The sequence below is a fragment of the Rattus norvegicus genome, chromosome X (assembly GCF_036323735.1).
Source record: "Rattus norvegicus strain BN/NHsdMcwi chromosome X, GRCr8, whole genome shotgun sequence".
In the NCBI taxonomy this organism is placed as follows: Eukaryota; Metazoa; Chordata; class Mammalia; order Rodentia; family Muridae; genus Rattus; species Rattus norvegicus.
In genome coordinates this window covers 22,822,199-23,961,156 of record NC_086039.1, presented here as the reverse complement: position 1 = coordinate 23,961,156, position 1,138,958 = coordinate 22,822,199, and the positions used below count along the sequence as shown (strand labels likewise).

The following is a 1,138,958-nucleotide window of genomic DNA, read 5'->3' as shown; positions in this document are numbered from 1 at the left end:
CATGACTTCCCTGTGTAGCCCTGGCTGTTCTAGAACTCTTTCTGTAGACCAGGCTGGGCTAAGACTTATAGAGATCAGCCTGCTTCTGCCAGCCGAGTGCTGGGATTAATGATGTGCATCACCACTGCTCAGGCAAAAATTATATTAGTTTTATTTACGTGTGAGTGTATTGTTTTGCAGGTATGTCTGTGCTGATGCATGAGCTTGGTTCCTAAAGAAATCAGAGGAGAGTGTCAGTCAGAGTCCCTGGAACTGAAGTTAGTGATGGCTGTGAACCACACATGGTACTGACTGGGAATTGAACCTAGGTCTTGCGAGAACAGCCAGCATTTTTTTAAATTTAATTAATTAATTTTTTTTACGTATTCACTTTACATCCTGCTCACTGACCTCCACCTGGTCACCCCCACACTCCTTTCCTCATCCCTCTCCCTTTCTCCTCTGAGGGGATGGGGCCCCCTCGGTATTCTCTCACCTTAGCACTTCAATTCTTGCACTGAGGCCACACAAGGTAGCCCAGCTAGAGGAACATACCCCATGCACAGGCAACAGCTTTTGGGATAGCCCCTGTTCCAGTTGTTCAGTACCCACATGGAGACCAAGCTGCACATCTGCTACATATGAGCAGGGAGGCCTAAGTGCATCCTGTGTATGTTCTTTGGTTGGTGGTTCAGACTCTGAGAGCCCCAAGGATCCAGGTAGTTAACTCTGTTGGCCTTTTTGTAGAGTTTTTTTTATCCATTTTGAGGCCATCTCTCTCAACAGTTCTTTATTAACCAGCACCAGGCACTGTTTGTTATTCACCTGCTTGCTATTCTAGACACCAGAGATGCTGAAATGAATAAAACAGACAAAATCCATGTTCGTATAACTCACATTTCAGCAAGGGAGACAGACAATAGAGTCAAATAAGACAGTTCCTAATTGTAATGAACGCTATCAGGAAAGCAGGAGAAGTTACAAGATAGAGAATGAACCAGAGAAAAAGCTACTTTAGATAGTGTAGCCAAGGCCTCTCTGAGAATGTGTCTTGTGAGCTTAGACCTGAATAATAAGAGCTAGGGACAAAATAGACAAAATAGAATCAAAAGTGTAAAAGCCCTAAAATGTTAATGGAAGGAGCTGGTGTGGTACAGTTAAGGATTAGAGTAGAATCTGTAAACATGAATAAGAAACTACACATGGACTCTTCAGGAGTATACAACAAAGTGAATAAGGTAAGGTAAAATTAATAAAATAAAGGGGGAAATATGGCAATGCCTAAATGTGAACAACCCACGTGATATCAAAGGCCATAGTTAACCTACAGTGGTATGCAATTCCTCTCCCCAGAAAAATTCTCTGCATTGTTCTTGAGAGATCAAAAAGAGAAGCTAAAAGATATGGTGAAATGCTGAATTGCAAGAAACTAAACCCAAGGCAAGTCTGAGTTGCTAACAAAGGACTCCTGACACTGTCAAGGAAGAGAGTCAGCCTGCTGCTGCCCTGAAAGTGTGTGGTCTGGTCGCTCTCAAAATGTAGTATGTGATCTGAATTGTCTCCCATTGCCCACGGTTGCTCTGGAAACCTTCCTCCCACACAGACATGTCCACTTAATACTTCTGAGCATTTAATTAGACAGATAATTGAATGCATTCAATCAGATAGCTACTGATAACCTGGGTGACTCATACCCTGCTAGAGAGGATCTCAAAAAGATCTTTCCAACTCGTTTCTCTTCAAAAAACGTAGATCTAACTGTCATAACCGAATGTGATGAGAGTTATTGTGAACTTCAGCATCTGTGAAAAGAGATGGGAACAGAATGGGACAAAAGGAAAGGATAAGATGAGAAAGACTAGCTTATTTCAAAATAGACTTAAAAGCACAGAAGAGCAAATAGTGACGTTATTTGATACAGAAGAAAAAGCAAATGATGACGTTATTAGCACTGCTCTGAACACAGGCTTGCATATAGCCCAGCATGATGGTACTGTCCTGTATCCCCAGCTGCTCAGGAACATGGTGAAGGGATGTTGCTAGTTTAAGACCTGACTAACAGAGTGAGCTTAAAGGCAGCTGGGACAACTTTGTTGTCCAGGAGCTCTGTATGTAGACCTGGCTGGCCTCGAACTTACAAGGATACTCCTGCCTCTGCCTCCAGAATGCTGGGATTAGAGGCATGTGTCACCAGGCCCCACTTCAAAATAAAATCTTTGAAAGGGCTGAAGATGTCGCTCTGTACATTGTTTGCCCAGCATGTGAAAGGCCCTGTAAATACTCCCCAGTACATAATAAAGAAGTAGATGAATATACAATCATAGAAACTCTTCAAATAGTAATTCAGTCCTCACAGCAACCCCTTGAGGTAGATACCAGTAGCATCTCCATTTTGTGGACGAGGAAACAGATTGAAAACACTTTCTAATTTACTTGCTACAGGTCACATAGCTAGTACGTATCCGCACAAGCTGGGTTTCCTAACAATGCAGGTTGTAAAAGTTAACATTGTCAGTTTAACAAAAACTAGAATGGGAATCAACCTCTAGCTATGTCTGAGGGGAAATTTCTAGGTTGGATTACTTGAGGTGTTATGAATTGTGGGTAGCATTATTCCATGGGCTGGGGTTCTAAGTTAAACCAAAAGGAGGAGAGCACTTGCAGCTCTGGCTTTCTGACAGTGGATAAAACCTGGCTAGCCCCCTCACATTCCACTTGCCATGATGCCCGTGCAATTATAGAGCATACCCTCAAACTGTTGAACCTAGAACAACCCACCCTTCCTAACGTAGCTTTTTTTCAAGTATTTTGTCACAGTAACAAGAAAGATCAGCTAAAACCAGCTCCAAAGTCCAGGTTCTTGGCTCCTCAGTTGTACCACTGTTGTAGATTTTATAGCAACTGGTATATGGGTGTAATGAGATAGAATACTCGGTAAGTTTTATGCATAATTTAAGTCACAGAAACCAAGTTCGGTTTGTATACTCTTGGGAAAAAACATCAGGATGATGACCCAAGTGCCAAACCAGGCAGCTAAGAGTACATAGGCTGAATTTTATGACCTCTGTATTTTATAGCATATTACTGGGGTAATGTTGTATTAATTTAGATGTAAAACTGTACTCAGACTAAATACAGTGAAAACTGATTTGTACAGAGAATTCAGTTTTTCGAGGAAATATGTATAAGAATCATCAGCCACAGATACACTTAAGTTTTGTATTTTGAAATAGTTTATCAGAAAATTATCTCATGGGCTGGCAATGTAGCTCAATGCTAAAGAGCTTGACTAACTAACATGCACTAGGCTCTGGATACAATCTTCAGTGCTAACAAAAGGGTTTATTTAGGCCAGGAGTGGGGGTGTACACCTATAATCTCAGCTTTTGGGAGGCAGAAGAGAGTGGTTGCTGCAAATTCCAGGCCAGTCAAGGCCATAAAATAAAACCCTATCAAAATAAAGAAAAATATATCCCAATGGACTGGCAAGTGTAGTTCAGTTGCCAAGCATGCACAAGGCCCTGGGATTCCTTCCAGCACCTAAAAATGTATCATGGGGGAAGGCGGAGTATATCAAAATGTCATAGTATACGAAATACTTTTTTTTTAAAGTGTTCATAATGAAAACCAGAGTCTGAGCCTTGTAAGTACTGACCAAACACTCTATCATGAAATAATACTCCTAGCCCGATTAACTACTCTTTTCTAAGAATATATTTATTGACTCTTTGGTAATTTCATATGTATGTGGTGGTCTGAAAAAGAATGGCCCTAATAGGTTCATGTATTTGAATACTTAGTCATAAAAAAGGGAGAGCGGCACCAATTAGGTTTAGGAGGTGTGGCCTTATTAGGATACGTGTGACCTTGTTGGAGGAAGTGTGTCACTGGGGGTGGGCCGTGAGGTTTTAGAAGCTCAAGCTAGGACCAGTGTTTCTCTATTCCTGCTGCCTGGGGATCCAGATACAAAACTCTCAGCTACTTTTCCAGCATTATGTCTGCCTATGAGCCACCATGCTTCATGCCATGATGACAATGGACTAAACCTCTGAAACTGTAAGAGGAAACTAATTGTTTTCCTTTATAAGAGTTCCCATGGTCATGGTGTCTCTTCACAGCAATAGAACACAGCTTAAGACAGTGGGCAATGTATTTTGATCACATTCACCCTCAACTCCCCTCCTCCACTCTCCCAGGAACTTCCAGCAAGTCTCTGCTCACCTTCCCTTCCTTTCCTTTTTCTTTTTTTCTTTCTTTTTTTTTTCCGGAGCTGGGGACCGAACCCAGGGCCTTGCGCTCACTAGGCAAACGCTCTACCGCTGAGCTAAATCCCCAACCCCCCTTCCTTTCCTTTTATTCTGTAACCCACTGAGTCTTATAAGTACTACCTATTGGAATGGTGACAATGATCTTGTTGGCTTGATCTTCTGTGCAGGTAAACAAACTTCTCCGAATAGTGCCAGCAACAGTGGTACTAACAGGGAAATCTTAAAGTAAAAATATCATCAAATATTATCATGGTCTTATAAATGATGTTGGTTTCCATTATATTAAAGCTGAAGTTGGAGACTGACAGTGTAGCTGAATAGACGACCATTTATCTAGCATGCCCAAGACCCTCTGTTCAATGCCCCAGCATGCAAGGAAATGAAAGAAAAAGTTGCTAAAAATATAAATATTGGTGACCAAATGATAGAATTTACAGAAAAACAAGCCCCCCAAAATCTCATGACTAAGAAGTTACATTAACAGCATTGTATTTTATTTTTATTGGATATTTTTTACTTACATTTCAAATGTTATTTCCTTTCCTGGTTTCCCAGCCATAGGCCCCTATCCCATCCACCTCCCCTACAAACCCTGTTCCCCCTCCCAACCCTGACATTATCCTACAATGGGTGACAGGACCAAGGGATTCTCTTCCCATGGATGCCCAACAAGGCCATCCTCTGCTACATATGCAGCTGGAGCCATGGGTGTGTTCATGTATAGTCTTTGGGTAGTGGTTTAGTCCCTGGGAGTTCTGGTTGGTTGGCATTGTTGTTCTTATGAGATTGCAAGCCCCTTCAGCTTCTTCAATCCTTTCTCTAACTCCTCCAATGGGGACCCTGTTCTCAGCTCAATGGTTTGCTGATAGCATTTGCCTCTGTATTTGACATGCTCAGGCTGAGCCTCTCAGGAGACAACTATATCAGGCTTCTGTCAGCATGCACTTCTTGACTTCATCAACCTTATCAAGTTTTGGTGGCTGTACATATATATGGGGTGGATCCACAGGTAGGGCAGGCTCTGAATGGCCACTCCTTCAGTCTCTGCTTCAAACTTTGTCTCTATATCCCCTTCTATGAGTATTTTTGTTCCCCCTTTTAAGGAGGACTGAAGCATCTGCTCTTCGGGCATCCTTCTTCTTGAGCTTCATTTTGTCCATGAATTGTATTGTGGGTATTTCAAGCATTTGGGCTAATAGCCACTTATCAATGAGTTCATACCATGTGTGTTTTTCTGTGATTGGGTTACTTCACTCAGGATGATATTTTCCAGTTCCATCCATTTGTCTATGAATTTCATAAAGTCATTGTTTTTGAGAGCTGAGTAGTATTCCATTGTGTAGATGTACCACATTTTCTGTATCCATTCCTCTGTTGAAGGGCATCTGGGTTCTTTCCAGCTTCTGGCTATTATAAATAAGGCTGCTATGAACATAGTGGAGCATGTGTCTTTGTTGTATGTTGGAGCATCTTTTGGGTATATGCCCAGGAGAGGTATAGCTGGATCCTCAGATAGTGCAATGTCTAATTTTCTGAGGAACCTCCAGACTGATTTCCAGAATGGTTGTACCAGTCTGCAATCCCACCATGGATGGAGGAGTGTTCCCCTTTCTCCACATCCTCTCCAGCATCTGCTGTCACCTGGGTTTTTGATCTTAGCCATTCTGACTGGTGTGAGGTGGAATCTCAGGGTTGCTTTGATTTGATGACTAAAGATGTTGAACATTTCTTTAGGTGTTTCTCAGACATTCAATATTCCTCAGCTAAGAATTCTTTGTTTAGCATGGTACCCCATTTTTAATAGGGTTATTTAGCTCTCTGGAGTCTAACTTCTTGAGTTCTTTGTATATATTGGATATTCGCCCTCTATCAGATGTAGGATTGGTAAAGACCTTTTCCCAATCTGTTGCTTCTCGTTTTGTACTAGTGACAGAAGCTTTGCAATTTTATGAGGTCCCATTTGTCAATTCTTGATCTTAGAGCATAAGTCATTGGTATTCTGCTCAGGAAAATTTCCCCAGTGCCTATGTGTTTGAGTATCTTGCCCACTTTCTCTTCTATTAATTTCAGTGTATCTGGTTTTATGTAGAAGTCTTTGATCCACATAGACTTGAGCTTTATACAGAACAATAAGAATGGATCAATTTGCATTCTTCTACATGCTGACCGCCAGTTAAACCAGCACTGTTTGATGAAAATGCTCTTTTTTCCACTGAATTATTTTAGATCCTTTGTCAAAGATCAGGTGACCATAGGTGTGTAGGTTCATTTCTGGGTCTTCAATTCTATCCCATTGATCTACCTGCCTGTCTCTGTACCAATACCATACAGTTTTTATGACTATTGCTCTGTAATACTGCTTGAGGTCAGGAATGGTGATTCCCCCAGAAGTTCTTTTATTGTTGAGGATAGTTTTCACTATCATGGTTTTTGTTTTGTTATTCCAAATGAATTGGCAAATTGCTCTTTCTAACTCTATGAAGAATTGTGTAGAAATTTTGATGGAGATTGCATTGAGTCTGTAGATTGCTTTTGGCAAAATGGACATTTTTACTATATTAATTCTGCCAATCCATGAGCATGGGACGTCTTTCCATCTTCTGAGATCTTCTTCAATTTCTTTCTTTAGAGACTGGAAGTTCTTGCCATAAAGATCTTTCACTTGCTTGGTTAGAGTCACATTGATGTATTTTATATTATTTGCGACTATTGTACAGGTTGTCATTTCCCTCATTTCTTTCTCAGCCTTTATCCTTTGAGTAGAGGAAGGCTACTGATTTCTTTGAGTTAATTTTATAACCAGCCTCTTTGCTGAAGTTGTTTACCAGCTGAAGAAGTTCTCTAGTGGAACGTTTGGGGATCACTTAATTATACTATCATATCATCTGCAAATAGTGATATTTTGACTTCTTTTCCTCTTGGTATCCCTTTGATCTCCTTTTGGTTGTCTGATTGCTCTGACTAGGACTTAAGAGTACTATACTGAATAAGTAGGAGAGAGTGGGCAGCCTTGTCCAGTCCCTGATTTTAGTGGGATTGCTCCAAGTTTCTCTCCATTTAGTTTGATGTTAGCTACTGGTTTGCTGTATATTGCTTTTACTATGTTTAGGTATGGGCCTTGAATTCCTGATGTTTCCAGGACTTTTAACATGAAGGGATGCTGGATTTTGTGAAATGCTTTCTCAGCATCGAATGAGATGATTATGTGGGTTTTTCCTTTGAGTTTGTTTACGTAGTGGATTACGTTGTTGGATTTCTGTATGTTGAACCATCCCTGCATCCCTAGGATGAAGTCTATTGATCATGATTGGTCTGAAGTTCTCTTTGTTGGGTCTTTGTGGGGTTTAGGTATAAGCGTAATTGTGGCTTCATAGAAGGAATTAGGTAGTGTTCCTTCTGTTTCTATTTTGTGGAATAATTTGGACAGTATTTGTATGAGGTTTTCTTTGAAGTTCTGATAGAATTCTGCACTAAACCCATCTGGTCCTGGGCTCTTTTTGGTTGGGAAACTTTTAATAACTGCTTCTATTTCTTTGGGTGTTGTGGGACTGTTTAGATGTTTTATCTGATCTTGATTTAACTTTGGTACCTGGTATTTGTCTAGAAAATTGTCCATTTCACCCACATTTTCCAGTTTTGTTGAGTATAGGCTTTGGTAGTAGGATATGGTGATTTTTTGCATTTCCTCAGATTCTGTTGTTATGTCTCCCTTTTCATTTCTGATTTTGTTAGTTTGGATAAATTCTCTGTGCCCTCTGGTTAGTCTGGCTAAGGGTTTATCTATTTTGTTGCTTTTTTCAAAGAACCAGCTCCTGGTTTTGTAGATTCTTTGTATAGTTCTTTTTGTTTCTACTTGGTTGACTTCAGCCCTCAGTTTGATTATTCCCTGCCTTCTCTTGTCTGCATTTGCTTCTATTTCTTCTAGAGCTTTTAGATGTGCTGTCAAGGTGCTTAATGTATGCTCTCTCCTGTTTTTTTTTTGGAGGCACTCAGATCTATGCTGTCAGCACTGCTTTCATTGTGTCCCTTAAGTTTGGGTATGTTGTACCTTCATTTTCATTAAATTCTAAAAAAGTCTTTAATTTCTTTCTTTATTTCTTCCTTGACCAAGTTATTGTTGAGTAGAGTGTTGTTCAGCTTCCACATATATGTGGGCTTTCTGTCATTATTGTTGTTATCGGAAACCACCCTTAGTCCATGGTGATCTGAGAGGATGCATATAATTATTTCAATCATCTTGTATCTGTTGAGGCCTGTCTTGTCACTGATTATATGGTTAATCCTGGAGAAGGTACCCTGAGGTGCTGAGAAAACAGTATATTCTTTAGTTTTAGGATGAAATGTTCTATAAATATCTGTTAAAGCCATTTGGTTCATAACTTCTGTTAGCTTTTCTATGTCTTTGTTCAGTTTCTGTTTCCATAATCTGTCCCTTGATAAGAGTGGGGTGTTGAAATCTCCCACTATTATTGTCTGAGGTGCAATGTGTGCTTAGAGTTTTAGTAAAGTTTCTTTTATGAATGTAGGTGCGCTTGCATTTGGAACATAGCTATTCAGGATTGAGAGTTCATATTGGTGGATTTTTCCTTTGATGAATATGAAATGTCCTTCCTTATGTTTTTTGATGACTTTTGGTTGAAAGTTGATTTTATTCTATACTAGAATGGCTACTCAAGCTTGTTTCTTGGGACCATTTGCTTGGAAATTTTTTTCCAGACTTTTACTCTGAGGAAGTGTCTGTCTTTGTCACTGAGGTGCATTTCCTGTATGCAACAAAATTCTGGGTCCTCTTTGTATATCCAGGTGTTAGTCTGACTTTTTATTGGCCAATTGAGTCCATTGATTTCAAGAGATATTAAAGAAAAGTGATTGTTGTTTCCTGTTATTTTTGTTGTTAGATGTTGTGTTTGTGTGTCTCTCTTCTTTTGGTGTTGTTGCAAGGAGATTACTTTCTTGCATTTTTTAGGGTGTAGTTTCCCTCCTTGTGTTGGAGTTTTCCATCTGTTATCCTTTGTAAGCTGGATTTGTAGAAAAATGTTGTGTAAATTTGGTATTGTCATGGAATATCTTGGTTTCTCCGTCTATATTAATTGAGAGTTTTGCTGGATATTGTAGCCTGGGTTGGCATTTGTATTCTCTTAGGGTCTATATGACATCTGACCAGGCCCTTTTGGCTTTCATAGTCTTTGGTGAGAAATCTGGTGTAATTCTGAAAGGTCTGCCTTTATATGTTACTTTACTTTTTCCCTTACTGATTTTAATATTCTTTCTTGTTTTGTGCATTTGGTGTTTTGACTTTTATGTGACAGGATGAATTTCTTTTCTGGTTCAATCTATTTGGAGTTCTGTAAAATCATAAGATGTGATTTTAAATCCAAACCTTGCTTTTCCAGTGTGTTTGGATATCCAGTATTTGCTTTGGTGGGAGAACAGGGCTCTGATGATACCGAGAAGTGTTGGTTTCTGTTGCTTAGGCTCCTGGGCTTGCCAGTTGCTGTCAGTTTGTCTCTGGTGTTAGCTGGTCTTGCTGTCTCTGACAGTAGCTTGAGCCTCCTGTAAGCCTGTGTGTCACACTACTCTAGACCTATTTTCTTTCAACCGGATCTTAGAAGAGAGACCTGCTCCTGGGTTTGTGTGACCTTAGGCCTGCAGGCAGGTCACTTGGAGCCGAAGAGTCGGACTTACCTCAGCGCTCAGGTGTGTCAGTGCTCCAGGCAACTGGTTGTCAGCTCTGGGCTAAGGCAGAAACCAGATGTTTCCTGCCCCTGACTTCTCCTAGGTTCCTGTATCCAGAGCCACTAGGCAGGGAATGTGAGCAGAGGTGGCCGTCTCCCCTGAGCTCTTGGGATTGTCTGAACTTCTGAGAGTCTAGCTCTCTCCCAATGGGATTTGGGTACAGAGGGCTGTGGGACCAATTCAGTTAAGTTCCAGGTGCAGGCAGAAACCAGAAAGTAAACAACATTTTATTATATAAAATTCTAATGAAAATATTGTACTAGAATTGATAGTTTATGCACTGTTTTATATCATTATTAGTGCTAATATCTTGTAATCCAAGTTAAGCTCACAAAAAACAGCAAGAAGGAGTGGAACCACTAATTTTGTGAGGCACATGCAACTTGAAATGAAATGCTTCTCATTCAAAAAACAAGGAAACACAAGGGAAGCACATTTGAGATTTACTTTTTAAAATTAGATATATTTCTTTACTTACATTTCAAATGGTATTCCCTTTCCCGGTTCCCTTGCCATAAGACCCCATCATCACACCCCCCATATGGTTGTTCCCCATCATCCAACCCCCTTACCTCCACCTGCTGACATTTCCCTGCACTGGGGGTCCAATTTTGGCAGGACCAAAGGCTTCCCATTCAACTGGTGTCCCAACAAGGCTGTTCTATGCTACATATGTAGTTGGAGCCCTGGGTCAGTCCGTGTATAGTCTTTTGGTAGTGGTTTAGTCCCTGGAATCTCTGGTTGGTTGGAATTGTTGTTCCTATGGGGTTGCAAGCTTCTTCAGCTCTTTCAATCCTTCCTCTAATTCCCCCAAAGGGGGTCCTGTTCTCAGTTCAGTGGTTTAATGCTAGCATTGACCTCTGTATTGGACATGCTCTGGATGTGTCTCTCAGGAGAGATCTATATTCGATCCCTTTGAACATGTACTTGTTAGCTTCATCCACATGTGGGGCAGGCTCTGAAGCAGATTGGGAAAAGATCTTTACCAATCCTACATCCAATAGAGGGCTAAATACCTCTCCATTGATAATAGGTGTGTGTGTATGGAGAGGGGGGTGACTAGATACAGTATAATAAAAAATGGAGAGGCTACAGGTATCAAAAACAATGACTTTATGAAATTCATAGGCAATTGGATGGAACTGGAAAATATCATCCTGAGTGAGGTAACCCAATCACAGAAAAGCACACATGGTATGCACTCATTGCTAAGTGGATATTAGCCCATATGCTTGAATTACCCTAGATGCACAGAACACATGAAACTCAAGAAGGATGACCAAAATTCGAACGCTTCACTCCTTCTTTAAAAGGGGAACAAGAATACCCTTGGAAGGGAATAGGGAGGCAAAGTTTAGAACAGAGGCAGAAGGAACACCCATTCAGAGCCTGCCCCACATGTGGCCCATACATATACAGCCACCAAACTAGATAAGATGGATGAAGCAAAGAAGTCCAGGCTGACAGTAACTAAATGTAGATTTCTCCTGAGAGACACAGCCAGAATACAGCAAATACATAAGTGAATGCCAGCAGCAAACCACTGAACTGGGACCCCTGTTGAAGGAATCAGAGAAAGGACTGAAAGAGCTTGAAGGGGCTCGAGACCCCATATGAACAACAATGCCAAGCAACCAGAGCTTCCAGGGACTAAGCCACTACCCAAAGACTATATACATGGACTGACAATGAATAGTCTAGTAAGAGCACCAGTGGAAAGGGAAGCCCTTGGTCCTGCCAAGGCTGAACCCCCAGTGAACGTGATTGTTGGGGAGAGGGCGGTAATGGGGGGAGGATGGGGAGGAGAACACCCATATAGAATTGGAGGGGGAGGGGTTAGGGGGATGTTGGCATGGAAACCGGGAAAGGGAATAACATTTGAAATGTAAATAAGAAATACCCAATTTAATAAAGATGGAAAAAATCTGAGAGACTAATGTAGATATTTGTCACTTCCACATAAACAGAATTAATTATATTGCATTATGTGGCCATTTGATTTTATCACTTGAAAGGATGCTTTTCTATAAAAATGATTCACATATCCTACATGGGATTCTTTCATTTGCATGGGTCCCTGATGGATAAAGTGGCTGCATTTGTTCACTTTTATAGGGAGGCAATGAACATGGTAATATGGGCAAAATTGTGGCCAAGTGTGTTTCTGTAGGTCCACATTCAAATTTGGGTTACTGAGTTATAGAGTAAAGGTGTTTTCAGTTATAATATGTACTCTTAAATGTAGGAATGTAGCTCCTTGATACAGCACTCGCCTTCTGTACTTGCCTCTGGATTTGATGCTAGTACCAATTTTTAAAGAAAACAATGTATACTGCTAAATTGTCATTATAAAGGATTATGCTAATTTTTACTCTTATCAAGACCACATCTCCATATCTTTCAATTTTCTAAAAACACGGCTTTTGAATTATTTTAAATTATTCTACAATCTGAAAGGTGAAGAATTGTAACTGGTCTTTGTTTTCTTCCCTGTGTTTTTATTTTATTTTTAGACAGGATCTCAGAATGTAGCCCATGCTGGACTCAAATCCCTGGCTTCCATAGTGCTGGGATTTTTAGGCATAAGTTACTATATCTGGACTGCTTCTATTTTTATTGTTATCATTAGCATGTATTGGTTATACAAACCACAAATGTCGGCAGGAGCGGTTATTATTTACTGTGGTTATTATTTAGTGCTAATGAAAATGCTGTTCACTGATTTGCCTGCTCCCAGGCCCATTCTCACCTATTATATAAACAGCCCAGGCCCACCTGTTCATGGAAATCAGGATGTCACAAGAAGAAAAGTAATTAGTACCACCTCAAAAATTAAAACTAGAACTATTATATGAGGCCAGGCATGGTGGTACAAGCCTGTTATCCCAGCACTCAAAAGGTTAAGGGAAGAGCATGACTATAAGTTCAAAGCCAAAATGGGCTACATAGATTAGTTCAAAGTCAGCCTGAGCTGCAGAGTCAAAGTTCTATATGATCCAGCCATACTCCTGGAAGAAGTCGCTTAATATAAGCCTACTAGAGATATCACAAGCTTAATAATAGGGATACCTAGCCTGCGATGGTGGCTCATGACTTTAAACCCAGTACTTGGGAGGCAGAGGCAGGTGGAGCCCTGTGAGTTCAAAGCCAGCCTGGTTTACAGAGTGAGCTCCAGGACAGCTTAGACAGAGAAACTTAGTCTTGAAACAAACAAACAAAAAAACAAGCAAAAAAAAAAATAGGGATACCTGCATATCTACCTTTGCTGAGGGATTTCATAATAAACAGGATCAGTCTAAAATGTCCATCAAAAATGAAAGGGTAAAAGAAACGTAGTCAGTTATACACAATGACGTTTTATTCGACTATAAAGAAGAATGAATTATTTTATTTGAAGGAAAATAGAAGAAACTGTGGCTGGGTGATCCAACAGTGGGAGTCTGGATGCTGGAGAGGCTAAGAACCTGGTAGCTACTCAGTCCATGAAGCAATCTACTGCTGAATACCTGGAAGATTCCTGGAAGATTCCTGGAATGTCACTGTGTCAGTCCACACTGGAACCTGAATAAGTTGAATTCTGATCTTATCGTAGAATGGCAGCAGGAGATGGGATAGACATAGCCGATAGCAAGAAAGGCAAACATTCATGCGGGCAGGCAAGTGCATTACTCTGGATCGCTGCGTCTGAGTCACAGGTGGAACGTATGGGTGAGGTCGTCTTCCCTCAGTTAATCCTGACTGAGAATACCATGGAAATACCTTAGTCAAAAGTCACATCTCTTAATTGATTCTAGAGCCAATCAATTTGACAATCAAAACGAACCACCACAACACTTAACTTGTTCATGACTCGTGTTGCCATGAAGAAGTATAAATATTGATATGGTCACTTATGTGTTTATATCAATTCTACTTTTATGGCTTCTGTTTTGTTCATTATGTTTTACCGTGTTCAACTCTATTTTCTTTTTTTTTTTTTTTTCAGAGCTGAGGACTGAGCCCAGGGCCTTGTGCTTCCTAGGCAAGTGCTCTACCACTGAGCTAAACCCAAAATTCCTCAACTCTATTTTCTATTAAGTACAATTTTAGTTAATGTGTGTGTGTGTGTGTGTGTGTGTGTGTGTGTGTGTGTGTGTGTGTGTGTGTGTGTTCTGTTTATCAAGATGTGGTTTCTCTGTGTAGCTCCCTGGAACTCACGCTGTCAGACCAGACTGGCTTCAAACTCACAGAGATCCACCTGTCTCTGACTGCTGAGTTCTAGGATTAAAGGTGTTTGTCACCAGGCCTGGATTATATATTCTGTTTTGCTTAGCCCTTTGCCAACCCCCAGCTCCACACCCCATCCCAATTTAAGCCTTTCCATGATAGTGTTCCCCTCTCAACTTTTTTTTTTTTGAGACAGAATCTCACTGTATCTCTGGCTGGTCTATAACTCCAGGCTCACAGACATCTGCCTGCCTCTGCCTCCCTAGAGGCTAGGATTAAAGATGTGTGCTGCCACATCTAGCTTCCATTTTTTAAAAATATTATTTATTGGTTGGGGATTTAGCTCAGTGGTAGAGCGCTTGCCTAGGAAGCGCAAGGCCCTGGGTTCGGTCCCCAGCTCCGGAAAAAAAAAAAAGAACCAAAAAATATTATTTATTTAATGTATATGAGTAGACTGTAGCTGTTTTCAGACACACCAGAAGAGGGCATCAGATCCCATCACAGATGGTTGTGAGCCACCATGTGGTTGCTGGGAATTGAACTCAGGACCTCGGGAAGAGCAGTTAGTGCTCTTAACCTCTGAACCACCTGTCCAGTGCCCCCCTCAACTTTTGTATCTTACGTATTTTCACCCAGCCCCCACTCCCAACCCCCATGCCCCATGGTTCCTTTCTTGCTTCCAGGCCTCTACATGTACTTAGTCTCACTTGAATATGGAAATCTAAAACTTTGAAGGTAGGATCTACATATGAAAGAGAAGAGATGGTGTTTATCTTTGGGGGCCTGGGTTATTTCAATCAGTATCTTTTGTAGTTCTACTCATTTTCCTGTGACTTCCATAATTTCACTTTACAACTGAAAACAAGTTCACTGTGTATATGTACACCATTTTCATTTTCTCTCCTCCAGTTGACAGATATCTAGGCTGTTTCTGTTCTCTACTTATTGTGAATAGAACAGCAATGACCATGGCTGTGCAGATAGCTCTTTAGATTCTACAGTGCAGTAGGATATAGAACCCTTGGGCATATGCCCAGGGTGGAATAGTTGCATCATATGGTAGTTCTGTTTTGTTAACTTTTTGAGGAACCTCACACTTATGCCAATAGTGGCTGCATTACTTATACTTGCACCAGTGGTGAATAAAAGTTTTCTTTTCTCCACATCCTTGTCAGCATCTGAGGTCATTAGTTTCCAGGCATAAATTTTTTGCAACCTACTTTTAATAAGGGTTGGGTTGGGGATTTGGCTCAGAGGTAGAGTGCTTGCCTAGCAAGCGCAAGGCCCTGGGTTCGATCCCCAGCTCCGAAAAAAAAGAAAAGAAAAAAAAATAAGGGTTCAAGCTCTCCTCTAGCCCACCACCCAGCAGAGGTAGTGGAGGAGAAAAGCTATTATTAGGATGTGGGGGAAGTGGACCTGTTCAGCAATAGTTCTTTGGGGATGAGCTTGATCTTCTTGGGCAGCAGGTCAGTCCCGTAGCAAACACCAAATCCGATTCAGTAGCTGCAGAGCAGTCCTCTAGGCAGACAGATCACAGGCACCAGCCAGTAGCTACAGTCCAGTCCATTCAGCAAGCAGACACGAGGCAGCTGCAGTTCAATCCTGAAGAAACAGCCAAGCTCGCTAACTGGCCTGAGGCAAGGCAGTAGAAGCAGCAAGGTGCCTCAAGAACCTCGTGAGCAGTTCTTGGGTGAGTTTCTCAGTGGTGGCATTATCATAAGTTGAGCTCAACAACACTGAGTAAGGTGAACCAATACATGTGTGTTTTTAATGAAGAATAACCAGGACCAAACCAATGCTCAGTGCTCATCTCCCTCTGTCTGTGGGGTCATATTTATACTCCTTCATCACAGGTCCTTTCATGTATCCTCTATATCCAAACATTCTTTCACCTGTGTCTGCTTCAGGATGTCTTTCATGTGTTTGCTTTAGCAAGATATCCTTTCACCTGTGTGCCTCAGTGAAACATCATTTAACATAACTAACTTTCCAAAGAAACTAGAAGTTTCCACTTCAGTAGCCATCCTGACCTGGATGAGATGAAATCTCAAAGTAGTTTTAACTTGTATTTCCCTGGTGGCTAAGAACATTGAACACCTTTAAAAAGTATATGTGTCATTTTTTTGCTTCTTATTTTGAGATCCCTGTGTTCAATTCCATAGTTCATTTTTTTAAAATTGGGTTGTTTTCTTTTTTTAAAGATTTATTTATTTAATATATATATATGTACACTGTCACTGTCTTCAGACACACCAGAAGAGGGCATCAGATCTCATTACAGATGCTTGTGAGCCACCATGTGGTTGCTGGGATTTGAACTCATGACCTTTGGAAGAACAGTCAGTGCTCTTAACCACTGAGCCATCTCTCCAGCCCCTGGGTTGTTTTCTTGATGTTTAAGTTTTCAGTTACTTTTATAATAATCTAGTCTTCAAAATTATAATTATATAATTGAATTCTCCCCTCTCTGTCCTCCCTCCAACCACTCCAATGTGCTCCTCTGTTCTTTCTCAAATTTGCTTTTTCTTTGTGTATGTGTATATGTGTATGTATATGTACATATGTGCATAGATCCCTAAATATATAAATACAACCTGCTCAGTTCATATACTGTTTCCTGAATATATATGTTCTCAGTGCTGAACACTTAATGAATCCTTTGTATATTATAGATATTAAACTCCTGCCTAGTGTACAGCCAGCAAAGATTTTGTTCTATTCTGTAGCTACCTCTTCACTCAGTGTCTTTTCTGATGTACAGGGGCGTTTTGCTTAGTCCCATTTATTGATTGTTGGTATTATTTCCTGAGTGACCAGAGTACTGTTCAGAAAGTCTTTACCAGTGCCTGTAACTTGAAGCATAGCCTCTACTTTCTCCTCTAATAGTTTCAGGGACGTTGAGGTCCTTGATCCATTTGGAGTTCATATGAATGCGGGGTGAGACATAAGGATCTAGTTTCATACTTGTATGTCTTGATATCCAGTTTACCCACACTATTTGGTGAATATGTTGTCATTTCTACTGTGTGTATATATTGGCCTGTGGCAAAATGAAGTGACTGTTGTTGTGTGGGCTTCTACCTGGACTGTTCTATTGATATATGTTTGCTTTTGTACCAGTACCATGCTGTTATTATCATGCCTTTGTAGTATAGCTTGAAATCAGACATTGTGAAATATTCTCTTTGGCCAGGATTACTTTAGCTATCTGGCTGGGTCTTTGTGCTCCCATATGAATTTTTCAGATTTTTGTTCTATTCCTGTGAAGAATGCTGCTGGAATTCTTTTTTTTTTTTTTTGAGTTGAGTTTTATTGAATTTGTAGATTGTTTCTGGTAGGATAACCAATTTCACAATATTATTTCACTATGCGAGCATTGGAGGTTGCCTTATTTTTTTTGTTTGGTTTTGGTTTTGGTTTTGGTTTTCTATTGCTGTGATAAAGACCATGGCCAAAAGCAGTGTGAGAAAGGAAGAGTTGATCTTAGCTTACGTTGCCACATCACAGTCCATCACTGATGGAACTCAAGGTAAGAACCTGGAGGAAAGAATTGAAGCAGACCCAGGGAGGAATGCTGCTTACTGGCTTGCTCAGGACCACCAGCCCAGGGGTGGCATTACTAACAGTGGGCTGAATCCTTCCGATACCAATCATCAATTAAAAAACTGCCCCAAAGGTATACCTTTCATTTTTTCAAAACCTATTTTTAAAATTTTATTTAATTTTTTTTTACACTCCAGATTTTATCCCCCTCCAAGTCCACCCTCTGACTGTTCTACATCCCATACTCCCACCTCCCTGTCTCCACGAGGATGTTCTCACCCCACCAGACCTCCCCACTCCCTGGGGCCTCCAGTCTCTTGAGGGTTAGGTGCATCTTCTCTGACTGAGTCCAGACCTGGCAGTCCTCTGCTGTATATGTGTTGGGGCCTCATCTCAGCTGGTGTATGCTGCCTGGTTGGTGATCCAGTGTCTGAGAGATCTCGGGGGTCCAGGTTGGTTGAGACTGCTGGTCCTCCTATGGGATCGCCCTCCTCCTCAGCTTCCTCCAGTTTTTCCCTAATTCAACCACAGGGCTCAGCAGCTTCTGTCTATTGGTTGGGTGCAAATATCTGCATCTGACTCTTTCAGCTGCTTGTTGAGTCTTTCAGAGGGAAATTATGATAGGTCCCCTTTTTTGTGAGTACTCCATAACCACAGTAATAGTGTCAGGCCTTGGGGCCTCCCTTTGAGCTGGATCCCACCTTGAGCTTGTTGCTGGATCTCCTTTTCCTCTCCTTTTCCTATTTTTAAAGATTTATTCATTTATTATATATAAGTACACTGTAGCTGTCTTCAGACACACCAGAAGAGGGCATCAGATCTCTTTACAGATGGTTGTGAGCCACCATGTGGTTGCTGGGAATTGAACTCAGGACCTCTGGAAGAGCAGTCCGGTGCTCTTAACCGCTGAGCCATCTCTCCAGCCCCAGGCTACTCTTTATTTCCATCCCTGCATTTCTTTCAGAGAGAAACTATTATGGGTCAGAGTTTTGACTGTAGGCTGGCAACCCCATCCCTCACTTAATTAATGCCCCTTCTTTCTGCTGGAGGTGGGCTGTACGAGTTCCCTGTTTCCACTATAGAACATTTCATCTAAGGTCCCTATTTTTAGTTATGGTTCTTAAATGCTTTAACTTCCCTCGTAACACACCACCCACCAAAGGTAGTGAAAAAAAAAGGATGGGAGAGGGGGATGTGGGTCTGTCTAGAAAGTTTCTTTGGAGCAACTCCCATCTGTATTGTCTGGAAATCAGCAGTTCAGTTCACAGGTTAGCATTGGCAGATTGATCTACCCTCAGCCTCAGCTCAAGTCAACAGGGGGGACCAAGAGGAATGCCAGGAACAGTTCATGGCTGTGCCTTTCTCAGCAATGTGAAGATCAGCGAAAACTTGAGACCAACAGCTGTTGCACAGCTAACTGTACTAGCAAGCCTACCCCAGCCTCTGTCACTATTTTATATTCTTCCAAACATCATGTGTTTTGCCTCAGTACCTGCATTGGTATCAGCTGATATCACTCTGCCAATCAGCCTGAGTTGAAGGAATTGACAAAAACAAAAAACAAAAACAAAAGCAAAAACAAAAACCCTGCAGCACACCACCAGAGGGTTTTTTTTTTTTTTTGGCGAGTTTCTCTCTATGGAATCCCTACAAATGCTGCTCAACTATGCAACGTAAGGTGGAACAATGCTTGTGTGTTGTTAGAGAAGAATCCTTTACCATGTGTCCTTTCACATGCTTGCTTTAGCAGAACATCTTTTCACTTATGTCTGCTTCGGCTAAATGTTCCATTACAAGTCTGCCTTAGACTTTTACCTGTGTCCACTTCAGCTAAATGTTCCTTCACATGTTTGTCCCAGCAAAACACCATCCAAACAACTTTCCAAAGAACCATTAAGTTTCCACTCCACACAGAATTGCCTACAGGCCCATTTAATGAGGACATTTTCTCAATTGAAAATCTCTCATCCCAGATGGTCAAGGCTTGTGTCAAGTTGGGAAAAAAAAACATAGTCAGCACAGAGGTCTTCTAATGTCTTCCTCAATTTCTTCTTTAGTGTTTTAAAGTTTTCATTGTAGAGGTCTTTCATTTCCTGTTTAGGTTTATTCAAAGATTTTTTTTAAAGATTTATTTATTATATATAAGTACACTGTAGCTGTCTTCAGACACACCAGAAGAGGGCATCAGATCTCACTACAGAGAGTTGTGAGCCACCATGTGGTTGCTGGGATTTGAACTCAGGACCTCTGGAAGAGCAGTCAGTGCTCTTAACCACTGAGCCACCTCTCCAGCCCCCCCCCCTTTTTTTAAAATATTTATTTATTATATATAAGTACACTGTAGCTGCCTTCAAACACACCAGAGGAGGGCATCCCATCTCATTACAGATGGTTGTGAGCCACCATGCGGTTGCTGGGATTTGAACTCAGGACCTCTGGAAGAGCAGCCAGTGCTCTTAACCACTGAGCCATCTCCCCAGCCCAATGTTTTTGATTCCTTTTTTAGTATTCTTAACATTGATATGTAGTAAAGCTACTGATTTTTATGCTAATTTTGTGTCCTGCCACTTTACTAAAAGTGTTCATCCTTTCCTAGAGTTTTCTGGTACAGGTTTTAGTGTCTCTTATGAATAGTATCATATCATCTGCAAGTAGTAATATTTCAACTTCTTCGTTTATTTGTTATTTTTTATTTCCTTTTCTTATCTTACTGCTGTAGCTAAGACTTTAAGCACTATATTAAATAGGAGTGATCACTCTTATTCTTAATACTAATGCCTTTAGTTTAAAATAATTTTGTCAAACCTACCCTTTATTATGGTGAATTATGTTTTCACAGCTCCAGGGACAGGGGCAGTGAAGGGATAAAAAGACAACACATAGGCACACAGTAAAGCTGGGTTCTCTGATGGAGAAGCTGCAGCACCCCAGAATCTCAGTGTGTTTATTATATACAGTTAAACAGAGAGGCAGAGTTATGGCATACAGCTGAACAAGGAGGTGAAGTTATTTATACAGGCTGAAAAAGAATGCAGGTTTAGCTTATCTCTCTAAGAGTAGTCTCTGTAGGGGACTTCAGGTGGTTAATATCCAGGGGTAGAAAACTATAGAGGACATTTTCTTTATACACTATCATCATTGATACATGGATCAGAAGGCAGCTTTGCCATCCTTCTGAGCGTCACCCTGGGAGGAAGGTGTTGCAATTTTCCCATGGATCTGAGGCTCTGGTCCTTGACTTGGCTGTGCCGAGGTTAACAACACACTTAGACCTTCAAATATTCAGGGCTTCCCCTAATCCCCATATTCCCTCAATCCTTAGTATCTTCAGAGCTTTTTTTTTTTCATGAAGGGACATTATATATTTCACATTATATATTTCATCAAAGGCCTTTTCTGCAGTTATTGAGATGATCATGTGACTGTCCATGAGTTCATTTATTCGATAAATTACATTGATTTACATACATGAATAATCCCTGAATTTCTGGAATGCAGCCAACTTGATCATGGTTAATGGTCTTTTTGATCTATTCATGGATTCCAATTGCAAGTATTGTCAAGAAATGTTTAGACCTATTTTCTTCAGGGAAATTGGTCTATAGTTGTTTTTTGTTGTTGTGTCTTTGTCTACTTTTGCTGACTTCAGGAAAAAGAGTTGGGAGGCATTCCTGTTTTTATGGAATAATTCGACAAGTATTGCTTTTCATTCTTCTTTGATGGCTTGGTTAGAATTCTGCTTTGAGTATATGTGGACATAGGCTTTTGTGGGGAGGGAGATTTACTACTGCACCAATCTTGCTGCTTGTTACAGATCAATTTAAATGATCTCATCCTCATCTTGGTTTAACTTCACTATGAAATATGTATTTATGAATACATCTACTTTTACATTTTCCAATTTAAATAATTAAGTTTTAAAGGTATGATGATACGTTCTCAATTTCATTGATATCTGTTGTAATCAGTTCCTTTTTATCTAGAATCTTATCGATTTGGTCTTTTTCCCTGTATTTTTTTTTTTTTTTTGGTGACTTTGGCTAAGAGTTTGTCAATTTTTTTCTTTCCAAAGAGCCATTTTGTTCATCAATTCTTGTTTATTTTGCGTTGTTTGTTTATATTTCACTGGGTTCTGCCATGATCTTAATGATTTCTATCTACTTGTTTGGGTATTAGTTTGTTTTTGTTTGTTCAATTTTTAAAGATGTATATTTAAGGTATGTATTTTAGATCTCGTTGATTCTGTAGCATATACATTTAAAGTTATAAAATTCCTCCTTGTGTCTCCTTTCAATGGAATCTAAATGATTTAGATGTTCACTTCTAGGAATTTCTTTCTTTCTTGATTTGTTCAATGGTTCCATCCATTATTTTTATTTTATCATGACTATATCACTGCTATTATTATGCCCCTCTCTCTGTGTGTGTATATGTGCTTGTTGGGGGGAGGGGAGTGTGCCATGGTGAACATGTGGAAGTCAGAGGCTAACTTTCAGAAGTTGGTTCTCTCCTTCCATAATGAGCTCAGAAGGTCAAACTCATATTTTCTGGCTTCCTGAGGAAGTGGTTGTATCTGCTCAGTTATCTTGCCAGAGAAGGAATTGCTCCCACACATTATTCAAGTGAGTTGCTTAATCTTCATGGGTTTGGGTATTCCTCTTGTTTCACTTCCTGTTAAATTCTACTTCTATCTTTATTCTAGTGAGGTCAGACAGAATACAAACAATTATTTCTATTTTCCTATATTTTTGAAACTTGCTTTGCTTCCAAAGATTTGATTTATTTTAGCATATGTGGCCTATGGATGTTCAGACAAATGTGTATTCTCGAGTGTTTGGATGGAATTTTCTGTAGATGTCTGTTATGTGCATTGATTTATGATGTCATTTAACCCTGGTGTTTCTCTATTTTTATGCCTGGATGGTGAGGGTGGCATATTGACATCACCTACAATCTGTTGAGACTAATCAGTGATTAGTAAATCTAGTAACATTTGTTTTATAAAATTGGGTGTTCAGTATATGTTTAGAATTGTAATAACCCACTGATTCCAATTATGTGTGCATGGGTGTAGAGCACCATTTACTGGAGCACAGGTAATTTACCAAGATCTACACTGTGGAAGAAAACTGACTCTTATTTCCCCAGCACCTACCAACTGCCAAAAGCATCTCAAATTTTCTTAAAATTATCACCGACTTTGAATGATTTAATTCCTTTACCTTGTCTTCAAGCCCTGATATTTTTGTCCTCCACATATTCCAGTAAGGTTTTCCACTGGGTTTTAAAATTTTTGATTTGATACAGTTTTTCCGTCTATAGATTCGTTTCTGTCTGGCTTTTTCTTCAGTATTTCTCATTATTGAATACTATTTTTGTATCCTGAATTGACTTTCTTTTTTTTTTTTTTACAACATCTAAAGTGGGATTTATTTGGTGGACTGCAATAAGTTCACAGAACATTTGCTGTAACTCAGGTAGAAATAGGCAAGTATTCACATTAGTCTGTAGTCCAAAAAGTTATTTGAGCTAAAATATGTCAATTCTCAGACCTGCAGTGGCTTAGAGATGGTCAGTGTTGTGTTTCTGCAGCTTCTTCAGGCTGTGGTACAGTGTTCAATGCTTTAGAGGGGTAGGCAAATTCATTTCCTTTTTGTTCAACAAGGCCTCATCTCCACTACATAAAACCTGGTCTCCAGTTCCACTATCCAATATCTGCCTTACATTAGGTCTTACCTCAGGGGTATTACACAAAGTGATTACATTATAAAAGGCCTCGAAATCACTCTGTTCAAATGTTACAGATGGTGTCAGCGATGATCCAGGAGCAAGGGAACTTCCTCCAACGATTCTCAGGTTAATAAATTTGATTTTCCAAGTATTTTCTACAAAAGGGCTACGGATAAGTCCAAAAATTTGTTCAAATATGCCCAAACAAGAATTTCCGCGGTGGACAGTCCCTGCAACTCCAACCATAACTAGTCCATGAGGAGAAGACGCACATTTTAGTCCTTGAGAATCAAGGTTGGGACTGAGAAAAAGAAATTCCTCTTTCACCAATGACAGTAAACGAAGGCTCACCATTTCTGCTCCTTCGTAGTCTGTCATGTTTTGTTCTGAGGTGTTATAATAAAACCTAAGCTTCACATCATGCCAGAAGTGCTGTGGGCCCCATTCATCCTGAGGTGGTCCCAAAAAAGGATTCTGAGAATTAAGAAGTTCAAAGAACCAGTGACAAAATTCTTCTCCTAAGCGACGAAAATCAACCTTTTCAGCTTCTTTATCTTCCTTTGCCTGCTGCTCAAAGAGCTGGCTGTCCTCCGTCTTTTTAACTGGCTCTGCCGTCTCCTTCAGTTTTGGAGACTGTTCTTCCCAGTAACTTTTTGCATACTGAATAAGACCATGTTTTTCGGTAGTTGGAGGTACAACCACCCCTTGTGTTGCCAAATACTTAAATATGACTTCTCGGTGGACTTTTTTGCGCCTCAGAAGTTCTTCTACATTTTGGCTGTACACTAATATTGCACGAATAGCATCTTGGCGGTCCACAGGCTGCACCAGGCGGTTGGTGACGGTGTCGCAAAGGGCCATGATCTCGTCATTGTCCAGCATGCGGAGTAGATTCCGGCAGCCTTCCGACTCTAAGTGGCTGAGCCCCGACATCTCGCCCCCGGGGAAGGGGGCAGAGGACGACGCCACCAATGTCGCCCTCACGGCCCGCGGGCCATGAATTGACTTTCAAATTGCATTCAGCTATTTGCATTTTCCTGGAATTCATTCAACAGATTATTGGTATGCTTCTTTGAATTCATTCATGAGTTTATGCCTGACTTCTTTGAGTTCTCTGAACATATTTGTAACCATTTTATTCTGAACTATTTTTCTGAAAATTTCTGCAAGTCCCTCATTGGTGGCCATTTCTATGGTACTCTATTTTGTTATTTTGTTTAGGTTTTTGTTTTTGTTTTTTGTTTTTGTTTTGTTTTGTTTTTTTGGCACAAGCACTGGTTGGGAGAGGTTCAAAACAGGGTTTCTCTGTGAAGCCCTGGCTGTTCTGAAACTTGCTCTGTAGACCAGGTTGGCCTCAAAATTAGGGATCCACCTGCCTCTGCCTTCTGGGTGCTGGGATTAAAGGCATGCACCACCACTGCCCAGCTGGTACTGGTAATTTTGAAGGAGACAAGTTATCTTGGCTTTTCATGGAACTTGTGGTTTTGCACTGGGGTATGCACATCTGGAATACATTTGTTGGTTAACCTTTGTGTTACTCCTGTGTTGAATGAGCACTTTGACTAGTGTTTGGCTCTTGTTGGCTCAGCTTGGTGACACTTGAACTTCAATTGTGGAATCACTTATTGCTAGTATCTGGATGGGATAGCTAAGATTATCCCTATATGGCTAGGGGTGGCATGGCCTCTGACTATATACAGTGCAGTGAGTAAGTATGTGGGAGGTGGAGTTGAGGCATTACTCATCCTCTGATCTCATGAGCCAGGGTGCTTGTAAAGTGACAGGGGGTCCACTGACAACTGAAAGTCATATATATTCTGACTACATAGACATCTATGCACACAGGGCTGGAGTGTAGGCCAGGGACAGCAATTAAGAGCTGTGCCTTCTCATGAACTAGGTCTCACGGCAAATCAGTGTATGCTGGGTCTCACATGATCTTGGTTCTCATAAGTCAGAGTGCGTGCTGGAAGCAGAATGGGGATATGCATCCATACAGCAGGAGTGCATAATTCTGGTATGTGTGAAATTGAGCTGTGGAAACTAGAGGTTACTGACGTTAATTTATAGTTAGGGTGGTACTCTAGCCTTGGTTAGGTAACAGCAGAATGGTGGGTGGGGTTAAAGTCTCTTGGCTTACTGACATCTGGGGAAATAACCTGGGATGTACTGACCTCTGGGACAACAGGAAGGGGCCCAACTCTCTGTGTTAAAGGAGTACTGACCTCTGGGGCAATGGGTAGGGGTCAAAGCCTCTATAGTGCCGGATACTAGGAGATGGGATCTAGTAGGAAGTAAGTCATTGAATGTGTACCTGAAGAGTTTATCATATTCCTGGTTCCTTCTTGCTCTCTTGCTTCCTGGCTATTATGACACAAGCAGCTTTGCTTTACCACATGCTCTCCAGCATGATGTTCAACCTCACCAAAGACCTAAAAGTGATGGAATTGACCATGCAGTGAAACCTCTGAACCATGAGCCAAGACAAATCTTTCTTTTAAGATTTTTTAACGTTGAATATTTTGTCATAGCAATGAAAGTCTAATACAAATATGATAGAGGGATATAACTATTTTTGTCTGAAAGAATGACTGGTTGCCTTTGCATCAGGATTTCCTTCTTCAAATAATTATTTCAGTTAATATGCTTTTCTACAGTAAGAAAAAATTGAAGGGGGCTGGAGAGATGGCTCAGAGGTTAAGAGCACTGGCTGCTCTTCTAGAGGTCCTGAGTTCATTCCCAGCAACCACATGGTGGCTCACAACCATCTGTAATGGGATCTGATGCCTTCTTCTGGCCTGCAGGTGTATATGCAGATGGAGCACTCACATTAAATAAATAAGTCTCAAAAAAAAAGGAAAGAAAGAAAAGATTGACTGAGTAGAAGATGGTGTGCTGCTAATTTTATGTCAACTTGGCACAAGCCAGAGCCATTTTGGAAAAGGATACTTCAATTAAGAAAGTGCACCCACTAGATTGGGTTGTGGGCAAGGCTATGGTGCATTTTCTTGATTGATGTGGGAGGGCCCAGCCCACTACAGGTGGTACCATCCTAGGGGTAGTGGTCCTGGGTGGCTCTAAGAAAGCTAGCCGAGTACGCCATGGAGAGCATGTGGGTGAGCAGCACTCCGCCATGGCCTCTGCATCAGCTCCTGCTCCAGGGTTCCTGCCATGATTTCCCCAGATGACGGACCAGAAGGTATAAGATGAAATAAATCCTTTCTTCCCTAGGTTGTTTTTGATCTTGACAGATGTGTGTTAAAATTATTTTTTTATACACAGAAATCACATTTAGAACTTTTAAAGATTTATTTGAATTATGTGTATGTGCCCAATGACTGCAAGTGCCAATAGAGGTCAAAGGGGTTGGGTCCCTGTGGAGTTGGAGTTACAGTGATTGTGAACTACCTGACATGTTTATTGGGAATCAAAATCTGGTGCTCTGGAAAAGGACTGACTCTCTCTTCTCTCTCTCTCTCTCTCTCTCTCTCTCTCTCTCTCTCTCTCTCTCTCTCTCCCTCCCTCCCTCCCTCCCTCCCTCCCTCTCTCCTGACTCATCACTTCAGTGCTACAGATATTTTGATGGTGGTGGCCATGGTGCTAGGGAAGAAACTCAGAATCTCAAGCATGCTAAGCACTCATTGTGACACCGCATAACCTTCACACACCACATGGGGATTAAAAAATCAGACAGAGGGTGTATTAACTTCCTCTGAGTACTTTTAAAAAATATTATAAACAAGGGGCTGGGGGGGTGGCTCAGCAGCTAAGAGTACTGACCATTTTTCCAGAGGTCTGAGTTCAATTCCCAGCAGCCACATGGAGACTCACATTTGTCAACAACTCCAGTTCCAGGGAATCGACACCTTCACACAGACATACATTCAGGCAAAACGCTAGTTCACAAAAAAATTTAATAAAGAATTTATTGGACATATTATAAACTCAGCAGTTTAATAAAACGGAAATGTATTGCTTCACAATTCTTCAGCCAAGAAGCCTAGAATCAAAATGTTGACAGGGCTGCATTCTTGTATCTTGTTTGGTGGTTGCAATTCTTGTCATTTTTGTTAAGGCAGAGTCTCGTGTAGCTCAGTCTGGTCTTCAACTCCCTATGTAGCCAAAGATGATTTTCAACTTCTAATTCTCTTAATTCCACTTCCTGAGTATTGGGAGTATAGGCATGCACCACCACACCCAGTATATGCACTCTAGGCATGAAACACAGGGCTTCATGAATGCTAAGAAAGAGCTGTACCTAATGAGCTCTACCCTCAGCCTAGACATTTCTTGCCTTTGTAGACTTATGACTGCTCCTGTAGTATACTCTCTTTGTGTGTCTGAATTGCTTTCTGTTTTCTTTTGCTATCGTTTGTTTTTGAGCTGTGGTCTAAGCTGGCCTTGCCTCACCCTCATGAGTCATGGGAACTCAGCCATGTGCAACAGTGCCTAGCTTTAATTTATTCTTGTCCAGTCATTGGATGGGACTTATCCCGACAAACTATGACCTTATTTTGATGTGGTAATATCTGCAAAAGCACTTTCCAATAATGACACAAGTCTCATGAAATTTCGGGGAATGTTATTTTTCGTATCTTTTTGAGATAGAGTTTTACATTGTATCTCAGAATGCCCTGAGCTAACTAAACATTCTTGTGGAACCCCAGGTTAGAAACCCAGGCTGACCTTTAATACATATTGATTTCTCCGACTCTCCTGAATGTTAATATTGCAAGCATGAGAGCATCATATTTTAAAATTTGTATTTAAATCATGTCTAGAAGAGAGTCCCAGGTTTTTAATTTTTGGAAGCTTCACTGGGTCTTGAAGTGTGTCTCAGTGGTAGAATGTTTGTCTAGCACACGCAAGGCCTGGGGTCTATCCCTAGCTACAAAAAAATTTAAAAAAATACTGACTTGATAGATCATACTAATACATACCTGGAAAAGTACACGTGGGAGTCTAACTAGAATATTTCTGAAAAATGAGTGTTAGAAAACCCATTCTGTCAGTGGCAGGTAAGATGATGGTTCAGTGGGTAAAGGCCCTTGTTATCAAATCTAATGACCTGAGTTACTCTGGCAAGTTGTTCTACACACACACACACACACACACACACACACACACACACACACACCCCACACCATACAAATGTGAAAAAAATTAAAAAGAAAATTAGATCTGTCATATATTAAAGATACTACAGTTGGGAGCTCAGTGGTTAAGAGCACTGACTGCTCTTCCAGAGGTCCTGAGTTCAAATTCCAACAACCACATGGTGGCTCACAACCATCTGTAATGGGATCTGATGTGATCCCATTCTGGTGTCTGATGACAGCTACAGTGTACTCATATACATAGAATAAATAAATAAAAACACTATAGTTAAAATTATTAAAGCAATTTAGTACAAGAAAATAATTAGATCAATGGAATAAATAGGTTCCATAAGAAAACCAAATTACACAGGCAATTTAGTTTATGATAAAGATAACAACTGAAATGGGTGAGGAGAAGGAAGGCTATCCCACCAATAGCACTTAGATAAATGTTTGGTATAAGGAGAGACTATCTTAGCTCACTTTAGCTTCTTACTTCAAAGTATGATTGTAGGCGGATCAGAATTGCAAATAGGTAAAAACTCAAAATACAATAATTCCTAAAGAAAATAATAAGATACTTCTTTGTACTCTAGGAAGGGGAAAGGCCCTTTTATATTTTATAGCAGAAGCCCATACTCAGATTCCATAAAGAAAAATATTGATGAATTTGACTTCATAAAAGTTAAAATCTCTGTGAGGCAAAAATACCATAAACCAAATTCAAAAGGAGCAACAAAACCAGGAACATGCATTGACAACTATATGACAGTGTTTCAATTTATAAATTGGTATGGAAAAATGTAAAGTGCTTGGGGATTGCGAGATGGCTCACTGGGTAAAACACTGGCTACTCTACCAGAGGATCTGGATGAAACTCCAGTTTCAGGGGCTCTGATGCCCTCTTCTGGTGTCTGTGGGAACCAGTCATTTGAGTGGTGCACAGACATACATGCAAACAAAACACCCATACACAGGAAATAAAATTAAGTATGAAAGAAGAAAAATTCAAAACCCAGTAGTAAATGAAAGAATTACTTTAGAGAAAAATAAACACATATCACCTGAGACTTGTTATTCAAACTTATTCATGATTGAAGGAATATAAATCCAATCAATAAAATATTTACAGATCAGATTGGGAAACATTTTAAAATCTGATTATGTGTATGTATGGCTAGTGATAGTACAGGAAAATACAATTTCACACACTGCTGGTGGGGCACTGTGAGATAATCCTTTGGGGTTATAGGTGAAAACATGTATTAAAATAGAATGTGTATGTGCCCTCAGTGGATAGCATTGGTTTTGGTAGTCCTTCTTCAGCAACTGTTCTCCACTTTTTTATTCCTAATACTTTATAGTGCCAAAAATGAAGAAATAGTTTATATTTGCTCAGCTGTGTGTGGTTTGTGTGCTACTTTGAAAACTTCATGCTTGGGAACTTTCCTTCATCAATGGGGCAGTGTTGAGAGGTAGGACCTTGTAAAAAATAGTTGGGTAGTGGGGGTGTGTCTTAGTTGTGGTTTTACTGCTGTGAACAGACACCATGACCAAGGCAAGTCTTTTTTTTTTTTTTTTTTGAGCTGGGGACTGAACCCAGGGCCTTGCGCTTGCTAGGCAAGCGCTCTACCACTGAGCTAAATCCCCAACTCCTCAAGGCAAGTCTTATAAGGACAACATTTAATTGGGTCTGTCTTACAGGTTCAGCGGTTCAGTCCATTATCACTGAGGAGGCAGCATGGCAGCATCCAGGCAGGCATGGTACAGGAGAAGCTGAGAGTTCTACATCTTCATCTGAAGGCTGCTAGCAGAATACTAACTTCCAGGCAGCTAGGGTGAGGGTCTTAAAGCCCACACCCAGTGACACACCAACTCCAGCAATGCCACACCTCCAAATAGAGCCACTCCCTGGGCCAAATGCATATACCTTCACAGGGTGGAGCTCTCATGAATCGATTAATGCCTTTTTCCCAGAGTTGGTTATCTCTCTTGGCAATATGTGAGTTCTTTTTTGACAGCTTATGTGGATGTTCTAGTAGGAGAGTGCAACTGCACTTTGTGCCCTGGACCAAACCTCCTCTATTCCAGGAAAGGCAATCCCCTTCCACCTAGCATGCAGCTTCAGGACTGATGCAAATGAAGTAGTGTGGGAGGAAGCAGGCCACTGCCTAGACAGCCAGATCAACCCTGGTGATCATTGGGATGACAGATGTCACAGGCAAGTCACCCTCACATCCTTGTGAACTTTTTTGAAGAACCTGAATAATTATTGGAAAAGTGGATTGCTGTAAAGTGAGAACATCCCTCGAGGTATTTCGTTTGTTTGTTTTGAGACTGGCTTTCTCTGAGCAACAGCTCTGGCTGTCCTGGAACTCACTATGTAGATCAGGCTAGCCTTGAACTCACAGAGATCTGCCTGTTTGTGCTAGGATGAAAAGCATTTGCCACTGCACCTGGCAATCCCTCATGTTTTGCCATTTTTCTTTCTGCCATGACTGAACTAGTATAAAGCCCTTGCTGTTGCCATGCCAGAGACTATTACTCCATTTCCAGAATAGAAAGCCAAAATAAACTACTCCTTTTAGTATTAAAGATAGAACCCAGGGTTCCATCATGCAGCTAAATCTCAACCCTTAAACCTCTTATTATTTATAAATCATCAAGTCTCAGATAATCTGTCATTGCAATAGAAAACAGGGTAAAGCATTTTTCTGGAGAGGTCCATCTAAGACATATAAAGTTTTTTTTTCTTTTCTTTTTTTCAGAGCTGGGGACCGAACCCAGGGCCTTGTGCTTCCTAGGCAAGCTCTCTACCACTGAGCTAAATCCCCAACCCCAGACATATAAAGTTTTAAGATATAATGATGAAGATAGGCCTGGAGTAGATTATTAAAATTCTATCATTTAGAAGACTGGGGCACAGGAGAGTGAGTTGAAGGCTTATACTTGGGTTATATACCAAATTCCAGGCCACCTGGAGATATATTGTGAGATCCTAACTCAAAAAGTCAAGGGTAGTGGATATAGCTCAGTGGTATAGCATTTCTTAATATGTACAAAACCTTGGTTCTATCCCCAGAACTGAAAATAAAACATGATGATTAAAGTTTATTTTTAAACAGATAAATGTATGCAGACACATGCTTACATATTTTCTAAAGTGGAACAATGATTAAGAATGCATCTGCCAGAGAATCAAGGAGGTTTTTTTTTTTTTTTTTGTGAGATTGTGTCTCCTCATAATTTCAGGAGCTACACTCGTAAAATGTCACTAACATGAGTTCTTAAACATGAACTGAAAAAGGACAACAATAAACAATCAAAAGTGGACAGAGGAAAGTCCACAAGGCCTCAAAATCTTACACAAAGAACTACAAGCAACTAAGGAATGGTAAGAGTGAAAGAAATAGTGTTCCTCAGGGACCAATAGTTATGATTTTTTTCCAATCCAATACCAAATGGTCAGTCCTGAATACACACACACACACACACACACACACACACACACACACACACACACGTAACAGTATACGGACTGAGCAGAGCATATTATATATTTAAGAATATATATGTGTGTATATAACAATAGTTAATGTAAAAAGAGGTTATGAATTAGAACAATGAGGGGTACACAGGATAGTTTGGAGGAAAGGTTAGGGGGAAATGCCATAATTATATTTAAAATCTCAATAAATGACTGGGTGGTGGGGCCACAAGTCTTTGATGCTAATACTAAGGAAGCAGAGGCAGGTGAATCTCTGAGTTTGAGTTTGAGATTAGCCTGGTCTACACAGAGAAATCCTGTCTTGAAAAACCAACCCACCCTCCAAATAAAAAGGAATATATCATCTGGAATGAGGAAAGGAAAGAGGAACCCTGGGGGGGTAGAAGGAGCTCTAGAGAATAGCAGGATACAGGTTGTACGAAGGTGCATGTGGGGGAAAACAAGGTGCTTTAATTGAGATGCATGAGTGAGGAGAATACAGAGGAGGGAGGAAAGAGGGATACAGAACACCAAAGCTGTTTGAAATAGGGGAATCATACTATTTTATAACCAACTAAATGTATATATAAAGCTATATCACTTGGGATAATATTGCTTATTTTGAGATCCACAGACTCTCTAACCCAAACCCCAGTATCAGGTGTGAGCAACTTCCTCTGTAGTTGTTGGTCAAGCTTGTCCAAGAAAGTCCCCAAACAATACAAGCTATTGCTGTTGCCTTTGGTTGCCTCCCAGAAGCTGAATGTAAGTGCCTACTGCTGAAGACAAGCACTTTGGACACAGGACTTGGACAGCACTTTGGATACTACTCAACTGGAGGGAAGCAAGCCTGGTATTGTAAACCCTGTCAACTATCCCTGCTATTTTTCTAAGAGTTATTTATTAATTTTATGTACATGAGTGCTCTGTTTTCTTGCACACCAGAGAAGGGCATCAGATCCCATTACAGTTGGTTGTGAGCCACCATGCAGTTGCTGGGAATTGAACTCAGGACCTCTGGAAGAGCGGCCAGTGCTTTTAACCACTGAGCCATCTCTCTAGCCCCCTACTGCTGCTGTTTTAAACCAATATATTTTACCACTCACCAAAGAGGCTTCTTTATTTTTGTTTTGATAGGACCTCATTATGTAGATCAGTCTGGCCACAAACTTACAGGGACCCACCTGCCTCTACTGCAAACGTATTGGTGTTAAAGTTGTAGGCTACCACACCTGCATATAAGCTTCCCTTTACAGCAGATAAAGACTGTTACAGAAAACCACAACTGTTGAAAATGTAAAAACCACTGACTGTGGTGGCCCAGCTCCACGTGATACATCTACAAACAAAATCCTTACACTTGAGGCTCAGAGAACATTGCAAAGAGACGACAGAAAGATCGTAAGAGCCAGAGACAAGGACGTTGACTGTGAGATGTGTTTTCTAGATATTATAGTTAAACTACTCACATGAAATCTCAGCAAGATGACTACCCTAATGAGATTTGAACAATTATAACATGAGTTGACATGTCAAGGTGGATGGGGGAATTCCAGGAGACCCCACTCCTGAATGAAGAGCTACGGGCAACCAATATGCTGTAAGAGTCTTTCCCAGTGTTGATTTTCCTAACTGGTTATTCAATACCAAGTGGCAAACCATAAAAACGTGTGTGTGTGTGTGTGTGTGTGTGTGTGTGTGTGTGTGTGTATCACATATATGCAACACTAAACAGTCAGAAGATCCTATTTATATATTTATTAATGTGTACATAAACATGTATATATAAAAATAATAATTAAAGAAAAAGAGGCCATGGGTTTGAGAGGGAGCAGGGCAGTGAGGCATGAAGAAGGGTTGGAGGGAGGTGAGGGAAGGGGAAACTTATGTAATTATATTTTGATTGAAAATAAATAAATAAAACGAATGGCCCTATTTATGGAGAGTGGTCAGGATACCTATGGTGCTACAAGTTTTTCAGTCTTTTCTTTGTACACTTCTATTCTGTTTGAATTGTTTTCCCTGGGCAATTTCCTTTTCTCACTTATTTGTTTTTAAAAGAAGTATAATTTGGGGGTATCTAGGCAAGGCGTAAACCAATTTAAATTTGTTTCTGTTCTAAAAATATTTTCCAAGTTGAAAAACATGATGAGTAAATATCATAAATCATGAAAAGATAGTACAGTAAAGCCTTCTGAGGCTTTCTAATATACATTCAAACTTAAGTGCCACTGTCATAGAGTGTATGCTATAAATTGGTGAGGATTTACAACTTTGCATATCACTATTCAACTACTGTACTGCTTATTATGTTTAATGTGCTTATTAATCACTCAGGGATCCTGCTGAAACACAGATTCTGATAGAGTACATCTGCAATTATAATAGATTCTGAGGTCATGTTAATATTCCTGAGTCACTGACTACAGGAGAATTATAGTGGGGCATGGTAGGGGGCACAAATCTGTAGTCTCAGCTTCATGAGCAGCTGAGATGGGAGGATCACTCAGGTCCACAAGATTGAGACCATCTGGGAAACATGGTGAGACTCTGTTTCATTTACAAAAGAAGAAATGAATGAGGAAAGAAGAAGAAGACAGGAGGAGGTCACTGGGGTAGAGAAAAGCAGAAAGATAGGAGACAATACAATGGGAGAAGTAGAAAGGTTGGACATGTTGGATGAGGGGAGTCTAGAATAACTGATTTTTACCCTCGGTGTCTGTGAAGATGCTAATACCACTAGTTACAGAGAAGAATCAAGGTATAAGAAGAGAAGGTATGAGAACTGATGGAAGAGTAGAGTAAACCTTCCCATTCTAAATGTGGCTGTATGTTTTTTTCCTGGGAGAATAGCAGGTAGATTTGTCCAGCAGACATCTGAACACTAGAGCTCAGTGGAGTCCAGTTAGGGAGGGATCTGGAGTCCTCTCTATGAAGGTAAGAGAAATATAATTTTCACTGTACTGCTGGGTAGGTCGAGTTATCAACTGCTGTGGAACAAACCACCCCCAAACTCAATAGCTTTAAAGAATGACAATTTACCATTGCTCATGTACATATGGTACATGTGTCTAATGACCTGTACTGGTTGATGATGGTGGTGTTTATTTGTGTAGGGGTGGCCTTTTGGTGGGTTAACTAGAGGATGGCTTGGGCTTTTCATATTCTAGAAAAAATGTAATAGTTTCAGAGTCTAAGAGAGTGATCATAATATGTAAGGAATGCTGAGGCCAGAGTTGGACTTCTGCTATAGTCCATTGATCAGAGAAAAACAGAAGACTAGTCCAGACTCAGATGATAGAATTAGGCAATTACTTACCTAGCAACTGACCTACCCATCTATTCTTTTGAGCTATAGTCTTGCTTTGTGGTGTAAGCTGGCCTAGAACTTCCTATATAGCCCACGCTGTCCTGAAATTCATGAGCTCTTGCCCCTGCCTCCTGAATGCTTGGATTACAAGTGTGCATCAGCATCCCTGGCTGAGATGTTAACTCTCATTTAAAAATTTGTTTATAAGTAAGTGTGTCTTGCATCATTTATATGTCTGTGTACAACATATATGTCTGGAATCTGCAGAAGCCCGAAGAGGGTGTCAGAACTCCTGGAGCTGGAGTTACAGAGGGTTGCAAGTCACCATGTTGGTGACTGGGAATTGAACTAAGACGCTCTGCATGAGCAGAAAGTGCTTCTAACTACTGAAAAATCTCTCTGGCCCATTAGATGTTAACTTTTTTGAGGGGGGGTCTTTCATGACAGGGTGTCTCTGTGTAGTCCTGGCTGTCCTGGAACTCACTCTGTAGATCAGGCTGGCCTTCAACTTAGAGATCTCTTTGCCTCTGCCTCCCAAGTGCTGGGACTAACAATATGCACCACTAGATGGTGGTGTCCTAGATGCTACTGCTTAATGGGAGGAACTGCAAAGGATGTAGATAACAGAGGTGTGATCATTATGTCTATCTATATAACTAATATGTTATACAAGGTTTACATAAACTGAAGGGAGTCTCTAAGGTATAAACAACAAAACAAACAAATGAAAGTCTTGGGAACAACAGTGAAATACTCCAATCAGTTGCATGAGGAGAGCAGGACACTTAAGGGCATTTGTGAAACTAGATTAAGGGTATTTCTTTGGGAAATGAAGGTTGTGTTATTAAAATAAATGAGGACGGGCTGGTGGTAATATCAGAAAATATATAGAAATGTAAGCATGTGCCTCAAAATTCAAAAGTCTAGGCATCTTCTTAGAAAAACCTATAAATATATTTAATTAAGGTTGAAATGTTTTGTCATTTTGTTCCTAAAAGCAGAATGGGCTTTACTTTGGGCTTATATAGGTTTGTAATCTTGGGAGAGATTTTCATCTTTTGTTTATTTTATCACCGAGGCCACAAAAAAAAAAGCATTATAATTGGCCCTGCTTGGCCATATCTCTCTCCATCGTCATGCTGGAGGAAATGAAAATTCCAGACTGATGATTAAGTCACTTCTATCTCTGAGATAGAAGAAAGCAGGTGTCCAATGAAATAGTCTGGATTTAATTTCCAGGAGAAGAAAGACTAACTGAGCAGAAATATATTAGTCAAATACACTAGGTACCTTTGGCCAGATAATTCCTATTACCTTATAATGATAATGAGTAGACCACAACTCCACTCAGAAATATTAAGTTGAAACAGAATTAGATTTACAAGTCTGGTTTGTTAATTGTTTGCTGGCTCTGAAGTAGGGTATAATTCAGAGTTTTTGTTCATGTGTAAAGTAGGGATGGACTTACTTTGTAGGGTTGTGTGAAGATTAGAGATAATTTTCCAGGGCCCAGCCCCATGCTCAGTAACAGATCCTAAATAAATAGTAACTTTTAAAAGTCAAATGCCAAAGATTTCTTACTGTGAAATTCTGAGTCTTAACACCCAAAAATAAAAGACTAGTAAAAGATATCTATAGCTATAATAAGGAACCTACACAAAACAAAGTACATTATAAACAATAGCTTGCATTTAAAGGTAAAGTGTTCACAAGCTTTCGCAGGCCTCTAATCCTCCCCTTAGGTTCAGCTATATCCTTTTTATAATTTGTACATTCAAGGCACAAAGTGGTTGGGGAAACCAAACTTGTATGATTCAAGCTCAGTTTCTAAGACCTTTCTATTGCTCAAAGATGACATAGTGCTCCCCTTCCACTAATACCAATTTTAAAATTATTTATTATTCTTTTGTATTTGCCTGCACGCATGCCTGGTGCCCACAGTGGTCTGAAGGTGGCACTAGATCCCTGAACCTTTAGTTATGAATATGAGCCGTGCCACGTGGGTACTGGGAACCAAACCTGTGTCCTCTGCAAGAGCCATAAGGACTCTGACCCATAGATCCAGCTCCCCAAAACTTAATTGGGTTTTTTAATTTTATTTTAAATTATGTGTGCATGTGTATCTGGGTGTGTGCAAGTCAGTATGGGTTCCGGCAGACGCTGGGAGAGTATGGTATCCAATAGAGCTGGCATTACAGGCAGCTGAGAGCCACCCTCCCGGGTGCTGGAAACCAAATCCTGGGCCCTCGGAAAGAGCAACAAGTGCTCTGAACTGCTGAGTCATCTCTCTCCATGCTCAAAAACCAACTTCGTTATTTTTTTTATATGGATGGGTGTTTTTGAGTGCAATAAAGACAGCAAGATTGACTCTCAGGTAAGACAAGCTGCAAAGACGACTGAGACTACAGCAGCTGCCGGGAAGAAGCAGAGACCAGCTGAGCTGCCCAGAAGAGGTTTAGACCAGAGTCACTTTGAAAGGTCACTCTCCAACCCGTTGAGCTGCCTGTGGGCTGTGCAGTGAGCTCCAGGCTCCCAGCTTTTGTGAGTTGTCATCCACGTTGAGGTGGGCTTTGGTGATGCAGCTGTCTTTGAGTCATTTCTGTTCTTGAAAGTAAGCAGTCACTTACATTCTTGTAAGTAACTCAAATAAAACTCATTGGTTCATTGAGTTGGATTCCGGTGATATCCATTCAGTGGTCTGTTGTGGACTCCATATCTGGGGTAAGTATGTGTTGTCTTCCCAGGACAATTCTTATGATACAACGGGTAGCTATTAACAGCTTAATCGATGGGGAATAAACTTTATTCGCACCAGAATGGAATAGGGGAGAAAGTAAACAGGGCTAGAAAAGTACTCAAGGGTCAGCCAGATAATGAAGGAGCCATGGAAGTTTTTATACAGTGTGTTAGATGGATTTTTTTGTTTTTATTATCTTTTTAGATTTATTTATTTTGTGTCTTGCCTTCTTGCATATCTTGTGCACCACATGTATGCTTTGTGGTGCCTTAGGAAGTCAGGAGAAGGACTCTGATCCACTGGCACTGGAGTCACAGATGGTTATGAACCAACATGTGGGTGCTGAGAACCAAACTCAGGTCTTCTGCAAGAACAACAAGCGTTCTTATCCATTGGACCATCTCACCCATCCCAGGATATATTAATCTGGAATATTCCTTAGCATGGTAGATTAAAGGAATGGAGCTTAACTTTCTACTGCCATAGAACCCTTTACGAACTTAAAAAGTATATAGGCCCTTTAAAGCAGAAAAGGTAATTTGCTTAGACACAAAATAAATGCTTACAATTATCTGGTTAGGAGGAAGAATGAGGAGCAGTTGCAACAGTGTGGATGACATATGATGAAAGCTGGACTAAGTCACAGGACTGAGGACAGGAATGATGAGTGATGTAGCTGAGGATTACCAATAGATTTTGTCACAAATTAAAATTGGAAAACAAGGGAAAGCTGTGAGTCTAGATTAATATCCCACAGTCTAGTTTGGAGATGAAAGGGCTTCAGAAGGATGGGTGGGTTCAGTTTGGAAAGTGCTGAGTCAAAGGTGCTTTGGGGACATCAAAATAAATAAGTTATCCAGGAAGTGCTCTTCACACATGGGAGCTCCTGCCTTGACACTCTACGGACTCTTAAATCTCTGTGTAATGCTTCTATATTACTCTCCATTTGCAGAAAGGGACCAGAGATAGAAGAAGAAATCAAACTTCACACACTCAGAATCATTTTGCATTTTTTAAACTAAAAGAATAGACTTTTATTAAGCGCTGTAAGTTTCTTTCCATCAGCATTAACAGAACAACAGATCAAATTCCATCACAGAACTCCTGAGACATTCTCATTCCTTTCTGAGACATTTCCATTAAGTCCTGCAGTTTCCCCCAAGAAGCATCCACTCAAACTTACATTAATAAACTATGGAGCTTTTGTGGTGAGGTGGGCCAAAAGGCAGGGAACTTGGAATCTGGGAGTGGCAAAGAGAAATACGTATTATCCATCCACTAACACACTGTCAAGAGCACAGGAAAAAAAAAACAACAACAAAAGAATTTCTTACTTTTGTCAATAACATCATTTATCAGGGAGCACTAAAAAATCACTGACTCGTTGCAGTTAAAGTTTTTTTTTTGTCGTTTTTTTGTTTTTTGTTTTTTTTTTTAATCTAGTACGTTAGTCTAAAAATAGAATAAAATAAAAGGCAGGAGGAAAATCCCTTCTGGGAAGTAATTAAAATGAATTCATCAGATCTGGCAGGGTTATGAGAGATTAATAAAATCTGAAATATTTAACTTGCTTCATTTACATGAAAATTCACTAGCCATTATTTACTACGAACACGGACAAAAGTCATCTATAAAAGTACAGGGACAATGTCAAAAGCTGAAATGGGCACCCCAGCATTGGGGATGTTTTCGCTTGCTTTTAACTTAGAAAAGATGATTTTTGTAAAAAGTGACATTTTTCTTAGAACATCAAAATATCCTCAGACAATATTGAAGATAATCAGCAAGAAAAGGGGAATAGGCGCACTGAGCTATCTGTACCAGCAGACTACATTGATACGAAAAGAGAACATTAAAAAAGAAGAAGCCGGAGAGATGGAAAGGAGAGAACTGAGGGGACACACAATGAAAGAGTGAAAACTTATCCCCAAAACCCCAAGAATATTTAGGAACTATGCATCTGAAAGTGAAGAAGAATAATGATTAAACCTTTAGTAGAATTAGACTAACTACTTTACTGTGGTCTACTTGTACTGTCATTTCAACGGGTGGGGGTGGTTAGAGGCTCAAAGGGTGGCACTGTATACCCATAGGGGCCTTCTAAGGTTTCAAAGGACTGAATCATCATACCCAAAGGGCTACTCTTATTCTTTCTATCCTACATAAGCATTTTTTGCATCTCCTCCCCCCCAATACTTGTCTGGTTTTTTTTTTTTTTTTTACCTTAGTGATGAAAGTATTAGGGTACTTTGGCCAACAATGTCAGAAAATCCAGATGGAGACAAAAATCAAATGTCCCTAGTCAAAGAATGTGCCATTTTGGGGGGCTGCAAAATGCCTGAAGACCTACCTATGTACAGTGAGAATGATTAAAACAAATAGAAGTCTGTCAGGACCAGTCATGTAAAAAGGTAGGCGTCACAGGCTGACCCAAAGACACAAAGGCAGAAGAACTGCAAGACTTTAGCATTCAGTGGCTGCACAAAACCAGTTTAGGGTTCTGGTTTTATTTTTGCTGTGTCCCTACAAGGTAAAGCCGTCATTTCTGGGGATTCCAAGATGACTTTGTCCAAGAACAGCCAGTGAGAATAAGAAATGGAACCTCAAAGGGGTACAGCAAAGGCCCCCAATTTGTCTTCCAATTAGAAAAAGTCCATTTCTCAGTAATGAACTTTAGCTTCCCTGGCTTTTAAATTGTATGTTTTGGTAGGTACACTGAATATAGGAACAGAAGTCTTTTTTTTTCTTTTTTCTTTTTTTCGGAGCTGGGGACCGAACCCAGGGCCTTGTGCTTGCTAGGCAAGTGCTCTACCACTGAGCTAAATCCCCAGCCCAGAAGTCTTTATAGTTTTTCTTGTAACCTCCCAAACCCCAAATGCTCAATCAAATCAAAACTGAAAGTTGGACGTAAGCCACTTGTTTCATCCTGGGCCAGGCTAGGGAGAAGCAGAGGTCTCTGGAAGGGGGAAAAGCAAGTCTTTTGGCAAACTGGAATCATTTCTGTCAAAGCAGCATTTTTACCTCTCACAGTGAATGGCTACAAAATAAATCTTCCTGTTGTGAGAAGGATATAAGAGTTAACAATACTGTCATCTGACTGCATCAGATAGACTCACAATGCACAGAAACAGCAACTGAAGATACTCTAACATTTAACTCCAAGCACTTCCTATTCAATATTTGTCCATATATCTAACCATTCACTCAGTGATTCTGGTTACTTTTAGAGCTTCAAAGGATGAACCCTTCTGTAGCTCAGAAGGTGATTCTAAGCCATCTATATTTTCTATGAATTCTTTCCCTTACTGGATATAAAAGTCCTAACCTTCAAGGTATTGCAAAAGGATGAGTAGGTCCAAGATCAGAAAGGGAACCAAATCAGGGGAGCTCGTTTCAAAGAGGAAGTGTTGTATACTTTTTCTTCTTATTCTTCTTATATATGGCATGGGACATACTCTTGCCACCTTTATTAGGCTTATGTAAGAAAAGTCTGGGCAAGGGACAAGGCATACCAGGGTTCCTGTACCCTGAAAATTGTGAGTTCTCTTAAACTGGGTTGGACTTGGATTAAACAGCCCAAGACGTTTTAGTTTCTTGAGACAAATGGGCAGACAGCAAACATAGCCTTCTGGTTGTCTGGAAAAAAATCACGAAGGATCTATTGTAAGTTAAGTTGCATGTTTTTTCCCAAAAATAGAGGACCCTGCTAGGAGTCTAGTCAGTTATATTCTTATAGAAATGATATTTCTTGGGCAAGAATATCAAAGTCCAAAAGGAGATGTGTGTGGCCAGAAGCCTCAATTCCTGAATGAAGATACTAGTTGGTTATGAGTTTATAAGTTATAGTTGGTTATGAGCCTTGTTTCCATCCCTTGTGTTTTGGTTGCCCAAAATGAGGGAAACTGGAAATCAAGGTTTTTGTAAGATTATCTCCAGCAAGGAGGAAGAGCCTTTTTATCCTGGGCAGATCTTGGCCCCACAGGGACTGAGGCTCTTTTATAGAATGCCTCTCAAATCCCTGGCCAAGTTCTCTGACATCTTCCTTGCAAAGCAAATGAAAAGATCCTGTAGTCAAAATGTCAATGAATAAACGAAACAATCTAAGCATGTAAAATCAAATTCTCAAAGTTCCTCACATCTCCCCACCCCATCATTCCAATGCTAGTTTTCCCTCCTTGGATTCATGTCAGTTAGTTCTTGCCGGAAGCCAATTTGATCCTGGAGTTCCAAAAGGCATTTCTTCCAAATTGGCTGAAAGCCTTTTCAAATGGAAATTACCTCCTATCCCTTTTCTATCTCCAGACCTTCGTAAAAAATGTGCAACTCTTCCCAATCCCATCTCAACTTCCTGTTTTCACCATATGGGATGTGAGGGCTCTGTTCAAAGTGAAGTATTTGTTGTTCTGAACAGGCAAGCTCTGGAAAGTACTTTGTGTCTGATTTAGAGTAGCCCATCTTCTCATAATTGTGATAGGCTGTGACTTAGTAAGGATTTCGGATTTAAAGTATGGTCTTTTGAAACCCACCATTCCATAGCAGTGGAAGCATTTCTGGGAAATTCAGTAAATCTTCTGGAACTTTACCATGTATGTATGTATGTGTATATATATCTGTATACACACATTTATATATATAAAATATGTATAGATAAATAGATCTGTCTCTTATATAAAGGGTATGTGTATGCATATAGATACACATGTTCATATATACACCCACACACACACCTATACACATGTACACACACATAAAGTCTTTGAGTCCCTTTTGTACTCAGTTTCATAACATTGATTCCCACCCTTTTAAAGTGTGGGCAGCAGAGAGTGGGTGAACTGCACCATATCTTCTATTTTATAAACAATGCACTGGTTGGGAGGCAGGAAAAATCTGCCCAGTACTTTTCGGACTCACTTGAATCTCCCAGTACAAAGGCCATTGTAGTTTTTTTTTAAAAGTGTATAAAATAAAAAATAAAATAACCCAAACCAACGCTGTCTACTTCCCTGAAAACATCTACCTATCTGATTGTCAGGCCAGAGCTAGAGGTGATATATAAAGTCCTGGGGTAGGTGAGTTAGGGGAGAGAGTAAGGAGGATATTGATTAGGTATCAAGGTTCCATTACCTCAAAGACAAAAACCAGGAACCCATAGGCAGCTTATCTTTCAACCCCATATTTCTCATATAAGTTTATAAATGAGTTATCATATTAAATACTCAGAAAACCAAAGCCAGAACTTTTCCCTAGGACTTGTGTGATGATACCTGCCTTCTGACAGTTACTGCCTCACTAGATTTCCAGTAGGTACAAAGAAAACATTGGTGCTGTATATTTGAGAACTGGAGCTTAGTCATCATTAACCAGAAACCTCCCAGGTTCTAAGTCTGGAGCCAGAGAAGATAGGGATGAAAAGGTGGATACAATACATAAATATTTCCTGAAAGTCCAGGATTGATGTAGGGTAAAGATTTCTATCCTCCTCTAACTTGGGCCTAGAATCAGAAAAGTATTGTTTTCTCCTCCCCCTACAAGTGCAGCCATCTTCAGCTTATCACTCCTCTTTCTGTTGGGCCACAGCTTCTAGCTCTTGCTCTTGCACATGGTTCTTCTCTCCATTCTTCACGGGGAGGCAGTGGTCATCGCTACTGTTACACACAGTACTGTCTCTGGATAAGGCGCACTGGGGTGGAGCCGGAAGCGGATCACTCTTCTCCTCCACAATCAATGTGCCATTGTTTCCATTTACCTGCGAGCGGGCCCGACTCGGATGAAGCTCCACAGATTTGGAAATTCCATCTGAAGAGCCCTGTCAAACATAAGAGATACTTGGTGGAAATGGTAATCCCAAACTGGCTGGGCTTCTCCAAGCACGTTCACAAGGTAGCTTGGGAAAGTGTTCAGAAACAGCAGAAAGCCTACAGGTCAGGCCTTCTGATACTCACCTAAGAACTGCAATATAGCAGCAATGACGATACAATGACAACCCAACTCACATAGCTTTAAAACATATTGCTGTTTTCTTTTGAGACAAGGTATCCCTGGCTGTCTGGCCTCAAACTCACAGAGATGTGCCTACCTCTGTCTCCCAAGTGCTGGAATTAAAGGTCACTAAAGCCAGGCAATTTGCTGAAATTTTTATAACATTCAACTAAAAATTAAACTCCTTCCATGAAACAACAATAGCAAGAAATAACAAATGTTCAAATGTCTCTTCTGGCCTTGTTATTTGAGTGACTTGTAAAGAAAGAACTTGGATCTAAGCAACATGAGACTATTACAACATTAGCTAAGTGTATACCTTTGGAGTTGAAATTCTATTTTAAACATTATCTGTAGTTATTCACTTAAGTGCAGCCCCTCTGTACCTGTTAATGTCCAAACATGGCTAAATGAGTCGCAGCTATTCTAATGTATCAAGCTTTCAGATCCTTATTTATACTAGTGAAGTTGTCTCTCCACTCTCATATCAAAAATGGTTAAAATAACACCAAAGGGACATTAAATAGTTCGATTTCTTTGTTTATCATTTTTATTTCAAGAGAGGGTCTCACTATGTATCTCTGGCTGTCCTAGAACTCACTACATAGTGAGGCTTGCCCTGAACTCACAGAGATCTACCTGCCTCTGACCCTTGTGTGCTGGGATTAAAGGTATGTACCACTATTCCTGGCTAATAGTTGGACTTATTATTGATAAAGTGAAGTATGGCTGTATATAGGAGAGTAGATTTTGGATTGATGTCTGATGACAGCTTGGCATGGTGGCACACACCTTTAATGCCAGCAGGTGGGAGGCAGATGCTGGTGGATCTCTATGAGGACAGCCCTGTCTACATAGACAGTTCTAGGCCAACTAGGGTTTTATAGTGAGATCCTGTCTCAAAGAAAGAAAGAGAAAGAGGGAGAAGAGAAGAAAGGAGAAGAGAGGAGAGAAGGTGGAAAGTGACAAAGACAACTGATACCTACTTCTGAGCTCCATATACATATGTTTTCACACCTGAACATATGTGCATATACAGACAAATAGGTGAAAGCTGGTGGTGTAGCTCAGTGATAAAGCATTTGCCTAGCATGTGCAAGGCCCTGGGTTCAATCACTAGGAATATGCGCGCGTGCGCGCGCACACACACACACACACACACACACACACACACATACACACACATACACACACATACACACACATACACACACATACACACACACACACACACACACACACACACACACACACACACACACACACACACACACACACAGCAGAATAGCAATGCTTCCATCTCCCATGAGGCAAGTCAAGATTTCTAAGCATCCCTGCTGGGCACTCAAAGCTCAAATAGGCTTTAGAGAGTCTAGCTGTTGGTGTCACTCTATTTCCTTCTGGCTGCATGTAGTACAACTAGACTAGGCACAGGTCTTCAAGACATTGTGCCTTGTTTCTACTGTGCGACCTCTCATTCAGAAAAAAAAATCTCTGCAGCCCAGTGGGAACAATTCCAGGTGACAAACGCTTACTGACCACCACCCCAAGAAGGGAGCACTGAAATCAAATGTCTTGAAAAGATATGAACACTGCCCCCAGGCAGATCAACTTTCCAGGCTTGCCATGATCTCTTGAATTTAGCCAGAAGGGGCAAAAGATGTCAAAGCAGTGGGACAATCTCAAGAAAGTTACTTACTTGTTTATTTCCTTTTTTGTGACCTTTGGATCCTCTCCCAGCCTGTTCTTTTCCATGTCTTTAGCAAGAGGGAGAAAAGTGACCATGAGAACACATGAAGCCCAAATTACATTTTCACTTGGTTAACTGCTCATTCTGTGTTAATATCGATGATTCTCTTTAGTGTTACTACTGAAAACATCTACCAGTTGTACTGAATTAGTCTGTGTTCCCTGTCCTTGGCACGGAAATTCTTTTTAACAAGCAGAACATTTGTTACATATTTGATGAAGTAAAGTTAAAGCTTATTTCAAGTATGGAAGTGATTAATATATCTTACCTTAACAGAAGGGTTCAATAGCTGGGTATTTTCCTAAAGGTACACTAGCTCATACCAACCCATTCAAGTACATACCCCTTTCCTGGCCCACCGACAGAAACCACTTGCATGCCAAAGGATCCTCGGCTTCTCGAAGATCTGCTGCCAGCCCACTGGCCCACCACCATGCCAGCAATTTCCAGTTTTCCTCCTTGGGGTGGGATTGGATGGAGACCTGGTAATTTAAGAAGAGCAATGGCGAACGGCGAGTGTAAGATAGAGCAGGAGGTGAAGCGAAAGATACTCCACAATCTACCCATTCTCTTTATCCCCAGTTCTCTTTGATAAGACTGTGATAATAACAAAGGGAGTTAATGCAGGGAAGAGGATTGAAGATCTCTCTTTAGATCCACTTTAATAAGTGAAGTGGAAGAGAATGATGGTTTTCAACTATATAGCCTGCCACACAATAGGAATTTTTATAGAAACTTTTTTCTAGTACCAAATACTTTTTTCCTCTTTCAACAATTTCATCCATGCATATGTGTTCTGATCGAATCCACATGTTCACTCTAAATCTTCACCCATCCTTCTCATCATGTCTCCCTCCCAACTCCACCTTTAACACAGAGACAATCAGAGATGAGTTAAATCAGCTTAAAGGGATGGAATGGTTGGCTCCTTGGTTTATAAGACTTGACTATAGAGGGGGCAGTCTCTTACACTGCTCATGTAAGCCCACCCTTGAGCTAAATATAACTGCTGTGTTTTGGGACCCTAAAAGAATAAGGTTAACTTCCAGCTTTACTTTTTTTATTAATCATTTTATTCATTTATATTTCAAATGGCATCCCCCTTACCAGTTACCCCTCCACAACCACTGCATCCCATCCCCTCTGGAGCTACCCAGTCATCTCAAAATTAACCTAGAAATTTTCCTCTCCAAAGGAAATACAGAGACAAAGAGTGGAGCAGAGACTGAAGGAAAGGCTAGAGACTGCCCCGCCTGGGGATCCATCCCATCTGCAGTCACCAGATTTACTATTTTTTTATTTATTTATGGTATTTAATAAAGTATAAATGACATGTAAAAAGCTGTTACACTACATTGTCTCAGAGAATGGCAAGAGAAAGCCTCTGTATATCCACTGTACTTTTCTGCTTTGTGGTTGTTGAATCTACAAATGCAGAATGTGGATACCAAAGGTTGACTCTACTTATCTTTTGAAGATAACTACCTACATACATACGAAGCAAATCACTTGACATGTACTATTTGCTTAAAAATCTTTTAAGTGAAAAGGAAATGGGTTGGTGTATGGATGAAACATAACATCACAAACTGATACTAACTGAAGATAAATGGGTATATCTAGGAGACCTAAGTTCAGTTTCTAGTGTCCACACCAAGTGCCTCACAACCATGATTTACTATTTTTAAATAGAGGAGAAACACAATATACATATTCAGGAGCAAAGGTAAACGTACCTGATGAGAGACTCTTGCTAGTTCATGTTAAAATATCCCTATTGCTTATCCTGTTTCAGAGATGGGGACGCATGCAGCCAGAATGCCAGCCTAGAATGTTTAAAGTCCTGGGATTGATCCCCCCAACCACCACACACACACACACAAACTGTTTCACCAGAAGCAGGTTATTTAATATATCAAGATTTGAGCTGCCTGAATCATGCCTGTCTATGCCTTATTGGGCAGAAGCTTGGCTGTCAGCATAATTTATACATGTATGTATGTACTTATTTTTGCTACTAAGATGTAGTCTTGGGGCTGGAGAGATGGCTCAGTGGTTAAGAGCACTGACTGATCTTCCAGAGGTCCTGAGTTCAATTCCCAGCAACCACATGGTGGCTCACAACCATCTGTAATGGGATCTGATGCCATCTTCTGGTGTGTCTGAAGACAGCTATAGTGTACTCATAAAAAAAAAGGATGTAATCCTTTGATCAAATTTCTTTCCATGCTTTTAGAGCTGAAGGTAGGCAATGTATTAGGTCTATCCCTATACTGAATGTAGCTACATCAAGCTACTGCCATTTTCCAATACTGATTGACATGTACTTCCAATTCTTTTCCAAAACACCTTCCTGCAACTGCCTATAAGGAATGAGTGAACTAGCACCAAGTACACTCCAGTTCATATGAATTATAACTGTCAAAATAATGAAGTGACAAGGTGATTCTTGGCTTTTCATCAGTCCAGACCATATGAGTTTGGATGATGAGAATCAAACCACTGAGAACCAACCACCTCTATTGAGAATGGACTTCGATTTCACTCTTCTTTCCCCCACAGCATACACCATTTATAGTTACATGTCTAACTATTATACAGTACTGTGGGATTCGAAGTGAGATATACATGAAACTGTTGACTCTAATGGGCAGTAAGCTGTAATGTTGATTATGAGGGACATTAGAGAACACCTCATTCTTAGATACTAACCTGCAAAGCCTCGACTCCTTGCTTGAGGGGGAGGTGGAAATGAGCCCATGGCTCTGGAATAAAGAGAAACAGGGTAGAGAGATGGCACCATGGGAGGCACGAACGTAGGTGAAGGAAGCAGAGCAGAAGGTGGTGGATGATTCATGTTGACGCCTTCAAGGATGCTCTGCCTCATCTTTTCCACTTTGCTTGCCAGGTCAGCCTTCAAATGAGGACAGGAATTAGTATTGATTGAACTTTCCCCATGTTCCATGCACAGTGCTGAGCACTCGGGCACACTCTCACAAGTCTCTTCCCACTGTGGGAATTGAGGCCAGGGTGAAATGCTTCTAGATTATAGCCTCAGAAAGCCTGCTTGGCATTAAAGTTCCCATTCTTCAGATAAATATAAAATACCATAAGATTATTTCTGACCAGCAGCTTATGAGGAAAACAAATATAACAATAGGCACATCAGTAAAGGGTTGACTGCACACCAACAATAGGTTAGATTATTCTTTTGAGGGAGAGGTAACAAAATCAGGTAGCAGAGAAAAGAAAAACCCCTAGACGCTTACAGAGACTTTTAACCTCTCTCATAGTCAAGACTAGAGACCCTTAGCTCTGCTGAGGCTATGTGAATATACCTAGTGCCAGAGGTTGGTAAACTTCTGAAACTTTGTGGGCCACACTGTCTGCCACAAATATTCTTCTCTGCCACCCTACCATGAACAAAGTCGTAGATATGTAAATGAATGAATGTGGCCATGTTGCAATACAATGCTATTTATAAAGAAGAGGGGGTAGGAAGGGAGTGATTTTCAGACCCTTTAGACCCTTACCCCCCACTAAATAGATACACTATTGAGTGAGGTTTCCTTTCCCTTGCTGCTTTTCACCTTTCCCAAGGTTATACTGTAAAACCTACTCTATCATCTCCTTACTGCTCGCTTCTGTTTCTACCTCCTTATTCCCCCAGAAATATCACTTAGCAAAGTGACTTGCAGTATTTGTGAATATGGAGAAATGAAATTCCAAGAGTTCCAGGAAGGGCATGTAGTACGATGTATGTGGGAATTCCATGGAGAAGAAATACTCTCATTAAGGAAAAAGGTATAAAAAATTTAAGTGGGGTAAAAACATGATTCTCCAACATATACTTTTATAATAGACATATATTGGATTATAGGCTTTGGGAACCATGTTGATTACATTTAATTTAGGTCAGACACGCTGTCTCACTTCTGTTCCCTACTGCCCAAATGTTTTAGCTCTTGCCCCACTTCCATGTCTATAAATTTGTTCCCATGCTATATCCGGGTGTGTACTGGTACCTGGCCATCACAGAGTTCAACCAGTGATACTCGTTCTCGGCCTGCTTTAATGAGTTTGCTCTGGAACAGCTTGCCATCAAAGTAAATCCAGGGGCAGCAGTGCTCCCAAGGGACTGGCTGGCCACATGCATCATTAGCAAACAGAGCTGTATCGACCCCACTCATGAACAGGGCAGCAAGCTGGATCCCTCGAGCATCCAGTTTCTCAATCTAAAACCATCACAGAGAAAAATATTAAGAAACTACAAAGAAAAAAAGGAAAGAAATGAAAAACTTTCAGTCTAAAGCAACCTAAAATCTGTAGTCTCATATGTTTGCTTGCAGTTAAAATGCAGATACCGTAAAATATTGTATAAAATTATCTTTAGGAAATGTTTATGAGGTATATATAAAACATAAATGAAGACATAATTAGACTTGGGTCCTATCCCAAGATACTTCATTGTGGATATGCAAATATTAAAAAGTCTAAAAAAAACCCTCAAATTTGAAATATGTCTGGTCAATTCTGTGCCTTTCATATAAGGGGTACCTAATCTAGATTGTCATTGGTAACATTATTATCCCTGTCATTTTGACTCTTCCAGTTAAATTAAAACATGCTGGGCTGGCAGGATGGTTCAGTGGGTAAAGGCACTTGCTATCAAGCTTGATGATCTGAGCTGGATTCCTAAGTCATCCCCATGATAGAAGGAGAGAACCAATTCCTCCAAGTTGTCCTTTGACCTCCACATGAACTTTGGGGCACAATGCACCCTCCTGTACTGCACCCCCCAAATAAATAAATAATAAATGTAAAATAGTATTTTTTTAAAAAAGTCTTATTATATAGTTTAGGCTGGTCTTACAGTCAAGGTAATCCTCCTGCCTCAGCTTCCTGAGTACTGGGATTACAAGAGTTGCCATATATATTGCGTTTCTTTTTTTAAAAAGAGATCTTGTTTTTATTTTCTTGCTCAACTGGACTTTAACAAGGGAGTTACAGGTCATTGATTGAATAACTGAAATACAATAGGTCTACTTTGAGCCATGAGTTATGAAATCCAAGTGGCTGCACTGATTCACCAAAAAACCAGGTGAATGAATTTTTTTTATAATGGTGTGCAGAAACAAAGAAATGATCCTAATAGTCTGAAGTGTATACCTCTGGTAATGGCTAAATAAACATGGCATATCCAGAAATTAATGAGGTAGGAATTCTACCAAACTCATGGTCATTCTGAATAAGAAAATAGTTCTTGAGAAAATGGAAAAAATATTACCTTGATTCATAGCAACAGAGGATCATGACACCTCAACCATTTTCTTGACTTAAAAGAGGTATACACAGCACTAGGAAGTAAACCTGTGCCACAGCTCTCTGTACCTGAATCCTGACAGGAGAGAACTGGTCTCTCAGGAGTTCAGACACACCTCAGAGCACAGGTAAGATCATCAATTCTGCAGAGGAACCCACCTGGAGATCTTAGGACACAAGAACCAAGGAACAGTCTGGGACAGAATCCTTCTGGTTCCCAATTGTGCTCAGAGCTGACCCTATGCCACAGCTCTTAGTATACAAATTCCACCGGGAGAGAGAGCTGTCTCCCGAGAGTGCTGACACACAGGCTTACAGGAGGGTCAAGCTACTGTCAGAGACAGCAAGACAAGCTAACACCAGAGATAACCTGATGGCGACAGGCAAGCACAGGAACATAAGCAACAGAAACCAAGGCTATTTACCATCATCAGAGCTCAGTTCTCCCACCAAAGCAAATACTGGATATCCAAACACCGGAAAAGCAAGATTTGAATGTAAAATCACATCTCATGATGGTGATAGAGGACTTTAAGAAGTACATAAAGAATTCCCTTAAAGAAATACAGGACAACACAGGTAAACAAATAGAAGTCCTTAAAGAGGAAACACAAAAATCCCTTAAAGAATTACAGGAAAACACAACCAAACAGGTAAAGGAATTGAACAAAACCATCCTGGATCTAAAAATGGAAATAGAAACAACAAAGAACTCACAAAGGGAGACAACCCTGGAGATAGAAAACCTAGGAAAGAGATAAGGAGTCATAGATGCAAGAATCACCAACAGAATACAAAAGAACGAAGAGAAAATCTCAGGGGCAGAAGATACCATAGAAAACATCAAAACAATCTTCGAAGATAATGTAAAATGCAAAAAGCTCCTAACCCAAAACATCCAGGAAATGCAGGACACAATGAGAAGATCAAACCTAAGGATAATAGGTATAGATCAGTGTGAAGATTTCCAACTTAAAGGGCCAGTAAATATCTTCAACAAAATTATAGAAGAAAACTTCCCTAACCTAAAGAAAGAGATGCCCATAAACATACAAAAAAGCTTACAGAACTCCAAATAGATTGAACCAGAAAAGAAATTTCTCCCGTCACATAATAGTTAAAACACCAAATGCACAAAACAAAGAAAGAACATTAAAAGCAGTAAGGGAAAAAGGTCAAGTAACATATAAAGGCAGACCTATAAGAATATCACCAGACTTCTCACCAGAGACTATGAAAGCTAGAAGATCCTGGGAAGATGTCATACAGACTCTAAGAGAACACAAATGCCAGCCCAAGTTACTGTATCCAGCAAAACTCTCAATTAACATACATAGAGAAACCAAGATATTCCATGACAAAACCAAATTTATACACAATATCTTTCTACAAATGCAGCCCTACAAAGGATAATAGATGGAAAAGCCCAAAACAAGGAGAGAAACTACACCCTAGAAAAAGTAAGAAAGTAATCTTGCAATGAAACAAAAAGAAGAGGGACACACAAACATAATTCCACCTTTAACAACAAAAATAACAGGAAACAAAAATCACTATTCCTTAATATCTCTCAACATCAATGGACTCAATTCCCCAATAAGAAGACATAAAACAACTGATTGGATACGTAATGAGGACCCAGCATTTTGCTGCATACAGGAAATGCACCTCAGAGACAAAGACAGACACTACCTCAGAGTAAAAGGCTCGAAAACAATTTCCAAGCAAATGTCTCAAAAAACAAGCTGGAGTAGCTATTGTAATAAAGAATAAAATCAGCTTTCAACCAAATATTATAAAAAAAGATAAGGCAGGACACTTGATAATTCTCAAAGGAAAAGCCACCAAGATGAACTCTCAATTCTGAATATTTATGTTCTAAATGCAAGGGCAGCCATATTCATAAAAAACTTTACTAAAGCTCAAAGCACACATTGCACTTGATACAATAATAGTGGGAGACTTCAACACCCCACTCTCTCTCATCAATGAACAGATTATGGAAAAAAAAACTAAACAAAGACATAGAGAAACTAACAGAAGCTATGAAGCAAGTGGATTTAACAGATATCTATAGAACATTTCATCCTAAAACAAGAGAATATACCTTCTTCTCAGCACCTCATGGTACCTTCTTCAAAACTGATCATATAATCAGTCACAAAACAGGTCTTAACAGATACAAGAAGACAGAAATAATTCCATGCATCCTATCAGATCAGCATGGACAAAGGCTAGTCTTCAATAACAACAAAAATGACAGAAAACCCACATATACATAGAAGTTGAACAATGCTCTACACAATGATAACGTGGTCAAGGAAGAAATAAAGAAATGAAAGACTTTTTAGAATGTAATGAAATGAAGGCACAACATGCCAAAACCTATGGGACACAATGAAAGCAATGTGAAGAGGAAAACTCATAGCTCCGAGTGCCTCCAAAAGGGAATGAGAGGAAGCAAACACTAGCAGCTTGACAGTACACCTGAAAGCTCTAGAAAAAAAGAATCAAATACACCCAAAGGAGCACATGGCAGGAAATAATCAATTCAGAGCTGAAATCAATCAAGTAGAAACAAAAAGAACTATACAAGAATTAACAAACCAAAAGCTGGTTCTTTGAGAAAATCAACAAGATAGATAAACCCTTAGCCAGACTAATCAGAGGGCACAGAAACGGTATCCAAATTAACAAAATCAGAAATGAAAAGGGAGACATAACAACAGACATTGAAGAAATTCACAGAATCATCAGATCCTATTACAAAAGCCTATAATCGGCTGCCGCTTGCAGAGAGCCCCTGGGCAGCACCCCACGAGCGAACCTGAGCCTCGGGACCACAGGTAAGACCAAATTTTCTGCTGCAAGAAAGCTGCCTGGTGAGCTTGGGACACACGGAAGCAGAATTTGTCTAGGACCGGGCACGTTCTGTGTTTACTGGAAGTCCCACACCCGCGGGTCCCGGCCCACAGCAGCTCTCTGCTCCCAGACCCGGTGAGAGAGAGACCCAACCGCCTGGTCAGGTGGGCACTCCTGAGGCTGCAGAGCGGAAGAGACCACCAACACTGCTCACCCCTGCCCACATCCCTGGCCCAAGAGGAAACTGTATATGGCCTCTGGGCTCCCGTGGGGGAGGGCCCAGGAGCGGCAGGACCCCTGCCTGAGACACCACCGGAACCTGATAGAAACAGACCGGATAAACAGTTCTCTGCACCCAAATCCCGTGGGAGGGAGAGCTAAACCTTCAGAGAGGCAGACAAGCCTGGGAAACCAGAAGAGACTGCTCCCTGCACACACATCTCGGACGCCAGAGGAAAAAGCCAAAGACCATCTGGAACCCTGGTGCACTGAAGCTCCCGGAAGGGGCGGCACAGGTCTTCCTGGTTGCTACCACTGCAGAGAGCCCCTGGGCAGCACCCCACGAGCGAACTTGAGCCTCAGGACCACAGGTAAGACCAAATTTTCTGCTGCAAGAAAGCTGCCTGGTGAACTCAAGACACAGGCCCACAGGAACAGCTGAAGACCTGTAGAGAGGAAAAACTACACGCCCGAAAGCAGAACACTCTGTCCCCATAACTGACTGAAAGAGAGGAAAACGGGTCTACATCACTCCTGACACACAGGCTTATAGGACAGTCTAGCCACTGTCAGAAATAGCAGAACAAAGTAACACTAGAGATAATCTGATGGCGAGAGGCAAGCGTAGGAACCCAAGCAACAGAAACCAAGACTACATGGCATCATCGGAGCCCAATTCTCCCACCAAAGCAAACACGGAATATCCAAACACACCAGAAAAGCAAGATCTAGTTTCAAAATCATATTTGATCATGATGCTGGAGGACTTCAAGAAAGACATAAAGAACTCCCTTAGAGAACAAGTAGAAGCCTACAGAGAGGAATCGCAAAAATCCCTGAAAGAATTCCAGGAAAACACAATCAAACAGTTGAAGGAATTAAAAATGGAAATAGAAGCAATCAAGAAAGAACACATGGAAACAACCCTGGATATAGAAAACCAAAAGAAGAGACAAGGAGCTGTAGATACAAGCTTCACCAACAGAATACAAGAGATGGAAGAGAGAATCTCAGGAGCAGAAGATTCCATAGAAATCATTGACTCAACTGTCAAAGATAATGTAAAGCAGAAAAAGCTACTGGTCCAAAACATACAGGAAATCCAGGACTTAATGAGAAGATCAAACCTAAGGATAATAGGTATAGAAGAGAGTGAAGACTCCCAGCTCAAAGGACCAGTAAATATCTTCAACAAAATCATAGACGAAAGCTTCCTAACCTACAAAAAGAGATACCCATAGACATACAAGAAGCCTACAGAATTCCAAATAGATTGGACCAGAAAAGAAACACCTCCCATCACATAATTGTCAAAACACCAAACGCACAAAATAAAGAAAGAATATTGAAAGCAGTAAGGGAAAAAGCTCAAGTAACATATAAAGGCAGACCTATCAGAATCACACCAGACTTCTCGCCAGAAACAATGAAGGCCAGAACATCCTGGACTGATGTCATACAGACCCTAAGAGAACACAAATGCCAGCCCAGGTTACTGTATCCAGCAAAACTCTCAATTAACATTGATGGAGAGACCAAGATATTTCATGACAAAACCAAATTTACACAATATCTTTCTACAAATCCAGCACTACAAAGGATAATAAATGGGAAAGCCCAACATAAGGAGGCAAGCTATACCCTAGAAGAAGCAAGAAACTAATCGTCTTGGCAACAAAACAAAGAGAATGAAAGCACACAAACATAACCTCACATCCAAATATGAATATAACGGGAAGCAATAATCACTATTCCTTAATATCTCTCAATATCAAAGGCCTCAACTCCCCAATAAAAAGACATAGATTAACAAACTGGATACGCAATGAGGACCCTGCATTCTGCTACCTACAGGAAACACACCTCAGAGACAAAGACAGACACTACCTCAGAGTGAAAGGCTGGAAAACAACTTTCCAAGCAAATGGTCAGAAGAAGCAAGCTGGAGTAGCCATTCTAATATCAAATAAAATCAATTTCCAACTAAAAGTCATCAAAAAAGATAAGGAAGGACACTTCATATTCATCAAAGGAAAAATCCACCAAGATGAACTCTCAATCCTAAATATCTATGCCCCAAATACAAGGGCACCTACATACGTAAAAGAAACCTTACTAAAGCTCAAAACACACATTGCAACTCACACAATAATAGTGGGAGATTTCAACACCCCACTCTCATCAATGGACAGATCATGGAAACAGAAATTAAACAGTGATGTCGACAGACTAAGAGAAGTCATGAGCCAAATGGACTTAACGGATATTTATAGAACATTCTATCCTAAAGCAAAAGGATATACCTTCTTCTCAGCTCCTCATGGTACTTTCTCCAAAATTGACCATATAATTGGTCAAAAAACGGGCCTCAACAGGTGCAGAAAGATAGAAATAATCCCATGCGTGCTATCGGACCACCACGGCCTAAAACTGGTCTTCAATAACAATAAGGGAAGAATGCCCACATATACGTGGAAATTGAACAATTCTCTACTCAATGATAACCTGGTCAAGGAAGAAATAAAGAAAGAAATTAAAAACTTTTTAGAATTTAATGAAAATGAAGGTACAACATACCCAAACTTATGGGACACAATGAAAGCTGTGCTAAGAGGAAAACTCATAGCGCTGAGTGCCTGCAGAAAGAAACAGGAAAGAGCATATGTCAGCAGCTTGACAGCACACCTAAAAGCTCTAGAACAAAAAGAAGCAAATACACCCAGGAGGAGTAGAAGGCAGGAAATAATCAAACTCAGAGCTGAAATCAACCAAGTAGAAACAAAAAGGAACATAGAAAGAATCAACAGAACCAAAAGTTGGTTCTTTGAGAAAATCAACAAGATAGATAAACCCTTAGCCAGACTAACGAGAGGACACAGAGAGTGCGTCCAAATTAACAAAATCAGAAATGAAAAGGGAGACATAACAACAGATTCAGAGGAAATTCAAAAAATCATCAGATCTTACTATAAAAACCTATATTCAACAAAACTTGAAAATCTTCAGGAAATGGACAATTTCCTAGACAGATACCAGGTACCGAAGTTAAATCAGGAACAGATAAACCAGTTAAACAACCCCATAACTCCTAAGGAAATAGAAGCAGTCATTAAAGGTCTCCCAACCAAAAAGAGCCCAGGTCCAGACGGGTTTAGTGCAGAATTCTATCACACCTTCATAGAAGACCTCATACCAATATTATCCAAACTATTCCACAAAATTGAAACAGATGGATCACTACCGAATACCTTCTACGAAGCCACAATTACTCTTATACCTAAACCACACAAAGACACAACAAGGAAAGAGAACTTCAGACCAATTTCCCTTATGAATATCGATGCAAAAATACTCAATAAAATTCTGGCAAACCGAATCCAAGAGCACATCAAAACAATCATCCACCATGACCAAGTAGGCTTCATCCCAGGCATGCAGGGATGGTTTAATATACGGAAAACCATCAACGTGATCCATTATATAAACAAACTGAAAGAACAAAACCACATGATCATTTCATTAGATGCTGAGAAAGCATTTGACAAAATTCAACACCCCTTCATGATAAAAGTCCTGGAAAGAATAGGAATTCAAGGCCCATACCTGAACATGGTAAAAGCCAAATACAGCAAACCAGTTGCTAACATTAAACTAAATGGAGAGAAACTTGAAGCAATCCCACTAAAATCAGGGACTAGACAAGGCTGCCCACTCTCTCCCTACTTATTCAATATAGTTCTTGAAGTTCTAGCCAGAGCAATCAGACAACAAAAGGATGTCAAGGGGATACAGATCGGAAAAGAAGAAGTCAAAATATCACTATTTGCAGATGATATGATAGTATATTTAAGTGATCCCAAAAGTTCCACCAGAGAACTACTAAAGCTGATAAACAACTTCAGCAAAGTGGCTGGGTATAAAATTAATTCAAATAAATCAGTTGCCTTCCTCTATACAAAAGAGAAACAAGCCGAGAAAGAAATTAGGGAAACGACACCCTTCATAATAGACCCAAATAATATAAAGTACCGCGGAGTGACTTTAACAAAGCAAGTAAAAGATCTGTACAATAAGAACTTCAAGACACTGAAGAAGGAAATTGAAGAAGACCTCAGAAGATGGAAAGATCTCCCATGCTCATGGATTGGCAGGATTAATATAGTAAAAATGGCCATTTTACCAAAAGCAATCTACAGATTCAATGCAATCCCCATCAAAATACCAATCCAATTCTTCAAAGAGTTAGACAGAACAATTTGCAAATTCATCTGGAATAACAAAAAACCCAGGATAGCTAAAGCTATCCTCAACAATGAAAGGACTTCAGGGGGAATCACTATCCCTGAACTCAAGCACTATTACAGAGCAATAGTGATAAAAACTGCATGGTATTGGTACAGAGACAGACAGATAGACCAATGGAATAGAACTGAAGACCCAGAAATGAACCCACACACCTATGGTCACTTGATTTTTGACAAAGGAGCCAAAACCATCCAATGGAAAAAAGATAGCATTTTCAGCAAATGGTGCTGGTTCAACTGGAGGTCAACATGTAGAAGAATGCAGATCGATCCATGCTTATCACCCTGTACAAAGCTTAAGTCCAAGTGGATCAAGGACCTCCACATCAAAGCAGACACACTCAAACTAATAGAAGAAAAACTAGGGAAGCATCTGGAACACATGGGCACTGGAAAAAATTTCCTGAACAAAACACCAAGGCTTACGCTCTAAGATCAAGAATCGACAAATGGGATCTCATAAAACTGCAAAGCTTCTGTAAGGCAAAGGACACTGTGGTTAGGACAAAACGGCAACCAACAGATTGGGATAAGATCTTTACCAATCCTACAACAGATAGAGGCCTTATATCCAAAATATACAAAGAACTCAAGAAGTTAGACCGCAGGGAAACAAATAACCCTATTAAAAAATGGGGTTCAGAGCTAAAGAAAGAATTCACAGCTGAGGAATGCCGAATGGCTGAGAAACACCTAAAGAAATGTTCAACATCTTTAGTCATAAGGGAAATGCAAATCAAAACAACCCTGAGATTTCACCTCATACCAGTGAGAATGGCTAAGATCAAAAACTCAGGTGACAGCAGATGCTGGCAAGGATGTGGAGAAAGAGGAACACTCCTCCATTGTTGGTGGGATTGCAGACTGGTAAAACCATTCTGGAAATCAGTCTGGAGGTTCCTCAGAAAATTGGACATTGAACTGCCTGAGGATCCAGCTATACCTCTCTTGGGCATATACCCAGAAGATGCCTCAACATATAAAAGAGACACGTGCTCCACTATGTTCATCGCAGCCTTATTTATAATAGCCAGAAACTGGAAAGAACCCAGATGCCCTTCAACAGAGGAATGGATACAGAAAATGTGGTACATCTACACAATGGAATACTACTCAGCTATCAAAAACAATGAGTTTATGAAATTCGTAGGCAAATGGTTGGAACTGGAAAACATCATCCTGAGTGAGCTAACCCAATCACAGAAAGACATACATGGTATGCACTCATTGATAAGTGGCTATTAGCCCAAATGCTTGAATTACCCTAGATCCCTAGAACAAACGAAACTCAAGACGGATGATCAAAATGTGAATGCTTCACTCCTTCTTTAAATGAGGAAAAAGAATACCCTTGGCAGGGAAGGGAGAGGCAAAGATTAAAACAGAGACTGAAGGAACACCCATTCAGAGCCTGCCCCACATGTGGCCCATACATATACAGCCACCCAATTAGACAAGATGGATGAAGCAAAGAAGTGCAGGCCGACAGGAGCCGGATGTAGATCGCTCCTGAGAGACACAGCCAGAATACAGCAAATACAGAGGCGAATGCCAGCAGCAAACCACTGAACTGAGAATAGGTCCCCCGTTGAAGGAATCAGAGAAAGAACTGGAAGAGCTTGAAGGGGCTCGAGACCCCAAAAAGTACAACAATGTCAAGCAACCAGAGCTTCCAGGGACTAAGCCACTACCTAAAGACTATACATGGACTGACCCTGGACTCTGACCCCATAGGTAGCAATGAATATCCTAGTAAGAGCACCAGTGGAAGGGGAAGCCCTGGGTCCTGCTAAGACTGAACCCCCAGTGAACTAGACTATGGGGGGAGGGCGGCAATGGGGGGAGGGTTGGGAGGGGAACACCCATAAGGAAGGGGAGGGGGGGGATGTTTGCCCGGAAACCGGGAAAGGGAATAACACTTGAAATGTATAGAAGAAATACTCAAGTTAATAAAAAAAAAAAGAAATCATTTCACAAAATTCAATACCCCTTCATTATAAAAGTCTTGGAAAGATCAGGAATTCAAGGTCCATACCTAAACATAGTAAAAACAATATATGGCAAACCAGTAGCCAACATCAAGCTAAATGGAGGGAAACTTGAATCAATCCTACTCAAATCTGGGGCTAGTCAAGGCTGCCCACTCTCTCCCTACTTATTCAATATAGAACTTGAAGTCATAGCCAGAGCAATTAGACAACAAAAAGAGGTGAAAGGAATTCAAATTGGAAAGAAGTGCAGATGATATGATAGTATACTTAAGTGACCCCCAAAATTCCACCATAGAAGTCCTACAGCTGATAAACAACTTCAGCAAAGTGGCTGGATAAAAAATTAACTCAAACAAATCTGTAGCCTTCCTCTACTCCAAGGATAAACAGGCTGAGAAAGAAATGAGGGAAACTATACCCTTCACAGTAGTCACAATAAAATACATGGGTGTGACACTAACCAAGCAAGTGAAAGATCTGTATGACAAGAACTAAAGTCTCTGAAGAAAGAAATTGAAAAAGATATCAGAAAAAGGAAGGACCTCCCATGCTCATGGATTGGCAGGATTAGTATAGTAAAAATGGCCATTTTGCCAAAAGCAAACTACAGATTAAATTCAATCCCCATCAAAATTCCAACTCATTTCTTCATAGAGTTGGAAAGAGCAATTTGCAAATTCATTTGGGATAACAAATAACCCTGGCTATCGAAAACTATCCTCAACAATAGAAGACTTTCTAGGGGAATCACTATCTCTGAATTCAAGCAGTATTACAGAGCAATAGTGATAAAATCTGTATTGAATTGGTACAGAGACAGACAAATAGATCAGTGTAATAGAATTGAAGACCCAGAAATGAACCCACACACCTATGGTCACTTGATTTCCATCCAATGGAAAAAAGATAGCATTTTCAGCAAATGGTGCTAAATGGAGGTCAGCATGTAGAAGAATGCAGATCAATCATGCTTATCACCCTGCACAAAGCTTAAGTCCAAGTGGATCAAGGACCTCTACATAAAACTAGATACACTCAAACTGAGAAGAAAAAGTGGAGGAGAGTCTCGAACACATGGGCACAGGGGTAATTTTCCTGAACAAATCACCAATGGCTTATGCACTAAGATCGTGAATCGACAAAGGAGACCTCATAAAACTGCAAAGCTTCTGTAAGGCAAAGGACACTGTCATTAGGACAAAATGGCAACCTACAGATTGGGAAAAGATCTTTACCAATCCTACATCCAACAGTGGGCTAATATCCAAAATAAACAGAGAACTCAAGAAGTTAGATTCTAGAGAATCAAATAAACCTATTAAAAATGGGGTACCGGGGCTGGGGATTTAGCTCAGTGGTAGAGCGCTTACCTAGGAAGCGCAAGGCCCTGGGTTCAGTCCCCAGCTCCGAAAAAAAGAACCAAAAAAAAATTGGGTACCATGCTAAACAAAGAATTCTCAGCTGAGGAATACTGAATGGTTGAGAAGTACGTAAAGAAATGTTCAACATCCTAAGTCATCAGGGAAATGGAAATCAAAACACATCACACTAGTCTGAATGGCTGTGCTGCTTTGCATATGCTTGACCCAGGAAGAGTCAGTATTAGAAGGTGTGGCTTTGTTGGAGAAAGTGTGTACTGTGGGCACAGGCTTGGAGACCCTCTTCCTAGCTGCCTGAGGAAGCTCATTCTGTTCTTGGCTTCCTTTGGATAAAGATTTAGAACTCTCAGCTCCTCCTGCACCATGCCTGCCTGGATGCTGCCATGCTCCCTCCTTGATGATAATGGACTAAACCTCTAAACCTGTAAGCCAGCCCTAATTAAATGTCAATTATAAAACTTACTTTGGTCATAGTGTCTGTTTACAGCAATACTAAGACAACTAAGACAATGGCTAAGATAAAAAACTCAGGTGACAGCAGATGCTGGTAAGGATGTGGAGAAAAGGAACACTCCTCCATTGTTGGTGAGTTGGAACATCCACTCTAGAAATCAGTCTGGAGGTTCCTCAGAAAATTGGACATTGCACTACCTGAGGACCCAGCTATACCTCTCTTGGGCATATACCCAAATGATGCTCTTACATACACCAAGTACACATGCTCCACTATGTTCATAGCAGCCTTATTTATAATAGCCAGAAGCTGTTAAGAACCCAGATGCCCTTCAACAGAGGAATGGATACAGAAAATGTGGTACATCTACACAATGGAGTACTATTCAGCTATCAAAAACAATGACTTCATCAAATCCGTAGGCAAATGGATTGAACTAGAAAATATCATCTTGAGCGAGGCAACCCAATGGTATGCATTCACCAATAAGTGGATCTTAGCCCCAAAGCTTGAATTACCCAATAATTACACAAACCACATGAAGCTCAAGAAGAAGTAAGACCTAAGTATGGATGTTTCAGACCTTCTTAAATGGGGAAACAAACATATTCATAGAAGGAGATATGGAGACAAAATATGGAGCAGAGACTGAAGGAAAGGCCATCCAGAGACTGCTCCATATGGGGATCCATCCCATATACAGCCATCAAATCTAGTCACTATTGCTGATGCCAAGAAGTGCTTGCTGACAGGAGCCTGATACAGCTGTCTCCTGAGAGGCTCTGCCAGAACCTGACAAATACATAATAGGCAGATGTTTGCAGCCAACCATTGACTTGAGAACAGGTTCCCCAATGTAGGAGTGAGAGAAAGGACTGAAGTAGCTGAAGGGGTTTGTAACCCCATCAGAAGAACAATATCAGCCAACCAGACTCCCCCGCCCCAGAGCTCCCAGGGACTAAACCACCATCCCAAGTGTACAGAGGAATGGACCTATAGCTCCATTCGAATATGTAGAAGAGGCTGGCCTTGTCAGGAATCAATGGGTAGAGAGGCCTTTGGTCCTGTGAAGGTTTAATGCCCCAGTGTAGGTGAATGTCAAAGCAGGGAGGTGGGAGGGAGTGGGTGAGTAAGGGAGCACACTCATAGAAGCACGGGGAAGGGTTTGGGATAGCAGGTTTCTAGAGGGGAAACTGGGAAGGGGGATAACGTTTAAAATGTGAATTTAAAAAATCCAATAAAAGGAAAAAATATTTAGCCTCAGATCCTTTGAATGAAAGAGCCAGGTCCCCTTCAGGAAGAATCTTGAAACTATACTGAAAGTTTTATTGTTGATCCCCTAAAGATGCATGGCCTTTTCCCAGGTTAACATTAAAGGTAAGGAAATAACCTGACTTTTTAAGACTTACTATATCCTAGCTCTGAATTGATATTGACCCTAGAGAATTAAACTGGTTTGATTTATACCAATCAAGTGATGGAATTTTAGCAAAAATACAAATCACGATGGGTTGTTTTGGTCCTCAAGCTTATCCTATGGTTATTTCTGGAGTTCTACAATGCAACAACTATACTCTAATGTTTTCAGAATCCCTATATTGCTACTGTAATCTAAGGAGAGAGGGCTATTACACTCAGAAGTGTCAATTCGAGATATTGGGCTTCTACTTGTTTACCTGTGTTGTCCTGTATTTCTTTTTTTTTTTTTTTTCCGGAGCTGGGGACCGAACCCAGGGCCTTGCGCTTCCTAGGCAAGCGCTTTACCACTGAGCTAAATCCCCAACCCTTTCTTTTTTTTAATAAAGGATTTAGGTAGAACTTTATTTCTATGAATATACAAGGTATACTAGATATAGTCATGACTATATCATTTTATTAATATATCAATATTTTAATCTCCAACACACTATCACATCAATTAAGAATAATCTAGAAACACCGAAAATTCAGTAGTCATACAGTATGGCTGTCACTCCTGGGATTCACCTCAGCAGTGGCTGCCTTCACATGACTGTTGCCATTCACATAATATTGTGGGGAGGGAGGGTTTCATCATGCTCATCCCTCTCTGAGGAAATATAGACAATTAATGATAACACCAAGGACTAGCCTCAGTTTGGACAGGGGTTCTGAGGAAGTGGTATCTTGGAGCAGTGAAACAACTGGAAATTAAATTGTGGGTCCAAGCTGAATGCCAATGCTCTGCTGTAAGACAGCTTTCTAGATTATACTCTCTCTGTGTTCTGCTTGAAGCAACTTTCTCTTGCTATTCTAAAAACTCTTGTCCTGTATTTCTTTAAGGGCCTTATTCATTCCCTTCTTAAAGTCCTCTATCATTGACGTCAGATGTGATTTTAAAGCCAAATTTTGCTTTCTCCAGTGTGTTGGGGTATCCAGAGCTTGCTATGTTGGAAGAACTGGGTTCTGATGATGACAAATAAACTTCGTTTGATTTTGCTTAGGCTCTTGCCCTTGCCTCTTGTCATCTGATTACCTCTGATATTAGATGCCCTTGCTCGTTCTGACTGGAGTTTGTCCCTCCTGTGGGCCTGTGAGCCTGTGATCTTAGGAGTCAGAGCACTCCTGGGAGACCAGCTCTCTCCCTGCAGGTTTGGGTCCAGAGGGCTGTGAGACAGCCTTAGCTCCAGGGCACAGATGGAGACCGGAAGGATCCTGTCCCTGGCTGCTCCTGTGCCCTGTGAGCTCCTGTTGGGCCCATCTTTGGACAAATATTGGAGCGAAAGTGGTGGTCTCAACTGTAGGCTTAGGAGTGAGTGCACTCCTGGGAGATCAGCTCTCTCAGGGGAGGATTTGTGTACCGAGGGCTTGGGACAGCCTTAGCTCTGGGGCTCAGATGGAGACTGGAAGGACATATTGCTTTTCAACAGTCACTTGAGTGTATAAGTATCTTTTATGTCCACCTTTTCCTGAGATGATTTAGAGGATATTCATTTTGCCATCAAATTTGAAAATTTCAAAAAGTAAACACCAAAGGAGTATTCAATCCTGATGATAGTGCAATGAAATAAATGGGAAGTCTTACAAATGCTGAGGAATGTCTACTGCAACTAAGGAAGATATATCAAGAACTCTGAAAACGTTTACATTTGTCAACTCAGAAAGCTTACTTCTAAGAATCAGTTTTAGCAAGGGGATGGTGCATGGACTGAGAGGCTAAGGCAGGAGGACTGCTGTAAGTTCAAGGCCAGTCTGGGCCAAACCAATCTATCTTATCTCAAATAAACCAGACACCCAGTCAAACAAATACTCTTCTGCCAAGTAAGCTAGAATACAGCTACAGTCACAACTACTCAAAAGGCTGTGGTGACAGGATCATCTGAGCCTAGGAGTTTCAGCTTTGCCTAGGTAATGTAGCAAATTACATTTGTCTCAGGATGTTGGATTTTTCCTTTGCTGACCTAACTTCAATTATGATGTTGCAAGTCTTTTTCTTTTTCCTCTGGTGTTTCTGATTGAAGCCCTCCACCAAATTTCATCTATTAGCATGCCTAACCATCAAGGAAAGGTAACATAAAAAATTTTTTCATAGTATGGCACTGGATAGATTTCTCTGCATTTAAGAGGACTTGCTGTTTTGTAGAGGATTAATGTAATGCTTCTTTTGATAGCAAATATATTTCTGAGTCCTAGAGCAGCTCTTCATGCCAAATCACACCCAGAAGGGGACTTGAAACTGGATCAGCTTTTCTATTGAGCCATCTGATATGCCAGCCTTAAATAATCACTACTGCCAGTTTTAACTTGTTTGTTTTTATGCATTAATCTTTTATCCAGTGAATATTTATACACTGTGCGCATGTCTAGTGCCTACAGAAGTAGAAGAGACCACTGGATCCCCCTAGAACCAGAGTTATAGATAATAGCTACCCTGTGGGTGCTAGGAATTATTTTGCAAATATTTTTATCTTTTTCTCTGGTGTCTCTGACTGAACCAAAGCCTCTTGTATATTTCCCAGGTACTCTACCCTTGAGCTGCAGCTGGACATCGAGTCTATTTTACTATTTTGTTTGACATTACCAGATACTACAGGCTGATCTCAAATTCTTTTCATTTCTGCCTCAGGTTTTAAGCATATGTCACCCTGCTTAGCTTATCCTCTCTCAGAATCCATTTCCCTCTGATAATTATAGTCTCAAAGTACTAAACTATCTGTGCTGATTAGTTTTTTCCCCCACCAAATTGATACATACTAGAATTATATGAGAAGGAACTTCAATTAAGAAATTGTCGGGGCTGGGGATTTAGCTCAGTGGTAGAGCGCTTACCTAGGAAGCGCAAGGCCCTGGGTTCGGTCCCCAGCTCCGAAAAAAAGAACCAAAAAAAAAAAAAAAAAAGAAATTGTCTTCAGGTTGGTCTGTGGGTAAACCTTGGGGCATTTTCTTGATTAATGATTGATGTGTGAACAAGTCATGAGGGACAAGACAGTAAGCAGCACTCTTCCATTGCCCTTGCTTCAGTTCCTGCTCAGGTTCCTATCTTGAGTTCCTGCTCTGGTTCTCCTCAGTGATGAATTATAAAGCGTAAGCTGAAATAAATTCTTTCCTGCCCCAAGTTAGCATTGACCAGTGTTTTGTCACAGCACATAAATTTTTCAAACTATTATACTACCTTCCCTATTCAGCCTCAGGTGCCTGCTACCACATCTAGTTTGATTTTATAAGCTTACTGGATTTGTTCAACCATAGGGCTGGGGTACTGGAGGGATTAAACAGGAGAAAGCAAGCTTACTGTGGAGGTAATGTGACCATATCTTCAGGATCCTGCTACCATGACTTTATGACCATGACAGTCTGCACCCTTAAACTGAGCTAGAATAAATAAATAATTTTGTCATAGCAATGAAAAATGTAGTAAATATAGGCCCCAAAGGAACATATCTACTAAAACCAGGGGAGGAGTGTCTTGCATTAGTAGCTAGTATTTATGGAGTAGGATATATTTAAAATAAACAAATATACAAGAGACTGTTCTATTTTATATGTATTATTTATTATCTTTACAGTACCAGGAGTAAAGACATAGAAGGTTAAAAAAAAAAGCCAAGTAACCCAGACAATATCATATAGACAGGAGGCAATGATGCCAAGATTAAAGCACTAGGCAATCTATGTTTACAGTCCACCTGCTATACTCCTGTCTTCAATTGCTTTCAGTTCATGGTGTATCTATTTTCTTCTTTATGTTTTCCTATATTTTCCCAGTTTTTACTACTGTAGAGGGATTTTAATCCATCAATATGGCTAGTCTAGCTGGAATACAGACATGCCGTCTGGTGGTTTGAATATGTTTGGCCCAGGAAGTGGCACTATGAGGAGGTGTGGCCTTGTTGGAGGAAGTGTGTCACTGTGGAGGTGGGCTTTAAGAACCTAATCCTAGCTGCCTAAAGGCAGTCTTCTCCTGTTTGTTTTCAGAACAAGATGTAGAACTCTCAGCTCCTCCTGCACCATGCCTGTTTGGAAGCTTCCAGGCTCCCACCTTGATAATAATGGATTGAACCTCTGAACCTGTAAGTCCTTTTAAGAGTTGCCTTGGTCATAGCGTCTATTCACAGCAATAAAATCCAAACTAAGACACACCCTTAGCACACATCTTTAAGCCCAAACAATGAAGGTAAAGTTAGTTTGTTGAAGAGAGCACCCATGTTTGAAAGTGAAGTATAATTGAATGGCAGACAAAGTGATGAATCAGAGCAGGATTTGACAGACTAGAATATGCCCAACTCTCACAAAAACAGAGGAGAGAGCAATGCAGAGAGGGGGAAGGAGAGACAGTGGTTCTCCTGGGACAGTTGTACAGAGATCGGTTGCAGAGTGAGAATAAGGTAGATACAGGCAAAGACAAAATGAACCAGAGAATGAGAAGCAGTCAGAAGATAAGACCAGATCACTAGAGTTAGTTTGAGGGAAACAGAGCCATTTAGGAGAAGACCAGGAAAGCGAGATTGAATCAGGACTTTTGAGTCAGAGCAGATGAGTTGAACTAGCCAGTACTCAGAAGGAGCTTGTAAGGGTAAGTTTATTCAGCAACAAGTATCAGAGGCTGAAAACATTGTAGGTCTGAATTAGATTGTCAGAGGCTGGAAGTTTCCAGGACTAGGCCTAGAAGGAGGCAGTAAGCCTCAGAGATGACAATTACATCAGGCGAATAAAAGGTACTATTACACACTACCTTTTATAAAGTGATATGTTGGGAACAGGGGCAGTGATGAGATGGCTTAGCAGGTAAAGGCCCTTGTACACAAGACTTTTCACCAGAATTTGATCACTGGATCTTCCAAGGTGGCAGGAGATAAGTGACTGCTGAGAGTTGTCATCTGACCTTCACATGTATACTGTAATTCTCTCATTCCCTCTCTCTCTCTCTCTCTCTCTCTCTCTCTCTCTCTCTCTCTCTCTCACACACACACACACACACACACACACACACACACACACACACACCCCTACAATCACTAAATAAAAACAAATTAAGTAATAGGAGATAGATATTTACTCAGAGACAAATAGGTATACTAAGGTCTCTGCAACCTATCTTATAAGTATCAATCTTACCATGGTTTATAATCCTTGTAAAATATCTTTTCTGAGTATTCTGATTCATCATTATTGGGGTAGGAGGATATAGCAGGCATCCATTGATATTACTAATTGAAAGATCTATCTGGCTAAAGTAAATAAAACATTTACCTATAGAATTATTCTTCCCCTAACTCCAAAAGAAAAGGACTTAAAGTAGATCTATGAACTTATGAAAGAAAGAATGTGAGCATGGTAGTATACACCTATAATCTCAGGACTTGGGAAGTAGAAGCTAAAGGATCAGGAGTTTGAGGTCCTCTTTCCTTACACAGTAAGTTTAGGCCCAGCCTGAGACCCTGTCTAAAACAAAACAAAACAACAAAACAAAACACACAAATCAAATCAAATCAAAACCCAAGAAGCAGGGAAAAAATTAAATTAAGGTATAACAAATCACCTTGAGTTCTTGAAGCTGATCTGGTTCATAAAGTTGAGTAGACACTGCCTGTGCAAGGAAGGTGTCAAGTTCATGGCGATGCAGGATTCGGCCACCAGGCCACTGAACCATGTATCTAGAAACAAAAACATCATTATTTGACCACAGTTCCCATCATTCATGTCCCAGACACTAAGAACCTAAAGTGGTGCCAAGCATTATAGCACACACCTGTAATCCTATTATGTAGGAGAAAAGGAGGATAGAAAGTTCCAGGCTAGCCTGGGCATCATAGCAAGACACTGCCAGAAATAATAAGAAGGAGGGCTGGAGATATAGATCAGAAGAAGAGAGCTTTCCTAGAATGCATACAAAAAAAACTCCATAAACTTCTCAGGAATGAAACTCTGGGTTAATTTATAGTGATTCCAAATCTGAGTGGCTGTGGAGATAGACAGGAACAACATTGCCAAGGGAAAAAAAATGCAGAGTTCTACAAGAACACCGAAGAGTCCAATGGACAAGGAAGTCACCTGAAAAACTTAGCAGGAGCAGAGTTTCAAGGGGATTGTATAATTTAATGAGACACAAGGTAGGAATAAAGCATCCTGTTTTAGTCTAGGGAAGAATAATATGGAGGCATGATTTGGCAAGATGCACCTGGCTTGAATTGATATTGCTCAATGATAGTGGGTAAAATTATAAAGTCAGTCACTATATCATAGTCTCCAAATAAGATTATGTAAATCTTTGTCCCCCAAAAGAAGACATTTAAGGACTGTCAGCAGGAGAGTGATACTGACATACATATCAGTTGAGGTGACTGAATCTGTGGCCAAAAATGGACTAAATGAACACTTTGTCAGTGAGGATGAAGTATTTGGGGATAAAGATAAGAGCTGTCAGTCTATAAGCCCACAAGGCTTGGTCCTAGGATTTTCTTTTCCCACAGTGCTAAGGATGGAATCCAGGACTACATGCATGTTAGGCAAACACTTTGTCAGTCCCAACCCTTAGCCACAGGTTTTACAGGACAGTGAAGAGAAGGGCAGAGCCCAAGACCCCAAAAACTTTGGCTTGTGAAGATGGCTAGATGACATGGTACCATTAAGAAATCTAAGTACCTATTCACAAATATTTGAATCGACTGTCCACGAACTGAATGTGTCTTACTATTATAGATGCTGAAAATAAAGACATAAATGGGAAAAAAGCTACAGATATATCAGTTTAACACTTGTACTTATCTCCTTAAAGGTGCGTAAGACAAAGAACATGTACAACTTCTACTCTAGAGTTGTTCTAGACTTTGAGAACTTCTGGAGCAACATGTGGGATGAATTCCTGGAGACTAGCCCAATTACTACAGCCACAATCTGGCTTGGAATCTAGAAAACTCTCTTAACTACTGTCCTCCACTGGGGAAAGAAACGGTATAAGCATTCCTACCACCAATACTTTTTCCTTTGACTTTTGCAATGATTTTGAAATGGCAGGAATGAGCAAATCCTGTGACTTGTTTAGCAATTATATTCTAAATATCTAGTGTGTGTAGGTTGGAACTCTGTAACCGACAAAACTTCCCTTTGCCTAGAACATTTTGTAACATCTTTTCTGCTCATTGTTCACTTGGGAAATTTATTCATACTTTATAACCTATTTTATATTTTCCAGTACTATGTTATTTAGCGCATAATTCATAGCTTGTATCTTTCCCAAAGTGTTCTTTTTACCAATATGCTTTTGCCTTGAAGGCTTTTTTTTTTTTTTACAATTTCTTGATTTAGCTTTACTTAAGATTTTATTTCAAAGCCTTTTATCTTAGTTTGTTGGCAAATATGAAGAAAAAACATGGAAAATGTTGCCATCAAGCTACGACATGGAAAGTATGAATAAAAGACATTTAAAATTATAGACTGTGTGAGTAACAAAATAAAGTTTAAATGCTTTACTAATTATCCACAAAGAAAATTTATTCAGGTTTCTATGCGAATACCCAGGAGGTCTGGGACCATGTATGTTCTTGATTATCTTTGTTTATTATTTCTCCTTTATCATGAACCTTGGTATAGAGTGGGTATTGGTAAATACTTATTGGAAGAGTATCAATCATGTTATGCTAAAACAAATGAAAAACCAACACTTAACCAAAAGAGAGGAGAGCACTTAACCAAAGCAGAATTATTTGAATTATATACAACTTGAATATTATCTTTAAAAATGACCTAAAGAAGTCAACTGTGAGAGAGAAGCAAGCTCACAGAAAGTCTAATACAATTTGCAGGGCATGATTGTGCAGGTTGTTCTGTGTGCTCACTAAATGTATCTAGAGAATCAAAGAGAATCATGGAGGAGGAATTAATGTACTTTATTAGGGATTAGAGGTTTTTGCTTGGTTTGAGTTATACTCCAGTATTAATCTGAACTCAGTATACAGTATAGCACAGTAGGTGCTCAATAAATATTTGCTGAATAAGTCACTGTCAGCATATGCTAAGCTCCATTCCTGAATCAGTTTGCTATTCAACGAGTGTTGAGTAAATTTTGAGATGCAGTATAGGGTCTAATAAGTCAATGAAGTACAAGGATAGAAGAAATAATAATTATTAAATCTATCAATATTTAGGGTTGCTCATCATGTACTATTTCCTAAACTATATGATTCCACTGAGGATTATCTCTGGCAAAACTAAATCATGGAGACTGGAGTGTTGGTTCAGTGTTAAAGATAGCTTGTTGTTCTTGTGTAGGACTTGGGTTTGATTTCCAACCCTTATGTGGTGTCTAATGACATCGGTAATTTCAGTTCCAGAGGATTCAATGCCCTCCTTTGGCCTCCATGAGCACTGCATGTACATACATAGTGTACAGACATATGTACAGGCCAAACACCCATACACATACAATAAAATACATAAATATAAAACAACAAAACCTATATCATGAAAACTTTTCATTTTCAGTGACAAGATAGCATTTTTACTATTACATAATTATATATAATATATGCAACTATTGCACATTCTATTATAATTTTAGTAAACTAAATTTACTCATATATAGTAAATGCCTATGATATCATAGACACATTGATAGAACCATTATTTGTATAGAATATAGTGGCAAAGATTACATACTTTGGAGGCTGACTTCCTTGGCATTGAGATTCTAATACTCTGTGACTCTAGGCACTGCCTTAACCTCTAGAAGATTTAGTTTTCTCATCTCTAGAATTGGGCTAGTAGTTCCTACATGTGAAGACGTTCTTTTTATTTGGTGAAACTCTTACTAGATACTAAATTCTTATACATACAAATACTTGTTACTAGCCTAATAATTTGTGTTTATTTGTGTCAAGCCAATACCACACTGACTTAAATTTTACATAGGATTTAATACTGGAATCCTTTTTTTATACCACTTCTACTTTTAATTTTATGTAACATTAATAAATTTGTTCTGATTCCAAATGTTCATGTTCATTCTGAGTCAGAAAAATGTAAAAGGCTGGGACAAAGTGGTAGAGTACTTGGGAAGGAGGCAGTTTGATCCCCAACACTGTAAAACAGAAAAGTATAAAGAAGTATGGCCATCCTCAGTTCTACAGAGCAAACACCACCAAAAACCTAAGTGGCCTTTCAAGGGTTAAGATTTTCTGAATGCTGACAAAGTCCATATTTTCTCTTCTGAATCAGTTGTTAAAATGACAAGTCTAAGAACTCTTTACCTAGCACCAGATGTGCCCTGCTCTCCTTTCCTTTCGTAGAGAGTTTTGACTTCATAGGCTTTAATTCACAGTCCATTTTTCTCCTGACTACCAAGTTATCTATTGCTCAGAACTAATTGTTGAAAACAATCTTCAGTTTAATGAACTGCTTCTTTATTTGCCAATATCAATTGAATATATCAGTGTGAACACATACTCTTGAGTTCTTTGTTCCACAGAAATAATCTGTGTCTTAGACACTTACAATAGGCCTTCATTTTGTATTTTCCTCTTTTTTTCCCAAGATTGTTTTGGTTATTAAGGGTCAGTATCTTTTTTTCCAAGATAGGGTTGGACCATGTGCTCAGGCTACTGTCGAACTAGGCACAGGGTTCCTTCTACTTTTGTCAAGTAGCTAGGAATAAGGGTCTATGCCAACACATCCATCCAACTTTACTTTTTGATATAACTCTTACAATAAGTTCATTGAACCTAATGCATGAAAGCTATGGATTGAGTAGATAACATCTTTTATAATAGTAAGACTTCCAGTCCATGAAGTTTCCATCTACTTAATGTCTCTGACTTTTTTCATGATCATTTAGCATAGTAATTATTTGAAGTGCTGGGGATTGAACTCAGGTCCTCTTATGCATGCACCCTACAATTAACCAGCCCTAAGCATAGAGATTTTAAGGTTGATTCATGATCTGACCTGTTAGCAGTAGTTTGACTTAATTGCTATATAATTTTTCATTGATGGACATACCTCAGTACGTTTATCCACTTACCAGTTGATAGATAATTAGGTTCTTTGAGCTTTTTGGCTATTATGATTAATACTTCCATTAATATTCAAGTCTTTCTGTGGGCATATCTTTTCAGTGCTCTTGGAGCGATAGCTAGGAGTGAAATGAATGAGTCATCTGATACATACATATTTAATCTTGTAAGAAAATAATAAAATTGGGGCTGAAGAGATGGCTCTGTGGGTAAGGTATTTGCGGCTCTTCCAGAGGACCCAAGTTCAGTTCCTAGCCCCCACATTAGGTAGGTTAGAACTACCTGTAATTCCAGCTCCAGGAGATGATGCCCTCTTCTGACCTCCACAGGCATCTGCACATACATGGCACATACTCATAAACAGACAGACGGACAGACAGACGGATGGACAGACAGGGACACACACACACTCATACACACACACACACACAGAGGCACGCATATGCACATGTACAACAAATTTTTGGGAAAAAAAGGAAAAAGAAAATGGCAAACCAGATGGAGATGTACCTCAGTGTTAAAGCATTTTTTACTGTAGGCTGAACTGTGTTTTTGTTTGTTTGTTAGCATTTTTAAAACAATACAACCACATTTAATTTAAAATGAGAAAATGGCAAAATAGTCACAAAAGTAGCTATACTTCCTGTAGTTTTTCAACATTTAAAATTTTTGCTATGGTCTTTTTAATTATTTTCATCCTGACTGAGTGAAGTACTATCTGCTATTATCACTTTTCTTCAAAAACTTCTGGAAATCTTAGAGTAATAAGGCAAAAACAAAAGAACTACAAATAGGGAAAGCAAAGTCAAACTGTCTATGTTTTCAGGGCTATGATCTCATATTTAAAATATCCTAGAGAATCTATCAGATCTGATAAGCAATTTAAGCAAAGTGATAGGATACAAAAATAAAAGCAAAAACAAAAAACAATAGCCTACACACTGATAAAAACCTTGCTGAGAAAAAAATAAAAATAAATTAACCTCAAAACAAAATAGAACAAAACCATACCACATCATAAATCTAATAGATCAGTACAGTAGTTCTCAACCTTCCTAATGCTATGACTCATGTTGTGGTGAACCCAACCATGAAATTATTTCATTGGTACTTTGTAACTGTAATTTTGCTACTATTATGAATCATAATGTAAATATCTGAAATGTAGGATATCTGATATGTGACTTCTGTAAAATGATCATTTGATCCCCAAAGAGCTCATGACTCACAAGTTGAGAACCACTGGAATAGATGAAAGGACTCTTCAATAATAATTATAACACCCCCAAGAAAGATGACAAAAGATGAAAGGGTCCTCCTATAATCATGGATAAAATGAGTTAATATTGTTAAGCTTGCATACTAATGAAATTCAACTATAGATACAATACAATCCCCTATCAAATACCAACAATTTTCTTTTTCATAGGACTAGAAAAATAATCCTCATAATCATATGAAAGCAGAAAGACCCCAAATTTGGAAAAAAAAGCACATCCAAAGTTATCATAACACCCAATTTCAAATTATACTATCCAAATATATTATGTTTGAAAATGACAATAAGGCCCGTATGTCTAATTAATACATCAAGTAAAAAAAACTTAACAAAATTGTTTCTCATTTAACTTTATTCTTTTGGTATTCTTATTTCATTTATAGGTAGTTTCCACTTGGCAGTTTCCTGCTTTTTGATTCTTTGGATTTACTCAGTTTGTGGTGCTGGGGAGATTCAGGACCTCATACACATCAAGTAACTGCATTACTGTTGCTTTTGATGCCCCTTAACTACTCCCTTAGCTACTAGGCTCATGCAGCAAATCTTCCCTCAGCTTTCCAAACAGCTGTGTAAAGCTCCAATTTTGGCTTTTCATCTAGTTTAATATACAAAAGTAGGCTATTGGTTTGAGGTTTTTCTAAAAGCACACATAGGTATATATTTATCAGCATTATTTTAGATGTGCCTCATAAATTATCATGTTGCCATTTTGTTCTTATTCATTTCTATTTTCTAATTTCCTTTGTGATTTCTCCTATGACTCATTATGTAGGACCCTGAAGCTCAATTTTCATATACTTGTGTCTTTTTTTTTTCAGATTTCATTTCATAAATTACCCCTAATTTGCAGTTGCCACAGATAATATTTTGAATAATTCTAGTCCTTTTACATTCATCTTGTCTAGCTCTGCAACCTGACCTACTGTCTATTATGCACAATGTTCCATGAACACATAAAACTGTAAACTATGGTAGTGTTGGGTAGGGTAGTCTATAGAAAACTGGTGGTCTGGTTTATTGTATAGTTCAGGACTTTTAGGTTTGAATTTCTGTAATTGTTCTTCAACCACTTTTTGAAAATAACTTACTGTCCTCTGTATTTAATTATCTTGTGTGTGAACTGCGGACTGAACTCAGAGCCATGTGCATGTTCAGCACTACTGTGTAGCTACAGACCTCATCCCAACTGTTATTCTTAAAATTGTCCATTTAGATTTTTTCTTCCTTCCTTCCTTCCTTCCTTCCTTCCTTCCTTCCTTCCTTCCTTCCTTCCTTCCTTCCTTTTGTTTTTATTTGCTTGTTTGCTATGAGACAGATTTCTCTGTGCAGCCCTAGTTGTCCTGGAACTTTCTCTGTAGACCGAGCTGTCCTTGAACTCACAGAGATCCACCTGCCTCCAAAGTGTTGGGATTAAAGGCATGCTCCACCACTGCACAGCTCCAATAGTGTATTAAACCATTCACTAGGTCAGAGCCTTCATGATCTATTTATCTGTGGCCATGTCCTCAGATATACTTAGAGGTAGGCCTTATTAATCTCCTAGGTGTTTCTCAATTTTATCAAGTTGATGATCAGGATTAACTGTCACAATAAGGTTATCATGCCTTCATTTAATTTTGTGTGCTTGGCTTTATTCAGTTGAGTTTTTTTTCTTTTCCTACTGGAGTTTAAACTTAGGTCTTTGTGTATCCAGAGCAAGTATACCACTATCCACAACTCTTTGTTGAGATCTTTGAAAATATTTATACTGCTTTTAAGTGTTTATTCTTCTTTGAAAGCCTGAATTATTTATGATTTGTCACATTTGGAGATCTGTAGATTGATTAAGAGTGGTCAATGTTATTTGTCAATTTTTCTCTTGTTTAGTTACTGAAGTCTATTTTCTATGCATAATGCAGCACTTAATGTCTTTTCGAAATTTTTCTCCTTTGTTTTTACTCTAACTTGACTACCTGTCACCTATGATGAGCAAAGCCACTAGTAGGTTAAAGAATATGTTTAAGTCTCCTCAGTCAGCTAGATGTTTACCTTTTACCATTGAATACATCTCAGGAGTAAGACATCTATCAGAGTATTAGGAGGTTTACATTTTAGCACCACACTCAGGAAAGAATGAGTAGCTTGCAGGTCACATCTAAGAAGGCATGACCTTGAAAAGTCACAGAGTAAAAAGATACATTTGATTTTAGGTTAAAATTTAGCTTCTTGGGCTGGAGAGATGGCTCAGAGGTCAAGGGCATTAACTGTTCTTCCAGAGGTCCTGAGTTCAATTCCCTACAACCACATGGTGGCTCACAACCATCTGTAATGGGATCTGATGCCCTCTTCTGGTGTATCTGAAGACTGCTATAGTATACTCACATAAAATAAAATAAATCAATCTTTAAAAAATTAAGCGTCTTTCAGCAGCACAGTGCCGAACCAGTATGCTCAAGACCCTGGGTTCAGTTTCCAATACTCTAATCATGAAACATTTTGAATGCCGATTATATAATTTTTTTCTTGAGAGAGCACTTATTTCTTTATTAGTAGATAGTTAACTAAAATAAAGACCCATTGGCTAAAAAAATTAAGCTTCTTGAGTGTTATTCTCAGGCCCTGTTTAATCAGAGGTGCTATTTCAGGCTTTTGCAACATAGAGACATGTACCCTGCATTGATGAGGCTGAGTGTCCTGTCCCACTCTAGCACATATTCATAATTTTCCTGTTCTCAACTTGACTGTGATTCAGGAAGACAAGAAAGAGGTTGATTCTTTCTATGATTCTTGCTATAAAATTTCTGGATCTTCTGCCACATTATTATGTCAGTTAGCTACCAGCCTCCTGATTTCTTGCTAATAAGCTCCCCTTTGCTTCCCACATACTAGTAGGCACATAGTTTTCCATATCTCATTCTAAATTATATCAGTCTTTACCCTCTCCTTTCTTAGGTAGGGTTACTATTGCTGTGATAAAATATCATGACCAAAAACCATGTTGGTGAGGAAAGGGTTTATTTAGCTTACACTTCCATATCACTGTTCATCACTGATGGAACTCAGACCAGGAACTCAAATAGGGCAGGAACTGATGCACAGGGTCATGGAGTGGTGCTGCTTACTAACTTATTCCCATGGCTTGCTTAGCCTGCTTTATTATAGAATCTAGGACCACTAGTCCAATGATGGCACCACCTACAATGGGCTGGGACTTCCCATATCAATCATTAATTAAAAATTTCAACAGAAGAAATCTCTAATGGCTGAGAAACAGAAGGGGAAATAAAATAAATGTTGGAGGTGGATGGAGGAAGAGAACTGGGTGGGAAAGTGGAGGGGGAGGGGAGTAGGGCAGAGGGAGGATCAGGTATAGGGGGAGTTAGGGGAGAGAGAACGGAAATCAATAGTGGGGAGGTCATTTCTAGGACATGCCAAAGACCTGGGATGGGGGAGGCCTCAGGGTAGCTGTGGGAGTGACTCTAGCTGAGACTCCTAGCAGTGGGGATGGCTACCTCCTGTATCCAGGCAGGAATTCTGGTGGGGGGATAAGGACAGCAAACCACCCCCCACAAAACCAACAGAAGAGGGATCATGGGCTGGACCTAGCCCTCCCTGACACACATATGTATTAGGTGTGCAGCTTGGTCTTCATGCAGGTTCCCCAACAACTGTAGTGGGGGCTGTCACTGAATTTGTTGCCTGCCTGTGGATCTCACTTCTCTTACTAAGCTACCTTGTCTGGTCTCGGTGAGAGAGGATGTCCTAGTCCTGTAGTAACTGGTGTGTGTGTGTGTGTGTGTGTGTGTGTGTGTGTGTGTGAGAGAGAGAGAGAGAGAGAGAGAGAGAGAGAGAGACAGAGACAGAGACAGAGACAGAGACAGAGAGAGAAGGGGAGTGGAAATGGGAGAGGAGCTGCATGGGGACTAGGCAGAGAAGGGGGTGCTGATATTAGGATGTAAAGTGAATAAGTAAATTAATTAAAAAAAATACCTTACAGACAAAACTTATGGAGGTATATTCTTCAATAGAGGTTCCCTCCTTTCAGGTAACTCTAGGTTGTGTCAAGTTGACAAAGAACTAGCCAGCATACACACACTCTATGGCTTGGCTGCCCCAGCAAAAGATTTTCTGACTATTTTACTAGATCTAGAGTCCCCCCCCCACCCAAGTATGGTATGCAATAGTGCTGCTCTATAGATAGGTACCGAAGATGGGGATATGGTCATGTTGGTAGCATCTTTGTAGCCTACCCCTCCCGCTGTGAAAACTCCTTCCAGCATTTCTGCTGTAAGGAGGCAATTAGAGCCTCTATTAGAGCAGTGGTTTCAACCTGTAGGTCACAACTGCTTTGAGGGTCAAATGACCCTTTCACAGGGCCTACACATCAGATATCCTGCAGAGCAAATATTTTACATTACTATTAATAACAATACCAAAATTTCAGTTACAGTAGAAATTGCTACAGAGTAGCAACAAAAATAATTTTATGCTTGGAAGGGTCACCACAACACGGAGAACTACCGTTAAAGGGTCACAGCATTAAGAATGTTGAGAACCACTGGATTAAAGTTTCTGCCCTTTATAAGTGGGGGTGGGGTCAATAATCCTCTTGGCCACACTTACCTGGACTCAGGGATGGGATTGATGACAAATGGCAGCCTTCCCTTTCCAGGGTAAAATAACAGCCCAAGAATAGGAGCTGGGAGAAGGAATCCCTGTCTTCTTGGCTATTCCTGCTTGAAATAGACCTACTTTAATACAGGTGCGGGTAAGGGGGTGATCTTGACTCAAAACTATAGACGTATTGATACCTTCAGCAGATTTAGACTGTCTTTACTGTTGAAAACTATAGGTCTACTTCCATTAGAACATTATTGTCTATATAGAATTTTGTCCCACTTCCGTTGTCTTTAAAACCGCTATTCAGGGCTGGAGAGATGGCTCAGTGGTTAAGAGCACCCAACTGCTCTTCCAGAGGTCATGAGTTCAATTCCCAGCAACCACATGGTGGCTCACAACCATCCGTAAAGAGATCTGATGCCCTCTTCTGGTGTATCTGAAGACAGCTACGGTGTACTCATATATAATAAATAAAAATAAATCTTTAAAACCGCTATTCAAATTTACGTATTTTAATTTTACTTAAGCAAAAGAAGAATCTTTTCTCTTGTTTGATAACTAAGTGTTTACATTGTTAACAGCATTTAAGTGGATTTAGCTGTGTTCTTCATTGTGTCTCAAAACAATAGCTTAACTTTCCTGCATGTTATTTCCCTCTACTTTTATGCATTTGAGTAAATATGTAATAAGAGTCTCTTTCCTCACATTTAGCAACATGTCTATGAATGTAATTTATAGTATATCAGTAACTAGATTTATTGTTTCTATTTCATCCTCAACTATTTATGTTATATGGCATTTCAATAATAACTTCAGATACTTTAGTCCAACTGAAACTTACCAGCCTCCATTTTAAAACCAAAATGAAAATGCTAGTTGAAACAGTAAGCAACATTGGGCCCAGTTACAGAGAGTTCCTTGCACTGTTATATGCTTCAGTCAACACAGCTTCCACTGGGTAAAGTCACAAGCTGAAAGGCAGCAGTAGCAGGCAAAGCATTTCTAAAGTACTGTTTGTAGGTTTCACCAATAGGACCAAGGTCATTTATGCCATCCAGTCGGACATTGTGCCACATTAGTGAAGCCGCAGTGTAAAGCTTTCATAATATTCCATATGTCTCTAAGTTTGCTTGGTTTCTTCTATTGTCATTCTTCTATGCCCTGACCCTGCCTCCTGGCAGAAACTGTTCACCTCAAGAGTATATGTCTAGCTATTCTCAAATGGACTAACACAACTTGACTGCTGGAATAATGGCTTCTGGGGCCTTTAATGGTGTTAATCAGTTTTCTAATCAGGTAAAAAGCAACTAAGCCTTTGCTTTTACAAGTCCCTCTAAGAAAAGAAATCGCCACACTGTGCACTAAAATCTTCCTTTAGTAGGTTTTATTTTTGCAAAAAGTTTAAAATGTTTCAAATTTATAGTGTGTATGAATGCATGTATGTGTGGGCATGTGTAGAAGTCAGAGGATGTCATCTTATGGGAGTCAGTTCTTTCTTTCTACTATATGAGTCTTAAGTTTAAAGAGGTTATCAGGCTTTTGGGCAGATACCTTTATCTGCTGAGCTTTTTAGCTGGCTCTAATAGATTTTATGGTTTTCCTTTCTGTGATATGTCATTAGGAAACATAGCAGAAACATTAAATGATGTTTCTAGTTTTACTAGGTAAATTGAAACAGATTTATTTATCTTGTGAGTGTTTTGCACATATGTCTGGGTACCACATACATGCCTACTGCCTATGGTGGTCAGAAGAGGGTTTTAGATTCCTTAGAACTGGAGTTGTAGGTGGTTGTGGGCCAATATCTGGACTCTGAGCAACTGTTTAGATTTGGATACAATTTGGTAGAAAGAATAAGATGCAGTATCAAGCAGGGACTTTCCTCGAAAGTCTGAGTTTTTCAGCCTCCCTTCTCAATGATGACTATTGTACACACAAAAGTATATCTTTGAGTTAGATCAGTCTTCCCTAAAAGGCTATTTTTCTAGAACTGCTCAGAACTTTATGAACATATATTTTAGTCACGATTTCTCCAGTATTATTATACTCCCATTGGAGGCATCTTTTAACTAAAATTAGATAAAGTAATTAAGAAAGACTGGCTCCAGGTTGGGGATTTAGCTCAGTGGTAGAGCGCTTGCCTAGGAAGCACAAGGCCCTGGGTTCGGTCCCCAGCTCCGGAAAAAAAAAAAAAAAAGAACCAAGAAAGACTGTCTCCTAGTATTCAACTAGGCTCTAGTTCAATGTTCACATACTTGATATTGGTAAGCAATGTCATGTTTAATATTATTCTTCACTTAAAGTTAATTTTTAAAAAAAATTCAACCACTCTTTACATTAATTATTCTAAGTAAATTTCTGATTTTAAAAAGTGTGTGTGTGCACGTGCACATGCATGAATCTGCGTATTCGTGTGTTCAGTGGACAACTTGCTGGGGTTAATTCTGACCTTCCACTATCTGGGTTCCATGATTCACGTCGCATTATAGAGTAGATAAAGCACTTTTATCCACTGAGCCATCTCATTGGCTCAAAACTGCACTAAAAATATTTTATCTTCTTAAAAAGTCATAAAAATCAGGGGTTGAATTCTAACTACTGTGCAGTACTATATCATTCCTGTTGGGTGCTGCTCTATAAGCTTGTTTCCTCATTTATGCTAGCTGGCACTATTATTATAAGGATTCGAAATATCAACCACAAGGCACATGGCAAGAAATAGACTATTACCTGTTCGTGATGACTTAATAAACATTGGGGTACTGACTAATAATGAACAATTTTATCTTCAGATACTTAATTTTGAAATTTTAAGAAATGTGATCTTTTTTTCTTTGAGTTGGTGGCAGTGTGCTATCATTTGTCATTGCCCTTAGTAGGGCTGTTTGTTAAAATATCTGTCTGTCTTGCTTACTGTGATAATCTCAATTGTCAATTCAATGAGATCTATAATCACCAGTGCAGATGGGATTGTCTTAATTAGGTTAACTGAGGTAAGAAGAACCACCCACTATGGGTGTCACCATTCCCTGAGTTGTGATCCTGTAGTGAAAAAAACCTCTCTCCCGTAAGTTGCTTTTACCAGACTATTCTAACATAGAAAATTGGAAAAGAAATTACATTTAGTAGTTGATAAATAGTATTACCAAATAATATTTGGTAAATATTACTACTATTTGTTGCTTTATGATCTCTGATACACTACAAAATCAGATGACTAAATTGTCAGAAATGTGCTTAAGAATAAACAGATTGAACAGGAGCCTGAGAGTTTCCCTTGAAGACATTCACAGGCCTTATTAATAAGATACTCCTGGACATATTCTACACAAGCAAGATAACCAAGTAAATAGGAAAATATGCTATTAAGAATTGAGAACATAGATTAAAATGAGCTGATTTCAAAGGCAAAGGCACTTGATATCAAATCTCACAAACCTGAGTTCCATCCCCAGGACCCACATGATGGAAGGAGAGAATCAACTTCCACAAGTTGCCCTGACCTCTGTTATATGAGTTATGGCAAATGTTACCCCATACACATGTATAACCATATGTAATAAAATGAATAAATATAATAAAGGAAGGAAACAAAATGCCCAATTTCAGAGTTAATATAGGACAAGTTTTTAAATGATATATTTTGATTTTATGTGCATTAGTGTTTTACCTGCATGTATGTCTGTGTGAGGGTGTCAGGTCCCCTGGAAATAGAGTTACAGATGGTTGTAAACCGCCATGTTGATGCTGGGAATCGAACCCAGGTCCTCTGGAAATGCAGCCAGTTCTCTTAACTGCTGAGCCATCTCTCATCTGTGGCCCAGGAATATGTTTGCGATGAGATAGATAAAAATCTGTATCTATTATTCATTTGGGGGAAAATCTCATGGGTCATCAATCTGACTGGCAAGACAGTTAGATAACCAATACATTATATTGAGCATCTATTATGTAAGAGCATTATTTAAATGCTCGAATGGCTCTGTGAAGAATTATTATGCTACTTACAGTGAAAAAAACAAACAAATGTTCAGAAAGGCTAAAGTGAGTTACCAAGATAAAAAGGGCCAAAACAAAAATCTAAACCGAGGCTGAGTATGGAGGTCCATAACTGTAATCCCAACACTCAGGATTAGCCTCAACACAAGGTGAAGGCTAACCTGGGCTACATAGTAAAATTCTGTACCAAAAATCAATGCAAGGCCAGCAGGATTGCTCAGTCTGTAAAGGTACATGCTGTTGTAACCCTGGCAACCTTAATTCAATACTGGCATACATGCAAAGGGGGAAGAAGAGAACCAACTCTATAAAGCTGTTCTCTGACTTCTACATGCACATTGTGGCACATGCATCTCCTCACCCACAGCATGCACACACGTATCATGATAATAAAAACACAATTCAAACTAAGATCTTTTAGTTTTAAAGTTCAGTTTTCTATACCTTACAGAAACTAGAATCTGAACTACCCACTACAAAAAATTACTTCCAATGCATCAGCAAATAAACAATCAGAAAGCATAAAAGGAAAATATCATCCTTAATTGCAGTAACATATCAAGTATTTAGGAATTAAATTATAGATATCTATTGAAAAATTAACCTAAGAAGGCATGAAGAAAGACACTTAATCAATGGGAGAGGTAGACTATGGTTTTCAATGTAAAGGCGTAATATTATAAAGATGCTGATGCCCCAAATTAATCAATTCAATGTCAAATTAAACCACAACAGTATTGTTATAGAAATTAAAATAATTACATATTATATAATGTCAAGAGTTCATGGAATGTAAAAATGGTATTATTTTAAAACAAGACATGCAGAGTAATTTGCCCTGCCTAATACTAAAGAAAATTATGAGCCTTTAATCATTAGTAATGGAACAAAACAATGAATGGAGTGTGAGTGTGTGTGTGTGTGTGTGTGTGTGTGTGTGTGTGTGTGGTGTGTTTGTGTTTGTACTGCATGTGAACACGTGTACAGAGGAAGGTGGTTATTAAAGGTCAGCAAATCAGTGGGGAAAGAAATTATTTAATACATGCAAATGGGGATCAAGCTCAGTATGTGGGGAAAAGAAAGTTAAGACCCTTTCTTCCACATATCTAATATAAGTATCCACTATATTAAAAACCTTACCTGAAAAGTGTTACAGAATAACTTTTTTGATCCAGAGATATGGAGAATTTATTAAATAAGATATCAAACCAAGTTACTGGGTTTGACAAGCCAAATTACGTGCTTCTCAATAAGGAGAAAAGTTTGATAGCTATAGTTCACTTAGTAATCTACCAAGAAGCATACATACATAGGAAACTGGAGATAGACAGATGAATAGTTTACAGACAAAATATCTGCATTAGTAGTAGACTACAGGTAGTGTTCATATTGATGTTCATTATATTATTCTAACTTTTCTTTATGTAAAAATTATAATAATGAAAAATTTGGAAAAATAAAATGATTCTGTCTGATAAAATGACATTGTACATAAAATTGAACAAACTGTGATAGACTGGAAAAGATCTTTTGAACAAGTACACATGCATAAGAATACAATTATTCAAAAATTTCTGTTATGCATCTCACAAAGAACTTGTATAATTAGCAAGTAAAATAGACACAGTCTAATAGAGAGTTTGCAGAATAAACAGATGAACGAGAAAGCTCAAGTGGGTGCTGGAGAGACGGCTCAGAAGCTCTTGTTCTTGCAAAGACTCAGGTTCAGTTCCTGGCTCACAACCATCTGTAATTCCAATTCCAGGGGATCTGAAACCCTCTGGCTTCCATGGGCACCTTCCCACACACAGAGAATATACATACATTCAGGTACACACATATACATAAAATAGAAATAAATGCTAGAACCTTAAATTTTATATTTAAAGGTTTGTTGTTTGAAATGTATCTTTCTATGTAACCTTGACTGTCCTGGAACTTGCTATATAGACTAGGCTGGCCTCAAACTCAGAGATCCACCTGTCTCTGCCTCCCCAGTGCTGGGACTAAAAGTGTGTGCCACCACAACTGGCATATTAAAAAGTTAGTATAAGGGGCTGGAGTGATGGCTCAGCAGTTAAGAGCATTGGCTGCTCATCTAGAGAACCCAGTTTCAATATCCAGCACTGATATGGCAGCCCGGAACCATCTGCCTTCTTGTGGCCTCTAAAAACATCAGGCATGCATGTGGTACACAGACATATATGCAGTCAAAATACTCATGGGCATAAAATTAATTAGTTAATTTTAAAACTTTAAAGTTGGGCTGGAGCGATGGCTCAGAGGTTGAGAACACTGATTGCTCTTCCAGAGGGTCTGACTTCAATTCCCAGCAACCACATGGTGGCCCCCATCTATAATGAGATCTGGTGCCCTCTTCTGACATGTAGATATATATTCAGAACACTGTGTATATAATAAATAAATAGATCAAAAAAGATAAAAACTTTAAAGTTAAAAAACCCCTCAAGTTTGTAATAAGCACTAAAATAGAAAAACAGGACTTTTGTGTAGTTCAAGGTTAGAGGAACTTCTTTGCACATACTCTTTAGCAAAAAAAAAAAAAAAGCAAAGGTCATCCTCATCAGTAAAGAAAAACAAATGTCAAAATATTGTATAAAATCTATGGGATTTTGATTGTATGACAAATAGGAAAACATATGTGTTATCCTAGGTATACAAATTAGTAAGGCTATAATCTATTGTGTTTTGGCAATATTTAGTAAAACATTTTATAGGTATATTTTATAGTAGTGGTTCTCAATATATGGGCTGTATGCAACCCTTTCTCAAATATCTGTCTCCAAAAATGTTTAAATTATTATTCATAGCAGTAGCAGTTATGAAATAGCAATGAAAATAATTTTATGGGTGGGCATCATCACAGCATGAGGAACTGTTAAATGGTCCCAGAGTTAGGAAGGTTGAGAACCACTGTTTTATTGGAACCAGAAGTTCTATTCCTGGGTGTTTACTCCAGATACATTGACAAAGGAACACTAAAATGAGCATTTCATGAAAATATTTTCTTGAAACTGTAGAGAGAGTTTGGTGGTCTGATTAATAGCACCCACACAGAGGCTCACAAGCATAACTAATGCCATTTTTGGAGAATCTGACAGCCTCTTCTGACCTTTGTGGACACTGCATGCACGTGGTGTACAGACATACATGCAACCAAATACATATATACATAAAATTAATAGACACAGGTTTCTTTTTTTTAAACCTTTTTGAGACCACTGAGTGAAATCCCTAAGAACTGGGAAGAAGTATCTATCAATTAATCAGTAAAATACTGTGACAATAGTATAATAGCATAATAGTTGGAATATAACCCAACAATCTAGAAGAACATATATGAATGTGGGTAGATTAAAAACAACTGAATGGATGTAGGCATGTATGCCTATAATACAATCCACTAGGGATGCTGAACAATTTGAGCACAAAAGTTCAGACAAGCTTAGTAACATAGCAAGAGTCCATTTGTCCTGGATAGCTTTATGCCTACTTGACACAAGCTAGAATTATCTGAAATAAGGGAACCTTAGTCAAGGAAATGCCTCCATAAGATCCAACTGTAGGGCATTATCTTAATTATGGGGAATGGGAAATGTCCAGCCCATTGTGGGTGGTGCCACTCTGGGTTGGTGGTCCTGGATTGTATAAGAAAGCAGACTGAGAAAGTCATGAGGAGCAAGCCAGTAAGCAGCGCCTTCCATGGTCCTATTAACTCCTACCTCCAGGTTCCTGCCCTGTTTGAGTTCCTGTCCTGGCTTCCTTCAGTGATGAACAGTGATATGGAAGTGTAAGCCAAATAAACCCTTTCCTCCCCAACTCGCTTTGGTCATAGAATTTTGTCACAGCAACAGTACATCAATGCATATCCTAGTGAAGACAAGGGATCATAAACTGAGACTATCCATATAACAATCATTCCTAAGGCATCATTATGATAAATAAGACCAAATAAATTAAAATTCAAAGAAAGAGAGAAAGAAAGAAGGAAGGAAGGAAGGAAAGAAAGAAAGAAAGAAAGAAAGAAAGAAAGGAAGGAAGGAAGAAAGGAAGAAAGAAAGAAAGAAAGGAAAAAAGATAAGCAACAGAAAGATATGTAAAGTAAGCTAAGGTCAGAAAGAAAGATGCCACATGCTGTTTCACCCTATCCTAGCTGGTAATTTGTGCCTATGTGTATTTAGGTGGAAGTGAATGTACGTACAGTCAAGATACCAGAAATGGGTCTATGAAGGGAGGAACAACAGAGGCTCTAAGAGGAACAGAATAGTAGAACACGTGAAGTGAAGATGGAAAAGGGGAAATGGGAGTTAACAAGGAAGGAGAAGCACAGAGAGGCAAGAGAGAAGGCATGAGGGAGAGAATCAACCAAAACAAAGGATGCATAAAAAGAGGAGGAACCTTGATAATTGGTGAAGTAATAAAAAAAAAGGAAAAATAAACAATGAACAAGGACTGTTGGCAAAAAAACATAAAGATCAAACAAATCAGGGCTGGAGAGATGGTTAAATGTTTAGCAGCACTCTGCTTTTCCAGAAGACCCAGAGTCTGATTCCCAGCACCCACACAGTGGTTCACAATTAAGTCTGACTCAGGTTCCAGGGGATGCAAAGCCTCTCTGGCCTCTGGGTGAACTGCATCCACATGGTACACAAACATATTTTCAGGCAAACACTCGTCCACAAAAACTAAATGGCTCTATAATATTTTTAAATAAAAAATTGAATTCATGTATGTCCAAATGATGACATGGGATCACAAACTGGGATTACCCATATAACAATCATTCCTAATGTTTCTGAAGGCTAAGGCTAAGTCAAGCACAAACTATAAAATCTCTTCACCTTGAAATGCTATAAGAAAACACTTAAGGAAGAGGTCAAAAAGGAAAGTAGGAGCGTGTTGTACAGCTTACCGGAGTACACAGCACATGAGTAGCAGGTGGGTGGGAACATTAGCTGGATTGAGCATACTGGGAGTGTCTGACTTCATACAGGCCAGGAAAGCCCTCATCCTCCTGTTCTTGTCCTCAACTGCTTTGCCTAACCAGAGCTTCTTGAGGTTTGGGCAAGTCCATTCCCGAAAAGTGAGTGCAGATACCAGCTCGGGGGTCTGAGGTGATTTCCCTTTATATGCAGACCACTCTTTAAGGATCACAGAAGGAACTGAAAAACAGAAAGTCCGGAGAAGTAGGCTCCAGAGAGGCTGAACATTACTGTAGCTGCCTACAATTTGCACTTCAATATCTTTTCATTTTTGTCACTGTAATTGTAATTGTTAGCACTAATAAATCCTAGGAGCCACAAGCATTTAGTAGACAGCTGATACCTAATTATCAAATTAATTCTCATAAAGATCCAGAAAAGGGAATAGTCACCACAAAATTTTTACAGAACACAGTGCTTACTTTGCAGAAGAAAAAGTCAAGATCCCATCCCACAGTTTTGAAAATACTTTGAAACTTGTTTTTAAGTAGATATACCAGACTAGACAAAGAAAGACATCCAAGGAAGAATTATGTGAATACTTGGTTTCATAATAGATTATAGGATATTTAATTTTGAGTCCTCAATCAAAACCCCCAAATCTTAGAAATTTTGCAAGTTTAGCACATATTGGGGACTAGCCTATGTATTAGAGACTGTCTCTGAAAACCAAAACCCTAAGTCCTTCAAATCCAGCATCAATTAGATTTACAAAGGTGAAAATGCAGTAGACAATCATGGCATCTGGCACAGCTTGGATTCCTAATTTGTGGTCTGTTAAGTGAGATGTGTTGTGGTAGTGACTCAATCATCCAGTTGAGGTATTTTCTCTCATTTCCCACTTTTTGGAGAGATTTTTTTTATCATGAAGTATGTCAAATTACGACCAATGCTTTCTCCTATATCCATTGATAAAACCATATGATTTGTTTCTTTACCTTATTTAGACAGTAAGTTAATTTTAAATAAAAAGTTAAAGTTAAATATTAACCTTGCCACAACAGAATAAACCCTACTTAGAAAAACAAACAAAAACCACTACTTGCTTTGGTTTTGTTTGAAAATTCAAAACCTCAGTGGTGTTTGTGTGTGTGTGTGTGTGTGTGTGTGTGTGTGTGTGTTCTGTGTTGTTAAATTCTATTAATATTTTTGTTTCTTTGTTTTTCTAAGACAGTAGCATGACACACAGCCAAAGCTAGTCTTGAACTTTCTATGCAGATGATATAGGCTAATATTTAAAGAATTTTCATAAAAAAAGAATTTTCATATCCACATTGTCTTAAATCTATTTGGGTTGCTATAAAAAAAAGCAGCAATGGCAGATACACACCTTTAATCCTAGCACTGGGATGTAGAGACAGGTGAATTTCTGTGAGTTCAAGTTCATTCTGATCTACATAGTGAGTTCTAGGCTGGTGAGAGCTATACAGCGAGACCCTGTCTCAAAACCCTATAGGCTAAAGAAATGGCTTATAAACTACAGATACCTATTTCACAACGTTCTAGAAGCAGGAAAGCAAGAGCAGAGAGCTACATCTGGTAAGGGCCTGCTTTCCAGTTGACAGACAGCTATTTTCTTAAATTTCCACATGGCAGCTCTCTAGGGTTCCTTTCACAAAAACACAAGTGCTACTCATGAATGTTATCTTATAACCAACCAATGAGGGCTTAGGTTTTCAACTAATTAATGTGACAGGTATGAGAAAGCCTATAGCATATACTGACTAATCTAGGATGTACTCATATTGACATACTGACAACCTAGGATGTGCTCATAATGATGTGACTATTCTTTTTTATTGAATTTTTTATTTACATTTCAAATATTATTCCCTTTCCAGTTTCCTATCCATAAGCCCCTCCCCTCTCCCTTCTTCTATGAGGGTATTCCCCCACCTAAATACCCACCCCTTCTTGCCTCCCTGCCCTGACATTCCCCTACATTGGGGGGGGGTGGCTCCAGCTCTTGGTATGACCAAGAGCTTCTCCTATCATTGGTGCCCAACAAGGCCATCCTCTGTTTCATATGCAGCTGGAGCCATGGTTCTGTCCATGTGTGCTCTTTGGATGGTGGTTTAGTCTCTGGGAGATATGGTTGGTTGGTATTGTTGTTCTTATGGGGTTGCAAACCCCTTCAGCTCCTTCAATCCTTTCTCTAACTCCTCCAATGTGGACCCCATTCTCAGTTCAATGGTTGGCTGTGAAAATTCGCCTCTGCATTTGTCAGACTCTAGTAGAGCCTCTCAGGAGACAGCTAGATCAGGCTCCTGTCAGCATGCACTTCTTGGCATCCATAATATTGTCTGGGTTTGGTGGCTGTATGTATATGGGCTGGATCCCGAGGTAGGGCAGGCTCTGAATGGCCATTCCTTCAGTCTCTGCTCCAAACTTTGTCTCCATATCTCCTCCTATGAGTATTTTTGTTCCCCTTTAAGAATGACTGAAGCATCCACACTTGGGTCATCCTTCTTGAGCTACATGTGGTCTGTGGGTTGTATCTTGGGCAATCAGAGTTTTGTGGCTAATATCTACTTATCAGTGAGTTCATACCATATGTGTGTGTGTTGTGACTGGGTTACCTCGCTCGGGATATTTTCTAGTTCCATTCATTTGCCTATGAATTAGAGAGTAAGACTACCATTTTAGTAATGGTACTGTTTTTTTTTTTTGTTTCCTATTGTTCAGCTTTATGGTTATTCATTTCCTATGAATTACCTGAATTAATTTTAGAATCCTATATTGATTTATTTATAATATTGATTTAGATTGTTATTTCTGTCTTTTTGTTGTTTTGAGACAGTGTCTTCCTCTATAAACCAGGTTGGCCTTAAAACCAAAGATACGCTGTCTCTGTCTCTTAAGTGTTGGGATTAAAGGTGTGTGCTACCATATATTTTGGCAGGAACAAGAAGTTGAAACCATAACTTTAAGCATACTAAGTGCATGATCAACCATAGTTATATCCCCAGCTACATTATCTGTATAATTTAATATCAGTAATGTATATTTAAAAGATATACAAAGAAAAAACAGAGATATAGCTCTGTGGCAGTGTGTATGTTTGGTATCCACGAGGCCTTGTTGAGTCTTTAGCATTAAAACTAAATAAGGAAATAAGTAAATTATATTAGTAGATATTGACATTTTGTCAGTTTAAATGGACTCCACTTACGACTGTCTAAAATATATTCTCTTTAAGAAATGTTTATTTGTTCAGTTAGTATGTGTTTGGAGTGGGTACATTCATACCACAGTCTGCCCATAGAAGTGGTTCTCTGTTTCTACCATATGAGTTCTGGGACTCAAACTAAGGTTGTCATTGGTAGCAGGCCTTTAGCTGCTAAGCCATCTCCCTGGCCCTAAATGGCTTCTGTATATACGCTGAAAGTGTTGTAATTTTTATCCCAGTAAATGCAATTTGGAAATTCCAAAGGTGTCTATTATATTTATCAATTATTTTTTGTCTTTTTTTTACTGTTTTTTTCTTCTTTTCTGGTATTCCAAGACTTATTCTTTTACCATTCTCTTTTGGTATCAACTGCCTTTAGCCATTTGGCTTGTAAAAAATTAACCTAGTTCTCCTTTATTACTAAAGAATCTTATTTGAAAAATAATCATATGTTGCTATGGTGGTTTAAATGAGAATGTTTCCATAGGCTCATATGTTCGAATGTTTGGTCCCTGGTTAGCGACCTGTTTCAGGAGGATGAGGAGGTATGGCCTTGTTGGAGAAGGTATCTCAGTGGGGATGGGCTTTAAAGTTTCCAAAGACTCTTGCCATTCCCATGGGCTCTCTCTTTGCCTCCTGCTTAAAGATAAAGATGTTCTGGCCACTATGCCTTTGTTCAACCAACACCATCATGAACTTTAATAATTCTTTGAAAACGTCAAGCCCATTTATTTTATAGGTTACCTTGGTCATGATGTTTCATCACGGCCTATACCCAGAAGATACTCTACCATACCACAAGGACACGTGCTCCACTATGTTCATAGCAGCTGTATTCATAATAGTCAGAAACTGGAAGCAACTCAGATGTCCATCAACCAAAGAGTGGATATAGAAAATGTGGTTCATCTACACAATGGAATACTATTCAGCTATCAAAAAAGTACATTATGAATTTTCCAGGCAAATGGGTAGAACTAGAAAATATCATCCTTAGTGAGGCAACCCAGACCCAAAATGACATGCATGGTATGTACTCACTGATAAGTGGATATTAGCCATAAAGTACAGGCTACCTATGATACATTCCATAGACCCAAAGAAACCAAATAACAAGTAAGGCCCAAGGGAGGATGGTTAAGTCTTTCTCAGAAGGGGAGATGAAATAGATATTGGAGTTGGATGGAGGGAGTTAACTGTGAGAGAAGGGTGTTGGGGAGGGAGTAGGACATGGGGGCAAGGAGGGATCAGGTATAGAGAGAGCAGGGAAGAGAGAACTGAAATCAGAGGTGGGAGGAAGGAGCAATCTCTAGGACATGCCAGAGACCTGAGATAGTTGGAAGCCCAAGGGTGTCTATGGGGGCAATTCCAGAAGAAACTCTTAGCAGTAGGGGATATGGATCCTGAAGTGGCCACTTCCTGTAGCCAGGCAGGACTCCTAGTGGAAGGATAAGGACAGCATTTCACAACATCTTTGACTTAGAATGTGTCCTGCTACAAGATGTGCAGGGACAAAGATTGAACAGAGATGGAGGGAAGGGCCAACCAATGACTGGCCCAAATTAAGATCTATCCCATGGACAAGAACCAATACCTGACACTACTAATAATACTCTGTCATGCCTGTAGACAGGAGTCTAGCATAACTGTCCTCTGAGAGGCTCCTGCAACAGCCAATGGAAAGAGATGCAGAGACTCACAGTCAAACATGAGATGAAACTTGGGGAGTCTTGTAGAAGAGTTGTGGGAAGGACTGATGGATCTGAAAAGAATCCAGACTCCACAGGAAGACCAAGATTCAACTAACCTGGACCCCTGGGGGCTCCCAGAGACCGAACCACCAACCAAGGAACAAACATGGGCTGGGCCTAGGTCCCCTGCACATATGTAGCAGATGTGCAGCTTGGTCTTTATGTGGGTCCTCCAACAACTGGATCTGGGGTTATCCCTGACTCTGTTGCCTGCCTATGGATCCTCTTACCCTAACTGGGCCACCTTGCCACCTTGTCTGCTTTCAGTGTGAGAGTATTTGTTCCAGTCTTTCAATGATTTGATGTGCAACTGGCAAGGGTTTTAATTTGGTTATTGTGGGGTTGGTTCTTTTTGTTATTGTTTATTAAATTTGCATTTGATCCTTTAAATATTGTTTTTTAATTTTAAAATGTTATGGTGTGTGTGTGTGTGTGTGTGTGTGTGTGTGTGTGTGTGTGTGTGTGTGTGTGTGAAGATCAGAGAAGAACATTCAGGAGTTGTTCTGTCTTTTCACCATGAGTTCCAGGGATCTTCCCTTTTATCGACTGAGCCATCTTGCTGGATTTCTATGTTCAATTTATTTTGAGTATGTCTTTAATTGTTTGTCAAAAAACCTTTTTCTATGAAAGTTGCTTTGAAATTCTCTAATTAGCTTCGTGGTGTTTGTTTTCTTTCTAATCTGTCTGAGATCTGCACTTGAAAACTTCATGATTCTTGGTATGATAAAGAATTTTCAGTTTAAGTCCAAACATGTGAGTTTTAATTTATTCTCATCTTATATTTGGGCAGGCATTCTGTGACTGTTGTAGTATGTGAAGGTGGGCATGCATTGCTGGCGGGTGTAAGAGGTAAGAGTATGCTTTGATTTCTCATTTGACCTTTCCTGACACCTCCTCAACAGGATCTGGTAAAGCAATACATTTCATTATAGCCTGCGAGTGGAAGATAGTTGTAAGGTTTTTCTTGGTGACGGTAAGGGTGAGGGTGAACCACTATTTCTTTTGTGGTGTTTGGCTCAAGTAGAGCAGTTTTTATGTAAAAATAAAAATAAGTCTGTTACTAGGTTGGCTTACAGGCAGAGAGTATTGGTCTACAGTGGTTCATACTTCCAGTTTCCCTGTCAGCGTGTGTAATATCCAGTCTGTGATATAAAGATTAAAAGCAAATCCAGAGAACTCACTGCTCAAGCATTCCTAGGGCCCAAGGTCACCACCAAACAGTCTCTACTTTCTAGAGTATCTTATGGTGCTTTCCCCTACATACAATGTTCTAGAATATTAGTTATACTTAGCAAGAAGAATAAGGAAAGTATATCTAATTTACCTTCACAGAAGTAGAAACCCACGAGATTCTTTTGAATATACTAATTTGACTAAGTCATTCTATAGTTTAAACAACCTAATAATGTCCACTACCAACAGCATCATATTCTAAAACAAAAACCTCACTGAGGAAGACAGACTATGAGATAAAGTCCTACATTGTCAAAGTTCATCACTGTAATTTCTTTTTATTAACTTGAGTGTTTCTTATTTACATTTGGAGTGTTATTCGCTTTCCCGGTTTCCGGGCAAACATCCCCCTAATCCCTCCCCCCTCCCCTTCCTTATGGGTGTTCCCCTCCCCATCCTCCCCCCATTGCCGCCCTCCCCCCAACAATCACATTCACTGGGGGTTCAGTCTTAGCAGGACCAAGGGCTTCCCCTTCCACTGGTGATCTTACTAGAATATTCATTGCTACCTATGAGGTCAGAGTCCAGGGTCAGTCCATGTATAGTCCTTAGGTAGTGGCTTAGTCCCTGGAAGCTCTGGTTGCTTGGCATTGTTGTTTATAAGGGGTCTCGAGCTCCTTCAAGCTCTTCGAGTTCTTTCTCTGATTCCTTCAACGGGGGTCCCGTTCTCAGTTCAGTGGTTTGCTGCTGGCATTCGCCTCTGTATTTACTGTATTCTGGCTGTGTCTCTCAGGAGCGATCTACATCCGGCTCCTGTCGGCCTGCACTTCTTTGCTTCATCCATCTTGTCTAATTGGATGGCTGTATATGTATGGGCCACATGTGGGGCAGGCTCTGAATGGGTGTTTCCTTCGTTGTCTGTTTTAATCTTTGCCTCTCTATTCCCCACCAAGGGTATTCTTGTTCCCCTTTTAAAGAAGGAGTGAAGCATTCACATTTTGATCATCCGTCTTGAGTTTCATTTGTTCTAGGCATCTAGGGTAATTCAAGCATTTGGGCTAATAACCACTTATCACTGAGTGCATACCATGTGTGTTTTTCTGTGATTGGGTTACCTCACTCAGGATGATATTTTCCAGTTCCAACCATTTGCCTACGAATTTCATAAAGTCATTGTTTTTGATAGCTGAGTAATATTCCATTGTGTAGATGTACCACATTTTCTGTATCCATTCCTCTGTTGAAGGGCATCTGGGTTCTTTCCAGCTTCTGGCTATTACAAATAAGGCTACTATGAACATAGTGGAGCACGTCTCTTTTTTATATGTTGGGGCATCTTTTGGGTATATGCCCAAGAGAGGTATAGCTGGATCCTCAGGCAGTTCAATGACCAATTTTCTGAGGAACCTCCAGACTGATTTCCAGAATGGTTGTACCAGTCTGCAATCCCACCAACAATGGAGGAGTGTTCCTCTTTCTCCGCATCCTTGCCAGCATTTGCTGTCACCTGAGTTTTTGATCTTAGCCATTCTCACTGGTGTGAGGTGAAATCTCAGGGTTGTTTTGATTTGCATTTCCCTTATGACTAAAGATGTTGAACATTTCTTTACATGTTTCTCAGCCATTCGGCATTCCTCAGCTGTGAATTCTTTGTTTAGCTCTGAACCCCACTTTTTTAATAGGGTTATTTGTCTCCCTGCGGTCTAACTTCTTGAGTTCTTTGTATATTTTGGATATAAGGCCTCTATCTGTTGTAGGATTGGTAAAGATCTTTTCCCAATCTGTTGGTTGCCGTTTTGTCCTAACCACAGTGTCCTTTGCCTTACAGAAGCTTTGCAGTTTTATGAGATCCCATTTGCCGATTCTTGATCTTAGAACATAAGCCATTGGTGTTTTGTTCAGGAAATTTTTTCCAGTGCCCATGTGTTCCAGATGCTTCCCTAGTTTTTCTTCTATTAGTTTGAGTGTATCTGGTTTGATGTGGAGGACCTTTATCCACTTCGACTTAAGCTTTGTACAGGGTAATAAGTATAGATTGATCTGCATTCTTCTACATGCTGACCTCCAGTTGAACCAGCACCATTTGCTGAAAATGCTATCTTTTTTCCATTTGATGGTTTTGGCTCCTTTGTCAAAAATCAAGAGCCCTTAGGTGTGTGGGTTCATTTCTGGGTCTTCAATTCTGTTCCATTGGTCTATCTGTCTGTCTCTGTACCATATACCATGTCTCTGTACCAATACCATGCAGTTTTTATCACTATTGCTCTGTAATACTGCTTGAATTCAGGGATAGTGATTCCCCCTGAAGTCCTTTTATTGTTGAGGATAGTTTTAGCTATCCTGGGTTTTTTGCTATTCCAGATGAATTTGCAAATTGTTCTGTCTAACTCTTTGAAGAATTGGATTGGTATTTTGATGGGGATTGCATTGAATCTGTAGATCGCTTTTGGTAGAATGGCCATTTTTACTATATTAATCCTGCCAGTCCATGAGCATGGGAGATATTTCCATCTTCTGAGGTCTTCTTCAATTTCTTTCCTCAGCGTCTTGAAGTTCTTATTGTACAGATCATTTACTTGCTTGGTTAAAGTCACACCGAGGTACTTTATTTTATTTGGATCTATAATGAAGGGTGTTGTTTCCCTAATTTCTTTCTCGGCTTGTTTCTCTTTTGTGTAGAGGAAGGCTACTGATTTATTTGAGTTAATTTTATACCCAGCCACTTTGCTGAAGTTGTTTATCAGCTTTAGTAGTTCTCTGGTGGAACTTTTGGGATCACTTAAATATAATATCATATCATCTGCAAATAGTGATATTTTGACTTCTTCTTTTCCGATGTGTATCCCCTTGACCTCCTTTTGTTGTCTGACTGCTCTGGCTAGAACTTCAAGAACTATATTGAATAAGTAGGGAGAGAGTGAGCAGCCTTGTCTATTCCCTGATTTTAGTGGGATTGCTTCAAGTTTCTCTCCATTTAGTTTAATGTTAGCAACTGGTTTGCTGTATATGGCTTTTACTATGTTTAGGTATGGGCCTTGAATTCCTATTCTTTCCAGGACTTTTATCATGAAGGGGTGTTGAATTTTGTCAAATGCTTTCTCAGCATCTAATGAAATGATCATGTGGTTTTGTTCTTTCAGTTTGTTTATATAATGGATCACGTTGATGGGTTTCTGTATATTAAACCAGCCCTGCATGCCTGGGATGAAGCCTACTTGATCATGGTGGATGATTGTTTTGATGCGCTCTTGGATTCGGTTTGCCAGAATTTTATTGAGTATTTTTGCATCGATATTCATAAGGGAAATTGGTCTGAAGTTCTCTTTCTTTGTTGGGTCTTTGTGTGGTTTAGGTATAAGAGTAATTGTGGCTTCATAGAAAGAATTCGGTAGTGCTCCATCTGTTTCAATTTTGTGGAATAGTTTGGATAATATTGGTATGAGGTCTTCTATGAAGGTCTGATAGAATACTGCACTAAACCCATCTGGACCTGGGCTCTTTTTGGTTGGGTGACCTTTAATGACTGCTTCTATTTCCTTAGGAGTTATGGGGTTGTTTAACTGGTTTATCTGTTTCTGATTTAACTTTGGTACATGGTATCTGTCTAGGAAATTGTCCATTTCCTGCAGATTTTCAAGGTTTGTTGAATATAGGCTTTTATAGTAAGATCTGATGATTTTTTTGAATTTCCTCTGAATCTGTAGTTATGTCTCCCTTTTCATTTCTGATTTTGTTAATTTGGACACACTCTCTGTATCCTCTCGTTAGTCTGGCTAAGGGTTTATCTATCTTGTTGATTTTCTCAAAGAACCAACTTTTGGTTCTGTTGATCCTTTCTATGGTCCTTTTTGTTTCTACTTGGTTGATTTCAGCTCTGAGTTTGATTATTTCCTGCCTTCTACTCCTCCTGGGTGTATTTGCTTCTTTTTGTTCTAGAGCTTTTAGGTGTGCTGTCAAGCTGGTGACATATGCTCTTTCCTGTTTCTTTCTGCAGGCACTCAGAGCTATGAGTTTTCCTCTTAGCACAGCTTTCATTGTGTCCCATAAGTTTGGGTATGTTGTACCTTCATTTTCATTAAATTCTAAAAAGTCTTTAATTTCTTTCTTTATTTCTTCCTTGACCAGGTTATCATTGAGTAGAGCATTGTTCAATTTCCACGTACATGTGGGCATTCTTCCCTTATTGTTATTGAAGACAAGCTTTAGGCCGTGGTGGTCGGATAGCACGCATGGGATTATTTCTATCTTTCTGTACCTGTTGAGGCCCATTTTTTGACCAATTATATGGTCAATTTTGGAGAAAGTACCATGAGGAGCTGAGAAGAAGGTATATCCTTTTGGTTTTAGGATAGAATGTTCTATAAATATCTGTTATGTCTATTTGGCTCATGACTTCTCTTAGTCTGTCTACGTCTCTGTTTAATTTCTGTTTCCATGATCTGTCCATTGATGAGGGTGGGGTGTTGAAATCTCCTACTATTATTGTGTGAGGTGCAATGTGTGTTTTGAGCTTTAGTAAGGTTTCTTTTACGTATGTAGGTGCCCTTGTATTTAGGGCATAGATATTTAGGATTGAGAGTTCATCTTGGTGGTATTTTCCTTTGATGAATATGAACTGTGCTTCCTTATCTTTTTTGATGACTTTTAGTTGAAAATCGATTTCATTTGATATTAGAATGGCTACTCCAGCTTGCTTCTTCTGACCATTTGCTTGGAAAGTTGTTTTCCAGCCTTTCACTCTGAGGTAGTGTCTGTCTTTGTCTCTGAGGTGTGTTTCCTGTAGGCAGCAGAATGCAGGGTCCTCGTTGCGTATCCAGTTTGTTAATCTATGTCTTTTTATTGGGGAGTTGAGACCATTGATGTTGAGAGATATTAAGGAATTGTGATTATTGCTTCCTGTTATATTCATATTTGGATGTGAGGTTATGTTTGTGTGCTTTTCTTCTCTTTGTTTTGTTGCCAAAACCATTAGTTTCTTGCTTCTTCTAGGGTAAAGCTTGCCTCCTTATGTTGGGCTTTACCATTTATTATCCTTTGTAGGGCTGCATTTGTAGAAAGATATTGTGTAAATTTGGTTTTGTCATGGTATATCTTGGTTTCTCCATCTAGGTTAATTGAGAGTTTTGCAGGATACAGTAACCTGGGCTGGCATTTGTGTTCTCTTAGGGTCTGTATGACATCTGTCCAGGATCTTCTGGCTTTCATAGTTTCTGGCGAAAAGTCTGGTGTGATTCTGATAGGTCTGCCTTTATATGTTACTTGACCTTTTTCCCTTACTGCTTTTAATATTCTTTCTTTATTTTGTGTGTTTCCTGTTTTGACTATTATGTGACGGGAGGAGTTTCTTTTCTGGTCCAATCTATTTGGAGTTCTGTAGGCTTCTTGTATGCTTATGGGTATCTCTTTCTTTAGGTTAGGGAAGTTTTCTTCTATGATTTTGTTGAAGATATTTACTGGTCCTTTGAGCTGGGAGTCTTCACTCTCTTCTATACCTATTATCCTTAGGTTTGATCTTCTCATTGAGTCCTGGATTTCCTGTATGTTTTGGACCAGTAGCTTTTTCCACTTTACATTATCTTTGACAGTTGAGTCGATGATTTCTATGGAATCTTCTGCTCCTGAGATTCTCTCTTCCATCTCTTGTATTCTGTTGGTGAAGCTCGTATCTACAGCTCCTTGTCTCTTCTTTTGGTTTTCTATATCCAGGGTTGTTTCCATGTGTTCTTTCTTGATTGCTTCTATTTCCATTTTTAATTCCTTCAACTGTTTGATTGTGTTTTCCTGGAATTCTTTCGGGATTTTTGCGTCTCCTCTCTATGGGCTTCTACTTGTTTATTTATGTTTTCCTGGAATTCTTTCAGGGATTTTTGCGATTCCTCTCTGTAGGCTTCTACTTGTTCTCTAAGGGAGTTCTTCACGTCTTTCTTGAAGTCCTCCAGCATCATGATCAAATATGATTTTGAAACTAGATCTTGCTTTTCTGGTGTGTTTGGATATTCCGTGTTTGCTTTGGTGGGAGAATTGGGCTCCGATGATGCCATGTAATCTTGGTTTCTGTTGCTTGGGTTCCTGCGCTTGCCTCTCGCCATCAGATTATCTCTAGTGTTACTTTGTTCTGCTATTTCTGACAGTGGCTAGACTGTCCTATAAGCCTGTGTGTCAGGAGTGCTTTAGACCTGTTTTTCTGTTTTCTTTCAGCCAGTTATGGGGACAGAGTGTTCTGCTTTCGGGCGTGTAGTTTTTCCTATCTACAGGTCTTCAGCTGTTCCTGTGGGCCTGTGTCTTAAGTTCACCAGGCAGGTCGCTTGCAGCAGAAAAGTTGGTCTTACCTGTGGTCCCGAGGCTCAAGTTTGCTCGTGGGGTGTTGCTTATGAGCTCTCTGCGGCGGCAGCCACCAGGAAGATCTGCGCCGCCCTTTCCAGGAGCCTCCGTGCACCAGGGTTGCAGATGGCATTTGGTGTTTTCCTCTGGAATCAGTAATGTGTACAGAGTGCAGTCTCTTCTGGTTTCCCAGGCGTGTCTGCCTCTCTGAAGGTTTAGCTCTCCCTCCCACGGGATTTGGGTGCAGAGAACTGTTTATCTGGTCGGTCCCTTCAGGTTCCGCTGGTGTCTCAGACGCAGCGGACCTGCTGCTCCTGGGCCCTCCTCTACGGGAACCCAGAGGCCATATACAGTTTCCTCTTGGGCCAGGGATGTGGGCAGGGGTGGGCAGTGTTGGTGGTCTCTTCCGCTCTGCAGCCTCAGGAGTGCCCACCTGTCCAGGCGGTGAGGTTTCCCTCCCACGGGGTTTGGGAGCAGAGAGCTGCTGCCAGCAGGGATCCGCCAGTTTGGGACTCCCGCTAAATACCCATCACTGTTCTTAAAAGCAATACACATTCTGAATGTTTCATGATTTCACAATTGGGGCTTATAGTTGTATATTTCTTATTTCAATGTATAATCTGGTAAATGATACATTTTCTTAAAAGTTGCTTTACAGCCCAAAGTATGGTACGCTAGCACAGGCTCTGTGTGTACATGTGCATGTGTGCCCTGTGCCAAGTGTAGCGAGAGCTGTCATTATTAGAACAGCTAGAATACTTACCTTCTATAGGTAACCGTCGCCGTATGGCCAGGCGCTCCATTTTCCGCTGTGTCTCTGCTAGGCTAAAAAGGACTCCATATACATACTGGCGAGCTGAGCGGAACAGGAGAGCAGCTGGAGGCAGCTCCATGTTACATTCATCCTCGATACATACAGGGATTTTAATCTCACCCTAGAAAGAATATGGTCCGGGGAAAAGAAGAAAAGAAATTCTTCAAGGTTTAGATAATGAACCGTAGCTTCTGGAATCAAATGAATTTACTCTTTGTATTCAGAGACATTTTCAGATTAGAAAGAAGCTGGAAGGAGCCCTGCTGACTATAGCCAGCTTATAAACTATATTTCATTTGTAAAGCTCAGATCTGATGAGTAGTTGACTATCAGGGGGAATCTACCTTAGATATTTTGTTTGTTTTGGTTTTTTTGTTTTTGTTTTTGTTTTTTGAGATAGGATCTCACTGTATAACTCTGGATGGACTGGGACTCATTTTGTAGACCAAGCTGACCTGGAACTCAGAACTCCACCTACCTTTGCTTCCAGATTGCTGGGATTAAAAGCTTGTGCTACCATGCCTGGTTTAAACATTTTGTTGGTAATTTGTATGTTAAGACCAGAGGGAGGGAGTAGGTGTTCATAAGTAGCAGAAGAGATAAGGAACAAGTAGAAAAGATTCTCCTTAGATGGTGCCACCAGAACCATCCTATCAACATAGTATTGTTTCAAAATTTTACAATTTACATTTCTCTCTTAGCATCTTTATTTATAGCTTAGTCCCGATTCCTACTAATTTCTCCTTTTCTGAGGCTCCTTAATAACAAGGAAGGTCAAAAATATACATGCTTCCCTTATACCTCTTGAAATACACTGATCAGTAGGCTGGGGATATAGCTTAATGCTACTTAATGCTACGGTGCTTGTCTGGAATGTGCAAGACCCTAGGTTCAATCTCCATGACTGCTTCCCCGAAAGAAAAATAACAATTATCAGACTTTTGTCTGCTAGATTTTATAACTTAGTCTCAGTAACTATGAGATACACAGAGCACAGGAAGGTAGATAGGGATGTGTTCCCTCACCTTAGTAAGGACATGGTAAATATACGGATACATAAGACCCCTTCGGTGTCTGTGCTCAGCAACCCTCAAGACTTCTGGAGCTACTGGAGGTAAGGGTGGAATGGTGATATCCATGTGGTTCCTTGTAGACATAGATAACAGAGATGGGATGTGAGGTTCACTTTCAGTTGCGTTTGTTTCTGAAGCTCCAGCATCAACAGGCTGTACCCAAGCTCCTCTGTCACCACTGGGATCTTCCCATCCAGGCTGTTGTTGAACTGCTTCTGTGACTTGTCTTAAAAAAAAAAAAACAGAAACAGCATAAGACAGGAAAGGGAAGTTAATAAAGATATTTCCACTCAAGTCCTGATCATGAAGACACACAAAACTTTCTGATGGTCAAGATGCTGGGTTAGGACTGGACTTGACACCTTTCCTCTCAGTGATCATCACTGTCCCCTGTCCTTCACCTGACACAGACCAAAGAATAAAAAGTCATGGAAGTCACTCTGGATTCTTTATATTTTTAAGATGTCATGTTTAGAGTCTACCCACACATAGTCTTAGAAAATAATTAAGATTTTAATCTCAAAATAGCTCTGTCTCTTTAGAGTTATAGTCTAAAAACAATGAAGCCAGTATATGAGACCTATATTTCTTACTAATGAACTGTTTCAATATTTCAACTATATAAATTCTTTAATTCTTTTAACCTTCAATCCATGTTCCTCACAAACTGAAAAAAAAAAACAGGATTGTTATGTAGCACATCCATGTTAGGGCTTCTTAAGCAACTGCCTTTCCTATATGGTCTGGCTATCTGAAAGTGAGCACCTGCAGAAGGATAAAGGGCAAAGAGTAACAAAAGGAAGTCAGGAACATACACTTCTCTGCATTTCTTCTGAACACGTTTCTTATGGTTGTTAAATTGACACTTACTCAGAACCAGCTCCATTTGCCTCGTCACCATCAGAGGAAGAGGAATGGGAAGAATCTGGTCCCAAAGGAGGTGAAGTTTTGGAAGTCAGGCAGTTAGGAAACTGGGATGTATTAGAGTCATAAGAAACAGCCCAATTGGCAAAGGAACTGTCCTGTAGCATGGCATCCTCAGAGAAAGCATGGGATTCTCCCACACTATGGGAGAAGAGAAGAGATGAGTTGGGTCCCATTGGAAATGGTGGTGGATATTTCATTTTCTGGGGCATCTGGCGAGAAAACTAAAGAATAAAACAGACAGAAAAGCTATTTAACATTTTAGCAGGAAACAGCATGGTTTCTTCAGAAGCTGTGACATAGTAGATGATACTAGTAGTAGAAACTGTTAAGGTATGAAATATCTACTGAAAATATTAAGATATCTAAATAGAATTTACCAGAGCCTGGAAAATTAATGAAACTAGATCTCTTAGAAATATTTTGTGACATTATCCAACACACACACACACACACACACACACACACACACACACACACACACAGAGTGTCCCAGTGATTACTATTTTAGATGCTCTCTTTCAATAGTCTTCTAGCCTCAAGGTACAAAACAATAAGACCTGAATAATCTAATTAACACTGAATCATCCTAACTCCTCAATCCAGATTATAAAAATCAGGAATGAGCCTGAGTCTTAACATAAGCAAGTGATCCTTGTCCCCTTCATGATTATATAATAAACAAACACTTACCATTGGCTTTCCAGGAGAAATAGGGCCCATTTGATTCCGTGGAAGGGGAGGATTTCCAAGCCGATTATTTCGAAAGCCTGAAGCCAAGAAAAGTGTTATGCTTCAGCAATCCTAATCATTTTACCATATTCATTACATCCTGTTAAGCCATCACTGCATTAAAAACCTGTTATAAAGTTTATGATCTGAGGATGTGGAACAGTGATAGAGCAGTTGCCCTACATGCAAAGAGCCACTGGTCAGATCCCTAGCATTGCCATCACAGGCTATTCCATGAATCTGGCTTTTCATACCTTGTGGGGTTTCCTTACACTGTCTTTGACATCCTCAAGATATCTAAGCTGGGCCCATGAGACTGAGATTATATACAGGTGTATTCACAAGCTGTTCCTTAGATGATAAATTCAATATTAATTCCTTTTAACTGAGTTCTCAGTTCACTTTGATAAATCTGTCAGCTTTACAATGGCAACAATTAATCAAGTCTTTCTATCAAGACAGTAAGTGACATGAAGTTTCTGTGGATAAGACGGCATCTGTCGGTGTAATACTGGTAGAATGGATAAGTGGCATGCTAGCGATCCTACACCTGGTATTTAATCCAGTAACAATACTACACACTAGGTATTGGGAGCCATGTTTCATACAAATGTGAAGTGAAGAGATCACTCAGCTAGTAAGCAACAGAAGAATTCAAAATTGAGCTTACTGCCAAAGACAAGGCTAATTTTACATGCACCAGGGCACAATGAGGGTTACTATTAGAAGCCCAAGCTAAGAAAAGTCCACCTATAAATGTGAAAAGGCAGGACACAGGCAGAAACAATGGACACCACTCTAGCCCTAAGGAATAAACTCAATTTAACAGCAGCTGGAAGCCTTACCTAGAAAGGAAGGACCCACTGGCAGTGAAGAGAGTTTGGTTGTGACTGAATAGTACTCAACTGCTTTCTTGAATCGTTCTATTTTGTCTTCTGTCCTAGACTGGATGTTGGAACATCAGATTTTCAGAAAAAGAAACAACATGAGAGTGTCTTTTTCATACAATATACACATTGAAAGTCAAAATGATAACAGAAACATGACCCAAGAAAGCATAAGATTAGCTAGGGAAAAAAAAAAACATTAATCCCAGTGCTTTGGAGGCAGGCAGATCTCTGTGAGTTTGAGGCCAGTTTGATTGACATAGTCAGTTACAGGCCATCCAAGGCTATACAGTGAGATGCTGTCTCAAAAACAAAATATAAACAAACAGCATGCCCCTCTCCCAATCCACTGCCCCTCAAAACTCATAAGCCTAGTTCCATACCTGTGGCCTTCAACAATCTTCAGATGTAAATCCCCTTTGCCTAATATGTCAGTCATTTCTTCTCTTTCCAATCCCTTCCTCCCTTCCCTCTCGTCTGCAAATCACAAGCCTAATTCTAGACCATGGCCATGAACTCTCTTTGCTACTGAGACACTTTACCTGGATTAGTCCCTTCCTCCCTTTCCCAGCACCCCTTTCCCCAAACTTCCAATTTTCTTCCCCCCGCTGTAACCATCTCCACACCCAAAGGCCTCACTCTAGGTCTGTGGCCTTAGAACCTGCTTTCATCAAGAGTCATCTTTGACAGGCTCTTTCCTCTCCCATCCTTCTCTCTGTTGGCTGCCATCTGTGCACCCACAGGCCTAATTCCAGACCCATGGTTTGGGAGCTGTAGGGGTTCTATTGCTAAAATAAAACAGTATGACCAAAACAATGTAGGGAGGAGAGGGTTTAGTTCATCTTACAACTCTCAGGTCACACACAGTTCATCACTGAGGGAAATTAGAGCAGGAACTCAAGGCAGGAGGAACCTGGAGTCAGGAGCTGATGCAGAGGCCATGGATGAATGCTGTTACTGGCTTGCCTCCCCTGGCTTGCTCAGTTTGCTTTCTTATAGAACCCAGGCCCACCAGCCAAGGGGATGGAACTGTTCACAGTAGGCTGGAACCTCTCACATCAATTATCAATCAAAAAATGGCACCATAGGCTTGCCCACAGGTTAATCTGTTGAGGGCATTTTCTTAACTGAATAATTCCAACTTGTGCCAATTTGACAGAAAACTAATAATGACAACCCTTTGTCAACTTGACACTTAAGCATACTGTTGTTAAACTATAACCTTTCCTTTCTTGTTCATTCCAAAGACCTCATATTAATATTAATATCATAATATAAAACATACTTAACTTTAAAGGTCTCTTAAAACATTCCAGGTCTCTTTCAACATTTGAACCCTCTCCAAAATACTCAAAGCCTCTGAAAATATCTAAAGTCTCTTAACTATGGGCTCCTTTTTAATACTTTAAACATATACTTTTCTTTAAAAATTTATTTATTTTTGTTTACATACACATGTACATGAGCACAACACAGCATGCATATGGAGGACAACCTTTGAGAGGACAACTCTTCTTCCACTGTGGGTTCTGGGGATCACACACAGGTCATCAGACTTCCACAGCAAGCAGTATTATCAACTAAGCCACTTGGCCAGCCCTTGTCAATCTTTTCAAAGAACCAACATTTTTTTCTGATAATTCTGTACTTTTTTTCAAAAGGTTTGTTGTTTTTATATGTGTGGGTGTTTTACCTGTATATATGTCATGTGTACTGCCAATGAAGGCCAGAAGGAGGTGTTGGATCCTGTGAAACTGGAGTAACAGAAGGTTCTTACTTGCCATGTGTGTACTGAGAACTGAACTCAGGTATTTGGCCAAACAAACAAACAAACAAAAAGCAAAATCACCAAGTGTTGTTATCCACTGAGCCATCTCTCTAGCCCCTGTATTGTTAATTTAGTGTCTATTTTAGTAATTTCTACCTTCATTTTTATTATTTCTTGTTATCTGGGGGCATTTGGGTTTAGCTTCTTTTTCAAGAGTCTCAGGGTCCATCATTGGCTTCCTTTTCTCAAGGTCACTGATTTTTTTAAAATCACATATTTATTTATTTATTTATTTATTTATTTATTTATTTATTTAGTGTGTGTGTGTGTGTGTGTGTGTGTGTGCGCACGCGCGTGCACATATAGAAGTCAGAGGACGTCTTGCAGTAATCAGTTCTTTCCTTCATCTCATGAGTTGCAATGATTGAACTAAGTTCACTAAGTTGACAGCAAGTGCCTTTACACACGGAACCATATTGACAGATCTCTGATTTTTGTTTTGTTTTTTGAAACATGGTTTCTCTGTGTGGCCCTGGCTGTCCTGGAACTAGCTTAGCAATCCAGGTTGACCTCAAACTCCAAGATCTTCCTGCCTCTGCCTCCCAAGTGTTGGGACTAAAGGCCTGTGCTACCACCACCTGGCTGTTGTCTGATTTTTAAAATGCGAGCCATGTATAGCTTTACATTTTACCCTTAGGACTGAATGAATGGAATTCCAGATATGCTGTGCTATTTTTATTTGATGCTATAAATTTTGAATTTCTCTCTCATTTATCTTAGGAAACAAATGTATATTGTTTATTAGCCAAGTATTATGTATTTTCTGAGGTTAGATTTTTCTGTTCATTTCTAGTTTTATTCCACTGTTGTCTGATGGGTTTCACAGCTGTGAAGAGGTACCATGACCAAGGCAAACATTTAATTGGAGATGGCTTCCAGTATCAGAGGTTTAATCATTATCACCATGGCAGAAAGCATGGCAGCATGCAGGCAAACATAGTGCTGGAGGAGCCAAGAGTTCAGCATCTTGATCCAAAGATAGCCAGGAGGAAATTGGATTTTTTCTTCACACTGGATATAGCTTGAGCATTTAAGACCTCAAAGTCCTATTTCCACAGTGCAAAACTTCCTCTAAGAAGGCCACACCTCCTAATATTGCCACTCCCTACAGAGCAAGCATTCAAATACACCAGTCTATAGGAAGACAAAATTATTCAAACCACCACATTCCCCTCTCTGGCCCCCATAGTCTAGTGGCCATAACGTAAGGCAAAATGCATTTAGTCCAATTTCAAAAGTCCCCATAGTCTATCACAGTCTAAATGTTTAAAAGTCTAAAGTCCAAAGTTTCTTCTGAGATTCATGCAATCTCTAAAGTGTAATTTCCTATAACCGAAAAGTAGATTATACACTTCCAACATACTATGGCATAGGATATAGATTACCATTCCAAAACGTAGGGAAGGGAGCATGGTAAGGAAATATTGGAGTAAAGCAAGACCAAAAACCAGCTGGGCAAACTCCAGACACTGTATGTATCTCCATGTCTGAATCCAAAAAGCTTTTCAGATCTCCAACTCCTTATATCTTTATCAACTGCAGTAGACTTCTTTCTCTTAGGGTAGTTCTACTCCCTATTTGCAGCTTTCCTCAGAAAGTATCCTGTAGCTCTGGCATCTCTAACATATTGTCTCCAAGGCACTCCAGGCTTTACCTTCACAGCGTTATGCAACGGCCTCTCTGAGCCTCCATACAGGGGCACCCCTGCCATACAATTGGCCTCAGCAACTTTACTTAGTCTCAGAGGGAGATTTCTTGACTCTAAAGCCAGAACTGCCAAAGCTGCCAAGTTCTGTTTGCTGGAGCTGGAACATGTTCTCCTCATTCAATTACATCTTCACCAGCTTTCTGTACTCAATGATTTCCTTCACTGCCTGCCTTGAAAGACTGGGCTGTCATGGAACTTCCTCTATAAACCAGGCTGGCCTTGAAATCAGAGATCTCCGTGCCTCTGTCTCCTAAGTGCTGGGATTAAAGGCTTGTACCACCATGCCTGGACCTTAGCTTTTCTTTAATTCTTTTTCATTACAGATCTTTATAAACATGGCGACTATGCCATTCAATCTGGATCAAAAGCATGTGTCATCCCACCTCAAGATCCAGATCAAAAGCCTTTGTCTTCCAGCCTTAAGATCTGGATCAAGGATATTGTCTTCCTGTCTCAAGATCTGGAGCAGGTGTACCCTCCATTTCTGAATGGTAGTTCATTCCAGATATAGTCAAGGTGACAACCAAAAATAGCCATCCCATCGGATAAGATACAGGAAATTATTTCAGACTTTTATTTGCTAAATATTGTTTTCCAGCCTATATTGTGGTCAATATTAGAGAAGGCTTCATGCGCCAGTGAGAAAAATGTACTTCATCTGTTATGTGTCTGTAGATATCTGTCAAATCTAATTAATCTATGTTATATTTTAGTTCTGATGGGTTTTTTGTTGGTTTTTAATTAGGAAGAACTACCTAGGTATGAGAGTGGGATATTGAAATCTCCCACTGCTATTGTATCAGAACTTAGGTGTTTATGCATTTTAATGAAAATTTTTGAAATTCAGGTTCCCATAATTTGGTACATAGATATTTATAATAGTTATGCCTTCTGATTCACACTTTTATTAACATGTAGTAGCCTTCTTTATCTCTCCTGACAGTTTTGGTTTGTTATCTATTTTATCAGATATGAGAATTGCTCTATTTACAGCTTCTATTTTATTGGTAATTTGGTATCTAGCATTTTATTTTCAGTCTTTCCTTGTTATATGAGATTCTTTTTGTCGACGTCCAAAGCTTTTTTATTAACAGTAAGATTCACAGTTAGTTTTTGTAGTCTTGGCTGGCCCTTTAGCCTCTGGGACGCTCAAACTTCCAGCCCTTGGATGGACATGGGGTTTGGTGTGGCTGTGTGGAGTTCCTGGGGCCTTGCCAAAGTGTTGGTACAACTCTCAGCCCTTCTGAGGACAAGACAGGAGCCCGGTGGCTCGGCCCTTGGGAGACTCCAGGACCAGGTGGTCAAAAGTCAGGATCTTAACCCCCAACCTTGCAGATCCAATTTCGGACCCGGCTGCTCACCCACAGTGCACACACTTGTGCTTGTGCACTCCAGAATCTGCACATCAGATAGTGCAGCTCATAAATAACCTTTTCAGCACAACCTGATTGAAGGTGGAGTTGGTCTGTCTGGCCAGAAACCTTTACAGCTTGACTAGCAGCAGCAGGATGCCCTGGCTCTTGGGCTCCTTGTGCTGAAATTTTATCAGTCCTTGTTGTGACGAATGTCAACCCCATGATGGCGCCTATTGCTTGGCTAGGTCCAGAAAGACTGTTATATGACATTCTTAAAGTTGGTAGCTAGTTGAATCTTGTTTTTAAATTCTGTCAGAGAGCCTCTGTCTTTTAACTGATAAGACTACTGCAATAGAAGACAGTTTGTTTGCTATTATTTCTGGCTTTCTTTTGTATTGGTAGCTTTGGTCTTCTGCCCTGGTAGTATAGATGTTTGCTTGCTTAATGATTTGGACAGGATTGAGATCTCAGTTCTCCTCTGTTCATCTATTACTTTCAAGACATACATTCATTCCTATGTTCTCATGTGTGAAACTTTATTCTTAAACTCTGTACAGCGTTCCTTTAAGAATTTTCTGCAGTTATGGCTTTAGTGATCATGAATCACCTTAATCTGTGACAGTTTTGAAAAGGTATTTCTCCATCTATTTTAATAGATAATCGGGTTGATTGTACCAATCTTGACTGACAGTTGTTTACTCTCAATGCTTGTGATATATTGTTTTGTTGGTAATTTGGTATTTAGCTTTTCCCAGTTTTTGGGATGCTAATGACAGGTCTAACACTATTCTGATGTTTCTGTTTTCATATACTATTTGGCCTTTAATACTGTTCCTTAGATTTGTTTATCTGATACCTTCATGAGTGTACCATGCAGTGGTTCTCATGTATATATATATACAAATATATATAGGGTTCGGCACACTTCTTGTGTTTAGATGTGCATTTGTTTGGGAAATTCTTTGCTATAATTTAATAGAATATGTTGTGTAAGACATTTGATTTCATCTCAGCCTCCTCTTCTCTGCAACAGATTCTTGTTTGGTTTCTTGAGTATAGTCCAGTCTTATTGGAAGTTGTGGTCAGATTCACCGTGGCTTTTTTCTTTATACAAGTGTGCATATATCATTGCCCTGACCTTGTCTTCCATCCCTGAGATTCGTTTTTCTTCTTGGTCTTATCTGGTATTACTTTCTTCTGTACTCCATTCTGTGTTTTTAATATAAGTGCTTAATTGCTTCTTTCCATTTCCAAAATTGCTGTTTGGGTCTTTTTCTGCATGTTGATTTCCTTGGTGAATTTCTCCATGATTTACATATTTCATCTAAGTTACTGATTCTTTCAACTACTTTGGTTATTGGTTTTGTAAATTTTTTTGACTGTCATGAATTAAATTTTATATTTTTATTCAAGTGCTCTATTTGGTTGCTGTGAAATCCTTTGCTTGGCTCTCAGATAGCTTATCTTTTTTCCAAGTTTTGGGGATACTTATGGAGATATTGTAGGGAAGTACTATCTCATGTGTTTGGAGTTTCTTTACTGTATTTTTACATACCTATTGGAGTGTGTATACTCTCCAGTTTGTGGCCTTTTCTTCTTCACTGTTTTTATTTGTCTCTACTTGTGGTACTTGTCTGTGAGTGTGCAGGTGTATCTGGTATCTTTCTTTATCAATGTCTTATTGCCTTGAGACAGTATCTTCCACTAAATCAGAAGCTGGCCATTTCTGGTAGGCTGAGTGGCCACTGAGCTCCCAGGATATGCCTGTTTCTGTTCATCTCCCCACCCAGTGCTGCAGTTTTAAGCACATGCAGCCATTCTTAGCTTTTTTATGTGGATGCTAGGGATCAGAACCATGGTTCCCATGCTTATGCAGCAAGTGTTTTATTCCATGCCATCTTCTCAATCCTTGTTTTACTTTATATTGGTCTTCTTGGTGGGTTGGACAACCCACTTGGATTCATGAAAATCCATTGTAGTAAAAATCAGGATAGTTTGACAGAAGAGTTAGTTAGCTGCAGGAAAACACACTGTGCTACTGACTTACTTTCCTAATAATGTTTGGAGATAAGAATACTTAGGGTGTAGCTGTGTCCTCAGGTCGTGCAATGTCCAATTTTCTGAGGAACTTCCAGACTGATTTCCAGAATGGTTGTACCAGTCTGCAATCCCACCAACAATGGAGGAGTGTTCCTCTTTCTCCACATCCTTGCCAGCATTTGCTGTCACCTGAGATTTTGATCTTAGTCATTCTCACTTGTGTGAGGTGGAATCTCAGGGTTGTTTTGATTTGCATTTCCCTTATGACTAAGGATGTTGAACATTTCTTTAGGTGCTTCTCAGCCATTCGGCATTCCTCAGCTGTGAATTCTTTGTTTAGCTCTGAACCCCATTTTTAATAGGGTTATTTGGCTCTCTTGAGTCTAACTTCTTGGGTTCTTTGTATACATTGGATATTAGCCAATCAGATGTAGGATTGATAAATATCTTTTCCCAATCTGTTGGTTGCCATTTTGTCCTAACAACAGTGTCCTTTGCCTTACAGAAGCTTTGCAATTTTATGAGATTCCATTTGTCGATTCTTGATCTTAGAGCATAAGCCATTGGTGTTCTGTTTGGGAAATTTTCACCAGTGCCCTTGTGATCAAGACTCTTCCCCATTTCTTCTTTTATTAGTTTGAGTGTATCTGGCTTGATGTGGAGGTCCTTGATCCACTTAGACTTGAGCTTTGTACAGGGTGATAACAATGGATTGATTTGAGGACCCAGCTCTACCACTCCTGGGCATATACCCAAAAGATGCTCCAACATATAACAAGGACCCATGCTCCACTATGTTCATAGCAGCCTTATTTACAATAGCCAGAAGCTAGAAAGAACCCAGGTGTCCCAAAATACAGAGGAATAGATACAGCTAATGTGGTACATTTATAACCATGAAGTACTACTCAGCTATTGAAAACAGTAACTTCATGAAATCCATAGGCAAATGGAAATAACTAGAAAATATTATCCTGTGTGACATTACAACAACAATAACAACAACAAAACCACCACACATGGTATGCCCTGACTGATAAGTGGATATTATCTGCAAAACTCGGATTGTCCAAGATACAATTCACAGACTACATGAAGCTCAAGAAGGATAACCAAAGTGCAGATGCTTCAGTCCTTCTTTAAAGGGAGAACAAAATATTCACAGGAGGAAATACAGAGACAAAGTTTAGAGCAGAGATGGAAGGACAGACCATAGAAAGCCTGCCCCACCTGGGGATTCAGCCCATATACAGACACCAAACTCAGTCACTATTGATGAAGCCAAGAAGTACATGCTGACAGGAGTCTGATACAGCTGTCTCCTGAGAGGCTCTGCCAGAGCATGACAAATACAGAGGTGGATGCTCAAAGCCAACCACTGAACTGAGAATGGGGTCCCCAATGGAGGATTTAAAGAAAGGATTGAAGGAATTGAAGGGGTTTGCAACCCCTTAAGAATAACAATACTAACCAAAGCTCTCAGGGACTAAACCACCATCCAAAGAGTACACATGGACAGACCCATGGCTCCAGTTGCATATGTAGCAGAGGATGGCCTTGTTTGGCACTAATGGGAGGAGTAGCCCTTGGTCCTGCCAAGGCTCAACCCCACAGTGTAGGGGAATGTCAGGGTGGGGAGGCAAGAAGGGAGAGTGGTTGAGGGGGAACACCCTCATAGAAGCAGGAAGAGGGGGGAATGGGATAGGGAGCTTATAGGTGGGAAACTGGGAAAGGGGATAACATTTGAAATGTAAATAAAAAATTCAATGAAAAAAAAGAATACCTAGGGTCGCAGTTGTGGAACAGGTAGTATATTTAAAAAGCACAGTAGGGAACTAGTGAGGTAGAGTGTAAGAAAAGAAAGAGTAGCAAGGACCAGAAGACTATGTGTGTTAGAAGTAGAAATAAAACAGTAGAACAAGTATATAAGTTACTCAAATATACAACTTACCCACTAGTATACATGCTAAAGGTCTAAAAGGGTAAAGAATTTAATACACATACCATGCACACTAGAAATAAGAGGTCAAAACTAAAATGTATAAAAACAGAAGCATTTTGGCATTAAATCCTTCCTGGGAGGCCACCCAGCACCTCAGGGAAGAACATGGTCTCATCTCTGGTCTGGGTTATGTGATGGGGGGAAAAACAAGCAATAAAATGACATAGAAGATATGAAACTCTTAGTCAAAGCTTCCTTCTGGTTTGGAGAGAACCTGTCATCTGTGTTTACCTTAGATCTATCTGGTGGTTAACTTCCTGTGAAGAACACAACTCCTCCTGCTCCATCCACCAAGGTGACAGCTACCAAGTTGAGAAACTCTCAGTTTTCCACTCTCACATTTCCATCACTCTCTGCTGAGGTTGCTTGGTGTCTTTTGCATCGATTCTGATACACAAGAGTTTTCACAGGTTGTCTTCCTATTCCCTGAGGTTCCAGAGAATCTCTTGGTGCTGGTTGCTGAGCACAACTTTGGAGCTGCTCTTGTTAGCCTTGGGGGGTCTTTCCTGCCTTTCTCTTATCCATTCAGCTTCTGCCGGGATCTGTCCCCTACATGGTCTCTGCCTTAGTCAGGGTTTCTATTCCTGCACAAACATCATGACCAGGAAGCAAGTTGAAGAGGAAAGGGTTTATTCAGCTTACACTTCCACATTGCTATTCACCACCAAAGGAAGTCAGGACAGGAACTCAAGCAGGTCAGGAAGCAAGAGCTGATGCAGAGGCCATGGAGGGATGTTACTGGCTTGCTTCCTCTGGCTTGCTCAGCTTGCTTTCTTATAGAACCCAGGACTACTAGCACATGGCACCACTCCCATACTTGATCACGAGTTGAGAAAATGCTTTACCCTGGTCTCATGGAGGCATTTCCACAAGGGATGCTCCTTTCTCTGTGATACCAGCTTGTGTCAAGTTGACACACAAAACCAGCTAGTACAATTGACCCTTTGTCAACTTGGCACAGAAACATACCACTGTTAAGCCTCAACCCCTAGTTTCTTATTCATCCCCAAGATCTAAATAACTTTAAAAGTCCCACAGTCTTTACAAATTCTTACATATTAAAATTTCAATCCCTTTAAAATATCCAATCTCTTTTAAAATTCAAAGTCTTTTTTCAATTCAAAGTCTTTTAACTGTGGGCTCCACTAAAATACTTTCTTACTCCAAGAGGGAAAAATATCAGGGCACAGTCACAATCAAAAGCAAAGTCAAACTCAAACTGTCCAATGTCTGGAATCCACCCAAAATCTTCTGGGCTCCCCCAAGGGCTGGGCTTCTCCAGCTCTGCCCTTTATAGCACACACCTTGTCTTCTAGGTTCCAGTTGCCTGTTCTCCACTTCTGCTGCTGTTCTTGGTGGTCATCTTACGGTATTTGCCATCTCCAAAACTCTGCTGTCTTCCACTGCAACTAGGCTTCACCGGTAGCCTCTCATAGGCTCTCTTTATGGTGCCAAGCCTCAATTCCTTTGCAGGACCTCTTCAGTCCTGGGCCATCAATAGCAACAAAGGCTGCACCTTCACCAATAGCCTTTCATGGCCTCTCACAGTGCCCAGCCTCAGTTGCTCTTCATGACTCCTTCATTCCTTCAAAACCAGTACCACCTGGCTGACTCTTACACATTATTACCAAGTCCAGCCATAGCACAAGGTAGAACTTTGGCTGTCCCTGGAACACACCCTCTTTCTGCTCTCTGAAAGCACTTCCCAGAAGATTTCACCTCAATGATGCTGGTCTCTTCTCAGTCACTGCTAATTTCTTAGCTCCAGCTGACCAGCATCAATAGTCCCAGTAATGCAAAGGTTTCACTTTAGCAGTTCTGGTATCTTATTAATCACAGCTGATTCTTCAGCCCCAGCTAAGCAAAACCAAGAATCTTCACAATCAAAACAGCAACAGCCCTGATAAGAGTCTTTAATCGTCACTCTGAAATTTCACAAGCCAGGCCTCCATCATTGTGCTGTTATCCATCAACACTATCTTCCAAACTCCTACAAATCATTCCACAGAGCTCTTAACACCCAATGGCTCTTCTAGGCCAAAGTTCTAAAGTCCTTCCACAGTCCTTCCAAAAACATGGTCAGGTTGTCACAGGAATACCCAACTATGCTGGTACCAATTTTTCTTTAGTCATGGTTTCTTTTCCTGCACAAGCATCATGACCAAGAAGCAAGTTGGGGAGGAAAGTATTTATTCAGCTTACACTTCCACATTGCTGTTCATCACCAGTGGAAATCAGGACTGGAACTCAAGCAGGTCAGAAAACAGGAGCTGACGCAGATGCCATGGAGGGATGTTTCTTACTGGCTTGCTCAGCTTGCTTTCTTATAGAACCCAAGACTACCAGCCCAGGGATGGCACCACACACAATGAGCCCTCCCACCCTTGATCATTAACTGAGAAAATGCCTTACAGCTGGGTCTCATGGAAGCATTTCCTCAAGGGAGACTCCTTTCTTTGTGATAACTCCAAAGTTGACACACAAAAACACCCAGTACAGTCTCCTTTCCTGCATCTGCATGGCTGTCAGTGGCAAGGCATGTACTGTTGTATTCTGTCCCTTAGATAGTATCAATTTCTCTGTATCTTCCAGGGAATCTTCTGGGCTCATCTCTGTCCCTGCTTCTGTGTTGGTACTCAAGGTATGCACCACTATTCCTGGAAGGCTAAGACAATTTTCTTTGCCATTGAAAGACGTTTCCTCTGCTTTTTATTTTTATCTATTTTGGTTAATCTTGTGCTTCCTTCCTGGCTTTCTGAAGCTCTTCTCTACTTCTCTCTTTGAGATAAAGGCTATTTCTTTCCTTTGCCTTTGTCCTTGACTGGCTCACTCTGGTGCAGCCATCTTGTTCAGAAGTTCAACGCATAGTCATTAAAAAGAACTGTGTCCCTTCCTTCTCTTGGTCTGTATTTTTGGCATGAATCTCATTCAGTTGCTCATCCCTGTTTGTAATTTACTATGTAGCCTAAGCTGTCCTCCTTCCTCAGCCTCTAGATTGCTGGTAGGTACTACCATGCCCCACTAACTATACATGTCCATTTCTACAGTTGGTACTATATGTGTAACTTTCTACTCTGATGCTGATGCTACTAATCTAATGATGTCTGAATGGTTCCATATTTTGTTATTGTGAATATATCATACTCATAATCATTTATAATCTGATATTTAGGTTATTTTTCAAATTTGGCTATTATAAGTTATGCAATGAACAGATACTATATCCATTTGATTTTTGGCTAGGTTGTAGATTATACCCTTAAAAAATACCATAAAATGAAATTATTATTATTTTAAAAGGCATGAACATTAAAACCAAAGTCATTTAAACATACCAAAGCATAATGTGATGCAATTGCATATCTATCAGAAAGGCTAAAATTAAAAACAATTAATATTAAACAGTGATGAGGATATGGAATAACTGAAATTCTACCACACTAGTAGTAGGACTGTAGATTGGTGCAGTTTGGAATTTAGTATAGCTGTGTCTTACAAAGTCAAATACATTTACCGTATGGTACTGCAATCCTACCCAAGAGAAATGAGTGTGTATATCTTCCAAATACATAAATTGGTTTTTTCTTTCTTTTTTTCGGAGCTGGGGACCGAACCCAGGGCCTCAAGCGCTCTACCACTGAGCTAAATCCCCAACCCCACATAAATTGTTAATAAAAATTTTATTCATAATTTTCTCAAACTGGAAACTCAGAAGTATATCTATAAAAAATGGGTAACTTGAGGCACCATCAAAAATGGAATATGATAAAATGATTTAAAAAAAGAAATCATCTTTACCCATCACAGAAATGCAAATCAAAACTACTTTCAGATCTCATCTTACTCCTGTCAGAATGGCTAAGATCAATAACCCAAGTGACCGCTTATACTGGTTGAGGATGTAGAGCAAGGGTAACATTCCCCTAGTGGTGGTTGGAGTGCAAATTTGAACAGATACTTTGGAAATCAGTGTAGCAGTTCCTTGGGAAGCTTGAAATAGATCTACATCAACATCTATCTGTAAGACTCCTGGATATATACCCCAAACTGTGTCTTACTACAGAGACACTTGCTCATCCATGCTCATCGCTGATCTAGTCATAATAGTCAGACACTGGAAACAGCCCAGATGTCCATAAACAGAAGGACAGATAGAGGAAATATAGTATATTTACATAAGAGTATATTATTTAGCTGTTAAGAAAAGTGAAATTATGAAATTTGCAGGTAAATAGATGGAACGAAAAAAGAAAAAACATCTCCCTTAGTGGGGTAAAGCAGACATGGCCTCTCATCCCTAACCAAGAAGCAAGTATCTCAGGCTATATTCCCACTGTGTTTTATCTTATGTAAAATGCTGGCTTCTAAGCTTTCAATACATGTGCCATAATCTGAATAACTACAGAGGTTAGGTTCATAGTAAATGTGCATGGGAAAGGAAAGGATCTCACAAGGAAGGGAAAATACAATACACTGTTATGGAGAGAAAAAGTGAAAACTAGAATAAGGGAATTGAATAGGGAGGGGCATGGGCGAGAAGGGTGAAAGAGGGAATATAGTGAGGGGCAACTAATAATAAAGGAATTTTTGAAAAACTCTATGGAAGTCTGCTACTATAGAAGCTTCCTAAAATATATACATATATGAAAGGAATCTAAATGTAGCCACAAATTAGTAGAGGAGCTGATGTCCCAATTGACATCTTATGCCATCATGAAAAATCTCCAGTGACAATAATGTGTTACATCATGTTGAGTTGTTCACCAAAGGGACTCCCAAACATTACAGGCTATTGTCAAGGCTACTGGTTGCTCTCCACAACCTGACAGTAATGCCCTATCGGTGAAGACAGCGCTTATATATGTAATCGGACACAGAGAAGTCAAGCTGGAACTTACCTAGAAGCTTCACACATACTGACTAATGTTTATGGTGTTGGGAGGCACTCTGCTTGCTACTGGAGGAGAAAGGTAATCATCATCAGTATCACCAAGCAATAAATCATTTGGCCTCCAACAGTGCTTGCCAGAAACAATGCTACAACAGTAGCATTAAACCATGTCAATGACTAACTACTTGCTAAAGAATTGGATTTGAGGCTCACTCCATGAGATGGAACCAATATTTGATATTGCTAAAGTGGCCAAGAACCTGATACTAGACAAGACATGGCCTAGGGGAAACGTATTACTATTATTCTGCTAAGAAAATGTGACAACAAAATGACTCCTAATGATATACTGCTATATCTATAGAACAGTGCCTTGCTTGGCCGTCAGCAGAGAAACTTCTTGTTAGTAGATGGGAACTAACAGAGACCAAAAATTAGACAATGTGCAGACAGTGAGAGACTTTGTAGTATTCAACGCTAAATGGGATGGCTCCATCCCTAAGGGCTCAGGAAGATATGCAGAAAGACTATAAGAGCAGGAGGTAGTAAATGACTCCAAGAAAACAGTGTCATCCAGACATAACAGGACTGACACACATATGAATACACAGAGACTGAGGAAGCATGCACAGGTTTAAGCCAAACAGGGGAAGGTCTCAGCACCAAAAGGGAAAAGTGACCATGGGCTCCCACTCCTAACCAAGAAGTATCTCAGGCTATATTCCCATCATCAATACGTGAGAATATATTGTTCACCATACAACTAATTCTAAAAGGTAAGAAGTAGCAGGCAGATGGGTGAAGTCTGGGGCCTGAAGTATATTGATCCAGTACTGAGATGCATTACTTGTTCTGCTATATCCTGGTTAGAACACAATGCAAAATACAACCCAAAACTATTCACTTACAGGGAGAAGGAAAATTCTAAGAGAAACACTAGTCTAATTTTGGCTGGAGGAATGACAAAAGACTTTCAGAAACTAAGAGAATATTCAAAAATCCTATTTTTCTAGTCCTTTTTGTTTTCCTGTTCCTTTTAAGGTTAGCCTGAATCAAACATTTGGCAGTGGGAACAAGGGGAAGCAGCAGGAAACGAAGATGGAATGACAAACCCCTTCCTCTTTGATCGGAGAAGCAATGCTTTATTTGATGTAATTTATCTTCTATCCTGCTATAGTCTCAAAAAGTTTGAATAATTAATGTCCTGAATTTATGGCCGGAGGACTGAGAAGGGAGGGTCTCAAAAAACTAAGTTGTTTCTAAACAGATGAGTTCACCACTGAACTGCAAGTGCATGAAGGTAGCAAAACCAAACCAAACCAAAACGAAACGAAACAAAACAACAACAACAACAACAACAACAACAACAAAACAGTAGACCACAGGCTCTATGAATTGAATTATAAAAACACCAAAATCAAACAACACAATGACTACAATCAACACATACCTTTAGTAATAACATTAGATATTAGCAGCCTTAGTTCTCCAATCAAAAGACACAGAGTAAAAGAATGAGCAAATATATTCTAATCAAACAGGATCAGGAAACAATTAGGTATGGCTATCCTAATATCTGAAAATATAGACTTCAAACTAAAGATATTCAGAAGATATAAAGAGGGAAACTTCATTCTAATCAAGGGAACAGTTAACCAAGAAGATACTAATATCTTAAATATATATACACTAAATTGGTAGAATCAATTTCATAAACTGATATACTACTGGAATAAAGTCACAGTAGGTGATTTCACAGTTGGGCGATGGTGGCACATGCCTTTAGTCTCACCACCCAGGAAGTAGATGCAGGTGGATCTCTGTGAGTTCAAGGCCAGCCTAGACTACAGTGCTAGTTTCAGGACAGCCAGGACTGCAAAAAAAAAAAAAAAATTCCTGTTTAAAAACAAAAAACAAATCAATAGGCCACTTTCTGCAGATAAAAATATAAAAGAAGGAGCTGGAGAAATGGCTCAGAGGTTAAGAGCACTGACTGCTCTTCCAGAGGTCCTGAGTTCAATTCCCAGCAACCACATGGTGGCTCACAACCATCTGCAATGGGATCCGATGCCCTCTTCTGGTGTGTCTGAAGACAGTTACAGTGTACTCACATACATAAAATAAATAAAATCTTTTTTAAAAAATATAAAAGAAACATAAGAATTAATTGCCAGGCTAGAGAGATGGCTCACTAGCTGCACTTCCAGAGGTCCTGAGTTCAGTTCCCAGCAACCACATGGTGGCTCCTAACCATCTATAATGAGATCTGGTGCCTTCTTCTGGCCTGCAGGCCCACATGCAGACAGAATGCTGTATACATAATAGATAAATAACTTTTTAAAAAATAATTAATTGACATCATACATTAGATGGTGTAGTGGTTTGAATAGTTTTGGCCCTCATAGACTCATGTGTTTGAATGCTTGGCCCACAGGAGTGATATGATTAGGAGGTGTGACCTTGTTGGAATATGTGTGGCCTTGTTGGATGAAGAGTGTCACTGTGAAGGTGGGCTTGACAGGGTGAAGTTGCTTTGGGAGCAAGATAAAGAAATTTCAGCTCCTTTAGCACCATGCCTAGATGTTCCCATGCTTACTGCCTTGATGATACTGGACTGAACCTTAGACCCTATAAGCCAGCCCCAATTAAGTGTCGTCCTTTATAAGAGTTGATGTGGTCATGCTGTTTCTTCACAGCAATAAATACCCTCAGACAGAAGTTGGTACCAGGGACTGGGGTATTGCTGGGAGAAGCCTGCACATGTTTTTGCTTAGAGGAATGTGGATTTTGGAACTCTGGATTTGGAAAGCAGTAAAATGCTTTAAGTGTGGCTTAATGGGCCATCATAGTAGGAATATTAGAAGACATTGGTGCCCTTTAGAAGAGCTGCCACAGTGATGGTGTGTCTTCACAGCAATAAAACCCTAACTAAGACAAATGGACTTAACAAATATCTACAGAATATTCTACCCCAAACACTAAAGAATTCACATTCTACTTAGAAGTACAACATTTTTTTTCTTTTTTCTTTTTTTTCAGAGCTGGGGACTGAACCCAGGGCCTTGTGGTTGCTAGGCAAGCGCTCTACCACTGAGCTAAATCCCCAACCCCGGAAGTACAACATTTTTTAAAACAGACAACATCTTTGTGCAACACACAAATATTTATAAATTCAGGAAAATTGAAGTAATTCAGTGTAATCTATCTGAGCATAATGCATTAAAACCTAAAATCTGCCCTTCCAGTCTGAACCAGTGCCCTGAGCAGACCTTGGGCACTGGTTCTCCACCAAGTACCACAACACCAGAGGAAGCCAGACCTTAGGTCCTCTAACACTACCAGGATGATAGGTGCTCTGAAATGCCCAGGATCACAGAATCATAGAGGAAGCTTGACTCCCAGGAGATCAGACACAACCAGGATCTCAGGATCACAGGATCCCAGAACCATAGGATCACAGAGACAGCTGGACTCTGAGGAGTTCTAACACAACAAGGATCATAGGATAGGCAGGTTGCAGTCAGAGAAAGCAGGGGCAAGTAAGACTAGAGATAACCAGATGGCCAGAGGCAAGCTCAAGAACATAAGCAACAGAAACCAAGGCTACTTGGCATAATCAAAACCCAGTTCTCTCATTTCAATAAATCCTGGATACCCCCATAACACTAGAAAAGCAAGATTTGGATTTAAAATCACATTTCATGATGATGATAGAGAACTTTAAGAAGAACATAAATAACTCCCTTAAAGAAATACAGGACAACACAGGTAAACAAGTAGAAGCCCGTAAAGAGGAAACACAAAAATTCGTTAAAGAATTGTAGGAAAACACAATCAAACAGGTGAAGTAATTGAACGAAACCATTCAGGACCTAAAAATGGAAATAGGAACAATAAAGAAATCACAAAGGGAGACAACACTGGAAATAGAAACCCTAGGAAAGAGATCAGGAATCATAGATGCAAGAATCACCAACAGAATACAAGACATAGAAGAAAGAATCTCAGAGGCAGAAGATACCATAGAAAACATTGACACAATAGTCAAAGAAAATGCAAAATGTAAACATCTTCTAACCCAAAACATCCAGGAAATCCAGGACACAATGAGACAACCAAACCTAAGGAGATAATAGGTAAAGAAGAGAAGGAAGATTCCCAACTTAAAGGGCAGTAAATATCTTCAACAAAATGATAGAAAACTTCTCTAACCTAAAGAAAGAAATGCCCATAAACATAGAAGAAGCCTACAGAACTCCAAATAGATTGGACCAGAAGAGAAATTCCTCCCATCCCATAATAGTCAAAGCAACAAATGCACAAAACAAAGAATATTAAAAGCAGTAAGGGAAAAAGGTCAAGTAACATATGAAGGTAGACCTATCAGAACTATACCAGACTTCTCACTGGAGACTATGAAAGCTGAAAGATACTGGGCAGCTGTCATACAGAACCCAAGAGAACACAAATGCCAGCCCGGGCTACTATATTTAGCGAAACTCTCAATTACCACAGATGGAGAAACCAAGATATTCCATGATAAAACCAAATTTACACAATGTCTTTCTATAAATCCAGCCCTACAAAGAATGGATGGAAAACTCCAACACAAGAAGGGAAACTACATCCTAGAAAAAGCAAGAAAGTAAGCTTCTCCTTTCAACAAGTCCAAAATAAGATAGCCAAACAAGCATAATACCATCTCTAACAACAAAAATAACAGAAAGAAACAATCACATTTCCTTAATATCTCTTAACATCAATGGACTCAATTCCCCAATAAAAAGACATAGACTAACAGACTAGATATTTACACAGGACCCAGCATTTTGCTGCATATAGGAACCACACCTCAGTGACATCGACAGACACCACCCCAGAGTAAAAGGATGGAAAAAGCAAATTATCCCAAGAAAAAATCTGGAGTAGCTATTCTAATATAGAATAAGGTCGACATTCACCCAAAAGTTATCAAAAAGGAAAAGGAAGGACACTTTATACTCCTCAAAGGAAAAATCAATCAAGATGAACTTTCAATTCTGAACATCTATGCTCCAAATGCAAGGGCACCCACATAGGGAGCGGCGCGGTAAAACAAAGATGGCGCCAACATCCAGTCCCATCTGGTAGTAAACGACTTATCGCGCATGCGCAGGCTTGTCCCCTTGCCAGGGCAACCATAGGATAATGAGGTGATCTGGCGCCCTCCTGTGGTGAACAACGGTACTGCGCAAGCGTGGGTTTTGCACCTGGCGTCAGTTGGCCGTTAATATGGTAATGAGGGATTCATGCTCTGCCAATCCCTGAAGGACAATTAGCATAGCCTCAGCCTGCTGTGTATATAAGGCGAGCACTTTTGCGCTCGTATCAGCAAAGAGGTGGTCCTGCAATAAAGGCTGTTGAGAAGAATCTGACCGTGTTGCATCTTCCTTGCCGGCTGAGGTGGGCGCGACACACCCACATTCATAAAATAAACCTTACTAAAGCTCAAAGCATACATTGCATCTCACACAATAATAGTGGGAAAGGTCACCACCCCACTGTCATCAATGGACAGATCATCAGAACAGAAACTAAACAAAGACACAGTGAAACTAACAGAAGGTAGGAACCAAATGGATTTAACAGATATCTATAGACCATTTTACCTAAAACAAAACAATATACCTTCTTCTCAGCACTTCATGGTACCTTCTCCAAAACTGACCATAATTTAATTGGTCACAAAACAGGCCTCAACAGATACAAGAAGATTGAAATAATCCCATGCATGCTATGAGATCACCATGGACTAAGGCTGGTCTTCAATAACAACGAAAACAACAGAAAGGTCACATATACATGGAAGCTGAACAACATTCTACTCAATGATAACTTTGTCAAGGAAGAAATAAAGAAAGAAAATAAGACTTTATAGAATTTAATGAAAATAAAGCCACAGCATACCAAAACTTATGGGATACAATGAAAGCAATGCTAAGATAAAAATTCATAGCTCTGAGTGCCTCCAAAAAGAAACTGGAAAGAGCTTACACTAGTAGTTTGATAGCACACAAGACTCTAGCAGAGCCTCTCACCAGACTTTCAAAGATAATCTACAAACAATCTTTATTAAACTATTTAAAAAATGAAAGAAGGAAGAAATAGAAGAAGCAGACACCTGTAAGTCCTTCTATAAATCCAGTAACATTCTAATACCAAAACTAGATAAAGACACAACAAAGAAGAAAAAAAGACAGGTCAATATCTCTGGTGAACACAGATTTAAAAATGCTCAATAAAATACTAGCAAACAAAAAGCAAAATGATTATACATCATGACTAAGTTGGTTTTATCCCAGAGTTGTAGGGATGGATCAACATATGCAAATCCACAAATGTAGTATACAATCATACAAAGTGACTTAAAGACAAAACCACATGATCATCTCAAAAGATGCAGAAAAAGTATTTGGGGAAAAAAGTGCCTTGATGATAAATGTACTAGAGAGAGTAGAAACACAGGGAACATACCTCAGCACAATAAAACTGTATATGAGAAATTCACAACAAACATAATCCTATTGAAATCTGGAAGAAGATAAGACTATCCACACTCCTTTTCAATATACTGCTCAAAGCACTAGCTAGAGTAATAAGGCAAGAGAAGGAAATTAAAGAATTAAAATAGGAAAAGAAAAGGCCAAACTACTCTTAATTTGTCAAAAACATGATATTACACACAAAAGATCCCAAAATTTCTACCAGAAATCTTCTAAAAACATTACATAATTTCAGCAACATGGAAGGATATAGAATCAACTTGAAAATCAAGTCTTTCTATATACTAACAAAAAATATTGATAGAAAGAGATCATGGACATACTCTAATTTATAACAGCCTCATTGAGATCTAAAAACAAACCTAAACAAGAAGATATAGGAGCCCTACAATTGTAACGAAACATCTGAAGAAAGAGATAAAGACACTACTAGAAATAGAATGACATCCCATGCTCATGAGTTGATAGACTACTATGAAAATGACCATGATAGGAAGCCAAAGCAGGCAGATATCTGTGAGTTCAAGGCCAGCCTGGTTTACAAAGTGGGTCTAGACTGGTCAGGGCTTATTACACAGGGAAAGCATATCTTGAAAAACCCAAACCAACCAACCAAACATAAAAAAAGGGAAAGTTATGTATAGATTCAATGCTATAATAATCAAAATCCCCATCCCATTCTTTACAAAAATAGAAAAAAATGCTAAAATTTGTATGGAACCACAAAAAAAAAAAATCCCAGTCAAAATAACACTGAGCTAAAATAGCATTACCAGTGAACTTACAATTCCATATTTCAAGATATAGTATCAAGCCATAGTAAAAACAATATGGTACTGGCACAAAAGCAGACATGTAGACCACTGTAACAAAAGACCCAAATATGAGTACACATAAATTCAGCAAAAAATATACAATTGATAAAAAGCATCTTAAACGAATGGTGCTAGGAAATTGGATGTCTACATGTAGAAAAGTGAGGGGACTGGAGAGATGACTCAGTGGTTAAGAGCACCAGACTACTCTTCCAGGGGTCCTGAGTTCAATTCCTAGCAACTACATGGTGGCTCACAACCATCTGTAAAGAGATCTGACGCCCTCTTCTGGTGTGTCTGAAGACAGCTACAGTGTACTTATATATAATAAATAAGTAAATCTTTTTTAAAAAAAAGAAAGAAACTATTTTTAAAAAAGTGAAATTTGACCCATATCTTTCACCTTACAAAAAAAAGATCTCCAACTGAATCAAAGATCTAAATGTGAAACCTAAACACTGAAACTGCTAGAATAAAACACAGATAGTATTCTACATAATGTAGTTATAGCAGAGGACTTCTGTGGAGCCCTGTATGGCTGCGTAAAGGACAGCATGACACACTTCCTGACTCTGGAGCAGAGCCAGCAGGGCATGGATCTCAATGAATGTTGAATGTTGCTAGGTGTGAGGCTTGTTTGTATATTTCAGTTTATGTTCTTTTTTCTGGGGAATGTTCTGTCTGCCAAGGTTTGTTGAGATTTTGTGTTTTACTGTCTATTGTAATGTTAAGTGCAGTCCCCCAAGTCCTGGAGTCTGCACATAACCCCTGAAACCCAAAGTTAATTCTGATTGATGAATAAAGATACTAATAGCCAATAGATAGGCAGAAGAGACATAGGCGCAGTTGAGGTTTCATGAGTTTGGAAAGAGAAGACCAAGAGGAAGAAAAGAGCAGAGGGAAGTGATAATGGAATAGAAGAGGAAAATGGGGAGGAGAAAGAGAAAAGAGAGAAGTTGCCATGGAAGGTGAATGAATGCACAGGAGCAAGAAAGAGAGCTGCCATGGGCTCAGGGCCAAGATAACAGCCCTGAGGACTGCCCAACTGGATTAAGAGCATCCCAGATGGAACATAGTATATATTAAGTGCTAACTTGGGGTTTTCAAAAGTAGATTCTAGCTGGAAAGAACCCAGATGCCCTTCAACAGAGGAATGGATACAGAAAATGTGGTACATCTACACAATGGAATATTACTCAGCTATCCAAAACAATGCCTTTATGAAATTCATAGGCAAATGGTTGGAACTGGAAAATATCATCCTGAGTGAGGTAATCCAATCACAGAAAAACACACATGGTATGCACTCATTGATAAGTGGCTATTAGCCCAAATGCTTGAATTACCCTAGATGCCTAGAACAAATGAAACTCAAGACGGATGATCAAAATGTGAATGTTTCATGCCTTCTTTAAAAGGGGAACAAGAATACCCTTGGCAGGGAATAGAGAGGCAAAGATTAAAACAGACGGGTTGGGGATTTAGCTCAGTGGTAGAGCGCTTGCCTAGGAAGCGCAAGGCCCTGGGTTCGATCCCCAGCTCCGAAAAAAAAGAACAAAAAAAAAAAAACAGACACAGAAGGAACACCCATTCAGAGCCTGCCCCACATGTGGCCCACACATATACAGCCATCCAATTAGACAAGATGGATGAAGCAAAGAAGTGCAGGCCGACAGGAGCCGGATGTAGATCGCTCCTGAGAGACACAGCCAGAATACAGCAAATACAGAGGCGAATGCCAGCAGCAAACCACTGAACTGAGAACGGGACCCCCGTTGAAGGAATCAGAGAAAGAACTCGAAGAGCTTGAAGGAGCTCGAGACCCCTTATGAACAACAATGCCAAGCAACCAGAGCTTCCAGGGACTAAGCCACTACCTAAAGACTATACATGGACTGACCCTGGACTCTGACCTCATAGGTAGCAATGAATATCCTAGTAAGATCACCAGTGGAAGGGGAAGCCCTTGGTCCTGCTAAGACTGAACCCCCAGTGAACGTGATTGTTGGGGGGAGGGCGGCAATGGGGGGAGGATGGGGAGGGGAACGCCCATAAGGAAGGGGAGGGGGGAGGGATTAGGGGGATGTTTGCCCGGAAACCGGGAAAGCGAATAACACTCGAAATGTAAATAAGAAACACTCAAGTTAATAAAAAAAAAGTAGATTCTAATAACAGCATGGAGGGTAGGCAGCTGCTCAGATATTGTGCTACTAAGACATATTAAAAATTAAAGGCTGTGTGTGTCTTTTATCTAGAAACATAAATAGTCTAAGGCAGGGAAGAAGAAGCTCTGGGCCAGGATTTTTTTTTACTACAAATGTTAATGACTATATGATAATCCAAGACAGCACAAGTCTAGAAGGCTAGAGTTGTCTAATGCCCTTAGCAAAAGCAAAATGTTAATTGTTGTGACCTCCAGGATAGCCCTTAAGGCTGTGAAAAAGAACTCTGAAAACATGAATTCAAAAATATATAATTTCTCAACTATGCAAAATATAAGGAGGCAATATTAATTATATTAGGGGCTTCATGGACCTAAAAGAACAGAGGCTTCTGTACCATGAGCCAGATTGTCAGAAAGATATTAAGGAAGGAGATAAAGAGATTTAGGGAATGGGGATTACACTCAGCTAAACTTATTGTTTGTACTTACAAAGGCAGGCAGACTTCTGAGTTCAAGGTCAGGCTAGGACAGATCAAGTTTAGGCCCAGGCATAGTAGAAATGGTGATCATAGAGCTGGATCCCACCCAGCTAGCTTCTTGTCTGTGCTTAAAAAGACAGACAGATCTCTGAATTCATTTACAAAGTTTAAAAAATGTGTATTTACTGTCTTCTTCTAATATTAAGGGGCTAAGGTCCTAAAATGCTGACTTATGGGATAATCAAAAGGAAATCTGGAGTAGATGACTAAATTAACATATAAATAAAAGACTGGGCTTTGGTCTACAAAATAGAGAGCTACCTAGAGAGATCTGCTTGGAGAGGGAACATGGCTCTTTTAGAATTTTTTTTCTAGCAGCTTTTCTGACTTTGGTTGGAAAACCCATGAGCTACCTAGGAAGCTTTTTTAATTTTTCTGGCAGGGGAGAGCTGTCTCAAACAGAGAGAGCTGTCTGGAGCAGAGAGCTGCCTCAAACAGAAATCTATCGAGCAAAATTTTATCTTGAGCAGACTACAGAACCAACTGCCATCTACAGAGAGCCGCCTAGGGAAGCCATCTCAAGCAGAATACAAAGACAATGATTGACTTTGAGTTGCTTCTTTCAAGACTCTCAAATATTCCTTCCTCAGCACCCCTCTCCAAGCCAAGGCTGGTCCTTGGCAGACTTACTGAATAGGACACCATTTGCCCAGGAATTAATGCCAACAACTGACACATAGGACTTCAGAAAACTAAAATGATTCTGTATGCCACCCCCCCCCAAAAAAACCCAAAAATATTACACGAAGGAACCCACAGAAGGGGAAAGAAGCTTTGTCAGCTATATATCTGACAGAGGATTAATAGACAGAATAATAGCTGAAAATAAATCTACCAAATGAACATATGCTATTCAGCCATGTTTACTGATGCTCTATTCATAATAGCTAGGAAATTGAAACAATCTAATGTTTCCTAATATCCTTCAGCTGACAAATAGGTAATAAAAAATGTGGGACACTTACACAACTTTGTATGTTAACAAATGGAACTAGAAAAAATCATATTGGGGTTGGGGATTTAGCTCAGCGGTAGAGCGCTTGCCTAGCAAGCGCAAGGCCCTGGGTTCGGTCCCCAGCTCCGAAAAAAAGAAAAAGAAAAAAGAAAAAATCCTATTGAGTGATATAACCCAGATCCAGAAACAGGAGGGAGGAGGGAAAAAAATAACAATAACAGCAATAGTATCTGAAAAACTCTTAAAGAATTGTCCTGCTAATGGTCTATTTAAAAATACCTATAATGCATGCATATATATATATATATATCATAGAAAATTTCATATTTGGGATGAAAATGCTGCCCTCGTGTGCTATATACTATCTAACAAAACCCTCAATGTCAGACGTAAGATATCCTCCTTTGGGTTGTTTGTTAGGCTTTTCCAAGAGATTTCCAAAATATTAGAAGCTTTTGCTATTTCTCTTGATTGTGCACCAGAGGTGAAATGTAAGTCCCTATTCCTAAAGGCATCACACATTTCTTTTTTTTTTCTTTTTTTTTGGAGCTGGGGACCGAACCCAGGGCTTTGTGCTCGCTAGGCAAGCGCTCTACCGCTGAGCTAAATCCCCAACCGGCATCACGCATTTCTAACATGGTTCAGAGGACCCAGGCTGGAATGGACCTGAAAACCTCCTCCCTGAGGACTAGCTTACATGGTACCAGAAGATACTATGCAAGCTTCCTAAGGAGGGAAACAACCAACAGTTCTACCCAGGTATGACACTTATGAATCACGACAATAACCAACTGGCACAATAACTCTAGGGGAGCAATGGTGGCATATGTATTCTGACAGTAACCAAAAGCCTTCTAATTGGACTTGAGGGAATCATGCTTCACTCAGGACTAGTGAAGCTATGGATCTTGGAGAACCTACAACCACCACTTTATTGAACCAGTATAATTCCTAGCTATATTCCAAATATTTACTCTTATACCCACAGGTAAGTGTAGTCCTCACCCTTCATCAATAAAACTTCTCTTTGCAACAGTCTGGGACCATTTCAGAAAACCATAACCAATAAAAAATGCAGAGCTCTGGAGCCCAGTCTCACCAGATACATCTATAACACAACTCCTTAACCTAAGGTTTAAGCAACGTTATGGAAGAGGGAGTGGAAGACTGCATTAGAGTATAAGGGAGTTTGCGGTGAGATTGTATCTTCTATAAATGACATGAAAATTACATCCATGAAGGCCCACTAACATTGTCACCCAAACAAAAGTGACCTGAGCAAGGACTACACCAACAGCATGATAAGCTAACATGGAAGAGGGAAATTCAGAAGTCTCAATCTTAGACACAGAACTAGAGGCAACTGAGGGATGCTGAGAGCAGGGAAGTCCAGCCCTGAATAAAATAAATTTTAATTTAAAAAAGAAAAGAAACGGCCATAGGAATTCATTGAATAATACCAAAAGATCTAAAAGGGTAGTGTATTGTTCTCCTCCCTGCCCTGCCCAATCCCCCATAGGTTAGTAAGGAAAGAGGTATGCTGCGGAGCCAACACATTTGTAAAATATTTGCATAGGGATCTGAGTTTGATAGCCAGCATCCATGCCAGGAAGCAAGACATTATGGGGCATGCTTGTAACCTCAGCACTGGGAAGGGCGAGAAATGAGGAATGGTGAGGCTCTGGCCAGCCAGCCTTCCTAGCAAATTAGCAAGCTGCAGATTCCAGTAAGACACTTTGTCTAAAAACAAGGTGGACAACTCTTGAAGGACACCTTCAGTTGACCTCTGACATCCATATGTGCACAAACACACATATTTGGTGCATTTGAGGTCAAGGAAGTAAAGAACAAAAGTATGAAACATAAAAATCTACTTGAAGAAACAATTAAAAAAACCTTTCCAAATTTAGTAAAAGACAAAGTTAGAGATTCAGGAAGCTGAGCAAAATCTGAACATAATAAATTCAAAGAAATCCATACCAGATACATTACTGGAAAATTCTAAGAAACAAATAAAGAACTAACTTAACAATATATCTATATGATCCTTTTGTAAACTACATTATCTGTGTCCATGTGTCCATGTCACTTTACACATGTGGATATCAGAGGACAGCCGTCAGAAATGGGTTCCTTCCTACAATATGGGATTCAGGGAACTAACTCAAGTTATGGGATTGGCAGCAACTGCCTTTGCTTGCTGGGCTACCTCACTGGCCTCTGTAGAAGAAGGAACACTTGCTGAATTAGTTACTTTTCTCAATACTATAACAAATACCTGACAAAAGCAACTTGACAAGAAATAAGAGAGGATTTATTTCATCTCAGAGTTTGAGAATGTAGTTCTTCATGGCAGGATGGCGTAGTAGCAGGAACGTGAGGGGGTTGTCACATTGCATCTACATTCAGGGAACAAAGAGAGATTAATTATAGTGTGAGTTTTCCTCATCCTTTTCATTCATTCTAAGGCCCCAGTCCATAGGAATGTTGCACTCTTATTCAGGGTGAGTGCTCACTCCTCAGCCCTTATAGAACTATTCAGGAACATATTTCCTAGGTGAATCTAAATCTAGTCAAGTTGGCACAAGTGAAATGACTGGGATCAAGGCTCTCGGTCCCCCAAACCTGATTCCCTGAGTTTGAATCCATACGATATAAAAGAAGAATCAACTCCCGGGAGTTGTCTATGATATTTATATGAATGCCATGCTACACCACACATGCATATAAATAAGTAAATGTTTAAAAGAAAACCTTAGTTGGGCAGTGGTGGCACCAGCTTTAATCCCAACATTCAGGAGGCAGAAGTAGAAGGATCTCTGAGTTCATGGCCAACCTGGTCTATAGCAAGTTCCAGGACAACCAGAGTTTCATGGTAAGACCATGTCTCAACAATCAACCAAAACAAACAAACAAACAAACAAACAAACAAACACCAAAAATCCAGTCAATCTGACAATGAAGATTAACCATTAGACTTGCCAGCTCATTTTTGAGTCTTTATTATCTTGGAAAGAAGTTCAACCCAGCACAAAAACTACAACTGCTATCCATGAAATAAAATACAAACACACTTTGTGAAATACCAATAATTCAATTGCAGAAACACAAAATGTTTCAGAGAGGTTTGATATAAAATATATTAATCCTAAATACTGATGACTTGAAAGAAGGAAAAGATGATTCTATCACTGATGTGTAAAATACATTTGTATGATTGATGAGAGAGATGACTTGGTAAACAAAATGTATTTGCTATCCAAGTCTAAGTTCAGCTCCTCAGCATTCACACAGAGGTGGGTATGGAGGCATACATTTGCAATTCCAGTGCTGAGGAAGCAGATAGGTGGATTCCTGGAGCTCACTGTCAGCCAAATAGGTTAAGTTAGGGACCCTGTATCACAAAGAAAGATAAAGGGGCTATAGAAATGCTTCACTGGTTAACAGTTAACTACTGTAGGCTGGAGAACATGGTTTAGGGGTTAACAGAAATGATTGTTCTTCCAGAGGACCTGAGCTCAGTTCCCAGTACCCACACTGAGCATTTTACAATTGCCTCTAATTTCCATATCCAGGCGATCCAATGGCTCTTGTCTCCAAGGGCAACAGCACTTCTGTGTGTATATGCACACATGGGCACAGACACATAATTAAATATTTTCAAAACTAGCACATACTACTCTCCCAGAGGGCCCAGTTCTGGGGGATCCAGGGCATCTGTTCTTTTAGGACACCTACTTAAGTGTGCATATTCATACCCATATATAATTAAAGTAAAATAAATCTTAAAAAGTAATAAAATAGAGAGTGACTGAGAGACACACTTAGCATTGACCTCTGGTCTCCACATACAAGTGCACTGTCACAAATGCAGGCATGCACACACACAGAGAATATACTATGCGATCATTATAATAACGATGAATTATCTTGCCAAACTAAGACTAAAAAAGCACATGTGTGTCCTAGTCATCTATGTCTATAAAACCAACTGCTTTTATCATATTTAATCATGACTGAATAATTTTTCTAAAGAACTGGAATAAGAAAATGAATTCTAGTCTTGGTATTCCTAGAAATCCTAAACAGTACAATAACCCAGGTTTGTGAGGGAGGTTCACAAATTGGAAAAGAAAGATAAAACATCTCCATTCAGAAACATGACCACTTACACCCAAAATGCCAGAAAGCCTATCAAAAACTCTTAGAACTAATAAGTGAGCACAGAAAATCCAAGTCAAGACTCAGCACACAAAAATCAATCATATTTCTATGAGTAATAATAAATAAAAATGTTACACTAAATGAAATAGAAAATACTTAAGTATAAACACTAAGACCATGTCAGAGCCTGAGAGCATAGCTCTGTCTATTGTAAAACACTTGTCTAACAAGCACAAGGCCATGAGGCCAATATCTAATACCATAAGAAAAAGAAAGGAAAAGCATGGAAATAAAACTGAATTAAAAAATATGCAGGGGTTGTATGTTAAAACTATAAAACATTGAAGAGAGTGTTATAAAAATCAAAGAAGGGAGAAATAAGATGGATTTACCATATAACTGAATTCAAATATTGACAGCTGAGCTCAGCTGTACAGACCTGTAATCGTAGCTACTTGGGAAGCTGAGACAGAAAGATCACAAGTTCAAGACCTGACTAAGCTACAAATTTAGTTAAAGGCAATATAGTGAAACCTTATCTAAATAGAAAAATGTAAAAAAAAAAAAGAAAAAGAAAATGCTAAGGATAGAACCGCATGGTAGATAGCTGACACAATATGTATGTGGCCATAGGTTTAATTAGTAGTATTTGGGAAAAAAATTATTCTACACCTTTAACACAATTCCAACTGAAATCCAAGCAAGAATTCTTTCTAAAATTTATATGGAAAGGCAAAAGAATTACAAAGACAAATTAAGATTGAAATTGGGCGAATCACTACTCAGCTTCAAGGCTTAATATTAACCTATTTGTAATTAAGTTGACGCACTTCTGATAAAACAAGAGACAGGGAGATCAGTGCAAGTTTAAGGACAGTGTGGTCTATATAACCAGTTTGGAAACAGTCAGAGCTACCTAGTGAGTCTCAAAAAACAAACAAGAGTTCACTATGAGGCATTTATAGATACAAATTAAACTATGATTAGCACTGTGGGTATAGTTGGGTAGTAGACTACTTGCCTGGCAGGACAAGGTACTTTATAAATAAATCAGGACTAGCAAGACAATGCTTACCACCAGGCGTGACCATGTGAGTTGGATGCCACATGGTAAAGGAGAAAACAGACCCTTGCAGATTGTCTTCTGACCTCCACATAAGCAAGCCCTATACACGCGCGCGCACACACACACACACACACACACACACACACGTGTACACTTGCATGTGCAGAAATTGTACATAAAATATTGTCCAAACATGGATAAGGAAAGGGATTGCTACTGTGAAAAATGGTTTGGCATTATTATAAATTTAAATATACACTTACCATATGTTCTAGAAATCTTAATTCTAGATATTTATACTATGAAAATGAAATGCTATATTCATATAAAAATTTGTGTGTAAGAGTTTATAGCAGCTCTATTTATAGCAACCTAAATTTATATCCAATCTAAATCCCATCTAAATATTCTTAAAGGCATGTGTGGATGAATGAGCTGTTCGTACATCCATAAAAGTGAATTACACACACACACACACACACACACACACACATACACACCCATACACACCCATACACACACACCCATATACACACAGACACACCCATACACACACACATACACACACATACACACACATACACACGCATACACACCCATACACACACACCCACACACACACACCCATACACACACACATACACACACACCCATACACACACACATACACACACACATACACACACATACACACGCACACACCCATAGACATACACACACACCCATACACACACATACACACGCATACACACCCATACACACATACACCCATACACACACACCCATACACACACACACACACACACACACACACACACACACACACACAGCACACAAAACATCCAATAACGTAATTCTCTTTTTTTCTTTAAGATTTTTTTTGTATGTGTAGTGGGGGGTCAGTGTGTGTATGTGTATACATTGAAGTGGCCCTGAAGGCCAAAAGAGAGTGTTGGATCCCCTGGAGCTAGAGGTATAAGCAGTTATTAGCTCCCTAGCATGGATGCTGCCAAGTGAACTCCAGTCCTCTGTACAAACAGCACATGCTCTTAACTACTAAGCCGTCTCTCTAGCCCAACTTGAAAGACTCAGAAAAGTATTTGTTGAATGACAAAAGACATTCTCAAAACTATTATACTTTATGATTCCACCCATGTCATACTATCTAGAAGACATAACTATAGTTCCAGAGAATGCTAAGGTATTAGGAATGGGTTTCAGTGGTTTTACAAAGGGAAAGCCTGAGGGTCAGAGGGAATGGGATATTGCAACTCTTCTGAATTCTGATTTTAATGATGACTACATAAATCAATAACTCAAAAACTTCATACCATACACACACAAAAAATCAAACTGACTAATGTGAATTAAACACAGTGTAAGTTTTAAAAAGTATTGCACATATAAATCAAATTGCTAAAAACAAAACTAACTTATTTTTGTAACTTTTACTTTATAACAAAAAATCCTAGATGGGATCCTGTCTTGCAATATTAACAATTATTTTGATTCTCATTTTATAGGGACTCATTTGAAATAGTCTTTTTTATTATCCACTTTATCTTCCAGCAAGACCTTCTATATATTAAAATATACATTAAGAACAATGAAATGGCTCAATGGGCAAAGGCACTTGCTAGCAATCCCCAGAACCTACATGGTACAAGAGGACCAACTCCCCAAAGTTGTCCCCTAGCCACCACATGTGTACTGTGGCTTACACACAAAAATTTTAAAAAAATCAAAATATGTAAAGATCAAGATTAGATGTGGGCACAGCTTACCACATAGTAGCATTACCTAGAATACTTTCTTTCTAGGGAATACAATTTTAGGCAGCTTATTTATTTTCTAATTTTTCAGAATATGTTTGTAATACATCAATCATCAGTATGAAGAAAACAAAAACAAAAGGCTCCTTCTATTCAGATCTTAGACCATTTTTAAAGGAAATTTTAGAATTTATGCCAGTAAGTATGGGAAATCAAGTAGGAAGGAGGAAACCGGGGACCACAGAAAAGAACAGAGGACTTAGTAGTGTGGCAGGCAAATGTAAGAAAGCTGATGAAGGCTGGCAAGATGGCTCAGCAAGTAAAGACACTTGCCACTAAGTCTGACAACATGAGTTTGATTCCCAAAGGCCACATGGTGAAAGGAGAGAACCAACTCCAATAGGTTGTCCTCTGACCTCCACACATAGGGCAGAGCATGCACCCATCTGCAAACATGTGTGCACCCAAAGTAATTTTTTAATTAAAACTAAAGAATGCTAGTGATTCTTGGGAAGGGAAGACCAACTCACCTGAGATTGTTTGAAAACATCCTTGCCAACCACGTCCAGGTTTGAGGGATCTTTGATGGAACTAACATACTCAGAAACAGCCTTGATGACGACGTCACAAGGAGGAAGAACCAGCTGATGAGCTCGGACCTAGGAAAGGCAAGATCAGTAAGGGATACCAATGTCAAAGTTGGATCACTAAGAGAAATTCCAAAAAGGAACAACATCCTGGCATGGTCTACCAAAGTCTCCGGGAAGTAGAAGGGGGAAAGAACTAGAGAACAATTATTGGAAGAGGTTGTTGACACCCAAACATCCCCAGCTTAAATAACAAAATAAGGGAACTGTATAAAGCAGGAAAGTCCAGCTTATGTCCAAAGGGAGTGGCTGGGCCTGAGAGGCTACCAGTGACAGGGAGGACCAATAATAGCTGGGCATGATCCAGAGAAGCTTAGACAATCTGTAGTTGTCTCCATACCAGATATTTAACAGATTTTATTACATTTACTTATTTGTTTGTGTGCACTTGTGTCACAATACACATGTGGAAGTCTGAGGACAACTTATAGGAATCAGTTCTCCCCTTCCACCATGTGGGTCCCAGGGATTAAACTCAGGTTGTAGGTTTGGTTGTAAGCATCTCTAACCTTCAAGCCATCTTGACCACTCCTTAACAGATACTTTAAACAGCAGAAAAACAGGGCAGACTCCACACAGCAACAGGAATGATGGAAGGAGATACTGGAAAAACTGTTCTCAGTGCTGGGTGGATGGTACTCAGAATTCATTGGAGCACTTAGTGAGGTGTCATGCTGTATAGGTGGGTTGGCTGGGCAAGACACACTCTTGAGGTATACTCTTGGGGAAACTCAGGAAGAGTCGTACAAACTATATAATAAAGGCTAGTCACGAGAATACTGTAAAGGAACTTTAAATGGACACTACAATATTAAGTGAGCAGAAAAACTCCCAGGAGCCAGAATTTGCTGAGGAACTTCACATCAGCTAACAGTAGTATCTTAGACAACTGGAAGGACTACATAGGAGTGAAGTCAGCATGTAGAATCAGCCCCATTATGGAACACCCAGATGTGTAAATGACATCTGAGAATCCATCTTTGAAGCCATATACCTGGACTGGAACTCCATGTATAAACTGGCTTCACGAAGATATACCTGGAGACAAAACCTAGGACATGGTTGGCATCTGCCACCGGACATCTCAAGAAAATCCTGAAAGCAAGCCAGTGTGCTCTGGGACCCTGGAAATGAATGCCCAGACCCTCCAAACCAGACCAGCAATCAAGCTGGTCAGTGTTTCTTCACTTTATCTCCAAACCCAGAGACAACTCTCCCCTTCACATTTATTCCTCCTCTACTCAATACCAAAGTATCAATTCAGCAAGCAGATTGGGTCCTGCTCTGTTCTTCCCACATCTGTTCTTTTCCTTTCTCCTTAAAACTCCCTAATAGCAAAGGCTTGCCTAGTGTACAGGGGAATCTCTATGTCTTCTGAGAACAGGGACTGTTCTATGCTACCTGATCTCATGTCTTTACCCTTCCCCTTTCAGCCAACTGTTAGTAAAAACTGCTTCATGTCCTCCAATGATTGCTGCCACTCCCTTCTTATCCATGTTTTCTGTCCTTTCTATCAATCCAATAGCACTAGACATACTGTGCTTTCTCCTCAGATGCACACTGATATATTAGCACACACACACTAACAGTGCTTCTTCTCAAAACCATCAATGTTTAAGTAGCGATGGTTTTGTATTTCACTACTAATTCACAGTATCTTAATAGGCATGTGCCTGCATAGTGACTACTGCTGTGACAGCATTGTACTCTTGCGGATCCAGTCTGGTGCTCTGAGCACAAGTGTAAGAGAGGAAAACTGATACCTCAACCCAACAAAAACTATCTCCTTTTGAATACTGCAAACATTTGCACATCAAAACATAAGAAACAGGAAAATGCAATGTCTTCTCTCAGTAATGCCCCCTATGGGAGTACCTTAAAATTCCAAAGAATTCATGAGACTAATTATAAATATGTTCAGAGAAATCAATGAGGATACAAAATCCCATCTGAATTCTGAAAGGGGGAAAACAGCTGAATGGACGAAGGAAGACAGTACAAAATATTGAAATGGAATTCACTATTGATACGGAAAGACTAAAGAAACCCCAAACTGAATTACTGGGAATTAAAAATTGAGTAAGGCAAATTAAAAGCTCAGTGTCAAGCCCCACCAACAGAATGAACCCTGAGGAAGACACAATATTAGGGCTTTAGGACAAAGGAGAAGAATACTAACATTCAATCGATAACAAAGATAAGAATTTATAAGCAGAGACAAGCCTGGGAAACCAGAAGAGACTGCTCTCTGCACACACATCTCGGACGCCAGAGGAAAAAGCCAAAGACCATCTGGAACCCTGGTGCACTGAAGCTCCCGGAAGGGGCGGCACAGGTCTTCCTGGTTGCTGCCACTGCAGAGAGCCCGTGGGCAGCACCCCACGAGCGAACTTGAGCCTCGGGACCACAGGTAAGACCAAATTTTCTGCTGCAAGAAAGCTGCCTGGTGAGCTTGGGACACACGGAAGCAGAATTCCTCTAGGACCGGGCACGTTCTGTGTTTACCGGAAGTCCCACACCCGCGGATCCTGGCCTGCAGCAGCTCTCTGCTCCCAGACCCCGTGAGAGAGAGACCCAACCGCCAGGTCACGTGGGCACTCCTGAGGCTACAGAGCGGAAGAGACCACCAACACTGCTCAACCCTGCCCACATCCCTGGCCCAAGAGGAAACTGTATAAGGCCTCTGGGCTCCCGTGGGGGAGGGCCCAGGAGCGGCAGGACCCCTGCCTGAGACACCGCCGGAACCTGAAGGAAACAGACCGGATAAACAGCTCTCTGCACCCAAATCCCCTTCAGAGAGGCAGACAAGCCTGGGAAACCAGAAGAGACTGCTCTCTGCACACACATCTCGGACGCCAGAGGAAAAAGCCAAAGACCATCTGGAACCCTGGTGCACTGAAGCTCCCGGAAGGGGCGGCACAGGTCTTCCTGGTTGCTGCCGCTGCAGAGAGCCCCTGGGCAGCACCCCACGAGCGAACTTGAGCCTCGGGACCACAGGTAAGACCAAATTTTCTGCTGCAAGAAAGCTGCCTGGTGAACTCAAGACACAGGCCCACAGGAACAGCTGAAGACCTGTAGAGAGGAAAAACTACATGCCCGAAAGCAGAACACTCTGTCCCCATAACTGGCTGAAAGAGAGGAAAACAGGTCTACAGCACTCCTGACACACAGGCTTATAGGACAGTCTAGCCACTGTCAGAAATAGCAGAACAAAGTAACACTAGAGATAATCTGATGGCGAGAGGCAAGCTCAGGAACCCAAGCAACAGAAACCAAGACTACATGGCACCATCGGAGCCCAATTCTCCCATCAAAACAAACATGGAATATCCAAACACACCAGAAAAGCAAGATCTAGTTTCAAAATCATTTTTGATCATGATGCTGGAGGACTTCAAGAAAGACGTGAAGAACTCCCTTAGAGAACAAGTAGAAGCCTACAGAGAGGAATCGCAAAAATGCCTGAAAGAATCGCAAAAATCCCTGAAAGAATTCCAGGAAAACATAAATAAACAAGTAGAAGCCCATAGAGAGGAGACACAAAAATGCCTGAAAGAATTCCAGGAAAACACAATCAAACAGTTGAAGGAATTAAAAATGGAAATAGAAGCAATCAAGAAAGAACACATGGAAACAACCCTGGATATAGAAAACCAAAAGAAGAGACAAGGAGCTGTAGATACAAGCTTCACCAACAGAATACAAGAGATGGAAGAGAGAATCTCAGGAGCAGAAGATTCCATAGAAATCATTGACTCAACTGTCAAAGATAATGTAAAGCGGAAAAAGCTACTGGTCCAAAACATACAGGAAATCCAGGACTCAATGAGAAGATCAAACCTAAGGATAATAGGTATAGAAGAGAGTGAAGACTCCCAGCTCAAAGGACCAGTAAATATCTTCAACAAAATCATAGAAGAAAACTTCCCTAACCTAAAAAAAGAGATACCCATAGACGTACAAGAAGCCTACAGAACTCCAAATAGATTGGACCAGAAAAGAAACACCTCCCGTCACATAATTGTCAAAACACCAAACGCACAAAATAAAGAAAGAATACTAAAAGCAGTAAGGGAAAAAGGTCAAGTAACATATAAAGGCAGACCTATCAGAATCACACCAGACTTCTCGCCAGAAACTATGAAGGCCAGAAGATCCTGGACTGATGTCATACAGACCCTAAGAGAACACAACTGCCAGCCCAGGTTACTGTATCCAGCAAAACTCTCAATTAACATTGATGGAGAAACCAAGATATTCCATGACAAAACCAAATTTACACAATATCTTTCTACAAATCCAGCACTACAAAGGATAATAAATGGTAAAGCCCAACATAAGGAGGCAAGCTATACCCTAGAAGAAGCAAGAAACTAATCGTCTTGGCAACAAAACAAAGAGAATGAAAGCACACAAACATAACCTCACATCCAAATATGAATATAACGGGAAGCAATAATCACTATTCCTTAATATCTCTCAATATCAATGGCCTCAACTCCCCAATAAAAAGACATAGATTAACAAACTGGATACGCAACGAGGACCCTGCATTCTGCTGCCTACAGGAAACACACCTCAGAGACAAAGACAGACAGACACTACCTCAGAGTGAAAGGCTGGAAAACAACTTTCCAAGCAAATGGTCAGAAGAAGCAAGCTGGAGTAGCCATTCTAATATCAAATAAAATCAATTTCCAACTAAAAGTCATCAAAAAAGATAAGGAAGGACACTTCATATTCATCAAAGGAAAAATCCACCAAGATGAACTCTCAATCCTAAATATCTATGCCCCAAATACAAGGGCACCTACATACGTAAAAGAAACCTTACTAAAGCTCAAAACACACATTGCACCTCACACAATAATAGTGGGAGATTTCAACACCCCACTCTCATCAATGGACAGATCATGGAAACAGAAATTAAACAGTGATGTAGACAGACTAAGAGAAGTCATGAGCCAAATGGACTTAACGGATATTTATAGAACATTCTATCCTAAAGCAAAAGGATATACCTTCTTCTCAGCTCCTCATGGTACTTTCTCCAAAATTGACCATATAATTGGTCAAAAAACGGGCCTCAACAGGTACAGAAAGGTAGAAATAATCCCATGCGTGCTATCGGACTACCACGGCCTAAAACTGGTCTTCAATAACAATAAGGGAAGAATGCCCACATATACGTGGAAATTGAACAATGCTCTACTCAATGATAACCTGGTCAAGGAAGAAATAAAGAAAGAAATTAAAAACTTTTTAGAATTTAATGAAAATGAAGGTACAACATACCCAAACTTATGGGACACAATGAAAGCTGTGCTAAGAGGAAAACTCATAGCGCTGAGTGCCTGCAGAAAGAAACAGGAAAGAGCATATGTCAGCAGCTTGACAGCACACCTAAAAGCTCTAGAACAAAAAGAAGCAAATACACCCAGGAGGAGTAGAAGGCAGGAAATAATCAAACTCAGAGCTGAAATCAACCAAGTAGAAACAAAAAGGACCATAGAAAGAATCAACAGAACCAAAAGTTGGTTCTTTGAGAAAATCAACAAGATAGATAAACCCTTAGCCAGACTAACGAGAGGACACAGAGAGTGCGTCCAATTTAACAAAATCAGAAACGAAAAGGGAGACATAACTACAGATTCAGAGGAAATTCAAAAAATCATCAGATCTTACTATAAAAACCTATATTCAACAAAACTTGAAAATCTTCAGGAAATGGACAATTTCCTAGACAGATACCAGGTATCGAAGTTAAATCAGGAACAGATAAACCAGTTAAACAACCCCATAACTCCTAAGGAAATAGAAGCAGTCATTAAAGGTCACCCAACCAAAAAGAGCCCAGGTCCAGACGGGTTCAGTGCACAGTTCTATCAGACCTTCATAGAAGACCTAATACCAATACTATCCAAACTATTCCACAAAATTGAAACAGATGGAGCCCTACCGAATTCCTTCTACGAAGCCACAATTACTCTTATACCTAAACCACACAAAGACACAACAAAGAAAGAGAACTTCAGACCAATTTCCCTTATGAATATCGATGCAAAAATACTCAATAAAATTCTGGCAAACCGAATTCAAGAGCACATCAAAACAATCATCCACCATGATCAAGTAGGCTTCATCCCAGGCATGCAGGGATGGTTTAATATACGGAAAACCATCAACGTGATCCATTATATAAACAAACTGAAAGAACAGAACCACATGATCATTTCATTAGATGCTGAGAAAGCATTTGACAAAATTCAACACCCCTTCATGATAAAAGTCCTGGAAAGAATAGGAATTCAAGGCCCATACCTAAACATAGTAAAAGCCATATACTGCAAACCAGTTGCTAACATTAAACTAAATGGAGAGAAACTTGAAGCAATCCCACTAAAATCTGGGACTAGACAAGGCTGCCCACTCTCTCCCTACTTATTCAATATAGTTCTTGAAGTTCTAGCCAGAGCAATCAGACAACAAAAGGAGATCAAGGGGATACAGATCGGAAAAGAAGAAGTCAAAATATCACTATTTGCAGATGACATGATAGTATATTTAAGTGATCCCAAAAGTTCCACCAGAGAACTACTAAAGCTGATAAACAACTTCAGCAAAGTGGCTGGGTATAAAATTAACTCAAATAAATCAGTTGCCTTCCTCTATACAAAAGAGAAACAAGCCGAGAAAGAAATTAGGGAAACGACACCCTTCATAATAGACCCAAATAATATAAAGTACCTCGGTGTGACTTTAACCAAGCAAGTAAAAGATCTGTACAATAAGAACTTCAAGACGCTGAGGAAAGAAATTGAAGAAGACCTCAGAAGATGGAAAGATCTCCCATGCTCATGGATTGGCAGGATTAATATAGTAAAAATGGCCATTTTACCAAAAGCAATCTACAGATTCAATGCAATCCCCATCAAAATACCAATCCAATTCTTCAAAGAGTTAGAACAATTTGCAAATTCATCTGGAATAACAAAAAACCCAGGATAGCTAAAGCTATCCTCAATAATAAAAGGACTTCAGGGGGAATCACTATCCCTGAACTCAAGCAGTATTACAGAGCAATAGTGATAAAAACTGCATGGTATTGGTACAGAGACAGACAGATAGACCAATGGAATAGAACTGAAGACCCAGAAATGAACCCACACACCTATGGTCACTTGATTTTTGACAAAGGAGCCAAAACCATCCAATGGAAAAAAGATAGCATTTTCAGCAAATGGTGCTGGTTCAACTGGAGGGCAACATGTAGAAGAATGCAGATCGATCCATCCTTATCACCCTGTACAAAGCTTAAGTCCAAGTGGTTCAAGGACCTCCACATCAAACCAGACACACTCAAACTAATAGAAGAAAAACTAGGGAAGCATCTGGAACACATGGGCACTGGAAAAAATTTCCTGAACAAAACACCAATGGCTTATGCTCTAAGATCAAGAATCGACAAATGGGATCTCATAAAACTGCAAAGCTTCTGTAAGGCAAAGGACACTGTGGTTAGGACAAAACGGCAACCAACAGATTGGGAAAAGATCTTTACCAATCCCACAACAGATAGAGGCCTTATATCCAAAATATACAAAGAACTCAAGAAGTTAGACCGCAGGGAAACAAATAACCCTATTAAAAAATGGGGTTCAGAGCTAAACAAAGAATTCACAGCTGAGGAATGCCGAATGGCTGAGAAACACCTAAAGAAATGTTCAACATCTTTAGTCATAAGGGAAATGCAAATCAAAACAACCCTGAGATTTCACCTCACACCAGTGAGAATGGCTAAGATCAAAAACTCAGGTGACAGCAGATGCTGGCGAGGATGTGGAGAAAGAGCAACACTCCTCCATTGTTGGTGGGATTGCAGACTGGTACAACCATTCTGGAAATCAGTCTGGAGGTTCCTCAGAAAATTGGACATTGAACTGCCTGAGGATCCAGCTATACCTCTCTTGGGCATATACCCAAAAGATGCCTCAACATATAAAAGAGACACGTGCTCCACTATGTTCATCGCAGCCTTATTTATAATAGCCAGAAACTGGAAAGAACCCAGATGCCCTTCAACAGAGGAATGGATACAGAAAATGTGGTACATCTACACAATGGAATATTACTCAGCTATCAAAAACAACGAGTTTATGAAATTCGTAGGCAAATGGTTGGAACTGGAAAATATCATCCTGAGTGAGATAACCCAATCACAGAAAGACATACATGGTATGCACTCATTGATAAGTGGCTATTAGCCCAAATGCTTGAATTACCCTAGATCCCTAGAACAAACAAAACTCAAGACGGATGATCAAAATGTGAATGCTTCACTCCTTCTTTAAATGAGGAAAAAGAATACCCTTGGCAGGGAAGGGAGAGGCAAAGATTAAAACAGAGACCGAAGGAACACCCATTCAGAGCCTGCCCCACATGTGGCCCATACATATACAGCCACCCAATTAGACAAGATGGATGAAGCAAAGAAGTGCAGGCCGACAGGAGCCGGATGTAGATCGCTCCTGAGAGACACAGCCAGAATACAGCAAATGCAGAGGCAAATGCCAGCAGCAAACCACTGAACTGAGAATAGGTCCCCCGTTGAAGGAATCAGAGAAAGAACTGGAAGAGCTTGAAGGGGCTCGAGACCCCAAAAAGTACAACAATGTCAAGCAACCAGAGCTTCCAGGGACTAAGCCACTACCTAAAGACTATACATGGACTGACCCTGGACTCTGACCCCATAGGTAGCAATGAATATCCTAGTAAGAGCACCAGTGGAAGGGGAAGCCCTGGGTCCTGCTAAGACTGAACCCCCAGTGAACTAGACTATGGGGGGAGGGCGGCAATGGGGGGAGGGCGGCAATGGGGGGAGGGTTGGGAGGGGAACACCCATAAGGAAGGGGAGGGGGGAGGGGGATGTTTGCCCGGAAACCGGGAAAGGGAATAACACTTGAAATGTATATAAGAAATACTCAAGTTAATAAAAAAAAAAGAATTTATAAGCAGAACACTGAAAGGCCACTACGGAGGGCTGGAGAGATGCCTTAGCAGTTAAGAATATTTGTTTCTCTTGTAGAATACCTGAGTTCGATTCTAAGCATCACAGTTGAGACTCACAACTTCTTTTAACTCTAGTTCCCGGTGATCCAATGTACTCTTCTAGACTCCTTGGGTACAAGGCATGCACATGGCGCACACACACATACATGTAAGCACACATACATATACATAAAGAATAATAAAATAGGGTTGGGGATTTAGCTCAGGGGTAGAGCGCTTGCCTAGCTAGCGCAAGGCCCTGGGTTCGGTCCCCAGCTCCGAAAAAAAAGAAAAGAAAAAAAAAAGCAAAGAACAATAAAATAAATCTTAAGAAAAAAAACCTACCCATTCTCATGCAAGCAGCTCTAACTAAACACAATGGGACACAAAAAAGACAAATTATTAGACATGTCTGAATAAAGAAGTGTCCCATTCAGGAGACAGAGTAGGATTGAGGAAGGATAGTAGGAGATAAAATGACTAGATTTATTACTTAATGAATGAAAAACTGTTAAAGAATGTAGAGATTATTATAAGAAATCACACAATACTCCTTTGACATGTAGAAATTTATGTTCTCATGTATCAGTCAATAATAAAGTTAATAATGAAGGATTAGAGAGATGGCTTAGAGGTTACAAGCATTCAGGTAGTGCACAGATATGTGAGCAGGCAAAACACCCATACATATAAAATTACATACAAGTAAAAATACTTAAAAAAAAAACAGTTACTATCCTGGTATAGAAGAACACACCTTTAATACTTGGACGCAGAGGCAAATGGATCCCTTTGAGGTTTAGGCTACCCTGATCTATCTACATAATGAGTTTCAGGTTAGCCAGAGCTATACAGAAACTGGTATCAGACAGTTGATATGAGGCATTGATCAGACCCCATCCTAAGGTTGTAGGGACAGCAGTGAATACCAATGACAAGAACACTGTTTTCATGGCAGTGGAAATACTAAGTGTGTTATAATAAGGTGAATTGTACCTGTGTGTCAGTGTGCCTGTGTGTCACTGTGTCTCTGTGCCTGTGTGCCTGTGTGCCAATTTGCCTGTGTGCCTGTGTGCATGTGTGCCTGTGTGCATGTGTGTCAGTGTGCCTGTGTGCATGTGTGTCAGTGCGCCTGTGTGTCTTTGTGCCTGTGTGCCTATGTGCGTGTGTATCAGTGTGCCTGTGAGCATGTGTGTCAGTGAGTCTTTGTGCCTGTGTGCATCTGTGTCAGTGTGCCTGTGTGCATGTGTGCATGTGTGTCAATGTGCCTGTGTGTGAGTGCACCTGTGTGCATGTGGGTCAGTGTGCCTGTGTGCATTTGTGTCAGTGTGCCTGTGTGCCTGTGTGCATGTGTGTCAGTGCGCCTGTGTGCAAGTGTGTCAGTGTGCCTGTGTGCATTGGTGTCAGTGTGGCTGTGTGGCTGTGTGCCTGTGTGTCAGTGTGCCTGTGTGCCTGTGTGTCAGTGTGCCTGTGTGTCTATGTGCCTGTGTGCCTGTGTGCATGTATGCCTATGTGCCTGTGTGCATGTGTGTCAGTGTGCCTGTGTGCAAGTATGAATGTGTGCCTGTGTCTGTGTGTCAGTGTGCCTGTCTGCCTTTGTGCCTGTGTGCCTGTGAGCCTGTGTGTCATTGTGCCTGTGTGCATGTATGCATGTGTATCAGTGAGCCTGTGTGCCTGTGGGCCTATGTGCCTATATGCCTGTGTGCATGTGTACCTGTGTGCCTGTGTGCGTGAGTCAGTGTGCGTGTGTGCATGTGTGCATGTGTGTCAGTGTGCCTGTCTGCCTTTGTGCCTGTGTATGTGTGTCATTGTGTGTGTGCATGTGTGTCTATGTGTCAGTGTGCCTGTGTGCCTGTGTGCATGTGTGCATGTGTCCTTGTGTGTTCGTGTCCTGTGTACATGTGTGTCAGTGTGTCTGTGTGCATGTGTGCCTGTGTGTCAGTGTGCTTCTGTACATGTGTGCATGTGTGCCTGTGTGCATGTGTGTCAGTGTGCCTCTGTACATGTGTGAATGTGTGACTGTGTGCATGTGTGCATGTGTCAGTGCGCCTGTCTGCCTTTGTGCCTGTGTGCCTTTGAGCCTGTGTGTCAGTGTGCCTATATGCCTGGATGCATGTGTGCATGTGTGACTGTGTGCATGTGTGTCACTGTGCCTGTGGGCATGTGTCTCAGTGTGCCTGTGTGCATGTGTGTCAGTGCACCTATGTGCCTGTGTGCCTGTGTGACTGTGTGCATGTGTGCATGTGTGCCTGTGCGCATAGGTGTCTGTGTGCCTGTGCGCATAGGTGTCTGTTTGCATGTGTGCATGTGTGCCTCTGTGTCAGTGTGCCTATGTGCCTGTGTGCATGTGTGTCAGTGTGCATGGGTGCCTGTGTGTCTGTGTGCATGGGTGCTGGTGTGCCTGTGTCCCTATGTGGATGTGTGCCTGTGTGTCAGGGTGCCTGTGTGCCTGTGTGCATGTGTGCCAGTGCGCCTGTGTGCAAGTGTGTCAGTGTGTCAGTGTGTCTGTGTGCCTGTGTGCCTGTGTGCATGTGTGTCAATGCGCCTGTGTGCCTGTGTGCATGTGTGTCAGTGTGCCTGTGTGCATGTATGCATCTGTATCAGTGTGCCTGTGTGCCTGTGTGTCAGTGTGCCTATGTGCCTATGTGTGTGTGTGTGTCAGTGTGCCTGTGTGCATGTGTGTCAGTGTGCCTGTGTGCCTATGTGCGTGTGTGTCAGTGTGCCTGTGTGCATGTGTGTCAGTGTGCCTGTGTGCCTATGTGCATGTGTGTCAGTGTGCCTGTGTGCATGTGTGTCAGTGTGCCTGTGTGTAAGTTTGTTTTGTGCCTGTGTGCATGTGTGCATGTTTGCCTGTATGCCTGTGTGCATGTGTGCCTGTGTGCCTGTGTCCCTGTGTGTCAGTGTGTCTGTGTGCCTGTATCAGTGTTCCCATGTGCCTATGTGCATGTGTGTCAGTGTGCCTGTGTGCATGTGTGTTAGTGTGCCTGTGTGCATGTGTGTTAGTGTGCCTGTGTGCCTTTGTGTCAGTGTGCCTATGTCCCTGTGTCAGTGTGCCTTTGTCCCTGTGTGCATGTGTGCATGTTTGCCTGTATGCCTGTGTGCATGTGTGCCTGTGTGCATGTGTGTCAGTGTTCCTGTGTGCATGTGTGTCAGTGTGCCTGTGTGCATGTGTGTAAGTATGCCTGTGTGCATGTGTGTCAGTGTGCCTGTGTGCCTGTGTGTCAGTGTGTCTGTGTGCCTGTGTCAGTGTTCCCATGTACCTATGTGCATGTGTGTCAGTGTGCCTGTGTGCATGTGTGTTAGTGTGCCTGTGTGCCTTTGTGTCAGTGTGCCTATGTCCCTGTGTCAGTGTGCCTTTGTCCCTGTGTGCATGTGTGTTAGTGTGCCTGTGTGCATGTGTGTCACTGTGTCTGTGTGTCTGTGTGTCAGTGTACCTGTGTGCCTATATGCATGTGTGTCAGTGTGCCTATGTTCATGCATCCTCATATAATTTTTAAATAATGAGAACTAAAAAGGCCTCATTGAGAAAGTGACATTTGACAAACTTTTTTAATGAGCAAACAGTTGTGTAAGCAAAAAGACAGTCCAAGTAGAGAGAATCTTAAGTATGAAGCATGTAAGGGGCTAGGAAGTGCTGGGGTTGTTAGGCTATGAGAAGGATTAAGTGACAGCAAGAGTCATTATAAGACTTTAAATAGAAAAGTGACATGCTCTGAGTTCTCTTTTTTAAATTAGTATGTATTATCTGCATAAAAGAGTAGGTTTCATTATATTTTTATGTATAAATATTACAAAATGTGATCATAATTCACCTCTTCATTACCCTCTCAACCTCCCCATCTTAATTGTCTCCTTATTGGCCCCAAACAGTCTAGTCCCCTGTACTGGCTGGTTTTGCATGTCAATGTGACACAAGCTGGAGTTATCACAGAGAAAGGAGCCTTCCTTGAGGAAATGCCTCCATGAGATCCAGCTGTAAGGCATTTTTCAACTAGTGATCAAAGGGGAGGGTCCAGTCCATTGTGGGTGGTGCCATCCCTGGGCTGGTAGTCCTGGGTTCTATAATAAAGCAGGCTGAGCAAGCCAGGGGAAGTAAGCCAGTAAGTAATATCTCTCCATGGCTTCTTCATCAGCTCCTGCCTCCAAGGTCCTGTGTGAGTTCCAGTCCTGACTTCCTTTGGTAATGAACAGCAATGTGGAAGTGTAAGCTGAATAAACCCTTTCCTCCCCAACTTGCTTCTTTGTCATCATGTTTGTGCAGAAATAGAAATCGAAGACATCCCCCTACCCTATCAGTATTTTTCACAGAGACAAAATAAGACAAAATAGTGTTAAAGAACAAATTTTACATCCAAGGATATAGTTCAGAGGTAATTTCCTATTAAATCTAAAGCTCTGTGTTCGTTCCCCAGTACTGTCAATTTTTTTCAAAATCAAATTTGCATACATTGTGTGCGTTTCTGTCAAATACATTATGGCTATGTGTATGTATGTTTGGGAAGGGAGGCCAGGTGTGCAAGAATAGTCAGACTAGAGGTCACCCTGAAGTGCTGTTCCTTAGAAGTGGTTCATCTTGCTCATTTAAGACAGAGTCACTCACTGGGCTCCTGAACTAAGGCAATCCAGTTGGTCAACAAGCTTCAGGAATATGCTGTCTCCAGCTTCCTGGTATTAGGACTACAAGCACAAGCCATCTTGCCTGGCTTATATGGGGCTAGGGCTAGAATTCAGGTCCTCGTGCTTACACAGCAAGCAGTTGACCAACTGAGCTATCTCATCAGACTCAAGAAAAAATTCTATTCTGCACTTTCCTAAAACACTAAAATAGGGTGTTGCATAGTAATTATTTATAATATAAATGATATAATTATCACCAAGGTGATTTTGTTTCACCTTCAAAGTTCCTATAAACTAATTGATTATGGGCGCAAATATAACTAAACGGTAAAAGGACGGCAAATTAACTCTGCCTGACTAGTTAGATGGGCAGACATCAGTCTTCTCTTCCCTAAGGAGCTACTCGCTCCATCGATCTGTCTGATCTATATCTTTTTACTCTCAATTAATGGAATGTTACTATCCACTGGAGATATTCTCAGATATAATCCCCAAGATGATGCTTAATCAGCCAGCAAGGTATCACCTGATACGGAAAACTAGACATGTAATATTAGCCATCATCTGAGCTAAGATTGTAATAACCTTATATGGGCCATAACAGGGTTATGGTAAGGATCATAAAATGGGTGATTCACATATATATGGAAGTTGAACAATGCTCTACTCAATGATAACCTGGTCAAGGAAGAAATAAAGAAAGAAATTAAAGACTTTTTAGAATTTAATGAAAATGAAGGTACAACATATCCAAACTTATGGGACATAATGAAAGCTGTGCTAAGTGGAAAACTCATAGCTCTGAGTACCTGCAGAAAGAAGGAGAGAGCATATATCAGCAGCTTGACAGCACACCTAAAAACTCTAGAACAAAAAGAAGCAAACACACCCAGGAGGAATAGAAGGCAGGAAATAATCAAACTCAGAGCTGAAATCAACCAATTAGAAACAAAAAGAACTATACAAAGAATCAACAGAACCAAAAGCTGGTTCTTTGAGAAAATCAACAAGATAGGTAAACCCCTAGCCAGCCTAACCAGAGGACACAGAGAGTGTGTCCAAATTAACAAAATCAGAAATGAAAAGGGAGACATAACAACAGAGCCAGAGGAAATTCAAAAAAATCATCAGATCCTACTACAAAAGCCTACATTCAACAAAATTTGAAAATCTGCAGGAAATGGACAATTTCCTAGACAGATACCAAGTACCAAAGTTAAATCAGGAACAGATAAACCAGTTAAACAACCTCATAACTCCTAAAGAAATAGAAGCAGTCATTAAAGGTCTCCCAACCAAAAAGAGCCCAGCTCCAGATGGGTTCAGTGCACAGTTCTATCAGACCTTCATAGAAGACCTAATACCAATACTATCCAAACTATTCCACAAAATTGAAACAGATGGAGCCCTACCAAATTCCTTCTACGAAGCCACAATTACTCTTATACCTAAACCACACAAAGACCCAACAAAGAAAGAGAACTTTCGACCAATTTCCCTTATGAATACCGATGCAAAAATACTCAATAAAATTCTGGCAAACCGAATCCAAGAGCACATCAAAACAATCATCCACTATGATCAAAGTAGGCTTCATCCCAGGCATGCAGGGATGGTTTAATATATGGAAAACCATCAACGTAATCCACTATATAAACAAACTGAAAGATAAAAACCAAATGATCATTTCATTAGATGCTAAGAAGCATTTGACAAAATTTAATACCCCTTCATGATAAAAGTCCTGGAAAGAATAGGAATTCAAGGCCCATACCTAAACATAGTAAAAGCCATATACTGCAAACCAGTTGCTAACATTAAACTAAATGGAGAGAAACTCGAAGCAATCCCACTAAAATCAGGGACTAGACAAGGCTGCCCACTCTCTCCCTACTTATTCAATATAGTTCTTGAAGTTCTAGCCAGAGCAATCAGACAACAAAAGGAGATAAAAGGGATACAGATTGGAAAGGAAGAAGTCAAAATATCACTATTTGTAGATGATATGATAGTATATTTAAGTGATCGCAAACGTTCCACCAGAGAACTACTAAACCTGATAAACACCTACAGCAAAGTGGCTGGGTATAAAATTAACTCAAATAAATCAGTAGCCTTCCTCTACACAAAAGAGAAACAAGCTGAGAAAGAAATTAGGGAAACAACACCCTTCATAATAGTTTCAAATAATATAAAATACCTCAGTGTGACTTTAACCAAGCAAGTGAAAGATCTGTATGATAAGAACTTCAAGCCTCTGAAGAAAGAAATTGAAGAAGATCTCAGAAGATGGAAAGATCTCCCATGCTCATGGTTTGGCAGGATTAATATATTAAAAATGGCCATTTTACCAAAAGCAATCTACAGATTCAATGCAATCCCCATCAAAATACCAATCCAATTCTTCAGAGAGTTAGAACAATTTGCAAATTCATCTGGAATAATAAAAAACCTAGGATAGCTAAAACTATCCTCAGCAATAAAAGGACTTCTGGGGGAATCACTATCCCTGAACTCAAGCAGTATTACAGAGCAATAGTGATAAAAAAAACTGTATGGTATTGGTACAGGGACAGGCAAATAGACCAGTGGAACAGAATTGAAGACCCAAAATGAACCCACACACCTATGGTCACTTGATTTTTCACAAAGGAGCCAAAACCATCCAATGGAAAAAAGATAGCATTTTCAGCAAATGGTGCTGGTTCAACTGGAGGTCAGCATGTAGAAGAATGCAGATTGATCCATTCACCCTGTTCAAATCTTAAGTCCACGTGGATCAAGGACCTCCAAATCAAACCAGATACACTCAAACTAATAGAAGAAAAAGTGGGGAAGAGTCTCGAACACATGAGCACTTGAGAAATTTTCCTGAACAAAACACCAATGGCTTATGCTCTAAGATCAAAAATCAACAAATGGGATCTCATAAAAGTACAAAGCTTCTGTAAGGCAAAGGACACTATTGTTAGGACAAAACGACAACCAACCGATTGGGAAAAGATCTTTACCAATCCGACAGCTGATAGAAGGCTCATATCCAAAATATACAAAGAAATCAAGAAGTTAGACGGCAGGGAGACAAATAACCCTACTAAAAAATGGGGTTCAGAGCTAAACAAAGAATTCACAGCTGAGGAATGCCATATGGCTGAGAAGCACCTAAAGAAATGTTCAACATCTTTAGTCATAAGGGAAATGCTAATCAAAACATCCCTGACATTCTACCTCAAACCAGTCAGAATGGCTAAAATCAAAAACTCCGGCGACAGCAGATGCTGGCGAGGATGTGGAGAAAGAGGAACACTCCTCCATTGTTGGTGGGATTGCAGACTGGTACAACCATTCTGGAAATCAGTCTGGAGGTTCCTCAGAAAATTGGACATTGAACTACCTGAGGATCCAGCTATACCTCTCTTGGGCATGTACCCAAAAGATGCCCGAACATATAACAAAGACCCATGCTCCACTATGTCCATAGCAGCCTTATTTATAATAGCCAGAAGCTAGGAAGAACCCAGATGCCCTTCAACAGAGGAATGGATACAGAAAATGTGGTCCATCTACACAATGGAATACTACTCTTCTATCAAAAACAATGACTTTGTGAAATTCATAGGCAAATGGATGGAACTGGAAAATATTACCCTGAATGAGGTAACCCAATCACAGAAAAACACACAAGGTATGCACTCATTGATAAGTGGCTATTAGCCCAAATGCTCGAATTTAACCTAGATGCACAGAACACGTGAAACTCAAGAAAGATGACCAAAATGCGAATGCTTCACTCCTTTAAAACGGGAACAAGTATACCCTTGTCAGGGAATAGGGAGGCAAAGATTAAAACAGAGACTGAAGGAACACCCATTCAGAGACTGCCCCACATGTGGCCCATACATATACAGCCACCCAATTAGACAAGATGGATGAAGCAAAGAAGTGCACACCGACAGGAGCCGGATGTAGATCGCTCCTGAGAGACACAGCCAGAATACAGCAAATAGAGAGGCGAATGCCAGCAGCAAACCACTGAACTGAGAATAGGACCCACGTTGAAGGAATCAGAGAAAGAACTGGAAGAGCTTGAAGGGGCTGGAGACCCCATATGTACAACAATGTCAAGCAACCAGAGCTTCCAGGGACTAAGCCACTACCTAAAGACTATACATGGACTGACCCTGGACTCTGACCTCATAGGTAGCAATGAATATCCTAGTAAGAGCACCAGTGGAAGGGGAAGCCCTGGGTCCTGCTAAGACTGAACCCCCAGTGAATGAGATTCTTGGGGGGAGGGTGGTAATGAGGGGAGGATGGGGAAGGGAAGTCCCATATTGAAGGGGAGTGGAGGGGTTAGGAGGATGTTGGCCTGGAAACAGGGAAGGGGAATAACAATCAAAATGTAAATAAGAAATACTCAAGTTAAGAAAGATAAAAAAAAGAAATGTAAATAAGAAGTACCCAATTCAATAAAGATGGAAAAAATTGGAATTAAAAAAAAGAGTGGGGCAAGAGCAATAAGTCATAGAGTTTGCCTCAGCGTTTAAGAGCACTGGCTGTTCTTATGGAGGACGTAGATCCAGTCTCCAGCAGTCACAGGGAAGCATAGAGACATCTGTAACTCTAGTCCCAAAGCATCCAATGCTGTCTTCTGGCTTCAACAGGCACTATGCACACATGCCGTACACAGACAACACACCCATGTAGATAAAATAAATTTCAATTGAAAAATATAGAAAAAAATTTAAAGGATCATACTTATACATCAAATAGGAAACAAGCAATGGAGAGAAAAAATGGAATGATGGCATAGAAAGGAAAATTGCTGAACTGATACCCTTAAGCTGGCTAGAGCAAATAGGACCTTTACAAATGGAAGAGTTTGCCTTAGATGCGATAAGTCATGGTCATCAGACACTAGTAGAACCCCAAAAACACACAGATTAAAGTGGGGCAGTTGAAGAGGAAATGGAAGTTCCCCGAAATTCTCTCTCCATCACTTCCCCTTGCTCAGTGAAATAGGAAGTGAGAGCATGCAAAGTGGGTGGTCCAATAAGGAGAAAGGACTAGAGGCTGAAGGAAGAAAAAGGTGTAAGATAATTTTCTAGACATTGAAAAACAGGAGATCAATATCATCACCAGATGAGAAATGCTAAAGTGTGTCAGTTTTTCTCCAAGCTTCATGGCGTTAAAAATATTTTTTTTAATATTTGCTAAACAATTAGCAAAAATGATGACATCACTCAATTGACATACATGTCTGATCATTAGTGAGCTAGTCAGATGATTAGCAACTGTATTTCTACTTTTGTCAATTTTCTGATTCTATTCTTTATGCATTTTTTTGCCACTGGGGTATTAGTATTTTTCTTTGCCACTTTGTATGATTTCTCAAGTTATGGGTATTATCAGAACTAATTTTTATCTGCATGTAAAATACAGTTTTACTTTATTTTAAGATGAAAGTGTGAGCATAGTTCCACACTACCATGAATTATACAGTCAAGTTTCTCACATTTTGATATATCACAGGAGTCAGCATATACCGAGTGCGACAGAGGAGCCTTGCCTTGTGAAAACCACCTTCTTGACTGTGGTGTCTCCACTGCTAGTAAGTATTGCATGGGAAATATTGGAAATCTAATGAAGGAGGGCACCAATGAAGATGCCAAACTGCATTGAGAAAAACCCATGAGGCCTCAATCCTACACAAAGAACTACAGGCACCTAGTTCCGAAAGCTGGGAATGGGAAAGATGGCCCTTTCCAGGGAAAAGTATCCCAACTGGCTATCCAGTGCCAACGTGTCAGCCCTGGAAGCATATATACAAGTGACATTTATGAACTCATCGGGTTATATATAGGAAAATATATGTATATACAAATACATACATGCATGCAACAACAATTGATTTTTAAAGGGGACACCATAAATTTGAGGGACAGTGGGAAGGATATATGGGAGGGTTCAGAGAGAGGAAAGGGATGGGCAAAGTGCTGGAAACAAACAAAAAGTCTTTAGAAACAAAGATTTTTCAAAAATCAAATGAAAGCCAGCTCTTCTACTCCATCAAAGTTCAATCAAAATTTGATGTCTCCTAATTGTACAGGGACAAAATAAAGCACATTACCTTAAGTGATGCAAGAGGATGTTCTGGTCCCAAAAGGCTCCAGTGAAAAGCAGCCAAGTCTTCATCTGGCAGAATGTGGTTACCTATAAAATACATTTCATTTATTTACGATACGAATGTGTGCATAAATCTTTTAGGCCATAGGGGAGATCCTCCTGGGTGAGAAAGTAGCTGAATGAAACATGGGCCTGTCTTCTTTTTATTTTATTTTTGAGACAGGATCTCACTAAGTAGGTTCTGGCTAGCCTGAAACTCACTCTGTAGACCACTCCCGACACAAACTCACAGAGATTCACCTGCGTCTGATTTCCCAAGTGCTGGGATAAAAGGCATGAACCATAATACCCAGTAGGCCTATGTTCTCAATGTAATAATTAATTACATTAGCTTTCTACGAGCTGATTTCCTACTCTGTGCCCCGTATTACATGTATCTCCTTTGCAATGATCAAACCTCATAGTTTTCTCCCTATTTTATAAACAAGGAAACAGATTCAAACAAGTTTACTGACTTAGCCCAAGGTAGACCTATACTAGAACAAAAAGTTAGGACTGTCTGACTCCCAAACACATGGTACTACCCATTACCATAAGTAATTGATAACTAGTACATAGTTATACGGCCTTTATTTTGTAATAGTAAATTACTGAAAAGTGCAAAGGCAAGTCATATTTCTCACGTCACTTCACCTCATGAGTAACACCATGGGAATAGCACCATTTGCATTTCAGAGATAATGAAACAATCCAGGGAAACATGACTTCAGTGATTTGCACAAAATCTAATTCTAAAACTTGGGCTGATTCAATTAGATTGCCCAAAGTGATGTTCTTTGGGCTTTTAGGGCAGAGGTCACAAGGCTAGCCTATTTATGTTCCTGCTGTCAACAGTTGAAAACCCAATTTAACATATTAATTCTATAATTTACTTTGAAATGCACCTTTAACAGAAAGCCTGAAAGTTGGGTGTAATGATGCATGCCTGCCAGCCCAGCACTAGGAATGTTGACACAAGAGGATCTTATGAATGAAGCCAGCCTAAGTGACACAGTGAAGTCCTGCTGAAAAAAAGAAGAAAAGAATAAAGGGTAGGTGGGTGGATGAAAGAACAGATAGGTACATGGGAGAGCAAGTGCTACACTGAGTTTTCCCTGAAAATGTCTGAATGTTGTTCAGAAATTTTCCTAATAAATAATGATGACAACAACAACAAAAACAAAAACAAAACAAAAAAAACAGAGAAAAACAAAGTCCACATTATTTTCCTGGCCTAAATCCAGATTTTTAGAAAGAAATGCTAGCAGCCCAAGTGGAGAAGCAATGCTATCTATGACGAGTGAAACAGAACTCTGCATCCAAGTTTCAGAATATAACAAAAGGGAAGTGTGGTAAGAATTAAGATAATGTTCTGCAATATCATATAACAGTTCATAAGATGCTCTTATGTTCCTAACTTACATTTTTATATTCCCATTCTCATCACAAATTAAAATATTCATAACATACTGACTTTTTTTAAAAAGAATTCCCCAAGTGCCTACTAGTTTATCCACAGCCTTTTATGGTGTGAGAACTTTGATTTTTTTTTTTTTGAGATAGAGTCTTTCTTATATAGCTTAGACGGGCCTTGATTATGTGGCCAAGAGTGGTCTTAAAACTCCTGATCCTTCTGTTGCTACCTCCTGAGTGCTAGAATTATAGGTATGTTGCACCACACCCATGTATGCAATTCCAGAGTTGAACACAGGGCCACACACATGATAAATATGCACACCACCCACTGAGCTATATCCCAAACCAGCATGAGGACTGTGAAAGGCAAACCCAGCATTGCCAGGCTAGATCTCTCCAGTCCACATATCTTAGCAATACAAGAAGAAACTGTACCAACCACCAGATCTCTGTTTTTGACTACGTACCAAGCAGTGCAGCGAATATGGGAAAATTCATTCGCTTCAAACCCAGCTGCTTGGCCACTTCCTGCATCAGGAACTGGTTGGTTGTGAGGTTCTTGCCATTCCAGCTCAGCTTCAGCGCATGGGAACTGTAGTAAGATGGGATATTGTAGAGCGCATACTCAGAGTCGTGAGCAAGAAGGCCATGAAAGCCATTCTCCCTGAAAAAAGCCACTACTTCCAAATGGTGGTCTTCAAGGCTCTGAAAGACCTAGGAGAGAAAAAAAAGAGAATCTGTCATGACACAGAAATGTGTGTGTGTGTCTGTGTGTGTGTGTGTGTGTGTGTGTGTGTGTGTGTGTGTGTCTGTGTGTGTGTGTGTGTAATAAAATTGGAAACCAGGAAGGTTAACCCTTAATTTATAATGATAAAATTTAAGATTATCTGTGGCCAATGAGAACAAAAAAAGCCGACCATGTATCAGCATAGAACATGACTAGGCCTGTACATGTGGTTAGTAACTGCCCAACCTTTAAGTCAGGAAATCAATACACTACACATTACTTAAATGTTTATTTGAAACCAGATCTAAGATACCACCACCTCCCTTTCACAGTTTTTGGTGGTTCTCCCCCTATCTTTTAGGCAACAGAGGATATTTCCAAAAGGGAAGTTTCTAACAGGGTTCCCCAGAGGGAACCAACAGAGGTTATCTCTAGTTGATGGGGGTTAGAAACTTTATTCCATTTTCAAAAGAGAGAAACTGGGGTTGGGGATTTAACTCAGTGGTGGAGCACTTGCATAGCAAGCGCAAGGCCCTGGGTTCGGTCCCCAGCTCCAGAGAAAGAGAGAGAGAGAGAGAGAGAGAGAGAGAGAGAGAGAGAGAGAGACAGAGAGAGAGACAGAGAGAGAGACAGAGAGAGACAGAGAGAGAGAGAGAGAGAGAGAGAGAGAGACTGAGAGAGAGAGAGAGAGAGAGAGAGAGAGAGAGAGAGAGAGACTGAGAGAGAGACTGAGAGAGAGAGAAAGAAACTAAGTTGTAAAAGGTTGGCTAGCCTCAAAGTCCTATGAGTGAGAAAAGATACAACTTAAGCTGAACTAATTCCAGAATATATAAACCACTGCACCAAGCACTATTTTTTATGGAAACAGAAACAGACTATTAAGTACCCTTGCTACACGTGTTCTATTTGGTGTATACTGGCTATCAGTTCTTTCACTACAGATACTTTATCTTGGCATTTCTGGCTCTACCATTCCACTTCATGCATAGTAGTATTAATGACAGTGCCTAACAGTTCTGGACTCTGTACCATTGGGCAAAGCAATGTATCTTTATACTTTATATGCATTAATTCATTTAGACTTAAAAATATTAATAGGCTATTTATCTTCAAAAGAAAGAGCAAAGCAGACTTTGGTTCTACAGTCTATCCAACTATGTTTGCCATTGTAGCTGCTGCTGCTGTTTTGACACACAGTCTTGCTATATAGTCCTGGCTGCCCTGGAACTCATTCTGAGGATCAGGCTGGCCTTGACCTCATAGAGATCTGCCTGCCTCTGCTTTCTGAGTGCTCATATTAAAGGCATGCGTCATTATTTCTAGCTCAAATGACCTATCTTTCATATAAGTTCTAAAGTAACGGTAAGTTTCTAAAGTCTAATGGGAGCTTCAATACATTATACTTTTGGTAGGATATAGAAAGAATTTAATCCCTGTTGATGCTCATGTCACAGATGAGGTCACATAAGGGCAAAAGCACTAATAAGCCGACAACAAAGTGAAGCTAGCACTAATTTTATATCTAGGCAAAGGAACCAAAAAGTATTATAACATATTTATACCTACAGACACATTTAACTCCAGATTTGCCAGAGAAAGAGAATTGGTTTATGCTTTCCTCTGATGACAGTTCTTCCAGCATACCTATCATACAAGTTGCTAGTTCATCCATCAATCTTATGTCAGGCGAGCATAAAATATGATACAACCTCTTGCATCATCGTAACCTGATTAGGCATGCATTATAAATTGTATCATACAGATGATGATATTCAGATTTTGGAAGACAGAGGTGTCATGCTCAGAGCCACAGACCTAGGAAACAGCAACCTGGGTCAGACTGTCACTAATATCAGTGCTCTATGACACATAATTTTCAGCCTGGCTGAAGTTGATTATACCATAGTCCAAGTGATTTCAACCCCCAAAAACCAAGCACTAGTGGTTATTGGGCAGAGGGACAGGGAGGAGAGATACATTGCTATATTGCCAAGGCTGGTCTCAAAGTCCTTGGCTCAAGTGATCTTCCCGCTGTTTCCTGAAAAGCTGGGGCTGTAGTTTCATGTCACCTTACCAGGTGAATAACTAAAGACTTTATGTGTGCAAATGTTAGTGTGGATTGAACGCAGAACTTTGTGAATGACAGACCTTTGAAAATTTTTGAGACAGGGTCTCACTAGTTGTCCAAGTAGGCATCAAAGTTGGGATTTTCTGCACAATCAGATATAGCAGTACTAATGATCTTTAATCTGGTGGATCTTCGAAATCTAGGATTATAAATCACAATCACTTAAGAGAAATAAAAACAAAACCAGAAACAATCAGCCTGGTGGTGGTGGTGGTGGTGGTGGTGGTGGTGGTGGTGGTGGTGGTGGTGGTGGTGGCGGCGGCGGCGGCAGCGGCGGTGGCGGCAGCGGCAGCAGCGGCGGCAACAGCAACAGCAGCAGTGGCATACACCTGTAATGGCAGTGCTCAGGAAGGAGGCAGAAGCAGGCCAGCCTGGTCTACAAAGTAAGTTCCAAGGTAGCCAGCACTACACAGAAAAAGTCTGTCCCGAAAAAGGCAAACAAACAAACCTCTCATAATATCCTTCAACTCCGAGGTACTATAACAATTCCTATGATCCAAACACTTGTATTTTCAATATACTTTCCACCTTAAGAACTACTAAATTAATCCACTTTCTCACTTTACTTCATAGGCAACTAAGATCTAGAAAGGATATATGCTGAGACAGGACTACCTAACTTGCAACAGAACCAGTATTATAACAAAAGACTCAAACTTCCAAGCACAGGACATTTTCATCACATATTCATTCTGGAGTAGAACATAGGAAAACATCAAAATAAAAAAAATTCACAAATCTTTCTCGCAACGCCCAAGCCAACCTCTTTCCAAGATGACTCTTAGACCCCTGAGCTTGAACACTTAGTTTCTCTGCCTAAAATACCTTAGTGCCTTTTACAATGTTCCAGATGTTTCCATAGGCCTGCTTCTTCTTACACAAATTCCTTGGTGATTCTCCCATCTTCTTCCTACATTTTCTATTATTTACTTTCTTTAGTGTATTTATTTGGGGTGGACATCCTTCAGCATGTGTATGGAGGTTCTGTGACAACTTGCGGGAGCTGCTTTTCTCTTTCTACTCAGTGAATCTAAGAGACTAAAATCAGAGATCAGGTTTAGTGGTAAGCACCTTTCTTTACTCATCTCCACCCATATATAGCGTCTTCAGTCTTACAAACATCAAGACAGGTCAGATAGGCACAGAATCAATTTGAAAACACCCTCATTTACAATTTTCAAAAACCACAAGCTATGTCATTTTTTATTTTTCATTTGTGAATATGAGTGTTTAGCTTGCCATGTCTATCTGTCCACCAATTCTATAGAACCATTGGAGGCCAGAAGAGGGCAATGGATGTTGGCCACCATCTGGGATCTGGAACTCAGAGCAGGGTTTTCTGAAAAAGCACAGTTAACTATTGAGCTATCTCTCCAGCCCACTACAGGTTCCATCCTGTTTCTATTTCTAAGATTTAACCACAAGAAACAAGCGGCATAGAATACTTAAGAAAGGCCTACCACGGTTATAAAGAAAGGAAAGCAGCGCTGACCAAGCACCATTAGCTCAGCATTTGACTTCTTTTTTTTTTTTTTTTTTTTTGGTTCTTTTTTTCGGAGCTGGGGACCGAACCCAGGGCCTTGTGCTTCCTAGGTAAGCACTCTACCACTGAGCTAAATCCCCAGCCCCAGCATTTGACTTCTAAGCAGATGTCTGCCAAGATTACATCTCAGGCAGCAAAGCAATACTAATTATTAATTAATTATGTACTATGTTCTAGGCCCTGTTTCAAATATATCTCCTCCATACTAAACTTTCAATAACATGAGACATTATTACAGTAATCTTCTATTTCAAAATAATTATATTTTACAATGAAGCAGAATTTTATATCTTAAAATTCACACAACTTATTCCTTTTGTATTATGTTCCTAAATCTCTACAAATACTTTGAGAGAACTTTCTATTTAGTCAACTTCATGAATGTGATTTTTTTATTCATTTCTCATATATTACATCCCAACTACAATTTTCCCTCCCTTCTTCCCCCTAGTCTCTTTTCCCTGCCCCCATCTCCTCTTTCCCCAAAATCCAACTCCCCTCCACGTCCCCTCAGAAAAGAACAGGCCTCCCAGGGACATCAACTGAATACAATACAACAAGATACAATAAGGCCAGGCACATGTTCTCATGTCAAGGCTGAAGGAAGCAACCCAGTAGGAGGCAAAGGATCCCACAAGCAGGCAAGAGAGTCAGAGACAGCCTTGGCTCCCATTGTTAGGAATCCCATAAGAACACCAAGCTACACAACCATAATATATATGCAGAGGACCTAAGTAAGACCCATGATATCTGTGATCCCACTTTAGTCCCGGGGTCAAGTTGATTCTGTGGCCCTTGTTCTTGTGATATCCCTGACCTCTCGAGTTACTTTGATTCTTCCTTCCCCTCCTGTGCAGGACTCCCCAAGCTCTTCCTTATGTTTGGCTGTGGGACTCTGCATCTGCTCCCATCAGTTGCTGGATAAAGTCTCTTGATAAAAATTATGCTAGGCTCCTATCCTAGAACACTCACCAGGCAAGAAAAATTGTAGGCCAAAGGTTTTGTAACTGGGTTGGTGTTCCAATCTCTCTACTTAAGGCCTTGCCAAACATTTTTCCAAGACAGGAATTTTCTATGAATCTTGGGTATCTTGGAATTTGCTCTTTGGGACCAGGCTGGCCTCAAACTCAGCGATCCACCTGCCTCTAAAGGCAGTGCACCAAATCCAGCTTATTACAGTAATTTTTACTCATTTGTTAGGCTATGTTCTGAAATCTCCAACAGAACACTTGAAATTGTCCCAAATTCTCTCTCTACTATGCCACCCCCCACCTCCCTCTTTCCCTTTCTTTTTTTCTCTCCCTCTTTCTGTCTCTCACATCTTTTAAGAACATTTAGCATTGACTGTGTATGCATTTAGGGCAGACCACTTGGGATTAGATAAACTGTAAATTCATCTCTAGAGAAGACTGAGTCTCTCTTTCTCAGTACCTATTAATTACTTCCCACTCTTCAACTAAGGGCAGGGCGAAACTTTACCTGTCCACATTGGCATGTTGACTGGCAACATTATATGGGTCCTGTTTAAGAAACCACATTGTTGCCAACCAACCAGCACTCCCAGGGACTAAACCACTACCCAAAGACAATACATGGACTGACCCTGGCCTCCAACCACATAGGTAGCAGTGAATAGCCTTGTTGGGGCACCAGTGGAAGGGAAGCCCTTGGTCCTGCCAAGGTTGGAACCCCAGTGAATGGGATTCTTGGGGGGAGGGTGGTAATGGGGTGAGGATGGGGAGGGGAACACCCATATAGAAGGGGAAGGGGAGGGATCAGGGGGCTGATGGACAGGAAGCCAGGAAAGGGAATAACATTTGAAATTTAAATAAGAAATACTCATTTAATAAAAATGGAAGAGAAAAAAGAAAAAGAAACCACATTGTTGAGGTCTTACAGGTGCAACTTCTGTATCATGTTGAGAAAGATACTCTAATAGCAGGTATCCTGGTCATCTGATTTACCATCTTTCTGCCCCTTTTTCATGGTATTCCCTGAGCCTCAGCTGTAAAGGCTATGCTGTAGATGATCCAACTTAGGTTGGGAACCCACAGACACCTACTTTCTGCCAATCAAAATCATAAGGAGAAGTGAGTTAGCTTCCACTAGGATAACTGTAATTTGAAAAATGAGTCTTGGCAAGAAAGTAGAGAAACTGGAATCCTCAAGCTGGATGTTGTAGCACATACTTGTAATACTAGTACTCAAGAGGTTAGAGCAGTAGAATCATAAGTTCAAGGCTGACCTGACTATATAGTAAGATTAAAAAAAAATGGAGTCAGCCATAAACTGCTATAATCTAAGTATTTGGGGGTAAGATGCAGGATAATCTGGAGTTAAAGGACATCCTCAGCTACATACTAAGTTTGAGGCCAGCCTGGGCTACATGAAACCTCAGCTCAAAAGATAAGAAAATTAAACAAAAGAAACAAAAAATAGCAACAGACAGATAGACAGACAGACAGACAGACAGACAGACAGACAGGGTAGAAACGTAAGCTGGTGCAGCCTCTGTGGAAAAGAGTCTAAGAGGTCCTCAAATGACTAAACAATTATCTCATGATCTAGTAAATTTATTACAAGACATAACTCAAAAGAATTAAAATGGGGCCTTGAAAGATGCTCAGCAATCAGGAGTTCTTACTGTTCTTGCAGAGGAAGTTGGTTCACTTATTAGAACCCATATAAGGCAACTCACAAGTGCCAATAACCTCAGTGTGTTCCTGTACATGGTGGACACAAACTCACACAGGCATTCATGCATGTGTATGCACGCATGTGCACACACACAGATGCACACATAAAAACAAATAATAAATTAATCCTTAAAAGCCAGAGGGGTAGAGGGCACCCAAGAAAACTTACGAAGTCAATTAACCTGGGCCCATTGGTGTACACAGAGCCTGAAAAGTGAACCAAAGAGCATTCAGGGGCTGAACCTAGCTCCTGCCCCACATTTGTAGCAGATGTACAGCTTGGTCTTGAATGTACATCCCCTAACAATTGGAGTGAGGGCTGTCTCTGACTCGGTTGCCTGCCATTGGATCTCCTTTCCCCCACCTGGACTGCCTGGCTGGGCCTCAGTGGGAGAGGTGTTTAGTCCTGCTGAGACTAGATGTCCCAAGCTAGGGTGGTACCCAAGGGGCCTTCCCCTGCTCTGAGGAGAAGATGAGGGGATAATGGGGGAATTTGTAAGGGCAGGACTGGGAGGAGAGAAGGGAGGGGCTGCAAATGGGATGTAATGTGAATAAAAAAAATAAAGAAAAAAGATTTGAAAATCTATGATTGTACTAAAAAGATACATGAATAGTCATAATAACATTATTCAGAATAGTCATAAAGAAAGAACACCTAAAATGTCCAACAATGAATAAATAATAAAAATGTGGTGTCATGTATAAAACTATACAAGAGACTATCATTCAGCCACAAAATGGAATAGAGTGTGGATACATGCTACAATGTAAAGGGATCTTGAAAACATGCTAAGGCAAGTGTGGCAGTACACACCTGCAATCCTGGTGTCAGGAAGATGTAGCTGGGTCATGGGCTTAAGGTGAGCCTGGGCTAGGTATTAAGAGTCTGTCTCCAAATACCAAAGCAACGACCCCCACAAAAAGGAATAAAACATTGTGCAAGAGAAACAAACCAGGCACAAAAACCAATTAGTTATGAAATTCCCTGAGTAGATAAACCTATTGAGCTGGAAAAAAAGATTGACTGGAACTAAGGAAAAGGGTTAACAGTGGTTGTGAATGGGTGCTGGGTTTGCTTTAGAGGTTACAAAGTGACCTAGAATTAGGTAATAGTAATAGTTGCTCAACTGTGAATGTGCCAACTCACACACTTTGAAATGGTGAACTTTATTATATATGAATGATAATTTATTTTTTAAAGTAGAGCCTAGCTTCAAATTTAGCTGTATTCACAAAGGCCAAGAAGCTCTTTAAAACACTTCAAGAAATTCTTTTACCTGGCCTAGTGGCACAGACCTGTAGTACCATTTAGATAGGAGCTGGGGCAGGAGGATCACAAGTTCAAGACCTGCTTGGGCTATAGAGCAAGTTTATGGTTAACATGGGCAGCACAATGAGACCATCAAAATTCAACACTATGACAAGAGCTTGAGCTAGAATTTATGGTACTTGCCTGCCACAGGGGAGAATTTTTTCAAGCCAGGTATGGCAGGCTCTAGTCTATAATTTAGCTGAGGACATAGGGACAAGAACACAAATTTGAAGGCAGCAAAGGCTACAGAGTTACATCCAGAAGACAGAGTAGTGTGGTAGTGGCTAATTTCTCATTAGCCACCTTCATTTATATATGCATGGGTGTTTTTTTCTACATGCATGCCTGTGCACCACGTGCAAGGACTCACCACAGATACCAGAAGAGGGGTTGGATCCTCTGAGTCTGTTGTTATAGATGGTTGTGAGCTGCCATGTGCATGCTGGGAACCAAACCCAGGTCATTAGCAATTCAATTATCAATATTAAATCAAACCTGTCTCATCTACTTACCCTCCCCTTTCATATTTTATTTTACTTGTGATAAAAAGCACAAAATTTTCCATCTTAGCATTTTTGATGTGTTAATGATAATTGTATTGTTGTACAGAAGATCTCATCTTATTATGAAACTCTAAAACTCTAGAGTCAAACAACTCCCCTTTTCTCCCTTCAGCTTTATTTTCTGTTTCTATTCATTTGTCTACATTGCATACCATATCTAAATGGAATTATACAGTATTTGTCCCTTTGTGACTAGGCTATTTCACACAGCATGATGTCCTCTAGGCTTATCTATGTTATAGCATATGATGGGATTTATTTCCTTTTTAACTTGGATAACATTCCCACTGCAAACATACACCACATTTATTTAACTATTCACCCATTGATGAGAGACTTCTGGGTAGTTTCAATCTCTTTGCTACTATTAATAATGCTGCTTTGGACATAGGTGTAAAGATATTTGAACTCTTGCTTTCAATTTTTTAGATATATGCCAGGAAGTAGAACTACTGGATTGTGACAGCTTCAGTTTTAATTCCTGAGGAATCTCCACAGTGTTTTTCATAGTGGTCACATTATTTGACAATCTCACCAATACTGCGTCGAAGTTCCATTTTCCTACATACTCAAACACTTATTTCCATCTGGGAAATACAAATCAAAACTATATGAAGAATCCATATCACCCCAGTTATCATTAAGAAAATAAACAAGAAATGTTGGTGAGGATGTATGAAAAATGAACCCTTATACAGAGTTAGTGGGTGTGTAAATTAGTGTAGGCACTTTGGATAACAGAATAGAGGTCCTTCAAAAAACTAAAAACAGGACTATCATAGTCAACGTATGGTAATCAATGTTGCCAGAGTTGGAAGATGCACAGAGCCATTTTCCTTAGCATTGTTGGTAACCAGCAAGCTATGGAATTAGCCACGATACTCATCAATGAAAAATAGATAAAGAAAATACAACACATATGCATGCACACATGCACACATATAAGCAGCGGAGAATTATCCACTCATAAAGAACAAAATCATGTCATTTACAGGAATTGGGTGAAAATGGAGAGCATCATATCAAATGAAATAAGTCACATTAAGATAAATACAAAAGTATAAAAGTAGAAGAGGGGTTATTTGGGAGAAGAAAAGGGAGACAGTGGGAGGAAAAGGGGGGTGAGAAAACAGAGGGAGTGTGAAGACGATGAAAGCATGTTATATTCAGATGTATGTATATGTAGAAATGATATGACATACACACACACTGCTGTACTTTCTAGTGTAGGTCTATAATCCTAACTACTGTGGAGGCTGAAGCCTGAGGTTATTAAGTTAAAAGTTCTCCACAGGTTACAGTGTAAGTTGAAAGCCAGCCTGGACAACTTTGTAAGAATTCTTAAAATAAAATAAAACAAAACAAAACAAAGCAAAAACAAAGCTGGGCATGGTGGTGCATGACTTTAACCATAGTACTTAGCTGACACAGACAGGTGGATCTCTGTGAATTAGAGGCAAGTTTGGGCTACATACTGAGTTCTAGGTCGTCCTGGGATACACAGTGAGACTAGGTCTCGTTACACACACGCAAAAAAAAAAAAAAAAAATCAAAAGAGGTAGGCTGAGGAGCCAGGCCCGGTGACTTAAAACTGTAATCCAAGCACCTGGGAGGCTGAAAAAGAGGAATTGCTATGACTCACTGGATTACAGAGTAAATTGCCAACCAGCTTGTACAGAATGGGATGATATATCAAAGAAAGGAGGGAGAGAGAAAGACAAGAAGGAAAGGAGGGAATAAGGAGAAGAAAAAAAAGAAAGGAATGATGAAAGAAAAGGGCTGGGTGTACAACTAAGTGGTAGTATTTACTTACATATCATGTGAAGGACCCTAGGACCAACCTCTAGTACAACAGAAATAAGTAAGTAAATAAAGTGGAAGGCCAAATAAGGAGAACATAGGAGACAGCCAGACAATATAGGAAGAGGGTCAGTGAAAAGTGTCTTCTCCTCATCCCCTGGGCCTATCCCTTGAAGAGGCAATGCAGCAGTCTGGGATAAGGCTAGACTTTGTTTTGAACAGGAACCCCAAAGTGACACTTACAATGTAGCAAACAAAGACCAAAAACAATATCAACAACAAACAAACAAGGAATGAGGTTTAGCAACATGGCTCAGCAAGTACAGGTGCTTGCTATGCAAACCTGTCAACCTCAGATCCATCTCTGGAACCCACAAAGAGGGGAAAGAGAGGATCATCTCCACAAAGCTGTTCTCTGACATGCACACTTGCACCATTGCACATATGCCCACAAGCATGTGCATGCATGCACACACACACACACAATAATAATAGTAATAATAATAATACATATTAGAAACAACAGATGATAAGACATCACCCTGTCACTTCTGCCCATGTCTGTGTGCCTCATGGTCTTGCCTCCCTTTCCCCTTTCTCTCAGGCCCTGACCAATGGAGGTTACATAGCAGCAACTACCTGAGAGGCTCTCTCGGCCTTGAAATGCTGTTGAATTCACCATGAATTTAATAGATGAGGTTGGCAACAAATAGTGGCCCAGAGGTTTGAAGTTCCTTTTTCACTCATTCATTTAGTTCTTAAAACATGGGCATGGGAGAAGCTGTGCTTCATGTGTTTGGGAACCTTTCTGAAATTTATAAAAATGAGCAATAGCACTATTCAGTCATCATTAAACGAATATTAGTTTACTGTACGGAAGACCAGAACATTATCTGCTAGACCTGTAACAGGTTCTGAGACATTGGCACAACTTATGCCATTTTAGAGGCACCATTCTGATCTCAGAATCCAGCATGAAGACCCCATCACCTGCCAAAATGGGAACAATGACCCAGTCTATAGTTCTAGGAACTAGGAAGTCCCTAAATGTATTAACCTTGAATTTTGGCTTCTGTAGTTTTGCTTCTTGCTACTGTTCTTACTAATCAAAGTTTATCAACCAGGATGTGGGTTTTTTTTTTTTTTTGTGAGTAAAAGACAAAGGACCATGAAGTTAGAGCTGCATGGTTTGGACAAATTCCCCATGCAGCCACTGGCCAGCAGTACAGACCTTCTATTTGGCTTTAAGAGTGTCATTGTGTGTGTGGGGGGGGGTGCTCTGTAGTTACTTCACAATAGAGCTACATCTCCATTTATACTTGTAAATGATCATGATGTTCAAAACTTTTGAAGATTTAATGATTCATGCTACCAGAATAGTGATCTGATCCTAAAATCCCTCAAGGAGATTGCGGATTCTGCTTTTCAGGTATCTGCAGTCGCTCACCTGGAAGCAATTCTACAGCTAAATCTAACATGCAAAGACACTAGGCAGTACCAACCTGCCCTTGGAACGGTCAAGACCCTCTCTTGACACTTCAGCTGCTACATTAAGGAGGTGAGGACCAGCACGGTGGTCCCAGAAAGTTGAAACAGGAAGATTTTTGTGACTTCAATGCCAGGTTGGTCTACACAGTGAGTTCCAGGGCAGCCAGGGCTACACAATGAGATTCCATGAATGAACAAACAAATGAATAAAAAGGGAGGGGGAGAATAGGAGGGAGTGGGGTTGTAAAAAAAGACGAAAGCACACTAATATTGTCACATATGATTCCTCAGATGTTAGCATCAATGGTTGCAATGGTTGATCTAGAAGATGAGGACTAAGCAAATGATGAGTAAGATGCCAAGTGGGATAGCAACACAGTCGCAAGTAAGAGTGCTTTAGACTGAATGCATGTTTTGTGGGTTTGGTAGAAAAGTTGTTCTACCCACGATCAAGGAACACACCATGGAAATGTTTCAAAACAGTGACAAAATACTGGCATGCAGGATTAATGACCTTACCTGCTATCACAAAGAGTTTCACTGTCAATGAGAAGGAATTCTAAGATAGTAGATTCTGTTTTGTGTTGGGCATGAAGGTATAGGTGTTTAAAAATGTTTTTGTTTTGCCTTTCCTCCAAGATCCTTATCCATCCAAGAGTAAGGGATGTACCATACAATGCTATGGGACAGATGGCTACAGATTTTGAATGTGGTTTCTAAAAGGAATTTCAAAGGTGTCTGCAGTTCTTCTCTAACCCATGGAAAAGCAGAGAAACCAACGGGTATGTACCCATGAGCCTGCTGCTCTCATTAACTTCACTAAAGACTTTCTAAAGTGATTACTTACTCCAAACTTTGATAATCTAGTGAAACATGTTTCATTATTGTACTTAAGCTTCAAGAACTTGGGTCAAGCCCAGAATTTACTGCATCCAGAATGGACCTACATTTGGTAGATACTGCATCAAACCAAAATCTCTGCTCTCGTAGGGCTGATATTATTGAGACTGAGATTGAAGAGGGACTCTAGACTCCACAATTTAAGACATATTTTAGGTGGGCACAGTAGCCTGTAAGCCCAGCACGCAAAAGGCTAAGGAATGCCCCAAGTTTGAGGATTCATAGTGAGCTCAAGGTCAGCCTGGGCTATATAGTGAAAGGGTCATCATGTTTAACCTTCTAATCCTGTTGAAATTAATGTTATGTCATTAATCCCCCTTCCTTTTCTTAAATGGAGAAACAGAAGCTTGAAATTTTTTATTAACTTGGCCTAAATCACATAGCTAGTTCTAGGGTAGAACTTGAATTCTTATTTTAAAAATATTTTCTTTCATATCAAGTATATTATCTAATACAAGCAACTGGGAAACATCCATTTTTTTGATCAATATAATAAACACCAAGCCATAAAGTATAACTAGGCTGTGAGCCTGTCCATGGCATAATTATTACAGCCATTTGTATCCTCAGACAGGACTAGGAAAACAGTGTAGTAAATTATTTAAAGTAACTTCACGGTGGCTGGAGAGATGGCTCAGTGGTTAAGAGCACTGACTGCTCTTCCAGAGGTCCTGAGTTCAAATCCCAGCAACCACATGGTGGCTCACAACCATCTGTAACAGAATCTGATGCCCTCTTCTGGTGTGTCTGAAGACAGCTACAGTGTACTTACATGTAGTAAATAAATAAATCTTTAAAAAAAAATAAAGTAACTTCACACCAAAGATCATAGTATTTTATGACCTCGTGTAATGTTTTCTTCCAAGATTAAAACCTTCCATCTTGGAGGAAGGATTCAATACACATAATGGGAAGGGGGAGTTGAAATAAGAGGTTCTAAGGCAGTGGTTCTCAACCTATAGGTCATGATCCTTTAGGATTGAACAACCTTTTCATGGGGGACACATATCAGATGTCCTACATATTAGATATTTACCTGATGATTCATAACCATAGCAAAATTACAATTATGAAGTAGCAACAATAACAATTTTATGGTTGGGGGTCACCACAACACGAGGAACTATATTAAAGGGTCACAGCATTTGGGAAGGTTGAAAACCACTGGTCTTGAACTAGGGGCTGTAAATGCCTACAGCAGGCAGCCAGCTAACATGAAATTGAGTAAAAAAAAGTCCATTTCCAGAAATATAATTTGTAAACTTTGTGTTTTCCGGGTGTTAACAATATACAGAGCAACAAACATTGGGGTTTACAGGTTAAACTGGGGTTCACAGGTTAAACGCTTGAACTTAAAAACAGACAAGTGAGGGTGGGGAAGACTGCTCAGTGGTTTAGGGCACCTGTTGGTCTTGCAGAGGACTTGAGTTTCATTGGCAGCACCCACATGGTAGTTTATAGCTTTCCATAACTTCAGTTCTAGGAGGTCCAATGACCTCTTCTGGCCTACTTGAACAGAAGGTTCACATGTAGTGTACATACATGCAGACAAAATATACATTTACTTAAATCAAAAGTGAACATTTGTTTAAAAAAAAAGAGAACTGGGGCAGGAGAGATGGCTCACAGCTAAGAGTGCTTGCTGCTCAGTCTTGAGGAACAGAGTTCAAATCCCTGAACTCATTTCAAGTGGCTCAAAATTGCCTGTAACTCCAGCAGCAAGGGTTCAGTGTCTTCTTTTGCCTTCCATAGGAACCTGCACACACATGTACACATACACTCATATAAACACACACAGTGATAATAATGTTAAAAAAAAACAATTGCCAGGCTTGGTGGTGCATGTATTTAATCTGAGCATTCAGGAAACAGTCAGATAGACCTGTGAGTTCAACAGTCTGGTCTACAGTGACACCTTGTCTCAGAAAAAAGAAAGAAGGAAGGGAGGGAGGGAGGAAGGAAGGAAGAAAACAAAAACCTAAAAAGCTGATATAGTGGCACATACTTTTAATCCCAGCATTTGGGAGGCAGAGGTAGGTAGATGGATCTCTGGGTGTACCAGGCTAGCCTGGTCTACAAAGTGAATTCCAGGAAAGTCGGAATAGTGAGACCCTGTCTCAAAAAAGTAAACCAACAACATAAACCCAGACAATTGCAATCGTTACATTTAAAAACAAAAGACACTGTCCTTAGACTGAGAAGCTGGTGCTCTTAACTGCTAAGAAGTGTTTGGATCTTGATGTTTTTTATAACATGAGGTACAAGGGCTAGAGATGGCTCAACAGTTAAGACCACTGCTCTCGTAGAGGACCTAGGTTTTAGCCCCAGCTCTCTCCAGATAGCTCACAACCATCAGTTAACTCCAGTCTCATGGGAGCACGTTTGTTTCCCCTGCTCCTGTATCCTTAGTGCCAGGATTAAAGGCATGCACTGCCACACTTAACGGGTTCTTCCAACTCATAAAATTCAGGTATTTGTAGATTTAAGTGACAGGCTGCAATTTTCTTGCTTCCTTTCCTTCCCCCTTTCCATACTTCTCGTTTGATCTCATGGCACAGGCTTTCACTATGTAGCTCTGAATGACTCAGTCCTTGCTGTTTAGCCCAGGTTACCTTCAAATTGCCAACTCCTCCTGCCTTCATCCATCAATGCTGAGATTACAAGCACATGCCACCACAGCTGATTTTACATCAAAATTCTTTATTGTTCTTTTTGTTTTGTTTGTTTTCAAGACAGGGTTTCTCTGTGTAGCTTTGGCTGTCAAGGAATTCAGTGTTGACCACGCTGGCCTCGAACTCAGATCTACCTGCCTCTCCAGAGTGCTGGGATTAAAGGAGTGCACCATGATCACCCAGTATATCAAAGTTCTTAACACATTGGTTGTTTCTAAATACAACTCAAATATAGCATGAATCTTCATCAGCTGGATCCCTGGCTAAAACAGAATAAATCATGAGCCTCGCCTTTCTTTTCTGACTCAGTAAGTCTAGCTTCAGCTACATTCTTGAGGTCCTTAGTAGAATCCAGTTCCTTACAGGTTAGTGGACAGAGGGTCTCAGGTCTTCACTACTTGCTGGGTCAGAAGCTGCCCTAGTCTTGGTGCCTGAAATTTTGCCTAATAAGAGTCCAGATGGTGCACGGCTGTAGGTCCAGACCACAGTCCACGATTCACTAGTTAACATGAAGCTAAGTCTGTAGCTCTGTGGGCAGTATTTATTATCTTCTGTGTCGTTTTGTAAAGCTTCACAAATAACTGAACATCTGAGCACTATTTATCCCATAATTGTTCAACCATCATCTTTAACATACTAAACAACAGTAGCTTTCTATCTTCACAAGTGCTTGTTTATGGTATAATGTCTACTGTACTCAACAGAAATTATTTAATAAAACCACTGCCTATAGGTTTCTAGGTATTTTCACTTAATAAATCACTGCATTTTATGGATGCATCACTTAATCCTGTCTGTATTAAAAACGCAGACATTTTAATTCCAAGCCAGTTTTGAAGTGCTTTGTGACACTGGTCGTACCTCTTACAGTGGTTTATTTTTAAATGATATCTTAAATTGTATGTAGTCTTTCAGCAGCCACATTTTATTTATATACATGGGAAAATTGATCCGTTTCACACACAAAATATCAGTTTTCTTATTTTAAGTGTATGATCTTCTTTTTGTGCTTTACTGAGCTTTACTTTTTGTGCTTTTCGGTTTATTGAGACAGGTGTCACACCATAGCCCAGGCAGGCCTCAAATTCACAGCAGTCCTCTTATTTCAGAGTCCCAAGTGGTGGGAATGCAAATAGATGTAAGCCACCACGTTCAGTTCTACTTACTTAATTTTCTAATTCTGAAGGCAGAACCCAAGTGCTTTGCACAAGCTAACAAATACTATGCCATGAAGATATATCAACATATCCTAAGTATGTGATTCTTCTTGCATAACCTTTTTTACTTTACATTAATGTGAGTATACTATTTCAGTCATCAACACTATTATTGTAAAAGTATAAACACAATAACTAATAATGGAATTATCTGTGTGACAAATTAACCCCAAAACTCAGTGGCTTCAAATAACATTTATTATTTCAATAGCATCTGCATTGTCAGGCTACCATCCAAGTCATCAAGGCTTAATGGAAAGTATCCACTTCTAAGACCATACCCAAAGTGTTGGCAGGATCCAGCTTCTTGCAGACTGTTGGGCTGAAGGCTGCTGTTCCTCACTTGGTGATGCTGCAGGCTGCCCCATGTTGGTTATCATGTGAGCCTCACCACAGGGCACACATGTTCACACGGCAGCTTGCTTCATCAGAATACTCAAACAATGAGGGGAGGAGGCAGGGAGGAAGGGGAAGGAGAAGACAGAGGTTGTAGCATTTTATAATCAAATTTTATTAGGGCTTGGAAACATTTCATGGGTTTGTTATAGTCTGCTCATTAGAAACAAGTAACTAGATCCAGCCAACATCCAAGGTGGGAAGAGATACATAGTTATAAAGTTATAAATATCAGAAGGTGATCACTGAGAGTCAATAGATGATTTCATTAATGATGAGTAGCAAGCCCTTTATATCACTATACCAAGAAGACACCATGGAGTGATAGAGATGCATTAAATGAATGCCTTGTAGCTGACCAAAAGGATATTGCTTCAACCTGTGGGTCACAACCACCTTGAGGGCCACATATCAGATATTCTGCATAGCAGATATTTGCATTATGAGTTATAACAGTAGTAAAATTGTGATTATGAAGTAGAATGAAATAATTTTATGGTTGGGGGCCACCACACTGTGAGGACCTGTATTAAAGGGTCACAGTGTTAGGAAGATTGAAAAACGTGCTAGAAGATCTGATATGTTGACAACAATAATTGAAATGTCTAACTTTTTTGGGCAACATTTCATAATTGTTAGATGTTGATGACAAATTTCAATTTCCTGAAAAAATAATGTGTTCATATAAATGACGGTACAAAATCAGAATCATTCAAGTAGATTCCTTACTATTTAGTCCAAACACATTACTTGATTTCAAACCCTAAAGAACACTTAACTTGATCAGAGAAAACTATGTTCATTCTCCCCCTATACCTCCAAAAGGTTAAGACTTCATGATGGTAATTTTGCTACTGTTATGAATCCCAATGTAAATATGATAGTCAAACAAAGGTATGGATAATGCAAAACCATCTGCACACGTAACCTACCTATGGGCTACCAGTTAGCAAGCTCTACCTTAAGCTTTGTACTAGGCTTTAAGTATGGTATGTGTATCTTGGTTTTGCCACTTCTGCTGACCATGACCCTAGGCTTATAAAAAGGGCCAGAAAAAAAGTGTCCTTAGGAATCATACTGTTTTGGGGTTTTGTTTTTGTTTTATTTTTGTTTTTTTTTGTATTATCAACTTGACTAATAAATATTGATGGAATTAATGAATTCCACTGTTCAGATTATTTAGCACAAGTCATCTGGCACAAAGTAGGTACTCAAAACTACTAAATAAACTGAAAAGGTTTTAGAATCCTAAGAAAAATAGAATATGAAGCTAGAGAATGAATAATAGACATATCATAAAAACCCTGCATACCAAGCCATACTAAAAGTAAAACCTAAGAGTGAAGTGATTTTGAGATGGCTCAGCAGAAAAAAATTACTTCCCATACAAGGCTGGTAGCCTGTTTGATTCCTGGATTCCATGGTGGAAGGACAGAATAAATTCCCAAAAGTTGTCCTCTGACCTCCATATGCAAGTCATGGAACATGAGTACCCTACCATACATACACAATTAATAACTTACAGTCACAATCAGCCAGAGAGGTGGTGCATGTCCTTAATCCCAGCATTCAGTAGGCAGAGGCACGTGGATCTCTGTGAGCTCAAGGCCAGCCTGGTCTACAGAGTGAGTTCCAGGACAGCCAAGGCTACACAGTAAGAACCTGTCTCAAAAATAAAATAAAAATATTCTAATCATAATAAACTAAGTATGAGGTGATATATGTTACATCAACTTGGCACATAAGTTATTTTGCTTAAAGTAACAGTAGATGGTATTTATATGTATTTATAATAATCTGGTACTTTATTATATTAAATAGTTGAACACTCAAAGTCTGTGGTATGGTTTTTATTGCTATTCTCGTCTTCCAGACGTGGCTAGTAGAAAAAAGAATAAATTGTATGATTCAAAATCAATGCTGTTACACATTATTTTACATGAACTAAATAGAAGAAAAAGTATCCTAAAGTAAGTAAAACAAAGCCATAAAATTCATCTATACTTTTGAGATAAAATCTCTGATGTCAGTTAGAAGGGCTACATCTTAGCCCATTCATGTTATAGCAGTAAAAAGAGGCCAATAACTATGCCGAGACCATTTTAACTTATCTATGAACATGAGGATTCTGAGAACTAAATGAGCTATATGCTTGGTACCCAGCCCATGTAATAGCTATTATTATTTTTATCAAATAGAATTATATACTGTAAATACATTGCTATATACAGTGAGCAAAACTTCAGTGTCACAAACATGAATTTGATAATACAGTTTGGAATCTGAGTTGATTAACCTAGAATTAAGACGTAACAGTGTTTCTAAATTCTTGTATATAGTATGTTAAGTTCTAAAACAAATTCCTGCTCTTTTAGAACTAATTTAAAAGAGAATTCAGTGCTCAGGAGGCAAAGGCAGGCAGATCTCTGTGAGTTCAGAACTACCAGTACTCAGGTAGTATGAGAAGTTGTCATTCACCTTAGCTGGATAAGAGTTCATAAGGACTTTTTTAGATAATATTTTTTTTATTTATAAATATGGCTGTTTTGCCTGCATACATGTGTATGGCAGGTATGTGCCTGGTGCCCTTCGGAGGCCAGAAGAGTATAGGGGTTGGTTCTGATCAATAAAGATGCTGGAGGCTGATGAGCTTTGCGGAATAGGCGGTACATCTGGTCCCTACAGGTAAGCTATCAGATACAGTGGGAAAGAGGAGAATTTTCACCATGCTTCAAAGGGAGAAAAAAGACCAGCCATGTGAAATCTCAGGTGGAATGGCCATAGGCCATTTCCCCAGGCTGGAGGTTAGAAAAGCAACTAAAGCTGAGGGCAGTTCTGGGTTGCTGAACAAGAAGGTAACTGAGAAACAAAGTTGAGGGCAGATTTAGAGTGCTGAGCTAAGAGTATTGGGAAGGGCATGCTAGCCATGGGAGAATAAAAACACCCAGCAATTAAGCCATAAAACAGGCTAAAAATTAAGTTTGGGGGGGTATGCGTGTGCGCACGCACTCATGTGTGTTTCATCTGTAGATTTGAAGGAACCTGGGAGAGGCTGGTTGCATGGTCTGCCCAGTGTGGGATAGCAAAAACTACATGCTACAGAAGAGTGCATCAGAACCCCTGAACTTACAAGTGGTTGTGAGCTGCCCTGGGTGCTAATAAAAGAACCTTGTCCTCTGGAGGAGCAGCCAAATTGTTGAGCCACCTCTGTAGCACTTGCTCAGAAATGTACCAAGTTGAGACCATGTATGAAGGGACATGCCTATAATCCTAGCAATCAGGATGTTGTGGCTGGAAAATCACAAGTTTGAGACCAGCCTAGCTACTGGTGACTGGCTTACTAGCCATTTTTTTTCCTAAAGAAATCTTGGCGGAAAAACTGCAGATTAGACACTGTTCCCATGTAACACTCTAAATGAGAATCAAGGTTACAAAGGATAGACTATCCCAATGACAGAAAGAGTAGAAGGCTACCATAAAGCACACAGAGGAGATAGTAAGAGCCCTTGACAGAGAGACTAAGAGGTGGGAAGCAGTATAGAAGACTTGACTCAAGCTCTAAGTCCAAAGCCAGGGGAGAAGAATTAGAAGCCTCACCCAAGGGTGAGCCAGGTATACCAGAAGAAAAAGAAACTGGCAACCAAGCCATAGACAAGACTACTCTATTAACATAAGCCTCAGATCCAGTTGGAGAATTTGGTATGGCTGTGACCTCTGTGGAAAAAAAACATTTTGTCACTGACTACAAAGGCCAGAGTCTGTACCATCTTGAAAGAGAACCTGTTGTTTGAGACTAAGCTATTCTAAAACTCTGAACACAAATAGTTACAAGTAAGGGAGCCAGACAAATCCAGAGTAGGATACTGCTACAAGCAGGAGTGGTGGGCACAGCTGAGATAGGCCAGCTAGGTTGTTCGGGTGACTGGAGGCTTACGGTGTGAAAGGCACACTGTATGTTGGCCCTGCCCTCTGTGGGAAGACACAAAAACAATTATCTGAGAAAAACAGCAGAGACCATGCCTACATTAGTAGACGACCTTCTGGGGACAACTCTGTTTCCTGGTTTACTGCTGGTGACACGGCGAAGTCTGAAGGTCAGGTCTACCTCCATTCTAGATCTCAGCACTCTGGTAGCTTCTCCAACTCTACAAACTACTCAGAAGAGACAGACCTCTCACTTGAATGTTAGCCAGCCAAGAATATAGTCTTTGGAACAAGTGAGAACCTGCGTAGGTCACAGGCTGTAAAGCTAAGTGTGGCCAGCAGAGGCTCCAAGAGGAAAGCTCTACTGAATGTTAAAACCTTCATCTGTCCAGAATCATTAGCACCCTGAAGGTAAGATGAAAGATTCAAATTGACCATGTCCTCCAATGGGCAGATTCTAATACTACTAACTATAGCTGTACTCAGAAACACATCACTCTAATATATTTTCATCTTAAAAAAGGGTTTATTTTTTCATTTTTGCTTGTTTTTTCCCTTTCTCTTTTTACATGATTAGTATTACTACTTTATTTCATTTTTAAATGTTTTTACTTCTATTATTTTCTTCATTTTATAACAAGGTTGTTTTAATTGCCTGTTTTTTTTCTACCTAATATTCTTCTGTCTTGCTTTTCCTTTATGGTGTATAACCTTGCTTTGTCTTTTGAGTGTGCTACTCCTTAACCATTGCTTTTTTTACTTTGATGCTATTAAAATTTTTATAAAGGTTTACTTATTTATGTATGTGAGTATACTGTAGCTGTCTTCAGACACACCAGAAGAGGGCATCAGATCCCATTACAAATGGTTGTGAGCCAACATGTGGTTGCTGGGACTTGAACTCAGGCCTCTGAGCCATCTCTATTAATTTTTAACTTCATACCAAACTGTACATTATTTCTGGACTTTTGTGTTATGGTCACTGCTTGTATGTGAGATGGCTTTAATCAACCTTAAGTGTATGTTAAATTATTTATTATTAGTGTGTGTATGTGTGTAGGGGTCTGGGTATGTGTGTTTGTGTGTACATGCATTCTATATGTGTGTGGAGGTCAGAGGACAGACTGTGGGAGTACTGGAGTCCATTCTCTCACTATGTGGGTCCTGGGATTGAGCTCTGGTTGTCAGGATCACCAGGTTTGGAAGTGTATTTTTGCCTGGCACTGTTACTATTATAGCAGTTTCTTTTCTCCTTTCTGAGTGGTACTGAAGACAGAGCATGCAAGGGACAGCTGCTCCTTAAAAAGGGACACAAATTTAACCATAAGCGACTGGGCGGTAGTGGCCCATGACTTTAGTCCCAGCATTCTGGAGGCAGAGGAAGGTGGATCTCTGTGAATTCAAGGCCAGCCTGGTCTACACAGAGAGAGGTCTGGGACAGCCAGGGCTTACACAGAGAAACCCTGTCTCATAAAGCAAGTCTTTAACAAATACAAAAGAATCTAGATAATCTGTTATATCTTTTTTTTTTTTTTGGTTCTTTTTTTCGGAGCTGGGGACCGAACCCAGGGCCTTGCGCTTCCTAGGTAAGCGCTCTACCACTGAGCTAAATCCCCAGCCCCTAATCTGTTATATCTTAACAAAACTAGACACTGACAGCAAAAGAGAGAACAGAAATTATACAAATGCATGGAGATTAAATAACACATTCTTTTACTTTGTATATTGAGAGTCATGTTATCCTAGCATGTGCTATATACCTAGGCAGGCCTTACCTTAAGGGTAACCATCTAAGTCCAACCTCTCAACTGCTGCAATTACAGACATCTAATACCTGACTTAACACACTTTTGGGTGATAACTGGATCATGGAAGAAATTACCGAGGAAGTAAGTTTGAAAACCTAGAATGAAATAAATAAATATAACCTTGGGAACATACCAAAGGTGGGTCAGGTCTCTGAGCTCTACATGTGCACTATGGCACATCTGCATCCAGACACACACAATAAATAATCATATAAATAAATGTATCTATGTTAAATCAAAAAGCTAAATTAAACTTCTAAGTCATGTGACATATCAAAATTAAATGGAGAAGACGTAAATAATCTTGACAGATCTATAAAAAGCAACAAAACTGAAGCAGTAACAGAGTCTCCCATCCTAAAAAACCAAAACTGGACAAGTTTACAGACCAATTCGGTCAGACTTGGTTTGTTTGTTTGAAGATTTATTTATTATGTACACAGTATTCTGCCTGCATATATGCCTATATGCCAGAAGAGGGCGCCAGACCTCATTATAGATGGTTGTGATTACAGAGACTTGAACTCAGGACCTCTGAAAGAAAAAACAGTCAGTACTCTCAATCTCCGAGCCATCTCTCCAGCCCCTCTGCCAGACTTTTAAGAAAATATTAACACTGGAGATCTCCAAACTAAAATTTCAAAGATCAGTAAGAAATTCATTCTATGAAGGCAGTATTTCTGGTGTCAAAACCATATAAAGACAAAACAAAAAAGAAACTATACACACAAGTCCTTCATGAACACACATGCAAAATATTTTCTTTTTTGTTTTTGTTTTGTCTGTTTTGTTTTCTGAGACAGAGCTGTAACAGTTGTGGCTGACCTGGAACTTGCTATAGAGGCCAGGCTGGTCTCCAACTCACATAGTTCCACCCGCCTCTGCTGGGATTAAAGTCATGCACCACCACATCACCAATGCAAAAATTGTCAACAAAATACTTGCAATCTAAATTCAACAACACATTTAAAAGATACCACTGTAGCTGAGCACAGTGGTACACACCTTTAATCCCAGCACTTGGGAGGCAGAAGCAGATGGATCTCTGTGAGTTTGAGGCCAGACAGGTCTACATAGTGAGTTCCAGGACAACCAGGGCTACAAATTAAGACCCTGTCTTAACCTCCACACCTCACACCAAAAAAAGATACTACTGTCAACTTGGTTTCATTCCAGGGATACAAGAATGGTATAACAGATACAAATCAATAAATGTAATATAGCACATAAACAAAGTCAAGGATATAAGTCTCGTGGTCATCATAGAGACACAGAAAAGGCAACATCATTTCATGATTTTAAAAAAAAACTGAAGAAACTAGAAACAGAAGGAACTAAAGCTCCATATAAAAATGCCAAGATGTGCTTGCAGACAAGAGCCTGGTATGGCTGTCCTCTGAGCGGTTCTGTCAGCACTTGGACTGAGCCGGGAGACATTAATGGAAGAGTTAGGAGAAGGGCTGAAGGAACTGAAGGGGATTTCATCCTCATAGGAAGAACAACAATATCAACTAACCAGACCCCCCAGAGCTCCCAGGGACTAAACCACCAACCAAAGAATACACATGGAAAGACCCATGGCTCCAGCTGCATATGTAGCAGAGGATGGCCTTATCTGGCATCAGTGGAAGGGGAGGTGTTTGGTCCTGTGAAAGCTCAATTCCCCAGAGAAGGAAGATACTAGAGCAGTGAGGTGGGAGTGGGTAGGTGAGTGGGGAGGGGAGCACCATCTTAGAGGCAAAGGGGAGACAAAATAATTTTAAAAATTAAAAAAAATCTATACCAAAATTATAACAAATGGGGGAATTTTAAAGTATTCATTTTAATATCAGGAACTAGACAATGGTGTTCCCACTATTTCTGCCCTTATCCAGAACATTTCAAGTCTTAGTCACAGCAAAGGCAAAAGAAAAGAGCAATTATAAAAGGAAGTCAAACTATCTCTATTTGCAAACATTAAAGATACCACCGTAAGCTTTCACTAAAGTAGAAAGATAAAAAAAATCTACATATACAAATCAGTACTGTTTCTGTGTATTAATGAACATTTTGAGGAAGAACTCCAGAAAAAAATAGACAAATCTTATTCTCAATAGCCCTTAAAAACACCTAGGAATAAATCTAAGCAAGGAGGTAAAAGATCTCTAAAGTTTAGAATGCTGAAGAAATTGAAGACACTAGAAGATGGACAGAACACTCATGCTCATGGATTGACAGTATCAAGACTATGACAACTGGGCCTACAAAATGACTCACATGATAGAATTGTGTGCCACTGAGCTGTGGACTAGAATGTCCTGCCAAGCCTGCAGTCATCCCTATGACCCAAATGGTGGAAGAAGACAACTGACTCTTACAATATGTTCTGTGGCACACACACACACACACACACACACACACACACACACACACACACACTATAAAAACTAATCTTTAAGTCAGCAAAATGGCTGCTTAACTTGAGTTTGATTCCTAGGATTCACACAGTAGGAGAGAACTGACTTCATAAGTTGTAGTTGTTCTCTGACCTCCACACACATGCCCTGGCACATATACACCAACCCGCATAGAAACAAAATGAAAGTAAACAAATGGTGTGTGTGTGTGTGTGTGTGTGTGTGTGTGTGTGTGTGTGTGTGTGTGTAATGTGAAAATGGCCTACTTCTGAAAGCAATCTATGGATCTGATCTAATGTAGTCCCTATGAAAAATTCCAAAGGCATCCTTCATAGATATAGGAAAAATATCTAAAATGAATATAGACCAATGAAGACCAGGAACAGTCAAAGCAATCCTGATCAGTAAAAGTAATGCTAGAAGTACCACTTTACCTGACTTCATGTTCTACTACAGAGACAGAATAACAAATACTGCATATTTTGGGCACAAAACCAGATACACAGACTACTAGAATGGAATAAATCTCACACAGCTACAAGCTCTTGATTCTTAACAAGGTACTACAAACATTCATCAAAAAAAAATGGTGGGAAAACTGCATAGCCACCAATAGAAGAATGAAATTAGATCCCCATCTTTCACCCTGCACAAAAAGTAGCTCAAAATGATCAAAGAACTCAAGACCCAACACTCTAAAACTGCCACAGGGGGAGAGAAACACAGGGAAAAGCCTTCAAGAGATAAGTGTATGCCAGGGCTTTCTCAAAGGCTCCAATATTTATGAAGGGATAGAGAGTGCTGCCAGATGACATTGCACAGAATTAATGTTCCTGAACAAGAAGGGAACAACAGAGAAGAGTCAGCCTGCAGAATAGATGAACTCTGGAGATATGTCTCTGATAGGGAATTAATACCAAGAGTATACTATAAAAGTAGAAAAATAAAATAAAAATTAGCCTCTTCCCCATTATCTAAGCCATAAGCAATTGGCTATTGACTAGATATTTCTAAAAATTACAAACAGCCAATAAATGTTTGGAAAACGATCATCACGCTTGGCTGTCATGAAAACTACACTGAGACTGCATCCCACTCTATTCAGAATGGCTATCACAAAGAAAACAAATAATAAAGGCTATGTATAAGGATGCAAAGCTGGGTGTGGTGGCACATTCCCTTAACCCAAGCACTTAAGGCCTCAGTAGGGAGATCTCTGAGTTCAAGGTCTACAATACATACCAAGTTACAAGCCAGCAAAGGCTACATAGCTCAACCTGTCTCAAACACAGAACAAAACAAATGTAACCCTGACCACCACCATCACCACCGAGGAACTTGGTAGAAATATACATTGTTTGGACACGGTGGTGCATGCCTTTAATTCCAGCACCATGGAGGTGAGTAAGGATGCAGTGGGGAGGGGAAGAAGCCTAGGCTGGGCATGTAGCTCAAATGGTAGCGCACTTGCCTAGCAAACACAAGGTCTTCAATTTGATTCCCAGCACCAAATAAACTGAGTGTGGTGGTGCACACGCTTAGATTTCCAGTACTAGGGAAGCAGAGTTGGTGAGTTTGGGTCAGGCAGAGCTATATAGCAAGATCCTGTCTTTAAAAAAGTCAGGGAGAGGGAGTTCAAGGATATCCTTGGTTACACAAGAGGATGAGACCAGCCTGAGCTACAACACACACACATACATACAAAGTGAATTATTGTATACTTCTAGCAGGAATGTAATTAGCCCAGTCAGTATTGAAATCAATATGGAGAATCATCAACTAAAACTACTATATGATCCAACTATATCACTCCTAAGTAATTAAAGGCAGCATACCATGGACACCTGTACATGTTTATTGAAGCAGTATTAAGGCCAAGATATGCTGTGATCCTAAATGTTCATCAACAAATGAATGGATAACAAACATGGTTGGGGTGTGTGTGTGTGTGTGTGTGTGTGTGTGTGTGTGTGTGTGTGGTGCACACACATGCATGAACATACAATGTAGTTTTACTCAGAGACAAGAACAAATTATGTCATTTTCAGGAAAATGCATGTAATACAAGATCATATTAAGTGAAATAAGCCAGACTCAAAATACAAACATGTATTCTATCACATATTTTATATTTTAATGTAATTTTAATGTATGAGTGTTATGAATATAAAAATATTTAATATTATATTTTACTATCTATAGGTATGTATGAGGCATGGAAGTAGAAAGGGGAATGTTTGGAGGAGGAAGAGGACTAACAGGAAATGGGAAACAAACATAGGTAATGAAGAAAATCAAATACCACACATTTTCTTGCATACATAGGATCAAATTTTTAAAATTTATGACATGAAAGCTGTATGTATGCACATATGTATTTACACATATAAATACAAATGACATGAAAACAATATTTTTTGGGAAGACAGGGCAACAGTAGGGGACAAAGAGGGTAATGATGTGGGCAAATATGACAAAAGTACAATGGTTTTTACACATGAACAGATTATAATGAAATTCAGTATTATATAGGCTAACTAAAAAAGTCTTTGAGGGCCATGGTCTAACAATGTGAGTTCTACTTCTAGAACCCTACATGATGGAGAGAACTGATTCTCACAAGTTGTACTCTGATGTCCACACATGAACCATGGCACACTTGTGCCCACATACATATACACATACATATGTACAGGTGTAAATGGAATGTATTTGTATATACAGATAAATAAATGGAAGAAAATTTTGTAATTTTTTAAAAGTGACAATAAAAGGTGAAGGAGAAGGGTTTAGCAGGTTAACGCACTTGCCAAGTCCACTGACCTGAATTCAATCCCCAGGATACACGTGGTAGATGAGAACGGATTTATCCTCTGACCTCCACACTCAGAGTGGTGCACATGCACCCATTTTGTATGTACCTGCATACACCCATAGTTCCCACCCCCACATAAAAAATAAACCTTTAAAGTAGCAACAGATTAAGGAATGAGAATAGTCTTTTTCAAGAATAATGCTTTAGCTAAGGATAATGGCTTAAGGGAAACGAATAACACTGGTTTATATTTTAAAGATTATTATGAGATCAGGGATATAGTTCAGGGGAAGTGTGTGCTCACCTACATGTGTGATTTCGGGTGTCACCGGCAGACAGACAGACAGAGACACAGACATAGACGCACACACACAGACACACACACACAGACACACACACAGATACACACACACACACACACACACACACACACACACCCTCAATTATTTTGCATAGAAAGGGATTGCTACTTCTGAATTCCTCAACATCACTGTGTGACTCACTTGGCAATTAGCTAACACATTTGTCTTGTACTGGCAGAACTGTGGATTTCAGCACGGCTGGCACAAACGCAATGCTCAACAATTCTGTTCCTTTGTCCTTAGTCAAGAAAAGTACACAACCTTACACAAAAATGTTAAAAAAAAAAAAAAGGAAATGTCATGGGATCCTTCAGAAAGACTAAGCAATAGAGATCTAAAAGCAACGGTTTTTATCTCTCACTTACCAGAGCACACTCTGCCTCCAAAGAAAATCACTGGACCTGGGTTTTGGTTCAGTGATACAATATGTACCTACCGTGAATAGGTACTAATCCACAGCACCAAAGTATTTTTAAATCACTTCTTGTTTCTTATTTGTTCGGTTGTTTTGGTTTGGCTTTGATCCTGGGGAGTAAACTTAATCTTCCTTGTTCAACACTGAGCTGTATCCCCAACCTCCATTTTACCCCTTTGCCTTTCAGTTCTTTTTTTGTAAGATACTATTTATTTTCATGAAAAGAAAAGGCTTGACATTTTCTTGTAATTAAAAACTAAAATGACAAATCCAAATCATCTTTAACTGTAAAATGGGGAGGATAGCATACAAAACTTGCAAATCTGTGAGGATTAAACAAGACACTGTGTTTAAAATGCATTTTATACCCAACTTGATGCTCAAGAAGTGACAGTGATTATTACTCTTATGATCATGTCCCATCTAGAAGAGCTTTGGACTTTTCAGGGTCTGGATGGCAGGATTAGTAAACAATCGGGAGGCACATCAGCCATTTCCTTCCTGAAGGAGGAAAGCACAAAATGACACCTGCATCTGGTCAGATGTCTCAGTCTGGTTAGTCATGTACCACCAATATGATTTCTGACACAATCAATCTTTGTTTCTTTTCATCGATCCATTTAACTTCCTTTGAAAACATAGATGGGAAGCAGAGTACATTATGTGGTGGTTATCTTTCTGCTCTTTTACAATAACTATTCAATAAAGCTTTCATTCCCCTGCATCACACCACATTATCTCTTGAGTCACAGTCTAAACCTCCTTTAAGTTGCTCTGTTTCTGAGTCCTTTTGGAGAACAATGGGTCAGGAACTTGAGGGGTAGTAAATGTCTCTCAACTGGTAGTTTTCACAGACAAAAGTGTACTGAGCAAATACCTATAACAAATGAAATTACAACATCATGTCAAAACTAAACATCAAACATTTTATGAAGTCCAAATGTGTCGAAAGCTAAACAGACAACCCAGTACTTTTTCAAGTATTTAATTCGGCCATTCTAGATTCTCTATTAAGAAGGAAATGAGCCTAGAATTGATGGCTCACCCTGCCTTCTTAAACTAGAAAGAACAAAATCAAGGGACAATGGTGATCCAGTTTTTGTTCTGAAGCACTAATATTCAAACAAAAGAAATGCTACACATGCAAATCACCCATGTGAAAAATTGGCCACCTTCAAGACAGACCGCAGCTCTGAAAAGGCAAGGAACAGTTATTGACCCATACCCTGGCATGCCTGTGCTACAATCCAAGACATTCTTCATTTACTCCAACAAAAGTCACTGATCACAGCCAAGAGAACTCACTGAGAATCTCAACACTATATATTTCTGGGGTCAGTTTTAAGTCACAGTTTACATTTTGTCTTATTTTATGTGTGTACTTGCATTCGTGCTCACAGAATCCAGAATAGTGTGTCAGCTCTCAAGAGCCGGAGTTACAGATAGTTGTTGGGAACTGAACTCAGGTTCTCTGCTCTTCACTTCTGTTTTTTGAGACCTGTCTCAGTATGGAGTTCAGGCTCCATAAATACTGGGACAAGATGTGTGTGCTATCATACCTACCACACTAAACCTTTTTAGACGTCACTCCTCCAGTCTCTTTTCTTAGGATCTATATGAGCCATGATCTTTTATGGTTTCCTGGGATATTGACTTACAGATGGTGGACCAGGTTACCTAATTACCAGGTTGACCTCAAACTCCAAGGCTCAAGCCATCCTCCTGCCTCAGGCTCCTGAGTAGATGGAATTACACAGGCATACAGGAATGCCCATGACCACTCGAGATTTTTTTAAAATGAGACCACACCATGTAAAGATGATGAACTCTTATGATCTCAGCACTTGAGAGATGGGAGGCAGGAGAATGAGGAAGGATTTAAATTCAAAGATAGCCTGGACAACATGGGGACTTGCCTCAAAAAAAAAACTGTGCTAAATATGAAAAATATATTTACAGTTGGTTCTCAAATGTCTTGACTGGTGGAGAATATGAATAAACCACAAACCAAAGGTGTTCCTCTTTCCTGTCAACCAGCAATCAAAGCCTACTCAGAAAAAAATATTTGTAAATATGCTATAAATATACAATAAGTGACCCAGAGCACACAAACAGGCTGTTTTAGGTCCCCGTGTCCTTATCCACTATCTGTAGTATTCTTCTACCTCTTTGTCTCTTTGTGGCCAATCTGTAAAGGCGCTCCAGAGTTTTACGAGCTCACTGAGAAACTACCAATACCTCTGTAAATAGGTTACATTTTTTCATCACAAGCAATTTTTGCACAGAGTATCTGGATTTTTTTCAGTCTTCACTAAACCCTGACCTACTGGAGAGCCCTTACTTGCAACCCAGTACTTACCCTACAGCAAGGACTCAGTAAAAGAATAACACAAATTAATAAACCAAACTGCTTTTATTCAGGAGCCAATGAGGTATTTCTTCAAGCATGGAAATAATCTGATCACAGTGCCTCTTTAGAAAGATGCATCTTTGAACACAGCTGTGGAATCAGATTGCATGGCTATCAAGCCCAGAATCTTAGCACTATCATTTATTACTTCATCATCTCTGGGCAAGCGTGTAAAGTTCCTCGGTGTGAGTTTCCCCATTGGGAAAACAGGGGTCATACTGATTCATTTATTACTGTAAAGATCCAATGGGAATTTTAAGGCACTTAAGGGCTTCAGGTGTAAATACAATTAGTACCTCACTTCCCGAGCACCACCCTCAGGCCCCTCAAAAAAAAAAAAAAAAAAAAAAAGAAAGACAGAAAGGAAAACTCTGCATCACTAACATAGTCATCACTAGTGCCAATAGTCAAGCTGCCAGTAAGAGCAGGATAAAAAATAACGGGTAAAAAAAATTCCTTAAAGCCTGGGTGGTACCACTCAAAACAACTTGGAAGGAAAGACTGTAAGGGAATCTGCTTTAAAATGTTCAGTCAGAACAAACAAGTGGGGTTTTGTTACAGTTGTATTTTAAGTTAGCTCATGATTAGATCCTTTGCATGCATGGTGTCAGGAGATTGAAGCAAGGGCCTCTAGGTTAGTAAGGACACTCTACCACTGAGCTATGCCCCCAGTCCATTACTGGCTTGTCAAAATAAAAAGCTATAATCTATCCAGCCAAGGCACAGATTTGATGCTGAGTCCCGTATATCTAGCATTGTTGAATTCTAGTCACATTCTATAACCATCGCAAATTTCTCTATGTAGCAGATCTTTCTGGCTCTGCTCCCTCCTTACTCCACCAGCTGCCACCTGTTTTGTTTCAGAATTCCCAAATCCCCAATTCTGAGAGGACATCCCCCAAAACTCTGGTTAGAAAATGGGTTTGCAGTTTCTTCCCACCTAACCCTGTAGCGCTTTTCTTTTCCTTTTTCCTGCCCACCTCCTTACTTCTCAAGCCTTGCTATTCTCTACACGTAGCAACTTGAAACCTAAGAGTATGGGAAAGCAACAGCGTAATAGCAGCGGTGCCAAGACCCGGGGATGCTGCCAAGCTTTTCCCCAGGCTCCATATGCAGCGGCCCAACTACTCAGAGGCTGGACTTAGATTTAAACCCATGGAGCCTCATGAACTTGGAATTTCTTTTGGCCTCTGCCCGATTTCTTCAACCTCTTTAATTAAACCTCCTCCCAAACCCATGAACCATTCAAATTTAGCCCGTTCTCGCAGTCTTAGGTAAGGTCTATCTTTTTCTGGAAGTTTCCCTGGACCATTTTAGCCCACAGATTATCACCCCACCCACCTACCCAAACACGTACTGTACTTACTGACCAGAAAACAGAATCACCAGGCATATTTACACCATTAAGTAAATGTTGCGCATCTGATCTTCCAAGGAAAAGAATGGTGTCTCAGGGCTTTGGAAAGCCCACCCGCCCTACCACCCCATCTTTGAAACCCCCTACTGAGCGTGTTCATCTTCCTGAATAGTGAGTCAATCAGTGAATTGTTTGGGCTAAGGCATGCCAAGATAAAAGCATGTTGAAATGAAAAGGACTTAAAGGATGGGTAAAAAAGAAGTACTAGGTGTCAAATGGGGGAAAATATAGAACAAAGGTGTTCGACTAATATCTGTTTTATTTGTCACGGGGTTGAAAACAGATATAGGGGAGGGAATGTCAACTGGAAAATGAAAAAAAAATATTTGAGGGGGGATGATAGCAAGAGAAACATGAAGCCCCGGAAAAATGTTGGGTCAATTCTACTAAAACCAACAGGTAGGCCAATTGCGTAAGCAAAGGGGGTTACTGGGATGGCATGGATAGGGAGATACAATCACGTAGGCAAGGGAATTGGTAGGCCATATGACGGGGCACAAGTGGAGGAAATGGTCGCCAGTAAGTTAGCTGACTGAGTGGGTGGCATGGTTAGGTGTTTAGTCTGGAAGGAACAGGTGTGGGGCATTTCATTTAAAATCTAACCCCTCCCTCACCTTGACCCGGAAGCGGATGAGTGCTAGCCTCACGCAGTGGCTCAGACAGGCAGGTGGCAGGAACCAGGCCCGCGGTGGAGGGGTGCCCTTGTTGCCCACGTGTCCCACGATCAGTTGCGCAGTCTGCCGCTCCGCCTGGCACCGACGGCCCCACTCCGCCAGTCGGTCCTTCCCCAGGCCCCCAGGGAACATGACCACCAGCTCCAGGCCGTCTCCGCCCGGATAGGCACAAGCCTGGCACAGCGCTGACAAGTAGCCCAGCATGGCATTCCACTGGCCGCCACAAACCCAATCCGTCTGGTAGCCACCATAGAGCCGCGGCAGCGCGGAGCCCGCGTCTACCAATACCCGAGCCCCAGGCAGCGGAGGGGGCGGCGGCGGATGCAGCCCTGGCGGCGCTTGGCCATGGTGGTGGAAATGGTGAGCAGGGTGATGGTGCCGAGTCGGCCCCGCGCCCCCGGAGTAAGCACCAAAGGCAGCAGGCGGGAGCGGCGGCGGCAGAGGAGCAGAGCCCCTGGCGATGCGTGGAGCCCCTGGCGCTAGGGCTGCTGGCGGCAGCTGGCGGTGCAGGTGCTGCTGCTGCTGCTGGCGCGAGACGGTGCGCGCGAGTTTGAGGAGGTCCACAGGCACCACAGCCCCGGGACAGCGCTTCTCCAGGAACTCTTGGAAGCCCTGGACGCCCATGCTTCCTCCGTGGGCAGAAGAAACAGCGGCTGCGCAAGCGAGCCAGGCGGCGATCCCCGCGCGAAGCTGGAGGCGGGCGCGTGCGCACTCCGCGGGGGGTAGGGGCGAGGGGGGCGGGGAGAGGGTTCGAGAGCGGGAGGGGCGAGGGAACGTGGGCGGGGAGGGGAGGAGACCACAGACTGGGTGCGGATGGAGAGCAGAGGTGAGGCTGACCAGACTCAGAAGAGGCTGGGAAGATAAAAGCGATGACAAATCGTAGTCACTTCTCTTTTCCCGTTCCCCTCCGCTGCTCTTCTTCACCTCTTCAAAGGGGGTGAAGCCTCTGCCTTCCACCTCCGGGAGCCATGTTGCCTCGTCTTCTCTGTGATACTCGCTTTCTAGCTGGGGGAGGGGTGCAGGGGCGGGGCGGATGAGCATCCTGGGAGTTGTAGTCTTTTCCTGGATAGCCTCAGGATCTAGTCTTCGAACCAGAGGATCACTCCTGTCAGGCCTTGATGTTCGTAAGTGTCAGAAGAAGCAAGGCATGAAAATGTGTGTATAGGATTTACACCAGAACTCTTAGTATCCAACCGAGTTGCCTCAGGATATTACACCACCATTCCCAGGGAAAGGAATGGAGCTGATGCATCATGGGAAAGGAAGTACTGTGGATTGGTAGAATTTGGCTAAAGTGAGCTAAAGTTCCTTGAGAGGGAGAAATTTCCCTTCCATAGAAAAGATAATATGCACAACATTAAATGAATGGAAAAGAACACATGTGAAGCATAACAACCACTACCATTTCTGTATCAATCCACTTGATTTTAGCTACTGTCATACTTTGAAGAGTTGTCCCCCTTACGAATGGTAAAAACATTTATTTAATACAATGAATGCATAGACAAACTAAAATCGACTCTAAGTTGCCTCAGGATCTCTGGTCAGGGAGATTAAACACTCGCTCAAATTCAACTACAACTTGGACCTTATTGGTACTCAGCTATGAATATGGTTAGGTGATTTGTTTTCCAACCTAGTAAATTTGCCCATGTGGGAGCAATTCAAAATAGCTGCAAAGCTTCTAATTTGATCACAGTCTTTTGAAGAGTACGTTTCAGCATGCTTCTCCAATGAAATCCATGTAGAGCCTTCTTCTGTCAAGCTTTTAGGGCTCAGTCCTTCAGCCAGAATACAGCAGAAAATAAGATCTGCAGAACACAAAAGGGCAGAACCTCAGGAATGGCATCAGACTGGTCTGTTAGGATGGAAATGCAAACTGGTTGCAAATTCTAGAAAGGGGTTTGTCATAAGGTCTAGAGTGGCAGGGATGGGAGGACAACATGAAGGGGAAGGAAGGGATGAAAGATGGAGGGAATAGATGCTTTCAGTAAAATGTGCTTACTAGAGAGTTTGCCCAGCATCCCTGTCCTAGAAATTAGCCCTCTCATTGTTAAATTGATAGGGTTACTGCAGAAGCTGTTGTCTTAGGTATGGTGGTATGTGCCTGCAATTCCAGCACTCAAGAGGTTAAAATAGGACAATCACCTTAAGTTTCAGGTCAACCTAGGCTACCCAGTGATTTCAAAGAAGCAAGAGAGTAAATAAATCCTATCATGTTCGCATATTCTTGTAATGCCATATTTTAACTGGATGTGTTGGCTTACATCTGTAAACCCAGCATTCAGAAGGACAAGGCAGGAGGATTGCCACCTTGAAACTAGTGTTTTCCATGTCAGCCTGGGATAAGAATGAAACCAAACAAACAGTAAAGAAAAAACATTAAACCCTAACAACAACAAAAATAATTGGATCCCACAAGTGAGATACTTTTAGATGAAAACTCTTATATTAATCTACTTTCAAAGCATCCTTTCTAAGCTGGTGAGATGGCTCTCTGGTTAAAATGCTTGCTTTGTAAACATGAGAACCTGAGTTCAATCCCCAGAGCCCACATCAAAAAGCCAGGCTCAATGCAGTGCATTTGTAATTCCAGTGCTGGGGAAGTAGAGCCAAGTGGATTTCTGGGATCCAGTGGCCAAGCAACCTAGTCTAATTGGTGAGTTCCAGGCCAATAAGAGACCCTGTCTCAAAAACTGAGATGGAACACTCCTGAAACTGATATCCAAGTTTTGCCCTCTGGCCTTCATGGGCGTACATATGAATGCACACCAAGACATACAATGCGTCTGTGCACACATACAAAATGACCTTTCCATTATTTTCAGCTTTGATACAAACTGAGATACAAGAATTCGCAGATGTACTCTTCTTCCCATTTTAATTGTTTTAACGCCTTGTGAACTTGAGCTAAGTGTGTCCAAAATTTGTATCTTTTCCTCTTACAGGATGGTCTTATAAACAGCATATGTGGGACTGTGCATGGCCTAGCCAATCCCCACTCCTCAGTACATCTGTCTGTCATTTCTTCATTCTCCATTGCCCTGGTCAAGGCAATCTCAAAGCCATGCTGGTTGAAACACTCATGGATTCCTTATCTGCTTTGAGTAATAAATCTTTCTCCATTCTTTCATGTCTTGGCTGTACTTGTTTAGCCTTTTTGCACGCACCAAAATGTGAGCTCATTACATTTGGTTACAAAGTAAATACTCAATCCAGAAATGAGGTGTGGCAAATTACAAGCCCAAAACATGTGGAACTGATACAGATGGAATCTTCTAGCATCCATTGATGGGAAGGGAGTTGACCCATTTTATAAGCTATGGAAGTGAACCAGTTAGTTATGGTTGCTGGGACTCAAAAGAAAAGAACTCTGGAACTGGGCATGAAGCTCAGTGGTAGAGTCCTTACCCAGCTTCCATTCCTCAGCACCACAAACAAATAAAAACAAACTGAGCTTTGATTGCCACAGGCAAAAATCCCTGGGCCCTGCTGACTTGCAGCAGAAGTGTCAGACCCACTTCAAGGACTTCACTGATTGATTTCACTTATACTACACATGTATAAGGAGTAGTAACTCCTCATGTACCAACTCTGCCAAGAGTGCTGATCTCCTAAATGAATCCAACTGGATTTTAAGAAACAAGTGAACATCCCCAAGGCAGATGGGGGAGGGGGTTCACAGTATTAAGCTCAGCTCAGCTTACTATCTCCTACTAGATCTCCAGAGGATCTTGAGCAGAATGGCAGAGAAAATGAGCGAAATACTTAAGAGTGCTAAGAAAAAGAAGCTGCAACAGAAGCAGAACACTTCTTTTGCATGTGCAAGACAAGGAGTTCCATCCCCGGCACTGGAAAAAAGGAAGAGAAAGGAGACCAACAACAAGATTTTTACTGTTATTAATACTTGCTACTGGGAGATGTCCCAACATGAAACCAATAGGCCTTCCATTGAAGATTTAGAAAATTTTCGTCAGTAGAAAATCATGTCTAGTGAATGGGAATCCTAATGGGCCATCCAGAGTAGCAATTCTGGACCAGCACATCACAGTAGCTGTGAACTCTTCTGAACAGGATCATCTCAAGCCTCACCCTGTATTTTCAACATTGGATACACTGTGTGTACCACCAGAAGTCTGTGATTTTAGTCATGTGAAAGATAAAGTCAGACATATGTTAAAGTACCATGAACAGTATATCCACTAACTACTGATGGTAGGGGAAAGAGATGAGCTTTCTTCTCACTTGCAGAGACATAAGTGGAAGAATGGGGAAATAGGAGAGGAAACAGGGTGGGGGCAGAATAGCATCAAGGTAATAAAAAAATTACAGAGGACTGATCAATATAAATGTGATTAGGTCAAATGTACATGCTGGCTGACAATTAGATTTTTATCCTATCAACACAGACAAAGAGACAGAGGTCCTATTGTTCCTGGCAATTAGGTTTCCAAGCAGTGTCTCACAGGTCCTTTGGAAAGACATCCTGAGTTGGAAGAAAGATACACACTCTAAGGAACAGAAGGATTGACAAATATAAGCCCCTTTTAGTCAATGCTCTGCAGTGGATCAGTTATGGTGTACAATTAACTGAATTATTTTGATAACCCCACTTTTCCTGAATAGCACACCGAATTGTCCAGGTGATTTGACCTTAAGTTTCTCGAAGGCTTGTTAAGTAGGTCAAATCTCCTAGTGCAGGGGTATGAAAGGGGTATGTTGGTGCATTTTGCACACCCCTCTAGCCATCTGGGAAATTTGAACACATTTTCAAATCTAAGAACCTCACTTTAAGCATAACCCTGGCCTAAGTACAGACTGGTTAAGCAAGGAAATAATAGCAAAAGGACTCTCATGAGTTTATTTCCATTATACCTGTCTTAGTCCCGGCTTCTATTCCTGCACAAACATCATGACCAAAAAGCAAGTTATGGAGGACAGGGTTTATTCAGCTTACACCTCCACATTGCTGTTTATCACTAGAGGAAGTCAGGACAGGAACTCCTGCAGGTTAAGAAGCAGGAGCTGATGCAGAAGCCATAGAGGGATGTTACTTACTGGCTTGCTTCCCCAGCTTGCTCAGCTTGCTTTCTTATAGAACCCAGGACTACCAGCCCAGGGATGACACTACCCACAAAGGGCCCACCCCAGTTGAGACAAAACCTTACTGCTGGGTCTCATGGATGCATTTTCTCAAGGGAGGCTCCTTTCTCTGTGACAACTCCAACTTGTGTCAAATTGACACACAAAACCAGCAAGTATAGGACCCATCTAGGCGAAAGGGTAGATACATCTTCAGATCTAGTGATAGATCAACATGTGACTTCTTCTTCTTCCATAAAAGGGAATTTTGATGGTGTTTATTTGTAAACTGTTATATATTTCTCTGTTTGTGGAAGGTACATTTATCAGAGATTTCTAGATGACAAGGAGCCACATTTTATTGTAACTGAACTAAAGGAAGAAGGGATGGGCCATGTGGTGCCATTATATCTGGATTAGTAGTTGCTTGTGACTCGCAGCTATACCTGCATTTTGTTGAGGTAGTCATGCTTCTAATTGTATATACAAGGGAATAGCATATGTGTTTATAGAGCAATTACCTAATGGATTGTCACTGTGTGGTCTTTTCCTCCCACCTTCTCTACTTCATTGTTTTGGCTGTAGAGACCGCCTTTCATGTTCTTTCCCAGAGAACTTGGGGTAGATTTAGAGGAGGAGATGGGAAAATCCCAGGTCTATCAAAATACCCACTTCATTTGTTCCTAAGACCCATCGTGTTATCCCTAGATTTTGTAAAACCGCCATCTTCACGAATTCCCTTCTTGCTGAAACTTGTTCAAATTTGCTTTTTTTACTTGGACATAAGAGTATTAACATGCATATGCAACCGAGAAAAAACTACAGTGGTTATAGACCATAGAGAATGTACAGATGGCAGATGCCAAAGCCCTGGAACCAGGAGGAGGTGTGTTCTGGAAGCAAGACCGGTGTTTCAGTACCAGTTTAGCTCCTTAATAGGGAGCCAACTTTAACAAACTACATAAACTCTTGGACTCTCACTGCATCTATGAAATAGAAACTCAATAATTTATTCAACAAGTTTAATAACACTATGAGAATAGAGCTGGACACTGCAAAAAAGCAGGTGTTTTTGTGGTGGTTGGTGGACCAATTAATTTATACAGGTTTACTTACAGGAGCATGGGTGACTCACATGCAGCTGTGCCACTGAAGTATCTTCCTTCTTACAGCCATTGTTAACAGGCTTCTATATCCTTGAGAAGGGGTACAGCCTCATATACCGCCCCACTCGCTATGGGATACTCTAACTGATGAGGGCAACCATCATGTCCAGCCTGGAGGAAACAGTCCCAATGTTACCAATTAATTCATTTTCAGAATCTCTGAGCTCCTGGTCGCTGTCCGGTTTCTTACAGCATCCTTTGACCACAGCCCCTTCATGAGGGTCACCAGGAGCTCCCTTCCCCTGGAGCATTCTGTATCCCCTTTCATCTGGCTGACAGGCACAGGCTTGTGGTGATGGCAGAGAGGTTAGAACCATGCGCTTTTCTCCACTGGAGAAATCACTTCCATTCCCTTTTCAAGATTCAGCTTAAAAGTGACCTCATAATTTGTTTAATTCTCTTCCTTTACATAATCCCAGGTCTAGGAAATGCTGGCACACAGCTACTATTTTGTGTGCACTGTGTGTCTACCTGGAGGTATTCTCAAAATCAGAGAGAATCAGCACAGGTCTTAAGTTTCTATTGTTTAGGACTCATAATATTACAAAAAAAAAGATGTTCAAGTGAAAGAAAAGGAATGCAGTGCACAGCAACCCCTTCTCCCAAGTTATGAGACCTCCTGCCATATGTTTGCTCCCAGTTTCCTCTCCAGAGGCTCAGCGAGGGTCCACAGTCTGCCTAGGCAGTCCACCTTCTGTTGCTGGAGAGGAAGCCTAAACTCTCCATGGTGTGGCTGGATTGCAGAGATGAGAAGACTTCCTAGAGGGCAGCAAGAAATAGAAATGAGTGACATTAGCCTTGTGCACTAGAACAGGGAAAGCCCTCTGCTGAAGGAAACCCTGGGCTTGGCGCCAGTGACAGGAATAGGACACGCGGAGGCTACCGAACAAAAGGTCAGCCACTTGGGCAGCACTACACAGAGAGCCTGAGAAGCAGCAATCCTCAGAGAGCTTGGAGTGGGGACTTGCTTAAAACTTCCTAGGCCAGCAGAGACCAAAATAAATGAATGAATGAATGAACGAACGAACAAATGAATGAATGAATGAATAAAATAAAAAAGCAAAAAAAAGCTGATGTCACCTGGCAGAAGACAGACCAAAAACTAAAACAAAACCAGACTAAAAAAAAGACAAAGCAGAACGTAAAGGATGTGATATAAGAGCTGCCACTTTATTGGATTTTTTTAATTTGCATTTCAAATGTTATCACCTTTCCTGGTTCCCCATCCATAAACCCCCTATCCCATCCCCCAGTCCCCTTCTTGTATGAGGGTGTTCCCTGATCCAACCACCCACACCTTCCCACCTCCCCGCCCTGACATTCCCCTAGGCTGGGGTTCCAGCCTTGGCAGGACCAAGGGTTTCTCCTCCCATTGGTGCCCAATAAGGGCATCCTTTTCTACATATGCAGCTGGAGCCATGGGTCTGTCCATGTGTGCTCTTTGGATGGTGGTTTAGTCCCTGGGAGTTCTGGTTGGTTGGTAATGTTGTTCCTATGGGGTTGCAAACCCCTTCAGCTCCTTTAATCCTTTCTCTAACTCCTCCAATGGGGACTCCATTTTCAGTTCAATGGTTGGTTGCTAGAATTCGCCTCTGTATTTGTCATAAGAGCTGCCACTTAAAATGGACTGGACAGAGCTGACTTCAGAGGCTGTCACAGGGAATCATAATTGACCATTTTGTTGGCTCCCTTGGTACCCAAAATGACTTATGTTCTAGAAGTCTGGAGCTCTATGATAATGCGTACGTGTTTTTCATGAGCTTGTTAGAGTTCCTGGATTGGTGCCCTCCAGCAACTTAGGATCTAGGAGCCCTGATACCCTATTTGACCTTTGAAAACTGCCCAGCACCTCAATTCAGTCTTGATTCCCCGACAGAAAAGGGGGCAGGAGTTGTCTCCTGGCAAGTGTAGATCCATTTAACATAGAAGGTGGCCTGCAGGTAGTAAGTCACTTGTACAATACACAGAAAGCCCAGGTTTCAGTCACCAGCAATATAAAAGTAGGGAAGATCCAGGCATTTTTAGTTCCATAAAAATGGGTGTATCGATGGCTTAAGAATTTGGCCTCAGGGGCAAGTGATATGCTTCAGCTGGTAATGGCATTTGTTGCCAAGCTCAAAGCCCCATGTTCAATTCCGAAGAACCCACAAGTTAGGAGGGAACAGACCCCTTCGAGCTGTCCTTTAACCTCCACACATGCACTGTGGCACACAAATAAATGTTTTAAAAAATTGATGTTTAATAAGACAGAGATTCAAAGCCCTGCTGTCACTCGGCATGTGAATTTGAAGTGGAGTTATAACCCTTACTCCTTTCTGGTGAGATGGGAGCAGAGAATCCAATTCGTGGCAAGCAATACCTGTTATGGAGTCTCTCTGGGCATAAAGTGGCCTTAACATGAGCCTGGATCATCTAAGGACTTGGGGAACTGAGGAGGATGGATGTCTTAGTTAGGGTTTGTATTTCTGTGAAGAAACACCAGGACCATTGTGACTTTTATCAGGAAAACATTTAATTGGGGCTGGCTTATAGTTCAGAAGTTTGGTCCATTATCATCATGGCAGGAAGCATGGTGGCATACAGGCAGACATGTTTCTGGAGAAGGAACTGAGAGTTCTACATTTGAATCAGTGGACAGCAGGAAGGAACAGTAACACTGGGCTTTGAAACCCCAGAGCCTGCCCCCAATGACACACTTCCTCCAAGGCCACACCTACTTCAACAAGGGTACACCCCCTAATATTGCCACTCCCCGTGAGCCAATGGGGGCCATTTTCATTCAAACCATCACAAAGGAGAAAATCCACTCGAGCTTGTGATTTATCTCCAAACTTTGTGGGACGCTGAGACCCCTTCCCAAAATGTCTCTCTAGTTCTTCATGCATATTTGTATGTGTCCTCTCCCTGGAACAAATCTCCAGGTGATGACTCAGGCCTGACATACTAACACTCAGGGAAGCCGAGACAGGACAATAGATAAGATTTTGAGACTGGGCCAGGCTACACAGTGAGTTCCAGGACACCCTGGGCTATGTACAGTGTGAGACTCAGTCTCAAGTTGGGGCTGGAGAAATGGCTCAGCTATTATCACTGCTTTTGTAGGGACTCAGTGTTCACTTCTCAGTACAAACAACAGCATGTAACTCCAACTTCTGATACCTTCTTCTAGCCCCCATGGGCACTAGTATACATGCTCACATGCTCAAGGGCACTCACACCCACGTGTGCACGTGTGCACACACACAAACACACGCACACACAAAGTTATACTCACATACATACTACTACATATAAATAAAAATAAAGTAGGGCACTGGAGAGATGGCTCAGAGGTTAAGAGCACTAACTGCTCTTCCAGAGGTCCTGAGTTCAATTCCCAGCAACCACATGGTGGCTCACAACCATCTGTAATGAGAGCTAGCTCCCTCTTCTGGCCTGAAGGTTTACTCACAGGCAGAACACTAACTATACACAATAAATAAGTCATATATTCATATATATTATATAATCTTTAAACACAAATTCCAAAGGGCATATAGGAAGAAGAAGTTAACAGAACAGAAGAAACAAGAGGTGGAAGACAAGTGATGAGATAGCTGGAGAGGAAGATAAAGGCTCGAATATAAAAGGTAGAAGCTCGCTGTGGTGGCACACACCTATAATCCTAGCAGGTAGGAGGCAGAGGAAGAAGAATCAGGAGTTCAAAGTCAATCTACACAACAAGCCAATCTAAGCTACATCAGTCCAAAAATGAGAGACAGAAACTGAAGAGGAATGAGAACATTGTGGGGGAGGGGGATGCAATTAGGAAGAGTTCCTGTGCCGGTTGTGGTGGCGCACACCGGTAGGATTTGCTGAAGGAGGCAGAGGCAGGAGGATCACGAGGAAGAGTTCCTGCTAGCCCCAATCATGATGGATTGCTCAAACACAGGGATAAATGGTCTGTGCCAATGATAAAGTTGCTTGGTAACCTGACAGTGGAAAGGCTTTTCTCTGTAATGTGCTGTCCTTGTAAATACCCTGCTTGCTAATGGAAACAGGCCAGCCTTCAAAGGCTGCTCAGAATGCCTAAGACATCAACCCAGTCCCAGCACTTGAGAGCCTGGGGTATATGAGACTATGTCTTAGGGAGAAAAAAAAAGAATCGGCCTTAGGAAAACGTGTTCCATCCTCGTTGTCCTGTCTCATTGGGGGGACATAGTACAGGACAACTCTTATCTCCTCCATCCTGAGAACCTACCACAGCATGTAAGAGGAAGCAGCTCATGGATATATACAGAGGTGTGCAGTAAAATTTAAAACGTCTATTTAAAAACCTCTAAAACAAGTCTGTGATGATTGAAAAGCCAGATTCTCATGATCCATCCAATGATCTCCTATGTGTTTCGAGTTAATCCCAAAATATGTGTCCCAAAGCATGCAGAACTGTGGGCCTGGGAATCAGTGCAGGATCACAACAGACCAGTATGTGCCCCCACCACCAGTGTGTGCCCCACAGGTTGGGTGGAGCCAGGGGCACAGCAAGTGACTGATAACTAGTAATAGGGTACCTGCTGCCTCCTGTTACAGTCCAAGATAGAGTCAGCGAGTGGATGCTCTCAGAGAGTATGACCCGCATGTTGGCACTCATCCTGGCAGTGGCTGTCTAGTGAGCAGGATTTTGAGCACACTTCCCAGTGGAGGCACACTCGGCAAAGGAGCTGTGGGAGATACCCACACCTCAGCATCTCCGCAGGACTATATCTTAGCAGTGAGCTGCCATTGGCCAGGTGCAGGAACTTATTTCTTCACAGACAGCACACTGTAGGACTTACAGTCCTGACTATCAGGAGCAGCACCACCTTAGCCAAGACAACGGTCTTGACCAGGCTAAGAGGAGTCTATTAATAGAAGTGGTGGCTAACAAGCTTTGTCATAAGCTGCACGTGCCTATGCAGGTAGAAGGAAATTCAAGTGTAGATGGCTACCATGATAACAGGTAGTTGGGCAGGCTGGACAGGGCCGACAAGGTCAGATAGAAGAGGCTGAAAGGAGGCACAGTGTGTGAGCAGCAGTTCAGGGCACAGAAGTGGGCAGGCACCCAGGAGACGGGGACCAGTCTGGGAAATTTAGTGATATTTCTTTTAATACTAATTAGACAGATGAGGCAAGGACCATAGTTTTAAATTTTCGTTTAAAAGATTAATTTCTGCATATTCATGTGTGTGTGTATGAGTATATGGGCATGTGTGCCTAGGTATATGTGTGTTCATGTGTGTGGTAATGTATGCACATGTGTGCAAGGGTGTATGTGTGTCCATGTGTGTGGGTGTGTGCATGTGTCCATAGGTATATGTGTGTCCGCGTCTGTGAGTGTACATGCATGTGTGCATAAGTGTATGTGGGTCAATGTGTGTGTGTTAGTGTGAATGTGCATAGGTGTCTGTGTGTCTGTATGAGTATATGTGTATGTGTGCATATGTGTATAGGTGTATGTGTGTCTATGTGCAGAGGCCTCTTGGCTTGGTTTGATAATAGCAAGTTCCAACAGTGCTCTTTCTTGTCTCAGCCCCCTTAGAGGTGTGGTTACAAGCATTTGTGAAGATTCCTGGCTTGTCACATGGGAGCTGGGATCTGAACTCTGGTTCCTGTGACTGCAGAGCACATCCTTTTAACTACTGAGCCATATCCCTAGGCCCATAGATTCTTGTTTTTAACTGTGTAAGATATACATAGCAAAATATTAACTTTCTCCTTTCCTTTCTTTTTGAGACAAGGTATCACACTGTACCTCAGTGTGGCCCAAAACTCATGTTATAGCCAAGGGTGACCTCAAACTCATTGGTATCCTCCTGCCTTAGCCTCTTATATGCTGGGATTACAGGCATGAAGTACCATATACAACTGTTAGGTGTATGGCTCAATGCTGCTAAGCACACTCTTTTGTGGTGTAACCAAAACACCTTTTAAAACATACAAAGCACTCCCCAGGCAGTTCTCAGGCACTCAGGGCTGAGAGGCAGTGAGCTACACTGAATGGAAGTGTTTGTTGATATTAAATTCCTGAGCACAGTTCTTTATTTGAAACACATAATGGGGACCAACCCCATCCAGTGCTAACTTTGCTGTAAGCCTTCCTTCCCTCCATCCCAAGCCCACCTCCAGTCATCATCTCTGCTATTTTCCTTTATTTCTCCCATCTATTCTCCTTCAACTACTTTAGCATCAAACTCTTTAGCCACAGATCTGATTCTGTCAGCTCATTATTTTCCCTGGTGGTGTTCATTAATGTTGATGTCTTTCAAATGGATTATATGTTGGTCTTACCTCCCAATTTAATTGCTTTTCCATCTGACCGACATTTTTATTACATTACCTGACACCCTTTGGGGCTCAGAAAATTGTACACCAAATTATGACACTTTGGTGTTCTGAATACTTTGTACTAAATGGAAGGCATAAGAGGCAGCCTCAGGGGTGAAGTATGCCTGTGATTTTTAACCTTCATGTCTTGACCCCAGTCCTCTCTCTGCCCCTTAAAGGAACTATAGAAACAAGTTTTAGAAATTGAAGCCCTCCCACCCCAAAGCAAGCCATTAACCCATAAAGGTCACTCCTTCTTTTCTCCCTTCTTTAAGGACCTTCATTCTCAAGGGTCCTGTTGTGTGTTAAAACTACAATGCAACAGGGTCTGTATTCTGGAGTAAGAGACAACTCAGTAGTTAAAAGCACTGGCTGCTCTTCTAGAAGACCCAGGTTAACCTAATTCCCAGCACCTACATGACAGCTCACAACTGTCTGTAACTCCTCTTCAGTTTTAGAGCCTTCTGTGTTATGTAAAACTTCAATGAGTTGAGTGCAAGCACTTGAAAAGCAGAGTCAGGACGAATTTGAGGCCAGCCTGGTCTACAGAGTGAGTTTCGGGTTAGGTAGGGCTACAGAGTGAGACCTTGTCTCAAGCATAAATACATAAACAAATGCAACATTGGTGAAATCAACTTGTTACACCTTTGTTAATCTTTCCCTCCTCCCCTACATCTCTTCCCTTTGTTCAGTGTTTTATTTTTTGCAGTGCTCAGGGTGGAACTCGGTACATCCAGAGCCCTACCTGCCTCTTCTAACATGAGATGACTTGGGACACTTTCAGGTGACATGGCCATAGGTACTACCCATCTTTAGTTCCAGGAGTGTCCATTGTGACCCTGCTAAGTGATTTGACATATCCCCTTTTCTAACTCTACTGTCTTTGGCATCCAATACCTGTGATGCACTCCAAAGCATGCTGATGAAATTCTAGGACAAGCAACCAAAAGCCATCAAAGAAGAGGTAAGAGGTTTTTGACATCTGTTTGGTGGGCTTTTTAAGATAGGGTCTTATCTCTATCTCAGAATGGTTAGGAACTCACTACATAGCCAAGGGCAGGTTCAAAATCCCCAGTCCTAACCTTGGCCTCTCAAGTGCTTGGGTTATTTATCAGCATGTACCACCATGCCTAGGTGTAGCCTATGTTTGAGAGAGAACTACTGGGCTCAAGCAGGGCTGGATCTTCCTTGCCCACTTTGAGAACACCATGTGTGGCCATAGGGTGCTAGTTTGAATTCTATTCATAATGAATAAACTGACTGACATACTCTCTTTGTGTGATTCCCTCTCTCTTGGATCATGTGGAACTTCACTAGGCTTTTGGTAAGCTTATTTTCTTCTCCCCCATATCTGCTCCACTCCAACCTGTTCTTTCAATGTACTGCTGCCCCTCTTCCACTCCTCTTCTGCTCCTCTTCTGCTCCTCTTCTGTTCTTCACCATCTTTGCTTTTCTAGCCACTTCCTTTGGATCTCTGATTATGTTCCACTTCAAGTCTATTGCCTCTCTGCTTTGTAGTCAAGGGATGGAAAAGCAGAGACCGAACATCAAGGAAGGAGCCCAGCTTCTATTGTCAAAATTGAATCTTATCCTATGGCCATCTATATAACACCCTGGAGAGAATCCCGATGACATCATGTTGTCCTCTTAACCATTCTAAATCCTTGGATAGGATGCACCTTAGACTCTTTCTTGGAAAAATCTAGCAGTTTTTTATGGAGCCTTTGAGACATATTTTCTACCAGGACTTCTCCAGAACATGATACTTACCTTCTGAAAAGACAAACTTCAGGAAGAAATTTCTCATAAAAAAAAGGAGGACAGAAGAGAAGAAACCAATTTAACATTGTAGTTCCCACTAGGGCCCATTGTTAAGTTATCTTCTTTTGTAAATAAAATATTATTGAAAAGAAATTAGTTCCTTTGTTTCTGTAATGTTTTTCATACTTGTCTGACTTGCCAGTAACAACCAAACCAAGCCAAGTAAGCAAGTAAACCTTATGGGTAGCTCTGTTCAGTGTCTCATAAAATTCACAAGCAATTCAAGTGGAACTAAGAAAACTGAAGTGCTAGGGTTGTAGCCTACTCGGTAAAGTGCTTGCCTAGCATGCATGAAGGTTCCATCCCTCATATCTCATAAACAGTGGGTGGCGGTGTGTACCTGTAACCTCTGTCCTTGGGTGGTAGAGGCTAGAGGATCAGACAGTCAAGGTCATCTTTGGCTACATAGTGTGACTGAGGCCAGTCTGATGACCTTGTCTAAAAATTAAAATAAAACTGAATGAGACAGAAATGGGATATTTATAGATGAATATTTCAATACTATTTGTGTTTTACCGTCGATATCTACTTGAACAGATTATAAAATCCTTTGATAATTTGAGTTGAAAAACTTTAAAGAGAAATTAAGTGGCAAAAGTTTTAATGTGGAGATAAGCTAGAGTGCCGAAATACTTAGTAAGCTTGAGTTTCAGTTTATACACTCCGGGATGTTGTTCTATTTTATTTTATTTTATTGTTGAAATTATAATTTTTGGGGGGTTACTCCAAATGCAGGTAGAAAAAAAAAAGACATCGTATAATCGTTGCCAAATAAAATTCAAAAGAATAACCACATCCCACAAAGATTAAAAATTACACTTGTTCCCCAAAGTTTCAAGCTTCCCCTATTCTCAGGCCTGTGGCCAAAATAATAATAATTGCACACTTACCATTATTTAAACTTTAACTTTTAACTATCATATTTCAAAGCTCAAAGCTCCGAGATCAGCTACTTGCATTTTCCTGTGAAGCTCTAATGATAAATGACATAGGCAAAGCTGCCAGGCAGTGTCCAGAAAGAGTTAAGTTGACCCTTAACTCAGTGGTTCCGCTAGCTTTCTGTTTCTTTACATTGCACACAATGACTCTCATAAGAGTCCCAGCATTTTGACTTAGTTTTACTAGTATATAATTTTATGCATTCCATACTTCTTTGTCCAGGAACCTCTCTCAAATGTTATGCAAAACATGTGTCCTAACTTCAATAGTTTTTTTTTCCTTTCTTGGGGTCCTAATGTTGACTCTATTTCATTTTCTAATAATTTCTTCAAACTTTCTTTGCAAGTCAAGCATTAATCTGGAACTACCATTGTGCAATTATTACATTGTTTCCAAGGTGAGAACACACAGCATGCACCTGGGCCAATAGGACTGTGCTGTGCTGTGTCCCTATGCCTCAATTTTTAATTATTAAAGAATCATTACATCAGGGAACATCTAGTTTCACAAGATTCACCAGAGCAGAAGTAGAAATAAATAGGAAAGGCAGATATAGTAGAATAATTATGCACACCAAGGCCAACTGAAAGGCAGTCACACACAAATGAACGCTATATAGCCATTGTCCAGGGCTAAGGTTAGGAGAAATGGGAACAACTGTTTTTTACAAGGAACAGCAGCAGGCTTCTGAGATGTCTCCATCATGGCCTACTGCTGGCAGTCCCTGTTAAGGTATGCTGTCCCCAGTATCCATGTAGATGCCACAAATTGAACCTGGGTTCTCTGCAAGAGCATGGTTTAAATGCTGAGCCATCTCTTTGGCCCCCTTTCCTGTCGTTTGAGACAAGGTTTCCATCTGTAGTCTGGGCTGGCTTCAAACTCAGAATCCTTCTGCTTCAGCCTCCCAATCGCTGGGATTATGGGTTTGAGCCACCATGCCAGGATCCACCAATTGACATTTCTTACCAATTGTTCAAACTTAGGTTTTGCTTTCATTTTTAAATAATTTATTAAAATGTATTTAATTTGTTTGCTTTATTTATTTATCTCCTGTCTAGCTGAGGATAACATTGAACTCCTGATCCTCCTGTCTCTTCTTCTCAAGTGCTAGAATTACAGATGTAGTGAATCCAGCTCTTCTGTTTTTGGGTTTGACTTTTTCTTTTTGTTTGTTTGTTTGTTTGTTTGTTTGTTTTTTGGGTTTTTTTGCGTTTTTTTGTTTTATTTTGTTTTGTTTTTGAGACAGAGTCTGTGGTGGTTTGAATAAGAATGACCCATCGTCTCATGTATTTGAACACTTGGTCATCAGGGAATGGCACTACTTGAAAGATTAGGAGGTGTGGCCTTGTTGGAGTAGGTATGGCTTTGTGTGGACCCAGGACCCAGAGTTTTGCCTTTTCTGTGCTGCCTTCAGACCTAGTTGAAGAACCTCATCTTCTCCAGCACCATGTCTGCCTTGTGCTTCCCACCACAATTGTGGAGTCTCTTCACAGCAATAAAAAAACTTGACTAAGATTTTGTCTTTTTTTGTAGCTCAGGTTGCCCTGGAACATTATGAAGCCTAGGCAGGCCTGTAGGTGATTTTTCTGTCCCAGTCTCCCCAGTGCTGGGATTATTGGCATTAGCTACCAGGCCTGGTTCAATATCACCTTCAGATTCTTTTTTTTTTTAATATTTTATTTATTTATTATATGAGTACACTGTAGCTGTCTCCAGACACACCAGAAGAGGGCATCAGATCTCATTACAGATGGCTGTGAGCCACCATGTGGTTGCTGGGATTTGAACTCAGGACCTCGGGAAGAGCAGTCAGTGCTCTTAACCACTGAGCCATCTCTCCAGCCCCTCACCTTCAGATTCTTGAACCTCAGGTTAAATTTGGGATTTTCAACTTGGGCCCCTGCAAAGTCCAAAGTCTGCTCATCTCTTCCTCCCTTTGTCTTTCAATGACCTTGAACCTGGTATGTAGTCCAGGATGACCTGAAACGTTTCATTCTTCTATATCCACTTGGGCAATAAGATTCTAGGTATGTGGGGTTGGGGATTTAGCTCAGTGGTAGAGCGCTTGCCTAGGAAGCGCAAGGCCCTGGGTTCGGTCCCCAGCTCCGAAAAAAAGAACCAAAAAAAAAAAAAAAAAAAAAGATTCTAGGTATGTGCTATCATGCCAGGCAAATGAGGGGTTGGAAATAAAGCTAGCACTTTGTGCATTCTGGACAAAATTTCTAGCAACTGAATTACATTCCCAGTACAAGTGTATGTCTTTTGCCTTGTAAAAGAACGATATTAAACAGATTTGGCTTACACTGTGTTCAATCATATACAAAAGATTATTAAGTAATAATTAAGATTAAGCCTCATTCATGTGGAAGCTACTGATGAGTTCCTGGGACAGAACATTCCTAGAATCCTAAAATGCTGTCATTCGTAACTGTGGTCATTTTGCTAAATTGTTTTGTACTTCAGGAGTAGTCCAACTTCCTTTCCAATTACTACCTGCAGGGCACCCTCCATTATTATTTTACTTCTTTTCCAAAGAAGATTGGCAACCAGATCCTGGCCAGAATTATTTCTGCAAGGAGAATGATTCACTGAACAGACTCCAACCAGTTTCCACATTTCTGATAAATTAAAATTCTGTAAGAATGGCTATAACTGTACTGAAGAAACGAATGGCAGGCAAGCTTCCTAACCATTCAAACCCAACAAGAATTCATTCATGAACCAATGAGCATAAATTTAATGGCTTACTGCTTTTCTTAAATGTTTTATCTCCCAGAGTTGGAAAATGTTCTTTCTTCATCTTTCTATACCTTATAGCAACTGGGTAGAGTACACTTTGGCCAAGAAAAGATAGAAGTCTTTATCTTTTTCCCTACCCTCCTGAACTCAGAAACTATTTGTTAGTGCTCCTACTTTTCTGGTTATTTAAGGTAGTTTAATAAAAATTTGTCAGATACGCATCAATAAAGCTCTACTTAGAAGCCTGATGTGGAGCTGGAGAGATGGCTCAGCCATTAAAGGCTAGACTCGAAACCAACCAACCAAACAAACAAACAAACAAAAACATGGCTGTTTTGCTTTCTATATAGTTGTCTTACAGGGGGGAAAGAGCAGGTCCAGGAACCTCAAAATATTTTAGGGACCTTTAGAGGGAGAACATCACTCAAATCTGTAGGACCTAAAGAGGAAAAGTTTAAAGTTTTTTTTTTTAAGACAGGGTTTCTCGGGCTGGAGAGATGGCTCAGTGGTTAAGAGCACTGACTGCTCTTCCAGAGGTACTGAGTTCAAATCCCAGCAACCACATGGTGGCTCACAACCATCTGTAATAAGATCTGATGCCCTCTTCTGGTGTATCTGAAGACAGCTACAGTGTACTCATATGCATAAAATAAATAAATAAAAATCTAAAAAAAAAAAAAAAGACAGGGTTTCTCTGTGTAGCCCTGGATGTCCAAAAACTTGTTCTGTAGATCAGGCTAGCCCAGAACTTGGAGATGCACCTGCCTGACACTGCCTCCCTAGAGCTGAGATTAAAGGAATGTGCCACCACCACCCAGCTCTAAGAAGGAAATTTTATGGTGAGTACCTACCTTGATTTTCTAACCTCAGGAAGTTTTTGTAAGTCATGGGATATAGTGGCACACACCTATAGTCAGTCCTAGGAGCTGTAGTCCCAGGAGACAGAGGCAGAAAGGCAGGAAGATCTAATGTCAAGTCAGCCTGCACTGTAAAGGGAGACTATCTAAAACAAAGAAACTGAATAAGTAAAAACAATAAATAAAAATTGGCATAATAGTTGGGCAAAACTTTGGTTGCAGCACTTGGGGAGCAGGGTACTATGCAGTCCTAGCACTTACTATGTAGGTCAGGCTGACCTCAAACTCAGAGATCCTTTTGCTCTTGCCTTCCCAGGACTGGGATTAAAGGCACGAGTCACCATATCCAGCTCTGAGATTCTTTCTTTTTCTCTCTCCTTTGAGCTTCCAGGGACTAAACCACTACCCAAAGACTATATATAGACTGACCCAGGGCTCCAACTGCATATGTAGCACAGAGTAACCTAGTAAGAGCACCAATGGAAGGGGAAGCCCTTGGTCCTGCCAAGGTTGGATCCCCAGTTCAGGGGAATGTCGTCGGGGGGACAGTAAGGGAGGTGGATGGGGGGGTGAACACCCGTATGGGGCAGGGGGAGGGGATGGGTGCTTATGGACAGGAAACTGGGAAGGGGAATAACATTTGAAATATAAAGAAATATATCTAATAAAAAAGGAATAGAAGCACATGTTGCTTATTTTTAATTAATTTTTATGTATACAGCTGCAGACCAAAGAGAGGATCAGATTGTGAGATGCTATGCAGATGCTGGGATTTGAACTCAGGACCTCTGGAAGAGCAGCCAGGGCTCTTAACCGCTGAGCCATCTCTCCAGGCTCCTAGCTCTGAAACGTCTTATAAAAAGTTTCAGCAAAGCAAATTTAAAGAACCATCATAGTTCCTGCTGGATTTATATAATTAATCAGGGTAAGTTTAATGAGACCAATCTTGTTTTGTAAACATATCAGGCTTTTCCTGCCTTTGGTACAAATGTGGGTAACTGTGTAAGAAGAAAACTTGTTTTAGAAGATTACAGTGTGCCTATTACCTCATTTTCTTACACAGTTTGAAAATTCATTTATTATTATTATTATTATTATTATTATTATTATTATTATTGTTTAGGTTATTCGATACAGGGTTTCTCTGTGTAGTCCCAGCTGTCCTGGAACTTGCTCTGTAGAGCAGGCTGGCCTCAAACACAGAGATCCAGCTGTCTCTGCCTCCCACGTGCTAGGACTAAAGGTGTGCACCACCACTGCCTGGCAACATACTCTGTTTTAAAAGAATAATAGTACTTATTCGTTGAAAATTTCATACATGTATGCAATGTATTTTGATTACATCCACCTCTACTCCTCCTGCTCAATTCCTCCAAGACCCCACTACCACATTCCCTTCCCAACTTCATATTCTTTTTCTATATACCTCACTGAACACCATTTCACAATACAAAATGTCAGATCCCTTATAATAGCAATACTAAAGAAACGAATTCAGAATCCAAAGAGTAAGGAGGTAGCTATAATACCTGGAAATGCAGGAGCAGAACTGGAACTGGGTCTTCGTTGTAGGTTGAAAGAATTTAGAGTGACTTGGTAGAGTATACCAGGTATTATGGGTGATTCTGGAGAAGGCTCAAGTGATGAGACCAGAAAAGACGTTAAAATATTTTAGAGATTGGATGAGCGATTGTGACAAGGATGCTGATAGAAATGAGGTATATTTTACTGGAAACTTGGGAGCCATCCTTGGCAATTGTGGTTTGAATAGGAATGACCCGCATAGATTAATGTATTTGAATGCTTGGCCCAGGGAGTGGCACTATTAGCAGGTGTGGCCTTGTTGGAGGAAGTGTGTCACTGGGGGGGGGGGGGGGGGCAGGCCTTCAGATCAAGATGTAGAATTTTCAGCTCCTTTTCCAGCACCATGTCTGGATGCTGCCATGTACTGCCAGCACAATGGACTGAACCTCAGAACCTGTAAGCCAGCCCCCAATTGAATGTTTTCCTTTGTAAGTAAGAGTTGCTGTGTCCATGGTGTCTCTTCCCAGCAATAGGAACCCTAAGTTAAGAGAGCAATTATTGTTATATATAAGTACACTGTAGCTGTCTTCAGATACACCAGAAGAGGGCATCGGATCTCTTTACAGATGGTTGTGAGCCACCATGTGGTTGCTGGGAATTGAACTCATGACCTCTGGAAGAGCAGTCGGGTGCTCTTAACCTCTGAGCCATCTCTCCAGCCCGAGAGCAATTATTGTTAAGCTGTGTTCTGTCCATGCCTTTGTGCGGCTGCATGGTAGTTCTAGGGAACTCTTGAGCGAGATTTACAGTGAGACTCCTTAGAAAATTCACAGTCTTGTGAAAACCTATGCTCAGGAAAACAAAATAAAAGTGCAGCTGAGCAAATGCTTGCTAAAGATTAGTAGAGCCTACCCTGGGCATAAGACAGCTGCTGGAAAGGACCAGGCAGAATGACCAAAAACTGAATGCAGGTGTGGGCTGCTCAGACTGGAAATTCTAGCCTTCAGGAGGTGAAGGCAGAAGGATTAGGGTTTTGAGATATTTCTTGGCTATACCACCTTACTGTGGTGGTTTGAATAAAAATGGCTCCCATAGGCTCATGTTTGAATGTTTGGTTCCCAGTGGGTGCAATTCCTTGGGATAACTAGGTGCGACCTTGTTGGAGGAGGTGTGTCACTGGGAGCAGGCTTTCTGGTTTCTATACCATTCCCAGCCAGCTCCCTCTCTGCCTCCAATTTGTGGATCAGGATATAAGATCTTAGGAGCTGCTCTACCACCAGGCCAGCTGCTGCCATGCTTGAAGCCATGATGGTCACGGACTAACACTTGATACTAAGACAATCCTCAATAAACTTTGAAAAGTATGTGGAAGTTGCCTTGGTCATGCAACTTTGTTACAGTAGTAGAAAGGTAACTAAGCCACCTAGTTTAAAAAAAAAATCTCTAGAGTTAAAATTCTCAGATCTCAAGTAAATGCCAAGCAGACCTGGTGGATTCCAGCCTTGGAAGGCAGAGACAGAAGATCCCCAGGAAAAGGCTGGCAAGCTGTCAGTAAGCTCCGTGTTTGACTGAGAGGATGTGCCTCGATAAATAAGGAGACTAAGGATAGTGATAATTCTCCATCGACCATGGGGTTCCATGCACATCCACAGACATGTACACTCACACAAAATTGTGCATACACACATTTTTCTGTCACACACACACACACACACACACACACACACACACACACACACACACAAATTGAAAAGCCAAACCTGATGCATGCCTGTAATTCCAGAAGTGGCAAGGTGGAAGCAGAAAGATCAGGAATCGAAGATCCCACTTGACCTTGACCTAAATTATATGTGACCCTGTCTAAGCAAAGCAAAACAAAAGACAAAAAGAAACTCCCTGGAATCCCAATACTTTTAAGACTGAGACAGGTGGTTGAGGCCAGCCTAGGATATTGGGTGAGACCTTGCAGCAAAAAAACCCAAACCAAACAGTGAAGACAAGCGCAGATCTCAAGGAGATGGTGCTAGTAGTAAAGAAAATGGGGAAAGGTCTTGGGGACATTTCAGAAATCCTTGATACTGCCCCTTCCAACTTAGGCCCAGAGCCCTAGAAAGGCAAAGTGCTTTTAGGTAGCGGCTTTGCTGCTCAGAGCTTTCTTGGCATTGCTGCTCCTCCTTTACAGAGAAGTTCTCTATGGCTTCTTGAGCTGTGGGTCAAGTGGCCCCAGAACATAGCTTGGGCCATTGCTCCAAAGACTGTGCTGATCCACATATGGTAAACATGGAGCTGTTCTACCAAGAGTGCCAAGGAAAGCCTAGGGTGCCACTGTAGATGTCCTCAACAAGAATATATAGATCTGTGAGGCTGCCACTTAAGCCTTAGAGTGGCGGTATCAGTGGCAGCCATGCAAAGCCATGTGCATCAGCTGTACCGTACTACATGGGTCTCAACTAGCAAAGGCTCAGGCCCTCTTGGTGTAGTAGGTGCAGGCTATCAGATATAGAACGTCAAGCTGTACTTCGATACCTCTGGGTTTAAGTCTTCTTTGGAACTCGGTATTCATTTCTATATATCTATTTCTTTCAGAAATGAAATGTTTATTCTATTCCTCCTTTTCTCTTGTATCTTGAAAGCAGATGTCATACGAAATTTGTTTTTTTCCCAGTGAGTACCTTCAATATAGCAGATACTTAACCATATACCAAGTCTGATAACTTGCTTTTGATTTCATACATTCACAGCAATGAGAATTGAGAATTCTCAAATGAGAATTGAGTCTTAGATGAGACTTAGAATTTTTGATTTGTACTAAAATGAATTCAAATGAATTCAAACATAGGAAGCATTTGCACAGAATACATTTTGCATCTTCAAGGGCATGAATCTTGGGGTTCAAGAGTAGAATTTGATGGTTTATACATGGTTTGTATTCCTCAAAGAATTTTGTTTTGAGACAGGGTTTTAGTATGCAGTGATGGCTGGTGTGGAATTCAGAGGTCTGCATGACTGCCTCCCAAGTGGTGGGATTAAAAGGGTGTGCCACTGTGCCTAGCCCTAAAGGAATTTTATTTTGCTTTGAATCAAGGTTTCATTCTGTAGCCCAGGTTGGCCTTGAACTGGCAGTGACCAGTTTCCTTTCTGCTCTCTGAATGCTGGGATTACTGGCATGCATCTTTACTGGAAACTTGCTCCCAATGAAGCAGTGTTGGGAGGTAGTGAGGCCTCACTGAAATTAGATGCAACACTGCCCTCATGAAAGGATTAATGCTTTTCTTATGGCTGAACATATTTACTCTTGCAGAACTAGGCTGCCACACACAATTGGCCCCTTGATCACCCAGCCATTTCCCTTTACACCTCTCTGCCATGCTGTGTGTGTGTGTGTGTGTGTGTGTGTGTGTGTGTGTGTGTGCACGTACGCATGTTGTTTCTCAGAGGGCTGCATGGATATAGCTGTGCAATCTTAGACTTTGAGTCTCCAAAACTGTTAGCTAAATATCTATTTTGTCTACAACTATACAGTGCTAGTAATTTCATAATACCAATATAAAATGGAATAGAAGAACACAATTGGGTAATGTTTAGTCATATTTTTCTTTTAAAAGAGAGATCTTTGGAGTTAGAATAGTTAGTAAAGTGATTAATTAATAGTTATTTAAGTAACTGCTTAAATAGCAGTTACTATTAGTTGAGAAACCTATGTAGTAGACACAATGCTAACTACTCCCACTGAAGCTGAGGAAGTTAGGCACTTTCTCAACTTTATAAACCAGAACACAGAACCAGGTCTGGGGGACTCCAAAAGGTATCTGTATTAAGTGTACTAAGAATCAGGTCTATTCCAACCAGTTTAATTTCTCAAGTGCAAATTGGAGGTAAAGGATACAGGCAATACCTAGTAAGCACATTCAAGAAATGGGAAATGAGGGTAACTCCCCTTTCCTGTCAATGGGACCACATCATTTTAGAAAATCAAATTGCCTGTGCTTGTTCTACTGCCCATCTGAGTTACTGGATCAAAGTGAGACTTTCATTGCTGAAAGGTCTTACTACATAGTCTAGGACTGGTGTCGAACTCATCATCTCCGTCTCAGGTTTCTGAGTGCTGACATTACAGATGTGCACAACTGGCTAAAATATGTATCTTTAAAAAGCTTTAAAGGATTCATTTAATCTTAATTCATTTCATTTTCTCCTCTCTGTCCCTCTTTTCTTTCTTTGGAAAGGGATTTTGCTATCTTCCCCAGGTTATCCTATAACTCCACGGATCCAGCAATTTTCCTGCCTTCAAATCACCCAGGACTCTAGGTACATTCAACCACGCCTCACACAATTAACATTTCAACCATATCTCATTCTTCCCATAGTGCTCTTTGCATATGCATATTTCCTGTACATCAACAGCCAAGTGAACAAGTGAACAAGTGATTGATCTGACAAGGCTTTAAAATTCCTAAAGTCGTTGTATACTGAGTGAGCAGTGATAGGAAGAGATTTCTTTCTTTTTTGTTTTTAAAGATTTATTTGTTTTTATGTGCATTGGTGTTCTGTCTGAATGCCTGTTCAAGGGTGCCAGATCCTCTGGAACTAGAGTTACATCTGTGAGCTGACATGTGGGTGGTTGCTGGGAAGTGAACTTGGATCCTGTGGAAGAGCAGCCAGTACTCTTAACCATCGAGACCTCTCTCAGGTCCCCAAATCTATTTTTCTAAATGTGACAACATTGGAAGGGAAGAAAATAGTCTTTCATAAGGAACAAGCATTGGACAGCTTCATGACAGACATGTAAAGAGTACATATATGAATCCAAACAATTAAAATATTCTCAGTCTACTTGGATTATTATGTATGTTATGTAATATACTTGGATTATTACATATGTGTGCTATGGAGTCAGATAGACCTGGGTTTGATTCTAAACTTTACCACTTACTAGCCATGTGACCCTTAGAAAACTCTTTCATCTCCCCACCCCCAAATTTGCCATAAAAATTGGAGACTTATGTTAGGAGTGTTGTGTGAATCAATTCACAGTTGAAACTGTAGTTAACACAGTAGGTTACAACTCTGGTTCATTTGCAAATTTGGAGAAGGTAGGCCCACTGGAAATGTGTTAGAATTGCACGTAAATCAACAGGGAAGTCATGGCTGAGGCAGATGTCCCCTACCCCAAAGCTAGCACAACCTGTAAGACTAAGTTTCTTTTTTTTGTTACATATAATTTATTTTTTAATTTTATTTTTCTTGGATATTTTATGTATTTACATTTCAAATGTTATCCCCTTTCTTCCCTCTCCCCTCTCCTCACTTCTATGAGGATGCTTTCACTCCTACCCACCCACTCCAACTTCAAAATTTTCTTAAATCTGTTCAATTATATATATTATGTATATATGTGTATATATACATATATATATATATATTTGATTAAAAAAAACCATTTAAGCCAGGTGACTGCAGTAAATATGACAGAATTTTAATAAGGTGACATACTCATTTAACACAGCCTTTATTTTTTATTTCAAAACAAAATTCCAGGAAACAAAAATTTAACAACAGTTGGGTAGTGATTAAAATAAAAATCACAGTTTCGACGAATCAAAACCAGACAACTGCTGAAAGGTAGATCACTTGGCTTACCAAAACAAAAGTTAATGTTAAAAAGGTTAAAATTAAGTTTAACAGCATTCTATATAATGCTACATTCCCGAATTAAGAAAGGAGAGTTCACATATATAACTAAATGTTAAGTATTGAGAATTGGCTGAAATCTACATATTTCATGGTAAATTATGCATGAAAGTTTAATTGCATAAACTTCCTGAGTGGCTCCCATGCTGCACTAGGTCTACATGCTTAATATTCGCAGTAAACACATTATAGCTTTAAGTGATTGAGCATGACAGACCTTCAACTGCACGTTCTGACCAGTCATTATATCCACTCTATCTGCTGAGGGGTCTAGACTACAAATCGCAACCTTAAATCTTAAATTATAGTGGAAAGAAACACAAGGTCAAAAAGCTAGAAGGGTGCCAAGTGTGCATTTCCAAGCATTGTCCCTTCAGAGCATAGTCTTCCCCTTGCCTTCTCACCTGACTTTCAGCTTTTTAACAGTCTGTGTTGTTTTACTTCAGAGAACCTCCCAGAATTGGAGCTGTTGGTCTGTACACTCTTTCAACCATCTCATTGGAAAATAATTTAACCTGGTTACTACTGTGGGCCCATTCACATAGTAGTGGTCAAGGTCCCTGATCAATGTTTGAATTCATCCTTCATACACGCAAAAAAAGAGACTCTTTCCAGGGCAATCTGAACATATGGCTCCATACCAATTGCACACTAATTTTATTTAAAAGGAACTGATACTATGTTCGAGGGTTTTCTTTTCATAATTTGGGTTAGATTTTAAATTTTTAACCCTAAAATTTTATTTACCAAATCAAAAGTCTTTTCTATATATACATACCTTTCTATTATATCTTCTAAATAAAGGGAGGGAAAAGAAGTCCCTGATTGACTACAGATTAAAAAAAAGTTATTCTAGAAAATGGCTTGCATACCACCTCAGAAGGCTCAGGTTTTTCTTCATCAAACAGAACATGAGGTAACCGAATCACAAACTGATGGCAACTCTACCTCAGGAATGTACATATAAATGATGACTGAGGTGTAGTGTTTACTAATATTAAAAATGTACTGTTACACAGTACACATGTGAAACAAGGAATATCCAGTTACAAACATTTGCTGAAGTTTTTTAAGGAGGGGAAGAGAATTTTCAATGCTTAGAAAATACAGCAAAGAGAGTCAACTCCAGAAACTACAGATTAGATAAGCAATTATCTGAACGCTTACTACCAACTATGATTCAAATGAAAGGCATTCTGCCATTTTAAGATAACAAACTGTCACTGCAAATAGCAGGCAGTCTGCTAACATTTTGAAGATGGGTCATTGCCCTAAGAGGTCAAGTATTTCACTGTGGTAGTTAAAGCAATTACAACCCATAGCCCTTTAGGCACTGAGTGAGGAAGCATCACCAGTACATATGAAGTTGGGGGCACTGGGGATGTCTCACCTCAGTACATTTGAAAACTAAGTCCCACCACTAAGTCCTGTATTGCCACCAAATTATTTCTCTCTTTGCTTTCCATCCCCAAATCCCCTAACTTTATTACACACAGGTGCATGGCTGTCATCGCTTCAACACAGATCGGTGGCAGAATGATGGTTCCTCTCATCCCACATGCATGGTGAGTGCTAGGACAAAAAAGGCAAGCCAGATTGAGAATCTAAACTAACACAAAGAATCAAGGCAAAAAAGCAAGTTTCACAGGCAACATTTACTTGTGCACCTAAAACAGTACTGAAAAACGAGGTAGATAAACAAAAGTAACTGGACTGCAAGTAAATCTGGGGCTTTCAGATGATAACATTGCATCAGACCTTAGAAAACACTACACTCAACCCAAAAATCACAGCGGAAGTGTCTTTTAAACTTTCACAGTTACGTTTCCTGTCAAACTATTAGAACTTATGCTTGGTATAAGCAAGGAAGAGATGAAAAACTGCAGAGATATTTGTGAAACTACAGCAAATTGCTTAGATTCAAGACTGCTCCAGGTATATGAAGGGTCTGCACTGAAGACAGCAGTACTGGTTCCAGTCTTATATTTTAGCCAACTCCACAGACACAAGAGCAGTGCTTCCTGGCCATGTGTTCATGTCACCACACACGAGGACACAATGCTGCTCATCAGATGTGCGCTTGAGAGGGAAACAGAATGGGGACATACAGACTATCTCTTAAGGAAACTTTACAAGATGGTGGCTAAGTGCAAGCTTTGTGCTGATCACAAGAAAGAAAGCAAAAAGGACAGGTTTGCACGCTTTCTAGAAAGGAACAGAAGGTTTATTATATGTTCTAGGCTCTTTGTTAAAGAAAAGGGTACTTCTGAGTGTTATCTGGAATTCGTTATTGATGGGGGAGTAAAAGTACCTCAGGCAAGGATGGAAACAGCACTGTTATAAGACTTATCAAAGTTATGAAATAATACAAAATTCCCACCTAGAAAACTAATCAATATTTACAATCAAAGTGACTAAAATCTGAATCAAATCAAAAAGTAATGAGGGAAAGTAAAGAAAACCCCACAGCAAAGTGAATAGCATTGTTTTCATTTCTGCACACTCCCTTTTTTTGTACGCTTTAACTTCTACACATTACATATACATAATGTATATGTAACATATATGTTAACCCAGATACTGCAGTCAGCATGGAGACAGCAGTACACTAGTCCCATCTTCAAACTTTAGAAGATGACTTTTCTTTCCAGCAAAACCTGAAAAGATTCTAAATATTACAAGGCACTGCAAACATCTGCAGGCAAACAAGGACAATGAGTTATATGTAAAACTGAGATGTGTAAAAAACACAGGACATACTATGTAGAGCAGCCATGAGATTGTAAATGAAGTTGTACATGTCATCTGTAGAATTATTTTTCACCATGGGCACACTGTTTAAAAGGATTGCAACTCGAGGAGAGCCAGTCTTTAAACCTGTAGTATTCCACCTTATAGGTTATCTAGCCCAATATAGTTACACAAAACCGACTGGTAATGAAACAGACAGTTTTAAAGAACCAGGAGGTTTAGGAGCATCGTTTTGTACATGTGGAAAGCACTACAATGCAAGCAACTGACTAGCTTGAACTACATGAGTAGCCGAAAAATCACTTCAAATGCAAAGCAATACCATGGAAGGAATTTGAGGAATCCGTGCATATGATCTGGACTCAGCCAAAACATGATGTCTTAGGAAAAGAAACCGTGGCTCTTAAATCAATAGCAATCCACAGAATGTCCCCAGGAACAGAGACAAAAATGTGATGATGGGTGTGGTCTTTAGGTAAGCAACATAAGACAACTTTTAAAAGGGGCACTGAATGTCACAAAGTATGAAATTGTATGAAAAAATAAAGCACACCCATTAAGTTTCCTCACTTCCCGGCAAGCCCATGGGGGTAAGGTTTTAGAGGAATATGGAAGAAAATCTGTTAAGAGAAACGAAGACAAGTTGGAATGGTTACCAAGAGAATTCCTAAATAGGAAAACATGTATTTGAAAGGACTTTCAAAGCTTCAGTGAATGATAAGTCTTTGAACATGTATACAGAGGAGCTGATATATAGATATATACCAAGTAAAAATTCTATTTGGGTTTCACAGACTGAAAATTAGGTGACCCTGTGACTAGCACGTAAGATTTACTACAGTTAAGCTTCCTGAAAACCACAGGTGTACATTTTGACACTGCCTCCCTCCTCCTAAAACTGGATAAAACCCAGTAAAGTGCAACTTGACAGTGAAGTCTCTCAAATTCTCAAGAGGCTGACAAACGCATCTAAGATCTAAAATGTTCTAAGTCTATAGACACTAGTAAGAAATGATAACAACCCAAACATTGTCATCAAAAAAGGTTAAAGGCAATTTAAATAATATCATCCTAGGGTGTACTAGTTCACTGCAGGACAGTGTATCCTACATCTCTTAGAACCCTGTAAAGCCAGTGTTTTATGCAAAAGTCTCAAAAGCTACAAACCCTAGTGTGTCAAGTACATTTCGCTTTAGAAGAATGGATTAACAGAAGTGTTAACCTGAATCTCCTTGGTTAGGATTACAAGGATTACCCCCCCAAATGAGATTCACATCAGCTGCAATGCCTAGCGAAAGAATGCAAGCCAAACCAGTGCCTCGCGGATGCTCCAAACCAAAGCGGTGTGCACATGAGAAAAGGTGGCTGCTTTGGGTTATGACTGAAACCCAGAAGCAGCTCTGGTAGCTGTAGGTTCAAGGAACTGTTACAGTTCTGCTTTTGCCTTTCCCTCCGCCTCACTCCAAACAAGCCCTCACTCCTCCTGCTGTGATGACGGGGAGAAAATCACATTTTAAAAACACTCAGATTTTGTACTGCTTGACAAAAGTCTACTACATTTATACACCAAAACAGATCCTGCAGCCAGTTACTGCCTTCTGTGAAAAGTAAACCTAAGACAGACATGACGAATCCCACAAGACTGGCTATTGGAGGGTCTTACGTCATCCACATTTTGGGGAGAACCAATCCACATACTTTTTTTTTTAACACATGTTAAAGAGAAGTATCATACAACTGCTGGTAGCAGATAAAAAAGAGGGCGGGCAGGTGAGTGCATGTCCGCACACAGGAGAGGTGTCTTGGAAATGGTAACACTTAAGCTGAGCTAGTAGAGCATTTGGAACAGGATTTTTTAAAAATCAAGTATCAAAGAGGATAGGATTTGAAGTGAAAAAACATTTCTGTGTGCAGTATTCTTTGTGCAAATTGCACATTACTACCGAATGATGAGCTGTATCAAATATCACATTAGAACAACAAAAAACACAGTTTAAAGTAGAGATGAATGAGAAAAAATATGGCAGAACTCAAGAAGAAAGTATAGCATCACAGGTGTTCTGAAAGTTCTCTCCCCTTCCTTCAGCACTGACTTGGACTCATTTGGGACCAGGAGGGATTGAAGGTGGGTTCTGCACTGGTGGAGCTGGAAATGACTGCAGATTCATCCCAGGCTGGAAGAGTCCCCCAGATTGGGTAGGAAGCACTACGGATTGCTGTGCTGCTCCCGAAATCCCAACCCACTGTACTGGATAGCTTGCGGCGCCTACGGGATTGTACTGACAAGCATGAGGCATTCCATAGGACGCTAATGGCCCAGGAAATGAAGGGAGTGGGAGTCCATGTGGCAAGGAAGACGGGGCAGCTCCGCGAATTTGGGAGAGAGAAGAAATCCAGGTTGATGTGTATCCCACAGTAGATGGAGTGCTCTAATGAAAACAAACATAAAAACAAAATATCAGTTCATTTGGCACATTCTTCTCTCAGTCTCCAATCCTATTCTTTTTGCCTCACTCCTTCTTCTGTTAAATTGAGTAGAGCACCTTTCTGTGAGGTCTGCATGAGTAACACTCTTTACTTCAGCTCATCTTCCTAACTGCCTTGCCTTCCAGTATAGCCATTATTCAGATAAGAAAACAGAAACTAAAATTAGTAAGTAACCCAATGTCACCAAGCAAATCAGACATGGATTTCAGCCCTCTCCTGATAACTCCAAGGCCCATATTAACTCCCTGTTCACACTTTAGTCTCTAATTTACTCATGCTAACACTATTATTTTGCTTTTCCTTCATTCTGCCAGCCATGAATGTTCATTTAGACTGTATGCATAGATGGAAATAGACCATCTTGCACAATTCTCCAGACAGAGGAACATAATTAGTGTAACAAGGAGACCTAACATAGAGTAGATGCTCGATAAACATCTCCTCTGCTCCCTTTACACTATCTTAAAACTTGACACTTCTGTTATATTCTTTTTATTTTATTTTGCTTGTATGGACATTTTGCCTGTGTGTATGTGTGTATGTATGTATAACCCATGGAGAACAGAAGAGGGCACTGAATCATCTGGGACTGGAGACAGAATTAAGTCACCATGTGGGCTGTGCAGGGAATCAAATCCAAGCCTTCGGAAAGAGCAGCCAATGCTTTTAATACCTGAATCATCAATCTCTCTAGCTCTTCTGTCATATTCTTTTTTTTTTTTTTGGTTCTTTTTTTCGGAGCTGGGGACCGAACCCAGGGCCTTGCGCTTCCTAGGCAAGCGCTCTACCACTGAGCTAAATCCCCAACCCCCTTCTGTCATATTCTTACACATTTACTTTTATTCTTGTGAACTCATGTGTATATGGATGCAAGCAGTCTACTTTGGGGGTCATTCCTCAGGTGCTATCAAAGTTGTTTTGTGAGGCAGAGTCTGTCACTGGCCTGAAGCTCACTAAATAGGCAAGGCTGGTTAGTTAGCAATCTTCAAGAATTCACTTGTCTCTTCCTGCCCGTGCTGGTAGTTATGCATGTAACACACACACACACACCCAGCTTTTTCATATGGGTTCTAAGGCCTGAACTCAAGTCCTCACACTTGGCATGGAAAGTACTGATTAGGCTGCCTTTTCAGCCCTCCGTTCTTCTAAAATAAACTCAAAATCACAAGACAATTGTGTTTTAGGCAGTACTGAAAAGATATATTCCTGTTTAATATTGCAATTAAACATGTGTATAGAGATTATATTTGTAATGCACATAGGAATTATGATTCCAATGGATGTAAATAATTATTTTAGCCTCAAATCCTTAGTTCAAGCTAAAACTAAACTTTCAATTATAATTTTGTTAGAAACTCTCAATGTAAGTTAGGATTAAAGTGTTTTTTTAAGTTTTACATGAAAATGAATGGCAATATATGTTCAGTTACAAAATATATTATTTAAAGTTGAGCTATCTCTTTTCAGTATTTTCTATCTTCAAAGGTGAAATTAAATTTAATGCTTCTGATTCAAAATGGCAATATAGTGTGATCACAGTTGAATAAAGTTATTTCTATGCACCTATGTATACTCATAGACAATGATCTAACAGTTACCATTTTGGGGTGGTAGGATTTGAAAGTGGTATCTTAAAATTTGTACTTTTTTTCATTAGTTAAGTTGTGTAATGAGTATTATTGTTTTAAAAACAATAGTATGCTTTTTAAAGACTGATTCAGAGAGGTTATAAGTCTACTCTTAAATATTCCAACATATCTGATTCAATTGCCCAAACAGCCAATTGTCCCCTACACTACCATACTGCTCATATGCACAATTTCAGGGATCAACATTCAGGAATAATACACAAACAGCAGCCACCACTAACCAAGGCATACAGTCATTCAATTACCAAACCCTGTCTCTTCTCTCTTAAATATCAGCTAGACTACTGTGACTAACTCCTGATTGGTCAGAAAACATTGACTCTGATCCTACCAAATTCTGTCTTCTTGCTTCAATCAGTGAAAACAAAGGAACAGTGATTCAAGTTTCTTCCTATTAATGTCCTGGGGTGCCATAGTGATCTATCTTTCTTGAAACAGGATTCCTTCCCATGACCACATTTGAGACCCCATTCTACTCCTCAGAGTAATTGTTCACCACCCCTTGCTCTCTTCACTTCAGCTAGACTGGCTTACTTGGTGTCCTTCATGTTTCTTTCTTCACACCAGATTCTTACACATGTTATTTTTTGCTTAGGCAGAAACGAAGAACTAGATAACTGCTATTCTTCCTTTAGATCTCAGTTCAATTATCACTTTATCAGAGCTTCTCTTAACCACTTACAATTGCAATTGGAGGTCAGATGACAATTTGTGGGACTCAGTTCTTTCCTTCTACCATGTGGGTTCTTGTTGGTGACAAGTGTCTTTACCCACTGTGCTGTCTGCCTGGCCCTCATTGACCACGTTGTAGTAGATCAAATTTCCCTAAATATATGATATTCCCTTATACCTTCTCTTTGCAGTTTATTATAGTTGAAGTGGCTAAGTAGGGCTATAGAACAGTACTGTGCAAGAACACTAGTTGATCCTCTACACAAATATATAACCAACCAAATCTAAAGTACAAAATAGTTACCACATATAAGTAACCACATGATGTGATGGGCTAACTCTGTAGGTGTTATCTTACTTAACCTTCACAGTAACCCTGCAAGGAGTATTCCCATTTGAAATACACAAACTCTGAGGCAAAGAGAAATGGAGTCATACGACTCATATATGACTGACCCTGGGACCCAGATCTGTTAAAAGATATTCACCACTTTTATTCACACAAAATTTTCTCCTCACCCTTTTTGTCAACATTCTACTTTTACTCAATAAACCACCATCCAACTAGTTGACACAGCCTTCCTTCAGACCACATTCAGATAAGTCTTTTTTGTACCATCAGATTAACCCTCTCTGCAGATGAATTCTTTTTGAGTATTTTGTATTTTTAGACAGAGAATAACATAAAACTAGAGCCAGAAAATTTTGGTCCACCACCTTTTTCCCTAAAGCATACTTACTCTTTTAAGCACAGCAAACTGATTTGTTAATGAAAGCTAAAATAGAAACGGCTATCAATGGGAAGGACTTCACTGGAGGAACAGTCCACAAATCATGTGGGAACACAGCACATGTGGGGACAGAACCACAACTATTTGCTTACACATTTTCTTAGACTGATTTTTGCATTACAATCAAATTGATTCTTGTAACCCTGTGGCTTAGAAAGCCTAAAATGTTTACTGATGGGCCCTTTCATAAAAATGTGGCAACTCTTGATCTGAAAGATAATTTGCTCAAAGATATGATAAATCTAGATAAAGATCAAAGTCTCAGTGTCATTGTCATACCATTTTTGCATAGTAACTATATTCATAGACCCAACTCAATTTTTATAGTTTTTAATTTTTATACAGAGGGTGAATGGTAAGCAACTTACTTCATGCAACTTGTTCCAGTTTTCTGCCTCTGATTTTTGTTGGCTCTGTTTGAGTTGGTTTAAACTTGGCTTGCTAGGAAAATTTCCTACTGTTTCTCTTGTCCAGTCATCCACCAGCTTGTGTAAATCATCTGTGAACATCCCCTTCTTACTGGCTGGCGATTGCTGGCGTGGCGCAGTATTACTCTCCGCACGCTGCACATCTACAAGAAAAAAAGAAAACCAGGTGAAGGAATTGCAACTGATAATGAGCTGTCTCCTACCATGTGGACTCCCAGGAGTCAAACTCAGGTTATCAGGTTGGAGGCAAACTTGTGTGTCTCTAAGCCATTTCCCTAGCCTAAGTTAACACTTCTTTGAACAACATATATGAAATGATAGTAACCACAAATTATAGTCGACGCAAGACTACTAATTTAAAGCTGTTATACTGGTATAATCACCAAATAACCCTTTGACATTCAAGTTTCTTATAGCTGTCCCATCAAATTAAATGGTTATCATAGGTATAAACCATGAGTGATAAACAGTCTTCAAAATATGAGTATGACTTTAATCTTTTTATTAGTTTCCTTGGGTACATATTTGGAGGAGTTAAAAAAAGGGTCTTGTATGTCTATAGAAGCTAGGAAATTGAAAGCAGGTCACAGAGGGAAAGAAAGACCTAACTGAAAAGAGAAAGAAGAGGTTAGTCGGAGAAAGTAAAGAGGGGGTGAGAGAAAAGGAAAATAAGAGGGTTGGGGGAGGGAGTAACTACTCTAAAGATGTTTGAAAAAGCTATAGGGAAATGACTGGTATAAGCTTCCACACACACATACATATGGAAGAGTTTAAATGGCGTTATCTGACCTAAGAGCTAAAGCTCCCCTTAGAAGTTATTAGCCCAATGCCAGAGGCTCCCAAATCAATACAACCTATTATTGCTCTTGATTGCCCAATATAATGTGATAGTAATACCTTATTTTAGAAAACAACACACACTTTGGTCAGAAGACCCTCCTCCTAGCTGCCTGGAAGATAGGCATTCCTGGCTGCAGTTGGATTGAGATGCACAGCACTCAGTTCCTTCTCCAGCACCATGTCTGCCTGCATGCCACCATGCATCTGGCCATGATGACAATGGACTAAATCTCTGAACTGTGAGACAGCCCCAATTAAATGTTGGCCTTTATAAGAGTTGCCTTGGTCATGGGGTCTGTTCACAACAATGGAAGCCTTAACGAGGACAGCAGGTTGCTAAGGAATAAAAGTCATTAAGAGTGACTCCTGTAAGGTATAATAATGACTGTCCTGTAAGGTATAATAGTGACATGAAGAGGCCATCTCCTATAGCCAGGCAAGAACCCCAGTGGAGTGATAGAGACACCAACACACCCATAAAACTTTCAACCCAAAATTTATCCAATCTACAAGAAATGCAAGCATGGAGGATAAAGCAGAGGCTGAGGGAATGGCCAACCAATGACTACTCCAACTAGAGACCCATCCCATGGGCAAGCACCAATCCCTGACACTATTAATGATACTCAGTTATGCTTGCAGACAAGAAAGAGCAAGTTATCTGATGAGAGGCTTCACCCAGCAGCTGACTCACAGATACAGACACCCACAGCCAAACAGTGGATGGAGCTGGGGGACTCTTATGGAAGAATAGGAGGAAGGATTGCAGGCCCTGGAGGGGGACAGGAACTCCACAGAAAGATCAACAGTGTCAACTAATCTGGACCCTTGAGGCTCTCAGAGTCTAAACCACCAACTAAAGAACATATGCAGGCTGGACCTAGACCTCCCACTCTTATGTAGTAGATGTGCAGCTTGGTCTCCATGTGGGTCCTGAACCTGAAGAACTGGAGCAGGGGCTACCCCAAAAGCTGTTCCCTGTCTGTGGGATATGTTCTTTTAGCTGGGCTGCCCTGTCTGGCCTCAGTGGGAGAGGAAGCGCCTAGCCTCACAGAGACTTGAAGTGCCAGGGTGGAGTGGATACTCAGGAGCCCCCACCTGATCAGAAGAAAAGGGGATGAGGGGATTGGGGAAGGATTGTGGGAGGGGTTGACTGGAGGGGCAGTAAGTGGGATGTAAAGTGAATCAATAAAAAATTAAATTAAAACAAAAACAAAATAACAGCAAAAAATTTAAAAAAATACCCACAGGGCTAAGGATGTGCCTTAGTAGTACAATGCTTGTATGTATCGTGTATGCCCATAGGCTCAAGCCATGTAAGAGGAGTGCCATCATAGAATGATAAAATGGAAACACTCTTATGTCTATAGTAAAAGTACATTTTTAAAATGGAGAAACCAGACCCAGAAAAGGTAATTTGATCATATTTATGTTCTTCCAGAGGCAGGTCTGGAATGTCAATGATTTAACAGAATTCAAAAACATAGAACCACATTTTATTTAAATTTTTACTAATATTTCTGTTTATGACTAAATGTTTAAGAAGAATCAGGCATTGCAGTAGATAATTCTATTATCAGCACTGGGGAAGCTGAGGCAGGAACATTCCAAGTTGAGAGGCAGCCTGAGCTACAGTCACTGTAAGTTTCAAGGTCTTCTTGCCTTTAAGCAAGAGGGGAAGGAGAGGTGGGATCAGTTTAGGAAGTGACAGCTAAGGATTTCAGGGCGCTTTGCAGTGTTCCTGGATGGGGTGTGGAACTCGGCAGCTGTTAGCAGTGCTTTCAGCCGTGAAAGGGCAGGACAGCTTGGGTAAGTGTGGGAGAAAACCAACCTTGCACTACCAGTTTGGCACAGGCTTTCCTTAAATAACAAAAACTGACGCAAAGGTTAAATTAAAGTTGTAAAGATGGCAGATAAAACTACTAACGCTAATCAACTTATGCAGACCCAAGTGTTAGCCCTTTCTGCAAAAGTAGGTTTCATGTCCCTAAAAACGAAGGTAGGCAGCTATTAATCTGAGTAATCCACATATTCAAGGTATCATCTGTAGAAAAATTAATAATACAGTTTGTGATCAATGGTTGACACAATGGTAGTATCGAGTCTAGGGAATAGTGTTTTGTAGCCATTTATTCCATCTTTTGTCTCTTATATACTTCCAGACACTCTTCCACAACATTCCCTGAGATGTAGAGGGTATGGTATAAGTGTACATTATGATTTTGATATATGTGCTAAGAATGAAGTCTATTGTTTGACATTATTTCCCAAAGTCCATGAAAACTTGAGTCCAATGATAAAATCTTTAAAAAAAAGATCTTTCTTTTTATATTATGGATATATTTACATAATATTTATTAATTTAATTTATTAGTAGACATTTATGGGATAAAATATTTTATTTCAATTTCAGTACGTTTCATTAGTTTTCTGTCAATTTTATTGTAGAAAATTACTTATCTAGTTTTCAGTACAGATGAACTTTAAATAGCTAATAATTTAGAATTCTGGTTATAACAGTGTTCTACATGTTGTAAATAATTAAGGGCCCTTAACCCCAGACCAAAGGACAAAATATAGTTACAGCTGTCTCTAGGAGCTGGAGGCTGTCAATGCAGTGATACACTTAAATTGGAAAGCCAAAAGGTTTCCTTTGAATTTCCCAAGCAATATACAATCAGGTTTTTTATGTTATATTTTGTTGCAAAGATTAAAGCAATTATAAGTCAAATCATAATTGGTCCTTTTAATAACTTTTGACTTCAAGACATTTTTTCTATAACTTGCTTTGCAGAAAAAATCCTATAAATTGAAAATATGAAATAGAATTTCTTTAAAAAGTCTTAAAATGAATGAATTGCTACCACAGTTGCCTTGTTAAAAAAAAATAACAGATGAAGTTTACTACGAAATAAACAATCAGTAAAAGCATATGTGAAGAAACAAAAAGAATTATATTAGTAGTATAACATTGTTCTTTGTGCTTATAATACTTATTCTCTCATCTGATTACAAAAATGATTAAAAATTTAATAATTACACAAATGATTGGCTTATATAACATGTAAAATGTAATGTGTCCAATAATAATAGTATAAAGAAATGAAGGCACATATAGAGTAGAAAGTGCGTATATCATTGAAATGAAGATACTGTTATTCTGAACTATACTGCCTTGAATTAAAAAGATAATTGTAATTCCCATGGCCACCACAGGAAGATAACTAAAAAATATAGTAAAGGAAACAACAAGGGGATTTACACATTACAAAAAATAACTACTTAGGGCTTGGAAGATGGATCAGCACTTATTGTACAGTCATGAAGATTGGAGTTCCCATCCCAGCACCCACATAATAAGGCAGGCATCCAAACATCTGTAATTCCAGCTGTTAGGGGAGGCAAAAGAGCAGCCTCAGTGAGGCTTGCTGACTTCAAGCCTATTTAAGCAACCAAGAACCTCCTCTCACAAGGGGAGTGCAAAGGGAGTGGGGTGGGCAGACCAGGGTGGTAGCATCATTTTATGTAAATTAATTTAAAAAAGAAACCAAGAGCCTGAGGCTCAGGGAAGGACTGTGTCTCAGAGGAATAGGTATAAAGTGGTAAGGAAAACACGCGCGTGCACACGCGCGCGCGCGCGCGCGCACGCACGCACACACACACACTCACAGGAAGATGAGCAGGAATCAACAGTAACAAAAAAGTCATTAGACACAAAAAATAGCAAAATGTTAAGTAGAAATATAAATTAAATTATATAGAAATGATTTAAATAACTCAGTAAAAAGCCAAAGGCTAGCAGACTAGATAAAATACATGACCAAATTGCATAACAATGTCCATAATAAATATTATTCATATTAAAAATATAAAAGGGCTGGGAAGATGGCTTAGTGGTGAAGGCACTTGTCACCAAATCTGACAAATTGAATCTGATCTCTAGAACAAACTCCAACAAATTATTCTCTGACATACAAATGCATGTGTGGCATATATATAGGCACACACATGCACAGACACACAAAATAAATTAATTAAAAAATAAAAATATATTAAAGGGATGGGATGGATATAACAACACATAAGTAGTAAACTAAAGAAACTATCTATAATCATATCAGAAATATATACTAATATCAAAAGATGCAATAATCACAAACACATGTAGCCTAGTTCCCAGATGCACAAAGCAAAACTTATAGCATTGAAAAGCAAAGTTCAGGAGCTGAAGGGGTTGCTACCGCATAGGAAGAACAACAATATCAACCAACCAGAACCGCCCCCCAGAGCTCCCAGGGACTAAACCACCAACCACAGAGTACACATGGAGGGACCCATGGCTCCAGCTGCACATGTAGCAGAGGATGGCATTGTCCAGCATCAATAGGAGGAAAAGCCCTTGGTCCTGTGAAAGCTCATTCCCCCAATGTACAGGAATGCCAGGGTGTTGAGGATGGAGTGGGTTGGTGAGAAAGGCAGCATCTTCACAGAAGGAGGGGGAGGAAGGAGAGGGTATGGGAGATGGGGGAAAGGGGATAACATTTGAAATGGAAATACATAAAATATCCGAGAAAAATAAAATTAAAAAAAAAAGAAAAAGAAAGTTCAACAACAGGGAGAGACTACTATAACCCACATTAGATAATTGAACTAATAAGCAAAAGTTTAGGCACAACAGAAAATATAAATAAAAAGAAGCCATTTGGGTAAGCTTCAGGTGTAGTTACTGATAGAGCACTTGCCTAGAATGTACAGGGCTTCTGTGGTTCAATCTTCAGCAAACCACAAAATAAGAAAGAAAGAAAAAACCCCACTATCACAAGGCACCTCTTCTATAATCCTAGAAACTTCAGAGGCCAGGGTAAAGGGATAATTTGAGCCCAACCAAGGTTGGGGACATAGGAAGACTTCACCTCTAAACAAGCAAAACCAATATGTAAACATGCAGGGCATTTGGGAACAAAATGAAGCACAGCTATGAAGCCATCAGAGGTGAAGGTCCTATGACTTCTGATACTGAATCTCCAAAGCTGCCTTCAATCGTAGTCTGTCTACACTTCAATTCTGATTTTAGCAGAATCACTCAAAAGTATAGCTCAGCATAGATGGGACCCCAAACTCAACTATCTTCTTGCCTCAACCTTCCCTGTGCTGGGGCTATAGGTCTATACACCCATATGGGACTGGTGTTCCATCATTGACTTTTCTTTACAGCTGAATAAACTTTCACTGAATTATGTGCTGGTTGTTTTTATCCATTCATCAGCCGATGAACACCTAGGCTAGTTCTACTTTTCTGAGTAGTACAACAATAAAAACAAATGTGTAAAATATGGTGTACTGACCTTCACTATGTACATGGAACCAAAGAAGCCTGACTTGATGAGTAACTTCTTTATTTAGTTAAGTATGGACTCTTTTCCAGAAGTTAAAGAAATGCAGTGGAGGAGCTGGAGAGATGGCCCAGCAATTAAGAGCATTTGTTGGCTCTTTCAGAGGACCTGGATTTGCTTGTCACGCCCCTTCTTAAGTACAGTTCCAGAAGATCGCGCATTGCTTTTTGACCTCCATGGGCACCAAGCGCACCACATTGTGCATACGCACACATGCAGGTAGACATATACAGAAAATATAAGTATTTTTAAAAAGAAATACATTTTTATTTTTTATTTATTTATTTATTTATTTATTTAATTTTTAAGCACATTGGTATTTTGCCTGCATGTATGTCTATGTGAAGGTATAAAATCACTTAGAGCTGGATTACAGACAGTTGTGAGTTGCCATGATGCTAAGAATTGAACCAGGGTCCTCTAGAAATGCAGCTAGTGCTCTTAACTACTGAACCATCTCTCTGAATCCCATTTAAAATATTCTTAAAAATAATATATAATGGTACTGGAGATGGCTCAGTGGTTAAGAGCACTGGCTGCTTTAATAGAAGACCAGAGTTTGGTTCTCAGGTGGCTCACATGTGCCTGTTACTCCAGGAGATCCAATGCCCTCCTCTGGCATCCATAGGCACCCATACACACATGTCCCCACATAGACACACAGACATATACATAAATAAAAATAAAATACATCTTAAGAAGTACTATATAGAGACCTCTTGTTTCAGAACAGCATGAGAGTATTTCAACCAACAAACTTCTAAACCAATTCTAAATGTGAGACTAGTAATTCTTACCAATTGGGACATTTCAGAAACTATGCTAGGACAAGATACCAGCATTCTATCTGTTTGTTTTCCAAATGACAACACAGAACAAACAAACTTAGTTATTTTTGATATCTACCATCAATAAATATTAATCATTATTTCATTAAAGAATATTCAGCACCAAAGGATTTTAGTATTTTTAGATTGTGTATACATCACTGTTTCATATTTATTTAAAATTATTTTAGCTTAAAAAAAAAGCAACTTGTACTATCACTGTTGTACTAATTTTGCTGTTCTTTGACCAGATTTTATTTTTCTTAAGACAGGTTCTCATTATTTAGCCCAGACTGGATTTTTACAATCTTCTTACCTTACTCTCCAGAATACTTCAACAACAGGCATGCCGTACCATGCCCCCTAGATCTGATTCGGCTTTTAAACAATTACATGTAAGATCAATTTACCTTTTACAACAACGAGATTGTCCGAATGTGTCAAGGACTGGGGGCGGCTTCGAAGTTTGCTTTTGAAGGATCTTGGCCTGCGTGGTGATGCAGGTGGCATGGGAACTTCTGAAGATTGCGCTTTGCTGTCTTTAGTTGCTCGAAGGCGTTCATAGAGCTCCTGTAGCTCTTTATTCTGCTGTGTTTGAAGACTGACCACCTCTTGAATGTGTCTGAATAGAAATTATGCAAAGATATTTTAGTAACGTTGTTGCCATGAAGTCAAATTCAAAAACTTTATGACAGTACAAATAAAGCTTTAAAAAACATTAGTAATTTTTGTTTGATTTTTGAGACAGAGTTTATTTGTGGAACAGCCCTGGCTCTGCTGGAACTAGCTCTGTAGACCAGGCTAGCCTTGAATTCAGAGATCCACCTGCCTCTGCCTACAAAGCATTAGTATTAAAAATGGTGTAATGCAGAGTATGTTTACAATTTTAGGATGGAAAACACCTTCCTACGTAATAATACTAATTTATTACAAAAAAAGGATAGACAAACTGATGAAGACTAATCATCTCAATAGAGAAGGAGACAGATAATAAAATGAAATTTAAAGCCAAATAGTTAAATATCAACTTTCTCCTTATTACAGACTATTATTCAGAATATTTAAATAGCTCCTAAAATCAATAATAAAAAAACCTCAATTTTCAAACAGAATACAAACGGGGCTGGAGAGATAGCTCAGTGGCTAAAGGCACACACCGTTCTTCCAGGACTAGGGTTCAATTCCCAGCACCCACATCAGGTAGCTCACAATAACCTGTAAGTCCAGCTCCAGAAGATCTAACTCTTCTGGCCTCTGTGAATATCAGGAGTCACGAGACCACACTCATGGCTAGGGTAACAGGCATATGTCACTATGTCCAGCTAAAATATGTTTTAATTCAATCTGTGTTGTGAAGATATAAAGAAACAAACACATCATGTATTTTGGAATGTAAAATGGTCTGGCTTTACTAGAACATACATTTTTTCTCAGATTTTTTTGGACACAAGGTCTTCCTATGTAACAGTGGCTAGCCTGAAACTCATCAGTTAGCCTTGCTATGTAACAGTGGCTAGCCTGTTAGCCTGAAACTCATCAATTAGCCTTGTAGCATTACTTTGCCTCTACCTCCCAAATCCTGGGATTATGGCATGAGTAACCAACCTGATATCAAACACAATTTCAACCATTATCTATAAGCTTTAAGAGGACAGACATTTTAGCTGTATCCCACAGAAATATCTGTGTGTAAAAAGATAAGTATCATTTATATAAGCAGAACATGGGGAAGACTGAAGGATTTCTTGAGAAAGAAACTTGGATACACTCATTAATTGGAATTGCATGCAGTGATTTTTAAAGGTAGATTTATGCAGATATGAACATTTATAAACGACATTTTAAAGCAAAAAAATATAGACTCGCATGTTTGTTATTTATTTTACTAAGGACAAAAAAGGATATGCACACAGTAAGTGCCTCTGGGAAGGGGAATAACAATCAAAATGTAAATAAATACTCAAGTTAATAAAGATAAAAAAAAGAAGTACAAGGGGTTTTTTAGCTTACTTTTTCATTATGTTACTTGAATATTGTCCTATATATCACTTTTTTGAGGCAGGTTCTTACTATGTAACTTTGCTGGCCTAGAACTCACTATTGCAGACCAGACTAGCCTTGAACCCATAGAGATCTGCCTGTTTCTGCCTCCTGAGTACAGGGATTAAAGGTGTATGCCACAGGCCTGGCCTCAATTTTTAAAATTTAACTTTTTAAATACAAACCTGTACAACTAGAGATTGTCCAAACTAACAGGTAAAAGAAATCTCAGCTTACAGTTGTTGGTCTATAGTGTCTAGTATTGTCTAGTAAATTACTATAAACAAATCACACTGACAAAAGAATGCTAAAGGGCTAGGGATGTAGTCCAGGTGTAGTGAGACAGAAGAGGGAATAGGTGTTCATTCCCTTAGCCACTGCACAGGTTTTAAACACTAAAAAAAATGTTAAACTGTTAATGATAAATTCTTTTGCGTTCCTATTCTAAGCACTCCTGATGTTTGCTTTCCTATTTTAAAAACAAAAAGCCCAGTTACTAGGGGACTATGCAATTTGACTCCCTAACTAGTAGCTCTTGGACTCTTCCTTGCTTCCATGGTTGCTTTGAGTACAAAGACTGTCAGTCAGCCAGATGGACTATTCTTATGCTAGCACCAGCAGTTTTGAACACCCCACTGATGCTTTGAGAAAATGACACGAGTTTACCCGATTGCTCTAGCTTCTAGAGTTAGAGGCAGAGCCTTAACTAGGACTGTTCTAACAGTGTGTTCTCAGCTTTTTACTATCAAAAGCATTGTAGAACTCAGAAGACTGCAAAAACATTCCTCTCTCCCTACAGGGCCAGAGGGGAATAACTTCTAGTGGCCTACAAGAGGGACTGCTGTGGCTGTTGCTAATCAGACAATGCTGTACAAGGTATGCTGTGTTTCATCCAAATCCTCCTCTGGCTATATAAGCAGGCTATTAAGACTCTCTTGTTGAATCCTGTGCTGGCTTCTCTGGTGTAACATTAGAACCAGTATAAAGCTTCTTCTCTGGGGTGGTCTTGTCTTGCTTCTTTTCAGTAGTATAGGCTGGGCTGAAAACACAAAGAAAGAAACAGCAGAGCGAGCAGAGGGAATGAGAGCTGATCAGTGTGCAGGCCTAAGCTATTGAAAGTGGCAAGGCAGTTGGCTGCCTGACAGCTGAAGAAGAGACAGAGTTTGGTTGTCAGCGGACTGAGCTTCAAAATCAGCAAGGTTCAAGTGGTTGTCAGCTGAAGAAGAGGTAGCTCAATACTTCAACTGAGAGGCCAGGCAGGAACTAGGGAGATGGTGGAAATTGAAAGGAAAGAGAGCTGAGGCTGAAAAGGATTGAAAGCTATAAAAGGTCAGAGGAAAGAAACTGCTGTTCCTGGTCACTGGAAGAATTCCAGAGAGCTGTCAAGACTTAAGCATGGAGGGTCTCAGAAACCCTACCCTGGGAGCCCTGGCCATTGCCAAGGGCTGAGGAATCCTGATACCCAGGGCTGCCTATCAGTTGCAGCCACCTGCTGCCAAGGGCTAAGGAATCCCAACTTCCTGGCCCTGTATAATAATTCTAGCATTTTCAAAGCTAAGTGTCTTGCTACTTGTCCTACAGCAGAGCTTAAGACCAGAGAGCACTCCTACCTCCTCCTTCAGGTTACTATTACCAAACACCAAGGGATACAACAGATATCAAGAACCAGTATTTGAAGACCTCATATTTTCTTATTCACAGTTTTCATCAGAGTAGAACAAAAGGCCCACAGATAGTTGATGGGTGAGAGCAGGGTCTTTGTCTAGCATTGCTCAAGCCTGTGTTCAATCCTTAGCACTAGGAGTGAAACCTGCATAGGGGGATCATATCTTTTTTAAAAATTAGGACAGGATAGATTTTTTTGTTTTATTCATTGTTTTGATTTTTTGAGACAGGGTTTCAATATATAGCCCATCTGGCCTGGAATTTGCTATGTAGAATAGGCTGGTCTCAAACTCAAAGGGATCCCCACCTGCCTCCCAAGTTCAGGGATTAAAGGCATGTGTCACTACACCTGTTCCTATTTTGAGTTGGTTTGTAAAAAAAGATTTTTGTTTCCTATAATCAGGAGGCTAGGGCAATAGGAACTTGGCTAATTTGAGGCCAGCCTTGGCTACATGGCAAGACCATATTTCAGACCATAAAACATAAATAGAACACTAACATCAGAAATAAAAAAAGCACTTTAAAAATAAGTATTGTACCGGGGTTGGGGATTTAGCTCAGTGGTAGAGCGCTTGCCTAGCAAGCGCAAGGTCCTGGGTTCGGTCCCCAGCTCCAAAAAAAAAAAAAAAAAGTATTGTACCATAAAATCTCAGTATACCTAAATGTCATAGTATTAAATATATTGAAAAATTGAAATACATATAATATAAAACATGTATATGTATGTATTTTAGTTAATTTTTGCTGTATTAATTATTATTATTTATGTGTATGATTTGTGTGTTTGTGAAGGCCAGAAGAAAAGTTTCAGGAGTTGGGTCTCTTCTTCCACTGTGGCTTCTGGGAATTAAACTTTGGCTGCCAGGCTTGCATGGCACTTTTCCAAGTAGATCGTGAATTTGTAATAGCGTTAACTTTTTTTGGTGGAGGTGGCGGTGATAATATTGTTATTGCTATGACAGCACATGCCTGTAACTTCAGCCCTTGGGAGGTGAAGGCAACAGGGTCAGGAGTTCAAGATCATTCCTAGCTTAATTTAGCAAGTCTAAGGTTAGTCTGGTGTATGAAACCAAACACCAAACATATTAAACAGCACTCTGCATGGAAAAACATATTGTCATAGTATCATTCTAAAATGTTATGAACTCCTTTGCTTAATAACAAGTTTCATCTTAGAAGGATCTTATATTTTCCTAAAGATAAACTAGTGTCTTTGACTATATTCATTAGCTAGCTATCTACTAAAAAAAGGTAATAAGAGTTGTAAATTCTTACTTCAAGAGTCCTAAAGGACAAGGACTGAAAAAGCAAAAGGCTGTAATAACAGCACAAAGGAGGCAGAAGCAGGATGAATCACCACAAATTTGAGGTCAACAAAGATTATCTCCAGGCCAGGCTGAACTACATAGTAAAGCCGCTCACTGGTTAACTGTTCTTCCAGAGGACTCAGATTCAATTCCCAGTAACCACATGGTGGCTCACAGCTGCCTGTGAGTCCTGATCCAGGGGATCTGACTCCTTCAAAACATCAACATATATAAAATTAAAATAAATTATTAACACCCCCCCACAAAAAGAACTGGAGAGATGGTTCATAGTTAAGAGTATCAGGTACTATTCAACAAGACCCAGATTCAATTCCCAGCACCCACATGGTGGCTAACAACTGTCTGTAACTCCAGTTCTAGGGGGATATCCAACTACCTCTTCTGACCTTCTGCACCCAAACACACAAAACAATTTTAAAAACTAAAATAAAATTATTTTATATACAATGATTTTATATATAATGATTTTTACAATAGAATCCATTACAGTTTTACCACAGAAAAGTTTTAATCATCAAATGCCACTAATCCTCAATTAGCTATAAAGCAAAAATTGAGTTCTATAAACCTCTAAACAATTTTACTTGTTACAGAAGAGAGAGCGTCCTTACTTTTCCCGTAATCTTTGAAGCTCCGCTTTCAAGTCCTCATCCTCGATTTCTGATTCATTGTCACTGCTCATTGGAGAAGATGGAGAGTAGAAGAGTGAACTCTGTGTTTGAGCACGGGCTGGTAAATGCTGACCACTCTTTGGAGCAGCTTTTGCCACTGACTTTCCACTGCCAGCAGGAGTGGCTGAAAATTCATTAGTACATGTCTGTTTCCCAGGAGTTGATTCATCTTTTTCTTTATCTAACATTTCAGACCCAGACTGCACACTAATTCCTGTAGTAGAAGTTTCTTCCACATTCTTTTCTGTTGTCACTGAAGACACACTGGTCTCACGAGCTGTGCTCAAAGATAAGATGTCACCTTGTTCAGGGTCTCCTTTATCTTCTTTAAAGGTTTCATAAAGAGTTCGTAACTTTTGTGAAGAAACTGAAGCTTTATGAGTGGGTATGGCAGGTTCCACTTCGATCAACTGTGTCACTGCAGCTTCAGTAAAGGTTAGTGCTTGCTCGTTAGACTGGGCTGTCGTTTTCTTCGATGGCGGTCTATGTTCTTTTCCAAAAGACATCATTTTCACTGGCTGCTGCTGAGGAACTGTAATCACCTGAAACAAAAAGGTAAATTGTCTGGTTCTACCTAATAAGAGGGTAAACCTCATAAGGAAATTCACTAACAAAATAACTAACACAGCATAGACAAATGGAAGAGCTGATTTGACATATATAATACTTGTTAATAACAAAACTTATACTGTCTACAGTCTGTCTTTCGATTGGGGCTCTTGGACAAATTAGCTTCACATTACTCAAATAAAATCCCACTATAAAATTTGCTGTGATTCTAAATGACATGAAATTAAATTAAGGAGCCAGGAGAGACAGATCAGCAGTTAAGTGTATTCTCTGCTTTCGCCGAGGACCAGGGTTTGGCTTCCATCACCTATATGGTGGCTCACAACTATCTGTAACTCCAGCTCACACGGATCTGATACCCTCTTCTGGCCTCTGTGGGAATCCCTCAACGCATATATATACATACACATATGAATAAAAACAATAAATCTAGAAAAGGAGATTAAATTGATAAAAATGATGACCCCTAAAAGGATTATTTCTGTGTTCATTTACAAGTATCTTTAGATTTACCTTCAATAATATAAGGTGAAAAGGTAAAGAAATTTTATATCTTTCTGTATAATATAAATATATTACATCTTATATAAATATACATGAAGAAGTTAGCTATAGAATGATTTACAGCTAAAGTAAGGATCATCCACAGATCAATTTTAATTGCTGTCATTTTTTTATAGTGCTGGGGATAGAACCCAGGATGATAGATGGTGGGCAAACTCTACCATGAAGCTGTATCACCAGCCCCGTTTCCCCTCACTAGGCGCCCAATGAAAAAGTCAACCAAAGACACAAACCTGGAACCGACCCCGCTGAAATGATCCACTCATCGCTTTACATCTACTCAAAGCCCTAGTATCAGCTGAGAACTCCCGTGTCAGCGGAATGGGATCAGAAGCAATTGCTGATCTTTTATCTTCTGTTTCCACTGTAAGGTTTGTCAAATTATAAGCAGAAAAGAGAAAATAATTTTTAAGACAAATTTGTTTACATTACCAAAAATGAAGAAAAGCAGAAAGTTTAACCCTCACTAATAATTAAAAGGTGTTAATGTATAAGCAACATTGTTTAAATCCCTAACTCTAAATCAGACATGGCAAGATTTATCCCAATACTTAGTATCTATATGAAATGAATAACTGAAAAACCAAATTAGTTACAAAAGAAAATAAAATGGCAACACATTAATGGGATATTTAACATACATGAGCTACATGGAAAACATGGCAAGATTTGAGTATGAACGACAAAAAATAAAAAGTAGATGAAAAATGATGTTACCTAGTCTATGTCCCTGACTGTAAGCACACTACCTTGACGAACTTTTGATCTCTTGAAAAAGCTGGTTGACTGCCGTAGCCTGTATGCCCAGCTTTTTAATTTTCGAGTCCAGGATTTCCTGCTAATAGGATTTTTGAGACTAGGACAAGTAAAGCTTAGGCCAAAATATCCACCTCCTGTCTGCAGATGAATGGTTCCATCGCTTGACACAGCAGCAGGATAGGCCTCTGGATCCCCTGGAAGTGAAGCATCTGGGGACATCTCCTAATGGAGACAAAACCAAAGAAAAACAAGGTGGTAATAATTTAGGTAAGGCAAATAAGTTTTTGGAATGCTAGACTTTCTTTATATGGATTTATAACTAACCAAAAATAGTATACTATGAACTGTTGCAGTAACACCACTATATCAGACTGAAACTGAAGCCTTGACATTTCTTTGGAAATATTATGTCTTTAAATAAAGTCAAACAATATTAATTTTCCAGGCCAAGATATTTATTATCAACCTTGAAAACTAAAATTAAAAATAAGTTTTTTGCATGTGCCAAATAACTGAAAATTTTTTGGTGCACTAGAGACAAAGTACATGTAAGCCAGGCTGTCCTTGATCCAGCTCTCACTGTCTTTACCTGCCAAGGGTATGCAGTACCATGACTGGATATAAATGCTATTAAATGAAATGTTAGTTTGCTCTCCTATTACTTAAGAGTTCAAGATTCTAGATATGTCATACGATAGAAAAACAAGATATTTAATGTCACTGTTTGAGTGACAAAGAAATATGAAGTAATTATTGTGCATTCGTGTTCTAAAACTTTTATATTAAACCACGATTGCTATAAAACTAGAATCTTTTTGTCCTACTATTCCCCCCACCCCCCGCAATACCCATAATTACTTTCTGTGCCTGAGTACTTTAAAAATAAATTATTCTTGCATACCTGGAATGAAGCCTACTTTATCGTGGTGAATGATGGTTTTTATGTGTTCTTGGATTCAGTTTTCGAGAATTTTATTTAGTATTTTTGCACTGATATTCATAAGCAAGATTGGTCTGAAATTCTCTTTTTTGGTAGGGTCCTTGAGGGGTTTAGGTATCAGAGTAATTATGGCTTCATAGAATGAATTAGGTAGTATTCCTTCTGTTTCTATTTTATGGAATAGTTTGAGGAATATTGGTACCATGTCTTCTTTGAAGGTCTGGTAGAATTCTGAACTAAATCCATCTGACCCTGGGTTTTTTTTGGTGGGGGGGTTGGGAGATTTTTTAATAACTTCTTCTATTTCCTTATGGAATATGGGCCTGTTTAGAAAATTTACCTGTTCTTTATTTAACTTTGGTATATGGTATCTGTCTAGAAAATCATCCATTTCTTTCATCTAGATTTTCCAGTTTTGTTCAGTTATAGGCTTTTGTAGTAGGATCTGATGATTTTTTAAATTTCCTCCGTTTATGTTGTTATGTCCCCTTTTTCATTTCTGATTTTGTGAATTTGGATACTGCCTCTGGACCTTTTAGTTTGGCTAAGGGTTTATCTATATTGTTGATTCTCTCAAAGAACCAGCTTTTGGTTTTGTTGATTCTTTGTATTGTTCTCTTTTTTTCTATTTGGTTGACTTCAGCCCTGAGTTTGACTATTTCCTGCCTTCTACTCCTGTTGGGTGAGTTTGCTTCTTTTGTTCTAGAGCTCTCATGTGTGCTGTTAAGTTGCTAGGGTAAGATCTCTCCAGTTTCTTTACAAGGGCACTTACGGTTATGAATTTCCCTCTTAGCACTGCTTTCATTATGTCCCAGGGATTCAAGGGTGGTTTAATATACAAAAATCCATTAGTGTATTCAACCATACAAACTCAAAGGAAAAAAAATCACATAATCAACTACTTAGATGCAGAAAAAGCATTTGACAAAATATAACACCCCTTCATGTTAAAAGTTTTGGAGATCAGGAATTCAAGGCCCATACCTAAACATAATGAAAGCAATTTGCTGCAAACCAACAGCCAATATCAAATTAAATGGAGAGATACTTGAGGCAATCCCATTAAAATCTTGGACAAGACAAGGATGCCCACTCTCCCCATATCTATTCAATATAGTACTCAAAATGCTAGCTAGAACAATAAGACAACAAAAAGATCAAAGGCATACAATTTGGCAGAAAAAAATAACGTTTGTCATTATTTGCAGATGATATGATAGTATAAATAAGCAACCCCAAAAACTCTACCAGAGAACTTCTCCAGTTGATAAACAACTTCAGCAAAGAGGCCAGATATCAAATTAATTCAAATAAATCAGTAGCCTCCCTCTACTCAAAGGATAAACAGACTGAGAAAGAAATTAGGAAAATAACTACCTTCACAATAGCCACAAATATTAAATAATATAAATATAAAGCATCTTGGGATAATTCTAACCAAACAAGTGAAAGATCTTTATGATAAGAACTTCAAGTCTCTCAAGAAAGAAAGCAAAGAAGATCTCAAAAAATGAAGAGATCTCCCATGCTCATGGATTGGCAGCAATCTACAGATTCAATGCAATCCCCATCAAAATCCCAACACAATTCTTCAAAGACACAGAAAAAGCAATTCTCAAGTTCATCTGGAAAGTCAAAAAACCCAAAATAGCAAAAACAATTCATAACAACAAAAGAATGGCTGGGGAATCACCACTCCTGACTTCAAGCTCTACCACAGAGCAAGAGTGATAAAAATATGCATGGTATTGGTACAGAGACAGACAGGTTGATCAATGGAATAGAATTGGAGACCCAGAAATAAAAACCACACACTTACACAAACTTGATCTTTCACAAAAAAGCCAAAATATACAATGGAAAAATGAAAGTATCTTCAATAAATGGGGCTCATCTAACTAGCTTCTGTATGTAGAAAAATGAAAATAGACTTATATTTGTCACCATGCACAAAGCTCAAGTCAAAGTGGACCAAGGACCTCAATATAAAACCAGATACACTCAATCTAATAGAAGAGAAAGTGGGAAAGAACCTTGAATTCATTTGCACAGGGGGAAATTTCATAAACAGAACTCCAATGGTTCATGCTCTAAGATCAAGAATTAATAAATGGGACCTCATGAAACTGGAAAGCCTCTGTAATAAAAGACATAGTCAATAAGACAAAATTGGCATCCTACAGACTGGGAAAAAAATCTTCACTAACTTCACATCCGATAAAGAGCTAATATCCAAAACATATAAAGAACTCAAGAAACAAACCACCAAAAAAACCAAACAACCTAACCAAAAAATGGGGTATAGAACTAAACAGAGAATTTACAACAGAGGAATCTCAAATAGTGAGAAGCACCTAAAGAAAAGTTCGAAGTCCTTAGTGATCAGAGAAATACAAATCAAAACGACCCTGAGATTACACCTTACACCAATCATAATGGCTAAGATCAAAACCTCAGGTGACAACAGTTGTTGGCAAGGATATGGAGAAAGAGGAACACTCCTCCATTGTTCATGCAATTGCAAACTGGTACTCTGAAAATCAATTTGGAAGTTTCTCAGAAAACTGGAAATAGATTTACATAAAGACCCAGCAATACCACTCTTGGGAATATACCCAAAAGATGCTCCACCATGGCACAGGGGCACATGTTCTACTATGTTCATAGTGGCCTTATTTGTGATAGCCAGAAGCTGGAAACAACCTAGATGCCCCACAATGAAAGAAGGGATACAGAAAATGTGGTTCATTTATACAATAGAACACTATTCAGCTATTAAGAACGGGGACATCCTGAGTTTTGCAAGCAAATGGATGGAAATAGAAAATGTCATCCTGAGTGAGGTAACTCAGACCCAAAAGGACATGCATGATATATTCTCAATAATAAGTGGATATTAGTCAAAAAAGTACAGAATAACCAGACACAGTCCACAGAACTCAAAAATTCAACTAGCTGAAGGGTCCAAATGAGGAGGATGCACCAGTTCCACTTGGGAGGGAGAAGAAAGCAACCACAAGGGGAAGGGAGGGAGGGGTAGGGGAAGAAAGAGGGATGGGGGAGGGGGTAGAGAGGAACATGATCTAGTAATGGGTTGGGGAAAAGGACTGAAGCTCTGAGGGCCATAGAAAGAATGGAAACAGGGTCCTTGGGAGGACCCTGGGAGGAAGGAGGTTGGGAGGACCCTCTACAATGTACCAGAGACCTGGGAAGTGAGAGACTCTCAGGACTCAAAGAGGGGGGGACCCTACATGAAAGGGCCCTACAGTGGAGAGAGGGAACTTGTAGAGCCCACCTTCAGCAGAAAGACAGGGCAACTAGTGAGGGATGGGGTTGCCATCCCACAGTCAAAAGTCTGACCCATAATTCTTCCTTTCTGAAAGAAATATAGTGATGGAAATGGAGAAAAGCCTGAGGAAAAGAAGATCCAGTGACAGGTCCAAAGTGGGATCCAGCTCAAGGGGAGGCCCCACAAGCTAACATCATTATGGAGGCTATGGAGCACTCACAAAAAGGTGCCTATCATGCATGATTGCCCTCTGCAAGACCCCAACAAGCAGCTGAAAGAGTCAGATACAGATATGTGCATTCAACCAATCAACAGAAGCTGCTGACCCCTGTGGTTGAGTTAGGGAAAAGCTGGAAGAAGCTGAGAATGAGAGTAATCCTATAGGAGGACCAGCAGTCTCAATTAACCTGGACCCCTGAGCTCTCAGACACTGGATCATCAATGAGACAGCATATACCAGCTGAGATGAGGCAGCCAATACATACATACATATACAGCAGAGGACTCCCAGGTTCCGTCAGAGAAGAAGCACCTAACCCTCAAGAGACTGGAGGCCCCAGGGAGTTTAGAGGTCTGGAGGGTTGGGTGGGTTGGGCACATCCTAGTGGAGACAGTGGGGGACAGGAAGAGGTATGGGATGTGGAACAGTAGGAGGGTGGACCAGGAGGGGAATAAAATCTTGAATGTAAAAATAAAAACAAATTTAATAAAAACAAATTGTCCATGGCAATTAATAAAAAAAAAGTTAATGCATAGAACCACAGATACTTTTGGGATATAAGAAAAGTTATAATAATAGATTAAAAGTAAATATAAAATCATATAGGATGGGATATAGCATTTGTTTAAAGGGAGACAGCAATCCTACATGATAATAAGCATTATTAACATTTAGAACAAATCAGGAGTTATCAAAGAGAAAATTTTGGATTAGAGATGTTGTTCAGTTGACAGAGGACTTGCCTAACAAGCACAAGGTCCTAGGTTTGATTCCCAGAACTACATGAAGTGTTTATGTGGATTCCATCATAATCATAGTACCCAGAATGTGGAAGTAGGTTTATTAGGTAGAGGCAGATCATCTTTGGTTATATAGAAAATTTGAGGCCAGCTTAGGATGCATGAAAGGTTGTCTCAAAAAAAGTGAAATTTTGATCAATCAGTAAGCAAGTTTCTGAAGTCACATTTTGAGTTAGCAACACTGCAATTTTACTTATGAGAGAAAAAAACTTGTAAAAATACAACATTGTTGCAGTAAGATTAAAAAAGTGGTAGAACTGGTTCCCATGTATTCTCACTAGGTGCGGATTTGTGGGAGCCTCGTGCTCCAGCTGTTTCTCTGCCAGCCACTTTTATACACTGTCCCCTTGGCAGGTAAAATCAAAATTCCCAAAACTTGTAATTTAGAAATTAGATTTATATGTTAAATACTCAATCCACAATACATCCACAGAATAAATTCACTGCCAATTAATAAAGATAGAAACCTCCCACCTAGACAAGATAAAATTGACCTAGACCACCTGGATGAGAATCATCTTCCTCCGTGGTCTCCATCTTGATTCCTCTCCTTCCTAGACTTTTCCCTGCCTACCCTTCCTTCTCATCTAATGATAGGCTATGCCTTATCCTGGACCCACCTTGCTGCATAATGACATCATCCTACACAACATTTCAGAAAGTACTAAAATGATCCCATTGAAATTATAGGTAAGATCTATTCTAATGTGATAAATAAAACAAGATAGGATATTTAATAGAAATTTTAGTTTTAATGAGCAAGAGAAATACTTAGACACAAAAAAAAAACTGATATAGACACAAGAATTTATGACAGCAGCAAGAAAACACAGACCATAATATATGTAGGAACTGTTTCAAGAGGCTATACACTCAGGTGGTAGTATACAGAGGAACCTGGGCAATGAAAAGGATGCTTCTAAAATTCCACCCCATTTTTGTCCTATTGGTCTTTTCAATGTATTATATTTTTAAAGATCCTTCTACTTAACAACGTTTAATTGGGGCTTCTTTGATTCCTTGAACAAATTTCTACCTGTAAATGCCACTTCTATGTATAAGTCTTTTACTGAATATTAATATTTTAATTTATTGTAGCCCTTTAGTTACGCTATTGACAGGCTGTTAAATACTAGAATGTGAACTTCATAAAAGGTTTGACTTACTGCTCAAAAGACAGTTACTAAATGGAAGAGTACAATGGTTGAGGTACTAAAGAAAAAACAGCCTTTCCACATCCCTTATCTCCACATCAAGCAAAAAGACATCAGAGCATCTGCTCCCAAAATAGAGCAGAAAGAAGAAATAGATTTGGGCCAAGAGAGAAGTCAGTAAGAAGCAAAGACAACATCCAACAGGAAGAGTAAGCCCAGCTGGCTTTGTAGACTAGCTACTACAGCTACCCTGAAGGCAGCATTAAAATCAGTGCTGGAGTGAGGGTTCAGTGGTTAAAGGCAACCAGGTATGGTTCTCAGAACCTACATGGTGGCTCACAGCCATCATCAGTAACTCTAGGAATCAAACACCTCTTCTGATCTCAGTGGGCTCCTTCATACACATGGTACATATACATAAACATCGGGCATACATACATACATATACATAAAATTAAACACAAATATTTTTAAAAACAAAGAATGGATTGCAGTTACTAGAAATTCAAAAATGCAATCTTCATTGCAAAAAAGACTAATAAGACAATATAATCTACTTAAAAATAAAAAAATTATATCATTACAAAATGCAGAGGAACAAAGAGAGGAAAGCATGATATGAAAAGTTAATATGGGAGAAAAATAGGAAATAAGATTATCTTCACTTATAGATGATAAAATTTTATACATGGAAAACCCAAAGCTGGATGTTGTAGTATATGCTTTTAATCCCAGCACTCAGATGTAGGTAGGTGGATCTTTGTGAGTTCAAAATCAACATGATCTACAGAGTGAGACCCTGTCTCAAAAGGAAAGAAACACAAAATTGAGGGTTGGGAGATGGCTTAGTGGGTAAAGCACTTACTATGAAAGCATGAGGAACTGAGTTCAGATCCTCTGAGCAAGATGTCTAGCTATATTACTCAAATCAGTGATCCTGCCACAACAGAACAGTGAAGAGTGATCAAGGACACTGTAGTAGTTTGAATATGTTTGGTCCAGGGAGTGGCACCATTAGGAGGTGTGACCTTTTTGGAGTAGGTGTGTCACTGTGGGTGTGGGCTTTGTGGCCCTCTTCCTAGCTGCCTAGAAGTCTTCTGTTTGTCTTTGGATGAAGATGTACAACTCTCAACTCCTGCTACACCATGCCTGCCTAGATGCTGCCATGCTTCCACCATGATGATAATGGACTGAACCTCTGACCCTGTAAGTCAGCCCCAATTAAACGTTGTCCTTATAAGAGTCGCCTTGGTCATAGTATCTGTTCACAGCAGTAAAACCCCAACTAAGACAGAAGTTGGAACCAGGGACTGGGGTATTGCTGTGATAAGCTTGACCATGCTTTTGTTTAGAAGAATGTAGATTTTGGCTTTGGATTTTGAAAGCAGTGGAATGCTTTAAGTGGGGCTTAATAGGCTATCCTAGTAGGAATATGGAAGACTTTGTCGCTAGAGTGATTTGAATTGTGTTGTGTGGACCTAGCTCAAGAGGTTTCAATGGAGAAGAATTTCAGTATATGGCATAGAGACTGTTCTTGTGGTATTTTGATAAAGAATGTGGCTGCTTTTTGCCATTATCCAAGGAGTATGCCTGAGGCTAAGGTGAAGAGATTTAGATTAATTGTTTTGAAAAGGGAAGTTTCAAAACAGTCTTGTATAAATTCTGTTGTGTAGTTGCTTTTATGAAGAGTGTTTTAATGAAAAGGAGCAAGCTGAGAAAGGAAAATACAAAATATATGGCTCAAGTATTAAAGGGGCATCAGGAAGTAGAATGAAGCTGAATCCTATGTTCCAGAGATAACAGATTAAGGAAGTGGGACCTTGGGACAAAATCTTTCCCCCAATACACACAAGAAAGAGAAAAGGAACATCTAAAACAATACTAAAAGCTATCAGAGCCAGTAAATAAACTCAGCAAAGTTCAATGACACAATCCCAACACTAGGAGGAGTGGTTCATATCTATAATTCCAGCACTATGAAAGTTAAGATAGGAAGACTGCCATGAGTTTGAAGCTAACCTGGACTACAGAGTGGATGCCTTGTTTCTTTTTTCTTTTTTGGTTCTTTTTTTTTTTTTTTTTTTTTTGGTTCTTTTTTTTTCGGAGCTGGGGACCGAACCCAGGGCCTTGCGCTTCCTAGGTAAGCGCTCTACCACTGAGCTAAAATCCCCAGCCCCGGATGCCTTGTTTCAAGAAAGAGATAGAGATAGAGGTAGAAAGAGAGAGAGAGAGTGAGTGAGAGAGAGAGAGAGAGAGAGAAGAAGAAGAAGAAGAAGAAGAAGAAGAAGAAGAAGAAGAAGAAGAAGAAGAAGAAGAAGAAACTCAACTGTATCTCTACAGACTAAACAATGAAGATTCCAAAAAGAAATTCATTATGGTTTGAATGTCCACATCAAAACCATGTTAAAATTTAATACCTACTGTACTGTTTGGGAAGATGAAACAGGCAGAACCTTTAAGAGGTAACTGAGTTATAAGGAGCACATTCTATTTAATGGCAAAGTAATGAATTCCATGCCCACTTCAAGCTACATAGTGAAACTCAGTCTTTAAAAGAAACATTCAAAATTATTAAATCAAGAGAGGGACCAATATGTGTATTATTTACAAGTTAATAATAATGACCAAAAACAATAATAAGAAACTTGTTTAGGAAGTATTGTTTAGATTTATTATTCTTGTGAAATGCTTTTGTGCTTACTCATTAATTCTATAACTCAAAATAGTTTATAAAAAAATTTAAAATGCAAAATATACATATACATAAAAGTATATGTACATAAATACAACATGCATTTTTGTCTAAAAACATAATACATATACAGAAATATACTGGTATAAATATTCATACATTAACTAAAACTGTATCCAGAAAAGATAACAGCTATGTTTGCAGGTTTGGGAAGGTAATAAGATTTTATTTTATACACAAGTATATATTATTTGTATAGTAACGATGACACAAATTATGGTGGTAAACATTTAGGAAAAAAACTTATGATATAAGGTAAAATTAAATGTTTCAGTATGTTGACCAATGTGTTTATAACAAAATATTATTTTAGAGAAAATATGTGATAAGCATGTAAATAGATCTATGTAGTCTTAAGAAAATTCAAAGACAAGCAGCAAATTGTTAATTGAGACTTCTGTGACTGAACAGGTAGAAAGGGGAAACAGGGTTAGGGCTATGACTCAGTGATACAGTACTTGCATAGTATGTGTTTGGTCCCTGAATTTTACAAGAAAAAAATGCATGGAAAGAAAAAGAAGTGGACTATTAATGTTCCTACATTATATAGGTGAGCAATTTCAATAAAAATCTAAAATCCAAAATCTGAAACTTTCTCAATACCAATATGATGATGCTATTAGTGGAACATTCTAAATCTGACCAACCCCATTTAAATGTGTTGCAATTAAAATGAAGGTGGATCAAATAATATTATATAAAATTGTTCACATTCTTCATGTATAAATGTATTAAAAACATAAATGGGTTCTATATTTAGATTTGAGAATAGCCCCAAGACATCACATTTCATATACAAGTATTCTACAATTCAGAGACTCTAAAATCTGGAAAATTTATAATCTTTTCTTTTTTTCTTTCTTTCTTTTTTTTTCAGAGCTGGGGACTGAACCCAGGGCTTTGTGCTTGCTAGGCAAGCACTCTACCACTGAGCTAAATCCCCAACCCCTGTAATCTTTTAATCCTAATCCTTATAGCAAAAACTTTTTCTTCCTGTTCCTTTTCCTCCTTTAAAAAAATAACTATTTCTATTTTCTTTGCTAATTGAGTTTATTCTTTGATAGTTTTGATAGTGTTTGTAATGAATTCTTATTACTCTTCCCCCAACTCTCATCTCCCTCTCATCTTTATCAACTCTTCTTCTCCCAACAAATGCTTTTCCCACATCCATGTCTTTACATTTATTTTTGTGAACCACTGAGTTTCATCAGGACCATGCATATAAATCTATGCTTGGGACTTTTCACTGGAGCCTGGTGAGCTAACCATTGATTAAACAACCGAAGCAATGACTGTCTCTTTACTAGAATTTATTAGTAGCTTATAGTTCAGCAGGGAGTGGCTGGAACCTATGAGCCCCTCTTAGACTTTATTTGTTGTTTTGTGACAAGGTCTCATGTAGTCTAGGCCTGCCTCAAACTCAGTATGTAGTTGAAGATGATCTTGGACTTTAGATCCCACTATTCCTACCTCCTTAGTGCTAGGACTATGGTATGGTTTATCATGCTTGCTTAAATGTTCTACTGTTTGAGATACTGGTCAAGCACTACCACTGAGCTATATTTCTGGTTCTTTTAGAGGTTAAGAAAAAAAGTATTATGATTGTGAATGATTTTTGCTTTAAAAAATAAGTAAAACTTTTCAAAACAGTAAATCAATACTATAAAATTGTAAGGAAATGAAGTAACAGTTCTTAAGTTTTGTTTTTGCAGTTTCACTTAAGTTGAAATAAAAAAAAGTATGTTCCTCTTATCCACAAAATAATCTATAAATATACACAGTGCTTATGAACTGCAAGTTAACTCACCAGAAAGCTCTCTGAGATGGACCCAAAACAGATCTGCCATTTCTACTAAGTTCTGAGTAACTGCAGCCTATGTCATAGTCTTGTGACTATGACTAAGTCATAGTCTTAAATGACAGTTACTTCTGAACTTTTTAGGAGAAAAGACATTTTTTTGAATTCGTAAGCAAAGAATAAGAATTTAAGAAAGGTACTTACGTGTAAACATAGCTCGCTGGGTACAGAAGTTATCACATTCAGGTCTCTTTTGAGCACTGGTATATGAGCAGGCTGACTTGCAGCCACATTCGATAGAATCTTAGAGCCTGTTGGTTGGAAATTCGGGGATTGTGCTTGGCTATCTTGAATCCCACAGTGACTGATGGCTATGACTTCTGGCATTGGGGAGGATAGTATATCTTCAGCAGAGGAAGAAAATGGAGAGTCTATGCTTTGAGTATCCTTCTGACTCTCAGGACAGATGGTAGAAATGCTGTGCTCTTGATAGAGCAGGTTTCTTAATTTTTCATCCAGTGTTTTAATTCGATTGTCTGTAAACTCCATTTTTGGAGGTCGTTCCCCATCTGATTCCAGGATAGTCGCAGGTAGAAGCACAGTTGGTTCAAAGCCAGGAGTCTGAGTGGCACCGACAGCCTTAGGAGAACTCGTTTCAGAGTTTACTGTGGTTTCTCCTTCTTGTGAAATAAACTCTGCATCTATAGTTGGCTGCTGTACTGATAAGGATTGAGGCTTTTGATCAGAAGATACAAGTACTGACGTTACAACAGCATTACTGCCAATCTGAACTGATTCACCAGGATGGGACATAAGCACATCAGCCGGAACAGCAGCTTGCTGACATGGATATGTAGGTATGAACATGCCTGCTTGGCTGGTGAGTGCCTCACATCCAGCTGGATCTGGACACACCAAAGTAGCAGAATAATTGGAAGTATCAGTAGCTGGTGCCTTTAGTTTGTCATCTTCTGCTTGATAGGGAACACTCGTCTGCTCCGTTTCTACACTAGCACGTTCACCAATCTTACCATCTAACTTGGAGGTGAAAACTACATGATGGCCTGGAACAGTGAACAGTGTGTCCTGTGATATTTCTTGATTACTTGTGTTATCTGGAACAATAACAAAAGAATAGCTAAGTTAGAATGAATACAAAGTGCAAATACAAAAGTCAAGAGACAAGAAAAGCAAGGGACAAATGAGTCTATTTAACAGTATATGTGTAAATAAAACCTACAACATCACAGAATTCAACGGTCAAGAAAAAAATGACATTGTTTTTTTAAAAAATATTGAATAAAATGAACTGTTATATATCAATGTCTTCCAAATGCTTATGAAAACTGTCATAAGTATAAAATATTTGTGAAAACAAATTAATGATATAATTGGTAATTTGTAACCAAAGCATCCAAGTCCATATAAAGCTGGAAGATAATAAAGCTTACTAGGAAATGGATGTAACCCAGGCACCATAGCCACGGAAGGCTGAAGGGAAGGAGGAGACTGCGCCTCACGATTTTTTATTGTTTGGTTGATACAAAACCGCCAGCGACCAACTGGGGATGACTGAGGAGCAGATTCATCTGTAGAAAGATTTACCAACACATTACACACTAAGTAACCGTCAATTTGTCCATGTTATTAAATAAAGAAATCAAGTTAAAATTAGCTTGTGTTGACTCCATTCCCAATGGTACAAGGATAATTATAAACCATAACATCCTAACCTTGACATATAGTCTACAGAACTAAGTATAAGGTATGTATTAATAGGAACCAAAAAGCAAGGCACTCTATTTAAATAACTGGGACATAGTTTCTCCATTAATATTTATAGCTGTTGTTGTGCAGCCTGATTATGATTGTGTCTAAGTGATATCATTGTGATATAAAGCCATACAAGCATTAAAGTGTACAGAACTAAGAAGAACCAAAACTACAGAACCAGAAGAAAGAGAAGTAAATCCAGCTCATGGCAATATAAAAGTAAAGTAAGCAAATCCCTACATCTGTAAACTTTCTCAAGTAACTTTCTTTGGAATGTTATCTTACATTGTCAGTCAGAAACTCACTCAGATTTCTGCTAACCAACAAAGTAAGATACAGATGTGCTCTGGCATCCTAATAGAGTTGAACTAAATTTCAGGATAATGGTATCTGCTTCCACTATTCCCACACCACCTTTTGCTTCTTTATGTTGTGTTAATTCCTTCAGAGGTCTTCATGATGCTATGGTTCTTCTCCCCCTACCAGACATTCTTAATATACCCATTACCAGAGCTAAGAAGAATGAAGAGATAAAGTTATCAGAAAAGAAAACCGAAGAACCCCAATTTTAGTTTCTGGAAGTTTATCTGGTATCTGATTTACAAAGTTATTAGTGAGCAGAGCTGGTAAAAGTATTATCATCAGTGAAACTGTCAAGTTTTGAATGACTATTAAAACATGATGCAAACTTAGAACATAAGAGATTTTAGTTAAAATTCTTTTGTTCATCCCATGTCAAAGTAAACAAATTACTAGTTAACATTCAATAGATCATCAAAGGTCATCAGCACTGGGACTGCCTTTTCTGGTGACATACCGTGTAATGGCTCCGAAGTAAGTTGCTCATAGAAAGAATCAACAATTGGGTTTTTTAAATCTCTGGGCTATAAATTTCTTTCAAATGTGTAAAAACATCAATTTATCATCAAATTAATTTATTGGTTAATATCTTTCCCTATGAATATATATATGTGTATATATATATATATATATATATATATATATATATATATATATATATATATATATATCAAGATTCCAATATGCCTTGCTTTAAAAGCCAAATGGTAAATTTTATTAAGTATACTTACTGCTAGTTTGAGTGGATGCAGAATTTATCAATACTTGTTCAGATGATCCTGTCTGAAATAAAAATGAATGGGTAAACGATGGTGTTCCTGGCAAAGTCACCGAATGACTTTTTACTACAAAAGTGTTCTTACTTGGTTACTGTTAGATTCCAAGGCAACAGAATCAACACCAATAGATTTTTCTGCAGCTGAGTGGACATGAAGGATCTCCTGGGCTTGACCTACGATAGCCCTCAATTCCTCTACAAATTTTTCTTTCTCATTTTCCAGCACAAAGTTATCTTCAACCTGTCAAGTAAAAGCCAATTTCTTCATGAGAATAAATTCATTTTCTTCAAAATTATAATATTTCAATGGGGATTTCCATAGGAAAATAACAAAAATATGTACCACAAAAATAATTAAGACCAGTTATAAAATGTTTCATAATGCATTAAATTACTCTGGGACTACTGATACTTGTCAGAAAAAGCCATTATGCTTTGAATATCTTGAATTTTACAAATTGGCTATAATTTCAATTGAACAATACAGAGAACAGGAGACCTTGGGACACTCAGTGTTAAATGGTATGTCCCCATCAAATCCCTCCATTCAGAGCTCAAGAAGCTATGCAGAAGAGGAAATAAAGACTGTAAATCCCAGAAGGGATGGATGGCACCAAGGAAAAAGTGTCTTCCATACACAGTAGGACATGAACTAACAGAGAGAGTAAAAGCATGCACAGGACCTGCCCAGGCCCAAGGCAAACAGTCCCAGCATGAGAGAGATAAATGGATAGAACCTCACATTCTAACCGTGAAGCTATTTCCAATTGTCATCCCTTACAAAGGAAAGATTTGTTTTCTCCAACAAAATCTCACTGGATATATAAGCCACACCCAGTTTTCTAAAGAAGAAGGCATGGAATTGGATGTGTAAGAAGATGGGGAGGATCTAGGAGGTGATGAGGGGCAACAAACCATGATCAGAAGTATTTATTGTATAGAAAAAATATTTTTAGTAAAACAGTATAAAAATTAGCTATAACTGAAAGAATGTAAGACAGCAGGGGATTATGGTATGCACCTATAATTTCAGTACTTCAGAAGGTTGAGGCAGGATGATAGCTCAAGATCAGTCAACTACATACCAGACAGAGCCTATGTAATTTGACCTTGTTTCAAAGCAACAACAGAACAAGAATATAACTGAGACAATGTTTAAAATTAGCATGTTCGAACCTAAGGGTTTTCTAAATCAGAACATGAAAACAACACCAAGCGTGATAAATTAGAGCCTGACTCTTCATTATACTAAATATGAATGAGAAATAGGAAACAAAAGACATACCAGAAAATGCCATGTTAAGGTAGATGTACAATGGACAAAACTATTAATTTATTAAGTAGTACAAAAGATAAAGCATTATGAATTATTTACGCCCTCTATCTCCTCCATCTATACAAAAAGAAGAAAGAGCAGGAGAAGAAAAATACTAACCTAAGCCAAAGTATTCAAAACTATTTTAAAAAACTCAACGTGGTCCTAAATAAACAACTCAGTTAGCAAAATGCCTGATGTATAAGAATAAGAACCTGGGGGTTGGGGATTTAGCTCAGTGGTAGAGCGCTTGCCTAGAAAGCACAAGGCCCTGGGTTCGGTCCCCAGCTCTGAAAAAAAAAAAGAATAAGAACCTGAGTTAGACTTTCCAGCCCCCATGGAAAAAGCCAGGCATGGTGGTGTGTATCTGTAATCCCAGTGCTGAGGATGGGGTTGTGGGTGTTGGAAATAGGAAGATTTCCTCACTGGCTAGTCAGTCTAGCCAAATCAATGAGCTACAGATTCAGTGAGAGACCAGATCTCAAAAAAAAAAAGTAAATTGCTCAGTGGTTAAGAATGCTTGCTAAAGCCTTATTTATAATAGCCAGAAGCTGGAAAGAACCCAGATGCCCTTCAACAGAGGAATGGATACAGAAAATGTAGTACATCTACACAATGGAATACTACTCCGCTATGAAAAACAATGACTTTATGAAATTCATAGGCAAATGGATGGAACTGGAAAATATCATCCTGAGTGAGATAACCCAATCACAGAAAGACACACATGGTATGCACTCATTGATAAGTGGATATTAGCCCAAATGCTTGAATTACCCTAGATGCACAGAACACATGAAACTCAAGAATGATGACCAAAATGTGAATGCTTCTCTCCTTCTTTAAAAGGGGAACAAGAATACCCTTGGCAGGGAATAAGGAGGAAAAGTTTAGAACAGAGGCAGAAGGAACACCCATTATGAGCCTGTCCCACATGTGGCCCATACATGTACAGCCACCAAACTAGATAAGATGGATGAAGCAAAGAAGTGCAGGCTGACAGCAACTGGATGTAGATCTCTCCTGAGAGACACACCCAGAATATAGCAAATACATGGGCGAATGCCATCAGCAAACCACTAAACTGAGAACGGGACCCCCGTTGAAGGAATCAGAGAAAGAACTGGAAGAGTTTGAAGGGGCTAGAAACCCCTTATGAACAACAATGCCCAGCAACCAGAGCTTCCAGGGACTAAGCCACTACCTAAAGACTGTACATGGACTGACCCTGGACTCTGACCTCATAGGTAGCAATGAATATCCTAGTAAGAGCACCAGTGGAAGGGGAAGCCCTTGGTCCTGCCAAGACTGAACCCCCAGTGACTGTGATTGTTGGGGGGGGGGGGGAGGGAGGTAATGGGGGGAGGATGGGGAGGGGAACACCCATATAGAAAGGGAGGGGGAGAGGTTATGGGGATGTTGGCCCAGAAACTGGGAAAGGGAATAACAATTGAAATGTAAATAAGAAATACCTAAGTTAATAAAGATGGAGAAAAAAAAAGAATGCTTGCTAAGCAACCATGAGAGTCTGAGTTCAGATCACCAGCATCCATATAATGAGCTTGGCATGGACTTAAGTAACCCAGAACTGTGGGAAAACAGGAAGATTTCTAGGGCCTGATGGCTGCCAGTCTACCTGAAACACTCAAGCATCAAGACTAGGAAGAGATTTTATTTCAAAAGAATAAGTTGGAGAATGACAGAGGAAGACACGTAAAGTCCTCCTCTAGCATCTGCAGGTGTGGGTATGGGTGCCTGTAGCTGAACACTTGCATATACATGACATACACAAACACCACATGCACACACATAAACAAATAAAATAGAGAGCAATTGAGGCTAGCACCCAATGTCCTCTGTACTCCATGGACATACCCACAAAAACATGTAAATACACATACGACAGCATACTCATAGATTAAAAAACCCCAATGTACTGAGTAACATAACTTGAAATTTTATGCAGAATGTTAGACACATTAAAATTACCTAGGTGGCTTAAGTCAACCAGGCACCTATATAATGACATTACCATTTAAAGTTATAATATTATTTTAACATACAGTCAGAGATTAAAACATACCAATCTGAAAAAAAAACCTTATTTGCTCGGATAAATTCAGGAAAACCAGAGAAAATGTAGTAAAATTCTTATGAGCAATTTTCCCCTATGCAAATAAAAAATCTTCACATATTCTATCTAGAGATGAGTGTAAATGAATGAATGAAGAGAAAACCGAGGGAAAGACGAAAGGAAGGGAGGGGAGAGAGGATAAGAGGGGAGACAATGCACACACTAAGGGAAAAATAGTACTATCTCACTATACTTACCATATAGTCAGCGATATCCTCAGGTGCATCACCATCAACATCAAACTTGAATGTGACCATCTTGTTGTTATGTGTTTCCAGCTGACATTCCACCATGTTGTCCCCAGAGACTGAGACCTAAGTACACATATTTAATCATTCTAAGAGACATTGTTGTCTTGGCTGAGGATGGAACACAGCTGGTAGAGAGCTTGCCTATCATGCACAAAGCCCTAATATCATCCCCAGCACCACATAAGACAATTGTGAGGTTCACATCTGTAACCTTAGTACTTGGGAAGTAAAGGCAGGTGGATTAGAAATTTAGGTTATCTTTGGTTATATAGTAAGTTTGAGGCAAGCCTTGGCTATTATCAGACCCTATCTGAAAATACTAAGAACGAAAATAAAATCACAACATTTTACAGGGAGTGACTAGATGAGCTCACATACAACATATTCAGCAACAGTTACAGAATAAACCTAAAGAAAACAGGAAAAGAGATGACTAAATTATATCTCTGTACAAGGGACTATGTATTGCAGACATTTAAAATATATTATTCAAATGATTTACTGGTATTAGAAACATGTACATTAAGCTTTCAAAACAATATAAAATAGGTTTTTAAATGCATCTAAAACATATATCATATTGGATAGAGATATAGGCTTTAAAGTCTGATCTGGTTTCAGATCTGACTCTAGCATTTGGTAGTTGAATGGTTTAATGTAAATTATTTTTCTGGTCTTGAGCATCTTTATTTATAAGATGGGTATACTATTATATAGGGTTTTTGGAGAGCCTGATGAAAATAAGATATTTTAATTCCTGTTATTTTGATTTTGGTGGTTTGTGTGTGTGTGTTTGTGTGATAGAGGTGGGTAGAATTGAGTGATCTGAAGGTGCCAGGGACACCACAAGAAGACTTGCAGAGTCAACTAACCTGGGCCCATGGGTGCTCACAAAGACTGACCAACCAAAGACCATGCAGGGGCTAGACTAGGCCTCCCTGCACATATATAGCAGATGTGCAGCTTATTCTTAATGTAGGTCACCTAACAACTGGAACAGAGGTTGTCCCTGACATAGTTGCCTGCTATTGGATCCCCTTCCCCCTAACTGGACTGCCTAGGGGGGCAGGGAGGAGGCACTTAGGCTTATAAGAAATAGATGTCCCAGCGTGGGGTGGTACACAAAGCAGGGCTTCCCCTTCTCTGAGAAGGTGAGGTGGTAATGGTTGAAGGAATTTGTAAGGATGGGACTAGGAGGAGAGAAGGAATGGGATTGGGACCATGATTGGGATATAAAGTAAATAAATAAATGAAAAAAAAAACTAAGTACAAAAAATTTGGCATACCTATCACAAAATAAGTCAATATATTTTTTGCTAACATTGCATTATTACAATGTTAAAATGTGAATATTGTATATAGACATAGAAAAAATAGAATACCTAAGCTCTGAATAGTGATTATAGGAATTTTATGTTCTTCCTTTTATCTCTTATAATTTCCAAGTTTAATAACTAATTTTCTGATCAGAAACTCTGAATTAAGGAGAGTTGAATTTATAGAGTGCTTTGCAACATTCTTCATTTACTTCCATTGCATTGTTCCTCTCCGAGTCTCCAAGATGTCTACGTGAACTCTAATCCAGTCATATATACATACACACTGACCTGAAGGACAGTAAGCTGGAATTTAGTCCCCTTCTCTGGTCGGGGACAGGAGGCTCTTCTTTGTTTGATCCGATCCTGTTTGCCATTTCCACTTGGGGTATCAGGGCTATTGGTGTTTTCTTTCACAGATGTCACATCTTGATTCAAGCTATTGATTAAAAAAAGGAACTTATTCCAATCTTAATCATAAAATCTAAAGAAAACTTAAGATTATAAAATTGTAAACTTAAAAATCAACCCATGTAATATCTTTATAAATGGTATGGTTATAAAACTGTGAATACACTTAATACCACTGAACTGTACAAGTTAAATGGGTGAATTATATAATAAATAAATTGTATTTATCTTAAACATTTATTTTTATTTTATATGTGTGGATATTAAGCCTGCATGTATGTGTGTGTACCATGTGTACATAATGCCCATAGAGGCCAGAAAGGAATGTCTGATCCTCTGGGACTAGAGTTACACATGGTTGTGGCTACCATGTAGGTACTGGGAATTGAACCCTTGTCCATTGAAAGAGCAGTTAGGGGGTTGAGGATTTAGCTCAGTGGTAGAGCGCTTGCCTAGCAAGCACAAGGCCCTGGGTTCGGTCCTCAGCTCCGGGAAAAAAAAAAAAAAAGAAAGAGCAGTTAGTGCCCATAACTGCTGAACCATCTTTCCAGTCCCACAAATTATATTTCAATAAAGGTGGTTTTGGAAGTTATAAAAATGATATACCATTTATACTTGCCATACATTTTTATCACAGGAATATGAATAAAAGAAAAACACTGCATAGGTAGCAATGAATAGCCTAGTAAGGGCACCAGTGGAAGGGGAAGCCCTTGGTCCTGCCAAGACTGAACCCCCAGTGAATGTGATTGTTGGGGAGAAGGCGGTAATGGCGGGAGGATGGGGAGGGGAACACCCATAGAGAAGGGGATGGGGAAGAGTTAGGGGGATGTTTGCCTGGAAACCGGGAAAGGGAAGAACAAGTGAAATGTAAGTAAGAAATACCCAATTTAATAAAGATGGGGGAAAAAAAGAAAAAAGAAAAAAAAGAAAAACACTGTCAGACACAGTCCACTATGAAATCTTTTACTAAGGAATATTCTTAATTTAAGAGGCAATCTTGATCATTTTTTTCTTATTTGGAGATTATATTACTAGTATATTCAAATGAAGCTTCAAAAATGAATATATATTCTTCCTTCATAAGGGAGATTTACCTCAGCAAAGAATAAGCAGACTAAGTATAGGAGACAGAAAAAATGCAGAAGGTAAAGCAAACGATGAAAATGAATGTTATAAAAATGGTTTAACATGATTAACTGTGGCTAGTTGTAGCTATTTTATAAGTTCAAATAAAAAAACATAAAAAGACAGTGCTAATGAAGTCATAGATCTTAAGAGAAACTAGAACCACTAATTTTATAAACCAGCATAATCAGTAACAGCAATCATAAACCTTTTCTTTACACTCACAGAGAAGTGTAGTCTTCACTCTTCAGCAAGGAAAAATTCTCTCTATGACAGACAGAGGCCATTATAGAAAACAACAACCAATCAAAACTCAGTCCCAATGTCTACATCTTCAAAATGCGACTGCACCTAAGGCTCAAGGAACATTGTGGAAAGAGGGAAGAAAAGATTCTAAGAGCAAGAGGATCAGAGAGCTTGCAGCGACATGGCATTTTTTAGTAATGTCTGAAGATGCAGTCATAAAGTCCACTAATATGACTGTCTAAACATTAGCTTAACAAGGACAACAAAACAATAGACACAGGATGGGGTGGGGTGCCACTCAAGATGCCTCAACCCCAATCAAAGAACTATAGGTAATTAGCATGCTGAGTGTGAGAGAAGTAGTCTTCTGGTAAAAGCTTATCATTTTCATACCTAACTTCAAATATAAGTACAACCACTCTGGAAATCAGTCTGGAGGTTCCTCAGAAAATTGGACATTCCAGCTACTCCACTCCTGGGCATACACCTAAAAGATGCCCCAACATATAACAAAGACACATGCTCTACTATGTTCATAGCAGCCTTATTTACAATAGCCAGAAGCTGGAAAGAACCCAGATGCCCTTCAACAGAGGAAAGGATACAGAAAAATGTGGTACATCTACACAATGGAATATTACTCAGCTATCAAAAACCATGACTTCATGAAATTCAATGGATGGAACTAGAAAATATCATCCTGAGTGAGGTAACCCAATCACAGAAAGACATACATGGTATGCACTCACTGATAAGTGGATATTAGCCCAAAAGCTCGAATTACCCAAGATGCAATCCACAGATCACATGAAGCTCAAGAAGGATGACCAAAATGTGGATGCTTCACTCCTTCTTAAAAGGGGGAACAAAAATATCCATAGGAGGAGATATGGAAAAAAAATTTGGAGCAGAGACTGAAGGAATGGCCATTCAGAGCCTGCCCCACATGTGGCCGACATACATAGAGTCACCAAACTAGATAAGATTGTTGAAGCTAAGAAGTGTATGCTGAAAGGGACCGGATATAGATCTCTCCTGAGAGATACAGCCAGAACATGTCAAATACAGAGGCAAATGCTAGCAGCAAACCACTGAACAACTGAGAACGGAACCCCCGTTGGAGAAATTAGTGAAAGGATTGAAAGAGTTGAAGGGGCTTGCAATGCCATAAGAACAACAATGCCAACCAACCAGAGCTTCCAGGGACTAAACCACTACGCAAAGACTATGCATGGACTGATCCAGGGCTCCAGCTGCATATGTAGCAGGGGATGGCCTTGTTGGGCACCAGTAGAAGGAGAAGCCCTTGGTCCTGCCAAGGTTGGACCCCTAGTGTAGGGGAATGTCAGAGGGGGCGGGAAGTGAGGGTGGATGGGGAAGGGAACACCCTTATAGAAGAAGGGGGAGGGGATAGAGAGCTTATGGACAGGAAACCGGGAAAGGGAATAACATTTGAAATGTAAATAAAGAAATATATCTAATAAAAACAAATTATACCACTAAAAATAAATCTTTTAATTTATTTTTGGCGAAACCTTTCTTCTAAAAACTCCCAATGAATCATCTCTGTAGATATGTACAAAAAGAGATAAAAAAACAAACTAAATTATTTCTATGTTTGCATGTAAACATAAGTACAAGTGATGAAATGTTTACACATTAATGCTTGCAAGGGCTAAGGTGTAGCTCAGTGGCCCAGTCTTGTGCAGCATGTACAAGGATTGGGTTCTGTTCCTAGCACACCTTCCCAATAACCCCTTCTCATGGAGTTTTTAAAATATAGAGAAATGACAGTAATAAATAATAACAATTAGAGGATAAAAGGAGATACAAGTTTAGCTCGTGAGATAATACTATACACATCTAAAAGTTTCCTTAAAATACTAGCCTAACGCTTGAGAATGGTTCAGTGGTTAAAAGCACATATTACTCTTGCAGAGGACCAGTTTTTAATTCCAAATATTCATACATAAAGCTGCAGTTCACAACTATCTTTAAATCTATTTTCAGTGGATCCAATTCTTTTTTCTGACACTATGGCTATCAGGCACATACGTGGTGCAAATACATACATGTAGAACACTTATATACATAATAAAATAAAATAAATGAATCTAAGAAATTATTCTAGTTTTTAGAACTAGATGACAGACACTCAACTTTTCTTGCTCATTTTCCCTGAGTACAACTTTAAAAGTTCTGGAAGTAATAAACTAGACAATAAAAGGAGAGCAACCAAGATGAAAAAAAATGAATGTTAAGACTGGCTGAGAACCCCAAAGACTTGAAAAAAAACCCAGCATACAAGAACATGCAGTAGCATGACAGCACTGGTACTAAGGTTATAATACTTACCTTCGAACAAAATCTGGATTTGGAGGAGTTGCTTGTTGTTCAGCTCCAATTGGTTGGGATACAGGCTGTAAAGAGTACAGTAATAATACCTATTATTATAACAGCAAAATTCATTCTAAGATACAATTTGCTATTTCAAACAACCTCATTGTTAAACATTTTCTACTTGGAAACCAGGTAGAATACCTTTATTATCCAATGCCTATATCAACTCTATTACTGACATTATTACAATATTACATATTACATATCTTACTCAAGATTATTTCATTAAATGTTAACAGTATTTTGTCAGGGGTGGTGATGGACTCCTTTAATCTCGGCATGTAGAGGTGGATTTCTGCAGGATTAATATAGTAAAACTGGACATCTTGCAGAAAGCAATCTACAGATTCAATGCAATTCCCATCAAAATTCCAACTCAATTCTTCATAGAGTTAGAAAGAGCAATTTGCAAATTCATCTGAAATAACAAAAAAACCCAAGATAGTGAAAACTATTCTCAACAATAAAAGAACTTCAAATGGTGATGGTTCAGCTGGAGGTCAGCATGTAGAAGAATGTAAATCAATCCAATCTTATCACCCTGTACAAAGCTTAAGTCCAAGTGGATCAAGGACCTCCACATCAAACCAGATACACTAACTAATAGAAGAAAAAGTGGGTAGGAGCCTTGAACACATGGGCACTGGGGAACATTTTCCTGAACAGAACACCAACGGCTTATGCTCTAAGATCAAGAATCAACAAATGGGACCTCATAAAACTGCAAAGCTTCTGTAAGTCAAAGGACACTGTCATTAGAACAAACCACAACCAACAGATTGGGGAAAGATCTTTATCAATCCTACATCCAATAGAGGGCTAATATACAATATATATAAAGAACGCAAGAAGTTAGACTCCAGAGAGCCAAATAACCCTATTACAAAATGGGGTACAGAGCTAAACAAAGAATTCTCAGCTGAGGAATGCCAAATGGCTGAGAAACACCTAAAGAAATGTTCAACATCTTTAGTCATAGGGGAAATGCAAATCAAAACAACCCTGAGATTACACCTCACGCCAGTGAGAACGGCTAAGATCAAAAACTCAGGTGACAGCAAATGCTGGCGAGGATGCGGAGAAAGAGGAACACTCCTCCATTGTTGGTGGGATTGCAGACTGGTACAACCATTCTGGAAATCAGTCTGGAGGTTCCTCAGAAAATTGGACATTGAACTACCTGAGGACCCAGCTCTACCTCTCTGGGGCATATACCCAAAAGATGCCCCAACATATAACAAAGACCAATGCTCCACTATGTTCCTAGCAGCCTTATTTATAATAGCCAGAAGCTGGAAAGAACCCAGATGCCCTTCAACAGAGGAATGGATACAGAAAATGTGGTACATCTACACAATGGAATACTACTCAGCTATCAAAAACAATGACTTTATGAAATTCGTAGGCAAATGGTTGGAACTGGAAAATATCATCCTGAGTGAGGTAACCCAATCACAGAAAAATACACATGGTATGCACTCACTGATAAGTGGATATTAGCCCAAAAGCTCGAACTGCCCAAGATAAAAATCTACAGACTACATAAAGCTCAAGAAGAAGGATGACCAAAGTGTGGATGCTTCAGTCCTTCTTAAAAGATGGAACAAAAATATTCATAGGAGGAGATATGGAAAGAAAGTTTGGAGCAGAGACTGAAGGAATGGCCATTCAGAGCCTGCCCCCCCTCCAGCCCATATATATACAGCCACCAAATCTAGACAATATGGATGAAGCCAAGAAGTACATGCTGACAGGAGTCCGATACAGCTGTCTCCTGAGAGGCTGTGCCAGAGCATGACAAATACAGAGGTGAATGCTGGAAGCCAACCATTGAGATGAGAATGAGGTCCCCGTTGGAGGAATTAGTGAAAGGACTGAAGGAGCTTGAAGGGGTTTGCAACCCCATAAGAACAACAATGCCAACCAACCAGAGCTCCCAGGAATTAAACCATCATCCAAAGACTATACATGGACAGACCCATGGTTCCAGCTGCATATGTAGCAGAGGATGGCCATGTTGGGCATCAATGGGAGGAGAAGCCCTTGGTACTGCCAATGCTGATCTCTCAGTGTAGAGGAATATCGGGGTGGGGGTGGGGGGGAGGTGGAAAGTAGGATGGTTGGGGGGGAACAACCTTATAGAAGAAGGGGGAATGGGGATGGGATACGGGGCTTATAGATAGGAAACCGGGAAAAGGAATAACCTTTAAAATATAATTTAAAAATTTCTGATAAAATATTTTTCCAAAAAAGCAAATAAATAAAAACCAACTCTGTGCTTTTTTTTTTTTTTTTTTTTTTTTTTTTTTTTTTTTTTTTTGGAGCTGGGGACTGAAACCAGGGCCTTGTGCTTGCTAGGCAAGCGCTCTACCACTGAGCAAAATCCCCAACCCCAACTCTGTGCTTTCTACAAAAATTTTATTTCAAATACAAGACAAGCAAGTTCAAAGGAGGAGGAAAAATGCATCATGTTGATGCTATGAAAAGAAAGTGAATATCGACACTTTAAAAGAAATTAAATTACTATGCATGAAAGGGGACATAATGGTAAAAAGACCAATCGACTATTCTATGGATGTACTAAGCAAGAAAGCCTCAAGATAGATGGAAAGGCTACAGAGGTATTCTTGTTACTCTTCATTGTGATGCCCTTGCAACATTTTCAATAATCTGTTTTCTTTCTTTAAATCAAATAATAACTGGACTAGAAGAAGAAATATATGAATCTACTTTACATGGGAATTTCAATACTTTATTCTCAGCAATTGATCCATCCTCTAGATAGGAAATTAATAAGAATGTAGAAGAACAGAATTACAGACTATTATCCCTCATGAACTTAAGATTCAAGAATTCTCAACAAAATGTCAGTAAATCAAATCTAATAAAGTATTTAAAATACCATATTATGTTCATATAAGCTTATGCCACTGATACAAGGCTATTTTTAGTATTTGAAATGGTCAAGTATGATGACTTATGTCTGTAATCTTAATACTCAGGAGGCTGAGTAGAAGGTACAAGTTTGATTGGTACAACTTTGAGTATGGTTTGGGCACCTCAGTGAACACCAGACCAGCCAGAATCCGAGTATGAACCCCATTTAAAATAATTGTCAGTGGACTCCAGAGGTGGTTTAGTGTATAAGAGCTTGTACTCCTCTTCCAAAAGACCTGAGTTCAATTCCGAGAACCCACACCAGGCAGCTCACAACTGCCTGTAATACCAATGTAAGACAAATCAGTTGTCTCTGTAAGCAATATACAATCTCAAATAGAAATTAAGAAAATTATTCCAACTGGTATGTTCCATGTAATACTAGCATCTCGGAAGATCAAAAGTTGAAGGCCATGCTGGGTTAGGTAGTGGCATATGTCTTTAATCCCAGCACTTGGGCGGCAGAGGCAGCAGCAAATCTGCAAATTTGGGACCAGCATATTCAACAAAGTGAAGCCAGAGCTACTAAATAGAGAAAACCAGTCTCACAAAAACAAGAAAAAAAGAGGCTCGCCTGAGAACCCAAGTGAGATCCTATCTTAAAAAAAAACAAAACAGGCATGATGGAAAACGCTTTTAATATTTGCTATTCAGGAGGCTAAGGCAGGAGGATCACCAGTTCAAGGCTGGATTCATATAAAGAGTTCAAAGCCAGCCTGGACAACTTAGTGAATTTCTATCTTAAAAAAATATAAACATGGGGTTGAGAACATGGCTTAGTGGATAAAGTACTTGCCACATTAGTATGAGGAACTTAGTTCAAATCCATAGAACCCGCGTAAAAGTGGGTATAGCAACATGGCTGTGAGTGTAATCCTAGTGTTCCTATGGCAAGATGGTAGACATAAACAGGAAACTCTCTAGAAACTCTTGGACCAGCAAGTATGGCTTACATAGTAGCTTATGACAGAAAAGAGATCCCATCTCAAAGTCGAAGGTGGGGATTAAAACCTAAGTTTGTTCTTTGAATTTCATATGTGCACATCACAGCACATACCTGCCCACACTAAACAGACAAAATGTTTTATGTTAAAGCTGTGGATGTAATTCAGTGATAGTGTTAGCCTACTATGCATGTAGTTTTACCTAGATTTAATCCCTACCACAATAAATTAATGAATAATAAGTAAATAAATTTAAAAGGACTGAGATATAGAGTGCTTGTTTAGCATGCAGAAGCCCTGGGTTAATTACCCAGGGAGGAGGGGGGAAGTGGGGAGACACAGGATAGTGATGACGTGATAAAAGAAAGGAGTATAAAAGGGAATATGAAGATGAGTCAGCAATTAAGAATGCTTTTGCAGAAGCCTAACAATCTGACTCTTTTTATCCCTAGAACCCATAAAGGTTGAAACAGAACCAAGTCTATAAAGTTATGCTCTCACTTACACATACATACACTGTGGCACACTCTGACAACTCCTACATACCAGAACACCAGAACACATACCCTAACCCCACCAATGTTGCACATGTATATCCTCATATTCTCTCTTTCTCCTCTCTCTCTCTCTCTCTCTCTCTCTCTCTCTCTCATACAGACACACACACACACACACACACACACATACACACACACAAATCAAAAGTAAAACAACAATTTATTTAAAATGTTAAAGAAATGTACAATCTGTATGCTAGGAACTATAAAAATTGTAAAACATTGTTGAAATTCATAAACACCAAATTTTTACTGAAATACAGTTGACTCATAAAATTATATATATTCAACACGTAAAACATGCTGCATATTTTGATGCAATGGAGGACTGTTCTCCTTATACCACATCCTCTCCAGCATGAACTGTCACTTGTGTTGCTAATAGTAGCCATTCTGATGGGTATAACATGAAATCTCAAAGTAGTTTCAATTTGCATTTCCCTATGGCTAAGGACATTGAACATTTCTTTAAGTGTTTTTCAGTCATTTGAGATTCCTCTGACATTTTTAGATTCTACATGTAAATGAGATAATACGGTATTTGTTTGCATCTTTTTTATTATTTATTTATGGGGCTGGAACAATTATTCAGTGGTTAAGAGCACTGGTAACTCTTTTAGAGAACCTCAGTTCAATTCCCTATACCCCCACAGCAGCTCACAAGTGTCCATAAATACAGGACTGGGGGATATAATGCCCTCTTGTGGCCTTGATGAACACCAAGTATGCCTGTAGTACTCAGACATACATTAAAGAAAAACACTTATATGTATAAAAAATAAAAGTAAGGGGTTGGGGATTTAGCTCAGTGGTAGAGCGCTTGCCTAGCAAGCACAAGGCCCTGGGTTCGGTCCTCAGCTCCAAAAATAAATAAATAAATAAATAAATAAATAAATAAATAAATAAATGTAAAGAAAAAGACTTGTTTGTTTTTATTTTACGTATATAAGTTCTATGCCTGCATATAAGTCTGTGTGCTTCATGTGTGCCTGGTGCCCATGGCTGCCAGAAGAGTGCATCAGAACCCCTGAAAGTGAAGTTATTATAAGTTTCCATATGGGTGGTGGGAACCAGACACAGGAACCTCTGTAAGAGCAGCAAATGCTCTTAACCTCTGAGCCATCCATCTCTCTAGCTCAGTTTATTTTATTAATATATCTTCCACAATCAGTCATGTTGCCATAAATGGCAGGATTCCTTTTTAATGGCTGGATTTCACTGTGCAAATATACACATCAGACATTCTCCTTATCTATTCATTTATTAACAGTTATTCAAATAGATTCTGTTTTAGCTATTATCAATAATGTTACAATGAATGTGAGTGTATTATTCATATGTCTTTAGATATATGCACATAGGTGAGATAATTAGATTATACAGTAGTTCATTTTTTTTGAGGAATCACCATGCTATTTTGCACAATGGCTATATTATATTCCTATCAAGTGTATAAGAGTTTTCTTTCTTTCTTTCTTTTTCCGGAGCTGAGGACCGAACCCAGGCCTTGTGCTTGCAAGGCAAGCACTCTACTGCTGAGCTAAATCTCCAACCCCAAGAGTTTTCTTTTTTTTTAAAGAGTTTTCTTTATACTATTACCAATACTTGTTATTGCTTATACCTTAATAACTATCCAATAGGTATGAAGCTATAGTTCATTTTTATTTGCATTTTCCTGGTGATTTCTAGTATTCAGTATGGTTTTCATGTACCATTTAATCATTTTTATGTCATCTTTGGAGAAATATTTATTAAAGTATTGCTCACTTTTTATTTGATATGGGATCTCACTATGTAGTGTAGGCTGGTGTCAAATTCAATAACCCTCCCGTTTCAGCCTCATAAATGTTGGAAATAAAGGCATATGACAACAAAGCTGGCTTTTGCTTCAATTTTACGAACATGAAATCCATATGTATAAACTACAAGGCTTGATATTATTAAGAGAGTAAAGCAATATGCAATGTTGATAGTTGTAATTCCTATCAAATTGCCAAATGTATATTTTGTAAAATATGACAAGTTGATCCTAAAATTTCCACACAGAAGTAACAGTTCCATACATAACAAAATAATTTTGAAAAAAATGAAAATAATTGAATTTTATGATCAATTGGTTTTCAATATGGGTGCCAAGTTTACTTAACAGATAAAGAATAATCTTTTTCTTTAAAAGTCAAGAACAATATTATTAGAGTTTAAAAGAAAAACACCCAGGTTGTGTAAGCTGTAAATCTCAACAGCTGTCCTTAGGAAAATGAGGGAGGGAAGAAAAGCTATGCAATTTAACTTGGCATGGAAGCCAGACACATGGCAGACAAGCAGCTGCAAGGCAGGGAGGGAAGCAAGCTTCAAAGAAAGAGCAAGGAAGCCCGAAGTGTTAGGAAAAACATGCTTAGAAATGAGACAGAAGAAATGGAGAAGTTACATTTTTCTGAATGATTCAGAAAGCAAAAACAGGCTTATGAAGCTGCAAGGGTAGGCCCAGGAAGTTACTGCCAAAAGTAGTCTGAATAAATGCTCCTTGGAAAACTAGATATGTACATGAAGAGAATGAAATGGAATCCCCACCTCCAAATATACACAAATTTAATCTAGAGTAAATCAAAGACCTGTAATTAAAAATCAAAATTCAAAACTCCTAAAAGAAAATTTAGAGGGAAATATTCATAATTTTGAATTAGGCAATAAATAGATTCTTAGGTATGACTTAAAATGCAGAAAGAAATCAAAAGAAAATAAATTGAATTATACAATGAAAGACATTAAGAAAGACAAAAGACTAGGAAAACTATCTATAAAAAATATATGACTAAAGTCTACTATTAAGAGTACATAAGCTGGGAGGTAGTGACACACACCTTTAATCCCAGCACTGGGGGTTTGGTGGGGAAGAGACAGACAGATCTCTATGAGTTCCAGATCAACCTGGTCTACAGAGTGAGTTACAGGACAGACAGGGCTACACAGAGAAACCCTGTCTAGAAAAAAAATACCCAAAGAAAAGAAAAGGTAAAACTTCCCAAAATTAAACCATAAAAAGGAAAAAAGTAAAAAATGGGCAAAATATTTCAGTCATTATTTGCCCGAAGAAGATAAGATATAAAAAGGCCCTAAAATTAGATGAAAAGATTGTTCACCACCAGCAGTGTTAAAAGATAAACAAACCAAAACCACATAGAGACAACTTTTCAGTCCTAGAAAGATGGACATCATCAGAAAGGTTTGTAAAACCATGTGGAGATGGTAATGTGTTTTTAACAAATTGTGCTGAAATTATGAGATATGAAAAAGAGCATTCACCTCTACACATCATTCATAAAAAAATTGAAAATGTACAGACATTAACATAAGATATCCTTTCTCCTGGGGGAAAATCCTAAAAAACATTGCAAAGCATCTTTGGAACTTAGGTACAAAGGTTTCTTGGGTCACACAAAGCAATAACCATAAGAAGTAGTTTTCTACAATTAGATTCCTCAAATTAAACACTTTGTCTCATAATTGAGAACATTATAAAATGAACGAGAAAACCACAGATTGGAGAATATATGTGTAAAATATATTTGTAGAAAATATATGGGCTGGAGAGATGGCTCAGTGGTTAAGAGCACTGACTGCTGTTCCAGAGGTCCTGAGTTCAAATCCCAGCACCACATGGTGGCTCACAACCATCTGTAATGGGATCCAATGTCCTCTTCTGATGTGTCTGAAGACAGCGATGGTGTACTCATATACTAATAAATAAATAAATCTTTTTAAAAAAAGAAAATATATATCTGACACGGGGATAGTATCATGATGAATGTGTAAAGAACTCCAGCATGTCAATGACAAAAGACAAGGACAAAATAAAATGGGCAAACGAAGCAAACACTAAACAAAAATATAAAGAATGACAAATACATGAAAAGCTATTCAGACAGCCAGAACACAAACCCACACTGAGGGCTTGGAGAGACTGCTCAGCTGTTAAGAGCACACACGGTTCCTATTGAGATTCAGTTACCAGCTCCAGGCAATTTGATGCCTCTGGCCTCCAAGGTTTTCTCCCCACAGTTGTAACACACACACACACACACACACACACACAATTTAAAATAAATATTAATGAAACTCTACTATTATATAATGTCCACCAGAGTTACTAAAACTAAAAACACCAAGAAAGACACTGTGGCACTTGCTAGTAATCCTAAAACATGGGAAGTAGAGGCAGGAGAATCACAAATCCAAAACTGGTCAAAGCTATGTAACAAATTAAAGCCGCTGTCTCAAAATTTGTTTTTAAGATACCACATGTTGGTCCACAGCTTCCTACACCCAAATCCCATGGGGGAGAGAGCTGAACTCCTAGAAGTATGGCGAATCCTGAGACCTCAGGACAGACCACCACTTCTGCCCATCTCTGCCTTCATCCCTGGCCCAAGAAGAAACTGCATCATGCGTTTAGATCAGGAATATAGGAGCAGTCAGCAGCAGGAACCTGCTGGTTTCTGCCTGAGCCTGGAACTCAGCTTAACTGGACCCACAGCTCCCTGCACCCAAATCCTGTGGGGGAAAGAGCTGGATCCTCAGAAGTACAGACAATCCTGAGAACACAGAGGAGACCATTCCTTTCTGCCCTCATTCTAGACCCAAGAGGAAACCGCCTAGTGCCATCTATGCCCTCTGAGTAAAAGGACCTAGGAGCAATCAGGGGCAGGGCCCTTTGGGTTTCTGCCTGCGCCAATAGCTGAAAGCCAGTCACCAGGAGTGCCTACACACCTGAGAGCAGAGGTAAGACCAACTCTTCTGCACCAAGTGACCTGCCTGGAGGCTTCAGGTCACACAAACCCAGGAGCAGCTCTCTGTTTCCAGATCCAGCTGAAAGAAAATAGGTCTACAGGAGTACTGACACACAGGCATTACAGGACGGACAAGCCACTGTCAGAGACAGCAAGACCAGCTAACACCAGGGACAACCTGAAGGCGAGAGGCAAGAGCAGGAACCTATGCAACAAAAAACAAGACTATTTGGCATCATCAGAGCCCAGTTCTCCCACCACAGCAAATACTGGACATCCCAACACACCAGAAAAGCAAGATTTGGATTTAAAATCACATCTCATGATGAAGTTAGATGACTTTAAGAAGGACATAAATAAAAAAAAAGAAGGACATAAATAACTTCCTTAAAGAAATACAGGACAACATAGGTAAACAAGTAGGAGCCCTTAAAGAGGAAACACAAAAATCCTTTAAAGATTACAGGAAAACACAAACAGGTGAATGAATTGAACAAAACCACCCAGCATTTAAAAATAGAAATAGAAACAATAAAGAAACACAAAGGGAGACAATCCTGGAGATAGAAAACCTAGGAAAGAGATCAGGAGTCATGGAGGCAAACATCACCAACAGAATACAAGAGAGAAGAGAGAATCTCAGGGGCAGAAGATACCATAGAAAACATTGACACAACCATCAAAGAATGTAAAATGGAAAAGGCTCCTAGCCCAAAACATCCAGGAAATCTAGGACACAATGAGGAGATAAAACCTAAAGATAATAGGCATAGAAGATATAGAAGAAAGTGAAGAGTCCCAACTAAAAGGGCTAGTAAATATCTTCAACAAAATTATAGAAGGAAACATCCCTAACCTAAAGAAAGAGATGTCCATAAACATGCAAGAAGCCTACAGAACCCCCAAAAAGATTGAACCAGAAAAGAAACTCCTCCCATCACATAAGAGTTAAAACATCAAATGCACAAAACAAAGAAATAATATTAAAAGCAGTAAGGGGGGGCTGGGGATTTAGCTCAGTGGTAGAGCGCTTACCTAGGAAGCGCAAGGCCCTGGGTTCGGTCCCCAGCTCCGAAAAAAAAAAAAGAACCCCCCCCCCAAAAAAAAAGCAGTAAGGGGAAAAGGTCAAGTATAAAGGCAAACCTATCAGAATTATACCAGACTGCTCACCAGAAAGCCATAATATCCTGGGCAGATGTCACAAAGACCCTAAGAGAACACAAATGTCAGCCCAGGTTACTATATCCAGCAAAACTGTCAATTAACATAGGTGGAGAAACCAAGATATTCCATGACAAATCCAAATTTACCCAATATCTTTCCAGAAATCCCGCCCAACAAAGGATAATAGATGAAAAATTCCACACAAGATGGGAAACTATACCCTACATAAAGCAAGAAACCAAAAGAAGAGAAACACACAAACTTAATTTCACCTATTACAAAAACATAACGGGAAGCAACAATCCTCCCTTAATATCTTATTCCTTAATATGTGTTAATATCACTGGACTCACATAGACTAACAGACTGGATATATAAAGAGGACCCAGCATTTTGCCGCATACAGAAAACAAACTTTAGTGACAAAGACAGTTACTACTTCGGAGTAAAAGGTTGGAAAACAACTTTCCAAACAATTAGTTCAAACAAACAAGCTGGAGTAGCTATTCAAATATGGAATAAAGTCAACTTTCAACCAAAAGTCATTAAAAAAAAAGATAAGGAAGGACACTTCCTATTCATCAAAGAAAAAATCCACCAAGGTGAACTCTCAATCCTAAATATCTATGCCCCAAATACAAGGGTACCTACATACGTAAAAGAAACCTTACTAAAGCTCAAAACACACATTGCACCTCACACAATAACAGTAGGAGATTTCAACACCCCACTCTCATCAATGGACAGATCATGGAAACAGAAATTAAACAGAAACATAGAGAAAAAACAGAAGTTATGAACAAAATGGATTTAACAGATATTTATAGAACATTTCCTCCTAAAAAAAAATGATGCATTCTTATCGCCCTCTAGAAAGCTTAAGTCCAAGTGGATCAAGGACCACCCCATCAAACCAGATACACTCAAACTACCAGAAGAAAAAGTGAGGAAGAGTCTGGATCACATGAGCACTGGAGAAAATTTCCTGAACAAAACACCAATGGCTTATGCTCTAAGATCAAGAATCGACAAGTGGGATCTCATAAAACTGCAAAGCTTCTGTAAGGCAAAGGACACTGTGGTTAGGACAAAATGGCAACCAACAGATTGGGAAAAGATCTTTACCAATCCTACATCCAATAGAGGGCTAATATCCAAAATATACAAAGAACACAAGAAGTTAGACTCCAGAGAGCCAAATAACCCTACTATAAAATGGGGTACAGAGCTAAACAAAGAATTCTCAGCTGAGGAATGCCGAATGGCTGAGAAGTACTTAAGAAGTGCTCCACATCCTTAGTCATCAGGGAAATGCAAATCAAAACAACCCTGAGATTTCACCTCACACCAGTCAGAATGGCTAAGATCAAAAACTCAGGTGACAGCAGATGCTGGCGAGGATGCAGAGAAAGAGGAACACTCCTCCATTGTTGGTGGGATTGCAGACTGGTACAACCATTCTGGAAATCAGTCTGGAGGTTCCTCAGAAAATTGGACATTGAACTGCCTGAGGATCCAGCTATACCTCTCTTGGGCATATACCCAAAAGATGCCCCAACACATAACAAAGACACATGCTCCACTATGCTCATAGCAGCCTTATTTATAATAGCCAGAAGCTGGAAAGAACCCAGATGCCCTTCAACAGAGGAGTGGATACAGAAAATGTGGTACATCTACACAATGGAATATTACTCAGCTATCAAAAACAATGACTTTATGAAATTCATAGGCAAATGGTTGGAACTGGAAAATATCATCCTGAGTGAGGTAACCCAATCACAGTAAAACACACATGGTATGCACTCACTGATAAGTGGCTATTAGCCCAAATGCTTGAATTACCCTAGATGCCTAGAACAAATGAAACTCAAGAAGGATGACCAAAATGTGAATGCTTCACTCCTTCTTTAAAAGGGGAACAAGAATACCCTTGGCAGGGAATAGGGAGGCAAAGTTTAGAACAGGCAGAAGGAACATCCATTCAGAGCCTGCCCCACATGTGGCCCATACATATACAGCCACCAAACTAGATAAGATGGATGAAGCAAAGAAGTGTAGGCTGGCAGGAACCAGATGTAGGTCTCTCCTGAGAGACACAGCCAGAATTCAGCAAATACATAGGTGAATGCCAGCAGCAAACCACTGAACTGAGAATGGGATCCCCATTAAAGGAATCTAAGAAAGGACTGAAAGAGCTTTAAGGGGCTTGAGACCCCATATGAACAACAATGTCAACCAACCAGAGCTTCCAGGGAGTAAGTCACTATCCAAAGACTATACATGGACTGACTCTGGGCTCCAACCTTATAGGTATCAATAAATATCCTAGTAAGAGCACCAGTGGAAGGGGAAGCCCTTGGTCCTGCCAAGACTGAACCCCCAGTGAATGTGATTGTTGGGGGGAGGGCGGTAATGGGGGGAGGATGGGGAGGGAGAACATCCATATAGAAAGGGAGCGGAGAGGTTATGGGGATGTTGGCCCGGATAACAATCGAACTGAAAATAAGAAATAGCCAAGTTAATAAAGATGAAAAAAAAAAAAGAAGCATGAGAGAACTTTCTGAAGTAATCAATGCATAATATGGATTCTATATTCATAGGCAGGCTGTAACCTATAGGACAAATCTAGTGAACCTTTTATTATGCAAACTAAGCTTTATTAGAACACAGTGATGCTAGTATTCTTACCATTTATCTATGATTCCTTTCATGTATAAAATAGTAGAACTAAGCAAAGATTATATAGCATACAAAACCCTAAACTACTGTTTAGATTTTTTTTTTGTTTGTGAGCCTAGCCTTTAACAGCTGAGCCATCTCTCCAGCCCACTGTTTAGATTTTTTATAGGAAGTTTATCAATATGTGAAATATATACATCCTGACAGTAGCTTTGATTGCTTAGCATTTGCCAAAATTTACTGAATTATGATGTGTCCCTTTTACTATATGTAAATTTAAACAAAAATACTAATTCCTATTTAAGGATACCTATGCCACAGTTAAATTACTTCAACTTTGACATGTATCAGGTAGTAAGATTGCAATACGATAATGAAGTAATATTCTGTATGAAGTAGAAAAGCTACAGCCTTCAAGCTCAACCTGATTAGCAAAGCAGGGTTGTAATAGAGAATACATAACAAAAATTAATGATACAATTCAACTGGTAGATATAAGGTTAGTAATACATTTTTTTTTACCTATTCTGATCCCTGAAGATTTTCAAATAAGTCGCCAGGGAATATCTTAATTATGGAAGGGAAATACAGAACACATGAAATCTGCCCACAGAGAGATATTCTGATTCAAAATTCTTGTTTAGACTCAGTGTGTACATACTGGAGTTCATTACTTCTTATGTCCTTCATAAAAAGGGAATTTTATAAAACATATAATACCTGAGGTAATAGCTCTTTGTAATAATAATATATCACCACTAGAAAATAACTCATAGCACAACACATCTTTTACCAATGGACCACACAGCCTTCTATTAACTCAATAATTAATTCAGATTTTCAAAGACGTCCAAAGCAGAGTAGACAAGCAAAACAAAACAAATAAACAAGCAAAATGAAATAAATAAATTCTTTACCCTTTCCTTTAACTAATTAACTCAGTTTCTTAAGTTAACTTATTACCATTACTCTAATTCTGGCCAGGGATGATAATTATCTAACAAATGGGCTGTGTAGTATTATGATTGTGTTCACAGGCTCTTAAGCCAGGTAACCTGGGTTTAAGTGCAGGCCACCTTCTCTGGTACAGGGGGCATTACTTAGCCTCTCTGATTATTATGTTCACTACTGTAAATAGGACTTGTAGGACTGATACGTGGGAAATACATGTAAGGCTTTTAGAATAGTGTTGGGGACTTGGGGAGGTAGCTCAGTGGTACAGCACTCATCTGCTATTTGTGAGGCCCCAATACCACACTAAAAAAGAAGAAAAACTGACCCATTCAAAGAATGGGTTTGGGTTCTGAATATAGAATCCTCAAAAGAAATAAAATTGGCTAAGGAATATCTTTTAAAAATGTTTATGAACCCTAGCAATTAGAAAAATGCAAAAACAAAATAACTTTGAGGTTTCATCTTAATTCCAGTTAGAATGACACAGGTCAATAAAACAACCATCAACAAATGTTGGAGAGGATATGGGGACAATGATACACTTATTCACTGTTGGTGAGATTGCACACTTGTTCAATCACTCTGGAAGTCCATGTGGAGAATCCTCAAAAAGCTAAAAATAAAGCTGCTATATGAAGCAGCTCTGCCACTCCTTGGCATATGCTCAAAGGACTCAATGCTACTACGCCATAGACACTTTCTCAGCCATGTTCATTGATGCTCTAATCAGGACAGCTAGAAAATGGAAACAGATTACATGTTCTTCACCTGATGAAGAGATAATGAAAATGTTGCATGTACACTACACGAACTATTCAGCTGTATAGAAACATGAAATCATGAGTTTGCATTTAAATGGATAGAACTAGAAAAGAATAAGATAACTCAGACCCAGAAAGATAAACATCACATGTACTTTTCTCATCTGAGGTTCCCAGCTCCAAATCCTTAGTTAGAAGAATATAACCTGGGGTAACTGAAGAAACCAGGAAAGTAAAAGGACAGCACTGTGTATGAGGAGAAGGATTAGGAGCAGTAAGAGAAGGGACTAATTGGATAATACAAGTGATCTGAAGGGGGAAATAGGGAAAATGTTGGGGCCTTTAATTAGTGAGGAGGACGAAGATAAATATGGGAAGGAGGGAGGAAGGTAAATAAGAGTAAGGATGTCTGGAAAATGTCATTAGGAATTATACTATCAATTATCTACCTAAAAATACCTATAATAACCTTAAGTCTGTGTATACATGCATATATATATATATATATATATATAGTTTAAATGAAATACTCTCATCCAGATTGACAATGCTTTTCTGCATTGTGAAAAGACACAAACGATCTAATAGAAAAAATCCCAAGCCCACGTGAAAAACCTTCTTTTGAGTTGTTGATAAGGGTTGTTTAAGAGACTACTAAATTATTGTAGGCTACTGCTGTTGCCCTTGGATGCCCCCACAGGTGGAAGGTAAGTCTCTATTGCTGAAGATACCTGGCACCTCAGACACAGAGCCCAGGAGCCCTTGAGCAAGGACCTCCTTTCTGGGGACTATCCCTTATGGTACCAGAAAGCATGTGCAAGTTTCCAAAGGATGAAAGCAACCAGAAGTTCTGCCTGGCTATACCACCTTAGAACTACAGCAAGGCATGACATTTTAAGGGTACAACAGTGACATGCATATTTGGTGATAAGCAACAGCTCTCTAATTGTTAGACTTAAGGCTTACTCCACAAGAGGAAAACCATGATTGGTACCGAAGCCTAGCCAACTAACAATCAAAATGCAAAGTTGTGGAGCCCAATCATAGGCTCAGGGGTCATAGTGGAAGAGCTTGTATCAGCAAGAGGATCAGAGAGTTTGCTATGAGATTGTATCTTGTAGTAATGTCATAAAATCTCGTCACATGACTTCCTAAACATGAGCTAAACAAGGACAACAGCAGACACACATGCCAAAGTGGACAGGGAAGAAGTTCATGAGGCTTCAATCCTAGACAAAGAACCACAGGCAACCACAGAATGCAGAGAAAGGGTGAAATTGTCCTCACTCAAGATAAGTATTCCCAGTATCAATTGTCAGCCTTGAAAACATATACATACCTGTAACATCATATGAACTGAGCGGGTTCTACCTATATGTTTAGGAATATACACATATATACTGTGGTGATTTGAATGAGAATGACCCCCATAGGCTCACATATGATTAGATAAGAAGTTTGCATGGAATATGCAGTGAACCCAATGGTTGTACAATATAAAGTAGATGCTAAGGTTGGCAGTTAATAAAAAGGCTGGATTAAAAAGGCTGGATTGTATAAGTTAGCTGTGCTAAGAAAGCAGTTTGTTCCTGGGGTTGTATCACATGGGAAGGCTGTTCAGAAGCCTTCAGCAGGATTAAATAATTTATGTGTAACTGCAAACTATGCATCTATGCAAACTGCAAACTGTATCTATGTATCGATGAGAAGCTGCGAACAATATATTGCTTGGACTGTTCTAGCTCTTTCATTCATTCAACTACCATTTACTCATTATGTGAGGAGTTTGGTAGAATGAATGCCTAATGCTCGTACCTAGTACCTTTTAGATTACTTAGTGAAAATTTTACCATATAGCATTTCTTGAGTCTGTTTGGAACAATCTCAATAAAATTGGCATGGAATATGCATTTACAATTTGAATTTTCCTTATACTAATACCAGAAACTACAGCTGGTCCTTAAAACAGATAAACAAACTTCAGCCCAACCCATGACTTTAAACCTGCTTGTGCTACCACATTCAGCTTGAATATTCATTTTAAATATGCAAATAAAACTTTCAAAAACTCAAAAAATAAAAATACATTCTAAACACATACTATACTTGAGCATTTGAACCTAGGTTAAAGTTGAGCCTATGTTCAGCATATAGGATAGGCTTACAAAGAAAGAAATGTGAGCTCAATTGCAAATGTACACTTTTGCATTTATAATTAAAATCATATCATTTATAATTACTGCCCAAACACTCAACTGTATCTATAGACCAAGCTTACCCCCAGCATATTTTAAATACTTCTGTCATTTTTCAAGAATACATCTGCTTTCTTTTACAAGTTTATGAGCCTTTGAGGGTAAGAATAAGATCTTATCTTACTTTATTTCCTCAAAAGGTAGTAGTCATTAAAAGTCTATTGATAAACTAAAGCAACTATAGGTCATTTCTCAAAAGAAACAAATGTACCACATGCAACTAAAGAATACCCCAAAGCTCAGAGCATCTTATTCCCAGAGAGGGAAAGCACACGCATGGAGTGGAGAGTACAACAACAACAACAACAACAAAAAATGGATAATGCTAGACAAAAGCCCAACTACGTCCAAAGTCCATGACACCAGCAATGTGAATACAGTCTGGATACATGAATACACACAAAGTTGGTTTTACTCACTGTTAGAAATGAATAAGACTAGTTTTGTGCATTTCAAAATTTCTCCAATAAAAAAAATAAATCTAAAAACAATCAAGGAATTTAGGTGAATATGTTAAAAATTAGGGAAGTCTATGAAATACTATTTTTAACTAACTGCAACAGATATTTCTCTATCATCTAAGCAATCTGGAAAAATTCAATACAAAGAAAAGACTGGTTTGCCAAGAAAAAGAGACAGGAGTCTCAAATAACCCTTTGGTTGTACTAAGTTCTCTATTCTCCATTTAAAGCTGTAGTATTTCTAAAGTCTACTTGCACAATATTAGATAGAGCCTCAAGAGAAGTATACTGGGCATGAAGAAGCATGAATAACTTGGAACTTTCAGTGGCCTTTACCTAATCTATGATTAACTGATAAAGAGGGAATTGTTACTTGTCAGAAAAACAGACAATGGGAAATATATATAAATTAATAAACAGCCTCTAAAAGACAGGCCTTATGGAGGTTAGACATGGTTAAGAGCACTGGCTGCTCTCCCAGAAACCAGTCTGGGTCAATTCCTAGTACCCACATGGCAGCTCACAATCAACATTAAGTCCAGATCCAGGAGATCTGACACCTTCTTCTGCTCTACAGGTACCAGGAATGTATATGGTAAATAGATACTCAAACAAATAAACTTGAATTAAAATTTTTTTTCTTTTTTCTTTTTTTTCGGAGCTGGGGACCGAACCCAGGGCCTTGCGCTTGCTAGGCAAGTGCTCTACCACTGAGCTAAATCCCCAACCCTTGAATTAAAATTTAAACCTAAAATTAAATATACTTTTAAAATGTGTCTCACTTGCTGGGCAGTGTTGGCACACACCTTTAATCCCAGCACTCGAACCACAAACATAGGCCAATCTTTGAGTTTGAGGTCATCTTGGTTTACAGAGTAAATTTCAGGTCAGACAGAGACATAGAGAAATGTTGTCAAAAACGAACAAACAAACAAGAAATGTGTCTTACCTTTATCTGTGAGACCTTCTGGATAGTTAATGGAGAAATCTGGGACTGTGAAGCAACTGCAGGTCCAGCAGCATATATGGGCATAACAGAAGACTGACCTTGAACCACAGGCAAAACTGGAGACCGAGTCAGCTTTGGCTGCTCCTGCAACTGGTAAAAAGGAGAGAGATAAATCCTCAAATTTACAATATAATACATACACACATATTTCCATATAAAATATCAGTACATTTACAGTATATGCAACATATATAATTCTATATTAAAACATAGTAGTAAGTCTCTCATCCCTGAAATTTGCTAGCAATGTCCTACTGGTTGGTGAGAAGAATATATTTGCCCTGGAACACTTATGTCAGCCTATAGGATACTAAAAAGTACCTGAGAACTAGTTGCCTGGTTTGAAGAATAGGCTACAGTGGGGTGACTTGAAGTATCTGAATGTAGAACTGGTCCAGCTGCTGGTTCAGATGAAGTGTCACCTTTAATAATGGAAACAAGCAAAAAAAAAGGTAGAAGAGAAAAGATGAAGCACAATATTCAAATGATATAAATAACAATAAAACGTTTCTTTAATTTTTTTCTACTAAGACAATCATAGAGTTTCAAATAAAATATATATACTTAATTAACATTTTTCAAAAGAACTAATATCAGCACTGGGGAGATAAAAGCTAAAAGATCACAAGTCAGAGGCCAGCCTGGGGTATAAGTGACTTCAAGGACAGGGTAGGCTACAAAGGTCTACCTCAAAATCAACAAGTAACCAACAAATAAAACTCTTCATGGGTCAACGAAATGTTAATATTGGGATGTAAGCAACATTTTCTTTTTCTTAGAATGCTAAAAATCAAACACAGCCTTGCGCATGATGAATTCACATTCTGCTACTGAGTATGTTTCCATCCCTATAATTTTCTTTGTTTTGTTTGTTTTGTGAGAGTAGGCTCAAACTATAGGGGAGAGGAAGAGGTAGAGGAGCGGGTGGGGAGGGAGAGAGGGAGAGAGGAGGGAGAGAATATGCTCACATGTGTGTACACAACTCTGGATATTGGTGCTTAGGTATCACCTGCTTTTTTTTTTTCTTTTTCTTTTTTTCTTTCTTTCTTTCTTTTTTTTTTTTTTTTTTTGATGCAGGATTTCATCACTGGCCTGAAGTTCACCAAATAGGCTGGCCATGAAACCTTGGGAATCTGCCTTTCTCCACTTCTCCAATACTGGGATTACAAGTGTAAACCACCAAACCTGTTTTTTAAGATATGGAATTCATGTCCTGTACAAGACAATCACTGAATCATCTCCCCAAGCTGACAGCAAACTCTTGATCTTCCTACCTCAGCCTTCAGAGTGCTGACATTATAGGCAGATGTTACCCTGTCCACCTTCCAAAGTCTTAAAATTTTCTTTATAAAGCAAACTTAAAATAATCCCACAACCCAGGCATGATGACACACATCTTGAATCCCAGAACTTGAGAGGCAGAGGCAGGAAGATCTCTGTAAGTTCAAGGCCAGCCTGGTCTGCAGAGCAAGTTCTAGGATACCCAAAACCACATAGTTGAGACCCTATCTTGTAAAACAACAATAAAATCCCATAAACATCATTCCAGGAACTGAAGATATAGTTTTGTGGTAGATTACTTGCCTATAATGCACAAGGCCTTGGGATCTACTCTAGTCACTGCAGGGGTGGGTGGGTAGGGAATGAGAGGTAAGGCAGTGGGAAAACAGAATAGGAGGTAAAAGGGAAGGCAAAGAGGGGGAAGAGGAAAGGGGAAGAGCTGCAGCTAGGCACAATGCCATAATCCCAGCACTTAGAAGGCATACGCGAGAGGATCACGAATTTAAGGGCACAGCCTGGGCTATATATAGCAAGACCATCTCCAGAATAAACAAGAGAAGAAGAACAAAGAGAACGAGGAAGAAAAATCAACTAAATCCATTCACCAGTATATATGCTGGTGATATATTTCATGTATATCCTAACTAATATACACTTGCTGTTAAGATTTAAATAAGTCTCATGGGCCATAACTCCTACAAAGTGGGTAGGAAAATGTCCTCCCTTTGTAGAACAACCATCTTTAATGATGCAAATCTGGTTTTACTTTTTACTTATTATATTTTATTTAATTAATTATTTGACCTTACTGTTATTGTTTTGATAGTCTCCCTATGCAGTCCTGGCTGACCTGGGATTCACTATGTAGACCAAACTGGCCTCTAACTCACAGAGATCTGCCTGCCTCTGAATTCAGAGTGTTGAGATTAAAGGCCTGTGGCACCTGCACACCCCGCTACTCTGTGTTCTTTAAAATATATCAAAAAACTAATAACCAAAAAACAAAATGAAACAAAACACTAGAGGACTTATGTTTTCATTCCAATCTAAAATACTAAAGCTTTTTTTTTCAAGAGTTACAAATCAAATTTTATTTATAAGCAGTATGATTTTCAAAAAACAGGCTTTTAATGGACAGTTTATATAAAATGTTAAAAGTCATCAAATATGAAAAATAGGAACAATAGCATATAACTAACTTTAACATAAAAAGGCTAAACAAGTAAAAAATTATTCAATGAAAACCATAACAAAAACTATTTCTACGCAGCTGCCTCTTACTAAACACTTAGAAGCACAGTCCTGCAGCCTGTTTCTCTCATAAGACACTGGGTGACTAAAGCTCTTAATACCTAGAAAACTCCTGCTTTAGAAACAAACTGTATCTTTAGTTCTAAATTTTCTTCATAGGCTTATGCTGGACTACTAAAATATTATTAATATCATTTCTCTGAACTGGAGTAGTTGCTGTAATATAATTTTTCTGCAACTAGAACATTGGGCGAGTCACTTAAAGAATTCTTTAAATTTATTTTGGGATGGCTATCATTTATTCCAGACTGGCCTTAAACTAGCTGAATATGACCATGAAATTTCAATCCTCCTGGAATTTTGCTGGAATTATGGATTACCATGCCCAGTTTATATGGTGTGAGGATCAAGCCCAGGGCATACTAGGCAGCACTTTCAACTGGAACAAATTCCTAGCCCAACTTTCTTGATTTTAATATAAGGAAACTATCTGGTCTATTTCAAATGTTTTTAAAGGCTTAACAAAATAATAGCAGAATACTCTGAGAAGTACAAAAATGCTATTTAAGAAACTGCATTTCTTTGACTTTACAGTTGTCTTACCCCTAACAGAGGAGGGCTGCTGCTGTGCTTTGCCTTGTACAAGCTGCTGTCGAACATGTTGATCAACTTCTGTTTCTTCACACTCAGCCGCATTGTGTGGACCAGGAGCAGGTCGTAAAGTTGCAGTCTGCTGCTGAGGATTTACATTCCTCGCATGCTTGCACTGGGAATCCCTGCGTTCCTCTAAGCATCCAGCAGGCTTCTTTTCCCTTATCTTTTTAATCAGTGTCACACGGTCCCTAATGGACTTAGCAACAGCTTTGGAATCACTTTCATGGAAGAATCCAGACTTGACCTACAAAGAAAACATAATAAACTCCTTCTTTAAATCATATTTTATACCCCAAATCCAAAATTCTAGTAAATAACTGGTAATTAATAGTTGGTCTCTATATGCTTTTTAAATTGGACATGTACACATGTGAGCGTCTTTAACTGATTCAAAAATAACACTTCAGGGTATGAGGCAAGAAGATCTTGTAATGCCAGTCTTAAAAACCAGTAATAACATGCCCACTATTGGCATCTGAGAAATACAGCTAACTGAAGTGGTATTTTGTCTTGTATGAGTACATCATCTGATGCTATACGATGGAAGATGCTTAGTGAGAAATGAACTGCTGGAAAAAACTTTGAAAATATATGTGCAGGAAACAGAAAAGTGGCACAGAGGAAAGGAAATTTGGAAGTGGATTGACATACCCCAAATAAAAATATTGTCTATTAAAAACTATATGGATGAAGTTTGGAGCAGAGATCGACTTTCTAAGTAAAGGAAGATGTGCTCACAGCGGGGCACTTGCATTAGAGAAGTGAGAAAACAGGAAAGGAACAGGGATGAGTAGCAGAGAATATAATTTGAAGTACCATAGCATATCATGTTTAGTACCATAGTCTGCTGGCTTGCTTTTTTAACTTTTTATTTTTGAGACAGTATCCCATATAACATAAACTGACCTTAAATTCACTATATATGTAGTTCAGAGTGACCTCTGAACTCCTTGATCTTCTACCCCTACCCTCTAAGTGCTAGGATTACTGGCATGTGCCACCAAGTCCAGCCTATGGTCTACTTCCTAAAACCTAAGGATCTATAGACCAGGAATTTCATAGTAGTTGGAAGATTATTAAAATATTAATGAGAATGGTAATCCCATCACTTGGAAGGTGCATGCAGGAGGCTTGTCATGGGTTTGAGGGTCAGCCTGGGCTACATTTTGATTACCAATCAAAGCAACACAGCACAATCCTGTCTAAAACCAAACCAAAACGACAGAAAACAGATGAAATACACATATCTAACTTTGCCCAACTTAAAGTTCTCAATAAACTCACCTCATACTAAGTAAAATTTAAAGTTACAGATCAATAAAAACAGGGTTAGACATGGTGGCACACACTTGAAATTCCAGCAGTTGGAGGCAAAGGAAGGAGCATCAGGTCTTCGAGGCCATCTTCAGTTACACTTTAAGTTCTAGGCTAGTTTGGGTTATATGAAACTCAGTCTCAAAAAACCAAAATCAAACAAAAAAATGCAAAGTAATGGAATAATAATAATAATAATAATAATAATAATAATAATAATAATACTTGAGAACCAGTCCAAGAGGCCCAACATCTAAATAATACAAGTTCCAGAAATGAGAAACAACATGTACCTTCTGAGAGCTAAGATTTCTTGTGTATATGTGCATGTGCACATGAAGGCCAGAGGCCAACATCAGAATTCTTCCTCTATTGCTCTTCACCTTATTTTTGTGGCAGGTTCTCTTAGTGGGCACCTCTTGCTGTCTTCACCCACCTAGAGCTAGGGTTAAAGAGCTACACCATGGGAGCTGGAGAGATGGCTCAGCGGTTAGGAGCACTGACTGCTCTTCCAGAGGTCCTGAGTTCAAATCCCAGCAACCACATGGTGGCTCACAACCATCTGTAATGAGATCTGATGCCCTCTTCTGGTGTGTCTGAAGACAGCTACAGTGTACTCCTATATAATAAATAAAATATTAAAAAAAAAAAGAGCTACACCATACCACTTTATGCAGGGGCTGGGAATCCAAACTTAGGTCCTATTTTTGGCACAAGTAATATATCAATAGAACCATTTCCTTAGCCCCCAATTTTATTTTAACAAAAACAATGTTGTACTGTTGTCTTGCTAATAAAAAATACTTCACAATTGCATAACAGTATAAATAAGGAAAACAGAAGATGAATCTGGGAGATAGCTGGGTCAGTAAAGCACTTGACATGGAAGCATGGTCACTTGGGTTTAGAATCCCAGCACCTATATAACAGAGCAAAAAACACACCTATAATTCCTGCACTGGGGAGGTAAAAATATATGCATGTGCAAATGTACAAGCATAGCTGTACAAACATACATACAGAGAGAGAGAGAGAGAGAGAGAGAGAGAGAGAGAGAGAGAAGAAAGCAAGCGCATGGAAGAACATGAAAGGAAGAAAGCAATGAGGAGTGAAAAAGAATTAATCAGTCAGGATACTACAATGTTACAATGTGCAGGGAAAACATTACTACGATTTATTTACCATTTCATACGCTACTTCCTCAGGTGTATCTGCTTCTAAGTTGAAACTGAATTCAATAGCTTCATTGTCTTTATGTTTGCCTTTTAATTTCTTAGGATCTTCAACCCAGAGTCTTAGAGCCAAGGATGAATTTGAGCAATCATCTTCCTCTGCTAACTCCACCCTCAGTCCAGTATCCTCAGCAAAGAATGCATGGTTTAGTAGATCCTTGATCGATAACCTAGTAAACAAAATATATTTCTCATTACCGATTTTCCCAGTCATAAGTAAGATATAATCCTTTAAATAGTAAAAGTCAATTGTATCAAAGTGAGAATCTTACTTTACATTTTCTATTAATCCATTAAATGTTTTGTTATTAAAACTACACCTTATAATTAATTTATTACTAGGGACACAAAAATGTCAACTTACATGAATACAGAATGATCTTAATTAGATTAACCAGTAACATATCTTGATAACAAAGTCTAACACACATGAAGGTAAACCTAAAGAGAATTGTTAGGTTAGATTTATTAGCTTCTGTAAGCCACTGGCTTATATTATTAAGACTAAAGTAATAGCTTTTCAACAAAGGAAACTAAAAACAAAATCCCAGATATATAAACTCTAAGGTGAACTGAAAATGCAATTTCTTACAAATATTTTAAATAGACATTACTCAACAATTATCCAGTCAGAAGGTGTATGTAATAGGCCGTTCCTGTATCAAAACAGGTGCCAGGTTATGTTACATAGTGAGTTCCAGCACAGTATGAGCTATAGAATGAGATGCTGTTTCAAAAGACTTTTTTTTTTAAAAAAAAAAAGGCTATTTAGTCAGTGTATACTTCACTCTTTAGAAGAATGTCATAGGGGGTTGGGGATTTATCTCAGTGGTAGAGCGCTTGCCTAGCAAGCACAAGGCCCTGGGTTCGGTCCCCAGCTCTGAAAAAAAGAAAAAAAAAAGAAGAAGAAGAATGTCATAGGTGAAGCCTTGGCTGACTTTGAACTTGCTAATATAGACCAGGCTGACCTTGAACACAAATAGATTAGCCTACCTCTGCATCTCAAGGGCGGGAGTTCAAGGGCTGTCCTACCATGTTCTTACTCTCACCTTCTTTTTCTCTTTCTTTTCTTTCTTATTTTTTTTAAAAAATCAAAACAGAGTCTTACTATATAGCTTAAGATAGCCTCCAAATCTCAATTCTTCTGTCATGTCCTCCTATATGCTAGAATGACAAGCACGCCCAAGCATGCTGACTAAAATGTATAAGGCCTTGGGTTTTATTTCTAGGACAGAGAAGAAAAAGAATACCCAACAGGTGAAATTAAATATTTATTAACACATGAATGTATAATGAAAATGTGGTGTAACTGTACAATTGACTATTCATTTTAAAAGAAATGAAAATTTGATACACGCTACAATAAAATCAACTTTGAAAATCCACACTAAAGCTGGACAGGGTGGGATCAGGTGGGGTGGGGTGGGGCAGTGGTGGTGCATGCCTTTAATCCAAACACTGGGGAGGCAGAGGCAGGTGGAGCTCTGTTTGAGGCCAGCCTCAACAGAGTAAGTTCCAGGACAGCCAGGGTTGTTACATAGAGAAACCCTGTCTCAGACAGAGAGAGAGAGAGAGAGAGAGAGAGAGAGAGAGAGAGAGAGAGAGAGAGAGAGATCCAAACTAAATGTAATAATAAGCCAAACATAAAACAATAAACATTCCACTTTTATGAGTCACCAAGAACAAGCACATTCACAGACATAGAAAGTAGAATAGAAAGACATAGAAAGACTCCAAGGTGCCTACCTGGGCATTACCCTGCCAGCCCTGATTGACAGGCCCACACATGCCACATTCAACCTCTACACCTAGACAGATCCTCCACATCCTTCTCCTAGCTTTAGCAAGACACAGAACTAACAAAAGAGTACAGACAATATGAAAGATCAAGGCAATATCCACACCCCCAAACCTCACCAGTTCTATAAAAATGTCTACCAATAAAACTACATAAATAAACCCCAGGATATAGAATTTAAAATAACAATCATAAATTTCATCAAAAAATTCAAGGATTTAAAGGAGACACTGAAGAAGATACACACAAAATCAATCAATCAATCAATCTCTCTCTCTCTCTCACTCCCTCTCTCTCTCTCTCTCCCTCTCTCAATGAAATTAAAGAGAATAAATGATGCAATGATGCCCCAAAAAACCAAAAACATAAGACTAGTAGAAATGACAAAGCAATGAAGGATTTGAAAACAAAATCCAATAAAGACAAATACTGATGAAGACTCAAGTTAGCCTGACATGAACTGAGAGAAAGGATGATATCAATAGATATGCTAATATGAAGGGGAAATTCCCACGGACTCAACTCTAGACAGAGAACTACAGACCACTAAAAACATTGAGAGTGGGAGACGTGCTTGTCCCAGAGGAAAAGCCCCCCACTTGTTCATTCAATATCAAATTGTTGGCTCTAAAAATATAGACATATAAGTAACACTATACAGACTGAGCAGGTTGTAGTGATGCATTTAGATGTGTGTGTTAAAATGTAACAAAAAAAGAGGCCAGGAATGAAATGATTTGGGGGAAGAGCCGGGAAAAGGGAAATGATATATTATGATTTCAAAAAAATTATTTTTTTAAAAAAGAGAATAGAGATTATCAGGGTCTAGAAGGAAGAATTCTGAATTATTAGTGGTTACAGAGCTATAGTTTCAAGTGAAGAAATATTTTGGGGGTTGACAGTGGTGATGGATGTGTTTCTGAAAGACACACATAAAAATGGCTAAAATGAGGGTTGGGAGATGGTTCAGCAGTTAAGAATATTTGCTGCTCTTCGAGAGGACCTAGACTTGGTTTCCAGCACCCAGAGTGGGCAGCTCCAACTGCATATGACTCCAGATTCAGAGAAGGGGATACCTCTTCTGGCTTTTGCACATACCTACATACACATGGTACATATACATACACCCAAAAATACAAACACATACACATAAAAATATTTTAAAATCATTAAAAAGATGAAATTTCCGAGTTAAATCAGTAATTAATTATACATAAATAAAAATAAAAGTCAATACTAAAGAAGTTATCCATATAAAAATACTCCTTGAATAAAAATATCCATATTATTTATACTATTATTGTTGGCACAAAGATATAAAACAAAATGTAATCTATCTGCTTACTCTAAACTATTTAAACAGGCAATTTGTTACCTGCTTTACATTTGACTTTTAAAAATTATTTCACCTTACTATTAAGTTGATGGTGATGAAAGTTTGTCCTAACAAACACAAATGTCAGTTCAAATTTACCACATGATAGCAAGGTTTAAAACTTCCAACAGCATGCAGTAATATACATTATAGTATCCAGGATTAAAATGCATCCATCATCTCTATGTTATAATCCCACCTACCTTTCAGATTTGTTTTGTCTAATACATCCTTCAATTATTTCTTTCACTTCAGGGTCTGTGACTTTATTGAAGCTGGCTGGTTTTATGCCCTGAGAGAAAATGGTTACAAATTAAACAACTGAAAGCACAAATCAACATGACATTTATTAAACTTTTTAACCATAAAATATCAAATTATTCCTTGAGATAATTATACATATAAATTTAACTTATAAATTTTTAAGCAGAGTCTCACTACATAGCCCTGGCTAGCTTTGAAGTCTTTTATGCCCTCAGTTATCAACCTATGTGTTATCAACTCTTTTGGGAGTTGCATATTAGATATCCTGCTTATCAGATATTTAACAAATTTATAGTTATGAAGTAGTAACTAAAATAATTTTATAGTTGGGGGTCACCACAACAACTGCATTAATGTCACAGTATTAGGAATGTTGAGGACCACTACTGTATGTAGACCAAGCTAGCAGAAAACTCATAGAAATTTGCTTGCCTCTGCCTCCCAAATGCTGAGAATACAGGCTGGGGCTACCATACCCAACCAATTTCAACATTTTAAAATTACATTTCATGACTTGTTGGGGAGAGAATAACTTGCAGTAGATAGATAATCAATCACCTTCCTTCATGTATTTCCCAGTGATTGAACTCATACTGTCAGGCTTCATGGACAGCACCTTTACCAGTTGAGCCATCTTACTCGTCAAAGTTTAACTTTTTAAGAAGAATTTTTATCACAACTCCTTAAATAACTGAACATTGTAAGTAACCTAATGCACATTAATAACTTAGGTACATATAGACTAAAATACTATTGTAATTACTGATATGGGGAATTCTCACAATTTAATATGAACTAATAGGGGGAAAACAAAATGCTGAATATGTGAATGTGTATGTGTGCATGTGTATCATATTCCTAATTAAGAAAACATAATGGGACCTAGAGAGCTAGATGGCTCAGTGGTTAAGAGCACTTGCTGCTCTTCTAGAGGACCCAATTCAATTATCAGAATCCATACTGAGTCACAACATGTTACTCTGGCTCTAGGGGATCTGATATCTTCTTTTAACCTCCAAGGATACTCATCAACATGTATGCAACCATCCATTTATAAACAGATACATATAAATATTTTTGAAAGAAAGAAATTTAATAATGGACCTGCAGATTAAAGGTGCTTGCCATCATACCTGATGATCTGACTTTAATCTCTGGAATTCACAAAATGGGAGAAGGAAGTCAACTGACTCCCATATGCTGCCATATGACTTCCATACTCACATTCTGACAATATGCAACACATAATAAATAAAATGGGGGGGGGGCAGTGAGAAGGCTTCATCTGAGTTCCAGTCCCCACCCCACAATGTAACAAGACAGAACTGACTCCTAAGAGTTGTCATTTAACCTCAATACTCAAGAATGTGATTGTGAGAAGCACACACAGACACACGCACACACACATGTATATGTGTGCACCCTTGCACACATGTACACAAGATGAATGAAATACATTTTAAAAAGTAAAATGAAAAAAGCTTTTAAAAAGCAAATATAGTAACTATTTTTGAATAAGAAAAAGTAGGTTTTCTATTTGCATGATTTGAGGCAGGATCTCACTTATGTGCTAAGGATGTCCTCAATTTCATGACCCTCTGTTTCAAATTCCCAAATAGCTGAGACCACAGGCATGCTTAACCAGGACAAGCAAAATGAATGTGGTTAAAAAAAAAACTCTTGAAGTCCAGCATAATGGCCTATGCCTGCAATTCTGCTACTGGAGAAGTGTAAGAAAAGATACCATAAAAAATAATAAATTCTCAATTTCTAATAGTCTGAATTTAATATGTTTCAAAGTCTTTTAAAATGGCTTGAAGCCATAAACAATGTACATGTATGTACAAAGATATAATTGTATATAAGTATAAAAATATATAAATAAATATGTAAAGCCCCTTTTCTATTTTAGCAATAATAATACACTGAAATAATTTCTTCTTAGGCTAATTATTAAGTGCTAGGATTCTAATAAGAAATAAACAAGGGGCTGGGGATTTAGCTCAGTGGTAGAGCGCTTGCCTAGGAAGCGCAAGGCCCTGGGTTCAGTCCCCAGCTCCGGGAAAAAAAAAAAGAAAAAGCTAAAGAAATAAACAAAATCCAGAAAGTTAAAACAACAACAACAACAACAACAACAACGCTGTAGTTAAAATGGCAGCAGAGCAGATCCTGCTGTGTGACTCACTAAAGGTGAAAAGTCAGAATTAAATAGACTCTATCCTAAAGAGAAAAAGAAACAAGGAACTTCAAAAAGTCACAAGGTGTACTACTTGAAAAGTGCAGAGGAAAAGTTGGAAAACATACAAAAAAGAAGCCTAACGCTTCACAGTTCCAGGAGGACTGATCTCAGACAAAAGGAAAAGCAACTGAAGCTTCTAGAAGGTGGGCCAGGGGTCCTAAAGAAAAGACAATGAAATTCCTACTCTTAGAATACACCCTCCCTGCACCCAAATCCTGTTGGGGAGAGAGCTGAACTCCCAGAAGTGCGGACAATCCTGAGACCACAGGACAGACAGCCACTTATGCCCATATCCCTGGCCCAACAGGAAACTGCATAGTGCCTCTGGATACAGGAATATAGGAGCAGTCAAACTGCATAGTGCCTCTGGATACAGGAATATAGGAGCAGTCAAACTGCATAGTGCCTCTGGATACAGGAATATAGGAGCAGTCAAACTGCATAGTGCCTCTGGATACAGGAATATAGGAGCAGTCAAACTGCATAGTGCCTCTGGATACAGGAATATAGGAGCAGTCAAACTGCATAGTGCCTCTGGATACAGGAATATAGGAGCAGTCAGAGGCAGGAACCTGCTAGTGTCTGCCTGTGCCTGGAACTGAACTGAACCAGTCACACAGCTCCCTGCACCCAAATCCCACGGGGGAGAGAGCTGGACCCTCAGAAGTGTGGACATTCATGAAAAAGAAGAGGTGACAACTGCTTTCTGCCCACATTCCTGACCCAAGAGGAAATCACCTAGTGCCATCTGTGCCCCCTGAGTGCCTACACACCTGAGAACAGAGCCCTCTCTTCCCAGATCCGGCTGAAAGAAAATAGGTCTAGGGGAGTGCTGACACACAGGCCTACAGGAGGGTCAAGCCATTGTCAGAAACAGCAAGACAAGCTAACACCAGAGACAACCTGATGGTGAAAGGCAAGTTCAGGAACCTAAGCAACAGAAATCAAAACTACTTGGCATCATCAGAGCCCAGTTCTCCCACCAAAGAAAATACTGGATATCCAGACAAAACCAGAAAAGCAAAATTTTTATTTAAAATCACATTTTATGATGATGATGATGATGATGATGATGGTAGATGTTAAGAAGGACATAAATAACTCCCTTAAAGAAATACAGGACAACACAAGTAAACAAGTAGAAGCTCTTAAAGAGGAAACACAAAAATCCCTTAAAGAACTACTGGAAAAAAAACCAAACAGGAGAAGTAAATGAACAAAACCATCCAGGAGTTAAAAATGGAAATAGAATCCATAAAGAAAGCACAAAGGGAGAAAACCCTAGAGATAGAAAACCTAGGGAAAAGATCTAGAGGCAAACATCACCAACAGAATACAAGAGATAGAAGAGAGAATCTCAGGGACAGAAGGTACCATAGAATACATCCAAACAACCATCAAAGATAATGTAAAACTCAAAAGGTTCCTAGCCCAAAACATTCAGGAAATGCAGGACACAATGGGAAGATCAAACCTAAGGATAATAGGTATAGAAGAGAGTGAAGACTCCCAATTTAAAAGGCCAGTAAATGTTTTCAACAAAATCATAGAAGAAAACTTCCCTAACCTAAAGAAAGAGATGCCCATAGCATACAAGAAGCCTACAGAACTCCAAATAGACTGGACCAGAAAAGAAACTCCTCCCATCACATAATAGTCAAAACACCAAACGCACAAAACAAAGAAAGAATATTAAAAGCAGTAAGGGAAAAAGGTCAAGTAACATATAAAGGCAGACCTATCAGAATCACACCAGACTTCTCACCAGAGACTATGAAAGTCAGAAGATACTGGAGAGATGTCACAAAGACCCTAAGAGAACACAAATGCCAGCCCAAGCTACTATATCCCACAAAACTCTCAATTAACATAGATGGAGAAACCAAGATATTCCATGACAAAACCAAATTTACACAGTATCTTTCTACAAATCCAGCCCTACAAAGGATAATATATGGAAAACTCCAACACAAAGAGGGAACTACCCCATAGAAAAACCAAGAAAGTAATCGCCAGCAACAAAACCAAAAGAAGAGAGACACACATGATTCTACCTCTAACAACAAAAATAGCAGGAAACAAAAATCACTATTCCTTAATATCTCTTAACATCAATGAACTCAATTCCCCAATAAAAAGACAGAGAAACTGAAGACGACCTCAGAAGATGGAAAGATCTTCCATGCTCATGGTTTGGCAGGATAAATACAGTAAAAGTGGCCATTTTGCCAAAAGCAATTTACAGATTCAATGCAAGCAATCCCCATGAAAATTCCAACTCAATTCTTCATAGCGTTAGAAAAAGCAATTTGCAAATTCAATTATAATAACAAAAAACGGGGTTGAGGATTTAGCTCAGTGGTAGAGCGCTTGCCTACCAAGCGCAAGGCCCTGGGTTCGGTCCCCAGCTCCGAAAAAAAAAAAAAAAAGAAAAAAAAAAGAAAAAAAAAGTTATAATAACAAAAAACCCAAGATAGCGAAAACTATCCTTGACTATTAAAGAACTTCTGGGGGAATCACCATCCCTGATCTCAAGCAGTATTACAGAGCAATAGTGATAAAACCTGTATGGTACTGGTACAGAGACAGGCATATAGATCAATGGAATAGAAATGAAGACCCAGAAATGAACCCACACATCTATGGCCACTTGATCTTTGACAAAGGACCTAAATCCATCCAATGGAAAAAAGATAGCATTTTCAGCAGATCTCTCCTGAGAGATACAGCCAGAACATGTCAAATACAGAGGAAAATGCTAGCAGCAAACCACTGAACTGAGAACAGGACCCCCATTGGAGGGATTAGAGGAAGCATTGAAAGAGCTGAAGGAGCTTGCAACCACATAAGAACAACAATGCCAACCAACCAGAGCTTCCAGGGACTAAACCACTACCCAAAGACTATACATGGACTGACCCTGGGCTCCAACTGCATATGTAGCAGAGGATGGCCTTGTTGGGGCATCAGTGGAAGGGGAAGCCCTTGGTCCTGCCAAGGTTGGACCCCCAGTGTTGGGTGGATGTCAGGAGGGTAGGAAGTGGGGGTGGATTGGAAGGGGAACACCCTTATAGAAGAAGGTGAGGGGGATAGGATTGGGGGCTTATATCCAGGAAATCAGGAAAGAGAATAACATCATTTAAAATGTAAATAAAAATATCCAATAAAAGAAAGGGAAAAAAAAGAATAAGTCCACAGACTTCCCAAGTCTCAGAACCAATTCAGAGGAGACAGTGACTCCTTTAGTGGATAGGACAATTGTGAGGACTTCCATGCCTGTCAAACTGACTTGGAGGGCAGGAGTTGGGCTTCATCTTTGTGGGGGAAGGGTGCAGTTATTAGCAGACTTCATCAACTGAGAACAACCCCAGAATCTGATAGCCTTAAGCATTAGGTCAGAAGGCAGATCAACGTCCACTGCCGTCTAGCTGCTATTCACTTCTATAGATTTAAAAACCTCAGAGCCTCCAGTGGAATACTTGAAATTCATGGCCTCATCCCGCCACAAGGATGACTAATATTTAAAAAGCTTGGAAAGTATAAAGATAGGTCTTTCGCCTATACAGATTTTGACAGCTAAACATCACAAATACTATATCTAAAATATATGAAAAACTCCAAAAACTAAACACTATGAAAAGATCTTTAAACTAAAAGGCTGCCATATGATCTGAATAAACAGTCCTCAAAAGTAGAAAGAAAGAGAAACTGAAGCTGTGGCTCCACTGTTGAGAGCATTTGCTGTTCTCCACAGGGCATGGGTTCAATTCTCATCACTCACACAGTGACTTACAACCATCTGTAACTCCAGTTTCAGGGGAATTGATGCTCTCTTCTCATCTCCACAGCTACCTGGTATGTATAAGGCACACAGACAGTACAGATAGGCAGAACACTCATACATATAAAAGAAAGTAAGTCTCAAAAATAAAAATGGAAGTACAAATGCTTGAAAAAAAGTTCAGTATCTTCACTGATCAGAAAAATACAAATTATTTAAACTGGCCCAAGGTTGTGTTTTATCCTAACTAGAATGACTATCCAAAAAGAACATGAAAGGAACTAAAGAGATGAGTCAACTAAAGAGTGTATATTATTCTTGCAGAGAACTAAAGTTCAGTTCCCAGCACCGATGCTGAATGCAGTTCACAACTACCTATAACTCAAGCTCCAAGGGATACAATTTCTTCTTTTGGCCTCTTCAGGAACTTGCACTCATTTGCATAAAACTACATAGACATATACAAATAATAAAAAGTAATAAAAATAAAAGCCGGAGAGAGAGTCCAGAAGTTAAAAGAACTCACAGTTTTTTCATAAAATGCAAGTTTGATATAGAGTCCAGAACTCAAAGGACTCTGTCAACATACCACAGAAGTAATTGTACATCTTTGTTTACTGCCACACATTCACAATGGGCACAGTAGCAAAATTTCAGTCTAAATGTTCATCAACAGATGAATGGATAAAGAAAATGTGGTACACACATAATATAATGAAACTTTTGGCAGCCCTAATTTTCAAGAGACTGGCTATAAATGGAAACCATCATGTTAAACAAAATAATTCAAGCTTTGTAAGACAAACGTCACATGGGTTTGCTCATATGTGGAACCTAGATTTAATAAGATTATGTATGTGTATATATGTATTTATATGTGTGTATTTATAGATGACAAAATTAGAAAGGGGATCATGAGATATGAAGAGATCTTTTTTAAAAATGGAGAGAGTAACAAATAGTACCTTTGTGAGTTCAAGGGGAGTCTGGTCTACATAGAGAGTTCCATGATAGACAAGGCTACACAGTGAGATGAGACCTTGTCTCAAAATAAGCAAACACATGTACTAAGAAAACAGAAAAGGAATAATTGGTAGAATAAAGGAAAAGTCTGCAGAGGGCAGAGAGAAATGGGAAAAGACCAGGAATAAAGGAAAAACTCATGAGAATGAAGTTTACTGGTATATATGTAAACTAAGTCATGATGAAACCCATTATATTATATTGTAATCTTTAAAAAAAGAAAATTGGGGACATCAACATGGACAGAGAACGGGTTTAAAATTCTCTGAGAAACTAGAATCAGTTAATGGTTGCTGGGGGATGGGGAAATCATATTCCTCAGTAGTGCAGCCATTATAAAATTGCCCTTACTCAAATAAATAACATTCCACTCATGGTTATACAAGAAGCCCAAGTTAAATGCAGTGTGGTACAAAAGAAAAAGACACGAAAGTAGGGGGAAATTCAGGAATGGGTTTAGTCTGCAGTAAAAGGGGATACGAGAGAATAATTGGGTGAATAAGATCAAAATATATTAACATATGTATAATACTATGAAAGAATATAGGTATAAAATTATAAATGAACAAATAAAATTTTAGAAGAGAAAAATACAAATGCCTAACAAATACATGAGCTATGAAAGTAGAAGGGGGAATATTGGGAGAAGAAAGGTATAGTGATGAAATCTAGAAATGGGAGGAGAGTGGGAGAGGAGGAGAAGGAAATCAACCAAAATGAAGTATGCATGAGAATGTCATAAAGGAACTTATTCCTTTGTAAGTTAATTTTAAAATAAAACAAGATGAAAATAAAACAATGAACAATTTCCTAAAGTTAGCCATAGACTAAGACATCTCTCAACCCTCATCAGAGTAACTTGTTTGCAGTAGATGATGATCAACACAGAGATCCACAACTGGGCCATGTGTAGAGTATAAGAGACTGTGGAATGTTCAGCCCTAAATGGGACCTCTGTACCACAGTCCCTCCTCACGAGTCTCAAGGATCCTTGACAAAGAGGAGACAGAAGAGCCAAAGGCATTGGATGACTACAAGGAAACCGTATTTTCTAGGCACAGCAAGAAAGCTAAACATAAAAGTCCACAGTGGTTGTGACAGCATGCATAAGAAGATCTCTGCAAGTCTAAGCCAGATCAAATCTCAGTAACGAAGAAGGAAGTTGGACATAAAGTTTCACCCCTACACAAGGAGCTACTGGAGATTCTTAGCCGCTCATAGATGGGTCAGTTTTTTTCTAACACTGTAATAAATCAAACATGGACACATCCAAGAATATTCAGGAAGCACAAATAGGCCTTAGGGTCAGGGCAGACATGACACTGATGAATGGCCACAAAATTGGATGAGAAAGGAAAGGAGGATAGATCCAAGAAGAGTTGGGGGAGGGAAAGTGAATATGATCAAAATACACTGCACAATAGTCTCAAAGAACTAATTAAAACTATGCAAACAAAAGAAATGAAAACAAATGCTGGCAAATATGTGGAAAATGTGGAATCAACCTTATTGATTGCTAGCAGGAATGTAATGTATTGCAACCATTATGGAAATCAAGAGTGGAGGCTACTCTAAAACAAAAAATAAAACTACCATATGACTGAACCATAACACTCCAGGGTATATATCCAAGGAACTCTTCAGTCAGCATACCTCAGAGTTTATTTACTACTGTGTTTATTAATACACAATCCACAACAGCTAATAAATATCTCTCAATGTCTCTCCAGAAATATCTATATAATGAAAATATGGTACGAATATACAACAGAATTATATTCAGCTGTAAATAATAATGAAATCACAGCATTTGCAAAAGAAAATATATAAAACTGGAAATTATTATATTTCACAAAATAAGCCAGAATGCAAGATTTCTACTATACTTGGGATGTTAATGTTTGTGTGTATGTGTATGTGTTGTGCATAATGGTGAGGGTGAGGATAAGGAGGGGGTGCTGAAAAGGAGGGAGAGCATGGGGAATAATAGGATATATGTGGTATAAAAGCAGAAAAAGAAATATTAGTAGGAGTAGAAGACCAGCAAGATATAGGCAGGAGAGATTGGAGAGGTAGTGAGACAGAAGAATAAGAACAAATAAAATGATACATGTGGTGAAAAATGCCAAGAAGGTAATCATTACTTTATATGCACAGTTTAAAATTAAAAAGCCATACATATGGTCTAGACAATTTATATTTTCCTATAATAAGCATGTTATTTACCTAAATCTGCTTATTTTATATTTTACTACCTTTTGTTTATAAGTTTTAGGCTTTTGAAAAATAATTCAAGTATCGTTGCAGTCATCAAACAGAAATTTGTAAATCAAGCTGGAAATAGAATAATTGCCATGGATTTAGACAATCTAAAATCTGCTTCTACACCCATCATACTAGCTTATAGAATACAGAATCTAAGTCTTTTTAGCATATACCACAAATATCTAGCAGGACTAGATTAATTTAGATCCAAAATTCAAACTTTGAGAGACTCCAGCTGCATATGTAGCAGAGGATGGCCTTGTTGGGCACCACTGGGAGGAGAAGCCCTTGGTCCTATGAAGGCTGGATCCCCCGACTGTAGGGGACTGTCAGGGCGGGGAGGCAGGAAGGGTTGGATGGCTGGGGAGGGGGAACACCCTCATAGAAGAAGAGGGACAGGGAGGGGACAGGGGGTTTATAGACAGGAAACCAGGAAATGTAAATAAAATTTGTAATGTAAATAAAAATATCCAATAAAAAAGAAAAAATTTTTAAAAAAGCTTTGAGAGAGGTAGAAATATAAATTTTGATAGGTTATTTTTATATACCAATATAAAATAGTAGTCATTCAAAATTACAATTATATTAAGGGTATAGATCAGTGGTAGAACACTTGTATAGCAATAAAGATATATTGTGCATAGCACTTGAGAGGCTAAGGTAGAATGCTCATGAGTTCAAGGCTACCCTCAGCAACTTAGTGAGAGCCTATTAATGTTATTCTATTAATACAAAATGTCCTTTTTGATATTCCTACTGAATTCTCCCTGATTCCCTAGGTCATTTATACCTGTGTAAGTAAAAATATTTATAGAACTAAAACTTACAAATCAAGCACACAGTGCCGATATTATTATTAGGCTCAATTGTTTAAGGTCCTGAGTTCAATTCACAGCAACCACATGGTGGTTCACAACCATCTGTACTAGGATCTGATGCCCTCTTCTGTTTTGTCTGAATACAGCTACAGTGTACTCATATACATAAAATAACTAATTTTTTAAAAAAACAAATAAACAAATAAATCAAGCACAAAATGCTTTTCTATTTGGAGCTCTTTACACTAAAGACACAAAATAAAGAACATTGTAGCTCTTTTTCTGAGCTCTTTTCAGAAGCTGAGGAGGAATTAGGAATTGTAACTTAATGGGTATAAGTTGTAATTAAACAGTAGGAATAAGATCTGAAATATACTCTATAGCATGATGACTACAGTCAATAATGTACAATATATTATAAAGTAGCTTAAAAAGTAAATTTTAAGTGTCTCAAAACAAAAAAGTAAACTACCTCAATTTTATATATCATATTGTGTCCTATAAATGTATATAATTGTCATTTGTCTAAGTTAAATAATTTTAAAGTATTAAAGATGCTTATTATTATTATTATTAGCTTCCTGAAACACTAACAGTCTCTTTCATGGTCTATATGTAGCCACCCAGCCATATATGAAGTAGTCCACCCTAGACAATGAAAACATTCCTATTCTACCTTGTATCCCCTATTATAGTCCTATATGTAGGCATAATGTTTTTGTACACCACTTGTAAAGTTTACCCTTGTATTATACAAATGCTGATTTCTCTGCCCTCTTATCTTCTTTCAATAGGGACAGGGAATTGTGATGCTTATACCAAGAATCTCCTGTCTCCGGTTTGTATAAACAACTCTCACCATTTATTCTCTGTCTTGTAAATAAATGCTGATCACCCAATGGCTGGGCAGAATAGACAATAGTATGGGCCATTCACCAACCAAAGGAAGGTGAGGGAGAGAGGGAGATTCAGAAAAGCTGGCGAGATGGAGGATTTGAAACTTTGTAGAAGGGGTTCAGAGAGATCATGGAAACATACCTGAAGCCCAAAGAGCCAGATCAATAATAATATGCAAGTACCATGGGATGGAGCTGGGAGGAGGAACCAAGCCCTAACTCTACAAAATGGTGCTCAACTTAGGGCAATTAGGTCACAACCTTAAAAGGCCTGGGTAAAAACCAGGTGGCAGGTTTGGGTGGTGGGGATGGGGGGTGTCAGGTTAGCCAGAAGGAAGGAAGGAAGGAAGGAAGGAAGGAAGGAAGGAAGGAAGGAAGGAAGGAAGGAAGGGGAAGGGGAAGGGGAAGGGGAAGGGGAAGGGGAGGGAAGGGAAGAAAGAAAGAAAGAAAGAAAGAAAGGAAGGAAGAAAGGAAGAAAGGAAGAAAGGAAGAAAGGAAGAAAGGAAGAAAGGAAGAAAGGAAGAAAGAAAACAGATCAAAGTCAAAAAGTCAAAACTTCCCAAAACAGCACAAGAGAAGTGGCTACTAGCCATGGAGCAGGAATCTGCAGAGAGATACTATGGAAAGTGACTTTTTAAAGATGCCCCTAGTGAATTTAAAGAGAACACAGAAGTTGGGGCTTCTCCCAAGGGCAAATCACAGAGGCAGTGGAGTGGGAGGAACCAGCTCCCATTTACTTTTTACTCTGTAGCTTTTCAGGCCACTGCCTGGGGCATATGTTGCAGACCTTCTGAGGTACCACAAGGCCATCTGAACGGCTGACTCTCATGCAAAAGCCTTGCAAAAAAAACCCTAACAGAACTGTTCTCTCAAGCCAAAAGTCTCCCTAAGATGCACAGAGCCAATTTACTAGACCCAACTAAAGGGGCTCCTCCTGGTCAGACACTTGTTGAACAAAGGAGCCAACGCTTTTAACCCTACAACTTCCTGGAATGGGTGAGGAATTGGGATCTGGTAGTGTATTCGAAGTTACAGGTAAAAGGCAGAAACACGCCTCTTCTCTGTGTGCTGAAAGATGGGGGTGAAACTGCTGATAGCACAGAAGCAGAAGTCAAACTCAAAGAACAGACCTCCAAACAGGTAAAATTGTTTAAAAATTATAGTTTTATGTTAAAAACAAAAGGAACTAAATATAAAACATCACAGTTAGATATAAATACATTGAAATGATAATTGTAAAGAGATAGAACACATAAAGATGAAAGAAAACCCAGTAAAGACCATTTAACCTCTATGTAATACTATTCTAAATGATTCAAGGGAGATGGAGGATATGGAGGAAATTAAAACATGGCCATTTAAAGTTATTTCAATATTAAGTTTCATTCTTATTCTAATACACTTGGTGTCAAGTTACCCGGACAAGAGGACTGCTCACTTTAAAAAAAAAAAAAAAGAACAAAAAGCAGATCAAAGGCAAAACTTCCCAGAACAGCATAAGACAAGCATTTTAGATTGTTTTGTCTTCTTGAAAAACTGGACCTTAGGAGGAAAAAAAACCACATGGCTTAGATACTTTTCTAAGATTAATAAATAAGAATAAAAAGATACTATGCTCAATACAAAATAAAAAATAGGGTAACAAAAAGCAGAAAACAGGTACAAAGTTCTATATACCAATACTAATATAAGACAGTAGAGATATAAAGAAAAAGAAAAATATGAAAACCAGATATAGGCCTTGGAAGAAAAATTAGAAATTTTTATAATTAAGTACTAGATACAAGAAAAGAAAAAAATATGAAAATCAGATACAGGACTTACAGACTTTAGTGAAAAAGTTAGAAAAGATTATAAACAAAATTTAGAAAGATGAAGTAAGGCTAAGGCCTACTGCACCACCAAATAATGAAAATTAGAAAAGTCAGCCAAAGATTATTAGAAAACAAATCTTACCTTATCTGGTTACTACACAACAAATGACAATAGATAATGTCTAGCCTCATTAAGAATTTAAATGATGTCCAATTGAAAGGTTGAATTTAAAAATTATAAGAATGCAACTTTAATAGATAAAAGAATCTATTTGACCAGAACAACTTCAATAGATAAAGCAGAAAACTCAAGAGAGACCAAAGGCTTAATGGATACAAGAGCAGATGTAAGAAAGAGATGTTCAATTAAAAAAAAAAAGATAAGAAATCTCCCAGAGACAAATATGTTGGGGGAGAGAAAATACTCTTGTTTCCACAGGAAAAGAAAAATTATGTATTCCATCCAAACTGATAAAAATCATATTTGACTTTTCTTTAAGAAAAGTCAAACCTCCAAATGTTTTAATTGTGGCAACCAAAGTCATTTAAAAAGAGATTGTCGGTAAGGCACTCTTAGAACAATGATTTTTTTTTCTAGAGAAAATCCAAAAAGAAGACATTCTGAAATATGCACAAGGTATGGCAAAGGTCAGCACTGAACTACTGAATGTAGATCAACAAAGGACAAATAAGGCAAGCCCTTGTTTAAAAATGCCCTAAGAGGCCCCAATATGAAATTCAAATCAGCCATCTCAGGTCAACAACAGAGAAACTCATCAGCAGAACAATTAAACAACACTGCTCAGGATATAAACATTAACAACTGAGATAGCAAAACCAGAACAACTTCAATAGATAAAGCAGAAAACTCAAGAGAGACCAAAGGCTTAATGGATACAAGAGCAGATGTAAGAAAGAGATGTTCAATTAAAAAAAAAAAGATAAGAAATCTCCCAGAGACAAATATGTTGGGGGAGAGAAAATACTCTTGTTTCCACAGGAAAAGAAAAATTATGTATTCCATCCAAACTGATAAAAATCATATTTGATAGAGGAAGACTCCCTGAAGATCTTGGTTACAGACAAAAAGAAAGAAATCAAGAATACCAAAAAGGATAGGTAACATGATTTGCTGATTCTTCTATATGAGAACAGCCCTGAAACTGGCTATGACATAAAAATGTCTCTAGCTAGAACTTCAATTTACATGGCCAATAAATCTTTTTGTCTACAGAGTTCTCATGACTTATTATTGTATGCCATCCTTTCATATCTCATGAATGGAGATTAATATTGCAGTTTGATTATATGATCAAACTAACTTCTCAAGAAAGATTGGTTGTCTTTCCTCTGCTCAAAATAAAAGGAAGTTATCTTTAATCGATCTATGCATCCTGCATATTCCATACAGAAGTCTTTATAAAACTATATATTGTTAGCCTGTATGTTGCAAAATGGAAGACCAAAATAGCAGCCATGACAGGATTCACTCTTGAGGATGCTGGGACACCAGATCCTACCTCAAGGACATCAATGCTGTTTCCTTTAAAGACTTCAAAACAGCTTCAAGAGGGTTGCTGACTCCAAATTACCTTTCAGACTGTTCCAGTCAGGACTTTTGTTAAACCCTGAACTTAATCAACACATAGAAACTGGACAACAAATGATGGCAGCTAGCTTTCTTAAGACTAACCATTTTTCTAATTTTCTTGGCCACCAAAAAGAATCTTTCCCCCAATTCAGCAAGAAGCAATTATAAGAAGACTACCATCCCAATTCCTTAAATTGGGATGGATACTTTAGATCATTTTATGAGTTATAGATATGTTGTCATTTTAGGAGTTTATTACAAATAATTATGGTCTTGGATAGGGAGGAAACAAAACAAAAAAGAGAGATTCGATTTGGGATCTCTTTTTCTCTTCCTCTTTCTCTATCTTAATTAGGTAAGAGAAAGGGGGTCAAAAAGAAAAAAAGGAGGATATAGAAATATTATAGGAAATTAGACAAACGGGTAGAATCTACTCTTTTTTATATTTTTTAAGATTTATTCATTTGTTATATATAAGTACACTGTAGCTGTCTTCAGACACAGCAGAAGAGGGCATCAGATCTCATTACAGATGTTGTGAGCCACCATGTGGTTGCTGGGAATTGAAATCAGGACCTCTGGAAGAGCAGTCAGTGCTCCTAACCACTGAACCATCTCTCCAGCCCCAGAATCTACTCTTAAACAATAACAACAAAAACATTTAATAACCATAATTTTACACTGAAACAGAATTGTGTATACTGATACAGAAATAAGGTTATTTTTGATAAAATGGTATAGGTTATTATATATTGATGAAAGTTAAGGTTATTTTTGATATACATAATCCATACATGTTTTTAATGCTTATTTGAGGTATTGTCCTTATATTTTTTAAGATGCAATATAAAGTTCTGGTCCTTATAAAAGCCATTACAAACTGTTAGGGATGAACTATTAGGTATCATTAAGAAATACAAATTAGGGCTAGAGAGATGGCTCAGTGGTTAAGAGCGCTGACTGCTCTTCCAGAGGTCCCAAGTTCAGTTCCCAGCAACTACATGGTGGTTCATAACCATCTGTAATAGGATCTGATGCCCTCTTCTGGTGTGTCTGAAGACAACCACAGTGTACTCATATACATAAAATAACCTTAAAAAATTAAAACAGAGACAGAAGGAACACCCATTCAGAGCCTGCCCCACATGTGGCCCATACATACACAGCCACCCAATTAGACAAGATGGATGAAGCAAAGAAGTGCAGACCGACAGGAGCCGGATGTAGATCTCTCCTGAGAGACACAGCCAGAATACAACAAATACAGAGGCGAATGCCAGCAGCAAACCACTGAACTGAGAATAGGACCCCCGTTGAAGGAATCAGAGAAAGAACTGGAAGAGCTTGAAGGGGCTCGAGACCCCATATGTACAACAATGCCAAGCAACCAGAGCTTCCAGGGACTAAGCCAATACCTAAAGAGTATACATGGACTGACCCTGGACTCTAACCTCATAGGTAGCAATGAATATCCTAGTAAGATCACCAGTGGAAGGGGAAGCCCTTGGTCTTGCTAAGACTGAACCCCCAGTGAACGTGATTGTTGGGGGGAGGGTGGCAATGGGGGGAGGATGGGGAGGGGGACACCCATGAAGAAGGGGAGGGGAAGGGGTTAGGGGGATGTTGGCCCGGAAACCGGGAAAGGGAATAACACTCGAAATGTAAATAAGAAATACTCAAGTTAATAAAAAAAATTTTAAAAAAATCTTAAAAAATACAAACTCATGGTCATATTAGATACTAGTTTAGTTAATTATAATAAAATATTTTCAATGTTGTTCAGATAGGAAATAGCTAAGAATAAGCAATGTTTGAAAATTACATATACTATAGATAGTGCTCAAAAACCTCAGAGATCCACAAAATATGGCATTTTAAATTCTTTCATTATTAAAAGAGCTTTTGACTATGAAATAGTTTTGCTCTAGGCAGTACCCCCATTCCACTTCAAAGAAGATAATGATCATCAATTACTTCGATATGAAATTCCTTCCAATTGTGGAAAACTAGCCACTAGGCAAAGAAAATGCCTAAGCTTCAACTACAGACAAATCTGTCCAGAAAGGATAAATGGACATAGGGAAGTCTATTAGCAAGCTCTGAAAAGACAGGGCAAGAAAGTCCTTTATAATTCCTGCTTCACAAAAAGTTGGTCAGAGAGCCTGGGCCAGAAGGCTGAAAATAGATGTTCCAACAATATAGAGAAGATTTGGGGTTGTCCAGGCAATCAGCTGCCTCTCTCATTTCTATAATTTTTGGAAGCTATGTCACTTCATTTCCTGAATACTCAGGTAATATTTGTTCCTTCTCAGAACTCTGATGGGGTTGAAGACTAGATAGTCATAGTCTTACTATAAGCTTAAGTTGTTTAGGATTTAAGATGATGTTCTGGGTCTAATAATTATATTCAGTTTATATTTGAAAGAAGAGCCTTTTATTGGACTAAAAATAGAAATTGTAAACAGATTATCTTGTATATTGTATAGATGTATCATTTGTCAATTAAAAAGCCTATGGCGGGGTTGGGGATTTAGCTCAGTGGTAGAGCGCTTGCCTAGGAAGCGCAAGGCTCTGGGTTCGGTCCCCAGCTCCCAAAAAAAAACAAAACAAAAAAAAAAGCCTATGGCTTAGACAGGAAATGGGAGGTAGGGCATCTGGGAGGAGAAAGGATTCAGGGATAGTGCCAGGTAAGGGTGATCTGCCTAGGAAGATGTAAAGAAACAGACACATGTTACAGAACGTAGGTTAAAATAATTGAGTTATTTTAGTTATAATTCCAGTCAGAGAAGAGCTTAGCAATATGACCAAGGTATTTGAATATGTTTTCAGTCTGAGTCTTATTTCTGGACGCATGGGGCTGAGAGAAAAAAAACAGGACTAATTTCTACACTTATTTTATACTTCTTTTTTCTTATTTTCAGGATTGGGTTTCAAAATGTAGCCCAGGCTTTCCTCAAAGTTACAACCCTCTTTCCTTAGCCTCCCAAGTGCTAAGATTATAAGTGTGTACCACCATATCTTTCTAGTTATGCCTTAATTTATATTATTCTTCCCCCTAGAATATAAGTTCTTTGAGAGTAGCAAATACTTCTTGTCATTGCAGTCCTTGCAATTTCTAACATTAAAAAATTATTCATAGCAGGGGATTCAAATGTTTTACCTCTAAAACTGTATATTGAGAGTGTTTTCATAATTGCACACTTAGAAATATTATAGTCCTTCAAAATCTTCTAATCAGTCTTTATTATGCAACTTTAAAAACAAAGGCCAACAAAGCCAAACACAGTGCTCCGCACCTTAATTCCTAGCACTTGAGAGGCCGAGGCAGGCAGATCTCTGAGTTTGAGTCCAGCTTTATCTACAGGGTAAGTTCCCAGATAGCCAGAGGTACACAGTGACATAGTGAGACCTTATCTCAGAAAAAAAAATTAAGACCAATCTAATATCTAAAAATTTACTATAAAGATGATATACCTGTATATTTTCTACAAAATAATGTAGAATGAATAATGTAGAATGTAATGTTTTATATGACCCCAATAGAGTTCAAGTACATAAATAGAAACTTTTATAAATCTAAAGCTTTTATAAATGCAACTGTTAAACTAACACTGTTATATTAAACTAATCCATAATGGATGTGGTTATTTTTTTCCACTAGAGTCTTATTTATATTGGTCAAGCATTCTACCCCTAAGCCACACCCTTAGTAACATAATTAGATTTAGCTAAATTAATTTTATCAATCTCAATATAAAATGTGGCAATCTGTCAAGTAAATTGAATAAAATTATACCTACACTGGTTACTTTACGGTATATTTGTGCTGCATTCTGGCACTCAGAATATGGATACTCCGAAGTAGCCATTTCCAACATACACATCCCAAAAGCATAAACATCTACAGATTCATCATAGTGTTCTTCATACATCTCTGGCGCCATAAACTCAGGAGTGCCTGTAAAATAATACCACAACCATATTTTTATTAAAGGGAAAAATATGTTCATTAATTCTTTCTTTCCCATAAAAATTATCTGTCAGTTTCTGCCCCCTCAAAGCAAATCAATAAGTTAACCCTGGTGTAGTGGTGCACACCTTTAGCTCCAGTACTTAGGGAACAGGGGTAGGTAGATCTGTTTTAAGTTTGAGGCCAGCCTGTTCTACAGAATAAGTTAAAGGACAGCCTTAGTCATGTAGAGAGACCCTTTCTCAAATAATCCCAGCAAATTTAACATTTCGTACTAATGAAGTACAAATTATTATATTCAGTGTTAGGTTAAAATGTTAAAAATCTAACTTTAGACAGGCATGGTAGCTCACACCTGTAATCCTAGTACATAAGGGGTAATCAGGAGGACAGTCAGAATTTTAAGGGTATTCTTAGCTATATAGTATGCTCAAGGTCAGCCTGTTCTATATTAAAATCCTGTCTCAAGAAAAGACCAAGCATTTATGATATAAGCCTTTGATGCCAGCACTTAGGAGGCAGAGGCAGAGGATCTCTGAGTTTGAGGCCAGCCTAGTGTTCATAGCAAATTCCAGGTCAGCCAGAATTACATAATAGATAGGCCCTATCTCAAAAAACAAAGATAGCTAGAAAATTAGATAAAAATCTGATTTTATTTATTACTTTTAGTTCAAACTTGGATAAATTAATTTAGTAAACTTTGATCTTTATGTCCTCAGAATCTTTCAATAACCCTTAATAGATGGGGCTGAAGAGATAGTTCAGTGGTTAAGAGCACTTGTTGTTCTTATAGAAGACCTGAGTTCAGTTCCTAGCACCCACACAATGGTTTACAACTGACTGTAACTCCAGCTTTAAGGGCTTCAACACCATTTTCTGACCTCTATGGGCACAGCATGTGCGTACCACACAGACATACATGCAGGCAAAATACCATATATGTAAAATATTATAAATTTAAAAAATAATAGTTAACACATTCCATAAAATACATATACTAGGATGTATTAAAATAGGTCAGTTTTCATATAATTGCTCTTTCAAAGCACATTCAAAACGATTTCAAAGAAAATCTACAGTTGAGTGTGCTGGCTGGGTCTTAAAATCCAAAGGATGAGGAGCCAGAGAAGGGAGGATTAGGAATGCTAGGTCATCTTTCACCACATAGTGAATTTGAGGAAAGTCCAAGTTACACAAGATTCTGTCTCAATAAAAACTAGCATGCTAGCGCAAGGCCCTGGGTTCAGTCCCCAGCTCCGAAAAAAAAAAAAAAACTAGCATGCTTGTGAGTGTGTGCATGTATGTGACATAAATAAAGCCTTAAAAAATAGGCAGTGGCCAAAATTTGGCTCAAGACAGTAGATAACTTATCATTTCTGTTCCAGCCCTATTAACTGTCAAATCGAATATACAGTAAGTAAATTGTAAAACACTAATCACCAATGACACTCTTAGCAAAGGATGTGCGCATTAAGGTTGCAAGTCCCAGATCACCAATCTTCACAGATCCAGTGGGTCCTGTGATGAAAATGTTGTCACATTTCAGATCCCGGTGAATAATAGGAGGCGTCCTTGTGTGTAAGAACTGCAATCCTTTTAAAATTTGCCTGCACCAGCTTCTTAAGACCTTTGGTTTCATGACTTTAAATCGTTTTAAGTACCTATACAAAGAAACAAGGTTCATATGTAAACAAACATTCCCAGAAAATTCTATAAATACCACTGAGTAAGATGTTCTGATTACTTACTTACTATGATTGTTACCTCTGAATAATTTTTTTTTTTGGCTCTTTTTTTTGGAGCTGGGGACCGAACCCAGGGCCTTGCGCTTCCTAGGTAAGTGCTCTACCACTGAGCTAAATCCCCAGCCCCACCTCTGAATAATTTTTAAGGTTTATTTTTTATTTTCATTTATGTATTTGTTAATATGTACAAATGGACAAATGCCCGTGGGGGCCAGAAGAGGGCACTAGACCCCTGGAGCCAGAGTAACAGACAGTTGTAAGCTGCCCAGGATGGACACAACGCCTTGAACTCTGATCGTCTGCAAGAGCAGCAGATGCTCTTCACTACTGAGCCATCTCCCTAGCCCCAGATTTATTTTCTATTGTCTGCTGTAGCAAAATAAAAATCTATCAAAAGCCCCATTCCAATCTAATCTTTCAGTGACTTATAGGTCACTTAAGTTTACCATCCCACCTCATAGTCCCTCAAAGAAATGGTTTGACCTACTCTAAAAGGTATTTTACAAAGTCCAGCACTTTTAATTCAAAATAACAATCATACTAGAATGACTTTTTTGGAATGGAAGCACCATTTTCAAAAGAAAGCCCTTCTCTGCTTCTAAATAGTTACTTCCCCAGCCACTGGAGAACTTGGCTACATAAACTGTTAGTGTCAGATGCCAGGAAGAATGTGCCCTTCACATTGAATTATTTACCGCTGATTACACAGTCAACTTATACCAATAAAATTGATTACAAACAAAAGAGTATAATTATATAGTAGTTATTCCTTACTAGATGTGGAAGTTTGGCCAAACCCTTGGCAAGTCAGTATCTTTTAAAAATGCAATCACAATCTCTCTATAATATATAATATTTTCAACTCTCAAATTCGTTAATCTCTAAAACATTACCTTTTGTGGGGTGTTTTTAGAGTTAATTTTTTGTGTAAGTGCGTGTGTGTGTGTGTGTGTGTGTGTGTGTGTGTGTGTGTGTGTGTGTCTGTGTGTGTGTGCATGCGCGCGCGTGAAGTGCATGCACTAAGTAAGTGCCAGGTACTTAGCTATGTCAGAAAAGGCCATTGAATTCCCTGGAACTAGAGCTATTAGTGGTTGTAAAACAGCACACTGATGCTAGTAGCCTCTACAAGAGCAACAAGTGCTCTCTCATTTCTGAGCTATCTCTACAACCCTCTTTTTTGTGTTTTTGAGGCATGATTTCTTGTAGCTCAGGTTAACTCCAAACTCATGATGTAGCCAAGAATGACCCTGAAGTCCTAATCCTCCTATCTCTACTCCACCATCCAGTGCTGAGATTTAAGGTGGATGCTATTGTTCGTAGTTTTATGTGGTGCTGGGGATTGAACCCATAGCTTCATGCACGCTAGGCAAACATTTAACCAACTTAGCTTGATCCCTAGGTCCCCAAACATTAACTTTTCAGCACTACATATTCTAACAAACTTTATAAGTATGCTGATTTTTCAATTAATCTGAAATAGATTCTACAAGGTTTTTTGTTGTTTTAATACCAGAAATGGACCCCAAATCCTTGTACATACTAAGTAAGTGCTATTTCACTCAGCTATATAGTCACAACCCTTCTACCTACCCTTAAGCCAAAGTTTATAAATAACTTTTATGACTCATTAAAATAGTTTTCATCTCAACTGGCACTATCGCACTATCAGAGTCGACTTACGTCTTTAAGGTTCCTGATGTCATTAGTTCAGTCACTAAAACAATACATTTCTTTCCTTTCAATATGGACTCCCATGAATCGTAAAATCGAACTATATTGGGATGCTGGAGGCCTTTCAACATCTCAGCTTCTTCTTTGAACCGTTGCTGCTCAGCTTTAGTTAATTTGCGGTCCTAAAGTAGAAGAACAAGTTCCAAGTTAACACCACAGAAATTTCCATGCAAATTTCTAATAGCTCAACTGAGTGGTTTACTGTGCACATGTATGTGTTATACCTATCAATTCTTCTCAATGTCTATAGAATTACTGATATTCTTTCTTAATTAATTTGACTCTTCCATGAAGCAATGCAACTATTGTTACATTTCACAACTATGCTATGAACATACCTACATAATATCAATGTCTAAAGGGTTTTGGGGTATAGTTTGGTGTTAGGGTGCTTATATTATCTCAAAATGAAATTACAAAAAGGAATAAAATAGATAATTGCAATATTTCCCTAAGAAATCTGAAGTTTTCATATTTGGAAATCTCTAAAATTAGAACAAGAATAATCAAAAGGTAGTAAGACAAAGAACTTTTTTCCAGTTTAATTTTTTTTCTTTTTTTTTTTTCTTTTTCTTTTTTTCGGAGCTGAGGACCGAACCCAGGCCCTTGTGCTTGCTAGGCAAGCACTCTACCACTGAGCTAAATCCCCAACCCCTCCAGTTTAATTTTTGAATTGTCAAAACTGGTCTAAGTTTCCAGAGAGAAATATTGGGCTACTAACTAGTGAAAGACCTTCAAATAGGCACTGAACCTCTAATTTGCTACATTACAATGGTAAAAGTCATAGGCACAATGTTTATAATAGTCTAAAGGACTGTGATCCTAAAAATCTGAAGTCAGACAAACTTTCAATTAGATTAAGAAAGGAAAACTGCTTATATTTCTAGAAAACATCCACCCACACCACTTTTCTAAAAATATACTTAAGGACTTTCCATAAAAAATGGCCCAAACTGTTATCACAGCCAAGAACCTATGACTACACAGGTCACTGGCCTGGAGAAGAACCTACTAAATGAACATAGTAGAAAACCAACTCCTAAAGACTCACTGTTATACCCATAGATTAGTGCATCTCTCAACCCTCATCAGAGGAATGTCTTTGAACAGCAGATGGTGATTAACACAGAGGCTCACCATGACCAACATGCAGACAACAAGATATCATACAATGGTAAGTCCTAAGTGGAACATCTACCTCACACCCTGTTCCTCTTAAGGCTCAGGGATCATTGCAGAAGATGGCCAGAAAGATTATAAGAGGTGGTGGGTGACTACAACAGTGTTTCTAGAATACAACAGAGAAGCTGCATATATGTATTCACAGCAGTAACGACAGCATGCAAAACACCTGTAGAACTTAAGCCAGACAAAATTCCATCCATAGCCAAGGAACTTCTGGCAACTAACAGCTGCTGCGCACTGACAAATAGAATGATTCTATCATTTGTATTCCCATGAATAATCTATGAAAGAACAAAAATAAACATAAACTTGAACTACTAGTAGCTCAGCAAAAATAGAAAGTAAAAATGTTAATATGTGTCAATTTCTCCATATGAGCCATTGTCAGCAGCAGTTAGTACAGTGAGTATTTTAAGCTACTTCAGTAGGTATAATTGAAGATATCAGATTATGGTTTTAATTTTAATTAACAATAAATAACCCAATTAAAACAAAGACTTGAAAGGAAATGTAGATAATATCTCAGGTATTAAGCATTCCCCAAGCAAAAAATGATGAAATGGGGCCATGAGTTTGATCACTGGTAGTGACAAAAACAAATGAAGTCATGTTTTCCATGTGTGTATAGATCAACATTGTTGATTAGTTCTGTTTGTTTGTTGAGACATGGTCTCATTACGTAAGCCAGACTGGTCTGAAACCCACAGAGATCTACCTGTCTCAGCATCCAAGTACTAGAATTACTCTGTCTGGCAACATCATATGGCATCGTCCTTAGATTTTATCACTGTTAGTAACAAAAGTGATATGTTGTTCATTTTGTTTTCCCTTGAGATGAGATCTCATGTAAGCATGATGGCATTGAACAACTGAGCCTCCTGCCTCTATGGCCTAACATGCTAAGATTATAAGCAAACACCACCATACTGTGCTTTGTTTGCTGCCCTTTTGGATGGGGTTCTCTCTCTTGCCCAGGTCGGCCTCAAATTCATGGTCCTATTACCTCTGCCTTCCAAGTAGCTAAGATTACAGGTTGTGCATTGATACTTCACAGGTTTATTTTTAAATAACTACCTACTTGTGTTTTGTTCTCTCTCTCTCTCTCTCTCTCTCTCTCTCTCTCTCTCTGTGTGTGTGTGTGTGTGTGTGTGTGTGTGTGTGTGTGTTTGCTTTTTCTTTTGCTTTCTTCCCTTAGTTTTTCTTGAGAGGGTTCCTCTGTTGCCCTTGATGTCTTAGAACTCTGTACACCAGACTGGCCTCAAATTCAGAGATCCACCTGCCCTCTGCTTCAGGAGTACTGAGATTAAATGCATGTACCACTATTGCTGGCAGATAATATACTTTATTAACTTAAGGTATACTTTGAATTTGCTTAGAAGTGCTTTTGTTTTGTTTTAATCACAATAACAGAATCTTCATTTTTAGTTATTTATTTGATTCTACATACTTGTATGAGTCAGAGTGCATGCAGAAGTCACAGGGTCATTTTTCATATATATTTGTTGGAAATGTTGGTATATAGTTTTTTAACATGTATCTATTTGGGTTTGAATGTGTAGGGGAGGGATGCCACAGCATTCATGTGGAGATGAGAGGACAACCCTCTGCAGTCTGCTTTTTCCCTCCAAAACCTGTGTCCTGGGCATCAAACTTAGATCATCAGGCTTAGCAACAAACACCTTTACCTCTGAGACATTTCTCAAGTATTAACAGTTTTGGCATCACAGGTTGTCCTCTGATTTGCTTTTTGCTTTGCTGGCTTGAGACAATCAGTGCTCTGGAAAACTCAGTAGAGGTTTATGCCTCTAGTCGTCCTATATCACAGAAGAATCTGAGACTCAAATTCTCCAGGAAGATACTTAATATCAACAGGAAATGATAATTAGGTCTCTTTCTTAGATTTGGACTATTCTATTTTCTACCCTTATTGATTTTGCTAAAATAGAAACAATATTGAAAAAATGTGCTAATACTCATAAATATCTCATATGAGATTTTCATAAAAATAGCTTTATCATCCTAGAGCTTAAAAGATTATCCCATTTTAAGGAAATTGCTTTAAATTAAGTGATTTTGGGCCGCGGCAGCCATCTTCCAGTAATTCGCCAAAATAACAAACACTAAAGGAAAGAGGAGAGGTACTCGGTATATGTTCTCTAGACCTTTTAGGAAACATGGAGTCGTTCCTTTGGCCACATACATGGGAATCTACAAGAAGGGTGATATTGTAGACATCAAGGGAATGGGCACTGTTCAAAAAGGAATACCCCATAAGTGTTACCACGGAAAAACCGAAAGAGTCTACAATGTCACCCAGCATGCCGTGGGCATCATTGTAAACAAGCAAGTTAAAGGCAAGTTTCTGGTCAAGCGGATCAATGTGCGGATTGAGCACATCAAGCACTCAAAGAGCAGAGACAGCTTCCTGAAGCAGGTGAAGGAGAACGATCAGAAGAAAAAGGAAGCCAAAGAGAAGGGCACCTGGGTTCAGCTGAAGCGCCAGCCTGCACCACCCAGAGAAGCCCACTTTGTGAGGACTAACGGAAAGGAGCCTGAGCTGATGGAGCCCATTCCATACGGAGCCATGGCCTAATATACACAAAGGAAATAAAAGACCCGGACTGCAAAGTGTTTTCCTTTAAAAAAAATTAAATGATTTCGATACACATACACTAATTTTGCTTTTTAATTAAGAGTCTCTACAGTAGTAAGGGCACCAGTGGAAGGGGAAGCCCTTGGTCCTGCCAAGACTGAACTCCCAGTGAACGGAAATGTTGGGGGGAGGGTGGTAATGGGGGGAGGATAGGGAGGGGAACGCCCATATAGAGGGGGAGGGGGAGGGGTTAGGGGGATGTTTGCCTGGAAACCAGGAAAAGTAATAACAATTGAAATGTAAATAAGAAATATCCAATTTAATAAGGATGGAGAAAAAAAAAGAAAAAACAAACAAACAAAAAGAGTCTCTACAGAATTCTATCCAATGTCTTCTCAGCACCTACTAATACAGTCATGGCTTATTGATAAGTTTCCTGGTACAGAATTATTGTTAGCTTCTTTTTCTCCTACTTTTATGTTGCTAGAGATATTAAACCTACAGCCTCATACATGCTTAGCTAGTATGTTATCACTAAGCTATACTCCCCATCTTTTTTTTTAAATTTCTAAAGCAGCAAAAAAACTATGTTTGATGTATTGGTGAATTGTATTTGTTAAAAAAATTGCTAAAGAATTTAACTACTGTAACTGCTGCATTCATATATGATAACATTATTCTGTTTCTTATACAATATAAGGATTTAATATTAAGATTGTATAGTTACAAAATTATTGTGATTATCATTGGTTTTTTATTTTAGGCAGAGTCTCTTTATACAATCCAAGTTGGTCTGTAACTCAAAATCCCCCTGCCCCTGCCTCCCAAGTGTTAGGACTATAGGTATGTACCACCTACCACCACATCCAGCTCAGGCTTGATGAACCGGGATTTAACAGTTTTAACACTGAAATTTCGTGTCACTTAAATTTCACTGTGAAATATTAAGAGCGCTGGATGCTCTTCCAGAGGAACCAAGCTGAATTCCCAGCACCCACAAGGAAGCACACAATCATCTGTAACTTCATTTCCAGAGGATCCAACACCCACCTCTGGCCTCCATGGGCACCAAGCACACATGGTAAACAGACATTCATACAGGCAAAACACCCAAACACACAAAATTAAAATAAATATATCTTTTAGAAACAAATGAAAAACAAAGTAATGTAGCCATTTGTTTCCCCTACTGTAGCTAAACCCACCAATCACTAAGGTAAATAATTAAAAGTGTCAATGAGACATCGACACCATACTATCCGCCCTCACACTACTGCTGTTCCTCCAACACTTCAGTTTTATTAAACTGCTCTAGAACTACAAGTAATAAATTGTTATGCTTCCCTTGGAATGTATTCCCTTAAGTTAAATTGTCTTCACTTAGTACTTTTCGTAGTGCTGGGGATGGAACCCAGGGCCTTGTGCAAACTACTGAGCCCCTGGACAACAGGTTCTGAGACTAAAATAAAAACATATTCTTATAATATTTCTGTGTTTTTTTTTCTTTTTTCTTTTTTTTCGGAGCTGGGGAACAAACCCAGGGCCTTGCGCTTGCTAGGCAAGCGCTCTACCACTGAGCTAAATCCCCAACCCCTATTTCTGTGTTTTTAAGGAAACTGAAATTCCAGCTCTGTTACTACAGTTATCCAATACCACATGGTCATCTCTAAAAAATATGCACATATAAGCTGGGTGGTAGTGGTGCGCACCTTTAATCCTAGCACTTGGGAGGCAGAGGCAGGCCAACTTCTGTGAGTTCAAGCCCAGCTGTCTACAGAGTTGGTTTCAGGATAGCCAGGGCTACACAAAGAAATCTTGTCTCAGACAAAAAATAACAACAAACATACACATATATGAGGGTTAGAAAGTTGGTTCAGAGATTACACACATTGCTTCCAGAGGACTCAAGTTCAATATCCGGCACCCACATGACAGTTTACAGCCATAAGTAATTCCAATTGCAGAGAATCCAATTGGTGCCCTCTTCTGGACTCTTTGTACACTATGCATGCACACTGCAGCTCACACCTGTCTGTAACTCCAGTTCCAGAGGACCCAATGCCCTCACACAGTCAGGCAAAACACAGAAGCACATAAAATAAAAATAAATAATTAAATTGCTGGGCTGGTGAGCTGACTCAGCAGTGAAGAACACTGGCTGCTCTGCCAGAGGTCCTGAGTTCAATTTCCAGCTACTACATGGTGGCTCACAACCATCTGTAATGGAATCTGATGCCCTCTTCTGGCATGCAAATATACATGCAGGCAGAGCACTTGTACATTAATGAATGAATGAATTAATGAATAAGTAAATAAATTTTTAGAAACTTAATGAACATCAGGAAAAGACTATACAAAGCTAAGAGATGGTGCGAATTTATAAATACAGAGTGTAGAAAATAGAAAGTTGCCATTTCAGGCAGGAGGATCACAAGTTCAAGACCAGCTTGGGCCATCAAACTCTAGATAAGTCTTACAAACAAACAGAACATCATAATCACAATGGAAATTACTTGTGTAAAGACATCAAAGAGTACCAAAACCTTCTTGAGATGTATTTCAGTGTCAAAGTATATACTCCTAAGATATTTACTAATCTAACAAATAGATAATGGGAACAATCTGACAGTTGTTAAGTGGTCAAAATTACCTTATCATTAACATACATCAACATAATATATCCTTGCTATCGAAGACTAAATAGAGGGGCATCACTTTTGTGATATTATTGACAAAAAATACAGAGCTTAGCTAGCCAACCATGGATGCATGCTGTAATAATAGTATTTAAGAATCATAGTAGAGAACTGGAGAGATGGCTCAGTGGTGAAGAGCACTGACTGCTCTTCCAGAGGTTCTGAGTTCAATTCCCAGCCACCACGTGGTGGCTCACAACCATCTGTAATGGAATCTGATGCCCTTCTCTGGTGTGTCTGAAGACAGCTACAGTGTACTCATATAAATAAAATAAATAATTTTTTTAAAAACGAATCATAGTATAAGGATTTTAAAATGAGTTCTTGGTGTTTGTAAGCTACATAGTAAGACCTCATCTCAGAAAGAGAGAGGAGAGGGAGAAACTGCTAAATACACTTCCTTTAAAAGTTCAAGGAAACACTAGAAAAAACTGTTAAAAGAAGGGGGAGCATATGAAGTACACATAGTATAGAAACATGAATGTGATCAAAGAACTGAAAAGAGGAGTATTTGCAGACAAACTAATATATTCTGCTTAAGTTCAATATTTTAGTTTATGGTATATCTTTGTAACCCCTTTGTAAGTAGAAAATCACCTGAAAATAAGTTCAAAAAGAAAATGAGGTAGTAAAGGAGTAGCACCTCTGTTTCCTTCTGCTTCTAACCCTCTCATTTCCTTTAAACAAACCCATAGTTAAAAGCCCTTTCATCTTTTCGCTAACTCCAATCTCCAAGGCTAGCTCATATATGAACTATGCTCATTCTACTCTAGGCTTTATGAAATCTGTCTGTGTCTGCTTTTTTGCCCTTTTCCTGTCCCTAGCATTTAGTATAGGTCTGACACAGTACAAGGAGTGTTTGTTGACTAACCAAAAGAAATGACAACTGTAATAGTTCATATTCATTTCCTATTGCTACAGTAACAAATTAGCATAAACTTAGTGGATTAAAGCACAGATGTAATATGTTCCAGAAATGGGAATCAGAAATCTACAGTGAGTCACAACAGACTGGAATTCAGACAGTAGTGCTGTTTTTTCTGGGGACCCTAGGCAACTGTTTATTTCCTTGCCTTTTCCAGCTTTCTAAGGGTAACTGCATTCCTTGGCTTGGTGACCAAATACTGCAACAGCATCACTCCAAACTGTGCTTTTATTCATAGATCTTTCTCAAATGATTGCCAACCTGCTTTTCTCCTTACAAAGACTGGTGATTAGATAAACCAAGCAAAATTCACTATTTTCATCTCTAACTTAGCCTCACAGCAAAGCTAGTTTTAACCACATAAGGTTGAAGCCACGGCATCTTTGAGATGTCATTATTCAGCCTACAACACATATCAACTTCTTTCTCTTTCTTTTTGAAATCAATTCCACAAGTAACTAAAAATAACTCACAAAACTATTTAGGGATTAATGATTATTTCCCAGACCAGACTTGTCCCTTCCACCATCATCCTTTGCCATTTTGCAAAAGCATTTGTCTCTGGTTTACATTTAGTCATGTTGTATAATTTGTTAAACAAAGAAACCAGAACACACATATTTGAGCAAGCTTCATCATTCCTAGATTCAGGAGAATCTCTTTAGCCCTGGGTCTACATTTAATATCTATGGCTGGATCTGACGAAGACAAAAGGAAATAGAACTAAATAGGATTGTGAGGACTTTAATGGAATTAACCTTATTTATTTTATTGGTGGCTCAAATAGAAAGGGTACTAAAACTGTTTTAGAATCAAAATTAAGTGTCTTACAGTGAATATTTCAAAAAAACTGTATTTTTAAAGAAACAAGATCTGACATCTAACTCATTATTTTTCTGCATCAAGCTCCTAAATGCTGGGATTACAGGTGTTAGCATCATGCTTAACCCTTAACTATGAATTTTCAGCTACTTCTTCTTCTTCTACATTAACTTAAATATAATAATATAATAATCACTACTATAATAAAAATGTACATACAGTGTTCATTCAACATGTTAACCTGCTATATAGTCTATTGTACCTATTTTTTTCTTGCTGGTAGTTTTGCTTTGTTTTGATTCTCAGTGGCAGCTTTAGTTTAGTTCACAGACTCTAGCTGGAGTTGCTAGGTGTCTAGGTACAACTTCAAGGAGGTCCAGGTCTGGAGGTATAGCTCTACTGGCAGAGAAGTTCAGCCCCTGAAATTCAAATTAACTGGGCATGGTGGTATATGCCTGTAATCTCAGCACTTGGAAAGTGGAAGCAGGAAGCTCAGAAGCTGAAGATCATTCTCAGCTACATAGCGAATTTGGGGCTAACCTAAAATATATCAGAACCTGCCTCAAATAAAATATAATAAACTTCCTACACCAAACTGTTAAGATTAAATTTTAATCCACCCATACGGCAACCAATATAATTTTACAATGGGTGGAATCTGGGTATTTCATACACAGCATTAGAACTTAAACAACAACAACCTATCTGTAGTGGCTATCTTTAGTCAGTCTTAAGTTTGGGATTTGTTTCCCGTTGGTGTTGGTGGTGGGATTTTTGTTGTTGTTTTGAGATAGGGTCTCATGTGGCCCAAGCTACATATAGTCAAGTGGGACCTTGAACTTCAGATCTTCCTGTTATCACCTGCCAAGTACTAGAATTACAGACATGTATACCACCATGCCCAGTATATGTGGTGCTAAAATTGAACGTAAAGCTTTGCTCATGCATGCTAGGGCAAGCACTATACCAAACTGAGCCATATTTCCAATCTTAATTTTAAGCGTCCCATATGAATGCTAATACTTTTTCATGAGTTGACTGAGGTTACCAAGGCTTGGTCTCCTTATATTTGACCTATATCTACCTAAAACTATTGTCATTATAATACTTTATGTGCTGTTCTATCCCTCATTTGTTTTTTTACTCCTTTTAATTTTATTGTTATTGATTTGAATTGTGTGTATTTGTGTACATACATGAGTACAGGTGCCTGCAGAGACCAGAGCCATCAATTACAGGTGATTATGAGCCACCTAACATGGATGCTAGGAATTGAACTCAGGTCCTCTGGAAGAATAGTATGTGCTCTTAACAACTGAACCATATCTCTAGCTCCAGAAATTCTATTTTTTTTTATTCTGTAAGAGTGTTTGCCTATGGTAGTAGGTGGTTTTAACCACTAAGCCATCTCTCTAGCCCCGGAAATATTTTTATAAAGCAAGTTTTATTGTATATTTTTTATTCACATTTCTTTTTTTCATCAGAATTATTTTACTTTTTTATTGGATATTTTTTATTTACATATCAAATGTTACTCCCCTTTCCGGTTTCCTGTCCATAGCTCCCTATCCCATCCCTCTTCCCCTTCTTCTATAAGGGTATTCCCCCTCCCCAACCACCCTCACTCCCTGCCCTGACATTCCCCTACACTGGGGGGGTCCAGCCTTGGCAGGACCAAGGGCTTCTCCTCCCACTGGTGCCCAACAAGGCCATCCCCTGCTACTGAAGCCATGGGTCAGCCCATGTCTTTGGGTAGTGGTTTAGTCCCTGGGAGCTCTGGTTGGGTGGCATTGTTATTCTTATGGGGTTGCAAGCCCCTTCAGCTCCTTCAATCCTTTCTCTAACTCCTACAAGGGGGTCCCTGTTCATAGTCCAATTATCCCTCATTTGTTAATAGTACTACATAAAAATATCTACTTGGGCTCACTAACTTCTGTAGATTCTGGTGATTTCAGTTTTCTGTAGTTTCAAAGGCATGAGGATAGAATATCAAAAGAAGTTTTCAAAGAGCCAAAAAGTATTTTTCCTATTTGTAAAAATATATGAATTTCACGTGTTTTTGTAAGGAAAAATAAAGGCAGATATCATACTGAATACATCCCTATCATACACTTAATTATGTAGTTTAAAAATCAAATAATGAGACATATACAGTCAATTCTTAAAATGAGATGTTAGTGAGAATGTGGGGAATTTCCTAAAGCTAATAAAATAATTTTCCCAAAGACTGTCACAACACAGATTTTTTTTGTTCTTAAAACAGTAAAGGAAAGCAAGCATAGTTGGCATATGCCTATGACCCTAGCACTAGAGAGACTGAGACAGGAAGACTATCAGTTTGAACACAGCCTGGGCTACATAGAGAATTCAGGGCCAGATTGGGCTACATACCCTGTATCAAAATAAATGATAAATGTAAAGTGAAACTTACTTGTATTTCCAAAGGTTGGGTATTTTTATAGCTCAGTCTTAGACTACTTGCCTAGCATATGCGAGACGCAAAATTTGATCTCTAGCATTAGATAAATGAATGAATGAATGAATGAATGAATAGAGAGGAGAGAAGGGGGTATAACTCATTGACAGAATACCTGTATAAGGCTCCGCGTTTATTCCCAGCACTGCAAAATTAAGCTAAAAGCAAAACTGGTCTGGAAATATATCACAATGGTAGACTATTTGCCTAGTTTGAAAAGGCTCCTGATTCCATCCTTAGTATGACCAGAAAAGAAGAGGAGGAAGAAGAGAGGGAGTAGGAAAAAGAAAAATAGGACACTGGGGGTGAAGATAATTTTTACAAAGCTTGGCATGTGTTTCAAGATAAGAGTATAATTTCTAGATGATAGTGGAAGGGCTCTTCGCCTCTTTATCCTGGATCATGCAGGCAGTCCTGGCAGCTAAATTTGGAATTAATAAGGCCAAGAAAATTATATACTCACCTGTAGCTCACACCAAGCAACTTCAACCCATGTTTCAGTGTCCAATCCTTTATATACTGTTTTAAAAGCGCCTCTTCCCAGCTCTATATCAAATTTTAGAAACCTGCCACTAGGGGACGTTGCGACAGCCTTCATTTCTGCTTCTTCTTCCATTTCCTTTTCAGTTTTCTCCTTGAAGCAATCTTTTGAGGATTCTGAGGTTGCCTTTGAACACTGCTCATATTTAACTTCTTGCCCACCTCTTAGCACATTTGTAGGAACTTTTTCTACTCTTGAAATATTTGTTGCAACTTTTCTTTCATCTCTGCGGGAAGATTGGGCAACTTTGTCATCTTCTGTCATCTCAACACTCTTTCGGAAAAATCTCTTTCTTTCAATGGTTTCCCCAGAAGCAGAAAAGGTACTGTATTTTTCCTTTATTCTAGCTTCTACAGTCAGAGGTGCAACAGCCCGGGCAACCCTGCTTTGAAAGGAAACTCCATCAGGCTTCTCAGAATCTTCTGTGCTAGCTGGCTCCCCAGAATCAGTGGCCATTGTAACTAAAGTTGGCACTAAACTTTTTCCTGCTTCTCTCTTCAGTCCACTTACATCTCAGGTATCAGAACTATCAGAATGCACTTCCTTTTATGTAGTCATATATTCCCGTAGCAATCTGAAGGATGGAAAAGAGATAGTTTTAAAACCATCTTACAACAGAAATTGTTGAAAAAACAAGTCACCTGATTTATAATTGCTTCTTTCTTAATAAAAAGTTTATTCTTGTTTCTATACAACTAAGACTTCAGGGACTATGTGTTATCATTTTTAATATAGCTACAGTGACTACTAAAGCATGTTGCATACAGTTCAATATGTCTTCAAACACAGATACCTAGTTCTCAGCTCATCTCAAACCCCCAAATTCAATATAGGTGCCCAAATCCTGAATTCACTTAGCCATACATAAGTTGAGTAAAAATACTACGTTTTTCCAGAAGAATTTTGCCTAAGATTCTGAATTCACCTGATACTAGTTTCTTTAATTTGTGCTAAAATATATGTAGAATCAAGTTTACTATTTTAACTATTTTACATGAAGAGCCCCATAGCCTTGATGCATTCCTTAGTTACAATGTTGTGCTATCTTCACATCTTACAATGTTTTATTATTTGTGTAAGTTAGCTCCCTCGTTCTAACTTCATATGAATTCCTGGGACTAATCTCGAGCTGTCTGCCTGACAAGCACTTTATACACTGAGCCATCTTGCTGGCCCTATCATCACTTCAATCCATTCCCCAAACAAATTCATCATCTTAACCTCAAAGTCTATATTCATTATGGAAAAATGTCCTATCCAGCTGAGAGCTATGGAATGCACCTATAGTCCCGTTACCAGGGAGCTGAGGGTAGAGAATCACCTAAGAACCAAAAACGAAAAATAACTTTTTTCCCATGTATATATGGAAAATAGAAGTTGGTGTGCATTGTCTTCTTTAATTGCTCACCATATTTTTTGAGACAGGGCCTTATTATTTAGTCCTGGCTGCATAAAACTATGTAGACCAGACTGGCTTCCAACATACTACATTGTCATCTTCTGAGATATACAGAAAACAGTTACAACATTACTAATTAAGAATGCAGGCGAGCAGCATACAAAGTTTCAGTGTACTACTTTGCTACTTTTTTTTACATGTTTGAAATTTTTCAAAATAAAATTATTTCAGAAGGCTGGGGAAATAGGCCTGCTAGTAAAATGCTTACTTGGCAAGCATGAACCCCTACATTTAGCTCCTCAGAACCCTTGGAGAAACCAGGTGCAATAATGTATGCTGAGGAGCCAGAGAAGGGAGAATCCTTAGAATGAGTTGGCTAGCTAGCCTAGCCAAATCAGTAGGCTTCAGGTTCAGTGTCTCAAAATATAAAGTGGAAGGTTGGCTGTGGTGGCCCATAGTTTTAATTCCAGAGCTTTGAAGGCGCAGGCAGGCAGCTCTCGGCCTTGTCAACATAGTTCTAGGCAACCAATGACTACGTAGTAAGATCCTGTCTCAAAAAAGGTAGTGAGCAATTGAAGAAGACAGGTTAAGATATAGGCACAGGAATAGGCATGTACTTTCTGAAAAGGAGCTCAATATCACAAGAAATAATCCAAGAATGTATAAATGACATTGCATGTAATTAAATAGCTCTGCCTAGAAAAGGAAATAATCACAAGGTCAAAAAGACAACCTACAAGGAGACAGGAGGAGGCGGGGGTGGGAGGGAGGCAGGTCATGCCAGGACAATGGAGGCTGACATAAAGGTCTCATTCTGTGTATTTACAGGTTGTTATCAATGTTCCTAAGGGATGAATGGTATCAGGCTTTGTATGTTTAGGTGGGCAATTATATATTACCAATTGTATCTAAAGTTATCGTGCTGTGTGTTCTTTTGATGGTTTGAGTGTAGGAAAGTCTGCGGCGGCAGGAGACACTGGGCCGCCAAAGAATTGGGATATGTTTCCGCCAAGATATCTAGCAGATATCTTGGGACACCGCAGTGCTGGACCTAGTGAGGTAAAAGACAACTATATTTTTTATTTTTATATTTTTACATTTTAAGTCTTTTTATATTTTAAGTCTTTCAGGATACTCATATTCTTTTTAACGTGGGCTCCACGGGAATTTTGGGTTGAAATCCTAGTTAGACAAGCTACTTCTAAATTACAGGTATTATTAAAAGGTGATTACATTTGTTTTTAGAAAGAAGAGAATAAAGAGATTACCTGAATCAGGTAGGGATTTTCATCCATGGTTCAGAACTTAGATAAGGAAAAATTAGTCACTACCTCCAAGTAAAGAGTTGTGATGAATGTCTGTAACACCAGGGAGAGTGAATGCAGACATATAGAAGTAATAAAGAAAAATCTGTGGCTCCGGGTAGAGAGCTTAACAGATGGATATATTTTGGACTAAAGTCCTGGTTTGATACGTTGCTTATTAATATTAGAATTGATAAAAGGTGTTTAATTTGTTTTATGAATTACCCCGCTAAAGGCCATATGGCTCATTGATACCAGCAAGCCAGGGTTTGTGGTTACTTTCGATATTTACCACAACAGGAAGCTCGGAATCTATTAACGTGGGCTCCACAATAATTTTGGGTTCATTTCCTGATATCACAGAGTACAAAAGCCTATCAGGTTTATTGTTTAGCTTTTAAAAAAATTGTTTAATCTTAATAATGGGTGTGACTTTGAGTTTTATGGTTATATTATTACTCTGGGAGAGAGTACATAATACAAGCTTTTCTGGTTACAGACTAAGGAACACAGTATTTTGGGAGAAAGATTTTGTTTTTGTGTTTTTAAAAAGTGTGATTAGGCTCTAGAAACCTCACAGAGTCATATTGATCAGATTTGATCGAGGTAGACCGCCTGAAAAATTGATTCAGGAGAATCAAACAAGATATCTCAATTCTAAACTTTTGTCTTAAGAGTTGTATTTTACAGAACGTGTCTACTTGGATTCCTGGTCTCAAGGACTTTCAGCTGAGTCCAGTTAGGACATATCAGCTACAGTATTTGCTTCATTCTTCCTACTCCCTACCCCCAAGGATATCTCAACGCCCATGTACAGCTTGAAGAAGTTATAGAGGAGTCGTCGCCCCAATTCCCTGGACTTTGGGGGGCTGAAAGTGGTTATTCTAAAGTTGTTTTTATGAGGAATTTAGAAATGGTTGTAATTTAACAGGGAGGAATTAGCTAGATTGAGTTATACAATCGTAATCTCATCTGTTAACTAAGCTAAAATCATATCTTTGCTTTGATATAGAATTTATTTGTTAAAAGTTTAAAAGTACAGGGTTTAGTGCAAGTCCTTCTATTGATGTCATTACAAACTTCTGAGTTGATTACACATGTGAGTTAAGGGTCAAATAGCAAACATATTGCTGACTTTGTGAGAGTACTTTCAAGATATTATTAAGATATAAAGACAACAGTTCAGATGGTCTTATATAGATAGATGATTTTCAAAAACGTCAGAAATCCACAAACTTTGAGATTTAAAGTTATTTATCTTTTGTTGAGATATATCTGCTCCTAACAGTTCCCCTTTGGCGGATTTAATGAAGAATATGAACATCTCTACCTCCAGGTGAGGCAATACTTTGTGGCTAGGCAGCCACTGGACAAAACTGCCTGTTTCATCTGCAGACTAATACTGTCCAGAAAAGGACAAATTATGCAGAATAGTTGACAGATAAATCCTGCCAAGACAGGGTGATCAGCCCTTCAAAATCTGCATTTCAAGAGTCTGTCAGTTGATTTTGGGCCAGAAGGCTAAAGACTTGCACTCACATGTTGCTAACAGGGGACTGTGCTAGTGGAGATTTGTCTCTACAACCTCTCAGTTCTAGAAGCCGTGTCAGTCTTTCTATGTGTATAGATATTTGGTCATTCAAAGATTTCTGATGGGGTTGAAAACTGATTATAGCCTCATAGCCTATCAGGCTGTATAACTCTGAATATACATATTTTATTGGATAGTTATCAGATAGTATACAAGCTAGCCAAGATATAATATAGATTTTAAGCCTTTCTTAAGCTGGAATGAATAACTAAATGTTCTGTTTAACTGATATACTGATGGACTAGGTGTTGAGTATATCATATGCTTTATAAATTGTAGAATGGTAATAATAACTGTTCTCAATTTATATATAAGTGAAAAGGCTTTTTAACTGGACAAAAAGGGGGAAATGTTGTGGTTTGCCCTGAAGTTATCTGTATTTTGATGCTAATTTCACTGCCCCAAGGACAGCTGCCTAGTCACTGTACTCAGGAATCAGGTGACTTCACCAGAACCTTCTCCCCATTGAATTTGTAAAGTACAGGTGAGGGGCAGGTACAGAATAGAAGGAGGCCTGTCATTGGAGGAGAAGGAAGGATGGGCAGGAGAGAGGTTTGAAGGAAGAGGAGGAGACTAGAACATAAAGGAGGAGACAGGAGGAGAGAGAGAGAGAGAGAGAGAGAGAGAGAGAGAGAGAGAGAGAGAGAGAGAGAGAGAGAAGCCGTGGCAGGACAATGGAGGATGACGTAAAGATCTCGCTCTGTGTATTTACAGGTTGTTATCAATGTTCCTAAGGGATGGATGGTACCGGCTTTGTACGTTTAGGTGGGCAATTATATCTTACCAGTTGCATATAAAAAAATGACAACCTACTAAAATGGAAAAAGAAATCTTTGACAATAATACATCATACAGTAGAGTAATACCTAGAATATATAAAGAACTACAAAAAAATACCCCAAAATCTAAATCATCCAATTAATAAATGGGCTAGTGAACAGTTTTCAAAAGAATACAAATGGCAAACATATGAAAAAGAAAGTTTAGTGTCCTCAGTAATCAATGAAATATCAATTAAAACTATATCATCTCATTCCAGTTAGACTGTTATCATCAAGAAATTAAATGCTGGGTTGAGTATGGTGGCACATGCCTTTAATTTCACTACTTGGGAGGAAAAGACAAATGGAACTCTATGAGTTCGAGGCTATCCTGGTCTACATAGCAAGTTTCACGCCAGGCAAGATTACATACTGAGACCAGTTGAAAAAAATAAATTAAAATAAAAATTGCCTCCAGCCGAGTAAGATGCCCAAAGGAAGAAGGTGGCCCTGGCCCCTGCTGTGTTGGCAAGAAACAGGAGGCCAAAAAGGTAGTCACTCCTTTGTTTGAGAAAAGGCCTAAGAACTTCAGCAGGACCTCCAGCCCAAAAGAGATCTCACACACTTCATCCAATGGCTCCGCTATATCAGGCTGCAGTGGCAAAGAGCCATCCTCTATAAGCTGCTCACAGTACCTCCTGCCTAATTAACCAGTTCCCCCAGGCCCTGGCCAGGCAAACAGCAACTCAGCTGCTGAAGCTTGCCCACAAGTACAGGCCAGAGACAAAGCAGGAGAAGAAGCAAAGGCTGCTGGCCTCTGCTGAGAAGAAAGCTGATGGCAAAGGGGATGTCCCAACTAAGAGACCACCTGTCCTCCGAGCAGGGGTCAACATAGTCACCACCTTGGTGGAGAACAAGGCTCACCTGGTGGTGATTGCCCATGATGTAGACCCCAGTGAGCTGGTGGTTTTCCTGCCTGCCCTGTGTCTAAAAATGGGGGTGCCCTACTGCATCATCAAGGGAAAGGTCAGACTAGGGCACCTGGTCCACAGGAAGATGTGCACCACTGTTGCCTTCACACAGGTTAACTTGGAAGACGAGGGTGCTCTGGCTAAGCTGATGGAAGAAGCTATTAGGACCAATTATAATGGCATATATGACGAAATCTGCTGCCACTGGGAGGCAATGTCCTGGGTTCTAAGTCTATGGCTCACATTGCCAAGCTGGAAAAGGAAAAGGCAAAAAAACTCGTCACTAAACTGGGCTAAATGTACCCTAAGTTTTCTGTTCATAAATATAATTACAAAATTAAAAATAAATAAATAAAAATTGTTGGGCAGTGGTGGCACACACATTTAATCCCAGCACAGAGGCAGAGGCAAGCAGATCTCTGTAAGTTCAAAGCTAGCCTGGTCTACAGAAAGAGTTTGAGATAGCCAAGGCTACACAAAGAAACCCTGTCTAGAAAAACAAAACAAAAAATATCATAAAAGAAAAAAAGAAAAGAAAATGCTAGCAAGAATGCAGGTAAAGGGGAACCCTTATACAATATGGATAGGGATGTAAATTTGGCATGTTCTACATATTATCTTGTCAGAATCCTTCATTCGCTTTTGTAAATATTTAATATTTTTTGATTTTGATAATATGAGGTGTGTGCGTGTGTGCATGCACGTGCACTTGCTTGCGCACTTGTTCTATGCCTGTACATAAGCATGTGTTCATGGAAACCTTAAGTTAACATGAAGAGATCAGAGGTCAATGTCACTGCTAATTTATTGGGTTGAGAATGTAGTTCAGAAGGTTCAGTGCTGCTTTAGCATGGCAAAGCCCTGTGTAAAATCCATGGCATTACATAAACCAGGCTTGGAAGCACACATCTATAATCTCAGTACTCTGAAAGTGAAGACAGGAGGAACAAGGTAAATGTCATCTTAGGCTACACAGTGAGTTTGAGGCCAGCCTGGGCTACATGGGTTTCAAAAAATAACAACTACATTATTAAGGCAGTATTTCTAGTATAATAAAACAAACAAACAAAAACAAAATACTATGGTACTGCCATAAGGGAAGACACACACACACACACACACACACACACACACACACACACACACACACACACACCCCACACACACAAAGAAATGAAAATGGTCTAAAAGTAAACCCACATATTGATGGTCCAATAATTTTAGGAAAACTTAACAAGGAGAGAATCTTTGCAACAACTGATGCTAGGGCAATTGACTTTTGTAACCAAAAGATGAAGTTGGGCAACTCAAAAACAAAGTTAAGGAGGACTACACTCATGATTTCCTATGGGGCAGGAGATTATTGCCATCTCTAAACATTATGGAAGTATAAGTCCAATATTTACTCCGTTATTTGATGGATAATTAAGAGTCCAATGAAAACATTCAGAAATTGACCAACAAGAGTGTACTATTAAAAACATCTACGTTTAACACTAGAGCTAAGAATGAAAGTAAGAATTCATAAGGTGGTCTATCAGGTTACATTGCCAAATCAATACAGTTCCAATGCCACTTAATAAGATTGCTATTTCCTGCAAGTTTTTTTTCTCTTTTTATATTTATTTACTTATTCTGTGTGTGTGCCCACTGTGGGGCTTACGTGGAGCTTAGAGACAACTTTCAAGGGTTTGTTCTTTCCTTTTTACCATGTGGCTTCTAAGATCAGACTCAGGTTATCAGATTTGGTAGCAAGCACCTTCAACCAGGAAGCCAAATCAGTGACCTGAGACCTTTTTTCCTTTAACTACTTATTTCGAAATAATTTTAACCTGGGGAAATAAGCTGCAAGAATAAACAAAGAATATAGTACAATCTTCACCCACATTACCCAATTGCTAACATTTTAAGTGCTCATTTAAAGTAAGAACAGTGATACTTAGTCACTTCACCTAACCAAAGGTCATTTATGCAGAAACCTCAAGGCCAAAAATCTAGAAGACAGACTTCTAAGCAGCCAGAAATAGGTAAAGTTATATGATTCTTAACAAAAATCTTCACACTTTTTTTGGAGTGTAACATTTCTTTTAAAAACTGAAATTCTATCTGGAGAGTAGTAGTGCACACCATTAATCCCAGCACTGGGAGACAGAGCTAATTCCAGGACAGCCAGGGCTACAAAAACCCTGTCTGAGAAGGAAAAAAATATGGTAAAGCCAGCACTCCAAGGTGAAGGCAGCAGGAATCAAAAGTTCAAGCCACCTTCAGCTACATGAGACTCTATAAAAACAAGAAAATAAAAAGAGAGAATCCTCAAATTATGCTGGGCATGGTGGCACATGCCATCATGTCCTTGTACAGAAAGATGCTACTAAATAACCTTGAGTACAAGGTCAGCTTAGGATACAGACAAGACCCTGTTTTTTACAACCATTCTAAATGAAATCCCTGGTCCATGCCTTGTAATCCTAGCTAGCCAGAGGCTGAAGCAAAAGGATCAAAACTGTAAGACCAGCCAGGACAATGTAGCAAGCCCCTGTCCTAAAAAATAAAGTTCAAATTGGGTTGTAATTCGGAAATAGAGCAATGGCCTAGCATGTGAGAGGCCCTGGATTCAATCCTCAGTCCTCAGCACAGACCTTGGAAATCTTTTTAATACTCTAAAAAAAAATCAACTTTTTAAATTATATGAGTATTTTGCCTGGTGCCAGTAGAGGTCAGAAGACAGCATCAGATCCCCTGTAAGCAAGTTGTGCATGGTTGAGAGTACCATGTGGGTGCTAGGAACTGAATCCAGGTCCTCTGCAAGAGTAACAAGTGCTCTTACCACTGAGCCAGCTCTCTAGACCCAAAACTTTGAAGCATATTTTTTAAATATTTAGTTTATGTGTATAATTTTTGTCTCCATATGCATGTCTGCATACAATGTGCATGCTTTGTGCCCAGAGGTCAGAAGAAGCATCAGATCCTCTGGAACTGTAGTTACAGATGATTACAAGTTGCTATGTAGCCAAACAAGGTCCCCAACCATTTAGGCATCTCTCCAATCCCTCATACCCTAAAATTTTTATCAGGCTCTAATATATTTTTAAAAGCCCAATTTGCTGATATCAAATACTAGAGACAAAGGGATATTTTATGAAGAAACAATTATATGCCTATACACATATATTTAACAATCATACCCCCCATAATACATGAAATAAAACCTAACAAACTGAAGAAAGGACCAGACATTTCAATAACAAAATATTTGAACAATAGTATCAAACAACCTAACCTAGCTGACATCTGTAAAACATTCTCTTTAAGAAGAGCAAATATGAATTTGTTTCAAGCACAGATGAAGCATCTCTAGAACACATCAGATGCTACGCAATAAAACAAGTTTCAAGAAAATATGTTCTCTTCTACAACAAAACAATTCAATTAGGGGATGTAGCTCAGCTGCTAGAGTGCTTAGCTAGCATGAAGGAAGTCCTGAGTTTGAGCACCAGTAGCACATTAACTGGACAGGGTGATGCATGCCTGTAATCTCGGGACTTGAGACATGGATACAAGATCAGGTGTTCGGGTTATTTCTCTACATAGAGAGTTGAAGGCTACTAGCCTGGACTACATGAGCAGAGGGAAGAAGAAAAAAAGGAAGGAGGCCTACTAAGGAAAATAATTAAATTAGAACTTAGCAACAGAATAGCAATGGAAACAGATCAATGAAAAATTAATGAAAGGCTAAAAGTAAGCCTTAATACTTCTTGTCAGATAATTTTCAACAAAAAACTAAGACTATTCAATGAGTAAACAGCAGTATTTTCAGCAAAGTTATTGGACAACACAAATCAGTATGTGCAAGAGGAAAATTGGATCCCCATCCCACATCAAACACAGAAATTACTTCGGAATGGATCACAGACATAAGATAAGAACTATTGTTTCAAGCTGGAGAGATGGCTCAGCAGTTAGGAACACTGACTGCTCTTCCAGAGGTCCTGAGTTCAATTCCCCGCAACCACATGGTGACTCGTAACCATCTATAATGGGATCTGATGCCCTCTTCTGGTGTGTCTGAAGACAGCTACTGTGTACTTATATATAATAAATAAAATCTTTTTTTTAAAAAGAACTAAAACTATAAAGCTCTTAGAAGAAAACACCAGAATAAATCTTGGTTATCCTGGGCCAGGCAAACTTTCCCAGCTATAACAACCAAATATAGTGTCAACTGAAGAAAAAACTGACGGGAGGCTACAGCAGGCCAACCACTGAGTTGACAATCTAAACTAAATACAGACCTAACTAAACAAAACAAAACTAAATAAAGACCAGTCTGAGTTACACAGTGGTAATGTATCTTAAAAAAGAAACCAGGGGGCTGGAGAGATGGCTCACTAGTTAAAAGCACTAGATACTATTCCATAGGACAAAAGCTCAACTCCCAGCATCCATATGGCAGCTCACTGGAATCTGAAACCCAAGGTCCTGGGAATCTAGTTCCCTCTTTGGCCTCCTCAGACAGCAGGCATGTACATGATACAGACAGACATGCAGATAAAATACCCATAGACATGATTTTTAAAACAACAGAACATGTCTACAAGTCAGTAAGAGAAAGGGGGGAAGAAACTATCTCATAAAAAATGTTAAACCTTTGTACCTCAAAGAATATCATTAAGGAAGTGAGAAGAACAACCCATAAAGTAGAAGAAAATACATGCAAATAAGATGCAACAGATCTCTGTGAGTTTAAGACCAGCCTGGTCTACAGAGTGAGCTTTAGGCCAGTGAGAGGTACTTAATGAGACCCTGCTTTAACATAAAACAAGCAGACAAAGCATACAAAGGCAAACTGATTTTTAAAATGTACAGTTTAGCATGTTCAAGACTCTGAGGTATTAATCATCAGCACTCTACACCCTGAAAATGGGTAAAGGGTTTAACTCTTTTTCTAAAGAACATGCAGCAAAGTCTCTCTTCTACGTAGTTTTACTTTCACAGTTTCAATCACATTCAGGTACCTATAGTCCAAAAGTCATAGAAAAGGCTGGGAGTAAAGCCAGACATGGCAGCACACACCTAACTCCCAGTAATTGGAAGGCTAAGGCAGGAGGACCAAAAGTCTAGTGTGGGCTACATAATGGTACCTCAGAAAAAAAATCCACATACAAACAAAGGGGGCATGGCATGGGTGAGATGGGTGAGATGGGTGAGATGGGTGAGTGGTAAAGGTACCTGCCTGACAATCTGAGTTTAATCCCCAAGACCCACATGGTAGAAGGAGAGAACTGACTCCCAAAAGTTGTCCTCTGGCCTCCACAGTATGTACTAGTGCACACACGTGTAAATAATGTACTAAAAGTTAAAAGAAAAAAATTCGAGGGAAAAGCAAAAATACTACATTTGTATAAATTTATTATAGCATTGTTTTATTTTCTACTGCCATGATAAAGTACCACAACCAAGACAACTTATGTGGAAAAGGGTTTTCTTGGGGTTTATCTTTCCAAAGGTAAGACTCTATTGTGATGAAGCAGAGCAGCGGGAGGCAGCAGACTTTGAGATCACATCTCAAACAGGAAGCAGAGAAAACAAACTAGATATGGAGGAGTCTTCTGAACCCTCAAACTCCACTCCAGTGCCATACTTCCTCCACCAAAGCCATAGCTCTTAATCCTCTACCAAACAGCCACCAACTGGCGATCAAGTATTCAAATGCTCAAGACTTCTGAGGGATAGCTCATTCAGACCACCATATCCAACTCCCTGGACTCCACAGTTTTGTGGAACAAAATGCATTTAGTCCTATTTCAGAAGTCCCCATATTCTTTCACAGTCTCAACACAGTTTAAAGTCCAAAGTTTCTTCTGAGACTCAAGGCAATCCCTTAATTGTAACCCTGTAAAATCAAAAGGCAAATTACATCCTTCCAGCATACAATGGTACAGAATATACATTGCCATTCCAAAAGGGAGCAAAGAAAATATATTAAGAAAATGTTGGACCAAAGCAAACCAAAATCCAGCGGGGCAAATTCCAAATCCTGTAGTTCTGTGTACAATGTCAAAGTGCTTAGATGACCCTACCTTCTAGCTTTATAACTGCAGCACACCTCCCCCACCCTCTTTCAGGCTTCTTAGATTCCCTGCATGCAGCATGCAGCTCTTCTTAGCAGATATCTTGGGACTCTGGCATCTCCAACATCCTAGGGTCTCCGAGGCAATCCAGACTTTACACTCACAGCTTCACAAAATGGCCTCTCTATTCAGGGACAATTCTGTCCCATGCCTGTTCTCAGTGGCTTTCCAAACCCTGCTCTCTGCAAGAGCAGCAAGTACTCTTAACTGCTCAGCCACCTCTCCATCTACTTTTTTATTTTAGCCCCATGCACATCCTTAGGACACAGGGAGAAAGACTACAGCACAATCCCTTTACTCCTGCATCCTTCATGAACCTGAAGCCAAAACCACATAGTCACTTGAGGTGAACCCTGGTGCCCTTCAATCACCTTCCTAGCTGCTTTGACTTGTTCTTTTTCAGGAGCAGAAAATTCCTTAGACCTTTTCTTCTTACAAGGTGGAAGCTTAGCTGCATGGGGTCTTACTCTGAGCGTACCACTGCCTTTTCCCCAATGCACATCAGGACTTGCTTTAGTCACCTTAGCTCTTCCAGCACAAGCGTATGCTGTTCTCTTCAAAGTGTACATTCTGTGTTTATTTCTGCTCCCTTTCACTATAGGTCTCCATAAGAGTGATTACTAATAACCACAACAGGTTAACTTGAAATATCTTCCACCAAAGCAAGTAGTCCATTATGTTTTTGAATATTTGTTGATTTTTATGAGTATGAATGTTTTGCCTACATATATGTATGAACACTACATGTGTACCTAGAGACTACAAAGACCAGAAGAGTGTTCTGGATCCCCTTCAACTGGAGTTATGGAAAGCCAATAAGCTGCCATGTGGGTGTTAGGAACTGAACCGAAGTCTCTGCAAGAGACACAACAAGAATGATCTCTATACCAGTTCCTATTACTGTTCCCCTTTGAAACTTTTTGAGCTGGGCCTCTGAGGTCAGCATAGCTCTCAGCACTACTGGCTTCCAAGGCCCTACTAGGATTGAGCATTAAGCTCTACTTATAGCATTCAACCAATTTTCTAGTCCAAAGGTCCAAAGTCTTCCACATTCCTCAGAAACAAACAAACAAAAGCTACATGGTTAAGTCTATCACATCAATAGTACAGTCTCTGGCACCAACTTCTGTCTTAGATTTTTTTTTCTATTGCTGTGATAAAAGATCACAACCAAGGCAACTTTAAAAAAAGAAAGCATTTATTTTGGGCTTACTGTTCCAGGGGCATAAGATTCCATCAAGGCGAGGCAGCATGGTAGCAAGTAGCAGGCATGTTGGCTGGAGCAGCAGCTGAGGGCTTATATCTCAAACAGGAAGCATAGTGAACAAACTCGAAATAGTGCAAGGCTCCTGAACCCCCAAGCCCACCCCAAAGGCCTCCTAATTGTCCCCAAATAGTCACCAACTGGTCCAAGTATTCAAATGTCTAAGACTTATAAGGGATGTCTCATTTGAACAACCATAAGCATATTTTTATAGTAATAGTAGTAACTTAGATATGAAGATGTTCATCTATAATGTCAGTGCCTGAGAAGCTTAGATAGAAGGACTGTGAAGTTATGGGTAACATAGACCCTAACTCAAAACAAACATAAACAACCAAAAAGTAGTGGTAATATTTCACCCTCATAAAACCGTCACGGAATTCAAATCACAACTTAGGTCTTCAACAATCCAGGTATTTTCCCTTACAACTAAAAGTTCAGTGAGTTTTGTGGAGTTCTTTACTTCCAATTTTACATAGATTCTGCGGATCAAACTCAAGCCACCAGGCTTGTATAGCAAGCACCCTTCTCCATTGGTCCATCTTGCCAGAGGCAGACAGCTTTAAATATAATGGTACAATTGAATTAAAGCATTTTGTTATAATTGTTCTATCTTACTATTGGTCTGCCTTACCACTTAAACTTTATCCTATGTATATGTACATAGGAAAACGTACACTTTTATAGGATTCAGTACTATGGTTTTAGCCATGTACTAGGAACTTAGGTCCTGTACAGATAAGAGATTACTGCCTAATAAACACAACACTACTCATTTGGGACGTGCAAATCAAACTAAAATGAAATACTACTCATACCCAAGAGGATAGCTGCAATAAGAAAAAACTGTAACTGGCATTAACAAAGATGTAGCGAAAACAGATCTCTCATTCATTGCTGAAAGAAATGTAAAATGGTGCAGCTAAACATGAAACATTGTGTGGTTGTTCTCCAAAAAGTTAAACAGAGTTACCAAAACTTGTCTGCAAAACTGGGAAATCCCTGGGTTTGATACCCAATACATATAAAACCAGGCATAGTAGACCAAAAAAAAAAAAAAGGCTCATTTGACAAACCTGAATTAAATCCCTGGGACTTACATAGAGCAAGTAGAGAATCAACTCCTGCAACTTATCTTCTGACCTCTGCATGAGTTCTATGGCCCAAGTACACATGTGCACACACACACAATAAATAGATACATACATAACTAAATAAATGTTTAGCACTTTAAAAAGACTGATCTGGAGAGATGGCTCAGTGGTTAAGAAAATTGGCTGCTTTTCCAGAGGCCCAATGGTCCCTTCTGGCCTCCACTGGCACCAGACACACACGTGTTGCACAGACATACATGCTGTTAAAAACACCCATATACATAAGATAGTTTTAAATTTTTAATTAAATTTTATATATATATATATGTGTGTGTGTGTGTGTGTGTGTGTGTGTGTGTGTGTGTACATATGTAAAAAAGACATAGCAGCATAGAGATGTAATCTCATCCAAGATCAGAGTCTAAGGTCATATTCTACCACATAGCAAACTAAGACCAATATAGACTCTGTCTGAAAAGAAAGAAGGCAATAATTCAATGGGTAAAGGCACTTCATACTCAAGCTTAGAAACCTGAGTTCAATTCCTGGAAACCACATAAAGATAGAATAGACTCCAGACTCCACAAAGTTGTCCTCTGACCTCCTCACAATACAACAGAATGTCATGCATGCTTAAAAAAGTAAGACTTGACAACATACACTAAGTGAAATCAGTCAGAGGAAAATGCCACATACTTTGCAATTTTGTTTATGTGAATTGTCCAGAAACGAAAATCTTTAGGGACAGAAAATAATTAGTGGTTAACTAGCACTAGAGCAATAAGATAAATGACCATGTATGATCTTTGGAGGCAATGGTATGTATACTTTAGTCAGGCTTCAACTTGCTGTGATAAAATACTTCACAACTTAAGGGGAAAAGACTTATTGTGGCTCAGTTAGAAGCTTTAGTCTGTCATGTCAGAAGACCATGGCACAGTTCAAATCACAGCAGCTAAAAATCACATACTTTAGTCCCAGCACACAGCAGGCTGAAGCAAGAGGATCTCTGTGAGTCTGACACCAGCCTGAAGCACAAAGTTAGTTTCAGAACATGGAAGGTTAGACAGTGAGAATCTGTATCAAAAAGGAAAAAAAAGTAAAGACAATGCTTATGCTGTAAGGTTCCCCCCCCATGTAGGCCCCCAGCATATGTGACAAGATTGTCTACTAAGTTAATCCTCTCTGGAAATGAATACCCTCAATGTGCTTCACTGATCTTGGAGGTGCTTTTCAATCCAATCAGGTTGATGATCAAAATTTACTCTCACCTAGTAACTATTTAAAACTAGATTGCAGAGCTAAAGGAACAGATAGCTCAGAGGTAGAATATATGTTTAGGACCAGCCAAAGCTTGGTGTTCAGTATCATGAAAAAAATCAGTTTTTAATGTTTAGATAAAAATGAGCCCAGTGTTGTAGAACTGCTTCTTGTAATCCTAGCACTGAGAGACTAAGGCAGGAAGATCTCAAATTCAAGGCCAACCTGGGAAAAATAAAACAGCTAGTCTCAAAAAACAAAAGGAGATCTGGTCCAGGATACAGGCCTGTAATAGCAGTCACTTGGTAGGCTCAAGAATGAAGAGCACAAACCCTAACTCTTCCAAAGTGGGTTCAAGTCCACCCTGGAAACTTAACAAAATCCTGTCTCAAAACAAAATAGAGATGGAGAAGTGGCTCAGTGATAGTATGTGAGGTCTTTTTTTTTAGCCCCTATTATGACAAAAAAAAGCAATCGTAGTAAAACTGGATTGTAATTAAGCCTATAAAAAACCTTATAAACTCACTAAAATAATGAACTACGACATTTGTAATGGGAACCTTTTCCCTCTTTCAGATGGAATCGTACTATCTTGCTGGGCCTAGGCTCAAATATCTGAACGAGGTTGAACTCTGATTTCTCTAAGCCTGACTTTCCAATGGTGAATGTTTTGTGCAAATTTTACCTTAAACTGAGTATGCTAGGGGCACACCTGTGATCCCAGCACTTGTAACACAGAGGTAGGAGACGCTAGAGTCTGAGAGCAGCCTAATACACATAGTATGTTCCAGGATAGACAGGGCCTCATAGTAAGTCCCTTTCTCAAAAGAAAGAGAGGGGAAAGGATGGGGGGAAGAAGGAGGGAAGGGAAAGGAAAAGAGGAAGAGAAGGAGGGAAGGAGGGATATTCTCTCTATTTACATTTCAAATGTTATTCCCTTTCCCAGTTTCCCCTCCAGAAACCCCTTATCCCATCCTCCCTTCCTCCTGCTTCTTTGCAGGTGTTCCCCCACCCACCCACTCACCCACCCACTCCCTCTCACCCACTCACCCACTCCCTCCCACTCCCTGCCGGGACATTCCCCTAAACTGGGGCATAGAGCCTTCACAGGACCAAGGGCCTCTCCTCCCACTGATGCCTGACAAGGCTGTCCTCTGCTACATATGCAGCTGGAGTCATGGGTCAATCCCTGTGTACTGTTTGGTGGTTTAGTCCCTAGGAGTTCTGGGAGATCTGGTTGGTTGATATTGTTGTTCTTCCTATGGGGTTGCAAGCCCCTTCAGTTACTTCAGTCCTTTCTCTCCATTGGGGACCCTGTTCTCAGTCCAATGGTTGGCTGCAAGCATCCGCGTCTGTATTTATCAGGCTCTGGCAGAGCCTCTCGAGAGACAGCTATAGTAGGTTCCTGTCAGCATGCACTTCTTGGCATCTGAAATAGTATCTAGGTTTGGTGACTGTATATGGGATGGATCCCCCAGTGGGGTAGTCTCTGGATGGCTTTTCCTTCACTGTCTGCTCCACACTTTGTCTCCATATTTCCTCCTGTATTTTTGTTCCCCCTTCTAAGAAGGACTGAAGCGTCCACACTTTGGTCTTTCTTCTTCTTGAGCTTCATGTGGTCTGTAAACTGTATCTTGGATTTTCCGAGTTTTTGGGCTATGCACTTATCAATGAGTGTATACCATGTGTGTTCTTTTGTGATTGGGTTACCTCACTCAGGATGATATTTTGTAGTTCCATCCATTTGCCTCTCACTCCCATCTTTGTGGGATTTTCCTTCTATGTCTGTCTATAATAAAGTATCCCTTTATTTTAAAAAGTTCTTGTTTTATAAGTGATTCTCAGCCTATGGATCAAGACCCATTTGAGAGGGTCAAACAACAAGAGAACCTACATTAAAGGGTCGCAGCATTAGGAAGGTTAAGAATCACTGAGAGGGAAAAGCCCCAACAATAACAAGTAATAACTATAGTTTAAGGACAAATAATGAATAAGAAAAATGAGTTCTAGGACAAGGGTATAGCTGTGTGGTGATCCACTTTCCTAACATACAGAAGACTCTGGATCTGGTCCCCAATAACACAAAATACTCCTCCTCTTCCTCTTCTTCCTCCTCTTTTTCCTCCTGCTCCTGCTAACAATAAATCTTTATAAGCCAGGCAAAGAACGTCACTAAGCATCCATTTTCTGATCTCTTCCTCATGGATCCAATAGCAGTTCCTTTTCTTTTTTCACTTGTTTTCCTCACCAATCCAATAGCTGCTGCTGTTGCTCCTCCACTTCCTCCTCACTTATTCATTACTGAGGACTGAACTTAGGATCCTATATGTGCTATGTAAGCACTTTAGCGAAGACCTAAATGGCTGTGCTTTCTTTTTATTTTCAAGACAGGATCTCAAGTCAGTTGCCCATGCTTGTCTCCAACCCATTGTGTAGCACACAGATTGTCCCTCAATTTCCCAGGGAGCTGAAGTTATAGGCCTGTTGTCTTAGTTGGGGTTTTACTGCTGTAAACAGACACCATGACCAAGGCAACTCTTATAAGGACATTTAATTGGAGCTGCCTTACAGGTTCAGAGGTTCAGTTCAGTATCATCAAGGCAGGAGCATGGCAGCATCCAGGCAGACATGGTACAGGAGGAGCTGAGAGTTCTACATCTTCATCTGAAGGCTGCTAGCAGAATACTGGCTTTCAGGCAGCTAGGACTAGGGTATTCACACCTACTCCATGGCCACATCTACTCCAACAAGACCACACCTCCCAATAGTGCCACTCCCTGGGCCAAGCATATACAAACCATCACATTCCACTCTCTGGCCCCCATAGGTTTATTCAAACAAATGTCTTTCTCCTGGGCTGGTTCCACTCCCTATTAGCAGCTTTCCTCAGCAGATATCCTATGGCTCTGGCATCTCAAACATCTTTGGGTCTCCAAGGCAACTTCAATGTTACAGCTTCTTGTATCAATGTTTGGGATCCACACATGATTTTCTGGGCTCTTCCAAAGGGATGGCATCTCTTCTACAGCTCTGCCCTTGGTAGCACTCTTAAGCTCAGGTTGATCCATTCCACTGCTACTGCTAATCAAGGTGGTCATCCTGTGGTACTGTCATCTGCAATACACTGGGGTCTTCTGCTGCAACTAGGCTTCACCTATAGCCTCTCAGGCTCTCCTTATGGTACCAAGCCTCAATTCCTTTGCATGACCCCTTCTCTGTCCTGGGCTGTCTGTCAACTGCAACTAAGGTTTCACCTTTGGCCTTCCATGATCTCTCACAGTGCCAAGCCTCAGCAGCTGCTCTTCATGACACCTTCAAACCAGTACCACTTGGGTGACACTCTTACACATTACCAAGTACAGCTGCAGCAGGAGGTACAAACTTGGCTATCTCTGGAACACAGATTCTTTGTGCTCTTAGAAAACACTTCCCAGAAGATTTCAACTCAGTGATGCTGGTCTCTTACTAATTACCACTTATTTCTTAGCTCCAGCTAACCAGCATCAATTGTCCCAGTAGTCTCCCTCTCCTCTTGATGATAAAGTCATTGACACATGGTTGAAGCTGCCGAGTTCTGCTGCTTGCAGGACCTGGAACATGGCCCCCTTGTTACATTATCACTAGCTTCCTCTTTTCCAACTCCTTCACTACCTAAGCTTGGCTGTCCTGGATCTTGCTCTGTAGATTGACCTTGAACTTAGAGATCTGCATGCCAGGCAGGCATGGTGCAGGAGGAGCTGAGAGTTCTACATCTTCATCTGAAGGCTTCTAGCAGAACACTAACTTCCAGGCAGCTAGGATGAGGGTCTTAAAGCCCACACCCAGTGACACACCTACCCCAACAGGGCTACACCTTATAATAGAGCTACCCCCTGGGCCAAGCATATACAAACCATAGCACCTATACAACTAGGCCTAGCTTCTAATACCTTCTAGATCATAAAGCAAAACAGAGGCAGGGTTTGGAGTAAGAGAAACCTGGAATCAAGTCCCTTTCAGCAAATAACTTAACCACACTCATTTTTTTAAATTTTCATTAGTGAATCTCACAGGACTAATATGAAAATGTGTATAAAGTACTTAGCACAGTGCCTGGCACAATACAACAATCAATAGATAAAAGCTTTTATTTTCCACTTCTTAATATCCCCTAGGGCAGCATTGTATTAAAGCACTATTCAAGGCCACTGAGGTGGCTTTTCAGTAAAGGTGCCTGCTGCCAAGTCTGAAAACCTGAGTTCAATCCCCAGAGCCTAGGGAAGAAACAACTGACTGATGTAAACTGTCCTCTGTCCTCATGATCATTTCATACCTATTCCCACATACAAATAGATAAGCAAATAAATGTTAATAAATCATTAATAAAAATAAAGTACTATTCAATAATAAAACATTAAATGGTTTTTCAAGGAGACTCAATTCAGGAAGGCAAAAACATGTATTCTTAAAAGACTTTCCAGTAATAAACCATGTTGGCATTGCTGAAAAGATATGGTGCAGTGAACAAGCAAAATAGAAATGGGACACAGCAAAAGTTTACAAAAAAAAATCAGACTTCAAATCTGGAGTTTCCTCAGGCCTGGAAACACCTATTAAGTTCATGTCTATATAGCATAGCCTAAATGTAACCATTTTCAGAAGGAAAATGGTAACACTGCAATCTAAACCTAGGAATGTATCTAAAAGGCAACTACAAAACACTTCTATAGAGACCTAAATTATAGACAGAGATTCACAAATTTGCATCCGAAGTGCTAGATTTAAAAGTTCAAAATAACTTTACTTGGTAGTGTACCTTAGTTCTATGCAGGGAAAAAGTCCAACCTGGATCTGGTACATTTTTGCACACCAGTAATCCCAAATACTGGGGAGACTAAGAAAGAAAGATTACTTAAGCACCGGAGTTAAGAAATAAATTTATATGACTCTTACCTCAAAATACTTTATCAACCAATGGATCAAAGGATTTCTTTAACCTTTATAGTAACTGAAAGAAGGAATATTTAAACAGTAAAAATGGTCCATTAACAATATTTTATCTGTGTTTTCTGATGATCTTAGAAGACCTGAAAAGGTTGTAACCCACTGTGAGAACCACTGGTCTAAACCTTTACAGGAGTCCTTGAATAACAAAGATAATATCTATTTGCTTCACTCAGCTAACACATTTTTCTTTTTAAAAATATCCTGATTAATGAAACTGCTAATTTACCTACAAAAAAACTATTTTATGTCTTTCTCATACATCTATTTTCATAAGCACCAAGTACCAGTCAGAGAAAAACAACAAAACTCAGTCCTTGTTCTCAAACTTGTAATATAATATATTATAATTAGTAGCAGTATTTACCACCTTTTAATTTCTATTAGCTTTTGCTTTTATCATGTGTGAACTATCTGTTAGGTATGGGGGGTTTTGTTTGTTTTCATTTCTGAAAGTGTATTGCTATGTAGTCCTGGCTAGCCTAGTACTTACTATATAATACAGTCTGCCTTTAAACTCGGCAATCCTATCTCGGCCTCTTAAGAAGTGCTAGCTTTTTATTTATTTACAAAAAATTTTTTTAAATGAATAAAAAAATTCCATAAAAAAGAAGGAAAGCAAACTGAGCAGGCCAGTGAGCAGCACTCCTCCATGGCCTCTGCATCAGTTCCTGCCTCCAGGTTCCTGACTTGGGTTGCTGCCCTGACTTTCCTGGATGATGCACTGCAAACCATATGAGGAAATAAACCCTTTCCACCCCACCCCCAAAAGAAATGTGGGCTTTACAGTCATGTGCCACAATGCTTGACACCATATTTCTTCATTTGTGTTTCAATGCTGGGAATGTATTCTAGGGCTTCAGATCATGGACACAAGCTAGGCAAGAGTCCTACCACTGAGTTTGTTAGAAAATATGTTTAACTTTACACCCGAAAATGTATAGAATACAGTAATATTTTTTTGTTTTGTTTATATTACTAGAGCCTGTTAGATAAGTGTTCTACCACTGAGTTCTGGCTCTCATTAAGTTGCCTAGGATAGCCTTAAATTTAGTCCATAGTCCATTCTCTACCTTGAATTTGCAATCCTCCCTCAGCCTCCTGACTAGCTGGGATTATAAGACTGTAGTATCTGGCCCAGTTTACACTAAATTTGTTTTTATTTTGACGCAAAGCCTCATTATATTACTGAAGCTGGCACAAAATTCTGGATTCAAGCCATCCTTTTGCCCTAGTCTCCCAAGAGCTCGGACTACAGGTAAATAACACCATGCTCAAGTCACTAAGCTTTTTTCTTCTTTTCTTGTTTTGGAGTTTTGAGACAAATATGCCTATGTACACCAGGCTTTGAACTCTGAATGCTGGGATTTATTTTTTTTAATATTCATGACTTAAGTACTTTTTTCTTTTCAGCACATAGAAGGCTTTTACTCTGTAGCATTCAAATTGTTTTGCTAGTATAAACATTTCATTACATGTATATATATATATATACACGCATACACACACACTTGTAGCAGACATACATATATGTATATACATTTTCAACTTTCGTTGAAATATACTAATATATAAAAATGAATGTATATGTTTATCCAATGTTGCAAAATTGCTTTTCATTACCATTATATCAATTTAAACTTCCATATACAATATGTATCTTTTGCCTTACAGTCCTAACAATGAAAAGGTCTTATCAAGTATTTTGATTTTTAATACTCAAATGGGATTTTAAAGAGCCTTAGTTTGTTTTCATTTTATGAACTACAGAGGATCAAACCCAGAGCCTTGCACATTATCAAATACTCACCAAGCTACAGCTTCAGCCCTCAGTATGTTTTCAGTTAACATTTAACTTATAACTGAGGTTAAGCCATCTTCCATAAAAATAATGATTAACAAGCCAAGAATAAGCCAGATCTAGGGCTGCAGGTCAACTGATGGAGTGCTTGCCTAGCAGACAGAAAGCCCTAGGTTTGATCCATAGCATCTCATAAACCAGGCACGGGACCTACAACTGTAATCTCAATATTCAGAAGGTACAGGCAGAAAAAAACTAAAAGGAGATAAAAGCAAAATTTACAGACTAGACTACATTATTAGAAGAGCCAGCAGATCTACTAAAAATAAGAGGAAACAAGGAACACAATAGAAATGCCAAGGTCAAAATGAATATATTTTGTATACTCTGATGTATACATCAGTAATAATCATTAAAAAAATATAATTCAAGGGGCTAGAGGAGGTGGCTTACCTACATAGTGGTTTACAACTATCTGTAAACCCAGTTCCAGAGAATCTAATGACCTCTTCTGTCCTCTGCTGCTACCAAGCATACACATGCTACATAGATGTGCATGCAAGTGAAATACCCACACACATAGAAATAATTTTAAAAAGAAAACATAATTTAAAAACAACTAGCTGGAACTGGGTATGGTGGTGCATACCTGTAATCTCAACATTCAGCAGGCTGAGTCAGACAAGACGGTAATGTGTTCAAGCCCAGCTTAGGTTACATTGTAAGACTCAATCTCAATCCTGCCTCCCCACAAACAAACAAAAACACCCATCATGCTCACAAGAGCAGCAAAGCTATAAAATACTCACTGAAGAATATACTCAAGGGCTGGAGAGATAGCTTCATGGTTAAAAGCCCTTGCTGCTCTTCCAGAGAACCAAAGTTTGGTTCCCAGCAACCATGTCAGGTGGCTCTCAACTGCTGGTAACACTAGCTACAAGGGATCCTAACACCTCCTTCTGACCTTTGAGGTTACCTGAAAATATATGGTATATACTCACACAGAAATGCACATAGACACATAAATAAAAATAAATCTTGAAAACAATGTTTTATGACACAGGGTCTTGTTATTCAACCCAGTCTGTCCTTGAACTCACAGAGTCCTCAAGTGCCAGGATTATAGGAATGTACCACCACACATGCTAATATAACCCCCTTCCCTACTACCAATTTATCAAAAAGTTAGTGTGAAACCAATCAAAACCCCAAAGAAATGGGTTGATTCTCACAGATAGCACACAAGGAAAACTAAAAATCTATTGAAGCAGAGGGCATGTTAGCTCATTCCTGGAATGCCAACACCTGGGGAGGCTAAGGCCATGAGAGTTCCTGGCCACCTTGGGCTACATACAGTAAGGCAGCATCAAAATTCCCTCACCCCGAAAATCCTGAAATAAGACAATGAAAACTTTTCTTTATCAAATATTACATACAATATAGCTATAATTACATAAACAATATGGTTTCAGCACAGAAACAGACATACATTTAAAAAAACTAAGAAATCAGCCCACTTGGGAATATACTCACTCCACTGTAAAAATTTCAAATTTGTGGAGAACAGATAGTATAATAAATTGTGTCAGGATAAATGGCTATCTACTGGGGGAGGAGAGTTAAATATTTATCTAAGATCAGGCACAAAAGTAAATTTAATGTAAATTATAGAGCTAAATATAAAAGCAGAGCCACATCAATCACTAGAAGAAACTTTGGCATAACAGGAAGAAAAGATTTCTTAAAAACCTAAAGAAAGCCTTACTTTTTGTTATTTTTGTTTGTTTGTTTGTGACAGGGTCTCTCTATTATATAGTTCTGGCTGGCCTCATCCAGAGTGCTGGGATTAAAGGTATGAGACAGAAGAAGATGAAGCTCTAAGTTTGAGGTCAGCTCAGTCTACAGAGTTTTAGGCCAGCTAAAGTTACACATTGAAATCCTGCCTCAAAAAAAAAAAAAAAGAGGAGGAGGAGGAAAGAAAGAAATGAGGGAAAGAAAAGAAAAACAGATGAAGAAATACATAACAGTAAGGTACATATCCAAATTATTTTCTCAGTTACAATTTATTGAGAATGTTTTAGAAACTCACCATGTGTTTCTAAATCCTCTTACACATTTTTCCATTCAATCATCACAAGAATCCTAAGTAAAACTGTTATTATTCTCTTACAATTTTAAAAAAAGAGGCTCAAAAAATTATGTGACATGTGGTGAACATGGCCCATGCTTGCAATCCCAGCATTGGCCTGCCTGGGCTGACTATAATGAGATCTGTCAGAAAAAAATATGGCTGCTCCAGCTACTCTGACAGCTGACACAAGAGGATCCTTTGAGTACCAGACTGAGGGCTGACCTGGGCCCTAGTCTCTTTTATTAAAAAGATGGCTGAGGGAAAGGTTGGGCTAGGGAGAAGACCCAGTGGCTAAGAGTACACAAATACTTCTCTTATAAAGGATCTAACTTTGGTTCCTAAGGCCCACAACTGCCTGTATCTCCAGATGGGGGATCTGATGCCATTGGTCTCTTATACCTGCATTCACATACTAATACACACACACACACACACACACACAGAGAGAGAGAGAGAGAGAGAGAGAGAGAGAGAGAGAGAGAGAGAGAGAGAGAGAGAGAGAGAAATTAAAAAAATAAAATCCTTCTTTAAAAATAGATCACGAGGAATGTAATTCAGAATGTTTACTGAGCCCTGGGTTGGATCATCAGCACCTCATAAAGTCCAATGTGGTAATACGCAACTCAGGAAGTCAAAGACCAGAGGATCAGAAGTTCAAAATTTTAGCTGGCTACATAGCAAATTTGAGGTCAGCCTGGGCTACATGAGATTATTTCAAAGGGCCAAAAGATTTAAAAGTAAACATAAATCAAGTAAATTGAACTAAAATGGCACAGTTAGAAGGGGGAGAAGCCAGGAGGTAGGAGAAAGGGACAGTTCAATGAAAGAGAACTTACTTAGAATGTGCCAGATCCTGAGTTCTATCTCTAGCTCCACAAAAAAAAAAAAAAGCCAGAGTTACTCCTAATAAGAGGCCCCTTGTAATACACATTCATATAACTCAATGTTGTGCATATATATACATTTCAATATATATTTCAAAAAACCATATCACATCCTTTGAAATAAGGTCTGTGCGAGGGATTGGTTGCATGTATATTAGTGAAGAAGTCAACTGAAAGCTGGGCATGTTGGCATCACTCCTACAATCCCAGCACAATAGGATGTTAAGGATTACAACTTTTAGGCTTCGGGGCTATATTAAACTTAAAAAATACCCTCAGTGAAAATAGACTTAACCCATAATTATCTATCATTTAACCAAAAACTGGCATTACATATATCTAAAAAAGCAATTATATCTGCTATATAGTTTATAATTGTTAAGATTGGGAATCTATCCAAATAATTTGAGAGAACTTCTTTGATTCTTTTTGTTGCTGTTTGTTTTGAGTATTTGTCTGGCTGGTTGATTGGTTGATTGGTTTCAGGTAAGATCTTGCTATTTAAGCCCAGACTAGCCTAAAACTCTCCATGTGACTCAGGCTACCCTGGGACACAAACTAGATCTCCCTATCTCTGCTTCCACAGTGCAAGAATTAAAGATGTGCTCCATCATACCCAACTGTTTTTCTCTAGTTTTAAAGGAATATTTCACTGAACACAAAGTGGACCAGACTGGTCTTGACATTGCAGCACTCCTGCCTCACTTTCCAGAGTGTTAGGACTACCAAAATGTACCACTGTATACAACACATAATAGTAGTTCAAAATAACACTGGAGAAATGGCACAATGAGTAAAATACTTACTTTACAAGTATCAGGACCTGAATTTAGATTCCCCAGCTTCCATATAAAAGCTGGGCATGGTGCTTATCTGTATTCCCAACAACAGAAGTCAGAGACAGGTAGATCCCAAGTGCTCACTGGTCAGCTAGTCTAGCAATTTGGTCAGTTTCGTGTACAGCAAGACATCCTGTCTCAAAAACTTAGATGGGGCATTATAGAGGAAGACATCTGCTGTTAACATCTAACTTCCAGACACAGTGGCATGAGTGAACACATCTGCACACACATTAGTATCCCACACAGAAATATAATAAATGAATAAGTAGGCAAAAAAGCATCCCTACAGTTTCAACATAAGAAATCCTTTTAGCTATGAAAGCCTAATAATGACCTGAGTTCAAATCCTAGAAATCTATGTAAAGGAAGGAACAAATTTCATAAAGTTGTCCTCCAACTGAAATACACACAAATAAAGATGATGATGACGATAAATTTTTAAATATAAAAATCTTTATGACTCGTACAGAGCTTTAGCATTCACAGACACCAAGCACAATCTTCACACATGTAAAGTTTAAAAACTTTCAAGAAATTCACATGTAAAAGAAGGGAGGAGGTGGACATAAAATCTCACCACTAGCTTAGAATCTATTGGCATTTGATAGCTGTTAGGATAGAAAGTGTCGGCCTTTGTTTTTAATAGTGTGACGCCTGGTAAGCTGACCACACTCCAGGCAGAAATAGGGCAACACAGAATGAACTCCAGTGGGCAAACAAAGAAAACTCTGGATGGGGAAGAGAGGTGATAGTGGATATGAGGAGTGGGGAGGGGATACAAAGAGGTCAAAGAATTTCATGCAAGAATTATAAAATTATCATTTTTAAAAAGCTCAGCTTTTTAAGAGTTAAGAGTGCTAACTGCTCTTACAGAGGGCCAGGGTTTGGTTCCCAGCATCCATATAGCAGCTCACAATTCGAGGGGAACAAATACCCTCTCTGGCCTCCACAGGCACCAAGTATACATGGAGTACACATTTATACATGCAAGAAAAAATCATACAAATAAAATGTATAAGTCTTTTTAAAAAAAAACTGTTCAAGGGGGCTAGAGAGATGGCTCAGGAGTTAAATGAGTACCCACTGCTCTTCCAGAGGTACTGGGTTCAATTCCCAGCAACCACATGACAGCTCAAAACTATCTGTAACTCCAGGTCCAGAGGATGTGACACCCTCACACAGAATTTGTGCAGGCAAAACACCAATGTACATAAAATTAAAAATAAATTTAAAAAAACTATTCAAGATAATCCTTGGTTATACAATTTTGAGGGCAGCCTGTGGGGTGGGGGTAGGGAATTGAATGAATGAAAGAGCAAATGGCATTAGCATTAAAAGAAAAGCTATACAACTGGACTTCATGATGCTTCAAGACTTTAGTGCCACAAAACACACCACCAAGCGAGCAGGCAGGCTGAGCCAAGGGGATCAAATATTCAAAACCTGCTGTGGGATATACAGCAAGAGTCTCAAAAAATAAAATAAAACAACCTTCAATCAACCAAAGTACAAAGACTGTGCTGTAATGTAAATCAGTGGCAGACTATCTAGCATATAGGAGACCTTGTACCATTAAAAAAAACACTCATAGACTAGAAGGATATCGGCTATCAGGGTCTAGTATCTAGAACACAGTTTTTAAAATCTTATAACTCAGTAAAAAAGAGCCAAATTTTAAAATGACTGAAGGTCTTTTAAGATCTAGAACTCTCTCTATGTAGACCAGGCTGGTCTTAAACTCACAGTGAACCACCTTTCTCTACCTTCTCATTGCCTGTCTCAATGGCTTTGCTGGGATTAAAGGCCTGTGCCACCAACCCACACAAGACATTACCACCATACGTTAAAATAAAGCTCTATAAACCATCAAAAACCCCTCCTAGAATTCACTTAAAAAGACAAGCAAATTTAAAAATGAACAAAGCCTTAGCTAGACAATTCAAAATATTTGTTCAAAGGAGAAATATAAATAGACAAAGCAAAAGACGCTCCACATCATTAGCCATTAGGGAAATGCAATCAAAACTACAATGCTACCACTTCACAGCCACTATAAGGCCATTACAAAAAGAACAGCATGTTTTGGGAGGAGGTACAGAAATTGGAATCCATATATATTGGGTACAATAATGTATAATGATGATGTGTAATAGTAGCACCTTTGTAGAAAACAGTTGGTATGTGATCTAGTAATTTCTTTTCTGGTTACATACCCAAAGTAAGTTAAAATGGGTGTTCAAACAAAATCTTACAAATGAATATTTATAGTAGCACCACCCACAAAAGTTTAAAGGTGGGAACATTCCAGATATTCATGAACTTATACAATAGTATATTACTCAACCATAAAACGGAATGAGACATGCATGGAGGGTGAATGTCAAAAACATATTAAGTAAAAGAAGCTGGGCATAAAGGCTTTTGAGAGCCTGAATGTGGATCCCCAAAACGTAGGTAAAGCCAGATGATGTAATTCCAATATTCCTACAGCAAGTTGGGAAGTGGAGACAGGAGAACTCACAGATGAAATGCCCTGTCTCAAACAAGATCAAAGGCAAAGTTGCCTTAGGTTGTCTTATGACTTCTATATGTATGGCATCCATGCTCACACAAAAATACATGCACATACACAGAGCACACGGGGGGGGGTGCTCATGCAAAGATTTGCAAGAGAAAAGTCTAACATCAGAGGTATTATGATTAGATACTGAGCAAAGCCATTGAGACTGGCAAATAAGAGCCACTGGGTGGTAGAGGGAGGAGAATAGGAAGCAAGCACTTAATGATAAGTACAGAGTTTCCTTTCGAGGTGATGAAAACATTTTGGAATTAGAAACTTGCCCCAAATAGAGTAAAGTTACTTAATGTCAAAGATATATACTTTAAAAATGGTTTAAAGCCAGGATTAGTGGCTCAGGCCTATAATCCCAGCAATTTGGGAGACCATGGTAGGAGGATCACAAATTCAAGGTCTGCCTAGGCCACAAAGTGAGTTCAAAGGGCAGCCTGAGCAATTTATTGAGACCACCTCTCAAAAAGAAAGGAGAGCTGAGGATATTGGTCAATGGCAGACTGCTTTCTGGGCATCTGTAGAATTGATGGGTTCAATCGCAAGTACCACACAAAATAAAATTATTAAAATCATAAATTTGTTACTGAGTTTTATCACAGTTTCAAAGAACCCATGCTAAAACACGGCAAAGATATATTTCATTTCTTCTAAGACTTTTTAAAGGAGATGAAATGGAGATGTATATGTTTCCCTACATAGAATGTTTAAGTAGCAGGCAGGAGTCCCGGATTCAATCCTAAACACATTTTCTCTTAAAAAGTGAGAGGGAAGGGCTGGAGATATGGCTCAATGGTTAAGAGCACTGGCTGCTCCTCCAGAGGTCCTGAGTTCAATTCCCAGCAACCACATGGTGGCTCACAACCATCTGTAATGGGATCTGATGTCCTCTTCTGGTGTGTCTGAGGACAGTGACAGTGTACTCATATAGATATATAATATAAGATTTATTAATCTTTTTTTAAAAGGAGAGAAAAGGGAACAGTTTATATGGAAAAAAGGGAAGAGGAAAAAAGTTTCAGAGGGAATATATATCCCTGAAAGAAAGAGCATTAAAATCTCATTTCTACAATAAGTCTCTCGCAACAACTTCAACATTTTCCTAAATAAACATCTCATGATATTTACAGAACAACTATGAATATAGTACTCATATATGAAACCCCAAAATAAAAATTAAATTAAAAATAGCATCAATTCTAATTTCAAAAAAATTCCTTTATATATGTCCTTTACAGCCATCAAAATTAGTTGTTGCATAACAATACCACAAATTTTATGATATCTTGACAAAAAAAATGGGCACACATGCCTGTGAAAGAATTCTGTGCAGACCAACAGGAGCCGGATGTAGATCGCTCCTGAGAGACACAGCCAGAATACAGCAAATATAGAGGCGAATGCCAGCAGCAAACCACTGAACTGAGAATAGGTCCCCTATTGAAGGAATCAGAGAAAGAACTGGAAGAGCTTGAAGGGGCTCGAGACCCCAAAAGTACAACAATGCCAAGCAACCAGAGCTTCCAGGGACTAAGCCACTACCTAAAGACTATACATGGACTGACCCTGGACTCTGACCCCATAGGTAGCAATGAATATCCTAGTAAGAGCACCAGTGGAAGGGGAAGCCCTGGGTCCTGCTAAGACTGAACCCACAGTGAACTAGTCTATGGGGGGAGGGCGGCAATGGGGGGAGGGTTGGGAGGGGAACACCCATAAGGAAGGGGAGGGGGGAGGGGGATGTTTGCCCGGAAACCGGGAAAGGGAATAACACTCGAAATGTATATAAGAAATACTCAAGTTAATAAAAAAAAAAAAAAAAGAAACTACCCAAGCATACATAACCACTATAATGGATAGATTTAATAAAAGAGAAGACTTTATTCAAAAAAAAAAAAAAAAAGAATTCTGGCTTTTAGCCAGGAGACCTAAGGATCTCTACAAATAGATCTGGACACTTAATACTAAAAATAAAAGACAGAAATGCTTTTTTCTTGCACACAATTCATCCTCATAAAAAAACATGTACACAAACATTTAAGTTCTCTACTTTTTTTTCTTTTTTAAAAGATTTATTGTGCATGTAGCATTTTGCCTGCATATATGTTTGCAGGCCAGAAGAGGGCGCCAGATCTCATTATAGATGGCTCTGATCCATCATATGGTTGGTTGCTAGGAATTGAACTCACGGCCTCTGAAAGAGCAAACAGTGCTGTTAATCTCTGAGCCATCTCTCCAGCCCCTACTTTTTTCTTTTGAGACAGGGTCTCATTATGAATCCCTGGCTGTCCTGGAACTCACTATGTAGACCAGACTGACCTTGAACTCACAGTTTCATCTGTCTCCCCTGTCTGAGTGCTGGGATTAAAGGCCATCACGCCCAGCCCTCCTAATTACATTTAATTCAGTTACATAACGACTAGAAATTTATTACTACTAGACTATTTCTTATTTTCTGTATCCCTGTCTATTGTTTCTTGGTAGACTTTGTTTGGTCTTATTAATATTACTGTCTAAGCAATGGATAACTTAGTAAAAACAGAAACTTCTGCTTTATGAAGAAAATCTTAGGCCAATTTTACAAATATCTAATGTCTAAAACACTAAGAAATAATTATGGCAGTAAATGTAGACTTGTGATAGATTAACTAGATCGACTAGATCAAGCATTTTATTTTGTTTTATTTTGTTGTTATTATTGTTGTTGTTGTTAATTAGTTAGTTTGCTTTGTTAGTTTGAGATGTGGTCCCACTAAATAACCCCTAGATGTAGACCAGCCTGGCCTTGAACCCACAAACATCTGCCTGCCTCTGTCTCCCAAGTGCTGAGATTAAAGATATCATACCACCACACCAGATTTATCTTTGACCTTTATAATCCCTTTAAAATATGAAGACATGTGAGGACAGTGTAAGAGTATGTGTAAAATATGTAGACAATCTAAAGAGGGGCACAGTGAAGAAGACAGCAAAAAGATAAAAGGAGAGGCAGAAAAGACTTTCAGTAAATAAGCCTATCAGTTCTCTTCAGCTTCACTCCAGGAAAATCTAGCCAAAAGCTAGGAAACCATCTTTCCCGGAAGAGTTAAACATTTCTAAGCTCCCATTGTACCTATTTCTGCTCTATATTAATGTGTGTTTGGTATTATATATATATATATATATATATATATATATATATATATATATATATCTGTGTGTGTATTACCCTATATATTTATATTCACACACAAAATATTCATCTCAATATCAATTTCAAATTAAATGAAATATTAACTTTTGTGCTAAAACTCTAAAACTCTAAGTAGTCAAAGAAAGGATTACACTCTTTTCGATCTCAAAACAGAATGCAAGATACGTTCTTAAATGTACATGTCCACGAACTCAAGATGTAGATCAGCAAAACCTGTAAAAATAATCATGAAAAGTTAAAAATCCATACTCATTAATCTTGACCAAGAACAGAATAAAAACATCACAAGACCTCCTTACCAGAAACTAAGTAACATATTCAGAGAACAAAATGTCCAAGTAATCTATTGTAATTTAAAGTTACACCAGCTGCAGATGCAGCTCAGTGGTAAAGGGATTGCCTAGCATGTTCAAAGCCCTGAGTTGAACCCTCATCAAAAAAAGAAACAAATACATTAGAAGTGCCGCTTTTCACAGAAAATAAACTCCAAAACAACCAAAAGCACCAGGTATCACTATTAAATACTCAAAATCAGGTCTTGTACATTTTAGCTAACATTTAATACAAAGTATCTCTCCCCGGGCTGTCCACTTTAAATAAATTTTAAATTCAACAATCCAAAGTGTTACAAACTGTCTAAAAACGCCTCCAGTCATACACTAAGGTCTATTTAAAGATTTATTTATTATATAGAAGTACACTGCAGCTGTCTTCAGACACCAGAAGAGGGCATCAGATCTCCTTACAGATGGTTATGAGCCACCATGTGGTTGCTGGGATTTGAACTCAGGACCTCTGGAAGAGCAGTCAATGCTCTTAACCACTGAGCCATCTCTCCAGCCCCCACTAAGGTCTATTTAAAAAGTTCTCTTTATATTAAAATTTAGAGACAGAGGCAGGCAGATTTCTCTGAGTTACAGGCCACCCTGGTCTACATGGCAAGTTTCAGGCCAGCCAGAGCTGCATAGTGAGACCATAGAGAGAGAGAGAGAGAGAGAGAGAGAGAGAGAGAGAGAGAGAGAGCCAAAATTAAAAAAAAGTACCCATGAAAAATGAATAACAAAGCCTCTAAATATTGGATGCAATCACTACTGTACAGATTTTCACAACTCAAGACTATTGACTGATTCCTGAGACTGTCTCAGCAGTAACCCTTAAGGAATCACACCTGAAGGCTGAGGCAGAAAGGTGGAAGGGAATTCAAGACCAACCTTGGTTACATAGTGAATTTCAGGGAAGCCTTGGTTACAGGACGAAACCCTGTCTCAAAAAAAAAAGAAAGAAAGAAAGAAAGAAAGATAAACAGACAGGGAGAAGAGCAAATTCGCACCTCTTTTTAACAGTGTATCGACTGGCAAGATATAGAAAGACACACTCTGGGGGTTTCCCATACACATCCCACTACATAAATGTTTCACAGCTCTTAACTAAACAAAACCTCTTTCAATACAGCGAAACCACCTCGTGACTTTTATCCTAACCCTATCATCCCATCCCCTCCCCATTCCCAGCAAGTCAGTCACAGAGCACACACCACACCTCTCAATTCCCTTGCACCTAACACAATTTACACAATCAGCCTGCTATATCCCTCACCCAGATTTCAGTCCTATCGACCCTCCTACAGCAAATGAACCTCTAAATTAAGCCTATTCTTTTCCCCACTCCATTTCCACCAACATAACACATCCAAACCTTGTTGAACATCCCACACCCAAAGCGATTCTTTTAGTATCACCCATCTCACTTAAATGATCTCTCGGTCCCTTTGTCAACCATCTCCTGTATCCTCACCTTCCCTCTCTTGATCTTCCATCAACTGCCAAAGTTGCCACCCTCCCCAACAGAAACAAAAAAGAGAAATGCACCTTAACCTCTGATCTGTCCTTCTCCACTTTTCCTCCCTCTTAATTTTCCTCTCCGTATTCCGTCACTTGGACTCCAGCTCTTACAACCCGAAGACCGGAGTCCGGCCTCGTCCAGTCCAGTACCTTTGGGTGACCGCACGCACCATGCCTTGGTCAAGCAGCTCCCCCTCAACACACATACACACACACACATACACACACACACATACACGCGCACACACACACACTGGGGCGCTTACTCTGAACAGACTGTTGGCCGCCGCTGCCTCTTTCCATTCATCCTGGGCCCATTCATCGCTCAGCCCGATCCTGGACACGCCCCCCGGCCTCCTCCCTCCCTCAGGGTCCCGGGCTGGCCGGGACCCTCACCTCACTAGAGACTCTGACCGCTAGAGAACGACTCTATTCAGTTCTCCCTAGCTGTCTCTCAAGCCTTCTCCAGCCCCCCGACCGGCTACACAGTAGACTAGACACATACACATATACCTCCTCCTCTAATGCCTCCTCCGATGCTTCTTACTCCCCTCCTCAGTGTCTCGAGCTCGTCTCCGAGTCCTGTGCGCGTGCGCGCGTCTCCCCGCGAGCCCACCGAGCCAGCAGCCACGGTTAGGGGAAGAGCGGGCGGGGTTAGGGGGAGCAGAGTGCGAGCCCAAGCTCGCGCTCGCCCCGCAGCTGACCGAGCGCACGCGTACTGAAGCCAGAGAATTCTGATGGACTGGAGAGGGGCGGGGAAGGGAGGGGAAGGGAGGGAAAGAAAGGGGGAGGGGCGGAGCAGCCCAAACTCGGAACGGCCCCTAGCTGAGCGAGGAGCCCAGAGACTGGCCCGCCGGCGCTTGCGCACACCTTCCCCGAACTCAGCGCAGCGCGGTGGATGCGCGTCGAGGAGACAGAGTTCTCTCCCTAGCAGAGAGGGGAAAAAAATCTCAGCGAGCAGCCACGCAAGACACTGCTTGTGTGTTCTAAAGCACTTGTCCACGCGGCTGCTTTACCTACCCCCTCCAAAAAACCAAAAGAAGTAAATAAGTCAAAAGAGGTCCAAGCACACAGCACTTCTTAGCCACCAGCAGACCACTTTCACCTCTTTGTAAACGTTTAAATGAACCAGCTCTGTGGAGATGGGGTACCCTACCAGTACCTTTCACCCACCACCCCTTACTCACTTTTTCTAGGTCCCGGTTTATCTCGCGAGACCCATACCTGCCGGTTTGGGGAATAGAAGTCGAAGCACAGATTTACAAATACCTGTCTCCTGGTTATGTTGAGAGGGCAACGGCCATGGCATACACCACCACCGCCCCCCCCACCCCCAGGACCTCAGTGCGCGCGGGGGAGGGGGGGCAACACCAAAGAAGGGATGGGAGAGGGAGCTAACCGATTTTTGACGGCCTGTAACCGCTAGGCCTAGGCACGTGGCCTGTGCCTCGCAAGCGGGTGCAGTGTACCCTGGGAATTGTAGTTTTTGTTCCCACCTCTAGTCCACACATCCCCCCCCCCCTCAGCTATACATAGGCCTCAGTCACAGAGGGGGGGATTACTGACGCCATTTTGTGGGGAACAATGGCCAATGGCCCCAGTGTGGACGAGTGGGGGAGGGCGCGATGGTTTAAGGGTTCAGTTTAAACTCCACTGGCCCCTCGGTATCATAGCAACCCCTTCAGAAGCGGCCCCGCCCCTTTGCTACTCTGCTGGGCTTCTGGACTGCTAGCAGAGGAAATGCTACTTTCTCCCAGAGGCTAGCCCAATTGCCCATTACCCACCCTGAAAACTCCTAGTTCCTCAAATGAATAAATGCTGCCTTCTTCGAGCTTTCACTACATATGTGAGCCTCAGCTCTGTGGCTTTAAGAACGGCTTCATATGCTGTATGAGGCATGGTGAGGAACTTTTTTTTTCATATGTAACAGCCCTGCCTTGACAAAGGAGGAAACTGAGGCTCAAGGAGGAGAAAACAGACATGACTTGCTGAAGGATGGCCAAACACCAATCAATAGTTTCAAAGATTATCAAGTTATTTCAAGCCTTATTCAGTCCATTACTCCCATGAGATAATAAGTAGAAACTGTGGCCACCTTTTTAACCTCTCCATGTTGACTGTTCCTACTACTACCACACATCTGTCTTCAAAGACCTGCCTCACTTGGGGCCCTGCCTGCCTCTGAACCTTCTCTGAGCTTGATGATACAGTCAACACAGAACAATACTTAGGAATGTTAGCCCTTCAACCCACTCTGATGCAAACTCTTCTAGGGTAGGCTCTCTTCGACTACCAAATACCTGTTCTGTAATAATTAAGCACTATGTCTCACAAATGCATACAGCTTTAGGAATTTGAAAATCAGATGAATCTGTTGCCATCCAAGTACAGATCTTTCTCAGTAGAAAAAAATATTTTTAAATTTTTGTAAATTTTTTATTCAATTCTTTTCTATAAATTATTTTGAAGAAATTTTTATGTGTATGAGCGTGTTACTTGCATGTGTGTATGTGTACCATGTGTGTGTGTGTGTGTGTGTGTGTGTGTGTGTGTGTGTGTGTCTAGTGCCCACGGAGGTCAGAAGAGGGTACTGAATTACCTGAAACTGGAGTTACAAATAGTTGTAAGCTGCTGTGTGGGTACTGGGAAACAAACCTAGGTCCTCTGCAAGAGTATAACTGCTCTTCACTGCTGAACCATCTCTTCAGTCCCTTGTAGACTGGTATTACTATGGGCTGCCCAACACTAAGTACAAATGCCCCTGTAGGCAGAAATGAGAATAAGCAATTATAGCTATCACTACTATATGTTAGAAAACATTCCCTTCCAATCCACTGGTTTTCACTGTCAAGTGGCAATTGTGTCATTAACCACTTCATCTATCAGAAAATTTGAGTCATTATTAAGCACTTCTAATTTGACTTTACAATATCCCATAAAAATAACCTAGTTATGTTTGGAAGGACTCCTGCCAAGAAACTACAAAATTTTCACTGGATTCCTTTTTAGTGTTCACCCTCCTCCCACCCCCACCGTCCCCACTCCAAGGGCGGAGTAGCGTGGGGGTGGTAAGAGTGTTTGAAACAAAGATCCTGTGTAGCTCAGGCTGACCTTCAGCTCACTATGTAACCATGTAATCAAATTCCCGATCCCAAGGCTGGGATTACAAGATGTGCCAGCACACTCGCCTGACTCAGTTTCAGATGCCAGCATCCCAAGGCAAACCCTATATTATTTGTTTTCCTGCCTGGCCACATTCTCCCTTGATATATCACAAAATAAACTATGGGAGACATAGAGAAAATATATGGAATCAAATACCATGTCTCAAAATAATGTTGAGCCACACATGCTTTTAATTAAAGTTACTGTCCTGATAAAGAGCATGAAATGCATTTCTTATCCAATCACCCACTGCTTAAGACAGCATGAATCTAAGAGCATGAATTTCTGGATGACATTTTCTCTAAGCAAGCCTTAAAACTGTGAAGAATCTCACCAAGATCATCTAGGGGCTATTAATGCCCATCTTCCTCCCAGCACAAAATAACAGCTCCCTTTGGCTTAGTGACTTACTTAGAAGCATACAATGCTACAGTTTCTCAGCTCCTGCTATATATCACCTGTTCTTCTCTTCAAAGATACAGTGTTTCCATATGTGTCCAGTGCATACATATGTCAGGGGGCAATATTGCTTTGCCACCTGACTCCTGGAAAGCATAAATGTAAGTAGGGTCACAAAGCTAAACTCCTCTAGAAAGTATATAAGGAACAGAGCCCCAAAGCCTGAACAGTGCTTGCTGAAACAACTGCCCGTTCTCTTCAATAGATCAGGCCCTGGGGTCTATTTCCATCCATAGCACCGCATGAGCAAGCCATTCTTGGGGAAAATCTCTCGTGTAGCAGATATAAATCACAGCCTACCCACTCAGGTATATAATAATAACAGCTAGCAATTAAATAGCGTTTCCTGTGTGCTTTGTATGAATCCACTGAATCATAAGCACATTCTTTTTTTTTGAGTCAAATTTTTATTTATTCATCTCTCACATTTGAAGTGCTCCTCAATGGCATCCTTGCCCTGAGATTCTTTGCCACAGTCCTTAACCACTACACAACTACAACCAACCACTTTCCGTGGCTTACCGTCTCAATCAGTTTTACAGAGGCCTACCCTTCCCTCTAATTTCTTGTTGTCATCAATCTTAATCAGGTTGGCACAAAATGTCTCCACCAGCATGACATGCCTGGGCTCATCACAGTTGGATGCAAGCACATGGAGATGGGCTTGTTGCCTGTCTAAGGCTTTGGCAGTTTTGTGTATGTCACATGTTAGGCCATGATTCATGATGGCCATCTTCAGTATCCGTTGTAGAGCAGTGTTGACACCCATTCCACCTCCAGCAGCTATGCCTTCCTCAGCCATGGCTGTGGATTATGGGTCATGATGAATCTTGAATGTACCAGAGCCTCCACCCTTTTGCAACTCAGTGGCAGCAGGGGAAAAGTATCAGCATTATCCTTAACATCATTTTTCGATTTGCAAACCAAGGCAGAAAGATGTTAAATACCTTGCCCAAGATAACCCAGCACATAAGTTACGGGACTAGACTATGAACCTATGCTTTTAGATACTTTGTTGCTTTTGAGGGTAGCAGTAGGTGAGACAGTCTCATGTCTTGAAGTCACTATATGGTTGAGAATAATCTTGAACTCCTAATCCCCCTGATTCCACCTCCTAAGTGCTGGTGTTGCAGACATGAGCTATCACACTCCAACTCTAATACAGCTTTCTTTATTGTCTAGCATTCCCAATTACTTTGTGCTCTAACAAGGTTCCCCCATTCACTGAGGCAAAAAAAAAAGAACCTCTTAATTCCTCTGGATGTTCCCCCATCCCAGTCTCCAGCCACATTACTGGGCTACTATACACTATTGTCATGTAGGAGCAAAGCTATTCATTTCTTACTATCAAGTCGTATAGCTTAGCACTCAGCAATCTATTACCTATTCCCACAATTTCTTTATGCTGTCAGACACTGTGTTACATTAGTGCTTGCCAGTTATGTGGTCACTTTTTAAAGACTGACTACAATAGCTCTTGTTCTCCCAGGCTTTGCTTTCTATCCTGAGATGATACCAGAAAGCAGGATACAGAGCCTCCCTACCGGCATTGCATTATCTCCAGGCTTAAAGGGCAAGTAGTGCCAAAATACTTTGTGTTTCTGTGTGTGTGTGTGTGTGTGTGTGTGTGTGTGTGTGGTCAATTGAATCACTATATCTACGAACCATTTGCATTCCCATGTTTATTATGACACTATTCACAATAGCCAAGATATGGACTCAGTCTGTGTCCATCAGTGAATATGTTGTTACTTGTGTTGCCTGTTTTTTTTTTAATGTCAACTTGACACAAGCTAGAGTCATCTGAAGAAAAGGCAGTTTGAGAAAATATCTTCATCTGATGGACCTGTAGGTACACTTGTGAGACCATTTGCTTGATAAATGATTGATGTGGGAGGGCCCAGCTTACTGTGGGCCAAGACACCTCTGGGTTGATGGTACTAGGTTGATTAAGAAAGTAGTCTGAGCAAGCCATAAAGAGCAAGTCACTAAGCAGCACTGCTCTGCTTAGTTCCTGTCTGCATGTTCCTTCCTTGAGTTCAGGAATGGAAAGTGATCTGAGGGTTGTAAGATGAAACAAACCCTTTCCTCCCGACCCCCATGTGTAATGATGTTTTATCACAGCAATGGGAACCCTAACTAAGACAGTAAAGTCAATGCAGGGCATAAATACAATGAATGTTAACAAAGTATACAGAGAAAGAAATCAAAGGCAGGGAGTTGTAGATCAGTGGTACAATGAATGTTTCGTGCCTAAAGTCCTGAGTTTGATAACCATCACCATTGCAAAAATAAAGTAATTGAAATAAAAATAAAGGCAACCCCAGGATTAAGGATGTTCTGAGGGCTAAAGTACTTGCCTGGTAGTACAAGAGAAGCCCTAGTTTCTATCCTCAGCACAGGAAAAGAAAGAAATGTCATTTATGAGCACTGAAGCAGAACTGGAGAACATAACATTATATGACATAAGCCAAACTCATAAAGACATGATCTGACTTATGTGTGAAACTTGAGAAGTAGAGTCAGAGTTGGCTCAGCAGATAACGGTGATTGCGTCCTAGCCTATATTAGATCCTCAGAATTCACATAAAAGTAGAAAAAGAAAACCAGCTCTACAAAGTTGTCCTCTGACCTCCATCCACACACATACTATGGCACAATTTTTTTTTAAATAAATAAAGTCAAAGAAACTGGACACATTGGATTCTAACACTGAAACAGAGGTAGGAGAATCACTGAAGGTTTATGGCCTGGCCAACCTGATCTACAACTCAAATTCCAGGTCAACCAGTGCTACATAGCAAGACATTGTCTCAAAACCAAACAAACAAAAGCAGTAAGGTGTGGTAGCCCATGGCTTTAATCCTAGCACTTCAGAGACAAAGGCAAGTGGATCTCTGTAAGTTGGTCTACATAACCAGTTCCAGAACAGCCAAGGTTACAGAGAGAGAAATCCTGTCTTAAAAACAAAAACAAACAAAAGAAAAAAACTAATAAATTTTTTTTAAAAAGCTGTCAGGCAGTGCTGGTCCTTGCCTTTAATTCCAGTACTCAAGAGGGCAGGAGGCTAGCCTGGTCTACAAAGCAAGTTTTGGAACACCCAGGGCTACACAGAGAAACTCTGTCTTGAAAAACCAAAAACAACAACAACAAAAAATAAAAACAAATGAACAAACAAAAACTCTACAACTTTAAAAAAGTAGAATAAAGGGGCTGGAGAGATGGTTCAGTGGTTAAGTGCACTGACTGCTCTTCCAGAGGTCCTGAGTTCAATTCCCAGCAACCACGTGGTAGCTTCCACCTGCCTACTCCAGTTCCAGGGGATCTGACACCTTCACACAGTCATACATGCAGCCAGAGCACTGAGGAACATAAAATAAAAATAAATAAATCATTAATTTTTTTAAAAAAAGAAAGTTGGGCACTGAGCAGGATATAAAGTTAACACGTAAAAAAAGTTTAATATATATATGTATATATATATATATATATACATATATATATATACATATTTCCATAGACTTGGACACCAACGTGGGCTACATGAGAGTATGTCTTTTAAAAAAAAGTCTATAGTTATAAAGAATTATTGTAGAGGTCAGGGATAGACAAGTTAAGGGATACATAATTTCACTTAGATAACTTAATATTTCTTAATTTAGCCATTCACAAAAATTTAGTAGGAAAAATAGTTCATAGGACTGACTATAAAACACAGTTAACTATAATGAATAACAATGTAATTTTTTACAGTTGCTGAAAGAGTACACAATAAATATCCAATTAAAAATAGTATATGAGCCAGGCATTGTGGCACATGCCTTTAATCCCAGTGATAAAGAGAATCTCTGTGAGTTCCAGATCTATATAGTGACATGTTGTCCCAAAGAACAATAATGTATGATGTGATCTACATGTTACATGGTGTTATTTAGCCACTCTATAATGTATATGTTTTTTATACTGAGCATGGAACCTGTGGACTTATGCATGCAAAGCAAGTGCTGTACCACTGACCTATATCCTGGGCCTTCTATTTCAGTGGGAGAACTTCAAGGTTTTCATAATCCCAACTGCTTTCCAAATGAAGATTTTTGTGATGAGACTTCAGGATACACAATTTAATTGCTCTCTTGGGGATAGAGCTGTATTAGGAAGAACATGCTTAGAGGATAGTGGTTTTCTCTTCTGGTATATCTCTATTTGTTTTGAGGGGTTTTTTTGTGTTTTAATTTTTTGAGACAGAGTCTTAGGCTGGCCCTGAACTCTCTATATAGCTTAATGTACTCTTGAACCCCGATTCTTCTGACACCACCTCCAAGTGCTGAGGCTACAGGCATTCATCTTCACACCCAGCTCTGTTGGCAGTCTTCAGCTCATTGCTTTGAACATTTTTCTCTGCTTAGCTTTTTCTCACCTGCAGATAGAATAGAAATGTATTCTATTCTATACATCATTCTAGATGTATAGATTAAGAGACAGACAGACAAACACAGAGAGACAAAAGGGGAGGAGAGAGAGAGAGAGAGAGAGAGAGAGAGAGAGAGAGAGAGATTATGCTCTAAACCTTCTAATTCACCTCAGTCACATTGTTGACATTGTTGTCTTTTTGCTATGAGAGCTATCCTATGCAATTGGATGTTTAGTAATATCTTCAATCTCTGCAAGAAGATGCTAGCAGCACTCACATACTCTTGCACACGTGCACCCGTAGTTATGACAATCAAAAAATGCAGGTATTTCTAAATATCTTCCAGGCGTAGGCTGGTGGTAAGAAAATATCTCATGGTTGAGAAATGGGGTTTGGGTTGTTGTTTTGTTGCTGTAGTTCTGGGGGCAAACCCAGGGTCTCACAGACAAATACTCTATCAATGAGCTTTTTGTTTCAGCTGATCACCATTTTTCATTAGGTTGGTTTTCTATGCTTCCTATCACTCATAAACTGTATAGTAAGAAATGATTGAGGAGACAGAACCTGAGCTATGAGCCCAAAGGTAAGAATCAAGAATCACATCTTTCTAGTTTCCAGTTTAGACTTTAAACTGGATAGATCCATTCATTTTAGACTAATTGTGGCTCAAATATGCTCTAGCTCCTTGTACTGGGGTAAATCTGGAAATGTTACTGTTCCTCCATTGCTGTATTTTTCTCAGAGATTACAACAGTCACTTAATATCATCCAGTGGCCTGTTGTAAGCATATGCACACACAATCTCCATTTACTATCTGGGTCCAGTAGTGAGTGACTCTTGAAACCCCATGAATGTCTGGAGGTAGGCAGAGATTATGAAAAGGGACCCAATTAGATCTCTTCTAGTTAGTGAATTATCTACCCGTTTGTAGATCTTACCATCTGACACATCTCAGGGTGGAGATGTAACTATATGGGTAACCTACTTCATGTCTGTGGTAGAACCTAGTATGTCTGAAGCCCTGAACTCAGTTCCTGTCCCCAGGGGTGAGGAGGCAAAGGCTAAGTTTCTCTTCTTCCTCAGAATTACTTCCCAAGGAAAAAGCAAAATGGCAGTGATAGAAGATGTCCTTCCAGCAACAACAATTTTGAAAATGCAGACTAGCCACCAGGCTCCCTGGTTGATAATTGAGAAAGACAGATGACGCTTGGATAGATTTGGGGCTTTAATTTTCCCATGGGGGAGAAGACTCATTTATTAATAGTAAGGACTTGATATTGTAAATTTCACTAAGTATTGATTATATTGTGGTGTATTGCATTGTGAACTCCAATATGTAAAGCTGTGTTGGATAGACAATCCATTGTTTTCAATCGCCCTCCTGTATGTTCACTTCTCACACAGGCTTCCCAAGAATTCCCACTCTGTGGGAAACGGGCCCTATTCTCAAGCCACCACCAATCGGACCAGAGTAGATAACTGTGTTAATTAGTTTCTTATTCCTAAGAATTTGTATGGGAAAGAATGTGGAGGACAGATAACTGTAGCACTGAGCTACACTCCCATGCCTCAGCTGCTTTTTTAAACAAGGACTCACTCAAATAATCGCAGCCAATTAACTGGACTACATCCCAGCCTTGAATCAGATCTTAGCAATGGGAGGTCAGTTTCTTTTTGGAGGCTTCTTTTCTACATAAGGTAAACTCTAGGTACTTATTCATTCCAAGGTGGTGAGTCTTATTTATCAACTATAAACTCTAGGCAGTGTTTATAAAAATCTGATGAGAAAAATCTACTCAGTCTGGTAACACAGCTGCTTCTTTTGCCTTCTGCCACTGGTCCTGCATAATAAAATAGGTTGGATTTCTTAAGTGAAGGGTTATCATCTGCTATAGATTCTCAAAACAATACGGTGCCTAGTAAGCTCAGTCTTTGATTGTTAAGCTTTACAGTCGTCTTTTAGGCTCCAGGGTTGAGCCTACCATAAAAGTAGCACAGATTCTTTCTGTCTCTGGCATAGTTTCTCTTTGGGGGGAATACCAGTTTCCCTTCCTCTATCCCAACAGATTTCCAAACACATCACATCTAGAGAAGTGGCATTCTTTGCTGCTTCATTCTAAACAGCCCCTTGCCATCTCAGGCAAATTGATCTACTACATTCCCCAACAGTACCTTAAATAAAAATATCAAAACAAGAGAGGAGAGAAGAGAGATCTTGTAATTTTTGGCTAGACAGCCTTTCTGTCCTCTGTTTACATAACTAAGGAAAGTAGCTACATGATTTTTCTAGATCAAAAGTCTACAGTGAATCACAATCTTCATTTCTAGACTTCAAAGTCATTAAGACTATTTTAAAATTCCACTCTACCAGGCATGATGTTAGATTTCAAACAAACAAATGAACAAAGAAACAAAACCAAAAAACAAGGACGGTGTAGTTCTGAAGAACGTGCTTCTTTCAGGAATCTCCAGAGGTAGCATGCCAAGTATTTGGGTCATCAGAATACTGTCCCTGAATTGCTTTAATAACATATTGCAAGGACTATCTTAATTTGATTCCATCTGCCCAGACCGTATACCTAAATATGGTAGTGTGAGCAAAAACGTGAGAAAGCTGTGACTGCAGAGCCTGATTGATTGACTGAACTGCCGAGAACTGTGAAGAGATTAGAAGGTGAAACTGCAGGTCCAGAGGCTAATTTCCTTATCCTGGGTTAGCTTTAGGCTCCAGAACAGCCATTTCTTGCCCGCCCTGTGTTGGAATGAACATCCTGTGACTAAAAGTTAAAAACCTTTTGGAATCTATTAACTTAGCAGGCCACCAGCTCCCCACAAAACCAAACAGTAAAAAAATGTCATCAGACAGAATCTCGGCCCATAGGAAAACTTACCCTATATTACTGTAACTGCTTCTTAGATGTACCAGTCAATGGATTTTAACCTTGCCTTGATTTATGACTGTCTTTGGATTCTAAAACTATAAAACTTCATAAAATGCTTCCACATTGGAACACAGAATTTCAGATAACCTAGATCTGTGTTCTTGGGCCTTTGAACTCAAAATGGTTCCAGAATAAATTATCTTTCCTTTAGGAGAATACAATTTAAATGAGAACAGAGGTCAATAATCAACATGTGTGTCAGGGCTAAAATATCTTTTTCTAGTCTTTTTGGTTGTAAGCCTAGTCTTTAACAACTGAGCTATCACTCCAGCCCTCTTCTTCTAATCTTTAAGACGCTAAAGTTATACTATACTCTCTCTCTCTCTCTCTCTCTCTCTCTCTCTCTCTCTCTCTCTGTGTGTGTGTGTGTGTCTGTCTCTGTCTCTCTGTCTCTCTCTCACTCTCTCTCTGTCTCTGTCTCTCTCTCTCTGTGTATATATATATATATATACACACATATACATATATATGTATATATACACTCTCTCCTATACTCTAGAGAATTAACCTTTCTTTTAGGGTCCCTTATAAAGTTTAGTTCTTCATATCTTCCCAAAACCACTTACTCTACAAGGTTTAGACACTACTTCATGGAGCTCATCAAAAACAGACAATTCAGGGACTGGAAAGACGGATCGGAAGTAAAGAACACTGGATTGGAGTTCCAGCCCCCACATGGTGGCTCACAACCATTTGTAACTCAGTTCCAGGGGGGATCTTATGGCCTCTTATGGCCTCCACAGAAACCAGAAACACACATAGTCTACACACATATACGAAGCCAAAACACTTGTACACATAAAATATAAATAAATATTTTTTAAAGAAACAGACAATATAGATAGCAGTCAAGAATGTGGTCTCTGAGGCCTTTAGCTGCCTTTAGTCCTAGCACTCTGGAAGCAGAGGCAAGTGGATCTCTGAGTTCAAGACCAGCTTGGTCTATAGTTCAAGTTCCAGGACAGCCAGGACTACAAAGAGAAACCCTGTCTCAAAAGAACAAAATAAGAACAACAAAAATATGGTCTCTGCTGTTAGCCTTATCAACTACCATGGGTGATGGATAAACTAACAGTTTAAGGCTTAGTCTCACAACATGGTATGCTAGGAACATGGGTCAATGGTAGACTACTTGATTAACAGCATGTTCAAGGTTGCAAATTATCTCCAGTAACACCTACAAATAAAATAAATGGAAAAGAAAAAGAATCATGAATCACATCTATTTAATTTGAAAATTAAATGAGATATAAAACATAAAGAACATTTATTAACAGGAATGGGAGAGAGGAGTGGAGAGTGAATACATGTCTGTATGTATCATCATGAAACCTATTAATTTACATATGCAATACAAACTTTTTTTAAAAAATCATGAGTCTGCCTCTGAGATTAAGCATGTTACTATATGTCTATAATTTCTAGAACACTTAGCTACATTCTTACCATTTAATGGGCCATGTACACAGTTAATACTTGTTGGAGGTGGGTGTGGCCTTGATGTCCAACCCTTCTCTAAGAATCTATATAGACAGTTGATGGTTACTGGGTAGGGGAAGACTTTTTTTCAGTGGTGTAGCCTCTTGTAAAGGTAGCCATAGTCCTGTAAATCATTCCTTACTCATGCTCATGTAAGAAATACAAACACAAAAACAACAACAACAAAAAAGAAAGACAGGAAAGTATGATGGACACTGATTGAGAAGCAGAAGGGAATCAGAAGAAAGGGAGAGGGACATAGGGTAATAGAGACTGAGTATCATGAAAATACATTATACATATGTATGGAAATGTCATTATTAATCCCATTATTATGCATTATTAATACAAGCAATAAACACTGTTTTAAAAGACTACTAGCCCACCACTGAGTTTAAGCATGCTACTATATTTCTGTAATTGCTACATGCTTTTACTGTTTTATTTATCACTTTTATTTATTTATTTTAGTCTTGTAGATTAAATCTAGGGACTCACATAAGGTATGTAAGCATTTTACCACTGAGATAAAAAACCCCAGCCCATTTTTCTAATTCTTGTTTATTTTTTCGTTTTGTGTGTGTGTGTGTGTGTGTGTGTGTGTGTGTGTGTGTGTGTGTGTGTGAATGAAAACATGGAGTTGAGAGTATAATTCAATGCTAAAGGTATTATCTGGCATGCTCACAGCCCTGGGTTCAATCTCTAACACTGAAAAGAAGAATAAAAGGAAGGAAAGAAAAGAAGAATCAAAAGGTCAAAGTGAGAAAATTGTCTTAAGTTTGAGGCCAGCTTGGACTATGCAATGAGGGTCAGGCTGACCAGAGCTACATAGCAAGACCTCTCTAAAAAGAAGAAAAAGCAAACAAGACAAAAGAAAGAAAAAGAAGAAGCAAGGGGGTAGTAAAAATACAGCTTCACAACTCGATTCCCCTGTCCCTTTTTCTTCCATTCCCCCTCCGAAGTAGCTATCACGCTAGCAATTCAAGGCCAGTCTGAGCTACATAGACACATTGTCTCCAAACTAATCCCAGTCCACAGATAGAGTTCTGTGGCTAAGAACACTGGGTCCTCTTCTTGAGATCCGGAGTTCAGTTCCCAGCAATCATTATGACTGATAACCAAGCATGACTCTGATTCCAGGGAATCAGATGTCCTCTTCTGACCTCTAAAAGGAGCAGGGATGCACGTGCTACACAGACATACATGCGGGCAAAACATTCATACACATAAAATAAATAATTCTAAACAGAAAAACAATTAACCTCAAACATAAAAAAAAATTACAGAAAGTTCCTTCAAACTTCAAAAAACCGAACAACAACAAGAACGTGTTTGGATCATCCAAATTATCCAAATAGTGATTGTAATAAATGTTTGATGTTTTAAGTTACAGATGAATTTTCTTTTGTTGAGTTTCTAGGGATCAAACTCTGAGCTATATGCATAGTAGACAAATTCTCTACCACTAAACTATACTTCAATCTGCTATGAAAGTATTTTGAGTGTTTCTGACACAGGGATCCATGAGTCTCAGAATGCCCTTAAATTTGGTATGTAACCAAGAATGACATTGAACTCCTGATCCTCCTGCTTCCATCTCTCAAGTACTGGGATTACAGGTTTGTGCCACCCTGCCTGATGTCCGACTTAGGAAATTATGTGTGTGTGTGTGTGTGTGTGTGTGTGTGTGTGTGTGTGTGTGTGTGTCTCCAGTGTATATAAGGAGACCAAAGGAAACATTGGGTAACATTCCCTAGTCACTGTTTATTTTCTACATGAAACAGGCTCTCTCATTGGCCTTCAACTGGCGAAGGAGGCTGACCAGTGGGCCCCAGGGGTCCACTATCCACTTTCACACTGCAATCATAAGTGTGTGCCTCTGTGACTAGCTTTTTTATGTGGGTTCTGAAGATTGAACTTGGGTCAGATTGAGCTATCTCCCCAGATCCCTTTTCAGAAAAAAAAATGTTTTTTTTTTGTGGGTGTGCATGTGTGTGCTGGCACCAATGCCCATGTGCACACATTCAGAAGCTGAAACTGACATTGGCTATGTTCTTTAATTTCTTTCCACTCTATATACTGAGGCAAGGTCTCTCAGTGTAACGCAAAGCTCACTAAATGGGCTAATCTAGTTTGCTCTGGAGGTCCCCTGCCTCTCTCTGCTGGTGTTCTTCAAACTCACTGCATAACCCAAGCTGACCTGGCCTTGAGATCCGAATGTCTCTGCCTCCTGAGTGCTACGACTATGAGTATGAAGCATTATGTCTTGCTTTTCTATTCTCTTTTTGAAAAAACTATTTATTTATTTTTATTTTATGTGTATTGATACTCTGCCCTGCATGTATGTCTGTGTGACGGTGTCAGATCTTAGAGTTACAGACAGCTGTGAGCTACCATGTGGGTGGTGGGAATTAAACCGGGGTCCCCCAGAAGAACAGTCCATGCTCTTAACCATTGACCCCTCTCTCCAACCCCGATATTCTCTTTTTAAAAGTATATTTTTATTGAATAAAATTTGTGTGCATGTGTATGAGTACAGCCAAGTGGAGGCCAGAAGGCAACTTATGAGAGTCAGTGCCCTCCTTCTACCATATGGATCATTAGAATGAGACTCAGTAAGTTAGGCTTGGTGGCAGGTACCTTCATCCACTGAACCATCTCACAGGCCTTCTCAATCTCTTAATCATGTTTTTTTGATTTAAAAAACGTTCCTTATTTAAAATAGAGTCCAGTTTATTAGTTTTTTCCTTCTTTACCGGGCATTTTTATGCCCTATTTTGAAAATCTTTATCTACCTCAAGATATTATTTTTATGCACAGAACACATGAAACTCAAGAAGGATGACCAAAATGCAAACGCTTCACTCCTTTAAAAGGGGAACAAGAATACCCTTGGGAGGGAATAGGGAGGCAAAGATTAAAACAGAGACAGAAGGAACACCCATTCAGAGCCTGCCCCACATGTGGCCCACACATATACAGCCATCCAATTAGACAAGATGGATGAAGCAAAGAAGTGCAGGCCGACAGGAACCGGATGTAGATCGCTCCTGAGAGACACAGCCAGAATACAGCAAATACAGAGGCGAATGCCAGCAGCAAACCACTGAACTGAGAATAGGACCCCCATTGAAGGAATCAGAGAGAGAAATGGAAGAGCTTGAAGGTGCTCGAGACCCCATATGTACAACAATGTCAAGCAACCAGAGCTTCCAGGGACTAAGCCACTACCTAAAGACTATACATGGACTGACCCTGGACTCTAACCTCATAGGTAGCAATGAATATCCTAGTAAGAGCACCAGTGTAAGGGGAAGCCCTTGGTCCTGCCACAGCTGAACCCCAGTGAACGGGATTGTTGGGGGGAAGGCGGTAACGTGGGAAGTTTGGGGAGGGGAAGAAGGGGAGGGGGAGGGGTTAGGGGGATGTTGGTTTGGAAACCCGGAAAGGGAATAACAATTGAAATGTAAATAAGAAATACCCAATTTGGGCTGGAGAGATGGCTCAGCCATTAAAGGCTAGGCTCACAACCAAAAATATAAGAAATACCCAATTTAATAAAGATGGAGGGGAAAATATATTATTTTTAAATAACAATAATAATCAGGATAATAAAAAAATATTAGTTTTTTTCCTTTCCAGCCGCTTACCTTCGTAGCCTTCTAGGAAACATGTGGCCAAGACAAAAACAAGTTAGCTTGTAAATGTTTTAATCTCTGTTTTCCAAGCACATTGTGGAGAACTGGGCTTGAAGGAATTGAAGGAATTTTTTTTTTTTGAGCTGGGGACTGAACCAGGGCCTTCCTTGCCCTTGCTAGGCAAGCGCTCTACCACTGAGCTAAATCCCGAACCCCAGGAATTTTTAATCCCTAAGATTAAAAGAGAACTGACCCTTGAATTGAAGAAGTAGGTGAAAAGGCAGCTGGGAACTGAATCCTGCTTCCCTTAGCCTCCAGGTGAGGCCTGAGAGAAGAGCCACTGCTTAATGCAGCTGCCAGAACAGAATGCAAGACCTGAGGCTGCAGATGTTAGGAAAGATTTCTATGTACATAGGGCTCCACAGAAGCCATGGCAAGCTCGCCAATTAAAAAAAAAGCCAGATTAACAATATTCCTCAGTAATAACGTGGAGGCAGATTGTCTTCAACCTCTTCCCAAGGTTGGCCATGCATGGCAAAAGATCCCAGAACAAACGAAGAAAGTCCCAAGAATAAGAACTGAGTTTGGCCCTCACTTTGGACTATGCAGAAGTACCTGTAATTAGTTAAATAGTTCTTAAGACAGAATCTTGCAATGTAGTCTAAGGTGGACTCAACTCCCAGCAATCCTCCTTTCTCTGCCTCCTGAGTGCTAGGACCACACAAACCTGCACCGCCACTAACCCCTCCCACCACTACCACTGTATTTATTTTGTACAGAAGTTCATGAGATTTCAGACTGAATTAGAAAAGGGAACATTAGAAATTAATTAAGTATATAGACACAAAAAGATGGAAATTACTTGATGTGAACTGCAGATGAAATATAATCTTCTTAATAAATTCCAGTTTTAGCCAGCAAGGCTTCCTGAGTGCTCCAGGATTAAAATAAAAACATAGTTTAAAATGGAGGGTCCCCTCCCTTTTTTCCTTGAATCATAGTCCTTGTCTTGATCCTCTTAGGAGCACATCAAACTTTTCTTCTTCCTGTATTTTTCCTTTCTATTAAAAGAAAACAAATCTTATTGCTTTCTTCACATTCAAAAACACTCCAAATTTCCATAACAAATCACATGCAAAAAATAATCCTAATTTCTACAACAAAAAAAGATTCTCAGTGTTGAAATTACAAACCCTGTGTGGACCTCTATAGACCACGCTGGCCTCAAACTCAGAAATCTGCCTCTGACTCTCTGCCTCTGCCTCTCTGCCTCACTGCCTCACTGCCTCTCTGCCTCTCTGCCTCACTGCCTCACTGCCTCACTGCCTCTCTGCCTCTGCCTCTGCCTCTGCCTCTGCCTCTGCCTCTGCCTCTCCTCTGCCTCTCTGCCTCACTGCCTCTCCTCTGCCTCTCTGCCTCACTGCCTCACTGCCTCTCTGCCTCTCTACCTCACTGCCTCTCTGCCTCTCTGCCTCACTGCCTCACTGCCTCTCTGCCTCTCTGCCTCACTGCCTCACTGCCTCTCTGCCTCTCTGCCTCTCTGCCTCTCTGCCTCTCTGCCTCTGCCTCTGCCTCTCTGCCTCACTGCCTCACTGCCTCTCTGCCTCTCTGCCTCACTGCCTCACTGCCTCTCTGCCTCTGCCTCTGCCTCTGCCTCTGCTTCTGCCTCTGCCTCTGCCTCTCCTCTGCCTCTCCTCTACCTCTGCCTCTGCCTCTCTGCCTCACTGCCTCTCTGCCTCTCTGCCTCTGCCTCTGCCTCTGCCTCTGCCTCTGCCTCTGCCTCTGCCTCTCCTCTGCCTCTGCCTCTCTGCCTCACTGCCTCTCTGCCTCGCCTCTGCCTCTGCCTCTGCCTCTCCTCTGCCTCTGCCTCTCTGCCTCACTGCCTTTCTGCCTCTGCCTCTGCCTCTGCCTCTGCCTCTCCTCTGCCTCTGCCTCTGCCTCTGCCTCTCTGCCTCACTGCCTCTCTGCCTCTCTGCCTCACTGCCTCTTTGCCTCTGCCTCTGCCTCTCTGCCTCTGCCTCTGCCTCTGCCTCTGCCTCTGCCTCTGCCTCTGCCTCTGCCTCTCTGCCTCTCTGCCTCTGCTTCTCTGCCTCTGTATTTACTATCACAACTAGCCCCTATATGTTCTTCTAAAAGTTTTCAAGTTGCCAAGACCAGCCAAAGACTACCTGAAACATATCTATGACTAAACAAGTTAGTGGGTAACAATTGCAGTCATTCTGCTTCAAGCTCCTGAGTGCTAGGATTACAATTGTGCCTCACCACACCTGGTTATGTGATACTTTAAAAACTACACAGCCTACACAGCCAATTCTAGGCAGATGTGGGCTACAGAATGAAACAATGTATCAAGAAATGATAGATAGATAGATAGATAGATAGATAGATAGATAGATAGATAATTAAGGTTCTCTAGAGTCAGAGAATGTATGAAATGTCCATCTATGATGAGGGAATTTATTATGATGGGTTATAGTCTAGTCCAACTCACCAACTGTGAATGGGAAATCCAAGAATCTAGTAGCTGTTCAGTCTCACAAGGCAAGTTATTTCAGCTGATCTTCTGTAGAAGTAGATTGCAACAGACATGTTGGCAAGTAAATGCAAGCAGTGAAGAACAAATCTTCCTTCTTCCAATGTCCTTATGAAGGTCTTTAGCAAAAGATATGGCCCAGACTAAAGGTGTGTACCGCTGGGGCTGGGGATTTAGCTCAGTGCTAGAGCGCTTACCTAGGAAGCGCAAGGCCCTGGGTTCGGTCCCCAGCTCCGAAAAAAAAAGAACCAAAAAAAAAAAAAAAAAGGTGTGTACCGCCACACCTGGATCTAGGACTTGTTTTGTCCCCAACTGACCTTGAACTCAGAGATCTCCTTGTCTTAGTCTCCTGCAAATAAAGGTATGTACTACCTTGCCTGGGCCTCAAGATCTCCATGATCCAGATCAGAAACTTGTGTCTTCCAGCCTCAAGATCTGAATCACAGGTGAGCCCTCCAATTCTGGATTGTAGTTCATTCCAGATACAGTCAAGTTGACAACCAGGATTAGCCATTATAGATAGAAGATAGATAGATAGATAGATAGATAGATAGATAGATAGATAGATAGATAGATAGATAGAGGGATCAATGGATCGAAGGGCAGGAAGGCAGATAGACAGACAGATGCTAAACCAAGCCTGATGACACTACTCAGACTGTGAAGTCAAAAGGATGACAAGTTCGAGGCCTGCCTGGGCTACAGAGTGAATTCAAGGACAACCTGGCCAATTTTGTATGACCTGTATCAAAATAAAATGCAAAAACAAAAGCTGGGGCTAAAGCTCAGGAACATAAGAAAAGAGTAGCTTCAGACACAGGTGGATCAATTCAAAGGAAACTCTTTGTGACCTCAATCACCCTATAGGAAATCAGTGCTCACAAGAAATGTTTAAAGACTGAGTAAAGTTTATAACTAAACATGGGCTAGTAGGTGTCAGCAAATATTTGAGAAATACCTTAGATATGAAGTAGGGTCTGGGGAATAGATATGGCAACTTATCCCCGGTACAGTTGTTGATGATGCTATACCCAGACCCTATTATGATATTATGTTACTATGAGCTACTACTATGTTGGATCACCAGGTACAAAGCATTTCCTTTACACTACTCTGTTTGATTTCTGTAGGAGTCCTATGAAAATTATATACTCTGTTGTTAACACTAATCGACTAAAGAAGAAAAATTCAGAGAACTAGAGAACTTTTTCCAAAGTCCATTAGCAAATTGGTCCAGGGTGTAGAATCTAAGTACTCTCCCTGCAAAACCCCTTAATTACAGATCTCTATGGCTTCTTCAATGGGAGAAAAGTACAGTGGTGTTGAATCAGAATAGAATTCAAGTTCTGATCCTTCCGTTTACTAGTTATGCTGGCTTGAATCAATTATTTGGCTTTAGTTCAACATTTATCTCCGAAAGGATCTTGGAGCTTTTCTATGAAAATGCATAGCTGATGTCTAATCCTGGCCCAGGGAAGGTAGAAGCTGGACAATAAGGAATTGAAGGTCAACAATGGTGAGCTACTGGGAAAGGTCAAGGTCAGTCTAAACTATAGGAAACTCTGTCTCAAAACAACAACAAAAATGTGCATGACTTGTCTGGGCCCCTCTTGAATCAGAATGTTTCTAATTGTTTTTCCCTCTGTGTCCCAAGTAAATTCCTATATAAACTTTATAACTTGGCATCAAAAAGGTTTTTCTAGTCTAGCATGTCTAAACAGAATCCTGGTTCTGCCCATTGCCATAATATACCTGTTCCTTCTGCAGATTTACCAATAGAAACCATTGGTTACTCCATCCTTCAGACTCTAAGTGTAAGTATTATCCTTAATACCTACATTATATAGATTTTACATTTCTGTGACAAAATATCTGATATGAACGCTTTAAGAGGAAAACTGATCAATTTATTATTTAATTAATATTCATTATTTATCTTTGAGGTAGGACCTCATTCTGTAACCCAGGCTGGCCTGGAACTCATTATGTAGCTCAAGCCAGCTTTGAGCATCCTCTTGTCTCAGGCTCCTACATAATAAGATTACACACAAAAGCTATCATGATTGACTAAGATGATTCTGGACCTATGGTGAGACAGAACTTTATGGTGGCAGGAACATGGCAGATGAAAAATAGAACAGGGCAGAACCCCAATGACCTACTTCCTCCAACAAAGTTCTACCTCATACTTCTCCTCATCCCCCATAATACCATCAATTAATTGTTTTATTAACCCCAGGTAACAAATCAATTCCCAAAAATCCACTAACCGGCAAACAAACTCTTAATCTGCAAGCCTAAAAGGGTATATTTCATATTTAAACCCTGATAGCATATCTCTTTCCTTTACACTGTACATCAAATCCATCACCAAATCTTAACCCATTAGTCCCCTCTGCAAAATATACCATTCTCACTATCTACACTAAGAAGTCTTGGGGGAAAAGGGAGCGCAACAAGATACCTCAATGGGTAAAGACATTACTCTGAAAAGTCTAGCAACCTGGTTTCAATTCCCAGAATGCAAACAAAGGTGAAATGGGAGAAACAGAGCTACAGAGTCTCCCTTTGACCTCCACATGCATACCCTGCATAGTTGTTTGTCTCTCTCTCTCTCTCTCTCTCTCTCTCTCTCTCTCTCTCTCTCTCTCTCTCTCTCTCACACACACACACACACACACACACACACACACACACACACACACATTGAATAATTATTTTACTTAGGAAAAAATCTGGAATTACAACCCTGTGGTAGAATACTTGCTTGGTACTGAGTCCTGTAAGCCAGCCCAATTAAATGCACTTTATAAGACTTGTCTTGGGGTTGGGGGGGGATTTAGCTCAGTGGGGGGTTGGGGATTTAGCTCAGTGGTAGAGCACTTGCCTAGTAAGCTCAAGGCCCTGGGTTTGGTTCTCAGCTCCGAAAAAAAGAAAGAAAAAAAAAAAGACTTATCTTGGTCATGGTGTCTCTTCACAGCAGTAAAACCTTAACTAAGACAGAAGTTGGTACCAAGAGTGGGGTGTTGCTGTGATAGGACTGACCATGCTTTTGTTTGGAAGAATGTGGATTTTGGGACTTTAGATTTGGAAAGCCACGGAATGCTTTAAATGGGGTGTAATGGGCTATCCTAGTCAGAATATAGAAGATTTTGTTACTAAAAGTGATTTGAATTGTACAGACATGGCACAAAAGGTTTCAGTGGAGAATTTCAATATGTGACCTAGAAATTGTTTTTGTGTCATTTATCAAAGAATGTGGCTACTTTTTGCCCTCCTCTGAAGAGTCTGCCAGACACTAAGGTGAAAAGACTCAGATTAATTGTGTTGACAGAGGAAGTCTCAGGACTGCCTATCATAGATTTTGTTCTCTGGTTAAGTCTCATGAAGAGAACTTTAAACAAGCATAGCAAGCAGAAAGGAAGAAATATAAAATTTATGGTTCAAGTATTAAAGGGGCAGCAGGAAGCAAAATGGAGCTTAATCCTGTGTTCAAAGATATCAAATTGAATTAAGGCAGTAGTGATTTTGGGGCAAGACCCCACCCAGCTAAATTTAGATCCAGGCATGATAGTACAAATCTTTAATCCTAGGAAGCAAAGACAAGCAGATCTCTGAGTTCAAGGTCAATCTACAAAGTAAGTTCTAGGAAAGCCAAGCTTAGGCAGAGAAGGAGTCATAAACAAAGCTCTAATAGAATAAGGAGTCAGACTATGTTCCAGCCCAGCAAGCAGAAGAACTCGGAAGCTTTGGCCATGTGGCTCTGGCTTTAAAGTGAAAAATAGAAGGGACTACTGGGATAATTGATGTTGGTTATCTGGCGCTAAAAAATTAGCTGTAATTAAGAAGAGACCAACAATACTGAGGTGAAATCTTCTAGAAGTGTTTTCTGAGAACACAAAGAAGCTCTGTTCCAGAGATAGCCAAGGTTGTACTTCTGCTGCAGCTGGACTTGGTAATGTGTAAGAGTCACCCAGATGGTACTGGTTTTGAAGGCATGAAGGGGTCATGGAGAGCAGCTGAAGCTCAGCACTGTGAGAGGCCATGGAAGGCATAGGTGAAGGTGCACCCTCAGTTGCAGTTGACGGCCCAGGACTGAAGGAGTCATGCAAAGGAGTTGAGGCTTGGCACCATGAAGAGAGCTTATGAGAGGTGAAGCCTAATTTCAGAGGAAGACACCAGCATATTGGAGATGCCAGTACCATGGGATGATCACCAAGCATAGCAGCAGCAGTGGAGTGGATAGAAATGTGCTTAGAGTGCTACAGAGGACAGAGGTGGAGATGTGACAGCAGCTCTTTGGAGGAGCCCAAAAAATTGTGAGTGGATCCCAGACATTGAAACAGGAAGCTATAACATTGAAGATGCCTTGCAGACCCTAAGATGTTTTAGATGCCAGAGCTGTGAGCTATCTGCTGAGGAAAGCTGCTAACAGGGAGTGAAACCAGCCCAGGAGAAAGAAATTTGTTATAGTCAACAAAGATGAAAAGGGAGTTGGAGATCTGAAGACTAGTATGATATCAGACATTGGAGCTTGCCCAGCTGGTTTTCTGTCTTGCTTTGGTGATTACAATAAAGTGATTGGATGAATCTCAGAAGAGGCCTTGAACTTTGGACTTTTAACATTGTTGAGACTACTATACACTATGGGGACTCTGGAAGTTGTACTAAATGTATTTTGCATTATGCTATGTTTAGGTTGGCCCCTGTAGACTCATACTGAGAGTGGATTGTGAGGTTTTGTATATGCTTGGCCCAGTGAGTAGCCCTATTAGGAGGTGTGGCCTTGTTGGAGTAGGTGTGTCTCTGTAGATGTAAACTTAAGCCCCTCATCCTAGCTGTCTGGAAGTCAGTCTTTCACTAGCAGCTTTCAGATGAAGATGTAGAACTCTCAGCTCTGCCTGCATCATGCCTGCCTAGATGCTGCCCTATTCCCCACCTTGATGATGATAAACTCAACCTCTGAACCTGTAAGCCAGTCCAATTAAACACTGTTATTTATAAGACTTGTCTTGGTCATGGTGTCTGTTCACAGCAGTAAAACCCTAACTAAGACAGACTGCTTTGTGCTAAGGTTTCCTCTTCATCACCCAAAAACAGTACAGTTGCTTTCTGTACTTTGTAGTCACACTTTACTCTGTGTTCAGTCTTGGTGAGAGAAAATTCCTAACATCAGTTTTCCACTACTGAATCCTATTATAAAAGCTGAAGGAGCGAGACCTTTTCTTCACCCGGCTTTACAAATATTGTATGGTATTTGACTCAATTTAGGACCTTGAATCCCAGCTGAGCGATGCAATGCTGGAGGAAGCTCTAAAAGCAAGACTGCACTCATTTCTGCAATTGCCGTGGTATCTCAATCTTCTTTTTCACTCTCTAATCCTTCATAATCAAAAATCCATGGCTGGGGAGATGGCTGAGCAATTAAGAGTACTTTTTGCTCTTGCAGAGAGCCCTGGTTCAATTCCCAGCATTCACATCGTGTCTCGTGGCCATTCATAACCACATTTCAAGGGATCCAACAGGTACTAACTCATGATGCACATATATGCACAGGGCAAAACGTTCATACATATAAAGACAAAATCATTTTTTAAAAAATGCTCAAAGGAGCTTGTGCTATGAGCTCTTATGGGGGAGTCATAACAATGTGTGAGGGGCAATATTCCATGTCTGTTTCCTAAAACCAACTTTGTTTTACAAGTAAGGGATGTGATTCTACTGTTTGGGACCTTCTAACTGGTACTGCACTTGTAGTTATCAGGGAAAAGTCATAGAACCATTCATTCTGAAATATTAATTCATAAAAGTTTATTCATCTTTGGAGCACCAGTGTTTTAGATGCTGATGATGCAATGATGTAATGATACGTTTCAGCTTTCATTAGTTCCCATTCCATTTGGCAAAATGGATACTATAAGAAAGTCAGATAGTAAGTTATATGAAGAAAATCAAACATGAAAATGCAGTAGGACTTGGGGTGGAATGTGGAGCAGAACATTGAATACAGTAGTTGGTTGGGCAAAACCTCATTAAAGATGGTATTTGAATCGCTTCTCGGCCTTTTGGCTAAGATCAAGTGTAGATGGTATTTGAGCTGAGATCTGAAAGATATGTGGATATTTGGAGGAAAGCAAGTCGAGGCAGAAGGAAAAACAAGACACATAGCTAGAGGTGAAATGGGTTTTGGTATGTTTGAGAGTCAGAAAGAAACAAAATCTGGAGCTGAGGAGGCAGCTAAAGCAATTCTATCCCCAGTGTCAGAACTAAAACAAAACCAACCAAGCAAACAAACAATCAAACACACTAAACTAGAAAGGCTCAAGTGGCTAAGGTAGAGCAGATGAAAAGTAGAAGGTAAGATACAATAAGTCTTCAGAAACCGGAGCCAGGGAAGGCACTCTTACTGGGGGTAAGGATTAAGCTCAGTTCTTCACCCATGTTAACTGTATGCTTGTATACCTGGCTACACCCGCAGCCAGCACTTTGGTTTTGACGCTAAGTGAATGGGGAGACATGGGACTATTTTTGTGTGTATTAGTGTATCTAACTGACCCATCCAAGCACAATGCCACTAGGCTACCAACCTAACTGACAGTAGGGTTTTCTTTTGGGCTTGTGCTCTCTGGCATCCAAGGTTGCCCTCAAACTCTTCAAAAGCCTCCCCTAGACTTTAAGTTCTCAAGTTATAGGCATGTGCTACCACACCTGGAACAGGACTGATTTTGAAGCCGGGTCTCATGATGTAGCCTTGGATGACTTTGACTTGGCTTCCAATGTACTGTTCTCCTGTCTTAGCCTCCAGAACGTTAAGATTAAGATAGGTATGTACCACCATGCCCATCTTTTTTTTTTTTACATTTTTAACATTTTTTCTTTTATTGGATATTTTTATTTACATTTCAAATATTATCCCCTATCCCAGTTTCCCCTCCAGAAACCCACTACTTCCCCCTGTTTCTATAAGGATGCTCCCCTACCCACCCACTCACTTCCTCCCACCTCCCTGTCCTGACATTCCCCTACACTGGGGCATCGAGCCTTAACAGGACTAGGGACCCCTCCTTCCATTGATGCCTGACACCTCCATTGGGAACCCCGTACTCAGTTCAATGGTTGGCTGCAAGTGTCCATCTTTGTGTTTGTCACACTCTGGGTGAGCCTCTCAGGAGACAGCTATATCAGGCTCCTGTCAGCATGCACTTCTTGGCATCCACAATAGTGTCTGGCTTTGGTGACTGTATATGGGTTGCATCCCCATGTGGGGCTGTTTCTGGATGGCCTTTCCTTCAGTCTCTGCTCCATGCTTTGTCTTCATATTTCCTCCTGTAAGTATTTCTATTCCCCCTTCTAAGGACTGAAGCATGCACACTTTGGTCTTCATTCTTCTTGAGCTTCATGTGGTCTGTGGATTGTATCATTGGGTAATCTGAGCTTTGGGGCTAATATCCACTTATCAGTGAGTGCATGCCATGTGTGTTTTTTTATGACTGGATTACCTCACTTAGGATGATATTTTCTAGTTCATTCCATTTGCCTATGAATTTCATGAGGTCATTGTTTTTAATAGCCGAGTAATATTCCATTGTGTAGATGTACCACATTTTCTGTATCCATTCCTCTGTTGAAGGGCATCTGGGTTCTTTCCAGCTTCTGGCTGTTATAAATAAGGCTGCTATGAACATGGTGGAGCATGCATCCTTGTTATATGTTGGAGAATCTTTTGGGTATATGCCCAGGAGTGGGATAGCTGGGTCCTCAGGTAGTACTATATCCAATTTTCTGAGGAAGCCCCAGACTGATTTCCAGAGTGACTGTATCAGCTTGCAATCCCACCAACAATGGACGAGTGTTCTTTTTTTTTCATACCTCTCTTACAAGGTAGGATGTGATTAAAAATAGTTTGCTGGGGGCTGGGGATTTAGCTCAGTGGTAGAGCACTTGCCTAGCAAGCACAAGGCCCTGGGTTCGGTCCCCAGCTCTGAAAAAAAGAAAAGAAAAAAAATAGTTTGCTGGACTCTTTCGGTAACTTAAAAAATAGACAAATGGCAAGGTTTGAAACATGAACAGAAAGAAGATTGCTACTTCCTTGTTCTTTCCCTGTTACTGTGCATCCTTGCAAAGGAGGCCAGGCCTGGTAGTACACAGCACTTCCCAGAAGCAGACAGATTATCTGTGAGTTCAAGACTAGCATGATCTACCTAATGAGTTTTAGGCCATCCAGGGCTGTATAGTAAGACCCTGACTCAACAGAAAAAAAATAGAAGTAATAACCATGAAACCTCTCCCAAGTGAACATAGCACCACCCAAGTGTCTTAGAGAAAGTCCCATGACCTGAAGGACAAGATGTCCTCTTTCTCCTTGCCCACACAAAGGAAGGCTCCTAGCATGGTAACAGAAAGAAAGATGGATTGAATGAAGACTTATTGACTCCAGCACCTTCTAGCCCTCTAGCCAGAAGAACTTAATTTGCATGCAAATTACAGAACTATCTACGGTTTGATCAAACGCAGGTGTCCCTTGCAGCAGCAGGGTGTCAGCAGACTAGGGTAAAGGTAAACCCTGAAGGGGAAAGGTGAAGAGATCCTTTGCACCGGGAAGCAGGAAGGCTAAAGTATTTGGTAAGGCTCATCAGCTCTAACTACCACCAAATACATGGACCCCAACTCATTCCAACCCTAAAAAAACTATCAAAGAGAGGGGTCGACACATTATTCTGGAAAGCAGAGAATGAGGTCCCTCTCCTCATGGAGAGAAGTCAGAACCCTTGACTCCCAAGGATGGCAGCTAATGAGCTGCCTTCCCAAGAGATTATAGGAGCAGCTATGGCTCTGTGTGAATTGTGAAATATGAAGATATTGATTTCTAGAGTGGGCCTAGCACTTAATGGGCCCTCAGCAGACCTCCACTCTAACCATAGTTCTTCCATGTGTTCACTGAAGGATCTTAGATGGATCACTTGCCCTTTATGACATTGCTTATGTAACCAAAGTAACATTTCTGTAAATTGGGGTGGAGGAGTCCCTCAGGGGTAGAACCATTTACCTAGTGTGGGCAAGGTCCTTGGTTCAATCTCCAACACTCCAAAAAATAAAAATATCATTATCCATCAACCATCTGCCTGCCTCTGCCTGCCTGCCTGCCTGCCTGCCTGCCTGCCTGCCTGCCTGCCTGCCTGCCTGTCTATCTGTCTGTGGTGGCTCATGCCTGTAATCCTGGCCCTTGGGATGCTAAAGCAGGACATTTGCCATACACTTGAGGTCTGTGCTACCTACCTAGCGGGTTATATATTAGTGTGAACCACAGAGCGAGACCCTGCAAAGAGAGCGCAAGGCGGTTTCCTTCATAGCTTTGGGTGTGAAGGAACGCCTGGGAAAGCCAGTCAGCAAAGTTCTTGTGTTGCAAGCCTGAGAACCTGAATTGGATTTCTAGAATTCATTTCTAAAGCTGAGTGTGGTAGCATGTGCTTTCATCTCAATGCTGGAAAGGCAACTAGGCAGATCTCTGAGGTTCTTTGGCCAGCCGACCCAGCCTACTTATAAATTCAAGGCTGATTGGGGACACTGAGGGACATTGTCTCAAAAACAAGAGAACAGTGACTGAGTAATGACACCAAAAATTGTCTTCTGGACTCCACATACACATGCATACATTAAGTGCACTCCTGAACACACATGTATATCCCCCACGCACACATATGCACATCCCCCCACACAAACACATATACAAAGAAACCCACACAAAATATACACACTAATATAAAACAAGGATATGGGGACTAGAAATATGGTTCGGAGGTTAAGAACACTCGTCATTCTTTCAGAGGACCCTGGTTTGGTTCCCAGCAACCACATGGTGGCTCACAATCATTTGTAACCCCAGTTCTAGGGGATATGACATCTTCTGGCCTCCAAAGGCACCAAGCACACACATGGTACACAAACGTACATACAGGCAGAACACTCCGACACATAAAACAAAATAAACAGGGCTGGGGATTTAGCTCAGTGGTAGAGCGCTTGCCTAGGAAGCACAAGGCCCTGGGTTCGGTCCCCAGCTCCGAAAAAAAGACCAAAAAAAATAAATAAATAAACAAATGTTTAAGTAACAAAACCCTAGCAAGGTAGCACTCAAGCTGAGAGGGGAGTCATCGTTTAGGGCTGGCCTGGGCTACATGCTGGACTCCAGGCTAGCCTGAGCTGCAAATTGAAGCCCTGTCTCATATAAAAGGAACATGACAGTACACAGTACATTAGGATTATGTTCTTATGGCTAGCTTCAGAGGATAGCACAACACACTTGTAATTCCAGAATTCAGGAAATGGAGACAGGAGGATAGAAAGTCAGCATAGGCTAGGTTGGGAAACACTGTCTCAAAAAGTTTGGTTGACTGGTACTTAGATAATTTTCCTGCAGAAGTTTAGAGGAGATGGTTTCTCCGATTTTCTGACCCCTTTACATTTCTTTGTTCTTTCCTATTTTTCTAGGGGTTCTTACTTTGTCTTCTTTTTCTCCTTCTTGGCCTTCCTTTGTGGTTTTTGGTAATTTGGATTTCTGATTTCCTGGTTTTCTCTCTATTTTTCTTTGCTTCAGTCATTGGTCTTTGAGTGTATCTACCTGTCAAACAGTGTTCTGTTGCCATGAAGAAACACTATGAGATTTAGCCCATTATCATCATGATGGGAAGCATGTCAGGAAGCATGGCTATGCTCAGGTAGACTTGGTGCTGAAGAAGTAGCTGAGGGTTCGACATTTGAATTCAATGCCAGCAAGAAGAGAGAGACTCTGGGCTTTTGGAATAGACTTTTTGAAACCTCAAAAGCCAAGCCAGATGACAGCTTTCTCGAACAAAGCCAAAGTTCCTAAATACTTTCAAATACTGCCTCTCCCTGGTGACCATGTACTAAAATCTATGAGCCTATGGGGGCCATTCTCATTCGAGCCACCATACTACCTCTCTATCCCAAACTCTCTAGTGTTACTGTATCCTTCCACACAGATATGCAATAGATGCTGAGACCTCACACCTCTAAATCTGAAAGAAGGCCAACTTGGCCCTCAGAAGTAACACTACACTTTTGTTGTTAATGAATAATCCTTGTATAGCATGTTGACTTTCATTATGACAGTCTCATAAACATGTAGGTTCACCTTACGCTTATCTACCCCCTTTACTTTCTTCTGTCTCTGCCGCTGTTTCCATTAGCCCCCTTCCTCTTCCCAAGTGTGTCTCCGCTTTGAAGTATTACATACTATTACTTTTGAGACAGAATCTCACTCTGTAGCCCAGGCTATCCTTAAACCTATAGCAATCTTCATGCGTCTTCCTCTAAAATGGAGGGATTATAGTCAAATGAACACACTCAGATTTTAAGTTGTTTTTTTATTACATTGGGGATGGATAGAGGGAAAATAGGGAGACAGATAGGATGAGAAGGGGCATGAATAATAAGTCTTGGCGAGTGAGCGGAAGTCAGAGGATAGCTTATGAATTGGTTCTCTCCTTCTACCAAGTTTGTTCCTGGGAATGGAACTCAGATCACCAGGCTTGACAACTAGTACATTTAACCACTGAGCCATGTCACTGGCTCCAGACTTGCTCTATCCCCTCACTCCACAAGCAATTAATGGTCGTCTGAGAGCTTGGTTTGCCTCTCTAGGAAATAAAACTGTTCTACAAAAACCACATCATTTAAGCACTTGGTTTGCCTTGAACCACGCATCTGATAAGAAAATGAAAACAGAAAAGGCTTTTAAAACCAATTTACCCCAGATACAAAAGTACTTCTAATGAATAATCAATATACCAGTAGATCGTTTTCCCTACGACTCCTTGGAGAAGCTTAAAAAGACTTGCAACCAGTGGGATGGGTAGACTAAAAAGTTCTTTCAGAAATAAATCAAACTGATTTAAAGATGAAAGTAAGTAAATAAAAGCCCAAAGTGGCACTTGATCTTCACAAATATTCAGTGATGTTTCTCTGATGGCTGCTATAAAGAAAACACTGGTAGAATAAGACCAGTACACAATGGGGAGGGGCCAAATACTTGCAGATTCATCACGGCTAGGAACAACTCTGAAGGAAGAACAGTGCTAAGGGATTACTGTGTTCAGCCTTGAAAGGCAGGACAGAATCTGGGGAGTGTGACTATGTTGCCTGTTGGTTTTTGCTTCTCCAGACTTACTTCTTCCCGCTAACCATACCCTGCTTGCTTTGGGACATTTTCTCTGGCCATACTATAGCAGCCCTTTTCTTCCTCCACCCTTTTTTCCTATACTTTTGGGGATTTTGGTTCTCAGGACAGACTTGTCCCCTATGTGTCTAAGAACTAAGTCTTAATTGTGTAGTCTAGAAGTCCTAGGGACACTTCCAAACACTATGGGCCTGTAAAATCAATGTCTGTTTAGCCTGTTATTTGTCTTCTTCCCTCTTTCATCCTTTTAGAAGTATATGGAGGGGCCCAGGGGATGGATTAGCAATTAAGAGCACTAGATGCTCTTCCAACGGAACTGGATTTGTTTCTCAGCACCCACATGGCAGCTCATAATCCTCTGTAACTTCATCTCCAGGAGATCTGATGCTCTCTTCTGGCATTTGTGAGTTCCAGGTATATACATAGTACACATAAACACCGGCAGGCAAGCACTTATACACATACTACAATAAAATAAATTTTAAAAATTTAAATAGATGGAAATGGACTGCAGAGATAGCTTGGTAGTTAAACTGCTTGCTTTATAATTTCTAGAAATCATATAAATACTGCTTGGTGCCTTACTTGTGATGCCAACCTTGGAAGATGAGACAGGGAATTCCCAAAGCAAACTTGCTAGACACTGGCTATATTGGTAAGCTCTGGATTTGACTAGGAGACTCAGCAAATGGTTAAGGTGGAAAGATGTTGAAGGATGATTCCTGACATTGATCTTGGGCCTCTACATGAACTCTCACACACACACACACACACACACACACACACACACACACACACACACACACACAGAGAGAGAGAGAGAGAGAGAGAGAGAGAGAGAGAGAGAGAGAGAGAGAGAAGTATACGAAGATGTTGTCCTAAGGCTACATGACAATTAATACAGCACACATAAACTGTATTTTCTAGAGTTAAGGGACCTCGCGTCTGTTTTAGTGATGTCAACATTGCCACTACTGCTGTGCTATTATTACTAGTTGCTATAAACTCTCCACCTTACTTACCATGAAATACATCGTCACATTTACATCCCAAAGTGTTCCATCTATATGGAAATACAGGAACTTCTTATACTGATTTTGTCTTGCAATCATATTTGAAAACTTTCTCATTCCTAATTCCTAAATACAGACCTATCACACACACACACACACACACACACACACACACACACACACACACACACACACAATTTTATCTCATTTTCCCCAGTACTTTTCTCTCCTTTGTTCGAATTAAGTTTTTAGTTGGTGTGATGGTTTATATATGCTCTGCCCAGGGAGTTGCACTATTAGAAGGTGTGACCCTATTGAAGTAGGTATGTTACTGTTTGTGTGGGCTTTAAGACCCTCATCCTAGCTGCCTAGAAGTGAGTATTCTGCTAGCAGCCTTCAGATAAAGATGTAGAGCTCTCAGCTCTGCCTAGATGCTACCATACCCCCCCCATGATATTAATGGATTCAGCCTCTGACCCTGTAAGCCAGCCCCAATTAAATGTTGCCTTGGTCATGGTGTCTGTTCACAGCAGTAAAACCCTAACTAAGATAGTTGGCATATCAGAATACAGCAAATATGTAGGTGAATGCCAGCAGCAAACCAGTGAACTGAGAATAGGACCCCCGTTGAAGGAATCAGAGAAAGAACTGGAAGAGTTTGAAGGAGCTGGAGACCCCTTATGAACAACAATGCCAAGCAACCAGAGCTTCCAGGGACTAAGCCACTACCTAAAGACTATACATGGACTGACCCTGGACTCTGACCCCATAGGTAGCAATAAATATCCTAGTAAGAGCACCAGTGGAAGGGGAAGCCCTGGGTCCTGCTAAGACTGAACCCCCAGTGAACTAGACTATGGGGGGAGGGTGGTAATGGGGGGAGGATGGGGAGGGGAACACCCATAAAGAAGGGGAGGGGGAGGAGTTAGGGGGATGTTGGCCTGGAAACCCAGAAGGGGAATAACAATCGAAATGTAAATAAGACATACTCAAGTTAATAAAGATGGGGAAAAAAAGATAGTTGGCATACAATAATGAGTTTCATTATGGCATCCTCACACATATGTATTAGCACACGTTGCTCATACCCACTCCCATTACCCTCCTTTATCCCTCCTCCCTGCCTGTCACTGCTCCTCACCTTCCCCAAATAATCCTGCTGCTGCCTTTATGTCATATACATGAACACATGTGCATAGACATTTAAACCTAGATTCTTCATCTGTAAGAAAATGGGATGCTTTTCTTTCTTCCCTCCATTACATTCTTACCATTCCCTTTAGAGCCCTTCCATCCTCTCATTGTTCCTTTTCTATTTTCATATCATGTATGTATGCATGTATGTACATATCAGTCGAGACTCTGCATAGGAGAGAAATATGTGGTATTATCTTTCTGAGCCTGTCTTATTTAGCTCATGTAATGATTTCCAAAACCACCCATTTCTTGCTAATATGGTAATTGCATTCTTCTCTATGGATAACGAAAACTCACATCTATATAAATAGAGCTCATTTTTTTCCATTCCTATTGGATATTTTCTTTACATTTCAAATGTTATTCCCTTTCCTGGATTCCCATCAAAAAATCCCCTATCCTATCCCCCTCCCCTTCTTCTATGAGGGTGTTCCCCCTCCCCAACCACTGCCCTGCCCACCTCCCCGCCCTAACATTCCCCTACATTGGGGGTTCCAGTCTTGGCAGTACCACAGGCTTCTCCTCCCTTTGGTACCCAACAAGGCCATCCTCTGCTACATATGCTCTGGAGCCATGGGTCAGTCCATGTGTACTCCTTGGATGACGGTTAAGTCCCTGGGAGGACAGCTCATTTTTTTTTAATTATCTTCTCGTGAGTGTGTGCGTGCACTTACGCACGTGCCCACAGTGCAGATGTATAGGTCAGAGGACACCTTGTGGGAGTTCGTCCTCTTTTTGTGCCCTGTGGCTCCAGGTGCACTCTCAGGTCATTAATCTTGATGACAGGGCTTCTTCCCACCTGCCTGGATAGCTCCTGGCCATCATTTCCTTTATCTCTTAAGAGGCATCTGTTTCCCTAGGTTGGCTGTTGTGAAAGCATGGGAATGCAAGTATTTCCGTGGTCAGTTGACTCAGAGTTTTCATAGGTATACTCAGTAATTGTGTAGCTGGGTCATAAGATAGCTCTATTTGCAACTTTTTGAGTAATCCCCAAACTGAGATCCATGGTGGCTGTATCAATTTACATCTCTACCAACAATCCATAGGGGTTTCTGTCTCTCCACAACCTTGCCCTCATTCATTGTTTTCTTGATGGTAGCTATCCTGACTAGGGTAAAATGGAATCTCAATGTAGTCTTAACTTGCATTTCTTTGATGGATAATGATGTTGAACATTTTTTTTTCATTTTTGAGAAGTTAAAAAAAATCCTGTATCTCAAAACATGCCTTTCCCCTCTTTCCTGTTGCTTCCTTCTCGTTTTCTTTTGTTTAATTTTATTTTATTGATTTACATTTAAAATGTATTCCCCCTTTCCTGTTTTCCCTCACATGTCCCCCCTGCTTCTATGAGGATACTCCCTCACCCACTCACCCCCTCCCACCTCAGCACCCTAAGATTCCCCTACACTGGGGGTCCAGCCTTGACAGGACCAAGTGCTTATCCTCCCATTGGTGTCCAACAAGGCCATCCTCTGCTACATATGCAGCTGCAGTCATGTGTCCCTCCATCTGTACTCTTTGGTTGGTGGTGTAGTCCCTGGGAGCTCTGGGGGATCTGGTTGGTTGATATTGTTGTTCTTCCTATGGGGTTGTGAACCCCTTCAGCCCCTTCAGTCCTTGCTCTAACTCCTCCATTGGGGTCCCTGAGCTTAGTTGGATGGCTGGATGCATGTATCTGGATCTGTATTGGCCAGGCTCTGGCATAGCCTCTCAGGGGACAGCTATTTTATTTGTATGAATGTTTTGCCTGCACATGAGTATATCCACCATGTCCACTCCTGGGCCTGCAGAGATCAGAAGAAGGCATCAGATCCTCTAGAACTGGAGTCACAGATGGTTGTGAGTCACGGTCCCATGCTGCAAACTGAACCCAAGTCCTCTGAAAAACAAACAAACCCAAAACAAAAATAATGCTCTTAACTGAAGCCATCTTTCCAGCCTCACTTTCCTTTCCTTTTTGGTTTGTTTTGGTTGATTGGTTTTTGAGGCAAGTTTTCTCTCTGTAACCCTGGCTTCTGTCCTAGAATTCACTCTGTTGACACTAGGCTAGCCTTGAACTCAGAGATCTACCTGCTTCTCCCTCTGAAATGCTAGGATTAAAATCCTGTGCCACCACCATTTGGTTTTTTTTTTTAAGATGTATTTATTTACTTATATAAGTACACTGTCACTGTCTTCAGACACACCAGGAGAGGGCATCAGATCTCATTACAGATGGTTGTGAGCCACCATGTGGTTGCTGGGAATTGAACTCAGGACCTCTGGAAAAGCAGTCAGTGCTCTTAACCACTGAGCTATCTCTCCAGCCCGGATTTTTTTTTTTTTTGGTGTGTGTGTGTGTGTGTGTGTGTGTGTGTGTGTGTGTGTGTGTGTGTGTGTGTTTCTTTGTTTTGTTGGTGATGGTTTGCTGGAGGTTTATTTTTCTCTTTAAACATAGCCCAGGGATTAAAAGTATACATCAGTATACCTGTATGGATGTCTGTTTATTTATTTATTTATTTATTTATTTATTTATAGCCAAAGACTCTTGTCTTTTAGCCCATTCTTCAGGCTCTCAAGTAAGGGAATCATAGGTGTGAGACAAGATACTACCTGTTTTCTCTCTGGTGTGTTGAGAGGAACCAGTTTATGATCTGAAGGTATCTTTGAATCAGGAGTAAAGAATACAAGAAGTGGGCCAGGCCTAGTGGCCAACACCTTTCATCCCAACACTCTGGAAGCAAAGATAGCAGATTTTTGTGAAATTGAGACCAGCCTGGTCTACATACCTAGCACCAGGCCAGGCAGGGCTGCATAGTGAGACCCTGTCTCAAAAACAAACAAGCCAACAAAGAGAATACAAGAGCAGAGGAGAGAGTTTAAGTTGACCACTCTACTCCCACCCTTCTCTTTCTTCCTCTGCAGGTCCTCACACATGGCTGCTACAAGCACTGGCTAGCACTTCAATGACTATGTAGCCAGAGTGGATCTCTGGTGTTTGGAACTAAGAACATTAACAGATGCAGGGACAGAGACAGGGATATTCAGATTACTACGAAGTGTTCTCTGTAGCCTGGAGAAATCACACAGGACTAATCTGAGCACTCCAAAGGCTGAGGAAAGAGGAATATGAGTCTAACGGCAGCCTGGGCTCTGAGGTTAGTCTTTCTGAAAAAAAGAAAAGAAATAAAAGAGGAGTGTTAAGGAGAAAGAAAAGGCGGGAGGGAGAAAAGTCCCATGGTTTATTTTATCATCAAATATCACTTAAATATTCCATCAATCTTGGATGTTTCTCGAATCAACTATGTAGCCACTCTATATTAATTCAAAAGCACTTCTTGGTTTGGTGGCATATTTGAGTTTACCATTTGCTTATCACCTAGCTTTGAGGTAGATCAGCTCTGTGCGTTATTATTTTGTTTAAATTTGAGACAGTCTCAGTCTGGCTTTCAATTTGCAATCCTGCCCCAGCCCTAGGAGTGCTAGGATTACAAGCGTGTACCACCATGCTTTCAAAGTCAGGTTTCCAGGCTGAGGCTAATAGGTAGGTTTTAGCTGTGAGAACCCTTTCACTCTAGAACTGGAGATGAACCCAAAGCTTTGCTCATATTAGATAAACACTCCATTAACTGACTTATGCATTCAACCCCGGAGTCTGAAACCCTTGAGTCAGCAAAGCAGATCACCCATTCAGACAATGAGCAAATATTTTTTATCTAACTGCTTTAGGATAAGCCTGCAGTAGTAAACAGAGCAGAGAATCTCTGTCTTTGTACAGCTGACATTCTAGGAGATAGGAGCAGTAATCGATTCCATGAGTATTTAACTGGGACAAACATTGGGGTGGGGGGGAGTGCAAGGTAAGCTTGAAAATGGACCATTGGTTCCAAACTGCTCTTTAGTGTCAGGAAGGTTGGCCCTGTGAGAGGTACATTGAACATTAGGCAAAGGTGGGAAGAACATTCCAGGCAGAAAAAAACCACTATCTTATCAAGCTCCGGAGGTAATATGCTAGGAAAACAGACAAAAAAGGAGAGAGGAGCAAATGAGGTCCCATATGGCAGGGACCATTAGCAGTTCTGTAGACCAGCCTTGCTTTTAAACACATTTTTCATTGTGACAAGATACACAGAACAAAATTTGCCTTGTTTGTGGCATCGGGACCAAACCCAGGACCTTAATTCTACTGACATAGGGCTTTACTGCTGCCCTCCTCTCCTGCACTTTAAAGAATCCAGATGAGCCAAGTGTAGCAGCTTATGCCTGACAGCCCAGCATTCAGGAGACTGTGACTGGAGAACTGCCGAAGTTTGAGATCACAATGGGCTACACAGTGAGCTCCAGACCAATGTGAAACCTTGTTTCAAACCCTCAATCAGTCATTTCTAGATTACTGATACAATGTAAATGCTGTGTTGTTAAGCCGTTTTCAATTTATATTTTAAAAAATAAGTATGTTTTTATTATAGAAAATTTGAAAAGTATGGACATACAAGAGAAGGAAGGGAGTATGTTGCACAACTATGAAACAACCCAGGTACAATTTTGGTGTCTAGCGTTCCACTCTGCTTTCTACATATAGACACATTTTGATAGAATTTTATGTATTCTATTTTTTTTTTCGGAGCTGGGGACCGAACCCAGGGCCTTGAGCTTCCTAGGTAAGCGCTCTACCACTGAGCTAAATCCCCAGCCCCTATGTATTCTATTTTTAAGTAAAAAGTTTTCTTTGGACGATTTCTGCAAGCTTTTCCATACAATTCACAATTTACAATTTTTAAATGTTGTCTTAGTAGCCCATTTTACACACATAATAATTAATCTTATTTTTAAAAATTGTGTGTCAATTATTTATCTTATTTTCCAATTAAATACGTTTTCAGGCAATACATTTTGTTCATATTCGCACCTCCAACCTCTCACAGATCCTCCTGTACCCATCCACATCATATTCATTCTCTCTCTCTTTTTAATTCTCTTTCTTAAAAAACGTAAAATCGGGCTGGAGAGATGACTCAGCAGTTAAACGCACTGTCTGTTTGTCCCGAGGTTCTGAGACAATTCCCAATAACTAAGTGGTGGCTCACAACCATCTCTACTGGGATCTGATGCCCTCTTCTGGCGTACAGGTGTACATGCAGATAGAGCACTCATCTACCAAAAAAATAAAGAAAATCAAAAAAAAAAAAAATTAAAGTACACACACACGCGCACGCGCACGCACGCGCGCGCGCGCACGCACACACACACACACACACACACACACACACACACACACACACACACACACACATCAAAACAAAACAAACAAAACCAACAAGAATAACATAAAAGTAAAACTCCATGGACTTTGTCTTGTGTTGGCTATTCCTTGCATGCAACCTGCTTTGGGATGTGATTGATGTATCCTGTGTCAACTCCCTTATAGGAAAACGCTGGAGAGATGGCTCACTGGTTGAGAGCACTGACTACTCTTCCAGAGGTCCTGAGTTCAATTCCCAGCAACCACATGGTGACTCACAGCCATCTGTAATAAGATCTGATGCCCTCTTCTGGTGTGTCTGAAGACAGCGACAGTGTACTCATATACAATAAATAAATAAATCTTTTAAAAGAAGAAAAACAGGGGGCTGGAGAGATGGCTCAGTGGTTAAGAGCACCGACTGCTCTTCCTGAGGTTCTGAGTTCAAATCCCAGCAACCACATGGTGGCTCACAACCATCTGTAATGAGATCTGATGCCCTCTTCTGGTGTGTCTGAAGGCAGCTACAGTGTACTCATACAATAAAATAAAATCTTAAAAAATAAATTAAAAAAAAGAAGAAAAACAGATTTTCCCTTTTGCAGCAGCTATCAATTACAAATGGCTTCTTAGTAATGGGCTTTGTGCCCATTTCTACTTCTCTATGCTAGGGATTTTTTTTTCACATTTGAACTTGCCAGGTCAACATATTTATGCACGCTGCCACAATTTCTGTGAGTTCATATGTCTGTATGTGTTTGATAAAGACACACCGTTTAGGACTGGGTCATCAAACAGTTTCACTTCTGTGTTATCCAGTTGTGGGTCTTTGTGTTAATTGCCATCTACTGCAAGAAGACTCTTCCTTTTGGGAGCTGAGTGATGCACTAATCTATGGGTATAGCAGTATGTCATTAGAAGTATTCCTATGGGGGTTGGGGATTTAGCTCAGTGGTAGAGCGCTTACCTAGGAAGCGCAAGGCCCTGGGTTCGGTCCCCAGCTCCGAAAAAAAAGAACCAAAAAAAAAAAAAAAGGAAGTATTCCTATGTCCATTTAGCAGGATGGAGTAGGATTTCCCCAGAGCCAATGGCCTACCCAGTCTCAGGTTCTGCGTGTCATTAACATTGTCAACTATGGGTCCATTTTGTGAAGTGACCCATTTCTTTAAAATATTTTTATAAATATTTTATATATTATATAATTATATAGGATTAAACTGCAGCTAACTGACTGGGAAAAGATCTTCACTAACCCTTCATCCAACAAAGAACTAATATACAAAATATATAAAGAACTCAAGAAATTAGAATACAAAAAAAACAAATAATTCAATCAAAAAATGGGGCACAGAACTAAACAGAGAATTCTCAACAGAGGAATCTCTAATGGCTGAGAAGCACTTAAAGAACTGTTCAATATACTTTGTCATCAGGGAAGTGCAAATCAAAACACCCTGAGATTCCACCTCACACCAGTCAGAATGACTAAAATCAAAAACTCAGGTGACAACAGATGCTGGTGAGAATGTGGAGAAATAGGAACACTCCTCCACTGTTGGTGGGATTGCAGACTGGTACAACCACTCTGGAAATCAGTCTGGAGGTTCCTCAGAAAATTGGACATTGCACTACCAAGCTATGCTGCTCCTGGGCGTATACTGAAAAGATGTTTCACCACACCACAAGGACATGTGCCTCACTGTGTACATAATGACCTTATTTGTAGTAGCCAGAAACTGGAAACAACCTAGATGTCCCTCAACTGAAGAATAGAAACAGAAAATATGGTACATTTAGACAATGGAATACTATTAATTCATTTATTAAAAACAACTGCATCACGGGGGTTCCGGCAAAAGGCAACGCAGACCCTCCTGGTTGCTGCCCTCACCCAGAGCTCAAAAGCAGCCCCCAACGAGCAACTTGAGACCTGGGACCACAGGTAAGACCAACTTTTCTGCTCCAAGCGACCTGCCTGGTGGCTCAGGACACACAGAGGCAAAATTCCTCTGGGACCGGACACTTCCGGTTTTTAGCTGGAGCCCCAGCCTTGCTGATCCTGGCCCACAGCTCATTGCTCCCAAACCCCGAGGGAGAGAGAGCTCGCCCCCCGTACAGGTGGACACTCCTGAGACTGCAGAGAGGGAGAGACAACGAATACTGCCCACCCCTGCCCACATCCCTGGCCCAAGAGGAAACTGTATAAGGCCTCTGGGAACTGGAAAATAGGGGCACTAGAACGGCAGACCTCCCGCAGTCCAGACACCGCCCGGACCTGAAGGGAATCAGTCAACAGTACTCTGCACCCAAATCCCATGGGAGGGAGAGCTAAACCTTCAGAGGGGCACACATGCCTGGGAAGCCAGAAGAGACTACACTCTGCCCACATTTCTGACTCCAGAGGAAAACACCTAACGCCATCTGGGACCCCGGTGCATGGGGGCTCCAGCAAAAGGCAGCACAGACCCTCCTGGTTGCTGCCCTCACCAAGAGCTCAAAAGAAGCCCCCCCCCCACGAGCAACTTGAGCCACGGGACCACAGGTAAGAACTACCTTTCTGCTCCAAGCTACCTGACTGGTAGACACAGGACACAGGCCTACAGAAACAGCTGAAGACCAGTACACAGGAAAGACTACATGCCTGAAAGCAGAACACTCTGTTCCCATAACTGGCTGAAAGAAAACAGGAAAACAGGTCTACAGCACTCCTGACACACAGGCTTATAGGGACAGTCTAGCCACTGTCAGAAATAGCAGAACAAAGTAACACTAGAGATAATCTGATGGCGAGAGGCAAGCACAGGAACCCAAGCAACATAAACCAAGACTACATGGCATCATCGGAGCACAATTCTCCCACCAAAACAAACATGGAATATCCAAACACACCAGAAAAGCAAGATCTAGTTTCAAAATCATATTTGATCATGATGCTGGAGGACTTCAAGAAAGACATGAAGAACTCCCTTAGAGAAACACAGGAAAACATTAATAAACAAGAGGAAGCCTACAGAGAGGAATCGCAAAAATCCTTGAAAGAATCGCAAAAATCCCTGAAAGAATTCCAGGAAAACACAATCAAACAGGTGAGGGAATTAAAAATGGAAATAGAAGCAATAAAGAAAGGACACAGGGAAACAACCCTGGATATAGAAAACCAAAGGAAGAGACAAGGAGCCGTAGATACAAGCATCACCAACAGAATACAAGAGATAGAAGAGAAAATGTCAGGAGCAGAAGATTCCATAGAAATCATTGACACAATGGTCAAAGAAAATGGAAAATGGAAAAAGCTACTGGTCCAAAACATACAGGAAATCCAGAACTCAATGAGAAGATTAAACCTAAGGATAATAGGTATAGAAGAGAGTGAAGACTCCCAGCTCAAAGGACCAGTAAATATCTTCAACAAAATCATAGAAGAAAACCTCCCTAACCTAAAGAAAGAGATGACCATAAACATACAAGAAGCCTACAGAACTCCAAATAGATTGGACCAGAAAAGAAACACATCCCGTCACATAATAGTCAAAACACCAAATGCACAAAATAAAGAAAGAATATTAAAAGCGGTAAGGGAAAAATGTCAAGTAACATATGAAGGCAGACCTATCAGAATCACACCAGACTTCTCACTAGAGACTATGAAAGCGAGAAGATCCTGGACAGATGTCATACAGACCCTAAGAGAACACAAATGCCAGCCCAGGTTACTGTATCCTGCAAAACTCTCAATTAACATAGATGGAGAAACCAAGATATACCATGACAAAACCAAATTTACACAATATCTTTCTACAAATGCAGCCCTACAAAGGATAATAAATGGTAAAGCCCAACATGAGGAGGCAGGCTAAACCCTAGAAAAAGCGAAAACCTAATCATCTTGGCAACAAAACAAAGAGAAGAAAGGAACACAAACATAATCTCACATCCAAATATGAATATAACAGGAAGCAATAATCACTATTCCTTAGTATCTCTCAACATCAATGATCTCAACTCCCCAATAAAATAACATAGATTAACAAACTGGATACGCAATGAGGACTTGCATTCTGCTGCCTATAAGAAACATACCTCAGAGACAAAGACAGACACTACCTCAGAATGAAAGGCTGGAAAACAACTTTCCAAGCAAATGGTCCGAAGAAGCAAGCTGGAGTAGCCATTCTAATATCGAATAAAATCGATTTTCAACTAAAAGTCATCAAAAAAGATAAGGAAGCACAGTTCATATTCATCAAAGGAAAAATCCACCAAGATGAACTCTCAATCCTAAATATCTATGCTCCAAATACAAGGGCACCTACATACATAAAAGAAACCTTACTAAAGCTCAAAGCACACATTGCACCTCACACAATAGTAGTAGGAGATTTCAACACCACACTCTCATCAATGGACAACATCATGGAAACCGAAATTGAAAAGAGACATAGACAGACTAAGAGAAGTCATGAGCCAAATGGACTTAACGGATATTTATAGAACATTCTATCCTAAAACAAAAGGATATACCTTCTTCTCACCACCTCATAGTACTTTCTCCAAAATTGAACATATAATTGGTCATAAAACAGGCCTCAACAGATACAGAAAGATAGAAATAATCCTATGAGTCTTATCGGACCACCACGGGCTAAAGCTGGTATTCAATAACAATAAGGGAAGAACGCCCGCCTATACATGGAAGTTGAACAATGCTCTACTTAATGATAACCTGGTCAAGGAAGAAATAAAGAAAGAAGTTAAAGACTTCTTAGAATTTAATGAAAATGAAGGTACAACATACCCAAACTTATGGGACACAATGAAAGCTGTGCTAAGAGGAAAACTCATAGCGATGAGTGCCTGCAGAAAGAAACAGGAAAGAGTATATGTCACCAGCTTGACAGCACACCTAAAAGCTCTAGAACAAAAAGAAGCAAATACACCCAGGAGGAGTAGAAGGCAGGAAATAATCAAACTCAGAGTTGAAATCAACCAAGTAGAAACAAAAAAGACCATACAAAGAATCAACAGAACCAAAAGTTGGTTCTTTGAGAAAGTCAACAAGATAGATAAACCCTTAGCCAGACTAACCAGAGGACACAGAGAGTGTGTCCAAATTAACAAAATCAGAAATGAAAAGGAAGACATAACTACAGAATCAGAGGAAATTCAAAAAATCATCAGATCCTACTACAAAAGCCTACATTCAACAAAACTTGAAAATCTGCAGGAAATGGACAATTTCCTAGACAGATACCAGGTACTGAAGTTAAATCAGGAACAGATAAACCATTTAAACAACCCCATAACGCCTAAAGAAATAGAAGCAGTCATTAAAGGTCTCCCAACCAAAAAGAGCCCAGGTCCAGATGGGTTCAGTGCAGAATTCTATCAGACCTTCATAGAAGACCTCATACCAATACTATGCAAACTATTCCACAAAATTGAAACAGATGGAGCGCTACCAAATTCCTTCTATGAAGCCAAAATTACTCTTTTACCTAAACCACACAAAGACCCAACAAAGAAAGAGAACTTCAGACCAATTTCCCTTATGAATATCGACGCAAAAATACTCAATAAAATTCTTGCAAACCGAATCCAAGAGCACATCAAAACAATCATGCACCACGATCAAGTAGGCTTCATCCCAGGCATGCAGGGATGGTTTAATATATGGAAAACCATCAACGTGATACATTACATAAACAAACTGAAAGAACACAACCACATGATCATTTCATTAGATGCTGAGAAAGCATTTGACAAAATTTAACACCCCTTCATGATAAAAGTCCTGGAAAGAATAGGAATTCAAGGCCCATACCTAAACATAGTAAAAGCCATATACAGCAAACCAGTTGCTAACATTAAACTAAATGGAGAGAAACTTGAAGCAATCCCACTAAAATCAGGGACTAGACAAGGCTGCCCACTCTCTCCCTACTTATTCAATATAGTTCTTGAAGTTCTAGCCATAGCAATCAGACAACAAAAGGAGATCAAGGGGATACATACAGATTGGAAAAGAAGAAGTCAAAATATCACTATTTGCAGATGATAGGATAGTATATTTAAGCGATCCCAAAAGTTCCACATGAGAACTACTAAACCTGATAAACACCTTCAGGAAAGTGTCTGGGTATAAAATTAACTCAAATAAATGAGTAGCCTTCCTCTACACAAAAGAGAAACAAGCCGAGAAAGAAATTAGGGAAATGACACCCTTCATAATAGTCCCAAATAATATAAAATACCTCACTGTGATTTTAACCAAGCAAGTAAAAGATCTGTACAATAAGAACTTCAAGCCTCTGAAGAAAGAAATTGAAGAAGACCCCAGAAGATAGAAATATCTCCCATGCTCATGGATTGGCAGGATTAACATTGTAAAAAATGGCCATTTTACCAAAAGCGATCTACAGATTCAATGCAATCCCCATCAAAATACCAATCCAATTCTTCAGAGAGTTAGACAGAACAATTTGCAAATTCATCTGAAATAACAAAAAACCCAGGATAGCTAAAACTATCCTCAACAATAAAAGGACTTCCAGGGGAATCACTATCCCTGAACTCAAGCAGTATTACAGAGCAATAGTGAAATAGTGATAAAAACTGCATGGTATTGGTACAGAGACAGACAGATAGACCAGTGGAATAGAATTGAAGACCCAGAAATGAACCCACACATCTATGGCCACTTGATTTTTGACAAAGGTGCCAAAACCATCCAATGGAAAAAAGATAGCATTTTCAGCAAATGGTGCTGGTTCAACTGGAGGTCAACATGTAGAAGAATGCAGATCGATCCATGCTTATCACCCTGTACAAAGCTTAAGTCCAAGTGGATCAAAGACCTCCACATCAAACCAGATACACTCAAACTAATAGAAGAAAGGTGGGGAAGCATCTAGAACACATGGGCACTGGAGAAATTTTCCTAAACAGAACACCAATGGCCTATGCTCTAAGATCAAAAATTGACAAATGGGATCTCATAAAACTGCAAAGCTTCTGTAAGGCAAAGGACACTGTTGTTAGGACAAAACGGCAACCAACAGATTGGGAAAAGATCTTTACCAATCCTACAACTGATAGAAGGCTAATATCCAAAATATACAAAGAACTCAAGAAGTTAGACTGCAGGGAGACAAATAACCCTATTAAAAATGGGGTTCAGAGCTAAACAAAGAATTCACAGCTGAGGAATGCCGAATGACTGAGAAACACCTAAAGAAATGTTCAACATCTTTAGTCATAAGGGAAATGCAAGTCAAAACAACCCTGAGATTTCACCTCACAACAATGAGAATGGCTAAGATCAAAAACTCAGTTGACAGCAAATGCTGGCACGGATGTGGAGAAAGAGGAACACTCCTCCATTGCTGGTGGGACCGCAAACTGGTTCTGGAAATCAGTCTGGAGGGGTTCCTCAGAAAATTGGACATTGAACTACCCAAGGACCCAGCTATACCTCTCTTGGGCATATACCCAAAAGATGCCCCAACATATAAAAAAGACACGTGCTCCACTATGTTCATAGCAGCCTTATTTATAATAGCCAGAAGCTGGAAAGAACCCAGATGCCCTTCAACAGAAGAATGGATACAGAAAATGTGGTACATCTACACAATGGAATATTATTTAGCTATCAAAAACAACAACTTTATGAAATTCATAGACAAATGGATGGAACTGGAAAATATCATCCTGAGTGAGGTAACCCAATCACAGAAAAACACACATGATATGCACTCATTGATAAGTGGCTATTAGCCCAAATTCTCGAATTACCCTAGATGCACAGAACACATGAAACTCAAGAAGGATGACCAAAATGCAAATGCTTCATTCCTTCTTTAAAAGGGGAACAAGAATACCTTTGTCAGGGAATAGGGAGGCAAAGTTTAGAACAGAGTCTGAAGGAACACCCATTCAGAGACTGCCCCACATGTGGCCCATACATATACAGCCACCCAATTAGACAAGATGGATGAAGCAAAGAAGTGCAGGCAGACAAGAACCGGATGTAGATCTCTCCTGAGAGACACAGACAGAATACAGTAAATACATAGGCGAATGCCAGCAGCAAACCACTGAACTGAGAACAGGACCCCCATTGAATGAATCAGATTAAGGACTGAAAGAGCTTGAAGGGGCTCGAGACCCCTTATGAACAACAATGCCAAGCAACCAGAGTTTCCAGGGACTAAGCCACTACCCAAAGACTATACATGGACTGACCCTGGGCTCCAACCTCATAGGTAGCAATGAATAGCCTAGTAAGATCACCAGTGGAAGGGGAAGCCCTGGGTCCTGCCAAGACTGAACCCCCAGTGAATGTGATTGTTGGGGGGAGGGTTGTAATGGGGGGAGGATGGAGAGGGGAAGCCCATATAGAAGCGGAGTGGGAGGAGTTAGGGGGATGTTGGCCTGGAAACCGGGAAGGGGAATAATAATCGAAATGTAAATAAGAAATACTCAAGTTAATAAAGATAAAAACAAAACAAAAAAAAAAAACCAAAAACAAGGGTATCATGAGTTTCACGGGCAAATGGATGGAACTAGAAAATATCATCCTGAGTGAGGTTCCCCAGATCCAAAAGGATATGCATCGTGTGTACTCACTGATAAATGTATATTAGCCAAAATGTTCAAAATACCTATCATATATCCCACAGACACAAGAAGTTAAGAAGGAGCCAAGATAGGATGTTTGAATCCCACTTAAAAGGGGGAACAAAATAATCATGGAAGGCAGAGGGAGAGAGGGATCTGTGTGGGAGAGGGGAAGGCAAGATGAATAGGCGTGGGGGGAGAAGCAGGCATGGGGGGATACAGGGGAGAGGTTCAGAGTGCCAGAAAAATGAATGGAAATTTGCATCTGCCGGGGATGAGGTGTAAGGGGATTCTAAAGGAAGTCCCAGGTCTGTGGGATGAAGAAGGCTCCCTGGAGTCAATGGAGATGACCTCAGTTGAAATGCCCAACAGTGGAGTTATAGAGCCTGAACAGATTCCCTCCAGTAGTAAGACAGGACCCCTAGCGGAGGGATAAGGAAAACAACCCACCCACAAAACTTTCAGCCCAAACTGGTTCTGTCTAAAAGGGACCACTATGAAAGAGTTAGGGGAAGGATTAAAGGAACTGAATGGGATGACAATCCCTTAGAAGACCAATGGTGTCAACTAACCTGGACCCATGGGAGCTCCCAGAGACTAAGCCACCAACCAAAGAACATACAGGGGCTAATCAGAGGCCCTGGCACTTATGTACCAGAGGGCTGCCTTGTCTGGCCTCAGTGGGAGAGGATGTACCTAATCCTGCAGAAACTTGATGCATCAGGTTTGGGGGATACTGAGAGTGGGGGCTACCCTCTCAGAGGCAAAGGGGAGGGGGGATGGGAGGGAGCAACATTTGCAATGTATAAAATAAATATATTTTAAATAAATATTTCACATATTATATAATTGTATATTACATACCTAAAATATATTTTTATATTTATATGATTATATACGTAATTGTGTACAGTTGTATATAATTGTGTGATCATAGATAATTTATATATAAATATGTAATTATATAATTTAATATGTCTTATAGAAAATATATTTATATAGAGATTAAGATAAAACACACTTATCACATCAGAGTTGGACAACACAAATAGTGAGAAAAGAGGTCAAGAGAAAACAAAGGAATCAAGACAGCCACTAATTTGCACACTCAGGAATCCCATAAAAATACTGAACTGGGAGCTCAGAGACTGAGACACTAACCAAAGAGCATACATGGGCTAATCCAAAGCTGAAGGGCTTAACATAGACTCTGAAGTGCCATGTGCATGCTGCTTCAGTCTTGGTGAGCTTTGTTCATATGAGCTTTGTTCAGTGATTTAGAGAGCCTTGTCTTCTTGGCATCCTCCACCCCCTCTGACTCTTATACTCTTTTCATGTTCTTTCCCACAGATTTCCCTGAGCCCCGAGGGAGGAATTTGCTGGAAACATCCCATTTAGGGCTGAGTGTTGCAAGGTCTCTCACTCTATGGATAATGCCTGGCTGTGGGTCTCTGTATTTGTTCCCATCTGCTGCAGGAGGAAGCTTCTCTGATGATGGCTGAGCAAGGCACTGATCTATGGACATAGTTGAATATTATTAAAAGTCATTTTATTATTACTCTTTTTTATTCCAGTAAAGTATTATTTGATTTCACTCTAAGTCCCTGGTATATGTAGTCTTTGTTTCTTTGGTCACCCAAGCAGGGTAAGGTATGGGTTCCATCTTGTGTAGTAAGATAGTGGTTGGTTACCCTCACAAGCTTTGTGCCACCATTGGTCTAGCTTACCTTGCAGGCATATGACTATTTCAGATGATAAAAAGGGTTATGGCTGTTTTGGTGTTTACATTTCTCTTTTGAATGCATGCTGAGCACCTTCCTATACCAAAAAGTCTAGATGGTAGAGATGATGGCTCTACATAGGCACCAGTGCATCTTCTCCATGCTCAAGGGGTGTATATGTGTTGTCTTCAGCAATAAGGCCTTGCTGTCAGTTGGAGTCTTGTCAGCAGCCTGAGTTGTTTAGGGATTCTCATGGAGTCCTTTTGACCAACAAAACATATAACTCAATCCTGGTACTGGAAGCTTCATTCAGTGACAAGAGATAGCCAGCCAATGTCTCTCCCATTTTTTTTTTTGGTGATTTAGTTTAGCTCACCCTCACATATGTATATATTTTAGAAGTTTTCTACTGTATTATGTTTCCATATTACCCCTCAAATGATGCTTAATTTTAGCTGTCTCTCTCTGTATTCCTTCCCTTGTCCACTTCTCCAACCCCCAACTTGATCTTCCCCATTCCTGCTCCCCCACCCATCCATAACTACCTATTCTATTTCATCCTTTGTAACAGGGTCTATCTGTACTCCCAATCCCTTACTCTATACCCAGCCCTGGTGGTTCTGTGGATTGCATGGTTATCATTTATGTAACAGCTAATATCCACATATAAGCAAATACACAGCATATCTGCTTTCTAATATCCACATATAAGCAAATACACAGCATATCTGCTTTCTGGGTCTGAGCTACCTCAGTATGATTTTTTTTTCTAATTCTATCCACATACCTCTGAATTTCATGATGTCATTTTTTAAAAATCTGAGTAATAATCCATTGTGTAAATGTATTATTTATCCATTCTCTTTATCCATTCTTCTGTTGAAGGACATTTAGGTTGTTTCCAATTTCTGGTTATTGTGGAGAGAATGCCAAAGATCATGGTCTAGCAAGTGTCCTTATGGTAAGATTAAGTGATCTTTGGATATAGCCCGAGAAGTAGATCAATTCCCATCATTCTGAGGAACCACCACACTGACTTCCTAGTGACTGTACAAGTTTGTATTCCCTCTAGCAATGGAGGAGTGTCCCTCCTTCTCCACGTTCTCACCAACATGAGCTGTCACTTTTACTTTTATCACTTTGACTGGTATAAGAGGGACTCTCAGAGTCAATTTGATTTGCATTTCCCCGATGGCTAAGAATGTTGTACTTTTTAAAAAAAGTATTTCTTAAGCCATTTGAGTTTCCTCTGTTACGAATTTTCTGTTTAGGTCTGTATTTCGTTTTTTTTTTTTTTTTGTTTGTTTTTGTTTTTGGTTTTGGTTTTTTTTTTTTTTTTGGTTCTTTTTTTCGGAGCTGGGGACCGAACCCAGGGCCTTGCGCTTCCTAGGTAAGCGCTCTACCACTGAGCTAAATCCCCAGCCCCCTGTATTTCGTTTTTTAATTGGGTTATTTGTTTTGGTGATATCTAGTTTCTTGAGTTCTTTATTTTGAATATTAGCCCTCTATTGGGTGTGTAGTTTATAAAGTTCTTTTCCTATTCTATAGGCTGCTGCTTTGTTGAAATGACAGATGACAGTGATGGGGACAGTGGTGGGGTTTTTTGTTTTGATTTTGTTTTGTTTTTCTGATGAGCAGAAACCTTTTTTTTTGTTTCGTTTTGTTTCATGAGACTCCATTTACTGATAGTTGATGTTCGTGCCTGTGCCAATGGTGATCTGTACAGAAAGTGTCCTGTGCCAATGAATTCAAGGCTATTCACCCCTTCTTTACTATTTGGTTCAGAGTATCTGCTCTAACGTTGAGGTCTTTGATCATTTGGAGTTGAGTTTTGTGCAGGTCAGTAAGTATGAATCTATTTGTCTTCTGCTACATGCAGATAACCAGTTTGACCAGCACCATTTACTGAAGATGCTGTCTGTTTTCCAATGTGTTTCTGGCTTCTTTATCAAAAATCATGTGTCCACAGGTGTATGGATTTAGGTCTAAACCTTCAATTAGATCCCATTGTTAATGTGTTTGTTTTTATGACAATACCATGCTGTTTTTATTTCTATATCTTTGTAGTAAAACTTGAAATTGGGGCTAGTGGAACCTCCAGTAGGTTTTTTTTTTATTGTTAAGGATTGTTTTTGCTATCCTGTTTTTGCTTGTTTGTATGTTTTTATGTTTTTGTTTGTATTGGGGTGTGTGTCTGTGTGTGTGTGTGTGTGTGTGTGTGTGTGTGTGTGCGCGCGCGTGACAGGCCCACATGTGCACACACATTTCCATATGAAGTTTGGGATTATCCTTTCAAGATCTGTGAAGAAGTATGTTGGAATTTTGATAGGGATTACATTGAATCTGTAGATTGCTTTGGTAGGATGGCCATTTTGCTATATTAATCCTGCTTGATCCATGAGCATGGGAGATCTTTCCATTTCCTGATAGAGTTTTCAATGTCTTTCTTAAATGTCTTAAAGGTTTTTTTGTTTTGTTTTGCTTTAAATTTATTTATTTATGTTTATGAGTACACTGTCACTGCCTTCAGACACACCAGAAGAGGGCATCAGATCTCATTACAGATGGTTGTGAGCCACCATGTGGTTGCTGGGAATTGAACTCAGGACCTCTGGAAGAGCAGTCAGAGCTCTTAACCACTGAGCCATCTCTCCAGCCCCTGTCTTAAAGTTTTTATCACACAAGTCTTTTACTTGTTTGGTTAGAGTTACCCAAGATATTTTATATTATCTGAGGCAATTGTGAAAGGTGTTTTCCTGATTTCTTTCTCAGATTGTTTGTCATTTGTATATAGAAAGGCCACGGATATTTTGAGTTTTTTTATCCAGCCACTTTGCTGAAAGTGTTTATCCCCAGCAGAATTTTAAGGATCATTTGTGTATATTATCTTATCATCTGCAAATAAGAGTCTTTGATTCTTCCTTTCCAATTTGTATCTCCTTGATCTCCTTCAGCTGTCTTATTGCTCTAGCTATATCGTCAAGTAGGAGTTTGAATAGATATAGAGAGAGTGGAGAGACTTGCTGCTGATTTTAGTAAAATTGCTTTGAGTTTCTCTGCATTTATTTTGATGTTGGCTATAGGCTTGCTGTAAATTGCCTTTATTATGTTTGTGTATGTCCCTTGGATCACTAATCTCTCCACTATTTTATCATGAAGTGGTTTTGAATTTTGTCAAAGGCCTTTTCAGCATCTAATGAGATGATCATGTGTATTTTTTCATATATTTATATGGTGGATTATATTTACTGATTTGCATGTGTTGAACTGTATTTCTGGGAAGAAGCTAATTTGATCATGGTGGATGATCTGTCTTATGTGATCTTGTATTTTGTTTGCAAGTATTTTGTTGGGTATTTTTACATCTATGTTCACAGGGAAAATAGGACTATAATTCTCTTTCTTTGTTAAAAATTTTTAAATTGCATTTTAATTTACATTTAAAATGTTATCCCATTTCCTGCTTTCCTCTACAGAAACCACTATCCCATTTCCCCTGCTTCTATGAGGGTGCTCCCTTAACCACCCACCCACTCCCTCCCACCTCCCGACCCTGACAGTCCTCTACACTTGACAGGATCAAGGGCCTCTCCTCCCATTGGTGCCAGACAAGGACATATGCTACATATGTGGCTGGAGTCATAGGTCCATTCCTGTGTTCTCTTGCAATGGTGGTTTCATTCCTGGGAGCTCTGGAAGGGGGTCTGGTTGGTTGATTTTGTGTTCTTACGGGGTTGCAAACCCCTTCAGCTACATTAGTCCTTTCTCTAACTCCTCCATTGGGGACCCTGTTCTCAGTACAATGCTTGGCTACAAGCATCTGCATCTGTATTTGTAAGACTCTGGCAGAGCTTCTCAGGAGACAGCTATATCAGGCTCCCATCAGAATGCACTTTTTGGCATCCACAATAGTGTCTGGGTTTGGTGGCTGTATATGGGATGGATCCCCAGGTGGGGCAGTCACTAGATGGCCTTTCAGTCTCTGCTCCACACTTTGTCTCCATATTTCCTCCTGTGAGTATTTTTGTTCCACTTTCTAAGAAGGTCTGAAGCATCCACACTTTGGTATTCCATCTTCTTAAGCTTCGTATGGCTTGGGAAGTGAATCTTGGGTATTCTGAGATTTTGGGCTAATATCCACTTATCAGTGAGTACATATCATGTGTGTTCTGTTGTGATTGCATTGACTCACTCAGGATGATATTTTCAAGTTCCATTCATTTGCCTAAGAATTTCATGAAATCATTGTTTTTAATAACTGAGAAGTATTCCATTGTGTAAGTGTACCACATTTTTTGTATCCATTTCTCTGGATTCTTTCAAGCTTCTGGCTATTGTAAATGAGACTGCTATGAACATAGTAAAACATGTGTCCTTTGAGCATCTTTTGGGTATATGCCCAAGAGAGGTATAGCTGGATCCTCAGGCAGTTCAATGTCCAATTTTCTGAGGATCCTCCAGACTGATTTCCAGAATGGTTGTACCAGTCTGCAACCCCACCAACAATGGAGGAGTGTTCCTCTTTCTCCACATCCTCGCCAGCATCTGTTGTCCCCTGAGTTTTTGATCTTAGCCATTCTCACTGGTGTGAGGTGAAATCTCAGGGTTGTTTTGATTTGCATTTCCCTTATGACTAAAGATGTTGAACATTTCTTTAGGTGTTTCTCAGCCATTCGGCATTCCTCAGCTGTGAATTCTTTGTTTAGCTCTGAACCCCATTTTTTAATAGGGTTATTTGTCTCCCTGCGGTCTAACTTCATGAGTTCTTTGTATATTTTGGATATAAGGCCTCTATCTGTTGTAGGATTGGTAAAGATCTTTTCCCAATCTGTTGGTTGCCGTTTTGTCCTAACAACAGTGTCCTTTGCCTTACAGAAGCTTTGCAATTTTATGAAGCCTCAATTGTTAATTCTTATCTTAGAGCATAAGCTATTGTGTTCTGTTCAGGAAATTTTCCTCAGTGCCCATGTATTTGAGGCTCTTCCCCATTATTTCTTCTATTACTTCGAGTATACCTGGTTTTATGTGGAGGTCCAAGGTGATAAGAATGGATGGATTTGTATTCTTCTACATGCTGACCACCAGTTGAACCAGCACCATTTGTTGAAAATGCTGTCTTTTATACACTGGATGGTTTTAGCTACTTTATCAAAGACCAAGTGATCATAAGTGTGTGAGTTCATTTCTAGGTCTTCAATTCTATTCCATTGATCTACCTGCCTGTCTTTGTACCAATACCATACAGTTTTATATCACTATTGCTCTGTAATACAGCTTGAGGTCAGGGATGGTGATTCCCCCAGAAGTTCTTTTATGGTTGAGGATAGTTTTTGCTATCCTGGGATTTTGTTATTCCAAATGAATTTGCAAATGACTCCTTCTAACACTATGAAGAATTAACTTGAGATTTTGATGAGGGTTGCATTGTATCTGTAGATTGCTTTTGGGAAGATGGCCATTTTTACTATATTAATCCTGCCAATCCATGAGCATAGGAGATCTTTCCATCTTCTGAGATCTTCTTCAATTTCTTTCTTCAGAGACTTGAAGTTCTTGTCATACAGATCTTTTACTTGCTTGGTTAGAGTCACACCAAAGTATTTTATATTATTTGTGACTATTGTGAAAGGTGTCAATTCCCTAATTTCTTTCTCAGCCTGTTTATCCTTTGAGTAGAGGAAGGCAAATAATTTCTTTGAGTTAATTTTATATTCAGCCACTTTACTGAAATTGTTTATGAGCTTTAGGAGTTCTTTGGTGGAATTTTTGGAGTTAATTAATAATACTATCATATCTTCTGCGAATAGTTATAACTTTACTTCTTCCATTCCAATTTGTATTCCTTTGACATCTTTTTTGTTGTCAAATTATTTTGGCTAGAACTTCAAGTACTATATTGAGTAAGTAGGGGGAAAGTGGGCAGCCTTGTCTAGTCCCCAATTTTAGTGGGATTGCTTCAAGTTTCTCTCCATTTAGCTTGATGTTGGCTACTGGTTTGCTGTATATTGCTTTTACTGTGTTTAGGTATGGCCATGAATTCCTTACTTTTTTTCAAGACTTTGGTCATGCAGGGGTGTTGAATTTTGTCAAATGATTTCTCAGCATCTAATGAGATGATCATGTGATTTTTTTCTTTGAGTTTTTTTATATATTGATGGATTTTTATATATGAACCATTTCTGCATCTCTAAGATGAAGCCTACTTGATCATGTTGGATGATTGTTTTGATGTGTTCTTAAATTTGATTTGCAAGAATCCTATTTAGTATTTTGGCATCGATATTCATAAGGGGAATTGGTCTGAAGTTCTCTTTCTTTGTTGGGTCTTTGTCTGGTTTAGGTATAAGAGTAATTGTGGCTGCATAGAAGGAATTCGGTAGTGCTCAATCTGTTTTGTGGAATAGTTTGGGTAGTATTGTATGAGGTCTTCTATGAAGGTCTGATAGAATTCTGCACTGAACCCATCTGGACCTGGGCTCTTTATGGTTGGGAGACCTTTAATGACTGCTTCTATTTCCTTAGGAGTTATGGGGTTGTTTAAATGGCTTATCTGTTCCTGGTTTAACTTCGGTACCTGGTATCTGTCTAGGAAATTGTCCATTTCCTGCAGATTTTCAAGTTTTGCTGAGTATAGGCTTTTGTAGTAGGATCTGAAGGTTTTTTTTGAATTTTCTCAGTTTCTGTTGTTATGTCTCTCTTTTCATTGTGTTAATTTGGATACTGTCTCTGTGCCCTCTGGTTAGTCTGGCTAAGGGTTTATCTATCTTGTTGATTTTCTCAAAGAACCAGGTCCTGGTTTTGTTGATTCTTTGTATAGTTTTGTTTCTATTTGGTTGATTTCAGCCCTGAGTTTGCTTATTTCCTGCCATGTGCTCCTCTTGGGTGCATTTGCTTCTTTTTGTTCTAGAGGTTTCAGTGTGCTATCAAACTCATAGTGTATGATGCTCTCTTCAGTTTCTTTTTGGAGGCACTCAGAGCTATGAGTTTTCCTCTTACCACTGCTTTCATTGGGTCCCATAAGTTTGAGTATGTTGTGCCTTCATCGTCATTAAATTCTAAAAAGTCTTTAATTTCTTTATTTCTTCCTTGACCAGGTTATCATTAAGTAGAGCATTGTTCAGCTTCCAGGTGTATGTGGGCTTTCTGTCGTTTTTTGTTGTCATTGAAGACCACTAGTCCATGGTGATATGACAGGATGCATGGGTTATTTCTATCATCTTGATGTGTTTTGTAACTGATTATATGGTCAATTTTGGAGACAGTACCATGAGGTGCTGAAGAAAAGGTATATTCTTTTGTTTTAGGATGAAATGTTCTATAGACAGTTGTTAAATCCAATTGGTTCATAACTTTTGTGAGTTTCTCTGTGTCTTCATTTAGTTTCTGTTTCCATGATCTGTCCAGTGATGAGAGTGAGGCTTCGAAGTCTCCCTCTATTACTGTGTGAGGTGCAATGTGTGCTTTGAGCTTTAGTAAGGTTTCTTTTATGAATGTGAGTGCCCTTGCATTTGGAGCATAGATATTCAGAATTGAGAGTTCATCTCGGTGGATTTTTTCTTTGAACTATAAAGTGTCCTGCCTTATCTTTTTTTGAAAACATTTGGTTGAAAATTGATTTTATTTGGTATTAGAGTGGCTACTCCTGCTTGTTTCTTGGGACTGTTTACTTGGAAACTGGTTTCCCAGCCTTTTACTCTGAGGAGGTGTCTGTCTTTTTCACTGAGGTACATTTCCTGTATGCAGCAAAATGCTGGGTCCTGTTTACATGTCCAGTTTGTTAGTTTATGTCTTTTTATTGGGGAATTGAGTCAATTGATATTGGGAGATATTAGGGACCAATGATTGTTGTTTCCTATTATTTTTGTTGTTAGAGATTAAGTTATGTTTGTTTGGCTCTCTTCTTTCGTTAGTTGAAAGATGATTAATTTATTGCTTTTTCTAGGGTGTAGCTTTTCTCCTTATATTGGAGCTTTCTATCATCCTTTGTAGGGCTGGATTTGTGGAAATATATTGTATAAATTTGGTTTTGTCATGGAATATCTTGGTTTGTCCATCTATGTTAATTGAGAGTTTTGCTGGATACAGTAACCTGGGCTGGCATTTGTGTTCTCTTAGGGTCTGTATGACATCTGCCCAGGATCTTCTGGCTTTCATAGTCTCTGGTGAGAATCTGGTGTAATTCTGATAGGTCTGCCTTTGTATGTTACTTTATCTTTTTCTCTTACTGCTTTTACTGCATTTGGTGTTTTGACTATTATGTGACTGGAGGAATATCTTTTCTGGTCCAATCTATTTGGGGTTCTGTAGGTTTCTTGTATGCGTATGGGCATATATTTCTTTAGGTTAGGGGAGTTTTCTTCTATAATTTTGTTGAAGATATTTATTGACCCTTTAAGTTGGGAATCTTTGCTCTCTTCTATACCTATTATCTGTAGGTTTGATCTTCTCTTGTGTCCTGGATTTCTTAGATGTTTTGGGTTAGGAACTTTTTGCATTTTGCATTTTCTTTGAGTGTTGCGCCAATGTTTTCTATGGTATCTTCTGCCCCTGAGATTCTCTCTTCTATCTCTTATATTTTGTTGGTGATGTTTGTGTCTATGACTCCTGATCTCTTTCCTAGGTTTTCTATCTCCAGGGTTATCTCCCTTTGTGCTTTCTTTATTGTTTCTATTTCCATTTTTAAATCCTGGAAGGTTTTGTTCAATTTCTTCACCTGTTTGTGTTTTCTGTAATTCTTTAAGGGATTTTTGTTTCTTCTTTAAGGGCCTCTACCTGTTTACCTGTGTTGTCTTGTATTTCTTTAAGGGAGTTATTTATGTCCTTCTTAAGTCCTCTAGCATCATCATGAGTTGAAGGGCCTCTGGCTATTATAAATAAGGCTGCTATGAACACAGTGGAGCATGTGTCCTTGTTATATGTTGGAGCATCTTTGGGGTATACGCCCAGAAGTGGTATGACTGAGTCCTCAGGTAGTACTATGTCCAATTTTTTGAGGAACCTCCAGACTGATTTCCAGAGTGGTTGTACCAACTTGCAATCCCACCAGCAATCTGTATTTCTTTAAGAGATTTATTTATGTCCTTCTTGAAGTCCTCTAACATCATCATGAGATGTGATTTTAAATCAAAAGCTTGCTTTTCCAGTATGTTGGCATATCTAGGGCTTGCTATGGTAGGGGAACTAGGTTCTGATGGTTCCAAGTGGCCTTGGTTTCTGTTGCTTAGGTTCTTGCCCTTGCCTCTCACCATCTGCCTATCTCTGATGTTAGCTGGTCTTGTTGTCTCTGACAGTGACTTGACCCTCCTGTAAACCTGTGTGTCAGCACTACTAGGAGACCAGCAATCTCCCAGGGGGATCTGGGTACAGAGAGCTGTGGCACAGTGTCAGCTCTGTGTGCACACAGAAACCAGAAGAATCTTGTCCCAGCCTGCTTCTCAGTTCCTGTGTCCTGGGGGCTCCAGTCGGGTCCCTGGGAGCAGAAGTGGTTGTCTTACCTGTACTCTCAGATGTGTCAGCACTCCTGGGAGATCAGCTCTCTCCCAGCGGGATCCGCACACCTCTTTGTTGAATCTGTATGTGGTTTGGGTAACAGGGAGACTGTGGTCTCATAAAATGAATTAAGCAATATTCTTTCTTTTTCTGTTTTATGGAATAAGTTGAGTATTGGCATTATCTCTTCTTTGAAAGTCTGTCAGGTAGAAATTTAATGACTGTTTCCATTTCACTAAGGCTTATAAATCTGTTTAAATTGCTTTCCTGATTTAATTTAACATTAATAAGTGTTATCTTGGAAGTAATAATCCCAATAATACATTTCTTTTGGATTTTTCAATTTGTTGGAGTACAGGATTTTAAAACATGTCCTTATGATTCTATGGATCTTTATCTCCCCCTTTTTCATTTCTGATTTTGTTGATTTGGATATTGTCTCTGCCTTTTAGTTCATGTAGAGGAGGGTTCGCCAATCTTATTGATTCCCTCAAAGAATCAACTCTTTGTTTTATTAAATCTTTGTATTCTGTTTGTTTGTTTATATTTTATTGGTTTTCAGTTCTGAGCTTGATTATTTCTTGCTCTTTATGGGTGTAATTTTTCTCTTTGTTCTAGAGCTTTCCGGTGTGCTAGTATGAGATTTCTCCAATTATTTTATGTAGGCACTCAGTGCTATGAATTTGCCTCTTAGACCTGCATTTTCTGTGGTTGCTTCATTACATAGTGGTCAAGTAAGATGCAGGAGTTACTTCCATTTTCTTTATCTCTTCATGCTTGCTTTGTGTATAAGTATAATTTTGGAGAAAGTTCTGTAAGGCTCTGAGAACAAGGTGAAATGTTCTATACATATCTGTTAGGTTCCTTTGTTTTATAATGTCAATTAGTGACAGGCTACATCCTGCCTGCTGCTGGGATTCAGGGAACAATGCCTGAATGTCACTCGGGGGAGGCAAAATGCAGTCTGTAGTGGTGGTCCTCAGACTGTGTGTTTCCTGGAGTGGGAAACAGCAGAGTCTGGAGTCTGGGATGGTTGCTGTGGTTCCTAGTCTCCTGGGCACTCAGGCACTGCTGCATACTGCTGGAACTCCAAACCAGGGTCCCTGGTCCTTGCTTCCCCTCAGGGTATCCATGCACCAGGCAGGAAGGGGAAGGCAGAACCCATGATGGGAGCAGAACCTTGTTTGGTTCCTAGTAAGTGCTGAGAATTCAGAGAGGCTGGAAGAAAGACGGCCTTCTCCTGGAGATTTAGCTGTGGCTCTTACCCTTGATGAAGAGATGGTCCTTGCTTGTTCAAACTGCTTTATTTGACAGTTTGAGTTTTCCCTCTAGAACCTTCTTCTGCTCTAGGGATGAATGTGTAGATAGATATTGCTTAAAATTGGTTTTATCATGGAATATCTTTTTTTCTTACCTATATTGAATGAGAGTTTTCCTGGGTATAGTACTATGTCTAGCCTGGCATCTTGGTCTCTCAGAGTCTAAGCACATCTGCCCAGGCCCTTCTGGCATTTAGAGTCTTTATTGAGAAGTTGGGTCTAATTCTAATAGGTCTGCCTTTATATGTTAATCTTTTTCCCTTGCAGCTTTCAGTATTATTTCTTTGTTCTGTACTTTTGGTGTTTTGATTATTATGTGCCAAGGGTGTAGGGCAGCGAGCTGTGAAAAGTACCCTGATTCCTGGTCAAGATAGGTCGAATCCCCAGAGGACCCTAAAAAGGACGCCAGGCACATTCCCAGTTTCCCAGGAGATCAGGGCCTTCTCACCTAACTGCAGCCCCCAACAGACCCCTGTAGAAAGGTTTGAGACAGATTAGTCACGTAGGGTAACACCCTAAGCCCCCTCCTCCACAGGAGAGGATGTGACCACAGGTCACATAGGCTCAAGACAGATCAGACATAGAAGCAAGACCACGTACCTAAATGTATAGATGAGGTCGTCCCAAGCTCTCAGGCCAAACCAATAGGAAGTACCTGCTGTCAGACACTGACCCATCCAAAAACTATATGTAAGTATTGTGTTCAGAATTAAAGGTGTGCAGGAATTATTCCATAGTCTGACAGCTTCTGTCATAAAAGCTGTAACACCGCCTCTTGGGGAAGAGATATGTTCTCCCAAAATCGCTGCTGAAAGTTCCCCTGCACCCCTTGCTGGCTCGTCAGTCTCTTGCTGGCTCAGCCGGGGCCTGAGTAGAAAGGAGCAGTACCAGCAGCAGAAGCAGTCCCCCCTCCTGCCTGAGTTCTCTTCCCCTCACCGGAACCTGCGCACCTAGCCTGGCCAGAGATCACCTGGAAAAGCCTCAGGTGTGCAGGACCACACAGGGGGACTTTCTTTTCTGGTCCAGTCTATTTGGTGTTCTGTATGCTTCTTATATCTTGATAAGCATCTCCTTCTTTAGGTTGAAGAACTTTTCTTCTATGATTTTGTTGAAAACATTTTCTGGGCCTTTGACCTGAGTTTCTTCTTGCTTTATTCCTTTTATTATTAGATTTGGTCTTTTCGTAGTGTCCCAGGTTTCCTGGATGTTTGAGCCAGGAGATTTTTATAATTAACATTTTCTATAAAGTATTCATTTCTTCTGTTGTATCCTCAATACCTGAAATTCTCTCTTCTATGTTTTGTATTTTGCTAGTGAACCCTGCCTCTGTGGTTCCTGTTCCACTTCCTAAAACTTTCATGTCCAATTTCTTTCAGTTTGAATTTTCTTTATTAAGTCTATTTCCATTTTTAGGTCTTTGTAAGGTTTTACTCATTTCCTTCTACTGTTTGTGTTTTCATAGACTTCTTTTAGGGATTTATTCATTTCTTCTTTAAGGACCTCTGGGTGGTGGCACATGCCTTTAATCCCAGCACTTAGGAAGTTAGTCTTGTCTACAGAGTGAGTTCTAGAACAACCGGTAATACACAGAGAAACCCATTTCCAAAAACAAAAAAGGACCTCTATAATATTTATAAAGGCTGTTTTAGGATTTTTTCTTCTGTTTCAGTTATGTTGGAATGTCAACAATGGGTGCTGAGGGTACCTGGAAGAGAATGGGGGACAAGAGACATGAAGAAGGACGCCAAGACAAGAGTCTGATCAAGGCGACAATTTTATTTTTCCCCAAGGCTGAATTTATACCATAACAGGGGTAACAGAGGGAGGGGGAGTAAAAAACATTCACGCAGGCCAAGGACACAGTATTCGTGTGATCAGGGAAACGGCTGATGTTGACAGGATGTCAGAAAGGTCACAGGTTTGTCATATCTATTGGTCAGCAGGATGTGGGTTTTTCAGAAAGGTTACAGGTCATCACAATGGGCATCTTGACGTCAGATGTATTTCTCAGCAAGGTCAGAACTTTATCATATCATTATTCATCCTGACCACCAGATTTGTATTAGTCTTCTGCAGCTGGCTGGTGATTTTCCATGAACCCAGTCATACTTAAATCTAACCATAATAATAACATCAATAATGGAGGGCTTCAAGGGCATCGCTCCCAACATTGGAATACTCAGGGCCTGCTATGGTTTGTGTTTCTGGGCTCTAGTGGAGACACATTGTCATAGTTATCATTGATTTGGCATCTAGGCATTTGGGATTGGGAAGATTGTAATTCTAGGTTCTGATATCTGGTTTTGTTCTTGTCGGGTGGGTATTTTGTTCCTTATTGCCTGTTATTGTTGTTTTTTCCCCACTGTGGTTCTTAGGAGAGTGTCGTGGCTGTGTGTCGCTTGGTAGGAAATTCTTCTGGGGTTCTGATAGGTTTGACCACTGGTGGTTCCAAGCAAAATGTGTTCCTGGATATTGGCACCTGAGAATTAGGAGTGGGGATAGGCTGGGGGGGGGGCCTTGGGGTGTCTACAGTAGGAAGGAAAGCAAGGTGTTCCACCAGGGCCTGCTTAGTTCCCTTGGAATGGGGGCAGAGAGTGAAGAGCACAGCAAATGAAATTCTGCTACGGAGCTGGAGAGGAATCTGGGAGTTTGTCTTGGAGGAATGGCTGGAGAGGTAAAGACCTGCAGTTAGCCAACTTGCTTCCAAAATCAGATGGGTCTGTAGGTTCCCAGGAAGTATCTACTGGAGTTTGGAGTCTGGGGCCAAGCAATGTATTGGAGGAAGGAAGTTTAAAGGGGATGATCTATGTGAGCCAATGAAGATGGGGAAGAGGGTGTTAGGCTGTAGTGGGTGTTCTTCCGCAGAGCTGGAGATGAAACCGAGGGATTGAATTTGGAGAAGCAGAGGGAGAGGAGAACATCTGCAGTTAGATTATCTGCTTGCCATGCTGGAGTAAAGTTGTATTCTTTTTTTTTAAAATTGGATTTTTTAGATTTACATTTTAAATGTTATCCCCTTTCCCAGTTTCTGGTCCATAAACCTCCAATTCCATCCCCCCTCCCCCTCCCTGCCCTGACATCCCCCTACACTGGGGCATCAAACCTTGGTAGTACCAAGGCCTTCTCCTCCCATTGGTCTCCAACATGGCCATCCTTTGTTTCATATGCAGCTGGAGCCATGGGTCTGTCCATGTGTAGTCTTTGGATGGTGGTTTAGTCCCTGGGAGCTCTGGTTGGTTGGTATTGTTGTTCTTATGGGGTCAAAAGCCCCTTCAGCTCCTTCAGTCCTTTCTCTAACTCCTCCATTGAGGACCCCATTCTCAGTTCAGTGGTTGGCTGCAAGCATCCACCTCTGTATTTGTCATGCTCTGGCAGAGCTGCTCAGGAGAGAGCTGTATCAGACTCCTGTCAGCATGCATTTCTTGGCATCAGCAATATTGTCTGGGTTTAGTGGTTGTATAGGGGCTGGATCCCCAGGTGGGGCAGTCTCTGGATGGCCTTTCCTTCAGTCTCTGCTCCAAACTTTGTCTCCGTATTTCCTCCGGTGAATATTTCTTTCCTCTTTTAAGAAGGACTGAAACATTCCCACTTTGGTCGTCCTTCTTCTTGAGCTTCATGTGGTCTGTGGATTGTATCTTGGGTAATCTGAGCTTTAGGGCTAATATCCATTTATCAGTGAGTGCATACCATGTGTTTTGTGTGTGTGTGTGTGTGTGTGTGTGTGTGTGTGTGTGTGAAATTGGGTTACCTCATTCAGAATGGTATTTTCTAGTTCCATCCAATTGCCGATGAATTTCATGAAGTCATTGTTTGTAATAGCTGTATAGTATTCCATTGTGTAGATGTACCACACTTTCTGTATCCATTCCTCTGTTGAAGGGCATCTGGAACATCTTTTGGGTATATGCCCAGAAGTGGTATGGCTGGGTCCTCAGGTAGTACTATGTCCAATTTTTTGAGGAACCTCCAGACTGATTTCCAGAGTGGTTGTACCAACTTGCAATCCCACCAGCAATCTGTATTTCTTTAAGAGATTTATTTATGTCCTTCTTGAAGTCCTCTAACATCATCATGAGATGTGATTTTAAATCAAAAGCTTGCTTTTCCAGTGTGTTGGCATATCTAGGACTTGCTATGGTAGGGGAACTAGGTTCTGATGGTTCCAAGTGGCCTTGGTTTCTGTTGCTTAGGTTCTTGCCCTTGCCTCTCACCATCTGCTTATCTCTGGTGTTAGCTGGTCTTGTTGTCTCTCACAGTGACTTGACCCTCCTGTAAACCTGTGTGTCAGCACTACTGGAAGACCAGCGATTTCCCAGGGGCATCTGAGTATAGACCCTGTGGCCCAGAGTGCAGGAGGATCCTGTTCCAGCCTGCTCCTCAGTTCCTGTGTCCTGGGGGCTCCAGGCAGGTTCCTCTTGGGCCAGGAATTTGAGCAGAAGTGGTGGTCTCCCTTGTGCTCTCAGGAGTGTCAGCACTTCTGTGAGACCAGCTCTCTCCCAGCAGGATCTGGGTACAGACAGCTGTGGCATGGGGTCAACTCTCGGCTCAGGCAGAAACCGGAAGGTAAAGTTGTATTCTTTAGGGGAAAATTGTGTGCTCAGTATAGATGCAGCTACCCAGATTATTACTATATTGTATATATGTGCAACAGCTGATTTTCTTTTCTTTTCTTTGGTTTTGATTTTCTTTTGAGACAAAGTCTCCTTTGAACATATCCTTCTATTTCTCTATGCCTCTACACCCTCCCCTTTCTTATCTCTCCTGTCAAGGTATTTTTTTGATATGTGATTGATCAAATTTTGGAATGTTATACATGTGGGTATGGGGGATTCAGCGTATCTTGTGTAAAATATAAAATTATGCCAGGTATAGTGGTATATACCTGTAACCCAAGCATTGGGCAGTCAGAGGCAAGAGCTTCAGGGGTTTGAGTCCAGCCTGTGGTACATGGAGAATTCAAGGTTAGCCTGAGGTATGATGTATTGCATTTCTAAAATGAAGAGAAAACATTGAGTAAACTCTTGCATAGTATAATAAAGATCAGAAGGGGGCTGGAGAGGTGGCTCAGCAGTTAGGACACTGACTGCTCTTCCAGAGATCCTGAGTTCAAATCCCAGCAACCACATGCTGCCTCACAACCATCTGTAATGGGATCTGATGCCCTCTACTAGTGTGTCTGAAGACAGACAGTGTAATTAATACGTGACAAATAAATCTTTTAAAAAAATAAAGATCAGAAGGAATTAAAAGGAAAACAGAAGTCACTTTTGGAGGGACTTCTCTTTGCAGAAAGGATTTAAGCATCACTGGATCTGATAAGGAATAGTTAGGGATGGCGAAGGTGGCATTACAGAAAGTAAAGGGTTTAGGAAAATGGTATTACAAAAATATAGAAAATAGTATTGGATTGGAGAGAAGATCTCAAAAAAAGAGCAGAATCTGGGAGACAGCCCTGGCCACTGTTGGTGGCAGCTCAAGGAAGCCCCCAGTGGAAAAGAACTGCTACTGCAGTAAAGAAGAGCTACGTTTTGGATTTGTTCTATTACCAAGGCTTACTTCTTTTTCGAATATTGAATCTCCTATCACATTGATTTCACGCACATTTATTTGAATTGGTGGTGGCTCGTGCCTATAATCTTAGCAGGAAGATTGCCACCAGTTCCAAGCCAATATGGGCTCCATGCAGGCAAAACACTCATCCATACCCATAAAATGAAATTGAAATTTTAAAAAGCAAGCACAGTCAAAGCATTTATTAAATATCTACCATGTACTGTATCCTGAGATGTCAGGCAGAAATAAGACAAACTGAGTCCTTGTCCTCTCTGTTTATTCTGGTTAGGAAAAGACAAGTAATGATAGCATGGATATGTAGGTATATGAACAAAGAGTTTTTCAACTTTTGAAGATGAAGTATTCATCCAATTAAATGAAAACTGGCAGCAGGTTTTGTTCACCAGTAAGTTGTCCATTACTGTGCTCTTGGATGTCTGCTTCCTCTAGCTTACCCAGCCATTTATACACACAGCAAAGAAGACTGCTCAGATAGGAAGGGGTGGGGACTGAGGGATGAATTACTGCCACTGCTGTTAATGTGTGTCATTGCCACAGTGTGTCGCTATTGACCACTAGTCAGCTTCCATGTGCCGCTGCTGGCCTATCTGGCCACCTTTCCTACTATACATTCCTCAAAGATGGTACTTGTTTCGTGGCTCTGAGTTCAGACAGAGGTGGGGTTTGTCCATCATAAATTCCTATTTTTCCCTTTCCCCATGATACACTCCTAGAGTTGAGGGGCATTCTCTTTCAAATCCTGAAATTCCTCTTCTTGGGGAAAAGAATTTGGTTCCCTCCTAGAAGAGTTCATTCTGGATGCATAACAGATTTCTGTTATTCCTGCTGTTTTTAATTCTTCATTAAAAAAAATCTTCCAAACCTCATTCCCCCAAAGAAAACTCAGACTCTAGTGGACATTTATGTGGCATTTGGTCACTCAGCATTCATTAACTATTCTTTTGATAACAGAATCATGTTGGGGTTAAATTTAGTTTTTTTTTTTTTTTTTTTTGGTTCTTTTTTTTCGGAGTTGGGGACCGAACCCAGGGCCTTGCGCTTCCTAGGCAAGCGCTCTAACCACTGAGCTAAATCCCCAACCCCAAATTTAGTTTTTTTAAGAGTAGATTCTACTGTCTACCAAGGCTGGCCTGGAATCATAGGTCCTCCAGACACTACCTCCTTGAGTTCTTGGATTGTGTATGCAAATCCCGATCTCTGTTGGAAGATCATTTTATTCCTTGGTGCTGAGGATGGACCCCAGGGTTTTGTGCATGATAGGCAGGTGCTCTACCACTGATCTACACCCAGACCTTATTTGGGATATAGAAATGACAATGTTTTCCCATTGGATATGATTTGCTGGGACTGTCAGCTGAGGTATTTGCCCTCTAGTCAAAACAAACAAACAACAACAAAACCAAAACCAAAACAACAAAAAAGCAGACCCCAAAGTAGTGCATTCCCAAATTCTGATGACCATGCAAATCCCCTTGAGGTCTTATTACAAGCTAGTTCCAAGTCAGTAGGGCTTGAGAGCCTTTGTTCCTACAAAGCCCCTGGCTGATACTAATGCCGCTGGTTAACAGATCATCCTTTGAATAAAATGGGAGTGAACAATAGCTAGTGTACCTTCATCTAACCACAGCACCCTGAACACCACATTCTGCAGTCTTCCCTTTCATTCTGCATTCTGGGAGAAAAGGGAAGGAGAGATGGTTTCCCTTCAACACACACACACACACACACACACACACACACACACACACACACACACGCGCGCGCGCGCGCGCGCGCGCGCACACGCACAAGCACAAACTCTATGCTGGGCATCGCCCCTCCCTTTTCTCCTAAGCTCTTTATTTCTTTTGGTAGCCAGAAACATAAAATAATTTGTCAGTTTGAATAAAAGACCATGTACTATAATATGGGTGGCTGAGGGGCATAGCTCCATGGTAAAGCACTTGCCTATTGTACCTGAGGGTCAATGTCCAGCATGGTGTGTGTACATGTGTGTTTAGGATTGTGCACCTGTAGGTGCATCTGTATGTGTTTACACCCTTGTGTACAGACATCTGGGTGTCTCTCTGTCCCCAAACAGCAAATAGCCATATCTAGAGGCTCACACTTGTAATTCAACCACTTGGGAGATGGCGGCAGGGTTTCTGGGAATTCAAGGCCTACCTGGTCTAGTAATCAGTTACAGACCAACCTGGACTACAGGGTAAGACCCTGTCTTGGGAAGCAGAAACCATGTCTCAAAACAAAAAAACAAAAACAAAACAAAGTAACAACAATAAAAGAAAGCCTCCTTGATAACTTGACAGCACATGCCTCCCAATAATCAACAGGAGATTATGAACTCAAAGTTTTCCTTGGCTACATAGCAAATGGGCTACATAAGACCCTGCCTTAAAAATGAACAAACAGGGTTGGAGAGATGGCTCAGCGGTTAAGAGCACTGACTGTTCCTCCAGAGGTCCTGAGTTCAATTCCCAGCAACCACATGGTGGCTCACAACCATCTGTAATGGGATCTGGTGCCTTCTTCTTGTGTGTCTGAAGACAGCTACAGTGTACTCATATAAATAAAAATAAATCTTAAAAAAAGAACAAGCAACAGTATTCCCATTATTGTTTAAGTTACTGAAAGGTGGTGTTCAAAATATTTAACATTAAAAATACAGTAGTTTATTAAAGGCTTGAGAGAGAGAGAGAGAGAGAGAGAGAGAGAGAGAGAGAGAGAGAGAGAGAGATTTAAAAGATAATAAGAGTTTTTGTCCCAAACTCTTGTCATAAAGTAGATCTTCCAACTTCAAAGTATCAGGCGGTGGCAGATTGCTACCACTAATATGACTATTTCAGAAAGTTCTTGTTTCAATGAATAGAAATGAAACACACTTATCTCCATAAGGATTAATCTTTGATTAAAACCCTCATCTGAAGTTCTCAGATACCATTATAGATAAGAACCAACAATTAGAAATTCCAGGAACTTTTAAGCTTTGGCTTCTCCGAGGCAAGAGGTATTATTTTTTGGGGTTTCCATCTAGGTCAATTTCGAGAGGAAGGAAGCATATACCTTCCAAAAATGAGCTTTGTACAGCTCCATTGTTCATAGAGTGTCCAACCTTTTATTTACATGGCTTTGTCTCCAAGCCTCGATATATTTCCTGATATCAAATAGTATGAAAAAATATGTTCCCTCAAATGTTAGTTTACAATAGGCTTTTATTCCATATCCTGTCATAACTTAATAGGGCCCAACTATAAATTTAAAAGGTACGGGGGTTGAATTGCTGATATTTTTCATTCTTTAATTTCAAATGTTAATCTGAGAAAGTGTCCCCTCAAAATCACTCTGTCAAGATTGACAGTTTAGCCCAGCCTCAATACCATACTTATAACTATTGCTTTTAATGGAATTCCTTGGATAATCCTCATAGCAACCTTGTGGTATTTGCATGAATGTGCCCTGATTGTCCACTGAGAAAGCTGGGGCTCATAGAAAGGGAGATATTGGTCCCTAGAAATTATTTGGCTGGGAGATGGCAGAGATTTTTCTCCTAGTGTTCATTTATATAATGTATGTTGTCATGGATGTTGTGTGTGGCTGTATGGTTTATGCATAAGGGTGCCCAAACCAGAGGATGTGTATGCTCTAGGCAGAACCTAGGATACACCCAGAAGAAAAGTGCCCTGGTTTTTGAAATAGTGTCTCACTATAATTCTGTCTGCTCTCAAGGTAGTGTGATGGAAGCCCCAGGCAGGTACTACGCTCATGAATTTTTAATAAGGAAAACAACTCTGGGGCTGGAAAGCTGGCTCAGGGGTTAAGGGCACAGACTGCTCTTCCAGAGGTCCTGAGTTCAATTCCCAGAAACCAGATGGGTTACTTGAAGTGGGAAGACCCTATTCCATGGACTGGGGTCCCAGACCAAATGAAAAATGAGAGACAAGCTGAGTACCAGCTTTCATCCATCTTCTTCCTGTGTGTGGTTACCATATGACCAACCACCTCTTCCTCTTGTCACCGTGACTTCCCTTCCATGATAGATTGTACCTTCAAAATGTGAGCTCCCCCCACCAAAAAGCTTTCCTTCTTGAAGTTGCTTTTATCAAGTATTTTGTCATAGCAATAAAAAGTGACTAATATAGAAAACTGTTACCAATATGGAGGAGGGGACGTGGCTGTGAAAAACCTGACTGAACTTATTAAATTGTTGTCAACTTAATAAAACACTACAGTCTGCTAGGAAGAGAGGTTCTCAGTTGAGAAAATTCCTTCATCAGGTTGTCCTGTAGGCAATTTTAAAAATGAATTTTCTTGACTAACCATCGATGTGAGAGGAGGGTCCAGCCCATGGGCAATACCACTCCTTCACTAATGGCTTTGGATGCTAAAATAAATGAACCTGAGCAACCACGAAAGGAATCAAGTACAACAGTGGTCCTCTTTGGCAGCACTTCTCAACCCGTGAGTTGTGACCCGTTTGTGGATCAAAGGACCCCTTCACAGGGGTCTTGCCTAAGGCCACCTGCATATCAGATATTTACGTTATGATTCATAATGATAGAAAAATAAGTTATGAAGTAGCACCAAAAATAATGTTATGGTTAGGGTTCACCACAACATGAGGAACTGTATCAGGGATCGCAGCATTAGGAAGGTTGAGGACCACTGCTCTATGGCTCTTGCTTCAGGTCCTGCCTTCAGGTTCTCGCCTTGAGTTCCCACCCTATCCTCAAGATGTACTGTGATATGGAATTATAAACCAAATAAATCCTTTCTTTGCAAAGTTGCTTTTGGTCATGGTCTTCATCACAACTATGGAAAAATAAACTTGGACAGTGACTTTATAGTTCTGAGACCTCTGGAACTGATTTGTGAATAAAAGATGAAAGACTTGGGATTTGGGGCTGGAAAAGCCAGGGAGCGCTCTAAGAAGAGTCAATGATGTATGCTTAGGGAAGTTTGAAAACAAGAATGCTGAGAAAAAGACAGTACAGGCCCAGCTCATGATGCTTCAAAAGGGAATAAGAACTCTACCACAGCCAGGCTGGAGATGATTTGAGTTGTATTTGAGCAAAGATTCTGGTTTTCTGCTACAAGCATCCTGAGAAGTGGAGTTAAGCTGAGTTCAAAAGTAATAGTGTAATTTGTCTAGAGGAGAAGATCTGCAGAGGAGTATTGGAGCTGTGACATTGTCACTGCCTAGCCAGTCCTACAGTCAGAGAGACAGGAGGAGCAAAAAGTTAGAAAAATGGGATGCTCGGTGAAGAAAAGAGAACATTTAAAGCTGCAGACAAGATGGGTCCTGAGAAAGTGCCTTGTAACTGCTAAAGAGATTAGCAAATGGTCAGTCCTGAAAATATACATACAAGTAACATTATCTGGACTGAACGGGATAGATAGATAGATAGATAGATAGATAGATAGATAGATAGATAGATAGATAGATATTACATCCATACAAAAATCTATGTATGCAATAACAATTAATGAAAAAAAGGCCATGAATTTGAAGAAGAGTAGGGAGGTATGGGAGAGTTTGGCAGGAGAATGAGAAGAGATAAATGTAATTTACTATAACCTCAAAAAAATTAAATTTAAAACAAAACAAAAAACTGAAGAAAAATGAGAATCTGAGAGAGAGAGAGAGAGAGAGAGAGAGAGAGAGCTCCATCTTGTGAAATATGAATAGCAAATGCTGTCAAAAAGGTTCCCTGCTAGAAAACAACCACATAGGAAAATATTGCCCACCATCAGCCTAGAGGCTGGTATAACTGTGATTAGATCGCCTTCAAGGAGGCCCTCAGCAGCCATTGTGTAAGGTTCTGAAGGCAAAGCCTTGGTTTCCATGGAGACCACTGAATATTGGAAAATCTGCTGAGAAAACCTGCAGGCACACGTTAGAGCTGGCTCAGGGAGAGGCTGCAGGCTGCAGGGCTGAATTATGCAATGTTCCCAAAGACCTTAAGTAGACCAGATACATCCAGCACTGGCACAAGATGCCCAACACGGAGCTGCAGGACTTAGTGTCTTCTCTGCTGGGTTTTTGTCTTACCATGGTTATATATTCCCTAAATATACCCTAATTTCTTCTTTTTGGAATGGTAATATTTACTCTGTGTCATTATATGTTGAAAATATGTAACTTGGTGTGTGTGAACCTGCGAATGCACGTGTGTGTGTGTGTGTGTGTGTGTGTGTGTGTGTGTGTGTCTGTGTGTGTATGCTTGTGCTCAGAGGTCAGCCTTGGTGTCCTTCCTTTGAAGCTACCTGCTTTTCTTGAAACAAGGCTTCATACTGGTCTGAAACTCTCTGTCTTGGTAGTTTTACTGCTGTGAACAGACACCATGACCAAGGCAATTCTTATAAAGGACAACATTTAACTGGGGCTGGGTTACAGGTTCAGAGGTTCAGTCCTTATCATCAAGTTAGGAGTATGGCAGCATCTAGGCGCATCCAGGCAGGCATGGTGCAGGCAGAGCTGAGAGTTCTACATCTTCATCTGAAGGCTGCTAGTGGAAGACTCAATTCCAGGCAGCTAGGGTAGGGTCTTAAAGCCCACATCCACAGTGGCACACGTATTCCAACAAGTCCATACGTCCACATAGTGCCACTCCCTGGACCAAGCATATTCAAGCTATGACTGGCTAACTAGAAAGCCCCAAGGATCTTCCTCTCCAGAGCCAGGAGTGCAAGCATAAACACCTGGGTTTGGGTTTTGGTTGGTTGTTTTTTATTATGGGCTCTTGAGACCAAACTAAGGTCTTCTTGCTTGCAAGACAAAGACTCCACTAAATAATCCACCTCTCTTGTTCATGGAAATCGTTAATGTTGTAGGGCCTTACAGTAAAGAGGCTGCACGAGTCTTAAAAGAAACCCACACTTGCACTTGTGAATAATGCTAAAACTGTTAATGAATGTAGACTTCTGAGGTTAGATTGAATACATTTTGCACAAGAGATGGCCATGAGTATATAGGGAAAAAAAGGATGGGAGGTTGAAGGCTAAAAACAATATGTTTGAGCATCAAAATTGACAAGTGGTTGTGATAATTAATATTGTCAGCTTGGCAGTGTATAGAATCATTTGGAGACAGACCTTCTGATGGGTCTATGAGGAATTTTATAGATCGGGTTAGTTGAGGTAAAAAGACATACCTTAAATGTGGAGAGCATCGGGGTTGGGGATTTAGCTCAGTGGTAGAGCGCTTGCCTAGGAAGCGCAAGGCCCTGGGTTTGGTCCCCAGCTCCGAAAAAAAAAAAAAGAACCAAAAAAAATGTGGAGAGCATCATTCCATGGGCTTGTGTCCAGAATGAATTTTAAGAAAGAGAGAGAGAGGGTTGGGGATTTAGCTCGGTGGTAGAGCGCTTGCCTAGCAAGCGCAAGACCCTGGGTTCGGTCCCCAGCTCCGAAAAAAAGAAAAGGAGAGAGAGAGAGAGAGAGAGAGAGAGAGAGAGAGAGAGAGAGAGAGAGAGAGGAAATACTCGGGCATGGTCTGCCAGAATCCCCATGGCATATCTAGGAAGGCTGAAAATACTAGCTGTCATGAGAGTAACAGATCCTCTGCAGCTGGACAAATGGCCATTCCCAGGACAGCAACAGCATTATCACAAGGAGACTCTGGGTAGAAGGACTGCTTCCCTTGGCACTGAGTGTCTGGCACTAAGCAACCGATAGAGAGACAAAAGATGCCATTTCAAAAAGACATCTGCCATGATGGTAGCTCAGCAGCCCAAGACCTTCTGTGAACCATGCTCCAGGGAAATTCAGACCACAGTCATAAGGCTGTGGAAAAAAAGTCAGATCCACATAGCATTCAGTGAGCTGCAAACTTGGTGGAAACTAAAGACTACAACAGAACTGTTGCACAGAGTCCAATGAGTTCATGGGACATTGGAAAAACTGCATGGGGTAGTTCCAGCATTTGCCACCAGGACCAAGGTGGAACTTGCAGAGGTGTCACCATCCTGTAAAATTTTGCTTACAGATCACTGCTCACAGCTGAGACAGCATTGATAATCCAATCATTGAAACCAAGGTTCAGAGAGGAAAATTGAACTGCCCATTGTAAAGGAGCTCAGAATAGTAAGACAGGATTCTAGGAACAATGAAAGAAACACAAGAGAACACAAACAAAACCCAGTAATCAGGCCAGACTGTTGTTGTTGTTGTTGTGGTGGTGGTGGTGGTGGTGGTGGTGGTGGTGGTGGTGGTGGTGGTGGTGGTGGTGGTGGTGGGTTTGGTTGGTTGGTTGGTTGGTTTTGTTTTTTTCGAGACAGGGATTCTGTTTCTCTGTGTAGCCTTGGCTGTCCTGGAACTCACTATGTGGACCAGGCTGGTTTTGGACTTAGAGATCCACCTGCTTCTGCTTCCTAAATGCTCGGATTAAAGGTGTGCACTACCACTGCCTAGCAGGCCAGTCAGATTTTATGTCCTATACATCCATGTAGCTCTCCCTAACCTTTACACATATTCTTACCTTATTTAACTCCGTGTCAAATCAACACACCAGCATAGTCCGGCTTTGTTCTTGCCCAATGTTTCTTCTTTTCCCCCTCTTAATAGTTCCCTCTCATCTTTCCTCTCCCAAATGAAGATTGGCCTGGTTTGCAGGATCTTTGTGGTTAGCCTCGTCAGAGATGGTACAGTACTACATTGTCTGATAACATATCTTTAGCTGTCTTTTATCAGTCTACCTTTAGGCAAACCATCCTTATCCCTTCTCCCCTTTTCTGCTGTAATTCTCCCTTCAACATTCCTTTCTACTTTTATCATCTCAATACTAATCACTTGTCATATTGTCTTCTTGTTATATATATTTTTGAATCTTACCCACAATAAGCACTATGTTAGTACACACAGTGCCGCCAGTGACTCTTAGTTTCTAAGATGAATAACACTTAAAGGGTGTCTGTTATATAGTTGACTATTCCTCTTTTTGTAGTGGGTCTATTCCTGAATAGTAACTGTTGTCAGAGACAGTATTCCACTCGTGGATAGGGGGAGAGAAGAGCTAAACAACACCAGCATAAGAAGGAAAATACACCTTAACCCTACTACAACCCAGTCCTCCCTGAATAGCAAAAACACTTCTACTGAACTATGAAATTTGACTTAATAAGAAAAACTAAACAGGGCTGGAGATATGGCTCAATGTTTAGGAACACTTGGCGCTTTTGCAGCAGACCCAGATTCAGTTCCCAGAACCCAAAGGTGTCTCATAACAGTCATAACTCCAGTTCTAAGAGATTGGACAATTTCCTATGCCCTCTGTAGGCAGTATACATATGCATACATTTAGGGAAGCACCCATCCACATAAGGTAAAATTAAATCTTTTTAAAAAATAAATACCAGGGCTGGAGAGATGGCTCAGTGGTTAAGAGCACTGACTGCTCTTCCAAAGGTCCTGAGTTCAAATCCCAGCAACCACATGGTGGCTCACAACCATCTGTAATGAGATCTGATGCCCTCTTCTGGTGTGTCTGAACAGCTACAGTGTACTTATATATAATAAATAATAAATCTTTAAAAAATAAAAAAATAAATACTGATGAAAATGTAAACATAAAATGTTTTCAATACAATCTTAACAGAAAATTTTCAAATATGGGGAAAGAAGTTGAGTTTGGTGGGTGTCTTAGTTAGGGTTTTACTGTTGTGAACAGACACCATGACCGAGGAAACTCTTATAAGGACAACATTGAATTGGGGCTGGCTTACAGGTTCAGAGGTTCAGTCAATTATCATCAAGGAGGGAGCATGGCAGCATCCAGGCAGGCATGGTACAGGCAGAGCTGAGAGTTCTACATCTTCATGTGAAGGCTATGAGTGGAAGACTGGCTTCCAGGCAGCTAGGGTAAGGGTCATAAAGCCCATAAACACTGTGACACACCCACTCCAACAAGGCCATACCTCCAAATAGTACTGAGCCGAGCATATATCAACCATCACAGTGAGTCATATGTATAACTTCAACACTTGGGGAGGGCAGTGTCTAAGGGCAGGAGAATCACTGTGAGGTCAAAGATAGGTTAAGCTACAGAATGTCATTCTAGATTAAAGTGAGTCCCTGCCTTAAACAAACAAATAAACAAATCTAGGTAAAGAGATGTCTGTCCAGAACACACTAAATAGACAAACAAGACTAGAAAAGAAACTCCCATCATCATATTATAATTTAAACACTATCTGTACAAAACAAACACAGTACATTGGTTGAAAGCTGCAAGAGAGAAAGACCAAGTTCTACAGAGACAGACTCGTCTGAACAACAGCTGGTTTCTCAATAGACATGTAAAAGCCAGTAGGACTTGGGATGGTGTGCTTCAAGTTCCGAAGGACCACAATTGCCAATCCCTGTGACTATTCTCAGCAAAACTAACTGATAGAGTTGAAATTGGGGGCGGGGGTCTTTCCATGATAAAAAATAAAAAACAGGCTTAAGAGTTTATGTCCATGGGGTTGAGGATTTAGCTCAATGGTAGAGCGCTTGCCTAGCAAGCACAAAGCCCTGGGTTTGGTTCCCAGCTCCAAAAAAAAAAGAAAAGGAAAAAAAAGAGTTTATGTCCATTAAGCCAACTTTCCAGAAGATAGTGGAAACAGTTCTTTAGACTGAGAAGAATGATTAATCCAATAGTCTATAGGGGGGAGGGGGGGCTGGTGAGGCAGCTCAACAAGCGAAGGCACATGCTAAGCCTGATGACGTGAGTTTGATCTTGAGAACCCACAGGGTCAAAGGAGATAACAAGACAACAGACTCCACCCCCTCAATCCTCAGACACACACATCCACAACATGCATACAAAAAGAAATAAGTGAATTTAATTTTTTAAAAATAAAAAAAGAGGAGCTACAGAGATGACTCAGTGGTTAAAAGCACTTGCTACTCTTCCAGAGAACCCAAGTTCCCAGCATTCCCATTGAGTGGTTCATAATCACCAGAGAGCAGAGAGAGTGTGGGGTAGAGATAAGGGAGAGGGAGAGACAGAGAGACAGAGAGACAGAGAGAGAGAGAGAGAGAGAGAGAGAGAGAGAGAGAGAGAGAGAGAGAGAGAGAGAACAATAATAAAAAAATATTTTAAAAAATGTGTAGCCCAAGCTGGCCTCAAACTCGTGATCCTCCTGCCTCTGCCTCCTTCAGCAAATCCTACCGGTGTGCGCCACCACAACCGGCAAAAAAAATATTTAAAAATAACTAAAAGAAGCTGGAAGGTGTGTGAAGTGAGGAGCTTTCTGTAGACTGAGACAGACTGAAGTAACAGGGAAGGAATAGTGGGAAACAGGTAAACCACAGAGCACACGCAGCACTTATACAAGAGTGTACTGCTGCGCCAGGCTTCCGCGTCTATTTCATAATCATTGAAGGATGTAGCTCCCTCAGTACTCTAATAACCTCTGCCCCACCAGTTTCTCTTTTTGGGGGCCACCAGCACATGCTCCAGTACCTTCCACAACTAAGACTCTAGCTGGCCACAGTGGTACAGAGCTGTAATCCCAGTGCTTGGGAGGTAGAGACAGGAAGATCAGGAGTTCAAAGTCATCCTCCGCTATTTATCAAGTTTGAGACCAGCCTGGGCAACATGAGACCCTGCCTCAAGAAAAATAAAATAAAATGAAGAACCTATTCAGAATCGTGCCAAACTCTTCCAACTACAACTTATGTCTTATTGCTTCTTCACCCCCCCCCCCATTTCCTCTTCAATTGACTCAGTCTCCTTTTGCATCATTCCACAGAACCTGCCCTTGTCAAAGTCAGAAATGAACTATTATCAAATATGACACGTGCTTTACTCTGCTCACCCTATCAGCAGTGGAGACTGTAACTTAGTATCAGCTGTGTAGCCTAACATGCTTGCTCAGAGCTGAAATCTGTGGGTTTTTAAACTTTGTTTATTTTTATTTTATGCATGTGAGTGTTCTGTCCATTTGTATGTATGTGCACTGAATACATGCCTGGTGCCTGTGGAGACCAGAAGACTGCACAGGTTCCTCGGGAACTGGAGTTACAGACAGTTGTGAAGTGTCATGGAGGTGTTGGGATGTGTACGTGGGTCCTTTGCAAGAGAAGCAAGTGCTGAGCCATCTCTGCAATCCTTGTGTTCGTTTGTTTTGAGACAGGATTCAGATAACCCTTGTCCTGGAATTCACCATGCAAACCAGGCTGGCCTCAAACTCTTGGACATCCACCTGCCTCTGCTTCCCAGGTGCTGAAGCAAACACCAACACACCTTGCCCCATCTTCTTTACTTTAAAAATGTATATTTTCTTTTTATTAACTTTGCATTATTAGCTTTCTTTTTCTTTCCTTTTTTTTCTTCCTTCCTTTCTTTGTGACATGTGGATCAGGTTGACCTCAAACTCACTCACTATACAGCTATGTAGCTGGGAGTGGCCTTAATCCTCTTGCCTCTGCACCCTGACTGCTGAGATCCCATGCATGTATCTCAGACCTCAGTTCGATACTTCATTTTTATTTATTTAGCAGTGTGTGTATCTGTACATGTACACACAGATATATGGCATAGCATGGAGGTGAGAAGGAAATTGGTAGTAAATGTTTTCTCCCTCTGTTGTATGGAACCCCAGGATCAAACTCAGGTAGTTGGGATTGGTGGCAAGTGTCTTTACTCACTGAACTATCTGGTCAGGAATTTACATGTAATTTCCCCTCCCCCAGCTCCACCCAGATAATCCCTCTTTCTTTAGACTACCCATCTCTATGTCCTTTCTTTGTCTCCATTTAGAAAACAAACTGGCAAAAAAAACCAGAATTAGAAAATAAAAATAAAGGAAAAGTGCAAGTGCCTCTTCATCCACATCCTAGCCAGCATCTGCTGTCACCTGAGCTAAATTTTTAAGATTTATTTATTTATTATATACAAGTACACTGTAGCTGTCTTCAGACACACCAGAAGAGGGCATCAGATCCCATTACAGATGGTTGTGAGCCACCATGTGGTTGCTGAGATTTGAACTCAGGACCTCTGGAAGAGCAGTCGGTGCTCTTAACCACTAAGCAGTCTCTCTAACCCTGTCACCTGAGTATTTGATTTTAGCCATTCTGACTGGTGTGAGGTGGAATCTCAGGTTTGTTTTGATTTGCATTTCCCTTATGACTAAAGATGTTGAACATTCTTTAGGTACTTCTCAGCCATTCAGAATTCCTCAGTAGAGAATTATTTTTTTAGCTCCGTACCCCATTTTTAATAGGTTCTCTGAAGTCTGACTTCTAGAGTTCTTTGTATATTTTGGATATTAGCCCTCTATGGGATGTAGGATTAGTAAAGATTTGTCCTAATGACAGTGTCCTTTGTCTTACAAAGCTTTGCAGTTTATGAGGTACCATTTGTCAATTGTTGATCTTAGAGCATGAGCTGTTTGTGTTCTGTTCAGGAAATTTTCCCCTGTGCCTATGTGTTTGAAGTTCTTTCCCATGTTCTCTTCTATTAGATTTAGCATTTCTGGTTTTATGTGGAAGTCCTTGATCTACTTAGACTTGAGCTTTGTACAAGGAGATAAGAATGGATCTATTTGCATTCTTCTACATGCCTACTGCCAGTTGAAACAGCACCATTTGTTGAAAATGCTTTTTTCCACTGGATGGTTTTGGCTTCTTTGTCAAATATCAGGTGAACATAAGTGTGGGGGTTCATTTCTGGGTCTTCAATTCTATTCTATTGATCTACCTGCCTGTCTTTGTACCAATACCATGGGGTTTTTATCACTATTGCTCTGTAGTACAGCTTGAGGTCAGAGATGGTAATTCCCCCAGGAGTGAGACTGCAAGCTGGCAAAACCACTTTGGAAATCAATCTGGCAGTACCTTGGAAAAATGGAAGTAGTTCTACCTGAAGACCCAGCTATACTACTCCTGAGCATATACCCAAAAGATGCTCCAACATATAACAAGGAAACATGCTCCACTGTGTTCATAGCAGCCTTATTTATAATAGCCAGAAGCTGGAAAGAACCCAGATGCCCTTCAACAGAGGAATGGATACAGAAAATGTGGTACATCTACACAATGGAATATTACTCAGCTATCAAAAACAACGACTTTATGAAATTCGTAGGCAAATGGTTGGACCTGGAAAAGATCATCCTGAGTGAGCTAACCCAATCACAGAAAAACATACATGGTATGCACTCATTGATAAGTGGATATTAGCCCAAAAGCTCGGAATACCCAAGATACAATTCACAAACCACAGGAAACTCAAGAAGGAAGACCAAAGTGTGGATGTTTCAATCCTGCATAGAACAGGGAACAATGTAATCACAGGAGGTAGTAGGAGTGAGGGACCTGGGACAGAGAGAGGAGGGGGAGGGGGGAAAAAGAGTGAGACAGATATTGGAAGGGATAGGAGAGAAGTACAGAGGGTCAGGAAATTGAATAGAAACATGTAGCAGAGTGGGGTGGGGAACTGGGGGCAACCACTAGAAAGTCCCAGACTCCAGGGAAATGAGAATCTCCCAGTAGCCAATGGAGATAACTTTAGCCAAAATACCCAATAAAGGGGAGATAGAAACTGTAGAGACCACTTCCAATAGAAAGGCACAGCCCCCAGTTGCGGAATAGGACAACCCACTCATCTCGAAATTTTTAACCCAGAAATGTTCCCATTCAAAGGGAAGACAGGGACAAAAATGGAGTAGAGACTGAAGGACAGGGACTGTCCCACCTAGAGATTTATCCCATCCGGAGACACCAAATCTAGACATTATTGCTGATGTCGGGAAGCACTTGCTGACAGGAGCCTGACATGGCTGTCCCCTGAGAGGTTCTGCCAGTACCTGACCAATACAGATGCAGATACTCACAGCCAACTATAGGATTGAGCCTATGGACCCCAATGGAAGAGCTAGGGGAAGGACTGAAGGAGCTGAAGGGGATTTCAACCCCATAGGAAGAACAACATCACCTACCTGGACTACTCCGAGCTTCTATCTACCTTGCCTAGCATACCGTCCTCCTCCAGGTAAAGCTAGGCCCTTGATTACACAGCAGGAAAGAGTTTCAGGATGAGCCAGCATTATGATATGATCATCCCGTGTTATTATTTGATTGTTATGGTCATTATGATCTATGATAAGCAAAGTTAATGAGATTTAACTACAAGCATTTAGAGAACACGTTAAGCTCTATAAGCATTTAGAGAAAGGAACACTTAGGAAAGGAAGCATTTGTTCTGCTAAAGGAACACACAGCAATAAAATGACACCTAATGGCATTCTGCAATTCCTGTAGATTACCTGAAGGAGGACAGAACTCCTCAGGCCACTGAGAGCAGTGGTGGGCTAAATCTCCCCAAGAGGTTCTTTCTAAATATTTACAGCTCAAATGTTTTTGTTTCGATCTAAAATGTGTCCCCTACATACTTCAGCTGCATCGCATAAGTTTTTAGTATGCTATATTTTTAAGATTCATCTCAGAGTGTTTTTCAATTTCCCTTTGGTTGTTGGTTCCTTTGATCCATTTCCACAAAATAGAGTGCATAAGCTTACACAAATTTATGGATGTCACATGTTTCTTTTTCTTACTAATTTCTAATTTTGCTTTGCATTCTTTCATTTTTTTTTCTTCTTTTGAGGTCTGAGGATGAAACTCTAGGACCCCAGTATGCCAGGCAAGGTAGATAGAAGCACGATCAGCCCTCAGTCCTTAAAAACCTACTAAGCTCTGTTGTGTGGAATACTACATGATATTTCTTGGAGAATGTTCTTGGGAACTTCAGAAAAAGTATATTCTGTGCTAAGTGTGGTGGTGTGTGGTTAGTCCTAGGATTTAGGCAAGTGTGGTAATAATGTAATACCAGCCATGACTACACAGTGGAAACTAGTTCCTAGAAAAAAAGAACAGCTACATCTCTATGGAAGGGTCTACAAGACCAAATGAGTGAATTTGTGGTTGGGGTGAGTAAAAATGTTACCAGTGAGAAACAAATGACCTTGAGCAACTTTAAATCCCTTTGAAAATAATTCTTTGCCTTCCCTTGAGTCTAAACTAAAAAGCTCATGAATTATCAAAACCTTTCAAATATGAGCTGGAGAGATGGCTCAGTGGTTAAGAGCACTGACTGTTCTTCCAGAGGTCCTGAGTTCAAATCCAAGCAACCACATAGTGGCTCACAACCATCTGTAATGAGATCTGATGCCCTCTTCTGGTGTGTCTGACGACAGTTACAGTATACTTTATAAAAAAATAAATTATTTCAAAAAAACTTTCAAATACATACTTAGCAGTGATCATCCATGAATCCAAAAGCTAAGAAAGTCATCAGATACTATCTGAAACCTAAGCAGAAATTTCCTCATCTCACTATCTGTAGTCCCAATCAATAGATTTCGTAAATGCTTTCACAAATGACTTTTTTTGTTCTGTAACTTCTAAATTGTCATTTGGCCACTTCCACAAAAGAAAATATCTTTCTGGACAACCTGAATCCTGGACATGTTCACTCATATTTGATTCAAGAATGAATTGTTGGAGTAAGAGAGATGGCTCAGTAGTTAAGAACCTCTGCTCTTCCAGAGGTCCTGAGTTCAATTCCTAGCAACTTCATGGTGGCTCACAACCATCTGTAATGAGATCTGATGCCTTCCTCTGGTGTGTCTGAAGACAGCTACCATGACTCACATACACTAAAAACAATCTTCAAAAAAATGAATTCTCTTTATGCCTCTCAGTTGAGAGAAGCGGTTTTGTGCTGACCACTTCCAGAGCAAGCCTCTGAAAAGGAAGAGGAGGAAGAGGAAAAGGAGGGGGAAGAAGGAGGTCAGGGTTAGCACACACCTTTAATTCCAGAATTTGGGAGGTAGACGAAGGTGGCTCTCTGTGAGTTTAAGGCTAACATGGTCTACAGCGTGAGTTCCAGGACAGCCAGGGCCACAAAAAGAAAGAAAGGAAGAGAGACAGAGACAGAGACAGAGACAGAGAAAGAGACAGAGACAGAGACAGAGAGAGAGAGAGAGAGAGAGAGAGAGAGAGAGAGAGAGAGAGACTCATTGAGTATAGCCAGCTATCACAAGCCTAAGACCAGACCAAGATTCATTGTGGAACCCAAACCCATTTTGGTGAAAGGAGAGAAAAATACACGTGTGCACGCACACATAAATAAATGGAAAACATGTTTATTTTATGTGGCGCTGTTAAAACATGCATTCTATTCTAGTTCTCTGCCTCAGAACAGCTCTCTTGCCTAGGCCCCTCACCTCTGAAAACAAATGCCTGCTCCAAGTTCTTCTCCACCGGTTTTGGTGAAGAGCACCTCTCAGCTACTGAACCCAAGCTTCCAAACCAGGGCCATTTCAATGGAGAGTCATAAGACAGCCAAATCCAATGGGGGCTGGAACACCAGCAATTGGAATGGCTGGCTCTGGAACTGGAATGGCATCTGTGTTTTGAGAGCTTCATCATGGGCTCTGTTTTTCTAACACAACAGCTATTTTGTTATGGGTCTTGATCGGGTTTGTTTTCTCTGACACTTAAAGAATTGAAAAGCAGGAAAAAAATTCTCAAGCTCAATAAGAAACAGCCAGGAAATTCTCAAACGCAGCAGATCAAACAAGCCTGGTGAAGCAAAGCTTTTGTTAGAGGTGAGGAAACAGGCTTACAACAAGCACATGGAGGAAACCAGATGGGGAAACAGAAGCCGGCTTCTCCTTGATGGCTTATTGATGTTGATGTTGATGTTGATGTTGTTGTTGTTGTTGTTGTTGTTGTTGTTGTTGTTGTTGTTTTGAAGTCTCTGAAGAGTTTTCCTCCCCTAATTTAGAGTTGGTCAGTTTGAAGAAATACAAGATGGCTGATCGGGCCACAACTCTTGAGCAACATGCCCTTATTTGGCCTTGAACTTGTTAAGCCAGTCCATCAACAGGCACCCTACTGACAGGAGGAAACCAGCCCATCACCAGGTCTTTCAGCTGTCAGGTATTTGTCTCAGGTTAGGTAACCTGCCATGAAGGTGAAGAAGCAAGCTTCTGTCTTGGAAGTTCATCATCTTTATTACCTTGTCATTGAATCTCTTCCTACTTGTCTGCCTGTCAGAAATCTGTCTAACTTCTAGTCACTCAATTCTCTTCTATTCTGGGCTTTGTCCTCTCAGAAGCTACGGGATTTTTTGCCCTTTGGTACCCTTTCTAATTCTCTTTGCCTTGCAAAACAAAGATATCCTCTTCTACTTCTCCTAGTTCAACCTTGCATTTCTCCTCTATTCTATATGTTCAGATGAACCATCCTGCCTCCATCTTTTTTTAAAGATTTACTTATTTATTATATATAAGTACACACTGTCACTGTCTTCAGACACACCAGAAGAGGGCATCAGATCCCATTACAGATGGTTGTGAGCCACCACGTGGTTGCTAGGAATTGAACTCAGGACCTCTGGAAGAGCAGCTAGTGCTCTTAACCACTGAGCCATCTCTCCAGCCCCCTGCCTCCACCTTAAACTTAAAGGCCATCTATATAGTAAAGGCAAACTAGGGTCATTCCTGTTAATAATTAAACCTCCGTTTCTCAAGGATTAGACTATGCTCCACCTGCAACCTTAACTACAAATGGCTCTGTACTGCCTGTTCCAGGAATGGCAATCATTCCTTTGTTTTGAAAGTTATTTATAACCATCTTGCAAACCTACCTTTGTTTCCAAACCATTGTTCTGAGCACCTGTTGTTCTGAGACCCTGTTATTATAATTGCCTTGACTACCTTGCAATCATATCTTTGTTCCAGGAGGTTGTTATGACTAACTTGTTATACTTATGTATGTTGTGCTCCTGTAACACCCCCACCCCTGAACTATAAACACCTTATTTTTAACATAAAATTCTGATTTCTTGAACCCCACTTTAGGGGCAGGCAGACTGTTTACAGGAATTTAGAAACTTGTTTTCATTAATTGCTTGCTTTAATTAATGTGGCCATGATGATTTGGGTCAGTGGCCTTTCTCCTCCCAACTGAGGAATTAATAGTTTTCCTTTACCTGTACCTCCCCAGGAAGTCTGGGGAAAGTAGATGTTTCAGGTGTGAGAGAGAAGACAAATACTGTATTAATGACAAATATGTACTCTGCTGCAGTTGGCTGTAGTGTTCTATATAGCTGTTGTAATGCTGTTTAAAATGTATTTTTAAATCGTCTTCATCTACCTCCTCCTCCTTCTTCTTATTTGTCTTTTGAGAAAGGGTTTTTCTGTAGTAACTGGCCTGGCTGTCATCATCATCCTCCTTTTAGTCTTCCTCGTCCTCCTCCCCTCCTCCTCCTTGTTGGTCTTGGAAACAGGGTTTTTCTCAAGTAGCTGTCCTGGCTGTCCTAGAACTCATTATAGACCAAGCTGGTCTCAAACTCACAGAGATCCCCCTGCCTCTGCCTCCCAAATTTGTTTTGTTTTGTTTTTTAAAAGATTTTCTTGGGGTTGGGGATTTGGCTCAGTGGTAGAGCGCTTGCCTAGCAAACGCAAGGCCCTGGGTTCTATCCCCAGCTCGTGTGTGTGTGTGTGTGTGTGTGTGTGTGTGTGTGTGTGTGTGTGTGCGCACTGTCGCTCCCTTCAGACACACCAGAAGAGGGCATCAGATCCCATTACAGATGGTTGTGAGCCACCGCGATGTGGTTGCTGGGGACTGGACTCAGGACCTCTGGAAGAGCAGCCAGTACTTTTAACCAAGGAGCCATCTCTCCAGCCCCTGAAATGTAGTTTTAAAATTGTAAAATTACATTTATTTATTGTGTGTGCGCATATGTGCCTATGCATGCCATGACACCTGTGGAAGTGAGGGAAAATTGCAGACGTCGGTTCTCTATTTCTATCCTGTGGGGCTCAGGGATTGAACTCAGTTCTTCAGGACTGGCGGGAATTGCCTTTAACTGCTGAGCCTCGCAAATGTAGGTTCTTTCGCCCCTCTATTCTTTTCCCCTTTCCTTTTTATTTCAGCTATGCTTCCTAAGTTCTCCTTTCATTATTAGGATTTACTGTGGTAAGTGATAGCATCTACCAGTGACAGTACTTTCCACTGTTCTGGTCTTGCTGCCAGATCATCAGAAAACTAAACTGCGTTTTGAGAATCGGCTTTCGGCTCCTTTTCCCTGGAGAGGTCGGCCGTGCGATTGGGCTTCCTGGGAGCCACGTGACCTAAACGGATGATGGCGGGCGCCGCGGAAGACGTGCGATTGCTCTTCGGAGCTGGCGTCCGCGCCGCGCTGGAGGCTTGGCCTGCTTTACAGGTAAGTGAGGTTATGCAGGGGGTAACGATTAGGGCTGGGACAAAATAGAAGCTGGCCAGGCAAGGCGCCAGAGCCATTGCTGGGCGGTGTAAACGGCAGACTCCCAGGGCAGGCCACGCCACGCCACTCTGGTTTCCATGCTGTCATGGTTGCCTTGGGCCTGTGTTCGCAGATCGCTGTGGAGAATGGCTTCGGGGGCGTGCACAGCCAGGAGAAGGCCGAGTGGCTGGGGGGTGCAGTGGAGGATTACTTCATCGCCAATGGTGAGTGAGTGTGAGATGTTGCTGTCTGTCGCAGTGTTGAGTGGGGGAACCTCGACCTAGAGAGCCCGCGTTTGATGAATGAATCGTGACTTTGGGATCAGAATTGTGTCTTTAGAGTGTTTTGGAGGCAATGACACTCAATAATTCTATTAAGCTGGAGAACATATTTTGCCTTCCAGAGAGTCATTTTCCTAGTTATGGAAAGATCCGACGAAAAGAACTATTCGAGTCGTATCTTGTAACTTAAAATTGCTGGATTGGGGGCGGGGTGCGGGGGAGGGGACAGTTCTGTGGACAAAGGCTGACAAGAATAACAGCCGAGTTTGATAGCTGGGACCACGTGGATGGAGAAAACTGACCACTTAAAGTGTCCTCTAATTCTCCCTACACAAGTAAATATAATTTAAAAATTGTTGGGTGAGGAGTGTAGCCCAGTGGTAGAGCACTTTCCTAGTCTGCTCATGTCCCTAGGCTCCAACCCTAGTGCCACCAAAACTAAAAGCAGTACCTCCGATAAAATAAAAGGCATCCAGGCCCTGTGGTGAAGGCCTGTAATCTCAGTTATTCCTGAGGCAAAAGGACCTCAAGTTCAAAACTAGCCTGAACAATCTCACCATGACCTTGTCTCATAACACAAAAATAAAATACTTGGAGATATAGTGCATGCTTACTACATGTGAGGCTATACACTACCACAAATGAATAAATGAATGAAAGAAGCAAATATTATAGTTATTAAATTTGTATCCAAAGCCTAGCATATGGGCCATGTTTGTAATTCTAGAACCAGGGAGACTGAGATAGAGGAATTGCTCTGAGTTTCAAGCTCCATCCTGATGATAAAGGGTTGGAGAGATGTTCAGCTGCTAAAAGTTCCTTCTGCTCTTCCAGAGGATGTGAGTTGGTTTCCCATGTCTGACAGCTCACAACCACCTGTAACTCCAGCTCCAGAGGATCTAAAAAGTGTTCCTTATCTGCCCACATGTGCATATGCAGGTAATTAACAAATAAGTAAAACAGGGCTGGAACGATGGCTCAGCACTTAAGAGCATTTGTTCTTGCCGAGATCCTGGGTTCAGTTCCCAGCACCTACATGGTGTTTCACAGCTATCTAGGACTCCAGTTCCAGGGGATTTGATACGATCTGCTGTCCTCTCTGGGCACCAGACACATGCATAGTGCACAGGCATCCGTGCAAGCAAAACAAAACAACATTCACATGAAATAAATAGAACAAAAATCCTCTTCCAAAAGATTTTAGGGTGCCATAAGAATTAAGCAGTTTTCACAATCTGGAATTCTAAAAGTCTTAGCATGTCTTAATTGTGGCCAGCCACATTCTAAGTGCCTATGCTTGGTTAACCACATATGGCCACTTCTACAGCAAAGGTCTACACCTCCATTTTGTCTTTGTGGGGTATAAGAGAATAAGAGGACTTGGAGTATTGCATGCTGGATTTTTTTAAACTCTTCATTAATATCTTAGTTTTGAGGATGGTATTAAGCAGAGTCACAGCTCAACATTTACAGTCTAGTAAGTGATTTCAGGTAAGTAAATGAGTAATTAAAATACTGGGCGGAATGTGTTATGATAAAGAGGAGCTCAGAGCCTGAGGAGAAGCTTTTTTTTTTTTTTTGAGGCAGGGTTTCTCTGTGTAGCTCTGATTGTTTTTGAACTCTTTTGTTGACTAGGCTGGCCTCAGACTCAAAGACATCTACCTGTCTCTGCCTCCCAAGTGCTGGGATTAAAGTTGTGCACAGGTGAAGATGAGGGGTGTGTGTGTGTCTGTGTACAGAGACATCTTGATAGTAAAGAGTAAGAGATAGAAGGCCTTCTGTGACTTTGCTTATAGAGATATAAGGCCAGAGTCTGTAAAATTCAAGCTATAGACTTGTCTCATTAGATGTTCAATGAAGAAAAAGTTTCTCCAGTCAAATTACATAAGCTCTTTTTCCTCTAGCTGCTATTATTCTTAGTTACTACTAAGAATAATACTAAGTAGTAGTAGTAGTAGTAGTAGTAGTAGTAGTAGTAGTAGTAATTGGAGACAGTCTTTCCTTCTATAGGCCAGACTGCCATAGATTTATATTCTTCGTGCCTCATTTTACTGAGTACAGGGTTACAGGTGTGTGCCATCAGTCCTGACTGTTTTCCATTTGCTTTTTATGGAGATTCTCCTGTCAAACTCAGCAAAATTGAGCTAGGAATGTAACGCAATTGGTAGAGTATTTATCTAACATAAGAAGCCCTGGGTTCAACCCCTAGAGCCACATTAAGCAGGCATGGTGATTCATGCCTATAATTTTAGCACTGGGGAGGTTAAAGCAGGAGGATCACCAGAAGGAATTCCAAGCTAACCTTGTACTATACAGGGCATTTGATGCTAGCCTGGGCACTCTTGAAACTCAAAATATTTCCCAAAGGCAAACTTCACAATAGGTGATAAAATTCATGAGCAGATTCTAAGGTAAGTAATATGATGGTGTTTGCTAGCTTGAAAATTCAGAAGGTAGTTGGTATAGAAATTAAGGTCTAACAGGACAGTGGCAATGGCCAGGGAAAGGAGAGTATTTGTCCATAGAGGGGGAGTTGGAAAAGAAAGATTTATGATGAATGGCAGGGTAGATTAGAAGCCTCTCATTGGATAGAGGAACCCTGGAGGATGAGATGCTGGTTTGGAAGACAGGATAATAAACCTGGCTTTGGATATGGGGATTTGAAGCACCTGTCTAACATCTGAGTAGATCAATTAGTCTGAGTAGAAGAGAAATTTTGAGGCTGTAAGATTTGAAGGGCAGGTAAAAGTAGAAATGTGGAAGAGTTATGTCTGGGACAAGGCATATAAGGTAAAGAAAGCTAGTTTTTCATTTAGGAAAGAAAGACCATGGACCCGTAAGATAACTGAGGTACAGAGTCTGAAGGCAGTATTGGGGTTATGATTTCATTTTTGGAAGTAGTGCATCCAGCTGAGGGTGTAGTTCAGTGGTAGTTTGCCCAGCATGTGCTTGACCCTGGGGCTGATCCCCAGCACCAAAAAGCAATGAAGTCCCATGTCCATTTCTTCTTACTCATTGCCCTTGAGTCTCTGGACTCCTTTTTTAGTGGAGCCACAGTTGTGAAGGGTCTCAACATTTCAGCACTTCAGCTGTGAAGTGATGCAAATTAATAGTAGGAATCTCATCTCCCTTGTGCCAAGCATTGTGGCCAACAAGTCCCCCCCCCCCAATAGACCCTCCTGGAGGTTCTATTAGCCTTTCTTTACAAATGAGAAAATTGGAGGCTCTGAGAGAACCAGCTTGCTCAAGATTGCCTTGAACTGAGGTCAGGTAGAATAAACAAGTAAAAGAGGGTGTTTTAGTGAATAAAGGGTCACTGGATCTTTACCTACCAACCAGATATAGCAGGCAGGTATTTAAGAATGGTCAGGGCTGATGAAGTTGGTCTTTGGTTAAAGGGTTCTGTCCTTTCCTATTTAGCTGACTTGGAGCTGGAAGAGATAGAAGATTTTCTTGGGGAGCTGATGACCACTGAGTTTGATACCGTTGTGGAAGATGGGAGTCTGCCCCAGGTGAGCTTATGGAGACAGCTGCTAGCCCCCTGCCTGCTCTTTCTCCCTATTTCCTGTTAGGGACAAGGTTCTTGGTCGTCATTCTTTTCTTGAGGTGTAGACAACATTCCCTATAGCCTTTTCAAACATTACCTTTATTTCTCTCCTTATATAATTTTCAACCATGTATTTTCCCCACACCCCACCAGCTGGGTTGGATCAAATTCCATCCCTATTCTAATAAACACTGCTCATCCTAGTGAGATGTCTTTCATTTTGCATCTTTAGTCCCTTTTTTCCTTTTTTTTTTTTTTGACAGTGTTTTACTCTCTAGCATGGGTAGCCTAAACTGTACTGTGTAGCCCAGTCAACCTCAAATTCATAGCAGTCAGCATGCTTCAGTCTCCCAAGTAGTGGGATTACAGCCGTGTACCACTTAGTCAATTCTAGTACCTTCCCTTCTAGGAGGCCCTCATTGAAGGCTTCACACCCTCACCCAAGCCCTTCAGTTGTTGTTGCTTCATTGAACTTTGTTGGGTTTTTTTTGAGACAGGATCTTACTATGTAATCCTGGCTGTCCTAGAACTTGCCATGTAGACCAGGCTGGCCTTGATCTCAGAGATCTGCTTGCCTCTGCCTACTGAGTGCTAGGATACAGATGTGTTTTATTGACAGTGTGTTACTGTGAAGCCAGGCTGATCTCAATCTCAAAATTCTCCTGCCTCAGAGGTCTCTCATTTATATGCATCCACCACTGTGCCTCTTCTTAGGGAGAAAAGAGCCCTGAAAATTCAAACCCTCCCCCTCTACTCTGCTCTAAACAGGCTGGCTTTATAGTAGATTGATAAATCTAAGTTTTGGGGTATTTTCTTGATAGGTGAGCCAGCAACTACAGACCATGTTCCACCACTTCCAGAAGGGTGATGGGGCTGCTCTTCAGGAGATGACCTCTCATATCAACCAAAAAAAGTGCAAAGTCACAGCTACCCCACTTAAGACGGCCAAAGAAACTGATGTGGCAGAAGATGATGTGGACAGCGTGGAAGAAATGGAGGTGAAAGAAGTCCTGTACTTGGGGCGGGGGTTATCCCCAAATGTTTTCTGGAAGAGTGCCTAGATTCACAGGGAAGTGGTGGCAGTTTGAGGGAGTGGTGTTATTTCCAAGGATAGCTCACATAGTCATGGAAAACTTGGGAGTAGAGCCTGGGTAATGTACTTAGTTATTTTTCTTTCATTTTCCTTCCAGGTGACAGCTACTAATGATGGGGCCACAACGGATGGGGTCTGCCCCCAGTCTCAACCTTCTGATCCAGACTCCCAGACTATTAAGGAAGAGGATATAGTTGAAGATGGCTGGACCATTGTCCGGAGAAAGAAATGAGCAGGGCAGTACATGTTTGGGGCCCTTGTTTGTTGGGTGTTATGAGAGACTTATAGGAGCTGTTTTTGGGGGAACTATACACCTCTGTTCTGGAAACCGTATCCCTTCTTTGTTCCCATCCTTCCCTTCAGGGGAAGAAAAGCCCTAAAGTCCTTGGTTGTGGGGTTGATGAGACCTATTCCAGCCCCTTGAATCTTAAGGTACCATATGAGAGATGAGACCAGGTTTCCCAGCATAGTGCCTCCTAGGTGCAGTGAATTGGAAGATGGGTGATAGGTGTGGATGTGGTTATAGAAGCCAGGCTTGTGGAAAGTAGGCAGGTACATTTATGGAAAGGACCGGAATTCCACAGTGGGAGGCTGGCTGGCTTGGCAATTGTGAGAAAAGCATACAGCTGGAAGAGAGATGTAGAAGTCTACATTCCCCAATGTCCCCACCCTAGCCTCCCACAGAGCATTCCCCAACCGACCAGAATTTTCATCCTCCTGGGAATTCTCCCCCTTGAATACCCTTGAGAGTTTGAAGGACTTAACTAAAAGTGGTGAACTTGGGAAAGTTGGGCTGTTTTAAGTCCAGGGATGAGGCTTAAGATCTTAATAACATAACACTTTCTTGTTTAATTCATGATTTAACCTTGGAATCAGCTTTCTGAGAGCTGAGCTTCAAAATTCATCAAGAGAGTAGTTTCTGCACCCTCCCCTCTCCCTTAGTAGCCTGGGACTTCGGACAAACGGACGGACCATAGCAGTGCTCTGAAAGTTACTGTACGCCTGAAATAAACTGTATTTTTCTTTAAAAAACAGTATCCATTGTCCTCCCCTCCCGCCCCCCCATTCCCGTCCTGCCCAGTGGCCCTGCCATGGATCTGGACGATAAAATACTGGATTGCTTTGGGGCTAGGTAGAAGCTATAAGCCATGGGAAAGGCAAGAAGGGTCTAGTCACCACCCCATGTAAAGTCATACATGTGAAGACACTGGCTGAGGAGGAAAGGGTGGATTGGGGTCCCAGGGTCAGTAGCAGAGCTGGCACTTGAATCCAGGTCTCCTGCCTCTGGTACTTTTGTGGGGAACTAGATGAAAGTAGGATCTGTGGGGTACTGGGAGGAAACAGACTAATTCAAGTGAGTCTAGCAATTAGCTCCTGCCCTCCCTGGGGACAGGGATTTAAAAAATTAACATCAATGTAGGAATAGTTTGTCTTTCTTTTTTAAAAAGCCCACATTTTGTGAAAAGATGAATTAAAAAACCCAAGACCCAGCATTCGGGATTGAAAGTGCCCTTGATGGGAATTCAAGTATTGACTGCATTGGGAGTGGGCTAGAGCCCCCAATTGAACATGGGCAGCTGGAGTGTGGGGCAGGAACTCCCAGTTCCCCCCCCAAACCCTCTAGGTCTTGTCTCGGGTCTGGGAGGCTTCAGGAGGTTCAGCAGTGGCTCCTGAAGCTGCCACTGTTGTCTCCTCCATCTCCTTGTCCTCAGACAGTGTGGGCCCTGGGCAGAATGTGTCCCCACGGCCCGCCCTGCCAAGCACAGCCATCCAGCGCCGCTGGAGTTCTTCTGTCTCTGGGCTGAAGTACCAGCTTAGGTGGCTCTGGGTGATCTTGAAGACATGCCTCCTGTCTGGCCGCTCCCCTGCCTCAGGAGGCCCCACCTCAAAGCCAATGAGGGGCAGGCTGCGTTGGGCTTTCACATCCTGGAGAGGAAGGACAGAGAGCTAGTGTCACTTAGGGCCAGACAGTATCCTCTGCCCAGTGAAACAACTTTGCACTGTTCTGCTGTTTCCCTCTGTGAAAAACACTGCCTTCACTGTAATGAACATAAAGATGTCTGAACTGGGACTAGAAGGCAGGCTGGTTACATGTCTATCTCCTCCCATGCCCAAATCAACTGCTAATCTTTACTATTACAGATGCAGTTCTTTCGCTAGTTCCTCTATCTGCCTATTCTGTTTTAGTGTCACACCTAGAGGCTCCTGTCTCTGCTCCTGTTTTCTCCAGAAAGCCAGACTTCCCACCTCACCCTCATTTTCCCCGTATCTTGGCCTCCAAACACTTCTACCTACCTGCTCTGTCATGTAAGGATAGGGGTTTTTATTTTTCCCTTTGCTAGGCTTACCCTGTCCCTGCAGGACAAGGCATACAGGAGAAGGGCAGCCCAGCTTTGTCAGATAGCTGGAGAAACCTGAAGGAGTAGGATGCACACCTGAGGGGCTCCATAGATGTACAGCACCAAGGGTTCATTCTCGGGAACCACAAACCATGCCTTGTGCCATCCTTTCCCACCCTTCTCCATGTAGTGCAGGAAGCTGCAGATGACGCTGTTCTCAGCAGCCACTGAGGCCTGTTTCTGTGATCAGAGACACAGTACAGGGTACATCAATGTTGATGGAAAGCTTTGCTCTTGGCTTAAACAGCCCCATAGTGTATGGACTATGTCTCAGACAGAGGTAGCAAAACTGTGCAAGTCATAGCTAAAATGATTTGGCCTTTGTCACTGAAATAAGCAGAGTGAGGCTTGGCTGCTGACTCTAACAACAATAAGGGGTGTGCAGATTTCAGTGGGGACAGTGAAATAAATGCTGGCCAGATACTCTTCAAGCTAAGGGACATTCACAGCTAACTCTTTTCATCTTTCATTATATACTTACTGCCTGCTCTGAGAAAGTCCTTCTAATGTGATTAATGGGATGAGTGGGTGCCTAACACCATCTGTCTTAGAGTCCTAACAATAGATGAAAATGCAGGACTTCTGAGAAGAGCACAGAGGGTGTTTATGGGATTGAAATTAGCATAAACAAGGCATTTAAAATAGTTATGGTACAGAGGAAGCTCCCTTACATTTGGGATACCTTGATTTTACTTTTAAAAAAAAAATCACCCCACATATGTGTATATTCATGGTCCTAAAAGATAGGATCAGTATTAACAGTGGCAACTTCTGGGTAAAGCACTATGTCTTATTTTGTGTTCTTATCCTATTTCACAATTTAAAAATGTACTTAGTTCATTTTTAAATAATCCTATAGGCTAGCCTAGGTTATGCAGTGAGACTCTGTCTGAAATAAAACGATACCTAGAAGCATTTTTCTGGTTGTACAACTTAGCCAAATATACTCTCTGTGTTTCAGTTTCCTCATATGTAAATGAAGGATACGGGTATAGGTTGTTCAGTTACTGTAAGAGTTAAGTGTTTAACATTCTTTAATAAAAATCCTTTTAACCCTTACACTCATTCTCCTTGTCTCAAGCCTGATCACCTGATAATGAGTGCTTCCCCTGGCTCAGTAACTAGGGCACACTTTCCTCTTACCTCTAGGATGGACCTCCTGCGCTGGGGTGTATGTTGGCTACAGGCTGGACTGCTCCCGGGTGCTCCATGCAAGGCCACATAGCAATCAGTGCACACACGGTTGGAACGATTGTTGTCATAGATGAGTCGTGCTCGGAACTCAGAGCATTTCCCACAAACCACCTGGGGCAGCAAGTGGGCAGGAACAGCTTGATTGCCTTTGGCTTTTCTCTTCAAGTGTATCAACCACCATAGCCAACTTGCAGCCTCCTCCTTCTTGGAGGGTACCCCATCAGAAGTGGGCCTTTAAGCTGTCAGCCTGACCCCACCTTAGCTCTGCCCCTGCCTCCCAACACTCACATGCCCACAGGCCTTGCAGTGGTGCCTGCGTTTGGTGATGGAATTGAAGGGCTCCTGGCAGCGCATGCACATGGTGACTTCCTTTTCCCGGATAGGCGTAGGTGCCCTCTTCCCAAGATCCACGTTCTAGGGGAGGGTTAGGGCCCAGGTCAGAGACAGCTCCTCAGCCCAGCCCAGCCAGCCCACCTAGCCCACCTTGCCTCTGCTCTGAGGCTTAAATCATCATGGGGTTGGGGAGTGCATATACAGGTCTGGTTCCACCCCTACCATACTATTATTGGAGGCAAGTCCTTCACTTTCTGGAGTGCAATCTGCAGCCCTACTAGCAGAAGACGGCTTTTGAGGGCCTGCCTGCACTGCCTCTCTACTCCCTATTTTCTGGGGAAAGGAAAATATCTCAAGAAAAAGGTGGGAACGTGGAGCTTCAAGGGGATCCCAGTACTGAAGAAGAGTAGGACTCTTACTGGAGAGTTAGGGGGAGTATCTTCATCATCCCTGTTTGTTGAGTTCAACAGTTTGAAAGTCTCCAGGGTCTGTTCATGCTTCAGGAGGGTAGAATTGATGGCCTGGCAAAGAGGTGTGAGAAATGAGAGGTCAGATCACTCCATCGTAACGGCCTATCTCTGCCCTCACCACACCGTCCTATGCCTTAGCTTAGACTTCTAGGCCCAGCTCTGTCCTCACCACATATGACTGAGAAAATCCCTCCTTAAATCCAGGTCTATGACTAGTAATTATCAAATGTGGGAAGGGGAGTGGTGGCTGAAAAAACTCTGAAGGCCTTCCTGGCTGCTGGCTAGGTGCAAGCTTTTACAAAGCTTGGTTCAGAGGAGCTGACTTTCTAAAAGAATGATTCTATCTGCCCTCATGACTTCAGCTTGCTTATCTGTAAGAGTGTGATAATAGCATCTGTGGAAGGCTGGTGTCCAAACCTATTCCATTTATTTTTAACTATATCAGTCCCTAAGAGATCTGTTAATAAATACCCTTCCAGACCCCTACCACAAAGCCTTGGGTGTTACCTGGACCCAGTCTTTCTTCTCCTCCTCAGTCCTTGCAGGGGAGAAAAGAAAGGAGTTGAGTTAGGCAGGTCAATAAAACGCAATCTGAATGGTATTTTAAGTTATAGGACCTAGGCTTCACTACACTTCTTCACTTTATGTAACCTTGAACAAGTCACATAACCTGTGATTATTCAACAATGTCTTCTAGATCAAGGAGCTCATGGTACACTATAGGAGACAGACAGGGACAATACAAGGGGAATCAGTGTGGACTCTAGAGGACATGAATGAAGACTGAGGAGTCCAGAGAAGGGGACATACCTCATGTTGGAATGGGACTTTTAAGAAAGGTTTCCAAAGGGAGGTGCTAGGCCTCAGAGGGAAAAAGGTGAAGTGTATGTAAGAGTATGGAACATACATGAAACTATATCTGCTAACATGTCAACTTTGCAAAGGGAGGCAGGGTTTTTAAAGATTTATTTTATGTATGTGAGTGCACTGTTGCAAAGTAGGACCCCTTACTTTGCTATCTCTGGATTCCTACTTTCCTTCCACATTTACATTCTACGCTTCAAATGTATTTTTCTAATAGGAAATCTTGACTATATCATTAGGACCACTGTATGAAAAAGTAAAGAAGTGAAACAAGTTATGATGTTGAGCCACTATTTAGGGATGTAGGATGCAAGTTAGTGGCTGAGTGCTTACCTAGCATGCAAGGTCCTTCCCCAGAACTTGCAACATACATGCACATGCACATGAACTGATGAATTGTAATCAAATGTTTAATTCCCATCTGTAGTATACTTAAGACCTATGCATTTCAATACAGAATCTGCCAAGAAAAGAGTATGGCAGTGATACTGAAACAAGCTGTAAACTCTAGTTAATGATTTTCTACTAATGCCAGACTTTAGAGGAGGGTTATGTATGGTAAGGCTTGCAACTTGTTTTGAAATGTATTTAAAATTAAAAGGGCTCAGTAGTAAAGGGCATGTAATCTTGCAGAGTTCAGTTCCTAACACCCACACTGTGTACCTCATACCACCTGTACCTCTAATTCCAAGGTGATCCAATGCCTGGGATTTCTGTGGGAAATGGCACTTGCATGTACAAACCCATACACAGATACACACAGATACACACACACACATACACAGAGAGAGAGAGAGAGTCATTGGATATTCAGTTTTGCCAGCACCATCTGCTGAAGAAGCTGTCTTTTCTACAATGTATGATTTTAGCATCTTTGTCAAAACTCAAGTGGCTAAGTCAAGCATGGTGATATATCTGTCAACCTGGCAGATATATGTGTCAAGTGGACACAGGACCAGGAGGAGTTCAAGGATGTCCAGTGCTCCGTAAGGCTGTCTCAAAAAACCAAAAACTAAACAAATTAGTTGACTATGGCTCTGTGTGTGTGTGTGTGTGTGTGTGTGAGAGAGAGAGAGAGAGAGAGAGAGAGAGAGAGAGAGAGAGAGTGTGTTTATTTCTAGGTCCTATATCTCATCAATCTAAATGTCTATTTTTGTGCCAGCACCATGTTATTTAATTATGGCTCTGTAATATACGCTGAAATCAGGCATGACAGTATATCAAATATTGACTCAGCTCCTAGGTATATATATGAAAGATTAGCATACCACAGAAATTACATGCCCATCTATGTTTATACTATTCACAATAGCCATTATGTAATTAGCCCTGAGTTGTCAACTGACAATTAGATAAAAGTGTATGTGTGTGAGTATGTATGTGTGTATTAGGGAATTTTCATGAATCCATAAAGAATAAAATGTTATTTGCCAGAAAATGGATGCAACTACAGATCATTATATTAAGTGAAATAAGCCAGATGCAGAAAAACACATATCATGTGTTTTATCTCATTTGTGGAGTCTAGATTTTACATATATATACAAAATCATTTTATATATGACATTGAAGTAGAAGCAAGACTGTTAGGGGGAAGAGTGGGGAAGAAGCACAGGGAGGGTTTGGATATAAAGTATGGTCAAAGTACAGGATATACATACATACTTGTATGAAAAATGTCTTGCCAGGTGTGGTGGCACACGCCTTTAATCCCAGGACTCAGGAGGCAGAGGCAGGCAGATCACTGAGTTCAGGGCCAGCATAGTCTACAAAGTGAGTTCCAGGCCAGCCAGGGCTACTCAGAGAAACCCTATCATGAAAAACAAAAACAAACAGCCTATCATGCACAATGGTCAGATATCAAGAAGAAGCATCAAGCATTGGATTGGTGGATAGCTAAAAATATAGATCTATGATATGCTAAATATAACACCATGTTAATCCTTGTAGACTCTAAATGATGTATTAGTGCTCACTGTAATTCTTTCTAGTTTTCTGTACTTTGGGAAAGGTTCATAATAAAAAATGTGGCTGCAGGTACTGGGAAACAGCACAGTTATTAAAGCACTTGCTATGCAAGCATGAAGACCTGAGATCAGATCCTAATAGCTACACAAAAGCTAGAAATTGTGGCAAATATCTATAAGCCCAGCACCGAGAGGGGAGTTGGTCTGACTATATATTCATAAAAAATAATTACTTCTTTATATTTTTCAACTTTAATTTCTTGGCAGTGAACAAGTGTTGCTCTTACTTTTTAAGAATTATGGTAGAATTTGTGACCATTCATAAGGTATATAAGGATGAAGTTCATATTTGTTAGTCCTACTTACTCAGGAAAATAAGTCAGGAGAACCATTTGAACTGAAGAGTTCCAAGGATGGCCTGGGACCAAACCAAAGCAAAATATGCCAATGTCTTGTGTATGAAAGAAGAGAAGTTCTGGCAATGGGACCCAGGTCCTTATGGAGGGTAGGCAAGTTCTCTCCTTCTATCCATAGTTATTGGTTCTTAAATCAATGGCTCTAAGTCCTGGTGTTCATCAAATCACCTGAGGAGCTTTGTTGAGAATACTTGAAGGCCAATTAAATTGGAATCTTTGGGGATGGAGCCCAGGCATCAGTACTTTAAAAAGTCCTCAGCTGATTCCACAAATTGCCAAGATAAGAACCAGCTAAGCTATATTTAAGATTATGGGTGCTGAGGGCACCCGGCACATATATGCATGTAGGCAAAACACCCCACACACACAGACACACACACACACACAAATTGTAAAGAAGTAAACCCTTCTTTTTTAAGTAAAAAAAAAAAAGATTATGGGTGCTTATACTGTTTGGGTTTTTTTTTATTTTGTTTTGTTTTTGTATATTTAAAACTAATCCGTCCCTCTTGTTTTTTTGTTTTTGTTTTTGTTTTTTCAGACAAGGTCTCACAGTCTATCTCAGTCTTGCCTTGAATTTCCCAGCAATCTCCCTGCCCCAGCCTTTCAAACAGTGGGATTACAGGCAGAAACCACCACACCAGACAGAAAGTTTTCATTAAAAATTTTTTTAAGGGGCTAGAGAGCTAGCTCGGCAGTTAAGAGGACTTGGTATTCTTCTAGACGACCCTGCCGGATTCAATTCCCTGCACCCACTTCACAACCATTTCCAACTCTGGTTCCAGGGTATCTGACACCATCTTCTGACCTCCTCAGACACCTTGTAAGTACATACTGCCAGACATACATGCAAGGAAGGCACCCATAAACATTATAAAGTTTTTTAATAAATAATTTAAAAAATGACTAGTGGAGTCAGGTGTGATGGTGTGTGCCTTTAATCCCAGCACTCTGGAGGCAAAAGCAAGTAGGTCTCTGTGAGTTTGAGGCCAGCCTATTCTACATTAGCAAGTTCTAGACCTGCCAGGGCTGCATAGTAAGACCCTGACTCGAGGAGAAAATGTAATTGGCTGGAGATGGCTCATGTAGAGGACCCAAGTTCAGTTCTCACAGTTCATGTCCTGCAGTTGACAACTGCTTATAATTCTAGCTCCAATGGACCTGTTGCTCCTCACAGACTCCAAAGTCACCTGTACTCATATGCACATACCAGACACATGGCATACACATAATTTTTAAATAATCAAAATAAATCTTTAAAAAAAGTGAACACTAGAGATACTAAGCCAAGAGAATTATTTTGAATTCAAGGCCAACCTGAGCAATTTCCAGACAATAAATATCATTACAAAGTCATTTCTCCATGCCATTCTGTTGCGGCTAGGAGGAAATCACTGTTTGGAGGCCCCTCTGTACCCAGAACTCTTCAGAAGATCCCTAACTCTAGGCAGATGCCATGCCTTTGTGGCTTGTCTCTTCCCTAGATGGTCCTGTTTTTTGTTTTGCCAGGCCTATTATTCCTTCCTGATTCTTGTACAACTACAGGCCTCAGGGAGGTTCTCTTGGTCTCCCAGAACGTCAAGGTCCAACCACTAAGCTTGGTTGTTTTGTTTTGTTTTCTTGAGGCAGGGTTTCTTTTTGTAGCTTTAGCTATCCTGGAACTCACTCTGCAGACCAGGCTAGCCTCAAACTCAAAAGATTTTCCTGCTTCTGCCTCCCAAGTGCCAGGATTAAAGGTATGTGCCACCACTGCCTGGCCCAACTACTAGGTTGCCTTAACTCTTCTCCCTTCTGCCTCCATGCACTCCTCATCTGTCACCTCTTACTTCCAAGCAGCCTACCAGTAAAGGCCACGTACTGATGTGCACTCACTTTGCAGCCCTGATCAGGACCTTGTTAGACACTTTTACCTGGACTCTCAGAAAGTAGACAGTGGTTAGGAACCCATGTGCCAAGCTGATGAGGCCTAAGCTCCAATTTCAGCTCTGATCCTGCTAGCTGGATCTAGGAAAGGTACCTCAATTTATACAGCTTTAAAATGGACTGATGGTAGCTATATGTGGTGGTGATAGCCATTTGTGAGGCTATTCATGACAGGGTTAAGTAATCCACTCTTCCCTAGGTTCTGGAGTTTGTTCATTCTCCAAAATGCTTTCCTGACCAACATAAGACCTTTTCCCACACCATGTACATAAATGTGTCATCTTCAAAATCACCCACACACACATAGCTGAGGAGCAAGGCCATCTCTTTTGGGGTAAAGGTGTTCACTCTTTCTCTGGAAAGATCTCTAGGCCTGGAGTGCCTCAGCATATCTGAAGTAAAGAGTGAGTTGGAGGGAAGGCATAGACAAGGACAGGTACCTGGCCTGGAGTTCAAGAGAGCGCTGTTTTCCTGACACCAAGAAGGTCCGAGGCATGTTGAGGTTGGAGCTTTCCTTTAGCTAAAAGGAGGAGGGAAGAATCATAGTGAGGCCTACAGAGCTCCACAGGGGCCTGCACATATGCACACTACACTGGGATCAATGCCCCACCCCACATTTCCAGTTCTCATGGTGCTCACCTCCATGCCATCTACATCAATGCGTGCCCGCACGCTAAACTTCTGGCCAAGGAGCCGCAGCCTGGGCACGCAGTAAAGAAGGCGGTCGTTGAACTAGGAGGAAGAGGAAGATTTGAGATGCATGTACAGGGGCTTAGTGTAGATGGTTAAGTTTCCTCACCCTCATACTACTACTAAGGGTGTAAGGCAATAAATGGAGGAAAGTTACAACAAATTGTCAGGCAGTGGTAGCACAAGGTTTTGATCCCAGCACTCGGGAGGCAGAGGAAGACATACATCTGAGTTCAAGGTCAGTCTGGTCTACAGAGTGAGTGGAGTTCCAGGATAGCCACCATACAGAGAAACTCTGTCTCATACATACACACATAAAAAGCTAATTCAAATCTAATACAACGGTGATGAGGAAAGAGAAGGAAATGACAAGGAAATGTCATGGGAGTTACTTCCTAGTTGGCCAATTCATATCTAAATTGTAGTTACATAATCTACAAAAATATTTCTAGCTTACATAGTGAAAATACAATGACTGCCCCAAGGAAAGGACAGCTGGCTAGAGGTCTATTCTTGAATAACTACCAGGTTATCTATGTACCAAGGACATAGCCACCCACAAGCCCACCCCTGGCACTTACTAATATGAGGTATCGATCTTGAGTGGTCCCATTCTTTGCTGACAGCTTAAGGATATGACCTTCTTTTATGAGCTCTTTGGTGGGACTGACAATGTCCTCCTCACCCCCTAGCAGCTCATAGACCTTCAGCAGCTTGTGCATTCGTTCCTGGCAGGAAGTAAAAGATAAAGCTTGGGGTGGGCAACACCTCCCCTTAAATGTCCTCAAATCAAGCCTACCTCCACCAGGCCCAGGACAGAGCTACCACAGAGGGATGGCTAAGAAAGGACAGGGCTTGAAGGGCCACTTACCATTTTACGGATGGCAGCATTAGAGTGTTCTGCTGCTGTGGCTATCAGCTCCAAAGACTCTACAGCACAGAAAAGTAAGATCAGGTGGGAGTCCAACGAGAGGAAGCTCTGCAGGACAGCTCTACTCCATGAATATCTCCTTCTGGCTAACTACACTCTCCCCCTCCCGGCAAATGCCAGCCTCAAAAGATGTTCATGACTACATCGTTTCAAATCAGAAACTGCCCACATTAACAACACAGTAGCAGAAATATGGGATAGCTGTCAGCCAATAAAATGTAAGCTTGGTAAAATGATTATGACCATTAACTGGCAGGAAACAAGGTCATGTTGGACACTTGTTTCTGGCGAGTGGGACTATGGATAGTTCTTGGGTTTACTTTTGTTGTTATTGTTTGTTTTGTTTTATTTTTGAGACAGAATCTTTCTATATTCCCCTGGGTGACCTTTAAATCCTAGGCTCAAACCAAATCGAAAGAACAGCAGCAGCAACGACAAAAGACTATAAAGAGGACTGGGGATGCTCAGTTGGAGAGTCCCTCTAACACATGTAAGGCCCTGGGGTCCATCATACCTAGCACCATATAAACTGGGTGTGGTGTTGGTGATGCATGCCCATAACCCCAGCACTCAGGAGGTAGAGATGGTAGGATTAGAAAGTCAAGGTCATCCTCAGGCACACAGCCAGTTTGAGGTCAGCCTATGATATGTAAGACCCTATCTCGAATGCACACACATGCGCACACAAGCACACACAAGAAAATGTAGATGACGATAAAGATAAGGCAGCAGTAGCTGCAGTAGCAAAACAAAGTGGAGTTGGGGGAATGTGGCTTGTGGTAGAGCATTTGCTTTGAATGTTAGAGGAAGGGAAGAAGGGAGGGAAGAAGGGAGAGACACTGTTGTTTGTCTTCCCAGTTCTGACTATAGGCACATGTTCTATGCAAAAATACTCTTGCATTGCAATGGGTTTTTTTTATATCACTGTCAAACCTAAAACAAAATGTTCAACCATAGGAGCTTAGTTATAGAATTTACAGCACAGGCAAATAGTAGAAAATCAATCATTAACAATGATATTTATGTAGGGTTTTTGACAATATGGGAAATGTTCAGAGTGTCTTAGGAAAAGGATACAAGTTCGAATATATAAAATAATCTAAGTTTTGCTAACACATATCTAAAAAATGTATGCTTAAACATTTATCATGGGGCCCAGGTCACAGGAGGTTTCTTGGTCCCCCACTTTTGTCATCTTTTCGGTTATTTCCATACTTCCTATGGGGACATTGTCATTATGAAAAAAAATGAAACAAGTCTTCATAAACCTCCACATGTTATATATACCTACCCTGCCTCTGCCTCTGCCTCCAGTCTGGCTGCAGCTTTAGGGTTCCCACTCTACACAGTTGATTCCCACCTCAGAACTCATGCCTGCACTAGAGAAACACATCCACATGGATGGCAAAGCAAGCCCTGTTTCCTAAGACGAGCACATTCTGGTACTAAAGAGGATCCTTTGGCCACTTCTCCAGCTCAGGTCTCCATATGCCTTTCAGGTGCTGGGCCTTCCTCCAACTCCCCTTCAACCCTGGCAGCCAGAAGGAGCTTTCTTGTACGCAGCTTACTGTTTCCCCTCCGCTTAAATCTGTCAATGTTTCACTATGCCAGCACAGCAAAGACCCAGCTCTTTTGTCTAGCATTGAAAGCCCTTGGTGATTGGCTTCAATTGACCGCTGTGGCTTCCTCCATATGCACCTCCCTAAACAAGCCCTGTCTTGCTTCATTTGGCCAACTGCCATCCAGCCTTCTGGATTTGGCTTACCACGTCTAGCAGCCTTCCCTAAGCTCCAAGGATGAGTTAGGACACTGTCCTTGCTTCTTCTGCCTCACTAGTCACACTGCATGCTCAACACTCACTGCATCTGAGTCCCTCAGTATACAAGAAGTCGCTGAGGAAAGGGCTCACTTCCCACTACCTTTCTCAGGGATCCCCAACGGATGCTTAGTATAAATCAGCCCCTCGAATAAACAGAACCTCAGAAGACTAGTTTAACAGAGTTAAAAGCCAAGACTTGCCGAGTGGTGGTAACATGTCTTTAATCCCAGCACTAAGGAGGCAGAGACAGGCAGATCTCTGTGAGTTCAAGGGCAGCCTGCTCTACAGAGCTAGTTTAGGACAGCCAGGGATAGAGAGAGAAATCCTGTCTTGAAAAAAAACATAAGCCAAAGACTCAGGTGGTTATCTACTTAGAAGGTGGCAGCTGCTTTTTTTCCTATGGATGCTGCATCTTTCACACCCCAGGAGAGCCCAAAGGGACAAGAAGATTGGCGAGTTGGGGGCACAGAAACTTAGGCCTGTATACATGGTTAGGCTCAGACTAGAAGCTGTGTTTGCTGTCAGGACCTGTCTAGTGATGTACCATGCAGGAAACAAATTAACACTTCTGGGAATCCCAGGCTCTGTTTGGGAGTTTTTTCTGAGGATGTTAGCCTAAAGTTAGAAGCTTTAGTGGGGCCTAGGCTGGGCTTGCCAGTCTGGGGTCTCATTCTAGAGTTCACTCTTGGGCTCTGGAGTTTAGTCTGGGAGCAAAAGGGAGGTGAGTCAGTCAACAGAACCAGAAAGATGATTCAGTGGGGCTCAGCTTAAGGATTTTACTTTGAGTCATAAAATATAGAGAGCTCAGCATAGGATCTTGAGCTGGGTAGCTCAGTGGGCAGATCTTAGCCAGCTCTCATTCAGGGTAGGAAACCATCCTTCGAAGTTTATTTGTGTGGTTGACAGAGTTCCCTTTTGGAGTCAATATAGGGAATTCGAAGATCTGTTCTAGAGATTCAGATATGGTTGAAGCTAGTACAAAACAGGAAACTGAAGTTAATAAACTCACCTGATAGCTAACTCAGTATGGACCTTACCCAGAACATTTAGTTATCAAAAATAGCTAATGTTTATTGAGTCTTTGTCATGTGCCAGGTACTCTGCTAAATATTTTAACTAGATTATCTCATTTAGCCTCAAAACAATTCTGTAAAATAGACATTATCATTTCCTAGTAAGCTTATAAGAAAAGCAAGCTTGAAGTTAGGCAGTCACTACGCCCAACTGGGTTTGGGGTTGTTTTATGTGAAGCCCTGGAGAGTTAACCTGGGGCTTCACATGTGCTAGGCAAGTGCTCTCCTGCTAACATGCCTACCCTACCTTTTCCTTATTAATTTGCCCAGGTCGGCCTTGGATTTGACTTTTAGCCCAGGTAGCCAGTCCTCCTGCCGTGGCCTGCAGAGTAGTTAAGATTAATAGGCATGGTACCTGGCCTAGAAGGCGCTTTCTTCAGATTTTGGTTTTACGCCTTACATTGGCCCCTCAGTGGAGCTCTCATTTGAGAGAGGAATGTGGTACTTAATATGCAGCTGTCTGTTGGCAGAGCTTAGTTACCAAATTTTCTCAAAGTCTAGTTTATTTCAGAGGTCCAGGTTGGGGAACAAAGTGCCCTCACCTGGTTAGGTGAAGGGTTTGGGGAGTATGCACAGAACAGGACACAACTGTCTGCTCCCCGTTCCTGTGGTCTGTACACTTTCTCTGCTCCTCCCTACGTTTGGGCTACTTCTTCATTTTTTATTTCTGATCCCACCTTCCTGAGCCTTTACTGGGTCCTCCCGTTTTCCCTTTCATTTAGATTCACTCCCTTTGGTAAATGTCACTTGCTCCATGGCATTGGATACTAAGCTGTGCACCACTGGCACCTTAAATTCCCCCCAGGAATTCTAGACTCATCTAAGTATCTAAACTGGCAGCTCCCTTGTGTGCATGTGTAAGTACCCATGGAGCCCAGAAGAGGGCATCTGTTCCCTCTGGAGCACAACAGGTAGTTGTGAGCTGTCTAAATACGAGTGCTAGCAGCTGAACTTGGCTTCTCTGAAAAAGTACTATGTGCTCTTTTAATCACAGAGTTCTCTCTCTAGCCCCAAGAACCATCATTCTTGACTCTACCAGTCTCAGCATCTGTGGTATCCTGAGGTCTTCAGTGCTACTTCTAAATAGACTATATCTGGAATGGAACCGTTTCTCATCACCACTGCTACTACAAAAGCCCGTGCCCCTTCTCCTTCTCTTACTCTCCAGCCAATCCTAATCCTGGCCTTCCTGTGAGTATCCACTGCACTCAGAATAAACTAATCACCTCATCTGAGCTTCCAAAGCTTTCTCCTCCAACCTCTTTCTAACTATCATTCTGCCCTCCCTTGTCACCCTCAGGTCATAGAGCCCTCTTTGTTGTCACAGATATACAACCACCTCTATCAGCTTGCCCATCTCCCCCTGCTTTGGAGCCTCCACATTTACTACTGAAGCAGCCTAGAACATTCCCCTCCCATTAGCCTGTGGCAACTTTCTTGTTATTCGGGTTTTGGTTTAGCCATCTTCCCTGCATAGAAGTCACCGGGTAAAAGTAGACTGTCTGGTCGCCCTTACATCACTCCCCTACGTCTGCAAGTCACACTTAGCACCGACAGATATGTTCCTGTGGATTTGTCACACTTGGTTATTGGCTCTCTCCAACTAAAACACATACTCCCTGAGTCAAGGACCTCATTGATTTTGCTCAGTTCCTGATTCCCCGCGCCTAGAACAATGCACAAACACTGAGTTGTTATGTTAGTGATGAATAAATGAAAATATGAGTTCAAGGAAGAGCAAGTGGGCTAGATTCAAGAGCTCCATCTGAGGCCTGACCTGACACAGATGGGGGAAATATGGAAGGAATCTAAACCAACTACTTTTCTAGAGATTCAGTAAACGAAGAATTACTCTCTGAAGAGGAGGTATCTCAGCCTATAGATCCAAACCTGAGAGGCGTAAAATATAGGAACACGTCTGATCGCGCTTGAAATTCTTTGGGGAGGTTCATTCTTGGGAGTAGCCAGTGGGCCTGGAGTAGAGCTCTAAATGAACTCTGGAGGGTGAAAATCTAGAAGTCTGACTATATGGGGCTTTTACTTGGGAGCTCATCCATAGAGAATTAATAAAATGGGCTTGGCCTGAAGCATTCAAGCTAGGCTCTGAGCCTGGAGGCTCAGGCTCCAGAGGGTTAGGCTCCCTTTCATTCTCAGCTTCATTGAGAGATGAATCTTGGGTTCAGCCTAAGAAAAGCATGGTCTCCTAAAGATGATCAGACTAAGCATACCCCTTAGACCGTACAGTTCCAGTCACAAGTTCCTAACTGGGCTCTTTCTGGGTAAGGAAGGCAGAGTAATGAACCTGGAGATTCATCCTAAAGTCTCACCACAGAGCCTCAATATAGGCCCTTCAGTTTAGATCCCATCTGGAGATGTGAATCATTCAACATTGGCGGACCAACCCTGTGAATGAAATCTAGAGTCCTGACTCAGAAGTCTGGTTAGACCTACCCGTGTGGGGAAGTAGGGAGGGCCTAGGGGCACAGACTCACTCTGGGCATCCTTGCTGTCCGGGGAGCCATGAGGCAGCTTTAACAGATAGTCCTTAAGAAGAAGCTCATAGCGGGGGATACGCTGCACGGGCTCCAGCATGTGGTGCTGCAGGGTCAGGTTGCCACAGGCTTCCTCCTTCTATGACAGAAGCAGAAAAGCTCAGGTCTAGCTAAAGGCCTCCCCCAGGTCCTTGTAGACCTTTCCTCCCGTAGCATGTTTTATCCAGTTTCAATTCTTACCTGTACTTCATGGATGATGACTTTAAACTGGGTAGAACGCTCTGTCCATGTGTTGACCAGCTCTACAGCCCGGTCAAAGTTTTTCACATACTCGCCATACATCTTGAGGAAGGGTGCCAACTTCTGAAGGATGTCACCAATGCGTGGGTAGCGGTCCCTAGAGTAGAAGCAGGGGCTGACTTGGTCTCCAGCCTCAGGAAGAAAGCCATTTTTCAACTGGCTTCCTTTTTAAGAAATGCTGCTTATAGTACAGGCCAATTAGGCTCAGGGACTCAGTTTGAGCTGAGGCTGTAGACTAACTCTGTCCTGCTTCAGTCCCAAGAGCTATCATCCTGGACCACCCACTCTTGCCATATTGTAAGGGCCATTCATACACTAATTATTGCTTATTGCCCAGTCTTATGCTGGGTAGTGCCAGAGACACAGTGCTGAGCCATACTCAAGTCAATACCCGAGAGCTTTACCTTCTTGTAAGGTAGGAAAAGTAACCAAGTCTTGCTGAACTCTCATTGGTTACAGTGTGATGTGAGAGACAAAGCAGACTTAAGGCCACAGGATGGTAAAGGAGATATAGGAACTAGGCTTTATGCTAGCCCGCTGTAGTCACAGTTTTCTAGAAGAAGCATAGTTTAGCCTGTGAGTGTAGGGAACATGGAGGCAATTTTAAGCAGGTAATGCCATGGCCTGGTTGTTGTTTGGGTAGACTATTCAAACAGGTGGTGTAGATGCTCTAGGTTATATTAGAAGAGGAGAATCCAGGGGTTGGGGATTTAGCTCAGTGGTAGAGCGCTTGCCTAGGAAGCGCAAGGCCCTGGGTTCGGTCCCCAGCTCCGAAAAAAAGAACAAAAAAAAAAAAAAAAAAAAAAAGAAGAGGAGAATCTGAAGGCCAGAGTCAGCTCCTAAGCCCTGCCCTCCTACCTCGGGCATTTGCTTCTCCTCAAATCACTCTTCTTAATTCCTAGGCTACCCTTAATCCATTTGTCTGCATCCCAGTCTTCCATTCTCACCTCTACCACATCTATTGTGCATGCCTTTAAGCACTTAGGAGACAGAGGCAGGTGGATCTTTGTGAGATCTAGGCCAGCCTGGTCTATAGAACGACACTGTCTCAAAACAAAACAACTCATAAGCTTATAAGCTTCAAATTCTTATATGCTAGAAACTGTTTTAAGCTCTGAACATGTACTAACACATTTAATTATTAGAATAATCTATAAGGTAGGCCCTTATTATTGTCCTCATTTTAAAGACAAGGAAGATTTGAGTATATAGCTTAGGGGTAATGCATTTACCTAGCTTGTGCAAGGCCTTAAGCTTAATCCAAACATGGCAACAAACAAACAAAACTATACAAATGAATAAATAAAGCCAAGGTACATACAGCAAGGTAAGACATTTCCTTAAATTTAGATAAGTAGCAGAGGCAGAATTTGAACCTAACCATTTTAGCTCTTTTGTTTGTTTGTTTGTTTGTTTGTTTGTTTGTTTGAGGCAGGATTTCTCTGTGTAGTTCTGGCTGTCCTAGAACTCACTCTACAGACCAGGCTGGCCTTGAACTCCGAGATCTACCTGCCTCTGCCTCCCAAGTGCTAGAACTAGAGGCACGTGCCATCACATCTGGCTCATTTTAGCTCTTAAACTTATTCTTTTTAATTATCTTGGGGGGAACAGTTTTTCAACACAGAGTCTCTCTATGTAGCTCTGGCTGTCCTGGAACTTACTCTGTAGACCAGGCTGGCCTCAAACTCAGAGATCCTCTTGTCTCTGCTTCTCAAGTAGTGGGATTAAAGGCCTGAGCCACCACCACCCAGCTTTTTTTTAAGACAGTCTCACTATGTGTAGGTCTAGGCTGGTCTCAAATTCATTGGTCTGCCAGAGTTCCAAGTGATAGGATTATAGGCATACAACAGCTAAATCTCAACACTTTCTTGTTTTAAGTTTGATGATAATGGTGGTGGGGTGGGGCAGCGGGGGTGAGGTGAGGGGAGGGTGGTGAGAAGCACACAGCCATGTGGATGTCAAAGGACAACTTTGTAGAGCCATTTCTTTTTTTTTTTTTCCTTTTTTTTTCTCAGAACTAGGGACCAAACCCAGGGTTAAATCCACTGAGCTAAATCCCCAACCCCTGTAGAGCCATTTCTTTTCTTCCATTGTTAATGGGTTCCAGGGCTTGAACTCGGGTTGCCAGCAGCAAGCATGTCTACCAACTGAGCCATCTCTTGAGCTTTCTTACGCTCTCAAGGGTTCTGCTACTCTGCTATTGCGTTCTAGGCCCTCATTTGTGTTCCACAATAAATTGAGAGGGCCAAGAAGGCAGAGCTTGGGTGGCTTTGTTTCTTGGGTTTTTTGTTTGGTTTTGTTATTCAGAAGAGAAGAGGTAGGTAAGAATCAACTTATTTTTATGATGCTGGGGATGTCTGTCACTGAGCTACATCTCCAACATCTCCAGCCCAGGAATGAAATTCTCTGAGTGCATCTGGGCTTAGCATGTTAACTGATGCCGGAAGGAGCAGACTGGCTCTGAGGCCCCTCACCATTCCTCCATGCGCTTCTCCAGCTCAGGCAGCAGGAACTGCTGATGGAAGCAGTAGATGGAGCAGATGTTAGAGAAGATGCCATGGACAACATCTGCAGGGAAGGAACTGCGGTTCCGAGCTTCTTCCAGCAGCCGGGCACAGAATACCTAGTGGAGCAAGGGACAAGTGCTCAGCCCAAGTGAAACCAGAGCTTAGATGGGGGAAAGGGCAGCTTGCAGGTAAGGGTGGTTATCTGTGGGCTGCTCTGTGGACCTGTGAGATTCTAACTGGTCTTGAGACCATGGAGAGTGGGAATTGAGAGAATTGTCAGTCACCAAGATTAGGACCTGGAGTTAGGAACTGGGATGATGCTAAGTTAGGACCTGGAGCAAGGTCAGAAGCAGATTTGGGTCCAGAGAGAAGACTGGAATTAGATCCCTTTACTGTAACAAATATTTATGCGTGTGTCTAGTGTATAAAGCACTGTTTTGGAGGCTAGGATGGAGCAATGACAAGACAAATAAAGATCCCTACCCTCGGGGATTCTAATGGATGCGGAGTGAAGAGTCAAGGTTAGAAGAGGTCCATGAAGAAAGGTACAGTCAAGATGAGGGGGAGGAGTCAGAAGTGTCAAGAGTCACAATCTCACGGCTGTTTCATGTCTGTTTAAGAGTTAGGTGTGGGGGGCTGGAGAGATGGCTCAGCGGTTAAGAGCGTCCGACCGCTCTTCCAGAGGTCATGAGTTCAATTCCCAGCAACCACATGGTGGCTCACAACCATCTGTAAAGAGATCTGATGCCCTCTTCTGGTGTATCTGAAGACAGCTACAGTGTACTTATATATAATAAATAAATAAATCTTTAAAAAAAAAAAAGAGTTAGGTGTGAGGATCGAACTTGTGAACATTATCACAACTGGCTTCAAGGTCAGCCAGAGAGACCTTACCACTTCTGGATTCTGGTCCTAATGGTGGAGTTAGGCTTAGGACCTATCATGTCCTCTATGGAACCTACCTACCATATCCTAGGGTCCTGGGACCCCAGAGGGGCCATTCACCTGATCCAGGAGATGAAGCCTGGAAACATAGGCCTTCTCAGTTTGCAGGAGTTCATTGGCAATATGGAATACCTTCTGCTGCACGGTCAGCTGCAAAGAAGAAGTGACCCTTGATACGTCATCTCCACCTTAACCCCAGCTCCTTTGATCCATTTTCTTCTCTCCCTCCCCACTTCACTCATTTATCAGATGTTACTGTTTCTCAGCGTGCCCTCAAACACACAGAAGTGATCCTCCTCCATCAGTTTCCCCAGTGGCTAGACTACAGGCAATGTCACCATGCCTGGCTCCCCTAAGTGCACATGAGGCTCTAACCTTAGTTCCACCCTGAGATTACTCTGATCTGATTCATAAAGCTTCCTGTAGCTGGATCCCTTATAAAGTTTGTCCCCTCAGTTCTGAAGATAAGAACTCCTTCATACAGACAGTCATATACCCATTGGTGTGCTTTCTCATTGAGTGTGGTTTGGTGGCTAAACATGGGGACCAGGAAGTCCAACTTCATGGATTCAAATCCTAGTCTACCTATCATGTATTAGCATGTACAAGTTGCCTAATTATTTCTGATTTTAAGAGTCCCCATTATAAAGACAAATAATAGGGTCCATGTCCATTTGTGATGGAGACAATTTCATATATTTTACTTTCATTTATAAATTTAACTTTTGCAATGTTGGGGATTAAACTTGGGGCCTCATGCATACTAGGAGAATGCTCTACATTTGCCTACACTCCCAACCCTAAAAGACTTCCTATAAATAAAAACAGAACAGACTGCAGATTACAGTCTCTAAATATCATATTTAGTCACTCATTCAGCTTGCTGTCAGCAAAGGCTTGCTGAGTACGTGGGGTGTGAGAAAGGCACAGAAGTATAAAAATGTCTAAGATTATGCCCGCCGGCTCACTTTCTTGTTTGCAGGCTACATACTTGCTGAGTGTCATCTCGGTACTCCCTAGCCCCAGGCCCCACAGCCGTGCTTAGTTCTGGCAAGGCAGGTATTCTGGCTGAGACCTTACGTGAGTGCAAGGATTCCTTCTGACGAAACATTAGGTAGACAAAGCATGGAAAGAGTCCCCAACCACCAAGAGCTTCAGGCCCCATGGGGGCTCTGGCTCTGTGCCCCTTCTCCAGTTGCTGAGAAGTCTCTCTGGTATGGGAGAGTTTCTGTCACACAAACAAGGAAACTGAGACTTATAGTGAGGAGTAGAATGGGAAGAGACATCCTCAGTGTCACACAGCTACTGGGTCATGAAAAGACTGAGGTCCATTAGTGGTTCTCTGAAGAAAGTTGAGCCACTTTACTAATGGGCATTTAGAATGAGGCATGGCCATTTTAGTGTTCACAGTCATTTGGGAGAGGAGCAGGGGTTTGCTACTTGTGCTCCATACTAGGTGCTAAGTAGACTAAGTAGAAGCAATGGCCCGTTTTGAGAAACACCAACCTAGGGAAAGAATCAAGTACAAAAGCCAAGCTCCTGCTTTCTCTGCATGGCCCTGAATCTTGGGTAATACATAGGTCAGTACCTCCACAGACTCCTGTCTCTCCATCGGGGGCACTGGAATTTCTCTTTCCTTTTCCTCCTCTTCTTCCTCCTCCTCCTCTTCCTCTTCCAGGTCACTGTCAACCTCCTGGGAGCCAGGCCGGTGGGGGTCGGCCAAAGCCACTGGCATACTAGCCAGGGCAGGGGGCCCAGGACAGAGGCTGTGGCTGGGGGGCCCGTCATCACTGACGAAGCAGGTCTCTTCACTGTTGGATGGCGAGCTGATGCTGTCAATGCCGCTGTCCCGGTTAGGCACCTTCTCACCATCCCGGGGCCCAGGAGCCAGCAGGAACAGGCAGCGAGAAGCCTCACCCTCAGGGAGCTGGGACCCTGTTGGCTGCGGGGGTGGCTGTGGCAACATGGCTGGCTCTGGGGGAACTGGGCAGGGGCCAGGGGCTGGCCTATCCGAAGCGACAATCACAGGCTCTCTGAGGTGGGTGATGGACACACATGGAGGCAAGGTATGAGCTTGACCAAGAGGCCTCTCCTAGAACTATCCCTTCCTGTCCCAGCTCCACCCTTCACTCATAGAGTCCTAAAGGGACGAGACTCACCTTTCAAACTTCTCGATCAATGATGATACTGCTGCAGAACTAGTGCTGGCCTCAGCTCTGGGGGCAAGACCCTTGGCCACTCTAGGGTCTGCAGGCAGAGGGCGTGATGGTGGCGGAGGAATGGGCTCAGGAGGAGGAAGCACCCGGGGCATCTGCAGGTAGCTGGGCTTTGGGGGGACTGGAGTGATGGATAGAGAAGAGAGGAGAGATACCACAGAATTGGATTTCAAGGTGGTTATGACCAGGTTATAGCTAATTTCACAATTCCATAGGCCTGACTGACCTTAACATCACAGCAGTCACCCTGTCTCAACCTCCAGAGTTCCTGAGTGCTGGCAGTAGAGGCATGCACTGCCATGCTTTTTTTTTTTTTTTTTTTTTTTTTTTTTGGCTTGAGGTAGGCACAGAGCAGGACTGACATGAAATCCCAGTAGAATCTATTAGCCACAGGCAACACCTTTCTGCCCATTAGATAGGTATCACTCGCTGCCCCTTGAGATAAGGGCACTTCCCTATTCTTCTGTCATGCACTCTCTGGTCCATTTCTCTGCTCTTAATGGAAGCACTTACCCTGTGGCTTTGGGCCTGGTGCCCGCTTTAGTGGTGAAGGACGTGGGCCAGGGATTTCAGTGGGAGGGCCTGGATCTGAGCGAAGCCGTTGGGGACCTTCTGGATGAGGCTCAAGGCTCTGGCCAGGGTCAAGGGACAAACTTTTAACCAGGATCCGGTTTCCCTGGTGCAGTCCTGTAGAGAGGGAGACTGGACGTGAAGTGACTGACTGATTTTCCCCAAGGGAGAATAGGAAGTAGCATATCTTAGCAGGTATCTAGAGCTAGGCTCTGCTGAGTCCTGTGCTAGCCACATGGCTTTGCCAGGAAGCCTTTCTCCTAGGCCTTATACAGAGAACCCGCCCCACCAAGGTAGAGACTGGCTATTTTCATCAAGAAGTCATAATTCTCTGTGATTAGCATATTGATTCCATACCTGTCAATAGATAATTAAGGACTTAAAGCAAACTCTGGAATTTAACTAGGTTGAGGATAGGCATGAATACCCTAAAGTTCATAGTACAGCTGTTGTTTATACAACCATTCTTCATTCTATTAATTGTCCTATTTTTGTTTGTTTTTGAGACAAGATCTCACTGGCTAGACTCAAATTCATAACAGTTTTGCTTTAGCCTCTCCAATGCCAGGATTATAAGCATAAACTACCCTTTCTGTCATCCTTATCCATCCCATTTCTTTTTTTTAAGATTTATTTATTTGTTTTATGTAAGTACACCCTATTTACACTGTATGTAAGTACACTGTTGCTGTCTTCAGACACACCAGAAGAGGGCATCAGATCTCATTACAGATGGTTGTGAGCTACCATGTGATTGCTGGGAATTGAACTCAGGACCTCTGGAAGAGCAGTCAGTGCTCTTACTTAACCACTGAGCCACCTCTCCAGCCCCTATGCCGTTTCTTAAATACCTAAGAGTATCTGAACATTCTTGGCTACAATTTTATACAGCTCAGTGTCTTTAAGACGATGAAACTGGGAACTAGAGAGTTAGCTGGTGATGCGGCACTTGTTTAGCATTTGGAAGGCCTACATTCCAGTCCCGCTATATGTACACATGCACACACTGGCGAAACTATATTTTATAAGCAAACATTTTTCTTTTTAAAATCCCAGTACCTTACCAATTTGTTTGCCTTCTTCTATTTCAACATCCACTTCACACCTCCCCACCCCCACCAGCAGTATCCAGAATGCAGGTAAAAGAACAGCTTTAAATAAGCAAGTAGCAAAATCAGAAAAAGGGAATGCTTTTTGAATGTTCTCTTTCCTTACCATAAGACCCCTAGGCTCACTTGATTGGGGCACTAGAGGATATGACGGTTACACTTACAAAGAAAGATTTAAGCTGGGGAAGCAATGATTGGCCACCCCCAAAATCAACATGTCCCAAGTGAAAGAGCACAGGATTTATGTGGCTGGGTAGGAGGCTGTGGGACATGCCTCGGAGATAATAGGGAAGTCAGGTAGGGCCAGAGAAAGTCTTGCATGCCAAAATGAAGAGCTGCTCAACTTTTCTGTGGTAAAGGAGGTTATGAAAAGCACTGTGTAGGGAGAGATGCATGTAATAAGGTGTGAGGACAAGGGGTGAGCACTAATCATGAACTCCATGAGCACCAGACACAGTAGCACATGCCTGAGCCCAGCACTTGGGAAGCTGAAGCAGGATACTGAGTTCAAGGCCAGCCTGGACTACATACTAAAAACCCAATTGAACACAAATAAACAAATAAGAGGTCCCACAGCTACAACTAGCACACAGTGTGTTACACTGTGCCACAGCCACATGGCATCTCTTCTCAAGGCTTTTACTTTATGTCACAGTCTCATAAGTGGACAGTCACAAATGGGTCCCCTAAGTCACAAAAGCACATGGAATTGATAGTGCTGCACACAACCGCCAGGTCACACAAATTCAAACATCCAAGCACATCTTCCTCCTCCTGAAAGCCTGGGCACAAACAAGTTCACAGATCAGCAGCTACAATTCAATTACAGCATTGAAATAATCTATAAATAAGGTCAAGCACCAAAGGCATGGGCCAATGGTGGCACATGCCTTTAATTGGAAGGCAGAGGCTGGCAGATCTCTGTGAGTCTGAGGCCAGCCTGGTCTACAGAGTGAGTTCCAGGACAGCCAGAGTTGTTACACAGAGAAACCCTGTCTCAAAAAAAAAAAAAAAAAAGAATGAATGAATGAATGAAAAGGAAAAGAGAAGAAAAGAAAGAGAAAAAGAAAAGATAAGGTGAAGCACCATGAAGACATAAAACAACACAAATGGGGGTTGGGGATTTAGCTCAGTGGTAGAGCACTTGCCTAGCAAGTGCAAGGCCCTGGGTTCGATCCCCAGCTCCGGAAAAAAAAAAAGAAAAAAAAAGAAAAAACAACACAAATGGCAGTTCTATCAAGTTACACAAAATCACTTAACCACATACCACCATATAATTTTATACACCACTATATATTACTTAAGCACACAAAGTTACAAAGGTATCTTTCCATTTACATTACAGAATCATGAACTTTCATATATATCATTAACATGCCTTTAAATGCCTACAAGTTACAAATAAAGATCACAGCCACATAGGATTATACCAGGTTATGAAAACAAAACACATACAACAGCATAAAGCCATAAGCTACTACATACCCAAAACATGGATTCCAATCAGACACATTTCTTAATTTTATTTTATTCTTTTTTCTTTTTTTCAGAGCTGGGGACTGAACCCAGGGCCTTGTGCTTGCTAGGCAAGCGCTCTACCGCTGAGCTAAATCCCCAGCCCCACATTTCTTAATTTATTATGTCAACAAACATGCCCATGGTATCTGAGGGTCTTAGCTCAAGGATACAGACAAATGCAGATACAAAACACAGGACACGTCTCTTCCTGCTCTAAACAACGTTGTCATATGATGTCTTTACATATAGAGACATCCACACCCCTGCTCACCAGATGACACAAGGAGAAAGACTTGCAGGAGACTTGGGCTCTCCTAGTATTAGAGGGAACCCAAGGGTTCTATAGCAGCTTCCCTGAACTCCTGACCTTATTCTGGATACAGACCCTCCCAGCCTGAGGAAACATGTGCTCTAGATCCTGGTCCCAGTGGGTTTCTTCCACCTTGTACCTGTCTTTGGATGAAGTTTCCTCCTGTGGTTCCTACCCAGCAGGCAGAGCCCAGCCTGCACAGCAAGAGTATTCTTCTCCTCACCTCTGGCCTAGTAGAGCTACTTATCCTGCCCAGCTCAGCACATCTTGGCTGGCTCTGCCCTGTCCTCTCTCTGGGCCCAGGATTGAAGAGGATGAATCACCTAGAGGGTGGTACAGGTGCAGACATGGTTGCAAGGACACATGGCCAGAGAAAGTAATAATGATGGCTAAACAAAGCCAAACACACGGCCATGCACCCTGCATAGACATACTCAGGTACCATGGTCCCAGAGGCTCTCTATCTGCTTTCCAGCCGTTAACACCTCAAAGCAGATGAGCTGTCCTGAGCAAGTCCTCACCACCAGGCCAGCAGCTAGGCATCAGGGCTCTTAGGGGGTGGGGGAGGGGGAGTGGGCGGGGGGAGGGGGGAAGACTTCTGCCCTTCTATCCCTCTGCTTCTCAGACTGGTGTGGCCTACCATTCTCCATGGCTCTGCCCTGGCCCATTCCCTCTTCTTACCCACCTAACCCTCCCATGGGAGCTACATAGGCTACCTCTCCATTCTCTGTCTCCTTGTAAGCCGCCCTGTAATACAGGCTAGCTGAGTGAAGTTGAGACTCAGAGATACCCTGGAGTCCCAGATGAGGTGGGCAGGAATTTTCTGTCCATTTTCTTGTGAAGAGATGAAGACAAAGAAAGACTTGGTGAGTAGCCAACAGTCACAGAAGGAAATAGCTGACTCTCAGGTAGACTAAACCTAACCCTGCTTTCCAAAGGAAAGCCACAAGGGACAGGAGAGGACCCTAGTGTCATAGAAAAACTGTAAGTAGTAAAAAGGATACCCCCCAACCCTGCCCATAGGATAGCAGGGGTTCAGTTCAGGAGTCTGAAGATGGCCAAGATGAGGTCCCACTGAGGGGAAGAAGACCCGAGACTCCAGCCTTATACTTCTGTAGACCGCTCTTTTCCCAATGTCTCCTGTTTTCTTCAGTGACCCCCTTTGCTCCAGGGCTTGCTCTTTCTTGGTGGAATCTTCTTTTTTCTTTTTTTTTTTTTTTTGGTTCTTTTTTCCGGAGCTGGGGACCGAACCCAGGGCCTTGCGCTTCCTAGGCAAGCGCTCTACCACCGAGCTAAATCCCCAGCCCCGGAATCTTCTACTAGACAGATCACACAGCCTACCAACATAGGAACTTTCCATAACTCCCTTCTACCCATGGGAAATTATAAACATCTTCACTAGATCTCAGTGGCCCACTGAACTTTTGGGTTTCCCTCAGTTGAGTTTAGTAAGTGAACTATATTTTGCAGCTGCTAGACTCTGTGCAGAGACAGAAAAATCTCATTCCTGCCCTCAAGGGAGCTACTAAAGTAGGGCCCACTTCCTCCTTTCTAAAAACCACAGTACTTCCTATTTCCCCATCCATCCCACCCACCTAGATCCTAAATTGGTTTGTTCAAGACTATTTTTCGTCTGGTTGATAATTAATTTAAAACATTTGCTGACAAACATATACCCACACCCCCATGAAGGCTCTCTATCAGCACCGCTCCTTCCGCCTCTGGGTCTACCAGAGTCCCTACTGTTACTCCCACACATAGTCATCATAAATCTAACACCCCACACCACATGCCAACTGTGCACAGCCCTCAAAGACCCAGAGAGAACCACAGAGCCATTCCATGTATAGAATCAGTATGCAGTGTGCTTAGCACAACATGCATGACCCAGTGACTACTGTACTCCACAGCTTGTTGCAATGACAGGAAGCACACCCTGAGCATCCTAGGAGTTCCCAGATACTCCCAAGCTCAGATGTGAAAGTGAGATATACACTCTTTTACTTTACCTCTACAACCTCTAAGCCCTAAGCTGGCTATAAGGGCAATGGGTTTTTGGTTGGTTGGTTTGTGGGGGAGGGAGAGATTGATTGTACTTGAGCTATAGTGCTGTAACCAGCACATACCAGGCATGAACTTTTACTACTGAGCTCCAGCTCAAGAAACAGCAATATACTACAAAAGTAGAGTAATGAAAACAGCATGGTACTGGTATAAAAACAGACAAACTAATCAATGGAATAGAATCGAGAACCTACATATAAACCTACATCCCTATAGCTACCTGGCTTTTTTATAAAGAGGCCAACAACCCTGGAGAAAAGATAGAATAGTCAAAATGGACAGATACATGCAGAAAAATGAAACTGCATCTTTATTTGCTGACATAGATGTGGGGAAAGGAGAACACTTTTTCACTCCTTTACTTTACCTCTGTGGTGGGAGAGCACACTGGTGAGGCCACTATGGAAATCAGTGTGGAGGTTCCTTAAAAACCTAGAAACAGATCAACTACATGATGCAGCTACTTCACTCTCAGACATATACACATACCCAAAGGATTCTATATCTTCTTATAGAGGTGCCCACTGCCTCATACTCATTGCTGCTCTATTCACAGTGGATGCAGCCTAAATGCCCATCAACTGATGAATGGATAAAGACCATGTGGTACTTTTAACTTTCACACAGTGAAATATTATTCAGCTGTTAGTAAAAATGAAATTGGAGCTTGGGTAGTGGTGGCACATGCTTTTCATCCCAGCACTGGGGAGGCAGAAGCAGGTGAATCTCTGTGTGTTTGAGGCCAGACAGGTCTACACAGTGATTTCTAGACCAGCTAACGCTATACAAAGAAACTGTCTTAAAAAATGAAAAAAGAAAAATTGAAATTCATAGGTAACTGAGTAGAGCTAGAAACAAATCATTCTGAGTAAGATAACCCCTTACTCTCACTTCTGAGTATTACCTTTGAATCTTCGGGTATGTGAATTCCATTTGGAATACCCATAGTGGTCCATAAATTAGTAAGAAGCCATAGAGGGGGATTTCAATGGGAGACAGAACTAAGTGACATAAAGGATTAAAGGGGACTAATGGAAGGTGGAGGGTTAAATTAGGATTGGGCATGGGACATCAAGGCATAGGAGATAATAACCTGACCTGGTATTAAACTGACTCCCGATGCATTGTGAATGTGCCCGAAGATTACCGCACCTATTGACGATGCTCAAAAGAAGCTTCTACGTTTCAGTAGATGATGATTAACACAGAGACCCATAACTGGTCAAGGTGCAGAAAATAATAACAGTGTAGAATGCTCAGGAAGGGAGGGATGACTGGGTATGACACACATACATCACAGCCCTTCCTCCCAGGGCTCAGGGATCATTGTAACAGAAAGGGCAGAAATATTTTTAGAGCCAGAGATAGTGGGTAGTGATAAGGAAACATTGTCTGTCTTGAGACAGAAGGAAAGTTATACATATGAAGTCATATTGGTTGTGACAGCACACACAAGACCAGCACAAGGTCAAGTCAGACAAAATCCCATTATGAAGAGAGGAGGTGGGCACCATGTCCCAAGTCCCATTCCTAGATGAATAGCTATTGGCAATTTGGTAGCTGCTAAGAGAGGGAAAGTCAGTTTTGTTTGAGTATAGTCACTGGTAGACCAGCCATGCTCCGGTGAAAGACCATGTATCTAAGAATGTATGGGTAGCACAAACTGCACTTGATGGGGTTAAAAGAAAAAGGACAAGGGCTGGAGAGATGGCTCAGTGGTTAAGAGCACTGGCTGCTCTTCCAGAGGTCCTGAGTTCAAATCCCAGCAACCACATGGTGGCTCACAACCATCTGTAAAGAGATCTGATGCCCTCTTCTGATGTATCTGAAGACAGCTACAGTGTACTTATATATAATAAATGAATAAATTTTTAAAAAAAAAGAAAAGAAAAAGGACACAAAGTTGGGTTGGTAGGGAAGGGGGTGGGTCTAGGAGAAGTCAAGGGAAGAGGGATGAATACGATCAAAATATATTGTATGAAATTCACAAAGAACAGGAAAAATAGTAAAATTATTCAAAATATTGTTTCTGATTTCGGTATGTGCCTGTTTGGCAGATGCCTGGACGACAGGTTTCTGGGTTTATATGGCAGAGCAGGTTCCACTTCTAGCTGTATTTGAGCACAGAAACTCCTCCTCTGGCCCATTCTTACTGGAACCTGACCCTGCTTCTCCTGCATCTCTTTCTGGAAAGTTCAGCTGCCAGCTCTCCCTCCTTCCCTGGCCAGCAGCATCCTGTCTCCCTTCTCCCAGCTGTAGCCTTGGCTTAATCTCAAGACAACTATTAGAGCTGCAGATGGGCCTTGGCTGTTAACTCTCTGATAACCCGGGACCAATAGCTCCATAGCTCTGGACTCATTTTCCCATTCGCAAACTGGGGGCAATACATGTGTGCTGTTCATTGTGAGAAACTAGTGAGAAGTGGGGGGAGCAAGCCATAATCCCAGCAGTCAGCTCTCCTCCAGGATGATGCAGACTTAAGAGGGGACTACCTGGGGACGGCTGGAATTTCTGAGGTTGCAGTTGGGTGGCAACAGAGAACAGAGGAAGTGGAGAAGGAGACAAAAGAACAGCAAAAAGGAAAGCACTTTTGGGAAACCAGGTCTGCGGGGGAAGGAGGACGGTCTCTGACTTGGGGGAAAAGGGAAGGGCTGCAGGCACAGCTGCCCTCACTCTTCCCACCTGCCTTCTGAGCATGAAGGAACTTCGGTTCCACTGTTCCAGTCCACCTTCAGGACAAGACTGTGTCCAGGCCTGAATCCAAGCACAAAGCTTTGTGAAATGTGTTCTTTACAGGAACCCCAAGGGGAGCCCAACAATTCTGTCTCTCAAGTCTATTCATCTTCTGACTATAAGGGTCTGACAAAAAATGGGGGTAATTTGAGCAGTGCAAAGGCACTTTTAGAAAGTGGGAGGCAGCTGGTTAGCAAGGAGCTTCCAAGGACTGTGTCCTCCTGCAAAACAGGTTTCTGTAAAGGGTCTCTTTGATTTTATTTTTGCTTTGTATTTATGAGACGGGCTAATTATATAGCCCAGGCTTGTTTAGAACTCACTCTGTAGTCCAGGCTGACCACAAACTCTTGGTAATTCCCCTGCCTCAGCCTTCCAAGCACTGTGTCTAGAGGTGTGTTCTAAAGCCCTCCTTTAACTTTTTTTTTAAAAGATCTCAGTAGCCCAGGCTGGCCTCAAACTTAGCAGACAACTTGAACTCCTGATCTTTCCTGTTTCCACCTCCTTGGGGTTTGCTTATTTGTTTGGTTTTATTGTTTGTTTGTTTTGTTTTAAGGTTCCTGTGAAAAAAGAAGAATTTCTATAAAATAGAAGCAATTTCTTCACAGTGGAGGGATATTCTGTAAGTGAGGTGAACTCTGCAGAAACCCACTGTAAAGCAGATGGCCTGCCAGTAAATGAAGGTTTCATAAAAGAGAAAGCTTGTCCATTAAACAGAGGAATTTTTTCTAGTAAAGGAATGGCCCTTTGTGTAAAGTGTACATCCCCGTGTGAAGTGAGGAGCTTTCTGTAGACTGAGACAGACTGAAGTAACAGGGAAGGAATAGTGGGAAGCAGGTAAACCACAGAGCACACGCAGCACTTACACTACAGACAAAAGCCATCTAGCTGTTAGCTCGCAGGAGTAGTGCCTGATTTCAAATCTTCCCATAATCAAGGGTTTCAGGTGGAATCCCCTGGTTTTAAGAGTGAGCAGATCATGCCAGGCGGTGTTGGTATACACCCTTTAATCCCAGCACTGGGGAGGTAGAGGCAGGTAGATCTCTGAGTTCAAGGCCAACCTGGTCTACAGAGGAGTTTCTGAACAGAGAAACCCTGTCTATAAACTCTGCCTATTCAGAGAAACCCTGTCTCAAACAAACAAACAAACAAAAAAAAAGACTGAGCAGACCAATTGAATCAAAATAAAACTCCAGAGGCCAACTTTGTGGGCTCTCATGTTAACTAGTTATTTGTGTCTCTTATACCTTTGCTGTTGACTTTTTTTTAAGTTTGTTAATTTGTTATTATGGTGGTGGTGCTGGTGGTGCTGGTGGTGCTGGTGCGGGTGGTGGTGGTGGTGGTGGTGGTGATAGACAAAGACTGAGAGACTGGGACCTGGGTGGGTAGGAAGTGCCAAGGAGAACTTAGTAAAGTCAGGTTCACAGGCTTTTGTGACAAGTGTCTTTACCTACTAAAACACCTTGTAAGTCCTGCTGTTTACCCTATGTTCATAATGTTCTGGCACTTGGGCAGCAGCCTTGAAGGTCCCTTGTCCCACTCCTTGAAAGGGCTCTGGCTCTTTCATGGCGAGGAAGTTATTTCATATAATATTTGTCAGGCAGTCCCTGAATTCAAATCTGCCTTTGAAGACTGAAGAATATGTAGAAATCTCTAGAACTTAAGTTGTTTTGTTTAAGACAGGGGTCTCTAGCCTAGACTGACCTCAAACTCCCTATGTAGTCCAGGATCACCTTGAACTTATCTCTGTGTTTCCATATATAGAGTACATGCCTGGCTGAGCAGCAGTCTCCTCTTCCTCCTCCTCCTCCTCCCCGCCTCCTCCTCTTCTTCCTGTTCTTCTGGCAAGGTTACACTTTGTAGCCTAGGTTAGCCTGGAACTCACTGTGTAATTCAGGCTAGTCTTAGAATGGTAGTGATTCTCTTGCCTCTAGCTGCAGAGTACTGAGATTACAGATATGCACCAGTGTATGTGGCTTATGCAGTGCTAGGGGCTTTGTGCATGCTAATCAAGCATACCAAGCAAACACACTACCAATGAAGCCACACAGACCCTGACACACTAAGCTGTTACTTTTTAATAGATGATATGATATAGAAATTCAACTGCATATTAAACATCTCTTCTAGGTCAGGCATTGTGTTGACACTTTCCTGTGGCATGCTCTGTGAGTTATTAGTGCCATTTTATACATAAAGAAATAGGTACAGGTGTGGTGGCACAGGCCTTTGATCGGAGCACTAAGAGAGGCAGAGGCTGGTGGCTCTCTGTATGTTGGAAGCCAGCTTGGTCTCCAACTCTAACTAATTCCAAGCCAGCCAGGTTTAAACAGTAAAACTGTGTCTCATTAAAAAAAGGGGGGGGGGGAGAAGAACAAGGGAAGGAGGAAAGAAAGGAAATGAAAGTGAGCATAAAGCAGCAAAATACCTGACTTCAGTCTACACAACTAGAATAGCTGAGCAGCAGCTGGGTCCAAGGTGTGTCTATGAGTAGTCACAGAGTTTCTGTGAATTTGCTGAGTTGGGGAAGAAATCATATTTGGAAGGAAGGATAAAGCAACTTTCTGAGGGATGTGGTTTTAAGTTGAGCTGTCCAGAATAGAGTGTGTTTTTATTTCATACATAGGTGGTCAGGATGGTCCTACAGATGAGGGAAGAAAGGTTGACAAAAGTATGGATACCTGAAAATGTGTGCACATGAAGCATGTAATTAAAGCAGAGAGTGTGCTGGCTTTGTAAGAAAGTTCCAGAATAGGAAGATCTGGCAGAAAATACCAAAAGATGCCAATAGGCCCCCCAGCCACCACTATTAGAACACTGACTTATAGGGGACATAGTACCAGACACAGAAACAGATAAAACAGGCAGATCCACAAAGAGAAGCAGCTAGAAACTTCCAGGACTAAAACTGAGCCAAAATGATATAATCTACAACACACAAAGTGATGCAAAGACCCATGTGGATATATACAGATACTCATGGATACATGCAGACTACAATAAATGCAGATCTACATCGATTAATGCAGACACGCAGGCAAATTAACACACACTCACAAGAAAGACTAGTAAAACACAAAATAATCCATGGGTACAAAGACTGCCAAGAGGACAGGCACGTGCACACACACACACACACACACACTCTCTCTCTCTCTCTCTCTCTCTCTCTCTCTCTCTCTCTCTGCCTAAAAGCACAAGCAACCCATCCCGCTTCCATCTGCTTGATTGCTGTGAAGGCCTGGCCACTTTGGTTGGTCTTCTCTGGACCAGAGTCTAGAAAAGGACAGGGGGTGGTAGCTCCACCCCTGGGAGGAGCTGGGGACTTCAGAGGACAGGAAGGGAAGGGAGTGGAGCTGCAGCTGGGAGCACTGGGGACAGTAATTACCCAGTGCTAGGGCTGCCACGCTGGCTAGAATTACCCTCCCAAGGAAGACAAAGCCACTAGAGGGATGATCTGTCTGACCTCTGTCTTGACCCTAGGGTTGTCCCCCTAAACCCATGTATCAACCCTCCTACCCACTAGAAGCCTGGTCAAATCGGAAAACTGCATACACACAGGAATTAGGAGAGGAAAGACCTTTTATAGAAAGCTAGACATAGTGGTACATGGCAGTAATCGTAGCACTTGGGAAACAGAAGCAGAAGGACCAAGGGTTCAAGGCCAGCCTCAACTACATAGTGAGTTTAAGGCCAGCGGGGACTACATGAAACCCTGTCTAAAAAAGAAACAAACAATCCTTAATAAAGAAAGATTTGGGGGGCTGGGGATTTAGCTCAGTGGTAGAGCGCTTACCTAGGAAGCGCAAGGCCCTGGGTTCGGTCCCCAGCTCCGAAAAAAAGAACCAAAAAAAAAAAAAAAAAGAAAGATTTGGGGACAAAGACAAGGAATCAGAAAGCAGGAAACCTTCAAAAATCCAGATAGATATGAAAGACAAAACAGAAAGTGGCACAACTCTGAATAGAGACAAAGACAAGGTGGTCGGCCTGAGGCATGAAGTCACAGAGGGATGCAGGCCACGAGGCAAATGTCAGGCCAGGGACACCTGTTGAGCATGGCTACAATGAGCCTTTGGGGTTTACCTGTGACATTTAATTCTTTCAGCAGTCCTAAAAGGTGGGAATTACATTTTCTAGATAAGAAAACTGAGGCCTGAATAGCAAGACCACATAAAACTTTTCAAGGTGGCAATCAGGGGTCTGGGAGGAGGCCTCTCCCCATCATTGCCAGAGACATGGCTTAAAGATCCCTGAAGGAAATCTTCAGAGAGCAACAGTCCTAGAGATTACAAAACTCGGCCGAAAAGACACACAGCAAAAGAGACTTCCACCTTCCCTAACCCCCTCTCCCCTGCTGCCCTGCTGTGTGAGAGGGGCTGCACCTACACCTGGAATGTATTAGGTAGAGAGGCCCAGACTGGGGGAGCCAGGAAGAAGCTGGAAGGGAAACAGGGAAGGTGAAGGCAAAGCAAAGGAGGCAGCGTGGGCGGCTGCAGCAGCAGTGCTGGCCTTACTGGCTAGCGGAAGGGCTTCTATGCCAGCTGCAGCTCCCAAGGGCCAGCCCTGCCAGTCCCGCCTTTCCCACTTTCCAGAGAAGACTTTTGCTCAGGGATTTAACCCTTTCCCTTTCAGGGCCACTGTGAAACATAACACAGGAAGTGGAGCAGACAACAGAGAGGGAAAAGGCAACAGGAGAGCCTGCTGTGGCCGGGCAGCTCTGGCCACACACCTGTGACCTCACCATCCTGTTCTTACTCTGGGGCCCAGGAAAACACAGCTGGTGCCTGTTGTGCACTATTCTAGATGTCTTATGTTGGGGCTCCTCAGACTTAGTGTATCCTAAAAATAACAAGCATCCCTACGCAAGCCAGCCTTTAGTTGACTCCTCCTCTTGCTTTCCCCACCCCAGGAACAGCAAGGACCTCCAATCATCCAAGCTGTCCAAGTCAGACTGGCCTTTCTCCACCAGTCCTCTTAAGCTTAACTCACACAATCTACTAACTCCCAAGCCCTCTCCACAGTCCAGCCAGGCTTACCCTAGCCTTGGGGTGAACTCCGAATAGGAACAAGAAAGCCCTAAGCTCATGAACACTGCCCCACACCCATCCTTGAGCCACAATGGCCTCTTGTCTATTCCTCGAAAGTGCTTTCTTCTGCCTGAGGCTTTGGCATATGTCCTTCCTGCAACATGAACTGCTTTTCCACACTCCTCACCTCTGGACATCTATATATGCTTCAGGTCTGAACATTAATGTCTGATCTGCCCCCTCTCCATTGTACCTACCCCTGCAACAGCTGTGCTGGTAATGACTTTTGGTGTATCTTTCCTGCTAGATGAGCTCCATGAAGACAAGGTCATATCTCGGCATGTATCACAGAGCTGAGCACCCTGGAGGCACTCAGTAGGCATGCTAAGAAAACAGCCTCCTTTCCCTACCATACAGGTTCACAAAGGATTTATGGTTGTCATATTATATGCCACGCAAATGGGATAAGAATATTAGAAGTGGAGAAACTGAAGCCCTGAGATGGGAATGAGGCTTAGGGACACAATGAATCCATAGCAGATCCAGGAGTGCTGAGGCCCTTCACTGGATATCCTATAACCTTGTCTCCAAGTGTTCTGGAGGTACAATACCTTCCAGGGTCAAGCTACTGGACACTAGATTCCTGAAGGGTTGGATCTGCGACTCCAAGGGTATCTGTTCTCTTTGCATTAAGGAACTTAACTCTAAGTAGCTAGCCAATGACAGGCTATGCTTTCTGCCCTCATTCCAGACAGGTCCTAGCCCCACCCATCCAGCGTCTGGCCAGCACCACATCTGCCTAAGGCATTTAGCTAACTGGCTGCAGAAAGCCACTGGTTATGTCTGTGTAGGGTACTGTTAACTGTCAGTCACTGTTGAGGAAGGAGGGAGCCCGAGCTGGGCCCTCCTTGAACAGGACATCTGACAGGGCTGAGTGGAGGTGCCAAGCATCTGCATTTGAATCTTTTGATTCCTTTAATCTGAAGAAGTCCCTTTGCCCACCTACCCACCTCACCACTGAGCTCCCACCTACCCAGTCTTTACATTGTGTTGTGTCTGAATGGTTCCAGCTGACTAGACACTAAATCTTCCCAAACCTACCAAGCTCACCTGAAATCCTGCAAACCTCACCACCTGGCTCACAACTATTCCTATCCCAGAAACCCTTCTTGGGAAAAAAAAACCCTTGGGGGCCTCTCAAATACCCTCACCTTGAAAAACAAGGAAGGGGCCACACAAATCCTTGGTAATGTTTGATTTGCCTTTTAAGACTTCTTGGCGAAAGCCAGCTATCCTCAATGTGTGTAGAATAGGCCTCAGCCCCCTGCAAACGTTTAAAGCTGACACACACACAAAGAGACTTATCAGAATGTGGCTCTGCTAACCTCAGGGATGCAACTACTCCTCAGAAGCACACATACTCTGCATAAGAGCCACCCTGTGGTCTATGGTACATGTTGGTGGTGAACACTTCCAAGCATCTCTCACACATAAATCTTGCTGGAGATTTATCATCCTAAGCCCAAGTGTCTGGTGACCGTTACTATCTTGATATCCTCCTGGACCTCTTAAACTCAGCAAGCCTCAAACACAACTCATCACCTTCCCCTAAAGAAGCAGGTCTCCTTCTCTTGTGTAGATGGCTCCACTACCATCCACTAGGTCACTGTAGTTAATTGGTTTCAGAAAACCACCCAGAACCATCCTGGACTTTCCCTCCTTCCTTGGCCTCTATAGCCATTATTACTAAGGCTTGCCACGTTGACAATGAAATGTTCTTCCAACCCACCTGCTGCAACTTTAACCTGACGTACCATCACCTCTCCCAAAATATGACACCCCCGTTTGTCCCTCCACTCACCTCCACTATCAAACCCCTTCCATCCATTCTCCATATGCATCTATGAGATCTCTAAAACTCTAGCACTTAAGTTCATCATTCCCCTGTGAATGAGCCCTTGATGGCTCCTGTTTGCCTTCAGGACAAAGTCTATTTACTAGCCTTATTTTTCCACCCTTCCCAATACCAGGCCCCTAATCAGTGTTTGCCCATCTTTGCTGACACCAGACCTTCTAACTCAACTGACCTCCATGTTCTCTAAGTCATAAGTCTTAGTTGACATACTTCTGAGTCCCATCAGTTGGAATGGGATGGGGCCTTGTATTGAGAAATGCTGATAGCAAACTTCCTTCCTATGCCTGGAGTTCTGGAATTGCAACTGACTTCCAACGTAAAACAGTCCAATAATAGCCATTCACAAAAGCAAGGGAGAAAGGTAAACTGAGGCATCCAGTGTTGGGGTAGGGGCAAGGGATTAACTTGCTTTCTTACATCCCATGCTTCTCTTCTAGGCTAAAAGGGAGTTGAGGGAGATTCATATATGATTCTGAGAAGACAACTTCTGAGAGGGCTACCAATTTTCTCTCACTATAGAAATGTGGTGGAATCACTATCTCTGGGTCTCTATTAACTCAATTGGAAAACAACAGGCCTGGCTTCTACCCTAGGCTATGCATCAAAATCATCTGGGAATCTTTGATGATGAGAAAGGCTTTGACTATATAGCCCTGGCTGGTCTGCAACTCAAGACATCCTCTTGCCTCTGCCTGGCATTAAAGGTGTGCACCACACACCTATCCCTTGTCTGCGAATCATGTTTTGAAACCAGATTCCTGGATTGTAACTCCAATACTCTGGAGCTCTGAGTCTGAGACTGACATTTATTCTTCAAGGTCAACAAAGGATTCTGATGCATACTGAGGCTAGAAAACCCAGAAGCAGCCAGTGTCTAGGGACTTTTGTAGCTTAAGTCTTTTGAGTCTCTGAAGATGTAACCAAGTAAGGAAGAACCAGCCCCTTCTACTACTTTCATTGGCTGTCTTCTCTCATTCCCCCACAAAATGGCTCTAGCATCAAGTCCAATTCCTTTGGCTAAGCTAAGGTCAGGTCAAGCTTTCTCCAACTCAACAGCATGTGAGAAAGCATTCTAGGACTCAGCCTTGAGAACTACACTAGGAGTCTCCCAAATCCCTATGCATAAACCTACACTTGGATGCCCTCTGCTAACCCTCTCCAAGTGTTGGGGACAGAGGTATCTCACTGGGTTATCCCAGTGACCCAAGGAAGCCTTGGCCTTTATCAGCCTAGAACAAGAGCATAACACTCTCCACCAGGAACTTGAAAGAATAACAAAAAGAAAGGGCCCGGAGGTAATTCAGAGCTCTTCACATGGATAAGATATAATTATTATTTTCACACCACCCACCCCCTGCTGCTCTGGGATGCAGCCACTGGGACTTAAAGCTGATTCAATACAAGTCTCAGTAGTCTGATGGAGAAAGTCAGCAGACGCACGAATAGCTTAGCATGTGGACTAAAATGTTTCTAACCCTTTAACTGAAGCTCAGGTTTCTATCTCTCCCTTTCTTACTCTTCCTCTTAGACACACATCCTCCATCCACCACCCCTGCCCATTCTAAGCCAATTATAGGCAAGTCCTATGAAGAGAGGCAAGTCACTTGTGCGCACCTCTGAGCTGGCTGTGCAGAGCGGGAGGCGGACCTCTCACAGCCCATGCTACTGTGAATCACATGGCCCAGTGCCCGCCTTGTCAGGACTTGAGAAATTCCTCCGCCTCTTCTTCAGGAGGGTTTTCTCTCCTCTTATTTGATTTTTAAGTCCTTAGTTGCTAAGAACATTGCAAAAAAAGGAATCTGACAGATTCCTAGATATCACTGTCTAGATGAGGGGAACTGAGGCACAGAGAACTGAAGCCATTCATCCAAGGACACACAGTAAGTAAGGAATGGCTAGGCGGGAGACCAAGTCTTTCCCTTTCTGTCCCCAGTCTTTATTTTTGATTAAAAGACTCCTGCTGGGGCAGTGCTGGAACAAGCCTTTAATTCCAGCACTCAGGAGGCAGAGGCAGGTGGATTTCTGAGTCCCAGAACCACCAGGGCTACACAAAGAATCCCTGTTTTGAAAAACAAAAGGGGGGAGGGGTGAAAAAGAAAAGACACCACTCAGCGCCAGAGGCAAGGACTTAATGGCAAGGACTTAACTGCGGGGCAGGATCCTGAAAACAACACAATTGATTTTGGGAGAAGAGGGGGATGGTCTGGGAAGGGTCCTCTGCTTGGAATTTGGAAGAACCGGTGGAGTACAAAAGCACACTCACTCATTATCAACCCCATGTTGACCAGAGAGGGCAGAGACCAAGGGTCAAGACCTTCCTAGCTTTGACTCCCAGACCAAGAGTATTTGCTGGGTGGGAACTCAGTGTCCTCTTAGGCAATAGTTACAGAGGGCCTACTGTGTGTTCCCTTACCATCTAGTCAGACACTGAGTACCTGCCATGTGTAAGGCACTGCATTAGTCCCTTAGGTGTACGACATAAAACAATAGAGACGCAACCCCCTTGCCCTCAAGGAGCTCACTCACATTCTGATGGCACAGGAGCGGCAACAAACAAGTGGACACACACAAGAGGGTCCTTTCAGACTGTATTAAATGTAAGGATAGACACACACTGGCAGCTGTGATGGAGAGTCACAAGAGGCCCTACTTAAAAGTGGTCAGGGAAGGTCTCTCAGAGGGGGACATTTGAGCTGAGACCAGAAAGATGAGGAGCAAGCCAGGTGGGGGGCTGAGGGAAGAGCTACCAGGCAGAAGGCAAAGCAAATGCAAAGGCTCTGCAGTAGGAGAGCTCTGGCTGTTTGGGGATTTGAAGGGCGGAGCTAAGATCAAGTAAGTCTGTATGAGTAGCCCCTCTACACAGCGTGTGTCCAGGGGAGTTTGGGAAGCCAGCAGAAGCAACAAGCAGGGCAGAGCATTAAAGAGTGTCAGCTGCCTATCTCCAGTTCACAGTGGGGGTGAGGAGGCAGCACCTGAAATCTCCCAGAGGTTCCATAACTATCCAAAGAATAGACAGCAGTGAGAGACATATTCAGCCTGTGTTTTATGCTTCACCAACTCTTACTACTACCTGGTGCTGAGCCGCAGTCCTAGTGATCTGTGGAAGGTGAGATATGAGTCCTGGAAGCAGCTAGCAGCTCACCACATCTTTCAGACCCAGTGAAGACAGAGCACATATACAACTGTTCTCCCTTCAAGGCTCCCAGACTCTGGCCCATGTGAGAATGTCCTAGAGGCTCTGCTAGGCTGCTCAGCTAGATACTCAGGGCTATGAAAAGGCCCATCTGGGTCTGTGGCCCCAGCCTGACCTAGAGTTGTTCTATCACTGCAAACCCAAGCAACCATCCTGATGATCTTTCCAAACACTCTCCTGGCCAGGCAGCTCACCCTTCTGACCTCTCTTTTCTCTTCCTCCCTACCAGCACCTTCAGCCCATCCCTCCGGGTTCATCTCCACCTTTCTCTCTCATCAATACCTCCTACCTCTTTCTCTCCTTGTACTGTGGCCACACACACCTAGCAGAAGCACAATCTAGGACCAGTCCACCATCTCCCTCTGTTTTACTCATACTTTAGGGCTACTAAGTGGTATAAGGGGAAATCACATAAGTAGAAAGCTTGGCATTATTCTCCAGCTTCACTTGGGGAAGCGGGAAGACCACAGATTTTGGACTCTGATCTGGTTTTCAACCCAGGCACCATAATGACAGTATGACCTTGGACAAGTTACTTCTCAGAGCCTCAGTCTGCACCCCTAAAAATGTGGTTGATGATATCCACTTCACAGATGGCTCCTGAAGCTGAAACAAGAATCCTTGTAAAAGTACCCAGTTCAGTGCCATGCACAAATGTAGGCACTTAGCTAATAGGAGACTTCTTTTCTCCTATTCCCCCAACCACATCCCCATTGCTGCCCTGAAATCCTGCCCCCTTTTCTTGGAGAGCTTCCTCTCCTGTTAGCTTCAGCAGTTAGAAGAGAAAGGAGTCTTAGGGCTTGAGGGCGCAAGGGACAGAGAAGAAGAGCAAGGGGCAAAGGCTGAAAGGACTGGACCGAGGGCTACGGAGGAGATTGGGGGATTAGGGGTTGAGGGGTCTCAAGGGGCTAGGGTAAGCATGTCGACCCCAAGTCCTAGAACAAGAACCCGTTCCCAGAACGAGGCCCGTGGCCCAGGTTCCCATGCTGTCTGGATCACTCACCAGGCCGAGGCTGCGAGCCCTCCAGGTGGTAGGAGAAGCGCAGGGCCCGGTGGTGCTGAGGGCTAGGGCCGCAGGGCAAGACCCGGGAGCTTGGAGGCGCTCCCAGGCTGGCGTCCGAGGGTCCAACAAACTGAGGATCCAAAGGGCCTCCAAGAGCCGAGCCTGAGCCCCTGCGCACCGGCAGTCCGGGTTCCAAGGCTCCAGGGTCCGAGTCGGCACAGGCCAGCGGAGCGGCGCCAGGGGTATTTGCCGCTGAGCGTTCGGGATCCGAAGGCCCAGGGCCCCCCGGGACTCGGTGGCCATGCATGGTCCGGGCCTGGGCGCGGGGCCCGGGCTCCCCGCTTGGCTCCAGTTCCTGGGGCGGAGGCGCGGGCGGAGAAGGCCCGGCGCCCGGCGGAGCAGCGGCCTCAGGCTCGGGGGGCGGGGCTGCGGGCTCAGCCCCACTGCGGAGACTCGAGCCCCCGACCCGGGCTCCGGCCAGCAGCCGTGGCGGCAGCAGCAGCAGCCGCGGCCACCGCCGTTGCCGCGCCAGGCATCGCCGGCCCTGGCCCCAAGCGGGGAGTGGGCTCGGCGGGGCCGGGGGCCCGCTGGGGAGCGCTGTCTATGCGGCTGCGGCTGGGTGAGGGTCGGGGGCTGCGCTAGAAGCGAGCTCTCCCAATAGACGACCAGTCACTTCCGTGGCCGGGGGGCGAGCGACCAGCCGGATCCCACCAAGAGGGTCTCTTTCTCCGGGAATGAGAATCGACCTGGGTTCTCTGGGCTAGTCGGGAAGGGTTCTTCCTCCCGCCGCAGCAGAGGTTGGGGGCGGAGGAGAGGGGAGGGGAGAGAGGAGAGGAAGGAGGGAAGAGAGGACGGCCGCGGCCGGGAGGCGCGCGTGTGCGCCGCGCTCTCCGGCTGCGAGGCTTGCCTTCGGGCAGTCCTCCGGAACGATGCTCCCGCCGCGCGGGCAGAGGAACGGGCTGGACCGGCCTTCCCCGCCTTCGGCCTGGGTCTCCACCGCGGCAGGCGGGAAGAGCTCTGGGAACTGGGGGATGGGGAGGCGCGAGCCGTTGCTGAGACAGCCGCAGCCACCGCGGCGCTGAGACCCAGTTATTGGAGTCCCGCCCCCTCGTCGGGATTTGAGCTTGGCCACGCCCCCTCGCTAGGGCCAGTTTCACCTCTAACTGCTAGGAGCTTAAGGCCCTCCTTCTGTTGGCCCTTCAGCTTTCCTTCCCATCCTTCCCTGGTCCCACAGAGGCAAGTCTCTGGGCCCAATTTCCGAAATCGACCCTTCCGTCACATCTCATGTCTTCTTCCGCGCTCCCATCACTCTCTTTCCCAGAGAAGCCTTTCCACATATTCCAGAGTTAAGCTAGGCTTGCACATAATGATCCTTTGCTACTTATTTTCTCAGACCAGATCTCATGGCCCTTTACTTTTCCACTCTTTTTGTCTCAGTCCCTTGTTTTGCCCGTTATCCAGCTGGCAGCAACCCAATCCTGAATCAGTCCAACTGTTTGCCTTTTTTTCCATGCTTGTGCCCAGGCAGCTGAACACTACTGGATAATACTACAATTTTCCACATTTGTATCATGATAAACCCTCATTTCCCAGCTTCTACAAGTCCCCCAGAACTGACCCGTCGCCATACTACTAGTCAACTTTCTTTTCAGTTTCCTCCCATTGCCTAGATAAGACTCACCCACAGTGGCCATATCAAATCTAGTCTCCTGAACATCTTGATTTGCGTCGCACCCCCCCTCCCCCGGTACTTAGCAGATAAGCTCATGTCTTACTTACATGGAGTGAACAGAAGACACCAGAAGACAGGTCTGGAATTCTTAGCAACAGACCTCTGAGTTTGTTCCGTGTTCCTTTGCTTTGGGCTTTAAACAGTCAGGTATCTTCTCCCATCTAAAAAACAAGCACGAAAAGTTATCTCTCTTCTCTTTCTACAGATGACTCAAGACTTGCTCATAGTCAAGTGTCCCATTTCCTACCTCCTACTTATCATTAACCCTGCAACAACTCACCTCTACTACTTCTTCCAAACTGCTTTTCTTATCAAGGTCTCCCATAGCTTACATTACTAAACCCAAAAGAATCTTTGTATAGGTCATCCAACTTGGATTTGCTGGCATTTGATAGTACCAGTGACCTGTCGCTCCTCCTGAAATTACTTCCCTATGACATACCATGCTTATTTTTCTCCCTTTTCCTTTCCAGTTTCCTCCTCGTCTTAGTAGTGTTCTTGGGAGCTTTGGCCTGAGCTATCTTGTCTTCCCTTGCACTCTTTCTGGTCTTTCCTTCAATATCCCATGTGCTTCTATGGCTTAATTACTGCTTCTTTGGTGGTTACTCTAAAATACTTCAAATCGAAACATTTTTCCTGGCCCAAATATTCAGCTGGTTAGAAGACAGCATTGCTAGAATATCCTAGAAAAATCTAGAATCTCCATTCTTCCCCAACTCAAGAAATTCTCCTTTCATGAGCTGGAGAGATGGCTCAGTGGTTAAGAGCACTGACTGCTGTTCCAGAGGTCCTGAGTTCAAGTCCCAATAATTACATAGTGGCTCCAACCATCTGTAATGGGATGTGATGCCCTCTTGTTTAAGACAGCTACAGTGTACTTTAAATAAACAAACAAACAAACAAACAAATAAATCTTTAAGAAAAGAAATTCTCTCAATGAGTTTGTACTTTTGTACCTTACCTAAGTGAAGGGTCTTGGCCAAAGTAGAGACCCAAGCTATACCCTGGCTCTTTTCTCTCTCTTCTACACCCCCATGTAATTGCCAAGTCCTCCTATCATCTAGAGGACCATATTCAACACCTCCATATAGTCTCTTCATTTCCACTGCCACTACCCTGCCCAGTAGGCCAGCACAGTTTCTAAGATGCAATACCTTCACAGCTCTCCTGTTTCAGCCTTATTCTCTGGAATCTATTCTTAATTACTTTTCATTGTCAGGTATCATAACCGAGGCCTCAGGCAAGATAGGCAAATGGTCACTGAGTCCTGCCTGGAATCTATTCTTTATACTAAAAGTGGTCTGTATTATTGATTTTGAGACAAGCTCCCACTGTGTAGCCCAGGCAGGCCTTGAACTTGTCATCCCTCTGTGGTTGCCTCCTGAGTGCGGAGATTAAGAGCATAAGCCACCACATCTGCCTAGTCTATGTCTTTCAAAATCAAATATCAGGGCTGGAGATATGGCTCAGCGGTTAAGAGCACCGACTGCTCTTCCCGAGGTCCTGAGTTCAATTCCCAGCAACCACATGGTGGTTCACAACCATCTGTAATGGGGTTGGGTGTGTCTGAAGACAGCTACAATGTGCTTATATACATTAAGTAAATAAATAAATCTTTAAAAAAAAGAAAAAAAACAAAATCAAATATCATTCACATGTTTAGAATCTTTCAAGTCCCCAAGAGTTCAAAAGAAAATTTATCTTCCTGAACACTGGAGGTTTAGGAGGGCTCTTTATGATCTGGTGAGAGCTCAATCAGCCTTTCTAAACCTAATGCTTGAGTCAAAGTTGAAAAATTCTAAGACTGTTCCTTGGTCTATCTAGCCTCTGAAGGTTTTTTTAAACCTTAATTTTTAAAATTCTTTGACAATTTCATACATGTATATAACCTCTGGAGGTTTTTGGTTGTTGTTCTCTTTTGCTTCTTTGTTTTGTTTTGTTTTTTATTTTTAGAGGCAGAGCCTCACTCTGGAATCTAGGCTGACTTTGGAATTGCAATGAGTCCTCTTGCTTCAGGCTCCTGAGTGTTGGGATGAAGGCTGAGTTTTTGCACGTTTGCTGCCATTACATGGAACTCTCTTCACTCTTCCCTCATTCCTCTTCACTTGCTTAAGTTTCAGCTGACTCTGTGAATGTCCCTTGAGCATGTAGTCTAGGCTCCGTGTGAGGCACAAGTCATGCAGCAAGAAGGATCACAACCAGGAAGGTGCTGAGCACGCTCCACTCTCACAACGCCCAGTGTGGTACTGGAGATGATGGGACATAAACGTGTAGATTACAACCCACTACCATGCACAATTATAAATGCCAGTAAGGCTATGAATGACAGGAGAAAAGAATTTGGGGGGTTGTAGTGTGTAGCTTTAGGGGTCTAGCAAAGCTTGAAAGAATGGGAATCAGCAAAAGAAGAATGCAGATGAAAGTATTCCAGGGAGTGCTGGAGGGATGGCTCAGCGGTTAAGAGCACTGACTGCTCTTCCAGAGGTCCTGAGTTCAAATCCCAGCAACCACATGGTGGCTCACAACCATCTGTAATGAGATCTGATGCCCTCTTCTGGTGTGTCTGAAGACAGCTACAGTGTACTCATATATAATAAATAAATAAATCTTTAAAATAAAAGAATGTACTCCAGGGAAAGGCTTCAGTAAGTAGGAAGACCTTGTAGAGAACTGGCATCCATGGATTCAACCAACCTCAAGTCAAAAAGAGTTGGGAAAAGGCTGGGTGTGGTGACACATGGCTTTAATCCTAGCACTGGGGAGTCAGAAACAAGCATAGATCTGAGTTCAAGGCCATCCTGGTCTACAGAGTGAGTTTCAGGACAGCCAGAGCTATACAGAGAAACACTGTCTCTCAAAAACAAAAACAAAAAGCACGGTAATGAATATGCATAGATTTTTTTTTCTTGTCATCATTCCCTAAACAACACACTATGACAAGTATTTGTAGAGCATTACATTGTATTGGCTCTTGTAAGTCCTCTAGAGATGGACTAGGATGGTGTGTATAGTTTAGCTGCAAATGTTATAGGATTTTTGCCTTTTGGAGATGGAGTCCTGCTATATTACACAAGCTATGGCATTTTATGTAGAGGACTGTTATCTGTAGAGTTTGTTATTCATTGGGCAGGTGTCCTGTAACCAGTTTCCGAAGGATGCCAATGGACAACTTTAATTACAAGCTGTGGGAAGGCTATAGCATCATGGGTTAAATGGAGAGTTTTGGGATATGAGGTCAAAGTAGACAGAAGTGAATTATGTAGGGCTTTTTAGACTATGCTAAGGACAATGGATTTTATTTTAAAAACAATGGAAGTCTATTAAGGTAGTAATTTATTTTTAATTAATTTTTAATATGTAGTCATATTATTAGTGCTGTGTGTGGTGATGGGGACATGCTCCAGCTCATATATGGAGGCAAAAGACAACTTGTGAGAGTTGGTCTGCTTCTACCTGTATGATAGTTGTAGGGGTCAAACTGAATTCATCAGCAGGCTTGTGTAACGTGTACTTTTACCAACTGAACTGAGGCCCATAAAGTAGTAATTTTAGATGTGGCTCAAATATGAGAAAATACTAAAGTCAATTTGGGAAACAAGTGGGAAAAGTCATAGTGGAGCTAGGCATGATATCATAGGAAACTGATGAAAAGGGTCACAAGTTCAAAACCTGCCTGGGTTATGTTCAGTTCAAGAGCAGCTTGTACCACTTAGTAAAATCTTGTCTCAAAAAAAAAGGTAAAATCAGGAGGTAATACCTGCAGAGAATGTCTAAGGCCCTGAGTTTAGTTCTCAGTACCAAGAAACAAAAGCCCAAAGAAAATGAAGTAGTGTGTCATAATTTTATTGAAAAATTGATTTTAACTATTGCTGTCATTTATTACTTGTGTTCTTGAGACAGGATCTCACTATGTATCCCTGACTGGCCTAGAACTCACTATGTAGACCAGGCTGGAGTTGAACCCAAATAGATGCACCTTGCCTCTGCCTCCCTCATGTTAGGATTAAACTCATGTGCTGCCACATCTAGCATGTTCTTGTTATTATTATTATTCAGCCTTTGAAATGAAATAGAAAGAAAATAGGGTTTCAAGGGGAGATCAATGGTTCACTTGTAGAAAAACCAGGTGTGGCTGCTCATGCCTGTAATCCCAAAATTTGGGAGACCAAGGCAAGAGGATTGCCTCGAGTTTGAGGCAAGCGTGGAGTACAGAGTAAGACTCTGTCACTGAAAATGTTCAGTTTTATATGTTAAGCCTTTGAACATCCAAGTGGAGAAGTCACACGGGTGGTAGTGTATGCATCCGAGGGAAGAGGTATAGGCTTCAGATATAAATGGAAGTCGTCAGCACAGGGATCCAATAAAAGTCCTGAGAATAGGGTTGCATGTGAAGATACATACCTTTAATTCCAATAAGTGAAGGCCAGAAATAGGCAGATCTCAAACTATTGGAGTTTGAGGTCAGACAAAGCTACAGGGTGAGATAAAAAAGATTGGCTTGAGATAAAGTAAAGAAAGAGAACCAGACAGTGGTGGTACATGCCTTCAATCCCAGCACTGTAGAGACAGAGGCAGGTAGATCTATATGTATTTATAGCCAGCCTGGTCTACAGAGCAAGTTCCAGAACAGCCAGGGCTGCTACACAGAGAAACTGCTTTCAAAACAAAGAAAAAGAAAGAAAGAAAATGGAATAGTGTTCATGATTGGGCTCTAATAAAGGATCAAAGGCAAGAGACTGAAACAGGTACACACCTACAGTCCTGATGTGGCATATGTCTGGGATGTCTCAAGAGCACTGAGAAGTGGACTAAGAAGAGGAATGAGAAGAGTTCGAGGGGGTTGGGGATTTAGCTCAGTGGTAGAGTGCTTGCCTAGCAAGCACAAGGCCCTGGGTTCGGTCCCCAGCTCCAAAAAAAAAAAAAAGAAAAAAAAAAGAGAGAGAAGAGTTCATTGGCACTAGCAGACTAGCAGCATGGATAGCATTGGTGACCTTATAGGGAGTGGAGAAGGTGGACACCGAAATGAATCAAGAGTGAATGGATACACCATGAATGAGGGTGTAAATTGATACAACCTCTAGAAGCATATTTGGCATTCTCAAGTAAAGCCAAATGATGCTGGTACTCTGACCCAATACTCTAGGCACCTATCCTTCGTACTACAATGTTTCTCATAGCGTTGTCTAGTGAGCCCGTGGACCCAAGGAACTCTGCAGTCGGAATACTAATAAGAAGCTATTCGCTTTTAAAACTTTCATTCTCTAAAGAATTTGGATAGAACTTTGACAGGTTACACGACATATGATATCCCAAGAGATTGAGTGCAGAGGCAGATATGAGAATCTGTCTTCTATTATGTCATATACTAAATAGATTTACAAAAAATGTAAAATAATATTACTTTACTAACTAAATTATGTTTAGTTTGGAAAATGTAGTTATTTGTGGACACAGTGGCTCATATGTGCAATGCCAGAATTGAGAAGGTTGAGGCATGAGGACCACTTCTAATCCAAGGCCAGGTATGCTGCACAGTGAATTCAAAGTCAGACTGGATTATGGAGTGAGTTCTCACTGTCTCAAAAACCCAAAATTCAAATGTTCTGTTAGATGTAACGTATTTATTATTAATAAATATATATTGAAATCTTTCATTTTAATTTCTTTTTTTAAAGATCTATTTTTTTTATCATATACAAGTACACTGTAGCTGTCTTCAGACACACCAGAAGATGGCATCAGATCCCATTACAGATGGTTGTGAGCCACCATGTGGTTGCTGGGAATTGAACTCAGGACCTCTAGAAGAGCAGTCATTGCTCTTAACCACTGAGCCATCTCTCCAGCCCTTGTTTTAGTTTCTTTTCTTTTTTTTTTTCCGGAGCTGAGGACCGAACCACTGAGCTAAATCCCCAACCCCTTGTTTTAGTTTCTAATATGGCAAATATCAGTCGCTATATCTCAGAAAACCAAAATTTTTTAGGGTCCTCAGTGCTTTTTTTTTAACGAGTGTAAAGCAGGAGGCTGGAGGGATGACTCAGCAATTATGAGTGTTTGCTGCTCTTCCAGGGGGATCTGAGTCGTGTTCCCAGCTTTCAACCCAGTTCTCTTGGACAGCTCACAACTGCTAGTCACTCCAGTTCCAGAAGATCTGATATCTCTAGCATCCATGAGCATCCTCACTCATGTGACACACACATATATACAAACAAAGAACATAAATACAAATCGTTTTAAAATGCACACAGGCATGGTGCTACACAAGTGTCCCAGCTACGCAGAGATAGTCAGATCACTTGATTCCAGGAGTTCCAGGTCAGCTTGGGCAACAGAGCAAAGCCATGTGTGAAAAATGGGAGGTGAGCCTAGGTGACCAAAGAGTTTGAAAATGGTCCTCTAGAGTACTGCATGCATATATGTACTGAGAGTGCATAGTAAGGTTCACAAAGGCCTGTTTATAACAGCAAGACACTGGAAGTGCAAGCATACAGAGAGTAAATGAATTCAGGGAGACACTTTTATATGTTAGAACACAGAAAGGGACTAAAAAATAATGGAGTATAGCTACACATACCAACATTGACAAGACTTGGAAATTGAATGCTGATTGAAAAAGTTACCAAAAACATATTTAAAGAAATGCATGTGAATTAAACCATACATGGATGCTGCAATATGTTCTCAAAGCATACAAAGGAGGATGGAAAAAGGGAAAATTCCAGCAAAAGTGGTTACCTTTCAGGTAAGAGAAAGAGGTGCACTTAGGGAAGGTTTCCAAAGGTGATTTTGTCATTAGTAAATAATGTTTTTGAAACTGAGTGGTTAGGGTACACAGTTTTATTGTGTATTCAAATTGTACATATAATAGTATTCTAAACTTTATAATGCATATCATGAAAAAATATAGGATGTATTTTTTTCAGGTAGAGGGCTTTTCACTAGGTAGCCTTGGCAGGCCTTGAACTTACTATGTTGATGAGGCTGGCCTTGAATTTATAACGTTCTGCTTTTGCCTCCCAAGTGCTGGGATTAAAAGTGTATGCTATCGGGGTTGGGGATTTAGCTCAGTGGTAGAGCGCTTGCCTAGCAAGCACAAGGCCCTGGGTTCGGTCCCCAGCTCTGAAAAAAAGAAAAGAAAAAAAAGTGTATGCTATCATACCCAGTTTAACATGCATTATGTTTTAACAAACAGGACTAATGGACTAGAGTACTTTCTGAGATTAAGTGTGTGCCACCACTGTCCTGTTAATTTTTGACATGGGGTCTCACTATGTTACCTTGGCTGGCCTGGAACTCAATGGAGACTTGATTCTGCCCGCCTTGCCTGCCTGCTTCTGTCTTCTGAGTGCTAGGATTAAAGACATGATGCACAGCAAGAATGTATTTTTTTTATAGACAGGAGATACAGACTGTTTTGTGCTGAGAATGATCCAGTAGAAAGAAGGAGAAATGGGGCTGGGGATATAGCTTACCTGGGAGAGTGTTTGTCTAGCACATTGCTCTGCCTCTGATCTCCAGCACTACAGAAACTGAGTGCAGTGTCACATGCCTATAATCTGCACTACAGAGGTAGAGACAGGATCAGACGTTCAGCGATGTACTCAACCATATAGAGAGCTTGAGACCAGCCCAGAGTACATGATGCCCTGTTGGGGGTTAGTGTGGGAAAAAAAGGTGGAGGCTGGGATTTGGGGCACTGGGCCCAAGAAAGAACCACCGTCTTTCTGTCTTGCCCTAGTTGCCATCATCTCAGAAAAGGATAAGCGTGGAAAGTGATGGAGTTAGCAGGTGCTGGTAGACTGACTGCTGGGCTTGCAGGCTTTCTGAGTTGAAAATCTGTTATCTCACTTCAGACAGCCACAAAGGGCCTAGTTCTTCTTGTCAGGACACTGCATTCTCACTCTCTGGAGACACCCTACCCATCCAGCAACAATCAGGCTCCTAGAGCTTGACTGCTTCCTGGACTTCCAACTTCAAAAGCATAACTCTGTCTCTATCTTTTTTTTCTGTCTTCCTCCTCCTGGGCAGATGTTGAGCTCTTCTGCTCCAGGAAGAAACCCAAGTTCTTTTACTCTTTCTCCATGTTGCCATGCTAAAACCCTTGTCCATCTTCTCCAGAGAATTCCGTGTTCAAGGGAGCAGCTTGCAAACAGAGACCAGACCCTCCGCCAACAATCAAGCTGTCTGAATTTATCCTGGACTCTCTAGCTGCCAGGAACTGGATGGTGAAGCCCATGGAGCACAACGTCTGCCACACACCTATGCCATTTCCAGTCCTGTCTCAAAGGAGCTGGTGAGGCTTATGGAGGGAGGTGGAGCTGTCCTCCAGCAGGGAAGTCAAGGCCATACAAAAAATACAAGAAGTGTTGGGAGCCAGCATGTGGTTAAAGGTGCATGTTCATGTCAACTTCTTTACTCCCAAATTCTCAGAGTACTTTGTTCCTTGGGTCACCTTTTCTTCCTCTCAGCTAGGATTGCTGTTTCCTCTCCTCCAGGGCAACTGTAATTGTTCTTTTTGGTCCCATGGAGCCTAGCCTAAGGCTGACAGACACTGCCACAAGGAAACACTTGTTACTGGAATCCAGAGAGGACCCCAGAAAATCAGTTTCAGGTGTGAAGAGGAAATGAGTATTCTTATAAAGATTATCACTTTGAACAAAGAGATTTAAAGCAAGCAATAACTGTGAGGAAGACATAGTTTAAAATAAACAAATAGATGCCTGCGGGAAGATAAAGGTCCCGTAACAGTTGTTTGTTTGGTTTGTTTTCTTTTGGTTGGGTTTCAAGACAAACCTTGAATTGAGATCTGCCTGTCTCTGATTCCCAAATGCTGAAATTAAAAGGCCCTTCTCCAGTTCTGAGGATCTGATGGATGATAATGTCATCTTCTACACAGGGAATACAAATAGCATTCAGTCCTCAATACTGTGGTTGGCAGAAGTTTGTTTTTAAATTTATTTTTAAACCGTGTGCATCTCTGTGTCTCTGTGTCTCCATGTCTGTCTTGGTCTCTCTCTCTCTCTCTCTCGCTCGCTCGCTCTCTCTCTCTCTCTCTCTCTCTCTGTGTGTGTGTGTGTGTGTGTGTGTGTGTGTGTGTGTGTGTGTGTACCATAATTCGTGACTGGAGGTCAGTAAATGAATTTCAGGAGTCATTTTTTTTCCTACCATTATATGGGGCCTGGAAATTTAACTTGGATCCTGACATCTGGTGGCTGGTATGTTACCCACTGAACTCCCTCACAGGCCCCCAAAATGTGTTTATGTGTTTGTTTCTTCCTTCCTTCCTTCCTTTCTTTCTTTCTTTCTTTCTTTCTTTCTCTCTCTCTCTCTCTCTCTTTCTTTCTCTCTCTCTTTCTTTACTTATTTATAGGTTTTTCTTTTTTAATTAATTTATTTATTTACTTTTATTTATTTGAGTACACTGTAGATACACCAGAAGAGGACATTGGATCCCATTACAGATGGTTGTGAGCCACCGTGTGGTTGCTGGGAATTGAACGCAGGACCTCTGGAAGAGCAGTCACACCCTTCTCCTGCTTTTCATTCTCTATTTATTTTATGTGTGTAGGCATTTTGCCTACATGTGTATCTTTGCACCATATGCATGCTTGCTGTCCTTGTGGGCCAAAAGTGGATGTCAAATCCCCTGGAACTGGAGTTACAGGCCATTGTGAGCTGCCATGTGGTTAGTGGGACTTGAACCCTGGTCCTCTGGTAGAGCAGTGAGTGTTCTTAAGCACTGAACTATCTCTTCAGGTCTCTAGCTCTTTTTCTAAGATTCTCTCTTCATCTTGTTCTTTTTCCTATTACTTTCTTTAGCTGTGTTTTGGGTCATCTTGTCTATGACATATCTCAAATACACATTCTTAATCTTGGTCTGTCTCCCTTTCCTTAGACTACATTGCTCTTCCAGAATGTCTGTCTTATTTCTATTTCAATTTCCCTTGGTTTCTTGGCTTCTTTCTCATCCTGTTCCTACACTTTGTTCTCATCTTGTCCTCTCTCGGGTTATTTCCAACTCATCTTCCTAATTGTGCTGTTGCATTCATCCGTGTATTTCCTACTGTCTTTCTCTATTCTAGCATTTCTCTTTCAATCTCCATATCTGTCTTTACCTCCATCTTCCCCCATTCACATCCTTTGTCCCTATCAACATGTTCATGTGATGAACATGACAGAACAGTGAAGTGCATGCTCCCTGTGCTAGGTTGTTTGGATTCAGTCTTAGCAGTGAGCCTTGCTGTGGTGTCCTTATCTGTAGAATAAGACAAAAGATTACAGTACACATGCTTCACTCTAATGAGTTAACATATGGATAACTGGGAAAATGATATCTCAGAAATAATGATTACTCAACATTAATACCTTTCTCCCTATTGTCACCACCCTATAGTCATCTTTTTCTAATTCTACTTAATCCTGCCAAACATACATTTTTTTTTGGTTCTTTTTTTCGGAGCTGGGGACCGAACCCAGGGCCTTGCGCTTCCTAGGCAAGCGCTCTACCGCTGAGCTAAATCCCCAACCCCAAACATACATTTTTTACCCTTTATTTATTTGTTTGTTTGTTTATTTGTTTGTTTGGTTTTCCAGACAAAATTCCTCTATGTAACAGCTCTGGCTGTCCTAGAGTTCAATCTGTAGACCAGGCAGGCTGGCCTCGAACTCAAGATCCACCTACCTCTGCCTCCTGAGTACTTGGATGAAATGTTTATCCCCCCACCACCTGGATGCAGTGATTTATTTTTGTTTTATGTGTATGAATGTTCTGTCTGCATGTATGCATAAGCACCACATGCATACAGTACCCAAGAAGGCCCAGAAGAGGATGCCAGATTGCACTAGAACTGGAGTCACAAACCTGGGTCCTCTGCAAGAACAGCAAGTGCTTAACCACTAGGCCATCTCCCCAGCTTTCTTTTATTTCTCTTTTAGACAAGGTCTTACACATAGCTAGCTCAGGCTGTACTGCAACTCACTATGTAGCCCAGGTTGACCTCATGATGATCATCTTCCCTCAGCCTCTTGAATGTTGACATTATAGATAAGAGACCTCATATTTAGCTTCTTTTTATAAATAGCATCTTGCTGTGTAGCCTAGGATGCCCTCAAAACTCCTAGTCCTCCTGCTTCAGCCCCCTGAGTGCTGGGATTACAGGGGTGCACCCTATTGCCTTCTCCTTCTCCTTCTTCTTGGTTTTTCAAGACAGGGGTTTTTCTGTGTAGTCCTGACTGTCCTGGAGTTCACTCTGTACACCAGGATAGCCTCAAACTCTGAGATCCTCTTACTTCTGCCTCCTAAGTGCTGGGACTAAAGATGTGAGCCGCCACACCTGGCTGAATGTGTCTCTTCTTACATTTGGTCTCATCTAAGCTATGTCCTCTTTCTAAATAAACTTAACTTTATCTTTGTCTATCTTTTCCCACCTATTGCTTGTTTTTCTCTCTATTTCTGACTGTCTGCTCCACTCTTTCTTTCTTTCTTTTCTTTTTTCTTTTCCTTTTTTTGGAGCTGGGGACCGAACCCAGGGCCTTGCGCTTGCTAAGCAAGCGCTCTACCACTGAGCTAAATCCCCAACCCCTGCTCCACTCTTTCAAAACCGTACTTTTTGGTCTCTGTCTCGTATCTGTCCCTTGCCCCCCTGTATACATGTATTTGCTAGAAACAAAACCAACAACCTGGTGCTGTTCATTTGTCCCATTGTCCTGTGTCTTCATCTGGCCACGCTGAACAGCTTAGACTGGAATTAGTCTGGTAGATAATGTGAGGCTATAAAAGGGTCCAGGAGGAAGAAGTGGGCCTGGCAAGAGGCAAGTGGCAGGGTGTGGAATTTCATGGTTCTGCCAAAACCTCCTGAAAGGCATGGCCTCCGAGGTCAAGGTTAGCACACACTCCCTCAACTCAGCCTCTTGAAGAAAGACAAAGAATGCTGCATTTATTGAGAGGACCGGGAAGGGGTATTTTTCAGAGTGAAATTCCATCCGGAAGCCGGAATCTAGACTATTTCCTGTTGTAATGCTTCTTCCAGACGGGGAAAGTCTAAACTTGCCACGTAGCGGTGCACTTTTTACATATATATCTACAGTGAAACTCAGGGGTGCACTCAGAAGCCCCCCCCCACAAGCAGAGACAGAGCAATACTCAGAAACACTAACTTTTACAGATGCAGATACGTAGGCATGGAAAAGCACACAGAATTCATCACTCATTGGCAGAGATACAGGACACAGGGACATTCAAAACCCATGGAACTGCCCCTTCCAGCTCAGAGATCTGTGCAAACTAGTACAGAAGAATAGCTCCACAGAGTCATCCCACTGACTCCTTCCCTTTGAAAACTTCTCCCTCAGTCTTCTATTACTGTCTATTGGTGAGGAGAGCAGAGCATCATGTATAAAGACACACATTCTTAGATGAGTGTACACAATTATGGAGTCACAAGTATTCAAAGCCAGGGAATTACACACAGCCAGGTTTTTGAAGTGCAAGGGAACCAAACTCCCTCCAACCCCAAGATGTTAGGCAGGCTGAACCTCTGGTGTCCTTCTCTTGCTTTTATGAAGGCACTGCCAAGCACTCCAGCCAGAATCCTGACTTTTAGGAACTATACAGAAATCATCTGGAACCTTGGCTAAGAGAGGGAAATATAAAAGAAAAGAATGTTATAAAGTATTTTTAAAACAACTTGAACAAATGAACAAGAATTAACAATATTAGTAGGGTGGGGCTGGTGCACACCTTTAATCCCAGCTTTTGGGAGGCACAGAGAGGTGACTCTGAGTTTGAGGCCAGCCTGGTCTACAGAGCTAGTTCCAAGAAAACCAGGGCTACAACTTTGTGTTGAGAAAAAGCAAAAAGTAAAAAGCAAACCAAATCAAATCAAACCAAACGGGAAAAAAAAAGATAAAAAGAATTGACAAAACTGAAATGTAACTCATGGGCCAGCGCTGTAACTGAATTGATAGAGTACATACCCAGCCTGTCCGAAGCCTTGGGGTTTGTGGCTCATGCCTATGTCCTTAGTGTCTAGGAGGTAGAAGCAGGAGAATCAGACATTCGAAGACATCTTTGGCTACATGGGAAGTTTAAGGCCAACCTAGGGTATGTGAGAGACCATCTCAAGAAATCAAATTTGATATTGGTACTCAGGAACCTCCCTTCTCCATCAACCCAGACCTAACTGGTTCTACAGGTGCCTTGCACTAGACTCTGAACCCAGAGCCTCATGAACACTAGGCTAATTGTGCTATACTTTTGGCAAATTCCTTTTATTTTTAATTCATTATTTTATGGCTAGGAGTGTGTATGGTGTATACTGTGTGCACATGAGTGTGGATGCATTTGTGCCACAGAATTGACATAGCCAGCACTTAAGCAGAAGCAGGTGGATCCCTGTGGGTTGGAGGCATCCGGGGGGTACAGGGTGAGTTTTGGGATAGCCAGTGTTACATAATATAGACCTTGTCTCAAGACAAGACAAGACAAACAAACAAACAAACAAACAAACAAACAAACAAAAAACAACCTGAGCAAATGATTACAATAGGGTTTAGGTTCCAGTTGTGGAGGCAGGCAGAAGTTCAGCTTACAACTTTACAGCAGCAATTGCTAGCTGAGAATTACAACAGGTGGAATCCCTCACTGGTTCCACTTCCTAACAGTAGAATCAGCTCGTCCAACTAAAGGTTGCATTGGAGGCCATCTAATCAAGCCTCTTTCTGGGGTGGTGATGGATAGTCAGTCAACTTGACAAAAGCTAGAGTCTTCAGTGTTGAGGGACCTCAACTGAGAAAATGCCTCCGTAAAAAATCGAGCTGTAGGCAAGCATGTAGGGCATTTTCTTAATTAGTTATTGAATGGAGAGGGCTCACCTTTTTGTGGGTGGTGCCATCCCTGGGCTGGTGGTCCTGAGTTCCACCATGGAAAGTCAGTAAGCAGCACTCTTCTATGGCCTCTGCATTAGCTTCTGTCTCTAGGTTTCTACTCTGAGTTCCTGTCCTGACTTCCTTCAGTGACGAACAGTCATATTGAACTGTGAGTGAAATAAACTATTTTCTCCCCAAATTTCTTTTTGGTGTTTCATCAAGCAATAGTAAGTCATAGGGGGTTGGGGATTTAGCTCAGTGGTAGAGCGCTTGCCTAGCAAGCACAAGGCTCTGGGTTCAGTCCCCAGCTCTGAAAAAAAGAAAAAAAAATAGTAAGTCTAAGACAGGTGGCACAGAGCTAGACTCTTCAAAGGTGGCAAACACAGTTAGAGCAACTTAGAGCAGTGTCTGCGAGCCCTGTCATCAGTGCCATGCAAACTGGGTTGGAATCATTGTTGTTTTCAGTCACTGGGCCCTCTTCAATAATAATCCAACAGCTAATGCTGATACAATTTTGGAAGGAACATTTGCACATTCCTGTCTCATGCATGGATGGCATGTCAGGGCACTAACAGGACTGGGTTGCTGTGGTGGCTTGAATGAGAAATGTTCTGAATAGTCTTGGCATTTAAATACTTGATCCCCAGTTTGTGGTTCTGTTTGAGGAGGCTATGGAACCTTGAGAGGATGAGCCTTGCTACAGGAAGTACATATGTATTACTTGGGGGCAGGCTTTGAAGGTCTGAGTCTCAGCCAAGTCCCCCCTCCCCATTTCCTGTGTGTGGATGAAAATGTGATGGGCCAGCTTCCTGTTCCTGATATTATGTCACACCTTTCCTGACATGATATACAACATATCCTGATTAGAGTCTTGACAGATGGAGGCTCTGGTGGGACAGACACATAAATTAACCTGTTCTGTGCAGGTGGCCATCATAAGACCTATGCCTGTCAGTGAGGGGTAGTAATATACCCTCATTTGTATGGCTACTGCCACAAGTTTTTCAGTGTAAATTACTGGTTCACTAAGCTAGGCTTGAGAGGAATTCATTTTCCCTCCCTCCTTCCTCTTTCTTTCTTTCTTTCTTTCTTTCTTTCTTTCTTTCTTTCTTTCTCTGTGTTTTTTTTGATCAGAGTTTCTCTGCATACACCTGGCTGTTCTGGAGGCTGGCCTCCAACTCAGAAATCCTCCTGCCTCTGACTCCTAGGTTCTGGAATTAAAGATATGTGCCACCAACGCCTGTCTGTTTCTTTGGTTTTTTTTATTTTATTTTTTAATTTTTTTATTTACTCATTTATTATATATAAGTACACTGTAGCTGTCTTCAGATACACCAGAAGAGGGCATCAGATCTCTTTACAGATGGTTGTGAGCCACCATGTGGTTGCTGGGAATTGAACTCATGACCTCTGGAAGAGCAGTCGGGTGCTCTTAACCACTGAGCCATCTCTCCAGCCTCTTTCTTTGGTTTTTTGTTGGTGCCCTATTTGCTATTCAACAGATATTGTTCATGTCTCTCCAGGAAATATCACATGCCAGCCAGCAATAACACAGGAAAACTAAATGACAAATCAATATTAACCATAAGAAAATTTCAGTGAGTTCCAAAAAGCAACACAGGGACAATTTTCTTTGCTTACAACTGGATAAAACAAGCACTCAATATTAAATGTATCTTCCATTTGAATATGCAACACCTCTCAACTTTTGAGCCAAAGGAGAAACCCAACTAAAAATCCGAATTTCTAGACAGCAGTGCTAGGGAAACAACATTGTGGTGGTTTGAATGAGAAACACCTTCCCATAGGTTTCAGTATTTGAATACTTGTTCTCCAGTTGGTGGCACAGTTTTGGAACCAGGAACTGATTTGAGAGCTTAAAGCCTCTCTAAGCCCTACTTCAGGTTTTCTCCCTCTGCTTTAAGCAGAGGATGTGAGTTCTCACCTCTTTTTCCTGCTGCCCTGCCATGCCACCTCAGGGGCTCTTCTTTTCTTTCTTTTTTTTTTTTCCGGAGCTGGGGACTGAACCCAGGGCCTTGTGCTTGCTAGGCAAGCGCTCTACCACTGAGCTAAATCCCCAACCCTTTTTTCTTTTAAGATTTATTTTATGTATATGAGTACACTGTATCTGTCTTCAGACACACCAGAAGAGGGCATCAGATCTCATTACAGATGGTTGTGAGCCACCATGTGGTTGCTGGGAATTGAACTCAGGACCTCTGGAAGAGCAATAGTCAGTGCTCTTAACCTCTGAGCCACCTCTCCAGCCCCCACCTCAGGGACTCTTATTCCTATGGAACCATAAGCCCAAATCGACCCTTCCTTCTCTAAGTAGTCTTTGCCATGGAGTTTTATTGCAGCAGCAGAAAAGTAATTAATGCAACTACCAATATCAGACTTGATAGATATAGTTAAAGGAGTAGTCAAAGAAAAAATGTCCAGCCTAAACACACTTAAATTAAAAACCAGGAAGGCCATGCCTGGACACTTGGGCCTACATTTCCGGCACTTGGGAGGCTGAGGCATGAGGAAGTTTCCAAGTTCAAGGCCAGCCTGAGCAACTTAGTGAGACTTGTTTCAAAACAAATAAAGAAAATTAAAGAATGCTGGTGATATAGTTCAACAGTAACATGTTTGCCCAGTACTGAATAAAAAAAAAAAAAGAAAACTGCAGTCGAAAATTATTAGACTTGAAAAGTTACAGGAAAAAAAAAACTCAAGGGAAACAAAGAAGCAAGAAAGACACATGTTTATTTAATTCTTTCTTAATTTTTTTCTTTTCTTTTTTTTCGGAGCTGGGGACTGAACCCAGGGCCTTGTGCTTGCTAGGCAAGCGCTCTACCACTGAGCTAAATCCCCAACCCCCTCTTTCTTATTTTTTAAGGCCGGATCTCATATGGCACAGCGTGACTTCCAATTTACTATGTAGTCCAGTTGGCTTTCAATTTCTGATTCTCCTGCTTCCATCTCCCAAGTGCTGGAATTATGGGCAGGTACCAACACATTGGGCAACAAAGAGGATACGAACAGTCTTAGATAACAATGGTACTAATAAACAAACAAGTAAATACATGAGCTGATTCTGTTTTTTAAAGGGCTATTATATAAAATAGCTTATATGATCAAGAAGAGGAAAAAGTTTGCCCGGAAACCGGGAAAGGGAATAACACTCGAAATGTATATAAGAAATACTCAAGTTAATAAAAAAAAAAAAAAGAAGAGGAAAAAGTACAAAAGCACAAATATACAAAATAAGAAATGAAAAATTTGGATATAGCTATACTAAGGGGATGATTTAAATATCACAAAGGTTATTTGTTTGTTTGTTTGCTTATTTATTTATTTATTTATTTATTTATTTATTTATTTATTTATTGGTTTTACAAGAGATTCTCTGTGTAGCCCTGGGTGTCCTAGAATTGACTTTGTAAACCAGGCTGGCCTCAAACTCAGAGATCCCCCTGCCTCTGCCTTTCAGGTGCTGGCATTAAAGGCATGGGCCACCAGTGCCCTGCACTGAGTGAAGCGATGGATGCCTTTTATTTACTGTATTTTTTCATAAATGTTTTCTGAGAGAGTCTTCCTATAGCTTGCCCAAGTTGCCCTCAGACTTATGACTGGTGTCAAACTTGCCATAGCTGGCCTCAGACTTGCTATGCCACCTAGCCGGTTTGAACAAGCTGTGACTTTCTAGCCTTAGACTCCTGAGTGAAGGGATTACAGAAATGCAGTGTTATGCCCACCCATGAATCCTTAATGTAACTCCATGGAAAAGGTTTTAAAGAACAGGAAGAAATGGATAATACCATAGGAAAATGTCATGTACCAAACTGGCCCTAAAAAGACAAAACTTCCATATGGAACAATGTCCTTAGAAGACACAGAGATAGTTATAAGGAGGTGTCTACCACCCCCAAAGTACTGGTCCAAGATCTTTGTACACAGGGAGGCCTATTAACACCAAAAACACATAATCCCAATGATTTTGTTCTTTGTAAGGGATCAAGCCCCAGGCCTTGTTCATATTGGGAAAATGCTTTGCCATTAAACAATACCCAGAGAACCCTTCGAATTGTTTTTTGTTTTGGGTTGTTTTGTTTTGAGACAGGGCTTTTCTGTGTAACAGACCTGGCTGTCCTAGAACTTGCTCTGTAGACCAGTTTGGCCTCCAACTCACAAAGATCCTCTTATGTCTACCTCCCAAGTGCTGGGATTAAAGGCATGTGCCACCATGCCCACCCCACTTTTAAAGCTTTATGAAGTAAACATACCACTGATACCAAGATCTGACAAAGATGCCACAAGAGACTCATGTAGAATGAGCCTCACTTGTAATTAGTGATGCAGAATCCAAAATGACAGTATTCATAATTGTGTGGGGTTTATTACAGGGATGTAAGAATCATTTCAATACTAGGAAATCTACTGATAAAACCCGACGTTATTATTATGACCTCCAGTGTATGCAGAGTCATTTGAAAAACAATAACAAAAACATAGTACCACCACTTGGGAGGCTGAGTATGGTGTGCTGTGAATTTAAGGAAGAATTGAGTTTTGTAATAAGGCCTTGTCTCAAAAAAAATCAATAAATTCAACAGAGGGGGCTGGAGAGAATCAAAGGTGTTTAAGAGCTCTTGCTACTCTAGAAGAGGAGCTGGGTTCAGTTCTTAGCATTCTCATGGTGGCTCACAACCATCCTTAACTCCAGTCCCAAAGGATCTGACGCCCTCTACTGGCGTCATGTGCGCCAGGCATTAGTGTGGCATATACACATACAAATAAAAATAAATACGTCTTTAAAACTTCCAATGAAAGGGGAATATGACTTTTTCCTATTAAAAATTTTGTTGCCTACTGTCCTCTTTCTCTTCAATGAGGCAGCCGAGAGGATGCCAACATGCAGATCTTCCTGAAGACCCTGATGGGCAAGACCATCAATCACTCTTAGAGGTCGAGCCCAGTGACACCATCGAGAATGTCAAGGCCAAGATCCAAGATCAGGAAGACACCCCCTGATCAGCAGAGGCTGATAGTCGCCGACAAACAGTTGGAGGATGGCCGCACCCTGTCAGACTACAACATCCAGAAAGAGTCCACCTTGCACCTGGTGCTGCGTCTTCGCGGTGGCATCATCCAGCCGTCCCTTTGTCAGCTTGCCCAGAAGTACAAGTGTGACATGATGATCTGCCGCAAATGCTACGCACGCCTGCACCCCCGTGCAGTTAACTGTCGCAAGAAGAAGGTGCAGCCACACCAACAACCTGCGCCCCAAGAAGAAGGTCAAATAGAGCTGGGCCATACCTGCCCTGTGATCCCGGGACGAAATAAAGTCCCCTTCCATCGACTGGAGCAATAAAAAAAATTGTTAAAAATTTACAAATAAGGGTTGGGGATTTAGCTCAATGGTAGAGCGCTTGCCTAGGAAGCGCAAGGCCCTGGGTTCGGTCCCCAGCTCCGAAAAAAAGAACAAAAAAAAATTTACAAATAAATAAAACACTAAACTTAACCAGTCCCCAGTCTATACAACTCAATGAACTTATATATAGTTAAAATAGGCATTTAAAATAGAAACTGTGAGGGTTGGGGATTTAGCTCAGTGGTAGAGCGCTTGCCTAGTAAGTGCAAGGCCCTGGGTTCAGTCCCCAGCTCCGAAAAAAAGAAAAAAAAAAAGAAACTGTGGAGATTCACATTAAATTGTATACTTTCAGCAGCAAATATATTTTATACACTAAGGCACCACTGAAATTAAAAAAATGTATAAGAGAATTAGAACTAGAAAAAATAGTTAGCTTCATGTTCTTTTTCAAAACTCAGACTTCCTCATACCCTAATATTTATTTAATATTTTGTTCTCTTTTTTCTTTGTTATACTGTACCCACATGTACATCTGTACACACACACACACACACACACACACACACACACTCACACACTATTTTTTTTTTTTTTGGTTCTTTTTTTTTTTCGGAGCTGGGGACCGAACCCAGGGCCTTGTGCTTCCTAGGTAAGCGCTCTACCACTGAGCTAAATCTCCAGCCCCACACTCACACACTATTGACTGAACTCTGCTTATGAAAGAGAACACACATTTTTTCTTTTCTTTCTGAGTTTGTATAACCTTGCTGAATATTGTACATTTTAAGGCATTCCATTTTCCTGCAATTTTTTTACTTTTTTTTTTTTGGTTTTTTTGAGACAGTTTTTTTTTCTATGTAGTACTGGCTGTCCTGGAACTCAATCTGTAAACCTGGCTGGCCTGTTGCCTATGTCTTGTTGACACATGTCTTTAATTCCAGCACTAGGAAGGATCTTTGAGCTTGAGTCTACTCTGGGCTACAGAGCAAGTTCCAGGACAGCCAGGGATATGCAGAGAAACCCTGCCTCAGAAAAAAACAAACAAACAAACAAACAAACAAACAAACAAACAAAACAACCAACTAACCAAACAAAAAGATGTGGGTCACCATCACGTGGCTGAGAAGGCTCCATGTGTTAGGTCAATAGAAACAAAAAATACCTAGAAACAATTTCTAAAAGAAATGTCTCAAACCTTTCTGAGAAATATAACATCCCAGAGGAAGAAACAGAAAGGTGTTTTATTTTCTTAGGCAGGAAGACTCACAATTATAAAAATTCCAAATTAACTTTTGCGCTGTTCTTTTCTTTTTGATATTATAATTCCATAACTTTCACCCCTTCAAGCCCTCCTTTTAATTAGTTGATAGAGGGGGAAATGATCAAAAATCATAGATTGTGGTCAGTTGTGGAGAGACGTAGAGGAGTTGAGTTCGTCAGGAGTGTGTCAGGAGGCAGACAGCTCCGTCGCAGACTATGAACCTCTCCGGCATTTAGCCGTCAAAGACCCTGTCTGGTAGGAAACACTAGCCAGGCATCATGAGTGGCTGTTGAGTGTTCATTGGGAGACTAAATCCAGCAGCGAGGGAGAAAGATGTGGAAAGATTCTTCAAGGGTTACGGACGGATCAGAGATATTGATTTGAAAAGAGGTTTTGGTTTTGTGGAATTCGAGGATGTAGATGACACTGTCTATGAACTTGATGGAAAGGCACTTTGCAGTGAAAGGGTTACTATTGAACATGCTTGGGCTCGGGCTCAAGGTGAAAGAGGTAGAGGACGATACTCCGACCATTTTAGCAGTCGCAGACCTCGAAATGATAGACGAAATGCCCCACCTGTAAGAACAGAAAATCGACTTATAGTTGAGAATTTATCCTCAAGAGTCAGCTGGCAGGATCTCAAAAATTCCACGAGACAAGCTGGGGAAGTAACCTTTGCGGATGCACATCAACCTAAACTAAATGAAGGGGTAGTTGAGTTTGCCTCTTATGGTGACTTAAAGACTGCTAGTGAGAAACTTTCTGGAAAGGAAATGAACGGGCGAAAAATCAAATTAATTGAAGTCAGCAAAAGGCATAGGTCAAGAAGCAGGTCACGATCTCTGACCAGGAGTTCCTCTAGGTCCCATAGCCAATTCCGTTTACGCAGGAGCAAGTCTCACAGTCGATCAAGGAGCAGGAGCCGGAGCCGGAGCAAGTCCCGTTCTGGTAGTAGGTCGGTCTCCTGTGCCTGAGAAGAACCAGAAACGTGGTTCTTCGAGTAGATCTGAATCTCCAGCATCTGTGGATCGCCAGAGGTCCCGATCCCAGTCCAGGTCCAGATCAGTTGACAGTGGCAATTAAACTGTAAATAACTTGCCCTGGGGCCTTAAAAAAACAAATTCCCAAACCATACTTGCTTAAAAATTCTGGTAACTATGTGCTTTTCTGTGGGGTGGGATTTGGATGGGGTTGGGTTGGATTTCTTTGTAGATGTGGACCACCAAGGGGGTGTTGAAAACTAATTGTATTAAATGTCTTTTGATAAGCCCAAAAAATCATAGATTGTATGAAAAAAACTTTTAGTAAAAAATGTAAAAACAAGTTGTCTTTTTCCATCAATTAACTGTCATCTCTCCCCTTTTGTGTTGCCGTTGCTGGCTTTTCTTTTATTTCTAGAACTTTGTTAAATAAATAGAAAGAAAACTCTTGCCAGTGATGGCTTTAGTTTTTTGAGGCAGAATTTTATGTACTCAGGCTGGCTTAGAACTTGCTATGGGGTGACCTTGAACTCTTCATCCTCCTGAGTCCACTTCTCAAATGCTATGTTTATTTGGTGCCTAGTATTTTTTTTAAACCTTGCTAATGGCTATTTGTAATCAATTTTCTTAAGACTTTTAAAATGTTTTTGCAAGACAGTTTCTCTGCCTGTCCTGGAGTTTGCTCTGTAGACCAGACTGTCCTTGAACTCACAGAGATTCACCAGACTCTGCCTCCCAAGTGCTGGGAGTAAAAGTGTGTCACGGTGACCCAGATTGGTTTTTTATTTTATTTATTTATGTAAACAAATGAGTGTATTTTATGTGTACCATGTGCATGCCTAGTGCACACAGAGGTTAGAAGACACTGGATCCCCTGGAACTGGAGTTATGAATGGGTGTGTGTTACCATATAGGTGTTGGGAATTGAACCCCGGTCCTCTGCAAGAACAACATATGCTCTAACTACTGAGCCATCTCTCCAGCCCCAGATTTTACTTTAAATTATATGTATGTGTAAGTATGTATATGTATGTGCACATGAATGCAGGTGTGCTATGTTCATTAATTTTAAAATTAACATACAAAGTAATGGATTGCATTATGCCTCTTTTCTTTTTCTTTTCTCCTTTTTCTTTCTCTGTGTAGTCCTGGTTGACTTGGAACTTACTCTGTACACCATGATTGCCTCAAACTAAGAGATCCACTTGTCTCTGCCTCCCAAGTTCTGAAATTAAAGGCCTATACCACCACTGACAAGGAATCTTCCTTCCTTCCTTCCTTCCTTCCTTCCTTCCTTCCTTCCTTCCTTCCTTTCCCTCCCTCCCTCCCTTCCTTTTTTTTTTGAGACAGTGTTTCTCTGTGTAACAGTCCAGGCTGTCCTGGAACTTCTTCTGTAGACCATGCTGGCCTTGAGCTCAGATAGATCTGCCTGCCTCTGCCTCTGGAGTACACGCCTGGCACATCATGGCATTTTCATGCATTGTTCTTAATCATTTTCTTAAGATTTTTTCTTGCCCAATCTTCATGCCCACTTCTTGTCAGTCCCTTCCTTTTCCCAGTAGCCCCTTGTGGTGGTTTGAATGAGAATGGCCTCCATAGGCTCATACATGGAACATGTGGTTCTCAGTTGGTTAAGGAAGGATCAGGAGGTGTGGCACTGTTGGAAGAGGTACATCACTTGGCCGGGGGTGGGGGGGTTGGGGGCTTTGAAGTTTCAAAAATCCCCTATCATACCCAGTTAGCTCTCTCTGCCTCATGCTTGTGGGTCAGACTACTGCTCTAGCATCGTGCTGGCCTGTTGTCATGCTCCCTACTGTGATAGTTATTGGACTTATTCTCTCAAACTGTAAGCCTCTAAGAAATGTTTTCTTTTATAAGTTGCCGTGGTCATGGTGTTTTGTCATAGCAATTGAAAAGTAAGATATCCTCTTTTCTGCTTTCACAGATGACTTCCATTTTTCATGTATCTGTGTATTCAAAATACTTGCTAATACCTTCCCACACTGAGTTTAGCCACTCGATTTGCTATACATAGTGGTAGAATATAAACATACATTTCAAAAGCTTTTGGATATTTTCTTTCTTCTTTTGGACATCAACCAAGCCTGTGAGAATTCTGTACCTCTGTACAGTGACACCTTATATTCCATTGGTACATTCCCAGGGATGGTATAGCTGGACTTTATGGTAGTTGAATTTTTAGTCTTTTTTTGATATATACCCATACCAATTTTATTTTGTTCTTTTCTGGTTTTTGTTCTCTCTCTCTCTCTCTCTCTCTCTCTCTCTCCCTTCCTTTCTTTCTTCTTGTTTTCTTTCCTTCTTTTGAGAAAGAGTTTCTCTGTGTAGCCTTGGCTGTCCTGGAACTTGTTTAGTAGATCAGGGTAGCCTTGAACTCGAATCCACCTGCCTTTGCCTCCTGAGGGCTGAGATTTAAAAGATTAAAGGCATGCAATACCATGTCCTAGCCCATACTGATTTTCATATAAATTAGTGGCTGGATTAATTATAAAAAGAAAAATGTTAAAGTTTAATAAAGAAGAGAGTTACGTGAAGGTGAGTTGAACAGTTCATAGCCACTGGTCTTGGATGTGTGTGTGTGTGTGTGTGTGTGTGTGTGTGTGTGTGTGTGTGTGTGTGAGAGAGAGAGAGAGAGAGAGAGAGAGACAGAGAGAGAGAGAGAGAGAGAGAGAGAGAGATCACACTATAGGCCAATCAGAAGACTTCCTCTATTGCCTCCCCCTACCTTAGTTTTTGAGACAGGGTCTCTCACTGAATCTGGAACTCACAGATTCAGCTAGCCTGATTGGCCAGTGGGCCCCTGAGGGTTTATAGACACAACTTAGGCTTTTTTTTAAAATTTTTTAAAGATTTATTTATTTATTTTATGTATATAAGTACACTGTTGCTCACTGTTGCTCTCTTTAAACCAGAAGGGGGCATCAGATCCCATTTCAGATGGTTGTGAGCCACCATGTGGTTTCTGGGATTTGAACTCAGGACCTCTGGAAGAGCAGTCAGTGCTTTTAACAGCTGAGCCATCTCTCTAGCCCCAAACAATGTTTCTTTTTTTTTAAATAGGTTTTTTTTTCTTCCGGAGCCGAGGACTGAACCCAGGGCCTTGGCAAGCGCTAGGCAAGCACTCTACCACTGAGCTAAATCCCCAACCCACCACACCTTAGGTTTTAACATGGGTACTGGAGATCTGGATCCAGGTCTTCATACTTAGAAACCAATGGAGTCATTTCTTCAGCCTTCAAACCTCTAAGATGCAAATTCATCAAAAGGCCTCTAAAATTCCCAATTGAATTTTTGAAATTTATGTGATAATATATCAAATCACCTTAAAGGACTAAAGAGAAGGAACTGCCTTATCAGATACTAAATTACACTACAAAATGTTACATTACAACCAAAGTGACATTACTGCTACAACAAAACAGCTAAAGAGAAGGAACTGCCTTATCAGATACTAAGTTACACTACAAAATGTTACAATCAAAGTGACATTACTGCAACAACAAAACAGACTTCTCTATATGTAACATAGTATGTATATAGTGTTTATATATGCAGGTGTGTTTGTGTAAAGTCATGGTAAGTTAATGGGAAAAAAAGAAATTATTTTGTATTTGATGACAGGAAATCTGGCTCATTACAAAAGAAAACTGTATTTCTACCTATGACTTAAAAGTATGGATTCTAATATACCAGGCAGGATGGCACAGGCTTTTAATCCTAGCCCTTGGGAAGCAGAGGCAGGCAGATCTGGTGAATTCCAGGCCAGCCTGGTCTTGTCTCAAAACAAAAGGAAAAAAACCAAAAATGTGGATCCTACACAGACAGAATCTAAAACTAACCATTAATAACATGCTAACAGAAAAATAGAACAACCTTTTTGCAGCCTATAAGGGAGCTACTTTAAAAATAAAATTCCCAAACTAAATCTGCAAGAAAATGCAGTGATGGCCCACTCCAGGAGCCAATGTAAGTTATAGGCCATGGAGATTCCCTATACACTTCTGTATACTATTCTGCTGAAAATTCCCAATTTAATATAACTACATAGAACAAGAATATAAATTTCAAATTTGGGCAGTATATAAGTCAAGTAGCCTAGAGTCTTCAAATCTATCAATATATTCAAACAATAACTGAGCAGGGTGACACTTATCTATAATTCTAGTAGTTAGGAGGTAGAGGCAGAAGCATCAGAAGTTCAAGGTCATCTCCAAATACATAGTCAGCTTGAGAACAGCCTGGGCTACATGAAATCTTGTCTCAAAAATATTACTTGAAACTCACAAAATACAGAAGAGGTACAAAAATTAAAAGAGAAACAGACAACTCATGACAAAATGTACAAGTCCATTTGTACATTAAAACAGGTTGGGTGTAATGCATGCATGCTGATGAGATGCTGGGATCAAAAAATAGAAGTAGCTTTTAAAACATTTTGAGGATAATTGGCTAATTTGAGAATGTGACATGCACATATTTGTATACAGAAGATCTATTCATGCACTAGATATATACATTAATTTGCATTAACTTTTTTGGCAGCATTGGGGATGGAATTTAGGGCCTTGTGCATGCTAGTAAAATATTCTGCCACTGAGTTACAGCCCCAGTCCTAGACCATATTTAAGTGCATTATTATTGTGGTTTTTCTGTAGTCTTAGGGATTGAAATCTAGGTGCCTTGCCCATGCTAGACATGTGTTCTCTTTTCTGTAGTCTTAGGGATTGAAATCTAGGTGCCTTGCCCATGCTAGACAAGTGATCTCTTACTGAGCTACGTCATTAGCCTCCTTTTCGACTTTTTAAAATTTGAGACAGGGTCTCATTCAGTTGCCCAGGCTGATCTTGAACTCATTCTGTAGCTCAGACTGCAGGGCTAGGGGTGAGTTTGACCCAGCGGTGGAATGCTTGTAAATATACATTAAGCTCAAAATTCAAACTTAGTACTAAAACGTACTACATAGGGGCTGCAGATTTAGCTCACTGGTTAAGAGCACTGATAGCTTTTTGGGATTGGGGTTCGATTCCTAGCACTTGCAAGGTTGTTCACAATGGTAACTCCAGATCCAGGGGATCAGACACCGTCTTCTGACCTTTCTAGGTAGCAGGCATGCACATGGTGCACAGGCATACACAAAGGCTAAACACCCATACACATAAAATAAATAAAATACTGGTAATTATTTTACCAGTGGCTCATACATGTTGCAGCTGAGTAGAACTGTTTAACTGCCCCCCTCCCTTGGTAGCTTGTATAGTATTTTTTTGGAAGCATGGAAGTCAGATCATAGGAAACAGGCTTTCAGGCTAGACCCAGCTCAAATCATATGACTTTGTCTTAAGTGTACAGTGTCTTTACCAACAGGAGCTGAACCTCAAGCTCTTGAGAGGCAACCAAGAGCTACATCAATAATCTATATTGCTTTCAGAGTCACTTGGACTATCCTGACCAATCACTGGAAAGGAGGTTTCTCATGCATGGTACTGGGGTTTTGTTAAGCTATGGGTTTTGTGGGAAGCAGTGAGCTCAAGTGGTTTAATTTCCTTTAACATACAATAAATATTATATATGTATTATATGTTGTAAGATATATAAACTATCTATACAATATAAGTGTAATACACACACACACACACACACACACACACACACACATTTTTTTGGTATGTTTAAAATGATGATTCCTGGATGCTTTATCAAATAACCTTGGTGTTGTCAACAGCCAGAGTTTTAGTTGAGAAAATTAGGTTTGATGCACGAATTTGCATTTCCAAGTTACTGAATGATCATGTCCTCTGGTAGTACAAGCACCACATTTTGAGAACTAATGGAAAACAACGAGATTATTTGCAAATTTTATCCTTCTGTTTCTGTGTTTTTCGAGCTTGTATTACTTTACAGGTTTGGTTTATCATAAACTCCCTTTCCTCTATGTGTACTCTGTACTCCTGTTCTTCCTGGAGATAATCATTTAAGACACTGGATTGAACTAGGTATGTAGCTCAGATGCTACAGTGCTTGCATAACATGCCAGAGGCATTGGGTTGGATCCACTGCAGGGCACACATTTAAATTGGGCGTGGTGGTACGCGTTTTAATTTTATAACCCAGAGAAGGATCAGGAAGTTCAAGGCCATCCCTGCTACACAGACATTCTGAGACCATCCTGGGTTAGAAGACTTTCTGTCTCAAAATCATGAATTTCCTTTTTAAATCACCCTGGCTGTGCAAACCAGGCTGACCTTGAATTCTGGATCCTCCTACCTCAGACTCTGTAGTCTGGGGATGACAGGTATGTACTGCCATACCTGGCATTAATATTTCTCCTTAATCTGATCCAATTTTTCCAATGCTATCTACTAAACCCTTCCATACTCATTGATTTGTGGTGCAGCTCTTAATTTCAGTTAACAAATTTGCTTGAAGCCAGTGTTGTACTGGGTCTCTTTGAGAGTTCAAAGATGAACTGTCCTTTCTCTGAGGAGTCCTCTCTCCTGTGGTGATGAAACCACATTAAGAACTATATTGTACAAGGACTGGAGAGATGGCTCATCAGTGAGGAGTGCTTGTTGCTCTTGCAGAGGACCTGAGTTTGACTGCAAGCATTTACATGGTGTCTCACAACCATTTGCGACTCCAGATTCAGGGGCCCGAAAGCTTTCTTCTGATCTCCACATGCATCAGCCGTATATGTTATGCACATACATACATAAAAGCAAAACACACACACAAACTAGAACAAATCTATTTAAAAAAAACTAAGAAAAATTACTACAGTGTAGTATATTGTGATAAACCCCAAAGAATGCTATGATTGTTACTCAACTGGGAGAGAGAAAAAACGATTGTATTAGAAATTTCATAGAGTGACAAAAGTTAGGCTTTAGGGAAATAGAACCTGTAAATACTATGGCTACTTTGGGGGTCCAGAAGGGTCTGGTGTTTAGAGAGAAAGGTAGCAGCGAATCCTATACTATAAGGGGAAGGAGAGCAAAAGGGCTTATTTTCCGCGGTGATGGGTTGCACGTGAAGAAACACAGGTTCTGGGTTCTTGCCTCACCTAGCCCAACCCCACCCTTACGTTTAGACTTGAGGAGGGGGAAAGGACGGGAAGTAAATGATCAGGAAGGATTTAAATTAATAGTTACGTTTTCCAGAGGGTTATCTCACTCCCCAGCCAAGTCAGGAGTTTCTTGAAATGGTTTTTAAAGACATCCTTACCTACCCTCGCTTTAGGGATAGGTTTATTTTTTGCAAACACAGGAATCACACATGAGGGAGAAGAGGATAAACCGGCGAGTGACAATGACCAAGAGTTTCTGTTCCTGCTCCCGGCTCAGCTTTCCTAAGCATTAGGGCCCTGTGAAACTGGAAGGCTGCTGAAAACAGCTAACTCACTTCAGGTGGGATATACGCAGCCAAACAGACACGTGATCCCGGCGGCCATCTTCTCGCACCCGGCCTGTCGCCATCTTCCAGGAGGACAAACCATTGCCCCCTACCCTCATCTAAGGCCGCCAGTGATTTCTTTGGTGACTGAGACTAGAGAAGATACATCTTTAACCCTAGCCAGGAGGCCTCACAAAAGAGTTCGTCTTACAAATAGTTTTTGTGGCCACATGAGTATACACAAGCGCACACACACAAGCACACGCACACCACCCCCTCCATCGCCGGGCTCCCGCGCCCCTCTTCGCTATTTCTTTGCCCGCGGGCAGCCAGGAGGCGGGGCCAGCGTGGGAGCAGGGGCAGGACTGCGCGGCGCTGCAATTATCTCCGTCCTTGCGTATCACGCAAATCAGGCGGAGCAAAGAGCTGGGCTGGGATCCGGAAGTCTGGGCGGAGCCTAGCTGCGCGCTCCTCAACCCGCGACGTTGTACTTCTAGCTGCTCTCCGAGGTCCCTGCCGGAAGTGTAGGTAAGAGACTACTCTCTTTTTTTTCGTGCTGAGTGCTCACCAGGCCAGCAATACAGTAAGGATTGTTTTTTCAAAGGTGAAACCAGAGATGCTCGCCATCCTGGACTAGAGAGGTGAAAAGCTGGCTCGCTTGTGGGGTGGAAAACCTTGGCAGAGCGATATGAATAGCTCCACACGTGGCGATGCGCTGAACTGCATTCTGGCGGCCTCAGAGAGAGGCTTTAAAGGTGCACCCTGGATATGTAGAGAGGCACAGGACATGCGTATGAGACAAAATGTCGGTTGCCTTCCGCCTTTCAGTATATTTGGGCGTCATTTCGCATTACTGCCATTTCTCCCATGTAGATAGACGCCCCCTTCCATGTGTGAGAATGTCTATTACGTTTATATTTTCACTGCGTAATGGAGGAGGGTGTCAACCCATGAAATGGTGGATGATATCATCCCTGCTTTATAAGAAAATAATTTCTAATACAAGACTGAGAGGCAGACTTCTGGCTTATTAAGGCATAGGTCTTCAACGGGGCTTGTCCATCTCCATACTGCTATAGGGGAGCTCAAAAATGTGTAATATCTAGAGGAAGAGAGCTCCTAACTAGAGACCTGCCCTTCCCATGTCTACCCTTCTAGCAGAGTAACCAGTCGACACCATTAGCCTGAATATCAGTTCTCAAAATCATCGGAGACAGAGACTTATGGGCAACTACACAGAGTTACCCCTCTCCCTGCACTGGAGACTCTTCATTGTGGAAAATTCGACCCCTTATCTACCCCATAAAGAATTGCTGTATTTCTGATTTAGTAAAGACCCACCCAAATTGGCTTATAGTACATGGGAACAGACTTTAGTTTATCGAGAGCATGTTATGACTCTCAAGGAGACCTCAGGGTAGAGCAACTCAGGTTTATTTTCTTCCCCTATGAGGTAAAGACAGACCCCCACACTCCAAATGGCTTATAACCACCAGATTGACCAAGAGAGGGGCATCTGAGCAGTAGAGATGCAGATGACCTCCTCCCATTAAGGCCAGAAAGCCAGTGATATTACTGATCATTCTACAATGCAGTGCATTTGAAATCTCTCCTTATCCATAGTATAGGAGCTCAGATTTTTCTCTCCTTTTAAAAAATGTATTTTACTTATGTATATGAATGCTCTATTTATTTACATGTGCACCATGACAGAAGAGGACATGGGATTCCATTATAGATGGCTGGCTATGTGGTTGCTGGGAATTGAACTCAGGATCTCTGGAAGAAGAGCCAGTTCTCTTAACCACTGAGCCATCTCTCCAGCCCCTTAAATTTTTTTTTCTTATTGTCGTTTTTGGTTTTGTTTTGTTTTCTGAGACAGGTTTTGTGTGTGTGTATGGGGGTGTGTGTATATGTTTGTGTAGCCCTGGCTGTCCTAGAACTCGTTCTGTAGACTAGGCTGACCTTGAACTCATAGAGATCTGCTAGCCTTTGCTTCCTGAGTGCTGGGATTAAAAGAATCCATCACAACTGCCAGGAATATTTCTTCTCACCTAAGGTAAAATGATAGATGCATACTTCCCAAGAGAGGAGCAAATTCATTGAGTTTATCATTGCATGGTCTTATGCCTCCCCATTCACAGAGAGCCAGAGGCCCTGTGCCCTTCAATACTAATGTGCTGTGACTTCAACACACATGAAATCTACACACACCATTCCACTCCACCACCTGTGGAAGGATTCAGACTAGGTTCCATCAGGCAGAAGTGTGTGGACCCTACTCATTCAAACCTATGCACTTCATACTACATCATGGAAATAAACATAGCAGCCTTGCCCCTCATTGACAGAGGAGTAAAGAGACCTAGGCCCCACCTTCCCCAACAATTAAGAATTGACTGGACTAGGGTTCTCCCATGTAGCAGAGGCACACATAGAGACATAGCCATTGTTTCTTTAGTCAGTGACCCAAGAACAGAGGGACAAATGACAAATCCTTCCTCCTCTTGCCAGGGTGTAGACCCTAGCCACATATGCAGGTGAGATATCCACCTTCTGACATTGATCATTGATTCAGTCTATGCAGCCATAAGTAAGAATTCTGAGAACCTATTTCTCCAGGGTTGACTCCTGGGCTTTGTTCCCTTCCCCCTCTCGAAGGGTAGATGACATGCAGAAGCCCCTTCAAAAGAAATGCACTATCACTCCACTTCATGAAGGAACGTGTCATCTGTTCTTCCCAGTGTGGAAGCGTTTAGCACTAGTCTTTTACCTGGGATATGATGCTACAAGTACCCATTAATTGTACTGGAGGTGTGGACTCCAGGAAGAGAGGTTCTGATCTAGTTTTTCTTTGAGCGATAAAATACTTTTTTCCCTTGCACCTGCTAAGCCATATCAGGCCCTAGATCCAGAATATCCCATTCTCCTAATTTCCCAATTGTTTAGGGCTTCCTGATCACGTTCTGTGACATTTTATTTTGCCTTTAGGGGGCTTAAAGGAGAATTGTGGTTCCTGGATCTATCTTCAAATTCTTGCTTCTGTTTCAACAGGAAGAAGCGGGCACATTTGAACATCTCTTTTCGAGCTTCTCTGATCATCATGATGAAGCTTAGACACAGTGAGTTTCTTCTATTGCCCTCTCCAAATCCTAGACATTTAATAGTCATAGTATTTTTTCATAACAACTTTGCTGTCTTGTTTATTTATTTATGGGAGGTTGGTCTTGAACTTGCTGTGTAGCTGAGGCTGGTCTTGAACTTTTTTTCCCCCAATACAGGCTCATTGTGTGGCCCTGGCTGTCCTGGAACTCGATATGTAGGCAAGGTGGGCCTTAAACGCACAGAGATCCACCTGTCTGCCTCTGTCTCTGCCTCTGAGTGCTGGGATTATAGGCATGTTCCTCCACATGTCGTTGCGTTCCTTTGAGGCTAGCCTCAAAGCACTTATGGCCTCAAACTGGCTTATCGTCCTGTTTCAGCCTCTCAAGTATTGGGATTGTAGAAGTATTATTACTGTGCTCGGCTCACAATTTCAAAATTCCTCAGTACGTTTCTGCTCTCAGTCTGGATCTTTTACATACGATATCTTTTGTATTCTTGTAATTCCTTGTAGTTCTTGCTTCCATTTTTGTTTTATAAATGGGAAAATGGAGACCAGCAAGGTTAAGTGACTGAATCTGAGGTAAACAGCAGTTAATATCATGAGATGCTGCATAGTAGGCCCTAACATCTGTCTTTATAACTTAGACCTTTCAGTTGATCCTGTAAGTTGCACCGGTTCTATGTTGGAGCCACATTGATTTCATCTTGCCCCCTTTTTTAAATTAGCTGTGTAGCCTTGGCCAAGTCATTTAATTCCTTAACTCCATTTTCCTTACTTACAACACAGAGGTGATTAATTATAATGTCCACCAATTTGTATTTTGAGGATTTTTGTTGTTTTTGTTTGTTTTGTTGATTTCTGTTGTTTTGACAGAGAGTCTTTCCAGGTAACCTGTGCTAGCTTTGAACTTGTCATCCTTCTGCCTGACTCCATCCCTGAATTGCTGGCTTTACAGCTGTCAGGAGGTACTACACCTGTCAAGAGGAATTTATTTTTGAGTCAATGTTTCATGTAGTTCAAGCTGGCCTCGAAGTCACTATGTAGTTGAAGAGGACATTGAACAGGATCCTCCTGTTTCCATCTCCTTAGGCCTAGGGTTAAAGGCTTTTGAAACCATGCCCAGTATAGTTATGTATGCGTGTATGTATATGTGTGTGCACTTGTGTGGTATGGTACATATGTGGAGGTCAGTGACAACTTGTGGTAATCAGTTCTCTCCTTCTACCATGTGTGCCGGGCCAAGGGGATTGAACTCAGGTTGTTAAGCTTGATGACAGGTATCTGTTTACCCACTCAACCATCTCACTGGGCCCAGGAGAGATTTTTGATATCGTGTCTTACAATATTTCTCACGCTGGCCTTCAAATGGCTGAGCACAAGCCATCCTTTCACCCTTGTCTCCTGAGTATCTGGAATGATAAAGAATTAATGAATGTAAACAGACAAAATGGTTAGAACAGTGCCTAGCACTATGAAAGCACTTTTGTAACTATATCCATTTCTGCATTTCCATTGGAGACTCTTTTCAAGACCTCTGGCACGGGGATGGGGATTTAGCTCAGCGGTAGAGCAAGGCCCTGGGTTCGGTCCCCAGCTCTGAAAAAAAGAAAAAAAAAAGACCTCTGGCAGATATAAAATCAGTGAGCATTCAAGTCTCTTCTGTAAAACAGAAGTATTGTCATCTAGCTTATACACATTTTCCTCTATATTTCTAGATTCCTTTGTAATAATTTGATACAGTGTGAAGTACAAGTAAATGGTAGTTAGACATGTTTAGGGAATGGTGACGAATAATATCCGGTATAGATAGGTTTTTTTTTTTTTTGGTTCTTTTTTTCAGAGCTGGGGACCGAACCCAGGGCCTTGTGCTTCTTAGGCAAGTGCTCTACCACTGAGCTAAATCCCCAACCCCAGGTTTTTTTTAATTACATTAATTTATGAATGTTTGTGCCATGGTATACATGTGAAGGTCAGAGGACAGCTTTCAAGAGTGACCTTGTGGACCCCAAGGAACAAACTCAGATCATCAGGGTTTAGAGGCAAGTTCCTTTACCCACTGAGCCATCTTGCTGGCCCTTGGATGTAGTTACTGTTTCACAGTTAGTTGAGTCAATGGATTTATCACCTATATATAGAGAGCTAACTGTGCTATAAGTATTGGAGTAGAAATTATGAGACAGGTGTAGTAGTACACACCTTTAATCCCAGCACTCAAGAGGCAGAGCCAGGCAACTCTGAGTTCAAGGCCAGCCTGGTGGTCCACAGAGTGAATTCCAGAACAGCTAGGACTATACAGAGAAATATCTCTCTCTGTCTCTCTCTCTGTCTCTGTCTCTCTCTGTCTCTCTCTCTCTGTCTCTCTCTCTCTGTCTCTCTGTCTCTCTCTCTCTCTCTCTCTCTCTCTCTATATATATATATATATATATATATATATATATACACATTCCTAACACTCAGAAGACATAAGTAGGAGAATTGTTACAAGTCTTAACTACATAAGAAATTGCAGCCAACTTAGATTATATAGCAAGAACTTGTTTCAAAATACTCTGCCAACATCCAGACTCTTGCTCCTTGGAATTTAGCCCCCTAAAAGATGCTGTCAGCACATTGCCCGATTTCTGAATGTTAGACATTTCTTAACTGAATCAGACCCAGTGGATGACTTGTTTTTCTTTCAGCCTTCAGAACTTGTGTCTTTCCTCTCTCTCATTTTTTAATTTCTTACTGTTTTCATTGAGGTAGCGCCCAGGCAGTCTCAACACAGTATGTAAATAGACTCAAACTTGCAGCAATTTTCCTACCTCTGCCTCCCAAGGGCTGAGATTACAGGCATGGGCTACCACACCCTGCTGGGGGAGTTTTAAAGAGTAGATACATTTTCTGTAGTTCTGGGCATCAAAATCGGGGACCTTGTGTGAACTAGGCAAGTGATCTATAGCTGAGCTTTATCCCCAGATAATTTTAGTTGAATAGTCTTCATTGGTTATTTAAAAGGCAGAGCGTTTTATAATTTAAAAAGTTTACAGTAACCAGGCATGGTGATTCATACTTATAATCCCAGCATGCTGAAGACAGAGGCAGGATTACTGTAAATTTTAGGCCAACTTGAGTTGCATATTGAGTAATTCTCAAAAAAGAAAAAAATCTGGGTTGAGGACTCAGCTTAGTGGATAAAGTGCCTTCCATGTAAGCATGAGGACTAGAGTTCAAATCCCTAGGACCCACATAATAGCTGGGCAGGCATGGTAGCCTCTTGTTATCCCTGTACCTCACAGAGGCAGTGATAGTGATAGCAGTCCGTGGGGTTAGGTAACCATAGCCACATCAGTTAGTTCTGGGTTCAATTGAGAGGCCCTGCTCCAGTAAAGTGGAGAGGAACTGAAGAAGACATGTGATGTGAACTTTGGGCCTCCACATACATGCACATGTACCTCCATACCTACTTGGGGCCCCATACATGCAAACATACATGAGCAGTCCATGGTTCATATCCACATTCACATGCAAAATAAGAAAGCAAATTATTAGCTGGATGTGGAAGTTAAGACGTGTAATTTCAGCACTTGAGATGCTAAATCAGTAGAACTGCTGTGGGTTTCAGGTATGTCTGGGATAAACAGTGAGACCCTATCAAAAAAAAAAAACTCAAAAAGTCCCAAACCCCAAAACTTATAATTGCAAGTGTTGGTGGCAGAGGTTTTTAATCTGGAGGCATCCTGCTTGTCTGGCCCGTTGATAAATAAGCACTAGTAAAGGTATCCTGGTTGTACAACAGAGGGAAAGGAGCTAGCTGGATGTGTGAAGAATAAGTACAAGGTTTGAGGATCTAGGAGGTACATAAACTTGAAGATGGGAGAGAGGTGTCTGAGACTACTTTCAGAAGTTCAGGAAACTGCACGTGATGCCTCCTTTAGTCTAGTCATGAATGGATGGTTGGGTGATAGTTGGGTAAGGTAAGGGGTCAGTGTAATTGTGAAGATAAGGATTAGAGATAGGTAGGGTTAGCATTAGGGTTAGGGAAAAGGGAAGGGTTAGTGTTAGTGTTAGGTTATACTAAGTGTAAGGGAAGTGTTAGGGGACAGTTTTGTGTTTGGAATTGGTGTTGTTGTAGGGAAAGTGGTAGGGTATGGTTAACCGTAGGGGTAAGGGTAAGCTGAGAGTAAAGGTAAGTGTAAATGTAAGTTTAAGGTCAATAGTAGGGATGGGGAAGGGGTAGGGGTTAGGTTGGGGTTAGGCATACAGGTAAGGGTAGGTGAAGTGTAGGTTTAGGGGTAGGTGTAGAAAAGGTGGTAGGTGTATGTGTTGCAATTGGAATTGAGGTTGGGTCTGGTTTAGGGTAGGGTATGGGTAAAGTAAGAGGTAAGGATAAGTGTAAAGGTTGGGGTAGGGATTGGGATTGGGGTTGGTGTATTGAAAGGGCTAGGAGTAGCAGTGTGGTTAGTGGAAATCTTTAGATGTAAGGATACCAAGGAAGTGGGAAACCTAGGTTATTGGAAGGGCCACCTGGTGTCCTCCAAGTGGGTGGTGATTGAACTTTGTTGGAAAACAAAGCTGTGAGCCACGAACTTCAGTAAATGTGGAAAAGTGACTTTTCAGTGATAGACACAGCAGAATGGTAGGGACCCCAGAAGAGCAGCAGGGATTTTGTTGTACTTTTTTGCTTTTTTAAGAAGAGGGGGAGATATAGTTCCAGTCTGACAATGGTGACTCAGGAGGATCCCTCCCATCCCTTCTGGGCTCAAGATTAATGTTCCAGAAAGAACATCCATCTTTTGAAAAATCTTACAAGTAAACCTTTGTTACTGGGAGAGCCAAGACTAAGGGTGGGCGGTTGGCCAGCTGTTCTGAGGAGAGGCTAAAGGCATCTAAGAGTGCGGATCACCTTTATATCGGAGTTCCAGAGGACACCAAGGTAAGTTAGATGCCAGGGAAGAGGAGGGAAGGGACAGATGAAGTCAGTGCATCTGTGGGTATACAGGGACATTTGGGTGGGGAGAATATGGGAGATGAGAGATCAATTAAGGGGCAAGTCTGTGTATACTGATGTGAGAGTTGATGATTTTAGGCCCAGAAATTAGATGCAGGAATTAAAATTTAGATGGTGTATACCTCTATCTCCAGCTACTGGGGAGACTGAGGCAGCAGGATTGCTTGAGCCAGAGTTTCAGACCCATCTGGACAACATAGTAAGACTCACCTCTCTAAAATAAAACAGTTTTTCAAAATCATATATCTAGGTAGGCGTTATGGCAGAGTAAGGAGCCAATCTATCAGCTACATAGTGGTAGATGTTTTCCTGAGGAAACTAGTAAAGCCAGAGTGACCAGATGATCCTGTGTGCTGAGTGGTGACTGACTCTGTCCCCTTTCCCCTTTTTGTCCTCCTACTCTTTCTTTTCCTCTTTGAAGTGGGTGCTTTCCTTTGAGTGATGTCTTTTCTTTCACTGCTTGTCTATATCCAGTGCTAGGGCTCCTTTGTCAAGGAAGTCAGGGATGTGGAGGTTGTAAAAGTTCTGAGACCTAGTTCATTCTAGCTATCACCTTCCTTTCAGTTGCAACAAAGTACTTTGGAAGTAAAGACTTGAGGTCTATTTTGTTGCTATTTTCAAGTGGGGGACATTGTTGGGTTTGCTAGCTCATACCTGTGTTCACAGCGTTTGGGAATCCAAGGCAGTAAGATTGTTGCAAGTTCAATACTAGTCTGGGCTACATAATGAGACTGTTGCTATGGCAACTAATATTCTGGTCAGATTTCTACCATCTGGTTATATATTGTTTCCTCTAACTTCCTACTTTTAGCTAAACTGGTAACAAACACGTTACCCAAGTTAAATAATAGCTCTTTTGTTTCTACTCATTCAGAGTAAGACTTGTAGCATATTTTGTGTGGTTGATTTTTTTTTCTGGTGCCCATTTCTTGACTCTTGGAGTTTGTTGAGTTTGATGTCCTAGTTCTGAGCTAGTCCCTTAGGATTTTCTTCCTGGGTTTTAAGTTAGAGTTCTCAGCCATGTCACCAATTAATCCAAAATTTTATCAATGTCCAGTTTAACCCTGTTTTGTTTGGTTTACTTTGCAGCCTTTATTCAGACTTAATTTTGTTTTTTATCTCCTGTTCCTCCCTTTTCCTCTTCTTCCTACCCCACCCTCACTTGGACCTTGAACATGTTGAATACATTTCTACAAAAGTCCCTAATTTTTATTTTTTGGCAGTAGTTTTCCAAGGAAGGAAATATTTTTACATAAAAGTGATCAGATAGAAGAACTTGGTTGGAATGTAATTAGCCCCTTTCTTCAGGACTTAACTGAACTTCCTAATTTAATGCTTTAACCTTGAAACATTTTGTGTGCCCATATGATGTCACAGGTAAAAGGTTTACACTGGGAAATTTTGTCATGTACACAGAATTATTGAAAATTGCATTGAGTCTGAAACATAAATGAATCTCATAGTTTAATTTAGCTCTATTCTCCCAAGACATTTCTTTTTTTAAATATAATTTCATTCTTTTATTTTTAAAGAATTATTTATTTTATTTATATGAGTACACTGTAGCTGTCTTCAGACACACAAGAAGAGGGCATCAGATCCCATTACAGATGGTTGTGAGCCACCATGTGGTTGCTGGGATTTGAACTTAGGACCTCTGGAAGACCAGTCAGTGCTCTTAACCACTGAGCCATCTCTCCAGCCCAAGACATTTCTTTCTTTTTCTTTTGAGACAATGTTTTAAGTTGCCCAGGCTGACCTTGAACTCACTATATAGCCAAGGAGGGATTTCTGGTTCTGTCTACACCTCCCGAGGGCTGATATAACAGATGTGCAACATCATGGTGTTTTTTGTGGTGTTAGGTAGAGAACCCAGGTGTTAGCTCTCAATTTTCTTTTTTTTTTTTTCTTTTTTTTTTTTTTAAAGATTTATTTATTTATTTTGTATATGAGTACACTGTTGCTGTCTTCAGACACACCAGAAGAAGGCATCGGATCCCTTTACAGATGGTTGTGAGCCACCATGTGGTTGCTGGGATTTGAACTCAGGACCTCTGGAAGAGCAGTCAGTGCTCTTAACCACTGAGCCATCTCTCCAGCCCATAGCTCTCAATTTTCTTAATGTTGGTGAAAAGGAACAGCTGCAGCCGAGAGACACTGGGTTATCGAAAACACTGAGGAACTAGGCCAACAGTATACTGTATGAATGTGTTGACATTAGAGTGGAAACATGCAAGAGTTTTAAGATGGGCATGTGGTTATGCTTATGTATCTACAGGGAATGAAAAAATATGGTTACCAACAAAACTTATAAAGACTAGATCTGACTACTAAGACACCATCTAATACAACTGACTTTCCAAAGAGTCCTTAAGTTTCCATTTCACCCAGGGCTTTATGCAAGTGTTGTATCAACTGACTTATATCCGCAGCTCTTCCCTTTGATATTCAATTGTTTATATATAAATATTCCAAACTAGGAAAATCAAAATCTGACTCACTTCTGAAGAAAACTGTTTTGGATAAGAGGTATCCCAACCATAGTGGCCTTGCTGTTAACTATTCAGAGTCTGCTTCCTTCTGTTGGGAACTTTGATTTGGACACTTGTAAAAGTTTTTTGTCTCTTCTCCTTCCCTCCCCCCTTTCCTTTTTTTTTTTTTTATATAGGGTTTCTCCATGTAGCCCTGGCTGCCCTGGAACTTAGTCTGGTAGACCAGGCTGGCGTCAGAACTTGGAGATCCACTTGCTGCTACCTCTCAAGTGCTGGGATTAAAGGCATCATTGCCTGGCTTTCTTTTGGAGATGGGGCTTCTCTGTGTAGCCCTGGTTGTCCTAGAACTCCCTGTGTGTGTATGTCAGGCTGGCTGTGAACTCTGAGATCCATCTGCAGAGTTCGGGCAGCCTCTGTTTACTGAGTACCATTGTTCCCAGCCTTAAACTTTTCTCTTTATTCATGGAGTTCAGAAATTTTGTCAGGTATGCTAGGATGGATTTTGTTGTTGGTAAACTTTCTCTTAGTTTGGCACTACTGGGTATAGAACCCAGGTCATTGTATGCTGAACATTTAATCCATTACTGAACACATTCCCAGAGCCCACTGTCTTAGTTTTTTTTTTTTTTTTCTTTTTTTTTCCGGAGCTGGGGACCGAACCCAGGGCCTTGCGCTTGCTAGGCAAGCGCTCTACCACTGAGCTAAATCCCCAACCCCCTGTCTTAGGTTTTTATTGCTGTGATAAAACACTATTACCAAAATGAAATGTTGGAAGAAATGCAATATTTCAGTTTACATGTTCTAATCACACAGACCATCTTTGAAGGAAGTCAGGAAGGAATTCAAGGTGGACCTGGAGGCAAAAACTTAAATAAAGGCCATGGAAGAGTGCTGTTTATTGACGTGTTCCTGAGTCCTGGGATCAAAGATATTGACTACAACCACCCAACTTTAAAAAAGTAGTTTAATGTATTTTAACAGCAAACATATAGAAACAATACAAAAGACAGACAACATACTTGCATGTAGAACAACTCAGAAAAGTACAGTGAATGAATAGAATCTACTGTCTGATAAAAATGCTACAAACACTATTTGGTTGCAATCAATAAGACATTGACTTTTTTTTTAAAAACCCAAATGCTGGCATTGTCTAGAAAAATTTAACAGGTTTATTTAGAATTGTTTTAAAGTTGCTGTTGAAATGTGTTCACTGAAACATTTTGCTTATATTAATGCTTTACATCTTCTGTTTATATTAAAAAAATTCACACACAAAAAGAAACTGAGAATACTTGATTCTGTCCCCTGTGTTTCCCCTCACAATCATATACTTATAGACCTTTGACCCTATGGAAAACAAATCTAACATTCAGAACTACTGATAACAGGAAGAGGAGAATTTTTTTGAGATGAAATGTTTCCCCTCACATTGAACTCTTAAGCATGTACTCCGAATATGCAGCATGCTAGCTGTATATTTTTTGATAATAATTGTTACATGTTTAGCACATAGGTTGGTATCTTCATAAAGGCCAACTCCTCCAAATATAATGGTGACAAATTGTGGTGTGGATGTGGGGAGAGGTGAGCATTTATTCACTGCTGGTAGGAGTGTAATCTGGTACAGCCAATTCAGAAGTCAGCATGAAGGTTCCTTAGACACCTAACATCTGCCACATTTTATGGCACACACTTTACATAATGTATATTCTTATTCAACTGAATGTATTTTCATTCATATTTTTAATAAAGTTACTAGGAGATATTTTGAACTTACAAAAAAAAAAAAAAGAGCCGATCAAAAAGGCTTCTCTTGCCTCCTGCAAAACACCAATAGCTGCACTCTGGAAGCGCACATTTGTCTTGAAGTCCTGATCAGTTTTTTGCACCAGATGCTGAAAACAGAAGTTCACTGGACTTCTGTTAGTATCTGATTTCATAGAGCACCACAGTACAGGGCCTGTAACACGATGAGGTTTCTTCATCCTCAGTAGAGGGCGCACTCTTCTGAGGGGCTTTTGTTCCCAGTTGTTTCCTAGTAGCTATATAGAAAGTCTTCTTTGAAAGAGCTGTTCTAAGGGCACCTGCTTCTTTATCCTCCTCCTTTGGCTGGCATTAGAGTGTCTAACCTGGACCACCAGCCTAGGGATGGCACCACCTACAATGGGCTGCACCCTCTTCCATCAATCACTAAGAAAATGCCCCACGGGCCAGTCTTACAGAGAAATTTTCTCAGGTGAAGTTCCCTTTTCTCCAGCTTGTGTCAGTTTGGCCAGAAGACCAACCAGGCACCCATGTTTTAATTGATGCTCTGTGTACCTTTCCATTCTGAAACCATAGACTTATCTTCAAGGTAAAGAATTTTAATCTGTCATTAACAAATACTTGATTCTCTATTTGTACCTTTTCTTTTTCAAGAATTCTTGTTTTTGAAGATTAGTTTCTACATTTTCTAGTTTTATTCTCATTTATAATTTCTTTTCTTTGGAATTTTATTCCAAATAATCTACCCCCCCCCACTGTCTTCTATTTTGAATCATTATTTATGGGTGAAATTCCACTGTGGCAGAGAAGTCATGGAGGGGAAAGCGTGATGCAGCTGTCATATGGTCACTGTGTTTAGGAAATGGAGACAGATGAATGCTGGTGCTCAGCTGCCTTCTGTCTTTTTAACCCTCTGATTCAGTCTGGGACTCTAGTCCATGGGATGATGTTTTTATCTCCAACCTCTCTGGAGATACCCCAAGGAACATACCCAAAGGCGTGTTTCACAGTCCTCCTAAGCAGGACTTTGGGCATGTTGAGGAGAGGTAGTAACAAACACACATTCAGGTCACTTGAGAGAATTTCATTAAGAATTTATGGAGTTTACACTGACATAATTCTCAAAATATTGTACCGAGTTACTTCCTCTTGACACGTGGTGGTTTTTGCCATCTGCAGCTCCATCTTATGCTGGATCTAGACAGACTTGGCATCTGAGGCTTCTAAATTTCCTAGTTGGCCTGGCTTTCTGATTAAACCATTAACAGACATTGGGTAGTGGGTGATTGCAATTCTCTTTCTGTCTTTTCAGAAAACAAAAAACCAGGTAAAGGTTCTAAAGGCTGTAAGAAGGTAAGTGGGCCTTACCTTCAGATGAGGTGTGTGTATTGTTGGGAGTCAGCTTAGTTATTGGGAGACTTGTCATAGGGACGAACAAATCTGGCTGACTTTTTTTTTCTCACTCCTTTTGGCTGTAGGAAAGTTACCTGAATATCTGAAGGTGTGTGTGTGTGCGTGTGTGTGTGTGTGTGTGTGTAAGCCATATACTGCTTTGTGTGTGCTTGGTTTACATGTAAGGGATTATTGTCGTCCCTCTGTACTTTTGTAGTGGTGGGTATTGAACCATACTGAGCCTTGAGCATACTGGGCAAGTGTTCTACCACTGAGCCACATACCCTCAGCCCCGAAATTTGCATTTTTGACCAGTTCTCAGGGCTTGTTGCCCTGGGTCCCAAGACCTCATTTTGGGAGCTGTTTGTCAAGAAAGGTTTCTCTTTGGTCTTGGAAAACCTTCCTGACTGCCCCTGTCCCTATCACTTTCCTCTCAGTTCCTGTCTGGTTAGAAGAGAAGGGCCTCACCCTAGCTAGACAAGCAGATTTCAGTCCTCATCCAGACTATCTTCCCTGCTCCTCTGGGTGGGAGGTGGTTTCCATGGATTCAATAACTGTGTTTATTTTTTCTTTTCTTGCTTGGCAACCAGCCTGCAAGGCAAAATGGGAAGAAAGTAACGTCCAGACCATCATCTGCTCCCCAGATTGTTCATGGCAATGACCATGCCAGTCGGGAGGCCGAATTAAAGAAGAAAAGGGTGAGCCTTTTGTCTTTGGGGAGTGATGGTCTGGCTTGAATCTCAGGTCTGCATAGTATTCCGAGGAAGGGCAGGGGTTCTTGATACTCTTCATGGTTAGGGTAGGGAGAGTGAGACTGGTCATCGTGGTACTGGTTTTAATTTTCCTATTTGCTCACCTCGTTTTGCCCTTCCAGTTCGTTGCTGTCTGCCTTATGTTCCCATTGATCCACCAAAACCTCTGCTGCTGGCCTCCTCTACACCTTCTGTCTCACATTCACCACCGTGCTTTCCTTAGAGTACTCACATGTTGTCTTTGTAGTTTCCCACTCCTCTGTGTGTCTGGATGGCTCTCTCCTCTGTGACTAGCCTTTTGAAGTCTTTTGCTGCTTTCTTCATGTTTCCTTTGTTAGGCAGGATTTTGCTTTGTTGCCCAAGCTGGTCTTGAGTGTTTGGGTGTGTGAAATCGTATCTCAAACTCTGAGTAGCTGTGGCTACAGGTATGTGCCAGTTTAGCAGCTCTCTCTTTCTGCCTGGTACATCCTATGACCTTGTTCTTGTTTGGACTTAAGTGTTTTCCTCTCAGAGTGCTTCTCTCTCTGTTTCTCAGGTACTCTTTTTTATTTTTGTCCTTTTATTATTTTTAATTTTTAATAATTATTATTTCGAGACTGAGTCTTTTTGTATAACAGCCCTGGCAGTCATGGAAATCACTCAAGTCTGGTCTTGAGCTCATAGAGGTCCACCAGCCTCTGCCTCCGGAGTGCTGGGATTAAAGGTGTGCACAACCAGTACTCAGCACTTTTAGTAATTTTTTAAAATTTAAAAAAAATTAATTGGATAGTTTATTTCTTTATATTTCAAATGTTATCACCTCTTTCTGTTTCCCCTCCGACTTTTAGTAATTTTTAAAATACACTGTATTTTTTTATTTGTGGTGGTGGTGGTGGAAGGGGGCAAATGCAAGCTTGAATGTGCCATGGTCCATATGTAGAGGTTAGAGGGCAACCTGTGGCAATTGCTTTCCTCCTTCCAGTATAGATTCGAGGGATTAAACTTAGACTGTCAGGCTTGAATGGCAAGCCTTTCTATCGATGGAGCCACCTTGCTAGCCCCCTCCCCTTTTAATTTTTAGACTTGCTTGGATGATATTGGGTCTTGCTATGTACTCTGGCTGGCCTGGTAGCCTAGAGTTCACTATGTAGTCCTGGCTGGCCGGCCTTGATCTGATAATGGCAATTCTCCTGCCTCAACCTCTCAAGTTGCTGGATTTAGAGTTGTGTGTATTCCCTGCTCTTTTAATTTTTCTCTGCCACCCTCCTTCCCTTAGTCTCATTTTTCTTCTCTGGCATTTTTGCTCTCTTATCTGTCCCTTTCCTTCTATCCCCACTTCTTCCCTCCTATGTCCTACAGACCTACCCAGATCCAGTCACAGTGTGTGCTTGTTTGGTAGGTTGAAGAGATGAGGGAGAAGCAGCAGGTTGCTCGGGAGCAAGAGAGACAAAGACACAGGACCATGGAGAGCTATTGTCAGGATGTCCTGAAACGTCAGCAGGAGTTTGAACAAAAGGTAAGAAAGCAGTTTTTATTGCTGGCTGGGATTGAAGTAGATTTGCTGTTTTGCTGTAAAGGAAGAAATAGCCACATAGTAACACTTTGTTTCAAGGAACAGGAAAAGAGTAAAAGAAAGGGTATAAGGTCAGGAGAGGAAAGGGATGAGTGCAGAGAAGGACACCAACTGGGAGAGAGAGGTAAGAGAAGAGGGAGGAAGGGGCCCTTTGCAACAGATGTGCCCACAGATGTGAAGAATGCCTCTCCCAAGTTTGAGCCTAAAGATGGAGTGGCAGTGGGACTAGGGAGCAGGAGACGTATGACTGGGGCATGTGGCAGGAAGGAGCATGGGAAAGGAGGACTAAGAGACAAAGGAGTGTCTCGCTTTTCTCCTGGGTCTCTTTCTGTTTCTGGCATCTGTTGTCTTACAAACACAATATGCACTTGCAGCTCCCACGCCCTCAATGGCTTGGAGTAAATGATTTCTTTCCTGGTCCCATGTGCCTCATGCATTGTTTTTTCACACTTTCTTCTTGTTTCCTGCTTAACCCCCTTGTGACCAAGCAGGCCTCTGCCTGGTGCTCACATGGAGTCAGTTCTATCTTTCCACTGTGGTTCCAGGGATTGAACTCACATCCTCAGACTTCACAGCAAGTGCATTTAGTGGGTGAACCATGGTTGGCCTGATCAGTGCTCCTTTTAGGTGATCTGGGACTCCCTTGTGTGCTCCAGCTTCCGGTGGTTTTCAAAAGTCTTTGCTTCTTTCTTCTCCCTCCCTACTTGTCCCTGTTTACCCTAGGCTGTTTTCTTTTTTACAGGAAGAAGTTTTGCAGGAATTAAATATGTTTCCTCAGTTGGATGATGAGGCCACAAGGAAGGCCTATTATAAGGAATTCCGGAAGGTAGGAGGATTCATTTCCCCCTTTTCTTTGTTTTAGATAAGGTCTTATTTTTTAGCCTAGGCTAACCTAGAACTTGCTAGATCCCAGCCTGTCCTGAACTTGCAATCCTGCTTCATCAACTGCTGGCATTATATGCTTGAGTTGTGTAACAAGTATCCATTTCTTAAAGCCTTTTGGTGAGGACTCCAGTTTATTTCAATTTCTTCTTTCTGTTTTTTTTCTAACTGAACTGGTGACTACCACCCCATCTGTTCTCAACATTCTTTCCCTGTATTCTCTGTCCTGCAGGTGGTAGAGTACTCTGATGTGATTCTGGAAGTCCTAGATGCTAGAGACCCATTGGGCTGCCGGTGTTTCCAGATGGAGGAGACTGTCCTTCGTGCAGAAGGCAACAAGAAGCTGGTCTTGGTCTTGAATAAGATAGGTAGGTTTTGGAAGGGTTTTGTAAGACAGGGAAGGGTTAAGTAAGCTAAGGCTAGCTCAGATTACGTGCTGAGACCCAGCAACTCAGTGGCATGCAGAATAGTCATTCATAGTAGGAATTTTTGTTCAAATTTCGAAAGTCAGAAATATCATCTGATATATATACACATAGAGAGTATAACATGGGTTGGGGGTGGCTAGAGTCTGAATTACCTTTTAGCCCTCTTTCCTTGCAATTTTGAGCCAGTTTAATACCTGGTCATTCTTAGAGACCTGTCCCCACAGACTGGAACTCAAAGACCAGGGCAAGGACATGGCTTGGGACTCATTGAAGGTTTAGTCTTATCCTACAGTTGCTATTTTCTTTGGGATACCACACAGGCCATATCATTCCCAAGAACTTCTATTTCTCAAACAGTAAAGAGGATCATGAACAGCTCAGTCTCGTAGCTTTTTTGTGAGAATTAATGCAGAGCTTGGTATATAATCCACTCATCACAAATGATACCCATTCTGGGTGATGGCTTTTCTTGACACTTAGCCTGGCCTAGAATGATTGGGAAGGAAGTGGGAATGAAATCTTTGTGCACCTTGACATGGAATGGGGTGGCTGGGACAAAACTACTTCTTTACATATTTTCTTGAAGAAAATAAACCTCAGGGATGGCCAGCTGGCCCTGTGGATCAAATTGTCCTTTGTAATTCCATCCTGGGACTCGGCAGGATCAGTTCAGGCAAGAGGAGAAATCTGTTAGCAGGAGGTGGACCTAGACATGGGCGTGTGGCTTGGGGGAAGCCATCAAAGTACTGAATCTTACAAGTTGTGGCTGTTTCTATTTTTCTAAGACCTGGTTCCCAAGGAGATTGTGGAAAAGTGGCTGGAATACCTTCGCAATGAACTGCCGACTGTGGCTTTCAAGGCCAGCACACAGCATCATCAGGTCAAAAACTTGGTAAGCTTTAAGTTACGGTGTCTAGCCTCTTCCATTGTGGTTTGGGGCCATGGTTGTAGGTGTTAAGATTTGGATTGGGCTTTCAAGTTTGAGGTATTTTCTCTAGTGGGTGACTTGTTAATTTTTATTCCAACTTCTTCCTGTGTTATTGCCCTTCAGAAAGCATGTTTTCTCCACCTGTGAGGGTGTAATGATGCATGCTATCTATAAAAGGTCTGGAAAATAGAGTTAACTACTTCTGAACTCTTCAAAAATGTCCATTTCCCTCCTCTATAAAATAAGGCATAGGAGGTTGGAGAGATGATGATTTAGTGGTTAAGAGTTCTTCTGTTCTTCTGGAGGACCCAGGTTTAGTAGCCAGCATCCACATGGTGCTCCCAACCATCTATAACTTCAGTTCCAGTTCTTTTCACCTCTCCAGATAATAGGCATGCATGAGGCACACAGGCATATACACACAAAATACTCATAGCAAAAAATAAATAAATTTTTTCTGTTTTGTTTTGTTTTTCTGAGGCAGGGTTTCCTTGTGTAGCCTTGGCTGTCCTGGAATTGGCTGGACCAGGCTGGCCTTGAAATTAAAGATTTTTCTTTTCTGTATCCTGAGTGCTGAGATTAAGGTGTATGCCACAATCACAATTTTAATAAATAAATAAATAAATAAATAAATAAATAAATAAATCTATCTTAAAAAAAAACAAAAAAAAAAAAACCAAGGGTTGGGGATTTAGCTCAGTGGTAGAACGCTTGCCTAGCAAGCGCAGGCCCTGGGTTCAGTCCCCAGCTCCGAAAAAAAGAAAAACAAAACAAAACAAAACAAAAAACCAAAACCAGGTGGTGGTGGGCTCAGGCCTTTAATCTCAGCAATCTGGAGGCAGAGGCAGATGGATATCTGAGTTTGAGGCTAGCCTGGTCTACAGAGCAAGTTACAGGACAGCCAGGACTACACAGAAACCTTGCCTTAAAAAAAAAAACCAAGAAACAGAAAACAAAACTCCAAACAAGGCATATTGATATCAATATAGAAATGTAAAATATTAAGGTATTATAGTGGCATTGGTTGTTTTGGGGGAGGTAAATTGGTTACCGGGAGCCAAGCTTTTCAGTTTTGCACTATTCTTTTTTTTTCTATCTTTATTAAAATGAGTATTTCTTATTTACATTTCAAATGTTATTCCCTTTCTCGGGTTCCATGCCAACATCCCCCTAGACCCTCCCCTTCCCATTCTATATGGGTGTTCCCCTTCTAATCATTCCCCCATTACCCTCCCCCCGCAAGAATCCCATTCACTGGGGTTTCAGTCTTGGCAGGACCAAGGGCTTCCCCTTCCACTGGTGCTCTTACTAAGCTATTCATTGCTACCTATGAGGTCAGAGTCCACGGTCAGTCCATGTATAGTCTTTGGGTAGTGGCTTAGTCCCTGGAAGCTCTGGTTGGTTGGCATTGTTGTTCATATGGGGTCTCGAGCCCCTTCAAGCTCTTCCAGTCCTTTCTCTTATTCCTTCAATGGGGGTCCCTTCTCAGTTCAGTGGATTGCTGCTGGCATTCACCTCTGTATTTGCTGTATTTTGGCTGTGTCTCTCAGGAGAGATCTACATCCGGCTCCTGTCAGCCTGCACTTCTTTGCTTCATCCATCTTGTCTAATTGGGTGGCTGTGTATGTATGGGCCACATGTGGGGCAGGCTCTGAATCGGTGTTCCTTCTGCCTCTGTTTTAATCTTTGCCTCCCTATCTCCTCCCAAGGGTATTCATGTTCCCCTTTGAAAGAAGGAGTGAAGCATCCGCATTTTGGTCATCCTTCTTGAGTTTCACGAGTTCTGTGCATCTAGGGTAATTTGAGTATTTGGGCTAATATCCACTTATCACCTTTTTTTTTTTTGTTCCGGAGCTGGGGACCGAACCCAGGGCCTTGAGCTTGCTAGGCAAGTGCTCTACCACTGAGTTAAATCCCCAACCCCAATCTATGTCTTTTTATTGGGGAGTTGAGACCATTGATGTTGAGAGATATTAAGGAATAGTGATTATTGTTTCCTGTTATCTTTGTATTTGGAGGTGAGATTATGTTTGTATGCTTTTCTTCTCTTTGTTTTGATGCAAAATGATTAGTTTTTTGATTTTTCTAGGGGGTAGCTTGCCTCCTTCCTTGTGTTGGGCTTCACCATTTATTATCCTTTGTAGGGCTGGATTTGTGGAAAGATATTGTGTAAATTTCTTTTTGTCATGGAATATCTTGGTTTCTCCATCTATGTTAATTGAGAGTTTTGCAGGATACAGTAACCTGGGCTTGCATTTGTGTTCTCTTAGGGTCTGTATGAGATCTGTCCAGGATCTTCTGGCTTTCATAGTCTCTGGTGAGAATCTGGTGTAATTCTGATAGGTCTGCCCTTATATGTTACTTGACCTTTTTCCCTTACTGTTTTTAATATTTTTTCTTTGTTTTGTGCATTTGGCGTTTTGACTATTATGTGATGGGAGGAGTTTCTTTTCTGGTGCAATCTATTTGGAATTCTGTAGGCTTCCTTTATGCTTATTGGCATCTCTTTTTTTAGTTTAGGGAGGTTTTCTTCTATGATTTTGTTGAAGATATTTACTGGTTCTTTGAGCTGGGAGTCTTCACTCTCTTCTATACCTATTATCCTTAGGTTTGGTCTTCTCACTGTGTCCTGGATTTCCTGTATGTTTTGGACCAGTAGCTTTTTCCATTTTACATTATCTTTGACTGTTGTGTCGATGTTTTCTATGGAATCTTCTGCTCCTGAGATTCTCTCTTCCATCTCTTGTATTTTGTTGGTGATGCTTATATCTATGGCTTCTTGTCTCTTTCTTTGGTTTTCTATATAGGCTTATCTCCCATTTGTGCTTTCTTTATTAGTTCTATTTCCATTTTTAATTCCTTTACCTGTTTGATTGTGTTTTCCTGGAATTCTTTCAGGGATTTTTGCGTTTCCTCTCTAAGGGCCACTATTTGTTTACTTGTGTTTTCCTGTGTTTCTCTAAGGGAGTTCTTTATGTCTTCCTTGAAGTCCTCCAGCATCATGATCAAATGTGATTTAAAATCAAGATCTTGCTTTTCTGGTGTGTTTGGATATTCAGTGTTTGCTTTGGTGGGAGACTTGGGCTCCGATGATGCCATGTGGTCTTGGTTTCTGTTGCTTGGGTTCCTTTGCTTGCCTCTGGCCATCAGGTTGTCTCTGGTGTTACCTTGTTCTGCTATTTCTGACAGTGGTTAGACCTTCCTATAGGCCTGTGTGTCAGGAGTGCTGTAGACCTGTTTTCTTGTTCTCATTCAGCCAGTTATGGGCCCAGAGTGTTCTGCTTTCGGGCGTGTAGTCTTTCCTGTCTACTGGCTTTCAGCTGTTCCTGTGGGCGTGTGTCCTGAGTTCACCAGACAGGTTACTTGGAGCAGAAAAGTTGGTCTTACGTCTGATCTCGGTCCTGAAGTCGCTCCTCAGGGCTGGGTTTCAGCTCTCCATGAGGACAGCAACCAGAAGGGCCTTTCCCTACTTCTGGGTCCCTGTGCGCAGGGGGGCCTGATGGCGCTAGGTATTTTCCTCTAGAGTCAGAAATGTGGGCAGAGAGTAGTCTCTTCTAGTTTCCCAGGTGTGTCTGCCCCTCTGAAGGTCTAGCTCTCCAGGGAGCTGTTTGACTGGATCCCTTCAGATCTGGGCGCAGTCTGGACTGCAGGACTCCTGCAGCTTGAGTGCCCATATCTTCCTGTTCTCAGAGGCCCTATACAGTTTCCTCTTGGGCCAGGAATGTCGGCAAACGTGGGCAGTATTGGTGGTGTCTCCTGCCCTGTAGTCACAGGAGTGCCCACACGTCTGGGCAATGAGGTCTCTCTCCCACGGGGTTTGGGAGCAGGGAACTGTCTGCACCATTCTTTTTTACAATGTTGGGCATGGAGCTCAGAGAATCTTGCTCTGACATTCTACTATCGAGAACCATTTTTCAATATTCATTATTATTTAAGTAGTGTGTTTATTAATCCACTTGCGTTTATCTCCTTGGGATGTGGACAAGTGTTAATGTGGGCTAACTACTGGCCAATGGCTGGGTCATATATTGGACTCATGCCTTTGATATTTTCTTAGACACTGAGAAGCTGTTCTTTATGTAAGCTGTGCCAATTAATCCTCCTCCCACTTGGGTTAATGGATTTGTGAAAAGAACCTCTTTTCCTACACTTTTGCAAATATAATGTGTCTTGCTTACAAATTTGTGGCTTCCTACTTTCCCACCATCAAAACTAAAAGTAGGGAATTTGAGGTGGCCTTGTCCTGTGTAAAGTGTTGCACAGGCAGAGAGGTCAGGCTTCCCTTTTGTGCATATGAGACACTAAAGCCCTAGGAAGGAAAATAGACTTTTCCTCATAGGCCTGAGAGAGAGAGAGAGAGAGAGAGAGAGAGAGAGAGAGAGAGAGAGAGAGATGAAACCTGTTTTGCCTCAAGCTGGGATGTCTTCGTGCCTCTGCTGTGGGAGTCAAAAACCATGCATATTGGGTTAGAAGCAGGGACAGAGGAAGTTGGAGACATACAGACAACAGCAATTGGAACCAAGAAGAACTGGGAAGGAGTCAGCGTGATAATCAACCAAGCTTAGCAACCCCAGGCTGGTTCTGAATATCCCATTAACATGTTGGAAATATGGGCTCATAATTCCTTCTCTTACTTGGTGCACATTTTTGTAATATTCCCCATTTCCAGACTCGGTGTAAAGTTCCAGTGGACCAGGCCTCTGAGTCACTGTTGAAAAGCAAAGCCTGCTTTGGAGCTGAAAACCTCATGAGGGTCCTGGGGAACTACTGTCGTCTGGGGGAAATACGTGGCCACATTCGTGTGGGTGTTGTAGGTAAGGCTGGCTAAAGTAGGCAGAGGGCCCAGGCTCCTTCCTTGGGCAGTGACTTCATTGAGGGAAAGGGTTTGGAATTTTGTGAAGCTTCTTTGGGAAAATCGGAAGAGTTCTGGAGTGATTTTGCATTTGCAGTTTTGTCTGGTGGGACATGGGAAGGCATATTCAGATTCGGTGTGGTTAGAGCCAAATACTTGGTACCGAACACTACAGACTGTCAGAGCTGTGGGAAGGAAGTGTGATCTACCCACCTCTTCCAGACAGTGAGACAGAACAGTGAGATCCACAAAAGGAAACAAGGCAGAGCTGAGGCTTAAGCCTCAGTCTTTCTGAAACCCAAGTACTGTAGAAGGAGATGAGAGGGAGCGGGAAAATTGAGAGGCAGGGAAAGATCATCAGAAAGGGAAAGTGTCTCAGCTTGAGACACTGAAGAGAACTGTACAAACTGTACAGACTGTACACCACACTCTTGAATAGACAACAGACAACAAAAAGAACAAAGCCAGATTGTGAAGTTGGTGGTTAATTAAAAATACAAATTTAAGCTTCAGGCATAAGAAGAATGAAGGAGATATAACCCCAAAGAAATGCTAAAAGGGACATTAAAACTATAATGTGGCCAGGCTCGCTGACCCAGACCTGTGTGTTAGTTGCTTTAGAAGGCTGAAGGTTTGAGTTCAAGGCTAGCCTTAGGGAACTCAGTGAGACCTTGTTTCATAAAAAAAAGTAAAAGATCTGGGAGTGTTGCTTAGTGGTGGAAGACTTCCCTAATATTCATGAGACCCTGGGTTCAGTCCCCAGTGTTAAAAACAGCAGGAGATAGTTGAAGTGTGTACAGAAACATGTAGAGGGGTCGGTGAAGAAGAGACACTTGGGGTATGTACTTGTGTAGATATGCACGTCCAAAGAAAGAACATAGGAATGTAGACAGTTTGAACGAAAGAGATATAGCCACAGGGACATACAACATAGGTCTACTATAGGGATACCATATGTGCCCAGATCCACTGTAATTCTCTGATACAACCTAGAATCATAGGCAAACAAACATGCCTGCGATGAGACGAAGTGTTTGTATAATAAGAATTAAAGACATAGTCAGGGAGGCATACAAAGAAAATACAAGGCCATAATGAAACTCAAATGGGAACACATCTATAGACACACTCCAGAGAGAAGGAACAGATTGTCCATGTCATCAGAAGTGGAATGGACAGGGTGGAGAGTTTCAGAAGAGATAGTGTCCAGATTGAGAAAGAGTGATTTAGATACTCTCATAGAAACAGCTGTGAGGGCAATAGATTTATTGAGAGGTCTAACACAAGGGAAAAGTGGTCACATTGCAAATGAAAAGGACCAGGAGACACATAGAGGTGTATCGACTTCCAAGTACCTATCACAGATCTTCCCGGGCACACGTGTAAGAGAGTAGTGCATATTGGTAAACTTTAGTACCCATAGAGGACAGTGAGAATGCCATCCAGTGTAGGAACTCACAAAGACAGCCCCAGACTGAAAGTGGTGCACAGGTGCTGCTCAGATACAGATTCCATAGGCGAAGACAGCTGTGCAGAGGCGGGGGGGCATCTGGCGAGGAGTCCCTTTTCCCAGGGGAATTACAAGTTCGAACAGGTGGGTCTGTTTCAACACTTGATATCCATTTTCTGTTAGGTCATGTCTGTGAGGCCTTTTGTGGAGAGCCCCTCCAGGCTTGTTGTCGTGGGAGGTGGACTGTACATCTGAAGAGAGGGCCATGTGTGCTTAGAATGCTGATGTGAGAGAGAGAGAGAGAGAGAGAGAGAGAGAGAGAGAGAGAGAGAGAGAGAGAGAGAGAGAGAGAACACGAGAGAACTAGAAAGACCCAAAGAGGCTTGGTTGGCCAGGGACTGGGGTGGGAAGACAGTAGTGTACTTTAGCTCATCAATGGCCTGGTTACTGCCTCTGCCAGGCCCGTTCTTAAACAGGCTGGCCTGACTTCCTGTGAGCACTTTCTGCGCTGAGTATTCTGCTCCTACTTTGCAGGCCTTCCCAATGTGGGGAAGAGCAGTCTGATCAATAGCCTGAAGCGCAGCCGTGCGTGTAGTGTGGGAGCTGTTCCTGGTGTCACAAAGTAAGATCTGCTCACTGCCCCACTTCCAAAATCTTTGACATTACCATTCCATCCTAGTTCACATGCCTTCAGCCCCTACCCCATTTCCTAATTGTGGACCATCCTCTGATTCATACCCTAGGTTTAGGAATCCTACTAATAGCCCTCCTTTACCTGGCTCATCCTAGGTGTAGGTTGGAGACTCTGCTGGGTCCTTTCTAACAACTACAAATAGCTCTGTTGCTTAGATGAAGCAGCAGAGACCCAGAGAGTCAGAAACTTGTCTGAGATCCTACAGGTAAGTCCTCAGTATAAGAAAGTAAATTTTAGAATTAGCCCTGGGTCTGTAGCACCTCATAGCCCCCTTCCTGGCTCTACATCTTTCCACTTCACCTAAGACTTACATACCTTCCCCTCTCTTCTTTGACCTCCCAACCCCCTAGACCCAACATTTGTGACTCAATATCATGTATAGCTGGCCCTTGTTTTTTTCTGTAGATTCATGCAGGAGGTCTACCTAGACAAGTTTATCAGGCTGCTGGATGCACCAGGCATTGTCCCAGGACCCAATTCAGAGGTGGGCACCATCCTGCGTAATTGCATCCATGTGCAGAAGCTGGCAGACCCTGTGACCCCGGTGGAGACCATCCTTCAGCGCTGCAACCTGGAGGAGGTACAGAGCCAGGGTCCTCAGTGGATGCTTGCCCTACCCCACTACTTCACAGGTCCTTCATCCTTCGAATGGCTTTTCTTCTTCATTTTGCTAGATTTCCAACTATTATGGTGTGTCTGGATTCCAGACTACTGAGCACTTTCTGACTGCAGTGGCCCATCGTTTGGGAAAGAAGAAGAAGGGAGGTGTCTATAGTCAAGAACAGGCTGCCAAAGCTGTGCTGGCTGACTGGGTGAGGTGAGGAAGGGCTTGAGTAGGAGGTGGTGTTTATTGATGCCAGTAGGGGCAGCCTGATTTCCTGGGTTCCAAGGTAGGGAACGGCCAAAGACTTGGTCATGCCTTGCTCAGCATTCTGTGCCTAGTGGTTATTCAGCAGTTCAGCACACCGTGGAGACACTGTCGTCTGGACTTTCTTGTCCTTTGTCCTCTTTTGGAAGGTTTTTTTTTTGTTCTCAGATATATCATCAGCAATCCCTCCTTGTCTCCCAATACAGTGGGAAGATCAGCTTCTATACGCCACCACCGCCCACTCACACTCTGCCCACCCATCTCAGTGCTGAGATTGTTAAGGAGATGACTGAGGTCTTTGATATAGAAGACACTGAGCAGGCCAATGAAGATACCATGGAATGTAAGTGTGGATGGGTGAGGCACCTTTTTTTTTTGTTCTAGTAGAACCCAGACCTAATGTCAGAGCACACATTTGATCTCCGCTTCCCTGGGGCTACTTGGGGTTTGTTATTAAAATGTATTAATTGTCCTGCAAGGTAGAATATTGTAGTTTGGGCTGTGAGGGTATGGGTAGGGGTGGTGGTTGTGGTGAACTTTTGGTAGATTGCCTGACTAACTGGAACCCTTTTAGGTTCTTTTTTAGGTGAGGCTTCATTTCTTTTTGTTTGAAACATCCCTTTAAAAGCTCATGTGTGTGTGTGTGTGTGTGTGTGTGTGTGTGTGTGTGTGTGTGTGTATGGGTGGGTGGTGTTGTGTTGAGACATGGTTTCACTGTGTAGTCCTTGGCTGGCCTATAACTTATTATGTAGATGAGGCTGGTATAAACTACCTCTGCCTCCCAACTGCTGGGACTAAAGGCTCAAAAATGGCTATGTATGTTTACATGGGCCTGTAATTGCAGCTGAACAACTGAATCAAGCAACTAAATGGTCCTTCTCCCTATTCTCCCTCCTATTGCCCTAGGCTTAAAAAAAGGACATTGAGGATTAAACCCAGGGCCTTGTGCTTGCTATCATAGCACTCACCACTGAACTACACCCATGGATGTTCTAGGATTTTTAGACAGGATTTTTCTGTGTAGCTTTAACTGACCTAGTGCTGACTGAATAGCCCAGGCTGACTTTGAACTTTAGATAATTCTCTCCCATCAGTCTTCTGAGTACTGATCTGTCACTGTTCCTGGCTGCTTTACAGTCTTCTAAGCTTTCTTAGGTTTTGATTTTTCCCTCCATTGGCTAGTAAGATAGTCTATTAAAACAAGTTTATATTTACTGGGTGTGGTAGAACATACCTGTTAATCCCACTACCTGAGAGGCAGTAGAAGGGATCTCCATGAGTTCCAAGCTAGCTAGAGCTTCATAGTGAAACCCTGTGTCAAAAAGAGTGGTGTTTGTGTTACAGGCTTAGCCGTGGGAGAATCCGATGAGCTGTTGGGTGACATGGACCCCCAAGAAATGGAGGTCAGGTGGCTCCATTCTCCACTGGTGAAAATAGCAGATGCCATTGAAAATAAAACCACCGTGTATAAGGTATCTCTGCACATCTTCATAGCAGCTGTCTCATGCACAGGGTTCTGGGGCGGAGTCAGTTCCTTCTGCCTATCTCCCCTGGGGTGCTGAGATAGGAGTCGCTTCCTATGGGCTTGTAGATGCTTGATGTGGTGGGTTTTTTTGGCTAGAAATTGACGTGTCTAAGGAGCTCTTTCAAGCACGCTTTCCAGCCCTGCTTCCAGTCCGTAGCACAGGCATGACCTTAGTCACCCAATTATTCAGTTAGCAGATGCTTCCTTCTCCTGACTAGTATCCAGAATCCCATACACTGTTAGTCACCAAATCCCATGGCTAGTCCTTACCATATTTCTTGAGACATGGCCAAAATTTCTCATTTCTATGGTTCCTGTAATCCTAAAGTATGCTTCTAGGCCTCAACTTACCTGGACATATGCTCCACGGTTTCTTTTGCTGCTGTTTGAGACAGGGTCTCATGTAGCCAAGGCTGGTTTTGAAGACCTGATCGTCCTGCCTCCCAACTCCTCAGTGCTGAGTTTACAGGTATGCATCACATATGCCTGGCTATTCTGTGGTTCTAGTCTGAACTTGTCAGTTCCTCTGCTTAAACACCTTTCCATGGCTTGCTATTCAATACCGTCACAGCATCATATGACTCTGCTTTGTTGTTGTTATTTTCTCTTCCAAGACAGGGTTTCTCTGGGTAACAGCTGTGATATAGACCAGGCTGGCCTCAAATTTACAAAGATCCCACTTCCTTCTGCTTCTCAAGTTCTGGGATTTAAGGAGTGCTCCTCCATGGCTGGGCCACTCTGAGTTTTTCCAGCATCTTTTTTTTTTTTCAGCCACCTACCTCTGTTCCTCCAAAGTTTTCATTTCAGACACATAGAAGGAGTGATTATGGGTGGGCAATAATATGGGAAGAGCCTGGATTTAAGTGCCCTAAACTGTACTCTTGTTAGTTGGTCAGAGAACCCTTAAGCTACATCTTGAAGACTGAAATCTCTGGGCTCATAACAGGGCTCAAAGAGTATGGTGTTTGGAGGGAATCGTTAGTGTTATTATGTGACTGGAGTAGAGGTTGAAAAAGATGAATCTAGAGTCTGAGCATAGAATGCATACCTTAAATTTGACTTTGACCCTTAAGGCAACAGGAAAGCATTGATAAGTCCCTGTTTTCATTTCTGAGTCAAATCTCCTCTTCAGTTTTATGTATTAAAATAAAAAAAATTTAACTAAGCAATATGTGCTCATCACTTAAAATTGAGAATTGACTAAAGTGAAAATGAAAAGTACATCTCTTATGTCTGACCCCTACTCACTCTGTTCCCTCTTTGGAGATGGTCACTATTATCAGACTTTGTGATGTCTGAAAGACCTATCTTGTATTTATTTACACACACACACACACACACACACACACACACACACACACACACCGTTTGAGATAGCCCTTTTTAAATTTGAGACATGGTTTCTCTGTGTATCCTTTGCTGTTCTGGAACTTACTCTGTAGACCAGGCTAGTATCAAACTCTCAGAGATCTATCTGCCTCTACCTCCTAAGTGCTGGGATTAAAGGTGTGTGTCACTCTGCGCCAGGCTGAGATAAAAGCTTTTGTCAGTGCTGGGGATTGAACCCAGGGTCTCAGATACTAGGCAAGCCCTTTACCACTGAGCCACATCCAGCTCCGAGTAACTATTTTAATTAAAATAGAGGAGGCTTTCCCCATTGTTCTGTACTTTACTTATTTCACTTACAAATTTGTTTAGTGGTTACTTCAAGACCTCTTATTTTTCATGATGACATAATACCTGGAAGTATTTAGCAAACATCTCTTGTTGCCATGGCAGTGAGTAAGAATAGTAATTCAGAAAGAAAGGGGGCCAGGTTGGCCAGGGAGGAAAGTCACCTCTAATCAGTATGTTGTAGAAGGTAAGGTGGGAACATGTGCTGTGCCAGGGATCACACTATTCCCATCTTTACATAGTGCTAGAAGTTTCCCATGCCTAAAGAAAAAAAAATCTATAAGCCTGTCTATTTAAGGCTTCCTTTCCAAATAATATTTTTGATGGAGTCCCTGGACACAGTATATTTCTTAGAAACTGACAGTAGTCTCCCATTTTTGTACTACAAGTTCTCGATTCTATCCAGGGCCCTCAGCAGACCTCCCCATTACACAATTCCTAGGAAATACTGTACGAGGATGCTACCGTGTCTGCCTACCTTGACAGGATCTTCATTGTGGAAACACTGTAGAGTGTACTGCCATAAACTAAGAGGCCTATGACAGGCCACCGTCACATATGTGGCTCACTGTTGCCTGAATCATGGTTAGGTGACTGTGTACTACCTTAGGTATGTGTATATTTATATGGTAGATTGGTACATGATACACAGTAAATGCTCTGTTAATATTTGCTTTTACTGCTCACATGTACCCACCACACAGATCCCCTTCACACTGCCCCAATGGGTAGACAACATGCTTTGGGTTAGCTTTAGCCAACCAAGGTGGAAGTAAGTCTAACATTTCTTTGTTTCCAGGTTTGTCCCATATATCTGGGCCCAAAGTAGGTGTTAAAAGTACTACCTGAGTAAGGCCTAGCAGGATCACTTCAACAAAGGATCATTATACTATCAGTTGTCACTAATCAAGTAGATAAATAGGTTTTCTGTTTTTTTTTTTTGACAGTCTCTGTAGCCCAAGCTAACCCAAAGCTTAACCATTTAGTCCAGGCTGGCCTTATACTTATGGCAGTCGTGCCTCAGCCTTGTGACTGCTAAGATTACAGGTGTCAACCACCACTGCTTCCTTTCCTTTTTTAAAATCTTGTAAAAGCCTTGTAGCCAAGTTGGGGACGACATACACCTTTAAGCCTTCCCTGCAGAGAGGCAGAGGCAGAGGCAGAGAGGCAGAGGCAGAGGCAGAGAGGCAGAGGCAGAGGCAGAGGCAGAGAGGCAGAAGCAGAGGCACAGAGGCAGAGGCAGAGGCAGAGAGGCAGAGGCAGAGGCAGAGAGGCAGAGGCAGAGGCAGAGAGGCAGAGGCAGAGGCAGAGAGGCAGAGGCAGAGGCAGAGAGGCAGAGGCAGAGGCAGAGAGGCAGAGGCAGAGGCAGAGAGGCAGAGGCAGAGGCAGAGAGGCAGAGGCAGAGAGGCAGAGGCAGAGGCAGAGAGGCAGAGGCAGAGGCAGAGGCATATCTCTGTGAGTTCAAGGCCAGCCTGGTCTACAGAGTGAGTTCCAGGATAGCCAGGCTGTTACACACAGAAACTGTCTAGAAAAACAACAACAAAAAGCCTTGCAAGCTACCCATTAATCACCTTGTTGGACAGATGAACATATCGAGGCTAATGGGGTCACTAAGTATCAGTTAGAATATGGTGGGGCCACAGTTGGCTCCACACTCCTCCTTACCCATCCCTATATTCGCTTTCTCTGTAGAAGTGTTTGGAGATCAAGACCCCACCATTATTCTTTTTCTTCCCAGATTGGAAATCTCACTGGGTATTGTACCAAACCAAACCGTCATCAGATGGGGTGGCCTAAACGCAATGTGGACCACCATTGCCCCCAAAATAACCGTGTAGTGGAAGTCAGTTCAGTGGACCGCCGCCCGATGTTGCAGAGGATCCTGGAGACAGACCCACTTCAACAAGGCCAGGCACTGGCATCTGCCTTGAAGAATAAGAAAAAATTGCAGAAGCGTTCAGGTAGGGGTACTTGACCATTCTTGTGTTCTGGAACATGTCTGATTGGGGCTAGGACTAGGGGCTTTTGAATAAGCATCTCCATATGTCTATCTCCATGGAAGAGTTGGAGATTGGAGAGTAGGAAACTCATGGACTGGTAAGTGGTTCTCAAAATTTTAGCTTGCATTATTGTCACCTGAAGGTTTCGTTAAGGCAGATTTTGGAGTCTGCACTTGAAGAACCACTGACCTTGCCCGTGTATCTTGTCCTACATTTCTTGGGAGCATTCTGTCAGTTAGAATGCCTATTATCATTTGTCTAGGCAGTGCATCCAAAACCCACAGGATACACAATAAAATCTCTTAAGGCTTCTTGTCATAGGCAGCTGGTTAATTCCTTGTCCTTCTTAAGACAGATATATAGAGAACTCATATGTTCTGAGTTTTCTTTTCCACACAAATGCTTGTCACTCAGTATACAGTTTTTGATTCATAATTTCTCCATTCTGTATCTGTCTTAGTAAAAACCTAAGTTTTTACCGCTGTGAACAGACAGCGTTACCAAGGCAACTCTTACATGGACAGCATTTAATTGGGCTGGCTTACAGGTTCAGAGGTTTAGTCCATTATCATCAAGGCAGGAACATGGCAGCATCTAGGCAGGCATGGTGCAGGCAGAGCTGAGAGTTCTACATCTTCATCTGAAGGCTGCTAGGGGAAGATTGACTTCCGGGCAGCTAGGATAAGGGCCTTAAATCCCGCCCCCACAGTGACACACCTACTCCAACAAGGCCACACCTTCAAATAGTGCCACTCCCTGGGCCAGGCATATACAAACCATTGCAGTATCTTAGCAATATTTCCACATCCCTATAGAAAAGAACTTCATCTCTTTGTATTAATGGCAGTCCTTTGTGTAGTTGACCCCTTCAGGTTTTCAGGTTACTTGTAGTTGGGCCTCCACATCTGTGGCTTCTGTACTACAGATTCAGTTAAGTGGAAATGAAAATCATTTGGGAGAAATTGCATCTCTTATGGGCTGGAAAGATTGCTCCATTGTTAAGAGCACTTGTTGCTCTTGCAGAGGACCCAGGTTTGGTTCCTAGTGCCCTCATATGACTCACAAGTGTCTGTAACTCGAGTTTTAGGGCATCCAACTCTTCTTCTGAGCTCTGTAGGCACTTAGCATGTGTTTCACATACATAGTCTCAGGCACACATACATGTACATAAAATAATTTTTTCAAGACAGTCTCACTGTGTAGCCCTGGCTGTCGTAGAACTCACTCTATAGACCAAGCTGGCCTCATATTCACAGAGATCCACCTGCCTCTGCATCCTGAGTGCTGGGATTAAAGGCTTGTGCCACTACACCTGCCTACATACAATTTTAAAGTTAAAATAAGTGCAGGCTATGTTCCTTGTCATTGTTTTTTGAATGACACAGTACAGCAGTTGTTTCATAGTGTTTGCATTATGTTGGGTATGATAAGAAATCTTGTTATACAGGAAGTCGTATGTAGGTTATATGAAGATACTCCAGTATTTGTAGTAAAGCTGTGGCTTTGTTAGCCCCCATGATTACTGAGGCGGTAAGAAAACAGTTTCAGTGCAGTAATAAAGGTAAGTACCATCATGCCTTACTATCTGTGGTTACAATATAAATATGTAGATAGTTTTGATTGACTCTGTCATCTATTCTTTTTAGGCCATATTTTATCTATATATTTATAGGCTATCTTCTTTTGGCTCTATAGTGAGTCCTGAGAATCCAAGGGTGACTTGCCCTTAAACTCCAAGTCTTATTAGGGAGTAGAGAGGAGACAAAACAAACAGTGGCAGTGTAGATCAAACACTCTGAGGGCATAAACAACAAGCACTTCTAGGGAGCTTAGCCTAGCTTGGAGATAGGGCTGATCAGCAGAGGGTATCTGGAGAAGTCTCAAGGAATCCCGAGGAACAAGTGTATCTTAAGGATGAGACTGAGTGGTAGGCATTCAAGTTCGATTGTTTGGGGGTGGGTAGGGGTCATGGAGGAGTGCTGAATTCACACAGTAGAAAGAAGTTACTGTTTTAGTACTCAGAAGACAAAAAAGACTTGGAATCCTTTGAGTCTGAAACCATGAGAAAGAATGAATCTCCCTGTGAAGCTGACAGATTTAATGGCTCCTCTGTTTTGTTGAATGACTAGAGGTGTAACTGAGCCAGTTGGTAGGTTAGTATAGGCCAAGTTAGTGATAATGGCTGTGGCAGGCCTGTTGACTAAGCCAGCTACCCAAAGATTGCCTGTATTTCTCCATCTACAGATAAAATCGCCACTAAGTTGTCTGACTCCATGATGTCTATGCTTGACCTCTCTGGCAATTCTGATGACTGTGCTGATGACTGAGCAGCTGACCTTCCCCTCATACTGCAAGTACTGCTTCCTGTGGGATGGGCGAATCCAGATGCCTTTCCATTCTCCCTGATGTACTCACATAGTCGAAAGCCTCCATATCATGTATCTTCTGCTGCGGTGCCCTCCCTTCTTATCAAAGGTCTGGAGCTGCCAAACCCCAATACCCTCTAATCCTTTCTGTCTTTGAAAATGACTTTGTGTTTGTTTTTGTGGTGCCAGGAATTGAACCTAATAGGTCCTCACACACGTTAGACAACCATTCTATTAACAAGCTGTAGTATTTTCATCATCACTATCATGGATACATCATTATCATTGGGGAGTCTGCTCACTCAGCCTCCCAAGTACAGGCTTTTGCCACCATTCCCAGCTTCCACTGTGTTTTACAAGGTAAATAAAATCAGCAGACTCTTGGCATGGTGGCAACATTACTTGTAACCCTGACACTTGGGAGACTGGAGCTAGGAGGACTGTAAGTTATAGGCCATCCTGAACTGTCTGGCAAGACCCTTTCTCAACAAAACACAAATAAGCAGAGTCCAACTGGGCACATACCTTTAATCCTAGCACTCTGGAGGCAGAGGAGTTTCAGGCCAGCCTGGTCTACAGAGCAAGTTCCAGGACAGCCAGGGCTGCATAGAGAAAGCCTGTTTGGAAAAAACAAACACTAAAACAACAACAAAAAATTTGTAATTATTAAAAAAGCAAATGAGCAGAGTCCAAGTGTTGACAGTGTACCTTGCACTCTAAATTCCTGTGTCCTACCCTGTCAGTTAGGCTGATAAGGGTTAACCTCTTGGACAGGTTCTAAATGCTAGACTGCTGAGAAACCTGGTGGTGGTGGTGGCAGAAGTGGCGGTAGTCCCTAGATGGGTGATTCTTTTTGTTTTTATCACCCTATCTCAATGCCAAGGCTCTTGTCTGTTATTTTCCAAATCAATAGGTAGGTTCTCATCTGGGTAATGTAGGAGTAGAGGACAATGGTGAGTCTTCTGTCTCTGGAAGTGTCTGGGAATAGGATAGAGGATGAAGATTCTAGAAGGAGCATACCTATCATAGTATGTTGGAAAGCCATTGGCTGCAGGATGTTCAGGAAATGTAGACCATACCTATTTTCTGGATGGTTAGGGGCTGAGCAAAAACTACTAAACTCGGAGAATCAGTACTACCTTTAAGCTTAAATATATCCCTGCCAGGAAGGGGTAAGGCTCAGAAAGCTGATAGAATGTACTCATGTCAACATTAAGTGGTGGTGTGCTAGGTTTAAAACTTGAGTCTAGGGGTTGGGGATTTAGCTCAGTGGTAGAGCGCTTGGCCTAGCAAGCGCAAGGCCCTGGGTTTGGTCCCCAGCTCCGGGGGAAAAAAAAAACTTAAAAAAAACCTTGAGTCTAATTCAAGTCTTTTGTAGCCTTTTGTTTGTATTATTTTGCCTTCTCAACAAAGGAACACCACTCTGTAATGTTTTCTGTCATCATGTATTTAAAATATATTTTCTCTACTCTTTTTTTAAAAAAAACAAAACGGTAGTTTTTTATGGAAAACTATCCTTTCTAAGTCTCTTTAAATGATGTCTAACTTAATTCACTGATTTCATCTTAAGTTTTGATAGACAATAATGTATTAGAAATAAAAGCATCTAGATTCTTGGGAACATAATCATGCCAAAATGAAAGAACTAAAACCAGATGTGTGGCTCGCACCAGTACTCCAAGAACTCAGAATGCTGAAGCAGGAGGATGACTATGAAGTTAAGTCCAGCCTGGGCTGCAGACTAAGAGGCAGTCTCAAAGCAAAACAACACAATCTGGGACTCTAGGTATTCTAACTCTAATGTATCTCAAGGTGGCGGGTAGCGTGTGCATGCACAGACAGAGGGTCTCCCCCATATAACCCAGTGTGATCCTGAATTTTTTAGCCCACTAATTAGCTTTCCAAGTACTGGGATCGTGGTGTTTGCTGTCATGCCTGACTAGTTCTTTATTCTTAAAACAAATTTCTGGGTCTTTAAAAAATCCTTTTTATACAGTAAATCTCATCCTTTTTAATTTTAAGTTCTGTAAGTTTGGACACCTTTTAACAGGGGTGGTCTGCCACCATAATCAAGATAGAGAATTTTTATGGCATTGTCTCCAAACTTACTGTGTCTCCTATAGTATAGTCCTGTCCCCATCCTAAGAGCCTAGCAGGCACAGAGCTCTTTCCTGTTCCGTAGTATGATGTTGTAAGTCACACAGGAGCGTATTTTATGGCATTAAGCTTTTAGCTTTTTCCTTCTAAACCTTACATTCACATTAGATGCGGTTGTATAAGCTCCGATAAATGGATACAGACGAGTAATCATGAACAGAGTACAGAAGAGTTCTATTAGTCTCCCCTCCACCATTCCTGGTATTTCATAGTCAAATCTTGTTCTCTCCCTGACATTCACTGACGTGTGCTTTCACTTTATGGACTGTCTTTTGAAAAGAGTTGTAAGTGGAATTTAATAGTATGTAACTTTTGAGAATAATGTGCTAGAAATTAGAGATTTTAAATCCGTATCACTGGATGTATCAATAGTTTTGATTTCTGTTTCATATGCTATTGTGTGGATGTCTTACTGCTTATTCAACCCCAAGTTGGAGGACATTCGTTACAGTTGAGGAGGAAGTTGTGAATAAAGCTGCTATAAAACCTTGTGTGAGACTGTTTTCATTTCTTTGGCATCACTACCTAGAGTTGGATTGTTGCAATATATGGTAAGCATATGGTTAACATTCTAAGAAACCACTAAACTTCTTTGTTCTTTTAATGTACATTTAAAAATATTTTGTCTGCATGTGTGTCTGTGTGTCTGTGTGCCATGTGCGTGGCTTGGTGCCCACAGAGGCCAGAAAAGGTGTTATATCCCATGGACTGAAATTATACATGGTTGGTAGTGAGCCACTGTGTGGTTGCCGGGAACTGAGCCTGGGTCCTCTTCAAAATCAAAGTGATCTGAACTGCTAAGCCATCTCTCTGGATCCTAATGTAACTTTTTAAATTCATGTGCAAAACATTGGTTTTCATTTTGACATTATACACACACATACACGTGTGCACACACACTCCCATGTATTTATGCATGCGCACACATACACATTACCCACCTGTTGATGGACACCTTGGCTGGTTCATTAGCTTGTCTTTTGTAGAAAGTATAGCAAGAAAATGAATGTACAGCTCCCTCTGTGCTCTGCTGACTTGGATTCCTTCAAGTATATATCCAAGAATTAGTACAGTTGTTTTTTTATGAGAGCTGTAATTTTTAAGGTTTATGTGTGAAAGAGTGAATACCACATGTTGGGGTGCCTGTGAAGTCAGAACACATCAAATTCCTTGGAACTAGGGTTACAGTTTTAATATAGGTGCTAGGAACCAGACTCTGGTCCTCTGGAAGAGCAGCAAATGCTTGTAAGTATTGAGCTTCCCAGTAGTTTAACTTTCTGAGGACTCTCCATACTGCTTTCCTTAGAGGCTACACCAGTTTTGCTTCCCAACGGCAGTGCCTAATGGTTTCTCTTTCCTCACATCTTTACCAGCATTTATTGTCCTTCATTTTCCTGATGATGGCCATTCTGACTGGGATAAGATGGATTCTCAAAGCAGTTTTAAGGGCTATTTCCCCTGGTGGCTGAGGATGATGAACATTAAGATAAAATTGCCAATTTCTATTTCTTTAACAATGTTTTCATTAGTGTTTTTGAAAATTTCATACATGCAATATGAGATGTATACTTGGCAAAGATAGGCGTTCCGTGGGCTGTCTCTGCTGATGTTTTCCTTTGCTGTGCAGAAACCTTCTAATTTTGTACACACCCATCTTTCAAACTTGGGGAGTTATTTCCTGTTCTCTAGGAGTCATTTCCAGAAAGTCCTTGTCTGTGTGTACCTCAAGTGTTCCCTTCCCCCCTGTTTCTCTAGCAGTTTCAGTTTCAGGTCTGACTTTAAAGTCTTTGATCCGTTTTGAACTGATTTTTGTGCAGGGTGAGAGATGGATCATGTTTCATTCTTCTGCAGGCTATCATCAGTGCCATGTTTTGAAGAGCTGTCTTTTCTCCGGTGTATATTTTGACAGCTTTGTCAAAGATTAGGTAGCTGTAGGTGTGTGGGTTTATTTCTGGCTCCTTTATTCTATTCCTTTTGTCTGTGTGTATTTGCTAACCCATTTCCAGTGTGGCACTAACTTGGGATTAAAGGCATGCATGTGCTTCCATACCTGGCTTATAATTTCCTTTCTAAGGTTCTATGTAGTTTTCAGCATTTGAAGTGCAATAAAAATCATAATCTCAGCACTTGGGAGACAGAGGCAGGTAGATCTCTGACTTTTTCAGCCGGGCTGGTCTATAGTGCGACTTACAGGGTGACCAGGGCTACACAGAGACAAACTCTCTTGAAAAACCACCCCCCCCAAAAGACAAAACAACAACAAACCCATATGTTTAAGTACTTTTTGTTTATTACTTTTTTGGAGACAGTCTCTTGTAATCCAGATTGGCCTTGAACTTAGAGATGGTTTATCTTTTGGATATAAACCATCTACGTAGACTTGAGAACCACATGGAGATAATATTTTTAGTTTTGGGGCAACTACCATACTGTTTTGTAATGGCCATACTAACTTATATTCCCATTAATAGTGTATAAGAGATCCTCTTAGATTCTCTCTCTGATTCTTTCCTCCCTGACTCCTTTCTCCCTCCCCACCCCTGACTCCTGGCCACCAGTTCCTGGCCGACCTCTTTTCTCCTCCCCTATCCCCTCCTCCCTCTCTGTCTTCTGTCTTTACTCCCTTCTCAACTCCCTTTCCCATATCCTAAATAAACGCTATTCTGTACTTATAAAAAAATCCTTTTAGGCTGGAGAAGTGGTTCAGCAGTTAAGAGGTCCTATCTTCTAGAGGGCCTGTACCCAGAACGTCCATTGTCACATAATCACTCCTGCTCCAAGGGATCTGATGCCCTCTTCTGGCCTCCTCAAGCACTTGAGCTCATATGTACACTGCCCCACCTTCCCAATTTTAAAAATAAAAATAAATCTTAACTTTGAAAATGAGTTTCTTTTTCTCTGTATCCTCTCTAAAACTTGTCTTTTGACAGTTTTTCCCCCTTGGTTTTTGAGACAAGAGTCTTTCTATGTAGTTCAGGCTGATCTTAAACTTCTAAGAATCCTTCTGCCTCTGGAATACTTGGATCACAAGGGTAAGCCACTGTGTCTACCTTCTCTTCTTATAGTACCCAGCCTAATATGTGATATACTATTGTGATTTTGATTTGGCATCTCTTCATGATAGCTATTAATATACATGGCCAGTTTTACTTTCTTTTTCTTAAACAGTATATTCCTACCACAGAGTTAGACATGTTATACTAAGGAAGAGGCAAGTTTCGTGCCCTCAAGAAGTTCTTGGTCTACAGTGAAAATACCAGTATGGTTGTTGCTACAGCAGAGAGATTTCTTTTTTCCCTCTTGTTTCTGCCTCTTTTTGAAATAGGCATTTTATATCTGTAGACAATCTATTTTTTATTGGATATTTTTTAAAATTTACATTTCAAATGTTATCCTGTTTCTTGGTTTCCCATTCATAAACCCCTCATCCCTTTCCCCCTCCCCCTTCTATGACCATGTGCCCTCACCCCTCTACCCCTTCCCACCACCCTGCCCTGACATTCCCCTGCACTGGGGCATCGAGCCTTGGCAGGATCAAAGGCTTCTCCCATTAATGCCCAACAAGGCCATCCTCTGCTACATATGCAGCTGGAGCTATGGGTCTGTCCATGTGTACTCTTTGGATGAATGCTGGTTTAGTCCCTGGGGGCTCTAGTTGGTTGGTATTGTTCTTATGGGGTTGAAAACCCCTTCAGCTCCTTCAATCCTTTCTCTAACTCCTCTACTAGGGACCCCATTCTCAGTTCAATGGTTGGCTGCAAGTATCCGCCTCTGTACTTGTCATGATCTGGCAGAGCCTCTTAGGAAATCACTGTATCAGGCTCCTGTCAGCATGCATTTCTAGGCTTCATCAATATTATCTGGGTTTGGTGGCTGTATATATATGGGCTGGATCTCCAGGTGGGGTCATCTCTGCATGAACTTTCCCTTAGTCTCTGCTCCAAACTTTGTCTCCATACCTTCTGTTAATATTTTTGTTCCCCCTTCTAAGAAGGACGGAAGCATCTGCACTTTGGTCATCCTCCTTGAGCTTCATGTGGTCCATGAATTGTATCTTGGGTAATCCAAACTTTTGAGCTAATATCCACTTATCAGTGAGGGCATAGTGTGTGTGTGTGTGTGTGTGTGTGTGTGTGTGTGTGTGTGTGTGTATGTGTGTGTATGTGTGTGTATGTGTGTGTATGTGTGTGTTTGGGTTACCTCACTCAGGATGATATTTTCTAGTTTCATTCATTTGCCTATGAATTTCGTGAAGTCATTGTTTTTGATAGCTGAGTAGTATTCCATTGTGTAGATGTACCACATTTTCTGTATCCATTCCTCTGTTGAAGAGCATCTGGGTTCTTTCAGCTTCTGGCTCTTATAAATATACTGGAGCATGTGTCCTTGTTATATGTTAGAGCATCTTTTAGGTATATGCCTGGGAGTGGTATAGCCGGGTCCTCAGGTAGTACTATGTCCAATTTTCTGAGGAACCTCCAGACTAATTTCCCAAGTTGTACCAGGTTGCAATCCCACCAACAATGGAGGAGTGTTCCTATTTCTCCTCTACATCCTCGCCAGCATCTGTTGTTATCTGAGTTTTTGATCTTAGCCATTCTGACTGGTGTGAGGTGAAATCTCAGGGTTGCTTTGATTTGCATTTCCCTGATGACTAAGGATGTTGAACATTTCTTTAGGTGCTTCTCAGCTATTTGATATTCCTCAGTTGAAAATTCTTTGTTTAGCTCTGTACCCCATTTTTAATAGGGTTATTTGATTCTCTGGAGTTTAACTTCTTGAGTTCTTTTTTTTTGGGGGGGGGGGAGCTGGGGACCGAACCCAGGGCCTTGCCCTTGCTAGGCAAGAGCTCTACCACTGAACCAAATCCCCAACCCCCAACTTCTTGAGTTCTTGGTATATACTGTATTACAAGAACTTCAAGTCTCTGAAGAAAGAAATTGAAGATCTCAGAAGATGGAAAGATCTCCTGTGTTCATGAATTGTCAGGATTAATATTGTAAAAATGGCCATCTTGCCAAAAGCAATCTACAGATTCAATGCAGTTCCCATCAAAATTCTAACTCATTCTTCATAGAATTAGAAAGAGCAATTTGCAAATTCATTTGGAATAACAAAAAACCCAGGATATCAAAAACTATCCTCAACAACAAAAGGACTTCTAGGGGAATCACTATCCCTGACCTCAAGCAGTATTACAGAGCAATAGTGATAAAAACTGCATGGTATTGGTACAGAGACAGACAGATAGACCAATGGAATAGAATTGAAGACCCAGAAATGAACCCACACACCTATGGTCACTTGATTTTTGACAAAGGAGCCAAAACCATCCATTGGGAAAAAGATAGTATTTTCAGCAAATGGTGCTGGTTCAACTGGGGTCAGCATGTAGAAGAATGCAGATCGATCCATTCTTATTGCCCTGTACAAAGCCCAAGTCCAAGTGGCTCAAGGACCTCCACATAAAACCAGATACACTCAAATTAATAGAAGAAAAAGTGGGGAAGAGCCTCAAACACATGGGCACTGGGGGAAATTTCCTGAACAGAACACCAATGGCTTATGCTCTAAGATCAAGAATAAACAAATGGGGGGTTGGGGATTTAGCTCAGCGGTGGAGCGCTTGCCTGGAAAGCGCAAGGCCCTGGGTTCGGTCCTCAGCTCCGGAAAAAAAGAAAGAAAAAAAAAAGATGAAAGATGAAAAAAAAATCAACAAGTGGGATCTCATAAAACTGCAAAGCTTCTGTAAGGCAAAGGACACTGTGGTTAGGACAAAACGGCAACCAACAGACAGATTGGGAAAAGATCGTTACCAATCCTACAGCTGATGTAGTGGAGATTTCTGCAGTCTTCATAGCCTGGGACACAGAAGGTCAAATTTGGCAAGGAAAAGGTTTACAGGAGTGAGCTTTTGAGCGGAGACTTGAAAGGAGAGTAAAAGTGTTTGGCAAACAGTGAGCAGATACAGGCCAAAAGCTCATTTGTTGAACAAAAGAAACCATTTTTCAAAGAAATGATCTTTTCCTCATTGTTTGTTCTTGGCACTTTTGTTCAAAATGAGTCTAGGTGCATGGATTTATAGTACTAGATTTTTTTTATTAGACCTATGATAGAGTTCGAAATTAGGAAGTATGATGCTTCCAGCTTTGTTCTTGCTTAGGATTGCTTTATTTATTAAGGACTGTCTGGAATTTTAGAATTTTTTCCCTAGGATTTTGATAGCAGTTACATTGAACTTATAGATTACTTTGAGTAGTCTAGACATTTTAGCCATACTAATTTCTGTGCTTCCTGAACATTGGTATCTGTCCATGTATTTGTATTTGTAGTTTTTTTAACATTTCTTCCCCTCTCCTTTCTCTTTTACATTGATTTTATTATTATTATGACAATTTAAATATTTAAATTTTTTTAAAATTTTAGGTGTATGAGTGTTTTCCCTGTCTCCCTGCATGTATGTATACCACATTCGTATGTGGTGTCTACTGCCCATGGAGGTCAGAAGAGGACATTGGATCCCCTGGAATTATGGTTGGTTGTAAACCATCATGTTTATTCTGGGACCTGAACCATGGTTCTTTCAGAGAGCAGCAGATTGTCTTAATTGCTGAGGCATCCAACTCCTATGTTATTTTAACTATTACTTTTATTTTATATTATTTTATGAGTATTGGTGTTTTGCCTGCCTGTATGTTTGTGTACTACTAGTGTGCTTGGTGCCTATGGAGACCAGAAGATTGTCAGGTTCCTTGGAACGGAAGTTCCAGATGGTGAGTCACTATGTGGATGCTGGGAAATCAAATCTGGGTTTTCTGGAAGAGTAGCCAGTGCTTTTCTGAGCTGTCTTTCTATGCAATGTACATTGAACATTTTCATGTACCTTCCCCCAACTCTTCCCGTGACCACCCTCTCCACCCTCCCATCTCTTCATACCTAACTTCAAAATTTCCTCTTTCCCTTTTCCTCTCCCTGTTGAGTCGAGTTTGTGTTTCCAACTAGTCTTGGGAGTCTTGGGAGCTGGGCTTCCGCTAGCATGGGGTCAGTCTAGCCAGGGGTCACATAGTTAAACAGAACTGACTCTCCTGGCAGCTATCACATGCCAATAGCTCTTCAACTAGTGGTGGGATTTTGTGCCCACCTCTACATCTCCATTCTGGGATTTGACCTGGCTTAAGCTTAAGCAGGTCTTGGTCATTGCTGTCACAATCACTCTGAGGTCAAATGTGCAACTACCCCTTGTGGCTGAAAAAAACACTGGTTTCTTTGATGTTACTATCACCTCTGACTCCTACAATCTTTTTGCTTCCTCTTCTTCTAAGATCCCTGAAGCTTTGGATGGGGGTACAGTGCACTATGTATGTCTCATTTAGGCTGAGCACTCCAGGCTCTTAGTAGCTGTATGTTAGGGTCTCTGTGTTAATTTCCATCAACTGCATGGAGAAGCTCCACTGATGAGGATTGAGAGATGCTTTGATTTATGATGTGATGGCTATTCTTCGCTACATCTGTAATTAACTAAGATCCAAATTGGCTGGGTATACCTGTGAACATTTTTTTTCCTCTTAATTAAAACATTTGAAGTGAGAAGATCCACTTTCATTTTTTAGGACTTGTCTTCCTTTTAAGATTTTATCTATTTATTTTGTCTATGAGTACACTGTAGCTGTCTTCAGACACAGCAGAAGAGGACATCAGATCCCATTACAGATGGTTGTGAGCCACCATGTTGTTGCTGGGACTTGAACTCATGACCACTGGAAGAGCAGTCAGTGCCCTTAACCACTGAGCCATCTCTCCAGCCCCAAGAAGATCCACTTTCAATCTGAATCTTCTGAGGTGGAAAGATTCACCTTGAATTCAGATCCTTTGAGGTGAGAAGATAAATCTTTTCTCTGAGTCACTCCTGCAGGGCACAGAAGGAGGAAGCTTGCTTTTTGCTTGTTTGCTCTTGCTGGCAAGTTCGTTCCTATACTAGTATTAGAACATACTTCTTTGGGATTCCAGCATATACTGAAGATCAGCTGAGACATCCAGTCTCGAACAACTACTAAATACTTAGACCTTATGTCTTATGTAGGTAGACAGCCATTGTTGGACTAGCTGGACTATAGCTTGTGAGCCATTCTAATAAATCACCTTTGTGTGTGTGTGTGTGTGTGTGTGTGTGTGTGTGTGTGTGTGTGTGTGTGTGTGTGTGTTTGCTTTGTGGGGTTCACAGGTGGGTGAGATTATTACTTTTTTTCTTTCAGTGGTATGCATGGCAACTTCAATGCACATAGCACCACGAATGCTAGCCAGTCAGGAGGAAGATTCCATGTGAGTACCAGCTTGAGTCCTTCATGTCCTGGGACTTGAGTTTTTCTCCAGCAATAAGACCCTTTTTTAAAAAAAATTATTTTTATTAGATATATTTCTTTACTTACATTTCAAATGTTATTCCCTTTCCTGGTTTCCTGTCCATAAACCCCATCCCTTCCCCCTCCCCCATATGGGTGTTCTCCCCATCCACCCCCCTTACCGCCTCCCCTCCCCAACATTCCCCTGCACTGGGGGTCCAACCTTGGCAGGACCAAAGGCGTCCCCTTTCACTGGTGCCCCAACAAGTCTATTCTCTGCTACATATGCAGTTGGAGCCCTGGGTCAGTCCATGTATAGTCTTTTGGTAGTGGTTTAGTCCCTGAAAGCTCTGGTTGGTTGGCATTGTTGTTCTTACCGGGTTGCAAGCTCCTTCAGTTCTTTCAATCCTTCCTCTAATTCCCCTAAAGGGGGTCCTGTTCTCAGTTCAGTGGTTTGCTGCTAGCATTGACCTCTGTATTGGACATGCTCTAGATGTGTCTCTCAGGAGATATCTATATCTGGTCCCTTTCAGCATGCACTTTTTAGCTTCATCAATCTTATCTAGTTTTGGTGGACACACACACACACACACACACACACACACACACACGGGATATATATATATATATATATATATATATATATATATATATATATATATATATATATATATATACCACATGGTCCACATGTGGGGCAGGCTCTGAATGGCTGTTCCTTCAGTCACTGATCTAACTTTGCTTCGATATCCCCTCCTATGGATATTCTTTCCCCTTTTAAGAAGGAGTGGGAGCATCCGCATTTTGGTCATTCTTCTTCTTCTTGAGTTTCCTGTGGATTGAATCTTGGGCAATGTGAGCTTTTGGGCTAATATCCACTTATCAATGAGTGTATACCATGTGTGTTTTTCTCTGATTGGGTTACCTTACTCAGGATGATATTTTCTAGTATGTTCCATTTGCCTATGAACTTCATGAAGTCATTGTTTTTGATAGCTGAGTAGTACTCCATTGTGTAGATGTACCACATTTTTTTGGATCCATTCCTCTGTTGAAGGGCATCTGGGTTCATTCCAGCTTCTGGCTATTATAAATAAGGCTGCTATGAACATAGTGGAGCACGTGTCTTTGTTATATGTTGGAGCATCTTTTGGGTATATGCCCAAGAGAGGTAGAGCTGGTAGTGCATTGTCCAATTTTCTGAGGAACCTCCAGACTGATTTCCATAAAGGTTGTACCAGGTTGCAACCTCACCATATATGGAGGAGTGTTCCTCTTTCTTCACATCCTCGCCAGCATCTGTTCTCACCTGAGTTTTTTTCTTAGCCATTCTGACTGGTGTGATGTGGAATCTCAGGGTTGTTTTAATTTGCATTTCCCTGATGGCTAAGGATGCTGAACATTTCTTTAGGTGCTTCTCAGCCATTTGATATTCTTCAGCTGAGAATGTTTTGTTTAGCTCTGTACCCCAAATAGTCCTAACCACCAAGTGGTCCTAACCATCAAGTCCTAGAATAGCCAAGAGTATTTGCATTAGCCTGTAAATGCTTAGGGGAGGGTGTTCATGTGACCCCATTGACCAACAAGTCTAAAAGAGATAACCTATTCTAAGTGCTGGGGCTTTTATTTGTTTGTATAGGGTATCTCGTGGGGGTGTTGTCCTTTACTACCGTTGAACGGTAACTCCATTAAACCTCTGTTTGTATATATATATATTTTAGAAGGCATCTATAGGGGTTGGGGATTTAGCTCAGTGGTAGAGTGCTTGCCTAGGAAGCGCAAGGCCCTGGGTTCGGTCCCCAGCTCTGAAAAAAAGAACCAAAAAAAAAAAAAAATAAGAAGGCATCTATAGCATTCGGATTCTATATGGCATTTTCAAAGGCTGTTCGTATTAGTTATCCCTCCTCATTTTCTCCTCTATCCCACACTCATACTCCTACCCTAATTTAACCCTTCCTATTCCATTATTCCCTCGCTTTATACCACTGTGTTCTATCTGTCTTCCCATTCCAAGCCCCCCTCGACCATGGACTCTTTTAGAATACTTCTAGGGGTATTCTAAATTGAGCACATATATCTGGAGATTCTGAGCTGAGATCCACAAATAAGAGAAAACATGCATCATTTATATCTCTGTGTTTGGAGTTACCACACTCAGAACGATTGTTTCTGATTCCATTCATTGACTTGAGAATTCCATAGTTCTTGACAGTTGAATGTAAAACTATCACATTTAAGTTATCCATTCATCCCTTGATAGTCATCTAGGCTGCTGCCATTTCCTTGATATTGTGACTAGAGCATCAGTAAACATAGAGGAATTGTCTTTGTAGCAACGTTCGGAGTCTTTTGAGTAGTATATTCTTAAGAAGCTAGACTAGATATAATATGCCTCCTTTCAGTTTTGTTGAGGAGCCTACACATTGATTTCCACAGTGGTTGTACCAGGTTGTACTCTCACCAGCAGTCAATTCATCCTCCACCCCAAACTCACCCCCACTAGCATTCCCCTTCCCTGGGGCATTAAGTTACTACAGGATTAGGTGCGTTCTCTCCCCTTGAGATCAGACAAGGCAGTCCTCGGCTACATATGTGCCAGGGGCCATGGACTAGCCCACATATGCTCTTTGGTTGGTGGCTTAGTTTCTGGGAGCTCCTAGAGATCTGGGTTGGTTGACAGTCTTGGTCTTCCTATGGGGTTGCTATCCCTTTCAGCTCCTTCAATCCTTCCCTAACTATTCCATAGGGGTCCCTGACCTCAGTCCAATGGTTAGCTGTAAGTATCTGCATCTGTCTCAGTCAGCTGCTATTAGAGCCTCTTTAATGATAGCCATGCTAGGCTCCTGTCTGCAAGCACAACACAGCATCAGTAAAAGTGTCAGGGTTTGGTGCTTGCACATGGGATGGATCTTAAGTTGGGCTGGTCACTGGATGGCCTTTCCTTCAGTCTCTGCTCCATTTTTGTCCCTGTATTTCCTTTAGACAGGAACAATTCTGGGCAACTGGGGGCCATGCCTATCTATTGGAGATGGTCTCTTTAGCATACAAGTCTTTCACTTGCTTGGTTAGAGTTACCCCAAGATATTTTACATTATTTGAGGTTATTGTGAAGGGTGTTGCTTCCCTGATTTCCTTCTCAGTCCATTTTTCATTTTTATATAGGAAGGTTGATGATTTTTGTGAGTTATTTTTGTATCCAGCTACTTTGCTGAAACTGTTTATCAGCTGTAGGAGTTCCCTGGTGGGATTTTTAGGGTCACTTATGTATACTATTGTGATGGTTTGCATATGCTTGGCCCAGGGAGTGGCACTATTAGAAGGTGTGGCCTTGTTGGAGGAAATGTATCACTTTGAGGGTGGGCTTGGAGACTCTCCTACTGGCTTCCTGAGGATGCTGAGTCTGTTCCTGGCTTCCTTCAGGTGAAGAGGTAGAACTCAGTTCCTCCTGCACCATATCTGCCTGGATGCTGCCAGGCTCCTACCTGATGATAGTGGACTGAACCTCTGAACCTGTAAGCCAGCCCCAATTAAATGTTGTCCTTTATAAAACTTGCATTGATCATGGTGTCTGTTCACAGCAATAAAACCCTAACTAAGACAACTATCGTATCATCTGTGTCTTAGTCAGGGCTTCTATTCCTGTGCAAACATCATGACCAAGAAGCAAGTTGGGGAGGAAAGGGTTTACTCAGCATATCACTTTGCTGTTCATCACCAAAGGAAGTCAGGACTGGAACTCAAATAAGTCAGGAAGCAGGAGCTGATGCAGAGGCCATGGAGGGGTGTTACTTATTGGCTTGCTTCCCATGGCTTGCTCAGCTTGTTCTCTTACAGAACCCAGGAGACTAGCAGCCCAGGGATGGCACCACCCACAATGGTCTGGATCCTCTCCCCTTGATCACTAGTTGAGAAAATGCCTTACAGCGGGATCTCATGGAGGCATTTCCTCAAGGGAGGCTCTTTTCCCTCTGATAACTCCAGCTGTTGTCAAGTTGACACACAAAACTAGCCTGTACAATCTGTAAATGTAGTTTGACTTCTTCCTTTCCAATTTGATTCCCTTGATCTCCTTTACGTATCTTACTACTCTTGCTAAGACTTCAGGTACCATATTGAATAGGTATGAAGAGAATAGACAACCTTGTCTTGTTCCTGATTTTAGTTGAAATGCTTTGAGTTACTCTCTGTTTAGCATCACATTTGCTGTGTGGCAAGCACAAGGACTTTTTCTCATTGAACCATCTCACAGGCCAATATCTGCCCCCCCCATTTCTATTTATTTTTTTTACTGCCTATGAATCATACTTTCTCACTATTTTTATACCTTATAATTTTGCATTGAAAAGTACAAATTAAAAATATACAATGTGCTGGGCATGGTGGTATATACTCTTAACCCCAGCACTTGGAAGGCAGAAGCAGGCTAATTTCTGTGAGAGGTCAGCCTTGTCTACATAGCTAGCTTTAGGAGTCATGGCTACATAGTTAGACCTTGTCATGTACAATTTTCTTTATAAAATATATGGCAGTTTTGATAATCTGATTTTTCTCTTTCTTTTTGGTATATTATTGTTTTTTTTTCATTTACTGTCTTTAATGAACTATTGTTTGTCGGGGTGGGTTCTGAGACAGGCTTATTCTGTATAGCTTTGGCTGTCCAGGCTGGCCTCGAACTCAGATCCACTTATCTCTGCTTTCCGAGTCTGTGATTAAAGGCTTGTGCTGCCATCACCACCACCTAGCTTTTTAATTAATTTTGTAAACTTATCCTTTGTCATGTGTGGCCACTGAAGGTTCTTCTTGGTGAGCAAATTGGTCAGCTAATGGCTGCCCATAGGTCTCCTTAAGTGGCCAGAAGCAGTGACTCTCATTTCAAAGCATGCTCATCTTTTTTGAGGCATACCTTTCTCCTTGTAATGCAGCTCACAGTTCTGCCACAGGTTCTACTTCTCTTGTTTCCGTGACATGTGGGGTTTATGGTACTCTCATTGTTCATCAGATTGCACCTCCCTATGTATGCACACAGCCCTGGGTTGCATGGAACAGTCTGGATTGCTGGAAATATGTTGGAGTTTTTGAGGATTTTATGGATATCCTATTTCTCAGCATTGTCACATACATTTTGGAGCTGCTGACTTACTTCTTTAAAATCTTATTAGGAATGTCAGGTTTGGGTCGAAATAACACTAAACAAATGTATTTCTTTTAGATAGTTGCCTTTTTAAGGCCCAAGGTCAAAGCTATCTTCTGCACATGGACATAGCCTCAGCTCTTTATTAGGTCAGTCCTTGCAAAACCTTCCTGTCCATCAGTCTGCCTCCTAATTTCATCTGCAAAGATGGTAGATTGTGAGCAACTGGTCCAGAAGGCTGAGCAGGCCACAAAGAGATGGGTGTAGCCTCAGCTATATAAGAGAACACTCATCTCCAGCTGCTGCCTTTTGTCTGGAATACAGTGTCCTGCCTGTTTTCTGCCCTTTCCCCACTTCCACAGGAAAGCAAGTGATTTGTATCCATAGCAACTCAGTGATGTCACACACAGTGACACAGAGTACAATGAGTCTAAGGTCTGGTAGGAAATTTACAGATGACATTTGTCCAAGATAATATCGAACAGAGCTGATAAGCCAGGGAGAATGGAACACTTCATCTACCCAAATTAAAAGTTTCATTTCCTTTTAGATATGCACTGATGTCCAGATGTGTCTTACTCACTGGTTTTGAGATGTCTCACAGAAGGCCATAAGGTACCTTAACATTTTTAAGCATTTATCAATTTCATTTCATTTTATTTTGAGACAGGGTCTCACCAAGTAGTCCTGGCTGGCCTGGAACTCACTGTGTAGATCAGGCTGAGGTATGTACCACCATACCAGCTCATCTCATTTATTTGAAAAACTGGGCAATAACAGGATAGTGTGTGTGTGTGTGTGTGTGTGTGTGTGTGTGTGTGTGTGTGTGTGTAAAAATTAAAAGACTGCATGCAATAAGCCTTTCCAAACTTGAAGATGTTTATCTCCATTTAGTGCAGGTCTTCTTTGATTTTACTCTTCAACAATTTCTTATGGATTTTTAAAATTTCTTTTCTAGAAAGCCAGGACCTTGCTTATTAGGCAAATGTTCTATACTAAGCCATATCCCAGTCAGCTGGTTTTCTTTTTTGCGGGATCAAGGTCTCAGTAAATTTCCCAGGCAACTTGTACTTCCCTTGCTTCAGATTCCTGAGGAGCTAGGATTACAGGCCTGAACCACAGTCTTGACTTAGTTTGTAATGTAAGATAAATCGTTTGCTTTTATTTTTTAAGATCAGGTCTCACTACATAGCCTACAGTGTCCTGGAACTCACTATGCTGCTCATGGTGACCCTGAACTTATGATCCCCCTGCCTCATCCTCCCAAGTGATGAGGTTATAGACATCCACTATCATGTCTAACATCATTTTGCATTTTAAAGCATACGAACCCTATACATGTTTTGTTAGATTGATTTAAGGGTTTAGTTTCTTTGAGCTGAAACAAAGATTGTTTTAATTTTTGTTTCTACTTTTTCATTGCTGGCATATAGAAATATGTTTATGTATATACTTTTGTTGAGTCTTGACATGACCTGTTTTGTTAGCTGTTCCATTAGCAATAGACTATAATGCATATTCTACTCTCATTGGATGGAGTAGCCTATATTTATTACTTCCTGTTGATTGATTGTGGACTACTGGGTTCTTCTATATCACATATAGAACATATAGACAATATATACATCCTATAATTATTTTATCAATTGTTAAAAGAAGGGTCTTAGAATATTCAGCTCTGCTGGAGAGATAGCTCAGCAGGTAAAGGTGCCTGCTGTCAAGATTGAATACTCAATACTCATATAATGGAAGGGGAGAAGCAGTTCTAGCATGCTCTCTTCTCTACACATGTCATGGTATGTATAAGTGTGCATAATAAATGAAAAAAGAATTTTCAATTCTAACTGCAAATTTCTCTACTTTTCTTTTGAATCCCATCAGTTTTTACACTTTTTACACTTTTATTGTTTGATGTATATATACAGACATATGACTTATTTTTTTATGAATTGAGTTTTGGGACATTTAAGAATGATAGACATTTTATTTTTCTCTCTTTGAGTATGTATGTACATGTGTTTATGTGTGTATGTGTATGTACGTGTGTGTGTGTGTGTGTGTGTGTGTGTGTGTTTGTATACGTGTGGAGACCAGAAGTCAACCTCCTGGGTCATTCCTTAGGAACCACTCATCCTGTTTTTCCAGACAGGATCTCTCACTAGGACCAGGGATTCACCTAATTAGGTTAGGCTGACTGGCCATGGAGATCCAGGCCATAAAATACCATTTTATATTTTATCTGTGAAAAACTTTAGATGTATGGAAAGGTTGCAAGGACAGCAGGGGTCCCATGTGCTCCCTATCCTATTCCTTGTGTAAGGTCCACAGCATGAGTCAGAAGAAAGGGATGTTGATCACTAGTCACGACATTTCCAGTCTTTTCAGTGTTCCCCAGTCATCTCCATTGAAATATCTTCTTTCCTCTCTAGGATCTAGCAGTACACTGATGATTCCTCTCCTCTAGGAGGAACAACCAGGTCCCTGTGATATTCCTAGTCCTGTGTCCCTTTATAATTTGATAAGAGGTATGGGTTTCAAAAAGTGTTACAGAAGTGTGGGACCCTTTCTGTAGCCACCAATTTGCCCTTGACACGCCTATGTGAGTCAACTCCACAGCTTTCTCTGAGCTGGCCCCTAAGCCATAGTCTTCTTTTCTCTGCTTTATCTACTCATTCCACATCCCTTTGGCCTTACTTCAGAAAGCCCACTTTTATTACCCTACAACTCCAACCAGTCTGTGTCCCTAGGATTTCTTGCTTGGATCCTTTATGTCCTCCCTTTCCAGACACTGAAAATACACAGCAGAGCATTTACTGTTTCCAGAAGTCTTAACATGTAGTTGCCACCACAACCTTAGAATGTCACAAAGGTGCCACTCCCAGAGGAGGAAACTGAGGCAAAACAACTCAATCAGGACAATATAATAATTTTTTTGGTCTTTTGAGACAGGGTCTGTCTGTGTCATCCTGACTGTCTTGGACCTTACTCTGTAAACCAGGTTTACCTCAAGCTCACAAAGATCCATCTGCCTCTGCCTCCCAAGTGCTGGGATAAAAGGCATGTGCCACCACACCCAACACCACACTCTTTTCGTTTGTTTGTTTTGGATTTTATTTGAAATTTTCTTCTTGTGTATTCATTCTTCTGAACAAAAAAAGAAAATATTTTTGTTAATAAAAGTAAAATGATATAAAAGTCAGTACAATTCCAAGTTACATATTGAAAGGTGACTTTGATGACTATGATGACTTTTGTGACTTTTGCTAGATACAAGTTATTTCTTAACTTTTATAATGTTTTTAGTTTAAATAATAATTACATTACTTACCCCTCCCTTTCCTCTCTCCAGAGTCTCCCTCAAATTCCTCCTGCACATCTCTCAAGTCAATGGCTTCTTTTTCCTTGATGATATTTGTGGTACACACACACACACACACACACACACACACACACACACACACACACACACACACACACAGAGAGAGAGAGAGAGAGAGAGAGAGAGAGAGAGAGAGAGAGAGAAAGAGAGAGAGAGAGAACCCACTGAATATGTTTTTGTCGTTTGTCTGTATATGATTTGAATCAGATAACCAATTCAGGGGTTCATTCTTGGGAAAGGCTAATTCTCCCTCTTATAGTCGTCATTGGTTGCGTATAGTTGTTTGTATAGTAATGGAACCCCGTGATAGGTCACCCCTTTAGTGTTGGCATGCCTAATTCTATGGCTCTCGTCCCAGTCATGTGTATGCATTCATGTGTCTGTACCTGGCATTCTGGCTCTTATAACATTTGTCCTCTCCTTCACGATGTCCCTGGAGCCATAGATAGCTGGCTTCGTTTACAGCACTTTCTTTAGTGGGCCTACATATATTTATACTACAAATGATGGAATTTCAATAAATGAAACGTAACATGAGGGCTGGGTGGAGAGATGGCACAGTGGCTAAGATCACTTGTCACCCTTGCAGAGGACCAGGTTTGATTCCTAGTAGACACCTAGTAACTCACAACCATCTGTAACTCTAGTTTCAGGGGAGCTAAAACCCTCTTCTGACTCTTCAAGGATGTCAGGCATGCACACAGTACATATAACTACATGCCGGCAAAATACTAATTCATGTGAAATAAAATTCAAAACAAACCACAGCAAGATAAGGCCTGGGCATGTCGCTCAGTACATCCTTGCTTAGCATGTTCAATGGCTTGGATTTCACCTTCAAGTACCATACCACTAAAATATACCACATTCTTGTTTTGAGACAGTATATTTTGTCCCCAAGCAGTCAGAAAAGCTTTTTATTAGGGATGAGGAAACACGCATGCTTATACAGAGAAAAGACCCTTGGCAGGGGGGCGGGGGAGTGTTTGTTTTGGGAAGCTAAAGTGTAACTTCTCCTTGGATTGACTTTTTTAAAAAAAGCCTCTGAAGGGCCTTTCTCCCCTAATTTAGAGTTGGCCAGTTGAAAGGAAGACAGGATGGCTGATTGGCCTAACCGCTGTGTAAACATGTCCTGATATGGCCTTGAACTTGTTGAGCCAGCCCATCAGTTTGGTAACTGTCAGGAGGAAACAAAGCCTTTGTTTTAAGCTGTCAGGCTTTTGTCTCTGGTCAGGAGGGTGAGGAGAGAGCCAGCCATGGCCACATTCCCTATCTGTCTGCCCATAAGGAAATCTGTCTAATCCTTCCTATGCTTTAGCCACACTTCTGTGGATTGAAGCTAAAATGGTGGACTCCATAGATACACTATCTGTCCTTTGTGGACTGTTCAGTCCAATGAGTGCATAGTTGTCGGAACACAGTCGAAAGAATGACGCACGGTGAGCAATGCCTTGAGGAACTGTGAGAGAGGCTCCAGGAAAAAAAGGCAGAGGGCTTTTACCTGAGGTGCATTCTGTTCCCTGAATTGTCCTTGGACATGATTTCATGACTCCTGGGACAAACATTTATATTCAATTTATAGACCATGTTTATTCTCGTTGGATGTGAGAACAGAGCTATAGAACCCAATCTGGTCAGTGTACCTTGAATCTAGATATGGACTTCTGCCTTGCTTTTGTGCTTTCCCAGACACAATCTATAGTATGTGCTACTAGGCAATTGTGTTTAAATTCATCTGTTTTCAAGATGTTCTGGAAATGAATTGCTCTGTTAATATTTAGTATATGCTTACTGGCATTTATTTACATGTTTTCTGATCACATTTTTCTAAACTTGGGCAACCTTTCTTGGTTACCTTCCTCGGATCATTGCTTTCTTGGTTACATTTGTGTATAAAGTACTCTAAAACTGAAGTAAGCTTGTCTATATATAGCATTAGATTGTGGTCCACCCTTCTCTTTCTGGTCTTTAGATCTCAGGTCCAGCAGACACGATCTGCACAGATTGGCCAAAAAGTCGACAAGGGGTTGTTTCAGGGACCTAAATGAAAAGCCATGAGAGGACTCGAGGACCCCTACAGGAGGTGGTAAGCAGGGATTAATATGGGGCTACAAGTAGGAAAATGGCACCATATGTATGAGTTGATACATCCTTTCTTTAAAAAGACTAGTGCTGCCATGTCTAAAGCCCAGCTGCAAGACTGTTGGGATTTAATAACAGAATATAATCCTTGGTTTCCTGAAAAGGCCACTCTAGATCCTGGAGTATGGAATCAAATTAAAGAAAATATAGTGAAACCCCATAAATAAGGAGGAAGTATTCCAATATAATCCTGGGTGACTTGGGCATTGGTTCATATTGAGATACAAACAATAAATGGGGACAAGCCAATGGACTTAGAAAAGGCCATGACAGATTCTTTATGTGAGGATGAGTCAGATAATGAAAAACACACACACACACACACACACACACACACACACATACACACACACACACACACACACACACACACACACACACACACACACGCACGCGTGCGCATGGGCATGCGCACCCATACTAGAAAGAATGTCTTTTTTACAGTGCAAGGTCAGAAAGGACCCATTGGAGCAAAAGCAAAACTGTTGTTTGATGCTAAGCACCCCTCATTGTCTGCTCCCTGGCCTGAACTATTGTATCCTCCTCTACCTGAGGACTGTGATGATGATTGGAGGGCCTAGGAGTGAGGACACATGGCAGGAATTACCAGATTCTAGACAAACACTACTGGAACTTTCAGAAATGAGACAGGGGCCTGATGATCCATATCAAGATTTTGTTTCTCATCTCTAACAGCTGGTGAAATGTCTTAGAGTTGATGGAGAGGCAGAAATACCCATTATTCACAACTGGCATATGAGAAAGCTAATGCGGCATGCCAGACTCGCATCCATCCCTTTAGAAAAAAAAAAGGAGATATTATGATCACACCTGCCTCTGTGCTGATAGTGGGCCTTCCTATATTCAAGGGATAACTGGTTCCAGCCCTCCATGGGCAGATAGTGCCTTAACTATTGGCAGTCATTCAACATGGGAATAAGGAATGGATAATGATAAGTAGCCCAACTTTATGTCAAAAGTTGCCTGTTAATGTTTTAAAAAAGAGCTGAAGAACTGCTTCTTCTTGCTTTTTATTATACATCATATAGATGATATTCTGCTTTCTACAGAAAATAATAAAATGCTAAAAGATTGCTTACAAAAATAAATATTAGACTAACCCTTTAAATTTGTATTCTTCATTAAACAAATAAAATTTTTGTTAAATACTTCGGATGACGTAACACTGGGTTCTGTTATTTTATGCCCCTGTAAAATATTTAAAAACTAACAATGCTCCTGTATAGATTACTAATCTTTTACAGGAATTTTGCCAATAGTTTGATATAGCCCATATCACAGGCGTTTCTCAGGGTCAATCTTTTGTGAGAAGAGCTAATGGACAACTTAAGCATAATTTACAAATAAAGGAGGTGGAGTAGGGTAGTTGGACTATTCTTTAAAATACCTTGTATTTTATATACTTAAAAAAAAAAAGACTGGGCAAGGACGGCCTTACTGCTACAGAATGTTGCGGGGTCCCTCCGAAACAATTTAGTGTCACAGTTCTTTGGAGAGATGTTATGTGTAGTCAATCGAGTTGCCTGGCTCCACTAATTCACCTGAGCCAAGCCTGTGTTTTTGTTTTTTCCTCAGACTGCTGAAAAGCCAGTGTCAGTATCTAAAAGACTAACTTGACCTATGGCAGATAGGTAAAGACATTACAAAGTGTCAACAAAAGGCCTACACCTGAGGAAAAGATACAGAATGGAACAACAGAGTTGTCAAACTCAAGGGACAGAGACTCAGATGAAGAATTTAGTGACCAAGGGGAAAGAGTTGCTGAATTCTCAGGGAAGGGCGTGATGGCAGCAGAATGGCTGACTGTTCTTCGTATGTTGTCAGTGTTCAGTGCATCTGTTGCTGCTGAAACACCCTGGGCGTATGTACCTGATCCTCCTGTCCCTCACTTTGTAAATTGGGAAGAAATTAACAGTCCAGTTTATGTCACTGACTCTGAGATCTTGGATACTATATTGTTCCTCAAGGAAAGAGGGTCACTTGACAATTCAAGCCTTACACGATAAAGTAGTAACTATTCAATATTCAAAGTTAGATAACTTACCCTCCTCCAAAACTTTTAGTTTCCACCTTATTGCACACTTTCTGTTATGGGTATTCCCACATAGTTAAAAACTGATAATGGTCCAACTTTTACTAGTAGGAATTTTACGAAATTCTATGAAGAATGGCAAATTAAACACATCATTAGAATCCCTTATGACCCTGTAAGGTCAAACATTTGTAGAACATACACATTTTACCCGTAAGAAACAACTTTTAGGGGCTGGAGAGATGGCTTAGCAGTTGAGAGCACTGGCTGTTCTTCCAGAGGTCTTGGGTTCAGTTCATAGCATCACATGGTGACTCACAAGTGTCTGTAACTCCTGTTCTGGGAGATTTGACCCCCTCAGGGATTCCAACACCCTCACACAGACATATGTGCAGTCAAACACCAATGTATCTAAAATAAAAATAAGTATATAAAAAAGGAAACAATTTTTTAAAAATAAAAGGGAGCAGGGAACTACTTCCCAAGATATTCCCCTTGCTGTTATCTTATTTACTTAAACTTTTTGCCCCAAGAGGTACCTATTGCTTAAGCTTCCTGGCATTTTCAGGCTACTGAGCCATGCAGCCATTGTTCTGTCCCATATAGTATAAAGAACTAGACCACTGGGTACCAGGATGACAAATTTCAGACCTTTTCTAAACAGTTGCCTGGAATTTGAGGAGAAGCAGTAGCAGAAGGGGATCCTGTGTCCTGGCAGGACAGTACCATGTATAATCGTCTTACATCTTACGCCCATCTCATGTCTGCTCATGCTTCTCTTAGGATTGTGATGACTCCAAACAAGAGGAAATAGCTTAAAATTGAAAAAAACCAAAAAAGTGGGGAGATACTGGAACACAGTCGAAAGAATGATGCACGGTGAGCAATGCCTTGAGGAACTGTGAGAGAGGCTCCAGGAAAAAAAGGCAGAGGTCTTTTACCTGAGGTGCATTCTGTTCCCTGGTTTGTCATAGGGCATGATTTCATGACTCCTGGAACAAACATTTACATTCAGTTTAATAAGATATCTTTATTCTTGGTGGACATCAGATTATAGCTATCATACCAGAACCCAATCTGGTCAGTGTACCCTGAACCTGGATATGGGTGCACATCTGTTCCTCTTCTCCCTTGCTTTCGTGCTTTCCCAGATATAATCTATAGTATGTGTCATCAGGCAGTTGTGTTTAAATTCGTCTGCAGGGAGTTCTGGAGATGGACTGCTCTGTTAATGCTTAGTATGCACTTACTGGCAGTTATTTACATGGTTTTCTGATCACATTTTTCTGATCATTGCCTTCTTGGTTACATTCATTTACAAAGACTGAAGTAAGGTTGTCTATAGCATCAGGCTACAATCCACCCTATTGTAGGTCCTCAGATCTCAGGTCCAGCAGACAAGATCCGCACAGGTCGACAAAAATCAACAATAGTCATTAAGAAAACACAGTTATACTTACGTATCCCTGGAGACTTGATTTCAGGCTTTTTTGCAAATACCAACATCTATGCATGCTTAAGACTGTTTTATAAAAATTGATGACATTTGCATATAGACTTTGCATATCTTACTGCATACTTTGTTATTATTTTAGTTAGGATAGGAAACAATGGATTTAATTGTGACATCTTCATCCATATATACAAGTACAGTTTGCTCCTATCTGCCCCCTAGTTTGTTCTCTTTCTCTCCCCTTCTGTTCACTCTCTTCTTTGTCCAAATAGTTCTGCTTCTGTTTTCATGTCACATAAATCAAGCTTCTAGATATAAAACATGATATTTATGGTTTTTATTGTATTTCTTATACATGCTAGGCATTTTTTATATTGAGATTATGGTCTCACTGAAGTTGCTCTAGCTAAACTTGAACTCACTGCAGCCTAGGTATCCTTGAATCTGGCATCCTTCTGCCTCAACTTCCTAAATTACTGACATTACAGGTCTGAGTTATCCGACTGGACGAATTTAAGTTTGAGACAAGGTCCCAAAATGATGGGTTCAAGTGACCTCCTGTGCTATAGTTTCTGGTTCTTCTGTATATTTTCAATCATTTTAAAATTACTTTTAATAGTTAGCAAAATATAAATACCATATAAATAGCAGTTGTACCATATTGTTTAGGGTATAGAAAAATCTATACATGTGCAGTATCGAAACATTTCTTCAAATGTTTCCAATCTGTGGTTATTTGAACCTGTGACTGTAGACATTGCAGATATGGAGGGATGACTTGAGAGTATTGTGTAAGGCAGTTATGACCACTATGGAGAAAAATAAAGCTGGGTAACGGGGATAGAGTATGCTCTGTGTTCTAGTTTAACTAGGGCATTTGAAGGCTGGAGTTTGTTGAATGAATAGAAGATCACTAAATCTTCATATCTATACGCATTTCCCAAATGTGGTCCATTTTGCCTATTTAAGAGCTTGAAAATTGTAGCCCTTCATCCTCACATTTCAACCTCCTTGGATTGTATCTGTTGTGTGTGACGTAGATAGCCAGCCTGCTCTTCATATTAGCTCTTGTGGAGAGATTCTAGCATCCAGATATGACAGAATTTCTCCTATAGTCAGAATTCTTTAATTCTCTCTTGTCTATAAGATAGACATTAAGCTTCTGCAGTTGGAATTCAAAGTCTGTTTTGTCCTGATATCTGTAATCTCCTCCCTCATCTCCTACTTCTTCTCTACCTGTGATTAATCTTGGGGGCATTCAACTACATGCTGATCTTACAAAAACCAAACCAAACCAAATGATTACCATTTTTTACCATATCCTTAACTATTACTTTGGTCAAAGACGCCATGGGATAAAGGTCAAGAGATCATGGCCCTAAGGGCTGCCTAATTGGAGTTAAGAGCATCCTAGATGAAACAGTAAATACTAAGTAATAACTTGGGATTATTGATAAGGAAGTAGATTCTAATAGCATGGAGGGTAGGCAGCTGCTCAGTTAATATAAAGTCTATGAGTGTGTCTTTCATTCGGGAAGTCAATGATCAAGGCAGGGTAGAAGCCCTGGGCTGGGATTAAAATAATTTCTACTATACTTGATCAAAGAGGTAAAACCCTGCTAAAACTGTCTCTCCTTTTCTTAAAACATGTATACGACTCCCAACTCAATTAAAAAGTCCAGTCCTCACACAGACAAGTGTGCGATTTGGTCTCTATTGCCCCACTGAGCTTTCTCCCTGTTCTCCATCCCTCCTCTGGAAAGAGGCCAAATCTTCCACTACCCTCTTTTGCTCCCTCTGTCTACAGGACTCTTTCCCTATTTGAGTAGTTAATTCTGATTGCTATGCTCAGAGGGCTCTTCCTTGAGTTGATTTCCCTGAATCTGATCTGCAAGAGAAATATTAATACTATGCTGAGGGAATTTTAATAATGATTATGTGAATCTGGAATCATGGTATATAAAGTTGGCATCTTAATTTGGGGATTCTGACTTCTTGGCGAATACCAGGTCAGCCACAGCTTCATAGCAAGACCTTGTCTCAAAACAATAAACTCTTTTTTTTTAACTAGAAGAATCATTTATTTCTGCTCCATTCATACACCACGTTGTCCAGGTAACAAGTCCCCCATGTGCATCTGAAGTAGCCGAGTACCACACACAATGTTTCAAGGCAAAGCACCGCTGCAGAACTGGTCAGTCATCCAAATATCTCAGCTTTTACCATACACTTCTCGATTTGCATTAATTTCTGAAAGTCAGAAATATCATGTCCAAAAACTGATGATGGGTTTGTAAAAAAAATAATCATTTTATTCCATACCAAAGTTTTAGGAGGAGTATATTTTCTTTAAGAAATAAAAAAAACTAAGAAAAAAATGCCAATTAATACAGCTGATACACTGGGATAGGTCATCAGGAAAAATACTGTAGTGCACTTGACACCACGACTTCCAGGCCTAGCTTTGGGTGTCACTCACTCCATGCAATGGTTATGCCACTCTCCAATCTTTTCCACATTACACAAAGAAGTGGTTCAGCCTTTACAACTTTATTAACAGGAGCAAAGCCGTGATTCACTGATTTCTTCTCCAAAGGTACTAGCCCATCAGGTACCCCGGCAATTTCATTCTCATGAATACTCTAGCCATGAAGAGACTCAGTAGAATACAGATGAAGCCAATGAGGAGGAGGAGGAGGAGGAGGAGGAGGAGGAGGAGGAGGAGGAGGAGGAGGAGGAGGAGGGGAAGAGGAGGAGGAGGAGGAGGATGAGGAAGAGGAAGAGGAAGAGGAAGAGGAAGAGGAAGAGGAAGAAACCTATTGAGTTTTGGTGTATTTGGTGCATTGGATCAGTCCAGAATTATGAAACCTAAACCTCCCATTGTAAACAGAAAGCTAGATGCAAGTCCTTCCATAATATACTGTCTGTTTACTCTGTAAGCCAAGAAAGCTCCTGATCTCTGATACCCATGTTCATTGGTCATTGAGCCAACACTTGGAGGTTCAATGATAACATCATAGATTATTCCTCCGGTAATGAGGAAGTAAGATACCACCACCAGGGTGTGCACCGTTATAGCCGACGGCATGTGCACCCAGGGTGCTTTCTTTCTTTCTTTTTTTTTTATTAACTTGAGTATTTCTTATTTACATTTCGAGTGTTATTCCCTTTCCTGGTTTCCGGGCCAACATCCCCCAACCCCTCCCCCTCCCCTTCTTTATGGGTGTTCCCTTCCCCATCCTCCCCCCATTGCCACCCTCCCCCCAACAATCACGTTCACTGGGGGTTCAGTCTTGGCAGGACCCAGGGCTTCCCCTTCAACTGGTGCTCTTACTAGGATATTCATTGCTACCTATGAGGTCAGAGCCCAGGGTCAGTCCATGTATAGTCTTTAGGTAGTGGCTTAGTCCCTGGAAGCTCTGGTTGCTTGGCATTGTTGTTCATATGGGGTCTCAAGCCCCTTCAAGCTCTTCCAGTTCTTTCTCTGATTCCTTCAACGGGGGTCCTATTCTCAGTTCAGTGGTTTGCTGCTGGCATTCGCCTATGTATTTGCTGTATTCTGGCTGTGTCTCTCAGGAGCGATCTACATCCGGCTCCTGTCGGTCTGCACTTCTTTGCTTCATCCATCTTGTCTAATTGGGTGGCTGTATATGTATGGGCCACGTGTGGGGCAGGCTCTGAATGGGTGTTCCTTCTGTGTCTCTTTTAATCTTTGCCTCTCTATTCCCTGCCAAGGGTATTCTTGTTCCCCTTTTAAAGAAGGAGTGAAGCATTCACATTTTGATCATCTGTCTTGAGTTTCATGTGTTCTAGGCATCTAGGGTAATTCAAGCATTTGGGCTAATAGCCACTTATCAATGAGTGCATACCATGTGTGTTTTTCTGTGATTGGGTTACCTCACTCAGGATGATATTTTCCAGTTCCATCCATTTGTCTATGAATTTCATAAAGTCGTTGTTTTTGATAGCTAAATAATATTCCATTGTGTAGATGTACCACATTTTCTGTATCCATTCTTCTGTTGAAGGGCATCTGGGTTCTTTCCAGCTTCTGGCTATTATAAATAAGGCTGCTATGAACATAGTGGAGCACGTGTCTTTATTATATGTTGGGGCATCTTTTGGGTATATGCCCAAGAGAGGTATAGCTGGGTCCTTGGGTAGTTCAATGTCCAATTTTCTGAGGAACCCCTCCAGACTGATTTCCAGAACCAGTTTGCAATCCCACCAGCAATGGAGGAGTGTTCCTCTTTCTCCACATCCTCGCCAGCATCTGCTGTCACCTGAGTTTTTGATCTTAGCCCTTCTCACTGATGTGAGGTGAAATCTCAGGGTTGTTTAGATTTGCAATTCCCTTATGACTAAAGATGTTGAACATTTCTTTAGGTGTTTCTCAGCCATTCGGCATTCCTCAGCTGTGAATTCTTTGTTTAGATCTGAACCCCATTTTTAATAGGGTTATTTGTCTCCCTGCAGTCTAACTTCTTGAGTTCTTTGTATATTTTGGATATAAGGCCTCTATCAGTTGTAGGATTGGTAAAGATCTTTTCCCAATTTGTTGGTTGCCATTTTGTGCTAACCACAGTGTCCTTTGCCTTACAGAAGCTTTGCAGTTTTATGAGATCCCATTTGTCGATTCTTGATCTTAGAGCATAAGCCATTGGTGTTTTGTTCAGGAAATTTTTTCCAGTGTCCAGGGTGGTTTCTTAAGCTTCAGGTTGGGGCATTAGAACACTAAAAATGGGACTTGATACAGAGTTTCCATGTCCCCCATGGTAGGGCCAGCCTTCTGGCCTCCAGCCTCCTGCATCGCCCAGAAACCAACAATAAACTCTTAAAAGAACAGTTAAGTCTTCCTCAACACAGGATGCCATTTCATTCCTTTTGGTAATGCTTTGTAGTTCTTGCTCTACAGGTCCTTCGTGTCCTTGATTAAATTTGTTTCTGAGTTTTTTTTTAATTTTTATTTCTGTGTATGAGTGTTTTGCCTGCACATATGAATGTGTACTGCATGAGTGCCTGGTGCCCAGGGAGGCCAGAAGAGGGTATCAGATCCCCTGGAACTGGAGTTACAAGTGGTTGTGAGCTGCCATATGGTTGCTGGGAATTGAACTCAGGTCCTCTGGAACAGCAGCCAGTGTTCATAACAACTGATCCATCTCTCTAGCCCCAACTATTTTATTCTTTAGTTGTGGTTGTACATAAAATTGTTTTCTTAATTTTCATTCATTAGAGGCATAGAAAAGCTAAGTGTGTGTGTGTGTGTGTGTGTATCTTGAGCTAGTATCTTTACTGAATTTGTTTATGTGCTCTATATAGCTTTCTTAGGAATTCTTTGGGAGTTTCACTTATGAAACTCTATAAACAATGTCACTTATAGAGACAATTTACTTCTTCCTTTCCACTTTACTTTCCTATGGCTGTAATACTAAAAAGCCATAGCTTAGGAAGCTGGAAGAGCAAAGCTTTTTTTTTTTCATAATTCTGAAGCCTGAGATCCAAGGTGCCAGAAGGGATCATTTCTTCTTATGTCTTATATAGCCTCACCTCTTTTTGTATATCCACAGCATCTATTCTGCTGAGGCTATGAATCATATTAGACAGAGGACGTTATGGGATTAATTTTGATTCATATCATCAAAGATTTTGGTCCATCACAGGGGAGGTATGATGGAGTTCATGTATGGCCATGGCTTCATATGCGGCACCCAGAAGTGGGTCTGCTGGAAGAAGTATGTCTCTGGGTACAGGTCTCAACCTTATATTGCCCTATGGGTTCAGTCTGTATTTTCTGCTTTGCCATTCCTTCCCTGCTGTGGTGGACTGAAATTTCTGAAATATGAATGAAGATAAGCTCTTCCTCCCTTAAGTTGACCCTGTGAATTACAGGTCCTTGACACTTGTTATCAAGGAGCAATGTGCAGAAGACTTTGGAGCTGTGGGCTAGAGACGCCTACAGAGCTATAAGCAGAAAGTAACAGCCCATCTTGGTTGAAGAAGAAAAAGACCACAATGTTTATACAAATGTTGATAGCAAGTATTGTTCTCATGAGGATTAAAATTGGACTGAGGAAAGGCTCAGGGCTATGCTGGGATTGCAAACACCCAATGTAGTTGCTGGCAACTAATAAAGACTTTCTATTGGCTTAAACCCATGGCCAAACATTCTTTTCTGCTGTGTACCCCACAATAGGATTTGATCAGTACAGACTGTATCTATATGGACATACCACACTAAATTTACTATAGGTAAAGTTCATACATGCTAATGAAAAAGCTATTGTTGTAGGCATAACAGCACAAACTGTCAATCTCAGCACTTGAGAGGCAGAGGCAGGCAGACCTCTGAGTGTAAGGCAAGCCTGGTCTACATAGCGAGTTTCAGGCCAACCAGAGCTTCATAGTGAGATTCCTTATTTAAAAAAATGTTCTTAAAAAGCTATATGTTGGAGCTGGAGAGATGGCTCAGCGGTTAAGAGCACTGACTGCTCTTCTAGAGGTCCTGAGTTCAATTCCCAGCAACCACATGGTGGCTCACAACCATCTGTAATGGCATCTGGCTCTCTCTTCTGGTGTGTCTGAAGACAGCGACAAAGTAAACACATACATGAAATAAATGAATCTTTTTAAAAAAGTTATCTTTATTTTTATGAAGAAGACATGGAGGTTTTTATAGGGATGACATTCAACTTACATATTATTACAGGAAATATGGACATTTAAACAATATTCTCTGCAATTTATGAGCATTGAACATTTATGTCTTTCAATTTCTTTCATTAGTGTTTTATAGTTTTAAGTGTATAATCTGTCCAATTTTCTTTTTAAATTTATATCTATGTATTTTGATGTTTAAACTTTTAAAAAGATATATATTAATTTTACATTGTATGCATTTATGAGTGTTTTGCCTGCATAAATATGTGTGTGTGTGTGTGTGTGTGTGTCACACGTGTGCTAGCAAAGGGTGTTGGACTCCTTGGGACCAGAGTTACAAATGGTTGAGCAACCATGCCAGTGCTGGAAATTGAACCTGGGTCCCTTGCAAGAGCAACATGTACTCTAAACCACAGAGCCATCTCTTTAACTCCCCTACCTTATATTTTGAGACTGGTCTTTTGCTGAACCTGGAGCTTGTTGATTTTACTATTTAGAATGGCTGGCAAGTAAGATGCTGGCCTTCTCTATTTCCCAGCACTGGGATTACTGGTGCTGCTGCAATGTTGGTGTTGTTGTTGTTTTGAGACATGGTTTCTCTGTGTGGCTATGGCTATCCTGGAACTCACTCTGTAGACCAGGCTGGCCTTGAACTCAGAGATCCATCTGCCTCTGCCTCCTGAGTGCTAGGATTAAGGCATGAGCCACCACCACCCAATGCCATTTCCATATTTTTATGCCAATGATGGAGATCTGAACACAGGTCCTTATGCTTGGAGTGGCAAGTACCTTAGTGAGTTGTCTCCCCATCCTCAACTTGTTTTATGTTATTTAAGAATTTTGTATAAATATTTTTCAGAGATCCTGCTTTGTAGATATTTTTGGGTAATGTCTTTGTTCACCTTACGTATGAAGTGACATTGGTTTCATGATGTTAGGAAGACGTGCCTTCAGATCTTTTTGTAATCTTTTCCCTTTTGTTAAAAAAATTAGTTCTTTGGGAATTTCAAAGTGTGAGTTTTGTCTGTTTTCACCTCTCCCCCAACTCCTTCCAGATCGCCCACCTTTCTCTATGCACCCAACTTTGTGTCCTTTTTTTTTTCTCTTCAGCCATCAGGTCCAATTTGTCTTCATATTTTCATAGGAGTCTGGCCAGTGGATCAGTAGCTGCACTCTTAAAGAAAACTTACTGTCCCTCTCCCAGCAGCTCTCAATTGTCCGTAGTTCCTTGGCTAAAGGTGGACTAAATATTCATCTCTCCTCTCCATGCTGGGATTTGTTCTGGCTGGAGCTCGCACAAGGTTTGTGCATGCTGTCATAACTGCTGTGAGTTTGCGTGTGCAGTTGCCCTCTTGTGTCGGGAAGATACAGTTTCCTTGGAGTCCCACAGCATCCTCAGCTCTCACAGCCTTTCTGCCCCCTCTTCCACACAGATGCCTGAGACTTGTGAGGAGGTCTTCAGTAGAGATGTTGCTTTTAGGGCTGAGTGTTCTGCAGGCCCTTATGCTCTACACCTTGGCCAGTTGTGGGTCTTCATGTTAGTCCTCATCTCTTGCTAATAGATGCTTCAAATTTCTTCCTCTTTTGAATCATTCACTTTCGAGCCCAAGAGTGTTTGTAAAGGTCAAAGGGGCATTCAAGTGTTCGTCCTCTCCTTCCACCATGTGGTTCCTGAGGATCGAATAGGTCTGCAGCCTAGATAGTAGGCGTTTTTACTCTCTGAGCTATCTTGCCTGTTATGGTATGAATTCATATTTGAAAGTTTGATACAATTCAGCTATAAAGTGTCCAGGTGTTGCCCTGGGCTTTGTGGGGAAGTGGGAGTTTTATAATTATTACTTTGATCTATGCTATTTGTCTGTTCTTGCTATTTTTCTTCCTATTGCACTTTAAGAAGTTGTATTTTTCTTCAGGGATTCATCAATATCTTTCATATTATCATATTTCCATGTAATTGTCTATAAGGTTCTTTTTTATGATGATTTCTCCAGCTCGATTTTGGATAAAAAATTATATCTACTTATTTATTTGTATTTGTATGAACCCTGGTACATGTATGGAGTTCAGGGGACAAAGTAAGGGAGTTATTTTTCTCCTTCTTCCATGTGTGGTTCAGGGATTGGCCTCAAGCTGTCAGACTTGGCTGAAAGCACCTTTGCATGCTGACCCATCTCACTGGCCCTCCTGTTGGATTTCATATATTTCAGGTTTGCTAGTCTAGTAAAGCATTTATTATTTCAAAAACCACCCCTTATCTTTTCTCTTTTATACTTGATTTCTGTTCTAGTCTTTATATTTACAGCTTTTGGTCAAATGTGTCTGATGGACTTTTCAATTACTGTAGCTTTCATAGTCAACATTTCTTTTTGGTTTCTCTTCATACTTTCTATCATTTAAATTTATATTAACACACAGAACCTTTTTTCTTTCAACTTTTGCTCATGTTTTCCTTTAGCTATCTGAGCACATTTGAGCCAACCATGTTAAAGTATTTACTTGGTAAACCTAATTCTTCGTACTTTCCAAGGGATGGCTTCTACTGATTTATTTGGTTCCTTTTTTTTTTTTCCGGAGCTGGGGACCGAACCCAGGGCCTTGCGCTCGCTAGGCAGGCGCTCTACCACTGAGCTAAATCCCCAACCCCGGTTCCTTTTTTTTAAAGACTGGTTTTTATTTATGTGTCTGTGTATGTATCTGTATGAGTATGTGCATTTGTGTGTGGGTGCCCATGTGGACCAAACTAGGGCATTTGATTACTTGGCGCTAGAGTTAGAGGCAGTTGTGAGCTATTTGCCATGGTTGCTGGGAACTAATCGCAGGCCCCCCTAGAGCAGCAAGTAATCTAAAATACTAAAGCTATCTCCTGCCTCCTTATTTTGTTCCTTTAGCTGAACTACTCTTTCATGTTATTTTTTGTGGCAAACCTTTACATTTAGATGGAGACTGATGTGGAAGGATCCAAAGATTGAAGGCAGCCCAGGCTTCATAGTAAGTTCAAGACAAAAGGAGAATGCATTTGAATGTCCTACTATGTTAATGCTGCAAATTATAGTTCCTCTTCCCTTCGCCCTGACTTTGCTGTTTTTGAAAGCCTTAATAATGTGTTTGTTAGGTGACTTTTCCAAACTAATTTTGTGAACACTGTATTCCTTATGTGTGCTCACTGAAGTCTCTGTTTCTTAGTTGGTGTTTTTATAGAGATTTCCTAAACATAAGGAGCCAAAAAACACATGCACTCCTCCCCCACAAAACCTTTCAGCAAACCAAAACCAAATTTACAAAAAAAAAAAAAAAAGTCAAAAGCAATAGCAAAACTTATCTTCTTATTTTTTGCAAAAACTGATCTATTTTAGGGTACTGTTGCCTTAAGAATCGCTATTGGTGATGGCTGGGGGTCTGCTCAGTTCTTTTCTGAGCACATTTTTTAAATTCTGCCATTTATGTTTTTTCTTTTGAATATTCCAATTTCTCAAAGAAACCCACCTCAGCTTTGCTCCCAGGACTTTAAATGGTCCAGTTTACATTTTGGCTCAATCTTTTTTTTTTTTTTTTTTTAAAGAACATCCCATTCAACACTGGCTTTATTACTGGGCGGGGCGGGGGCAACAGATCCTTGGCAGTGATTGGGCTGAAAGCTCAGCTTTCACCAGGCAGAGCGGGCACACTAGCAAGTGCAGCAAGTAGGCGTGTATATATGTCAACCCCACGTAGAAACACAGCCTCGTGCAGTCGTTCATTATGGTCATGTAGTAACACGGGTGTGCGGTTCATGGGCGAGAAGTCCAGAGCTGGGATCCCTACCACTCGGATATATCGGCTGTCAGTGGCAGCAGGAAAGATCTCTGGCTCCAGAGTAAGGTTCATTTCCTTGCAGGCCCCGCTGAAAGCTGCCCACCATGGGTCTGTATCATCAGTGGGTGTCATTCGAGGCTCTGTAAACTTCTGAGCAAACTCAAAGGTGACCTCCTCTCCCGCTTCCTGGCACCAGCTCTGCAGCTGCTTCTCGAAGGCCTTCATGACTACATCTGGCGCCACTCGGAAGTCAAAACAGGCACTCATGGTAGCAGGTAACACATTATAGGCCACACCACCTTCGAGCTTAGTCAGATTCACTGAAGTCACAGCCCCTTCCTTCAGGCGAGGTGGCTCAATCTTTTACTCTAGACGTCTACATATTCTTAGTTTTTCTTACATTTTGAGGAATCCAATCTCACTTTTTAAATAAAAAAATTCACTTATATTTTGAAAATTTCGTGCATGTATATGATGGGTCTTCTTATTTAAAATTTTTCCTACACTCTATTTTGGTCCTTTTTCTTCTCCCCTGCCTGCATTGTGAGTGAGGTGAGACAGAGATCAGTATCCTCTGGAAGTCCTCCAACATCTAAGTAAGTTAGTTAGAACACACAGAAAGGGTAGCTTACCCATAGAGTCTGCTCTGCTTTTTCCCTCCAGAACCAGATGTCAGGCTTCCACATGGAAATGCAGGCTTCTCTTTTCAGGACCACCAATGTACTGGACACCAAGTACAGATTCCAATAAGCTTTCCTATTCTGTTGGTGGGTTTTGTGTCAACACAAGCTAGAGTTACCAGAGAGGAAGGAGCCTCAGTCAAGGAAATGAATGCTGCCATAAGATTCATCTGTAGGGCATTTTCTTAATTAGTGATTGATGGGGGAAGGCCCAGCCCATTGTGGGTGGTGTCATCATTGGACTGGTGATCCTGGGTGCTATAAGAAAGCAGGCTGAGCAAGTGATGGAGAGCAAGCCAGTAAGCAGCCCCCTCCATGGCCTCTGTATCAGCTCCTGCCTCCAGGTTCCTGCCCTGTTTGAGTTCCTGGCCTGACTTCCTTCAGTGATGAACACTGATACGGAAGTGTAAGCCAAATAAACCCTTTTCTCCCCAGTTTGACTTTTGGTCATGATGTTTCATCACAGCAATAGTAATCCTAACTAAGAAACCTACCATTTTAAAATTGCCTTTTTAAATCCAACATTTGTTTAGTTGCTGGAACCCCTTTTCTTGGTTCTTAGTGTTTTGACAAGTTGGTTATTAGTTTCTGCTTTGTCTGCAGTGTTTCTATGGAGAAATAAGACTTTTGAGGTGTCTCTGCTATTATTTTGATAATAGCCTCCACCACAATTAGTAAGTATGTGGCATAACCTGTGTTTTTGAATACAGCATCCAGACTGGCCTCAAACTTGTGATCCTCCTGCACAACTAACACTTTTTTTTCAACTTGCTATTAAAAAAAAACTGCTTCAGAGGTATCTATGATCTATCTATCTCTATCTATCTATCTATCTATCTATCTATCTATCTATCTATCTATCTATCTATCAATCTATCATCTATCTATTTAATAGTGTACTGCCTGAACCAGACCTTGGAACTGTTAGAAACAGTTTCTCAGGTCTCATTTCAAATCAATGGACACAAAATCCCTGACAGTTCATGACTCCCAACCATTTTGTTTTCACAAGCCCTCTAAGTGATTCTGAACCATTACCCTAGGTAGGCAGCCGATGCTTGTATACATCTACAAAAGTAGGATTACTGAGGGGAGAGCGATGCTTGTATACAACTACAAAAATAGGATTACTGAGGAGAGAGCTACTGCAGGAACTATTTTCCTTCCCAACACCCCTTTCACCAGATGTTCCCAACTAGCTTCCAGATTGCATCAGCTTAGCATTAGCCAGCCCTAGTGTTCACACTCAGTCGGCTTGCTGCAAGGAGGGCGGGGCCTCATGTGGATATCTGGAGGAGAGGGCCTGCTAGGCTTAGCCAGGGTGGGTGCTCTATGCTGCAGAGCTGCGGGTACTGGTACGATGACCAAGCAAGTAGTTGGCTTGGGGACTGTAGCTTTTCTTGTGTGTCACTTCTCTTTTAGAACCGCGAGTTTGGAGGATCGCCTTAGTATTAGATTTTCTCCATTTTTTTTTCCAATTACGGGGAAAAATCAGAGGGGAAACTCTGGGGCCTGTGGCAGTGACGTTCTATCATTGGTCAGTGGCGAGGGCGCATGCGAACCAATGACAAAGACGTCATTGCAGCTGGAGGAGACTTTGGGGAGGAAGGTGTGAGAGCGCAACCTGGTGGGGAGTTCATGCCAGCAGTGCAGACTGCTTAGAGCCCGCCCAGAAGAATAGAAAGGGAGGAGTCTTGGACGCCAGGAAAAAAGCTGGGACTGGGCCAGGGAGAGGTGAGCCCTCTGTCCAAGCGGCCATAGAGCTACCCGAAGGCGACCAGGCAAGTGGCCACCAGGGGGTGACCATGCCTGCAAAAGACTCCAAGTGGGCTCCACGCAGTCTGCACCATAGATTTTGAAAGCGCTTGTTTTTATATCCTATTTTTCTTGTCCTGACATATGAGAGCAAATGGATACTGGGTGACTTGCCTTTGTCAGAGCAGAACTCAAAGAAGAACTGATAGAAAACAGACATATGATTAAGACTCTTGACTGAAAGATGAGACTGGCTAAATAAGTCAACAGCTGGAGGATAATTCATAAATGACAATGTTTGGATCTTTAGTTTTGAACTTCACAGAGAAGAAAATGTAAATGTCCCCTAGGCAATGCTATGCCTCCAAAATTTTTACATTGCTGCAATCAGAGCACACACATAACCCTGTATCCTTAGTTACAGCATAATAATTTTTCCTTGTTGCTATAGAATGTCCACAGCTTTCATCCCTAGGTAATAGTTGTAGACAGCTGTGCTTTAACCCTTTTACTTTTGTTGGATGCAAAGACGGCTTCCCAGTATTGGATCAGAGAAAAAAAGGTCCCACAAGGGATAATTTTGTGTTTAGAATGTTTGTTTCTCAGGAGGGGACCCAGATAAATGGTCATTGATTCTGAAGCAGATTCTCTGGGAAAAATACCACGAGCATCTTTTTTAGGCTTTTGTCAACCCGCTTTCCCAAAAGGGATTATACTGGTTGACATCAGAGGTCAAATCAGAAACTGATTCTGGTGACGCTGGGTCTTGTCTGTCTCCAAGCTGGGTTTAATTTTCCTGCCCTGCTGCTCAGCTCAACTTTATTATTAGTCTTGACCTTTGGGGCAAGGCAAACACACACCAAAGGTTCAGGGACAACTTTAGCAACTGCGACAGCTGACAGGAGCCACTGCAGCTCATGTTTCAGGCTTGAGCAAATGGCTTGGATGAATTTGCCTCACTGAGAGGGAATCTGAGATGAGGAACAGGTTTGGGAGGGAGCAGATGAGATCAGTTTTAAATATGTTTAGTTCTAAGTGCCTTTGGGACATCTAAGGGGAGGTAGCTAGGAGACAGGAGTACATATGGATAAACAACAGCTTGCCCTTCTCTGAACTCCCAGGGCCCCCTGTCTGCATCTCTGTGGCTTATGTTGCCTGTTACCTTGCAGTGTGCCCCAGGAGTTGCTCCTTCAGGCTGGGATGAAGACCTGCTTTGTGTGTGTGTGTGTGTGTGTGTGTGTGTGTGTGTGTGTGTGTGTGTGTGTGTGTATTTCCTTTTCAGGGTCCAGCACAGTACTTTCCATCTTGAAAGCATTGGATGATTCCTGTTGTTGGGGCTCTGACTTGAGAGGAAAAGCTTAGGGAGTTTGACAGAGTTCCAGGAAGGCTTCCTGTAAGAGGTGGCATGATGGTACTGTTAATAATTATAACCATTTGCTGTATCACATGTACCACATGCCAGTCACTGTGTTACCTACATACATCAGCGATGCCACTTCTTGCCAAGTCATCCTTACATCTCCTTGTGTGTGGAGTCCAGTTCTACTCACAGACAGCTCTTGCTAAAGAGCCGAGCAAGGAGTAACTGTGCAGCAGATCTTTCACTTTAGGGCACAGTACCGACCCAAGGCCAGTCCCACTATCTGTGAGTGAGTGGCCCAGCTTTAGTAGATGAGGTGGACCAATCCGATCAGCTCTCCTTGGGAATGTGAAATAAGAGATGCAGAGGGATGTTGCCAGTTAGTTGTGGGGAGCTAAGCTGAGAGGTCCAGTACACCAAGATGCTGGTTGGGTTGGGAGTGCTATGGACTAGGTCAAGTGCCTGTTGAACAGCTAAATGTAGTTGGCCAAGCAAGGACATGGGGCAGTTGTGCAGAGAGAAGCAGGCTTGTGACGTGGATGAGCCATATGAACGACAGACCTCTAGAGCAGAGAGGTTCATGCTACAGCTAGACATTTCCTCAAGCTCCAGGTACAATGAGCTCTATTTGAATTCCTACCCTTGGATTTCTGCTTCCTGATCTTGCTTCATTTGGTTTCTGTTTCTTGCATCCAAAAGAGGCCCAACCCAAGCAACCCTTTCCATAGATTCCATTTAATTTGTGCTTCATCCCCTCAGAGGTGAGTGTTCTTTTCCTCATTTTACAAAGTGGAGAAACTGAGGCTTAATGAGATTAGCTTGACTAAGGGATTACCCAGTCTACCTGTGTCTCTGAATTGATTTCTTAATTTCTTGTTTAAAATTGCTACCAGTATTTTATTTATAAAAAAAGTAAAAGAGGATATAGGATTAGTCTCATCTGATCTTACCCGATCCCACTGTCAATCAGCTACTCCAACTCTCCTCTTCATTTTCTAGTTGGACTGCTTTTCCTCTTGATTTTCTGGCGGTTGGCCCCTTCATGTCATTTAAGTCTTGATTGTTACCTCCTCAGAGAGGCCTTTGGTCAACCTCACAATCTCATTGAAATCTTGATCATTTGTAGAATTAGCTTATTGTCTAGCTCCCTTCAGAAATAGCAACTGAAGTCCTACCTGTATCCTTGGGATCTAAAAGATACTCTATAGAACAACTTAAACTGCTATTTGATGAATGCATAAATGGATAAACTAAAAAAACTCCTTCATTAACTCTCTTCTCTCAATGTCTCTCCAGAGGCACCATGAATCACTTCTGTATCTGCCGAGGCATTTTATATAAGTCTACAAGTGTGCATATATCTCTCTATAAAGATTAATATGACCACTTTTTAAAAAAGTGGAAATTCTCAACTTGTTTTTATACAGTATATAACAGTTTATCAATTACATCTTTGTGTAGCAGAACCGTACTAAAATGATAACACTGTAGTATAGAAGTATGTATATATACTGGAAATTATGTAACCAGGTTTTTCTTGTAGGGTGTTATTTCCTCTTATTATTTTAAGAAGAGATGTTGAATAAATATTCTTGACAAATACATATTTCCCCAAATGCTTCCCATACCCATTTGTTGTCTTTTGACTTTCCTTGTCATAGATATGCTGCCCAACTTTATTTAAAGTTATACATGGTCATGTTTTTTGATCCTTTCCTTCATGGAGTCTAGGTGTTCATTTTATGCCTTACAAAGATGTTATTAGCTCCAAATATTAATATTTAAAGTGATTGGCTCAACATTTCTGCTAGTAATTTCATGGTTCCACTTTTGCAGTTTTAAGCTTGGATCTATGTGGATCTTATTTTAGGGTAGAGTTTGGAACAGGCTATAGCTTCTTGCCCTTCAAATGCTAAGTCTCTGCTGTTTCAGTCCAACAGCTACTGAGTAATTCCCTGGATCCATAGGATTGGGTTCTTACTATTGAGGTTTCATATGCACTCTGTTTATTTCTGTCCTCTGTCTTCTACTCTGTCAACCCGGCTGTCTACACCTATACAAGTACCGTCCTGTTTTAATCGCCATAACTTTATAATACGTTTTCATATTTGGGAGGGCAGTACTTCTTTTTGATTCCTTTCCAGAACATTTATTGTGTATGTCCACATATTCTTCTTCTATGTGAATCTGATTATTCCAAAATACCCACTGAGCTTTTCATATTGAATTTGTCGGTGAATTTGGAGAAGATTTCATCAGCTGTGACAGCATTGAGTCTTCCTAGCCCCGAGGAGGGTCTGGGTTTTGAATTGTTCCTGTGCTTTCTGTTTCTCAACAGCATTTTCAATTTTCCTAGATCAATTTTCCAAGTATTTCTGAATATTTCTGAAATATTTCCGAGTACTTTTGGTTGTTGCTGTGTAGATACTCCCTCAGTATTATTTGTACTCAATATGGAATACTGATTATTAGTGCATAATTCAAGGCTGTTATTGCTTTGAATATGTTTTCTGCAGATTCCACCATGCTTCCACATTATATGCCCATGCCATCAACGAATAAGATTGTTGTCTAGTTTGACGTTTATGTCTCCTTTCATTCTTTTGTCTATTATATTGTCAGAATAGTCATTGTGGTGATGATGGGGATTTACCCCCTTCCCTGACTTTATTAAAAATTCTCACATTTCATTATTTATCCTGATACTGGTGTTCAGTTAGAAATAACATTCTTTAACAATTATATACTTGTTTGGGAATATGTCCTTTATCCGAGACTCTTTGATATTTCAAGAGCTCAGTTTTTAAATCATTGAATAGCACTTGTGCTAGAATTTGTTTACTCATTAAAGGGACTCTTGACTTCTTTCAAGGTTTAACAATTATGAGTAAAGCCTCTCTAAGTGTTTCTGTGCAGACTTTTGCATAAACAGTTTCGACTCATTGAGTAAGCAACAGGGTTGTAATTACAGGGTCATAAGATTTGTAAGCAATAGCTGAATGCTACTCTCCATTCCTCCAGCCATGTATGAGAGTTCTGTTGTTCTGCATTCTCACCACCACTCGATGCTTCCAGAACTGTGGATTTAGACAATTATAGTGTGTAGTGTTGTTTCATTATTTTTAGAACTTTTGCTGCTCTAATGGAATAAACAAAATAAGGCGGACAAACAAGTACTGTGCTTTGTTTTTTATATGCGATAATGAATCTGAATGCAGAGTAATGGTAGGAATGTAGAGTGGTCAGAAGCTGGGAGGTGGACAAGAAGAAAGAAAGATGGATAGCATGTACTGACGTGGACAGAAAGTTGCTACCTGAATTTCTGCCAATTGTAATTTTATCTATCTATCTATCTATCTATCTATCTATCTATCTATCTATCTATCTACCTACCTACCTACCTACCTACCTATCATCTATCTAATGGATTATAGAGTATGTGCATGTATATGTGGGTTCTTATAACTGTGGTGCATAAGTGTGCAAAGACAGGAAGAAGTCACTGGGTGGCCTCTACTACTCTTGATCTATTATTCCTTTCAAGCATGGTTTCTCTTTGTACCTGTGGCTCATGTTTTTTTTTCAGCAAGGCCTGAAAACTAGCAGAGTGCTAGCAATCTTCCCATCTTTGCCTCATGAGAAGCTGGGGTTATTGGCATGCTTGGGACATCCAGGTTGTTATGTAAGTGCTGCAATCCAAACTCCAACTGCCATGGTTGTGCAGCAACCACTGTTAACCACCAAGCCATATCTCAAATCCTATTATTTTACATTTATTATTTATTTGTGTATGTGTACATGTGTATGTGTGTGTATTTGTGTGTGTGTGTGTGTGTGTGTGTGTGTGTGTATGTACGAGTGGATATAGGTGGATACATGTGTGTGATCATGCATGTGAATGTCAGAGGACAATTTGCAGGAATTAGTTCTCTCTTTCCACCATGTTGATTTTGGAGATCAAACACAGGTTGCCAGTCTTGAAGGCAGGTACCCAGTGAGCCATTTTGCCAGACCATCATTTTGTCAGTTTAAAACAACTTACTCATTATGACTGGGATTTGACTTGGTGTAGAGCATGCAATTTTGTTTATTTGAGACATGTTTTTTTCCTGTATGACCCTGGCTGTCCTGAAACTCACTCTGTAGACCAGGCTGGCCTTGAACTCATTGAGAGCTGCTTGCCTTTTCCTCCCTAAGGGTTGGGATTAAAGGGATATGCCTCTACACCTGGCTCTAGAACTTATTCTTTCTAGATGTAGCATCGTACCCATTGGCAAATTTTCTCTGTTTTGGTCTTATCTCACCTACTTCAACCTCTGTTAACCACTATTTTATAAAAGTAACTTTTCAAGTATTCTGTAGGTGTTAGGAATGCTGTGAATTTCCTTCCCCCAGTGCCTGTTTTATTTCACTTAGATTCATGTCCTCTTCTTAGTCATATAATTACAAACAATAGGCTTCCATTCTTTTTATTGCCAAGTGGTAATCTATTATGTATATATAGCATATTTTCTTTATCCATTCATCTGTTTATGAATATTTAGACTAATTTTATATTTTGGCTATCATAAGCAGCATGACAATAAAACTCAAGGCCAGTAGGAGTGTAGGATTATATAGTAATTGTGTTTTTGTTTTTTCATGAATTGACATCTTCATTTCCACGTGACTATGTTAATTTATGTTCACACTAAAAGTGTACAAGCATTCTCTTTCTTCATATTCTTTAGAGGAATTGTTATTCTTAGCTTTTTATTATGATTTTTTCAAACAATATATATTTTGTTCATATTCTTCCTTCCCAAATCCTCCCAGGCTTTTTCCATCTCCCTACCCAGTCAACTTCATCGTGTTTTTTTCTTTCTTCCTATCTAAAACAAAACAAAACCAAAACTCCCTAAACAACAACAAACCTCAAAATGGAAAATCAAAAAATCAAAACAAACAAACAAACAAAACTAATAAGACAACCTCCCCCCCCCCCAACAACAAAAAACAATCCCCAAACCTTAACCAAAGCACACAAACCCCATGGAGTGGAATACAAAGGAGTGAGAAGAACCGGACCTGTCAGAGGCGACTCCAAGGAGACAGTTTCACAGACATAAGACTGATCCATCCAGGAACCCACAGAGACTGTGACAGCATGTGCACACAAGACCTGCATAGGTTTAAACCAGAGACAATTCCAGAACTGAGAAGTAGACATCAAGTCATACTCTCTAACGAAGAAACTATTTTTTGCCCTCCTGATAACAGCCATTTTAGCTGAGCTGAGCTGATATTGTACTAAGGTTTGGTTTGCATTTCTCTTATGGTTGACATTGAGCGTTTTCTTGGATGTTTGGCCGTTTGTATGTCTTCTTTTCTGAGATGTTTGCTCATGCCTTTAACTTATTCTGAAATTAGCTATTGGTTTTTGTTGTTGTCACTGGAGTTTCTTTTATCTATGCTTATTTATTTATAAAATGTGGAATTTGCAGATATTTCTCCTTATTCTGTTGTCTACATCTTTAGTGTATTGATTAAGGTTCTTTATTATCCTGGAAAGTTTGCTGTCTTTCAGTTCATCTGTGCCTTAGAGTTTTTCTCTCAAAAACATCCTTTTCCAGATCAATAGCATATAGCATTTCCTCTGTGTTTTGTTGTGGTCATTTTAAGGTTTTAGAACTTTCACTCTGAGTTGATTTTTATGCATAATAAGAGACAGTATCTAATTTCATTCCCCTCTCTATGGATATTCAGTTATCTCCTTTAAAGTTATGCTTTTATGATGGTATGTTATCGATACATTTATAAAAATCAGTTGGTTAGAAATGTATGGGTTTGCTTCTGGGTACTGTTCAATTGGTCTGCATGCCTGGTTTTAGTACTAGTACCACATCATTTTGCTCTTTTAGAATTTATATATATATATAGGTGTAAAGAAGTTTCTATGAGCTGGTAGTGCACGCCTTCAATCCCAGCACTTGGGAGGCAGAGGCAGGTGGATCTCTGTGAGTTTGAGGCCAGCCTGGTCTACAGAGTGAGTTCCAGGACAGAAACCCTGTTTCAACGAACAAACAAACAAAGAAACAAACAAACAAATGAGGTTGGTGTGAAAAGAGCAACACACACACACACACACACACACACACACACACACACATACACACACACACAGGTGGGGGATTCAAAACTGTAGGTGTCACAATACCAAAAAGCACAATCTTTGCATGAAATAGAGCAAAGTAACAGAATATGGAATACACAAACAAACAAACAAACAAACAAACAAACAAACAAAGCAGTTTACAACCAGATGAGTTTTGACAAATGTTGGTAAAACAGTCATTGCAGAGAGGAAGACATCCGCTTTCAAAACTGGGGCTGGGAAAACTGAAAAGTGACATGTAGAGGACAGGCACACTGACTCCCATTTTTAATTCTCTACCAAACCTAACTCAAGATGCATTCTAGACTTTAATACATGACTCGAAATTCTGAAACTGTTATTAGAAATCATAAAATACTTCAAGATATAAACACAGGCAATGTTTTTCTAGATAGGACTCGAACAGTATAGGGAACAAAAGCAAAAATTAATGAATGAGATTTCATCAAGCACAGCAAAGGAACATAAGAGTGACTAGATAGTCTATAGAATAGAAGGGAATACTTGCCAGGAATTTATTTATCTGCCAGGATTTATATTTCCCCAAAACTGAACAAAAATCCACACGATTTAAAGATTGGCAAATAAACTCAATAGTGACTTCTCAAATGAAGAAATATGAATGACAATCTGACAAATGTATGAAAATTGCTTAATATCATTAGCTATCGTGGAAACACAAATCAAGCACAGAAATGCATGCCCCTTGTAACCACAGTTAGAATGGCTGTTGTAAGTAGTCCTATCCCCATACAAATGCTTTCATGAGAAATGGAAACCTTTACACTACTTGTAGGACTGTAAATTAATGCAGCCATGAAGAAGGGACATGAAAAAGATTACACTGATACTAATATGTCACCTTTTAATTTTTACCCCATTGGCATTTGGGGGCTTCTCCAGAGTATATTTAAGGGACAGAGATGGCGAAGCCCCCAAATGCCATGGGTATGAATTAAAAAGCTTGCAATAATTAAATCTCATTGTGCATACCTGGTCAAATAATGTCAGATGAATATCTGGCCCCCATTTTCAGTACTTCATTCTCTTTAATGTCTGAATAGTATTCCATTGTATGGTTACATATTTTATGTACTCATTTGTCAATTTATGGACACTTGTCTACATTTCTGCTATTATAAATATTTATGTGTAAGTATATGTTTTATTGCTTACTTTCTCTTCTAGGATTGGAATTTCTTGGCCATGCAACCATCTAATGTTTTTAGGTAGCTACCAATAAATTGACTGCACTGTTTTACAGGTGCATTATCTGTGTCTCCTCAGCAGAGCTACTCAGTGTCCACACGATATATTATGGCCATCCTAGTGAATGGGAATTACTACCCTTGGTGATTTCTATCTATTTCTTTCCCCTGGTGTCGTATGATATTGAGTAGCATCTCACATACCTGTGTGTGTTTTGCATATCTCCTTGTATATTCGTTCATGTGATATTATATATATATTATATATATAATTTTTATTTTATGTACATTGATGGTTTGACTATATGTAGGTCTGTGTGAGGATGTCAGATCTTCTGGAATAGAGTTCCAGTTGGGATGTGCCATGTAGATGCTGGGAATTGAACCCAGGTCCTCTGGGGGAAAAACTACAAATATTTGTGTCATTTCAATTTCTTGTAATATTCTTTGAATCATAAACTATTTATTAGAAATGAGTCTTGTTATATTGCCCCAGCAGCTTTAAACCTGTAAATCCTGCTTCAGCCTCTAAGGTTCCTGGGATTATAGGCACAGATCACAATGTCTTGAATCAAAACTATTTATTTTAGATATGTATGACTTACCAGTCTGGAGAGCCATCTCCTTCAGGTCTAGAACACACACACACACACACACACACACACACACACACACACACACACACACACACAGGGGTGGGGTGGGATGGGGGCCAGAGTGATGGCTCAGAGGTTAAGGGTGCTTGCAGAAGACCTGGTCAGTTTCCAGAACCCACATAGGGACTCATGACTAACCATCAGGGGATTAGTTACCCTCTTCTTCTTCGGGCCCCAGGAATGCATGTGATGCAGAAACATACATGTAGGCAAACACCCATACACATAAAGTATAAGTAAATAATTTTTTAAAAATACTTTTACTATGTTTTCTGAAGTATTTCCTTCTGTTTTGATAATGGCACCTCTATCTTCTCTGTCTTGCTTATTTAAGACTGTTAATGAATCTAGTTTTAGAGGCACAGAGTTTTTCTTCCATGAAGATACTTATTAAAAATTTCTAAATTTTCATCTGCTGTTTTTTGAATTTTATTCCATTCCCTCCTGCTTTCATTTTACTTTGTCATTTTTGTAGGAAGCTGTGTTGAATGAGAGTTCCATATGGGTGAGAAGAAATTATCCAATATTGTTTTTTGACCCCCAGGCAGTGTGACATAGGCATGATAGCTTTTGCAGTAAGAGAATACTCAGTTTTTTGTATCTAGAAGTCTTTTGTTTGATATCTTTTGTTTGTGTTTTGGAACAGGATTTCTCCTTATAGCCCAGGCTGTCCTGAAACTCACTCTGTAGATCAGGCTGACTTCAAACTCAGATATCCGATTGCCTCTGCCTCCTGAGTGCTAGGAATAAATGCATATGCCACCAACGATAATTTGTTTGTCATCTTTAATCTTACCAACTGAAAAAAAAAACCTGTACACTCTTAACATTGTCTCTACTTTGCTTGGTGTCTGCATGTCTAAAGTCTCTCAGCTTCACCTTGTTCAGAGTTGGGGGACAGTTGTTGCTGATCAAAACCTACCTGGCAAGTTAACTATTACTATCCCCCAACTCTACAACAATTTAGAAATTCCCTTGAGACATGCGCAGAGGTTTGCCTCCTAGGTGATGCTCGAGGGAGTTTGTTGGTTATGTTAACCAAGGTGGAAAGACCCAACCTAACTGTGGACAGCACCATCCCATGGGCTGGGATCCCAGACTAAGTAAAAGGGAAGAAGGGAGCTGGGCACCAGCCTTCACTGCTCCCTGCTTCCTGACTGGGAGTGCCATGTGAGCAGCTGCCTCCACTCTGGGCCCTGTGCTTTCCCTGCCATGATGGAGTATGACTTTAAACTATGAGCTAAAGTCAACCTCTTGTGTCTGAGTTGACTTTTTTTTTTTGGTTCTTTTTTTTCAGAGCTGGGGACCGAACCCAGGGCCTTGCGCTTCCTAGGTAAGCGCTCTACCACTGAGCTAAATCCCCAGCCCCCTGAGTTGACTTTTGTTGGGTGTTCTGTCACAGCAATAAGAAAAGTGACTAATACTGTGCATAGCTAGTCACCACACACACAGACTTTTAACCAATCTCTCCCCTTTCAGTCCTATACCTCACTGCCACTTTCCAAAACGCCCTTGATTCTTATCCATAGCATCTTCCTTAACAGATACAAACATGTTCAAATTTATATAGCCCCTGTGGTCAAAGAAATGCCAGTGTTCTAGATGGACTGATATATAGTCTTTAAAAAATTATTTATTTAGGGGTTGGGGATTTGGCTCAGTGGTAGAGCGCTTACCTAGGAAGCGCAAGGTCCTGGGTTCGGTCCCTAGCCCCGGAAAAAAAAAACAGTAAAAAAAATTATTTATTTATATATTGACTTATTTGTGTGCATGTAACTGCAGGCCTGTGTGTGCTATGGCACAATTATGGAAGTCAGAAGACAACTTTCCAAAGTTGTTTCTCCTACCTCATTTAGTCAAGGTCCCTCTTGTTTCTATTGTATTGTGTACTCCAAGCTCACTGGCCCACCAGGGTGATTTTCCCCGTCTTTAACTGCCATCTTATATGTAGGAGTGCTCAGATTACAGATATATGTTCTGTGCTGCTTTAGATGTGGGTTCTAGGTGACTTTTTTTTCTGCAGAGCTGTTGCTTTAGCCCCATTTCTCTTTTAATTTAACAGTTATATCTTAGAGATCTTCCACTTAAGTGCATATAGAATCCTTGATTCTTATCAGCTGCATTTATAGCATTCCATTGATAATCATAGTTGTATAGTCAGAGACGATCATCTGGTGAGATTATAATGCGGCTGAAAAGCCTTTCTCCTTTTCTTCCTTCCTATCTATCCCCATCCCCTCCCTCCCTCCTTCCATCCCTCCCTCCCTCCCTCCTTCCATCCCTCCCACCCTCCCTCCCTCCCTCCTTCCATCCCTCCCTTACTCCCTCCCTCTTTCTCTCTCTTTCTTTCTTTCTTTCTTTCTTTCTTTCTTTCTTTCTTTCTTTCTTTCTTTCTTTCTTTCTTTCTCTCTTTCTCTCTTTCTCTCTCTCTCTCTCTCTCTCTCTCTCTCTCTCTCTTTCTTTCTTTCTTTCCTTCTTTCTTTCTTTCTTTCTTTCTTTTCTCTTCTGGAGATAAAGTCTTATAGCCCATGCTGGATCAAGTTCTCCTTATGCAGCTCAGGCTGACTTTAAACTCAATGATTTCCTTCTGTAACCTCCTAAGTGCTTGAGATTGCAGACATGTGTCACCATGCTTGTCTTGAGCTGAACAGTTTCCATTATCTAGTGATACTAACCATCAAGACATTCCAGGGCAATATATTATTCATGTATTTGTCCTGGATGCTAGTGTAAAAAACCTACTATGCTTCCCGATATAGAAAAATGTAGCACACATAATAATGTACAGCATACATTACTTGAAAATCAGTCATCACCAATGACTACAATATGTGCTTATATATTTAACATATAATATTTACATTAGTGTTTGCAAGTATAGTTCTACTTATATAGAGTTCAGCATGGAGTATGCAGCTCAGTAGGAGAGTGTCTGCTTGAATTTGTGAGGCCCTGGGTTCAATTCCTCACACCACAACTAAGACTAGAAAGGAAGCTCCAAAGCAAAGCATGGTTTTGCTGGGAAATGGCCAGCCCCGTGCATCCCATACCTACCATGCCTCTTAATTCTATCAAGAGACCACATTAAGGACTGGAGAGATGGCTCAGCTGTTAAGAGCGCTGACTGCTCTTTCAGGGGTCCCAGCAACCACATGGTGGACCAAAACCATTTAGAATAGAATCTGATGCCCTCTTCTGGCATGCAGACAAATATGCAGACAGAGTATCATATACATAAAGAAGGAGAAAAAAGAGGAGGAAGAAGAGGAGGAATGTAGTACTAAAAATTGACTTGTTTTATCTTGGTTTGTATGATCACATTCTATGACTGCACAATAATGAAACTGCCCAATAACACATTTTTTTTTCAAAAGGAATCTCCATGATGATGAGATCCATGTCTGTGAACCACAATTTATTTAACCAGTCTCCAAATTTTAGACATTTAGGTGAATGTCTTAGTTAGGGTTTCCATTACTGCAACAAAACACCATGACCAAAAAGAAGTTGGAGAGGAAAGGGTTTATTCAGCTTACACTTCCATATCACTGTCACCAAAGAAAGTCAGGCCAGGAACTCAAACAGAGCAGGAACCTGGAGGCAGGAGCTGATGCAGAGCCATGGAGGAGTGCTGCTTACTGGTTTACTCCCCATGGCTTGCTCAACTTGCTTTCTTATAGAACCCAGAACCATCATCATAGTGAAGGCACAGCCCACAATGGACTGGGCCCTCCCACATTGATCACTAATTGATAAAATGCCTTACAGCTGGATCTCATGGAGGCATTTCCTCAGGGAGGCTCCCTCCTCTCTGATGACTCTAGCTTGTGTCAAGTTGACAAAAAAAGAGCTAGTACAGTGGGTTCCAAACTTATTTCACTGCTAGGGGTCTAACTATATTGCAATACCTGCTGGTCCAGCATATCCAGGAGCCATGTCCTCAACACTTGTTTTCTTGAGGCCAAGTCCCATTATGTAGCTGGGGCTGACCTTGAACTCCCAATCCTCCTGACTGCATCCCAAACACTGGAATTAAAGGTGTGTGCTACCACATCTGACTTTGTAAAACAGTATTTGCACTGCAAATGGTTTCTGTGAATTTGCCTTTTTACATATTTGAATATATTTATGAGACAAATTTTTATAAGTAGAATTATTGGGCTAAATATGCATTTATAAAATTTGTTATATTTTTTCATTAACAATTCACAAACATTTAGATGAGCAGCCTCTTGTTAGGCATGTTGTCGTTTTCTTTAAATACTACCCAAAGATCCCTGACTTTATTTAGCAGGGTAAAATATACAATCTTCAGAATCGTAGCATCTTCAGTTTTCTCACGTGACCTATGTTGGTATGGAGAGGTAGTCGAAATGGTTTAACTGTCAAAGTGGAGGTTTTTCAGGGTGTCAGATACTATCTCCACTTTATGTCAAATCCATTCTTGTTCATTTCTCTTATGAAAAACTTGATAGCTAGAATTCGTTGTTTTCATTTTGCATTTGTGCTAACCATTTTTACCTTGTTTTATTTATTCTTCCATTAACCCAAATATATTCTGTGGCATACTCCATACCATATGGATCCTTCAGTATCCATATGGAGTTATTCACAGTAGTCAAGATATGGAGTCAGACTAGAAGCCTGATATGTTCAGATAAAGAAAATGCTGTGTATGTATGCAATGGAAGTTTCTTCTTTTATTTAGTTCATCTTTGACCCTTTTTGTTACACTTTTTTTTACTTATTTACTTATTTTTATAATATTAGTTCTTTGAGAATTTCTTTTTCCTCTTTCTTTTTTTGAATTTGACATTTTTTCTCCATCTTTATTAACTTGGGTATTTCTTATTTACATTTCGAATGTTATTCCCTTTCCCGGTTTCCGGGCAAACATCCCCCTCCCCCTCCCCTTCTATATGGTTGTTCCCCTCCCCATCCTCCCCCCATTGCCGCCCTCCCCCCAACAGTCTAGTTCACTGGGGGTTCAGTCTTAGCAGGACCCAGGGCTTCCCCTTCCACTGGTGCTCTTACTAGGATATTCATTGCTACCTGTGAGGTCAGAGTCCAGGGTCAGTCCATGTATAGTCTTTAGGTAGTGGCTTAGTCCCTGGAAGCTCTGGTTGCTTGGCATTGTTGTTCTACATCTGGTTCCTGTCGGCCTGTACTTCTTTGCTTCATCCATCTTGTCTAATTGGATGGCTGTATATGTATGGGCCACATGTGGGGCAGGCTCTGAATGGGCATCCCTTCCTTCCATTTTTGAAATAATTTCTCTGTGTAGTTCTCAAATTTACTCTATATATCAGGTTAGTCTTGAACTCAAAGATTGGCCTGCCCCTGCCTCCTGAATCCTGGGATCAAAGGCATTCATCACCATGCCTTTGTAGTGGGAAATAATAAAATCAAAATGCACCAACCCATGTTATTGCCGGCACTGGTGGGCCACATGGCATCTGCAGGGTATTTTCATCTCAATGAGCTAAATGTTTCCACCTGACTCTTTAGATTCCCAATTTCAATCTCAGACTGCTGCCAGCTACTCTCTGTCTCTGGTTGGTCTCTTCACCTCCATGACTAACCCCATCATTGACCATCCATCGTGGGTCACTGCCACGCCAGTCCCATACAGAGACTGTCTATCTTGAGGCTCTCTTGCTATGGACTCTGCTCACAGTCCCAGAATCCACCCCATGTAGTCATAGTCACAATTCCCAGTATCCAGGTGAAATAAAAAAATCTTGTAATTTATCAATCAGATTTATCAGTAAGTGCTCACCCCACAAAACGGTCACACAGTAAACTCTGAACCAATATTGATATAAACTGCTCACCTAGATCAGACATATTGTCCTATAAAAATCTATCCCTTATGAAACATTCATAACCACATGTGGTCCTTTAAGGCCACACAGATGTGAGTTGTTTTTCTCTGGTTCTTCTCCTTTCTTTCTCCTCTCTCTCACCTTACAAAAACTCTGTCCCCACCTTTCTTTTTCATTGCCCAGTCACAGGCCTTGCCTTATCTTGTGCTTGCCCTTACCTGCATATAGACAACAATCCATATGCCTGGTCCAGTTCTTCAAGAATTTTGATCATATACACCTCTCCTCCAACTTCTTCCAGATCCACCCTCCTTCTTTCCTCACCTACCTTTGTGTCCTCTTTTGGTTTTCAATCCACCAAGTCTGACGTGTGCTGCCCACTTACTCAAGTGGTAGGTTTGACCTTCCCCTGGACTGCAGTCACTCTACCAGAGGTCATGCTCTTAAGTAAAACTAACTCTCCCCCTTCTAGCAGTTATCAGTTGCCAAGAGCATCTCATCTAGGAGTGGGACGCCATGTCTACCTCCTGTCCTCTTCCTGCTGGGATTCTGTCTAGCTTGAGCATGCACAGGGCTTCTGCATGCTGTCTCAACTGTTCTGCATTCATATGCATCATTGCCTGCCTTGTTTGGGAAATGCTGTTTACCTGAAGTCATCCATCTCTTCTTGCTCTAAAGACTCTTGCTACCCTCTCTTCTTCAGTGGTCCCTGAGCCTTGGGAGGTTTTATACAGAGATCCTGTTAAGGGCTGAGAATTGAATTTTATGTTTTCATGGGACCCTGGCTGCTTCTTAATAGAAGTGGGATTTCTGTTATTCTATTTTACTGTCATCAAAGTCAATCAAATAATAGAAAATACACTGTCAAGAATTATGTAGTCCAGTAATAATTTAAGTGTGCCAAATAATAAGTTAAAAAGCCACCCACTCATCCCATCCGTCTCAATTTATATGAGGTGCTGTAATTTTCACAATATCGACCATGCTTCATGAATACCAGCTCACATATTTTCCAAAATTCAGTCAATATTCTGAATTTAAAAATCATTTTTGTGATATGACGGCTGATAACTCCATTAAGGCCTTTCTTAAGTTCTGTTAAATGCAAAGGAATGGGAACCATTTGTCTTGTAAAAGGATTGGGTCAGTCAAAGGAGTAATTCTTGTTGTTATTATGAATGTCTATATTTGTAAATGATTTCTTTGGCAGTGGAAGTATTTTGTACTTTAAGACAGCACAACACTGAACTTTTGTTAGGAAGGAGAAGGACTGAAGGAAAAAAGAGCCCACTCAACAAGGCCTTCACGATTCCTGATGTTAGCATGCATTCTGTTTTTACAGTGAATTCAGGACCATCACAATGTAATAATTTGACATACATCACAGTCTTCAAAGCCATCATAGCTCTTGTCTTCATTCACTATATCTTTATTTCCTTTGATCCCTCAGGAACTTTAGCAGTTTCTTGGTGAGACAGGAGGCAGTCAGCTTCCCATTTGTGTCTGGAGAAAGTATGCACTGTTCTCTCGCTAAGTATACTTTTTTTTTTCCTTTTCTTTTTTTTTTTTCGGAGCCGGGGACCGAACCCAGGGCCTCGCGCTTGCTAGGCAAGCGCTCTACCACTGAGCTAAATCCCCAACCCCCTAAGTATACTTTTTTATTAGATAATTTATGTGTTTACATTTCAAATGTTATCCCCTCTTCTGGTTCCCCCCTCTACCATCACCCCTCCCCCTGCTTCTATGAGGATGCTCCACCTCCCACCCACCCACTTCCACCTCAACACCCTGGCATTCCCTTACACTGGGAAAACAAGCCTTCCCAGGACTTAGGGCTGTCTGCTAAACTAGCAGTGACTTTCTCTGAAGGAGAAGCCAGGCAAGATAATTCTGATGTCCCCCAGGGCCCACCAACAGTTGCTTTTAGAGTTATAAGCAGACATAAGGCAAAGCAGACTGCTAGAGGGGAGACGGAAAGCGTAGTCTACAAGGAGGTGCCCTACACTATTAAAGAACTTCATGAGTTTGCCAATTCATTCAAGCAGAAGTCTGGGGAATATGTGTAGGAATGGATTTCAAGGGTGTGGGATAACGGTGGAAAGAGCCTGAAACAAGATCTGGCTGAGTTTATTAATATGGGCCCACTGAGTGGAGAGTCTAGGTTTAATATGGAGGCTTGCACAGTTTACAAAAAAGGTGTCAAAGTTTGAATGGTTGGCTGATGCATTGTCAAAAGCGGGCCTACTGAAAAGGAGTTGGAGAGGCCTGATATTCCTTGGCTTAGTGTTGATGAAGGGATCTTTAAAATGACTTTTATTTTTTTTACAGTGCAGTCATTACCCCATCCTGGTCCACCCTCCGATTTTAAGGCAATTTCAGGGAAATTGCAATGCTAGGATGTTGTGTAAAACCTAATCCTCCCTAATGGGATGGCCCAGGAGACATGCCCTTTACGAATCCTATAAGACGTAAAACATGGTGAGAGGGACACCAGCGCATAAAGAACTTTGTTGTTGACTTTTTCCTTGTGTCAGACCTTAGGGTTGGAGATATGGCTGCTCAGTTGAATCAATTAAATGCAATGAGTTTAGTTGACTCCTGAAATAGCAGGGACTAGGTGGCAGCACTGAATCACCAAAGGCAAGGTGATTGTAGTTATAGGAACGGGCACTATAGACAAAGAATGCCCATAATGGCTAAATCGTAACAGTCAGCACAGGCAGTGATTTTTGTGTTGGCGTGACTTATATGGATCTTTGGTACTGGCTAATCAATCATGGCAGTTCCTTATATGCAATGATAAGACTCTTCCTGAATTTTTGTTTGATCTGTATAAGAAGAAAAATTCTCAATGAAATGAAAGAATGGCTACATCACATTTTGGCAAGATGAAATATTGGTCCATAAACCAATTTCCAGACTTTCGTCAGTTTGAAGACCTACAACCCCTTGAAGAGATGGCCAGGTCTCCTTAAGAAAGGATCTTGATTAAAATACCCTTTCCCCACCCTTCCCCAGAGGGATCTACAGCCTTTTACAAGGGTAACTATATATGGGAGAGAGAAAACAACCAGATATTCTAGGGTCTGTTGTATACTGGTTCAGAACTGACATCTATACTGGGAGATCTAAAGGATCATCGTGTCCTTCCATTTACAGTACGGGTTTGGGTTGGTGAGGCGACTCAGAGGCTAAGAGCACTGACTGCTCTTCCAGTGGTCCTGAGTTCAATTCCCAGCAACCACATGGTGGCTCACAACCATTTGTAATGAGATCTGGTGCCCTCTTCTGGTGTGTCTGAAGACAGCTACAGTGTACTCATATACATAACATAAATAACTAAAATCTTTAAAAAACAAAACAAAAAAAAAACCCTATAAAAATAAAGCAGAGGCTTATGGATCCAGTGGATTGCCAGTCTCATCTTGTAGTTATCTCCCCATTTCCAGAATGTATAATTGTGATAGATATAATTAGAAGTTGGCATACTCACATTGGTTCCCTGACACATAGTGTGAGGACTATTATAGTTGGAAAGGACAAATAGAACCTATGAAGTTGCCTCTATCAGGAAAAATATTGTACCTAAATAATATATTCCTGGAGGAATTGCAGACATCAGTGCCACCACTGAGGACTTGAAAGATGCAGGAGTGGTGGTTCCCACCACATCTCCTTTTAACTCTCTTGTCTGGCCAGTACAGAAGACAGGTAGATTGTGGAGAATGACAGTTGACTATCAGAAACTTAAATCGAATAGTGACTCCAATTGCAGAAGCTGTGCCAGATGTGGTGTCCTTACTTGAGCAGATTAACACGTCTCCTGGCACACGGTATACAGCTATTGGTCTAGCAAATGCCTTTTTCTCAGCACTTGTCCATAAGGACAACCAGAATCAATTTGCTTTCAGTTGGCAAGGCCAGCAGCATAGCTTTACAGTTTTATCTTAAGAGCATATTAGTAGGCATATTAGCTGTCTAGCCTTGTGTCTTAACTTACTGTAGAAGGAATCATGATCTTCTGTTTTAACCACAAAATGTCACACTGGTCAGCTATATTTTACAAAATATCACATTGGTCTACTATGATTGGACCAAGTGAGCAGAAGATAGTAACCAATTTGGACTTGTTGGTGACACATATATGCACCAGAGGATGGGAAATAAATCCAACCAAAATTCAAGGGCCTTCTATTTCAGTGAAAATTTTAGGAGTCCAGCGGTGTGGGGCATGCAGAGATATTCCTTCAAGGGTGAACACCTGTCCTGTCTCACCACCAAGAAAGAAGCACAATGCTTAGTGGGCTTATTTAGATTTTAGAGACAGCAATCTCTTACTTAGGTGTGTCCTTCCAGCACACAGGAGGAAAAAAAAACACAAGCAAACAATGGCTTTGGATTCTCTTACATGACAAGTTATTGTTTAAGCACATGTACGTCATGGACTTTTTCTATTTGACTTTATAAAAGACTGGGATTCCTTTCCTTTGTATTCTTTTTTCCAGGATTATATACATTTTGCGTGGTATTCTACTTAAGTTTATTCAATCATATTGGTATGAATTATGTGAGTTGCTGGGTGACTTTGTCTTTGAAGTTAATGCTTAAAGGTTGTGGGATAATCTTCAGATAGTCACAAAATATCCCTTTAATATCATACTCTAAGAACTTTGTAAAAAATTAAAACCCATTTTAGTCCTTTACAGTTTCTAACTATACCATTTTCCTCTCTGGTTCTAAAAATGTCTGCATTTTATACTATGTTTAGTATATGCAAATGGATGGAGACTTTGTTGACAGATGTCCTGAGCTCTGCAAGAAAGGTACTGCAATATGTAAGAACATGGTAGTGTTCAAACATTATAATTACCCTACTGTTATGAGAGGCAAGTGAGAAATGAGTCAGGCTAAAAGATCTGTAGTTCCCAGCAGGGTCTTCTGGCCAGAGTGGGAAAGGCAGAACATGCCCCAACTCCTGGGAAAATTCCAAGCAAAATACCACTCCCATCCCCACCCCTGCTGCCCACACAGGCACCATGAGTTTCTATTCTCTATAGGCTCCAAGCTCTGGACCCATGTCCATATTCTGGTTGTCCCTGTCTCTCTAAAGAAACCGAAACGCCCTATATTACAACTTCTCTGGTACTGTTCTGTGCATCTCTTCCTGACCTTTGACATCAGAACCATGTCTCCTTTTTGGAGTCTACATCTAATCATTGAATGGTAGTTAAATTCTCATAAGCTGAGACAAATGTGCTGATTTAAATGAGAATGGTCCCCATTGGCTCATACTTTTGAACACGTGGTTCTCAGCTGGTAAAACGATTTGGGAAGGGCTAAGAAGTGTGGCTTTGTTAGAGAACGTGCATCACTGGGATTGGGCTTTTGTTTCAAAAGACCCCTGTCATCCCAAGTGCTCTCCTTTTGCCTTGTGGTTGTGGATCAAGATGTGAGCCCTCAGGTCTTCCTGCCACCACACTTTTGCTCAGCCATTCTGGGCTCTGACCCTCTAAAACAGTAAGACCATTTAAATGATTCTTTTTATAAGTTACCTTGGTCATAAAGTTTGTCACAACAATAGAAAAGTAACAAAGTCAACAAAGATTGGATGGATTTTGCTTTAGTGGTAAGATATCCTAATACAACCAGACTGGAGGAAAATTTAATGCTGGGAATGAGAAATTATTTTTTAAATTTAATTTTAGTTTTACTTATTCATTTTAGATCTTGTTCACTGACCCCCTCCTGGTCACCTTCCACAATCCCTATTCTCTGCTTGTCTGAGCAGATGGGGTCGGGGGGTGACACTTTAACTCTCTGTGAAGCTAGGTGCTTCCTCTCCCTCTGAGACCAGTCAGGACAGCCCAGCTAAAAGAACATATCCCAGGGACAGGTAACAGCTCTTGGGACAGATAGCCCCTGCTCCAGTTGTTTGGGACGCACATGAAGACCAAGGTGCACATCTACTGCACATGTGTGGGGAGGCCTAGGTCCAGCCCATGTATGTTCTTTGGTTGGTGGTTCAGACTCTGATAGCCCCAAGTATATGAGCTAATGGTTTAAAGAACCATAGCAAGTGATTTAACAGGGGAAAAGTCACAGAATTTGTGGAAGTGTCTTGGTTCTCTTAGCACATTTACACTATTATTGTGGATATACTAAATTGGTGACATAATGCAATATGTATTTTTAATTTTTATATTTTATTTATTTACATTTTAGGGAACATATGCCATGGAGCCCATGTGGGGATCAGAGGACAACTTGTGGGTGTTGGTTCTCTCTACTACGAAGGTCTTGGAATGGAACTCAGATAATAGGCTTGGCAGCAAGAACCACTGAGCTATTTTGCAGCAAGATTTTTTAACCATTGAGCCATCTTGCTAACCCCTAAATATATGTTTTGAGAGAATATATAGTAGATTCTTTTTCTAAGGCTGAGCATAAGTATTGTAATTGTTTATTACCTGTGATGGTACTACATATTACCTATGATCAAGAAGGCCATTATTTATCAATGAGTCTGTTTTAAGTCTAGCAGAGGAGAGGTGGCAGGAGTTGTCTGGCACTGCATAGCTGGAGAGTATTGCTTCTGTATTAGATTCCATTGATTTTTGTCTCCTGAACAACTCATGTCAAAGGTTAGCGTGCACAGAACAGTGCCATAGGAGCTGTAATATAAGGCATGTCGGTTTCTTTTCTTTTCTTTTCTTTTTTAAGATTTACTTATTTATTATATATGAGTACACTATAACTGTCTTCAGACACACCAGAAGAGAGCATAAGGTCTCATTACAGATGGTTGTGGACCACCATGTGGTTGCTGGGATTTGAACTCAGGACCTCTGGAAGAACAGTCGGTGCTCTTAACCACTGACCTATTTCTACAGCTCTGTGTTTTTTTTTAGAGAGACAGGGACAACCAGAATATGGACATTGGCCTAGACTTTGGATCCTATAAGTAATAGAAACTGTTTGGTGGTGCCTGTGTGGGCGGGGAGTTTGACTTTGTGCTTGGAATTCTCCTAGGAGTTGGGGCATGTTCTGTCTTTCCTACTCTGTGGCCAGTAGGCCCTGTTGGGGACTACAGCCATTGTTCCACAGTCAAGGACTATTGATCCCTTTCATTCTTATTACAGTACAGCCTTGTCAGCGCTGAGGCCCAGTGCAAATTAAATGACAACTGATTGGCATGAGTTGATTAAAATCTTCACTGGCCTGTTTGCTTAGATCATTGTAAGTATTAGTTTCTGTACTAGCTGTCCTTGTTTCCAAATGAAGTCCTAGAGAACGGAGGTCTAGGCCTGGGTTGGGGGGTCAGCTGGGCCTTCCCCATTCGTGTATATTCCAGGCAGCATTTAACAGATATCCTGGGACTGAGAAAGACAAGTCCCCTCTTTCTGTTCTGAAACAATAGTTCATATTGAAACATTAAATGGCTTAGCTTATAATGATCTTCAGTAACTTTGTCTATAAAATGGGTATTTTTTTATAGGAAACGATGATCTTTGTGAAAACTAGTATATTCTCTTTTATTCATGCATTTGACTTATGGGAGTTTAACCACAATTCAGTGAATAATGTGGACTCCAGAAAGGATACATGGATGTGCTGGTCCTATAGCCTGCCTCATTTCTCACATCATATCTCACAGTACCAGGGTAATGCTAATGTTTAAACAGTATTTCCTTATACATTACAGTGCTTCAAGCTTACACGAAGAAACGGGCATCTTTCATGACTCTCGAGATTGTGTTTATCTCAATAATAATGTTCTTTATAACTTATGGAGGGTCTGTTTAGCTAAATGTGATGGTAGTGCTTTTTTCTTTTTTCTTTTCTTTTCTTTCTTTTTTGTGTGTTTATGCTTGATTTAGAATCCAGCTTCTGGAAAATCAATTTCATTTCATAGCAATGGTCATTAAGCAGAAAATGCAAACATATAAATTTTAGTCTATGTTTAGAAAGTTGTTGGGTTTGAGTGATTATTTAGTTTTGTTTTTCTAGGGATAGTAGCTCTTTCACATCCTGTTTTGTTTCCTGCCCTTGTTAGTTGTAGCGATTTAGACAAAAGACAAGGAAGACAAGCTGTCTTTTAGGAAGGCACTATTGTTTATGTCATCAAGACAAATGACGACATTCTTGATGTGCAAGGGAGTGACTGGGCTTGCAGTCATTATTTTTATGTAATAAATAAATCTAAAAAAAAAGGAAACAAGATCTTCTGCAAAGAAAGGTCAGAAAGGTCACACCATCCTCCACTTTCATCCCTTCTCCTTGTGTCCTTTTATTGTCTTTGGCTTGTACGTGCTTTTCTTTGTTTAGTGGGCCCTATACCATCAACAGATCTTTAAGACTTCTTGTGCTTTATCTTAGGCATACATCCCTTTGTAAAAGGCCAGACCCTTTCCCATTTAACTTTGCCTCTTGGTTTTGACTTCCTTGGAAGTTCCCAAGTTACAAAACATTCAAATATATTTTCTGAGTGTCAGATTACTTTTTGAGGCCAAATAATTGGATGTGTGCAACACATTTTTCCTCATTACTTAGGGCCAAATCCCAGGTGTGTACCAGAGTAAGGAGGTGTAGAGTTACAGAATGACAATGAGGAGAAAGCCTTCATTTAGATTGAGTTTTCTGACAGGTTTTCTTCATAAATAAATGTTTGCTTTATCGAAAGCTTCTATGCACCAATTAATATGATTATGTGCTTTGACCTATTTAGATTGCTAATGATGTGGATTACTTTCAGAATATTAAGCCATTTTGTATTCCTGGCATAATCTCTGGCTGTGAGATAGTACCATTTTTATATACTACTGTATGTGATTAGCTACAGTCTTTTTTCACTTTTAAAAAAAGAAATATTACACACACATACACACACACACACACACACACACACACACACACACTGTAGCTGTCTTCAGACACACCAGAAGAGGGCATCAGATTCCATTACAGATGGTTGTGAGCCATCATGTGGTTTTTGGGAATTGAACTCAGGACCTCTGGAAGAGCAGTCAGTGCTCTTAACCACTGAGCCATCTTTCTAGCCCTCTACAGTTATTGTTTTCTAAATTCTGTATTCATAATTGTGGGAGATATTGGTATAATTTTCTTTCCTCTAGTGTCTGTGTATATTTAAACTAATGTTGGTCCAACACATTTTTCTGAGCAGTATTATCTTCTTTAGTTTTCTAGTAGAAATAGGAAGAATTGGAAATATATCCTCTTTACCTAATAGACTTACAAAGTGGAATGATTTAAGTTATTTATTATCACTTGGTGGAGTTTTTGTGATTTATGGTATTTGAGAGTTTAATCCACTTCATCTCAGTTTCAAATTTAAGGGCAAAATATATTTGAAGTATTTTCTAATTATGCACATAATATCCTCAGACTCTGTAATGATATTATATGTCCCTTATTGCTCAGAATTTTGATAAACTGGTCAGTCTTGTCAGCTTTATCAATATTTTTAATCTTTTCAGAGAATCATTGTTTCCTGTAACTGGTTTTACTCTTTATTCTGTTTTTTTTTTTTCTTTCCGGGGCTGGGGATCGAACCCAGGACTTTGCGCTTCCTGGGCAAGCGCTCTACCACTGAGCCAAATCCCCAACCCCTTTATTCTGGTTTTAAATTTTCCTTTTTTTTTTCTTTAACTTTATCTCTTACCCTCTTTAGCTTGATTTGAATGTATTTTCTTTCTTTCTTTTTTTCTTTCTTTCTTCCTTTCTTCCTTTCTTTCTTTCTTTTGCCTTTCAGTTCTGCCTAGTAAGTAGCACCACATAACTTGCTATATGCTGCATTTTAATTTTTATAAGGGTCAAAATATTTTCTAATTCATCTTTATACTCTTTGACCTATGAGTTACTTAGAAGTATTTTGTTTATAAGTATTTGCAAAATTTCATGATATCTTTCTATTATTCTCAACTTCAGTTGTTGTGTGAAAAGATACTTTGTATGATTTTTATTCTTTTATATTTGTTAAGGATTATTTGCTAACCTAGGATATGTTTTTTCTGGACTAGCACTTCTTGTACAATTAGAAGGAATTTGCACTCTGATGCCAAGTGGACTGTTCTAAGCATCTGAGTTAGGAAAATGGTAAGTTGTGCTTCACTTCTGCTTTCTGTAGGTCCGTGATAATTTTTCTCTTTCTTTCTTCTGTTTTTTTTTCTAGACAGGGTTTCTTTGTGTAGCCTGGCTATCCTGGAACTTGCTTTGTAGACCACGCTGGCCTCAAACTCACAGAGACATGCCTCTGCCTCCCAAGTGTTGGGATTAAAAGCATGCACTACCATCACCAAGTCCTTGATGATTTCTATCCTTTGGTTTTACAAATTGCATTTTGAACATTACATCTTTTTAAATCCATTCATTAGTCTGATTTTTCTCCTGGATTAATTGTTGGGAATTTTCTTAATAAGGGTCACACTGCCCTGGAATAAAAGTGATTTTTCTTATTTCTAAGTTAGACTTTATTTTGAGACAGTCATTTCACTCTTTAGCCCTGACTGGCCTGCAACTTGCTATTAGACCAGACTGGCCTTGGACTCACAGAGATCTGCCTGCCTTTCTTCTAAGTGCTGGGATTAAAGGCATGTGCCGCTAGTTAAAAAGAACATTTAACATTTGATTTTTTAATTTTATTTGTGTGTGTGTGGGGGGGGTAAAGTAACTTTTATTTGCCTGATGTAATTGTGGTCTCCAAGGCTTACTGCCTCTGGTCTGCTAACTTAGGCCTAGTCCTGGAAGCTTCTACCCTCTGTACAATCTAGTCTAGAATGTTTTCAGCCTCTGAGACTTACTGCTGAATAGACTCACCCTTTCTAGTTCTTTCTGACCTCTGGCTGACTGGTTCAACTCAACTGTTCTGGCTTAAACTCCTCTCTAAGCTGACTGCTTCAATCTGGTTTCTCTTGGCTCCTCCTGAATTGCTCTGCTTGGCCTCCAACTAATTCTAGTAATCTTTTCTAATCTTCTGGATCCTTCTCATTCTCAGTCTCATTCTGTCTTTACCTGTGTCTAGCTCGTTCTCTCTTCAGTCTGTCTCTGTAAAACAGTCCCAGTAAAACTGTCTCCTTCTCCATCTCTGTGCTACTCTACTCTCCCTCTCAACTCTACTTCACTACTCTTCACGAATACTACTGTGTTCCTGTACTGCACTCTCTTGTACTGTCTGTTTCTCTTCCTTAAGTAGCTCCCCTTTCCTCTCGTGTCTCCTGAGAGTTGGGCATATTCTGTTCTGTCAAATCTTTCTCTGATTTGTCACTTTGTCTGCCACTCAATTAGACATCACTGTCAAACATGGGTGCTTCCTTCTACAAACTAATGTTATCTTCATTGTTTGGGATTACAGGTGTATACTAAGGGTGTGTTGGTATTCCAGCCAGAGTGATTAAAGGTGTGTGCTAAGGACTGAGCTACACAAGTAGAAACAGGTTCAAATATCCCATAATATGTGTGTGTGTGTGTGCGCGCGCGCGTGCGTGATATCTCATTACCTAGAACTTCCATTTTGTTGCCTACTAGTTGTAAGTGGATGTTCCTTTCTTATTTCTGTAGGTTTTCATGTGTTTCATTTACAGGCTGTACTCTAAGTAATCCAACAATGACTGCCTATGTGTGGAAAGTCTAATATTCCAGTAGTTGTTCATTCTTCAATGCTGGGTCTCTCCGCTGGTATATATCAGTATATATAAAAAGTATATACCAGAATCCAAAAGGAAGACTTGCTAGCGAGGATGGAAGGAAGCAGGCAAAGAGAGTGAGTTTTCCTATTCCCTGATAGGTATTGTAACATGTTGTTGTTAACAATTAGCTCTCTAACTGTAATTAAGGCCAGCTCAACAGGAGGGAAGTCATGCCTGCTATTAATTACTTGAAGCTAGTGATGTCAGGGATATTAGAGCACAACCTACTACTGCCTTACTAAGCCAGCAACCATTCCTAACTGCATTCTAACTATTCATCTGTATATGCATAGAGATGTGTAGTTTTCACCCCTTGTTTTAGTCAGTGTTCTACTGTGAAAAGATAGTATGACCGTGGCGACTCTAATGTAGAAAAACATTTAATTGGAGCTGGCTGACATACAGTTTCAGAGGTTTAATCCATTATCATCATGGTGGGGAGCATGGTGGTGTATAGGCAAACATGGTGCTGGAGGGGATGCTCAGAGTTCTACTTCCTGACCAGCAGGCAGCAGGGAAAGAGAGAGATAGAGATAGAGATAGATAGCTAGATAGCTAGATAGCTAGCTAGATCAATAGATAGATAGAGACAGAGACAGCGAGACAGAGATAGAGAGACAGAGACACAGAGACAGAGATAGAGAGACAGAGACACAGAGAGAAAGAGAGACAGAGACATAGAGACAGAGACAGACAGACATAGAACCTGGCTTGAGCATTTGAAACCCAAAAGCCCACCCTCAGTGACACACCTACCACAACAAGGCCACACTTACTCCAACAAGGCTACACTTACTGATTCCTGTCAAGAAACACTGCTCCCTAATGACCAAGTATTCAAATCTGTAATCTTGTAGGGGCTATTCTTACTCAAACCACCACATGCCTTATCAAGGAAACTTCCTTTTACAACAGAAGGAAATCATTACAGAAAACCATAACTGATCAAAATACAGAAAACAAGTGATTATGGGATACCTGGCCCCAATTGATATATCTACAACAGAACTCCTACATCGAAGGCTTAGGGACCATTGCAGAAGAGAGCCAGAGAACCAGAAAACATGCTTTTAGAAAGGACAGGGAAGCTTTACCCATGATACCTCAACAATATGGCTTCCCAAACAAGCTCTGAACAAGTACACCACCAATAGACATGCTAATACGGAAGTGGGAAATATCATGGGGCCCTATCCCTGGGACAACCAAGAACTGCTAAGGGCAAGAGAAATGGTCTTCTCCAAGGATGAGCTCCCTAATTGGTTATCCAACACTGAGTGATCAGCCCTGAAATTCTATATATATAAGTAACAATCAACAGAATGTGCAGGTTGGATTTATATATTTTGGCATTTATATACATCTATAACCGTGACGATCAATGAAAGAGATGGAGCAAGGTGAGTATATGGGAAGGATTGGAAGAAGAAACAGGAAGAGAAATATGTAATATGTAATATTTTAATTTTAAAATTAAAAATACTTAAAAATTGTTACTTGTTTTTAAAATATCTTCTATGTATTTGTTGATACTTTTAATTTAATCGTTTGTTACAATCTTATATTTTTGGTTGTGAGCCTAGCCTTTAATGGCTGAGCCATCTCTCCAGCCCTTGTTTGTTACAATCTTAAAGAATATTCAAAAGTGTGGGAATGCTTTCCTGTTGTCCCAGCCCTTGGATGGAGGCAGGAAGATCAGGGTTCAAGGCTATTCTTGACCACATAACAAATTCCGGGTCAGCCTGGACTAAATGAAACAAAACAAAGCAAAACCGTATATACTAGTACTAGGTGTGCTCTGGGGTGCCAGTGCTTCAAGCTGTCTTGGCTAACAAAGAGAACCCGTGCACATGTCTTTGTACATATCTGTATCTCTGCTTCTTTCTGTTTTTCTCTCCATTGGGCTACACCAGTAACTCCAATTCTGAACCATGATTCTATTACAATACAAATATAGTAAATCTATCCTTTGGTCATGAGAAACTTGCTTCTACTTAGAACAACTATGCTGCTTATTGAGTGTAATTGACTTATAAAAAATTACACATCTTTCAAATGTACAATTTGCTGTTTTAACACACACACATATTCATAAAAATCCATTCTCACTATCAAGATCATGAAAATATCCTTCACTTTCAAAAGTACCTTTTAGAATAAGATCTAATCAGATTTCTGGGCATCCCTTGTCCCACCCAAGTTTGGTATGCAAAACTGACTACTAAAACTTACGTTTTAAAATTCTGCTTTAACAATACCAACGTCATTGCCACAGCCGCATCTGCTTCTTACATTTCCCGTCTCTTTAATCCGTGTTTGTCTTTTTGTTTCAGTGTACCTTGTAAAACTGGTTATAACTTCTGTGAACTGTCCTTCAGTGATTTGGGGGTCAAGCTTGGAGAAGGGAGGTCACACGTAATCTACTTCTATGATTAGAATTCAGTCTTTCTGTGAGCCTGTCTTTGAACTCGGAAACTTAATATTTACCTCCTCATAAACAGAAGAGCAGTCTGACTTTTTCCTTCCTGCAGGTTGCTTGGACCCTCATGAAACATCAACAGCCTCTTTAGGCTCTAAGGGAACAGTTTGACTTTCTGGAAGTTCTTGTTAAGAATAGAATGTGCTTACACATTCCAAAATGTCTCCCATTCCTATCTTCTTACCATAAATGCAGGGGGACTTAACCCTGATAATCATTGGGAAGATTATCTTAAGCTCCTACAGGTAGAACTCACAAGTATGGGACCCCTGCTGTAAGGTTGAGTTCCCCTTGATCTTTTTATATTTAGAACCCTATTATCTCCCCACCAGACAAACCATATTGTTTTCATAGAATGATATGGTCTGTGGAAAATTCATATTTCAAGTAACAAACCTAGGAACCAGAGCAAGTCAAGCTGGTGTGCAGGGTCAAAGACACAATTTGACCAAATGCTATTAGCATACAGAAAAATATGCATCTGATAGAAAAAGGTCCATGGATGATTGAGTAAAAGATTATGGAGGTTATTGCACTGACACTCCCGAGGAACAGTTCCTTCAAGACAACGTAGTAGATTGTAGGCACAAGGAATCCCTGTTGCATAACCACAAGTTGAATTCATGTGTACTTGTATCTCCATTTTATTGGTTATTTTATTTACTTACATTTCAAATGTTGTTCCTCTTCCCAGTCTCACCTCTGCAAACCCCCCATTCTATGCCCCTTCCCCTTTGCCTCTAAGAGGGTGCTTTGCCCCACCCTCCCACTCTAGCCTCACCCCTCTAGCATCTCCCTTTGCTGGGGCAACAAGCATCCACAAGACCAAGAGACTCCCCTCCTACTGATGCCAGATAAGGCCATCCTCTGCTACATATGTAGCTGGAGCCATAGGTCCCTCCGTGTGTACTCTTTGGTTGGTGGTTTAGTCCCTGGGGGCTCTGAGGGGTCCAGTTAGTTGACACTGTTGTTCTTCCTATGGGGTTGCAACCCCCTTCAGCTCCTTCAGTCATTCCCCTAACTATTCCACTAGGGTACCTGGGCTCTATCCAATGGTTGGCTGTGAGTATCTACATCTGTATTAGGTGCTGGCAGAGCCTCTCAGAGGACCACCATACTAGGCATCTGTCTGCAAGCACTTATTGGAGTCAGCAATAGTGTCTGGTTTGGTGTCTACAGATGGAATGAATCCTTAGGTGGGGCAGTCTCTGGATGGCTTTTCCTTCATTCTCTGCTCCATTTATCGTCCCTGTGTTTCCTTTCGACAGGAGCATTTCTGGGTAAAAATTTTGAGTTGGGTGAACGGCCCTTTCCCTCCACTGGGGGGCTGTGCCTATCTATTGTAAGTAGTCTCTTTAGGTTCTATCTGCCTTCTGTTGGGTATTTCAGCAAATGTTATCCCCAGTGGGTCCTGGGAGCCTCTTCTCTCCCTGGCATCTGGGACTTTCTAGTGGTTCTCCTGCCCTCTCCCCACTGCTACTTCTTTCTATTCATTCTCCTGGCCCTCTGGACTTCTCTCGTCTCTTCCCATACCTAAACCTGCCCAAGCTTTTTCCCTCCCTCTCCTGTCTCCCACCAGGACCCTCCCTCCCTCTACCTCATGTGATCATTTTGTTCCCCCTTTTATGTGGGATTGAAGCATTTACACTTTGGCCTTCCTTCTTGTTAATCTTCATATGGTCTCTGAGTTTTATCATGGGTACTCTGAGCTTTTGGGTTAATAGGCACTTATCAGTGAGTGCATACCATGTATGTCCATTTGAGTCTGGGTTACCTCACTCAGGATGGTATTTTCTAGTTTCATCCATTTGCCTGCAATTTTGTGAAGTAATTTTTAATAGCTGAGTAGTACTTCATTATGTAAATGTACCACATTTTTCTGTATCCATTTTTCCTTCAAGGACATCTAGGTTATTTCTAGCTTCTGGCTATTATAAATGAGGTTGCTATGGATATAGTGGACCATGCGTCCTTGTTACATGTTGGAGCATCTTTTTGGTATATGCCAAGGAGTGGTATAGCTGGGTATTCAGGTAGAACTATTTCCAATTTTTTGAGGAAACTCCAGATTGATTTCCAAAGCAGTTGTACCAGCTTGCAGTCCCATAAGCAATGGAGGAGTGTTCCTCTTTATCCACATCTTCTTCAGCATTTGCTATCACCTGAGTTTTTGATCTTACCCATTCTGATGGTTGTAAGGTGAAACTCAGGGTCGTTTTGATTTGCATTTCCTTGATGATTAAGGGTGTTGAACATTTCTTTAGGCATTATCCAGCCATTTGAGAATCCTCAGTTGAGAATCCATTTGAGACTCCTCAGTTGAGAATTCTGTACCCCATTTTTAAATTGGGTTATTTGGAAGTTAGTTTCTTGAATTCCTTATATATTTTGGATATTAGCCCTCTATTGGGTGTGGAGTTGGTGAGGATTTTTCCCTAATCTGTTGGTTGCCATTTTGTCGTAATGGCAGTGTCCTTTGCCTTATAGAAGCTTTGCAATGTTATGAAGTCCCATTTGTCTATTGTTAATCTTAGAGCATAAGCCATTGGTGTTCTGTTCAGGAAATTTTCCCTTGTGCCCATGTGTTCAAGGCTCTTCCTCACTTTTTCTTCTATCAGTTTCAGTGTATCTGGTTTTATATGAAGGTCCTTGATCTACTTGAACTTGAGCTTTGTACAAGGAAATAAGAATGGATTGATTTGCATTCTTCTACATGCTGACCTCCAGTTGAATGAGCACCATTTGTTGAAAATGCTATCTTTCCTCCAGTTGAACCAGCACCATTTGTTAAAAATGCTATCCTTTTCCATTGGATGGTTTTAGCTCCTTTGTCAAAAATCAAGTGACCATAGGATTCATTTCTGGGTCTTCAAGTCTATTCCATTGATCGACTTGCCTGTCTCTGAACCAATACAATACAGTTTTATCACTATTGCTCTGTAATACTGCTTGAGGTTAGGGATGGTGGTGATTCCCCCAGAAGTTCTTTTATTGCTAATATTGAAAATTTATTATATGACAAACCATCTTTAGTCTAATGTGTAAAGGACAAAGCCACATGTAAATATTTCATGCTCTTTTCCATAGCAGGCTAAAAGTAACAAGGCCTGAGATAAGCAAAGTGATAACCATGTCCCCACCCTGAGAAACCAGTACCAACAATGACAGGAAAGTCTTGTAGATTTAGGCATCTTTATTGTTTTTTTTCAGACAGGATCTCATGTAGTCCAGGTTGGCCTCCAACTTCCTATGTAGCTCTGGCTGGCCTGGAACCCCTGACGTTGTTGCCTTCGTCTTTTTTAGAAGTTTGAGTAGACCTTTGTTCTCACTTCCTTGAGAAACAAACTATAAAACTTAATGAGGGCAGCTGTTAAGGTGATTTAGTTTGATTTAAGGCAAAACAATTTTTATGTATGTATGCTAAAAATACCCCATAGATACTTTTAACAAAATACTGGAAAATAAGCTCAAACACAATTACTTTTCAGAACTGTTTCCTGAAAATGGTCCTGATAATGCCGAGTTATAGATGATCATGAGGATCTTGTTACACCTGATTATTGGAAGTTTTGGGGTCAGGTTTATGTCCAAAGCTGGATTTTGCTCAGATAATAGCTTTTAAACAAGGAAATAGCCGATCTATCATGATGAATTCAAGACTCAAGTAGTAGAGGTGTATCCATGAAACTTGTCTCAAATGTTTAAAAATTACATATGGTGTAACCTTAGAATCTATCCTTATCCTGGTCTAAACCTTGAATTGTTCCTTGTGTTTGTTGCTTTTTTTGAGAGAGGATATAGTCAAGGATGGCTTTCAATTCTTAATCCTCCTGTCTCTGTCTTCCAGGGGTTGGGGTTGTAGTGCTGAACCACCACACCTGACATTACTGTTTGGGAAGGTCACCAGCCTTCTCATACTGAAGGGGAAGAGCCAAGCCTTTGTTGAAATATACATGCAAGAGGTTGCTGACACCACACGTATCAGTGCCATGCTGCCAGTCCAACTATGTCTAGTTCTTCAAGCACAAGGTGCTCAAGACCAATAGCTCCCCACACAAGGTGCATGCCAATCGGGTAATCTTACAGGTGGTGAAGTCAGTACATTTGAGAAACCTGGTCTTCATGGGCTCCAGTGGCCCACATACACCAAGATGGTGATGGTTGACCAGAACACCGAACTCAGGATCATCATGGGAAAATCTCTGCTACTCAGTGATCCTGGATGCTCTGCACCAGGCCTTCTTCAAGTGTGGCACTGTCCTCAGTATCATCATCTTCACTAAGACCAACCATTTCCAGGTACTGCTTGCTGTACTATGCTCACCACTTGAGCATCCAACATGTTAATCTGGCTTTAGATAGCCAGAACAGCTACATATCACACATTACTTTTCCAAGCTCACAGTGCCAGTTGGTTTTTTGTTTTGTTTTGTTTTGTCAACTTGACAATAAACCTAGACCTATATCTGGGAAGAGGGAATCTTAGTTGAAAAACTGCCTCCATAAGTTTAGCCTGTAGGTAAATCTTGAGGGTATTGTCTTGATTAATGATTCATGTGGCAGGGCCCAGCCCACTGTTGATGGAACCACTTGTGGGCAGGTGGTCTTAGGGTTATATAAGAAAGCAGGCTGAGAAGGCAGTAAAAGCAAGTCAGTACACAGCATTTCTCCATGACCTCTGCTTCAGTTCCTGTTTCCAGGTTCCTGCCTTCAGCTCCTGCCCTGGCTTCCCTTGGTGACAGAGCATGACCTGAGAGGTGTAACCTGAAGTAACCTTTCCTCCTTGGATTGCTCTTGGTCATGCTTTATCACAGCATTGGAATCCTAACTAGGACACGTAAATGTCTACAACACTAAGTACAAGAGTCATGACTGTGCTCTCTGAGGCCACCTTTGGGGAACAGATAGCTTCTTGGAGCAGGCCATGGCTACAGCATTGTCCTTTTTGACCCTAATGTCTCTGTCTGCTTCCCCTCCAACCTCCACCAGGCATACTATCAGCAGCAGTTGCAACTGCATCATCATTTCAAGTCTGAAGGTGTCAGGGATTCCATCTTGCTGGCTGGCAACCTGAACACAAGAAAGCACAGAGCCAAGCCCCTTTATTCTCTTCAGTATCTATGGTTATGTGAAGCAGGTGAAGATCTTGTTCAACAAGGCGAAGACAGCAGGTAGGCCCAGCTGGCCATGAGGCACCCAAACAAACTATATGGGGAGCCAATGCATATTACAACATCAAAGCACCAGAGTGTGCAGCTGCCTTGTGAGGGGCAGGAAGACTGGCTTCACCAAAGACGCTGATAGCTCACCAGTGCACTGCTTCAAGAAGCTGGGCCCCAAGTTCTTTAAGAATTTCTTCCTGTTCTCAGCCATCCGGCAACTCATCAACATCCCTTCCTCAGTGTCAGAGCAGTTCCTCAAGAACTTCTCAAGCAACAAGGGCATGACCAAGGGCTTCAAATTCTTTCAGGGACTGCAGCCCTGAATTCATGCTCTCTGTCCCATCCATCATCCCTACTAGAAGAACTACATGATGGTTCTGATCCAGATAAGTTTGTTGGAGGAAGAAGTGCAGGCACCCATTAAGCTGCAAATCCACGACCAAAGCATCCCTGAACAAAAAGAATAATGCTGGTGGGATTGTTACTCCAGAATTCAGGATATATTATAGATCTCTAGTAATGAAAATATGGCACTGACATCAAAGAGACATGTATGCCAATGGGACAAAATAGAAGACCCAAACATGAGTACTTGTAACTGCAGCCATCTGCTATTTGATAAAGAGGCAAAAAACATACCCTGGAGAAAAGACAGAGCATCTTCAACAAGTGGTGGGTAAAGCTGAAGACTGTATGGCGACATGCAGATGAATGGATCGGACTCATACCTGTCCAATCATACCCAACATTAGATCCAAGTGTACCAATGACTTCAATTTGAAACCTGCAACATTAAAGCTGCTGGAAGTAAACATATGCAGTTTCCTTCAAGAGATAAATGAAGGGAAGGACCTTCTCAACAGGACCACATTTGTTCAGGAATTAAGGTCAGCAATTGACAACAGGGACCTCATAAAACTGAAGAGCTTTTGTGCAGCTAAGGAAATAATCAAGTGAAGAGGAAGCCTACAGAATGGGAGAGGGTCATTGCCAGCTACACATCTGTTAGAGGGCTAATATCTACAATATATGAGGAACTCAAAGAACAAAGAGTCAAGGAAACAAACAGCCCAATTAAAAAGTGGGCTGGGGATGTAGACAATTTCAACAGAAGAAATAGAAAGGGCTAAGAAATACCTCAGAAAAAGTGTCCAACTTCCTTAGCAATTAGGGTAATGTAAACTAACCCAACGTTGACAATTCTTAACGAGACTACTGACAACAAATGCTGCTGCAGATATGTCAGCGGGAATGTCAACTGGCACAGCCACTCTGAAAGTCCATATGGAGGATCCTCAAAAAGCTAAAAATAGCTCTACAAAATAACCCAGCTCTACCCTTCGGCATATGCCCAAGGGGTATCCTCCTCTACAGATTCTTACCTGACTCTGTTCACTGTTGCTCTATAGCTAGGAAATGGAAACAAATGAGATGTCTGACAACTGACAATTGAATAATGAAGAAGGTCTAAGAATCCAGTAGTTATTCAGTGCCAGAGGCTGGATATCTCAGCCGATCTTCAGAATATGTCAGAGCCCTGGCAAAGTAGGCTCTAATGCTCGTAAAGGGATGGACTTGCTAACAAGGCGAGAGCAAGCACGCAAGGAAAGAGCAAGCTGCCTTCTTCGATGTCCTTCCTATAGGCTTCCAACAGAAGGTGTGGCCCAGGTTAAAGGTAGATCTTTCCCATCTCTAAGGATCAGGATTAAAAGTGATCCTTCTCACTTCAGATTATTTAATTAAAAAGGACCTCACAGGGATAACCACTTGAGTTTAATTAATCCCAAAAGTAGTCAAGTTGACAGTCAAGAATAGCCATCACAGAAACCAGAGGTGGAGCTGGGTGGCTGGGTGTTGGACTTGACACAGGAATAACAAGCAGTACACAGGTGATATGGAGTAGGAAATAGCAAAAAATAGGGAAGGGGTCCAACTTGGGAGGAGAGAGGGAGGTCAATACAGACAGAGAAGGGATGTGGGACAGATAAAACTAATATTATTTGATAAAGCCCCAGAGAATCATTTTATATTTACCTAAGATTATATACAATAGAAGAACAAGTGTATGTGTATAATGGATTGTGTGTGTGTGTGTGTGTGTGTGTGTGTGTGTGTGTGTGTGTATGTACTGACAATGTTCCCCACAAGAATCATAGATTAAAAGGTAGCCCAGTACCAAGCCTGGTTCAAATGGCTAAGGTAGTCCAAGTGATTCTGAGTATAGATGTAGCCCTTGGTTGCCTGTCAGCGGTGGAGGATAGACCCCGTTGCTGAATAGACCAAACACTTAGGATATACAATCTTGAGCTGGATGTGACCTAAAAACCTCTTTTCTGTGGTCTAGCTTCCACTGTTTCAGAAAATACTATGGAAGCTGTCAAGGGAGGAAAATACTTAAACAGTCCTACCCAGTCTTACCTATGAACCAGAACAATTGCCATCACGGTAAGACTGTAGGTAGAATAAGTGACAATAACATGTTGGCAACCAAGAGCTCTGTCATAGACTTAAAGCCCACCCACTAGGAGGGAAGTAATGCCTGGTACTTGAATCCTAGTCAACTTCATGGGGCTAGTGAGGTTATGGACTGCAGAAAAGAGTGCACTGCTGCCACTTTGCTAGACCAGCATAATTCCTAATACATTTTAAATCTTATCCTTATACCCAGAGATAATGTAACTACCACCAGGAAGCCTGTCTCTACTGCAAATGGAAACCATCACAGGAAACCACAACTGGGCACACTGCACAGACTGGCAGATTGGGGGAGCTCAGGCCCACGGACACGTAAAGCTCAGCTCTATGGCCCAGGAAACACTGAGGAAGAGAGTGGAAAGATTGTAAGAGCAAGAATACCTGGAAGCCTGCGAAGTTTCTTCCAGAAATGGCTGTATAAATAAAACCAGAACAATGCCAATGTCAATGGAAATTTTGACATAGGAGAGCAAAATTTTCACTGGACAGAGAACTCTAGGCAACCAATGAGTCCTGGGAGAATTAGCCTCTCCCAAGGATAAGCCCAAATACTGGTTGTCTGATGCAGAGTGATCAGACTAGAGACCATTTATACTCAAACAACAAAAGTGGACTCAGTAGCTTGGATGTATACACACATATACATAGATATGCATGTAACAATAATAACAGAACAAGCCCATCAACCTGAGAGTAAGGGCTGGATAGGTAGAGGCTGGAGGGAGGGAAGGCAGAGAGAGAAGCAAGGTGTAATTCTGCTTTAATTAAAAACTTATCAACTGAAATAACCTTACAGACCAGATGTATATTTTTAAAAAGAATCAGTTTACCTGTTCTTTTAAAAATCAAAATTTTGTCAGGCATGTTGGCATGCGCCTTTAGTCCTTGCACTTGGGTGGCAGAGGCAGAAGGATCTCTGTGAGTTTGAGGCCAGCCTGGACTACAGGACAGCCAAGGGCTACACAGAGAAATCCTGTTTCAAAGAAATTTCCACAAAACTAAACTAACTAAGTAAATAATAATAAAAAAGAAATCTATAGCAACTAATGAGTTCTGGGAGACCCATTTTACAGTCTGTGCAGGGACCTGTGCCTTGAAATGCCCAGATGTGAGGAGGTCTCAGCAGCCCCTAGAACATAGCCACCTCCTTGGGCCTTACACACTAATGCCCCACAAGTCACCTACTCAAGCCACCAGGGTCTGTTTTGACCTCCAGCTGAGCAAGGTGGCCTGCACTATGGGATTCCTAGGTTTTTCAGAAGCTGTGGCTGCCACTCCTAACCTTGTAATCAAGTGACATGATTCTTCTATGTTGATAGCTAGGCCAGAGGGCTCTTTCTATCCTTGGCTGCAGAGCTTTTTGTGATGTTTTGTGTGGCTGCAGACCCATCCCTAGCAATATGTCCAGTAGAATCCTGAACTTTTCCCATTTATGTGTAGTTTTACGTAATTTTTAATAGCCACGATATGATGCTATGCGTGCACTCTTAGCTTCTATACACCTATGCTCTTCCCTTCCTTCCTGGTAGCTAAGTCACAGGTGGGACTCAAGATGGCACAGCCTCTACCTGCCCTATCAGGAGAAACAGCTTTGAAACTGTCAAGGCCTTTCCACCTCCAAATTTTGTACCAAAGTTTGGTTTCTACCCACCTCTGACTCATACCCAGGTAGAAGGGCCGATTCCAAGTCTTTGCCTGGTCTCTCCAACCCTCACCTCTGTATTTAGCTTGTATTCAAGGGAATGTGACCCTGGACTTGGAGGTTCTATGAAGAACCAAGTCAAGAGTGTGAAAAATTACAATTTTATATGTGTGGGAGGGCATCGGTGTAGTGTTTATTTTTAATGGTGATAGGTGTATATTTTGGTAATAACGATAGGCTCAGTTCCCTGGTGACATTATACCCTGTCTCAGATGACTGTGTGTGAGTGTGAATGTGTGTGTGCTTCCAGCAAAGCCACTTTACAACCTGTGTTTTCCCTTCTGTGCTATAGAAAGAAGCATCAGCTGGGTTGAGCCTGGATTCAGTAAGCTTCCGTTTCCTATGGAGGATGGGAGGGCACATTAAAATACATGAAACCAGCATTCAAGCAATGGAATTGCAATGTCACTTCCTCCCACTCTACAACTCACTCTCCTTTGACTATAATATACATCTCCAATCCTGGAAACTTGTTTTTAATGGTGATAACAAAGAGACCACAAGAAGATCCAAGATCAGAATTAGGCCTACCAACTCACTGCTTCTATTTCTGCCACCCGCACCCTGCAAGACAGTCACCCTAAGAAACAAATGCCAGCCCTTGTTCAATCCTGAACAGGTGCAAGTTACAGTTTTATGTATGGCCAGCCTGGCTATCAGAACAATAATTGTCCCAGAGCAAGGCTTCCTGTTCTTATGCTTTGCCCAGTAAATAAATCAGATACATGTCCACATGGAGACTGAGCTGCATGTCTGTTACATATGGTCCAGGGGCCTCGTCTCAGCCTGTGTGTGTTATTTAGTGCCTCAGTCTCAGAGCTCTCAGAGGTCCAGGTTAGTTGACTCTGTTGGTCCTTTTGTGGGGTTCTCATCCTGGCCTCAGTAGGAGAATGTGCCTAATCTGGCAGAGACTTGATACACCAGGGTCGGAAGATACCCAGGGGAGGGGACCCTCTCAGAGGAGTAGTAGGGGGTGGGCGGGGTCTTTGTGAGGGGGGACTTGAAGGGGGCAGCATTTGAAATATAAATAAATAAGTAGTTATAAAAATTAGATGCATGTTGGAAAAGTGAGTGTACCTCCCTCAAAAGAAGAGGAGAACCATTAAATACATGAAGACAGAACTTCACAGGTTAAGAGGCTCACCCGTCTCCAGTGATTTATCTGCCAGAGCACATATGAAACTCTCATACCCCAGCATGGTCCCGTCACCTGGTTGGCTGATTCCAGGGTAATTCTGTCTATGGCAGGTAAAGAGGCTTTTCTATTAGAAAATTAGTGTCACCTGTTCTGTCCTGCCTTAATTTCTTTTCCTGTGTTTATCTCAATAGTTTGGGTCAATGTTGTTTTCTCTCAACCTATGCCTGCTACACTGTTGTCTCATCTTCTGCTCAGTTCTTTTGTTATGAAGAGACATTATGTCCAGTCTGCAGACATTTAGGTCATGAGTTGCCTCTTCCTCATTTCCTTGACCTATTAACTGTGACAAATCAGGATTTCCCAGTCCTCTCTATCCTTCAGTATACCTCATCGCCCTTAATAGCACTCTGTTTCTCTCTGGGATACACAAACTCCAGGCAGCACCTCTAAAAGTTTTTCTACTTTCAATATACTGAATAGATCACTCTTATTTCTACCTCAATACACCCTCAAACTGAAGTCCTTCAGAGAACTCCAGCCTTTTGTTTCTTGTTTCAGATTCTTAAAAGTCTAGGATCCTTATGCCCACTAATTCCCATGCAAACCCTTTCATTCCCACTGCCAAGGCCTCTGATGGAAAGTCTAGCTCGAGATCAATCATTAATGAGATTTTCTTCTATACTTGCTTGTCCTCATCCCATATCCTCTCCTCAGAACCTTTCCCCATTACACCCTATTTCACTGTTTCAGACCTGAAAGATGCTATTTTCACCATTGTCCTGTCTCTTGAGTTTCCAGATATTTTTGCCATCACCCAGACTAATCCTGACAGCCAACACTCACAACAGCTCACGGATGGTCCTTCTCCAAAGATTACAAGACAACTTACATTTGCTCAGATGGCTTCTCGCTTTAGAGCTTTCCTTTCCTTAGCACATCCTTCTCTAATATGTTGACAGTCTATTTCTTTGTAGTTCTCTTTAAATGTCACCTCACAATACCATCACCTTCTTAAATTTCCTAGGACAATAGGGATACACGTTGTCTTAGGCCATCATCCAGCTTAGTCAACAATTTGGTACTAGGGGCTCCTCCTCACACAAGTGCAAAGGTCAATTACAATGCAGAGAAAACACTTCATTGCTACCTTACAACCCCCACAAATAAAAAAAAACTTTCTTGCACTCACAGCATCTTTAGCAACTGTATCACAAATTATGGGCTTATTTCGAAAGGGGAAGAGCCTCAAACACATGGGCACAGGGGAAATTTTCCTGAACAGAACAACAATGGCTTATGCTCTAAGATCAAGTATCTGACAAATGTGACCTTATAAAATTGCAAAGCTTCTGTAAGGCAAAGGACACTGTCATTGGGACAAAACAACAACCAGCAGATTGAGAAAAAGGTCGTTACCAATCCTACATCTGATAGAGGGTTAATATCCAATATATAAAAAGTACTCAAGAAGTAGACTCCAAAGAGCCAAATAACACTATTAAAATGGGTTACAAAGCTAAACAAAGAATTCTCAACTGAGGAATATTGAATGGCTGAGAAGTTCCTAAAGAAATGTTCAACATCCTTAGTCATCAGGGAAATGCAAATCAAAACAACCCTGAGATTCTAGCTCACACCAGTCAGAATGGCTAAAATAAAAAACTTATGGGACAACAGATGCTGGTGAGAATGAGGAGAAAGAGGAACACTCCTTCATTGTTGGTAGGATTGCATGTTGTTACAACCACTCTGGAAATCAGTCTGGAGGTTCCTCAGAAAACTGGACCTAGTACTTACTACCTGAGGACCCAGCTATACCTCTCCTTGGCATATAGCCAAAAGATGCTCCAACATAAAACAAAGACACATGGTCCACAATGTTCATAGCAGCCTTATTTATAATAGCCAGAACCCAGATGACTTTTAACAGAGGAATGGATACAAAAAATGTGGCACATCTACACAGTGGAGTACTACTCAGCTATCAAAAACAAGGACTTCATAAAATTCTCAGGCAAATGGATGGAACTAGAAAATATCATCCTGAGTGAGGTAACCCGGTCACAAAAGAACACATATGGTATGCACTCACTGATAAATGGATATTAGCCCAAAAGCTTGGAATACACAAGATAAAATTTACAGACCACATGAAGTTCAAGAGGAAGGAAGACCAAAGTGTGGGTGCTTTAGTCCTTCTTAGAAGAGGGAAAAAACTACTCTCAGGAGGAAACATGGAGAAAAAGTGTGGAGCAGAGACTGAGGGAAAGGCCATCCAGAGACTGCCCCACCTAGGGATCCATCACATATGCAGCCACCAAACCCAGACACTATTGTGGATGCCAAGAAGTGCTTGCTGACAGGAGCCTGATATAGCTGTCTCCTGAGAGGCTCTGCCAGAGCATGAGGAATACAGAGGCGAATGCTAGCAGCAAACCATTGAACTTAGAACAGGGTCGCCATTGGAGGAGTTAGAGAAAGGATTGAAGGAGCTGAAGGGGCTTGTAACACCATAAGAACAATACCAACCAACCATTGCAACCCCATAGGAAGAAATATCCACCAACCAGACCCCCAGAGCTCTCAGGCATTAAACCACCAACCAAAGAGTACACAGGGATGAACCAGCCTCATATGTAGCAGAGTATGGCCTTGTTGGGCATTAGTGGGAGGAGAGGCCCTTGGTCCTGTGAAGGCTCCATGCTCCAGTGTAGGGGAATGCCATGGCAGGGAGGTGGGGATATCCAATAAAAAAGGAAACTATATGAAGTCCTATGGGAAGCCTGTCTTCTCCCCTCACAAACCACTCTAGACAAACAACCAAAAATTACACATGCCACTGAACTATATTTAACAAACTGGCCCCAAATTTTGCCTTTAGCTTTTTGCAGATTTACGGCCAGCCCTAGGATGCTTTTTACACTTAAATCCTGTCATGCTAATGTACTGTAGATCTCTCCCTCCACCCTCATGTTCCTACCCAACACTTTCCTTTGGTTAACTATTTTAGAGCTTGCTAGAAGTATGCTGATGGCGAATGATGATCAATATCTTTTCTTACCTTCCCCGCATTCCACCTTTAACATAAAACTGAAGACTGATTCCTCCTTTAGGACCTATCAAGACCAAGACAAACCCTTTAACCAACCTCAGAAGGAATCCTTTGGAGTTTTTTTAACCACTCAAACTGCAGCTAAACGTTTAGGACACCCGCCTTAGATCCACCTCTCTTTCTAAGCATTCTAACCTCTCCACCAAATTCAAACAGACTAAGGTCTTAGTTCACTGGATTCTCACACACAGTTTACTAGTGAGCTCTTCTTCAACACATAAAATAAACCATTTTCTCTTATATGTTTTTCCCAGAATTCCATCTCTTTTGTTACTCGGACCCACTCTCTCCCTCCTGTGAAAGCACCCAAGCCATCCAAGCATTAAATTAAACAGTGAGGCTGAAGATATGGTTCCATCACTAAAGTATTTGCTACGCAAGAAAGAACTCCCTAGCACCTACATCAAAGATCAGGCATGGTGGTGCATGTTTGTAATCCCAGCACTGTGGAAGTGTAGGCAGATGGGTCCCCCAGCTAGTGGTGAGCCCAAGGTTCTAGAGAAAGACCTTGTCTGGAGAAAACAAGCTCCTGAGGAATGACACCCAAAGTTGACTTCTGTCCTCCACATGCACCCTCACATAGACTGACACACTCTCTCTCACACACAAATGCACGAGTCTCCACCGGAATGTAAACAGGAATGTAAAACACACAGACAGACAAAAGAATTTTATGTACAAAGATTATTTGTCTATTCTGCCACATCTCCAAATAAGGGGGCTCTTCTCCATTTCAGTAAATCTTTTAAACTGGATTATCATCAATGCTACCTTCATATTCAGACAAAAGCCATATAAATGTCACCTTTTAATGGAAAAGTTCAAATCTGCACTCACTTTGATAAATCTCTACTAGGACATGGACCAATGCTCCCCAGGTTAAAATTAACCCAGTCAGTTCCCATTTGTATTAAAACCTGCAATTGTAGGCCTCTCCTCATCTTCCATAAAACCTACAGATGTTCCTTCCATTATCTTCTTTAAACTCTGAAGCCACTCCCAGTCTCTAAGAAGACTAGACGACTACATTAAGGGATAGTTACCTTAACCAACAATTTAACCAATTTGAGTTGTGAACAACATAAAAAACATTGTTCCACAACTCAAGGTCTGTTTTTATGATAATTAACTTTTTTTCCCAACCAAAGAATAGAATCTACCAACTGTAAGAAATACTATAGAAGAGAAACTAGCTCATGCTTGGTAATAGATCTCTTCAGAGGTTTTCTTGTCTCTCTTTTTACCCAGATGCTTAAACCTGACATAGCACCCTCCCAAATCCCTCCACTGGGAGCTATGGCCACAGGAGAAAATTACCTTCTATTCAAAACCCTTTTCCATCACTGTTTGCATAGATAGGGTACTGGTAATCTCTATTTGTCTTGGTTTACCCTCTTGAATCTATGTTCTCTGTGGAATGGAGGCATTTTGCATCTCTCCACCATTGGGCAGAGACTCCACACAGTACTTTAATACTTCCCAACCATCCCTGTCCAACTGCTGCTTCACAAACCCTTGAGGAAAAGCTAATTCCTAATGGTCTCTGGCAGCAAATCAGCTAAGTCCCAGTATTCCTTTCAAAGGTGCTGTCTGGCTTGGATCTTGGCACTTAGTCCAAACAACACTTTTCCTATGCACAAGCCAACATGCAAGGAAACCCACTTTCTTGGCATAAGGAACATAATGGTGACTAAACTCCTTGAGAGAGATGGTACTTCCAAACAGACTGGCCCTAGATTTACTAATAGCCAATGAAGGTGGGTTCTGTGCAGTGTACAAGAAGAATGTTTTATATGTCAGCGAATCTGGGCAATTACTATAAAACTTTCCTGTCATAATTTAAAAAGGCAATAATTTAGAAAACTACAAAAACTTTGGGTTGTATACTGGTTTAAATGGAAGGCAAATACTCGTCTTGGATAACTTCCCTCCTAGGTCCTACTCCTATCTTCCTCCTTATGCTGACTTTTATCCTTTCGACTTCCATAAGTAAAAGTTCAAACTCTTTCAGCATAGATAGCTAAACTACAGCACCTCAGTCCAGTATTGACCCTTTTCTCCAAATTTTCCCCTGTGTGGATTGGCAAGGTCAGCTCTACATCCCTAATCACCAGGAAGCAGCCTAGAGAAAGTTAATCTTTGGCCTTACTTTCCAGTTAATGTGAATTTTTAAACTCTGAGAAGAGGATTTGAAAGAACCAAACAATAGCTTTGTAAACTATAAAATGCCTTCCTCTTACCTTAACCCCATCTTTGAGCCTTAGTTTAAGTGGAAAGCACTGTGTCCACCCTGTGACATCTGTCTGCTGAGCCAGATAAGAGACAAATGAAGGAAATTCAACTGTTTGGTTCACTGTTTTTTGAAAAAGCTTTGTATCCGTCCTATGGATAACTCCTTGGAGCTGAACTCATAAATACCTTTCAAATTCTTGAAATTAGTCTCATAACTGCTCTTTAGGTAGTTTCTTGTAAATATCCCGCCCTCCCCCAACTACCTTTTTTTTTTTTTTTTTTTGGTTCTTTTTTTCGGAGCTGGGGACCGAACCCAGGGCCTTGCGCTTCCTAGGTAAGCGCTCTACCATTGAGCTAAATCCCCAGCCCCCCTCCCCCAACTACCTTATTGACCACTCTTTAGATGCAGCCATGTAATTGTCCTGTTTTGGTCTCTCTCAGTCTATGAAGAGCGAATGAATTTCTTTGCTTATGCAATCTTGGTGCAAACCTTTGCTCCCTTGAACTCCAGCCTCAGTTTCCCCCTAATAATATTAAAATGAGATGGGAGCACCGGGAATAACGTCTACATCACTTAGCTTTGCTCTCTCATCTCTTGTGTATACAGATGGCCAATAGGGGATAAGAGGTAACTGTGACAGTAATTCTCTTAACAACTACTGGCATTGATGTCATTGCTTTGGGACATTGAGAGGAAGCCTAGTGTGGCCACAAAGATGACCATTTCCTGTGAGAACAAGTGTGCAAGCTTCCCAATAAAATGTACTATGTTAAAATCAATGAGGAGTCCAAAAGATGAGACAATGCCTGCTACCCACTGATTGTATTTCTGTGCAGTATGGAATAGATGAAAGGCTGTTTTTTAAAAAAGCTGAATATGGTGATATATGCCTACAGTACATGTATGCATACATGCATATATGTACATGTTGCTGTGATATATGGGAACATGGCTTACAAATGAGAAAGACTTAAGTATGTAGTTTCCACTTAGAGATTCAGATTCAAGCTATGAATGAAACTGTCCCCAGTTCCTGATCTTCAGACTCTGTGACTTGCTTAGGGTTAGGGACCCTGTCTGAATCATCTGTGCCCCTTATACTTCTGGGGTGCCCCCTAAAACCAAACTGATGTTGGTGATTATATTTGAAGGGGTGGTGAGCCATCTTATTAGCCCTTCATCTGAAAACCAAGAGGATTTGACTTGGTGATGTTTTGAGACTTGGATGTCCTATGTCTCTGTGGAAACTCGCACAAACAATCCATACAACATCTCCCTTAAGCTGGGCAGGGTGTGACACATGTCTGTAATCCAGCATATGGGATGCTGGGGCAGGAGTTGCCACACATTCAAAACCAGTTTGGGTTACATAGAGAAGCACATCACAGGAAATAAATCTTCATACTTGAACCTTGATCCCCGAGCAAGTCTGCACTAACTCAAGAGTCCTTTACTTCTGTTCCCTTCATTTTTTTGTGACTGTTCAAGTCACACCCACAGACACAGTTTTTGTTCTGGCCTCACTTATAACAAGGCCATTACTCTACCCAGTACACATGAAGAGAGCTCTCAATATGATCCTTCTTGGTAGAACCAGGCCATGACAATTCAACTTGCTACTCTACATTTATTTATGGAAACCCCTATCCATACCCCGGCTTTACCTTATTCATTTTAAACTTCTGGTCACCCTTTCTTTGGCTCAAGTCCTCCATTGCTTCATACACAGACTATAAGCAAATCTACTCATCTTGGTCCATACCAGGATTCTTGAAAGCCAGTCAGGATTCTGTCAGGTTTAGACAAGTCTCTAATGTATATAGTTATACAGTGAGAGTTGGAGTATTGGAGATGAGGTCCTGCCTCCTTTTTCTTTTTTTTTCAAACATTTACTGACACAACACCAGTTTTCCTTCTACACAGCCAAGTTGTTAGTTTCAGATTAGCTGAGCCATTAGGACTGTCAATTGCCACGAAATCAAAAGTGATTCTGCATGTCAAACTCCAGTAGACGACATCACGGAATATAGGTCACTGATAGGCCCCGGTGCGGTCAGCAAGTTACTAAGCTTCTTAAAGTCACTGACAGGAGTGCATGATAGGATGACATCACTGGCTCACAGTAAACCACGGTGAATTAGTAGGCTACAACTAGGTAGCTCCTCTACACCGAGGACTGCAGGGTGCGGTGAGCATTACAGAGGACAGGGTTCTGCCAGTAGGTGAAGGCCAGATCTTACTCCCAGCTATGTACTTCTGAAAAGACTGGTTAGGAAAGCTTGCAGGGAGAGGTTCCCTCATCTCTTTGACTACCAACTTCCGCTTTCAATGAGACAGCTATGTATTTAGTATGGCCAACACAACTGATTACTATGCTACCTCTGCCACCAGTTCCTCATAACACATTGACCTCTTTTCTTGCTTCACCCACCTGCCTTCTATGTCTCTGCTTGAAATTTGATAGAAGAAAGAATTTTTCCTCATTCAAATCCTGCTTCCCTTTACTTTTATTTTTACATCCCTCCCTTGCTCTTCGTGGAAACAGTGACTTTCTTAGCCCTCCCCAAATTAGTGGTTTCCTTTGGTTCTGCCAACACTAGCGGCTACTCAAAATTTCATTCGAGCATGTTTCCACACAGGTGTTTCTTTTCAATTAAAGCAAACTCTTTGATGCCTTAAAGTTAAGCCTACTACTTTAGTACAGTATGTGCATTGTGACCTGAAACTGCTTTCATATTTCTATGAGAGGCAAAGAAAGGAATTTCTCAGAGTTACATTTATACTAAAGTTCTTCAAATGTGTGCTTTATGTTGTGACTGCTAGATTGGGATACATTATCCATATGAATGGGATTGTTGAATTTATTGAATGAAGATAACAAGTTATACTCTGAAATTTGAATTCTTACAGCTTATGCATATCTGTATTGATAGAAAAGGAAAATGTTTTTACATTGGATGTACTTACATTAAAAGTTATTTGTTGATTGTCTAAGTTAGTTATATAAATCTAAATTGCATGATTCTTTAATTATTTTATGCAATGGTTTTTTAAAAAATTTAAATTTACTTTTACACTCCAGATTTATTTCCCTCTTGGTCCCCCCTCTGACTGTTCCATATCCTATACCTCCTCCCCACAGCCCCCTCAGTCTCCATGAGGATGTCACCCCACCAGACCTCCAGTCTCTTGAGGGTTAGGAGCATCTTCTCTGACTGAACCCAGACCCGCCAGTCCTCTGCTCTATATGTGTTGGGGACCTCATATCAGTGGTGTTTGCTTTCTTGTTGGTGGTCCAGTGTTTGAGAGATCTCGGGGGTCCAGGTTAAGTGAGACTGCTGGTCCTCCAACAGAGTCACCCTCCTCCTCAGTTTCCTCCTGCTCTTCCCTAATTCAACAGAGGGGCCAGCAGCTGCTGTTTATTGGTTGGTGCACATATCTGCATCTGACTCTTTCAGCTGCTTATTGGGTCTTTTGGAGGGCAGTCATGATAGGTCCGGTTTTTGTGAGCACCCCATAGCCTCAGTAATGGTGTCAGGTCTTGGGGCTTCCCCTTGAGCTGAAACCCACTTTGGACCTGTCACTGGACCTTCTTTTCCTCAGGCTCTTCTCCATTTCCATCCCTGCATTTCTTTCAGAAAGGAAGAATTATGGGTCAGAGTTTTGACTGTAGGATGGCAGCCCCATCCCTCACTTGATGTCCTGTCTTTCTGCTGGAGGTGGGCTCTACAAGTTCTCTTTCCTCACTGTAGGGCCTTTCATCTAGGGTCCCCCACTTTGAGTCGTGAGTGTCTCTCACTTCCCAGGACTCTGGTACATTCTGGAGGGTCCTCCCAACTTCCTTCCTTCCATCCTCCTTCCTCCCAAGGTTGCCTGTTTTCATTCTTTCTACTGGCCCTCAGGGCTTTAGTCCTTTTCCTCCACCTAATAGAAAATGTGGTTCATTTACACAATGGAATACTGCTAGGCTATTAGGAATGCGGACATCCTGAGTTTTGCAGACAAATGGATGGAACTAGAAAATATCATCCTGAGTGAGGCTACTCAGACTCAAAAGGACATGCTTGGTATGTTCTCAGTAATAAGTGGATATTAGCAAAAAAAAAGTACAGAATACCCAAGATGCAGTCCACAGAACTCAAAAAGGTCAATAAGCTGAAGGACCCAAGAGAGGACACCTTAGTCCCCCTTGGGAGGGAGAAAAAAAAGCAACCATAAGGCGGGAGTGAGGGAGGGATAGGTGAGGGGAAGGGAGAACATGATCTGGCAATGGTTTGTTTTTAATAGTTTTTGATTTGAAGAATTTGCTTGTAAAATACCTTTGGTGTAGCTTATGTTCATTTACATTGTGAAATAACTGCTACTTTAGTCGCATCTAATTAATTTTGGTACTTTATTCAATTGGCATTCCTGAGTGAGAAAATTATAAACTAAACTAAAACCATAAAACTAGCTATTAGTAACATAATGGATTATTATACTGAATACAAATTTCCATAAAGTTAACAACTCTGAGAATTATTCATAAAATTTGTTTTTTTTTTCTTTTTTTCGGAGCAGGGGACCAGCTCTACCACTGAGCTAAATCCCCAACCCTATTCATAAAATTTGATTTAGTAAAGTATACAGTAGCATCTTTTATTTGTCATGATTACATCATTTCTCTTTTCTCCTTCCTCCCTTCCTCCCTATCTTCCTTCCTTTCTCCCTCCCTTCCTTCTTTATTTTCTTCTTCTCCCAATCCTTCTCTTTGAGATATGGTTTCATGTCGTTTATTGGCTTGGAATTTGCTGTGTAGCCAAGGATAGTTTTGCCTTTCTAAGTATCTGCTCCCTGCTCAGTTTTAAGCAATGTTGGGGATCAAATGCAAGACTTTGTGCATGCTAGGTGTCTTAGTTAGGATTTTTACTGCTGTGAACAGATACCATGACCAAGGCAACTCTTATAGGGACAACATTTAATTGGGTCTGGCTCAAAGGTTCAGAGGTTCAGTCCAGTATCATCAATGCAGGAACATGGCAATATCCCTAGGCATGGTGCAGGAGGAGCCGAGAGTTCTACATTTTCATCTGAAGGCTGCTAGCAGAATACTCACTTCCAGGCAGCTAAGAGTAGGGTATTAAAGCCCATGCCCACAGTGACACACCTACCCTATGAACTGAGCTACATCTCCAGCCCCTGTTTGAAACTGAGTCTCATGTAACCCAGGCTTGCCTTAATTTCTCAATTCTCCTGCTTCTACCTGCTGAGTTTGGGTATTATAGGCATATATTATCATGCCTGACTCTTACATTGTGTTTCTTGATTAACATTGTTTGTTTGTTTATTTATTTGTTTGAGACAGGTTGTCTCTGTGTAGCCTTGGTTGTCCTGGAACTTGCTCTGTAGACCAGGCTAGCCTCAAACTCAGAGATCCACCTGCCTCTGCTTTGCAAGTGCTGGGCTTCTAGGTGTGTATCACCATCACCCAACATTATTTTTTATTTTTTATATTCTGCCCAGTGATGAAACAGTGGCACCATCTAATTATGCCTTGCCTCATGACTGCACCTGATGATGCTACTTGTTCAAGAGTATTTAGTAATATCCATGTAAAAGTATCACATTCTTCAAGACATGAAATCTCCTTTAAGCAATAGTCATGTCAAGTGCCAAAATACTTATTCACTTCAAGTCACACTTTTTCCCTGTTTGTAAGAAAGTTTCTTCCGAGAATAGCTTTGACACATAAATGAATAATTTTTTTTGTTTTATTAAATGAGATCAAGTCCTCCTGACAAGAATTACTTAAATGACACGTCTTCTTCCATTTGCAATTCTATTGTTAAGGAGATATTGACAAGAACATGAAATAAGTAGGCTTTGCTTAATGGATTTTTAAAAATAGTCCAGAATTTTGGAATCCTCAGTTTTCAGATTTAAAGGAATAAGCTGCTTCAGATAAACTAAGGATTTTCTTAACTTCATTTGTTAAAAAGAACCAGTGGAATTTTGAATACATAAAAAATGAATGGTACCAGATGTCAACACAAAATGTAAAATCCTTTCACTGCTCAATTTAACTACCATAAATGCCAAAGTATGAGAACAATCGCATGACAATTACTTCAATGTTAACAGAAAGAACATCAGATGCTATTTGAGGGTTACAACACAGAATATAGACAGGACATCTTCCTGAGAAGTCTGCGTGCTTTGCTCCGACTTTGATTATTGTCTGCATCTTCAGACAAACATTCACAAAAATTATATTTACATGATTTGTGCTAAAAGTAGAGTCTTTTTTCATCAATTCTAGCTGAAAAAGATAATCTGTTCAGGGTAAAGGGGATAACATTGGAAATGTAAATAAAAATTTCCAATAAAAAGATATTCTATGCAATAATTTGTCTTGTGTTCTGAATCTGAGCTGTAAGAGATTTTCCTTATAGGCTTTATCCCAAGAAAGGGGTTGTACAAGTGAAGGCAACAGTCTTCTGCATCATAGGGTTTTACTGTGAAGGACCTGAGATGTTTAGATGTTTGACAGTCCTTCCACTATGAAACAGAGCTGTTACACTGTAAGCTAGTGGTTCTCAATCTATAAGTCCCAACTCCCACAGGGGTCACATATCAGATATCTTGCATATCAGATATTTACATTGTGTATCATAACAGTAGCAACATTAGAGTTATGGAAGAGCAACAGAATAATTTTGTGGTTGGGGGGGCACCACAACATGAGGAATTGTATTCGAGGCTCTCAGCATTAGGAAGGTTGAGAAGCACTGATGTAAATTGTTGAGGTAGATTTCATACTGCCACTTGGGAAATTACTTTCAATTTTGGAATCTGAAAAGAATTCTGGTAGCAATATTTTCAAGTTGTCATTTGAGACTCAAAACTGATGATGATAATCAGGGCAGATGAGCACTGGAATTCCTGCTGTGATGAGTTATCATCACTGGAATTTATATTACTCAAATATTTGGTATTTTATCATTTTCTTCAGTTCTAGTTTGGGACACTGTATCTCCTACTGAGCAGTTATAAGTTGGTTTATATCTATTTTATTATAATTATCATAGTAAATGAATAATTGCACTTTATACTGAGATCCTTAAAAGAATGTTTCCACATGTAAGAAATGTGGACTGTTGATAAGATCTGTCATCACATTTAACTTCGTGTTTTGACATTTTGAGATTCAAATATATGAAAATAGAAAAAAAACCCAACAGCCATCATATGAAATGAAAGGCAAATTACTAAGACAGGAGACTTTAAGTCTTCTCCTTACAGAATGATGAGTGCAATATGCAAGAGAATCAGCTTCACTTAACCATTCACAGCATGCACATAGTTCTTTTATTTTTCATTGTGAAGTCTATAATATGATGTCATACAATACATATAAACATCAATCACCATAATTATAAAGTAAAGCAGTACATCCATTACCCCACAGTTAACCTCCCTCTCTCTCTCTCTCTCTCTCTCTCTCTCTCTCTCTCTCTCTCTCTCTCTCTCTGTGTGTGTGTGTGTGTGTGTGTGTGTGTGTGTGTGTGTATAAACAGTGGGTGACATCTCATTTATCATGAAAAAGATCCTAACCCTTAACCAACTGTAGATAAGAGACTCTTGAAAGGGCTGTGAACTGGTGAATTGATCTTGATACCTGATACAAACAAGTTAAACATGTTGTTTGTCTGCAAGGAAGGCTGCATTGTAACAGACAACTTTCTACAGTAACATAGGAGCTCTAGGAAGCTTCGAGAAGGGATTGATGGACATTGACTAGCCAAAGCATGGAGGGACTGACATTTTGTTCTGTTTTGTTTTGTTTTCAGACAGGGTTTCTCTGTGTAGCTCTGACTGTCTTGGAACTCACTGTAGAGATTAGGCTGGCCTCAAACTCAGAGCTCTACTTGCCTCTGCCTCCTGAGCGCTGGGATTAAAGGCGTGCACCACATTGACTCTTAACATGTTCTGAGGCTGACTGAAGGGCAAATTTGAATGGCCCTATAGTGTCTGACCCTGCAAATGGAACTGGATTATTGGCTGAAATGTTTTCAACAAAGCACCTTTTTTCTATTTCTTGGTCACAGGTTTTTAGCTGCCACTGACCATCAGTCTTGGCACCAGAATTAGTTCTCTGAATAGCGGCAAGAAATTCAGGAGAGAACATTCTGGAAGATCATGTACTTTTGGTGCCAATATGTTGCTCATCTAGGCATTGTACTAAGTCTGTTGAGTGTTTACGTGTGTATGATGTATGATGTATGTATTAATGCATGTATGTATTAATGTATGTATGTATGTATGTATGTATGTATGTATGTATGTATATGGTGTCACATAAAGACCTTACAAGGAGTTCACGGACATACAGAGTTCATTTTAAGGAAATCATTTTTTATGTTCTCAACTTCTGCATTTATTCTTTTCTAAACCTGTTATCCTTCACCACCACCTGTTTGTAAAAGAAAAGCAACCTTACAAGCCATCCAACATTTGATACAAGTTCACTGCCCCTCGTTCATCAAAAATCTCCAGCCATAAGTTTAACCATGAAAAATGCCAAACACTGGGTTTAGTGTTGAGAAAGTGAGTGATTGTCCTACTAGGGAAGAAAACCTTCCAGGAGGCACATACTTTGCAAATGTTTGGTGTTTTTTGTTTGTTTGTTTATTTGTTTGTCTTAAACAAAAGGGTAAGAAAAGAAACCCAGTGTATTTGGCAGCTGCTATGTATTATAAAAAATTCTGATGACAGGCAAGCAAGTGCACTTTAGGGTTATTTGAAGGGTTCATAGGTAGAGCGGATACTGTGATACTGAGACTGTGGTAACTAAATGCTTTTCTATCTCACATTTTCATTTGCTGCCACCGCTTGCATATATAAACAAAGACAGAAAAATCAGTGGTACTTAATGCTGTCTTCTTATAGTACATAATTATTTTGCTCCACGGACACATTTACTAGTCTTTCAAAATGGCTGTTTTTCTCATTAAGGGTTACATTTCAAATAGCAGTTTTATACTAAATTACTAATTAATGTTCTTGTGATCAATTTCACATAGTAGTTCCCACAATAGTTATCTAATCTTAACAAAAACCTTGTTATTTGAACCCTTTCATTATATATATTTCTTTGCAGAAAATATGATAAGGGGGCAAAATTATATCATGCACAAATGAATTCATGAAGATCAAATTCTTTGGGGAAAGTGGAATGTAAATGAAGTTCAGGAAGAAGTGGTATAAAATGTCTGATGGTGTTTACAAGAACTGGCAGCTGTTCTGAAATGTTTACCATGGGCGGCAACTAATTAAATGTCAGGAAGAATTTGAGATGGCAGTTAGAACACACACCAAATATTACAGTTTTCCAAAATCCTTTTTAGAGGATGTAAGTAAAATTTCCAGAACATCATGCCTGCTTGAGGCGTAGGGTCTCTTAAGAGTCAGAGCCAGGCACACAGCAAGCTTTCCTCAGGACACTGGGTTTAACTCTTGGAGAGTGTCCCATGCCTTTTTAAACAGAAAAAAAAATGCCTCTATGGCTCCCATTAAATATAAACTTCCTACAAGACAGTTTGAGAAGACTGACGGCTATACTTTGCTTTCTGAAATAACATGCTTACAGTTTCCTGGCTCTTATGAGTAGAGCAGCAGGGATCGCGACTGAGCAAATGTCTGCAGAGGGGGATGCTGAGTCCTTTGTCATATGCCAAGGAGGGGCATAGCTTGGTCATATGTTGGATCTATTGTTAGCAGTTTGAGAATTCTCCACACTGATTTCCAGAGTGGCTGCACCACTTCGTGATCTCACCAACAGTGAATGAGGTTCTTTTTCCAGATACCCCCACCCCAATATTTGTTAGTAGTTTTCTTGATCTTAGCCATTTTGGTTGGGGTAAAAGGAAATCTCAGAGTAATTTTAATTTATACTTCCCTAATTCCCTAAGGATGTTAAACGCTTTTAAAGATATTTCTTAGTCATTTTATTTTTTCCCTTTGAGAACTCTCAGTTCAGATCTGTAGCTTCCCTCCCCCCTTTTACTTCACTATCATTAAATTAGCATAGTCATATATGATCCCTATACACTGAAGTGGACAGCAAAACTCTAAACAAACAAACAACAAAAGGATAGTGAGTTGTCTTATGCTCAGTAAAAGTGTTAGCCTCAAGACTGATTAAGTTGCAGCAAGCAACTACTCAATTACAAAATATCTGTTTTGCTGGAGGGCTGTGTCCCTCATTTCAATTTCCGGACCATCTGCTAAGAGTGTTGGGACTGGAGGGCTCCCTGAAGACAGAGGTCTGGTTTACTTCTTCCCACACCAGCACAGTGCTCTTGGGGCACCAAGGTCAGGAGAGCTGAGTGTGGAGATGTGAGCAGGATCCCAGAGCTGCCCTTTCCCAGCTGTGTCAGCATAGGCTGGGAAGCCTCAGCCTCACGGCTGGTTATGGAATGATAAGGATTCACGGAACTGATGGGATAGAGGACAAGGCAGGGTTCTTGATGTTGTCTGGTTAAGAGTGAGGTGAGTTATGGTGAGGGTTTCAGACACTGAACATGTAACACAGAATCCTGGCGTGGTATTTACAGGCAGCTCCAGCAGGAATTTCCGAGATCAACATTCTTCTGATTCTGCTCAGTGCCAGCAACCCCCTCCTACTTTGTGGATATCAGTTTGTCCAGCTGTGATTCAGAGCTGGACTCAATCTCTTCACTCACCTGGCTTCTGCCTTAGGGTGCTGCTTTTAGACTAGGTAGTCAGAGAGATACATGTCTTCTCATCAGTGGATATGGTAGAGAGATAGTTGGACTGGGGTAATTGTTCCAGTTTACAGAATGGGATGCTAGAGTCAGACCCAGGGGTTCGAGTCCCAATGGACTTGCCTTTCAGCTTTGTGTCAGCCCTAATGTAGACCCATGCAGGCTCTGTGATTGTTTCTTCAGTCTCTGGGAGCCCTGGTAAGCCCTGATGAGTTGATTCTGTGGGCAGTGCTCTCCTGGTGTCCTCCTTCAGCTCATTTTACGAGTTGATCATTTTTAAATTCTTTAGGGTTCTTTTTTTGAGTTGTTTCTATAATGTGAATATTATTCTTCTACTAGATGTGTAGCTGGCACAGATTATCTCCCATTGCTTATTCTTCATCCAGTTGCTTGTTCCCTTTGCTGTACAGATTTTTTAGTTTTATGAGTTCCTTCATTCCACATTAAAATGTGTCCTGTTTGGAAAGTCCTTTCCTGCATCTCTATATCTCTTAGAGCACTGCCTATGCTTTCTTCTAACAGTTTCAGCATTTCAGGCTTTAGGTTGAGGTCTCTGATTAAACTGGAATTGATACTTGTGCACGGTTACAGATATGGGTCTAATTCCATCCTTTTACATGTGGACATTCATTTGCCCCAGCTCCAGTGGCTGAAGACTCAGTATTTTCTCCAGTGTGTAATTCTGGTGTCTTTGTTAAATATTAGATGGCTACAAAATTATTTATGTTTTTTTCTATTGATCTACATGTGTATTTTTGTAATAGTACCACATTGATTTTTAATACTATACTTATAAAATACAGCTTGAAATCTGGTATGGTCATCCCTCCAGATTTTTAAAAAAATTTTTTATCTTCTTTGCTCAGTACTGCTTTGGCTATCTGGGATCTTTTAGCTTCAAATTTAATTTTAGGATTCTTTTCAATTTCTGTGAATATCATGGAAATTTGATTGGGATTCCATGGAATGTGTAAATTGCTTTTTGTATGATGGCCATTTTCACAATATTAATTCTATCCATCCATGAACATGAGATGGTGTTCCACTCTGTGTGCCTTTCTCTCTCTCTCTTCAGAAACTCCAAGGTTTCCTTGTGGCTATATTTATTCCTAGGCCAACCCAGGTTACTATATTGAGCAAAACTGTTATGATTGAAGGAGACAGATTATTTTTCATCAGTGAAACAAACTAATGCAGTTCATTATCACAAAACCATCAGTAAAATAGATACTTAGAGGAATACTTCAGATTGAAGACAGAGGTACATCCAGAAGACATCAGGATAGAATAAACCACATTGCAAGAACTAAACAAATGAAGAATAGGAAGACACAAAACACTACAAAATCAACAGTGATAGGAATTAATGCAGTCTTACTAATAGTAACTGGGGATATTAGTAATTTAAATTCTCCCATTCAAAAGTTACAGGCTAGCAGATTGATTTAAAAAAAGATAGTGTATTAACGAAGACAAAATAAATTTGGAACCAAAATTATTTGGAAGGAATATTGAAGGTCATTTGATACTAATTAAAGGAACAACTTATAATTCTAAATATATCTGCATTAGTGTACCCAATTCAATAAAACCATCACTGGATGTTTTTTAAAATGTAAATCCCAACATAATAATAGTAGTTGGCTTCAATACCTTTTTTTCACCAATGAAAAGTCTTCATGACAAAAAGTAGAAAATAAAAAATAGAGGAAAAACCTGAGTCAAATAACATAACAGATCAAATGGACCCAAGATGCATCTACACAATATTATATCCATTTCAGCAGTCTAGGGAACTATTCAAAATAGAATCTATAATAAGATACAAAGTAAGTTTCAACACATACTGGAATATGAAATAATACATATTGTATAGAAATATATTATATAGGGATACAACATATGCTAGGGAAATAGTCAAAGCATTTCTACCAAAATCAGAAGACAGGAATGCACACTTTCTGTACTGTACTCTTAATAGTGCTTGAAATTCTTAGCAAAAGTAATAGTATAGAGAGATAGAAGAAATACAAAGAGAAAGGAAAGTATCAAAGTCTCCCTATTTGCAGATGATACGAGTCTATATATAAGAGAGCTTAAAGACTCCACCAGGAAACTCTTAGATCTGATGAATACTCTGGGCAAAGTGACAAATACACAATTAACATACAAATATCAGTAGCCTTCTTATGGTGGCTTGAATAAGAATGACCTCCACTGTGTGTTTACGTTATTTTTTTTTTTGCTTTTTTCTAAATTTTATTTTTCTTGGATATTTTGCAGCTAATGCCGACGTAGTTACAACTGTAAAAGTACATGCTGAAAGGAAAAAGTTTAAAATTGCCCCCTAGACAAAAGTTGAAACCAAAAGCAGGCCCTGGAACTGCCTGTTCCAGAAACTAGCTGATCACAGAAAGAGTAATTGCACCAGCTGGTTCAGCCACTTTGTTCCAGAAACTAGTTAACCATAATAGCAGCTGACCATAATAGCAGCTGACCACAGTAGCAGGAACTGGTTAACCATAAAGTTAGATTAAAATCTTAAAGAACAATCATGAGAAACAGGAGGTTCTTCCCTTGTGATTTGGTATGGTTTTTCCTTTAAATACCCCTTCTTCCAACCATTTGAGGTCGAACTCCTCTACCCCCGCGTGGGATACGAGTCTCGACCCCAGTGCACTGGTTTCTGTCGTCCCTATCAATAAACCTCTTGTTGATCGCATCAAGATTGGTCTCTCGTGAGTTCTTGGGGGGTCGCGTCACTCCAAGACTTGACTGAGGGCCTCTCCGCTCTGGGGGTCTTTCACATGCAAGAAAGGAAGAAGTAAGGACCACGTTCTGTAAATGAAGCTCAGGTTGCCTGCAAAGCTGGCAACACTGATTACTGTTGGAAAGCTGTGTTCAACATTTATTCTCACACAATTAAAGGGATACTGCCAAAAAAAAAAAGGAGGAAAAAGAAAGAAAGAATGGCCTCCATCAGGGCCCTGGTCATTAGAGAGTGGCACTATTAGGAGGCGTGTCCTTGTCATGGTAGGTTTGGCAGTGTTAGAATAGTGTGTGGCTGGGCTTTAGGGTTTCAAAAGCTCAAGCCAGGCCCAGTGTCTTTCCCTTTCTGTTGCGTATTAATCCAGATGTAGATCTCTCAGCTACCTCTCTAGCACTATGTCTACCTGTGTGTTGCCATGGCACTAATGGACTAAATTTCTGAACTATAAGCCAGCCCTAATTAAATGTTTTCCTTTGTAAGAGTTGCTATGGTCACTCAATAGACTTCACAGCAACAGAATATTGACTAAGACATATACCAATAATAAATATACTGAGGTGGAAATTAGAAAAAAAACTTTCCCCTGCACATATGTAGCAGATGTGCAGTTTGGTCTTTCTGCAGGTCCCCAACATCTGGAGTGGGAGATGTCCCTAAATTTGTTGCCTGCCTGTGGATCGCATTCCCCTAACTGGGCTGCCTTGTCTGGTCTCAGTGGGAGAGGATGTGCCTAGTTCTGCAGTCACTTCATGTGCCGGGGTGGGATTATACCCAGAGGGGGTGCAGGGCTTCTCCATTCTGAGACGAGAAGGGAAATGGGAGAGGGAAGGCTATGTGAGGTGGGGAGACTGGAAGGAGAAGGGGGCTATGTTTGGCATGTAAAGTGAATAAATAAATGGAAAAAATTAACAATTTCCTCAAAAATTACCTTGGAATAAGACTTATCATAAAAGTGAAAGACTTCTACAATGAAAAATTTTTTGCTGATAATATTTTTACTTCCACTCTTCATAAACAGAACTCTGTGAAAGAAGAATTTGGTATAATTGTGTTGGGTACAAAATTATAAATTCAAATACATTTTATGGCTGAATCTGGACAGTTACATTCATTTACATTCTTTTTCCTTTTTTTTAAGGCAAAATTCAATTCCTAAGTTTCAGTTCAGTTCAAGCAGCATTCAATGTTAATTTTTTTTAGTCCCCAGATTTAATCAGTTTTAGCAGTACTTGGTATGCTTGGTATTTTAAAACTTCTTTAACCACACCTGTCTTGTGTTCCAGAGGGAGATGGGGGTTCCCTCACCTGTTTCAGTTTTTTTCTCACTTTTTTTTACGTAATTTAAATTTTTTTCCCATATTTATTAAATTGGGTATTTCTTCTTTACATTTCAAATGTTATTCCCTTTCCCGGTTTCCAGGCCAACATCCCCCTAACCCCTCCCGCTCCCCTTCTATGTGGGTGTTCCCTTACCCATCCTCCCCCCATTACTGCACTCCCCCCAACAATCCCGTTCACTGGGTGTTCAGTCTTGGCAGGACCAAGGGCTTCCCCTTCCACTGGTGCTCTTACTAGGCTATTCGTTGCTACCTATGAGGTTGGAGACCAGGGTCAGTCCATGTATAGTCTTTGGGTAGTGGCTTAGTCCCTGGAAGCTCTGGTTGGTTGTCATTGTTGTTCATATGGGGTCTCAAGCCCCTTCAAGCTCTTCCAGTTCTTTCTCTGATTTCTTCAACGGGGGTCCTGTTCTCAGTTCAGTGGTTTGCTGTTGGCATTCAGCTATGTATTTGCCATATTCTGGCTGTGTCTCTCAGGAGAGATCTACATCTGGTTCCTGTCAACCTACACCTCTTTGCTTCACCCATCTTATCTAGTTTGGTGGATGTATATGTATGGGTCACATGTGGGGCAGGCTCTGAATGTGCATTCCTTCAGCCTCTATTCTAAGCTTTGCCTCCATATCCCCTCTTAAGGGTATTCTTGTTCCCCCTTTAAAGAAGGAGTGAAGCATCCGCATGTTGGTCATTCTTTCATGTGGTCTGTGCATCTAGGGTAATTCGAGCATTTGGGCTAATATCCACTTATCTATGAGTGCATACCATGTGTGTTTTTGTGTGATTGGGTTACCTCACTCAGGATGATATTTTCCAATTCCATCCATTTGCCTATGAATTTCATAAAGTCATTGTTTTTGATAGCTGAGTAATATTCCACTGTGTAGATGTATCACATTTTCTGTATCCATTCCTCTGTTGAAGGGCATCTGGGTTCTTTCCAGCTTCTGATTATTATAAATAAGGCTGCTATGAACATAGTGGAGCATGTGTCTTTGTTATGTGTTGGGGCATCTTTTAGGTATATGCCAAGAGAGGTATAGCTGGGTCCTCAGGCAGTTCAATGTCCAATTTTCTGAGGAACCTCCAGATTGATTTCCAGAATGGTTGTACCAGTTTGCAATCCCACCAACAATGGAGGAGTGTTCCTGTTTCTCCACATCCTCACCAGCATCTGCTGTTGCCAGAGTTTTTGATCTTAACCATTATGACTGGTGTGAGGTGAAATCTCAGGGTTGTTTTGATTTGCATTTCCCTTATGACTAAAGATGTTGAACATTTCTTTAGGTGTTTCTCAGCCATTCGGCATTCCTCAGCTGTGCATTCTTTGTTTAGCTCTGAACCCTAATTTTTAATAGGTTATTTGTCTCCCTGCAGTCTAACTTCATGAGTTCTTTGTATATTTTGGATATAAGCCCTCTATCAGTTGTAGGATTGGTAAAGATCTTTTCCCACCATGTTGGTTGCTGTTTTGTCCTAACAACAGTGTCCTTTGCTTTGTAGTTTTATGAGATCCCATTTGTCGATTCTTGATCTTAGAGCATAAGCCATTGGTGTTTTGTTCAGGAAATTTTTTCCAGTGCCCATGTGTTCCAGATGCTTCCCCACTTTTTCTTCTATTGGTTTGAGTGTATCTGGTTTGATGTGGAGGTCCTTGATCCACTTGGACTTAAGCTTTGTACAGGGTGATAAGCATGGATTGATCTGCATTCTTCTACATGCTGACCTCCAGTTGAACCAGCACCATTTGCTGAAAATGCTATCTTTTTTCCATTGAATGGTTTTGGCTCCTTTGTTCAAAAATCAAGTGACCATAGGTATGTGGGTTCATTTCTGGGACTTCAATTCTATTCCACTGGTCTATGTGCCTGTCTCTGTACCAATACCATATAGTTTTTATCAATACTGCTCTGTAATACTGCTTGAGTTCAGGAATAGTGATTCCTCCAGAAGTCCTTTTATTGTTGAGCTATCCTGGGTTTTTTGTTATTCCAGATGAACTTGCAAATTGTTCTGTCTAACTCTCTGAAGAATTGGATTGGAATTTTGATAGGGATTGAATTGAATCTGTAGATCGCTTTTGGTAAAATGACCATTTTTACTATATTAATCCTGCCAATCTATAGGCATGGGAGATCTTTCCATCTTCTGAGATCTTCTTCAATTTCTTTCTTCAGAGGCTTGATGTTCTTATCATACAGATCTTTTACTTGCTTGGTTAAAGTCACACCAAGTTATTTTATACCATTTGGGACTATTATGAAAGGTGTTGTTTCCCTAATTTCTTTCTTGGCTCGTTTCTCTTTTGTGGAGAAGAAGGCTACTGATTTATTTGAGTTAATTTTATACCCAGCCACTTTGCTGAAGGTGTTTATAATTTTTAGTAGTTCTCTGGTGGAACTTTTGCGATAACTTAAATATACTCTCATATCATCTGCAAATAGCGATATTTTGAATTCTTCCTTTCCAATCTGTATCCCTTTGATCTCCTTTTGTTTTCTGATTGCTCTGGCTAGAACTTCAAGAACTATATTGAATAAGTAGGGAGAGAGTGGGCAGCCTTGTCTAGTCCCTGATTTTAGTGGGATTGTTTCAAGTTTCTCTCCATTTAGCTTAATATTAGCTACTTGTTTGCTCTATATGGCTTTTACTATGTTTAGGTATGGGCCTTGAATTCCTGTCCTTTCCAGAATTTTTATCATGAAGGTATATCCTTTTGTTTTAGGATAGAATGTTCTATAAGTATCTGTTAAGTCCATTTGGTCCATGACTTCTCTTAGTCTGTCTGTGTCTCTGTTTAACTCCTGTTTCCATGATCTGTCCATTGATGAGAAGGGGGTGTTAAAATCTCCTGCTATTTTTGTATGAGGTGCAATGTGGGCTTTGAGCTTTGGTAAGGTTTCTTTTATGTATGTAGGTGCCCTTGCATTTGGAGCATAGATATTTAGGATTGAGAGTTCATCTTGGTGGATTTTTCCTTTGATGAATATGAAGTGTCCCTCCTTATCTTTTTTTGATGACTTTTGGTTGAATATCGATTTTATTCGATATTAGAATGGCTATTCCAGCTTGCTTCTTCAGACCACTTGCTTGGAAAGTTGTTTTCCAGCCTTTTACTCTGAGGTAGTGTCTGTCTTTGTCTCTGAGATGTGTTTCCTGTAGGCAGCAAAATGCTGGGTCCTCATTGCATATCCAGTTTGTTAGTCTGTGTCTTTTCCTTGGGGAATTGAGTCCATTGATGTTGAGAGATATTAAGGAATAGTGATTGTTGCTTCCTGTTATCTTAGTATTTGGAGGTGAGATTATGTTTGTGTGCTTGTCTTCTCTTTGTTTTGGTTCAAAAACGATTAGTTTCTTGCTTTTTCTAGGGTGTAGCTTGCCTCCTTGTGTTGGGTTTTACCATTTATTATCCTATTTAGGGCTGGATTTGTAGAAAGATATTGTGTAAATTTGGTTTTGTCATGGAATATCTTGGTTTCTTCATCTATGTAAATTGAGAGTTTTGCTGGATACAGTAACCTGGGCTGGCATTTGTGTTCCATTATGGTCAGTATGACACCTGTCCAGGTTCTTCTGGCTTTCATAGTCTCTGGTGAGAAGTCTGGTGTGATTCTGATAGGTCTGCCTTTATATGTTACTTGACCTTTTTCCTTTACTGCTTTTAATATTCTTTTTTTGTTTTGTACATTTGGTGTTTTGACTATTATGTGACAGGAGGAGTTTCTTTTCTGGTCCAATCTATTTGGAGTTCTGTAGGCTTCTTGTATGCCTATGGGTATCTCTTTCTTTAGGTTAGGGAAGTTTTCTTCTATGATTTTGTTGAAGATATTTACTCGTCCTTTGAGTTGGGAGTCTTCACACTCTTCTATACCTATTATCTTTAGATTTGATCTTCTCATTGTGTCCTGGATTTTCTGTATGTTTTGGACCAGTAGCCTTTTCCATTTTACATTATCTTTGACAGTTGAGTCAATGATTTCTATGGAATCTTCTGCTCCTGAGATTCTCTCTTCTATGTTTTGTATTCTGTTGGTGATGTTTGTATCTACGGCTCCTTGTCTGTTCCTTTGGTTTTCTATATAGGGTTGTGTCCCTTGGTGCTTTCTTTATTGTTTCTATTTCCATTTTCAATTCCTTCACCTGTTTGATTGTGTTTTCCTGTATGTATTTCAGGGATTTTTGTGTTTCCTCTCTAAGGGCTTCTACTTGTTTACTTGTGTTTTCCTTCATTTTTCTAAGGGAGTTCTTTATGTCTTTCTCATAAAGTCCTCCATCATCATGATCACATGTGATTTTAAATCTAGATCTTGATTTTCTGGTGTGTTTGGATATTCAGTGTTAGCTTTCATTGGAGAATTGGGATCTGATGATACCATGTAGTCTTGGCTTCTGTTGCTTTGTTTCCTGTGCTTGCCTCTCACCATCAGGTTGTCTCTGATGTTATCTTGTTCTGCTATTTCTGAGAGTGGCTTGACTGTCCTATAGGCCTGTGTGTCAGGAGTGCTGTAGACCTGTTTTCCTGCTTTCTTTCAGCCAGTTATAGGAACAGAGTGTTCTGCTTTCAGGTGTGTAGTTGTTCCTCTCCTCTGGCTTTCAGCTCTTCCTGTGGGTATGTGTCCTGAGTCCACCAGGCAGGTCACTTGGAGCAGAAAATTTGGTCTTACCTCTGGTCTTGGGCCTGAAGTTACTCTCGGGGCTTGGTTTCAGCTCCATGAGGGCAGCAACCAGAAGGGCCTACCCCTCCTTCTCCTGGGTCCTTGTGCACTGGGGTCCCAGATGGTGCTAGGTGTTTTCCTCTAGCGTCAGAAATGTGGGCAGAGACTAGTCTCCTCTGGTTTCCCAGGTGTGTCTGCCCCTCTGAAGGTCTAGCCCTCCCTCCCATGGGATTTGGGTGCAGGGAGCTGTTTGACCGGGTCCGTTCAGATCCAGGCGCAGTCTGGACCGCAGGGCTCCTACGGCTTGCCTGCTCTTATCTTCCTGTGCCCAGAGGTCCTATATAGTTTCCTCTTGGGCCATTGATGTGGGCAAAGGTAGACAGAAGTGGCCAGCTCTCCTGCCCTGCAGTCTCAGGATTGCCCACACGTCTGGGCGATGAGCTTTCTCTCCCATGCGGTTTGGGGGCAGGGAGCTGTGGGCTGGGACCAGCGAAGTTCGGGTGCCAGCTACAATGAAAATTTTAAAACACTGAAGAAATGGAAGAAGACACTAGACAGTAGAAAGGCCTCATATACTTATGAATTGGAAGAAATAATATTGTGAAAATGGATACATTACCAAAAACAATTATATATTCAATGCCATCCAATTAAAGTTTCAGTCTCATTCTTCAGAGAAATGGGGTCAGGGGTATAGAATTCTCAAAATTTGGAGCAAGAAGTTCCAAGTAAAATTCTGTGATTTGACCATAACTGCATTTAAGTTACACCAAAGAGCCATAGTCAGGAGAACAGCATGGCACTGGCACAAAACAAGCTCAATGGTGTTGAATAGATGATCCAGACATAAAGCCTTGCAGAAACAGCCAACTGATGTTTATTTTTTTAGGAAGGTGCAAAATATACATAGAAGAAAAGACAGACTTTTAAAAAATAATGTGGAGAAACCAGAGTGTCCATACATGGACGAATGAAACTAGATCCCTTTCTCTTACCCTGTGAAAATCTTAATTCCAGATGGATCAAAGATGTTAATGACACCAGAAGTTCTGAAGGTGGTATAGGAAAAAGTAAGGCAAAATGAAGCAAACAATAGGCATAGAGAGTCAGAGAGGTGACTCACTGAGGCAAGCCTGAGTTGTAGTCTATCCTTGGAGCCTATGGTGTAAGGAGAGATTGATTTCTGGAAGTTGTTCTTAGAATCCCATGCATATGCTGTGGTACATATGCGTGCTGCATACTGTGGTGGTTTGAATATGCTTAGCCCATGGGAAGTGGCATTATTAGGAGTTGTGTCATTGTTGGAGTGGGTGTGGCCTTGTTAGAGGAAATACATCACTGGGGGGGGGGGGCTTATAAGCTCTGCCCAGTGTGGAAGAGACAGCCTTCTGTTTGCCTTTGGAACAAGATGTAGAACTCTCAGCTCCTCCTGCATCATTCCTGCCTGGATGCTGCCATGCTTTATGCTATGATAATAATGGACTGAACTTCTGAACCATAAGCCAGTCCTAATTAAGTGTTGCCTTTATAAGAGTTGCCTTGGTCGTGGCATCTCTTCACAGCAATGAAAACCCTAACTAAATACATAATAGTAAATGATTTAAATATACAGGCCTGATGAGAGAGTTTAGCAGGCAAGGGAATTTGTTTTTAAGCCTGAAAAACCTGAGTTTGAGCCTTAATACCCATACAGGGGAAGGTGAGATATGACTCTCAAAAATTGTTTTGACCAAAGATACAGGTGATGTGGAGAGATTGCTCAGTGGTCAGGGTCACTTGTTCTTGTTGGAGGACCCAGGTTCAATTCACAGCACCTACATGGTAGCTCACAACTGTCCATAACTCCAGTTTTAGAGACTCCAATACCCTATTCTGACCTCCATGGGCAACAGACACTCATGTAGTGCACAGACATATACACAAGAAAAACACTCACGCACATAAAATAGAATAAATCTTAAAAAAAAACACAAGAATATCCAAGGTCTCTGTGACTAGGACTCCAGTTGCTTAGGAAATAATGCCAACAAGTCATGAATGGGCTTTCATGAAATTAGAAAGCTTTCACACTGCAAATGAAACAGTTAATCAAGTGAAGAGACAGCCAAGAGAACAGGATAAAACCTCTGCTAATTATACATATGAAGAAAGAATAATATTTAGAATATGTATAGAACCTATAAAGTATGTGAGAAGGAATCAAATAATCCAATCAATAAATGGGGTGATGAATAAATAGTTTTCAAAAAAGAGAGTACAAATGGATAATAAACATATGAACTTCAACTTCATGCGCCATCAGAAAAAATAAAATTACATGGAGGATTGAGTTTGATGGCACACAGCTTTAATCCCAGAACTTGCAAAGGAGGTGGAGGCAGAGAGGCAGAGGCAGAGGCAGGATGGGGATAGGGGTGGGGACAGGGGGCAGTCTGTGTGTTTAATGCTACCCTGGCCTACATACAGAATTCTAGGTCACCCAGGCTTACATAATAAGACTCTGTTTCAAAAGCAAGGAAGCCATCAAACAAACAACAAAGTATGTTGAAATTCTATCTCACTCCATTCAGAATGGCAGTCATCAAGACAACAATAAATGAGGATGAGGATGCAGAAAAGGGAACCTAATGTGAAATTTCAGAACAACACTAAATATAGGGGTGGAAGAGATGGCTCAGCGCTTAAGAGTACTTGCTGCTTTTGAAAAAGGCTGGGATTTGATTCTTAGCACCTGAATGACAGTTCACAATCATCTGTAGCTCCACTTGTAGACAATTTGATGCCCTCTTCTGACCTCCAAGGGCTCCTACATGAATTCACACATAATGCACATACACACACTCAGACAGACAGACACACATGCACACTTACATGTGTGCGAGCATGAGCACACACACACACACACACATACAAATACATTTAAAAACATTTTTATAAAGAAAATTATCTAAATTCACTCTAAAAGTAGAAGTATCATTTGACCTACCTAGACCACTCCTAGGTATTTACCCCAAGGACTGCAATTTAACACATCCCAGAGATACATGCATATTAATGCTTCTCTCAGCAGTAATTGTGATACCTAAAGCACAGAGCCAACATAGGTGTCGTGTCTGTTCATAGGGAAATGGGTAAAGAAAATGTGAGATTCTATATTTGAAATGTTCAACCGTGAATACTATAGTTACATCATTTGCAGGAAGGTGGAAGTAACTAGAGCCATTCTTTGTTTTTTAGGCTTGTTTTATTTTAATGACTGATCGATGTGAGGCCACAGCCACGCCACTATGTATAGACACGAGGGAAACTTTATTTCTTGGTCTCTTCCTCCTTGAAGAGTCTTGATCTCGTCCTTCTTGGTCTGGTGACGCTCCTCCTGGTGCTTCCAATGCTTCCTTGGTGGCAGACCCGTGTGCCTCAGCCTGGTCAGACAGTAGCTACTTGCGGGCTTTGTCTGCCTTCACTTTGTGAATCTGCTCCATGAGAATCCACTTGTTTTTGAATACATTCCCTTTGACTTTCAGGTCCAGGCTGTGATACATATGGCGGTCAATCTTCTTAGATTCCCGGTATCTCCTGAGAAGCTGGTGCAGGATCCTCATCCTTCTCATCCAGGTCACCTTCTTGGGCATCCGAGCATTGGCAGTGCCCTTCATCTTTCCTATGCCCATATGCCATTCTTATTAAGCAAATTTTGTGGGTCTCTGGAAGACAAATATTGGAATGTTCTGTCATTTGTATAATTTGGATTTCATACACATAGACAAAACTACATATGTGCACAAAACATGAAAGCAGAAGGGACGTTGTCTTGGGGGAGACAAAGGGAACTAGTCAGAGAGATGTGGGGTGAAAATTTGAGGATAGTGCAGTAGAGGGGGTGATATGCTCTAAATACATTATATACTTTCACAGTAGTGACCTCTTTAACCCAGCACCATTAAAAATTAAATACTATAGCAGAAAACTAGAAAGAAAAAGAAACAAATAAAAGGGAAGGAAGGAAAGAAGAAAGAACAAAAAAGAAAGAAAAAACTAGAGGAAGGAAGATGTTTTAGATGTTCAAAATAGTTTCTTGGAACATGCCTAATGACATAATTTTTCCTTGTAAAAGCGTGGTGTGCTAAAGCTATAGAAGGAAATCTTGCTGGTGTCGAACCAACATTTCTTTTCTCCTTTAGCCGTGTTACAGTATGCAGTTGTGGATGAGTAAGGACTCTGTAATAGCTGCTGTGAACACTAGCAGAAGGTAAAGAGAAAAGGACCCAGAAGTCTTCCCTAGGCAGAGGTTGCCGCCTGCTTGTTTTACAATCTGACATTTCAAGGCATTTTACCTTTGCTTCAGAACTCTGTTTCTTCTGTATTACTAGAGATAAATACATAACTGCTTACAACATTCTTTATTTGACAGTTGGAGACTTCAGAAGACTCATGAATTACTTACTTTTCTTTACTGTGATAAATCACCATGGCTAATGCAATTTGTAGAAGAGAGAATTCATAACTGCTTATGGTTTGTGGTGGTTTTATTGAGAATGGCCCCCATAGGCTCATAGATTTAAATGCTTGGTCACCAGGGAGTGTTACTGTCTGAAAAGATTAAGAGTTATGTTGTTGGAGGAAATGTGTCACTGGAGGTGAGCATTGAGGTTTCAAAAGCCCATGCCAAGCCCAAAGTCTCTCTCTTTGCCTTTGAATTAGGATGTGGCTACAGTGCCTGCCTGGATGCTGCCATGCTCCCTGCTATGATGATAATGGACTAAATCTCTGAAACTATAAGCTAGCTCCAGTGAAATGCTTTCCTTTATAAGAGTTGCTATGGTCATGGTGTCTCTTCACAGCAATGGAAGAGTGTCTGAGGCACAGCCTCAGAAGGATAATAGTCTGTCATGGCAGGGAAGCTGCAGTGGGCAAACAGGGCAGCAGGAGTTGGAAGCTGAGAGCTTACAACTAGAAAGCCAAGCATAAACAGAGAGAGTAAACTGGAAGTGGCAGAAGGATTTTAGTTCTGAAAGTCTGCCCCAGGAGACTACGTACTGCATCCAGCAAGGCCACATCTCCAAAATCTCCCCAAATAGCACCACCAAGTAGAGTCCAAATACAGAAACCCATGGGAGACATGCTCACTCAAATGCCAGTGCGAGGGTCATCACTGAGCTTGTTTTTATTAGGTAGCATCCAAGTTTTCCCCACCCCCTCCATGTTTCCATGTTGTCATTTGTAATGTTTGAGAGGATCCTTGAGATTAAAGTTCTACTTACAAATGATTTAACTTGAAAGCTGGCTTTTCTTTGCAAACTCAAATCTATCAGCTAGGTACCAAGACCAGGAATCCTATCCCTACAGGGAGCCATGCATATATTTTCTTGTGCCGTAATCAAATAGTAGCATAAGTGCATAATTATCAGTTGAACTCATCATTGCTGCTGCTCTCATCATTCAGATATGCAAATGAAGAGCACTATGGACTAAGCCTTTTAAGTGAAGGGCAATTTAATTGTCACCTGAGTGATTGCTAGTTGTTACTCTTGTACCTGGTGACTTAACAGTTTAAAATAAGCAGAAACTTGACATAACACAAAGTAAGTTACCCATAAAAATTGTTTTTATCTTTAGCGTGAAAACTTTAAGAAAGTTTTAAAAGTCACTTCCATTTCTTTTTTAAATTTATTTATTCCCTTTTATACTGATAGCAGCCCCTCATCTTCCTCTCTCCTCAGTCCCAACTTCACATACCCCTCCTCTTTTTTACCCCATCCCCTTCTCCTTAAGGAAGGGGAAGTCCCCCATGGGTATCAACCTGCCCTGGTACATCAAGTTGCAGCAGGACTAAGTGAATCCTCTTTCACGGAGGATTCCCAGGCAGCCTATCCCAGGGAAGGGATCTAATGGCAGGCAGCAGAGTCAGTGACAACCTCTGCTCCAATTATGAGGGGAACCCTCGTGAAGACCACCATGCTGCACATCTGCTACAAATGTGTAGAAGGCCTAGGCCCAGCCCATTCATGCTCTTTGGTTGGTGGTTCAGCCTCTGTTAGTTGACTCTGTAGGTCTTCTTGTGGTGTCCTTGAGCCCTCTGGCTCCCTTAATCCTTCCCTCAACTCTTCTGCAAGACTCCAAGAACTCTGCCTATTGTTTGACTGTGTGTCTCTGCATCTGTTTCCATTAGCTGCTGAATGAAGCCTCTAAGGAGACAGTTGTTAGGCTCCTGTCTACAAGCATAGAAGAGTATCATTAAACGTCAGAGGTTGTCTCTCTGGTGGGACTCATGTTGGGCCAGTCATTGGTTGGCCATTCCCTCAATCTCTGCTTCATCTTTATTCCTGCACACCTTGTGGGCAGGACAAATTTTGGGTGGAAAATTTTATGGTTATGTTGGTATTCCCCTCCCTCCGCTAGAAATTCCACCTGGCTACAGGAGGTGGCCACTTCAGTCTCCATATCCCCACTGCTAGGAGTCTCAGCTACAGTCACCCCTGTAGACTCCCCAGAACCTCCCCAGTCCCAGATCTCTAGCTAGTCCTAGATGACCCCATAGATTTCTATTCTCTCTCCCAGGCCTCTCCCCAACCCCTGCTCTCCCCACCCCCCATTGCCCTCCCTATGCCCTCTACCACCTGGTTCCCTCCCTCCAAACACCTCCAATGTCTATTTTATATCCCCTTCTGAGTGATATTCAAGCATCCTTCCTTAGACCTTCCCTGTTACTTAGCTTCTTTGGGTCTGTGTAGTATAGCATGGTTCCCTATACTTAATGGCTAGTATCCACGTATTGTTGAGTATATAACATGCATGTCTTTCTGGGTCTGGGTTACTTCACTCAGGATATTTTCTAGTTCCATCCATTTGCCTAAGAATTTTGTGAAGTCATTGTTTTTAACAGCTGAGCAGTATTGGGCAAATGTTTCACATTTTCTTTATCCATTCTTCTGTTGAAGGACATCTGGGTACTTTCCAGCTTCTGGCTATTATAAATAAGGCTGCTATGAACGTAGTGGAGCACGTGTCCTTGTAGTAGAATGGAGTGTTCTTTGGGCTTATGCCCAGGAGTGGTATAGCTGGGTCTTAGAACCTGAAATATTGATTTTCAAAGTGGTTGTACACGTTTGCACTCCCACCAGCAATGGAGGAGTGCTCCCTTTGCTTCACATCCTCACCAGCATGTGCTATCACTTGAGGTTTTGATCTTAGACATTCTGATGGAAATAAGGTAGAATCTCAAAGTCATTTGATTTACATTTCCCTGATGACTAAGGATATTTTGGCCGTTAGAGATTCTTCTGTTGAGACTTCTTTGTTTAGTTTTGTACCCCGTTTTTTTTTTAATCTTTATTAACTTGAGTATTTCTTATTTACATTTCGATTGTTATTCCCCTTCCTGGTTTCCAGGCCAACATCCCCCTAACCCCTCCCCCTCCCCTTCTATATGGGCTTCCCCTCCACATCCTCCCCCCATTACCACCCTCCCTGCAACAATCACGTTCTCTAGGTGTTTAGTATTGGCAGGACCAAGGGCTTCCCCTTCCACTGGTGCTCTTACTAGGTTATTCATTGCTACCTATGAGGTTGGAGCCCAGGGTCACTCCATGTATAGTCTTTGGGTAGTGGCTTAGTCCCTGAAAGCTCTGGTTGCTTGGCATTGTTGTTCATATGGGGTCTCGAGCCCCTTCAAGCTCTTCCAGTCCTTTCTTTGATTCCTTCAACGGGGGTCCCGTTCTTAGATCAGTGGTTTGCTGCTGGCATTTGCCTCTGTATTTTCTGTATTCTGGCTGTGTCTCTCAGGAGAGATCTACATCCGCTGTACCCTGTTTTTAAAAATATGAGTTATTTGGTTTATTGGTGTCTAATTTCTTGAGTTCTTTATATATTTCAGGTATTACTCCTCTGTCAGATGTACAGTTGGTGAAGATCTTTTCACATACTCTAGGTTGCTGTTTTATCCTAATGATGACACTTCCATTTCTATATTGCACGAGAGATTCCTAGCTTATTCACCATGATGTAATATGGTTCTAATGTAATGGTGTACACTTGACTATTTAAGGCATACATAACCTTTCTCTGAGAAATCTGGAAGAGTTATGGTTTATTTTTGTTGTTCAATTACATCAAAATATATTTGACCCTTTGCTCTGAAGATTCCCTCTGTGGATACATTCAGCATTTAAAAAATACCAAGCTGTTACATATTAATTAGTGAGTAGATGACAGGAAGGGGGAGAAAAGCAGCACTGACAGCATTTCAGGCTTGATCAGGCAGTCTCAGCAGATGCCGCCCTCCCATTTTAGTATCCATGTTCACAGTGAATATATCCTAATGACTTTTCAATGTAAGATTGAGCAATTGACCCAAGTAGAAGAGAATACCTCAGGTATTGGGACTGGATGCTACAAATGCAGAACATCAAAACTTATGGTTAAAGCAGTCAAAGCTCCAGTGATGATTGAGAGATAAAAATGTGGACTTTTATCCTTGATATATCTTATATACACTGCTCTGCCAAGAATATAATAATTGTATGACAGTAACTCCCAGCACAATAGATCTTTGGAGATAATCCAAAGCCTAGTCTCTATAATTATATTGATACGTCGTTTCAGTTATGGGAAGCAGTATAGAATGTTAATCTAAAAATACACACATTTATTTCCATTTTGTTATTTGACACAGAATGTCCACTCTTTTTTGCATGCTTTCCTATCTCTTAAATCCCTCCCTGCCCCTACTGGTTTTTCCTCTTTTTTTTTTATTAACTTGAGTATTTCTTTTTTTTTTAAATATCATATTTTTTTTATTAACTTGAGTATTTCTTATACACATTTCGAGTGTTATTCCCTTTCCCGGTTTCCGGGCAAACATCCCCCTCCCCCCTCCCCTTCCTTATGGGTGTTCCCCTCCCAACCCTCCCCCCATTGCCGCCCTCCCCCCATAGACTAGTTCACTGGGGGTTCAGTCTTAGCAGGACCCAGGGCTTCCCCTTCCACTGGTGCTCTTACTAGGATATTCATTGCTACCTATGGGGTCAGAGTCCAGGGTCAGTCCATGTATAGTCTTTAGGTAGTGGCTTAGTCCCTGGAAGCTCTGGTTGCTTGGCATTGTTGTACATTTGGGGTCTCGAGCCCCTTCAAGCTCTTCCAGTTCTTTCTCTGATTCCTTCAACAGGGGACCTATTCTCAGTTAAGTGGTTTGCTGCTGGCATTCGCCTCTGTATTTGCTGTATTCTGGCTGTGTCTCTCAGGAACGATCTACATCCGGCTCCTGTCGGTCTGCACTTCTTTGCTTCATCCATCTTGTCTAATTGGGTGGCTGTATATGTATGGGCCACATGTAGGGCAGGCTCTGAATGGGTGTTCCTTCAGTCTCTGTTTTAATCTTTGCCTCTCCCTTCCCTGCCAAGGGTATTCTTTTTCCTCATTTAAAGAAGGAGTGAAGCATTCACATTTTGATCATCCGTCTTGAGTTTCGTTTGTTCTAGGGATCTAGGGTAATTCAAGCATTTGGGCTAATAGCCACTTATCAATGAGTGCATACCATGTATGTCTTTCTGTGATTGGGTTAGCTCACTCAGGATGATATTTTCCAGTTCCAACCATTTGCCTACGAATTTCATAAACTCGTTGTTTTTGATAGCTGAGTAATATTCCATTGTGTAGATGTACCACATTTTCTGTATCCATTCCTCTGTTGAAGGGCATCTGGGTTCTTTCCATTTTCTGGCTATTATAAATAAGGCTGCGATGAACATAGTGGAGCACGTGTCTCTTTTATATGTTGAGGCATCTTTTGGGTATATGCCCAAGAGAGGTATAGCTGGATCCTCAGGCAGTTCAATGTCCAATTTTCTGAGGAACCTCCAGACTGATTTCCAGAATGGTTTTACCAGTCTGCAATCCCACCAACAATGGAGGAGTGTTCCTCTTTCTCCACATCCTCGCCAGCATCTGCTGTCACCTGAGTTTTTGACCTTAGCCAATCGCACTGGTGTGAGGTGAAATCTCAGGGTTGTTTTGATTTGCATTTCCCTTATGACTAAAGATGTTGAACATTTCTTTAGGTGTTTCTCAGCCATTCGGCATTCCTCAGCTGTGAATTCTTTGTTTAGCTCTGAACCCCATTTTTTAATAGGGTTATTTGTTTCCCTGCGGTCTAAATTCTTGAGTTCTTTGTATATTTTGGATATAAGGCCTCTATCTGTTGTAGGATTGGTAAAGATCTTTTCCCAATCTGTTGGTTGCCGTTTTGTCCTAACCACAGTGTCCTTTGCCTTACAGAAGCTTTGCAGTTTTATGAGATCCCATTTGTCGATTCTTGATCTTAGAGCATAAGCCATTGGTGTTTTGTTCAGGAAATTTTTTCCAGTGCCTATGTGTTCCAGATGCTTCCCTAGTTTTTCTTCTATTAGTTTGAGTGTGTCTGGTTTGATGTGGAGGTCCTTGATCCACTTGGACTTAAGCTTTGTACAGGGTGATAAGCATGGATCGATCTGCATTCTTCTACATGTTGCCCTCCAGTTGAACCAGCACCATTTGCTGAAAATGCTATCTTTTTTCCATTTGATGGTTTTGGCTCCTTTGTCAAAAATCAAGTGACCATAGGTGTGTGGGTTCATTTCTGGGTCTTCAATTCTATTCCATTGGTCTATCTGTCTGTCTCTGTACCAATACCATGCAGTTTTTATTACTATTGCTCTGTAATACTGCTTGAGTTCAGGGATAGTGATTCTCCCTGAAGTCCTTTTATTGTTGAGGATAGCTTTAGCTATCCTGGGTTTTTTGTTATTCCAGATGAATTTGCAAATTGTTCTGTCTAACTCTTTGAAGAATTGGATTGGTATTTTGATGGGGATTGCATTGAATCTGTAGATTGCTTTTGGTAAAATGGCCATTTTTACTATATTAATCCTGCCAATCCATGAGCATGGGAGATCTTTCCATCTTCTGAGGTCTTCTTCAATTTCTTTCCTCAGTGTCTTGAAGTTCTTATTTCAAGATCTTTTACTTGCTTGGTTAAAGTCACACCGAGGTACTTTATATTATTTGGGTCTATTATGAAGGGTGTCGTTTCCCTAATTTCTTTCTCGGCTTGTTTCTCTTTTGTATAGAGGAAGGCAACTGATTTATTTGAGTTAATTTTATACCCAGCCACTTTGCTGAAGTTGTTTATCAGCTTTAGTAGTTCTCTGGTGGAACTTTTGGGATCACTTAAATATACTATCATGTCATCTGCAAATAGTGATATTTTGACCTCTTCTTTTCCGATCTGTATCCCCTTGATCTCCTTTTGTTGTCTGATTGCTCTGGCTAGAACTTCAAGAACTATATTGAATAAGTAGGGAGAGAGTGGGCAGCCTTGTCTAGTCCCTGATTTTAGTGGGATTGCTTCAAGTTTCTCTCCATTTAGTTTAATGTTAGCAACTGGTTTGCTGTATATGGCTTTTACTATGTTTAGGTATGGGCCTTGAATTCCTATTCTTTCCAGGACTTTTATCATGAAGGGGTGTTGAATTTTGTCAAATGCTTTCTCAGCATCTAATGAAATGATCATGTGGTTCTGTTCTTTCAGTTTGTTTATATAATGGATCACGTTGATGGTTTTCCGTATATTAAACCATCCCTGCATGCCTGGGATGAAGCCTACTTGATCATGGTGGATGATTGTTTTGATGTGCTCTTGAATTCGGTTTGCCAGAATTTTATTGAGTATTTTTGCGTCGATATTCATAAGGGAAATTGGTCTGAAGTTCTCTTTCTTTGTTGTGTCTTTGTGTGGTTTAGGTATAAGAGTAATTGTGGCTTCGTAGAAGGAATTCGGTAGTGCTCCATCTGTTTCAATTTTGTGGAATAGTTTGGATAATATTGGTATGAGGTCTTCTATGAAGGTTTGATAGAATTCTGCACTAAACCCGTCTGGACCTGGGCTCTTTTTGGTTGGGAGACCTTTAATGACTGCTTCTATTTCCTTAGGAGTTATGGGGTTGTTTAACTGGTTTATCTGTTCCTGATTTAACTTCGATACATGGTACCTGTCTAGGAAATTGTCCATTTCCTGAAGATTTTCAAATTTTGTTGAATATAGGTTTTTATAGTAAGATCTGATGATTTTTTGAGTTTCCTCTGAATCTGTAGTTATGTCTCCCTTTTCATTTCTGATTTTGTTAATTTGGACACACTCTCTGTGTCCTCTCGTTAGTCTGGCTAAGGGTTTATCTATCTTGTTGATTTTCTCAAAGAACCAACTTTTGGTTCTGTTGATTCTTTCTATGGTCCTTTTTGTTTCTACTTGGTTGATTTCAGCTCTGAGTTTGATTATTTCCTGCCTTCTACTCCTCCTGGGTGTATTTGCTTCTTTTTGTTCTAGAGCTTTTAGGTGTGCTGTCAAGCTGCTGACATATGCTCTTTCCTGTTTCTTTCTGCAGGCACTCAGCGCTATGAGTTTTCCTCTCAGCACAGCTTTCATTGTGTCCCATAAGTTTGAGTATGTTGTATCTTCATTTTCATTAAATTCTAAAAAGTTTTTAATTTCTTTCTTTATTTCTTCCTTGACCAGGTTATCATTGAGTAGAGCATTGTTCAATTTCCACGTATATGTGGGCATTCTTCCCTTATTGTTATTGAAGACCAGTTTTAGGCCGTGGTGGTCCGATAGCACGCATGGGATTATTTCTATCTTTCTGTACCTGTTGAGGCCCGTTTTTTGACCAATTATATGGTCAATTTTGGAGAAAGTACCATGAGGAGCTGAGAAGAAGGTATATCCTTTTGCTTTATGATAGAATGTTCTATAAATATCCGTTAAGTCCATTTGGCTCATGACTTCTCTTAGTCTGTATACATCACTGTTTAATTTCTGTTTCCATGATCTGTCCATTGATGAGAGTGGGGTGTTGAAATCTCCCACTATTATTGTGTGAGGTGCAATGTGTGTTTTGAGCTTTAGTAAGGTTTCTTTTACGTATGTAGGTGCCCTTGTATTTGGGGCATAGATATTTAGGATTGAGAGTTCATCTTGGTTGATTTTTTCTTTGATGAATATGAAGTGTCCTTCCTTATCTTTTTTGATGACTTTTAGTTGGAAATTGATTTTATTTGATATTAGAATGGCTACTCCAGCTTGCTTCTTCTGACCATTTGCTTGGAAAGTTGTTTTCCAGCCTTTCACTCTGAGGTAGTGTCTATCTTTGTCTCTGAGGTGTGTTTCCTGTAGGCAGCAGAATGCAGGGTCCTCGTTGCGTATCCAGTTTGTTAATCTATGTCTTTTTATTGGGGAGTTGAAGCCATTGATATTGAGAGATATTAAGGAATAGTGATTATTGCTTCCCGTTATATTCATATTTGGATGTGAGGTTATGTTTGTGTGCTTTCATTCTCTTTGTTTTGTTGCCAAGACGATTAGTTTCTTGCTTCTTCTAGGGTATAGCTTGCCTCCTTATGTTGGGCTTTACCATTTATTATCCTTTGTAGTGCTGGATTTGTAGAAAGATATTGTGTAAATTTGGTTTTGTCATGGAATATCTTGGTTTCTCCATCAATGTTAATTGAGAGTTTTGCAGGATACAGTAACCTGGGCTGGCATTTGTGTTCTCTTAGGGTCTGTATGACATCAGTCCAGGATCTTCTGGCCTTCATAGTTTCTGGCGAGAAGTCTGGTGTGATTCTGATAGGTCTCCCTTTATATGTTACTTGACCTTTTTCCCTTACTGCTTTTAATATTCTTTCTTTATTTTGTGCGTTTGATGTTTTGACAATTATGTGACGGGAGGTGTTTCTTTTCTGGTCCAATCTGTTTGGAGTTCTGTAGGCTTCTTGTATGTCTATGGGTATCTCTTTTTTTAGGTTAGGGAAGTTTTCTTCTATGATTTTGTTGAAGATATTTACTGGTCCTTTGAGCTGGTAGTCTTCACTCTCTTCTATACGTATTATCCTTAGGTTTAATCTTCTCATTGAGTCCTGGATTTCCTGTATGTTTTGGACCAGTAGCTTTTTCCGCTTTACATTATCTTTGACAGTTGAGTCAATGATTTCTATGGAATCTTCTGCTCCTGAGATTCTCTCTTCCATCTCTTGTATTCTGTTGGTGAAGCTTGTATCTACAGCTCCTTGTCTCTTCTTTTGGTTTTCTATATCCAGGGTTGTTTGCATGTGTTCTTTCTTGATTGCTTCTATTTCCATTTTTAATTCCTTCAACTGTTTGATTGTATTTTCCTGGAATTCTTTCAGGGATTTTTGTGTCTTCTCTCTATGGGCTTCTACTTGTTTATTTATGTTTTCCTGGAATTCTTTCAGGGATTTTTGCAATTCTTTCAGGCATTTTTGCGATTCCTCTCTGTAGGCTTCTACTTGTTCTCTAAGGGAGTTCTTCATGTCTTTCTTGAAGTCCTCCAGCATCATGATCAAAAATGATTTTGAAACTAGATCTTGCTTTTCTGGTGTGTTTGGATATTCCATGTTTGTTTTGATGGGAGAATTGGGCTCCGATGGTGCCATGTAGTCTTGGTTTCTGTTGCTTGGATTCCTGTGCTTGCCTCTCGCCATCAGATTATCTCTAGTGTTACTTTGTTCTGCTATTTCTGACAGTGGCTAGACTGTCCTATAAGCCTGTGTGTCAGGAGTGCTGTAGACCTGTTTTCCTCTCTTTCAGTCAGTTATGGGGACAGAGTGTTCTGCTTTCGGGCGTGTAGTTTTTCCTCTCTACAGGTCTTCAGCTGTTCCTGTGGGCCTGTGGCTTGAGTTCACCAGGCAGCTTTCTTGCAGCAGAAAATTTGGTCTTACCTGTGGTCCTGAGGCTCAAGTTCGCTTGTGGGGTGCTGCCCACGGGCTCTCTGCAGCGGCAGCAACCAGGAAGACCTGTGCCGCCCCTTCCAGGAGCTTCAGTGCACCAGGGTTCCAGATGGTCTTTGGCTTTTTCCTCTGGCGTCCGAGATGTGTGTGCAGGGAGCAGTCTCTTCTGGTTTCCCAGTCTTGTCTGCCTCTCTGAAGGTTTAGCTCTCCCTCCCACAGGATTTGGGTGCAGAGAACTGTTTATCCGGTCTGTTTCTTTCAGGTTCCGGCGGTGTCTCAGGCAGGGGTCCTGCCGCTCCTGGGCCCTCCCCCACGGGAGCCCAGAGGCCTTATACAGTTTCCTCTTGGGCCAGGGATGTGGGCAGGGGTGAGCAGTGTTGGTGGTCTCTTCCGCTCTGCAGCCTCAGGAGTGCCCACCTGACCAGGCGGTTGGGTCTCTCTCTCACCGAGTCTGGGAGCAGAGAGCTGCTGTGGGCCGGGATCCGCGGGTGTGGGACTTCCGGTAAACATAGAACGTTCCCGGTCCTAGAGAAATTCTGCTTTCGTGTGTCCCAAGCTCACCAGGCAGCTTTCTTGCAGCAGAAAATTTGGTCTTACCTGTGGTCCCGAGGCTCAGGTTCGCTCGTGGGGTGCTGCCCAGGGGCTCTCTGTAGCGGCAGCAACCTGGAAGACCTGTGCCGCCCCTTCCGGGAGCTTCAGTGCACCAGGGTTCCAGATGGTCTTTGGCTTTTTCCTCTGGTGTCCGAGATGTGTGTGCAGGGAGCAGTCTCTTCTGGTTTCCCAGGCTTGTCTGCCTCTCTGAAGGTTTAGCTCTCCCTCCCACGGGATTTGGGAGCAGAGAACTGTTTATCCGGTCTGTTTCTTTCAGGTTCCGGCGGTGTCTCAACTTGAGTATTTCTTATATACATTTCGAGTGTTATTCCCTTTCCCGGTATCCGGGCAAACATCCCCCTTCCCCCTCCCCTTCCTTATGGGTGTTCCCCTACCAATCCTCCCCCCATTGCCGCCCTCCCCCCACCAGTCTAGTTCACTGGGGGTTCAGTCTTAGCAGGACCCAGGGCTTCCCCTTCCACTGGTGCTCTTACTAGGATATTCATTGCTACCTATGAGGTCAGAGTCCAGGGTCAGTCCATGTATAGTCTTTAGGTAGTGGCTTAGTCCCTGGAAGCTCTGGTTGCTTAGCATTGTTGTACATATGGGGTCTCGAGCCCCTTCAAGATCTTCCAGTTCTTTCTCTGATTCCTTCAACGGGGGTCCTATTCTCAGTTCAGTGGTTTGCTGCTGGAATTCGCCTCTGTATTTGCTGTATTCTGGCTGTGTCTCTCAGGAGCGATCTACATCTGGCTCCTGTCGGTCTGCACTTCTTTGCTTCATCCATCTTGTCTAATTGGGTGGCTGTATATGTATGGGCCACATGTGGGGCAGGCTCTGAATGGGTGTTCCTTCAGTCTCTGTTTTAATCTTTGCCTCTCTCTTCCCTGCCAAGGGTATTCTTGTTCCTTTTTTAAAGAAGGAGTGAAGCATTCACATTTTGATCATCCGTCTTGAGTTTCATTTGTTCTAGGCATCTAGGGTAATTCAAGCATTTGGGCTAATAGCCACTTATCAATGAGTGCATACCATGTATGTCTTTCTGTGATTGGGTTAGCTCACTCAGGATGATATTTTCCAGTTCCAACCATTTGCCTACGAATTTCATAAACTCGTTGTTTTTGATAGCTGAGTAATATTCCATTGTGTAGATGTACCACATTTTCTGTATCCATTCCTCTGTTGAAGGGCATCTGGGTTCTTTCCAGCTTCTGGCTATTATAAATAAGGCTGCAATGAACATAGTGGAGCACGTGTCTCTTTTATATGTTGGGGCATCTTTTGGGTATATGCCCAAGAGAGGTATAGCTGGATCCTCAGGCAGTTCAATGTCCAATTTTCTGAGGATCCTCCAGACTGATTTCCAGAATGGTTGTACCAGTTTGCAATCCCACCAACAATGGAGGAGTGTTCCTCTTTCTCCACATCCTCCCCAGCATCTGTTGTCCCCTGAGTTTTTGATCATAGCCATTCTCACTGGTGTGAGGTGAAATCTCAGGGTTGTTTTGATTTGCATTTCCCTTATGACTAAAGATGTTGAACATTTCTTTAGGTGTTTCTCAGCCATTTGGCATTCCTCAGCTGTGAATTCTTTGTTTAGCTCTGAACCCCATTTTTTAATAGGGTTATTTGTTTCCCTGCCGTATAACTTCTTGAGTTCTTTGTATATTTTGGATATAAGGCCTCTATCTGTTGTAGGATTGGTAAAGATCTTTTCCCAATCTGTTGGTTGCTGTTTTGTCCTAACCACAGTGTCCTTTGCCTTACAGAAGCTTTGCAGTTTTATGAGATCCCATTTGTCGATTCTTGATCTTACAGCGTAAGCCATTGGTGTTTTTTTTTTAGGAAATTTTTTCCAGTGCCCATGTGTTCCAGATGCTTCCCTAGTTTTTCTTCTATTAGTTTGAGTGTGTCTGGTTTGATGTGGAGGTCCTTGATCCACTTGGACTTAAGGTTTGTACAGGGTGATAAGCATGGATCGATCTGCATTCTTCTACATGTTGCCCTCCAGTTGAACCAGCACCATTTGCTGAAAATGCTATCTTTTTTCCATTTGATGGTTTTGGCTTCTTTGTCAAAAATCAAGTGACCATAGGTGTGTGGGTTCATTTCTGGGTCTTCAATTCTATTCTATTGGTCTATCTGTCTGTCTCTGTACCAATACCATGCAGTTTTTATCACTATTGCTCTGTAATACTGCTTGAGTTCAGGGATAGTGATTCTCCCTGAAGTCCTTTTATTGTTGAGGATAGCTTTAGCTATCCTGGGTTTTTTGTTTTTCCAGATGAATTTGCAAATTGTTCTGTCTAACTCTTTGAAGAATTGGATTGGTATTTTGATGGGGATTGCATTGAATCTGTAGATTGCTTTTGGTAAAATGGCTATTTTTACTATATTAATCCTGCCAATCCATGAGCATGGGAGATCTTTCCATCTTCTGAGGTCTTCTTCAATTTCTTTCCTCAGTGTCTTGAAGTTCTTATTGTACAGATCTTTTACTTGCTTGGTTAAAGTCACACCGAGGTACTTTATATTATTTGGGTCTATTATGAAGGGTGTCGTTTCCCTAATTTCTTTCTCTGCTTGTTTCTCTTTTGTGTAGAGGAAGGCTACTGATTTATTTGAGTTAATTTTTTTTTAATTTAGAGAATACTTTATTAGTTTTTGTAATCAAACCCACGTATATAAGACCTTACATATTTAATACAGTGTGTTACCCCTGTACAAATGGAAAAAACTTAAGTTCAACATTTCTAGACCAATATGGCTGTTAATTTCTGTACAGTGCCAACTCAACACAGTAAACGGGGATACTTTTTTCGAAAGTTGACAGCACAGGTAAAGTTTCAAAAAATTCAAATTATATATCTGTATATATATATTTATATTTATATAAAAAGACCAATAATAGCAGTGTGTTATGCATCAACAGCAGCAACAGCTTTTCCAGGTTCTGCAGTCATCTGAACAAAACTGTAGAGACATCCAGCACACTCCATTAAAAAAAAAAAAAGTAAAAAAAAACAAAACCCGAGAAAACAGCACAGTTCTGTTACTCTTGTGGTACCTGGCACCATTTTTTTTAAAATTAGCTTCTCAATCATCATCTGGAAAGAAAACATTCTGAGCAACATCATTAAAAACAGCTCTGATAAAGCACGGTCACTACTACGTATCATAAAGCAGGTACAAGCTATTTTACATCCACAGAGGTATGATACAGTACTGTCCTACATCTATAATACTAGAGGATACAATTTAAAAGGCATTATTTGAGACTTGATTCTACTTTTCCAGCAGAGGGCCCAAAGGATGGTGTGACACAGCTTTGTAAAGAAACATACTCTAGACAGGATTTCCTTTCACTAGTGGCACACTTCTAAGGGTTCATTCTCTCCATGAATGTCAGCTAAAACCGTTATTAAAAAAATGAAATATCCCTAGAACAAAACCGTATAACCACCGGATTCACATGAAGATGACTAGTGGAGACAAGCTGGACCTCACCTTACCAACAAGCTATCAAATCTGTTATGTTAAAACAGTGAGACCTCCAAGGAAGGAGATGCCAAGTAGTGCTTCAAAGCTTCGGACCACAATCAAACACAGCATCCTTTTCAACAGAAGCAGAAGCTCATCTGAATATGCTCATGGATGCTGACATCAACATTTAATCATCTCCTCACTCATCCAGGAAGAGGGGGAGATCAGTTACTACTGTACTTTATTGTGTTCAACCAAATCACCATGTTACAAAAATAGCAAGCTGCCATAATAAAAAATAAGGCTCCTCTATCCAGCACCAGATAGCATCATTTTACTTTCAAGCCTAGAAATTGCACACTTGTATATAAACCAATCGAAGATGAGGATTGAGAGTTCATCTTGGTGGATTTTTCCTTTGATGAATATGAAGTGTCCTTCCTTATCTTTTTTGATGACTTTTAGTTGGAAATTGATTTTATTTGATATTAGAATGGCTACTCCAGCTTGCTTCTTCTGACCATTTGCTTGGAAAGTTGTTTTCCAGCCTTTCACTCTGAGGTAGTGTCTGTCTTTGTCTCTGAGGTGTGTTTCCTGTAGGCAGCAGAATGCAGGGTCCTCGTTGCGTATCCAGTTTGTTAATCTATGTCTTTTTATTGGGGAGTTGAGGCCATTGATGTTGAGAGATATTAAGGAATAGTGATTATTGCTTCCTGTTATATTCATATTTGGATGTGAGGTTATGTTTGTATGCTTTCATTCTCTTTGTTTTGTTGCCAAGACGATTAGTTTCTTGCTTCTTCTAGGGTATAGCTTGCCTCCTTATGTTGGGCTTTACCATTTATTATCCTTTGTAGTGGTGGATTTGTAGAAAGATATTGTGTAAATTTGATTTTGTCATGGAATATCTTGGTTTCTCCATGTATGCTAATTGAGAGTTTTGCAGGATACAGTAACCTGGGCTGGCATTTGTGTTCTCTTAGGGTCTGTATGACATCTGTCCAGGATCTTCTGGCCTTCATAGTTTCTGGCGAGAAGTCTGGTGTGATTCTGATAGGTCTGCCTTTATATGTTACTTGACCTTTTTCCCTTACTGCTTTTAATATTCTTTCTTTCTTTTGTGCGTTTGGTGTTTTGACAATTATGTGACGGGAGGTGTTTCTTTTCTGGTCCAATCTATTTGGAGTTCTGTAGGCTTCTTGTATGCCTATGGGTATCTCTTTTTTTAGGTTAGGGAAGTTTTCTTCTATGATTTTGTTGAAGATATTTACTGGTCCTTTGAGCTGGGAGTCTTCACTCTCTTCTATACCTATTATCCTTTGGTTTGATCTTCTCATTGAGTCCTGGATTTCCTGTATGTTTTGGACCAGTAGCTTTTTCCGCTTTACATTATCTTTGACAGTTGAGTCAATGATTTCTATGGAATCTTCTGCTCCCGAGATTCTCTCTTCCATCTCTTGTATTCTGTTGGTGAAGCTTGTATCTACAGCTCCTTGTCTTTTCTTTTGATTTTCTATGTCCAGGGTTGTTTCCATGTGTTCTTTCTTGATTGCTTCTATTTCCATTTTTAATTCCTTCAACTGTTTGGTTGTGTTTTCCTGGAATTCTTTCAGGGATTTTTGCGATTCCTCTCTGTAGGCTTCTACTTGTTCTCTAAGGGAGTTCTTTATGTCTTTCTTGAAGTCCTCCAGCATCATGATCAAATATGATTTTGAAACTAGATCTTGCTTTTCTGGTGTGTTTGGATATTCCGTGTTTGCTTTGGTGGGAGAATTGGGCTCCGATGATGCCATGTAGTCTTGGTTTCTGTTGCTTGGGTTCCTGCGCTTGCCTCTCGCCATCAGATTATCTCTAGTGTTACTTTGTTCTGCTATTTCTGACCGTGGCTAGACTGTCGTATAAGCCTGTGTGTCAGGAGTGCTGTAGACCTGTTTTCCTGTTTTCTTTCAGCCAGTTATGGGACAGAGTGTTCTGCTTTCGGGCGTGTAGTTTTTCCTCTCTACAGGTCTTCAGCTGTTCCTGTGGGCCTGTGTCTTGAGTTCACCAGGCAGGTTTCTTGCAGGGGAAAAGTTGGTCCTACCTGTGGTTCCAAGGCTCAAGTTTGCTCGTGGGGTACTGCCTAAGTCCTCTCCGCGGCGGCAGCAACCGGGAAGATCTGCGCCGCTCTTTCCGGGAGCCTCCGTGCACCAGGGTTCCAGATGGCGTTTGGTGTTTTCCTCTGGCGACTGGATGTGCATAGAGTGCAGTCTCTTCTGGTTTCCCAGGCGTGTCCGCCTCTCTGAAGGTTTAGCTCTCCCTCCCACGGGATTTGGGTGCAGAGAACTGTTTATCCGGTCTGTTTCCTTCAGGTTTCGGCGGTGTCTCAGGCGCAGGGGTCCTGCCGCCCCTGGGCCCTCCCCTACGGGAGCCCAGAGGCCTTATACAGTTGCCTCTTGGGCCAGGGATGTGGGCAGGGGTGGGCAGTGTTGGTGGTCTCCTCCGCTCTGCAGCCTCAGGAGTGCCCACCTGATCAGGCGGTGAGATCTCTCTCCCACTGGGTTTGGGAGCAGAGAGCTGCTGCGGGCCGGGATCCGCGGGTGTATTTGAGTTAATTTTATACCCAGCCACTTTGCTGAAGTTGTTTATCAGCTTTAGTAGTTCTCTGGTGGAACTTTTGGGATCACTTAAATATACTGTCATATCATCTGCAAATAGTGATATTTTGACTTCTTCTTTTCCGATCTGTATCCCCTTGACTTCCTTTTGTTGTCTGATTGCTCTGGCTAGAACTTCAAGAACTATATTGAATAAGTAGGGAGAGAGTGGGCAGCCTTATCTAGTCCCTGATTTCAGTGGGATTGCTTCGAATTTCTCTCCATTTAGTTTAATGTTAGCAACTGGATTGCTGTATATGACTTTTACTATGTTCAGGTATGGGCCTTGAATTCCTATTCTTTCCAGGACTTTTATCATGAAGGGGTGTTGAATTTTGTCAAATGCTTTCTCAGCGTCTAATGAAATGATCCTGTGGTTTTGTTCTTTCAGTTTGTTTATATAATGGATCACGTCGATGGTTTTCCATATATTAAACCATCCCTGCATGCCTGGGATGAAGCCTACTTGGTCATGGTGGATGATTGTTTTGATGTGCTCTTGAATTCGGTTTGCCAGAATTTTGTTGAGTATTTTTGTGTCGATATTCATAAGGGAAATTGGTCTGAAGTTCTCTTTCTTTGTTGTGTCTTTGTGTGGTTTAGGTATAAGAGTAATTGTGGCTTCGTAGAAGGTATTCGGTAGTGATCCATCTGTTTCAATTTTGTGGAATAGTTTGGATAATATTGGTATGAGGTCTTCTATGAAGGTTTGATAGAATTCTGCACTAAACCCGTCTGGACCTGGGCTCTTTTTGGTTGGGAGACCTTTAATGACTGCTTCTATTTCCTTAGGAGTTATGGGGTTGTTTAACTGGTTTATCTGTTCCTGATTTAACTTCGGTACCTGGTATCTGTCTAGGAAATTGTCCATTTCCTGAAGATTTTCAAGTTTTGTTGAATATAGGTTTTTATAGTAAGATTTGATGATTTTTTGAATTTCCTCTGAATCTGTTGTTATGTCTCCCTTTTCATTTCTGATTTTGTTAATTTGGACACACTCTCTGTGTCCTCTCGTTAGTCTGGCTAAGGGTTTATCTATCTTGTTGATTTTCTCAAAGAACCAACTTTTGGTTCTGTTGATTCTTTCTATGGTCCTTTTTGTTTCTACTTGGTTGATTTCAGCTCTGAGTTTGATTATTTCCTGCCTTCTACTCCTCCTGGGTGTATTTGCTTCTTTTTGGTCTAGAGCTTTTAGGTGTGCTGTCAAGCTGCTGACATATGCTCTTTCCTGTTTCTTTCTGCAGGCACTCAGCGCTATGAGTTTTCCTCTTAGCGCAGCTTTCATTGTGTCCCATAAGATTGGGTATGTTGTACCTTCATTTTCATTAAATTCTAAAAAGTTTTTAATTTCTTTCTTTATTTCTTCCTTGACCAGGTTATCATTGAATAGAGCATTGTTCAATTTCCAAGTATATGTTGGCATTCTTCCTTGATTGTTATTGAAGACCAGTTTTAGGCCGTGGTGGTCAGATAGCACGCATGGGATTATTTCTATCTTTCTGTACCTGTTGAGGCCCGTTTTTTGACCAATTATATGGTCAATTTTGGAGAAAGTACCATGAGGAGCTGAGAAGAAGGTATATGCTTTTGCTTTAGGATAGAATGTTCTATAAATATCCGTTAAGTCCATTTGGCTCATGACTTCTCTTAGTCTGTATACATCACTGTTTAATTTCTGTTTCCATGATCTGTCCATTGATGAGAGTGGGGTGTTGAAATCTCCCACTATTATTGTGTGAGGTGCAATGTGTGTTTTGAGCTTTAGTAAGGTTTCTTTTACGTATGTAGGTGCCCTTGTATTTGGGGCATAGATATTTAGGATTGAGAGTTCATCTTGGTTGATTTTTTCTTTGATGAATATGAAGTGTCCTTCCTTATCTTTTTTGATGACTTTTAGTTGGAAATTGATTTTATTTGATATTAGAATGGCTACTCCAGCTTGCTTCTTCTGACCATTTGCTTGGAAAGTTGTTTTCCAGCCTTTCACTCTGAGGTAGTGTCTATCTTTGTCTCTGAGGTGTGTTTCCTGTAGGCAGCAGAATGCAGGGTCCTCGTTGCGTATCCAGTTTGTTAATCTATGTCTTTTTATTGGGGAGTTGAAGCCATTGATATTGAGAGATATTAAGGAATAGTGATTATTGCTTCCCGTTATATTCATATTTGGATGTGAGGTTATGTTTGTGTGCTTTCATTCTCTTTGTTTTGTTGCCAAGACGATTAGTTTCTTGCTTCTTCTCGGGTATAGCTTGCCTCCTTATGTTGGGCTTTACCATTTATTATCCTTTGTAGTGGTGGATTTGTAGAAAGATATTGTGTAAATTTGATTTTGTCATGGAATATCTTGGTTTCTCCATGTATGCTAATTGAGAGTTTTGCAGGATACAGTAACCTGGGCTGGCATTTGTGTTCTCTTAGGGTCTGTATGTCATCAGTCCAGGATCTTCTGGCCTTCATAGTTTCTGGCGAGAAGTCTGGTGTGATTCTGATAGGTCTGCCTTTATATGTTACTTGACATTTTCCCCTTACTGCTTTTAATATTCTTTTTTTATTTTGTGCGTTTTGTGTTTTGACTATTATGTGACGGGAGGTGTTTCTTTTCTGGTCCAATCTATTTGGAGTTCTGTAGGCTTCTTGTATGTCTATGGGTATCTCTTTTTTTAGGTTAGGGAAGTTTTCTTCTATGATTTTGTTGAAGATATTTACTGGTCCTTTGAGCTGGGAGTCTTCACTCTCTTCTATACCTATTATCCTTAGGTTTGATCTTCTCATTGAGTCCTGATTTCCTGTATGTTTTGGACCAGTAGCTTTTTCCGCTTTACATTATCTTTGACAGTTGAGTCAATGATTTCTATGGAATCTTCTGCTCCTGAGATTCTCTCTTCCATCTCTTGTATTCTGTTCGTGATTCTTGTATCTACGGCTCCTTGTCTCTTCCTTTGGTTATCTATATCCAGGGTTGTTTCAATGTGTTCTTTCTTTTTTTTTTTTTTTTTTTTTTTATTAACTTGAGTATTTCTTATATACATTTCGAGTGTTATTCCCTTTCCCGGTTTCCGGGCAAACATCCTCCTCCCCCCTCCCCTTCCTTATGGGTGTTCCCCTCCCAACCCTCCCCCCATTGCCGCCCTCCCCCCATAGACTAGTTCACTGGGGGTTCAGTCTTAGCAGGACCCAGGGCTTCCCCTTCCACTGGTACTCTTACTAGGATATTCATTGCTACCTATGGGGTCAGAGTCCAGGGTCAGTCCATGTATAGTCTTTAGGTAGTGGCTTAGTCCCTGGAAGCTCTGGTTGCTTGGCATTGTTGTACTTTTGGGGTCTCGAGCCCCTTCAAGCTCTTCCAGTTCTTTCTCTGATTCCTTCAATAGGGGACCTATTCTCAGTTCAGTGGTTTGCTGCTGGCATTCGCCTCTATATTTGCTGTATTCTGGCTGTGTCTCTCAGGAGCGATCTACATCCGGCTCCTGTCGGTCTGCACTTCTTTGCTTCATCCATCTTGTCTAATTGGGTGGCTGTATATGTATGGGCCACATGTGGGGCAGGCTCTGAATGGGTGTTCCTTCAGTCTCTGTTTTAATCTTTGCCTCTCCCTTCCCTGCCAAGGGTATTCTTTTTCCTCATTTAAAGAAGGAGTGAAGCATTCACATTTTGATCATCCGTCTTGAGTTTCGTTTGTTCTAGGGATCTAGGGTAATTCAAGCATTTGGGCTAATAGCCACTTATCAATGAGTGCATACCATGTATGTCTTTCTGTGATTGGGTTAGCTCACTCAGGATGATATTTTCCAGTTCCAACCATTTGCCTACGAATTTCATAAACTCGTTGTTTTTGATAGCTGAGTAATATTCCATTGTGTAGATGTACCACATTTTCTGTATCCATTCCTCTGTTGAAGGGCATCTGGGTTCTTTCCATTTTCTGGCTATTATAAATAAGGCTGCGATGAACATAGTGGAGCACGTGTCTCTTTTATATGTTGAGGCATCTTTTGGGTATATGCCCAAGAGAGGTATAGCTGGATCCTCAGGCAGTTCAATGTCCAATTTTCTGAGGAACCTCCAGACTGATTTCCAGAATGGTTTTACCAGTCTGCAATCCCACCAACAATGGAGGAGTGTTCCTCTTTCTCCACATCCTCGCCAGCATCTGCTGTCACCTGAGTTTTTGACCTTAGCCAATCGCACTGGTGTGAGGTGAAATCTCAGGGTTGTTTTGATTTGCATTTCCCTTATGACTAAAGATGTTGAACATTTCTTTAGGTGTTTCTCAGCCATTCGGCATTCCTCAGCTGTGAATTCTTTGTTTAGCTCTGAACCCCATTTTTTAATAGGGTTATTTGTTTCCCTGCGGTCTAACTTCTTGAGTTCTTTGTATATTTTGGAAATAAGGCCTCTATCTGTTGTAGGATTGGTAAAGATCTTTTCCCAATCTGTTGGTTGCCGTTTTGTCCTAACCACAGTGTCCTTTGCCTTACAGAAGCTTTGCAGTTTTATGAGATCCCATTTGTCGATTCTTGATCTTAGAGCATAAGCCATTGGTGTTTTGTTCAGGAAATTTTTTCCAGTGCCCATGTGTTCCAGATGCTTCCCTAGTTTTTCTTCTATTAGTTTGAGTGTGTCTGGTTTGATGTGGAGGTCCTTGATCCACTTGGACTTAAGCTTTGTACAGGGTGATAAGTATGGATCGATCTGCATTCTTCTACATGTTGCCCTCCAGTTGAACCAGCACCATTTGCTGAAAATGCTATCTTTTTTCCATTGGATGGTTTTGGCTCCTTTGTCAAAAATCAAGTGACCATAGGTGTGTGGGTTCATTTCTGGGTCTTCAATTCTATTCCATTGGTCTATCTGTCTGTCTCTGTACCAATACCATGCAGTTTTTATCACTATTGCTCTGTAATACTGCTTGAGTTCAGGGATAGTGATTCCCCCTGAAGTCCTTTTATTGTTGAGGATAGCTTTAGCTCTCCTGGGTTTTTTGTTATTCCAGATGAATTTGCAAATTGTTCTGTCTAACTCTTTGAAGAATTGGATTGGTATTTTGATGGGGATTGCATTGAATCTGTAGATTGCTTTTGGTAAAATGGCCATTTTTACCATATTAATCCTGCCAATCCATGAGCATGGGAGATCTTTCCATCTTCTGAGGTCTTCTTCAATTTCTTTCCTCAGTGTCTTGAAGTTCTTATTGTACAGATCTTTTACTTGCTTGGTTAAAGTCACACCGAGGTACTTTATATTATTTGGGTCTATTATGAAGGGTGTCATTTCCCTAATTTCTTTCTTGGCTTGTTTCTCTTTTGTATAGAGGAAGGCAACTGATTTATTTGAGTTAATTTTATACCCAGCCACTTTGCTGAAGTTGTTTATCAGCTTTAGTAGTTCTCTGGTGGAACTTTTGGGATCACTTAAATATACTATCATGTCATCTGCAAATAGTGATATTTTGACCTCTTCTTTTCCGATCTGTATCCCCTTGATCTCCTTTTGTTGTCTGATTGCTCTGGCTAGAACTTCAAGAACTATATTGAATAAGTAGGGAGAGAGTGGGCAGCCTTGTCTAGTCCCTGATTTTAGTGGGATTGCTTCAAGTTTCTCTCCATTTAGTTTAATGTTAGCAACTGGTTTGCTGTATATGGCTTTTACTATGTTTAGGTATGGGCCTTGAATTCCTATTCTTTCCAGGACTTTTATCATGAAGGGGTGTTGAATTTTGTCAAATGCTTTCTCAGCATCTAATGAAATGATCATGTGGTTCTGTTCTTTCAGTTTGTTTATATAATGGATCACGTTGATGGTTTTCCGTATATTAAACCATCCCTGCATGCCTGGGATGAAGCCTACTTGATCATGGTGGATGATTGTTTTGATGTGCTCTTGAATTCGGTTTGCCAGAATTTTATTGAGTATTTTTGCGTCGATATTCATAAGGGAAATTGGTCTGAAGTTCTCTTTCTTTGTTGTGTCTTTGTGTGGTTTAGGTATAAGAGTAATTGTGGCTTCGTAGAAGGAATTCGGTAGTGCTCCATCTGTTTCAATTTTGTGGAATAGTTTGGATAATATTGGTATGAGGTCTTCTATGAAGGTTTGATAGAATTCTGCACTAAACCCGTCTGGACCTGGGCTCTTTTTGGTTGGGAGACCTTTAATGACTGCTTCTATTTCCTTAGGAGTTATGGGGTTGTTTAACTGGTTTATCTGTTCCTGATTTAACTTCGATACATGGTACCTGTCTAGGATATTGTCCATTTCCTGAAGATTTTCAAATTTTGTTGAATATAGGTTTTTATAGTAAGATCTGATGATTTTTTGAGTTTCCTCTGAATCTGTAGTTATGTCTCCCTTTTCATTTCTGATTTTGTTAATTTGGACACACTTTCTGGGTCCTCTCGTTAGTCTGGCTAAGGGTTTATCTATCTTGTTGGTATTCTCAAAGAACCAACTTTTGGTTCTGTTGATTCTTTCTATGGTCCTTTTTGTTTCTACTTGGTTGGTTTCAGCTCTGAGTTTGATTATTTCCTGCCTTCTACTCCTCCTGGGTGTATTTGCTTCTTTTTGTTCTAGAGCTTTTAGGTGTGCTGTCAAGCTGCTGACATATGCTCTTTCCTGTTTCTTTCTGCAGGCACTCAGCGCCATGAGTTTTCCTCTCAGCACAGCTTTCATTGTGTCCCACAAGTTTGAGTATGTTGTATCTTCATTTTCATTAAATTCTAAAAAGTTTTTAATTTCTTTCTTTATTTCTTCCTTGACCATGTTATCATTGAGTAGAGCATTGTTCAATTTCCACGTATATGTGGGCATTCTTCCCTTATTGTTATTGAAGACCAGTTTTAGGCCGTGGTGGTCCGATAGCACGCATGGGATTATTTCTATCTTTCTGTACCTGTTGAGGCCCGTTTTTTGACCAATTATATGGTCAATTTTGGAGAAAGTACCATGAGGAGCTGAGAAGAAGGTATATCCTTTTGCTTTAGGATAGAATGTTCTATAAATATCCGTTAAGTCCATTTGGCTCATGACTTCTCTTAGTCTGTCTACATCACTGTTTAATTTCTGTTTCCATGATCTGTCCATTGATGAGAGTGGGGTGTTGAAATCTCCCACTATTATTGTGTGAGGTGCAATGTGTGTTTTGAGCTTTAGTAAAGTTTCTTTTACGTATGTAGGTGCCCTTGTATTTGGGGCATAGATATTTAGGATTGAGAGTTCATCTTGGTTGATTTTTCCTTTGATGAATATGAAGTGTCCTTCCTTATCTTTTTTGATGACTTTTAGTTGGAAATTGATTTTATTTGATATTAGAATGGCTACTCCAGCTTGCTTCTTCTGACCATTTGCTTGGAAAGTTGTTTTCCAGCCTTTCACTCTGAGGTAGTGTCTGTCTTTGTCTCTGAGGTGTGTTTCCTGTAGGCAGCAGAATGCAGGGTCCTCGTTGCGTATCCAGTTTGTTAATCTATGTCTTTTTATTGGGGAGTTGAGGCCATTGATATTGAGAGATATTAAGGAATAGTGATTATTGCTTCTCGTTATATTCATATTTGATGTGAGGTTATGTTTGTGTGCTTTCATTCTCTTTGTTTTGTTGCCAAGACGATTAGTTTCTTGCTTCTTCTCGGGTATAGCTTGCCTCCTTATGTTGGGCTTTACCATTTATTATCCTTTGTAGTGGTGGATTTGTAGAAAGATATTGTGTAAATTTGGTTTTGTCATGGAATATCTTGGTTTCTCCATCAATGTTAATTGAGAGTTTTGCTGGATACAGTAACCTGGGCTGGCATTTGTGTTCTCTTAGGGTCTGTATAACATCAGTCCAGGATCTTCTGGCCTTCATAGTTTCTGGCGAGAAGTCTGGTGTGATTCTGATAGGTCTCCCTTTATATGTTACTTGACCTTTTTCCCTTACTGCTTTTAATATTCTTTCTTTATTTTGTGCGTTTGGTGTTTTGACAATTATGTGACGGGAGGTGTTTCTTTTCTGGTCCAATCTATTTGGAGTTCTGTAGGCTTCCTGTATGTCTATGGGTATCTCTTTTTTTAGGTTAGGGAAGTTTTCTTCTATGATTTTGTTGAAGATATTTACTGGTCCTTTGAGCTGGGAGTCTTCACTCTCTTCTATACCTATTATCCTTAGGTTTGATCTTCTCATTGAGTCCTGGATTTCCTGTGTGTTTTGGACCAGTAGCTTTTTCCGCTTTACATTATCTTTGACAGTTGAGTCAATGATTTCTATGGAATCTTCTGCTCCTGAGATTCTCTCTTCCATCTCTTTTATTCTGTTGGTGAAGCTTGTATCTACAGCTCCTTGTCTCTTCTTTTGGTTTTCTATATCCAGGGTTGTTTCCATGTGTTCTTTCTTGATTGCTTCTATTTCCATTTTTAATTCCTTCAACTGTTTGATTGTGTTTTCCTGGAATTCTTTCAGGGATTTTTGCGATTCCTCTCTGTAGGCTTTTACTTGTTTATTAATGTTTTCCTGTGCTTCCCTAAGTGTGTTCAGGTCTTTCCTGAAGTCCTCCAGCATCATGATCAAATATGATTTTGAAACTAGATCTTGCTTTTCTGGTGTGTTTGGATATTCCATGTTTGTTTTGGTGGGAGAATTGGGCTCCGATGATGCCATGTAGTCTTGGTTTCTGTTGCTTGGGTTCCTGCGCTTGCCTCTCGCCATCAGATTATCTCTAGTGTTACTTTGTTCTGCTATTTCTGACCGTGGCTAGACTGTCGTATAAGCCTGTGTGTCAGGAGTGCTGTAGACCTGTTTTCCTGTTTTCTTTCAGCCAGTTATGGGACAGAGTGTTCTGCTTTCGGGCGTGTAGTTTTTCCTCTCTACAGGTCTTCAGCTGTTCCTGTGGGCCTGTGTCTTGAGTTCACCAGGCAGGTTTCTTGCAGGGGAAAAGTTGGTCCTACCTGTGGTTCCAAGGCTCAAGTTTGCTCGTGGGGTACTGCCTAAGTCCTCTCCGCGGCGGCAGCAACCGGGAAGATCTGCGCCGCTCTTTCCGGGAGCCTCCGTGCACCAGGGTTCCAGATGGCGTTTGGTGTTTTCCTCTGGCGACTGGATGTGCATAGAGTGCAGTCTCTTCTGGTTTCCCAGGCGTGTCCGCCTCTCTGAAGGTTTAGCTCTCCCTCCCACGGGATTTGGGTGCAGAGAACTGTTTATCCGGTCTGTTTCCTTCAGGTTTCGGCGGTGTCTCAGGCGCAGGGGTCCTGCCGCCCCTGGGCCCTCCCCTACGGGAGCCCAGAGGCCTTATACAGTTGCCTCTTGGGCCAGGGATGTGGGCAGGGGTGGGCAGTGTTGGTGGTCTCCTCCGCTCTGCAGCCTCAGGAGTGCCCACCTGATCAGGCGGTGAGATCTCTCTCCCACTGGGTTTGGGAGCAGAGAGCTGCTGCGGGCCGGGATCCGCGGGTGTATTTGAGTTAATTTTATACCCAGCCACTTTGCTGAAGTTGTTTATCAGCTTTAGTAGTTCTCTGGTGGAACTTTTGGGATCACTTAAATATACTGTCATATCATCTGCAAATAGTGATATTTTGACTTCTTCTTTTCCGATCTGTATCCCCTTGACTTCCTTTTGTTGTCTGATTGCTCTGGCTAGAACTTCAAGAACTATATTGAATAAGTAGGGAGAGAGTGGGCAGCCTTATCTAGTCCCTGATTTCAGTGGGATTGCTTCGAATTTCTCTCCATTTAGTTTAATGTTAGCAACTGGATTGCTGTATATGACTTTTACTATGTTCAGGTATGGGCCTTGAATTCCTATTCTTTCCAGGACTTTTATCATGAAGGGGTGTTGAATTTTGTCAAATGCTTTCTCAGCGTCTAATGAAATGATCCTGTGGTTTTGTTCTTTCAGTTTGTTTATATAATGGATCACGTCGATGGTTTTCCATATATTAAACCATCCCTGCATGCCTGGGATGAAGCCTACTTGGTCATGGTGGATGATTGTTTTGATGTGCTCTTGAATTCGGTTTGCCAGAATTTTGTTGAGTATTTTTGTGTCGATATTCATAAGGGAAATTGGTCTGAAGTTCTCTTTCTTTGTTGTGTCTTTGTGTGGTTTAGGTATAAGAGTAATTGTGGCTTCGTAGAAGGTATTCGGTAGTGATCCATCTGTTTCAATTTTGTGGAATAGTTTGGATAATATTGGTATGAGGTCTTCTATGAAGGTTTGATAGAATTCTGCACTAAACCCGTCTGGACCTGGGCTCTTTTTGGTTGGGAGACCTTTAATGACTGCTTCTATTTCCTTAGGAGTTATGGGGTTGTTTAACTGGTTTATCTGTTCCTGATTTAACTTCGGTACCTGGTATCTGTCTAGGAAATTGTCCATTTCCTGAAGATTTTCAAGTTTTGTTGAATATAGGTTTTTATAGTAAGATTTGATGATTTTTTGAATTTCCTCTGAATCTGTTGTTATGTCTCCCTTTTCATTTCTGATTTTGTTAATTTGGACACACTCTCTGTGTCCTCTCGTTAGTCTGGCTAAGGGTTTATCTATCTTGTTGATTTTCTCAAAGAACCAACTTTTGGTTCTGTTGATTCTTTCTATGGTCCTTTTTGTTTCTACTTGGTTGATTTCAGCTCTGAGTTTGATTATTTCCTGCCTTCTACTCCTCCTGGGTGTATTTGCTTCTTTTTGGTCTAGAGCTTTTAGGTGTGCTGTCAAGCTGCTGACATATGCTCTTTCCTGTTTCTTTCTGCAGGCACTCAGCGCTATGAGTTTTCCTCTTAGCGCAGCTTTCATTGTGTCCCATAAGATTGGGTATGTTGTACCTTCATTTTCATTAAATTCTAAAAAGTTTTTAATTTCTTTCTTTATTTCTTCCTTGACCAGGTTATCATTGAATAGAGCATTGTTCAATTTCCAAGTATATGTTGGCATTCTTCCTTGATTGTTATTGAAGACCAGTTTTAGGCCGTGGTGGTCAGATAGCACGCATGGGATTATTTCTATCTTTCTGTACCTGTTGAGGCCCGTTTTTTGACCAATTATATGGTCAATTTTGGAGAAAGTACCATGAGGAGCTGAGAAGAAGGTATATGCTTTTGCTTTAGGATAGAATGTTCTATAAATATCCGTTAAGTCCATTTGGCTCATGACTTCTCTTAGTCTGTATACATCACTGTTTAATTTCTGTTTCCATGATCTGTCCATTGATGAGAGTGGGGTGTTGAAATCTCCCACTATTATTGTGTGAGGTGCAATGTGTGTTTTGAGCTTTAGTAAGGTTTCTTTTACGTATGTAGGTGCCCTTGTATTTGGGGCATAGATATTTAGGATTGAGAGTTCATCTTGGTTGATTTTTTCTTTGATGAATATGAAGTGTCCTTCCTTATCTTTTTTGATGACTTTTAGTTGGAAATTGATTTTATTTGATATTAGAATGGCTACTCCAGCTTGCTTCTTCTGACCATTTGCTTGGAAAGTTGTTTTCCAGCCTTTCACTCTGAGGTAGTGTCTATCTTTGTCTCTGAGGTGTGTTTCCTGTAGGCAGCAGAATGCAGGGTCCTCGTTGCGTATCCAGTTTGTTAATCTATGTCTTTTTATTGGGGAGTTGAAGCCATTGATATTGAGAGATATTAAGGAATAGTGATTATTGCTTCCCGTTATATTCATATTTGGATGTGAGGTTATGTTTGTGTGCTTTCATTCTCTTTGTTTTGTTGCCAAGACGATTAGTTTCTTGCTTCTTCTCGGGTATAGCTTGCCTCCTTATGTTGGGCTTTACCATTTATTATCCTTTGTAGTGGTGGATTTGTAGAAAGATATTGTGTAAATTTGATTTTGTCATGGAATATCTTGGTTTCTCCATGTATGCTAATTGAGAGTTTTGCAGGATACAGTAACCTGGGCTGGCATTTGTGTTCTCTTAGGGTCTGTATGTCATCAGTCCAGGATCTTCTGGCCTTCATAGTTTCTGGCGAGAAGTCTGGTGTGATTCTGATAGGTCTGCCTTTATATGTTACTTGACATTTTCCCCTTACTGCTTTTAATATTCTTTTTTTATTTTGTGCGTTTTGTGTTTTGACTATTATGTGACGGGAGGTGTTTCTTTTCTGGTCCAATCTATTTGGAGTTCTGTAGGCTTCTTGTATGTCTATGGGTATCTCTTTTTTTAGGTTAGGGAAGTTTTCTTCTATGATTTTGTTGAAGATATTTACTGGTCCTTTGAGCTGGGAGTCTTCACTCTCTTCTATACCTATTATCCTTAGGTTTGATCTTCTCATTGAGTCCTGATTTCCTGTATGTTTTGGACCAGTAGCTTTTTCCGCTTTACATTATCTTTGACAGTTGAGTCAATGATTTCTATGGAATCTTCTGCTCCTGAGATTCTCTCTTCCATCTCTTGTATTCTGTTCGTGATTCTTGTATCTACGGCTCCTTGTCTCTTCCTTTGGTTATCTATATCCAGGGTTGTTTCAATGTGTTCTTTCTTTTTTTTTTTTTTTTTTTTTTTTATTAACTTGAGTATTTCTTATATACATTTCGAGTGTTATTCCCTTTCCCGGTTTCCGGGCAAACATCCTCCTCCCCCCTCCCCTTCCTTATGGGTGTTCCCCTCCCAACCCTCCCCCCATTGCCGCCCTCCCCCCATAGACTAGTTCACTGGGGGTTCAGTCTTAGCAGGACCCAGGGCTTCCCCTTCCACTGGTACTCTTACTAGGATATTCATTGCTACCTATGGGGTCAGAGTCCAGGGTCAGTCCATGTATAGTCTTTAGGTAGTGGCTTAGTCCCTGGAAGCTCTGGTTGCTTGGCATTGTTGTACTTTTGGGGTCTCGAGCCCCTTCAAGCTCTTCCAGTTCTTTCTCTGATTCCTTCAATAGGGGACCTATTCTCAGTTCAGTGGTTTGCTGCTGGCATTCGCCTCTATATTTGCTGTATTCTGGCTGTGTCTCTCAGGAGCGATCTACATCCGGCTCCTGTCGGTCTGCACTTCTTTGCTTCATCCATCTTGTCTAATTGGGTGGCTGTATATGTATGGGCCACATGTGGGGCAGGCTCTGAATGGGTGTTCCTTCAGTCTCTGTTTTAATCTTTGCCTCTCCCTTCCCTGCCAAGGGTATTCTTTTTCCTCATTTAAAGAAGGAGTGAAGCATTCACATTTTGATCATCCGTCTTGAGTTTCGTTTGTTCTAGGGATCTAGGGTAATTCAAGCATTTGGGCTAATAGCCACTTATCAATGAGTGCATACCATGTATGTCTTTCTGTGATTGGGTTAGCTCACTCAGGATGATATTTTCCAGTTCCAACCATTTGCCTACGAATTTCATAAACTCGTTGTTTTTGATAGCTGAGTAATATTCCATTGTGTAGATGTACCACATTTTCTGTATCCATTCCTCTGTTGAAGGGCATCTGGGTTCTTTCCATTTTCTGGCTATTATAAATAAGGCTGCGATGAACATAGTGGAGCACGTGTCTCTTTTATATGTTGAGGCATCTTTTGGGTATATGCCCAAGAGAGGTATAGCTGGATCCTCAGGCAGTTCAATGTCCAATTTTCTGAGGAACCTCCAGACTGATTTCCAGAATGGTTTTACCAGTCTGCAATCCCACCAACAATGGAGGAGTGTTCCTCTTTCTCCACATCCTCGCCAGCATCTGCTGTCACCTGAGTTTTTGACCTTAGCCAATCGCACTGGTGTGAGGTGAAATCTCAGGGTTGTTTTGATTTGCATTTCCCTTATGACTAAAGATGTTGAACATTTCTTTAGGTGTTTCTCAGCCATTCGGCATTCCTCAGCTGTGAATTCTTTGTTTAGCTCTGAACCCCATTTTTTAATAGGGTTATTTGTTTCCCTGCGGTCTAACTTCTTGAGTTCTTTGTATATTTTGGAAATAAGGCCTCTATCTGTTGTAGGATTGGTAAAGATCTTTTCCCAATCTGTTGGTTGCCGTTTTGTCCTAACCACAGTGTCCTTTGCCTTACAGAAGCTTTGCAGTTTTATGAGATCCCATTTGTCGATTCTTGATCTTAGAGCATAAGCCATTGGTGTTTTGTTCAGGAAATTTTTTCCAGTGCCCATGTGTTCCAGATGCTTCCCTAGTTTTTCTTCTATTAGTTTGAGTGTGTCTGGTTTGATGTGGAGGTCCTTGATCCACTTGGACTTAAGCTTTGTACAGGGTGATAAGTATGGATCGATCTGCATTCTTCTACATGTTGCCCTCCAGTTGAACCAGCACCATTTGCTGAAAATGCTATCTTTTTTCCATTGGATGGTTTTGGCTCCTTTGTCAAAAATCAAGTGACCATAGGTGTGTGGGTTCATTTCTGGGTCTTCAATTCTATTCCATTGGTCTATCTGTCTGTCTCTGTACCAATACCATGCAGTTTTTATCACTATTGCTCTGTAATACTGCTTGAGTTCAGGGATAGTGATTCCCCCTGAAGTCCTTTTATTGTTGAGGATAGCTTTAGCTCTCCTGGGTTTTTTGTTATTCCAGATGAATTTGCAAATTGTTCTGTCTAACTCTTTGAAGAATTGGATTGGTATTTTGATGGGGATTGCATTGAATCTGTAGATTGCTTTTGGTAAAATGGCCATTTTTACCATATTAATCCTGCCAATCCATGAGCATGGGAGATCTTTCCATCTTCTGAGGTCTTCTTCAATTTCTTTCCTCAGTGTCTTGAAGTTCTTATTGTACAGATCTTTTACTTGCTTGGTTAAAGTCACACCGAGGTACTTTATATTATTTGGGTCTATTATGAAGGGTGTCATTTCCCTAATTTCTTTCTTGGCTTGTTTCTCTTTTGTATAGAGGAAGGCAACTGATTTATTTGAGTTAATTTTATACCCAGCCACTTTGCTGAAGTTGTTTATCAGCTTTAGTAGTTCTCTGGTGGAACTTTTGGGATCACTTAAATATACTATCATGTCATCTGCAAATAGTGATATTTTGACCTCTTCTTTTCCGATCTGTATCCCCTTGATCTCCTTTTGTTGTCTGATTGCTCTGGCTAGAACTTCAAGAACTATATTGAATAAGTAGGGAGAGAGTGGGCAGCCTTGTCTAGTCCCTGATTTTAGTGGGATTGCTTCAAGTTTCTCTCCATTTAGTTTAATGTTAGCAACTGGTTTGCTGTATATGGCTTTTACTATGTTTAGGTATGGGCCTTGAATTCCTATTCTTTCCAGGACTTTTATCATGAAGGGGTGTTGAATTTTGTCAAATGCTTTCTCAGCATCTAATGAAATGATCATGTGGTTCTGTTCTTTCAGTTTGTTTATATAATGGATCACGTTGATGGTTTTCCGTATATTAAACCATCCCTGCATGCCTGGGATGAAGCCTACTTGATCATGGTGGATGATTGTTTTGATGTGCTCTTGAATTCGGTTTGCCAGAATTTTATTGAGTATTTTTGCGTCGATATTCATAAGGGAAATTGGTCTGAAGTTCTCTTTCTTTGTTGTGTCTTTGTGTGGTTTAGGTATAAGAGTAATTGTGGCTTCGTAGAAGGAATTCGGTAGTGCTCCATCTGTTTCAATTTTGTGGAATAGTTTGGATAATATTGGTATGAGGTCTTCTATGAAGGTTTGATAGAATTCTGCACTAAACCCGTCTGGACCTGGGCTCTTTTTGGTTGGGAGACCTTTAATGACTGCTTCTATTTCCTTAGGAGTTATGGGGTTGTTTAACTGGTTTATCTGTTCCTGATTTAACTTCGATACATGGTACCTGTCTAGGATATTGTCCATTTCCTGAAGATTTTCAAATTTTGTTGAATATAGGTTTTTATAGTAAGATCTGATGATTTTTTGAGTTTCCTCTGAATCTGTAGTTATGTCTCCCTTTTCATTTCTGATTTTGTTAATTTGGACACACTTTCTGGGTCCTCTCGTTAGTCTGGCTAAGGGTTTATCTATCTTGTTGGTATTCTCAAAGAACCAACTTTTGGTTCTGTTGATTCTTTCTATGGTCCTTTTTGTTTCTACTTGGTTGGTTTCAGCTCTGAGTTTGATTATTTCCTGCCTTCTACTCCTCCTGGGTGTATTTGCTTCTTTTTGTTCTAGAGCTTTTAGGTGTGCTGTCAAGCTGCTGACATATGCTCTTTCCTGTTTCTTTCTGCAGGCACTCAGCGCCATGAGTTTTCCTCTCAGCACAGCTTTCATTGTGTCCCACAAGTTTGAGTATGTTGTATCTTCATTTTCATTAAATTCTAAAAAGTTTTTAATTTCTTTCTTTATTTCTTCCTTGACCATGTTATCATTGAGTAGAGCATTGTTCAATTTCCACGTATATGTGGGCATTCTTCCCTTATTGTTATTGAAGACCAGTTTTAGGCCGTGGTGGTCCGATAGCACGCATGGGATTATTTCTATCTTTCTGTACCTGTTGAGGCCCGTTTTTTGACCAATTATATGGTCAATTTTGGAGAAAGTACCATGAGGAGCTGAGAAGAAGGTATATCCTTTTGCTTTAGGATAGAATGTTCTATAAATATCCGTTAAGTCCATTTGGCTCATGACTTCTCTTAGTCTGTCTACATCACTGTTTAATTTCTGTTTCCATGATCTGTCCATTGATGAGAGTGGGGTGTTGAAATCTCCCACTATTATTGTGTGAGGTGCAATGTGTGTTTTGAGCTTTAGTAAAGTTTCTTTTACGTATGTAGGTGCCCTTGTATTTGGGGCATAGATATTTAGGATTGAGAGTTCATCTTGGTTGATTTTTCCTTTGATGAATATGAAGTGTCCTTCCTTATCTTTTTTGATGACTTTTAGTTGGAAATTGATTTTATTTGATATTAGAATGGCTACTCCAGCTTGCTTCTTCTGACCATTTGCTTGGAAAGTTGTTTTCCAGCCTTTCACTCTGAGGTAGTGTCTGTCTTTGTCTCTGAGGTGTGTTTCCTGTAGGCAGCAGAATGCAGGGTCCTCGTTGCGTATCCAGTTTGTTAATCTATGTCTTTTTATTGGGGAGTTGAGGCCATTGATATTGAGAGATATTAAGGAATAGTGATTATTGCTTCTCGTTATATTCATATTTGATGTGAGGTTATGTTTGTGTGCTTTCATTCTCTTTGTTTTGTTGCCAAGACGATTAGTTTCTTGCTTCTTCTCGGGTATAGCTTGCCTCCTTATGTTGGGCTTTACCATTTATTATCCTTTGTAGTGGTGGATTTGTAGAAAGATATTGTGTAAATTTGGTTTTGTCATGGAATATCTTGGTTTCTCCATCAATGTTAATTGAGAGTTTTGCTGGATACAGTAACCTGGGCTGGCATTTGTGTTCTCTTAGGGTCTGTATAACATCAGTCCAGGATCTTCTGGCCTTCATAGTTTCTGGCGAGAAGTCTGGTGTGATTCTGATAGGTCTCCCTTTATATGTTACTTGACCTTTTTCCCTTACTGCTTTTAATATTCTTTCTTTATTTTGTGCGTTTGGTGTTTTGACAATTATGTGACGGGAGGTGTTTCTTTTCTGGTCCAATCTATTTGGAGTTCTGTAGGCTTCCTGTATGTCTATGGGTATCTCTTTTTTTAGGTTAGGGAAGTTTTCTTCTATGATTTTGTTGAAGATATTTACTGGTCCTTTGAGCTGGGAGTCTTCACTCTCTTCTATACCTATTATCCTTAGGTTTGATCTTCTCATTGAGTCCTGGATTTCCTGTGTGTTTTGGACCAGTAGCTTTTTCCGCTTTACATTATCTTTGACAGTTGAGTCAATGATTTCTATGGAATCTTCTGCTCCTGAGATTCTCTCTTCCATCTCTTTTATTCTGTTGGTGAAGCTTGTATCTACAGCTCCTTGTCTCTTCTTTTGGTTTTCTATATCCAGGGTTGTTTCCATGTGTTCTTTCTTGATTGCTTCTATTTCCATTTTTAATTCCTTCAACTGTTTGATTGTGTTTTCCTGGAATTCTTTCAGGGATTTTTGCGATTCCTCTCTGTAGGCTTTTACTTGTTTATTAATGTTTTCCTGTGCTTCCCTAAGTGTGTTCAGGTCTTTCCTGAAGTCCTCCAGCATCATGATCAAATATGATTTTGAAACTAGATCTTGCTTTTCTGGTGTGTTTGGATATTCCATGTTTGTTTTGGTGGGAGAATTGGGCTCCGATGATGGCATGTAGTCTTGGTTTCTGTTGCTTGGGTTCCTGCGCTTGCCTCTCGCCATCAGATTATCTCTAGTGTTACTTTGTTCTGCTATTTCTGACAGTGGCTAGACTGTCCTATAAGCCTGTGTGTCAGGAGTGCTGTAGACCTGTTTTCCTCTCTTTCAGTCAGTTATGGGGACAGAGTGTTCTGCTTTCGGGCGTGTAGTTTTTCCTCTCTACAGGTCTTCAGCTGTTCCTGTGGGCCTGTGTCTTGAGTTCACCAGGCAGCTTTCTTGCAGCAGAAAATTTGGTCTTACCTGTGGTCCCGAGGCTCAGGTTTGCTCGTGGGGTGCTGTCCAGGGGCTCTCTGCAGCGGCAGCAACCAGGAAGACCTGTGCCGCCCCTTCCGGGAGCTTCAGTGCACCAGGGTTCCAGATGGTCTTTGGCTTTTTCCTCTGGCGTCCGAGATGTGTGTGCAGGGAGCAGTCTCTTCTGGTTTCCCAGGCTTGTCTGCCTCTCTGAAGGTTTAGCTCTCCCTCCCACGGGATTTGGGTGCAGAGAACTGTTTATCAGGTCTGTTTCCTTCAGGGTCCGGCGGTGTCTCTGGCAGGGGTCCTGCCGCTCCTGGGCCCTCCCCCACGGGAGGCCAGAGGCCTTATACAGTTTCCTCTTGGGCCAGGGATGTGGGCAGGGGTGAGCAGTGTTGGTGGTCTCTTCTGCTCTGCAGACTCAGGAGTGCCCACCTGACCAGGCGGTTGGGTCTCTCTCTCACCGGGTCCAAACTTATGGGACACAATGAAAGCTGTGCTAAGAGGAAAACTCACAGCGCTGAGTGCCTGCCATCTTGTCCTGCCACGGCTTCTCTCCAATGTGTTCTTTCTTGATTGCTTCTATTTCCATTTTTAATTCCTTCAACTGTTTGATTGTGTTTTCCTGGAATTCTTTCAGGGATTTTTGCAATTCCTCTCTGTAGGCTTCTACTTGTTCTCTAAGGGAGTTCTTCACGTCTTTCTTGAAGTCCTCTAGCATCATGATCATATATGATTTTGAAACTAGATCTTGCTTTTCTGGTGTGTTTGGATATTCCATGTTTGTTTTGGTTGGAGAATTGGTCTCCAATGATGCCATGTAGTCTTGGTTTCTGTTGCTTGGGTTCCTCCGCTTGCCTCTCGCCATCAGATTATCTCTAGTGTTACTTTGTTCTGCTATTTCTGACAGTGGCTAGACTGTCCTATAAGCCTGTGCGTCAGAAGTGCTGTAGACCTGTTTTCCTCTCTTTCAGTCAGTTATGGGGACAGAGTGTTCTGCTTTCGGGCATGTAGTTTTTCCTCTCTACAGGTCTTCAGCTGTTCCTGTGGGCCTGTGTCTTGAGTTCACCAGGCGGGGTGCTGCCCAAGGGCTCTCTGCAGCGGCAGCAACCAGGAAGACCTGTGCCGCCCCTTCCGGGAGCTTCAGTGCACCAGGGTTCCAGATGGCCTTTGGTGTTTTCCTCTGGTGTCCGAGATGTACGTACAGAGAGCAGTCTCTTCTGGTTTCCCAGGCTTGTCTGCCTCTCTGAAGGTTCAGCTCTCCCTCCCACGGGATTTGGGTGCAGAGAACTGTTTATCTGGTCTGTTTTCCTCAGGTTCCGGCGGTGTCTCAGGCAGGGGTCCTGCCGCTCCTGGGCCCTCCCCCACGGGAGCTCAGAGGCCTTATACAGTTTCCTCTTGGGCCAGGGATGTGGGCAGGGGTGGGCAGTGTTGGTGGTCTCTTCCGCTCTGCAGCCTCAGGAGTGCCCACCTGACCAGGGGGTGAGGTCTCTTTCCCATGGGGTCTGGGAGCAGAGAGCTGCTGCGGGCCGGGATCCTCGGGCGTGGGACCTCCGGCAAACACAGGAGGTGCCTGGTCCTAGATGAACTCTGCCTCTGTGTGTCCCAATCTCACCAGGCAGCTCTCTTGCAGCAGACAAGTTGGTCTTACCTGTGGTCCCGAGGCTTAAGTTTGCTTGCGGGGTGCTGCCCAAGGGCTCTCTGCGGCGGCAGCCGGTTTTTCCTCTTATTTCTTGTCATTTATCAGCTTTTTATTTTCCACATACAAGACAAAACATGCACACATATCTTTGTACATCTGACTTATATCACTTTACACTATGCTCTCTACCTCTATATATTTTTTCTACAAATGACAGGATTTTACCCTTTCTTTATAGCTAAACAATGCTCCACTGTGAATATACACTACATTTTCTTTATCCATGCATCAGCTGCTGACTACCAAGGTTAATTTGGTATCTTGGCCATTGTGTAAAAGTGCACATATTTCTGATTCAGAGTTAGCTACATATGAGCTTTTGTATCAAAATCTAAACCTATCAAGTGAAAACCACCACACTGGGTAGAAATTTTCACCCTTTTCTTCCATTCTCCAAATGCTAGATAGCATAGATAGAGAGGTTAAATTCAAGAGGCATGAGAGTAAGATACGTGGGCTTAAAGATATATTAACACCTATGGGTATCTGAAACAAAGAAATTACTTCTTTCCATTTTTACATTATGGGTATGGATATCCTGCCTGCACGGATGCATGTGTGCAAAGTCTGAGGACGCCATTCAGATCTCTTGGAACTAGAATTACAAAGAATTGTGAACTATCATATTGCTTCTCGGAATTGAACATGAGTTCTCTGCAAGAACAGCCAATGCTTAACCAAGAACCACCACCACCACTCCCCAACAATTTTTAAAAATCTATTATTATTATTTTTTTTACTTATTCACTTTACATCCCACTCACTGCCTGTAGATAAATCCCTCCTGGTCACCCCTTCCCACAATTCTTTCCCCATCCCCAATCCCTTCCTCTCCGAGTATGTGGTGACCCCTATGGGTATCTCCACTCACCCTGGGGCATCACGTCTCTGTAAGGCTAGGTGCATCCTCTCTGACTGAGACCCAACAAGGCAGTCCATCTAGAAGAACATGTCCCACATACAGGCAACAGCTTTTGGGATGGGTCCTGCTCCAGTTGTTCAGGACCCACATGAAGACCAAACTGTACATCTACTACAGATGTGCGTCTCCCCCAACAATTTTTAAGGACAAGTGTAAGTTGCTTGTTCTATGAAAAGCACGTAAACGTATGTGAGAGGTAATGGTGTTTGACTGGAGGCATGTGCATGGAAGGAGGCACCATGGAAGAAGCTTTGTGATGCTGTAAAACAATTAGCAAAGGAAAAGTAGTTTTGAATGGGCCTCTGGCTAGGTGAATGTTAATTGGAAAGGAGTTCAGTCAAAGCATTTGTGCATTGCCTTCTGAGTGACCAGAAAACATGAGTGTGAAGATGAGTTATTAGTGATGAATGAGCGATCTGGAAATCAGCCACCTCAGGAGTTTGCTTCATGTAGTCATTATTTCAAAGTGTAGTGGTTGATGCTAGTCCGCAAGGGGCCAGTAGGAAGCAAAAGAGCTCATTAGGAGCCCCTGCAGGGATTAAGCTCAAAGCCACATGAATCAAGTATTTGTGGGAGCAGGTGCTAGCCTGTGAATGAGGAGAGACCAACCAACTGGCTTAAGTAAAGTGAAAGATTTCTGGAAAACACAGTGGAAGAAGAAATGCTGAGTTTCAGAGGAGATGAACCATTAAAGCTTAGCAGTGTGTCCTTTTGTCTTTGCATTCATGGTTTTGCCTTGTTTGATTAAGCATTTCAAGTATTCACGCAGCAGGGAATAGTACTGCGCCCACTCCTATGTTCAGGTTTGCCAAAATTTAATAGTGTGTCTAAGTTTCTTCAGACATTTTCCTTTTAAGGAAATAACATTACAGAGGTAGCTAAACTCCCTGACACTCCCAATTCTTTTCTTTCTAGTGTATGCAATTCATTATCTTGAACTTAGACTTTTCATTTTCTTTTAAATTTATATATTTCACCACATACTAATGTATCCATAAGTAATACCACGCATTGTTCTTCAATTAAGTACAAATAGTATCATGTAAATTTGTTGGTCTAAAGCTTGATTGATTTTCACTCAAGATTCAACTTTCATCTAGGACAGTGCCTGTCCTTTCCTTCATTACTTTCTTTCATTACTATCATGGAATGGATAATAAATGCTTTACTTGTTGTTGCTCTGGAGTCCTATTTTTCCCAGTGAGCATTCCTTTGCACTTCTCCCTATACACACGAGCAAGAATTTCGTTCAGAAATATGTTTTAGAGTATAATTGCAAGAGGAATCATTTGGATGAGCATGGTTGACATAAGAATGTGTCACTAATTTATTTAAAAGCCCTTTATTGAGCACCTGCTATGCACTTGAAATATGATGGTTAATGAGATTTAGTCCTGATGTTAGTGCTTTTTCCTGCTAATGTGCATATGAATCACCTAGGAGTCTTGTTGAAATGCAGATTTTAGTTCATCACAGCTGAGCGGGACAGAAGATTTTGCATTGTTTCAGTCTCTCAAATAATTTTAATGGTGCTGGTATAAAGGCCACACTTTGAATAGCAAGATATTTGAGGATGCCTGCATGATGTCCCAAGGAGTCTAGGTAGCCCATGAAAGAACAGCATTGTCTGAGGCTTGTGTGGCTTCTGAGTGAGTATGAATGTGTGACATTTAGGTGATCAAAGCTGACAGCTGGATAAGGGAGACATGAAATTTGATGACTAAGACTGAATGGATGTGTGACATTTCCATAAGTGTGGGTAGTATGTAAGGGTGGTAAGGGTGTGTGTGTGTGTGTGTGTGTGTGTGTGTGTGTGTGTGTGTGTATGAGAGAGAGAGAGACAGAGAGACAGAGAGAGACAGAGACAAAGACAGAGACAGAAACAGAGACAGAGAGAGATATGAAAGAGTGTAGATGACACCTTTGCGTGTATGAGATCTGAGTGAGGTTTGACAGTTGGCTAAGTGCAGATTTTGTGATTAGTGTAAGTTACTGTAGTTAGTAGTGATGTAGATGGGTTCAGTATATTATGCATTTCATTCTGATTCTTGTTTAGAAGTGTTTATTCTCTGAGTAGCTCACAATCATCTCCAGTTTTTAGCATACAGATTTATTATGTAGCTTCTAATCTTTCACTGATTCTATACCTTGACTGGAGAAGATGACAATATTTGGCTACCATTCTGGTTTTATTTTAGATCAGGAAGCAGGTAAAGAAAGATCCAAATAGATTAATTCTTCACTCCAGGCCCACCCTTCCCCAGCTCGAATGCTCCAATGGTGCAACATAGGAACTTTTCTGGGTATCTAACAACCATATAGTTGCATTTTTTCACTCTGTCTCTAGGCTCTGTTCAAGGTAGATGAGCAGCAGCAGAAGCTAGGGTGGTAGCGGACAGTGTAGTAAGATGAGTTGGGGCCCTAGGTAGGGTATTGCCCAGTGGAAATAACAAGCCTGTGTCAGTTCTGTAGGATCATGGATGCCATCAAGATAAAGACTAGAGATTCCAGTGAGTTTTGTAGGAAGCCAGGAGAGGAGACTCATTACAACCATCCTTAATCTGGTTTATCAGGCCATTGGAATTCATCTGATATCCAAGAAACACTACTTCCCACTCTGTAAAAGTGCTTGTCATGAGGAACCCACACCTTGGACAGCTCCATATTTAGAAAACTATTCTAATTTAGTGGACTGACAACCAAACCACCAACTGAAAATGAAAACTTCTCTTTCTGTCCTTTTCCTGGTGTCTAACGATCACCATATGTGAGAGGCGCTTCCCTGGTTAAGAGACTAATTTCTAGGGGATACAGCATCACTAAGACTTGCCAGCCTCCTTGTGAACTGAGTTTCTCAAATGATCCTTTTATAGGAGGAAGGAGTAAGAGGGCACTAGGTCAACTTATGAATAGAAGTTACCATTGAACTTAAGCTTGATAGGTTTTCCTCTGTTTGGTGAGTATCTTCTTCTTCTTTTTTTTTTTTTTTGGTTCTTTTTTTTCCGGAGCTGGGGACCGAACCCAGCGCCTTGCGCTTCCTAGGTAAGCGCTCTACCACTGAGCTAAATCCCCAGCCCCGAGCATCTTCTTAAGATCCATTGTTCCAGGATGCAAAGCCCCAAGTTGACAAGGACTGAGTTTTCAGAATCCAAACTGTGAGCAAGGGCGCTACTTCCCATAGACCTTTGTAGTTGCTGTGTCTGCTCTGAGCCTTAACTCCTTTCCTGTCCTCTATAATACTACTTGTTTTCTTAAAAAAACCCTCTTATCACAACCTTCCCCTGTTCAAAACTGTTTAGCGATGACCCATTGCTGGCAGTGTAAGCGTGGCATTCAGGTAAGAGTCAGCAAAGGGAAGATGGAGATTTATGAACACAAATGTTAGAAACTGACATAGAGATGCTAAGCAAAAAATCTTCCTAATACCACATTGTCTATCTTTAGTTTTCGTTAAGCTTCTCCTGATGGGTATATTCCTGTAATGTTAGATGTTGGGATGCTGAAGCAGGAGAATCAGGAGTTCAAGGTCGGGGGTTGGGGATTTAGTTCAGCGGTAGAGCGCTTGCCTAGCGAGCGCAAGGCCCTGGGTTCGGTCCCCAGCCCCGAAAAAAAAAAAAGAAAAAAAAAAAAAGAAAGGAGTTCAAGGTCATCCATAGCTATACAGGTAGTTCGAGGACAGCCTTAGGTATGTGAAAACCTATCCAAAACCCACAGAAGTACACATTTGTTGAGCCATCAAATATGTGAACACATATACATGATCATCAGGTCTCCCATATGTTTATTCAGTTCTGAGGAAGTCCACCATGTGTGTAAACAGAGGGAGCACAAACAGATTACCTTTGGGTCCCCCAGCATTTGCCATTGCCCTTCCTTCCAGACACAACCTTTCCCTTCAGTTTTCCTCCCCTCTGCCTGGGTGGTACAGAGCGCTGTGGAGCAAAGGAGGCCTCTCCATCATGTTGTAGTGGAAGGCAGGAACTATGGCAGGTGAGATGAGGCTACTGTGCTGACTGGATCCACTTTTCTACCTGATGATCGCATGGTTGTCCTTCTTTACCTCCTGCTGTCCTTAGATCGACAACTGTCCTGATCTTCCTAGTACTGAAAGGTTACCTAGACACGGAATCTTTCAGGGCTAAAACAAGGATAATGTCAAGAAAATCAGATAGTCCACCATTCTTGTTTTTCACCTATCTTGACTTGACCAATGATCTTATACAAAACAAGTCATATTCCCTTCCTCACAGTGTCTGTTGACTTACTTTATATTTCCAATTTCTTTCTTTTTAAGTTTTTTTTTAGGTTTTTACAACCAAAATGATTTTTTCATATACTATATTTTGATCACATTTTTCTCCCCAAATTAATTATACTCGTTAACCATTGAACTTTATGTTCTCTCTTTCCTTCTCTCTCTCTCTCTCTCTCTCTCTCTCTCTCTCTCTCTCTCTCCCCCTCCCTCCCTCCCGCCCTTCCCCCCTCTCTAAAGGATGGTTAAAATTAAGATTAAGAAACAACCTCCCCAAACAATCCCCCACAAAAATGATAATCAAAATGAACAGGCAAAAGACTAATACAGTCAAAATGCCAAAACAAAAGAAAAACTCAGCAAATGCCATTGAGTTCATTTTGTGTTGGTGAGCTATTTCTAGCCATGGAGTATGATCAATAACCCGTGATGTTTTCCATTGGACAAAACTGATATTTTCGTCCCCAGCAGGTATCATCTACAAATACCATCTTTGTTAGGGGTAATGTTTTTGCTTTGTTGCTGCTGTTGCTTCCAATACATAGGACATTACCTGACTTTTATAAAGTAATCAATACTTATTTTGCATGACATTCATATGGGTTGCTTCTACAATGCTTAAAGTTATTTCATTTTATCCTTTAACTCCAAGGTCAGGTCTTACTTTCTGTTAGAGTCACTTGCAACCCAATTTTTCTTCCAGGCAGCCTATGGACAGTCTTTCATCTGTTCCTTAGTTACATCGGCATGGCATCCAAGTGCATTGTTTTAGAGATGCTCATTCTTAAAAATCAGGGGGTTATCATTTTCTCTATACACATGGCCCTTGCCGCAGATCACACTTTATCACATTGGAGCACTTGTCATGCTCCAATATGCTCTCAGCTTGGAGTTATGCTTTAGGTTTTCTCTCTTTCCTAGAACATGCTTACTTACTCCAGATAAGCCCATGGTTGGGCTGTTAATTATAGTTTAATTTCAGCTGAAAACCTCAGCAAGACTTTCTTGGCTCTATCTATCTACCCAAGGATGCTATTCGTTACTCTTTATTTAGCCTATTTTTTTTTTTATTTTTACATTGAAAATAACCTTTGTTTTCATACAATATATTCTGTTTTTGTGCTTGTCTTCTCTTGGTTTTGTTGCAAAACGATTAGTTTCTTGCTTTTTCTAGGGGGTAGCTTGCTTCCTTGTGTTGGGCTTTATTATTTATTATCCTTTGTAGGGCAGGATTTGTCGAAAGATATTGTGTAAATTTGTTTTTTTATGGAATATCTTGGTTTCTCCATCTATTTTAATTGAGAGTTTTGCTGGATACAGTAACCTGGGCTGGCATTTGTGTCCTCTTAGGGTCTGTATTACATCTGTCCAGGATCTTCTGGCTTTCATAGTCTCTGGTGAGAAGTCTGGTGTGATTCTGATAGGTCTGCCTTTGTATGTTACTTGACCTTTTTCCCTTACTGCTTTTAATATTCTTTCTTTGTTTTGTGCATTTGGTGTTTTGACTATTATGTGACAGGAGGAGTTTCTTTTCTGGTCCAATCTATTTGGAGTTCTTTAGGCTTCTTGTATGTTTATGGGCATCTCTTTCTTTAGGTTAGGGAAGTTTTCTTCTATGATTTTGTTGAAGATATTTACTAGTCCTTTAAGTTGGGAGTCTTCACTCTCTTCTATACCTATTATCTTTAGATTTGATCTTCTCATTGTGTCCTGGATTTCCCGGATGTTTTGGGCCAGTAGCTTTTTCCATTTTCCATTATCTTTGACAGTTGTATCAATGATTTCTATGGAATCTTCTGCTCCTGAGATTCTCTCTTCTATCTCCTGTATTCTGTTGGTGATGCTTGTATCTACTGCTCCTTGTCTCTCCCTTTGGTTTTCTATATCCAGGGTTGTCTTCCTTTGTGCTTTCTTTATTGCTCCTATTTCCATTTATAATTCTTTCACCTGTTTGATTGTGTTTTCCTGGAAATCTTTCAGGGACTTTTTGTGTTTCCTCTCTATAGGCTTCTACTTGTTTATTTATGTTTTCCTGCGTTTCTCTAAGGGAGTTCTTCATATCTTTCTTGAAGTCCTCCAGCATCATGATCAAATGTGATTTTAAATCTAGATCTTGATTTTCTGGTGTGTTTGGATATTCAGTGTTTGCTTTGGTGGGAGAATTGGACTCTGATGATGCCATGTAGTCTTGGTTTCTGTTGCTTGGGTTCCTGCACTTGCTTCTCGCCATCAGGTTGTCTCTGGTGTTACCTTGTTCTGCTATTTCTGACAGTGGCTAGACCTTCCTATAGGCCTGTGTGTCAGGAGTGCTGTAGACCTGTTTTCCTGTTTTCTTTCAGCCAGTTATGGGAACAAAGTGTTCTGCTTTCAGGCGTGTAGTCATTCCTGTCTACTGGTCTTCAGCTGTTCCTGTGGGCGTGTGTCCTGAGTCCACCAGGCAGGTCACTTGGAGCAGAAAAGTTGGTCTTACCTTTGGTCTCAGGCCTGAAGACACTCTTTGGGGCTGGGTTTCAGCTCTCCATGAGGGCAGCAGCCAGAAGGGCCTGTGCCACCTTCTCCGGGGTTCCTGTGCACAGGGTGCCCAGATGGCGCTAGGCATTCCTCTAGAGTCAGAAATGTGGGCAGAGAGTAGTCTCCTGTGGCTTCCTAGGCATCTCTGCCCCTCTGAAGGTTTATCTCTCCCTCCCACGGGATTTGGGTGTTTGACCAGGTCCCTTCAGATCTGGGTGAGTTCTGGACTGCAGCACTCCTGCAGCTTGAGTGCCCCTATCTTCCTGTTCCCAGAGGCCCTATTCAGTTTCCTCTTAGGCCAGGGATGTGGGCAGGGGTGGGCAGTACTGGAGGTCTTGCCTTCCCTTCATTCTCAAGAATGCCCACCTTTCTGGGCAATGAACTCTCTCTCCCATAGGGTTTGGGTGCAGGGAGCTGTGGGCCAGGTTCAGCGAGGTTCAGTCTCCAGCCAGGAACCAGAAGTGTCCGGTCCCAGAGGAATTTTGCCTTCGTGTGTCCTGAGTCTACCAGGCAGGTCACATGGAGCAGAAAAGTTGGTCTCACCTCTGGTCTCGGGCCTGAAGTCACTCTTCAGGGGCTGTGTTTCAGCTCTCCATGAGGGCAGCAACCTGAAGAGTCTGTGCTGCCTTCTCTGTGGTCCTTGTGCACAGGGGGCCCAGAAAGCGCTTTCATATGATTTATTCTGATCACAGGTTCCTCTCCCTCATCTTTCCCAGGTCCTCCCCACTTCCTCACTCATTCAACTCCATGCTTTCTTTCCGTATCTCTTTAGAAAACAGGCAACCAAAAGCAATCTACAGATTCAATACAATCCCCATCAAAATTCCAATACAATTCTTTACACATCTTGAAAGAAGAATCCTGAACTTCTTATAGAAAAACAACATAAAACAAAAAACCCAAAATAGCTAAAAACATAACTGAACAATAAAAGAACTTCTTGAGGAATCACCATCCCTGACTTCAAGCTATACTACAGAGCAATAGTGATAAAAACTGCATAGTATTGTTACAGAAACAGACACATTGATCAGTGGAAAAGAATGAAAGACTCAGAAATACAACCACATGATTGCAGATGCTTGATTTTTGACATAAAAGCCAAAACGATACAATGGCAAAAAGAAAGCATCTTCCGCAATGTCTAACTGGATGTCTACATGTAGAATAATGCAAATAGGTCCATATCTATCACCCTCCACAAAACTCAAGTCTATGTGGACCAAAAACCTCAACATAAAACCAGATACACTAAATGTAAGAGAAGAGAAAGTGAGGAATATCCTTGAACACATCGATACAGGAGACAACTTCCTAAACAGAACACTAATGGCTCAGGCACTAAGGACAACAATTAATAAATGGTATCCCATGAATCTAAAAAGCTTTTGTAAGTCAAAGGACACTGTTAATAAGTCAAAACCTCAGCCTACAGATGGGAAAAGATCTTCACAAACCCTACCTCTGACAGAGGGCTAATATCCAAAATTTATAAAGAACTCAAGGAGTTAGACACCGACAAACAATCCAATTAAAAATTGGGGTACAGTGCTAAACAGAGAATTCTCAACATAGGAATCTCAAATATCTGAGAAGCACTTAAAGAAATGTCGTATTTTCAGTCATCATGGAAATACAAATCAAAACAGCTCTGATATTCCAACTTATAACCATCAGAATGGCTAAGAGAAAAAACTCAAGGGACAGCAGAAGCTGGTGAAGATATGGAGCAAGGGGAATACTCCTCCATTGCTGATGGGAGTGCAAAATTGTACAACCATTCTGGAAAAATCAACTTTGTGGCTTCTCAGAAAATTGGGGATAGTACTACCTCAAGACCCAGCTATACCACTCCTGGGCATATACCCAAATATGCTCTATCATCCTGCAAGAACACTTAATCAGCTATGTTTATAGCAGCCTTATTTGTAATAGCCAGAAACTGGAAACAACCCAGATGTCCCTCAACTGAAGAATGGATACAGAAAATGTGATTCATTTATACAATGGAATGCTACTCAGCTATTAAGAACGAAGACATCAAGAGTTTTGCAGGCAAATGAATGGGACTAGAAAATATCCTATGTGAGGTATCCCAGACTCAGAAAAACATTCATGGTATGTACTCACTGATAATTAGATATTAGCCATAATGTACAGGATAACTATGCTATAATCAACAGAACCAAAGAAGCCAAATAACAGGGAGGGCCCAAAAGAGGATGGTTGAATCTTTCTTAGAAGTGGAAACAAAATAGATATCCAAGGTTGATAGAATGAAGAAACTGTGTGGGAGAAGGGATGGTGAGGGGAGCATTGTTGGAAGTCAGGGACGCAATCTCTAGCATGTGCCAGAGTCCTAGATGGGTGGTGGTTTCAGGGAGTATATGGGGGAGACTCTAGTTGAGACTCCTAGCAGTAGGCGATATGGATCCAGAAGTGACAACTTCCTCTAGGCAGGCAGGAGTCCCAGCGGAGAGATAAGAACAGCAACTCACCCACAAAACCTTTCGCCCAAAATGAGTTTTTCCTACAAGAAGTGCAGGGGCAAAGATAGAGCAGAGATGGAGGACTGAGGGTATGGACAACCAATAACTGGCCCAACCTGAGACCCATACCATGGGCAAGAACCAATCCCTGACAATATTAATGATACTCTGTTATGCTTGCAGACAGGAACCTAGCATAGGTGTCCTTTGACAGGCTCCACACAACAGCCAATGGAAAGAGATGCAGAGACCGAGGGCCAAACATTAGATGGAACTCAGGGAGTCTTGTGGAAGAGTTGGGAGAAGGGCTGAGGGATCTGAAGAGGACAGGGACTCCACAGGAAGACCATGGAGTTAATTAACCTGGACCATGTTGGGGCTTCCAGAGCCTGCATCACCAACCAAGGAGCACACATGGGCTGAACCTAAACCCTCTCACACCTATGTAGCAGATGTGCAGCATGGTCTTCATGTGGGTCCCAACAACTGGAACAGGGGCTGTCCCTGAATCTGTTGACTGCCTGCCAGTGTATCCTGTTCCCCTAAATGATCTGCCTTGTCTGGCCTTAGTGGGAGAGGATGGACCTATTCCTTCAGCAACTTGATGTGTGTGTGTGTGTGTGTGTGTGTGTGTGTGTGTGTGTGTACAATTAGTGTGGGGGCTAACACCAAAAAGGGAGCTCCTTCTTTGAAAAGGAGAAAGGGAGGGTAGATTGTTGGGGAAGATCTGTGTGAGGGGTTATTTAGAGGAAATTGACTGATATTGGGATATAAAATGAATAAATAAATTTAATAAAAAACAGGCAAATTAAAAATAATGGAATAAAATCAAAACGAAAATAGAGGCACAGACACACATATGCACACCATACATACAGCACACACACACTATAAAAACACAAAATCAGAAACTGTAATATATAAACAAAAGGTCAGTAAGGTAAAAAAAGTCCAATCAAAGCAATATGAGACAAAAAAGAAATCTACAAGAAGCCCATTGCCTTTGTTTTGTGTTGGCCATCTACTGTTGGACCTGGGGCCTACCCTTAAGTGTGACTTATATACCCAGGGAGACTCCATTGGAGAAACTGTAAGTGTTTCCTTGCTAGAAGATATCAATTGGAGGTAGCTTCTTGGCAGAAATAAGAACCTATGTCCACTTCCCCTTCTTAGCACTGGAACTCTGTCTGTTGACCCCGTGCAGGCCTTGAGCATGCTATCACAGGCTATGAGTTCATATGTGCGTCAGTCCTGTTGTGTCTGGAAGACCGTTTCCTTGGAGTCATCCATCCCCTCTGGCTCTTAAAACCTTTTCACCTTCTCTTCTGTACACTCCCTGAACCCTTAGGGGAAGGGTTTGGTGAAGACATCTGATTTAGTCTCTCATTCTCTGCATGTTGCCTAGTCATGGACCTCTGTGTTATTTCCCATTTCCTACAGGAGGAAGCTTCTCTAATGATGGTTGCATGAGACACTGGTCTATGGGTACAGCAGAAGGTCACTAAGAATCATTTTATTGCTGGACTCGTTTAGTAGAACAAAGTATTTGGTTCTCCTCTGGGCTCAGGACTTATCTAGTCTCAGGTTCTTCGCCACCTAAACATTTCATACTTTTTGAAATAACTTTTTGAGACCAGGTCTCACATAATCCAGGCTAAACTTAAGTCCTTATGTAGCCAAGGGTGGTGACCCTAACCATTCTACTCCCACCTCCCAAGTTCTGGAATTACTGACATGTTCCACCACACCTGTTTATGCAGGGATGATGATTGGACTCAGGATTTTATACATGCCAGACAATAACTACCAACTGGCCTACACCTTCAGTCCTTGAAGTCTTTTTCAGCCACAAAGAAACTTGTGTCTTTACAGGCTGAAGGGATTGTCCAGTGGTTAAAGGCACTTCTTGCTCATGCATAGGAACCTGAGTTCCGTTTCCATCACACAAGTTCCAGTGACTCTGGCTCCAGGAGGATCCTGTGGGCCTGGCCTCTTCTGGAACCTACATCCATGTGCACATAACTGTCCAGCAGGGTTCTTCCCCTGCTCTGCCACACAGGGTTTCTCTCTGTAACCCTGGCTCTCCTAGAACTCACTCTGTAGAGCAGGCTGGTCTTGAACTCACAGAGTTTGGCCTGCCATTACCTCCCAAGCCCTGGGATTAAAGCATGTGCTGCCATGCCTGTCTTCATTGTCTCTTTAAAACATTTATTTTAAAGAAAATATTGTCTTCCTAGCATCTTTGTTTGTTTCTGCATCACCTATCAATGAGTCAATTTTTGAATAGAAATGCTATTCAATCTTCATGAGCCAATATGTCTTCTTTTTTCTGCTAATAGACCTGTGTATGTGTTAGGAAGTGAATTCCAAGTTTAGATGCTCTTAAAGTCTGATCCAGATGTTTGTTTCTCTTATAGTTCTCCTAGGTGCTGATCACAACCAAAGGCCTGGACAGGAAGCTTATGCCCTCTCAAGCTCCACTCTGAAGTATGCTTGTCACAATTATGACTGTAACTTCAGAGTAATAGACTCTGACCTGATATGCCTCATTCCCTTGGCCAGTGTCAGACATTGACTTCCAGGGACAGTGTAACTGATTATAGACAATCCCTACTGTTGCATATGTTGTGAGTTCCCTTTGACAATAGTAGAGAACCTGCTTGTGCTCAAGACTACAGAACTTCATTTGTCTGAGGAGTAAGGAATCAACCTAATGCTTGAACGCCATAGATTTCCTCTGTTTTAATTCCAGTTCACAAGTTTTTTAAAATTAATTAGTTAACTAAAATAAACAAGAATAAAACTATTTTTAACAAATTAATGACTTTAGGCTTTTAATAAAATTGATGACTTTAGGCTTTGAAAAACCCCAAATGGAGGGAGAAATTAATGGGCGAGACAATTGGAATGGGGAATATTTCTGGGATGAGCTAGAAACCTAGGATAATGGAAAGTCCCAGGAGTCTATGAAGGTGATCCTACTATGACTCATAGCAATGAGAGATATGGAGCTTGAATGGGCCATCTCCTATAACCTGGCAAGATTTCCAATGGGAGGATTGGGTCTCCAACACAGACATAGAACCTTTGACCTACAATTTGCCCTGTCCACAGATGGAGCAGAAATTGAGGATATGGCCAACCAATGACTGCTCCAGCTTGAGACCAATGCCATGAGAGGTACCTCACCTCTGACACTATTAATTATATTTTGCTAGACTTACAGACAAGAGCCTAGCATAACTGTCATCTGAATCTTCACCCAGCAACTGAAGAAAACTGACACAGAAGCCCACAATCAAACATTAGGTGGAGCTTGGAGAATCCTAAAGAAGAGGGTGAGAAAGGATTGTAGGAGCTAGGTGGTCAGGGACACCACAAGAAAAACCACAGAGTCAACTAACCTGGGCCCATGGGGGCTCACAGAGTCTGAATTGCTGACTAGAGAGCATGCATGGGACTGACTTAGGTCCTCTACACATATGTAAGAGATATACAGCTTGGTCTTCATTAGGAATTTTAACAGTGGGATCAGGGACTGTCTCTGACTTTGTTGCCTACCATTGGAATCCTTTCTCTCTACTGGGTTGCCTCATCAATAGGAGAATATGTGCCTAGTCTTACTGCAACTTGATATGCCAAGGTGGGTTGATATCCATGGGAGTCCCCTCCCCCCTTTTCTGAAGAGAGAGAGAGAGGAGGGGTGGATGGAGAGAGGAGGTAGTAGGGAAGGACTGGGAGGAGAGGATGGAGGGGAATTTGTGGTTGGGTTGTGAAGTAAATAATTAGTTAACTAATTAAAATAAAAAAGAAAGGAAAAGCCCATTTTAACAAAAATCAATATGGTAAGCTTTTAGTTACTGTGGGTGGGAAGAGTTGGTGATCTCTTCAGTCAGTTGTAGCTGAAAATCTCTCAAGAATATTGTCACACTTTACATAAGATCAAGAAACTACACCTATCCCAACTTGTATAGTTTGGTGGTGTTGCCACACTCCTTAGATCCATCCAAAAATGGTTCCATGTTTGCCATTGTCAAATTGGGACAATCCTATATTTCAGGAAGTGAGGATTGATTCTCATTGTTGGTGGGGGGTGGTAAAGTTACAGTGCAGATCAGGACTTTTGATCCAATGACGGTCATCATTGGATCAACAGAACTGAGTGCAGGAAGGCAGGAAGGAATGGCAATAAAAGATATTGGATCCTTGATGACATTAAGCAGGTGGATTGGCTCAGCATTGATTTAGGATCTCTATACTGATTCCTTTCTAGTTATACCATCAATAATTTCCCTCTATTAAAACAGTTTGAATAGGATTCTCTGCCATTTGCAACTATAATAACTCTATCCAGGGGAGCTATGGAATCTCAGAAGATTTAGGATAAGAGGTAAGAAGCCAGACACTTTAATGTGTTCTCTTCACTAAAGTCCACATCTCCTGTGCTCACGTATCTCAGGAAATGGCTCCAATTTCCCACTCACTCAAGCTACAAATAAACAAGGTAGTCCCACTGGGCTCCTTTTTCTTCCAGACCTCTACTCAAATCTTCCACCATGATAACTCTATCTTTGCAGTCTCCCTCATCTCTCAAACCTATAGCTTCTGCCCTATTCCAAATACCATGGTCCACAAGAGCATTCTGAGTTGACTCCACCTCCTCTGTCAGCTGTTCACCCTCCCCTTCTGCACTTGCTTTATCTGTTCCTGTCATGATAAACTATTCTCCATACAAAATTTGGCAGCCTCATCTATTCTGTTCCAGACAATAAACTCCATAAGCACATGGATATGCCCAGCATTTCCCCACTCCTTTCTTTCATCTGGTACCAAACAAGTCTATTCCATGTCCCATGCTACAACAATTCTATGGGTCCTAGCAGAAAGCTTATACTTCCTAGTCACATTCTCTTCTTTCCATCACTTCCTTTGCCCTTCTGTGATGTTGGGCATGTCTTCTCACATCATGGTGTCTTTGATTTTACTGTTTCAAATAGTGGTTATGCATCTCAATGGATGTCTGTTTTCTCAAGCTTCTGTGTTACATGGCCTGTGCACACTCCTATATTTATTTGCCTCAATCTGTTTCAGTGTTTGTGTGCCCCAGTGTTTGTGTGTTGCAGGTGTCTCTATACCACAATGGTCGATTTTTTGTCTTAGTCAATGTGTCTCATTGTCTACATAGCCTAATGTCTATTTTCTAGAGTCTTTATGTCACTGTATGATCTATCTGTCTCAGAACTGTGTATTTCCCAGTGTCTCTCTGTTTTGATATCTCTATGGATTCAGGTATGTGTCTACATGTATGTTTCAGTTTTAGTGCTTAATATAACCCATTACAACATGTGTTCTATTTAGCCTAGTGTCTATGGGTACTAGCATACTTATATTCAATAGTTTATTGATACATATGTGAATGTGACAGTGTATTTATGTCACACAGTATGTGTGTGTTTTAATGGATGCATATCCCCATCTCATATCGTTTATATTTATATCAAGGTGTCTGTCTTCCTTGGATTATGTATGTCTCAGAAACAGTATACTATTGGCTAAGAACCACACTGTTGTTTCTTTTTAATTAATTAATTTATTTATTTATTTTACTTATTCACTTTACATCCTACTACAGCTGCCTGGTGTCTGCTTGATGAAAAAACTGGACTGTAGCTGCTGGTTCGTGCCTGGTGTCTCCCTGCATAAAGGACTGATCTGCAGCTGCTACGTTGTGTTTGGTGTTTGCTATGGGACTGAATTGCTGCCCAAGAAGATTGAGTTCACCACCAAAGAACTGTTCTTGAACAGGTCCACTTCCTCCATATCCTAGTAACTTTTCTCTTCCACTACCTCTGCTGATTGGTGGTCTAGAGGAGAAGCCTTTTAATAACTTTAGTAAGTTGAACCCTTACTAAAAGGTTGCAAAAAAGTTGTGCCTAGAAGCATGATCATGTGTCGGCATGTTGCTTTGTATTTTTTTAGCTTCAGTTTCCATGTACTGCTGTCCTGACACATACTCTACTAGTTATGTGTCTCAGTATCTTACATGCCCAGCTATGTATCTCTCAATGTTGATTTGACTCTGTATCTTTAAGTAGCATCATCTACTTTTAGGGCTTCTCTGTCACAATGTCTTTGTTGGTGTCCATAATGATTAGTAGCTGTGAGATCTAATACCTTCTTTTTTGTGTCTCTATATATTAATGTCCATGTACCCCAGAGTCTGTGTTTAAGATTGTCTTTCTTGACCCGCGGATCCCGGCCCGCAGCAGCTCTCTGCTCCCAGACCCGGTGAGAGAGAGACCCAACCGCCTGGTCAGGTGGGCACTCCTGAGGCTGCAGAGCGGAAGAGACCACCAACACTGCTCACCCCTGCCCACATCCCTGGCCCAAGAGGAAACTGTATAAGGCCTCTGGGCTCCCGTGGGGGAGGGCCCAGGAGCGGCAGGACCCCTGCCAGAGACACCACCGGACCCTGAAGGAAACAGACCGGATAAACAGTTCTCTGCACCCAAATCCCGTGGGAGGGAGAGCTAAACCTTCAGAGAGGCAGACAGGCCTGGGAAACCAGAAGAGACTGCTCCCTGCACACACATCTCGGACGCCAGAGGAAAAAGCCAAAGACCATCTGGAACCCTGGTGCACTGAAGCTCCCGGAAGGGGCGGCACAGGTCTTCCTGGTTGCTGCCGCTGCAGAGAGCCCCTGGGCAGCACCCCACGAGCGAACTTGAGCCTCGGGACCACAGGTAAGACCAAATTTTCTGCTGCAAGAAAGCTGCCTGGTGAGCTTGGGACACACGGAAGCAGAATTTCTCTAGAACCGGGCACGTTCTGTGTTTACCGGAAGTCCCACACCCGCGGATCCCGGCCCGCAGCAGCTCTCTGCTCCCAGACCCGGTGAGAGAGAGACCCAACCGCCTGGTCAGGTGGGCACTCCTGAGGCTGCAGAGCAGAAGAGACCACCAACACTGCTCACCCCTGCCCACATCCCTGGCCCAAGAGGAAACTGTATAAGGCCTCTGGGCTCCCGTGGGGGAGGGCCCAGGAGCGGCAGGACCCCTGCCAGAGACACCACCGGACCCTGAAGGAAACAGACCGGATAAACAGTTCTCTGCACCCAAATCCCGTGGGAGGGAGAGCTAAACCTTCAGAGAGGCAGACAAGCCTGGGAAACCAGAAGAGACTGCTCCCTGCACACACATCTCGGACGCCAGAGGAAAAAGCCAAAGACCATCTGGAACCCTGGTGCACTGAAGCTCCCGGAAGGGGCGGCACAGGTCTTCCTGGTTGCTGCCGCTGCAGAGAGCCCCTGGGCAGCACCCCACGAGCAAACCTGAGCCTCGGGACCACAGGTAAGACCAAATTTTCTGCTGCAAGAAAGCTGCCTGGTGAACTCAAGACACAGGCCCACAGGAACAGCTGAAGACCTGTAGAGAGGAAAAACTACACGCCCGAAAGCAGAACAGTCTGTCCCCATAACTGACTGAAAGAGAGGAAAACAGGTCTACAGCACTCCTGACACATTGGCTTATAGGACAGTCTAGCCACTGTCAGAAATAGCAGAACAAAGTAACACTAGAGATAATCTGATGGCGAGAGGCAAGCGCAGGAACCCAAGCAACAGAAACCAAGACTACATGCCATCATCGGAGCCCAATTCTCCCACCAAAACAAACATGGAATATCCAAACACACCAGAAAAGCAAGATCTAGTTTCAAAATCATATTTGATCATGATGCTGGAGGACTTCAGGAAAGACCTGAACACACTTAGGGAAGCACAGGAAAACATTAATAAACAAGTAAAAGCCTACAGAGAGGAATCGCAAAAATCCCTGAAAGAATTCCAGGAAAACACAATCAAACAGTTGAAGGAATTAAAAATGGAAATAGAAGCAATCAAGAAAGAACACATGGAAACAACCCTGGATATAGAAAACCAAAAGAAGAGACAAGGAGCTGTAGATACAAGCTTCACCAACAGAATACAAGAGATGGAAGAGAGAATCTCAGGAGCAGAAGATTCCATAGAAATCATTGACTCAACTGTCAAAGATAATGTAAAGCGGAAAAAGCTACTGGTCCAAAACATACAGGAAATCCAGGACTCAATGAGAAGATCAAACCTAAGGATAATAGGTATAGAAGAGAGTGAAGACTCCCAGCTCAAAGGACCAGTAAATATCTTCAACAAAATCATAGAAGAAAACTTCCCTAACCTAAAAAAAGAGATACCCATAGACATACAGGAAGCCTACAGAACTCCAAATAGATTGGACCAGAAAAGAAACACCTCCCGTCACATAATTGTCAAAACACCAAACGCACAAAATAAAGAAAGAATATTAAAAGCAGTAAGGGAAAAAGGTCAAGTAACATATAAAGGGAGACCTATCAGAATCACACCAGACTTCTCGCCAGAAACTATGAAGGCCAGAAGATCCTGGACTGATGTTATACAGACCCTAAGAGAACACAAATGCCAGCCCAGATTACTGTATCCAGCAAAACTCTCAATTAACATAGATGGAGAAACCAAGATATTCCATGACAAAACCAAATTTAAACAATATCTTTCTACAAATCCAGCACTACAAAGGATAATAAAGGGTAAAGTCCAACATAAGGAGGCAAGCTATACCCTAGAAGAAGCAAGAAACTAATAATCGTCTTGGCAACAAAACAAAGAGAAGAAAAGCACACAAACATAACCTCACATCCAAATATGAATATAACAGGAAGCAATAATCACTATTCCTTAATATCTCTCAACATCAATGGCCTCAACTCCCCAATAAAAAGACATAGATTAACAAACTGGATACGCAATGAGGACCCTGCATTCTGCTGCCTACAGGAAACACACCTCAGAGACAAAGACAGACACTACCTCAGAGTGAAAGGCTGGAAAACAACTTTCCAAGCAAATGGTCAGAAGAAGCAAGCTGGAGTAGCCATTCTAATATCAAATAAAATCAATTTCCAACTAAAAGTCATCAAAAAAGATAAGGAAGGACACTTCATATTCATCAAAGGAAAAATCAACCAAGATGAACTCTCAATCCTAAATATCTATGCCCCAAATACAAGGGCACCTACATATGTAAAAGAAACCTTACTAAAGCTCAAAACACACATTGCACCTCACACAATAATAGTGGGAGATTTCAACACCCCACTCTCATCAATGGACAGATCATGGAAACAGAAATTAAACAGTGATGTAGACAGACTAAGAGAAGTCATGAGCCAAATGGACTTAACGGATATTTATAGAACATTCTATCCTAAAGCAAAAGGATATACCTTCTTCTCAGCTCCTCATGGTACTTTCTCCAAAATTGACCATATAATTGGTCAAAAAACGGGCCTCAACAGGTACAGAAAGATAGAAATAATCCCATGCGTGCTATCGGACCACCACGGCCTAAAACTGGTCTTCAATAACAATAAGGGAAGAATGCCCACATATACGTGGAAATTGAACAATGCTCTACTCCATGATAACCTGGTCAAGGAAGAAATAAAGAAAGAAATTAAAAACTTTTTAGAATTTAATGAAAATGAAGATACAACATACTCAAACTTATGGGACACAATGAAAGCTGTGCTAAGAGGAAAACTCATAGCGCTGAGTGCCTGCAGAAAGAAACAGGAAAGAGCATATGTCAGCAGCTTGACAGCACACCTAAAAGCTCTAGACCAAAAAGAAGCAAATACACCCAGGAGGAGTAGAAGGCAGGAAATAATCAAACTCAGAGCTGAAATCAACCAAGTAGAAACAAAAAGGACCATAGAAAGAATCAACAGAACCAAAAGTTGGTTCTTTGAGAAAATCAACAAGATAGATAAACCCTTAGCCAGACTAACGAGAGGACACAGAGAGTGTGTCCAAATTAACAAAATCAGAAATGAAAAGGGAGACATAACTACAGATTCGGAGGAAATTCAAAAAATCATCAGATCTTACTATAAAAACCTATATTCAACAAAATTTGAAAATCTTCAGGAAATGGACAATTTCCTAGACAGATACCAGGTATCGAAGTTAAATCAGGAACAGATAAACCAGTTAAACAACCCCATAACTCCTAAGGAAATAGAAGCAGTCATTAAAGGTCTGCCAACCAAAAAGAGCCCAGGTCCAGACGGGTTTAGTGCAGAATTCAATCAAACCTTCATAGAAGACCTCATACCAATATTATCCAAACTATTCCACAAAATTGAAACAGATGGAGCCCTACCGAATTCCTTCTATGAAGCCACAATTACTCTTATACCTAAACCACACAAAGACACAACAAAGAAAGAGAACTTCAGACCAATTTCCCTTATGAATATCGACGCAAAAATACTCAATAAAATTCTGGCAAACCGAATTCAAGAGCACATCAAAACAATCATCCACCATGATCAAGTAGGCTTCATCCCAGGCATGCAGGGATGGTTTAATATACGGAAAACCATCAACGTGATCCATTATATAAACAAACTGAAAGAACAGAACCACATGATCATTTCATTAGATGCTGAGAAAGCATTTGACAAAATTCAACACCCCTTCATGATAAAAGTCCTGGAAAGAATAGGATTTCAAGGCCCATACCTAAACATAGTAAAAGCCATATACAGCAAACCAGTTGCTAACATTAAACTAAATGGAGAGAAACTTGAAGCAATCCCACTAAAATCAGGGACTAGACAAGGCTGCCCACTCTCTCCCTACTTATTCAATATAGTTCTTGAAGTTCTAGCCAGAGCAATCAGACAACAAAAGGAGATCAAAGGGATACAGATCGGAAAAGAAGAGGTCAAAATATCACTATTTGCAGATGACATGATAGTATATTTAAGTGATCCCAAAAGTTCCACCAGAGAACTACTAAAGCTGATGAACAACTTCAGCAAAGTGGCTGGGTATAAAATTAACTCAAATAAATCAGTTGCCTTCCTCTATACAAAAGAGAAACAAGCCGAGAAAGAAATTAGGGAAACGACACCCTTCATAATAGACCCAAATAATATAAAGTACCTCGGTGTGACTTTAACCAAGCAAGTAAAAGATCTGTACAATAAGAACTTCAAGACACTGAGGAAAGAAATTGAAGAAGACCTCAGAAGATGGAAAGATCTCCCATGCTCATGGATTGGCAGGATTAATATGGTAAAAATGGCCATTTTACCAAAAGCAATCTACAGATTCAATGCAATCCCCATCAAAATAGCAATCCAATTCTTCAAAGAGTTAGACAGAACAATTTGCAAATTCATCTGGAATAACAAAAACCCAGGATAGCTAAAGCTATCCTCAACAATAAAAGGACTTCAGGGGGAATCACTATCCCTGAACTCAAGCAGTATTACAGAGCAATAGTGATAAAAACTGCATGGTATTGGTACAGAGACAGACAGATAGACCAATGGAATAGAGTTGAAGACCCAGAAATGAACCCACACACCTATGGTCACTTGATTTTTGACAAAGGAGCCAAAACCATCCAATGGAAAAAAGATAGCATTTTCAGCAAATGGTGCTGGTTCAACTGGAGGGCAACATGTAGAAGAATGCAGATCGATCCATCCTTATCACCCTGTACAAAGCTTAAGTCCAAGTGGATCAAGGACCTCCACATCAAACCAGACACACTCAAACTAATAGAAGAAAAACTAGGGAAGCATCTGGAACACATGGGCACTGGAAAAAATTTCCTGAACAAAACACCAATGGCTTATGCTCTAAGATCAAGAATCGACAAATGGGATCTCATAAAACTGCAAAGCTTCTGTAAGGCAAAGGACACTGTGGTTAGGACAAAACGGCAACCAACAGATTGGGAAAAGATCTTTACCAATCCTACAACAGATAGAGGCCTTATTTCCAAAATATACAAAGAACTCAAGAAGTTAGACCGCAGGGAAACAAATAACCCTATTAAAAAATGGGGTTCAGAGCTAAACAAAGAATTCACAGCTGAGGAATGCCGAATGGCTGAGAAACACCTAAAGAAATGTTCAACATCTTTAGTCATAAGGGAAATGCAAATCAAAACAACCCTGAGATTTCACCTCACACCAGTGCGATTGGCTAAGATCAAAAACTCAGGTGACAGCAGATGCTGGCGAGGATGTGGAGAAAGAGGAACACTCCTCCATTGTTGTTGGGATTGCAGACTGGTACAACCATTCTGGAAATCAGTCTGGAGGTTCCTCAGAAAATTGGACATTGAACTGCCTGAGGATCCAGCTATACCTCTCTTGGGCATATACCCAAAAGATGCCTCAACATATAAAAGAGACACGTGCTCCACTATGTTCATCGCAGCCTTATTTATAATAGCCAGAAAATGGAAAGAACCCAGATGCCCTTCAACAGAGGAATGGATACAGAAAATGTGGTACATCTACACAATGGAATATTACTCAGCTATCAAAAACAACGAGTTTATGAAATTCGTAGGCAAATGGTTGGAACTGGAAAATATCATCCTGAGTGAGCTAACCCAATCACAGAAAGACATACATGGTATGCACTCATTGATAAGTGGCTATTAGCCCAAATGCTTGAATTACCCTAGATCCCTAGAACAAACGAAACTCAAGACGGATGATCAAAATGTGAATGCTTCACTCCTTCTTTAAATGAGGAAAAAGAATACCCTTGGCAGGGAAGGGAGAGGCAAAGATTAAAACAGAGACTGAAGGAACACCCATTCAGAGCCTGCCCCACATGTGGCCCATACATATACAGCCACCCAATTAGACAAGATGGATGAAGCAAAGAAGTGCAGACCGACAGGAGCCGGATGTAGATCGCTCCTGAGAGACACAGCCAGAATACAGCAAATATAGAGGCGAATGCCAGCAGCAAACCACTGAACTGAGAATAGGTCCCCTATTGAAGGAATCAGAGAAAGAACTGGAAGAGCTTGAAGGGGCTCGAGACCCCAAAAGTACAACAATGCCAAGCAACCAGAGCTTCCAGGGACTAAGCCACTACCTAAAGACTATACATGGACTGACCCTGGACTCTGACCCCATAGGTAGCAATGAATATCCTAGTAAGAGCACCAGTGGAAGGGGAAGCCCTGGGTCCTGCTAAGACTGAACCCCCAGTGAACTAGTCTATGGGGTGAGGGCGTCAATGGGGGGAGGGTTGGGAGGGGAACACCCATAAGGAAGGGGAGGGGGGAGGGGGATGTTTGCCCGGAAACCGGGAAAGGGAATAACACTCGAAATGTATATAAGAAATACTGAAGTTAATAAAAAAAAAAAAGATTGTCTTTCTTATGCCTCAGGGTCTGTGTATCTTTGAATCCATGTATGTTTTAATGGTTTTCAGTGTCCATGTGTCCCACTCTTGGTTTGGGCAGCATGTTGGATTTTGTCTCTAGTTTTAGAAGTGTTCTGTCCCCTTGCCTACATCTCTGTGTCTCTGCATACCTATATCTTTGGTATATGCATAAGTGAATCAGTGTTCAAATGCCTGTAGGTACCAGTGCCTACTTATACAGGTTTAAAGTCAGTATCTGCACATCTCAATTTTCCGGGTGCACCAGATTCCTTTTTCTTAGTATCTCCATGTGTCCAAGTGTCTGAGTCTGAGGTCCCACATATCTCTTTGGTATTTACTCTAGTGTCTATATACCCCAGTGTTCCTATGTCCCAGAATTAGCTTTTGGTGTTTTGCTGTGCCTTGGTTTACTTGTGCTTGTTTCTTCATGTCCTAATTTCTATGTGTTCCCATGTTTGTGTGTTTCAGAAAGAAGTATGTTTCAGTGACTGTGTATCACAATGTTTGTATGGGATGTTCCAGTTTCCGAGTACCACATATCTGTATTTCCTCATTTATGTCTTAGTGCCGGTATGTCCAAGCATTTGTTGGACTTGGTTTTTCTCCACTAGTATCTTTGTTTCCTAGTGTCTGAGTACTCTATTGACTATAGCTCCTAGAATGTCTGGACACTTAAGTGTCTATGTATGTCAGGGCTATATCTTGGTATTTATGAATCACAACATTTCTGTATCCTGATGTCTGTGTACCCCAATGTTCTTAAGTTCAAATTTCTGTCCTTTTCTGCCACTGTGAGCCAATGTCTATGCATCCCAGATTCTCTGGGTTGCAGTATCTCTTCTCAATGTATATGTAACCCAAAGATTGATTGTGTGTTCTAGTGTCTGCTTCCCACCACCTAATAGAGTATAGTCTCTTTTTACTGCAGTGTCCACATGACTCAGCAATTGCTCCTGTCTGAATGACCATATTCTCCGGTGTCTTGTAGGTTAGTGTTTGTATACTCTGCTGGTCACTTGCATGTTGTATTGTATCTCCTAGGTTTTTTTTTAATATAAAAGAGTTTGTTTGGGTCTTAGAGTTTCATAGGTTAGAGCCCATGATGATGGAGACTTGGCAGCAGGCAGCAGGCAGCAGGCAGCCGAAGCAGCAGCTGAGAGGTTACATGTTGATCCACAAGCAGGATGTAGAGAGAGGGGGCACACTGGGAACAACACCAGTGTTTTGAAACTGCCAAGCATGCCTCTGGTGACATACCTCTCCCAACAAGGCCACACCACCTAATCCTACCCCAATACTTCTACCAACTGAGGACTAAACATACAAACATATGAGCCTATGTGGGTCATTCTCATTCAAACCACTACACTGTTCTTGTGAAGAACCTGAATGCAGTTTCTAGCACTTGTGTCAGGTAGGGTTCACAACTATCTGAAACTCCCGAAGTCTAGTTCCAAGGGATCTGACATCCTCTTCTGCCCTCCAAGGGCACTTTCACTTGCATTCACTGACACACAAAAAGACACATAATTAAAAAATATTTTTAAAAGATGCTGAGAGGGTTGGAAAGTTGTGTTCTATGTATTTAATTTTAAGCAACAAATTAATGAAATGTACTTCACTGGTTACCTAATTAATACAGAAAAATAGTTCTGTATATGGCATTCAGGTGACATACGTTTTCTTTTTATTAAAACGAATTTTAAATTTAAATATATTTTGATCATATTCTTCCCCTCTCTCACATCCTTTCAGATGTTCTTGCCTTCCTACTCAGCCTTAAGTTCTTAAAAACAAAACCCTAATATGATAACACTCTCCCAGAACAAAGGAAACAAAATAAAACCACATTCCCCCTGAAAGCAAAATCAAACAAAACACAACATAGTAACCGAATAAAAGCACACACAAACACAAAACTGCTAGCTCCATTATTTATTAGTCAACTACTTCTGAACACGAGGTCTGTCCTAGAGCGTTTGATACATCCAGTGTCACTCTATTGGAGAAAATTGATTTCACCTCTCCCAGAAAGTACAGTGACAATTCAGTTGTTACCCTGGTGGCTAGGTTTACATTGATTAATTCACTCACTTTAAAAAAAATATAACAAAATACAGTAAAATAAGACCAAAGCAGTCACAGTGAAAGTTGGATAAGGCAAACAATGAAAAACCCCAAGAGAAGGCAAAAGAATCAGGGAGGAAGGGAAGGGGAAGCGGAGGGGAAGGTGTCAGGGGGATCAGGTATGGGGAGAACAAGGTGGGAGAATAGAAATAGGTGGAGGCACCGTATCATCTTTGGGACATGCCAGAGACATGGAAAGGGGGACACACCAGGGAGTCTATGGGGGTGACGCTAGCTGAAACCTATAGCAGTGGGGAATATGGCACCTGAAGTGGTTACCTCCTGTAGTCAGATGGGATTCCTAGTGAAGGAATGGGTACAGCAACCCACTCACAAACACTTCCACTCACTAAATTTTCAAGGACAAAGATGAAGCAGAGACAGAGAGAATGGGCAACCAATGACTGGCCCAAGTTGAGATCTAGCCCACGGGCAAGAATGAATCCCTGACACTATTAAGGACATTCTGTTATGCTTGTAGACAGGAGCCCAGCAAAACTGCTGTCTGAGAGGCACTACCCCGCAGTCAATGGAAACTGATGCATAGACCCATAGCCAAACACTGGAGGGAGCTCAGGGAGTCTTATGGAAGAGTTTGGGAAGGATTGAGGGCCCCCAGAGGGAATGGGAACTCCACAGGATGACCAACAGAGTCAACTAACCTGAACCCTTGGGGGTTCCCAGAGACTGTACCACCAAACAGAGAGCTAGCATTGGCTGGACTTAGGCCCCCTGCACATATGTAGTAGAAGGGCAGCTTGGTCTTCATGTGGGTCCCCCAACAACTGGAACATGGGCCTGTCCTTGAATCTGTTGCCTGTCCGTGAATCCTGTTTCCCTAACTGGGCTGCCTTGTCTTAACTCAGTGGAAGAGGATGTGCCTGTTCCTGTAGTGGCTTGATATGCCAGGGTAGAGTGATGCAGGGTACCTCTCCTTAGAAGAGAAGGGGTATGGGAAATGGAAGGAGGAACTGTGTGAATGTGGGAAGAGAAGAAGGTGAATGTTGGGATGCAAAGTGAATGAATGAATAAATAAATAAATAAATGCAAAATGAAAAAAAGGTCCCACAGACTTGTCTGTAGGCTTATCAATTGTGACCCTGTCTTCTTCGACAACTCCAGCCCTTGTTAATTTGCCCCAAAACAGACAAACAAACACAATGACAAATATCTGGGACAGCAGAGCATCATGAGGGACAAACCTCCAGAATTATAAGCATTCCTCCATGATTTATGCTTTGAGTTCCTGATCTGCCTTCCTTTTATAATGACCATTCGTTGAGGCACAGAAGCTGAAATAAACCATTTCTTTCCCAGGTTTCTTTTGGTCATGTTTTATTACAGTAATGGAAACCTAAACAAAATCTAAATAAAAGTTGTTCTTGAGTCTCAAAAAAAAAAAAGGATCAGGGAGGAGTTTGCACACTCAGGAATCTCAGAAAAACACTAAACTAGAAGCCATAATATATACACAGAGGACGTGGTGCAGACCCCAGTAGGCCCTGTGTTTGCTGCTTCAGTCACTGTGAGTTCATATGAGCTGTGCTCAGTTGATTCAGAAGGCCTTGCTCTCCTGGTGTCCTCCATCCACTCTGGCTCTTAAACTCTTTCGACTACCTCTTCCCTAGGGTTTCCTGACCTTTAAGGGGGAAGGATTTGATGGAGACATCCCATTTAAGGCCGAGTGTTCCAAGGTCTCCCATTCTCTTCATAATCTCTGGCTGTGGTCTCTGTATTTGTTCACGTCTCCTGCAGGAGGAAGCTTCTTTGATGATGGCTGAGCAAGGCACTGATCTATGAATGTAGCAGGCATTTTTATTACTGCAGTTTTTCCTTTTTTTAAGGCCAGTAATATTTGGCCTATCTACTCTCTGGTACTCAGTCTTCCAAGCAGTACTGGATATGGGCTCTATCTCATGGAGCGAGCCTATAAGTTCCACAGCCTTCTATTGGATGTATAGTTAGCAAAGACCTTTTCTCATTCTGTAGGCTGTCATTTTGTCAAATTGACAGTGTCCTTTGCCTTACAGAAGATGTTCAGTTTCGTGAGTTTATTGTTGATCTTAGTGACTAGGCTAATGGTGTTCTTCTGTTGAGAATCCTTTTCCAGTGCCAATGACTTCAAGGATATTCCCCACTTTCTCTCCTATAGGGTTCAGTGTATATTGTTTTAGGTCGAGGTCTCTGATCCATTTGGATTTGAGTTTTGTGCAGGGTGGTACAAATGGATTTGTTTGGATTCTTCTATGTGTAGCTATTTAGTTTGAGCAGCAGCATACTGTCTTTTATCCAGCGTGTATTTCTGATTTTTTTTAAAAATCAGGTGTCTGATTCTTCAGCTGAACTCCATCGATCAACTTGTCTGTTTTTGTGCCAATACCATGCTGCTTTTATTAGTACAGCTTTGTAGTACAACTTGATATTGGGGATGTTACCTCCAGCAGTTCTTCAATTACTAGAGATTGTTTTAACTATCCTGGGTCTTTTGTGTTTCCAGCTGAAATTTGTCCTTTTAAGTTTGGTGAAGAATTGTGTTGGAATTTTGATGAGGATTGCATTGAATCTGTACATTTTTGGGTAGGATGCCCATCTTACTAATATCAATCCTGCCAATCCATGGGCATGGGAGATCTTTCCATCTTCTGATACCTTCCTCAATCTCTTCAAGTTTTAATCACACAAATCTTTTATTTGCTTGGTTAGAGTTATTCCAAGATATTTTACATTATGTGAGGCTGTTGTGAAAGGTGCTGCTTTCCTGATTTCTTTCTCAGGTCATTTGTCATTTGTAGAGAGGAGTTTTGTGGGTTATTTTGGTATTCAGCCACTTTGCTGAAAGTGTTTATCAGCTGTGGGAGTTTCCCACTGGAAATTTTAGGGTCACTTATGTAAACTTTCATATCATCTGCAAATAAAGATACTTTGACTCCTGTTTCAATTTGTGCCCCTTTGATCTCTTTTATTAGTCTCCAGCTGAGACTACAAGTACTGTATTGAATAGGTATGGAGAGTTAAAGAATTGTTTTGTTCCTGATTTTAGTGGAATTGCTTTGAGTTTCTCTCCATTTAATTTGTTGTTTGCTCTAGGCTACCTGTAAATTTACTTTAGTATGTTTAGGGTTGTCCCTTGTATCCCTGATCTTTCCAGGATTTTGTCATGGAGGGTATTGGATTTCGTCTGTGGACTTTTCTTCCTCTAATGAAATGATCATGCAAATTTTATCTTTCAGTTTGTTTATAGAGTGGATTACATATATCAATTTACATATGTTGAACCATCACTGCATCTCTGGGGTGAAGCTCACTTGATCATGATGGACAGTTCCTTTGATGTGCTCTTGGATTCTGTTTGCAAAGACTTTATTGAGTATTTATTTTTGCACCTGTGTTCATAAGGGGAATTGTTCTGTAATTCTTGTTCTTTGTTGGGTCTTTATGTGGTTTGGATATCAGGGTAACTGTGGCTTAGTAAAATGAATTGGTCAATATTCCTTCTGTTTCTATTTTGTGGGATCATTTAAGGAGTGTTAGCATTAACTCTTTCTTTTTGTGCTTCAACAAGTTTCTTTTTTCTGAACTTATCATAAACAGTACATAACAAGTAAATGAGGTGGGTGGGGTGGGGACATCCTAAGACAGGGGTGGGAGGGGATGAGGTATGGAATGTGGAACAATAGGAGGGTGAACCAGGAGGGGAATACAATCTTGAGTGTAAAAATAAAAAAAAAAAAATCCTAGTAAGAGCACCAGTGGAAGGAGAAGCCCTGGGTCCTGCTAAGACTGAACCCCCAGTGAACTAGATTGTTGGGGGGAGGGCGGCAATGGGGGGAGGATGGGGAGGGGAACACCCATAAAGGAGGGGTGGGGGAGGGATTAGGGGGATGATTGCCCGGAAACAGGGAAAGGGAATAACACTCGAAATGTAAATAAGAAATACTCAAGTTAATAAAAAAAATAAATTAATTTAAAAAAGAAACTTCCTCAGAGAGTACAACAAAGTCAGCAGATTAAGATACATGATAAAATTAGCATTAAATCTTTCACCTAGGGAAAAGACAGTTACTTAGTCTTTCTGTATTTATTATTCTGCATTTTCACAGATGACCTAGAATGAGAGAGTTGAGGTGTCCTTAATGGTTCGAAATTATGGAAATATGTTATTTAACTTGGCAGGCAACAGTAATGGTGGGTCCCAGGAAAGCACAGGATATGTGAAAGAATACATGCAATCACATGAAGAGTGTGCATCTTACGTTTTTATATCCCTTTCTGTAGCATTAATTCTTGTTTGAAATTCTGGTAGAATTTTGCTGTAAAACCATTCGGCCTTAGGATTTTCTGATTGGGAGACTTTTAAAAATGTGGTCAGTTTGGGAGAAAGTTCCATGAGGTGCTGAGAAGAATGTATGTTCTTTTGTGTTCTAGTAAAATGTTCTATAAACATCTGTTACTTCTATTTGGTTTATAATGTCAGTTAGCACCAGAACTTCTCCATTTAGTTTTTGTTTGCATGGCCTGTTTTGCTGAGAGTTGAGAATTGAAGTGTGAGGGTCAATATGTGATTGAATCGGTAGTAGTGTTTCTTTTACAAACTCAGGGTGTACTTGTTTGGGGGACATAGATGTTAAGAATTGCAATGTCCTCCCACTTAAGGACTACTCCCTGAGATGGAACCTATACCTGACACTGCTTGCAAGAGCCAGAAACTAGATAGCCCAGTGACCTAGGGTAAAAGCAAATACTACCAGACTTAACAAAAGGTAGTGTTAAAATGACTCCATGATATCCTGCCGTACTCATAGATTAGTGCTTTATTCAGCTATCAACAGAAAAGCTTTCTCTTGCAGCAGATGAGAAGAGATAAAGAGCCTCATAGCCAAACAGTACACACACACACACACACACACACACACACACACACACACACACACACACCACAACACGGTGGTGGTGGGAGACAGACGACCTTGGAATATCCAGTTCTGAATGGGATGTCACCATCATATCTCTCTGCTCACCTCAGGAATCAACATGAGCAAAGCTCATATGAACTCACAGAGACTGAAGCAGCATGCACAGGGTGTACATGAGTCTGCACCGGGTCTTCTCTGCTTATATTATAGCTTTCAGTTTAGTGTGTTTATGAGACTCCTAAGTGTGTGTGTGTGTGTGTGTGTGTGTGTGTGTGTGTGTGTGTGTGTGTGTGTGTGACTGAATGAGTCTCTGATTCTTTTGCTTTCTTTTGGGTTCTTTTCCTTCTGTTGGGCTGCCTGGTTGAATTTCAATGTGATGGTTATTGTCTTTTATTTTATTTTATTATGTTTTCTTGTTATCTCGTAGAAGCCTGTTCTTTTCTGATGATAGGCAGAAATGGAGTGGATTCAGATGGGAGGAGATGTGAGGAGGAAGTGGGAGGAATAAAGGGAGGGGAGACTGTAATCAGGATATATTGTATGAGAAAAGACCTCTTGGCAGATTTTTTTTTTGTTGAGTATGTAGTGTCCTTCCCTATTCTTTTCTGATGAATTCTGGTTTGAGTTCTATTGTGTTAGATATCAAATGACTATACTAGCTTAGTTTTGTGTCCATTTACTTGGAAAATCTTTTCCCCACACTTACCTATCCTTAATGTTAAGGTATGTTTTTTGTATGCAACAGAAGGATGAATTCCCATTTTCACCTCCATTCTATGAGTCTGTGGCTTTTTATTGAAAAAATCAGACCATTAATGTTGAGAGCTGCCAATGATTTTTATTATTTTGTTGTTGTGGTGATGATGATGATGCACGTGTGTGTTTCTCATATTTTGACTTTGTTGATCTGATATTATTTATTTCCAGTATTTACTTTTTTGTTTTTTGTTTATATTATATATTTTTTATTTTTTTATTAACTTGAGTATTTCTTTTTTTTTTTATTAACTTGAGTATTTCTTATATACATTTCGAGTGTTATTCCCTTTCCCAGTTTCTGGACAAACATCCCCCTCCCTCCCTCCCCGTTCTTATCAGTGTTCCCCTCCCCATCCTCCCCCCATTGTCCCCCCCCAACAATCTAGTTCACTGGGGGTTCAGTCTTAGCAGGACCCAGGGCTTTCCCTTCCACTGGTGCTCTTACTAGGATATTCATTGCCACCTATGAGGTCAGAGTCCAGGGTCAGTCCATGTATAGACTTTAGGTAGTGGCTTAGTCCCTGGAAGCTCTGGTTGCTTGGCATTGTTGTTCATAAGGGGTCTCGAGCCCCTTCAAACTCTTCCAGTTCTTTCTCTGATTCCTTCAGTGGGGGTTCTATTCTCAGATCAGTGGTTTGCTGCTGGCATTCGCCTCTGTGTTTGCTGTATTCTGGCTGTGTCTCTCAGGAGCGATCTACATCTGGCTCCTGTCGGCCTGCACTTGTTTGCTTCATCCATCTTGTCTAATTGGGTGGTTGTATATGTATGGGCCACATGTGGGGCAGGCTCTGAATGGGTGTTCCTTCTGTGTCTGTTTTAATCTTTGCCTCTCTATTCCCTGCCAAGGGTATTCCTGTTCCCCTTTTAAAGAAGGAGTGAAGCATTCACATTTTGATCATCCGTCTTGAGTTTCATTTGTTCTAGGCATCTAGGGTAATTCAAGCATTTGGGCTAATAGCCACTTATCAATGAGTGCATACCATGTGTGTTTTTCTGTGATTGGGTTACCTCACTCAGGATGATATTTTCCAGTTCCAACCATTTGCCTACGAATTTCATAAAGTCATTGTTTTTGATAGCTGAGTAATATTCCATTGTGTAGATGTACCACATTTTCTGTATCGATTCCTCTGTTGAAGGGCATTTGGGTTCTTCCCAGCTTCTGGCTATTATAAATAAGGCTGCTATGAACATAGTGGAGCACGTGTCTTTTTTATATGTTGGGGCATCTTTTGGGTATATGCCCAAGAGAGGTATAGCGGGATCCTCAGGCAATTCAATGTCCAAATTTCTGAGGAACCTCCAGACTGATTTCCAGAATGGTTGTACCAGTCTGCAATCCCACCACCAATGGAGGAGTGTTTCTCTTTCTCCACATCCTCGCCAGCATTTGCTGTCACCTGAGTTTTTGATCTTAGCCATTCTCGCTGGTGTGAGGTGAAATCTCAGGGTTGTTTTGATTTGCACTACCCTTATGACTAAAGATGTTGAACATTTCTTTAAGTGTTTCTCAGCCATTCGGCATTCCTCAGCTGTGAATTGTTTGTTTAGCTCTGAACCCCATTTTTTAATAGGGTTATTTGTCTCCCTGCGGTCTAACTTCTTGAGTTCTTTGTATATTTTGGATATAAGGCCTCTATCTGTTGTAGGATTGGTAAAGATCTTTTCCCAATTTGTTGGTTGCCATTTTGTCCTAACCACAGTATCCTTTGCCTTACAGAAGCTTTGCAGTTTTATGAGATCCCATTTGTCGATTCTTGATCTTAGAGCATAAGCCATTGGTGTTTTGTTCAGGAAATTTTTTCCAGTGCCCATGTGTTCGAGATGCTGCCCTAGTTTTTCTTCTATTAGTTTGAGTGTATCTGGTTTGATGTGGAGGTCCTTGATCCACTTGGACTTAAGCTTTTTACGGGGTGATAAGCATGGATCGATCTGCATTCTTCTACATGTTGACCTCCAGTTGAACCAGCACCATTTGCTGAAAATGCTATCTTTTTTTCCATTTGGTGGTTTTGGCTCCTTTGTCAAAAATCAAGTGACCATAGGTGTGTGGGTTCATTTCTGGGTCTTCAATTCTGTTCCATTGGTCTATCTGTCTGTCTCTGTACCAATACCATGCAGTTTTTATCACTATTGCTCTGTAATACTGCTTGAGTTCAGGGATAGTGATTCCCCCTGAAGTCCTTTTATTGTTGAGGATAGTTTTAGCTATCCTGGGTTTTTGTTATTCCAGATGAATTTGCAAATTGTTCTGTCTAACTCTTTGAAGAATTGGATTGGTATTTTGATGGGGATTGTATTGAATCTGTAGATCGCTTTTGGTAAAATGGCCATTTTTACTATATTAATCCTGCCAATCCATGAGCATGGGAGATCTTTCCATCTTCTGAGGTCTTCTTCAATTTCTTTCTTTAGAGTCTTGAAGTTCTTATTGTACAGATCTTTTACTTGCTTAGTTAAAGTCACAGAGGTACTTTATATTATTTTGGTCTATTATGAAGGTTGTCGTTTCCCTAATTTCTTTCTCGGCTTGTTTCTCTTTTGTTTAGAGGAAGACTACTGATTTATTTGAGTTAATTTTATACCCAGCCACTTTGCTGAAGTTGTTTATCAGCTTTAGTAGTTCTCTGGTGGAACTTTTGGGATCACTTAAATATACTATCATATCATCTGCAAATAGTGATATTTTGACTTCTTCTTTTCCGATCTGTATCCCCTTGACCTCCTTTTGTTGTCTGATTGCTCTGGCTAGAACTTTAAGAACTATATTGAATAAGTAGGGAGAGAGTGGGCAGCCTTGTCTAGTCCCTGATTTTAGTGGGATTGCTTCAAGTTTCTCTCCATTTAGTTTAATGTTAGCAGCTGGTTTGCTGTATATGGCTTTTACTATGTTTAGGTATGGGCCTTGAATTCCTATTCTTTCCAGGACTTTCATCATGAAGGGGTGTTGAATTTTGTCAAATGCTTTCTCAGCGTCTAATGAAATGATCATGTGGTTTTGTTCTTTCAGTTTGTTGTTTATATAATGGACCACGTTGATGGTTTTCCGTATTTAAACCATCCCTGCATGCCTGGGATGAAGCCTACTTGATCATGGTGGCTGATTGTTTTGATGTGCTCTTGGATTCGGTTTGCCAGAATTTTATTGAGTATTTTAGCGTCGATATTCATAAGGGAAATTGGTCTGAAGTTCTCTTTCTTTGTTGGGTCTTTGTGTGGTTTAGGTATAAGAGTAATTGTGGCTTCATAGAAGGAATTCGGTAGTGCTCCATCTGTTTCAATTTTGTGGAATATTTTGGATTATATTGGTATGAGGTCTTCTATGAAGGTCTGATAGAATTCTGCACGAAGCCCGTCTGGACCTGGGCTCTTTTTGGTTGGGAGACCTTTAATGACTGATTCTATTTCCTTAGGAGTTATGGGGTTGTTTAACTGGTTTATCTGTTCCTGATTTAACTTCGGCCTGGTATCTGTCTAGGAAATTGTCCATTTCCTGCAGATTTTCAAGTTTTGTTGAATATAGGCTTTTATAGTAAGATCTGATGATTTTTTGAATTTCCTCTGAATCTGTAGTTATGTCTCCCTTTTCATTTCTGATTTTGTTAATTTGGACACACTCTCTGTGTCCTCTTGTTAGTCTGGCTAAGGGTTTATCTATCTTGTTGGTATTCTCAAAGAACCAACTTTTGGTTCTGTTGATTCTTTCTATGGTCCTTTTTGTTTCTACTTGGTTGGTTTCAGCTCTGAGTTTGATTATTTCCTGCCTTCTACTCCTCCTGGGTGTATTTGCTTCTTTTTGTTCTAGAGCTTTTAGGTGTGCTGTCAAGCTGCTGACATATGCTCTTTCCTGTTTCTTTCTGCAGGCACTCAGCGCTATGAGTTTTCCTCTTAGCACAGCTTTCATTGTGTCCCATAAGTTTGGGTATGTTGTACCTTCATTTTCATTAAATTCAAAAATTCTTTAATTTCTTTCTTTATTTCTTCCTTGACCAGGTTATCATTGAGTAGAGCATTGTTCAATTTCCACGTATATGTGGGCATTCTTCCCTTATTATTATTGAAGACCAGTTTTAGGCCGTGGTGGTCCGATCGCAGGCATGGGATTATTTCTATCTTTCTGTACCTGTTGAGGCCCGTTTTTTGACCAATTATATGGTCAATTTTGGAGAAAGTACCATGAGGAGCTGAGAAGAAGGTATATGCTTTTGCTTTAGGATAGAATGTTCTATAAATATCTGTTAAGTCCATTTGGCTCATGACTTCTCTTAGTCTGTCTACGTCTTTATTTAATTTCTGTTTCCATGATCTGTCCATTGATGAGAGTGGGGTGTTGAAATCTCCTACTATCATTGTGTGAGGTGCAATGTGTGTTTTGAACTTTAGTAAGGTTTCTTTTACGTATGTAGGTGCCCTTGTATTTGGGGCATAGATATTTAGGATTGAGAGTTCATCTTGGTGGATTTTTCCTTTGATGAATATGAAGTGTCCTTCCTTATCTTTTTTGATGAATTTTAGTTGAAAATTGATTTTATTTGATATTAGTATGGCTACTCCACCTTGATTCTTCCGACCATTTGCTTGGAAATTTGTTTTCCCGCCTTTCATTCTGAGGTAGTGTCTGTCTTTGTCTCTGAGGTGTGTTTCCTGTAGGCAGCAGAATGCAGGGTCCTCGTTGCGTATCCAGTTTGTTAATCTATGTCTTTTTATTGGGGAGTTGAGGCCATTGATGTTGAGAGATATTAAGGAATAGTGATTATTTCTTCCTCTTATATTCATATTTGGATATGAAGTTATATTTGTGTGCTTTTCTTCTCTTTGTTTTGTTCCCAAGACGATTAGTTTCTTGCTTCTTCAAGGTATAGCTTGCCTCCTTATGTTGGGCTTTACCATTTATTCTCCTTTGTAGTGCTGGATTTGTAGAAAGATATTGTGTAAATTTGGTTTTGTCATGGAATATCTTGGTTTCTCCATCTATGTTAATTGAGAGTTTTGGAGGATACAGTAACCTGGGCTGGCATTTGTGTTCTCTTAGGGTCTGTATGACAGCTGTCCAGGATCTTCTGGCTTTCATAGTTTCTGGCGAGAAGTCTGGTGTGATTCTGATAGGTCTGCCTTTATATGTTACTTGACCTTTTCCCCTTACTGCTTTTAATATTCTTTCTTTATTTTGTGCATTTGGTGTTTTTACTATTATGTGTCGGGAGGTGTTTCTTTTCTGGTCCAATCTATTTGGAGTTCTGTAGTCTTCTTTTTTTTTTTTATTAACTTGAGTATTTCTTATATACATTTCGAGTGTTATTCCCTTTCCCGGTATCCGGGCAAACATCCCCCTCCCCCCTCCCCTTCCTAATGGGTGTTCCCCTCCCAACCCTCCCCCCATTGCTGCCCTCCCCCCACCAGTCTAGTTCACTGGGGGTTCAGTCTTAGCAGGACCCAGGGCTTCTCCTTCCACTGGTGCTCTTACTAGGATATTCATTGCTACCTATGAGGTCAGAGTCCAGGGTCAGTCCATGTATAGTCTTTAGGTAGTGGCTTAGTCCCTGGAAGCTCTGGTTGCTTGGCATTGTTGTACATGTGGGGTCTCGAACCCCTTCAAGATCTTCCAGTTTGTATGCCTATGGGTATCTCTTTTTTTAGGTTAGGGAAGTTTTCTCCTATGATTTTGTTGAAAATATTTACTGGTCCTTTGAGCTGGGAGTCTTCACTCTATTCTATACCTATTATCCTTAGGTTTGATCTTCTCATTGAATCCTGGATTTCCTGTATGTTTTGGACCAGTAGCTTTTTTCTGCTTTACATTATCTTTGACAGTTGAGTCGATAATTTCTATGGAATCTTCTGCTCCTGAGATTCTCTCTTCTATGTTTTGTATTCTGTTGGTGATGCTTGTATCTACGGCTCCTTGTCTCTTCTTTGGTTTTCTATATCCAGGGTTGTTTCCATGTGTTCTTTCTTGATTGCTTCTATTTCCATTTTTAATTCCTTTAATTGTTTGATTGTGTTTTCCTGTAATTCTTTCAGGGATTTTTGTGATTTCTCTCTATAGGCTTCTATTTGTTTATTTATGTTTTCCTGTGTTTCTCTAAGGGAGTTCTTCACGTCTTTCTTGAAGTCCCCCAGCATCATGATCAGATATGATTTTGAAACTAGATCTTACTTTTCTGGTGTGTTTGGATATTCCGTGTTTGCTTTGGTGGGAGAATTGGGCTCCGCTGATGCCATGTAGTCTTGGTTTCTGTTGCTTGGTTTCCTGTGCTTGCCTCTTGCCATCAGATTATCTCTAGTGTTACTTTGTTCTGCTATTTCTGACAGTGGCTAGACCTTCTTATAGGCCTGTGTGTCAGTAGTGCTGTAGATCTGTTTTCCTGTTTTCTTTCAGCCAGTTATGGGGACAGAGTGTTCTGCTTTCGGGCGTGTAGTTTTTCCTCTCTACAGGTCTTCAGCTGTTCCTGTGGGCCTGTGTCTTGAGTTCACCAGGCAGGTCGCTTGGAGCTGGAAGGTTTGTCTTGCCTGTGGTCCTGAGGCTCAGGTTTGCTCATGGGGTGTTGCTTATGAGCTCTCCCCAGCGGCAGCAACCAGGAAGATCTTTGCTGCCCCTTCCGGGAGCTTCTGTGCACTAGGGTTCCAGGTGGCGTTTGGTGTTTTCCTCTGGAGTCAGAGATTTGGGCAGAGTGTAGTCTCCTCTGGTTTCCCAGGCCTGTCTGCCTCTCTGAAGGCCCAGCTCTCCCTCCCACGGGATTTGGGTGCAGAGAACTGTTTATTTCGTCCCTTCATGTTCCGGCGGTGTATCAGACGCAGCGGATTTCCTGCTCCTTTGCCCTTATCCAAGGGAACCCAGAGGCTGTATACAGTTTCCTCTTGGGCCAGGGATGTGGGCAGGGGTGGGCAGTGTTGGTGGTCTCCTCCGCTCTGCAGTCTCAGGAGTGCCCACCTGTCTCAGCGGTGAGCTCTCTCTCCCACAGGGTCTGGGAGCAGTGAGCTGGAGGCAGGGAGCGCGCGATTGGGACTCCCGCTAAAAACCGGAAGTGTCCGGTCCCATATTTCCAGTATTTTCTTGGATATAGTTAACCCCTTTAGCTTGGAGTTTACCTTCTAGTACCTTCTATAGGCCTTGATTTGTATATAGATCTTGCATGAAATTAGTTTTTTATCATGGAACGTTTACTTGGTCTCTTTCTCTTGCCTTGCAGCTTTTAAAATTCTTTCTTTGCAGTGTATATTTATTGCTTTGATTATTAGGTGTCAAGGGGACTTTCTTTTCTGCTCCAATTTGTTTGGTGTTCTGTATGCTTCTTGTACTTTGATAAGCATCTCCTTCTTTAGGTTAGGAGATTTTTCTTCCATAAAAACATTTTCTCTGACTTTGATCTTCCTCTTTTATATCTATTATTCTTAGATTTGGTCTTTTCATAGTGTCTCAGTTCCTGAATGTTTTGTGCCAGGAGTTTCTTAGTTTAACATCTTCTTTGACAGATGAATCCAATTCTACTATAGAATTTTCAATGCCTGATCGAGGAGATTGATGGAAGAGATTTTCTCTTCCATCTCTTGTATTCTGTTGGTGAACTTGTTTCTGTAGTTCCTGTTTGAATTCCTAAATGTTTCATTTTTAAAATTCCCTCAGTTTGCATTTTTGTTATTGATTCTAATATCAATTTCAGTTCTTAATCATTTATATTGACTTCCTTCCAACATTTGCGTTTTCCTGGATATTTTAAAAAGGAATTTATGCATTTCCTCTTTAAGGACCTCTATGTCATGCATAAAGACTGTTTTTAGGCCATTTTCTTGTGCTTTAGCTGTGTTGGAATATTCTGGGCATGCTGTGATAGGATTACTGGGTTCCAGTAGGGACACATCCTCCTAGCAGTAATCGTGTTTTTTATTAGGGCATCTAAGCATTTGGGGTTGGGGGAGACTGTATTCCTAGGTGCAGATATCTGATCTTGTCTTTGTTGGGTAGGTGTTTTGTTCCTCGTTTTCTGTTTTCTCTGTGGTTCTTAGAAGGGTGTCATGACTATGTGTTGCCCTAGGAAAAAAGTTTGGGGTCTTGATATATGAGGACACTGGGGGTTCCAGAACAAATGTGTTTCTGGGTATTGGGACCTGACACTTAGTAATGTGATTGGGCTTGGGGTAGGGTGGGAGGCTTCATAAGAGGAAGAAAGGCAGGGTGCTTCACAGGACCTGCTTATTTGGTCCCCTGGAAATGAGGGCAGAGAATGAGGAGAGGCCACAGCAGAAGGTCTGATACAGACCTGGGGATGGGACTGGAGTGGGGGAATTAGACTTAGAGGAATGGAGAAAGAGGTGAAGATGTGCAATTTGACTGCTTGTTTCCCTTTTTGGAGTTGTCTGTGGTTTCCCAGCATGCCTGCTGGAATTGTAGGCTGGGACAAATCAATGAGTTTGGAGATGATCTGTGTGATCCTCTGGAGATGGGGACAGACAGGCAAGGGAGACTGCAGCAGTTTTCTACTGCAGAACTATGAATGAGACGGGGGAACTGCACTTGGAGAAGCAGAGAGAGAGGTGAAGATCTAGTTAGGATACCTGTTTCCCTAGCCAGAATGTGTCTCTTAGTTTTTTTAACCTTCCTGTGTCTGTAGCACAGTATTTGTAAAGACCAGTTCTATAGTTCTATGTCTATATGTGTAACTTTGTCATTGACTCTATACCCTACAGCATGTGTTCCAGTGCCAGATTACCTTGGCAAATGTGTATCCCAGTGTTTACTTTTTTCAATGTTTGTCAGTCTCTTTACCCCCGTATCTTGGTGGTATCATATAATGTCCTGTTTATACACCTGGTGCTTGTATCTTCTAGTGTTGGTACTTTGTTTTGCCTCTGAGATTAGTTTTCCATATGCTTCAGTTTTTGTGCACATTCTTTGTGTTCTAGTATCTCAGGTGCTGTGTGTTCCTTTGCCTATGTATACCAGCATCTCTGTGTACCAGTATTTGGTTACTATTGCCTCGTATTTCTGTGTATCTGACAGCTGCCATAGAGCTTGTATGTATGTGTGTGTGTGTTAAATATTTGTTCATGCCAGTGTGTCTGTGTTCTAGTGGCTATGCATATTTTCTTTTGGCCACCTGAATCATAATATCTATATGACAAACACTTGAGTTATGTCTACATAATTCAGTTTCCCAAGATTTATGTATACCAAGGTTTCTGTGTCCTGGCGTGTGTGGTTTCTATGGTATGCTGTGATCTAGTAATTGTATGTCCTTGATTTCCAGCAAGTCTATGAGAGCCTATTTCCAACTCTGTAATATTCTCTAGGACATAAATTCTATCAATCTCTGTGTTTCAGTACCAACCAAGCCACATCTCTGGGTATTCCCATTTGATATGGTATTCCTTACTTATGACCTTGTCTCCATGTGCCATATCTATATATTTAAATGTCCCTGTATCCTTACCCTTGAATTTCCCTGAGATTCAGCATGTCTCAAGTTTCTTTCCTAGTGTCTGTGTCTTCCTGTCTCTGTGTGTCCATGAAGCTCTGTGTCTTGCTACCTGCTGCGTATCTAGTGAGTTGCTATGTATTGGGTACTCATGTGTGGGTGTGTCCCCTTTGATGTGTATCACTTAGTTTTTGTGTATCCCTAATTATCAATCAGTGCTTCTTTATATGCCTGTCAATTTTTGTATATTCATAGTTCTTTATATGTATTTGAATCTTTGTTACATGGCCTTGAGTGTTTTTGCATGCTACCTAGTGACTACACAATGTGACTCAGTACTCACCATCTCTGTATTCCACTCTCAATTTGTTCTTATTTATGTGTGACCCCAAGTCTTTGTGTATATTGGATACTCTGATCCAGCATATGTGTCCAGTATTCTTGTGTGTCGCCCTGAGTTTCTTTGTTCCAGACAGTGTCTGTATGCTCTCAGCCTGCATATGCTGCCTTTCTTGTGCCTGATATGGAAAAGTGCCCAAGCCTGTGCATCTCCAGAACTTCCTTTCTTCTGTCTGAATTTGTTCTGCTCTTTTCCCTCTCCTCCATCTATTGCTCTCACATCTTTGCCAACATCTCTGTGTGATTTTTATAATATCGAGACTGTACTCTCATTGTCTCTGAGTCTTTGTCTTGGCTTCCCCACAGCATTCCTGTTTTGTGAGTTTCTTTGAATATTTCTCTGTTTTGTTCTACTGCATCATCCTCAGTTTCATGTCTTTGCCTCCCTATTTTGTCTGGAGCTCAGAGCCATGCTTTTAAGTCACTGAACCACTACCTTTATGTTTTTAGGTTGGAGTCACTATCCTCATCCTTTCACTTATAACCTTTATTTGTTTCTGTGTGTGACATCTAGGTGTCCTTAGGAATATCCTGATTCAGTGTCTTTGCACCCCTACTTTTCTTATCATGATGCTTCCGCCCACTAGCCTACATTCTTTGCCTAGTTATCTTTCTACCTTGACCTTTCTAGGCATATCTATTTTTGTTTATTAGTCAAGCCTAGGTCCATGTGACTGGATTTGTGGGTTCCCATTCTCATTCTCAGGTCTACTACTTCTGCCTCTGAAGTTTGATGCCACTCCCTTGCTGTCACTGCATCACTGGGTCCCACTGTCGCTTAAGTGGTATTCCTTATGTCTTGGCTGACTGGTCTGATTTCCATCTCTTTTTTGTTGTTGCTGTTTTCATTGTTCAGGGGTCTTCCTTTTTTGTCTCTGGATCTTGGAGTATGTGGCTCTGTGACATTGACTCAGTCTTCTGCACGTGCTGATATCACTGAATCTCTGCCATCGCAGTCGTGAGTCTGCAATGCCTGCTTCCGGAGCTTGCACATCTGTGGCTTTGCCCCTCTGTACTATCATGTCATCTCCCCCTGGCCTGACAGAGTGCCAGTGCCTTTCCAAGATTCTACATTTTTGACCTTGGTTTTTGGGGACTGTGATCCTGACCAGTGTCTTCCTGGTTGTCTTTGTATTATTGTATCTCTGTGATCTTAGTCCCTCCCCCCCAGTCTGAATCTCTGTGTGTATTATTATGTATGTTGCTATTTCTCAGTTCTTCACATGTGAAATCACATGTTTGGTCCAAAGTGATCCTTTTTTATTAAAATCCCTTTGTATCCCTGTGAAGGGATGGTAACTCAGAGACATGGGAACGTAGAACCCCCAAAGAGAAAGCATATGTTTTTGTCTCTGATAAAGTCACTCTGACACCTGTCCTTTGCATGTCTTTGTGTTTTTATGTCTATGTTTCCTTTTTTGTTGTTGCTGTTGTTGTTTGAGACAGGGCCTTGCATTAGAGCTCATGTTAGCCTCAAACTCACTATATAGCTCAGACATATCTTGAAATTGCAGCCATCTTCCTGCCTCAGCCTTCCCAATGATGAGATTATAGTCATATGGCCCCACATGCAGCTGTCCATGTCTCCTCTGTCACTGTATTCTCATTTTTGTGTTTTTGTGCATCTTTTCTGCATGTGAACTATGTCTTTGGTTGCATGCATGCATGTTGCCTACTGCTATTTCATGCTTATTTTTGTCCATTCAATTATTCTACAAATATTTATTAAGCACATACCATGGGCCATGATCTGTGGCTATGAAGAGGAATCACAATAGATTCTTGCTCTCTGGGAGCTCACAGTTTCCGCTGGGATCCAGATGAGCAAACATGATTATCACACAGTATCCAAAATGCTGTGAGCTTGGAGAGGACTTTAAGCAGGCACCAAATTCAACCTCATGGAGGGGCCAGGGAGTGCCTTCTAGGGGAAGTGATGAGTAAGACTTGAAAAATGAACTGAGTTTACCTAGATAGAGCAAAGGAAGCATGGCCCACACAGAAGGATGAATACATAAAGAAGTCCAGCGATCACAGCTTATTGGGGAAATTCTAAGTCACTCAGTGAGGTTTGGATTTTAAGAACGACAGTCAGGGGGTTGGGGATTTAGCTCAGTGGTAGAGCACTTGCCTAGCAAGTGCAAGGCCCTGGGTTCGGTCCCCAGCTCCGAAAAAAAAGAAAAAAAAAAGAACGACAGTCAGTGAACTATGAAAAGAGAAGACGAAGTTGGGAAGGGGATGTTGAAGGGGAGATGGGGGATTGTGGGTCAAATAGAACGAGGAATAGGGGGCTTGATATGATCAAAATATACTATATACATGTGTGAAATTCTCAATGACTAAAATCACTTCTAGGGATCATGCAAATTTGTAACAGAGACTATAAACTAGGCAAAAAGAATACTAAAGCTTTTAGGGCCAAAGTTCTGTCCAGCTTTGTGTATCTTTGCGCATCCTGGTATATTTGCCCTTAGCACATGCGTACATATCCCTTATGTGCACCCTCATGTACCCAGGCCTGTGCCATGGCTGACTCCATGCCATAGCCTCTGGATCTCTGGGTTCAGGAGCCATCACAGAACATAGGCAAGGTAGGGCTGACCCAGCAGTTGTTCCACATGGGAGCGTTTCACCAGCCAGCATGAAGTCCAGCGGGGAAGTAGCCTTGACGACTCTTTCAGCAGTCTCTTGCCTAGTACCACTGGCACGTCCAGGCCATGGGGCTTCTGTAAATAAGACCCAGCAGGTCCTGTTACCAGCCGGATGTCTGTGTGTTGAAATTGTCCTGAGGGAGAGAAGATGTATTACCAATTAGATCTCTAGGGAGGCCTGTGAGCAGGGACTCTAGAAGGAAAAGTGTCAGGGTTAGAGTGTCAGATCTACAGGAGAGGAGAGGCTAGACACTGGGGAAAGCATGAATAAGTCAGATGAGACAGGGGTGTGGTGTGGAGTGGAGAGTCAAGATAGCAGAGAAAAAGAGATCAGCTGGGCTTGGAGAAAACAGGAAGATACAGAGGAAGAAGAGGTTCAAGAAGCTACAGGGAGGTGAAGATGTCTATTCAACCTACTATCACTGGCCTCAGGTGCTGCTGGGGTCTTCTGATTTATAGTCTAGGGCTTACAGTCCACTTTCACACGAGCCTAACAATTCAGATGGTGCTTTAAAACACCAAGACCTTGCTATGTCTCTTCTCTGTTTAGAGCCTTTCATGAATCCTCTGGTGCCTCTGAGAGAAGGTCAAATTCCTCACCTTGACATTCAGCTTGGTCACGCCAGCTCTAGCTCCTGCTATCACCATTCCTTTCTTGTACACTCTTGCTTGCCTGCCAGATGCAATGCCCTCCCTTGTCACAGAGGTCTTTCTTTTTCTGTTGTTGTTTTTAATTTTTATTAACTTTATTTATTCACTTTATATCCCAATATCAACCTTCTCTCTCCTCCCAGTACCACCTCATGCAGATCCTTCCCCCCATTCCTCCCTCCTCTTCTCCTTTAAGAAGGGGGAGGGGGAGCTTTCATCTAGGTATCAGCACCATTACTCTCCCCCTCCCCCAACCCACCCACTACATCAAGTCACTGCAGGACTAGGCTCATCCTCTCCCACTGAGGCCAGAAAAGGAGCTCTGAGGTTGGGAAAATATTCCTACCCTGGGTTACTCTAGCTTTCTGTGCATCTCGCTGTCTTGCACTCGCTCCTCCCTCCTTGTAAGCACTCTTCTATATCTGTCTCTGTCTCTTTCCCTTTCAAGTTGGAATTAATGAATGTGAGCGGCCCGCTAGACCTTCATTCTAAAGAAGGTTTCTGGGCTGGGGAGGAGGCTCCGAGGTTAAAAGCATTTTCTTTCCTTGCTGAGGTCCAGAGTTTGCTTGCCAGTAGCCACATAGACATATAAAGTTCTTTAGTTTCAAGGAAACTGAGGCCCTCTCTTGGCCTCCAAGGCTACCCAGAATACAAGTGGTGCACAAGCATATATGCAGACAAAATATTCATATACACAAATATAGGAAGAAAGGAAAAAGAAGAGATTTCTGTTAGGACTGGTATACCCTGCTTCCTCTCTGCCTCAGCAGCACTTACCCATTAGGCCATGGGCTGAGGAGCTGAGGCCTGAGCCATTGGCCACATAGAACCCCAAATGGGGTAGCTGTAGTGTGCTGGGGTGTCTGTACTGGTGACGAAGGATGAGGAAGTTGAGGTGGGACCCAAGGCGGAGGGTGAGACGGGTTGCAGAAGCCACATGGAGCTCCAGCTGGGGTTTCTTCACCAGGGCAGGTTGGTCCCAGGGTAAGTTCAAGGTGCCCTCACCTCGCACAGATATAGAACTGCGACTTATTGTAATGGTGTATGCCCGGGGTTTTTCTGAAGTGATTGTGATGATATGGAAGTAAGTCCGGGTCTGGTCCTTATGACCTGGTCTTGATGGTGCTCCAAGTAACCGCCCACTCACATGCAGCCCTGTAAGGGTGAAATGCAGGCCCAGAGTATAGGATTTCACTACAGTGTGCCCATGGTCACCAAAAGCCCAGGCAAGTGTGAGGTCTCAGGGTCTAGATGATGTCATTCACATTTATGGTTAGAATGTTAGCTCTTATGTGGAAATGCTTTCACCATGGTCTGCCCTGACCTGTGTAAGGAGGGCATGTAGTATATATGCACATGTTTACCCTAGTGTGGTTATTTGCATATATATGTGAATGCTTGCCCACTGCTGTGTAAATCTGTGTATTTGGTTGTATCTGATGAGTATCTCTGGGAAAGTCAGTGCATTTACATATTTGAAGAAGATGGCATGTTTCAATATGCATTTTTGATTGTATGATCATATGTGCCTCTGGATATGTGGGTATTCTATGTCTTGGTGTGGTAATGTAGATTTTGTGTGCCTGGTTGTTTGCAGGATATGCCAACACGTGTAAAGTGTCAGCATGCATGCATCTAGGTGCATGTTTGTGTGTGTCAGGTGACTATTTCGGTACACTAGTACATTTCATGTGTCTGATGGGACAGAGAATATGTGCTGTCTCTCTGTATTTGATTCCTGGGGATTGGGATGAATCTGGAGGCATCAGAACTTCTATGTCTGAATTGTTGATGTGTACGGGTTACTCTGTGGTACACATTTGCATATTTATGAGTATACAGAATGTCAAAATAATTTACCGCATGTCCTGGTATGTATCTCTGACTATCTTGGTTTTATGAGTGTGCTTGTTTTCACTTTTAAAATTAATCTGTTAATTAATTTTTGAGATAGCATCTTACTATGTAGCTCTGGCTGTCTTGGTACTCACTATGTAGACCAGGCTGGCCTTGAACTCATAAAGAATCCTCCTAGTTCTGTCTCCTGAGTGCTATAATTAAGAGGTTATATCACTATGCCTGGTTTAGATTTATTTTACGCTATTCACGTGTGTTTATTTATATATTATTTATGTGTATTTATATATTATATATGTTTTTACTCGATGTATGTATGTGCATCATATGCATGCCTGGTGCCCATGAAGGTCAGAAGAGGGTGTTAGATCCCCTGGAACTGGAGTTACAGGTGTCTGTGAGTCATATGTTTGTTTTCATATGCATTCTTATATATTACTATATATTATAAAGTACTAGATATAATTATAAATTTATGTTATAAAGTATATAAATACATGGTGCATACATTATAATAGAAATACTTATATGATATATGTGTATTATACACATAATATATACATATATTACATGTATGTATATACATACTCTAGAAGCTCTGAGGCCTCCCAGAACTGTAAGCCAACACAAACTCTCCTTATAAAGTACTGCCTTGGATATGTCATGATTTTATACTCTACTATAAGATACATATAATAAAGTGATAAATGTCTAAGGTTGTTGACATGAGAACACTCAGCTGTGATCCTGTGTGGAAATGGAGTTTTGGGATTCTCACCTGCCTTGGGGTCCTCTATGAGCTTTAGGAGGTCCCCTGGGCGCCCATCCAACGTGAAGCAGATCTTCTCGTCTGAGTAAGGAATGTGAATCACAAAGTGGGGGTCCCCATCCACTGTAAGGCAGGAGATAACTCTGAAGTTATGAGTCTTGAAGAAATGGGAGAAAGGAGAAGAGGGGAATGAAAAAAGGTTATGTCTATTTTCCAAGAGTGAGGGAGAGGGGGGAGAAGGAGAGGAGGAGGGAGGAAGGAAAGGAGGGGGGAGAAAGAGTATCAGTTCCAGTGCTCAAGGGATGGGGGCGAATGGATTACCAGAGGACGAGAAGGTGAAGATGCCTGGCCATGTGCCTGCAAAGGATTGAGGACATGAATTAGTAAGGGACTGATTTAACATCCCCAATAACCCTGCGACCCTCCAGCTTCTGGGACTTAGGGAGGAACCAAATTTAAATCTTTTTTGAAATTTATTTAAATCTTTTCTGAAATTTGTTTCTCCAATTTTTTTCTTTATGTTTTATCCTATCCCAGTGAACTGACTTATTTGCTATTGTTTGTTCTTTGAGCCGTGTTTTATATATATGTCTCCCAGGCTAGACTTGAACTTCTTTTTTCTTTCTTTCTTTTTTTTTTTCGGAGCTGGGGACCGAACCCAGGGCCTTGCGCTTGCTAGGCAAGTGCTCTACCACTCAGCTAAATCCCCAACCCCCTATACTTGAACTTCTAATCCTTCCCTTAACCACCAGCGTGTTGGGATTACACATGAGCATCACACTTGACCCTGAACTGATGGTTGCTATGAGTGTCTGCTCATTGTTTGCTCCTTTCTGTTTTGTTTCTTTGTTTGTTTGTTTGTTTTTAACCATTTGGAATGTTTTCCCTCTTATTTTTTTCTTACTCAAGTCAATTTTCAGTTATCTTTCGAGACCAGAGCAACTGATGGATTGATGGATTATTAGAGAGCAATGTTCTTTACCCCCCACCCTTTGGCTGTCTTGCTCTGCCTTGCTGAGTGATGCCCCTCACTGCTTTGAGATTCTGCAGCATTCCTACTACCAAGGAGAGGCTCAAGGCATGCAGCCGCTCAAGCAGCCCAGAATCCAGAATTTTGAGATGAATAAACACTCTCTCCTTTATAAATTACCCATGTTGCAGTAGGCTGTTACATCAGGAGAACGTGGAAGAAGGGAATGGGTGTTGTCTCTTTTTTTTATTGAAAAAAGTATATGTTTTGATCATGTGTCCCCTTTCCAATTCCTCCAAGAACCTTTTCACCTCCCTACATGCCTGATTTTATGCCCCACCTCTGTCTCTGTCCCTGTCTTTGTCTCTCTCTGTCCCTGTCTCTGTCTCCCTCTGTCTCTGTCTCTCTCTCTCAAAAGCAAAGAAACAAACACAAAAACACAAGAAACAGAAAATTGTAATAATGAAAATCAAAACCAAGTGAGACGAATAAGATAAACTGTCCAGACAAACAAAAAGTCTACAAAAACATTGAGTTTATCATAAGCATCGGACTTGCCCTAATGCTTGGCTGATATACTCAGTGATACTGCATCAGAGAAAACCCATTCTCCAATAAGTGTTGTTTTAAACTGCTCCCACACTGTCGATGAGAGTTTCAGATGCCATTGAGTAGAAACAAGGGCTTAGAGGAGTGTTGGCCAGAAGAGCCCCTTGCTTACCTTTTACCAGCTCCTTAGAACTTTCCTTAGAGTCCATGTGATGTTCAGCAACTCCCTGGATCTTCTCAGAATTACCATCCCAGTGTGGACTTCCTGCCAAACACAAATCAAATGAATCCTTCCCACGCCTGGGTCAAAGAGAAGACGAGCAATATCACTGTGCAGCCTAGGCTTGCCTCCAACTACTGACTCTACCGATGCAGTCTCCCAAGTGCTGGGGTTCTATGGAACCTGCATGTCTGCTCATTCTTTCCTTCTAACTGCGAGACTTCCCAGTGGCTACCAAAATTGACCTGCTTACATCTATATTCGCTGCAGCCTTTTTTTCAAGTTCAAATTCAAATTTCTTTCTCACAGCATCTATACATTAGTCTGTTCATTCACTCAATCATTCATCCAGGCATTGCTTACGCATCGGGATATGATGGTGTGAAAGATGGATGTGGTTTCTCACCTGGCAAAATAGCATAGTTATGATTATCAGTGGTGGTAGATGCTATACAAAATAAAACATGGACTGATCAAGGTTGTCATACATGCCTGAAGTGGCCTGTGGAAGAAGGCGGGCAAGGAAGTTGGTCCAAGGCACAGGCGGGAGAGGTAGGAGTAGGGAAGGAATGAGGACTATAGGAAAGGGCAGGCCAGGCGAGCATCGAGGAAAAGTAGTAATCAGAAGTACCTGAGTGATGACTGGGGAAGGCCCAGTGGGAGGAGGGAGGAAGAAACCAGAGTCTAGAGTTCAGAGGATGGGTGAGAATGTGGGAGAAGGTGAGGTCAGCCATGGTATAGCGCTCATCATGTAGGATCTTGCAGGCCATAAAGAAAACTTTGAAGTTTATTTCAGGAGTAATGGTAAATCCTAGAGGAGCACTATGTAGGAAAGGGGCATGGCATTGTTTGTCACAAACAAGGAGACTTGTGAGGAGGCAGAAGCAGTTATTGTAGGTACAATAGTAGAGTTTGATTTGTAATGGTGGCAGTTGAGATCATGGGAAGATTTGGGGAATAAAATAGAGATACAAGCACCAGGATGCAGAGGTGGATTGGATATTGGGGGACATGAGGGACAAGGTATGACAAAGATGTTGCCTAAAATCATGTCCCTGTGAATTATTGCTGCCCTTAGCTTTTTCTAATGCTGTGCTCTAAAGTGCTATAAAGTAACACAAGAAGGGATTCCTCTTCTTTCAAGAAAGCAATCTAGTGGGGTGGCAGAAACCCATTTCTTTGGGGAACAGAATGTCTGGGTTTTAGCCTCTGACTAGCTGTGTGACATTAAACAAGTTGTTTCACTTCTCTGTGCTTCAGTTTCCCTGTGTATAAAATGCATATAACAATCGTTTCTCATGGGATATTAAGTGCTATGTTAGACACATGATATGAAGAGAGTACCAAGTACCTGTACATAGGGAAAGCTGGAAAATAGTACTTAATAGTCTTTGGGAAGTGTAATGGAAATTGCCAGTATTTTCCATAAAATTTATTAAGTGGGGCTCTTCACAGAGTGCAGAACAAGAAGACTTGCCTTACCTAGTGATGCTCCAATTTATACCACCACATTCCTCCCGTGCTTGGGAGTCAGCAACCATTCTCTTTTTCAAGGAGACAAATGTCAAGTTGGGCCAGTTTGCTTCTGTTTAGCCTTTCCAGTCTTATTTGCCAAAGCCTCTAATTCTGTGCATAGGTACAGAGGTCTAGAAATGTCAACTAGTCCAAAGTCTCAAAGCAACCAAGGAAGCTTCTGGATCATTACTAGAATCCATGCATACTTCATCTACTCTCAGCTCCTGCTCTCTCCATGTGCACCTCCTCCACTCTGGACTGGCCTCTTGCCAGCAACACTCACCATCTTTGTCAGGAGTGAGGAAGGTATAGAAGACTGGTGGGTTCAGGGACTCCACGAACTTGGACTCTTCCACTGACTCTGACAGCAGCTGAAGCTTCTCTGGGAGAAGGTGAAGACTGATGGCTTCTGGGAGAGTGCTGGAAGGCAGCAAGATTGGGAGGTTTAGGGGAGCTGCCTTTTGGCATAGGAGCAGAGCTGTTGGGTAGGGTCATTATTGGAATCCCTGGCAGAGACGGTCCCAGAACTTGCCTGGTGCTCTTGGGTCCTAGCAGCGAGTCTTGCTGATGCCAGTGTCTTGCAGTGGGCAGCAGAGAGGTCAGAGTAGGGGTAAAGGGAGAAGGGAGAGGTTCCCCAGGAACAGAGGTAGCCACAGTACTGCTGGAACTTGTGGAACTAGAGAGTATGGTTGAGAATGTGCTGAGGCTCTGAGGAACTAGTAGCCTGGGTCTGGCAGGTAATGGGATTTGGGTGCTATAGGGAGTTGGTGTTCGGGACTTGGAAAGTAGTAAGGTAGGTGAAGTTTGGAGAGATGAGACACTAGGTTTATGAGATGAAGGGATTTTAGGAGACTTGGGTAAATTCCCTGGTTTAGGGTGTGGTAAATTTGGGGGAGTCTTGGGAGTAAGATCCGTGGAGTTGAGGTGTAATGGGTGTTTGGGTATCTGAAATGTGGGGGTAGATTTGGGCTGTGGCACATTTTGGGGTGACTGTAATATAGGTTCCTGAGATACAGGTTGGAGGTATGATGGGGCATCTGGTGTAGGGTGGGCATCTGATGAAACAGGGAGTTTGAAAGGAGTAAGTGGATTAAAATGTTTCATGGTGCCACCTTTGGGCTGGGCAGGGCTCACAGGATTCAAAGGCAGAGTATGTGTCCTAGAATTAACCAGTGATGTGATGCTAGGATTCTGGTGTGTTGAAGTACTGGGCTTCTGAGGCAATGGGTCATTAGAATTTGAAGGCACATGGGCAAGAGGTTTCATCTTCAAAGTTGGCAGTGCCAAGGTGCTAGAATCTTGGGCTGGAGTTTGGGGCTTTGGTTGTACTGAAGTTGTTAGGCTATTAGACCAATGACCCAGTGTCCCTAGCTCCTTGGAACTGGGCACCTTCATTGTAGGGGAAGTAATAGTTAAGGTTGGTTTTGTGGGTCTTGATTTGGAAGAGACCTTGAGAACTGAGGCTGGTTGAGCTGTGCCTGCTCCCAGTCCAAGCCTGTTGCTGGATGAGGGTGTGACTGTGCTTGTCTTGGCTGTAGTGGATGGCTGGGTCATGGCTTCCTCGTTGGTCTTCTCGAGGTGCACCACAACCAGTGAAGTCAGAGCTGTGACAAAGTTGTATTCAAGAGATAGGTTGAGGGCTTTGGCAGCCAGCAGACGGCGAGTTGTGGTGTCCCTGGCTTGGAAGCGTGCCTTTAGCAGCTCACCAATAGTGACATAGGCCCACAGGCGGCGGATAAAGTGGGCCACATTGAGGGCAGGTTTCCCTGGGCAACCAAAGGCTTTCTGGCTGCTGTTGGTGGCTTCTTCATTATGGTGGGCCACAAGAAGATGACCATTTGGGCCACGGGCTGCCAAGTGGATGCCCAGTTCCTGCTCACCTGGCTGCACCTTGCCAGCCACCACCAGCTCTGAGCCACAAAAATAGTTAGGGAAACGGGCCCTAGAGGAGGCCCCAACCAAGCCACCCAGGTAGTCTAGGTGCACATCTGCTAGTAGAGGCCTGGAAATCTCCGCATAGAGGCCCTCTAGTTGCAGGGCTGCATCAGCATCCTCGTATATGCGTCTTGCTTCTCCCTGGTTCTCCAGGGACAAACGACGTAGCAGTGAGAAGTCAGCGTCATCTCCAAAGGCCAAGCTGAAAAGAGATACCCTGTGGGCCAGTGCCTGACGGACGTTTGAAAGGATCACACTGGGAGTTGTCTCACCGGCTGTGGGCTCCCCATCTGTCAGGAACATGATAAGAGGAATCTGCCCCACACCACGGCCCTTTCCAGGCTCCTGGTTGCTATGGTTCAGCACTGAAGCAGCTGCCAGCAGAGCTGCATTGATGTCCGTCCCTAATCGGGGAGCAGACTGTGAGACCACGTTCTCAGGCCATTTCTTACCCCTACTAGAGACACACTCCGAGGCTCATCCTTCCCATGTTATCTTTTCTCACCCTGTGCTGTTCCCACTGCTTATCCACCCTAACTCCTTCACGCTCGCCCTAACTCACGTGACCTGATAGTGGGGCCCATATGTTCTTGTTTTTTTTTATCACTCCCTGTTTCAGATCATTCTTTCCCAGGGTGTGGGGAGTGGGGAGGGGCGGGAGGGAGGCAGGATTGTTTCATTCTCTCGGCAGATGACAGCCACCCAAATACAGAACCAGGGGAAAAGATGGCTTAGATGACAGAGATAGTAGATCTGGGAGAACTGACTATTTGAAACAGGATTGAACAAAAGTGAGAACAAGGGCAAATGCTTGGAAATAAACTCTAACACTTACAACCATTTGCTTCCATGCGACTCACGTAGTTTTTGGCATTATGGATATTCTGGACAGTGGCCTGGATTGAACCTTCAGCTTTCCAGATGTTAACTGTGTCAGAAAAGGTGATGATGTTGAAGGAGTCACTGGTTTGCAGATCACTGAGGATCTTGTCCATGGCCTTTTTAGTCTGCGGGAAAAGGGTGACAAAAAGAACAGAGCCCCATGAACTTGAAAGGCTCTATCCACAAGACACTTAAGCTTTCTTTTTTTAACCCTTTTGACCTCACCTTTCTGTGAGTTGAGGATGTCAGGCGAAATGTTTATTGGGCTTTATGGGAGACCTAGAGGTTCTCTGTTCAGTACAGAAAAAAAGTGGTTCTTAACTTGCAAAAGCCACATTTCAGGTGTTCAATTACCACATGTGGCCAGTAGTTAGTGTTATTAGATAGTACAGAATTTGAGATGATCACCAAGAAATTTCCATCGCCATGTATGGTGATGCATGCTTGTGAACAACACTCAGGAGGGTGAAGCTGAAGTGCTGTGAATTGTAAGCCTGTACATAGACTGTCCAAGAAGACAAAACAAATAAATGATAGATCGATCCACTGTGACAGCTTCACTCTCAAAGTTTCTGGTTCTGTTCTTCACAGGGCTATTTGGTCTGTATGGCCAGTGGTCTCTGACTGCATGATCTTGGGCTGAATGATTTCAATCTAGCTAACCCTATGATTGTGGAGCTGTACACCTAGCTGCCTGGCTTACACCTACTTAATTTCCACTGAGATCTGTTGCTGATTCTCACGCCCATCTGTCTCCTCCAGGGTTATGTTCTCAATAACCCCGGGATAATCAAGATTCCATTTTAAGTTCATAGCTTGGCTCTTGTGCTCTGTAGAAAGCACACCATATCTCCTTTATTTATTCACATCTTCAATGGTATTTCATGTGCCCATTCTCTAGAAAGCACTTTCTTGGGCTATCTGAATTCATTCATCTCCCCTAGGCAGTCTTTACTCCAGACTGTTCATTAACACTCTGATATGGAATATATTCACTCTCCAGCCACATATCAAATACTCTCAGAACGAAGAATCAGAATGCTTCTTCTTCCCTCTCTCTTTTCCCCATGACAATATTTAACATGGAGCTAGGCATATAGGAGATCCCATAGCATGGAGAGTCCAGTATTAGGTACCATTTATAGGACACCTCAGTGTTCCAGACATTGTTGAAAACTTTAGCTGTATCAGCACATACAGGTGTTTCAGAACACACTGGAAAAGGCACTAATATTCCTATTTCCAGGTAATGGCACAGAGCCTCACTAAGGTAGAAAGAGTCATTGGCTCAGGGTCACACAGCTATTGGTTGATGGAGACACAAATCCAACACTGAGAGGTGGTAAGGGCTGGCAATATAGCTCATTTAGGACAGAGTTTGGTAGCATTCATGAAGCCCTATATATAATATCCACCACTGCATAAACTGGACATCCTTATGCATAACTAGAATTCCAGCACTCAGAAGGTGGAGGCAAGACGATCAAAAGGTCAAGGTCATAATCAGCTATATATGAGATTGAGGCAAGCCTGGATTATTATGTGAAGTCTTCTTTAAGAAAAAGAGTGGCAGGCATTTTTTAAAAAGCACTAACATTTTACAGCATCAAAAGGGGAGATAGTTATAGATTTCAGAGACAGTAAGCAAAGTCCTTGTTACCTGTTGCAACTTAGTTCCAAACATGGAGCCGCTCACATCAATAACAAACACCACATTCTTCTCTACTGGCTGGAGGCCTCTGGGGGCAAAGTAATGAATAAAATAGCCACCATAGACCTGGATGAAAAGAAGGGGAGGCAAGAAGCATGGGGAGGGACAACCTGAATCAGCCCCCTCTCCCTCTCCTGCATGACACCCTGCTCTTTCCTTCCCAGGCCAGCACACTCTCCCTACTTGTGACTGTTGGCTCTGTGTTTATCTGCACACCAGAACGGAACCGATGCTCTGCAGACCTTCAGCCCGGGCCTTGCCCAGAGCAGCAGAGTGAAGAAGACAAGTTTGGGGCCCAGGCCTACAAGGGTCAGCATCTTTGGAATATGTGAGTTCCTGTCCATGAGGCAGTCTGACTTGCACAGGCTTGAGGGTCCCCGGGGACGTTTGTCTGGGCTCCAGGAACGGAAAGTATTGTTTTAACCTCCCTCGACAGAGTGAGCCGGGGGCCCAGCTCATTGCTGCCAAGGGCTGGGAGCTTGCAGGGCCTCCTTCTCCTCCTAAACTCTCCTTTCTGCTGTTGCTGGGCAGAGCAGAGAGGGGAGGAGGAAGCAGAGGCCAACAGAGCTGTGTGTGCAGAGGGGATTGGTTAGCACCAGGTGCAGATGCCTTGGCTGTCCTGCTGTGATTGGCTGTTGGTCCCCTGCCCCCACTCCCATCTTTCCCTCTGCAGAGCCTGAGGGCTGGGTAAGTGGAGGGAAGAGAAGGAGATGGGCCAGGAGGCCCCTCAGGACCAGTGTCCTCTCCAGCCAGGGAGGCCTAGGCTGCCTACAGCTTGAGGCCTAAGGAAGGCCTCTGGGCTGCCCGGGAAAGGCAGTGTTTGCTGCTGTGTGCTCTCAGTCACACATGAGCTCCCTTCTTTTCCAGAGGAGAGAGGAATGGGAAGAGGAAATGCTTTTCCCTCCATCCCTGCCTCTGAGTTAATTCACATGGAATGGGAGGCCTGTCCCCACAATCCTTGCTGCTGTCCCGTTTCCCCAAGGCTTCTATCAGTCACACGCCCTGTCCCTGCCAAGCCAAGAGCAGAAATCTTGAGGGCTCCGAGTACCTGGTATAGGTGGGGAAGCGAATGTGCCCACTAGTGTCTGACCAGATTCTAAACAGTTCTGTGACTAGCCTGTATCCTGGATAGAAGACTGTCCAGCAGCCTCCCACAGCCCACACAGTGAATCACGCCATGCTGTCAGCCCAGGAGAACTCAGAAGTGCAACAAATCACACAGGCTTGTACAAGCCACCTTGATTTCCAGAGGTGTTCATGTGCTCAAGAACGGGTTCATCCTGAAGAATTTGGTGTGTAAGTGTAAGGTCAGGCTTGCTGAAGCTGCTCTGAGTGCTAGGTGGGCACATTGTCTCTGAGTGACTTTGCTTCCTCCCGTCCATTACTGAGCCCACACAGGGACCGCAGACCATAAAGCCCTGCCCATTCCCCCCGCTGTGTCCAGCTCACTGGCCACATGAAGAATTGGAAACCTCAGGTACCTCCTACTTGGAGGACCCAGTAAGACCTTTGCTGTCTCCACCAGCAGCTTCCACTGCTTTGTTCGTGGAGACCACACAGCACCAGACTCCCTTCCCATAGGATCTGAGAGTCAGCCTGGCCTTCTTGCCACGTGACCACCCACACTCCCTGCTTTGATCTGCTGCAAACAGTCCAGGGCTGCCTGGCCTCTTAACCTCAAACCAGCCATATTTACAGTGTAGACTTTTCACTCTCAGATTCCTTGTCTTAGTACATGCCTTCCTCACTGCCTCTTTGCAACAGTCACAACTGCCACGACTCTCCATCTGTGTCCTTGCCTTCAGATGGCATAGGCCGCCTTCTCCCACAGAACCCTCTGCCTTTCCCTTCACTCCAGGTGAGATCAATTCACTATTGCCACAGGACTTTCCATGTCAGCTCTTTTAGGAAGACCATCCTAACACCTCCTTGCCTGATACCACTCACATGCTGCTTAGCACAGCACCTACAGTTTATGTGATCTCTGATGACAATGAGGATCTGTCTGGTTCACAACGAGTAACTACCTGGGGAGAGATTGGAAGCTGAGACTGATCCTTTCTGAGTTTCCAGGGGCACTGAGTTGGGCCCAGGGCCTGAGTAGTTTTGCCGGTGGATGTGTCAAGATTGGGAAGAAGGAGCAGGCTTGCTCCCAGCAATGTATGGGGTGGGGTAGAGGGAGAACTGTGTCTCACATATGGAGGAATGAAGATAGGAAGTGGGTTACCAGGGTCTAGGGTAGAGAAGCAGAAGCTGAACAGTAGAGGAGGTAGAGGGAGACACACTCAGGGTACCAGTGAGCCTGAGCAAATCAATGCTCCTGTGCCCTGTGGGACTGGCTCAGGAAGTTGTGGAGAAAGGGGTTTGGTGGCTTGGGGCCTTTCAGAGGGTGCTCTGTGTGAGGAGCACTGCAGGGAGGCAGAAAAGCCCTCCTGGGAGCTGACTTCTCAGGCACTGGCTAACCTTATGAGCGAGCCTCGGGTCTTGGGTCAGAGCTGCTATGATCTCTTGGAGCACAGAAGCTCCTTTCTCCTCTAGGCGTCTTCAGGCTCAGAGTTGACACACTTCCTGTGCAGGAAAGGGCCTCATGGTAGGGAACAAGGGTTCAGAAGCTAACCAGACAATAAGGTCAAGGACAAGCAGATAGGGTGAGACATACAGAAAGCATGTGGCCCAATTACTCAGCAAAACCTTGCTCTGTAAAGGATCTGCTTACTGACACAACTCGGTGGCTCTGTTCAGGCCCTGTTCCAAGTCCTCCAGTTCTGTGTCTCTAACTGTGTGGTGTGTGCATGATTCCCAAGTTTGGGAAGCCACATGCCTTGACCCCTGATGGTAGCTCTCTAATATCCCTAGGAACACACAGGGGGACATCTCCTACATCCTAGAGCACGGCTCTGGCCCCAGTGACCGTGTGTCTAAGAACTCTGTAGTTCTAGAGTCCAAGTACCTGCACATCTCCAATGATGTCTTGCATGACCACATCATAGTGGACGGTGAAGTCGGCCATGATTCCTGAGTTGGAGAAAGCAGACTGCTCTTGCAGTGTTGGGGAGAAGGTGATGCGGACACAGGTCTCTTCCCTCTGTATCCTGGTGTATGAGGGCAAGTCACCCTCACCTGTATGGGCATTCAGGTGGCATGGAGGGCTCAGCAGAGAGAAAATTCATGGATGAGAACAGTGACAGAGGTAACATATGGGGAGGTTGAGACCTGGAACCCCTGGCACTCCAGGCTGCTTCTCTTGTCTAGCATGCCCTTCCTGCTGCCCCACTGACACTCTGTCACAAGCCCCTTGGTCTGCTCCTGCCCTACCCCATTCATCACACCCTGCCTACTAGACCCAGCCCTCCCTCAGCTACCAGCACCATGAGATAGAGGGTCAGTTCTTCACTCACAACCTCTCCCTGCCTCACTTCCCACCCCACCCAAGGCCTGTCTCTGTAGGACTCTCAGGCCCCCAGCTCCACAGGGAGCCACAGTCTCCTTCTCCTGAGACCAATGTAGTGAGTGGGTGGAGAGGACAGAGGCAGACACAGTGGCAGGGCTGGGCTCCTCTCTTCTCCTTCCTGCTGTGAGACAGGGCAGGCTAGCAGGGCTCTCCTCTGAGAGACCCTGGGTTTCTTCTCTCTTCCCCCTGTCACTCAGAATGGTGCCTCCGAATGAGCCTTTTCCAGCCTCCTGAAACCATGGGCAACTTTTGGATCTGTGCATTTGCCCAACTGTCGTCAAGATCAACTCCTCTGGAATTTCAGTCCAAGACAAGTGTCCACTTAGAAAAGTCCCAGAGCCTCCCTTTCTCCAGAAAGTAGAGACTTGGGAATTCAGCTCCCTCCCCCTTCCTGCTCCAGCTGTCAGGAAGCTTAGGGGCAAACTGAGCCCCTTGCTCTGAGAGCCTGGTCACATACATTCCCTGGGCTTCCTTCCTTCCAGGCCTCTTTGTTTTGTTTTATCCCCACAGGACTACTTCTATCCTCTGTTTTAACCTTTAAGGAGAAGGGGGAGGGAGCTGCCATTTATAGCTTGGGACTCAAGCATGCAGGCTGCTAGATTCAGCTGCCCCCTGGGCCCAGGTCCCTCATAGTGCCCTGTGTGCCTGGGCCACTTCTTGACTTTCTGTGAGTTCTAGTCTCCATAGCCACAGCACAGGGGTGCCAGTGGCTCCTGGATAGTTGTGGGCTGTCCTAGGTATTCATTGTGTCCTTAAGGAAGCTCACCTTGAGCTTTGAGAGTGTCAAAGGAAGGGAACTCTTACCACCACCACCACCACCAGGATTATTCATTAGGACGCTTCATGCCACGTGAAGGAAGAATGCTGTCCTGTCTTGCTGTGGGTCCCAGGGCATGAGGTGGCTGAGTAACAACGACCTCCATTGATTCGTATTTTTGAGTGATTGTCCCATGGAAAGTGACACTCTTAGGAGTTTAGGCCCAGTTGGAATAGTAAGGCCTTCTTGGGTGATGTGTCACTGGGGGAAGGCTTTTAAAGCTCTGGTTCTCAATCTAGACCTAATGTGTCTTTCATTTCTGCCTCCTTCTGATCAAGGTGTAAAACTCTGAGCTCCTGCTTCATCACCATGTCTACCTGTACCCCACCATGCTTCCTGCTGTTGTGATGATGGACTCAACCTCTAAAACTGTACGCCAGCCCCAATGAAAAGTTTTCCTTTATGAATTTGTTATAGCCTCTCTTCACAGCAATAGACACCCCAACTAAGCCAGCATACAACTTTGCGTGAGAGAGTGATCACCTGGCATGAGCAAAGGCCTAGTCTCCTTTCTCAGATCTGGAAAATCAACCTGTCCTTGTGGTCCTACGTCATAGATGTTCTGTCTTTCATTTGACTGTTTAACAAAGGGAAACATACAGGCCCATCTTATGACAGAGTCAATCTGTAGTCTGAACCCAGCTTGCACCATGCTGTATTTCTGGTTGGGCAAGTTCCCATCAGCTAGACCCTCTAGTGCTGAAAATCTCTGCAAGGACAGCCTCTTCGGCTATATAACTTCCCTCTTTCCATTCACTCATCTCTCAGGAAAGTGTTTAAATTGGCTTAGTGCTCCCCCCCTTCTTGACTTGATATAAAGTTCATTTGAGTCTCGTTAAATATGGAGATTTGTGGCCCTACCCAAGCCCATTGCACAAGGCTCTAGGAGAATGAGGTACTGAATTCTGGGTTTCCTTAAGATTGCATCCAGATTGCACTGTAGTCAGTTCTCCTCTTCCATTCCTACAGAGGACCTGGCAGTAAGCCTATTCATCAAGATGCTTTTCTGTTCTGCATGACATCCCAGAATTAACTGCCCTGCCTCTCTGGTTTTCTTCCTCTCTTTGTGGTCATTTAGGGAAAAGCAGGACTCCTTCCCCATGGTTTCTACATCCTTCAACATTGTTAATAAAGTGTGATCTACCTGTCAAACATTACTTCTTCCTTTCTGTCTTTCTTTCTTTTTGAAAAAATAAAGTCACACTGTTTAGCTCGGGTTGATCACTATATAGATTAAGCTGGTCTTGAACTCACAGGGGTACCAGCTTCTGTCTCCTGATAGCTGAGATTAAAGCCATGTGCTACCATGACATGTTTGTTAATAATTTTTAATAATTGATTCTGTACTTTCAGAAGCTTCTATTCCAAGCCAAGTTCATCTTAACTTCAAGAATTGGGCAGATATGGAACTCCCAATATCTTGAACCCTAAGCAAGCCCCCTTGTCTCTGATTTGAGAAGGAAATTGGTAGAGGGATATTACTGTCCCACAGAATATCAAAGATCTCCATTTAAAGACTAGCATTGTCTTTGGCATCTCATCTGCCCACGTACTTGTCTTGTTGTTGGTACACACTCGGCAGGGCCTCAGTGGAGGTATGTGCACATAGGCGATGCCCGTCCTTTCAGACACAGTGATTTCTACGTTCAGCTTCCTCACCAACTGTCCAGGCCTCAGGCTTACCACCAACTGGTACTGGCCCTGGTGTCGCTGTAGCAGTTCTTCATAGGCCAGGGCAAAGGTTACCTTTGCACCTGCTGCCAGCCTGGTAGAGATTTGAAATTTTTCTGATTCCCGGTCCCTGGGCAAGAAGTAGAAATGAACAGGAAGGGTGTTGGATTTCCTGTGGTGTAGGGAACAGTTAGATAGCATGCTTATGCTAACCCTCACCCTTGACTAATTGGATCTGATCAGGTCCCAAATAAGTCTCTGGGCCATAGTCAATCATGCCAGCATCTACTCAACGACCTCTCTTCTTCCCTCATCCCCTCTACTGAACATTCTACCTGGAAAATGATCTCAAAGGTAGCTCTCTCCCTTATGGAAATGGGGTTGATAAAAATCTGAAATCAGATTTAATAAAAGGGTTTTCAATGTATGCAAACAATCTCTTTCTACCTTTAAATAGTCCCCTAAACCCACCTGATCCCTGTGTTAAATTCAGCTTGTTTATATGGCCAAAATCTAAAGTATTCATTCCTATAAGATAAAACTCTCTTAGAAGCTGAGAGGAATCCATAAAAATGATAATACTTATACCAGATGAACAGAACTCATTTAAGAAATGAGTCTATTGAAAGATTTAATTCTTCTGAACCTAGGTATACTTAGCTGTACATTTTAGTGTTTTGTCCACTTATTATGAATAAATGTTTTTCTCTTTTGAAATACAAAAAAAAAAAAAAAGAAATGAGTCAATCTAGACAAATCTTACCTGTTAACCCGGGCAAGAATGACAAATAGCATTTACCTCTCGCATGGAGATCCTAACTTCAAATTTGTAGATATCCATGTTTAATTTAAAGTGTCTGAAGAATTCAGGAAGTCAGAAAAGGCCCAAGAATGTGGGGGAGGAGCAAGAGGCCTTAAGGGGTTGAGTAGAAATACATAGTATGAAGGACTAGGGGGGAATACTGGTGTCTAAAGTTTTAAATGCTGATGAGTATTGGAGTATAGGGCAAATGAGGTTATGGGGTATGGGTTAACCAAAATTAACAATGTATGAAAAAGCCTTATGGAGAGCTATGACTTTGTTAGTCAATTTAAAATATCATTTTTAAAGGAGTTTTAATGGAGGCACCCTACCCTTCATAGGTGGAATGCTACTCCCAGAAGTCATGTGTTATAAAACTAAAATTCTAATGTGTCCTGTGACTTACCTCCTTGGGAGTTGTTGTTCAAGGAGGCCTCAGAATCCTCCAAATAACATAGGCCATTACCATTTTTCTGTGTTACCCACTTTAGAAAGACAGGTAAACCCTGTTGCTGAAGATGTCGCACACTTTGGTTGCAGGAAATAGAAGAATCAATCTTGAACTGATCAAGAAACCTCCTTCCTGCTAACTAGCTGGAAGATATCATCTAGGCTGCTTAGGGAAAAGATACATCAATCATCTTTCTCAGAGCTGTACGTAGCATACTACAGTATCTGCTTACCAGGCAAGATGTGCGGTAGTGGTGTGAATGTTGAGGCATGCTTCACAGGAAGAATTTCATGCCTGGTATCAAAAAACCTAGTCAAAAAAGTCTATGGCTAAGGAGGTCACGGCCCTAAGAAAGAACCCACTAGTCATGCTTTACTCAATGGACATGTGAAAATGGCCTCATCTTTGACCAGAAATCTTCTTTTTGGTTAGTTAAGAGACTCAAAACTGATAAAAATGCTGAGAATAAGTGAATTAGTCCTAAATAAGACATCTATGGCACCCAATCTGATGCTCAGGTAATATCATGGAATAGGGATCAGAAAGAATGCAAAACCTAAAGAATGGCAAGGGATACTATTTTCTGTCTACAACACATGGCTTTCGTACTCATGAACTCATGGTGGCTCTACCTGAACAGGACCTGCACAAGATGAAGCCAACTAAAATCCTAGCATGAGTGGGAAGAAGGGCCCATGAGATCCTACTCTTCACTGAAGAACTAGTTGAGGCTCCCAGACCCGGTGAGAGAGAGACCCAACCGCCTGGTCAGGTGGGCACTCCTGAGGCTGCAGAGCGGAAGAGACCACCAACACTGCTCACCCCTGCCCACATCCCTGGCCCAAGAGGAAACTGTATAAGGCCTCTGGGCTCCCGTGGGGGAGGGCCCAGGAGCGGCAGGACCCCTGCATGAGACACCGCCGGAACCTGAAAGAAACAGACCGGATAAACAGTTCTCTGCACCCAAATCCCGTGGGAGGGAGAGCTAAACCTTCAGAGAGGCAGACAAGCCTGGGAAACCAGAAGAGACTGCTCCCTGCACACACATCTCAGACGCCAGAGGAAAAAGCCAAAGCAGAGGAAAAAGCCAAAGACCATCTGGAACCCTGGTGCACTGAAGCTCCCGGAAGGGGCGGCACAGGTCTTCCTGGTTGCTGCCGCTGCAGAGAGCCCCTGGGCAGCACCCCACGAGCGAACCTGAGCCTCGGGACCACAGGTAAGACCAAATTTTCTGCTGCAAGAAAGCTGCCTGGTGAACTCAAGACACAGGCCCACAGGAACAGCTGAAGACCTACAGAGAGGAAAAACTACACGCCCGAAAGCAGAACACTCTGTCCCCATAACTGACTGAAAGAGAGGAAAACAGGTCTACAGCACTCCTGACACACAGGCTTATAGGACAGTCTAGCCACTGTCAGAAATAGCAGAACAAAGTAACACTAGAGATAATCTGATGGCGAGAGGCAAGCGCAGGAACCCAAGCAACAGAAACCAAGACTACATGCCATCATCGGAGCCCAATTCTCCCACCAAAACAAACATGGAATATCCAAACACACCAGAAAAGCAAGATCTAGTTTCAAAATCATATTTGATCATGATGCTGGAGGACTTCAAGAAAGACATGAACACACTTAGGGAAACACAGGAAAACATTAATAAACAAGTAGAAGCCTACAGAGAGGAATCGCAAAAATCCCTGAAAGAATTCCAGGAAAACACAATCAAACAGTTGAAGGAATTAAAAATGGAAATAGAAGCAATCAAGAAAGAACACATGGAAACAACCCTGGATATAGAAAACCAAAAGAAGAGACAAGGAGCTGTAGATACAAGCTTCACCAACAGAATACAAGAGATGGAAGAGAGAATCTCAGGAGCAGAAGATTCCATAGAAATCATTGACTCAACTGTCAAAGATAATGTAAAGCGGAAAAAGCTACTGGTCCAAAACATACAGGAAATCCAGGACTCAATGAGAAGATCAAACCTAAGGATAATAGGTATAGAAGAGAGTGAAGACTCCCAGCTCAAAGGACCAGTAAATATCTTCAACAAAATCATAGAAGAAAACTTCCCTAACCTAAAAAAAGAGATACCCATAGACATACAAGAAGCCTACAGAACTCCAAATAGATTGGACCAGAAAAGAAACACCTCCCGTCACATAATTGTCAAAACACCAAACGCACAAAATAAAGAAAGAATATTAAAAGCAGTAAGGGAAAAAGGTCAAGTAACATATAAAGGGAGACCTATCAGAATCACACCAGACTTCTCGCCAGAAACTATGAAGGCCAGAAGATCCTGGACTAATGTCATACAGACCCTAAGAGAACACAAATGCCAGCCCAGGTTACTGTATCCAGCAAAACTCTCAATTAACATTGATGGAGAAACCAAGATATTCCATGACAAAACCAAATTTACACAATATCTTTCTACAAATCCAGCACTACAAAGGATAATAAATGGTAAAGCCCAACATAAGGAGGCAAGCTATACCCTAGAAGAAGCAAGAAATTAATCGTCTTGGCAACAAAACAAAGAGAATGAAAGCACACAAACATAACCTCACATCCAAATATGAATATAAAGGGAAACAATAATCACTATTCCTTAATATCTCTCAATATCAATGGCCTCAACTCCCCAATAAAAAGACATAGATTAACAAACTGGATACGCAACGAGGACCCTGCATTCTGCTGCCTACAGGAAACACACCTCAGAGACAAAGACAGACACTACCTCAGAGTGAAAGGCTGGAAAACAACTTTCCAAGCAAATGGTCAGAAGAAGCAAGCTGGAGTAGCCATTCTAATATCAAATAAAATCAATTTCCAACTAAAAGTCATCAAAAAAGATAAGGAAGGACACTTCATATTCATCAAAGGAAAAATCCACCAAGATGAACTCTCAATCCTAAATATCTATGCCCCAAATACAAGGGCACCTACATACGTAAAAGAAACCTTACTAAAGCTCAAAACACACATTGCACCTCACACAATAATAGTGGGAGATTTCAACACCCCACTCTCATCAATGGACAGATCATGGAAACAGAAATTAAACAGTGATGTCGACAGACTAAGAGAAGTCATGAGCCAAATGGACTTAACGGATATTTATAGAACATTCTATCCTAAAGCAAAAGGATATACCTTCTTCTCAGCTCCTCATGGTACTTTCTCCAAAATTGACCATATAATTGGTCAAAAAACGGGCCTCAACAGGTACAGAAAGATAGAAATAATCCCATGCATGCTATCGGACCACCACGGCCTAAAACTGGTCTTCAATAACAATAAGGGAAGAATGCCCACATATACGTGGAAATTGAACAATGCTCTACTCAATGATAACCTGGTCAAGGAAGAAATAAAGAAAGAAATTAAAAACTTTTTAGAATTTAATGAAAATGAAGATACAACATACTCAAACTTATGGGACACAATGAAAGCTGCGCTAAGAGGAAAACTCATAGCGCTGAGTGCCTGCAGAAAGAAACAGGAAAGAGCATATGTCAGCAGCTTGACAGCACACCTAAAAGCTCTAGAACAAAAAGAAGCAAATACACCCAGGAGGAGTAGAAGGCAGGAAATAATCAAACTCAGAGCTGAAACCAACCAAGTAGAAACAAAAAGGACCATAGAAAGAATCAACAGAACCAAAAGTTGGTTCTTTGAGAAAATCAACAAGATAGATAAACCCTTAGCCAGACTAACGAGAGGACACAGAGAGTGCGTCCAAATTAACAAAATCAGAAATGAAAAGGGAGACATAACTACAGATTCAGAGGAAATTCAAAAAATCATCAGATCTTACTATAAAAACCTATATTCAACAAAATTTGAAAATCTTCAGGAAATGGACAATTTCCTAGACAGATACCAGGTATCGAAGTTAAATCAGGAACAGATAAACCAGTTAAACAACCCCATAACTCCTAAGGAAATAGAAGCAGTCATTAAAGGTCTGCCAACCAAAAAGAGCCCAGGTCCAGACGGGTTTAGTGCAGAATTCTATCAAACCTTCATAGAAGACCTCATACCAATATTATCCAAACTATTCCACAAAATTGAAACAGATGGAGCCCTACCGAATTCCTTGTACGAAGCCACAATTACTCTTATACCTAAACCACACAAAGACACAACAAAGAAAGAGAACTTCAGACCAATTTCCCTTATGAATATCGACGCAAAAATACTCAATAAAATTCTGGCAAACCGAATTCAAGAGCACATCAAAACAATCATCCACCATGATCAAGTAGGCTTCATCCCAGGCATGCAGGGATGGTTTAATATACGGAAAACCATCAACGTGATCCATTATATAAACAAACTGAAAGAACAGAACCACATGATCATTTCATTAGATGCTGAGAAAGCATTTGACAAAATTCAACACCCCTTCAGGATAAAAGTCCTGGAAAGAATAGGAATTCAAGGCCCATACCTAAACATAGTAAAAGCCATATACAGCAAACAGTTGCTAACATTAAACTAAATGGAGAGAAACTTGAAGCAATCCCACTAAAATCAGGGACTAGACAAGGCTGCCCACTCTCTCCCTACTTATTCAATATAGTTCTTGAAGTTCTAGCCAGAGCAATCAGACAACAAAAGGAGATCAAAGGGATACAGATCGGAAAAGAAGAGGTCAAAATATCACTATTTGCAGATGACATGATAGTATATTTAAGTGATCCCAAAAGTTCCACCAGAGAACTACTAAAGCTGATAAACAACTTCAGCAAAGTGGCTGGGTATAAAATTAACTCAAATAAATCAGTTGCCTTCCTCTATACAAAAGAGAAACAAGCCGAGAAAGAAATTAGGGAAACGACACCCTTCATAATAGACCCAAATAATATAAAGTACCTCGGTGTGACTTTAACCAAGCAAGTAAAAGATCTGTACAATAAGAACTTCAAGACACTGAGGAAAGAAATTGAAGAAGACCTCAGAAGATGGAAAGATCTCCCATGCTCATGGATTGGCAGGATTAATATAGTAAAAATGGCCATTTTACCAAAAGCAATCTACAGATTCAATGCAATCCCCATCAAAATACCAATCCAATTCTTCAAAGAGTTAGACAGAACAATTTGCAAATTCATCTGGAATAACAAAAAACCCAGGATAGCTAAAACTATCCTCAACAATAAAAGGACTTCAGGGGGAATCACTATCCCTGAACTCAAGCAGTATTACAGAGCAATAGTGATAAAAACTGCATGGTATTGGTACAGAGACAGACAGATAGACCAATGGAATAGAATTGAAGACCCAGAAATGAACCCACACACCTATGGTCACTTGATTTTTGACAAAGGAGCCAAAACCATCCAATGGAAAAAAGATAGCATTTTCAGCAAATGGTGCTGGTTCAACTGGAGGTCAACATGTAGAAGAATGCAGATCGATCCATGATTATCACCCTGTACAAAGCTTAAGTCCAAGTGGATCAAGGACCTCCACATCAAACCAGACACACTCAAACTAATAGAAGAAAAACTAGGGAAGCATCTGGAACACATGGGCACTGGAAAAAATTTCCTGAACAAAACACCAATGGCTTATGCTCTAAGATCAAGAATCGACAAATGGGATCTCATAAAACTGCAAAGCTTCTGTAAGGCAAAGGACACTGTGGTTAGGACAAAACGGCAACCAACAGATTGGGAAAAGATCTTTACCAATCCTACAACAGATAGAGGCCTTATATCCAAAATATACAAAGAACTCAAGAAGTTAGACCGCAGGGAAACAAATAACCCTATTAAAAATGGGGTTCAGAGCTAAACAAAGAATTCACAGCTGAGGAATGCCGAATAGCTGAGAAACACCTAAAGAAATGTTCAACATCTTTAGTCATAAGGGAAATGCAAATCAAAACAACCCTGAGATTTCACCTCACACCAGTGCGATTGGCTAAGATCAAAAACTCAGGTGACAGCAGATGCTGGCGAGGATGTGGAGAAAGAGGAACACTCCTCCATTGTTGGTGGGATTGCAGACTGGTAAAACCATTCTGGAAATCAGTCTGGAGGTTCCTCAGAAAATTGGACATTGAACTGCCTGAGGATCCAGCTATACCTCTCTTGGGCATATACCCAAAAGATGCCTCAACATATAAAAGAGACACGTGCTCCACTATGTTCATCGCAGCCTTATTTATAATAGCCAGAAAATGGAAAGAACCCAGATGCCCTTCAACAGAGGAATGGATACAGAAAATGTGGTACATCTACACAATGGAATATTACTCAGCTATCAAAAACAATGAGTTTATGAAATTCGTAGGCAAATGGTTGGAACTGGAAAATATCATCCTGAGTGAGCTAACCCAATCACAGAAAGACATACATGGTATGCACTCATTGATAAGTGGCTATTAGCCCAAATGCTTGAATTACCCTAGATCCCTAGAACAAACGAAACTCAAGACGGATGATCAAAATGTGAATGCTTCACTCCTTCTTTAAATGAGGAAAAAGAATACCCTTGTCAGGGAAGGGAGAGGCAAAGATTAAAACAGAGACTTAAGGAACACCCATTCAGAGCCTGCCCCACATGTGGCCCATACATATACAGCCACCCAATTAGACAAGATGGATGAAGCAAAGAAGTGCAGACCGACAGGAGCCGGATGTAGATCGCTCCTGAGAGACACAGCCAGAATACAGCAAATACAGAGGCGAATGCCAGCAGCAAACCACTGAACTGAGAATAGGTCCCCTATTGAAGGAATCAGAGAAAGAACTGGAAGAGCTTGAAGGGGCTCGAGACCCCATATGTACAACAATGCCAGGCAACCAGAGCTTCCAGGGACTAAGCCACTACCTAAAGACTATACATGGACTGACCCTGGACTCTGACCCCATAGGTAGCAATGAATATCCTAGTAAGAGCACCAGTGGAAGGGGAAGCCCTGGGTCCTGCTAAGACTGAACCCCCAGTGAACTAGTCTATGGGGTGAGGGCGGCAATGGGGGGAGGGTTGGGAGGGGAACACCCATAAGGAAGGGGAGGGGGGAGGGGGATGTTTGCCCGGAAAGCGGGAAAGGGAATAACACTCGAAATGTATATAAGAAATACTCAAGTTAATAAAAAAGAAAAAAAAAGAAAAAAAAAAGAACTAGTTGATGGTTTCTGTGGGCGAGGGACAGTCACCTTTATTTTGAAGATGTAGTCACTGGAAGTTTGCCATGCTCCAGTAAGTGGCCCCACACCCATTTGCTAACAGAACACAGACCATTATAAAGAAAAAAAGGAAATGATATGAAGTTAGGAGGGGGATGAATTAAAGGCATGTATGAGGGGTTGGATAAGATCAAATTACATTGCATGCGTGTATGGAATTCTCATTAAATAAATAAATAAATAAATAAATAAATAAATAAATAAATAAAATTTCTTATTAAAAGTAAAAATAAAAAGAGGAGGGAAAAATTCACATGTATATAATCTTCCCCCAAAGCATCAATAAGTTTTATCTTGCTAGCAGAAGCTAGAATTAGGGAAGTAAACCCCCCTCTTATTAAACATCTATTGTTATAGGCTTTGGTTTTTACTGATTCATGTAATCTTGATGTAAATCCTATGAAGTAGAAATCTTTTTTTTTTTCATTTTACAGAGGGAGAGTATGAGGCACAGAGAGAAGGTATATCTTTCCTGGTCACACAGCTAAGATGGCTTAATCATTCCAGGTGTGTTGGCGCCTTACCTGACACCCACATGAGCAGCCGTCTTTCCTTGCTGATAGGCTTTCTCATACATTTTTTTTGCCTGGTGTTTTTCCTTGATTTCTGCAACATAGATTTTATTGTCGATGGTCCTGATGGGGCAGAGGAAAAGAAGGGATAGTGAAGTCAGACAAAGAAAAATGGTGGTCAAAATCAGGCTGTAATAAAAGGGAGAAGAAGAGGGATGGGAAAAGAAAGGAAAAAAAAAACAGTGTCATTAAACTCAAAATAACGTGGGAACAATTAATGGCAGTGAGAGTGAGATAAAAGGTGTGATGATGTTCTCCTGAAGTCTGTTTGTCGACTGGGAAAAGAGAGACCACACACCATGTGGGACACCATGGTTGCATTGCTGTTTTGTGTTTCTTAAAGCATTGATGAATGTTTGCCTTTTAACATACGAACATTTTTAGATGTAACACAGTTGAACGTTTTTATTGTAATTGCTGGATATTTGCTATAACGTTTATTTTTAAATAAAACACATCAAACTAAGCATGGTGGTGCAGACATAGAATCACAGCACTTAGATGACAAATTCAAGGTTCCTCTGGGCTATATAGTGAGTTCCAGGCCAAGATAGGCAATTTAATGAGATACACACACACATACACACACACACACACACACACACACACACACACACACTTTAATTAACTCATAGGTACTGCTGCTTGGGATATGAATAACAATCTGAAAAGTGTGTCTTTTTAAAGAAAACACATTAAGTAAATAATATTGTGAATGGTATAAATGGTTAAAAATTGTCAGTAACTCTTTCATTGGGGTTCCCAGGCTCAGTCTGATGGTTGTCTGTGAGTATCTGCATCTGTATAGTCAGATGCTGGCAGAGCCTTTCAGAAGACAGCCATACTAGGCTCCTGTCTGTGAGCACTTTAGAGGCAAAGGGATGGGATGGGGGTTTTGTGGAGGGGAGACGGGGAAGTGGGACATTTGAAATGTAAATAAATAAAATATCCAATTAATAAAAGTAATTGTTGGTGACACAGGGCTCAAAGAACATGAACTGGATCCCTGACCTGAATGACCCTTCCCTGAATGTAATAGATTGTACTCTACAAGTTTCTCAAGGAGGGAAGCGACCAGTAGTCCTACCCCGCTAGGATTTCTATGACCCACAACAATGACCACTAGAAAACCACCAAGGCTAATGAAATCATGGATCTTGGAGGAGAACATATAATTGCCATTTTACTAAGCCAGCATAACTCTAAACACAATCTAAACATTTATCCTTATACCAACATAGAAGTGTAGTTCTGTCCCCTCATCCAGGAAACTTCTCTTGGCAAGAAATAACCATTACAGAAAACCACAACCAATCAAAATGCAGAGTTGTGCAGCCAGTTTCCAGCTGGTATGTCTACAACACAACTCCTACACCTAAGGCTCAGGGATCATTGCAGAAGAGGAGATGGAAAGATTGTAAGAGCTAGAGGAACATGAAGTTTGTTGTAAGATTGTGTCCCCTAGGGTGTCAGAGATGCTATACCCATGAAGTCTCAACAATATGGCTAAACATGACCTGAGCAAGGAAGAAACCAGCAGATATTTTAACATGGAAGGAGGAAAGGCCTTATACAAAGAACTACAGACAATGAAGAAATGATAAAAGTGAAATTACATGGTCTAATTTCAGCTTACAAATCTCAGGTCATGCTCCATCAATAAATGCAGTGAGAGCAGGAATTCAAGAAGGGCAGGAACCTGGAGGCAGGAACTGATGCAGAGACATGGAGGGGTGCTGCTGACTGGCTTGCTCCTTATGGCTTGTTCAGCCTGCTTTCTTAATGAACGCATCGCTACCAGATTAGAGATGACACCACCCACAATGGGATGAGTGACCCCCCCATCAATCACTAATTAAGAACATACTCTTACGTGCTTGCCACTTGCCTACAGGCTAACTTGTTGGGGGCATTTTCTTAAATGAGGTTCCCTCTTCCAAGATGACTGTAGCTTGCGTCAAGTTGACAAAAAAAACCCAACAAACAAACAAACAAAAAAAACCAAAAAAACCACAAAACTACCGCAAGTGACCCCTATGCAATATGGCACACAAACACATCATTATTAAACCATAATCTTACCTTTCTTGTTTATCCCCAAGATCTCGTGCTAATATAACAATATAAAACAGACCAACTTTAAAAGTGTCACAGTCTAAAAAATTCAGACTTAAAAACTGTTCAGCTTCTTTAAGACATCCAAAGTCTTTCTTAAAACCCTAAGTCCCTAAGTATGAGCTCTCATAAAAAAAAATTGCCTACTTATTGTCCCAAGAGGGAAGAACTAGGTAGCACACAATTACAATTGAAGCAAAGTCAAACTCCAACAGTGTAAAAAGTCCAACATCTGGGATTCACTCACAAACTCCTGGGCACCAAGGTGCCCAGGAATGGGCAGCTCCACTTCTGCAACTCTGCCATCTGCAGTACACAAAACTGGTCTCTTAGGCTCAGGCCAGTTCCACACCACACTTGCCACTGTCTTTGTCTTCCTATATTTCTGGCACCTCCAATATACTGGGTCTGCACCATAACAGTTTCATCTTTGTCAACGGCCTCTCCTGGCTTCTCACAGTGCCAAGCCTAGGCTGCTGTCCATGACCCCATCACAATGTCAAAAACAGCACTTCACAGGGGACTCTTGCACATTACCAAGACTGGCTATCAGCTTGACATGCAGCCTTGGAGTTCCTGGACCACAGCTTCTGTGTGCTGGCTCCAAGGAAATACTTCCCACACGATTTCACCTCAGTGATGCTGGTCTCTTATTAAGCACCATTGATTCTTTAGCCCCAGCTAGCTAGCATTCACTGTCCCAGGAAAGCAATGTTTTCACTTTAGTGATACTGGTTTCTTGTTAATCGTAGTTGATTTTCAGGCTCAGTTTCAGTGACTAGAAACCAAAGCTTCAAAATTCAAAATGTAAGAATAGCCCGATAAAACCTTTATTCCCTAGGAGGCAATCCAGGTCTCTATCATCCACACTGCTCTCAAGACTCTTATTTTCCATAGCCCATTAAGCTTTCAGCGCTCAATACCTTTTCCAGTTCAAAATTCCAGACTCTTTGACAATCTCCTCCCCCAAACAACATGGCCAGCTCTGTCACAGAAATACCCCATGAACCTGGCACCAATTTCTGTTCCAGTTTGCCTTCTGTTTTGTGATAAACACCACGACCAAATGCGACTTGGGAAGGGTCAGAGTTTATTTTAGTTTAAAGATTGCAATCATGAAGGGAGGTCAGGACAAGAATTCAAACAGGGCTGGAACCTGGAGGCAGGGCTAATGCAGAGCCATGGAGGGGTGCTGCTTATTGGTTTGCTCCCCACGGCTTGCTCAGTCTGCTTTTCTTATAGAACCCAGGACCACCATCTTAGGGATGGCACCAACCACAAAGGCCTGGGCCCTTTCATATCAATCATGAATCAAGAAAATGACCCACATCCGTGCTAATAGGCCAATGTGGTGGAGGCATGTTCTCAGTTGAGGTTCCATGTTCCCAGATGTGTCTAGTTCATGTCAAGTTAACAAAAAAAACTATCACACCTACTAACTGGGCTCCATTTTAAAGCTCTTGCTCTTTATAGATTGATCTAATAGCAATAGAAATATCTATTAATCTTTGTTTATTTGACACAGGGTCTTACGACGTACCATTGGCTGGCCTGAACTTACTATATAGACTCAAAAGCAATAGCTTTTTGAGACAGGGTTTCACTATAAAGCTTAGGCTGGCCTTGAACACACTATGTAGCATGTTTTCCCTGCCTTTTTAAAAAAATGCTTCACTTTTTTGTTTTTGTTTGAGCAGGGCTTACTCTGAAGCTCAAAAGTGAACTTAATATTCTTGCCTCTATCTCTCTATAATTTTAAAAATTAAAAATATTTTTAAGTTATACATGAAAGCATATAAGGTAAAATGCTTACCTTGCAAGTAAAAAGACCTAAGTTTAATCCCCCATACTCATGTTTAAATAGTCATGGCACTGCCCTTTACTGGCTGCAACATTCAGGAGACTGGGTCCTGTACTTTGCCTAGGTAGCACATTAGAGCTGTCCCTGATGTGAGCTAGTGCCGAAGTCATGAGAGTGGGAGAGCTGGCTCTGCCCCTTGCTGGCTCCTGCAGGCATTGGATGAGCTAGCCCAGGGCAGTTCTGGAGAGTTTGTCAGGTGGTGTGTGTGCGGGAGAGCTGGCCGGCTGACCAACTCAGCTACCGCCCAGGCCCAGATCCATGGGATTGAGTTGTTATCATCCCAACATCTACCCCATCTATGAACTGTTGGAGCATGTGAAGGGGCTGGTCCCACAGATCCAACACTGCAGGATCTCCATGACACAGGGCAACAACAGGATATCCGAGAGGAGTCCCAGTGAGGATCCAGTATTGATAGTGTAGCAGAAGCCAGAGACCTCGAAACAGACCAACGACTCATTGCAATGAACATTTTCAAGCAAAGAAGTGTGGACCAAAGGTTATAGTATGGGACACACTGTCACACACTACAGCTTCCACGATGCTGACTTTTTTCTTTTGGGTGCAGAGGGCAGGTCAGCAGGGATGTGGAGATGAGTGGGATTAGAGTACGTCCTAATGATATCCATGTAATACACGTATACCTTGTGTAATGTCGAAATCCATATAGAATTGTATATTCTCAAACACTTATCATTTGTGATGAAACTTTTAAAATCCTTTCGTTTAGCCTTAGAAGTATACAGTGCACAATTGTCACTGTCACTAACGACAGTACCCTAGATCTTGTCGTTCCTAGCTAATCGTGATCAGACTTCCCCACAACTTCCCTACCCCTTACTCCTATCAGTCTTTGAGAATCATCATTCCACCCCAAATTCACAAAACTAACAATCTAGATTCCACAGCACATGAAAATACACACATGTACACATACATACAAAAAACACAGAAAAGTTGTAGATACTAATGATATCCATGTGACACATGTATACATTGTGTAAAATATACATGAATGTATCATGTGAGTGATATCATGTGCCTTTTTGTGTCTGGAATACTTCACACAGTATAGTGGCCTCTCCATCCATCCACTTGGCAGTGTTTGAGACTTTGAAACTTTTTTAAGTTATTATTTTATTTTATGTGTATGGATGCTTTGCTTTGACTGTGTGCTATATACATGTTTGGTACCTGCAGAGGCCAGGGAGGGTGTCTGATCCCCTGGAACTATTGTTATAGAAAGCCGTGAGCTGTCATATGGATGCTGGGAATTGAACTCAGGTCCTCTGGAAGAGCAGACAGTACTCTTAGCTGCAAGTCAGCTCTCTAATGACAATTTGAGAAGATTTTGTTTGTTTTGGAGACCAAGTTTTGTTCTACTTCAGGCTGGCCTTGAACTCACCATCTGTATGCCTCCGCTCTCCAAAACTGGTATTAGAGACATGCGGAACTGCACCTAGCTTAAAACCATAATTAAAACAAAACTGTTTATGTATTATTTATGTATTTATGTATTTATGTATTTATGTATTTATTTATGTATTTATTTATGTATTTATGTATTTATGTATTTATTTATTTATTGTGATATGGTTTTGGTGTGTGATCCAAGCTGGTTTGAGCGCCTAATATTCTAGTCACAGCCCTTTCTATCTTGGGATTTGAGGCATAGACCTGGCCCATTTATGCTGTCACAAGTAACAGAACTTCCTTTCTTTTTATGGTTCATTTAGGTATCCATTCAGCAATTAGATCCTTAGGTTGTCTGTAGTTTTAGCTGCTTCGTATAGTGTTCCTTACTGTTTTCTTTTTTAACTTGTTCAGCATAATCTTGCCCCAGAGCCTTGGTAATTATGCATCCTTTTGCCTAGAATGTTCCTCTTTCAGAACTTTGTAAGTCTTCACAGCACTCTCTTTGGGTCTCTGTTTAATGTCACTTGATCTTTGATAGCTCTAAACTAGTACCTCTATTCAATCTGTCTCCTTTGCTCTCCTTGCTTTTTTTCTTTGCTAACACTCCTCATAGACAAACTGAAACATGTGCGTTTATGTTTCCCATGTCTTGTCTTCTCTACGAGACTGTGAGCTCCTTGAAGACAAAGAAATGTCTTCCTGGTCTGCTGCTCATGCCTGGAATGTAGCACTCTCTCAATCATTTCATAATAGGCATCCAAAAAGGACAGTAAGAAAAGCCAGAGCTCATTTCATGGAATAGTGAATCAAAGAGAAGGGGGATAGAGAAAGATGGCAAGAGAATCCAGGCCTTTGAACTCAAGACCCAATGAGCTCGCATGGCAGCAAGGAATGTAAAGTGTTGGATAAAACTCACACTAGAAGGAACAGATAGGTCAGAGCTACCTTTGAGCTGTGAGAATGTGTGTCCTAGAGAACATTAATAAACCTTTGCGGGAGGCAGGAACAGCTGTCTCCATTTCAGAAATGGAGCAGCTAGGATGCAGATAGTAGCAACTTCCAGGAACACTAGGGGAAGATATACAGCTGGCAGCAGTGTTTCAAGGCAGCTGAAACAGTATTGCTGAGGCTTGGCTAGTGTGGGGGTGGACAGTGCTGGCTGGGCCTCAAGGTCTCTTGGGGGCTGGGGTGGTAGGGTGGAGCAACTCTGGCAGTAGCACACTGGGGCCTCTGTGTGTGCTGCCTCCAGCCAGCATACTTTCCACAGAGTCTGCCCAGGGACATTTCTCCAGCCTCCTTTGCTTAATTTTTTTAATAAATCCTTCTGGTGTTTTTTTTCTATTGAAATGAACCCACATTCTGCCTATTGCTTTGTCTTTACATCACCTGACTGCCAACCTCTCAGGTCATCCCTACACTTCATATCATACCTGGGACGTGTTTGTTTGGGGACTACTTTTATTCTTGTATTTGGCTCATTTGGTCTTCTACTTGCAAGGGTCTTGGTTCCCTCAAGTCTTACCAACTTGGAAATCCTGTTGCAGGGAAGTGCCCCTCCATTATGGTCAGTTCTTCTCCCCTATCCTGACTTCACCTCAATCAAGTCTTCACAACCTCCCTACTCTCAAGGCAAGGCCAGGAGGGTCTTGATGACATGGGCTTAGGACTGTAAAGATTGTTTATAGCCTTCTCCATCACAGGAGCGACAATGACTGAGCAAGGGCAGAAATTCTGTTTGGGTTGGACTCCCTAATCTAATTCTGAGAGTGTCTCTACTCCAAGACAGAAGTCCCCTCTCCTTTTGTCCCCTTGATGCAGGATTTCATATAGCTGAGGCTGGCACTGAACTTGAACACACATATGGATGATGGCCCTGAATTTCTGATCTTCTCGCTTCCATCTCCCAAGTGCTGGTATGACAGGTGTGTGCCACAGTGGCCATTTTATGTGGTGCTGGGAACCGGACCCAAGATTTTTTTGGTATACTAGGAAAATATTTGACTGAGCTACACCCCCAACCCCAGAAGCCTTTTCATAACTCAGACTAAGAGTTCTTTCATCTGTGTGTCTTCCCTCATTCATCATCCCATCAATTGCCGTCATCTAACCAAACAAAACTGAAAAAAAATATGATGCCCATTCATACTTTCGCCATAAACAGGTTATTTCTCTTGCTAATGGTCTCTCAAATTCCACCATCATGTGCACGCTCCTTGTTCTAGTACAGGACCCTTCTCTGCTTCCGAGCTTCTTTTTTTTTTTTTTTTTTATTAACTTGAGTATTTCTTATATACATTTCGAGTGTTATTCCCTTTCCCGGTTTCCGGGCAAACATCCCCCTCCCCCCTCCCCTTCCTTATGGGTGTTCCCCTCCCAACCCTCCCCCCATTGCCGCCCTCCCCCCACAGTCTAGTTCACTGGGGGTTCAATCTTAGCAGGACCCAGGGCTTCCCCTTCCACTGGTGCTCTTACTAGGATATTCATTGCTACCTATGGGGTCAGAGTCCAGGGTCAGTCCATGTATAGTCTTTAGGTAGTTGCTTCCGAGCTTCTTGGCTGGCTCTTCTACCCTTGATGTCTGATTGTTACTCCTTGCTTACCACATTGCCATGCCTCCCTACTAAGGGGCCCAGCTATCTTTAAGGTGGGGTGTATGTGTCCCTGGGGATGCTGGGGACAAGTCAAAGGAGGATGGAAGAATATTAGTGTACTATTTATAGTTTTCCATTATTCTTTGATGATTTACATGTATATTTCTCATAGTACATATACATTCTATAGCATAGTAGTGTGGGGAATGGGTGCATGCGTGTGTGCCTTTGTGTGTGTGTGTGTGTGTGTGTGTGTGTGTGTGTGTGTGTGTGTGTTCCCCATTCCCCATTAGACAGTACACTGGGAGCAGGAACTGTGCAGTTCATCTTTCCACCATATCTAGCCAGCACTGTGTGAGTCGTGACTTTAGTATCAGGAAAAGGTTTGGTGGTGTTTCTTTTCTTTGCAAAAAACCCAATTTTTATCAAGTATTTATCATATGCCACGCACTAGTGTTTGAATAAATTTCCACACATTTTGATTCATTTAATCCATGCAAGTGGTTTCTAATTTTATCTGCATTTTACAGATGTGTAAAATGAGACTCAGAAGTTAGGTAGTTTATTCTGAGTCTCACAGCTGGCAGAGGCAGGATTCAAAGTCAAGATGCCTGCTTTTATAATTTATCCTCTTCACTGCTTTGCACTAGTGAAAGAACAAGATTGAATGAATGAAACGGTAAGTTTGAAAGCAGACTTACATTGTGAAATTGGAGATAAAGGCGATGCGGGGTAGATTCAGGTCAAAGATGGCTTCATGGGCTTCATCATGTGGATTGATGAGGACAGAGGTGACCAAAGTGTGTGCATAACGAGACACCACAGTGGAATGTATGGAGTAGCTTGTCATCAACAACTGAGAAAGAATACAAGAGAGATGGAGTGAGTTGGAGAAAGTCCATTTTTGGCCCAGATGGGCAGGTACTTGGGATCTCAAGGTTCCCGAACTGGTTTCAGGCTGCTAGAGGAGAAACTGAGGTGACTCAAGGGAACATGACGTCTGTCATATACAGACCTGCCTACAAGTGCAAGCAGAGCTTCAGAACTAAATGTTCATAGACGATCCCAAATCAAAGCACTTCTGGACAAGAGATTCTCCAATCTTAATGAGCTTAGATCTTGCTAAACATGGGTTCTGATTTAGCAACCCTGGGGCAGGGAGAGGCTGATGTTCTCCTTGCTCCTGAATTCCCTGAAGCTGCTGCTGCTGCTGCTGCTGCTGCTGGTGGTGGTCCATGGATTTCACCTTAGAATGAATGTAACATTTTAGCAAAGCTTTAGAATATAACAGACTGGATGTAGTCATTGGGCCCTACATTCTTACAAGGCACTGTGATATTTAGTTTTTTCCTCTTTATGATTTCAGCCATAAAGATTAAGCCTCATACATATAGTGATGTAATGCAGTCATGAGAAGTGTCTAATGCATTAAATTCCGGTATTTCCCATATCTTATGGATGTGTTAAATGAGGCTTAGACACTAAGGTCAGCCAGCAGGAAGATAATCATTTTCTTCCCTATCTTCCCTGAATTTATGATCCTTCCATCTACCCACACATCACATACATCTGGTTTGCTTAGTGTAGGGAAGTGGGACACAGCTAATCTAGAATCAGATGGGCATAGGTTCAAGTTCTGACTCGGCTGTTTACTCCATCTTAACCTCTGAGCCTTTGTTTCCTTCTCTCAATAGTGAGAATAATAAGAGACCATGGCATACAGGGATGCTGAGAGGACCAACTGAAACAATAACGGAAGCCACTGGTACAGCATCTGACATGCACTCAGCAAGCAGTAACACTTGTTTTTTCTAGCTCCGGCTTCTCAGCCCTGCAGAAACACACTGAGAAACTTCTCCTACTTCTCCCACCCCAAGGAGCTAGTTTTCTCACAAACTCCAGACCTTTGTCCTCTCATACTAAAACTGACCTTGCTGCTTGATGAGGCAGAGCCATGGGGTCCTTGGAGTGTTGGGTCTAAGAGGATGGTCAGCAAAATGCTGACCCAGCTGAGGTACCTCCATTCAGACATGGTACCACTTCTGGCCTGGGCCTGCTGTTCTCATGCAGAATGTCTGACCCTGATCTGCAAGGCTTCTCTCTTTTAAACTTCCAGGTATCCCTTCTCTTGAGAGGGAGGGACCATGCTGACGGGTGTGGAAGTCTCTGAATGTGGCATTGAGGCCTACACAAACCAGGATTGTCCAAGAGCTAAGGCTGGCATCTTGCCTGGAGACGGGCCAGTTCTGTGCCTCCTTTCCCCCCTTCATCCAGCTGTAAGCTGAATGGAAACTAAACATAGCAGAGTGCTGGGTCTGTCTGTTTGCTATGTTGGCTCAGGGTGGGGTTTTTCTTTCCTATAAACATCCACTGAAGCTCAATAACTGGAGCCAGAGAAAGGTCACTCAGCACCGATCATCTTAAAAAGGTAGCAGACTTAAAAAAGGGTTGGAGAGGCGAGTACCCATTGTCAATCTTTTCTGTTGCTGACTTCAGTCTTGACACGGGGAGGGGGGACCTATAACAATGCAGAGATCCCACGGACATGAGATTTCCAATCTAAAGTATAATCAGAGGTCAAGGTGAGCTATGGCAGAGATGAAAAGGAGTACAGTTCAGTCATTTAAAATATAGCCATGGGACTGAGAACATCTGGGTTTGAATTTCAGTTCTGCAGCTTATTGGATGTGGAATATTCAGTGAGGAGACTCATGACTCTACAGCCTCAGTTCTCTCATCTGTGAAATGAAGATAAAATTTCATAAAAAGATTAACACTGAACCTGTAATTTTGGAATTTACGACATCTGGTAAATATTCAATAATTACATGCCAGGATGACATATCGCAAAAATCCAAGTGTGGCAGTAAGGCATAGTGCTGCACATTTATTTATTTTTGGATATTTTTATTTACATCTCAAATGTTATCCCCTTTCCCAGTTTCCCGGCCATACGCTCCCTACCCCATCCCCTTCCCCTTCTTCTGTAAGGGTGTTCACCCCCAACAACCCCCCTTCCCGCCCCCCCCAACATTCCCATACTGGGAACCAACCTTGGCAAGACCAAGGGCTTCTCCTCCCATTGGTGCCCAGCAAGGCTACATATGCAGCTGAAGTCATGGGTCAGTCCATGTATAGTCTTTGGGTAGTGGTTTAGTCCCTGGAAGCTCTGGTTGGTTGCCATTGTTGTTCTTATGGGATTGCAAGCTCCTTCAGCTCTTTCAATCCTTTCTCTAATTCCTCCAACGGGGGTCCCGTTCTCAGTTCAGTGGCTTGCTGCCAGCATTGACCTCTGTATTTGACATGCTCTGGCTGTGTCTCTCAGTAGAGATCTATATCCGGTTCCTGTCAACATGCACTTCTTAGCTTCATCCATCTTATCTAATTTTGGTCACTGTATATACATGGGCTGGATCCCCTGGTGGGGCAGGCTCTGAATGGCCTTTCCTTCAGTCTCTGCTCCACACTTTGTGTCCATATCCCCTCCTATGAGTATTTTTGTTCCCCCCTTTGAGGAGGATGAAGTATAATATAAACCCAGTACTTGGGAGACTGGTGCAGAAGGAATCTGATGGCAGCCTATGGTGCATGGTGAGCTCCATGCCAAGTTGACCTATACAGTGAGATCCTGCCTCAAAAACAACAGTAAAAGAGCATGGGGAATCTCCTGTCCTACTATAGATGTGAAAGGGACAGAAAGATGAAGAACTGAGGTGCTTTGAGCCCAATGTCTGAAGGTCCTGTGGAGGGTAGATTGAAGAGTATACCTACACAGAGGCCATTAGTGCTCATCAGAACCTTTATCTCAACTCCTCTGATGACTTTATAAATTGGCATAAAGACAGCAAAGATACCTGGATTTGCCCTGTGACATTCATTATTGTGCAACAAAGTCTCATTCTGGCCTCTGCGGGGAGGGTCCCAAATCCTAACAGTTGCCAGCTACTCCAGGTCCACTCAAAGCTTCCCACTGCAGCGTCCACAGTGGAGGTGCAGGTGCTAGGGATGGAACTCAGTTGGTAGAATGCCTGCCTAAAAAGCCCTGGGTTCAGCAAGCATTGTGTAAATGGGATGTGGTGTAGCTTGTCTGTACTCTTGGCACTCAAGAGTTCAAGGTTGTCAGCAATATAGGGAATTTAAGGTTTATGTGAGACTTATAGAAGGAGGAGGAGGTGGTGGATAAGGAGAATGCGAAGAAGGAGGAGGAAGAGAAGGAGGAGGAAGAGGAGGAGGAGGAAGAGGAAGAGGAAGAGGAAGAGATTTCCTCATAGGGTAGAATTATATCTTCAGAGAAGCTTAAGGACAGATAACCAAGGCTCCTCAAGCAAATTAAGAAAGCCTGTACCATGGAATCCCAAGCACACAAATAAAACAAATGAACCCAGAGCAAGTTGGGGATTTGAGTAACAAAAGATAACTTTACTTCAGGAGAAAAATGGCGATTGTCAGTGCTTCAAGAAAAAGACATGTGTAAGACAGACGGAGACGCTACACAGTGGGGACAACCAAGAGAAAGGAAGACACCTCAGAAATGTAAAAGAAGTTGCTGGAAATAAACATGTTAAAAGAGATCAGGACATAGAGAAGACTCTCTCAGAATGTAAGGGGGAAACAAGACAACTAGGCAATAGGAAACAAAAATGTAAAAGTTACAGACCAACACAGCAGACTCAACACATAGAAAAAGGAGATATGATTTGCTTTGATTTTTGTTTGTTTTTAAAATTTTTGTTGTTTTTCTTGGTTTTGTAAGGGAGGGAAGGAGGGAAGGAGGGGGGAGAGAGAGGGGAGAGAGAGAGAGAGAGAGAGAGAGAGAGAGAGAGAGAGAGAGAGAGAACGGAGAAGCATGAAGTTGGGTGGGTAGCAGGATAGGGATCTGGGAGGAGTTTGGGGAAGAGAAAGAGTATGATCAGAATATATTGTATGGAAAAACCTTTTAAATGTAACAGGAGCTGAGCATAATGGCCATCCCAGCACTGGCAAGGCTTGGGCAGGAGGATTGCTGCAAGTCAGAAGCCAGGCTGGTCTATATAGTGTGTCAAGCCACCCAGAGTTACATAGTGAGACCTTGTCTCCCAAAACCAAACTAAAAATATACCAGAAGTCAATTTCCTACCGCTAAAGATCTCTAGAGCAGGCGGCAGAATGGTGACTGCTGAGAACTGACTCCATTTAGTCACTAGCACTCTTCCATGTTATCACCCTCCTTTCTGCCCTCCATCAGGTCCCTTTAAAATTCAAGCCACATTCTTCCTTCTCTCTTGCTAAAATAGAACCCTCCATGGTTCACTTCCAGAGCCTTATATGAGAGGAGCTAGTGAGGTAAGCCCTTGTTACCATTCTCACCACACAGCCTGTTCATTCTCTCTCCTTCTCCCGCTATTACTTTAGCAACCCTGAACTTCATGTTCTTCTAAAGTGCCAGGGATGGAAAAAGATGTCATGAATAGGCTTTTGCATTGACCTTTTTTTTGTTTGAAAGATCATTCCCAGAGATCTACCTAACTCCCTCGCCTATGCAAGCATTCATTCACATTTGGCAATTCCAGTGAGTTATTTCTTGATCAATCTATTTAAAGTGGGAATTAACTTTTTTTCACAGGCACTCTCTAATTTCTCTATTTCCCCCCTTTTTATTTTTAATCTTTTTTTGAGTTCTTCCTCATCCCCCTGCTCCTCGTTTATATGCAACAGTTTTATTGTGTAACTCAGACTGGCCTCCAACTCCAGATCTTCCTTCCCTAGATCCCTGAATACTGGAGTTAAGGAATGCACTATTCCACCTGGCATTTGTTTTCTCCATAGCACTTGATTTAAGTTGTTACAGATTTTATTTCGTGATCTGGTTGTTTTCTCTCTTCTGTTTACTAGAATCAGCTCCATGAGAAACAGGCATTGATCGCTGTCTTCCCTGCTATTGTGTCTTCAGCTCCCAGAACAGCATCTAGTACCTAGCAGACTCTCGATAAATATTCTTTGAAAGGGTGGTTATAATAAAGTTATATAACTTGTAGAAAAATAAAATGTGTTACCAAGTCTTTATATTTGCAAGAAATTTGTAGCTTAAATATAAAACAATGCACAACCTTCATTCTAGAAAAAAAACTCCTTTAAGAGGCCCAAGGTTTGTGACATTGGACATTGTAAAGAAGGAAGTATATTCTTGGCTCATTACTTAGCTGGATTTTGGAAAAAAATATTTACATAGTCAAGACAATGTAAATACTGTTTATTGGTTTTTGGGTTTAAGAGCTACCCTGGAAAGACAAAGAGAGGAAGACCTCGTAAATACTTCAGAACAGAATGTAAATGTCAATAATATGAATAACGTAAAAGGAAAGATCAAAGAGATAATGTAGGGCATTGATGGGTAGTGTGTGGCTAATAGCTTTGTTTTTAAAGGCAGGCAGTTAGGGATAATGCTGGCTTAGTAAAGTGGTAGTTGTAGGTTCTCCTGTAAGATCCAGGACTCCACTAGACCCTGGTAGTTGGTTAGGTTTCCAGTATCAGGCATGATTTCCTCAGAGAGCTGTTGGTTACTGTCAAAGTATTCATGCACCCTCGGGGTTAGTGCATCATGCTAACTGAGCATTTTATGTTCATAGACATCATGGCTGTGTAGTACTATTGGCTCTTTCTCTCCTTTTGAAGCTTGCACTGTGCCTTCTGGTACTTATACTCCCAGGTAAGTGTAGTTCTCATCCCTCCTCAAGGAAACTTCTCCTTGCAACAGAGGGAAAGATCATTACAGAGAATCACAACCAATCAAAATGCAGAGATGTGGAGCCTAATCCCAACCGACACACCTTCAACACAGCTCCTCCATCTAAGGCTCAAAGGTCATTGCAGAAGAGGGACCAGAGTGTAAGACCCAGTGGAAAAGGTGTGAAATTGTATCTCCTAGAAATGTCAGAGAAGCTAGACCCATAAAGTCTCTCAGCAACATGGCTGCTGAAAACATGATCTGAGTAAGGAAGATCCCAATAGATATGCTAACATAGAAGATGGAAAGGTCATGAGGTCTTACACTTAGACAAAGACCTATAGGCAGCTAAGGAAAGTTGAGAGTAGGGGAAATAGTCTTGTCCAAGGAAGACCACAATGATTTGCTATTCCATACCAATGTCATTCCTAAAAAATATAAATATGACTAAGTAGGTTATATTTATGTATTTAGAGATATGTATGTACATACACATGCATATATGTAATCACAATTTTAAAAAAGAGGCCATTTAACTGATAGAAAGCAAGGGAACAGAACTTGGGAGGGATTGGGGAAGGAAAAGGAGGGGGAAAGATGTAATTATATTATAATGCCAAACATAAAATATTGTAAAACTAAAATAAAAGGCATGCAGTTGACATCATTGTCCAAAAAGGACAAAATAGGGAGTAGAGGTAGAAAATAATGGGGAAAATACATATTTTCAGGCTCCAAATTAAGTAATAACAGAAAAAGGATTGATGCTAGACATTGCAGGGGAGTGGGGAGAAAAAGCAAGGAAGCTCTGTTCATGAAGAACATCGTCATTGTCATTTTGGGGAGTTAATAGGATATTGTCTAAATTTTATAAACTAAGAAGAATCATATCCTGTTATCAAGACTTGTAGAGAGACCCATTGGTGGATGTGAAAATGAAAAGGTGGCTTTGAGAACCAAGTTACATTGTTTGCAGGAAAATAGATCCAACTGGAGGTGATAACATTATTAAACAAATAACACTCCTCTCAGAAAGACATATATGTTTTCTCTTGTTTGTGGTTATTAGATACATAAAGTCATGTATATAAAGGCAGAAGTGACTGCCTAGGGTGACAAAGACAGATAAAGGGAAAGGGGATAAAGGGCGGGTATACGGTCAATAATACAATATATGCTTCCATAAAAAGGTAAAAACAATTTAAATTTCAAAAGGAAGATTCAGAAGTATAGAATGGAGATGTGGAGGGTTGAGGCACAGAACCATTTTTATATTCTTTTGTTTAAGTTGTTACCATGTACACTTAAGAATTTAATAAAAAATATAATATTTAAAACATTATTTTGGTCTCACAAATGAAATAAAATTACCTTTTCCATGAACTGGAGTCTTACACTGTAGCCCTTGGCTGGCCCAGAACTCACTATGTAAGCAAGGATAGCCTGGAATGCGGGGCAATCGTCCTGCCTCTGCCCGGAGCACCGCGCTTGAAGGTTTATCCCACCTAGCTCAAAATGTATGTCTTATGATACTTTCTAACTGGGGATATCCAGTTAGATTTGTCTTCACAGATGAAAATCAGACCGTGATGTCCTTAACACAGTTAGGCAGAGGGCTGGTGTTTTATTTTGCTTTCCATTGCTATAGCAAAGTGCCTGAGGCTGCATGTTCAAAGACTAAGATCAGTTGGTCCCACTTCCTGCAGTCTTGGCTGAATCTCAACAAGACAAACAGCATCATGGTGGAAGCACAAACAAGGAGAGAGCAAACTGTGAGCTGTGAGTCTTTTAATGACAATTCCCAACTAGAGAAAAACTAACCCAAGTCCCAAGAGAATGACATTAATCTCTCCCAACAGTGATTAGCCTGGTGACCTGGTCACATTCCACTTGGCCCCAACTCTCAAAGATTCCACCAATTCAGACCACTCCACCAATTCCCAAGCTTTCAGCACATGAACCCTTGGGAGTGAAACAACATCCAAATCAAAATACAGCACTTGGAGAGCATATGGGACCTAACACCTCGTAGGCAATGTAGTATAGTGGTTAAAACTCTGGTACTTGACATCCATTGACCTGGGCTCAAATCCATTCTGTACTAGACACCCATTAGATGAAAGCTTGCCTCTGGTAAGTTATCTTGCTTACTCCCTAATGTTGTTCTCTCTAACAATATGTAGAAACTTAAGTCTTTATATGTTTTGGAAAGTTTACTGGGGAGTAAAGAATTGGCCCCCTGTAGCCAAAAGAGGGCTTGAAAATGAGTTGCTCATATCTAAGCCTTTTATGACCATGGGCCACCTTTGTGATGGTGCCTATTGCATACCTGGACTTCATTCATTTTCTTTCAGATGGCCCACTCCCTTCTCAGAAGCTTGATTTTAGGAAGCCTCTTTGTACAAAAAAATCTGGAAGAAGTGGTATTAGTCCACAGGTAGATATGAGTATATGGGGAATCTACCTTTTATTTAACAAAAGGTACCTCTACCTTTCCCTTTAAATTGCCTTAAAACAGTGGTGCTGCCTTTAATTCAAGCACTCCAGAAGTAGAGACAGGAAGAGCTGTCTGAGTTGAAGATCAGTCTAGTCTACTTGGTAATTTTAGGAAAGCTAGGTCTACATAGGAGGCAGGAGGTGGGGGAGAGAGGGGAGAAGGAAAAGGAGAGGGAGAGGGAGAAGGAGAAGGAGGAGAGGGAGAGGGAAAAGAGGAGAGGGAAAGGGAGAACGAGAGGGAGGTGGGAGAGAGAGGGAGAGGGAGAGAGGGAGAGAGGGAGAGGGAGAGAGGGAGAGGGAGAGAGGGAGAGGGGGCGAGAGGGAAGGAATAGGGAGGAGAGGAAGAGGGAGAAGGAGAGGAAGAGGAAGGAGAGGGGGAAGGAGGAGAGGAGAGAGGGAGAGGAAGAGAGAGGGAGATGGGAGAGGGAGAGACTTTGAAATGGAAAGGAGTTAGCTGGCAGTGAGAGTAGAGGGCAGAAAAGTCCCACCAAGCATGAGGCATGGGACTTTCCCCAGTACTGAGAACGGCTGTGGTATCTGAAGGAGAAAGTCTGATGAGCAATTCACAGCCTGCTATGCTGTGCAGCTTCGGTGACAAAAGGAATGATAAGTAGCTCTGGAAGGATTTTTTTTTTTGCCACTCTTTCCAGCACTGTCTCTGAATTTCCCCAAATTCAGAAACATCAGTTCTGTTATAGTTTAGGGGAAGAACATTTTGCTATGCAGGATTGGTGGGAGGGATATTCTGAACCCCCTCCTTCAGATTCAGGGGTCTGTAATATCATTATTTCTGCATAAGTCAGTTTCATCCAGGTGTTCTATGCTAAGCAATATTTAGCTAGGATTCTTTATTTCCTTAATTGAAACATCTGAAGGTAATTTAGTTTCTCATGTTTTCCCTAAGCTGGTATGTGTGACCTATGTAATCTCAGGTACTTTCTCTTTTCTTTTAAAACATTTGATTACACATTGTGTGTTTGTGTGCATACATGCATGCGTATGTGTTTGTGTGTGTGTGCGCGCTCGCACATGCATTGTGCGCATGTGGAAGTCAGAAGACAACTTTCTAGAACCAAGTCTCCCTTTCCACCATATGGGACTCTGGGCTCAAAATCAGACTATCAGGTTCTATGGCAAGAGCATGTGCCCGCAGACCATAATCTTGCTTTTTGTTTTTTGTTTTTCTGGTTGTCTATGGTTTTGCAAACAGGCCTTTGATATAATTACTTGGACTCTTCTGATTCTGTAAATTAATGCTGATCAAAATATTCTACCATTCACAAGAAGAAAATGGAAGAAATTTTCTTTAGTGGAAAGGTAAAGATTTTTGAACTAATTTGTTTTTCTTATCAGATAAGGTTGCTTCTCTTCTCTAATCTCTAGGTCCTAAGATAAGGATATTTATGCCATTGTGTTAGGAAGGAAGTAAAAGTGAGGAAGGGCATTGCCCTGCTGATGATTGGGCTGGATTGAGTTTACTTCATTAAATTTGATAATATGCAAGGTTCTAATTCTGTTCCTCCAGAGACCACAAGTGAGTCAACATTGGAACTCTAAATGTTGGAAATTGTAGCACATGGGAAGCAATTCCACGGGAAGACGTGCGTAGGTGAGAGAAAGCATCGACTGGTAGTGAAGTGTGTTGTTTAAGTGCTATATGGGCAAGTATATATAATTTTCAGAAGAAAAGGCCTGGCAAGTAGGGATATGTGTTTCTTGAAATCCACTCACTGTCATGAATGCCAATATGACACTGAGAACTGCCAGGGAACTGGTGCACAGTGTAGACTCCAAAATACAATGGCCGAATGAGACATAAATGTATCTCATTAAAAGAAATCCAGAGGCAGGCTGTCCATTCGCAAAGTTGTCAGGAATTAGGTTCTTTCCTTTTACTATGCTACTACCCTAAAGTTTAACTAAAGTCTTCCTGGCCTTTATCTAGTGTCAGAGTTTATGTATCCTAAAAATAAGATGTTTTATTACTAAAAAAAAATAGAATATATATTAGGTTATGTCATTAGTAGCTGACTGCAAATGTCTGCCCTGAAGCTTTTCCTTCCTTGCTCACCAGAGATTTACCTGTGAACATGCCCAGACTTATTTCTCCATGTTGCTTTTCTCAGTGTTAGCAATATTTAACATTATAAACGCATTTATTCCTGCCCCCTCTCTTCTCCTTCCTTCTCTTCTCCTTTTCTTCCTCTCCCCATATATAGCCCAGACTAGCAAACACTGCTCTCTTAGCCCCTAAATGCTGGGATTATCAGCGTTTGCCACCATGTCCAGCTATTTAAAAAAACCAGCAGTATGTGTGTTCCTTTAAACCAGTGATAGAGATCAAACTCAGGGCCTCATGCATACTAGACACTATGTCTGATATTCAGGATACTGCTATGTGACCCAAATGGGTTGCAACTGACAAGTTGAGAACCACCGCTTTAAAACATATATTTTCTCCTGTTTTTCCTTTGGTCACCCCTTATAGTGTCTTTTCTTTTATTTCCTCCATACCTGTTGCTGGTCTCCAGGCATGATCCCCCCAGGGATTCCAGTATCTTCCAGTATGGTGCTCTCCTTCCCCCTGGGTGTACTTTCTTTGAACTAAAGACCCATTTATTAAGTGCCAATTTCTACATTGATACCCTCAACTCGGACCTTTTTCTTGATTCTCAGACATGCTTATTCAACTGCCAATATGACATTTCTACCTGGATGTACCACTGGTGTCATAAAATCAACATTCGTTTCTTTTTTAACTCCATTATAAAATCAACGTTCATTTCTTTTTAACTCCATTATTCCATGACTCAGTGAAAGAGTCACTATCTGCATTCTCTGTTAAATAAAGATGTCAATATTTGACTATGTTCTTTCTTCCAATCTATCCCTCCACAATCTAATTACTCATTAAGTCCTAGCAGTCCACCCCGCCCCCCCGCCAATCTCCTCACTATCTCCCCTGCTAACACTCTAGGCCAAACCACAAGCACTGCTTGTTTGGATGACTACCAAGGTCATAGCTATGCTCTCTAGTTCCAAGAAGACACTTAATCCCCATACAACATCTAAGACCTTCTAAAAGACACACCTACAACATCTATGTGGTGACCAGCTGTAGGGTGCTTTCATAGACCCTCAGGACCCTCAGGTTTGAGAACTTTATTATCTTGGTATTGAAAGTTTGTCATAAGTTGGAAAGGATAGGAATTTGGGGTACCAGAATTGGAAGAAAATGAGAGACTACTCTAATGGTCAGCAGACAGAGCCTAGGAGATAAGAAAGTGGTAGGGTGACATTACAAACTTGGGGGAAGTAACAGTTCACAGAAAATGAAACGAATATATAAACCCGCCATGATGCTATATGAAAATGTGTGTGAATCAAATTGTCCATAGAGCATAGGGATTCGTTATCTTTCATTTGTTCAATAAGGGGAAAGGTGACCTCATGGAGCAGATTGTATTTGTGTATAAGAAAGATCTTGAATTTCATTTCTATAGTTTCTATGAAATATAGTTTATAATAAGCTTTTTCTGGGTCTGCATTCACATGCTCTGTTGCTAATGATATTTTGTCTACTTCTCTTTGTCTTTACATTTTATCTTGTTCTCTCGAAGACACCCAATTATTTATGTGAATGTATGAGGTAACAGAAGTGCCATTTCAAACTAGTGAGAAATGTTAATGAGGGTGAATTTGTAAATGCCATAAAAGTCATTACTTTGTACAGTTAACTTACTCTGAAAATGGTAGTCTTTCAAATGATTTGAATCAGCAAAACATTATAAAACAACAGTCCAATATAGACACCAGGATGTCCTTGTAGCATTGTTTGTAATAGTTTGAAAAAGGAGAAACATGCAGAAGGTACATGCAGCTGAACTAAATAAATCAACTATGGGACATCTCTACAAGAAAACATTATACATTACTAAGAAAATATACACTAAGGGAAAGAGGTTTGAATATATAACTTGAAAAAAGCAGTTACAGAACAGTAGCCTGTGTAGGGAGAAAGCCCAAATAATCAGACTATGAATTAAAAAAATATGGAGGAATGTCTGTCAAAATATTCAATATTATGAGTATGTCTGCAGAAGGAGATTAAAGATAGCCGTTCATATTCTGTTACATATTTTTGCTCTTTTTCTGGTTTTCACATGACAACTTTTGTAGTAAGAAAAATAATGATATAAAATAAATAATTTCAATGAATGAATCGTTTTCTTGGGGCAGTTTGGGTTGGAAGGGCTTCAAGACCGAACCTGGTACAGAGGCATAAACATGGGCTTTGGCGTCAGACAGCATTGAGCAGGGCCCCATTGCCCCACCCCCGAGGAAGGGGCGGGGGTAGGGGGCTGCGGAAAGGGGCTGGGCTGGGCTGGGCTGTCTGCAGCTCTAGTCCAGGAGGCTGAGACTTCGAGAGGGACTGAGGAGCAGGCACACGCATCCCAGACTCACTGGAGGACAAGGTGAGGGAACAAGATTGGGCTTTCCTGGTGAGCAGACAGTGGTTCTAACTACCTGAAACCCATAGCTGGGCAGGTGGGCAATTCTTATTTGACCACTGTAGCTGGAGCAGAGGTGCTGCATTTAATGCGGTGTGGGAATGAAGTCGACCAAGAAAGTAGCAAGCTGTATATGCACTGGACAGCAGAGACTGGCAGAGGTGGAGGGGAGGAAAGGGGGAACTGTGCATGTTTGAAGAAGGAAGAATATGGGGGAATAAGAAGGGTAAGGCGAGATCCAGGGACGAGAATAGGGGATGCAGAGAAGGGTTAAGGGACACTGGGGAGGGGGGTGTGCATAGGTAGTACAGAGAAGGATGTAAGGAATGGGAAGAGATTTTTGTAGAGTAAGTAGGAAATGCGATGGGAAATAGGGAGTCTGGAGTCAGGCAGAGGGAATAGGGAGGGGGGAAATAAGGAGTGTTGAGGGGGGAGGGGCAGACGGGCTGGGACGGAGGCCCCCTAGGGAGGCGGAAAGGGGCGGGACCACTTCCGGCCTTTAGTGGGGAGGGCAGTATCTGAGTTTCGGAGGGGCTTGGAGAGAGTGGACACACTCAGGAATTGCAGGAGGACGAGGTAAGTCATGGGCCCCAGCTTTGGATGAGAGCCTGCTAGGGGTCGGCCCCACCCTCTTGGAGTTGGAGAAAACCTGCCTTAAGAGCCAAATCTTACCGAATCCATCCAGCTAGGAAGGGAGGGGACTGGACCCCGTTTGACTGGGCCTAAGTTGGAATCACTAGTTCTATCCTGAGTTGAGGAGGGGGTGTTACAGGGAAGGAGCCAAACCAATTTGGGTTTTACCGTTTGGAGGGGGGCGTGTTAGGATAAAGGGCGGGACCTAGAGACTCTGTGAAATTGATAGGGTGGATGTGAGTAGGGGAGGGGCTAGGACCACCAGACACTGCGACAATTTGGAAGGAGGGAAGACTTGTTGGGGAGGGGGCGGGGCTGAACAGCATTGCGGACCTGGAGAGGGGCGTGTGTAGGAGCTGGGTGCTGGACTGAGACCATGGCCATTGCGCATGCGCTGTATGTATAGCTAGAAAGGGGCGTGTTGAGTAGGGCTTGCAGAGAGACAGGGCCAGCTGCTCAATGCGCATGTGCACGGTGGACTTCAAAGAACGGGTTTGTACTGGGAAAGCAGGCGGGGTTGAAAGGGCGCTGCAGAAGACGCGCATGCGCACTCCAGGCCTGCGGCTGGGGGGGGTGCGCTGGGAAAAGGGGGCGGGGTCCTCAGAGCTGCCGCGCTGGCACATCTTCCTGGAGGAGGGGAGGGTGCGGCTGCAGAGAACTGAGACCTAGAGACAGAATTTCTGTATCTGAGCACCTACTGGTTGGGGCTCGGGGAGGGGCTGGGCTTTGGGGCCCTAAAGAAGGTGAGGCTCAGCTTCTAGGCAGAACAAGGGATACAACGTTCAGCGGGCTCTCCACTTGACCCAGGCCTTCTCTTTGAACTCAGCTTTGCCAGGTGAACTTGAGACATGTCTGACACAAGTGAGAGTGGTGCAGATCCAGCTCGCTCTCAGGTAAGACCGATCCCCCCCACCCTTTTCTTGTTGCTTTGCTTTTCCAGCCCCTTTTGCTGCCCTAAATCCTTGGAGCTTCTCCTCCCATCCTTGTCATTCTCCACCCACTTCTTTGCCTGGGTGCATCCCCTCTCCCCAGTGGAGGGTAGGCCAGAGGGAAGGGAGAGAGGGTGGGCGGGCCCTTGTTCTGTCATTACTTTGTAACTCAGAGAAGGGAGGCCTGTTTAGGCTAGGGTGGTCGGAGCACACCGCAGGTAAGAGTCTTTGCTAGTCAGAGAAGTGTAGCCTCGGAATTTTGGGACCATTTGCCTTGTTGAGGGTGGGAAGAAGGTCAGTAAACTTCTTTGCTTTCCCTTGCAGGGCAAAGCTTCAGAAAAGGACAGCGGCTCCATGATGCAGGACCTGTTGACTGTGACCCAGAACTTGGAGGTCTCAGAGACACCAAAGGCTAAAAAGGCACCAGAGGTCTCAGAAGCTGCAAAGGTCCCCAAAGCCTCTGGGAACCCAAAGGCGACAGAGGTCTCAAAGGCCCCAGAGGCTTCGGAGGCAGCTGCCACCCAGGCCTCACCTACCACACAGCTGAGTGAGACCCAGGTTCTGGCAGCTGAAAACAAGAGTCCAGCAGCTGACACCAAGACACAGAAGGCTGACCTGCAGGCTATGACAATGCCTGCAACCCAGACCAAAACGGTCAGTTCTGTTACCGATTCTAAGGTCAATACAAAGACTCCGGAGACCGAGGCTCCTGCCTCTCAGTCTGGGGCAGATGAACCAGAGCCTGAGGGTGCAGCTGTCCAAGTTCAGGAGAATCAGGATACTCGGCCCAAGGTCAAAGCCAAGAATACCGAAAAGGTAAGATCTCAGCCATAACTGTCCTTGCTTCTCCACATTCATCTTGCTCATTTGTCTGCCAACATTAAAATGATTCCTGTGTTCCTGAAAGACACAGGGAACACTAAGAGGAGTGTGTCACAGTTCTTGTATCCACAGAGCTCACAGGCTGGTGGGGAGATGAGGCAGGAATATGCATAGCTGCAGGCTGACTGGAACACAGTTTTTATATTTACAGAGTAGCTGTACACTGTAGGCCTTGAGGTGGGCATATTCACATGTGTAGTCTCATATCTGAAACTAACTCCGATGGTGTCATTCTGTTGAGCAGGAACCTGATGTCCAAAAAGAGGACTGACTAGTCTACGGTGCTAGAAGCAGAGTCAGTGGTGGACGTGGGAAGACGAAAAGCCTCAGGCCTTATTTCTGACTTGTTCCTGATCCACTCAGGGAGGAAATTCCCAACTGGTAGTCAGTGATAAGCCCATGACTCAGGATGGCTAGTGTCCAGTGAGGAAGACTCTAATGACAAGGGCAGGGTTGGGGGGATGTATCCCAGAAGAGACAGGGTTGGGGGTACTTTCCAGAAGAGACTGAGTTAGGAGAAAGAGCCATCTGTACCACTTGCTGATCTCTACCTTCCCCTCTTTTGATGCAGGGGAAACACCTGGAAGGGGAAGAGGACGGCAACAGTGATCAGAGTCAGACTTCAGAAACCACAGGTGGTCGGAGGGTCTCAAAGGCCCTAATGGCCTCCATGGCCCGTAGAGCTTCAAGGGGACCCATAGCGTTCTGGGCCCGCAGGGCATCAAGGACTCGGTTGGCTGCCTGGGCTCGGAGAGCTTTGCTCTCCCTGAGGTCACCTAGAGCTCGGAGAGGCAAGGCCCGAAGAAGAGCTGCCAAGCTGCAGTCATCCCAGGAACCCGAAGCACCCCCACCCAGAGATGTGGCCCTTTTACAAGGAAGGGTATGAACTCCATCCTTGACAGGTCACCTTTTCCATTGCCCTGCCTGATATCTTCTCTGTTGTGCTTTGGAGTGTGCTGTGGTTTGTTTTTTGTTGTTTGTTTTTGGCTTTTCACCATTTCTTTCTCACCTAGGCAAATGATTTGGTGAAGTACCTGTTGGCTAAAGATCAGACAAAGATTCCCATCAGGCGCTCAGGTAGAGTCCCACAAACACTGTCCCTCTCCTGGGCTCTGCCTTCTTGCCTTCTTACAAATGTGCTGGGGACAGCCTTCATTCTCCTGCTCCCGCCCCTTCTCGCAAAGTTCTCCCAACAGTAGGGTCTCTATTGAAAAGCCCCCCAACCTGGTTTTGCCACCCATGGCATGGGCAACAGAGTGTCTTAACTGGGCATCGGGGTTACCCGCTATCTCTACAGCACAGATGCTTGCAACACTCTCATTTGCAGATATGCTGAAGGACATCATCAAAGAATATACGGATGTATACCCTGAAATCATTGAACGAGCAGGCTATTCCTTGGAGAAGGTGAAGGGGCAGCCCTGGGGGATGGGCACACCGGGGAAGCTTTAAACAGAAGAAAGGTATATGATCACCCTTGTGGAGGGAAGCAGCGACCTACTACGTCCTCATCCCTGTGGAGATGAGCACATGGTGGCCAGGGAGGGGTGGCCACTGACCACACAGCAAGTCAGTGGTGGAAACACACCTAGTACTAAAGCTGTGCAGCTTAGTTCAAACTTCTGTCTGCTGCTGGATACTCCATCTCATGCATTGCAGATGCTCACCCCTCTGTCTCCCTAAATTCCCACCAACTAAAAAGATGCTATAGATAACCACCCAGTGTTTGTTATATGTGCAATAACACCTAACTATGTACTTTATATACGGTAGTCTATTACTTTCTTTCAGAGAGAGAGAGAGAGAGAGAGAGAGAGAGAGAGAGAACACCCATAGCTATAAAGGAACTGCAGGATGCACAGGAGGCTGAATTTTATGATTTGATAAGCTCTTCTTCCTATCCATAGGTATTTGGAATCCAACTGAAAGAAATTGACAAGAATGACCACTTGTATATTCTTCTCAGTACCTTAGAGCCAACTGATGCAGGCATCCTGGGAACGTAAGCTGGGAAAGTGCTAGGGTGGGAAGGGGCTTCTGCTTCTATCCATCCATCCCTCTCTCCATGGCCTATTAGAAGCTCAGGAAAGAGGGCCTAAATGGCCTAAACGCCCCTGTTCCAGCTCCCGCACATGGCTGGATCCCTGTGGGTAATAGCCTTCCTTGCTAGACTGAGAGAAAGGTTCCAGAGCCTGGGGCGGGGCATTACTGCCGCCAGGGGGCTCTCTCTCCAGCAAGCCTCCAGGAAATCAGCCTGTTGTTACTTCTGTCTTCTACCAAGTGCTGGCCTGGCTGTGGAAGGATGACTCTCAAAGGAGGGAGGGATTCCTGGGGAGGACTACGATGCTTGAGAGCAGGAATGTCACTGGAGTTCCATGGAGAACTCTCAGGGGTGTTTGGGACTTTGGAGAGAAAGACAAGACATCCATTGACAGAGTGTTCACGTTCCTGGGTTGACAGGCATTCTTCCGTGTCCTTCTAACCCTAGGTAGGAGTAGCATGTGGTTTCCCATTTTGGTGCATGTAGAGCTTGGCTCAAGAGTACACGCACCTTGCCTTGGGTCACAGATAGCTGGAACCATAGAGTAGGCTGAATTCTCTATCTGCAGAATGTAGGAGAGGCTGGCCCAACAAATTGCCCTACAGGTGACGGCTCATGAACGTAAATTTTCTCTGTCTTAGGACCAAGGACTCACCTAAGCTGGGCCTCCTCATGGTGCTTCTTAGCATCATCTTCATGAATGGAAATCGGTCCAGTGAGGGTGAGTGGCTGGGCATGCAGTTGAATAGGTAGCTGTTGCCTGAATTCCAGATGCTCATTTTCTGTCCTTGTCTCCTTCTTGCCTCCTCTTGCAGCTGTCATCTGGGAGGTGCTGCGCAAGTTGGGGCTGCGCCCTGGGTATGATTGGGCTCTCTCAGCGCTTGCTGTCCATGTTGTCTTTTGGCAAGAGAGGACGGTCCCAGGATTACATCAGCCTGGTGGTCTGGTGGAGCTGGGGGTGGGGATTCTGGGCTGGGTAATGGGCCCAAGATTCTGACCCGTGTGGATGGGGAAATGGCTCTTGTCTCTGCTCACCCTCTCAACCATCTCTTGAGCTTCCACGGAGCTTTCTTTGTGCTGTAAATCTTTTTTCTATCTTGTAATTAAATGCCTCTGCCAGCATCTGGGAAGTATACCAGGTCCGATTATATTTATTTGTTTATTTGAGCTTTCTATATTGTCAGGATACATCACTCACTCTTTGGGGATGTGAAGAAGCTCATTACTGATGAGTTTGTGAAGCAGAAGTAAGTGCTTTTGTCTGCTGTTGGAGTCTACCTTACATTCTGTCTATTTTGATAATGGATGTGTCCCAAGCATGTGTTTGGTCTGAATGTGCACATGTATATATGCTAGTGGCAGGTTCATTCTGGGCGCAGTCGTAGATTTCTGTTTCATACGTGGTTTTAGAACAACTTTCTGAGGGAGCAGTTATTAAGAGTCATGTACATATGTAGAAATAGTCTAAATGAAGTGAAAAGTCGTTTGTTCTGGGTTACACAGGTAGCAAATAAAAGTTGTGGTTAGGGGCTGGGGATTTAGCTCGGTGGTAGAGCGCTTACCTAGGAAGCACAAGGCCCTGGGTTCGGTCCCCAGCTCCGAAAAAAAAAAAGAACAAAAAAAAAAAAAAGAAAAGTTGTGGTTAGAACATGATTCTTTTAACTCTGCTAAGTAGTGCTTTATGAAAATTACATTCTGCCAGTGGTGGTGGCACAGGCCTTTAATCCTAGCACTTTGGAAGCAGAGGCAGGTTGATTTCTGAGTTTAAGGCCAGCTTGGTCTACAAAATGAGTTCCAGGACAGCCAAGGCTACACAAAGAAATATTGTCTCAAAAAAAGCGAAAAACTCTTTCCATCAAAATAGTCTTCAGTGCTACCCTTAGGCAACCTAGGACAATGCCAGGTACTGACTTGTGCATTTGGGATGACTTTTAACTCCTGGTCATCCTGTTTCAGCCTCCTGAGAGCTGGAATTAAAGGCATGTGCCACAAAACCTTGACATTTTTTTAACGGTGGATCTTTCCAGAGCCTGGCCAGTTCTCCTTCCAAATCCTTGCAGTGTGATGTACTCAGAGCAGGGACTCTAAAAGTGGCCCTTCTGTTTACACCCAACAGGCACCATGTAACAAGGAGCACAAGACTCATGTCCTCCCTGTGAACAAGTGCCCCACACGTTTCTCCCCAGTTCTTCCATGTGGCCTCTGGGCATGACCAATAGGATACAGTTCCATTTTGGAGAAGGGCTAAAGCATTTAGTATGCATCTACAGCCAAACTAGTCCATTCATGAGTGGTCCACACCTGACCCTGGAAATGGACTTTGATTCTTTTCTTTAAAGGTACCTGGACTACGCTAGAGTACCCAATAGCAATCCTCCTGAGTATGAGTTCTTCTGGGGCCTACGCTCTTACTACGAGACCAGCAAGATGAAAGTTCTCAAGTTTGCCTGTAAGGTAATTGGAGAGCCATTTGTGCTTGCATGTGAAGGTCATGGGGTGCCCCGGGATGGGCATTCTATGTTCAGAGTGAGCTGAAGTTCATATCTGGACATTTTAAAACTTCTGAGTTGTCATAAACTGTCACAAGCATGGTATCTTGATCATTTAATTTTTACAACCGATACAGCATTGTTGTGCTGCCCATGTAAAAGCAGCCTCAGAGAAGATGTCGGGTGATATATCCAAATCACAGAGCTAGCTAAGTGCTGAAGGAAGGTTGCAATGGTTGATGCAGTATCACTTGTAGTACTAACTGTATAGTTACATGACATACAGCATGTAGTATGGTACCTTATAAACAGTGGTGCTAAATTCTCTGATTGTGAACCTTCTAAGGGTTATTATTTCCATTTCAGGTGCAAAAGAAAGATCCCAAAGAATGGGCAGCTCAGTACCGAGAGGCAATGGAAGCAGATTTGAAGGCTGCGGCTGAGGCTGCTGCCGAAGCCAAGGCGAGGGCTGAGATTAGAGCTCAGATGGGCATTGGGCTTGGCTCTGAGAATGCTGCTGGGCCCTGCAACTGGGATGAAGCTGATATTGGACCCTGGGCAAAGGCCCGGATCCAGGCGGGAGCTGAAACTAAAGCCAAAGCCCAAGAAAGTAGTGGTGCCAGTGCTGGTACTGGTGCCGGTGCCAGTGCCAGTGCTGGTACCAGTGTCAGTACCAGTGGCACTGCTGGTTCTGGTGCTAATGCTGGGGCCAGTGGGGGCTTCAGTACCAACCCCAGTCTGACTGCCAGTCTCACGTTTGGGCTCTTCGCTGGCCTTAGTGGAGCTGGGGCCAGTAACAGTAGCAGCTCTGGTGCCTGTGGTTTCTCCTACAAGTGAGATACAGGTATCTGTCATGGGGGCAGTGAGGTGGCTGGGTCTTGGGGGGGATGGGGAGCTGACTCCTGGATTGAAGATAAGCCTGGGGCATGTGTAAAGATGGTAACCTGTTTGCCAGATATCAACTGACTGATTTTCCTTTATTTGTGTTTCCAGATTGCTAATCACAGCGTCTTCTTCTCAAGCCAGGGTGCACTCTCAGACACTTATTCAATGCAGCACTCTAGGCAACCGCTATCAATCAATTGAAGTCGACACTCTATATTAAATCTATTTGCCATTTCTGAGTTTATTGCCTTTTTTTGTAGACTGTCACATTTTAAAAACAATTGTCAAAATTTCCACTCCTTGGTTAGATTCTAAGAATGAGAATTGGCACATCTCACTGGAGTAGGTCAGGCATTGCTCTCCTTTTGGGTAGTTAGGCTTTCTTTGTGGGAGAGTCATGGGGATTGTAGTGTCAGAAGAAGCTCAACTCTCCTTTTGAGAAATTTGTAGGCGAAAGGCACAGAGAAAGTTGAGTGGTTGGGGAGACCGAAACAAAAGAAACATTTTCTCATGGAAGAAGAGTGTAGTTTAGCTAGGTAGAAGCCAGTGAACGGGGGACTCTGGGAAGAATCCTTCACCATCTGTAAGTCTTATGGTAACAGAGTCCCAGTTGCTGAGAAAGTCTTATGAGCAACAAAGCCCTTGTAATGGCCACCCCTTCCACTCTATATATGATGAAAGCAATATTTATTGCTTGGGAAATATGATTGAAGAAACAAACAACAAACAAAAACTCCAGTCAGAGAGGAATGACTCATAACTATGGTCATCGATTCAGACCTACTTTTATTCCTGGGAATGTCTTCACTAGAAGCAGGTCCTTCCACTTGGGCTCATGGTCTCATCAGGAAGCTGGGTGGTCCCCATGATAGGCAGGTAGAGTCAGCTTTGGAGTCCTAGGAAGTAGGTTAGTAGGTACTGTGTCAAAGGCTACCTCATTGTCAGGTGTTGCCTCTGTACAAATGTGGGCTAAGAGATAGTGGAAGGTACTAAAGAACTCAGGGACTGTGGACCTTGTATAAAATTGGAGTTTAAAGTGATTGACAGAGTTGAGGGTCAATCAGTCATGAAGAACTCTGCCCTTGCTGTGTGGCTTCCATAGGCCACTGGGTTTGTGGGGTTTCTCACTTCTTGGGAAACTTAGGCATTAGCTCTTTTCCAAGTGTCATGCCTTGAAGGCAGGTAGGACATGGAGACAAAATTGCTGACAAGTGGGGTTGCCCCATGGCACAGAAAACAATGGAAGACCTCGTTTCTGTACCCTTATCAGCCTGAGTTACCTTTATGAGCCATTACTATAACAAATGGACAGTTCAGTTTCCAGTCCTTCCCTTAGGATAACATTAGTTAAATCCAAATCATTCTACATTATAGGATATAGCTTCTTGTCTAGGAATAGGAAGAGCCCTTTGAACAGGTTCCCCCTCAAAAACACCTGTTGATATTTTTGTCCAAATTGTTCCCTTCGCTTGAAATTTGTTTTCCATAACTGGACTGTAATTGTACAATATAGTTATTACATAGGAGGCTGAGGATGGAGGACTCTTAAGTTCAAGGAACGTCTGTCAGGTTTACAGAGTGAGTTCACCGCCAGCCTGGGCAAAGTACTGAGAATGTGGCTTAAATAATAAGCAAAAAGCACAGACTGTACCTCGGTACTAGAGTGCTTGTCTACCACGCAAAAGGTTCTTGCTTCAATCCCCATCATGACATATTACCACTTTATAAAGAGCACTCTATTTTAAAAATCCAACATAAGGTGAATAATGACTAGATAAACTATTTTAAGCTACAGGTTAAATGTGAAGGGCAACCCATATGGAAATTATACACGGCATCTATTGTTCTGGGGCAATTTGTACACTAGTTCATTGAGCCAGTACTCAGTTGTCTGAAGAAAGCCACTGATGAGTTATTAGGACATAAACATTCCCACACAGCCTGGTCTGGGAGTTCATGGCTCACTACTCAAAATATCTGTGGGCAAAGCAATTAGAACTAGGCCTGGTACATAACGTGTGCCATTGAAGTATTTTACTCCAATGGTGCTTATCACTTTCAGTTCTCCGAATTTTCTCCCCATTTTTCTGGCCGTCTAGTCTGACTCAACTACCATCAATTGAGGCTTCTGACCAGGTTGCTCTTTGTTCACTTTATGTTCATTTTTGAGACAGTCTTAAATGGTCCAGGCTGGCCTCAAACACCCCTATGTAGCTTAGATTGGCTTTAAATTCCAAACACTTCTACCTCTGACATCCTCCAAAATGCAGGGATGACAGGAGCCTTTCCAAATAAAGCGATCAAACAGATGCAGGACCCCTGCCCCAGAAGAATTGCTCCTCTGTGTGTCCTAGTAGGGTCACATCTAAGCCAGGCTGCAGCAGCTCAGCCTGCAGCTCCTTACCGTATCGCCTGGAAGCTGGTTATCAGGCATTCTGAAGTAGGGCTGAGCTAAGCAATGCAAGGCACAGGGAGGTGTTGCAGAGAGCATGAGCCTCCGGTAACTCTATAGCAAATGCTGTCTATGTGCACGGTCACTTGGGGATTCCCTCATTAGGCATTTGAAATTGGTTAGGTCATTTTCAAGTTGCAACCTAATGGAAACTGCTTCTCAAAAGAACAACTGTATGATGGAGAGAGCATGAGCTGTAGGGACCTAGAGAAGCAGGGCATCTGCTCTCCTGTGTACAGGGTGTTGTTAATCAAAGCTGGCGTGTGCTAGGTACATCTGCACAAACACACAAAGGCATAGATTTGTGTAATAGATACAAGTCAGCAGCCAATGTGCATTGGCAGAAGAACTTGTCTGGAACTATAAGGGAAAGACTAATCTCATTAGCTTTGTTACCAGGTGCCCTCAGATACATCACTGTCTATCTCTGGTTTCATACACTGCCTGCAAGATGCAAACAGCATCCACTTGCTGAGCTTTGAGAATTACTTTAAATGGTGCGTGGAGAGTACCAAAGATCACTCCCCGATACACAGAAGGTGCTGCTTAAGTGAGAGTTGTGCAAAGAAGAATAATGGGTATTTCAAACCAGGGGCTGTGGAGAGAGCTCAGAAGATAAAGTTGTTTGCGGTATAAGTATGAGATCTAGATAGGCTCTTTAACGCTCACATAAAAAGCCTAATGGGTATGATGACCCATTTGTAATCCCAATGCTCAGGAGGTAGTCACAAAGGATACTTCGGACAAACTGGCTATGTAGCTAAAAGGGTAAGTTGGCTTCAGCGAGAAAATGTAGAGGTGCACTCTGACTTGATTCTCAGCTCTCCCACTCTATAAAGAGGAGAAAGAAGTCCCTTGAGGCCTCAGCCCTTATACATCCCAGGAGATCACTCTCTCAAAAAAGTTATACCATGGCTTAGTCAGGGTGTCTATTGCTGTGAAGAGAGGCTATAACAAATTCATAAAGGAAATCTTTTCATTGGGGCTGGCGTACAGTTTTAGAGGTTGAGTCCATCATCACAACAGCAGGAAGCATGGTGGGGTGCAGGTAGACATGGTGATGAAGCAGGAGCTCAGAGTTTTACACCTTGATCAGAAGGAGGCAGAAATGAAAGACACATTAGATCTAGATTGAGAACCAGAGCTTTAAAAGCCTTCCCCCAGTGACACACATCACCCAAGAAGGCCTTACTATTCCAACTGGGCCTAAACTCCTAAGAGTGTCACTTTCTATGGGACAATCACTCAAAAATACGAATCAATGGAGGTCGTTGTTACTCAGCCACCTCATGCCCTGGGACCCACAGCAAGACAGGACAGCATTCTTCCTTCACGTGGCATGAAGCGTCCTAATGAATAATCCTGGTGGTGGTGGTGGTAAGAGTTCCCTTCCTTTGACACTCTCAAAGCTCAAGGTGAGCTTCCTTAAGGACACAATGAATACCTAGGACAGCCCACAACTATCCAGGAGCCACTGGCACCCCTGTGCTGTGGCTATGGAGACTAGAACTCACAGAAAGTCAAGAAGTGGCCCAGGCACACAGGGCACTATGAGGGACCTGGGCCCAGGGGGCAGCTGAATCTAGCAGCCTGCATGCTTGAGTCCCAAGCTATAAATGGCAGCTCCCTCCCCCTTCTCCTTAAAGGTTAAAACAGAGGATAGAAGTAGTCCTGTGGGGATAAAACAAAACAAAGAGGCCTTGAAGGAAGGAAGCCCAGGGAATGTATGTGACCAGCCTCTCAGAGCAAGGGGCTCAGTTTGCCCCTAAGCTTCCTGACAGCTGGAGCAGGAAGGGGGAGGGAGCTGAATTCCCAAGTCTCTACTTTCTGGAGAAAGGGAGGCTCTGGGACTTTTCTAAGTGGACACTTGTCTTGGACTGAAATTCCAGAGGAGTTGATCTTGACGACAGTTGGGCAAATGCACAGATCCAAAAGTTGCCCATGGTTTCAGGAGGCTGGAAGAGGCTCATTCGGAGGCACCATTCTGAGTGACAGGGGGAAGAGAGAAGAAACCCAGAGGAGTTTCAGAGGAGAGCCCTGCTAGCCTGCCCTGTCTCACAGCAGGAAGGAGAAGAGAGGAGCCCAGCCCTGCCACTGTGTCTGCCTCTGTCCTCTCCACCCACTCACTACATTGGTCTCAGGAGAAGGAGACTGTGGCTCCCTGTGGAGCTGGGGGCCTGAGAGTCCTGCAGAGACAGGCCTTGGGTGGGGTGGGAAGTGAGGCAGGGAGAGGTTGTGAGTGAAGAACTGACCCTCTATCTCATGGTGCTGGTAGCTGAGGGAGGGCTGGGTCTAGTAGGCAGGGTGTGATGAATGGGGTAGGGCAGGAGCAGACCAAGGGGCTTGTGACAGAGTGTCAGTGGGGCAGCAGGAAGGGCATGCTAGACAAGAGAAGCAGCCTGGAGTGCCAGGGGTTCCAGGTCTCAACCTCCCCATATGTTACCTCTGTTACTGTTCTCATCCATGAATTTTCTCTCTGCTGAGCCTTCCATGCCACCTGAATGCCACTACAGGTGAGGGTGACTTGCCCTCATACACCAGGATACAGAGGGAAGAGACCTGTGTCCGCATCACCTTCTCCCCAACACTGCAAGAGCAGTCTGCTTTCTCCAACTCAGGAATCATGGCCGACTTCACCGTCCACTATGATGTGGTCATGCAAGACATCATTGGAGATGTGCAGGTACTTGGACTCTAGAACTACAGAGTTCTTAGACACACGGTCACTGGGGCCAGAGCCGTGCTCTAGGATGTAGGAGATGTCCCCCTGTGTGTTCCTAGAGATATTAGAGAGCTACCATCAGGGGTCAAGGCATGTGGCTTCCCTCCTTGGGAACCATGCGCACACCACACAGTTAGAGACACAGAACTGGAGGACTTGGAACAGGGCCTGAACAGAGCCACCGAGTTGTGTCAGTAAGCAGATCCTTTGCAGAGCAAGGTTTTGCTGAGTAATTGGGCCACATGCTTTCTGTATGTCTCACCCTATCTGCTTGTCCTTGACCTTATTGTCTGGTTAGCTTCTCAACCCTTGTTCCCTACCATGAGGCCATTTCCTGCACAGGAAGTGTGTCAACTCTGAGCCTGAAGACGCCTAGAGGAGAAGGGAGCTTCTGCGCTCCAAGAGATCATAGCAGCTCTGACCCAAGACCCGAGGCTCGCTCATAAAGTTAGCCAGTGCCTGAGAAGTCAGCTCCCAGGAGGGCTTTTCTGCCTCCGTGCAATGCTCCTCACACAGAGCACCCTCTGAAAGGACCCAAGCCACCAAACCCCTTTCTCCACAACTTCCTGAGCCAGTCCCACAGGGCACAGGAGCATTGATTTGCTCAGGCTCACTGGTACCCTGAGTGTGTCTCCCTCTACCTCCTCTACTGTTCAGCTTCTGCTTCTCTACCCTAGACCCTGGTAACCCACTTCCTATCTTCATTCCTCCATATGTGAGACACAGTTCTCCCTCTACCCCACCCCATACATTGCTGGGAGCAAGCCTGCTCCTTCTTCCCAATCTTGACACATCCACCGGCAAAACTACTCAGGCCCTGGGCCCAACTCAGTGCCCCTGGAAACTCAGAAAGGATCAGTCTCAGCTTCCAATCTCTCCCCAGGTAGTTACTCGTTGTGAACCAGACAGATCCTCATTGTCATCAGAGATCACATAAACTGTAGGTGCTGTGCTAAGCAGCATGTGAGTGGTATCAGGCAAGGAGGTGTTAGGATGGTCTTCCTAAAAGAGCTGACATGGAAAGTCCTGTGGCAATAGTGAATTGATCTCACCTGGAGTGAAGGGAAAGGCAGAGGGTTCTGTGGGAGAAGGCGGCCTATGCCATCTGAAGGCAAGGACACAGATGGAGAGTCGTGGCAGTTGTGACTGTTGCAAAGAGGCAGTGAGGAAGGCATGTACTAAGACAAGGAATCTGAGAGTGAAAAGTCTACACTGTAAATATGGCTGGTTTGAGGTTAAGAGGCCAGGCAGCCCTGGACTGTTTGCAGCAGATCAAAGCAGGGAGTGTGGGTGGTCACGTGGCAAGAAGGCCAGGCTGACTCTCAGATCCTATGGGAAGGGAGTCTGGTGCTGTGTGGTCTCCACGAACAAAGCAGTGGAAGCTGCTGGTGGAGACAGCAAAGGTCTTACTGGGTCCTCCAAGTAGGAGGTACCTGAGGTTTCCAATTCTTCATGTGGCCAGTGAGCTGGACACAGCGGGGGGAATGGGCAGGGCTTTATGGTCTGCGGTCCCTGTGTGGGCTCAGTAATGGACGGGAGGAAGCAAAGTCACTCAGAGACAATGTGCCCACCTAGCACTCAGAGCAGCTTCAGCAAGCCTGACCTTACACTTACACACCAAATTCTTCAGGATGAACCCGTTCTTGAGCACATGAACACCTCTGGAAATCAAGGTGGCTTGTACAAGCCTGTGTGATTTGTTGCACTTCTGAGTTCTCCTGGGCTGACAGCATGGCGTGATTCACTGTGTGGGCTGTGGGAGGCTGCTGGACAGTCTTCTATCCAGGATACAGGCTAGTCACAGAACTGTTTAGAATCGGGTCAGACACTAGTGGGCACATTCGCTTCCCCACCTATACCAGGTACTCGGAGCCCTCAAGATTTCTGCTCTTGGCTTGGCAGGGACAGGGCGTGTGACTGATAGAAGCCTTGGGGAAACGGGACAGCAGCAAGGATTGTGGGGACAGGCCTCCCATTCCATGTGAATTAACTCAGAGACAGGGATGGAGGGAAAAGCATTTCCTCTTCCCATTCCTCTCTCCTCTGGAAAAGAAGGGAGCTCAGTGTGTGACTGAGAGCACACAGCAGCAAACACTGCCTTTCCCGGGCAGCCCAGAGGCCTTCCTTAGGCCTCAAGCTGTAGGCAGCCTAGGCCTCCCTGGCTGGAGAGGACACTGGTCCTGAGGGGCCTCCTGGCCCATCTCCTTCTCTTCCCTCCACTGACCCAGCCCTCAGGCTCTGCAGAGGGAAAGATGGGAGTGGGGGCAGGGGACCAACAGCCAATCACAGCAGGACAGCCAAGGCATCTGCACCTGGTGCTAACCAATCCCCTCTGCACACACAGCTCTGTTGGCCTCTGCTTCCTCCTCCCCTCTCTGCTCTGCCCAGCAACAGCAGAAAGGAGAGTTTAGGAGGAGAAGGAGGCCCTGCAAGCTCCCAGCCCTTGGCAGCAATGAGCTGGGCCCCCGGCTCACTCTGTCGAGGGAGGTTAAAACAATACTTTCCGTTCCTGGAGCCCAGACAAACGTCCCCGGGGACCCTCAAGCCTGTGCAAGTCAGACTGCCTCATGGACAGGAACTCACATATTCCAAAGATGCTGACCCTTGTAGGCCTGGGCCCCAAACTTGTCTTCTTCACTCTGCTGCTCTGGGCAAGGCCCGGGCTGAAGGTCTGCAGAGCATCGGTTCCGTTCTGGTGTGCAGATAAACACAGAGCCAACAGTCACAAGTAGGGAGAGTGTGCTGGCCTGGGAAGGAAAGAGCAGGGTGTCATGCAGGAGAGGGAGAGGGGGCTGATTCAGGTTGTCCCTCCCCATGCTTCTTGCCTCCCCTTCTTTTCATCCAGGTCTATGGTGGCTATTTTATTCATTACTTTGCCCCCAGAGGCCTCCAGCCAGTAGAGAAGAATGTGGTGTTTTTTATTGATGTGAGCTGCTCCATGTTTGCAAGTAAGTTAAAGCAGGCGATAATGATGTTATTCATGTTTTTATCTATTTCATTCTTTTGCTCATTCATTCTGTCTTCTTTCATATTTTGCATCCCAATCCCAGTTTCCTCTCTCTCCTGTTTTACCAATCCTTCTCCTCACTCCGCTCCCCTCTCCCCCAGATCTGGTCTTTAGAAAAAAAAAACCCAAAAAACCAAAAACAAAACCCGCCTTCCATGGATATCAATCAAATGTGGCATAAGATGTCACAATAAGGCTGGCCACAAACCTTCATATCATAGCTGAACAAGGCAAATCTGGTAGGAGGAAAGTGTCCAAAGATTAGGTGAAAGAGTTAGAGATAGCCCCGATCACATTTTTAGGAGCCCCATAAGAAGATGAAGCTAAACAACCACAGTATATACACAGAGAACCTCCGCCAGACACCCTCCCTCAGCCTCCCTGATTGTCAGTGCATTTTCTGTGAGGCCCATGAGTCCTCCTTAGTCGATTCTTTGGACTGTGTTCTCTTGGTGTCCTTGACCCTTCCTGCTCCCACAATCTTTCCTCTCCCTCTTCCCGAAGGTTCCAAGAGCTGCCTAATGTTTGAATGTGGGACTCTGCATCTGCTTCCATCAGGTTCTGGATGAAATCTCTCTAGCGATGATTATACTTGGCTCAGGTCTACAAGTATAGTAGAGTATCATTAACAATCATTTCATTGTTTTTTTTCTAGTTGTGTTTGGTTCTACCTTAGGTCTCTGGACTCTGCACCCTCTGGTTTCTGGTTCTGTAGGCTGTGTCATGGATGAGCCCCTCTTGTGCCATGGATCTTAAGCTGGACCAGTCATTGGTTGACCACCCCCACAAGGTTTGTGCCTTCCTTACCCCAGCACACCTTTCCGGTAGGACAAATTGTAAGCCAAAGCTTTTGTGGCTGGGTTGGTGTTCTAGTCACCCCACTGCAAGCCTTGCCTGGTTAGAGAAGATGGCCAGTTCAGGTTCCATATCTTCCATTACTAGGAGTTTTTGCTACAGTTGTCATTGTAGATTCCAGGGACTTTCCACTGCACTATGTTTCTAGCTCACTTCCAAATAGCCCGCCCCCATTTCCAGTCAACTCTCTTCTTCCCATCTGATCCCTCCTCTTTCCATACCCATGCACCCAAGCTCTACCTATAAATTTTGTTCTATTTCCTCTTTCCAGTGAGATCCATGTGTTCCCTGCCCCTGTTCTCTCCTTGTTACTTAACTTCTCGGAGTCTGTGGATTGTAACATGATTATCCTTTACTTTACATTGAATATCTGTATATAAATGAGTATATACCAAGTTTGTCTTTCTGGGTCTCAGTTACCTCACTCAGGATTTTTTTTCTAGTTTTATCTACTTGTATGCAAATTTCAGGATGTTATTTTTAACAGCTGAGCAATACTCCATTGTGTAAATGTAACACACACACACACACACACACACACACACACACACACACACCCATATATTATATGTTCATCCAGAAATTTGCCTCCTGCACCAATGTGTCCATGGCTATTCTGCAGTTTCTCTTCTATTAGATTTAGTGTATCTGGTTTTATGTTGAGGTCTTTGATCCACTTGGACTTGAGATTTGTGCAGGGTGATAGATATGGATCTGTTTGCATTCTTCTACCTGTAGACATTTGTTGATGATGCTTTCTTTTTTGTATTGCATGATTTTAGATTTTTTTTGTCAAAAATCAGGTGTCCGTAAGTGTGTGAATTTATGTCTGGGGCTTGGATTCAGTTCCATTGATCAATGGCTTTTATTGCTAAAGCTGTGTAGTAGAGCTTGAGCTTGAAGTCTGGGATGGTAATACCTTGGGAACCTCTGAATCCTGTATTATTTTACAGGAATGTTTTAGCTATCTTGGTTTATATTTTTTATTTTTCTACATGAAGTTGAGTATTTTTCTGTAAATGCCTGTAATTATATTGGAATTTTGATGGGAATTGCATTGAATCTGTAGATTGCTTTAGGAAAGTTGGCCATTTTTACTATGCTAATCCTACCAATCCATGAGTATGGGAGGTCTTTCCATCCTTTGATATCTTCTCCAGTTCCTTCCTTCCTCCCTTCCTTCCTTCCTTCCTTCCTCCCTCCCTCCCTCCCTTCCTTCCTTCCTTCCTTCCTTTCTTTCAGATTTGTTTATTTATTATGTATACATCCTTTTGACTGAGTGTATGTATACAGACAAGAAGAGAGCACCAGACTTCATTACAGATAGTTGTGAGCCATATGTGATTGCTGGGAATTGAGCTCAGGACCTCTGTAAGAGCAGGCAGTGGCTTAATCTCTGAGCTGTCTCTCTAGCCCAGTTTCTTTGTTCAAAGACTTGAAGTTCTAGTTATATAGGTCTTTCATTTGCTTACACCAAGATATTTTTATATTATTTGTGGCTATTGTGAAGGGTATTGTTTCCCTAATTTCTTTTTTCAGACTGTTTATCATTTGTATATTGGAGTGCTACTTTGTTGTTGCTGTTGCTGTTGCTGTTGTTAATTTTGTATCCAGCCACTTTGTTGAAGGTGTTTATCAGCTGTACGGGTTCCCTGGCAGAATTTTTGGAGTTGCTCTTATGTATACTATCTTATCATCTGCAAATAGCAATACTTTAACTACTTCTTTTCCAATTTGTATCTCTTTTATTTCCTTTAGTTGTTCTATTGCTCTAGCTTGAACTTCAAGTAATAGATTGAATGGATATGGAGAGAGAGAGGACAGACTCATCTTGTTCCTGATTTTAGTTGAATTGCTTTGAATTTCTCTCCATTTAAATTGATGTTGGCTATTGTCTTTCTTATAATGCCTTTATTACGTTTAGGTATATTCCTTGTTTTCCCGATCTCTTCAAGACTTTTATCATGAAAGGGTGTTGGATTTTGTCAATGGCTTTTTCAGCATCTAAAGAGATGTGGGATTTTTTTTTCTTTCAGTTTGTTAATCTGGTGGGTTATACTGACAGAATTTTGTATGTGGAATTCTTAAATCTCTGGAATGAAGCCTACTTAATCACAATGTCTTTTTGATGTGTTTTTGGATCCAGTTTCCAAGTGTTCTGTTCTGTTGAGTGTTTTTGCATCCATGTTTATGAGGGAATTGGTCTGTAATTCATTCTTTCATTCTTTCATTCTTTCTTTCTTTCTTTCTGAATCTTTGTGTACTTTGTGTATCAAAGTAACTGTGTGCTAGTAAAATGAATTGAGTGATGTGCCGTCTATTTCTATTTTGTGAAATAATTCAAGGAGTATTGGTATTAACTCTTCTTTGAAAGTCTGGTAGAATTCTGTGATAAAAGCATCTGGCCCCCGGTTTGTTTTTGCTTTTGTTTGTTTCTTTGGTTGGAATACATTTAATAACTGCTTCTAATGGGTTAAAGGTATATTTAAATTGCTTAACTGATCTTCATTTAACTTTGGTAAGTGATATCTATCAAGAAATGTGCCCATTTCTTTTAGCTTTTTAAATTTGGGGAGTACAGGCTTTTGAAGTATAACCTAATGACTCTTCAGATTTTATCACTGTTTGTTGTTATGTAGCCCCTTTTATTTCTGATTTTGTTACTTTGGATATTCTCTCTCTCTGCCTTTTGATTAGGAAAGGGTTTATCCATCTTGTTGATTTTCTCAAAGAACCAGCTCTTGATTTGGTTGATTCATTGTATAGTTCTCTATGTTTCTACTTGTTGATTTCAGCCCTGAGTTTGATTATTTCCTGCTGTCTACTCCTCTTGGGTGTGTTTGCTTCTTTTTGTTCTAGAACTTTCAGGCGTGCTGTTAAGTTGTAAGTATGAGATCTCGCCAATTTCTTTATGAAGGCATTAGTTTTATGAACTTTCCCCCTTAGCACTACTTTCATTGTGTGCCTTCATTTTCACTAAATTCTATGAAGTGTTTAACTTCTTTATTATCTGTCTTGACCCAGTGTTCATTGAGTAGAGAGTTGTTCTGTTTCCATAAGTTTGTAAGCTTTCTGTTGTTTCTGCTGTTGTTGAAATGCAGCTTTAATCTGTGGCGTCTGATAGGATCCAGGGAGTTATTTCAATTTTCTGGTATCTATTGAGACTTGCTTTATGCCCAAGTATGTGGTCAATTTTGAAGAAAGTTCTGTGAGGTTCTGAGAGGAAGGTATATTCTTCTGTGGCTCAGTGAAATGTTCTGGAGATGTCTGTTGAGTTCATTTGGTCCATAACATCTGTTAACTATATTATTTCCTTGTCTCAGAGCTTGGTGACTCGCAGGCAGGTGTCCTCAGTGCAAAGAGGCTGAACTCAAAGTCGTCACCTTGAGCCTTGCATCTAAGAAGTCCCAGGTACTTTGTACAACTGCGTTCCAGAAGCTGTGTGTCTTTAGCACCTTCATAAGTGATGGCTGCCATCAGGAAGAAACTGGTGATTGTTGGTGATGGAGCTTGTGGTAAGACGTGCTTGCTCATAGTCTTCAGCAAGGACCAGTTCCCAGAGGTTTATGTGCCCACAGTGTTTGAGAACTATGTGGCAGATATTGAAGTGGATGGAAAGCAGGTAGAGTTACCTTTATGGGACACAACTGGACAGGAAGATTATGACTGCCTGAGGCCTCTCTCCTACCCAGACACTGATATTATACTGATGTGTTTTTCCCTTGACAGCCCTGATAGTCCATCCCAGAAAAATGGACTCCAGAAGTCAAGCATTTCTGTCCAAATGTGCCCATCCATCATCCTAGTTGGAAACAAGAAGGATCTTCAGAATGATGCGCACACAAGGAGGGAGTTAGCCAAAATGAAGCAGGAGCTGGTAAAACCTGAAGAAGGCAGAGATATGGCAAACAGGATTGGCACTTTTGGGTACATGGAGGGTTCAGCAAAGACCAAAGATGGAGTGAGAGAGGTTTTTGAGATGGCCACAAGAGCTGCTCTGCAAGCTAGACGCGGGAAGAAAAAGTCTGGGTGCCTCATCTCATGAAGCCTTGTGAAGCACAGCCTCATGCGGTTAATTTGAAGTGCTGTTTATTAATCTTAGTGTATGATTACTGGCCTTTTCATTTATCTATAATTTACCATGATTATTAATAATGTCCAGCCTGTCTGACCAGCCAGGGTCCTTCTGACAATGCTCTAACGCACTCTCTGCACTCCACCTGACACCAGGCGTTAATTCAAAGAATTCCACAACTTCCTGCTTCTTCTAGAAAGAGAAACAGTTGTAACCTTTGTGAATTAGGCTGCAACTACTTTATAACTAACAGGTCCTGCTTATTTTCTGTCAGCTACAAGGAACTCTGGTGAGTCACTACTTCAGAGTTCTCCTTCTCCTCCTCCTTCTCCTCCTCTTCCTCCTCTTCCTCCTCCTCTTCCTCCTCTTCCTCCTCCTCTTCCTCCTCTTCCTCTTCCTCCTCCTCCTCCTCCTCCTCCTCCTCCTCCTCCGCCTCCTCCTCCGCCTCCTCCGCCTTTCTTCTGCCTTTCATAGTCTCTGCTCAGAAATCTGGTGTGATTCTGATAGTTCTGCCTTTATATGTTACTTGACCTTTTTCCCTTACTGCTTTTAGTATTCTTTCTTTTTTGTGCATTTGGTGTTTTGACTATTATATCATGGGAGGAGTTTCTTTTCTGGTCCAATCTATTTGGAGTTCTGTAGGCTTCTTGTATGTTTATGGGCATCTCTTTCTTTAGGTTAAGGAAGTTTTCTTCTATGATTTTGTTGAAGATATTTACTGATCCTTTGAGCTGCGAGTCTTCACTCTCTTCTATACCTATTATCCTTAGGTTTGATCGTGTCATTCTGTCCTGGACTTCCCAGATGTTTTGGACCAGTAACTTTTTCTGTTTCACATTATCTTTGACTGTTGTGTCGATGATTTTTATGGAATCTTCTGTTCCTGAGATTCTCTCTTCCATCTCTTGTATTCTGTTGGTGATGCTTGTATCTATGGCTCCTTGCCTCTTCTTTTGGTTTTCTATATCCAGTGTTGTTTCCATGTGTTCTTTCTTGATTGCTTCTATTTCCATTTTAATTCGTTCACTTGTTTGATTGTGTTTTCCTGGAATTCTTCCAGGGATGTTTGTGACTCCTCTCTATGGGCTTCTACTTGTTTATTTATGTTTTCCTGGATTCTTTCAGGGATTTTTGCGATTCCTCTCTGTAGGCTTCTACTTGTACTCTAAGGGAGTTCTTCACGTCTTTCTTGAAGTCCTCCAGCATCATGATCAAATATGATTTTGAAACTAGATCTTGCTTTTCTGGTGTGTTTGGATATTCCGTGTTTGCTTTGGTGGGAGACTTGTGATCTGATGATGCCATGTAGTCTTGGTTTCTGTTGCTTGGGTTCCTGTGCTTGCCTCTCGCCATCAGATTATCTCTAGTGTTACTTTGTTCTGCTATTTCTGACAGTGGCTAGACTGTCCTATAAGCCTGTGTGTCAGGAGTGCTGTAGACCTGTTTTCCTGTTGTCTTTCAGTCAGTTATGGGGACAGAGTGCTTTGCTTTCGGGCATGTAGTTTTTCCTATCTACAGGTCTTCAGCTGTTCCTGTGGGCCTGTGTCTTGAGTTCACCAGGCAGGTCGCTTGCAGCAGAAAAGTTGGTCTTACCTGAGGTCCCATGGCTCAAATTGCTTGTGGGGGTGCTGCTTTTGAGTTCTCCGTGAGGGTGGCAACCAGGAGGGTCTGTGCCGCCTTTTCTCAGAGCCCCGGTGCACCAGGGTTCCAGATGGCATTTGGTGTTTTCCTCTGGAATCAGTAATGTGTGCAGAGTGCAGTCTCTTCTGGTTTCCCAGTTGTGTCTGCCTCTCTGAAGGTTTAGCTCTCCCTCCCATGGGATTTGGGTGCAGAGAACTGTTTATCCGGTAGGTCCCTTCAGGTTCCGGCGGTGTCTCAGACGCAGCAGATTTCCTGCTCCTGTGCCCTTATCCATGGGAACCCAGAGGCGGTATACAGTTTCCTCTTGGGTCAGGGATGTGGGCAGGGGTGGGCAGTGTTGGTGGTCTCTTCTGCTCTGCAGTCTCAGGAGTGCCCACCTGACCAGGCGGTGAGCTCTCTCTCTCCCAAGTGGTTTGGGAGCAGTGAGCTCAGAAAATTCATTTTTAAAATTCCCATTTTGTCACTTTCTCTGATAAAATATGGCCATATCTTCCCTATTCGGCCCTATATATCATTCCAGTACCCCTTTCCAGACTTGACTAAGTAAATAGGAATCTGGTTTCACCCTTGAGGCTATTACATTTTGGAGGTGGCATAGCCTTTCTCACCTGGACTGAAGGGTCTGGCTCTGAGGCACAGTGCTCCTTTCTCCACACTGTTATCGAAGTAGCCTCTCAGAGGAGCCACCAGTTTTTATCGGTGGCAATGGGTGGGTTCGTGGGGGATCTCTTCTCTCCAGCTGACTAAACTTTTTTCTGTACCAGTTAATTTTTCCAACTAATAGAATAAAGGCAGTTTTCAAAAAAAAGAGGCTATCAGTTTAGGGGGGGACATGGGACAGCTTAGAGGGAGTGGATATGGAAGAGACTGGAGGGAGGAAAAGGAAAATTGTAAGTCATGTGATTATATTTTAATTTAATATAAATATATCATTATGAAAAAAAGTCAACATACAGGCCATAATTTCTGAATAAAGACCCTGGCTTTCAAAAAATTTAAAAATAGAATATAAACAAAAGGCATACAAACGGGAAGGGAAGAATTCATATTGTTTTTATTTGCAGACAACTTATAGTCAAAACACTGAGCATATACAATCAACATAGAAAAAATCAGTACTTTTTCTATATACCAACAGACATGAGGAGAGAATTGGAGGAGAAATACTATTCACACTAGCTTTAAGGATGACCAAAATGCGAATGCTTCACTCCTTCTTTAAAAGGGGAACAAGAATACCCTTGGCAGGGAATAGGGAAGCAAAGTTTAGAACAGAGACTGAAGGAACATCCATTCAGAGCCTGCCCCACATGTGTCCCATACATAAACAGCCACCAAACTAGATAAGAGGGATGAAGCAAAGAAGTGCAGGCTGATAGGAACCGGATGTAGATCTCTCCTGAGAGACACAGCCAGAATACAGCAAATACATAGGCGAATGCCAGCAGCAAACCCACTGAACTAAGAACGGGACCCCCGTTGAAGGAATCAGAGAAAGAACTGAAAGAGCTTGAAGGGTCTTGAGACCCCATATGAACAACAATGCCAACCAACCCGATCTTCCAGGGAATAAGCCAGTACCCAAAGCCTATACATGGACTGACCCTGGGCTCCAACTTCATAGGTGGCAATGAATAGACTTGTTGGGGCACCAGTGGAAGGGGAAGCCCTTGGTCCTGCCAAGACTGAACCCCCAGTGAACAGGATTGTTGGGGGTAGCGTGGTAATAGGGGGAGGATCGGGAGGATACCACCCATATAGAAGGGGAGTGGGAGGGGTTGGGGGATTTTTGATTGGAAACTGGGAAAGGAAATAACAATAGAAATGTAAATAAGAAATACCCAGAAGAATACTCTTCCTCCTCCTCCTCCTCCTCCTCCTCCTCCTCCTCCTCCTCCGCCTCCTCCTCCGCCTCCTCCGCCTCCTCCGCCTCCTCCTCCTCCGCCTCCTCCTCCTCCGCCTCCTCCGCCTTTCTTCTGCCTTTCATAGTCTCTGCTCAGAAATCTGGTGTGATTCTGATAGTTCTGCCTTTATATGTTACTTGACCTTTTTTCCTTACTGCTTTTAGTATTCTTTCTTTTTTGTGCATTTGGTGTTTTGACTATTATATCATGGGAGGAGTTTCTTTTCTGGTCCAATCTATTTGGAGTTCTGTAGGCTTCTTGTATGTTTATGGGCATCTCTTTCTTTAGGTTAAGGAAGATCATTGACAGTTGTCATACAGACCCTAAGAGAACACAAATGCCAGCCCAGATTACAATATCCTGCAAAACTCTCAGTTAACATAGATGGAGAAAACAAGATATTCCATGACAAAACCAAATTCGCACAATATCTTACTACAAATCCAGCCCTACAAAGGATAATAAATGGTAAAGCCCAAAATAAGGAGGCAAGCTACACCCTAGAAAAAGCAAGAAACTAATCACCTTGGCAACAAAACGAAGAGAAGAAAAGCACACAAACTTAATCTCACATCCAAATATGAATATAACAGGAAGCAATAATCACTATTCCTTACAATCTCTCAACATTAACGGTCTCAAATCCCCAATAAAAAGACATAGATTAACAAACTGGATACACAATGAGGACCCTGCATTCTGCTGCCTACAGGAAACACATCTCAGACACAAAGACAGACACTACCTCAGAGTGAAAGACTAGAAAACAACTTTCCAAGCAAATGGACGGAAGCAGCAAGCTGCAGTAGCCATTCTAATATTGAATAAAATCAATTTTCAACTAAAAGTCATCAAAAAAGATAAGGAAGGACACTTCATATTCATCAAAGAAAAAATCCACCAAGATGAACTCTCAATCCTAAATATCTATGTCCCAAATACAATGGCACCTACATACGTAAAAGAAACCTTACTAAAGCTCAAAACACACACTGCACCTCACACAATAATAGTAGGTGATTTCAACACCCCACTCTCATCAATGGACAGATCATGGAAACAGAAATTAAACAGAGATGTAGACAGACTAAGAGAAGTCATGAGCCAAATGGACTTAACAGATATTTATAGAACATTCTATCCTAAAGCGAACGGATATACCTTCTTCTCAGCTCCTCATGGTACTTTCTCCAAAATTGACCATATAATTGGCTCAAAAAAGGGGCCTCCACAGGTACAGAAACATAGAAATAATCCCATGCGTGCTATCAGACCGCCATGGCCTAAAGCTGGTCTTCAATAACAATAAGGGGAGAATGCCCACATATACGTGGAAATTGAACAATGCTCTACTCAATGATAACCTGGTCAAGGAAGAAATAAAGAAAGAAATTAAAGACTTTTTAGAATTTAATGAAAATGAAGGTATAACATACCCAAACTTATGGGACACAATGAAAGCCGTGCTAAGAGGAAAACTCATAGCTAAGAGTTCCTGCAGAAAGAAACAGGAAAGAGCATATGTCAGCAGCTTGACAGCACACCTAAGCTCTAGAACAAAAAGAAGCAAATACACCCAGGAGGAGTAGAAGGCAGGAAATAATCAAACTCAGAGCTTAAATCAAACAAGTAGAAACAAAAAGGACCATAGAAAGAATCAACAGAACCAAAAGTTGGTTCTTTGAGAAAATCAACAAGATAGACAAACCCTTAGCCAGACTAACGAGAGGACACAGAGAGTGTGTCCAAATTAACAAAATCAGAAATGAAAAGGGAGACATAAGTACAGATTCAGAGGAAATTAAAAAAATCATCAGATCTTACTATAAAAGCCTATATTCAACAAAACTTGAAAATCTGCAGGAAATGGACAATTTCCTAGACAGATACCAGGTACCAAAGTTAAATCAGGAACAGATAAACGAGTTAAACAACCCCATAACTCCTACGGAAATAGAAGCAGTCATTAAAGGTCTCCCAACCAAAAAGAGCCCAGGTCCAGACGGGTTTAGTGCAGAATTCTATCAGACCTTCATAGAAGACCTCATACCAATATTATCCAAACTATTCCACAAAATTGAAACAGATGGAGCACTACCGAATTCCTTCTATGAAGCCACAATTACTCTTCTACCTAAAGCACACAAAGACCCAACAAAGAAAGAGAACTTCAGACCAATTTCCCTTATGAATATCGACACAAAAATACTCAATAAAATTCTGGCAAACCGAATCCAAGAGCACATCAAAACAATCATGCAACATGATCAAGTAGGCTTCATCCCAGGCATGCAGGGATGGTTTAATATACGGAAAACCATCAACGTGATCCATTATATAAACAAACTGAAAGAACAAAACCACATGATCATTTCATTAGATGCTGAGAAAGCATTTGACAAAATTCAACACCCCTTCATGATAAAAGTCCTGGAAAGAATAGGAATTCAAGGCCCATACCTAAACATAGTAAAAGCCATATACAGTAAACCAGTTGCTAACATTAAACTAAATGGAGAGAAACTTGAAGCAATCCCACTAAAATCAGGGACTAGACAAGGCTGCCCACTCTCTCCCTACTTATTCAATATAGTTCTTGAAGTTCTAGCCAGAGCAATCAGACAACAAAAGGAGATCAAAGGGATACAGATCGGAAAAGAAGAGGTCAAAATATCACTATTTGCAGATGACATGATAGTATATTTAAGTGATCCCAAAAGTTCCACCAGAGAACTACTAAAGCTGATAAACAACTTCAGCAAAGTGGCTGGGTATAAAATTAACTCAAATAAATCAGTTGCCTTCCTCTATACAAAAGAGAAACAAGCCGAGAAAGAAATTAGGGAAACGACACCCTTCATAATAGACCCAAATAATATAAAGTACCTCTGTGACTTTAACCAAGCAAGTAAAAGATCTGTACAATAAGAACTTCAAGACTCTAAAGAAAGAAATTGAAGAAGACCTCAGAAGATGGAAAGATCTCCCATGCTCATGGATTGGCAGGATTAATATAGTAAAAATGGCCATTTTACCAAAAGCGATCTACAGATTCAATGCAATCCCCATCAAAATACCAATCCAATTCTTCAAAGAGTTAGACAGAACAATTTGCAAATTCATCTGGAATAACAAAAAACCCAGGATAGCTAAAACTATCCTCAACAATAAAAGGACTTCAGGGGGAATCACTATCCCTGAACTCAAGCAGTATTACAGAGCAATAGCGATAAAAAGTGCCTGGTATTGGTACAGAGACAGACAGATAGACCAATGGAACAGAATTGAAGACCCAGAAATGAACCCACACAGCTATGGGCACTTGATTTTTGACAAAGGAGCCAAAACCAAGAAATGGAAAAAAGATAGCATTTTCAGGAAATGGTGCTGGTTCAACTGGAGGTCAATATGTAGAAGAATGCAGATCGATCCATGCTTATCACCCTGTACAAAGCTTAAGTCCAAGTGGATCAAGGACCTCCACATCAAACCAGATACACTCAAACTAATAGAAGAAAAACTAGGGCAGCATCTGGAACACATGGGCACTGGAAAAAATTTCCTGAACAAAACACCAATGGCTTATGCTCTAAGATCAAGAATCGACAAATGGGATCTCATAAAACTGCAAAGCTTCTGTAAGGCAAAGGACACTGTGGTTAGGACAAAACGGCAACCAACAGATTGGGAAAAGATCTTTACCAATCCTACAACAGATAGAGGCCTTATATCCAAAATATACAAAGAACTCAAGAAGTTAGACCGCAGGGAGACAAATAACCCTATTAAAAAATGGGGTTCAGAGCTAAACAAACAATTCACAGCTGAGGAATGCCGAATGGCTGAGAAACACTTAAAGAAATGTTCAACATCTTTAGTCATAAGGGTAGTGCAAATCAAAACAACCCTGAGATTTCACCAGTGAGAATGTCTAAGATCAAAAACTCAGGTGACAGCAAATGCTAGCGAGGATGCGGAGAAAGAGGAACACTCCTCCCTTGTTGTTGGGATTGCAGACTGGTACAACCATTCTGGAAATCAGTCTGGAGGTTCCTCAGAAAATTGGACATTGAACTGCCTGAGGATCCAGCTATACCTCTCTTTGGCATATACCCAAAAGATGCCCCAACATATAAAAAGACATGTGCTCCACTATGTTCATAGCAGCCTTATTTATAATAGCCAGAAGCTGGAAAGAACCCAGATGCCCTTCAACAGAGGAATGGATACAGAAAATGTGGTACATCTACACAATGGAATATTACTCAGCTATCAAAACCAATGAGTTTATGAAATTCGTAGGCAAATGGTTGGAAGTCGAAAATATCATCCTGAGTGAGGTAACCCAATCACAGAAAACCACACATGGTATGCACTCATTGATAAGTGGCTATTAGCCCAAATGCTTGAATTACCCTAGATGCCTAGAACAAATGAAACTCAAGACAGATGATCAAAACGTGAATGCTTCCCTCCTTCTTTAAAATGGGAAGAAGAATACCCTTGGCAGGGAATAGAGAGGCAAAGATTAAAACAGAGACAGAAAGAACACCCATTCAGAGCCTGCCCCACATGTAGCCCATACATATACAGCCATCCAATTAGACAAGATGGATGAAGCAAAGAAGGGCAGGCTGACAGGAACGGGATGTAGATCTCTCCTGAGAGACACAGCCAGAATACAGCAAATACATAGGCGAATGCCAGCAGCAATCCACTGAACTGAGAAGGGACCCCCATTGAAGGAATAAGAGAAAGGACTGGAAGAGCTTGAAGGGGCTCGAGACCCCATATGAACAACAATGCCAAGCAGCCAGAGCTTCCAGGGACTAAGCCACTACCTAAAGACTATACATGGACTGACCCTGGACTCTGACCTCATAGGTAGCAATGAATATCCTAGTAAGAGCACCAGTGGAAGGGGTCCTGGGTCCTGCTAAGACTGAACCCCCAGTGAACTAGATTTTTGGGGAGAGGGCGGCAATGGGGGGAGAATGGGGAGGGGAACACCCATAAAGAAGGGGAGGGGGGATTAGGGGAATGTTTGCCCGGAAACCGGGAAAAGGAATAACACTCGAAATGTAAATAAGAAATACTCAAGTTAATAAAAAAAATAAAAATAAAAAAGAAATACCCAATTTAATAAAGATGGAGAAAAAAAAGTATCTAAGAACAGACCTAAAGAAATGACTAAGTCCTAAGATGGAAATTCTAAGACACTGAAGAAGGAAATTGAAGACAAGAAGAGTTAAAGAAGTACAACCTTTTATGTCCATGAAATGCAAGAATTTATATTGTGAGAATGGATATATTACCAAAAACAACCTACAGATTCAATGCAAAGTCGATCAAATTCAAGTTATATTTTTATTATTTCTTGCTGTCTACTGAATTTAGACTTGGGTTTGTTCTTGTTTGTCCAAATTTTTGAGCTTCATGAAAAGTAATTCTTGTGCGTTCCATTCATCATTCACTAGGATATTGTTTAATCTTCACGAGTGTAATTACTAAAGATTCATTTGTTGTTGACTTTAAACCTTCAGTGTTGTCAAACAGGACACATGGAGTTCTTTCATTGTTTGAGTTTGTAATGATTTGTTTTGTGTCTCACTATGTGGTGTATTTTAGAGAGGCTTACTCAGTGTTTGTGTGTAATAATCTATAGATAGCTGTTAGTTCCACTTAATGTCATTTAATTCTGATGTTTCTGTTTATTATCTATCCAGATAAGCCCTCTATTATAGAAAGAGGAGTATTAAAACCACTCATTCTTATTAAGTTGGAGTTAATCTGTATTCTTGAGCTCAGTAGAGATTTTTAAGTTCAGTTGGGTGCATCAGAGTTTGGTGCATGTATAGTTAGGATTGCAATGCTTTCTAGGTTTTGGTTTTTTTTTTTTATTAAAATGAGGAGTCCTTAAAAAAACTCCTCTGATTAGTTTTATTTTGAAGTTTATTTTGTCTAATAGCAAGATAGTGACACCTTTGTTTGCTTCCTGGTCCCATTTGCTTAGTGTAGTTTGTTGCTGATTTAACCATCCTTTCTACTGAAGGTTGTCCCTATTTTGAAAGTAAAATAAGTTTCTTGTAGACACAGAAATATGGATTTTATTCTGTCTGCCTGTCTGTCTGCCTGTCTGTCTGCCTGTCTGTCTGTCTGTCTATCTTTACTCCCAGTCTGCCCTCCAACTCTTCCACATCCCATACCTCCTCCTTTCCGCTTACCCGTGTTTTCAGTGGGGGATTGAGGCCTGATGTAAAGTTATTTTTGAAAGGTGCCATGATTGCAGTCATCCGTTGTTATTTTCTATTTGTGTTCCTAGCCCTATTTTGTGCTTCAGTGGTTATGGCTTCATTTGCTTCTATAATCTCTTGGCTCTCCTCATTCCAAAGTAGTGATTCCAGTGTTCTCTGTAGGGCTGGATTGGTGAAGATGGATTCTTTTATGGCCTCTTTATATCATGGAAAGGTTTGTTTTTCTTCAACTATGCCAGATGATGTGCTGAGCATGATAGTATAAGCTGACATCTGTGGTATTTTAGCACTTGACATATGTTACTCCAAGCTCTTCAGACTTTTAAATTTCCCATGGAAATATTAGCTATTATTCTCATCTATTTTTCTATGTATGTAACTTGTGGTTTTTCTCTCACATCTTTCTTTTTTTCTCTTTTTTCTTTTCTCTTATTGGATATTTTTTATTTACATTTCAAATGTTATCCCCTTTCCTGGTTTCCTGTCCATAACTCCTCTATCCACTCCCCCTCCTTCCTCCTTCTTCTTCTATGATGGTGTTCCCCCTCCCCAACAACCCACCCTTTCTGCCTCCTCACCCTGACATTCCTCTACCCTAGAGGGGTCAAACCTTTTCTTTACTTATATTTCAAATGTTATCTCCTTTCTTGGTTTCCCCTCTGGAAACCCCCTATCCCATCTCCCTCTCCCTGCTTCTATGAGAGTGCTCCCCCACTCCCCCACCCACACCCTCACTCACTGCCCTCCTGACTTCCTGCCCTGGCATTCTCCTACACTGAGGCATGGAACCTTCACAGGACCAAAGACTTCTCTTCCCATTGATGCCTGACAAGGCCATCCTCTGCTGCATGGGTGTTGGAGCCACGGGTCCGTCCATGTGTACTCTTTGGTTGCCTGGGAACTCTGGGGTGTCTGGTTGGTTGGCATTGTTGTTCTTCTTATGGGGTTGCAATCCCCTTCAGCTCTTTCTGTCCTTTCTCTAACTCACATCTTTCCATATTCTTTCCTTATTCTATATGTTTAGTGTGTTAACTATTGTTGATTATGCTGATTAGTGATTAACTCTGAGTTACTAAAAATGCATTGCTGTCAGATTAGGGGAAGAAATGCAAGCACTTCCCCTTGGAATCTTTTAACCAAGAGTGAGGCTAGATTTGAATTTTCTACTCCATGCTCTCTGAGTCTTCCATCTTCTCTCTATCTAGGAGTTTGAATCTGTGCCTGCCTGAAGTCTTGTCTGTCCCTGTGTCTGAGTCTTATGTTTGTGTGTACTGTCCCTGTGTCTTCTCTTTGTGTGTGTCTATCCCTAAAAATGAGGTTTCACTCTGTATTTTTTGAATAGCACAGAAAGAATCATATGGGCGAAGGAACAGGATACTTTACAGAGACCTTTAACAGATTTACAAGGTTTAAGTCACTGGCTGCAAATGATCCCAACTGATCCAGACATCAACCCATTGTTTATCAACCAATATCCACAAATGGTTGCTTTCAACCTTTAAGGTGGATTTTTGGAAGTTGCTTTCGACATCTGCATTGACTGCTTTCAGAAAGCGATGCACATGCATTACTCTGAGTCAGGGGCACGGGAGAATGAGTACCTAAGTTGAGATTGCAGCAATGCACTATCTTAGGTTGTAAAAGTTGATTACTCAGGAAATCCAAGGCAAACAAAGTTGGCTGTTACCTCGCTCTCTTAAAGACAGGTTAAACAAACAGTTTAAGTACACAATGGGATATCAGTCTTAAATCTTAAGTGACCTCAAGGTGTATTATTAGCTTTGGCTGTGAGGACCAGCAAAAGTTCCAGTGTCCTGGAAAGTAAGAGATAGTTTTATAATACTTCATTGCCACAAACTGTAGTATGGGGAGTTTCTTTTTCTTTTCCTGTCTGTCTAGTGTTCTTTGTGCTTCTTGTATCTGTATGGACATGTCTTTTCTTAATTTGGGGACATTGGAATCTATGATCCAGTTGAAGATTTGGTCTATGCCATTAACCTGGGATTCTTCTCTTTCTCCTACATCTACAATTTGAAGATTTGGACTTTTAAAGCTATCCAATAGTTTCTGTAGGATTTTATGTGTTTATTTTTTCATATCCTTTCCTTGAGTGGTTCAATTTCTTCAAGTCTTAATATTCTAGCTCTACTTAACTCATTCTACTGGTATGCCTTTTTCTAGAGTCTTCTAATTTGATTCCTAGTTTTTTGTTCCACTGTCATTTCCGCTTAAATTCTCTTCAATATTATTAACTACTAAATTCAGTTTTCAAATTCCAAATTTTCTTTGTAATTCCTTCAGCCATATATACATGTATTACATATTTGCATTTTATATATTTTCCTAATATATACATATATTTATTTAGTGCATTTATTTTTATATTCCTTATGCTCAGTGAGCTGTTTGTTCACATCTTTAAATTCCTTGCATTCTTCAATCAAATTGGTAATTGTTTAAAGCTTTGTCCTGGAGTTCATCTAAGGAATTTTCATTGGAGAATATTTCTATAGTAATAGTATTTCTATAGGGTTGGCAGGAGATTTTCCATGATGTTTGTGTTTTTGTTGTGTGACCTGGGCATGTGAACTTCTATCATTGATTGTGTGTCTAGCCTGCCTCAGGCTGGGACATTGTAGGAGTTGTGTGATCAGAGCTAGACTTAAAAATGTGGGTATGCTCCTAACACAGTTTTCTCACTACTGGGATTATAGGAATACACCTATCTATATCACCAAACAGTAGTGATCAAAATAGTCTACTCTAGTGACCCCTCCATATAAAATTTATTTCCCAAGTATGTTTAAAAAATACCAGAAAAAAAAGGTGCTTGTAAAAAAAAATGTGGGTATGGTGGAGGCATGCTTGGTTCTAGGTTAATCTCAGTATCTTGAGCATCTGTGCCTTTCTTGATAAGGGAAGTAAGTCTTTTATGAAGAAAAAAAGCATAATTCATCTGCAAGGCATAAATGCAGCAAGCATTTAGAAGATCCCTTGGTACTATGTCAATTTAGCTAAACAATAAGTATCCCATTGGACGTAAGGCCTCCTCAGTTGTGAAATTGTATCCAGGTTTACCACACCATGCATAGATATTCCCTCTTGTGAATTAAAACTCAAAACCAATCAGAGAGTGCTGGATTGCCCCCTTAACAGTCATGCTGTTATGGAAACAGTGAACACAACTTGCCTGGCAGGTTTGTATTATAGTCCACAAGATTCTCATCTATATAAGACCATTGGTATACTTTCTCCCCTAGCAGATTACATAGCCTGTATTGTTTAGGGAGTCACTGTGGCTCCTGACATAGAACTCATAAGGAGGTATCATGAACTTGGCACTGAAGTTCATTTCTTGTGGACAGTGAAGAAATGGATTCTGTTTTCTGAGCCAATCAGCAAGTCTCTGTGTTTTGACTGTGTAATTGAGACTAATATTCAAATTTATTATAGAAAGGAGTATTGTATTATTCCTGTCATATTATTAATTATTTAGTGTTTGCTATTTAACCCCATTTGCTTAACAACCTTTTTAGCATATTTCTAGAAGGCCTACATGTATTTAGTGGCTATTTGAATATGTTTGGATCAGCTAGGTAATGCTTCAAGTTTACTCGTGAAAATACTCAGTACCAATTTTTTTATTAATTATTTTATTTGCATTTCAAATGTTGTCCTCTATCCCAGTTCCCCCTCCATGAACCCCCAACCCATCCCCACTCTCCTTTGCCTCTAAGACAGAGATCCCCTACCCACCCACTCACACCCTCCTCACCCCTCTAGCACCCCCTTCTCTGTAGCATCAAGCTTCCACAGAACTAAGGGCACCCCCCACTGATGCCAGACAAGGCAGTCCTCTGCTACATATGTAGAAGGGGCCACAGGCCCAATGTATGCTCTTTGGTTGGTAGCTTGGTCTCTGGGAGCTCTGAGGGTTCTGGTTAGTTGATACTATTGTTCTTCCTATGGGGTTGCCATCCCCTTCAGCTCCTTCAGTCCTTCCCCTAACTCTTCCATAGGGTTCTTCCACCTCAGTCCAATGATTGGCTGTGAGTATCTGCATCTGTCTCAGTCAACTCCTGGTAGAACCTCGCAGAGAAAAGCCATGCCAGGCTCCTGTCAGCAAGCACATCTTGGCATCAGCAATAGTGTAGGAGTTTGGTGCCTGTGTGGGAGATGGATCCCAAGGTGGGGCAGTCTCTGGATGGCCTTTGCTTCAGTCTCTGCTCCATTTTTGTCCATGTATTTCCTTTAGACAGGAACAATTCTGGGTTAAAAATTTTGAGATGGGTGGATGGCTGTATTCCTCAACTGGGGGCCTTGTCTATCTACTGGAGGTGGTCTCTTTAGGTTCTGTCTCCTCACTCTTTGGTATTTCAGTTAATGTCATTGGGTCCTGGGAGCCTCCCACATCCCTGGTGTCTGGGACTTTCTAGAGGTCTCCCCCTGCCCCCACCTCACAGTACTGCATATTTCTATTCATTCTTCTAGTCCCCTGGGCTTCTCTCATATTTTCCCCTATACACGATGGAGTCCCCTTTTCCCTCCCCTGCCTCCTTCCCCCCACGTCCCTCCCTCCCTCTAGCTCCTGTGATTATTTTGTTCCCAGTTGTATGTAGTATTGAAGCATCTACACTTTGGTCTTTCTTCTTATGCTGCATATGACTTGCGGCTTGTATTATGGGTATCTGAACTTTTTGGCTAATATCCACTTATCAGTGAGTACATACCATGTATGTCCTTTTGGTTCTGGGTTACCTCACTCGGGATGATAATTTCTAGTTCATCCATTTGTGATGTCCTCGTTTATAATAGCTGAGTAGTATTCCATTGTGTAAATGAACCACATTTTCTGTATCTGTTCTTTTGTCATGGGACATCTGGGTTGTTTCCAGCTTCTGGTTATCACAAATAAGGCTGCTATGAACATAGTGGAACATGTGCCCCTGTGGCATAGTGGTGCATCTTTTGGGTATATTCCCACTAGTGGTATAGCTGGGTTTTCAGGTAGAACTATTTCCAAGTTTTTGAGGAACCCCCAGATTGATTTCCTGAGTGTTTGTACCAGTTTGCAATCCCACCAGCAATGGAGGAGTGTTCCTCTTTCTCCACATCTTTGACAGCATCTGCTGTCTCCTGAGTTTTGAACTTAGCCATTTTGATTGGTGGAATCTTAGGGCCATTTTGATTTGCATTTCCCTGATAATGATGGATGTTGCACATTTTAATTAATTATCTTATTTATTTACATTTCTTTATTTTAGATCCAATTGGTAAGATATAATTGCCCACTTAAACATACAAAGCCTGGTACCATATATCCCTTAAGAACATTGATAACAACCTGTAAATACACAGAACGAGATCTTTACGTCAGCCTCCATTGTTCTGCCACGGCTCCTCTCTCTCCCTCTCCTCTCCTCCCTTCTGTTCCAGTCTCCTCTTCCTTCAAACTTCTCTCTCACCCATCCTTCCTTCTCCTCCAATGACAGGCCTCCTTCTATCCTGTACCTGCCCTCACCTGTATTTTACAAATTCAATGGGGAGAAGTTTCTGGTGAAGTCACCTGATTCCTGAGTAGGCAACTGTCCTTTGGGCAGTGGAATTAGCATCAAAATACAGATAACTCGGGGCTGGGGATTTAGCTCAGTGGTAGAGCCCTTACCTAGGAAGCGCAAGGCCCTGAGTTCGGTCCCCAGCTCCGGAAAAAAAGAACCAAAAATAAATACAGATAACTCCAGGGCAAACCACAACATTTCCCCCTTTTTGTCCAGTTAAAAAGCCTTTTCACTTATATATAAATTGAGAACAATTATTTCCATTCTACAGTTTATAAAGCATATGACATACTCAACACCCAGTCCATCACTATATCAGTTAAACAGGATATTAGTTATCCATTCCAGCTTAAGAAAGGCTTAAAATCTATATTATATCTTGGCTAGCTTGTATACTATCTGATAACTATCCAATAAAATATGTATTTTCAGAGTGAAACAGCCTGATAGGCTATGAGACTGTAATCAGTCTTCAACCCCGTCATAAATCTTTGAATGACCAAATATCTATATATATAGGAAGCCTAACACGGCTTCCAGAACTGAGAGGTTGTAGAGACAAATCTCCACTATCACAGTCCCCTGTTAGCAACATGTGAGCGCAAGTCTTCAGCCTTCTGGCCCAAAATCAAATGACAGACTCTTGAAATGCAGGTTTTGAAGGACTGATCACCCTGTCTTGGCAGAGTTTATCAGTCAACTATTCTGCATAATTTGTCCTTTTCTGGACAGTATTAGCCTACAGATGAAACAGGCAGTTTTGTCCAGTGGCTGCCTAGCCACAAAGTATTGCCTCATCTGGAGGTAGAGATGTTCAAATTCTTCATTAAATCCGCCAAAGGGGAACTGTTAGGAGCAGATATGTCTCAACAAAAGATAAATAACTTTAAATCTCAAAGTTTGTGGATTTCTGACGTTTTTGAAAACCATCTACCTATATAAGACAATCTGTACTGTTGTCTTTATATCTTAATAATATCTTGAAAGTACTCTCACAAATTCAGCAATATATTTGCCATTTTGACCCTTAACTCACATGTTTAATCAACTCACAAGTTTGTAATGACATCAATAGAAGGACTGGCTCTAAACCTTGTACTTTTAAACTTTTAACAAATAAATTCTGTCTCAAAGCAAAGATACGATTTTAGCTTAGTTAACAAATGAGACTATGACCGTATAACTCAATCTAGCTAATTCCTCCCTGTTAAATTACAATCAATTTTAAATTCCTCATAAAAACAACTTTAGAATAACCACTTTCATCCCTGCAAAGTCCAGGAAATTGGGGCAGCGACTCCTCTATAACTTTTTCAAGCTGCACATGGGCGTTGAGATATCCTTGGGGGTAGGGGGTAGGAAGAATGAAGCAAATGCTGTAGCCAATGTGTCCTGACTGGACTCAGCTGAAAGTCTTTGAGACCAGGAATCCAAGTAGGCACACTCTGTAAAATACAACTCTTAAGACAAAAGTATAGAATCAAAATCTCTTTTTATTTGATTCTCTTGAATTAATTTTTTCAGGCAGTCTACCTCTATCAAATCTGATCAATATGGCTCTGTGAGGTTTCCAGAGTCTAATCACACTTTTTAAAAACACAAAGACAAAATCTTTCTCCCAAAATACTGTGTCCTTAGTCTGAAACCAGAAAAGCTTGTATCTTGCACTCTCTCCCAGAGTAATGATATAACCATAAAACTCAAAGTCACACCCATCATGAAGACTAAACAATTTTTTAAAAAGGAAGTAAGCTAAACAATGAGCCTGATAGGCTTTTGTGCTCTGTGATATCAGGAAATTAACCCAAAATTCCTGTGGAGCCCACGTTAAGAGAATACAAGCTTCCTGTTGTGGTAAATATCAGAAGTAACCACAAACCCTTGCTAGCCAGCATCAACAAGCCACATGGCCTTTAGCGGGGTAATTCATAAAACAAACCAAATACTTTCTATCAATTCCAATATCAATAAGCAACATATCAAACCAGGACTTTAGCCCAAAATATTTCAATCTGTCAGGCTCTCTACCCAGAGTCACAGATTTTTCTTTAACCTTAATAACTTCTATAATATATGTCTGCATTCACTCTCTCTGGTGTTACAGACATTTATCACAACTCTCTACTTGGAGTTAGTGACCAATTTTTCCCTATCTAAGTTCCGAACCATAGATGAAAATCCCCACGTGATTCGGGTAATCTCTTTACTCCCCTTAAAACAAACTTAAACACCTTCTATCAATTTTAAAACCGATAAGCAACTTAAAACTCAGGACTTTAACCCAAAATATATCCATCTGTTAATCTCTCTACCCAGAGCCACAGATTTTTCTTTAACCTTAATAACTTCTATAATATATGTCTGCATTCACTCTCCCTGGTGTTACAGACATTCATCACAACTCTCAACTTGGAAGTAGTGACTAATTTTTCCCTAAATTCTGAACTGTGGATGAAAATCCCCACCTGATTCAGGTAATCTCTTTACTTTCTTCTTTATAAAAGCAAACTTAATCACCTTTTAATAATACCTGTAATTAAGAAGTAGCTTGTCTAACTAGGATTTCAACCCAAAGTTCCCATGGAGCCCACATTAAAAAGAATATGAGTATCCTGAAAGACTTTCTAAACATCTTTCTTTAAAAAGCAGCTGTTAATCTCTAACTGTCTGAGCTGCCATTACTTACCACACAGTAGGAGACCTACAGCCTGCCAGTCCAGGCTGCTTCCCCTTTTCTTTGTTTGAATTCCCGCCCTAGAGATATTACATAACTTAACATGGTGCCGGCCTCCTCTTAGAAAATAAAAACTTTCTCTCACCTCTTAGGATTACTAGTGTATTCTCGTCCATCACATTGTTCGCCATCTGTTGTAAAAATATAAAAATAAAAAAACTATGGGTGTCTTTTACCTTGCTAGGTCCTTGCCACAGTGCCCCAAGATATCTGTTAGATATCTTGGCAGAGCTGGGGATTTAGCTCAGTGGTAGAGCGCTTACCTAGGAAGCGCAAGGCCCTGGGTTCGGTCCCCAGCTCCAAAAAAAAAAAAAGATATCTTGGCAGAAACACATCCCAACTCCTCGGTGGCCCAGTGTCTCCTGCCGCAGCACACTTTCCTACACTCAAACCGTCACATAAAAGAACACACAACACAATAATCTTAGATCCAATTGATAAGATATAATTGCCCACTTAAACATACAAATCCCGGTACCATTCATCCCTTAAGAACATTGATAACAACCTGTAATTACACAGAACGAGACCTTTATGTCAGCCTCCATTGTCCTGCCACCTTATTTACATTTCAAATGTTATCCCCTTTCCTGATTCCCCTTCTAGGAGCCCCCACCTCTCTTTCCCTTCCCTTCACCTATAAGAGGGTGATCCCTCACTCCTCCACCCACTCCCACCTCACTCCTCCAGCATCTCCCTTCTCTGGGGCATCAAGCCTCCACAAGACCAAGGGCATCCCTCCCGACTGAGGCAGACAAGGCAGTTCTCTCCTACATACATAGCATGGGTCATGAACTAGCATGCTCTTTGGTTGGTAGCTTAGTTCCTGGGAGCTCTTATGGGTTCTGTTAGTTGATACTGTTATTCTTCCTATGGGGTTACAATCCCTTTCAGCTCCTTCAATACCTCCCTAATGCTTCTATTGGGTCCTGAAACTCAGTCAAATGTAAGTTTCTGCATCTGTCTCAGGTGCTAAAAGAGTCTCTCAGAGGATGGTCATTCTCAGTCATTCGGGATTTTTCACTTGAGAATTCTCTGTTTAGCTCTGTGCTCCATTTTTTTAACTGGCTCATTTGTTTCTCTGGAGTCTAACTTCTTGAGAGTTTTTTTTTTTTTTTGTATGTTTTAGATATTACCCCTCTAACGGATGTAGAGTTAGGAAAGATCCTTCCCAAATCTGCAGGTTGCCATTTTGTCCCATTGACAGTATCCTTTGTCTTATAGAAGCTTCAGTTTCATGTGGTCCCATTTGTCAATTGTTGATCTTAGAGTCTGAGCTATTGTTGCTCTCTGTTCATGAACTTTTCCCCCCTGTGCAAATGTGTTTGAGGCTATTTCCCATTTTCTCTTCTATTAGATTCTGTGTATCTGGTTTTGTGTGGAGGTTCATATTCCACTTGGACTTGAGCTTTGTACAAGGAGATAAAAATGGATCGCTTTGCATTCTTCTACATGCTGACCTCCAGTTGAACCAGCATCATTTGTTGACGATGCTTTCTTTTTTCCATTGTATGGTTTTGGCTTCATTGTCAAAGATCAAATGACCATAGGTGTGTGGGTTTATTTCTTGGTCTTCAATTCTATTCCATTGATCAACCTGTCTATTTCTGTACCAACACCATGTGGTTCTTATCACTATTGCTCTATAGTACAGATTGAGGTCAGGGAGGGTGATTCCCCAAGTTCTTTTATTGTTGAGAGTAGTATTCACCACTCTGGGTTTTTTTTTGTTGTTGTTGTTGTTACTCTATATGAAGTTGATAATTGCTCTTTCCATCTCTGTGAAGAATTGAGTTAGAATTTTGTTGGGGATTGCATTGACTTTGTAGATTGCTTTTTAAAAGATGACCATTTTACTATGTTTTTTTTTTAGATTTATTCATTTATTATATATAAGTACACTGTAGCTGTCATCAGATACATCAGAAGAGGGCATCGGATCTCTTTACAGATGGTTGTGAGCCACCATGTGGTTGCTGGGAATTGAACTCAGGACCTCTGGAAGAGCAGTCGGGTACTCTTAACCGCTGAGCCATCTCTCCAGCCCCATTTTACTATGTTAATTCTGCTGTTCCATGAGCATGGGAGATCTTCCATCTTCGATTTCTTCCTTCAGGGACTTGGAGTTCGTGTCACATGTACCTTTCTCTTGCTTGGTTGGAGTTACATCAAAATATTTTATACTATTTGTGACTATTTGTGAAGGGTATTGCTTCCCTAATTTCTTTCTCTGCCAGTTCATTTGTATAAAGGAAGGCTACTAATTTCTTTGAGTTAATTTTATATCCAGCAACATTACTGAAGTTATCAACTGTACAAGTTCTCTGGTAGAATTTTTGGGGCTGCTTATATTTACTATCATATCATCCTCAAATAGTGATACCGTGAGAACAACAGAAACACTGGAAAGCCTACACAGTCATGGAAATTTAACAACTCTCTACTCAATGATAACTTGGTTGGGGAAGAAATAAAGAAAGAAATTAAAAGTCTTTTTAGAATTTAATGAAAAGGAAGGCACAGCATACCCAAACTAATGGGACACAATGAAAGCAGTGCTAAGAGGAAAACTCAGATCTCTGAGTGCCTCCATAAAGAAATTGGAGAGATCCTACACTAGCAACTTAACAGCACATCTGAAAACTCTAGAATAAAACAAGTAAACACACACAAGAGGAGTAGAGGGCAGGAAACAATCAAATTCAGGCCTGAAACCAACCAAGTAGAAACAAAGAGAACAATACACAGAATCAACAAAACCAGGAGTTGGTTCTTTGAGAAACTCAACAAGATAGGCAAACCCTTAGCCAAACTAAGGGGCACAGAGACAGTATCCAGATTAACAAAGTCAGAAATGAAAAGGGATACATAACAACAGGATCACAGGAAATTAAAAAAATCATCATATCCTACTACAAAAGCCTATATTCAACAAAACTAGAAAATCTACATGAAATGGATGATTTTCTAGACAAAAACCATGTACTCCTTATGGGTGTGATTCCTTTTTTTTTTTCTTTTTTGTTGACCCTAGTGCTTCCCAGTATGCCGTTAAGTTCCATATGAGAATGCTCCAATCTCTCTCTCTTTTTTTTTAAGATTTGTTTATTTATTTTTATGTATGTGAGTACACTGTTGCTGGCTTCAGACACACCAGAAAGAGGGTATTGGATCCCATTACAGATGGTTGTGAGCCACCATGTGGTTGCTGGGAATTGAACTCAGAACCTCTGGAAGAACAGTCAGTGCTCTTAACCGCTGAGCCATCTCTCCAGCCCTTTTTTTTTTCCGGAGCTGGGGACCGAACCCAGGGCCTTGCGTTGCTAGGCAAGCTCCAATCTCTTTATATAGACATTTAGTGCTCTGAATTTTCCTCTTAGCTATGTTTTCATTGTGTCCCTTAAGTTTTGGATGTGTTGTGCCTTCATTTTCATTCAATTCTAGATAGTCTTTAATTTCATTTTTAATCTCTGTCGATCTATTTTTCATTCAGAACAGTGTTGTTAAATTTCTGTGAGTTTGTAAGCTTTCTGTAGTTTCTGTTGATGATGATATGCAATTTTAATATCTGGTAGTCTGATAGGATACAAAGATTTCCTTGTTTCAATTTCTAGTATCTGTTGAGACTTGCTTTGTGTCCAAGTATGTGATCAATTTTGAAGAAAGTTTCATGAGGTGCTGAGCAGAATATATGTATATTCTTTGGTGTTTAGTTAAAATGTTCTGTAAATATGTTAGGAATATACCGCCATCACCAACAACAGCAACAATAACAAAATTAACAAGCATTGTTCAGTGACATAGCTAAACATCAATAGTCTCAATTCCTCAATTTAAAAGAAAAAAAAAGAAAAGGAAGATAGGGGCACTCAAGCGGCAGGTCCCCTGTGGTTCAGACACCGCCCAGATCTGAAGGGACCCAGTCAACAGCTCCCTGCACCCAAATCCCATGGGAGGGAGAGCTAAACCTTCAGAGGGGCAGACATGCCTGGGAAGCCAGAGGAGACTACTCTCTGCCCACATTTCTGACTCTAGAGGAAAATGCCTAATGCCATCTGGGCCCCCTGTACACAGGGGCCCAAGAAAAGGCGTGGCAGGCCCTTCTGGTTGCCACCGTCATGGAGAGCTGAAACACAGCCTCCAGGAATGACTTCAGGCATGGGACCAGAGGTAAGACCAACTTTTCTGCTCCAAGTGACTGGTCTGTTGGACTCAGGACACATGCCCACAGGAACACCTGAAGACCAGTAGACAGGAAAGACTACACACCTGAAAGCAGAACACTCTATTCCCATAACTGTCTGAAAGAAAACAGGAAAACAGGTCTACAGCACTCCTGACACACAGGCCTATAGGACGGTCTAGCCACTGTCAGAAATAGCAGAACAAGGTAACACCAGAGACAACCTGATGGCAAGAGGCAAGCCCAGGAACCCTTAATACTGTTCCTCATGTGGTAACCCCAAACCATAAAATTATTTCACTGCTACCTCATAATTGTCATTTTGTTACTGTTGTGAATCATAATGTAAATATCTGATATGCAGGATATCTGATCTGTGACCTCGAAAGGGTCATTACCCACAAGTTGAAAACCACCCTTTAGTGTGAATGGCTGTGTTCATTACCTGGACTGTTATTCCTAGGGAATAAGATGGTGCTTGAATGCATGTATACTTCTCTTTTTTCACGTATACTTCTACAAAGCTTCTTCCTTTCTTCCTTCCTTCCTTTCTTTCTTTCTTTCTTTCTTTCTTTCTTTCTTTCTTTCTTTCTTTCTTTCTTTTGTGGGAGTGTTGGGATTGAAACCCAGGGCCAATATGTATCAAAGTTGTTTTATGACAAGTTTATCTCTATATGGCTGTTTTTGAAAGTAAGAAACATAGTTAATTTGGTCTCAGGTAACCTGAAAGACCCAAGATACTGCAGTTTTGTGAATTTGGGTAAATTATTTCCATTGTTTAAATATTTGCCGTCTTATATGTAATACAATATGAAAAATAGCCACTTTCATTTTTTGGGTAGAGAAATATTTATTATCTGAAACAGCTAAAGAGATCATGGAAATTACATTCAACTAACAATTCCAAATTTTACTTGGGAAGAAACTAGATATATTCATACAGGAGAGTGATTCCAGAGTTCTAATGAGTCCATCTGTTTTAAGCACTTGCATAGAACCTACTTCAGAGGAAGCAGATGCTAAATATGTGTTGGGGTTGTGTGCTGCTATTATTTTCTTACAGCTAAATGCTTTGCAGATATTGTTACTTTTTTTTCCAGTGACCTTTTGGACGTCTCCTTTGTAGACAGAAATGCAATTTACACCAGCTTTGTCTGAGAGCCAGAAAATTAATAGCAAATGCAGAATGTGTAGTCAATTCTATGCTGTCTCTTTCCAATACACCATGATCCATGGGGTCAGCAAGCTTTCTCCAATTTACATCCCTTGCAAAAGAAAAATCAGTTTTCTCCTATGGTGTATTACTGAGCATATAAATCACACTTAAGATAAGCTCCATCCGAACCTCGCTGATCCCGGCCCACAGCTCCCTGCTCTCAAACCCCTTAGGAGAGAGAGCTCACCACCCAGACAAGTGGGCACTCCTGAGACTGCAGGGCAGGAGGGACCGCCAGTACTGCCCACCTTTTCCCACATCCGTGGCCCAAGAGGAAACTGTATAGGGCCTCTGAGAACAGGAAGATAGGGACACTCAATGATGCTGTCCAGACACTGCCTGGACATGAAGGGACCTAGTCAAAGAGCTCCCTGCACCCAAATCCCATGGGAGGGAGAGCTAGAACGTCAGAGATGCAGATGCACCTGGGAAGCCAGAGGAGACTATTCCCTGCCCACATTTCTGACTCTAGAGGAAAACGTTAGCGCTATATGGGCGCCCTGTGAACAGGGTCCCGAGGGAAGTCAGGACAAGCCCTTCTGGTTGCTGCCCTCATGGAGAGCAGAAACTCGGCTCTGAGAAGCGAATTCAGGCCCGAGACCAGAGGTAAGACCAGCTTTTCTACTCTAAGTGACCTGTCTGGTGAACTCAGGACATAGGCCCACAGGAACACCAGAAGACCAGTAGACAGGAAAGACTACACACCCAAGAAGAACACTCTGTTCCCATAACTGGCTGAAAGAGAAGAGGAAAACAGGTCTACAGCACTCCTGACACACAGGCCTATAGGATGGTCAAGGCATTGTCAGAAATAGCAGAACAAAAGATTAAAACAGAGACTTAAGGAACACCCATTCAGAGCCTGCCCCACATGTGGCCCATACATATACAGCCACCCAATTAGACAAGATGGATGAAGCAAAGAAGTGCAGACCGACAGGAGCCGGATGTAGATCGCTCCTGAGAGACACAGCCAGAATACAGCAAATACAGAGGCGAATGCCAGCAGCAAACCACTGAACTGAGAATAGGTCCCCTATTGAAGGAATCAGAGAAAGAACTGGGAGAGCTTGAAGGGGCTCGAGACCCCAAAAGTACAACAATGCCAAGCAACCAGAGCTTCCAGGGACTAAGCCACTACCTAAAGACTATACATGGACTGACCCTGGACTCTGACCTCATAGGTAGCAATGAATATCCTAGTAAGAGCACCAGTGGAAGGGGAAGCCCTGGGTCCTGCTAAGACTGAACCCCCAGTGAACTAGTCTATGGGGGGAGGGCGGCAATGGGGGGAGGGTTGGGAGGGGAACACCCATAAGGAAGGGGAGGGGGGAGGGGGATGTTTGCCCGGAAACCGGGAAAGGGAATAACACTCAAAATGTATATAAGAAATACTCAAGTTAATAAAAAAAATGAAAAAAAAAGAAATAGCAGAACAAGGTAACACCAGAGACAACCTGATGGCGAGAGGCAAGCGCAGAACCCAAGCAACAGAAACCAAGCCTACATGGCATTATTGGAGCCCAAGTCTCCTACCAAAGCAAACACTGAATATCCAAACACACCAGAAAAGCAAGATCTAGATTTAAAATCACATTTGATTTGGGATTCTTCTCCTTCTGCTATTCCTATTATTCATAGATTTGATCTTTTCTTCATGTCCCAGATTTTTCTGGATACTTTTTCCAGGATTTTTCAATATGTAATAATTTTTAACTGAAGGATCCCTTTATTGTATCATGTCTTCAATGCCTGAGATTCTCTTTTCCATATCTGTATTTTATTGGTGATACTTGCCTCTGTACTTCCTGTATGAGAACCTAAATTTTCATTGCCGGATTTGCTCCAGTTTGTATTTTCTTTATTGATTCTATTTCCAATTTCAGTTCTTGAGCAGTTTTATTCACTTCCTTTCACTGTTTGCATTTTATAGATTTCTTTAAGGGATTTAGTTCCTCTTAAGGACCTCTATAATATACATAAAGGGTATTTTAAGGTCTTTGTCTTGTGCTTCAGTTATGTTACAATAATCAGGACCTACTATTGTAGGGTTCTTATTTACATTTCGATTGTTATTCCCCTTTCCAGTATCTGGGCCAATATCCCCCTAACCCCTCCCCCTCCCCTTCTATATGGGCTTCCCCTCCCAATCCTCCCCCCATGACCACACTTCCCCCAACAATCACGTTCACTGGGGGTTGAGTATTGGCAGGACCAAGGGCTTCCCCTTCCACTGGTGCTCTTACTAGGCTATTCATAGCTACCTATAAGGTTGGAGCCCAGGGTCAGTCCATGTATAGTCTTTGGGTAGTGGCTTAGTCCCTGGAAGCTCTGGTTGGTTGGCATTGTTGTTCATATGGGATCTCGTGCCCCTTCAAGCTCTTCCAGTCCTTTCTCTGATTCCTTCAACGGGGGTCCCGTTCTCAGTTCAGTGGATTGCTGCTGGCATTTGCCTATTTATTTGCTGTGTTCTGGGTGTGTCTCTCAGGAGAGATCTACATCCAGTTCCTGTCGCCCTGCATTTCTTTGCTTCATCCAACTTATCTAGTTTGGTAGCTGTATATGTATATGCCACATGTGGGGCAGGCTGTGAATGGATGTTCCTTTTGCCTCTGTTCTAAAGTTTGCCTCCCTATTCCCTGCCAAGGGTATTCTTGTTCCCCTTTTAAAGAAGGAGTGAAACATTCGCATTTTGGTCATCCTTCTTGAGTTTCATGTGTTCTGTGCATCTAGGGTAATTCAAGCATTTGGGCTAATAACCACTTATCAATGAGCGCATACCATGTGTGTTTTTCTGTGATTGGGTTACCTTACTCAGGATGATATTTTCCAGTTCCATCCATTTGTCTATGAATTTCATAAAGTCATTGTTTTTGATAGCTGAGTAATATTCCATTGTGTATATGTATCACATTTTCTGTACCCATTCCTCTGTTGAAGGGCATCTGGATTCTTTCCACCTACTAGCTACTATAAATATGGCTGCTATGAACATAGTGGAGCATGTGTCTTTGTTATATATTGGGGCATCTTTTGGGTATATGCCCAAGGGAGGAATAGCTAGGTCCTTAGGAAGTTCAATGTCCAATTTTCTGAGGAACCTCCAGACTGATTTCCAGAATGGCTGTACCAGTCTGCAATCCCACCAACAATGGAGGAGTGTTCCTCTTTCTCCACATCCTCACCAGCATTTGTTGTCACCTGAGTTTTTGATCTTAGACATTCTCTTAGGTGAAATCTTAGGGTTGTTTTGATTTGCATTTCCCTTATGACTAAAGATGTTGAACATTTCTTTAGGTGTTTCTCAGCTATTCGGCATTCCTGAGCTGTGAATTCTTTGTTTAGCTCTGAACCCCATTTTCAATAGGGTTATTTGTCTCCCTGAGGTCTAACTTCTTGAGTTCTTTGTATATTTTGGATATAAGCCCTCTATTTCTTGTAGGATTAGTAAAAATCTTTCCCCATTCCGTTGGTTGCTTTTTTTTCCTAACAACAGTGTCCTTTGCCTTACAGAAGTTTTGCAGTATTATGAGATCCCATTTGTCGATTCTTGATTTTAGAGGATAAGCCATTGGTGTTTTGTTCAGGAAATTTTCTCCAGTATCCATGGGTTGGAGATGCTCCCCCATTTTTTCTTCTATTAGTTTGAGTGTATGTGGTTTGATGTGGAGGTCCTATATCCACTTGGACTTAAGCTTTGTACAGGGTGATATGCATGGATCGATCTGCATTCTTCTACATGCTGACCTCCAGTTGAAGCAGCACCATTTCCTGAAAATGCTATCTTTTTTCCATTGGATAGTTTTGACTCCATTGGCAAAAATCAAATGACCATAGGTGTATGGGTTCATTTCTGGGTCTTCAATTCTATTCCATTGCTCTATCTCTCTGTCTTTGTACCAATACCATGCAATTTTTATCACTGTTGCTCGATAATACTGCTTGAGTTCAGGGATAGTGATTCCTGCCGAAGTCCTTTTATTGTTGAGGATCGTTTTAGCTATCCTGGGTTTTTTGTTATTCCAGATGAATTTGCAAATTGTTCTGTCTAACTCTCTGAAGAATTTGATTGGTATTTTGATGGGGATTGCATTGAATCTGTAGATTGATTTTGGTAAAATGGCCATTTTTTCTATGTTAATCCTGCCAATCCATGAGCATGGGAGATCTTTCCATCTTGAGAGGTCTTCTTCAATTTCTTTCTTCAGAGGCTTGAAGTTCTTATCATACAGATCTTTTACTTGCTTAGTTAAAGACTTCAGGGGGAATCACTATCCCTGAGCTCAAGCAGTATTACAGAGCAATAGTGATAAAAACTGCATGGTATTGGTACAGAGACAGACAGATAGACGAATGGAACAGAATTGACGACACAGAAATGAACCCACACACCTATAGGCACTTGATTTTTGACAAAGGAGCCAAAACATCAAATGGAAAAAAGATAGCATTTTCAGCAAATGGTGCTGGTTCAACTGGAGGTCAGCATGTAGAAGAATGCAGATCGATCTATTCTTATCACCCTGTACAAAGCTTAAGTCCAAGTGGATAAAGGACCTCCACATCAAACCACATACACTCAAACTAATAGAAGAAAAACTAGGGAAGCATCTGGAACACATGGGCACTGGAAAAAATTTCCTGAACAAAACACCAGTGGCTTATGCTCTAAGATCAAGAATCGACAAATGGGATCTCATAAAACTGCAAAGCTTCTGTAAGGCAAAGGACACTGTGGTTAGGACAAAACGGCAACCAACAGATTGGGAAAAGATCTTTACCAATCCCACAACAGATAGAGGCCTTATATCCAAAATATACAAAGAACTCAAGAAGTTAGACCGCAGGGAGACAAATAACCCTATTGAAAATGGGGTTCAGAGCTAAACAAAGAATTCACAGCTGAGGAATGCCGAATGGCTGAGAAACACCTAAAGAAATGTTCAACATCTTTAGTCATAAGGGAAATGCAAATCAAAACAACCCTGAGATTTCACCTCACACCAGTGAGAATGGCTAAGATCAAAAACTCAGGTGACAGCAGATGCTGGCGAGGATGTGGAGAAAGAGGAACACTCCTCCATTGTTGGTGGGATTGCAGACTGGTAGAACCATTCTGGAAATCAGTCTGGGGTTCCTCAGAAAATTGGACATTGCACTACCTGCAGACCCAGCTATGGGAGCATATACCCAAAGATGCTCCAACATATACCAAAGACACATGCTCCACTATGTTCATAGCAACCTTATTTATAATAGTCAGAAGCTGAAAAGAACCCAGATGCCCTTCAAAAGAGGAATGGATACAGAAAATATGGTACACCTACAGAACGGAATACTACTCAGCTATCAAAAACAATGACTTTATGAAATTCATAGGCAAATGGATGGAACTGGAAAATATCATCCTGAGTGAGGTAACCCAATCACAGAAAAACACACATGGTATGCACTCATCGATAAGTTGATATTAGCCCAAATGCTCAAATTACCCTAAATGCACAGAACACATGAATATCTGGAAGGATGACCAAAATTAGATGCTTTACTCCTTCTTTAAGTGGGGATCAAGAATACTCTTTGGAGGGGTTAGAGAGGCAAAGTTTAGAACAGAGACTGAAAGAACGCCCATTCAGAGCCTGCCCCACATGTGGCCCATACATATACAGTCACCAAACTGATAATATGAATGAAGCAAAGGAGTGCAGGCTGACAGGAACCAGATGTAGGTCTCTTCTGAGAGACACAGCCAGAAGTGGAACCAACATAGACACCCATTAATAGTTAAATGAACATAAAAATTGGTACATCCACACAGTGGAATCTTATGGAGCAATAAGGGAAAATAAATAATTATGTTATTTTTTATTTGGATATTTTTTTATTTACATTTCAAATGTTATTCCCTTTCCTTCTTTCCTCTCCATAAGCCCCCTATCCCATCTCCCCTCCCTCTTTTTCTTTAAGGGTCTTTCCCCTTCCCAAAAACTCCTCCTTCCCACCTCCCTTCCCTGATATTCTCCTACACTGAGGCAGGACCAAGGGCTTCTCCTCCCATTGGTGCCCAACAACGCCATCCTCTGCTACATATGCAGCTGGAGCCATGGGTCTGTCCATGTGTAGTCTTTGGGTAGTGGTTTAGTCCCTGGGAGCTCTGGTTGGTTGATATTGTTGTTCTTATGGGGTTGCAAGCCCCTTCAGCTCCTTCAATCCTTTTTCTAACTCCTCTAATCGGTACGATCATGTTATTTTTAGGAAAACTGATGAAGTGGAGATAATTCTGCTATGTGAGCTCTCTCAAATGCAGAAAAGCAAATTACTGAATGTTTTCTTCCATAGGTGGGATGCTGATAGACTTTGATTCTTGTGTGTGTGTGTGTGTGTGTGTGTGTGTGTGTGTGTGTGTGTTAGTGTAGGTAATGAGACTAGAAAAGGAATCAGGACGAGAAAACAGAGATCATAAGGAAGAAAAGGGAGAGTAATAGAATACATGTGATGCAAACACAGAAAGGGAATCACTAAGGCGGGGGCAGAGGACTGAGAGAGGAGGGCAAAACAAAACATAAAAAACCCAAAACATGCAGGAAATGCTATAATAAAACTGATTGTTTTATATACTAATCCATAAAAAACATAAAAATAATGTTATTCTTGATGATTGCCTATGCTGCAGTTGGCTGACTTACCTTTTACAAAATCTTAAATGGTACATACATCCACTGTCATGTCAGACGACCCAACAAATGGTCCCCCAATAGCAGGAGCAGGAAAGGCTAACCTGAATTAACTACACAGCACATTCAGAGCATATCATTCTGATCTTAACTAGCCAAATCTTGACGATGGTAAAATCTGGATACCTTAGATTAATGCCCTATGGCCAGACTTTGTCCTTCAATGACAAATAGCAGCAAACAAAAAGGAAGAAAGCAGCTACTGACATCCAGGAACTGTTTAGGCACTAAGGATACACTTTTTCTTATGAGACATAAATGACTGCTAAATTTTGAATATTCTTTGATTCAAAATTTGAATCCACTTTACTATAACAAAACAAAGCAAAGCATATACGTGATAAAAATGTGTTTCTCACTGTTTTGCTGTCTGGAAGACCTCATAGGTAGGTACTGTAAGATTCAGTATCAAGTAAAGGGACCCCTCCTGGTATGTTGGTGGCCATCTTTTTGCTTATTAAGGAGCAAATTCTACTTATGAAGGCCCTATGCTTATATGCTTAAATGTCTCCCCTAAATTGTTATGTTGAGAATTAGAATTTCAACATATAAATTTTAGGGGATATGTCTCTTTTCCCACAGACTAGTGCAGCTTTCAGTCCTTATCACAGAAGTTTCTTTGTGCCATGGACACTGCTCAACATAGAGACTGAGTTTGAAACCTAAGCAGAGACTAAGTATATGTGTAGAACTCAGTCACAAATGGGGCATATGTCTTACCCCCCTACATACCCACAAAGCTCAAGGACCAATGAGGAAGAGGATTTGGAAAGATTATAAGAGCCAGAGGTCAGCAAGGATGAGAACAAAATTTTCTTCTGGACAGAACATGATCATATTCATAAAATTACAGCAACTGTGATTGCCTACATAAGATCAAGTCAGTAACATTCTTGTATGGAAGGGCAAGGGATAATGGAATGAATCTCTTGTGACTGAGGAGCTTCTAGGGGAAGGGTGAGTCAGTTTTCTTTAAGGATATGCCCTCTGTTAGGTCAACCATGTTTCAGTTGATAGCTTCATGCTCATGAGCAGCACAAACCAGACTTGACATGTTATTTCTTTTTAAAGACACAAAATTTGGAAGGAGAAGCTCCGGAGCTGCTGTCATTATTGGGCTGTCCCCCAGTAAGACAGCAATGTCCATGGATTGTTAAAGAGCACAGACATAAGCCACTCTGGAGACAGTTTCAGGGAACAGTGTCTGCTTTATTCCACACCAGCAACCACTTAAATAGAGGATGCCGATTGACTGTGATTGATTATCACAACTCCCTTGGATTAGATAGTGAGTGTTGATACCACTAGAGGTTCTATGCAGAAGAAGCACATACCATTTGTGGAGAATGTAAATTTGTTCACACTTCAGCTACCAGCTACTCCGGGTACTTGAGAATTCAGTGTTCTGACTTCAGGAGCATGTTGTGCCATGCTTCTTCTCTACAAGTGCAATGTGCCACCAAGTCATGCCTGCATTTTTTTCCTACATTTCCCCTCCTCTATACCATTTTGCTTTCCTGCGAGCATAGTCTCCTGAACAATGGACAGAATATGCCAAAAAATATATTACAACTAAGGAGACAATAGCATAGGTAAATAGGTTATAAGGGTTATGAAGGCAAAGAGAGTATCTGGGCATGAGGATAGTGTCATTCGAAATTTTAGAATCTTCTTATAAGACCCATAACAGAAAATAAGTTGGGGTCATTGTCAAACAGCTGATGGAAAGATCCTCTGATCTCCAACTCTGATAACAAGGGAGGGTTAGGTATCAATGTCCAATAATTTGTGCCTACAGAAAGGAAAGATGAGTCTTGGAGGAGTTAGGAGAAATAGTAGGTAGGAATATGATCAAAACCCATTATATGACATTCTCAAAATATTTATGAAATATTTTTAAAACTAATTGACAATTTTATTAAATTATATGAAATACTAAAATGTTGTTCAACTTGATGGGGTTATATTTACATCCTCTACACAGTTCATTGTAAGTTATTTATTGTTCTCTCTTGTAATTGGATGGCTGTGCAAGGTCATGTGCTTGTTGCTGCCCCAAAATATCTACTGAATACATATCACTTTTTACCATTTTCAAAGTAGAAAAATGGAAAATTTAACCACATTAAGTCAGGAGTGGTCTGTATTTTAACTTGGGGTAGGTGGATTTACATCTTTATGGTGTTTGGTCAACCTATATAAGAATGAGAGTCATGTTTGATGAGTTCATTGCATTAATATTCAGGAAACTGTATCATAAACAACAGAAATTCATTCCTCATACTTTTAGAGACTAGGATGTCCAAGATCAAAGTTCTGATGAATTTGATACCTGATGGGGACTCAGGTTCTGGTTTATAGATGGTGCCTTTTCACTGTGACTTCTTGTGATGGAAGGCTAAAGGGAACCTTCTGGGCTATATTTCTAAAGGCAGAATCCCAAACATCAATATCCAGCAGGAAATGACCAACACAAAACAGTCTCTAATGTATTTTTGTAGACTTTTTGCCTCACATTTCTTTGTTTGGGCATTTTTATCTTACTGATCATTTGATCACATGTTATGTTTTCTGAATTTTAGTTTTTGTGAATTGTGTATGGTGGGGTATGGAGCCTATCTTAATTGTGATTTATACACTCAGTAATACACCATAGGAGAAAACTGATTTTTCTTTTGCAAGGGATGTAAATTGGAGAAAGCTTGTTGACCCCATGGATCATGGTGTATTGGAAAGAGACAGCAAAGAATTGACTACAAATTCTGCATTTGCTATTAATTTTCTGGCTCTCAGACAAAGCTGGTGTAAATTGCATTTCTGTCTACAAAGGAGAAGCCCAACAGGTCACTGGAAAAATAAGCAACAATATCTGCAAAGCATTTAGCTGTAAGAAAATAATAGCAGCACACAACCCCAACAAAAATGTAGCATGTGCTTCCTCTGAAGTAGGTTCTATGCAAGTGTTTAAAACAGATGGACTCATTAGAACTCTGGAATCACTCTCCTGTATGAATATATCTAGTTTCTTCCCAAGTAAAATTTGGAATTGTTAGTTGAATGTAATTTCCATGATTTCTTTATCTGTTTCAGATAATAAATACTTCTCTACTCAAAAAATGAAAGTGACTATTTTACATATTGTGTTACATATAAGAAGGCAAATATTTAAACAGTGGAAGTAATTTACCCAAAGTCACAAAGCTGAAGTATCTTGGGTCTTTCAGGTTACCTGAGACCAAATTAACTATGTTTCTTACTTTTAAAAACAGCCATATAGAGATAAACTTGTCATAAAACAACTTTGATACATATTGGCCCTGGGTTTCAATCCCAACACCCCCACCAAAAAAGGAAAGAAAGAAAGAAAGAAAGAAAGAAAGAAAGAAAGAAAAGAAAAGAAAAGAAAAGAAAAGAAAAGAAGAGAAACTTTATAGAAGTATACATAAGAGGCCATTCTGGTTGCTGCCCTCACGGAGAGCTGACACCCGGCTCTGAGAAGCAACTCCAGACCTGAGACCAGAGGCAAGACCAACTTTTCTGCTGTAAGTGACCTGCCTGGTGGACTCAGGACAAAATTACTCTGGCACCAGGCACTTCCAGTTTCTAGCTAGGGCCTGAACCTTGCTGATCATAGCCCACAGCTCCCTGCTCCCAAACACCATGGGAGACACAGCTCAGCGCCAAGACAGGTGGGCACTCCTGAGACTGCAGAGTGGGAGAGACCGCCAGTACTGCTCACCCCTGCCCACATCCCTGGCCCAAGAGGAAACTGTATAGGGACTCTGGGAACAGGAAGATAGGGGCACTCAACCCTGTGGTCCAGACTGCGCCTGGATCTGAAGGGACCTGGTCAAACAACTCCCTGCACCCAAATCCCATGGGAGGGAGAGCTAGACCTTCAGAGGGGCAGAAAAGCCTGGGAATCCAGAGGAGACTACTCTTTGCCCACAATTCTGACTGAAGAGGAAAATGCCTAGCGCCATCTGGGACCCTGTGCACAGGCATGGCAGGCCCTTCTGGTTGCTGCCCTCACTGAGAGCTGACATCTGGCTCTGAGGGGCAACGCCAGACATGAGAACAGAGGTAAGACCAACTTTTCTGCTCCAAGTGACCTGCCTGGTGGACTCAGGACACATGCCCACAGGGACAGCTGAAGACCAGGAGACAGGAATGACTACATGCCTGAAAGCAGAACACTCTGTTCCCATAACTGAAAGAAAACAGGAAAACAGGTCTACAGCAGTCCTGACACACAAGCCTATAGGATTATCTAACCACTGTCAGAAATAGCAGAACAAGGTAAAACCAGAGACAATGAGATGGCAAGAGGCAAGCAAACGAACCCAAGCAGCAGAAACCAAGACTACATGGGATCATCAGAGCCCAATTCTCCCACCAAAGCAAACACTGAATATCCAAACACACCAGAAAAGCAAGATCTAGATTTAAAATCACATTTGATCATGATGATGGAGGACTTCAAGAGAGACATAAAGAACTTGCTTAGAGAAATGCAGGAAAACACAAATAAAAAAGCAGAAGCCTATAGAGAGGAAACACAAAAATCCATGAAAGAATTACAGGAAAACAAAATCAAACAGGTAAAGGAATTAAAAATGGAAATAGAAGCAATAAAGAAAGCAAGGAGATAAAACTAGATATAGAAATCCAAAGGAATTGACAAGGAGCCGTAGATACAAGCATCACCAACAGAATGCAAGAGATAGAAGAGAGAATCTCAGGAACAGAAGATTCCATAGAAATCATCGACACAAAGATAATATAAAACAGAAAAAGACACTGGCCCAAAATATACATGAAATCCAGGACAGAATGACAAGATCAAACCTAAGTATAATAGGTATAGAAGAGAGTTGAAGACGCCCAGCTCAAAGGAACAGTAAATACTTCAACAAAATCATAGAAGAAAACTTCCCTAACCTAAAGAAAGAGATGCCCATTAACATACAAAGAAGCCTACAGAACTCAAAATAGATTGGAACAGAAAAGAAACTCTTAGAGTTAGACTGCAGGGAGACAAATAACCCTATTAAAAATGGGCAGGGAATAGGGAGGCAAAGATTAAAACAGAGGCAGAAGGAACACCAATTCAGGACCTGTCCCACATGTGGCCCATACATATACAGCCACCCAATTAGACAAGATGGATGAAGCAAACAAGTGCAGGCCAACAGGAACCGGATGTAGATCTCTCCTGAGAGACACAGCAAGAATACAGCAAATACATAGGCGAATGCCAGCAGCAAACCACTGAACTGAGAACGGGACCCCCGTTGAAGGAATCAGAGAAAGGACTGAAAGAGCTTGAAGGGGTTCAAGACCCCATATGAACAACAATGCCAACCAACCAGAGCTTCCAGGGACTAAGCCACTACCCAAAGAATATACATGGACTGACCCTGGGCTCCAACCTCATAGGTAGCAATGAATGGCCTAGTAAGAGCACCAGTGGAAGGGGAAACCCTTGGTCCTGCCATGACTGAACCCCGAGTGAACATAATTGTTTGGGGGAGGGCGGTAATGGCCGGAGGATGGGGAGGGGAACACTCATATAGAGGGGGAGGGGAAGGGGTTAGGGGGATGTTTGCCCGGAAACCAAGAAAGGGAATAACATTCGAAATGTAAATAAGAAATACTCAAGTTAATAAATAAATAAAAAAAGAAAAAAACATTGGAAAAAAAAAGAATGTCAACAATAAAAGACACATGTCTTTCATTCAGATTCCATGTGAAAAAATGGGAAATTATAAAAGAAAACTGCACTTAAACCAAGACATTTTTCCTTTTTTTCTTTTAATCATGTCATCAAATAGCACAGGATATCCTTGCACCAACTATATAGTCAAGGCTAGGCTTATATAGCTGATCCTCCTGCATTCTCCTTCCTGCACTGCGCTATATCCAGTTATTAAATGTATATTTATAAACGCATGCAGTTTTAAGTCCACACCAATACTAAAATGCATAGGCACATAAGATTAGCTTACCTCTTTCTTTAAGATTTCGAAAAAGCTTTGATGATCCCTTCCAAACTGGTGGAGTTTCTGAGAGCATCTGACTTAATTCCTATAAAAGAATGATTGGAATACTGATTAGCAGTCAAATCACTTTCTTACAACAGGAATCTTAAAAATTGTAAGCATCCTTTCCAGGAAATTCTCCATTTAAATGATCAGAAATTTAACATTAATTATTGTATTCAGTATCTGTGCTTCGTTCTACCACAATATTTGCCCATAATGTAAATAAAATGTAAATAAATTTGTGAAAAAAATAGTAAAGATTTTGTAAAAAAAAAAAGAAAGAAAGAAAGAAAGAAAGAAAAGAAAAGAAACACCTGATGTCAAATAATAGTGAAAACACCAAATGCACAAAACAAAGAACAACTATTAAAAGCAGCAAGGGAAAAACGTCAAGTAAAATATAAAGGCAGACCTATCAGAATTACATCAGACTTCTCACCAGACACTATGAAAGACAGAAGATCCAGGACAGATGTCATACAGACACTAAGAGAACACAAATGCCAGCCCAGGTTACTGTATCCAGAAAAACTCTCAATTAACATAGATGGAGAAACCAAGATATTCCATGACAAAACGAAATTTACATAATATCTTTTACAAATCCAGTCCTACAAAGGATAATAAATGGTATAGCCCAACATAAAGAGGCAAGCTGTACCCTAGAAAAAGCAAGAAACTAATCATCAAGGCAACAAAACAAAGAGAAGAAAAGCACACAAACATAATCTCACATCCAAACACAAAAGAACAGGAAGCAACAATCACTATTCCTTAATATCTCTCAACATCAATGAACTCAATTCCCCAATAAAAAGACTCAGATTCACAAACTGGATACGCAATGAGGACCCAACCTTTTCCTGCCTACAGAAAACACACTTCCGAGAAAAAGACAGACACTACCTCCGAGTGAAAGGCTGGAAAACAACTTTCCAAGCAAATGGTCTGAAGAAGCAAGCTGGAGTAGCCATTCTAATATAGAATAAAATCGATTTTCAACCAAAAGTCATCAAAAAAGAGAAGGAAGTACACTTCATATTCATCAAAGGAAAAATACACCAAGATGAACTCTCAATCCTAAATATCTATGCTCCAAATACAAGGGCACCTACATACATAAAAGAAACCTTACTAAGCTCAAAGCACATCACACAATAATAGTAGGAGATTTCAACACCCCACTCTCATCAATGGACAGATCATGGAAACAGAGATTAAACAGAGACATTGACAGACTAAGAGAAGTCATGAACCAAATGGACTTAAAAGATATTTATGGAACATTATACCTTAAAGCAAAAAGATATACCTTCTTCTCACCACGTCATGGTACTTTCTCCAAAATTGACCATATAATTGGTAATAAAACAGGTCGCATCCATCTTATCTAGTTTGGTGGCTGTATATGTATGGGCCACGTGTGGGGCAGGCTCTGAATGGGCGTTCCTTCTGCCTCTGTTCTAAACTTTGCCTCCCTATTCCCTGCCAAGGGTATTCTTGTTCCCCTTTTAAAGAAGGAGTGAAGCATTCACATTTTGATCATCCGTCTTGAGTTTCATTTGTTCTAGGCATCTAGGGTAATTCAAGCATTTGGGCTAATAGCCACTTACCAATGGGTGCATACCATGTGTGTTTTTCTGTGATTGGGTTACCTCACTCAGGATGGTATTTTCCAGTTCCATCCATTTGCCTATGAATTTCATAAAGTCATGGTTTTTGATAGCTGAGTAATATTCCATTGTGTAGGTGTACCATATTTTCTGTATGCATTCCTCTGTTGAGTATATTTTAATTTAATATACCTAATAAATTGAAATAAAATCAACAGAGGAATGCATACAGAATTATAAATATATATACATATATATACATATATATCATTATGAAAAAGTCAACATACAGGTCATAATTTCTGAGTAAAGACCCTGGTTTTCAAAAAAATTAAAAATAGAACAGAAACAAAAGGTATACAAATGGGAAGGGAAGAATTCATATTTTTATTTGCAGACAATTTATAGTCAAAACACTCCAGCGTATACAATCAACATAGAAAAAATCAGTACTTTTCCTATATACCAACAGACATGAGGAGAGAATTGGAGGAGAAATACTATTCACACTAGCTTTAAGGATGACCAAAATATGAATGCTTCACTCTTTCTTTAAAAGGGGAACAAGAATACCCTTGGGAGGGAAGAGGGAGGTAAAGTTTAGAACAGAGGCAGAAGAAACACCCATTCAGAGGATGCCCACATGTGGCCCATACATATACAGCCACCAAACTAGATAAGATGGATGAAGCAAAGAAGTACAGGCCGACAGGAACCGGATGTAGAACTATCCTGAGAGACACAGCCAGAATACAGCAAATACAGAGGCGAATGCCAGCAGCAAACCACTGAACTGAGAATAGGACCCCCGTTGAAGGAATCAGAGAAAGGACTGGAAGACCTTGAAGGGGCTCGAGACCCCATATGAACAACAATTCCAAGTAACCAGAGCTTCCAGGGACAAAGCCACTACCCAAAGACTGACCCTGGGCTCCAACCGCATAGGTAGCAATGAATAGCCTAGTAAGAGCACCAGTGGAAGGGGACGCCCTTGGTCCTGCCAAGACTGAACCCCCAGTGAACGTGATTGTTGTGGGGAGTGTGGTAATGGGGGTAGGATGGGGAGAGGAAGCCCATATAGAAGGGGAGGGGTTAGGGGGATGTTGGCCCGGAAACTGGGAAGGGGAATAACAATGGAAATGTAAATAAGAAATTCTGAAGTTAATAAAGAAAAAAATGGAAAAAAACAGGCCTCAACAGATACAGAAAGATAGAAATAATCCCATGCATCCTATCAGACCACCACGGGCTAAAGCTGATTTTCAATAACAATAAGGAAAGAATGCCCACATGTACATGGAAGTTGAATAATGCTCTACTCAATGATAACCTGGTCAAGGAAGAAATAAAGACAGAAATTAAAGACTTCTTAGAATTTGATGAAAATGAAGGTAGAACATACCCAAACTTTTGGGACACAATGAAAGCTGTGCTAAGAGGAAAACTCATAGCTAAGAGTGCGTGCAGAAAGAAACAGGAGAAAACATATATCAGCAGCTTGACAGCACACCTAAAAGCTCTAGAACAAAAAGAAGCAAATACACGCAGGAGGAGTAGAAGACAGTAAATAATCAAACTCAGAGTTGAAATCACCCAAGTAGAAACAATAAGGACTATACGAAAACTCAACGGAACCAAAAACTGGTTCTTTGAGAAAATCAATAAGATAGATAAACCCTTAGCCAGACTAACAAGAGGACACAGAGAGTGTGTCCAAATTAACAAAATCAGAAATGAAAAGGGAGGCATAATTATAGAATCAGAGGAAATTGAAAAAGTCATCAGACTTCTACAAAAGTCTATATTCAACAAAACTTGAAAATCTGCAGGAAATGGACAATTTCATAGACAGATACCAGGTACCGAAGTTAAATCAGGAACAGATAAACCAGTTAAACAACCCCATAACTCCTAAGGAAATAGAAGCAGTCATTAAAAGTCTCCCAACCAAAAAGAGCCCAGGGCCAGATGGGTTCAGTGCAGAATTCTATCAGACCTTCATAGAAGACCTCATACCAATATTATCCAAACTATTCCACAAAATTGAAACAGATGGATCACTACCGAATTCCTTCTATGAAGCCGCAATTACTCTTCTACCTAAACCACACAAAGACCCAACAAAGAAAGAGAAATTCAGAACATTTTCCCTTACAGATATCGACGCAAAGATACTCAATAAAATTCTTGCAAACCAAGTCCAAGAGCACATCAAAACAATCATCCATCATGATCAAGTAGGGGGATTCAAGGGATGTGGGGATGGTTTAATATACAGAAAACCATCAACATAATGCACTATATAAACAAAGTGAAAGATAAAATCCACATGATCATTTCATTAGATGCTGAGAAAGCATTTGACAAAATTCAACACCCCTTCAGGATAAAAGTCCTGGAAAGGACAGGAATACAAGACGCATACCTAAACACAGTAAAAGCCATATACAGCAAACCAGTAGCTAATATTAAGCTAAATGGAGAGAAAATTGAAGCAATCCCACTAAAATCAGGGACTAGAAAGGATGCCCACTCTCTCCCTACTTATTCAATATAGCTCTCAAAGTCCTAGCCAGAGCAATCAGACAACAAAAGGAGATCAAAGGGATACAGATTGGAAAGGAAGAAGGAAAAATATCACTATTTGCAGATGATATGATAGTATATTTAAGTGATCCCAAAAGTTCCACCACAGGACTGCTAACCTGATAAACACCTTCAGCAAAGTGAGTGGGTATAAAATTAATTGAAATAAATCAGTAGCCTTCCTCTACACAAAAGAGAAACAAACCGAAGAAGAAATTAGGGAAACGCCACCCTTCATAATAGTCCCAAATAATATAAAATACCTCAGTGTCACTCTAACCAAGCAAGTGAAATATCTGTATGATAAGAACTTCAAGACTCTGAAGAAAGAAATTGAAGAAGATCTCAGAAGATGGAAAGATCCCCCATGCTCATGGATTGGCAGGATTAATATAGTAAAAATGGCCATTTTACCAAAAGCAATCTACAGATTCAATGCAAAACCCATCAAAATAGCAATCCAATTTTTCATAGAGTTAGACAGAACAATTTGCAAATTCATCTGGAATAACAAAAGACCCAGGATAGCTAAAACTATCCTCAACAATAAAGGACTTCTGGGGGAATCACTATCCCTGAACTCAAGCACTATTACAGAGCAATAGTGATAAAAACTGTATGGTATTGGTACAGAGACAGGCAGAAAGGCCAGTGAAATAGAATTGAAGACACAGAAATGAACCCACACACCGATGGTCACTTGATTTTTCACAAAGGAGCCAAAACCATCCAATGGAAAAGAGATAGCATTTTCAGTAAATGGTGCTGGTTCAACTGGAGGTCAGCATGTAGAAGAATGCAGATCTATACATTCTTATCACCCTGTACAAAGCTTAAGTCCAAGTGGATCAAGGAACTCCACATGAGACTAGATACATTCAAACTAATAGAAGAAAAAGTGCGGAAGAATCTCAAACACGTGGGCACTGGAGAAATTTCCTGAACAAAACACCAATGGCTTATGCTCTAAGATCAAGAATCGACAAATGAGATCTCATAAAGCTGCAAAGCTTCTGTAAGGCAAAGGACACTGTTGTTAGGACAAAACAGCAATCTACAGTTTGGGAAGAGATCTTTACCAACCCTACAACCGATAGAGGGCTTATATCCAAAATATACAAAGAACTCAAGAAGTTAGACTGCAGGGAGACAAATAACCCTATTAAAAATAGGGTTCAAAATGCCATCTGGAACCCTAGTGCATGGAAGCTCCCGGAAAGGGCGGCGCAGATCTTCCTGGTTGCTGCCGCCGCGGTGAGCTCGTAGGCAGCACCCCATGAGCAAACTTGAGCCTCGGGACCACAGGTAAGACCAACTTTTCTGCTACAAGAGACCTGCCTGGTGAACTCAGGACTGACAGAGGCAAAATTCCTCTAGGACCAGGCACTTCTGGTGTTTACCTTGAGTCCCAAACCCGCGGATCCCGGCAAGCAGCAGCTCTCTGCTCCCAAACACTGTGGGAGAGAGACCTCACGGCCTGGTCACGTGGGCACTCCTGAGGCTGCAGAGCAAAAAAGACCACCAAAACTTACCACCCCTGCCCACATCCCTGGCCCAAGAGGAAAATGTATACGGCCTCTGGGTTCCCGTAGAGGAGGACCCATGAGCAGCAGGACCGCTGCGTCTGAGACACCGCCAAAACCTGAAGAGACCTACCGGATAAACAGTTCTCTGCACCCAAATCTTGTGGGAGGGAGAGCTAAACCTTCAGAGAGGCAGACACGCCTGAAAAACCAGAAGAGACTGCACTCTGCACATATCTCTGAGGAAAACACCAAACGCCATCTGGAACCCTGGTGCACTGAAGCTGCCGGAAACAGCGGCGCAGATCTTCCTGGTTGCTGCCGCCACAGAGAGCTCGTGGGCAGCACCCCGCGAGCAAACTTGAGCCTTGGGACCACAGGTAAGACCAACTTTTCTGCTGCAAGTGACCTGCCTGGTGAACTCCAGACACAGGCCCACAGGAACAGCTGAAGACCGGTAGATAGGAAAAACTACACGCCCGAAAGCAGGACACTCTGTCCCCATAACTGGCTGAAAGAAAACAGGAAAACAGGTCTACAGCACTTCTGATACACAGGCTTATAGGACAGTCTAGCCACTGTCAGAAATAGCAGAACAAAGTAACACTAGAGATAATCTAATGGCGAGAGGCAAGCACAGGAACCCAAGCAACAGAAACCAAGACTACATGCCATCATCGGAGCCCAATTCTCCCACCAAAGCAAACATGGAATATCCAAACACACCAGAAAAGCAAGATCTAGTTTCAAAATCATATTTGATCATGATGCTGGAGGACTTCAAGAAAGACGTGAAGAACTCCCTTAGAGAAACACAGGAAAACATTAATAAACAAGTAGAAGCCTACAGAGAGGAATCACAAAAATCACTAAAAGAATTCCAGGAAAAGACAATCAAACAGTTGAAGGAATTAAAAATGGAAATAGAAGCAATCAAGAAAGAACACATGGAAACAACCCTGCATATAGAAAACCAGAAGAAGAGACAAGGAGCTGTAGATACGAGCTTCACCAACAGAATACAAGAGAAGGAAGAGAGAATCTCAAGAGCAGAAGATTCCATAGAAATCATTGACTCAACTGTCAAAGATAATGTAAAGTGGAAAAAGCTACTGGTCCAAAACATACAGGAAATCCAGGACTCAATGAGAAGATCAAACCTAAGGATAATAGGTATAGAAGAGAGTGAAGACTCCCAGCTCAAAGGACCAGTAAATATCTTCAACAAAATCATAACAGAAAACTTCCCTAACCTAAAAAAAAGAGATACCCATAGGCATACAAGAAGCCTACAGAACTCCAAATAGATTGGACCAGAAAAGAAACACCTCCCGTCACATAATAGTCAAAACACCAAATGCACAAAATAAAGAAAGAATATTAAAAGCAGTAATGGAAAAAGCTCAAGTAACATATAAAGGCAGACCTATCAGAATCACACCAGACTTTTCGCCAGAAACTATGAAAGCCAGAAGATCCTGGACAGATGTCATACAGACCCTAAGAGAACACAAAAGCCAGCCCAGGTTACTGTATCCTGCAAAACTCTCAATTAACATAGATGGAGAAACCAAGATATTCCATGACAAAACCAAATTTACACAATATCTTTCTACAAATCCAGCACTACAAAGGATAATAAATGGTAAAGCCCAACATAAGGAGGCAAGCTACACCCTAGAAGAAGCAAGAAACTAATCGTCTTGGCAACAAAACAAAGAGAAGAAAAGCACACAAACATAACCTCATATCCAGATATGAATATAACATGAAGCAATAATCACTGTTCCTTAATATCTCTCAACATCAATGGCCTCAACTCCCCAATAAAAAGACATAGATTAACAAACTGTATACGCAACGAGGACCCTGCATTCTGCTGCCTACAGGAAACACACCTCAGAGACAAAGACAGACACTACCTCAGAGTGAAAGGCTGGAAAACAACTTTCCAAGCAAATGGTCGGGAGAAGCAAGCTGCAGTAGCCATTCTAATATCAAATAAAATCAATTTTCAACTAAAAGTCATCAAAAAAGATAAGGAAGGACACTTCATATTCATCAAAGGAAAAATCCACCAAGATGAACTCTCAATCCTAAATATCTATGTCTCAAATTCAAGGGCACCTACATACGTAAAAGAAACCTTACTAAAGCTCAAAACACACATTGCACCTCACACAATAATAGTGGGAGATTTCAACACCCCACTCTCATCAATGGACAGATCATGGAAACAGAAATCAAACAGAGACGTAGATAGACTAACAGAAGTCATGACCCAAAATGGATTTAACAGATATTTATAGAACATTCTATCCTAAAGCAAAAGGATATACTTCTTCTCAGCTCCTCATGGTACTTTCTCCAAAACTGACCATATAACTGGTCAAAAAAACGGGCCTCAACAGGTACAGAAAGAGAAATAATCCCATGCGTGCTATCGGACCACCACGGCCTAAAACTGGTCTTCAATAACAATAAGGGAAGAATGCCCACATATACGTGGAAATTGAACAATGCTCTACTCAATGATAACCTGGTCAAGGAAGAAATAAAGAAAGAAATTAAAAACTTTTTAGAATTTAATGAAAATGTAGGTACAACATACCGAAACTTATGGGACACAATGAAAGCTGTGCTAAGAGGAAAACTCATAGCGCTGAGTGCCTGCAGAAAGAAACAGGAAAGAGCATATGTCAGCAGCTTGACAGCACACCTAAAAGCTTTAGAACAAAAAGAAGCAAATACACCCAGGAGGAGTAGAAGGCAGGAAATAATCAAACTCAGAGCTGAAATCAACCAAGTAGAAACAAAAAGGACCATAGAAAGAATCAACAGAACCAAACGTTGGTTCTTTGAGAAAATCAACAAGATAGATAAACCCTTAGCCAGACTAACGAGAGGACACAGAGAGTGTGTCCAAATTAACAAAATCAGAAATGAAAAGGGAGACATAACTACAGATTCAGAGGAAATTCAAAAAATCATCAGATCTTACTATAAAAGCCTATATTCAACAAAACTTGAAAATCTGCAGGAAATGGACAATTTCCTAGACAGATACCAGGTACCGAAGTTAAATCAGGAACAGATAAACCATTTAAACAACACCATAACTCCTAAGGAAATGGAAGCAGTCATTAAAGGTCTCCCAACCAAAAAGAGCCCAGGTCCAGACGGGTTTAGTGCAGAAATCTATCAATCCTTCAGAGAAGACCTCATACCAATATTATCCAAACTATTCCACAAAATTGAAACAGATGGAGCACTACCGAATTCCTCCTATGAACCCACAATTACTCTTATACCTAAACCACACAAAGACCCAACAAAGAAATAGAACTTCAGACCAATTTCCCTTATGAATATCGATGCAAAAATACTCAATAAAATTCTGGCAAACCGAATCCAAGAGCACATCAAAACAATCAGCCACCATGATCAAGTAGGCTTCATCCCAGGCATGCAGGGATGGTTTAATATACGGAAAACCATCAACGTGATCCATTATATAAACAAACTGAAAGAACAAAACCACATGATCATTTCATTAGATGCTGAGAAAGCATTTGACAAAATTCAACACCCCTTCATGATAAAAGTCCTGGAAAGAATAGGAATTCAAGGCCCATACCTAAACATAGTAAAAGCCATATACAGCAAACCAGTTGCTAACATTAAACTAAATGGAGAGAAACTTGAAGCAATCCCACTAAAATCAGGGACTAGACACTGCTGCCCACTCTCTCCCTACTTATTCAATATAGTTCTTGAAGTTCTAGCCAGAGCAATCAGACAACAAAAGGAGGTCAAGGGGATACAGATCAGAAAAGAAGTCAAAACATCACTATTTGCAGATGATATGATAGTATATTTAAGTGATCACAAAAGTTCCACCAGAGAACTACTAAAGCTGATAAACCACTTCAGCAAAGTGGCTGGGTATAAAATTAACTCAAATAAATCAGTAGCCTTCCTCTACACAAAAGGGAAACAAGCCGAGAAAGAAATTATGGAAACGACACCCTTCATAATAGACCCAAATAATATAAAGTACCTCGGTGTGACTTTAACCAAGCAAGTAAAAGATCTGTACGATAAGAACTTCAAGACTCTGAAGAAAGAAACTGAAGAAGATCTCAATAGATGGAAAGATCTCCCATGCTCATGGATTGGCAGGATTAATATAATAAAAATGGCCATTTTACCAAAAGCGATCTACAGATTCAATGCAATCCCCATCAAAATACCAATCCAATTCTTCAAAGAGTTAGACAGAACAATTTGCAAATTCATCTGGAATAACAAAAAACCCAGGATAGCTAAAACTATCCTCAACAATAAAAGGACTTCAGGGGGAATCACTATCCCTGAACTCAAGCAGTATTACAGAGCAATAGTGATAAAAAACTGCATGGTATTGGTACAGAGACAGACAGATAGACCAATGGAACAGAAATGAAGACCCAGAAATGAACCCACACACCTATGGGCACTTGATTTTTGACAAAGGAGCCAAAACCATCCAATGGAAAAAAGATAGCATTTTCAGCAAATGGTGCTGGTTCAACTGGAGGTCCACCTGTATAAAAATGCACATCGATCCATGCTTATCACCCTGTACAAAGCTTAAGTCCAAGTGGATCAAGGACCTCCACATCAAACCAGACACACTCAAACTAATAGAAGAAAAACTAGGGCAGCATCTCTAACACATGGGCACTGGAAAAAAAATTCCTGAACAAAACACCAATGGCTTATGCTCTAAGATCAAGAATCGACAAATGGGATCTCATAAAACTGCAAAGCTTCTGTAAGGCAAAGAACACTGTGGTTAGGACAAAACGGCAACCAAGAGATTGGGAAAAGATCTTTACCAATCCTACAACAGATAGAGGCCTTATATCCAAAATATACAAAGAACTCAAGAAGTTAGACCGCAGGGAAACAAATAACCCTATTAAAAAATGGGGTTCAGAGCTAAACAAAGAATTCACAGCTGAGGAATGCCGAATGGCTGAGAAACACCGAAAGAAATGTTCAACATCTTTAGTCATAAGGGAAATGCAAATCAAAACAACCCTGAGATTTCACCTCACACCAGTGAGAATGGCTAAGATCAAAAACTCAGGTGACAGCAGATGCTGGTGAGGATGTGGAGAAAGAGGAACACTCCTCCATTGTTGGTGGGATTGCAGACTGGTACAACCATTCTGGAAATCAGTCTGGAGCTTCCTCAGTAAATTGGACATTGAACTACCTGAGGATCCAGCCATACCTCTCTTGGGCATATACCCAAAAGGTGCCCCAACATATAACAAAGACACGTGCTCCACTATGTTCATAGCAGCCTTATTTATAATAGCCAGAAGCTGGAAAGAACCCAGATGCCCTTCAACAGAGGAATGGATACAGAAAATGTGGTACATCTACACAATGGAATACTACTCAGCTCTCAAAAACAATGACTTCATGAAATTCATAGGCAAATGGATGGAACTGGAAAATATCATCCTGAGTAAGGTAACCCAATCACAGAAAAACCCACATGGTATGCACTCACTGATAGGTGCATATTACCCTAAATGCACAGAACACATGAAACTCAAGAAGGATGACCAAAATGCGAAAGTTTCATTCTTTCTTTGAAAGGGGAACAAGAATACCCTTGGGAGGGAATAGGGAGGCAAAGTTTAGAACAGAGGCTGAAGGAACATCCATTCAGAGCCTGCCCCACATGTGGCCCATACATATACAACCACCAAACTAGATTAGATGGATGAAGCAAAGAAGTGCAGACTGACAGGAACTGGATGTAGATCTCTCCTGAGAGACACAGCCAGAATACAGCAAATACATAGGCGAATGCCAGTAGTAGACCACTGAACTCAGAATGGGATCCCCATTAAAGGATTCAGAAAAAGGACTGAAAGAGCTTTAAGGCTCTTGAGACCCCATGTGAACAACAATGCCAACCAACCAGAGCTTCCAGGGACTAAGCCACTACCCAAATATTATACATGGACTAACCCTGGACTCCAACTGCATACATAGCAATGAATAGCCTAGTAAGAGCACCAGTGGAAGGGGAAGCCCTTGGTTCTGCCAAGGCTCGACCACCATTGAAAGTGATTCTTGGGGGGAGGGTGGTAATGCTGGGAGGATGGTGAGGGGAACAAACATATAGAAGGGGAGGAGGAGGAGTTAGGGGGATGTTGGCCTGGAAACTGGGAAATAGAATACCAATCGAAATGTAAATAAGAAATACCAAATTTAATAAAGATGGAGGGAAAGAAAGGAAAAAGAGTATACATGAAAAAAAAAGAGAAGTATATATGCATTCAAGCATCATCTTATTCCCTATGAATAACAGTCCAGGTAATGAACACAGCCTTTTGCACTAAAGAGTGGTTTTCAACTTGTGGGTAATGACCCTTTTGAGGTCACAGATCAGATATCCTGCATATCAGATACTTACATTATGTTCCACAACAGTAACAAAATGGCAGTTAGGAGGTAGCAGTGAAATAAATTTATGGTTTGGGGTTACCACATGAGGAACAGTATTAACGAGTCACAGAGCTACAAATGTTGAGAGTCACTGATGTAGAGCCTTCCTTTCTCTCCTCTATAATTCTTCATTTTACTCTTTCACCAAGACATTTCTTTCATGGTCCAGGCATTCCCTGTAATTTTTTTGTCACTATATGTTTGCTTTCGTTTCCTAGAACTTTGTGTAAATGATGCATAATTTCACTAAATGATGTTTTCTTGAGTTGTCTAGTTTTTTAAAAGCCAGCTAAATTATTCTGAAAGTATTCCTTGTTGATGAAATGCTGATAGCTCATTCCTTTATAGTGTTGAGTACTGTGGATATTTGTTTATCTATTTATGTACTGAGAGATGACATTTAAGTGTAAATCAGGTCTTAGTTATTACATCCAAATGTACTATAAACATTTGTATACAAGTTTTTGTGTAAATATATGTTTTCCTACTTTTTGGAAGTGTTGCGTCTGGGTCATGTGACAGATGTAGGTTTACTTTTAATAGTAAATCCAAAGTGTTTTCCAAGTCACTTTAACAGCCATGGTCCAATCCATTGCATAATAGAACAAATAGGATAAGTATGTTAAGAAATTTACTGCACGCTATTGATTTTCTTGATAGTAAGGGCTGGCACAGTGTCTTTGTTAGAGTTTTACTGCTGTGAATAGACATCATGACTAAGGCAACTCTTATAAGGACAACATTTGATTGGGGCTGGCATACAGGTTCAGAGGTTTAGTCCATCATTATCAAGGTGGGAACATGGCAGCATCTAGGCAGGCATGGTACAGGAAGAGCTAAGAGTTCTACATCTTCATCTGAAGGCTGCTAGCAGAATACTGACTTCCATGCACTAGGATGAGGGTCTTAAAGCCCACACCCACTTCAACAGAACCACATCTTCTAATAGTGCCACTCTCTGGACCAAGCATATACAAACCATCACACATAGTAAATAAAAATTCAGTAGGGCAGGCAAACAGGAAGAGCAGGTAAACTTAGGTAAAACTTAGTCCACAGGAACAATTGCCTTTAAAAGAGTCTAAGTTTTGTTGCTAAGTACTTTTAAGGGATTAAATTGGACTGCTCTATATTATTAGCTTTACTTAAACTAATTTTATGTTTTTTTATGTACAAAATATTTTCATAGTAACAGGTTTATGTACGATAGAATAGCAGAAAGTTATCATCTGCCACGAGATAGATGAAACTGTCATAGTCATACAGTTTATATTCTAATGAGCAGGGGGGGGGAGTTCTAGCTTCTTTCCATGTGACTGGCACAGGATTCATTCCTGATTGGGTTGTTGATGCCCTGGCTCTTTGATTTGGGACTGTATTACTTTTACTTGCACTTCTAGAGAGTTGAGACTTGTTACTTAGGAAATCAATTTCATATCATAATGATTTTAAATGTTATATTGATTTTATAATGATTTTATAAATCTATTACTCTCTAACGTTTTATTGTTGTTGTTGTTGTTGTTGCTATTATTATTATCATAGTTTTTACAGTCCAGTCATTATGCCCCCTCCTGGTCCACCCTCCAACAGTTCCTCATGCCATTCCTCCTCCCCCATCTCCAAGAGGATGCCCCCCCCACACACACATACTCCACTAGACCTCCCCCTCCCTGAAGTTTCAAAAGTCTCATGGGTTAGGTTCTTCTTCTCTCATTGAGACCAGACCAGGCAGTTCTCAGCTGTATATATATATATATATATATATATATATATATATATATATATATATATATATATATAGCTCATATCAGCTAGTGTATGCTGCCTGGATGATGGCTCAGTGTCTGAGAGATCTCGGGGGTCCAGGATGGTTGAGACTGCTGGTCTTCCTATAGGGTTGCCCTCTTCCTCAGTTTCTTCCAGCCTTTCCCTTATTCAACCACAGGCTTCTAGGTGTAAGTATCTGTATCTGGCTCATGCAGCTGCTTGTTGGAACTCTTGGAAGACAGCCATGCTAGGCTCCTGTCTGTAAGCACATCATAGCCTCAGAAGTAGTGTCAGGCCTTGGAGACTCTCCTTAAGCTAGATCCCAATTTGGGTCAGTCACTGGACCACCTTTCCCTCGGTCTCTTCTTCATTTTTGTCCTTGCAGTTCTTTCAGACAGGAACAATTCTGAATCTGAGTTTTTGACTGTGGGATGGCAACCCCACCCCTCCACTTGATGCTCTGTCTTTCTACTGGAGATGGACTCTACAAGTTCCCACCCCACACTGTCAGACAGTTCATCTAAGGTCCCTTCCCTTGAGTCCTGAGAGTCTCTCGCCTCCTATGTCTCTAGTACATTTTAGAGGGTTTCCCGATCCTCTACCTCCCGAGGTTGCCTGCTGACCCTCAGGGCTTTACTCCTGACGCCGCCCCCCCATACCTGACCATGTTCCCCCTTTCCCCTCTCTGTCCCCTCTTCAGCCCAGGTCCCTCCCTCCCTCTGCCGCCTACTCCCTGCCATGATTGCTTTCTTCTCCCTCCCAAGTGGGATTGAGGCATCCTCACTTGGGCCTTTCGACTTGTTAACCTTCTTGGGTTTTGTGTATTGTATCCTGGGTATTCTGTACTTTTTTTGGCTAATATTCACTTATTAATGAGTACATACCATGCATGTTCTTTTGGGTCTGAGTTACCTCTGTCAGTATGATATTTTCTAGTTCCATTCATTTGTCTGCAATTGTTTAAATGAACCACATTTTCTGTATCCATTCTTTCATTGTGGGACATCTGGGTTGTTTCCAGGTTCTGGCTATCACAAATGAGGCCGCTATAAACATAGCGGAACATGTGCCCCCTGTGGCATGGTTGGGCATCTTCTGGGTATATGGTCAAGAGTGTTATAGTTGGGTCTTCAGGTAGATCTATTTCCAGTTTTCTGAGGAACCGCTGGAGTGATTTCCAGAGTGGTTGTACCCGTTTGCAATTCGACAAGCAATGGAGGAGTGTTTCTTTTTCTCCACATCCTCAACAACATATACTAGCAACCAAAATGTGGTTTTGATCTTAGCCATTCTGACTGGGTTGAGGGAGAATCTCAGGGTTGTTTTGATTTGCATTTCCCTGATGACTAAGGACTTTGAACATTTCTTTAGGTGCTTCTTGGCCATTTGAGATTCCTCTCCTGTGAATTCTGTTTAGTTCTATACTCCATTTTTTGATCAGGTTCTTTGTTTTTTTGGTGGTTATTTTCTTGAATCCTTTATATATTTTGGATATTAGCCCTGTATTGAATGAACAGTTAGTGAAGATCTTTTTCTTCACTTTAGTTTGACAATTTGTCATATTGATTATGTCCTTTGCCTTACAGAAGCTTTTCAGTTTCATGAGGTTCCATTTACCAATTCTTGATCTTAGAGAATGAGCTATTGGAGTTCGGTTTAGGAACCCCCCAAGCCCCCAATCCCGTGCCCATGAGTTTGAGGCTCTTTTTCACTTTTTCTTCTATTAGATTCAGTGTATCTGGTTTTATGTTGAGGTCCTTGATCCACTTGGACTTGAGCTTTGTGCAAGGTGACAAATATGGATCTATTTTCACTCTTCTACATACTGACTGCCACTTAAACCAGCACCATTTATTGAAGATGCTTTCTTTTTTCTATTGTGTATTTTTAACTCCTTCATCAAAGATCTCCCTAATTTTAAATTTGCCTTAAAATTTAATGACCAAAACATCAAAAGCCCTGACTGCCATAGAGAACAGCTAGTATGCACATAAATAGGAGCATAGGATCATAATTTACTTGTGATGTCAGTGCTCATTTTTCCAGCATAGTCGTTTTTCAAAAAGGATCTGATAGTGCAGGAAGTGGACAAGGGTAAAGTTCAGACTGATGAGATAGTTCAACTGGCAAGGCACTTGTCACACAAGCAGTGCAACCTGAGTTTGATCATCAGAAGACACATAAAGATAGAAAGAGTGAACTGACCCTACAGAGTTTTCTCTGACCTCAGACACATCCTATTATTATGTGCCCACAGACACATCACATGTAATAACTTTTTAAACATTAAAAAATAAATTTCTTTGATGATAATGTTGCTATGCTCCTTTTTCAGCATACTCTGCAGGCAGGACAAATTGTAGGTTGAAGATTATGGGGCTGGATTGGTGTCCCAATCCCTTCAGTTGCCGGGTTATAGAAGATGACCGGTTCAGGTCCTGTGTGAATCATCCTGGGAACAGATAGAGTGCCAGAGCCAAACATTAGGTGGAGTCTTAGGGATCCTGTGGATTACAAGGAGGAATGATCAGAGGAACCAGAGGGTTCAGTGATACACCATGAATGCAAAGCCCTTAAAGTCAATTGACCCAGACTCATGGAAACTTGAGAGATCCGGAAACCTGTAGGGATCTCACCGAAGTCCTCTATATATGTTATGGCTGAGTAATTTAGGGTCATTGTGAAAATCCTTCCAGTATGAGCAGGGGGCTATCCATGACTGTTTTACCTAGTTGTAGGATCTTTTACCCCTACTAGGTTGCCTTGTCCAGCCTTGATGTGATGGTATGTGCCTACTCTTATTGTAGTTTTTTTATGCCATGTTTGTTTGATGTCCCTGGGAGGGGAGGCCTGTTCTTTTCTGAGGGGAGAGGAGAATCTGGGGAGAGGGGAGGTTAGTGGGAAAGGGGAGGGAGGAGAAAATGGTTGGAATGTAATATATGAGAGAAGAGTAAAAAGAACTTTAAATTTCAAATACTTTTATTTTGATGATGACTTAATTTTTCAGTCTTCTTATCTTTTCTGAAATGGAAAATATGTAAATTCAAATTAAACATTAATTTAAAATGTTAAAAGATTTTCTTATTTTGTTTAGAATTATAAGTATATACAGGTGAGTTTATGCACATAAGCTCATTGCCTGCAGAGGCCAAAAGACATTGATGGATCTTCTGGAGCTGGAGTTACATAAGGTTGTGAACCACCAAGATAGGCACTAGGGACGGAACTCGACTTCTCTGTACTATTTAACTACCCAACCAGCTTTTCAGTTCCCTAAAATAACCTAACTAAGAGAAGAACTACTCCCTTCTCTGCCTTGAAATAACTATTATACATATTACCACTACATGAATAATTGACTAAGTAAGCATATTTCATTGAAAGTAGTACCCATTATTATCTTGATAATGAATACTGGTAAAAACAATCTATCCAGATATTTTTTTTGACACTCTTTTTTTTTTTAATAACTTGAGTATTTCTTATATACATTTCGAGTGTTATTCCCTTTCCCGGTTTCCGGGCAAACATCCCCCTCCCCCCTCCCCTTCCTTATGGGTGTTCCCCTCCCAACCCTCTCCCCATTGCCGCCCTCCCCCCATAGACTAGTTCACTGGGGGTTCAGTCTTAGCAGGACCCAGGGCTTCCCCTTCCACTGGTGCTCTTACTAGGATATTCATTGCTACATATGGGGTCAGAGTCCAGGGTCAGTCCATGTATAGTCTTTAGGTAGTGGCTGAGTCCCTGGAAGCTCTGGTTGCTTGGCATTGTTGTACTTTTGGGGTCTCGAGCCCCTTCAAGCTCTTCCAGTTCTTTCTCTGATTCCTTCAATAGGGGACCTGTTCTCAGTTCAGTGGTTTGCTGCTGGCATTCGCCTCTGTATTTGCTGTATTCTGGCTGTGTCTCTCAGGAGCGATCTACATCCAGCTCCTGTCGGTCTGCACTTCTTTGCTTCATCCATCTTGTCTAATTGGGTGGCTGTATATGTATGGGCCACATGTGGGGCAGGCTCTGAATGGGTGCTCCTTAAGTCTCTGTTTTAATCTTTGCCTCTCCCTTCCCTGCCAAGGGTATTCTTTTTCCTCATTTAAAGAAGGAGTGAAGCATTCACATTTTGATCATCCGTCTTGAGTTTCATTTGTTCTAGGGATCTAGGGTAATTCAAGCATTTGGGTTAATAGCCACTTATCAATGAGTGCATACCATGTATGTCTTTCTGTGATTGGGTTAGCTCACTCAGGATGATATTTTCCAGTTCCAACCATTTGCCTACGAATTTCATAAACTCGTTGTTTTTGATAGCTGAGTAATATTCCATTGTGTAGATGTACCACATTTTCTATATCCATTCCTCTGTTGAAGGGCATCTGGGTTCTTTCCATTTTCTGGCTATTATAAATGAGGCTGCGATGAACATAGTGGAGCACGTGTCTCTTTTATATGTTGAGGCATCTTTTGGGTATATGCCCAAGAGAGGTATAGCTGGATCCTCAGGCAGTTCAATGTCCAATTTTCTGAGGAACCTCCAGACTGATTTCCAGAATGGTTTTACCAGTCTGCAATCCCACCAACAATGGAGGAGTGTTCCTCTTTCTCCACATCCTCGCCAGCATCTGCTGTCACCTGAGTTTTTGATCTTAGCCAATCGCACTGGTGTGAGGTGAAATCTCAGGGTTGTTTTGATTTGCATTTCCCTTATGACTAAAGATGTTGAACATTTCTTTCGGTGTTTCTCAGCCATTCGGCATTCCTCAGCTGTGAATTCTTTGTTTAGCTCTGAACCCCATTTTTTAATAGGGTTATTTGTTTCCCTGCGGTCTAACTTCTTGAGTTCTTTGTATATTTTGGATATAAGGCCTCTATCTGTTGTAGGATTGGTAAAGATCTTTTCCCAATCTGTTGGTTGCCATTTTGTCCTAACCGCAGTGTCCTTTGCCTTACAGAAGCTTTGCAGTTTTATGAGATCCCATTTGTTGATTCTTGATCTTAGAGCATAAGCCATTGGTGTTTTGTTCAGGAAATTTTTTCCAGTGCCCATGTGTTCCAGATGTTTCCCTAGTTTTTCTTCTATTAGTTTGAGTGTGTCTGGTTTGATGTGGAGGTCCTTGATCCACTTGGACTTAAGCTTTGTACAGGGTGATAAGCATGGATCGATCTGCATTCTTCTACATGTTGCCCTCCAGTTGAACCAGCTCCATTTGCTGAAAATGCTATCTTTTTTCCATTGGATGGTTTTGGCTCCTTTGTCAAAAATCAAGTGACCATAGGTGTGTGGGTTCATTTCTGGGTCTTCAATTCTATTCCATTGGTCTATCTGTCTGTCTCTGTACCAATACCATGCAGTTTTTATCACTATTGCTCTGTAATACTGCTTGAGTTCAGGGATAGTGATTCCCCCTGAAGTCCTTTTATTGTTGAGGATAGCTTTAGCTATCCTGGGTTTTTTGTTATTCCAGATGAATTTGCAAATTGTTCTGTCTAACTCTTTGAAGAATTGGATTGGTATTTTGATGGGGATTGCATTGAATCTGTAGATTGCTTTTGGTAAAATGGCCATTTTTACTATATTAATCCTGCCAATCCATGAGCATGGGAGATCTTTCCATCTTCTGAGGTCTTCTTCAATTTCTTTCCTCAGTGTCTTGAAGTTCTTATTGTACAGATCTTTTACTTGCTTGGTTAAAGTCACACCGAGGTACTTTATATTATTTGGGTCTATTATGAAGGGTGTCGTTTCCCTAATTTCTTTCTCGGCTTGTTTCTCTTTTGTGTAGAGGAAGGCAACTGATTTATTTGAGTTAATTTTATACCCAGCCACTTTGCTGAAGTTGTTTATCAGCTTTAGTAGTTCTCTGGTGGAACTTTTGGGATCACTTAAATATACTATCATGTCATCTGCAAATAGTGATATTTTGACCTCTTCTTTTCCGATCTGTATCCCTTTGATCTCCTTTTGTTGTCTGATTGCTCTGGCTAGAACTTCAAGAACTATATTGAATAAGTAGGGAGAGAGTGGGCAGCCTTGTCTAGTCCCTGATTTTAGTGGGATTGCTTCAAGTTTCTCTCCATTTAGTTTAATGTTAGCAACTGGTTTGCTGTATATGGCTTTTACTATGTTTAGGTATGGGCCTTGAATTCCTATTCTTTCCAGGACTTTTATCATGAAGGGGTGTTGAATTTTGTCAAATGCTTTCTCAGCATCTAATGAAATGATCATGTGGTTCTGTTCTTTCAGTTTGTTTATATAATGGATCACGTTGATGGTTTTCCGTATATTAAACCATCCCTGCATGCCTGGGATGAAGCCTACTTGATCATGGTGGATGATTGTTTTGATGTGCTCTTGAATTCGGTTTGCCAGAATTTTATTGAGTATTTTTGCGTCGATATTCATAAGGGAAATTGGTCTGAAGTTCTCTTTCTTTGTTGTGTCTTTGTGTGGTTTAGGTATAAGAGTAATTGTGGCTTCGTAGAAGGAATTCGGTAGGGCTCCATCTGTTTCAATTTTGTGGAATAGTTTGGATAATATTGGTATGAGGTCTTCTATGAAGGTTTGATAGAATTCTGCACTAAACCCGTCTGGACCTGGGCTCTTTTTGGTTGGGAGACCTTTAATGACTGCTTCTATTTCCTTAGGAGTTATGGGGTTGTTTAACTGGTTTATCTGTTCCTGATTTAACTTCGATACCTGGTTTCTGTCTAGGAAATTGTCCATTTCCTGAAGATTTTCAAATTTTGGTGAATATAGGTTTTTATAGTAAGATCTGATGATTTTTTGAATTTCCTCTGAATCTGTAGTTATGTCTCCCTTTTCATTTCTGATTTTGCTAATTTGGACGCACTCTCTGTGTCCTCTCGTTAGTCTGGCTAAGGGTTTATCTATCTTGTTGATTTTCTCAAAGAACCAACTTTTGGTTCTGTTGATTCTTTCTATGGTCCTTTTTGTTTCTATTTGGTTGATTTCAGCTCTGAGTTTGATTATTTCCTGCCTTCTACTCCTCCTGGGTTTACTTGCTTCTTTTTGTTCTAGAGCTTTTAGGTGTGCTGTCAAGCTGCTGACATATGCTCTTTCCTGTTTCTTTCTGCAGGCACTCAGTGCTATGAGTTTTCCTCTTAGCACAGCTTTCATTGTGTCCCATAAGTTTCGGTATGTTGTATCTTCATTTTCATTAAATTCTAAAAAGTTTTTAATTTCTTTCTTTATTTCTTCCTTGACCAGGTTATCATTGAGTAGAGCATTGTTCAATTTCCACGTATATGTGGGCATTCTTCCCTTATTGTTATTGAAGACCAGTTTTAGGCCGTGGTGGTCAGATAGCACGCATGGGATTATTTCTATCTTTCTGTACCTGTTGAGGCCCGTTTTTTGACCAATTATATGGTCAATTTTGGGGAAAGTACCATGAGGAGCTGAGAAGAAGGTATATCCTTTTGCTTTAGGATAGAATGTTCTATAAATATCCGTTAAGTCCATTTGGCTCATGACTTCTATTAGTCTGTCGACATCACTGTTTAATTTCTGTTTCCATGATCTGTCCATTGATGAGAGTGGGGTGTTGAAATCTCCCACTATTATTGTGTGAGGTGCAATGTGTGTTTTGAGCTTTAGTAAGGTTTCTTTTACGTATGTAGGTGCCCTTGTATTTGGGGCATAGATATTTAGGATTGAGAGTTCATCTTGGTGGATTTTTCCTTTGATGAATATGAAGTGTCCTTCCTTATCTTTTTTGATGACTTTTAGTTGGAAATTGATTTTATTTGATATTAGAATGGCTACTCCAGCTTGCTTCTTCTGACCATTTGCTTGGAAAGTTGTTTTCCAGCCTTTCACTCTGAGGTAGTGTCTGTCTTTGTCTCTGAGGTGTGTTTCCTGTAGGCAGCAGAATGCAGGGTCCTCGTTGCGTATCCAGTTTGTTAATCTATGTCTTTTTATTGGGGAGTTGAGGACATTGATATTGAGAGATATTAAGGAATAGTGATTATTGCTTCCCTTTATATTCATATTTGGATGTGAGGTTATGTTTGTGTGCTTTCATTCTCTTTGTTTTGTTGCCAAGACGATTAGTTTCTTGCTTCTTCTAGGGTATAGCTTGCCTCCTTATGTTGGGCTTTACCATTTATTATCCTTTGTAGTGCTGGATTTGTAGAAAGATATTGTGTAAATTTTGTTTTGTCATGGAATATCTTGGTTTCTCCATCAATGTTAATTGAGAGTTTTGCTGGATACAGTAACCTGGGCTGGCATTTGTGTTCTCTTAGGGTCTGTATGACATCAGTCCAGGATCTTCTGGCCTTCATAGTTTCTGGCCAGAAGTCTGGTGTGATTCTGATAGGTCTCCCTTTATATGTTACTTGACCTTTTCCCCTTACTGCTTTTAATATTCTTTCTTTATTTTGTGCGTTTGGTGTTTTGACAATTATGTGACGGGAGGTGTTTCTTTTCTGGTCCAATCTATTTGGAGTTCTGTAGGCTTCTTGTATGTCTATGGGTATCTCTTTTTTTAGGTTAGGGAAGTTTTCTTCTATGATTTTGTTGAAGATATTTACTGGTCCTTTGAGCTGGTAGTCTTCACTCTCTTCTATACCTATTATCCTTAGGTTTGATCTTCTCATTGAGTCCTGGATTTCCTGTATGTTTTGGACCAGTAGCTTTTTCTGCTTTACATTATCTTTGACAGTTGAGTCAATGATTTCTATGGAATCTTCTGCTCCTGAGATTCTCTCTTCCATCTCTTGTATTCTGTTGGTGAAGCTTGTATCTACAGCTCCTTGTCTCTTCTTTTGGTTTTCTATATCCAGGGTTGTTTCCATGTGTTCTTTCTTGATTGCTTCTATTTCCATTTTTAATTCCTTCAACTGTTTGATTGTGTTTTCCTGGAGTTCTTTCAGGGATTTTTGCGATTCCTCTCTGTAGGCTTCTACTTGTTTATTAATGTTTTCCTGTGTTTCCCTAAGTGTGTTCATGTCTTTCTTGAAGTCCTCCAGCATCATGATCAAATATGATTTTGAAACTAGATCTTGCTTTTCTGGTGTGTTTGGATATTCCATGTTTGTTTTGGTGGGAGAATTGGGCTCCGATGATGGCATGTAGTCTTGGTTTCTGTTGCTTGGGTTCCTGCGCTTGCCTCTCGCCATCAGATTATCTCTAGTGTTACTTTGTTCTGCTATTTCTGACAGTGGCTAGACTGTCCTATAAGCCTGTGTGTCAGGAGTGCTGTAGACCTGTTTTCCTCTCTTTCAGTCAGTTATGGGGACAGACTGTTCTGCTTTCGGGCGTGTAGTTTTTCCTCTCTACAGGTCTTCAGCTGTTCCTGTGGGCCTGTGTCTTGAGTTCACCAGGCAGCTTTCTTGCAGCAGAAAATTTGGTCTTACCTGTGGTCCCGAGGCTCAAGTTCGCTCGTGGGGTGCTGCCCAGGGGCTCTCTGCAGCGGCAGCAACCAGGAAGACCTGTGCTGCCCCTTCCGGGAGCTTCAGTGCACCAGGGTTCCAGATGGTCTTTGGCTTTTTCCTCTGGCGTCCGAGATGTGTGTGCAGGGAGCAGTCTCTTCTGGTTTCCCAGGCTTGTCTGCCTCTCTGAAGGTTTAGCTCTCCCTCCCACGGGATTTGGGTGCAGAGAACTGTTTATCCGGTCTGTTTCTTTCAGGTTCCGGCAGTGTCTCAGGCAGGTGTCCTGCCGCTCCTGGGCCCTCCCCCACGGGAGCCCAGAGGCCTTATACAGTTTCCTCTTGGGCCAGGGATGTGGGCAGGGGTGAGCAGTGTTGGTGGTCTCTTCCGCTCTGCAGCCTCAGGAGTGCCCACCTGACCAGGCGGTTGGGTCTCTCTCTCACTGGGTCTGGGAGCAGAGAGCTGCTGCGGGCCGGGATCCGCGGGTGTGGGACTTCCTCTATCCAGATATTTTATTATCACACAAACCATAATTTTTTTGTTGTGAGCCAAACATGAGAATATATCTTAGATGAATTTGGTCACAAATAATATTTTTGTTTGTCTACCGCCTGCATTGCTCATGTTTCACACACAGTATTTTATCAAGGGCTAGAAGGAGTCACTAAAAGGTCACAGATAAAAAGAAATGGTGAGAATATCCAGATCCACTGGCATGTGTCTATAATATTAAGACTTGGGGAATGTAGGTAGGAGGATTGCTATAAGTTTGAATTTCAGGCCACTTTGGAATACGGAGTAGATGCTGTCTCAAAAGCACTAAAAAATAAACCAAAAAGTAAATGCTATTACTTTGATTTTATTAATGTATTCTGTGTGTACAGTTTAAATTATCACATGATACCCAAATAACGAGTATAGTAGTTACATGTTAAAAAGATGCAAATGCAGAGGGTTGGAGATTTAGCTCAGTGGTAGAGCGCTTGCCTAGCAAGCTCAAGGCCCTGAGTTCGGTCCCCAGCTCCGGAAAAAAAAAAAAGAAAAAAAAGATGCAAATGCAGAGTTGTGGAATCCTGCAACTACAGCCCAGGGATCATTGTGAAAGAGGGATCAGAAAGATTATAAGAGCTGGAGTGTGTGATTCTTTGCTGTGACACAGTGTCCCCTAGAAATGTCAGAAGTTACATCCAGAAGCTCTCCCCTAAGTATGAACTGAACACAACAACAGAGGTGTGTGTGTGTGTGTGTGTGTGTGTGTGTGTGTGTTCAACAACAATTAATGAAACATGAGGCCATAATAGACCCCCCAAGCTCCCTCCTCTGTTTGGCTGTGGGTGTCTGCATCTGTCAAAATCAGCTGCTGGGTTGAGCCTCTCAGAGAGCACCCTTGCTAGATTCCTCTCTGCAAGCAAAACAAAGCATCATTAATAGTGTCAGGGATTGGTGCATACCCATGGGATGGGTCTCTAGTTGGGCCAGATATAGTATGGCCATTCCCTTATCCCTGCATTACTTACAGACAGGATAAATTTTGGGTTGAAAGTTTTGTCGGTGGGTTGGTGTCCATATTGCTCCACTGGTATTCATTTCTGACTACAGGAGGTGGCCTCTTCAGGTTCCATACCAGTACTATGAGTCACAGCTAAGGTCACCCTAATAAAGTCACCTTCATTGATTTATGGACACCTGCCTTATCATAGGTCACTAGAACATTCTTGAGATATCTCCCACCCCCCTACCCCTGCCAGTTCCAGATTTCCATTCATTTTTCATGACCATCTAACCATCTCTCCTGTCCCTCCCCTTAAAGGATCCTGAATTCTCCCCCATTCCCCTCCCTATCCCTCTCAAAGTTTCCTCTCTTCATCCCCCACCACATTGTAAGTGAGATCCAAGCATCCTTGCTTGGACCTTCCTTCTTGCTTCGGTTCATTGCTTCTCTGGACTGTATGAGTATACTGTATTTTATGGCTAATATCTGCTTATAAGTGAGTACATACCATGCATATCCTTGTGTGTCTGGATTGCCTCACTCAGGATGATATTCTCAAGTTCCATCCATTTGCCTGCAACATTCATGTCTTTGTCTTTAATAGCTGAATAGTACTCAATTGTGTTGGTGTACTACAATTTCTTTATCCATTTTTCAGTTGAGAGACATTTAGGTTGTTTCTAGTTTCTGGAAATAAAACTATTGTGAACATAATTGAGCATAATTGACGTTGTGGGATGTTGGAGCATCTTTTGGGTACCTGCCTAAGAGTGGTATAGCTGGGTCTTGAGGTAGGATTATGGCAAGATTTTTGAGAAACAACCAAATTGATTCCAAAGTGTTTGTATAAGTTTGTATTCCCTCCAGCAATAAAGGAATGTTTCCCTTGCTCCACATCCTGGCCGACATGTGCTATTGCTTGAGTGTTTGATCTTAGCCATTCTGATATGTGTAAGATGGGATCTCAGAGCTGTTTTCATTTGCATTTCCTGATGACAGAGGACTTTGAACATCTCTTTAAGTGCTTCTTGCCTATTCAAGATTCCTCTGTTAAGAATTCTCTTAGCTCTGTACCCCATTTTTAAATTGTGTTATTTGTGTTATTGGTGTCTTAACCATTTTTACTAGATTAATCCTACCTCACCATAGGCATGAGAGATCTTTCCATCTTCTGATATCTCCCTCAATTTCTTTCTTCAGCAACTTGGAGCTCTTGACATATAGGTCTTTCACGTGCTTTGTTAGAGTTACATCAAGATATTTTATATTATTTGTGACTTTTGTAAAGGGTGTGCTTTCCCTAATTTCTTTCTCAACCTGTTTGTCATTTGTATAAAAGGAAGGCTGTGTATTTTTTTTAGTTAATTTTGTATCCAGCCACTTTGTTGAATGTGTTTATCAGCTGTAGGAGTTCTCTGGTAAAAGTTTTGGTGTTACTTAAATATATTATCATATCATCCGCAAATAGTGATACATTGACTTCGTCTTTTCCGATTTGTATTCTGTAGATCTCCTTTGTTTGTCTCATTGCTCTAGCTAGAACTTCAAGTACTATGTTGAATAGATAGGGAGAGAGTGGGCAGCCTTGCCTTCTCCCTGACCTTAGTGAGATTGCTCTAAGTTTTTCTCTATTTAGTTTGATGTTGACTACTGGCTTGCTGTATACTGCTTTTGTTATATTTAGGTATGCACTTGTATCCGTGATCTCTCCAAGACTTTTAACATGAAAAGCTGTTGGGTTTTGTCAAAGACTTTATCAGCATCGAATGAGATGATCACATAATTTTTTTCTTTCAGTTTGGTGGATTACATTGATGGATTTTCATATATTGAACCTATATTGAACCATCCCTGCATCTCTGAGATGAAGCCTACTTGATAATGATGGATGATGGTTTTGATGTGTACCTGGATTCAGTCTGTAAATATTTTATTGAGTATTTTTGCATCAATGTTCATAGAAGAAACTGCTTTGAAATTCTCTTTTTTTGTTGGGGCTTTGTGTGTGTTGTTTAGTTATCAGAGTGACTGTGGCGTCATAAGTTTGGCAATGTTACTTCTGTTTCTCTTTCGTAGAATAGTTTGAGGAGTATTGGAATTAGCTCTTCTTTGAAATCTGATAGAATTCTGCACTAAAATCATCTGCCCTGTGCATGTTATTTGTTTGTTTTTTGCGGGGGGAGACATCTAATGATTGCTTGTATTTCCTTAAGGGTTTTTAGTGCTGTTTAAATAGTTTACCTGATCTTGATTTAACTTTGGTAAATGGTATGTGTCTAGAAAACTTCCCATTTCATTAAGATTTTCCAATTTTGTGGGGTACAGGCTTTTGAAATAAGACCTAACAATTCTTTGAATTTCCTCACTGTCTGTTGCTATATCTCCCTTTTCATTTCTGATTTTTTTATTTGCATACTGTCTATCTGTTTTTTTTTTTGGTTAGTTTTTATAAGGGTATGTCTATCTTGTTGATATTTTCAAAGAACCAGCTCTTGGTTTCATTGATCCTTTGTATTGATGTCTATATTTCTACCTGATTTCAACCATAATTTTGAGTATTTTCTGCCTTCTACTCCCCTTCAGTATACTTGCTTCTTTTTTCCAGAACACAGAAGTATACTTTTAAATTGCTGGTATGAGAACTTTTTAATTTTTTTATGGAGGCACATAGTGCGATAAGCATTCCTTTTAGCACTACTTTCACTGTGTCCCAGAAATTTGGGTATGTTTTGTTTTCATTTTCATTGAATTCTAGAAAGTCTTTAATTTCTTTCTTTATTTCTTCCCTGACCCAAAGATCATTGAGTAGAGAGTTGTTCAGTTTGCATGAGTGTGTAGGCTCCTCTGGTGTTTCTATTGTTGTTGAAGTCCAGCTTTAATCCATGGGTGATCTGATAGGACACATGGCATTATTTCAATTTTCTTGAATCTGTGGAGGCTTGCTTTGTGACTACCTATATGGTCAATATTGGAGAAGGATCCATGAGGTGCTGAGAAGTTATGTTCTTTTTTGTTTGATGAATTATTCTATAGATTTGTTAAGTACATTTGATTCATAATTTCTGTTAATTTCATTGTATCTCTGTTTAGTTTTTTGTCTGGATGATTTGTCAATTAGAGAAACTGGGGTGTTGATGTCTCCTATTAGTGTGTGGGGTTCAATGTATGATTTAAGCTTGAGCAATTTTTCTTTTACAAATGTGTGTGCCTTTGTGTTTGGGCCATAGTTGTATAGAATTAAGATGTAATCTTGATGGATTTTTCCTTTGATAAGTATGAAGTGTCCTTTCATGTACCTTTTGATTAATTTTTATTGAAAATCTATTTAATGTGATATTAAAATGGCCACTTGAGCTTGCTTCTTATGTCTGTGTGGTTGATAAACTCTTTTCCATTCCTTTATTTTGAGGCAATATCTTTTATTTTTGAGGTGTGTTTCTTCTATGCAAGAGATTGATAGATCCTGTTTCCATATCCATTTGTTAGCCTGTGCCTTTTTATTGGGGAATTGAGTCCATTGATGTTGAGACATATTAATGACCAGTGATTGTTAATTCCTGTTATTTTGATGTTGGTGGTATTAGTGTGTATGTGTACGTGTGTGTGCATGTGTGCATGTTGGTATGAAATTACTTATTTCCTGTATTTTCTTGGATGTAGTTATCCATTTTGGCTTCAAGTTTTCCTTCTAGTGTTTCTATAGGCTGGATTTGTGGGTATATATTGTTTAAATTTGAATTTGTTTTGAAGTATCTTGTTTTCTCCATCTATAGTGACTGAGAGTTTTGATGGGTATAGTAGTCTGGGTTGGCATCTGTGGTTTTTTAGATGTTGAAAGATATCTATCTGTCTAGTCCATTCTAGCTTTTAGAGTTTCTATTGAGAAGTCAGGTGTAATTCTGATATGTTTGTCTTTGTATGTTACCTGACATTTTCCCTTGCTGCTTTTAATATTCATTCTTTGTTCTGTAGATTTTGTGCTCTGATTAGTATGTGTTGGGAGGATTTTCTTTTCTGATCTAGTCTATAAGTCTAGAATGTCTATAAGCTTCTTGTATGTTCATAGGCATCTCTTTCTTCAAGTTGGGAGAGTTTTCTTCTATGATTTTGTTGAAATTATTTTCTGGTCCTTGGTGCCGGGATTCTTCACCTTCTTCTATCCCTATTTTTCTTTTCATGGTGTTCCAGATTTCCTGGGTGATTTGTATCAGGAAGTTTTTAGATTTAATATTTTCTTGACTGATGTATCAATTTCTTCTATTGAGTCTTCTGTGGCTGAGATTCTTTCTTCCATAACCTGCATTCAGTTTGTGATGCTTGCATCTGTTTTTCCTGTTCTCTTCCCTAGGATTTCTATCTCCCGGATTCCCTCAGTTTCTGATATTAAATACTTTTATTTATTTCCTTCCGCTGTTGGTTGTATTTTCCTGCATTTCTTTAAGCAGTTTGTTTCTTCTTTAAAGACCGGTACCTATTTTTATTTTCCTGTATTTCAAGGGATTCATTCATTTCCTTTTTAAAGGCCTCTATTATAAGATTAGATTTAAGGTCATTTTCTTGTGGTATAGTTTGATATCCAGGGCTTGCTGTAGCAGGGTAGTTGTACTCTGAAGTCGTCATATTGCCCTGACTTTTGATGATTGTGTTCTTTTGAGGGCTTTTAACCATCTAGATAGCTTTTCCCCTCTGAATGTTCCTTTTGTAGGCGTATTGGGAGGGGGCTTAACCTCTATGGTCTTGGTGTGACAGGGTATCCTTGGGCTGTATGTTTCCCTGTCAGCAGGTCTGTGTGGTTCAGGATCAGTAGGTTTAATGAAGGTGGGCAGATAATTGAGGTCTGCTGGGGATAGCAGACTACTAAGGACAGCTGGGGAAGCCCCAGACACCTGATTTCCTTTGATGAAAGTCTGCCTTTTGCTCATGGTGTTTCATTGAGGCAATAATAATGTTGGCTAAGTCAATAGTATAATCCCAATGAAATAAAATATAGACAGATATAATATTGCAGGCCTTTAATCTCACTTCACAGGAAACAAGGCAGGAGGATGTCTGTAAGTAGCCATTCTGGTCTACATAGCTTGACCAGAACAGTCAGGCCTGTCTTATGTTATCCTGTGTATAAAACAAACAAACAAAACAAACAAACATTAATTTAAAAATGGGTGATGAAGCTAGCACAGGGATGGCGGAGTCTTCTGAGTCCTTCTCAGCAGCATCTAGCCCTGCTCCTCAGCAGTGACAGATCAGTGATCCCCTCATCTCCAGCCCAGGCCGCAGCTCCAGACGTGCTGACACTCTTACCTCCAGCCCTGGTAGAGACCTCCCCCCATTTGAGGATGAGTCCGAGGGGCTGCTGGGCACGGAGGGGCCCGTGGAGGAAGAAGAGGATGGAGAGGAACTCATGGTGATGGTATGGAGAGAGACTACCATCCCATTCCCGAGCTCGATGTCTACGATGTCTACGAGGCAGAGGGATTGGCCCTGGATGCTGAAGATGTGGAGGAGCTGAGAGCCAGTCAGAGTGAGGCAGCTGAGCGGGTTATGAGGCAGCAGGACTATGAGGCTGGCAGAGGCCTGGGTTGCATGCGTCGTGGGCTGCTGTACGACAGCGACGAGGAAGATGAGGAGCGGCCTGCCCATAAGCACCGCCACGTAGAGCGTGCCACAGAAGATGACGAGGAGGATGAAGAGATGATTGAGAGTACTGAGAACATGGAGGACCTCAAGGGTCACTCGGTGCGCGAGTAGGTGAGCATGGCAGGGCCCAGGCTGGAGATCCACCACCGTTTCAAGAACTTCTTGCACACCCACGTGGACAGCCATGGCCACAATGTCTTCAAGGAGTGTATCAGTGATGTGTGCAAAGAGAACTGGGAGAGTTTGGTAGTAAATTATGAAGACCTGGCAGCCCGGGAACATATGTTGGCATGCTTCTTACCCGAGGCACCGGCTGAGCTGCTGCAGATCTTTGATGAGGCCGCCCTGGAAGTTGTGTTGTCCATGTATCCTAAATATGACCTCATCACCAACCACATTCACGTGCGCATCTCCCACCTGCCTCTGGTGGAGGAGCTGCATTCACTGAGGCAGCTACACCTGAACCAGCTGATCCATACCAGCGGTGTGGTGACCAGTTGCACTGGAGTCCTGCCCCAGCTCAGCATGGTCAAGTATAACTGTAGCAAGTGCAACTTTATACTGGGGCCTTTCTGCCAGTCTCAGAACCAGGAGGTGAACCTGGCTCCTGCCCTGAGTGCCAGTCAACTGGGCCCTTTGAGATCAACATGGAGGAGACCATCTATCAGAACTACCAATGGATCCGCATCCAGGAGAGTCCCGGCAAGGTGGTGGCTGGCCGGCTGCCCCGTTCCAAGGATGCCATCCTCCTTGCTGATCTGGTGGACAGCTGCAAGCCAGGAGACGAGATAGAGCTGACCAGCATTTACCACAATAATTATGATGGCTAGCTTAACACCACCAACGGCTTTCCCATCTTCGTCACCATCATCCTGGCCAACCATGTTGCCAAGAAGGACAACAAAGTGGCCATGGGTGAGCTCACTGATGAGGACGTGAAGATGATCACCAGTCTTTCCATGGATCAGCAAATCGGAGAGAAGATCTTTGCCAGCATTGCAACCTCCATCTATGGGCATGAAGACATGAAGAGAGGCCTGGCTCTGGCCCTGTTTGGAGGGGAGCCCAAGAACCCAGGTGGAAAGCACAAGGTTCGAGGTGACATCAATGTGCTCTTGTGTGGGGACCCTGGCACAGTAAAGTCCCAGTTCCTCAAATAAAAAAAATTGTCCAGCCATGCCATCTTCACCACTGGCCAAGGTGCATCAGCTGTGGAACTCATGGCGTATGTTCAGCGGCATCCTGTCAGCAGAGAGTGGACCTTAGAGGCTGGAGCCCTGGTTCTGGCCGACCAGGGGGTGTGTCTCATTGGTGAGTTTGACAAGATGAATGACCAGGACAGGACCAGCATCCACAAGGCCATGGAACAGCAAAGCATCTCCATCTTCAAGGCTGGCATCATTACCTCGCTGCAAGCCTGCTGCACCATCATAGCTGCTGCCAACCCCATAGGGGGCTGCCACGACCCTTCACTGATCTTCTCAGGGAATGTAGACCTCACAGAGTCCATCATTTCCCGCTTTGATATCCTGTGTGTGGTGAGGGACACTGTTGATCCTGTTCAGGATGATATGCTGGCCCGCTTTGTGGTTGGCAGCCACATCAGACACCACCCCAGCAACAAGAAGGATGAAGGGGTGACCAACGGTGGTACCACAGAGCCAGCCATGCCCAACACATACGGTGTGGAGCCCCTGCGTGAGGAGGTCCTGAAGAAGTATATTATCTATGCCAAGGAACGGGTCTGCCCAAAGCTCAACCAGATGGACCAGGACAAAGTGGCCAGGATGTACAGCGGCCTGAAGAAGGAGTCCATGGCAACGGGCAGTATTCCCATCACAGTGCGACACATCAAGTCCATGATCTGCATGGCAGAGGCCCATGCATGCATGCACCTGCGAGACTACGTAATGGAAGATGATGTCAACATGGCCATCTGCATGATGCTGGAGAGCTTCATTGACACCCAAAAGTTCAGTGTCATGCGCAGCATGCACAAGACTTTTGCCTGGTATCTCTCCTTCCATCGAGATAACAATGATCTGATGCTCTTCATACTGAAGCAGTTGGTGGCTGAGCAGGTGACATACCAACATAACTGCTTTGGGGCCCAGCAGGACACCATCGAAATGCCTGAGAAGGACCTGATGGACAAGGCCAGGCAGATCAATATCCACAACCTCTCTGCCTTCTACGACAGCAACCTCTTCAAAATCAACAAATTCAGCCGTGACCTGAAACGCAAGCTGATCCTACAGCAGTTCTGAGATAATGAGCAACTTAGAAGTGTTTACAAACTTTTCCAGAACGTTCTTGGAGCCTGTGATGGAGGAGCACAAGACCCTGCCTACAGAGGGAGGGCCCATGCTCCTTGTGCTGATTTTCTTCCCGCCTAGCCTGTGCCTTCGTTCGCTTCTTGTACAGTTTCTTATAGTTTATTTTTTAATAAATTTGAATACAACTTAAAAATTAAAAATGACAGAAAGCAAATTTTATAGCATTTAAACAATAATGCAGAGCAAAATAATAATAATGCCATTCATTCCCAAGTCAATTATGTACGTTGTGGATGTGGCTTAATGGAGAACAGCACCATCTAAATAACTAAAGAAACTAAACTGTCTAAGCTATTGTAATGGATTAAGTTAAATTTAATAAAGTTTGAGGGCCTCCTTTTCAAAAATATAGCAAAGCGGTCAAAAAGAGAACATTCGAATGAGGAGGAAACTGTGTATGTTGATAATACATTGTTGGGGAAAAAACTTTTGTTACATAATGGCAAAAAAAGACATTCCCTACTGGATCTCACAGAAACTATGGTTGCCTGCAAAGGGTCTGTACAAGACTGACTCTGTCAACATCAAACATGTATCAAGCAGGGGGGGTCACAGGCTTTACTATTCTCCATTGAACTATTGGCAACTGATTGATTATAGGGGAAGGAAAATTATTGCCTTTTGTTTTACGCCAAACAGCACACCAGGTTCCAAAGAATACTTCCAGACTCATAGCCACACAGATAGTCCAGGTTAAAAAAATCAAAGTATCAAAAATGAAACAAAACAATGCATAAATATGGGAAAAGTATCTATAAGGAGGAGGGAGTACAGGAGAGGTGTGAAGTGGAAATTTCTGGTTTCTTTGGAGACTCAGTTGTGTAATGTGATGAATTTCTGGAAACTGTCTTAATGGGGGATGTTTTTACTGAAACAGATATGTGGGAGAATGTTTTGCTGAGAACAGATTGTGGTATTTTTTCTGGAAGCAGCCTGAAAAGGGAGTATGTGATGTTTTGCTAAAGCAGACAATTGAGAGAACATGTGATGTTTGGAAAGCCTATAAATGTAACAAAACAGACAGTGGGCAATGCTGTATGGTTTTGGTTTACCTTGCCTTTCTTTGCTGATCATCACTGGGCTTTGCAAACAATCACTGACGACACTTGGTAGTATTGGTTTGCCTTGCCACTCTTTGCTAGTCACCATTTGTCTTGACTTCATAGAGAACTTCTGGTGGTGTTCTGGTGGCTTCTTGCTGCTTCCTCAGACTCAAGCCAATTGGCTAAGCCTTTCAGATCAAACTGTCATGGCTGATTCAAGTGAAGTGAACTGCTGATATGCTGACAATGAACATTGGATTCACTTCAATGAAATAGGTCCCCATCCTCCTTTGCCTTATTAATCTTTCCTTACCACTACCTCTGGGTGGTGGGCTAGAAGGGAGGTTAAATATTTAAGTACCCTTATTAAAAGTAGGTTTTGAAAAACATAAGCCTACAGCGGTGGAAAGAATGTAAGAGATGGTAGGAAAATATGAGCAATCAGATGACACAGGCATGTCAGGGTGGTAGGACCGTAGACAGAATGTGAGTAAACAGAATGCACTATGTATATGTATAAAATAGTCAAATAACCAATGCAATCAATAAAAAGAGATATAGTCAAACTGAAGACTGGAAGACTTACATATGTATATTTATAATGGCTAGTTTGATATTATCTTGACACAGGCTAGAGTCACTTGAGAATAAGGAACTTCAATTGAGTAAATACCCAGCTTTCCCAAGTCCCCCACAATTGACCTGTGGGCAAACCTGTGGTGTGTTTTCTTGATGTGGAGTAGAGGTTAGGTCATGATGGGCAATGCAACCCCTGGTCTGGTATTATAAGCCTTTGGAAGCAAGTCAATAAGCAGCATATCTCCATGGTATCTGCATCAGTTCCTGTTCGTAGGTTCCTACCTTGAATTCCTGTCCTAAGTTCCCTGAATGATGAAATGAACCCTTCCTTCCCCAAGTTTCAGTCATGGTGTTCTACCAAAGGAACCCTCAGACAGTTTTCTTTTTAGGTTGAATAGCTTTGGGTCTTATGTGAATGTTTATGATCTAATTTGAAGTAATATTTGTACATTGTATAAAATAGGTATCAATATTTTTATATGCAGTTATTGTTTTGTTCCATTGTGTTTTGTGTGTTTTTTTAATTGTTTTGTGGCTCTGGGGATTAAACCTAAGACAAATGCTACACAAGCAATACTATAATCCCAGCTCTGTTCCATTATTTAAAAAATAATTTTATTACATCATGGTGAATAAACTTAATATGAGATCTACTTTGCTACTTCATATAATATTGGTGGCTCTGAAACTAGAACTTAATCATCTTTTTTTCTAGCTGAAGTGTTATTGGAATTAAGGTCAGTATTTTAATATTTTTTTCTTTTTTTTTTCTTTTTTCTTTTTTTTTATTAACTTGAGTATTTCTTATATACATTTCGAGTGTTATTCCCTTTCCCGGTTTCCGGGCAAACATCCCCCTCCCCCCTCCCCTTCCTTATGGGTGTTCCCCTCCCAACCCTCCCCCCATTGCCGCCCTCCCCCCATAGACTAGTTCACTGGGGGTTCAGTCTTAGCAGGACCCAGGGCTTCCCCTTCCACTGGTGCTCTTACTAGGATATTCATTGCTACCTATGGGGTCAGAGTCCAGGGTCAGTCCATGTATAGTCTTTAGGTAGTGGCTTAGTCCCTGGAAGCTCTGGTTGCTTGGCATTGTTGTACTTTTGGGGTCTCGAGCCCCTTCAAGCTCTTCCAGTTCTTTCTCTGATTCCTTCAATAGGGGACCTATTCTCAGTTCAGTGGTTTGCTTCTGGCATTCGCCTCTATATTTGCTGTATTCTGGCTGTGTCTCTCAGGAGCGATCTACATCCGGCTCCTGTCGGTCGGCACTTCTTTGCTTCATCCATCTTGTCTAATTGGGTGGCTGTATATGTATGGGCCACATGTGGGGCAGGCTCTGAATGGGTGTTCCTTAAGTCTCTGTTTTAATCTTTGCCTCTCCCTTCCCTGCCAAGGGTATTCTTTTTCCTCATTTAAAGAAGGAGTGAAGCATTCACATTTTGATCATCCGTCTTGAGTTTCGTTTGTTCTAGGGATCTAGGGTAATTCAAGCATTTGGGCTAATAGCCACTTATCAATGAGTGCATACCATGTATGTCTTTCTGTGATTGGGTTAGCTCACTCAGGATGATATTTTCCAGTTCCAACCATTTGCCTACGAATTTCATAAACTCGTTGTTTTTGATAGCTGAGTAATATTCCATTGTGTAGATGTACCACATTTTCTGTATCCATTCCTCTGTTGAAGGGCATCTGGGTTCTTTCCATTTTCTGGCTATTATAAATAAGGCTGCGATGAACATAGTGGAGCACGTGTCTCTTTTATATGTTGAGGCATCTTTTGGGTATATGCCCAAGAGAGGTATAGCTGGATCCTCAGGCAGTTCAATGTCCAATTTTCTGAGGAACCTCCAGACTGATTTCCAGAATGGTTTTACCAGTCTGCAATCCCACCAACAATGGAGGAGTGTTCCTCTTTCTCCACATCCTCGCCAGCATCTGCTGTCACTTGAGTTTTTGATCTTAGCCAATCGCACTGGTGTGAGGTGAAATCTCAGGGTTGTTTTGATTTGCATTTCCCTTATGACTAAAGATGTTGAACATTTCTTTAGGTGTTTCTCAGCCATTCGGCATTCCTCAGCTGTGAATTCTTTGTTTAGCTCTGAACCCCATTTTTTAATAGGGTTATTTGTTTCCCTGCGGTCTAACTTCTTGAGTTCTTTGTATATTTTGGATATAAGGCCTCTATCTGTTGTAGGATTGGTAAAGATCTTTTCCCAATCTGTTGGTTGCCGTTTTGTCCTAACCACAGTGTCCTTTGCCTTACAGAAGCTTTGCAGTTTTATGAGATCCCATTTGTCGATTCTTGATCTTAGAGCGTAAGCCATTGGTGTTTTGTTCAGGAAATTTTTTCCAGTGCCCATGTGTTCCAGATGCTTCCCTAGTTTTTCTTCTATTAGTTTGAGTGTGTCTGGTTTGATGTGGAGGTCCTTGATCCACTTGGACTTAAGCTTTGTACAGGGTGATAAGCATGGATCGATCTGCATTCTTCTACATGTTGCCCTCCAGTTGAACCAGCACCATTTGCTGAAAATGCTATCTTTTTTCCATTGGATGGTTTTGGCTCCTTTGTCAAAAATCAAGTGACCATAGGTGTGTGGGTTCATTTCTGGGTCTTCAATTCTATTCCATTGGTCTATCTGTCTGTCTCTGTACCAATACCATGCAGTTTTTATCACTATTGCTCTGTAATACTGCTTGAGTTCAGGGATAGTGATTCCCCCTGAAGTCCTTTTATTGTTGAGGATAGCTTTAGCTATCCTGGGTTTTTTGTTATTCCAGATGAATTTGCAAATTGTTCTGTCTAACTCTTTGAAGAATTGGATTGGTATTTTGATGGGGATTGCATTGAATCTGTAGATTGCTTTTGGTAAAATGGCCATTTTTACTATATTAATCCTGCCAATCCATGAGCATGGGAGATCTTTCCATCTTCTGAGGTCTTCTTCAATTTCTTTCCTCAGTGTCTTGAAGTTCTTATTGTACAGATCTTTTACTTGCTTGGTTAAAGTCACACCGAGGTACTTTATATTATTTGGGTCTATTATGAAGGGTGTCATTTCCCTAATTTCTTTCTCGGCTTGTTTCTCTTTTGTATAGAGGAAGGCAACTGATTTATTTGAGTTAATTTTATACCCAGCCACTTTGCTGAAGTTGTTTATCAGCTTTAGTAGTTCTCTGGTGGAACTTTTGGGATCACTTAAATATACTATCATGTCATCTGCAAATAGTGATATTTTGACCTCTTCTTTTCCGATCTGTATCCCCTTGATCTCCTTTTGTTATCTGATTGCTCTGGCTAGAACTTCAAGAACTATATTGAATAAGTAGGGAGAGAGTGGGCAGCCTTGTCTAGTCCCTGATTTTAGTGGGATTGCTTCAAGTTTCTCTCCATTTAGTTTAATGTTAGCGACTGGTTTGCTGTATATGGCTTTTACTATGTTTAGGTATGGGCCTTGAATTCCTATTCTTTCCAGGACTTTTATCATGAAGGGGTGTTGAATTTTGTCAAATGCTTTCTCAGCATCTAATGAAATGATCATGTGGTTCTGTTCTTTCAGTTTGTTTATATGATGGATCACGTTGATGGTTTTCCGTATATTAAACCATCCCTGCATGCCTGGGATGAAGCCTACTTGATCATGGTGGATGATTGTTTTGATGTGCTCTTGAATTCGGTTTGCCAGAATTTTATTGAGTATTTTTGCGTCGATATTCATAAGGGAAATTGGTCTGAAGTTCTCTTTCTTTGTTGTGTCTTTGTGTGGTTTAGGTATAAGAGTAATTGTGGCTTCGTAGAAGGAATTCGGTAGGGCTCCATCTGTTTCAATTTTGTGGAATAGTTTGGATAATATTGGTATAAGGTCTTCTATGAAGGTTTGATAGAATTCTGCACTAAACCTGTCTGGACCTGGGCTCTTTTTGGTTGGGAGACCTTTAATGACTGCTTCTATTTCCTTAGGAGTTATGGGGTTGTTTAACTGGTTTATCTGTTCCTGATTTAACTTCGATACCTCGTATCTGTCTAGGAAATTGTCCATTTCCTGAAGATTTTCAAATTTTGTTGAATATAGGTTTTTATAGTAAGATCTGATGATTTTTTGAATTTCCTCCGAATCTGTAGTTATGTCTCCCTTTTCATTTCTGATTTTGTTAATTTGGACACACTCTCTGTGTCCTCTCGTTAGTCTGGCTAAGGGTTTATCTATCTTGTTGATTTTCTCAAAGAACCAACTTTTGGTTCTGTTGATTCTTTCTATGGTCCTTTTTGTTTCTACTTGGTTGATTTCAGCTCTGAGTTTGATTATTTCCTGCCTTCTACTCCTCCTGGGTGTATTTGCTTCTTTTTGTTCTAGAGCTTTTAGGTGTGCTGTCAAGCTGCTGACATATGCTCTTTCTTGTTTCTTTCTGCAGGCACTCAGCGCTATGAGTTTTCCTCTTAGCACAGCTTTCATTGTGTCCCATAAGTTTGAGTATGTTGTATCTTCATTTTCATTAAATTCTAAAAAGTTTTTAATTTCTTTCTTTATTTCCTCCTTGACCAGGTTATCATTGAGTAGAGCATTGTTCAATTTCCACGTATATGTGGGCATTCTTCCCTTATTGTTATTGAAGACCAGTTTTAGGCCGTGGTGGTCCGATAGCACGCATGGGATTATTTCTATCTTTCTGTACCTGTTGAGGCCCGTTTTTGGACCAATTATATGGTCAATTTTGGAGAAAGTACCATGAGGAGCTGAGAAGAAGGTATATCCTTTTGCTTTAGGATAGAATGTTCTATAAATATCCGTTAAGTCCATTTGGCTCATGACTTCTCTTAGTCTGTCGACATCACTGTTTAATTTCTGTTTCCATGATCTGTCCATTGATGAGAGTGGGGTGTTGAAATCTCCCACTATTATTGTGTGAGGTGCAATGTGTGTTTTGAGCTTTAGTAAGGTTTCTTTTACGTATGTAGGTGCCCTTGTATTTGGGGCATAGATATTTAGGATTGAGAGTTCATCTTGGTTGATTTTTCCTTTGATGAATATGAAGTGTCCTTCCTTATCTTTTTTGATGACGTTTAGTTGGAAATTGATTTTATTTGATATTAGAATGGCTACTCCAGCTTGCTTCTTCTGACCATTTGCTTGGAAAGTTGTTTTCCAGCCTTTCACTCTGAGGTAGTGTCTGTCTTTGTCTCTGAGGTGTGTTTCCTGTAGGCAGCAGAATGCAGGGTCCTCGTTGCGTATCCAGTTTGTTAATCTATGTCTTTTTATTGGGGAGTTGAGGCCATTGATATTGAGAGATATTAAGGAATAGTGATTATTGCTTCCCGTTATATTCATATTTGGATGTGAGGTTATGTTTGTGTGCTTTCATTCTCTTTGTTTTGTTGCCAAGACGATTAGTTTCTTGCTTCTTCTAGGGTATAGCTTGCCTCCTTATGTTGGGCTTTACCATTTATTATCCTTTGTAGTGCTGGATTTGTAGAAAGATATTGTGTAAATTTGGTTTTGTCATGGAATATCTTGGTTTCTCCATCAATGTTAATTGAGAGTTTTGCTGGATACAGTAACCTGGGCTGGCATTTGTGTTCTCTTAGGGTCTGTATGACATCAGTCCAGGATCTTCTGGCCTTCATAGTTTCTGGCCAGAAGTCTGGTGTGATTCTGATAGGTCTGCCTTTATATGTTACTTGACCTTTTTCCCTTACTGCTTTTAATATTCTTTCTTTATTTTGTGCGTTTGGTGTTTTGACAATTATGTGACGGGAGGTGTTTCTTTTCTGGTCCAATCTATTTGGAGTTCTGTAGGCTTCTTGTATGTCTATGGGTATCTCTTTTTTTAGGTTAGGGAAGTTTTCTTCTATGATTTTGTTGAAGATATTTACTGGTCCTTTGAGCTGGGAGTCTTCACTCTCTTCTATACCTATTATCCTTAGGTTTGATCTTCTCATTGAGTCCTGGATTTCCTGTATGTTTTGGACCAGTAGCTTTTTCTGCTTTACATTATCTTTGACAGTTGAGTCAATGATTTCTATGGAATCTTCTGCTCCTGAGATTCTCTCTTCCATCTCTTGTATTCTGTTGGTGAAGCTTGTATCTACAGCTCCTTGTCTCTTCTTTTGGTTTTCTATATCCAGGGTTGTTTCCATGTGTTCTTTCTTGATTGCTTCTATTTCCATTTTTAATTCCTTCAACTGTTTGATTGTGTTTTCCTGGAGTTCTTTCAGGGATTTTTGCGATTCCTCTCTGTAGGCTTCTACTTGTTTATTAATGTTTTCCTGTGCTTCCCTAAGTGTGTTCATGTCTTTCTTGAAGTCCTCCAGCATCATGATCAAGTATGATTTTGAAACTAGATCTTGCTTTTCTGGTGTGTTTGGATATTCCATGTTTGTTTTGGTGGGAGAATTGGGCTCCGATGATGGCATGTAGTCTTGGTTTCTGTTGCTTGGGTTCCTGCGCTTGCCTCTCGCCATCAGATTATCTCTAGTGTTACTTTGTTCTGCTATTTCTGACAGTGGCTAGACTGTCCTATAAGCCTGTGTGTCAGGAGTGCTGTAGACCTGTTTTCCTCTCTTTCAGTCAGTTATGGGGACAGACTGTTCTGCTTTCGGGCGTGTAGTTTTTCCTCTCTACAGGTCTTCAGCTGTTCCTGTGGGCCTGTGTCTTGAGTTCACCAGGCAGCTTTCTTGCAGCAGAAAATTTGGTCTTACCTGTGGTCCCGAGGCTCAGGTTTGCTCGTGGGGTGCTGCCCAGGGGCTCTCTGCAGCGGCAGCAACCAGGAAGACCTGTATCGCCCCTTCCGGGAGCTTCAGTGCACCAGGGTTCCAGATGGTCTTTGGCTTTTTCCTCTGGCGTCCGAGATGTGTGTGCAGGGAGCAGTCTCTTCTGGTTTCCCAGGCTTGTCTGCCTCTCTGAAGGTTTAGCTCTCCCTCCCACAGGATTTGGGTGCAGAGAACTGTTTATCCGGTCTGTTTCCTTCAGGGTCCGGCGGTGTCTCTGGCAGGGGTCCTGCCGCTCCTGGGCCCTCCCCCACGGGAGCCCAGAGGCCTTATACAGTTTCCTCTTGGGCCAGGGATGTGGGCAGGGGTGAGCAGTGTTGGTGGTCTCTTCCGCTCTGCAGCCTCAGGAGTGCCCACCTGACCAGGCGGTTGGGTCTCTCTCTCACCGGGTCTGGGAGCAGAGAGCTGCTGCGGGCCGGGATCCGCGGGTGTGGGACTTCCCTATTTTTTTCTTTTTTATTGGATATTTTTATTTACATTTCAAATGTTATTCCGTTTCCTGGTTTCACATAAATAAGCCCCCTATCCCATCCCTCTCCCCTTCTATAAAGGTGTTCCCCCTTCCCAACTATCCCCCATCCCTGCCTCCCTGCCCTGACATTCCTGTACACTGGGGGGGGGGGGTTTCCAGCCTTGGCAGGACTAAGGGCTTCTCCTCCCATTGGTGCTCAACAAAGCCATCCTCTGTTACATATGCAGCTGCAGCCATGGGTCTGTCCATGTGTAGTTTTGTGTATTGGTTTAGTCCCTGGGAGTTCTGGTTGTTTGGTATTGTTGCTCTTATGGGGTTGCAAGCCCCTTCAGCTCCTTCAATCCTTTCTTTTACTCCTCCAATGGAGACCCTTTTCTCAGTTCAGGTTTGTTGCTAGCATTTGCCTCTGTATTTGTCATGCTCTGGCTGAGCCTCTCAGAAAACAGCTATATCAGGCTCCTGTCAGCATGCACTTTGCCTATGAATTTCATGAAGCCATTGTTTTTGATAGCTGAGTAGTGCTCTATTGTGTACATGTACCACATTTTCTGCATCCACTCCTCTGTTGAAGGACATTTGGGTTCTTTCCAGCTTCTGGCTATTATAAATAGTGTGTGGTTTCATTTCTGGGTCTTCAATTCTATTCCACTGGTCTGCCTGTCTCTGTACCAATACCATACAGTTTTTTATCACTATTGCTCTGTAATACTGCTTGAGGTGATTACCCCCAAAGTCCTTTTACTCTTGAGGATATTTTTTGCTATGCTGGGTTTATGTTATTTTAAATAAATTTGCAAAGTGCTCTTTCTATCTCCATGAAGAGTTGAGTTGGAATTTTGATGCGGATTGCATTGAGTCTGTAGATTGCTTTTGGCACAATGGCCATTTTAACTATACTAATCCTGCCAATCCATGAGCATAGGAGGTCTTTCCATCTTCTGAGATCTTCAACTTCTTTCTTCAGAGAAGTGAAGTTCTTTTACAGATCTTTCACTTGCTTGGTTAGAGTCATGCCGAGGTATTTTATGTTATTTGTGACTATTGTGAAGGGTGTTGTTTCACTCATTTCTTTCTCAGCCAGTTTATCCTTTGAGTAGAGAAAGGCTACTGATTTGTTTGAGTTAATTTTATACCCAGTCACTTTGCTGAAGTTGTTTATCAGGCTTAGGAGTTCTCTGGTAGAACTTTTGCAGTCACCTAAATATATTGTCATATAATCTGCAAATCATGATATTTTGACTTTTTCCTTTCCAATTTTTATCATTTTGACAACCTTTTGTTGTCTGATTGCTCTGGATAGGAATTAGAGTACTACACTGAATAAGTAGGGAGAGAGTGGGCAGCCTTGTCTAATCACTGATTTTAGTGGGATTGTTCAAGATTCTCTCCATTTAGTTTGATGTTGCATACTGGTTTACTGTATAATGCTTTTACTATGGTTAGGTATGGACCTTGTATTCCTGATTTTTCTAGGACTTTTATCATGAAGGGGTGTTGAATTTTGTTAAATGCTGTCTCAGCATCTAATGAAATGATCATGTGTTTTTTTTCTTTGAGTTTATTTACATAGTGGATTACATTGATGGATTTCCACATATTGAACCATCTCTGCATCCATGGGATGAAGCCTACTTGATCATGTTGGATGATCATTTTGATGTGTTCTTGGATTCCTTTTCCTAGAACTTTATTGAGTATTTTAAGTCAATATTCACAAGGGAAATTGGTCTGCAGTTGTCTTTTGGGGGGTTCTTTGTGTGGTTTATGTGTAAGCACAACTTTGGCTTCATAGAAGGAATTTGTTAGTGCTCTGTCTGTTACTATTTTGTGGAATACTTTGGACAGAATTGGTATGAGGTCTTCTATGAAGGTTTGATAGAATTCTGTACCAAACCCATCTGGTGCTGGGCTCTTTTTTGGTTGGGAGACTTTTAATAACTGCTTCTATTTCTTAGGAGTTATGGGGTGGTTTAGATGGTTTATCTGTTCCTAATTTAACTTTGGTACCTGGTATTTGTCTAGAAAAATGTCCATTTCCTCCAAATTTTCCAGTTTTATTGAATATAGGCTTTTGTAGTAGGATCTGACAATTTTTTTTAATTTCCTCAGATTCTGTTGTTATGTCTCACTTTTCATTTCTGATTTTGTTAATTTGGACACACTCTCTGTGTCCTCTCGTTAGTCTGGCTAAGGGTTTATCTATCTTGTTGATTTTCTCAAAGAACCAACTTTTGGTTCTGTTGATTCTTTCTATGGTTCTTTTTGTTTCTACTTGGTTGATTTCAGCTCAGAGTTTGATTATTTCCTGCCTTCTACTCCTCCTTCGTGTATTTGCTTCTTTTTGTTCTAGAGCTTTTAGGTGTCCTATCAAGCTGCTGATATATGCTCTCTCCTGTTTCTTTCTGCAGGCACTCAGAGCTATGAGTTCTCCTCTTAGCACAGCTTTCATTGCGTCACATAAGTTTGGGTATGTTGTGCCTTCATTTTCATTAAATTCTAAAAAGTCTTTAATTTCTTTGTTTATTTACTCCTAAGCCAAGTTATCATTGAGTAGAGAGTTGTCCAACTTTCATGTATCTGTGGGCTTTCTCTAATTATTATTGTTATTGAAGACCAGCCTTAATTCATGGTGATCTGATAGGATGCATGGGATTATTTCAATCTTCTTGTATCTGTTGAGGCCTGTTTTGTGACTGATTATGTGGTAAATTATGGAGAATGTACCATGTGGTGCTGAGAAGAAGGTATAGTCTTTTGTTTTAGGACGAAATATTCTATAAATATCTATTAAATCAACTTGGTGCATAATGTCTGTTAGTTGAACTATGTCTGTGTTTATGTTCTGTTTCCATGATCTGTCCATTGATGAGAGTGTGATGTGGAAATCTCACACTCTTATTGTGTGAGGTGCAATTTGTGCTTTAAGATTTAGTAAGGTTTCTTTTATGAATGTAGGTACCCTTGCACCTATATATAGGATATATAGGATTGAGAGTTATCTTGGTGGAATTTTGCTTTGATGAAGTGTCCTTCCTTATCTTTTTTGATGACTTTTGGTTGAAAGTCAATTTTATTCAGTAGTAGAATTGCTACTCCAGCTTGTTTCTTTGGACCATTTGCTTGGATTAGTGTTTTCCAGAATTTAACTCTCAGTTAGTTTCTGTCTTTGTCTATGAGGTGTATTTCCTGTATGCAGCAAAATACTGAGTCCTCTTTATGTATCTAGTCTATTAGTCTCTGTCTTTTTATTGGTGAATTGATTCCATTGAAGTTAAGAGATATTAAGGAATAGTGATTATTGCTTCCTGTTATTTTTGTTGTTAGAGGTGGAATTATTTTTGTGCGTCTCTCTTCTTTTGGTTTTGTTGCAAGGAGATTACTTTCTTGCATTTTCTAGGGTGTAGTTTCTCTCCTTGTTTGGAGTTTTCCATCTATTATCCTTTGTAGGGCTAGATTTCTAGAAAGATATTGTGTAAATTTGGTTTTGTCATGGGATATCTTGGTTTCTCCATCTATGTTAATTGGGAGTTTTGATGGATATAATAGCCTGGGCTGCCATTTGTATTCTCTTAGGTTTCATATGCCCAGGCTCTTCTGGCTTTCATAGTCTCTGTTGAGAAGTCTGGTGTAATTCTGATAGGTCTGCCTTTATATATTACTTGACCTTTTCACCTTACTACTTTAAATAATCTTTCTTTGTTTTTCTTCATTTGGAGCTTTGACTATTATGTGACTGAAGTAATTTCTTTTCTGATCCAATCTATTTGGAGTTCTGTATGCTTCTTGTATGATTATGGGCATCTCTTTCTTTAGGTTAAGGAAGTTTTCTTCTATAATTTGGTTGAAGATATTTACTGGCCCTTTAAGTTGGAAGTCTTTGCTCTCTTCTGTACCTATTATCCTTAGGTTTGATCTTCTCATTGTATCCTGGATTTCCTGGATATTTTGGGTTAGGAGGCTTTTACATCTCACATTATCTTTGATGGTTGTGTCAATGTTTTCTATGGTATCTTCTGCCTCTAAGATTCTCTCTTCTATCTCTTGTATGCTTTGCATACAAGGACTCAGAATTGTCTGCAGTTCTGAGGGTCCAGCTCTCTCCCATTCAGGATTTGGGTGCAGGGAGCTATGGGATCACTTCAGCTCTGGACACTGCCAGAAACCAGAAGTGTTTGTGTTTGTGATGCCTGCATCTATGACCCCTGTTCTCTTCCCTATGTTTTCTATCTCCAGGGTTGTGTACCTTTGTGCTTTCTTTATTGTTTCTATTTCCATTTTTAAATCCTGGATGTTTTAGTTCAATTCCTTTACCTGTTTGTTTGCTTTCCTGTAATTCTTTAAGGGATTTTTTTTGCTTCCTCTTTAAGGACTTCTTCTTATTTATTTGTGTTGTTCTGTATTTCTTTAAGGGAGTTTTTTTTAAAGTCCTCTATCATCATCATCATGAGATGTGATTTCAATCCAAATCTTGCTTTTCTGGTGTGTTTGGATATCAAGCATTTGCTTTTGTGGGAGAACTGGGCTCTGATGATGCCAAGTAGTCTTGGTTTCCTTTGCTTAGGTTCCTGGGCTTGCCTCTTGTCATCAGGTTGTCTCTGGTGTTAGCTTGTTTTGTTGTCTCTGATGGTGGAATGACTCTCCTGTAGGACTGTGTGTCAACAGACCTACAAGTAGACCTGTTGTCTTTCAACTGAATCAGAGAGCAGAGAGCTGCTCCTGGGTTTGTGTGACCCGAAGCTTCCAGGTGAGTTCTTTGGTCTTACCTCTGCTCTAAGCTGTGTAGGTGCTCCTCGAGACTGTCTTTTAGGTCTTTGTGCAGGCAGAAACCTGAAGGGCCCTGTCCCTGAGGGCTCCTAGGTCCCTGTGCCTAGAGAGAACAGAGGATATTTGTCAAGTTCCTCTTGGCTCAGGAATATGAGCAGAAGTGGAAATCTTCTCTGAGGTCTCAGGATTTTCCGCACTTCTGAGGGTCCAGCTCTTTCTCCCACAGGATTTGGGTGCAGGTAGCTGTGGGACCAGTTTAGTTCAGATCCAGGCACAGGCAGAAACCAGCAGGTTCCTGCCATCGACTGCTCCTATATTCCTGTATCGAGAGTACATTAGGCAGTTTCCTCTTGGGTGAGGAATGTGAGCAGAAGTGGAGATCTCCCCTGAGGATTATCTGCAGTTCTGAGGGTCCAGCTCTCCTCCCCACAGGATGTGGGTGCAGGGAGCTGTGGGATCACTTCAGCTCTGGGCACTGCCAGAAACCAGAAGTTTCCTGTCCCAGAGGATTTCTGCCTTTGTGTGTCCTGAGGCCACCAGGTGGGTGGCTTGGAACAGAAGTTGTCCTTACCACTGCTCTCAGGTGTGTAGGCACTCCTGGCAACCTGCTTTCAGCACTCAGCACAGGCAGAAACCTGAAGGGTCCTATACCTGACTGCCCCTAGGTCCCTGTGTGAAGTCATTGGATTTTTTTTTTTTTTGAGCTTTTTTTTTTTCATTCTTTTTTTTTTTAACTTGAGTATTTCTTATATACATTTCGAGTGTTATTCCCTTTCCCGGTTTCCGGGCAAACATCCCCCTCCCCCATCCCCTTCCTTATGGCTGTTCCCCTCCCAACCCTCCCCCCATTGCCGCCCTCCCCCCCAAAGTCTAGTTCACTGGGGGTTCAGTCTTAGCAGGACCCAGGGCTTCCCCTTCCACTGGTGCTCTTACTAGGATATTCATTGCTACCTATGAGGTCAGAGTCCAGGGTCAGTCCATGTATAGTCTTTAGGTAGTGGCTTAGTCCCTGGAAGCTCTGGTTGCTTGGCATTGTTGTACATATGGGGTCTCGAGCCCCTTCAAGCTCTTCCAGTTCTTTCTCTGATTCCTTCAACAGGGGTCCTATTCTCAGTTCAGTGGTTTGCTGCTGGCATTCGCCTCTGTATTTGCTGTATTCTGGCTGTGTCTCTCAGGAGCGATCTACATCCAACTCCTGTCAGTCAGCACTTCTGTGTTTCATCCATCTTGTCTAATTGGGTGGCTGTATATGTATGGGCCACATGTGGGGCAGGCTCTGAATGGGTGTTCCTTCAGTCTCTGTTTTAATCTTTGCCTCTCCCTTCCCTGACAAGGGTATTCTTTTTTCTCATTTAAAGAAGGAGTGAAGCATTCACATTTTGATCATCCGTCTTGAGTTTCATTTGTTCTAGGGATCTAGGGTAATTCAAGCATTTGGGCTAATAGCCACTTATCAATGAGTGCATACCATGTATGTCTTTCTGTGATTGGGTTAGCTCACTCAGGATATTTTCCAGTTCCAACCATTTGCCTACGAATTTCATAAACTCGTTGTTTTTGATAGCTGAGTAATATTCCATTGTGTAGATGTACCACATTTTCTGTATCCATTCCTCTGTTGAAGGGCATCTGGGTTCTTTCCACTTTCTGGCTATTATAAATAAGGCTACGATGAACATAGTGGAGCACCTGTCTATTTTATATGTTGGGGCACCTTTTGGGTATATGCCCAAGAGAGGTATAGCTGGATCCTCAGGCAGTTCAATGTCCAATTTTCTGAGGAACCTCCAGACTGATTTCCAGAATGGTTTTACCAGTCTGCAATCCCACCAACAATGGAGGAGTGTTCCTCTTTCTCACATCCTCGCCAGCATCTGCTGTCACCTGAGTTTTTGATCTTAGCCATTCTCACTGGTGTGAGGTGAAATCTCAGGGTTGTTTTGATTTGCATTTCCCTTATGACTAAAGATGTTGAACATTTCTTTCGGTGTTTCTCAGCCATTCGGCATTCCTCAGCTGTGAATTCTTTGTTTAGCTCTGAACCCCATTTTTTAATAGGGTTATTTGTTTCCCTGCGGTCTAACTTCTTGAGTTCTTTGTATATTTTGGATATAAGGCCTCTATCTGGTGTAGGATTGGTAAAGATCTTTTCCAAATCTGTTGGTTGCTGTTTTGTCCTAACCACAGTGTCCTTTGCCTTACAGAAGCTTTGCAGTTTTATGAGATCCCATTTGTAGATTCTTGATCTTAGAGCGTAAGCCATTGGTGTTTTGTTCAGGAAATTTTTTCCAGTGCCCATGTGTTCCAGATGCTTCCCTAGTTTTTCTTTTATTAGTTTGAGTGTATCTGGTTTGATGTGGAGGTCTGTGATCCACTTAGACTTAAGCTTTGTACAGGGTGATAAGGATGGATCGATGTGCATTTTTATACAGGTTGACCTCCAGTTGAACCAGCACCATTTGCTGAAAATGCTATCTTTTTTCCATTGGATGGTTTTGGCTCCTTTGTCAAAAATCAAGTGACCATAGGTGTGTGGGTTCATTTCTGGGCCTTCAATTCTATTCCACTGGTCTATCTGTCTGTCTCTGTACCAATACCATGCAGTTTTTATCACTATTGCTCTGTAATACTGCTTGAGTTCAGGGATAGTGATTCCCCCTGAAGTCCTTTTATTGTTGAGGATAGCTTTAGCTATCCTGGGTTTTTTGTTATTCCAGATGAATTTGCAAATTGTTCTGTCTAACTCTTTGAAGAATTGGATTGGTATTTTGATGGGGATTGCATTGAATCTGTAGATTGCTTTTGGTAAAATGGCCATATTTACTATATCAATCCTGCCAATCCATGAGCATGGGAGATCTTTCCATCTTCTGAGGTCTTCTTCAATTTCTTTCCTCAGTGTCTTGAAGTTCTTATCGTACAGATCTTTTACTTGCTTGGTTAAAGTCACACCGAGGTACTTTATATTATTTGGGTCTATTATGAAGGGTGTCGTTTCCCTAATTTCTTTCTCGGCTTGTTTCTCTTTTGTATAGAGGAAGACAACTGATTTATTTGAGTTAATTTTATACCCAGCCACTTTGCTGAAGTGGTTTATCAGCTTTAGTAGTTCTCTGGTGGAACTTTTGGGATCACTTAAATATACTATAATATCATCTGCAAATAGTCATATTTTGACCTCTTCTTTTCTGATCTGTATCCCCTTGATCTCCTTTTGTTGTCTGATTGCTCTGGCTAGAACTTCAAGAACTATATTGAATAAGTAGGGAGAGAGTGGGCAGCCTTGTCTAGTCCCTGATTTTAGTGGGATTGCTTCAAGTTTCTCTCCATTTAGTTTAATGTTAGCAACTGGTTTACTGTATATGGCTTTTACTATGTTTAGGTATGGGCCTTGAATTCCTATTCTTTCCAGGACTTTTATCATGAAGGGGTGTTGAATTTTGTCAAATGCTTTCTCAGCATCTAATGAAATGATCATGTGGTTTTGTTCTTTCAGTTTGTTTATATAATGGATCACGTTGATGGTTTTCCGTATATTAAACCATCCCTGCATGCCTGGGATGAAGCCTACTTGGTCATGGTGGATGATTGTTTTGATGTGCTCTTGAATTCGGTTTGCCAGAATTTTATTGAGTATTTTTGCGTCGATATTCATAAGGGAAATTGGTCTGAAGTTCTCTTTCTTTGTTGTGTCTTTGTGTGGTTTAGGTATAAGAGTAATTGTGGCTTCGTAGAAGGTATTCGGTAGTGATCCATCTGTTTCAATTTTGTGGAATAGTTTGGATAATATTGGTATGAGGTCTTCTATGAAGGTTTGATAGAATTCTGCACTAAACGCGTCTGGACCTGGGCTCTTTTTGGTTGGGAGACCTTTAATGACTACTTCTATTTCCTTAGGAGTTATGGGGTTGTTTAACTGGTTTATCTGTTCCTGATTTAACTTCGATACCTGGTATCTGTCTAGGAAATTGTCCATTTCCTGAAGATTTTCAAATTTTGTTGAATATAGGTTTTTATAGTAAGATCTGATGATTTTTTTTAATTTCCTCTGAATCTCTAGTTATGTCTCCCTTTTCATTTCTGATTTTGTTAATTTGGACGCACTCTCTGTGTCCTCTCGTTAGTCTGGCTAAGGGTTTATCTATCTTGTTGATTTTCTCAAAGAACCAACTTTTGGTTCTGTTGATTCTTTCTATGGTCCTTTTTGTTTCTACTTGGTTGATTTCAGCTCTGAGTTTGATTATTTCCTGCCTTCTACTCCTCCTGGGTGTATTTGCTTCTTTTTGTTCTAGAGCTTTTAGGTGTGCTGTCAAGCTGCTGACATATGCTCTTTCCTGTTTCTTTCTGCAGGCACTCAGCGCTATGAGTTTTCCTCTTAGCACAGCTTTCATTGTGTCCCATAAGTTTCGGTATGTTGTACCTTCATTTTCATTAAATTCTAAAAAGTTTTTAATTTCTTTCTTTATTTCTTCCTTGACCAGGTTATCATTGAGTAGAGCATTGTTCAATTTCCACGTATATGTGGGCATTCTTCCCTTATTGTTATTGAAGACCAGTTTTAGGCCGTGGTGGTCTGATAGCATGCATGGGATTATTTCTATCTTTCTGTACCTGTTGAGGCCCGTTTTTTGACCAATTATATGGTCAATTTTGGAGAAAGTACCATGAGGAGCTGAGAAGAAGGTATATCCTTTTGCTTTAGGATAGAATGTTCTATAAATATCCCTTAAGTCCATTTGGCTCATGACTTCTCTTAGTCTGTCTACATCTCTGTTTAATTTCTGTTTCCATGATCTGTCCATTGATGAGAGTGGGGTGTTGAAATCTCCCACTATTATTGTGTGAGGTGCAATGTGTGCTTTGAGCTTTAGTAAGGTTTCTTTTACGTATGTTGGTGCCCTTGTATTTGGGGCATAGATATTTAGGATTGAGAGTTCATCTTGGTGGATTTTTCCTTTGATGAATATGAAGGGTCCTTATCTTTTTTGATGACTTTTAGTTGGAAATTGATTTTATTTGATATTAGAATGGCTACTCCAGCTTGCTTCTTCTGACCATTTGCTTGGAAAGTTGTTTTCCAGCCTTTCACTCTGAGGTAGTGTCTGTCTTTGTCTCTGAGGTGTGTTTCCTGTAGGCAGCAGAATGCAGGGTCCTCGTTGCGTATCCAGTTTGTTAATCTATTTCTTTTTATTGGGGAGTTGAGGCCATTGATGTTGAGAGATATTAAGGAATAGTGATTATTGCTTCCCGTTATATTCATATTTGGATGTGAGGTTATGTTTGTGTGCTTTCATTCTCTTTGTTTTGTTGCCAAGACGATTAGTTTCTTGCTTCTTCTAATGTATAGCTTGCCTCCTTATGTTGGGCTTTAGCATTTATTATCCTTTGTAGTGCTGGATTTGTAGAAAGGTATTGTGTAAATTTGGTTTTGTCATGGAATATCTTGGTTTCTCCATCTATGTTAATTGAGAGTTTTGCAGGATACAGTAACCTGGGCTGGCATTTGTGTTCTCTTAGGGTCTGTATGACATCAGTCCAGGATCTTCTGGCCTTCATAGTTTCTGGCGAAAAGTCTGGTGTGATTCTGATAGGTCTGCCTTTATATGTTACTTGACCTTTTTCCCTTACTGCTTTTAATATTCTTTCTTTATTTTGTGCGTTTGGTGTTTTGACAATTATGTGACGGGAGGTGTTTCTTTTCTGGTCCAATCTATTTGGAGTTCTGTAGGCTTCTTGTATGCCTATGGGTATCTCTTTTTTTAGGTTAGGGAAGTTTTCTTCTATGATTTTGTTGAAGATATTTACTGGTCCTTTGAGCTGGGAGTCTTCACTCTCTTCTATACCTATTATCCTTAGGTTTGATCTTCTCATTGAGTCCTGGATTTCCTGTATGTTTTGGACCAGTAGCTTTTTCTGCTTTACATTATCCTTGACAGTTGAGTCAATGATTTCTATGGAATCTTCTGCTCCTGAGATTCTCTCTTCCATCTCTTGTATTCTGTTGGTGAAGCTTGTATCTACAGCTCCTTGTCTCTTCTTTTGGTTTTCTATATCCAGGGTTGTTTCCATGTGTTCTTTCTTGATTGCTTCTATTTCCATTTTTAATTCCTTCAACTGTTTGTGTTTTCCTGGAATTCTTTCAGGGATTTTTGTGTCTCCTCTCTATGGGTTTCTACTTTTTATTTATGTTTTCCTGGAATTCTTTCAGGCATTTTTGCGATTCCTCTCTGTAGGCTTCTACTTGTTCTCTAAGGGAGTTCTTCACGTCTTTCTTGAAGTCCTACAGCATCATGATCAAATATGATTTTGAAACTAGATCTTGCTTTTCTGGTGTGTTTGGATATTCCATGTTTGTTTTGGTCGGAGAATTGGGCTCCAATGATGCCATGTAGTCTTGGTTTCTGTTGCTTGGGTTCCTGCGCTTGCCTCTCGCCATCAGATTATCTCTAGTGTTACTTTGTTCTGCTATTTCTGACAGTGGCTAGACTGTCCTATAAGCCTGTGTGTCAGGAGTGCTGTAGACCTGTTTTCCTCTCTTTCAGTCAGTTATGGGGACAGAGTGTTCTGCTTTCGGGCGTGTAGTTTTTCCTTTCTACAGGTCTTCAGCTGTTCCTGTGGGCCTGTGTCCCGAGCTCACCAGGCAGCTTTCTTGCAGCAGAAAAGTTGGTCTTACCTGTGGTCCCAAGGCTCAAGTTCGCTCGTGGGGTGCTGCCCACGGGCTCTCTGCAGCGGCAGCAACCAGGAAGATATGCACAAGTCATTGTTTTTAATAGCTGAGTAGTACTCCATTGTGTAGATGTACCACATTTTCTGTATCCACTAATTTGTTGATGGACAATTGGGTTCTTTCCAGGTTCTGGCTATTATGAATAAGACTGCTATGAACATAGTGGAGCATGTGTCCTTAGGATATGATAGAGAATCTTTTGTGTATATGCCCAGGAAAGGTATAGCTGGTCTTCAGGTAATGCAATCTGCAATTTTCTGAGGAAGCTCCAGACTGAATTCCAGAGTGGTTGTACCAGCTTGCAATCCCACCAACAGTGAAGGAGTGTTCCTCTTTCTCCACATCCTTGCCAGCATCTCTTGTCACCTGAGTTTTTGATCTTAGCCATTCTGACTGGTGTGAGGTGGAATCCCAGAATTGTTTTGATTTGCATTTCCCTGATGACTAAGGATGTTGAACATTTCTTTAGGTACTTCTCAGCCACTTGATATTCCTCAATTGAGAATTCTTTGTGTAGCTCTGTACACCAGGTTTTAATAGGGTTATTTGGCTCTCTGGAGTCTAACTTCTTGAATTCTTTGTATATTTTGGATATTAGCCCTCTATCAGATGTAGGATTGGTAAAGATCTTTTCCCAATCTGTTGGTTGCTGTTTTGTTCTAACAACAGCGTCCTTTCCCTTACAGAAGCTTTGTAGTTTTGAGGTCCCATTTGTTGTTTCTTGATCTTAGAGCATAAGCCATTGGTGTTTTGTTCAGGAAAATTTCCCCAGTGTCCATGTGCTCAAGGCTTGTCCCCAATTGTTCTTCTATTAGTTAGTGTGCATCTGGTTTTATGTGGAGGTCCTTGATCCATTTGGACTTAAGATTTATACAGAGCACTAACAATGGGTTGTTTTGCATTTTTCTACATTCTTACCTGCAGTTGAACCAGCACCATTTGTTGAAAATGCTACCTTTTTCCATTGGATGGTTTTAGCACCTTTGTCAAAAATCAAGTGCCCCTAGCTGTGTGGGCTCATTTCTTGGTCTTCAATTCTATTCCACTATCTTACCTGCCTGTCTCTGTACCAGTACCATACAGGTTTTTTTATCACTATTGTTCTGTCATACTGCTTGAGGTCAGGGATTGTGATTCCCCCAAAAGTTCTTTTATTCTTGAGGATACTTTTTGCTATTCTGGGTTCAAATGAATTTGCAAAGTGCTCTTTCTACCTCTATGAAGAATTGAGTTGGAATTTTGATGGGGATTGAAATGGATCTGTACATTGCTTTTGGCAAGACCGCCAATATTAATCCTGACAGTCCATGAGCGTGAGAGATCTTTCCATCTTCTCAGATCTTCTTCAATTTCTTTGTTCAGAAACTTGAAGTTCTTGTCATACAGAAATTTCATTTGTTTGGTTATAGTTTATATTATTTGTGACTATTGTAAAGGGTGTTCTTTCCCTCACTTCTTTCTCAGCATGTTGATCCTTTGAATAGAGGAAGTCTACAGATTTGTTTGAGTTAATATTATGTCCATCCACATTGCTAAAGTTGTTTCATCAGCTTAGTAATTCTCTAGTGGAACTTTTGGGATCACTAAAATATGCTATCATATCATCTGCAAATAGTGATATTTTAACTTCTTCCTTTCCTATCTGTATCCCTTTGACCTCCTTTTGTAGTCTGATTGCTCCGGCTAGGACTTTGAGTATTATATTGAAGTAGGAAGAGAGTGGGCAGCCTTGTGTAGTCCCTGATTTTAGTGGGATTGCTTCAAGTTTCTCTCCAATTAGTTTAATGTTGGCTACTGGTTTGCTGTATATTTCTTTTAATATGCTTAGGTATGGGCCTTGAATTCCTAATCTTTCAAAGACTTTAATATGAAGGAGTGTTGAATTTTGCCAAATGTATTCTCAGTATCTAATAAGATGATCTGTTTATGAGTTTGTTTATACAGTGGATTATGTTGATGGATTTCCATATATTGAACCATCCCTTCATCCCTGGGATGAACCCTACTTGATCATGTTGGATGATCATTTTTATGTGTTTTTGGATTCAGGTTGCTAGAACTTTATTGAGTATTTTTTCATCGATTATTCACAAGGAAAATTGGTCTGAAGTCCTCTTTTTTGGGGGGGTCTTTGTGTGGTTTAGGTGTAAGCACAACTTTGGCTTCATAGAAGGAATTTTGTTGTGCTGTTTCAATTTTGTGGAATACTTTGGAACGTATTGGTATGAGGTCTTCTATGAGGGTTTGATAGAATTCTGCACCAAACCCATCTGGTGCTGGGCTCTTTTTTGGTTGGGAGACTTTTAATAACTGCTTCTATTTCTTTAGGAGTTATGGGGTTGTTTATATTGTTTATCTGTTCCTGATTTAACTTTGGTATCTGGTAACTGTCTAGAAAATTGTTCATTTCCTCCAGATTTTCCAGTTTTATTTAATATAGGCTTTTGTAGTAGGATCTGACAATTTTTTTTAATTTCCTCAGATTCTGTTGTTATGTCTCACTTTTCATTTCTGATTTTATCAATTTAGATACACTTTTTGTGCCCTCTGGTTAGTCTGGCTAAGAGTTTGTCTATCTTATTGATTTTCTCAAAGAACCAGCTCCTAGTTTTGTTGATTCTTTGTATAGTTCTTTTTATTTCTACTTGGATTATTTCAGCCCTGAGTTGGATAATTTCCTGCCTTCTACTCTTCTTGGTTGTATATGCTTCTTTTTGTCCTAGAGCTTTTAAGTGTGCTGTCAAGCTGCTAATGTATGCTCTCTCCTGTTTCTTTTTGGAGGCTCTCAGTGCTATGAGCTTTCCTCATAGCACTGCATTCATTGTGTCCCATAAGTTTGAGAATGTTGTATCTTCATTTTCATTAAATTTTAAGAAGTCTTTAATTTCTTTCTTTATTTCTTCCTTGACCAAGTTATCATTGAGTAAAGTGTTGTTCAAATTCCATGTATATGTGGACTTTCTTTCATTTTTGTTGTTATTGAGGATTAGCTTTAGTTCCTGGTGATCTGATAGCATGTATGGGATTATTTCTATCTTCTTGTATCTGTTGAGGCCTGCTTGTGAATGATTATATGGTAAATTTTGGAGAAGTTACCATGAGGTGCTGAGAAGAAGGTGTATCCTTTTGTTTTACGGTGAAAATGTTCTATAATTATCTGCTAAGTCCATTTAGTACATAACTTCTGTTAGTTTCTCTATGTCTCTGTTTGATTTCTGTTTCCATGATCTATCCATTGATGAGAGTGGGGTGTTAAAATCTCCTACTATTATTGTGTGAGGTACAGTATGTATTTTGAGCTTTAGTAAGGTTTCTTTTATGAACGTAGGTGCCCTTTCATTTGGAGCATAGATATTTAGGATAGAGAGTTCATCCTGGTGGACTTTTTCTTTGATTAATATGAAGTGTCCTTCCTTATCTTTTTTGATGACTTCCACTTGATAGTCGATTATATTCGATATTAGAATATCTACTCCAGCTTGTTTCTTTGGACCATTTGCTTGGAAAGTTCTTTTCTTGTCTTTTCTTCTGAGGTAGTGTCTGTCTTTGTCTCTGATCTGTGTTTCCAGTACACAGCAAAATGCTGGGTCCTCTTTTCATATCCAGTCTGTTAGTCTATTTCTTTTTATGGAGGAATTGAGTCCATGGATGTTAAGAGATATTAAGGAATAGTGATTGTTGCTTCCTGTTATTTTTGTTGCTAGAGGTGGAATTATGTTTGTGTGTCTCTCTTCTTTTGGTTTCGTTGCAAGGAGATTGTTTCCTTGCTTTTTTGAGAGTATAGTTTCTCTCCTTGTATTTGAGTTTTCCATCTATTATCCTTTGTAGTGCTGGATTTATAGAAAGATATTGTATAAATTTGGTTTTGTCATGGAATATCTTGGTATCTCCATCTATATTAATTGGGAGTTTTGATGGATATAGTAGCCTGGGCTGGCATTTGTGTTCTCTTAGGGTCTATATGCCATTTGCCCAGGATATTCTGGCTTTCATAGTCTGTGTTGAGAAGTCTGGTGTAATTCTGATAGGTCTGCGTTTATATGTTTCTTGACCTTTGTACCTTACTGCTTTTTATATTCTTTCTTTGTTTTGTGCATTGGTGTTTTGACTATTATGTGACAGGAGGAATTTCTCTTCTGGTTCAATCTATTTCGAGTTCTTTATGCTTCTTGTATGTTTATGGGCATCTCTTTCTTCAGGTTAAGGAAGTTTTCTTCTACAATTTGGTTGAAGATATTTACTGGCCCTTTAATTTGGGAGTCTTCACTCTCTTCTATACCTATTATCCTTAGGTTTGATCTTCTCACTGTGTCCTGGATTTTCTGGATGTTTTGGGCTAGAGCTTTTTGTGTTATACATTTTCTTTGACAATTGTGTCTATATTTTCTATGGTATCTTCTGCCCCTGAGATTCTCGATTCTATCTCTTGTATTTTCTTTGCGATGCTTGCATCTATGACTCCTGATCTCTTCCCTAGGTTTTCTATCTCCAGGGCTGTCTCCCTTTGTGCTTTCTTTATTGTTTCTATTTCCATCTTTAAATCCTGGATTTCTTTCTTCAATTCCTTCACCTGTTTGGTGCGCTTTCCTATAATTTTTTAAGGGACTTTTTTTTTCCTCTTTAAGAGCTTCTTCTTGTTTACTTGAATTGTCCTGTATTTCTTTAAGGGAGTTATTTATGTCTTTTTAAAAGTCATCCATCATCATCACAAAATGTGATTTTATATCTAAATCTTGCTTTTCTTTCTTTTTTTTAACTTGAGTATTTCTTATTTACATTTCGATTGTTATTCCCTTTCCCCGTTTCCGGGCAAACATCCCCCTAATCCCTCCCCCTCCCATTCGGCATGGGTGTTCCCCTCCCCATCCTCCCCCCATTGCCGCCCTCCCCCCAACAATCTAGTTCACTGGGGGTTCAGTCTTAGCAGGACCCAGGGCTTCCCCTTCCACTGGTGCTCTTACTAGAATATTCATTGCTACCTATGAGGTCAGAGTCCAGGGTCAGTCCATGTATAGTCTTTAGGTAGTGGCTTAGTCCCTGGAAGCTCTGGTTGCTTGGCATTGTTGTTCATAAGGGGTCTCGAGCCCCTTCGAGCTCCTCCAGTTCTTTCTCTGATTCCTTCAATGGGGTCCTATTCTCAGTTCAGTGGTTTGCTGCTGGCATTCGCCTCTGTATTTGCTGTATTCTGGCTGTGTCTCTCAGGAGAGATCTACATCCAGCTCCTGTCGGCCTGCCCTTCTTTGCTTCATCCATCTTGTCTAATTGGATGGCTGTATATGTATGGGCCATATGTGGTGCAGGCTCTGATTGGGTGTTCCTTCTGTGTCTGTTTTAATCTTTTCCTCTCTATTCCCTGCCAAGGGTATTCTTGTTCCCCTTTTAAAGAAGGAGTGAAGCACTCACATTTTGATCATCCGTCTTGAGTTTCATTTGTACTAGGCATCTAGGGTAATTCAAGCATTTGGGCTAATAGCCACTTATCAATGAGTGCATACCATGTGTGTTTTTCTGTGATTGGGTTAGCTCACTCAGGATGATATTTTCCAGTTCCAACCATTTGCCTACAAATTTCATAAAGTCATTGTTTTTGATGGCTGAGTAATATTCCATTGTGTAGATGTACCACATTTTCTGTATCCATTCCTCTGTTGAAGGGCATCTGGGTTCTTTCCAGCTTCTGGCTATTATAAATAAGGCTGATATGAACATAGTGGAGCACGTGTCTTTTTTTATATGTTGGGGCATCTTTTGGGTATATGCCCAAGAGAGGTATAGCTGGATCCTCAGGCAGTTCAATGTCCAATTTTCTGAGGAACCTCCAGACTGATTTCCAGAATGGTTTTACCAGTCTGCAATCCCACCAACAATGGAGGAGTGTTCCTCTTTCTCCACATCCTCGCCAGCATTTGCTGTCACCTGAGTTTTTGATCTTAGCCATTCTCACTGGTGTGAGGTTGAATCTCAGGGTTGTTTTGATTTGCATTTCCCTTATGACTAAAGATGTTGAACATTTCTTTCGGTGTTTCTCAGCCATTCGGCATTCCTCAGCTGTGAATTCTTTGTTTAGCTCTGAACCCCATTTTTTAATAGGGTTATTTGTCTCCCTGTGGTCTAACTTCTTGAGTTCTTTGTATATTTTGGATATAAGGCCTCTATCTGTTGTAGGATTGGTAAAGATCTTTTCCCAATCTGTTGGTTGCTGTTTTGTCCTAACCACAGTGTCCTTTGCCTTACAGAAGCTTTGCAGTTTTATGAGATCCCATTTGTCGATTCTTGATCTTAGAGCATAAGCCATTGGTGTTTTGTTCAGGAAATTTTTTCCAGTGCCCATGTGTTCCAGATGCTTCCCTAGTTTTTCTTCTATTAGTTTGAGTGTATGTGGTTTGATGTGGAGGTCCTTGATCCACTTGGACTTAAGCTTTGTACGGGGTGATAAGCATGGATCGATCTGCATTCTTCTACATGTTGACCTCCAGTTGAACCAGCACCATTTCCTGAAAATGCTATCTTTTTTCCATTGGATGGTTTTGGCTCCTTTGTCAAAAATCAAGTGACCATAGGTGTGTGGGTTCATTTCTGGGTCTTCAATTCTGTTCCACTGGTCTATCTGTCTGTATCTGTACCAATACCATGCAATTTTTATCACAATTGCTCTGTAATACTGCTTGAGTTCAGGGATAGTGATTCCTCCTGAAGTCCTTTTATTGTTGAGGATAGTTTTAGCTATCCTGGGTTTTTTGTTATTCCAGATGAATTTGCAAACTGTTCTGTCTAACTCTTTGAAGAATTGGATTGGTATTTTGATGGGGATTGGATTGAATCTGTAGATCGCTTTTGGTAAAATGGCCATTTTTACTATATTAATCCTGCCAATCCATGAGCATGGGAGACCTTTCCATCCTCTGAGGTCTTCTTCAATTTCTTTCTTCAGAGTCTTGAAGTTCTTATCATACAGATCTTTTACTTGCTTGGTTAAAGTCACACCGAGGTACTTTATATTATTTGTGTCTATTATGAAGGGTGTCGTTTCCCTAATTTCTTTCTCAGCTTGTTTCTCTTTTGTGTAGAGGAAGGATACTGATTTATTTGAGTTAATTTTATACCCAGCCACTTTGCTGAAGTTGTTTATCAGCTTTAGTAGTTCTCTGGTGGAACTTTTGGGATCACTTAAATATACTATCATATCATCTGCAAATAGTGATATTTTGACTTCTTCTTTTCCAATCTGTATCCCCTTGACTTCCTTTTGTTGTCTGATTGCTCTGGCTAGAACTTCAAGAACTATATTGAATAAGTAGGGAGAGAGTGGGCAGCCTTGTGTAGTCCCTGATTTTAGTGGGATTGCTTCAAGTTTCTCTCCATTTAGCTTAATGTTAGCCACTGGTTTGCTGTATATGGCTTTTACTATGTTTAGGTATGGGCCTTGAATTCCTATTCTTTCCAGGACTTTTATCATGAAGCGGTGTTGAATTTTGTCAAATGCTTTCTCAGCATCTAATGAAATGATCATGTGGTTTTGTTCTTTCAGTTTGTTTATATAATGGATCACGTTGATGGTTTTCCGTATATTAAACCATCCCTGCATGCCTGGGATGAAGCCTACTTGATCATGGTGGATGATTGTTTTGATGTGCTCTTGGATTCGGTTTGCCAGAATTTTATTGATTATTTTTGTGTCGATATTCATAAGGGAAATTGGTCTGAAGTTCTCTTTCTTTGTTGTGTCTTTGTGTGCTTTAGGTATAAGAGTAATTGTGGCTTCATAGAAGGAATTCGGTAGTGCTCCATCTGTTTCAATTTTGTGGAATAGTTTGGATAATATTGGTATGAGGTCTTCTGTGAAGGTCTGATAGAATTCTGCACTAAACCCGTCTGGACCTGGGCTCTTTTTGGTTGGGAGACCTTTAATGACTGCTTCTATTTCCTTAGGAGTTATGAGGTTGTTTAAATGGCTTATCTGTTCCTGATTTAACTTCGGTACCTGGTATCTGTCTAGGAAATTGTCCATTTCCTGCAGATTTTCAAGTTTTGTTGAATATAGGCTTTCATAGTAAGATCTGATGATTTTTTGAATTTCCTCTGAATCTGTAGTTATGTCTCCCTTTTCATTTCTGATTTTGTTAATTTGGACACACTCTCTGTGTCCTCTCGTTAGTCTGGCTAAGGGTTTATCTATCATGTTGATTTTCTCAAAGAACCAACTTTTTGTTCTGTTGATTCTTTCTATGGTCCTTTTTGTTTCTACTTGGTTGATTTCAACTCTGAGTTTGTAAATCTTGCTTTTCTGGTGTGTTTGGATGTCCAATATCTGCTTTGTTGGGTGAGCTGGGCTCTGGTGATGACAAGTATTCTTGGTTTCTGTTGCTTAGTTTCGTGGGTTTGCCTCTTGCCATCAGGTTGTCTCTGGTGTTAGCTTGTCTTGTTGTGTCTGACACTGGCTTTTCCCTCTTGTAGGCCTCTGTGTCAGCAGTCCTGTAGACCTGTTTTTTTTTCTTTTTTTCGGAGCTGGGAACTGAACCCAGGGCCTTGCGCTTGCTAGGCAAGCGCTCTACCACTGAGCTAAATCCCCAACCCCAGACCTGTTTTTTTTAAAGCCAGATCTCATAACAGAGAGCTCTGCTCTTAGGTGTGTAGGTGCTCCTGGCGACTGGCATTCAGCTCTTGGAGCAGGTAGAAACCTGAATGGTCCTGCCCCTGACTGCTCCTCAGTTCCTGTGCCCAGGGGGCATGGATGGCACTAGGCAATTTTCTCTTGGGTCGGGAATGTGGGCAGAGAGTAGTCTCCTCTGACTTCTCATGAGTGTCTGCACTTCTGAGGGTCCAGCTCTCTCCTCCCTGGGATTTGGGTACAGAGAGCAGTGTGACTGGTTTGGTTCAGGTCTGGTCACAGGCTGGACCCAGGAGATTTCTGTTGCTGACTGCTCCTATATTCCTGTATCCACAGGGACTATGCAGTTTCCTCTAGAGCCAGGGATGTGGGAGAGATGGGCAGAAGTGGCAGACTGTCCTGCGGTCTCAGGATTGTCTGAACTTCTGGATGTTAGGCTCTCTCCCCCGTGGGATTTGGGTGCCTTTCTTTTTCTTTATTGGCTACTTTATTCATTACTCCCTGTCCCATCTTCCCTCTCCTTGCTTCTACGAGGGTACTTCCCCACTCCCCAGTCCTGCCTACCTGCCCTGGCATTCCCCTATGCTGGGACATTGAGCTTTCCCAGGATGAAGGGCCACTTCTCCCATTGATGCCAGACAAGGCCATCCTTTGTGTACTCTTGGGATGGTGGTTTAGTCCGTGGGAGCTCTGCGGTGTCTGGTTGGTTGATTGATATTGTTGTTCTTCCTTTGGGGTTGCAAACCCCTTGAGCTCCTTTAGTTCTTTCTTTAACTCTTCCACTGGGATCCCTGTGCTCAATCCAATGGTTGGCGGCAAGCAGCCACCTCATATTTGCCAGGTTCTAGTCGAACCTCTCAGGAGACAGCTATATTAGGCTCCCATCAGCAAGTACTTCTTGGCATCCTCAATAGAGCCTGGGTTTGCTGTCTGTATATGGGATGGATCCTCAGGTGATTTTTTTTACATGAAAACATGTTCTTGAACAATCCCTGAGCTTTCATAATCTGTCTGCCTTTGCCTTTTAGTTTGGAAACATCAGCATTGGTTAGACATTCCATCATGCCCTGGATGAGCTAACCATTTTTTGCAAAGGAATATATGTGGAAAAGAGTGGCAGAAATATTTTACAACATAAGACAACAATATTAAGAGAATACAGAGGATAAATTGTAACTTCTCTGAAAGTGACAAATCATAGATAAGGAAATAAAAAGGCTTCAGGAGGGAAATGCCTATTTGCGGTGAGATAGAAAAGGAATGAGGCGTGCACTTTCCTTCGATGGGCATGACTCTGCAGGTATGGTTTTAGTCCTAAAAGATAATATATGAAAAAACACATGACAGTAAAAGATCATGAAATGGCATGGCAAGAAGAAAGAAGCAGTTCACTCGTCTAAACTGAACAGAGTATAGTGCCACCAGGTGGCTGGAAGAGTCATATTTTTCTCGGAGGCAGAGGTGATTAGTTAACTTTGACTGTTAGGCTTTTCCATTCACGGAAAATGTGAAATGCTGAATATAGTGTAAATGTAGATCACCCTTGTTATACTGGATAAATTTAATACACTCTTAATGGAAAAAATGAATATGGGGGGATGCGTCACTTCCAGATGTAAACATATAAAATATTAAAAATATATCTGAACTTAATTACCAATAGTACAAAAATCAACCCCATCACATTAAAGGTATAAGTTATTCTTTCTCTTCTTTCTAACAGTGATTTTTTCTTTTACTATCACATTGGGCAGTATACACCTAGTTTCATCTATTTGTTGACTCCCTTCCCCTTTAATACTCTTTGCTACATGGAAGTGTGAATTGGGGGATCCAATATTCCATGCTGCCGTCATTGACATATTTTCTTCTTATGTGGCTTTGGCTCATTTATGTTTATTTTAGTTTCCCATACATTTTCCTTTTCTGATCATAGACTTCGGCTTCCTTTCCTAGGAAATTAACTATTGTTTGCACACTACTCGAAACTACAGGAAATGTGAATAGGTTTACTTGCCTAAATCCTATACAGACAATTCTTTACTCTTTTAAAATATGATGCAAGAGGATTCTGGAACCTGGCCAGATACTTGTTCTCTATCCTGTCTGTGGGGTGGAGTGAAAAGATACATTATTATATTTCTTTCTGATTTTCAGGCCAATATGTAAGCTTTACATCTTGACCTATGTTTTACCAGGCTTATCATTTCTCTCTTCAGAGTTCATAGTGACAGTGACACATAAACGTTTTAGGTAAAACTTCCTGACATCTATCTATCTATCTATCTATCTATCTATCTATCTATCTATCTGTCTGTCTCTCTGTCTCTCTATCTCTCTATCTGTCTCTCTGGTTGAGAGATATAGTTTCTAGATAGGTAGTTTTGCTATGCTGAGAAATAATAAGGATTAAATTATTTTAATTAGTCTATTTCACTCTACTTCCTTCTTTTCATCTGTCTAAATATAAATGTTTCTTGACCTCTTGCTTCACTTATGAACCAAAGCTAGATCCCCGCTCTCATACTGAAGACATTTAATGCCATCTTACAGGATAAAATTGACCTTGATTGGGATGCTTCCCTGGCAGATCAAGGCTTTCAAAGTCAAGAATTGACTTTGCTATTTTCTTCACTAGCAACATCTTGACTGAGATATAGAAAAGGCAAAACACATTCTAAATAAAGAATAGCTATGTATCAGACTGCGACAATAGGAAAACAAAAGAGAGGATTTGGAGACTGTAAGGCTTTGTGGAGCAGACATTTGTGTTGAAATTCCAGGGCATGCATGTGGGGCCTCAGGAAAGGCTGGGGCAAAGGATAGACATTGAGGTCATTCCAGGAAAGTGAGTGGTTCCAGGAAAAAGATTTGGGGGGAGGGGAAGGTAGCTTAGGACCTAGAACAGGACTGGGCAGTTTGGGGAGGATTTCTAAGGTTTATGGAGAATACTGCTAAAATTATTGTACTGAAGACAAAGCACAAAATATATTTTTATCTTTAGAGCAACAAGCCATTTTATATTTAAGCTGTTGATTATTTATATGGAAGCATAATAAAACAGGACAATTCCTTGCAGTTCTTATCTCATACATTAAGAATGACATCACTGGCTTATGCTCTAAGATCAAGAATTAACAAATGGGATCTCATAAAGCTACAAAGCTTCTGTAAGGCAAAGGACACTGTTGTTAGGACAAAACGGCAACCAACAGATTGGGAAAAGATCTTTACCAGCCCTACAACTGATAGAGGGCTTATATCCAAAATATACAAAGAACTCACGAAGTTAGACCGCAGGGAGACAAATAACCCTATTAAAAATGGGGTTCAGAGCTGAACAAAGAATTCACAGCTGAGGAATAGTGAATGGCTGAGAAGCACCTAAAGAAATGTTCAGCATCTTTAGTCATAAGGGAAGTACAAATCAAAACAACCCTGAGATTCAACCTCACACCAGTGAGAATGGCTAAGATCAAAAACTCAGGTGACAACAGATGCTGGCAAGGATGTGGAGAAAGAGAAACACTCCTCCATTGTTGGTGGGATTGCAGACTGGTACAACCATTCTGGAAGTCAGTCTGGAGGTTCCTCAGAAAATTGCATATTGCACTACCTGAGGACCCAGCTATACCTCTCTTGGGCATATACCCAAAAGATGCCCCAACATATAACAAAGATACGTGCTCCACTATGTTCATAGCAGCCTTATTTATAATAGCCAGAAGCTGGAAAGAACCCAGATGCCCTTCAACAGAAGAATGGATACAGAAAATGTGGTACATCTACACAATGGAATATTACTCAGCTATCAAAAACAATGAGTTTATGAAATTCATAGGCAAATGGACGGAACTGGAAAATATCATCCTGAGTGATGTAACCCAATCGCAGAAAAACACACATGGTATGCACTCATTGATAAGTGGCTCTTAGCCCAAATGCTTGAATTACCCTAGATGCACAGAACAAATGAAACTCAAGAAGGATGACCAAAATGCGAATGCTTCACTCCTTCTTTCATTCCTGCCAAGAATATCCTTGGCAGGGAATAGGGAGGCAAAGTTTAGAACAGAGGCAGAAGGAACACCCATTCAGAGCCTGCCCCACATGCGGCCCATACATATACAACCACCCAATTAGATAAGATGGATGAAGCAAAAAGTGCAGGCAGACAGGAACCGGGTGTAGAACTCTCCTGAGAGACACAGCCAGAATACAGCAAATACACAGGCGAATGCCAGCAGCAAACCACTGAACTGAGAAGGGGACCCCCGTTGAAGGAATCAGGAAAAGGACTGGAAGAGCTTGAAGGGGCTCGAGACCCCATTTGAACAACAATGCCAACCAACTAGAGCTTCCAGCCACTAAGCCACTACCCAAAGACTATATATACATGGACTGGCCCTGGGCTCCAACCTCATAGGTAGCAATGAATAGCCTAGTAAGAGCACCAATTGAAGGGGAAGCCCTTGGTCCTGCCAAGACTGAACCCTCAGTGAATGTGATTGTTGTGGGGAGGACGGTAATGGGGAGGGGATGGGGAGGGAAAGCCCATATAGAAGGGGAGGGAAAGGGTTAGGGGGATGTTGGCCTGGAAACCAGGAAAGGAAATAACATTTGAAATGTAAATAAGAAATACCCAATTTAATAAAGATGGGAAAAATTAAAAAAATGACATCACCACACAAGAGGTTAGATTATGACAAAACAAACAGTGTCACACCACAGTACTGAGGAGTGAATTCTGTACTTCAGCTAAACAGTTTATTCTGAAGAGGGGAAAGCCAGATGTTCCATATATTATTACAACCAGAGGGAAAGCAACTCTCTCATGGGCAGCCTTTTAAGGGAGTCAGAAAACAAATGGGAAATGTCTTTGTTCTATGCTCCTCATAGGCCCATCATCAGTTAGTATTTGGGGAGGATGACAATACAACCAAGACTTGGATTAAATAAAGTTAGGTATGTGTGCTATATAGGTTTGAGGCCAGTCTGAGCTTCAGAAGGAGTTTCAAAGCAGTTTAAGCAGTTGCTTAAACCTACAATTTAAGCAGTTGCTCATATGAAAGGATGTTACAGTGTCCCTTCCATTTCTTGATTTCCTCTGAAGAAAGAAAAAGTAGGATCTAGCTCTGTAGTCCTGGGACTTTGTGCCTCAGATTTATCTTTACAGAGTAGCCTCAATCCCCAGTCAGCCTTGAACTCACTGTCCTGAGCAGATACTAAACCTCAGAGGTCAGGTGAGAGTGTGCTCTCCTCTCTTTCTCTTCTCCCCACTAACCCAGTCCTCAGGCTCAGCAGAGGGAGAGGTGGAGTAGAGACAAGGGACCAACAGCCAATCACATCAGGACAGCCCAGGACATCCATACTGGAAGCAACCAATCCCCTCCGAACAAACAGCTCAGTTAGCCTTTCCTGGGCCACCCCCACCCGGGCTCTGCCCAGCAACTACAGAAAGTAAGAAAGAGGAACTCTAATGCTCCTAGCACCCACTGAATTATGAGCCTATACTCAAGGTTCTTATCTTTCTACTAGTTAAATCTTACTATAGAGCCCAGTATGTCCTCAAACTCAAAATCTTTGGCCTCAGCCAGCTAAGTGTAGAATTATAGGCATATGCTAATATACATGACTGCCAGGCTGATTCCATGGTGGAAAGAGCATATTTGCAGGTAGGTTCTAGAGCTGAAGGTCAGTGTAGATCACATGGAGAGACTTGTGCATTCCAAGATCTAGTATCTTGTAGGAGGGGGTAGAGAGTAGTGTGGAGGATGAAATATAAATGAGTCTGTATTCAAAGTCCACTAATCTTAACTTAGCTGAACAGACAGAAGTTTAAATTTAGAGAGGACCACATATTAAATGTATAGGCCTTGCCTTACCTCAGAGAATGATGATCCTTCTTCTCACTACTCAGCTGACCTGTACTCTTATTTCATCACTATAGCTCCACCCTGGCTTTTTTTTTTAATATATTCAATTTACATCCTGCTCACTGCTCCCCTCCTGGTCACCCCCCCCAAAATCCTTTCCACAAGTCCCCTCCTCCTCACCTCTGAGCCTATGGTTAAACACCCTAGCACTTCAAGTCTCTGTGAGGTAGGTGCTTCCTTCCCACTGAGGTCAGACAAAGCAGCCCAGCTAGAAGAACATATCCCATGTACAGACAACAGTTTTTGGGATAGTTCCTGCTCTAGTTGTTTGGGACACACATGAAGACCAAGTGTACATCTGCTACATATGTGTGGAGATGCCTAGATCCAGCCCACATATATTCTTTGGTTGCTGGTTCAGACTCTGAGAGCTCCAAAGATCCAGGCTACTTGACTCCGTTGGTCTTCCTGTGGACTTTCTATGCCCTTCAGGGCCCACAATCCTTCCTCCTATTCTTCCATAAGAGTCCCCAAGCTCCATCCACTGTTTGGCTATGGGTGTCTGTATCTGTAGGAGTCAGCTGCTGGGGGGAGCCTCTCAGAGTACAACATGTTCCTAAGGCATAACAGGCTATCATTAATAGTGTTAGGGATTGACACATGCCAATTGGAGTGGACCTCAAGTTGGGCCAGTTATTGGTTGGCCATTCCTCAGTCTTTGCTCCCCCCGCCATGCCTGCATTAGTTGTCCTGAAAATGCCTCCCCCACATCTTCACAGCTAAGGTCACTGTCATTAATTCTTTGGTGCCTCCTATATTCTAGGTTCCTGTCTGGGCCTGGAGATGCCCCCCACCTCCTCACCTCTATCAGTTGTAGATTTCCATTCATTTTCATGGCAATCTAGCTATCTTTCCTGTCCTTCCCCATACCTGATTCTGAATCCCCCATTTCCCTACCCATTCCCCCTCCTTCTGACTTGCCTCCCTCCATCTGATTCTTATGCTCTACCTCAAGATCCAGCTATACCACTCTTGGGCATATACCCAATAGATGTTCCAACATCTCACAAAGACACTTGCTCCAATAAGTTCATAGCATCTTTATTCTTTATAACCAGAAACTGGAAACAAGTTAGATGTCCCTCAACTGAAAATGGACAAAGCAAATGTGGTACATCTACACATTTGAATACTATTCAGCTATTAAAAACCAAGGCATCATGAATTTTGCAGGCAAATGGCTGGAACTTGAGGATATCATCCTGAGTGAGGTAACCCAGTACCAAAAGGACATGCATGGTATATAATCACTTAGAAGTGGATATTAGCCATAAAATACAGGTACCCATGCTACACTCCACAGACCCAAAGAAGCTAAACAAGAAGGAAGGCCCAAGAAAGGAAGCTTGAATCTCACTTAGAAGGAGGAATAAAATAGCCAACCTGGGTTTGTAATAAAGAACATGTGCTGTCAAAGGACAAGACAGCCACACAGGACCTTGTGTGACATTGTTTGTTTTTAAGTTGGCAGCACCAGACTAGAAAGGATACTAAAATCTTCTTCTGTGCTCCTGAGATGGCCTCTAGAAAAGTGCTTAGCTTCTGGGAAACAAGCTTCTAGAATGGGGGCCTGGATACAGGACTAGGAAAAAGTACCTTGGGACAAAGAAGAAAAGAACATCAATTAGAGGTTCTGTGAACTTCTCTACTGTACAGGAGGGTCTCACAGATATTTTTCTGATTTTTTCATGAGAAAAAGTCTATCTCACTGTTAGGCCATAAAAAAGCTAGAAAAATGGAATGGTTATTTTTAAAAGATTCAGTAGAGGAGTTTGTGGTCAACCTTTGCATTTACTGTGGGCAAATGGGAGAAAAACCAAGAGGAAGCAGAAGCTCACACTGAGGCCTGTGCTCTTCACGTTGACGTTCTCAGTCCCTGATCTCAATGCAGTCTTGACCTGGATCCTAGCCCTTCAAGAAAAAGCAAGACCAGGACACTCTAGTCAGGGATCTGTTGGGGATTTTATAAGCATGTTGTTTAAAATTTTCATCTTTAAGGCTAGAGACTCATCAGTTAAGAAATCTTGTTTTCTTGCAGAGGACCTGGGTTCAATTCCTGGCACCTGCATAGCCTCTCACAATTGTCAATAACTCTAGTTCCAGGGACCTGATCCCCTGACCTCCAAAGCAAAAGGCATGCATGTGATGGTGCACAGACATTCTAGCAAAGCACGCATATACATAAAACAAACAAACATTGGATCTTTTGGAAATTGAGAAAGAAGCTACTGTGGTGTTGAGCTAAACCTACAGACATGTTGGAAAATGTTTTAACTACACTCGGAACTGACTCACATTGTATAATGGAATGATGTAATTTTTCAGTAGGTCCTCTGGGGCCAATGCATGTTGAAGTACTGCTAAATGAACTAATGCTGCTAAATGAATGCAAGAAGATGTGTTAAGTGTGTGTAACACTTCTTGTGCTTCTAAGGGGCATTCCAAATGGGGGTAATTCACAATTCTAATAGCACCAGAGGGATAAGTACAGCACTGGGTGCCTACCTAGCTCCCCTGGCCCAGTCACAATAAAACACATTAGGATAGTCTAGAAATTGAAGACAGTTAAGAGGCACATCACAGTCCATGGGAAAGTGTTAGCAATGGTACTAATTTCCAATCCCAATCACATTCTTTCTCCCTCACAGAATCATGGACTTAATAACAAAACTGACCACCACAATGAAGGAAAGGTTATCATTTAGGCAGAGAATAAGAAAACGCTGGGAGGATTAGCTCATAGATCAGCTTCTAGTCTGAAAAAAAAAACAGAAGTCCCTTTAAGAGCAAGGAGAAAAATGGGGGTTAGGTAATAAGGGAGAAGATTATACTGACTTCTTCATGGAAGGTGAGATTAGAAGGTCCATTTGGCATCTTTTATAGCTCAATTCCATTTTATCTTGCTCAATTCAGCATCTGGTTTTGCAGCAGTAGCAGCTACTGCTCCAAATATCTGTTTGGATGGCTAGGTGCTATCTTGTCAGAAACAGAACACTGGTTAGCAAAAGGAATTTTCTCTCAGGGTTTGAGACAGTGTTTTTCGAGTGACAGCAGAGACAAACATAGTTAAGAAAATGATTCTGCAGACTTTCGGACTGTCTTTCCATTTTGTTCAGTCATCCTCAATAAGCATTAAAGCTCCAAGTGTCAGTGACTGACAAGTATACAGACTAAAGTGCTGACAATACCATGCAGCCAGCAAGCTGTGGTGCCTCTTGGGGTACTGGACACAGCACTTGTCGTACATGAGCACATTATAGACCCCATTAAGCAGATGAGTAGTGGTTGTCATAAAAAGTTATAAGAGTATTAGAAACTAACAAAGAAACAACTAACACTGTGACCTTTGGACATTACTACCATGAAATAGTTCAGAAATGAGATGCCAACAAAATGGTTGCGGCCCAGCAAATGACTGCTTCTAAGCAGAAACAATGACATATGAAGAAGGAAAATAAGGTGAGTGTTATAAAGTCTAGGATATATAAAAAGTTAGCTGGTTAGATTCTATATGAGCTTGTCTCAGAGGTGGGATCAATGTTGGTGCCTTGGACTTTGGGAACTCTAGTGTGGGAAGGTCCTAGAGGATGTCTAAGCCAGTTTCACGGGTGGATCAGCTAAATTCAAGACCTAAGGTCCTAAGGCATCTGCTGTGCTGCTGCAAGAAAGCTATGCAGTATAACTGTGGGTGGAAAAGGGACCTCTCTGTTCACTTGTGTTATTTCCATGCTTTTTACCCTACATATTGAACCCTGCTACATCTTTACTGATTCATGGGCATGAGTGGAGAGGCTGACAATGTAGTGCTTGTAAGTAAGATGCCTAAATGATGAGGCATAACCTGCAGGGATACAAATATTACTGCAAAAAATTATACATGACCCACAACCACTGTTTATAACCCATAGGAACACCCAGTACAAAGGACTCATTAAGGATGAGCATCAATGGCCATAACATGATAATGAAATCAGTACTACACAAAAGAAGATATTTGGATAAGGCTTCACCCAGTTATAGCATTGCATAGGATATGGTAATTGATTTGCAACTCAGAACTGAGCCCAAAAACCAAGATGTACTGACTCCAGAAGACAAAGCTTAAAACTCTAGCAAATATGTCTAGACTAACAGCACATAGCCAAATGAGAAAGGGAGAGTTGGGGCACATATTCAAAGATATGGAAAATGGGGTGGGTACCTGTTGACAGCTTATGTTTTATTATTCTGGTGCTGTAGATGGAATCCAGGGCTTCATACATCCTAAGCAAATGCTCTAAAACTGATCCATACCACCAGCCTCGCCCTCCCTACATTTTGGAAATACATTGACTTCTACAGATAATTTTTTACAATACATTAGTGCCATCTTATCTGCTTAGCAAATGTATATAATAATAGAATCTGATTATGTAGCATATTTGAATTGTTCTAAACATAAGATCAGACATTGCCACAGTCTTTACAACAAAAATTCAATAAAAGGCAGGTCCACAGATATGTTTTAATCTTTTAATACTGTGTATCACCTTACATAAAACTGAAAGGGTAGACACTTTTTAAAAATTAATATATAATTATAATCTATTATACATATATTGTATATGTATGCGGTATGTGTATGTATGTATGTATGTATGTATGTATGTATGTATGTATACACATGAATGCAATGCAGCCCCAGGCCAGAAGACAATATTGGAATCCCTGCAGCTGGGGTTAATGATAATTGGGAACTACCTTACATGAATGCTGGAAACTGAACTTTGGTTCTTTATAAGAGGAGCAAAAGCTCATAACCACTGACCTACCTCTTCAGGTTCTAGACACTTAAAGGAGAAAATCAAACCTTGAGGATGAGTATGGTGTATCTATCAGTGGAACATACACTTAATAAAATGCTGGGAACCAGCAAAACTGTCAATTAATGTAGATGGAGAAACCAAGATATTCCATGACAAAGCCAAATTTACACAATATCTTTCTACAAATCCAGCCCTACAAAGGATAATATATGGAAAACTCCAACACAAGGAGAGGAACTATATCCTAGAAAAAGTAAGAAAGTAATCTCCTTGCAATGAAACCAAAAGAAGAGAGACACACAAACATAATTCCACCTCAAACAACAAAAATAACAGGAGGCAACAATCATTATTCTTTAATATATCTTAACATCAATGGACTCAATTCCCCAATAAAAAAGAAATAGACTAACAGACTGGATATGTAAAGAGGATCTGGCATTTTGTCTCACAGAGGAAACACACTTCAGTGACAAAGATAGTACCTCAGAGTAAAAGACTGAAAAATAACTTTCCAAGCAAATAGCCCCAATAAACAAGCTTGAGTAGCCATTCTAATATCAAATAAAATAGACTGTTCAATCAAAGTTATCAAAAAAGATAAGGAAGGACACTTCATATTCATCAAAGGAAAAATCCACCAAGATGAATTTTCAATCCTAAATATCTATGCTCCAAATGAAAGGGCACCTACATTCATAAAAGAAACCTTACTAAAGCTCAAAGCACACAATGCACCTCACACAATAATAGTAGGAAATTTCAACACCCCACTCTCATCAATGGACAGATCATGAAAACAGAAAATAAACACAGACACAGTTCAACGAACAGAAGTTATAAACTGAATGGATTTAACAGATATTTATTATAGAACATTTCTTGCTAAAACAAAAGAATATACCTTCTTTCTCAGCACCTCATGGTACCTTCGCCAGAATTGAACATATAATCAGTCACTAAACAGGCCTCAACAGATACAAGAAGATTAAAATAATCCCATGCATCCTATCAGACCACCACGGACTAAGGCTGTTCTTCAATAACAACAAAAAAGACAGAAAGCCCACATACACATGGAAGTTGAACAATGCTCTACTCAATGATAACTTGGTGAAGGAAGAAAAAAGAAATTAAAGACTTTTTAGAATTCAATGAAATGGAGGCACAATATACACAAACCTATGGGACACAATGAAAGCAGTGCTAGAGGAAAATTCATAGGTTGGAATGCCTCCAAAAGAACACGAGAGAGCAGCATATATTAGCAACTTGACATCACACCTAAAAGCTCTAGGACAAAAAGAAGCAAATACACCCAAGAGGAGTAGAAGGCAGGAAATAATCAAACTCGGGGCTGAAATCCACAAAGTAGAAACAAAAAGGATTATACAAAGAATCAACAAAACCCAGAGCTGGTTCTTTGAGAAAATTGACAGGATAGATAAATGCTTACCCAGACTAACCTGAGGGCACAGAGAGTGTATCCAAATTAAGAAAATCAGAAATAAAAAGGGAGACGTAACAACAGAATCTGAGGAAATTCAATAAATCATCAGATCCTACTACAAAAGTCTATATTCAATAAAACTGGAAAATATGGGAGAAATGTACAATTTTCTAGACAAATACCAGGTATTAAAGTTAAATCATGATCAGATAAACCATCTCAACAACCCCATAACTCATAATGAAATAGCAGCAGTTATTAGATTCTCCCAACCAAAAAGAGCCCAGGACCAGATGGGTTTAGTTGAGAATTCTATCAGACCTTCATAGAAGACCTCATACCAATATTGGCCAAAATATTCCACAAAATAGAAAGAGAAGGAACACTACCCAATTCCTTCTATGAAGCCACAATGATGCTTATACCTAAACAACACAAAGACCCATCAAAGAAAGAGAATTTCAGACCAATTTCCTTTATGAATGTCAACACAAAAATAACCAATAATATTCTCACAAACCGAATCCAAAAAGACATCAAAAGGATCATCCATCGTGATCAAGTAGGCTTCATCCCAGGGATGCAGGGATGGTTTAATATACAGAAATCCATCAAAATGTTCCACTATACAACAAAACTCAAAGATAAGAACCACATGATCATTTAATTAGATGCTGACAAAGCATTTGACAAAATTAACCCCAAAAGTTCAACCAGAGAACTACTAAGCCTGATATACAACTTTGGCTAAAAAGTGACTGGGTATAAAATTAACAAAACATAGTACAAGCAATATACAGCAAACCATAGCTAACATTAAACTAAATGGAGAGAAACTTCAAGCAATCCCAATAAAATCAGGGACAAGTCTGCCCACTCTCTCCCTACTTATTCAATAAAGTACTCAAAGTCCTAACCAGAGCAATCAGACAACAAAAGGAGGTCAAAGGGATATAAATTGGAAAGGAAGAAGTCAAAATATCACTATTTGCAGATGATATGATAATAAACTTAATTAACCCCAAAAGTTCAACCAGAGAACTACTAAGCCTGATATACAACTTCAGCTAAGAAGTGACTGGGTAATCTCTCCTGAGAGACACAGCCAGAATGCAGCAAATACAGAGGCAAATGCCAGCAGCAGACCACTGAACTGAGAGCGGGACCCCTGTTGAAGGATTCAGAGAAAGGACTGGAAGAGCTTGAAGGGGCTTGAGACCCCATATGAACAACAATGCCAACCAACCAGAGCTTCCAGGGACTAAGCCACTACCTAAAGACTATACATGGACTGACCCTGGACTCTGACCTCATAGGTAGCATTGAATATCCTAGTAAGATCAGCAGTGTAAGAGGAAGCCCTTGGTCCTGCTAAGACTGAACCCCCAGTGAACGTGATTATTGGGGGGAGGGCGACAATGGGGGGAGGATGGGGAGGGGAACACCCATAAAGAAGGGGAGGGGAAGGGGTTAGGGGGATGTTGGCCCGGAAACCAGGAAAGGGAATAACACTGGAAATGTAAATAAGAAATAATCAAGTTAATTTAAAAAAAAAGAAATAAAAAAGAAATAAAAAAAGTGACTGGGTATAAAATTAACTCAAACAAATCAGTAGTCTTCCTCTACCCAAAGGATAAAGAGGCTGAGAAAGAAATTAGGGAAATGACATTCTTCACAATAGTCCCAAATAACATAAAATACCTTGGTGTGACTCTAACCAAGCAAGTGAATGATATGTATGACAAGAACTTCACATCTCTGAAGAAAGAAATTGAAGAAGATCTCAGAAGATGGAAAGCTCTCTCATGCTCAGGAATTGTCAGGATTAATATAGTGAAAATGCCCGTTTTGACAAAAGCAATCTATAGATTCAATGCCATCCTCTTCAAAATGACAATTTAATTCTTCATAGAATTAGAAAGAGCAATTTGCAAATTCATTTGGAATAATAAAGAACCCAGGATAGCAAAAAGTATCCTCAAGAATAAAAGAACTTGGGGAATCACCATCTCTGACCTCAAGCAGTATTACAGAACAGTAGTGATAAAAAAACTGCATGGTATTGGTGTAGAGACAGGCAGATAGATCACTGGGATAGAATTGAAGACCCAGAAATGAAACCACACACTATGGTCACTTGATCTTTGACAAAGGAACTAAAACCATCCAGTGGAAAAAGATAGCATTTTCAACAAATGGTGTTTGTTCAACTGGGGATCAGCATGTAGAAGAATGAAAATTGATCCATTTTTATCACCCTGTACAAAGCTTAAGTCCAAGTGGATCAAGAACCTCCACATCAAACTAGATACACTCAAACTAATAGAAGAAAAAGTGGGGAAGAGGCTTGATCACATGGGCACTGGGGAAATTTTCCTGAACAAAACACCAATGGCTTATGCTCTAAGATCAAGAATCGACAAATGGTACCTCATAAAACTGCAAAGCTTCTGTAAGGCAAAGGACACTGTCATTAGGACAAAATGGCAACCAACAGATTTAGAAAAGATCTTTACCGATCCTACATCCAATAGAGGACTAATATCCAAAATATACAAAGAACTCAAGAAGTTAGACTCCAGAGAGCCAAATAACCCTATTAAAAAGGGGATACAAGGCTAAACAAAGAATTCTCAACTGAGGAATATCGAATGGCTGAGAAGTCCCTAAAGAAATGTTCAACATCCTTACTCATCAGGGAAATGCAAATCAAAACAACCGTGAGATTCCACCTCACACCAGTCAGAATGTCTAAGATAAAAAAAACTCAGGTGGCGACAGATGCTGGCGAGGATGCAGAGAAAGAGGAACACTCCTCCATTGTTGGTGGGATTGCAGACTGGTACAACCATTCTGGAAATCAGTCTGGAGGTTCCTCTGAAAATTGGACATTGAACTACCTCAGGACTCAGATATATCTCTGTTTGGCATATACCCAAATGATGCTCCAACATACAACAAAGACACGTGCTCCACTATGTTCATGGCAGCCTTATTTATAATAGCCAGAAGCTGGAAAGAACCCAGATGCTCTTCAACAGAGGAATGAATACAGAAAATGTGGTACATCTACACAATGGAGTACTACTCAGCTATTAAAAACAATTAATTCATGAAATTCAAAGGCAAATGGATTGAACTAGAATTCATTCTGAATGAGGTAACCCAATCAGAAAAGTACACACATAGTATGTACTCACTGATAAGCAGATACTAGCCCAAAAGCTCAGAATAGCTAAGATGCAATTTGCAAACCGCATGAAATGCAAGAAGAAGGAAGACCAAAGTGTGGATGCTTCAGTCCTTAGAAGGGGGAACAAAAATACTCACAGGAAGAAATATGGAGACAACGTTTGGAGCAGAGACTGAAGGAAAGGCCATCCAATGACTGACCACCTGGGGTTCCATCCCATATACAGCCACCAAACCCAGGCAATATTGGGAGTACCAAGAAGTGCATGCTGACAGGAGCCTGAAATAGTTGTCTCCTGAGAGGCTCTGCCAGTGCCTGACAAATACAGAGGCAGATGCTTACAGCCAACCATTAAACTGAGAACAGGGTCCCCAATGGGGGAGTTAGAGAAAGGAATGAAGGAACTGAAGGGGTTTGCAACCCCATAGGAAGAACAACAATATCAACCAACCAGACCCCCTAGAGTTCCCAGAGACTAAACCACTATTCCAAGAGTACACAGGAATGGACCTATGGCTCCAGCTGCATATGAGGTAGAGGATGGGTTTGTTGGACATCAATGGGAGGAGAGGCCCTTGGTTCTGTCAAGGGTAGATGTCTCAGTAGAGGAATGTGAGGATAGGGAGCTTGGAGGGAGCAGTGGTTGGGTTGGGGAGCACCCTCATAGCAGCAGGGGGAGATAGCTAATATCTGGAGGGGAAACTAGGAAAGGGAATAACATTTAACATTTAAAATAAAAAATAATATAAAGGGGAAATTTTTTTAAAAATCTATTTGCATTCTTCTAAAATTATTTAGGATGAAAAAGTATAGTACATATTTTGGGGGCTTAAGATTTACATACTCAGGCCTGGAGAGATGGCTCAGCCGTTAAAGGCTAGGCTCACAACCAAAAATATAAGATTTACATACTCAATAGTTTTTCTAAACAAATCTAAAAATTTACTCTGATTAAAATCCCATGCCTGTGGAGTTGGCTAAAAACATAGTGGTGCACTCTTTCCTCGGGACTATATCCTCCACTGTCAGCATTCCTTGGTTGCTTGTAGTTTATTTTCTAGGGTTGAGGCCCCAAGAGCTTTCCCCCATCCTTATTAACATATCTGATGGTATCTGGCCTTGTTCAAGTTGGTGAGATTTGCAGCAGTTTTCTATGTAATACCAATTGGTCAGCTCTCAAAACATTTACATACAAGAAACATATAGACTTAATAGATCGTATTTATATATTTAGGAATACATGTACAGACACATACAGAGACAGACACATAAACACACATACACAATACAGAGGCTGGAGGCCAGAGGCACTATACTCGTCTACCACCACCCCCACCGTGTGTGTGTGTGTGTGTGTGTGTGTGAGAGAGAGAGAGAGAGAGAGAGAGAGAGAGAGAGAGAGAGAGAAAGAGAGAGAGAGAGAGACAGACAGACAGACAGACAGAGAGACAGAGACAGAGAGAGACAGAGAGAGGAACAACAATTACAGAAAAAGTCTATGAATTTGAAGAAAAACAAGGGAGTTGGTACATGGAAGGGGTTGGAGGAAGGAAAGGCAAGCAGGAAATATGTAATTACATTATAATATCAAAATGCACTTAAAACTATGGAAAAATATGCATAGTGCTATTTTTAATGCATTCAAATAGTTAAAAACACAAACCTGTGGGGATGGAGAAATGAATGGCTCAACAGTTCAAAAATATGTACTAGGTTTTGCAGATGACCCAAATTTGTTTTCTAGCACTTATATCAGGCAGCTCACAACTGCCTGTATTGTAACTTGAGCTGCAAGGGATCTGATACTCTTTTTCCGGCCCCCAGAGGGACTATACTATGTGTATGTCTTGCATACACACATTCTAATGAAATCTTTGATAAATATGGCTAGGACTCAGGTTTTTAAAGCTGGACCCTTTGTTTGCTGAATGTAAAACTTCATATTAATCAAATTTGACTTCATCTTTAAGTTGTGGCAGAAAATATCTTTTAACAAATTGAATTTCAAAGTAACAATCTATGTAAAAGATGAAGGTTATTTCATCAGAAGTCAATTTGTATCAATGTTTAGTAGATTTTGTAATGTTTCATGGCACAAATTTGTCAGCTGTTGTGGTTCATGCCTTTAATCCAGCACTTAGGAGGCAGAGACAGATGAATTTCTATAATTCAAGGTCCACTTGATCTATATTGTTATTCCCAGGGCTATCTAGTGAAAATTCTGTCTTAAAAAACAAACAAACAGTGTTTACCGGAAGTCCCACACCGGCGGATCCCGGACCGCAGCAGCTCTCTGCTCCCAAAACCCGTGGGAGAGAGACCTCACCGCCTGATCAGGTGGGCACTCCTGAGGCTGCAGAGCGGAGGAGACCACCAACACTGCCCACCCCTGCCCACATCCCTGGCCCAAGAGGCAACTGTATAAGGCCTCTGGGTTCCCGTAGGGGAGGGCCCGGGAGCGGCAGGACCCCTGCGCCTGAGACACTGCCGGAACCTGAAGGAAACAGACCGGATAAACAGTTCTCTGCACCCAAATCCCGTGGGAGGGAGAGCTGAACCTTCAGAGAGGCGGACACGCCTGGGAAACCAGAAGAGACTGCACTCTGTGCACATCCAGGCGCCAGAGGAAAACACCAAACGCCATCTGGAACCCTGGTGCATGGAGGCTCCCGGAAAGAGCGGCGCAGATCTTCCCGGTTGCTGCCACAGCGGAGAGGACTTAGGCAGTACCCCACGAGCAAACTTGAGCCTTGGAACCACAGGTAGGACCAACTTTTCCCCTGCAAGAAACCTGCCTGGTGAACTCAAGACACAGGCCCACAGGAACAGCTGAAGACCTGTAGAGAGGAAAAACTACACGCCCGAAAGCAGAACACTCTGTCCCCATAACTGGCTGAAAGAAAACAGGAAGACAGGTCTACAGCACTCCTGACACACAGGTTATAGGACAGTCTAGCCACTGTCAGAAATAGCAGAACAAAGTAACACTAGAGATAATCTGATGGCGAGAGGCAAGCACAAAAACCCAAGCAACAGAAACCAAGACTACATGGCATCATCGGAGCCCAGTTCTCCCACCAAAGCAAACACGGAATATCCAAACACACCAGAAAAGCAAGACCTAGTTTCAAAATCATATTTGATCATGATGCTGGAGGACTTCAAGAAAGACATAAAGAACTCCCTTAGAGAACAAGTAGAAGCCTACAGAGAGGAATCGCAAAAATCCCTGAAAGAATTCCAGGAAAACACAATCAAACAGTTGAAGGAATTAAAAATGGAAATAGAAGCAATCAAGAAAGAACACATGGAAACAACCCTGGACATAGAAAATCAAAAGAAAAGACAAGGAGCTGTAGATACAAGCTTCACCAACAGAATTCAAGAGATGGAAGAGAGAATCTCGGGAGCAGAAGATTCCATAGAAATCATTGACTCAACTGTCAAAGATAATGTAAAGCAGAAAAAGCTACTGGTCCAAAACATACAGGAAATCCAGGACTCAATGAGAAGATCAAACCTAAGGATAATAGGTATAGAAGAGAGTGAAGACTCCCAGCTCAAAGGACCAGTAAATATCTTCAACAAAATCATAGAAGAAAACTTCCCTAACCTAAAAAAAGAGATACCCATAGGCATACAAGAAGCCTACAGAACTCCAAATAGATTGGACCAGAAAAGAAACACCTCCCGTCACATAATTGTCAAAACACCAAACGCACAAAATAAAGAAAGAATATTAAAAGCAGTAAGGGAAAAAGGTCAAGTAACATATAAAGGCAGACCTATCAGAATCACACCAGACTTTTCGCCAGAAACTATGAAGGCCAGAAGATCCTGGACAGATGTCATACAGACCCTAAGAGAACACAAATGCCAGCCCAGGTTACTGTATCCTGCAAAACTCTCAATTAACATAGATGGAGAAACCAAGATATTCCATGACAAAACCAAATTTACACAATATCTTTCTACAAGTCCAGCACTACAAAGGATAATAAAGGGTAAAGCCCAACATAAGGAGGCAAGCTATACCCTAGAAGCAAGAAACTAATCGTCTTGGCAACAAAACAAAGAGAATGAAAGCACACAAACATAACCTCACTTCCAAATATGAATATAACGGGAAGCAATAATCACTATTCCTTAATATCTCTCAATATCAATGGCCTCAACTCCCCAATAAAAAGACATAGATTAACAAACTGGATACGCAACGAGGACCCTGCATTCTGCTGCCTACAGGAAACACACCTCAGAGACAAAGACAGACATTACCTCAGAGTGAAAGGCTGGAAAACAATTTTCCAAGCAAATGGTCAGAAGAAGCAAGCTGGAGTAGCCATTCTAATATCAAATAAAATCAATTTTCAACTAAAAGTCATCAAAAAAGATAAGGAAGGACACTTCATATTCATCAAAGGAAAAATCCACCAAGATGAAGTCTCAATCCTAAATATCTATGCCCCAAATACAAGGGCACCTACATACGTAAAAGAAACCTTACTAAAGCTCAAAACACACATTGCACCTCACACAATAATAGTGGGAGATTTCAACACCCCACTCTCATCAATGGACAGATCATGGAAACAGAAATTAAACAGAGATGTATACAGACTAAGAGAAGTCATGAGCCAAATGGACTTAAGGGATATTTATAGAACATTCTATCCTAAAGCAAAAGGATATACCTTCTTCTCAGCTCCTCATGGTACTTTCTCCAAAATTGACCATATAATTGGTCAAAAAACGGGCCTCAACAGGTACAGAAAGATAGAAATAATCCCATGCGTGCTATCTGACCACCACGGCCTAAAACTGGTCTTCAATAACAATAAGGGAAGAATGCGCACATATACGTGGAAATTGAACAATGCTCTACTCAATGATAACCTGGTCAAGGAAGAAATAAAGAAAGAAATTAAAAACTTTTTAGAATTTAATGAAAATGAAGGTACAACATACCCAAACTTATGGGACACAATGAAAGCTGTGCTAAGAGGAAAACTCATAGCGCTGAGTGCCTGCAGAAAGAAACAGGAAAGAGCATATGTCAGCAGCTTGACAGCACACCTAAAAGCTCTAGAACAAAAAGAAGCAAATACACCCAGGAGGAGTAGAAGGCAGGAAATAATCAAATTCAGAGCTGAAATCAACCAAGTAGAAACAAAAAGGACCATAGAAAGAATCAACAGAACCAAAAGTTGGTTCTTTGAGAAAATCAACAAGATAGATAAACCCTTAGCCAGACTAACGAGAGGACACAGAGAGTGCGTCCAAATTAACAAAATCAGAAATGAAAAGGGAGACATAACTACAGATTCAGAGGAAATTCAAAAAATCATCAGATCTTACTATAAAAACCTGTATTCAACAAAACCTGAAAATCTTCAGGAAATGGACAATTTCCTAGACAGATACCAGGTATCGAAGTTAAATCAGGAACAGATAAACCAGTTAAACAACCCCATAACTCCTAAGGAAATAGAAGCAGTCATTAAAGGTCTCCCAACCAAAAAGAGCCCAGGTCCAGACAGGTTTAGTGCAGAATTCTATCAAACCTTCATAGAAGACCTTATACCAATATTATCCAAACTATTCCACAAAATTGAAACAAATGGAGCCCTACCGAATTCCTTCTATGAAGCCACAATTACTCTTATACCTAAACCACACAAAGACACAACAAAGAAAGAGAACTTCAGACCAATTTCCCTTATGAATATCGACGCAAAAATACTCAATAAAATTCTGGCAAACCGAATTCAAGAGCACATCAAAACAATCATCCACCATGATCAAGTAGGCTTCATCCCAGGCATGCAGGGATGGTTTAATATACGGAAAACCATCAACGTGATCCATCATATAAACAAACTGAAAGAACAGAACCACATGATCATTTCATTAGATGCTGAGAAAGCATTTGACAAAATTCAACACCCCTTCATGATAAAAGTCCTGGAAAGAATAGGTATTCAAGGCCCATACCTAAACATAGTAAAAGCCATATACAGCAAACCAGTTGCTAACATTAAACTAAATGGAGAGAAACTTGAAGCAATCCCACTAAAATCAGGGACTAGACAAGGCTGCCCACTCTCTCCCTACTTATTCAATATAGTTCTTGAAGTTCTAGCCAGAGCAATCAGACAACAAATGGAGATCAAGGGGATACAGATCGGAAAAGAAGAGGTCAAAATATCACTATTTGCAGACGACATGATAGTATATTTAAGTGATCCCAAAAGTTCCACCAGAGAACTACTAAAGCTGATAAACAACTTCAGCAAAGTGGCTGGGTATAAAATTAACTCAAATAAATCAGTTGCCTTCCTCTATACAAAAGAGAAACAAGCCGAGAAAGAAATTAGGGAAACGATACCCTTCATAATAGACCCAAATAATATAAAGTACCTCGGTGTGACTTTAACCAAGCAAGTAAAAGATCTGTACAATAAGAACTTCAAGACACTGAGGAAAGAAATTGAAGAAGACCTCAGAAGATGGAAAGATCTCCCATGCTCATGGATTGGCAGGATTAATATAGTAAAAATGGCCATTTTACCAAAAGCAATCTACAGATTCAATGCAATCCCCATCAAAATACCAATCCAATTCTTCAAAGAGTTAGACAGAACAATTTGCAAATTCATCTGGAATAACAAAAAACCCAGGATAGCTAAAGCTATCCTCAACAATAAAAGGACTTCAGGGGGAATCACTATCCCTGAACTCAAGCAGTATTACAGAGCAATAGTGATAAAAACTGCATGGTATTGGTACAGAGACAGACAGATAGACCAATGGAATAGAATTGAAGACCCAGAAATGAACCCACACACCTACGGTCACTTGATTTTTGACAAAGGAGCCAAAACCATCCAATGGAAAAAAGATAGCATTTTCAGCAAATGGTGCTGGTTCAACTGGAGGGCAACATGTAGAAGAATGCAGATCGATCCATGCTTATCACCCTGTACAAAGCTTAAGTCCAAGTGGATCAAGGACCTCCACATCAAACCAGACACACTCAAACTAATAGAAGAAAAACTAGGGAAGCATCTGGAACACATGGGCACTGGAAAAAATTTCCTGAACAAAACACCAATGGCTTATGCTCTAAGATCAAGAATCGACAAATGGGATCTCATAAAACTGCAAAGCTTCTGTAAGGCAAAGGACACTGTGGTTAGGACAAAACAGCAACCAACAGATTGGGAAAAGATCTTTACCAATCCTACACCAGATAGAGGCCTTATATCCAAAATATACAAAGAACTCAAGAAGTTAGACCGCAGGGAAACAAATAACCCTATTAAAAAATGGGGTTCAGAGCTAAACAAAGAATTCACAGCTGAGGAATGCTGAATGGCTGAGAAACACCGAAAGAAATGTTCAACATCTTTAGTCATAAGGGAAATGCAAATCAAAACAACCCTGAGATTTCACCTCACACCAGTGAGAATGGCTAAGATAAAAAACTCAGGTGACAGCAGATGCTGGCGAGGATGTGGAGAAAGAGGAACACTCCTCCATTGTTGGTGGGATTGCAGACTGGTAAAACCTTTCTGGAAATCAGTCTGGAGGTTCCTCAGAAAATTGGACATTGATCTGCCTGAGGATCCAGCCATACCTCTCTTGGGCATATACCCAAAAGATGCCTCAACATATAAAAGAGACACGTGCTCCACTATGTTCATCGCAGCCTTATTTATAATAGCCAGAAACTGGAAAGAACCCAGATGCCCTTCAACAGAGGAATGGATACAGAAAATGTGGTACATCTACACAATGGAATATTACTCAGCTATCAAAAACAACGAGTTTATGAAATTCGTAGGCAAATGGTTGGAACTGGAAAATATCATCCTGAGTGAGCTAACCCACTCACAGAAAGACATACATGGTATGCACTCATTGATAAGTGGCTATTAGCCCAAATGCTTGAATTACCCTAGATCCCTAGAACAAAGGAACTCAAGACGGATGATCAAAATGTGAATGCTTCACTCCTTCTTTAAATGAGGAAAAAGAATACCCTTGGCAGGGAAGGGAGAGGCAAAGATTAAAACAGAGACTGAAGGAACACCCATTCAGAGCCTGCCCCACAGGTGGCCCATACATATACAGCCACCCAATTAGACAAGATGGATGAAGCAAAGAAGTGCAGACCGACAGGAGCCGGATGTAGATCGCTCCTGAGAGACACAGCCAGAATACAGCAAATACAGAGGCGAATGCCAGCAGCAAACCACTGAACTGAGAATAGGTCCCCCGTTGAAGGAATCAGAGAAAGAACTAGAAGATCTTAAAGGGGCTCGAGACCCCATAGGTACAACAATGTCAACCAACCAGAGCTTCCAGGGACTAAGCCACTACCTAAAGACTATACATGGACTGACCCTGGACTCTGTCCCCATAGGTAGCAATGAATATCCTAGTAAGAGCACCAGTGGAAGGGGAAGCCCTGGGTCCTGCTAAGACTGAACCCCCAGTGAACTAGACTATGCGGGGAGGGTGGCAATGGGGGGAGGTTTGGGAGGGGAACACCCATATGAAGGGGAGGGGGGGATAAAAAAAATAAAAAAATAAAAAAGAAAATAACGGAAAAAACAAACAAACAAACAAACAAACAAACAAATAAGACTAAGAAAAACAAAATGAAAACAACAACTCAAGATACAAGCTTGACTTGACTATGTTAATAATGCTTAGTTTGGAGGACCAGGCTAAGATGGCTAAGAGTAAATAAATTGATTTCATTAATTTATTTATATATTCACTTTACATTCAGATTACAGCCACTCTCACTCCTCTCCTCCCAGTCCCACTTTCCTATCTCCTCTTCCCCCATTCACCTTCTCCTCAGAGAAGGGAAACACATGTGTGCGCGCGCACGTGCACACACACACACACACACACACACACACACACACACACACACGTCTACCCCCAGGTACTAATGCGCCCTGGCACTTCAAGTTGGCATCAGAACTAAGCACATTCTTTCCCACTAAGCAGCCCAGCTAGGGGAAAGGGATACAAAGGCAGGCAACAGAGTCTGAGATAGAGACAGCCCCAACTCCAATTGTTAGAGGATCCACAAGAAAACCGAGCTGCATATCTGCTACATCTGTGTAGGGGGCTTAGGTCCAGTCCATGAACGCTATTTGGTTGGTGATTCAGTAAGACGGAATAAATTTATCTTACTGTTTAGATGACCAACATCCCTGTTTCCCAGGATCTTGCCTGATTTTTAATAATAAAAGTCATATATTCTAGGAATCCTTCTAGATAGACTAGTATAATGATTGGCACTCGTAAATATAATCCACATTTCTAGCTAAAATTATTTGCTAATATTTCCGTGTCCGTATTTTTTATTTGTGATTTCTGCTTTTTCATGGAAAAATTTTTATACAGCAAATTTTGACCACAGTTTCCTCTCCCTCAATGTTTTTCAGATCCTCTCTTTCTTTCTTAATGTCTGTAACTGTTAAGGGAGCAACTCCTGAATTGTGGCAATCCATTTTCAAAACACAGAACATTTCTCCATCGGTTTACCTCAAAAATGTAAATATTTACCTTGAGAAGATAATAGTGTTTGAGACTGAATATTTTTCTTATCATATGTCATTCAATTCAAAGTATCATGTATAAGTCACAGGAAAAAAGGCTTTTGACTACAGCTTTTATGAATCTAGGTTGAATGTCTTGCTTCTCTCAGAATGCAAGATGGAGGGACTGTGAAGACTTGTCATAAGGCCATATCACATACAACAGAGTCAGGCTTTAAACTGCTAAGCTGAACTTTTAAGTTGGTTTCTTAATGCTGGTGTGTCTGATAATTTGTGTTATAATTCCCCGCTCCCTTTTGTATCAATACTCTTTTTAGTATACAGGATTTTGTGTTTACTGGGCTGCAACTATGGGTCTTCTCTCTACCATTGTTTGTGTATTTAATAAACCATAATTCTGAATGTAGCTAACCCCATCCATTGGCAAAACAGTCAGGCCTTGACTTAGGCTGCTCTTGTCTTCTGTCTGCTTGACAAGATCTTTTAAAGAAGGCTTCAGCTTTCTTTATCATTCTGTTGACAGTAACTGAAGGATTCGGGGCTCTTCGGGGCTAGCAGCTGATTCTTTATCACATTACATTCTACCACTAGTTTCTGCAGATGGCTCTTGTATGTTCTGGCCCTGGACTGCTAGGAATGCGTGTTTATGTGAGTGTAAAATGTAACACACTTGTAATCTTTTAGTGTCTCAGAACTACTGATCTAGTGAGAATGTTGGGCAACAGAAAAAGGCGTTCATCTCACAAGGAACCTGTTGGACTGTGTTCAGTGGATAAAAACTATTTGGTAGAAAACAGTAAAACGACATCAAGAAATATTTGTACACTTTATGAACTAGCAATTCCATGCCATGACAGTAACTTCTTCACAGTCAGCCCGCCATAACCACTTCTCAGAGAGTGGCTAAGTTGCTGTCCTGAGAGTGATGAACAGGCTGTGAACAGAAAGACCCATGCTGGTAAAGTCTCAAGGGAAAATAAAGACTCTGCTGTCTGAAATTTGAGCTAAAGCCATTCTTAATACACCTCTGCAAAGAACATGGTGCACATACTAGTCCATGTTCTGGGGCTTCATGGCAGATTAAATTTGAAAGCGATGAAAAACTATCCAAGCACTCAGGATGCTGCTACTTGGCTACCTTTATTCACTTATGCTCAGATAAAAAAGAGTAGAAAGGACATAAGGACAGAAAAAGGGATAGCAAAACATTCGAATTTGAAAAAATTCCCAGCCTTGCCAGACAAATAACCAAAGGAACCTAGGGGTGGATTTCAGTGACTAAATGAATACAAAAATAGCATTAATAAAATGGAGACAGGTGAAGAGGAAGGGACCTAGGTTATGGGGACATTACCATCAAAAGGGATTAATACGTTTCTTGCATGACTCATAAAGTACTCATTTAAAGGCAGATGCAGGACAATCCATATGTATTTTTCATACATCTCTCTGCTTCTGTGGTATGTTGTGATATAATTTAGGGACCCTTATTAGAGTGAAGATTCCATGCTACCTGGACCCTCCAGCCAACAAGATTCACAAGCCCAAAAATGTATTTCCTCTTTAAGTTATCTAGCCTCTGATATTGTTTAATAGAAAAACAAAACAAAGATACATTATATACATACTTTGTTAGGAATATATACACGCACATGCGTGTGTGCGCGCGCGCACACACACACACACACACACACACACACACACACACACACAAATAAAGAGGTATAGAATTTTGTTAAATGTCTTTTCCACATCTATTTAAAAAGTAAAAACATTTTAGTCCTTTATTTTGCTGATGTTGAATCATCCTCATATTCTCAAAAAGCATTCTGCTTAATAGTTGTGAACAATATTTTAAACAACTAGTTGAATTTGATTTACTACTATTTTGTCAAGAAATTTTCTATGTTGACCAGAGTGTATTCTAGTGGTTTCTTTGATTGTTACTGCTGTGTCTTTGACTGATTGTGGTATCAACACAATGCTGTCATTTTTATGGAACTTTGGAATTACCTTACCTATTCAATTCTCTGAAATAGTTTGAACATAATTTCTATTAAGTTTTACATATTTGGTAGATCTCATTAATGAAACCCTGGGGTCACAGAATTTTCTTTATTAGATGACATTATTTCTGTAATATATTCTGTCTAGAAATGTCTATGGTATCCCACTTGCTGGCATACTGTTGCTTTTTTACAGTCCCCTATGTTCATTTCTCTTCCTGTGGTTTCAATGACAATGTTTCATTTCCTAACTCCGATTTTTATTTACCTGAATCTACCAAAAGGTTTGCCAGTTTTGTTTAATTTTTCAAAACCCGTTTTTTTAATAGCTCCCTTGAGTATCATGTTGGCACTGTGAGGTGGCTGCTTGTATCAGAGAGTACCTCACTGTGGCCTTTATCATTGAAGCACAGCCACTTTGTGCCATCCAGGCTATTCTATATATTATGCTCAAGGCCTCCGAGGACATCAGAGGTGTCCCATTGTAAAGACCATAGGCGTCCACAGCAATAAAGAAGACTTTCTTATCTATTCCTTTACAGAGAGCAGTCTTCCCTGGTTTCACCTGTGAAGACAGAGTAACAAAAGGTAGAGAATTTTGAGCCCTAATTCAAATTTCTGTGCTCTATGAAGCTCCTGTCACCATCTTGTAAAGGCTTTCTCCTTTGACTAGCATAATCAACCTGTAATTGTTTATTCATCTTTTAATCATTTTTGTGTGTAAGGGATGAGCGTTAGGCATCTCTAGTCATTCATCTGGTTAAGGTTATTTCCTTGGTGTATATTTGTAGTTATTTTGTTCTCATATTTTTTCTTCTTCGAAAAGGGCTTACAGGGTAAGTCAGTGAAAGTGCCTAAGTTTGAGCTTACAGGATAAAAGGAAGTTGTTATCACAAGTTGTTCTCCAGCCTCTACGTACGTGCTGTGGCACACACACACACACACACACACACACACACACACACACGCACACACACTATTAAAAAGGCTGGACCCCCAGTGAATGGGATTCTTGGGGGGAGGGCAGTAATGGGGGGAGGGTGGGGAGGGGAACACCCATAGGGAAGGGGAGGGGAAGGGGTTAGGGGGATGTTGACATGGAAACCGGGAAAGGGAATAGCATTTGAAATGTAAATAAGAAATACCCAATTTAATAAAGATGGAAAAAAAATAAAAAGCTCTTCCAATAAAAAAAAAGTTTTGGAACTAATTTATAAAGTAATAGTTTCCTATGACATTTTTATACATATTTAGTTTTGCTTGATTCCACTACTGGTTTCTTCTATTTTGCTGTCCCCATCATTTCCCATGTGTACCTATCTAGCCCCAGTATTCTTCCCTGCACTTTCTTATTTTGTGTGCTCTATGATAGATTCTGACCACCATCCTCCCTTACAGCCTTTTGTCCTACATATAGAGCCCTATTCTAGTTAGGCCACTCCCGCCATCGCCATAACCAATATTAAGGCTTTGGTTAGTATAGCCTTACCTACTCTTTTAGCTCACAGGCCCCTTTTAGCCAATACAATGTATCCACACAAATCTATGACCACCAGCCCAGTGCCCTCTGTCTATGTGACTCCATTACACCTAAGCCATTTTTTTAAGATTTATTTATTTTATCTATAGTACACTGTAGCTGTCTTCAGACACACCAGAAGAGGGCATCGGATCCCATCACAGATGGTTGTGAGCCACGATATGGTTGTTGGGATTTGAACTCAGGACCTCTGGAAGAGCAGTCAGTGCTCTTAACCGCTGAGCCACCTCTCCAGCCCCCACCTAAGCCATTTTTAACCCAACACATTGACACATCTTCTCTTCTGCAATAACCCATTCTGTCCCTATCAGACATAGAACTAACAAAGGCTACATACCCAGATCTCATCACAAAAATACAAACAATATGAAAGATCAAGCCAGCATCTCCTCTCTGAAATCTACCAGTGCTGCCAGTCCTGTTTGCCAATGAGAATTACCTGGGCTAATACCAGGTCACAGAATTCAAAAGAACAATCATAAACTTCATCAAAGAATTCAAGGAGTTTAAAGAAGACACTAAGAAACAGCCCAATGAAATTAAGGAAAAGGGGCTTAAGGAGAGTAAATGCCTGAGAGATGCCAAGAAAACACAAACACAGGCTGATGGAATGATGAAAACAATCCAGGACTTTAGAAAGAATTCAATAAAGAGATACCAACATTGAAAAGGACTCAAGGTAAAATTGAAAAACCCATTAACACAACTAGGCAACTAAAGGAATGCCTTACAAGTAGAATGCATTGAGAGAAGCTAGAATATCACTACTCAAAGAAAAAGAGGATGTAGACCAAGTAAATAAGGAAGGAATATAATTTTTCTTTAGAAAACATAGGAAAGGAATATATAAGAAATGTAGGAAACCACAAAAAAGACCAAATCTTGAATACATGAGGCAGAAGAATCATAAACCAATGGCATATATCAGGTCCTCAACAAAATATAACTTAAGATAGACATAGCCTTACAGATACAAGAAACAGAGCACAAAATAGATAAGACCACAACAGAAAATTCCCATGGCATATCATAGGTAAGTATACAGAACAAAGAAACTGTACTGAAGGCTGCAGGAGAAAATTCACAAGTTACATATAAAACCATCAGCATAACAGTTACTTCCTTAATGGAAACTTTGAAAGCCAGAAGAGCATAAAACAATAGATTCCAAGTCTTAAAAGACCATGGCAGCAGACCTAGACTAATATACTGAACAGAATTATCTTCCACAGTTCAAGGAGAAAGAAAAAACTTTCTATGATATGAACAGTCTAAGAAATGTATATCCAAGAAACAAAATCTATAGAAAATACAGGAAGCAATATATTACACTGAAGAGAGGGATGAGCATATTCAAGAAAACAAATACAAAGCCGTCACTACTAAACAAGAAAGTACCATTGAAAACACACCACCCAAAATCAACATGATGATCAAAATTAATACATGCATTTAAATAATTATAAAATATTAACAGCCTTCATTGCTCCATATAAAAGACACAAGACTGATTGAATAATGAAACAAAATCCACCAGTCTGTGTCAAGAAAAGAATAAAAGGAGAAACACCGGTTAACTTTTAAAGATAGACAATGCCTTAAAATAAAAGGATGGCTAAAAGTAACATAATCAAATGGGATAGGGAAGGATTGGTAGAATTAATATTCTGAGAATTACCATCCTACCAAAAACCATTTATAGATTCAACACAATCCCAATCAAAATCCTTGTCTCCTTCTTTACAGATATATTTTTAAAAATGACCCTATAATTTATATGGAACCGTCAATCAATCAATCAATCAATCAATCAATAAAACAAAAAATCCTTAGCTAGCCAAACAATCCTGAGGAAAAAGAACAATGGTAGAAGGGTTGCCATTTCAGATCTTAATATATGTTGTAGGTCCATAGAAATAAAAACAATATGGTTAATTGGTGCAAAAAACAAAGACATAAACCAATGGAACAAAAAAATTAAAGACCGAGGTAGGCATGGTGCTGCATGCCTTTAGTTCCAGCAAAAGAGACAGAGGCTTCCAAAGTTCTATGATTTTGAGGCCAGCCTGGTCTACATAAAGAGGCCCTATCTCAAAAAATAAGAATAAGGAGAATGAGGAAGTGAAAAATAAGGAAAAATTATTTGCAGATGACAAGACTCTCTGAATGGAGATCTCTCAAATTGATAAAGGTTACTAAACTCAGCAACGTTTCAGGATATGCAAGATGAAAATGTAAGATGAAACTGTATTTTTTTAAAAGATCAAAGATTCAATCATGAGTTACATGTTACTTCAGCCATTTAATATTTAAAAGATAGCAAAAACATAAAATGGAGAAAAAGAATGCATCTTAAACAAGTGGTGCTGGGAAAGCAGGGTATTCACATGCAGAAGAATGAAATTAGAACCATATCTATCACCTCATACAAAAATTACTCCAACTAGATCAAAGACTTAAACCTGAAACCTGAAGCACTGAACCAGCTAGAAGAAAGCAAGGCAGTACCCTACATGATATATATGCAAGAAATGACTTCCGGAATAAGACACCACTTAACCCCAAATTAAAGCCAATAATAGACAAGTGGGACTTCATAAAACTAAAAGCTTCAGCATAGAAACAACCAACCAGGTGAAGAGAAAGCTCACACAGTGCTGGCTATACATCTGATAGAGGAGTAATATCAAAGATATATAAAGAACTAAAAAAAAAAAAATAGAAAACAACCCATTCAAACAATGGGCCTGAACAAAGAGTTCTCAAAAGAAGAAAAACAATGGCTAGGAAATATCCCAAAAAATGGTCATTGTCCATATCAATTTGAAAAATGCAAATCAAAACATCCTTGAGATTTCACGTTAGTCCAGTAAGGATGGCAAAGATCAATGGAACAATGGACAACAAATACTGGAGGGGGTTGAGGAAAATGTAATCCTCATTCACTGTGGGATTGCAACCTGGTGCAGCTACACTGGAAATCAGTGTGGAACATCCTCAAAAGGCTAAAACATAAATCTACCACATGACCCAGCCATACCATTCCATGGCCTATGTCCAAAGGACTTGATAGCCTACTGCACAGATACTTGCATAGGTAAATTCATTGCTGCTCTGTTCACAATAGGTAGGAAATGGAAACAATGTAAATGCCCTAAATATCTTAATGGCTGGATAAAGAAAATGTGAAACATATATACTATAGAACACTATTCAGCTGTAAAGAAAAAATACAATTATGAACTTTGCAAATAAATAGATGGAACTAGAAAATACTATACTGAGTGAGATAACCCAGCCCCTGAAAGACAGATGGGTAAGGGTCTCTGTGCCTTTAGCCTACTCCTTTTCCTGGTAGGAGTTGCCCTTGGGTTAGCAGGGGTACCTGTTGGAAATGGAGGTCTGTAGCACAACAAATGGGGGCAAAGGAGGTTAGGAGGGAATGGTTTGTGGGATCCACAGGAGATGTGGGGAGGCAGAAGTGATACTGCAGTTGGTGTTCTTTTGCAGCACTAGACATGAGGCTGGGGTATTCGATCAGAGGAAACTAAGAGGATGGGTTAAACAGTTCTGAATACAAACATAGTCAGATGAAACAAATGAGTAAATGAATGATGGCCAAACTTCATTAATCAGAAAGGGAAACCACAGATAATCAAGAAGGACAGCTACAAATGTGCTCTTGGAGTTAGGCACTTCTATTGTGTTTGGCATACTCCATACAAAGATGGATGAATAAAACCACTAATATGTGTGTATAAATGAGTTAGTTCAGAAAAGGCATTTTCTAGTTCATTTTCCCAAGGTAACTCCATGATAATAACCAACCCTAACATCTGAACCTTGATTCCTAAATAATAATCTCCAATAAAAGATCCAAGATTGTGAGAAATCACTAATTCTAGGGCTTATCTGAGAAAAATGTAGCATAAACCTGAGTACTAGAAAGTAATAAACTGCCAGTATTCCAAGAGAGTGTTATAGCTGGGTCTTATGGGAGTTGTAATTTTTATTATAAATATTGCTTTTAGTTTTTGATATTATAATCACATAATTTCCCCCTTCCATTTCCTCCCTCCAACCTTGTTTGCTCTCTTTCAAATGCATCTTTTTTTCATTTATTGTTGCTACATGCATATATAAACTGCTCAGTCTGCATAATAGTACTTGTATGTATGTATGTATTTGGGGCTGTTCATTTACTATTGAATAACCAGTCCCTGTGCTTTTCCCTGGGGAAGATTTCTCTCACTCTCAGTATTCCTTATTTGCCTGTAGATTGAGGCCTTGTGGGCTTTAAAACCTCTACCTGGCCATTTCTGTCCTTGTTCAGCTAATGTTTAGACAGTCGTGTTGATGAGACTTTATAGGTGTGGCTTCTGACCTTACTAGGAAACACATTCTCACAGAAAATTCCTTTAGGGGAGAGAGGAGAGAAGTCGTGGCAGGACAAGATGGCAGGTGATGTTAAGATTCTGTTCTGTGTATTTACAGGTTGTTATTAATGTTCTCAAGGGATGGATGGTACCAGGCTTTGTATGTTCAAGTGGGCAATTATATCTTACCATTGGGTCAAAGGTTGTTGTGTTGTGTGTTCTTTTATGTGAGGGTTTGAGTGTAAGAAAGTGTGCAGCTAGGATGCGTTTCCGCCAAGATAGCTAGCAGATATCTTGGGCACCGAGGGGTAGACCCAGCGGGGCAAAAGACCAACATTACCGTTTTATTTTATATATTTTTACAACAACAGATGGCGAGCCAAAGTGATTGGCAAGAATCCACTAGTAATCCTGAGAGTTGAGAGAAAGTTTTTATTTTCTAAGTAAGAGGAGGCCGGCGCCATGTTAAGTCATGTGATATCTTAAGCGAGGGAATTCAAACAAAGAAATGAGGAAGCCACCTGCGCTGGCAGTCTGTAGGTCCTCTGCTGTGTGAGAAGTAATGGCAGATCAGAGAGTTATAGATTAAAAGCTGCTTTTTAAAGAAAGTTGTTTAGAAAGTCTTTCAGGATACTCATATTCTTTTTAACGTGCACTCCATGGGAATTTTGGGTTGAAATCCTAGTTAGACAAGCTACTTCTTAATTACAGGTATTATTAAAAGGTAATTGAGTTTGCTTTTAGAAAGAAGAGAGTAAAGAGATTACCTGAATCAGGTTGGGATTTTCATCCATGGTTCAGAATTTAGATAGGGAAAAATTAGTCACTACCTCCAAGTAGAGAGTTGTGATGAAATGTCTGTAACACCAGGGAGAGTGAATGCAGGCATACATTGTAGAAGTTATTAAGGTTAAAGAAAAATCTGTGGCTCCGGGTAGAGAGCTTAACAGGGGGATATATTTTGGGTTAAATTCCCGAGTTTTAAGTTGTTTGTTGGTATTAGAATTGATAGAAGGTGTTTAAGTTTGTTTTAAGGAGAGTAAAGAGATTACCCGAATCACGTGGAGATTTTCGTCTATGGTTGGGAGCTTAGATAGGGAAAAATTAGTCACTAACTCCAAGTAGAGAGTTGTGATGAAATGTCTGTTACACCAAGGAGAGTGAATGCAGGCATATATTTTAGAAGTTATGAAGGTTAAAGAAAAATCTGTGGCTCCGGGTAGAGAGCTTAACAGATTGAGATATTTTGGGCTAAAGTTCTGGTTTGATGTGTTGCTTATTGATACTGGAATTGATAAAAGTATTTGGTTTGTTTTATGAATTACACCTCTAAAGGCCATATGGCTCATTGATGCCGGCTAGCGAGGATTTGTGGTTACTTTTGATAATTACCACAGCAGGAAGCTTGGATTCTCTTAACGTAGACTCCACGGGAATTTTGGGTTAATTTCCTGATATTATAGCGTACAAAAGCCTATCAGGCTCATTGTTTAGCTTACTTCCTTTTTATTTATTTATTTATTTATTTTTTGGTTCTTTTTTTCGGAGCTGGGGACTGAACCCAGGGCCTTGCGCTTCCTAGGTAAGCGCTCTACCACTGAGCTAAATCCCCAGCCCCAGCTTACTTCCTTTTTTAAAAAAATTGTTCAGTCTTCATGATGAGTTTTATGATTATATCGTTACTCTGGGAGAGGGTGCAGGATACAAGCTTTTCTGGTTACAGACTAAGGAACACGGTATTTTGGGAGAAAGATTTTGTCTTTGTGCTTTTAAAAAATGTGATTAGGCTCTGGAACCATCACAGAGTCATACTGATCAGATTTGATAGAGGTAGACCGCCTGAAAAATTCATTCAGGAGAATCAAACAAAAAGATATCTCGATTCTCTACTTTTGTCTTGAGAGTTGTGTTTTACAGAGCGAGCCTACTTGGATTCCTGCTCTCAAGGACTTTCAGCTGGGTCCAGTCAGGACACATCCTGCTACAGCATTTGCTTCATTCTTCATACCCCCTACCCCTAAGGATATCTCAACACCCTTGTATAGCTTGAAGAAGTTATGGAGGAGTCATCGCCCCAATTCCCTGGACTTTGGGGGACTGGAAGTGGTTATTCTAAAGTTGTTTTTATGAGAAATTTAGAAATGATTGTAATTTAACAGGGAGGAATTAGGTAGATTGAGTTATAGAGTCGTAATCTTATTTGTTAACTAAGCTAAAATCATATCTTTGTTTTGATATAGAATTTATTGGTTAAAAGAGATTAAAAGTACAAGGTTTAGAGCCAGTCCTTCTATTGATGTCATTACAAACTTATGAGTTGATTACACATGTGAGTTAAGGGCCAAATAGCAAACATAATACTGACTTTGTGAGAGAACTTTCAAGATAAAATTTAGGATATGGGGACAACAGTCCAGATTGTCTCACATAGATAGGTGGTTTTCAAAAACGTCAGAAATCCACAAAATTTGAGATTTAAAGTTATTTATGTTTTGTTGAGACATATCTGCTCCTAACAGTTACCCTTTGGTGGACTTAATGAAGATTGTGAACATCTCTACCTCCAGGTGAGGCAATACTTTGTGGCTAGGCAGCCACTAGACAAAACTGCCTGTTTCATCTGCAGACTAATACTGTCCAGAAAAGGACAAATTATGCAGAATAGTTGACTGATAAACTCTGCCAAGACTGAGTGATCAGCCCTTCAAAATCTGCATTTCAAGAGTCTGTCAGTTGATTTTGGGCCAGAAGGCTGAAGACTTGCGCTCACATGTTGCTAACAGGGGACTGTGCTAGTGGAGATTTGTCTCTACAACCTCTCAGTTCTGGAAGCCATATTAGGCTTCCTTTGTGTATAGATATTTGGTCATTCCCAGATTTCTGACGGGGTTGAAGACTTTAATAGCCTATCAGGCTGTTTAGCTCTGAATATACATATTTCATTGGATAGTTATCAGGTAGTATACAAGCTAGCCAAGATGTAGATTTTAGCCTTTCTTAAGCTGGAATGGAACGAAATGGTCTGTGTAACTGATAGAGTGATGACTGGGTGTTGAGTATATCAAATGCTTTATAAATTGTAGAACGGTAATTGTACTCAATGTATAAGTGAAGGCTTTTTAACTGGACAAAAGGGTGAAATGTTGTGGTTAGCCCTGAAGTTACTGTATTTTGATGCTAATTCCACTCCCCCAAGGACAGCTGCCTAGTCAAGGACTCAGAACTCTGGTGACTTCACCAGAACCACCTCCCCATTGAATTTGTAAAGTACTGGTGAGGGGCAGGTACAGGATAGAAGGGGGTCTGTTATTGGAGGAGAAGGAAGGATGGGCGGGAGAGAAATTTGAAGGAAGAGGAGGAGACTAGGGAGAGAGGAAGAGAGAGGAGAGAAGTCGTGGCAGGACAAGATGGCAGGTGATGTTAAGATTCTGTTCTGTGTATTTACAGGTTGTTATTAATGTTCCTAAGGGATGGATGGTACCGGGCTTTGTATGTTCAAGTGGGCAATTATATCTTACCAATTGGGTCAAAAAAAAATTCCTTTAGTCTATGTCTTACAATCTTTTATGTGTAGTTGGTTAGGTTTCCAGTATCAGGCGTACTTTGCTTTTTGTTTAGAGGGTCTTAACTTCAATTAAAGAGCTGGTGCTTACTAACAAGGTATGTGAGCCACTACAGCACCGTAGAGTTATTGTGATATTCTGTGTTTTTATTGTGGTTCATAGGTATCATACCTGGGTAGCACTTTTGGTTGTGTCCTTCCTTTGGAAGCTTGCATAGTGCATTCTGGTATCATGAAAGCTAGCCCTCATGAAGGAGGCTCTCAGGTCAGTTCTAGCTCAGGAGCATCTGGACCCTGCATCTAAAGTGCATCATGTCTTCAGCAATAAGGGCTTACTTTCTTCATCTGGGAACAATTGAAAACAATAGCAATTGTAGCTTTAAATTTTTTTCTTAAATGCTTTAACCTCCCCTTTAGCCCACCACCCACCAGAGGTAGTGGGAAAGAAAGAATACAGGGAAGTAGACCTGTTTAGAAAAGTTCTTTGGCGGTAATGGGGGGAGGATGGGGAGGGGAACACCCATATAGAAGGGAAGGGGGAGGGGTTAGGGGAATGTTGGCCTGGAAACCGGGAAAGGGAATAACAATCGAAATGTAAATAAGAAATACTCAAGTTAATAAAGATAAAAAAAAGAAAGATACCTACAAAGGGAAAAAAAGAAAAGCTTTTTGGACCCCCATAGGAAGAACAATTTCAACTAGCCGGACCACCCAGAGCTCCACCTACTAAAGACTACACATGGAGGGATCCATGGCTCTAGCTGCATATTTAGCAGAGGATGTCCTTATCTGGTATCAATGGGAGGAGAGGCCCTTGGTCCTGTGAAAGCTAGATGCCTCAGTGTAGGGGAATGCCAGGGTGATAAGGTGGGAGTGGGTAGGTGGGTGGGGGAGCACCCTCATACAGGCAAAGGGGAGAGGGATGGGGGAATGGGACAGGGGTGTGTGGAGAGGAAACTGAGAAGGGGGATATCATTTGAAATGTAAACAAATTATTAATAAAAAAGCAACTTGTGTCTGTGGTCTCTGGAAATCGATAGTTCAGTTCACAGCTTAGCAGCACCAGCTCAATCCACTCACAAACACTTTATGGATACACCAGCAGTACAGTTTGTTAGAGTCCGGATAGCAAACATGAATCAGCAGCTGTGGCACTACATAGCAAAAACAGCCAGGACTCAGCTTTGGTGCTAATCAGCAGGAAGGTCCAGGAGAAGTTCTTGGCTGTGCCTCTCTCGGTGAATTGAAGATCAGCGAAGACCAGAGACCCACAAGTTGTTGCTGTGCCTTAGATCATCAACTCTAGTAGGTACCTCCTGCTAACCCAAGGGCAGCTCTTACCAGGGCAAGGAGTAGGCTAAACGCAGAGCGACCTATACCTATATTAGCACACCTGTGATCCAATCCCCTTGGTCTCATCTTCAGTTCTATAGCAGCAAACCTGCTGTGATCTCCCTTTCATCTCTGACCCCATTCCCAATGGATCACAAAGACCTTTTCCTCTGATTTTTCTTCCTCCAAATCATCCCAGTTACCAAGCCTTCAACACCACCAGGCATTCCTTGTGAATGCACCAGATGATCAAGCAAGTAAAAGAGTTAATTCAGCCATAACACTCTGAAGATACAGAGGAGAAACAGAAACCAGGGAACAAGACACCCACCCAATAGGAAAAATACAGAAGTCAGTGCCTAGAGCTTTAATCATCCCAAACCCAGATGCCTAGACACTAGTGCAAAAATACAATCAAAGACAGCCAGGGTACTGTCTCCACTTAAAGCACAGCTAACCTACTACGGCAGGCCCTGAATATTCTAACATAGCAGAAGCATAAGAAAAAGACTTTTAAAAAACTTCATGACTATGATAATGAATGAATATGAATAGAGGTTAGTAAAGAGGAAATTAAGAAATCCCTTTTAAAATCCAGGAAAGCACAAACAGAGAATTGGAAGAAATGAATGCCTCCCTTAAACAAACCCAGGAAAATACAAAAAACCTAGAGGAAATGAATAAACCCCTTAAGGAAAGACAAGGACATAAACAGAATGGAAGGAAATAAATAAAACTGTTCCAGACCTAAAAATGGAAATAGAATCAATAAGGAAAACACAATCTGAGGGAACTCTGGAAATGAAAACTTTAGGAATTGGAACAGGAAGTACAGAAGCAAGCGTCTCCAACAGAATACAATACATGGAAGAGAGAATCTCAGGCATTGAATACACATTAGAAACAATGAATGCACCACTCGTTGAAAATGTTCACTCTAATAAAATCCTGATACAAAACATCCAGGAAATCTGGGACATTATGAAAAGACCAAACCTAAGAGTAATAGATATAGAGGAAGGAGAAGAAACCCAGGTCAAAGACCCAGAAAATGTTTTCAACCAAATCATAAAAAATTTCTTCATCTAAAGGAGGAGATACCTATTAAACTATAAGAAGCATACAGAACACCAAATACAGTGAAACAGAAAAGAAAGTTCCCTTGCTACATAATAATCAAAACACTAAAAGTATAGTACAAAGAAAGAATACTGAAAGCCCCAAGGGAAAAAGACCAAATAACATGTAATGGCAGGCCTATTAGAATTATGTCCGATATTTCATTGGAAACTCTAAAAGCCAGAAGTGTTTGGACATATTGCTGCAGACTCTAAGAGACCACAGATGCCATACCAGACTATTATAGTTACTTAGCAAAACTTCAAAGCACAGTGCACAGCCATGATGGACAATATAAGACATTCCATGATGAAGTCAAATTTGAGCAATCTATCTACAAATCTAGCCCTATAGAAGATGCTAGAGGGACAACTCTAACTTAAGGACGTTAGCTATACCCTTGAAAACACAGAATAAATAATCCCACACCAGCAAGGGAAGTACACACACACACACACACACACACACACACACACACACACACACACACACGTACATCAAACATCACAACCAACAGCAAAATAAATCAGCAATCTTTGGTCATTGATATTCTCTCAATGGCCTCAATTTCCCAGCAAAAAGACACAGACTAACAGAATGGATGGAAAACAGGATCCATCCTTCTGATGACTAGAAGAAACACACCTCCAACATCAAGAATACACATTAGTTCAGGGTAAAAGGTTGAGAAAAGATATTTCAAGCAAATGGACCTAAGTAGCAAGCTGGTGTAGCCATTTCAATGTGCAACAAAATAGACTTCAAACCAAAAGTAATCAGAGGAGATAGGGAAGCATACTACACATTCATCAAAAGAAAACTCCTGCAAGAGGACACTGCAATTCTTAACAGCTATGCACCAAACACAAGGGCACCCACTTTTGTAAACGGAATAATATAGCTTAAATTGCATAATGACCTTCACATACTGATGGTGGGGAATTTCAATACTCCACTCTCACCAATGGTCATGTCATCCAGACAAAATCTAAACTGAGAAATACTACAGCTAACAGACATTATAAAAACAAATGGGCTTAACAGATATTTACATAGTATTTCATCAAAACACAAATGGATATACATTTTTTGTGTCATATCATGGAACTTTTCCAAATTTGACCACATACTCATACACAAAGAAGTCTCAACAAATACAAGAAAATAGAAATAACTCTCTGCAACCTGTCTAACGATCATGAATTAAAGCTGGAATCCAACAACATAAACATCAGAAATCTTACAAATTTATGGGAACAGAACACCTCTCTATTGAATTAAAAAGGGGTCAACAAAGAAATAAAGAAATTAAAGACTTCTTAGAATTTAATGAAAATGAAGTCACAACGTACCTAAACTTATGGGACACAATGAAAGCAGTGCTAAGAGGAAAACTCATAGCACCGAGTGCCTCAGCTTCACAGCACATTTAAAAGCTCTAGAACAAAAAGAAGTAAATACACCCAAGAGGAATAAAAGGCAGAAAATAATCAAGCTCGGGGCTGAAATCAATCAAGTAGAAACAAAGAATCAACAAAACAAAGAACTGGCTCTTCAAGAAAATCAACAAGATAGATAAACCATTAGCCAAACTAACAAAAAAGGCAGATAGAATATCCAATTTAATGAAATCAGAAATGAAAAGGGGGACATATCAACTGGACACCATGGGAATCCAGAGAGTTATAAGGATATACTTTAAAAATCTGTTTTCCACCAAATTGGAAAATCTAAAAGAAATGGACAATTTTCTCAGTAGATACCACTTACCACACTTAAATCAACATCAGATAAACTATTTGCATGAACCTATCACTCCTACTGAAATAGAAGCAGTCATTATAAGTCTCCCTCACCACCACTACAAGCCCAGGGCCAGATGGTTTATTGCAGAATTTGACCAGACTTTCAGAAAAGAGTTAACACCAATACTCAACAAATTATTTCACAAAATAGAAACATAAAGGTTGTTGGTCAATTCATTTTTTTAAAAGATTTATTCATTTATTATATATAAGTACACTGTAGCTGTCTTCAGACACACCAGAAGAGGGCATCAGATCCCATTACAGATGGTTGTGAGCCACCATGTGGTTGCTGGGAATTGAACTCAGGACCTCTGGAAGAGCAGTCGGGTGCTCTTAACCGCTGAGCCATCTCTCCAGCCCTGGTCAATTCATTTTATGAGTTCACAATTAATGATACCTAAACCAAAGACTCAAGAAAGAGAATTTCAAACCAATTTCTCTCATGAACATTGAAGCAAAAATATTCAATGAAATACAAACTGAACTCAAGAACACATCCACAAGATCATCTACTACAAAATAGAAACAGAAGAAACATTTCTAAATTCATTTTTGTGGCCACAGTCACCCTGATACCCAAAACCACACAAAGACTTAACAAAGAAAGAGAATTTCAGACCAACCTTCCTCTTGAATAGTGATGCAAAAATTTTCAATTCTCACAAATTGAATCCAAGAATACAACAAAAAGATCATCCACCATGATCAAGTAGACCTTATCCCAGGGATGCAGGGATGGGTCAACATGAAAATCTGTCAATGTGTTCCACCATATAAACAAACTCAAAGAATAACTACAGGATTATCTCATTAGAAGCTGAATAAGCCTTTTACAAAATCCAACACCCATTCATGATAAACGTTCTGGAGAGATTAGGGAAACCTAAGCATTAAAGGCAATTTACAGCAAGCCTATAGCCAACATCAAATTAAATGGTGAGGAGCTCAAAGCAATTCCACTAAAACCAGGGACAAGACAAGGCTGCCTACTCTCTCCATACCTATTCAGCACAGTACCTGAAGTTCTATCTTGAGCAATAAAATAACTAAAGGAGATCAAGGGAAAGAAAGAAGTCAAAGTATTGTGCTTTGCAGAAGATATGATAAAATATGTAAGTAATCCCAAAACTTCTACCAAGGAACTTCTACAGCTGATAAACACCTTCAGCAAAGTGGCTGGATACAAAAGGAACTGAAAAAAATCAGTAGCCCTCTTGTATACAAATGATGAATGGACTGAGAAATCAGTGAAACAACACTTTTCACAAATGCTGCAAATAATATTAAGTATTCTGGGCTAATCAAGCAAGAGAAAGACCGATATGATAAAATCTTCAAGTCGTTGAAGAAAGAAATTAAAGAACATATCAGAAGATGAAAAGATCTTCTATAGTCATGGATATAATTAACTTAGTAAAAATGGTTATCTTACCAAAAGCAATCTACAGATTTAGTGCAGTCCCCATCACAATTCCAACACAATTCTTTACAGATCTTAAAAAAGCAACGCTTAACTTCATAAGGAAAAACAAAAAATTCAGCATAGCTAAAATAATCCTGTATAGTAAAAGAAACTTCTGGAGGTATGACCATACCTGAAGACCCAAATATGAATCCATACTTAAACGGACACTTGAGTTTTTATAAAGAGACCAGAAATACACACTGGAAAAATCCCACAGCATCTTCAACACATGGTGCTGGTCAAATTGCATGTCTGCATGTAGAAGAGTGCAAATATATCCATATTTATCACCCTGTACAAAACTCAAGCATAGTGGATAAAAAACCTTAACATATGGCTAGAGAGATGACTTAGCAGTTAAGAGCACTGACTGCTTTTCCTAGAGGTCCTGAGTTCAATTCCCAGCAACCACATGGTGGCTCACAATCATCTGTATTGGGATCCAGTGCTCTCTTCTGGTGTGTCTGAAGATGGGCAACAATGTCCTCATGTACATAAAAACAAATAAACAAACAAACACCCTCAACATAAAACAAGATGCATTAACTCTAATAAAAGAGAAAGTAGGAAACAGCCTTGAACACCTTGGCACATGAGATGACTTCCTGAACAGAACACCAATAGCTCAGGCTCTAAGATCTACAACTGATAAATAGGACCTCATGAAACTGAAAAACTTCTGTAAGGCAAGGGACACTGTCTGTCCATCAGACAAAGAGGCAGCCTAAGGAATGGGAAATGTTTTTTATCAACTCCATTTCCTATAGCAGACTAATATCCAAAATAGACAAAGAACTCAAGAATCTTTATATTAAAAAAAAACACCAAGTGATCCAATTAAAAGTGGAAAGCAGATCTAAACAGAATATTCTCAATAGAATAATCTAAAATGGCTGAGATTTAAAGAAATGTTCAAAATCCCTAGCCACCAGGGCTAAACTACTTTGATATTTCATCTTAGACTGTAAGAATGGCGAAGATGTGGAGCAAGGGGAACACTCCTCCATTGATGGTGGGAGGGCAAACTAAAACAGCCACTATGGAAATCAATTAGGTGATTCCTCTGAGAATTGGACAATGATCTACTTCAAGAGCCAGCTATACCACTCTTGGGCTCTATCCTATCACAAGGACATTTGTTCAACAATGTTTATTGCAGCTTTATTCATAATAGCCAGAAACTGGAAACAACCTACATAGTCCCACAACAGAAGAATGAATAAAGAAAATGTGGTACTGTTGGAGGATATTTGATCACACTGTGAACCACAGGACTGTGTTGTTTACTGGAAAAAACTGTTAATTCCTCTGACTGGAATATACACATGACCTTAGTACACACCTTTAATCCCCCAAACTGAAGGTAACATTAGTTTTTCATAAGGAAGCACCCATGTTTAAGAGTGATGTCTAATTGAGTGGCAGGCAAAGTGATGAGTCTGAGAAATATTTGACAGAATAGGATGTGCCCAACTCTCACAAGGGGAGGAAAGGGAAGCTATTTAAGAGGCATTGCAGAGAGAGAGAGAGAGAGAGAGAGAGAGAGAGAGAGAGAGAGAGAGAGAGAGAGAGAGAGAGACATAGAGTCATAGACAGAAAGACAGAGAGAGACACACACACAGAAAGACAGACAGAGACAGAGACATAGAGTCATAGACAGAAAGACAGAGAGAGAGACACACACACAGAAAGACAGAAAGAGGGAGAGACAGAGAGACACACTAGAAAGAGAGAGACAGAGGGACAGAGAGAAAGCAGTTTTCCTGAAACAGTTGCACATGGAAAGGTTGCAGAGAAAGAACAAGCTAGACCCAGGTAAAGACAGAGTGAGCCAGAAAATGAGAAGGAGCTAGAGGATTAGAACAGATTGCTAGAGTTAGTTTGAGATCAAATGGATCAATGTGGTCAGAATCGAAAGGAGCCAGTTTGAAGCAGTTAATATGGAAAGGAGTTTGGGGCCAGAACAGCTGAGTTGATCCAGTCAGACAGAACTAGGAAGGGGCGAGTTTACTCTAGCAAGTCTCAGAGGCTGAAAACATTCTAGGCCTAGATTAGATTGTACAAAGGCTGGAAGCTTCCAGGACTTGGCATATGTTAACAGATGGAGGCAGTGAGCCTCAGAGACGACAATTAAGTCAGGCAAACAAAATATACTTTTACATGGTACATTTACACATTGGATTATTACTCAGATGTTAAAAATGAAATCATGAAATTTGCAGTCAAATGGATAGAACTAGAAAAAGAAATCATCCTGAGAGAGATAACCCAGACCCAGAAAGATAAATATGGTATGTATTCACTTATAAGTGGATATTAGTTGTTAAATAAATGATAACCAAGCTACAATCCACAGACTCATAAAGAGAAGTCTAGGGGTTATGTAGAGATCTCCCTGGGAAGGAGAAATAGAATAGATTTTATGGGTGTATTGGGGGTAGATGGAAACAGGACTGAGGGGATCAGATAGGGAGAAATGGGGTGAAGGAAGAGAATACAAAAAGAACCATTTGGAAGTGAGGAGGCACTTGGGGGTGTCTGTGGAAAACTAGTGCAGTGAAAACTTCCTTGAATAAATGAAGGTGACCATTATGAGGACTCCTAGCAATGGGGGATATGGAGTCTGAACTGGCCATCTCTTGTAGCCAGACAAAACTTCCAGTAGCAGGGCTAAGTAGGATTCAATTGAGTTGTTAGCCAAGGGAAGCCCATGAAAATTCCCAAACAATCCAGGCTGTTGCCAAGACAAGAGGTTGCTCTCTGAATACTGACCATGGGGCCCCAGTGCTGAGGACAACACCCTCACAGCTCATTAAACATGGAGAAGTTGAGCTGAAGCCTATAAGGAACTCTCACCCCTATGTTCTAGTGTCTTGGGTGTAGGAAGGTACTGTGCAGGCTACTGAAAGAGAAACATGGATATCAACGCAGGAATAAAATCTTTTACCAACAATCTGTCCTGTCTGCAAAATATTCAGGGGCACTGGTGGCATAGAACACGTAGGAGGAGCCAGCCAATGTCTGATTTGATCCGAGTCCCACTGCATGAGCCTAATCCGACACTTGGAACCTATATCTGATACTTCTTGGGTGATCATGAACCAGAGGCCAGCTAGCCCAGAGACCTAAGATAAAGTCAAATACTACTGGTCTTTAAAAGAAAAATCAGTAAATTGATTCCTAATGATATACTCATAGATGGGAACAGATGCATAGACCCACAGCCAGACATTACATGGAGAGAGTCTAAGTTGGATGTCTGCATCTAATCTCTCCCCTTTGGGTTTAGGAAACTCCATAAAAGAGGAGGCAGAAAGAGTATGAGAGCTAGAGGGGATGGAGTACACCAGAAGAACAAGGTTCTCTGAATCAAATGAGCATGGGTCATATAAACTCACAGAAACTGAAGCAGCAAGCACAGGGTCCACATGGGTCTGCACCAGGGCATCTGCCTATATGTGATAGCTTTCAGCTTAGTATTTTTATGGGACTCTTGACTGTGAGGACCAGTGGGTCTCTGATTCTTGTGTATCCAATTGGGAGTCTTTTCCCCCCTGTTGGGTTGCTGTAGCCAACTTCAATGTGATGGTTTTTGTTTTAGCTTTCTATATTTTATTTTGTCGTGTTTGGTTATTGTCGCTTAAAAGTCTGTTTTTTTTTTTTTTAATTTTTTTTTAAGACAGACAGAAAGGCAGAGAATCTGGAGGAGAAGAAAGGTCAGGAGGAACCAGGTAGAGGGAGGGGAAACTATAATCAGGTTATATTTTATGAGAAAAAATTCATTTTCAATAAGAACAAAAAGGAAAAAGAAAAGAAATGTACTACCTACAGGACAGTATATTTATAGGGTTTTCTTTGATTTTAGTTTCCATTCAATCAATCATCAAAATATGTTAAGGTAAACTGCTCCTGTTCACCGTTTACAACATTACTTAGGTGCTGTCAATATTCAGTTCTTTGTCCATTCTTTACCATAAAATGTATAATTGCAGGATACTTATGTAATGAAGTTGGATAATTGTCACAGATTTTATTACATCAAAGATCACTTATACACTGTGGTTATTATTTATTTATTTATTTATTTATTTATTTATTTATTTATTTATTTATTTGGATATTAAAGTCCCTATTTAGTGACATACAGTTCTATGGGTTTTGATGAATATTCTACTTAGGTTTGTTAAGAGTTGTTTTGTGGTCCTACTTAGGATGTGTGCTGGAAAATGCTGTCTGTAGACTTGAGAAAAATGTGTGTACTGCAGCTACTGGCTGAAATGTTCTGTAGATGTCAGTTAAATTCATCTGGTCTAAAGTAACACTCAAGTCCAACCTTTCTTTACTGATTTTCCATCCAGATATTCCCTACATTATTGAAAGATGGGTATTGAAGTCCTTTACTATTGTTTTATTGTGCTCTATCCCCCCATTCATTATTAACATTGCATCTAGTGCTTCAAAGTTGGATTCATATATATTTGCAATTTTTTTCTTTTTTCTTTTCGGAGCTGGGGACCGAACCCAGGGCCTTGTGCCTGCTAGGCAAGCGCTCTACCACTGAGCTAAATCCCCAACCCCATATTTGCAATTCTTATATGGTCCTCCTGAATTGTCTCTTATTATATAATCTTTTGTTGTTTTGTTTTCTTGATACAAGACCTCACTTACATGTAGCCTTGGCTGGCCTCTGAACTCATAAGATCTGCCTGTTTCTTCTTCCTGAGTGCTGGGATTAAACACCAAGTGTATGTATAATGTCATTCTTTTTTATAATGTCTCATTTTAGCTTTTGACTTTTCCAATCTGACATACTGACCTCTACTCAGTTTGACATAATTGAATGAAAAAAATGAATGGCACAAAATGTTTCCTGCACTGGAGAGTAGTGTGCTACATCACAAGACACAGCCTAAATTCTTGCTCAGTTCATCAGGAAAAGAACATGAGAAAAAAAAGACATATATGTATATTTGTATATATATGCATATTACATATGATTTTTAATATAACGTCTCACTGTAGAATGCTGTACTTGAACTCAAGACCCTTCAACATCTCCCTCGCAAATAGTGTTGGAATTATATTAGTGGTTTGTTAAATGCCTACTCCCGTAGTTTTCAAATAATTTGCTTTTTAAAAAGGAATCAGTGAAATTATTTTGAGATAAATAGAAGTATGGAGGGATTTTTATTTGTAATAAAGCGTATGTGCATGCACATATGTGTTTGTGTGCAAGCAGAGTTGTGAAGACAACCTGTGGGAGTAGGTTTTCTCCCTCCGCCATGTGGGTCCAGGGAACAGAATTCATGTCCTCAGGCTTGGTGGCGAGTGCTTTTGCCGCTGAGCCATCTAACAGGCTCTAATTGATTTTTCTTACATCTACCGTTTATATATATATATATACTGTATATATATATATACTGTATATATGTGTGTATATGTATTATTTAAACACATGAATTATTTGAGAACATCCCTTTAATATTTAGCGCCTCTATCTTAATCGAGTCATATTTGAGAGGCAGTAATGAATGTGACATAATCCTCTGTTCTTACAGTGTATCACGCCATGGAATTAGTGTTGTCGGGACAGGCATGGGAGCTCTGAGGTCATTGTCTTCAGGAGAAACTGAAAAATCAAATAGAAATAGGGACATGGAGTGGGGAATAGAGAAATGAAATGGAGAATAGGTGTGAATGCTGAACAAGAGGTAGTAAACAGATGCGCCACACTGAGGAGACTGAGAAGGCGGATAAGCAGGGAGGGGGTGGGGCGGGCCGGTAGGGACGGAGACCCCCCTCTGGAGGCGGAAAGAGGCAGGACCACTTCCGGCCAGGGGGGGCGGGTTACAAGCTCAGACCTGAGGAGAGGCTTGGAGAGAGCAGACGTCCTCTCGGCTCACGAGGACGAGGTGAGCTGAGGTAGCCAGCTTTGAGGAAGACCCCGTGAGGGGCTTCAAAGCCGCGGCTTCGGGGTGACCAGCTTCACGCAACATTAAGGTTTGATAAGAACCTAGCTGGATTCAGGATTTAGCGGTTTCGTTGTGGTGGGTTTAGTGGTGCCTGGACTCAAGTCTCACTGGGTAAAGGCGGGGGCGGAATCTCTGGGCTACGGGAAAGTCTGCACTCAGTTTGGGGATGGAAAGAAGGGATGCAGACCTGGGTTGGATTGGTGGAAAAGAAACATCTAGAAAACGTTCTGGCTGTAGCTAAAAGGGAGGGGGGTCGAGTTCAGGAGGTAGGTAAGGCACTCGGATCAAGCTGAAGAAAGGGGGCTGGACCCCGTTATGGGCTCTGGAAAGGATGAATCGAATCTGGAGCAAGAAAGGAACGACAGAATCCTCTTTAAACGGCCAAAGGACCAGGCTTGGAAGGGAGAAAAGGCGGGCTAGGATCCGGTTAGCACTGCTTTGAAAGAGGGGGATGACCTGGTAGTTAAGGAGCTGGGAATCACGGAGGGGTATTCCTGTTGGATTTGAGGGTGGGGTATCAATGCAGAAAGGGCGGGGCAGGGCTCTTGCAGACGTGGACCGGGGGGGGGGGGCGCAGTGTTGGCGAAGGCGACTGCGGCGCGGGGGGGAGGGGGCTTGCAGAGGGGTGGGAGGTGCGGAGGACTGCGGAACCACAGCCTGGGTGAGTGGCTGACGGTTGGCGCGGCCGCACAGGAACGGGGGCGGGAGTGGTGGTAGGAGGGGGCGGTGCGAAGAGGCCCTGCAGAGCCGGAGGGGGACTGAGCAATGATGTGGGAGGAGGAGGCGGTGGTACCGAGATGTTCTGGAGGGGGGGGGGGCTGAGAAATTATGTGGGAGGAGGCGCGTTGGGACCGAGATGTTCTGTAGCTCTGAGAGCTGGGGACATAAGTGGAAATGAGATGGCTAGAGATGGTCCTGTCCAATATAGCGCATGCGTACTGAGTGCCTTGAGGACCAGGGGCATTTGGAAAACCTGTTATCATGCGCGCGCGGGGGTGTGTATGTGTGCGCGCGGGTGCGCGCGTGTGTTTGTGTGTGTGTGTGTGTGTATATACGCGTGCCTCTCTTATTCAGTGCGCATGCGCACTGTCAGGTTGCAGTGTGATAGAGGGTATTAAGGTGTAGGTCGTAGAACTAATTTGCCATCTTGGAAGGGAAAGATACTGGCACTCAGAAACCACATGTCCTGGGCTTCTAGGTAGGCGAACGGAGAAAGATTTGGGGCCCCAAATTAGGCAAATTCTTTCACCCTTAAGATTGAACAAGAGTTCTGATGAATCTCCCCCCTCTACATCCCCCTATTCTCTAACTCAGGCCAATTTCTTTCAGGCTCAGCTATTAGCCTTTCAGAAAGATGGATAGAAGAAATGACTATGGTTATCGGGTGCCCACATTCCAGGTGAGACATCTCTGCATTCTTACCAGGCTGTCTGTCGTGCCCTCAATTTATTTACCACTGTGGAGCCTATTAACACTGTGTAGTTCCTTCATTCCCTACCTTACCTGTCTTGGTCTTCCTTTACATGGTGCAGGGAAGAGGAAACTCACCTGACTAGCTTCTGCTTCCTGCCCCTTTCTCCAACCCCTTTCAATGAAATTGCTTAGGAGAGGGGGCAACTGTAGAGAAGGGTGGTTGTAGGGAGGCAGGGTGGCCCATAAGATCATAATCCTAAGTATGTAGGGCCCTCTGCCTCCCCCTGGGAGCCTAGGGCTTCCTTTCTCTCCAGATGCACAGACAGAGAACACAGAAAAGGACAACGCCCTGCTGATGCATACCCTGTTGTCAGCAACTAAGGACCCACCGATTGCCAGCCGACCTAAGAAAAACAAGACCAAGAAGACTTCTATTAAGCCTATTGCTAAGACCACACCCACCTCCCCTCCAGTCCCACCTGCCAATGATAATGCTAGCAACAAACCTAAAGTAACTTTGCAGGCTTTAAACCTACCAATGTTCACCCAGATTAGCCAGGCTTCAGCTGCTACTGAAGCACCTAGTATCCAGGCTTCAGTTACTGCTCAGACCAAGAAAGCCAAGACAAAGAGAGTTCCCCCCAAGGTATCCCTAACTGCCAGTGAGGATGTCACTCCACAGCTCAAGTCACCGTTACAGGGCCTAAACCTGCCAGTTACTGCATCGACTAGCCAGTCTCCAATTGCCAATGAGTCAGCTAATTCCCTGGCCTTAGCTGTCAGCAAACCCAAGAAATCTTCTAAGGCAAAGAAGGCTGCCAATAAGACTGTGCCTAGTGCCACTGAGATCTCACTGGCTTCGACTGCCACCCACACAGCCACTACCCAAGGCCAAGCTGCCAAGGAGACAGGTAGTGTCCAGGCTACAGCAGCCACTGTCCGAAGTAAGAAAACTTCCAAAGGAAAAAGAACAACTGCTAAGACTGCAAATACTGACACTGAATATGTAGAGGCCTCAAATGCCATTGAGGCATCTAGCAGACAGATTGAGACCTCAGCTGTAGTTCTAAGGCCCAAAAAACCCAAGGGGAAGAAGGTTACCAATAAAGGCTCAAATTCTGCTGCTGAGCTCTCTGAGGCTCCACCTGCCATTCAAATGGTCACAAACCATGCCCTATCAGTCACTGTACGGATCAAGAGAGGGTCTAGGGCTCGAAAGGCTGCCACTAAGACTCGGGCAACTGAAGGCCAGGCTCATATCGCTGACCAAGGAGGTCAGGCCTCTCAGGCCAGCATAAGTGCCCTGGAGACTCAGGTTGCTGCTGCTGTCCAGGCCTTGGCAGATGACTATCTGGCTCATTTGAGTTTAGAGCCCACCACCAGAACCCGGAGCAAGAGGAACCGGAAGGTGAGATCTGTGACTTTATCCTTAACTTTGTGCTACTTTCTGATTGCTATTGTAGGTTCATATCTTGTGTTCATAGAGGATATATGATATGTTGAGAAGAATGTGATCCATTTTTGTTTCCTTCAGTAGTTTGTAGATTGGTAGGGAAATATGTTTGTGTGCTTAGTCAAGACCTATTTGTGTCTCACTTTGTATTTACTTAATGTGTTTAAACATGTGCCAGCCTCTTGTTTCAAATACATTTACCTAGACTATACGTGTATTTCTTGAAAAGAGCTCTAACTCGGGACTGTAAGTCCCCAAAACAAAGTCCCACAATTAAGTGATCTATTGAACGCACAGTATGCTGGTAGCTAAAGAAAAAGGAGAAAGTCCAGGCCATGTCCTTGGAAGGCTTGTACACTGGGAGGTGACAAACTGTTATTTAGAAGCCAGTTAAAGAAAAGCCTGAGGGTCAGGGTAGCCATTGTTAGGCTCATGCCCCTCTGTAGAGGAGGGTCTAGGCCCTCCAGACTCCAGAAGAAACAGCACTCTTTCATTTGGTAACTATAGGCATTTTTTTCCTTTTCATTGATAAAGTCTAAACATCCCAATGGAGAAGAAAGAACTGGGAATAATTACAGGAGAATCCCATGGAGCCGGAGGCCTCCGCCACCCCGAGATGTGGCCATTTTGCAGGAAAAGGTAAGGATCCAATTTGTCAAAGTCCTGTTTTTCCTTCTCTTCATTCTCTGACATTCTTCCAAGTGTTCTGCCACTGGATTGAAACCTCCCTAACTCTCCTTTTCTAGGCAAACAAGTTGGTGAAATACCTGTTGGTTAAAGACCAGACAAAGATTCCAATCAAACGCTCAGGTAGGTAACCATTTTGAGCTCTCGTCATCACTATTCTCTGTCCCCATGACCTGTGGGTAACCGTTTACATCCATAACCTCCTCTCACACCATCCTGGCTGCCACAGTCATATTTCACCAGAGCTTCCCTGACCACACAGGGCTGGAAAAAAATACAACAGCCATCTGACCTCTGTATGTTTTAGCATCTTCTGTCTTCTCCTTGTAGACATGCTGAAGGACGTCATCCAAGAATATGATGAGTATTTCCCAGAAATCCTTGAACGAGCAAGTTATGCTCTGGAGAAGGTGAAGGAAGGGGCAGCCCTGGGGGATGGGCGCACCGGGGAAGCTTTAAACAGAAGAAAGGTATATGATCACCCTTGTGGAGGGAAGCAGCGACCTACTACGTCCTCATCACTGTGGAGATGAGCACATGGTGGCCAGGGAGGGGTGGCCACTGACCACACAGCAAGTCAGTGGTGGAAACACACCTAGTACTAAAGCTGTGCAGCTTAGTTCAAACTTCTGTCTGCTGCTGGATACTCCATCTCATGCATTGCAGATGCTTACTGATTATAAAGATGTCGTAGATATCTATCTTATGTTTGTTGCAACTTTAATGTGTGCTTTGTACTGAAGGCCTTACTTAGGTGTATAACAATCTGCACAATGTTCAACATGCTAACTGATACCTAAGATATATTTTGAGAATTCACAGGCTATTTTTTTACTTGGCAGATGTTTCGAGTCAATCTGAAGGAAATTGATAAGCAAAGTAGCTTGTATATTCTTATCAGCACTCAGGAGTCCTCTGCAGGCATCCTGGGAACGTAAGCTGGGAAAGTGCTAGGGTGGGAAGGGACTTCTGCTTCTATCCATCCATCCCTCTCTCCATGGCCTATTAGAAGCTCAGGAAAGAGGGCCTAAATGGCCTAAACGCTCCTGTTCCAGCTCCCGCACATGGCTGGATCCCTGTGGGTAATAGCCTTCCTTGCTAGACTGAGAGAAAGGTTTCAGAGCCTGGGGTGGGGCATTACTGCCGCCAGGGGGCTCTCTCTCCAGCAAGCCTCCAGGAAATCAGCCTGTTGTTACTTCTGTCTTCTACCAAGTGCTGGCCTGGCTGTGGAAGGATGACTCTCAAAGGAGGGAGGGATTCCTGGGGAGGACCACGATGCTTGAGAGCAGGAATGTCACTGGAGTTCCATGGAGAACTCTCAGGGGTGTTTGGGACTTTGGGAGAGAAAGACAAGACATCCATTGACAGAGTGTTCACGTTCCTGGGTTGACAGGCATTCTTCCGTGTCCTTCTAACCCTAGGTAGGAGTAGCATGTGGTTTCCCATTTTGGTGCATGGAGAGCTTGGCTCAAGAGTACACGCATCTTGCCTTGGGTCACAGATAGCTGGAACCATAGAGTAGGCTGAATTCTCTATCTGCAGAATGTAGGAGAGGCTGGCCCAACAAATTGCCCTACAGGTGATGGCTCATGAACGTAAATTTTCTCTATGTCCTGTTATTCTCATAGGACCAAGGACACACCTAAGTTGGGTCTCCTCATGGTGATTCTGAGTGTCATTTTCATGAATGGCAACAAGGCCAGTGAGGGTGAGTGGCTGGGCATGCAGTTGAATAGGTGGCTGTTGCCTGAATTCCAGATGCTCATTTTCTGTCCTTGTCTCCTTCTTGCCTCCTCTTGCAGCTGTCATCTGGGAGGTGCTGCGCAAGTTGGGGCTGCGCCCTGGGTATGATTGGGCTCTCTCAGCGCTTGCTGTCCATGTTGTCTTTTGGCAAGAGAGGACGGTCCCAGGATTACATCAGCCTGGTGGTCTGGTGGAGCATGTGTGGGGCAGGGATGGCGGGTTTCTTACCTGGCTGAATGACAAAGTGGTTCTGAACTCTGCTTCTTTTCTCCTTTATGTCTTCTGTCTGTTCTGAAATGAGGTATAAGGTGGACCTTCGGGCATCCCTGACAAAGTGCCATCAGGCCTCTACTGTTTTCTTCTAGTGGCCATATGCTCACTATTCTCTTCACCTGGTTGAGACCGCCATGGACTATATGTTGGGAAAACCTCTGCTTTCATTTGAGTAGTTCTGATCTGTATTCACTGCTCATTTTTTTTTCTTTGCTAGGGTAAGACATTCACTCTTTGGAGAAGTGAGAAAACTCATCACAGATGAATTTGTGAAGCAGAAGTAAGTAGTGTTCAAGACCCTGTGTAGCTCTCAAGTGCTCTGGTTCAAAAGTACTTAGTGCCTTTCTTACACCCTTTATAGACAGAAGGGCACTCTGTATAGACCTGAGTACTATTCAAAATTCTTGTAGTCAAGCTGTATTTGGACCGGTACAATGGGGTATACTCAGAGCAGGGGCCCAAGAAAGGCCAATTTATTAAGAGCATATCCACAGAATCTGGGGTAAGTTTTCATCGGAGATAAAACCTATCTGTGGCATTGTGTCCGGTGTAAGTATCACCAATAACTACTTTGCACGGAATCATGTATGGGAATGAGTCTGGGTCTAAAGGCCTTGAAAAAATTCCCCAGGGTGTTTGTTTAGAGGGGATTGCTTCATCTGAGGCCTAGTGCTTAAATAATAGTTTTGCTTGTTTAGAATCAAGTTTCATTTCCTTCCTCTAAGATATCTGGAATACAAGAGGGTCCCCAACAGCAGACCACCTGAGTATGAATTCTTCTGGGGCCTACGCTCTTACCATGAGACTAGCAAGATGAAAGTCCTGAAATTTGCATGCAAGGTAATGAAGTTCTTGAGCTTGGCATGTTAATGGAATGGGATGCTTGTAGCTGAGGCAGGCTCTGTGCAGTAGTAGACAGGTATGGGGCAACAAATAGTTTGTATATAGACACATAAAGCCTCATCTATATTCCAAACACCGGAAGATACATATCTTTCATTGTCTGGTTATTTTTTATATATTATACTAGTCAGTTCAGACTGCTATTATAAAATGTTAATAACTGGATGGCTTAAGGCACAGAATTTGTTATGCTCAACACTGAAGTTATACTCATAAAAAGCTCTGTCTGCAAATACAGCCATGATTAGTGGTTTAATATTCAACATAAAAATTTTGGGTTTCCCCAAAACTCAAATCTATAACTTTCTTATCATTTCCCATATTACAAACAAGAACATTTGGGCTCTGTGAAAAAACTTGTCCAAGGACATAACTTGAGTTCCTAAGTTATCAGAGATGTAGTTTGAAATCCAGACTGACCCATCAGAACACTAGAAATTTTTTATTTACCACTATTAGTTCTGTATGGATCCCATAATGAGTGCTTCACACATAACTCTAAGGGTTCTTTTTCTTCTAATAATTATAATTTCCATTTTAGGTACAGAAGAAAGATCCCAAAGACTGGGCTGCTCAGTACCGCGAGGCAGTTGAGATGGACGTTCAGGCTGCAGCTGTGGCTGTGGCTGAGGCTGAGGCCAGGGCTGAGGCAAGAGCCCAAATGGGGATTGGAGAGGAAGCTGTGGCTGGGCCCTGGAATTGGGATGACATGGATATTGACTGCCTAACAAGGGAAGAGTTGGGTGATGATGCACAGGCCTGGAGCAGATTTTCCTTTGAAATTGAATCCAGAGCCCAAGAAAATGCAGATCCCGCCACTAATGTCAACTTCAACCAGGGAGCTAGTACCAGAAATAGCTTCAATGATGGTGCTAGTATTAGCTTTGGTGGTATAACTAATCCCAGTGGTGGCTTTGGTGGCATATCCAACCCCAATGGTGGCTTTGGGGGCAGAAATGGCATTACTTTTGGGAGTGTACCCAACACCTCTGCCAACTTCAGCAGTGCAGCGAGCATTAGCTTTGGTGGTGCGCCCAGCACTAGCACCAGTTTCAATGGCGGAACCAGCATTAGCTTCAGTGGCACACCCAGTACTAGTGCCACTTTCTGTAACACAGCGAGCATTAGCTTTGGCGGTGCACCGAGCACTAGCACCAGCTTTAGCAGCACAGCCAGCATTAGCTTTGGCGGTGCACCGAGCACCAGTACCAGCTTCAGCAGCACAGCTAGCATTAGCTTTGGTGGTGCACCAAGCACCAGCACCAGCTTCAGCAGCACAGCCAGCATTAGCTTTGGTGGGGCACCCAGCATTGGTAGTAGTTTCAGTGGTGGATCCAGCATTAGCTTTGGCGGCGCTCCTACCACCAGTACCAGTTTCAGTGGTGGAGCCAGTATTAGCTTTGGCGGTGCACCTTGTACCAGTGCCAGTTTCAATGGTGGAGCCAGCTGTGGCTTTGGAGGCACACTCGGCAGTACTGTAGCTGGCTTTAGTGGTGCACTCAGCACAAGCACCAGCTTCGGCAGTGCACCAACTACAAGCACTGTCTTCAGTGGTGCACTTAGCACCACCACTGGCTTTGGAGGCACACTTAGCACCAGCGTCTGCTTTGGTAGTTCTCCCTACTCTGGCACTGGCTTTGGAGGCACGCTCAGTACCAGTATCTCCTTTGGTGGTTCTCCTAGCACCAATACTGGTTTTGGTGGTACACTCAGCACCAGTGTGTCCTTTGGTGCCTCTTCTAGCACCAGCTCTGACTTTGGTGGCACACTAAGCACTAGTGTAAGCTTTGGTGGCTCTTCTGGTGCCAGTGGTACTGGCTTTGGTGGTACACTCAACAGCAGTACCAGCTTTGGCGGTGGCATCAGCACCAGCACTGTCTTTGGCAGTGCAGTCAACAGCAGTGCCAGCTTTGGTGGTGCCATAAGTACTGGCTTTAGTGGTGCACTCAACAGCAGTGCCAGCTTTGGTAGTGCCATCAGCACCAGTTCTGGCTTTGGCAGTGCACTAAGCACCAGTGCCAGCTTTGGTGGTGTACTCAATGGCAGTGCTGGCTTTGGCGGTGCCATCAGCACCAGTGCCAGCTTTGGTGGTGTACTCAATGGCAGTGCTGGTTTTGGCGGTGCCATCAGCACCAGTGCCAGCTTTGGTGGCGCACTGAATAACAGTGCTGGCTTTGGCGGTGCCATCAGCACCAGTGCCAGCTTCGGTGGCGCACTGAATAACAGTGCTGGCTTTGGCGGTGCCATCAGCACCAGTGCCAGCTTTGGTGGCGCACTGAATAACAGTGCTGGCTTTGGTGGTGCCATCAGCACCAGTGCCAGCTTTGGTGGCGCACTGAATAACAGTGCTGGCTTTGGCGGCACCATGAGCACCAGTGCCAGCTTTGGTGGCGCACTGAATAACAATGCTGGCTTTGGCGGTGCCATCAGCACCAGTGCCAGCTTTGGTGGCGCACTGAATAACAATGCTGGCTTTGGCGGTGCCATCAGTACAAGTGCCAGCTTTGGTGGCACACTGAATAACAATGCTGGCTTTGGCGGTGCCATCAGTACGAGTGCCAGCTTTGGTGGTGCACTGAATAACAGTGCTGGCTTTGGTGGAGCAATTAGTACCAGTGCCAGCTTTGGTGGTGCACTGAATAACAGTGCTGGCTTTGGCGGTGCCATCAGTACGAGTGCCAGCTTTGGTGGTGCACTGAATAACAGTGCTGGCTTTGGTGGAGCAATTAGTACCAGTGCCAGCTTTGGTGGTGCACTCAGCAATAGCCCTGACTTTGGTGGTGCGTTCAGTACCAGTGTTGGCTTTGGTGGCACACTTAGTACCACTGACTTCGGTAGTACCCACAGCAACAGCATTAGCTTTGGCAGTGCTCCCAGTACCAGTGTTAGCTTTGGTGGCTCTCATAGCACTAACCTCTGTTTTGGTGGAGCACCCAGCACCAGTCTCTGTTTTGGCAGTGCATCTAACACCAACCTATGCTTTGGAGGCTCTTCCAGCACCAACTCCTGCTTTAGTGGTGCTACCAGTGCCAATTACAGTGAGGGGCACAGCACCAGTGCCATTTTCAGTTTTGGGAATGGGCTAAGTACCAGTGCTGGCTTTGGAAATGGGTTGGGCACCAGTGCTGGCTTTGGCAGCAGCCTAGGTACCAGCACTGGCTTTGGTGGAAGCTTAGGCCCCAATGCTAGCTTCAGTGGTGGCCTGGGCACCAGCCCTGGCTTTAGCGGTGGACTAGGCACCAGCACAGATTTCGGTGGCGGACTAAGTCATAGTGCTGACTTCAATGGAGGACTGGGTACCAGTGCTGGCTTCAATGGTGGACTAAACACTAACACTGATTTTGGTGGTGAACTGGGCACTGGCGCTGGCTTTGGTGATGGACTGGGCAGCAGCACCGGCTTTGGTGGTGGACTGGTCACTAGTGATGGCTTTGCTGGTGACCTGGGTACCAATACTGGTTTCAGTGGCACACTTGGCACTGGTGCAGGCTTTAGTGTAAGCCTTAGCACTGGCAATGGCTTTGGCAGTGGGCCTAATGCCAGCTTCGACAGAGGACTGAATACCATCATTGGCTTTGGCGGTGATTCCAACACCAGTAGTGGCTTTACTGGTGAACCCAACACCGGCTCCAGCTTTAGTAATGGACCCAGTTCTATTGTTGGCTTTAGTGGTGGACCAAGCACTGGTGCTGGCTTCTGCAGTGGACCAAGCACTGGTGGCTTCAGTGGTGGACCAAGTACAGGACCTGGCTTTGGTGGACCAAGCACTGCAGGTGGCTTTGGAGGACCAAGCACTGTAGCTGGCTTTGGTAGTGGACTGAACACCAATGCTGGATTCGGCGGTGGACCAAACACCAGCACTGGCTTTGGTGGTGGACTGAGCACCAGTGCTGCATTCGGCGGTGGACCACCAAGCACCAGCACTGGCTTTGGTGGTGGACTGAGCACCAATGCTGGATTCGGCGGTGGACCACCAAGCACCGGTACTGGCTTTGGTGGTGGAGCCAATGGCCTGGGTTCCTGTGGCTTCTCTTACGGCTAGTAAAGTTTCAGGTAACTACAATATTCCTATAGCCAGAATCCATGGGGATAGGTATAATTGCTGGGAGATACTAGAGGAAACCCTAAGATAGGAGGGGGCCAAGTGAGAAGAAGACGAGAAAGGAAAGAGGAGGAAATGGGCCTTGTGCTAATGTGTTTCTGGGTATTTGGCTTTGTTTTGCAGGCTTGTTCCCCGTTTACGGATAACGCTAACCGCAGCAGTACTTCCTACGGAGCCAATGTGCGGCTTTGGAATTGTTGTCCACACAGCAGCCTAAGCACTATTACCCATCAGCTGAGTGAAACACTGAAAAATCTGCTGTTCCTGCTTTGTGTTGCTTCCTGTGTTGTTGTCCTATTTTGGTATCAGAGTTACATTAAATTTGCCAAAGGAAGCTGAGTTTATTCTGTCCTTTAATATGGCTGGATGCGATGTTTCGGGTTCATAGAACAGCTAGAGTTCAACTTGCTTTTTGGGAACCATGGGGCTCCAGCTAAAAGGCAGGCAATTCTCAGAGTCAGCTCTGGGAAAGTGTGGCAGGCCAAGGAATAATAGCTTGAGCAAAGATATGGAAGGGGGAAGCCTAAGGTACAGGGCAAACAAAGTAAACTCACGTTAATTTGGGGGCAATTGTCTAAGAATACAGGGATAAGAAGGGAAGAAACTAGGAATTGACATGGGAGCAAGAGGGCATTTTCTTGGGATAGGAAGGAAAACTTAGTATGGAGGGTAGGGCCTAAATCAGTTGAGAGACTGGGGATTGGTAGGGAAGATAAGTGTGAAATGGTGGACAGGGTGACCCTGACTTTGAACAGGCTCGGGGGAACTGTAGACATGGATAAATAGACCTGCTTGAAGCAATGATCTATAATTCTAGTAGGTCCCAGAGAGGAAGAAAGTTGTGGATGACTCAAGGCTTGGAGCTCCCCGAATGGTTGTGATGAACATACTAAAGAGCAAAGGCAGCAAGGTTATGAGTCTGTCAGAGGGATGTGGGTACCTGCTAATAATGGTTAGAGGAAGGACAATGGCTGAAGAAGAGGTCCAAGTTGGTCAGGGATGGAAGAACATTGAGAAACTAATGAACTAGGTGACAACAGAGGGTTCAAAATGAACATACTTAGGAACAAGGACAGCTGTTCATCAAGAAAATACGGCATGAATGCCTATGGTGTGGAGGCCTGCTGCTAAGTCGTAAGGCTAATAGAGCTTTATGGACTGGAATGAATGGGAAGGTTTCAGTCAATAAGTTAGCCCAGAGAGAAGATGCTGCAATGATATCAGACAATCATTGAAGGTGAGGGAGTCAAAGCCCAGGGAGGGAGGGTATTGATACCATCATTAATGTAAGCAATGAAATTACTCAGGACAGTAGCAAGAGCTGGAGGAGACTAAAGCTCTTAGCCCAAGTACTGGATTCTTTTCTGAGTATAATGATGAACACACCCTGTCCCCATGCACCTTGATTGTCAAGGAACAAAACCAACAGGAACTCACAAGGACCTATCTTTTCCATCTTTCAGCACTACCCAAGGATTCTTCCATCTCAGATGTCCCCACCCATTCTTTACCAGAAGCACCAGAGTTGGGTTAGAATTGAGATCTTAAGAACAATGAAAGAAGCTTTATAACCTCTTCCTGTCCTATAGGCAGAAATAAACATCTTTATTTATCAGAGAATATTTAAAAGGAACTTTATCCACAACTAGGTAGGTGCCTTAGTTGTGGCTAGGAATTGAGACCTGTTTGGGAGCTGCTACGGACTTCTTCACTGGAGGTAGGGCACTCTCAGGCCATAGCCAGAGTCTGCTTAAGGAGAACAAGGGCAGCAGCTCCTACAGGAGGAAGGGGGTGAGAACAGAGACAATCTGATCACTTGAAAAGGGCTCAGTAATGGGCAGGTACAGTGTCCAAGGCTTCCTCAGCTTCACGGGTGATGTCCACATTCTAAGAAGAGAATGCAGGGTTAGTAGGAAGTGTAAGGTCCCACTCTCTGCCCTGCTTCTTGTCCTTATTGCTGGGCATCCCTCTTTCAGCAGGGCATAGGTCTTGGCCCTCTACTCAGGCATGGTTGGGGAATCAGCCTGAGGCTTGTTTGGTAGGAATTGTCACAGACCTGAGTCTCTCTAGGCCTGGACTGTGGTTCTCACCATTTTTGCGTACTGGCTAATTTGAAACACCTGGGATGTCTGGGGCTGGAGACAGCCTTTCCATGAGGGAGAACGCTTTCAGTGTGTACTTTGTTAACAGCCATCTTGGGTATAGAGCACCCCACCTACCTCAGGCTTGTCCCGGTGTGTGTTCACAGCCTCCACATTCAGGTAGATGGACTCCACTCTGCAGCCTAAAAAAAAACAAACAAACAAACAAAAAAAACTCATATGTCTATAAATGCTCAGGATAAGCCCAGGTCTCCCCTAAGGTACATTCCCCTTCCCCATCATCACTGCTCACACTCAGGTCCATACTCTCCAGAGCAGTTATTCTCAACCTGTGAGTAACAACCCTTTGGGGGTTGCATAGCAGATTTGCTATATATCAGATATTCACATTCCAATCCACAATGGCAACATTACAGTTAGGAACAAGCAATGAAAATAATGTTAAGGTTGGGGGGATCACCGCAAAATGAAATGATTCAGAGGGTCACAGGATTAGAGCTGGTTGAGAAGCACTGCTCCAGATTGTATCTCCCTGAAGGCAGGGGAGTTCAGATAAGCTGGAGGATGTGTGGTAAAGATCCAGGCCCCAAAGCCCTAAAGCCAACAGTTATCCTCCCAGCTCTGCTTGTATACGTTTTCTCAGCTTCAGTTGCTCATTTGTACATGGGGAAATGAGAGAAGATGATCTCTGTGACCTCCCCCAACTCCTGCGACCTATGAGACAGTGATACCAAATCTTTGTATGATTGACAGAGCACTATGGGTCCTCTGAGCCATCCTAGGTAGAAGAGGCCTGGGATGTAGTTCTGGGTACCCAAATCCAGGCAAGGTTTACTCAGAAGACAATTAGAGCAATATCAGGGGTGTGATTACCAGGAAGTTCTTCCTGAAGAAGAAGAGCCTGAGGCTGGCAATGGTAGCCCCTTGAACACCATTCTGTAAACTATCCTATCACAGGGCTTTGGTAGGTCCTTTTATCCTGTTCACACCCTGGACTTCATTTGACTCCATCCCTTCCCTCCTTAGGTATCTTTCATAGTTAACTAATGCCCCAATAGAGTCTAACTGCCCAGAATTTTCTTTGAGCTCTTCCTTTAATATTACCTCAACCTATAATTTTCCTTAGGTCTCTGTTGGGGACACTCCTGCCTTAACACAAATAGAACAATGTACTATACTCTCAGTGCCCAGGCAGGGACAGAAAGCCAGGCTCCAGATTTGGATACTAGCCTAGTTCTTCCTTGTTATCCTACTGTCACTAGCCCCACCTTTACCAGGACATTCTGCCAGTCACCTAGTAAACCTCATCCAGGAGCCTTGAGAGCAAACTGGAGGCACACTGGAGGCATACTCCTGAGGTATTTCTGTGTGCCTGTCCTTACATGAGTGGCAGTACTTACCATAAGCCACAGGTGTGAGTTTGAGCACAGTATGCAGAGGACACTTGAGATAGGGCAGCTCATCTGAAAGGCAGGCAGAAGCAGCTGTGAGAAATGGAGTACTGGACGAAGGACCACATTCAGGCTTGCTAGGTGCCCCTACTTCTACTCTGCTTCCTAATTTGGCCCCAGCACAGATTTACACCTAGGATTCTATATAGTGGGTATTTGTGAGGGCAAAAGTGAGCAACCTAGTGGCCTGGGAACCAGGGCAAGACAGCCTAGGAAAGGCAGACAGAATGTACATCTCTAGGGATGTCTAGGTACCCAGTAAGGGGTTTTAACTCTTTAGTGTCCAAATCAGCAGGAAATGAAGACAAGCTTACCTCCTTCCCCGTGCCAACTTTCTGCAGACCCCCTATGACCCATACCCCACAAGGGCTCAAAACTCTGAAACTTTTCTATGTGCCACTTCCACAGTAGAGGCAGGTGGTGTGTGTGTGTGTGTGTGTGTGTGTGTGTGTGTGTGTGTGTATGTATGTGTCTCACTAGTTTTCTGTCATTGACTATTAATGCAGCCAGTGACTCTGAACATTAATGTACAATTTCCTGTCTAGACCAGTGTGTCTACTTGCTAGACATACTAAGAGGTAGGGTGATGTGGCTCATTCCATAGATAAGGAAATGGGTTTCAAGGGGAAACATACTAGGGCTAGGAAGTGGCAGTCTTGGGCCTCAAACTTAGGGTTCTCTGAAGACAATATGCATGGTCTGCCACTGCAGTCTGTAGCTGCCACCATGGAGGAATTCGGAGGTCTGGGGATGCACACCTTTCTAGGCACTTTATCTCTATGTCCACTTCACCAGTCTCCAGGCTGCAATACATACATATCCTTACCTTATGTATTTAGCCGGAACACCATCACTTGGAATGACTTTTTGTCTCTTAGGTTAATTGTAGGATTGAAGGCATGCCAACATCCTCCCAACCTCCTGATATATCTGGAGGGGGCATTTTCCTGGAAATTCATTCTTTCCTTCTCACTGATGATCATCAGAATGAAGCTCTGGGCTAATCTCTCTCTCTCTCTCTCTCTCTCTCTCTCTCTCTCTCTCTCTCTCTCTGTGTGTGTGTGTGTGTGTGTGTGTGTGTGTGTGTGTGTGTGTGAAACCATCTCCCATGATGCTCTGGGTCCTGTCTACTCTTACTTTCCATATGAAGAAACAGATTTAGAGAAGAGAAGGAACATATCTAAAGTCTCTGAGCCAGCTCTGTCATGGTCTCTTCTCTCTCTGTCCCTCAGTGTCCCTATTTTTTACAGAACAAGATTAGATTCAATACAATCTGAAGGTACCCTAGCTCTGTGGTTTTGTGGGTATGTATTCTAATTCATATAAAGTTTCTGGCTTTCTTCCATCACTCTTCTGAATACTGAGGATGAAGCCATCTGCCTAGTCCTGTGTAACCTTGCTCCCAGGGAAGTTATGAGCTGCTAGAATGGTCTCTATGTGAAAGAGGCTAAGAAATGGAGACATAAGGAAGTAACTACAACACCCCTGTGTATATTTTATATGGAAAGGCCTCTAATGGGATTCATCTAGGATTAATCTATCCCATGAATCTGGGAAAGTCACTTTGCTGCTTGGAGCCTTGGTTTTCTTATCTGAGCAACGGAAATGGGGCCTGCCTCACAATCTCAAAAAAAAAAAAAATGCTCTGAAAAGCAGAGATACGAACATATCAGAATTCTAAGACTGAAAGGACCACATCACACATTCCATCACCTATATCAAGTGAGGACACTGGATCCAGATCAGGTAAAGAATCTGACTTTTCCAATGTCAACTTCTCAAGTTCCCTGGATTCCAGTATTGGATTATTCCATATTTTATATATTCTTTACTTTGAAATTAACATAACAGAATTGATTCAAGGGTTCAGGATATTGTAGACATTAAATAATATTTAACATGGTTTCCAAACTCCTTCGAAATATCCTGGAAATGCCACATTCCAGCATCCACATTAGAAATGGACTGTTGTATGAAAATTGTGCCAGGCCACCTAAGAAGTAGATGGAGTATATGTAGTCTTTGCATACATGCATATAGCAGTATATGAATTCTGAGCATACATATGTATGGCAGCATATGTTGTCTATACATGTATGTATGGCTATATATGTCTGTATGTATACATATGAAATATATGAAATCTTAGTGTGTGTATTCACACACACACACATATATACACATATATACATATAACTGTATATGAGGCCTACATATATTTGTATGGCAGCATAAAATAAGCAGTATGTGTATATACACATATATGTGTGTGTTGCAGTATATAAAGTCTGCAAATATATGCTTTAAAATATAGGGTCTAGATATATTTGAAAGATAAAATACCACTTGAAAAATTAACTTATAGACATTGCTATCTTGGAGAAATTATTCCTACAACAAGAGCACAGGTCTCACTATCAACTGAGGCCAATGTGCTTCAGACATATACTGGCTTAGTGTCTGAAGCTGTAGCAGACTGTTTATGCTGGCTTTCAATATGTAGATTCTGCTGATTAGCTAAGAGTGATATTAATATGGTAATATAGCCTATATAGTGCATCATACATTCTAGGCTTTAAACATGTTTATTTCAACTTAACCATTAATCTTCCCTATTTAGTTGAGAAAGAAGGTTGATGGGGGATAACAGGACTTACTGAGTGTGGCACAGATGTGTTACAAGTTTGAACCTAAAAATCCTCGGTTTAAATATTCTGCTTTTAACCACTATCATATAAACTTCTAATTGTATCTCAAATCATATCCAGTTCTTCATACCAAGAATGAAGAGGGGGTGTTACCTGAACTTTTATCCAGGAAGTATGCCAGGAGGCACCGCATGACAGCCTGGTGACAGATCACCAGTACATTTTCTTGCCGTTCTAGCTCCATTATAACTGGTTCAAGACGCTGAACCAGATCCTCATAGGACTAAAAAAGAGAGGGAGAAATAATTAGTAAACAGAGGAGTGATGAAGCACAGTGACCCAGAGAAGAAAACTTGGTTTGGGAGCCAGAATTGTTGCCCCAACAGTATGATTAGATGAATCGCTTGTTTCTCAGGGTTTTAGTTTCTCATCTGTTAAATGAACCAATCAATAAGTGTGGGCTAAAAGACAACACTATAACCCCGCTCTATAAAATATCTACTTAACTGTACAACTGGCATTTCAAAAATAAGGAAAATTCTGATCTGTAGTATCCCAAAATGAAAAGAAAAAAAAAAGAAAAAAGAAGAGAAGGAAAGAAAAGAATAAGGGAATGTAGATGCCGTAACTATCTTGGGACATTTGGCAAGCTCATTAGCCAAGAAGCTGGGGTTTCAAAAACCTTATAGAAATAGAAATTAAGCTAGGAGTTGGTACTCAACATAAATGTGAGACTGTCAGAGGACCATTCTTTATACCTTCAGTAACAGTTTAAAATAGAAAAGTCCATCTACAGGAAAAAGGAAAATGATGAGAAAATGTGTCTTCCTATGTTAGACTCTCTTGGGAAAATATGAAAAACTTCCTGTAACAATTTATTTTAAAAGGCTGGTAGTGTAAAGGACATGTAGAAAGCCTTGTATGTGATCATCCTCAGAAAGAGAAAAGAATGAACGAAAGGAAAAAGGAGGGGGAAAATTGGAAGGATGCTGAAGAGAGGGAAGGAGAAAGGAAAGGAAAGGAAAGCAAAGCAAAGCAAAGGGGGGACTAAAGAAATAGAGGAGAGAAGTAGAGGGGAAAGTGGGAAGGAGGGGATAGAAAAGCAGAGAAGGGCTGGAGAGATGGCTCAGCAGTTAAGAGCACCCGACTGCTCTTCCAGAGGTCCTGAGTTCAATTCCCAGCAACCACATGGTGGCTCACAACCATCTGTAATGGGATCCGATGCCCTCTTCTGGTGTATCTGAAGACAGCTACAGTGTATTTATATATAATAAATGAATAAAAAAAAAAAAAGAAAAGCAGAGAAAAGAGAAGAGGAAGGGAAAGGAAAGTAGAGGAGGGGAGGAAATGGATAGAGGGGAGGAGGTGAGCAGGGGGACTCAAGTACTATGTAGACACAAATGAGAGAATCTTAAAAGAAACAAAGATAGACTTTCCACTTAGCCAAAGAGCAAAGAAACAATAATGAAGCTGAAAAGTTCCTTAGCCACAGCGGCAACAATAAGACAAGGAGAGACATCTCTTCAGAGTGCTGAGAAAACAACAGTAACCTGAGAGCTTTCTATGCTACCAGGTTGCTTGAGGATGCAACCACAGGACACTTTCAGGTGAGAGGAAGGGTGACAGCACTACTGATAGATTGTCAGTAGACATACTTCCAACAAGGATGGCAAAGTGGAACTTGAGATAGAGGAAGCAAAATGATCAAAGGATCAGTAAACATCTAGATAAATGATGTATCAAATAGTAGTTGCAATAACTACAGTAATAATTTACTTAGGGATTAAGATTGAGGCTATATGAACATATAAAACAATACAACATGTAAGTTAGCAGAGGAAGGAACCAAAGGTTGAAAGATCCTATATTATTTAGGACAACAGCAGAGACATTGATTTTAGACTTTGTTAGTCACATACATTAAAATACTAAATGTTCCTATTCTAGGTTCCCCCTTATCTCTCCAAAATATTGTTTCTTCTTCATTAGGGATGGGTAATAGGTAAGCAAGTAAAGGAGGAAATATGGGGAAGGGCAACTAACATTAAAGGCTTTTTGAAAAAAAACCAGGTAAGCCTACTACTGTAGAAGCTTCTTAAAGCATATAGATAAGTGAAAGGACTTTAAATGGAGTCACCATCTAATAAGGGAGACAATGTCTCAATTAGACATCTTATGTTACCAAGTAAAACTTCCAGTGCCAGAAATGGATTACATCTTATGGAGTCATTGGCCAAATGGGTCCCATGGAAACTCAAAATACACTACAGGCTGTTGGTTGTTCTCCACAATGTGATACAACTTACTTTGTCATCAAACACAAAGAAATTGAGCTGGTACCCAACTAAGCTTTACCCCTACTGAGTAGCATCCATGGTGACAGAAGATGCTATGCACATGGAGAAAAGTAAACATCAATATTACCCAGATATGAACCCTGTGACTTACAACAATGACCTGCCTGCAAGATCTGCAAGATGTACCAGTACAATGGTGGCACAAACATTATGAGAATAACAGATTTTTTTTGGTTGTATTTAAGGTTTATTCTCTGAGATGAATATACTTGACATGCTAAAATGTTCAAGAACCTGAGACTAGATAGGTCATATATTCTCATTTTATCTCTCTCTCATAAAGTTGGACAGGTGGGGAGGATCTGGGAGGAGTTGGGGGAGGGGAAATATATACTATATATATATATATGTATATATATATACATACTATAGTTAGTAAAATATATTATTCTGCTAAAGGAACTCAGCAATAAAATGACCCCTATTGACATCTTGCTATACTCACAGATCAATGCCTCATTCAAGTCCCATCAGAGAAGCTTCTTGTAGTACATGATGACACAGAGACCCATAACAGGGCAATGTGTGAGGGTGAGAGAACTCTCAGTTCTAAATGGGATGTCTTCATTGAACCCTTCCCTTCAAGGCTCAAGGACATCATGTTGAAGAGGAAGCAGAAAGATTATGGATGACTCCCAGAAAACTATCTTCTGAACACAACAGGGCTGATAACAAATTAGAGCTCAGAGACACTGACAACATGTACAAGATCAGCATAGAGTCAAGCTAGACAGGGTTCCAGCACTGAGATGGAGAAGTAGACACGTGGTTCCACCCCTAACCAAGAAGCTATTTACAACTGCTGCTACCCACTGACCAAAGGGGGAAAAAAACCAGTTTTCTCCAGTGGATGGTCACTATTATATCAACCACACTTCAGAGTAGACCCTATACCCAGAAGTAGTTGAGTAGTTGGCCAATACAAAATTAAGTCCCTGTTTTTGATGGTTTTGTTTTTTGTGTATGAAGTTTTTGTTTTGTTTTGGTATTTCTGCCTTACTGGCTTTTACTTGTTTAAGCTTTCAGTTTTTGAAAAGACCAGAGAGAGAGAGAGAGAGAGAGAGAGAGAGAGAGAGAGAGAGAGAGAGAGAGGGGAACAACATAAAGTTGGGCAAATAGGGAGGTTCTGGGAGTTGGCGGAAGGAAAACAAAAATCAAAATATATTTTATGAAAAAATTCAATTAAAATAGAAGTATAAAAAATTAAATGTTCAAGTCAATTGCATAACAATACACAACAAATCATTCTGAGTAATTTTAAAGTACAATATTTTGACCTCATACCCTTAGTGGGATATCTTCAAAAACAGAAAGAACCATGATGAGTTTTTTTTTTAAGTTAAGCGTAACCTCCACAAGAATCTGGAAACAGATTATAACCCATATTGATGAAAAACTCACTCCTAAGGAAAGCAAGAGAAAAATAAAGTAAGCATAGAAAGTTCAAGACAATAGAAATAAATGTTCAAATGTTAGTAATACCACTAAAATATATACACCAAGCTTAGCATTCAAAAGTCTTATTTTGGTTTGGATTAAAAACAACAAAATCCAACTATAAAGTGCTTATAAGAGACAAATGAATCAATAACGCAGCAAATTGTTAGAAGCCACCGCATAGAGCTAGAGATGTGTTAGAATATATTTTAGGCAAATAGCATTAGTAAGAAAAAAAAGCTTAGTCACTCTTAATAGAAAATATGTAATTCAGTGAGAAGATAACATTGCTTTTGATTTGTATGCCTCTAATAACACAGCCTAAAAATATATGAAGAAAATGAGAACAAATTAACATTGACTTTATAAAGTCTGTTCCGAGGATGAAGATGAAAATATGAAAGTGATTTGTGACTGAACATAACATCCACTGTTTTATAGTCCCAGATGGCCATATTTTCATAGGGTTTTGGATCAGAAATGGAGTATGACTAATAAATACATTAAAATGCAGAACTGTGCTAAGAAGAGGCTGGATTGAAAGTAATAAGCATTCATCTCACAGACAGGAAAATTATAGTCTGGTTCTTATGGTAACCAAGAAGTTGATTAAACTAATAGCTTTTGTTCCTTGGAATGATGCCAACTGCTGAGAGAGCCTGGAGCTTGAGGCATGCTGGCAACAAGATATTACAGAGTTCCAGTATTTTGAGCTATTTCAAGTTGTTCAGTAAGAAAACAGCAAATACAATACACTGGACAAAGTTGTTCTAAAACACTTAGGGCCTATAAACAGGCAAATATGTGGATTTAAAAGTGAGGAGGAGCTGGACGTAGCACCCATCACTGAGCTAATGACGTGAGTTTGATCCCCAGCAATCACACAGTGAAGGAGAGAACTGAGGCCCATTGGTTGTTCTCTGACCTCCACAAGCACATAGGCCATGGCATGTGTGCTCTCACTCACTGACCGAATATACAAATGAATGAATGAATGAATGAGTATTTTTAAAAGGAGAGGAATAACTTGCCTACATCTAAGGGCATGTACCTTGACAGATGGCAGCTACTGAAAACACACTTTGCCTTGTTTCTAAAGGTATTTCCAAAACTCTGGCAGTTGGAATGAGGATACAGGGGAGGAGTCCTAGGAGTTAGGTCACCCATCAAACGTTACCTCTCCCTTGGGATAGCGGTAACGATATTTATCCTGGTCCCGTAGTGCAAATTCCTCAGGGTAGTGTTCCTGAATTTCTTCATAGGTCATCTCTTCACAGACACCCTATAAAAAGTATTTGTGAATAATATATTGAACAGGGGAAATCAACACAGCTTCTCACACAGTTTAGGCACCAATGAGTATGGAATAGTGTAATACCTGGGTTTCTGTGGATGTAGTAGCTCTTGAGTTGTACCTGTTGCCTGGTTTGTATGTGCTTGTAAGGTATGTGGCTTGTGTGTGTAAGGACAAATGGATGGGTGTGTTCAGACTGAGTAGATGATATTTTCCTATGACTGCCTCAATAGTTCTGTATGTATACATTATGTATATGTATATGTTGCTATAAATATGTACAAATAAGGATTTGGTACTGTGATTGTAAGCATGTGTAGCATGCTTATTATGTGTGCTTGAGATATGTTTAAAACCTTGTGTTTATGTATATATCTCTTTATGCATATGCAGTAAGCTTGTAGTCTCTGTGTGTATGTACAGGATGTCTAACCATCTGAGAACATGCCCATGTGGGTGTGGGTGATGCTGTGGTGTGTGTCTTCATATGTATTGGTAGCATATATCCACGACCATAGGTATTCTGCATTATGTTTCTGCTATATATCTGTATCTGTGTGACTATGTTTGAGGTCTATGAATTTGCAGTAATATACTTGAAGCTATGTATTAGTGGTGTATACATGTCAATGGTTTGCTCATCTGTCTCCATATGAAATACATGTATGTATCTGATGTGCTTATATTTGTTTCTAGATGTCCGTGCATACATGGTGCAGGCCTGATGGCAAAAAAAGGCTTTTGTGACTGTGACATGAATGTGTGTACCTGTACACACTTGTGGCAGGTGTCTAAAACTCTGCGTGCATTTGAAATATTGTACACTTCCTGACCTTCCCTGTATTTTATTATCACCGGGAAAAATGTACCTACAGATACTTCATAAGACAAAAACTTGTAAATTTTTTTAATAGGAAGACAAATTCTGAGAGCTTCCAAGTCTACTGAGAAATTCCCATAGGCAAAGCTACTGGTGCTGGTGGTAAAAAGTGATGCTGTTTCTGCATTTCCTTCAAAGTGTGTGACTTTCAGTTGAACCCTGCTAGTTTGGTGCCCAGGGTCACTAGACTCTGGCTGTTGTCTTTTTGGACTACCTACCAGGGTTCCTTCAGGGAGAAGGAACAGAATACTTAGAACTTACAAACAGCTTTGCAGGGTCAGGCTTTCTGAATGGACTTTGCACGAAGTACCCAGAGATCCCTTTAAACTGTTCTCAATCTTCTGTTCTGAAGCTCATTGTGAGGCTTTTTGCTAGGGGAAATGGCCATTGCTTTCTTACTTTGACTTCAAGCAGCCCTGCTTAACCTCTATGAGTTTTATTTTCCTCATCTGAAAAATGTGGAAGATAACAACTGCCTTCTAGAAGTTGTCTAGTTTGGTTTCTCACAGCAAGAGAACAACCAAAAACATCTTGGGTCGAAAAGGGTTTATTTCAGTTTAGCCTTCTAGTGATAGTCCATCATTAAGGGAATTCAGGACAGGGACTCAAGCAGGAGCAGAGACAAGAACCGTGGAGGTAATGTACTTACTAGCATACCCTCAGGCTCACATTAAGACAGCTTTTTTTTTTTTTTATTAACTTGAGTATTTCTTATATACATTTCGAGTGTTATTCCCTTTCCCGGTTTCCGGACAAACATCCCCCTCCCCCCTCCCCTTCCTTATGGGTGTTCCCCTCCCAACCCTCCCCCCATTGCCGCCCTCCCCCCATAGACTAGTTCACTGGGGGTTCAGTCTTAGCAGGACCCAGGGCTTCCCCTTCCACTGGTGCTCTTACTAGGATATTCATTGCTACCTATGAGGTCAGAGTCCAGGGTCAGTCCATGTATAGTCTTTAGGTAGTGGCTTAGTCCCTGGAAGCTCTGGTTGCTTGGCATTGTTGTACATATGGAGTCTCGAGCCCCTTCAAGCTCTTCCAGTTCTTTCTCTGATTCCTTCAACGGGGGTCCTAAATAAGACAGCTTTTGTATACAGCCCAGATATACCTGCCTAGGGGTGGTACTGCTCACAGTGAACTATCCCCCTATATAAATTAAAAATCATGTAAATGCTTCCATAGACATCCCCATAGAGCAATCTAATGCTGGGCTTCACCAGATCTCCAAGACACAGAATATTCTCTTACATTGGTTGGTTGACAAAAGACAAAACAAAAACATAAAAATATTTGATGAACTAATTAGGTTCCCAGAAGCAGAGGTAACCCATGAGATAAGCCTAGAATTACCACCTCCCTCCATGCCGGGACATTAACCCTTCCCATCTTACCGCATCAATCTCATTCAGGGCCTTCCACTGTTCATAGGGGACACCTAGGGCTTCAGCGGTCTGAATGGTCCTCTTCATGTGGCTAGTCCATACTTTCAGGGAGCTGATGCCTTGAGACCGGATGAAGTTGGCTAGTGCATAGGCATACTAGGGGTACAAAGGAGAGGATAGGGGGGACAGAGGGGGGAGAAAGGGAGCCATAAGAACAAGTTCAAATCTCTCATGATGGCGAAGTACTAATGGACATGAAAGAAAATGGGGGTTAAATTTATATAAAAATAAACCTGGAACTACAGGTCAAAGGTAGAGGTTGAGGTGCTGAGTTCTTGAGAAGGCAAGCTATAGAGAGGCTGATCACTGTATACAAAGTTATAGTTAAAGAAGGGTCAATGGATAAAAAGTTAGGTTAGAGAGTCATCAATGGGTACATAGTTATGATTAGACAGGAAAATAAGTTCTAATGTTTCAATGCACAGTAGGCTGGCTATCCTTATGGTGTGTATTTCCAAATCCTTAGAAGATTATGAATGTTCTCATCATGTACAACATAATATACAATTAGCATGAAAATTAGAAATTGTATCTAACAAATATGTGCAATCACAAAGTATTAAAAATAAAAGTCATATTCTTTACTGTGTGACTAAAGATGAAAGAAAAAGAGTATCCATGCTTGGGATGGGGGTGTGATACTTGCTTACTGCATTCCCTGCTAGGTGAATCATTCATTCAAACATGCCTATCTTTAACATATGTGAATCCTAAGAACAAGTGGAACTACGCGATGGTCTGCATCCTTTCTCCTTCCATTTCTGACAACATCCTGCACTTCTAGGAATCTTTACTATATGTCTGAGGTGAACCAAATCACAGCATGGAGTTCTGGTCATGCACTATCTCCAGTGATCCTCTTGCTACACAAAGAATAACCCTAGGGCTATGCATGGGTCTAAAGGTTAATATCCCTGTGACCATGGCCTGTTTTCAGGTGGAGACTAACAGCCTGATGCATACAGGCACTGAAGCAGATTCCAGGCCATCAGAGTGGGGTTCTAAGAGTGGAAGTGCCCAGAATGTGGTCTGAAGTATAGATTGAAGGATCTGAAAGACAATGCTCTGATGCTATGATTCCTATTGCTTGAATGGGCAGCCTGGTACCCAGGTAAAGGGCATTTGCACATACATTAGTATTCATGTCCCTGTTTTGGGTGCTGGAATGTTAATGCTTTCAAGATCCATCCACTTAGGGAGAGAAACAATGCAGTACAGAAGGGAACCACAAAGGGTCATGGAAGCTCAAGGATGCAAGGATACATATTCCTTCTGTGTACAAGGTGTTATTATTCAAACATGCCATGTCCTAGGTACATATGCAGAAATGGGCACAGGCACAAATTTGTATGATAGACACAAGTCAGCAGTCAGTTCTTCCTTGTGTGGGAGAGTAAGAGAAAGGTAAATCTCAACAGCTCCCTTACACAGTACCCATCTCCGACTTCTTATCGTGCCCATAAAATGCAAACATCATTCAGTTATCCAGCTGTGTCTCTGAGCTTCGTGATGAGTACACTGCTCCCTGGTAGACAGTAGGTGCTAGTTAAGTGAAAATTACAGAGATTGAGTGACTGATCTTTAAAGCCAGACTTGGTGCACTGTGCTGAAGAATGTGAAGGTTTGGGTCTGATATGTGCACATATGCACATTTGTGTGTGCAGGTGGTATTTATGTGAACATGACCACCTTTCCAGTTGAGCTCTGAGCTGTGCAGGTAAGGCAGGAGTCATCTATATCCATGAGCTTTTGGAGATGAAAATGTACCTAGAGTGACCTCAGCCTCTGTTCTGGAGCTCATGAGAGATTAGAGTCAGGTCAGAGGGCATCTGGGGCATTTCCTACCTATCCAGCAGGGGTGCTGGAGCAAGGCAGGAAGGCCTAGTTTTCAGTTTTGCCTATGTTGCGCTGTACTGACCATGTGACCTGAGATTCCTCTCTATTTCTGTTACTCAGCTTCCTTATCCATAAACTATGACAGTTATGCCCAGTTCATAGTGCTGATGTCATTCAGAAATTATATGTATATGATGGTACTGTGGCTGTGCATAGGTATCCAATAAAAGACAATAAAGGATTGAAGAGTGGGTTCAGCAGTTAGGAGCACTGGCTTTTGCTGTTCCCAGTACCATAGGACAGTTCAAAGGGATCTGATGCCCTCTTCTGGCCTTTGTGGACACCAGGCATGGACATGGTACACAGACACGCATGCGGGCAAAACACACATACATATAAAAAAAAACCAACTAAAACTTTGAAAAAAGACACTAAGAACCAGGAATGCCCCTGATGTGCTTCATTTCCTACTTATGCCACCCCAAAGTGATTTTATCCGGCAACATGTGTGCTAACAAGTCCATGCAAAGGACCAGAAGCTGGGGAGTAAATCCCTTTACGAAACAGTTACCTAGGATGGACAGGTTACTATCCTGCACTGGGAATAGGGACAGTCATGACCTGAGAAAGTAACAGACCTGGTTAAGGAGAGATGTCCCCAAAGACCAGCAACCCCTGAGACAAGGACTGAACAGGGAGGCCTTAATAGGGGACTAGATCTTGGAGCAAGAGTTGGGTCTTGAAAGGGAATGGAAGAGCAAGAAGAGATAGTACGGTGGGGACAGTATGATTCCTCAAACGGGGTAGGGGACATCTATACCGTCACAGAGAAGAGAAATTCAGGTTAAGGCCCTCTGTCAACTGTACTTGAGGGTTACCAGCTGGCAGAAGGACCAAAGAGGACAGCAAGGTGAGCACCAGCAAAGGACAGGGCTATGAGAATGATGGGGAGACATCAGATAGGGGAAGGACACTATGATGGAGCTCAAGAAGCAGCCAGAGTTGAGCAGCTGTGGAGGGTTATGTAACTGGTCTTGCAGAAGCAGTAGGTCTGTGGGAGCCATTCAATGTCTGTGACAGGACTCATGACTGATGGTGGAAGAGGAGGATTGATCATAATTTACTTCTTTCTCATCAAGGGATACTTCCTCTCAAAACCCAGCCATTGGCCATCTAGCCTAGCCTAATCTACACACGAGTCTCTGAAGCCCTCCTTACCTGCTTGCCCCGAGCTGAGAGGCCAGAGTCACCTCCAATGCGGCCTCTAAGGTTGAGTTCACTCTCACCATGGCGGCATAGGTAGATAGATCGAGGTGTGACATGGATGTTCATGAGGTAGTAGGCTGTACGGCTCTGAACGTGGTCCTGCACTCGATTTACCATGTAGCGTGTGCCCACGTCGAAGATCTTGATGTAGGACAGGTGGCTGGGCCAGACCCAAGCAGGAGCAAGCATAGCTTAGGTGCTGATAGTAGGAAAGGTTGATCCCAAGAAAAAGTCCCAACCACATGCTCTGTTTCCAAGCCTCTGTATTTCAGCTCCTATCTAACAAGGTGTTATACTGAGTCTTGTTCTGGGTATATGATCTAGAGATTCTGTTCCTGACAACTCCAAGGAGCTCTTCACCGGCTACCATCTCCTTTCTTCAGCTTGAGTCAACCTGTCATTTGACCTTTCTTAATCACAATGCAATTCCCAAGTTCTTTTATCTGAATAATGCACTGTGCTTTATTTAGGTAGAGCTTATCTGCCCTTTGAGAACTCTTACAACAGTTAGAATCAAACACTTGGAAACACGTGGATAATAAGTCAATATTCTTGTCACAAACCATATAGTATGCCAAGTATTGGTATGAAGGGATATAGAAATAGTCCAAAACATCACTGGCAAACTTGTGGTCCTGGCACCAAGTTCCTAGTGGTCCCTTTCTTAGGTGCACAGCTGTAGTAACTATACACTGAGTAATAATCAAATACAACAGTCTGTCTCTGGAGGAGCAGGGAGGGGGGAGGGAGGAGCAAGGATGAGCAGGGAGGCAGGGATGAGTAGCAGGGAGGAGGGAGGAGCAGGGAGGCAGGGATGAGGAGCAGGGGGGAGGAGGGAGGAGGAGAGAGACAGGGATGAGGAGCAGGGAGGCAGGAGTGAGGAAACCAGTGGATCAGAAGACTTAGAGCATGAACTAAGACTTATCTATCTTCTGTAACAGCTGTAAATCCTCTAGTTATTTAAGAATCTGAGAGAGCTCCATGGGAAGGGGCGTGGGAGCCAGAATCAAGGGTGACATGAGTGGCTCAGGGTCAATGAGGCTGCTGATAGTTTTGGTTTCCAAGAGTTGTTTCCTTGATCTTCCTAGAGGGAAGTGCTTTACATCTACGGCCTCACCCTTTGCAGCTCTGGGATCCATGTGCAGTGGCTCCCACAGAACACTTGCATCTGCTGAATATTTTTTGTGTATCTTGCAGAGACTGGGGGACTTTAAGATGCATGAATCCTCATAGCCATCATTCGGAGAAGAGATCATCATGTAAAATGTCTGAAGCACACAGAAAAGCAATTTGCCATAGATTGTGTCCCACTCCAGAGGTCTGTCTCAGAACCCCAGAGCCTTAGAGCAGAATGTCTCTGATGCAATCTTGTTGCCTGGCTATTGCCTGTTCCTAATACTAGACCCTCCGTGATAGCCTCACCTCACAGCACGACACTTTACCCATGACTTTTTAATTCTTGTACTGCTGTTGTACTTGGAATATTCTCTGTACATCTTTTTTTGTATTCTTGAGTTAATTAGGCAGGCTGTCACAAAGTACTTTCATTTTGCTTGAAAGGATGTTGCTTGCTGGTTCCCAAAGTTGAGTTCCTATGTATACATCTTTTAAAAGCCATTGAAATATAATACCCATAGAAGGTAGGGCATTTACTATCTTCTCTAAGAAATCTTAGAGTATAGAGCTATATAAAGTCATTTACAGTTGCATAATACCAAATTATTATAAAAGTTCATGTTCATCTCCCAACCAGTGCAATTTAAAATAAAATATATAAACTGTACTAATGAGGCCCTATAAAGTTCTAGTTTTATTTTTCTACCTTTTTCTTGTTGCTACTTTTATATACTAATTGTTAAATAGCTGTAGGACACTTTTCTTCTTATTTTGGAAGATCCAGATTTGCTGATGTTTTGCTTGCCTACTGAATTACCTAGCTCTTCCAGACATTCTCTCTCCAACGTGTGCCAAGTCCCCTGCTGTGAGTTCCTCCAATCATCTGGTTTACTGCTCCCACAACTGGTGCCAACTATGTCCACCGTCTCCAAATAACTGGGCATTGTAGCAAAACAGGGACAGCTTTGCCTCTTTGGCTTCCTTAGACACTGCAAAAACTTGCCATCATGCATAAATAGCATAAATGTCTATTAATGGAGAAACAAATAAAGTTGGCTTTCTCTATACATCTTCTTTAGTCCCAATGGACTCATTAAAGAGTAACAGAAAGAAACAAAACCCAACAGTGCTCCTCTAGGTGTTCAGAGGCTTCCGCTGGGGAAGCCTCCATCCAAGTCTGGAGGCTTTCTTAATGTCATTCTTTCTCTTCAGCCCCCTTCTTTCAAGATCTCTTCATTGTATGCTGTTAGCCCACATAGTACATTTGTAGAATTTGAAAAGTCCACACTTTTCTCAAAGCATAAAGAACCCCATTCCATCACATGCCTTCCTGAGAGAAAAAGGTGTATCTTTGATCAGGGAGCATGTAAAGTGAGTAATCTGTGAAATTAAACATGAAGGACATGGCCCTTGTGCTGAATATGCAAGTCCCGTTTGATATTTCTTATGATAAAAGGATGTCAAGAGGTAAAACCAGGCTAAAATATGGAAAATGCAGGCATTGTTTAGTGTAGAACGTGTTGATGATTCGCTGTGTGTCCGCAGGCAAGCCTTTGAACTGAATCCTGGTTGTCAGTTTTCAAAACTATGAACTGGCATACTCATCACCTTACATGGCCATTGGGTAAGACTGAGACGATGCTTTTAGACTTCTTAGGGTATTGATGACCACTTGCATCCCTTTTTATACTTCGAGCTTTTAAAGAATATTGGTATCCAGATTCTGTTTTCATTGGAACCCATTTTGAAGATTGTGAGTTTCTTTGAACATTTTACATCTAAAGTCACATCTGCCTTAAACTGCCAGCCAGTACTTCCCTATCTGTAGCTAGTATTATGAAAGAAAATTTTTTATTTTACTGCTTATACATGGCATTGCTTATTGCTTATATCTCTCTATATGCAAGACTCTATAGAAGCTACCCAAGGACAGAACCCATCCTACTTGTCCCTATTTCCGCCTTCTGCATGCAAAGCAAAGCTTCCAAAGACTTGCAGATTGAAGAGATATATGAGGGTAACGAGAAGAGAAATGAAAGGAGGCAGAATATATGGTTAGACTTCTGATGCACCTCTGGCTTGTGGTGGAAGGCTAGAAGTAGTTTTAGCTTCCTAAGATTCACCTTCCTCCTTTTGGAAATTTATGAAAATCAGGTCTACTGCAGCTACTTTTATGGAGATACTGTGGAAATGTGATTAAAGAAAGAACGGAATCTGTTTGGGTGCTGAGGTACCGTCCACGTGAAAAGAGTACTTTTTGCAATAACAACAGTAATACCCACAGAATAGAGGCATTTGTTCTTAGAGGGCAAAGTCCTAATCTGCACGTATAGCACAAGAAGGCACAACTCTACTCATATGGGGAAAAACATACACGAAATAAGCTATCTCCAGGGAAGTATATGTAATTTAGATCTGAAATGGCAAAATGTGTATCCAAATAGGCAAGTGGTAAGAGATAGCAGTAAGAGGCAATTTGAAAAGTATATGAAGTGGATGAATGCTGCCCACATCAAGGTAACACTGCCTCATGGAAAGTTGGACTGAAGGGAGTCATAAAGACATAAAGTCCCACTTCTGATATTATAGATAGAAAAGGTAGGGCCCTTAAGAGGACATTTCCTTAGGTCCCATAAGATATGAAAACTGGACTAAGGCTCCAGGAGGTGTTGGGCTCTTACCTGTCCAATTCCTCATCCAAAGGTTGGTAGTTGATCTCATAGCACTCTATTCTCTTTAGAAAGTCTTCCAAAACCTTTTCTTGGTCACAGTCTATGTAATCAGGACTACCAAGTTTCACTTGCTGTGAGAAGGTGGGAAGGAAAGAGAGAGAGAGAGAGAGAGAGAGAGAGAGAGAGAGAGAGAGAGAGAGAGAGAGAGAGACTGAGAGACTGATATTATACTTGCGAATGACCTTCATAGACAACTATCACACATCCCATTGCAAAGGCAAGGAAATGTAGTTTGACAAAGGGTTTTGCTTAAGTTGGGCTGTATGTTACAATCTATTTACTCCAGGAACACATTGCTTAAAAACATTTATAAGAAGACAGGAAGGTGTGATATAGAAGTATCAGATGTTGTGACTTGATATCATAAAGGCTCTTGTGTAATTAGTCATTGCTGAGAAAACAGGCATGCTGTTGTTGGATTTCTCAAAGGCTGGCATCTCCTAATCCCCAGTATTGACCTTCTCCTCCTATATTTCACAGTGCTCCACTCAATCACTTGAGCCTACAAGGAATCTCACTTGCTAGCAGGAACTAAGCCTCTCTAACCTCCTTCTAAATAGCCATTTTTTCCTATGCTCACTACAACTTTGTGACTGATTGCTGGTATTCTTTTAAAGGAATTCCTTTAAAATGTTTAATTCATTATATTATTATTATTTGCATTTACATGTGTATGATGTAGTATTGGGGTACATATGCATGTCATGGTGCATGTATGGAAAACAGAGGACAACGTTGTGAAGTTGGTTCTCTCCGTCTACCTAACTATAAGTTCTGGGGATAGAACTCAGGCTATTAAGCTTGTGTGCCAAGCAGCTTTACCCACTGAACCATCTCCCCGGCCCAGAAGGATATTTATAAAATGCATATTTGACAACAGGTGTTTCATATCTGAATTCTTTCACTATTTCCATGTGGCTTTTAAGACTAAGTATGAACTATTTCAGCAAATAGATCATGACATCTCGACTGCCTTTTACTACCACCTCTTACTGCTCTCCTATCTGGACAGACATTCTTGCCTTATCAGGTCTAAACTATTTATGGTTCCCTGGAGAGACCATATCTAGTGTATGCTATTCCCCATTTCAATTCTTTACATGTAAAAACTCCTATGCATCTATCAGGATGTGGCTGCTACCTCTAGGAGGCCCTTGAAGGCATACCACCACATGTAAGGTGGGCCCTCACCGCCATGTTCCTACAACCTTCCTTTCCCCCTTACCGCAGTTCTAATCTAAAGTTCTGTCTATATATTTGCCAGTGTCAGTAATTAGACTGTGAGTTCAACAGAAGGGATTTCAGTTGTTAGATCCTTAAAGCTCATAATGGCTATCGAGGTATACAGTATCACCTGTATACCTGAATCAATAAATGGATGGATAATTGAGTGGATAAAGAGACAAAAGATCTGAAGATGCTAGATATCCCAAGAGATAGAAATAGGAATGAGGGGTAGAAGTTACAGGGAGAAAAATTTCACTTTGATTAGTGAAATTTCACTTTGAAATTTCAAAACTTCACTTTTGAAATTTTTAATTCGCTATTAGACAAATACTTGGATGATATTTTAAGTACTTGATGAAAGGTTGAAAGAGATGGCCTTTAAGGTCTCTTATGCCCTTTAACTCTACTAATTTGAAGGGGCAGGGAACAACCAAAGTTTGCAAGTGATCTAATTCTGGACCATGCAGTTCGAAGTCTTTTTTTTTCTTTTTTTCTTTTTTTTTTTTTTTCCGGAGCTGGGGACCGAACCCAGGGCCTTGCAGTTGCTAGGCAAGCGCTCTACCACTGAGCTAAATCCCCAACCCAAAATATTGCTGATTCCTCTGTGCATCTTCTTTTTCTTTTTCTTTCTTTCTTTTTTTTTTTTTTTGGTTCTTTTTTTTCAGAGCTGGGGACCGAACCCAGGGCCTTGTGCTTCCTAGGCAAGCGCTCTACCACTGAGCTAAATCCCGAACCCCCACTTTTTTTATTTACTTTATGTATATGAGTACACTGTTGCTCTCTTAACACATACCAGAAGAGGGCATCAGATCCCATTACAGATGGCTGTGAACCACCATGTGGTTGCTGGGATTTGAACTCAGAACCTCTGGAAGAGTGGTCAGTGCCCTTAACCACCGAGCCATCTCTCCAGCTCGAAGTCTTAAAGTAGCAATGATTCTGGTGCAAGATCTTGGGTATAATGCAGAACATGGGCTTTTGTGAAAGACAGACAAGCCTGGGGTACACTCCTACCTACTTCCATTTTTTTTTCTGAGCTGAACCACCCTTTGCCAACTACTCTTTGTTCCTCAGTTTCCCCTCTATAACAGGGAAAGAATCTCTAACATGAAGGTTCTGTGAAAAAAATTAGAGTCGAGCCTAATGGTTGATGCATTCTAAGGGCTTTATATACGTTGGTTTCATGTAACTTTAAAGGAACATAAGGGCTCTATATATGCTGGCTTCGTGTAACTTTATAGGAACATTGTGGGCATGAATGTTCTTCTTATACAAAGTGGGTGCATCTCAGGGAAAATGCTTTCTTTAAGTTTAGTAGTCTTTTAGGTATGACCCAGGCCTAGGACAAAATACAGAGGATTAAAGGCTGGGAGATGACTTAGTGGGTAAAGAGCTTGCCACACAAGTATGAGGATCTAAGTTCAGATTCCTTAAATGCACATAGAGCTGAACGTAGTGATATGCATCTGTAACCCCAGTGCTTCTACTGTAAAATGACAGGTAGAATACCTTAGAAGCTTGAGGGCCAGCTAGCTTAGAACATACAACAGAGAACAAGAGACCCTACTTTAAACAAGGTAGAAGGTGAGGACTGACACCTGAAGTTATCTCTGACTTCCACATATATACAATGTCATGTGCATTCCACATTCATGTTAAGAACATATATGCATAATATATGTGTACATATATATATATATATATACACATATATCAATGCTTATTTTGCAAAGAATAAGGAAGAAAGATAATTGGTGTTCCTTACCTTGATGTTTTCTGCAATGATTTCGGGGTCATTACAAATAGACTCAATAAAGAAGACCTATAAGAGAAAAAGAGAACCTTCCATCAGGGCATTATGTTTCCTGGGAGCTAAACAGGATTACCCATTCTTGATAGCCTGAATCATCCCTAGGGACATTAGTAAAAGCAATGCTTTCACATAATGGTTCTTTCAGAATTCGGACTCCTATGCAGCAGCCTAGCTCTAATTGGATTGCCCCAGACTTCTGCTGACTTTTGGTTCTAACATATGTTTCTCCTGACTCCATCCTTGCCACCTCAGTGTCAGTCTGTCGGTAATCATCTTCCGATATCTAATGTGGCACCTCCCCTGTTCTGTTCTGCTGAATCTAAATCTGAAAGCTAACTGACACGGTGTCCAAATTGGCTGTTCTAAATGCCCTGCTTTGGACTGCTTTGAATTTTGTCTTAGATAAGCATGACTGTGTCACTCTACCTTATAACCATGTTCCTTAGCAAACTGTAGAATCAACGATCGTCGTTCTCTGGTAGTGTTGGTGGCATCAAAAACCTGGAGACATATAATAAGAGAGGCTTACTCTCAGTGTAGCGTTGATACAATCACATTCTTTGTTCACTCTTTTTCTAAGTGGAGGGGGCAGAACTTCAGAGTCTTAAAGAAAAAGAAGGGCTTGGAATTTGATTTTGTCACTTTCAAAAGCACTCATTGAGACCATACTATCTGCTTAGTAATACACTCTATGAATGTGGGGTTTTATTAAAATCATTTTCTAGGTCAAGTAAGAGGCCTCGAAAGACAACTTGCTCTGACAACAACCATGCTTGCTGTTAGAGCAATAGTACAGCTTGCTTTCCAGATTGAGTCCTTTCCTTCCTAAACCCTTAGAAACTCCCAGGAATAGGGAAAATTCCCTATCCTTAGCACCTGAGAAGAGGCTATTGCGTATTTGGTGATCTCTAACCTGAGGGTTTAAGATATTACATTGCTGAGATATATAAGCAAATTTCAATTTAGAAAGAAATGTATTTCACAGCTTCTGTTCTGCACTGTATAGAAGCTCATGGAGTTACATAGACTTTGGGTCTTGTTATCTTGGTATAGTATTTGTATTTGTTTGCAATGATTTTTAATAAAAAAGTTTATAACATTTTGAAAAAAGGAACGAAAGCAATATTTGTACCATAGTCTTAAATTTTTGTACCACTGAATCTTGATGGCAAGTCAATGAAACACAGGACTAAAGGGTATGGATTCTATAATTATATAATCTGGCCCTGCCACAAACATATTTTTTTCCCGGAGCTGGGGACTGAACCCAGGGCCTTGCACTTGCTAGGCAAGTGCTCTACCACTGAGCTAAATCCCCAACCTCTTGCCACATACATATTATACCACCCTGGGAAATAATTTTTTCATGGTAGTTCTTTTGGTATCTAAAATAGAGGATAATAATGTCACATTTCATGGGGTAGTTTGAATTAAATTATTAATATAAACAAAGTACTTAGAATAATATATACCATAACTAAGTACTTAGCACATATTATCTACTTTCCATACAAACAGATAGCCTGAGGGGGAAAATGGAAGATTATTTACCGCAACATGACCTTCCTCGCGGCTGAGATACTTATGGACATCCTTTAGGGCTGCTAGAGCACACTGCCTGAAAAACAGAGAAAGAAGCAGAGAATCCCTATCCTCAGGATCAGTTCCTCTCACTGCAGTTCTCTTACAAAGCATCTCTCTGTTGAACATCTACATAGTTCACCTATCCATCGAACATCTAGAACGGTGCCCTCTGTTCTAATAAAGGGGTCAGAGTTGAAACTGGCTCTGTGTGTATGCTTAGAAGCTGAACATGAGGAGACATGCCCAAGAAAAACTGAACAATGAAATCACCATAGTTTTAGGGATCTAACTGTGTGCTACTGGAGCTAAAGCTGAATTGGTTAATGTACATGGGTAAGGCATAGGGATGGATGTGCTCTTTGAGTTAAAACGAATTCTTGGCATAGGCAATATTTTAAGCACAGGTATAACAGTGATAATGTACTTAGGTTTCAGCAAAATATTTCTTATTGGTTATTGGGTTCTGTAGTGAAGACCCAGATAAGAGGTTCAGAGCCAGGTTGCATCTACAAGTACTTCCAAACACATAGGTAAAAGAGACTTTAAAGCTGAAGTGATGAGACAGAGACTGAAGCTTGGGAAACACTCATCTCAAGTGCGAGGAGAAGATATTCCTATGCTTGCTTACCAGAAATACAGGCCTGGAAAACCTTCTTGAGAGAAAATGGCTATGACTAGAGCAGATGTTGAGTAGGCTGACAGAAAGACTGGGCACAAAGGCGTTCAACTCATGGCCTAGGCTAACTATGAAATGTGACCCAACACAGACTGTAAACTTCCTTTAAAATTTTTGAGAATTTCTGCATTTTTCCCTATTCATAACTTGACTGAGGAATTCTCAAGAACCAATACTGTAGATGGCTATGCTGGGTTGTAATGTCAAAAGTATGGACACCCTGGAAAAGTGGGTTTCTCTATACCACTCTCTTATGATATAAAGACAGGCCCCACTCAGCCAAGGGGCAGTACAGAGTCTTAAATACTGTTACTTACTTCCTGATAAGCTGGGCCTCTGTGTTGTCTGGGCGAAAGAATTCATAGTTCCTGTAACTCACTGCCTCTCGTCGATACTGACCTAAATTAAACACTGAAAACAGAAAACGCTAGTGAAAATGTTGGGAAGGTTGCAGTGGCCAAAAACATGTTTCTGCTGGAAGGAATCTCAGAGGTAGAAGGTATAATTTATAGCTGGAAAATGTATATATAAGATTTCTCGCTCTTATTCCCCTCTTACTTCTCTCTTACTCTTTGTTCTTCGCTGCTCTTACCACCTTCCCCATCTCCCAGCTCAATGTGCCCATCACTGGCCACCTTTCCCCTTTTCTCTCATTAAACCTCTCCACGTGGAAAAAAAATAGATTTCACATTATGGGTACCAGCTAATTTCCTCCCTCATATCAGTCCTGCAAAGTAGGGGTTAACCATTTCACCTTTACCAATGAGCAAAGTAAAGCTCAGAGGTGTAAAATAGCTTTCACAGTTAATAACTGGCAATCAAAATTCAAACCCAGGCCTGCTTGATTCCAAGCCATTTTACTTTATTATAAATTCCAACCCTTTAAATCTCCTATTCAATTGGGAAGATAAAGAAATGAGATGCAGAGAATAAAACAAGTTACCCAAAGTCAAATCCAGAGTGAATTAATAATGTATACAGACTGGGTCTCCTGACTCCTGGCTCCCAATATTATTTTACCATTTAATATCATAAGGAAAAACCTAAATGCAAATTTCTAAACAGCACTTGCCTGTTTGTAATGGGGGGAGAACAGAGAAGGAATGGACAAAGAGGATACTCAGCCAAAGAAACCATGCTTCATAAATCCATTTGTCCAACAAATAATTTTAGGATAGTGTAGGGGTTTGAATAAGAATGGCTCCCATGGGCTCATTTATTTGAAAGCTTAGTCATCAGGGTATAGCACTGGGCACTACTTGAGAAGGATTAGGGGAGGTAGCTTTGTTGTAGGAAGTCTCTCACTGGGGACTGGTTCACTGGGGACTGGTTTTGAGGTTTCAAAACACAAGCCAGACCCGGTGTCTTTATCTTTTCCTGTGGATCAATATGTAGAACACACAGATTATTCTCTAGTACCATGTCTACCCACATGCCGCCATGCTTCCCACCATGATGATAATGAAATAGAACTTTGAAACTATAAACTAGATGTAATGAAATGCCATCCTTTATAAGAGTTGCCTTGGTCTTGGTGTCTCTTCACAGCACTAGAACACTAACTAAAACAAATGCTCACTCTGTAAAGTGAGATAGAACTTCTAGGTCACACAAAGAGGAACCAGATTTTTGTGAGGGGCCCTCAAGCAACTCATAAGTACAAAGTCAGACAACAACCACCTCAGGGAAAAGGAGAGCTCCTGGAGAGTCCTTTAAGTGCTCCATCAGAGACAATATCCAACTATGTTGGAGAGTGAAGGGGAAGGAAAAGGAGGATTCCTTTGGGGTTAACTTAGAATATCTTAAAGAAAGCAGTATTTGAACAAGGCCTTTTAAGGCAGGTGTCTCTTACTGGAGGGTATGAGGGTGAGGGTGGGAGCAAGGACAGTATAGGTAGATGACAAGTAGGTCATCTACCGACACTACTTAAGCATAGGTATAACATCTGTAGAAGGGAAAACATGTTTTGAGAGAAGGGGTTAACCAGGCTCGGGCCTAAAAAGCTAGAATAGGTCAACTGTGGATAGTCTTGAACAGAAGTAAAGGGGCCTGGGCTCAAATCTGCAGCCCATTGGAGACTACAGGTATTACCAGTCTTGTAGTTTGAAGTTCATACTGAAGGCCTATGTGAGTACTAAACTTGAATAGACAGAATAAAAGGGGGAATCAGGACAGAGACCCATCAGCTATTATGCCTTATACTTCTTCATTCAGTAGAAGCTCCCTAGGCTTGTCATTCTGTATTAGAGTGACTCATTCCTGTCTTTGCTTTGTCAAATGTTCCCTTCTTCCCACAGGATCCACCTCAGACATATTCTTATCCATGAAGCTTTGGGTGCCTGTCAGTCAGCAATTCCCTCTGTGAGCACCATCAGCACCCTGTCTGAGAATTTCTAGTCTGGCCTGGGACTTGTTATGTATATATACCATTCAGAGTTAGAACCCTTCAACGACAGGACATGAGTCTTGCCCATTTTTTATTTCTTCCCTAATGCTTGGCATGGGTTTTGGCACACAGATTAATTAGACAAAGTGAAAGAGGGACAAGGAAGGATACACTGGGGGAGGGGATATTTGATGCCCAGTGGAAATCCACAGTAGAGTGCATGTTTAAATCCTAGCACACGAAAAGAAAGTGAAACAGAAGGCTTGATGGAAATGAGGGAGGGGTTACTAGATAGAAGAGAGTACATGTAGTACCCAGAGGGTTGCTTTGCATTGGAGAGCCTTCTAAAGGGAAGATTTGGTCTTAACACTAGTAATTATTTTTGCATATTTTATTTATTTACATTTCAAATGTTATCTCCTTTCCTGATTTCCCCTCTGGAAATCCCCTACCACATCTTACCCCCACCTGCTTCTATGAGAGTGCTCCCCCCACTCCTACCTCACTGCCTTGGGATTTTCCTACACTGGGGCATTGAGCCTTCAAAGGGCTAAGGGCCTTTCCTCCCATTGATGCCTGAAAGGCCATCCTCAGCTACATATATGGCTGGAACCATGGGCCTTCTATGGGCTTGGTGGATTAGTTCCTGGGAGCTCTGGGAGGACCAGTTGATTGATATTGTTGCTCTTCCTATGGGTTGCAAACCTCTTCAAAACTATCAGTCCTTTCTCTAACTGCTCAACTGGGGAACCTGTGCTTAGTCTAGTGGTTGGCTGCAAGCATCCACTTCTGTATTTGTCAGACTCTGACAGAGCCTCTCTGGAGATAGCTGTATCAGGCTCCTGTCAGCATGTACATCTTGGCATCCTCAATAGTGTCTGGGTTTGGTGACTGTATATGGGAAGGATCACCAGGTGGAGCAGTCTTTGGACGGCTTTTCCTTCAGTGTCTGCTCCAATCTTTAACTCCTTATTTCTTCCCTTGAATATTTTGTTTCCCCTTCTAAGAGAGACTGAAATATCCACACTTTGGTCTTCCTTCTTTGTGAGCTTCATGTGGTCTGTGAATTGTATCTTGGGTATTCGGAGCATTTGGGCTAATATCCACTTACTGGTGAGTGCATAACATGTGACTTCTTTTGTGACTGGGTTACCTCACTCAGGATATTTTCCGGTTCCATCCATTTGCCTATGAATTTCATGAAGTCATTAATTTTGATAGCTGAGTAGTACTCCATTGTGTAGATGTACCACATTTTCTGTATTCATTTCTCTTTTGAAGGACATCTGGGTTTTTTTCAGCTTCTGGCTGTTATAAATAAGGCTGCTATGAACCTAGTGGAGCATGTGTCCTTCTTACATGTTGGAGCATCTTTTGAGTACATGCCCAGGAGTGGTATAGCTGGGTCCTCAGGTAATACTAGGTCTAGTTTTCTGAGGAATAGCTGATTGCCAGGGTGGTTGTACCAGCTTGCAATCCTACCAACAATGGAGCAGTGTTCCTCTTTCTCCACATCCTTGCCAGCATCTGGTTATCACCTGAGTTTTAGATCTTAGCCATTCTCACTGGTGTGAGGTGGAATCTCAGGGTTTTTTTCATTTGCATTTCCTTGATGACTAAGGATTTTGATCATTTCTTTAAGTGCTTCTCAGCCATTCAGTATTCTTGAGTTGAGAATTCTTTGTTTAGCTATGTACCCCATTTTTAAAAGGGTTATTTGGCTCTCTGGAGTCTAACTTCTTGAGTTCTTTGTATATATTGGATATTAGCCCTCTATCAGTTGTAGGAATGGTAAAGATCTTTTCCCAATCTGTTGGTTGCCGTTTTGTCCTATTGACAGTGTCCTTTGCCTTACAAAAGCTTTGCAATTTTATCAAGTCCTATTTGTCGATTGTTGATCTTAGAGCATAAACCATTTGTGTTCTGTTCAGGAAATTTTCCCGAGTGCCCATGTGTTAAAGGCTCTGTCCATTTTCTCTTGTATAAATTTGAGTGTATCTGGTTTTATGAGGCAGTCCTTCATCAACTTGGACTTGAGGTTTTAAAAAGGAGATAAGAATGGATCAATTTGCATTCTTCTACATACTGATCACCAGTTGAACCAGCACCATTTAGCTCCTTTGTCAAAGATAGTGACCATAGGTGTGTGGGTTCATTTCTGGGTCTTCAATTCAATTCCATTGATCTACCTACCTATCTCTGTACCAATACCATACGGTTTTTATCACTATTGCTCTGTAATACTGCTTGAGGTCAGGGATAGTGATTTCCCCAGAAGTTCTTTTATTGTTGAGAATAGATTTGCTATCCTGGGTTTTTTGTTATTCCAAATGAATTTACAAATTGCTCTTTCTAACTCTATGAAGAATTTTGTTGGAATTTTGATGGGAATTGCACTGAATCTGTAGATTGCTTTTGACAACATGGGCATTTTGATTATATTAATCCTCCAATCCATGAGCGTGGGAGATCTTTCCATCTTCTGAGATTTTCTTTGATTTTTTTTTTCTTCAGGGACTTGAAGTTCTTGTCATACAGATCTTTCACTTGCTTGGTTAGAGTCACACAAAGGTATGTTTTATTATTTGTGACTATTGTGAAGGATGTCATTTCCCTAATTTCTTTGCCTGTTTATCCTCTGAGTAGAGGAAGGTTACTGATTTGTTTGAGTTAATTTTATACCCTGACACTTTGCTGAAGTTGTTTATCAGGTTAAGTAGTTCTCTGGTGGAATTTTTGGTGTCACTTAAGTACACCATCATATCATCTGCAAATAGTGATATTTTGACTTCTTCCCTTCCAATTTGTATCCCTTTGACCTCCTTTCCTTGTCTGATTGCTCTGGCTAGAACTTCAAGAACTATATTGAATAAGTAGGGAGAGAGTGGGCAGCCTTGTCTAGTCCCTGATTTTAGTGGGATTGCTTCAAGTTTCTCTCCATTTAGTTTGATGTTAGCTACTGGTTTGCTGTATATTGCTTTTACTATGTTTAGATATGGGCCTTGAATTCCTGATCTTTTCAAGACTTTTATCATGAAGAGGTGATGAATTTTGTCAAACGCTTTCTCAGCATCTAATGAAATGATCATGTGGGTTTTTTTCTTTCAGTTTCTTTATATAGTGGATTATGTTGATGGATTTCCATATATTGAACCATCCCTGCATCCCTAGGATGAAGCCTACTTGATCATCATGGATGATCATTTTTTTTTTTAATTTGGCCAACTGATTTTTTTTTTACTTTTTTTTTAATTAACTTGAGTATTTCTTATATACATTTCCAGTGTTATTCCCTTTCCCGGTTTCCGGGCAAACATCCCCCTCCCCCCTCCCCTTCCTTACGGGTATTCCCCTCCCTCCCCTCCCCCCATTGCCGCCCTCCCCCCAACAGTCTAGTTTACTGGGGGTTCAGTCTTAGCAGGACCCAGGGCTTCCCCTTCCACTGGTGCTCTTACTAGGATATTCATTGCTACCTATGAGGTTAGAGTCCAAGGTCAGTCCATGTATAGTCTTTAGGTAGTGGCTTAGTCCCTGGAAGCTCTGGTTGCTTGGTATTGTTGTACATATGGGGTCTCGAGCCCCTTCAAGCTCTTCCAGTTCTTTCTCTGATTCCTTCAACGGGGGTCCTATTCTCAGTTCAGTGGTTTGCTGCTGGCATTCGCCTCTGTATTTGCTGTATTCTGGCTGTGTCTCTCAGGAGCGATCTACAATGGATGATCATTTTGATGTGTTCCTCAATTCAGTTTGTGAGAATTTTTTAGAGTATTTTGCCGTCAATTTTCATAAGGGAAATTGGTCTGAAGTTCTCTTTCTTTGTAGGGTCTTTGTGTAGTTTAGTTGTAAGCATAATTGTGGTTTCATAGAAGGGATTGGGTACTGCTCCTTCTGTGGAATAGTTTTGATAGTACTGGTATGAGGTCTTCTTTGAAGGTCTAATAGCATTCTGTACTAAACCCATCTGGCCCTGGGCATTTTTTGGTTGGAAGACTTTTAATAACTGCTTCTATTTCTTTGGGAGTTATGGAACTGTTTAGATGGTTTATCTGATCTTGATTTAACTTTGAAACCTGGTATCTGTGTAGAAAATTGTCCATTTCATACAGATTTTCTAGTTTTGTTGAATGTAGGCTTTTGTAGTAGGATCTGATGAGTTTTTTTTAATTTCTTCAGTTTCTGTTTTATCTCCATTTTCACTTCTCATTTTGTTAATGTGGATACTGTCTCTGTGCCCTCTTGTTAGTCTGGCTAGGGGTTTATTTGTCTTGTTCATTTTCTCAAAGAACCAGCTCCTGGTTTGCTTTGTATAGTTCTATTTGTTTCTACTTGGATGATTTCAGTCCTGAGTTTGATTATTTCCTGCCTTCTACTCCTCTTGGGTGTATTTGCTTCTTTTTTGTTCTACAGCTTTTAGGTGTGCAGTCAAGCTGCTAGTGTATGCTCTCTCCAGTTTCCTTTTGGAGGCACTCACAGCTGTGAGTTTTCCTCTTAGCACTGCTTTCATTGTGTCCCATAAGTTTGTGTATGTTGTGCCTTCATTTTCATTAAATTCTATAAAGTCTTTAATTTCTTTATTTCTTCCTTGATCAAGTTATCATTAAGTAGAGCATTGCTCAGCTTCCTTGTATATGTGGGCTTTCTGTTGTTTTTGTTGTTACTGAAAACCAGCATTTGTCTGTGGTGATCTGATAGGATGCATGAGATTATTTCGATCTTCCTGTATCTGTTGAAGCCTGTTTTGTGACTGATTATATGGTCAGTTTTTGAGAAGGTACCATGAGGTGCTGAGAAGAAGGTGTATTCCTATGGTATCCTCTGCCCCTGAGATTCTCTCTTCTATGTCTTGTGTTCTGTTAGTGATGCTTGCATCTATTACTCCTGATCTCTTTCCTATGTTTTCTATCTCTAGGGTTGTCTCCCTTTGTGACTCTTTATTGTTTCTATTTTCATTTTTAGATCCTGGGTGGTTTTTTTCAGTTCCTTCACCTGTTTGGTTGTGTTTTCCTATAATTCTTTAAGGGATTTTTGTGTTTCCTCTTTAAAAGCTTCTACCTGTTTATGTGTTGTCCTGTATTTTTTTAAGTGAATTATTTACGTCCTTCTTAAAGTCCTCTATCATCTTCAGGAGATGTGATTTTAAATCCAAATCTTGCTTTTTCAGTATGTTGAGCTATCTAGCACTTGCTGTAGTGTGAAAACTGGGTTCAGATGATGCCAAGTATCCTTGGTTACTGTTGCTTTAGGTTCTTGCTCTTACCTCTTGCCATCTGGTTATCTCTGGTGTTATCTGGTCTTACTTTCTCTGACTGGAGCCTGCCCCTCCTGTGAGCCTGTGCTCTTATGTGTTTCAGCACTCCTGGGAGACCAGCTGTGCCAGTGTTAACTCTAGGGCGCAGATGGAGACCAAAAGGCAATACTACTAGTTTTTCTATGCCTAAAACCCAGCCTGGTATTAGGTGGAGAATATTTTTCATGAAATGTATGATTTATAAGTCCATCATGATAGTTGTAGCGTAGTTGTAGACATGGTTTTAATCCTAGAAAGTAGGGTATACAGCATTTTCAGGATTGAAAGTTTTAGCCTTCCACTTTTCCCAATTTTCAGTTAGTGGCCTGTCATGGAGGCATATGGCAATGATTTCTGAGACGTACCTTTAGTTGGTGTTCCTATCCAGTTGAGATAGCGTGTGAGCTTCGTAGAGATGTAGGTCTTGCCTCGAGCTGGTAAACCCACCATGATCACCATCGTGGGAGAATTAGTGAACTGTGGTATGGAGGCTGGAAGACAAAGAGATCCTCAAAATCTTATCTCCATCCTGAGAAGCTCTTCTGCCATTAGCTTGGAGATATAGGGTTGGAAACCATATTGCTTCCCTCATTATGAGTGGGAGGGCAAAGCTTTGTGAAATGGGCGTCACAACTTTCCTTAGGCTCATCAGAAAATTGAGGTTGTGGTACAGAGAGCTAACTTAAACTTGGAAAAAAAACCAGGCATCTGAAGAGGAAAATAGGACCCAGGCATTTCTTAGTTGATACAGAAACTCATGAACAGCACACTAACTCATAAGAAAGCCAGATAAAAATGACTAATGAATTGCTAAGGCTGGTTGTGGGCCAATAGGAACCTTAGAAGGACTGTAGACACAGACAATTTTACATATTTATTAATCTTCCTCCAGATGGTGACAGAGAAGATTGGGAAAAATCCTGAGAAAAGTATTGCATAGAATTCTGGCTTGGGGAGGAGGACAGAACAATATCCAATGTTCAAATTATACCCAGAAAGTTTTCTCCATGTTCCTGTGAGGAAAGCCTTACTATTAACAGATAGGCAATAAACTGTAGCTTGAAACCACTGGTGGTAACTTCTTACACCTGGCAGCTAATCCCTCTCAATCTAACCCATTTATCCTGGAACTCGGGCCAGATCAATTTACCTTCTCTCACCTGGGAGGGAAAAACATTTCAATCTGTAGAAGGAAGGGAAACAGAAGTTCAGGGCACTGATGAAAATTCTCTGAAGTGGGAAGAAATACAGAAAATGCGCTTACTCGGCAGGAACATGGAAATGTGCTAGGGCTACTCATTACATTTGGAGGCCAAGGACACTTATGATGGTCACACCTCCGATACTCAAAGTAAGACTGAGACTTGCTAACATACAACAACTTAGTTCCCCATTCCCCATGCCAAAGTAAAGAGCTTCACATATGTAGCAGAGGATGGCCTTATCTGGCATCACTGGGAGGAGAGGTCCGCGGTCTTGTGGAGGTTTGATGATCCAGCATAGGGGCACGCCAGAGCAGTGAGGCAGGAGTAGGTGGGTGGAGGAGCACCCTCTTAGAGGCAAAGGGGAGGGGGGATGGGATAGAAGGTTTGTAGAGGGGATACGGAGAATGGGGATATCATTTAAAATGTAAATGAATAAATTGATTAATAAAAGAAAATACAACAAAAGAAAAGAATATGGAAGGGGTGAAGGAATGACGCAGGAGTTAAGAGCAATTGCTGTTCTTGCAGAAGACCCAGGTTTGGTTCCTAGCATCATGTGTCAGCTCACGACTACCTGTGATTCCAGTCTCACAGAATCCATGGCCTCTGCTGACCTTCACGTGCACACATACATGCAACAAAGTACTTAGACCCATACAATTTTTAAAGAAATCTTTTTTAAAAAAAAGATAAAATAGCAGTGAAATGTATCTTTAAGAGATACAAGAAAGATGGCACACACCTTTAATCCCATCACTCAGGAGGCAGAAGCAGTCAGATCTCTGAGTTTGAGGCCAACTTGGTCTACAGGGCAAGTTCCATGACACTCAAGAGTTACACAGAGAAACCCTGTCTCAAAAATCTAGAGGCAGGGAGTGGACGGTTTACAGGGAGCATCACAAAGAATAAGAATCAAGGACAAACAAAAAGGCTGAAGAGAGAGAAACTATCAGAAACAGACTTAGCTGAATGCTAAAGCTGGAATTATGAGACTAAAGATTTAAGCTAGCTATGAGGATTCTGTTAAATGCTTTATTTGAAAACGTAGTACACAGGATGAGACAGCTATCTACCACTCCTTTTACTAAAAGCATAATTTCTGACAGCCATCTAAATATCTGTGCTTATATCCACAGTTAAGTACAGTTCTCTCCCTTCAGAAAGGAAACTTCTTTTTGCAAATATGGAGACCATTACAGAAAACCATAACCAATCAAAATGCAGAGTTATGGAGCCAAATGAATACACCTACAAAATAACTCTTTTACCTGAGGCTCAGGAAACACTGAGGGAAAAGTAAGAGCCGTAGGATCAGGGAGTTTGCAGTGAGGCTGTGTCTCCTAGGAATGTCAGGAGCTCCACCCAGGATGCCTCACCAACATGACTGAATAAACCTGAGCTGAACAAAGATTACGCCAATAAACATGCCTAAGAACACAGTTAATGACTATAAGGCCTCAATCCTACACAAAGAACTACATACAGGCACCTAAGGAATGCTGAGAGCAAGGGCAATATAGTCTGCTCAAATGAAGAGTACATCAATTACATATGAGTAAAATTATACAGACTGAGAAGGTTGCATTGAGAAACACACACACACACACACACACACACACACACACACACAAGAAGAGGCAATGAGTTTAAAGGAGAGTAGGAGTGGTATATGGGAGGATTCAAAGGTAGGAGAAGAAGGAAGAAATTATGTAACTATAATATCAAAAGTAAAAGGAAATTACAAAACTATGGGACCATAATAAGGAGTAGAATAATGTATAGGCAGGTTACTGTGTCTTCATTAGAGCCCATCAACCACACCACAGGAGGCCCTGAGTACTGCACATGGTTGAAGCACAAGTAAAAGTCCTTGAAACAGCCTTCAGGCATTCCGTACAGAGGGAATGAATAAACCCCCTTTTAAAATCCATGAAGACACAAACAGTGGAAGGAAATGAATAAAACCCTTCAAAATATGAAAGTGGAAATTTAATAAATTAAGAAAATCCAAACTGAGGGAATCCTGTAGATGTAAATGTTGGATATTCAAACTGGAACCATACAGGCAAGGTTCACCAACAGAATATAACAGATGGAAGTGAGAATCTAAGGCATTGAAGACCTGACAGAAGAAATAAATACATGGGTCAAAAATGTTATATCTTAAATTATCCTGGCACAAAACATCCAGGAAATCTGAGACACTATTAAAAGACCAAATCTAAGAATAGTAGGGATAGAAGAAGGAGAAGAAACTCAACTCAAGGTCACGAAAAATATTTTCAACAAAATCATAGACCTAAAGAAGCAGATGACTATCAAGGTACAAGAAGCATACAGAACACCAAATAGACTGGGTCAGAAAAGAAAGTCCCCATGCCATATAATAATCAAAACATTAAAAGTACAAAGAAATAATATTAAAAGCTGTAAGGAAAAAAGTCCAAGTAACATATAAAGGCAGACCTACTAGAATAACTCCCAAACTGTCAATAGGGATGCTAAAAGCCAAAGGGCCTAGACAGACATGGTATAGACTCTAAAAGACTAAAGTTGCCATTCCATACTATTATGCCCAACAAAACCTTCAATCACCACAAAAGGAGAAAATAAGACATTTCATGAAAAACAAATTTAAGCAATATCTATCTCACTTCTAGTCCTACAGAAGAGGCTAGAAGTTAAACTCCATCAAAAAAAAAGTAACCACATATAAGAAAAAACAAAGGGAATAAAAAATAACCCAGACCTGGGCTGGAGAGATGGCTCAGTGGTTAAGAGTACTGACTGCTCTTCCAGAGGTCCTGAGTTCAATTCCCAGCAAGCACATGGTGGCTCACAACCATCTGTAATGAGATCTGATGCCCTCTTCTGGTGTGCATGAAGACAGCTACAGTGTACTCATATAAATGCATTAAATAAATAAAAATAAAATACTCGATAAAATACTTGCAAACTGCTTGATTTTATTCCTAGTACTCAGGAGACAGAGGCAGGTGGATCTGTGAGTTTGCGTCTAGCCTGGTCTATAAGAGCGAGTTCCAGGACAGACAGACAGACAGAACTACACATAGAAAGCCTGTCTCAAAACTCCCAAATATCACAGGGTATTGCCAAAGCTATTGGTTACTCTCTATAACCTGACATGACATACTTATGTCATTGAACATTGACAACTAGCAGCTTCACCCCTGCTGACGAGCTTTCATGGTATTAGGCGGTACTTTGCCATGATCAGAGGAGGAAAGTAATTATCAGTTATTACCCAACTTCAAATCTGCGACCTGTAACAGAGACTTGTCTGCAAGATATATCGCCACAATTGTTGCACAAACATTATTGGAATAGCAAACCACTTTTTGATTTGATTTAAGGCCCACTCCATTACATGGACTATATGACATTACTAAAGTATCCAAGAACCTAAGACTAGATAGGCCATAGGCCTAGTGGAAAACCTAATACTATTATTTTACTAAAGGTGCATAGCCCTAAAATAAGTCCAAATGATATACTGCTATGCCCATGGAGCAGATCATCACTTAGTCCTAATAAGAGAAGCTTCACTTTGCAGTAGATGGAAATTAACACAGACTCACAAGTAGATCATATACGGAGAGTGAGAAACTTTGGGACACTTAGTTCTAAATGGAATATCTTCATTAAACCTCTACCCTCAAGCCTCATATGTGCACATGCTTTTTTGGTTTTGTTTGTTTCTGTCTCATTAGTTTTCTTTTTCATTTGTCTGTTTATATTTTGGGTGTTTGTTGTTATTGGTTTTTCCTGGCTTTTTTTGAGACAGACCATGAAGTTGGGAGTGCAGGTAATTGGGGGGGGGGATATGATCAACATATATTGCATGAAATATTTTTAAAGTAAAACTAAATATTAAAGATTGGAAGCTGGAGCAATACCGTATCAATAGTTAAGGATGCTAGATGCTCTTGTATGCAGCAAGGTTCAGTTCTCAGCACCTACCTGGCAGTTCAGCCTTTGTAACTCCAGGTCCAGGGGATCTAGCATCCTCTGGGCTCTGCAGGCAGTGCACGCACATAGTCTTTAGTTTTTGCCTGTTTGCAATGTCTGTGCACTACAGTGTATGACTTCATGTCCGGTGCTTTTAGAGGCCAGAGTAGGTGTTAGATCCTCAGCTTGGACTCACAATGGTGAGCTGCAGAGTGGGCTCTGGACTTCTGAACCTTGAGACTCTGGAAGAGCAGTCAGTGATCTTAACCACTGAGACATTTCTCTAGCCCCCTTTTAAATTAACTAATTAAGTAATTATTTTGTTTTATTGGGATAGGTTTTTCTATGTGACCCTTGCTGTCCTGGAATTTTCTCTGAAGACCAGGTTGACCTTTAACTCGGAGATCTGCTTGCCTCTGCCTCCAGGCAACACAGGAAATGTACACACACTACATATATGCAAGCAAAATACTCATAAACATGAATAAAAATAAATTTAAAACATTTTAAAATAGGTTAAACACTTTTACTCTTTTATTCTAGTTTTTGGAAGTGTAATATAGGGTTAGGAATATAATTCGGTAGTAGAGCCTAGTAGCTTCAAAGTCCATGTTTAATTGTATATATTGCAAAATAAATGTTAAAATAAAAATATGTAGTAATTATGATATATACTCCTCTTACAGTGTAACACTACATTAGAACTTATCCATACCTAAAAATAATTCCCATAAAGCAACCTTAAACTATCACTCTTTCCCTTTCCTTCCTCAGTCCCTGACAACAACTCTTCTACTATCAATATCTATAGAAGCCATTTTTAAGATTCAGAACGAAATCATGTGGCCCTTGTCCTTCTGGAATGTTTAATTTCTGGTATCCTTTTAATACAGGCAAATTTTATTTAAAATTATTGTTGGTGTTTTGAGACAGGGTCTCTCTCCATATCCTCGACTGTCTTAGAACTTACTATTATAGACCAGGCTGACTTCAATCTCACAAAGATTTACTGTCACCCCCTCACAAATGCTGGGGTTAATGGCATGTATTACCATGCCTGGAATATTCAAATTTTAAATGGTTAAATATAATAAGAAAAGGCAGAGAAATTAAAAAAAAACCAAATATATGTGAATAGGAAATGAATATATATGTGTGTGTATATATATATATATATATATATATATATATATTTAGCATGTACATATGGAAGAAAGAATGGACGAAAGAAATATTTGAAGACATAATGGAGAAAAGTGAACTATAAGTGAACTACACTATGAATAGGAAATAGTAAAAAAAAATATAATGAAATGAAAATACGTCATAAGATAGGTTCTTTTCTTGTTTCTGAAATGCTATTGGGAGGCAAGGTCTTCTGGGAGATCTCTAGGTGAAGCAAAGCACATAAGGTAGTTTGAATAATAGTTCTCATGTGACCCATTTGGGTGTTTTGTAAATAAATTGTGAATGTCTTCTCAATCTTGCTGGTTCTCTCTTGCTTTCCACTTGGTTCATTAAAAGCCGGTTGTCATATTGGTAACTTAGATAGGGGCAACAACTGAAGGGACTAGATGCCCAAAGCTAGTAGGATACTTCAATAATGATTTTGCACCGGAGTGAGAAGGCCCCATAGGAACCTCTGGATATCTTTGAAGTGGAACTAAAAAAGATCATGTTGAGTGAGACAAGTTAGACCAAGAAAGACTAACATCATATCCATGGTCCCAAGTTCCAAATCATCATATAGGATTATATAACCTGGAGTAAATGCAGAAACCAGGAAAGTAAGAATAGACCACTGCAAGGGTAGGGGAGCAATAGAGAGGATAATAGCAGGGTTCAAGTGATCTGATTGGAAAAATAAGAAAAATGGGGAGAGGGTGCTCTCATTAGGGAGTGAGAAGGATAGAAGAAGGTAGAATAAGAGTAAGGATGACTTAAGAGTCGTAATGAATCATACTATTAAATACCTAAAAATGCCTACAGTACACATAAGTTGGTGTATAAACATACATACATAGTTTAAATGAACATTTCCATCTTTAATGACAGTGTTCCCTCCAAGACCCAAAGACCACCTAACAAAACCCCAAATAGCAGGCATGAGAAGCCCTCTTTTAAATTATTAATTAAGATTGTCCAAACTATTCCCCAAACATTATAGGCTATTGGTATTGGGCCCCAGAGGTGGACAGTAAGTTGCTGTTGCTAAAAAAGCCATGAACTTCAGATAAAGTACCCAGAGGCACCTGAGCTGGAACTGACCTGAATGCTTCTTTCCTGAGGACTAGATTTTATGGTATTAGAGGGATTGTAGAAACCAACAATCTTTCTCAGCTATGATGTCTATGAACCACAACAACAATCAGCATGGCATAATAACCCTAACAGTACAGTAGTGACATTTATACCTTGGCGGTAACCAACAACTCTCTCATTGGACATAAGAGCCACACAAGAGTTGAAAAGCAGGCCTTTCACTAGAAGCCCAGCCAACTACTCAGAGCTAGTGAAGCCATAGAGCTTGGAAGAGAACCTCTAACTGTCACTTCATTAAACTAGCATCATCCCTAAGTACATTCTAAATATTTGTCATTATGCCCAGATAAGTATAATTTTCACCCCTCATCAAGGAAACAAAATTATAACCAATCAAAATGTAGAGCTGTGGAGCACAGTCTCAGCAGATAACATCTACAGTACTGATCCCACACCTAAGGCTCAGTGCTCTTTGAGGAGGTGGGGAGGTATTGTAAAAGATAAAGGAATAGTTTTCTGTGAGATTTTGTCTTTTAGGAAAGACAAGAGGTATGCCATAAAGTCTTACCAACATGACAGCTTAAACATGACCTGAACAAGGAAGGGCAGCAGTATATTTGCCATCATGGATACAGGGAAGTCCATAAGCCCTCAACCCCACACAAACAACTCCAGGCAACTTAGAAATTCTGAGAGTGGTAACAAAAATGTCTTCCCCAGAAAAGATCAGACCAATTGGCTGTCCAATGGCAAAAGGTCTGGCCTGAAAGTATATACAGAAGTAACAGTATACAGACTGAGCAGGTTGTATTAATATATCTAGGAATATATATGTATATACATACACACATATGCATGTAACAATAACTAATGAGAAAAGGGGCCATGGATTTCAAAGAGAGCAAATATATGGAAGGATTTGAAGAGAGGAAAGGGAAGGAGGAAATGATGTGATTACAGTCTCAAAAAATAAAATATTTTTAAAATGAAGCAAGGAAAAAATAAAGCGAAATTAAGTAAACCAATTCCACTTATTCTTTTTTTTTTTCTTTTTCTTTTTTTTCCGGAGCTGAGGACCGAACCCAGGGCCTTGTGCTTGCTAGGCAAGCGCTCTACCACTGAGCTAAATCCCCAACCCCCAATTCCACTTATACTGCCATAAAATTAAATAGATGGACATAAGAATGTACTTTGAAAATTATAAAGAAGTTAAGAGCAGCCTAAGTAAATTAAACTTACAAACCCAAGAGTGCATATTGGTAAGATGGCCACACTCCCAGGCTGATGTACAGATTGAATCCAGCCCCTTTGCAGAAAGAGACCAATCCATTCCAAAAATACATATAAAAATGCAAAAGATGTAAAGTAGCCAAAATAATTTTGAAGATCAAAATTGAAAGAGTCATGTTTTAAAGTTTCAAGATTTACCATATGCAAACTTTACTATATGTTAAAGTATAGTAATGAAGACTGTAACTAATGGGGGCTCAGTATAATTAAAAACCCAGAAATAAATCCTTTAGTTTATAGTCAACTGAATTTAATTAATGGTGTCAAAGTGATTCAGTGTGGAAAGAAGTCTTTACGATAAATGCAGTTGGAATGACTTAATGTTCACATGTAAAGACAAAATGAAGTTATGTTACTGTTTCATACCATATGACAAAATTATTTCAAAATGGATCACAGAGCAACAAATAAATAGGAACCAAAATTACAAAACTCCTAAAGTAAAACCTAGGCACAGATCGTTGCAGCATTGAATTAGACAACAGTTTCTTTAAAACAATACATAAATGACTAGCAAGAAAAGACTATTACAGGCTGGAGAGATGGCTTAGTGGTTAAGAGCACTCACTGCTCTTCCAGAGGTCCTGAGTTCAAATCCCAGCAACCACATGGTGGCTCCCAACCACCTGTAATGAGATTTGATTCCCTCTTGTGTCTGAAGACAGTGACAACTACTTGTACAACTACTCATACAACTAAAATAAATAAATAATAACTAAAATAAATAAATCTTTAAAAAAAGAAAAGACTATTACAAACAAGACTGACCTAAAAATATGCTATGTAGCCAAGGCTACGCTCAAATGTGTTTTCCTTCTACTTCTGTACTGTTCAAAACTAAAAATGTTTGTATTTTAAAGGACACTGTAGAAGACAGGCATAGTGGAATAAACCTGTCAACACAGCACTAGGAAGGTAGAGACAGGAGGATCAGGAATTCAAAGTCAGCTTGAACTATATGGCTAATTTTAAAAAGAAAGAAAGAAAGAAAGAAAGAAAGAAAGAAAGAAAGAAAGAAAGAAAGAAAGAGAGAGAGAGAAAGAAAGAAGGAAAGAAAGAAAGAAAGAAAGAAAAGACAAGATACTATAAAAGAAGTGAAGGCAAACATGGGGATTCACATCTTTTATACTAATACTACAAAGGCTGAAGCAGAAGGATCCTGAGTTCAAGGACAGATTAGACTTCTTAGCAAGATCCTATCTCAAACAGTGAAAAAAACCCTGACAGGTAGAGAAGCAGCTCAGCTGGTAAAGTATTTGCCTAGCATGATGAAACTCTAGCATTGCATCCCTAGTACCATATCAATTGTGTATTGTGGCTCATATTTGTCATCTTAATATAAATTAGGAGATAGAGGCAGGTAAATAAGAAGCTCAAGGTCAACCTTGGCTAGCTCAAAGCCAGTCTCCCATAATACTCTGTCCCAAAACGGGGGGGGGGGGTGGAGAGGAAGGAAAGAAAGAGGGAGGGGAGGAAGGAGTGAATGAATGGAGGAAGGAAGTAGGGAAGAAGGAAAAAAGGAAGAAAGGAAGGGGAAAATTAAAAAGAAACCCACAGATTTATAAAAGTAAATTGTGTAAATCATAATTTTTAGAGGTTTATTATCTTATGTCAGAGAGTATCAGTCGCTGTCTTCAGACAAACCAGAAGAAGTCATCAGATCCTACTACAGATGGTTGTGAGCCACCATGTGTTTGCTGGGAATTGAACTCAGGACCACATGGTGGTTCACCACCATCTGTGATAGGATCTGATACCCTCTTCTGGTGTGTCTGAAGACAGCTACAGTGTACTCACATACATAAAATAAAAATCTTTTTTAAAAAAGGGAAGAAAATTTATGTCCACATAAAAGCTTATACATGAATATTCATGACAGTATTTATTATTCACAGTAGTCAAAGGTAAAAACAAGCAAAATAACAATCACCTTATGAATATATGTATAGAAAGTGGTATGTTCATATAAGACAATATTTGGCTATAAAAAGGTACAAACATTCGGCAACAAACATTAACCTTGAATTATGCAAACAAACCAGACTAAAGGCCACATTACTTTCCCTTGCTATGGAATGTTTCAAATAACTAACCCATTGAAATGGAGAGTAGATTAGTAGCAGCAAGGGGTAGAGGGAAGGGTGGAATGAGATGGTACTCTAAAGGGTATAAAGTTTCTTTTTCTTACAATGAATTTTGAAAGTAGAGAGAATGACTTTAAATGTTCCCAACACAAATAAATGATAAATGTCTGAGTTAATGAATAGATTAGTTACCTAATCTAATCATTCATACTGTATACATAAATTAAAATATCATTAAAATATGTAGTTATGAATCAATTAAATCTTATAATATTTTTATTCTTTCAGAATTTCATACATGTATACAATACATTTTAGTCATATTCAGTCCCCAATCCTCCCAGATCACTCCAATTTTCATATGCATATTAGTGGAGTTAGGGATGATGGATGTACAACCATATGAATATGTTCAAAATAGTTTTCTTGTACACTTCAAGATGGTGAATTTTATATTATATGAGTTGTTTCTCTATTTAAAACAATTTACTGTGTGTGATGGCACACGTCTTGAATTCCAGCACTTGGGAGGGAGAAGCAGGTGGATCTCTGTAAGTTCAAGACTAGCCTGGTCTACATAGCAGGCTCCAGGACATCCAGGGCTACATAATAGACTGTCTCATATAAAACAAAAGAAAACAAACTTTAAAAAAGAAAATTTATTGGGCAAATACTGAATTTAGTAAACTGAGTATAGACATATTAATATCAAAGAAAATTGGGATTGTAGTGTAATTTGATAATAACCAACTTTTGATATTATCGAAGATATAGCAGTTCTAAATTTATTTGTAACAAGGTGGCGAAACTAGCAAAATATTAGGATACTTTAACACATTTTCCACAACAATTGGCAACCCAAACTCCAGCAGAATATTGGAACACTTCAGTCAAACTAACAAAGCTTAAGATAAATGCTACACATAATTAACATAAAATATACCCTCTTTTCAAGTAGCCAGAGAACAGTCACCAAATGCTCCATCAAGCAGATTTCAAGGACCTGGGATCATACAGTTTGTTTTCTGCAGGAATGGAATTTGAGTGGACATAGCAATGACACTGACCTATCTAAACAGAAGCTGGTTCAAGGGCTGGCACTTACTCCAAGGGGAGTCCTGCTGCTCCGAGCATTAACCTCTTAGCTGCTCCACACGGCAATCCACGGGGGCCTAGTGTCCTGGAGTACAGACTGAAGCCATGATGACAACTGGGCAACTTGGTGAGTGACAGATTATGTAAGTCTATGGTAAGGTCTGTTTCTCGAATGGTCTGGGAAGATTTATGCATACACAGAACACAGGCCCTGTTTACTAGGTCAACTGTAGATCAGAAAAGGAGAAAGCTTGAAAATAATCTAACTCCATTACTTAAAAAATATTCAATGAGAACAAGCTATGAATAGCCACTAGAAAGATAATTAAGCAAAAATAAAGACAGGACGGGAACAAACAAAAAAAATGAAGCTTAAAAAAGGAGGCTCATTTTTCTTTTTTTAGAAAACCAAAAAACGGATAAACTGTTCACAATATTTGTCAAGGGAATAAAACAGAGGTACAAGTGAACAATGTTGTTAGAGAGTGTATTGTGTGAAAAAGTTGTTTTTTCAATAAAAAATAAAAAAATAAGTCTTAGAAAAAGAACATATAACAAGACAACAAAGGTTTTTAGAGGCACATACAAACTTTACATCAACTTGAAAACTTGTGAAATAAAAAATTCCCAGAAAATCTTAACTTACTAAGTCTAAGTACAAGTAGCAAACAAACAAACAAAAAAAATCCATAACTTTCAGAGAAACTGTAACAGTTAAATGGTTTCAAAGCCACACTAGGACTAGACTGTTTGATCTGAAAGTTCTGCCAAATATTTGAGGAACAGATAGTTCTGGGACAAACTTTGTCAGAGATGGAATGAAAGAAAATAGTTCTCACCTCATTGCATGATGTTAGTATAACCTTGACATCAAAACCAGAGAAGGACAACATGAGAATATTAAGTCTCCTGAAGAAAATACTCAACAACAGAACAAAATTTTAGTGAACTAAATCTAAAGTACTTTTATGCCCCAGGACTGCAAGATTAGCTCATAAAAAGGAAAACACATGTAGCACAAAAAAAAAGTTAAAATTAAAAAGAATCGTGCTGTATAGAAATAGATTTAGAAAAAATATCCTATACATTCGTTTCAACACCAATTCACTTTTTAAAAACTATGCCAAATTATAAATTAAAAAAACCCTTCCTTACTCTCTTAAGAGATAGCTGCAAAAAAAGCCTTCATTTAATTACACAATGATCTAACTTAAAAAAGTATCTTTAAAATTATGATCAACTTATGAATACACACTATTAATAAACTTTTAACATTGTACTGTATGTGTGTGGATACACCTGCAAGCATAAGTGTATGTGCGTGCATGTGGATGCAGTCGTGTGTGGATGTCTGTGTGTGCATGTTCTAGAAGCGAGATATCTTAGCAGCATATTAATATAAGAAAAAAGATATTTAAGAATCATAAGGATAAAGATTTCTGGAAAACATAAAAGCTGCAGTTTGCACAGAAATTACCAAAACTAATAAGAAAGTTTACTAGGTTTATCAAATACAAATACCCTATACAAAACCAATTTACACACACACACACACACACACACACACACACACACACACACACACAGCATCAAACTACTATAAAACAATTTTCTACAAAAGTAATGCTTATAGTAACAATTTAGTTATTCCCTAAGGAGTATCTTGGGTACACAGAATGATGGTAAAAGTAAAAGCAGCCAATAGCATCTGTGCTGGGCCAGGATCAGGACTTGATGCTGGGTGTGATATTGAATAAAGGGCAGGTAACCATGCTTTTGTTTACTAAGTACATACAATGGGATGGTCATTTTTCTGAGCACATTACCTGCTTCGGTGTATCTAATCTTTTCAACAGTACTGCTAGCAACATCAGTTTACAGGTGAGGGAACAGAAGCAAAACAAGGCTCGTCTCAGTTTACAAAGACAGGAGGTGGGGCTCAAAGCTACGCAGTTTTACATCTGGTCAGTATTACTCTTATGTACAATTAAGGAATGTGGAGCTCAGATTTTAAATAAACACATATTTTTTTTCTGTTCTGTGGAATGGCAGTTGTTCTTGTATTGCTTTTGAGGTAGAGCCTTACTGTATAGCCCTGCTGGTTGAGAACCTCCTGTGAAGCTAAGACCGGCTCTCAAACTTAGCAAGTCCTTCTGAATCTGCCTCCTGAGTATTGGTCATAGTCAGCTCCATCCTGTATCTTCTATGTGACTGCAAACTCATGAATGTATATTGCCCCTCCGACTTGGAAGGCAGATTTCTCAAGAATATAAGGGTTTTTACTCTGGAAGACCTATGCATACAGAACCTCATTCTATCTCATCCAAACTCCAATATCTCCAGAATTGCTGATGGAGAAAACAATGGAGAACCGATTTCTGGATTTTATCCTCCACTCTGCTTCTTCTATACACATCCTTCATCCTATGTACTAATCTAATATTAGGAAGTATTGCTCCACAAATGCCTTAGGCCTACCCCTCCTTTAACATTAAGAGTCGGGCCACTTCCTCAGCTGCTGCTCAAGCTATCCGAGAGTCCTGCAGTCCACAGATGTCTTATCTCTAGCCCCCTTCTGGTTTCTCCAGCTGGGCTGCAAACACCTTGTCGAGTGATTATCCCTGCTTATCTATGAGACATTGTTCGGTTTCAAAGCCTATTTACAAGCTTTGCTTACTTTGCCTCTGCTCCTCCTTAAAATTTCAAAGGCCTGAGTTTTAAAATAAAGACATCAGGTCTAATTAGGATGTTAAGCTCCAACTGAACACCAGATCAGTCTTTGTGATACTGTCTGTCCCCTCGACTCCTCAGAACAGCAAGACTGTCTCTGAATGTCAAGGCCAAGTACGCAGTTGTCCCCAGCTGGGGCAGGTACAGTTATTTTTAAGAGGATGGTGGAAGAGGAAGGGCAATGCTGAGCAGTGACACGGTACTGGTGTGGACTAAGCACCTAGCCTCCGAGAAACCACGCCAGGAACTATCACCTTCTTTCACCCTGGCATAAATTAAACAAGACCTGTTTCCAGAGCTTTCATAAGAGAAGCTAAAATAAAATACTCTCGGGTAACACTACACTAGAACGCTCGCATTCCAGACAAGAAGCATTCCGACCGTTTCTCAAATAAAGGGAGACAGCCCTTAGGTCAGGGGTCCCTGTAGTTTGGGTTCTTTTTATCTAAGCCTCATCGTTGTCTTTTCTACCTGCCTTTCTCTTACTTCCTTACCCTTCTCATATTAGCCTCTTGTTATACTCTAGCAATTTCATCCAAATGATCTTCTATTCCAACTTCTTTGTGAGGGTAGGAGTGGATGGGGAACACCACTTGTTCTTCTAGACCCACCCATCACCACCACCCACAAATGACAACCCTCACTTACAGCCCCTTCGCCGTTGCAGCACGCTGCTACTGCTGCTGTGTGGAATCCAGATCTTCTGTAACCTGGTTTGAGTGAGTTCTCCCATCTCTCGAGACATCTTAGGCGTTGCAGCTAATGACACCACTGCCCACAAGGTATTGGACCTCACTTCCTATCTTCCTAGCTGTCTTGTCTGTTGCTGTAGTCACAGCAGCAGGTGGGCAGGGCTGAGTCAGGGGGATGTACTGGGCTTCGGAGCCTCTCACAGATTATCTCCAGCTCCCTCTTTTTCTTCTGCTCCCAGATGTACAAGTGGGGATGTGGGTGCTGAGAGCCAGAGGCTGAGCAGAAGTCAGCAGAGGCCTCTGAACTCCAAGGGCTATGTACATAGAAGATAAGTTGGAGCCCAGCAAGGAAGGCAGCCAGCAAGACAGCCCAGGTCTGGCCAGTTACTTCTCGCCAATGAAGGCAGGACTAGTAGAGTATGCAAATAAAAGACCAAAGATCATGTGCTTACATCCTGTGTTGTGTGCATGACAAAGGTGATGGAGATAGGTCTGAGCTTTGAAATTGATTTCAAAGCAGGCCTAATTAGAACATTAAGCTCCAACTCAGAAACAGAGGTTCATTACAAGCCCCCCCCCCCACAACAAAACCACAAACATAATGTTCCTAATCAAAATGCAATGTTTTGAGCTAGCAATTAAAGGCCCAAACTGGAAGTAGACTTTCACTACCTCACCACTCACCCTATTCAACAAGGCACTGTAAAACTGTCTTTCCCTAGAGTTTGTTCCCTGCCTCTCTACCGGACCTCTCCCTCTTAAAATGAGCTGTCCTGGGCACTTCAAAGAGATTGGCACTATCTGATCACCTTTATACTCTCTCCAGCCAAGGTTAAATAAATCAGAGTAAATCTGACACCTTAGGAATGAGAGTGAGGGCAGCCATTGCTGGGCAGAGAGCCGATAAGTAAGGGTCGCTCACATGGCTGCCAATGCTGAAATGACCCAGCACTAAAGGCATCAGAATCTAATTCAAACCCGTGCTAAAACTCTTCAAGCCAAAGTGTTGGGATGGGATCTTAGGAGAGGTGGAAACCACACTGAGGAGACTATGGGGAATAAGAGGTAATGGCATCTATTTAAATAGCACAAATCCACAGGCAGAGATATCTCATCCAGATGTCTCCCTTTCACTTGTCCCCACTCTTATTGCCATTCCCCCAGTTATTTTCAGACTTTTATCTGTAGAATTCATGCAACTGCATGGCTTGCCTGGAAGATGTCCAAGTGCCCTTTTACTTCATTCTTTGTAACCTTCCCACCCCCAGCAAAGCTCCAGTGATTGGGTATTAGGAGGCTCAACTTTCTTCCACTGAGCTGGACTATGCAAGGGCAATCTCTCGGGAAAAGAAATCTCCAGTCCCTGCCCTCAAATGCTCCCAGCTTTACTTTGCCTTTTAAGACACTTCCTAAAATATCTTCTCAGAACCTTAGTCTATACAAGGGTTAGATTCACTGCAGTTGCTGAGCATATAAGACTTTCAACGTCAAGGCCTACCTATCTCAAGGAGCCTACTGAGGCAATGGATCACAGCAGTTAAGAACAATAACAATGGGATTAGGAACCATACTGTCTGGGTGGACTCTCACTTCTGCCCATTGCTAGATATAAGGATAGTAGGGTCCATTCCCTCAATGTTAGCGAAGAGTCAATATATTGATACACATGAAGAAACCTGGGGAAGCTGAATACATATGATTCAAACTGTTGTTTCCTTTGGGCAGTAATTGATTCATCTTTTTCCCTCCAAGTAATCTGCAAGGTCTAGCACGTTATTGTGACACGGGATTAACATTTATACTGTAAAGACTTCTTGAGTGTCAATTAGAAAGGTAAACTCCTTCCTAGGTTTCTGTTAACTTAAGTCTGGCAAAAAACATCAAATACTACATGCTCTCACCTACTGGACAAACCTAAAAGAGATTGGTGAGAAACTGAGTATAGACTAGTGGGCAAAGGAGAGGGAGAAAAGAGAGAACAAACAGGATGGATTCTGGGAAACAGGAGGAATAACTTCTGATGTTCAAGAGCACATCTGGATAACTATGGTTCACAACAGATAATTGGATACTTCAATATAGCTGGTGGAAAGGAGAAATGATAGATATTTGAGGTGATACATAAAGCTATTAACCATTGTACATTATATACATGCACTGTACCACACAAGTATAAACAATTATGTATCAATTTAAAGTAAAAAATACAATATAATGAGTTTTTTCCAGATTAGCAGATAACTCCTAGAGTCTCAGAAAGAGACTTTGCAAGACATGAGTCTCTTAATCCTAGTAAGTCACATAATTAGTGGAAGTCTGTTTTAATGATCTTACCGTAACTTTGTATGTTTTCCAGTGCGCACAAAGTAACATTTTCTTTATCTTATTTGTTTCTTTGAAACTTCCCCAGTAATAGCACAGGGAAATGGGCCTGAGGAGGGGATGGCTTGTCTAAGGTAATCTAGCCAACAACATGAACATGTCTTTTATGTTTACAATTTTGTCCTTACAACACTGCCAAGAATCAAGAAGATAATTTTAGTAGCAAGAAATCTGAGCTAGGTAGCTAGAAGGCCTCTGACAAGGTCTGAATGGGTAAACTCAGGGTCCAGGTTTGACACCCTAATTTAACCCTGCCTAGAACTAACTATGAAATTGTTCACTACCGTTAGCAATTCTGAACTCAGAAACACCAAAAAACAAGCCTTAGAGAAATGACTCAGACTAGCATTCAAACTTCTTCTAAATCAAGTCCTAAGCCACCTATCAGTCTTCTACCCCCCAGGACTCCCCCATGTTTAACCACACTGGCTGATTACAGGACCCTCGAACACAGCGTTTTCCTGCTTTTAGGCTCTTCCTCAGCCTGAAGTATCTTTTATTCTCACTGAACTCTGTCTTAGTTAAGACCAGTTTTAGTGTTCATCTTCTCTGAAAGTCAGTATTATAGCCTTGAGAGAAGCTTAGCTTTCAGTTCTCATATTGCCACATGAGCCGGGGTTCCTCTGGTCTGGTACCTAAGTAGATTGTGGGCTCCTTGAAGATGGGACCCGGATCCCTGTGACCTGCTGACTGTTCATCTTGGGCTCTGATATGGAGGACACTTGTTCAGTGATCATGTTCACAATCTACATCTCTCTGCTGCAGAAGAGATAAACATGGTGACAAGAAATCCCAGTTCACCATGGTAGATATTATGACAGCTTTCAGGGAAATGGACAGGGGAGAGCTGGTTTTTCTGAGGTAAAGAGCAACATCCAAAAAAAAAAAAAAACCTTAAAACTTTAGGATGGCACAGAATAAAATGATAAAATTCTAAGACGTTTTAATGTATTGGTTATAGACACAGGGTTTACTCAGCTTCATACTCAGGGCTAAAGGCTGAACCATAAAGTAGAACTATCTCTAGGGAAGAAACTATGCAGTATGATGTTCGGCCATAGAGCCTGCTCCCACCTCCATGTACAATGTGGTGAGGAAGCTCATTTTATCAAGATAGGATGGGCAATAAAGTCATAAATGGGGTCTCCTTATTGGTAAGTCTTGAAATGTGTGGTTGTGAATATATTTGTTATAGGCTAGAAGGCTGACGGATAATCACATGATTACAGGCTAGATTCATGTATGAATATATATCAGGACTTCTGGGACAGCAGCCTAGAATCCCTTTGTTCTCAGTGACTGCTCTGGCCCCATTATGCCACTATTTTCAGACTCCTGTCTGCTCCACAAAGCTCACTGCATTCTTATCTAGGACGAGTCTTAGGAAGGAGAGCACATAGAGAGAGGGCTGTGGGTGGTACTACCTGTGGACGCCACATAAAAGCCAAGAACATGAATGTCACACACACACACACACACACACACACACACACACACACACACACACACACAGCATGAAAGCCCTGAAGCAAAAGAACTCTGGATTCTGCCTATTACACATTCTGGATCATCAGGCCAGTCCTCTGTGGGAAGGAGGCTAGGGGCTTTAATTTCTGTTTTACTAAGGTATCCATTGACACCCAGAGAAACTAAAGAATGTGTCAAAGTTTCACAGCAAATCAACTCAACTTTATACACTAGAGGAGAGGTCAGAGATGCACTCTCTATTGTGCATTTAATTTAAAAAATTACATACACTACATAGGTGGAAGCTAGGCTGGGAGGGTTACACAATCATGGCCACTCCAGGCTACATAGAAAGTTTCAGGCTCCCATGGGAAGCACAGTTAAATTCATTTTCCAAAACTAAATAAAACAAAAATTGGAATTTCAAAGATAGTAGGGGTCTGACCTTTAGAGAGGGTCCTAAAAAGTCAAGTACAAATGAATTTTAAAATACTGACAATAGGGAGGGGGCAACATTTGGAATATTAATAAAATAATTAAAAAAATAAAATATTGGCAGTTGAATTAGGTATTCATATTATCATTCCCCAACCCTCCCATCCCCTTTAATAAAGCTAAATCAGAATCCTATGCAGAAAAAATCTTCCAAGAAGCCAGAAAGAAGGATTTTTGACCTGTAAAAAGACCTGTCTGTTTTTCCTTTAGGCTCACCTACCTGTTCTCTTAGAGGCTTTTTCTTCCATCGCTAATTTTCCAATGGCTCTCTTGCATTTACAGACCCCCAAAGCAGGTCCGGTGGGTGGCATCAAATAGAAAACTCGGAGACATCCGTTGGTTCCTGGGAAGGCTGAGGAAGCGCCCTTGTTAAGGGGTGTGTGCAGTGTTGAAATATTAGCTGCTGTACTTGCCAAAGAAGTTCCTGAGCCACCCAGAGCCTTTTCTCTTCAGTCCAACCATGTGTTCACCTTGCCCCAAAGGTCAGTACTAATATTAACAAGCCACTGGAGAATGGAGAAATTAAAACCAGCTATTGAGGTGAGCAAAAGCTGGATTTCCTTGGGACAAAGGTTTCTGTCTGCCTTTAGTACAGCATTGGCAAAATCCCTTGCTTGAAAGCAATCTGGAAACATGAAGAAAAACGTTCATTTCCCTTGTCCTAATTAACCCACTCCTGGGACTCGATCTTTAGTCAGTAACTCCCAATGCATGGAAAAGCTCAAGGCACAGACTTTTAATTACATAGATGTTTTTCTAATGTCAATAGCTAGTGACCTTTAAGTCCTCTGAGGGTAGAGGAGCAACCCACTGAAGATCATGGCTTAAAGGCTGTGAGATTCTGAGGGTGTGTGTATTCGAGTGGGAATAACTCTGTAGCAATTTTCAGTGAAAAAACCTTACGATGCAAAGTTATAGTTTTCCTGGAAATTGGGCATTTCCTGTTAAAAAAAATAAGTCAAGAACTCATCGCTACTGGCCTGCTGCTTCATCCATCTGCTAAATATTTATTCCGTTATCATATAAGCTGGGTCCAAGATGGCCACTGCATTCAGGCTGTTAGCGGTCTAGTGACAATGGAAATCAATGGGAGCTGTTCACTGTGGTAAATGTTGCACTAGAATGGATCGTAAAGTGCAGTGGTGCCCACGGGAAAAGACACAGAGTTGTGTGGACAGAAAATCAATCGTTTACCTGATTAAGAAGGGCTTAAATCTTGGCTCTATAACTTCTGTGAGGCTGAGACGAATTTATTCAACTTCTACTTAGCTTCAGTGCCTCTTCCTGGTTTATCCTAAGAATGAAAGGACAAAGCGTAGACAGGATAGGGAAAAGATACTGCTCCGGAGCTTAAATGTTCTAGGCCTCGATTTTGCTCATCTGAGAAATGGAGCCAAATGCAAGTCTGACTCACGCTTTGAAAGTCAAGACAAATATGGCTCTACAGGGAGGATTTGAGGTAGTCTCCTTCCTCCAGACTCCATTAAAACGGAGGCTAGCTAAGTAAATTCTTAACTGCTCCATCTTTCAACTGAGAAAGTTCCCCAAAGGACTCCAGGGGCAGAAGCCCCTCACAGCCACCGCCAGGGGCCGCTCACTTAAGCCGGAGTTCTGTCTGGATCCGAGTAGGGCGTTGGCTGAGCTTGTTTCCCCAGAGGCCTGCCCCTTGACAAAGGACAAAACCCCATTGTAAGTAACCTGGCACACCAGGGGGACTTTTGTGGTAGAGAAAAGCAGTCAGATTCTGGCGTCCAGGCTAGCGTGCGGCCAGAAGAGAAGGAGCCCAACCAGAGATGCGCCTCTCACCAGTTACTCTTCCCAAGTTTTGGACTGGGTCTTGCTATGTAGCCCAGGCTGGCCTTGAATTCATTACTGACCCTGCCTCAGCTTCCTGAGTAATGGGCTTACAGGCTTGAATGACCAAGCCCGATTTTCCTACAGCCTCCACCTCAGCTCCGTCTCCCGCCTAAGCGAACTCAACTCGAAGTCCCGCCCTGCGTGCGTCCTGCCGTCGGAGTGGGCGGAGGGGACGGTGAGAACGCGGTGGAAACGCGAGAGGAAGGCGGGGAACCAGCTCACTTCCGGGCGGCAATGCCTTTGCCCGCCTAAGCTTCCTTTGGGAATCGGTATAGTTTACTAAAATGCTGCGTGTGGTAAGCTGGAACATCAATGGGATCCGGAGTCCCCTGCAAGGGCTTGCGGGCCAGGAACCGAGCAACAGTCCCACGGCCTTGCGACGCGTTTTGGACGAGCTGGATGCTGATATTGTCTGTCTCCAGGAGACCAAAGTAACCAGTGAGCACTCGAGAATCCAGGATCTCTGTCATGTTTTCCTTTTGCTGCTAACGTTTGCTCCGTCTCATTTTGCTTTTCCGTTTTCCCATACTTAGAATCCTGCCCTTATACCCATATGAAAAGCCCGATACTTTCCCTCCTAAACACCCCCACCCCAGTTAGAGCCCCCATTTCCCACTCCTGGCCTGCTTACACAGATTCCTACTCTTTCTATAGCCCCAACTCGGTGTCTTGAATTTTCTCTTTTCATGCTCCTAAACCAAACCCCTCAGTTTTCCATCCCTGCCCCCACCTCAGTCCTTAATTTCCACCTAATCTTTGCCTTCAACTCAGACTCTAATTTCTCCTTCCCATATCCCCAATTCCTCTTTTCTCTCCACCTCAGAGCCCTAGATTCATTCCTCTTTGATGTCTTACCCCAAATTTAGACATAATTTCTTCTCCCATAATTCCCAGCTCCTATTCCCTAATTCCCTCTTCCACTTCCCACCCTCACTTCAGGTCCCCAGTCACCACTGCCAGCATTCTGTCTATCCTATCATGTATACCCCAAGACTTAGTTAGCTCTGGTTTGCCCTCCTCAGCTTTCTTATCTAATTTGAATATCATTTTCCTTCCTTATTTTTTTATCTCTCTAGCTCTTGTCAATATAAACACTGCTCCCAACCCCCAATTATAGCTCTGATATATGCTAGCCTATATCTGCAATTCCAGTCTTTCATGGGTCCACAGTGCTAATTTACCTCTGACTTTATTTTACATTTTTTTTCAGGAGATGTACTGACAGAGCCTCTGGCTATTGTTGAGGGTTATAACTCCTATTTCAGCTTCAGCCGCAGCCGTAGTGGCTATTCTGGTAAATGAGGTCTTCTGGGGTATTTGTGTTAGCATTGGTGATGGAGAAAAGGAGTGTTTTGGTATTTAATAAGAAGGTAAGGGGTTGGGGATTTGGCTCAGTGGTAGAGCACTTGCCTAGCAAGCGCAAGGCCCTGGGTTCGGTCCCCAGCTCCGAAAAAAAGAAAAGAAAAAAAAAAAAGAAGGTAATATATTTTGATTTTTCATTTCCAAAGCAGATGCTGCATAATATTAGGTTATATGAAACCTCATATTTATGCACCAACATTTCCTTTCAGCCCTCAGAAGTACAGTAATATGGTTAATCGTATGAGCACTAGAGCTTAGCTGCCAGGGTTCGAGTCCTGACTCCCATCCTGGCTCTGTTTTCTGGCAAGTTACTTTACCTTTGTGTTTCAGGTTTTTCACCGAGAAAATGAGGATAATGGTTAGTTTCTAGGCTCTCACAAGGGTTTAGACATAGTCTTGAATGTGTTAATAATAATATTATTAATAATAATAATAGCTAATATGTCATCAGCATTTGCTATGTATCTGTACAATACATTATTATTGTTCTTGTAAAATACAACATTTATTCTGTGGGATTTCTTTAGAGGAAACTGAGGCCTCAGGGTATGCTTTAGATGCTTCAGACTCTACTGAGCCATATATGCCCCCTTGGGTTAGGATTGCTCATACATTTTTGAAACAGTTCAGTTTGACAGTAATAACCAGAGCTGTTCCTTGTGTGGACACAGTTGGAATGGAATAGACTGTACAGTAATATATTGGCTGCTGATCTCGTTCAGAATGCCCTTGTCTGTCCCCAGGTGTGGCTACCTTTTGTAAGGACAGTGCTACCCCAGTAGCTGCTGAAGAAGGTCTGAGTGGTGTGTTTGCTACCCTAAATGGGGATATTGGTTGCTATGGAAACACGGACGAGTTCACGCAAGAAGAACTCCGGGTTCTGGATAGTGAGGGCCGGGCCTTCCTTACACAGCACAAGATCCGGTAATAGTCCATATCCTCCTACTATAGGCCATCAGTGGTTCTAGTCTTTGCATCCAGAATATAAGGTCCATTTTATAGGGATGCAATCACTATAGAAAAGTTCCCAAACTTGTCTTCCTGGATTTTAGTCCTGGCTGGACTGAGTGATCTTTGAAAATTCATGCTTTCCTCTGAGCCTTGTGTTCCCCTTTCTACAGAGGGAGACTGGCCTGGGAGTATAGCCTTTTAATTACCTAGGCTCCTCAAAAAATAGCTTAGCCAGCACAGAACCCATCACCCTACGTTCGTTTCTTTCTGGGTATCTTACAGTCATGAATGGCAGCATTATCACCTGGGTACTATGCCCCGCTTACCTTATCCAGAGTTTATCTCCCTAAGAGTTGCTCATTTATTTCTCCCAATTCCCTTTTCTTTCATCCCGTGGTTTTTCATCCCATTAACTAGAAGCTGCATGGTGGGTGGCTGTGAACGGGAGTCTTGAAACTGACCTCTTTTGTGGGGCTCTTTTCTCCCCAGCACATTGGAAGGGAAGGAGAAGACCTTGACTCTGATCAATGTGTACTGCCCTCACGCGGATCCTGGGAAGCCTGAGCGGCTGACCTTTAAGATGCGCTTCTATCGCCTGCTGCAGATCCGAGCAGAAGCACTCCTGGCAGCTGGCAGGTATCTTGTCAATCTAAGCAGCCAGGTTTGGTTGAACACATCTTGGTGGCTGGCCTGTGCTATGGTCTATGAAAGGACATAGAATTTTGTCTTTGAGGTCCTATACAGTCTAGCTAGCTTCAAATTCTGTCAGGCTGACCGGATCAGCCCTTGCTGTCATAAGAGCTGGGAGGACAGAGTAAAATGACATGAACTCTGAGCCTTGTACTCTGGGCACTTATTCTGCCTCTCCACTTAATTTGAGCCTCAAAGGCAGTGCAGCTCTCTGATGTCTTTTGTCAAATGCCTGTGTGAATCCTTACCCAGTAGAAGATCTTTGAGGACAAGATGAGGTGATGATGGTAAATGCCTAGTTCCAAGGATTGACAGGAAAGTGGGAGTAGGTTTGAGTAATCAAGGGGGACTTTGTCCAGGAAGGGGCATCTGAGCTCAGCTTTGAAGGATGAGGAGGATGGTGTTAGGTAGAGAACACTGAAGTATTCCCATTATACACAATGGTGTCAACTTTCAGGCCCAGGGTTTGGTTCGAGATGGGAGAGTGGAAGAGGCACATTGTTAAAAGTAATTGTTACCTAAGCCTCTAGGTGGGAGGTGGCCTTTCTATGCTCTTGGCCCTGGGAGAAAAGTATGTGGGACTCCTCTTTCTTAATGTCCAGTTGACAGTCCCACGTTGTGTTTTGCAGTCATGTGATAATCCTGGGGGACCTGAATACAGCCCACCGACCCATTGACCACTGTGATGCAAGTAGTCTGGTAAGGCCCCCTCTAAACCACAGGCCCCGGTTTTGCTCTGTTCACACGGCCAGCCAAAACTGGGTGTTTGGCACCAGAGGTAGCTTCTTTTATAGAAAAAATTATTCTGGGTTTAAATATATGATTTTTTCACTTTGAAATTACATGTGACAATTGTACATATTTATGGAGTACCACATAAAATTCTGACATAATGCTCAAATGGGTTAAATTATTGTATTGGTCTCCTCAAACATTTGTCTTTCTGTGTGGGCAAACGTTCAAAACTTTTTCTACTACCTGGTTTGAAATATGTAGTAAGTTATCGCCAGCTATTACACTATAATATGGAATACTAGGCCTTTTCCCTATCAAACTGTTCATACTAACCAGCCACTGTATCCCTTTCTTCCTATGGACTCTTGTGACAACTATTGTACCCTGTTCCATGTGATTAACTTTTGTGACTTCCGTACAGGAATGAGGTCACATGGCATCGATCTTTCTGGGTTTGCCTTGATTTCAAGTGGTTCAGTTCCACTCATTTTGCTGCAGACGACAAGAAAATTCTATTCTTTCTGGCTAAATGGTATTGCGTGCTGTATGCATATTATATTTTCCGTATTTGTTCATTAATGAGTATAGAGGTTGCTTGTGTATCTGGGCTTTTATAAATGATACTGCATCTATTCCTAAAGTGGGGTTTCTGGATCACATGGTGGTTTAAACGTTTCGAGAACCTTCCATACTGTTTTCTAAAAAGATGGCAATAGTTTATATTGCCCCCATCAGTGTATGAAAGTTCCCTTTTCTCTGTATCCTTGTCAGCATGTTTCTTGTCTCGGATAAAAGCCATTCTAACAAGGGTGAGAAGGATATGCTGCTTAGCATACTGGATTTGGTTCACATTTCCCAGATAATTATGTTAAACATTTTGTCATATACAGATTGTCCACTTGCATATCTTCTTTTTTTAAGAATGTTTTCAGATTATATGCCCATTTTTTTCAATCAGATCTGTTTTTATTATTCAGTTGTTTGAGTTTCTTACATGCTGTGGATATTAATGTGGCCTACCTAGTCTCAGGTTCTTGGCCACCAAGGCAGTGTCAGCCATGGGTTCCGTGTCATGGAGTATATCTCTAATCCACTCAGAGAGTGGTTGCTTACTCCCACAACTTTTGTGCCACTGTTGTACTGGTGCATCATGAATGCAGGTTATCATGGTTTATCAAAGGGATTATAGCTGAGTTGGTCTTTACTTTTCTCCTTTGAAATTATTCAAAGTGTCTTCCAGTAGAATGAACCCTGGGGGTGAACAGTAGGGCTGAAGGCTCTGGTTAGGCACCAGTTTCACTTTTCTGTGTTTAGTGAGATAGATATGTGTTGTCTTTGGCAGTAGGGCATTTCCATCAATTTGTAGACAGTATTCAGTTGCCTTGGCAATAGCTTGAATTGTTGGAAGGTTTCTCTGGGATTCCTTTGGCCAACAACTCAATTGTGTAGCCCATTTCTGGTATTGGAGGTTTCGATTGATAGTGAGAGATGCCTAGGGCTTTTTTTCCCCCGTTATTTGGTAATCCCACTTATATTTCTTTCACTTATGTGATGTGTGTGTATGTATATATGATATATATATGTATATATATGTAAACTTCTATTGTAGAAGGCCTAATATGACCCCTTGAATGACCTTTAGTTTTTGCTGTCACCATATTCTCTTTCTGATCTTTCTCTTCCCTCCCTTTCTCCATTTAATCCTCTCATTTCAGGCCCACCACTGTCCTTCCTTCACCCTGTCTATCCATAACCATAACTGTATTCTACTTACTGCATTCCCCCTTCCTTGGTAAGCCTTCCCCTCCCTCCTAGCCCTTTACTCTATATCTAGCCCTTAGGATTATACAATTGTAGCATGCCCATTGAAGTCTTAAAAGCTAACCTAGACATATAAGTGAATAAGTACCGTATTTGTCTTCTTAGGTCTGGGTTAGCTACCTCAGTCCGGATGGCTTTTTCTCCAGCTTCATCTATTTAACTATGGGTTTCATTTTTATAGCTAAGTGACATTCCATTGTGTGTATTATCACATTTTTATTATTCATTCATCTGTTGATGGACACCTAGGTAGGCTATTTGCAGTCTTGGCTGTTATGAATTGAACAGGAGTGAACACGGATAAGCAGTGTCTCAGGAACAGAATGTAGAGTACTTTGAATATAGTCCCACGAATGGTGTGGCTGGATCTTGAGTAGATCTATTTGCACCCACACCAGCAATGGATGAGTGCTCCTCTTACTCCACATCCCCGGCAGCATGAGCTGTCATTTGTTTTATTGATCTTGGCCATTCTGACAGGTGTAAGGTGAAATCTAAAAGTGGCTTAGATTTGCATTTCCCTGGTGTTAAACATCACCTTAAGTGTTTCTCAGCCATCCGTGTTTCAGTTTTTGAGAACTCTCTCTGTAGTTCTGCACTTCATTTATTAAATGGATTATTTTATTGATGTCCAGTTTTTTAGTTTTTTTTCATGTATCTTACATATTAGTCCTCTGTTAATGTATTTGGTGATGATCTTTTTCCTTCTATAGCTTTGTCCAAATGAAGATGTCCATACAGCTTCCCAGGTTGATGACATCCTAAGATGTTCTTAGTACATCTGCTATCAGTTTTTCTTTTCTTTTTTTTTTCCTTTTTCTTTCTTTTTTTTTTTTTCGGAGCTGGGGACTGAACCCAGGGCCTTGTGCTTGCTAGGCAAGCGCTCTACCACTGAGCTAAATCCCCAACCCCTTCAGTTTTTCATTTAGAAAGTCTCACTGAGCCATTGAGTTCAAAGTTATTCCCCACTTTTTCTTTTGTCAGAATCAGGGTTTCTGGCCTCATGTTGAAGTCCTTTATCCATCTGGGTTGACTTTTATATGGGTCAATAACTATATATCTAATTGCATTTTTTTTTACATGCTAACATCCAGTTTGGCCAGCCGTTGTATGTTTCTGGCTGCTTTATCTAAAATCAAATGTCTGTAAATCTGTGAACTTATGTCAGGGTCTTCACTTCTATTCCATTGATCAATATGTATTTTTTTTGCCAATGCCATGCTGTTTTTATTACTATGGATTTGCAGTGCAATTTGAAATCAGGAATGATGATAAATACCTCCAGTAGTTTTTTCACTGTTCAGGAATGTTTTAGTTATCCTGCGTGTTTGGTGTTTCTATAGGAGTCTGATTATTATCCTTAGCATTTTTTATGAAGACTTGTGTTGGAATTTTGATGAGCATTGCATTGAATATATAGACTACTTTTGTTAAGATAGCCATTTTCACTATATTAATCCTACTGATCTACAAACATGGGAGATCTTTCCATCTTCTGGTATTCTCTTCAAGTTCTTTCTTAATTGACTTCAAGTTTTTTATCATATAAGTCTTTCACTTACTTGGTTAGAGTTATCCCAACCTACTTTTTATTATTTGAGGCTATTGTGAAAGGTGTTGTTTCCCTGATTTCTTTCTCAGTCTGTTTGTCATATGTATGTAGGAAGGCTACTGATTTGTGTGTGTGTGTGTGTGTGTGTTGATTTTGTATCCTGCTACTTTTCTGAACGTTTTCGTCAGCTATAGAAGTTTCCTAGTGGAGTTTTTCAGGGTCACTTACGTACATTAGTGTCATCCCCTTTAATTTCCTTCTGTAGTCTTAATGCTAAGACCTTAAGTACTGTATTAAATAGGTATGGGAAGAGTGGACACCCTTGTCTTCTTCATTTTAGTGGAAATGTCCTGAGTTTTGCTTGGTTTAAGTTGATGCTAACTGTGGGCTTGTTTTAAATCACGTTTGTTATATTAAGTGTATCCCTAGTCTCTCAAGGACTTTTTCATGAAGTGTTTTTGGATTTTGTCAGTGGCCTTTCCTTTATCTAATGACATGATCATGTCTTTCAGTCTGTTTATGTGGTAGATTATATTTGTCAATTTACATATGTTGAATCATCCCTTTATCTCTGGGATGAAGCCTACTTGATCATGGTGGATGGTCTTTTTGATGTGTTCTTGGAATCACTTTGAAAATATTTTATTATGTATTTTTGCATCTATGTTCATAAGGGAAAATGGCCTGTAATTTTCTTTGTTGACTTTGTGTGTTTTAGTTATCAGGATATTTGTGGACTCTTAAAAAGAATTAGGCACTGTTTGTTAAGGAGTATTGGCATCGTTTTAATGTCTGAATTCCTCTTGCCCTAGGCTTTCTTTGGCTGGGGAACTTTTAATAATTGCTTCTATGGGCTTCACCAGGAGTTATGGGTCTGTTTCAATTGCTTATCTAGTCTTAATTTAACATTGGTAAGTGATATATATACATTTTATGTTTCCCAATTTGGTCAAGTATAGATTTATGTTCCTCTGATTCTTTGGTATTTTGTTCATGTTCCCCCCCCCCCATTTATTTTATTTATTCTTCTCTCATATAATACATTACAACCATAGCCTCCTTCCCTCTACTTTTCTAAGTTACCCCCAGACCCTCCTCCAGATCCACTGCTCCTCTGTTTCCCTTCATAAAATAGCAGGCCTCCTGGGGATACCAACTGAACACTGTATAACAAGATGGACTAGGCACAAACTCTCATATCAAGGTTGGACAAGGTAACCCAGTAGGAGGAAAAGGGTCCCAAGAGTTGGCAAAAGAGTTAAAAACACCACCACTCTCACTACTGGGAGTCCCACAAGAACACCAAACTACTCAGCCATAACATTTATGCAGAGGACCTAACTCAAACCCATATAGACTCCCTGTGAGCCCCGAATAGTTGGTTCTGTGGACTGTGTTATGATGGTGTCTTCAACCGCTCTGGCTCCTACAAGTTTTCCTTCCCCTTTTCCAAGTAGTTCCTGAGTTCAACCTATTGTTTGGATGTGGTTCTCTGTCTGCATCTGCTCCCATTAGCTGCCCATGGAAGCCTCTCTAATGGCAGCTGGTTATGTCCCCATTTCATCTCTAATTTTTATTAATTTGGAGCTTCTATCTCCTCTTTTGGTTAGTTTGGATAAGGTTTTGTCGGTCTTACTTTCTCAATGAACCAGCTCCTTGTTTTATTCATTCTTAATATTTTGTTTATTTGTTTCTATTGATTATGTCTTGCTATCTACTGCTTTTCACTGTGGATTCTTTTTGTTCTAGAGCTTTCAAATATGCTTTAAAGTTACTAGTATGAGATCTCTCCAAGTTTTTTTTTTAATCTGAGCACTTAGTGCTATGAGCTTACTCTTAGAACTACCTTCATTGTGTCCCATAAGTTTGGGTATATTGTATATATTCATTTTTATCCAGTTCTAGAAAATCTTTCCTTTCTTTTTTGATTTCTAGCTTGGTCCATTCTTATTCAGTAGAGAGTTGCACAGTTTCCATGACTGTGTAAGACTTCTCTTGTTACTGTTGCTGATAGCTTTAAATTGTGGTGGTCTAACAGGAACCAGGGTGTTAACTTCAATTTTCATTTTTCCGTGGAGACTTGTTTTGTGACCATATAGGTGGTCAATTTTTAAAGAAAGTTCCATGATACTCTTCTGTGTTTAGGTGAAATGTTCTGTAAATATCCATTGGGTCCATTTGATTATGACTTTATTTAGATCCACCATTTCTCTGTTTATCATTTGTCTGGATGAACTGTTTATTGTTGAGAGTAGTGTATGGAAGAGTCCCTTTCAGTATTAGAGTCAATTATGCAATTAAAGCTGTGGTATTGTTTCTTTTTACAAACTTGATTGCCCTTGTGTTTTTGGCATCAATGTTAAGAATTGCAATGCCCTCTTGGTAGATTTTTCCCTTGATGACTATGAATGTCCTTCCCTATCTTCTGATTAATTTTGGATTAAAGACTATTTTCTCAATATGAAAATGACTGCACTTGTTTGGTTCTTATGTCCATTTGCTTGGGATATTTTTTTCTAACCCTTTACGATGATGGGATGTCTATCTTTAATTTCTGGTGTATTTCTTGGATGCAGCAGAAAGATGGATCCTGTTTTCAAATTTAGTCATTTAATCTGTGAGTTTTTATTATAGAATTGAGACAGTGTTGACATTTACCAATGGTTATTGATTCCCATTAATTTGTTTCTGTTGTATTTTTTCTCCTTTTTTGACTTACTGGTCAGGGATTGTACATTCCTTGAGTTTTCTTGGGTGTAGCAAGCCTCTTGAAATTGAAGTTTTTCTTCTAACACCTTCTGTAGAACTATGTTTAAATTTAGTCTTATTGTGGGATTCTTTTTCTATCTGTTGAAAGTGAAGTTTTGCTGGGTGTAGTAGTCTAGGCTGGCATCTGTGATCTCAGAGTTTAAAGAACATCTGTCTAGATTCAGAGTCTCTTTTGAGAAGTCAGATATGATTCTAACAAGTCTGCCTTTATATGTTACTTGGTTGTTTTCTTTTGAAGCTTTTAATATTCTTTGTTCTGTAGTTTTAAAGTTTTTTATTATGTTCGCGGAAGACTGTCTTTACTGGTTCAGTCTATTTGGTGTTCTATATGCCGTCTATACTTTAATAGACATCTTTTTGGGGGGTTAGGGAAATTTTCTAATATGTTTTTTTTTTTAATTTTTTTTATTAACTTGAGTATTTCTTATATACATTTCGAGTGTTATTCCCTTTCCCGGTTTCCGGGCAAACATCCCCCTCCCCCCTCCCCTTCCTTATGGGTGTTCCCCTCCCAACCCTCCCCCCATTGCCGCCCTCCCCCCATAGACTAGTTCACTGGGGGTTCAGTCTTAGCAGGACCCAGGGCTTCCCCTTCCACTGGTGCTCTTACTAGGATATTCATTGCTACCTATGGGGTCAGCGTCCAGGGTCAGTCCATGTATAGTCTTTAGGTAGTGGCTTAGTCCCTGGAAGCTCTGGTTGCTTGGCATTGTTGTACTTTTGGGGTCTCGAGCCCCTTCAAGCTCTTCCAGTTCTTTCTCTGATTCCTTCCATAGGGGACCTATTCTCAGTTCAGTGGTTTGCTGCTGGCATTCGCCTCTGTATTTGCTGTATTCTGGCTGTGTCTCTCAGGAGCGATCTACATCTGGCTCCTGTCGGTCTGCACTTCTTTGCTTCATCCATCTTGTCTAATTGGGTGTCTGTATATGTATGGGCCACATGTGGGGCAGGCTCTAAATGGGTGTTCCTTAAGTCTCTGTTTTAATCTTTGCCTCTCCCTTCCCTGCCAAGGGTATTCTTTTTCCTCATTTAAAGAAGGAGTGAAGCATTCACATTTTGATCATCCGTCTTGAGTTTCGTTTGTTCTAGGGATCTAGGGTAATTCAAGCATTTGGGCTAATAGCCACTTATCAATGAGTGCATACCATGTATGTCTTTCTGTGATTGGGTTAGCTCACTCAGGATGATATTTTCCAGTTCCAACCATTTGCCTACGAATTTCATAAACTCGTTGTTTTTGATAGCTGAGTAATATTCCATTGTGTAGATGTACCACATTTTCTGTATCCATTCCTCTGTTGAAGGGCATCTGGGTTCTTTCCAGCTTCTGGCTATTATAAATAAGGCTGCGATGAACATAGTGGAGCACGTGTCTCTTTTATATGTTGAGGCATCTTTTGGGTATATGACCAAGAGAGGTATAGCTGGATCCTCAGGCAATTCAATGTCCAATTTTCTGAGGAACCTCCAGACTGATTTCCAGAATGGTTTTACCAGTCTGCAATCCCACCAACAATGGAGGAGTGTTCCTCTTTCTCCACATCCTCGCCAGCATCTGCTGTCACCTGAGTTTTTGATCTTAGCCAATCGCACTGGTGTGAGGTGAAATCTCAGGGTTGTTTTGATTTGCATTTCCCTTATGACTAAAGATGTTGAACATTTCTTTAGGTGTTTCTCAGCCATTCGGCATTCCTCAGCTGTGAATTCTTTGTTTAGCTCTGAACCCCATTTTTTAATAGGGTTATTTGTTTCCCTGCGGTCTAACTTCTTGAGTTCTTTGTATATTTTGGTTATAAGGCCTCTATCTGTTGTAGGATTGGTAAAGATCTTTTCCCAATCTGTTGGTTGCCGTTTTGTCCTAACCACAGTGTCCTTTGCCTTACAGAAGCTTTGCAGTTTTATGAGATCCCATTTGTCGATTCTTGATCTTAGAGCATAAGCCATTGGTGTTTTGTTCAGAAAATTTTTTCCAGTGCCCATGTGTTCCAGATGCTTCCCTAGTTTTTCTTCTATTAGTTTGAGTGTGTCTGGTTTGATGTGGAGGTCCTTGATCCACTTGGACTTAAGCTTTGTACAGGGTGATAAGCATGGATCGATCTGCATTCTTGGTTAAAGTCACACCGAGGTACTTTATATTATTTGGGTCTATTATGAAGGGTGTCGTTTCCCTAATTTCTTTCTCGGCTTGTTTCTCTTTTGTATAGAGGAAGGCAACTGATTTATTTGAGTTAATTTTATACCCAGCCACTTTGCTGAAGTTGTTTATCAGCTTTAGTAGTTCTCTGGTGGAACTTTTGGGATCACTTAAATATACTATCATGTCATCTGCAAATAGTGATATTTTGACCTCTTCTTTTCCGATCTGTATCCCTTTGATCTCCTTTTGTTGTCTGATTGCTCTGGCTAGAACTTCAAGAACTATATTGAATAAGTAGGGAGAGAGTGGGCAGCCTTGTCTAGTCCCTGATTTTAGTGGGATTGCTTCAAGTTTCTCTCCCTTTAGTTTAATGTTAGCAACTGGTTTGCTGTATATGGCTTTTACTATGTTTAGGTATGGGCCTTGAATTCCTATTCTTTCCAGGACTTTTATCATGAAGGGGTGTTGAATTTTGTCAAATGCTTTCTCAGCATCTAATGAAATGATCATGTGGTTCTGTTCTTTCAGTTTGTTTATATAATGGATCACGTTGATGGTTTTCCGTATATTAAACCATCCCTGCATGCCTGGGATGAAGCCTACTTGGTCATGGTGGATGATTGTTTTGATGTGCTCTTGGATTCGGTTTGCCAGAATTTTGTTGAGTATTTTTGCGTCGATATTCATAAGGGAAATTGGTCTGAAGTTCTCTTTCTCTGTTGTGTCTTTGTGTGGTTTAGGTATAAGAGTAATTGTGGCTTCGTAGAAGGAATTCGGTAGGGCTCCATCTGTTTCAATTTTGTGGAATAGTTTGGATAATATTGGTATGAGGTCTTCTATGAAGGTTTGATAGAATTCTGCACTAAACCCGTCTGGACCTGGGCTCTTTTTGGTTGGGAGACCTTTAATGACTGCTTCTATTTCCTTAGGAGTTATGGGGTTGTTTAACTGGTTTATCTGTTCCTGATTTAACTTCGATACCTGGTATCTGTCTAGGAAATTGTCCATTTCCTGAAGATTTTCAAATTTTGTTGAATATAGGTTTTTATAGTAAGATCTGATGATTTTTTGAATTTCCTCCGAATCTGTAGTTATGTCTCCCTTTTCATTTCTGATTTTGTTAATTTGGACACACTCTCTGTGTCCTCTCGTTAGTCTGGCTAAGGGTTTATCTATCTTGTTGATTTTCTCAAAGAACCAACTTTTGGTTCTGTTGATTCTTTCTATGGTCCTTTTTGTTTCTACTTGGTTGATTTCAGCTCTGAGTTTGATTATTTCCTGCCTTCTACTCCTCCTGGGTGTATTTGCTTCTTTTTGTTCTAGAGCTTTTAGGTGTGCTGTCATGCTGCTGACATATGATCTTTCCTGTTTCTTTCTGCAGGCACTCAGCGCTATGAGTTTTCCTCTTAGCACAGCTTTCATTGTGTCCCATAAGTTTGGGTATGTTGTATCTTCATTTTCATTAAATTCTAAAAAGTTTTTAATTTCTTTCTTTATTTCTTCCTTGACCAGGTTATCATTGAGTAGAGCATTGTTCAATTTCCACGTATATGTGGGCATTCTTCCCTTATTGTTATTGAAGACCAGTTTTAGGCCGTGGTGGTCCGATAGCACGCATGGGATTATTTCTATCTTTCTGTACCTGTTGAGGCCCGTTTTCTGACCAATTATATGGTCAATTTTGGAGAAAGTACCATGAGGAGCTGAGAAGAAGGTATATCCTTTTGCTTTAGGATAGAATGTTCTATAAATATCCGTTAAGTCCATTTGGCTCATGACTTCTCTTAGTCTGTCTACATCACTGTTTAATTTCTGTTACCATGATCTGTCCATTGATGAGAGTGGGGTGTTGAAATCTCCCACTATTATTGTGTGAGGTGCAATGTGTGTTTTGAGCTTTAGTAAGGTTTCTTTTACGTATGTAGGTGCCCTTGTATTTGGGGCATAGATATTTAGGATTGAGAGTTCATCTTGGTTGATTTTTCCTTTGATGAATATGAAGTGTCCTTCCTTATCTTTTTTGATGAATTTTAGTTGGAAATTGATTTTATTTGATATTAGAATGGCTACTCCAGCTTGCTTCTTCTGACCATTTGCTTGGAAAGTTGTTTTCCAGCCTTTCACTCTGAGGTAGTGTCTGTCTTTGTCTCTGAGGTGTGTTTCCTGTAGGCAGCAGAATGCAGGGTCCTCGTTGCATATCCAGTTTGTTAATCTATGTCTTTTTATTGGGGAGTTGAGGCCATTGATATTGAGAGATATTAAGGAATAGTGATTATTGCTTCCCGTTATATTCATATTTGGATGTGAGGTTATGTTTGTGTGCTTTCATTCTCTTTGTTTTGTTGCCAAGACGATTAGTTTCTTGCTTCTTCTAGGGTATAGCTTGCCTCCTTATGTTGGGCTTTACCATTTATTATCCTTTGTAGTGCTGGATTTGTAGAAAGATATTGTGTAAATTTGGTTTTGTCATGGAATATCTTGGTTTCTCCATCAATGTTAATTGAGAGTTTTGCTGGATACAGTAACCTGGGCTGGCATTTGTGTTCTCTTAGGGTCTGTATAACATCAGTCCAGGATCTTCTGGCCTTCATAGTTTCTGGCGAGAAGTCTGGTGTGATTCTGATAGGTCTGCCTTTATATGTTACTTGACCTTTTTCCCTTACTGCTTTTAATATTCTTTCTTTATTTTGTGCGTTTGGTGTTTTGACAATTATGTGACGGGAGGTGTTTCTTTTCTGGTCCAATCTATTTGGAGTTCTGTAGGCTTCTTGTATGTCTATGGGTATCTCTTTTTTTAGGTTAGGGAAGTTTTCTTCTATGATTTTGTTGAAGATATTTACTGGTCCTTTGAGCTGGGAGTCTTCACTCTCTTCTATACCTATTATCCTTAGGTTTGATCTTCTCATTGAGTCCTGGATTTCCTGTATGGTTTGGACCAGTAGCTTTTTCCGCTTTACATTATCTTTGACAGTTGAGTCAATGATTTCTAGGGAATCTTCTGCTCCTGAGATTCTCTCTTCCATCCCTTGTATTCTGTTGGTGAAGCTTGTATCTACAGCTCCTTGTCTCTTCTTTTGGTTTTCTATATCCAGGGTTGTTTCCATGTGTTCTTTCTTGATTGCTTCTATTTCCATTTTTAATTCCTTCAACTGTTTGATTGTGTTTTCCTGGAATTCTTTCAGGGATTTTTGCGATTCCTCTCTGTAGGCTTTTACTTGTTTATTAATGTTTTCCTGTGCTTCCCTAAGTGTGTTCATGTCTTTCTTGAAGTCCTCCAGCATCATGATCAAATATGATTTTGAAACTAGATCTTGCTTTTCTGGTGTGTTTGGATATTCCATGTTTGTTTTGGTGGGAGAATTGGGCTCCGATGATGCCATGTAGTCTTGGTTTCTGTTGCTTGGGTTCCTGCGCTTGCCTCTCGCCATCAGATTATCTCTAGTGTTACTTTGTTCTGCTATTTCTGACAGTGGCTAGACTGTCCTATAAGCCTGTGTGTCAGGAGTGCTGTAGACCTGTTTTCCTCTCTTTCAGTCAGTTATGGGGACAGAGTGTTCTGCTTTCGGGCGTGTAGTTTTTCCTCTCTACAGGTCTTCAGCTGTTCCTGTGGGCCTGTGTCTTGAGTTCACCAGGCAGCTTTCTTGCAGCAGAAAATTTGGTCTTACCTGTGGTCCCGAGGCTCAGGTTTGCTCGTGGGGTGCTGCCCAGGGGCTCTCTGCAGCGGCAGCAACCAGGAAGACCTGTGCCGCCCCTTCCGGGAGCTTCAGTGCACCAGGGTTCCAGATGGTCTTTGGCTTTTTCCTCTGGCGTCCGAGATGTGTGTGCAGGGAGCAGTCTCTTCTGGTTTCCCAGGCTTGTCTGCCTCTCTGAAGGTTTAGCTCTCCCTCCCACGGGATTTGGGTGCAGAGAACTGTTTATCCGGTCTGTTTCCTTCAGGGTCCGGCGGTGTCTCTGGCAGGGGTCCTGCCGCTCCTGGGCCCTCCCCCACAGGAGCCCAGAGGCCTTATACAGTTTCCTCTTGGGCCAGGGATGTGGGCAGGGGTGAGCAGTGTTGGTGGTCTCTTCCGCTCTGCAGCCTCAGGAGTGCCCACCTGACTAGGCGGTTGGGTCTCTCTCTCACCGGGTCTGGGAGCAGAGAGCTGCTGCGGGCCGGGATCCGCGGGTGTGGGACTTCCGGTAAACACAGAAAGTGCCTGGTCCTAGAGAAATTCTGCTTCCGTTGTCCCAAGCTCACCAGGCAGCTTTCTTGCAGCAGAAAATTTGGTCTTACCTGTGGTCCCGAGGCTCAGGTTCGCTCGTGGGGTGCTGCCCAGGGGCTCTCTGCAGCGGCAGCAACCAGGAAGTTTTCTAATGTGTTTTATTGAAAATAGTTTCTACCCCTTTGGGCAGTGTAATTTTTCTTCTATTTTCTCTTATTTTTAGGTTTGGTCTTTTCATAGTATCCCAGATTTTCTGAATATTTTTTGCCTGGATTTTTTTTTTTTTGATTTAACATTTTCTTTGATAGTGGTATTCATTTCTTCTACTTTGTCTCAAACATTACAGATTCTCTCTTCCATGGCTTATATTCTGTTGGTGAGGCTTGCTTGTATGGTTCCTTTTCAAGTTTCTAAATTTATCATTTCCAGTTTTATGTCAGTTTGGGTTTTCTTTAGTGATTCTATTTTTACTTTGATATCTTGAACTATTTTCATTACTTCATTCCACCGTATGTATTTTCACAAACTTCATAAAAGGACTTATTCGTATCTTTAAGGTCCTTGGACATATCCATAATAGATATTTTGACATCTTTGTCTTGTGCTTCAGTCATATTGCATTTCTCTCAGGGCCTACGATAGTAGAGATACTGGATTCTAGGAGAGACACTCTGTCCTGGCTTTTATTGATTGTGTTTTTATGTTTACGCATCTGGGATTAGGAAGATTATAATTATAGGTGTTGATATCTGGTCTTGCCTTTGTTGGATGGGTGTTCCATTCCTTAGATTTTGTTAATGTGCCTGGTTCTAAGGAAAGAAAGTGTGATGGCTGTATGTATGCTGCCTTGTAGAGAATCCTCCTGTAGGCCAGTAGTTGCAGAGAAGACTAGTGTTGTCCTAGGAGAGAAGACCGAGAGAGGCTTCACATCTAGAGGTAGATTTCACAGGGAGTTGGAAGGTGCAGTAGAAGAGGGCAGGGAATCTATCAAGTAGGTTGTGGCAAGGCAAAGAATTGCCTAGACAGACAGACAGACATGAACCAAGTGTTGGGGTCTCTGGTGAATGAAGGTGAATTAGTAGGAGGTGCATTGTCAGCAGGCTGTCGCCAGGCTGAGAGTGAGAATCAGGAGATTGTAATGGAAGACAGGAACTGTAACATGTTAAATTTACTTGAATCCCTGCCAGCTGTAGCTACTGCAGGTTCCTGGTAGAAAGATTTTTTAGGGTTTTGGAGGCTGACACATGAGAAAGAGATGGACTAGAAGGGATGTTGAGAAGGTTCATAGGAACGAGGCAAACTGGGTGTGCTACAAGCGTTGGTCAAGTCCCTAGGGAACAGGGGCAGAGTGGGAGGACTATCCCCTTCAGGTGGTCTGTTTGTTGTAAGGCTGGGGATGGGAACAGGGAAATAGCCATGGAGGACAGAAAGGAAGGTGAAGTTGGCCTACCTGCTTCCCAGGCCAGTGTGGACATTGGGTTTCCAGGTAGAGAGTGTTTCTAGGCATCAGCAGCTGACACAAAGGAACAGGAATGGGCTTGAAGGTGTAGGTGGACTGAGAGGGTCCACAGGAAGTAGGAAAGCTGGGTCTGCCTCGAGGTTTGGAGGAGGGTCCAGGGAATGAAGGAAGAATGGGAGGACAATCTCCTCCAAGCATTCCACCACAGGGCTGGGAATGAGGCCAGAGAATTGCAATATAAGACAGGAAGGAGAGTGACGATGGTGGACCAGCTTCCAGGCCAGTTGGCCACTGGGTTGAGAGTGGAGTCTGGACTAGGTATCCCTTGCTCTAAGGTCAGACAAGGTTTAGACCAAGAATCTCTTACTAGCTACCTAAATGTGAGGAAAGGTTAGTTTATAAAGTTGCCTTAGGGAGAAGAAAAGTACTTTCTCGTTTGCTTTGAGGAAGTAGTTATAATCTCGAAAGCATGAGTGAGAACAGATTGTATGACACCATCGAAGACATGATCAGTGGTGGCACAGTACAACTCATCCCTGGAGTTTAGAAATGGAACATGGGAAGATTCCTTAGTTGGTGTTTAAGAGAGCCACAGAAACTCTTGGCAGAACTGGGCTAATATGAAGTGATGACAATATGGCAAAGTTGAGAAACACTACAAAATGCAAGCTTTTGGTCACTCCCTGCCTCATACTGCATTGGTAGTAATTCTTGTTGTTTCAGCTTTCCATGGTAGTGCTGGATACTGTTCTGCCTTCTCCAGTTAGTTCAGAGCTACCTTAGATGTCTCCAGGCCACCTTTATGATTGTTCCAGAAAAGAACTAATGGCGCCAGGTGATGGGTACAGTCCTTTACAAACAAAGGCATGCCCCTGCTTCCCACCACAGCTATTTGTCTAGTCTTCTTATCCTTCTCTGTCTATCTTTTCACCACAGGCAGCAAGTCAGTAGCCTTTGTTCTCTTCAAATTATCTCATGGTTACCTTTTTGTGTCTTCTTAGTCACTACACTGGTCTAAGTACCCATCGCCTGTTCCTTGATGGGTTATGGTAGTCTTATCTTACTGGAATCTTCAGTCTGGTGTTCCCTCAGGTTACTGAGATATTTTACACTCTCCTTCTACAAGCCCATCACAGAGTTGTTCTTACAGTTTGGAGCCCCATATACTGGAGTTACTACCACATGACCTTCATATCTTGTTCCCAGATCCTTTCCCCAAGCAAGCATCCTTTGATATCAAGACTATATCTACTTTGCCCCTAGCATCAATTCTGTCACAAAACAGTTGTTCCGTGATATGTTGTTACACTAAATCAATGAGTGTGCAAGTGGGTGGGCTGGATAAATGTATGAGGTGGATGGATCAGGGATCAGAGACAAAAGCACAGATGTGTATGCCTGGATCCCCTAAGTTTCCGAGTGAAGAGGGATGTCAGTGTGGACACTGACACACAGTATAGCCCAGGGTGGCCTCAAATTCACACCAGTTCTCCTGCCTCAGCCTTCTGAGTGCTAGATTTACAGGTACAACCATGATTTGTTTTGTTTGACAATCTTTCAAAAAGCAGTTCTGGGAATTACTTTGATTAAACAAACAACAGACCTTCACATTTGACAAGTGTTGGATAGACAAAAAGACAAATGAATATTTTTTAAAGACATTTTTATTTTAAGTTATGTGTCTATGGGAGGATGCACGTAAGTGCAGGTGCCTATAGAAACTGGGGGCATTGGATTCCCTGGAACTGCAGTGGCTCTGAGATGTCTGTATGGGTACTGAAGTCTAACTCAGATGCACTGCAAGGGTAGGACACATTTTAAGCACTGAGCTTTTGCTTTAATCCCAGACTTTGATTTGTAGCATCATTTATTTAAATGCTCATGTTGTAGGGATGATGCTGGAGAGATGGTTCAGCTATGAAAAGTGCTTACAGAGGACTTGGGTTTAATTACCAGCCCCCACATGGCAGCTCAGAACACCAGTTCCTTTAATTAGTCAGTCTTTTTTTTTTTTTGGTTCTTTTTTTCGGAGCTGGGGACCGAACCCAGGGCCTTGTGCTTCCTAGGCAAGCGCTCTACCACTGAGCTAAATCCCCAACCCCTAGAACACCAGTTCCTAAGAACTTGATGACCTGATGACCTATTCTGGCCCCCATGGGCACTGTGTGAACATGGTACACAGACAGTGAAGGCAAAAGACCCATACATAAAAATAAATAATGGAAGAAAGAAAGAAAGCAAAGCCCATCCCTGGTCTGGGTATATGACCTTGAACAGGAATCTTGTTATTTTCTTATTTGTAAAATGAAGCAGTTAGTCTAAATTTTGTCCTGTTTTAAGGATCTAGTTTTGGCTTTTCATTCCCTTTCCCTTTCCCAGGAATGCTTTGAAGAGGACCCAGGGCGTAAGTGGATGGATGGCTTGCTCAGTAACCCAGGGAATGAGGCTGGACCCCACATAGGGCACTTCATGGATAGTTTCCGCTACTTCCATCCAAAACAGCAGAGGGCTTTCACCTGCTGGTCAGTGGTCAGTGGGGCACGCCATCTCAACTATGGCTCTCGACTTGATTATGTCCTGGGAGATAGGAGCTTGGTCATAGATACCTTCCAGGCCTCCTTTCTACTCCCTGAAGTGATGGGCTCTGACCACTGCCCCGTGGGAGCTGTCTTAAATGTATCCTGTGTGCCAGCAAAACAGTGCCCAGCTCTGTGTACCCGCTTCCTCCCTGAGTTTGCAGGTACCCAGCTCAAGATTCTTCGCTTCCTAGTTCCTCTTGAACAAGAACCTGTGAAGGAACAGCCAGTCCTGCAGCCCAGTCATCAAATCCAGGCACAGAAACAGCCAAGCAAAGCCCGCATACATTCAACCAGGCTTCGGAAAACTCAAGGTGTCCCCAAAAGAAACCAGAAAAGCCTGATGAGTTACTTCCAGCCTTCCTCTAACCTTTCCCAAACTTCTGATGTAGAACTGCCTACCCTGCCTCTGGTGAGCCCTCTTACAAGCACAAAGACTGCAGAAGAGGTGGCAATGGCCACAGTGGTAAAAGAGAAGAACAAGGTTCCAGAGGCCAAAGATGAGAAGGAAGTAAGGACTGCCTTCTGGAAGTCTATGCTGAGTGGGCCCTCACCAATGCCCCTCTGTGGAGGCCACAGGGAGCCATGTGTAATGCGTACTGTAAAAAAAGCAGGACCCAACTTTGGCCGCCATTTCTATATGTGTGCTAGACCCCGAGGTCCTCCCAGTGACCCCTCCTCCCGCTGTAACTTCTTCCTCTGGAGTAGGCCCAGCTGAACAGACCGAGGCATAGGGATATCTGCGTATTCACCCCATACACAGGGTCGATACCAGGTCCCTGCCTTTGAAGATGTCTTCCCACCGAGACTTCTTTTCCTTTGCTTTCTCTTCTCTTGGTTCACTCCCTTCCTTCCCTTCTTCCCCTAATGCCTCTCCCATTCTCATATCTCTGTTTCTTCCTCTTTGTAACTTGTAGGAGCAAGGTACTAAGTTAACCCCTTCTGCTCTTGCTGGGGTATAAATAACATTTTGTTCATAAATAAAGTTCATATTTTTGTTTCAGTATACCATGTTGAGTGGATATTTTATACACACCCTAAAAAGTTGAGTCAGAGGCTCTCTCAGTGTGAGGCTTGCTTGGCCTCATTGTAGCCCAGTGAGATACTACAAAGGCAGCATGGTAGAAGGAGGAGCTGTGCTCTCCATGGAAGGGGTCTGGTGAGCTCTGGGGATTATCTCCTACTCTGAGTTGGGATCAGTGAGGAAGATGGGCGTGGTGTGTGGGTGTGTATTCTTAAGAGTGTCCCAGATAGTGTGTTCTTCAGCTGTTACAGATGAATCACCAAAGAGAAGAACCAGTGTTTCAGCCTTCAGAGCTCAAGGGTCTGAGGTACCATAAGTCTCAGGGAAGATGACCACCTTGGTCACTAGAGTTACTAATTTGCTGTTGGGAACCTTGCTGTGAAGACATGTGTACTGTAGCCAAGCCTCTTCCTTCACCTTAAGAAAGGATAGTAAATCCTATAAGATACTATTGGAGAAAAAAGATAGTGGATCAAAAAAGAATCCAGTCTACTTTTTGGAAGATTCCATGGTGTAGTAATGGAAGCCATTATTCCCAAAGAACAATCAGTCTTCAGTTGAGACCCGCTTTATCTTCTGACCTTAGAGGCTACCTGGGGCTCAGCCTTCCAAGTCTCCCAGTGAAGAGTAGAGCCCTATATTTTTGTTAGCACTATTGGGAAAACCTCTTTAGGTTAGCTAAGAGGTTTAGCTCTTTGTATAGCTTCCAATACAGTTTAGGGACATTTTTCCTCTTCCTAAATCTAACTTTTCCTATCAGTAAAATAGAGTGGTCAGACCAACAAGTAATCTGTGGTTTCCTTGAGAGGCTGGACTTGTCTGAGTGAGTCAGTATAGTATAAATTGTCTGCTCTTTGTCCACCAAAGGGCTACAAATGTTTCAGGTTGCTCTTTATTTTTAGAATCAAGTCAGCTAGAAGCACACAGCAAAGCAGAGAGTAGGAGGAAGACCATCCCCAGGGGGAGTGCAGGTGGGGTTGGCATCTAAGGCAGCTGGCTCCTTAGGCATAGGTAGTAACATATTGGGGTCCCATGTTCCCAAAGTAGGATCGCTCCCACTCGCTCATAAGCTCAAAGTGCACAGGACGACGGCAGAAGTTGCATGCAGCCACAGACACATCTTGGAGGGGCAACCCCACCTCAGTCCAGGCCAGCAGCAACTTCTCTGAAAGGGAAGAAGAGAAAAGGGAAAGAATTGGTTAGACTTTGTCTTCCAAAACCCATGTTGCTATAGGTGTACCATGGTCTTGCCTCCCTAGATCTTTTGAGGTAACTTGGGTCTAGAAGTAGATTTGCTTGTCTGCTTCGGTGTGACCCATGAATGCTACTATTTTTCTGGGTTCTAGGATGTATAAAAAAACAGGAAATCATGCCTATGATAAGATTTAAAACCATGCTATGCTAGCTTGTATCTTGCCCTAGATGAAGGACATGTGTAGGGCCAACAGTCAATCTCTCTACTTAGAAGATCCTGACCCGATAAAGACAACACTAAAAGGAATCATACTGCTGTATCAGTGTTGCGAGACAGGGTAGGGGCACTTTTCTAGGGTGTGTAGGGACCCAGAGGAGGGAACAGACCACCTATAGGAAGTACTTCAGATGTGTGGCTGGTCTTTGTTTTTAGCCCTTTTCTGCCCATCCCTTGCTGGTATGATCTAGTCTTGTGCTCTTTATCTGGGTGCAGAAGACTCTGAATTTTTTACATCCAGCTTCCCCAGAACCCTGACTTAGTTTCTAGACTTTGGTGTCCAATAGCATCTCTCTTAGCTGCCCTAATTAGCTATATCTATCAGGGTAGACACGACTGAACCGTTCCTACCTGTCCTCCACCAAGCCCATTCTGCTCACTTTTTCAGCCACTTACCTATACCACTTCATCCACACCCACCTTTTGTTTTCCAACTATAAAGGGAATGTTTTTGTCTTTGGGTATTTGCCTTGGACTGTTCTCTGTGATGTCCATTAGGTACTTACTTGGCTAACCTCAGTGTCACCTTAATGTTTTCTTCCTTTGCCACTCCATGTCTACCCTTGCCACTCCATGTCTACGGTCCTTTTCCAAGCCAGTACCTGCTCATAGCACTTTGTGTCCCCCCATTTCTGCTTTCCCTTAACACTTTGAATTAGAATCCTAATTGATTTTTTAAAGCTGATTATCCCTTTCTACTAGAATTAAGAAGCTTAATAATTAAGAATATTATTAAGCTTAATTAATTAAGAAGCTTCTTAATTCTAGTAGAATTAAGGGTTCTGAGTCTTGTCTATTCCTAGGTCTCTAGGACAGTGTCCAGCCGATAATAAGAACACGATAGGCATCTATGAAGGGATGAGTTAAGACTAGAAGATGAAGGGAAGTATGCTGGAGGGGATAATGGATGATGAAGTAGAGAGAGTGAAGTACAGTGAGAGAACTTGAATTGATTGGATATAGTTGGAGAAACAAAATGCCTGTGGCAGAAGAGAGGTCACAACAGGACAGGACAAGGACAGCACCAGGTAGAAAGCATCGAATGTCATGCTAGGCAGCTTCAACTTTGTTGTATAATTTAGTGTTCTCTACAAATTTGGGGCTAAACATTCTTATTAGTATAAATGGTTTAGGATGTACCTCCAGCATAGATGTATATATACATTCTGTACATTTGTCATCATTTTGCACATTAAACTCAGATATATTTTCTCAGCTAGTATATAAATAAATCTTTTAAAAAAGATTTATTTACTGTGTATACAGTGTTCTGCATAATGTATGCCTGCACATCAGAAGAGGGTACCGGATCTTATTATTAGATGGTTATGAGCCACCATGGGAATTGAACTCAGGACCTCTGGGCAAGCAGCCTTAACCTCTGAGCCATCTTTCAGCCCTGTGGATCATCTTGAATACCTTACTTTAGAAGAATGTGATAGGCAATGGAGAGGTTTAGGAAATGGAACAATATTGTTGGGTTTCAGAAAAATCCCTCTGCTGGTTAGTATGAAGAACATTTTAAAGGGGGGAAAGAGAAGCAAGAAAATGAGGGGGAAATATGGATGTATTTCCAAGAAACTGCAGCAGAGAAATGAGACTATTTGAAAGAGGTTGAAGAGAAGAGGTGCAGGATTTCAGGAAGAGTTAGTTATGGGATTAAGGGACTGGTGGAGTAGTGGGAGATGTCTGTAGTATATGTTCCCTGCAAACATAGAACACTGAGACACCTAAGCACTGAGAGCTCCATAACTGAATCCCAGAGCTATAGAAGACTCTGAGCTACCCACTCATATAAGCTCTGACCACGGAGAAAAGAGTGAGGGCTCCTAGTACCTATGTGACCATGGGCCAGTAACTGCTTTTAGCTTCAATTTGTACATAATACAAAATGAACATTATAAAAGCACCTCTATTCCATGTATTAAATGGGTTAACACATTTAAAACAGTGTTTGGCACATGATAAGTAATGGATAGTAGGCAGCATTTGATGTTTTTAAGTGAATGAATGGATTGCCTTCACTATCCTCATATAATATAATGTAATATAGTATAATATAATATCCTTGTATTATGCTGCGCAGGCTATAGACAGAATGACTTGTCAGTACGCGCCCTCTGCTTTCCTGTCTAATCATCGCTCTGGGAATTCCTTTATTCTAGAATCTTGGCATTATATCCACATGTAGTTCAGTGTGGACCACCTATAAATTCTTTCTACTTTTATTGGTACTTCATAGCTACTTAGTGACTAGTACCATCCATATTGGTTTCCTCTGCCAATCAATGTACGATTGTCTACATATATTTATTTCATGCTAGAGACTTAGAATAAGGACCTGTTATTTGCCAGTTTCTATGTTTAAAACATTATACCATGACAACATGTGTGTGTGTGTGTGTGTGTGTGTGTGTGTGTGTGTGTATAAACAGTATATGGAAACAACAGGTTATATTTCAGATTATATGCATATATACAAATATGCACATATATTAGTGAAAAAACAGGCCATGAATTTGAAATAGACCGGGAGGGTTATATGGGAGGGTGTTCAGGAAGGAAAAGGGAAGGGGAAAATACTGTAATTAAATTACAATCTCAAAATGTACCTAAAAGAAATAGAGTAAACATTGGGTGAATTCACCAAGTTGCCATCTTTTAGAGTAAAATGCAAACTCCCCAGCTCAGCTCTACAGGCCTCTAAACCTAGCCCTTACTTACGTTGTTTTTGTAGTTCATAGATTGACACCCACCCTCCCTTTCTACCAGTCCAGTAATCCCTCTGGAACTGCTGGAATTCCTTGAACTCTTGATCCCCCTTTGTCCGCCTCCAAAGTGCTGGGATTTTTGGAACTCAGCTAATACTGTTCTTCACATGTAGCTCCTTTTCATCTTTATCCTTAACTTTTTCTTTGTGTTTTTTTCCTCCTCTAGGAGTGCCTTGTATTAACTTTCTTCTCTTAGTCCAAAACCAAACAACTAGTAAGATTCAGCCCAGAGGTCCCTTCCCGTAGGAAGCCTATCTTGAATCCTGAAGCTGATAGGCCCCTCCTCTCTATTCCCACAATTTCCCCAGATATCATCTTTGTTAACTTTTGATCTCGCCTGACATCATTATTTGTGTCCACTATTGTTTCTGTCTTACTCCAATCAAACTAGAGCCCAGCGAGTCTACTGGCTGTTTCTCAATCATTTGTGACCCTGGTATAGAGCCTGTTACACAACAGATGCTTCTAGAAATATTTACCAAGTCAAATGGAATCTATTCTCCCAGCTTCTTTGGATCCCAGGGTTTAGGGATAGGAAAGTGTAGATACCCATGCTGAGGACTTACCCACAAAGTTTTCCATCATCTGAGGGCTGTGGTGGGGGGAGGGGGCCAAGCGCAGCAGCTCCTCACCACGAGGCACAGTTGGGTAGTTGATGGCCTGCACATAGATGCTGTGCTTGGCGAGCAGAAGATCACAGATCTTGCTGTTGAGTGCCGCATTACCCACCTGGATTCAAAAGACAGGGCTTTCAGTACCTCTTACCCCGGGGCTACCATTTCACACTAGCTCTATTAAGTAGGTGGAGGGAACCACATTTAAGGAGCACCACTGAATTTGGGGACAGATTGTTTCTCCTAAAAGGGCTTAGGCAGTGACAGCTCCAGAATCTCTATCAAGGTGGAACCCAGGGCTAGCAATGAGATGTGAAGGAGAGAGTGTGGCATCTTGTCTTGATACTATTTGTGTGGCAAGAACGTCGATTAACTTGGTGGAGTTGGACAGCCAGGGCAGTTCTGAGTTGCTGTCGCTAGGTTCATTTAAACATTAGTTAGACCCAGTTGGCGCTCTGCATCTGTGTCCTTTGTTGAAGTATCCAACTAGCCTCAAATAAAATTTAAATATCTGTAATGTACAGACTTCCCTCCCTGATACAGTCTAACTACTAAGTCGTTTTTATTTGAATTTGGTATTTTTGGTGATCTAAAGATGATTAAATGTATATTGGAGGGTTGAATAGAGTATATGGAAATGTAACACTTTTTTGTGAGCCTTTATGGATTTTGACATGGGCCATGGGTAGGGCTGGAACCAATCCTCCATAGATACTGAGACATTACTGTTCTTTTTTCCCATCCCCAAAATTGTCGTAAGAAGCATCCTTCCCACACCCTGACTTAACAGGCTCACAGAAATATATGCCATTTCAGAAAGGAGCAAGGTTTGATTTTGGAAGCGAGAAGAAACATTTGAACAGAGGTAGTGATCTAGAGTACCAGCTGTTTCTGTGGCTGTTCATTGTATTGTTTTGACCTCAACTATTAGGATCAAGTATGTTTTACAGTATAATTAAGTCTGATAGAAACCTGATCAAATTCAAAGCCTTTACTTCGTGTTGTATGCTCCAACATTTTCTATTCCTTTCCTCCCTGTTTATAGGCTAAATATAACCCACTATACTGATTTTGTGATCCACTAATAGTTCTTATAAAAAATTTGAAAATCACCAAATGAAAAGCCCAATATTGTAAGGGTCAGAGCAGTTTAGTAGAGGTAGGGTGATGGTTGATGCTAAAATGACAGGTTAATTTATAATGGCTGATTTTTCAAAGCAGGGGCCAGATGCAATGATAAATTTTCTGTGGGGTGTGTGTGTGTGTGTGTGTGTGTGTGTGTGTGTGTGTGTGTGTGTGTGTTAGGGGTGGGTCGTAAGAAGGGTTGATTGAAGGAGCAGGTGTCAGTTTGTTGCAAATGGGAAGGTTCCAAGAACAGGGAGGTGGGGAAGGAAGTGGAGCATGGTGGGGTCCTCACCCTTATGGGGATGATGTGGCTGGGACAGGGGATAACAGGAAAGCCCCTGTCCATTAGTAGCTGGCGCATATGTTTGACGTTGCGCTGGTGTGCACGCCTCAGGGCTTGACCCTCCTCTCCCTTGAGTAGACGCACAGACTCTAGAGCTCCAGAGAGCACCATGGGAGGCAGTGAAGTGGTAAAGATGAAGCCTGCAGCGTAGGAGCGCACCATGTCCACCAAGTCCCGAGTGCTGGCGATATAGCCACCGACACAGCCAAAGGCCTTGCCTGCAAACAAGGAATAATCAGTCCCCAGAGGGACAGGATCATGTCCAATTAGCATAGGCAGGTAAACCAGAAGCTAGGGTTCCAGGCTCCCTTCCCAGTCCTCTGCACATCTCTCCTATCCATGTCAGAGCCGTGCTGCTGCGGTTCGCAGATAGGACTGCCACATACTACCATATGTAGTGACTAGATAGCCAAGAGCAGGGTGGAGACTTTTACTTGGTTAGAGCCTGGAGAATAACTAAGATGAGACTATGAACTGGGTGGGGAGGAAAACAGTTTTCTTATTCTGGTCAAACCCAGCTGTTTGGTCTAGTTCAGGAGCCTTTTAGAACAACTTTTCTAGACTTTCTTGTTGACTCTGCAGTGGGAGGGGAAAGAGATAACTGGTAGGTCAGAATTTTCTGTCATTTCTATAATCCTTAAAAGAGATTTATGCCAGTGGGGTCCTGGGCAGATTTGAAGGAAAGGGGGAGAAGGAGGAAATGATGAAATTATAATGTCAAAAAATAAATAAAATAAAATGGTTCATGTCAAGTTTTTAAAAAGCCTGAGGTTATAAATTCTTTCCAAAGAACTGTTTGCTAGGGCTCCTTCTCTATATTGTACATAATGGAAGCTCTTATACACAAGTGTTTGCTCACTGCTGGCTAGCTTTGTGTCAACTTGATGCAAGCAAGGGTCATTTGAGAGGAGGGAAACTGTGTCTATAAGGCTGGGCTGTAGGCAAGCCTGTACAACACTTTCATAATTAGTGATTGATGTGGGAAGGCCCAGCCCTTCGTGGGTAATGCCACTGCGGGTTAATACTCCTATGTTCTATAAGAGAACAGGCTGAAAAAGCTGTAAGGAGCAAGCCAGTAACCAACACTCCCTCGATAGCCTCTGAATCAACTCCTGTCTCCAGGTTCTTACCTGGTTGGCTTGTGATTCAGGTTATATAAGCCAAGTGAATCCTTTCTTCCACAAGTTGCTCTTTGCCATACTTCATGGCAGTAATATTAACCTTATCTAAGACACTCACCAAGAGTTCCAGAGATGATGTCAAGCTTGTGCATAATTCCATCACGCTCCCCGATCCCTGCACCCCGGGTTCCATATAGTCCTACGGCATGGACTTCATCCACGAAGGTCAGGGCCCCGTACTGGTGGGCCACATCACACAATTCCTCCAGAGGACAGATGGCACCTGAGAAAAGCCGAGGGAAAGGAGTAGGGATGCCATAACCCTTCCCCAGCTCTTGTATGTGACGTTCTCATTTAAGCTTACTTTGGCTTAGGAAAAGGTGTGGTATACAAGGAGGGGGGTGTCTGCCATCCTTTTGGAGTATTCCAAACATTAACCTCACAAACCACACCCACACCCGAATTCTTTGCATTTCCTCATCTGGTCATTTTTTAAATTCACTCTGACAATCTGGTTTCTATTGTTTTCAAATTCTCCCCTTAAGGGTTAGTACATTTCTATCTGGAGGTGGCAGCCACCCATGATACCTGTGGTTTCTTTTCTTTTCTTTTCTTTTCTTTTCTTTTCTTTTCTTTTCTTTTCTTTTTTCTTTTTTTTTGGAGCTGGGGACCGAACCCAGGGCCTTGTGCTTGCTAGGCAAGCGCTCTACCACTGAGCTAAATCCCAAACCCCAATACCAGTGTTTAATGTGAAAAAAGTCATGGTCTGCTCTAGCTTACTACAGTCCTGACTTCCAAGCCATTCACCCGCTTGGGCAGGGACAACTGATAAGCCATTCATATTTTATACTTCCCTGGCCCTCTTCCTTTCTGTCCTTTTTGGATTTTTGTCACTGTCTTCTTTCTGTGCTCACATCCATATCTCACATCCCTCTGCTCTGTCTTTCTAACCTTTTTCTCAGTGTATTCCTTTCTTCTCTATGCTTTCTCTGTGCCCTTATATCTCATCCTGGGTTTCTTTGTGGTTTTGCTTTATTGACTTTCCTGAAAGTGTCTCTGGGAAGGTGGTTTGTCTTTGAGGCGATTCTCCCTCAGTCTCAGTGACAATGTAGCAACTTAGAAGCTATTTCATAGTATATCCCTAATTACTGTTTTCCACTCTATTTGCAATGTCATCTGAATAGGCTATGTGGCTATTGTTACTCTTCTAAGACTCTATCCCGCCACCCCCTAGCAGTTGCTGAGGTAAAGAGACTTGTAATACAGAGCTTCTTCAGATGGAAACAGGGGTCCCTAGACCAGAAATAAAGACTATGGGGTTGGGGGAAGGTAGGAAAACATAAGGACAGCCAACAACTGGAGCTAGAATCTGAGATAAGACAGTTCAAAATGGTTCTGGCATCATTTCAGAAGGAGAAATCCATCTCTAGAATTGACCAGTTAGGTAGTTTCCACCAATATGAATGAATGAGTGAATGAATGAATGAGAAGCAGTTCATTTACAGGTATAACTAGTCTTTATGACTAAGCTAACTGCAAAAGCAACTTAAAAATCTCGCACGAGGAGCTGGTGAGAAGGCTCAGTGAAAGAGCCTGCTGAGTAGTCTCATGACCTGAGGTAGATCTCTAGAACCAAGCAAGATTAAAGAAGTGAACCAATGCTGCAGAGTTATCCTCTGACCTCCACATGATGCTGTGTCATGGGCACCCACATACACATCATCTACAATAATAAGTATTCTTTTAAAACTTGCTTAAGCTAATAAATGCTTATGGCAGCATTTGAATGTGGGCCATTTGTGATTGCATGATATTTATGGTGCTTGTGGTTATAAATCAGGGAATAAATACTAAGGGTCCTCCATTGTTTCAATTGGAAAAGTAGCACCTTGAAAGGAGATGAGGACCTCTTCCTTTATATAAAGATGGAAACAGATCCCTAAACCACATGACTTCTGATGTACAGAACTAACAATAGATAGCTTGGGACCTTATTTCACTTGCTATAAGAAAGGAGGTGGGAGAATAAAATCATTTATTTTTTTTTTCGGAGCTGGGGACCGAACCCAGGGCCTTGCGCTTCCTAGGCAAGCGCTCTACCACTGAGCTAAATCCCCAACCCCCATTTATTTCTGTTAAAATGTAATAAATCAATTACTTTGATCACCTATAATTCTACAGCCAGACATTTTACCCTGGAGAAAACTGAGGCCAAGAGAATTCCAGAATTTCCAAGTTCACACAGATACTGTGTATCAAGGGTGGGATTTAAATCCACATCTGTCAAGTTTTGTGACTGCAGTGCTTCCTAGTGGACCATGGGACCCTAGGCAAGAGTTTGTAAGATTTGCTGCTGTAAAGACCAGACATTGCCACAACCAACTTGCATATCATTCCTTATGAAACGGCTGCCATGCAAGGAAATAGAGTTTTATATTCTGGTATGAGAATAATCATTTTGCCATCAACTGAATGAGGGAGAAAGACAAACTCTGCTCTGTGGAACTTAGCTCCTTTATGTGTAAGAATGTAATAGTGTCCTCTCCTTTGATGTTTACTACCTGTGTGACTCTGTGACTCCACGTGTTCATGTCTCAGTTTCCTCATGCAATGGTAGGAGTAGGAGTAGGAGTAAGAGTAGTAGTAGTAGTGGTAGTAGTAATACCTACTTATAATTAATTAGAATAAATAATAATGCCTACTACTAATAATAGAATCTACTTCATAGAATCATAAGGATTTCGTGTTTTAAAAAAATATATATATATACACACATTATATGAATAACTGCATAGCACACTAATAGTTGGTTTTGTCATCATCTTTATCATGGGATAACAATACTGGTAAACATGTACTTGAACACATGTATACATACCATCCATGGAGTGAACAGTCTCAAAAGCCACAATTTTTGGTGTCTTGGGATCGGACTTCTCAAGAAGTTTCTTCAGGTGGCCTGGGTCATTGTGTCTGAAGACAAACTTGACTGCACCACTGTTACGAATGCCTTGGATCATGGAGGCATGATTGCCTGCGTCTGAGTAGATCTCACACCCTGAGAAAACAGATGTGTAATTCTTCAGCTTCTATCTCAGCCTGCTTTACCTTTGGAGTCTGATCTCGCAGGAGAGGAGAGACTCCCTACTCCCTTTCCCCTCTGAAGACCTAGTCTTTTTCTTCCTCCTTTAGAAACCTCTGTGACACATCTCTTCCACCCCTGTTGCAACTCCCCTGCCCAGGACTCCCTCCAAGGATGCCTAACTGTTGCTTCCGACTTTCTTGAGGGAGAAGAAATTCAGTTTCCCAGGAACCTTGAGTTTCTCAATGACAGGTTTTAGTTTTATTCTCCATACTTGGGAAAAATCAAAGGTGGGAAAAGGATTAATCTCAGAATGTTTGCAGACTTGGACTGATGCTAGACGCTTCGTGGTCTACATGACACCTCACCTTTTCCAGATAGCACCTTAATTTTTATAATTACCGGAATGGATGCTTATCAGGATTCACTGTTGGGATTATATGATCATGACAGTTCACAGCAAAAGGAGCAGACAGTAACCACTTTACTGCACAAAGAAGAAAACTAAGCACATGAAAATGGTTTTCTCTAGGATAGGAGAATGCAGAGATTTTTACTATGTCATACTGGTAGGGTAGGGATGTAGGAATGTGGAAGAACCCAAATCTCACAGCCATTAAGAAAGAACGGTGGCCTTCAATATAGAAAGGGACAACTTCTATTTGAGAAAAATGAATCATGTTTTCTTCCACAACTTGGCTGGTCTAGCTGGAAGTTTCATGAGATCAAAGCCCAAGTCTTTTTATCTGTATATCCCTTGTTCCCAGTATAAGGCACAAATATTGCCAAGGAAACATTTTTAATGAATGAATGGATAAACAAGTGACTGATTTATAAATAAATGAAACAGTAAGAAAAGGATGGCAAAAGATGAAATTTAAAAGATATGTGTGTAGCAGATTTCAGGGATTTTTTTTGTATTTTTTTTTTGCATTAGGATCTCATTCTGTAGCATAGAGTAGCTTATAATTCACTATGAAGTCCTTTGGACTCAGCCTTTGAAGTACTGTGATTACAGCTCAGTTCTACTGTGCCTGTCTTAGGGTTCAGTTTAGCTAGAAGCCATGACCTGGAATTTACATTTGATCCTAGAGGTAACAGGTCCATTAAAGTATTTTGAATATGGTAAACACATATATAGATTTATATAATGAAACATTGTTCTGAATGTGTGAAGAGTATATTGTAGGCAGGGAAAGAAGAAATCAAGGAAATGATGTTGGTTAGACTAGAATGTTGGTAGTAGAAATGAAAGTGTTGGGTTCTATTGGTTGAGGAGTAAAGAATTGATCAGGAAGAAATCCCCAAGATGTTAACTGTACTTAGGGGTTCTGGATGACCTTAGAAAAAGTGTTCAAGTGGTGGTGACTTTTGAAGTGTGCACAGAAGTAGCAGACAGCAAGTACAAAGACTTTACTCATGCATTTTGCCTTTTAAAGTCAGGAGAGAAACAAGCGAGTAGTTGAGAGTGATGCAGGGGTTGAGGCACGAGACTTATTTAAGAAAAATGAATAGCTGAAGATACGGAGGGATCCAGGGAGAGGACAGATATGTATACACACACACTCGTGCACACTCACACACACTCACACATATAGAGAGAGAGGGGGAGAGAGAGAGAGAGAGAGAGAGAGAGAGAGAGAGAGAGAGGGAGGGAGGGAGGGAGGGAGAGAGGAGAGAGAGGGAGGGAGGGAGGGAGAGAAAGAGAGAGAGAGAGAGAGAGAGAGAGAGAGAGAGAGAGAGAGAGAGAGGAGAGTGGGATTGTGGCAATGACTAGTGCACCAGTGGAAGGAACAGTTAACAAGAGAAAGGCACGTACTACACTGTTACAGGAAGCAAGGAGTGAGATGAAAATTGTGGATGCATGGAAGTTGGCAAGTGTTTTATGGCTCAAAGTTGAGGATAATGTCTGGTGTCTTCTACTTTCAGGGTAGTAGGAGGGGAAGATGTGTGCTAGAAGAAAGGAGGACAGGAGGACTTGTCAGATTTGTCCCAGAGGCTTGAAATGCTCTGAGTAGAGGTTAAGGGGTGTGACATTTTAGTGCCTTCTTTCTGAGCCGAGGATTGATGTAGGTGTGGAACACTGTCTCCATCTGAGATTCAGACTTATGGAAGGTATATGAGGAAACTAGAGAGTTGGAATGTGGGAAGATGGGCTATGGTGTACAGGTGAAGGGATGTCTTTTAGGCAGAAGAGGGGAGATATATTTCACAGTAAAGGGAAATAATAAAGAAATGTCAGTGCACAAATAGATTTTGGTTTCATGTCAATAAGTAAGGAGAAGCTATCCAATGGTTCTATATTATTCCTGTAGTAGGATATGGGTTTTATGGTAAAAGTGAAGGATGGAGATAGAGGTTTTAGATTAAGAAAAGTTTTTAAAAGTTCTGTGGACACAAAAGACTGTATGTGTTAGAGAATGATGAATTTATGGTGTTACTGTTCCATCAGGTTAGGTTCTGGTGCTGGCCTTCAACCTAGGTGTAGAAGGAGTAAAGGCAGAGGGATATAACCACACACTGTCAAGTCTATGTGTATCTGGCAGAAGGATGAACAGGTGGAGCAAGCAAGCTCAAAATAGTGGGGGCAGCCAGAGACCGAATGCTCTATTGGAGGACCCCAGCCCTAAACATAGCTCTCATCATCTCATGCCTTGTGCTCACCTGGCAGAAGCTTGGCCAGTGTAAAGAGAGTAGAATCATTGGCCACAAAACAGGAGGAGAAGAGCAGAGCCGAGTCCTTATGATGTAGTTCAGCCAGCTCCTGTTCAAGCTCCACATGAAACTTGCTTGTACCTGAGATATTGCGAGTGCCCCCAGCTCCAGCTCCATGATTCTTCAGGGTCTCCCTGGCCCCAAGAAAGTAGAAGATAAGGAAAAACAAAACGTAACTTTGTTAGGCACTGAGGAAATATGAAAGCCTTCCTTAATGTGCTCAGTACTAATATAAATGGTCCTGTGTAAAGGCTGTCCTTGGTGACCAAGTAGAGGAAAGAAGGAGACACGGAGAGAGGTACCCCAGGATGGAGGTAGAAAGTAGAAGTAATTTGAGAAGTTTGGAAAAGCTAAAGGAAACCCTCCCTTCCTCCTTCCTCCTTTCTCCTTCCTTCCTTCTTTCCTCCTCTCTCCTTCCTCCCTCTTGTCCTCCCTCCCTCCTTCCCTCACATCATTCTAAACTTTAGTTTCTAGCTCATAAAGTCAGTGAGTCTTTCTTAGTTTCTATTATCCTTCACATCAAACAATCATTAATCAAGTGCTATGTGTTGGCTGACTTAGTTCCTATCTGAGGAGCAGATATACGTGAGTGGACCTTATACAAAAGAAGTGGCAGGAGAACCAAGGTATCTACTGCTAGTATGGCCCCACATCTTTACATGTGACCCATAGCTTATAATCCACACTCTACTACTTACTCTATGGCCTGCAAGACACGAGGGTGCCTGCTTATGCCCAAATAGTCATTACTGCACCAGACAGAAACATCCTTTGAGTCCATAGATGCCTCGGAGAAGTGTTGGGCAAAGGGGTAGGCATTAGCCCAGCGATTCACAGTCTTGAACACACGGTATGTGTGGTCCTGCTTCTTTTCCATGATCTTGTCTCTAAAAAATTGGTCATAACCAAAAGCCTGGCTTCCTGCAGGAGTAGAAATAGAGATAAGAATAATTCAACCCAGGGGGAGGGCGGTAATGGGGAGAGGATGGGGAGGGGAACATCCATCTATAGAAGGGGAGGGGGAAGGGTTAGGGGGATGTTGGCCTGGAAACCGGGAAAGGGAATAACATTTGAAATGTAAATAAGAAGTACCCAATTTAATAAAAATAGGGGGGAAAAGAAAAAAAAGAATTCAACCTAAATTGCTTCCTGGGTAGTCATTATTTTATCCCTGGTGTTGATTTTGAGTTTTCTCATTGTCTTCTCATCTATTCATTTCTTCCCTCAACAAATGTCTTACTAGTTTTCATTCACTTTTTTCTTCTATTGTTTAATGAGATGTGTATATGAGTCTGTGTGTGGCATGGTGCTTGTGTAGAATTCAGAGAACAGCCACAGATGTCAGTCTCTATTTCTGTATTTGAGAAGAGAGTCTCTTGTTCACTGTGGTGAACTCCACATGAGCTGGTCCGTTGGCTTCTGGGATTTTTCCCATCTATACCTTTCATCTCTCAGTTGGGGCATACTGAGATTATCAATGGTTGTGCTATATCTGACTTTTGTGTGGATTCTGAGGACTCAAACTCAGGCTGTTGGGCTGGCACATCAAGCATTTGACCCACTGAGCCATCTCCCTAGCCCTGGTTCACATTAGCTCTCTGCTATTTTATTCAATCATCCCTCTGTTTACTCATTAACTCAGTAATACATTCAGAAATTTAGCCATGCTTTCTGTACTTAGCATGGCTTCATCTTTCTTTCCAGTCAGTGTGAAAGATGCCTTACAGGAGTTACCACTTCAGTCCCAGAGAAAGGGACATTGCTAGACCTAGTTTCTAGTCATGTCTCTTCTCACCTGATAGTTACATGATCCTGAGCCAGCAATGAATCTTCTCTACTGTGAAAATTAAGTACCACAAACCCCACAAATCATCCAAATGGTAAAAACTGATAAACCAAATAAACAGTTCTCAAAAGAGAAGTTCAGATGTACACTGAATACTTTAACATCCTTAGCCATCAGGGAAATGCAGATTTAAACTGCTTTTCTGTCTCACCTCAGTCAGAATGGCTATTGTCAAGAAAACAAATGACAACCAATTCTGGCGAGCATGTGGGCAAGGAGGAAGTCTTATACACCAAGGGTGCGAATGTAAGCTAGTATAGCAAGTGTGGAAATCAGTGAGGAATTTCCTCAGAAAAATAACAGAGGTTATAAAGATAACTCAGCAGTGCATGCTGTTCTTGTACAGGGCCTGAATTTGGTTCAGCACCCACATCAAGTGGCTCATGACTGCCTGTAACTCCAGCTCCAGGGTATTCGACATCTGATTTCCAAGGGTATTAGCACACATGTGCATGCATATATACACACACATGCCTAATTTTCAAATGATAAAAACAAAACTTTTCAAAAGAATCAATTAAAAAACAGATATACTATATGAATTATCTCTCCTGAGCATCAACCCAAATGACTCCAAGTTATCATACCACAAAGATACTGACACATTCATTTTTATAGCTACACTATGCATAATAGCTAGGAAATGGAATAAGCCTATGTGTCTATAAACAAATGAATAGATAATAAACATATGGTACATATATAAACAACGTAATGTGCAGCTATAAAAAATGAAATCCTGACATTTTCTGGAAAACAGCTAGAGCTGGAAATCATTATGTTAAACAATTTAAGCCAGACAGAATGACAGATATTGCATGTGTTCTTTTATATGTATGTGGGACTTAAAATTTAAAATGTGTACATAGTGTATGTGTTTGTACATGTGTGTTTATAGGTCAGAAATAGAAAGGAGAATATATGTAGTAGGACCAGCAAACAGAGAGAGTTAACTAGGCAAAGAAGGGGAGCCAGGGGAAAGAGGAACAAATGAGAATAAAATATAATAACACACTTGTATGGTGATGCCTCGTGAAACCCATTACTTTGGATGCCAACCAAAACAATTTAAGGTCAATAAATGGTTTTTAAAAGAGTCCTTTTATGTTTTCATGTCCTTGGCTGTAGAATGGCGCTCAGAATTCTTTTCTTGCTGAGGTGTGAGAATCTGAGGACATTACTGATAGTTGATATGAGGTAATTAGAGTATCATTACAAGTATGATGATGATGATGATGATGATTATGGTTCTGATGATAATTGTGATTTAAACTAGCTAGCATCTTATTATATTATCGTAGCAAGCATTAATGAATGCCCAATACATACAAAACCTACTTCTAGGACCCTTAAAGATGCTATTTTTTTGTTGTTTCTTACAGCAGCCTTCCATGGAGGGTTCTCTTAATATTTGTCTATGAGAGATGAAGTGACTGAGACGTGAAAAGAACAGCAGATTAATGCCCAGGAAGGGAGTGACACAGGGCTTGAGATAATGAAAAAAGGGGAAAGAATTTTCTTTGGGTATATTCATGTGGATGAAAAGCTAATGTGCACTCTAAACCAGAAGAATACAAACTCCATAGAAACAACCTGAATTATAGGTCCTAGATTGCAGGAATAATGATGTGTCCGTACCATGGAACAGGATTCAGCCATTAGTAGTGGTTGTTCAGCTATGTGTGGATGGACACAAAGGGATAAGTGATATGAGGTCACACTGAACAAAGCAGGCAGTGATTATGATAATGAGAGTGGATGGGATATTCTCTTTGTGTGTATGTGCGTGCATGCATCTGTGGCTCTGTGTGTATATAGCCATAGAAAGGTATGTCTGAGAGAAAATATAACAAAAAGTTAATAGTAGATGATTGATATAATTTACTCTATTTTCCTGTATCTATTAAAAATATTTTTATCCCTATATTAGAAAAATGAAGCGAGTTCCATTATGAAAAAATAAATATAGGAGACAGAAAGGAAATCTGTGAAGGGTGGGAAACTTTGAGAGAGTGTGGGAAAGAAATAGTGGAGGGAAGCCTATTTTCCTATATATCTATTAAAAATATTTTCATCCTATATTAGAACAATGAAGCGAGTTCCATTATGAAAAAATAAATATAGGAGACAGAAAGGAAATCTGTGAAGGGTGGGAAACTTTGAGGGAGTGTGGGAAAGAAATAGTGGAGGGAAGCCTAGTTTTTAGTGAGACATCAGAATGAGTTAAAAGCACCACATTACTGTAGATGGCATTTTATTCTTCTTACCATAGATAACTGAGGTAAGTGTTGGAATGAAGTGACTTAATTACAGATGACACAGCTCCAGCAACACCAGCACTAAGACTTCCTTTCGAAGTCTCTTTGATTTAAGAGTCTTTGCATTTCCTCTCTTCTCCTGTGTCACACACCCTTTCAGCAGCTACTGCCCTGTTCCCATACCATTCATTCCCATCTTGGCCAACTCACCAGTCATATTATTCTGAATCAGCAGGGGAGGTACCCCTCCAGTCTGCTCTGGATCCTGGAAACGAGGCACTGATTGGCTTCGGGTAGTTGACTCCATGAAGCTCAGCAGGTCTGATAGGAAATATGGAACTCATGACATGAAGAGAGAAAACAAGGCAGTATTTGTTGTCCTCTTTAGGTTTGGTGTGTAATGTATAGAGATTCAAGTTTCTAGAGTACTTGTCTGTAAAGTAAACATCCACTGTGTCCCCAGTAGCAATGCCCTGGTATGTCCAGAAACCTTTAGGGTGACTGACAGTTCATTGCACTTTAGGTAAGGTAACCGGGCTATACACCCTAACCCCTGACCTTGGGAGTACATGTTAGTCTTCTTTTCTGAACATCATTCACTTTCAATATTTAACTTTAGTTCTTAGTGATAACTCAAAGCGGCCTGCGAAAGATGCCAAAATAGAATGGTCATCACTTAAGAATAATCATTTTAGGTGCTAAGCCCAGGTTGTCCTTGAACTCTATACCCTAATAAAGATTGTTTTGTTGAGAACAAAACTTTCTTTGAATTTCTTTTAATAAAATTGATAATGCAAGATACTTTGCGGGGGAACAAAAGCTAATTAATGGACCATTTGTGTCAAAACTAAAAGAAACATTTGTTCTCTTTTCTTTTTCCTTAATACAAACACAATATGGTTTGCTTACATTGAGATCCCAGCCTCTTGGATTCCATTTAGCCACTTGGGACAGAAGAGGGTCAATTTTAGACTGACAGTTATAAGTTACGGGGGCATGTGCATGTGCATGTGCATGTGTTGGTAGCTGCCTATTACGGCTCCCCTGCAAGACTTCCCATCATAAAATGTCCACTGGCTTTCTTTGGATTTGCCTCACTCAAGAGTCTGATAATGTGGGTTCAGTCATTAGGAATGGAGGTTGGAAAAGATGGAGGTTGACTCCAACCTGTCTTGAAAGTCTTGACATCCTCTTGGACTTCTGGAGCTGCCCTCTGCACAATCTTGCTCTTCCTGTCTTGGAGTTCTGACAGCATGAAAGGACAATGGCTCTTAGTCCAAGACGGAGAGTCTACATAAGGTAAGAGAGTAATTGCACATTCATTCTTAGCTATGTATTCAGCTCAGCAATGATTACTGGGACTTACTGTATCCTAGAGACCCCTAGGATAGAGTCAAGGACTTAGATGAATCTGGTCTTACTGCTAGGGGAGTTCCTAAGCAGGGAGAAATAGCACATACTGATAACACGTTGGGAAAAATGGAATGGGAAGGAAGACAGGACAAATGAAACCTACAAGATATAAGGGACATGACCAAGAGTTGTATTGGATAGGGTAAGAGTCTAGGCTGGATTTGCAGAAGCCATAATGTCCCAATTCAGTGTTTAATAGGAAAATTGAGAGGTGATAATAGTATAGGAAAAGGTTTTATATCAAGAGCAAAGGCAAGGGATTATAGGACAAGAGAATAGATTTGAGCAATTTTAACATTGTTTAGTATGGCTGAAGTATAGTGTGTGACTCTCTATAAATACCCTGGAATTCATAGAGTAATTTATATTTTCTCTATAAATATCCTGAGTATCTTTTTTAGGTCAATTCATCCTGCCTTGACATTTTCACATTAACTCTCCAAGCTATTAGGTAATGATAGTCAGATTTGGAACTCTGTCTTCGTGCCCCAGAAATTCCCACTTGCCAATAACCTCTTACCTGCTCCAGCCTTGGTTGCCTTAAGATGGATTTGAGAACAGGTTGGTCCTTGAGTGGCCAGGATGGGGCAGCGTCCAATACCAAATAGGAACTGGTAAGTTTTAGCCACTTTGCCTAGGAGGCCTGTGGGGCCCTTAGAGAGCACTGGACAGGACCGTAGCAACATAGCTGCTGCCACCATCCTGAGCCCAAAGTCCTGTGGAAATTGTGGAAGAGATGAGATTCCATCATGAAAACCTGGCCAAAAGCCAAAAGTCATGCCTGTGTCTTATTCTTTGCCTTTGGTTTCCCACTCAAAGTTGCCTTCCTCAGACATTCCCCCCTCATTATCTTTCTCAGCAAGGAACACTAGTGTTAAAATATGAGGGAGAAATGAAAAACACCACTAGAGAAATGGGCAAGTTCTAACTAGAGCCCAGAAAACTTGGCTTCTAATTTACTCTGTCACCAGCTGCTCAGTGATTGTGAAGATCATTGAAGTGACTTTGTGCTGCAGAATGACAGCTGACAACTCTCCCTGTGATCAGCACCTGAGATCTATCTCCCAGACTGCTATCCTTAACCAAATGAAGACTCTGCCCACTTACGTGGACAGATGCTTCGGGGAGTCTAGTCCTGCTGTGTCCAGAGAATGCTCTACCAGAGAGGGGAAAGAGGTTTAAAGCCAGCTGTCAATTTAAGGAGATCCTGAAACAAGGATAGGCAGTCATGTGCCCTATAGGCTATGTACCACCAGGTTGGTATTTTGATATGTTTGGATTTTTTTCTTGACTTTTGGTTAAACTCTGATAAAGGAGGAGGTACAAGTAAGAACCAAAGATATAATCTATGTAGGTCAGTAAAGAAGACAAAGTCTAAGATAGAGAAAAGAAGGGGGCTGGAGAAATGACAGGGATATGAATATTAAAAGATAAAGCAAATGACATATAACTCATTGAATATTGGCTGAATTTTGGAGTAAATTAATGAATAGCTATGATCTTCAATAGAAGAGCATAGTGGGGTAGAGGAAAAATCAAGACAACTTCCGAAAGATAAAAGAAAGGAGCAATCAAAAGAGTAGAGGAGGAGGATAAAGACCTAAAACTGAGAAAGAGACAGATGTCAGAGCTGGACGGAAGAAGAGCAAGGTAAAGGTAGAAAGGGACATGGAGAGGAAGACTGATGCTAAGAAACAAGACAAGAGGATGATGGGAGATACAGAAAGTAGGGAAAGGTGATAAAACAAAAGGAGAAGCAGGGAACAGACTGAGAGGGACACACAGAGACACAAGGGATATCAGGTAGCCTAGAGGAATATAAAGACTGAAAATTAAGTGGTAGAGAAAGGAATCCAGCAAGGGCACCAGAGCACTGAGATAAAAGGGGAGGGTTAGACTATACAGACTTAAGGCGGGGGAGATGACCCTGCTGGAGTGGTGGTGGGAGAGAAACAGTGAAAAAGACAAGTGGATTTTTAAAAACGCAGAAAGGTCAAGAGACAGTGGTAGCAGCAGAAAAAATGGCTCAGTGGTTAAGAGTAAATCCTGTTCTTCCAAGTTTGCTTCCCGGTGCTCATGCTGTGTGGCTCACAACTGCCTGGAACTCCAGCTCCCGGAGATCTGATGCCTCAGGTTTCCATGGGTCTGGGGCTCATGTATACATACCTATGACAGGACCAAACACATACACATAATTTAAGAAGGAAATAGGTGGGGGTGGCTATACGGACATAAGATTGAGACCAAAATGAAAGACAGAAAAGAGGGAGAAACAGATTGGAAGAAAAGGAGCTAATTGTAGAGTGAGAACCAATGGGTAGGGACAAGATAAAGACAGCATAAGCAATAGGAGAGATAGGAGGGACAGTGGGAAGACTAAGGCCTTAGCTCTGCCAAGAAAGCAAAAGGCCCAGTGTATAAAGCCTTATTATGTGAGGGACAAGAGGAATTCTTGGTCCTAGCTATTGGCAACTTCTTTTATCTCCCTAATGTCAAAGAACAAGCACCCACCTCTTACTGTACAAAGCCACCAGTCATCTTATTCCATCTTAGAACATCCTGCCTCCCTTTCCCAGATTGTCACAGCAGCCTGAGTTAGTTTGTGGGCCTGGTCACATGGGCCATAGAATGACAAAAAGCAGAAAGTTGGTTGGAAGGATTAAATGAAACAAACAAAACAAAACAAAATGAAAAAAAATACTTGTGAACCTTTCAGCACACTGGTCAGTGCATAAAAAGTTAGATTTTTCTTATTTATATTCTGGCTTCCTCAATTCTTTGTTCAGTGTTTTGGGGCAAGGTACTTCTCCTTTCTGGGCCTTAGCTTTAATCACTTGTCAAATGTGAATTAATTCTGCCTACATCACCCAGTAGGCCATTGGTTAGATCCAGTGCCTACCTCATATCTGGAAATAAGAGTCGACCTTCTGACTGCCTGCCCACGAAGGCTAAAGCACTCAAGGCTGAGCCTGCAGACCATAGATAAAGCCCCTAGAGTTTATCACCATTAGAGTCTGGCTACTCCCTAAGATGAGGCCAGGGCGTGGGAGAGACGAAGAACCCCTTCCTGGAATCACGTCTGAGCATCTGGCCAAGGCTGGCTCTGGCAATCTGTAGGGAGTCAAGATAGATGGCCCAGGTCCCTGCAAGTTTGTCTAAACTCCTCTCCAATACTGACAATAGCATTGAGGTATATAGTGAGACAGGAAGCCCTTAAGATTAGAGGCCAAGTCCTGCCCTGGAATAATAGTTGATTAAGGCCTACTTTCCATGTATAAAACCAGAAAAGGTCCAGTGGATTCCCCATTTTTGTGAGACTATTGGCCATGATATACTGAGAGTCCTGGGAAAAATACAAAGTACTTGATGTGAGTTGAAATTTTGAGATTATTTTAAAACTCCAGTGACAATTCCTCTTGTCCTACCCTGATCTTCCTGAACATCATTATGACCCATAACTTTGTATATGGACTCTTAATGTCTATTCTAGAATACTACTTAATGTGAGCTGGGAATGAGTAAAACCGAATAGAGGAAGCATTTCAAGCAGTTCAGGGAATTAAGAACACAGACTCTTAGTTGGGTATTTTGACACCACAGGAAGCAGAGACAACAGGATCCTGAATTGCATATTAGCCTGGGCTGTATAGCTCCCAGTCAGGACTAAGTAGCAAATCTTTTCTCAAACAAAAGAAAACATATAGTCTGGAGCCAAGGAGTCACATCATGAATATATCAGAGATCCACCATGCATATGTCAGGCCAAGTCTGGAAAGCTGGAGATGAGATTTTTATCTCACTTTTATTACAGTTTTTACTGTGTGTAAACTTTGGTTCCCCTCCCTCCTCCACCTTTCCTGAACCTTAGTTTCTCCACAGACATTGGATTAGATAGGAAATTTTATAATTTATCTTCTGGTTCTGATATTCAAACCTTAACAGCTCTGACCATTGTCAGTTTTCCTCATACATAGACTTATTCAGTCCTCAGGACAAGGTTGGGAATGGACACGTGGGCTCCAAAAGATCTAATGACACACCCAAGTCACAAAACTGTTAAGTGAAAGAAGCAAAATTTCAGCTTAGGTGGCCTAGCTCTAGAGACCCCCTAACTTTAGCCACCATGAATCCATAGTCCAAACGTTCCCTATTTTCTTAGCTGAGAATTCAACTCTAGCTACCAAGCCACTCCATTACAGTAATATAGGCCCCTTTATTGTGGTCTTTTATGACCAACACTTTCCACAAATGTTCTTTTATAGGATTTCAGGTACTATTGAACATTTATTAATTCATTCCACTACTTAATGACTTCTAGACCCACTGCATAGAAAAGATTGCCAGGAATCTTAAAACAAAATCAAAGAAGAGAGTGAGGAATTTTTATGACAAGTGGCATCATTACTCAAAGTTTTTTTTTTCCTGTATCTCTACAATTCCCGTTTATCAGCACCCAATTAGCAGGCCTGTAGGCCAGAAAGATCAGCTGGGCTGCCATCCCAGCAGGGAAGTCAGAAGCCACTCTTGCAGCTTTTCTGTGCCCTGTCTCCCATTACTTGTGGCCTGCTTTTAGGAATCATTTAAGTGTGGAAAAGAATCTTTTCTTTTAGGAGCTGGAAGCAACAGGCCTTACCTCCCCTCCTAGTACCCACTTTCCAACCCTGGAAAATTATAGGAGAATTAAAAGCAGAAGAATGTAGATCACAAAACCAGAACTAAGAAATTAGTGGGAACTGTGGGCAAGCTCTTTTATCAAAGGATAAATGACCTGCCTGGGGTCTCACAGTGACTTAAGAGTGAGACTACAAATCTTCTTCTTCTGCACAATGACAATTTTCTTCCATCTTTCCCCCTTGATTTCTGCTAATTTTGCAACCTCTCAATACCTGTCTGTATCTTTCTTGCCTTACCATTCTTAACCACCCCCACCCCCACGTAACCCTCTGAGTTTCTTCCCTGGATCTGACCCCACCCCCACCCCAAATGCTCTGAAGCCTTGCACTTTGCTATAGGCCAAAGAAGGGAAAGGGTCAAGTGACAGACACATGGAGTAAGGTTAAGATGCCTTTCCTAGAGAAGCAGGGTGGAGGAAGAGACAGAAACAGAAAGAGACTAAGATACAGAATTGAAAAAGGAGATAGAAATGGGGTTGGGGAGATCTGGAGAAAAGTCCATCAAGGGAAAAGTGGGAATATCAGAGAATAAGAGAAATGAGATGAATGTAAAGAAACGAATAAAAGAGGGAGAATGGGGAAAGAAAGGAAAACCCCAAAACGGAAAAGACAGTTTCTGTCAAGGTCAAAGTCAGGTGTAGTCACCCAGGATCAATGCTCAGCATAGGGGAGAGCCCAGAAAAAGCACTGAAAATACTTCTTACCTGTTGCCCTGCACTGAGGACGAACCAAAGACGGTGAGTACTGTGGGCTGGGCTGGGAAGCAGCTTTCATCCCAGCCTCCCGCTCAACCCCGCCCAACCCCTCTCCCCACCCCCTTCTGCCTTGGCCCTAAGGTGTCTCAGGCCTCTGCGAAAGATAAAAAACAAAGTAGTTTCCTTCCACATTCTCAGTCCCCCTGTTCTGTCTTTTCTCTTTCAGTTTTCTTCCTCTTCTCCCTCTGGGGTTGTAAAACTAACTTATTTGATTTTGAGATCAGACTATCCTTATAAGAGCCAGGGTACCTTCTGGAGAACCATCCCTCTGACCTTCAGTTTCCTCAACCATGAAAGGAGGGCAGAAAAGGCAAGTTCACATGGAGAAGACCCTGAAGTCTGACCTAAAATACACTGTAGGCACTGTAGGCACTGAGGCTCTGAAGGGTTCTAGCTATGAGCCTCCATGGGAAGATGGGTCAACTCAAAGGATGTTGTGTCATGTATGAACATTTGGCCTAGTGCCTAGTTTGAGATGATAACAGCTCCTGTGGAGTCACTGCTTTTACTTCCTTGTGGGGGGTAATTTACATTGATTAATTTAGCCTCATAAGAATCTCAAGACCGAGGCACAGTTATCTCTATGTCACAGATAAAGAAACTAAGACTTGGAGGAGGGGCTCTTACTAAATGCCCATCTAGACAGTACATCACTCAGAAAGTACACAGTATGCTTCCAGAACCTACACTCTTCTGTACATCTTAGAACATACAGTTAAAATATGAGGCTTATTTGTTTCCTATCCCTTTTAATATTTTTCTCTCATGTCTTATTCCCCATGCTTTTCCTAAGCCTAGGGCAATTGGAGTATTATATCTAGGTGATTTCATCTCTGTAGCAAGTTGTATCATCAATATTAGACCTACATTAATAAAATGATAAACTACATGTTATGTGCCATTTCTTTTTTTCCACATGGCCATATGCCAATAAACAGTGGAAGTCTTTCCATAAAAGTCCACTATTTAGTGGAGTTGCACTATTAAACCCAAAGGTATTATAATTCATTTAAACACTCCCTCATGGATGGAAATGTAGAACAGCCCCAGGGATTGGTCCTCTACTTTAGGAATAACCTTTTAATAAATAACTTTGGACATTTGTGAAACTATTTCTACAAAACGAAGATTCCCGGGCCTATGATGGGCAGAAGTGCTTGCTGAGTAAGCCTGGCAGCCTGACTTCGGTTCCTGGAAACCATGTAAAGTTGGAAGGGGAGAACCAACTCCACAGTTTCCCCCTCCAACATCCACATGTGCTCTGTGGTTCATCCCTGTCCCTATCCCCTGCATATGCACATATAAAATAAATACATTGTATAAAAGTATAAAGAGATTTCAATTTTAATATTTACAATTTGTCCATATGGTATATTTCCCCACCAGTGGTGTGTGTGTGTGTGTGTGTGTGTGTGTGTGTGTGTGAGAGAGAGAGAGAGAGAGAGAGAGAGACAGAGAGACAGAGAGACAGAGACAGAGAGACAGAGACAGAGACAGAGACAGGGACAGGGAATGAGAGAATTCAGCAATTCTATTGTTAATCAGAAATCATTGTTATAATTATAGGCACTAAACATGAAGTTTCTGTTTTCACTTGATTTTCTTCAATTATTAATGAGATTGGGTATCTTTTCATATATTTCTTGATCATTCACCTATTCCTTATCCAAAGCACTTGATTTGCTTTTTGCCAATTGTTGGGATGAGTTGGCAGTATCAAGGGATGTGTTCTGGAGTCAGACTCACCTGATTTAATTTATGTTATATTATGTATGTGTGGTTCACTAACTCCTGATTCCTCATCTATAAAATGGGACTATTATAGCACATATACTATATGATCATTATAAGGATGTCATTCGTATTATTGTGTTTTTATAGGCTTTTTAGGTCATTAGCTGTAGCAGTCCTTTAATAAGCATGTTTATTGTCTTAATTAGGGTGTCTGTTGCTGTGAAGAAACACTATGAGCAAAAGCAACTTGAGAAGGAGTTTATTTCATCTTATACTTCCTTATCACAGTCCATCACTCAGGTGAGTCAAGGAAGGAACTCAAGGCAGTAACAAGGAAGCAGAAACTGAGACAGAAGCCATGGAGAAGTGCTGACTGCTAGCCCGCTCAGCCTGCTTCCCTGCTTCCTTTCCTTTCCTTTTCTTTCCTTTCTTCCTCCCTCCCTCTCTTTCTCTCCTTTATTTATTTTTACCTCCTGACCACAGTTTCTCCTCCCTCCTTCCCTTCCAACTCCCCTTTCTTCCCTTTCATCACTCCTCCATTTCTCTTCAGAAAAGGGCAGGCCTCCCATGGATATCAACCAAACATGGCATATCAAGTTTCAGTAAGACTAGGCACCCCCTGTTGTATTAAGGCTGGAAGAGGCAACCCAGTATGAGGAAAGGGGTCCCAAAAGCCAGCAAAACACTCAGAGACAGCTCCCGCTCCCACTCCTGCTGTTAGGAGTCCCGCAAGAAGACCAAGCTACACAACTGTAACATTTATACAGAAGGCCAGGTCAGTCTCATACAGGCTCTCTTGTCAGTTTAGTCTCTGTGAGCCCCTTTGAGCCAGGATAGTTGATTCTGTGGGATTTCTTAATTCCTCTGTCAGCCTGCTTTCTTATGGCACCCAGAACCACCAGCTTAGGAGTGACACTGGACACATTGAGCTTCACCCACTGTCAATCATCAATCCAGAAAATGTACTACAGGTTTTCCCTTAGACCATTATGGTGGGGGCATTTTCTCAATTGAGGTTCCCTCTTTCAGAATGATTCTAGCTTATGTCGAATTGACATGAACCTAACCAGCACACCTATTAAAATGTTTTCTGTGAAATTTATTGTCCAGTCTGGGTTTGTTTATTAATTCAATAAACATTGTCTGCTTGTCAACCAGTGTGATACTGTAGTATTGGTGTGCTAAGTGTTAGAAATTTTGCTGCATAGAATTGGAAAATGTGGATATATCTCAGTGTATTTAACCATCTTTTAACAGTTGAAGATGGTTTCCAATTCTTCTGGAAAGAACATAAAATAGAGATATAGCAGGTAGGTAAGTGGTTTGGTGCATAAAGGTGCTTGCCACAAGGCCTCACAAGCTGAATTTAATCCCTAAGAACCACATGGTAGAAAGAGAAAATCAACTCCCGCAAATCGACTTCTCTCTGCCACACACATGCTGCAGCCCACATGCTCCTTCCCCCCAACAAAATCAAGCCATTAATCAGTCAGTGTAATAATTAGGTCTGTCGTAACTCTGACCTCCAGTGCTCTAGCGAACCATTTGCTGCATTGAGTTAAGATTATTGCCCCCAAGAAACCTTCCTAGCCCCACATTGGCTCTGCTCCCTCTCCTCCCAGAATTTATCACAATGTATACTCACTAAATTATTTTTTGTCTTTTCCCCCATCATATCCTAAGAAACTTGAGAAGGATCTAAAATCATAAGCAAAAGGGACATAATAGAAGGGCTTGCTGGCTGGGCATAGTGGTACATGCTTTTAATCTTAATCCCAGCACTTTGGAGGCAGAGGCAAGAAGATCTCTGTGAATTTAGTCTGGTATGCAGATTTAAGTTCCAGCTTAGACAGAGCTAAATAGTAAGATCCTGTCTCAAAAGGGTGGGGGTAGGGAGAAGGCTTTCTGTATTCAGGTACATGTTTTCCAATCCTCCCACCCTATTCTGCCTATGTTTAGGAAAGGACACAGAGGATAAAACCCTAGGAGGATATTGGCACACCTCCAATAGTGAAGAGGAAGAATGTTAAGTGACACAGTGGTAGAAACAGGAGCCTCCCAGGTTATTGGGAAGGATATTTAAGTTAAAACTGAGGGGTTCTGTGGCAGACTAAGAAAGATTACTTTCTATGTATATACCTAATAAAAATATCTTACCAAGCCCAGTGTGGTAGCTCATGCCTCTAATCCCAGAACTCGGAGACAAAAGAAGGACGATCTCTCTAAGTTCAAAGCCAGCTTGGTCTACATAGCAAGTTTTAGGATATCTAGGACTGCATAGTGTTGCAGGATATTTGATCACACTGTGTACCCCAAGATTGTGTTATTTAATGAAAAAAATGTTTCTAGTTGTGGTGTGAATCAACCCTTCACACATACTTTAATCCCAAACAATGAAGGTAAAATTAGTCTGTAGAAGGAAGCACCCATGTTGGAAAGTGATGGCTGATTTAGTGGCAAAGTGATGAGTCAGAGAAAGATTTGACAAGAAAAGGGAGTAAAGGGAAGCTACCTAAGGAGCAGTGCAGAAAAAGCAGGCAGTTTTACCAGGATGGATGTACAAAGGGAGTTAGAAGAGAGAACAAGCCAGAGAAGGAGAAGGAGCCAGTTCAGAACATTATTGCCAAAGTTAGTATGAAGGCAAGCAGAGCAGTTCAGGAGAGGCTGAGAGAAGCCCAATTGGACCAGTCAGCTTTGAGAGGAGTTTTGAGCCAAAACAGCTGAGTTAATCTAGCCAGCCAGAGCTCAAAAGTACCTACAAAGGGTAAGCTTTTCAGTAGCAAGTCTTGGAGGCTGAAAATATTCTAGGCTTAGAGTATACTATATGGAGGGCAGAAGCTTCCAGGACTAGGCCTAGGTTAGCAGTCTGAGGCGTAAACCTCTGAGATGACAATTATATCTGGAGTTTAAAAGTTCCATTTACAACATAGTGGGACTCTGGCCCAGAAAAAAGTGTTGGGGGCTAGAATGGTGGTTCCACAGTTAAGACAGTCTTATTGTTCACACAGAGGACCCAGATTAAAATCCCAGCATCCACATGGTAGCTCAAGGCCTGCTTTGTCCTCTTCTTGCTCCAGAGGAGTATTTGTGCATGAGTGCCTTCCCTCCCCTCATTTCCCTTCCTTTTCTTTTCTTCCTCTCTCCTTTCACTCTCCTCTGTGTCACCTTTGTCTGGTGCTTATGTAATTCTCATCTCCCTGCAAGACCATTCTATGTGGAGAACAGACCTTGTTCATGTCCCAGGTCTCTATGCGGTACTTACTCGGGGAATACTTATCTAACACAATTCCCGATCTATTTGGATTAACTTGTTCTGTGTAGAATCAAAGCAAAGTATGTATGAAAGTACCATAAGGAAATCATTAACCTATAAGCTAATTGAGAAATACTTAACTCATGTTAAATACACAATTCAACAAATATTTGTATATTTATTATAATTGCACAGTCACTACCTCCAATACAGAAATATTACTGTTAGCTTTTTAGGAATGCTATCCCTTGATTTAAAACTTAAATTTGTTTTCTTTAACTATTTCAAATGCCTTCTGACTGCTCTCATCCCCCACATTCTTATCTTTCTCCCTCCCGTGTCCACCTCTGTTTCCTCGTAATCTCCTTCCCACATTCATATCTTTTGTTTTGTGTCCCTCTGGATCTGAACTTTTTAAAGATTGTTATACATGTTATCAACTATTTCCTCTAAGAGCTACAGTAATTAATGATAGTGTTAACAGTTTGTGACGACAAATCAGAGTTGAAAAAGAAACATGGAGCAGTGTTGGGCACTCTGCTGGGTTAGGCTCGCTATTATCTTTCTCTTTTGTTGGCTGTAATAGGTACCAAGATTCTAGGGTATATGTCAGCAAATAGTCACTTCTGGGGCTTCCTTATAATCCTGTTTCAGGTGTGTTCCTTATTTTTGTGAAATTACTCTGCGGTTTCTAGGTTAATTTAATTAAAACACCCATTCTTGTAAGATTTGATAGAACATGCCAGTAAAATTATTTGAAACCCAGGCCATTCATTCCTTAGTGGCAGTTAAGTCACTAAGAGCTTTTCCCATGAACTCCTTGATTTTTTTTTATTGGATTTTTTTAAAATTACATTTCAAATGTTATCCCCTTTTCTCGACCCAACCACCCAACCCTTTCTGCCTTGGCTCCCTGCCCTGACATTACCCGAGATGCACAGAACACATGAAACTCAAGAAGGATGACCAAACTGTAGATGCTTCATCCTTCTTAAAAGGGGGAATAAAAATATTCATAGGAGGAGATATGGAGACAAAGTTTGGAGCAGAGACTGAAGGAATGGCCATTCAGAGCCTGACAGAGGCTGACTAGGGGTTCCAGCCTTGGCAGGACCAAGGGCTTTTCCTACCATTGGTGCCCAACAAGGACATCTCTGATACATAAGCACCTGGAGCCATGGGTCTGTCCATGTGTACTCTTTGGATGGTGGTTTAGTCTCTGGAAGCTCTAGTTGGTTGGTATTATTGTTCTTATGGGGTTATAAGACCCTTCAGCTCCTTCAAACCTTTCTGTAACTCCTCCAATGGGGACCCCATTCTCAGTTTAATGGTTTGCTGCTAGCATTCACCTCTGTATTTGTCATGCTCTAACTGAGCCTCTCAGGAGACAGATATATCAGACTCCTGTCAGCATGCACTTCTTGGCTTCATCCATATTGTCTGGGTTTGGTGGCTGTGTATATATGGGCTGGATCCCCAGGTGGGGCAGGCTCTGAATGGCCATTCCTTCAGTCTCTGCTCCAAACTTTGTCTCCATATCTCCTCCTATGAATATTTTTATTCCCCCTTTTAAGAAGGATGAAGCATCTACAGTTTGGTCATCCTTCTTGAGTTTCATGTGTTCTGTGCATCTCGGGTAATTCAAGCATTTGAGCTAATATCCACTTATCAATGAGTGCATACCATGTGTGTTTTTCTGTGATTGGGTTACCTCACTCAGGATGATATTTTCCAGTTCCATCCATTTGCCTATGAATTTCATAAAGTCATTGTTTTTGATAGCTGAGTAATATTCCATTGTGTAGATGTACCACATTTTCTGTATCCATTCCTCTGTTGAAGGGCATCTGGGTTCTTTCCAGCTTCTGGCTATTATAAATAAGGCTGCTATGAACATAATGGGGTATGTGTCTTTGTTATATGTTGGGGCATCTTTTGGGTACATGCCCAGTAGTGCTGGGTCTTCAGGTAGCACTATGTCCAATTTTCTGAGGAACTGCCAGACTGATTTTCAGAGAGGTTGTACCAGTTTGAAATTCCACCAACAATGGGGGAGTGTTCCTTTTTCTCCACATCCTCGTCAGCATCTGTTGTCACCTGAGTTTTTGATCTTAGCCATTCTGACTGGCATGAGGTGGAATCTGAGGGTTGTTTTGATTTGCATTTCCCTGATAACTAAGGATGTTGGACATTTCTGTATGTACTTCTCAGCCATTCGATATTCCCCAACTGAGAATTCTTTGTTTAGATTTGTACCCCATTTTTAATGGGGTTATTTGGTTCTCTGGAGTCTAACTTCTTGAGTTCTTTGTATATTTTGGATATTAGCCCTCTATCAGATGTAGGATTTGTACAGATTTTTTCCCCAATCTGTTGGTTGCCATTCTGTCCTAATGACAGTGTCCTTTGCCTTACAGAAGCTTTGCAATTTTTTGAGGTCCCATTTGTCGATTCTTGATCATAGAGCATAAGCCATTGGTGTTTTGTTAAGGAAATTTTCCCCAGTGCCCAGGTGTTTGAGATGTTTCCCTAATTTTTTTTTCTATTAGTTTGAGTGTTATCTGGTTTGATGTGGAGGTCCTTGATCCACTTGTACTTAAGCCTTGTAGAGGGCGATAAGAATGAATTGATTTGCTGACTACATGCTGACTTCTAGTTGAACCGGCACCATTTGTTGAAAATGCTATCTTTTATCCACTAGATAGTTTTAGCCCCCTGTTGAAGATCAAGTGACCATAGGTGTGTGGGTTCATTTCTGGGTCTTCAATTCTATCCCATTGATAGCTGCCAATACCATACAGTTTTTATCACTATTACTTTGCAATACATCTTGAGATTAGGGATTGTGATTCTCTCAGAAGTTCTTTTATTGTTGTAGATAGTTTTTGCTATCCTGGGTTTTTTGTTGTTCCAAATGAATTTGCAAATTGTTCTTTCTAACTCTATGAAGAATTGAGTTGGAATTTTGAAGTGGATTGCATAGAATCTGTAGATTGCTTTTGGCAAGATGGCCATTTTTACAGTGTTAATCCTGCCAATCCATGAGCATGGAAAATCTTTCCATCTTCTGTGATCTTCAATTTCTTTCTTCAGAGACTTGACGTTCTTGTTATACATATCTTTCACTTGCTTTGTTAGAGTCACACCGAGGTATTTTATACTATTTGGGACTATTGTGAAGGTGTCATTTCCCTCATTTCTTTCTCAGCCTGTTTATCCTTTGAGTAGAGGAATGCTACTGATTTGTTTGAGTTAATTTTATATCCAGCCACTTTGCTGAAGTTGTTTATCAGGCTTAGTAGTTCTTTTGTGGAACTTTTGTGGTCACTGAAGTATACTGTATCATCCACAAATAGTTGATATTTTGACTTCTTCCTTTCCAATTTGTATCCCCTTGACCTCCTTTTTTTGTCTGATTGCTCCGTCTAGAACTTCAAGAACTATATTGAATAAGTAGGGAGAGAGTGGGCAGGCTTGTCTGGTCCCTGATTTTAGTGGGATTGCTTCAAGTTTCTCTCCATTTAGTTTAATGCTAGTGACTGGTTTGCTTTATATGGCTTTTACTATATTTAGGTATGGGCCTTGAATTCCTATTCTTTCCAGGACTTTTATCATGAAGGGATGTTGTATTTTGTCAAATGCTTTTTCAGCATCTAATGAAATGATCATGTGGTTTTCTTTTTTTAGTTTGTTTGTATAATGGATTATGTTGATGGATTTCCATATATTAAACCATACCTGCATTCCTGGAATGAAGCCTACTTGATCATGATGGATGATCATTTTGATTTGTTCTTTGATTCAGTTTGCTAGAATTTTATTGAGTATTTTTGCATTGATATTCATAAGGGAAAGTGGTCTGAAGTTCTCTTTCTTTGATGGGTCTTTGTGAGGTTTAGGTATAAGCATAATTGTGGCTTCATAGAAGGAATTGGGTAGTGCTCCTTCCATTTCTATTTTGTGGAATAGTTTGGACAGTATTGGTATGAGGTTGTCTATGAAGGTCTGAGAGAATTCTGCACTAAACCCACCTGGTCCTGGGCTTTTTTTGTTGGGAGACCTTTAATGACTGCTTCTGTTTCTTTGGGATTATGGGACTGTTTAGGTGGTTTATCAGGTCCTGATTTAACTTGGTACCTGGTATCTGTCTAGAAAATTGACCATTTCATGCAGATTTTCCAATTTTGTTGAATATAGTCTTTTGTAGTAAGATTTGATGACTTTTTAAATTTCCTCAGATTCTGTTTTTTTTTTTAATTTTTTTAAGATTTTATTTATTGTATATGAGTACACTGTAGCTGTCTTCAGACACCAGGAGAGGGCATCAGATCTCATTACAGATGGCTGTGAACCACCATGTGGTTGCTGGGATTTGAACTCAGGACCTCAGGAAGAGCAGTCGGTGCTTTTAACCGCTGAGCCATCTCTCCAGCCCCAGATTCTGTTATTATGTTTCCTTTTTTAATTTCTGATTGTGTTAGTTTGGTACTCTCTCTGGGCCCTCTAGTTAGTCTAGCCAAGGATTTATCTATCTTGTTGACTTTCTCAAAGAACTAGCTCCAGGTTTTGTTGATACTTTTTATAATCTTTTGTGTTTCTTCTTCCCTGATTTCAGTCTTGAGTTTGATTATTTCCTGCTGTCTACTACCCTTGTTTGTATTTGCTTCTTTTTGAGCTTGTAGGTGTGGTGTCAAGTTGCTAATGTATGCTAATGTATGCTCCCTCCAGTTTCTTTTTGGAGGCACTCAGAGCTATGAGTTTTCCTCTTAGCACTGCTTTCATTGTGTCCCATGAGTTTGGGTATGTTGTACCTTCATTTTCATTAAATTCTAAAAAAATCTTTAGTTTCTTTCTTTACTTCTTCCTTGACCAAGTTACCATTGAGTAGAGTGTTGTTCAGCTTCCATGTATATGTGGGCTTTCTGTCATTTTTGTTGCTATTGAAGACCAGCCTTAGTCCATGGTGATCTCATAGCATGCATGGGATTATTTCAGTCTTCTTGTATCTTTTGAGGCCTGTTTTATTATCCATTATATGGTCAGTTTTGGAGACAGTACCATGAGGTGATCAGAAGAAGGTATATTCTTTTGTTTTAAGATGAAATGTTCTATAGATATCTTTTTAAATTCATTTGGTTCATAACTTCTGTTAGTTTCTCTATGTCTCTGTTTCCATGATCTGTCCAATGATGAGAGTGGGGTGTCAAAGTCTCTCACTATTATTATGTGAGGTGCAATGTGTGCTTTGAGCTTTAAGTAAGGTTTCTTTTATGAACATAGGTGCCCTTGCATTTGGAGCATAGATATTTAGGATTGAGAGTTCATCTTGGTGGATTTTTCCTTTGATGAATATGAAGTGTCCTTTCTTATATGTTCTGTTAACTTTTTGTTGAAAGTTGATTTTATTCAATATTAGAATGTCTACTCCAGCTTGTTTCTTGGGACCATTTGCTTGGAAAATTGTTTTCCACTTGTTTATTCTGAGGTAATGTCTGTCTTTGTCACTGAGATGCATTTCCTGTATGCAGCAAGATGCTGGGTCCTGTTTACATATGCAATTTGTTATTCTGTCTTTTTATTGGGGAATTGAGTCCATTGATGTTAAGAGATATTAAGGAATAATGATTGTTGTTTCCTGTTATTTTTACTGTTAGAGGTGGAATTATGTTTGGGTGCCTCTCTTCTCTTGGATCTGTTGCAATAAGATTACTTTCTCGCTTTTTTATAGTATACTTTCCCTTCTTGTATTGGAATTTTCCATCTATTGGCCTTTGTAGTGCTGGACATGTAGAAAGATATTATGTAAATTTGTTTTTGTCATGGAATATCTTGGTTTATCCATGTATGTTAATTGAGAGTTTTACTGGATACAATAACCTGGACTGGCCTTTGTGTTCTTTTAGGGTCTGTATAACATCTGCTAAGGATCTTCTGACTTTCATAGTCTCTGGTGAGAAGTCTTTTGTAATTCTGGAAAGTCTGCATTTATATGTCATTTGACCTTTTTTCCTTACTGGTTTTAATATTTTTTCTGTTTTGTGCATTTGGTGTTTTGACTATTACGTGACAGGAGGAATTTCTTTTCTTGTCCAATCTATTTGTAGTTCTGTAGGCTTCTTGTATGTTATGGGCATCACTTTCTTTTGGTTAGGGAAGTTTGTGTTTATAATTCTTTTGAAGATATTTACTGGCCCTTTAAGTTGGGAGTCCTCACTTTCTTCTATACCTATTATCCTTAGGTTTGATCTCATTGAGTCATGGATTCCCTGGATATTTTGGGTTAGGAGCTTTTTGCATTTTACATTATCTTTGACAGTTGTGTAGATGATTTCTATGGTATCTTCTGTCACTGAGATTCTCTCTTCTATCTCTTGTATTCTGTTGGTGATGCTTGCGTCTATGACTCCTGATCTTTTTCCTAGATTTTCTATCTCTAGGGTTGTCTCCCTTTGTGATTTCTACTTCCATTTTTAGATCCTGAATGGTTTTGTTCAATTCCTTCACCTGTTTGGTTGTGTTTTCCTGTAATTCTTTAAGGGATTTTTGTGTTTCTTCCTTAAGGGCTTCTACTTGTTTACCTGTGTTGCCTTGTATTTCTTTAAGGGAGTTATTTATGTCCTTCCTAAAGTCCTATCATCATCATGAGATGTTATTTTATATCCAGATCTTTCTTTTGTGGTGTGGTTGGCTATCCAGTATTTGCTCTTTTGGGAGAACTGGTCTCTGATGATGCCAAATGGCCTTGGTTTCTGTTGCTTAGGTTCCTGCACTTGCCTCTCTCCATCAGGTTGTCTCTTGTGTTAGCTTGCCTTGCTGTCTCTGACAGTGGCTTGACCCTCCTATAAGCCTGTGTTTCAGCACTCCTGGAGACTGGCTTTCTTCTAGTAGGATATGTGTTCAGAGTGCTGTGTCACTGGGTCAGCTCCAGGGGCAGGAGGAAACCAGAAGAATCCTGTCCCAGACTGCTTTTTGGTTCCTGGGTCAGAGGTCTCCAGGTGGGTTCCTCAGCTGGCAGCTGACTTTCAGATCTAGGCGCAGGCAGAGACAGGAAGTGTGCTGTCACAGATAGCTTCTCAGTTTTTTGTGTCCAGTGGTCTCTAGGCCGGTTCTTCTGCTCTCAGGTTTGTCAGCGCTCCTGGCAAATGACTTTCAGCCCTAGGCGCAGGCAGAGACAGGAAATGTCCTGTCCCAGATTGCTCCTTGGTTTTTGTGTCCAGAGTTCTCTAGGCAGTTCCGCTGCTTTCAGGTGTGTCAGCGTTCCTGGCAATTGGCTTTCAGCCCTGGGCACAGGCAGAGACTGGAAGGGTCTTGTCCCAGACTGCTCCTAGGTTACTGTGTCCAGAGGTCTCCAGACATGTTCCTCTTGGACCAGCAATGTGAGCAGAAGTGGTGGTCTCCCCTGAGCATTCAGGAGTGGCCTCATTTCTGAGAGTCCAGCTTTCTCTTCCATGGGATTTCGGTTCAGAGAACTGTGGGACCAGGTCAGCGCAGGGCTCAGATGGAAACCGGAAGGATCCTTTGCCAGACTCTCCCTAGGTTCCTGTGTCCTGGGGGCTCCAGGCGGGTCCCTCAGAGAAAAAGTGGTGGTCTTACCTCAGCTCTCAGGTGTGTCAGTGTTCCTGGAGACTGGCTTTCAGATCAGGGGACAGGCAGACACCGGAAGGGGAATTCCTTGATTCTTTATATCTATACTTCTTCCCTTATCAATGTTAGTAATGGATATTATTAAAGTGGTTGAGAGTAATATTGGGAGTTTACTTGTGTTCTTTGGTTAGGTATAGATGAAATTTCAAAGGTCAATCTTTTCCAACTCATATTCTTATAAATATTGTTTCACAGCTGTATAAACTTGGTATTGGAGGGAAGGTGTTGCATGACAAGCTAAGAAAGAATATTTTTTTTCTTATAAGTAATTTATATACCTAAGAACATATATCTTACTATGCCCAGTGTAGTAGCTCACTCTTTTAAACCCAGAACTCGGGAGCCAGAGGCAGGAAGATCTCCAGCCTGGTCTATAGAGCAAGTTTCATGATATCTAGAACTATATATGTCCTTAAAAAATACAGGGGGGGGGGGGTTGAGAGAGATGGTGGTTAAAGGCACTTGTTGCTCTTGCAGAGAATTCACCAGATTCAATTCCTAGCAGCCACATGATAGCTCAAGACCAGCTGGAACTAGAATTCCAGAGGATCCAATGCTGCCTTCTTCTGGTCTCCACAGGGACTGCACACATGTGATATGTAGACATACTTGCAGGTAAAATACCCATACAGACAAAATAAAAATACATCTAAAAATAAGTTTTAGTAACTCTTACCATCAAGCCAGAGAGATAGCTTAGTGAGTAAAGGTTTTAGCTGAGCTAGCCTAATAACTGGAGTTCGAGTCCTGGAACCCTCATAAAAAGCTGGACACAGTGGTAGGCATCTGTAAATCCAGCATTCCTACAGTGAAATGGGAGGTGGAGACAGTAGAACTTGGAAACTCCCAGCCCAGGAAGCCTGGAGTGCGCAGCATAAGGGTCAGATCCTCTACTCTGTTCCCTTGATTATATGTCTGCTTTGTGTCAAAGCCAGGATGGTTTTACTACTATGTGCTTAGTTCAGGTTTCCATTGCTGTGAAGAGATACCATAGCTCTATTGTACAATTTAAAATAAAAATTGGTGAGACTTCTTGCAGTTCTTTAATTGTTCAGGATTGTTTTAATGATCCTGGTTTTGTGTGTGTGTGTGTGTGTGTGTGTGTGTGTGTGTGTGTGTGTACGTGCACATGTGTTTCCATATGAAGCTGACATTTTCCTTTCAAGATCTGTAAAGAATTGTGTTGTAATTTTGATGGGAATTGCATTGAAACTGTAGATTGCTTTTGGTAGGATGGTTGTTCTTACTATGTTAATAATAGTAGAGATAAACATGGGAGATCTTTCCAACTTCTGATATCTTCTCCAATACCTTGCTTTGTTAGAGTTACTCCAGGATATTTTACATTACTTAAGGCTATTATGAAAGGTGTTGTTTCCCTGGTTTCTTTCTTAGTCCATGTGTCATTTGCTGAAAGTGTTTATCAGCTGTAAGAGTTTCCTGGTGGAAGTTTTAGTCTCTTATGTATATTATCATATCATCTGCAAATAACCATATGTAGAATGCTTCCTTTTCAATTCATATCTTTTTGATTTCCTTAAGTTGTCTTATTGCTTTAGCTAAGATGTGTGGACAGCCTTGTCTTGTTCCTGATTTTACTGGAATTGCTTTGAGTTTCTTTGTATTTTATTCGATGTTGGTTATAGGCTTGCTGTGAACTGCCTTTATTATGTTGAGGTATGTCCCTTGGATCCCTGACCTTTCTAGGATTTTTGTTTTTATCATGAAGGGATCTTGTCAGTGGCCTTTTCTATGTCTAACAAGATAATCCTATGGATTTTGATATTCAGGTGACCCATATTTTCATAAGTAACAAGAGTTTATAAGGCTTCTGTTTTTGCTTTCATCTGAGTTGGTCAGATAGGGCGCAGGGGGTAACTTTGATTTCTTTTTATATTTCTTGAGATTCCCTTTGTGTTTGAGAATGTGGTCAGTTTTGGAAAAAGTTCCATGAGCTGCTTATTAGAAGGTATGCTCTTTTTTGTGTTTGGGTGAAACCTTCTGTACATATCTGTTAGGTCCATTTGGTTTATAATGACACTTATTTCCAGCATCTCTCTGTTTAGTTTTCGGCCTGTACATTGGTGAGAATTGGGTATTGAAGTCTCTCCCTATTGGTGTGTGATAGTCAGTGTGTGATTTAAGCTGTAAGAGGGTTTCTTTTACAAACTAGGATACCCTTGTGTTCGAGGCATGGATGTTAATAATTGCATGGTGACCTTGGTGCTTTTATCTCTTTGGTAAGTGTGTAGTGCTCTTCCCTATTTCTTCTAATCAATTGTGGTTTCAACTCTATTTTATCAGGTATTAAAATGACTATACCAGCTTGTTTCTTCGGTTCATTAGTTTGAAATATCTTTTTCTAATCCTTTACCTTGAGGTGATGTCTATCCTTGTTTTTAAGTGTGTTTGTTGGATGTAGCAGAAGGATGGATCCTGGTTTTTGTGGGTTTTTTTTGCTTTTGTTTTTTTTTTTTTATATATTCTGCTAGTCTGTGCCTTCTTATTGAGAAATTGACATGGGTGATGTTGAAAGTTGCCAATGACTAATCATTTTTTCATTCTTGTTTCATTCCTTTTATTTGTTGCTATTGTTGGTGGTGGTGGTGGTGGTAGTGGTGGTGTTTGTGTGTGTGTGAGTGTGTGTGTGTGTGTGTGTGAGTGTGTGTGTTTGAGTGTGTGTGTGTGTGTGTGTGCGCGCGCGTGCTCCTGCTTGTGTTTCTCTTCCTTTGACTTTGCTGATCTGGGATTAGTTCCTGTGTTTTCTTGGCAGCATTTCATCTCATAAGGTTAGAGTTTACCTTCTTTTTTTAAAAGAATTATTTATTTATTTCAGGTATAGGATACATTGTAGCTGTCTTCAGACACAGCAGAAGAGGGGCATCGAACCCCATTACAGTTGGTTGTGAGCCACCGTGTCGTTGCTGGGATTTGAACTCAGGACCTCTGGAAGAGCAGCCAGTGCTCTTAACCTCTGAGCCATCTCTCCAGCCCTAGAGTTTACCTTCTAATACCTTCTGTAGGGCTAGATTTATAGACGGATGTTGCTTAAATTTAGTTTTATCATTGAGTGTCTTATCTTCTCCATCTATGGTGATTGAAAGTTTTGCTAAGTATAGTAGTCTGGACTGGCATCTGTGGTCTCTTAGAGTCTGTATCACATCTGTCCAGGCCCTTCTCACTTGCAGAACCTCTGTTGAGAAGTCAGGTGTGATTCTAATAGGTTGGCCTTTATAATACATTGCTTCGTCTTTTTCCCTTGCAGCTTTTAATATTCTTTTGTTGTTGTTATTAGTATTGTTTTGTATGGTAACTGTTTTGATTATTATGTAGCAAGGGGACTTTCTTTTCTCCTCCAATCTAATTGGTGTGCTATATGCTTCTTGTACTTTAATAGTCATCTCCTCCTTTAGATAGGGAAATTTTCTGTGCCTGGGGGAATAATTTCTATGCCTTTGACCTGGGTTTTTCCTGTTTGTTTCTTATACTTTGATAGCCATCTCATCCCTTAGTTAGGGAAATTTTCTGCTATGGTTTCGTTGAAAATATTTTCTGTGCCTTTGATCTTGGTGTTTTCTTTTCTCCGTATCTATTATTCTTAGATATAGTCTTTTTGTGCTGTCCCAGATACCCTAGCTGTTTTATGCCAGGAGTTTTTCAGACTTAACATTTTCTTTGACCCAGGTATCTGGTTTTTGTATTGTGTTGTCAAGTCCTGAGAGTCTCTTCCATCTCATGTATTCCATTAGTTAGGCTTGTCTCTGTGATTCCTGTTCAAGTTCCTAAATTTTTCATTTTGAGCTTTCTCTCAGTTTTTTTTTTTTTCTGTTTTTACTTTCGGGTTTTGAACAGCTTCCTTTATTTCCTTCCACTGTTTGTGTTTTCCTGGACTTCTTTAAGGGATTTATTTTTTCCTCTTCATGGACCTCTTTCATATGCATAAAGGATATTTTAAGATCCTTTTTGGGGGTAGGGTTTAGCCATGTTAGAATACTCAGGGCCTGCTAGGTAAGTAGTGTTGCTGGGCTCTAGTGGAGACATATTCTCCTGGCTGTTATTGATTGTGTTTTTATTGCTGGCCTCTAGCCGTCTGGGACAGGGAAGATTGTTATCCTGGGTCCTGATATCTGGTCTTGTTTTTGTTGGGTAGATGTTTTCTTCTTTGGTTTCTGTTTCCTCTCTGGTTGTTAAGAGAGTGTGGTGGCTGTGTGTTGCCTGGTAGGAAAGTCTTCTGGGGTCCTGATAGGTGTGGGTACTGAGAGTTCTAGATAAAATGTGTTTCTGGGTATTGGGACCTCGCATTTGGGAATGGTCATGGGCTAGGGGAAGTTCAGTGTACTGAGAAGGGAGGAAAGCAAGGTATTCCACCAGGACCTACCTAGTCCCTTGGGAATAAGGGCAGAGGGTAAGGATAGGCCACAGCAGAGGGTCTGCTACAGAGTTGGAGATGAGACTGGGGGATTACACTTTGAGGACTGGAGGGAGAGGTGAAGTTAGCGAGCTTGCCTCCCTAGTCAGAGTGGTCTGTGGGTTCTCTGGGTTGCCTTCTGGAATTGGGAACTGGGACAAAGCCCTTGGGTGGAAGGAAGTTTCAAAAACGGTCTGTGTGATCCACTGGAGATGGGGCCAGGAGGGATTGAGAGACTGCAGCAGGTATTGTACTGTAGAGCTGGGGCATGAGACTCGGAGATTAGACTTGGAGGAGCAGAGGGAGAGATAAGGTGTGCAATTAGCCAGCCTGTTTACTTGCCTAGTGTGGCCTGTGGGTTCCCAGAGAGTGCCTGTTGGAATTAGAGGATGGGGACAAAGCAGAGATTGGTGGAGGGATTTCATGGGGGTTCTAGGGATCCACTGGAGATGGGGGAAGAGTGAGAAGGGAGGCCTAGGCAGGTGTTCTAGTGTAGAGCTAGGGATGAGACTAGGGGATTGGACTTGGAGTTGCTGAGGGAGAGGTAAAGATCTGGTTGTTAAGCCTACTTGTTTCCCTGACCAGAGAGATATCTATAGCTTTACAGGGAGTTCCTGATGGATTCAGGGGCTGGGGCAAAGCAACAAGTGGAGGAGAGGGAGGTTTGAAGTGGCGGATCTGTTGAATCTACTAGAGATGAGACAGAGGCAGGCTGCCATAGGGTTTTCTCTGTAGAGGTGTAGATGAAGCTGGGGGATTGGATGTGTAGGAATGGAGGGAGAAGTGCAGACCTGCCATTTGCCTACCTGGCAGGAGCCAGGAGCATGCTGTATTTCTCAATCCCTTATTGAACAAGCAGGGGGAAGTATATGGATAAAGCAAATGTTTGAAAATTCTTCCTGTGCTTCAGGAAACACAGCAGCAGACAGATGGGATTTCAAAATGGTCATAAAGTATGAATGCACCAGATAGTGAAGAGGGAAATGAGCAATAAAATCTAAGTAGTATAAAAGTAGTTACTATCATTCAGAAGCCACGATGTTGAAGGAGAATGGAAAATTCAGAATTATCTGTCAGTTCTCCTTCTGGTGGGTGAACTGGATCCTTAGTTGTTCTGTGTATCACTGTCCAAATAAACAGTTGCCAAGAACCTGCAGCCCCACCACCTGGGTGAGGAAGAAAAGACTGAATCTTTGTAAAACATACATTGTCCTTGCCATAGTTTACACTAAATCATGTGTATGCTCCTTACTAGCTGTTGCTTTTCCTATCCGAGACATCAAAATATAAAAATCTACTATCTATTTATCTTTTTGTATCCCTAGCCATCAAAACATTGTTCAGTAGAGTAAGCATTCAATATATGTCTGTTAAAAAACAGAACTTAAAATGTTTATGAGGACGTTTAGCTATCAGGCTTAGCAGGGTTCACAGGATTTTCTGGATGTAACACTACCTAAGTACCCCAAACTTAGAATTCTGTGCTCCTACACCTATTCTCTATGGTTCTTGAGAACCTATTTCTAAATTTTTAAACTACCTCTGATTGTCTTTAATATTCTATATAGATAGGGCTGGCTTTTTACAATAAATTACCTCCTTCTTTTCCTCCCTCCAACCCCTCCTATGAACCCCTTACTCTCTTTCTATAATTCTTGGCCTCTCTTTAACTGGTCATAACACACAGACACACACAGACACAGACACAGACACACACACACACACACACACACACACACATTTATGTATACCTAAATATATAAATACAACCTAATCAGTCCATATAATTATACTTGTATGTATGTTTTCAGACTAATCATTGGTACTGGATAGTCAATTGGTGGGCTCTTCTCTGGGAAAGATTATTTCTCCTGCTCTCAGTATTTCTTAGTTTGTGAAGTGTTAGGTGGGCCCTTTTGCTCTTCCTCCCCATCCACTTTGGCATGTCTGTTGTTGTTTTCCTTGTCCAGCTCAAGTTTAGACAGTCATGTCTGATGTCTCAATAAATGGCCCTGTTATCCAAGCCTGGGTAAAAAGCTTCCTGACTCTATCTTGCCAACATTGGCATTTATTCTTATCCAAAATGCCACAGAAATATCTGTAATAACCTCCGTTCTCCATAAATGTCTTAGTATAAAAGAGCAGATGCATAAAAATTATGTATGTATATATGATAATTGCTAAGAAGTAAAGCATAGAATACATTCAGCACTAGAAAAAAAGAGCATCTAACAAGGGCTGTGTCCAGAAACATTTGGAATGTTTTATAGAGTGCTAAATTGTGGACTAGTGTTACTTAGCAAAAGGTAGACATTTTCTGCTCACTCCAAAGGAATGGGCAACCTCTTCTAATGCCTGATCTACTCATAGCTTATTCATTGTGATTATAATGTACCCATCATTATTTTTAAAGAGAACATTCCAATAATAACAAAAATCAGAAATTAATAGGTGAATAAACCCATGAAGAGTTTGCCCAAAGAAATATATGAGGCTTAGATTAGCACAAACCAATCCTCATAGTATCTCTTCAGCAACTTATTTTATGGATTTTCTTGTTATTAATCAGCCTGCCCTTATGATTAGGACTCATCATGTCCATGCAGTCCACAGTTTTTCTGTTACAGATTGCTGGTGCTTATCTAAGGTCTGAGGATGGTCAGTGCACAGATGGTATGCCAAAGGCTTCTTTACACCTACAAAGTTTTTGACATTTGACCCTCAGGTAAAAAAAAAGCCTTCCCTCCAGATAGTGTGATATGACTCTACTCTTGAAGATATGACCCTACTCTTGCTTTCTTTATGTGTTACAAGTTTGATGCTCTTGTTCGTTTATAGAACTTTTCACCATTACGGATTTTTTTTGGTAGAAATTAAAAATTGAATCCCTGGGGTTTTTACCATTTACTGAGTAAAGCAGGTACAGAATCCAGGACTCTGTCAGTCATTCTCAATTTTGAAGAACTCTGCCTTTGTTAGATGCTCTCTTTTGTGTATGCGGGGTTTAGGTGCACGAGTTGTGTTGTAGATGTATATCAGTTGGGACTGCTCACTGCGTAAGCTCTTGTTCTCTGCCTTTTGATCAGTTGTGCTTATCAGTAACGGTCTCCAGACATGTTACATATATGCATGTAATAACAATTAAATGAAAAAAAAAGAGGCCATGAATTTGAAGGTTATATGAGAGGTCTTGGAGAGAGGGATGAGAAGGGAGAAATGATATAATTATCAAAAAGAAAAGAAAAAAAAGAGAACAGAGAAGTCATAATTTCATATGCTGGAAAACATTGTGTATTTTGTTAGTTTTGCTTGTGTGGTGTGTATGTTTGTTCCTATGTGCGTGCATGTGAAGTAGAATAAGGTAGAAAAACCAATTATTAGATCTTGATTTACTGATACATTTAGTGATTTACTTAAAGCACTGCTTGTACTTTGTTTACCCAGCATGATGTCATTTGCCATCTGGAACAGAGTGACCTGGAGAAATAGCTGAAATAATGAGCGGTTGCCCTTAACAACCTGCCGACTGCCACATAAGCTTCTGTAAGCTCTTCCTTGCTTGCCTGCCCCCACCTTGTCATTTAGAGTACAAAATGAAAATGCAAACCACAACCCAGCCTCAAGGCCTTTGCGGATCTGCCCTGGCTTTGGTCCACTGGTGACTTCTCTCTTCTGCTTTCAATGGTGTTGGAGTGCTTATTCCAGAATGATTCATGCAACATGTGTGCAGGTACATTTGCATGTTCCTATACTTGTTTCTTCATAAATGTGGAGGCCTGAGATTCACATTGGGGGTCTTCCTTAATTACTCTTCACTTTATTATTCGGGCAGAACCTGATGATCAAACGAGAGTTCCCTAACTTAGCTAGTTTGGTTTGCCGAGGAAAACCCATCTCTGCCTCTGAGATAAAGGCAGCCACCAGGACTGCCCAGCTTTGACTTGAGTCCTGGGGATCAAATCTTATATTCTCAAGCTTAGGGGTAATGAACATTATCCAGTAAACAACCTCCCCAGCCCTGAAAAACTTAACATGTCACTATGCTTTGTTTCCGTACCTTTCTTTGCTTTTGCTATTCTTCCTTCCTTCGTTCCTTCCTTCCTTCCTTCCTTCCTTCCTTCCTTCCTTCCTTCCTTCCTTCCTTCCTTTCTTTCTTTCTTTCTTTCTTCCTTCCTTCCTTCCTTCCTTCCTTCCTTCCTTTCTTTCTTTCTTTCTTTCTTTCTTTCTTTCTTTCTTTCCTTCTTTCTTTTTTTTTTGTTGTTGTTGTTGGTTTTTGACACAGTCTCCCAATGTAGTCTTGTTTGGCCTTAAAGTTGCTATAGAAACAAGACTGGAAAAAACCTCATAGAGAGCCATGAGCCTTGAGCCATTTGCCTTTGCCTCTCTGACTCTGCCTCACTGCCTCTCTCTCTGGCTTTCTGCCTCTGTTTCTGGCTCTATTCTGCCTCTGTTTCAGCCTCCATTTCTGCCCCTCTGCTTTGGCCTCTGCCTCTGCCTCTCTGCCTCTCTGCCTCTGTCCCTCTGCACCTGCCTCTGCCTCTGCCCATGCCTCTGATTCTGCTTCTGCCTCTGCCAATCTGCCTCTGCCTATGCCTCTGCCTCTGCACCTCTGGCCTGCTGCCCATCTGCCTCTGCCTGAGCCCCTCTGCTCTCTGCCTCTCTGCCTCTCTGCCTCTCCCTCTGCCTCTCTGCCTGTGTTTCTGCCTCTGCCTCTGCTTCTCTTTCTGCCTCTGCCTCTGCATCTGTCTCTCTGCCTCTGCTCTGAGTCTGTGTCTGCGTCTGCATCTGCATCTGCCTCTGCCTCTGCGTCTTCCTCTGCCTCTGCCTCTGTCTCTGCCTCTGCCTCTGCCTCTGCCTCTGTGTCTGCGTCTGCCTCTGCCTCTGCCTCTGCCGCTCTGCCTCTGTCTCTGCCTCTCTGCCTTTCTGTCTCTCTGTCTCTGTGCCTCTGCCTCTGCCTCTCTGTGTCTCTGCCTCTCTGCCACTGGCTCTCTGTCTCTGCCTCTGCCTCTCTGATTCTCTGCTTCTGCCTCTGCATCTGCCTCTCTGCTTCTGCTCTGAGTCTGTGTCTGCGTCTGCATCTGCCTCTGCCGCTCTGCCTCTGTCTCTGACTCTCTGCCTCTCTGTCTCTCTGTCTCTGTGCCTCTGCCTCTGCCTCTCTGTGTCTCTGCCTCTCTGCCACTGGCTCTCTGTCTCTGCCTCTGCCTCTCTGATTCTCTGCTTCTGCCTCTGCATCTGCCTCTCTGCTTCTGCTCTGAGTCTGTGTCTGCGTCTGCATCTGCCTCTGCCTCTGCCTCTGCCTCTGCCTCTGTGTCTGCCTCTGCCTCTGTCTCTGCAGCCGCCTCTGCCTCTGCCTCTGCCTCTGTGTCTGCGTCTGCATCTGCCTCTGCCTCTGCCTCTGCCGCTCTGCCTCTCTGCCTCTCTGTCTCTCTGTCTCTGTGCGTCTGCCTCTGCCTCTCTGTGTCTCTGCCTCTCTGCCACTGGCTCTCTGTCTCTGCCTCTCCCTCTCTGATTCTCTGCTTCTGCCTCTGCATCTGCCTCTCTGCCTCTGCTCTGAGTCTGCGTCTGCGTCTGCATCTGCCTCTGCCTCTGCCTCTGCCTCTGCCTCTGCCTCTGCCTCTGTCTCTGCAGCCGCCTCTGCCTCTGCCTCTGCTTCTCTGCCCGTGTTTCTGCCTCTGCCTCTGCCTCTGCCTCTGCCTCTGCCTCTGCCTCTGCCTCTGCCACTGCCTCTCTGCCTCTCTGCCTCTCTGCCTCTGCCTCTGCCTCTGCCTCTGTCTCTGCCTCTGCCTCTGCCTCTGCCTCTGTCTCTGCAGCCGCCTCTGCCTCTGCCTCTCTGACTCTGCCTCTGCTTTTACCTCTGCTTCAGCCTCTGCCTCTCTGTCTCTGCCTCTGCCTCTCTGCCTGTGTTTCTGCCTCTGCCTCTGCCTCTGCTTCCCTTTCTGCCTCTGCCTCTGCTTCTGCCTCTGCCTCTGCTCTACCTCTGTGTCTGCGTCTGCCTCTGCATCCGCCTCTGCGTCTGCCTCTGCCTCTGCCTCTGCCTGTGTCTCTGTCTCTGCAGCCGCCTCTGCCTCTCCTCTGCCTCTCCTCTGCCTCTTCCTTTACCTCTGCTTCAGCCTCTGCCTCTATCTCTACCTCTGCCTCTGCCTCTCTGCCCATGTTTCTGCCTCTGCCTCTGCCTCTGCTTCTCTTTCTGCCTCTGCCTCTGCCTCTGCCTCTGCTTCTCTTTCTGCCTCTGCCTCTGCTTCTGCCTCTGCCTCTGCTCTACCTCTGTGTCTGTGTCTGTGTCTGCGTCTGCCTCCGCCTCTGTCTCTGTAGCCGCCTCTGCCTCTGCCTCTGCCACTGCCTCTGCAGCCGCCTCTGCCTCTGCCTCTGCCTCTGTCTCTCCTCTGCCTCTGCCTCTTTCTTTACGTCTGCTTCAGCCTCTGCCTCTCTGTCTCTGCCTCTCTCTGCCTCTGCCTCTCTGCCTCTGCCTCTCTGCCTCTGCCTCTCTGCCTCTGCCTCTGCCTCTCTGCCTCTGCCTCTGCCTCTGTCTCTGTAGCCGCCTCTGCCTCTATCTCTGCCTCTGCCTCTGTCTCCGTCTCTGCCTCTGCCTCTGCCTCTCCTCTGCCTCTGCCTCTGCCTCTGCCTCTCTGCCTCTGCCTCTATCTCTGCCTCTGCCTCTCTGCCTCTGCCTCTGCCACTGCCTCTGCCTCTATCTCTGCCTCTGCCTCTGCCTCTCTGCCTCTGCCTCTGCCTCTGCCTCTGCCTCTGCCTCTGCCTCTCTTCCTCTGACTCTGCCTCTATCTCTGCCTCTCTGCCTCTGCCTCTGCCTCTGCCTCTGCCTCTGCCTCTCTGCCTCTGCCTCTGCCTCTGCCTCTGCCTCTGCCTCTGCCTCTGCCTCTGCCTCTGCTTCTCTTTCTGCCTCTGCTCTACCTCTGTGTCTGCGTCTGTGTCTGCCTCTGCCTCTGCCTCTGCCTTTACGTCTGCTTCAGCCTCTGCCTCTCTGCCTCTCTGCCTCTCTGCCTCTCTGTCTCTGCCTCTGCCTCTCTGCATCTGCCTCTGCCTCTCTGCCTCTGCCTCTGTCTCTGCAGCCGCCTCTGCCTCTCCTCTGCCTCTGCCTCTGCCTCTCTGCCTCTGCCTGTGTCTCTGCCTCTGCCTCTCCTCTGCCTCTGCCTCTGCCTCTCTGCCTCTGCCTCTGCCTCTCTGCCTCTGCCTCTCTGCCTCTGCCTCTGCCTCTGCCTCTCTGCCTCTGCCTCTGCCTCTCTGCCTCCGCCTCTGCCTCTCTGCCTCTGCCTCTCTGCCTCTGCCTCTGCCTTTCTGCCTCTCTGTCTCTCTGTCTCTGTGCCTCTGCCTCTGCCTCTCTGCCTCTGCTCTGAGTCTGTGTCTGCGTCTGCATCTGCCTCTGCCTCTGCCTCTGCGTCTGCCTCTGCCTCTGTCTCTGCAGCCGCCTCTGCCTCTGCCTCTCCTCTGCCTCTGCCTCTGCCTTTACCTCTGCTTCAGCCTCTGCCTCTCTTTCTCTGCCTCTGCCTCTGCCTCTCTGCCCGTGTTTCTGCCTCTGCCTCTGCTTCTCTTTCTGCCTCTGCCTCTGCTTCTGCCTCTGCCTCTGCTCTACCTCTGTGTCTGTGTCTGTGTCTGCGTCTGCCTCTGCCTCTGTCTCTGCAGCCGCCTCTGCCTCTGCCTCTCCTCTGCCTCTTCCTTTACCTCTGCTTCAGCCTCTTCCTCTGTCTCTGCCTCTGCCTCTCTGCCTCTGCCTCTCTGCCTCTGCCTCTGCTTCTCTTTCTGCCTCTGCCTCTGCTTCTGCCTCTGCTCTACCTCTGTGTCTGCGTCTGCCTCTGCCTCTGTCTCTGCAGCCACCTCTGCCTCTGCCTCTGTCTCTCCTCTGCCTCTGCCTCTGCCTTTACGTCTGCTTCAGCCTCTGCCTCTCTGTCTCTGCCTCTGCCTCTGGCTCTCTGCCTCTCTGCCTCTCTGCCTCTGCCTCTGCCTCTTCCTCTCTGCCTCTGCCTCTGCCTCTCTGTCTCTCTGACTCTGCCTCTGCCTGTCTGCCTCTGTCTCTGCCTCTCTGCCTCTCTGTCTCTCTGTCTCTGTGCCTCTGCCTCTGCCTCCTTGCCTCTCTGCCTCTCTGCCTCTGCCTCTGCTCTGCCTCTGCCTCTCTGCCTCTGCCTCTGTCTCTGCCTCTGCCTCTGCCTCTGCCTCTGCCTCCCCTGCCTCTGCCTCTGCCTCTGCCTCTCTGATTCTCTGCCTCTGCCTCTCTGATTCTCTGCCTCTGCCTCTGCCTCTCTGCATCTCTGCCTCTGCCTCTGCTCTGCCTCTGCCTCTGCCTCTGCCTCTGCGTCTGCTTCTCTGCATCTGCCCCTGCCTCTGCCTCTGCCTCTCTGCCTCTGCCTCTGCCTCTACCTTTGTCTCTCTGCCTCTGCCTCTGCCTCTGCCTCTGCCTCTGCCTCTGCCTCTGCCTCTGCCTCTGCTTCTCTGCCTCTCTGCCTCTGCCTCTATGCCTCTGCTTCTCTGCCTCTGCCTCTGCCTCTGCCTCTGCCTCTGCCTCTGCCTCTGCCTCTGCCTCTGCCTCTGCCTCTGCCTCTCTGCCTCTGCCTCTGCTTCTCTGCCTCTGCCTCTCCCTCTCCCTCTGTCTCTACCTCTCAAGTGCTGGGATTAAAGGCATATCCATCACATCTACCTTAACTTGTCTATTTTCAAGAAAATTGCAAATTATGAAAATGAAGCAGTGGTTTTTAAATAAAATAGGAGGTCTTTTAAAATGCAATAAAAGTCATTAAATACATAATGAAGTTAAGTCTCTGAGGGCAATACTGTGTGTAAAGTCCTTTATGTTCTGATTGGAGAAATAACATTAAATATCATTGCAAGGCATTGGAAGTAAAGGTAGTTAAATAGAAATTCACAAGGTATGTGGAACATCATGGTGCTCACATATCAGCTTTAGATTTTTGGAGACGTTTCTAGCAAATCTTATAGAACTTTATAGAGATACTGTTACTTTTTATTATTATGGAAAAGTTTACATAATTAAGATTTTTTTGCCATATTAGCCACTTTATAACATGCATTGAAATTGTTACAACCGTCCATTCCACCTCCCAACTTTTTCAATGTTCCAAACTGTGTGAAAATGTGTGCCCTAAAATAATCACCCCCAATCTCTGGCAGCCACCCTTCTACTTCCTGACGATGTGGAGATGGCTCCCGCAGACACCTCCCTCATGTGTGGAATCAGATAGTGTTTCCCTTTTACATAATGCTTCCATAGCTCATCCACTTTGCATGTTCAGACTTGTTTTTGTTTTTGTCCCCTTTTTCCTATACAATTTTAAATGTTCATCCTTAAATATTCTTTATTAGTTTTCCTTTATTTCTGAGACAAGATGGTAGTCCTCTTGCCTAAGCCTCCTGAGTGCTAGTATTATAATAACATGATGATTTGTCATTCTGTTGTGGAAAGATTAATTCTCATTCATTATAGACTGATAGTCTGTGATATATATGTGCTTCCACAACAAGTACTATATTAACTGAGCCATCTCCACACCATATTTTAAGGTTCATCCATTTTGTAGAATTATTGTCATTTTATGTCTTTTGTATCCATCCATCCATCCATCCATCCATCCATCCATCCATCCATCCATCCATCTCAAGACCCTGCATATATCCAGTAATGGACTTCACAAATCATACTATAATTCTATGTTTACTCTTTTGAGAGAATCCCAAGTATTTTATACAGTGGTAGCACTATCTTACATTCACACCAGATTAGGATGTGTCTTCCCAAGTCAAATGTTCCAGTCAAGAGCAATTCCTCACGGGTGTGTTCAGGGGTTTTCATCAATTCCAGATGGAGTCAGGTTGACAACCAAGACTAGCTGCCGTGATAATTTTCTGTGTACAAATTTTCACATTTTTTTTACTTTTAATCTTTCACATTTATTTATTTAATACGTTCTCTTAGCCTTGAATAAATGTGACATTTCCATTTCTTGTAGGAGAAGATTAGTGGCATTGAGTTCTCTTTGCATGTTTTTAAAATATGGAAATATCTTATTTTTTCTTCCTTGCTTTCAAAAGAACTGTTTTCCTGGATATAAAACTGTGTCTTCATAGGCTTTTTTTCTTTCAGCACTTGTATATCCTTTCAGCACTAACTGTATCATCACCTGTGTTTTTGCTTCCAAGACTTCTCTAATGAGAAATCAGCTAATGATCTTGTCTATGGAGTCTTTCTTCTCTCTTGTTGATTAGTATTGTTTGTTTGTCTTTCTGATTCTCTGTGGTCCCCAGTAAGAATCCTGTATTTCTGGGTGATCTGTCACCCTTAAATTTGTAATCTTCTTTCTGTTTTGTAAGCAGTGTCTACCACTTTTTCCCCTCCTGTCTGACTTATGTGTGAAAAAGGTGAGTCAGCCCCTTCTCTGGGTATCTAAGGCAACCAGGTTAGAACACATATGTGGAATGTTTTTTTTTAAACTACGGTCCAATCTGCTGCTACTTTTTTGATGACATAAACTTAAAAGCAGGCTCCTGATTCTTGATATTATGACTGCTGGCATCCCTGAGGAGAAATGGACAAGAGTGAGTATCTGAACTTTGTTTTTGGTTGAAGATTCCTTTTTCTATCTCACTTGGTCACTATATAGTTGTGGGGTATCCACCAGAGAACACTGCTGGGATATGGGTTTAAGCCATCCCTGTGTAGCACCTTTCTCAGGGTGAGCTTTTAAGGACCAAAACCATGTACTGGGTTGACATGCTTCTGTTAGCAAGAACAGTTAGCCAGAAGCAGAACTACAGGAACCAAAAAGCAAGGTTAGTACATGTAGAAACTTTCCTAGAACTATGGACTTTGATGAATTAAGCCTTTCTTTTAGTTTTGGCAGGAGGTGCTGTCTATATGCTGAGTTTTACAGGCTAAATGGAACTTTCATCATGGAGTTAGCTGTGCTAAAATCTGGAAACTTATTACAATATAGCATATAAAGTGTTTTCCAAAGAGCCTATAAAGTTGGTTCAGACAGCTTCTGGTTGTTTGTCTGGAAGTTTCTATGGTGAACAAAAGTTTCAAGCTTTCTAGTCTGCTGTTTACAGTCATTCCTTCCCTCTCTTTAAGTCTTCGATTTATTTATTTTATGTGTATAAGTATTTTGCCTATGTGTCTATGTGTGCACCATGTACATGCTTCATATCCAAAGCTCAGAAGAAGAAGTGGGATCCCTTAGAACAGGAGGTACAGGGGTTGGGGATTTAGCTCAGTGGTAGGGCGCTTGCCTAGGAAGCACAAGGCCCTGGGTTCGGTCCCCAGCTCCGAAAAAAAGAACCAAAAAAAAAAAAAAAAAAGAACAGGAGGTACAGATGGTTGTAAGGTACCATGTGATAGCTGGGAACCAAACTGGGATCCTCTACAAGAGCAGCAGGTGCTCTTTACTGCTGAGCCACTCCCATTCCTGTCTGTTTGTCTGTCTGTTTTCTCTTTCTCCCCACCCTCTTTGTGTATGTGCCCATGCATTTCATTTATATGTAGAATCAGGGAGAGGATTTGTCTTATGTATTTTCTTTGAAGGATGATGGTTTGCAGGAGATGCAGTACATAGCTAGCTGGTATAGTTCACTGTGCCCCCTCTATGCTGTAGGTAGGCTTATAGGAAACAACTTATAAAACAGAACATATATATTTATATACAGATGCCTCTTTCTTGAGCCCTCACCTATGTTAGGGTGGGCTTTTCATTGATGTGGCTGCCTTTCAGTCATGCTTGTCACCGTTAGTATCCCAATGAAAACTCATTGGTTCACCAAATTGGATGTTGGTACAGTCATTGCTTTAATCTGTCATGGACTCCCTCTCTGAGGTGAATAAACCTACCTACCTCCCTCCGCTCCCCTCCCCTTTGTGTGTGTGTGTGTGTGTGTGTTTCATTTTCCCAGGAAATGTCTCTCATACAACATTTAGCATCAAATTTACGTATCATAATTTATTATAGACTGAACTCTTGTGTCTTCTGCCAAGAAATCCCCGTGCTGAAACCCTAACTTTGAATATAGCACTAATTAGCAGGGAAGGTTTCTAAAGCTATGCTATAATTTGAATGTTACTGTCCGTACAAAATTTCTATTGAAACTTGAATTTCAATGCAACAGTACTCAAAAGTTCAAGGCTTTAGAAGATGATCAGACCACTAGGGCTCCACCACTCTTCATGGAGTATTGTCCTTGTGGAAAAGTCCTGAGATAAGAGCTCTTGCAGAGAATGCCTGGTTGGTTCCTAGCACCCACAGCTTAGCTCTCGGTCATCTATAGCTCCAATTCTGGGGACTGATGCCACTGTGGGCACTTGGATTCACAGGTACATACTCACACACAGACCAATACACATGCACATAAATTTAAGTAAAATAGTAATAATAAGTCCTTAAATATTAAAAAAAATTAAAAGGCTCAAAGTGCCATACCTGCCCCTTCAATCTCTTCTGCCATGTGATCTTTCCCCTCTAGAAGATGCAATACTAAATCACCGTCTGAGAAGTCATCAGTCGTCGTCACCACACTGCAGGCCTACTGGGACCTTCATGTTGATCAACTGTGAGAAGTAATTTATTTCTATTTCTATCTGTTGTTTACAAATTGTTCAATCTCTGGTACAAAGAGTGGTATTCTGTTGTAACTAGTAACTGAAAACATGGCATCAGCTTTAGAACCAGGAAAGCTAAGAGTTGGGAAAATTGGCAGGAGCAGCTTAAGAAGCTTTGTTGGTGTGCATAGGTTACAGAGGTGGATTCTGGTAAGGGCTCAAAAGATGAGAACTAAAGAAATCACCTCAAATTTCTCAGTCTTTTTGTGAAATATTAATCAAAGTATTGGTAGAAATATGGACAGAGAAGATGGAGAATATGATGATGTTCCAGTTGGAAACAAAGATTTTGTTTTTACAAACTATAAGAATAATCAAGCAAAATGAACAGGAACTGTGCTGAATTGTGTCTGTGGTCTAATATTTTAGAGAAGACAGACTCATTGTGACCTGCATAAACATTTGGTAGAAGAAATATCTTAAGTATTTGGGATATTAAATGGCATGTCTTACTTTGTTTTGAGACAGGGTCTCCTTGTGTAGCTAGCTCTGGCTGGCCTAGAACTCATAGTGTAGACCAAACTGACTTCAAACTCATAGAGAGCTATGTGCCTCTGTCTACTCAGTGCTAGGATTAAAGGTGTGGATCACCACACCTGACATAGGTCTTATTTTGTACTGTTCAGATCCTTCATTATTTTTGTTTGTTTGATTGTTTGTTTGACTTGATAAACTCTCTTTGCAAAGAGCTTTGGGACCAGAAAAGGCAGGTCCATGGCTGCCAAAGGACAAAATAGCATACCTTTTTTTTTGCTGGAGGCTTTATTCTTTTCAAGTACTTCATCAAACCAGGGTGACTGTCTTGGCAAAGATCAGGTTGCCCGTGTTGTCCCATGAGTCTATGGATAACTCTTCTTGGTTTTAAATTGCTATACAGATGCTGGAAGATGCTGGAAGTATTTTATTAGCTTTACTTCAAAGGCCATGGATTAGTTTCACTTGTAATTAGGTGGTTAATATGTGAGATCAAATAATAAGAACTCATGCTTTTGTACCCAGTTCCTGTTAGGGAAACATTATGTTCTAGAGTCCATGTAGTTTCTCTCATTCTCACTACTATGCGGTGCTTTTCCATTGTGTAAATATACCACATTTTATTTGTCTACTCTATTATTGATGGGCATTTGAGAAGCATCTAATTGAGATTTAATTATGTGACTTGAAAACTCATGGGCTTGCAATTGCAAAATCCTTGACTAAAGCAACTGAAGGAGGGAGAGAAGAAAGGTTTGTTTTCACTCATAGAGTAGAGATTCAGCTCTTCCTGCCAGGAAAGAAATGGGAGCAGGACCTTGAGGTAGCTGGTCACATGAGAGTCTCAATTAAGAAGAAGAGAAAGATGTGTGTTTTCTCATTTTGTTTCATTTTACAGTCAGCTCAGGCAATGGTAGCCTCACATTTAGGATGGATCTTCCCACCTCATTTAACCAAATGTAGAAATGCTGTTACAATCACAGACACTTCTGGAGTTTGTTTCCTTACTATACGTCCTTCTAGATTCTGTCCAGTTGACACTATTAACTGTGCCAGTGAAGAAGCTAAATGGACAGATGCTAGGTTTAGGCTATTTGAAGGACTGGAGACATGCTATGTTGGTTTTGAATGAGAAACGTATGCTGAGATATTTGAACTTAATCCCCAGTTGAGCCTTGTCTTGCATCTACTTTTCTGTGTGTCATGTTTAAAAACAAAGAAAGAAAGCTCATGGGCACATTTTGTGATAAACATGCATATACTCTAGTTGGCTGTATGCCTAGTTATATATACACTGTGTGTGTTCTTGATTTTAATAGACTCTCATGTCACCAGCCATCTCAGGCTCCTGTTCCCATTCCTTTCCTGGCAAGATGTGCTGAATCTCCCCACTCTATGAGTGAAATAGTCAGAGAATATAGCAGTTTACATTCCTAACAGTAGTATATGAAAATTTTGATTACTTCACATTTTATCACTACTTAACAATTCAAACTGATCGATAATTTCCAGTAGGTGGGGGGAGAAAACAAACAATCAAGATCAGCCTGTCCTTTAATATATTTGAGGTCAGCCCTATGTGGTAAGACTCTGTCTCAAAAGAATTAATCATTAATTTACACTGTGAATTTGTTTAAATAAATTCTTTTTTGATCAGGTAGACTTTCTATAATTTTTTTAGTTATTTTATAATTTCTTGAAATAGTCTGAATGAAATCATTATTTTTGGTATAGCTTATGAGATAATTATCAAATACTTTTATTCCAAGTGATTAACAATTATTTTATGCATTTAGCAAGCAAAAGATTACTCCTTTTTTCCCTGCTATTTTTTTCCTCGAGGTTTGGTTGTTGGTAATGTACTTTACCTAATCCAGCCATTGGCTGTAATATACAAATTCTTGGGTTCAATTGCCAGAACCTCAAAAACTGGACATAGTGATGACAGTGGGAGGCTGAGGCGGGATGATCAGGAGTTCAAAGCCAGCCTTGGCTATATATAGCCAGTTCAAAGTCAAGCTTGGATGCATGAGACCTTGTCTCAAAAATATAGAAACAAAAGTGGGGGTGCGGGTGGAGAAGGACTTGCTTTTCTTTTTCTTTTTTTTTTTTTTTGGTTCTTTTTTTTCGGAGCTGGGGACCGAACCCAGGGCCTTGCGCTTCCTAGGTAAGCGCAGGACTTGCTTTTCTTTAGCAGGCAAGCCTCTGGGAACTTACCCATGTTCCAGTAACACAAATTGGACTTGTTTATTTTTTCCCCTTTTCTATTCTGTTGGGGGGTGGGTCACAAGAGAGGGTGTGGATGTGGAGGAAATGAGGATTGCATGTGATTGAGGGGGGTGTATGAAGTGAAATTCCCAGAGAGTCAATACAAATATTATTCTGGAAAAAAAATCAAAACAAAACAAAATGCCAGGAATGGTGCCATACACCTTCAGTCTCAACACTCAAAAGACAGAGGAAGGTGGATCACTATGAATTTGAAGCCAGCTTTGTCTACATATCCTGTCCATGAAGGTCAGAGCTACATGGTAAGACCCTGCCCATTATTCTTACCAAATATATATCTAAGAGAATTAGTATCTAGAATATCTCAGAAATTAAACATCAAGGAAAACAACCCAGTCTCAAATGAGGCATGGAGCTAAACTGAACTCTCAAAAGATGAAATACAAATGACCAAGAAATACTTATGACCCAACCCCAACAAGTTAAAAAAATTAAAAAAGAAATAAACAAGTCCAATTTCTGTTACTGGAACATGGAACAACATCTTCAGCCATTAGGTAAATGTACTTAAAACTACTTTGAGATTTCACCTTACTTCAATTATAATAGTTAGGTTTACTTTTAATTACAATAAATGTTGGTATGGATCTGGGAAAGGGGGAAATACTTATTCATTGCTGATTGGGAGTGCAAATTGGTGCAGCTACTATGGAAATCAGCACAGAGGCTGCCAAAAAGGCTAGAGGTAGATCAACCACATGATCCAGCTATACCACACTTGATCACATGCACAAAGGATTCAGTATTCTGCTACAGAGATATTTGTTCATCCATGTTCATTGCTGCTCTATTCACAACCGTCAGGAAATGGAAGCAGCATAGGTGTCCATTACCTGATGAATGGTTAATGAAAATGGGGTACATTTACATAATTATTTTTTAAAAAAATCATGAAATTTGCAGGTAAATGGATGGAGCTAAAAATAACCATTCTGAGTTAGGTAATCCAGACCTAGAAAGACGTATATGTTATTTTCTTTCATTTGTGGATGCTAACATTGAATCTTTAGATATGTGGGCCTCATTTGGAATACCCATAGAGATTAGAAACCTAGTAAGGGAACATGGGTTGGGGGCAGTAGCTTTCAAAGGAGATGAACTCTAGCTTAGTGATATGAAAAGTTAAAGGTAAGAAAACATCATGGGTTAAAGTGAGGTGGGATGGGAAGGCAGAGTAGAGGAAGAAATGGGTAGAAATAAATACAGAGACTTGGAAAAGGTCTTATGTAAAATGACTGCTATCAAAAATATTGCAAAATACATAGGTACACATATATAAAAAGAGTTAAAAGTGAATTACCCTATAACAGCATGACAATACCCTTACTAGACACTGACAAATAAAAATACCAGTGCCTGGAGACAGTTAACTCTTTTAGAATTGCTGTTCAGTGAGGTTCCATGGACCCCCAAACATGTCAAGCTATTGCCAATTCTCTTGGTTACTCTCCAGAACTGTATGCTAAGTGCCTACTGCTGAAGCCACCATACACTAGAGTCATAGTAAGTGGAGAAATCAAGCTGGTGTTTACTTTGAAGCTTCATCCTTACTGGCTAGTTTTCATAGTGCTGGAAGCTGCTATGCTCCCCTAGGAGAGGAGAAAAACAGTCACCAAACTTACCTAGCTATGAACCCTAAAATCTATAATAATGCCTAGCCTAGCAACACATGCTCACCAGTACAATAGTGTCACAGACATCATGGTAATAATCAACCACTTTCTGATTGCATTTAAGGTCTGCTCCACAAGCTGAAGCCCACACCTTGTATTGTTATCAAGGCACAGAACCTGTGACTATATGGATCATAGACCCTAGGGGAGAACCTACTAGTGTTATTCTGCTAAGTGAACATAGTATAATATACTAATTCCTAATGACTTATCAGTCTGTCTCTCAATCCTTATAACACAGAGGACCACAACTGGTCAAGGCACAGAGATTAAGATATTCCAAAACATTCAGCCCTAAATGGAACATAAGCAGTACTGACTGACTCTCAAGGCTCAGGGATCATTGTAGGAAGAAAATAGACCACAGAGATTGTAAGAGCCAGAGGTGGTGGACAAGGAAATGGTGATTTATGGACTCAGTAGGGGAATTAATCGATCAGAAGAGCTCACAGCAGTTGTGACAGCATACACAAGAACTGTGTGCGCTCAATTCAGCCCCATAGCTGAGAAGCTGTTGACAATTGATAGCTGCTGGGATAGGGAGAGACAGTTTTCCAGGCTCCAGTAGAAGGCCACACACCCGAGAATATATGGGTAGCACAAATTGGACTCCTATAGGATAACATAAAGTTGGGTAGGTAGGGAATGGGAAGTGGGTCTAGGAGGAGTTGGAGAAGTGGGGGTAAGTAGTTCAAAACACATGGTATAAAGTTCTCAGAAAACATTTAAAAAGAAGAAATAAAATTGAAAAATAAAGACTTGTTTGCTATACAATTTTTATGCATTTATTTGTGTGTTTTATGACATGTATGCAGAGGTTCTAGGACAAACTTTTGGGAGTTGGTTTTCTCTTTCAACCACATGGATGCCAAAAATAGAACTCAGGTTTCAGGCTTTGGGTCAAGTACCTTTACCCAGTGAGCCATCTCACTGGCCCTTGCTGGATTGTTGTACAAGTTTGGAAATTCAGTTTATTTTACTTTTGCTTTGTCTTATTTAAAAGCAGAATTCTTGACTATGTAAATAAAGCTGAGTATAGATCTGATGCTTCACCTAATTCTGGATGTTTTTTTTTTCCCCATTGGCACTGATTCAAATAAGTACAACTTGAAATTTTCATGTTTGGGGCTGGCAAGATGGCTCACTGGATAAAGACCTTATGGCCAAGTCTGAGGACCCATATGGTGGAAGGAGAGAAGGGACTCCTGAAATTTTTCCTACACACAGACGCAGACACAACACACACACACACACACACACACACACACACACACACACACACACACACACACACCAGGTACCTGCACACATGCACACACTGAATAAATTAAAATATACTATTAAAAAGCTTTTCATGCTTGTCCCTAGAGCCTTTAGGAAAAGTTAGTTATTGTCTGTGGCTGTGAGTCTCAGCACCAGAATAGGAATGCAGACATTGGAGCCTCTGACAGGCAAAGCAGGGATGAGTAGAAGTCCCTGGGTCATTTTGAATTCAGGGGTGAGGAGGAAGTTGGGGTACACTGTCAAAATTTACCTTCACCCCAGATTTCTCCTTTAAGTTACTTTCCACTGTGTGTCTGTTGGGGAGCAGATGTGGATAGCAGTAGTGTTTTCTTTATCCTGCCTCTCCCCTGAGGACTCATGGATGCTGGGATGAGAATGTGGGGAGTAGAGTGCATAAGGGCAGAGTGGTGACAGAAAATGTGAAAACTGAAATCCAGGTCTGTGCAGGGATGGGGCAGGAGAGACAGGTTTTCTTTCCATGTGTGGTTTTAGGCCACACAGGACAAAAAAATATGGAGCCTTTTTGTAGTAGTAATTTAGATGATTAAGTAGAGGGCCTGAGTGGTTCCTATGGCAACTGAGAATTAACAGGACAAAAAGATATAGAGCCTTTTTGTTGTAGTAATTTAGACCAGTACGTAGAGGACCTGAGTGGTTTCTATGGCAACTGAGAATTAGATCTCAGAAATGCAGAGCCATGAGAACAACATATTTGGGGCTTGCCAGCATTGAGGAATATCAGAATAAGTTGGATTTGCTTTGCTGTTTTGTTTGTGTGTTTGTTGTGTATTCCAATTAGACCTGATGTCCCCATCCTCTTCCTCCTCTTCTTCCTTCTCCTGCTCCTTCCTCTCCAGCCCTGAGATTAAAGTTATGTTCCATCACCCCAAGATTTTAATTTTGTGTGTGTGGAAGAGGGAGAGGCAGGGTTTCACTAAGTCATGCAGGCTGGTCCTGAACTTGCAATCCTCATGCTTCTCTCTCTCCAGTGTTGGGATTAGAGTGGTAATACTACTCTACCCAGCTAGAGAGTTGAATTTGTATGAAACCCTCTATGGATATAATAAAGACCACAGAGAGGTCCATTGTGGAAGGGCTGGTGGTAAAGGTTCAGGAGTGGAAGGGTAGGGTGGGAGGAGTTCAAGTGAGAATATGTGCTGCACAGGAGAGGATGGGGGCAGGATTGTCCTTCAGAGAATAAGATTGTTTGACAAAGCTTCAAATCATGATTTTATATTTACCAAAAATTATGGTGTGTGTGTATGTGTGTGTGTGTGTGTGTGTGTGTGTGTGTGTGTGTGTGTGTGTGTGTGTGTGTGTGTGTGTAAAACAAAGTTAAGCCACTTGGACTGACATGTTCTCCACTAGAACCACAGACTAATAAAACCTCAGTACCAGGCATGAGAAACCTCCTTTCAAATGGTTGGCCAGGGTAGTTCTAGTGACTTCCCAAATAACATCTATGAACCACGGCAGTTACCAGCATGGAAGGATAGCAGAAAGGTGCAATAAATAAGTGACTCTCATATCATTGGTGTCAACCAATAGCTGTCTAATTGGACTTGAGGCTCACTCAATAGGATAGAAATCATGTCTGTTACAGGAAACCTAGCCAGCTTCTCCAGGATAATGAGGGCATGGACCTTAGAAAAGAATCTACTACCTTCACTTTGCTAGATAAGTATACTTTATTCTGCATTCTAAATCTGATCCCTATACCCACAGATAAGTATAGCTACCCCTCGTCAAAGAAGCCGCCCTTTCCAACCATTGGGGACCATCAAGGAAAACCACAACTGTATATGATGTAGAGATAACAAATCATGGGAAACTCAGCCTCAAAGATACACCCTCATCGCAGCTCCTGCATTTATATGGCTCAGGGAACACTGCAGAAGAGAGGCTGTAAAGAGCCACAATAGTAGCAAGTCTGCAGTTGAGCAACCATTCCTGGAAATGGCCACATAATTGGAACAATGGCGTTTTGGATGCACATGTTAACATGGAAGGGGGAAGATTGTTGGGAGGAGAATTAGTCTCTCAGGGATGAGCCCTCTCAATAGTTAGTTACCCCAGCGATGCATGGTCAGCCTTGAAAGCATACACACATAAACAACTGACTCAGAAGGGTGTGTGTGTGTGTGTGTGTGTGTGTGTGTGTGTGTGTGTGTGTGTGTGTAACAAATATAATCAACCTGAGTTGGAGGGAATAAAAGAGGGGGACATAATATATTTTTATTTCAATAAAACCATTTTAAAAAGAAAAGTCAATTTTTTTTAAAAAATGTATTTTTTAAAGTATTTAAGCATTTCAGTTACATTTGCACTGCACTCTGCTAGTTGACCAAATATTAATACCCATTAGTTAGACATTTGAATGATCAATACTTTGGATACGTTTTTCTCATTTTAAGAATATCTCTTGGGAAATGTTTTGGTGCTGAGGTTCATATCTTTGTTGTTTTTTCTTAAGCTAAAAGAAATTCTACTCCTACCCTTACCTCTTTTCCTTCTACGTGACTCCAATATGAGGATTTTATCAAAGTTGGGGTATGCATATGTGTGTGTGTGTGCACGCGCACGTACACGCACACGTACACGCATGTGCTGTGTTTCTGTGTCTGTATGCCTGTATGCCTGTGTGTCTGTATGAGTTTGTATATGTCTGTGGGTTTCTATGTGTGGGTGTGTCTGTCTGCCTGACTGTATATATGTATGCATGTATGTATGTATGTATGCCTGTGTGTGTATGTGTTTCTGTGTGTGAGAGTTTGTATATGTCTCTCTCTCTCTCTCTCTCTCTCTCTCTCTCTCTCTCTCTCTCTGTGTGTGTGTGTGTGTGTGTGTGTGTATACCCTTCAGAGTACAATGCAAAGCATGGGTTTTCTAAAGGCAGGGTTTCTGTGAGTCTCTGTGGCCCATGTCCTCCCCCTCCCTTACTTATTTCAGTAAGACAGAAAGGGAAGGGGCAGTAGGGCAAAAGAAGATGGTGGATCATGCTTATGACTAATCATCAGAATAATATATCCCACAAAGAAATGGAGGTGGGGTAGAGTACAAAGAAAGATGTCTGTTCTGCTGAGGATTTGACTAGTCAGGACCGAACTGATGCAGAGATAAAGGGAAATATACATACAAGCAGACGCCATCTCACTCCACCTCACCAACAGACTTTGCTAATGTTTGGGAGGGTGGGGTGGGGAGGACTACAATGACAAAGAAATAGACTGCAGTAAGAAGAAAGACCATTTTACAGCCTGCTTGCATTAGTCCTGTATTTTTCCTTTTCTCTCTTCTCATGACCAGAAGTCTAGACAGGAAGCAGAGGTCGGTTACCAAGGAAACTGAAGCTGAGTGTGCTTGATTGGTTACCTTTGAGATAAAAACAAAATTGCTATTCAAAATGTAAGGTCTTGTGGAGGATGGGCAAATACTAAGCACATAGACATCTATTAATCCTTAAAATTATTTTGCACAGAGCCCAGAACTGACACACACACACACACACACACACACACACACACACACAGAGAGAGAGAGAGAGAGAGAGAGAGAGAGAGAGAGAGAGAGAGAGAATGAATGAGGATGAGAATAATTTTTGCCCCTGGCACCTTCTATTCTTTCTGCTAGACCCATATACTCATATTATCAAATTGTACCCCGTATCAGAGTCTGATGAAGTCCTGACAAGGCTGTCTCATTGAGTCAGATAGAGGAGAAAGATGTTTAGGTGGGAGCAGAATTTCTTTTAGCATTAAAAAGCAACAAAGATATGAGCCAAACATTTCCCAAGAAATCCTCTTAAAATGAGAAAAATATAGCCAAACAACTGGTCGTTCAAATGTCTAATTAATAGGCATCAGTATTTGGTCAACTAGCAGAGTACATTGCAAATTGAAATGCTTACTTTGCCATTCCTTATACGCTGCTGCCCCTAGTGTCACAAATAATAACTGCAGCTTCCAGACTGCTGAAAGCCAGGAAAGTCCCCCATCCCCCATTTGAATGTTAGATACAGAGCTTTAAACGTGTATCTATACTTTGAATAAAGTTGAATATATCTGTTAATGTTTTCTTATTATGAAAGACGAAAAGTGGTGGTCAGCCAGGGCCTTCAGATTCTTCTGATGGGGAAATGATCTGTGGTAACTACTTTCTGATATAAACAATGTTTGTCTGAGAAACAATGTTCACTTTTGACAAACACATCCTTTGTGTACTCTGAAATGAGTTCAGAAGATCCATGCTGATGTCACATGTGTTCTAATAATGTGATTTCCGGGGAATTTGAAAGTTAATGTGAAACCACTTGAAAGTTTTACACAAACAAGGTATATTCATATCTGTCTACATTCTCTTCCGAGATTGTAAGACTTGGCCCTCGATTTGAGTAGGGGTGTGTGTGTGTGTGTGTGTGTGTGTGTGTGTGTGTGTGTGTGTGTGTGTTTGTGTGCGTGTCTGTCTGTCTGTCTGTCTGTCTGTGTCTCTGTAAGCTTATTCCAGGAAGATAAGCTTACAGTGATAAGAATGCATTGTGCTAAATTTGATAATTTGCATTGTTTTATGTGACTATAATCATGCAATAGCTTGTGTTATCTTAACACAAGTTGGCTCTTGCAAAGGAAATGATTTGAGGTTAACTTCTTATGAATGACAAGGTAAACAGAACCGTTATTGATGCTAAGATCTCTCTGATAGTCTTAGTTGCCATAGTCTGCTGTAGTTTGGAGGAAAATATGGTTGGGAAATTAATTTTCAAGGGTCAGGGTCAGTCTCCATGCAGTAATTTTTCCCTCCAGTTGTTTGATATAGTCATTTATCTTTCTTGATTTACAAATAAGGTACTGTCTAAGAATAAGAGGAGCCGAACCCAGGTCTTCCCTTGTCTGAAGTGTGTGCCTTAAAACCACGCCTACCACACCTGCCTGTCCAGTTCCTTCACTTCCCTCTGTAGTAAGAGCTAGGTAAGCCATCTATCACTGCTCTATTAATGTGCCAGTAGGCCCCTATGCTCTCTTTTAATTGGGTTCTTTTATCACTATTGAGACATCTAAATTCCTTATATACATTTAGGATATTGATACTGTATGTGGTATGGTATACTAGAAATATTCAGATTTTATTTGAGTTTTTAAAAATTTATTTTAATAAATACTTGCTGAATATCTTTTAATATCTAAGTTTTGGTACTAGGCACTCTGATACAATATTGACCCCACTAGATTGCCAGTCTTCTACCAGTTCTCAGAACAATAGATTAAAATAGAAAAACAATTGGATGCTCTAGTAAGTTGTGGTTGGGGACGTGTTAGATGAGAAATGAGACATCAGGGAAGTACATAGTAGGATTATTTGTCTATAACTTACAGAAATGACAGATGATGCTTCTGGAAGAAGTGACATCTAAGCTAGTCCACCTTTTCTTGTTTTCTTCCTTTCTGTGTGTGTGTGTGTGTGTGTGTGTGTGTGTGTGTGTGTGTGTGCAGTGTGCAGTGTGTATGTTCTGATATATATATATACACACATACATACACACTCATACATATATATAAACATATATATGTGTGTGGAATGACTATATATCTATATCTATAGTCATTCCGTACATACATATGAATATTCATACATATATGTGTGTATATGCATACGTATACTGATGTGAACACCAGTGTCCTACTTTAAGCTGATGTAAATGGACAATAAGACATAGATAACCTGCAGAAGTAGTTGCGGAGCTTCTTTATAGAGAACATGTGTCTTAATCAGTGTTCTTTTGCTGTGAAGAAACACCATGACCTCAGCAAAGAAAGCCTTTAATTGGGGCTGGCTTACAGTTTAAGAGGTTCAGCCATTATCATCATGGCAGGAAGCATGTCAGTGCGCAGGCAGACATGGTGCTGGAGAATTACCTAAGAGTTGTATATCTGGATCTGCCGGCAGCAGGAAGAGAGAGATTCTAGACCTGGGATGGGCTTTAAAATTCCAAAGCCCACCCTCAGTGACACACTTCATCCAACAAGACCACACCTCCTAATCCTTTCAAATAGTGCCATTCTATAGTGACTAACTATTCTAATCTATGAGCCAATGAGGGCCATTGAGGCCTCTCATTGAAATGATGAGGACAGCATGGGTCTGGAGCTTCTTTGGATCTTGCTTCCTTGTTTGTCCCTGGAATCCCAAGTGGTAGAAATCTTGGGGGTCTCTGGTAGCTGCTTCATTGATACAAGGTATCTTCAACTTCATTGTCCTAGTTAGGTCTGTGATAAAGACAATGGTCAAAAGTGGTGTGGGGAGGAAAGGATTATTTTATCATATACTTCCAGGTAACAGTTCATCACTGAGGGAAGTCAAGGCAGCAGCTCAAATGAAGCTGAAACCTGGAAGCAGGAACTGAACTAGAGACCATAGAGGAGTGCTGCTTACTGGCTTATCTTTATGACTTGCCCTGCCTGCTTTTTTGGATTTTGGTTGTTCGAGGCAGGGTTTCTTTCTGTAGCCTTAACTGTCCCAGAACTAGCTCTGTAAAAAGCCTGGCTTTGAACTCCTAGAGATCCTCTTGCCTCTAACTCCTCAGTGCTACCATTTCCTGGCTCAGCCTGTTTATTTGTTTGTTTTAACGCAAATCAGGACCACCTGCCCAAGCTTGGCACCAGACATAGTGGGCTGGGCTCTCTTGAATCAATCACTAATTTAAGAAAATGCCCTACAGGCTTTCTCACATGCCTGTCTGTTGCGGGTGTTGTCTCAATTGAGGTTTCCTCTAAAATGACTCTACCTTGTGTCAAGTCTATCAAAACAAACAAACAAACAAACAAACAAACAAACACACACTAACCAGGATAATAAGGAAGGGTGGACACAAAGAGACCCCAGGATAGGAAGCAACATTGTACTAAGCAACATTGTTTTCTTCTCTCTTTCCCTTCAGCATTCAGTGTGGGATCAGTGTAAGCCAGCATTGATTTAAGAATAGCAAGAAACCCCATAGCCAAATATGTGGACACAGAAGCTTTCCTTTGCCTTTTTGTTTGTAAGCTGCTGTAGGCTCAGCTGCCTGTCCAGGAAGTGCCACTTTGTAGTACAATAGAGACAGAGCTGCCAGAAAGCAGCATAGATTCTCAAGGTTCAGCTATGTCCTAATGGGAATTACTAATAAACAAAAGAAGATACATTTTCTTTCAGGTAAGCTTGCTTGACAATTCTATATAAATACGGGTTAAAATAGAGCATGGATGTTAAAACGAGTCTTGAAAGAAATACATGATATTTATTTATTCATTCATTTAGGTTTTTTTGTTTGTTTGTTTGTTTGTTTTGAGACAGGGTTTCTCAGTGTAGCCCTGCTTATGTGGGAACTGGCTTCGACTCACAGAGATCCAACTTTCTCTGCTTCTCAAGTGCTAGGATTAAAGGCATACACCCGGTGAAATACATGGTTTTTAAATTTTTTATTTTTCCCATTATTGTCTGGCTTCTCTACTTTTCCTGTGTCCCTTTGTCTAATAATTCATTATGTTTTTGTGGTTATCTGTGCAGGAAGAATCACTTGTGTGTATGCAACAAAAGCCCTTCGAATGAACACGTAAGAGTCTCAATCCGGGATTGTGGGTGTATCAAAATGGATCTACCTTCCATTTTGTGTTATACTTGACATTTTCTCCTTCATGGTTTTGATAGATTTCTGCTTTGGTTTCCCTGGCAACCATCTTTATGTCTTTGTTTCAGCCTCTTAGCACTGAACAACAAAGAGGAAAGTAGGCTATTACCTGTTCCTGGTTGCCAAGCACAATGTCCCTGCCTGGGCTGAGTCACTCAGGAGAGATTTGAAGTGGAGCTGTTACTAAGACAACAGAATTACACATCCATTTCCTCTGTGAGGCCCCTTTTCTTCATACACTCACATCAAGTAAGAAAGGGAGGGCTCTGGGATAAAAATACCAGCAGCAAACAAAGAAACAAGGTAAAGATGCTTTCCGACATTTCAGTAATGGCGGGATTGTTTTAGGAAACCATTTAAAGAGCAAAAATATAACGTTAGAGTGAGTTCTTCATAACATAATAACTGACATATATTGACATACGATAGCAAAATATAAGATCAGATAATGTCAAAAGTAAGACAGTATAAATGTAGAAGATTCATCAGAATCTCTCATCAGGGAAAAGTGATGTCTGGGCCCTGTCCCCAGAGATACTTACTAAGTACGTTTGTGATATGGCCATGGAATAAGCAGCAGTTTAAAGTTCAATATGTGAAAAGCCAAAATGGAAGGTGCCATCTAGAGGCAAAACCAGCCTTTATGTAAGTTGTGGGGTATCCACTAGAGAAGACTGCTCAGATGTGAGTTTAAGCCAATAGAAAGTCTTTATTAGCAAGCCGGCAACTACACTGTATGTTTGGGATCCCAATGTAGCCACTCATATCCTGGGTTAACATATTTCAGCTAACAAGAACAGTTAACCAGAGGTTGAACTATAGAAGCCAAAAATAAGGTTAGTATATTTGGAAACTTTCCCAGAACTATGGACTCTGATGGATTAGGCCTTTGTTTTAGTTTTGGCAGTAGTCCTGTGTTTGTACTGATTTTTATAGTCTGAATGCTACTTCTATCATGGAGTCAGTTGTGCTAAGGTCTGAAGGCCTACCCAAGTCTGGGGCCCTGTTACATTCCCCACTGGTCTTACTGAATGAATTAAATTGTGGGTTCATCCTACTTTAAAAATATGTACTTGTTCCTAAGAACTGGTAATGTTATTGAATATATATAATTGGTCATATAATTTAAAATGCAAGGCCTGCTGTTAATCTGACCAAAATGATAATTAAAGGCTAAGTAAGTGATAATAGCAGAGTTGTTAGCCAGGGGGACCAAGAGAACAGAAACTGGTACCAATTATCAGATTTATGTGTTTGTCTCTCTTTCTTTTTTAGGTTTTTTCCAACCAGAGGATTTCTACTAATTACACCTGATTGATTAGGTCTTGCAAAACCATATATAGGCCCCCTTATCTTCTGAGAAGTAAGTCTAAGCCTCTCCAATTTTGTAGGACCATTTTGGAAGGGAATCTAACTGCTATTTTAATACCTCTAGGTCTTGATCAACCTGTCTTCTTAGTTGGGAAAGTATCAGAAGAGGCACATTTAGTCAAACCATTTGTGCATGCCCACCAAGTGGTTGTCTCAAGGGTGCAGATTTATTTTTGTCATCCAGATGAATTAACCCATAAAGCAGAATAAGCTGGCATCGGAATAAGGGAAGTGCCTACACCAAAGGTTTTGGATATTAGACAAGTTTTAGTCCCTTATAAACCCTCTACCTTTAATTTGGGCTGTCTCTAGTCACACTGAGTTTTGTCAGTCAATGGGCTGACAGTCTGGTTAGTTCCTATCCCTATGTAGTACAGGGGCTGAATGTTTAGGCACAACCAGCAATCCTGGCTGATTTCTGGCTGGGAATGATTAACTCTATCTCCAGGGTCCCTTCTTGTGGCATAGAGTTTGATTCCTCAGGTTTTTCCCATTTGCCAAAGGCCAGAATCTTTTTAAAGGAAAATTTCAGGACATTTCAGTTCTACAATAAAGGTTCCCTTGTTTCTGCCAACTACAGAGCCCAGAAGTAGAAGTCCACATATTTCCTTTCCTCCATAGTGGCATCATCAGTTAAGTAAAGGTCAGTGGCCTGGCAGTGGGGAACTTTGTAATTGTAGGGGAAGCCAAATAGTCTCTGGGGGTGGGCAATATTTTCAAATGTTCTTTTGTTCATCAGTGGGAAGCCCTCTCTCTCTGTACATCATGTGAACATGCACAGTAGTTGAAGCATAATGACTGTCTGTGGATGGAGTCCTGGATGATACCTGGATGATACCTGGATGATACTCTGAGAGCCTGGGTCAGATCTGCCAACTGATGCTCTCTGAGCCTGCTTTTGGGCCTGGGTTACCTGACTTAGCCCCAGATCCATTCAGTTAAAGTAGCCACTGCAGTTCCCACATACAGTCATGGATGAGCCACCTGCAGGTTGTCATTAGGCAAGAGGGTAATAGGATTGATGGTGGTGGGTTTCTCAAACCAGACTCAAGGGTGGATCTCGTACTGGGTCAGACAGTAATTAGACATAGAGTGTTTTGGTATTCCTTGGAGGAGGGTGTGGGTGCTGTGGGTATTATATCTTGACCCAGAGTTCCCTTGCCTGTGTTTTTCAAAGCTGCTAGCAGTAGCTCTTAGACAGTTAGGCCATTCTGTGAGTACATGGTCCAGTTGATTGGACAGGTATATCATAGGGTGTTCCCATGATCCCAAAGTTTGGGCTAAAACCTCTATTGTCTTTTGTTTCATGGACAAACAGATGAAAGGTTTTGAGACTTCTGGAAGTTCTAGGGCTAAAGCTGAAGTCAGAGATGTTTTTGAAACCTCAAAAGCCTTTCGTTTATTCGTAGTGCAGATTAGGGGCTAGGTACCACCCTCACCCCATTGTACTGTATAAAGGCTTGAATACTTCCACAAATTCTGATATCCAAAGGCAGCCATATCCAACTGCACCTAGAAACTCTTGAACCTGTCTCTTAGTCTTTGGAGTTGGGATCTGTCTGAGACAGACAAGTTTCTTTTGCCTCCCTGCCAGGAGCCATCTAGGATATGCTAAGGCTAGCAGGTAGCCTTCCTGGAAGTGTTTTTGCATGGTCTGTGATGTGTGAACTCGATGGCAAGGTCACAAAGAGTCTCTTTATCTCAGGATTGTTTCTTAAAGCTGATATGTCTTTCCTGACATTATTAAATTAATATAATAATCCCTGGGCATTAGCCCCCCCCATTGATCAGATTTCCTCCATATCAACATAAAGATGAACTCTCATGATTTAATGCTGTTTATATGAGTTAATGATTCTATAGAATTCCTGATTTGATTCAAATAGTTTTAGGAAGATATATATATATATATATATATATATATATATATATATATATATATATATCATAGAATAGAGTGTATTCAGGGAATGGGGAGGGGAGTTGAGAAGGTAGTAGAGACAGAAAGGCAGAGAGAGAGACACAGAGACACAGAGACACAGAGAGAGAAGAAGAAGAGGAGGAGGAGGAGGAGGAGGAGAAAGAGAAGGAAGAAGAGAGAAGAGAGAAGAGAAGACAAGACAAGAGGAATAGAGTAGAGGTTGACCATGAGCACATCAGGAAGAAAGTTTTTAAGAGATGGTCTTAGTTTCTTTGCTAGAAAGACATAGCAAAGTTAGAATCAAGAATAAAATGTGCTCACTCCTCATAATAGTAAGTAAAAGCTGTATAATAAATAAAATCAGCTTTCATAATTACAATAAAAAGAGAAATAGACTTGGAACAAATTTTTCTTTAAGGAAAAAATACATTTAGGTCCAAGGACAAAGCCACAGGTGTGCACTATGAAAAGGCAAGGCCACATAAAAACTGTTGCTTTGAATTTATAATGAGCATATAAAATGAAATACTGCTTGGAACTTTATATGAACATTCTTCTGTAACTCCCATTTTATGTAAGATTTTGTCTCTGAGGTAATTTTCTAAAGAACTCTCTTTCTAAGAAGGTATAAAAGGACCAGAGAAAGGAAAGTTATTGGTTGGATGGTTTGGTTTGGGGGGCTTGGCCCCATCCATCTGTCCATCTATCCATCCATCCATCCATCCATCCATCCATCCATCCATCCATCATCCATCCATCATCCATCCATCCATCATCCATCTATCCATCCAGCCATCCATCCATCCAATGTTTATGTCTGCTTGTCTATATGTACGTGTTAGGTATATGTATGTATGGAAGCATGCATGAATACTTGTGGAGTGTATGAGACAGGTGGTTGGGCCCAACAAAAATGTGAATGTGTTAATGTGTGAGAATGTGAGAAGTTAAATGTATGTATGAATGTATATGTGACTGTGCATATCTACCTGTATAACGCATCTTCATTCTTTTCCTTTCCGTCCTCTCTGGTTCACAAAGAATTAACCAGCCAGGCCAAGGAAGGGCTTCTGGGTGCCTGGACAGAGAAGGGAGTGATAGCAATAAATCTTTTACCTAATCACTCTCCTTTTAGCAACAAGTGTCAATACGTCCAGAGGCCTGCAGTTTCTGGCCTCAGAGTAACTTAAAGTCAAGATAGGTGTATGTTATTATAAAAAGCAACCCTACTCATTACCAAGACCAAGTATTGCACCAGCCCTGGGCTGCCCACACCACCTCCCCTCAACTGATAGTCAAAATAGCTTCTACAAAGCTACATTCTGTAGCCTAGATCTGTAGCTCTTGCAACAGCCCTTCAGTAGCCCTTTTATAATCTACTTTTTCAGAAAACCTCTGCCAGAAGGGCAGGGAGTTGATTGCCGTGCCATTCCTCTATCTGTCCATTTAAAACCGAAGATGGGTTGACTCACCTCTGCCAATGGGAGATGAAGAACAATGCACCTTTCAGGTCCAAGATAATGCACACCTGTTTCTCTGGAGGAATCAGACTCATGAGAATCAGAGGTTCAGTTTTCTTCACAAACAGGACCAGAGCACCAGGATGCCTGTTTCTCTAAGACAGACCATATGAAGAAGTACAATTTCCCCTTTTGTTTTCATGGTCATTGGATATTGTTTAATCTAGATGAGTGAATATGGATGAACTGGTTAGTTGAACAATATAGGAGCTTCTCATTAGGCCAGTCCTCAGAAGTTCATTTCTGCCCACATCTCTGAGAATCTTTCTTGTCAATCTGAAAGATAGTCCAACTGTATCTTTGAATTGGAGGCAGAACTTTTAGCTAGAAGATATTCTTCTGACAGAGGATAAGGTGCAAGATTTATGCTGGGTATCTGTAAGTCTGTGTCTTATCATCAGAGAAGGCTTGCTGGGGGCCTCCTGGCCTGGAGAGGGTAGTGGCAGGGTCACAAAGTAGGACTCTGGTGATGGTTTTAAAGTCTGAGGGTCTCTGGACTTTCTAGCTAACTATACTGAAATGCTGATGATAACTTCTAAAAAGTCCTAAAAACTTTCTTGCTCTTTCAGAGGCTGCTGCTGGCTTAGGTGATTGACACCTGTAGCCTAACAGCAGGGATTAAATAATGTGACCTTCGTTCTATCTCAGCAGGAACTGCTCTGCTCTGACTTTCAGCCTCCTAGTGGGAAGACACAGGAAGAAAAGGGGACACTTAGAAAAGTGATTACAGCATTTATTACTAAGTTGTAAAATGTTTCCTATGAAAGCTGTCTAAGGGGAAAGCAGACAAATCCAAAGTGGGGAAAGGGAAAATTTTCTTCTCTTCTTCTCATCTCTTTGTCTTCAGTACATGATTACAGGTTAAAAGTTCATCACATGTTAACACACACACACACACACACACACACACACACACACACACACACACACACACAAAATAAATCCTAAATTGAAATAGAAGTTTACAACATAGAATGTTTACATGCATATCCATTAGGAGTAATTATCTGGCTAAACATCCATCACCTGTCTCAGCTCCACAGGTTCAGTGAAAGTTTAAAACCATAACTGAGATATCAGTGAAATTGGTATAGATAAACCCAGGCAATATCTTATCTTCTGTTCTAGCTCCTATAATAAATCGTTAGCTCCTTTTTTATGACCTGTGGTTAATTGTTTTACAACCTCTAGGAATGTGCTCTGAATAGGAGAAAGTCTGGTTACTATCTAAAAGCAATTAACTGGTTACACTTGGGAGACTGGCAGAGTTCTCACTGCAGTTTTGACCATCACAAAAGCAGTCCTACTATAAAAGAGTTTAATAATCACTGATATAATTTTAATAATTCTTCTAGGATCATTATTAAGACATAAGAAACCATCTATTTGTCTATATAACATCACTACAAGACAGTACATCTTCATAGATCTGCTCAAAAGGGTGGACTAACATTGTTATATATGTTTAACAATAACAGGAAAGCATGTTAATAGCAGGAATTTTTCCTAAAAAGAATTCTCTTGGGCCTTTACTATAATAGCAATCTGTCATGGATTATAATCCAAAGAAGATCATCTCAGGAAGATCACCTGCTAGTTATTAGCTTGTATTATGATGGCTCCTGACAGTAGCTTTCAGCTTATGCAAAATGCCTTTTTCCAATCAGTTCTGTTATCTTTTGAGTTATCTCCAGCAACTGGAACCTGTTTATACCTTGAAAAAATTTTTACTTTTAGGAGTTTTTTAATATTTGGGACCAGGGGTTGGGGATTTAGCTCAGTGGTAGAGCGCTTGCCTAGCAAGCACAAGGCCCTGGGTTCGGTCCCCGGCTCCGAAAAAAAGAAAAAAGAAAAAAAAATTGGGACCAACTGGGTGACAAAAGGACATCTTTTTTTTAGCAGCTGCCTTTAATCCTTCTTTAAAAAAAAAAGGGTCCTAGTGAAAATTGTTTAATTTCTCCTTGGTTTGTATTGGACAGAATGGAAAATCCAGTCTGCCCAGTCTGCATTGTCTGGCAGAGAGAGATGCCCCTGCCTGGGGGCTGTTTCTCTACTTAATGGTGTGTTTTGTATTTTTTCAATTCCCTGGATCACTGGCTGAAATGGAGAAGGTAAGTCATCAAAAATGGAGGAGCAGGACTTTCTTTTTTCTTTTGGGCTCTGCCCATTCTCTTCCCTTGGGCTGTGTAGGAGGAAGTGCCTGCTTTGGGGAACTATTTCTCCCTACCTGTGCTTAGATGGCAGGGTATCCTCAGGATGAGAGGTGGGACACTTCCTTACTGTCACATAGGGACCAGGACCATGAACAGGAATCGAGTGATGAAACATGGGGCAGTCCGCAGGAAGGGCTGGCAGGGTGGTGGTGGTGGTGGTGGTGGTGGAGGTGGTGGTGGTGGGGTGGCGGCGGCGGGGGGGGGGGGGGTGGTGGCGGTGGCGGCGGCAGCAGCAGCAGAGACAGTGACGATAGTGGTCGCAACATTTTTGGTGTGTTTTTGTTTTTGTTTTGTTTGTTTTCTCTGGGTGATATGACAGAGATAAAAGAATTCAGTTCACTAATCAGAGGATATGCAGATCTCTTTAGTTTGGAGGGTGGGTCTCACACTACAGCAAGTCACAGGTTGATATAGTGAAACCAAACACACATACACACACACACACACACACACACACGCAACACACACACACACACACACACACACGCAACACACACACAGTGAAAACAACCAGGGGTGACCACCGCACATTCATACACCTGACCAGACTTCTCAAATGGATCCCAGATACTGGATCAGCAGCTGTATCCACCCTCTCTTGTGTGTTCAAACAGAAGGCGCCTCACGAGGTGACAGACCAGGTGAGTTTATAATGTTTCTTTTGGGGGTGGAGGTGTCAGACTCCTCTGGTGCATTAGCCAGAGATTGATCAAAGGGAGCCCTGGGGACCTGGAACATCTCAGATTGTGCACCCCCGCCCCAGGAAGCCTCCTGACCACCACAGTTTTCCTCTCCAAGGGACTCCCAGACCCTCCAAGTCTAAAGGTTTAGTCTCTGGGAGCCCAGTGGGACCTCTAGAAATGTGGGGTATCTCCAGAGAAGGCTGTTTAGACATGGGTTTAAGCCAATAGAAACTCTTTATTAGCTAGCTGGTGACTACACTGTGTGTGCGTCTGTGTGTGTGTGTGTGTGTGTGTGTGAGAGAGAGAGAGAGAGAGAGAGAGAGAGAGAGAGAGAGAGAGAGAACTTTTAAACACAAACACAAAAACCATGTTAGGTTGACATACTTCAGTTAACAAAAACATCTGGAAACAGAACTACTGAAGCAAAAAATCAAGGTCAATATATATATTTAGAGACTTTTCCAGAACAATGGACTTTCATAGATTAGGCCTTTGTTTTCATTTTAGCTGTCTATATATTGAGTTTTACAGCCAGAATGGTACTTTCATTAAGGAGTCATTTGTACTAAGGTGTGAGACTTGTTGCATTCTTTAGTATACGACAGAGTCATAAAGAATTAGGCTCTAACGCCAGCCAAGAAATGAAGTTGCCACTGAGAATGAAGGCAAGCAGGTAAAGAGCAAAACCATCTGTCTTAGGATTCTCTAGAATCACAGAACTTATGGAATGTCTCTATATAAAGGGAATTTATTGTAATGACTTACAGTCTGTAGTTCAACTGACCCAACAATGGTCAGCTGTGGGTGGGAAGTCCAAGAATCTAGTAGTTACTCAGTCCCACAAGGCTAGGTGTTTTAGCTGCTCTTCTGAATAAGCTGGAATCCTGAAGAAATAGATTCCAATAGATGTGCTGGCAAGTAAGTGCAAGCAGACAAAGAATCTTTCTCCAGCAGAATGTGTGTCCCAGATTACAGGTGTGTACCACCACCACGCCATCTCAGACTTGTTTTGTCCCAGGCTGACCTTGAACTCAGATCTCCTTGTCTCAGTCTCCTGGGATGAAAGGTGTGCACTACCTTGCCCGTGCCTAAGCTTTTCATGGCTACTGTGCCTCAAGATCTCCATGCCAAGATCCAGGTCAGAAACTTGTATCTTCCAGCCTCAAGATCTGGATCAGAGGTGAGCCCTTCAATTCTGGATTGTAGTTCATTCCAGATGTAGTTAAGGTGACAACCAGGGATGGCCATTCCAGCTTCTCTCTTCCATGTCCTTATCTAGGCTGCCACCAGAAGCTGTAGCACAGATTTAATCTGGGTCTTCCCACCTCAAATGATCCAATCAAGAAAAATTCCTTTCTGGTGTGCCCAGCATCTTAAGTTTTAGTGTATTCCAGATGTACTCAAGTGACAACCAAGAATGTCTCTCGCAAGTCTACCTACCCCTTGCCAAATCTCCTTATGCCATGCTTAGTTTTCAAATAAAAACCATAACCAGGTCATAACTATCCTAACATGATAGAACTATCCCATGTATAACTGAAATCACATTATATATTTTAGACTATCCCTTAAGGGATATCCTTCATTTCCTCCCCTCCCACAATCCTTCCCCAATCCCCTCATCCCCTTTTCTTTTGATCAGGTGGGGGCTCCTGAGTATCTACTGCACTCTGGCACTTCAAGTCTCTGCAAGGCTAGGCGCTTCCTCTCCCACTGAGGCCAGACAGGGTAGCCCAGCTAGAAGAACATATCCCTCTGATAGGCAACAGCTTTTGGGGTAGCCCCTGCTCCAGTTCTTCAGGACCCACATGAAGACCAAGCTGCACATCTGCTACACATGTGCTGGGAGGCCTTGGTCCACCCCATGTATGTTGGTTGGTGGTTCAGACTCTGAGAGCCCCAAGGGTCCTGGTTGACTCTGTTGGTCTTTCCGTGGAGTTCGTATCCCTTTAGGGACCCACAGTCCTTCCTCCTATTCTTCCATTAAGAGTCCCCCAGCTCCATCCACTGTTTGGCTGTGGGTTGTCTGCATCTGTCTGAGTCAGCTGCTGGGTGAAGCCTCTTAGAAGCAGCCATGTTAGACTCCTGCCTGCAAGCGTAACAGAGTATCATTAATAGTGCCAGGGATTGGTGCTTGCCCATGGGATGGGTCTCAAGTTTGGCTGGTCATTGGTTGACCGTTCCCTCAGTCTCTGCTCCATCCTCCATGCCTGTACTTCTTGTAGACAGGATAAATTTTGGGTTGAAAGTTGTGTGGGTGTGTTGGTGTCTATCACTCCCCTGGGATTCCTGCCTGGCTACAGGAGGTAACTTCTTCAGATTCCATATCTTCAATGTAGTGAGTCATAGCTAAGGTCACCACCACTGATTCTTGGGCATCTCCCTTATTCCAGGTCTTTGTCTCATCCTGGCAATGTCTCCCACCTCCTCACCCCTGTATATTGCAGATTTCCATTCATTCTCATGGCCATCTGGCCATCTCTCTTGTCCTTCCCCATACCTGATACTGAACTCCCCATTCTATTTCTCATTCCATTCCCTCCCAGTGTCTTCCCTCCATCTTCCTCTTGGAATATTTTATTCCCCCTTCTAAGTGAGATTCAAACTTCCTTGCTTTGGCCTTTCTTCTGGTTTAAGGTTTTGGGTCTGTGGAATGTAGCGTGGGTACCTGTATTTTATGGCTAATATCCAGTTATAAGTGAGTACACATCGCTCATGTCCTTTTGGGTCTGGGTTACCTCACTCAGGATGATAGTCCATAGTTCTATCCGTTTGCCTGCAAAGTTCATGATGTCATTGTTTTTAATAACTGAGTAGTATTCCATTGTGTAGATGTACTATCTTTTCTTTATCCATTCTTCAGTTGAGGGACATCTGAGTTGTTTCCAGAGTCTGCCTATTATGAATAAAGTTGCAATTAACATAGTTGAACACGTGTCCTTGTATGTTGGAGCATCTTTTGGGTATATGCCCAGGAGTGGTATAGCTGGATATTCAGGTAGAACTATTTCCAATTTTTTCAGGAACCACCAGATTGATTTCCAGAGTAATTGTACCAGTTTGCATTCCCACAGGTATCCAGTATCCCCCTTGCTCCACATCCTTTCTAACGTGCTGTCACTTGAGGATTTGATCTCAGCCATTGTGCTGGGTATAAAATGAAACTTCAGAGTTGTTTTGATTTTCATTTCCCTGAAGCCAACTCCATTTTTAGATTAGAAAAACTTTCTTCTATGATTTTGTCAAAAATATTTTGTGGGCCTTTGGTCTGGGTTTCTTCTCTTTTCTTTATTCCTATTATTCTTAGATTTGTTCTTTTCATGATATTTCAGATTTCCTGAATGCTTTGTACCAGGAGATTTTTGGATTTAACATTTTCTTTGACCATTTTATGCATGGTCATACACTAATGGTTCTTCAATGCCTGGGGTTTTGTCTGCCATCTCTTGTATTTTGTTTGTGAAATTTTCCCGTGTAGTTCCAGTTTGTGTTCCTAAGGTTTTAGTTTCTAAATTTCCCTCAGTTTTGGTTTCCTTTATTGATTCAATTTCTGTTTCAGATCTTGAACATTTTTATTATTTCCTTCCACTGTTTGCCATTTCCTGGATTTCTTTAAGGGATATATTCATTCCTCCTTAAGGGCTTCCATTATATTCATAATTCAGTTTTAAGATATTTTTCTTGGGCTTTTGCTGGGTAAGTAGGGTTCTGGACTCCAGGGGAGACACATTGACCCATTGTTATTGATTGTGTTTTTATGTTGTTGTCTGGCCATCTGGAATTGCAGTTCCTGGTGCTGATACCTGATCTTGACTTTGTCAACTGGGTCTTTTGTTCTTTGGTTTCTGTTTCCTCTCTGATTCTTAGGAGAGTGTACTGTCTGTGTGTTACCTGGTAGGGAAATCTTCTGGGTCCTGATAGGTGTGGGCACTGGGGGGTCCAGGTAAAATATGTTTCTGGGTATTGGTGACTGACACTTAGGAATGGGGATGGGCTGTTGGCACTATCAGGGAAAGCAGGGTGTCCCAGCAGGTTCTGGATAGTTCATTCTCTGAGGGCATAGAGTAAGGAAAGGCCACTCAGAGGGTCTATTACAGAGCTGGTGATGGGACCTGGGGATTGCACTTGGAGGAACAGAGGGAGAGATGAAGATCTGCTGTCAGCCTACCTGCTTCTCTCCCCAGAGTGTTCTCTCCCCAGTAGGTTCCCAGGGAGTGCCTGCTGCAGTTGGGGGCTAGAATTAAGCAATGGAAGAGGTTGGCCAGGGAAAATCTGTGTAATCTACTGTAGGTAGTAGAATTGCAGGGGGTTGGTGTAGGACTCCAACAGGTGTTCTGTAGCAGAGCTGGGAATGAGCCTGATGGATTCGATTTGGAGGATCAGAAGATGTGCAGGTTTGCGGTTAGTCTACCCTTTTCCCTGACCAGAGTTAAGGTGCATTTTTAACTAGTGTCTAAGTTAAGTGTTTTACTGCTGTGAGCAGACATCATGACCAAGGCAACTCTTATAAGGACAACATTTAATTGGGGCTGGCTTACAGGTTCAGAGGTTCAGTCCAGTATCATCAAGGTGAGAGCAGGGCAGCATCCAGGCAGGCATGGTGCAGGAGGAACTGAGAGTTCCACATCTTCATGTGAAGGCTGCTAGAGCAAGACTGGCTTCCAGGCAGCTAGGGTGAGGGTCTTAAAGCCCACACCCACAGTGATAGACCTATTCCAACAGGGCCATACCTCCAAATAGTGCCAATCCCTGGGCAAGCATATACAAACCATCACAACTCGCATGTTAATTTTACCAACTATATAGTTGTACATAAGTTCAAAAATAACATACTGGGGCATACTTAGCAGAGATTAGACCATGCTCAGGAAAGTGAAGAGGCTTACCCATCATTCTGTATACTGACCCTGCAATTTCTCTAAATATAGGAAATTCAGCTCCACATTGTATGGAATTAGAGGTTTCTGTTCACACTCGCCCTCCAAAGTGAAATGCTCTAACATAGTGTTGAATATATTTTTAAAAAAGCCTGCTTTCCTCCTTTTGATTTTTGGGTCTGAGGGACTTAAGGCTCATTCAATACGAGGGATTTCATGCCTGGAATTGTATAGACTTAGCCAATTACCCATGGCTGCTGAAGCCACAGTACCTAGATGAGAATCCACTACTGCCAGTTTTCTAAGTACAGTATTTAACTGCATTCTAAACATTTATCTGTATATCTACAGGGAAAAATGTAGACCACTTCAGCAAAGAAGTTTCTTTTTACAGCCGATGAAAACTATTACAAAGATCCATCATTACTCAGAATGCATAGAAAAAAAAATGACAGTGGAATAACTAGCCCCAAATTGATAGATCTACAACACAAGCCCTACTCTGTGGACTCAGGGAGCATCCTGGAAGGAAGAGGGGGCAGGTAGATTCTAAGAGCCAGGACAGCAGGAAGTAAGTCATGAGATTAGTGCCTTCTGTATATGACAGAGAAATCTCAACAATATGCTCATCTAAAGACCGGAACCAGGACACCAGTTGACATGCCACTGGCCTCACAAGGCAGCAGATTGAGCTGAAGAACTACAGGCAATTTAGTGACTGCCAAGAGAAGGACAATAGGTCTTTCCCCCTTGAGTTCCAGCCCCCAGTTATTTATTCAATACCAAGCAGTCATTCTTAAAAACATGTATGTTTGAGCAACACTAAGTGAACTCTGCAGATTGTATTTATATATATCTCTGTGTGTGTGTGTGTGTGTGTGTGTGTGTGTGTGTGTGTGTATAAAAAACGATAAAGGGTCACTAAGGGAGCACAAGCAGAGTTGGAGGGAGAATCGGAAATACACTAGTCATATACAAAATTCACAGAAAAATCAAAATTTTATAAAGTTCTCTATTATACACTGGTATCCTCCACCCTAAACTTATCTCTCTGCATTTCAACTCAGGACTAGTTGGAGCCAAAAAAAAAAAAAAAGAAAAGAAAAGAAAAAAGAAAAGAAAAAGAAAAAAAAAAGATTTTACAATAGAATTGGAAATGGATGTAGCTGGGGTGCCAAGGTGAACCCATAGAAAAAAGTTCCAAATTGGAAAATCAAAGGACTTCTTACAGAGGCAATGAACAGAAAGTGGCCTAGTTTATTCTCCGTTCCAGGCTGGCTCAAAGGAAATAGTGGCAAGGGAGGAAAAAAAGCTAGTTTAGAAACAAAAGGCTCAATAGAATTTTTTTTAAACACAAAGGGCGGGGGAGTAAACGTACAGAGTTGTTGGCCTGTACAATATTGCCATCTAGCGGCCAGAGAAACTGAAAATCGCGTACAGCCCAAGAAAATTTTGTGGCTTTTAGGATTCAAGTCCTGGAGATAAAAACGGCTGCAGCCAAGCAGGATTAAAGATCCTTTTAGAGCGTGGAAACGTATACCCAACTACAAAAGGAACCAAAAATCGATCCACATTCCCTTTATATTTTGTAACGATTTTCCCAGCGAATTTTTAAATCTATCCTTGAGAAAGAAAGGCTGAGATGGCAGCCTTTGTAGGCACCGAGTTCGGTCAGCGGGGTTCGGGTGCCTAACGAAGAACACTTGGTGCACAGGATCGAGATCGAAAGTGGGGCGCGGAGAGCAGCAAAGCAACATGTCTCCTTTGTCAACCCCTTGCTTAGAAAACTGCAGCGAGAGGACAGACGCATAAAAGAAAGGCAGGAAAACGCCCATAACCGCAATGCGGAATTATGCGTCAAAAGGCGCTAGCCAATCCAAAGACGATATAGCTGAGCCTGCCCCTTGTGTCCGGGACTTCCTGCTGCTGTTGCTATGGCTCCGAGGGCGGGACTAAGGAAGGCAGCCTTTTGCAGAGCCGGTTCCCTGGGTGCACTTAATTCCTGAAACCCTCTCTTCTGGAGGTTTCCATGGGCACTCTTGGTACCTATAAGGGTGTATTCTGTAGTCCTCTGTCCGGTCTGACTCCTTGATTCCTTGCAGTTAACGGAGTTGATGCGCTGAATTAAAATAATTGTTTTTGCATGTCATTAAATCTAGTATTCTATGACCGCTAGATGGCAGATTTTTACTAGGTTGCCACAACGCTCTGGTTCTACCCCGCCCTTTGTGCTTGAAAAAAATGGAATGACGTTTGTTCTATTGAAAGACATTCCTTCCCCTTCCTGGCTTGTTTGGACCGCTTGCCTCAAGACAATTGCGTTTTGTCCTTCGGAGCTGTTTTTCCTACCTCAAAACCACACCCTGGGCTTTTCAACTTTTTTTTTTTTTTTGACCCTCTAAACCAGGTGGCCAAGGCACCTCACCTCATCTGATTTTGGCTTCTCTGCATGGCTTCTGCCAATCTTTGATCAATTCGGTTTTTTGTTTGTTTGTTTTTTTTTTTTTAAGATTTATTCATTTTATTTTATATGAGTACACTATAGCTGTCTTCAGACACACCAGAACAAGGTATTGGATCCTATTACAGATGGTTGTGAGCCACCATGTGGTTGCTTGAAATTGAACTCAGGACCTCTGGAAGAGCAGTCAGTGCTCTTAACCGCTGAGCCATCTCTCCAGCCCCTCATCAATTTGTTATTTGATCTAGGTACAATTATTTGATTTAGGACAAGTTATTTCAATATAGGCGTCACTTAACCTCTTGACATTTCTGGAAGTTTATTAATGACAATTCTTATGCAAGGTCCCATTATCCCATGGTCAGCATTTATTATATTTTTGGTATAATTTTCTTGCTTTTTTTTCATTTATCAGTGCATTTAAAATACATGAACATCAACATTTGCACCATTGCTTTATCATATTTATGCAATCATTACACTGAATCCCATTTACACGTATAATGGCTATGTGTAACAGCAACATTTTCCCCTGTTATATTTTATATTTCCTTGTCTTTGTAATCATTTTGAACGTGTGGACTTTTTACTTCTAATGTGAGAAAATTATTTAGTAATTGATATTGAAAAAAAAAAACAACCTTAACTCCCTATCTTAGTGGCAAATACCATAAAGAATTGTTTTGTTTTCTCATTCTTTTTTTTTTTTTAAATGTTTAACAGCATAGCAACAGAACAGTGCCTAACAGTTCTGAGGATCGCTCAGTCTCTGTCTCTCATTGAGAAACATCATTGGGGGAATGGCCCAGTTGGTAAAAATCTTTGTGCAAGCCCGAGGACCTGAGTTCAGATCCCCAGCACATACTCATTTAAAAACCTGGCTTTCTGGTGCATGTGTACCCCAGGTACCGTTGAGGAGATGGCTTTTATTGAATGTATGTCTGCAAGAGTAAAGCCAGTCAAGAAAGTCAAAATAAACCCCAAAAACAAAAAGACTAGACATGCCAACAGAATGGACCATGAAGTGTTTGGAGAATCAGAGAGGTGAACCAAAAGACAAAAAACCCAAACACACACACACACACACACACACACACACACACACACCAACAACAACAAAAAAAAAAAAACAAAAAAAACCCAAGAGGATCAGGGGAGTAGGCATGGCTGAAATGGCAGGGCCATATAGGAATGAGGTAAGGGAAGCCCATGAGTTGGAGCAGTTGGGGAGTGGGGGTTTGAGTGGCACTGAGGAAGTCTGGAGGCCAGCAGGCTCTTTGGTATGCTACTAGGTTCCATAGAGAACCATTTGTGCATTTCTTTTGAACTTGACAGCATGGATCTGTAACTCTAGTGCCCAGTGAGTAGAGACAAAAGATCCCTAGGTTTTAATAGCCAGTGAGTTCCAGGTTCAGTTAGAGATCCTGCCTCAAAAATTAAAGTGGAGAAACCAGGAGATGACATCTGCACACAACAGAATAACACCACAAAATCCTAGAGCTATTGTCTAAACAGTTATAGCTCATGCATAATCTTGTGTGGTCTCTGGCGGGGTTATAGAATAAACTTTTAGGTCTTACTCCTCTTAAGATACAAGCATCTGAGAATTAAGCTTCTTTCGGTTTTGAAGGGGCTGTGGGAGATGTAGATGAAGCGTACTCTTGTTTTTTGAGCTAAAAATCTTAATTAGCCCATACTGGCTTCCAACTCACTTTGAGCTGAGAGAATAGCCTTGAACCCTGCTGCTAAGACTTCAGGTGTGTGCCATCATGCCTGATGTAAATTTAAATGTATAACAAATTGATATTCTGTCAGAGATGAATTATCTATATGATTCTCAAGTCTGTGGCAATTTAATTCTATTACTTTAAGTGAGGATGTTTGATAAATTATTATAGATAATAAATAGCTCAGGGTTTTTTTTAACACATTTCATATAGTTATAGGTTTTTTTTTCTGCTGCACTGATTCATTTGTTCATTGTGAGCTGAGACGTGACTAAAGGCTCGTCTTCACAGCTGTTTTCCACAAGTATTTTGTTCGTGTAAGGTGTGTAAGGGCCCCAGAAACAAAACCTCTACTGCAGTGAAGATTTTCCAAGGCTTATTGACTGGTGACAACTGTTATCCTTGAGAGCTGCAATGTCATAGGTGCAGAGTCAAATTAACCTGAGTTATCCTTAACCCCTCAATAGCCATCTGTTGTCCATCAGACCTTGATCCAGCATCCTTTAGACTGTCAAGTAAACATAAATAGGCCCCTAGCTTCCACCAACCAAAAGTCCAAGCACGTCATCAGATAGCACCTGAGGCCTATAGCAGAGGGTTCTCAGCTTCGCTGTGAAAGATCCCACGCAGAGAGACCCTTACTCAAGTCTTGGGAAATCGCGGACCCCAGACACAGAGAGACCATTTTGGATGTAATAAGCAAAGGCGAGGTTTATTACGGAGACCTATTACAGAGATCTCCCAGCCGACACATATCCCACACAGGAGACAGAGGTATGGACCCCGAGAGACTAGGAGAAAGAATATTTAAAGGCAGAGGCTGTGAGCACCAGGGGATGGGGGGATGTCAAAGGGGATGCACGGCAAGATACAGGATTGTTTTATGGCTCCAGGAGATAAGGGGACACCAAAAGGTTTTATGGCCCCCTGGTTCCTGGAACAGAGCTACTAAATCAGGAGAAGGGTCGGGTCTTCAGGTCCTCATTATTTTTAAAAGTTTGTCAAAATTGATGAAGCATCTGTATTTGAAACACCTCTGGTTAGGCTTGGGCTGCCTGGTTTCCTGGAATGCTCTCTGCAGGACACAATGGCTGAAAAGCACAAGTAGGGGCTTCTCAGGGTCTGGAGGACATCTGGTTAAAGTATGGCCCTGAGTAAACTGGGGGGATGTCTTCTTGCCGGATGGCCCATGAATCAGTTCCGATAGCCTGGGCTGGATCCTCATTCCTTTTCTTTATCTTTATGGCCTGCTATTCCTGGTGGCAGGGCTTAGCCCTGAGTCTGTGGCTTTGGGGGCTTACTCTTTTAGTTTTATATTTTTAAACCTTAAATTCGTATAATTTTCCTTTCAGCTGTACCCTGCATACCTAATATTTCCACCGATATCTTTGGAGAATACCGTGATTGGGGACTGATTTTGTTCTACTGATATAACTATAAAACTATAACAAAGTCGTAAGGCAGCATTTGAGCTAACCTAAATCTCAGGCTGTATCACTAGTCTTTGGCTACAAAATAAACTTCCTCTTACTCCCTTTGACGTTAGAGTTGAGACTTTGCATAGGCCAAGGTCCTTCTCGAATTAGCCAGTGTGTAAAGTTTTCCTCTAGTATGAATCTGCTGCTGCTGCTGAATGAGGATCAGGTTTCCATGAATGGCCCTGCCCCATTCTTTACCGATATGACTTCTCTAATGCTGACTAAGGTATGAAGAACAGTTAAAAGAGGTGAATTCTGTGATGGCGAAGCATTCAACTTTGATTAAAGATTGTTTTAGGGTTTCTATTGCTGTGGTAAACTCTGATCAAAAGCAATGTGGAGAAGAAAGGGTTTATTGTTATTTTCTGTCTCGGAGCTGAGGCCTTGGGCTTGCTAGGCAAGCACTCTACCACTGAACTAAATCCCCAACCCCAGGGGTTTATTGTTTATAGTTTGTAGTCCATCATTCAAGAAAGTCAGGGCAGAAATTCCAGGGCAGGAAGGAGCCAATGCAGAGACCTTGGAGGGTGCTGCTTACTGGCTTGCTCCTTAAAGCTTGCTCAGCCTGCTTTCTTTTTTTTTTTTTTTTTTTTCAGAGCTGGGGACCGAACCCAGGGCCTTGCGCTTCCTTGGCAAGCGCTCTACCACTGAGCTAAATCCCCAACCCCTCAGCCTGCTTTCTTATACAACCCAGGAGCACTTACTTCTACAACCCAGGGATAGCACCGCCCACAGTGAGATGGGCCCTCCCCTATCAATGACTAATTGAGAGAATGCCTTAGAGCTCCTTCATGTGGAGGCATTTTCCCAGTTGAGGTTCCCTCCTTTCAGATGACTCTAGCTTGTATCAAGTTTACATAAAACTAGACAGCACACCGGCATTGCCACATTTGCAGGGTTTTAGTTTCCTGGGTATGCAAAGGGAACAAGGGCGTTGTTCTGTTTGTTTATTTTGATTGTTGCTGTTACATTTTTTTTTTTTTTGAGATGTAGTCTAGACTGGCTTCAGATTCTCTATTTAGATGGGGCTTGGCTTTGATCCTATTTCCTCTATTTTCTTTTCTTAATTTTTTAAAAAAAGATTTTATTAATTTGATGTATATGAGCATCCTGTCACTGACACACCAGAAGAGGGCATCAGACCCCATTACAGATGGTTGTGAGCCACCATGTGGTTGCTGGGAATTGAACTCAGGACCTATGGAAGAGCAGTCAGTGCTCTTAACCGCTGAGCCATCTCTTCAGCCCCTCCTCTACTTTCTAAATGCTGGGATGATAAGCTTGTACCAGCTACCATACCTGCCTCAGGAACATGGTCTAATGAAAGTTCCCCTTCCCCCCCATAGGAATTCTCTAGTGTAAAGGATTAAGGAAACAGTAAGTGTTCTGTCATGCTCTTTGTATCTACAGGTTCCTCTGCAGTAGGACTTGTGAGGTTCATCGAGGTATAAAGAATGGGAAAAGATTTGTCACATTCTTTACATTTTTGGATAGGAGTGTTCTGGCTGAGGAAACTTTAAATGGCTGGCCACATTTTTTGCATGCATATGGTATGGTCTCTCACCACTATGTATTTACTATTTAGTAAGCAAGGTGCCAAATATTAATATTAAAAACTTGCCACCAGGATAAGTTCTTTGGTATTTACTAACATGTAAGAACAGTTAGGGGCGTTAATTAAATAAGATGAAAAATAAGTATGTCCAAGCACTGGAAGGCCTACAGAGGCAGTGTTCTGGACTTCTCTAACACTAACTTTCTAAAACTTCTATTAAACAGGATATGGCTAAGAGACTAGATCTTTTGGGTTCAGAATCCATCTTAGAGAACGGACCTAACTAACAAGTTAACTAACAGGCCTACACCTAGCACCAGTTTTCAGGTTATTCCCTAACAAATCTGCACCTCAAGGTTACAAGTCTGTTCCTGGCACTTCACTTCCTAACAACCACCAATCAGGAGGAAAACAGAAGTTAAGTTTATCTTTTGGCTCCCAGCACCAGCCAATGACTTTAAAGGTCATAATGACTCCCCAATCAAATGTGTTCCAGCATAGATACCCACCTTTTGCCTCTATAAATGCTTGCCTGAAACTGGACTTGGGCGGCACTCTCCCGTTTTACTGCATTAGGGACAGGGGTATGACCCAACCTCGTAAAGAGGCCCTAGTGAGATTGCATTGGAGTCAGCTCCTTGGTGGTCTTTTGGGGTCCACAAATGCTTCCTGGCTCAAAAATAGCATTAGACACACACACACACACACACACACACACACACACACACACACACACACGCTTACTTTTTGGAAAGAAATAAATGACCTCATCCTTGAGTGGTGTCAGTTCCAATGGGGGAAAGTCTGGCACTTACACAATCTTGACTAACAGCCATTGTGTCCGGTGAACACCAGTGAGGTCCATTTCTTAACAGTCCATGGATCTCGGCATCCTACCTAAGGATCCTCTATCACCGGCAGTTCATAGGGAGACAGAGACTCCAGGAGAGGCATTTCATGAGCTCTGCACATGTGCTAGACAAGCTCATGTCTTGGCTTCCACAGTGTCATGCTGTCTGTTTTGCTGACAGATCATGGGTTAATAGAGGCGTGGCTTAGCCACCTCACACTTCTTCATGGGTGGACAATCCAAACCAGCGCATGTTTCCACTAGCTATAGGCTAGACCTTCTGGGTTCATTTAATACCCATGTGTGTGTAAGACATATCATATTAGAATTATTTTGAAAAAGTATCTGAGAATGGAGAGTTATCTTAGAGGTTAAGAGCACTTGTTGCTCTTGCAGAGGTCCCTGACTTGGTCCCTGGTTGTGATATTGGTTCACAACCATCTGCAACTGTGGTCCTAGCATATCTGACACCTTCTGGCCTCAGCAGGCACCAGAAATGCATGCAGTGCATATATACATGCAGGCAAAACCACTTATGTACATAAAGGAATAATTTGAAAATAGCCGTTCCTTGCTGGTTTATATTGTTTCCTAACATGTCTTTTCTTCCATTCTTTTGTTGGGAGCTGGAAAGCATTCTGCAAACACATATGCTATAGAGTGCAACAGGCCAGGGAGACCAGTGCACTACGGGGCACTTCTTGTTGTGTTCCAAGACCCTTCATAACTGACTTGATATTTGTGTGGCACCATATCTACAAGACTAAATTAAGGCATCGATAGCATCTGCTTATATACGTACTCCAAGAGCTCTTAGACTGTGCCCTTAAAAGGCCAGATAGCCTGCTGTAATTTGCTTTATCACCAATATTAGCTATTATATGGAGTGTGTGTGTGTGTGTGTGTGTGTGTGTGTGTGTGTGTGTGTGTGGTGTATGTGCTACCAGAAATTGCAAATACCTTCCTCATGTTTTGCTTTTTAATTGTTGTGGTTGTCTGATGTTGAGATGATTTTATTTTTCAGTAGCCAAGTCTGAAGGCCCCTTTTTCTTTTCTTGGTGCTTTGGTGCTTGGTGCAGGTTGGGGTGCAGGCCAGGTGAACTGCACATGCTTGTTTCTATAGTTTCACACTTGGCATGAAATTGACCTCTGACCTCTCCTATTTTCCCATTTATCCTAGTCTTTTACTTGTGTTTCCTGTGCCTCAGCTGAACTCTCTAAAATGTCTTGAAGACACCAAACAAATGAAAATCCACGGTGACCAGACAGGACTCTGCCAGTCCTTGCAACCAAGTTACATATGTGTCTTGAGACTATTTAAAACTAGGTACTCAATTGGCTGTCCTATTATGTGCTTAGCCTGTCTAAGTTTAACCTGCCTTGAAGAGAATACTATAACCAACCCTACTATGGCTTGGACTTCCTATGTAATCAGCTTTAAAAAAAAACTATGCTAAACACATAGATTATACGTTTATGTGTTCTTCCACGCTCAGGACTCTCTCTCTGTCTCTGTCTCTCTCTGTCTCTGCCTCCCCCCTCTCACTCTGTGTGTGTGTGTGTGTGTGTGTGTGTGTGTGTGTGTGTGTGTGTGTGTGTATGTGTGTGTGTTGTGGTAACCATTTTCTGGAAACCGACAACAGGTTCAAAGCAACCTGAAAGAAAACAAGTATCACATAAATGTTGCAAGCAACATGTAGCTGTAACATCTATTTGAGATCTTGAATGCTATCTGGGTCAGTTGGAGTGAGTAAACCAACCTCTTCCCTTGAAAACCTGTATTAATTATTCTGTAAAGTGTTCCTCATCTCTTTCCTACACCATGTCTTCTGAGCTGTTCAAGAAATACCAAGTCCAGCCCTTTGTTACAGAGAGATAAACAACAGGGACAGATAGCAGACACACATCACAGACAGATAGCAGACTGACAAAAGGCATCGAAAGAGGTGGAGAATTCAATTTTGTACTCCGGGAAGAAGACTCCTGATTCTTTTTTTTTTTTTTTTGGTTCTTTTTTTCGGAGCTGGGGACCGAACCCAGGGCCTTGCGCTTCCTAGGTAAGCGCTCTACCACTGAGCTAAATCCCCAGCCCCAAGACTCCTGATTCTTAATGTGGTTTTGATACTGGCTATTGAAGTGTGCTTCGCTCACCAACTACTTGGGGGAATCTGAGGACTTCCCACTACTTGTAAGGCTAATCTTGCCAGGATTCTAATACACAGTTCTTTGTGTCAATACACTTGTAGTGATTTAGCATACTTACATGTTCCTCTGTTAATCTCACTCCATTTTGGCCTTGGCCTTCTCTAATATTCTGATAAATCAGGGTTTTGATTTACTAACACCCCCCCCCCACCCAGGCAGCATGATTTCCATCTTTGGGTAGGAGATGGGTGAAGTGGCAGCTTGGGAAACAGGCCTTTTCTTCAGATTAGATGAAGGGGTCAAGAGCCGCTGGGAGCGTTATGGCACAAGCAACTATGGTGTTGCTACTGAAGGAAGAGATGAGATGTGGGCGGGAGTAGTTGGGGATGCTAGGCTAGAAGAAAGGGACTGAGAAGGAACATTCAGTTCCCAGCTGCTTCCCAGACATCATTAATATGTTGCTCAGCATCATCTGTTATATATAGTTCATGGCTGATAACATCAGACTATAGACAGTAGGAACTGGGCAGGCTCCTTTGGGAATAGTTAACCACTATACACATAGTTTGCTCCAGTGGTTTATGATCGAAACAGCGGGTATATTTTTGGTCCAAAACTGTGTTTTTTTAACCCCAAGAAGACCAGACTAGAGGCAGAGTGCTGGCTCTTGGTAAATAACCACATAGAGGTAGTTTGAAAGACTGATAGTCTCTGACCTTCTAGTTCTTTATACTGAATGCTTGCTGATAACTTCTAAAATATCCTAAAAAAACTTTCTTGTTAATTCCGTGGTTAAAAACCACTGGCTTGGGCGATTAACTGTGATTGCCTCATAATCGGGAACTAAATAATAATTTATTGCTATCACTCCCTTCTCTTCCTAGGCAGCCAGAAGCCTCCCTGGCTAGGCTGGTTAACTCTTTGTGAACCAGAGAGGATGGAAAGGAAAAGAACGACGATGCGTTATACAGGCAGATATGCACAGATACATATACATTCATATATACATTTAACTTCTCACATTCTCACATATTAACACATTCACATTTTTGTTGGGCCCAACCACCTGTCTCATACACTCCACAAGTATTCATGCATGCTTCCATACATACATATACCTAACATGTACATATAGACAAGCAGACATAAACATTGGATGGATGGATGGATGGCTGGCTGGACGGATGGATAGATGGGTGGACAGATGGATGGACAGATGAACGGATAGGGCAGAGCCCCCCGAGCCAAACCATCCAACCAATAACTTTCCTTTCTTTGGCCTTTTTATACCTTCTTAGATAAAGAGTTCTTTAGGAAATTACCTCACAGATAGAATGTTATATAAAATGGGAGTTACAGAAGGATGTTGATATTAAGTTCTAAGCAGTACTTCATTCTGTATGCTCGTTGTAAGCTCAAAGCAATGTTTTTACGTGGCCTTGCCTTATCATAGTGCACACCTGTGGCTTTATCCTCGGACCTAAATGCTTTTCCTTGAGCACAAATTTGCCCCAAGTCTATTTCTCTTTTTAGTGTAATTATGAAAAATTGTGTTTCTTATTTATGGCAACCTTTACTTACTATTATGAGGAATAGGCACATTCTATTCTTGATTCTAACTTTATTACATCTTTCTAGCAAAATAATTATCTTTTTTTTTCTTTCTTATTTTTTTTTCAGAGCTGGGGACCGAACCCAGGGCCTTGCCCCTGCTAGGCAAGAGCTCTACTACTGAGCTAAATCCCCAACCCCAAGAATTATCTCTTTAATTTTTCTTTCTAAGATAATTTTAATCAAGTCAGGAACTTTATAAAATCATTAATTCATCTAAATAGCATTAATTCATGAAAGTTCATCTTTATGTTGATCTGCAGGAGATCTGGTCAACAGGGAGGGCTAATGCCCAGGGATTATTTATATGAATTTAATAATGAGAGGGAAGGCTGCAAGAAGCAATCCTGAGATGAAATTTCTTTGGGCATTGCCATTGAGCTCACCTATCACAGACCATGCAAAAAGCGGTGGGCCACCTCCAAGAAAGCCACCTGCTAGCCTTAGCCTACCTACATGGCTCCTGGAAGTTATTGTTATCATCATCATCATCATCATCATCATCATCATTATTATTATTTGCCAACACCATGACATTTTCTGGGGAGAAGGAATCTTAATTAAGAAAACATGCTCTAAATTGGGCTGTGGGCAAGCCCTTGGGGCATTTTCTTTATTAATGCTTAGTGTGGGAGGGCCCAGGTGGGTGGTACCACCTGTGAGCAGGTGGTCATAGTTTGTGCAATAAGCAAGCTGAACAAGCCATGGGAGCCAACCAGTAAGCAGCGTCTTTCCCTAGTGTCTGCTTTAGTTACTGCCACTGAGGTTCTTAGGTTGAGTTCTTGCCTTGGCTTTCCTTAACCTTGTGAGCGGGAATAAACCTTTTCCTTCATATGTTGCTTTTTGTCTTTTTATTCTTAAAGACAGCTATGAGAAGGCCTTTCCTTCATTTAGTTGCTTGTACACTCCCACTGCTAAGCCAGTCTTCTTTCTGAATTTAAACCTTCTCTCTTCCCCTTTTTGCAAACACTGGTCCAAATCCGAGGCTTGCTTGGCCTGAAGATGCCTACCATGAACCTTCCCACTTCCAGAATTTCTAACTTAGAAAGCTTAAGTTCCTCTTTTCTCTCCTGCCTGCTGTCAATCTTCAGTAAC

At 41.1% G+C, this 1,138,958-nt stretch overlaps 14 protein-coding genes, 2 non-coding genes and 8 pseudogenes across 60 annotated transcripts; 12 read left to right on the top strand and 12 right to left on the bottom strand.

Annotated features, from left to right (window-relative positions):
- Positions 1-23,124: 23,124 nt before the first annotated feature.
- Cxh3orf38 (similar to human chromosome 3 open reading frame 38) lies at positions 23,125-24,456 on the bottom strand. Its single transcript, XM_003752027.5, has one exon. The coding sequence runs from the start codon at positions 24,393-24,395 to the stop codon at positions 23,349-23,351; it is 1,047 nt and encodes a 348-aa protein (XP_003752075.1). The 5' UTR covers positions 24,396-24,456; the 3' UTR covers positions 23,125-23,348.
- A 14,641-nt stretch (positions 24,457-39,097) lies between these two features.
- Fam120c (family with sequence similarity 120 member C) lies at positions 39,098-196,068 on the bottom strand. Of its 6 annotated transcripts, none has more exons than XM_039100523.2 (16): positions 193,779-196,068; positions 159,746-159,992; positions 157,828-157,910; positions 137,916-138,044; positions 105,503-105,602; positions 104,619-104,695; positions 103,872-104,149; positions 102,954-103,227; positions 101,878-102,049; positions 88,631-88,880; positions 69,353-69,467; positions 49,850-50,059; positions 48,537-48,738; positions 46,168-46,306; positions 45,774-45,831; positions 39,098-43,901 (listed from the first exon to the last, which is right to left on the bottom strand). In XM_039100523.2, exons 1-16 carry the CDS (start codon positions 193,980-193,982, stop codon positions 43,647-43,649), a joined length of 2,793 nt encoding a protein of 930 aa, XP_038956451.1. In that variant the 5' UTR covers positions 193,983-196,068; the 3' UTR covers positions 39,098-43,646. The 6 variants fall into 6 exon arrangements, with proteins under 6 accessions (XP_038956451.1, XP_063136130.1, NP_001414637.1 ...); NM_001427708.1 differs by lacking the exon at positions 193,779-196,068 and adding an exon at positions 192,882-193,592 and having other exon boundaries at positions 40,300-43,901; XM_063280060.1 differs by lacking the exon at positions 49,850-50,059 and having other exon boundaries at positions 192,882-196,068.
- Positions 109,378-115,840, bottom strand: Rpl18-ps14 (ribosomal protein L18, pseudogene 14; annotated as a pseudogene).
- Positions 129,709-129,774, top strand: LOC120099437 (U7 small nuclear RNA; annotated as a pseudogene).
- On the bottom strand, positions 157,156-157,316 carry LOC120099458 (U1 spliceosomal RNA). The gene has a single exon (XR_005498632.1). It is a non-coding gene; the product is annotated as a U1 spliceosomal RNA (small nuclear RNA).
- A 22,798-nt stretch (positions 196,069-218,866) lies between the features above and the next one.
- Wnk3 (WNK lysine deficient protein kinase 3) lies at positions 218,867-361,879 on the bottom strand. Of its 11 annotated transcripts, none has more exons than XM_063280058.1 (23): positions 361,682-361,879; positions 326,316-326,967; positions 315,105-315,277; positions 313,120-313,340; positions 311,510-311,667; positions 293,222-293,310; positions 289,796-290,015; positions 287,249-287,543; positions 284,435-284,535; positions 284,054-284,203; positions 265,558-265,622; positions 261,709-261,856; positions 260,048-260,164; positions 256,487-256,642; positions 256,355-256,406; positions 254,942-255,079; positions 253,695-254,605; positions 242,669-242,759; positions 242,012-242,142; positions 240,585-241,186; positions 235,351-235,562; positions 227,821-228,023; positions 218,867-224,282 (listed from the first exon to the last, which is right to left on the bottom strand). In XM_063280058.1, the coding sequence occupies exons 2-23, from the start codon at positions 326,847-326,849 to the stop codon at positions 223,953-223,955; spliced, it is 5,097 nt and encodes a 1,698-aa protein (XP_063136128.1). In that variant the 5' UTR covers positions 326,850-326,967; positions 361,682-361,879; the 3' UTR covers positions 218,867-223,952. The 11 variants fall into 11 exon arrangements, with proteins under 11 accessions (XP_063136128.1, NP_001398747.1, XP_038955734.1 ...); NM_001411818.1 differs by having other exon boundaries at positions 242,528-242,759; positions 361,682-361,852; XM_039099806.2 differs by having other exon boundaries at positions 242,528-242,759; positions 361,600-361,847.
- Positions 318,429-663,448, top strand: LOC134484045 (large ribosomal subunit protein eL21-like). Its single transcript, XM_063280430.1, has 2 exons — positions 318,429-318,968; positions 662,331-663,448. Exon 1 carries the CDS (start codon positions 318,490-318,492, stop codon positions 318,931-318,933), a length of 444 nt encoding a protein of 147 aa, XP_063136500.1. The 5' UTR covers positions 318,429-318,489; the 3' UTR covers positions 318,934-318,968; positions 662,331-663,448.
- Positions 364,432-364,920, bottom strand: Rps12-ps6 (ribosomal protein S12, pseudogene; annotated as a pseudogene).
- Tsr2 (TSR2, ribosome maturation factor) lies at positions 445,446-454,016 on the top strand. Of its 2 annotated transcripts, XM_039099803.2 has the most exons (6): positions 445,446-445,598; positions 445,771-445,861; positions 446,753-446,857; positions 449,339-449,430; positions 450,287-450,463; positions 450,656-454,016. In XM_039099803.2, exons 1-6 carry the CDS (start codon positions 445,515-445,517, stop codon positions 450,788-450,790), a joined length of 684 nt encoding a protein of 227 aa, XP_038955731.1. In that variant the 5' UTR covers positions 445,446-445,514; the 3' UTR covers positions 450,791-454,016. The 2 variants fall into 2 exon arrangements, with proteins under 2 accessions (XP_038955731.1, NP_001108499.1); NM_001115027.1 differs by lacking the exon at positions 446,753-446,857 and having other exon boundaries at positions 445,498-445,598; positions 450,656-454,015.
- Fgd1 (FYVE, RhoGEF and PH domain containing 1) lies at positions 451,384-494,366 on the bottom strand. 2 transcript variants are annotated; one of them, NM_001414732.1, is made up of 18 exons: positions 492,537-493,627; positions 473,611-473,784; positions 473,041-473,218; positions 472,470-472,914; positions 470,942-471,031; positions 469,904-470,052; positions 467,370-467,526; positions 467,130-467,268; positions 461,686-461,744; positions 461,396-461,542; positions 460,764-460,856; positions 460,565-460,644; positions 455,462-455,492; positions 454,904-455,005; positions 454,440-454,565; positions 454,101-454,262; positions 452,994-453,137; positions 451,384-452,484 (listed from the first exon to the last, which is right to left on the bottom strand). In NM_001414732.1, exons 1-18 carry the CDS (start codon positions 492,841-492,843, stop codon positions 452,179-452,181), a joined length of 2,889 nt encoding a protein of 962 aa, NP_001401661.1. In that variant the 5' UTR covers positions 492,844-493,627; the 3' UTR covers positions 451,384-452,178. The 2 variants fall into 2 exon arrangements, with proteins under 2 accessions (NP_001401661.1, NP_001032635.1); NM_001037546.1 differs by lacking the exon at positions 492,537-493,627 and adding an exon at positions 494,316-494,366 and having other exon boundaries at positions 451,550-452,484.
- Positions 513,011-513,440, top strand: Uba52-ps13 (ubiquitin A-52 residue ribosomal protein fusion product 1, pseudogene 13; annotated as a pseudogene).
- Srsf5-ps1 (serine and arginine rich splicing factor 5, pseudogene 1) lies at positions 515,018-515,877 on the top strand (annotated as a pseudogene).
- On the top strand, positions 523,656-556,833 carry Gnl3l (G protein nucleolar 3 like). The gene is given in 16 exon segments (NM_001081958.1): positions 523,656-523,672; positions 526,199-526,266; positions 536,812-536,852; positions 537,482-537,589; positions 539,022-539,138; positions 539,938-540,021; positions 540,310-540,445; positions 541,291-541,397; positions 546,103-546,247; positions 548,270-548,357; positions 548,835-549,009; positions 549,104-549,246; positions 549,504-549,640; positions 550,642-550,769; positions 554,235-554,457; positions 556,741-556,833. Coding segments are annotated over 15 exon segments (1,734 nt in total). The 5' UTR covers positions 523,656-523,672; positions 526,199-526,247; the 3' UTR covers positions 556,824-556,833.
- Positions 584,050-586,281, bottom strand: Ostc-ps1 (oligosaccharyltransferase complex non-catalytic subunit, pseudogene 1; annotated as a pseudogene).
- Positions 591,791-592,335, bottom strand: Acy1l1 (aminoacylase 1 like 1). Its single transcript, XM_039100500.2, has one exon. The coding sequence runs from the start codon at positions 592,230-592,232 to the stop codon at positions 591,810-591,812; it is 423 nt and encodes a 140-aa protein (XP_038956428.2). The 5' UTR covers positions 592,233-592,335; the 3' UTR covers positions 591,791-591,809.
- Maged2 (MAGE family member D2) lies at positions 596,163-800,229 on the top strand. 8 transcript variants are annotated; one of them, XM_063279730.1, is made up of 15 exons: positions 596,163-596,372; positions 716,482-716,741; positions 755,623-755,786; positions 793,591-793,657; positions 794,018-794,509; positions 795,147-795,455; positions 795,589-795,652; positions 795,903-795,982; positions 796,483-796,577; positions 797,258-797,337; positions 797,432-797,474; positions 797,801-797,863; positions 798,956-799,070; positions 799,472-799,949; positions 800,099-800,229. In XM_063279730.1, the coding sequence occupies exons 4-14, from the start codon at positions 793,613-793,615 to the stop codon at positions 799,940-799,942; spliced, it is 1,857 nt and encodes a 618-aa protein (XP_063135800.1). In that variant the 5' UTR covers positions 596,163-596,372; positions 716,482-716,741; positions 755,623-755,786; positions 793,591-793,612; the 3' UTR covers positions 799,943-799,949; positions 800,099-800,229. The 8 variants fall into 8 exon arrangements, with proteins under 8 accessions (XP_063135800.1, XP_063135799.1, NP_001258038.1 ...); XM_063279729.1 differs by having other exon boundaries at positions 596,163-596,521; NM_001271109.1 differs by lacking the exons at positions 596,163-596,372; positions 716,482-716,741; positions 755,623-755,786 and adding an exon at positions 792,053-792,095 and having other exon boundaries at positions 800,099-800,226.
- Itih6 (inter-alpha-trypsin inhibitor heavy chain family member 6) lies at positions 743,441-780,498 on the bottom strand. Its single transcript, NM_001402475.1, has 14 exons — positions 780,352-780,498; positions 779,123-779,277; positions 770,391-770,501; positions 761,280-761,527; positions 758,409-758,578; positions 755,408-755,524; positions 753,701-753,872; positions 751,463-753,269; positions 751,214-751,350; positions 749,368-749,460; positions 747,998-748,033; positions 747,686-747,799; positions 745,828-746,205; positions 743,441-744,533 (listed from the first exon to the last, which is right to left on the bottom strand). The coding sequence occupies exons 1-14, from the start codon at positions 780,451-780,453 to the stop codon at positions 744,322-744,324; spliced, it is 3,852 nt and encodes a 1,283-aa protein (NP_001389404.1). The 5' UTR covers positions 780,454-780,498; the 3' UTR covers positions 743,441-744,321.
- Positions 798,678-798,792, top strand: LOC120099525 (small nucleolar RNA SNORA11). Its single transcript, XR_005498686.1, has one exon. It is a non-coding gene; the product is annotated as a small nucleolar RNA SNORA11 (small nucleolar RNA).
- Positions 800,230-812,384: 12,155 nt separating the features above from the next.
- Rhoa-ps1 (ras homolog family member A, pseudogene 1) lies at positions 812,385-813,416 on the top strand (annotated as a pseudogene).
- Positions 813,417-879,432: 66,016 nt separating this feature from the next.
- On the top strand, positions 879,433-882,154 carry Mcm2-ps1 (minichromosome maintenance complex component 2, pseudogene 1; annotated as a pseudogene).
- A 77,047-nt stretch (positions 882,155-959,201) lies between these two features.
- Positions 959,202-970,235, top strand: Tro (trophinin). Of its 5 annotated transcripts, none has more exons than XM_063279716.1 (13): positions 959,202-959,267; positions 960,657-960,726; positions 961,037-962,148; positions 962,728-962,832; positions 962,940-963,003; positions 963,211-963,290; positions 963,723-963,814; positions 964,509-964,588; positions 964,683-964,725; positions 965,114-965,176; positions 965,622-965,736; positions 966,341-969,852; positions 970,025-970,235. In XM_063279716.1, the coding sequence occupies exons 3-12, from the start codon at positions 961,096-961,098 to the stop codon at positions 969,839-969,841; spliced, it is 5,196 nt and encodes a 1,731-aa protein (XP_063135786.1). In that variant the 5' UTR covers positions 959,202-959,267; positions 960,657-960,726; positions 961,037-961,095; the 3' UTR covers positions 969,842-969,852; positions 970,025-970,235. The 5 variants fall into 5 exon arrangements, with proteins under 5 accessions (XP_063135786.1, NP_001414357.1, XP_063135785.1 ...); NM_001427428.1 differs by having other exon boundaries at positions 959,213-959,267; positions 961,009-962,148; XM_063279715.1 differs by having other exon boundaries at positions 959,213-959,355; positions 961,009-962,148.
- A 1,230-nt stretch (positions 970,236-971,465) lies between these two features.
- On the bottom strand, positions 971,466-1,025,119 carry Pfkfb1 (6-phosphofructo-2-kinase/fructose-2,6-biphosphatase 1). Of its 9 annotated transcripts, none has more exons than XM_008773124.4 (16): positions 1,024,978-1,025,119; positions 1,024,295-1,024,394; positions 1,023,321-1,023,452; positions 1,003,795-1,003,920; positions 996,077-996,170; positions 995,051-995,117; positions 993,926-994,000; positions 993,452-993,508; positions 990,409-990,530; positions 986,564-986,771; positions 983,459-983,605; positions 981,074-981,178; positions 976,256-976,385; positions 973,404-973,466; positions 972,121-972,185; positions 971,466-971,788 (listed from the first exon to the last, which is right to left on the bottom strand). In XM_008773124.4, exons 3-16 carry the CDS (start codon positions 1,023,409-1,023,411, stop codon positions 971,729-971,731), a joined length of 1,410 nt encoding a protein of 469 aa, XP_008771346.1. In that variant the 5' UTR covers positions 1,023,412-1,023,452; positions 1,024,295-1,024,394; positions 1,024,978-1,025,119; the 3' UTR covers positions 971,466-971,728. The 9 variants fall into 9 exon arrangements, with proteins under 9 accessions (XP_008771346.1, XP_008771345.1, XP_006256853.1 ...); XM_008773123.3 differs by having other exon boundaries at positions 1,024,907-1,025,078; XM_006256791.5 differs by lacking the exons at positions 1,023,321-1,023,452; positions 1,024,295-1,024,394; positions 1,024,978-1,025,119 and adding an exon at positions 1,015,345-1,015,844.
- Positions 1,023,444-1,046,214, top strand: Apex2 (apurinic/apyrimidinic endodeoxyribonuclease 2). Of its 2 annotated transcripts, XM_063280109.1 has the most exons (7): positions 1,023,444-1,023,582; positions 1,025,042-1,025,395; positions 1,026,168-1,026,251; positions 1,027,063-1,027,243; positions 1,027,760-1,027,906; positions 1,028,590-1,028,659; positions 1,045,012-1,046,214. In XM_063280109.1, the coding sequence occupies exons 2-7, from the start codon at positions 1,025,242-1,025,244 to the stop codon at positions 1,045,924-1,045,926; spliced, it is 1,551 nt and encodes a 516-aa protein (XP_063136179.1). In that variant the 5' UTR covers positions 1,023,444-1,023,582; positions 1,025,042-1,025,241; the 3' UTR covers positions 1,045,927-1,046,214. The 2 variants fall into 2 exon arrangements, with proteins under 2 accessions (XP_063136179.1, NP_001073361.1); NM_001079892.1 differs by lacking the exon at positions 1,023,444-1,023,582 and having other exon boundaries at positions 1,025,227-1,025,395.
- Positions 1,046,215-1,047,110: 896 nt separating this feature from the next.
- Positions 1,047,111-1,070,507, bottom strand: Alas2 (5'-aminolevulinate synthase 2). Of its 8 annotated transcripts, none has more exons than XM_063279825.1 (12): positions 1,070,369-1,070,407; positions 1,066,099-1,066,147; positions 1,065,512-1,065,707; positions 1,064,746-1,064,868; positions 1,063,789-1,063,899; positions 1,060,173-1,060,395; positions 1,059,424-1,059,608; positions 1,056,556-1,056,735; positions 1,053,796-1,053,960; positions 1,052,506-1,052,774; positions 1,051,041-1,051,203; positions 1,047,111-1,047,397 (listed from the first exon to the last, which is right to left on the bottom strand). In XM_063279825.1, the coding sequence occupies exons 3-12, from the start codon at positions 1,065,690-1,065,692 to the stop codon at positions 1,047,234-1,047,236; spliced, it is 1,764 nt and encodes a 587-aa protein (XP_063135895.1). In that variant the 5' UTR covers positions 1,065,693-1,065,707; positions 1,066,099-1,066,147; positions 1,070,369-1,070,407; the 3' UTR covers positions 1,047,111-1,047,233.
- Between the last annotated feature and the right edge of the window lie 68,451 nt (positions 1,070,508-1,138,958).

What these genes read in the sequence shown, in the direction of transcription:
- Cxh3orf38 (XM_003752027.5), bottom strand. Translation starts at nt 24,395, where the DNA reads ATGTCGGGGCTCAGCCACTTAGAGTCGGAAGGCTGCCGGAATCTACTC.
- Fam120c (XM_063280060.1), bottom strand. Translation starts at nt 193,982, where the DNA reads ATGCTCATCCGCCCCGCCCCTGCACCCCTCCCCCAGCTAGAAAGCGAG. An exon ending in ATCAGCTTCAAGAACTCAAG is followed by an intron (nt 48,739 to 69,352) that starts GTGATTTGTTAT and finishes CCTCATTTGAAG; the next exon opens with GCTGACCTGGCAAGCAAAGT. An exon ending in GTCGGTGGGCCAGGAAAGGG is followed by an intron (nt 45,832 to 46,167) that starts GTATGTACTTGA and finishes CTCTTGCTAAAG; the next exon opens with ACATGGAAAAGAACAGGCTG.
- LOC134484045 (XM_063280430.1), top strand. Translation starts at nt 318,490, where the DNA reads ATGTTCTCTAGACCTTTTAGGAAACATGGAGTCGTTCCTTTGGCCACA.
- Wnk3 (NM_001411818.1), bottom strand. Translation starts at nt 326,849, where the DNA reads ATGGCCACTGATTCTGGGGAGCCAGCTAGCACAGAAGATTCTGAGAAG. An exon ending in GCAGCCCTCCTCTGTTAGGG is followed by an intron (nt 284,536 to 287,248) that starts GTAAGACAACTG and finishes CCATTATTAAAG; the next exon opens with GTGACACTTCATCTGAACCA. An exon ending in TTCAGCGGGGTCGGTTCCAG is followed by an intron (nt 241,187 to 242,011) that starts GTTTGTGTCTTT and finishes TTTTTGTTTCAG; the next exon opens with GTGATTACAGTTCCTCAGCA.
- Tsr2 (XM_039099803.2), top strand. Translation starts at nt 445,515, where the DNA reads ATGATGGCGGGCGCCGCGGAAGACGTGCGATTGCTCTTCGGAGCTGGC. An exon ending in AGGCTTGGCCTGCTTTACAG is followed by an intron (nt 445,599 to 445,770) that starts GTAAGTGAGGTT and finishes CTGTGTTCGCAG; the next exon opens with ATCGCTGTGGAGAATGGCTT. An exon ending in ACAGCGTGGAAGAAATGGAG is followed by an intron (nt 450,464 to 450,655) that starts GTGAAAGAAGTC and finishes TTTTCCTTCCAG; the next exon opens with GTGACAGCTACTAATGATGG.
- Fgd1 (NM_001414732.1), bottom strand. Translation starts at nt 492,843, where the DNA reads ATGCATGGCCACCGAGTCCCGGGGGGCCCTGGGCCTTCGGATCCCGAA. An exon ending in TTGATCGAGAAGTTTGAAAG is followed by an intron (nt 472,915 to 473,040) that starts GTGAGTCTCGTC and finishes CACCCACCTCAG; the next exon opens with AGAGCCTGTGATTGTCGCTT. An exon ending in ATACTCCCCCTAACTCTCCA is followed by an intron (nt 454,566 to 454,903) that starts GTAAGAGTCCTA and finishes ACCCTCCCCTAG; the next exon opens with AACGTGGATCTTGGGAAGAG.
- Acy1l1 (XM_039100500.2), bottom strand. Translation starts at nt 592,232, where the DNA reads ATGAGTGCCTGTTTTGACTTCCGAGTGGCGCCAGATGTAGTCATGAAG.
- Itih6 (NM_001402475.1), bottom strand. Translation starts at nt 780,453, where the DNA reads ATGTCTGAATGGAGGTACCTCAGCTGGGTCAGCATTTTGCTGACCATC. An exon ending in CCTCACTCCTGACAAAGATG is followed by an intron (nt 749,461 to 751,213) that starts GTGAGTGTTGCT and finishes TGTGTTTGGCAG; the next exon opens with GAAGTCCACACTGGGATGGT. An exon ending in TTCTAAGGAGCTGGTAAAAG is followed by an intron (nt 748,034 to 749,367) that starts GTAAGCAAGGGG and finishes AATCCTTTGCAG; the next exon opens with GCACATGGCCAGGCATCTTC.
- Maged2 (XM_063279730.1), top strand. Translation starts at nt 793,613, where the DNA reads ATGTCTGACACAAGTGAGAGTGGTGCAGATCCAGCTCGCTCTCAG. An exon ending in AAGCCAAGAATACCGAAAAG is followed by an intron (nt 794,510 to 795,146) that starts GTAAGATCTCAG and finishes CTTTTGATGCAG; the next exon opens with GGGAAACACCTGGAAGGGGA. An exon ending in GATGCAGGCATCCTGGGAAC is followed by an intron (nt 796,578 to 797,257) that starts GTAAGCTGGGAA and finishes TCTCTGTCTTAG; the next exon opens with GACCAAGGACTCACCTAAGC.
- Tro (NM_001427428.1), top strand. Translation starts at nt 960,682, where the DNA reads ATGGATAGAAGAAATGACTATGGTTATCGGGTGCCCACATTCCAG. An exon ending in TGGCAACAAGGCCAGTGAGG is followed by an intron (nt 964,589 to 964,682) that starts GTGAGTGGCTGG and finishes CTCCTCTTGCAG; the next exon opens with CTGTCATCTGGGAGGTGCTG. An exon ending in GATGAATTTGTGAAGCAGAA is followed by an intron (nt 965,177 to 965,621) that starts GTAAGTAGTGTT and finishes CCTTCCTCTAAG; the next exon opens with ATATCTGGAATACAAGAGGG.
- Pfkfb1 (NM_012621.4), bottom strand. Translation starts at nt 1,018,809, where the DNA reads ATGTCTCGAGAGATGGGAGAACTCACTCAAACCAGGTTACAGAAGATC. An exon ending in GCTGCAACGGCGAAGGGGCT is followed by an intron (nt 1,003,921 to 1,018,712) that starts GTAAGTGAGGGT and finishes TTTGTCTTCCAG; the next exon opens with CCTCCATACCACAGTTCACT. An exon ending in ACTCACACCTGTGGCTTATG is followed by an intron (nt 972,186 to 973,403) that starts GTAAGTACTGCC and finishes GTTTTTTTTTAG; the next exon opens with GCTGCAGAGTGGAGTCCATC.
- Apex2 (XM_063280109.1), top strand. Translation starts at nt 1,025,242, where the DNA reads ATGCTGCGTGTGGTAAGCTGGAACATCAATGGGATCCGGAGTCCCCTG. An exon ending in CCAGGAGACCAAAGTAACCA is followed by an intron (nt 1,025,396 to 1,026,167) that starts GTGAGCACTCGA and finishes ATTTTTTTTCAG; the next exon opens with GAGATGTACTGACAGAGCCT. An exon ending in CAGCCGTAGTGGCTATTCTG is followed by an intron (nt 1,026,252 to 1,027,062) that starts GTAAATGAGGTC and finishes GTCTGTCCCCAG; the next exon opens with GTGTGGCTACCTTTTGTAAG.
- Alas2 (XM_039099504.2), bottom strand. Translation starts at nt 1,065,692, where the DNA reads ATGGTGGCAGCAGCTATGTTGCTACGGTCCTGTCCAGTGCTCTCTAAG. An exon ending in GGCAACCAAGGCTGGAGCAG is followed by an intron (nt 1,064,869 to 1,065,511) that starts GTAAGAGGTTAT and finishes TACCTTATGTAG; the next exon opens with ACTCTCCGTCTTGGACTAAG. An exon ending in CGTGTCTTGCAGGCCATAGA is followed by an intron (nt 1,059,609 to 1,060,172) that starts GTAAGTAGTAGA and finishes TCTTGGGGCCAG; the next exon opens with GGAGACCCTGAAGAATCATG.